Below are 1132531 nucleotides of genomic sequence, written 5' to 3' on the forward strand. Positions count from 1 at the left end.
CTCTTTGTCTCTGCCTACCATTGATTGGTTTTTCTGTGCTCATCATACTGTCCACATTCTTCTATCCACTTGCCTGTACACAGCATGGTTCCATTGGTTCTTTCTGAGAGGCCAGCTTGCCCAAGGTATAGAGGAGGTATGTAATCTCTATTTGCCCCTATTCAGTAAATTATGTTGCAGATGCAGACTTTTTTTTTGGGTGCAGATGTATGTCAATGAGTGAATATGTGGCAGCTTAACAGTGCATCATGTTCCTGGGGTGAAAGTTGCTACAGCATGCTTTTGTGCCTAGATTTAAAAAGGCAAGCATGTATAGGGCAGGATCTATGCGTCCAGGGCACAAAGTTTGGGTGTGTGTCACAGGCCACCTCAGGGTGGCAGGGGGGTAGAGCACTGTGGGATGCTAGCAGACAGACCAAGACCCTATTGTGCTATCCTAAAGGATACAAGTACCGGCAGTCCTTGCACATACAGCAGGTTACATTCCTGGAAAAGGAGCTATAAGTCAAAATGATGTAAATTGAATCTGATTTTCCCATAGAAACAATGTTATAATAGTGGGTTATGTTCCTGACCAAGGGCCTGATGCCCAGCTTTTTATAGAAATGACCATAAACACCATATTTAAATCAACTATTTAATCAACTATAAATAATACACACTGTACACTACAAAGCTTTCTAAAGTGTACGGTATATAAATTTATTAAACAGGACAATACACTAACTAATCACATAACATTTTATTTAATCAGAAGGTGAAGGAACACCTTCATCAGGGTCATGGAATTCAGAAGGGCTTCTTTGGGGAGATTTTGGGGAGACTTACAGCCACTTGATGGCTTTTTGAGAAACAAATCCAGGGATGTTTGTTTTGCTGCCCTCTTTTTCTCATCATAAATTTCCCCGTAGGGCCGTAAATGTGAGGATCCAGCACCGTAAGTAATAACATGGGTGTAAATGGCAAAGTGGCACAAGTGTGACTTGCCATAAGTTGAAATGTGTAAGTCGAGGACTGCCTGTATAACATCATGAAGCTGTTCTTGTTTCATTCAAGGTCATCTTTGGTACAGTTAGGACCACTTTATAGTACTTCAGTGTTGTGTATCATCTGTCCCCTTACTTTTAAAAGCACTTTCAAGGTACTTGGAGCACTACAAACATTACATTTGTCCATGCTCTAAATACGCTGCTCATTTCCAGCTATATCATTTCCAATTCTCACCTCTTCTCACAGTGCCTCCCACCCCAAAGCTCCCCATGAGCTCCCTCACTTCCTCTGGCACATTCCACTAGGTGTCATCACCAAATTCATCACTCTGTACTGCTGCTATGGATGGAAACTTATGGCACATGTGAAGGCAATGGTGCATAGTGGAGGTGGCAGGAGACAGCTTGGGCATTGCAGCTGAGGCACTGCAAAGGGGACCAGCAGTCCTCTGCTCTAAAAGGTTGCCAACATCTGGTATAAATGGTTAGTGGGCATAGATCTCTAAGTGACTGTAAAGAGGTTCTCAGCTTTTAAGAGGTTGAAACCCAGCAGCAGGTGGTTAGCAGTTAATAATCTGCCTGGCTGGAAGGGTGGGAACCAGCTACAACTGATGGCTAGTAAATGATGGTGGAATCACAGAGGGTTAACAACACCAGAAGCAGTGTGCAAGAAGGGAGAAAAGGTTGCAGTGTTGAGGGAGAAGTATAGAATCTGGGTTGGCTTTCTCAAGGTTTCAAAGAAGACAGCAGGTTTTGGTTTTGATTTGTTTGCACACTTGCTTGTTTTGTTTATTGTGGGGACAAAGTTGCCCCGTGTAAAATAAACTGGCTTGAAACCTTGAAAACAGAGCTGACTGGCTTGCTAAGGAGGCTGGGTGAGCGGCCCACTTATAGTGACCTTACAGTTGCCTGTAAGTATCACTGTTGCTATAATCTGAATTTGGCAAGCAACTAAATCTTCCAAATTGCTACAAGTAGTAGTCACCAGTTCCCACCTCACCACCTTCAGAAAAAGGTTTCATGAGAGAACTGACTACTGCAAACTGTTACTCAGCATTGAGAAACAAATGTATTACAGAATCATACCAATACTGTAGTATTATTTTCCATAGTTCCATTCATGCAACTCATACATGTCCATTAAAATCAACAGAACTACTTCCATGTGTCATAGTTTAAAGGTTGAGTAATTGAGCTATGAAAGAAATGTTATAATCAATCTTTACTCATCTGAGGAAGACATTTGCTAGTTAGGGTTGGGTGTGTGTGTTCTAAAAAATATAAAATGCTTTATTATATAACTGAATAATGCCATCAGTACTGATCTTTTTGAGGTACTGAACAATCAAGAAATGAAAGTCAATATAAATTAGCAGGTTACCAGAGTTTGAAATAATATAATATTGTGTCCTACCATACTAATTAGCTTAGTGCTAGTGTGTCTTGTGATACCAGGAAAGGTTTTGTAATGGGGGCCCCTGACCCATTATTGATGGATTGTAGCACTGCAGACTGCTTTGCACTGGGTTCAGAAGAGATGGTTCATGGAGCCATATAAGCTCCTGAGCAGGGCAAGGCTGTCTGCCTCAGACAGGGCTGGAATGAAAAGCTCCCTGAAAGGTTGTGAAACTGGTGAATGAGGAGAGCATGGGGAGTGCTTGGTGAGAGAGCACTCAGGAGAGAGCCATGTTTGGTTATCTCTTTTTCTGATATTTGGGAGAAGCAGCCATGATGTAGCTTGCATGTATAGATGGCTAAGCCAAGATTTCCACATGTATAGATAGCTAATCTAATAAGATCCAATGAAAATGATATCTAATGATATTAGATGTCTGGAGGGGGTTTCATACCCACCTTAACAGGACCCAATTACAGGATTTGCCTGATGTTAGGTGCTCAGCTTTCTGAAAATCATCCCCTTTTAAAAATGGTCTCAACCAAGCACCCAAAAATCACTACTTAATTTTAAAATTTTAGCCAGGAACTTTGTACATTGTTAGAAATACATCTTTACCCAAAGGAATGTGCCTGTCTTCTATCCAGGTCTTAAAAAAAAAGACTGATAAGGTTCAAGGAAATGTGAGGATTCCACATGATACAAGCATACTCATGTCCTAATGTTCTCAACCATGCATCAACAAGGAGGGCATAAGAAAAATTATTAGTGGTTTAATCAGCATCTGGATGGTTTATTGTGTGTGGATATGTGTTGTCCCCTTATATGAGGTGGGTAGGGATGATTCTGCCTCAGGCATTGTTTGAACTAGATGACCTATAAAAGACCCTTCCAACCCTACTTCTCTATGAGGAAAATTGGCACCCTCCCCTCCCCTGGAATATATTCTGTGGTCTTTTCTAATGATGAATACAAGACACCTGCACACTCCCATAGGCATGGGTCCAGCTTGCTAATCACAGGACAAAGCTCTCCAACATTTTGATAATGTTGCTATTTAAAAGCAATGTATGCATGCAGTAAAATTTTAAAAAATGAGACAATAAGAGTTTGCCTGAGAAATAACTGAATGAAGATTATTAGTCCCTTTGTCTTCACACCATGCTGCAGCTACTGGTACCATTAAATTTCACTACCATTACCATTATCATTTCCAGACATTGTATGGTGATAGATTGAAATGTGAATCCTGCTTTTGTCCACATAATAACATAGCCTCAGGCTGAATGCCATTTCAAGATGCTTACATTCTAAACCATGGGGAAAAAAATGTAATAATTTAAAACACATCACTTAAAACAACATATATTAGCAAATTAAGAACTCTGTTTTCTTTGGCTTCTGTTTATGTGAAGTATAAAGCCAACTTCTTTCCTTTCACTATTTTCCCAATAACCTAGCTAGGTAAACAGTTTTCTGACAGTATTTATAATAGAATAATACATATCCATAGATGAGAACAAGGACCTCACATAAATTCAAGTATTCATTTATATACCAAAACAAAAGCAGAAATGGAACAAATAAAATCATGGGGTTAAGCAGGACTATTAGTACAGTAGAGAAAGGGTGCAAGCAAAAATAGAACCATAGGATTTAATAGAAATATACTATACTACTAAAATTAAACTGTGGTTATGATATCTTGGAATTAGAACAACAGCTCAGTTTGTAACATATCATGCTTATATCAGTGCCTCTTGGGCATATTTACAGGAGATGTTTACTGCGCACTTGACCAATTGTATAACAGCATCTACACGTGTGCTCTTTTTAGGGTGCATGGAACTAATAAACTCTGCAGCAGGGTAATGCTTGTAAAATACACGTGCAGTAAAACCTTTCTTATCTGGCATCCATGGGGAATGGGGGGTGCCAGATAATAAAATATGCCAGTTTATTGAGAGGCCTGAAGAGGCGTCTTTGCCTCTGCGCGTCACTGCTTGTCCTGCTACGTCCATGGCATCGCCACCCCTCCCATGGGCTCTAAGGGACAGGAAGGTGGGCCCTGCACAGCCTGCTAGGCCCTGGACCATGGAGGCTTAGCAGCGCAAGCTGCTTTGCCCCCGACCGTGGGAGCTCAGAAAAAACAGAAGTGCCACAGTAGGCACTTCCGGTTTCACTTTACAAGCCGGCATGCCGAATAATAAAACATGACGGCTTGCAAGGTGCTAGTTAACAGAGCTTTTACTGTATTACCCTGCTACAGAGTTTTTTTTCACATGCAGCAGCCCACATGTAGATGCTGCCCCATCTCGCTCGGGCATAGGATGCTTCAGTGCGGGGCTAGCCAGCAGGCAGCCCCAGTGCTGAAGCACGCTTGTGCCTCAACCAGCAGCTCCATACCACATGCGTGCTCATCGGAACGTGCACCTGTAATCCTAGAACCATAGTTCTGCCACTTCCCTTGTACGATCTTTTCCATGGTGACACTTTGCTCGATAAATTGAGTTGCTAAAGCATGTTTTGGGAAAGTTTTTTTTATTCTTTGCATATCCAAAGTTCCTGCTGATATTTTAAGGATGACGGAGACTGAAAATATATCCATATTTTCCCAGTGATTCCTAAAGCTTGAAATCGTTATCAAGTAGCCAGTAGATACCAGAGAAGACAGTGCTAAGGGTTAGATTCAGAAACAGAATGAGCTAAGTAATTTCTTTAAAAGTTTATAGCTAGAATCAACAATATCATGGTTTATTTATAGAATGCTAAGTAAAACAGTTAATAACAGAAGTCAGAATTAAGAAAGCCTGTAGGAAAATCTAAACAAAACTCCCAAAATAATTTATCCCTTCCAGATGGTGCATAACTAGTTTTGACAAATGTTTGCCCCCCTCCCCCCCCAGACATACCCCAATAAAACTACAGAGGATTTATTGCCAAATATAAAAGTATGTAATTCCAGGGCAAACCTTTCTTCAGTGCTTTATTAAAACTTTGCAAAACCTGTATCATAAAAAGTATTACAAAATGTACTATAGAGAAGAGTTTTCCTGTTCTATAGTAATCACAGTCATAAAGTTGATGTTCTTATATCATAGTAAAACACATTATATGCACCAACTTCATTGTTTCCTGCTCTGTGCCTTTCCTAGGCAAAAGAAATACCTATGAATGGGTACCATATAGGCATTGGTAGCTGAAGTATTCAGGGGAAATGCTTGTAGAGACACTGAACACTAGGTATTTATATGCAGAGTACATGTTGGATTTTACTTGCAGACCTATTGCAGGTGAGAAATGATGATGAATAAGGGATGTGGCACTTCCAATTATTGTAGGGTTCATAGAAAATTTAATATCAACAAATATTAATTAAGAAGGTGGCTTCTTTCACCACAGCTTTTGCTTCACAAAAACTATCTACAACTAGGTCATCTTCATTCTTTTATTTCCATATCGTATGCACTTGATTAAAAGCCCTTTTGCTTTCTTTTGCAAAACCCAATAGCATATGAAAGCATCACTCAATTACTAAATAAGATAAGTATCTCATGACTATATATAAAGTATGGTAAGGAGGAAATCAAATGAAATATTATGCTTCCATTACACAGCTTATAAAAATTATGATATTGAGACTGACTTTGTGATGGAAAATTAAGACAGTCCACGTCTGTTCTACAATAGCCTTTTTTGGTGGACTGAAGGGGTCTGAAATGCTGGTGAAGAGATGAATATAATCATATATAAAGGATGTTTTAATTGTTCTTGTGTATGGGTTACATATAGGTACAGCAATACAAACACTGTATATAGACTCTGTAATTTATATATTTTGGAACCTAAGGGTATATTTGCATATGCAAAGTTAAGCATTCGTGTGGCTTAAAGTTAATACATTTCTGGGGCATATAAAGCAAGGTATTTTTACCAGTTACTCTACAAGTCATTGGTAAGATACAACTTAGAATACAGTTCTGGTCACCTGTGCTTTTAAAAAGGACTAAATTAAACTTGAAAAGGAATAAATGGCTACTATGACAATTGGGAGAATGGAGAAGTTACCTTGCAAAAGGAGATTAAGAAAGCTTAGCTTGTTTAACTCAGAAAGATAGGACAAGATTATGTTTCAAAATATTTTTATAGGGTGAATATCAAGGAGGAAGTTGAGCTATTTAAGTTAAACAACAATATCAGTACAAGATCAAATGAATATCAGGAAGTATTTTAACAATCAGACAAATGAAGGTTTGGAATAGTCTTCCAAGCAAAGTAATGGATTGTCAAGGAATTTGAATTGCTTCCAGATGGAGCTCAACAGTTTTATGGAAGGGATAGTACAATAGCATGTTACTACTTGAAGTAGTAATCACACCATGTGCTATACAGCTTTGTGTATTTGTTATCCTCATTGAGGGATTGAAAAAGAACTTTGTACTCCTATGCCTTGAGGCTCCTGCTTGTTGCCTAATATTGCTAGAAAAAAAGGTTCTAATGAATGAATTTTTTTACTTCATGCCTCTGTTGCTTTTCTTTTCCCTGCCATCTCCAGAAGCACTGGACATTGGCAAACACTACAGTAGTGCTTCTCAATGTTTTTAGACTCAAAGCACAAAGTTGATAAACTTGAGATACCCCTCACCAGGCTGAAGGCATCCCTCAGAAAATGTCAGCTTTCAGGGCATTTATAGATGTGCTCTGGGGGAAGGGAAATAGACAGGAGGTTGGGTTGCTTTAATTAGAGCAGCTCCAAGAACCACTTTAATTAAAGTGCCCAGAACGTCATGTGTATCAGTGTCCCCACACTGAAAAATGGTGGTGGGGGTGCTTTAACTAAATCTCATCAAATAAGCTTTAGTTAAAGAGCCCCCACCACCATTTTGTACCACAGGGATGCTGATACATGTAATGCTGGAGTTTGCTGGAATGCAGTAATTACCATGATACAGCAGACTCAATTAACCATCTCTGCTCTGACGCACTGTAATTGCAGCATGTTGGAGCAGCCTCCCTGCATGTGTACAGGAGTCCTTAGTTTTCACTTGTTTTTAACTACATAAAAATATTAGAGTAATTTTTCTGTTGCAAAGAACTCAGAGAGATCATAACAGGTCAGATGTTTTTATTATGTATTCCTTTTGAAATCTCTGGGTGCATCACGAGAAGTATGTACGTGTTTCCCTAGGGACAGATAGCAGTGGCATGCAGTTCTGCTACTGCTGCTTGTCCCCAGGGAATACCCCTGCATATGTGCTCTGGCACAGGGCAAATTGCCCCAGGTGGGGTAGGGGAGGATGGGCCAGCTCCAGGGTGGCCTCAGCAGCCTTACCTAGAGTTCTGGGGGCCTCCCAGGGCTGCAGCAGTGGCAATCCAGGCATGCTAAGCCTGGCGAGCAGCTGGAGCATGCACCTGACAGGCCAGGTTCCAGTTTCCAGTGCTACATGCTGATGCCAGATGCATTACCCAGCTTTTTTTATGATACCAGGATCTCTCAGTGTCAAAAAAACCTATGCTGCACTGCAAATTAGCAGCATGGTGAATGTATGTATGTGCAACGCATGCAATTTGTGGTGCCACAGATGGGTCTGCAGCACTGCAAAATGCATATGTGCACTTGTCTGGACCTCCCCTCTGAGTTTACCCTGGTTTCATAGTTTCATAGTGCTTAGAGTCAGAAGGGATCTAAACAGATCATCAGGTCTGACCCCTTGCCCTGGGCAGGAATAGGTGCTGCAGTCATATCACCCCAGCCAAATATCTGTCCAGCCTTCTCTTGAGAATAATTACATTAGAGGTGAGAGTGTTAGAGTTCACTCTTGTTCCTTTTGTTACTTAGAAAATTTTCTGGGGATTAAGGTCACAGGCCAACAGACTAGGGATAAATAAAAAATACAAATAGATAGCATTAACATTAAAGTACATGCACTTAGAAGCTGAACAACAGATAACAAGCAGTAACACTGTGATGTATTCACTCAAAAACAGGTAGCTAATAACATGCACTAGTACTGAGGTACAGACACTCAAAGAATCTTGTACCCTCCCACACCTCCAGAGATAGTTACATAGTGCTTAGGGTCAGAAGGGACCTAAACAGATCATCAGGTCTGACCCCCTGCCCCAGGCAGGAATGAGTGCTGGTGTCATAGCATCCCAGCCAAATATCTATCCATGCTCCTCTTGAAGACGCACAAGGTAGAGGAGAGCACCAACTCCCTTGGGAGTCCCTTCCAGAACCTGGCAGCCCTAACCATAAAGTAATGTCTCCTGATGTCCAGCCTGAACCTTGTCTCTAATAATTTGTGGCCATTATTCCTAGTAATTCCCAGTGGTGCCCGGGGGAACAGAGCCTCGCCCAATTTCTGCTGGTCCCCCCTGGTGAGTTTGTAAATGGCCACCAGATCCCCTCTCAGCCTTCTCTTGTGGAGGCTAAATAGATTTGGGCCCTTTAGCCTCTCTTTGCCTAACCCACTGCCAGGAGGCGATATCTGTGGCTCTGTTCCTTCCCTATACTGCAGCCCAAACCTCGCAGATGGTATTTGTAAATTTCTTTTTATGTTGGGGTCTCAGCTGCTGGGGACCTACCCTTTCTCTCTCTAGCTAGGCTTGTTAGTCAAAACCCTCCCACTAATCAGGGTTTGACTCCCAGGCTCCAGTTCTCAAAAACACCAGCCCCTCACTTGGGCTCCTGTGCCCTCTGTGGTGCTGGGGTCTGCTCACCCATGAATACTGCACCACCTCTGGTGCTAGGGTCAGCTCACCCCCGAATATTGTATTGTCTCTGGTGCTGGGGTCCCCACACTACAGTAGGCCCTCAGTGAGGCTTTCTCCTTCCCCAAATAGCCTCACCCAAACCACCGGTCTTGACATTCAACACAAAACATAGGCTTCTAAGGCCATATAATGGAAAAATGGCAATACAGAAACAAGAGCGGCAACATGCCTGCATACTTTAGATTCCCATGAGGCTGGCTTACAGCATGGTGTAGTCTCCCAACAGAGACTGCAGCCATGGCACTGTGGTCATTGGGAGTTTCCCTCCCTGATGCCCCTCTGGCCTTCTCCACTTGCCATTTGTAGGGTCCTGGTCTTCCTCTTCCTGTCACCTGACCGGCTGGCAGGGCTTGAGCCTTAACCCCTACTTGACCGGCCGGCTGTGACTGGAAGGTTCTGTGTTTAAAGGGACCACCCTGTCTCTTCGTAACAGGGCTAGGGTTCCCTGTAATAGGTGGTAAATAGCTTTAGCTTTATTAGGAACAGGATTCATCAACTCGCATGTTCACAGCTTGCAGGGACAACTACAGCTACCCACCACCACAAACCACACCCACAGGGCATCACGGGAAGATACTGGGTCATCCCACTGCTGTTCCCTTAAAGGTGTATTTCATATACCACAGGGAGGGAGGCTCTGTAAGGCTGCCCAGCACCAGAGGGGGACTCTTCCCCCTACTCCTTCCCTGCCACCACAGGATAGGGAACGAGGCTCTATGCCAATCTGCTCATCCCCAGAGGGGTACTCTTCCCATTGCCATGGGGCAGGGACAGGGGCTGTGTTCAGTTGTGAGGGAGGGGAATTCTTCTTCCTCCTCCTCCTCCCCCACCATGGGATGGGGAAGGGGTGTTTTGTGCAGTGCTGGCCAGCCCAGGGCATGGAGATTGGCTGTAACTGAGCTGCAGCTGCTGGAGGTGGTCCCATCCCCATGGCCTGAGCCATTCTTGCTCAGCCCCAGTCAAGGCAGCTGCACAGTGAGGCCAGGTGGGGTCACCCCGGGAGCTGTGGCTCAGTGACTGGGCTGCTGAGCCCTGTCAGCAGCACAGCTCAGTCTGGCATGTGCATCCAGTGGGCGGCCAGGCAGAGGGCTAGATGGGCCAGCTTAGAGGCACCATGGGGGCTCATGGGTCCACAGCCAGCCTCCATGGTGGGCAGCTGCCGGGCTCTAGGTCTAGCCCTCTGCCTAACCAGCCAGCTGTGCTGCCCTAACAGGGCTCAGCATCCCAGTCACTGAGCTGCAGCTGCCAGGGATGGCCATGCCCCCACAGCCCAACCTGGCCCGACTATGTTCCTGCCTCAGCTAGGCCTGAGTGAGGCCAGCCCAGGCCACAGGGGCAGGGCCACCCTGACAGCTGCAGCTCAGTTACAACCGCTCCTCACACCCTGGCTGAACTGGGCAGTACCACACAGAGCACTACCTCCCTGCCCTCTGGTGGCAGGGGAGAGAAGCGGGGAGGAGAGGGAAGAGTCCCCCTCTCCCAGCACTCTCCCTTCCCTGTCCTGTGGTGTTGGGAAGAGTCCCCCTCTGGAACAGGGCAGCCTGACATAGAGCCCCTTTCCCCACCCCACAGTGGTGGGGGAGGAGCAGGGGGAAGGGTCCCCTTCCAGGGATGGGCAGCCTCCAAGACCCCACCTCCCCACCCTATGGCAGTGGGGGGGAGGGGGAAGAGGAACATCGGCCCCCCTCCAGTGCAGCACAAATCCCCCCACCACCCTGGGGGGAGGAGGAGGGGGTAAAGTCCCCTCAGTGCAGAACAGACTCCCGGCATGGGCCCATTAAGGTGAAGACAACATGGAGAAGGGTTAATTCCTCCCTCCATCCTTTCTGCCCTGCTACCTGTGTCTGCCAGCCTCATGTTAGCACCACTGTCCACCAGATAGTGCTTAGGGATTGTTAAAGCACAATTAACCCCTAAGTGGAACGTGAAATATGAATGTAGACAACTCTGTGTCCTAAAATCAATTTTTGACTTAAATTCAGACCACTCAGTGTCTTAAAAATCAAAGTTTAACTTTATTAGTACAACTAGCATTATTTTATCAGTTTCTATATTCAGGGAGAGGAAAAGCATTCAGTACAATAATCTCACCCAATCCCAGATGTTACTTTGCTCAGCAGAAAAGACAATTGTCTCAATTCCTGGAAACAAATGGTATGTCATAGGCTGGGACAGTCCAGATGGGTGTTGAAGTCTGGATTTATGACGATGACCATGAACTTTCTTGCTCCCCCTTTTTATGTTTTTTCTTCAACTTCAATCCTTTGATGGATTTTTGCTTTCAGATTGGTCTTTCTGTAGTTAGCATACAGTCCATCTTTTATCCCATATTCCTTTCTCTAACAGACCAATAACAAGCGCACCTCTTAGTCTGGCCTTTTTCTGGTGTCTTACTTTGGGCATTGTCCATTGGTTTTATCACGTTTCATTAATATATCCAATCCTCTCTTCCCCGATTCAGCCAGTTAGTGCCAAGTTCAGTTAATTGAAGTTGATAACAAGGCCATTGCTAGGTTTTGTTAAAAGAACTTCTCACAGTGATAAAAAAAAGAAAAGATATAATGAGCACCTATGAGCACTACAAAAACAACTCAAAGTCAGCTAATAATAAAAAACAAAAAACTAATAAGGACAAAACTTAAGCAATGATGAAATAAGGCTAAAATATAAACAACACTATAAGCAGGTACAACTTCAAAGCATTAAAACTAACAAACTACCCTAACATCCAGGGGCCACTGCCGCAGCCCCCTCCCCTGTGCTCCCTACGGACAGGCAGACCCCGGGGAAGGAGGGAAGAATTAACCCCATCCCTGCCCACTTTGTCTGAATGGGGCAATGCTGGCCAGTGTCTCACCATGTCCCATCCCTGCTCAGGCAAGAGAGCAGAGGGGTGGGACCAGCCCTGCTGTAGTGCAGAGAGCAGAACTCTGCTCAGAGAGCATGCTGGGATGCTGGAGGTCTCTGGTTTAACTTAACCAGGAAGAGGTCTGGGACAGACATTGCATAAACCAGTTTGAGCTTAATCAGTTAAGTGTGGTACTACATTCAACCAGGTTTATTTTAAACTGGTTTTGGCCATTTTGAAATTGGCTTATGTGCACTAAATATCTGTTCTGTTACAGGTTTAAACCAGTTTCTGACCACTTAAACCAGTTTATGTGAAATGTCTGTCCCTAGCCGGGGTCTCTGGGAGTTGTAGAAAGAAGTGGCACAGGTTTGCAGTTGACATTCAGTTTAGCAGGACTACTCCCCTTGCTGTTGCACATCAACATTACAGTGAATTACTTTTAGCTTACACAGTTCATTACACTAGCCTTTCTTTCTAGCACAAGGAATGGTCATCCTAAAATCATCTGTCCATATTTTAACCTAACATATTTCCTGCCATTTCAGTGGAAGGGCGTTGGTGGCACCTTTTTCTCTCCTGCTCTTTACCTGTGATACATCATAGAGGGTTTTGGGGTTATTTTATTTGGGGGGGGGGGGTTGTGTGGAAAAGGTTCACCCCATAAGATGTTTTGTGGCTGCTATTTGTGAGAGGTTTTAGAATAAATAATCTTGTGGCTCTTCTGAATAAATGGTTCCCCGGATGTATAGAGGGTGCACTCTGTGGCTCAGCTGTCACCTGCTAGTCATAAGCTTTTATGATTACAAATGAAGGCCTGTTTGGGGCCCCTTTTTGGGCAAAATTTGCTTTTAAAAAAAAGTCTAAATGACTGATATGAAGTTTTCTATTGAACTGTAAAAAAAATAAAGCCTTTTCTCAGAGCCAAAATAATCCTTAGGAGTGTGTTTTTGCTCCCATACTTCCGAGGAGGAATTTTTTATGGTGTCAGACAACAATAAATAAAGTAAATGAAGTAAAAAACTGTTACAACATGGAGTTATTGCTTGTGACATCAGGGCAGGGAGTTATATGTATAATTACTTCTAAAACTAAAAATTAAAAAGTGTGTTTAATCAAGATTTTTAATTTGATTTCAAGACTCTAGAAAAAGTGTCTGAACTAACTGTTCCATGAGATAAGACAATGCCTTCCCTCAAAGAAACAAGATGTGATGTCTCTGTTCCATAGGGGAAAAGGAACTGTAGTTGTTCTTCCCAAAAGTGCGTGCTTCCATAATGTCATGTGATGTTCTTAATACTAGATAGACAATAGTAATACAGAGTTCCAGAAACTGTATATGTGAGATTCAAAATCTAGAAGTGAGGTTTTTCTTATAGGTGGTTGGTCTGAGAGGGTAAAGGAAGGTGCTGATGTATATTAGATTAATATAAATAGCTGGGCTTTTATTCTCAGTTACACTTAGATTCCTCAACATCATTCTGGCACTGCAAAGAAATCTAAAAGTGTGTTCACAGCATGTCTTCAGTGCTGCCAGAAGCACCATCTTGAATATAACCCAGCTGTTTACTATCACTTCCTTTGCCAAAAGCACAATGAAGTTTCTCCAGGGACATTCACTGATGGCCAATCCAAAAGATGCCAGAGTCAGACATTGTGACAGCAGCAATGGATGGTGTCACCAGAGTGTCTTCATAGCCACAATTATGGGTTTGGGTCATGTAAGCAAATGCAGGTGGGCAATGTGTACTCCTGACAGTTCCAAGAATATGGTATAGACATATACACCTTTACTAAGAAATACATAATTCAGTATTAAAGTATCTATGCACAAATGCATATATGATTACTTAATCAGAATCAATCAATTATTGTACAAATAAGAGCACATTATTTTGATTTAGTTTAACATTTTTCCTAAGCAACTTAATGTGATCTAATGTAAGACTAGTTTAAGATTAGTTTAGCCTGAGATAATCATTCACATAACGTTTTGCATTCGGCTAGCCTTTGAGACTCAGTCTCTGGAACTCTGTATTCCTATATTCTTGAGACTAAAAGGAACATTGCATGACATTCTGCATTTTGGGAAGAACAATTACAGCTCCTTCATCTCCGTGGAACAGATAAGTCACATCTTGTTTCCTTGACAGTAGACATTTTCTTATCTCATGGAACAGTTAATCCTGAGTGTACTAAATCAATGTATAACAGTATGTTAAACTGTTGAGTCTCTGCTTGTATAAGCACTAAGACCTGAGTTACAAACAGAGGATGCACAAAGAATAGTCATTCAAAATGACACATGTGGAGGAAACATCCAGCATACTTGAATCAATTTCACTACTTTGTCCAAGAAAACGCCATCTGGATAACTACAGGACTGTTAGCCTGGCCTCAATAGTATACAAGGCTTTAGAATAAATGCTGATGGGAACAATTACAAAGCATATGGATGTAAATGGAAATGGGATTAATGGTAAACTGGGTTTACCAAAAGTAGATTACTAAGCAAGACTGGTCTCTCTTAATATAGTACTTCTTAATCTTTTTAGCCCCAAGGCACTTCTCAGAAAATGCCAGCTCTTGGTTTCCACTCTTTTTTTTACTACAGAAAACAATAGAGCAAGCCTTCTCTTGCAAAGAACTCAGAAAGATCACAACAGATCAGAATGATTTCAATGCTATGAATTCATAACTCAGGAAAAGGCAGGGAGACTTCTTCCTCTCAAAGGGGCTTTATTGCAACTCCTAACATGCACCCAAAGATGGCTGACAACCTTCTGTTGATATCATCATGTCAGCTATAAGTAAGGGAGTTAACTCTTACTACTCATCCCCCTCTCTCAGGAGAAACTTGAAGGAACTGCAATGTCTTCTTGAGAGGAGAGGTTACAAAGATATCACTATCTTGTATGCCTTTACTACTCACTTCCCTACAAAAACAGAATAATCAAAACACATATATCAACAAGCCTTTTCATTTAAAGTGGATAGTTTCACAAATATAGTCTATTTGGTGGAGCTGGTGTACATTCTGACCTGGTAAACAGTGGAATATGATGGAGATTCTACAGAGAAGGCCTCTGGGTGTCTCCACCCAGTACAAAAGAGAGGTATCTGTCTTAGCTTGCACAGAACCATGTACTCCTGCATCTGGAATCTAAACTTCCTGCTGTGTGAAAAGAGTAGGTACATTTCTTGAGCCATGCCTGGTGTTATAATTCCATCTCTGATGGTGCTTTATGAATTTCTTTCTCACAAAATTCCTGTGCATTGACAAATTTTGGAACCAAGTCATCTATCATACTTGGTAGAGTTGCACAGAGCTGGTGACTCAAAAGCGACTCAGCTGGACTCCATCCACGCGCTAATAAGGTTGAACAGTATATCAGGAGAGCCTTATACAGATCTTTGCTCTCCTGAAGCAAATTCTTCAGTCTTCATTCTCCCAAAGCAAATTTTTCACAGTCCACACTGCATGTTTTGCTTCCTTGTTACTGCATGGGAAATGTGGACTGTTGGTGATATGCTGAAAGTCATACTGGGCTGCAAACTGCTTAAAAGAAGCTCCAGAAAATTGTGGACCATTATCCATTTTTGAAACTGAAGATATGCCACAGTGTATGCCATGTACTCTTCAAAACCCTTATAACCCTCTCATTTGTGGTGTTCTGTAACTGTGTCATCACAAGTAATGGGAGTAATAGCCAATAAGAATGAGGTAAAGCGAACTCTTCCAGGTCAGTAGGTTGGCTCCCAGCATCTGCCATGGATATTCTGGTAATTCAGTCATAAGCAAGGATCTGGGTTTCCCATTTCCTGTGGAAAAATGAAAAAAAAAACCCCCATGGATTTTCCCTTTTAACCAAGAAAAACATGGATTTTTCATTTTAACAGAGAAACATGCATGATTTTCCACTTTTACAAAGAGCTTTCTTTAGGCTGGAAGAGCTGGAAGACCTGGGCAGAATGGAAGAAGGGCAGGGGGCATCACGTGCACACTCACACATGCAGCCTGGAGAGCATCTCCTGCAGGTAAGTCTGAGCAGGGGGTGGTGATTGAGGCCCTCACAGGGAGGGAGAGAAGGGAGGAAGTTAGGAAGGGCCGGGGGTGCTGCCCAGCTGGGGTGATGCATGGGGCTTGGGGCCCAGAGCTGGAATGCGTGGCTGCAGGACCCTAGTGGGGAGCAGGATGAAGCTACAGGCAGCATATTTTGGGGGCGAAGAGGGAACTGCTTCCCTGCCACTGTGCACACTCCTAGGAGAGCAGGGTGGCATGTGACCTTCAGATCTGTGCACAGGATTTCCAAAGGAGTAGTTGGAGCAAGAAACCTAACTTTTTTAAATGGAGTATGATAAATTTGTTAAATGAATGATTTAATTTAGTTGCCTGTGACAGCAGAGTATAGGACCCAGATGTCCCCTTTCAGTCCCTATAACAATGGAAGACAATTAGGGGGAAAAGATATTGTGAAAGGAAGCTTGATCATATGAAAACATAAGGGCATCATAAAGCACCTGATCTAATGCAAATGTATAACTATTGACCAATGCAGCCAGGAAAAGATAAATGGAGCTTTGTGATTACACATCCTCTATTCAGACTCCTGATGCTTTATTTGTTCTAGTTTCTCTCAAAGAAGTCTGAATGTAAATGAATGAGACATTGTTATAACCAATATGAGAAAATGCAAAGCTATGGAACAGAAGTTTCTTAGATGGGAAACAATGCAAAGCACAGAAAAGAAAAGTTGGGTGTTACCAAATTTGAGGGTACTGAAGAAATTGACTGGTGTTATAGCAGAACCACTGGCACAACTGTTTGAGCACTCATGGCACTTGGGTTAGGTCCCAGAGGACTGGAAAAGGGCCAGTGTAGTCCCTATTTTCAAGAAGGGGAAGAAGGAGGATCTGAGTAATTATAGGCCAGTAAGTCTCACCTCCATCCTTGGAAAGGTCTTTGAAAATATTATGAAGGATCATATTTGTGGGAGTCCAGCAGGAAAAATAATACAATAGGGAAACCAGCATGGATTTGTAGCAGGTAAATCATGCTTGACCAATCTAGTTTCATTTCATAAAAGGACTATGAAGTGCTTAGATGTAGGAGTAGAGGTGGATGTTGTTTTCTTGGATTTTAGCAAGGCCTTCAACATGGCCATTCTATTCTCATCAATAAATTAAAAGGCTGTGACACAGATGTTTAAATGGTCCAGTAGATGACAAATTGGCTTAGTGGTTGTACCCAGAGAGTGGTAGTAGATGGGTCGGTATCGACCTGGAAGGATGTGGGTAGTGGGGTCCCGCAGGGTTCAATCCTTGAACGTATACTCTTCATCAGTGACTTGGATGTGGGTGTGAAGTGTGCCCTGTCCAAGTTTGCAGATGACACTAAATTGTGGGGGTGAAGTGCACACTCCAGAGGGTAGGGAATGATTGCAGACAGACCTGGACAGGTTAGAAAAGTGGGCCGTACACAACAGGATGCATTACAACAAGGAGAAGTGCAGAGTGCTGCACCTAGGGCGTTAAATATCCAGCACACATACTGGCTGGGAAGTGACACTCTCAGCAACACAGATGTGGAAAGGGTTCTCAGAGTCACAGTGGACTCCAAGATGAATGTGAGTCATTGGCGTGATAAAATCATCAGCAAAGCTAACTGCACTTTATCATGCATCAGCAGATGCATGACAAATAGATCCAAGGAGGTGATACTTCACCTCTGTGTGGCATTGGTCAGACTGCAGTTGGAGTACTGCGGCCAGTTTTGGGCGCTGTACTTCAAGAAGGATGTTGATAGATTCGAGAGGGTCCAGAGCAGGGCCACTTGTATGGTTAGGGGCTTACAGGACAAGCCCTATGATGAGAGACTGAGGGACCTGGACCTCTTCAGCCTCCACAAGAGAAAGCTGAAAGGTGATCTTGTGGCTGCCTACAAATTCATTAGGGGGACACAGCAAGGGATTAGAGATGTTCTGTTCACCAGAAGGCGCCTTTTGGGGTAACAAGGAACAATAGTCACAAATCGACAGAGAGCAGATTTAGGCTAGACATCAGGAAAAACTTCTTCACAGTAATGTGGCCAAAATTTGGAATGGGCTTCCAAGGGAGGTGGTGCTCACCCCTACTTTGGGGGTCTTTAAGAAAAGGCTGGCTAGGCATCTGGCTGGGGTCATCTGACCCTAGCACTCTTTTCTGCCTATGCAGGGCGTCATACTCAATGATCTGTTGAGGTCCCTTCTGACCCTAGCATCTATGAATCTTTGAAATATTGTGAGAAGTAAGCGGAGCAATGTAGCCATGGTAACTATTGCTACACTACATTATTTTTATATAGATCAAAAGAGCTCCATGGAACCAGTGAACATGCACTTTTAAAAAAAATTCTCCCTCACTATTTCCTTTCCATTTTTAATATGAATTTTAATCATTGTCATTATCTGTCAGCAGCTGAATAGTTTGTCAGTCAATATTCCTCTTTAAGCTCAGAAGACCTGACTCAGAAGCTCTTGTCAACGGAACTGAGAATACAACCCAATTGTATAACATGTCTCTAACTCCCCAGAGCCCCAAACCATACGATCTTTGGTCTCTTGAAAGATTCAAGTCTCACTTGAGACCTAGTATATGGCTGCAACAAGCCACAATGGTGTTAAATGTTAGCTACTTGGCTTCTTGGTACAAACTACAAAATTGAAAGAGTATGATTGGTTTCTATATATGGAAAATGTATAAATTTGTTAGAATTTTCCAGGTATTGAATCTAATTATCAGGGGTTTGTTTTGAATTTTCCCACTGCTATGGCAAAGAAAATAATGGTTCGGGAGGGAGAGATCAGGTAGCTGCCTTGTACTATGACACCCCTGCAACTTTTTCTCCTTGCAGCTCCTCGTCTCCACTACTGTCAGACCCTGCTTGGGCTATATTCCTTCCCTGAGCATGGGCACATGACAGTAAAAGTGGGGAATGGGCAGAAGTTCCAGAGGGCAAGTAGAAGCTAATTTTACATGCAAAAGACCAAAAGACACTGACTTTGAAATAAACATGCCTGTAGTGGCTTGCCTATATGCAAATGACTATGGGTACTTACAAACCTAGTTCATCCAGAATTGATGCATTTTCCCCTTTTTTGCAAACTGTAGCAAGTTTCAGCACAAATACTCCATATACACACTTTTGAGCAGCACTATTTTTTACGTGCTTATACATAGTACAAACTATGGATGATATTTCAAAGTCAAAAAGCTCGTAATTTGTTACATAGTTCATTGGGCTGGGCTCCAACATTCATCAGTGTTTCAAGCCATGGTGACCCCACAGTCCAGCACTGTATCAGTATGTGTGCGTACTCCAGGAACCCCACCATCCATGCGCTAATTAGCATGCTGCACAGTTATGACTAGCACCAGGTGTTTTTGTCATGAGCAGGGATCCTGGCTTTCTCTGATATAAAAGAATTTCCAATTTTTGGATTAAAGAAAGTAACCCAAAATCCACATTTTCCCGTGATCACAATGAAACACCAGTAATATAATATAATATAATATAATATAATATAATATAATATAATATAATATAATATAATGCTGTTTCATTGTGAACACAGAAAATTGTGGATTTTGGGTTACTTTTTTAAATCTGAAAATTGGGAATTTTTTTATCAGAGAAAACCAGGATCCCTGCTGATTAACTGAGCTAGCTGCAGCCCCTTAGGGCCTGTTACCAGCTGGCTAATTTGTCCAGGCTACCAGCTTGCAGCCTGTTACAATCAGCAACAACAGAAAGATCAGAAAAGTGTGGGTCCCATACTAAATGGGGTAAGCAACCTAGTGACAGATGATGCAGAAAAGATTGTAAGTACTCAATGCCTTTATCACCTCAACCTTTGCAGGCAAGGTCAGCTCCCAGACTGCTACATCTGGCAGCACAGTTTGGGGAGGAGGGTAACATCTGACAGTAGTGAAATAACAGGTATGGGACTATTTAGAAAAGCTGGATGTGTTCAAGTCCATGGGACTGGATGCAACACACCAAAGAGTGCTGAGGGAGTTGGTCAATGTAACTGAAGAGCCACTGACCATTATCTCTGAAAATTCATGGCAATTGGGAGAGCTCCTGGATGACTGAAAAAGGGCAGATCTAGTGCCCATCTTTAAGAAAGGGAAGAAGAAGAATCTTGGGAACTACAGACCAGTCAGCCTCACCTCAGTCTGTGGAAAAATAATGTAGAAGGTCTTCAAGGAATCCATTTCTAAGCACATGGAGGAGAAAGATTTGATTAGGAAAGGTCAGCATGGATTCACCAAGAGAAAGTTATGCCTGACCAACCTGTCTTTTATGACGAGATGACTGGCTCTGTGGATGCCAGAAGAGCAGTGGATATGATATACTTTGACTTTATCAAGGCTTTTGATATGGTCTCCCACAAAATCCTTGCAAGGAAGCTAAGGAAGTACGGGTAGGATGAACAGACTATAAGATAGAAAACTAGCTGGATTGTTGGGATCAAAGAGTACTAATCAATGGCTTACTTTCTGGTTGGAAGCTGGTGTCAAGAGGGGTGCCCCAGGGGTTGATCCTGCATCCAGTTGTGTTCAATATCTTCATCAATGACTTGGAAGATGGCATGGAGCCATCAGCAAGTTTGCAGATGACACCAAACTTGGGGGTAGCAGTAGATACACCGGAGGGCAGGGCTAGAATTCAGAGAGATCTCAACAAATTGAAAAATTGGACCAAATGAAATCACATGAGGTTCAATAAGGAGAAGTGCAAAGTCCTCCATTTAGGTTGGAACAATGCCATGCACTGGTACAGGCTGTGGACCAACTGGCTAAGCAGCAGCTCTGCAGAAAAGGTCCAGGGGGTTACAGTGGACAGTAAGCTGGATACAATTCAACAGTGTGCACTTGTTGTCAAGAAGGCTAACAGCATACTGGCTGCATTGTTAAGTGTGTTGCCAGCAGGTCAAGGGAAGTGATTAGTCCCCTCTATTCAGCACTGGTGAGTTTACATCTGGAGTACCAGTTTTGGGCGGAAAGGATGTGGACAAATTGTAGAGAGTCCAGTGGAGAATGATGAAAATTGTTAGGGTGTTGGGGCACATGACTCCTAAGGAGAAACTGAAGGAACTGGACTTATTTAGTCTGGAGAAGAAAAGACTAATGTGGTATTTAATAGCAGCCTTCAACTACCTGAAGCGGGGTTCCAAAGAGGATGGAGCTAGATTTTTCTCAGTGGTGGCAGATGACAGAACAAGGAGCAATGGTCTTGAGTTGTAGCAAGGGTAGTTTAAGTTAGATATTAGAAACAATTTTCTCACAAGGATGGTAATAAGAACTGAAACAGGTTACCCAAAGAGGTGGAATCTCCATCCTTGGAGGTTTTTAAGACCTAGCCAGAGAAAACCTTGGCTGGGATGATCTAGTTGGACTAGGTGACCTCCTTAGGTCCCTTCCATGCCTAATTTTCTATGATTTTATGAATCTAGGCTCAGATGGTGGAGTGAAGAGGAAATTGAAAAGTGTTTGATATAGTGGTTCATCATAAATTGAAAAAGAGTTGGCATTAAGGGGGACTGAGCACAACGCTTTATTGAGATGAATTACACTAACCTTTCCTTATGGTGGATTCCCATCAGCATCTCAACCTTTTGGCTAGGATCAAATATAGCAGGACGATCCCGCTCCACCTGAAGAGGACCCCCGCGATGAGACTCTATGGGCTGAGACACTTTCTCCGAACCACTTCCTCCACCATTGCGGACCATTGTAACAGATTTGTGTGCATCTATCTCTTGTCTCTCTCAGCATTGCGAACCCCCTCCTTCCCCTTCCCCTTCCCCTTTCCGTCCTCCCCCCACCCCCAGGCTTAGTTGGCTAACATTGTATCTCCTGTAACCTAGTTGCGTTCCCCTCCTCACCCCCATCCCTCTATTGTTAGTCCCTCTCTCGGGCAATCTGTATTTCCCTACCAGCTTTGTCATCTTTTTTGGATCCCCAATCCTAAACATCTACTAATAAAAATGCCTTCAGCTCCAAGCCCAACTGCCATATCCTTGACACCCTACGAGAGCTTGGAATGCTGGTCAGAACCATCAACCTTGTGCGGGACTCTATGATGGCTGCACACCACCACCCAGCCATGGGTGAGATGCATGACATCCCCATCCAGTCCAGTGTGAAGCAGGGCTGCTAGCTCAGCCCCATCATCTTCAACCTGGCAACGCAGCTGCTTCTCTGGGCAGTGCCAGGAGGCCCCTGAGGCCTCGACCTCTATGAGCAGAAGCTGAGCATCTTGGTCTAGGTGGACAGCCTGGTCCTCCTTGCCAGGAACAACCACTGGGTTGTTTTTTTTCACCTTAAGGGCCAAAAGAAAAAAAAAGGGTATGTGCACTATACAAAACTGAAGCTGAAATTAGTACCAAGCTAAACAAGATCCATTTGATTTTACATTAATATTAATCACTTGATATATGATGATTTGAAGAACGTATTTAGAAACCTAGCCACATAAAACTTAACTACTTTAAATATAACCTTAAAATATACTCTATGAAATGGATTAAAGGGGCATATAAGATACCAAAAAAGAAAAAAACAGAAAAAAATATTGTACATACCATTTACCATTAATTTATCATTACAAAGTTGCCTATGTACAATTGATATGTAAATATACCAATCAAAAATTATAGCTCTTTTCCACATTCAATTAGTTTCTGGCCATCCAGTTTGCAAATAAGAATGGAAATAATATAAATTAATGTCAGTGGGATTAGCTCCTCTTTTTATATTCTTCATCTTCAAGGTTGTGATGGGCTGAATGAGAATTTGAAACAATGATATTGGTGGGTACACAAATATTCGACCACAGCATTGTTGCTTTAACATGTCCTTATTTAGCAAAAGGACTGTGCCTATATACTTTATAGATCTCAGTTGAAATAGAATTCCAGTGATGGCAACTATTTTTTAATTGATTGATTGCAATAATTTTCTTTGCAAATTTACAGAATAAAGGTATTATTGAAAGAACCAATTTATGTATGTGAATATAATAAGAATGTTAAACAGCATTAACAGCATATTGAATTCCTAATAACTGTCCCAGAGTTCTTTAATATTCAAGCAGCTGGAAAGTTTCATTTGGAAGGTTCATATTGTTATAACAATATAAGTCTTTTATTTTGTTATATTATTCACTATTTTCTTATGAGTGGGGAGTGAGCTCAAGGGTACTGATCAAAAGTTAGATATATTCCCAACTGTAGAAGCTACTTTATAGAGTTTGTGTTTTCTGTTACAAGTTGCCAAAATGCAACTAAGATTGGTGACGGATCTAGAGTGGGGTGCAGTACCACACTCTTAAATAAAAAAGGCTTATCCTTGGTTGTTTGCGGAATGTTCCTAGTGCCACCTGCTGAATACATTTGGCAATTGTCTTTCTTGGTTTGAAAAGGAAGTTTGCAATATGGCAAGCCTTAGCATGGCATGAGACTAAAGAACTGTACAAAATAAATGGTATGTCAACACAATGCAGAGATGCAGGAGCAACTTGTGTTCCATTATTAACATAACTCACATTGCCTTCAATTAGAGCCAGTTAGCAGTGCATCAGAGGCTTATGTTTCCATAAGCAACAAGCTTCCTTGTCAGATGCTAATGAAGCAGTTTATTGTCTATGAAAGCTCACACCTCTCTGAACCAGTCAGACTGTAACATGCAACCCTCCCCTTTGTTCTGCCTTCAATTAAAGTAGAGATGAGACAAAAATTCCTGGAAATGCAGCAAGATACCTACATATTTCAGTTGTCCTTAACAAACTAGTTGATTGATGAACAGTGCACAATCGTTTACTTGGGCAGGACTCACCAATTATGCCTACTTTTGATATTTGTATAAATAGCTGAAAGTTGTTCCATATGAAATTTCAGATAAGTGTATCAGTGGACTTTATGCTTATGACTGTATTGTTGTTTTAAGTTCTAAATGAAAATTAAATTAAGGACTTCCAATTTAGTCTCCTTTGTTGTTCTACAATGTATCTACTTAATCTATCAATCTGCACATTAAAAATGGATGCATTTTCAACGTGGAGAACTCTATTCAGTTTTCTAATAGTTATGATGTCTTAATAATATGTTTTTTACTATCAAATTTTCCCACTGCAAAGCCAAATAGGCTCTATTTATCAAAAGGGTGCTTTTGGAAGAGAAGCAGCACTGTATTAGAAAACATAGCAGCTCAGTAGACAGTAGATTATTACACAAGAAGAGGTAATGCTACATTGTGATGTGTGAAAGAGATTACCAAATACTGCATTAAAGAAAAAAAAATCTGTTTATTTTATAACCTGGAATAAGACCCTAATCAGTGCTACTCTGGGTCCTGAATAAGATTATGCTTCTGAAGTTGCCATCCTCAGCATTGCAAGACACAATCTCTTTAGAAAATAAACTAATTCCAAATCAATTGAACAGACTTAGAAAAAAACCATTTTCTTTGTCTTGTTTGCTTCAGATGTAAAACCACCCAAATCGCACAACTGCAGAGTATCGATTCTCTATGGTAAAAAAAGAGATTCTAATCCATATGGATTTAAATAGGGAGAGGTACTGTAAATGCAAAGAGCAGCTGCAATCAGATATAGGTTATTATAGAGTTGCATGTGTATATGACTAGGCAGTATGCTTTGTGAACACCCATCTGCAAACTTTCAACAATTTTTTTCATTTCTGCTCTATGAAAACATTTTGAGAAAAATTCATTTTGCTATCAATTTAAACATAAGGAAGATAAAATGGTGATGATATTTATTTTTGGTTGAATTGTGGATTTGTTGTTTTATTGTTATCTATAATTATCTTCTAAGCAATCTTTTCTCTCTGATATATGTATACTTTTTTTGTTCCAGTATATAGTCTTGTAATTTATCTTTTGAGAAGATAATTGCTTACATTTTCTACTTCTCTCATTACAGTGACAGGATAATTGTTGCATATAAAACCCACTAGCTAAATATATTATATCCCACTCCAATGGCTAGTCTATATAGAAAACAAGTCTTACAACTACTACCAGTTACTCCTTCAGCTTCAGTGTTCAAGTTCCACACTGTATTGCTGAAGTCTGAGATTTTAAACACTGATGATGACCTAAGCTGGGAGCTGCTTAGGCTAACTCTTGGTTTTAATTCAAATATATAATATAATATAATTGAGGTATATTCTTTTATACGATGCCTTATTCATACTGTACACGAGGTTGTTCTGTATAGTTTGATTGGTTTCAATAAGACTATATGCAGAGGCTAGTTCTTAGTTTTAGTTTATTATGTACAATATAATCAATGAAGATAATATTCTCTTTTCTTGATTATATCTGTACTGTGAAACTGCATGCAGGTAAGCATGAATAAGGCAGGCAAAATCCAACCATTATCTAAATTACATCATTTGAATATTTTTAAAGAATTTTCTTTTAATTGGAGAGACAAACTTAGGCTAAAAAGAACTAGTCTTTTGAAAGTCCAATGTAAAACACATTAGAGAGACCTGCCTTTCAAATAAAGTTTGGTGCTGTCTGAAAATCGTGGCCCATAAAGTCATACCTAATCCCTTTTTAAAATATTGGCTTGGAATTATGCTTTTTTTTAGGAAAAAGATTACTAACAAAGCTGCCATAGAATTCCAGTGATGGCAATTATTTTTTTAATGGGTCAATTTAATTGCTCATTTTCTTTGTAAATTTACAGACTAGCTCTTAGTTTTAAATTAAATGTACTAATATAATCAAGGAGATATATTCTCTTTTATTAATGATATTATATCTATATTGTAAAACTGTATGCTCGTAACCTCCTGTACAGCATGAATAAGGCAGGCAGAATCAAACCATTATCTAAATTATAATATTGGCTTGAAATTATGCTTTTTATTAGGAAAAAGTTTACTAATGAAGCCACCATGGAATTCAAGGAATCACCTCCTACAGATTCAAAGTGTAGGAGTAAACTGTTGTAAACACTCAGCCAAATCCAAACCTTCTTATGTGAGACTTTTACAGCTTCCTCTGTCCCCTGCCCCACCTCTCTTTCTTTGGGCCCCTCACATACAACTTCCTATCTGTCTCTAGGCCACCCACACATTCAAACATCTGTAGCCTGGGTGTACCCAGGGTATGTACTCCCCTTTCTAATGGAAGGGAATTGGCAGCAGGCAGAGGTGCTGTGGAAGAGACCTGCAAGCTAAGCACAGTCTCCCTGCTCCCTATAGAGCCAGGTCAGGACAATATCAAACTATATACAATATTTACATAAATGGATAAATAGACATAAATATAAACATAGGTACAGATATATATGTACAACAATCTATATACTCAGATATCTATCTATCTATGTATCTATGTATCTATCTATCTATGTAAGTATAAACCTTATTCTCTACAATGGGTCACCACCACCGGGGTTTCAGGTAAGTGACAGGTAAATACAGGTAAGTGACAGCAAGGGGTGCCAGCAGATTCCCCAAGCAGGGTTATAGACTCTACTAAACTACTAATACACAAATATAGAGGTACATAAAATATAAGGCACAATATTACACAACATAATAAAATATCAAAACTAATACATATTTACATCTCTATAAATAAAATGCACTATTCTTATGTGATGCTATATCCCAAGAATCTGTGCTACTTCAAAAGGGCATCAGGTCCTGCACAGGTAAACGGCTGGCCTAAAACTGATAAACATAAGGGAATACAGAAGGACAATAAATAAGTACAGGTATGTGCAGGTATGTATAGGGAAACAATCACTAAATGCAAATAGCTGGTACATGGTCCAGCAGAGATCTTATAACTATACATTTACAAATATAATAATATACAAAATATGAAGCGCAGCAACATCAGGTACCCATAACCCTTCAGTGCTTCCCCAGGCCCAAACAAGATCTCTAGGGATGTCCCCTTGGAGCACCCTTGACCTAAAGAAGACTTCCTTTGCCTGGGCTTCCCCTTCGGCCTTACTGCCTGAGTAACTCCCCCTCCCCTGTGGGAATCCCTTTCCCTGGACAACTCACGATTCCAAGGGTCCTAGGACAGGGGGTCTTCACCTGAAGGCACATTGCTCCTCTCTGGCAGAAGCCTCCTGGGCTCTTGCCCACCCGTGGCTCTGTGCACCAAGGGCTTGGCCTTTTGTCCAGGGCCAGAGGCTCAGGCCGCCTTATGCAACACTGGGGCTCAGTCCCCTGTGTAGGAACTAGCTGTGCACTGCATCGCTTGTGTGAAATTCCAGCCACATGCCAGGAGTAATGGATCCAAGTCACCTCGAATGGCTCCCAGGGTCTTGGTCCCCTCTTGGGACCCACTGTGCAGTTCTGTTGCACTGGGCCCCAGCTGCATGCCAGAGGTCAGAGGCCTGAGACCCCATGCAGCTCCCAAGGCCTGGGCTCTGTGTACCAGCCCATGCACCACACTCCTGGCCATAGACCCAAGCTGTCTCGACCAGCTCCCAGGGCTTCATGCCTCAACCTGTGCACCATCTGGAGCCAGCGCCAATTGCCAAGTCTCTCCAGCGAAGGGAATCTTCAGGGCGTCTTCGAGGCAACTGGAAACACCCACTGGAAAGCTCTTCCTAGCCCTGCTTGCTTCTTTGTCCTTCAATGCATCTACCACATGCTGAGCACACTGTTCCTTTTATTATCTTTAGGAGCTCTGCCCTGAAGTCTGTCAGACCTGAAAAGTGCAGTTCATAATCAGGTCCAGACTCTTGGGCAAGCTTTGCCCTGTCACTTTCCGATTGGTGGAAATGCTCCGCCAGTTGCATTGTGAGTTGGTAGAAATGCTCCACCAATCACATTAGAGATTTCTCAAGCCTGACGCGCTGAGCTATGTTGGGGAGTCTGCCACACATCTTTTCCTTCTTTACCACATACTGGGACCATCTATATGAGATACTTAACTGTTCAGTAGTGTAGTTTACTCCACAGTAAGCACACACATCTACATGTGCACACGCGGTAAAAGTCTGTCATCGTGAGTAAATTTGATACCTTTCAAGTGCAGGTATAAAATTTACATGTGATTAGTTACTGAGCAGTTATGCATATGTAGACACTGCCTGGGATCATGTTTGCTCCCGGGTCAGACCTACCACTAGGAGGCTGGACTCAGGCTAGCCCCAGGGCTCTGAGCTGGAAGCCTCTCCTGGTCCAGGGCTGGGCTGCCTCTATGGTAGCCCCTGTCTCAGACCTCTAAAAGCCTGCAGGCACTTAGAGCCCTGGGAGACATGAGCAAGGAGCCTGAGGCCACTCCAGGTCCCTGTGCCCCTCTGAGCAGGCCACCGGCTAGCCTCACCAACCTGCCTGCACCCCAGTACTTCTACCTGGCACTGCACTGCCACACAGCTGCCAGGCTTACACCTTTCAGGCCTGCAGGCTGCTGCAGGCTACAGCAAGGCCTGCCAGCCCTCAGGCCCAGCTGCGGGCAGCTTCTGGCTACTGGGGCCAGCTCCATCTGCCCACAGTGCACCCCCAGCAGCCTGTCCTGAGGTCACAGGTGCTGCAGGGCAATGCAACATGCTGGGCCCCTGCACTGGGTGTTGCTGACAGCTGTCCAGGACTGGAAGCATAGGGACAACTGTGCGGGGACCCAGAGAGCTGACGTGAGATCCACGATGGCATCTTCCTCATCCATGCCTCCTCCTCATAGGTGGCCTGCCTGAGCCCCAACTCCAGCCTGACACCCCTGGTGACATGTCATCAGGGAAGGGCCCCTAGGGTGACCAGCAGCTTGTCCTACTGAGCTCCCCAGCTGCACCCTCCACCAAGAGGTCAGGTAGCCCAGGCTAACACCTGCCATGCCAGCTCCACAGCCCCAGCCCCTGCCATAAGGCACAGCTAGACATGACACCACCAGCTGACAGCAGTGCCAGCTCCCTCCTGGGGTGGGGGGGCTCAGCTGGGCAGCCACTCGCCATACCCCACCATCTGAAGATGCCATCCAGAGCCACACACCATTGCTGACAGCTGTGACCATGCAGAACTGCCAGCCATACTAGCCCTGGCCATGTGGTAAGCCCCGCTCACAGGGAAGGGCCCTCCCCACTCTTGCCCCTGGCCCTGCCTCCAGCCCCTGCCCCACTCCCTGCCTGGTTTGCGCACACTCCTCTGGCCCCAGGTTTATCCCCCACAGCATGCAGGAAGACAAGATACAATGCACAACTCTGGGCCTTCCATACGCTGAGGAATGCATTGATGCCAGTGTCAATATCTTCCTTGGCTATGGGGGGCAGGGCTGGATAGCACAGCCACAGGTAGTCCTCCAGGCAGTGCTGGAGGTTGTGGTACAGCCTGGCTTTGCCCCCTGTGCTGTCATAGCTCAGGGTCCTATACTAGGTGTACAGGTGCACCTGGGGCATCATGGCCATTAGCAGCAGCAGGGCATAGTGTGTCAGGCACCCCCCATTCTATGCAAATAGCTCCTTGCACTCTCCCCAAAGCATGCACAGAAGGGGAACACTCAGAGCACAGTGGTGGCATGGGGAGGGCTGGATCCAGGGTGCCTCCCCTGAGAGGCCCCCTGTGAGGAGGGCAAAGATATGGACAGCTTCTCATCCCCATCATCTGGGAATGCTGTGCCTCCCCTGAGCCCAGGCACTGTGGGCTGGGCAAAATGTGCAGCAGAGCAGTTGATCTGCCAGAGAAGAGGGTGGGAGCAGGATCTGGAGCCACAGCAGCAGGTGCAGCCAGGATGCTGGTCTATCCCACTGTGGGAACAGGGGCGGGGGAGGTAAGTTGCCTGTGGCCAGCACCCAGCAGCCCACTGGCCCTAGGGGAATAAGCAAAGACGTGGGGCTCAGCCAGTGGCCACCTGGACCCAGACCTACCAGCCCAATTTCCCATGGTCCCTGGCCACCTGTCCATGCCCGATCCTGATCTGAGACTGGGCAGTGCATGGCACCTGCTGCAGAGCATCTTATCTCTGAAATGTTGCAAACTTTCACAAACAGCTTCTGTCTCATGGCTCTTTGGGGCCTGTAGCTGCATGTGGGGGCAAGGCCTTCCTTGGCAGCTAGGATGCAGCTTCAGGGTGGCCACCACCCACAGCCGGGCCCTACAGATGTGCTGGCTCTGCCAGAGGAGGACCCTGGACAGGACCCTCCTCCTGGACCACCTGGTCATGGCATTGGAGGACTGGCTGGCTGATGCTTGGGCCTGGAAGGCAGAGTACATGGCCCAGCAGAACAGGTGGTGGACAGAGGACGTAGCCTGCCAGGACAGGTGGTGGGAAGAGGATTTCATTTTCAAGGAGGAATAGAACTGCTATGGGGCAGCATGGTAACAAGCAGACTGGGAGTTCTGGGTGCAGCTCCTGGCCCTGAAGGACAAGTGGGTAGAGGTACTGTGGTAACAGAATGCTATCCTGGTCTGGGCAGTGGAAGCCATGGATGACAACTGCTGGGTGCTGGACACCATTCTGGCCATTCAAGCCCAGCCCCTGACCCTACCCCCACATGCCACCTAGCAGCCACCTGCCACCCAGCAGGAAGCTTCAACCTGGATCTGGAAGGAGGTCCTGCACCACCTCCAGCAGCCAGGAGCCCCTGCTTAGGGTCTAGTGCCAACAAGCCCCCCTGCCTGGACCCAGCCCAGCCCCTCCACTTGCCCTGCCCCCATGTGGGTACAGAGATGGAGCTGCCTGAAGCAGGGCCAGGATTGAATTCCAGCCCTGCTGGCAATGGACAGCAGCTGCTGAAGGGTGAGCTGCCCACACTGGGAGAACATCGGCCACCATTACACCTGGGAAAGCCCTCCACCCACCACACTTGCTGCAACATGCTCACCTGTGGGGGAGCGTCCAAAGGCTGAGATGCTGGATGCCTGTCCCTGGGCTCTGTTCCCTAGTCACCCCACCCCAAGATGGCACACAAAGGACATTGAACAAAGTTTTCATGGAAAAGAAGGCATTTTATTGTTGGTGTGGGGTGGGTGGTGAAGGGGCTTTGTCTGTCCAGGAGGGAGAGGGGTCTGTTTGATGTGAGGGAAATAAAAACTTGTTCTTGTGAGACATGTCTGCAGTAAGCATGGTGCTGGGGATGGGGGGGTCCACAGGTAGCTGTGCAGGCAGGTACAGCATGGAGTGCTGGAGGAGGCTGTCAGCCAGCACCTCCCACACCTAGTTCCCTGGCCCCTGATGATGGGTGTGCAGCTCTCCTGGGATCTCGGGGCGGGGGGGGCACCACTGCTGCCATAAGTGGTGCTCCTGCTGCCAGGCATTCTTAGCACTCCACACATCCTCTGCCCAGGCCTTGTGGAAAAGCTCCCTCCAGGTCTCACAGATGTTATGTAGCACCAGCACACAGGCTACAATGATGACCCAGGGGAGGTTGTCCTTGGCAAACTCAAGGTGGGTGGTGTAGGCATGCCAGCAGCCCTTGAGGCAGCCAAAGGTGCACACCACCAGGGCATGGGTCTGACCTAGGCAGCAGTTGAAGTGGGTCAAGTGGGGGTCCAGGTGGCCAGTGTAGGGCTCCCTGAGCCAGGACAAGAGTGGCTGAAGTCATTCAGGACACCGAGGATTCCTGCACTCCTCCTTATCAGGCTTACCAATGTTCCCTCGCTAATGAAGTAATTAATGAGATGAGTGCTACCGTGTAACCTCCTGTGGTGAAATAAAGAAACTTGCACTGGGAGAGTATAACACCTGGCTGGTATGTGGTGTTTCTCATCTCAAAATAACACTGAAAATCACTTCCTTTTTCCAATCTAAGTCATGGCAGGCAAGTTCAGCAAGAGACCAGGCTAGACCCACTGCACATATGAACCATAATCAGTGCTACTGTGCAGTAGCACCGGCACATTTCTTTTATGTGATGCTAATGCACAGTTGACTAATTCTACCACACATTAGTTCATTAGCACAGCTTTCGACAAGACTCCCTAATGAGCAGTAGAATTAGTCTACTGCACTTCTAGCGTCTCATGTAGACATACCCACTCAGTATCACAACACCTAACATTTAATGTCAAGATCTTGAAGTGGAAATAAGAAACCTGAACTAGGTACCTAAGCTCCCAACACAGCATGCAACAGGAGCATATATCCCGGGTGGTGCAGCAGTGTGATTGCATTCCTTATTGTCTCTGCCCTTCATATCCATTCAGCTCTGAGCTAATAGGTACTTCATCAAAGTTTTATATGAAAACTACCATGATACTGTGAGCTCTGTGGGAGCCTATACACATGGTTAGGATTGGGGGAGGGAATTTTCATTAGAGAAGTTCCAAGAGAGCCACTCTCATTAAAATACCATAGTATCATACGTGTTAAGCTCCCATGTTTAAAATGGCTTCAGGTAAACCTCATTCAATGAACTTTAGTTAAAGCACCCCAGTAGCCATTTTTGAACCCACAGGTGCTTATACATGTGACACTGCAGCAATGCTAGAGCATTCTAATTAGAACACAGAGCAGACTCAATTAATTGGATTAGGAGCACATGTATAGGTATCTATATATGAGCTTATCACTGGTTGATGTGGGCTCTGCCTCCCAGATCCCCTGCTTTCAAGCAGCTCCAAAGCCAGCTGTTCTTGGCTCCTCTCTTCCCCTCTGCTGAGTTCAATACCAAGGAAAAAGAGGGGAGGAAGAGGGCCACACTGTCACTGCTCATTGAGTCTCCTCCTTTCCCTGCTGCCGAATCTAGCAGGGGGAAAGAAGGGATTGGAGGGAGAAAGTGAAAAGGAGAAGGCTCTACAGCTGCTTGAAAGCAGGGACTTGAGGCAGACTCTACAAGAGTGAGCTCAGATCTTATCACACTTGAAGAATTCTAGCAAGAGCTGCTGAGCCCTTACTGGCATCCAGGATCATAGCAAGGGGTTACAGCCACAGCCCCTTTAGCTGTGTGCCATATGTGCAATGAGTTGTCTTCATGATGCATCCACTCCACCCTCAAAGATGGCATGCCTGCATCCCCATCACCACAAGCTTGGATCCACCCATGGGAGAGGTTAAGGATGGGATTCAAAACATCCAGCATGCTAAGTGGAGGGTAGACATTAGGAAGCAGCAAAAAATGCATGTGTCTGAAATATTGGCTCTCTCCCAGATATGAATCTATCTGCAGCCATAAATTGGGTGAGACATGAGTCAAAGCTGAAAACCCCTTCCTCATGTAAGGCATCTATGTCACCTGTCTTTTCTTCCCTTCAGCAGATCAATCTTTTTGACAGAAAATAACTGTGGCTGCTGTGTTTTGTGCTGTCACTTCAAATTAATTAACAAGCCCACCAGATTTGTCACGTTAAGGAATTTTGAAGGACCACTTTTTGTGAATTTCAGGCAGGCTTAGGCATCAAATAGGCACCAGGAGAATCAGTGTTGCCAACATGGTAGTAGTTTCACATACACCTGCAGCAGAACTCTGGGTATCTACTGAACTTTACTAGGAATAATCAAGGCACCTCTGGGCTCAGGCTCTTAAACAATTTGTGGATTGAAGTCTTGAATATAAGCCACTAGAATAATTAAGCAGGGGCAAGCAGGACACTAGACCACGGCGTTGATTTAGAGGAGAGTGCCAGAATGCCTCAGGAAGTCCACGACTACAGCATCCTAAGCTCATACTGCAGCAGCAACAGCAACCATCAGTGTGTGGTGAGCTCATGGGTGAGCCTGTGCAGGTAAAGCTCTGCCCACCCCTAGTTCTCCAATGCTGAGCACAATACCTTGCTTCCCCATGCTCTGCTCAGGGCACTAGCTGCTACACCTCTGACTTAAGCACTCAGTTCTGATGGAGTTCCACTTTTTGGCCCTAACTTCTTTCAGTAAGACAAATGCCAATGATCAACATAACTGAAAAAGAATATGGCCCTAAAGTGGAACTATGTGCTGATGTTTCCTATGAAGCATTTTATTATTTGTGGAGGCCAAGGTGTCAGGAGACTTCTTTCTTATAAAAAGAAACAATAATTGTGTTACAGAGTAGACAAATCAAAAGAATTCTTTCCTGCTGGATTCCTACAGTGACATTAGTGAAGCGTATAAGGGCATCTGGTACTTTTCTATTTTAAATCACTTGGTATCTAATTTAGTGACTTTTTTCTGTTTTGAGCTTTACACATGCCTTATTCACAATGTTAGTACAAGAAACACATTATGCTTTTCTTGTTTGTTTTTTAAATCATAACTGAAATCTATTGCAGGCATTTAACTCTGTGGGGTTCAAGTTCTGTAGAAAGAAAAGATTAACTGTTTACATGCTACCTAAATTGTATTGCCTTCTCTAATAATAATATATTTTTAAGACGGCAAACTTTCTAATGTTCAATATATACTTTATTTATTTATTTAAAAACCATGCTTAGGGATTTCCCATACTTCTGGTCTTTACTGCTGGAGCTGGGAGAGATTTTTTTTCTCTCCTGCTGCTACATGCACTGGATATTTTTAACCCTTCCTTCAAAGCAGTGGCTGTTCGCTGCAGCCAAGTCTGGAGACTTTGACTGGATGTTTCAATACTCCTGCTGGGACTAAAACCCAGAGGTTCCAAGCTAAAGGGTCTTACCTCTAGGAACTGTGGGAGTTTTTCCCCTCCTCTCTATTGGGAGCAGGTGGAAGGGTGCTCTTCCTTGGATCTCTTAAGCATATTTTAACCATTCCTGCAGAAGAACGTTGGCTACCATGATTCCTCTGCAAATTAGGGTGTTATGTCTTGTGGTTGTCATGGCTGACTGGGCACATCCACACATGCATTTATTATGCATGAAGTTTACTGTACAGTAACTTACTGTGCAGCAAGCAGGTTTAGGCTGACAGCTACATGTGCAGGCATTAAAGCACAGTAACACTGTGTATGGACCGATTTGAGACTAAAGTTAGTCCCAAGTCAGTCCACACACACTGTGTTACTGTACAGTAACTAATTGGGTATAAATCTGATACCTACATTATGGCATTATGGAGGTATCAAATTTATGCCCAAGTCAGTGTAGGTCACCTTATTTACTGTGCAGTACAGGCATGCACCTTGTCATGCATCCACAGATGCATCTCGAGCAGGTCCAAGGAGGTGATCCTCCCCATCTACGTGGCACTGGTCAGGCCGCAGCTGGAGTAGTGCATCCAGTTCTGGGTGCCACACTTCAAGAGGGATGTGGACAACATGGAGAGGGTCCACAGGAGGGCCACTTGCATGATCAGGGGCAGCAGGGCAGGCCCTATGAAGAGAGGCTAAGGGACCTGAACCTATTCAGCCTCCACAAGAGAAGGCTGAGGGGGGATCTAGTGGCCATTTACAAACTAGTCAGAGGGGACCAGCAGGCACTGGGGGAGTCCCTGTTCCCCTGAGCACTACCAGGAGTGACTAGAAATAACGGTCACAAGCTGGAGATGATTAGGATTAGACAACAGGAGGCTCTACTTCACTGTCAGGGTGACTAGGATCTGGAAACAACTTCCAAGCAAAGTGGTACTGGCTTCTACCCTGGGGGTCTTTAAGACAAGGCTAGACAATCACCTTGCTGGGGTCGTTTGACCCCAGTACTTTTTCCTGCCATGGCAGGGTGTCGGACTTGATGATCTGCTCAAGTCCCTTCTGTCTAGAACTATGAAACTATGAAACTAGATGCCACCTGTACTATGCATTAATTTTTGGTTACTGCACAGGTGTAGATTCACCTGTTATGTACTGCTGCTAAGAGGGTAGAGCAGGGGTGCATAAAATGCATCCTGTGGGCCATATCCAACCCATCAGTTGATTCTATCCAGCTTGTGGGCAGCGGCTCCAGCTTTGGCTTCTGCTGGCACCAGAGGGGACTGCGTGCTAGGCCTTGGGTGAGTCATGCTCACTGGCAGCTCCAGTTTTGCAGCAGGACGTCTGATGGTGCCACAGGGAATGCTGGGTAAAAGCTGCCTGCCAGCCCCATTCCTTTCAGCAGATCTTGGGTGAGCTGCATTCAGGCCCTGACACCACTGCTCAGGGTAGGCTGACAGTGCCCCACCTGCCTGTAGTTCAGACCTGGCAGGAGCTGCCCTGGGTGCTAGGACCATGTGGTGGGAGTTTTGCACCTGTGCCTGGAGGCAGCAAAGCTTCCCTGGCACCTCCTGGCAAGTGAAGCCCCAGTCCTGGTCCTCCTGCTTTTCCCCACGCAGTGCCACAAGCTGACCCAGACACCTGCTGCCACCCGGCTGCAGCCGCACAGCTCCCGTCCCATCCACTCAGGTGAGGCTACCCCCAGTACCCTGGGGCAGGCTGGAGGGGGCTACAATCACCTCTGTATACCCTACTCAAAAAAAAAACAACTCAACAGGACAAAAAATATATTTTTAAATACAATTAAAGTATTTTACAGAAAATGTTTGATTTTTAGAATATGATGTTTTTTATCTATAATTTTTTTAAATGATATCTTCATGATTAATTTTGTGTGTGTAGCCCATGACAGCTCATCAACACCTTAACTTCATTAAGTGGCCCTGCAGCTGAGATAATTGCCCACCCCTAAATCAGACAATGAATTTGTATTAGACAGTTTAGATAGAGATGATCCTGCCTTAGGCAGGGGGTTGGATTAGATGATCTGTGGAGCCCTATTTCTGTCTGATTCTGTGATCGACTAGGTCAAGACTGTTCACCGCTGACATTTTTAACTGGCATTTTACTTTGCGCTTTTTTTGTTTGTTTTTTATTTTGAAAATATAACTGAAATATCCATAGATTTTTCAGTATTTATAAGGTTTTATGAGAATTAATGGAAGATCTACTTTCTCAGACCAGGTACAGTAACCATATGTTGTACAGCCAAGGTTGGTTCTCCTCTCAAAATGAAATCAAATGGCTTGATTTTGAGAGGTTAATATGAGAACTACTTCTGCAACAGAGAGCCTGATGCAAGGTGTATAATCTATTGCAAGGGTGTAAGATTGTTTGGCTGAAAGGACTTTGATTTCAAAGGTACAGAAATTCAAGCAGGGAGGAAACAATCAATGACAAGGTGAACCACCACAAAGGAAGAGAAAAAGTTAATGGTTAAGTAATAATGAAGGTTTAAACATTATCATTCGGTTTCCTGGCATATATTACAGGACAATTGCTTCTTGTAAATACAAAAAGAACTATTACTAGTGTCTGTCTAACTTAATACTCATAGAGGGAAGTCAAATAGAGAGAGTAAAAAAATCATGTGTATCATAGACAACATTTTATATCCTTATAAAGAGACACAGTATACTTCAAAGTTATTGGAATGCCTAGAGAATGTATGTATTGTACCGTGAGATTATATAACTTAACAGGACTTTCACAAGACACTTAAAGGAAATTAATTTTAAAAAGCAGACATATGCACTAAGCATGTGTCGTACTGAGTCCTGTTTAACATGGTAAATTGCCACTCCTAAAATACTGTTATTAAGGCTCTGCAGTTGGAACTCAAATAATCTTTCTGTCTCAAAGAGCTTCTGTTGATATCTACATCTATCTGAGCTACTTGTAGGCTCCTATTACCATAGTCTCTCAATGTTTCAGTCTTTAATTTATTTATCTTCACAGCAGCCCTGTGAGATATAAAAATGCTATTAAACATATGACAGATTGGGAACCGAAGCATAAAGACTAAGAACCCGATTTTTCAAAAGAATTTAGGAGCCTTAGAGGTTCTGAAAATCACAGTAGGCATCTACTTGCATCTTTAGGCATGAGAATACATAAAACCTGTCTGTAAATGATAATATCTTCCTACATGCTCTTAAAAATGGATTTAGGATGCTAAAAAGGTGGATGCAGTCAGGATTTGTTCCTTGGCCTCCAGGACCAGGCAGGATATATTAGGTGTTGCTGGCTGCCCACACTTCTCAGGAAGTAATGCTAAGCAGTACAGCTGCTGTAGGTTCAGGCCCTCGACTTATACAGCAGGTGATACTAGCTGATTGCCAGGATTGGGGAGAGAGGCTAGGAAGTCCAGCTAAAGCAGAATTGGGCCTGTGGTTTACACAAACACCAGGAATAGAGGACATTATGAAGACAGGTTTATATCCCAGCCATATCAGCCCCTACTTGTTCTAAGTCGGTGATTCTCAATCTGGGTGCTGTGGCAGCCTGGAGTGCCATGGTGTACTACACAATATTAGTATTGTTAGAGATACAAACAGCTGCACATGATTCACAAGATAAACCCAGAGATTCCAAATAGGAATCTATAGAGCTGAAAACATTTTAACCTGTTACGGTATTTCTGAGTCCTTTGCAACAGCAGTTTGTCTGTTATTTTTTGGTAGTCAAAAACTGAGTGAAAGCTAAGAGCTGGCAATTTCCAAGGTTTGTCTTGAGTCTAACATTCTTAGAGTCTAAAAAGCTTGAGAACCATTGTTCTAAATCACAGAGGAGAAACAACTTTATTTTTTGTGATCTCTTTTACTGGATCAAGTGTATAGTCGGAAAAGAAGTTAGACAAAGTTTTGGGCACAAAGTGTGCTGGACCATCACAGCTACAACAACATTCCAATCATACTAAGGCATATAGGAAGTCTATAACAGAGCAAGGAACTGAATACAGGCCTCCTGAGTTCCAACCCAGTGCTCAACTATCATTTTTCTTATTAATGCCTTACTTAGGGTTAATATCTTAATTTTTTACCTCCTATATTAATATACATGCAGTCAGCTATATTACTTTTGACCATAGCAGCTCATAGCATCATAGAAAAATAGTGCTGAATAGGACTTCAGAAGGTCATCTAGCCCAACTTCTTATTCAAGGCAGTTTCATCTCTGTTTTAACAATTCCAAGCAAGTGTTTGTCTAGTGTGCTCTTAAAAACATGAGGGACAGAGAGTCCAAAGTCTCTATAGGTAAGCTGGTCCAGTGTTTAGCTATCCTCACAATTAAAGTTTTTCCTAGTATCCAACTTTAATTTCCTTTGCTGCAATTTAAAATCATTGCTTTTTGGCATGTCCCTTATAACTACGTTAACTAGTCTACCTTCCCCTGTATAACCACCCTTCTGGTATTTAAAGACTGTTATCAATTCACTCCTCAATCTTCTCTTCTCCAAGGTAAATAATTCCAGTTCTTCCAAACGTTTCTTGTAAATCAGATTTCTTAAGCCTCAACATTTTTTTATCACTCTCTGCTGGAATCTTTCCAGTTTGTTCCTGTCATTCTTGAAGTGTGGTGCCCCAAACTGGTTGCAGTAATTTAAGTGAGAATTCATCAGTGCTGAATAGAGTGGAAGAATCATTTCCCTTAACTTGCAATCAAGACTCCGTTCATTGCAATCCAACATACTATTGGCTTTTTCAGCAACAAGAGCATGCTATTGGCTGATATTCAGCTTGTAGTCCACTATAACTTATAGATCCTTTTCTGCTGTATTCAGTCATGCTCCAGTTTGTGTTTGTGCATTTGTTTTTTTCTGGCTTAAGTGTAAGAATTTGTACCTGCTGCTACCTTCCACGCTTTAGGAACTACTTTAGGAACTACTTTGGAACTACTACAATGAGCAATATTGGTTGTAGCCATGTTGGTCTAAGGACATAGGCAGGCAAGTTTCTTTTGGTAGATATGATATCTTTTATTAGACCTACTAAACAGTTGGAAAAGTTGTTCCTTACAAGCTTTTGGGCACAAACACCCTTCCTATGCCTGAAGAAGATTATTGACATACTCCATAATCTTTCTAAATATTGAGGCCAAGTTTTGTAACTTTCCAGAGCTACCACCTCCAGCCCCTTTTTTGCCTTTTATTTCAGACAGGGGAAGGGGGGAGAAGGGAGAAATGAGCACTATATTTGGTCTTTTCTAGCTATCTGGGACCTCATCCAACATCCGTGAGTTCTGAAAGAAGTAACCAGTGGCTCTCAAATAGGGCTGTGTGAAATGGCCCCATTTCATTTTGACTTCTGTTTTGACGTTTCAGTGGGACAGTGTTTTATTTTGAGTTTCATTTCATTTTGAAAGCACTGTTACATTTTGTTTCATCAAAACTGTTTTGCTCTTTCATAGGCTATAATGGGGAAGCACAAAACTGCCTATAACCTTGTCACTTCTTGGCATATTTCAATTAAAAGATCAGAAATGGTAGACCTTTCTGAGGGCATGAAGCCTGCCAAGTTTCGAGGAGATAGGTGCAGGAGCTTCTGGGAAACTGAACCTCAAAGTTTTGAAAGCAAAACTTGTGTCACTTGTAAGTGTGAAGGCACGGGGGGGGGGGGGTGAAAACTGCAGAGATGGTAGGCCCTGCTGGGACCATGAAGTCTTCCAGGTCTCGAGGAGATAGGTGCAAGGGTGTCTGGGAAACTGCACCTCAAGCTGCTGACAAGCAAAACTCATGACGTGTGACTGTGTGTGTTAAGGCACAGCTGTTTTTTCATCCCTCTCCCAGAGCACTGATATTGGAAGGGACCTCAGGGAAGGATCACAGTCACTGGCCAACTACACAGTCAATATCAGAGCCGTCCTTCCCCCTTCTTCCCCCTCCCTCTCCTTAGTTTCTGTTTCCCTGCAAGCAAGCCCATCTTCAAAACTCTAAATGTTTTGACACTTTCGAAATGTTTCAACTGCCCTTATTTCGTTTCAAGGCTGTTTCAAAGCCTTTCATTTCATTTCAATTTTGCTGTTTCAAGCTCAAAACAAGTTGAAACTGTGTTGAAACAAAACACCTGGTGGAATTTCGCACAGCCCTAGTATTAAATACCTCAGCTTTTGCCACATCATCCATTATTGGATTGCCTTCTCCATTCAGTAAGAGACCTACACTTCCCTTGGTCTCCCTTTTATTTCTTAACATGCTTGTAGAATGCTTTTTAATTGCCATTTATGTCTTTTGCTCATTGTATCTCATTTCATACCTTGGCCTTGCTGATTTTTCTCCTTGCACGCATGGATGCATGATACTTTTATGCTCAACTCTAATAATATAGCCAAGTTTTCACTCTTTGTAAGACCTCTTTTTGAGTTTCAGGTCATTGAACAGTTTGCTGTTTAGCCTTGCTGATCTCTTCTTTGCATCAGGATAAGCCTGTTCCTATGCCCTTAATATAGCTTCTTTAAAGTACAGCTAGCCAGTTCCTTTTTCTCTCACACTTGTCTCTCAGGGGATCCCACCAACCAGTTCCCTGTGTTTTGGTTGAAGTCTGCTTTCCTGAAATCCAGTATTTTTATTCTACTGCATTCCTTCCTCCTCTTCCTCAGTATCTTTGAACTGTTATCATTTTATGGTCACTGTCATTCATGTTGTCTTCCACCCTCAGGTTCTCAACTAATACCTCTCTATTCTTGAGCAGCAAATCAAGAAGTGCTTCTGTCCCTGTTGCCTCATCCCCAACACGGTCCAAAATCTTCCTGGGATGTCCATAAGATTGGTATGTCAGGGGCTATTAAACACAACTGTCAAAAACGTAGCCTCAGACTTAATATATCCCTAAACCTATGACTGAAGAGGCTATGAATCATCCTACCCCTGTCCTGTTTCTTGCACCTTTCCTCCAAAGCAGGGCTGGCCAACCCACAACACACATGCCACGAGTGGCACAGGAAGTTGCTGTGTATGGTCCATGAGCCCCAAGTGCTCAGTAAAGGAAAGCACTAAAATCAAGGCATGGGGGCTCAAGCCTCCTGCCCTGTGAAGCAGAGTGGTGCAGGATGCTGCTTCAAGAGATGTCAGGTGTTGCCTTCAAAAAACAGGGTAACCCTTGCCTGGTCTTGCAGCCATCACCAAATTTAGGGCTTTGGAGCCTCACTCCCCATATAAAACTGCAGCAGTTGGAGGGCTAGCAAAGAGTTAATCTGGCTTTTGGCAGTGACACCTCTCTTGCAGCAGTATCTTGTCCCTTCTCCATGTCCCAGAGACCCCTGCCTCCATTCCTGCACCTCAGGACATAAACTCTATCAAGTATGCCTTTAGAAGAGGTGGAGCTCGAGCTCAGAGTGGCACTTGGGGTAGGGGTAGGGCTTAACCTCTGGCACACCTGTCAAAAAGGTGGCCACTGGTGTTTTAAAGCATCCACTGCCTCTAACTCTTAGAGATGGGATATTGGACTAGATAGGCATTTGGTAGGACCTAGTATGGCAGTTTTCCAAATGATTATGAACTGTACCTTTCCACAATCCCAATATGTAACATTTGATGCACATGTGTTGGAGAGTGCAAGATGATCACCAAGGATCATGGTTTTCTGTTTCCCAGGGAAAAACAGAGAGAACCATGGATTTCCCCTTTTTATCAGAGAAAACACAGATTTCTCCTTTTAGCAGAGAAACTGTGGATTCCCTGCTTTTGCAAAGAGCTTTGTAGACTGCTTGAATTCCAGCCTGTAAGAGCTATTTGCAAACAGGGCAGGAAACCCCCAGCTCTGCCCAGAGTGAGAGAGGAAAGGTGGGGTCTGAGGCTCTCAGTCAGTGGCAGCTCCACTTGGCTTGGCTTCACTCTTTGCTCCTGGAGTCTGAGGTAAGTGGGGCTTGCAGGGGCTGGGGGAGCCAGGAGCTGGCCCCCCTCCCACCCAAGCAGCAGAGCAGTGGGGGAGCTGGCTCCATGCTGCTTCTGCTGGCCCCACAATGCTGGCAGCTGAGGGGGGGGGGGCCCTCCAGCAGGGCCTGGGGACAGGGGCTGTGGGTAGGGGCAAGAAGCATGGGTAGAGCAGGGGGCTGTTGTGGGGGGCAGTGAGGGACACCAGCAGGATTGGGATGGCTTTGGGTGTGGGTGAGGAGCACCAGCAGGGCTGTGGGAGGTGTTGAGAGTGTGAGGAGCACCAGCAGGGTTAGGGGGGCTGCAGGGGGCTTCTAATTTTAATAACAGATTTTGGGGGGTTTTATCAGAGAATTTGCAATTTTTTTGTCAGAGAGTTTGTGATTTTTTATCAGAGAAAACCAGGATCCCTGATGATCACAAAAATACTGGTTTATGGTTTATAAGTGTATCTCCTAGGCATCTTCAACAGAGGTTAACAATTTAGTGTTGATCCTGAGACAGCAGTACTTTACCACAACGTTTTTATGTTGGGACCATGTACCACATTACCACGTTTATTTACAGTCCTGTGGCTGTCCTTTAGCAATCCAGTCATCAGACATTCATTGGAATGTTCTGTCTTCTCAAAAGTAGATTCCCTTATTGTGTCTCATAAACCAAATGTATGCTTGTACTCACTGCACTGAACTCATCATTACAATTTTCATGGAGCCTGAAGCCAAAACTCCATGGGAATTTATTGTCTTACAGACTTAGGCACTGGCATTGGGGACTGTATTATCACATGGTTGGGATTCATACACCACCTTTGGAAAGCTTTATGTAAAATGAAAATGCACTTTCTACATAATATAGGCCTGCCAAATATAGCACATTCAGTTGTATTTATGTGCTAGTTGTCCAATTAGCATTCTGGGCCACCTGTCATGTCCTGATGGCTTGCCACATTAACAAAGAAAAATCATATTAGTTACCATTTGCCTTTTCATGCTCTATATTTTTCTCAGTGAATTTTTGATCAAAGCACTATTGTTCATGTATAATGCAAAAAAAGAACAAAAAACAAAAACAAAAGTAATGCAGAACACCCTTTCCCCCTGCCACATAAAGCATTTTGTGTCCTTCAGACTAACTTGACTTGACACCACTTCAGTTTTGGCCCAGTTATTAACTGTCACAAAACACTTTTTCTACTATTTCTTAATTAACAAATAACTTTAAGTACCACTAGAGGGCACAGTATTCTTACAGTCTCTCTCACCAGCTCCCCAAAAAAGTATATTAAGAATAAGATCTTGTCAACTAATCTTAATGTTTTACTTTCTGTTTTTTTCTATCCTTAGGCCCTCATTCTGAAAATATTTATGCATGTGCTTAACTCTTTGCAATGGTGAGTAATTCAACAGATCAACCAAACTACCTGCTGTAGTAAAATTATATGTTTTATTTACAGGATTAGGACATAAGACAGTCGGTCACCAAACAAGATTTATCTTCAAAATCGGTCCTATGACTGGAACCATGGGGCTCAAGGCTCTGCACTAGCAGAGATTTCATGGCACTTCTCGAAGTCAGGACCCAGGCCTACCTACAAATGCTGTACTGATGTGAATCACTGGGGCCTATAACATAGATAAAACTACACATAAGTATTTTGAATATGTTTGACTTACATATCATTTACTTCATTTGTCACTTTCTAAATGAGCACACAAGGAAGGAAAAAGGAAATGGGTATTCACTGAAATAGTTGCATATCAAAACAGAGGGGGAGTGCAAATGACTAGTAAATGGAGGAGTGACTAAGCTCAATTTGTAATTCAAATAGAGAGGGATCTTTATTGGTTCCAAAAAAGCTTGAATATAAATTAAGTTGCAGTGAATAAATTGTATGAACTATAAACATTTTGTTTTCATATTGTTTTATTTCAGTATAGACTGTTTCCACTCTATCAAAGGGGAGGGAGGTGCATGTGTGTGTGTGTGTGCGCGCACGTGTGTGTATGTGCATGCATGTGTGTTGCTGATGCAGCACATGTGTGTTTAAGGTCCCTGTTTGCAATAAGAAACCTACTGAAGAAATTATCCAGATCAAATAGTGTGTTTTAAAACTACTGATTAAAGACTTTTGGAAGCAAATTATAAGAGTAAACATCTAATTTATCACAGCCCCTTCTTAACTTTAAGCTTAAATTTATCAGAGATGAATGTGTTCAATCAGAATAATCTAATGCAAACATTCGTTTGGCTGTTATTTTCTAAGAGCAAGAGGTTCTTTTTTAATCAAAACCTGAAACAGCCTTCCATTTTTTTCTTTGAAGTATTTGATCATTTAGAAACAAGTTCTGCTGCTGGCATATCAGCTTATAGGCTGTTATATGAGAGTAAGAAAATTCTTTATTTCTCACTGTGAATTAGGGTTTCATTTTACTTTTCTCCTCCAGAAACATCACTGATAATCAGACCCTGCATATTTTATTACTGACCTGATCACAAAGCAGAATTATTCTTCTGTTCAGCCTTCTTATTAGTTACTTTATTGGGCACATGTGAACTGATTTATTTAACATGCATCTTCCTCTCATCTAGTTAGGGGTGGATATGTTTGGAAAAGTAAGGCTAAAACAGGCTCTGAGAAAACTGGCCCCAACTAAGACCTTTCATCTGGAACTTAGAGCAAAGGTGGCAGGAGCAGTCCCTACATGATCTATTAAACGCTGTGACAGCTAATTGTTTTCACATGTACAGGTCCTTTAGCAATGGGTGGAATAAGTTGGTGAGGGCCTAGTTTTAAGACATCCCCAGAACTCTGGTGGGAAAACTTCTGAAAATAAGGCCATGCATGATGAGAGGAAGGGAAGGCTGCAGGTAGAGATGCTGTTTTTTAAGTGCATTGCATTTTCATGGGCAGACAAGGTTCTTTGGCGAAATGCGATATCGTTTATTAGACCAACTCAAATAGCTGGAAAAAATTATTCTTTGGAAGCTTTGGGGCACAAACGCCCTTTGTCAGGCTGAGGGAGCGTCTGTAGTTGGTCAGACACCTGACGAAGGGTTTTTGTGCCTGAAAGCTTGTGAAGAAGATTTTTTTGTCCCCAACCATTTGAGTTGGTTTAATAAAAGATATCAGATTTACCTAGGGAACCTTGTCTGACTATGTCCTTAGCCCAACACAGCTACAACCTACATTTCACAGACCTGCATTTCGCATATTGGCTTCTATTTGACCTAGGAGACACCAGCAGACTCTCCCTGTGCCTGAAGAAGGGTGTTTGTACCCCAAAGCTTGCAAAGACCATTTTTCCAACTACTTAGTTGGTCTAATAAGATATATCACCTGTACCCACAGAACCTTGTCTGCTTTTATTCAGGAAGGAAACTTGAAGAGGGGGGTGTTAGAAGCCCCATGTACTTCATTAACAGGTTTCTTTAATGCAGTAACAGAAGAGCAGTCTCATGGTTACAAAAAAGGCAGAGCTGCAGGGCAAGCAAGGGCTGTCAGTGACAAAAGCAGACACAAATGAAGGCGGCTCGGGGATAAAAGCGCTGAAGGGAGGGGAGGCCGAGCCGGGTCCTGAGGCACTTGTCGCGCGCCCGGGGCGGCTCGCGGTTGACTGAAGGAAATGAAGCTGCAGCCGCAGTGTGCAGAGCCGCAGCCGGGCCGAGCCGAGCCGGGAGGAAGTGAGTAATGGCTTCTGGCTGCCTACAGAAAAGACAGGCGAGGAGAAAAGCGAGAGTCCCCAAGTGAGCCGCGGAGGCTGCCCGGCCGGGACGCCCAGCACTTCCCGCGCGGCCCCGGTGGGTGGCAGCGGAGCCACGCGGGGCTCCTGCCCGCGGCCCCAGCACTCGGGGCAGCGCCGGCCGACGGGGGTCCCCGCCCGCCCGCCAGCTCCTCGGCACCTTGATGCGCTGGGAGGAGCCGGGCGCCCAGCGCCAGCCTCGGCAGGGGGGAGCTGTGTTTTTTTCCGCCCAGCCCCGGCCCCCGCTCGGGGCGGGATCCCGGCACTCGGCGGAGAGACGGCGCCTCTTCCCGCGCGCGGCTGCCTCGGTGCCCGGGGCCTCGCGCCGCTTCCCCGCGACGTGCGGCGGGGCGCGCTGGGCAGCTCCCTCCCGGGCCAGCCCGGCTGACGGACTTGAAGCACTTGGCCGAGTTTCGCGGACTTGCCGGGGCTCCGCTCCGCGCCGCCGCCGAGCGATGCGCCGCCGCCAGCGCGGCCAGGACAGCGCGGGCCCGGGGCAGCGCCATGCGCCCGCCCCGCCGCGGGCCGGAGACTTGTAGCCGGTGCCGGGCCCCCCCCGCTCGGCAGCGCTGAGCAGCGTCTCCCCTTCCTGCTTCCCGCCCTCGTGGGCTGCCGGCCCCGCCGCTGCCTGCTCGGGGGGCGCCCGCGTGGGCGGCGGGGGCCGGGCTCCCTGCCTGCCCCGAGGGGGAGCGGCCCCGCGGGCCGAGCAAAGTGGCCCCGCGGCGGGGGCCCGGCGGGGGCAGCGCGGGCCCGGCTCTCCTCTGCCTCCTCCTCCGCGCGCGGGGGGATGCCATGCCCCGCCACCCCGGCGGCGGCGAGGAGGGCGGCTCGGCGGGGCTGTGGGCCAAGAGCGGCGCGGCCGGCGGCGGCGGCATGAAGGATGTGGAGTCCGGGCGTGGCAGGGGGCTGCTGACCTCGGCCGCCCGCGGGGACGGCTTGCTCCTGCTGGGCACCGGCCGCCCCGTCGGCGGCGGCGGCGGCTTGCGGGAGCCCCGGCGCGGGAAGGCCGGCGCCCGCATGAGCCTGCTGGGGAAGCCGCTGGCGTACAGCAGCAGCCAGAGCTGCCGGAGGAACGCCAAGTACCGGCGCCTGCAGAACTACCTGTACAACGTGCTGGAGAGACCCCGCGGCTGGGCCTTCGTCTACCACGCCTTCGTGTGAGTATCCCTGCGCGGGGCGGGGCGGGGCGGGGGGGCAGCGCCGGGGCCGGGGCCGGGGCCGGGGCCGAGGGCAGGTGCCTTACTAGTGGTCACCGCCGCCTCCATTCATCCGCGGGCTCCTTCGGGCGGGCTGCGGCCGCCGCGCGGTTGTTCTCGGAGCCTGACACGCTTCCTGCCCCCGAGCCGAGCCGCGCCGCGCTGACCCCGGCCGCGGGGCTGAGCCAGGGACCCTGAGCTGAAGGAGTTCTAAGAAGAAAGAGAGGCGCTGTGAAGGGCTCAGAGGTGCTGCTGGCTCTGCACAGGAGCCTGCTTCCCTTTCCATCCATTCAGCAGGTGTCCCGGAGTATAGCCATCTCCCTCTTCTGTCCTGTGGAGTCGGAGCAACGTCCCAAGCCAGCTGCAGACTCCCTCTGTCCGGGCGGGGCCTTTTCTAGAGACTTTCAGTGAAGTGCCAGGCTGGTTGCTGGAGGCCGGGGGCTGCCCAAGATGTTCATCTTGTACAGTGTTGTTTTGAAGCGTCTATAACTGGATCTTGCCCCGTTCAGCTTGACCCATGCTTCTCCAACGTGGTTGCGCACAATGGGGAACCATTGGTACAAAATGCTGTAGGAATAGGTCTGGCCTTTTGTAGTGGTTGGCCCACTCCTTTGCTGCCCATAGGTTTGGTTCAGCATCCCCATTCTTTCAGGGCTTCATGTATAAAAGGTTCACAATTTACACCTCCGTCTGTTTGGGTCTTCAGTTAACTGTTGATGGAGTAGGTGATTTTTGTCATCTCTTGCCTTGAGATCATAGCCTTGATTGTTCTGAATGCACTTAGAGCTCCAGTGTCATGTGTGTGTTCAGTGGAGTTTTTCAGCCATAGGGACATGTTGTCACTGTAATACTCCTTTCATACCTGATGATCCATACCATTAGTCTTGCCATCATTAGGGGACTTTCAAGAAGTTTCTTGCTCCATGTGTAGAAAGCCTCAAGTCACCTAAGTTGTCCTTAATGCCATCTTAACTTGCCTTGCTTTTCCAATGCCATGGTCATTTTTGCTCTCACTTGGTGTTAACAAGTTACTACTTTTCTTTTGGGGCCTGGAGATAAAACCTAAAAGGTTAAATAGATTTGGGGACTAAAATGATTGCATGATTATGATCGTGCCATGTTCTTCAATGAGAATTAATGGTAATACCAAGTGACACCTGCACCAGGGATTGGCTACTTAGGATGAGTTGTATTGAGGTAGGTTTTAACATCCAATCTTAAATTGTAGTGAAAACTGTGGGGATGCTTGGAAGTGGTTAGTTATTTCAGTATTAATCTGTCTTTATTGGGTGTTCCACTACTACCCAAATATGTGACCATACCACAAAGACACAGCAGCAGAGGTCTGCTGTCCTTTGGAATGGCTAACACTATCACAACTTCTCCTTTTCTAGCAGGAAGTCATTGCAATCTACCATACTCACAGAAAAAATAGTTACAATAGAATGGGTCAAATGGGATAGATGCTAAGTATAGGAGAAGACCGTTTCTTTTCAGAGACTGTTTTATATTTGTAAAGCTGTGGAGAATTGCTCTTCAGTATCACAAATGATATACAAGGACTGCTCAGTACACTTGACCATAAAAATGATACTGGTTGGTATGTTGGGGAAGATGCGAGGTTACTATGTTTTGAACTTCAGTGAGTTCATTGAAAAGGTAGTTGGCAAAGTGAGTCACTATCAGTTGTAACACTTTCAGTTTCTTTCAGTTTATTTATTATTAAAAGCTCTGTTTGGTAAAGTATGGTCAAGGAATGCTTTATATCATATCAGCATGGGAATCCCCAAATACTACTTTAATAACAGTTTTAATAGCCATGTAGAATATCTTGCCAAGAACCTATGCACTATGATTAATGAGATACTTCACGGATACATTTACTTAGACCAAAATTGATAGGAACATGCTTAAAGTTACATTGTCTTTAGTAGAAGGTTGCTGTCCACTTAGAGGGGAACAAATAGTTCAACTTAATGATTCATTGTACAAATCTACTGTTGGAACTGAATTCTGCTTATATTTGAGTAATTTATTGGGAACATTTTGCTATTTGGGTTTTAACAGGACTTTTATATCTAGGCTATATTATGGGATGGACAGTACTTTAGGAATACTCTGAAAATCATTTTAGTGCATACTGCAACAAGTTAAGTTGTCATATAAAGGCCAAAAAATCATTCTTTGATATTCTTCAGTTTAATTTGAGAGCATGATGAAAATTATAAAACAAAATCCAAGATGGAAATGAAGTTGACAAGATTAAACCTATAAAAATAAATTTCCAAATGAAGTGAAGTCATGACACAGCAGCACTGTAAACAAGGAAGATCGCCAGCTGCGTTTAGATAATTGCCTGCATAGAGTAAGTGCCAATTTTAATTTTTAATTGCAAATGGCAATTTTGGCAAATGGGAATGCCAACATAGTACCTTTTATCTGAGCAGTTCTGCATGGAAGTGCTATAAGCACCATTGTAATACAGAGGTGTCTATTAGTAACATTAAATTTAGAGATCTGTCACCTGTTTCTGTTATAACTTCTGTTTCTTTAAGTGTTTTTCAGCTGAGCCACTTGGAGCTCCATTGGGTACAGATTTGGCCAACAGTTGGTCAGCTTTGATATAATTTTGAATAAATTATCCAAATGTATGCATATAGTTCTGATTTAATAACAAATGTCTACACAATTCTCAGTATTTCAGGCACATCCTTTGCCAACCAACTGATTGGTGAATGTAGTTCTCTACACACATTGTAAGGGGAAAAATGGTATATCTTCATTACAAAATATTTTTTTCAAAATGCCATCAAGATACTTACCTTTCTTATTTGCCTTATGTACCCAGTATTCAAATACAGTGTTTCTTTGTAACATTAGTAATGACTTGTCTGTACAGTAGACTTGCCAGGGTAGTTCTTTACTATCGCTCTTATGAATAAAGGCTACAAGTTGTAAATTTTTATTTCAAGAGATTATATCTCTACTTTAAAATGGCTCTAATTTGAGAGTTGGAATAATTTCTTTTATTTTCCGTGTTTCAGTTTTAAGCTTTACAGTGAGAAATTTCCCATTTTTAAGTGGCACTTATTAGTAAGTTTAGAAACAGTGTCACAGTAAAACTCTCATGGACTCTTTTCTCATAGAAAATTACTTTGAAACTGGGATAAGCATGTAATGTAGTCCAATTTTAAAGGTTTTCCTTTTATATAAGGACTAGGGCCAAAGGCAGGTAACCATATGAGGAACTGGTACAGTCAGCTACACTTTAAAAATCAGTGAATTCTAGGCTCATCTTTGTACAATTTTGTCACTTCAAAACAGATGAGACATTATCCTAGAAATACTTGCTTAGGTGTTTGTTATTGGGCATATTCCTTTCGACTTCATTAGAATTATACTGTCAGGCCCATAAAATTGCATGATCAGCATGTACACATGTACAGGAAGCTTCTCAATGAGTGTCCTAAGGACAGGTCTTCACTTCAAAGTTTTTGCAAAGTTTATTTCCAATCTTCTACCCACAATATAGTTCAAATACTTCTAGTTGCATAGGAAAAAACTTCTAAGATAACCAGTGCTAAGCCATCTCTTTATCTTACCTGACTTGGGGGTGGAGTGGGTGGGAGGGGGTCTCTCTCACCTGGCTGGTTTAACTTGACTTTGGAAGTGCTTGCTTTTTAGTGTGGGTGGTGGCAAATTCACTTGGATACTGATAGTTCTTCCCACAATTCCCCTGAAAGGACAGATATGTCAACTGCATGAGAAGTCACTTGGCTGGAAAAGACTCCTGTATCTCAGCAGGTGTATATATCCAATTACAGAAACACTTGGGAGAAAAGGTAGGATATGTGTTTGCTGTAGTGATGTTGACCAGTTTACCCCGCCCAGACTTGAAGCTTGTTCAAAAGGGAAATGTTTTAACAGTTACATGTAGGCAAGCTGGGAGCAACACTAATGTAGCAAAACTTTTGAACCCTGGATGAAGTAGTGTTAAAGCTGGACTTGTTTTGCTACAACTATATCATTCCTAGCCATGTGTAGCTGTTGGAACATAACAGCTCTTCAGAGGTTCAGAGCAAGAGTCCATCCCCCCGCCCCCCTTCTAGAACAGCTCCAAAAGCACGTGTTCATACCCTTAGGTTCAAGTTACACATTACACTTAGAACATACTGAGGGCACTTAATGCAATCATCTGCATGTTTGCTCATTAAATTGTGTTAAGTGCCCTCTGAGCATCTGAAAGTTCAGGTGCCTCTTCAAGTGCGGGTTACCCTAACATAAGCTAGGTAGCACAGCTCAGAGTTAATTTCAGTCTGTTCCACAGAGGTAAAATAAGCAATTTGCAGTCCTTCAGCTTCCCAGGTTTCACTGCTTCCAACCCCCTCACCATCTTGCCCCTGAGGCAAATGGGGAGAGAACCCAGGTGTTGTGGCTCCTAGCTGTACACTCTAGTGGCAAGTCAGAGCTGTACAGGCAAGAAACAGTATTAATCCTTAATGTGTGACTGCTCACAGCACATTCTAACTTTAACACTCCTTAACATTCCACAAATTTAGTATAGTCTAAGTGTAATGTGTAACTTTACCCTCAGCTGATTTGTTCAGAAATGCCTCTAAATAGTCCATCCATACTATCCATTGCTGTACACAAAAAGACAATTGTGTCTTGCACCTAGTGACAAAGTTGGGTTATTTCAGGTTTGCCCCCTCAGTAAGACTGAGTTTGCAACAATATGCTATGTTGTTTTATTTTATATTATTTATAAACATATTATATATTTTACTAATTTTTAAAATACAGAGATGGCCTTAAATTCATATTGTTTCACAGCCTCTTAACTTGGACCTGGATTTGCACAAGCAGTTACAAGCACCCATAGCAAGCTGCCTACATTTCACCCTATACTGTGCTATGGATATGTTGTGCTAAACTATAGTTAAGTTTAAACCTACTGTACCCAAATCAAGATTATTTTGAATTTTTAAGATGCCCCCCAATCATTTAGGTTCTAAAAGCTGTCCCCATCCCTTGCCCTCCCCCACAGTGACTACTTCCCACCACTTATTCCAACAACTTGACTCCCCCTTCCGCTGTTTTTCCTGCTGATTTGAGCACAGATGGAGCCCCATACCCATACCTGCCCCATGCTGCAGGGAGACACTGTACTGGGAGCCTAGCTCTGCAGCACACCGGTTCCTCTTTTCCTGCCTAGCACCCCTCCCAACTCCTGTATTCCATGCTGACTGGGGAAGGAAGGAGGACTCTATGCAGGGAATGGCTCTGGGGCTTCTCTCTTTCCTGCCACAACTGATAGTCAGACTACTTTAGCTGGGACCTGTGGAGCCACTGAACAAGAAAGCCTGGCTGGCTGGCTGGCTGGAGACCGCAGACCAGCATGCAAATTTCTAGCTCCCTGTTAGTGTGGGGGGGAAAAAAGAGTAGGGGACTTGGGCAGGGAGCAGGGTGGGAAGCAGGAATCTTCATGCCACTGGTGCTGTCCCTGCCCCAGCTGGCCTCCCTGCACAGCTGCTTCTCCCAGCTGGAGTGGTCCGATACTCAATTCTAAGATGAGGATTTCTCTGTGATGCATGGAGGAAAAAAATGTCTTGGAATTGAGCAAATACAGTACATACATGGTACAATTATACTTATTTCCAATATATATGTGAGATTTATACTAACTACATTAATAACAATTCAAACAAATAAAAAATATCAGTAATTGCCTGGTACAGTGGAAAAGGAGTTAGGAGGGAATCCAAGCAAAGCTGCTTTTCCCAATGGTACCAATGGACAATATTCTTCTCTTCTGTAACCCTGTCACAGGCAGTAAATGCTATGTAGCATTTATTTTTGTAGATTCCATCCATGGGAGAGGGCAGCAGGGAATGTCTAGTGTGGCTTGAGGTGATGTGTATAATTTGGAGGAAGGATCATTTAAGAGGGACTGCAGAGGCTTTTAGATCTCCTGTGGCACAGCATGTGTGTGATGATGTATTTTGTTTGGATTGGAGTGTGCAATTCTTACTGAGCTAGAAAAGTTTATTTTGATAAGGCAAATATATTAAAAGATTAAATCCATATTACTTGCTCCAGGTTATTGCTGTCTACTGTTGTAGCTTCAGCCTACCCTATGAAAAATGGGACTTGTTTATTAATATACATTAGCATTGCATTACTATTATTGTTTGCATCTGAGTTAAATATCATGAGCTAGAAGGAAATGTGATTGAACAAGCACTTACATTTTTTTTTTACTGGTAACTGAATGTGAATTATTTCTAACATGAACATAAAATGATACCAATTTGGTTAAGTATTCAATCATTAATGCATTCATTCACAGGAGCAATATTTAATTATGATTAATATATTTTCTGATATAAATTCAAATGCAGAGACCTGTTTCCACAGGAATTTCATTACTGTAGAGAAGTGCACGGTTCATTATTTAACCTTTTATGTACCCAAATCACATTGGAAAGACGTAGAATGTTTACATTTTCAATAATGCAAGCAACCAAAGTGTCACAGTGTAACTTCAAATATATATACAGTCTAGCTGTAAGTTAGTGATGCCTGCATAGCCTAAACTAAAGGCATTGTATTTAGTAGTTTCCTTACTTGTTCTAAGGCTCATGTAGAATTTAGGTCTGTTTCTGTTCTTGGAAAACTTACGCAGTTTTCTACTGAGCTGAAAGGGAATAGCATTGGGCCTTTCATATGCAAGTAAAAGAGCTGGGATGGTTAAAGAGTCTCATCTAGTGAACAAGCCATACCACACAAACATAATGGACCTCACTTGTTGCATGCCTTTTTTAAACTAAGCACACTTTTATACATGCATTCAGTCAGTTGGTCAGTTGATTTAGTTTCTTCTGCCAGTATAAAAAGTTGCAGCAATCTGAGTTCAGTACCAACATTGTTTGAAAATTGACGTTTCTTAGACAGTATTCTTTTTGTTTCTACATTTATGGTCAATGTTAGCCTTCTTGGTGATTACAGTTACCATCTAAATTACTTTTTAGATATTCTTATTAGGCATTTATCTAGGAAAACAAGCACATGCACAAATGCTTCCTTGAAAAGGGATAAATGCAAGCCTGGGCATAAATGCTTTCTGGACTAGCAACATGAATTGCAAGGTGTGCAGTACCTGCAGCTTCCCCTAAAGGTCAGCTGTTTTGTTGTGAGTTTACATGTTGATACTTTGCAAAGCAAAAGATGAGCTGGATGGCCTTTTTTCCAGGCTCTTAGAAGAGTGGAGGTTAAGAAATGAATCACTCTTCAACTCAGAATAAAGAAAGGCCATTCTGCCTTTATCCCTTTTTGATTCAGGCAGAATACTCCTGTTTACCTTGACATTCATCCTCTTCCAGACCCAGCGCATCTCCTTGTTCTGAGACTGCCCAGTTGAAAATGTGAAGATATTAAAACTTGATACAAAGGTTTTCATTGAATTTTAGTGACTTTATTGTTACCACACCTGACATCATATGGTACCACACCTTAGTTCCCAGTGTCAAATGTAATAAAACTAAAAAAGGAAAAGAGTTTATTGGTTCAAGAAAATGGAGAAAGCTTACAAATATAGAGGTCAAATCCTTTACTGATTTCACTAACACCTTGGATCAGTGGTTTTGAGCCCCAATTTCTTCTGGCGTCCATGTAGGTATGGAGGTGCTATGATTGGGATGTAGGAAGAGATGTGAAGAGCTGGTAAGTTCCTCCTCTTCCCTCTCCCATTGAACATTTCTGTTGGCTCCAGGCAACTTTGTATGGAACTGCCCTGCATTGACATAGTGGCTCACTAAGGCAGCTGTATTATACTACCACTGGTTCCAGTTGCCCTACTTCTGATTGTGGAGTTCATGTACATCGCTCTGCAGTTATTCAGATGGGTTGTGGGATTAAAAAGGTTGATAACCACTGTTTTGGATATGGTGTTACCAGTCCAAATCTGAAGTTCTTTGAGTGTGTTAATTATAACCTCTTCATATGTTTTAAGTTTACCACATAACCCACTGTATCTGAGCATCTTCAATGAAGAGTAAATGCACAAATCTTTTTCTTTCAGCACTGTTGGCAGGAGCAAGCTTATAATTATTGTTGGGTTTTCCTCCCCCCTCCTTCCCCCCCCCCCCCGGTCATTATATAATATGTGAGGACCCTGACATGTATGAGAGGGAAAACAAAGGTGAAATGTTGGATTTTTTCTGTAAGTGGTGAAGTTGGGACCAATCTTATTTGCAAAATGAGTTCTATCGTCATGGTCAGCCTCTGGAGGTGATCAATTTTCTTTGTTTAATGGCAACTGCGTTTTTTCCCTATGGTAAATTCCATGTGAATCCCAGAAGGGGGAGCAATCTCTCAGCCCTACATGTCCAATAATATGCTGAGCTTAGCAAAATAATGCCATAACTTTTAAGAGCACCTTCAGTTCAGCTGAGCACCTTTTGTTAGGCTGTAGTAAATTGGGAGAGATCTATTCAATGTTATTTATGTTGACTAATAGATTTGTTTCCTTTTAAAATATTGGAAAGATGGTTGTCTTGTACTGGAGAAATGCCATTGTTACTCTGTTAAAGAAGAAATCAGCTAAAAATAAAACTTCTATCTCATAATGATATGACTTACTCATGTAAGAGTCCTCAAAAATTTGCTAGAATAGTGAGAGAGGTTAGTGAAGTATGTAAGTATAATAAAAATATTTTGGGGGAGTATATGTCAGTTTTATTCCTTCACCCCTATGCTTGTTTGCATCTTGGTCATATGTTAGTCTAGGTGTAAGTAGGCTATCTTGCCTGTGGGCTCCTTCTGGCAGGCTTTTGCTTGTTGAGAAGCTACTTGGCTAGTACACATCAATCAAAAGAGTCTTTTTAAAGAAACAAAACATGCAACCACCCACCCTTTTGTCCTCTCCCCTGTACTTGGAGGGGACCCCTGCAGTTTGGGTCTTAACACAGCTATCTCGTCCTTCCAGGCAGCCCTCAGTTCAGGTAGGGGTGGATTAACTGAGGTCCCCACCCAACACACACCCTGCCCTGCAGCAGTGGACTCTGTCCCCAGCTGGTACAGTGGGAACAGTGGCTGAGGTGGAATGTGCCCCAGGTCCGGGGCAGGAGCCATGGCCATCCCTTCCCACAGGTCCACACTGGAGCCAGCACCAGGGGTGCAGAGCCACTGCCCACTCGCATGCAGCATAGACCAAGCTCTGGGGGTGGCCCTTAACCCTGTTGTGGCTCAGTCCAGCTGCAGCAGTGCTCAGCAAATGGGGCCTGGTAGCTATGGCCCGCTGTGTTGTGCACACCGAGCCCAGCCGCTGGTTTCATCCACACCAATGCAGGGGCCTCTGGGCCCAGGCCCAGCTGGCCTGTGCATTAATCCACCTATGAGTTCAGCACATCATTTGCAACTTTTTCCTCACAGCTTGCTGCCCTGAGACTCTGCTTCCTGAGGTTTTTAGTTCCCAGTGACACTATCCTTGACCAGCAGCCTTTCTATAGCTGCTCCTACTCAGCATGGTTGGCTGCTCCTCGATAAGGTGATTGGCCATGCTGTTACACTAATAGGACAGTTCACATTTATGCCTGAAATTCATAATAATAGTATTTCATCAGTAACTGGATCCAGTTTCCAAATACAAAGAAGGCACTTTGAAACAGATATTGGCAGCCACTTGTTTATAGCTGTAAATAAAATTGTAATGCAAAGTCAGAATAAGAATACATTTAGTTACTTCTAAGCCTGTTGAAATTCATGAGCCAGGTATGGTGATGTAGACTGATAAGATAGTGAACTTCCTCAAAGACTTCCTGCCTGCTGCAAAAGCTCACCCTGCAGACATGATTTGGGCTTCATTATTATTGGGTAATGTGGGGGCCCTGCAAAGTACGGTGGGCAATCTGGTGGTTGTGCCAGAGGAGAAAGCGGAACTCTTTAACCAATTCTTCACCTCCGTTTTCTTGTGCAGGGACTGGGACTTCACTGCTGTGATGCCAGATGGACTCAAGGGGAATGCGTCCGGACCTCAGGTTGGGGAGGACCGGGTTAGAGAGCTTCTGGAGGGGCTGGACGTGTTCAAGTCAGCGGGTCCAGATGCTCTCCACCCCAGGGTGTTGAAGGAGCTAGCTGGGATAATTGCAGGGCCCTTGGCACGGCTTTACGAGTGCTCGTGGTGCTCAGGCTAGGTGCCAGATGATTAGAAGGTAGCTAACATGGCCACCATATTCAAAAAAGGGAAGAGAGAGGACCCGGGCAACTATAGGCCCGTCAGTCTTACCTCAATCCTAGGGAAACCCTTTGAGAAGATCCTCAAGGAGCACATCTGTGATGGGCCAGCTTCAGGGTTGATGCTCAAGGGCAACCAGCACAGTTTCATTAGGGGCAGGTCATGTCAGACCAACCTGATTGCCTTTTATGATCAGGTCACAAAGGCAATGGATGCAGGTGTCACCGTGGACGTAGTCCTTCTAGACTTCAGCAAGGCCTTTGACACTGTCACCCACCCCATCCTCATTAAAAAACTAGGCGACTGTGGCATGATGCCTACACAGTCAGATGGATTGCAGATTGACTCAAGGGTCATACTCAGAGGGTGGTGGTGGACGGGTCATATTCGACCTGGAGGGAAGTAGGCAGCGGAGTCCCCCAGGGCTCGGTCCTTGGGCCTGTGCTGTTCAATTTCTTCATCAGCGATTTGGACGATGGGGTGAAAAGCAACCTGTTTAAATTTGCTGATGATACCAAAATTTGGGGTGAGGTGAGCACACTAGTAGGGAGGGAAAGATTGCAACAAGACCTGGATAGGTCACAGGACTGGGCTAACAAACAGTATGTGCTTTCAATACTGACAAGTGCAGGGTGCTGCACTTAGGCAGTAGAAACCAGCAGCACACTTATAGAATGGGAAACTGCCTTCTTGAGAGCATGGAGGCAGAAAGGGATCTTGGAGCCGTTACTGACTCCAAGATGAACATGGGCCGACAATGCGAGGTCACGGTTGGCAGGGCTAACCGGACCTTGTCTTGCATCCACAGGTGCATCTCAAGTAGAGCCAGGGAGGTGATCCTCCCCCTCTATGCAACGCTGGTCAGAACACAGCTGGAGTACTGTGTCCAGTTCTGTGCGCCCCATTTCAGGAGGGATGTGGACAACATTGAAAGGGTCCAGAGGAGGGCCACCCACATGATCTAGGGACAACAGGGCAGACCCTACAGTGAAAGACTGTGGGACCTAAACTTGTTCAGCCTTCACAAGAGAAGGCTGAGGGGGGACCTGGTGACTGTCTATAAACTCACTAGGGGGGGACCAGAAGGGTTTGGGGGAGACACTGTTTCCCCTAGTGCCCGCTGGCATGACAAGGAATAATGGACACAAATTTATTGGAGAGTAGGTTTAGATTAGACATCCGCAAGAGCTACTTCACAGTTAGGGCTGCTAGGAGCTGGAACCAGCTTCCTAGGGAAGTGGTGCTGGCTCCTACTCTGGGGATCTTTAAGAAGAGGCTTGATGCCTACCTGGCTGGGCTCATTTGAGTCCAGTTTTTCTCCCGCCCAGGCAGGGGGTCAGACTACAAGGTCCCTTCCGACCCTACTTCTATGATTCTGTGATTAGTGCATGTATGTCTACACTGGGACTTAAATTTTGTTCTCTGAAGCATATACAGTGATAAGGGTGATCCTAAATTAGATGTGTATGTTATAAGAAAGTTAGGGTATTGACTCTGAAACTGTATACTTGTGCACTATGTTGTTTCTTCAGTGGGACTGATATCTGAGATAAAGTTTGTGAACCTGCATGTTGTTGTTAGTGGACTTCACTGAATCATCAAGATGAGATGGAATTTACAAAAAACCTCTTTCAGATTGCTTGACTGGGTGTTCTTTGAAAACACTAAATTACTTTGCTAAATTATAATTGTTTGCCTTTATAGCTAATTAGTTTTAAACAAATTGATAATTTAGATTTTCCCTCTCAATCTGTTATTCTAGCTGCTAATCACAAAAGAATCACTATATTGGATATTTATTAAGCAAAGGGAAAGAAAGCACAATATTGATATTTCTTTAACGTCTTAGTATATATACAAACTTGAGGACATAATGGGCAATACTTTTCCTGTAATATGAAAATTATGTTCACAAACTATGTTTGTGTTTCTTTCTTTAGTTAAATACTTGTCTACCAGAAACATGCATGTGTGCACTGTTAGCTTCTGAGAATACAGAAATCTGCTAAGCTTTGAGTGTAGTAATAGCTAGTTTATTCTCTGTGGGCTTCACATAGGAAACTATCTGCTTTTTAGAATTTAAAGTATTTAATTTATATTTCAAGTAAGAATAAATAATTTCTCCATCCAAATGATCTTCATACCCTGCTAATTACTTGAAATTTACAAAACTAGATGCAATATAAACTACAATGTAACTGGCTCATCCTTGCTACAAAGAAGCAGTAGGTTACATCACCATATGTTGGGCAGCACCTGAGTCACCCAATTTTCTCCAAAGGCAGCAAATAAGCTCTGCTAAATGTCTTCCAAGATATGCTCTTTATAAGCTGTCTGGCTTGCTACCTTCTGTACCAGTTCCAGCTTCCAAATCAATTCTGTATTAGCCCCATGAGGCTATACATCACAATAATCTGACCTTGAAGTGACAAAAGTATAAATTATAGTAGTGAGATCTGAAATGCATAATTGTCCAGCCCATTGTATATGGTGTGTAGTTTTTGTTTTTATTTTCGCTGCTGCTGCCACCTGATTTTTGATAAATGCAACTGTGGGGTCTAGCCAGACCCCTAAAGTTATAAAATGTACACCATTGTTGAATGTGTTCAACTTTAGGGGAGGAAGATATAATCTTTACCATCTCTTTTTTTAGCTTTTTCTTCCAGCCTACCTGTATCGGCTCCGTCTTGTTTAGCCTCAGTGTGGATCAAATGAAAGTAAAACTGAGGCTTGGTTATTCTCTCAGTTGCTTCTGCTGGATCAGCCAAGTTAGTGACAGGAAACTGAGCATCATCAATGTGAAACTGACATCTTTTCCTTATCAGTAATGATCTAATGTACACATTGAACAAGATATGATTTGATACCTTACATAAACCTTTCTTGGGGCTGTTGAGCAATTTGCCAATACAGTCTTCTGGAACCTCTATATGAAAGTGTGTAGTTGCTCCATATGGCCTAACAGTTCTTTTTAGCCTTTAGAAATGCATACATAATTCTGATCTAGGTTTATTAGTAAAGTCCCTCTTTCTTTGAATTGGATCATTCAAAGAATCCGGTTTTACTTGCCGGATACTTGTCCTCATCATACTGTAACTTAACCCGAGATGTGTTTATAACATGCTGCCTTGCAAGACCATTTTTTTAGGTAGGTAGGTATTGTGTTGTTGCTTCAAATCCAAGAAAAACTGGTATCTAATGCTGATTATTTGCTACATTATTACAAATTCTGTTCTTTGGATTCATTTTAAACCCAAGTCCTTCTTGCTTATATCTAGAGGTCAGTTAGATGGCTATTAGGTGGAAGTTATGTCTAATGTTTTAAAAAGAGTTTGGGGTAGAATGTATTGGCCAGCATGCATACTCTGAGTTAAAGGAGATTCTACTGTGAACAACAAATCGAAAGCTAAACTTTATAATATCTGCACAGGCAGTGACTGCTCTGCAAGATTTAACTCATTACTTTGTAAAATGCTTTGATATCTTGAATATGAGAGGCACCATCAATTGTTGTTACTATTGCTGCTGCTTTTGTTAGGGTTGTGATTAATAACAACAACTTTATATTACTTAAGTGCTTGGGAGTTCTAATATTGGACCACCTTGTGTTGGCCTGATTCGGTGACTGAATCTCTGAATCTGAATCAAACCAGGGGACCAAGGTCCAAATCAATTCAAAGCTCTTTGAATCTTTGCCAAAGATTCAGAGAGCTTTGGTGATTCGGACAGTCCCCAGTGGCTGCAGCAGGGAGCAGCAGCCACTCTGAGCTGGTATGTACTAGGGGCAGGAGAGGAGACCATGGAGGGGACTCCCACTGGCTCCAGCTCAGTACTTTAAAACAAAGCCCTGGTGCTCACCGGGTGCTGCCGTGCAGGGGACAATCCACACTGCCCCACGCTGCACAGGGGGCTCTGCATGAGTCCCCTCAACACCCTCCCCCACTCCCCTGGACCCACAGCTGCCCTTCCTGCTGGGGCTCTGGCCCTATACGAAAAAAAAAAGTGGTGAAAAGCCCTGGGACTCATGGCTCCTGGTGCAGCCTCGGGGCTTTGGGGGCTTGTACAGAGCCCTCTGTGGGGTAGCAGGGTGAGTCTTGGGGTTTCTTCAGGTTTTCTTTTTCTTAAAGGGCCAGAACTGGGCCACCGTGAGGGGGCTGGGGAAGTGGGGCAGGGGTTCAGGGGCTTGTGAGGAGCCCCCCCACACAGCTGGGCTATGGGGCAATGGGGATCGCCCCCCACCAGGCAGCACCTGCTGAGTCGGGGCTTTTTTTCCCGAAGTGCTGGGAGCTGGGGCGTGAGACTGCCATTGCTGGGCTGGGAGAGGGGAGGGGGATGGACCTGGCTGATTTGGAGATGTCACTGCTGCTGAAGCTCTGAATCATATTCAAATCATGGAATTGGGACAGTGATTCAAATCATCGAAGTGGCTGAATCCGAAGTGAATACTAGTTGCTTTGCACAGGCCTAACATACAGCCTGTGTCTAAATCTACAAGACTTTCTTTATAACTCTCCCACTTACATAGAGGTGTAAGCTATTTTATGGATATTGTGAGGTAAGGCTCTGCACATAAGCAGGTATGGTGCAGTAGCTAACACATCACAAGTTGACATTCTTTTGAACTAGTTTGTGTACCATAACTGAAGATATGATCTTTCCTATCAGTTCACACAGGTAAATCTTTTGTCAAGGCTTTTATCATTTTGTATCTCAGTTACTACAGCAACATTCTTTCTGGTCCTGACAAATGCAGGACCTTGCTGATGTATATTTGAACTGCAGCAAAAATTATTTTCATCTTAGTTGTTGCTTTGACTGAGTCTGCCTCTTTCATCCCTCCAGTTCTTCCCTATCTCCATATCTGCATAAACTAGCTGTTTTCGCTTTCTGTTTTAAGAAGTATTCCGTTAATTAAGTTGGATGACTGAATTGTAACTGAAAATAACAAAATGGAAGCATACAATTAAAAAACTCTTTAAAAAGACTGAAAAGGATATTGTTACTTTATCTGACAACCTTTAGATAAAGAAAGCACCTGCAGTGCCTGCTTGTATGATGGAAATGATATTGATTATATAGTAAACTGTTGACAGCAGAGGGTGGAAAAAGCACTTGGAGGTGGATGGATTTCTGAATTATTTCAAGGAAAAATTAATTGCAGTATATTTGCACGTAAGCTGTTTAAAATAACCCAAAAAACAACCCAAAACTAGTTTTTGAAATAAAATGTATTGTGGCAGACATGGAGATTCTTCATAATCTAGGAATGATGATCTAAAATTTTATGGCTAAACTATATGAACTGCTAAGTGAGAGTTTCTTTGAGGTTGCTATTTGTTTTTTTCCCCACTTATATATTGATTTAGGTCAGTTGACATACCCAGGACAAGTGAGGGGTGTAGAACTGGTCCATGGGCCAGATTAGGTCCCACACATCAAGATCAGGCCCTAGGGCCCCATGCTGCCTCTGCCTGGTCCCATGTGTGGGGATCAGGCCTGGGTGCCTAAGCCATCTCCACCCAGTTCCAAGCATTGGGATCTGGTTCCAGGAGCCCTGACCTACTCCCACACTGGGATTGACCTCTGCACTGCCCTGCAGACCTGATCTAGCCACAGCCTAAAAGGGGTTGGGGAAGTGGGGTGCAGACCAGATGATGAGATGCTTGGGAGCTGGATGTGGTTCAGCACCCCTGATTTAGATTAATTGGAGCTATTTGAAAAATGAGCAGGAAGGCAACACAATAAGCTGCTTCCCAATACAAACTTGAGGCTGATCACAAAACATAAATGAGCAGTTGGCAATGAAGGTGCTAGATCAAAATATGGTTCCACAGTTGTTTTTGCAGAGGTTTAAAGTGTAGAGATCAAAGGGATATTAAACTGTTAGATGCTCTGGAAAGTGGTGGGAGTGGTCAGTAAACTACTTCCGAGAGAGCAGACTGACAGCACCACAGAGACAAGTCCTGAAGAGAGAGATCTGAAGCAGTTGGACTCTTCCCAATTCCTCAGAGGATAGCACTAAGAAAACTAGATATGCATAATCCTAATTTTTTTAAAGCTTTTCTGTGATCAAGCTTTTGCTCTCTTTGTGGCAGACCACAACTTAGAAAATTTGGCATAGTAGTTTTGTGTGATAAAAGAAATAAGAAGTTATAGGACAGAATAGAACATGGGTCTTCATAAGTGAATGACTGTTTTACTTAACCTCTATGTAAGAAGTTTTTAAGGAAGGTAGTATGCCTATATAGGTTAAGTCAGCTGCTTTCTAAGTCTCCCTTCTAATACTTAATAACATTTGGTCATTAAAATTGACTGTAGAATATCTGTTAACTTCATCTACTTGTTTTCCTGGCATTTTATTACATAGATTTCATAGATTTCATAGACATTAGGGCTGGAAGGGACCTCGGGAGATCATCGAGTCCAGCCCCCTGCCCAAAGGGCAGGAAGTCAGCTGGGGTCATAGGATCCCAGCAAGATAAGCATCCAATTTACTCTTGAAGGTGTTCAATCTAGGTGCTTGAACCACCTCTGCTGGCAGACTGTTCCAGACCTTGGGGGCTCGGACAGTAAAGAAATTCTTCCTTATGTCCAGCCTGAAACGGTCTTGCAGGAGTTTGTGACCGTTCGACCTCATCATCCCTCGGGACGCTCTGGTGAACAGACGTTCCCCCAGATCCTGGTGGTCACCCCTGATAAACTTATAGGTGGCCATCAGATCACCCCTGAGCCTACGCTTTTCCAGGCTAAAGAGTCCCATGTCTCTCAGCCTGTCATCATAAGATCTGTTTTACTGACCTCTGATCATGCGCGTGGCTCTCCTCTGGACTCTCTCAAGCTTCTCCACATCCTTTTTGAATTGTGGAACCCAAAACTGGACGCAGTACTCCAGCTGCGGCCTCACCAAGGCCGAGTACAAGAGCAGAATGACGTCCCGGGATTTGCTCGAGAAGCATCTATGGATGCACACCAGCATTTTGGTTGCTTTACTAGCCGCAGCATCGCATTGGAGGCTCATGTTCATCTTGTGGTCAATGATGACCCCCAAGTCTTTTTCTTCTGTAGTGCTAACCAACGTAGCACTGCCGAGCCTATAAGGGTGCTGCAGGTTTTTCCTCCCAAGGTGGAGAACCTTGCATTTTTCGGTGTTAAACACCATGAGGTTCTCGTCTGCTCATTTGCTGAGCTTGTCCAGGTCAGCCGGGATCACCCGCCTATCTTCTGGTGTGGATGCTTTGCCCCAAAGTTTGGTGTCATCGGTGAACTTGGCCAGTCCACTCCTGACTCCAATGTCCACATCGTTAATGAAGATGTTGAACAGTATGGGTCCCAGGACAGAGCCTTGAGGGACCCCACTGGTCACAGGGCACCATGATGAGTGACTGCCATCAATCACAACCCTCTGGGTCCGACCACGAAGCCAATTTCCCAGCCAGTGGATCGTGGTGGAGCCAAGGCCACAACTGGGCAGTTTGGCCAAGAGGTGATCATGGGTTACCAGATCAAAAGCTTTTTTGAAGTCAAGATATATGACATCAATCTCTTCTCCCTTGTCCGGGTGATAGGTCACCTGGTCATAGAAGGAAATGAGATTGGTCAAACAAGACCTACCCGCAACAAACCTGTGCTGGCTATCCCTTAGAATGTTAGCCTGGGCCAGTCCCTCAAGGATGGCCTCCTTAATAAACTTTTCTAAGATCTTCCCCAGGATAGAAGTCAGGCTAATGGGCCTGTAGTTAGCCGGATCCACTCTCCTCCCTTTCTTGAAGATCGGCACCACATTGGCCTTCTTCCAGTCTTCGGGCACTACACCAGAGCGCCAGGAGTTTTCAAAGATCCATGCCAGGGGTTGGGCTATGATGCTCGCCAGCTCCTTGAGTACCCTGGGGTGCAGGTTGTCAGGGCCAGCTGACTTGAAGGTATCCAGCTTCTCAAGGTGTTCCTTCATGAGGTCAGCATTGATGGAGGGTAGGGGATCCCCCTCACCCAGATTTCCCTGTCCGATAGCAGGCATGGGCATCCCGTGTGACTGATGAAAGGCTGACGCAAAGTACCTATTTAATAGGTTGGCTTTTTCCTGGGCATCAGTTGTCAGTTGCCCCATCTGGTTTAGCAGGGGTCCAACATTGCCCTTGCTTTTCCTCCGGCTCCCCACATATCTGAAAAAGGACTTTTTGTTGTCCTTGATGCCTGAAGCTAGTTGGAGTTCAGTTGCAGCCTTGGCTTTCCTGGTTTGCTCCCTGCAGGACCGGACCAGTGTGGAGTAATCCTCCTTGGAGGTGAATCCCATCCTCCATCCTTTGTAGGCTTTCCACAGTAGGTCCGCTAGGTCTCTGGAGAGCCAGGGGGGCTGCTGTGTCTTCTTGCTGCCTTTCCTCCGTGTTGGAATAGATTTAGCTTGTGCACTGAGGATTGCTTCCTTGAGAAGCAACCACTCTTCTTGAACTCCCAACTCCCTGGGGTCATGGTCCCTGAGGGCCTGACCGACTAGCCTCTTGAGCTTGTCAAAGTCGGCTTTTCTGAAGTCAAGGACTTCTGTGTTGCTGACTGACTTGCCAGCTTTACGGCATATGGTGAAGGTGATCAGCTCGTGGTCGCTGTCACCCAACTTCCCATCAATCACTAGGTTGCCGATTAGGTCGTCCCCCGTAGCCAGTATCAGGTCAAGCAGCGCTTTGCCTCTCGTTGGCCCATAGACTTCTTGAGTCAGGTAGAGGTCATCCACACACGAGAGAAAGCTTTGCGCCCGCTCAGATTTAGCTGAGTGATCTTCTCATGAGATGTCCGGGTAATTGAAGTCACCCATGACAACCAAGGTCCTGGAGCAAGCGGCCTCAGTCAGTTCCTGGGCGAACTCCTGGTCAAGCTCAGGACTTTGAGTGGGAGGTCTGTAGTAGACTCCCACCGTTGTGTCCCCTGTGCCAAATTCCCCACGAATTTTTACCCAGAGGGTCTCTAGCTGTCCATGCTGGTCACCAACATCAGCTTGCAGGGACATGTAGCTTTCCTTCACATAGAGAGCTACACCCCCGCCCCTTTTGTCAACATGATCCTTCCTGTACAGGGTATAGCCCTCTATACCCGTGGTCCAGTCATGGGTGGAGTCCCACCAGGTCTCCGTTATCCCAATGACATCATATTTCTTTGCACTGAGCAGGAGGACGAGCTCATCCTGCTTGTTGCCCAGGCTCCTGGCATTAGTGTACAGGGAGGCAAGTGTGCCCTTGGGGGCTTTTGCCTTGCCCACAGATTGTGCCAGGGCACAATATATTTTTGCTTTTTTAATCTTTTTAGAGCACCTGTGAGCAGCATACAAAAGGCAGTCCTTCAGTTGAAGTTACTGTGGAAAATCACAGGAGAACAAAAATTCCTCTGAGAGATTGCCATTCTCAGTATTAAGGTTCCCTTCAGGAAAATCAAGGGGAATAAATATGTCAAATCCTTTGTTTCAGGCAAAGCAACCAAAAGGCCCTAGTTCTTTTTCTTTCTAATGGAAGACAAATCACATGACATGAATCCCTCTTTCTTAGTTAGAAATGAACAAGTGCATCTGCCTTCTTACTCCATTAGGGAAAAAGGGATAGAAAAATTTCAATCTTTCCTTAGTTGTTTTAAATGGTCTGTCTTCTTCAGGTTTCTAATAAACTCCCTGGACACAGGAAAACAGGGCTAGAGTGGGCTTCAGGGCCATGAATCCTGTCTCTTGCAATTGCAGACATCTGGCTTCTCTAGAATGGCTGCTCGATACTGGCTGCTAAGCATGAGGACAGAATTTACAACTGAAAAATTTCAAGCCTCTTGAAACACTTCAGAGGGTCAGCTTTACAAACATACCCCTTGAAATGTTCCAAAAGTAGCTGAAATGAGGTACAATTTTGATACTGTTATTTGTGCAAGAGGATAGTTGTTTGTGCAAGAGGACAGGGGACCCATAAGTCCTCCAGAATCCCACAGTGCGCTGCTCTGCCTGCCCTTCCCCCTCACTATCCTTCTACCCACAGAAGGTGGAGGGAAGGAGAAGAGGCATTGATAGTAAGGCTGGGCAAAGCTTCGGTCCCCAATTTTTCGATTCGGTGGCCGAATCTCTGAATCTGGATAGAATCAGGAGACCCTTTAATCCCTTTGAATTGATTTGGAAAGATTCGATGATTCAGATGTAGACACACCTTTAAATGTTTTTTCAATGTATCTCAAGGTACCAGGTGACTTGTGAATGCTATGATGGTGAGTGGATGGAGCGTCTGATAGTGTGGGGGGCTCCCCAGCATGCTCAGCAGCAGACCTGGAAGTGAACCAGAAGTACTTCTGATCCACTCCTGGGTCAGCCAGAGAGCATGCTGGGGCCCCCTCCATGCTTCCCCAGCTTGGTCACTGGTGCCTTCTGGGTCTGGGGGGAACCCAGAGTCTCCCCATGGCTGATAGCTGAGCGAGGAGGGGTGCAGGGGGGTCCCCTAGTGCACTCAGTGGCAGACCTGGAAGTGGACCAGAAGTACTTCCAGTCCACTTCTGGGTTTGCCGCTGAGCATGCACAGGTCCCTCCAGTGTCCCCACTCTTCTGTGGGATACTCCATCTGCCCCAGCATCGCAGCATTCATGAGCCTCACCTGGTACCTCAAGGTATGTAGAAAAAATATTTAAAGCTGTGCCTATGGATGAATCACTGATTCTCTGAATCGGTATCAAATTTTCAGATTTGGATTCTTCTGAATCGAATCAGGGACAATGATCCAAATCAATGAATTGAATCACTGTCCCCAACTGAGGCTGAATCTGAATTGAATATGGCCTGTTTTACACACCCCTAATGGAAAGTATGGCAGGCTAACTGACAGGTCGCTCTCCCTTGTCCCAGTTGTTCTAATACTTGGGGTGGGGGAGGGGGGCAGAGGGGACCAGCCACTGTTGCTGATGCTGGGCTCTCCGACCCTGGTGCCCTCTACTTCTCTTCTTTTGTGAAGGTCAAAGGAGAAGTAAAGGGGATGGAAAATTGGAATCCTGGCATGATTGCTGCCCTTCCCCTCTAAGAGCCATCCTCCACTGTTCTCATTAGAGAGCCATGGTTTCATGTAGTAATGGCCATTTTGAAGCATTCTAGCCAGAGGGTGCCACAGGGGCTGCACATATGTCCCCCAGCAGAAATTATTCCTTTTTTAAACTTTTCCAAACCTGTTTCACTTGAAAGCATTTTTAAAAATTGCTTCTGCTTGCACCTTAACTGACTCCTTTGGTATGTGCCAGGCTGGTTTTCTAAGAGACTGATAAGCCCTGCATACTTTGGTACTTCTGTATGCTGCCAATTTACCCTTGTATCTCTTCATAAAACCCTGGAATGGAACTTTAGGGCTTCCCGAAGTTCCAACTCCACATGACTTTCAATGTCTCTTGTCATGGTATGTTTTTTTTTTCTGCCCCACTTCTTTTGTAAAATGGTAATTCCGCCAGGTCACTGCTTTTGCATTATTTTGATCTTGCCTATAGCTGTCCGATGCACTCAAGTAGAGAGAGGCTTCTGAGTATGTAGTTTAAAATAAATTCTGATTGGATTTTTGTCAGCTGTTTGTCATTCATAGCTGTCTCTGACTCTCATTTGTGCAGCATGAACTTGAGGTGTTAATACATTCATAGTTTGTTAGGGGCTGGAAGAGACCTTGCAGATCATCGGGTCCAGCCCCCTTGCACTTGGGCAGGAAAGACCACTGCTGCCAGATGACCCCAGCAAGATTCCTCAAAAAAAAAAGGCAGCTAAAATGTGTTAGAGTATACCTTAGGTAGTATTTCTAGGTTTTTTACTTAAGCAAATTAGTAATGAATAGTAGGCCTGTGCAAAGTGGCTAGTATTCACTTCAGATTCGGATTCGGCCAATTTGGGGGACAGTATGTCGATTTGGTGATTCGAATCACTGCCCCTAATGGATTCGGCTGAATCTGATTTGGAGATTTGGCCACAACCAAATCAGCCAAATCTCCAAATAGGCCCCATCTCCCACCCACTCTCAGTGGCTGCCCCACCTTCTCTCCCAGCTCCTGTCTCTTTAAAAAAAAAAAAGTCAGCTGCTGCCAGGTGCACTGAGCTTCTGTTGTGTTATATCTGAATCAGTTTCCAATCGCTTATACAGGTTTATGTGTAACTTCTGTCCCTAACCTAGATAATACATTATACTGGGTGCATCTACATGTGCACTTGGCACAGGGCAATAATCTGAAGAGTTGTCTAAGTTGCTTCACACATGTGCCTGTATTAGGGTGCAGTAAATTAATTAAACTCTGCTGTAGGATAGTACTGTCCAGGACATGTATTATCCTATGGTGGAGTAATTTATGCTGCCTCAGCTTGCATGTAGGCCATGACTCGGGCTGCTTGGAGGATGAGGGTGCTACAATGTGGGAACTGTCTACTGGCTATCCCCACATTGTACCGCAGCCAGCCCTGACAGCTACCTGGAGCCCCAGCTCTAACTCCTGCAAGTTTGGGCATACACGTATATGCTGTGCCTGGGAGTCACCAATTCCAACACCGCCTGTGCCAGAGTTTACTGCTTTGTGCCAATTGCGTTTGTAGATGCACCCACCATGTACTGTTTCTTTTAACCCTTTCCCTAGCTATATTTTATATTTTAGCTATTACAATATGAAACATTGTTTTGAAATACTTTCAGTATATCTATAATACTTGTCAACTAGTACTTTCTCAAAATGAAATATTTGTAAGGTTGAAAACATGACAAACAAAAGACTATATATAGTAGCTCTTTAGCAGACAAGGATATTGACATTTTTTTTACTGACTAAATAAATGGCTTTATCTTTACCTTATGCTTGTTCCCTATGGTAGCATGTGGCTTAAATTTTGTTTTGTGACTGGATAAGACTTAAGTCCAGATTTGTGGCAATATACGTTAACATTGAGAGCCACTACTATTGTAAACTTTCATTTGTTCTGGCTCTCTTCTCTGCATTAAGGTGTGCTGATATGTCAGAACTTGCAGTCTCATGTGTCTTATTGCTTAAGTTAACCATAGCTGTTGTCTGTCTTGTGGACTGATTGGCTGGCTAAATACACAGAAATTCTGAGTCATGTATACCTATTTCTGGATATCCAATATAATTAGGTGCAGACCTGCAGCATCACATTTGAAACAGCTTTCCAGCCACATAAAACGTAAGAAATACAATTTATATACTTTGCTGTCTGAAATGCTTTTTGAGGAGAAACAGTTGTTTAGTTGTTCATTCTCTACTATATTTTTTATTGTTGTTATGAACATAATGGTAATGATTTTCTTGTTTTGAACTAGAGAAACTAATGTATTTGCCTACATACCCATTTTTTATGTAAAGTATTTTGTTAAGGTACTTTCTCCATCTCTCTTTATCATGAATTTGGTGCATATGAAATGCACCATATGAACATGCCTGAAAAATAGAGTGACTTGTGTAACCACAGATCAAGTGCATAAAATAGGCATTATTGTAAACTTACATATGTTTCTGTAGTAGCATTCTCTTCAGCTCTGACCAAGGACATTTCTGCTAGAGATGAGCTCATGGTCCTGTTTCTGTAGCCTCTAAACTATGTCCTGCATGTTAGGTTGCCCCAAAGTGCTGATTGCTGACAATTATGTTAGCTTCTATTATGTCAGTCAGAAACAAGACTGAAAGTGTCAGTTTATATCCCAACAGCCACAGAGCAAATGTAAGATGATAATTTCTAGTTGTTAATGACTGAATTCAAATCCTTTGCCTAATAATGGAAGACAATTTATTTAACTAAATGCCTGAATAATATAAAATAGTATAGAGCTGAATAATATGATCTCACATTTTGTCTTATCATTTAGGATTAAGGGTTTATTGAATGTGTTGGTAACTGCTCTAAACTCTGTTAGTTAATTTTTGTGCAAGTAATGGGCTAAATTCCTCCTGGGTAATAATCAAGTTACACGTGGGAGCACTGCATGCAGAAATTTGGAATATAGGTTCTCTCCTACCTACCCGCCCTCCTCACCCCCACACACATTATTTCTAGTAATTACAGTAGAAATATATTAAATTTTTTTGGAACATAAAATTACATGTATTAAAAATCTTTTACATTTGCCTATAGGAAAAACTAGACAGTTGAAGAACATAGTTGTTAAAATTATGCCATGCAGATTCTCTAGAGAGAGGTGGGGAGTTTATCAGACACCAGAATTGTTTGCGGTTTTCTATCATTTTCATTTTTCCTTGTTTTTAAAATCCAGGCACTTAAGCAACTGGACCTCTGGTTGGGAAGAGCTGGGTACATTTCCCACCAGTGTTTGTGAAGACAGCCCCACACGAGTGGGTGAGATGCAGAGAGCTCTCTTAAATTTGGATATCTTGTTTGGCATCCTATCTTACTGCCATTGAACCCAGGATCCGGCTCTTTAGTTAGAATTTGTTATGAATTTGGATGCTATAGTTTATAAGGGTGAAAATAATGGATTTGAAATGAGATGGGTTTTTATATTTCATATCTCTCCTTTTTCTTCTCTTCTTTCTTTTGAAAAAAGAAAAAAATGTATTTTGATATTAGGGGAGGGAATAAATCTCTAATCTTCCAATTGGTGGGGTGTTCTTTTTTCTCATTAAAGTTGTTTGTATTCTGAATGGTCATTACAAAAATCCCTATATTATTTAAAATATATATTAGTTATATGCAGCATAAAATATAATCCCTTATTAAATAGACTTTTCCATTTAATGAAAACAAACCTGGAGCGTCCAGTTAAATATGTCCATGGCAGTAAAAAGAACTCTCTAAAACTCTGCTAAATACCAAGAATGATATCTTTAAAGGAATAAAATGAAATAATACTGCAGGCATAAGAACTGTAAGCATACAGCTGACAGCTGGAACTTCAGGAAATGTCTGTGGTATTTTTAGTTTATTTTTAAAGGGGTGGAAATCTTTCCATTAAAATTTATAAAAATAACATTTGTTGAAACACACACACACACACACACACACACACACACTCATATAACTGACATTTGTTAGCTGTATTTCTTTTGAATCTTTAATGTTTTTCTTTTCTTTTTTTTTCTAACCTTGCCTCTCATTCCTCCTACTTTGTTCCCTTCCTTTCACACCACCCACAATCAAGTAATAAGCATGATGCGTGTACTTGTGTGGGGTATTATGAACCAGTTGAAGCAGTACCTTGTGTAGACATAAATTTAATTCCTCTACTGTGTTGCCAAAACTGGATTCCAATAATATTAAGTATGAGCCAATGAACCCATTCCAATTGAAAGAAAACTATGGGTGACTAGTCCACCCATATAACAGGCACAAACCTTGTCATAGCATCATATTTCTTGTCTGCTTCTCACTTAATGCTGTGTGATGCATTTTGGGCCAACTTGAGTTCAACTTTGACCATTTAACATTTCTCTAATATAATTAGCTAAATTTATAAATGAAAAAAAACATGTGAATGAGACGACTAGAATCTTTCACTAATATTTACACAATTTTTAAACCCTTTTTTTTCAAATTGAAAAGTATGAAACCAAACCTTTTCCATATAAAGTATATGACTCTTGATAATGTAGCTTTTCCTGGAAGCAGAACTTTATTATATCCCCAGAGAGCTCCATTCTCATAATATTGTTGCCCTTTTCCTCCTCTCATTTCCAAAAGCATGGCCAGTTCCTTTCTCACCCTGGGCAAAGTTGGGTGAAGTGAATGTGAATTGGCTTAGTAGATCAGTAGCACCTTAAGGTGAAAAACCTTCGCTGACTGTTCTTCACCTGCACAGGTTAGAGGCTTGGTGACCAGGGGCAGGACTGGCTTGCTGCTCCCTCTGGGTAGAGTGAATTCCCTGGAATGAAGCCCTGGAGCACCCAGCAGCCATGGTGCCTCCTGCTGCTGCTTGGATTGGCTTGCTGCTGCCACTGGGCAAAGCTTGTGCCACAGTCCTGGCACAAGCTTTGGACCACATGGACCAGCTTGCTGATTCTGTCAGGCAGAGAAAGTGCTGGAGCCCTGGAGCACCCAGCAGCCACAATTCTTCCTGCCACCATCTGGACTGGCTCGCTGCTCCTGCTGGGCAGATTGGGCAAGCTCTAGTGCTTTGGCACTCACTCTGCTTTCAGGAGCAGTGGGGCAGAGGCACTGTGTCTGGGCCCACTCTGCTCCAGCATCCCCATGCACTGAGACTCAGGAGGGGCATTGCATCTCGGTATACTGGAAGACTTCAATTTGGGAGGAAATAACTGGGGAGTGCCACATCTTAATGGAACAGGAGCAAAATTATGCAGATTAGAGAGAATCCTGTCCTGGAGTGACGTAATTTTAAACTGAATAATCAGTGCTTTAAGATAAAGGTGTTAATATGCAGGCTATCCAGGGGTTAAGAGCTTCAGAAGCTGCCTAAAATCACCATGCAACAAGGCCCTAAATGAGAGAGACGCTAAAGCTATTGGTATTACATGATGAATAGTGCTCTTAACCAGCAGATTCAGACCCAAGCTGAAATATCCCATCTCATACTGTTTCTGTTCCTCGGAGGGGAAATTGTTAATTTAGGAAGTTGGTGTGTTTTCCTGGGGCAGATTCTGGGACATCGTTAACACCTGAACTCTTCAAGTGAGTTCATGTCAGTTGCAGTTGTTCAGTGAGTGCTTTGCCCCTCTCTGGACTTGGTCCTCCATGTTTTTGTCAGTATTTTGAATTTGCATTTCAGTGATTAGTCATTCTTTCTCTGCAAGGGAGCTAAGGATCAAATTATAGTACCCTATGTGTGTGTAGTTAATAATCTTCCATGCTGGTTGGCTGACTGCAGTGTACAACAAAGCTTACACTGCACACTAACCAGAAAAGACTTGTTTTTGTAGTTACTAAGGGGTCTATTCTGTTACTAAGGTATGTATTCTTACGTCTTATCCTCACAACCAGTAACATCCAGCTGCGGAGTAATACACAGTTTACAAACCTTTCGGAAGCTAGCAGCAGACCCCTAGAAATAGTTGCTATAGGTTATTACTTTCATACTAATGGTAGCTTGAAGAAATTGCAGAGAAGAGATTATTTGACTATACCCATGAACAAGTATTCATTTCTAGCAGTGGAAATTTTCTGTCCCTTCTCCCCGGCTTTTTTTATCTTCCTCAGACTAGGGTCATCCTGGTCTAGGGGAAGTGTGGGGGGCAATGGCTTCTCCAGTCCTTCTGTTCCCAGGGTCTCTGGAGCAATGGGACAAAGCTTCCTGCCTGTTCCTCAGACCCTAGTGTGAAGAGTGGGTAGGGAACAAGCAGCTGTTGCTCCTCTGCTCAACCTGGGCACTGAGATGTAGCAGCATAGCAAAGCTTCCACCTGAACTCGCACCAGAGATTCTGGTGTGAGGAACTGACAAGGGCTGTGGGTGGCCACTCCTCCACTCCCTTCCTGGTCTACAGCAGGAATGCAAGCAACTGCCTCTTGTGCCCTTTCCAGACCAGCATTAGACTTGGGGTAGGTGGGGGCAGGGCAAATAGCGGCGGTGCTGGGGGAGTGGCTACAGGGTGGGCTGTAGCTACCCCATCTGGCCTAGCCGCACCTGCTGGGAAGAGGCTGGAACAGCCCCTGGCCCTGAGCCTGCATTGCACAGCCCACCTCACCCCATACATGAATCTGGGGGGGCACATGCCCCCCCATGCCTTCCATGGGGGTGTGCACAGTGGTGGGGAGCTACCACCCTTCCCATGCCAGCTGGACGAGCTGCCATGCCCCACCCTGGGGTTGCATTCACAGCCTTGGCTGGCCAACCACTGCCCCTCTCCCACTCTCTGCCTCCACTGTAGGGGCTTCAATCTGTCCTTCCCCCCCAGATTTACCAGCAGGAGGCTGCTCTCCATGCTGCCAGGCTACATTCCTGTAAATTTAGTTATTGAATCGGTATCAGCAGATAGCTGGCTAATAATCAGCTGTTGGTATCAGCCAAGAAAATCTTTATTGGTGTACCCCTAATAGGCAGAGCCCAGCAGGGCAGATCTAGAGGAGATGCAGTGGTATCATCACACCATCCTTTCTATTCCTGCTCCTCCCATAATTTAAAACCAATCCCTGATGGCAGCAGGGGAATTTCTTTTCAGGAAGAGCTGATGGAGTTGTGTTGTATTGTATTCATGAGTTAGTGTAATCTTCATGATTTCTACTAATTGCTCTTCACTCCACAGATATTAATTGACCCTCTCCCATTTTTATGATCTTGATGTTCCACTAATCAAGCTTCAGCAATTTACCTGTTTGTTACCTACTCATGGTGTCTCTTATTTCACAACTTAGCTGGAAGTTTTCAGCTCTTTCTAAAGTACTTTATCTGCCCAGTCCTTAGTAGTAGCTACATTTCCAGTTTTTGGCTGAATAGTTAAGAGCTACTGACAATTCAACTGTTAAATGTTTAAAGATTTTGTGTGAGTGGAAGGGGAGGGTATCTTCAGAAGTTTAGGCTATGGACCCTTTCTTTGAGGTCATAACTGTGGAAAAATTTCTGTCTCTTCTCATTCTGCCTTCCCTAAAACAAGCTGTATGGCTTACTTAGGGATGTGGGCTACACAGGAATAGAGATACAAAATTAAGCATCTGGGATTTTATGCAGATAAAAAGGATTGGAGGAAAGTAGGACTGGACGGGACCTCACAAGGTCATGTAGCCCAGCCCCCTGCTCAAGCCCGGGATTGTCCCTAATTAAATGATTCCATCCAAACACCTATCCATCCTTCTCTTGAAAATTTCCAACAATGAGATTCCAGAATTTCTCTAGGTAGTAACACCCAGTGAAATTTCGCACAGTGCTTCATTTCAAAACTGTTTCGAGCTCGAAACAGTGAAATCGAAATGAAACAAAAGCCTTCAAAACAGCTTCAAAATGAAACAAGGGCACTCAGAATGTTTCAAGTTTTGAAGCTGGGTTTACTTGGTTTCAGTGCTGGTCCTAGCTGGCAGCAGCAGACTCCTTTGTGGTAAAGATCTGGAGGCTGTGCCTCCAGGAGGATTCTGGCATAGCCCCCAGCCCTCCTGGGTGTGCGGGCCCTTAGATTTGTGTGCTAGATGACCAACAGCAGCACCAATCTTCTCAGCGCTTGGCATGGGCTGCGCCCAGCTCTGGTCCCACGTGGTAGCAGTAGCCTCCTGTCATCTGACAGGCAGATCAGGGGCCTGCCTGCACCCCGAGGAGGGCTGTGGGGGCTGTGCCAGACTCCTCCTGGGGGCACAGGCCCCCAATCTGCCTTCTGGATGACAAGAGGCTACCGCTGCCAGCAAATGACAGCAGTTTTGCTTGTTAAGACCTTGAGGTGCAGTTTCCCAGAAACGTCTGCACCTATCTCCATGAAACATGGCAAGCTTCATGCCCTCTGAAAGGGCTATTGTCTCTGCAAGTCTCATCTGAATCGGGCAAGAAATGACAAAGTTTGAGGCACTTTCATGATTCCCCATTATATCCTATGAGCGAAACGTCAAAACAGCAGTGAAACAGTTTTGACATAACAAAATAGAACGGTGCTTTTGAAACGAAACAAGATGAAACTCAAAATGAAATACTGTTCTGTCAAAGCGGAATGGTGCTGTTTCGCACAGCCCTATTAGGTAGCCCATTCCAATCCTAGGGCACACTCATTGTCAAAGTTCTTCCTTATTTCCAACTTGAACTTCCTCTCCACTGCTTGAATCTGTTACACCTAGACAGGTGTTCCATCCTCTGTCTAATTTTGTTTCAGCTATTTGAAGACTGATATCAAATCACCTCTCAGACTTCTCTTCCATGGACTAAATAACCCTAGTTCTCTCCTCTTTTCCTCAATCTTGCTTCCCAGACCTTTAATACTTTTTGTTGCCCTCTGCTGGCCTCTTTGCAATCTATCCACATCCCACATGTCTGGGACCCAAAACTTGACCTTGTTCAGAATTGGTGAGGCTACACTTGGAGTACTGAGTCAAAGAATTGCTTCCCTCGTTTTGCAACTGATCCTCCTGCTAATATAACCCAGTATGCTGTTGGATTTTTTGCCAACAAGAGCATACTGATGGCTCATTCATCTTATGGCCCACTGTAAATCCCAATTCCTTTTCTGCAGTACTGCAGTCTAGCCAGCCGTTCCCCAATTTATATTTATGAATGTGGTTAGTCTGTCCAACATACAAGACTTTGTGCTTGTCCTTTTTGAATCTCATCTGATTGATTGTGAACTGTTTTTCCAGTGTATCCTTATCCTTCTAGATCCTAGCCCTGCAGAAATTACAGTTTCTGTAATTTCACTCAACATGATGTCATGTGCACATTTGCTAAGTGTTCCTTGAGGACCTGCTCAATAATCTTTCCAGGTATCAAGGTCAGGCCAACTGGTCTGTAATTTCCTATAGCCTCTTTTCTTTTCTTAAAGATAGGTACTATATTTGCCCTTTTCCAGTCTTTCAGAACATCATCCAACCTCCATGAGTTTATAAAGGAGATTGCTAATGGCTGTGAAACTACCTTAGCCAATTCTTTCAGCACTCTAGGGTGCATTCCATTTGGCTTGCTGACCTGAAATCATCTACTTCCTCTAAGTAATCCCAGTGTCTCAATACCCATAACTAATGGTGAACGTCATTCTTCCATGCAGACCAGTACTTTTCTCAAAGTGATACGCTATAAAGATGTAAAAGATTTTTGTTTTGTTTGGTAAATAATCAAAGCATAATAAAAAGAAAATGTCTATTATGAATTAGAAATATTCTTTGGTGTAGTGTAACATTTCAGATCTCTGTGTCTGAATTAAAAGAGTTATTATGCAAAATAGTGTCAAACTCCATTATTGCCTGTTTGCTTGTTGATCCAGGGCATGAAAGAGCAAGTTTTGTGACATGCTTTCTTTTCTCTGAAGGTCATCATGATTGTGAAAACTCTAAATGCAGGAAGTTTGTAATACAAGGCAGTACTAAGCAAATTAACCAGATCCAAACATATTTAAAAGCACAGTTCAGAGTTCTAAATGCAGAAGATGCACTAAGACCAAAATTCTACTTTGCCTGCTATGGGTCCAAGTCCTTGCCAGATTCTGTTCTGCATCCTAGACATAGAAATGCCACTAGGCTTAGCCGACTTCTAGCCTTTCTCCAACTGTTTTAAGACTACATCATGTCACATATTTGGTCTAGAGAAAGTGGCCTCCCTGCTTGTTTAAAAAAAAACTATAAGTGAGTGCTTAGGTATTGGCTCTCATGTTTCTCAGTATTACTACATCCAGATGGTGGCTGGGATTTTCAAAGTAGCTAGGGAAGCAACTCCTTGAAATTCAGTGGGAACTTGAGCACCTTTATTACCTTGAATTATCAGAAAAACACGTAGTGATACTTTCATTTGTAAAGAACTTATTAGTGATGACAGTAGACAGTTTGTTTGCTTGTTACAAGCAAATATAAACCCATATTTTATCACACTAGCCAATCTAATGTAAATATAAGGTATTTTTTATTTATATCTGGACTTCCAAAAAACCTTTTGCCAAGGTCCCCCATCAGAGGCTTTTAACAAAGATAGTTATGAGATTACAAGGAATGTCCTCTCATGGATTAGGAACTGGTTCCTAGATACAAAGCAAAGACTGAATATAAATAGGCAGTGTTTGGGATGAGAAGAAGTAAACAGTGGGGTCCTCCAGGGATCTCTGTTAGAACCAGTGCTGTTTAACATATTAATAAATAATCTGGAAAAGGGGTGAGTAGCAAAGTGACCAAATTAGCAAATGACACAAAATCATTTAAACTGGTAAAGACCAAGGCATATTGTGAGGAACTACAGAAGGAACTGGCACAACTGAGTGAATGAACAACTAGGTCATGTCCAAATAAGTGAGCACATTCCTGTTGCAGCATCTCAAAGCCGTTTGAGACGCCGCAGGAGGCATGCTAGGAACAAAATATGTTCTCAGCGTGGACTCTAAATTTGATACAGGGAAACTGTAGTATCAAAAAAATATACTGGGGGAAAAAGTGGCACAGGGCGTGCTCCAGGAGCATGCCCCAAGGCAACCAGAGGCTGGGTCCTCCAGAGAGATGCTCTAGCACACAGCCAGAGCACTTCCTTGCCTGCTGCATATCCCTGCTGCTCCAGCACGCTGCTTCAGCTTGCTGGGCCAAATAGAGGTGGGGTAAGGCTGCAACAGTGGGTCAGACTTGGGCTCTGTCAATAAGCAGGGATGTAGGAGTAATGGGAACTGTGTGGGGGTGGAGGGCACTGTGGGAGGGATGGGTCCCCCCTTCCCCCACAGCAGCAGCAGCAGCAGCAGCAGCAGGCTGTTGGGGCTCTTGTGGCACACTCCTGGCAGAGACCCTGGCATGTGTACCGGTGCCTGAGACCCAGGGGCTGTGTATGGTGCCAGCCCAGCCTGCTGGTATGTGCTGTCAAGCAGAACCAGGGCAGCTCTTGCTGCCACCCAGAGCCAGCCAGGCTTGATAGCACATGGGGCACATTGGAGGCAGGACCTGGGCCAGCCTGCTGGTGCATGACTCCTGCGTCCAGTGCTGGCAGCCCCGGGTGGCAGCAAGAGCCAGCCCAGCTCTGCCCAAGGGCATACATCAGTGGACTGGGCCAGTGCTGTGAGCCATTTGCAGCCCATGGGCTCGGGAATCATCGTGCACCACCACAGTGTCTGCCAGGAACAGGCCATGAGAGCCCCAGTGGTCTATGCTGCTGCAGGAGGGCTCTGTGTGTGTGTGGGGGGGACCAACCCCTCCCACATAGTTCCCCCCACACTGCTTCCACAAGCCCCACTTGCACCCTGGATGCCCAGCTACCAAACAGGATGGGACCTGCTGGCAGCAGCCACAGCTGGAGGGGCAACTGCCACATAGCAGCCCTGTCCCATGCTCACACTGGTGCTGGGACACTTGGCCGCAGCCTGGGGGGCTCCTGGGTCCATGAACCCCTTGGGGAGTGTGATGGGCTGGGGGTAGGGGTGGAGGTGGCATCAAGGGTGTGCATGCGAGAGAGAGATGGCAGTTGGGGATAAGGGTGTATTCTGGGTAGGAGAGGCTGTCAGAGCTGGGCTTAGATTCCCACTGCCCCCCTACAGCAGCATGTGCGGGGAGAGGCCAGCCTGGAATGGAAGTGTCTTGCCCATACCAGTCCCTGAACCCCAGTCGAGGCCTCTCAGGAAAGGTATGGAGATCACTGGCACGTGGGTGCAAGTGCGGAGAGCAGAACAGCAAGGGCCGGCACTGCTCAAAGCCACAAAGCAACGGATGGGACAGTTGCAGCTGGTCTCATGTTCTGGTGCTGGGATGGAGCTGCTGCCAGGAGGGACCTAGTGGGGGCAGACAGGGGCTGTGGGTCAAAAGTGAGGGGCACTGGTAGACTGTGGGTTGGGAGTGAGGGGCCAGGGTATAGGTAGGGGCAAGGCACTGGCATCCCAGTACTGCTCAGCGCCCCACATCCTCATGAGTAGGGAGCAGGAGCAGCTCTGATTTTTATGTGATAAACCAAAAACAAATGCCAAAATATATAGATATTTAGAATGTTTTTTATTATGATGACAGAGGCACTGGTAGGGTTCCAAATTGCTTTAATACTGTAAATACATAAAACATTGCCCAACTGATTTCTCCATAGATAGTGGCGTTTCATTCTAATCGCAGGAGAACATGGATTTGGGGTATCTTAATGAAATGATTTGGATTTTTTTTATCAGAGAATTTTCAATTTTTAAACAGGGAACACCAGGATCTCTGCTGGTGAGGCAAATGGCAACCTGGGAAGAGGAGCCTGGCCAGGGCCAGCACTGGGGACCCAGCTGAAAGGTGGCTGGCCATTTGGGGCCAGGAGGACATGCTTTGATGGTTCAAAGGTGGCCACTGCAAGATGCCTGTCTTCTGGGTGATAGCTGCCTAGATGGCAGGGTGGGGGCACAAGAAAACTTGACAGCAGTGCTGGACAGAGGCCAGCTGTGCAGCCACAGCCCACTGGAAGCTGGCCTGGAGACTCTGCTGCAGTGCCCATACCACAGCCCAGGTAGCTGTGCAGTGCCCATCTGGGTCTGGCAGGCATGCAGCCATGGGGCCTCAGGTCCAAGGGGATAGATGTTGTCACAGGTGGCAGCAGGTCACATCCAGGCAGCAGCCCCCACTGCCAGACTGCTGCAGTGGGTGGAGGATACAGGGGCCATTCTAGGTTAGGGCTGCTTCAGTATCTAGCTGGTACAAAGGGCTAGTGTCCCCACAATACTAACTGGCTGGACCTCAGAAGCTCCCTAAGCTGCTCTCCAGGACAGCTTTTTATACTGTTGGGGCTAGCACCCCAGTCTGTAACCCCCCCGGCTGAAGATCCGGGACGAGCTGGGCAGTATCAGTTTGCCCCACAAGTAGCACAATTTGCCTCGCACCAAAGTTCATGTTCAGGTGCACGTGCTTAGGCACAAATTGGTGCTGGAGACTTGTGCCATTGTTATTTGAGCTGCTGCAAGTGCATGTGCCTGCATGTATGGATGTGCCCCTAAATGGCAGATTAAATTCAATGTAGGTTAGTGTAAGATGATGCACCTGGCCAAAAATAACCCAAACTATACCTACAGCATGATAGGTTCTGTTAACTGTTACTATGCAGGAAAGAGATTTGGGAGTCATTGTAGATAGTTAGCTAAAAACATTGCCTCGGTGCTCAGCAGCCATCAAAAAGGCAAACAAAATATTAATGATCATTAAGAAGGGAATCATGAACTAAATGAAATGTATCATAATGCCCCTTTATAAATTCACAGCATCTTGAATACTGTGCCCAGGTGTGGTCCCCAGACTTCAAAAAGCATACAGATGAACTAGAGAAGGTATAGAGAAAGGCAGCAAGGATAACTTAGTAGTATGAAGAGGCTTCCAATAAGGAGAGACTGAAGAGGCTAGGCCTATTCAATTTAGAAGAGATGCTTGAGGGTGGACATGAATAGGGTTTACAAAATACTAAATAATGAAGACAGAGTCGATAGGGATTTATTATTTACTGTCTTTTACAATATAAGAACTAGGGGTCACAAAAATGAAGCTGGTAGGCAGTAAGTTTAAAACTAACCAAACAGAGTTCTTTTTCACACAGTTTGTAATTGGAGAATGGAACTCATTGCCACCAGATGTTATAAAAGACACCATAAACAAATTCAAAAAGGGATTGTATAAGTTCTTGGAGAAAAGGGGCATTAGTAGCAATTGAGCATGGGATTTAGGGATGTTGTCTTTGAATTAGAACTTCCTACACCTTAAATGGTGGAGGCTACTAGTAGGGGAGAAATGGTGCATCTACATGTGCAATCAATGCAAGTGAATAATTGTACGAGACTAAACTAATCCCAACATCAGTATTTATGTGTGTGTTTAAGCTCAGTAATTTACTCTGCTGCTAGTATGTGTGGATTCCAGGACTATCCAGCAGTGCTGTAAATTACTCTACACCAGTCCGAATGGTGCGCATTTACGTGATGCTTTACTGTGCAGTAAATTTGTCTACTAGTAGTAAAGTGCATGCCACAGTGGGGAAAATACCCCATCTTCATATCCAGTTCACTTTCCCTTTCAGCATCTACTGTGTCACAGTGTGAGACAGGATATTAGGCAAGGTGGACCTACAATCTGAACCAGTAAATTGCAGTTCTTATGAAATGATGTTGGAAAAATCTAATAATGTTCTAACCATACGTGCACACAGAGGCATCTTACCACTGGTCATGGCAATGGTTACATGAGAGTGTGGCACTTTTCAAAATTCACTTGCAGCGAATTCTGTAGAGATGGAAAAGGTGATGAGGTTTCTCTTGCACTTTAAATGTGCATAATACTTTACAAAGAAGAGTGTTCGGCCCCATAGAATTTGGCTTATACAAAAAAGAAACTGCAAATCATACTATTTTAGAATAAACTTGCCAGAACTCATTCCAGAATCCAGATCTCATTTAAAGGTTCCATAAAAAGAGAGAAAGTTTCTAGTAGAAAAGGTTTACTGCATAGGAAACAGCCCTCCCCAATTTCATTTTGGTCAACTGCAGTAAATGGAGGTAGTGGTGCAGAAGGAAAAAGATGAGGAATCATCCCCTCTTTTTGTACCAGTTTGCAGAGCTGTTGATGTTAGGTCATGATATTACTTTGTGCATAGTTGCCTACATCTACAAGTGTTATCCAAGGAAAATTTTCCAAATAAGCTTGGATGTTTGCTGGGCTGCAGGGCATGAGCAAACATAGAGAAGCAGCCAAATATGCAGAGTAGTGCAATCTATGGCCCCTATTGGGTGAGGCCTGAATGATAGAATAATGGATGAGCCACAGGAATAGGGCCTATGTGCCCACAAAGTTCTGACTACAAGTGCTCTTGTTCATAAGGGAGCTGGTAAAAGTCCCTTCGTGTAAAACATTTAAAATTAGACTAGAAAAATACCGCAGTGTGTGTGGTAAAATATATGATCAGGTGTTTCCTAGCTTGGCCTTCTGTTTTTACAGTAATACCAAAGAAAAAAAAAGGATCAGTTGTAAGTTGTCGTTGTCATCCTTTCCCCCCACCTCCTACGTATTAGGTTCCTGGCATAATAAAATTATAAGCTTCCTTGTTTTGTTATTCCTTTGTCTCTAAAAGCCAGTTTTGGTTTTTTGGTTTGTTTGTGGGGTTTTGGTTTGTTTTTGTTTTTTGCGGGGGAGGGGCAGGAGGTTAATAAAGTTTTCCTCAGTCAAAAATGTGGACTTTCCATCTATCAATTCTTTGTAGAATTAATATTTGTGAATTGGGTAGGCTTTATACAAAGTTATTCAACGTAGACTTTGTATAAAGAAAAAAATAAGTTAACATCTTCAATGAGATTAAGAGCAAGGTTCTAGAAATTCTGGTAAATGATCATTGTTTTCTTTATTATGGTATACTGGAGGCAGAGAAATCATTTTAGAGTTGAATTAATGGCTTACAGGAAAATGATTTCTGTTGTTTGTTTCTTTATCTTCTAATTTACTCTCACTACTCTGCAATTTTAATATAGGAATAATTTCCATTTTGCCATTGCAAAATGCAACTCTTGCAGTTCTTTTAGGTTCCTAGAACTATTGGATGTAAAATACCACTATCACCATTTCAGAAATGCAGGTAACATGCACAAAACCAATCAATATTACAAAAATACATTTGTACACTCATGACACACAAAATCTATATGATTTGAACTATGCCAATTTAATGAATAATTCTGTTTGACTTTAGGGGGAGTATCCACATACTCAGTTATACAGGCACTAAAAGTGTTGCTAGATCATACCCCAATCTCTACTGGATGATGTGGGTACAGGCACTGGATGGCCACTGCATGATAATTTTGCACTTTGCAGTTACTTTATGGATTAGACTAAAAAAAAATCTTATGGGGTACAATTGTCTGGGTAGAATGAGTCGGATGGCTTCTGCCTAACTTCTTTTGGACAGATGTTTCTACCATCACATTATTTAAAACCATCTATCTACCTGTCACTAATTGACATCACTGGTAACAGGTTAAGCATGCAGGCTAAGAACAGAATTTGTATAAAAACTGAAATACTGTTTCTTCATAAGAAAGGTGCTTCAATAGGGATGGAGCTGAGATTACTGGGAAAGAGCTTTGTGCAAGTTTGAATTGGCACTGCATGTTCTGTGTTCTGCTCTTGGAACAAGCAGAGAACTATAGCTCTGGGTAACAGATACAATTCAATGGAAAAACAAGCATGCAGTTTCATTGCACCTGAGAGCAAATACTAAGCGTGCTTCTTAATTCTGCATATATTTTCCTTATTTTCTCAAGGAGTCTGGGCATTTTAAAGATCCCTTTTGGAGTAATAAAGTAAGGAAAGCCATGAGAGAGCATCCATTTTTGATTAAGAAAAAGGTTATGAAATATTAATGATTGCTTGAAGGATGAACAAAGTCTGAAAAAGCTAAAGTAAATGCCAAATCTGCATCAATTGTAAATGTGCAACACAGTTTAGTTCTGCATCTCTTTTTCGTTTGTAGTGTTGTCAGCATTCTAGCATAACAGCAGAATGTTAACTGATTTATATTTAAAAATATTATTGTAAAGTTCTCTATATAATTTTTTTTCCTATTTATGTTGAATCATAGAATCAATGAGTGGGAAGGGACCTAGACAGATCATCTAGTCTGACCCCCTGCCATGGGCAGGAATGAGCACTGGGAGTGGGAGGGGTCATAAGACCCCAGCCAGGTGCCTATTCAGTCTCCTCTTGAAGATTTCCAGGGAAGGTGAGAGCACCACCTCTCTGGGAAGCGTGTTCCAGGCTCTGGCCACCCTTACCATGAAGTAGTTCTTCCTAATACCTAACCTAAACCTGTCCTCCCTCAGCTTGTAGCCATTGTTCCTGGTGACTCCAAGGGGGGCCCTGGTGAACAGGCTTTCCCCAAGTCCCTGTTGGTGGCCCCTTATAAGGTTGTAGGCAGCCACAAGATCCCCCCCTCAGTCTCCTCTTGCAGAGACTGAAGAGATTGAGGTCCCTCAGCCTCTCTTCATAGGGCTGGCCACAGAGGCCCCCAACCATACAAGTGGCCTCCTTTGGACCCTCTCCAGGTTCTCCACATCCCTCTTGAAGTGCGGTGCCCAGAACTGGACACGGTACTCCAGCTGCGGCCTGACCAGCGCCGCATAGAGGGGGAGCAAGACCTCTCTGGACCTGTTAGTGATGCCCCTGTTGATGCATGACAGGGTGCGGTTGGCTCTGTCTATTGCTTTGTTGCATTGGCGACTCACATTCATCCTGGAGTCAATCCTGACTCCGATATCCCTCTCTGCCTCTCTGCTGCCGAGAGGGTCAGCTCCTAACCTATAACCATAATGCTGGTTCCTTCTCCCCAGGTGCAGCACTCTGCACTTGTCCTTGTTGAACCGCATCCTGTTCAGATCTGCCCACTTCTCTAACCTATCCAGGTTTGCCTGGATGCGGTCCCTGCCTCCCGGTATATTCACTTTACCCCATAGCTTGGTGTCATCAGCGAACTTGAACAGCGTGCTCTCCACACCCTCGTCCAGGTCGCCAGTGAAGACGTTGAACAGCACCGACCCAAGGACCAAGCCCTGGGGGACTCCACTGCCCGCACACTCCCAGGTCAACATCGACCCATCCATCACCACCCTCTGGGTGCGCCCCTGGAGCCAGTTTGCCACCCATGTGACTGTGCATTCATCAATGCCACAGTCCCTCAGCTTGCCCACCAGAATTGGGTGGGACACTGTGTCGAAGGCCTTCTGGAAGTCCAAGAAGATGACATCGGCTTCCTCCTTCACATCTAAGGTCTTTGTTACTTGGTCATAGAAGGAAACCAGGTTAGTCGGGCAGGATCAGCTTGGCACGAACCCGTATTGTTTACCCCTCAACATCACTTCCCCTGCAGGGCTCTCACAAATGTGGCCCTTGATAATTTTTTCAAAGACCTTCCCCAGGATAGAAGTGAGGCTGATTGGCCTGTAGTTGCCAGGCTCTTCCTTCCTCCCCTTCTTGAAAATAGGGACCACACTGGCCCTTTTCCAGTCCTCAGGGACTTGGCCTGAGCACCAGGAGTCCTCAAACAGCCGTGCCAATAGCTCTGCAATGACACCAGCCAGTTCCCTCAACAGCCGCGGATGAAGGTAATCTGGGCCCACCGACTTGGATATATCTAAGCCCTCCAGGTAATCCTTAACTAGGTCTGAACTAACAGTCGGGGGACTCGCATCCTTCCTGGGCCTCTCTATGCTATCACCCAAGAACACCCCATGGTCAGTGGACAGGGACACAGAGGCAAAGAACTTGTTAAAGATTTCTGCCTTCTCTTGCGCATCCGTCACCAACTGTCCTGCCCTGCGCCATAGGGGTCCAATGTTACCCCGAGACTTCTTCTTGCTATCTATATACTTGAAAAAGGGCTTTTTGTTATCCTTAATCCCAGAAGCTAATCTAAGCTCCAGTGCTGCTTTAGCCTTCCTTACTAAATCCCTACAAGCTCGGGTAAGGGAGGTGTACTCCTCCTTTGTCCCTGCCCCCTGCTTCCACCGCCAGTACGCTTTTTTTCTTTGCCCTCAGGCCAGCCTGGATATCTGTGCTCAGCCATGAAGGTTTCTTGGACCCTTTTCCCGCCTTCCTGTGTAGAGGAATTGCGTCCTGCTGCGCCCCAAGGATTGCCTTCTTGAGGAAGGACCACCTTTCCTGGACTCCCATACTAGCTACCCCCTGGGCTCCGAGTGCCTCCCTGACTACTGCCCTGAGCACATCGAAGTTGGCTTTCCTAAAGTCAAGCATTTGTGCTGTGCTAGTTACCCTCCCCACCTTTCTCTGAATAGCAAACTGGATCATTTCATGATCGCTGTCCCCTAGCCTCCCTTGTACTAGCACATCCCTCACCAGGTCATCCCCAGAGGCTAACACCAGATCCAGTATGGCGTTTTCCCTAGTGGGGACAAGTACCTCCTGCACGAGGTGTACGTCTGTACGCACGTCAGGAACCTTTGTGAGTGGCTAGGCCTGGCCAACTGCTCCTCCCAGTTGATGTCAGGGTAATTCATATCCCCCATGACCACAACATCCTTTGCACACACGGCCTCCCCAAGCTGCCTGGAAAATTCCAGATCCAGCTCTTCCTCCTGATGTAGTGGCCTGTAGTAAACCCCTACTACCAGATCTCTCTCCCCCTGCCCTCCTTGAAGTTTGACCCACAGGGTCTCAGTTAAGCCTTCCTCTGGTCCCATTTGGAAGGTAGAACTGGTATACTGTTCTCTAACATAGAGCTCAACCCCCCCACCTTTTTTCCCCTTCCTATCTCTTCTAAACAACCTATTGCTCTCTATGTCTACTGCCCAGTCAAATGTTTCATCCCACCATGTCTCCACTAGGCCAACCAGTTTGATTTTACTACTTGCAAGCAGGAGAGCAAGCTCCTCCTGCTTGTTCCCCATGCTTCTTGCATTAGTGAAGAGACACCTTAATCCCCCCGAGGGAGCCCTGGGCACCCCCCCCCTTCCTGAGAATCAACTGGTTCCTTGGTATATACCTGAGCTTTTACCTGGGCAGGTCCTACACCTGGTTGAGTTTTCTCTTGCTCCTGTGGATCCCCATCCCCTGACATACTTAGTTTGAGAATTGTGAAGGGAAACGCACATCAATGTCCAACCCTGTAAATCCTAAATAAGTAGTCTCACTGAAGTCTTAAAAATCTAAACTGTAAGTTACCTGAGGTAGTGGGGCTACTTTGTGGGCCTTGATTCAAATCCTATTCAAGTCTCAGGCAGATTCTTAGGGTGTGTCCACACATGTAAGCACGTGAGCTTGCAGCAGCTCAAATGGAAGCACAGCAAATTTGAGCCAGGGCTTTTTGCCTTGGTGCATGTGCTTAGACATGCACTTTGGTGTGGAGCAAATTGTCCTACTTGGGGCAAAATAACCCTGCCTAGCACCTCCCAGATCTGCAGCCAGTGGGGAGCTAGACCCTGGGGCCAGCACCTGTGCTGTCCCCAGCAGTATAAAAAGCTGCCCTGCCCTGGTGCCATACATGCAAAAAGATGCCCTGGCAAGCAGCTCAGGGCTACTCACTCTCAGGAGCTTCTGGGGCCCAGCCACTTGGTACCTGGGGACACTACCCCTTGTGCCAGCTGGACTGCTGCAGCAGCATCCCAAATCCATTTTTTAAAAAAACCCACAATCCATGTTTTTCCACAATTAAAACAAAAGAATGAACACCACACACACACGCACACACACACACCCCTGTTGGGCAGTGCTTTATTGGTATATTTACAATGTTAAAGTAATGTGGAAGCCCACCAGTGTCTCTATCATCATGATAAAATAAATTCTAAATACCTATATGAGTGCTATGTACTTCTGGTTTTTTTCACACATGATGGGTGTGTGATGGTGGGATGTGGTATTTGCAGGAAGGGGGTGGGAGGGGTGTGGGGGAACATGGGTGGGTGTGTGAAGGGATGTGGGTTGGTGTGTGGGGTGATTGCTGGGGGGACTGTGGGTTTGGGGGACCTTGTGGAAGGGCTGCTCAGGAGGGGTAGGTCCCCTGGCCCCCACAGGGTGCAGCCCCCTGTGCCCAGAGTCCCAGCTCCCCCCTGCAGGGCCCCAGCCCCCCCACCCAGGGTACCAGGCACCCTGGAGAGTCCCAGCCCCCCTGCCCAGGGACCCAGCTCCCTCCTGGAGGGTCCCAGGCACTCTGGAGGGGCCCAGCCCACCCCAACCCCTACAGCCATGGCCCATAACTTATCTTTAGCAGCAGCAGCAGGAGTGGGATGCTCTGAGCCATGGTGGCAGGACTCAGTGCATCACGCAGGGACCATGTGCCAGACCCAGCCATGTCCTGCCGGCCCTGGGGATCGTCTGCAGAACCTGGTAGAACCTGGTGGGTGCAGTGCACAGTCCCCATGTGCCACACCAAGTCCTGCTGCCAGAAGCCTGGCCCAGCCAGGTGGCAGAGGGACCCTGAGGATGGCAGGACCCAGTTGGGCAGTGATTGGGGGGGGCAGTGGGGGGGAGCTGAGCAGGGGATCAGGAGGGCTGGGGGAGCTGGCGGAGCTGGTGGGGGTCCTCCCATGGTCCCCCCTCCTCCAGCTCCCCCAACCCCTTACTGGCCAGCACCGGGGCCCTGGTGTGGAACATGAGGCCTAGCCAGCTGCATGTTTCAGCACCAGAGTGAGGGACCAACCATAGAGGTGCTCTGTCAGTCAGAGCATCTCTCTGGAAGACCAAGCATCCAGTTGCCCCTGGATATCCAGGGGTCTAATTTTCTCCCTGCACTGCAAACTTGCAGTGTGGGGAACACTTTTTCATTCCTGCATGTGCCTCTTGCCCTGCCTTAAAGGGGTTTGAGATGGGGCGAGAGGCACGTGCCCATTCGTCTGAATGCACCCTGTGGTGATAGAAGACTGCACCTGTATTTTGGATATGAATATTGCTACTTGTTCACAGGAGGTATGAGAGAACAACAGCATTTGGATTCATAGTAGAACAGCAGTAATATTCAAATAACAAAATATGCATTAATTTAAACCAATTGGAATGATTTGCTTTCAGATTAGTTTTCTTGTTTTGTTTTTCAGATTATTCATTTTGTTTTCTTGGAATTCACCAAATATTGTTAAGATATATTCATCTGCTTGGGGAAACTGAAAAATTCCACAATGCAAGTAGGACTTGAAATCTGAGCATGAAAAAGAAAATACATTTATTTTAGGATAGAGGACAGGCCAGTCAAAAGCCCTTTTATATTCCCACACTTAATCCCATACTCAAGAAGCAAGCTAAGCACCTTGAATAAGTCTTAGCCCAGTACCTCTGAATTTTAACTCTTCTCCATACTGGTTGATGAGTGTCACAAACAAATGGATTCTCTCTTGACCAAAGCAACCAATGCCTCATTGAGGGTAGGATATTCTCTTATTCAGAAATACTTGTCTGAGAGAGTGGGGATGCCTATACTAAAGTGACTCAAGTCCTTTCTCAAGGTATGCATTTTTGAGTCATATTGGAGAAATGGCATAGGTTAGATACCATTGTTACCCTCACACTTAAAGTATTCCAAGTCCAGTACAAGTCCACTCCTTATCTACATGCAGCTTATGAGAGAATGGAGGGGATACTACATATTTTATCCACCATTAATGGCAGTGCTATTATAGACAAGGTGCATGATGAAAAACAGCTGGGCTAAATGTGAGTGAAATGGGTGTTTCCCTGTTTCACAGAGAAAAGCACCTTGAAGCGCATGCAGTTGCTAAGTGGGATTTTGGATGAAGGCATATATCCCCAAGTGGGATATGGGTCAGTCTGTGTTAGAAGTGTTCTTCTATATTCTTCACTGATGCTTCACTCATAACATCATTTATGTGCAACTCTTTCTACCAGTTTGTTACCTGGACACTGCTCTATTTTGACCAATAATGATGTGGCTGCAATCATACATGTGTTTACCACTTATGTCTAGACTACCGTGGTGCGGTATGCTTGGGAATGAAGCCATTATCCCATAGGAAAGTGGGATACAGAATGCTGCTATATGTCTCTTTGGCAGTTTGGGCTACTGAGAGCATGTTAAACCTGATCTCTGTTCAACTCTAGTATTCCTGTAGAATAGCTAGTCTAATTCAGGATCTTTGTCTTTATGTTTTAAGCACTCCACAGCCTGTATCTGGTTGAAGACCATCAACAACTAAACGCTTTGGGCATAATGGAACTGTCCACTGCAAGGTTAAAGCTCATTTAGGCAGGCTATAGAACAAACTTCTACAGAAATAAAGAATCCAAAACCTTGCTACCTCCAATCACTTAGTTTGCCTTTGCTAACAAACACATAGCACAGTGTACATACAATTTGTAAGTACAAAATATACCAAACAAAATTTTGTACACAAAACACACCCAAACACAGCACTTTCAGGAGAGGATGGCAAAGAATGATTCATATACACCAGGGATCAGCCACCTCTCAGTAACAAAGGGTTGAATTAACATGACTCTGTCATGAGGAGGGCCAAATGTTATAATTTACTATGGGGTGAGCTTCAGCAGCAATGTGATAGCAAGTGGCTTCTTCATGAAGTGCATGTGCAAAGAGTGCAGACTTCAAGGAGAATCCCAAAGCACTGTGTACGTCTAGATGTGTGAAGGAGCCACAGAGGCCTTCTGGGTCTGTTCTTCACTATGTGCTGAACACTCAGCAGCAGAGACTAGGACAGAGGTGTAAGCATGTCCTTGACCAACTTGCCCCACAGTGCAGACTGGACCATTTGACTGTGGCTATAGTTCCTCCATGAGTCCATAAGTCATTTAGCACAACCCCCCGGGCTGGTGGGAGACAGGCTGATACCCCTGTCCCAGTCCCTGCTGAACAGATGTTCAGCGCCCAGAGAGCGGTACAGAAAAGACCATCCTGCTGCCACAGCTCTTCCACACTTCCACTACTTTGCACTGCACTTAGCAATGCTCTTTGCAGTCTGCAGGGTCCTGAAACATTGTGGGCTGGAGATGGCCTGCAGGCCATGTGTTACCAACCCGTACCATACATCACTGGCTAGTGAAGAGCACTTGGAAACTGTGGTGATGAGGATTTAATAAAAACCTGTGTAGCATAGAATAGTATATTAAAAAGTGCATATTACACCAATTATTGCCTAGCATAGATTTCTAATGGCATTGGAAATCATGTGTTCCTCACTCCTGTAGTTTCTTTTGATTTACGTTTGATGTGCAATACCATATGCAATTGCTGATGAAATATTTTTTGGCTGTCTTCATTCCTTATTAAGCTTGCAGCCAGTTGGAAGCATTTCTGGCTCTGCCTTGCTTCAGTAATGCCCAGATAGAGACAATAGAGAACTTCTTAGGATTCTATTACTTATTAGGTGGCTCTGTTGTTTTCCTTTTACTCACTGCTGGCTTGAAAGAAAAGCAGAAAGCAGGATAGATTTTCACTTTATAATCTAACTAAATTATACACACATGTACACACACCATAAAGTTCTGTACACTGGAGTTCACTTCATCATGCTATGAAAAGATGCGCACAGGGTAGTGTATAGAATGGACAGAGTGATTGAATACAGAAGTCAGGAAGGGAGGTAGGGGTGGGAGGAGGGGAGCAGTGCTGCTAAACAAGCAAAATACCCATAGGACCAAAAGGGTCACAAAAGCTAATTCACGTAATGGGCAGTAGTCCCTGGTTAAACCATACTTAACACAATTTAGTCTGTGCATGATTTCTTGTTCCGCAATTTCCTTTTTCAATTCAGTTTCTAAAAGTTTTAAATGCTTAAGAACAGCTACCCTGAGCTCAGCAATAGTGTCCACAGAATTTGAAGTGTTCTGCCCCAGGCTTTGTATCCTTCTGGAGCTGATGTCAGATCAGTGTTCATTCATTCTTTCATGTAGGGGGCTAGGGAAATTACACACAAACTGACATAAGTGATCAGAAACCAGTTCAAATCTATAATACAACTGAAGTTCAATGCAAAGAAACTTCTTTCAAAATGGCAAATACCAGTTTAAGATAACCCTGGATGTAATATCAGACTTAACTGATTTAGGTTAAATCAGTTTATTGAACTTCTGTCCCAGATCCCTCCAGATTCAAGTTAACTCACAGCCCCCCAGCATCCCAGGATGCTTTACACCTCCAAAAACCCTCATCATAAGGTGGGTGGCTAGCCTAGGCCCAAGCTGTCTGCTACATCTGAGCATGGAGTTGTGAGCCTGGGCTACTGCAGGCATGTGGCTGCATTTCTGGAATCAAACATGAATGTCTGTTCACTTGCTTATTGTTTCAATCTGTGAAGCTTAGACTAACCTGTAAAGACTGAACTAATTCTGCCTCAAATTTTTTTGACGGTGTACTTAGCATAGGAGTTTTCTGAGGTTTGCATGAAAAGCATGGTACCGGCCAAATTTCTATTCCCATGCACAATAGGAGTGGTCATTGGGAACTTAAAGGCTCTGAATTCCCATGTATGAATGATAACCCTATTGCTAAAATAATGTGTTTGCTCTCAGCTATGTTAAGGTGAAACAGTTGATAAGAGAATGCTGAAAATTCTGTTTCTGAATGACATTACAAATGCATAAATGCTTGGAATTAGGACTTTGTGAAATGTATACCAGTGCCAGGAAAACTGTTTGGAGAGGCAGTCTAGTTTTCTGGCATGTTCATCAATGAGGACTATTGATTAAAATGGGTTAATTTACTTGTTAAGCTCTGATGTTTAGGGGAAGACAGAGAGTCTTTTACATAAAAAACAAATGTCAAATGTAAAAGATCCATCTAAATACAGTCCTTTAATAACACACAGGTGCACACAGAATAACATTGTGTTGTTTTAGAGGGGAAATTGTGACACTATGAACTGCATTTTGAGATGATTAGGAAACAGTGATGCTGAATATACAACAAAGTTAAATTTATCTCTCTTGGCCGTGTCAGTCCCTTGGCACACTGGATGAAAGAAATTATTTCAGAATAGTCAACAAAATCCCAGGAGTTGAAATGGATTTCAAGTCTTCACTAAGTAATAATGAAAATCAGTTAAAGGTTTGAACTGAGATCACAAATCTGGCTCCAACCTCCAATCATGCCAAATGTGAAAAATACCAGTAAGGAAAGAGTGCCAGTATAAATAAGAATATTAAGCATGTTACAATTATAATAGCTGGATCAGGTATCAAATTAAAGAGACACTTGCTTGTTTACTTCTGTTTTTATGTAGCAGATGTGTAGTTGGCAAACAACATCTATAATTTGTATGACTGGCAAGTAGTTTGTTTTGTTGTTTTGTTTTGTTTTTACTTTAGTCACTGAAAGAGGTGATCAGCTCTTCACAATACAGCTGTTTACCATTCTACATCTGAACACTTTTGCATGCTGATGTGGGCTTTTTCCTGTAGCCATACCCAAATATGAACATCTTGTGATAAAACTATTTCTTGATAGCAAAGAGTCATTTTCGGAGGTCTTCTTAGTTGCAGTAACATTTGAGACTTTGTGACAACTGGCATGCTTTATAATATTTGCAATGGTGGTTATCTTATATACCTAGAACACTTTCTCTTCCATTAATTTTCTACCATAAGGAAAACTATTATGTATTAAAAGCATGCTTTTAATGAAAAATGTGCAAATTCTACTTAGCAAGGAGTAACATACTAAAAGGAGAGTATATATGAAGCAAATATCTGATCCAGGAATCCGTGTTTCCATTTCCCATGGAAAAACAGAGAAAACCACAGATTTCCCATTTTTATTAGAGAGAATGCAGATTTTCTCTTTTAGCAGAGACACCCACGGATTTCCCACTTTTGCAAAGAGGTCTGGAGGCTCGCTGAGTTCCAGCCTGCAAGAGCTGTTCGCAAAAGGGCCGGGGAAATCCCCCAACCCTGCCTGGAGGGGAAGGGAGAGGGGAAAGGGCAGTGCCCAACGCTTGCACTTACCAGAGGCTGCTTCAGAGCAGGGAGGTTTGCAGTCAGCCAGGCACTCTGGCCAGGAAGGGTTTGTAGCCTCCCCACTCCCAGCTGGAGTGCCCGGCTAGTTGCCAACCCCTGCTCTCCAGCCAGCTACAAATCTCCCTTCCCAGCTGGACTGCCCATATGGGGAGTGCCCAAGCTGACTGGGAGCTAAGGGAGTGCAGAGGTTTGCAGCTGGCTGGGCACTCCGGCCAGGAGGCAGGGGGTTTGCAGCCTCCCTGCTCCCTCAGCCCCCAGCCAGCTTAAGCACTCTCCAGCTGGGGGTGGGGTCAGTTTGCAGCTGGCTGGGCACTCTGGTCGAGAGTGGGGAGGCTGCAAAACCCTCTCCCCCTCCCTCCTCCCCAGCTAGAGTGCCTGGCTGCCTGTAAACACTTGGTTGCAAACGCTGCGCTCCCCGCTCTGCTGCCCTACCCCAGGCCCTCCAGATCAGAGTGTGTGCAACTAGCATGGCAGGGCACAGTTGGGCCATGCAGGAAAGCTGCCATGGCCATGCTTCCTCTGTGTGCATGGAGGCAGTACAGGGTTGCAGCAGAAGTGTGTCCAGGGCAGCGTGGAGCTCACAGTAGTAGGTAGCTTTTGTGCATGTCCCCCAGTGTGCTGCCACACCAGGTTGCACATGCTGCACTCCAGAGGACAACAGGGTGGGGAGCACGATCCCACAGCACACACATGCCCAGCCCCTACAGATCTTGGGGGCACAGGACCCCTGTGCTCCCCAGGACTGCATGCTGCAGCTGGGAGCCGGCCCTACCTGATCCCACAGCAGGCAGGCAGCAGCAGGGGAAGCTGACTCATGCTTCTGCTGCAGAACCTGCTGCCTTCCATTGGGGGCAGGGGGCTGTGGACATGGGTCCCTAGCCCCATAGCTCTGGCAGCTGGGGTCTTCTCTGGCAGGGCTGGGGGCAGGGGCTGTGGGTGGGGTGCAAGGGGCACAAGCAGGGTTGGGGGGCTGTGGGGGATGAGTGAGGGACACCAGCAGAGCTGTGGGGAGGGAGGGTTGTGGGGGGCATTTAATTTTAACCACGGATTTTGGGATTTTTATCAGAATTTGCAATTTTTATCAGAGAATTTGTGATTTTTTTATCATGGAAAACCAGGATCCCTGCTGATTACATAAATTTTACACCACTTGATAATGGTTAGTATAATTATAGTAATTTTATTTTATTTTATTCTGCCTTTTACCAGCAGCATCAAACTTAGAGTGCTGGGTCTCTTTTGAGACTAGATTGTAATATAAATGCACAAGGGATAAAAGGGTTATGTGAGTCTGGTATCCATAGCAGCTATTTGCTTGCTCCTGAAACAAACAGTATATGCTTAGTTATCTGCTACCCAGTAAACAGGGGTTACTCCAATGATGCAAACACCATGTGTAAATTCAAAAGAATCTTTCAGGTTACAACACACCTACTGGTCTGCCCAGGTGTAGAGGAACCGTGAATCAACAAGGACATTGCTAAGGCTGCAGATTGAGTAATAGTATGTCCTTGTTTCTGGATCCAAATTAGAACATGGGGCACTGACAGATGGGGTGGGGGGGAAGGAAAAAGCATGCTTTACCAGAAAAAGCAGCATGTTAGTTAGACCCAGCTTGGCAGCATCTGTGTAGATCCAGCACTTCAGCAGCGCTTTTTGGCGCTTTTTGGCAGTTATTTAATTGCTGATTCAGTCAGCTATTAGATAAAAGCACCCAAAAAAGCCCCATTAAAGCACCTGATCTATACAAACATTGGGTGACCTGGGTCCAACTAACATGATGTCTCTTCTGGACATGCGCTGGGCTTGGCACAGGAACATGCAGAGTTTAAAGCGATGTGCCATTTTGTTTTGTTGTCTGCAAGCAACCATGGTAATAAGACGTGAGGAAAAGACAACCCAGTAAATATCTTCCTGTACTTCTCCAATCAAATGAGTCGAACTGTATCTGTTTTTCAGCATTCATTCTTTTTGGGGGGGATGGGGAGAGGGGAAGGCAAGAGGGAAAATCTTTTTTTTCTCCCCCCAACTCCGCTTCCTATCTGTATGTTTATCAGGAACTTCCCTCTTACTCCACCCAACTTTTGGGTGATTTCTTCCTTTTTTCCCTTCTTTCTCCTTCTTCTATCTGCAATCTGTTATCTTTTATTTTATAGTTGAACTAACCTCTTAATCTTTTGTTGGTTTCTAATTTCATAGAGACCACCCAGATTTGTTTTTAAAATGTATGCCTTTACCACTGTGAACATAACCTTCAGACTGTCAAATTAGATACTTGCTGGGTGTGTCTACATGTTCATTAATTTGCAGTGGTTATTGTACATTTAACTTAGTACTTCTGTAATCAAGTACTAAAATAAATTCACAGTGACTGGAGTTACTGCACAGTGGCACTGGTGACTGCCTTTTAAGTGATGCTACTGCGGAGTAGCCTAGTAATACTGAGCAGTACCATATGAGCATATTAGCGCTGTTTGTGCTGTAATGCACTACTGCAGAGTAATATTAGGCTACTGCTCAGTTAGTGTCTCATGTTGATACATCCAGTGAAGGTATAAAAGTCTCATAGGGGCTAATGCTAATCAATGGACTGCCAAAATATTTTTGAAACTGAGATCAAATTATGATTTCCAGTAACATTTCTGAAATACCTGGAATGATTAATTTTAAAATACAAATAGATCTGTAATGTCTGATCAATTGAAAATGAGGACAGCATCAAATACTACCTTAAAAGGTATTAGATAAAACTAGTGGGACTTGCTGTATTTTTCAAAGCTTTTTATTTTTTCAGACAGGGCTCTGTGCAGCTGAGCAAACAAGCTACCAGAAGTACAGTACTGGCAGCTTCACTGAAAGTAATGCTGACATCCTCCTTTATATCAACAAAGACTGCATTTAATTACCATTAAACACTGTTACACTTAATGAGTTACTCAGGAGTGCTAACCCAATCATGCTGTACTAATAAGATGGGAGGGGAAAAAGCAAAATAACAAGATGTTGTGATCTTACAAAATGAAACCACTTGTTGTGGTTTGTCATGGACTCACTAGGTGAATTTACTTCTGACCTTTTTATGCTGTTCTCAGGCAATGTTCCCCATGTAGTACTAGGCCCTTGGTCTCTACTTTCCACAAGAGTAGCCTCTGCAGCTTTAAGTCTGGGACTTGCTTCAGCACCACAGCTTTTCATTGTGACTTGTTTAGTGGGTTCAGAAGAACTTGGACTCCTGTTGGAGACTATCACTTTGAGAGCAATACAAGCAATAGATGTTTGTAGCAACCTAGAACAGCCTTTTCAAAACAAAACAGTTTCCACAGTCATGAGGAATACAGTATTATATTGCTCATAGGATAGAACAGAAAAGAAAAGCTTATGTAAGTATGTCCATGCTGGAAGCATTATCTGTCTCTCTTCCAGAGTTTCTGGGATTTCATCTCGCCTACTGTACTGGGTAGCAGAATTCTTAGTGCAGGTGCCTCATGCTTCATTTCTTTGCTTCAAGCTCTTGTCATGTGACTTTTACAGTTTCCACATCATTGGCTGCCAGTTGTTAATAGCTGATTGTTGGTCTCTAAGGCTAGGGACAGACATTGCACATCAACTGGTTTAAGTGATCAAAAACTGGTTTAAACCGGTAACGGATGTTCAGAGCACATAAACCAGTTTGAGAAAAACATGGCTGAACATGGTAGTATCAGACATAACTGATTTGGATCAAACTGGTTTATGCAATGCTTGTCTCAGACCCCTTGCTGGTTTAAGATAAACCAGACTCCCACAGCATCACAGCGTGCTCTCTGGGCTGGGCGGGGCTCTGTTCCACAGCAGGGCTAGCCCCTCCCCTCTGCTCCCTGGCTGCAGCTCTGGCACAGACTGCAGGCACAGCAGGGTCTGCCTGGTTTCCCCCTGCCCTCCCCTCCCCTTGCTGCTCAAGCAGGAATCCCCCCTCCCATCTCCCACAGCACGGACCCCAGCCCCATGGACCGCAGGCATGTGGTATGCTAGCTAATGCTGAGAGGTGTCTATGCGCATCTCCAATTTCACTGGGACAGGCAGACAGAATAGTGACCACTTAGGGCATTTTGGAGTTAATCAACAGGTCAGCTAGTAAGCTGTTTAAGAAGAGTTTTAACTATGGAGAGAGGCTATTGTTTTGTTGATGAGGTCATAAACACTGTTATCAGCTCCCTGCTGGCTTGCTTGCCTGTCAGTTTGCTGCAGACAGTATAAAGAATCAGGGAGGGAGATTGAAGAGCTCCATATCACCAACAGATGCAAGTACTGCACACACCCCTCTTGCCTCAGAGTGCTAGCAGGGGGCTGGGGTCCGGCAACACTCCTGCCCCTTGAGCAGCCAGCAGGTAAAGCCTGGGATGGTGTAGGCCAGGGGTGGGCAACTATTTCAGCCGGAGGGCCACTTACTGAGTTTCGGCAAGCCATCAAGGGCCACATGACAGGCAGTCAGGAGCAGATAAATATTAATTTTCTAAATTTTTTAGGGGCCCTGTGGGCTGGATAGAATGGCCTGGTGGGCTGCATCCAGCCCACAGGCCACATTTTGCCCACTCTGGTGTAGGCAGACCTCCCTAATCAAAGCATTCTGCCAGGGCCTGGCCATGCCCCCCTCAGCTCAGTGCCGTGCAAGAGAAGGAAGGATTGCTCTAGCGTCTCCCAGCTTCTAGCCTGAGCCACTGCAGGCATATGCCTGAATTTCCTCACTCCAGAGACAATGTCTGTCCAGTTATAAAACAGTTCAGCCTAGCCAGGTTAAACTAACTTGCAAAGACTGAATCAGTTCAGGCTCAGGCTTTTTGAATGTCTCTCCCTGGCCTAAGAGTATTGCCAAAGTGATTTCCTTCGTATGTTGTGAGTTCTTACAGTTTGTTTATATAAACCCACCAACACCCATCTCTTATTATCTTGTCTAAGAGAATTAACTTACTTCATTAAGTCCTAGTAGGCCACTGAACTGCAGTGAGCAAATAAATAAAATCGGGGTGCTCAAGCCCCAGCCCACAGGCTAGATCTGGCCCACAGCTCTATGTCATCCAGCCTTTGGGGCTTCCCACAGGTCCATAAATTTGGTGGCAGTTTCCCCATTTCCCCACTGCCAAATTTCTTGATCTGTAGGAAGCCCAAGGCCCTGCTTACTGGATCAGACACCTGATTCCAGCATGCAGAGCCAGACAGGGGTGCGGCCAGGCAGGGGTGGTACAGGCCCCAGGGCCTACTCTGAGTGTGGGAGGTTGGGTGAGGGTGGTGCTAGGCCCCTGGGTTTCAATCCTGTTACATGGTGGTTGTATCTCAAGGCCCAATGTCAGCATGCAGAGGTGGGACAGAATGGTGTCATGTCCTCGGGATCCAATCTCAGCATGCAGGGCAAGAAGGGGGCAATGCTGGGCCTCGCAGCCTGATGCTGCCTATGGGGCTCCATCTGGCCTGTGGATTGATCCCACACTATTCACCTGGCTTCCAGGGCTAAAAGACTGATCACCCACCACTGAACTAAATCATTCATATATTCATAAAAATACAGGTAACCCCATATGTTTTACATGATACAAACCAAAGTGAATTGAGTAACTATGTTTAATTTGTTGTAGCTGCTTATACCATAAGATTCCCCATGCCTTTTAATATAATGATAATGAAGTACATGTCAATAATTTGAAATTTTTGAAGCTATCAATATAGTTTCAATAATTTGTCATGAGAGATCAGAGAATCATTTCATTTCAGGGTATCAGTCATATTTGCAGTTTACATAAAGTTCTTTCCTTCCCTATCATGCTTCCATGAACTTCTATTCCCAGCTTTATCACTGTGTTGTATATGCAAGCTGTTCATAGAACAGGTTTCTTCAATTTTCTTTTATTTATGTGTGCAGCTTACATTGTCATGATAAAGTACTCCTTGATTTTAAAATTTAACAATAAGTATTTATTGTGCACTTTCAATCAGAGATATATTTTGCAGGAACCAAAATAGGTACAAACAAAAGCATAGTTTATATTTTAGCTTTCCACATTTTATGGCCACTTGTTACCTGGCCAGTGGTGTGAGTTCTGAGTTCTGATCAGAACAGGTTCCAGGTATTTCAGCTCCCTATGGGATAATTTGAGGGACTCAACCCTTTACACCTTCCACACCCCAAAAAATTCTGATAAGCAAAGAAGTTCATATATCTTCAAGAATGTGCTTCATCTTGGAGTTTCCTTTTATCTGTAAGTAATCCAAATGAGCCCTAATTCACATTTTTGTTTCATTTCATATAGTTCTCTCACCTATTTTCTATTGCAAATGTAAAGGGCTAAAGGTGCTGTGGTAATGATATATTTTAACATTTGTTGCACTTCCATTTTTTCCTTTTCTTTTTTTTTTTGCACTTCAGCTTTCCCCTGAAGAACAGACCAGCATGCTAGCTTTTCAAGATGTTTCAGAACAAAAAAGCATGGCACATTATTAAATCCAAAAGCAATTATATGTAAAGCCTGTTATGTATGTGGTTGAGTACAATGGAGTTCCTTAGTGAACAACTTTATTTAACATAAATGATACTTACAAAACAGCATTGGGAATGCTGTTAAATAACTTTATTTGACCAGAGCTCTTAGGTAGTAAACCTAACGGTGTTCTCTAAACCAGTGGGGGAAGGAGATTTTTTGGCAAGTGTGCCATAATTCAAGGCCCATGCCCTCCCCATGTGCTACTTTGATCTTCTTTCCTCTGTCTGATATCCTGCCCTGCTTCTGTCCCCCACCCCCAATCTGTTGTCGGCCATACACAGAAGCTGCCTTTGCCACTTGTGGCATACACACCACAAATTGGCCACCCTTTCTCCAAATAAATATCCTTGCATTGTTGCTGTTTCTTGCATTTTGCTGCATAGTTTTGAAACACTACTATAATTTGTTGGCATGTCTTACAGAAATGATTGCTTACGCCCTATAAAGAGGTATAACAACACAGGCAGGCAACTGGAGTAGCTACAACACGTAAGGGCAGCAACAGCTTCCTACTGGTGTTGGGCTTGGGCTGCCAGAGCAAACATGCAATTACGGGGGCAACATTTTTTTCTGCTCCCTTTTAGTCCTGGAGCACTGCATCCTCTGTTTTTATGGCTTACAAAAGTATATCAGACTGCATGAACCCAAACACTTTGTTTTATAACTAGTTAATTAGCTGATTTTTCAGTCTCTTGCAACATCTTAATACTGATCTGATAGTGGATTTACAAGACTGAAGCCCCACAGCTTGGACAGCAGCATCTGGCCAGTAAGTCTGTCGGGGGGAAGGGGCAAGGGGGAGAGAAGGGGCAAGGGGGAAGATTGAGGGCCCCATGGTGAGCGAGGGAGTGGGGCAGGGGCAGGTGTTGTCAAGCCAAGGCAGGGTGGGGAGCAGGATGGAGCCATAGGCAGCTTCTCCAGGGAGTGCAGGGGGAGGTCCCTGCTGCTGCATTGACCCCTGGGAAGGCATGAGGGGGGGCATGTGTGATCCCCCACCCCAGATTTGTGTGTGGGCAAGGGTGGGATGCCCACTGCAGGCACAGGGCCAGAGGCTCTGCTGGCCTCTCTGACAGGGGGACTGGATTGGGGCTGTGCTTAGGGAGGGCAGGTGTGGGGCAGGGGGCAGCTCTGGGAGGGGTGAGTATGGGGAATTTTGGTGTGGCTGTATAGCCACCCTTCCCATCACTATTGCTGCCCACCCTAAACACAGCTCTGGCCCAGCCCCCACACTGGGAAGAAGCTGGCACAGTCACTGATCCTGAACCCACAATGAGCAGTCCGCCCGTGCCCTGCACACAAATCTGGGGGACACATGCCCCCCATGCCTCCCACAGGAGCATGTGTAGTGGCAAGGAGCTCCCCCCCTATCTGTGGCCCCCCAGACAAGCTGCCCATGGCTCTGTCCTGCTCCTAGCAGGGTCACATCCACCATCCATCCTGGCTGGGCAGTGCCTGTTCCTGCCCCACTCCCTCCCTCACCATGGGGGCCTCAATCTGCCCCCTCCCTCCCCCACACTCTTCCCCCCTCTACAGAATTACTGGCTGGATGCTGCTCTCCAAGGTGCATGCATGCTGCAGCTGCGTGCAAGCACGTGGCACTTACTGGTGACATTATCCGCTACACAGGCCAAAGAAAGCTGATTGCTGATGATGTTAATTTTCATTTTATTGGTGCTGATCCAATATGGACCAATATATCTGTGCACCTTTAATTTTAACAAAAAAGATTGATTTAAATAAAAATTTTAAAAGTCATTTTTTTAATTTAAAAAAGTCTGTTGATTGTTATCCACCCTGAATTCAGCCTTGGGCTTTTTGCCTGCCTGTACTTAGCCTTTAAGTAAAGCATTTAGGCCCCAAGTTTGTGTGGGTTCCATCTCAAGTATAACTGCTTGGCAAATGGGCTAGGTAAGGCTAAGGAACTCGTTATTCCACAGATTTTTTAGAATCAGACTTTGGGAAGTCAAAAAGTATAACTATCTGAGATTATTTTTACACTTATGGTATGTCATACTGAAAAAAAATCATGACCATGTGCCACACTTTACATGTCACTAATACTATGTCATTGAATCCATTGGAACTTTCTATTAAGGTCCTGGTGATGTGCTCTAACAGAGTTCGTGATATGCTATGGTTCTGAGTAGATTGATTCCATGAGTATTTCTGATTAGTGGTTAAGTAAGTTATGTTACAGAAGCATATCTTATTTGCTTGACTATAAGGCTAGTTTTCTCCCCCTTCCCTGCTCCCCCCTCCCATTGACATGGCGGGGGGAAGCTCCTTGCCTTACGCTCACATGTAAGAACTTCATTAAATACATTGTCTGTCATTAAACTGCTGCCAAAAGCAGCATGTAATGGGAACCAGCTACAAAGCTGATTAGATGTAGGCAACACCGAGCATGACTATAAAACACTTGGCCCACATGGGGCAACAAGGATAGGCTAGCGCAGCCCATCTGAAGAATATACATGCTAGTGCCCATTGCATGCAGTCTCCCTCAGCTAGTGCCCATTGTGTGCTGTCTCCCTCAGCACTTGGGGTGGGGAGAGGAGAGGAATGAATGTAGGTGGTAAATAGTGTAGTGGTACCTGGGGAGTCAGGTGTTAGGCAGGTTATAATGTGTCATAAATCCAATGTCTGTATTTAGTCCATAATTTTTTGTATCCAGTAGCTTGATCAAGTGAAGTTCATAGGCTCATCTGTGAAAGGTGTTTTGTAAATTCCCTTTGAGGATTAGAACTGAAAGATTGTGGAGAGAGTGGTTTTCTTGTGAGAAATGTGCCCCCACTGGTAATTGGCTATTCTTGTCTGGATTCTTGTCTTGGCACTGTCTGAATCCGTTAGGTGTGCTTTGGGTCGTAGGGAGTTTGCTTCTGGTGATGAGGTTAGTGAGGTTCGGTGCCTGTTTGATCACTAGAATCAAACTTCCTATGGCCCAAAATACACCAAATATATCCAGACCATGCCATGACAAGAAATATAAAATCTGACAACATATCTCCACAATTACTACATCCCACAACAGATCTGTCAGCATTCCTGGATCTTACATCAGCACCTCCAGATATGTAATATATCTCATCCGATGTAACAAATGGCATTATGGAAAATACGTAGGAGAAACCAAACAACAACTGCGTACCAAAATGAACACACACTGGAAATCTATCTAAGACAAGAATACCCAATTACCAGTGGGGGCAAATTTCTCACAAGAAAACTACTTTTTCCCCAATCTCTCAGTTCTAAACCTCAAAGGGAATTTACAAAACACCTTTTACAGATGAGCCTATGCACTTCACTTAACTGACCTACTGGATATAAAAAATCATAGACTAAATATAGACATTGGTTCACGGCACGTTATAACTTGCCTAATATCTGACTCCCCGGGTACCTCTCCGCTATTTACGACCTGCATTCATTCTCCTCCCCCCACCCCAACCTGTCTCACACCCACTGACTCAATTTACATCTTCACTGACTGGTTTTCTGGCTTCTTTACTGTTCATTCCATCCAGGAAGAGCACAGAGCAACTGCAGATTCCTCCTTAGCCTGACAAAAAGGGTATTTTAAAACTCAAAGCTTGCAGAGACCATTTTTTTCCAACTATTTGGATAGAATTTAGTAAAAGATTTACCCAAATTTACCCAATTTACCCAAAGAACCTTGTCTGCCTGCTGAGATCAATAAATAAGTCATGCAAATCAGAATTACTTATGTAAGCTGGCTTTGCAAAATTATGCCCCCAATCCTTTAAAACCTTTAACTTAGAAAAGCAGTAGTGAAGCTTTTGTTGGGGGTGGTAATTCTAGTTCACATGCAGTACTGTGATTTCCTTATGTTGCAATGTCATCATTTTCTTCGGTATTGGTGACACTACAGACATTCTGGGCTTTGGGTTTGCCACAAATTTCTCAAATTGTATGGGAATATGTTTAGGAGCAATATAAATATTTGGTAGTTAAATACAGGCATAGAACAATTATGGAACTCTCAAATGGTCATTCATGTTGAGAATGAACTAAATGATATGTCTATGCAAAAGGTAAATGCAAAGGTTCTGGAAATTCTAACTCTACGAGGTTGGACAGGCACAGAATTTTAAAATGGCTTCTATGCTTGAAGGGTAAATAAAGCCAAAGTAGTTCTTTAAAATGCAATTATTGTAAATGAGAGCAGTATTACTTGGAAAGCTCCATTGAGAGACAGTATATTTCAATAAATTGAAGGCTTAGAGAAAGTGTCAAGCTTGCTTAGTGATGAATTGGGAAAATAAAGTCACTGGGGAATTTTGTGTAAGCTGAGGCTTGCTTAAATACTGATGACACCTAAGGGCTATGTTTATACATATATGAGTAGCAAATCAATGAAAAAGAGGTTTTACTTTCAGTACTTTTTGCTGTAGGTTTACTATCTTACACTTATGTTTCTACTTCTGCAAATACAGAGAAAAAGGAGAGACAGAAATGTTGTTCCTTTAGGTTGAGATTGAATACCAACATTTATTCAGGAGATAGTATGACCTGCTAAGATTTCTGAATAGTGATGCACATTTATTATTAATTCAGTTCAAGACTTTTAAATTCTTCAATTTCATAACTAATGATATTTGGTTAACCTGTTTGCATTGTGGCTGATCCCTATTTGGCCTCCATGGAGATTTAACTGTGATGATGCTGTACTTTGGCTAAATTTCAGAGTTAAATGATAATGTGCGTGGGCATGTCTGCAAAATTTTCCACTAGTAACATATTTTGGTTCCTGCGCACTCTTGCTGTTGACATGGCAAGGGAAACGGTTAGCCAGTTGTCAATTGCCTAGTGCCATCAGTAACCTTTTCATTACTGAAGAGATGCTAAAACCCTAAAAATATACATCTTTTTAGTTTTAACTATAGTAGCATAAGAAAGTACATACAGAATAAATAAATTAGATAGGGCCAGGTTTAGTACTGGAGTAAAATACATCTATAATTTATCTAGGGAGCTCTGTCTTCGGAATGTAGCATGCTTTGACTTAAGCTTTTTAGCTTAACAGGGCAAAACATCACTTTAATGAATGTTGTTGTTGGCTTATATTACTAAAAGTCCTAGATTATGACATCTATATTGGTACAACTGTTTTTGTTACACTAATTTTTTTATTAAAATGGAATTATTTGGAAGCACATCAGTAATCAAATTAGGGATCTGTTGCCACCTAAATATAATAATAATACTGAATTTTAACTTAATATATTATAACTGACAATTTTATACAGTACAAAAGTAAAATAAAGTAAATCATGTTTTGTATTGGGATGTTTCCAAGTAGCCATGACAACAGCCTTCACTTCATGCAATTTCTTATATCAAAGCATGCAAATTCATTTTTAGCTGCTGAAGATGGGGAAAACTCTTAAAAAAACAAATAAATATTGTTGTTAGCCTGCAGTATGTATAGAGCTGTATTATGAATACTGACTGAGCTTTTCTGTTCTCAGTGTTTTAGAGCAAGTTTTGTTTCATGAGTAAAAATCAATTTGTAATCTAAAGGCAATCTTTCTCTACCATTTTATATATACATACACATCCTCCTTTAGTAATGTCAATATAACCAACAAGCATCTTTTGTTCAGGGTGTCTATACATAAATTGTTATATTTTACAAATGTACATCAAGTAACTTTCTGAATCAGGTGAGAAAGTTTGATATAATTAAAAGTGTGCCATTTTTGTCTAGAGAGAAAAACATAGTCACTTAGCTTACATTAATTTTACAATTTTTTTAAAATTCAAACTTTGGTTTAAAAGGTTTAAATTGATACTAAAACGAAACATGATGTACATAATGGTAGATCATGAATTGCATGCTCATGAAAAGGTAACAAAGATATCCAGAGGTAATGTAAATAAATACTCATATAGTCTCTCAGGAATAGATTGAAAAATTTGTTGACAGGAAATAATGTTTAATAAAATAAATAATGATGCAATGGCCAACAAAGAGCCAAACAAGATATCCTAATTAATGTATTTATAGTGGATATGTAAGTAAAAGGGGTTTTCCAGCAGATACTGGTTTACATGAAAGAATCTAAAAATATAAGAACCAGTAACATTAATCTCATAAAATTATTGTTTGCAGGTCCTTCAGCATGAGAAGACTTGCCATTTTGGCATAGTCTCTGCATAATAAATCTTCCCTACTTGTTGGCAAATTATCAAAAACAATGTCCTATGAGTCGAAAATTCACTACATTTACTATGATGTGAAGTTTTTCCATTACAAACAAACTAAGTATTAAAACCGAAACAACGTGAGTGGAAGTAAAGTGTCTGATGCTAAAGAACATTCTTCCTTGAGAGCAAGCAGGAAAAGAGATCTCTCGTGGGGGGGCTTTCCTCCTCTCTGCTTGGGCTAACTGAAGAAAAATATTTCACAAAAAGAAAACTGAAGAACAAGGAATATCTACTCTAGCAATGGAATAAATGAATCTGGTTGAACAAAAAAGTATACCAGCTATGTCCAAATGTAATATGAAGAAGATTCTGGTGCTAGATAAGGTCACATATAGAAATTGAGCCTATTCTGTATGTAACAGTGTACAAACATATGAAACCTTGTACCAGTTACACGTTATGAATAGTATTATCTTAGTCAAATGTTGTGCGTAAAAAATTACACTGGTATAACTGTCCAGAAATTAGCCACATTCCACTGCACAGACCGTTCACAAACATCTTTAAAACTCAAGAAATAACATTAATATAATAGATCTTAGTGGCCAGGGACAGACATTAACCACAAAATGGTTTAGGTGATCAGAAACTGGTTTAAACCTGTAACAGAATAGAAGTTAAGTGCACATAAACGACTTTCAAAATGATAAACCTGGTTGAATGTTGTATCAGACTTAACTGTTTTAGGTCAAACGGATTTATGTAATTTCTGTCTCAGACCCCTTCCTTGTTCAAGTTAACTCACAGCCCCCTAGCATCTTTGCAGCCCTGGCCTGGGCTGTGCTGTCTGTCCCAGTGGAGCAAGGTTAGCCCTGCCCTGCCGCTCCCTAGCTGGAGCACTATCACTGCTCTGGTTGGCTGAAGTGGAGGTGGAGATGGGGGTGGGAAACCCTGCTCAGGACTCAGCTGGGCCTGTCTGGTGGCAGTGGAGCAGCCACTCACAGGCTTTTTTCCCCACTCTTCATTCAAGTGGAGGGGATGGAGGTGTATTCAGACACTATCTGACCACAGTGTGGCTGGCACACTGAGGCAGAGGGGAGGGAGGGGGTTTGGTCATGCCCCCCGCCCCCTCTGCTTGAACTGCGAGTGGGTAAAAGCCTGGCAGAGGGCGCTGCGCCCCTGCCAGACCCCAGCTGGGGTTACGCGTGGGTTGGGGGAGGGTGTTTAAACCTCCATCCTTTCACTCCATCTCAGCATGCCAGCCACTGGAGCACCAAGCTGAGCAAAGCCAGGCACCCCCTGCCCCCTCCCTCCTGTAGCCCTCTGCCTCAGCAAACTGGCCCAGGACCAGGTTCTGACCATGTCCTTGCCTCCCCTCACCCTACTTCACCAGGGAGCAGGGGAAAAGCCTGGCAGAGGCTGCTTCCTCCCCTCCCCCTCTAGGCTGGGGACCATTCAGGTCAGGCTGGAGGTTTAACCTTAGCTCAAGCAGGGACAGGGGGAAAAAAGCCTGAAGAACTTCTCTCCAGCCGTCTGACCACTGCCAAAGGGAAGGGAAGCCTTGCTGAAGTGCCTCACAGCTTCTAGGGAATCTGGGAGGCACTGCATGCAGCTGCATTTCTGAAATCAAAAGTGAGTGCCTTGTCACTTGCTTCTTGGTTCAATCTTTGCAGTTTAGACTAACCTGCAAAAATTGAATCAATTCAGACTTGGACTTTTTGAATGTCTGTAGTTAGCCTTTACGTGTTCTTAATCACCACATGGAACGAAAACAGCTTAATTTTCTTTCTTTCTCGGTGTGGTTTTTTTTCCCATTATGGTTTGCTTTACATGTTATAGCTGATGTCAAATAGCAATGTCTGTAGTAGCTGCTTATGAAAGGTACATTAAAAAAATCATTTAACACTTCAGCTGCAACATTTGGCAAAGTTCGAAAGTGAATTTATTGCTTTGTATATTCCATGACTATGAAGGCAGGGTAGAGATGTACTTTATAGATTAATGAAATATAAAATGCATACATTTTCATGAGTCTGTATCCCAAACCAGTCAGAACAGGGGCCATATGGTCTATAAAGTGCATCTCTACCTTTCCATCATCCTGACTTCAGGCAAACATGACTAACTACTTCTTTCTGTTTATAAACATTATTAAATGCTTAAAATTGTGGTGACTAGAACTGAATGAATTTTGTGGGGATAATAGTAAATTAATTGAAAAGAACAGCGTTTTTTGTTTGGTTGTGTTTTTTTTTACTCTTTTTATATACTATTCCTGAATTTTTCCCCATTTCACTAACTAACATGAAATGTACACAATTTTTCAGGGCTAAATTCACAAGACTTCTGGTAGAGGCTGCTTCTTGTTATCCAATATGTCAGTAATTAGTGGACTCATGCAGAATGTGAAGAACTGGGATTCAGTTCCCCCTTCTGCCTTAGGGCAATTGAACTCAAACTCTAACCTCCCAGTAGAAAGCCCTAACCACCAGATTATAGGTTATTCTGATATGTGGTTTTTACAGATTCTCCTATTGTCTCTGTTTTACTTTGTATAATTCAGCATTCACTGGATCAGGGACTATAGCCAGCTTGTCAGACATAATGTGCAAGTTTCTTAGGGTATATGCAGGTGTTACATTTATCATAGAATCATAGGAGTAGGGTCAGAAGGGACCTTGTAGATCTTCATGTCTGACCCCCCTCCAGGGCAGGAGAAAAACTCGGCTCAGATGAGTCCAGCCAGGTAGGCATCAAGCCTCTTCTTAAAGACCCCCAGGGTAGGAGCCAGCACCACTTCCCTTGGAAGTTGGTTCCAGATCCTAACCACCCTAACTGTGAAGTAGTTCTTGCGGATGTCTAATCTAAACCTACTCTCCAATAATTTGTGGCCGTTATTCCTTGTTATGCCAGGGGGTGCTAGGGGAAACAAGGTCTCTCCCAAACCCTTCTGGTCCCCCCTAGTGAGTTTACAGATGGTCACCAGGTTCCGCCTCAGCCTTCTCTTGTGAAGGCTGAACAGGTTCAGGTCCCGCAGTCTCTCATTGTAGGGTCTGTCCTGTTGTCCCCGGATCATGCAGGTGGCCCTCCTCGGGACCCTCTCAATGTTGTCCACATCCCTCCTGAAGTAGGGCACACAGAACTAGACACAGTACTCCAGCTGTGGCCTGACCAGTGTTGCATAGAGGTGGAGGATCACCTCCTTGACCCTACTTGAGATGCATCTGTGGATGCACGACAAGGTCCGGTTAGCCCTGCCAACCATGACCTCGTATTGTCGGCCCATGTTCATCTTGGAGTCAATAATGACTCCAAGATCCCTTTCTGCCTCCATGCTCTCAAGAAGGGAGTTTCCCATCTTACAAGTGTGCTGCTGGTTACTACTGCCCAAGTGCAACACCCTGCACTTGTCAGTATTGAAACGCATCCTGTTTCTGTTAGCCCACCACTGCAACCTATCCAGGTCTGGTCTTGCTATGGTCTTTCCCTCCCTACTAGCGTGCTCATCTTACCCCAAATTTTGGTATCATCAGGAAATTTAAACAGCTTGCTTTTCACCCCGTTGTCCAAATCGCTGATAAAGAAATTGAACAGCGAAAAGAGGGCAATATAAAACGAACAATTTAGATCGACCTAACAATTTAGATTGACCTAACTAGAGTTCTGTCCATCTAAATGCCCAATCCTACAGGAATTTAGGGGGTAAAATTGGGCAAAATAAAATGACAAGCCTAATTTAAATTAGCTTACCTGCGGAGATAAGCTAACTTACCAGGAATGAGTTAACCCAATCTGTTAAATGCCTGTACATTTGGAGTGCAGCCCCAGAGTTGGGAAATCCCAGCTGTTTCTACCAGCCCTGGGGCTCCACTTTTTTCCCACCTCCCAAATCCTGCTAGACCCTTCCCCAATCCTGGCCACCCCTCCCCCCACCACAAGTTACTTACTTTGCTTTCCCTGTGCAGCTCCTAAGACTAGTGAATGCCTATACATACTAGTCCCAGTCTACATTTATGGGGCTTAAAGTGAGCCACTTGAATGTAGATGGGGTGCAGCAAATGACTGTATGCACCCTTAATCACCTGGCTAGAGAGCCATTCTCTCTCTCTTGCTGTCTGCCTTGGTAAATATTAAAGCATTTTATTCAAAGCAAAACATCTCTATAACAGCATGATAGTTGGAACACTCACTGCAGAAAGCCAGTTCTGCCTCAGTCAGGGCAGGGTTTGAAGTGTATGTCTTTTTTCTGTCGTAAGTGTGTTAACCTCTGAGTTAGGATGTAAAAGGAGACGATCACAATGTCTTCCTGCATTGCCTTTGTTTTATGCAAATACGTGAAACCTAAATAACTAACTTATTCCCTTTTACTTTTTAAAATTGATTTTTCTCTGAATTAAAGTGTGATTATTTTGTTGTGGATTTGTTTTATATTGCTGCCTTTTGCTAGCATGCCTTATAAAAATCACACAACCACCACTTCAGAACCATTATTCAGAACATTCCTCCCTAATCTGAATATTGGGGATTTTGGACCATTGCTAACATCCCAGTTATTGTGGAATTTTTTTCCTTATTGCCCCCAAGTTTTCAACATTTAATAAACTTGATGTTTTTTGAGTTTTGTTGTATAACATTACTTCAGCAGTAAAGAATTTTGAAGCTTGGATGATAAACTTGTTTATATGAAAGATAGGTGGTTAGGGGGAACGCAGCAAGGGATTGGAGATGCTCTGTTTACCAGGACCCCTCCTGGGGTAGCAAGGAGCAATGGTCACAAACTGACAGAGAGCAGATTTAGACTAGATATCGGGAAAAAACTTCTTCATGGTAAGGGTGGCCAAAATTTGGAATCGGCTTCCAAGGGAGGTGGTGCTCTCGCTTATCTTGGGGGTCTTCAAGAGAAGGCTGGATAGGCATCTGGATACGGTCATCTGACCCCAGCACTCTTTCCTGCCTAGGGCAGGGGGTCAGACTTGATGATCTGTTGAGGTCCCTTCCAACTCTAGCATTTATGAATCTATAAGATTACATGACATTTATATATCCTCTATGAATAACACTTCCAGATTCTTTGCCACAGGGGATGGTGGAGGCAGGTTCAGGTTCAAATCAGGGCTGGATAAATTCATGGATGATGAACAGAATGTTTCGAGATGTTTCCATGGGATTAATATATGGTTTGAAAAACCAAGCTCCTCTGCACAAAAATTCCTCAGTCCTTACAATTTAGTAGCAAAGAAACAGAGGGAGACCATTTACTAATTTTTATATCTAAAATAACCAATAAAGGGTGGATGCCAGGGAGGGTATTGAATAGGTTTCAGTGCTCTCCCTTTATAACATCCACTTCCGTCACTGTTGGATGGACCATCGGGTTGACCAGGAATGTCACGTCTTATGTTCTCAGGTTTATTTTAGAATTCATATCACATGTTCCATCTGGTGTTTGACAAGTTAAGACGAGTAGTGAATTAACAGATCTTGTACAAAACAAAATTTAGACTTGCCTTGAATGTTTGCAAAACAAACATACCTTCTGTTTCTCCAACTTATGTTAACTTTGAAAAGAAATCAGGAAATATTGCTGAAAGTTATCTCATTTTTCTCAATTAATTTTTGCTTTCCATATTACAGTAGTGTCCAGAAGTCCATTTGGGGATCATCGTGGGGCCCTTATGTTGAGCACTATGCAGATAAAGAGCAGCATGCATTTATTTTGCTTTGTTGTAAAATAAGAGTTCCCCTTAGCTACACATTTGCTTTTGACTTCATTTATCTTGTTTAGATTTTAAACTGCTTGGGGAAAGACTCAGTGTCTTTGTATGCATGTGTATGTTACACTGGACTGATTGAAATAGAATCCTGAGAAATTCTTCTCTGATTATAGTTTGAGGTAAATCATATTATGGGTAAAAAACCAAGTGTCCCAAAAATAATCAGTTATCACAAATTGTTTTACTCTAATGTGTTGGAATAGCATAAAGTTCTTGTTACCATTTACAGTTAAGCTGTATTTTGACCTCTATGTAGCCCATTGGAATATTTCACAATATGTCATGCTACTGATTTATCTGGTAAGCAGCACCTTTTCTCTACCAGTAAGAAAGAGCAGGCCCCTGAGAGCACTTACCCTTACTATAAGAAACCGGGTAGAAGATTCCATCTTTTTGCTCTTTTATTCATATTATATTCCTAATAAAGTTGTCAGCATTGTCAAATGAATAGTGTTTCTAAACTGTATATAGCAACAGGCTTGTAGTGCTGGACAAGCAATTTAATTTCCTTTAGTTATATTTTTAAAGCTCTGATAGGTACTTCATCTCTCCTTGCATTTTTTTTTTGGAGGGGGGCATGTGGGGAGGGGAGGCTAATTACTGCTACTGCTGTCAGTTACTGGTCTATAGTGGTACTTTGATAATGGCTGTTCTGCTTATGATCAAATGAATAAGATGTTATTCTTGGATTTGTTTATGGAAAAAAAGACACTTTGTAAAATTATAGTTGAAGTCTGTATAGCAAAAAAGATGAATAGTTTCTTGGAATTCTAACTTCCATCTAGAGAGAAATAGGGAGCAAGGAGGGTATCTTTGCCATTTAAGACAACACATGTGATTTAGTGTGTGGTTTGAAAAACCAAGCTTCTTTGCACAAAATTCCTCAGTCCTTACAATTTAGTAACAAATGAAAAGAGGAAGACCAGGAACTAATTTTTTATATCAAGTAATTGTTCCTTCACAGCCCCAAACTGTGAATCTTAATCTACTATTCAAACTAAAAGGGAATTTTTACACAAAGTATGACTTGGTGCATACCTCACCTAGGTGTCCAAAATTAAGAAGGGGACATATGGAAAAACATTAGGCACCATGGAGAAATGGCTTATTACACAGCTTTGCTTGTCAACTAGTTCCCTGCAAACAAACCTTAGAAAGTTAAAAAAAAAAAAAAAAAGATGAAAGACAGCCAATAATCTGGACACCAAAGCTGTTCAGAGCAAGCTGTCAATTAACTAGGGAGGACTATAACTAAATCACCAGGGAGGACTATACCTCTGTTGTTCAGGGCTGCAGGGGGGCAGTCAGGAAGGCCAAGGCAGAGATGGAACTGGGACTAGCTTCCCAGATCAAGGACAACAAGAACTCCTTTTTCAAATACATAGGGGGCAAAAAGAAGGTACCGGGTAAAGTGGGGCCCCTGCAGGACACACCAGAAAATCTGGTCATCACACCAGACAACAAAGCTAACCTATTTAATAATTTCTTTGCCTCCATTTTCCTGAGCAGGGACCGGATCAGCCCACCCACCGGGACCCCCTCAGGCACCAGGGGAGGCACACCCAGGCCACGGGTCACTGAGGATCTAGTCAGGGAACTTCTGGAGGGACTGGATGTGTTTAAATCAGCTGGTCCTGATGATCTCCACCCCAGACTGCTGAGGGAATTAGCAGAGGTCATTGCGGGACCCCTGGCACGGCTTTACAAGCACTTGAGGTGCTCTGGTGTGGTGCCAGAGGACTGGAAAAAGGCCAACGTGGTTCCCATCTTCAAAAAAGGGAGGAAGGAGGACCCAGGAAACCATAGGCCAGTTAGTCTTACCTTGATCCTGGGTAAGCTTTTTGAGAGAATTATCCTGGCACATGTCCACGAGGGGCCAGCAGGGAGATTATGCTTAGGGGAAACCAACATAGGTTCATTAGAGGCAGGTCCTGTCAGACCTGGTGGGCTTCCATGACCAGGTCAACCAAATCCTTAGATGTAGGTGTTGCAGTGGACATAGTCTTTTTGGACTTTAGGAAGGCCTTCGACACTGTCTCTGATCCCATTCTCATTAAAAAACCTGGGGACAGTGGCATTGACACCTACTCAATCTGGCTGAGGAGGGAGAGGAGGATCCACGCAGTCAACCAAAGACTGCGGTGTTGGTGTCATCGGGAAGGCTTTGGCTTCCATGACCACAGCCCGCTCTTTGGCGAGAGAGGCAGTGAGCTGCTGGGAAGAGATGGCCTCCACCTCTCTCCCCTGGGGAGGAGGCTCTTCTCAGCCAGGCTGGCTGACCTACTCCACCGGGCTTTAAACTAAGCCCGCTGGGGGATGGGGAGACTACTGCCACTGCTGGCCTGCAGAGCGACTGTTGCAAAGCCAGCGGACCAAGGCACTTAAGGGAGACCACCCCTGCCGCAGCCCTGGCACAATCTGTGGGCAAGGCAAGAGCCCCCAAGGGCACACTTGCCTGCCTGTACACTAATGCCAGGAGCCTGGGCAACAAGCAGGACGAGCTTGTCCTCCTGCTCAGTGCAAAGAAATATGATGTCATTGGGATAACAGAGACCTGGTGGGGCTCCACCCATGACTGGACCACGGGTATAGAGGGCTATACCCTGTACAGGAGGGATCATGTTGACAAAAGGGGCAGGGGTGTAGCTCTCTATGTGAAGGAAAGCTGATGTTGGTGACCAGCATGGACAGCTAGAGACCCTCTGGGTAAAAATTCGTGGGGAATATGGCACAGGGGACACAACGGTGGGAGTCTACTACAGACCTCCCACTCAAAGTCCTGAGCTTGACCAGGAGTTCGCCCGGGAACTCACTGAGGCCGCTTGCTCCAGGACCTTGGTTGTCATGGATGACTTCAATTACCCGGACATCTTGTGGGAAGATCACTCAGCTAAATCCGAGCGGTCACAAAGCTTTCTCTTGTGCGTGGATGACCTCTACCTGACTCAAGAAGTCTATGGGCCAACGAGAGGCAAAGCACTGCTCGACCTGGTACTGGCTACGGGGGGATGACCTAATCAGCAACCTAGTGATCGATGGGAAGCTGGGTGACAGCGACCACAAGCTGATCACCTTCATCATCCGCCGTAAAGCTGGCAAGTCAGTCAGCAACACAGAAGTCCTTGACTTCAGAAAAGCCGACTTTGACAAGCTCAAGAGGCTAGTCAGTCAGGCCCTCAGGGAGCATGACCCCAGGGACATGGGAGTTCAAGAAGAGTGGTTGCTCCTCAAGGAAGCGATCCTCAATGCACAAGCTAAATCTATTCCAACACGGAGGAAAGGCAGCAAGAAGGCACAGCAGCCCCCCTGGCTCTCCAGGGACCTAGCGGCCCTCCTGTGGCTAAAACGGAAAGCCTACAAAGGATGGAGGACGGGATTCACCTCCAAGGAGGATTACTCTGCGCTGGTCTGGTCCTGCAGGGACCAAACCAGGAAAGCCAAGGCTGCAACTGAACTCCAACTAGCTTCAGGCATCAAGGACAACAAAAAGTCCTTTTTCAGATATGTGGGGAGCCGGAGGAAAAGCAAGGGCAATGTTGGACCCCTGCTAAACCAGATGGGGCAACTGACAACTGACGCCCAGGAAAAAGCCAACCTATTAAATAGGTACTTTGCGTCAGTCCTTCATCAGTCACATGGGATGCCCATGCCTGCTATGGGACAGGGAAATCTGGGTGAGGGGGACCCCCTACCCTCCATAAATGCTGACCTCATGAAGGAACACCTTGAGAAGCTGGATACCTTCAAGTCAGCTGGCCCTGATAATCTGCACCCCAGGGTATCAAGGAGCTGGCGAGCGTCATAGCCCAGCCCCTGGCACGGACCTTTGAAAACTCCTGGCGCTCTGGTGTAGTGCCTGATGACTGGAAGAAGGCCAATGTGGTGCCGATCTTCAATAAAGGGAGGAGAGTGGATCCGGCTAACTACAGGCCCATTAGCCTGACGTCTCTCCTGAGGAAGATCCTAGAAAGTTTAAGGAGGCCATCCTTGAGGGACTGGCCCAGGCTAACATTCTAAGGGATAGCCAGCATGGGTTTGTTGCGGGTAGGTCTTGTTTGACCAATCTCATTTCCTTCTACAACCAGGTGACCTATCACCTGGACAAGGGAGAAGAGGTTGATGTCATATATCTTGACTTCAAAAAACCTTTTGATCTGGTATCCCATGATCACCTCTTGGCCAAACTGGCCAGTTGCGGCCTTGGCTCCACCACGATCCGCTGGCTGGGAAATTGGCTCCGTGGTCGGACCCAGAGGGTTGTGATTGATGGCAGTCACTCATTGTGGTGCCCTGTGACCAGTGGGGTCCCTCAAGGCTCTGTCCTGGGACCCATACTGTTCAACATCTTCATTAACGATGTGGACATTGGAGTCAGGAGTGGACTGGCCAAGTTCGCCGATGACACCAAACTTTGGGGCAAAGCATCCATGCCAGAAGACAGGCGGGTGATCCAGGCTGACCTGGACAGGCTCAGCAAATGGGCAGATGAGAACCTCATGGTGTTTAACACTGAAAAATGCAAGGTTCTCCGCCTTGGGAGGAAAAACCTGCAGCACCCTTATAGGCTCGGCAGTGCTACGTTGGTTAGCACTACAGAAGAAAGAGACTTGGGGGTCATCATTGTCCACAGGATGAACATGAGCCTCCAATGCGATGCTGCGGCTAGTAAAGTGACCAAAACGCTGGCTTGCATCCATAGATGCTTCTCGAGCAAATCCCAGGACATCATTCTCCCCTTGTACTCGACCTTGGTGAGGCTGCAGCTGGAGTACTGCGTCCAGTTTTGGGTTCCACAATTCAAAAAGGATGTGGAGAAGCTTGAGAGAGTCCAGAGGAGAGCCACATGCATGATCAGAGGTCAGGAAAACAGATCTTACGATGACAGGCTGAGAGCCATGGGACTCTTTAGCCTGGAAAAGCGTAGGCTCAGGGGTGATCTGATGGCCACCTATGAATTTATCAAGGGTGACCACCAGGATCTGGGGGAACGTTTGTTCACCAGAGCGCCCCAAGGAATGACGAGGTCGAATGGTCACAAACTCCTGCAAGACCATTTTAGGCTGGACATAAGGAAGAATTTCTTTACTGTCCGAGCCCCCAAGGTCTGGAACAGTCTGCCAGCGGAGGTGGTTCAGGCACCTACATTGAACACCTTCAAGAGTAAATTGGATGCTTATCTTGCTGGGATCCTATGACCCCAGCTGACTTCCTGCCCTTTGGGCAGGGGGCTGGACTCAATGATCTCCCGAGGTCCCTTCCAGCCCTAATGTCTATGAAATCTATGAAATGGATCACCAGCTGGCTGGAGGGCCTCATCCAGAGAGTGGTGGTGAATGGATCATTTTCGACCTGGAGGGATGTGGGCAGTGGGGTCCCCCAGGGCTCAGTTCTAAGGCCTGCACTGTTCAACATCTTCATCAGTGACTTGGATGAGGGGGTAAAAAGCACCCTGTTCAAATTTGCTGATGACACTAATATGTGAGCACTCTAGAAGGGAGGAATAGGCTGCAATCAGACCTAGACAGGTTACAGGGGTGGGCAGATAAGAACAGGATGGGTTTCAACACTGACAAGTGCAAGGTGCTGCACCTGGGGAGGAAGAACCAGCACCATACCTACAGGCTGGAGAACTCCCTTCTCGTCAGTGCAGAGGCAGAAAACGATCTTGGAATCACTATTGATGCCAAAATGAATATGGGTAGGCAGTGTGGGGATGCAGTCAGGAAGGCCAACCATACCTTGTCATGCATCCACAGATGCATCTCAGGCAGGTCCAAGGAGGTGATACTTCCCCTCTATGCGGCACTGGTCAGGCCGCAGTTGGAGTACTGCATCCAGTTCTGGGCACCACACTTCTGGAGGGATGTGGACAGCATCAAGAGGGTCTGGAGGAGGGCCACTCGCATGATCAGGGGGCAGCAGGGCAGGCCTTATGAGGAGAGGCTATGAGACCTGAACCTGTTCAGCCTCCAGAAGAGAAGGCTGAGGGGGGATCTAGTGGCCTGTTACAAACTTGTCAGAGGGGACCAGCAGGCATTGGGGGAGTCCCTGTTTCCCTGAGCACTACCAGGAGTGGCTAGAAATAACGGTCACAAACTGGCAGAGGGTAGATTGAGACTAGATATCAGGAAGCGCTACTTCACAGTCAGGGCGGCTAGGGTCTGGAACCAACTTTCAAGCGAAGTGGTGCTGGCTCCTACCCTGGGGGTCTTTAAGAGGAGGCTAGATGAACACCTTGCTAGAGTTGTTTGACCCCAGTACTCTTTCCTGCCATGGCAGGGGGTTGGACTTGATGATCTGCTCAGGTCTCTTCCGACCCTACCAACTATGAAACTGAAACTACCGATTTGAAACCTCAGCGAAAATAATAGTTAATAACAACAATGACAATAAACAGCCAGCTAACAAGCAATGAAGCAAATAGAGACAATTTGAGGAAAAATGAAGGGACTTCTCTTGGCAATTAAAGGCCCAAAAGAAATAACTGGACACCGAAAAGAGAAACAATGTTGTCCAAGAAGGAGAAGATTAAAAAAAGTGCATTAATGGTGCAAAACCTGTTGGAATAACTCATGGAATTTGGTGAAGGAAGAGAGCTCAGGCACTTTTCTCCAGAAAGTGAGGCCTGCTGACATGCTGATTAATACTTTTTTTTTAAGTAACAACCAACAAGGTGAATAAAGACCAAGACATATCCTGTTTCATTCAACATGAGTAGAGGCTAGATCAAATTACAATTTTTTAAAATAAAATTTGTTGAAATGTTTGTTCACATTGTCAACAAAACTCAAAATAAAAACTAACTTTTTTCTGAGAATGCTGTGCTCAGTTTGTCATCTGACTAGCATACACATCTGTGAATACATAAACTCAGTTCCCTTATGTATTATCCCCCTGAACACACTGGCTGAAGGTCACTACTGATTTTTACAGTCCTTTGTATAATGAGGCCTATTCTGTAAGAGATCACCTTTCTTTCAGTGACAGTGGTACCACATGACAGTTCTGCTTCACTGGGAATATAAATCTGACACAAAATAGAGATGACTCTTGATCCCCATGAAACAGAACTTTCGCCAGCATGAGACCAAATTGTGGATCACCATGACAAATGAAGTAAGAAGGATCATGACCCTTCTGACAGTTGGAACAAAATGCAAATGGAAGTCGGGGTGTATCCTCTGGTATCTCTAAACAAATGATGGTGGGTGTCAAGGGGAGTATGAGAGGGGACAGATCTCTCCAGATATAACTCGTTCATATGTTCTCCCTCCAAAGCATCCACTACTGCTTCTGTTAGAAATAAGATATAGAGAGCATTAGTCTGACTCATCATGATACTTATGTTCTTAAACTGTGTTCAAAACCCATTATTTCAGCTTAATTTAGCCATAGTTACATCCTTAAGCCCACCAACATCCAAAGACATTATAAATTTATTTTAAAAATCCATACACACAATAACTATGCTTCTTCCTGCCAGTTTAAGAGGAAAAGAAAATACTGTAATTTCTTGTGGTAGACATTTAGACAGCATAAGATGTTATGGTGATGGGGAACCTTATCAAACCCAGGACAGAAGTAATATCTGTCATTCACACCATGGTTTTCTGCCCTACTTTTAGGAAAAGCAAAGTTTTTAGATATACATTTACATTTAAATTATTATTTTTATTTAAAGTATACTTTTCCTTTAAAAAAATAAACCTATTTAATTAAATTAATATTATGATAAAGGATGTTAAATACTCCTAAATTTACTAGAATACATTATTAATATTGAATTAATATAAGTTTTCTGGTGACATTTTCAGGGAAGAAAGATCAGTGACCTGGTAGAATCTTGCTATCCACCAGAACCTGACTCTGTTGATATCATAAATAAGTTTTTGACAGAAAGCAAAATCAGTGAGAATATTCTCCCAGGAGAAGTATAAGGCCTGCACATAGCCAAATTTAAATTAAAAGCTACACTTATTTACAAATAAACAAGTTGAAAAGGTTGCAGTCAATGAGAATAAACCTATGAAAGCATTCTGGCAACTCTCAGAGCATTTTGATTAAGTTCATTGGCATTAAACATTATATCAAAATTATTTATAATTGCATTCAATTAAAGTTATCTGTTCCAAAAATGTCAAAAATGAAATTGATTTTGCTTTAGAGTAAACCCATCTCTTGCCAGAATTCTTCTTTGACTTTGAGCTTCAGACTTCCTTAAGAAATTCCAACAGGGGGATATAAGTTCTTTAAATGTACCTATAATCCCATTCAATAAAAAAAACGAAGTACTGTATTATCAAAGGACAATGTTTTATTACATGGTTCAAGTTCTGTGCACAGAGGGTGGGTTGGCTGGCTTCTTCATAACAAAAAGGGAGGTAGTTAGGGATTAAGCTCAGCTTATTTTTCAAAGAAGTTTCTTTCTTTAACAGGTCCATATTTCAGTCATAATTCATATGGATACTCTGCAGCAAGGGCAGCCAACCTGTGGCACAGATGTCACAAGTGGCTTGAGCAGTCTCTGTGTCTGGTACACAGGAAATCAAAGAGGGCACAGGCATCACAGTGGCAAATTGGGCAAGAAGCAGAAAGAGCAGCAGAGTGTGCAGGAATCACAGGGCTGGGAGCAGAAAGTACAGCAGCTGAGGCAAGTAGCAGAAAGCAAAGCAGCAGATCTGACAGGGAACACCAGGCTGGGAGCAGAAAGAAGAGTAGCAGACTGGGTTCAGGAGAGAGGGATTAGAATGGCACCTGGGGGTTTGGGGTCACTGATTGTGGCATGCTACCTGAAAAGGCTGGCCCCACAGTAACAATATGGAATATATTTAAGTGCATCCTAAACACACTTTAAAATAAGAGAGAGAGAGATAGTAGTAGAATGTCATTAAAAAGGCATGTGTCTGATGCCTATGAAACATGGGTGCTAGGGCAAGTCGGATGAACAGCAAATGCTGTTTTCATCTTATGATTTCTAGGGCCAAATATTACATGCTGACTTAGGTTTTCACCTCCCACTGACTTCAGCGGAAGTTTTATAGATAGGCTTATAGCCAGAAGTTGGATATACTGTGAAGTTACGAGTGAAATCTATAGGAAATCTATTCCTGTTCACAGAATGGAATGCCTCATTTACCTGCTCCCCAGTTTTTGGAGACTGTACATGGGTGAAGGAGACATGCTTCAAGATGCTGACCTTTAGACCTATCATTCAGACAGTGTTGTTGGGAACAGTGGAGACAAAGGGTCTTGCCTTGAATAGGTAATTTTAAAATTACTGTGCAATAGTGTCAGACATAAGTAGATCTAGGGGACTGAAGAGGGGAAGTCTAGGATTCTGAAAAGGTGAGGGAGTTGTGACCGATGCTGCAGGGGTGGCTATGAACTCCTTCTCCCTCCTCTCCACTCCTCTTCCTCCCACATCCCAGGGCAGGCAGATCATGCTGCAGCAGCCAGGGACTTTTCTGTATCCCCAGATAAAAATACTCACTGCTGCCCCCTGCCCCTGGCTAACCCAGGGCTTCTCCTGCCCTGCTCCAGCTGGAGACCTCAGGGAGCATCTCTGCTGGGTGCTGAGGTTGGCTGGGGACAGTGGTGGAAACAGCAGGGGGGCTTCCTCTTCCTGTGCCTGCTCCTGACTGACAGGAGAAGCCCAAGAGGAATAGACAGGACTAGGTGCAGGAAGCACAGAGCCATCCACTGATGCCACTGTTCCTCCAGCTGGAGCCCCAGGTCATCTGGGTACAGCGGCGGCAGTCCGTCAGTGAGTCCCCGCTTCTTGCACTCAGAGGTGTAATTAGTAGGGTTTGTACCCTGAGCCAACCCTACTGGAGAGAGGGAGTGGGAGAAGAAGCAGGGTGCCATGAGCACTGAGGTGTGGCAATGTCTAGAGTGGGGTGGCAAGGAATTCTTGCCTGCTTCAGGGACTTAAAAATGTCCCCACTGCTACTGCCATAGTGGGGTCTAAGCTCAGTTCCTGCACAGGCTCTGTAGGGGACCAAGGCATCCAGGGCATCAGGGAGCCAGACCTATTAGCATGTTGCACAGCTAAGGTGAGGGAGAGTGTGACTGTGCAACCACACCCACCCTCCCCCCTTGGGATATGCTGCAGATGTCAGAAGTTAGTTCTGGATTTTGCTTTGTCAGTTGTAATCTGTTACATTTTGATTCATAATTAAGCCATGGCATCCCCATTGTGTATTAAATGAGTAAATTCAGCTTATACAAGAGAAACAGTGGCCAAATGTACAAATGCTAAAAATGTCTTTATGCTGTTAATCTGTAAAAAAATCAAAGGTAAGATGTTCAGAGGGAACCTTTTCAATTTACAACAGAAATAAAATTGTTAATACAAGAAGAAGTGAGTTATTAACTCTCATACTTTCTTCCTAGTCCTTCCAAGAAGGAAAAGTGAATCCCTATATACAAAGAACTATTAGTTGGATTTCCAAGTGGGTGTTGAGTGAGTAGCAATAGGAAATAGTGTGTTAGACTGCAATTACTTATTGCAAATCACAAGTTGCTAGAAAACAGCTTACTAATTGAGTACTAAAGCACGTGGGGAGAAAGAGCAGGGAGAAGCACTGAAAATAAAAACTTCACGTGTCCTCCATTGCTTGCATGTGTAAATAATAATACCCAGTAGGTTTCTCTGCAAATATGGTCTTATCCTGCTCCCATTGAAAGCAATGCCTACTGACTTCAGTGGAAGCAGGATCAAGTCCAGAAAGTATAGTGTTATATATGCAAGCTCTGAATGTGCAGTTGGGCATAGGTCAAAGTTGTCGTATTCCTCTAGCACCTGTAAAACAGATAACAGCATGTCCTGGATTATCATTACATCTGCTGAGTATCTGTTATATATTTACTGTGATGTGTTGATCTATTTATGCATCATCTATAATTATAGTGCTTCTCACCCAATAAAACAATTTCCTTGAGGCAGGCTGCATTATAACTGTATAATATACACAAATATATGTACTCATTTAGATCAATATAACACTAATAAAAATTTCTGTTCCTTGTCCTCTTTGCTTTTGACAATCCAAAACAGTCTTGTAATGTTGTACAGAATTGTAAACCCAACAGTACAACTTCACCAATACAGCCAAGATTAGCCAGCTGAAACATGAACCTTACAAAAACTGAATGCTTCACTCTGATGCCAAAATATCAACCAGGCCCTTACTCCCTGAAAGTGAGAGCAGTGTATTTTGTGTAGTCTGTAGATAATATGTTACCTTGAACATTTCATATCCCAGGCATAGATCAGTTTGAGTCAGAAGTGGGTTTTGATTGGTCCTTTGAAAGCAAGACCAAAAAATATATTAGAGTGTTATTGCCATAAAATATAAACTGTATTTCTACTTAAATTTGAAGAAAATAGAACAATAAATAGGAGATTGTGGGTTTGTAACGTAGAAGTGGGTTAATTAACTAGTTTTACTTCTGCATTGTGTCAATTTGAGTTGGTAGTATTCCTCAGAGTAGAGGCAGATAGGGCCAAGAGTCAACTAGGATGGAGACTTTTTTAAAGCAATTGTGGACCTAGCAGCTGATGATGTGTATATGCTGGTGAACCATGCTTCATGCATGCTGTGATGGAATGCTGCTGCTTTTAGATGTGTGCCAACCTGCACCTTGAGCTATTCTGTCCAAGGTGTGCTTATGAGAGGTGCTGGCTGCTCAGCCTTGCTTTAGTGGCAATTGTGCTACATTTACTTACCACTTCAGGTGCTCAGAGGGGGAGCACCAAATAATAGTGACATGGTGCATAACAGTTCTGTCGGGTATCTGTTACCATGTTTTGGTTGACTAGCAGTCTGTATGTTCTGGGCCTAGGTAGTATAAGTGCAGGCCTTGCATCACTGAAGCATCTAATGCTGCTGCTTTTTGGACCCACGGTGTACCACAAAGAAAGAGACAATATAGGGCCATGTGGAAGGGCACTGTTGGTGCCTGCCACTTTAAGGCCTGGAGCAGGGAGCAGCCAGGTGATTGATTGTGGCAGCCATTTTATACAGCAGGATACAAATAGGGGAAGCAGCAGTTTGCTGCTGGCAGCCATGAGAGAGACATCAGCTGGCAGAGCTGAGGCTCAAGAACAGCTTGGAGGCTTATGTTCTGGGGCTATGGGGATGAAGGAGGCTCCAGGGCCTGGGCATGATTTAAAACTGCACCTTGCCAGGAAAGGGAGGCCTGGTGGGACTGCCGGTGGCACAGCAGCCCCATGAAATGTGAGGCCAGTTACCTCCCTGGTGAAAGGTGGGTCGGGGGGTGCCTAATAACCTCCAGCCCCTGCACACTCCTAGCTGTGGAATGCCCAGACCTGTGAGAGCTTGGAGAGGCCTGCAGCTCAGTTCTTCCAGTGGACTTGAGAGGGTAAAAGCAGGCAGGCAGCTCAGGCTTGTCCTGAGGAACTCAACTGGTCCAGGCTGGGGCCAGGACCCAGAGAGGGGTCAAAAGGGCCAGTGGCCCATCATGACAGATGTCCACAAAGCAAAGAAGCTCAGGGTCCTGACTGGCCTGAAACGGGACCAGGGCCTAAGGAGGAGCCAAAGGTCCCACAGAGGGGATCGCAGCTAATGGGTGAAGGGTTCAGCTGACTCTAGCTGCCTGAGATGCCATCTGTGAGGCTTGGGCCACAGTGTAAGGGTGGAACAGAGCTGCAGAGATCTCCCTAAACATTGGGTAGCAAAATGATCCTGCCTAATTAACACCATAAGTGTGTATCATCAAGGTGTGGCAGACAAGAGAGGCAGGCAGTTAGCCCAGAGACAGGTGGGTGGGCTAACATCAAACTGGCTCTGGGAAGGCCCTGGTTACAGGTCAACATTTAGTCTGGGATTTACTCTGCTCCACATCACAAGGCTGCTTTATCTATTTAAAATATACCTAAGTAATACTTCATATAAAGATTGACAATGACCAAGATGCAATTTTTTTATTATATAAGTGCCTTTCAGGGATATTACCATATTTACTTGAATACAAGATGATCCTAAATATAAGATAATGCCCCAATAATAAGATTCTATATATGAAAAATTTATAAATCTGTTATATATTCCAGGTATAGAATCTAATGATCAGAGTCTTGTCTGTGATTCATCTCCCTCCTACTGCTACAGCAGGTAAAACAGTTGTGGAGGTGAGAAGTGTCAAGTGGCCACTTTGCCTTCTGTTCCCCCAGCTTCTTTCTCCTGCAGCCTTCCTGTTGCCTCTCAGTCAGATGCTGCTAGGCTCTGTTTCTTCCCCAAGCACAATGTGGAAATGAGCTGTATGTGACAGTAAAGGTTTGAAAAGATTGTTTAGTATGGAGAAGGGAAGACTGAGAGGGGATTTACTCTCTGAAGGGAGGTTTGAAAGAGTATGGAGCTAGACTGTTCTCAGTGGTGGCAGATGACAGAATAAGGAACTAGAGTATCAAGTTGCAGAAAGAGAAGCTTACATTAGATATTAGGAAGAATTTTCTTACTTGGAGGGTAGTAAAACACTGGAACAGGTTACCCAGAGGTAGTGGAATCTCCATCCTTGGAGGTTTTCAAGACATCGCTAGACAAAGCTTTGGCTGGGATGATCTAGTTAGGAATGGTCCTGCTTTGAGCAGGAGTTTGGACTAGATGACCTCTTGAAGTCACTTCCAACCCTAATTTTCTATGATTTTTATGGAAAGGAAGAGAGAAGAGAGCAGGAACTGCAGAGGGGAACAAGAGATTGCTGTGGGTCTGACTCTGTTCCAGCCCTGACTCTTGCAAGTTTTAGCACAGGTACTCCATCAACACATTTTTGAGCACCACTTTTGTATCTACCTATATATAGTACAAACTGTGTATATCAGTTCAGAGCCAAAAGGTTCATGAATTATCATATAGCTTATTGGGCTGGGCCCCACCAGAGTCAACAGCATTTCAAGCCATGGTGAACCCATAGCCCAACACTGCTCAGTATGTGTACTTCAGATATGCTTCTAACAAAGGAGTCACATGCTAATTAGCACCCCCACTCCTGATTGAAACTGGGCACTCTTGTCGCAAGTTCTGGGATCCTGCAAAAATTCATATGCAGATGAGATGAAGGGCTGTAAAGCTTCTCAGCTACCTAGAAGTTTGGGGGTGGCTGTCAGATACTTAAGGCTGGTAAAGAAACAGTAATCACTGGAAATGGGAAAGAATGGTATTACTTAGCTGTAGGAGTAAAAAGGAAGTTGAAATCAATTTGATGTGTAGTGGTTCACTATGACTTAAAAGGAGTTGTTGCTGAGTGGGACTGAGAACAATGGCACTATCTTATTTAGGTGAGCTGCACTAATCTATTCTTGTGGTAGGTTCTAATCAGTACCTGCACCTTTTGGCTACGTTCAAGCATTTTTGGCACCAAGGAGAGGGTGTTAGGGCTGGCTATGGCTCTCCCAGTGCTAGCCTGGTGTTTCAGTACCTATCCACTTTTTTTAAGAGCCACAAAAATGAAAGGTTCCCATCAGTGTGCTTGCCCAATATATGCCATGTTTTATGGGCATGCTCAATATAGGCTGCAATCAGTCAGCTTCGTAGTTGGTTTCCATGACTGAGCACATACTGTTTCTAGCAGCAGTTTAATGATAGCCAATGTATTTAATGGAAGGTTTTGCTGGAATGTGAATGTAAGATGAAGGCTTTTTTTCCCCGTGCTGTTTAGGGGGTAGGAGGGATGACTTGTCCTGTATTTGGGTAAATACACTAGCTTTCTGTACTTCATATCATCTTTGTTTATACAGCATAGTATTTCTTAAGAGAGTTCATGTACATTTTTAAATAAGGAGCCCTTATTAGTTAATGTTTATATTCACTTTTGAGGTACCTTACTACTAAAAACTATATTATTGCAGCATTCATTTTCTGCAGTTAAAATCACAAGGGACACTGAGAAGGCAAGTAAGACCTGCTTTACCTCATCAATGAGTTAATGAAATGCTGCTTGCAATATGTATATCAAAACAGAGAAGAGGGATATTCTCTTAATATTCCTCCTGTTTGCCCACTCACTTGTGAGGTGACTGGGAAGAGTTTTTGGAATATGACCCACTGACAGATGGGAGGGGGTAACCTGTATTCCTGAGAGAAATGAAATGGATAACTTCTCTCTGGAGCCAAGGGTAGTAGGAGGAATTCTGCTGCCCTGAATCACTTTTCCCACTGCCCCAGTGTTTATCATGGGCCTCTTATTATAGGTGAGTAAAGGTTCAAATGGCAGTATTGCTGAATCACTCATCTAGCGTATTTTATAGTACACTTCTAAACAATATAAATAGTAACAAACTACACAATTACCTAGCAAAAGCAGGAGAATGCATTTCTATTTCTTCCTTAGCTCAAGGCTAAAAGAGCTCTACTATATGGATGGATTGTGCTGTTGTGTCAAGAGTTAATTATGTCAAGTGGCCCTTTACTCTTTGAACAGTTATAGCTTTTATTCAAAGGGCTGAACACTGCTCAGTTTGAGTCAGGCAGACATTTCAGTTTTTTATAAAAAGTATCAAGGTGCCTTCTCCCCAGATTTATCCTGTTGGCTTGCTGCCTATAAAAATTCATCCTTACAAGGGCCTCATGTATATGTCGAGTTAGGACCAGTGTAATTCCTTTTGCAAGTGATTGTGAAACTTTTGCTTAGAAACAGTTTTTCTCCGTCATGTGACAAAGTGTGTGTGTGTATTTTTTTTTAAACAAATCTTGCATGGTTTCTTGAATTCTACAAATGAAAGCCCATCTTGTATTTTATGTTTTGCAGGCGTCAGACCTGCCTTTTGCAATTGCTGTGCAGTTGACCCTTCAAACCTATTTTGAGTTACCAGATGAAAATAAGGTTTTCCTTCAAGTGGTGGTTGCTAAGGGTAACTGGCACTGACGCCAAAAGATGAATACTCTACCTACTTAGTATAATGCCTACTTTGTGAGCTAAATAAAGAGCTAAATTGCAGAGAAGGAAGTTGGATAAATGTGAAATATCAAGGGAGCAAAAAACAAGATTATTAAGGACACAGAATTCAGAAAGGATTGTCAGTACATGGATAGTAACTGGCTGGCAAACAGATTCCCTACGTTATTTTGCAGCTTAGAACTTTAGTGTCTTGACCTAAATATTTAAGCCCTACCCCTGTGAGTTGTGTGAACCCTCGTTCTCTACCCACTTTCAAAAATGAGGATCTTACTGTTTGGGGTGGACGGTTCTTAAGCACAGTTCAATGATGGTGATTAATATATTCAGAACATATCTCTATTAAAATTGTCATATATTTGCACTGTAGGAAAATAATCATGGGATATACATGCTTTAATATCAAGGGAGAATAACTGATGGTATATTGCCAATTAGCTTAGTGTGTTGAGAAATCTTCCCAGTTAAAAAAACAAAAAAATGGGATTAAGAGATAATCAATCAGTACATTATAATTAGATATATTGATGGTCCAGGAACTGTATCTTATATGGTGGTTGTTCAAAGTAAAACACCCAGAATTGTGGTATGCACTAATCTGAGCATCATTGGTCAAGATGAGGTGGATCTAAGGGTCAGTGTAGTTGATGGAAATTTTCTATTTAGTCTAGGGCTGCGTCCACACAAGCGTGGACATTTGTTTCCCTGGGAACAAAAAGCAGGGGCACACCTGCTTTTGCTACTTATCCCTGGGGAATGCCTGTGCTGTGCCCCCTTTGGCGTACTGCAGGTTATCGTGTATGGGGTAGGGGAGGGGAGGCACTGTGCTAGCCCCAGCAGCCTTACCTGCGGTCCTGGGGGCCTCCTGGGGCTGCAGCAGCGGTGATCCTGAAGCTTGGAGCCTGGCCAGCAGCTGGAGTATGGATCCTACTGGCCAGGCCCTGGTTTTGAGTGGTGTGCACTGCCTCTGCCTGTGCTGCTCTGCTTTTTTTTTGTTTTCAAGTGTGTTTTTAGGTCCCCACCTGTACTGCTCCATTGCAGCGCAGAGAACAGCTGAATGTGTGGTATATGGTGCCACAAACTGCACAGCCATGCTAGTCTGGACACAGCCTAGTAGGGTTTACATCAAGCCCGTTTTGAAGGGAAAAAGCCCAGCACTATTCCTTCTATTAAAAGTGACTAAACAGAATGCATTCAGGTATGTTTCTGTCTTTAAACATACGTTTAGGAACTCCATACAATTTTCTAAAATAAGATTGCCTGTTACATATAGGAAAGATGCTATTTTTTAACCATTAAGAAACCATCTTTTCTAAACTGGAAAAAGGTGACTAGTCAGATCCATTCTTGCAGCTATAATTTTAATGAAAAGCAATATCAAAATTTTCAATTTCTGCATTGCTGATTTATAATAAGAAAATAAATGTATTTGATTGAGCAGTTAGAAAAGGCAATCCAGTAAAATCTCTAAAATTGTTAACTAGTCAGTCATTCCTATTAGCAAGGTGACAACTCTGAGAGAAAAGGCCAGCAGAGTAAAATAATGAATAACAGACCAGTAAAAGTGAAAATACTGGTCAGAAGTTCCTTCCACTGTTAATTGTGTGATTATAGTTAGATGACCTGCAAAATATTTTTACAATATTTCTTCATCTATAATACGATGGCTGTCATGTTTCCTGCCATTAAGCTCATAGGGGATAAATCAGTAATTGCATTATTAGTTTAAAATGTATTTTTCAATTTTCTTCATAGGTCCTGAAATCTCCAGCCTTACTGCAAGTGCCAGATCATGATGTGAAGTAAAGGCCCAGCCTACAGCCTGTGTTCTATGCTGGTGATATCACATCAACTATGGAATTCATGGAAACCTTGAGCCAGGTGCCTAGAGCCCAGGTAAGTACTGTTTTTAGTATATTGTGGTGTTTTACAAAGTTCTTAATGCAGTAGAATGCCAAAGACACACTAATTGGGACTGACTCGTGCCCAAAACACAACTGAAAACACAGTATAATAGATATTGCATTTTGAAGTATTTTGTTAACAAGTTTACTGTACACTGAACTGAAAATCATTGATTTTAATTCAATGAGGATGAAGAAGATTTTGCCGTTGTATGATGAAATGCATATCATGTGACTGTGCAATAGGTTGATTTCATATACACTGTTTATTGGAATGCAGTTGTTTTGGCATTCTCCTGTATTGCTTCATCTCAAAGAGAAGGACAACTTTGCAGAACTACACAATATACTAAAATAGGAAGGAAAGCAAAAAGCACTTTCCTTAGCACTCTAAACCCTCCCACAAGGCTGACTGCATGCTCCAATGGACTTCCATAGTTGCTGTGAAATCACCAGCATAGTGTAAGTAAATTTTAAGAGGTTCCATGAATCACAATTTTTGGTTGCAGCTGCCACTGGTGAAATCACACAGCTGTGGTGGCATCGGATTTTTTTTCCATGCACCCTCCATCAAGTTGGCACCTGGGGCAGCTGTCTCAGGTGTCCTGCCATAGTTACACCACTGAAAATGACTAGAATGTGCCTGGTCTTTGTAAATTGTAACTAATTATTGTTCTGCGCTTGGTATGTAATTCAGGTGTTGTGTGTACTAAACTAAAATTTTTGGAGACACCGGTTAGTACAATAGACACTTGCTGTAACGGACACTTCAATCGCTTCAGAAACTCACTTTTTCACATATGCTACCAACTTGTTTTCTTCTTTTAATTAAAAGAATATAATAGGAGTATAATTTTAACACAAAAATGCCTTCTCCAGTTCTAGATTTCAACCATTGTTTTCAGAAGCCTCTATAACCTCTTCATTAATTTGGCTCTTCATTTTGGAAAATAATCTCTCAAACATTTCCCTCAGAATTTACAGGTTTATCAAATGTATATCTATATCATGAAATATGCCAAAAAACTTGTGTTTAAAAACCAGGTGGCAAAATAAGGTGTATTTTTTCTGCAAAAGTCATTTTTAATGTGGTATTATTCTACATTAAGCAGACTCTTTATCTATAAAAGGTTGTTTAATGGGGCTTCTCAATTTAAAACAATCATTCTTGTTCTTTCAGGGTTGAAAGGAAATCATAATGGATTGTAATTTTGCATAATTATAAAAGTTTAACATATAATGCACTGAACGTCTGGTGAAAATTAACATCAAAAGGGTTGTTGTATTACCGCTTTTTGATAACGCAGTTTGCCAGTTAATTAACTATTCTAAATCTCCTGTATGGATAATAATATATCAAATAAAAATCTTGTTTTATTGCACATGCCATTTTATTGTCATCTGATTTTTTTAATATCAATACATGCTATTTCCTATTTTTCACTTTAAACTAGCACAGGAATACCACTATCAGGTTAAGTGGATTAAGCTTTTCTTATAATAAATACAGGAACTCTTCATGCCAGCTTTTTAGGAAAGAGAGTAAAGAACATTTCAATAGCTGAACACTTAAAAAAAAAAAGCCGTTTGGCTAATTTGATTTTAAGGCCAAAAAGGTACATTTAAGATAATTAGCTTAGTGTGTTGAGACCTTCTACATAAAATAGGCCATAGAATTTCACCATTGAATTCCTTTATCAAATGTAATAACACCTGGTTGAATTAGACTGCTTCTTTTGGAAAAATATTCAGTCTTGAGAACAAGACTTCAAGTGATACATAATTTACCATTTCCCTTTCTAAGCTATGGGAGTCTAAATTAGTCACTCAAACTTGTAGAAAATAGGAAGAACGTAGGAGCATAAACTGGAAGAGACTCCCTAGATTAGAGCTGGTTTCCTGCTCTTGTAGGCAGTTAGGCCATACATAGAGATCCCTTTCATAAAGTGATCAACCTTTTATCTTAAAACTAGTTAAATTGTTTAGCTGTATTACTCCAACTAGAAGGCAGTTCCAGAATTTCACTGCTCTGATCATTGCAAATCTGCAGATTTCTAACCTAAACTTTATATATGGCCAGTTTGTTCTTTTGCTAACATTGTCTTTTAGTTTAAACAGTTCTTGCCCCCACCTAGTATGTTTATACCCTACCCCATATTTATAGGCAGCCACTCAACCTTTGTTTTACTAAATTAAACAAGCCAAGCAATTCTAGCAGACTCTAGTAAATTAGATTCTCCATGACATGATCGTTATACTGGACCTTCTCTGCACTTGTTCCAGTTTGAATTTATTTTTCTCACAGATCGGTAACTAGAAACTCACACAGTATTCCATATGAGTTGTGCCTTGTACAATGGCAATAATGTGTTCCTATGTCAACTGAAGGTACCTTTCCTATTGCATCCTAAGAACTCAATTGCCTTTTTACATGGCCGCATCACATAGTCACTCAGTTGCCAACCAGTATACCCAGCGAAAAATCACAGAACCATAACATACTCCAGTGTAAGAGTAAAGAAATTCTGTGGATGTTACTGAAATTATTGCAGATTTAAATGAGATGTAAATGTAAGGGTGTAAATGAGAATGGAGTTTGACCTAACCTTGGATTTGATACCATCAGTGTGATGGGTCTAAAATGAGGGCAGAAGACTTCAAATCCCATGTCGTCCCACTATTGTTATATTCCTCTTGCAAGCTATGATTCTTTATTTTTTTTTGTTTGTCTCTTGTGATCCTAGCCACTTGATATTTTTTTACCAGTCTGTGTGTGTAATATAAAAGCTATAAAGTTAGAACTGATTTTAAAGATTAGTAGAATTCTAAATACCTTTTCTACCCACAGTTTTTTAAGAATACTGTATGACATGTGACTGTGGCAAATCCTAAACATAATACTAACAGGAAAAAATATTTTGTAGAGAAATTCTGTGTTTTTCCAAGCTTTTGAAATATTTAATTTGTGATTTTTTTTAATCACATTGAGGCTGTCAGTGCAAATGTACACATGTACATATCTTAGACAATTGTAAAAGTGCTAAGTGCACTAAGAAGTGCTTAACTTTCCATTCCTCTTACAAAGAGTGCTTGCTTTTTCTTAATTATTGTATAAAGCTGTTTCATTTGCAACTAAGATGAATACTGCTGAATCCTTTCTATATTTAGGTTAATAAAACACAAGCTTTTAGATATGCAAGAAATAAAAGGTTTTGTCTTCAAAAGATACATCATGTTGCATGGAATGAGTGGTGAAAATTCAGCTGTGTCAAATGCGAAATCATGACTTTACTATTTTGTCATCTTTTCCTCATTTGGCTGGTATTCATTGTTAATTTTGTAAGTTTTCTTTGGGACAGGGAGTGTCTTTCCATTTGTTTCTATAGTGCCTACCCAAAATATGACTTGCTAAAGTTTAGTAGGGAAAGCATTGAAATAGCTAGGAAGAGTCCTAATGCATCTACCTTTTATATTTGAGACTTTCAATTGTAAGAGACTTTTTAATCATACCAGAAGGAAAAAAAAATCAATTAACAAATTGTGTCTAGTTATAACCTTGTGGTAAATTGCATTTCAGTAACCCAAAACTATAGCCTTATGACATACATAATTAACCATCAGTTAACATGGATATTGCCTATAACATAACATATATAGATGTTACCTGTATTGCCTATATATTTTTTCTCTCATTGTTCAGTTTTGGAGTTATTAAAATGACACATTTCCCCTTTAGAAACTAGTATATCACATGTGGTTTAAATGCTGGAGATCAGACTGTTAGGTCCTATCTACACAAGCAGATTTACTAGTCTCTTTATAGCAATATAGTTATTGTAGCAGTATAACTTAGCATGTGGATGCTCTTAATTCAGAACAGAGGTGGATTTTTTTCTGTTTTGCCTTATACTGGTATAATTTTGCCTGTAAATATCCCCTGTAGACAAGCCCTTATATTGTATATTGTTGGTGACAAGCTGCAGAGAAGGACCTACAACAGTTGGAGCTTTGAAAATTTCAGATTGTGCCTCTATAATTAATTTTCTTTAACATCATGTCAATAATATTTCCCTTAAGGCTGATATGCATACGATTTCTAAATATATGTTTTTTCCCATCCATAGCTTTTTGAAAAAAAATTCTGTACAAAAATTGGTCTGTTGTGTTTTCACACATCATAGCTGCACCACCTACAACATGTGGAGAGAGTGGAATTCAGCTGTATAAAGTGTGTATGTGTGGGGAAGAGGGTTATATTTTTGGCAAAAAGCACAATCTAAAAGAAAAAGGAAATCTACATAGAAATAGCTGTTCACTGTGATTGCAATATAAAGATTACAGAGTGCTATTTACTGTCATTATTTACTGACAGCTTGCTAATTAACAAGTTACAAGGCTGTTGCTATATAACACTGCTAACAGTGCCTAGACCAGTAACCTTGTATCTGAGGCTACAAGAGTTTGTCTGTCATCCTCACTACCCATAATTAGTTGATTGTTATTTTATCATTTTTTTCCATTTCTTAATATATGAATTAACTGCCATGATGATATATCTATAATATCCATTTGCTTTAGCATGGGACTGTCTAGGCCTGCATACATGCACAATGATACGCTTGCAAGTAATATCTAGTTAGAAAAAATGGTTTTCAGGATGAGGGCCCTTGACTCCATTTCTCACTTTGAGGGAAACCTAGATCTCTATTGAAAAGGAAGATAAAAAAAATTCCATTTCAGCTGGTAAACAAACTTTTTTGTATAGCCCATATTGCGTCTCAGAATACTAGCAGTTATTCTAACTAATAAATGTGCACTTTTTTATACAGAGTGCATATACACACTTTGTGCACTCTTTATAAACAGTGTGCACTTCTATAATGTGTACATATATTATTTACTTATATGTATGAGATATACATTTTTGTGGATGATTGAAAAAGAAATATCTGGTAAAAAAAATTGATGACAATAGGTCTGTTTATCTTTTAAGAAGTAATTACGGTGACTTGTTTATACTGGTTTAACACTGATAACTCATTTCCATAATAAAACATGACCAGTAATAATTGTTTCCTTTTCCAGAGGTCTCTGTTTTACCCTTCCTTTTCCTTAGTTTTCTCCAGACGTTTCCAGCTATTTTAGAGATGAGGGAGGTATAAGGTATCTTGCCCTTCTAGTCCCTGATCTCAAAAAGGGATCGCTTTCCTTCAGTCCCAACTCAGGAAAACATTTCAGTGTGTGCTTTAGTTTGGGCATGAGTAGTATGGGCTGACTTCAGTGTATTTACTTTCATGTTTTAAAATTAGCCATGTGCTTGTTGAATTGGGGGCTTGTTTCCTAATCATTATTATTAAACTTTTCAGAGTTCACTGAAATAAAATAATTAGTCTGGCAATGCTTATTAAAGTCATATCATGCTGTGAAGGGAATCAGGGGCAGCTTTCCTTCTAATCCTTATTTAATATTAGGACAAAAACAGAGGCTGTGGCACCAGTGCGCTGTAAATGGTTCTTGGCAACTGTATTGAATCTCACCAACAGATTGAATGGAAAGAAGAATCAAGATTCTAGAAGGCAGAAAAAATTCTGTTTAACAGAGTTTGTCCATTCTCTGTATACTCTATCATCATCCCAGTAAAAATACGACTTCCTAAAAGCAGTGTTGGAATATTGCACCCTGTGCAATATTGCACGTTGTGCAGTGTTGGAATATTGCACCAACTTGCACCCTGAATTTGGTAATTTCAAAACTGTGCCCCAGGAAGAAAAAAAATACTTCCCTTTAGTTTTTATGTGCTTACCTTCTATTTCAGATCTCACAAATCGAACACAATATCAAATATTCAATACATTTTTCAAGCACAAACTGTAAAGATTCTAGTAAATACTCTTAATGTAAATTTCTTGGCCAACTAATGCAGCCTCTTTCTTTTAAATGGTTATAAACTTACATGAATTGAGCTTGGATAATCTTAATTCTTTCACCTCTGTACTACATTGTTCAATAGACTGTCTTGGTGCATAAGGTTTCACTGTTTATTACTAGTATTAAAAAGCTGAAAAGGGAAATAAAAAGAGTAGCTACATTTATGACACCTCTGGTAGTTATCTACCTCCCCACACTGGAACCACTCAGAAGACTCATCCGAGAAGTACAACCTATATTTGACAAAGGTCAGATCTTGAGAAAAATATCTCCAGTGCATCTACTTCTGGGTTTCAAACAATACCCTAACCTTGTCCAACTCTCAGATGAAGCAAACTACTTGCTCCCCAACAGACATCAAGTGGGACAGACTTGCCTTAGCAAGAAATACTTACCCTGTCAACATATTTCCAATGCTACTACAATCAACCTCCAGAATCTGTTTCGTACACATGCCTTTTTCATAGAATCATAGAAAATTAGGGTTGGAAAGGACCTCAGGAGGTCATCTAGTCAACCCCTCTGCTGGAAGCAGGATAATCCCCAGCAAGATTGTTCTAGCCAGAGCTTTGTCAAGCCAGGCCCTAAAAACCTCCAAGGATGGAAGGTTTGCTGCTTTCCCCCCTCTTTTAACTGTTTTTACTGTAGACTTGTAGATTGCAAGGCTGGAAGGGACATAGTGGTTGGCTGCTACAAAGTCCCCTCTCAGCCTTCTCTTTTTCAGGCTGAAGAGTCCCAGGTCCCTCAGCCTTTCCTCATATGGCTTTCCTTGGAAGCCTCTAATCATATGGGTGGCCCTTCTCTGGACTCTCTCAAGTTGTACCATGTCCTTGTTAAAGTGCACGCCCAGAACTGGACACAGTACTCCATTTGGGGTCTCACCAGTGCCAAGTAGAGCGGAAGAATCACCTTCTTGATCTTGTTGGAGATATATCAATTGATTCATGCTAGAGTATTATTTGCCTTGTGCTGGTACTGGCTTCTGTTGCTCAGATGTGATGAATAATATCTTGCATTTGAAAGCTTTTCTAACTATCCTAACTATGCAGTAGGTCCAATAAAAGAAATCACCTTAAAGTCCTTGCCTTTAGCTAAATTTGAGAATTGATGGCATGATCCTAAGCCTTAATTCCTCCTACCAATTTCAGTGGATTATTGATCAAGCCATAAAATTACTGTGGAATATTTAGGACACTGTAACTTAGAGCTCTTTCACTCATATGTGCATGTAAGGAAATAAGTAGCATAGCAATGTTTGGTGATTTCTCAGTGCTTAAGGTTCTTGCAGGAGATCATCTGCTTTCGGAGTCCAATTCCAATTGGTCGATCATAGCATACTTCCCACCCCTTTCTGCTTGGAAAATTAAATAAGGGAACAGTCCACCAATACAATGAGCTCTACCTCCAACAATGATAAGAATGTTCTTGAAAGAGATATTAAGTGCTCTGACTGCCTGTTCTGTGTCCAAGAACAATATTTAAACTGGAATTTATGTTACAGTAATTAGATGCACAAAAACATTTTGACTAAAAATATATAACACATGTCTAATGTGACTAATGATATATAACTTCCCAAATATAGATTGAAGTGGGTAGTATAAAATGTAAAGTTAGTAAACTGTGAGGGACAGACTGAGGTAGAGACAGGATCTAAAAGTTGATTCTGGTAATATTGCTTGATTTGAGCAAAGCTACCAACTGCTGATGAAGCTCCCAGGACATTGAGTCCAGTTACCTATATTTGTAAGTACCACATAGCCAAAGAGTCCTAAAAATTGTCCAACTCTATGGCAAGGAAGCAATTAGGTTAATATGCTCACAGTTCAAAAGGGTGGTCAAAAGAACAAATCAAACATACAGAACAGCTGAAAAGATACGAGGCAAAATATTACCTACATGCAGAGGCAAGACAGCATCTTCTGCTTCAAAAAGTGAACATTAAAATGGCAAGAAAAGGGAATATGTAGCTTTTTATGGTGCTAAATTATAAAGGAGCACAAAGTGCAGTATGAAATATCAGCCTCACTTAAAAAAGTAGACAGCAAGGTCGAATAAATGATAAAGAAATGTGTGTTCATATTCAGTGTTCTCTTATGGGAAAATCATTAATGGAGTGCCTGGCCTGGGGAGCTAAGCTTGAGGTTGGTGGGAAGGCTTGGGTTAGGAGCTGTAGTAGTCTTTGCAGTCAAATACTGGGATGGCAAAGACAGGAGGATCCTCAGAGAACCTTTGGTCTAGCCGGCTAACAGAGGGAGAGAGTCTGGAATCTATTTACGTTGTGTAGAAGGCATGTACTGACTTTGTAACCCTCTGCTCACAGTCTTGCCTACCCCTTGGATAGCTGAAGTGTACTTTCCAGTTGCCAGGGTTCTTGCCATTGAATTAGGAAATGATTTGACTTTAAATTAATCCAGAAAGCAATTACCAATGCACAAAGCTTTGTACTCTTTGTATTCTTGAGCACCACCTACTGGCATTTTACCTGTTACTAACCAATCATACACAAAATGAACACTCTTATTTATAACAAGAGCTCTCATCATGAGAAGGTGAAAATTGCTAGTAATGAATGAAAAGACCCAATATACAAGTGACTCCTTAACTGAGTAGTTGTAAGCAATCTGAAATCTAAACAATATAACCTGCCTGTGCCTTTTTGGTTCCATATTGCCTAAAAAACAGAGACATTGTTTTTCCTGATCCAGGTAACATGCATGCATAATAGCAACAATTTAATGAAAACAGCTGATCTTGCTGATTTCTGGTTTTTTTGAAGGCCAGATTTTGACACAACTCCGGAAGACTAGTGTCATCAAAACTGGCTCTGAAGTTCAAACCATAGCCAAACCTGGGTTTATCTACTACCCATTATCATTTTGTCTCACTTGTACTAAATAGTACTAATAGTCATGATGGATTTTAGTACAAGCATTAACATGGTAGATTAAGTAGATTATCTGAATATGTTTCACTTGAAGAAGATTTCTATGTTGTTCTGAACACTCAAATATTGTCATAAAAATTTATAATTTTGCTGGCTTCGGGCTTTTGCTTGAGTAGAAGAACACTTTGTTTCTATATGTTATTTCTATATTTTTTTTAATTAAATGAGCATAACGGTATTTTTGGCAGTCTCCAGACTTGCAAGAATTTACATATTTGTTTGTATATGTTTTAAATAATGATATTATCTATTGCTCAACAATATCAGAAGATTGCCTTGGAAACTCTTGCATTATATGATACAGATGTTACTGTGAATTCATACAGCCTATATTGTTGGACTCCTTTGCATTACAAAACTGGGAAAGTACTGTTCCTTTTTTAATATTTTTAGGGGTCTGCTTTTAGAGGAAGTTTTACTTTTATATCTTGAAACAAGGCTCTGGGCATGTTTGTACTGCCATCATACCACACCCACATGATGTACCCCCTGCCTATCCATTTGTGGTTTATATATGCTGAATTCCAAAAAAACGTAATGTAGTGGCTGTTAGGGAGGCAGCAATAAGCACACCCAAAGCTGAATGCCTGTAACAGGTAAATAGATATTCTTCTTTGAGGGGAATTTTTTATTCTTTAAGCATGCCTTAGGCTATATTTTATTTTTTCCAACTGTAGAAAATGAGGTGGATATAACATATTTCATTGTGGCTTTCCCTAGAATGCTCAGAGGTACTGTGTACATACTATTTGTGGCTAAAGCTCTTTGCTGCTTCATAGTAAACTGATGTAATCTTGCAAAGATGTTCTTTTCATTTTGCTAGCTCTGTATGATGTGCCCCTAAGATGTGCATATAATTCATATGCTTTAGTACTTCAGTTTTTGATACAATTATACAATTTAGAAAATATAATTTAGAATATATAATCTTGTTGAAGCTGTGGTTGCATAAACTAGGTTACAGAATATCTTTGAAAAGAAACAAAGTGCCATAGCTGGCAGCCATGCTATTTTATGCAATTCCATCAAATCCCTCAAATTAATGAGGTTTCACCCTGTGCAGTATTTTGATTGGATGCGTAGATGGGTGATCCACAAACCACAGAAAATAGTACTGATGAACCAGCCATTATAATTATTAATCATTCATAACGTGTTAATGTAAGTTCTAATGTTTATGTGGTGTTCTTCTGTCAAACAGAAAAACATTTAAGCATAGGGAGTAACTCTGCTCTCTCACCTTGATGCAAATCTTCACTAACTCCATTAGTAGGAATGAATTTTTCTGGATTTGTGACCATGTATCCAGCAGCTGGATTTTACCCACTAACTTTATTCTACCATAGCAATGCATAGGTATATGACAATACAGTAGCAGAAAAAGGTTATTTGATTTCATGCTGTGGAAAGGTTCTTGCAGATCATCTGATAATAGCCGTTTTTCTTTGAGGGGACATTTTTTCTTATGTAAATCCTAATAATAGTTTTTCACATATGTAATTTTTTGGGCTAGAAGAGCTCCAAATACACTTGTTGAATTGGATGAAAAGAGACATTTATTGTAACCTGCAATATCTACTGCCTGGAAATTAACTTCTCACCTAAACAAAGGACCTTTTACTTCTTTCCAGGTTAGACTGTGTTTCCCAGTGATAATACCAAATCCCAGTGTAGCATACCACTACCCACTTTCCTACAGCCAAACTTTATTCATTGGTCAGCCATGTTATGGTGAGAACTTGTAAACTAAATAGAGTCTGTTTAAAAGTTCTCCAAAGGTAGAGCAGGGGGCCAAAGTTGCATTAAGTAATGACTTGATCCACTGGAGTTTCTCTTTCCATTGAGACAATACTCCATCACTGCGTTAGAGAATATTGTGTTGCTAAAATATTTGGCATGCAAAAAAGGATGTAAAGCTGAGTTCCTAATAGTTGCTAACTATTTGTGTTGTCCACAAGCATAGATCAAGTTTTAAATCCAAATGCTACTTCTGAGTACTATAAAATCATTTTGTATACCCAGTCATTTGAATACAGATCTGAGAACTGGGAACTCGTGTAACTTGTCCAGACTGTAAAAATGACTTCTTTATAAAAACAGTTCTTTTGTAATTAGCTTATGTTAAGAGATTTTAAAACTTGTTTGATTTCATGTTCAGGTTTTCTTAACTACTGCTAAGTGGTAGGCCCAGCTGTGCAAAGCTTTGCTAGCCAATTTGATTCAGAGGAGATTCGGCCGAATTAAGTGGCCAAATCTCCAAATCCAAATTGAAGTGGGAGACCCGTTAAAAAGTCCAAATCGATTCAGAAGCCTTTGAATCAATTCAGAGATTTGGCCATAGATTATATAGGCAGCAGTCCTTGATGATACTGGATATAGCTACCTCCAACTGGTAAGTCTGTTGTGGTGGGCGGAGCGGGGAGGAAGGGTGGGTAGATCAAGACCCCGACAGTGAGGGAGGGGCTGGGGCTAGGACAAGCTGCCCAGACAGGGTGGGGGGGAGCGCCGGTCTCGGGAGGGGAGAAGGGGGGCATTGCGCACTGCCAGTCCAGGAGCTGCTCTTTCAGTGGCTCTGGCAGCTCTCACCACTGGTCCAGGAGACCATGAGAGTGGGTATGTGCCCCCAGATCTGCGTGGGGCAGGCTGGGCCAGGCTGTGCTCTGGACAGGTGGTGGAAGGCCCTAAGGCCCAGACTAAGCCCCTAAGTCTGATATCTGGCAGCAATTAAGCCCAACTCAGAAACGCTGATGAATTTCAAGGTCTGAGGTAAAGTTTGCCTTTTTCTATAACTCTCTGCAGTGTCTGTAATTCACCATAGAACTTTGGGCCACAAGAACAGGAAGTCTGCCAGCATCAGTCCCACAAATTCCTGTTCCTGATTTCCAGCTCTGTTGCTTTCCACTTTCTACCATAGTACCAAGCACAGAAGGACAAGTATTCCACAGACTAATTCTTACAGGATTTGTCTACAAAGTACAATGTGGCTACTTCGTGGGCCTCAAGGTATAAAAGAGATGAAAATGAAAAGCCAGTGCTACTTGGGCTGATTGAGGGTGACTCAAATGATTGTTCCTTGATATCAGTGTAGACTACCAAGAAAACCACTATCAAAGCAAAGCAATCCACTCCCCCTGGGTGAGGCCTTTGGCACGTGTTTTATATTTGGTGCAATTAATGTGTTAGTCATGCTATAAATAGCAACATGTGACACACACTTTGAATCTATGGTGCCATAAAATGACAAACCAGCCACATAGATATTAGGGCTGTGTGAAACGGCTCTGTTCTGATTCGTGTTCGGCCATTTCAGAGGGAAAGCAATTTGATTTGGTGTTTTGGATCACTGTCCCTATTTGATTCAGCCAAATCTATTTTGGAATTTTGACACTGATTCGGAGATTCAGCCATAGCCCATACTGGAGGATCGCTAAAATACCTCTAATTTTGTCATTTTTTGGCTGATCCAGATGAAAACACCAGGGATGAGGGTATGAAGCCTGCCAAGTTTCAAGGAGATAGGTGCAGGGGTTTCTGTGAAAATGCACCTCAAACTGTTCAAAGCAAAACTCATGACACTTGTGTGTTGGTTGTAGCCATGTTGGTCTAAGGGCATAGTCAGACAGGGTTCTTTGGGTCAATCTGATATATTTTATTAGACCAACTGAGTAGTATCTTAGCAATTTTTCAGGTTTAAACCCATCCTCATGCTGAGGAAGCATCTGCAGTTGATGTGTGTGCTCTTTGAGTATGGAAGGAATAGTAGAGAAGCCAGAGGCTGGCATGCAGGCAACAAAACCAGTCAATGAAAATGTAAATTGAAGCATCAGGGCATGAGAGACAGGCTGTGGGGAGGGAGAGGTGGGGAGGGGGAGGGATATAGCAGGCAAAAGTGGAGAGGTACCTGGGGAGTCGGATGTTGGGCAGGTTATAGTGTGTCATAAATCCAATGTCTGCTTTGAGTCCATGAGTTTCTGTATCTAGCAGTGGGATTGGCAGGGACTTCAGGAACAGATCATAGACACTGGCCAACTATGAATGTCAACATCAGAGCAGTCCTCCCCCTCCCCACCTACCCCCTCCCTTTTCTTAGTTTCTGTATCCCTGCAAGCCCGGCTCCAAAACTCTGAAATTTTCTGAAGCATTTCAGATGCTTTTGTTTCATTTCGGAGTCTTTTCTGTCTCCTGTTCTGATTTGGAGTTTCACCAAAATTAAACGGCTGCCAAAGCTTCACACAGCCCTGATAGATATTACTCAAAATGTGTATTATCCTTACAGCTAGTTTATATGTGTATAGTTTAACTGTGTGACATCCTTGTGGTACATTAACTCAATGGGTAGCATGCCCCATTATCCTAATAATCATTGTTCACATCAGGATGTGGGCTCACAAGGACTTGACACATCTTTAAGATTTCAGGTCCCAATCAGCTCAGGATATGGGACAGCTCTGGGGTGTGGAACACAGCCCTCACCTGTCTGAGAGTCAGACAGGGGACAGCTCTGGGTCCAAACCAGAACCAGATATGCCCTGTAGTCTGGACTAAAGTCACCCCCTACCCAGTTGGTGGGATTGAGCTCGGGCAACTCCAGGTCCTCCTTGGAGGCCTTGCATATCCTCCTCCCACCCTGTATACTAGGATTGGTCCCCTGGGCCCAGCACCTCTGGCCCCTCCTGGCCCCATAAGATTGGTTCTCCCACCAGGATTTGTACTCAGAAGCCTGGCACTGCTTCTCCTGGCCCTCTTGGCCTCCCGGCTCATATAAGGTCTGAGTGTAGCACTGTGTCCAACCAGCCATGCACTGGGGTGCATTCCACAGGGCCTAGAGCTCTCCAGGAGTCCATAAACTTGGTGGTGGAGGAGCAATGCCACCACTCTCCACCACCAAATTTCAAGACCTATGAAGAGACCCACATGCCTTATCTGGGCCGGGGCTGGTGGTTGAGCACCCCGTGTTAATAGTATATAGCCAGTACCCTAGAGGGAAAAGCAAGCAGTCTCCTGAAACCCAGCCAAAAAGCCAACTTGCTAAATGGGCACTTTGTGTCAGTCTTTCACAAGTCCCATGGGATGCCCCTGGCCATTACGGGACAGGGAAGCCTAAGCGAAGGTGGTTCCTTGCCCTCCATCAATGCCAACCTTGTGAAGGAACAGCTTGAGAGGCTGGACACCTTCAAGTCAGCTGGCCCTGACAATTTACACCAGAGAGTAATCAAGGAACTGGCTAGCATCATAGTTCAGCCCCTGGCATGGATCTTTGAGAGCTCCTGGAGCCCTGGTGAAGTGCCCAATGATTGGAAGAAGGCCAATGTGGTGCCAATCTTCGAGAAAGCGAGGAAAGTGGACCCAGCAAACTACAGACCCATCAGCCTGACCTCTATTTTGGGGAAGGTCTTAGAAAAAAATCATCAAGGAGGCCATCCTTAATGGACTGGCCAAAGGCAACACCCTGAGGGACAGCCAACACAGGTTTGTTGCAGGTAGGTCATGCTTGACCAATCGCATTTCATTTTACAACCAGGTGACCTATCACCTGCACAAGGGAGAAGAGATTGATTTCATATATCTTGACTTTAAAAAAGCCTTCAATCTGATATCCCATGATCACCTTTTGGCAAAACTGGCCAACTGCAGCCTTGGGTCCACCATGATCCACTGGCTGTGGAATTGGCTCCAGGGTCGGACCCAGAGGGTGGTGGTTAATGGAAGTCAATTGTCATGATGCTCTGTGACCAGTGGGGTCCCTCAAGGCTCTTGGACCTGTTTTGTTCAACCTCTTCATTAATGATGTGGACATTGGAGTCAAAAGCAGACTGGCCAAGTTCGCTAATGATACCAAACTTTGGGGTAAAGCATCAACACCTGTGGACAGGGGCGGTGATCCAGGCTGACCTTGACAGGCTCAGTAAATAGGCAGACGAGAACCTGATGGTGTTTAACACTGAAAAATGCAAGCTTCTCCAGCTTGGAAGGAAAAACCTGAAGTATGTCTATAGGCTCAGCAGTGCTACACTGACTAGCACTGCAGACGAGAGTGACTTGGGGGTCAGGATTGACCACAAGATGAACATGAGCCTACAATGTGATGCTGCAGCCAATAAAGAGAGGAAAATGCTGGCTTATTCAGATTGGCTGCACTATGGGTCATGTGTTTTATAGTCATACTCTGTGGTGGCTACATTTCAATCAATTTCATAACTGGTTTTCACAGCTGAGCACAATAGCTAATGTATTTAATGAGTTTGCCTTGTATGCAGTCATAAGATGAGGGGCTTTTTCCTCCATGCTGATTGTGGGGGGAAAAACCTCATCTCGAATCTGAGTCATTACAGATATTTCAAGGCATAGAATCTAATTATGGAAGACTTATCTTAATCAGTTGAGTGGGGTCAGGTAGCTGGTGGGGAGGTCAGGTGGCCCACTTGTTCTCTGCCCCCTGCACTTTCCCTGTAGCCTTGCTACCCCTCCCTGAACTCCCTGTAGCTTCTGCCCCTCTGTCTCCATTCCCCACAATTTCTGCCCCTGCCCTCTGCAGTCTCTACTTCTTTTTCCTTCTCCCTCACCCCCTCTTAGTGTCAGAAATAGCTTGGGCTGTCTTCCCTCCCCAAGCACAGCACTTGGGAGTTCAGCCCTTGCCAGGCCTTACAGCAGTGTCAGTGCTTCTGATTGGCTAGGCAGGTGACAGAGTTTCCATGTGCTTTGTGTCCTGAAGGGAGCCCAGCTTGAATTGGAGCTCAGCTTCACCTGACAGTTAAAGTGGGGGGCAAGGGGGAGAAGCTGCAGATGGAAAGCAGAGTAGGGGCGATGCAGGAGGCTGCTGGACTTGGGGCTAAAGTCAGAGCTGCAACAGCTGCTTGCCCACCCCCCCTCGCCCACCTCCACTTTGTATGCAAATCTAAAATGGGGGGGTGATGCTGACTGGGAGGAAAAACATTGCCTTAGATTTGAATAAATATGAAATTTTTTGTAGATGCTGTGAAAAGAAATAAAGAATTTGATTTGATAGATCAGTAACGTGTTCACATTTTTTATTTTTACAGCTCAAATACTTGTGCTTTTTCTGGCCAACATGAGATCTATGTAAGAAGTGATAGTAAATAGTGAAAAAGTGATAGTGTAGGATGTTGTCTTGCAATAAACAGCTCTAAATTACCAGTGATATCAAAACTTATTTTTCCAAATGTGATCACATTGATATATTTTATTTCAGATCAGATAAATTTGTAGTGCACATTGTCAATAAAGAAGAATTAATGGACATGACCCTAACACTAACATTTTACCACCATGAAATCATTACTTGATTATGTATTTTAATGAGACACAAATTATAGGTTGTCAAGTAGTAATTTAGGAAGACTAGAATGTTCTCTGAATCTTACTACTCTAACAAAATATGCTGTTTAAAGAAACATTTTGATTGCTGCTTTGTAAAAAATAGAGATATAATTTCAGAATCTTAATTTTAGACATTATATAATGGATAGTTAAAATATTTATGCATTTTGTCCTTTAGCATTTGTCACTGCGAACCAATTTAAGATTCTTATGTTGTTATAAGTACCTTTAAATATTGTGGGTAGTATAAAATATATCTTTTTACTTTGGAAAAAATAAAAAAACTTTCAGATTTTCCCACCAACCAGCATATTGTAACATGGAGATCTAATAAGTAACTTTTTTTAAAAGCTCCTAAATGCTAAGAATATTATGGAGGTGGAAAGGTTGGCTCTGACAGGCTGCAGTGACTGATAGAGGGACAGAATACAACTGACATACTTGGTAGAATGCTACCATAAATCCTTCTCTTCATTGGAAAGATATTTATTGTTATACTGAGCATTGCAAGAAGTTGTGAAGGGGTCCATGGAGATCCCTTAGCGTGGTCATCAGGCTAATAAAATACTGTAGTTATTTTCATTTTCCCCAAAAACTAATGTGTAGAATCTGACAGTTTCCTGTAGATACTTTGGTTGTTGAATGTCATTACTAATATATGACCTTCAGATATGGGAATATCACTGAACCACTTAGCATTACCAGAAAAACACAAAAGAATGTAATTTATATAGAATATATCCAGTTAGAATTATGATTAGTTCCAATCCCTTGTTTCCTAAGGGCTGGGGCTTAATGGCATTGAGCCATGTATAGGTATTTCCTGCAAAATGACCTGCATTGACACATGCTTTATTGTAGTCCTCCGGTGTGGTATATAGTCACATGTGCCTCACCTTTCCCAGGTAGATAATAATATCGAGTAGAATACCTTGCTAAATCAAGGGAGAAAATTATTGATAAAATCAATTTAGGAGCATGTGGATGCTATATCCGGTATGATGTGAGAAGAAAAAAAATATTCTGTTCTTATCTATATTTTCCTTCAAAGCTGAGTCAAGTATTTTAATGTAAGCATGTCACTTTACAATGAGATTTAAGGAATTTTTCAGAGAGAAATCAGTAGGCAGTTGATAGAAGCAGTTTTTGTAGGTGCTTTAAGAGATTACAAACTTAACTAAAGGGGTTTGTTTTTCTCTCAGATAATCAAGTAAAGCTTTGAGGTAAGGACAAGATTTAACACATAAAGAAAGGCTATAAAATAGATGTTAATGGTTCCAACCTGGCCAAGATTTAAGCATATGCTTAACCAGACAGTCCTAAACAGTCTTACTGATTTCAATGGGATTATTTTCCCTGGTTAAAATTAAACAACTGTATAGGTCATTGTAGGATCAGAGTCTGGGTTAGGCCCATAGGACCCATATCCACATACACACACTCACATGACAACAACAGTTGCATTTTAAAGTTTGTTTTCATTTTTAAAGAGATTTCCAGTTTCAAAATATACATTTTTAATAAAACACCGTTTTAATGTATATTTAATCCTGGGTTTTACATTTATTTAGGTGATTTATTTTAGGGATTTTGATTCAGCTCAGTAGAAATAGAGGGAGCTGATGTTATCCTTATACAGACACTATTATTTGTCTACTATTATTATAACTGAAGTACATATTTTTTTAGTTGCACTGATTTTTATTTCTAGGTAAGTATTTCTTTACAAACATGAAGTGGAAATCACCGGTAACGTGAACTGTCTACATTTTTAAAGAAAGCCGTTAAGTGAGATTTGTCACAGTTTACATGATAGTCTACCAGTGTACTAAATCTATCAATCAACCATAGAAGCAGATAGACCAAGTTGGTGGGATTTTTTGACATAAAGAATGTATCATCAGCACACACATTCCACTTATATATTTTTGTACTAAGCTTCTAGTCTTTAAAATCTCTAGACAGTTGTTTCTATTTGAGACATTTGACTACAGTTGAGCTTGACTTTCAGTGCAAATACAGGATATACTGGATACCCTATTTTCAGTTGATTCCTGTTGTAACTGTAATTAGCTGTAAAAGAAATTCAGTTGTTTTGATGTATCAAACTCAAAATATTTTCATGTGCAGTACATGGGTTTGACATTTCACACTGAATATCACAGGAGATTTGAAAACGCATTTACTGTATTCATAGATATTTCATGTCTACCTTTCCATGCATTGTTAAATATTTTACAATGCAATATATGTTACTTAGGATAACTAGGAGTCTTCATAGTTTTCAGATGGGCATCAGAGGGATACCAGCCCACCAACTGTCGATGTTGACTTGGTGCAGAGCCACTTGGATGGACTGGATGTGTTCAAGTCAGTAGGCTTGGATGATCTGCATCCAAGAGTACTGAAGGAATTGGCTGGTATCATAGCAGAACCACTGGCATGGCTGTTTGAGTGCTCGTGGTGCTTGGGTCAAGTCCCAGAGAACTGGAAAATGGCCAATGTGATCCCTATTTTCAAGAAGGGGAGGAAGGAGAATCTGTTTAATTGTATGCCAGTCAGTCTCACCTCCATCCTTAGGTCTTTGAAAAGATTATGAAGGATCATATCTGTGAGAGTCTAGCGGAAAAAATAATGCGGGCAGGAAACCAGCATGGATTTGTAGCAGGTAGATCATGCCTAACTAATCAGGTGATGTTTTATGACAGAGTCACAAAATGCTTAGACGCAGGAGCAGAGGTGGATGTCATTTTCTTGCAAGGTCTTCGATGCAGTATTTCATCCCATTCTCAAAAATAAATTAAGGGGCTGTGATATAGATGTTTACATGGTCCGGTGGGTGGCAAATTGGCTTAGCAGTCGCACCCAGAAAGTAGTAGTAGACGGGTCAATATCGACCTGGAAGAATGTGGGTAGTGGGGTCCCGCAGGGTTTGGTCCTTGAACCTGTACTCTTCAATATCTTCATCAGTGACTTGGATATGGGTGTGAAGTGTGTCCTGTCCAAGTTTGCGTATGATACTAAATTGTGGGGTGAAGTGCACATTCCAGAGGGTAGGGAATGATTGCAGGCAAACCTGGCCAGGTTAGAAAAGTGGGCAGTACACAACAGGATGCAGTACAACAAGGACAAGTGCAGAGTACTGCACCTAGGGCGCAGAAATATCCAGCACACATACTGGCTGGCAAGTGACCCTCTCAGCAGCACAGAAGCAGAAAGAGATCTCAGAATCATAGTGGACTCCAAGATTAACATGAGTTGTCAGTGTGATGAAATCATCAGCAAAGCTAACTGCACTTTATCATGCATCAGCAGATGCATGACAAATAAATCCAAGGAGGTGATACTTCCCCTCTATGCAGCATTGGTCAGACCACAGATGAGTACTGCATCCAGTTTTGGGCACTGTACTTCAAGAAGGATGTTGATAGACTCAAGAGGGTCCAGAGAAGGGCCACTCATATGGTTAGGGGCTTACAGGACAAGCCCTGTGAGGAGAGACTGAGGGACCTGGACCTCTCCAGCCTCCACAAGAGAAGGTTGAGAGGTGATCTTATGGCTGCCTATAAATTCATTAGGGGGATGCAGCAAGGGATTGGAGATGCTCTGTTCACCAGGGTGCCTCTTAGGAAACAAGGAACAATGGTCACAAATTGACAGAGAATGGATTTAGGCTAGATATCAGGAAAAACTTCTTCACGGTAAGGGTGGCCAAAATTTGGAATGGACTTCTAAGGGAGGTGGTGCTCTCCTCTACCTTGGGAGTCTTTAAGAGAAGGCTGGCTATGCATCTGGCTGGGGTCATCTGACCCCAGCACTCTTTCCTGCTTAGGCAAGGGGTTGGGCTTGATGATCTGTAGAGGTCCCTTCTGATCCTAGCATCTATGAATCTATGAATAATTAAGTAAAAGTGTTCGTGTAAAGAAATACAATCTGAATTAAAATTTACCACCATACCATCAGTATCAAGAACTGGGAAAGTTCACAAGTATGAAGACAAATTGCAATAACAAACAGAAGGTAGGAAGCTTTTGATATGACCTCAGTGAAAAACTGGTCACAAAGGTCACAAGAGGATTAGCTAGATAAACCATACTGCATTGATGCAACGACTTGTGTGGTCTGCTAAAAAGACCATTTTAAATTTCTGCCATATTGACCAGAAATTGGCTTTCTTGAGCTACTCTTTTCCCATGTTTATGCAAAGGTTCAGGAGGGAGAGCTGCGCTTCTCCCTTCCAGGATGGTGGGCAGACCAAGAGCCCCATAGCAAGAGCCCCATTTGTACCCACATTGATCTACAAAAAGTTGTGTTCTAACCTAATTTCTTTTTTCAAGGAGAACAGAAAGAGGTAGGCAGAGGTTGTACTGTTTGCCTCTTCCTGTACTCCATGAAGGAAGAAATGAGGTTACAACACAACTTTTTGGAGACCAATGTGGGTGTGGGCCGGGTTCTTGGAATGAGTCTGTTGTCTTTCTATTGCAAAATGCTACTAGGAGATTTGGCAAAAATCTTTGCCCAATTGCCATTTTAGCACCTGGTTACAAACTGGAGAGAAGTCCAGGAGACTAGAATGGTAGAAAAACAGGGTTGCAAAGGGACCTCATGAATTTATCTTATCTGACCTTCTGCTCAAACCAAAAGTCACCAAATCCCCCAGGGGGTGCTTGCTCAGGACCACCCTAGCACGTCTTTGAGAATGCCCCAAAAAAACAGCCCAGGTATGGCTTGTAGAATAGGGTAGAGGGACTCCTTCCCACTCTGAGACTGGCCCTAGCATCCAGTTGCATTCCTGAGAGAGGGGCTGTAGCCCTTCTTGAACAGAACAAGTGTGACCTGAAGTGCCAAGCAGCAAACAGGCAGATCTGCTTCAATAAAGATATTTCCTGGGGCCAGGGAAACCCAGATAGAAGTTCTCTGCCTCTGTCCCCCAAAGGCTTATGCAGTTCCTCTCCCACCATTCCAGCCTACACAACCCAGAACACCCCCCAAAATTGCCATTATTCTCTTTTCAGTTCCCCGGCTCCTGAGCCCCAAAGTTCCTCTGCTGGTCAAACTATGATGTCCATTGTTATATTTGTCTCCTTCAGCTTCCCTCTAACCTCCTAATACCCAACTTTGTTGAAGTTTCAACAAAGCTACTGAAGTGTCTGTAGATAGATGAGTCTTCATTCTCAGAGGCCGAAAAATCCATCTCATTATCTCTGACGTTGTTAGCTTGGGGAAAATTGAAGTATGCAACATTATAGCAGTGTGACGCATTTAAAACAGGACTATAATAAATCTTACAATCAGTCAAACCAAGATCATCTCTTTCAAAGTCATTGTAGACAAATGTTTATCTAACCTATATTGAAAAATTTCCAAGGATGGAGATTCAACAAATTCTCTGAGTAATCTGTTCCACTTCTTAGATTTAAGTATTGTTGTATATAGCCTCTATGAAGGGAAGGGCCTTTATCTGACCACCCCATCCCAGCTGTCTCCGCAGCTCAAGTGGAGCAACAATTTTCTTCCTAGGGATTGGGGATGCCTCCTTTCTTCCATACCTGGGTTAATCTCCCTCATGCAAATTAATTCAGCAGGCAGGGTGGCACCCTATCTTCTCCCCTTCATCCTTACCCCATGTTACTATTCCAGCCTCCTCCCTCTCATTTTCTACACCAGCTAACCACAGCCAAGAAATGCCAAGCAGCATGGTCAGCCCTGACAGAATCCACTATTCTAAGGGAGTGGGTGAAGATCAGGAGCAGAAGAAGCCATGCTATGGTTGCCATATCAGTGTCATGAGCCACAGCTACGTTTGGCTATCATTCTTTCACCAACATCAGTGCCCCTTCATGTTAAGCATTGCCCTGAATAGCTTCCAGTGTAAACTGAAAAGATAGACAAAGTAAGAGCAAAGCCACAGAAAGAAAAATTTGATTTTCCTAGATCATGAGAGCACGAATTACAGCCAAGATTCTTAATATATTCACAGGACCATGCTATCTTGTTGAATTATGATTGGAGCTAGAATCTCCATAGCTCTGTGTAAAAGTTCACCAGGCAGAGCTATGATGATTAGGAGGGTAGCAAAGTTGCCTCAAATCTCAGGATTTTTTTGCAGGTGTAATATTTTGCTTAGGGCCTCTTGATGATGACAATCTCCAATCCCCTAGTGAATTTTAGCCCTTTCTGACTGGCTGGCTGCCCACCTTGCTTGTCTATCTTCAGGAGCAGAGTAGCCAATCAGGGCTGTGACAGGAGAAAGATGTTGGAGGGTAGGGTGAGCTCTTGCATCAGGGGGCAATACATTTTGGAGAATGGGCAACACTAACATACACATGCACATGCATGGGCTTGTGTATAGGCAGGGAGAGCTTAAAGGCAGACTGAAAAACATATAAAATGGTTTTCAAATCTCTTACTTTTTCATAGTCTGCAGAGAGGAAGGGTCTGACCTAGAAACTTTGTGGTCAGCCACAGTGAAAAAGTAGAAAATACAGACCTACAACAAATAAGCAATGCCAGCAAAAGTCCCAAGGCAGACACAGTTATGCTAACAGGAACGTGATTTTGCTGATATAGAGCCTAATAGAAAAATGATTTTGCTGATATTGTGCTAATATACATCAACAAAGGATGTTTTTTGTCAGTAGAGTTGCATCTCTTATTATTCTACTATGCCTCTTTCTAATGTAGATAAGATCTAAGCTGTTTCTGTTCTCAGGTCTTCATGCATGTTTGCTAAACATACATGTAATGGGTTGTCACTTCTTTCACCAGGCAGTTTATTTTTCCTAGGATAAATTTGTCCCCACAGAAAACAGTATAAACAAGCAGAAAAACAACAAATGGATAAACCAAAACCTCCTTCAGGTCCTGAGAGGGCAACCTTGGTTCTGTGCTTCTCCCTCCACACCAAGGCCTTCTCTCTCTCTCTCGTTACCCTCCCTGGGCTGTTTTAAATTTCTCCAAGGCCAACCAATCACCCCTGTCAGTTGGTCCAGTGCTCCTATGCAGACAGGCTATTACCCTCTAACCCCCTGCAGCTGGGCTCCAGCCCCAGAGCCACGCATTGTTGTAATGTGTAGTTCTGGTTCACTTATGCATTAGTGCAGCTATACAAACAGTATAGCATCCTGCAAGTTCATATCAGTTTTTAAAGCTCCTTTTACAGTAACGGTGTTCTTTTTATTGTGAAAGTGCAGCACACACATTCCCTTAAAATAATATCCCCTAAATTAACAGATGCACTAAAATAGTAAATCAGTATAAAATAGTCTAACAAGTATCTCCAGTATTAATAAATAAAGAACATTTGGGTTATTAATTCCTTTAAATACTTACCAGTAAAATTATTCCCTGGTTATTCCTTAGTACTCTATTCTGTTAAAATACAATAAAAACATTTATTTCAGGTTTTAAATTTGATAAACTGTTAAATACAATGTTTCTACTAAAATGTCATAACCTTGGGCCAACAGATCCTTTACTAAAAATGATTGAAATCTTAATATTTAAAATAAATACATAAAACACAAGATATAGTTCAGGATTTTGCATCTTTCTGTAGAGAAGAGATTTGTTTAGTAAACTGAAACCTCTCTTGGCTAAGTAGCATTAGTCACACACTGTTCTATTCATTGCTGATATCCATAATCAAATCCATTAACACATAGAACAATGGATGATTATTTTGAATGACCACAGAAATGGCTTAAGTACAAAGCAGATGGAGCTAGCTACATTTTCTATACTGAACTGCTTAGAAAATGGACTTAGAAATGCCATTTTTGTCATTAGTGGCATCTTATCAAAACAAAACTTTCACTCTATGCATGGTAATTTCCTATGATCATTTAGAAATTCAGAGTAGATTCTTGTACCCAAGTAATTAAAAAATTTCTGCTATGTCCAGAATAAATACACTTGAAACCAAAGTAACAATCTTCAGTTATAAAGAACCCAAAAACTAAATGAATATGTATGTACTTAACTTTGCTTATTAAATCCAGAGTTGAATCTGTATCATCCAAAGAATATGCATGGGGCATATTCAAGACCCACAATATTTGCACATACTTTTGGACATCCTAAGTTTCCCTGGGCATGTCTACACATTCATAAATACAGTTTAGGTAATGTACGTTAAAGTAGTACTTCCATTGTGAGGTACTAGAAAAATTCACATTAGCCTACTTTAGTGCACATTAACCAAAGGGCACCTATACATGAGCACCAAGGCATGTGGGAATTCCAGTGCATGAGAACAGACTCAATCCAGTTTGCTGGAGTGTGGCAATAAGCATGCTTCAGCAGCCTCCTGCATGTCATGTATCAGCAATGAACGAACTTTAATTCAAGTGCCTCTGTCACCATTTTAAGTGTGGGGACACTGGTACATGAGACATGGCAGCATTTTAATTAGAGTGGCTCCCAGAACCACTCTAATTAAAGCACCCTTCAACCTCCACCGCCAGAGCAGGTGTAAAAGTGCCCGCTTTTTTTGTGACACTTTAATGCACATTAAAATAGGCTAATGAATATTAAAGTACACATGTAGACATGCCAACTGGGCCTTCATGACCAAAGCATGCCCAAGGAAGGACATGAATGGGATAATATGCAGGGAAAGATTACTGGAACAGAGATAAATTAATTTTTAAAGGTTTTTAATTCTCTTTGACACATGAGATTAATTTTTTAGAAGGCCTTTAAAGTGATGAGCTTCCTAAATTTAAAACGAAATGATAGAATGCTGTTTGCTCATTCTTTTGTATGAAATGTCTAGCTTTACTAGGAAAAGAAGCAGTAAAAACTCCTGAGTTGCTTTCTAAGTAAACTACAATTAAGATAAATTGTTGAAAATAATCATGTTGCTTCAGTTACCCTGAATCTGTTTAAATTAAATTATATATTAACCTCATGGTACATTACATATGACACGATACAATGGGTATCAATTATAGCTTAAGTTTCTTGTAGTTCAAGAGTTCATCTAGATTCTGAACAACCTTAAAGCAAGCTTTTATATAATACTGAAAATAATGTAGTTGAATCAGCTTAGGTTTCACATTATTTTTGTTCAGTTGTTAACCACTTTTTACCTACTGTAGCTCTCACAGAGAACAAACTGGATAGTTTGTTAACATCTGATTTCATGGTCAGATAGTGGTAACTTTGAAATTGGAAAGAAAACAGAAGGAACTATACTAATGAGCCATTGTTTTATAACTGATTTCCATATATTATTGTTTGTTGCAAGCTGAATTGTTTATATATTCGTTTATACGTTTATTTATGCATAAAAAGATTGACTATGGTAAAGTAAGGTAGAAAATGTTTTATGGTATATAACTGTGTGTTTTATTAAGAATAGAAATGCATTCAATATTTTAGAAATTTCAATTAATGCATATGGATAATCTCTTTAGCTTTCCAGCAACCCAGTATGTCATGTAGTGTGGATCAAGCTGAAAAGAAAAAATAATTAGGAAGAAAGATGAGGAGAAAATATTAATGTAACAAATTTTACTATTTGTTACATGAAATGATCTTTTTTAAGTTTCCATTAGCTTTTAGCAGAAGTTTGATGGTTAAAATGGTTAAAGTCAATGTTTTAAAAATTGGTCTATATGGTTTTCTAAATAATATATATTTATCAGAACTTTTTGATGAGAGAATAGTAGTTAAAAAAACATCTACAGGCATGAAATTGATAGGTTTATCATCTTAATATAAAACTTTCTCAGAAGGTGCCAATTGTATGGACTACATAAACAGGCATTATGGCAGATTTTTTTTCCATTCTTCATATGTTTTTTTCAATATAAATAAAACAGACATTGAGCAGATACACAACAGTTATAAAAAGTTGTTTCGGATATGAAACCATGTTGAGACTTCTTTTTATTACAATAGAAAGACTTTTTATAGTTTCATTTCCATTCAAAAGTATTCAGTATAGTTCTAATATACTGATACTCAACCAGGTACCCTGAGATCCTGTCAAGGGTGTCGCAGGGTGCAAACATGAATCAAGTGTGCAAGCATGAATCACAAGATAAATCCAGAGAATGAAAATAAGAACCAGAGGCAACCCAAGCAGAGTGTGGAGCCCAGGGCAAATCAGCCCATGCAGAGCCTCACCTCCATTCTGATCCCATGGGCCCCAGACCTGAAGAAGCTGCTGCCACCATTGGCTGCAGCAGGGCAGGAGTAGCAAGCAGCTGAATGCAGAGCCACCACTCTGCCCAGCTCCGTGCTGCCACTGCTCTGCCTAGCTCTGCAGGGGGCCCCAAAGTGCGTGGCCTAGGGCAGTCACCCCGATTTGCCACTCCCCTCCCCAGGGATGCCCCAATAAGAACCATAGGAGTTGAAACCATTCTGAACTGCTGTGATCTTTCTGAGTTCTTTGCAACAGAAGAATTATTCTAGTATTTTTCTGTAGTCAAAAAAATGAATGAAAACTAAAATGTGGCATTATCCAAGAGACTATCAAGGATTTGAGACTATCAAGGAATACCTTGAGTCTAAAATGGTTGAGAATTACCAGGGTGGATCCAGAGCAGGTGCAGTACCAAAGATGCAGCCCTCCTTTCAGACTGTGCAATGGGAGCAGCAGCTGGGGCCTTTTTTTTTTTTTTGAAGTCCCCAAACCAGGTAAGAGTCCACACTTCTCCCATTCAACACCTCCCCTGTGTCCTACTGCCTCTTCCACTGCAACTGGAAGAGGGGGCACAGGGAAGGCTCCAGAACTGATCCTCTCCCATTTCAGCTGGAATCCAAAGGGGGCATATCTTGAAACATGTTCTGCTGACTTCATATTGGCTTACATTTTCTTGGCTGCCCCTGCTGTAATTAATTTCTTCACATGTTACCAACTGGTTCAGCAAATAATAGTTCATGTCAGCCTACTTACCTTATCATGGCAGACTTTAATCACCCTGATATCTGCTGGGAGGGCAATGTAATGGTATAAAGACAATCCAGGAAGTTTTTGGAGAGAGTTGGGGACATCTTCCTGGTGAAAGTGTTGGAGAGGCCAACTAAGAGGCATGCTCTTCTTCATCTGCTGCTCACAAACAGGAAAAAGTTGGTGGGGAATATAGGAGTGGATGGCAACTTGGGCAGCAGCAATCATAAGATGATTAAGTTCTGGATCCTGTGGAAAGGAACAAAGGAAAGCAGCAGAGCAAGGACCATGAACTTCAGAAAAACAGACTTTGACTTTTGCAGGGAACTGATGGGGAGGATCTCCTGGGAGGCCAGTCTGAGTGGGGGAAGGAGTCCAAGAGAGCTGGGGTACTTTAAAGAAACCTTACTGAGGATGCAGGAACAAACCATCCTGATCTGCAGGAAAACTAGCAAGTATGGCAGAATACCAGCTTGGCTTAGCAGGAAATTTACAAGAAGTGGAAACCTGGACAAATGACTATGGAAGAATATAAGATTATTGCTTGAGCCCACAGGGATGAAATCAGAAAGGTCAAAGCACAATTGGAGTTGCAGCTAGCAAGGGACATGAAGGATAACAAGAAGTGTTTCTACAAGTATGTCAGCAACAAGAGGAAGAGCAAAGAAAGTGCATGTCCCTCACTGAATGAGGGAGACAACCTAGTGACAAATGATGTGGAAAAGGCTTAAATACTTGGTGCCTTTTTTATCTCAGTGTTCACAGGCCAGGTCAGCTCCCAGGCTACTGAACCCGGCAGCACAGTTTGGGGAGAAGGTAAGCACCCAACAGTGGCAAAAAAACAGGTTGGGGACTATTTAGAAAATCTGGACACCTACAAGTCCATGGCCCTGGGCACAATGTACCCAGGGGTGCTGAGGGAGTTAGCTGATGTGATTGCAAAGCCACTGGCCATTGTCTCTGAAAATTCATGGTAATTAGGAAATGTCCCAGATGATTGTAAAAAGGCAAAAAACACATGTCCCTGCTCATACACACACGGCCTATGAATCTATCTGAGCTCTTCTAAGTGGTCTGAGCATTGCCCATTAGTGGAGGCATGAAGTAGATAGTCCAGGAATCAAGTTCTCAAAAGGGATTCTGGGTCATCCACAGTTGCCAACCTGGATGGCTAACACCATGTATCCTCTTGATCCTTTTTCTTCAAGCTGGGAGGCTTGTTTTGGTAGTCAAGTATTGTACCAATAAGGTTAATAATTCTGTGTGCCATCACTTTCAGTAGTGTTCCTCGTTGTTCTATCACAGACTTTAGAAGCTGCAACGCCAATGTTGTTGCTGTCTGAGAACCATCTTTTGTTTCAAGGCCTTGGCTTAGTGGTTAGACAACAGGTAAAGAAGTTATTCTGTAAGGCCTGCACCATTCACCTTGTAGTCCCATCTTAAATAACCAATACCTGAATCAGAGCAGGCACAATGTGGTTGAGTGCCAAAGCAACACATCCTATCCATGGATGTTGTGGGATTGCTTTCCTTTATTCTTCTATGACTACATTTTCCAGCTCCTTGGGAGGAGGTAGCTTCAAGCTCTGGACTCTGGCTCCTGTTAGAATCTAAGTCCCTTCAGCTGCATAGCCTTCCAGGCTTCCTCCTGCCCTTCAAATTGTCTAGTCTACTGCCTGGCTGGCTGTAGTTAGTCTCTGGAAATGCCTATACGCAGACTCCAGGGTGGAGGTATTTTCATTGGAGCAGGTTTCACAAGCTGCTCTAATTAAAATGCCTACATTGTCCTGTGTATTCAGGGTCCTGCATTTCAAGATGGTGGTTGGGGTGCTTTAACTAAAACTCATTCAGCAAGTTTTAATTAAAGTGCCCCCCCACTGCCATTTTGAAATATAGGATGCTGAATACATGAGATGCTGCAGCACGCTGGAGCATTTTGATTAGAATGCTCCAACAGACTTGATTAACCAAGTCTGCTCCAGCATGTTCTAATCAGAATGCGTTGGAGCATTTGTAAAAGTGCCCTGGGTTATCTGGCTTCAGCCTAATTAATTTCAGTTCACTGTTCAGGCTAGGTGGCCCTCAGTTTGGCTGGCTTCCATTTAGCTTAACTAACCACTTAGCTGTCTCTGGCTTTCTTTAATCTACAACTGAAGCAAGATTGTGCCCTGATTGGCCAATGGCCAGTTAACCTATTTTTAGGTTTTTTGCTGGCACCAAAGATACTGGTTTTGATTTTAGAAGACATATCTGAGTGAACACATACTCAAAAATTAATAATCTTAAATAAAAGTCAAATAAAACATTATGCTAAAATCAGTGACGATCACCTTTTGTGCAGAAACTGATGTATATTGTCAATTTTTAAAGGCACAAAGCAGAAGCCTTTTTAGTAGAGTAATGGAAAAATGAGAATATGTGACAAGTTTGCTATTTGTGCTGATGGGTGGCAGCTGCCATTTCGATTTCAAATTGCAGCTGACATATGTGAACAGTTCTTTGTAGGACTGGCCAGTTTCCATCATCATGCAAATGATAACCGATAATGTCAAAACAGTTCAAAATAATAGTATTTTGGTCTCTCAGTTGTGCTCAAGAAGGGCAAGGTTATTGAGCTTAGAACAGATGGAATCTTGCCATTTTGTATACTTTGGTAAATAAAGTAATTCTTAAAACAGTGCTATTGGGAGATGATACAAAAAAGTGGCCACGTCCACATGAGCATGGACATTTGGTTCCCTGGGGACAACTAGCAGCGGGACACCTTGTGCTGCTGCTAGTTGTCCCTGGAGAATGCCTGTGCCATACACCCTCTGGTCCGCAGCAGGTTATCCCAGGTGGGGTAGCCTTATCTGGAGTCCTGGAAGACTGCTGGGACTACAGCAGCGGCGATCCTGCTGCTCACAGCCTGGCTGGCAGCTGGAGTGTGGTTCTGACTGGCCAGGCTCCAGTTCTGAGTAGCACATGCTGTCCCCACATGTACCACTCTACTTTTATTTTGCATGGGGGGGTTGACCCCTGGATACTCAGGGGTCAAAAAAAACCCTTACGCTGCTCCCTTACTATCTGTGGCACCACATACCACACAGCTGCCTGCATCTGGACACGGCCAGTGAATGCAAAAGATTATGGTTAGGAATTATGTTTGGAATTACTAACCATATGCTAGGAAGAGTATGGTTAGGAGTAACCAAATGTTACAGAGTGGAATAAATATTTTGTTAGTTAGATATTTGTCTCTATGGGATATCCTCTATACACTTAATGTTATAATTTGTACAAAAAGTTAAAGCCATTTGTATGAAGTATTACTCTATAAACTAGTGCTGTGACTTCCCTTTCTAGGACAAAAACTTGTTATTTTTAATCCAAAACTAGCAGAATCCTCGTTGTTAAACTTTCTTGTTTGCTATCGTAAGGAATGTATTTAGTATGAACTTTGTGATGGTCACTCTTTCCCATAAACCTTGTGCTATTTCCAAAAGAAAGAGCAGTACAGTACTGTAGAAGCCCCATTCTCATTTCACTTGATTTCATTTAAGTTAGATTACATTGGTTTACATCTAACATAATTTGAGAAGAGAACTAGGCAAAATATTTTTCACCTCCTTTGTAAGGAGGATAAACAGCTGTATTTCACCACAATGAAGGAACAGTTGGCTCTTCTTAATTGTTATTAAGCAACATTCCCATGTGAAACTTCTAATTTAATCTAAATTTAAAAATCTAAACCTTTCTTGCCTTGGAGGTGGCAGCCCCTGTTCTTCACTTCATCATAAAAGCACAGATTTACACCTTATGGCTAGTTTCAACCTGGTTAATGAAAATATGGAAAGTATGGTTAGATCTAGGAATTCGAAAAGGATGTGTGGGAGGTGCCACCAGCACTTCAAAGTTTCATATAACAAGTTGAGTGAGGACTAGATACATGTTAGTAGAATATCTCACCATAGTTGAGTATCATCCCCAGAGTGTAGATGTCATGCGGGGTACACTGGCAAAAATGCCCCACAACCTAGTGTGTGGTAAGGAAGCCTTGATAATGGGAGCTAACCATATGATGAGATAAACAGGGTCAGAAGCAGTGGCAAAGAAGGATTCAGGTTGTGGCTTATCTTGTTCCAGCTCACTGGGAGCCAGGCAGGTGGGTGTGAAGAAACCACCCCGCAAAAGGACAGTTTCCCTGTAAAGGAACCATGTCCTCAGGCTCTGCAAACACCTAGTGAACTTAAAAAATACCACTGAACGTTTGTGAGGAAAAGTTGATGGTATCCAGATAATTTGATTTAATAGCTATCTAGCATCTCATTACTGCCCTAATATTACTAGACTAAATTAATTATTTATACTTCATATCTATATACATCTTAATGATGATGTTTGCTTGCTTTATTGGTTGTACAGTGTGGTAATGATCTTAAGCGGAGTAATAAATATTTTGATCTGCTTTTTGTTGGTTTGTATTAGGCCTGCGCAAAGTGGAAAATATTCATTTTGGATTCAGTGATTCGGAGGGAAAGTGATTCAATTCGGTGATTTGAATCACTGTTCCAATTCGATTCAGCCAAATCCAAAGATATTCAGCACTGCGTCTTATTCAGCCATAGACCATACAGGCAGGCAGTGCTGGTAGGAGCAGCTGGAGCAGCCACCATATGAGCCCTAGCTTGAGCCACCAGCCCTGGGAGAAGCCACAGCTTCTCTCTCTGCTCATCCAGCTGCTGCCCTGTCGGGGCAAGGCAAGCAGCGCTGGCAGCCCTGGGAAATGGTTGGGGAGCTGGGGGGATTGAAATGGGAGCTGGGGCACTGAGCTGGGGGAAAGCCCCTATTCATTTCTCCCAGCCCCCAATCATTCCCCTATTCATTTTCTCCCAGCCCCCCCTCATTCCCCTCAGTTCCCGGTTTGATCCCCCAGCTCCCCAAGTTCCCCCAGGGCTGCCAGCACTTCCTGCCTCACCTTGGTGGAGGGGCAGCCAGGGGAGCAGCCAGAAAAGCCACGGCTTCTCCTGGGGCTGCCAGCTTAAGCTGGGGCTCTTCCAGATGCTCCCCCAGCTGCTCCCGCTGGCACTGCCTAGTGCCTGCCTGTACAGTCTATGGCTGAATCTCTCTGAATTAATTCAGAGGATTCCAATTTGATTCAGAGATATTAATGGGTCTCTCAATTCAATTTGGATTTAGAGATTTGGCTGCCAAATCTCCTGTGAATGGAATCAGCTACTGAAGCTTTGCACAGCTCTAGTTTGTATCCTATAGAGGAAGTTATGTGTACTTATTTGAAATTCAGTTTCTCTTTCATACTCTTTCAATGGTACAATAATTTCTCTAACATAATTTATCTATGTGCTTATAAAAGCAGCTCAATATTTCTCCTTCTGGTTTATATATATATATATATATATATATATAACCCTTGTTGCCACCCCTGCCCAAATATCAGGGATGGTGTGGTGAGAGTGGGGCAGGGCTTCCAGCCAGCACCAGTTTACTTTCCAGCCAGCCCCTGCTCCCCACAGAGCAGCCTGTGGTCCCAAGAAGGTCTAACACTTAACTAATTTAACCATATACACTTTATTTACAAAACAAGAATAATAGAAAAGATTATTTACAAGTGAACTTAAATGGCATAACCAGAATCACAAAACAAACCAGAATGCATTAGTCAACCCTTGACTCAAGAACTACAGGTAGGGTAACTGGCAGCTTTCAACCACTGCTGAGATGCTACAGAAAGGAAGCAGGGTATTCATTTCCAGCAGCTCCAACAGGCTTCCCAATAAGCGACAGACTGCAACAGTGTAAGCTCTTCTGGTCTGCAGCAATCAAATTGTATCAAACCCCAACCCCACCAAAGAGGCTGAACCAAAAGGCAAGCAACAAGCAACAGAGTAGGCTCCTGCAGCAATTGGCATGACCCAAGCACAAAGCTCAGGGACTCCATCTGATGGCAATCAGCTGCAGAATAAGGGAGAGGACTGAGTCCCCTCTGGGGCAGTCAGCAGCAGAGTATCAGCAGCCCAGGTAGCTGCTCTGAACCCCTGCTCCAGATGACTGGCTGAGCGCCCCACATGCCTCGCGGCTTGCCTGCGCCCCAAGCTCCCAGGGACCCTTGTCCTGGCATTCTGCTGCTCCTCAGGATCCCAGTGCCTTGCCTGATGCTGTCCTGCTTCCCCAGGGAAGGTAAGGGGCTTCCTCAACTCACCAGCCCAGCTCCCGGCTTCAGATAAGGATGCCACCTACACTCCTGGCCACTGCTGCTTCTCTATAGTGGAGTGGTGGGGACAACTGCTACCCCTAGCCTCTGGGACACCAGGCACATCCAGCACACTGCGATGGGGCCTTGGGACACCAGCTCTCTGCCCCAAGCCCTGGCTGCAGGTCCCTCTCTGCTGCAGGGCTAGAGGCACGGCCAACTGCCACTGCCTTCTTCTCCCAGGGTCTTTGAGGGTCTTCAAAGGGGTCTCTCAGCTTTCTCTGCTCGGCCAGCTCACCCCAGCTCTTCTTAGGCCTCCTGTGTTGTTCCCCAGCATCACTGTCAGCAGCCCCCCACTCTAGTTCGGCTGCTGCTTTTATCCCCACCTGCAATCCCTCCCTAGCTTTCAAACCAACCAACCAGGGCTCAGGGTGGCTAGCCCACAACTCCGGCCATCCCCCTTCCATGCGAATGAGGGGATTGAAACACCCTTCTTTAGACTGGCTTCTTCTCCCTTTCCACAGAGCAGAGCCCTGCTCTACCCTTGGAGTCGCTTGGAGTTCACCGGCACTGTTTCTAGCCCAGAGTAAGTATCTCAAGCCAGGCAGTCTGTTGCATCTAGTTTTGGCTTGTCTTTAAGTTGTCAATGGTAGCCCTGAAAATTACTGTTTGGCTGTGTGCAAGTATTTCAGAGTAAGTATTGTATAAAATGTTAGTGTTTTCACAGATTGAGTAACTATAATATGCAGTAATTTTGTAATTTGTAGTTAGCCTATGTTTCTTAAAAACAAATGTATAAAAAAGTAGTAAAAAAGCTGTGAATCTGAATCTCTTCTTGTTTTCAAGCTGATTTTTTTTTTTCCTAGTAATTAGTTTATGAACTGGATTTGGAAGTCTGGAATCAATCAGTGTAGAGGAGGAAAGGCAATAATTACATTCTTACTCGATTTATGTTGTGCATCTGCACTTTTTGTCTTTAGATTTTTTTATATATATTCAATTGCACTGAACCTAATTTTACATAATAAGTATTAGGGTCATGCAGACAAATAATGAAGAATGTTTAATTTTTTCATACTTATGATTGTACCTTGTAATTTGCTCTTGGGGTTCATCTACAGTACAGCTATTGTTATGACTGAAGCCCATAGATATACCTGAGGTAACTTTAAACTAGATAACTTGTATATTGTTAACAATCTAGCTGCAGCTGTAGGCTTTTCATAGATTTCATAAACATTAGGGCTGGAAGGGACCTCAGAAGATCTTCGAGTCCAGCCTCCTGCCCCAGGGGCAGGAATTCAGCAGGGGTGATATGGACTAATTGCCAGAATATTTAGCTAGCTTCCTGGACAGTTTTTACAGATCATGCTGAGTTACTATGGCTCCATTGTTTTCGAGTACCTGAGTAAGCTAGTTGAAAGCTAACTTGGGTGTATTTATCCACTGCAGTAACTACACTCTAAATGAGCTAGAAGAAATGTACTATAACTAGTTTACTTAAAAAGCTATTGCTACTTCGCTTTAAACACATTTTTTTCCACATGCTACAGTAGTTTTAAAGCTACAGTCTTTTGTTACCGATTCAAAAAATAGTATCAGGGAGCATTTATACACACACTTTTTTTCCACTGACGTGCCAGAGATCTGCTGTTTCGGAGCAGACTCGATTAATAGAGTCTGCTCTGCACGCAAGCTGAGACAAACTGCACTGCACCGCATGCAGTTGTATAAGCCGCGAAATGCATGTCAGCACACAGAAAATGGTAGCAGTGCACTTTTGAACTATAGCACTTCTGAGGTGTTTTAGTTCAAAGCGCGCCACCACCATTTTCTCAGGAGTGACATGAATTTCACCCCTTATACAACTGCAGTAATTGCAGCGGAGACACTGCTCTCTCGAGCAGACAGCACAGCCCAGCCCAAAATTGTGAAGTATCCTGGGGTGCTGGGGGACTGTGAGTTTACTTGAACCAGGAAGGAATCTGGGACAGAAGTTCCATAAACCCATCTGACCCAAGTCAGTTAAGTCTAATACTACATTCAGCCAGGTTTATCTTAAACCAGTTTTGGCCATTTTGAAAGCGGTTTATGCACACTGAACTTCTGTTCCGTTACAGGTTTAAAATAGATTCTGATCACTTAAACTGGTTTATGTGTAACTTCTGGCCCTAGCCAAACAATGTGTTCTGCTATTAAATATTTGCATTTTAAAATTTTAGACGTTTCATTTTAAGTGTTAGTATTTGTATGCTTATAATATTCCATAAACTGAGCTTAAAAGAATGCTTGCATTCTATGTTCTGTTATTCACATTTTAGAAAACAATTATGTCCTTATTAAAGTGTTTTTATCATTCCACATAGTTGGACATGAAATTCATACATTTGCATATTTGCTCGTCTGCTGCTCTATAGACATTTCACAGATAATTTTCTGAAGGTATTTTAAAGAGGGAAATTGCATTTAATTAAATATAATGTTTTAAAAATGCATAGTAATGTTTCTACAAATCTATTTTAAATTTGGTGTAGAAATGTATTTGGACTGTGCTTTTATGTATTGTTACCAAAAAAGATGTGCATCATGTTTCTATATTGTAAAGTTTACAGTTAAACAGTTTTAACTCTGGCCTGCAGGCATTTATACATATGCAACTGGCGGGCCTCAAACGTTAAGTCTCGCACTGCTCGGCCTCTGGTGTATGGGCTTGCCTGTCACTTCGTCCCCAGAATTGTCTATTCTGGATAGGTCTTAGATGTAGTTCCCTCCCCACCTCGCCTGCCACGACTTTGCTTGAACTTTAGTGGAGGGGCCGACTACTTTAGTTTATCCGGCATTGGGACTCTTGGGGTGATGGTCTTCTGCAAGGCTCTGCCCTCCCCTACACCTCACCCTAGTACCCAGCCACGCTGAGTTGTCGGTGATTCCCGGGGCCGACCCTCACCTTGCAATGCCCACATGTAACTGGGCAAATCTGTGGGCTTGTCCTGACTCCCGATCCTGCCTGTAAGGAATCCTACTAAGGTTCCTCCCTGCCTCTTTAACTGTGGGCCATTTGGCAAAACTCAAAAGAAAATACTACCCATCAGTTTCCCAGGCTAAAAATCAAAGTTTGGGACTCCCTGTTCCAGAGACAGTCCTCTCCCTACGTAATTCTCTCTGCAGCACCCCTATGGCTGGGTGCTGCAGTTCCTTAATGGCCACTCGGGACTTCTGCCAGCCACACTGGTTCCCCTCTGCACCTGGTCCCTCACTGAGTGATTCCACCTGGCAAGGTCCAGGACTTTGCAGCCCCTCTCACTGCTGGTGTTTTGGATCCCTGCTGGGACAGATTCTGGGTGCTCTCCCAAGCCCATGCTGATCCCACCTTGATAACCGGGTCCTCCTCCATCCCCCTTTCTTCGGGGTGGCTCCTCACATTGGGTTCTGTTTCCAGATCCCTATGCCCGGCTCCATAGTCACAAGCCCGGGCATCCGCTGCTTCTCCCCAGGCATTGGCCTCCCCGCTGTCGGGGAATGTGTTCCAGCCTCGCAGCTGGTTGCTAGGCTCTCCCTTGCCGCCGAGTGAGGCTTTGGGGTTTTCTCCCCTCTGGGCTGGTCTCCAGCTCTCCTCCTCTCCCCCGTGTCTCGGGTTGCTCTTTATGCCTCCACGCTGGCTCCGATCATTATCGATCGCAGCTGGCCGCAGTTTGAAAAAGACATGGCTAATCAGCCACGTGGGTCTCACTGCCGCTTCCGGCTTTCCCGCGTCGTCGGCTGCAGGTAAGGAGCTTATTGTTTTCTTTCCTTCTCCCTTTCTCTCCTCAGCCTTATTTAGGGTCCCCAGGTTCCCCTTTCCCCCTTCGGAGCCATATTGTGCCATCACCCTGCGACAACATATACTTTTTTTTCCCAGCAACATGCCAGGGATCTGCCACTTTGGAGCAGACTCAATTAATGAAGTCTCAATTAATTGAGTTTTCTCTGCATGCAAGCTGAAGCGAACTGCACTGCACCACATGCAGTTGTATAGGTGGTGAAATGAGCATCAGTGCATAGAAAATGGTGGAGGTACACTTTTGAACTAAAGTACCTCTGAAGTGTTTTAGTTCAAAAGTGCACCACCAACATTTTCTCAGGACCGACGTGCATTTTGACACTTATACAACTGTATGTGACACAGCGCTGGGCGCTTTTCAAAGCACCTGGTGCTGCAATGCCTACATATATAAAACTGCCCTAGACTCCCATTTGATGAACACTAAACATATTTAAAAGTTACAGATAGCTTAAAAATATAGGATGTCACTACTATTTGGCTAAATACAGACAGTCAAAGAGCCTGATTCAGTCTTCACAGGTTAGTCTAAACTGCATAGATTGAACTGATAAGCAAGTAAACAGACATTCACTTTTGATTCTGGAAATGCAGCCAGTTGCCTACAGTGGCTCAAGCCAGAAGCCAGGAGGTGCTAGAGAATACCTCCCTGCTGGATTGGAGCAGACAGCTTGAGCCAAGGCTAGCCAGCCCACTCGGGGTTGGGGGGGGGAAGCTCATTGCAGAGGAGGTGCAAAGTATCCTGGGATGCTGGGGGACTGAGAGTTAACTTGAATCTGGGGGGTATCTGGGACAGAAGTTGAATAACCCATTTAATCTAAAATCTAGGTTTATCTTAAACCTGTTTCAGCTATTTTGAAAGCAGTTTATGTGCACTGAACTTCTGTTAGGTTACAGACTTGCACCAGTTTCTGAATACTTATACCAGTTTATGTGTATTTTCTGTCCCTAGCCTTCATGATTATTAAAGGTTGCAATAAAAGTCATAATACATTTTTTCTGATATCCACTGCTTATTAAAAAGTCTGCCTTTCCTCCAGGGTACACAAGGCTTGTTATATCTCAGCCCATGTAGTACTACCATGTAAGAGTAGAAAGCTGGTTATTGGAAGGACACATTTAAGTGGCTTTGAAGCAGCCTGTGTGACAGCGCACAGGAAATATTGGGGATTAGTGTATGAATGGGGATTAGCTATTGCAAGAATGATTAGTTGTTTCTGACAGTGAAGTGGCCTGGAGTTTGCCTTTGCATCTAATTCAGTAGGAAATGTGGTAGAAAAGGATTAAAGTATTGCTAACATGCACAATCTTAAGATCTTGATCATAATTCACTATTATTAATAATCACTTTAAAGCCTCAAAGTCAAGCAGTTTGCTTTTTACTTATAAAATGACAAGGACCAATATTGCACTAAACAAAAACAGGTGGAGAGAAGGGCTACTAGGATGATCAGGGAATGAAAAGATCATTTTACAATAGGAAACTAAAACAACTTGGCATGCTTAGCCTAGCAAAATGATGGCTGCAAAATGGATATGATTGGTCTCTATAAATACATCAGGGGCTTAACACCGGGAAAGGAGAAGAGCTGTTTAACTTAAAGAACAATGTTGGCACATGAACCAATAGGTTTAATCTAGCCATGAATAAAATCAAGCTGGAAATTAGATGACAGGTTCTAATCATTTGAGGTTTTGGAATGGCCTTCCAATCAGAGTAGCTGATTGCAAAAAATTCAACTAATTTTAAGATGGAGCTGGTAATTTTATGAGAGGGATTGCATGACATGGTTGCCTGATATAGCAGAAGACATGACTTGGTGACCCAGGAAGTCCCCTACAGTCATGCATTCCTGTAACTGTTGCAGACAATCAGCAGTACAGCCTTTGATTAAACTCTTTCAGCAGCTTTTTGCCATCTCCTTTTCATGTGCGTGGGGTTATGTGACTTGTCCCAGGATATTGCATGCACCTATATTCTTTTCACATCATTAGGATGAACCCCAATTAAGAGTACCCATACAGTATTCTGCAGGGTATTGGTAGGGTGAATGAGAGGTTGAGGTGACTTAATTAAAACAAACAAACAAAAAGCCTGTAACTGATTAGCTGATTCAGAGAGAGCTAGAAAAGAGTTGGTTGATATCTATTCATATTTATTAGGGCTGTGCGAAGCTTCAGGTGCTGATTTAATTCAGAGGAGATTTGGCCAGATTCAGCAGCCAAATCTCTGAATCAGGAGACCAATTATAAAGTCCAAATTGATTCAAAGCTCTACAAACTGATTTGGAAAAGATTTGGAGAGCTTCAGAGATTTGGGCAATCCCTGTTTGCTGCAGGAGGGAGTTGGACCCAGACTCCGTGCAGGTAAGTAGGGGGTGGGGGAGGGGTGGCTGGAGGAGGGAGAAGGGGACCATGGGTGGACCCCCACCAGACCCCAGCCCCTACCTGCTCCTCAAGTCCCCCTGAGCACCTCCCCCACCCGCTGTCCCAGCTACCCCCATGGCTGCCCCACCTGGCCATAGCTTCTGACTATTTAAAAAAAAAAAGCCCCCACTCACTAGCTGCTGCAGCAGCCTTGGGACTTCTAGGGGCTCATGTCAGACCCCCCCCATGCAGATCACCCCCCCCCACACACACACACACACCCAGCAGTAGCTAGTGACTCAAGGTTTTGTTTTTTTTAAAGAGCCAGGAGCTGGGGCCAGTGGGGCAGCTATGGCAGGGGGCTGGGAGAGCAGGTGAGGGTTCATGGCATAGCCTCCCATGCAGCAGAGGCAGCAGGGGCTGCCCCCTTCCCACCTGGCAGCAGCCAGTGGGTATAGGGGTTTTTTTTTGTTTTTTGTTTTTTTAAAGGAGCTGGGAGCTGGGGCTGGGAGAGCAGGAGGGGATGGGGGCTTTTGACAGAGCACCCCACACAGTGTGGGGCAGTGGGGGGCAGCAGGGATTGCCCCCCCAACTTAGCAGCAGCCAGTGAATATGGGCTTTTTTTTTAATCAAAGAGCTGGGGCTGGGCAGGGCAGCTGAGCAGGCGGAGGATGGGGCCAATTTGGAGATGCAGCCAAACCTCTGGATCAGATTCAGCCAAATGGATTCAGGATAGTGATTCAAGTCACCAGATTGAATCACTGTCCCCTGAATCATCCAAATCTGAATCCAAAGCAAATACTAGCTGTTGCACAGGGTAATATTTGTCTCTTCAACCCTACTCTACAGGAAAATGAAAGAAATCTGAAGGGAACTGGAGTTTCAGATGTCTTTGTCAATGTTATAAGAAGAATGTTATTCTCTAGGTAACAGAGGTGTACTGATAAATTATAAATAGGACTCTATTGCAACTGATAAAACAAAGATAGCAACGTATACGTTCTGCACTTTCTAATAAGGTGTTCTTTATAGTGAAGCAATTTGCAAATAATGCAGCATGTATGCAATGAAAATGCTTTATTAATAATAATGATGTTATTATTATAGTAATAATAGGGCTTTTATGCTTTTGCCCTATACTAAGATTTTGTTAAATATCTATAACATTGTAATAAATTTGCTGAGAATTCTTATTTAAGTTGTTAACCTTAACAGCTTTTAACATATGGTATCCAAAAAATAAACCATTTAGAAGAAGACAAATACTTTTAATTAAAGTGAAATGCCTACATTAAGGTACATTTGGAGTTCTAATAATTCATCATTATCTACAATTAGATGTAGTATATTGTAATTTAGCAACTTGTATCTGAACAGCACTTCTTTATTTCTACCTATTCTTATTGAGGAGGTCAAATGGAGGCTCAAGAGTTAGTACCACAGTAAGGGTTTCAGATTTTATGATCATGGAATGCTGTTGCAGGATAGAAGCTTGTTGGGAAGAGAAGGCATCTACTTCACGCCAAGGGGGAATAAACTGTTTTCTTTCAGGATGGCTGACTTGCTGGAGAGAGATTTAAACTAGGTGTATTGGGGGGAGGGTGTGCAGATGGGAATGCAAGCTAGGGGACAGCTAAGCAGGAAGGATGTAGAGAGCGGAGTCAGGGAGGTGTCGAGAAGCTGAAATGATGTCATGGTGGTGGGGAACTGGGGGTTACCAATGGGGAACTTAAGTGTCTGTACACAAATGCTAGGAGTATGGGGAATAAGAAGGATAAACTGGCACTTCTGGTACCAAATAGGGAATATGATCTCATCAGGGCAATGGAGATCTGGTGGGATGCTACACATGACTGAGGGCTACAGACTGCACATCAGGGATCAGCGAGGGAAGAAGGGAGGAGGTATAGCTCTCTATGTAAAGGACTGGTATGCCTCCTTGGAGATACAAATTAGTTCAAAAGAAGGGGAACTCAAGACCCTCTCGGTCAAGATACAGGGAGGAATGAGGGGAAGGGGACTAGTACAGGCCGCCACACCAGGAGAAGGAGATGGATTTAGAATTTTCTGCAGAACTGATGAAGGCTGCATGTTCAAGGGACATGGTTGTCATGGGTGATCTCAATTACCCTAAAGTCCACTGGGAAGAGTGCTCAGTTGGATCTGATTGGTCACATAGGTTTTTGACCTCTGTGGAAGAACTTTATTTAGTACAGGAGGTGAATGGGTAAACCAGGGAAAAGGCTTTGGTGGATTTGGTTCTAGCCAAAGGGGATGACCTGGTGGTAGATCTGAGGATTGAGGGTGATCTGAGAGATAGACAGTGATCATGAGATGATAGAATTCACTGTCTATTATAGGGCAGAAAAGTCATCCATTAGGGCAGAAGTGCTTGACTTCAGGAAGGCTAACTTCAATGAGCTTAGGAAAATAGTGGGAGAGAGACCGGAGGGGAGGGAGTTCAGGAAGGGTGGTCATTCCTCAAAGGAGCAGCCCTCGGAGTGCAGAAAAGGTCCATTCTTGTATGAAGGAAGGGTGGATGGTAAAGGGGCCAGGAAGCCCTCTTGGCTTACTAGAGGAGTCAAGGAGTACTTAAAAAAGGAGGCTTATGGACATTCGAAAGAAGGGCTAGTCACCAAGGAACCCATATACACAAATATAGCCCATATTTGTAGGGAGGGGATAAAGAAGGCAAGGGCAGTGACTGAGATCGGGTTGGTGACTGAAATTAAGGACAATAAGAAGTCCTTTAGGTACATAGGTAGCAGGAGGAAGACTAAGGGAAATGTGGGACCCTTGCAGAATGGGATGGGATAGCTGATAACAGACAGTCAAGAGAAAGCTGAACTCTTTAATGAATACTTTGCATCAGTGTTCCTGGTCCCGCCTGGTCAGATACTGGATGGATAGGGGTGGGGCAATTTGCAAACCAACGGTCAGTGTTGAACTGGTGAGGGAACACATAGATCAGCTGTATGTCTTCAAGTCTGCAGGACCAGATGGACTACACCCAAGAGCACTGAGGGAATTGGCTGGAATCATTGTGGGACCATGTTTGAAGACTTGCTGTGCTTAGGAGAGGTCCTGGAAGACTGGAAAAGGGCCAATGTGGTGCCAGTCTTTAAAAAGGGGAGGAAGAAGGATCTAGGAAACTATCAGCTGGTCAGTTTGACCTTGATACAAGGTAAAATTTTGGAAAAACATTATCAACAAGTCCATTTGTGAGAGACTGGCAGAAGGCATGATGCTGAAGAGTAGCCAACATGGTTTCATTGTGGACAGGTCATATCTGACCAAACTCATCTCCTTCTATGATCAAGTAATGAACTGCTTAGATGTGGGAGACATGGTTGATGTCACATACAGCAGACCATGGACCAGAAGTGATGTGGACTAGCAAACTGACGACTGACAAACTATAGTTGACAACTAAAAAGCATACTGCAGACTGGCAGCCAACCCTTTTTTATACTCAGTACAAAAAAAGGTTGCCTGCTGGTCAGCAGTATGCCCATCACTTCTGGACTTCCGGTCTGGCAGCCAACCCTACTGCGGACTGGCAGCCAACCCTTTGTGGCCTGGTACCAGGAAACAACCTGGGGGTTGGGAACCTCTGATATAAGTTTTTGCATTCTTATGTATCTGCTTGTGTAGATTAGAATCAAATGGCTTGAGTCTAACTGCTAAACTAAAATAGTTTTGTACTGCAAATACTAAGGACTTTAGTAATTATTTCAATGATATATTTCCACATAGCTGCCTTGCTTATTTAATATCTCTTCTGATGTTTCAACATCCCAGTTTCCAAAACAGCAGAAAACACAATAATGAAACAATGAAATCAGAAGCATTTAGTGTTATCAATAGGATAAAATGTAAGCAAACTGTTTATAAAGAACTACTTAATTTGCTGACACTGAAAAGCATTTTAGGGTTTTTGAGAGAGCTAGTTTTATAACTAGCTAGTGCAAAAAAAAAAAATCCCTCTTTTTTTTTTTTTTTTTTTCCTGACTACTCCTCTTATGTTAGCATTTATTTCCAGTTTCATTTGTATGGTGAAGGAAGTGTAACACACAACATGCAATGTTGGTACAGACATACCAGATATATTCAATAAGTATTATGGGCACACGTTCAGGTTAGTCTGACTGCACAAAAGTGCAAGACCACCCAGAAACGTGGAGCAAGGGCTATTGCTGAACTGAAATGAAATTACTACAGCTGTCAATTAATCACAGTTAATGTTCATGATTAACTCATTAATCAGTTCTTTCATTAATTTTTTAATGCGTTAATTCTGCATGTGGTTTTGGAGCCCAGCAGGGAAGTGGCGGCAGCAAAGAGGACCACAGGGCAGCCCAGGTGTGGACTCCAGGTGGCTGCAGCAGGAGGGAGGATGCACACACAGACACACACACATGAGCAGCTGCAGCCCCTATGCAGCACCATGCCAGTAAGTCTGTGAAGGGGGAGGGAGGAGATTGAGGCCCCATGGTGAAGGAGGGAGTGGAGCAGGGGCTGGGATGAATGGGGCCCTGGGGCCAAGGCACGTCATAGGACAGAACCGTGGGTGGCTCATCCAGGTGTGCAGAGAGTGACACAGCTCCCTGCCACTGCGCACCCCCAAGGAATGCATGGGGGCCATGTGCCCCCTGAATTTGTGCACAGGGTGGAGGTGGGCTGGGGTTCTACTGCCTGCTGACTTTGTTCTGGGAGCTGTACAATGCCATGTTGTGCCTCCCACTGCTGGGCGGGCAGGTGGCATGCAGTCAGCGTGTGGCTCCCAGGGCAAAGGCAGCAGGGCACAGAGCCCCAGCCCACAATGGGTGACCCCCCCTCCACCCCACACAGATCTGGGGGACATGTGACCCCCATGCCTCTCCTGGGTGCGTGTAGGGGCAGGGAGCCAACCCCTCTCCCATGCCCCCGGATGAGCCATCCCATGGCCTGCCCTGGCCCAAGGGCCCATTCATCCCAGGCCCACCCCATGTCCCAGCTCCTACCCCTGACCCACTCCCTTCCTCACCATAGGGGCCTCAATTTGTGCCCCCTCTCCTTTCCCCCCATTCCTCCCCCTCCAGACTTACCTGCTAGACACTGTGTCTGTTTGTCTGTCTGTGTGTCTGCCCTCACTTCCAAGCCACAGCCCTGGTACTGCCCCTCACTCCTGACCTACAGTGCCCCGCAATCTGCCAGGGCATGCAGGGATTCCTCCTCCCCAGGCTCCAAACCCCACACATGCATCTACAGCCCTGCACATTTTCACAGTCCCCCCCACCACTCCCACCACCAAACCATACAAAGTACCTGCATAATTTTGAGATTTCTGCACATAATTTTGAGTTTTTAGCTGTGTGATTAAAATTGCAATTAATCATGACTAATTTTTTGAATCACGCAACTAATTGCAATCACATTCTTTAATCATTTGGCAGTCCTAGAAATGACCTAAATAGCTTTTGAAAAAAATAATTGACCTTTTATTCGTCTTTTGAGAACAAATTGCAGATGGCCATCAAATTGTGTTGTAGTAAATAGTGTATAATGCAGTAAAAGTAAAAAGGGAATTGATGTTTTAGGACTGTTCAGACTGGAAGAAAAGAAAAAATATATAGCCTACTGTTAATAGGAATTTTGCTAACTGTAGGATTGGGCTTTAAAGTGCTAGCCTATTTTTTTCCTTCTGAATTACCCCTACTTATAGTTAACTAGTGCTAGCAGGCATGCATGGCTATATCATTTATTCAAACATGAAGATGCTTAGTTATTTCTAATTTGTTTTTGAAGCCCAGAAAAACAGTCAGTAATAATCACTGGAAACACACCTTTAGTGTGCCTGAGCCAGGGTTAGTTATGTGGTCCTAGCAAAACTAAGTCAGAAAGTTGATTTTATTCCTCTTTGTTCTGGTTGAAAAAACTTTTGCCAAAAAAGAATGTTTCAGCAGCACTTCTCCATCTTTTTGTAGACAGAAATAGTATTTCCACAGGGCCTAGAAATCTAGCCATAGACCCAGACTGCACTGTACTGGATAATCAGTGTAACAAACAAAAAGATGTTTCTGACCCACAGATGTTCCAATCCCAATATAATGCAAGAGAGAATAGATGGATATAGACAGGCTGGAGCACATAGAAACAGTAAGACAATACTGCTCTCTACTAACCTCTTCTACTTAAAACCAGTAACCCAATCTAATTTTACTTCACCTCTCAGTCATCTTAAACATGGTCTTCTTGAAGTTTGTACCTCTCTTAGCTTCTGTGACTCTTTTCTCTTGGTTCTGTCCCTCTCTCTCTAGTTACTCCTTACTCTTCTTCCTCTAATACTTTATCTCTGGGTAAACTTATAGTTAAACACAAAATTAACTCTAATATCTATACTGATGTCTCCCCAATCTATCTATGTACTGCAGGCAACTCTTTCCACATAAAGTAAAATCGATTTTTGTCTCTTAAACTCAGCATGCCTAAAAGAGCTTTGAAACTTGTCTCTTAATCTCTGAATGACTTCCTTTCTTTATTACTGAAGATAACATCACCATCCTCTCTGTTACTGAAACCCAATTCAGTAGCCTTCTGACTAGGTCCTCAAATTGAGTGTATCTTCATATCTTCCAGGTTCTCTCTGCATAAAATATCAGATAAGACCTTTCCCAACCATTCACACTGCTGAAACTCTCACCTAGACTCTAACCATCTCATGTCTTGACTATTGCAACATCTGTTTCTATTGCCTTGATGAATGCAATTTTGACTTTTAACTTGCTGGTATCCACCTTGAATGAGGCTGCTAAGGTACTATATTTACTCAAATGTAAGATGAACCAGAATATAAGAATACTCCCCCCCATAATAAAATTCTATATGTAGATGTGTGCAAAATTTAGCACATAAACACATCTTAAGTAGCAAAGTTGTACCTACTTCTATATAGTACAAACTATGCATAATATTAGTTCAAAGCCAAAAGGCTTATGATTTTCCATATAGTGCATTGGGCTGGGCCCCACTAGAGTCAACACTGTATCAAGCCATGATGATCCTGCAGCTCAGCACTGCTCAGTATATGTGTGTATTCAAGATACTCCCCTCCCCGCAAAGAAACCATGTCCTAATTAGTCTCCAGTCATTACTGGAATAGAGTGTTCTTCTTGTGAGTCCTGGGATCCTCCAAAAATGTATATGCAGATACAGACAGGGCAACCTGGTCTGACTCCACCTCGTTGAAGGTGCAACAGGCTGGGGGGGTGACGGAGGGATTCTGGGTGAACACTTTGGGGTCCCTTTTTCTGATGCTTGCCCAACATTTAAGTCTGATGAAGAAATAGGAATAATTGAAAATGGGAAAGAAAGGTTCAGTTCAACTGTGGGAATGAAGAGGAAGGTGAAATACATTCAATGCAGTGGCTTGCTATGACTTGTAACAAAGTCAGTGCTGAGTAATCTGTGTGCAATGAGCACTCCTATATATCTCATTCAGATGGGCTGCACTAACCTATCTTGTGGTAAGTTCTTGTGGGCTTAGATCAAGCCTGTAGCTCATATGGCTAAATCTTGTCCTTAATAAGGTTAAGCATTCATTTAGCTTTTTATGAGTATTACATGCTTATGTTCCAAAAGCCCTGGAAAGCAAGTAATTTTGAAAGTGCTACCTATTTTTAAAATGGAGAAACTGAAGCAAAGAAGCATTGAGGCTTCATACAGACATAACAACTAGCAGATCAAAGGTTAAATCAGGTTAAAGATGGCCCCTGATCTAAAGTAAGTCAGGGTAGGGGAAGGGGAGAGCTGGATGAGGGGTAGTAGGGAGGTTGAGGGGGTCAGAGGAAGGTAGCAGGGTCTGTTGGGGGCTCAGGGGAATTGGGAAGGTAGCAGGGTCCACAGGGGTATTTAGGGGAATGGGGTGGGAGGGGTAGCAGGTCCACAGTGGGGTTGGTGGGGTCAGGGATGGTTTAACAGGATTGGGGGACTAGCAGGGTTTGCAGGTGGGGGTGGAGGAATTGGAGAGGCTCAGTGGGATTGGAGAGGCTGTTTGATCCTGCCATTCTCCCCTGGACTCCCTGGACCTAAACCACGATGCTGCCAAACTGCCCCTTATCCTGCCCCTGGGGACAGTTTTGTTGGCATTCATTGGTCCCAGGAGTCTGATGGAAGTAAGTCAGGATGGGTGGAGGGGAAGGAGGATTAGGGAGGTTTGTGGCTTTGCCAGGAGGAGAAGAGGGGGTGGCAGGATCAGGAGAGCTCTTCCTCCACAAGATCTGGGGCTATTTTTATCACCCCTACTTCCTCTCTACACCCAGAGAAACAATGCCCCCTGCTGGCAAACGAACGCCCCATCCTGCCTACCCTGCCCCACATCCAGACTTACTTCCATCAGCTCCCAGCTATGGTGAACACGTGCAGCCACACACACTAAAAAATCTTTCCTCTCACTAACTTTTTAATGCCATGCACCCACCCAGAGAAGAGCTGAGCTGCGGCTTCCTGGAAGCTTTGGGCGCTGCCCCTGGAGAGCAGCTTGAGGTGGAGGCACTGGGGCTCATACGGGACACTTACCGGTGGTAAGTTCCCTCAGCTGTGTGGAGGGTGACTCCTTTCAGCTCTACTCCTCACCACAATGGCATCCCCATGGGGAGGGAGAGTGGCGCGGGGCAGGCAGCGGCTCCTCCTCAAGGCAAGGTGGGGACAGGCGCTGGGGCAGAGCTGGGCACTGTGCAGGCTCCACCAGCTCCAGGGAAGTGCTTTGCTCCCCAGCCCCTTCGGGCAAGCTTCATCCCAAACCCTGATGCCATGTGCCTCTTCACTCCCTGGTCTGCCCAGCGGTGGGATGTACATGGCACCATGCCACTTTCAAAGGCTGCAGCAAGGGAATGTAGATGTGCAGAGACTGTTGGGGTGGGGCAGTTGAGCACGGGAGACTGCATAGTTGCACCGTTTATGTGACTGAGGAGCATTGGACTTTATGCCGGGGCTTTAAGGAGACCCTTGAATAGTCAAGATGCATGGAGATGGGGGATCATAGCAGGAGTGGAGCAGAGGACAGAGGTGCAATGTGCAAATTTAAGGCAAGGTTTCTGTGGCAAGCCTGCAAGGATGGGAACAGGTATGGACCTGAATTTCCCAAGTATGTGCTTGAGGCCTGAACTTCCTCTGGGATTTCAGGGAGAGCTGGGCACCAAGGTAAACATTTTGCCCAAGGGGAAGAAACTTGGAAGTTTAACAAGACAGCTTATTTATGTTTATGTCAGGGGCCACCTACGTGCCCTCACTTGGCTGTCTGGTGCACAGTGGGAGGGGCCTGGGCTTTTCCCAGTGACGATTTCCAGTTATTAGCCTTACAGTTGAATCCAAGTATAATAATTGCTTTTTAGTTTATTTCTTCAAGTTAAAGAAATAATCATCTTTTGTTGTTATATTGTGTTATACTGTGGGGCAGACTGAAGTGATGCATGCCAAAAAGGGGGAGGTGGGACCAATTAGGGAAAGGACCGATGCAGCACGCTCACAGACTGAAGTGGCACACTCATGGATCACTACACCTTAGAAGGAACATTGGTGAACACCAGTAGAAACAGTGCCAGGAGTTGCTTACAGGATTGGAGAGTTTGGTAGGTTTGGGAGGGGCACTGGCTGGTCCATGGTTTGGGAGAGGTTGTCTATCTGCGGGAGTGGGGGAAGGCCTGGAGGACTAAAAAGAACTAGTCCAGTACTGGTAGGACAGGAAACGTTCATCCTTAGGGCTGGGGCCAGCAGCTGGGCTTTTCTAGCCCCAGGGCTGTGCTCAGAACATGTACAGAAGTTCAGTTAGATCAATCTGCCTGTTCCCTATCTAACTTCGTCGACCTCTGAGATACAGTTAAATTAGATCAGATTGGCCATTTTTTACCAGTCTAACCTTCCTGAAACTCCTGTACAGTTCACACTTAGATCAAAGTGTAAGATCCACATGTGGGCAAACTAAGTTAGATTGGATGGCCATTTTTAACATGATCTAACCTCCCTAAAAGTCTGTATGTACCCTAAATATCCAAACCAGATATTGTCAGTGCTAGAACATTGGGCTTTGCTCCCAGTCCTTTGCACATTTAGATCCTGTTACTTCTTACAAAGACATAGAAAGGAAATTTCTAGTGAGAAATGTAAAAAGTCATCTTCCATCAAAAATTATTTTAGTTTAGTCTCATAAATAAAACTTGTTTTACAAATTATTCTGTTCTGAGCTATCAGATACTTTTCCTTCCCTTTTCAATCTAGAATTGAGGCCAGTATTTCTGCTCCCTCCTACAGTGTCTTCTCTTCCTTCATCCATCTCTTTTCTGTGAAGCAATGACCGTGGTTATCTGGAATTGCTGATGATAACTACAGTGTACATGGCACCAATTTAATTTTCCCAGACTTCCATTAAAGTCCAGCACAATGAATCCTCAATCTTGATAATGCCTTCCATGTACTACAGTAGTTAAAGTGTTAATAATTAGAAATACATAAACTGATATTTGACTACTGGTAACATAAAGATTGCTGATTGTTGTTTGAACTGACACAGTATTTTCCAGTCTGGACACTCCTGCTTTTTTGGCAATCAAAAATATGAGTTTAGGTGTAGCTTTAGTGTTGGACACATAGCCTTGCCCTTGCATCAAATATGAGTGTATTGCTTCTGTGCATCTGCTTATGTTTTGGCACTTACCATATTTTCTTTCATACCCCTCAAATAAGATTAAAAACTTATTTTAGGAAGGAAGAAAGGAGGGGAAAACAGATTTTTCCAGTCATGGCTAAATGATGGCTGTATGGAGTCCCAGCTTTAATGCCTGTTACTGTGAGAGGGTTAGCACTAGCTCTGACCCTGTAGGACAAGCTCTGACCCCTCCAGTCCTGAGGCTGGCAGAAGAAGCAGCTCAGAAGCCTCCCTTCAGAAGTGTCTTTATTCTTACTTCTATTACAGTAGAGAAAAATCAAACTCCCCACTTAATTCATGAGCTCTAATTTGGGAGGATTAATTTTTTGGGGAAAAGTCCATATGGTATACAAGTCCATGTGCTATACAGCTGGACACATGGATTTCCAGTTGTCTGAAATGAATTGGCTACAGGATGCTTTGGTTTGAAATTTAAACTCTCAGTTGTGACATGCCTGAGCTACTTGCAGGGGCATTTAGTCCAGTAATTTAAAAAATCCTGAAGGCAAGAAGCACAAAAATTGCAGGAGTAGTAAATGTTTAAATAGCACATCTATCTTGGAAGTCAATATGATCACTTTTTTATTTTTCTGCTTCCTATCTAAACTGCTTGAAACATAATTTTTAATTATTTATTTGTAGGTGGGATTGTAAAATCTGAATCAATTTTTCACAGATTCTAAGGGGCTGAAAAGACAAATGGGTCTAGTAATCCTAGTGAGGTGACCATCCAGTCTCCTCTTGAAGATTTCCAGAGTAGGTGATTGCACCACCTCTGGAGGGAGTTTATTCCACCATCTGGACACCCTAACTGAAGAAGCTTTTCCTAGTGTTAAGCCTGAAACAGTCTTCTAGGAGTTTGTGGCCATTACTCCTAGTTTTCCCCAAGGGTACACTGGTGTACTGTTGTTGGCCAAGCCCTTCATGTATTCCCCTAATGTAGCAGTAAGCTGCTACAAAGTCCCCTCTCAGTGTTCTCTTTTTTAGGCTGAAGAGGCCCAAGTCCCAAAGCTGTTCCTCATATGGCTTGCCTTGCAAGTCTATGATCATATGGGTGGCTCTTCTCCAGACTCTCTCAAGCTTTTCCACATCCTTGTTGAAGTGCGACACTCAGAACTGGATGCAGTGCTCCACCTGTGGTCTCACCACTGCTGAGTAAAGTGGAAGAATCACTTCCTTGGTTTTGTTTGTGATGGATGGTTGAGTATTGTTTGCCCTGCTGGCTACAGTATTGCACTGATGGCTCATGTTCATACTATGGTCAGTTATTACCTCTAGGTCAGTTTCAGTTGCGGTGTTAGTCAGTTTGGCACCACCAAGCCTGTAAGTATGTTGGGGGTTGTTCGTCCCCAGATGGAGCACTTTACACTTCTCAATGTTGAACTTAATCTGGTTCCGATCTACCCAACTTGCCAGCCTGTCTAGGTCCACCTGTATCTGCAGCCTATCTTCAAGAGTGACCATGCTCCCCCATAACTTGGTGTCATCCGTGAACTTCACCAGTGAGCTCTTCACCCCCACTTCCAAATCATTGATAAAGATGTTGAAAAGCACTGGACCAAGCACAGACCCCTGGGGGACTCCACTGGTCACTTTTTGCCAGGATGACACAGATCTATTTATTAGAACTCTCTGGGTCCTACCACATAGCCAGCTTTCTACCCACCTGACTGTCAAGCAGCTAAGACCACAATCCTTCAATTTTCCTGTGAGAACATCATGGGATACCAGATCAAAGGCCTTTTGGAAGTCTAGGTATACAATATCGACCTCCTGTCTTTTATCTGAGTGGCAAGTTATCTGATTGTAGAAAGAGATGAGATTGGTAAGATAAGACCTGCCTGTGATGAAGCCATGCTCGCTGTCATTCGGAATCCTACCTTCTGCAAGTGTATTGCACATAGACTCCTGGATGAATTTTTCCAGGATTTTTCCTGGGATTGAAGTTAGGCTAATTGGCCTATAGTTGAGGGTGCTCTCTCCTCTCCTTCTTAAAGATGGGCACAAGATTGGCCCTCCTCCAGTCTTTAGAGACCTCCCATGAGTTTTGCCAGAGGTCCCACAATGACTTCAGCCAGCTCTGTCAGCACTCTCGGATGAAATTCATCTGGTCCTGCTGACATATAAACATCTAACTTTTATAACTGATCATGGACCGGTTCAAGGTCAACCATAGGAAGGCAGTCATTCCCACCATGACCGTTCTGAACCTTATCTAGTATGATTTTCCCCTTAGTCTGCTAAAATACCAAAGGAGAGTAGTCATTCAGGAGTTCAGTTTTCTCCTGAGTTGTTAAGCAGTGGTTCCATACTTCCATTTGCTTTCCTCCTGTTCCCTATGTATCTAAAGAAGGACTTCTTATTGTTCTTGATTTCTGTTGCTAGTTTAAATTCAGTTGCCAACTTAGCCTTTCTAATTTGCTCCCTACAGGTGCAGGCTATTGTTGTATATTCCCCCTTGGGGACTGTCCCAAGCTTCCATTGTGTGTATGCCTCTTCTTTTTCAAGAGGACCATGAGTTCCCTATTAAGCCAAGAGGGCTTACCAGCCCTTCTGCTAACTTTCCTCTGCATAGGAATGGACTTCTTTTGGGCTTTGAGGATCATGTCCTTGAGGAACAACCATTCTTCATACACTCCTTTCACCTTCAGTCTCTGGTCCCACAGTGCTTCCCTTACTATTGCCCCGAGCCTGTTGAAATTAGCTTCTTTGAAGTCCAGAACTTCAACCCTACTAGCTGATTTACCTGCCTTGTGACAGACAGTGAATGTGATGGTTTTGTGGTTGCTGTTGCCCAGGCTACCCTGCATATTCAAGTCACTCACCTGATTTGTTTCCTTTGACCAAGACCAAGTGTAGGAGAATGTTGCCTCTGGCTGGCCTGTGCACTTCCTGAGTCAGGTAGAGCTCTTTGATACAGGTCAGGAAGCAATACAACTGATCTGACTTAGCTGACCGTTCCTCCCAAGAGATGTCTGGAAAACTGAAGTCACCCATGATGACCATAGAGAGCTACACCTCCACCTTTCTTCCCTACTCAGTCCCTTCTGTGCCAAGTGTAGCCCTCTATAGCTACGTTCCAGTCATGTGAGGAGTCCATAATCTCTATTAGATCATAATGCCCACTGGACAGTAGGAGGGCTAACTCCTTCTGCTTGTTTCCCATGCTCCTGGCATTAGTGTACATGCACATGAGTCCTCCAGTCGAGACCCTTGATTTCCTGTCATGCTGAGGGAAAACCTTTCCCTCAGCTCTTGCTAGAGTGGCTCTCCTGGTGTCCCCAACTCTGGAGCTTTGTGTGCCAGTCCTCATACATTCTTTAGTCAGTCTTTCCCTGTCCCCCGGTGATCTTAATTTAAAACCCTATCTAGAAGATTGGCCATCCTGGCCGAGAACAGGGACTTATCCCACCGCATGAGGTGGATGCCATCCCTTCCCAGGAGTCCTCTCTCCCTGAAGTGTGTGCTGTGGTTGAAGAAACCAAAGCTGTCTTGGTAGTACCACCACTGGAGTCATTGGTTTACGTCTTTGATGCATTCTTCCCTCCTAGGTCCATGGCCTGCAACCGGGAACACAGAGGAAAAGACTACCTGCTCCCCAACCCCTTAAGCCCAGCCCCCAGAGCTCTGTAGTCACTCATGACCCAGTCCGGATTACTCCTGGCTGTGTCATTCATGCCCATATGGATGAGAAGCATGGGGTAGTGGTCAGAGGGCTGGACAAGCCTAGGGATCTTCTCCGCAACATCCCAGATGTGGGCCCCAGGGAGGTAGCAGACTTCATGGGTTAGGGATTCCAGACAGAAGATGGATCCCTTGGTGTCTCGCAGGAGGGAGTCTCCCCTTCCCTCCCACCCCCCCATGTCTCCTTTTGGGTGTGGCAGTTTGCTGACTACCCACCTCCTCCTCCAGTGTCTCCAGAGTTTTGATAATCAAATTTCATTCATTTTTCTTAAGAAAGAGAACACCTTTGAATCACACATTTATTATAGTTCCAAATGCAAATGGCAAGAGACATGAGTTAGACCCTGGACCATGCCAGAATACATTGACTCACTCATGCCAAATGGTGTCTTTTCTCAAGCCACAGCAAGGGTTAAGACAGGAATGACTTGGATGGTGTTAATTAGCTGTACATGTCAGGTCTTTGTAATGTGACATGCATCAGACTGAATTAGAGAGCTGCTTATACAGTGCCTTGCCTTGTTTTAATGCAAAAATGTGTGTTTATCCAAATGATTTTTTTAAATTTCATCATATTGTATATTTTAGAATGGTATATACTGAAGAGAATTCTGAGAATTCTCAAGAGAATGAACTAGACCGAGGAGGTACCCACTGAAATTAGCAGGAGACAGATTTAAAACTAACAGGAAAAAGTACTTTTTAATGCAACATATAGCCACCTAAAATGGATTTGGATTTAAGAACTGAAAATAAAAACTACTGTAATGACAGACATGACATAAGAACTTAGATTTCATAGACATCAGGACTGGAAGGGACCTCGGGAGATCATCGAGTCCAGCCCCCTGCCCAAAGGGCAGGAAGTCAGCTGGGGTCATAGGATCCCAGCAAGATAAGCATCCAGTTTACTTTTGAAGGTGTTCAATGTAGGTGCTTGAACCACCTCTGCTGTTCTCAGGAGTGGCAGATAAAACAAGGAGCAATTGTCTTAAGTTGCAGCCAGGGAGGTTTATGTTGGATATTAGGAAAAACTTTCTCACTCATGGTGAAGCACTGGAATGGGTTACCTAGAGAGGTGGTGGAATCTCCATCATTGGAGATTTTTAAGGCCTGGCTCGACAAAGGCCTGGCTGGAATGATATAGCTGGGGGTGGTCCTGCTTTGAGCAGGAGGTTGGACTAAATGACCTCCTGAGGTCCCTTCTAATCATAATTTTCTATGATTCGAAATAGACTAGAATTGAAGAATCATTAATCCAAATCCATTGAGTCATCCAGCCCTTGAAAATGCACTAGTTGTTACAATTCTCCAAGAAAAGCAAACCTGTTAACTTCAGCACAAGAGAAGAATTACACCTGGGTATTTCCAGTGACAGGGTTAAAAAATGTTAATTAACAATAAAAATGTTGCTGTACATGCTGTTGCACACATTGTATTATCTGCAGCACTTAGCAAAACTTGATGATGGAGCTGAATTTTACTTTTTCTAGATAAATCTCTCATGGAAGGGTATGCATGAAAATGCTAGATCAGCAGTAATATGGCATAAATTTATCATTTACATTCTTCATTAAATAACATTAAGGCTGCACAAAGTAATATTACTTTGGTAATGAAATCTTTATACATTTTTAATCTCTGTGAAAGTAAAAAAAAAAGAAAAGAAAAAAAAAGTGAGCTCCCTTCCCCATGAAGCTAACACATTATCTTTTGCCCAGGTCAGGAATAGTGTTATTTTCCTGTCTGATGATGCTAAATTTTCAAAGGATACAAAGTTAATTCTCATTTAGTTCAGAAATATTCCAAACCATTAGTATCTCATCCGTACAATCTTACTCTTTTTCAAGCACCAGTAATACTAACAATAGGTAAAGGGGTGTTAGTTGTAGCTATGTTGGTCTAAGAACATAGGCAGACAAGGTTGTAAGGGTAGATGTGATATCTTTTATTGTGATGTGTGGATGTGATATCTTGAACAATGGGTACATGTATTTATTATATATGGAAGATGAGATAGGAGACAGGCATATGACAAATCCTGTGCTGTTAAGATGTTGTAATGACCCCACAGCCCAAGCTTCTCCCCTCTGTTCTGCTGCATGTCTTAGGAGATTGACTTGATCTTGCTTCTGGATTGATTCCTAGCCAACCTTAGTGTTCCTTACCCCAGACCAGACCTTTGCAGCTCTAGCAAAGGAAAAACTAACTACCCCAGTTGCAGCTAAAGCAGCTATTGTTCCTTAACCACAGGTGTCTGGCCAAGATGCATATCAAGTGGATCTCCCTTTGGTGTGTACCAGATTTCTTGCTTGATTATCTTCCAGTTATATCATGAAATTACAAAAGTACATTTATATCAAATGCAGTAACAAATACAGACATAAAAATGACAAAACTGAACACAGCTTCACACTAGCTACAGATAGAGACCAGACCACAGGAGTAAATCTAATTTGGCAGAATATCCATGCATGCCACATGATGAACCCCAAAGACAGCATGGTTTCAGAGTTAATCTGTGAGAGGGTAGAAGCAAGGAAATGTAATGTTCTGTGATATCTCTTTTTCCTATATGTATAAGACAGAGCTCCGTGGCCTTTACAGCATCTTAGTCATCCTATTCCCTTTAGACTTTTGAGAAACTACAGTGATATAGATAAGGAGACTGTAGCAAAAATAAAATCAAGTTAATGCAGCATGGCACTACAGTAGTGTTTCCAGGGACTTCTTCCTTGTCCCTTAAAGGGCAATTCTGGGGACAGAGGTAGATTTAGGAAGCAATATAGTTCCATTGCTGCTGGATTATTATGGAGCCAGAGTAAAAATAGGCTGCCTTTAGAGTATCTGGTTTCTGCACAGAGGGTCTGGTTTACAACCGATTCATCTCTCCTTCAGGTTCTTTGGGATGTGCCTCTGTAACATCTGGTAGTTCTACAGAAAATGAGAGTCCTCTGGCAGAACAAACCTAGAAACTTCCCATTCAGGCTAAGTACAGGCACTCAAAAAGCCCAAGGCTACATTTCAGTAGAAATAGAATAAGAACAGAAACAAATTAAAGAATACTCTACTATTTAGACATTTGAAAAGTCCATTGACTTTCCCCCCAAAGAATTGCCTAAACTTCTTTTAAAAAGTCATATTATGCAGTGCTCTCTTGGGCTAGGGGCAGACATTCAAAAAGCCTGAGCCTGAATTGATTCAATCTTTGCAGGTTAGTCTAACCTGCAAATCTTGAAGCAATCTGGAGGTGGATAGACATTACCTTTTCATTCCAGAAATTCAGACACATGCCTGCAGTGGCTCAGACTAAAAGTCGGGGATCACTAGAGCACTCCCTCCCCTTCAACAGTGCTGAGCAGAGGGGTCGGGGTGGGGAAGGTATATGGCCATGTCCTGGCAGGATACTTTGATTAGGGAGGGGTTTAAACCATAACCTGTTTGCAACATCCCAGGCTTTTTCCTGCTTCCTGCTCAAGGGGTGGGAGTGTTGCCAGCCCCCAGCCCCAGGCTAGCACTCTGAGGCAAAGGTGGGGTGGAGTGCATGCATCTGTTGATGGTACTGAGCTTTTCAATCTCCCTCTCCCTGTCTGCAAACCTGACAGGTCTGCAAACCAGCAGGGGGCTGATAAAACCACAGTGTTTATCAGTCCATCAACAAAACAAAAGTCTTTCTTATTAGTTTAAGCTCTTCTCAAACAGCTTTTTCCAAAGAAGGAAAGGAGGGACATTACCTGTTGACCTGTTGATTAGCTCCAAAAAGCCCTAAATGGACACTGTTCTGTCTGCCTCTCCTTGTGAAATTGGACACCCCCCCAGTATTAGCTAACATACCACATGCCTAGGGTCCGTGGGGCTGGGGTCCATGCTGTAGGAGATGGGAGGGAGGAATCCCTGCTTGAGCAGTAAGGGAAGCCAGGCAGACCCTGCTGTGCCTGCAATCTACCTCAGAGCTTTGGCTAGGCAGAAAAGGGGAAGGACCAGCCTGTTCTCTGGAGCAGAGAGTACAGCCTAGCCCAGCCCAGCCCAGTCCAGGGCTGCAAAGCATCTTGGATGCTGGGAGACTCTGGTTTAACTTAACCCAGGAAGGGGGACAGACATTACATAAACCAGTTTGACCCAAATCAGTTAAATCTGATACTACATTCAACCAGGTTTATCTTAAACCAGTTTCAGGCATTTCGAAACTGGTTGATGTGCACTAAACTTATGTTCTTTTACAAGTTAAAATCAGTTTTTGATCAGTTAAACTGGTTTGTGTGTAATGTCTGTCCCTAGTCCTATTCTGTTACATATTTGAAGCCATTTCTAATCACTTACACCAGTTTGTGTGTAATTTCTGTTTCTTCTAGTGTAGATTCAGGCAGCTTAAGAAGCCCCTTCTAGGATAGATCTCTAGAAAAAATCGACATGAAACCTCAAAAATGGAGAGATCTTTATTTCTCAAAAAACATTTATACAGGATCAGCCTTGTTACACTGAGCCAAGTTAAAAGGTCAGTGGCATATTTAAAAGACTTTTCTGTTAAAATATTGGCTACCATAAGAAACCTGGTGACTTCACATATAAAGTGCTATTTAGCTAATTTATTATAGCAGAATACTTTAATAGTCTGTTCATAGAAAGTTAGTTGTCAATATGGTGGTCATCAAAGTACTTTAGAGATCTTTTTAAAAAGAATAAATAAAAATAAAACAGGGCAACATGAGTCATTTTGGTCCTGATTTAGGGTTTGGGGTTTTTTTTGCTTTGCTTTGTTTAGTTTTGCTTTGTTATGTAACACATTCCAGTTTTCACTCTGCATGTAATTTTCAGATTCTTGCCATGTTCTTCATTTTTATCACACTATTTGTTCACTTTTGTATTGTATTTTGTGTTTATAGGGAAGGTATTGAATTGCCCAGAAGATTCAGGCAGCCCAAGAAAGAGAGAATATTATTAAATTTTAACATTCTAAAAATAGAAGCAAAAAATAAAAACAATATTTGACATATTAATAAAATCCTTTTTCCCTCAGTATTTCAGAAAGGATTCCAGTAAGTGTTACTGAAATAGGAATGTTTGTTTGTTGTTTTTAGTGGGCTTTTCCATGGTAGTTAAGAAACCGCACTTAATTAGATTAGATATTAGAAAGGCTGAAATTATCCTAATTAACAAAGAGTTCTTGATAATTTTTTCTCCTATTTTTCATGAATAGCATTCTTCATATGAATTCATAGATTTCATAGATTTCATAGACATTAGGACTGGAAGGGACCTCGGGAGATCGAGTCCAGCCCCCTGCCCAAAGGGCAGGAAGTCAGCTGGGGTCATAGGATCCCAGCAAGATAAGCATCCAATTTACTCTTGAAGGTGTTCAATGTAGGTGCTTGAACCACCTCCACTGGCAGACTGTTCCAGACCTTGGGGGCTCGGACAGTAAAGAAATTCTTCATTATGTCCAGCCTAAAATGGTCTTGCAGGAGTTTGTGACCATTCGACCTCGTCATCCCTTGGGGCGCTCTGGTGAACAAACGTTCCCCCAGATCCTGGTGGTCACCCCTGATAAACTTATAGGTGGCCATCAGATCACCCCCGAGCCTGCGCTTTTCCAGGCTAAAGAGTCCCATGGCTCTCAGCCTGTCATCGTAAGATCTGTTTTCCTGACCTCTGATCATGTGCGTGGCTCTCCTCTGCACTCTCTCAAGCTTCTCCACATCCTTTTTGAATTGTGGAGCCCAAAACTGGACGCAGTACTCCAGCTGCGGCCTCACCAAGGCCAAGTACAAGGGGAGAACGACGTCCCGGGATTTGCTCGAGAAGCATCTATGGATGCAAGCCAGCGTTTTGGTCGCTTTACTAGCCGCAGCAGCGCATTGGAGGCTCATGTTCATCTTGTGGTCAATGATGACCCCCAAGTCTTTTTCTTCTGTAGTGCTAACCAACGTAGCACTGCCGAGCCTATAAGGATGCTGCAGGTTTTTCCTCCCAAGGTGGAGAATCTTGCATTTTTCGGTGTTAAACACCATCAGGTTCTCATCTGCCCATTTGCTGAGCATGTCCCGGTCAGCCTGGATCACCCGCCTATCTTCTGGCGTGGATGCTTTGCCCCAAAGTTTGGTGTCATCGGCGAACTTGGCCAGTCCACTCCTGACTTCAGTGTCCACATCATTAATGAAGATGTTGAACAGTATGGGTCCCAGGACAGAGCCTTGAAGGACCCCAGTGGTCACAGGGCACCACGATGAGTGACTGCCATCAATCACAGCCCTCTGGGTCCGACCACGGAGCCAATTTCCCAGCCAGCAGATCGTGGTGTAGCCAAGGCCACAACATGAAGATGTAAGTAACCCTGGGATGTGGAAGTATTTCTAAAAATAGTTCAATATTGAGTAGGAAATAAAATCAGTCCATTAAGAAAATGGTGAACTGACTGTTCTTCATAGTTTTTTTTAAAAAAAATTCTTTATTACAATGACAGAACAAAGACCATCACATATGGCCCTATCAAATCTAATATGTCTTACAAATGGGTGGCCAGGCAGAGGCTTCTCAACTGACTGGTAGCATAACTGAGGGTGGGGAATGAGCAGGGCTCCTGCCTAGGGGCATGGAGGGTGCAACTTAAGGGGGAACCAGAATGCCCCCTTCTGTTCCTTCTATTTTTTGTGCAAAATAATTCCAATATCTTCTATTAATTATGTTGAAACTAAGATCAAAGAAAATCCTTTTTATATTGGTAAAACTAAAACAACAATATCTCATTGATATATTCCATACTTAACAATAACACCATATACTTGAAATGTTCATGGAAGTTTATATCATCATCCTTTTTTCAGTAAGAAGATGGTCAAATTAATCCAACCAGTTGTACTCATCTTAAAATCAAACAGCTATTTCTTAAAATATTTTTATAAGCTTCCAGAATTAACAAGAAGGTGATTTGAATGTGGCTTTATCTGTTGGGTTTACATAGACATTTTCTCTCAGGGCTAGGCAATTATTTTGGCTGGAGGGCAACTTACCAAATTTTCTCAAGGGTAGGAGAGAGTACCACCTCACTTGGGAGCCCATTCCAGAGTCTGGCAGCCCTAACTGTAAAGTAATATCTCCTGATGTCCAGCCTGAACCTTCCTAACAATTTGTGGCTGCTATTCCTAGTAAACCTGGCTGGTGCCTGGGGGAACAGAGCCTCCCCCAGTCCTCGCTGGTCCCCCCGGTGAGTTTGTAAATGGCCACCAGATCCCCTCTCAGCCTTCTCTTGTGGAGGCTGAATAGGTTCAGGCCCTTTATCCTCTCTTTTTAGGGCCTACCCCTTGACCATGCGGGTGGCCCTCCTCTGGACCTTCTCAATGCTAGCCACATCCCTCTTGAAGTGCAGCACCCAGAACTGGATGCAGTACTCCAACTGTGGCCTGAACAGTGCCACATAGAGGCGAAGTATCACCTCCCTGGATCTGCTTGTGATGCATCTGTAGATGCACGACAAGGTGCAGTTAGCCTTACTAACTGCTTTCTCACATTGGCGGCTCATGTTCATCCTGGAGTCAACAATGACTTCAAGATCCCTTTCTGCCACTGTGTTAACAAGAAGGATGTTCTCCAGCCTATAGGTGTGTTGCTGGTTCCTTCTCCCTAGATGCAGTACCTTGCACTTTCTGCTTGGAATTCCATCCTATTCTCATCCGCCCATCTCTGTAACCTGTTTAGATCTAGCTGGATTCTGTCCTTCCCCTCCAGCATGCCCACTTCCCCCCGCAACTTGGTGTTGTCAGTGAATTTGGACAGCATGCATTCCACACCCACATCCAGATTGCTGATAAAGATGTTGAACTGTACAGGCCCCAGAGGTCAGCTTTTTCACTTGCCGTAATCACCAAATTGCCAAGCCTATCCTGTAGGGGCCTCACATTACCCGGTGCCTTCTTCTTACTTCCTATGTATTTGAAAAAGGAATTTTTATTATCCTTAATTCTGATCGCTAACCCTATCTCCATCTCTGCCTTGGCTTTCCTAAGAGCCTCCCTGCAGTCCTGAGCAATGGAGGTGTAATCCTCCTTGGTAACAGCCCCTTGTTTCCACTGTTTGTACACCTCCATTTTTGCCCTCAGGCATCCCTGGATGCCTTTCCCAAGCCATGGGGGCTTCTTAGCACTCCTGCCCTCCTTGGTGCGCATTGGGACTGACTCCCTTTGAGCTTGGAGGATTGTCTCCTTGAGGAACAACCACCTGTCTTGGACTTCCATCTCATTGAAGCTCTGAGATCCCAATGCCTCTCCAACTAACCTTCTTAGGTTACAGAAGTCAGCCTTCCTGAAGTTGAAGACCTCTGCCTTGCTTTCACCACCCTACGCTGGATAGTAAATTCCAGCAGGTGATGACCACTGTCCCCCAGGTGGTCGAGTACCCACAGACCCCTCACCAGATCATCGTCTGTGGCAAGGACCAAGTCCAGCAAGGCATTTCCCCTGGGTGTGGGTGGGTATGGAGCTAGAATGGAGTACTGTGGGTGTGTGTGGTTATGGGTATGGAGTTTGCAGAAACCCAGACCTATTGGGGCTCATGGAAACCTGGTGGGATTCTACCCATGACTGGGTTTGTGCTAGCTAGTATGGAGTTTTGGAGGGTTTTGTTGTGGGAAGGGTGGCTGGGGTGTGTGAGGGAGTGTGGGGGTCTGCATGTATGGCAGTGTGAGGGGGGAAGTGGGTGCAGGTATATGGTGGGGTGTAAGTGTGGGACTCACCCTATGAAGACACAACCCTCCTGCTCCTGCCCCCAGGCTACCAGTGCAGGCCCTGTGCTCCCATGGTCCAGCCATGCAGCCAGGAGCCATGTGGTGCTTTAGTGGCTGGCAGCCAGCAGGGAAATGGCAGCTACAGGGGGTGGAGTAGGAGTGAGCAGGCTCACAGAAGCACAGAGACAGCTGGGTGGGACTGTGGGGCCTTTACCAGTGTCCCAGGGCCAGCATTGGCGGGGCCCAGAGTGAGGTGGCAAGAGCACAGAACCCCTACCCCTCTCCAGCACAGCTGATGCCAAACCCCGCACTCCTGCTGTCCCACCCTGGGCCCTGCTAGTGCTGGCACCAGGCCCCTGCCCATTGCTGGCCACTTCAGCACCACATGGCTCCCAGTTGCATGGCCAGACTGAGGGACTCAGCAGGAGCCAGCCCGGCCCCACCCGAAGGACTGGGGTGATCGCCTGCACCACTCCCCTAACTTCCTCCCTCTCCCTCCCCCCACTTCTTATTTGAATTTCCCTTTCTGGTTCAGGGACACAGGAACAGCCCTAGGGTCTTAGGCCAGAAGGCTCTACTAGGCATGGGGCTTCCAGTTGCAGGGACGGGGGTGAGAAGGGGCTGGGGGTGGGGGTGGGGTCAGGCTGGGTGGGCCTTGCTTCTGGGCTGCTGAGTCCTGCCGGCTTCCCCTGGGTCCTATGGCCCCTGGGTCCTGTCATCTTTGCTGGCAGCCAAGAGAAGAAACATTTTTAGGGGCCCTGTGGGGCAAATAAAAAGGGCTGGTACCCTGGATCTGGCCCACAGGCCATATTTTGCCCACTCCTGTTCTATGTTCTGTGTAGTACTTATAAACAGTGGTATTGGGGAGGATGGAAATGTAGAAGCTCATAAAGCGGCTTATTCTATGGAATCCCAGTTTTCCAGGATGAACTCTGCGTTCTGAGATGGATTAATTTATAGAAAATTTTGTCGAGGTGGGAAAGCAGATGCATAGACCGCTTCTTCAAAGTCAGTATGGCTAATGACTCCTTTGGTTGAGAAGACTCTGCATGTATCCAAAAAATCATTTCCTTTGGTTATATAAAAAAGAAAAGTCCTTACCCAGAAGCATAAATGGGCCAGGAGATGAGAGAAATTAGTTTAGTAAATATTTTGTAGTACATTACTACTTCTAATTATATTAACTCCCTCCTCTGCACAAGTCATTATTATAAACCAATTATTTCCTCTCAGTTATTTCTAAATGTATTCGAAATGTTTGCAATTTGATTTTTTTGACACTCTGAATTCATTGCAAACAGTTTAAATGGTAGCTGTTGTAATTACTTTCACACCTGAATATTGTTATGATTCAAATAGATACATGCACAAGCATTTGTATCATGAATACAACATGGTCATATAAAATTCACCACTTCTGAATGTTTGCACCAGCGTCATAGAGTTGCCTGAATGTTTGCAGAGAACATGAAAGGAAGTAAACTTAATTGAGGTTAATTATTTGAAAAAAAATTGTATAATTTCTCTGCACTACTCGCCAAGTTCTTTTTGTTCTCTGAGTTCAAACTGGCTACACTGCAGTGCACAGTAATAGTGCCAAATTACTATTAGCCATAAAAATGACTTCCAATTATGTGGGCTGGAATACTTCACTGAAAGACCTGCTCCAAACATAACATGCACATATGCACACCAGTACATCTTGGTTTGATTTGAAATGGCTTGGAAAAACTCCCCTCCTGGAATTTAGAATAGAAATTGTGATAGCTCTCAATCACAACATAAATCATGCTGCTATAGTTCTAAAGAAATAATGGTTGCTGTAGTTAACTTTCTTCTATTCTCATATTTTCAGTGCAAATCAAAAAATTTAGAAAAATCAGCTCCTGAAGATTGGAGTTAATTATCCTCCTTTCTGCACTTAGCACTTACAGAAATAGGAGGTAACAAAGAAGTTATTTTTATGTAAACAAATGTATCTTTTGTTTATTAGAAACAAAGAGGCTAGGTAATGTTTCAGTAAATTCGTAGATATTTTGATTCTAGGTTCTGTGTCAGACTAGGAGCTAGAACAAACTAAAATATTCCTGGGGTGTTTGATTTGCCACAGTATACCTCAAAACTTAGAAAATGGTAGGCTTCCCCTCATCCTTTTCAGTTCCTGTTCTATTATCTTCTAAACTTGTTGAGATTATTTTGTTACCTACTGGGTACATCTGCACATATAATTAATTCAAAGCAATAAACTCTGGAGCAGTTTGAGCCAAAGTAAACTTCTCCCAAGTGTACCATCTACACATGTACCTGGAACAGCAGCAATATGAGCCAGGGCAAAACAGTTTACACCAGGGCTGGGAACATGGCGGGTCAACCCTGGGCTCCAGGTAGTGGCAGTGGATAGCAAAGGGGCTGGCTGAGGCACAATGATTCTGAAAGTGAGGAGCCATGTGGCTAAGCATCAGGCAAGAGTCTGACCCCTGCTGATGGGGCTGACCAGGCACAATTTACACCCTCAGTTGGCTGCTGTACATGCATTTAATTGCAGTCAGCTAACCCACCATGAGACAGTACTGTTCCCAACAGGACTATCTTATGGTGGTATAAATTAGTTTACTGCTGCCTAGTAGCATTGCACATAGATGGTGATGCTTTCTTCTGCTGCTAATTAGTCTACTCTATAGTTGAGTACACATGTAGATGCAGCCACTAAGTAGTATTTAACTACTGTGGTTTAAAAAGTCATTCCGTAATATCAATTCAACAATATGGTATTGTTAAGCAGTTCAAAATATTAACTACTTAGGTGTTTATTAAAATGTATATTAAATCGAAACATTAGTAAATGTATCGTATGTATGGTAAATGCAGCCAAAAGGAAACTGCTGATAACAATTGAGAGAGTATAATGTTCCTTGCTGACAAAGAACTCTTATCAAACTTATCACCTACTCTCTTACATGACAAAGAATTATTTGGCACCCTAATTCCATGATGGTATAATGCATAATGAAGGTTATCTGCTCAAAAACATGGGAGATGTGCTTATTATTATATCTGCTACTTTCTGTGATGAGAATGCTACAGAAGAGACTTAGGAATTGGGATAAAGTACAGATGATGAGAAGAATGTTCCCACCATATTTGAATGAACCTTGACTTTCTGTATTGAAATGTTAGGAACATTAAAAGGGGAAGTCTCTCCTGCTTCTACAACACTGTACAAGTTATAGACTCAACACACATTCTACAAATGAATGGAACAAGGAAATAAGCCAGTGACAGGAACAGTGGTCCTTATGAGGGTAGGTGATGTTCAAACAGAATTCTTCAGAAGACTGAATGTCCATGGCTACCCTATGCACATAAGAACATAATTTACATGCTGTCTTCATGGGATGCAATCCCAGGATAAATATTCAGACATACTTTGCATGCCCCAGGATAAACTGAAGTGTAGATCTATCAGGCTGCACTGGTGCAATTTCACCTCCTTTTGATTCCTGGCTTCACCCAAACTTTAAAACCAACTGCCTAGGAGGGACAGTCACATTGCTGTTCAGGCAGTGCTGAAAAGTTCCATTGACTTCATAGCTACTTGTTATTTCCCTGATTCCAATTAATCTTTTCATGTTCCACTATTTAAACTGTCCTTACTTCTGCAATGTTGTTGTCTGTTAGCCATTTCTCATAAAGTCTCTTTTCTATGTCAAACTCCGCAGACTCTTTTTAGCTCTAGGTAAAAACCTTAACTCAGGTGTGGTATTATTAATTTAGCTGGAGAAATAACTGACAGTGAAATAATAGAGGCACTGTCAGGATGCTCGAGAAGGCTAGATTTAATTTTATGAATCTGAATAAGAGGACCAGGGCAACTATAGGTCTGTTAGTCTTACTTCGATTCTGGGGAAGCTCTTTGAGAAGATTATCAAGAAGCACATCTGTGAAGGCCCAGCAGTGGGGATGATGCTCAGGAATAACCAGCATGGTTTCATTAGGGGCAGGTCCTGTCAGACCAACCTGATTGCCTTCTACAATCAGGTCACAAAATCATTGGACGCAGGTGTTGCGGTGGATGTAGCCTTTCTGGACTTCAGGAAGGCCTTTGACACTGTCTCCCACCCCATTCTCATTAAAAAGCTAGGCAACTGTGGCATTGATGCCTACACAGTCAGATGGATAGCATATTGTCTGAGGGGCCGCACTCAGAGAGTGATGGTGGACAGGTGATATTCAACCTGGAGGGCTGTGAGCAGTGGAGTCCCCCAGGGCTTGGTCCTTGGGCCCATACTGTTCAATTTCTTTATTAGCGACTTGGATGAGGGGGTGAAAAGCACCCTGTTTAAATTCATGGACATCACCAAGATTTGGGGTGAGGTGGGCACACTAGAAGGGAGAGACAGGATACAGCTAGACCTGGACAGGTTACGGGGGTGGGCAGATGAGCATAGGATGGACTTCAATACTGACAAGTGCAGGGTGCTGCACTTGAGCAGTGAGAACCAGCAGCATACCTATAGGCTGGGGAACTCTCTTCTCGAAAGCACAGTGACAGAAAGAGATCTTGGAATCATTATCAATTCCAAAATGAACATGGTCCATGAATGCAAGGACATGGTCGGTAGGGCTAATCGCACCTTGTCGTGCATCCACTGATGCATCATGAGCAGGGTCAAGGAGGTGATCCTATGTGACACTGGTTAGGCCACAGTTGGAGTACTGCATCTGGTTCTGGGCACCACACTTCAGGAGGGATGTGGACAACATCGAGAGGGTCCAGAGGAGGGCCCCTCACGTGATCGGGGGCAGCAGGGCAGGCCCTATGAAGAGAGGCTAGGGGACCTTAACCTTTTCAGACTTCACAAGAGAAGGCTGAGAGGGGACCTGGTGGCCATCTATAAACTTACTGGGGGGGCCAGCAGGGAATGGGAGAGACCTTGTTCCCCCGAGTGCCTCCCGGAGTAACAAGGAATAACGGCCATAAGTTGTTGGAGAGTAGGTTCAGACTAGACATCAGGGGGCACTACTTCACAGTCAGGGCAGCTAGGATCTGGAACCAACTTCCAAGGCAAGTAGTGTTGTCTCCTACCTTGGGGTCTTTAAGAGGAGGCTTGATGATTACCTAGCTGGAGTCATATGACCCCAGTTTTCTCTCCTGCCCAGGGCAAGGGGTTAGACTAGAAGATCTGCAAGGTCCCTTCTGACCCTACATCTATGAATCTATTAATCTATGCACATATTTAACTATAATGACTACAGGATTAATCACACAATCTCTTTTAACTATTTTGCCTAGTTTTTTGTGTTTTTTTTAACTTTATAATCTATCAAATCAGTGCACATTGGAATAATTATATTTGTTTTTCCTTTGGTCTCAAACTGAATAATATAGTGTTAGCCCCCTAGCATATCAATAAAGCTTCTAGCTGTTCTTTAACTGGAGAAAAATATGTATTGTGTTGTATCTGATGATGTGCCACACCGTCAGCACCCCCATTTTCAAAATCCGAGATCTGCCCATGGATAAACCTTTATCACTTCTTATTCCTTGAATCTTTTTATGACAACAGACATGGCTGTATGAACACTTGTACTTTGTTCTGGAATAAAATGTATTATCCAAGGATGAATGTGACATCTGCTTGTAGCCTTAGACATTTATGTGCAATCCCATTTCACACAGTCCAAAGTCCCTGAAAAAAATGTTAATGCAGAAGGGTGGGGGGCAGATCCTGCTCCTCCTCACTGCTTTTGTGAGACTTGGTCATAAGGGTAAGATGACAGTGTGTTACAGAAGTATATGAAGAATGGATTTTTCAGGAACTCAAACGTGGTGGAATAGAATCTCATTTAGGCGCTAAAGTCAACTTGAATGTCTAATAGGTGGAAAAGAATCTGGTGCTCTGATTGCTTCTATGAGACCAATTTTATGTACGTCCAAGCACTGTAGCTACTGAATTATTACATTCTTTCAGGTTACTCCTGCATTAACCTATAAAGCTAAAAAGATATGTTGTATTTCTCCCAAGACGAAGGCAACCCTATTGTCTCACCTTACATACTGTTATCCTGGAACAGTAGTGGCTAATTCAAGGTAACTGTTATTCAAACTGTGCATGTAAATGACTATCCTGCACCTGTTGTGATGCCAGTCAAATCCCAGGACAATCAGCCCCAAATTAAGCCCAGCCTGTTTTTACCTTAAATCTCACTGGAATCTCTTCACTGACAGACAGGGTTTTTTTTTTCCTTTTGTAGTGATCCATCCTGTGATGTTAATGAATAGTACAGGTACAATAAACCAACCAGGGTAAAATGGTTACCATCATTATAACCTAATGCAGTAGGATGGCCTAGTATACCAGGAAAGATTTTGTTTTTTGTTTTTTACTCCCCCATGCAATCTGTTTCTCCAAGTTTGCATCTCTGTGTTTGTGTGCGTGTTTTAAGCAGTATGCTTTTTACATCTATCTATCTATCTATCTATCTATCTATCTATCTCCTTCCCCTGGCATGAGTATGGGCATGACTATGATTTGGATTTAATAATATGAAAAGCAACACTAGCCCATTTCTTTCTAAGTCACTGCAACATTCTTTCTTCTTTCCCAGAATCAGAAAAAGTTCTCTTTCTCTCTCTGTTACAGGGGTGTAGGTTGTAGCTGTGTTGGTCTAAGGACATAGGCAGACAAGGTTCTTTGGGTGAATCTGATATCATTTATTAGACCAACTAAACAGTTGGAAAACAATTATTAAGCAAGCTTTCAGGTTCAAAACCCCTTTGTCAGGCTAAGGAAGTTTCTGCAGTTGGTGTGTGCTCTTCCTGGATGGAATGAAAAGTAAAGAAGCCAGAGGCCAGGCTGGGCTGCATACAAGACAGTGACAATGTAGAGTGAGGAGTCAATGGGTGAGAGACAGGCTGGGGGGCGGGGGGGAAGGGGGATGAATAGTGGAGAGATACCTGGGGAGTCAGACGTCAGGCAGGTTATAATGTGTCATAAATCCAATGTCTATATTTAGTCCATGATTTAGACACACCAAATGGATCCAGACCATGCCATGACAAAAAATGCAAAACCTGCCAACACATCTCCACCACCCCCACAATTACTACACCCCACAACAGAGCCATCAGCATTCCCAAATCTTACAGCTGCACCTCCAGAATGTTATATATCTCATCCAATGCACCAAATGCCCTGATGGAAAATACATAGGAGAGACCAAATAACAATGGTGCACCAGAATGAATGCCCACTGGAAATCTGTCAAAGACAGGAATACCCAATTACCTGTGGGGGCATATTTCTCACAAGAAAACCACTCTCTCTCCAATCTCTCAGTCCTGATCCTCAAAGGAAACTTACAAAACACTTCCCAGAGACGAGCCTATGAACTCTACTTCATCAACCTCCTGGATACTAAAAATCATGGACTAAATATAGACATTGGATTTATGACACATTATAACCTGCCTGACGTCTGACTCCCCAGGTATCTTTCCACTATTCATCCTCCTTCCCCCCACCCCAGCCTGTCTCTCACCCATTGACTCCTCACTCTACATTGTCACTGTCTTGTATGCAGCCCAGCCCGGCCTCTGGCTTCTTTACTCGTCATTCCATCCAGGAAGAGCACACACCAACTGCAGAAACTTCCTTAGCCTGACAAAGGGGTTTTGAACCCAAAAGCTTGCTTAATAATTGTTTTCCAACTATTTAAGTTGGTCTAATAAAAGATATCAGATTCACCCAAAGAACCTTATCTGCTTTTGTCTCTCTCTTTGTCTCTCTCTTTCGCTCTCTGTTTTCATATCAACACATAAACTCAGTCATGTTGTACAGAGATAGCTCAGTATTAGCTGGTAAGAATATTTTCTCCTAGTAAAATATATTAGAAAAACAATACTTTTCTCCACACTTTATTTTCTGTTATCTAAGCAATTAATTATGCCTTCTTTAGCTGCATCCAGAAAGTGAATGGATTTGTCAATTGTTTTCCTAGTTATCTGTCCTTTAGGATGTGATTAGCTCAGCTGCAACCCATCAGAAGTTGTAGGTACAATAGTTTTTAAACAAGCAGGTGCCATCTACTTTTATGGCACTTCAGCAATAGATAAGGAGAGGAAGATGGAAAGCAGTAGAAAAAGATAAGGCAAGATCTCATTTGGATTGACATTCTTCCACCATGAGAATTAGTACATATTTAGAAAAATTATTTATGTTCAAATCTGAAGCATCTTTGTTTTAATAGCTCAACTTCATTGCCAATGTGTAAAACTTGGACTTGCAGAACATTTTAACTTTGGCATATATTAACTGCTAAGTTTTAAATTTGCATCTGAGCCTACATGCATAGTCTCTAAAAACTTGGACAATAACTATTCTGCATTTCATTATGAGTATAGATTTAAACAAAACCTGAGTTGAGAGGCCTTGATCGTGAATATCTCACTTCTAAATGCAGAACCCCCTGGGTCGATTTTGATTGGAAATAATAATCAGGATATAGTGTAGGGAAGTTTTCAGCAGTACAGATTGTGATATATGTACACTGTGGATAAATAGGGGGCTTAATTTTTCAGGGTTGTTAATTTAGGAAATGCTGATTCAAATTACAGTTTAGCAGCCTTGTGTAAAGTAGTACTTTGCACATAATTTTTGCCACAAAACTGTAATGCTTTATCAGAAGTCAACAAACATAAACTTCATGATCTTGTCTTAGATATTTTGGATTTCTTCAGAGGTATCTAGGGAGGGGAAATGAAATTTTCTGATTCAGTTTCAAAATATGAATATTGAAAATACATATTTACATTATTACATTATTATTCATTTACCTTGCCTCCTTTGTTAGCTTTTTGCTGTTTTTCTTTCTTATTTAACTACGCTTGATGTGTTGGTTTTCCTTTTCCTAGTTGGCTTACAAAGTTTTTAACTAGTTGAGTATGTGTGAGGAAGGTAGGAAGAAGAGACATTTATTTTTTCCCTTGCCACCTTGTTTTGAGTAAGCTTCAGAGTAACTTACTGCTTTAGGTGCCCCTGAGTAAACTGCAACCAGTTTTGCGTAATGGTGTTTCTTTCTTTTTGAATTTTTTAGTGTTGTAAGAGGCAGGAAGACGTTAGTGCTGGATTCATAAGCTTCACCCTGATATGTTCCAGTCTAAAAATAAATGTTTTGTCCCATATATAAAAATGTACATTACACACATTGATTATTCTCATGCAATATTTAGAAAATTTAGGAAAGGCACTGCTGCCAGGAAAAAATAACAAATACATGAATATAATGATTAATTATGTACAAAAAGGTATGTTTCATGTAAGTAGCTTTTCCATGAAAAGATCAGCACTGTAAAATGGATAACAGTTTCTTTTTCTCAGAAGTCCTAAATCCCTCTTTGTCTATACTTCTATTATATAGGCACATGGATTAATCATTAGTAATTTCTAGTCCAAAACCAGATGCTATATAGAGAAGTTTCCAAAATATTAATATGAAATTTAAATATGACTTTTTAGAAATTCCAGAGAAGACAAATTGCAAATAGGCACAGAACTCATAATCGGGATTTCTCAGTTAGAGACTTAAGATACATACTTTATAATATTTTAATCTTAGGAAAGCTCTTCCTTTTTAATCTTTTTTAATGGTTCATCCAAAGTAACAGCATAAAACATAAACATTTTAACATGAATAACAAAAAAAATAAAATAAAATGGGGAGGACACAGTTTACCATTCATTACCTGCTCTGAGGTAGCTGTTTGTATATCTGTTATACTCCTGTAGCAAGTAAAAGTTTAGTAACATGCTAACATATCCTTGTTTTATTCAGAGGTAAGTTGCCTAATTTAGCTTGCACTTATCACAGGATAGAACCAAAACACAGTTATCACACCCCAGGTAACATGGTAAGACTCCTCTGATATCCTTTAATTCTCTGTAATTAGTGCATCTCTTCATAACCTGAGGCCTCTGGCACACATTCACTTAATGGCACAATGGAAACTTTTCTCCTAGCCTAACAATCCCGCCTCCTGTCATGCCACACATGTATGGCAAGATGCACCGTTTTAGGATTTCATAGATTTCATAAACATTTGGGCTGGAAGGGACCCCAAAGGATCATCGAGTTCAGCCCCCTGTCCCAGGGGCAGGAAGTCAGCAAGAATCATAGGATCCCAGCAAGATAAGCATCCAAATATGTCTTGAAAGGAGTTCAAAGTGGGTGCTTGAACCGCTTCCGGTGGCAGTCTATTCCAAACCTTGGGGGCTTGGACAGTGAAGAAGTTCTTTCTTATGTCCAGCCTGAATCACTTGCAGTGAAGTTTTTGACTGTTCGATCTTGTCATCCCTTGGGGCACTCTGATGAACAGACTTTCCCCCAGATTCTGGTGAGCACCCCTGATAAATTTATAGGTGGCCACCAGATCACGAGCCTGCGCTTTTCCAGGCTGAAGAGCCCCATGGCTTTCAGCTTCTCATCATAAGTTCTGTTTTCCTGACCTCTGATCATGTGCATGGCTCTCCTCTGCACCCTCTCAAGCTTCTTTACATCCTTTTTGAATTGTGGAGCCCAAAACTGGACACAGTACTCCAGCTGCGGCCTCACCAAGGCTGAGTACAATGGGAGAATGTTGTCCCAGGATTTGCTTGAGAAGCATCTATGGATGCAAGCCAGCATTTTGTTCACTTTACTAGCCGCACCATCACACTGAAGACTTACGTTCATCTTGTGCTCAACCATGACCCCAAAGTCCCTTTCATCTATAGTGCTAACCAGACCAGCGTAGCACTACCGAGCCTATAAGCATGGTGCGGGTTTTTCCTCCCAAGGTGGATAACCTTGCATTTTTCGGTGTTGAACACCATCAGGTTCTCGTCCGCCCATTTCCTGGGACTGTAAAGATCTGCCTGGATCCGCCTGGACCCTCCTGTCCTCAGATGTGGATGCTTTACCCAAGAGTTTGGTGTTGTTGGCAAACTTGGCCGGTCCGCTTCTGACACCAATGTCCACATCATTGATGAAGACGTTAAATAGTATAGGCCCTAGGACAGAGCCTTGAGGGACCCCACTGTTCACAGCACACCAAGATGACTGGCTCCCATCAACCACCACCCTCTGGGTCCTACTGCGGAGCCAATTCCTCAGCCAGCGGATCGTGGTTAGGTCAAGGCCGCAGTTAGCCAGTTTTGCCAAGAGATGATCATGGGATACCAGATTGAAGTCTTTTTTTAAAGTCAAGATATACATTGATCTCTTCCCCCTTGTCCATGTGATAAGTCACCTGGTCATAAAAGGAAATGACATTGGTCAAGCAAGACCTACCCGCAACAAACTCATGCTGGGTATCCCTCAGGATATTGCCTTCAGCTAGTCTGTTAAGGATAGCCTCTTTGATAAATTTTTCCAAGACCTTCCCCAGGATAGAGGTCAGGCTGATGGGCCTGTAGTTTGCCGGATCTACTTTCCTTCCTTTCTTGAAGATAGGCATGACATTGGCCTTCTTCCAATCATCGGGCACTTCCCCAGAGCACCACGAACTCTCAAAGATCCATGCCAGGAGCTGAGCTATGATGCTCGCCAGCTCCCTGAGTACCCTTGGGTGTAACCCATCAGGGCCAGCTGACTTGAAGGTATCCAGCCTGTCAAGGTGTTCCTTCATGAGGTAAGCTTCAATGGAGGGCAAGGAATCTCTCTCACTTGGGGCTCCCTGACCCATAGTGGGCAGGGCCATCCCATGGGACTGGTGAAAAACTGATGCAAAGTACCCATTTAGCAAGTTCACTTTTTCCTGGGCATCCGTTGTCAGTTGCCCCATCTGGTTTAGCAAGGGTCCAATGTTGCCCTTGCTTTTCCTTCGGCTCCCCACATACCTAAAAAAGGACTTTTTAGTTTCCTTGAAATTTGTAGCTAGCTGGAGTTCCATCGCAGCTTTGGCTTTCCTGATTTGCTCTCTGCAGGTCTGGCCCAGAGCAGAGTATTCCTCCTTGGTGGCAGTTCAAGTCCTCCATCCTTTGTAGGTCTTCCTTTTAAGATTCAGTAGGTCTGCCAGTTCCCTGGAGTTCCAAGGAGGCTGCTGTGCCCTTTTGCTGCCTTTCCTCTGAGACAGGATGAACTTTGCTTGCGCATTCAGGATCGCTCCCTTGAGGAGCAACCACTTGTCCTGAACTCCCCTTACCATTGGGTTGTGGCCTTTTAGGGCCTCTCTGACAAGCCTCCTTAGCTTGTCAAAGTCAGCTTTCCTGAAGTCAAGGACTTCTTAATTACTGACTGACTTACCAGCTTTACAGCAGATGGTGAAGGTGATCAGCTCATGGTCACTGTCACCCAGCTTCCCTTCAATCATTAAGTTGCTGATTAGGTCGTCCCTGGTTGCCACTATGAGGTCAAGCAGCGCTTTACCTCTTGTCAGTCTGTAGACTTCCTGCATCAGATAGCGGTAATCCACGCATGAGAGAAAGCTTTGCGACCACTTGGATTTGGCCGAGCGTTCCTCGCACAAGATGTGTGGGTAGTTAAAGTCTCCCATGACAACCATACACTGGGATCATGCAGCCCCAGGCAATTCTCTGGTGAACTCCCTGTCAAGGTCTCGACTGGGTAGGGGGTCTGTAGTAGACCCCCACCATAGTATCCCCTGTGCTGTGTTCCTCATGGATTTTAACCCAGAGGGTCTCAAGTCATCCACCATGGGTGCCAATGTCAGCTTGCAGGGACGCGTAGCTTTCCTTGACATAGGAAGCTACGCCCCCGTCCCTTTTGTCCACTCAACCCCTCCTGTACAGCGTATAGTCATCTATACCCATGGTCCAGTCATGGGTGGAGTCCCACCAGGTCTCCATTATCCCAGTGACATTATAGTTATTTGCATTTAGCAGGAGAACAAGTTCCTCCTGTTTATTCCCCAGGCTCCTGGCATTTGTGTATAGACATGCAAATATCCCCTTGCCCTGCCTACATTTTGTTCCAGGGCTAGGGCTGGGGTGGGATCTCTTAAGTGCCTTGGCCTGCTGGCTTTGCAAGGGCCATTCAGTGGAACAGCAGTGGTGGTAGTCCCCCCATCCCCCTGTGGGCTTGGTTTAAAGTCCAGTGGAGTAGGTCAGCCAGTCTGACTGAGAAGAGCCTCCTCCCCAGCGGAGAGAGGTGGAGGCCATCTCTTCCTGGCAGCTTGTTGAATCAACAGGCAGAATCAATAAGTAGCTGGGAATGTCCCTCTGTTATTTTCTTAATTAGGTGATAAATACTGTTATTAATTCCCTGATGGTCTGGCCATGCCACCTTCAGCTCCGTGCTGTGGAAGGGAGGGCTGCTCTAGTGCCCCCTTCCCCCCTGCTGGCTTCTAGCTTGAGCCACTGCAGGCATGTGCCTGCATTTCTGGGATGTCTGTCCAGTTACAAAACTGATTTAGCCTAGCCAAGTTAGACTAATGTGCAAAAATTGAATCAATTCAGGCTCATGCTTTTTTAATGTCTGTCCCTAGCCAAAATGGTGAAAACTGATTTAAGATAAACCTAGTGGACTGTAGTATCAGACTTAACTGATTTGGATCAACTGGTTTATGCAATGTTTGTCCCATACCCCTTCCTAGTTTAAGTTATACCAGAGTCCCCCAGCATCCCAGATGCTTTGCAACCCTGGCCTGGGCTGTCTGCTTCAGAGAGCAAGGCTGGCCCTGACCCTCTACTCCCAAGCCAGAGTTCTGCAGAGACTGTAGGCACAGCAGTCTGCCTTGCTTCCCCCTCCCCACCCACCTCACACTGCTTGCTGCTCAAGCAGGGATCTCCACCTCCATCCCTCCCTTCCTCCCTCCCTTCCATCTCCCACAACACAGATCCCAGCCCCATGGACCCTAGGCATGTGGTATGCTAGTTAATGTTGAGAGGTCTGTGTGTGTGTGTCTCTCCAATTTCATTGGGACAGGCAGTCAGAACAGTGTCTCTTTGGGCTTTTTGGAGCTAATCAAAGGCCAGCTGGTAATGCCCTTCCATTCCTTCCTTGGAAAAAGCTGTTTAAGAAGTGCATGAACTAATGAGAGAGGCTTTTGTTTTGTTGATGGGCTGATAAATGCTGTGTTATCAGCCCCCTGCTGACTCCCTTACATGTCAGTTTTGTAGACATATGGAGAAGGAGGGAGAGGGAAATTATAAAGCTCAGTATCATCAACAGATGCATGCACTGCACACACACCCTTTGCCTCAGAGTGCTAGCCAGGAGCTGGGTCTGGCCAGGAGCTGGGGTCTCCTGCCCCTTGAGCAGCAAGCAGGAAAAACCTGGGATGGTGCAGGCAGGGTGGGAGTTTACGCCCCTCCCTAATCAGAGCATCCTACCGAGGCCTGGCCATGCCCCCTCTCAGCTCAGTACTGTGGAAGGGGATTGAGGGCTGCTTTAGTGCCCTGCCCCCCTAGTTTCTAATCTGAGCCACTGCAGGCATGTGCCTCTTTTTCTGGAATGAAAAGGGAATGTCTATCCAGATCAGTTCAAGCTTTGCAGGTTAGACTAACCTGCAAAGATTGAATCAATTCAGGCTCAGGATTTTTTAATGTCTGTCCCTAGCCCAAGAGAGCACTACATAATATGACTTTTTAAAAGAAGTTGAGGCAGTTCTTGTGGGGGGAAGTCAATGGACTTTTCAAATGTCTAAATAGTAGAGTATTCTTAAATTTGTTTCTGTTCTTATTCTATTTCTACTGATATGCATCAATTTTTATTGTATCTAGTCTAGCTAATCCTCACTCTGATCTGAGCTTTCTGTTTCTTCAAGCCTCTAAAGTTATCCAATGTGGAATTTAAAACTGAAAATCAAGTCAGGCAAAAGGATTTTGCTACATTTTTCTTTGGCATTTGGATCACTTAAAGATTGAAAGCTAATAGAAAAGATATTGGCCAATTTTTTTAAATTAAATCTTTGTTGTGCTTGTATAGCTACTTTTTTGCCTTCATTACGCTTTGACCTTTTTACTTAGTTTCTAACATAGAGTTATTTTTTAAAATCACCAGTTATGCCGAAGTCATATTTTTCTAAAATTCTGTTTCTGCTAGGTTAATCTTTGAAAGTTAGTTACAAAAGAGCAGACAGAGATCTTTGATGTTTTACTGCAACTTGGGTACAGACTTCCCACACAATCCCACATAATACTTACGGAGTTCCTAGTCTTCACATGGAATTCACAAAATGTTCCAGGTCACCTCAACCTGTTAGTTGTTTCCAAGTAACTGCAATCTAATACTCAAAGGAAAAGCAACTGAAGATAACAGGATGCAAAGCTGTAATGGAAAAAGTCAATCTGGATCTCAACTATTACTGCGCCTATAAACTTGTCTGCTTGATGCTCCATTGTAGATATGTCCAGGGACCACATCATAGGAAAAATGTCCAAGTGTACAGACTGAAACAGAAGCAATGAAATTGTAGGCAAATGCAGAGGGCATTAAGACCTAAAACAATAAATCACCTTGGGCACAGGAATTAAGTGAAGCCTGAGCCCCATGAATCAAACAAGAGCATTCCAATTTTTGATTACTCCATAAACTATCATAGTCTTTCAACTCCCTTTTTCCATACATAGTTCCTTACTTAGTTTGCAGTGTTTGAAAAGATCTTTCTGCACCTGTACTAATGTATTACTGAAAATAAGAAGGTAAACAACCATTCCTGCCTTTTCATCCATTTATGTTCTCAGATTGTCATTTATTAGCATTTATTATTAATATTAGACTTCAGGCTGGTATGTTAGAACAAATACTGGGCACATCGACACATGCGATTAATTCGAAGCAATAAACTCTGATACTTATAAACTACCAGGTGTACATTCAAATTGCTGACCTGGCTTAACTTGCTTCAGAGGGGCTGGATGCGGCACAAGGGTGCTCCAGTGAGGAGCTAGCTGACAGGCAGCCCCTGCACTGAATCACCCTTGTGCCACAGCCAGCTGGCTCAGTGTCTACGTGTGCATTGCTGCAGAGTAAAACACTCTGCAGCAAGGTAGTACTTATAGTTACAAGTACTACCCTGTTGTGGAATTTATTAGTTTACTCCAGCCTAGTAACCTTGCATGTGTAGATGCCAAGACATTTACTGTGGACCTAATTCATCTACTCCTCAGTAAACATCTCTTGTAGATGTGACCACCATCTACAGAACTATCAATGTTTGGCTCAAAATTATTGTATGCATATCATTCACCTAGTTCTTCACTAAGAGCTAATCCCAGCTCTTTTTTTTTTTTTGCGTAAAACATCTACATTTAATACATTGTACAGTTTCAGGTTGCAGATGGTTTTTAAGGTTTTTAACCTCTGTTGTATATATTTAAAATGTCCTGCAGTACTGGGATATGTAACTGCCCTTATTTATCTGAGACCACATGAGTATTTTAATACTCAGAATAGTTCTTCTCCCAGCAAGGCATATTGAATAAGACATTATTTATTGTTTATTGTGTGTCCAATGAGAGTTATGAGACTAACTGTAGAACCATGCCCAACTTGAGAAGAAAATGGAGATTGATTGAAACAAGGTGAAAAATAAAATTTAAGAAAATCTTTGGAATGGAGAGCGATTAAGTTACTGCAAGCCTTTGTTCAGAGGAATAATGTGATTGTTCGAAAAGCTGTATGGTTTAGAACCCTCATTTATAGAGTTAAAAAAAACTAACCAAAAACTGTTAGAAAAAACTAAACTGAGATTTAACAGAATGAGTTAACAGAAATGTTTTGGGATATTAGGCAATATCAGCGTGATTTTCCTTCCTCTCACACATTTTGTGATTTTTTTCTGAAGATGAGAGAAGGATTTGCATTTTTATTTTCTATTCTACTTAGTTCTATTATTCTGTTTTAATATAGTATCAGATAGGCACCAATGAGCACTTCAAAGTATAATACATACTATTAGAATGATCCTTAATTATCCTATCTACATATTACAAAAGTTCTGCTGTCTCAAAAGTCATATTTCAGAAATCCCAGCACTTTTCAGTTGATGCTAATAAATTATACCTTTTAATTAAGGACAGTAATGAGTCTATAATAGAAATTGGTGTCTGGGTATTATGGTGTTACCAGATTTGCCCGCTACTTTGGGGTGTGGTCATTTATTAGGGCTAGGGTCTTGGTAATTCTATTAATGTGCTGCTTGTGTTACTTGTGTTTCTATACGGAGCTGTATCTTTTCCTTCTGCAAGCCCTCACCCCCAATGGAGCTATCTTGCAGGACTCAGTTCAGTGGGGTTGGGTTCCTTCAGTCCCCAAATCAGTCATACACACAAACACACACAGATTAACGTGACACACCTGACCTGGCCGGGTTGATCAGCATGGACAGGCTGACACCCTCATATGCCAAGAATCGGTTCATCAAAGCAACAATAACTACAGTCAAACACAAGCACACAGTTAAACAGAATACCTCTGAATCTGGCTGGGTGTCCAGATGACACCCTCATGGGCTAGCATTCAGTTCATTAGGGCACATCTGAGCCAAACTGGGTCAATCAACCTGTACAAGCTGATCCCCTTATGTGTTTCAAACTCAGCACGTCCCAATCTTTTAGCCTCTTGATGAGCAGACCCCACAGTATTTCTGGGCTTCACAGGGATCTTTAGCTTAGGTAAGAGGGGCATTGCTGCAGAGCAAGTGGGGAAAAGAGAAGTAAAGAAGGCGAAATATACCCAATTACCACCAGTTTGACTATAAAAGTTATTTATTGCTAAGTAGATTAAATATATATTGACATTAGTAGTGATAGACATGCAAAGGAAAAACAAACACAAACAGTCACAGTATACCCTGGTTTCACTAAATATTTGGGGAAACTTAGCTCAAGCTTAACTAATACAGTTCAAGTTCAGAAATCTATGCTTAGGGAGAGAGAAAAGAGAGAGAGAGCTGGGATCTCACTAGTCCAAGGCATTCGGGTTGCAGAGCTGACAGGTCAAAGTTCTCAGCATGATCCTTGAAGGGAGATCATCTTCCTCCTGCAGCCTCTCCAGAAGAAAGCGAGTGGTGTCAGTACACACACTGCTGCTTCTTTTACAGATTTTTATACCCCCAGTTCAGCTTCTTTCAGGCATTCTCAAGAGTGTGAATCAAATTGTTCCACCCAGATAACCCCTTGTCAATAGAGAGGACATCTCAGGAACTTAATTGATACTCAGGGAACACCTACTTGGGAGCCAGCTTGACATTCCTATGGATAGCAGATATACTTGATGGGATATCTCCTGGTGTCTTCAGAAACCATAGATTGCAGCATCAGGGTTTTGGATTTTTACTTGCTGTGAACAAGCCTCAGCTTAGCATGACTTTTCCAGATCTTACTATAGTCTTTTAACAGACTTAAGGCAATTATTGGAGTGTTCATAACCTGTTGTGGAGAGGACTTCCACCAGTCGTCTCGGGAAAAGTATGACAACACTTGTGGTCAGGGCTCCAACGGGCTGGACACTGTGATGAACCCTGTACCATTGTTCAAATGCTGCCCATACCCCCTCTGACTCAGTCTATTGCCTCAGCATTCCCTAACCCGGCAACCGAATTGTAGCCAATTAAGTTTACATACGCCTCCCATAGTGGGACCGGGGAATGTACGGCCCAAGATGCCTAGTAAACTTACTTTTGCTTAGAGGTGTGTGTGGTGGGGGGGAGGAAAAGCCCTTTGTAAAACCAGATTAGAACTGGTCTGATAAATGCTGAGCTGGGTGTGAGGTTTGATTAGCATTTGGAACACAGCTTCCCCATCATGCAGTGCTCCCCTGCTTTGCTGATCCCAGAATTCACTGCAGTCTCTGCTTCAGGCTTTCTGTTCTCCATCTCTCATGTAAATGAATGGTCATCTATCTGTTCCCATCTCAGATGCAAATGAGACCTAGGGCAGTTGTTTCACTTTTGTCACCCTTATCTGGAGGGTTTTAGGTGCATCTCTCACTTCATCTTAATCAGCTTCTGTTTAGGTGGGGGGGGGCGATTCTTTGTGAGTCAGTCTGTGTTCTGTGTCAGGACTCCCCAAAAACATGGAGCTGACTGGTAACAATGGTGACAGGTACTTCAGCATTGCCTAAGATGAAAATGGTCAAAAGACTATTTACTAACACGTGAGATTCTTTGTAAAGTTAAATCTTGCCCCTTTATGATTACGGAATGTTCTCTGAAATTAATGGAAAGGCAGGATATGAATAGGGCACTGTATTACTCTGGGTAGGCTCATATTAGTTGTGTGGTTCAATTACCACAATCATCATCAGTGATCCAGGTTTTCCATTCACTGCAGAAAAATGGATAGAAACATGTTTTTCACATTCATATGCTTCTTACAGTGCAAGCTCAAGTAGTGTGAAGAATGACTAACAATTGTTCCAGCTGTGGCAGAAGTTCACTGCTCCAGGCACTGCAGAAAGAGAGACCCATGGGCTGGAAGGGGTGTGTTAAGGGCAATGGAGATTTTTGGCAGCACTGAGGCCTAGATGGCAGCACCATAAGGCTAATGCACTGTCCACATGTCAAATTGCAGTGTAATGTGCTAGCTTTAAGCAAGCTCAGGTATTGAAAGAAGTATAACCACAGCATAATAGAATTCAATGAAAGCAAATTTGCAATCTTTGAATTGTATAATCATAATTCAGGGATCCTGGTTTTCTCTGTTTAAAAATCACAAATTCTGTGATAAAAATAGCAAATTCTCTTACTAAAACCCCCCATTGAACACTACTATATCTATATATAGATCTCTCTATCTCTATCTATATGTAAATCGAGAGATCTATATGTAGATATCTCTCTTTCTCTCTATAGATAGATATAGTCTATATCTATATACACATATAGATAGCTATAGATATATCTATATGTCTATATAGAACTAGATCTATGTGTATATAGATCTATACAGATATAGATATATAGGCATCCATTGAACACAATGTTTTATTAATATACTTACAATTGGAAAGCAATTAGGAAGCCTACCAGTGCCTCAATAAAATAATTTCTAGATACCTAAAAATTTTGGCATTTGATTTTGGGTTTTTTATCATGGAAAATCAGAGCTCCCACCAGGATGCAGGCTGTTCCCCCCCCCCCCCCCCACACACACACACACTTTGTGGCACTGAGCAGCCCTGATATGCCAGTGCCCTGTCCCTGCCCATGATGTTGCCTCTCACTCCCAAGGCACAGCCCCCTCCCCCCTGCCTTACAGGTGCCCCTCATTGCAAAGCCACAGTGCCCTGGCCCTGCCAGTACCCCTGATTCCCAATCCACACCCCAGGGTCCCTCTTGGTGCCCTGGACTCCCAACCCGCAGCCACCCCAGCCCTGCTGGTGCCTCTCACTCTTGACCTGCTGTGCCCCCACCTCCATGTGTGAAGAAGGGATTGAGTGTGTGGGGAAAGGGGGGAGCACAGGTGACATGATGGGGGGGGCACATGCCCCCATGCCCATATCAGGGTATGGGGCTGCAGCTGAGCCAAACCAGCTCTGGGCAAGAGCCACCTCCATGGCCCAGTGGGTGGGACCTGGTGCTAGAGGGAGCACTGCGCTGCCATGATGAGACACAGAAGCAGCAGCACTGGTGGTGCAGAGTTGTGTTCCCCACTGCTCCCAGGTGGCCAAAGTGGCGGTTCCTGCCCAGAGTTGGTCTGGCCCTGCACCCTGCTTGTCAGGAAAGTATGTTTCCCCTCCCCCACCTGTGCCTCCCTACCCCCCACAGTAAGCAGCCTGTGCCCCTTCCACCCACCCCACCGCATGACCTTTGCCTTCTTCAGCCCCACCTTCCCTTATCTCCAACCCCTGTAGATTTATTTGGAGGGAGCTGCAGGAGCTGCTCTCCACTGCTGCCTGGATTCCATGTGCATGTGCACATGTACATGCATGTGGCACCCCCTACCTCTGATCACCCTCCTCCTACTTCCTGCAAGCTCTTGCAGGCTAGAGCTTGGGCAGCCTGCAAAGGTAAATCTGTGGTTTCCCACATTTTTCTCCTTTTAAAGGGAAAAAAATCTATGATTTTTTCCTTTAAAACAGAAAATTTGCTTTTGTCTTGGTTAAAGGAGAAAATCTATGTTTTCATCTGTTTTTCTGCAGTGAATGGAAAACCTTGATCACTGATGATGATTGTGGTAATAGAACCAAGCAACTAATATGAGCCTATCCAAAGTAATACAGTGCCCAGTTCATATCCTGCCTTTCCATTCATTTCATAATGCTGAAAGGATTAACTGCAGATAGATTCTACCTGACTAACCTTGTTCCTTTTTATGACCAGGTCATAAAATGCTGAGGCGCAGGAGTCAAGGTAGTTGTCATCTACCTAGACTTTAAGAAGGCTGTCGCAGAGCTCTCAGGTGCCCTGTGACTGAGAGCAGAAACAGCTTGGGAGAGACCCCTAGTGGCGGGAAGGGGGAAGCGCAGCTGCCAGTCACCAGGACTGTGCAGGTGCTGGTTGCCCTAGCAACCAGGGAAGCCTAGAGCCAGGGAGGGGCGGAGCTTAGCCCTTCTTAAGCTCAGACAGAAGGCCAGGAGGGCAGTTCCCCTCCAGCAGCTGAGGGAGGAGGAACTCAGCCAGAACAAAGGGGAGAACTCTGACGGTTGGAACATCCCCTGGTCCCTGCTGGGGGTTGATGTGCTCTTTCTCTCTCTCTCTTTGGTAAGGAGAGATTTCTCTTTTTGACCAGAATGGTCAAGCTTTTATGTTGTAGCCCAGGGGAGCTTTGCGTTCTGTGTTTTCTGTTTTACCAGAGGACCAGGTGAGACTATAAGGGGTTGAAGGAGGCCTCATAGGAGCTCCACGATAGTGTGGGGTCTCCTGGCACCGGAGAGGGCGCAGTTTTGTTTGGGGGCGCATTGGCCTAGCCCGGAGCTAGTGGGGGCAGCGAAGAGCCCCAACAAGGGGGCATTGAAAAGCCTCTGAGCTAGGAGGGCAGTGAGGAGCCCCGGAGTTTGGGGGCAGTGAGGAGGGGTGACGAGGAGCCCTGAGAGCAAACGAAGGGCCGAGCCATAATAACACGGCCCAAGTTAGATCGTACCAGCACCATCTGCGAGGCTTGGGCTGCGGTGTAGGGAAGGAAAAGGAGCCGCAGACACGCCCCCTGTCATCGGGGCGCATAAAAATGGGCAGCCTCCCACTGATTCTAATCATCTATTAATCACAAGTAAGATCAAGGCGTGGCAGGAAAGTAAGCAGGCAGTTGGTCCATTGCAGGAGGGTGGAGCCTCATGGCCAGAGGGGCTCCGAAAGTAGGACTCCTGCTACAAAGGCCTTCAATACAATGTCTCATTCTGTTCTCATAAATAAACTAACAGGCTGTAATGTAGATGATTACACAGTTAGATGAGTGGCATATTGGCTTAGGGGTTGCACCCAGAGAGTGGTAGTGGACAGGTCGATATCAAACTGGAAAGATGTGGGCAGTGGAGTCTCGCAAGGCTCAGTCCTTGGACTGGGGCTATTCAGTGTCTTCATCAGTGACTTGGACAAGGGTGTGGGGAGCACCATGTCCAAGTTCACAGATGATACCAAATTATGGGGCAAAGTTAACATGCCAGAGGGTAGGAAATGGATCCAGGTGGATCTGAACAGGTTGGAAAAAGGGGCAGAATGAAATAGGATGCAGTTCAACAAAGACAAGTGCAAAGTGCTGCACCTGGGCAAAAAGAACCACCAACACATTTACAGGCTGGGGGATGACTTTCTCAGGAGCACAGCAGTGGAAAGGGATCTTGAAGTCATAGTTGACTCCAAGATGAACGTGAGTCATCAATGTGACAAAGTGATCAACAAGGCTAACTGCACTTTATCATGCATTAGCAGATGTATGACAAACAGGTCCAGTGAGGTGATGCTTCCCCTCTATGTGGCATTAGTCAGGCCACACTTGAAGTACTCTGTCCAGTTTTGGGTTCTGCACTTCAAGAGGCTTGTGGAGAATCTTGAGAGGGTTCAGAGGAAGGTCACTAATATGGTCAGAGGCCTGCAGGCAAGGCCCTACAAGGAGATACTGAGGGACCTAGATCTCTTCAGCCTTTGCAAGAGAAGGCTGAGAGGTGATCTTGTGGATGCCTACAAATTCATCAGGGGAGGGCAGCAGGGAATAGGAGATGCTCTATTTACTAGGGCACCCCATGGAGTAACTAAGAACAATGGCCACAAATTGATGGAGAGCAGATTTAAGTTGGACATCAGAAAGAACTTCTTCACAGTAAGGGTTGTCAGAATCTGGAATGGGCTTCCAAGGTAGGTGGTATTCTCCTCTACCTTGGGGGGTCTTCAAGAGGAGACTGGACAAGCACCTAGGATTGTCTTACCCCAGTGCTCTTTCCTGTCCATGCCAGGGGGTCAGACCTGATGACATACTGAGGTCCCTCCTGACCCTAACATCTATGAAGCTATGTAGAAAACTAGCATTTAGGGCATGGTCACAAGCCATTTCCAGTAGTCTTGTGTTACAGTTTAAGGTAGTTCCTGGACTAGCAGGAACTCAGTTCTGCTGATGTACTGTTCTGATTCTCCTATCAGAAGGAAAAACTTTGCAATACATTCTGGTGAACTGGTGTGACAAGCAGAATCTTAACTATTAACTGAGACAGTTGCAACACCTTGTCATGAATACATTGGCATCAATACAGGCAGGCTGCATGTACTAAAATATATACTATGGCTCCTAGTAACCTTTTTCCCCAGAGAGGGAGAGATCCTCCAGCTCTTCTCAGAAGCCCAACATTCTCTCTTCTTGCTTTTCCTTTGTTGCCTCTCAAACTCCCAAATGCCTTCTGATTTGTTGGACTCTTACAGAATTTTGCTCTTGGAGTTTCTTTAACCTATAATATCTGTCTTGTTAAATCTAAGAAAGAAGCACTTAATCATTATGTTATAATCTGATGTGTGACATAAAAGGTATGATTGGTGCCAAATGTGTTATTCTGCACTTCATTTTTTGCTTTACTGAGGAAAGAATGTCAGGCAAAAATACATAGAATGAAAGTTTCTTCTGTAAAAATAAGTCACTTGGCCTCTTAAGCTTTCATAGTTTCCCAAATCAATCGATGACATAATATAGTTAATATTTAAGTACTAAGAAAGCCCCCCTATTGGATTTGCTCATTTTTAACTTATTGATAGGGATTGTTTTGATACAAAAGACAAATATGTCAAACTGAATATTCCTTTGGGTCTTTAAAAGATCTGGTAATCAAGGTATGAACAGAAAAGAAACTGTAACCATTTAAATGAATCATGGTTATGTTTTTTTGCTGCACTGGCAAATTAAAAATTACTTGTACAGCTAAATGACTGGGATGTAATCTTACTGTTTAATTAGTAGGTCAGTCTTTCTTTAATATAATATGATAATCCTTTGATAAAACATATGAAGTCTTTTGATGAAACTGATTGTACCATAACACTATATTGATTTTTGATTTAATATTTTACATAATTACAGGTGCGCTGATACATTGGTCCATATAGTATAGGCACCAATATAAGGAAAATAGACATAATTGGAAATGGGCTTTTTTTGGCTGATGTGGCTGATAATGTTGCCAACAAATGCCACATGGATGTGCATGCATGCAGCCTGGAATGCAGCCCAGCAGCTTGGAAAGCAGTGTCCAGCTGGTAAGTTTGTGGGGTGGGGGGAGGAAAGAGGCATGGGTGGGGCAGATAGAGGCCGCCATGGTGAGGGATGGAATAGGACTGGGGCTGGAGCAGGTGCTGCCCAGCTGAGGCAAGGCACAGGACAGAGCCACGGATGGCTTGTCTGGGAGATGTGGGGGGCAGGGAGGTGGCACCCACTGCTGTGTGCACCTCTAGAGGAGGCACAGTGGGCATTTGCCTCCCAGATATGTGCGTGGGGCAAGGGCAGGCTGCCCACTGCATACTCAAGGCCAGGGGCTGTGCCAGCCTCTTCCCAGCAGGGGGGCTGGGCTGGGGTTCCACTTGGGGCAGACAGGGGTGGGGCAGGGCAGGGCAAGTGGCAGCAGTGCGGGGAGGGGGGCTATGGTGAATTTTGGGGTGGCTGTAGCCCCCCATAAGTCCCCCACCCAGCTCCACTGTCACTGCCTGCCCCATCCCACCTGGCCTGAGCACAGCCTCAGCCTAGTCCCCCCACCAGGAAGAGGCTGACACAGCCCCCAGCCCCAAGCCTGGAGTGGGTAGCCTGACCTCACCCCATGCACAGATGTGGGGGGTATATGCCTGTTGCAGAAAGCAACCTTGTTTCGCCCCAAAATCTCTGCCCTGTGACACTGTGACTAAAATCTCTGAGCTGCAACCATTTGATGAGGGTGGGCCCAGCAAACAGGGGACCGCACCCTCGGCCTGTCTATTTAGGTAACCTGAGCTGGCTGCATTCCTGAGGGAGGGGGAAAACCTGCTCCCTCTGCCTACGTGACTTGTATCAATTACCTGGGTGGGGGGTTTCTACCTGGGGAGCTGGAATCTGCCTGGTAACAGGTGATGTATTTCAAATTGGTTGGCTGACAGCCAACTGGGGCTGACTTCCACTGGACCAGGTGAATGAGGTCACAGGGGCTATATAGGTTGGGGGGAGAGGAGGCCCGCTCTCTTCGACCATGAGGTGAAGCAGCAGCAAAGCAGGGGAGACAGAGAAGCCTTACCATCTGAACCTAGCTCTCTCTCTCACCCCGAGACTCCAGAGGGGAAACTGGAGAACTCTGGAAGATGCTTGTGAGTAAGCTACTCAATCGGATTAGATATTTAGCTGGCAGTAACACAGATGTGTAATCAAAAGGCTACCTCAGCCACACTGTTTGCTCTTTAGGATTTCTAAGATATTGCTCAACCCTGTACCCTAGTTTACCCTACCCCTTGTAATCAATAAAGTTCTCCTTTTTGACTGGTGTGGGAGACTTATTGAGGGGTGGGTCTAAATTATGCCTAAGAGACCCCTTAGGTCTGCGGACTAAGGGAGACTTAACTTTTTGCCCCCTTGACTTGGGGAAGTGCCCCAAGTGCCTGTACCGGGTCAAGTACCCGTTGGACTATTAGGCCTGTGTTTCCCCGAGGACACAGGACTGAGACAGTCCTTTCTCAGGGTGGTGGTGGCGATGTTACCCCCAGACTAGCGAGTGTGCTCTGGGAGAGGGGTTGGCCAAGCATAAGGCGCCCCCTAGGGAGGCATTCGGAGTCTGGAGGGTGGTCGGGCACAGGGAGGTGGGCGGCTCAACGCAGGAGCGCCCCCTACTGGCCCGCCACAATGCCACCCATGACTCCCCCAGGGGTGTGTAAAGTGACAGGAGCTGCCCCTCCTCCACCCCCCATGCTCCTCGGACGAGCCACCCATGGCTCCATCCTGCACTCTGCCCCATCCCAGCTGGGCAGCGCCTGCCCCTCCCCCAGCTCCACCCCCTCTCTCACCATAGGGGCCTTGATCCACTAACCATCATGCCCCTTTCCCCCTACAGACTTACCAGCTGGACACTGCACTTCAAGCTGCCTGGTTGCATATCAGCAATCAAATCAGTATTGGCCAATATGGCTGGTTAATAATTGGACATTGGCATTGGTACAAAAAATCTTTATCAGTGCATCCCTATATGTAAGTGGCTTGTAGTGTTTATTCATAATTTTATACATCTATCAGAAGATGCAGTAGGATGCTTCCAGCTTTTAAACACAATTTTTATTAAGCCTAAAGCCATTTTACCCATTTCTGTTTTTACCTGTTTCTGTAGCTATTCCACTAAAAGCATTAAGTTATTCTACAGTTTAAAACAGCATTTTGAATATTATATCTAATTAAGTAGGGGAGCAAATCCATTTATACACTCAAGGTTTTATTAGAAACGCAAGTGAAAGCATATGCATTTTTTAATTACTAATTAGAAGCTTTACATCGTATGGAGTAATTTAAAAAGGGGTACAAAGTGATAAAAAAAGAAGATAATAAGAAAGAAGAATACATTTGAGATTTACAGTGAGGTCCAACTGATTTACATAGATGGTAGGTGCAGAGTCAGCTGTAGGGGTGGATGACCCCCCAGGGCACTTACAGTCAGGGGGCACAAAACACATGCATATACATGTGTAAGCATCCTGCAGTCACGGAAGTGCTCTTCCCCTGTCCCGCCATGGCCAATCCCCCATCTCCAGCTGCTGTTTAGGAGAAGCCAGGCTGAGCACATGTGAGGGGTTTCACCTTCTTCAGTCCAGCTGCCTTGCTTGCTCCTGCACAGCAGCAGCAGTGCTTACCTGTCTCCCTGCCTGGTGCACCATACTGTTCCACCTCTCCACTAGACTCTGCCCCATGCCCCTTCCTGGCTGCCTCTGCCTGTAGCAGTGCTGCTGCCAAACACCTGGGGAGAAGGGCACCAAATACAGGTTCATGCAGGGAGCCATTTTTTCTAAGGCTGGCTCTAGCAGAATGTCATTAGTAACTTCTAGCTGAATGCTGTACAACAGTATATTTAAGAATGCAGAAGCCGAATGCATTTTTATCAGATTGGTTCTGAGTTGTTTTGAAAGTGAATTCATATATTCTTTATGATAGGTATGTAAGAGAAATGCTTTTACTCTTAGATTTTTGAGAACAGAAAAAATGTATCCTTGCACTCCTGTAGGATAGGTAAAAAAAAAATCTTTATTAACAGAAAAAAAAGGTTTTAATTTTAGCTCATTTTTGTTTTCAAATTGTAAAGCAACAGAAAAATGTTCAAATACTACTGTATTTAAATTTTCTGGCACAATTTGTTGTTTGTATAAAATGTGATAACTATACAACTCAAGTGAAAATTAAGTGGACTGTCAGCTTTTCAGCTGCCAAGCCTATCTGCTATGTCCCAACAGCTGAGCTCATTTATTTAGTCTTTACTGTCATTTTGATCATTTTAATGAAAATCCTGTAAAAAAAGAACATGGTCTGAGACCCTTTGAACAGCAGTCAGATGATTCCATACCACACTAGCTAAAATTTTAGAGAAAGAAGGGAGAAGCTATGGGTTACATCGGGGTGCTCAACCTCCAGACTGTGGGCCAAATCTGGCCTGTGGGACCTCCTGTATGGGTCAGAAAACAATGGCAATGGGAAGCAGTGGAAACTCCATATAGCCAGCACTAGTCCACCTAGGCGTTGCCTGTACAATGGAATCATAGCTGTCCCCCTCCCCCCGCATGTCCAAATCAAGCTGGGCTGCACCCCCAAACCCCCACAACTCTGGTTTGGTGTCAGGCTGCTCCACACCATTCAGATCTGAATTGGAACTGCTCCATTCCCCACCCCTCTGTGTATCTGGAAATGGGCTGACCTGGCTCTCTCCTTCCTCTCCACCCCTGCTCATTTGAGACTGGATTTGGACCAGGACACATCTGGATTGGGGCTGCTTCATTCTGCCTCTCCTCCCTGCATCTACCCACCCTTGCCGCAACCCCAGGCGAATGGATCAAGGTTGGGCTGTGCAACTCCCTGCAGCTGGATTAGGCCCTTTGGCCAGGTCTGGCCTATGCAGGGACCTGGCACCTCCCACTGAGCCTGTGGGGTTAAAAACCTCTTTCCTGTCTGCCTGTCAGTTTAGCCTGATGAACAACCAGACAGAGCTTAGCCACATTAAAATTCTAACAAAACCAAAAAGTCTATATAGCCTGTCCTTAAATTTGGTTATGAGCTGCTGCATGGTCTTGTTTACTTGAGCAACATGTCCTTACATGATCTCTTCTACAGAACGATAGCATGACATTTTTAACTCAGTAATTTCCATACTTTTTGACCACTCTTAACCCTAAGGTTTAAGGACATAGGCAGACAAGGTTCTTTGGGTGAATTCGATATCTTTTATTAGGCCCCAGGTACCAATTCACTGCTTACCTGCTACATTCATCCCCCTTCTTCTCTCCCTCCACCCCCCCCAGTCTCTCTCTCGCCCCCTGATTCCTCAGTTTACATCTTCACCAACTGCCTGTCTTACCTGCATACCAACCTCTGGCTTCTTTACAATTCATTCCATCGAGGAAGAGCACACACCAACTGCAGATTGTTTCTCAGCCTGACAAAGGGTTTTTAAACCCAAAAGCTTGCTAAGAAAAATTTTTCCAACTATTTCAGTTGATTTAATAAAAGTTATCAGATTCACCCAAACAACCTTGTCTCTCTTATAGATCATTATGCACCTTATAAAAATTTTAATTGAAAATAGGAATGATCAGTGCCTATGTAAGCCTCTTGCCATGGCTCTCTGGACTATATTTTGGGAATCTCTGTTGAAACCTATTCTGTGAACTTCCATAATTCCATCTCCTACTAAAAAGATTGCTTGGAATCATCAGACAATCAGATTAGAAATGACAGTTTGCAATCATAGGTATAGGCTGATAATTATCTGGACATCTGTTAGGAATTACTCCATAGACAGGATGGTGATCCAGGCCTAACTTGACAGGCTCACTAAATGAGTGGATGAAAACTTGATGCATTCAACACTGAAAAATGAAAGGTACTCCACCTTGGGAAGAAAAACCCGCAGCATGCTTATAGGCTCAGCAGTGCTATGCTTGCTAGCACCATGGCCGAAAGGGAGTTGGGGGTCACGATTGACCACAAGATGAATATGAGCCACCAATGTGATGTTAAAGTGAGCAAAACTCTCGCTTGCATCCACAGATGCTTCTCAAGCAAATGTCAGGATGTCATCCTCCCACTGTACTCAGCCTTGGTGAGGCTTCAGCTGGAGTACTGTACCCAATTCTGGGCTCCACAATTCAAGAAGCATGTGGAGAAGCTTGAGAGAGTCCAGAGGAGAGCCACACACATGATCAGAGGGCAGGAAAACAGGCCTTAGGATGAGAGGCTGAGACCTACGGGACTCTTCAGCCTGGAAAAGTGCAGGCTCAGGGGGGACCTAGTAGCTGCCTATAAGTATATAAGGGGTGCACATCAGGATCTGGGGGAACACCTTTTCACCAGAGTGCCCTAAGGGATGACAAGGTCAAATGGTCACAAACTCCTCCAAGACTGTTTCAGGCTGGACATAAGGAAGAACTTCTTTACTGTCTGAGCTCCAAGGCCAGGAAAAAACTGCCACCAGAGGTGGTGAAAGCACCTACTCTGGACTCCTTTAAAAGACATTTAGATGTTTATCTTGCTGGGATCCTTTGACCCCATCTGACTTCCTGCCCCTGGGGCAGGGGGCTGAACTCAGATGTCATAGATTTCATAGACATTAAGGCTGGAAGGGACCTCGGAAGATCTTCAAGTCCAGCCCTCTGCCCCAGGGGCAGGAAGTCAGCTGGGGTCATAGGATCCCAGCAAGATAAGCATCCAAGTGTCTCTTGAAGGCGTTCAAAGTGGGTGCTTGAACCACCTCCAGCAGCAGTCTATTCCAAATCATGGGGGTTCAGACAGTAAAGAAGTTCTTTCTTATGTCCAGCCTGAAACGGTCATAGAGGAGTTTGTGACCATTCAATCTTGTCATCCCTTGGGGCGCCCTAGTGAACAGACCTTCCCCCAGATCCTGGTGAACATCCCTGATAAACTTATAGGCAGCCACCAGATCACCCCTAAAGCTACGCTTTTCCAGGCTGATGAGCCCCATAGCTCTCAGCCTCTCATCATAAGATCTATTTTCCTGACCTTTGATCATGGACTTGGTGATCTTCCAAAGTCCCTTCCAGCCCTAATATCTATGAAATCTATGAACTCTCATATTAAATGATACCATTTCTCCTTTCCACTTAGTCCTTAAAGGGGACTGTCAGATTTTTACCTTTTTCAAGAAAGAAGTAGCTTGTATCACAGTATACACTTATTAGTTCTGGTCCAGTTTGAGTCATGGTTTCCAAATTCTTGTGTTGGGTATCACCATACTGAATTTTGAATAACAATTCAGACTGTTTACTAATGTTCCTGTTGCTTGTTCAGCCTCAGCCAAGTAGACATAGGAGTGTGCTCCTACTTTACTTCAAACTAAATTTTAGTTTAAATGTATATTTATATAAGACCGTATGTTGCCTCCACCTTCTCCTTAGAGAAATAAAACTCCTTTGTTAATGTATGGCAGAAATAGGACAAACCTCACTGCTCCATACTTTGTTCTCGGCAGAACTCATCTGGATGGGATTTTATTCATGAATGAACTGGCAGAAAACTGCTGGGCAAGGGCTGAAATAGCCAGTGTATTTATCACTACTCTGTAGTACATATTTGCAAGGCTAACCTACTTCTGATTCCTAGGCTCCACAATAGTGGCAGCAAAGTTGGTTGCATTTTCTGCATAAGTGTCTCTGTTACATAGGTTGCTGGAGAGATAATGGTCATGCCACTTGTTTTGAAATATAAAATATTAAAAATAGCATGAAAATTAATAATAATGTCAATGTTCAGTGTTTTAAAGGCATTGTTAGAAATTCAAGTAATGGTGGTGGTGGTGATGGTGGTAGTAGTAGTAGTAACAAGTTTCAGTGGAGCATTTTGCCAGGAGTAGCAGAAATGGAGCCACCTCTGATGAAAGCTAGTACACAGCAGCACTATACATGATTTAGGAGAAAAGAACAGGGATTTTTATCCTCTTAAAACAGACTTAGTATATCAACCTAAAATTTAAAGTAAAATGTTATCACATTTAAGTTGCATCTAGGTGATCTCCAGTGGTTAATTTATTACCATAGTGTAGTTTATATGAACTGTTCAGTTATCTGAACAGTAGATGTGGTGCAAATGTGCCTGGTAAATCAGAATAAACAGCAAACTGAAAAATAAAGCAAATCTGTTATCAAACAGTGTGTAGCACTAGAAAACATGTTTCATTCATGTGTCATTAATCAAACAATTTGATTTTTATGAATGGATCTATTTCCCAATCAGTTTTGATAATTTACAGTCCACTTTATCTATAAAAATGTAGAACTGTTGCTAAAAGTTTCTGTTTCCTTTTTGAGCACACAATCTTTTATATATTTAGGACCAGTTGGACTAGGGAGAAAATATGGGTGTCTGCTGAAAGCATCACACTGGTGCTTAACTGTAAATTCTTTGAGTTATATACATAGTGCCTTCTCTTATGTTTGTTGGCTTCCAATTGCATCAATACTGCACAAAAACTGTTTACAACAAAACGTTCAGCAATTAATTTCTCCAATGGCCCAGGAGCAGTTTTGACTCCATAAAAGTCTTTCATGCTTACATCAGGGTTGTTAAGCTGGTGGCCTGCAGGCCACATGCAACATGGGAGGAATTAATTTGCAGCCCTCAGGCTCCTGCCCAGCCACTGCTCCCCTTATCTGTCTGGCTGCAACAGCAGTAGGGGTCCCTCAGCTCCCTCTCCCTTTTCATTCTTCACTTCCTGATTCTGCTGGAAGAGCCCAGGCTGGGCCTGGGGCTGGGGCTGCCACACACATGGTGAAACCAAAGTGAGGTAGGAGGACCTATATTGTGTACAGCTTGGGGAACATGGTTCCTCCGGGTACAGTCCACACATCATGCAGCCTCTGGCCATTTAGCACTTGGACAGCCCTGCCTTGCATTGAAAGAAATACTGCCCTTTGTCTTTGTTTGGATTTCCTACTCAGACTTATTGGTTAATTGATTAAAATGTGCTTACAAACTGTAACACTATTTTGGATGTTGCCCTAAACTTAAAAAAATGATGTAGAGCTATCTAGTCAAAATTACTGCAAAATATGCCTAAATTATTTTTTAAGAACAGATCTAGTAACTTGAAGTGAATTAAAATCCCATTTCAGCATAGCACTTTAGGTAGTAAAATGCTACTGTATTGGCTACTTAAGGATTCCATTCTTTCTTGCTCCTGGATATAAATAAGTCTCTTAATCCTGCACAATTTGGTTCATAAAAGGGTTTACAAGGTGAATCTTATAGTTGTGCTTCCCAGGTCTGGAAGTGACTTTGCTTTGTTCTTATACATGCAAAGATTTTAAAGTCAGAAAGGGCTGTTATGTTTCTCTCTCAAAATGGAGGCCATACAGTTAAAGCTTAATTTCTTCATCAAGCCAAATACATTGTGTTGTATGACATAATTCTCTTCTAGAACTTTGGATAGAAAGACTAACATTGGGCTAAGAAGCCATCTTTTCAGGATCACGAACAGATATACCATCAATTGCTGGTAATTATTTGACATCTGTTAGTTAGCCATCTTTTAATCCATTTAATAGGTACTTTATTCCACAGAGAGCTTTTTTATTATTATAACAGAATGCAGTGTAAGGTTAAATGTAGGAGTCCAGGTGTAGTATATCTTCGTGAACCAAACCTGTACTGTCATAAGGGTAATATCAAATTTATTTGACAAGGTTTTATTTCCATGAAAACATTCTGATTGTCATTAATTATATTTCTATGCTTTAATAATTATATTGAGTTCTGTAAGAGCTAGCCCATTATTTTCCCTGGGATCCATGTCAGACTAAGAGACTCTTTGGCTTTCTTTTATACTCTTTGGCTTTCTTCCAGTTTTCTGGAAGCTCCTCAGTTTCCAAGATTTATTAAAAATTAACATCAATAGCCCAGAGATCTTTTCTAGGGTCACAAGATTGCATGAAAGTTTCAGTTTGCTAAATTCAAGCTTCTGAAAGGACCTCCTTTAACACCCTCTGTGCTTACCCCAAACACTGTCCTGATAATGAACCCTCACTACTTCTTCAGTAAAATCTTTTATGCCTCCTTCCTTCCCAACCAACATTTTTGGGGAAGAAGAAAGCTATTTGTGAGGAAACTTTTTCTATCTTGAGATAACCTCAGTCCCTGTTTACAGGGCATTCAGAACATTGTTCGAAGTCCACAGATCCAATGAACTTTAGACCCAAGCCTCAGTTTTGCCAAGAAGAAAAGTTCTTTCAACTAGATTTCATTAACTGTAAGCCTGGGTTGTTAAAAAACAGCCTTATAACCATTTAATATATGTAAACTCATCCTCACTGTGAGCTAGGAAAGTTACCTATTGTACAGACTCACCTCAAGTCAGAGAAGAAATTTTTGGCAGAGCAGGAACTTAGTTATAGGTCTTTGAAGTCCTTAGCTTGCACCCAAGCCATGGAATATTCTTCTTCTTCTTTTCTGTGAATTAGAACATAAGGCTTTAGATGGGCTGCATAGACCTGACACTTTGAAGAGCATAAAGGTATTAATAATTTGGTACATGTAAATACTTGCCACAATGTCAGGAGAGATGATTCTCTAGCTAGAAGGAATAGAGAAGAGGACAGAAGCTGTAAGGAAAATGACAAAAAAGAAGTCTCTTTCTAGGTGCATCTATATGTGCAATTGATTTGAAGCAATATACCCTGAAGCAGTTTGCACTAGAGTAAACTACACCTGGATGTAGCATCTACATGTGCTCCTAGAATGGCAGCAATTTGAGCCAGCGCAGAGCAGGCCCAAGTTGGCAGCAAGCATGGCAGGTGGGTCAACCCCAGGATCCAGGTGGTGGTGTTTGGTGGTGGAGGCACTGGCTTGGGGCATGAGGGTGCCAAAAGTGTGGAGCCGTGTGGCTAGGCAACAGACAGAAGTTTGGGCCACTGCTGTCTGGGCTGACTAGGTGCAATTTACACCTGTGGTCAGCACCTAAACTCGTGTTTAATCACAGTTAATTACACCACCATAAGATAGCTCTGTCCCTGACAGTACTATCTTACAGCAGCTTGAATTAAGTTACTGTGGCCTAATAGCATTGCACACACACAGATGGTGACACTTTACTCCACAGCTAATTAGTCTACCCTGCAGTTAAGCACTAGGGCTGTGAGAAATTTTGCCAAGTGTTTCATTTCAAAGCAGTTTCAACACGTTGTAAACTTAAAACAGCAAAATTGAAATGAAATAAAAAGCTTCAAAATGGCTTCAAAATCAAATGAGAGCACTTGAAACACTTCTAAAGTTTTGAAACATTTAAAGTTTCGAAGTAGCCCGGTGGTGGGAGGTGGGGGAGAGCCAGGGCTGTGCTCCAAACAGCACTACCAGGCCCACAGAGCTCAACCCAGTGGTGGAAGATGGAGCACAGCCCTGGCTCTCCCTCACCTCTTGCCTCTGGGCTGAGCTCTGTAAGGTTGGTGAAGGTGCTCAGAGCACATCCCGGTGGTGGGAGGCAGGGGAGAGCCAGGGCTGTGCTCTGAGCAGCTCCGCCATCCCCACAGAGCTGAATCTGCCCTCACAGCACAGCTGGACTCTTCCCAGGGGTGTGGGCCCCCAGATCTGTGTGTGGCACAACAGAAGGCTGCTGGGGCCAGCAGCAGCAGCAGTCTTCCCGGCACCGGGCATGGGCTGCGCTCAGGACTGGTCCCAGGTGGCAGCAGCAGCCATCTGGCGCACATATCTGGAAACCTCTGAACCTATCTCCTTTAAATATGGCAGGCTTTATGCCCTCAAAAGGGGCTTCCATCCCTGCTAGTTTAATCCAAATCAGGCAAGAAATAACAAAGTTTTAGGCATTTTCATGATTCCCCATTATAGTTTATGGGCAAAACATCGAAACATGTTACAACAGCAAAACAGTTTTGACTAAACTAAACAGAACAGTGCTTCGAAACAAAACAAGTAAATGAAACACTGTCCCTTTGAAATAGCAAAATGGACATCAAAATGAAACGATGCTGTTTCACATGTGTAGATACAGCCACTCTCTCTCATGCCTGAGAATAATGGCCTGCCTGAGAGAGAAGGAATAATGTGATGTTGACACTTGTTCTATTGGAAGAATGATTCCAAACTGTGAGGGAACTGAATTGCCTGGAGTGCGAACTGCAACTGCCCAAAGAGAAACAAAGGGATTCACTGAGGAACAAGCATCACACAGACAATTAGGTGTCTTAGTTCTAAGGAACAGGAGTCTCCTTCAGAACACCTTAATTTTCTCTTGAGGCCTTATCCATTTCAAACGCTGCACAGTAAAACACTTTAGATTGATTCATGTAAAAATAGAAACTAATGAATGATAATAGTATGGTAAAACAAAAGGTTTGCTTTATATTGGTTGTTAAAAATATAACTGAGTTAGGCTTACTCATAGGAAAGAAACATAAGTGGTGATATATAACTCAACCCGCTGAGCAAGAAACCATATGAAAAAATGTGTCCTGTAGGGATAACAAGACATGGCTGCATAGAGTGAATATAAATCTCTGACATTTAAGGAAAAACTTGGTTGGAAACAATATTTATTTGTAAATACAGAGGTATAAATGTCATGTGAAAGACAAACAATTTTTTTAATTAAGTTTATATTATAATATATATATCAGTCTAGATTGTCTCCTTTAGGAAGGGCAGGAAGTCAGCTGGGGTCATAGGATCCCAGCAAGATAAGCATCCAATTTGCTCTTGAAGGTTTTTAATGTAGGTCCTTGAACCACCTCCAATGGCAGGCTGTTCCAGACTTTGGGGGCTCGGACAGTAAAGAAATTCTTCCTTATGTCCAGCCTGAAACGGTCTCGCAGTAGTTTATGACCGTTCAACCTCGTCATCCCTTGGGACGCTCTGGTGAACAAACGTTCCCCCAGATACTGGTGGTCACCCCTAATAAACTTATAGGTGGCCATCAGATCACCCCTGAGACTGCGCTTTTCTCGGCCTGTCATCGTAAGGTCTGCTTTCCTGACCTCTGATCATGCGTGTGGCTCTTCTTTGGGCTCTCTCAAGCTTCTCCACATCCTTTTTGAATTGTGGAGCCCAAAACTGGAGACAATCTTCCAGCTGCGGCCTCACCAAGTCCGAGTACAACGGAAGAACGACATCCTGGGATTTGCTTAAGAAGCATCTTTGGATGCAAGGCAGCAGCATCACATTGCAGGCTCATGTTCATCTTGTGGTCAGTGATGACCCCCAAGTCTCTTTCTTCCGTAGTGCTAGCCAGCATAGCACTGCCGAGCCTATAAAGATACTGTGGGGGGGTTTTCCGAAGGTAGAGAACCTTGAATTTTTCTATGTTAAACACCATCAGGTTCTCATCCGCCCATTTGCTGAGCCTGTCCAGGTCAGCCTGGATCACCCACCTGTCTTCTGGCGTGAATGCTTTGCCCCAAAGTTTGGTGTCATCAGCAAACTTGGCCAGTCCACTTCTGATTCCAATGTCCACATCATTAATGAAGATATTGAACAATATGGGTCCAAGGACATAGCCTTGGGGGACCCCACTGGTCACAGGACACCATGATGAGTGACTTCCATTAATTGCTACCCTCTGGGTCTGACCACGGAGCCAATTTCCCAGCCAGCAGATCATGGTGGGCCCAAGGCAACAGTTGACTAGTTTCACCAAGAGGTGATCATGGGATACCAGGTCTAAGGCTTTATTGAAGTCAAGATATATGACATCAATCTCTTCCCCCTTGTCCAGGTGATAGGTCACCTGGTCATAGAAGGAAATGAGATTGGTCAAACAAGACCTACCCGCAACAAACCCGTGCTGGCTATCCCTTAGGATGTTGGCGTTAGCCAGTCCATTAAGGATGGCCTCTTTAATAAACTTTTCTAAGATCTTCCCTGTGATAGAAGTCAGGCTGATGGGCCTATAGTTAGCCGGATCCACTTTCCTCCCTTTCTTGAAGATAGGCACCACATTGGCCTCCTTCCAGTCTTTGGGCACTACACCAGAGCACCAGGAGTTTTCAAAGTTCCGTGCCAGGGGCTGGGCTATGACGCTCGCCAGCTCCTTGAGTACCCTGGAGTGTAGATTGTCAGGCCTGGCTGACTTGCAGGTATTCAGCTTCTCAAGGTGTTCCTTCACAAGGTCAGCATTAATGGAGGGCAGGGGATCTCCCTCACCCAGACCTCCCTGTCCTGTAGCAGGCATGGGCATCCCATGGGACTGATGAAAGACCGATGCAAAGTACCCATTTAATAGGTTGGCTTTTTCCTGGGCGTCAGTTGTCAGTTGCCCCATCTGGTTTGGCAGGGGTCCAAAGTTGCCCTTGCTTTTCAGATATGTGGGGAGCCGGTGGGAAAAAGGACTTTTTATTGTCCTTGATGCTTGAAGCTAGTTGGAGTTCAGTTGCAGCCTTGGCAACATACTTCATATGTTACTAATTGGTATTATAATTGGTAGTTTGAATGGTAATGGTATTCTAATTAGTATTTAATGATTTGGCTCTTAGTACTTGGGTTTCTCAACTGTTAATCTAACTAGTAGTGTGCAGGTGTTCTAATTGTTAAAAGTTTTTTGCATTAGTAATAAATTTGTATTTGGTATTTTCCTATTCAATAAGGTATAAAAATAAAAACAGCTTAATAAAAGTAGAAAATAGAAATACAGTGCAAGATATTATAAACAACAAAACATATCTATAATTAGCTTCATCAACATATTTCATAAACCTGATATGTTTGACAATGCCCAGTTTATATAAAACTATTCTGATTCATATTAATCTTATCCCAATTCTCCTAATTCTTTATAAAGTATAAGTCTAATGTAAGCTTTTCTGTTTTTATGCATGAGATTTATGTTAGGCTTTCTGACCTGTATGCACCTGGATCATCGCACTTGACATTTTTGACTATCAGCCAACATATCACTCTTCTAGTCTTCTGAAATCTCCGTGGCATTCCAAGGCTTATTAAAAATGAACATCAATGGGTCAGATATGGTTTCCTCCAATTCTTTTAGGACTCTTGGGTGCAGTTCTGCTGGTCTGATGATTTAAATACACAGTTTTCCCCAACAAATTAGCTATCCAAAATTAGGATGAATGTCTTAACTTGAAAAGCTGACTTTTCTTTGCTGAAATACAAGCATCAAGGAAAAAAGCATGCAGATGCTATGCTCTAATTGCTCCCAAAATGACACCCTCTTGTCTTTGTCCCAGGAAGCAAAAGGGTTAGAGACCAGTGTTAACCCTCTCACAGCTCCTAAGGAATGTGTAGTAGCTATTGACTGAGTACTGTAGCTTGTGTGTGAAGCTACAAATAAGTGATATATGCAGTCTGTGGTATTTTGCAGAAATTTGTGCTGTGAAAACAGTATTATTTACAGGAACTTGTATAAAAAATTATTTACAGTAAAGAAATATCAGTCTCTTGCTGACCTTCTAAGGGTCTGAGGCCTAGCCTTGTGGCTGTCCTCGCACACCATTAAGTTCCTGCTATCTCATCCAGACTTCCTGGATGCTAAATGTTTCTAGGTGAGCTTACTTTTTGTTACACAGTCAGCCACAATTCTGGAATGCTGCTTTTTAATATTCTGCCTTGTGAAAACAAGATACATGTCCTGTTTGGGACCATGTGAATGCAATAAAATATAGTTCTTGTAGTTTATCATCCCAACATACCAACTGCAATTCTGATCCAACATAAATACTATTCTCTTGTCAGCATTTTGAAATATAAGCACAAGGCAGGAGCTGAACCCTAACCCCCATAATTTTACCATATTACCACTCTCACATATATGTGTGTCTGCGCGCACACACGTGTGCGTGTATATAAATAACACACACAGAGGATTGGTAATAATTAATATGGTAAAATTATGGTATTTTTCTTAAGCTTTTGCACTGTGCTTATATTTCAAAATGCTGACAAAAGAATGTCTGTCCATCTGTCAGTCGGCTGCATTTAAAACTACTATGTTTTATAATAGTAGCTTTGAAATCATGGAAAAAATATGTCCATAAAATATATTGCTTACTAGCACTAAATCAACTCAGTTGCTTGTTATGGGAATCATAAACTGCAGAGAATGCACTGTGTGCTAGGATATGTTACCCCAGAACTTTGCTACGGATATCAAAATAATTAATCAGAAATAGGGACCAGATTGAGAATCTTGTTTCATTTTCAGTGGGTGCGTCTACATGAGATGCTTTAGTGCACAGTAGAACAAATTGCTGCCTAGTAAATATCACCATCTACATGTGCAGACCTTTACTATACAGCAATTTGCTCTACTTGGTGGTTAATTTGCTACCTACAGATGCAAGTAACAAATTAACTGCTGAGTAATTACTGTAGAGTAAGCCATGGCTGGCTGGGAACAAATTTATTCCCTGGAGCAGGGGGTAGGAAATTGCTCCCTGTCCATGGAACCTGCCTGGTGCCAGGTCAGGCTCCACCACTGGAGCCTGGGCAGGGACAATGTCCCCCTGTCTGAGCAGTAGGGAGTTCCCAGACCCCTCTCTGTACAGGGAGAGTTTCCCACCCATCCTGGAGTTGGCTGGGACCTGCCCCAAACTGGGACAGTCCTGGGAAGCCTTGGGCTGTGCAGGAAAGTCTGCACATGCAGCCCAGAGCTGGCTGAGGACTGTCCTGTTTCAGGCAGTATCAAGGCATGGGACTTGGAAAGAGCTGTGTGGGAGGGACAGATCTGCCAGTGGGGCAGCTAGCTCACTGCTAGCTGCCCCATTGATGGATCTGGGCAAGGAGCTGGGACCTACTAGGCCTGTGCAAGTAGATAGCTATTCAATCCAGTTTCGGATCTGGCCACTTCAGATGCCAGTGATCTGATCTGGAGCTCCGGACTGGGTTCCTGCTTTGATCTGGCTGAAGCAGCTCCAAAGCTTCAGGGTTGCCTCGGAGATCCAGCCATGGGGTATAATGGAGAATCAATGAAATATCTATAACTTTGTTGTTTTTTGTCTTATTTGGATGAAACTTGCAGGGGTGGTATCCTTTGCTCAGAGCATGAAGTCTGCTAAGTTTCAAGAAGATCAGTGCAGGAGTTTGGGGGGAACTGCACCCCAGATTCTTGAAAGCAAAGCTCATGTAATGAGTAACTCATGTATGTGTTACATCAAGGGTGGGGAGGTGAAAACTGCAGAAGCAGTGGCCCCTGCTAAGGCCATGAAGCCTGCCAAGTTTCAAGAAGATCAGTGCAGGAGTTTGGGGGGAAATGCATCTCAAGCTGCTGAGGGGGTAAAAAGCACCCTGTTCAAATTTGCTGATGACACTAAGATGTGGGAGGAAGTGGGCACGTTAGAAGGGAGTAATAGGCTGCAATCAGACCTAGAAAGGTTACAGGGGTGGGTGCATATTACAGGATGGGTTTCAACACTGACAAGTGCAAGGTGCTGCACCTGGGGAGGAAGAACCAGCACCATACCTACAGGCTGGGGAGCTCCCTTCTCATCAGTGCAAAGGCAGAAAAGGATCTTAGAGTCATCACTGATGCCAAGATGAACATGGGCCGGCAGTGTGGGGAGGCAGTCAGGAAGGCCAACCATACCTTGTCATGCATCCACAGATGCATCTCAAGCAGGTCCAAGGAGGTGATACTCCCCCTCTATGCGGCACTGGTCAGGCCACAGCTGGAGTACTGTGTTGTTTTGGGCACCGCACTTCAAGAGGGATGTGGACAACATGGGGAGGGTCCAGAGGAGGGCCACTTGTATGATCGGGGGACAACAAGGCAGGCCCTATGAGGAGAGGCTATGGGACCTAAACCTGTTCAGCCTCCACAAGAGAAGGCTGAGGGGGGATCTTGTGGCCTGTTATAAACTAGTCAGGGGGGATCAGCAGGCATTGGGGGAGTCACTGTTTCCCCGAGCACCACCAGGAGTGACCAGGTCACAAGCCAGCAGAGGGTAGATTCAGACTAGGCATCAGGAGGCGCTACTTCACTGTCAGGGCGGCTAGGATCTAGAACCAACTTCCAAGAGAAGTGGTGCTGGCTCCTACCCTGGGGGTGCGCAGCAGGGGGTTGGACTTGATGATCTTCTGAGGTCCCTCCCAACCCTACCAACTATGAAACTACAACAAGCAGAACTTGTGACATGGGTGACACTGTGTGTGTTAAGACACAGCAGAGTAAAAGCTGCAGGCCTCCTAGCCTCTGCTGCGGCCATGAAGACTTTCAGCTGTCAAAGAGATAGGTGCAGGGGGGGTCTGGGTTCTGGGGCACCCCCATCCATGGGAATGTGATGGGCACATGGGGCCCTGCATCTCTAGCTGCTGACAGGCAAAACTCATGACATGGGTGCTTGTGCAATTGACTCTCTCTGCCTTGGGGCAGTTGATTATCTGTATTGATTACTTCCTCTCCTTAGTCTGTGGTTTTGTAGGTGTTAATTAGGTGTTAACAAGTTAATTAGCAAGGATTAACAGTTACTGACAATTTCTTAAAATTTATTGTTCTTGCGCTTGAAAACAGCACAGTAAACCTGATTGAAAAATTGTTTATTTTCCTTAAGAAAATTTCAGGTTTTCATAATGAACCTGAAAACAATTTTTCTTAAGTAATCAGTATGAAAAAATAAATACTTTGAATGAAAACACAGATCAGTTTTCAAACATCAAGAATTTTCAAAGAATCAGTTTCTGAAGAAAAGTCATTTAATTAAAAATAAAATTTTCTGTTGTACATTTTCATGGCAAAATTTACATCCTGCCCTAAAGCCAGCATCACACTCCAATTTAGTTTTCCAGGCATTTTTCAAGTGATTAACATGATACCATATTTAAGTACTGAACATGAACTAAAAAGGAAAAAAGAGAGGCTATTTGGATTATTAATTAATTTTCCTTTAGAATGGAATTTTGAAACGTAGTGTATTAAACCAGGAGTCATCAACCTCGTACGAACATTGGCTGCAGTTTGCGACCTAACTGGTACCTTGGGCGGACATTTTCCTCCAGTCTCTCCAAACAACAGTGAGCTTAGTTTGCAGTGACAAAGAACAGCCTTCCACCCAGCTGGAGCATCTGGCTGGAGTGCCCAGAGGAGATCAGTGTATCATTATTAAACTATAATCCAAATAAAACAACTGGGAACCAGCACACCCTTAGCAAAATGGCTATGTACCCGCCTGGTTTCGAACATCCGGTCACGCGCTACGCGTCCCTGGATGTTCAGGGTTGTCTGCCCGTCCGTCCCTGTGATCCCAACGAGTTGGTGTCATTGACCTGAATCATCTCACCCCAATCTCGCCTACCATGACTTCTATCTTATCTCAGTGGTGGGGTTTGACTATCAGCATTTCTCATTCATGGGACCACAGGACAGCAATCTTCTGTGAGGTTCCTCTTCCCCTCTACCTCACCCTTACACTCCACCTTGATGAATGTTAGCGGTCTTCGGCCATGTCTCTCCGATAGCTGAGGCTTGGTGCCCTTTTCATAGTGGGCTACAGGAGTCCGACTACAGGCTCCCTCCTTCTCCTAACAGCTAACTGCCCTTGCCCATGATTGAACCCTGTGTGGGCTGTATACCTCACAACCCCTCCAAAAGTGGGTAACAAAAAAAAAGCCACAAAGTAAATCACCAGCAGAGAGACACAGGTTACCAAGGGATGTCCTTTGCCCCCTTGTATGGCTATTCCTGCAGCCTGCCCTGTTGCCACCGGCTGCAGCCTCTAAGACCCTTGCCAAACCTAGACTCAGTCTGGGTCAGTCTGCTGTCCCTCTCTTCCTCCCCTCCGCTCTCTACCACGCCTGTGGATTCACTGTATTCTCAGTGGATCCCCTCAATGTGTCTCCCCCATGACTTCTCCTTCGGGCTGCCCGAGCCCTCGACAATCCCACCTGATCCAGCGATGTGACTCCTGCCACCTCTCCTGACCATTTGTGGGCACCTCCAATTCTCAATGCTCTCCAGCTCTCTCCTGCCTTCGTATCTCGGCTCTGCCGTCTCGCCTCCTGCCTCGTTGCCACCTACTCCTGCAAGGACTCACTTTTTCTACTGGGACTGCAGGCTGCAAACCCCCACACTCCTCCACTCCAAGGGGACTCTGAGAGAGCTTCCCCCTCTGGCACTCCTGCTGGTCTCCCCCCTTGCTCCTTGCCCACAGCTCCTTTTAACTCCCCCAACCAGCTCCTGCAGCTGCCACCATCAGCTGGCCGCAACTTTATAAAAACGCGGCTAATGAGCTGCTTGGGTCCCGCCGCCACTTCTGGCTTCGTCATGGTTCTGGCTAAAGGTAAGAATCTTTCTGTTTGCTTCTCTTTTCTTTCTTCTCTTTCTCCGCCCCATTCTTGCTCCCTGAGTTCTCCCCAGGGTTTTCCCCTTGGTTGCTCCCCAGGACAGGCTATATCCCTTTGTAGGCCAGATGTAGCCTGCAGGCTATAGTTTGCCGACCCCTGATTTAAATTCTTTGGAATGGAGGCAGTTTACTTCTTTTTATCTCAGAAATAAATTGATTCAGACACTTTCAGAACAATCCATAGTTGCCAGTATAAAGTTTGATAGCTGACGTTATGGTGATATGTGCAAACCATTGCTTTTAAAATGCCCACTTTTTAAAATATCTCACTTGACAGTTACTTCTTGAGAAAGCAAGAAGGGAGTTTGTTACAACAGTAAATACATTCCTGATAGTTGAGAACCGTGTTTTCAGGAATTGCTTCTGAAGGTATCTCATTAGTTTTGCACTCACTGGAACCTGTATATATGTTTGCACATCTTCAGCTACCCATATTTCTTTAATTCTTGGATATGGGCATAGTTTATTCTACTTACACCAAGTTGCAGTTTACACACTTGCAACGTCAAGTTTAAAAAGTGAGTTGAGATCATCTCTTTTTTCTCAAAATTTGGCCCTGAAAGGGCATTGTTACCAGTAATATGGAATAAATCCATCTATTAAACATATTGCTGCAGCTCAACCAACTGAACTAGATCTATGTTTCTCTACTGTGATCTGAAAGAATTGTTAGGAGGAGATATTGTATCAGTATAGATCCCATTCCAGTGAAGTGTAAAGTATAGCACCTGGAAGAACTCTCTAGCAATTAGAGCTAAGGAGGTAACAATAACGCCACCCGGTGCTTGGAGCAGTACTTAAAAGTTTGGTTTAATACTGTATTTTCTTGCATACCCCACAGCTCCAATAAAGACACACACCTTGGTTTTGGGAAGGCAGAATAAAGAAAAACGGTTTTTCCTGATTTTTGGTCTCATAGAGCAGAGATATAACCTAATCTTCAGATCACTCATCTTCCTTTCCTGCTCAAGCAAAAAAAAAAAAAATGCTACAGTTTACCCTTTCACATCTGAATTGTCAGCAGCTCTTGGCTGGAGCCAAGTCCAGGTGAAGACTGGATTCTAGGGCAGATGTAGGATTTTGAAAAGAGCTAAGAACAGTTGCAGGCTTATGAATTAAGAGAAGAGAGACCAGGAGGCTAACAGACAGCAATATTGCTGAAGAAAGGATAGCTGATTAATGAAACATCAAGACTATCAAAAAAGGGAGATGGTCATTAAACCTGTGGAGTGCAAAACAATTAGTAGAAGTCATGTAGATTATAATGAGCCATTAAGTCAATTGACTTCATCCACTCTGCTTGAATAGAAATGCTACTGCTGATGCCAGGCAGTTGGTTTTAATCTTGGGTGAAGCAGAGATCAAAACAAAGTACAACTGCATCACTGCACTCTTTTCTCCCCTGTATCTGTCCCTGCTGGAGTCTGCCTCTCCCACCATTCAGCTGCTGGGAGAAAAAAGAAAAGAAAGTACCTACCCTCTTACAACATCTCCATACTTCCATTCTAGGCAGAAAATCAGCCTCCCCTGATTAAAACACAGACCCCAATTTTGGAAGGCTAATTTTGGAGCAAAAGGTGGGTGTGCTATGCAAGTAAATATGGCTGGTTAAATTAAAGATGAGCATAAGTTGCTATTACTTTCTTTTTTTCTTTATCAATAAATAAGATGCCACATATGCAATGAGAAACTTTGGAATTTTTAAATCCTCCAGAAATAGCCCTCAGTCTCAGCCAAAGCTAATGCAGCCAGAATTCCCACTGAAAGCTTTCAGCAAGCAGGAACTCAGTTTTTGTTTAAACATATCCTGCTGCATGTTGTGCTATTTGTAAGGGGTTGGGGTTGTTGTTTGCTTTATTATTATTCAAAAATAACATTTTTAAGACTTCAGTTTTTTCTGGAGAAAATAGTACTGTTCATTTATGAGGACCATACAAGTTTTCTTTTGCATTGTCTGTTTTTCTTTTAATCTTTTTTCTCAAAATTTGACTTAATAAAGATGGGGGCAGGGGGGCAGTAACTACAAATATTGGGATATAAGACTTGGATGACCTCCAGGTAGATCTAGAGGTATTTAAAATTATTTTACCAAAAGTATATTTTCCAAAAAATGCAGTTTCAGGAGGTCTAAAACAATGTATGAGTTTAGGTCAAATTTTATGAACAGGTTCAGTCAAAAATTGCAGGGGGATTGGTTGGGGAAGGGATGGACTTCAGAAAAAAAATTAAACATTTTGCTTGTACATTTTTCTGTGTGAAATGTTTCATTTTTTTAAATTATGTTTTATTGTGAAATAAAGTTAAACCTTTAGAAAAAGAAAAATGAATGGGCAATAAGATAACCTAAAACATTACATATAAAATACCCCATTTCTTCATTGGTCTGAACAAAACTTTTTTTCATCAAAAGAGGCTCCTACTTTTCCATTTTAGATTGTACCCAAACAGAATATTTTTCAAGTTGATTTTGGGTTAACTACCTTACCATTATTCACACAGTTCCACTCCTGCATCATAGAGTACAGTCCTCTATTACTGCAGGTCATGGTATATAATTCTCTTCATAAACTTAAACTTTGGTATAAAGCTATTTATCATACTCCCAGAATGGTTGGAGATGTTTCCTTTGGCATATCTAAACAAATAACAGTGAATGCCAGGGGGAATATTAAACAGAGATATCCAGTTCAATGCTCTCCCTCTATGGCAGTGTTTCCCAACCAGTGTGCCATGGCACAAAAGTGCGCTGTCAGAAATGAACAGGGGTGCTGCGCAATTTTGCCATGGCCATAGGTACAAGGATGGGGAGTGCCTTAACAGGTGTGCTGCAGAAAAAACATTTATTAATGTAAGTGTCCCCTGGGCAGGAAAAGGTTGGGAAACACTGCTCTATGGCATCCATTTCCATCATTCTACTGTTGGAAACTATACTAGTTGGACCATTGGTATGGCACTTCTGTTCTTATTACAAGTCTTTGCTATATTGGACCTCTGATTTCTTCTGCCAGTACTTTCATTAGCCTCAGTGGAGATTATTCAGTCTCCCTGACATGACACACAAACATTTTTTGGTTTTTTGGCTTCTATGTCAGGTATGGCAATCTCTGGACTTATACAGAATGATGTCTTATACAGTTGTGATGGTCTAGGAATTATGTAAGATGCAAGGATTTCTTAGCTTTGCATTCAAAACCTTGTTTAACACATTCTCAACTCTGTAGTTGATCCAATAGATGATATCACCCTAATAAATTCTTATTTATATGGCTCAAGAACCTTATGTTTAATTGGAATTTTCTGCAGTTTTGATATCCTCTCCAAGATCTAACTTGGTTTGATTTTTGGCAAGCCTCACTTTACCTTTACACTTTTTGATCTCTAAGGCTAAGTACAGACAGTCAAAAAGCCCAAGTCTGAATTGATTTAATCTTTGCATGTTAGTCTAAGCTATGTACATTGAATGGATAAGCAAGTGAGCAGACATTCACTTTTGATTCCAGAAATGCAGATATATATATATGCCTGCAGTGGCCCAGCCGGAGGTGCTAGAGCACACCTCCCTGCTTGGCTGGAGCCAGACAACTTGGGCCAAGGCTAGCCTAGGTTTGCAGGGGGGAAAGGAGGGGGAAGGGAGTGAAAAGCATCCTGGGATGCTGGGGGACTGAGAGTTCACTTGAATCTGAAGGGCATCTGGGACAGAAACTGAATAAACCAATTTAACCTAAATCTGTTAAGTCTGATACTACATCCATCCAGGTTTATCTTAAATCAGTTTTGGCCACTTTGAAAATGGTTTATGTGAACTGAACTTCTGTTGTGTTACAGATTTGACCTGGTTTCTGATCTCTTATACTGGTTTATGTGTAATTTCTGTCCCTAGTCTAATAAGTAATCTTCCTGTCTGATCAGTCCTGGGTTTTCTTCCATTCCATGCAGGTTCTCTGCTTGTTTGTAATACTTTTTTTGTAGTGGATCTTTATCAAGTTTCTCCAGTAAGTCTGGAGCTCTTTCTTCCAAGTCTTACCCATTTCATGGCTGATAACAGAGAGGTTTCACTTTGAACTTAAAAGCTTCTCCTTCACATTCCCAAGCTTCTCCTTCACATTCAAGTTTCGTCAAATATTCTTTTTTAATTCAGAATGGATTGTATTCTTCTTTCTTCTCTCATGATTCCTGCCTCCACTGCAAAACTTTTTCAAATCCCTCAAGTTTCACTTTTCAGTTATAGTCTCTTATCTTAATACCATTATTGTACCATGCAAGGCTATAAACAGATTTCATCCTTGTCGTAGGAACAGCTGTGCTGAGATGTGTCCAGGGCTGAGATGTGCCCTGGCACATCTGATACACTTCACTGGGTGACACATACATTGCCTTTCATTCCACAGGGTTGGGCCCTGGCCACTAGCAGGGCTTCAAGGTTGAGATCCTGCAGAGCAACTGCAAACAGAGTAACTGACTTGGGGTGCATCTCTGCAAATGGGGAAACCCTGGGGTTCCCCCATTTCCAGGGGCATGCCCCAAGTTGGTGCATGGAGACATGATACACACCCTCAATGTATCTCCTGACAAGCGATCTTCGGGATACACATCTGCAAACAGAGATTCCTGAAGCTCCAGAAATTCCTGTCTGAGGCTTCAGCATTTTCATAGGTGCACCACAAGTCAGAGCAATATACATGCTTGGGAATCTCCTTTTGGGGGAATCCCTGGGGTGCACCTCTGCAAATGGGGAAGGCAGCTGAGCATTCCTAGGACTTCAGAGGCCTGATCCTGCATGCTTTAGGAAAACTCCAGCAGGGAAATTCCTGGGGTGCCCAGAATAGGGCCCCTGAAGCCCCAGGGGCACCTGTCTGGGCTGCCTACACTCTCCCAACATAAAGCAAAGAGATATCCACTTCACGAACGTAATACCAATTTGTATTGTATATTCAATTTTGGGTACTTGTGGCTCAACAAGGGGCATGGATGTCTGTTTGTTTAACCTTTGTTTTCAGCTCAAGACTATTAAGGCTAGATTAGATATTGTAATGATACAGGCAGTCCTTGTCTTACGATTTTTCAAGTTATGATGAACATCACTTACGACATTTATAAATTGACACCCCATTTCAACATTCTCATGTGGGTTTCATCTTTATGACGATTGATACTGCGTGCAGCTGGTAAGTGGTGGAAGGGGAAAGGGAAGGGAATATGTATGGGGACAGATCAACATGGGAAAATTGGTTCCTAGTTACAACATTTCAATTTAAGACACGGGTTTTCAGGAACTGATTGCATCATAAGTCTGTGGAGTGCCTGTGTAGGAAACTCTGCTGTTCTTCTAGTGAACTCTTCAGGCACTAGAAGAGCAGGCTTGTTTCATTATTGATTATGAGGCTGAATGAAGTTTAATAAAGAATACTCAGAAATAAAAAGCATCAGCAAGTTTCATTCCAAATGTGTAGAGCTAGAGCTGGCTATTGGAGTCTTAAAACTGAGGGCAAGGTAGGACAAATGCAGCCAGGAGATGAAACTATTTAGTGTCTGTGCTGGCAACATCTATTAGAGGTACTCTTGTGCCTCTCAGAAAAGTCCACAAATGTGGAATGCTGTGAATAGATAAATCACAAAATGAAATCCTTCCCCTCGCCCTGCAAAAAAAAAAATCTGTAGGAAACTTAGAATAATAAGTATCTTTTTTCCTTTAGCATGAGTATCACTGTATATTCTCCTTCCATTATTCTTGTTCCAAGCATATGTTTTATTTACAAGCAAATGTAAACGATAAAAATGAAGGAAACCATTGATAGAATGTTGGTAACATTAGGAATAAACAGGTGACAGCTCTATATTGAAGGCTTTTTTGAGAGACAGAAGACCAGAGAGACCAGTCCTCTGCTGCTGAGGCTTAAGCTTTAAATCGCCCTCCAAAAGTAGTGAAAACTGCTAACCTTCCTGCAGGATATCCTGTTGTGACCAAAAGCTTTTTTTCTAAGTCCTACAGTGTACACCCAGAGAGTTTGATCTGGGGAAAGTCAATCTACTTGTTTCATCCCTTTGTTTAAATGTTTTTTATTGCATGAATAAATGAATACATGTACAATAATTAGTTTCCTTAAAAGCCTGAGTAATACATAATAAAAATTGCATAAGGAGAAATATTTTGTAATTATGCGGAAGCAAAACACCATCTGGATTCCTCCTCACTTTATCATCTGTATATTTTTTGAGAGAGGTAGCTATCCATGTTAATCTGAAGTCAGGCAGAAGCCTGGGTAGTATGGTACCTTGTAGCCTAACTAATTAGAAAGGCACGAACTTTCATAGGCTTCAGGCTACCACATCAAATGCTATGAACAGATTTTCATTGAACCATAGAAAAATCAGATTGGAAGAGACCTCAGGAGGTCATCTAGTCCAACCCCCTGCTCAAAGCAGGACCGTCCCCAACTATATCATTCCAGCCAAGGATTTGTCAAGCCAGGCCTTAAAAACCTCCAAGGATGGAGATTCTATCATGTCTCTACATAACCCATTCCTTACATTTTGTATTTTAATGACCTTATTCTTTTAGTACCTTTGCTCTCTGAAAATCCACTCATAGTGTCTGACAAAGTAGGCTGTAACCTATAAAAGTTCACTCAACAATTTAGTCTGCAAGGTATCTCACTGCCCTGCCTACTGTTTCCTTTTAGTTCCATGACCCACCCAGCCCTGGGGTCCCATTCACCCCAGTCCCTGCCCCTACCCTTTCCCCTGCTCTTGCCTCACACTCTCCCTCACCATGGGGGCCTCTGCCCCCTTCCCTTCCCCTTCACAGACTTATCTGCTGGGTGCTGCTCTCCAAACAACTGGGCTGCACTCCTGTAGGGTTACCATAATTCCAGTTTCAAAAAAGAGGACGCCAGTGTGTGTGTGTGGGGGGGGCATAATATGATTGGGGGAGCAGTGATGTGCCCATGCCCTTCCCCTGTCCCTCACTCCCAAACCACAGACCCCCAGCCTTGCTTTTTCCCCTCCTGATCTACAGTATCCTGCATCCTACCAGGGCATGTGGGAGGGAGGCCTCCTCTCCCTGCGCTCCAGATGCCTTTGCGGGGACTCCCCCTCCCTGGGCTCCAAACCCCTCACACACCCACAGCCCCCCACACCTTCACAAATTATCCCCACACCTCCCCCCAGGCCTACCCTCCAACCATACAAAGTACAGTAAAAGCTGTCTTAACCAGCACTTTATTAGCGGGACAACTCTATTAACTGGCATCCAAGCAATGCAGCAAAAGCAAAACCAGAAGTACCACTTTTGGGGGACTTCCCGCTTTACCACTGCAAGCTGAGTTTTTCTTTGCCACTTTTTGGGCCCACAGCCCAGGACAAAGCAGCCTGCATAGGAAAAAGCAGGCTGTGAGGGGCCCCCTCCCTGTCCCCCAGCACATTGATGCTGGGGAGTGCACCAGACAGTGCACATTTGATTAACCGGAATATTTGATTAAACAGCATCCTCTGTTCCCGGGGGATGCCAGATAGCAGAGCTTTTACTGTACCTGCATCATTTTGCATAATTTTGAGTTTTTAGCTGTGTGATTAAATTTGCAATTAAGTGCAACTAATTGTTTTAATCACGCAACTAATCATGAACAAATTTTTTAATTGTCTGACAGCCCATGTGCTTGTGTGTGCATGCATGTGTGTTTGTGTGTGTGTGTACACGCACATATATATCCCTGTTTCTTGTAGATGAGGCCTTCTTTCACTATCGACTTGCAGCCCTCACCTATAGGATCAGAGTAGGATTAATTTTCATATTCTTTTATGGGCAGCGTGATTGGAATTCTTCCATTCCCAGGATGGACTTTTGTTTTGCACCTCCCCCTCAGCATATCAGAGAGCTGTTTGGATATGGAAGTCCAGCTGAAGGTATTACAACTTAATAATACCACCTGGAGGGACTGCTGCCCTTTCTTTGGTCCCCTGTTCCTTTTCAATCCTCCTTCAAGGGAAAGGTGATGAAGTCCAGGCAATAAACTTAAGACCAGTTTGAGAGAGAGGACAGAGGCTGACAGCTGCCCTCCCAAACAGGTGAAATTGATTATGGAAAAACGATGACTTGGACTATACAGTTTATTTCTGGGTAGTTTTCCCAGATGAGTTAGCAAAGTTCTGCCCCAATTATACCACATTCTTGCATCCTATCTTTCTTTCTCTTTGAGAGGGACAGTTAGTGTTTGTTTCAAATTTCCTTGAGACCCTCTCGAGTTGGATGCATCAAAAAGCTAATTAGTAATCTGTTTAGAGATAACAAACTACTTGTTTAGAGAATAAATTTGTTAAGGTAAGACATTGCAGAGAGCCTTTAAATAACTTTATTTAATGTATTTTTTATCTGAAAAATAACTTTTTGCACAGAGGGAATCAAAAGCTAGAGTTCAGCTGACAATTTTAGGTTCCTCCCTTGTAACTCCCAATAAGCACAAGAATAGTTTTATTGAGATATGTATGAGCATTCATTTGATCATAAATTATTTTGATATTTAATATCAAGTGAATATTGTTATCATATCAGATAAAATTAGGGTGCAGAAGGCATAGCCATGGTATTTAATTCAGCTAAATGACTGGGGGAAAAGGATCCTGTTATATACTAGTAACAATTATGAATTTTATAATTTTGCATTTTATTTGCCTCTTCCAATGAGTGCACTTAACATTGGACTGCTCACACTATAGTAATTGCTGAAGCAATGAATTCAATTATGTAATTATAATGGATAATTTTAAGATATAAATGAATTCAGTGTTGGTTTTGTTTCAGAACACACTATACGGTTTCTGGACCTACAATCTCAGCAGTCCAAACCACACTAAAAAAATCTTATGTAAATATTTTGCTGTTTTGTTTGTAATGAAAAGCAAGCTTACCCAGAGTGTGGATATGTTGGCCTTGAAGGGGATGAGGTATCATGAACATTATTACTACAGACAATTGAAAGAAACAGTGTGGGAGTTACAATTACAGGTTCAAGAACCTATTTTTCTTTTTCCTCCCCCACACACTCATCTCTTGTCATATTATCTTTCCTTTGTGAAAGAGGCAAATTCAAGTCAAAGGTTTACCTCATTAGTGCCTTACTGCCTTCCTCAATATTACCTTAATCTTGCATTTTCTAAATTTGAGTGTTTGTGTGTACAACAAAAATAATATCCCAAACTCCGGACCATAGGAGAGTTAGAGTTGTTCAAAGAAAATATTTTTTGAAGTGCTTTTGATTGTACCATTCCTTAGCCTTGCTTTTGGAAACAGCTGCATTGTTTAGGCCACACTTAAAAAAAACACACAACAAAACAAAAACTCTCAGTCTGAGGCAGACATCCAGCATGAATTTTTTAGCCTAAATGGTTAAAGTTTGATCAGCAATTGAAGTTAGGATCTCGTAGAAAGTATTAGGTATCCTTAATCATATTTATCACTACCCTATCAATGTCTAATCAAGAATAGAAATAACATCCTGAATTCTGATGCTTCAGTTTGAACTTCCTAAAGTTCTGGGTTTAAAAAAATATGGGCCAAGTTCTCTGTTGGTGTTACTAGATTTAAATTCATTCACTGTGTTACACCAACAGGGAATTTGCCCCTATGTGTTTCAGTGTGCCTGAATTCTGTCCTAGATAAAATTTGCTGGTAAAGCAAAATAAAGCTCAGAGTTGTCAAGAGAACAATGATAATCCAGCAAGCACTGTCAGTTAAATCATGTTCAGCACACCTAAAAATAACAGGGGTCTGAAGAATATAATATAACTCTTTTTGATCATATGCAAGAGAGTAAGTCATAAATTGGAAGTGCTCCTGGTGGTAAACCAGGCAAGCACTGTACAAAATAATTTCATATATAAACTCAGTCTAATGTCTACAATTAGCTCATACATAAAATGCTAGAAGAAGAAGTGCCATATTCTTCAGCCCTTACTCAGGTGAGTAATTTCATTTCTTGTCAATGTAAGAAAGGCTTGCAAAACACTAAAAAGGTTTTTAAATAACTGTAGTTTTTCACAGAGGCCATAAAGTACATTGACAATTGAACAGAAACCTTAGGTGTTATTTCTTCTTTATTTACAATGATGAGGCAGAAATTGAAATGACAGACTTTTCTGTTGGTCTGCCTATTTTTAATGGAATGAGAAATTGGAAACAGGATAATTCAGCAGATCATCTAGAAGTAAAAGAATCAAGAACAGCTGTTAATTTGATTAAAATGGGAATACAGCCAGATGTCTGGAGAAGTACTTAGAACAGTTGTCCTGACAGGCCTTATATTCTCCACTACACATTGCAAAGTAGTCATGCACAGAGCAGTTACAACTCTCAAACCATTTAGAACATAAGATACCATAACCAATTCAGAATTCATGTCTGAAACACCTCACTTAAATCATCAATATAGTGTTATTATGAACATCTAAAGCAGTGGAAAAGCTAGAAGACATAATTAAATCAGTTTTTGGAGGAAAATGGTTTAAAGTTTTGCTTCTAGACATATATTTAGAAAGTTAAATTAATGAATTTCAGTTCACTGTGCCTTTTAAGGTGCTGAAAATAACTTCATTAGAGAGTTCTACTCATGACACATTGGGATAAATTGCAGATGTGTAACAAACCGGAAGAACAAACATAGCATGGTTGATGCTTGCCTGCTACTCTTCTAGTGGAGCAGGTGACAAGAATTCAGTAAAGGTTTTATATCTGTTTGCAGAATATTGGTCAGAGAAAATAATTTTTCACTAGTACAGCTAGCAGCAAATTACTAGTCCTTCGGAAAAAGGAAGGAGTACAGAAAGAATTATAGCCCCCAAAACCCAGTTTTTTCCCCCTAAAATGCTCCTGATTACTGAGGGTTGCCCTCTCACTGAAGATAATTTTGACATTATGATTGCAATTTTAATTTTTCTGAAGATCCCTTCATTAAATATTCATCAAATTATTAAGAAAGGCTGTATTGTAGGTCTTGAAACATCTTTTCTGATGGACAATGTCAAACTTTAACCTAAGTGTGATTTGTTTCATCATACATCTAAAAAGACCAAAATACACAAATTGTCTTGGAAAACTTGTCACAAATACTTAAGAATGTGCAGAAGTGTATTATGGAGACACCAGGTTTGAAAAAAAGTTGGAAAAGAGAGAATTTTTCAAGAGCTTGGTTAAAGTAAAAAAAACCCAGAAGTGTTATCAGAGAAATAATTTAGGTTTTATACTTTTTAAAAATCCTACTTTATATTTTTATATCTATGGACTTTCCACAGGAATTGTATGTCATCTATGACTTTACTTTGATGTGAGACTCAATATATTGTATTCTAAATGCAAAGAAACTAGAGTAGGGCATTGTGATCTCATTGACTAAAGAATGTGTGGAGAGGTACTCACTTTCTGAATAACTAAAAAGATGACAGATTGAGAACACAATTACATTGGGAAATTCACTGATTAAAGAACTAGAAACTGACAGACCATTAAAACAGGTTATTTTTTAATCTCGTATATGCTGTCACATATTGTCAGATCCTTTTCAAAAACTGGCAAGACACGTGAATATGAAATGCATGTGAAACCGAGATAAATTGATATTTCAGATATAATTTCAAGCCTTTATGACAATTTGAATTTTTCTTTCTGCTAAAGATTCAGTAAATCTTATTATTTATATCCAGTATATATATTCTGTGTGTGCAAAACCCCCAGGTTTTACTAAGGTTCTTCAAGTTCCTTGAACTTTCTGTTAAGACAGCCAATCAACTGAGGAACTGTTATGATGAGGATGCATCGACCAAGATCCAATACTAGTGTCTATTTGTCACTAAATAGACTGATACCAAAAAAAAAACCACAGAGGAAAAAAGTGGGGCAGGCAACCAGAGGCTGGGTCCCCCACAGAGATGCTCTGGTAGCGAGCCAGAGCATCTCTATGGTTGGCCCTCACCCCAGTGCTGAAGCATGTTGCCTACTCGTGCAGGGCAGGTAGCATGTCAGCCGCAGGGAGCTGGACCCAGGCGCCTACCGGTAAGTAGGGTCTGAAGGAGGGGGAAAGGGATCATAGAGGGACCGCTGCCAGCCCTGCTCGCTTGCTCCCCCAGCCCTCCCAATGGTTGCCCCACCCCTCCTGAGAAGCCTCCCCAGCACAGTCCCTCCACAATCCATCCACACCTACCCACACACCCTATGGCCCCCCACATCCCTCCACAGCCACCCATACACTGGGGACAGCACAGGTCCTGCTAATTTGTTAGCATTTAGTTTATTCAAGTAATCTCTCGCTTTTTCTCTACTCTAAACTTCCCTTTCTCCTTGATGTTAATTGTCTTTGTCATTTGACAATTGACCTTTTTCTAAAGAGTAAAATTAAAAAGTCATTAAATTCTATATTTATCATTTTTTGTTTCATGTGGCACAACTTTGAAAAGAAATAGAAACTGTTATTTTAAGATTTCTTCATGGCAGGATGGAAAAACAACACCATGCAGAATTTAATTCCATAATGTTTCTTCATCAAATTTGGGACAGGCAAAACCAGCAAGTTTTATGCATTTCAATTCACAAGCATAAATGTTGACCTGCCCCCAAGTGTTTAACAGACCAGAAATCTTTCCTGATCTAATTATGGCCAGGCAAATATTTACATCCTTTCAGACTAAAGAGTACTAATCCAATCTCTTAAAGACACTGTCTCTCATTTCATTTCCCTACCCTGAGAGATGTTGTTCCCTGAATAGCCAGATGTCATTCTCACCCCAGGCCTCTCCTTTTACAATGTAAATGAATCACTGACTGGAGGAGCCTAGCTTATGTGCCTTGGATCTCATCTACAAGGGTATGTTTAATGGACTATAGGACTGGAAGGGAGGTTACCTAGTCCAATCCCCTGCCTAAGGCAGGAGGATCCCTGTACAAACTATCCTATACAAATCCTTCTCTAATCTATTCCTACTATTACACAATCAGTCTATCACAACTATAAGCCATATTGCCCCAAAACCACTAAGAGCACCTGAACCTGTCACAGGCAAAGTAGGAAGACAGTTGTCCTGACACTTGTTATAATAAGGGTTGTCATAATACCCTCAAGATATCCAAGGAAAGGGGTCATATCCCCCACACAGTCCATACCTATCTGATCATGCAATATAATTGCTTTGTGATCCCAAATATGGTGATCAGTCTGAATCTGAGGGAAGGACCCTCTAACCAGGAAACTGTGTTTAAATCCCAGCAGGAATTTTGGTATTTTTGGTATATGCCTATCAAAATGTCCAGCCTTGACTATAGCCAATGTCCAAAATACCCCAGAATTCCTTCCCAGCCCCATGTGGCAAGTGGTAAAGCCCAGAATCATGATAGAAACCAAACACCCTCCATTCTACTCTTCAACCTGGGGACTGCAAACATAATTCCACATCTCACAACCTCTAACTGATTCAAGGGAGTAGGTTGTAGCTGTGATGCTCTAAGAACATAGGCAGATAATGTTCTTTGGGTAAATTTGATCTCTTAGACCAACTCAAATAGTTGGAAAAATTCTTCTTAGCAAGCTTTTGGGAACTAAAGGGTATCTGTACCCGAAAGCTTGCCAAGAAGAATTTTTCCAGCTATTTGAGTTGATCTAATAAAAGATATCAGATTTACCCAAAAATCCTGGTCAACCTCTAACCGATAGCATTATTCCCATTTTGCCTATGGAGAAAATTGTGAAAGGAGGAATTAAGGACTTTCTCACAGCCAAAAGAGGCAGGACTAGGGTTAGAACTGAGGACTCTCTTGACTCCTACTCCTATTGTAATTTGTCTAGATGACATTGCCTCTTGGGTCTTTGGGCCTGATACAGTCAATAAAAGGAGAAGGATGCAGAGCTGGTGAGGAAGGAGATATTTATAGAATAACTTGCTTAGATTTTGGTGACTCTAGAAGAGGACATTTTTTATTTTTGATTGAATGTATATAGACTCATGAATCAGTAGTCTAAAAAATATAGAGAGATATCTTGAACCAACAGCCATGTAGAGTGTTTCCTGGTGTTCCTAGATAAGAATAAAAGGTTATCAGTTTGAGATGTAATTTTATCTTTTGAGTCTATTTCAAACACTACTTTTCCCTTAAGGCCAATAATAATATTGTGTAATTAATTAAGAAATTAGTGAGCTACCAAGATCATGATAATAAGTATGAATTGTTGTAATTATTTAATTATAATAGGGTTTCAGTGAAAAAGAAATCAGTCAGTAAGCATTACAGCTACTAAAGTATGCAATCAACAAGCAGATGACCAAAGACCATAGCAGTTGCTTACTATGAAGAAATTCCTGTTTGCCTTTTCCTGGTTATCTGTTTACCTGGTTGATTTTCAGTTCAAATATGCTAACAAAAATAATAGAATTACTTGTGTAAGATTACATCATTTGTTTTAGTCTGTGACAAGGAATCATATGGCCATATTGTTTTAAGTATTTATGCTTTATGATGAATTAGCTTACTGAAAAAATTAAGTCTGTACTACTTTTAAGATCCTTGATACCTTATACCTTAAAAAAATTCTTAAAACATATAGTATTATTTAGTATGTTTGAAATACAATAAACATATCTGTAAAATATTGATTATTAACAAATGGTGAATGAACAAATGACAGAAAGGTGACGTGATAGGAAAATTAAAATATTTTACAAGAGGTTATTGAGTTCTCTAAAATTGAGAAATCCCCCTGCTATTTCTCCTAAGTTATCTGTAGAACTTTAGGGTGTGTTGCTAATTTTATTATCATTGTTGGACTCAAACTTGCATTCTTTATGCACTCACAACTGCTGAAATCGATGAGAGATTTATATGCATCAAGAAGGCAGGACTGAGCCCTTAAAGCTACACTGTAATAAAGGTATGGCATTTCTTTTATAGGAGCAGTTGTCTCTGGATGTCTTTATTAGTAAGAAAAACCTTCATTCAATACATTTTAACGTCATAGTGAGAATCCTATTGAAAATTATGTACTCAGCTTGGTTTAGTGAAAAAAAATCAATATATGTATTTTTAAAATACCATCTCAGCCTTAACTTTGACCATTAAACTAGCATCCCTTTGACTGTAATTCTGATCCAAGACCTACTGTAGGGGATACTACTAGAACAAATTATTCTTTTCTTTGAAAAAAATCAGTGCTTTTTTCCCCTAAAACCCTTTTTTAAATGCCTGTATTAATACCTAATAAAAAAAGGAAGGGTATTAAGTTTTCCTTTTTTTTTAATTAATTGTTATGATTAAACTGAGAAAAGCAATTATAACTTTGTTCTGCAGCTGGAGCATTATTTGAAAAGGTTCCTTAATAACTATGGGCGTGTCCACACATGCAGGCACATGCACTTGTGGCAGCTCAAATAGTGGCACAGATTTGAGCTGGGGATTTTCTCCTCAGCATGTGCCCAGACATGCACTTTGGTGTGGGGCAAGTTGTGCCACTTGGGGCAAAATAACGCTGCCTGGCTCCTCCCAGATCTGCAGCCAGGGGGAGCTAGAGTCTGGCACTAGCACCTGTGCTGTCCCCAGGAGTATAAAAAGCTTCCCTGGCAAGTAGCTCAGGGCTACTGGCTCTCAGGAGCTTCTGGGGACCTGGCAAATTGGTATCTGGGGACACTACCCCTTCTGCCAGCTGAACTGCTGAAGCAATCCTAACCTGGAGTGGCCCCTGCCCCTTCTACCATAGCTGTGACCTGCTGTCACCTGCAACAACACCTGCCTCCTTGGACCTGCGGCCTCATGCCTGTATGCCTGCCAGATCTGGATGGGGTGCCCCTGCTCTGCCATCTGGGCAGCAATCACCCAGAAGATGTGTTCCTTTTGGTGTCCCACTTCAAACCAACCAAGTATGTCCTCTTGGCCCCAAATAGCCAAAAGGTCAGCCACCTTGCCTGCCATCCAGATGGGTCCCCCGTGCTGGCCCTGGTCAAATTCCTCTGCCCAGATCTCACCACTTCTCTTTGCCAGCAGAGATCCTGGTGTTCCCTGTTTAAACATTGCACATTTTCTGATAAGAAACCCAAATTCTGTCATTAAAATACCCAAAATAGTGTTCTTTTGCTATTAAAATGAAATGCCACTATATATAGAGAGATCAGTTGGGCAATGTTTTATTGATATATTTACAAGTTCAAAGCAATTTGGAAGCCTACCAGTGCCTCCCTCATCATAATAAAATATATTCTAAATATCTATACACTTTGGCATTTACTTTTTGCTTTCTTGGCATAGAAATATCAGAGGATATGCAGTGCTGAGCAGCCCTGGTATGTCGGTGCCCTGTCCCTGCCCTTGCCTCTCACTGTCAATCCACAGCTTGCCCCCTGCCCCAGTCACCTCACTCCTGACCCACAGGACCAGGTATGTGGGTGTGGGTTTTGTGGGGGTGACTTGGGGGTGTAGGGCTAGTGGGTGTATTGAGGGGGGACTAGGGGTGGATCCCTCAGGAGGGGTGGATCCCTGTGCCCCACAGGGCGCAACCCCCCTGCACAGCTCATGGACTGTCCCCCACAACAAGGGCCACATGTCCCCCTGCAGGACCCATATGCCCCTCCACAGGGCCCAGAGCTCACCCACAGCAGCAGCGGCCATCTGGGCTCAGGGCCCTCCTGGAACAGCCCCCACCTCATGCAGCGTGGAGCAATGTGACTTGGCCCTGGCCTCCTGGCACCCAGCACTGCCTGTGCCCATCGTACGGGCCCAGCCTGGTTCGGCATAAGGCTGCACACCTTCCAGCAGCTCTGGGCCACTCAGGCTGTCCCCCAGGGCCCCATACTGCTCTTGGGGGCCACATGTTGCACCGGGCTGGGTTCTGTGTGCATAAGCCCCATGTTATCTAGGAGATTTGAACCCACAACAAATCATAGACAAGGAGGAGAGGGGCAGAGCTGGTGGCAGGCCTGTGTGGATGGCATAGCAGTCAAAATCAGAAGGGGCCGAGCTGGGATGGAGGTAGGGTAGGTCTCCCTGGGTAGAAGTTCTGCAACTGTTTCCACACCCCAAATGTTTTGCTTCTGTATGTTGAGGATGGAGGGCAATGGAAGTTAGCTGTGGGCATGCTGTGGGGAAGGGAGGCAATTACAGCCCTGCCTGCTAGCCAGGGCTGTGAGGGGTGAGGGACCTGTTTGGGAGGAGGTTTGAGGGGAAGAGATTCTCAGAGGTCATGTGGGGCTATATGGGAGGGGTCAAGGACACCAAGGAACTTTTGAGGAGGAAGGCCTGTGGGGCAGAATGGTGTGGGGTAAGGAGGGGCTGGGGCATTATGAAGGTGAGGGGCACATGGAGTTTGTGGCTGAGGGGTGTGATGGGGGTTGTGAAACTGAAATGGGGTTTGAAGGGGGAATAGGGATTGAGCAAGAGGGATTGCAGGTACGGGGGGCTTGGGAGGTATGAGGGACTGCAGTGAGCTTGGGGTGCTTTGAGGGGTAAGGGGGGTCTCAGTGGAGTGTGAAGGAGATGAGGCATGATGGAGATGAGTCAGTGTAGGGTGCAATGGGTTTATTGCACCCTACACTGAGTGGATGGATAGGACTCAAGTGTTATTGGGATGGTGAGGTCAAATGAGGCTTAGGGCATGATGAGGTGGGGTGGAGCATGGGGGATATGTGGAATAACAGGGAACCAATTGGAGCTGGGGGGCACTTGAGGTTGCAACAGCAATACATAAAGAGCAGTGGCCTTCTGGGGCCATGATAGAGTGTCTCGGGGACTTACGTTGGGGTTCAGGGAGTAGTTCTATCCATGGCCAGGTTGGGACAGCTGTACCCTGCTGGCCCTAGCATATTAGTAAAGTTTTCAATTTATTTTTAATGGGAAAAAAATATGCCTTGTGTTATGTAATGATGCACCACACCACTTGCACACTCATTTTCAAAATCCTAGGTCCATTCATGGGAAAATCCTTTTAGTTCCTTGTGAAAAGCAAAATTAAATTATCTTTACAAGTTTTTGTATAGGCTATATTTTCATTCTCTAGTTATTATGATTTCTACAATAATGCTTCCAAGATTTTCAGCCTTTATTTAGTTGTGTTTAGTAAAGAGTTAAGAATTTTTCTATTAATTTAAAGAAAATCAAAAATCCAACATGGATCAAAGGGAGCAGGAGGTTCCAAAAGCCCCCATGGCTCACCAGAAACATCCGGGAATGTCTCCTAGCTAAAAGGGAGGTGCACACCCAGTGGAAGGCCTCCAGAAGAGAAGGCTGAGGAGGGATCTAGTGGCCTGTTACAAACTAGTCAGAGGGGACCAGCAGGCATTGGGGGAGTCCCTGTTACCCCAAGCACTACCAAGAGTGACTAGGAATAACGTTCACAAGTTGGGAGAGGGTAGATTTAGGCTATATATCAGGAGGAACTACTTTATGGTCAGGGCGGCTAGGATCTGGAACCAACTTCCAAGAGAAGTGGTGCTGGCTCCTACCCTGGGGGTCTTTAAGAGGAGGCTAGATGAACATCTTGCTAGGGTCGTTTGACCCTACTACTCTTTCCTGCCATGGCAGGGGGTCAGACTCAATGATCTCCTCAGCTCTCTTCCAACCCTACAAACTATGAAACTATGAAAATGATACAGAATACTTGGTACTTAATCAAGCTATTTAGGTTGGAAAACAAGTACATGGGGTATGAATCATTCCAACTATCAGTTAAGCAAATGTTGCATGTAAGTTAGAACATTGGGAAGGTATACTACAGTGCATTTTCTTTGATAGACTGTTACTTAGTAATTTTAATTTCTTTTATTTCCACTTGTCAAAGCAAATAAATAGTAAGTGGTCACCAAGCCCTAATTGTAGACTAAGTGATACTAGAGTTCTGATATTGTATAATACATAATGGTCACAAAAGTTTGTAAAAAGGACTCTACATCATATAATAGCAGCTTCTTTCACTGTATTTTCTTTCTTTCTTTTTTTTAAAGGGGTCTCGTCCTTAACTCATCTTATCTTCTGCCAGTACCCTGAAACTGGAAACACAGTTCTGTGCCTTTTGACCAGGACTTAAAAAATTTTATTTGGATACAATTTTATTTCTCTAATACATTTTTAAGTTAACTTTTATTTTTATAAACTGAGGGAGTGGGGAGGAGCCTGAGACTAAAATCTCTCAAAACAAAGTGTTCTCTTTCAGGTGCATGCTGGCTGTGAAAGTCTTGCATAAAGAAATCATTCACATGTGCCCTGCTAAGATAAAGTTCACTTGAAATGACACTGTACTACCCATAGCTGTTATATCCCACAGGCAAACATTCTTTTCCTGGCAAAATGCTAAGAAAGTCCCACTGACTGATCACTTAAAGACCAATTCATAAGTACCTTGTTTTTAGATAAGCATCAAAGCTGCATGTTCCTGGCAATATGAGATGTCCTACACTGAATAGGAGAATGTGTTTTCCTCTAACAATATTCAGTCCATTGCAAGTTATTTTCATTTAGAATTTTTCCAAATATTTTCTTTGATAATAAACCATGCTACAGTATGAGTTCTTTGTATGAAAAGATCACAGTGCACAAAATATAAGCTATCCTCTGTGCTTGTTAGTGTGACCACTTACCAAGCTTGAGAGAGAGAGACAAGAGCACAGTGAGAAAATTAAGTTTGAGGCTGACATTCAACCACCTCCTGGGAGTAGGTGCCCTGCTCTCAAAATTCTTATAGACAGAACTGCAATTTTTATGTGCCTGAAATCTCATTTAGTGTGATCAAAACAAGGAGCTAAAATACCTAACTGCTTGGGTTGCATGTCCAAATATTTGCACTTAACACTGTTTTTTGTACCTACTTATTATACTTACTCTTAAAAAACTTGAATATGCAAAATTGATAGTGCAGTTGTGGCAGCTGTTTTCTGGAAATTTGACCTCATTATCTAGCATGGAAGGAAGGACATTGTGATTTGAATGACAATGTGGATTACACCTGCAGGATATTGAAGAAATTACTGAATGTTTAACCTGAAAGGCAATCCAATGTAATTTTTCTTTTTTAAAAGCAGCAACAAGTTGATATGTTTACAAGACTGAAAAAAACTTGAATGTAGTAAATTTACCACAGAAAAAAATCAATAGTATCTGAGTTTTGACAGAGGTAATAGTGAGGCCCATGCAGGAAAATCAGGTGACATTGTTTTCACTTCCTTGTTTTACTGCATCGTTAGTTAGAAGATTTTTAATATTTAAAAAAACCTAATTGTAAATTTCTCAATTCCTTAATTTCATGCATTTAAATGTGTCCTCTATATTCTTTTTAAACTTAAGAGAATATAATATTTATAGACAAACCAATGTTCTTTTAATAATTAGATTTCATCAATGAAAAAGTCTGACAATAAACTAAGAGATTATAAAGCACAAAACAGCAAAGTACTTAACTTTAGGCCTGTGAGCAATCCATTGATTTCATCCACGTGTACTACAGAAGTTGAATTTGACCTGAAAACTTGAGTATTTTTTTACATCTTTGAATAGTTAATATATTTTTGCAAGTTATGAATCTTAGCAACTATAAAAAAATGTTGGTGTGAACGCACACAGTTTAATCCAATAAATATCTTAGATTATATGAAATGACATTAGCCTTCACAGTGAAACAAATAAGCATATAGGGTACATACAATTGTTACATTTAGATAGACTAAACCCTGGGGCTGTGCTGTTCAACTATCCCAGCCATTGCTGGGCTATTTTTAAAACTTTCCTCAGATCCACCAACCCCCTCCACCCCAAGACCTGCCAACACCCATCATGGATCTGACAGCCCTCCTCCAATCCTGCCAGTCCCTCCCTTCACTCTGAGTTACTTAGATTGGGCTCCCCATGCCACTCCCAGCAGTAAGAAATGGCTTTATGAGCTGCTTCCAGCAGCAGTGTATGTGCTGCTCCCTGTCTAGGTTTAGGCAGCTTAAAATAAGCCACCTAAACCTAGATGGTAGTCATGAATGACGCATGCCCCCATGGCTGGTGGCTGGGGGGGCACGGTGACTGCCTGCAGGTGGCAGCATCAAGCACTGACCAGTTGGCAGGGGGGGCAGGTGAGCAGCAACTGCCTGCAGGTGCCCCCGGCAGCATCAGCAGCACTTCTTTCAGGGGGTGCATCGCCAATCTTAGAGGGTACACGTGCACCTGCGTGCACTCCCTACACGTCGCCAATGGGTGCCGTGAACACTTGTTCACACCCTTGGACAATACAGTGGTAGGTAGTACAACAACCTCAGAAACATAAGAAATCAAAGACTTCTTTGAATGTTCTATTAACATCTTTTGCCAAAAAGATAGACTTAACTTGAGACCAAGCCAAATCTTTCTGATTTCACAGATGTTATGAGTTTATACCTTCATTACACAGATTTTGAAGAAAATTTTCAGGGACAGATTCTAATTTGGTGTAAATAATGTAGTGCAATAAATCTATGGAATTACTTTGACTTGCTGCACTCCTCAAAGTAAAGCGTTATGCTTATCAGAGGTGTCTTCATTAATTAAAGGGCTTCCAATGAATTTTAAAACAAATTTGATCAGTAGTTTGTCATATGTCTCACACCATAAAGTTTAAATGTTAGTGAAAACCCCTATAGGCCAATATTTTTCTCTTTGATCTCCATTCAGTGTGCATTACAGAAGGTAATTTTATATTCTACAGTTTTACATGCAAAACTTTCAGTGATGTCAAAAAGAAGTTGATATGCACAAAATAAATATAAAATTTGAAACAGAAAGTCTGGAAATAAGAAGTATGTCATAGTCTGTTTTCTGTCTTATGCTGGCTGCCTCGATAATATTGAACAATTTATAAAAATGTCCATTTTAGAAAAAGTGAGAGGAAAAACAAAAAAGTAAATCATTTATATCAAATGAAAATATGGGACAAATTGTGAGACGTACTCACACTGTAATCACAATGACTATAATACTTGGGTAGATAGCACTGTGATCTTGCATAGGTGTAGAAAATCAGCTTAGTGGACAAAGGAATCCTTTGATGCTTATTATTTTTTATTCCTAGCAGAAATTCAGTATTTCAGCCAAATTCTCAGCTGCAGTTCTCTGGCCCAGGGAGAGAGGCAATACTTCAGGTAAAGAGGCTCCAAAGTATTTAGGATGATAGATTTTAAAACAACATCTTGAATTCCATTTAGAAATGTATTGGAAATCAGTGCAGATCCTGAAGCATGGCTACATTATGCTTCCAATAGGAAACCCTACATAACAGGCAATCCATGGAAATTTCAGAAGGTTGCAATTTATACCGAACCTTACAAAATGGTACAAGATTTGCTCTTTTGGTCAGGCACTTGCTTAGATGGTTTGTTAAACTGATGATGTAAAGAAAGCTGTTTTTGCTGTCCACCTTAACTTTATAAAATGTTGCATTTAATCTAGTGAAAGTGCTTGCAGATGACAGAAACATAAAAATAAATTTAATCCTAAAATAACTACATACAAAGCATGTACATAACTAGAAACAAAACGTTATCCATGTGGTCTGGAATTGATCATTAAAATGGATAAGATATAATGTCTCTTTGGAATGCACAACAACTATTTAATCTCAAGAGCAAAATAGTTTAAATTAATCCAAAATGAATGAACCCCACTCTAAATTAGTGACACTAAAAATCTGACTCAAATATTTTACATAAATAGTTAAGTGATGTGAAATTTACATAATATTATGTAAATATTGGAATGATATGCATGCAGTATAGCCTATGTAGTAGGAGGAACACAATGTAATTAATATACCAGCTGCTATATTTAAATTGACAAAGTAAGATTTGTACATCAGTAAATTTAATCAAACTATTAAACTGTTACTTCTGCAATAGCTTACTATATGGAGCAGATTTGCACAAAAGAAAATTCAAAATCTACATTTTATACACTGTGAAATATAAAACAACATTTTGATCTTTGCAAAACTAATAAAAATGACACCTATAAGCTATGACTTACAGACAAGAATCATATTCCAATTGGTCTTTATAGTAATGTGCATGATATCCAACCAAGGAGAATGCTGGGCAAGCAAAGAGAACAGGGACCTTAAGACATGATTTCTAGAGCAGAGATGGAAAAGATATTCCATAGCAGTCAACAGTATTGACCTGCTGGGCCACAACAGCACTGCACAGTATACATAGGAGGGAGAGATGAACTCTTACTATTCTTGCCATTAGAATGAATTTTAGGCTAGAATTTTAACCTGACCAACCTGAATAGATATTAACAGCATTAATAATAATGTTGTTCTTGTCTACAGAAATATTTGCCATTATGTTACTTGGTTTCTTAAATTTTCCATTTCCTATTGATCTGGGCATGTACCTTTACTCCGCTTTTTAGTTAGACATGCAAAGACAGAGAATATGTTATTAATCATATCCAGGCAGCATCCAACTAAATTACCAGCCACCAGAAAAGTGATTCTAGAAATAAGAAAAATCTGGTGGGTTGTTTTTTTTTTCTGTAACTAGTTTACTCCTAGTTATAGAACTTGGTCACCATTGAGCTGTATAAAAATGTTTATTCTGAATCCAGTGGGTGGACATAAATGGCTAAATCCTATTCCTTGTTATGTGCCTAAGTGGCGTTGTGGTAACTGTGTAAACTGCAGTTTTGGTATTTACACACATGTGGAAGTGAGTGACTGGAGGAAGAAGAGAAGTACCATCTTATGTTTTAGTGTAATATCCCAGTGGTTAGAGCAGTTTACTGCTAAGCAGGAGATGTAGTTCAATAGCTCTGTGTCTGGAAACTTGGTGTTCTCTTTCCTAGGCATGTGCACTAACCATTAGGCCATTTGACTGAAAGGTAAGAGTCCTCCTGTAGCATCAGGCACCTATTAGTGCCTGATATGCAGTTGTACTATGGCCCATAGTGCCATATCTACTCAAATCGGCATTGCGGGGGAAAGCTCCTTATCTTAGATGCAGGTAAAAGAGGTGGGGAGGGAGCAGGAGGCTGCTGTAGCTCTAACTCTGACCCTGAGCCCAGGCTGGGGCCAGAATCAGACCTACAGCAGCCTCCTGCCCCACCTCAACTTGCCTCTGCACCTTCTGCTCCTTCCCTCTTCCTCCTTCCGTAGCTTACTGTCAGGCACAACTCAGCTCCAGGCTCAGGCTAGATTCCTTCCCAAGCACGGATCTCAAGAAAATCTGTCCCCTGCCTAGCCAGTCAGCAACATACACGCTGTTATGTGGCCCAACAGAACCCATGCTTCCGCGTGCTACGCTCCATGACCTGAGAAAGATACTGCTTGGATTCTTTCCTAACAGTAATGCTTGGTGGGGAGGGACAGAGACTACGGGGAGCAGGTGGGGGGGAGGGATAGAGATTGTGGGAAGTGAGAGGAGTGGCAGAGGCTTTGGGGAGCTGGGGATGGGAGGGTTCATGTGTTAGGGGGCAAGAAGGTTGCAGGAGAAAGAAGACAGAAGGCAAGGGGGCCACCTGAGTCCCCAGTCACTACTTTCCCTGCTGTAGCAGTGTGTGGTCTCCCAGTGCAGGGGAGACCTTGCTACAGGTGCCAATTAAAGCTCAATAGCAATAGCTATAAAGTTAGTACACATTTTAAGGTCTAACTTTATAGCTGCTTGGGGATTTTTATCATGTGACCACTGGGTTCTGGGTAATTGCACAGTTAACCAGTTAATTGTGCAATACTTATAACATGTAGAGGGACACTCAGTGCACATAGAATCCAATAGAGACACAGAGATTTGATAAACGGACTCAACGCTCCCTATATTTCATTCCTGTTAGCACTAAGTATGCCATACAGGTACAACAGCAACATAAAATACTACAATAACCCCTTCAGGGCAAACCATGGGAAGAATTGATTGATGGGGAAGGAAAATTCATGTTTAAAGAATTGGAATGAAAATCTAGATTCAGTATACTTTCCAGATTAGCTGGAGACTTCCCTGTTTTCCACAGACAAATAATATCTCAATTTGTAGAATTGGTTTTGTTTTCTTTGCTGAAATATTTTTTGTTGAATGAAAAGGCAAAGCTTCTGCTAGGTCTAGCAAATTATTGGGGATTTAATATGTTTAGAAGATAATTTACGTATGCATTTTCTTCAGTATTAAGCTTAAAATTTGTGCAGAGTACCTGGAATAGTTAGGCTAAAGGAGGAACTGAGAAACTAGCTCTTGTCTGTGTTTTTATTAACATTAAGTGCATGTGAGGAATTGTAGCAATAATTCTTGTTTGATCCTCTGAAATGATAGGCAAGAGCTCTCTCTTACACTTGTTGGATTATCATAATTTTCTTTCTAGAGTAAGATTATAATTACATGTGCACTTATCTACTTTAACTGTTAGAATAAGTTAATCAAGACTTAGAGTAATATTAAATGGAGTTACCAGAATAATAAACTGTAATTAGTTGCTAAAGATATAAAAATTGTATGTACAAGCAGGTACTGTAACAGGATTAAGGTGCCAGAAGCGCTAATAATGGGACTATTCAGTGGGCTGTAATGAGATTGTTCTCAGCCGGATAAGCTTTTGTAAAGAGACTGGATTACAAAGAGTGGATATGTAGTATTAGTAGATTCTTTCAATTCACTGCTTCTCTGTGTTTTATTGATAAACCCTAATCCTGATTTGTCACTGAATATCTAGTAAAAAGCTGCTTGTCACATACCCTCAGTGAAGAGATTGAGTTTCTACATGTCTGCCCTCCTTCTGAAAGCCTTAACTCATTTCTAGGTATTATCCCATTGATTAACATGGTACCAGGTGCCTTACTTTACTAAACACCATAGTGAAAGACTGTATAAGTGACGGGTGTTTTTAATCTACTTTTCATTAGCAACAGTTGCTTAGTAGGGGCCTTATTGTGCTTCTTCTGTATATATTACTTAAAAGGATTATTTTGTCTGTAGTGGGCTAGAACTGGAATGTGAATCCTTGTATGTGTTGTTATGAACAAGTTATGGCATCAACTTTTTGGAAACCTGTATAAATTATACATTTGTATTCAGGGCCAAATATGAAATAGTGCTCAAGTCATTGGCATCTTATCTGAACTCACTGAAGTAATTCTGATCCCAGGCAAGCTGTTCGAGAAAATTATGCTGGCACACATCCAGGAGGGGCCAGCAGGGGACTGCATGCTTAGGGGCAACCAACACGGGTTCATCAGTGGCAGGTCCTGTCAGACCAACCTGGTGGCCTTTTACGATCAGATCACCAGATCATTAGATGCAGGGGTAGCAGTGGATATAATCTTCCTGGACTTCTTCTCACCCCGTTCTCATTAAGAAACCGGGGGGCTGTGGTGTAGACACCCACACAGTCAATTGGGTCGCCAACTGGGTGGAGAGCCGCACCCAGAGGGTGGTAGTGGATGGGTCCTTCTCAACCTGGAAGGACGTGAGCAGTGGGGTCCTGCAGGGCTCGGTCCTCGGGCCCGCACTGTTCAACATCTTCATCAGCGATTTGGATGAGGGGGTAAAAAGCACCCTGTACAAATTTGCTGATGACACTAAGATGTGGGGGGACGTGGGCACATCAGAAGGATGCAACAGGCTACAATCAGACCTAGACAGGTTACAAGGGTGGGTGGACGAGAATAGGATGGGTTTCAACACAGACAAGTGCAAGGCAATGCACCTTGGGAGGAACAACCGGCACCATACCTACAGGTTGGGGAACTCCCCTCTTGTCAGCACGGAGGCGGAAAGGGATCTGGGGGTCATCATTGACTCCAGGATGAACATGGGCCGGCAGTGTGGGGAGGCAGTTAGGAAGGCCGACCGCACCTTGGCATGCATCCACAGATGCATCTCAAGCAGATCCAAGGAAGTGATCCTCCCCCTCTATGCGGCACTGATCAGGCCGCAGCTGGAGTATTGTGTCCAGTTCTGGGCGCCACACTTCAGGAGGGATGTCGACAGCATGGAGAGGCTCCAGAGGAGGGCCACTCGCATGATCAGGGGACAACAGGGCAGGTCCTATGAGGAGAGGCTACGGGACCTGAACCTGTTCAGCCTCCACAAGAGAAGGCTGAGGGGGGATCTTGTGGCCTGTTATAAACTAGTCAGGGGGGACCAGCAGGCATTGGTGGAGTCACTGTTCCCCCGAGCACCGCCAGGAGTAACCAGGAATAATGGTCACAAGCTGGTTTAGGTTAGATATCAGGAGGCGCTACTTAACAGTCAGGGCGGCTAGGGTCTGGAACCAGCTTCCAAGAGAAGTGGTGGTCGCTCCTACCCTGGGGGTGTTTAAGAGGAGGTTAGATGAACATCTTGCTGGGGTCATTTCACCCCAGTACTCTTTCCTGCCATGGCAGGGGGTCGGACTAGATGATCTGCTCAGGTCCCTTCCGACCCTAGAAACTATGAAACTATGTTATTTGTGGTTCTGCATAGAGTTTGGTTTCTGTAGGACTATGGGATAAATGAAAGGGAGGTATATATTGAAAAGCCGTGTAAGCAAGTCACTTGCCCAGTTTCCTTATCTAGGACAGACAGCTCTGTGTTCAGACTTTCCAAATAATCTTTATTCCTCTCAGAGAGGTTTAACAGTTGCATTAAATAAATCAGCTCACACCACAGCAAACAAATGAATAAGCAAGCAAACAAACCAGAACCCACTACCTTCCTTCAGACCATGGGAGTGGGGCACTACCTGGTTCTCAGCTTCTCCCCAGCACTGCAGTCTGTTCTCCTTCTGCTCCTGGGGCCTTCTTCATGGCCCCACCCACAGTTACTTGCCATCAGTTGCAGCTCACTCCCAGCCTTCCAGCCAGGCAGGCTATTAGCTGCTGACCACCCAAAGGATGAGCACTGCCCCACAAGCCATCATTCCATTGATGATTCTCTGGTGATGTTTATATACTATGTATGGACAGCAAGTTTTCCAGCAATTACAACTGGATTTGTTTGCAAAGGATACATACTCTACTGAGTAGATTTTAGTCTTCCCTGCAGCTACTTGTCTTGTCATGCCACTCCACCTCTCATATCTTTTATCTCCTCCAGACTTCTCCGTCTCTCACAGAGCATACCATCTCCTCCTCTTATTATCCCACCTCTGTCCTGCATTGACCCTGCTCTTTTCTTCAGCACACTTATGCATTCTCATTAGCTTTCCTTACTTTCAGTGCTTGCATTGCACTGGAACCGTGGGTCCTTTGAATTTGGAAATCTAAAGAAGGCTTTTCAGTGTCTGTTTCATGTGGGGGGGGTTTACTGTCGCCCATAAAATATTTTTGTCAATAAAAAGTTGGAATTGTTTTAGAGATTGTTGTGTAAAAATTAAGCAAGCAGCATTAAATCAACTTTAATTATAATATTAGACAAAGCTTAACTATTAAAACATTTGGCAGCTAGCCAATAAGATCTCAGGGTGTGGACTATGATGTGTTTACACTGATGTAACTTTCCCTTACATCAGTATAAAAAAAAGAAAGTGGATGTATGACATACAAAAGGGCAACTTGGTAAAATCTTATCTAAAATAACTAGAATAATTGGCTGGAAAACTACACTGTAGGTATGTCAGAATAAGTGTAGTATGTCTACTTCTGTCCCGTAGTAGCCATTTGCTCAATTATTGGCTCCCCTGCCACCTAGTGGAAAGGTACTGTAATAGCACATACTGAAGAAACTATCCTGGGCTACCTGCATTTCTGCCACCTCCAGATCTGGTATAATTTACATCCATGTACAAAACTTATGTAAGTTATACCAGTATTTAACATGCCCCAGGCCCTCAACCATATTTATAAGGTACAAACTTGCAGTGAGGTGATACACAGCCACAGTGTACTAACGCGGACCTCAGGAGGCATTTAGCCCTGTGAAGGAAGATACAGAATGCCAGGAGCCCAAAGGCAGCATGCCTCATGGCGGTTCTGGAGAGGGACAGGGTCACTTCTCTGTGTAGCTGACCATCTTTGCTGGCCATTGTTCAGAGGTCAGAGCCATAATACCATGTCCTCCTTCCTTGTCCCCTTTCCAGAAGAGTAAGTATGGATCAAGCTTTGCTATGATCACAGGACATTAAACTTTCCATTACTGTATATTCAAAAATAGGAAAAATAGATACAACTCTTATTGACATTGCTACATTGCCAAAAGTAATTCTGGCATCTATAAAGGTTCAGTTCCGTCTATTTCCTGAATTAAAGTTAAACATTTCGACAGGTGGTCAAACTGTTAGCTTTTAATAGACATTATACTTGTTCAAAGTCACAGAAGCTGATATAGTGTTTTTTTACAGTTAAAATGTACAGGTTAATCACACCTAAAAATTCAGACTCTTACTGATTTTCCTTCTAAGTTGGATCATTTTTGGTATTACAAAATATTTTCCCTTTACTATTCTGTGTATGGTGCTTACAAACATACTCTTGCATTGCAAGAAGCAACTTGTTTTCTTTAGTATGGACTGCCTTAACTACATGCTGGTTGCATCTATACAAGATGCTTTACTGTGCATTAAACTAATCTAATGCACAGTAACGAATCAGCATCTACATGTGCGCAGCTATTACAGTGGAGTAGATTAGTCAAATACACCATTTTCTAGTACTTGGAGTTCCATGTACTAGAAATCAGTGTATTAAACTAATGCACTGAAGCACGTGCAAACACTTATCAGGAGCAAATTGCTCTCAGGCAGCCTAGGCAGCAGGGCGCCACAGGGGGGTAGAGACAATTCTCCCGGCTTGGCGAGACACTGCCTCACAGGAACATGAAGAGCAGGACATGACATGGCTGGGAGCTGTCCCGGCTTGGCAGACAGCTCCCTGCCAGCTGTGGGGAGATCAGGATGGATCCTGATTTGTGTGGGGCTGGCAGGCAGCTGCCTACTGAGCCTGGACAGCTTCCCCCATCCCCTGGGGCTTGAGGTCCACCCTGATTTCTCCATAGCACCCTGGTCCTGCAGAGATGAGGGCTGCTTCTAGAGCTGGGACAGTTGAGGGCTGGCACCAGGGGGAGCCTGGAGCTCTCCCTGGCTGCTGCAAGGGGTCAGAGCAAGGCAGGAGTAGTCCTGGACCGGGCTTCTCCTGTCGGGTGCAATTTGCTCCCAGCGCATGCACCTGGGAGCACTTCAATGACCCTGAATTTTCAGTGGAGAAAATTCAGGTGCTTTAATTGCACATGCAGATACGCCTGTTCAGTTGTACATTAGTATTGTTGTTGCCGTATGAAATGTAATGAGATCCATCCTTATAACCCTTACACCGAATTAGATTTATTAGATGCTTGCTCATTATCTCATTTCAACTGAGAACACTTAGAACAAGTATGAGAACATTCAAAAAGACTTTTTGATCATTGTTTAAAGAGCTGATTTCATCACTTCTTAACAAGTGCAAGCTTCTGAATATGTCATCTCACTAGCCACAGTAACTTTGAATTAATCATTAGGATATGTTGAGTGCCCTAAGGTTAGAATGAAAATCACAGTCAATGGACTTTCCCTTTTCAGTGGTATAAGTGGCAATTCTTTTATTCTCCATCTGTAGGAAACAGTTATTTGCCTTACCACTTATGAAAGAAAAATGGCATTTTTGTAACATTTTCAATAAAAAGTCCGTTTTATAGAGTTTTCTATAAAATGGTATGATTAAGGCTCTTCTCACTTGATTTGCTGATGAAAGTAATGGGTGATTCAATTTCCTTGTGGAGACACAGTGAACCAATATCTATTGCTCTTGTTATTATTATTAAGCAGGAAGCTGAGATTTCTACTTATCTCAGCTATAGTATATAGTCATTTTAGAACTCAAAAAGCTGAAAAGATTTCTGAAGGTGGGTGGATTTTTCCCAGCAGCCCTTAGGATTTGTTTATCTAGAGCAAGTTCTAGTCAAGCTCCTTCCCTTTTCCATCATCTGAGACCATTCATGCCAAATTCATGTCTAATTGAATAAAAGTAGTTTTGTTTTCAGTGTTTCTTTTTTCCTGTTTTAGTATACCAGCTACCACAGACAATTGTTTGTTATCTTCTTCAAATAACAGCTTTGATAACTGACAGGGCCTATAGCATCTTATTACAAACTGTCACTGTAATCTTGCAGGGGTGTTTCAACATTTTTCCTTACTCCAGAAGAGAACAACCCTAAAGAAGACCAGAACGATTTACATACACATACCCCTTGAGTAAAGGTTGTCAGGGACAAAATAATGAAAAAAGGTGAGCAGGGGGCAGACGGAGGTTCTTTGATATCTAGGAATTAGCTACGCATTCAGGAACCCTGAACTCAGAGTGATGATGTAATACATCACAATAGAAACATGACATTGTGTAAACATCACACACTGCAGGGCCATGCAACATCTATACAGCCAGGAATCCTTACCCTGCACCAGGGTGAGCTACAGCCCCATCAGACCACACACCCCATGGATCTCCCCCTCCCCCACTGTCCTGCATGCCTGAGACCCTCCCCCAACCACTGTCCTGCATGCCTGCAAACTCCCTCCTGCTGCACAGTGCTCCTGTGGCCCCTGCATTGCAACTCGCCCACTACACCACCCACTACACTGTGCACCTCCTACCTCCCCCAGCTCCCTCCAGCCCACAGTGTACCATTCATACCAGCTTCACCCTCAGCCCCCAACCTTCCTTACTGCCCTGCCTCCTGGAGTGAGGGACAGGAAGCATTAGCCAGAGGAAGGAGAGGGAGGCTCCAGCTGATCTTACAGTTAGAGCAATTGCAGGAGCAGCAGACATTTAGAAGCCCAGAGGCTGCAATGCAACCCCTTGCTGGCCACACATATTCCACAGGCCACCAGTTGGACTACACTGTATTAACATCCTAGTGAAACAGAGCAGGAGGGCAATAAAGGGCAAATATATGAGGGAGTTACTGGTCTTTTCCCCACCGTCTTGTGATAAGCCGCTGGAGCACAGACTGGCTGCCTCCAATGGTAACTGGCCCTTTCTTATCAAAAGTAGTTTGAGAATTGGGTTGGAGAATATTGGTTCTGACCTGATAATGTTTCAGTGGGATATTGCAAAATTCAGTCTCCCCACATTTGGATCTAGAGCATTTGATGATTTCTTTTTATGACACAAATTTGACTCTTTGGGTTAGTCCATGCTCCTGGCTGAATTCTGTAGCAGGCAGACCTCCTATATACCCGGTTTTATTACAAAAGAAAGTTTCATTGTTTCTATTGTAAATGGGAAAAAGGCCATTTTTATTAAATTAATAGCTTTATTGTTCAGAAAAGGACTTAATTCACTAATACTATAATAGCATATGCATGAGATAAACATTTTGTAAAAATAGAAAATATTCCAAATTCATTTTTAGTTAGCATATGCTTCAAAATTTTACCCTCTACCCCCACATATCATTTCATTTATGGTTATAAATGGCATAGCACAGGGATGACCATGATATGATCTGTAGGCTGTATCCAGCCCACAGAACCATCTCAACAGCCCTTGGATTCCTCATGGGTTCAGAAATATAGCAGTGGAACCAAAGCAATTAATACTGCCACTGCTCATCTCCATGTCAAATTTCCAGACATGTGGAAAGTCCTGTGGGTGAGATGACATGACTCTGCATGTCAGATCAGGCCAGGAGACAGGCCCTGTGCCACTTGTCCCTTGAAGTGTTGGATACCACTTGCATAACCTATATATTTTCCCCAATAAAGACTTTCTAAAACTGGTAACTTGTGTATAAAACTAATAACGTAAGAGGAACAGGATAAAAATATACTCACATGTATGTCATGTGGGAACCAGCCCTACCATTCCATTTCATGAAAATAAAAATGGTAGTGGTTCAGAAGAATAGAGTAATTTGGATGCCAGTCAAATTATAGTTTAGAAATTATTATTTCCCTATTTGAATTTATTATTGTAAATTTTTAAAATCCATTAAATGTTACAAGTTGAACATTAGGAAAAAACTTCTTCACAACTAGGGTGTCCAGACTATGGAACAGGCTCCCTCCAGAGGTGGTACAATCATCTACCCTAGAGATCTTAAAGAGAAGACTGGATGGTCACCTGGCTGGGATCATCTGACCCCAGATATCTTTCCTGCTCATGCAGGGGGCTGGGACCGATGATCCTTCGGGGCCCTTCCAGCCCTATGATTCTATTATTTAGTTTGTCTAATAAAAGATGTCAGATTTACCCAAAGAACCTTGTCTGTCCAAGCAAAAGATTTTTCTCAGTCAGTAGTGAATAGTGATTTTACAAATTGTTCATCCAACTGAAGGTCTAAAGATAGAATTCAGGCAGAATGAAATGCATAGTGAACAAAACAAGTTTTGACAGCCTGGTATAATTGTAATTATTGGTTGAACTCACCTTATCTGCAGAAGTATTGACACGCACAGATCAGCCAAGATAAACAGAAAATTGTGGTGTAAGTTTTGCTCTCCTAATGCCACCCAGTGACAGTGGGGTTTCTTCCTTATCTCTTACTCTTTTTCCCCCTCCTTTGACAAAGTTCATAGTTGAGACTTTAAAGTGGTTCAGCCCTATATTTTATGAGCAGCTGGAAAATTTCACACACGGTGAAGGTTCCAATGAACACAAAATACTTCTTCCAGAGAACAGATGCCAGTAAGTGGTATTTTTAGAGGCTCATGTCACAGTTGTTGTTTGCCTCTGTTGTGACGGTTAATGATCTCTGAATAGCTGAAGAAAAAGCACTCGAATAAAAGACTTAGAGCACTATTTAATTTTGTACTGTATATAATAAATGCTTGCTAGAAATATATCAGAAGCTTCCATATCATTATAACATTCTACACTAGTTAAATGATGTAACTCCATTTCAGATATTTATTTCCATAAGAATCTGGTGTGGTAGTTTATTGTTTGCTTGTTTTGTAATATTGGCTGTTAGAGGTAACATTACTGTAAACCGATCTTTGATTGAACATTTGTTACCAATTGTTAATACCATTTACTTATATTTCCTTGGCTTTGGAAAAGGAGTACTTAAAACGTAAGAAAATCTATTTTATATATTTTCAATTAAAGTTGAAGTTCTATATTATTCTCTAATGGGAAAAACAATAAAAAAGGCACAGACGGAATGAAAAAAAGTCTCTCTATATATGTTTAGATTTCTCTCTCTCTCTTTTTATCTTTTTATTACACTGAATATACCATATTCTGCTCCCATGAGAAAGTTAGATCAATATTGAATGTGTAAAAAAACCTGTCTCTTGTTCATTATTCATACTGACAAGGCATGAAAGAAAGATATAAAGAGGGACAACTCTGAGGTTGTTGGGCAAGTTGAATTTTGGCTCAAGCTGTATGTTTGAAAATGCTGACTTTTAAATTCAGTGACGTGTGTGGGAAACTGCACCTTTTATTGGCTTCTAGCTCACCCGTTATCTTTGATATATGCTGTTTATAAAAAGTTTAATGCTTTCAGCGGGTTGATAGCAACTAACCAGATAACCTTTTTCTTTATTGGTGAGTGTTCCTACTTGTATCTTGGAGGAAATAGACATACAATTATAGAAAGCAGTAGATGAGCTCACTTCCACCAGTCCAGAATCAAAGGGGTAATGCTGAGTAACTGCACAAATTTAAGATTGGGAAAGAACATGGATGCAGACATTTTAAGTTAAAAGACTGGAAATAAATCTGTAATGATCTTATAATGACAGCTTATTCATTCAGAAGTATATGTGTATCAACATCTATAGTTATGTAGATACGTAAAGATATGTTTTCATATCCAGAATGGTTTACAAACATTAACCAATTAGTCTTCATTTTATTGACACTGCATTTCTGACCCAGATACCCTGTTTTGGGTGGACTCAAACCCTCAGACTGACCACAACCTCTCCATTTGATAATAGGCAAATTTCATTGATACACAGTGATAGCAGACAAGAATAATGCAAACAATTCTACATCTCTATCAGTCCCAGGGTTCACAGTGTCAAGGTATGTCTGGTCAGTATATGAGCTTCACTCAGGTTTTCTCTTGGATGTCAGATGTCAGCAGCATGGAGGCTGAGGGCCAAGGCTCACCCTCCCCCAGTGGAATGGGTGAGACAGGTTGGTGGTGTGCCCTCTGTCCATAGTGGCCTCAGGTTCCCCTCTCAGGGACCCTTTGCTGCTCTGAAAACCCCCCTTTTGTATTCTTTCTCCCATCCTTGATTGGTCTCCCTGTGGTTGTCATACTTTCCACGTGCTATACTATCAGCATATTCCTTTGTTTCACAAACCAATCACATGCACATATCCTATTTTGAGTTTTGCCAGTTTCTCTTAGTTTGGTCCATCTACCAAAACTGAAAATCCCAAGGGCTCTACACTTGGGCACTGTGACCTGGTGCCGATGCTGCAGAATCCCTTATCTCTGTTATGGAACAGTGTGGTACAGGTCTTCAGTTTCCACCTGTGTCTGCTTGCTGCTTGCCTGTGTCAGATACAGTGGACCTTGACAGAGGCTGTCACAGACAGGCTTTTAGAAATCAATTAACCCTTGCCATTGCCCTGGACCATTGGTCTAAAGCATATCTGCTTTACCTACAAGCCAATTCCCAAAAGCAAACCTCTAAATATCATTTTCTAGCCACCACATATGACCAGTAAGAGGCAGGTAGGAACTATTTATTTTGAATTTTATGAAAGGAAGATTGAGGGAAAAACGTTAAGTGATTTGCCTAAGAACAGGAAATAATCAGTACTGAGGTACATTTAGATGTCCCTGGTTGTCATGCTCTGCAGCCCTGTGTAATCTGTCACTCTCATGAACAGGGAGTTAACTGGCTTGAAAATGATGATGAGTTTTTGGGATTAGATGTTTCTATCAGCTTTTCTGTTTGAGATGCTTTCCATGTAAACAAAACAGAATTATTTGGAAATTTTAATTTTCTCATCTTTTACTTTTTTCTTTTGTTTCTTTTTCTTCCTACTATCACATTTTTATAAATATTAATATTAAGAGCTATAGTGGCAGTGGTTCTTCTTCTACTTTGCCCCATTATGGCAATGTGCCATTCTTTTAAATTCAGCTTCCTTGCCTGATTGGAAAGTCCCCTGTACAGGAAAATGCTGATCTGGAACAAAACAAACCATCTTCTATCTCCAGCCCCTGATATAAGAGGCCCGGCTGATGAAAGGTGGTGTAAACTGGTTGCCCCAACATGTTTCAAGAACCCCTGGTGGCCTACTGGTAAGCACTGCAGTTCACAATAGCCAACAGGATGCTGTAATCTCTGCCAGAAGATCAGATCATTGGTGAGCTGTCTGAGAACTAGAAGGTGAAAAGTGTTCTCCTGCGTGTTCCTGTCTCGCTGCAGTAAGTGCTCTTTAGCCACAGCTCAGGTTTGGACCTTAGGCATTCCAAACAGATATAGCACTATGTATGGATAAACTAAGGACATAGTATTTATCTCACAGGGAATGTCTAATTTACTTCAGAGGGAAGGTCTATATTTGCTATAAATTAAGTCACTCCTGAGCTCATAAAACACCCCAATTTTAAATATTCCCAATTATAATATCAGCAACACTTAAACATAACCATGAAACCCTGCAGGGGTGAAAATTTTTATAGTCTTACTTTTTTCACTCAATAATTATAATATGTAAAATAAGCATAACTGGGCCCCTTCTCCATTAAGGCCCTAGGCATATGCCTAGTTTGCCTACGTGTTAATCTGGCCCTGGGTGCAGAAGCATGTGAATGAGCAAAGGAAATGTAGTTCCTTCAGACAGCACTGTATGGAAGCACAAAAGAAGTAGCTGGAGTTCACTGCTGCTTGGGCAGATATCACCCTTTTCTTTCTTTCTTTTTTTTGGGGGGGAGGGTTTGTTTTTTGCATGTGGCAAAAATATATACTATCACATTTCCTTCAGTAGCAGCAAACTCTAGCAGGTCCTTCTGCATTGCTGCCCACTGCCAGAATACCTGGAGCCAAAGCCCTGCAAAGAAAGTACAGGGGGAAGAAGAGGAGCAGTGAGGGAGAGAGGGAAAACTTCCCTAGGTGTCGTCTTAGCCAGTTATGTTTCTGGGCCACATTTTCCTACATCACTTGAAGCTCATACTTCCAACATCTAGGCTCTAACTTGCAAGGTGATGAACATTTTGGTTTCAGCAAAGCACATAACCACGACCTTAACTGAAAAAGTAGTAAGAATTGTGAGTTTGATGTGTGTACTTAGGTCCCAGTATGCCAAAAGCATTGTTCCCATAAGTAACGAGACAATTTCAGCAATGTACATAGTATAGTACTCAGAGAGGACATCGAAGTTGATTGCACCACTGATGTTAATACAGTACTCTAAGTACTGCAAGTAACCTTGTTTTATCACCTTTTTGTATCTTTTCACTGGTGGGGAGGGGAAGGAATGGCTTTATTGACAAATTCTAAGAACCCCCAAAGGTAATATATGTCGCCTTACTTGAGCTGAAGAAAGGTCAAAGACTTCCTTATTTGGTGAATGCAATTGTCTGAGCAATGAGCAAATATATAAAATTAATTCTTGTAGTATACATATCTCATCTGAAATCATGACTGATTGCAGAAGGAAAAGAAAAAAATAACAAAAATAATTTGCTTTTCTTTCATACTTCTACAAATAAATTTACTATTTAACTCCTTTCCTTTAGGTTAGAGAAAAAATTACACGTAAACCAGTGTAAGTAATCAGAAATTGGTTTAAATCTGTAACACAACAGAAGTTCAGTGCACATAAACCACTTTCAAAATGACCAAAACTGGCTTAAGATAAACTGGATGGATGTAGTATCAGACTGAACAGATTTAGGTTAAATTGGTTCATTGAACTTCTGTCCCAGATCCCCTCCAGATACAAGTTAACTCACAGTCTCCCAGCATCCCAGGATGCTTTGCACCTCCCTCACAAACCCTGACTCACAGATTGGGCAGGCTAGCCTTGGCCCAAGCTGTTTGCTTCATCAGAGCAGGGAGGCATACTCTAGTAGACTTCAGTTTCTGGGCTGGGCCACTGCAGGCATGTAGCTGCATTTTTGGAATTAAAAGTGAATGTCTGTTTACTTGCTTATTGATTCAATCTACACACCTTAGACTAACCTTAGACTAACTATAGGGCTCTAGGTGCAAGGGTAAGGGAGTCTGGAGCTCATGTTGTGTTCTTGTTGATCCTTCTGGTCAAGGAAAAGGGCACAGGCTGAGCAGGTGGTGTTACCACAGGGATTTGGCTTCTTTGAACATAGAATGTTCTTCCATGAAGAAGAATTGCTGGGAAGAGATGGGATCCACCTGACTTGGAGAGGAGAGAGTGTCTTTGCAGATAGACTTGCTAACCTAGTGAGGAGGGCTTTAAATTAGGTTCACTGGGGGATGGAAACCAAAGCCTTGAGGTAAGTGGGGAAGTGGGAGACCTGGAGGAAGACTAAGCAGGAGGAGGCAACAGGGGAGGTGCTCTCATACTTCCTGAGAAATCAAGGCAAAAAACTAGTTACCTCAGGTACCTGTACACAAATGCACAGAGCCTGGGAAACAAGCAGGAAGAATTGGAAGTCTTTCCACAATCAAGGAACTATGATGTGATTGGAATAACAGAGACTTGGTGGGATAGCTGGCATGACTGGAGCACTGTCATGGATGGGTACAAACTGTTCAGGAAGGACAAGCAGGGGAGAAGAAGAGGAGGAGTTGCACTTTATGTAAAAGAGCCATATGATTGCTCAGAGCTCCAGTTTGAAACTGGAGATAAGATTGTTGAGAGTCTCTGGGTTCAGGTCAGAAGGGAGAGCAATAAGGGTGATGTCATTGTGGGGGTCTCCTATAGACCATCAGACCAGAAGCAAGTGGTGGATGAGGCTTTCTTCAAACATGTAGCAGAAGTTTCCTGATCACAAGCCCTGGTTCTCAGAGGGGACTTCAGTCACCCTGACATCTGCTGGGAGGGCAATATAGCAGTGCACAAGCAATCCAAGAAGTTTTGGAGAGTACTGGGGACAATTTGGGTGTAAGTGCTGGAGCGGCCAGCAGGGGCCATGCTCTTCTTGACCTGTTGCTCACAAACAGGGAAGAGTTGGTGGGAAATGTGGTAGTGGATGTCAACTTGGGCAGCAGTGACAATGACAGGGGTGACACATAGGGGGTGCACATGCATCCCCTGAGAGTGCTGGTGCACCCCCTGCCAGGTCGCACTCCTTGTTTACCCGGTAGGCAGGGAGGCAGTCAGGAGCACCAGTGACCCCACCGCAACTGCCAGCCAGGGAGCAGAGCCACCAGCGAAAGCAGCCACGCTGCTTCTGGAAGTGGCCGTGGGACTTCCAGAAGTGGCATGGGGGGGGGCACACGCCCCCGCCTCCGACTCAAGAGGCACTAAACACTCATGGGCCACAAGATGATAGAATTAAGAATCCTGAGAAAAGGAAGGATGGAGAGCAGCAGAGTAAGGATCCTGGACTTCAGAAAAGCAGACTTTGACTCAGAGAACTCATGAGCAGGATTCTCTGGAAAGCCAGACTGAGGGAGAGAGGAATCCACGAGAGCTGACTGTACTTCCAAGAAGCCTTACTGAGAGTAAAATGATCCCAATGTGCAGGAAGACTATCAAGTATCGCAGAAGACCAGCTTGGCTTAGCAGGGAACTCTTCAGTAAACTAAATCACAAAAAAGAAGCTTATAAGAAGTGGAAACTTGGACAAAGAACTAGGGAAGAATATAAAAGCATTGCCTGGCCATGCAAGGATGAAGTCAGGAAGGCCAAAGCACAACTGGAACTGCAGTTAGCAAGGGATGTGAAGGGTAACAAGAAGGGTTTTACAAGTATGTCAGTAGCAAGATGAGGATCAGGGAAAGTGTGGGTCCCTTACTGAATGGGGGAATCAACCTTGTGACAGAGGATGCAGAAAAGGCTGAAGTGCTCAATGCCTTCTTTGCTCCAGTCTTCACAGGTAAGGTCAGCTTCCAGACTACAGTACCAGGCGTCACGGTTTGGGGAGGAGGCAAGCAGCCCTCAGTGGTGAATGTACAGGTTAGGACTACATAGAAGCTGGATGTGTACAAGTCCATGGGGCCAGATGGAATACACCCAAGGGTGCTAAAGGAGTTGGCTACTGTGATTGCAGAGCCATTGACCATCATCTTTGAAAACTCATGGCAATCAGGAGATGTCTCAGATGATTGGAAAAGGGAAAACATAGTGCCCATATTTCAAAAAGGGAAAAAGGAGGATCCAGGAAACTACAGCTCAGTCAGCCTCACTGCAGTCCCTGGAAAAATCATGGAGCAGATCCACAAGGAAGTCATTTCTAAGCACTTGGAGGAGAAAAAGGTGATTAGGAACAGTCACCATGGTTCACCAGGGGCAAGTCTATGTAGAAAAGGACCTGGGGATTACAGTGGACAATAAGCTGAATATAAGCCAGTAGTGTGCCTTTGTTGCCAAGAAATCTAACAGCATACTGGCTGCATTGATAAGTGTGTTGCCAGCAGGTCAGCAGAAGTGATTATTCCCCTTTATTCTGCACTGGTGAGGCCACATCTGGAGTACTGTGTCCAGTGTTGGGCCCTCCACTGTAGAAAGGATGTGGACAAATTGGAGAGAGTCCAGCAAAGGGCAACAAAAATGGTGAGGGGCTGGGGGACATGACTTATGAGGAAAGACTGAGGGAATAGGGCTAATTTCATCCAGTGAAGAGAAGACTGAGAAGGGATTTATTAGCAGCCTTCAACTATCTGAAAGGGAGCTCAAAAGAGGGCAGAGTGAGACTGTTCTCAGTGATGGCAGATGACAGAACAAGGAGCAATGGTCCTAAGTTGCAGCAAGGGAAGTTTAGGTTAGATATTAGGAAGAGTTTTCTCACTACGTGGGTGGTAAAACACTGGAACAGATTATCCAGAGGGGTGGTGCAAACTCCATACTTGGAGGTTTTCAAGACCTGGCTAGACAATGATCTGGTTGGGATGATCTATTTGGTATGGTCCTGCAGAGGGTTGGACTAGATGACCTCCTAACTTTCTATGATTCTGTGATTCAGCCTCAGGCTTTTTGACTGTTTGTACTTAGCCTTAGTGTTCTTTTCCACTAAAAGAACTTCATGCAAAGAATTTGAAGTCTAACTTAAAAATGTAATAAACTAATAAAAAACAAAAAAGAAGATTGTAAAGCAAAAATTGATTTTAGCTTGTAAGGAGTCACACATAGCTGCACATGCCCAGGTAAATAATAAAATAAGGCTTATGATGCATGTCCTTTTCTCTCAGCAGCAGGAGCCACTACATCTGAGGTCAAGAATTTTACAGCTTAATCCTAGGAAAAATCTACAGATCCAGCCTGTAATACAGCACATAGATATAGAAAACTCTATCTTATATATCTTCTTTTTCAGGTCATATTCCCTAAGCTTGGTCAAGTCCAGTTTTAAATATTTTAGGGGTCTCCATGGCTTCTCTTGGGAAGTTATTCTATGATTTAATTGAATTTACTATTTTAGTGTTATTTAGTGTTATTCAGCCTAAATGTATTTACCTTTCCTTGTTTTAATCTTTTTAGACTTATTTGTAGTAGACTATTCTATGCAGCAGGCACATCTAAATGTGTCATTAATGCTCTTTCGGCTTACTGCACAGTAAATTACTGCACAGTAAGCCTTCTCTGGGAGCTTGTCTGCACATGCACCCTATTGGGAGCAGCCCGGTACAGGACTATTCCTGCACTGCTGTGCTCCTGCAACAGGCAGAGACAGTTCCAGACTCCCTCAGGTGCTAGCCAAGGGACTGGCAAGGGGGATGGGGGCCAGTCCTGATGCAAGTGGGGCCAGAAGAGCTCTGCTGGCTGCAGTAGCAGCTGTCTCCTGGCCCCATGTGCATCAGGATGGAATCTGACGTGCACAAGGCTGGGAGATAGCTGCCACTGCAGTCGGCAGAACTCTCCTGGCCCTGCACACATCAGGACATACAGCTGCCAGCAGGCTTCCTACTGGGTGGAGAACTAGGAGCCAGGACAGGGGGCAGAGATCATCTCCTGGCCCCTGGGGAGGGAGCTGCACAGCACCAGGACCATGGACAGAGCTCCCTGTCCTCTGTGGCCCCCTGCTGCCTAGGCTGACTGGGAAAAATGTCCTCCTGGTCAATGCCTACAAGTACAGTACTGTGCAATAACTACTGTGCAGTTACTCTAATACCTGTATTTACAGGGTCCTAGCTAACTACACCATAGCCTAATTTTCTGCTCATGTAAACTGTGATGCTTTACTGCCCAGTAAATTAGTGTCTCTGCTGCATAGTAATGTCTCATGTACATGCACCCACTTACTCTTCTTATTTAGTATGAACACATTTAAAAAATCAGCAATTAAGATATCTTCCTTTAGCTTTTTTTTTTAAGCTAAACAATACTTTTTGGCTTATTTTGTAATTCATTGTGAACTATTTTTTATAGAACTTGATCACATTTCTCTTGAATTTCTTATATTTTATCTGCTTATTTGAGGTACTAAAGTGCTGAGAACTGAACAGCATTCTATTGTCCCGCAGTCTAACTCACCAGGGTGGTATATGGGAGCTTCATCAGCTGTGCAACAATTATTTGTCTTGTTTATTGAGTCCAGAACTGAATTACCTTTAGTTTTATTTTATGCTATTCAGCATTTCAACATGCTATCTACTTTCACCCAAGTTTTCTTTAGTCATTGTTCCTTTTAAGTACTGGTATTGTCTTCACAAACAATATACGTGGGGCTTTCACTTATTATTTTCTACCTAAAGAATGATCTTGCCTTTGTTGTTTTCTGGTAGTATCTCCATTGCTCACTCCCTTCACAGTACTTTTCTGTCCTACTGATGTTCTGTCCACAACATCTTTCAATTTAGTACCGTCCCCAAATTCCATCCACATGCTATTTACTCCTTTTTTTAAGTTAATTTATGATAAAATTGATACAAGATGACCGCTCTTATTTTGTATCTTAATTCTTTGCTGACTTATTGCTTGTAACAAAAACAATATAGATGGAATTATAACTTAAACAACACTTTCAATTGCTTACACTGCATATTTATTGTAGCTACTGAGGTATTTCTCTTGTTTTGATTCTGTGAATATCAACTACTGTGAACAGATAACTACTGGATATAGTTGTACATGTACAGCCTCTTAAGCACTGAAACAGCTTATTCTTTCTGTGGCAGGCTCTTCCTTTGGCCTCCTTCCAGGATCTTGAATTTTTGCAATTCCCCAGCTACTGTTGGCTGTGAAGTCATTACTTTGCTGAGAAATCCATTCTTGACCTATGAAAATAAAAAAAGAATGAAGATATATTCACCAGCTTGCCTCATTATAGAAAAGCTGGCATTAAGCACAGAGTGTTAACTCCTGTAGTCCACTACAATGCAATGCAAGCTATGGACAGGCATAATTTTTAACTGCTTTAAAGGGAATTATGCAAGCCTTATAAGGAGAGGCTGAGAGACAGGGGGCTCTTCATCCTGGAAAAGCATAGGCTCAGGGGTGACTTGGTGGCAGCCTTTAAGTATATAAGGGGTGTGCACTGGGAACTAGGAGAACATCTGTTCACCAGGCCACCCCATGGGAAGACTAGGTCCAATGGTCACAAACTCTTGCAAGACCATTTTAGGCTGGACATAAGAAAAAACTTCTTTACTGTCCGAGTCCCCAGGGCGTGGTATAGACTCCCCCTAGAGGTCGTGCAGGCACCTACTCTGGATTCCTTTAAGAACCACCTGGATGCCTATCTTGCTGGGATCATCTGACTTCTGCCGACTGCCTGCCCTTTGGGCAGGGGGCTGGACCCAATGATCTACGATAACAGGCTGAGAGCCATGGGGCTCTTTAGCCTGGAAAAGCACAGGCTCAGGGGTGATCTGATGGCCACCTATAAGTTTATCAGGGGTGACCACCAGTATCTGGGGGAACTTTTGTTCACCAGAGTGTCCCAAGGGATGACAAGATCAAACAGTCATAAACTACTACAAGACCATTTCAGGCTGGACATAAGGAAGAATTTCTTTACTGTCTGAGCCCCCAACAGCCTGCTATCGGAGGTGGTTCAAGCACCTACATTGAAAACTTTCAAGAGCAAATTGGATGCTTATCTTGCTGAGATCCTATGACCCCAGCTGACTTCCTGCCCTTTGGGTGCGGGGCTGGACTCGATGATCTTCTGAGGTCCCTTCCAGCCCTAATGTCTATGAAATCTATGAAACCTTGCAAGGTCCATTCCAGTCCTATTGTCTATGAAATCTATGAAAGTTGCCATTTGGGAGGGTGCTTAAGATGTTCTAATATAACTGGGATGCGTGCCTGCTTCTGTAGTAGTATAAGTAAGGTAAACCATTAAAATTTTAATCCTAAAAAAAAGGGTTAAAGTTGCAATGATTTTGCTCCATATCTACTAGGCAGAAATAACAGCTATATCAAGACATCTTCCACTGGTGTCAGTTGATGCTGGTATAATAGTTACATCTGTCCACATTTTCCTTCATGCAGTGGCACATTTCATTATCAAAAACAAATGTGTACTTTTTTTTAAAGGACGTGGAAAAGTAAGCAGCGGGACAGAAGAGAAAGGGAATAGAGAGAAAATTAACCATTTTTCCTACCATGAAAATTTGATTTCTTGGAGTACATCCTGTAATATAGAAGACTCTGGGTTCTCCTCTTCTTCAGATAGTGAAATTGCAGTGGTAAAAAGCAACATTTATCATTTGTTACCACACACCATAGATCATTTTATTTTATGTTTAAGCATAGGACTGATCATTGCAATGACATCACAGTATGGTAACTTTGGCAAGATTTTAATGGCAAGTGCTGTAACTCCCAATCAGCTTATGAGGCATTTTTGTGCCTAACAGTTCTTGGCAAAAGGAATTTTTCACTTTAAATAGCTGAGGTCATAGAGTCATATGTTTTAGGATAGAACTTTGCTTATCCCAGTGGCCTTTCAGAATTCTGGTGGCTTACAAAAATTAACTTTTCAAGAAATATCCCATTCTTTCTATTTTAGCATAGACTGTGTTCTCCTGTTTAAAACACACACACAAAATATAATGTAATTCTAAATGTCTACAGATGGTCAGGACTTCATTTTTACAGCTTAGTCAAGACAGTTTCCAACAATGTATTTCAAACTAATTTTCATTACTGAACCTTGTTGAAGCATTAGCACTACTAAAGTAATCACTCCAGAAGTATTTTTCCCTTGACAATTTCTCATTTAAATAATGTTTTGTGAGATGTAAAGACTGCAGGCCAGTACAGATTGAAAGCCAATGGTTTTCATTCTGGTTTAGCAGCTGGAGTCTTTAATGTTGAGGAAGTGAAGCTCTTTCACATAGGAGGTAAACTTTTGCCTGTATAGAAAGTCTCATTTTAAAGGTTGCGTTGTTACCTGCAGTACCAGGGCTTAGAATCTAGTGATAATTTATGTGCATAGTTCCTAAAATAAAATTACAGTAACAGCAGTAACATAAAAAGTTCACAGGAAGACAATTTGTAATTTACATATTGTAAATGCCCTGCCTTGGGGGCATTATTTTTATGACTCAAGAATAGTAGTAGTTGTATTTTCTTTTTATGAGAAAAAAATTAGCTTGAGATGCTTTCAATTGATATAGATATCAAAGGGGGGGAAATGACAGGAAAGTTAAAATCTGTTGAAAATAAACTCAAATTTATTATTAATGTGTTAGTAGTATTAGTAGAGGTTATAAAACAGTAAAAAGAGCGATTTTTTTTTCTTAACTGAAAATACAACAGTGTTATGTACTCCAGGGAAAGTTCCAGTACCTGCCTTCTCATAATTCCCTTGGGTGGTTGTATTTTGTACATTTTCAGTAGGAGCTGAAAACCGTTCTCTGTCATTAGCGACTTGTAAAATAAGTAACAGATGCTCTGACTGTGTGTGGTTGCATTGGAATGAGTTTTTTTCGTCATTTCAGATCTTCCTGGTCCCTGCTGAGAGAGTTAGTTTTTTTATTAAGTCCTTCCTGATCTGAATACAACCCAGATATGTATATTTCATAAGAAGTAATGAGCTGTAACTGGGCATTTGTTTTTAGAGTGCATCATTTGGAGCGTTCTTGTGGAGTTTGCACTGGAAAACATTGAAGGGAGTTATTCCTTTATGAATTAAGAATGTAAAAAAAAGAAAAATCTAAACATCTCTAGAATAAACTCCCTTCAATAGATACTACATAAAAGAACTAGTTTATGAATAGAACATATTATTCACATCCAAAATATTTGCCTTACATATCCATAATATTCTTCAAAACATTTTTTTCTTAAACAGATTACATTGATAAATGAATATCAACTATGAGTGCCAGGGGGTGAGACATAAGTGGAAATGATTCTCTAATAATGTATACCTTTTTCTTTACATGTACTTATTTTCTGTTAGTGTTATAGGTTGGTCATTATCAGCAGTGGCAGTTGGTCACAATTTTTAAAAAACATTTATTTTAGTGAAAAATGCCTTTTTTCCTCAAAGTGCAAGTATTTCTGAAAACAGTTCCATTTCTTTGAAATTTTTCATATATTGGCTTAATATATTGGCTTTCGGTCTCTGTCTTTGTATTGCCAATATTGATTAGTCAGGTTGGGCGTTTAACCAACTTGTTTGAATCCACTTTTCAAAAATAAAAAATAAAAAATATCACTAAAGATTTAAAAACACCCATTTAGAAATCAAATTCAATGAAATAATATTCCATTTTTGTGATTATTTTTTCTGTTTCATCTTACTGCCAACAATATGTAACTTTTTTAATTTGTTTTATTTTCATCTTTCTGGAAGACTCAAAAACCACATTAAGATTTAATTTAAAATTATAATGTAACACAAAGATGTTTCTGATGACAGAGTGTGAATTTGGCAAATTCTAATATATTAAAGGGCTTAGTCTGTGCGTCTGTCTGTAGCACTTTTGGTCAATTGCACACATGCCGCCGGGGGGGTGGGCAGCAATTGGCTGTGCAGGCCTGGGTATGCAGGAGGCAGAGGCAGCCAGGGGTGAAGGCAGGCGTGCACGCACCCAGCAGCTGGCAGGGAGGCGGGGAAGGGGCAGCGAAGCGCCACTGCTCAGTGGAGGAGGTGGAGGTGGAAGCAGGCATACACGCTCCCAAGAGTCAGCAGGGAGGGCGAGGTGGCATGGACAGAGAAGAGTAGGGAGGAGAGGCAGGGGGAAGCCTGCTGCTCAGAGGAGGTAGAGGCAGGCAGTGGGATGGAGCCTCGGCACCAGTGGCTGGAGGAGGAGGAGGCTGCAGCAGTGCAGGGAGTGTTTACATGGCTGGCCCCAAAGGGTGAACAGGAGGCGGGAGCAGCCATGCAAACACTCCTGCATTATTGTAAATCCGTCATTCATGACAGGCAGTTGGCTAGTGTGTAATAAGCCAGTAGTCATCAGCCTATGGTAGGAGCCCATATCATAAAAATCATTGCTATTGTCACCTTTAGCCATCAAAGATTAGGTATTTTCAATGTTATAAATGTTCTGTCTCTGTAAACTTGATGATACTGGAAGAAAAGTACTAGTATAATAAAACAGATGATCGAAATAGTTGCAGAGAAATTTTCACTAGTATTGCTCTTGCAGTGAGGATAAATGCTAAGGTCATTGACAAAGATTAGTTTGGACAGCCACATTATGGACTCACGTAACAAATAAAATGCTTTGAACACCTTTGAAATGTTTCAGAGGTCTGGCTGTCCTCATATGCAAGCCCTTTGAAACATTCCAAAAGTCTCTGAAAAAACATTCCAAAATAGTAACCCCTTGAAATGAAGTATTAATCACTTTTTGGTTACATGTGAACAGAGATAGCACATGGGACCTGGGCTGGGGTGGGGCTGGAGCTGGAGTTGCTCCGCTTCCTGCCAGACCCCTACGGCTCCCACCAATTCTGGAACCAGGCTATCCAGCCCCAATTCCCTCTACCAGTCCACTCTAAGGGAGAGAAGAGAGGTTTGAGGGATTTGGAAGATCTCACTGCCCTCCTGCTTCCACTTAACTCAGTGACATTTCAGTGTTTTGCTCTACAATGCTATGTCCTCCCTTCCCTTCTACCTGATGTCCATGTGAGGGAAGGGAAAGAGGGCCCTGTGAGTTGAGCCATAGCTTGCTGCAGCCAGCTGTAGCACCCCAGCTGTTGCTAAAGTAGGCTGCAGCATTATGAAATGTTCTGGCCAGAAACAGTACAGTGGCATGTGTGTGTCCCCTGGCTGAAACATGTCCTTTTTGAAGCTTTTCCAAGTGCATTTGACATGAAAACATTTCAATCATTCCATCTGCCTGCACCCAACGTTTTTCACTCTGGTGCACCTCTTCTTTGTATAGAGAACTTCTGCTATCAGGCTATTAATCTACTATCTTTATGGACTCCACCGTTATCTTTAAAGGACACATTCTTAAATGTAATCGATTCAGAACGTTTTTGTTGCTTTGATGCATCAAATATTTTGCCTCTAAATATTAGTGCCAAAAAACGTAGAAAGGCATAGTTTAATAAAGCAGTTTTATGATTCTCTACACACATTTACTAATTTATTGTAATTTATTGTAATATGATTGGACTAAAGCTATGAATAGACATTGTATTTGCCCCAGGACAAATTGTTTTTTTTCCTGAGACAAAGTTTAGTCATGCAGGCATCCATTTCTGGTGTCCTGGGTCAAAGCCTGAAAACCCATGTGGAATAAAAAGTAACAGGACGTTGCAAAGTGTATCTGATCGTTGTTACAGAACAGTGTCCTGAGCCAGTGGCCCAGTCATTGCTACAGGCATTCCAGAATGCACTATATCTGCCCCTCTTAAATATGGTGCAGCCACTTTAGGTTTGTTGGCAGTTCTGTACTGCCCAAAGGTAACAGGGCATAGGTAGCATTACCCTCTATTAATTGCATTGTGTGTAAACACAGCACCATCTAGACAAGGGAGGAAGTAGTGGATCTCATCACTATTTGGAGAGATGTGGAGAACCAGTAGGCATGTTGTTTGAGCCACTAAATCCAGGCAGACATTGAACAGATCATGCTGTATATGCAGCATTTATTACCCCAGCATTCCAGAACCAATGATTTTGCAGCCAGGTACAAGCTGTACAAGTTTCTGTTGGTGGCTGAGCTGTCCTTCTCCAAGTCATAGGGACCTAGGGTGCAAGAAAACCCAACCTGCAAGAAAGCCCAACATGCTTAGTCTCAGGGAAACTATGTAACTTTGGGCCCAATGGCCCTAGCTACACCCTTGTAATGTAAAACTCTGCCTGTTTAAGGGCACTCCCAGTTTTCCTGAGTGCAAGGGGAGAGTGAACTTACCAAGTTGAGAGTCAGCAAGTCAAATGAGTTTGTCCACCAACTGTGTGGCATTGTAAGTTTGGTGGGAAGTTCTTCATGCTGTGAGGGTAGTAGCAAGCAGAAGAATGAATTTCTGTTTCTATGCTCTCCTCTCAGACAAGACACCTGTAAACATTAGTGACCGCATGTCAGCACCAGATAATGGTCTAAAGACAAGGGCCCAAAGGGAAGCCAGACAAAGGAAGGCAGCAGATTTTACAAAGATGAACATGCTGATCTCTGTAGTGGAGGCCAGACAGTCCTGGTTCAGAACTCAAAGAGTATGAGCTTATAGGTTTGGTAGGAGGTATGGCAAGGGTATGGTAGGAGGAGTGGTTACACCATCTCTATGGCATGGCAATGGCTAGGCACATTATCAAGCTGTCCCAGCGCTCTTCCGGGTAGCTTCCCAGATGACATTCAGAGGCCCAGGTCTGCTGTTGCTGACCGGACATTCATTACCTGTTGGATGGCCAGACACACCTCTCGCACTGCCTCTTTTACTGTGGAAATCCCAACATCAAAATGTTTTTCCACAGACTGAAGGTGTTTGAGGGTAGTGACCTTCATGTCACTATAGCTACATGCTTCTCAATGGACCAAGGTAGCCTCATCCAGTCTACTGCTGGAGGCAAGAGGCCAGCTTGGTGCAGGTTTCTATGAAGGTGCCCCTGAACATGTGGAAGTTCATCTGCCATTGCTCATCACCTTAGGTAGCCATGGAAATCTGCTCCTACCAGTGGTTGTATGTCTCCCTGGCCCAGAAGTCCCACTCCACAGTTTGAAGATGTGTCCAGGCTGATGTGGAAGCATTGTGACCTGGAGCCATCTCATCTTTAGGGTCACAGCTGCTGGCAGAGGATGTAAACCAGATGTAGGCATGGGCATCTCTGTGAACTGTGATAAGTGCATAAGTGCTTCCTGGGCAAATTATCTTTCCTCACTTGCCACACAAATGGCAAAAGAAAACTCATGCCTTCTCAAATGCAAGCTCATAACAAAGTCAATATTTCCTGAAAAGCATGGCTGATGCATGGTTCCATTCTGTGACAAGGTTGCTGGCAGCAGGTGGCAGTGGGGGTGGTGACACTGGAAACGCCAAGTGCACTGCAGCAGAAGCTGGCAATAACATCCACTAAAGTCATTGCCATAACAATTTTACCAGCCGCTTCCATGCAGCCAATCACATAATGATGGCTTGGCACTGGGGAATCCTCAGGAAACAGGAACCTATAGACAGTTGACTGTATCAAGGTATGCTGAGATATGTGCTGTTACTGGCCACCCAGCATACATGCCAGTCCGTGACTTTTCAGACCTGGGACAGATATGGGGAAGAAGGGGGACAAGACAAATGCAACATCTGTTCATACCCTTAAATAGTTAAATAAGAAGTTACCCTCCTGCTGGCTGACACCAACCCAGACATAGTGGGGATCACTGAAAGATGGTGGGACCCAACACATGAATGGGCGGTGAATGTCAAGGGCTATAGGCTGTACAGGAGGGACAGGATAGGAAAGAAAGGTGGGGGCATGGCACTCTACATTAATACACATCCTCCTCAATTAGCAAAGAATCGGAGGAGGGGCACTCTGAAGTGCTTTGGGTTAGAATACAAGGCAGTCGTGGGGAAAGAGACTTAATGGTGGGGGTCTACTACAGAACTCCCAACCAAGGGGAAGAGCTAGAACAGGAATTCTTAAGTCAGCTCACGGAGGTAGTTAGGTCAAAGGAAGTAGTCATCATGGGGGACCTGAACTTTCCAGACATCTGCTGACCGCTCACCAGGTCTGACCTCTCACATAGGTTCCTAGCCAAAATGCAGGACCTCCGCCTAACCCAGGAGGTGCACAGCCCCACCAGGGGAGACGCCTCACTGGACCTGGTGCTGGCCACGGGTGACAACCTAGTGAGGGAGCTGAGGGTGCTCAACCACCTGGGTGACAGTGATCATTGCCTGCAGGAATTGACCATCCAGTGCAAGGTGGCAAAGGCCTACAGCAAGGCAGCAGCCCTAGACTTCAGGAGGGTGGACTTCAATGAGCTAAGGAGAATAGTTGGGGAAGCACTGAGGTCCCGGAAAGGAGGGGAGCCAGGTGTCCAAGAAGAGTGGTCGCTCCCCAAGCCCAAAGTGAGGTAATCCCAACATGGATCAAAGGGACCAGGAGGGCACATAAGCCCCCATGGCTCACCAGAAGCATCCGGGAATGTCTCCTAACTAAAAAGGAGGCGTACACCCAATGGAAGGGAGGGGCCATCACCCGGGAGGATTACACTGTGGTCTCTCAGGGATGCAGGGGGGCAGTCAGGAAGGCCAAGGCAGAGATGGAACTGGGACCAGCTTCCCGGATCAAGGACAACAAGGGGTCCTTCTTTAAATACATAGGGGGCAAAAAGAAGGTTCCGGGTAATTTGGGGCCCCTGCAGGACACGCTAGGAAATTTGGTCATCACACCAGACAAAGCCAACATATTTAACGATTTCTTTGCCTCCATTTTCCTGAGCAGGGACCGGAACAGTCACCCCCCAGCTGGGCCCTCCTTAGACCCCAGGGGAGGTGCACCTAGGCCAAGGGTTAGTGAGGAACTAGTTAGGGAACTTCTAGACGGACTGGATGTATTCAAACCAGCTGGTCTGGACGATCTCCACCCTAGAGTACTGATGGACTTGGCTGAGGTCATTGTGGGACCCCTGGCACAGCTTTAGGAGCACTTGTGGTGCTCTGGTGTGGTGTCAGAGGACTGGAAGAGGGCCAATGTGGTTCCCATCTTCAAAAAGGGGAGGAAGGAGGACCCGGGAAACTATAAGCCAGTTAGTCTTACCTCAATCCTGGGAAAGCTTTTTGAGAGAATTATAATGGCGCATATCCACGAGGCGCCGGCAGGGGAGATTAGGGGCAATCAACATGGGTTCATTAGTGGCAGGTCCTGTCAGACCAACCTGGTGGCTTTCTATGATCAGATCATCAAATCTTAGATGCAGGAGTAGCAGTGGACATAGTCTTCCTGGACTTTCGGAAGACATTCGACACTGTCTCTCACCCCATTCTCATTAAGAAACTGGGGGCCTGTAGTGTTGACACCCACACAGTCAAATGGGTCGCCAACTGGCTGGAGGGCTGCACCCAGAGGGTGGTGGTGGATGGGTCATTTTCAACCTGGAGGGATGTGGGTAGTGGGGTTCCACAGGGCTCGTTCCTCGGGGCCACACTGTTCAACATCTTCATCAGTGACTTGGACGAGGGGGTAAGTAGCACCCTATTCAAATATGCTGATGACACTAAGATGTGGGGAGATGTGGGCATGCTAAAAGGGAGGAATAGGCTGCAGTCAGACCTAGACAGGTTACAGGGGTGGGTGCATATTACAGGATGGGTTTCAACACTGACAAGTGCAAGGTGCTGCACCTGGGGAAGGAGAACCAGCACCATACCTACAGGTTGGGGAGCTCCCTTCTTGTCAGTACAGAGGCAGAAAAGGATCTTGGAGTTATCATTGACTTCAAGATGCATGTGGGCCAGCAGTGTGGGGATGAAGTCAGGAAGGCCAACCACACCTTGTCATGCATCCACAGATGCATCTCAAGCAGGTCCAAGGAGGTGATACTCCCTCTCTATGCGGCACTGGTCAGGCCACAGCTGGAGTACTGCATCCAGTTCTAGGTCCTGCACTTCAAGAGGGATGTGGACAACATGGAGAGGGTCCAGAGGAGGGCCACTCACGTGATCGGAGGCAGCAGGGCAGGCCCTATGAGGAGAGGCTATGGGACCTGAACCTGTTCAGCCTCCAGAAGAGAAGGCTGAGGGGGGATCTAGTGGCCTGTTACAAACCAGTCAGAGGGGATCAGCAGGCATTGGGGGGGTCCCTGTTCCCCCAAGCACTACCAGGAGTGACCAGGAATAACCGTCACAAGCTGACAAAGGGTAGATTTAGGCTGGATATCAGGAGGCGCTACTTCATGGGCAGGGCAGCTAGGATCTGGAACCAACTTCCAAGAGAAGTGGTGCTGGCCCCTACCCTGGGGGTCTTTAAGGAGGCTAGATGAACACCTTGCTGGGGTCATTTGACCCCAGTATTCTTTCCTGCCATGGCCGGGGATCAGACTTGATGATCTGCTCAGGTCCCTTCTGACCTTAGAAGGTATGAAACTATGAGAAGGATTTTCCTTTTTTTTTTTTTTTAAATCGAGAAACTAAAGATGGACATTTAATGCCAAAATTTTCAAAAATGGTCACTGATACTTGTTGTCCATTTCAAAACAGATTGAATTTGATTTGGAGAAATTTAAGTATCTGTTCTTCCTATTGCAACACTGCTGAGTAGGGACTGGTGGTGGTTATCAAATGATAAAGTAAATTGATTGTTGGTTCATACTTTCAACATATTGTAGGCCTGAAGCAACAGTATTTCTGTGACCCACAAAGTGCATTTGTGGACTACTAATTTATGCTTAGGATGGCTCAAGAGTGCTTACATTTTACTGGTACTCATGGGAAGAGGCCTTTTCTATTACTTCTTATACACCTGGGTCCTTTCCTCGTTACAAACATGCCTAATGTAGGGGACTTCCTTATTAGCCCCTGCTTTTCAGTTGTTCTGCAGTGTCTCAGCAGTTGCAGTCATTTAACGTTTTTACTTAAAAATATTTCCTTGGTTGCTAAAAAATAATATCTACATTGGAGCATTTCATAGTAATTTTATTATTTTTATAGGACTCCTTCACAAATATTACCAGGAATAATTACAGCTTTGGAACCTGTCTAGCCTGCAAAAGGCAGGAAATTGTATATAATTCCTATTAGGATTTATTGTTTGATGTGATAAGGATTTGCCAAACCATCTTCCTTGAGCTAATCCAGTCAGTGAGAATAATCTAAAGGTAATGCAATACCTTTTGATCTGCTTTATACTATAGAGTCTATATTGAAAAACCTTTGCATTTGAACTTTTCCTTTGCAACTGAACACCTGCATGAAAATAGGTATGAGTAGTTTCTTAAATTATGGTGGCTCTGAATTTTGTATTCAGGGATAAGTGAGAGACACCAGATTTTTATCCCCCTAGACTTATGAGGTTCTCCTTATGTATGTTTTCAGGAACTGAGATTTAGCAGGTAGACAGGGGCAGGGTGAGAAGAGATGAGCAGAGATGTGCTACTAAACTAGTACTCTGTTCCATATCGAATAGGAAGATTGTAGAGGGAGAATCATTTGGGGATTAGTTACAGACTGAAATCTGTGGCTGAGGGATGGCACCTTTGTTTTCCCTTATCTAAGCCCCTCCCCTGGGTTTGGATACTGAGTCATGGCACAAAAGAATATCCAGGAGGAAATTGTTAGTTTATGGTAGATAATTTAGCCAGTATTTTTGACATATTAAAATTACTGTTCTATTAACCCAAGATAGTTATTGGCTGTTGCTTAGACTGCTGGTAACAACTATTGCATGAATATTTATAGCACACAGAAGAGTAAAACCCTTGATTCAGTGGGTAAAAAATACAGTATAATTTAGCATATTGATCATTGCTAAGTTGTTAAATGCAAATGAGAAGTCCTCTAAACTGAATGCAAGTGTAATGGGAAATGAGACATAAGTATATAATCTTTCACTGCTTTTCAAAGAATATGTTAATGGATTTCTCTGTATCAACATTCAGATTTTTTTAATAGACAGAGAATTACAATTAATGAAAATGCTGATGAAGAAAAAAAAACTGTTGAACAGAAACCATTAAGCAAAGTTTCATAAAATTAAAAATTTTTCTACAAAGTTTAAATAAAAACTAAGAATATTCCCATAATTAAAAAAAAATTCCAATAAGATGGTATTTAAATATTCCCCCATTGCAACATTGTAGTTATGCATGGATGTGAACTACAAGCTGACTATAAAAGAAAGAGAAATCAATAAATCAATACTGCTCTCACTGACCAATGACAAATAAAAAAGAAAATTAACAGCATGAAGTATGAAAAAAGTCAGTCTTATAATTCTTTTAGTTTTAACAATGTTTCCTCCTTATACAGGTGAGGAAATATTTTGCTTGTAATTTTAAATAATGGTGTCTATTTAACACAACTATAGTATAACTGCATAAATCTGGTTTTCAGAATACCAGAATTCTCAAAAATCTAGCACTTTTTAAAAATACGGTACATCAGGGAGTAGTAGCAGCCAGTCCTGGAGCAGCTGCCGCACACTGTTTCAGAAATCTTGAATTTTCACATTTCCGGCAGGTGCTAGGTACCAAGGATTTATGAGGTTATATTGTATTTTTCACTCTAGGTTTAGGTTGATATTCCTGAGATTTAGTATTTCTCAACAAAGCCAAATCATTATTCATAGAATCAGAACATTAGGATTGAAAGGGACCTCAGGAGGTCATCTAGTCCAACCCCCCTGTGTCACGGAGTGGGAACCTACGAGCGGCCGTGTACTCGCCATGTCACTTAGGCAATCCAGCACCCTCAACTCGCCCGCCACGTCTTTTATCTGAGGTTCAGTATGGGAGGCTGCCTACTTGCACCTATGACACTGCGCTGGTATTGCCTCCGTTCCAAATGGGGTGCTCTCACCCCAGCCTTATGGGCAGTGCATGCCTCCGACCTCCCCTTATAGCACACCCCAAGCCTCACAGCTCTTCCTGGATGTCGTTTGGTCCTGCGCCCTACTGGCGCCCCTTGGGCTGGCCTACAACCAGCGCCCCTTCTCTGGCACCCCTGGGCCTGACCCGCAATCAGCGCCCCTTCTCTGGTGCCCCTGGGCCTGACCCGCAATCAGCGCCCCTGGGCCTGACCCGTAATCAGCGCCCCTTCTCTGGCACCCCTTCTCTGGTGCCCCTTCCGGGGGCGTGGCCCCCTTGACTGGATTAACCCTCTATATTGATTGGGCTCAGGTGGCTTAAGCCCTACCTGGCCCCTTCTGAGTCCTGTCCCTGGTGACCATCCAATTGGGCTCAGGCGGCTGGAGCCTTACCTGGCCCCTGCTGACCCCTGCCAATGATGGTTGTCCAACTAAGTGTGTCCTGTAAGGCTCAGGCGGCCGGAGCCTTACCTGGCCCCTCTGGTTCCTAGGGCTCCCCTGCTGGTACGGGGACCTTCCAGACAACCCTTTAGCTCACACCTGTCTTGGATGCCTGTCAATAAAACCTGCTGCCCGCCTTGGGGTGGCTTGATCAAGTACGTGGTCCACCTAGGGCCTCTGCCGCGCCTCTCATGCCCGTTGCCCCCTCTGGGGCCTTTGCCGCGCCTCCCGCACCCGTTGCCCCCTCTGGGGCCTTTGCCGCGCCTCTCCGGCACAAACTGCTGTGCCCCACCGGCACCACTTGCTGTGCCCTGCTGAGCACCAGGAACTCCCAAGCGGCTGGGGAGCCCTCGTGAGGCCTCCTCTCATCCCTACAGCCTCACCTGGTCCTCTGGTTTAATCATAACAAAACTGTAAGCCAAGCGGCTACAACACAAGCAAAAGCCCACTGGCTTATAACACAAACCACACGCTGCACTGGTTCTCACCAATACCTGTCTCAGGGCTCTCTCTCCCCTCGCATCATTGCAGCAGTCAAACTGCCACCGTAGGCTCTGCTGCTCAGCTCTCCGCCGCAGAGCTCCTGCTCATGCAGTGGCCGGAGGGGAACTGCTCACGGGCTCCAACCTGAGCTGTTATACAGGGCCCGGCAATGCCCCCCTTTGGTCACCTGACCGGCTGTTGCCCCAGCAACCCACAGCTGCGCTGCTCTGCTGCTTGACAACTCTCCTCTTATCCTTTAAGTCACAGGGCACCTCAGTGCCCCTGTGACACCCTGCTCAAAGCAACGCTTTGTCCAACCAGGTCTTGAAAAATTCCAAGTATAGAGATTCTAGAATCTCTCTGGCTAACTTGTTCCTGTGCTTTACTGCCTTCCTGGTGAGAGTTTTTGCTAATATCCAACCTAAACTTTCCTTGCTGCAATTTGATACCGTTGTTCCTTGTTCTGTCATTTGCCGCCACTGAACCAGTCTAGCTCCATCCTCTTTCATAGATATTAGGGCTGGAAGGGACCTCAAAAGATCATCAAATACCCCACACCTGAAGTCAGGAAGTCAGCTGAGGTCATAGGATCCCAGCAAGATAAGCATCCAATTTACTCTTGAAGGTGTTCAATGTAGGTGCTTGAACCACCTCCGCTGGCAGACTGTTCCAGACCTTGGGGGCTCGGACACTAAAGAAATTCTTCATTATGTCCAGCCTGAAACGGTCTTGCAGGAGTTTGTGACCATTCGACCTTGTCATCCCTTGGGGCACTCTGGTGAACAAACGTTCCCCCAGATCCTGGTGGTCACCCCTGATAAACTTATAGGTGGCCATCAGATCACCCCTGAGCCTACGCTTTTCCAGGCTATAGAGTCCCATGTCTCTCAGCCTGTCATCGTAAGGTCTGTTTCCCTGACCTCTGATCATGTGCGTGGCTCTCCTCTGGACTCTCTCAAGCTTCTCCACATCCTTTTTGAATTGTGGAGCTCAAAACTGGACTCAGTACTCCAGCTGAGGCCTCACCAAGGCCGAGTACAAGGGGAGAATGACGTCCTGGGATTTGCTCGAGAAGCATCTATGGATGCAAGCCAGCATTTTGGTCGCCTTATTAGCTGCAGCATCGCACTGCAGGGTCATGTTCATCTTGTGGTCAATGATGACCCCCAAGTCTCTTTCTTCTGTAGTGCTAACCAACGTAGCACTGCCGAGCCTATAAGGGTGCTGCAGGTTTTTCCTCCCAAGGTGGAGAACCTTGCATTTTTCAGTGTTAAACACCATCAGGTTCTCATCTGCCCATTTGCTGAGCTTGTCCAGGTCAGCCTGGATCACCCACCTATCTTCTGGCGTGGATGCTTTGCCCCAAAGTTTGGTGTCATCGGCGAATTTGGCCAGTCCGCTCCTGACTCCAATGTCCACATCGTTAATGAAGATGTTGAACAGTATGGGTCCAAGGACAGAGCCTTGAGGGACCCCACTGGTCACAGGGCACAACGATGAGTGACTGCCAATCACAACCCTCTCAGTCTGACCCCAGAGCCAATTTCCCAGCCAGCGGATCGTGGTGGAGCCAAGGCCACAACTGGCCAGTTTGGCCAAGAGGTGATCATGGGATACCAGATCAAAAGCTTTTTTGAAGTCAAGATATATGACATCAACCTCTTCTCCCTTGTCCAGGTGATAGGTCACCTGGTCATAGAAGGAAATGGGTTTCTTGCGGGTAGGTCTTGTTTGACCAAACCCATGCTGGCTATCCCTTAGAATGTTAGCCTGGGCCAGTCCATCAAGGATGGCCTCCTTAATAAACTTTTCTAAGATCTTCCCCAGGATAGAAGTCAGGCTAATGGGCCTGTAGTTAGCCGGATCCACTCTCCTCCCTTTCTTGAAGATTGGCACCACATTGGCCTTCTTCCAGTCTTCGGGCACTACACCAGAGCACCAGGAGTTTTCAAAGATCCGTGGCAGGGGCTGGGCTATGACGCTCGCCAGCTCCTTGAGTACCCTGGGGTGCAGATTATCAGGGCCGGCTGACTTGAAGGTATCCAGCTTCTCAAGGTGTTCCTTCACGAGGTCAGCATTGATGGAGGGTAGGGGATCCCCCTCACCCAGATTTCCCTGTCCCATAGCAGGCATGGGCATCCCATGTGACTGATGAAGGACTGACGCAAAGTACCTATTTAATAGGTTGGCTTTTTCCTGGGCGTCAGTTGTCAGTTGCCCCATCTGGTTTAGCAGGCGTCCAACATTGCCCTTGCTTTTCCTCCGGTTCCCCACATATCTGAAAAAGGACTTTTTGTTGTCCTTGATGCCTGAAGCTAGTTGGAGTTCAGTGACAGCCTTGGCTTTCCGGGTTTGCTCCCTGCAGGACCAGACCAGCACAGAGTAATCCTCCTTGGAGGTGAATCCCATCCTCCATCCTTCGTAGGCTTTCCTTTTAAGCCACAGGAGGTCCACTAGGTCCCTGGGGAGCCAGGGGAGCTGCTGTGCCTTCTTGCTGCCTTTCCTCCGTGTTGGAATAGATTTAGCTTGTGCATTGAGGATCGCTTCCTTGAGGAGCAACCACTCTTCTTGAACTCCCATCACCCTGGGGTCATGGTCCCTGAGGGCCTTACCGTCTAGCGTCTTGAGCTTGTCAAAGTCGGCTTTTCTGAAGTCAAGGACTTCCGTATTGCTGACTGACTTGCCAGCTTTACGGCGGATGGTGAAGGTGATCAGCTCGTGGTCGCTGTCACCCAGCTTCCCATCGATCACTAGGTCGCCGATTGGGTCATCCCCCGTAGCCAGTACCAGGTTGAGCAGCGCTTTGCCTCTCGTTGGCCCATAGACTTTTTGAGTCAGGTAGAGGTCATCCACGCATGAGAGAAAGCTTTGCGACCACTTGGATTTTGCTGAGTGATCTTCCCACGAGATGTCCGGGTAATTGAAGTCACCCATGACAACCAAGGTCCTGGAGCAAGTGGCCTCAGTCAGTTCCCGGGCGAACTCCTGGTCAAGCTCGGGACTTTGAGTGGGAGGTCTGTAGTAGACTCCCACCGTTGTGTCTCCTGTGCTGTATTCCCCATGAATTTTTACCCAGAGGGTCTCTAGCTGTCCATGCCAGTCGCCAACATCAGCTTGCAGGGACATGTAGCTTTCCTTGACATAGAGAGCTACACCCCCGCCCCTTTTGTCAACACGATCCCTCCTGTACAGGGTATAGCCCTCTATACCCGTGGTCCAGTCATGGGTGGAGTCCCACCAGGTCTCTGTTATCCCAATGACGTCATATTTCTTTGCACTGAGCAGGAGGACGAGCTCATCTTGCTTGTTGCCCAGGCTCCTGGCATTAGTGTACAGGCAGGCAAGTGTCCCCTTGGGGGCTCTTGCCTTGCCCACAGATTGTGCCAGGGCTGAGGCAGGGGTGGGCTCCCTTAAGTGCCTTGGTCCGCTGGCTTTGCAACGGTCGCTCAGCGGGCCAGCAGTGGCAGTAGTCCCCCCATCCCCCAGCGGGCTTAGTTTAAAGCCCGGTGGAGCAGGTCAGCCAGCCTGGCTGAGAAGAGCCTCCTCCCCAGGGGAGAGAGGTGGAGGCCATCTCTTCCCAGCAGCTCACTGCCTCTCTTGCCAAAGAGCGGGCTGTGGTCATGGAAGCCAAAGCCTTCCCGATGACACCAGTGCCGCAGTCTTTGGTTCACTGCATGGATCCTCCTCTCCCTCCTCAGCCCATAGGCCGAGACTGGGAGGATGGACAAAAACACCACCTGAGCTCCCAGGCCCCTAAGCCCCGCTCCCCACTCCCTGTAGTGCCTCATGACCTGGCTGGGGGTGCTCCGAGCCGTGTCATTGGTGCCCACGTGAATAAGGAGCATGGGGTAGTGGTCTGTGGGCAGTCCAGTTTCCTCAGTCTCTCCTCATAAATCAATGTATTCTCTGTATTGATATCTTTACACTAGTATACTTTTTGCAATTGAAAAGTGAAAAATCAATTTTTAGAAATGAATTTATAGAAACACTTGCATGTCTTATTCATTCAGGTAGTATATATAAAGCTGTTTTAGCTCTTGACTCACCAAAAATAAGGAGAAGCTCGCATCTGTAGGACCATTAATATTTAATTAAACCTCTCTGTGTCACTTTCACATCTGTGAAAGAAAGGAGTATTGTAACTTAACTAGTATATTGTTGAAGCGCTAGTGTTACATAGTATGGAAGACTTTTATATATTAACAACTCAATATTGTCATGGACTTCATTAATAAATTTGAATACAGGCAGCCCTCACACTTAAGACATGCTTTTCAGGTACCGATTGTGTCTTAAGTCGAGACATTGTAACTCAGAACTGATTTTTCACATAGGAAAAATGTTACAAATGGGGGATTGGTTTCTGAACCAAAGCCTGATACTCTATTTTCACCAAAAATACCCCAGAATTTTATACTCAGTTAATTCTAGATGATTAATGTAGCTACATTAATTGTAAATAGCAATGGTATTGATTTGGAAGGACTTCAAGATGACATTGTTGGACTTTTAAGGGTTCTTGGCTGGAGTCTTCTCAGGAGTCTTGGCTCCAGGTTTGTCTGGAGTCTTGGCTGCTTACTTAAAGAAGGTGTCCAAGGCAGTTTGGACAGATGTTCTCCAGGGAGATGGGTGACATGTTCACCAGTGTGGCATGGCATCGGATCAAGCATTGTAAAGTTGAAAATGATGTCAGAAAGTTGAAACAGGGTGTCAATTTATAAAGGTTGTAAGTGCAAAACATTGTAACATGAAACATAAGTCAAGGACTGCCTGTACTCCAAATTCTACATGGCACATTTACATGGATTAGAAGTTGGCTGACAGGCTTTAACATTTTATTGCAAAGGGGTGTTTTCATTGAGTGAGTCCAGTTTTCACTCAACGAAATTATGTAGGATTCTGTAGGAACTACTTTTGGCTGTCTGATGTTATACTCTTTTTGTCAGAGACCAGGGAAAAAAAACATAAAATCATTATTAATGAAATTTACAAATAATTCCAAGATGGGAGGAGTAGTATATAATAAAGTGAATGAATCACTGCTACAGGTAATTTGTATGGCATAGGCAAGTCAAGTATAAGAAGATGTAAGCTCAGTTCATAACCTCGTACAGGTAATTTGGATGGCCTAGTGTAACAGGGGGCCTGCTTGAGGCCGCTTTCCCTACAGCCTGCCCACCTGTTCTTGGCCCAACCGCCCACGTTCTCTTCTGCCATGCCTTGTTGTTATAATTAATTAATGGATGTTAATTAAGCAGGAAGCTGCCCATTTTCTGCCCCAATGTCAGGGGGTGCCATCTGCAGCTCCTTTCCTCCCCTACACTGCAGCCCAAGCCTTGCAGATGGCATCTCGATGTTCACATAATCACCACCTCACCCCCCAGTCCCAGAATCCTACTATTGGACCCCACCTAGATTTCTCCCCTCAGGTGGCCTCTTCCACTGTCATACCAGGCAACAAATCTCCCTGAGCTGGTTCCCCTTCAGGTGTAATTGCCTCACCAGGACCTTCAGTTACTAGCCCTGGCCCACCTCCAGGTCAGTCGGGACCCCAGGCCCTCAGCTCTTGGGCATTCCTCACAGTGGGCCCCTGGCCCTTTGACCCTTCCAGTCCTGGCCCCAGCATGGGCCAGTCAAGGGAAACTCAGACAGGCCTGAGTCTATAGCCCTTTCCTCATTCTCCAAGGGACCACTCTCTGGGCCTTCCAAACAAAGGGGTAATCCACCCAGTCATGGGGGGCTAGGGGTCAAGGCACCCCAATCCACCTTTCACCGGGGTGGTAACTGGCCTGGTATTTCCTGGGGGCTCCCACACCACTGGGAGCCCCACCAGGCCACCTATGCCCGGCAGGGTTTCATAGTTTCATAGTTTCTAGGGTCGGGAGGGACCTGAGTAGATCATCTAGTCCGACCCCTTGCCATGGCAGGAAAGATTACTGGGGTCAAATGACCCTAGCAAGGTGTTCATCTAACTTCCTCTTAAAAACCCCCAGGGTAGGAGCCTGCACCACCTCTCTTGGAAGTTGGTTCCAGACCCTAGCCGCCCTGACTGTGAAGTAGCGCCTCCTGATATCTAGCCTAAAGGGTGCAGTTTTAAGTCATGCCCAGGACCAGGAGACTCCTTACCATCCTCTACAGCTCCTCCCTTATCTCCAGATGATATCAGCAGCTCTCCAGCCAAGTAATGTTGTTGCCTAGCCTCTTGCAGCAGAACTGCCCTGTTTATATGGGCAGCCCTGAATCCAAAATGGCTGCCCTCATTAAGCATCTGGCAGCTGCCAGCTCCAGGCCCTTAAAGTGGCAGGCACACACAGTGCCCTGCCACACATAGGTAAGTCAGGTATAAGAAAATGTAAGCGCAGGTCATAACCTAGGAATGCATAGTGTAGGCTGTACTAACACAATCAGTAGCACAAGCCCTGGAAGTGACAACCACAGAATCAGGAGGTCAGGTAACACAGTGGAACTCACTCTTACCTCAGCCCAAAGACAGGACTCTTCTAAGAGGACAGGTAAGCCCAGGGCTTCTGATCACAGGCTTAGTTGCCTGTATGCAAATGCCAGGAACATAGGGAACAAGCAGGAGGAACTGGCCCTTCTGCTCAGGAAAAATATGATCTTATGGGGTGGTCTCTGTTGGTATGACTGGACCTGGTGAACCTGGTGGTATGACTGGACCACAGGTATTGATGGCTATACCTTGTACAGGAGGGGTTGTGTTGTAAGGAAGGGTGGGGGTGTAGCTCTCTATGTGAAGGAGCAGTACACTTTCCTACAAGCAGAGATTGGCACCCAAGGAGGGCAACTTGACCCTCTCTAGGTTAGAGTACATACAGGAAAGTTACATGACTATGAATGAGGTGGTTCACTCCTTCACAAATGGCAGAATAAGTAGCTCATTTTCACTAAAAAAAGTATTAGATGACCACTTGTCATATCTTACTGTGGGGGTTAAGATTATACAGTATACTAAGCATGCATTCTCAGGAGAATTCTGCTGCTTTCCTTTGCATTAAGAAAATTCAGCTAAGTATTAGCAATATTTTTTGGATATTGGTGCTCTAGACAAGGAGGCAAATCAGACAGCAGCTACCCTTACCAAAAGGGAAAACACTAGGGACTACTGAAAGAAATTTAAAGAACTGCACAGAAACTATAGAATTTAAACAAGACTATATAAGGTTATGTAGTCTACTTCCTTTGCTATTCAGGACTATTTATTCAAATATTTTTAGCGTGTTGTTCAATGGATAGAGCTTCTCCTTCTTCACTTAAAAAGTTACATGCAGAGATAACTATGGTAACCATTAAGAAGACATTTATTGGCGGTTAACAGTAACACACTGGCATCCAAGTAAAAAATACTGACTGCAGTATCTCAGATAGGTGTTGCGGCTACAGTGAGGCTACAGGATTGCCAGGGACTTCATCAGACTTGATCAGACTTCTCTACTTTCTCTTTGAATGAACAGAGCATTCTTTTGAGATTTTAACTTAAAAAAATGTTGCAGGTTAGGTGTTATAATTTACAAAATGGAAAATACATGTCTGTGAGCACTTTGCCTTTTTTACTAGTAGCTACTTCCTTTCTCTTGAATTGTACCATTGGAGGATCTATCTGTAAAATTAAACCTGCAATGTTGTCTGTTATGTCCTGTTTGACTTGAACGGGACATAATGCTGTCCTGAATCAATGAAAACGGCCAGAGTGACTCACTCAGTGGAACAGTACATGCATAAACCTCTGGCTGGCAAACTTGTATGTATTTTTATACAGAACAAAACTAAGACTATCCTCAGTTCAAGTGTTTGCTGAAAATCAGGCAGGACAGAATCTGGGTCACCTGCATTCCAGGTGAGTCTCCTGACCAGTCTGTTTCCCCCACTCCTAACCTTTTTCTTGGCATATTTCTGTATCTATAGAAAATTAAACACTTCCAACAGGACATACTGAAAATGACTCTCTACATTAATAACAAGGCTGCTTGTGTTAAGCATTACCAGGTAGAGAGAGGATTTGAATTTGAGTCTCCCATATCTTGGGTGAATGCCCTGAACACTGGTTTTTCTGGGGAGGGGTATTCCATCTCTTGACATTCCATCCTGGACTTGAAAAACTCTCCTGATAAAAGTTTACTGAAACTTAAATGTTTCCATGAAAAGCAGGCATCTTTTCCCAAGGGAAAAAAAAATGTTTTATTGGAAAATTCCCACGCAGCTCTGTACTACACATTGACACTTGTTACCTTGTAGTCCATTCTTCTGTTTAAAATTTAGTTTCTCAAGGTTTTCTGAGTCCACAATTTGTTTGTGAGAAAGAGCAGAGGCTAGTCTTATTCTCAGCTCTTTAGGGGCAGAATCTTACCCCCTGAAGACAGCTTCTCCTGCTTTTCAAGTGGTTATCCTTACTTTCAGCTTTACTCCTATAGTATCCAGTGGGCTTGAAGTCACCACACCTACTTTTTCTTCAAATAAGCAAGTTTACAAAGGAAGAAGGAAGTGCTTGCCAGCGGCTAGGTTGGGTTCCAGAAACCTGTCACTGTGTAGTTATTCTGGCACTCATTCTTCCATCTTAAACTAGCAAATGAATGGGTGAGCAGAGCAGGGAGCGTACTGTTTGATGCTAGTAGCTAGATAGTTAAGTAAAAGGGACACTTGCTGTGGTCTTATTTGGACATTTAATAGAAAAGTCCACACACGTGAGAAGCTAAATCTATTTGATATTTAAATTAGTAAGATTTCTTACTTTAATTATCTCCTCGCAGATATTTTCAAGTTCCATGAACAGCCTACTACAAGATCTGCAAAATGAAGCCCTCTTGAAATGCCCTAGTCATGCAAGTAACTTTTCCTTATACAAACTACCAATAAAATGAAACCCCATTAAGCCTTTGTGATACCATTGGTGAAACTTAAATTATCTTGCAAATAAATGCTACTTTTTCTGACAAACTTTATTACTGCTGCTTGAATTCTTTGTCTCAAGAATTTTTTTTAACCAAGTACATTTATTTCATTGCATTTTCTCCCTGGTAAAGAGATACCCTTACCATCTAACTATGGATTAATCTCTGTATTTCAGTGTTAACCTGAGATGACTAGGCAACAGTTCAAAAACATACAAATATGACAAATGGAAGCATGATTTTTAAGAATTAATCATACATAGATCATTCACTAAATATTACAGTCTGCTAATATAATTAGAGAAATTATTTTTGTACATGTTGGCTTGTAGGTTTGTAAAGCAAATTAAATTTGTGGTCATGTATTTTATATGTTAAAATGTTTCTTTTCTTTCCATACCTTATATGATATATCTTAAAATATGCTTTTTCATTACATTAGTCTTAATTTTCTCAAAAAGTTTCCAGTGGCAAGTTAATACAATTTAAAACAATCTTTTTCCTTTGCATATGTCCTTTGTTTAGGACAGGACTAATGTTTCAAAGGCTCTCTGTGAGCAGCAATATGGAAAACAGAAGCTTCTTGTTCATTTACACTAGTCTTTGGGAAAAGAAAGGTTTTTCAAAATTTCTTTGTAATTATCTCTTCTTGCAGATTATGAATCATAACACTTGATTGCTGGTTTTCTGGCTGGTGGGGGTTGACTTTGCAATGGAACATGACCTTTCCATTCAATTTGTGGCCTGTTAGCAACCAGGCAGCTCAATTGAGGAAGCTATCTGGAACAATATGATAATAGTAGAAAAAAGTTATTTTCTTAAATTTAAAATGTTTCACATTTTGAAGGACATCAAGTTATTCTTAGCTTTTTAAAATATATCTGCACTTTGTGCCTTAGTTAACTTTTTGAGGTTTGAAAATGAAATCTAAATTAAACTCCTAGCTTTTTCCCTCCTTTAGCAAAGATCTCTTCTCCATCCTCTACCTCAAATGGATCTTAAATTAACCTGTTTTTCCCTTCTTTTGTAGCCTCCCATTAGTTAGTCCAGATGAGCATTGAAGCACTTACCCTAAAGCAATACATTGTTTTATGAGCCCTGTATAAATAGTTCTACTTTTTTCTTAGTAATATAATACTGTATTTTTAAGATAAGATACTTTAAGTCCAAATTTAACTACCTTTGTGCCATGGGTGAACACTGTAACTTATGCACATGTATACGCATAACCTTGTATTTAGGAGTCCTAGCTGATGTCTATATATTTAATTTGGGTAACTGCACATATAAACAGATAGCCTACCATTTACCCATATAAAATATATAATTAACCAATTTATGCACACAAACCCTTTGTGTGTAAATGAGAAAGTTTATGAGTTTGCTTTCTGTGACTCACTTATGTTAAGAACTTAAAAAATCGCCCATATGATTTAAAATTAATACTGGACTGGAGGGTGTAGGGAAGTGAAATTAAATAGAAAAACAATATGAGATACTGCAAGGAATAGAGAGAGACTGAGCAGAACTGCCACAAATTAAAGCTTCCGGCTGTCACCCAGGGACCTCCTGTTGCACTGGGCTGAGTCCTGCATGCACAGGCCCCAGCCAGGTTGTTTCTGCTCATGCAGGACCCAGCCTGGCATGACGTGATGCCCATGAATGGCATGGGGCCCCAGATGACAGGCCAAGTGACCTGGAACTGCCCCAAAGCACACAGTGCCATGCTGGGCCAGGCAGGGCCTGCATGATGTGGCACAGGTGCCCAGGTGTTGGGCAGCCAGGGCTGAACTGCGCTGCCCCATGCTACATGGGGGTGCTGTGCCAGGAGGCTCCAAGTACACTAATGGCCACCAGAGATGAGGGTTTTCCAGAAAATTTTGAATTGGAAAATTCCTTCCAGTATGTGAGAGGAGACATAGCCTCTGCTAGGGCTGTGCAAAATGGCACTGTTCCATTTCGACTTGTGTTTCGATGTTTTGATGGAACAGTGTTTTGATTCAAATTTTATTTCAGTTCAAAACCACTGTTCTATTTCGCTTGGTCGAAACAATTTTGCTGTTTCAATGCTGCTTTGATGTTTCACCCTGAGGCTATAATGGGGAAGCACAAAACAGCCTATAACTTTGTCATCTCTGGCCTGATTTGGATGAAACTTGCAGGAATGGTAGCCCCTTCTGGAGGCATGAAGCCTGCGAAGTTTCAGGGAGATTGGTGCAGAGGTTTGGAGAAACTGTACTTCAAAATGTTGAAAGCAAAACTCATGTCACATGTATCTGTTAAGCCACAGTGGGGTCAAAACTGCAGGCTTGCTAGCCCCTGCTGAGGCAATGAAGTCTGCCATGTTTCAAGATCGGTTTAGGGGTTTGGGGGAAACTTCATCTCAAGCTGCGGACAAGGAAAACTCATGACATGGGTGATGCTGTGTGTTAAGGCACAGCAGGGTGAAAGCTGCAGGGATGGTAGCCCCTGTTGAGGCCACGAAGCCTGCCAGCTGTCAAGGAGACAGGTGCAGGGGCTTCTGGTTCTGAGGCCCTGCACCTCTGTCTGCAGACAGGCAAAACTCATGACATGGGTGCTTGTGGGGCTGTCTGTCTTGGGGCACAGGGGGGGTGAAAACTGCAGGCCTGCTAGGCCCTGCTGCAACCATGAAGCCTGCCAGCTGTCAAGGAGATTGGTGCAAGGGAGTCTGGGTTCTGAGGCCCTGCACCCCTAGCTGCTGAGAGGCAAAACTCATGACATGGATGGGTGACACTGTGTGTGTGTTAAAGTCCGCCCTCACTCAATTGACACCAAAGCAGAAAGCAGGGCAGGTCAAACAATGCTGCCTTTTATGCAGGTTTTCCATCCCTCCCGCAGAGCACTGGGATTGGAAGAGACATCAGGAAAGGATGGCAGTCACTGGCCAGCTACATGGTCAATAATGAAAGCATTCCTTCCTTCCCCTTCCCCCCACTTCCCCCTCCCTCCCCTAGTTTCTGTTTCCCTGCAGGCAAGCTCAGCTTGAGCTTCAAAATTTTCGAAACATTTTGAATTGCCTCATTTTGTTCTGAGGTTGTTTCAAAGCTGTCTGTTTCATTTCAATTTGGTTGTTTCAAGCTTGAAACAAGTCAAAACAGTGTTGAAATGAAACTGACAGCGAAATTTTGCACAGCCTTATTTTCTACTGCCTGCCAAATTATTTCTTTGCGCCAAAGGTTTTCTTTTGCATGGTACTCAGCATCATGGCTATTTCATCAACGTTGGGGACATTCTTAACTACTTCCATAACTGTATCGAGAGTAGTAGATAATTCATCTTCTGATAAATGGTGTCCTCTGCGTTAAAGATAAAAATGTTTACTGCCTGATGAACTGGATGAGAGCAAAACTCAAATCTCTTAGTAAACATTTCTTTTACTACTTCTTTTTTGGATAGAGGTGAAGAAGGCAAAAGCTCAATTAGATTTTCATTCAGGTGTCTGACTATCTCTGGAATATTTGAAAGGCTTGGTGTATCTCATTCAAGTTTCTTGATAACCACTAAAACTGGTAGTGGCAAATTGAATGCTTCTTGAACTCAAACCCAGAACATGTCGCTGTTGAGAATCTACTTCCGAATGTTTATGGGAATAATCTGGGATACCGTGTCATCTATTGAAGCACACTACAAACAGTTCTTTTGTGCACAGCAAACTATGTAAACACGTTGGAGCTGAGCCCCATGTAGTTTCTCCTGGCAATAAAAGTGCACTTTACAGAAGAAGAAGCAGGAGAAGCAATTTCTTCAAAGTCTAATTAGCAACATGATGATTGTTGAATACCTTCACAATCACTTTGCAGTTTGCTAATATTGTCTTCATTGTATTCACACTTACTATGTCCTTTGCTAGAAGATTCAACCCATGAGCAAGACAGCCAAATACTATTAAATGAGGATATTTTATCTTTAATATTTGCCATGCAGCTTTCATGCTACTCAGATTATCAATTACAAGGGCTTGTACCCTGGAAGGACCTGTACTTTCAATCCCTTCACTCAGTAATTTGGCTATGTATTCACCTGTATGATAAGAAGATTTGGTAGCAATTGCTTTTAAAAATATTGGTTCAGGTGTTGCTAACATAATGTTCAATAAAGGATTTCCTTGTATATCAGTCCATCCATCTGACATCAGAGTCAGTGATTTGGCTTGACCAATCTTTTGAATAACCACTGTTTGAACTCTGTCTTACTCCCTATCTAAGAAAGAATGTGATAAGTGATAATGTGATGGTAACTTATATGATGGACAAATTAGTTTGTAATGTTCCTTCCAGTATTGATTTTCAGTTATGGAAAGAGGTGTATCACTTACAAATATAGCTCAAACTAATGTCTCATCTTCTTTTTCTTGATCTTCTTTTGACATTTTGTCCACAAATCTTGATAAAAAGCTTGACTGTCTTGGACGGCTTCTCATGTTGGATCGTATATCTGGTGACAGTAATCTTGAAAGCGAGGATCCTATTTCTTCTGCCTCCAAACCTGGCAGCTCAAAATTTTCATTTTCCATTTTTTGCAAATCTATTTCACTTGAGCTATCAAGTTCCTGCAACAAAAGGGAGGAAAAGATTTTTATTTTAGCCTATTCTAGTCTGGCCTCATCCATCAGAAGGAGAAGGGTTCTCCCCTCCCCACCAGAAAGAACACTCTGCTGCTCAATATGCTGCTCAGTTGCCTTGAGACTGTAAAGCCAAAGGGTATTATAGTCTAGACTCTGCCATCAGCCAGAGGACTAAGCTTGCTCTGCTGGGTTGAAATAGTTAACTATTTGTCTATTATGTAATCTTTTTAAAAATGATTGTTAAGCCCAAGCTACTTTGGGTGCTTAGTGCAAGCAGAAAAGCAGGATACAAATATTTTAAATAAATAAATAATAGTCCACAGTTGCATTAACAACTTTAAAAATTATAATGTTTTAAAATAATATAGAGGCTAGTCTATACTGTGTGTTGTTTAACATATTAATTTGTTTACATAGGATTCCTGAAGTAGTCTTTTCTCAGATTATGTTGTTCCACCACTTCGGTATATTAGCCTTCTGTATATGGCCTGTACTCTCTCAGGACAGTTGCTACATGTTATTAAATGTTTCTTCATTCTTGTTGCATTGTTAGCATACGCCTGCCTGCGATATTTACATCTACCAGCTTTCTTCTTTCCTTCAGTAGCTTGAACTTCGCTATAGTAATGCCACATACTAGTTTGTTTGTTTTTTCCTGATTAGGCATTATCATGACTACTTCAAACCAAAAGCACTAAAAGACTAACAGATCTTATGTAAACACTTCCAATGTCCCCAAATCAAGAAAATAAATGAGACACTGCTCTGTGTGTTTGCTGATCTGAAAGTGAAACAAAAATTAATCACAGTTTGCTTTCACTTGCAGTCTGAGATGAAATAAGAATTTTAGCTTTGATTTTGATTTGACCTGCGCAACCAATTAGGTGTATTCATAACTTGATTTTTGGTTTGGATTATTATGTGAGTGTATTTACTCTCCTGTTTACAAATCAATAAAACATATATGTACTCTCTCACATACTTCCTAGGGATAATCACCTGAAAAACATTAATTACAACTTTGAAACTGCCAAGCTTGCCTAATAGTGTATTGGCATCCTTTCATTGTTACTAATGAATTTTTTTAAACAATGAATTCTTAGAAAGGGAAAATTTCCCATGGAAAAATAAATCACTAGTAATTTTTCTGGAAAAATTCCTGCCCCCCGATCCCCTTGAGCATCAAGGACAATAAAAAGTCCTTTTTCAGAAATGTGGGGAGCCAGATGAAAAGCAAGGACAGCATTGGACCCCTGCTGAACCAGATGGGGCGACTGACAACTGACGCCCAGGAAAAAGCCAACCTATTAAATGGGTACTTTGCGTCAGTCTTTCATCAGTCCCATGGGATGCCCATGCCTGCTACAGGACAGGGAGGTCCAGGTGAGGGAGATCCCCTGCCCTCCATTAATGCTGACCTCATGAAGGAACACCTTGAGAAGCTGGATACCTTCAAGTCAGCTGGCCCTGACAATCTACACTCCAAGGTACTCAAGGAGCTGGCGAGCATCATAGCCCAGCCTCTGACACAGATCTTTGAAAACTCCTGGTGCTCTGGCGTAGTGCCTGAAGACTGGAAGAAGGCCAACGTGGTACCAATCTTCAAGAAAGGGAGGAAAGTGGATCCGGCTAACTATAGGCCCATCAGCCTGATTTCTATCATGGGGAAGATCTTAGAAAAGCTTATTAAAGAGGCCATCCTTAATAGACTGGCTGACACCAACATCCTAAGGGATAGCCAGGATGGGTTTGTTGCGGGTAGGTCTTGCCTGACCACTCTCATTTCCTTCTACAACCAGGTGACCTATCACATGGACAAGGGAGAAGAGATTGATATCATACATCTTGACTTCAAAAAAGCCTTCAATCTGGTATCCCATGATCACCTCTTGGCATAACTGGCCAGTTGTGGCCTTGGGTCCACCACGATCCACTGGCTGGAAAATTGGCTTCCTGGTCGGACCCAGAGGGTAGCAATAGATGGAAGTCAGTCATCATGGTGTCCTGTGACCAGTGGGGTCCCCCAAGGCTCTGTCCTTGGACCCATATTGTTCAACATCTTCATTAATGATGTGGACATTGGAGTCAGAAGCAGACTGGCCAAGTTTGCCGATGACACCAAGCTTTGGGGCAGAGCATCCCCACCAGAAGACAGGCAGATGATCCAGGCTGACCTGGACAGGCTCAGCAAATGAGTGGACGAGAACCTGATGGTGTTTAACACTGAAAAATGCAAGGTTCTCCACCTTGGGAAGAAAAACCTGAAGTATCCTTATAGGCTCGGCAGTGCTATGCTGGCTAGCACTACAGAAGAAAGAAACTTGGGGGTCATCATTGACCACAAGATGAACATAAGCCTCCAATGCAATGCTGCAGCTACTAAAGTGACCAAAACACTGGCTTGCATCCATAGATGCTTCTCAAGCAGATCCCAGGACGTCATTTTCCCCTGGTACTTGGCCTTGGTGAGGCCACAGCTGGAGTACTGCATCCAGTTTTGGGTCCCAGCATTCAAAAAGGATGTGGAAAAGCTTGAGAGAGTGCAGAGAAGAGCCACGCACATGATCAGAGATCAGGAAAACAGACCTTATGACGACAGGCTGAGAGCAATGGGGGTCTTTAGCCTGGAAAAGCGCAGGCTGAGGGGTGATCTGATGGCCACCTACAAGTTTACCAGTATCTGGGGGAACATTTCTTCACCAGAGCACCCCAAGGGATGGCGAAGTCGAATAGTCATAAACTACTATAAGACCATTTCAGGCTGGACATAAGGAAGAATTTCTTTACTGTCTGAGCCCCCAAGGCCTGGAACAGCCTGCCATTGGAGGTGGTTGAAGCACCTGCATCGAACATCTTCAAGAGCAAATTGGATGCTTATCTTACTAAGATCCTATGACCCCAGCTGACTTCCTGCCATTTGAGCAGGCGGCTGGACTCAATGATCTGCCGAGGTCCCTTCCAGCCCTAATGTCATGATATCTATGAAAACTCTGATGGCTGCTGCTGCTGTGGGTGAGCTGTGGGTGGTGCAGGGGGGGGCTCTGGGCCCTGCGGGGGGAGGCAGTAGCCTCTGCTGGGGGGCATGTGGCCCCTGTTGGGGGCTATGGCCCCTGTGCAGTGGGCAGTCTGTGAACTGTGCAGGGGGCTGTGCCCTGTGGGGGGAGGGGACCCCCCTCCTGAGCAGCCCCACCCACATGGCCCTCCACACCCACAGTCCCCTCACAATCCACCCACAAACCCCACACCCCCAAGCTACCCCCACAAACCCCTCACCCACATACCTAACCCTGTGGGTCAGGAGTGAGAGGACTGGGGCAGGGGGCGGGATGTAGTTTGAGAGAGAGGAGCAAGGGCAGTTTCAGGGCACTGGCATGTCAGTACTGCTCAGTGCTGCACACCCTGGTGAGCGAAGGTGGTAGGGGTAGCTCTGATTTCCTATGACAAAAGGGCCAAAAGTAAATGCAAAAGTGTATAAATATTTAGAATTTATTTTATTATGATTACAGAGGCACTAGTAGGTTTCTAAATTGCTTTAAACTTGTAAATATATAAAAAAAATTGCTCAACTGATCTCTCTCTATATATAGTGGCATTTCATTTTAATAGCAAAAGAACACTATTTTGGGGATTTTAATTTTAATTTATTACAGAATTTTCAATTTTTAAACAGGGAATTCCAGGATGTCTTCTGGTGAGACAAGTGGCTAGATCTGGGCAGAGGACTCTGTCCAAGGCCAGCACTGGGGACCCAGCTGGAAGGCAGGCAAGGTGGCAGTCCACTTTTCCATTTTGGACCAAGAGGATACACTTGGACAGTTCAAAGTGGGCCACCACAAGGAGCACATCTTCTGGGTGATAGCTGGCCAGATGGCAGAGCAGGGGCACCCCATCCAGGTCTGGCAGATGTGCAGCCATGGGGCCGCAGGTCCAAGAGGGTAAATTCTGTTGTGGCTGGCAGCAGGTTACAGCCAGGCAGCAGTCCCTACTGCCAGACTGCAGTGGGTAGAAGGAGCAGGGCCCACTCCAGGTCAGGGCTGCTTCAGCAGTCGAGGTGGCACAAGGGGTAGTGTCTTCAGATACCAAGTGGCTGAGCCTCAGAAGCTCCTGAGGGGAAGTAGCCCTGAGCTACTCACCAGAGCAAGTTTTTATACTGCTGGGGCCAACATAGGTGCTGGCCCCAGGTTGTAGTTCCTCCTCGCTGCAGATCTGAGAGGAGCTGGGCCAGGTTATTTTGCCCCAAGTGGCACAACTTGCCCCACTGAAAAGTGCTTGTATGGGCATGTGTGCTGAAGCAAAAATCCCCTTCTCAAATTTGTGCCACTCCTATTTGAGCTGCTGTAAGCACTCATGCCTGCATGTGTGGACGTGCCCTGACAGTCTCTGTTTATTCTTAACTTGGTGTTCACAAAATGATAAATATAATTGACAGTCACCTATACTTGAGGTATTATTGTACTGTTCTAATCTTGCTAAGTTTCTTAGAGTATTTGTCATTTGAATACTAGTTATACATCATATAAAAAACATCAGCAATCCTTGTGGGTATGGGTGTGTATTGCACAATTACATAGTGATTAATGACAACCTTAACTTCAGGGGCTGACAACATTCTGCCACCACGGGCTGCTGCTTGTGATCCAGCTCCTGCCAATCTTTTTTGTCTTATTTACATGACAATAATAGTTCATTTAATATTTTGTTTTAAATTATACTATTCTTCCATAAAAAATACCAGTTAAAGACCATTTCAAGACTATTTGCAATCAAGATATTTTCAATCATGTTACCTTAGCATTTGACTTGTTTGTTAGGAAAAGTGTGTATTCTTTCAACAAAGTAAGGTAAGTGGGTATAAAGGCTGTCATGATACCAATGAACTGTTTAATTGGCCAAGCAGAAATCAATATAAATGGATGAAGAAAACTGGTTTTTGAAGTCACTGAAACATAATTTTTATTATGGAAATAATAAAAAAATAACCTAATGAAACTAGTTTTGTACAACTATTGGTAAATCAGTTGCATTGTATATGCATACTATATAAGTAGTTTAATAGGCTAGAAAATAGATTAGTCATTTCTTCCTCTGAGATTAGAAAGTGATTTGAACATGAGTTATGGTTAGTCCTTTTAATACCATAGGAAAATATATAATGATCCTATTCTAAACTTAGGCACCAGTTATTCTCAATGGATTAGAAATAGTGGTTGGTACATCTGTATAAACTTTTTAACTTGAAAGGTTATAAGCTAATAAGTTAAGAAAAATCCTGCAGAGAAAATCTCTGAACATTGAATCATATTGAATTAAACCTATTTTAAAAGCCTGTCAGTCAAAAGTGTGACTAAATCCACTTTAAAGTACTCGGACCAAATTAACCTCTGATGTAATCACTATTGTGTCAGTGGAACTACGCCAGGGATGAAGTTGGCCCTTTGTATGTGGGCATGTGTGGCCTTCCTTTCTAGTTTGGCTACAGAAGCAGATCCAGGATTTTGCAAGGGGGGCTGTGAAAGCAGCAACTGGTACTGCAGGTGTGCGTGCACCCCCTATTGCTACGCTCCTTCACCTCCCAATGGGACATGCCACATGAAGAGCAACTGCAGACTTTTTTAAGTCCCCAAAGCAGGTACGAATCCCCCTTCTTTACCTCCCTGTTCAGAAGCACACCCCCAATCCTGCTGTTTGTTGCTGCTATTCCAGAGGTGAGGAGAACTCCAAAGCAGTTGCACTTGGCTGCTCAGCCTGAAACAATGATTGTGGCAGCAGCAGGGCAGGAGGGTTCACCCTCCCTGTGCCTACTCCCAGGCTGGAAGGCACCAGGCAGAGAGGAGAACCTGGCTGCCCAGCACCACTACTGCTGCTGTTCAGGTTGAGACCAGCCCCTGCACAGCCTGGCTAGAGTGGGACAGGACAGGAGCTCCCCTTGCTTCCAGGACAGCAGGAAGAGTAGCAGCAGTTGGCAGAGAAAAGGGAAATGGTAGAGAAGGAGTGTGCCTCTTAGCATTCAGGGGCAGGGAAGTAGGGATTCTTATTTTCTTTAACTAGTTTAAAAATGCTTGGGCTTCTGCTCTTGCTGTGTGGTCAGAAAGTGGGGTGCAGCCATGGGGGTGGATCCACCCCTGTCTGGCTGTGATCTTGAAAGGAGCAGTTGGTTGCCCATATTTCCATAAATGTAAATGATTATTCTTTAAAGAGAAAAATAATAAGCTGAAATACCTTTGTATATGAAACATATTAACACAATCCTGATTGTTGAGGATTTACTAGAGCACCAAGAAGCAGATGCTGACTGACATCTAAGGTGTCCACTTAGGCACTGCACTATCTACAATTTAGGCACCTGGCTGTGAGAGGAACAATCCTGACTGACGGGATTAAGTACCTAAGCTCCCTAAACACTGAGTGAAGAAGCCTGTCTACATCACTTAGTCCAGAGGTGGGCAAAATGTGGCCCGCAGGCCAGATAGGGCCTGCCAGGCCATTGTATCCAGCCCGTGGGGCCCCTACAAAATTTAGAAAAGTAATATTTATCTGCCCCTGGCTGCCCATCATGTGGCCCTCGATGACTTGCCAAAACTCAGTAAGTGGCCCTCCACCCAAAATAATTGCCCGCCCCTGACCTAGTCACTCACTAGGGGTGTGCTTACAGGTAGCCAATAAAGGCACCAGACACAGGGTTGTATCGGAATTTCCTTTGCTCCTTGGAGGGTATGAGCCTGACTTAGAGCTGCTTAGATCTGCTATGTCACCAGCCAAGTGGCTAAGAAAAGAAATGCTTCCATCTTTTGGAGAAGCAGATTGTTCAGAAGAGACAAATCCGCCTGAATCAGAATGTCTGGAGAGCAGCATTGACTTCAGTATAAAGCAGTGGAACAAGAAGGGCCCACCTTTTGCCCAGTAGTTTAGTGGCAAGAGAAGTTGTCTAGAAAATGGGAGACCTGTGTTATAAGGCCTATGCAAGTTGAGGCACTTCAGACCCAAATTTTCCACCTCCCTGAAAAGTGCCTTCACTGTAGTCTTGGCAGGGTGAGGAGCCCATCCACCCCTCCTATTGATACTAAGCCAGAAGGCAAACAACATTCAGGGTCTAGTAGGAAAGATTCAAAGTAAGATTCAGGGGCCAATGGAAAAGCAAGCAAGAAGAAGGCTCAGTCCAGTGGCCAGCATGAAAAATAAAATCTCCCGGGAGTTCTGGTCCTACCTACCAAGGTTATTTTCTGCTTTTAACCAATGAGTGTGTAATGAGAAGTAGATAAACACAACAGTCTCCCAGGTGGAGATGCAATGGATGGAGCTGATACAAAAAATAAAGTTCTTGTACCAATAAGCAGACAATACATTAAATGAAAGAAAAAAAACTTCCTACTCTATCAGTTTCTTAGGACTTTAAGGCTTGTCCCAGTTATTGTTTTGGTAAAGGTACTCACTGGCCATGTCTACACAAAATGCTGACATCACATGGCAGAAAGCTTTATGTGACACTACTGCACAGAAGTCTCGGGCTGCTGTACAGTCAGCATCATGAAAAGCTGCTCAGCAGCACTACTGGAGTAACTGGCGTTACTGCACAGTCATTTAGTAATGACTGATCAGTCAGCATCTCGTGTAGATGCAGCCACTGTTCTATGGTAGCTGACAGTCTGCCACGTTTAGATTTCAAGGATTGTGGGATTTTTATGGTTGAGATTTGGGATAAAAGGTGCTATGTCTTTTAGGTAACTAATCAAAGGTAGTAAGTATGTGTATGTGCATGGTCTCTCCTTTAAAATTCCTTTATCACTAATTAAGTGCAAAGTCAAGATTTTGTGGTATTTTTTTACACTAAAGCAACATTTGTGCCTCCTACAGGTTGTACTTTATGTCTGAACCTATAACTTGTCAAAAGTAGTGTAGGTATAAGACGGAATTTTAAACATTTAAACTTGATAGCCCAGAGCTCACTACTGTATAATGGCAATAGCAAACACCATGCTTCACAATTTTTTCTTGGATAAATAAATGAGCTGTGTAGTTGGCAATCACAGCATTCTGAGCTTTGATCTATCTGGTGCCCTGCCATAGTATAGTGCAGACTGCACGCAAACGTGTCTCAGCCTCTCTCAATTTGATCCAGGGTGACTGATGCATGGCAGACTGTGCAGGAGTGACAGTACCCCCCCCCACCTCTGCTCCTGAGCATGTAACATGACCTAATGCTCACTCTCTTATACTGGAATCATATTTCCAGTAATTCCAATTACAGCCCTTATGTTTGCTAGAATAGTCACAATCACAAGGTCCCGGGTAATGTGGGGCCCTTGCAGGACGCCATGGGAAACTTGGTCATCACACCAGATGGCAAAGCTAACATATTTAATGATTTCTTTGCCTCCGTCTTCCTAAGTAGGGACCAGAACAGCCACCTCCCTGCTGGGCCCCCCTCAGGCCCCGGGGGAGGCACACCTGGGCCACGGGTTAGCGAGGATTTAGTTAGGGAGCTTCTGGAGGGGTTGGACGTCTTCAAGTCAGCCAGCCCGGATGATCTCCACCCTAGAGTTCTAAAGGAACTAGCCGAGGTCATTGCAAGTCCCCTGGCACGGCTTTACGAGCACTCGTGGTGCTCTGGTGAGGTACCGGAGGACTGGAAGAGGGCCAATGTGGTCCCCATCTTCGAAAAAGGGAGGAAGGAGGACCCAGGAAACTATAGGCCAGTTACTCTCACCTCGATCCTAGGCAAGCTGTTTGAGAAAATTATGCTGGCACACATCCAGGAGGGGCCAACAGGGGACTGCATGCTTAGGGGCAACCAACATGAGTTCATCAGTGGCAGGTCCTGCCAGACCAACCTGGTGGCCTTCTATGATCAGATTACCAGATCATTAGATGCAGGAGTAGCAGTGGATATAGTCTTCCTGGACTTCCGGAAGGCCTTCGACACTGTCTCTCACCCGGTTCTCATTAAGAAACTTGGGGGCTGTGGTGTAGACACCCACACAGTCAAATGGGTTGCCAACTGGCTGGAGGGCCGCACCCAGAGGGTGGTAGTGGATGGGTCCTTCTCAGCTTGGAAGGACGTGGGCAGTGGGGTCCCGCAGGGCTCGGTCCTCGGGCCCGCACTGTTCAACATCTTCATCAGCGATTTGGACGAGGGGGTAAAAAGCACCCTGTTCAAATTTGCTGATGACACTAAGATGTGGGGGGACGTGGGCACACTGGAAGGATGCAACAGGCTACAATCAGACCTAGACAGGTTACAAGGGTGGGCGGATGAGAATAGGATGGGTTTCAACACAGACAAGTGCAAGGCGATGCACCTTGGGAGGAACAACCGGCGCCATACCTACAGGTTAGGGAACTCCCCTCTTGTCAGCACGGAGGCAGAAAAGGATCTGGGGGTCATCATTGACTCCAAGATGAACATGGGCTGGCAGTGTGGGGAGGCAGTTAGGAAGGCCAACCGCACCTTGGCATACTTCCACAGATGCATCTCAAGCAGGTCCAAAGAGGTGATCCTCCCCCTCTATGCAGCACTGGTCAGGCCGCAGCTGGAGTACTGCATCCAGTTCTGGGCGCTGCACTTCAAGAGGGATGTTGACAGCATGGAGAAGGTCCAGAGGAGGGCCACTCGCATGATCAGGGGACAGCAGGGCAGGCCCTATGAGGAGAGGCTATGGGACCTGAGCCTGTTCAGCCTCCAAAAGAGAAGGCTGAGGGAGGAACTTGTGGCCTGTTATAAACTAGTCGGGGGGATCAGCAGGCACTGGGGGAGTCACTGTTCCCCCGAGCACCGCAAGGAGTGACCAGGAATAATGGTCACAAGCTGGCAGAGGGTAGGTTTAGGTTAGATGTCAGGAGGTGCTACTTCACGGTTAGGGCGACTAGGGTCTGGAACCAGCTTCCAAGAGAAGTGGTGCAGGCTCCTACCCTGGGGGTGTTTAAGAGGAGGTTAGATGAACATCTAGTTGGGGTCATTTGACCCCAGTACTCTTTCCTGCCATGGCAGGGGGTCGGACTAGATGATCTGCTCAGGTCCCTTCTGACCCTAGAAACTATGAAACTATGAAACTCATTCCGTTCTTATTTTTCCCTGTACTACTGTGTGATATGGAGGCTTGATGTTTACAGTATAGTAACTGCTTGTTTAAACAAGAAAACTCCAGAACCCAAAAAACAAAAGTTTATCTTGTTTTTACTTTGCTTTACAGCTAACTGTTCCTGCTGTTCCTTCTTTCACTACTTCTTTTAGGCACCTTTTGCACTTTGGTTTTTTTCTTCTACTTGCTATTCAGTTAACAATCAGTCCAGCTGCACATCTGAGGTTAAACCCCCTCTATCTAACGGCTTTGTCAATCTGTACTTTGTATGTTATTTGTCCCCTACCATGTTACATGACACCTAATTTCCATGGAAGTCATGGGAGATTTGTGTGCAAAAGAATTCTCACATTATCTTTTAGTGTGTGTATATATACACTCTTGTATAAATATGTACACATACTTTTCCTCTTTCCCTCCCTCACTGTTGGCTGCAGAATTTTCTTGCTTCAGAAAGATTTAATCCTAATATAGTTATAAAATATTACATGTTCAACATAGGTTTCTCACTGCACTATTATCCCACCGTTGAAAGTGATTTATATAGCTTCAAGTAATACTTGAAGATTTACATCTTAAACTCCTAAAATTGGTGTTACCATACACCACAATTCAGACACTGCTTTGCATTTTAAATGGAAAAGGAATGACTCCTATACTATACAGCAATATGGAGGCACACCAGACACCAAGTGGACTAACTCTGTGATGTTAATAGTGAGGCAGTAGCTATATTGAACTTGAGAACAACAGAAATTTTTCTAAAGTCTACAGAATTCACAAAAGACTGGTATCCTTTCTATAGGCTTATTTTCTAACCATCCTATTAGAAATCTACAGAGGAGGTATTGGCTGCTGCTATGTACCATGGACTATTTTGTGCCATTGATTTTGAAGCCAATTCCTTGTTAGTGGTACAATATAAATCCATAGTATTGGTGAAAAAAAGAAAAAAGAAAGAATGGAGCTGCTTTTTCCAAAGAACTTACATAAAGATAACAAGTGAAATATTTTTTTCTTTTTGCTATAAATGTGCATTGTAGCAGAATTCAGTGCTATGTGGGGTATTTTTGAGAAAATGTCTTTATCCTACGTGACATTACTGTCTTTGCTGGAAGAAGGGAGTAGAAAAAATGAGAGAGAGTGATGGTAGATTTATATTGAGGGCATTTGATCCCACGGAGGAAGGAATTCTGGGTTCTGGTCACTTCTTCCAGAACTGTTTATGCATTTTATATTTGAGACCATCATTGGGTAGAAACCGATAATAACTGGCAGGAGGAACCAGAACTCACTCCCCACCAACCATACTGGTCAATGAAGCCAGGCACCCTCATGGTTGCTCTCTTGGTCCCATGACACTTGTATTCTTTTTTCTTGTGCACTGATCCAGGTTTAGCAGAAGGAGTGGAGAGTGCTTCACCCAACTATTCCCTAACTTGCAAGTTCAGGAACTTTCTTCTAATGTGGACGATGTGGGTTGTTAGCCCTCAGGCTAAGAAGGACCTAGAATCCAGGTCTCCCACTTTCTTAGCAAGTACTCTAATCATTAGATGAGAGGCAAGGATTTCTTAGGGTGGCAAATAAAGATTAGCATAAGACAACTTGCACTAAAATAGATAAATAGTAATTAAAATATTGATAATCAGCAAGAACTGGTGGAAAAAATAGTAAATTCAATAAATCGTTTTATAAATAAGAGTCAACATACAGAATTTAGACTGTATAAAGTGCTGCACCAGTGCATGCAAACTATGCATATCAAAATATGTGGTTTGAGGCCAGATGTAAACTGTACAGAAGATAGTGACCATAAATTATTAGATTAAAACCCAACCTGAAATCACTGAAAATCAGACATTGCACTGTAAGTAAAGTAATATTTAAATATATGCTTCAAAAATGAAATGTCTAAATTTAAAAAAGAATAAACTTTCATGAACTAACCCTTAAGTCTTGGACAATAAAATCATTCCATGAAAACTTTGTCCATAGGAACTGAAAAGTTCTATGTCTGAACCATATAGATAATTAATATAAGATGAAGTATTTTGCACATTATATTCATTAGGTTTTCTTCTTGTAATTAAAGGGACTGCTTATGACTATATAAGGTTGGGACCCGTAATCTAGACACTTTTTGTCACATTGGGAATTTAGGGCTTGTGTCTTGTTTCAAATTACTGGGGAAAGAAAGAGGAATTCTTTGTCTGTTTATATATATAAAAACCCCACCAATCATAATACCTCCTTGGACAAACCCTGTAGATACACCACCATTAAGATAATTTTGAATGTTTGTCAAAGAGAAAAAGTTGGATTAGCAGGAGGAAAAAAAGAAAGTTTCTATGGAAATGAGAGAAATCTACAGCTTTTAACTAGAACAAGTGTTTGTAACTCTATTTTAAATTTGCATTATTCAAAACATAAATTTTCAGTACCCACAGTTGGACACAATTTAGAAAAATCTATATTTCTACTTAATCTACTTAATCATATTCTTGATCATTATGGGCAACCGACTAACAGGAACATCATGATGGCTATAATCCAAACTGTTATTTCAAGCTTTTCCAGTTTGAACAGAAGAAACCTTATTTCACCCATTGACGATTGATGTAATTGTCAAAATAATCTATGTAATTTCATAAGATGATAAAATGAGATGGTTCCAGCAGCACTGGATAGTTTCTATTTCTCCAGCCCTTACTTGTAATTACAATAATTTATAAACCTTTTATAAACTATTTATAAATGTACCATCAATGTACAGTTTGTGAAATTCTTTAGTGCTGTCTCCAGATATAATCCAGCAAAGGGTTTCTTGCATTAGTCGATCTAAATCAGGAGTGGCCGATCTGCAGCTCACATGCCACAGATGACATGGGCAACTGCTGTGTGTGGCGTGCAAGCCTCGGACACTCAGTAAAGGGAGGTACTGGAATGGAGGCAGGTATGCTCCAGCTTTTGGCTGCACAAAGTAGAGCAGGGGCAAGATGCTGCTGCGAGAGGGGTGTCAGGGTGTCATTACCAGGTCAAGCCTTTCCTGGCATTACAATTGCCACTAAATGTATCGCTTTGGATCCTTGTTTGCCATGCAAAATTGTGGTGGGTTGTGAGGTCAGGGAGGGGTTAAATTGGCACACCTCTCACAGCAGCATCTTTCCTGCTCCCTTCTGCATGTTAGAAGCTCAACCCCCCCGCCTCCATTCCAGTGTTCCAGGGTGCAAACTCGATCAGGTGTACCTCTCAATCAGAACACCACTCTGGAAAATAACAGAGCTTAACTTCTGGTGCCTGCCAAAAAGGATTGCTGTCATTGATCTAAATTGACACAAGTAAGAGTTTGAAGAATCATGCATGTAAGCTCCGAGATCATTTTTTTCTGGTAAGTCCCTTTTCTTCATTAGTAGAGACAGGGCTAAAAACACTAAAAGGCAGACAAGTCAGATTCAGTCCAGCACTGAGATCTATTTCAGTTTACACCCATATGCACACAGATGATTTTTAAATTTGGGACCTTAATAATTTGTGAGACAATATGACCCAATATATCTGTCTAATTAGACATTACATTTTAGGGTCTGTAGCTTCTGCTGGCCTGAGCACAACCCTGACTACTGGCCAGTATGCACATCCAAGACAGAGAAGCTAAAAGTGACACTGGAACACATGCTCTAGGCCATCCTCAGGTAGCTCCATTGCCTCACTTTAGGATTTTATAGCAACTGAAATGGTCATGCTACTCGGTGCTTCCAAGTGCTGCCTTAAGACAGTGTTGGTATGCCTATAGTTTGAACAGAATAAGAACTCTTGATTTATTTTATTCTATTAGTTGAGGTCTATCCAAGAGACCTTGTTATTTTATTTGAATTGTTGAATACCATGAATTTTCATATACAAAACCTCCCCAAATAAGATATGCACCTTTCTTTTGGAAGGCAGAACTTGGAAAAAAAAATCTTTCTATCTCCAACTGTGTGAGTTAGAGTTAGTCCTCCTGGAAATATAAAGATATAAAATATAAAAATATATATAAATATAAAATAACAGGTACAGACATTATACTGGTATAAGGGATTGGAAATCGATCTGTACCCATAACAGAACAGAAGTTCAGTACATACAGACTGATTTAAAAATGGCAAAACCTGGTCTAAGATTTACCCCTCTCCCCCACATATGTGTTCTGTTCACTATGGCTAGGTACAGACAGTCAAAAAGCCCAAGGCTGAATTGATTCAGTCCTTGCAGTTAGTCTAAGCTGTACAGATTACATTGAAACAGAAGTGAACAGACATTTACCTTTAATTCAGGTAATGTAGCCACATGCCTGCAGTGGCTCAGGCCAGAAGCTGTGTGTTCACTTTCTCTTCCTGCTGCCCCTAAGGTCTCTGGCATGTGCTGTCCAGGAGGCCGGCAGCAGGACTCTGCAGGGTTTGTACATTACTTCCTCTTCCTGTTTCCAGGTGCCTCCGGGATTTGTAGTCCACAGTTGCAACCAGCAGTTCCTATAAATTCCTATAAATAAAGTGTTGTTTGCACATCACAAGCTTCTTCAAGATACTAACTTCAGGCACAACCTACAGTGCTCAAGCAATAGCTAGGGCCGTGAGAGGTTTAACACAGTACTCTACTCTTTCAAATGCGTAAACAAGACAAGTGCCATCCTGGCAGCTGCATGGCATGCACAGTGTCTCCAGGGTGATTTCTTTTCCAATGAAGAAAACCGTTTCCCTGCTTCATACATGCACCAAATTTTCAGAGACTGATTTTGGGGAGAAAGGTGCATGTAGAATGTGAGACAATGTGGTTTTTGAGTAACTACATTATGAAGCTCATATTTATATTTTTCCATAAAATGCCTGCGCAAAATAAGGCTCTAAATACTGTATTGTACATGAGTTCTAGGTGAAATGCACATGTAAAAAGCTGAGTGAATCATTTATGTTAAGCATTTATTTGAGTTAAAGTTTACAATTAATCTTATGCTGCATATTCATAGAATAGTATGAGTTGAGTTAAAAGTAGCAAGCATATTACTTTTAAAATTTAAGATGTATTGTAGGGTTTTATCTGGTCATCTCTGTAGCATCTGAGCACCAAATCTCTATCAGAATGAAGAACCCATTATATCACTAGTTATGTTTGTACTAAAAAAAAGAAAGAGGGAAAAAGGGGAGGCATAGATATATAGTGATACTCTGTGCATCAAGCTAACCTGCCTTTCAATTCTAAATCCATTGTACATTTCTGTACTAACAGTTACTATTATCCAGCCCACAGACTGACTCTAGGTATAACTGATTCTTGCTATTGTCATTATCTTGAAATGTTGAACAGGGGCATTTCAACAAAAATGATACATTTATTGTTTTGTAGATCTCTTCCTCTCTCCTTTCAACATTCATCCGAGTAATTGTATCCTCTGCCTTTTCTCCAGGAAAAAGGAAATCATATCTGTATGAACCCCAGGTACTCCAATGATAGGTTCAATAATGAAAGTATAGGAAAGATTGCAAAAGCCAGGATTTTTTGGATAATACCTTTTATTGGACCACCTGCATAACTGGGAAGCATTTTAGTTTTTAGGCACAAAGTTACATCTTCTGTTTTGGCAAAGAGCGTTCTATAGTTTCTGAGGAACAAGACCTGGCAATGAGTACAGAGTAAATTTTGGACCCAGAAAGTCTTGCCACTAATTTTAATGGGGTCAGGCCTTAGCATATATCTTTGGTAAGTAAAGTATTTCCACTATTGTTTGTACTGTGGTAGAACCTGGCAGCCTCAAACAAGTTGTTGTTTTAATGTACTAGCTCCTTTATACGTATAATCATAAATAAGAGCCACTTCCCTAAGAATTTCAATCCACCCCCCTTACCCTACTCCTCTTAGCTTTGCAACAAAACTAATGGAAATCACCCCTTAAATCTTTGTGAAGCTTCACTGACTCCAGTTCCAATACAACTTTAAATTTGTGTTTGCTGAAACTGCTGAGTGCAGGGAATGTCATATGAGAGCTTCTGCAGTTCTTTGGCCATGAGTAGATAATCCTTTCTCTTCATTAACGAATATTTTCCTGTGTGGCTATTTAATAAATTAGGTTTTTAAATAAGTTAGTTTCAATCAATACTTTGTTTTTGTTTTGGGGATGTGACTTATTGTTAAAACTGTATTTTTGGGAATTGTAGTTAAAATGTCACAAAAGACTTTTTGAAAGTGAAATGAAAATTAAATACCTGGGTCCAAAGACTAAATACTGTGGGAAATTCCACAATTGGTGAAATTTTCACTGAATCATCCAGCACGGCTGACAAAGCAGAATAATGTAAACCAGACTTCATCAGGCAACACTATTTATCTTATCATTATACCCTACAATGCCTGGGGACCTTCATAGACCTACAGACTAAAGTTTGGCTTCTTTAGGGTCTGAGTCTCTTTGCAACTATGTGACCTTAGGTCAATGGGTAATTGAGTAATATTTTACATCTCAAAATCCCCACAGATTTGCTGGGGCAAAATATTTTGCATATCCCCAAACCAAGATCTGTCTTACCTCACTTATCAAACCAACAGCCTGGAAAAATTAGAAAGAACGTGGAAGAAATGGATGTTGCTTCTTTGGTTTACTCACCCTCTTGTTGACAGAATATGGATCAAAAAGTATTTCTTATTCTTTTCATCCCCTTAAAAAAACAGAAAACAAAAACAGGGAGATTACTTAGGTCCAGTAATTTAGGATTCAATCTTAAGCAAAAACTGAAGCAAGAATTCAAATATTGAAATAAGTTTTTAAAAAATCAGTGCACAACATGGTGCACAATTTAAACAAAAGCTTCTCCTATGTGGATTTGCAAAAAGCAAACTAAGCAAAGAGAAACAGTTTCATTTCAATATTAAAAGATTATATTTTTATGAACACAGAGATTTTACTAGTGAGTGAAAGTACATGTATTTTTTTATCTCTTAATGCCCAACACACTAAGTGTGAAGGAATCTACTCTTCTGTGCTTAAAGCCATAAATCCCAGTAATACTAATGGTCCAACTTAGACATATAGTGCCAATGAACTGAACTACTCAAAGGATATTAATAGGTGGGTTTTAGAGTGATGTTTTAGCTGTGATGGTCAGGGAATTAGGAGAGAGTTAAGGACTTGTGGGGTGATATTTTTTATTGGACCTACTGCATAGTTGGGTTAGGGTTAGACAACCTTTTGAATACTAAGCATTCTTCTTCAGGTCAAAGAAGGAAAGCCTTGCATTCAAAAGCTTGTCTAACTTTATCCCAACTATGCTGTTGGTCCAATAAAAAATATCACCCCCCAAATGCTTGCTTCTTGCATTAATAAGCACAGCACTTAGCAGCCAACTATTATTGAGATTGTCTGTGCCTGTGTAATAGGGGTTTTTTGTCTGCTCATAACCTTGACCGATTTCTAAATGCTCAGGTTGGTATTTTCTTTGCCAGGTGTCTTCTTTAGGCTGAATTTTTATTGAAAACTTCAGCCAAAACAGTTCCTTCATTACAGAGATTGAAGCAATGAGAGAAAATTATTTTGCTCATGTTAAACAATTCTGGCAGCCTTTACTTTAACAGATCTAGCAGGGACTGGGACTGGAGCTGAGACTTTACTTTTCAGACATAATTAAGGTTCCAAATCAAGTGCTCAAATGTCAGGAAATGCCAGAATTAACCTTATTGATACAAGTAAAATTTGGTCCCTCGTGTGTACTGTGCAGTTTTTAGTTACATGATGCTTCTCTTCCCCCCACCCTGGATCTCTACTTTATTCAATGCTCAGGATAACCTGCTCTGCAGTTGCATCAGGACTGAATTGGAAATACAACTATTGTCTGTAAGATCCTTCACTTATTTGTTGCAGAAGTCAGCTAGCCTCAAGAGAAGCTGTGCACTGTACACATAAAGTACTATAATGCTAGGTATTCAGAAAAACAAAAAGACTAGACCCTAATCAATATAGATGGGACACTTAAAAATGAGTGGCAACTTTTTATATTAATCACCATTCCTCTGCTCCCAATTTGTACATGTCTTTGCCTCTCAGGAATGCAGTAAAAATAAATCCATTAATGTTTATGAAGCCTTTAGATACTGAGGTTCAGAATGCTGTAGAAAAGTAATAGTGGTATAACTCAGAACAGAGTTTGAATATTGGGCATAAATAAGGCTTGGGTCTTCACTTTGCAAATTAAGGATAAAAGAAAAGATTGAATAGCTGCTAATTAGGTGAGCACCACCTGTCCTGTGCATTAAATAAGATAAGAGATCCCACAGAAAACTATTATGCATCATGTCATTAAGGGCTGATTATTATGCATGTGCAAAAGGGGGGCCAAATTAAGATTGCACAGAAAACCTTCATCATTATAAGGTTATAAGAGCAGTTAGAATAGGAATACAGTTTTACTGTACAATAACATTAATAATACATAATTTAACATTATAGACATAATCATTGTTTTCTAGTTTTAACTAAATGGAACCTCTCCAGCAAAGTTGAGGAATTGCATTAATAAACTTATGGATATCATCAGTAATTAAGGAAAGCCAGTTTTGTGGAGTTGCTTCTTATTTTCTAGCATGTTCATTAGAAGTGTACAGTGTGTGGGAGTACTTGGCTTTACTTAGAATCTAACAGCTTTGTATAGCATCAGTCCTAATAAGCTGTGCAAATATATTCCTTGTTCATTTGTTGTTAGCAAATTCCACGAGTATCATTTAGCAGGTTGTACATTTTGTAACGACACAACATGTATTCTTTCTTCTAAAAAGATCTGAGGGAACAACCAGTCTTGCACTTAAACAGGTTGAACAAAATTATTGTATCAAGTAATATATTTTGTGTATATCTAAAACAACTGCTGTCTTATACTCAGGGACTCATTTTTATATGAATTATGGATTTATGAAGCAACATTTGTTAAGACATAATGGATACAGATTCGTTATCATGACACACACGAAGGTAAGAAAAATTGAACTCTGTTAGCATACAGTAATGAGATAATTAATTGGAGTCATTATCCCTGGATTGCTAAATACAGTTTTACTGTAGGTAGTTCAATAAAAATAGAGCTTCAGTTAGTAGATACCCTTAAACTATAAATAGGTTGGTATTATAGATTTCTATCAGTGCTTTTGTTATAAGTGTTTAGTTCTGTTGCATCATTTAGCTGATTAGCATTATAAAGATGATGTATTTATTTGGTTTTTAGCTTCATCATTTCTCTTAAATCACTTTAGGGCTAGGTAATCCCACATCTCTATGTCACTGAAATAGAAATATCAATATCTTCTTAATGTATAATTCACCAGATGTAATATTTTTAGAACAAATATTTTTAGTCCAAGTCATGCTTTTATACTACTAGTGGCAATGTAACTCTTTTAACCAACTACATGCATATCTTATAAAAATAATAAAATGTGCAGTAAAAAGAACTGTATATACAGACTATAAATTAACCAGAATGTGTTAGTGACTTTATCTTACTTCGAGAAAGGTACATTTTTTCTCTCTGAAATAGTAATATATATTACAGTCATGTGAAAACACTTTATTCTGTCTAAAACCTGAATAAAAGTTTCCCCATGTTTTAATACAAAAATCAACCAGAAATCCAAAAATAAGAGCAGCTAATGGAAATGGCAAGCTGTGATTGTTCATAGTTCTACTAAGTATATAGTAATACTATACCACAAGCAAGAACCAAAGGAACGGGATAAATGGTAAAATCAAAGAAAAATTCCAAGATTTGGTTCTATTCAAGCAAATTGCTTTAATCTGTAGGGAAAGGAGTTGATGCTTGTTCCTTTCTCCTCAAGCAAATTGATGTATTATTAATTGGTATAATGGTGCCCATGTGTTTTGAGGTCAAGTATTTTAAGAATACATAATAATAACGTAATAATTATAGCAGTCAATAACTGCTATGTAGCTATGAATACAAATGATCTAAGACAAGAAATATATTAAAGGGCAATGTGTCTACATGTTATAGCAATAATGTTACCAGAACTGATTTGGCACACTCTACCGAATACAACACAGCCAAATGGACCGTTTGCTATGGACTGGCCACCTGCCCAAAGTGCGTCATCCTTGAGTCAGATGTTGTGGCAATATCCAATAGGTGGCCAACATTTATGAACACCAAAAAATCAAATGTATTACTAGAATCATATCATATCTGTAGATTTTGCAATACAAGGAAAATATAATCTGAATAAACTATGCTGCAGTAAACATCCCTCAAGAAAGGTCAGATCCAGAACTCATGGAAACTGATAAATCTCTAAAATATGAGGTGTAAAGAAGCAAAAGCAATGAGCAACTATGCAGTGAAATGCCTAGGGCATGTTCACAGGAAGTAATCTTAACCATAATAACTTACTGCTTTACTAAATGGAGGACCTTCCACTAGGTTGATAAAGACAGAGGGTAGATCTAAATCAGGGGTGGGCAGTTATTTGGGCTGGAGGATCACTTAAGGTGCTTTGGTGAGCTGTTGCAGACCAGGCCAGGTGTGGGGAGGGTGCTGACCTGGCCCAGAGCAGGGGGCCGGAGGAAGGGCCGGTGCAGTTGATCCTCTCCAGCCCCAGGGGCACTAAATGGAGTGGAGGGCAGACGGGGTCTCCATGGAGATCAGCCCAAGACCACTGCGTGCAAGGAGTGCTTGGGTGGGTGGATGGGATGGGGCCATGGGCAGCATGGAGCAGCGTTCAGGAGTGGGACAGGGAGGCAGGGCTGAGGCTGGGGCTGGGCCTGGGGCCAGGACCAGGGATAGGATCATGGGTCGGTTACAGCATGAAGCTGGGAACCAGGGCACAGCTGCAATCCACTCCCAACATGTCTCTGAGATGGACACCAGTTCCCTGCCTTGTGGTTCCCTGTGAAACTGGCACCCATCGCAAAGATATGCAGGGAGTAGATAATGGCTCTACACTGTCACTGCCCCATGACCCAGACCCCACCTGCCCATCCCACTCCTGGACACTGCTTGCTGCACACCTGCAGCCCCCTCCCATCCATCTGGCTGGGCACACCTTGCCCAAGAGGGTCCTGGGCTTCAGTCAGTAGAGCTCCACAGATCCCCTGCCTGCCTGCTGCATCTCATGCCTCTGGCAGTGGGTGTGGGGTGGATGGGCCTGAGGTACCTGGGTAGCAGAGCCAGGGTCATAGTTTTCATAGATTTCATAGACATTAGGGCTGGAAGGGGCCTCGGGAGATCATCGAGTCCAGCCCCCTGCCCAAAGGCCAGGAAGTCAGCTGGGGTCATAGGATCCCAGCAAGATAAGCATCCAATTTACTCTTGAAGGTGTTCAATGTAGGTGCTTGAACCACCTCCGCTGGCAGACTGTTCCACACCTTGGGGGCTCGGACAGTAAAGAAATTCTTCCTTATGTCCAGTCTGAAACGGTCTTGCAGGAGTTTGTGACCATTCAACCTCGTCATCCCTTGGGGCACTCTGGTGAACAAACGTTCCCCTAGATCCTGGTGGTCACCCCGATAAACTTATAGGTGGCCATCAGATCACCCCTGAGCCGATGCTTTTCCAGGCTAAAGAGTCCCATGGCTCTCAGCCTGTCATTGTAAGATCTGTTTCCCTGACCTCTGATTATGCGCGTGGCTCTCCTCTGCACTCTCTCAAGCTTCTCCACATCCTTTTTGAATTGTGGAGCCCAAAACTGGACGCAGTACTCCAGCTGCGGCCTCACCAAGGCCGAGTACAAGGGGAGAATGACGTCCCAGGATTTGCTCGAGAAGCATCTATGGATGCAAGCTAGCATTTTGGTCGCTTTACTAGCCGCAGCATCGCATTGGAGGCTCACGTTCATCTTGTGGTCAATGATGACCCCCAAGTCTCTTTCTTCCGTAGTGCTATCTAACGTAGCACTGCCGAGCCTATAAGGGTGCTGCAGGTTTTTCCTCCCAAGGTGGAGAACCTTGCATTTTTCGGTGTTAAACACCATCAGGTTCTCGTCCGCCCATTTGCTGAGCTTGTCCAGGTCAGCCTGGATCACCCGCCTATCTTCTGGCATGGATGCTTTGCCCCAAAGTTTGGTGTCATCGGCGAACTTGGCCAGTCCACTCCTGACTCCAATGTCCACATCGTTAATGAAGATGTTGAACAGGATGGGTCCCAGGACAAAGCCTTGAGGGACCCCACTGGTCACAGGGCACCACGATGAGTGACTGCCATCAATTACAACCCTCTGGGTCCGACCACGGAGCCAGTTTCCCAGCCAGCGGATCGTGGTGGAGCCAAGGCCACAACTGGCCAGTTTGGCCAAGAGGTGATCGTGGGATACCAGATCAAAGGCTTTTTTGAAGTCAAGATATATGACATCAATCTCTTCTCCCTTGTCCAGGTGATAGGTCACCTGGTCATAGAAGGAAATGAGATTGGTCAAACAAGACCTACCCGCAACAAACCCATGCTGGCTATCCCTTAGGATGTTAGCCTGGGCCAGTCCATCAAGGATGGCCTCCTTAATAAGCTTTTCTAAGATCTTCCCCAGGATAGAAGTCAGGCTAATGGGCCTGTAGTTAGCCGGATCCACTCTCCTCCCTTTCTTGAAGATCGGCACCACATTGGCCTTCTTCCAGTCTTCGGGCACTACACCAGAGCACCAGGAGTTTTCAAAGATCCGTGCCAGGGGCTGGGCTATGACGCTCGCCAGCTCCTTGAGTACCCTGGGGTGCAGATTGTCAGGGCCGGCTGACTTGAAGGTATCCAGCTTCTCAAGGTGTTCCTTCACGAGGTCAGCATTTATGGAGGGTAGGGGATCCCCATCACCCGGATCTCCCTGTCCCATAGCAGGCATGGGCGTCCCATGGGACTGATGAAAGACTGACGCAAAGTACCTATTTAATAGGTCGGCTTTTTCCTGGGCGTCAGTTGTCAGTTGCCCCGTCTGGTTTAGCAGGGGTCCAACGTTGCCCTTGCTTTTCCTCCAGCTCCCCACATATCTGAAAAAGGACTTTTTGTTGTCCTTGATGCTTGAAGCTAGTTGGAGTTCAGTTGCAGCCTTGGCTTTCCTGGTTTGCTCCCTGCAGGACTGGACCAGTGCAGAATAATTCTCCTTGGAGGTGAATCCCGTTCTCCATCCTTTGTAGGCTTTCCTTTTTAGCCGCAGGAGGTCCGCTAGGTCCCTAGAGAGCCAGGAGGGCTGCTGTGCCTTCTTGCTGCCTTTCCTCCATGTTGGAATAGATTTAGCTTGTGCATTGAGGATCACTTCCTTGAGAAGCAACCACTCTTCTTGAACTCCCAACTCCCTGGGGTCATGGTCCCTGAGGGCCTGACCGACAAGCCTCTTGAGCTTGTCAAAGTCGGCTTTTCTGAAGTCAAGGACTTCTGTGTTGCTAACTGACTTGCCAGCTTTACGGCGGGTGGTGAAGGTGATCAGCTCGTGGTCGCTGTCACCCAGCTTCCCATCGATCACTAGGTCGCCGATTAGGTTGTCCCCCAGTCCAGTGAAGGCAGCTGTGGCAGGGCATGCATCTGCTCCCAGGTGTTAGCAGTGGAGGCTGCCAGGAAGCTGAGCCCACCAGCCAGGCTGCCCCCACTACACTGCCTGGCCTTGCAGACTATAGCTCCTGCCATGCTGTGCCAGGTGGCACCTGTGTGCCTGAGGGTGACAGGACCAGCCACATTCAATGGGGCTGGGTGGGGCCAAGGGACTCACCACGGGCTGGACTGAATCCCTGGGTGGGCCAGATCTGCCCCACAGGCTATATTTTGTCCATCCCTGATCTAACTAAACTTGCAGAAAACAATAAGTCACATTCCACACCTCATTCTTTCAAACATTGAATCCTCGAGGCTCAATGCAGGCATTACACTTCTATCAGGAAAACTGCTCCTCTCCCAATAGAAACTAGGAGGACATAGTGATTATATGTTGAGATACAGACAGAGATATAAGAATAAACAAACAAAAGAAAATATCAGGATGATAATTTTATGTTATCCCAGCACCCTAGCCTACTAAGCTGTAAGAATGAAACAAGCTCTCCTCCTCAGCCCAACAGGTTAGAAAGCAGCTACTGCCTCTGTCCTTCCCCTCAGGGCTTTCTGCAATTTCTCCTGTCAAAGCGAATATTCAGCCTGCTGGCCTAAAGTCATTCTCTATGTCTGGGAAAACTCAGGACAAGCACTTGCTCCTATGGTAAGGTTTAAATATTGTTTCTTTTCTGGCCGTTTACGTACAATAACACTGTTTGGTGCTACTTGTACCTAGAGACCAAACATGCCATATTAGTAAAAATGAATTCAAGAAAACATTCCACGATCACCTCAAAATATTGTGGGTTTATGACAACGGTTAGTCAACTCAAAGCCAAACTGTACTATATTCTCTTTATAGTGTTGCAAAGCGTAACTTCCATTAACATATCACTCAAAGAATATGCCAGCCATTCTGTTAAGTTTGATAGTTGTTAACTGGAATATGGACTGGTAGCCAGGAATCTTGGTGTGTTCATAGGATTCCAAATTTGCTTTACATCATTTCCCAGCTGCAGTAAAAACATCAAATTATAGTTTAAGAAATGCTGCTGAATTAGCCAATATATTTTTCTACCTGATTTATAAAATTTTTCATGCTTTTAAGTTTTCTCTGCTGTGTAATGTTATAATGGCCTTTTAACAGGCCCATCTAATTAATTTACTAATAGGCTTCTGAGAGTAAAAAACCTAAATGACACATTGAAAATGCCAAACTTAGTAACCTCACCACAAACATCACCTTATTTTTAGTTTCACTTAATTGCATCTGCCTGTAAAGAGAAGACTGATTTATAAAAGCCTCCTAACATTCAAGGTTTATACAGTTTAGGTCCATATCTTATTTTGATTTATATCCATAGATAGTGACCTACACATTTTATACTCACAAACCTGCTGTCTTTGATGAGTTATTGACAAGGTCTTCTTGATATGACTCACTTTTCTGTAATATATGCTACTGTTGTTTAGGAAGTAAATATGCTCTTGACTTTTAAATGGAGATTTAAAACTTACTGTGTGTGTTTTCAGGGCATTTCATTAACACATTTTGAAAATTTTATTAATTGGCACTAGAGAAGTGAGATTTTACTGAGTATGCTATTTAACATTATTGTACTAGATTATGTAGGATTGAAGCACTACAGAGGAAGTTTATGACTACCAGTAGGATTTTCATTGTGGTCATAAATTTATTTATTTCTGTGCTTCTGCAGCTGGTTGATGCATGGGGCTCAGAGGAATTCCCCCTGCTGCTACGTCAGGGGTTTATTTAAATCTTCCTCAGAGGCATCAGATGTTGGCTCAAGTCAAGGCTGGAGACTGGGACTAGCCCATGCCAGTGCTCTTGCTCTTGCTTATACTGGAGTTTCCTGACTAGATGGTCTTGCCCCTCTGCTCAGGGTCAGACCAATAACCATATCTAATCACCAGGAAGGAAATTAAATGCATGGTCAAATATTAGTATTGACTGTGGGGATTTTTGCCTTCCTCGGTAGTGGGGAGCATGGCCCTCTTCCTGGGATCTTTTACAGAAGTAGAAGGTTGGCTGCTGTGCTCCCCCTGCTTTACCTGTGGCAGGTTACAGTGTTATGTCTTATGTTGTTATGTTTTGTCGGGGCTAACTGTGTATTTTTTCCTAAGAAGTTAGACAATGGATTTTTATGGGATGGTTTGAATAGGGATGATCCTGCCTCAGGCAGGAGGTTGGACTAGATGATCAATAAAGGTCCCTGCATCCCAACTTCTCTATGATTCTGTGATGAACTAGGTGAAGATTATGATTCTATGATTCTTTAACTCTATGATTAGCTTTATATTATGCCCTATCGAAAAGGCTTTAATATGGATGATGAAAGGAGAGGAATAGCATTAGAGTCCATTTATACTGTAGGTCTTAGAGAAAGCAACATATTTTCTGCTACTTGAACAGAGCTTTATGGAAGAACTAGGCAGAAAAAGAGTTCTTTAGCCACTTTGATTCAGAAGATGAAATGAGAAAACAAGCTAGAGGGCCAGACCTAGAACATGACTGTAATATCAGATTTAGTTCTTAGTATCTCTTCAGTAGAATCAATTATCCCTTTAATGTTCATGCATAGCAGCTATTAGTGTTCATTTTTGGTCACTGATTCTTAGCAATGCTGTGTTCTTGTTGGATGATAACAACTGCGCACAAACTTAAAGCAAAGATGTAATTGGGACAGCATCAATGAAAAAGTGTGCAGATGAAGAGGAATGGTTAGCCATCCCTCACTCTATTTTACCCCACTTCCATCTTTAGGCTGGAGCCACTTTCTATACCACAGAAACATGGAGGTGAGAACTAGAAACTTATTAATTGATTTCAAAGTACCTCTAACAGTCACATATGACTTTATCACTTGATGGTAAATAGATAAATTAAAACTTTTAAGTCCCCAATATAGTATCGACAGGTAACGTACTGTTTTTCTGTAAGAAATCTCATATTATTGCCTTTTACAGCATATGGGTTAAAAACCAATATCACACCAAGCATACTGACAAAATAACCTTCTTTGTTTTGTAAGAGGTGTTACTATCAAAATGGTTATCTGTCTCTATGTATTCCAATGTATATATTGCATAAAGAGAGCATGCTAATAGAATATCTTCTTCTTGGAGGAATGTGTGGGATGAAACCACCATTTGGGATAAACATCAAATTTCTGACCCAACAATAAAGCCTCCTGGTGTTGACCTTCCACGAAAAGCATGGAAGGTTCCAGGGCATGGCCACTGTGGTCACTTGGCCCAGAGTCCAGTGTAGGGCTGCAACTCTGCACTTGCAGAGGGAAAGCTCAGTGCTGGACTCTGTGAGGAAGGAGGGGGCAGAGCTCCCTCCACTCCTGGCACAGTGTGGGACCTGCACAGCAGGGAGTGGGGGAAGCAGCTGGCTCCTGTGCAGGGCTTCCCCCTGCAGCAGGCTCAGGCTCAGAGAGCAGAGCTGTGAGGATAAGTCAGGCTCCACTCCCCCCACCACACAGAGTTGGCTGGAGCCACGCCTGTGCCAGGCGCAATTGCCCTGACCTCCCCGCCTGCTGCTGCGGCCAGCCAGTGAGAGCTGTACACCATGGGGGGAGTGTGTGGAGGACCCGATACCCCCCCACCCTTCCTCACACCCACACCCTGCCCCTCCAAGCTCTGCACTCCCACTGCCCTTCTGGGAGGAAGAATAGGAGGGGCAGTGGGAGTGCACTGAAACAGCATGAAACAGAGCCTCCCCTGCCCGCCACCCCTGCTCCGGGGCCCAGCAGCATCAAATGGAGCCCCCCCACTCCCAGCTCTGCAGTGGCAGGGAGGAAGAGAAGGAGGAGAAATAGTCCCTATCCAGTGCCTCACAGAGTCCCCCTCCCCACCCTGGGAAGAGGAGGAGGGGGAAGGACCACCCCCAGCATGGAACAGAGCCCCTCTTCCAGCCCTGTGGAACAACCTACCCAGTATGGCCCCATTAAGGTGAAGGGGGCAGAGAGAAGGGGTCCCTACAGCGGTGCAGCTCCAGGGGCCACCGCTGCAGCCCCCTCCCCTCTGTTCCCTGGCAGACAGGCTGACCACAGCTGTAATGGGGAAGGAAGGAAGAATTAACCCCCTTCCTGCCCACTATGCCTTAATGGGGCCATGCGAGCTGGTGTCTCTGCTAGGGCAGGTTCCTGCTCTGCTTAGAGAGTGAAGGGGCAGAGTTAGCCCCATGGCTGGAGCAGAGAGAGCCACTCAGCCCAGAGAGCATGCTGGGATGCTGGGGGTGTCTGGGACAGACATTGCATAAACTTGTTTGAGCCAAATCAGTTAAGTCTGATATTACATTCAACCAGGTTTATCTCAAACTGGTTTTGGCCATTTTGAAACTGCTTTATACGCACTAAATGTCTGTTCTGTTACAGGTTTAAACCAGTTTCTGACCACTTAAACTGGTTTATGTGTAATGTCAGTTCCTAGCCTTTATGCATAGATGGTGTGTCGGCAGTTCTGCATAATATGTCTGTGGCAACCCTGATCAAACTAGGGACCACATAACAACACTCTGCTCTCTATACAAATTTGATGGTGATATTGCAGAGATACGTTCCCTTTCCTCAAGAAAATTAGTCTGGTTAACTAACCTCAAACTGGACTTATAATTGTTGCTTCAAGTCATCCATATGAAAGAAGCAACACTGAATTTAACTTTCAAAATGTGGGGAAAAACTGCTCGCTTATGTAAAATAGATATGAGATTCACAAAGTTATTCATATATAATTTATTCTGAAAAACTAATAGGTAAATCTGTATATTTCTTCTGCAGGTCTGCCAGTGCTATATATCTTATATGTAGACACAAATACTGCAATAGAAACATATAAACACACATGAATTTACATAAATTGACCAAGATTTTCAAGTGATTTGTGATATTGGGTGCTACATTTTTGAGTGTCAAATTTAATTTGCCTTCTTGCAACCTGGTTTTCAGAGGATGGGTTTATAGTACCTTCAGAAAGTCAGGCCTTTTCAAGATGTTGTAAGTTGGGCACTGCAAAATCTAAGGAACTCAAAATCACTTGTCTTTTTAAAATTATTTTTTGTTGATTGTATTGAACCTTTTTTTCTTTTGTTGTTCAGGCAAAATCATGTATTTATGTATTGTAGATACAAATTTATAGTATTTCTCAAAGTGTCTCAAGAAACCCGTGTGAACTCTCTATAGTCTCTGATCCTATATGCTTTACTTGCGGAGTAACAAAAGCAAATTTAGCCTATATAAAAACAGAGTAATTATTCCATATTTTAGGTAAATATAGGGAAATAATTTATTTTGCTCTTCCTCATTTTCTATCCTCTCATGCCACATCTAATCTCATATGCCTAGGTTGCATAATGTCATCTTGCAAATACACACTTTTTGATCAGATTGGAGCAAAAACCTTTTCTGCTTACTTTCTCAATATTGTGCATGATAAAACCAGTTCTGCAGTGCTGGGTGCCAAGGCCTTTTCTAGTTACCAAGCAGGATTACCAATGAATTTGTTGTTATTCTAGAGCAACACATGAGACTTTTAAAGAATGGCTGGTAATAGCTTTTTGCAAAGCTTTGAAGTTTCCTGGCTGAGAGAGCTTTTCTGGTGAGCTCATCAGCGTAAGAACTCAATTTGTAAGCATGGTTAGTTCAAAGCCCACACCGTTCTTTATAGTTAAATGTGAATAACTAAAGAAACAGACTGGGCAAATCAAGTGAGTCATGCTGGCAAAGATTGAAATGATTACAGGTATCCCAGGCTCAGGCAGCTAAGTGACAATCTCTTCTCCAATTAAACATTTTCTTGCTACCACATGCCCCAAAATATGTACCCAGCTGTGTAAGCAAAATTGAATATATTGTTTCTCTAGTGGGTGAGTTCATATAACCAGAGGAAGAAGTTCTCCTCTCTTCAGTAACTTGATTACCTTTTTCAGGTCTTGAAGGTCTGTATTTTCCTTAAGTTGTAGTTTAGTATATTGATTACCATGATTTTAGGTAGGGTAATTTTACCTTATGAATGCCATCTATTGAAAAGAATTAATCTTAGAAATGGTCTGATGCTTAAGTACAACATAAAATACAAAATTATTGTACTTTTCATGGTTATTATTCTACCTATTCCTTTAAATAGAAAATCTAATACAGAATGTTTTAAATCCCATCATAAAAATTGCAACAGTTTAAAAGTAATCAGCCATGGGTAGATATGCTGCTTGTAATCTTTCCCTAATACACATAAAGATTGCATCATATCGGTGGCAACAGATAAAGATTCAGATGCTTAGCTGGTGTAAATTGCCAAATTAACATCTGGAACTGAGCTTGTTTTGTATTTTGCTTACTTTGCCTTTGCTGGCTGACAGAGCAATTAAAGTAACACGTTTCCTTTGCAATATTATAGCAATATTACAGCTCCAGTGTTTTATCAGTGTTTGCTGCTGCCAGAAACTGAGCAACTAAGTAGCAATTGCAGGAGGGGTGAGTGTGATGAGGATGTAGGTTCACTGGGGAGGGAGGGTCAGGGGTCTAAAAATAGCGCCTGGTCACCTCAAGCCCCCCCGAGCATCCTATGAACCCCCCTGATACCACCAAACCCACCCAGACCCCAGAAATGCCCCATGGATCATGATTGTCCTCCCACACACACACAGATCGCACCTGCCTCCCCGTCCCCCCATGGATCCCTTCTGGCCCCCCATCACTCCCACGGATTATGCCTTCTCCCCTAATTGTTCCTGCAGATGCTGCCTGCCCCCCCCATAACTCCTATCACTCCCTCAGATCCCATGATCCTCCCATTCCTCCTACAGATCCTGCTTGTACTCCTGATTGACCCACAGACCCCTGATTTCCCCTACCCTGCATTAGTCCTGCCCCTTCCCCAATCCCTCTTGCTACCCCCCATGCCAACTTACCTTAGATCAGTTGGCCATTTTTAGTGTAATTTAATCTTTCTCTAACACCTCCAAATGTCTGTATTTAGCCTTAAATGTAACAAGCTATGGTCCCTATCCAGCTTCGTCTCAATCAGTGATAACGTTTCGCTTGACTCTAGGATTTCTCTCTTTAGAAATTATATTATGGATAGTAATAAGGAGAGAGTATACTTCCTATTTCTGCATGTCTCCTAACATACCTTTGAGCCCAGGGTATCCCACATTCTGGGTTAATGCTCTAATTATCACTGACCTGTTGGACAGTAATGAAACTTTCCATGTTTTCCTTCCTTCCCTTTCCATGTTTTTGAACAAAAGTAGTCATGGCCATTATGCTTTTTGTAGAGATCAGCTTTGCCAGTGTGTACTGCTGGATTGGGTCCTTCGAGAGACTTAGAAGAAAACCTTGTTTGACAATTCAGTGAGGCTTCAGCATGAAATAGTTGCTGAATTTTCCAGGCCTACCAAGATGGAGGCATTTCTGGGAATAAGCAGAATATTAGACACCTAGGAAACTTTACTGAAAACAATTGAATTACCTAAAGTTGAGATGGGGGATTTTGAGGATCACACTCTTGAACTAAGGCTCCTAAATTCTGCAATAATCCCAAGCTGGATTGCTGAAGTCTTTTGGGGACATGAGTCCATGTTCTCTATGAAAACATTTAAGAAATCTCTCCTTTAAAGCCATGAGGCTTGGCTGAATTCAAAACAATGAAAGCAAACTGATCATTTTGCTTTCCCAAACATCTGTTAGTTCAGACAGCAAAGTATTAGTATTATTATCATGAGCACTTAAATCATGAGCATAAAATCAAAAAGAATCCAAATGGAATGTTAAGTTCCCATGGGGACTAATGCAGAGAATAAAGTATGTTGTAGATTATCATCTGCAATAGGCCATTTAAATTGCAATTCTGGAGTATGTAGCAAACAAAGTAGCCATATATCTTAAGATAATGGATCTTAATGTGTTTATATTTTAAATATACCACATTTTTATATCAAGATTGCTATAAATTTAACCTCAATGTTACTGTTTAACAATCCAGATTTTGAAAGGCAATCACTTGGGTGGAGTTTATCCTTAATAGAGCAAGAACTGGAAAAACTATGGTAGCCATTGCTAAAGATAACTAGCAGCAATTACTCTGGGTAAGAGAGTACCACCACTTTGTCGTGGTCCAAGAAATGGCAGAAGGTGAGAATACTTCATTGGTATCACAGTGGCAGTTAGCAAGAACATTACATTGCAACAGGCTCTCCTAATACATAGCATGTTTCTCAGGATTCAGTTACATCTTTCCCTTTTAATCAACAGTGAAAATATATATTTTTGAGCCAGGTCTACAGAAACAATTTGTCAGAATTTAACTTATTTTATCCAAGCTGTCTGGATGGCTAGAAGGAGGCAATCAAGGGGCTTCTTTAATGTGTTTGCTCCTTCATATAACCTCAAATCAACTTCCCAAGACCTACTATATATCTTTGTATTTTAGAATATCCTTTCTTATCACAGATGAGGTTTACTCTATAGACCCTGGTAGGGGTGTGCAAAATGGGCCCTATTCAATTCAGATTTGGATTCAGCCTGAATTAGGGACAGTGATTCAATTCATTGATTCAGATCACTGTCCTCAATTCAATCTGGCAACTCTGAATCTGAAGATTCAATGACGATTCAGAGAATCAGCGATTCGGCCATAGACGCAACTTGAAATGTCTTTTCTACATACCTTGAGGTACCAGGTGCGGCACGTGAACACTGCAATGCTGGGGCAGATGGAGCATCCTGCATGCTGGGTGGTTAAGCCCAGAAGTAGACTGGAAGTACTTCTGGTCCACTTTCAGGTCTGCTGGGGAGCACACAGGGGGCCCCCTGTACCTCCCCAGCTCAGCAACTGGCCTCAAGGGACCCCAGGGTCCACCCACCAAACCCAGGAGGCACCAATCGCCAAACCAGGGGGTGCAGAATTGGACTGGAAGTGCTTCTGGTCCACTTTTGGGTCTGCTGCTGAATGCACTGGGGACCACCCCCCCACTCCTGTGGGACACTCCAGGCGCTCCAGCACTGCAGCATTCACAAGCCACCTGGTACCTTGAGGTATGTAGAAAAAACATTTAAAGCTGTGTCTATGTTCAAATCACTGAGTCTTTCTGAATCTCTCCAAATCGATTTGGAGGGTTCCAATTCAATTTGAAGAGATTAAAGGGTCTCCTGATTTGATTCAGATTCAGAGATTTGGCAACCAAATCAGGCCAAATCTCCACTCAGTCGAACCAGCGACCAAAGCTTTGCACAGCCCTAGTCCTTGGTCCGTAGCAAGCTAACCACCTTCCCTAGATTAGGTATAGGGATGGAGCAACTCAGAACTGTGGCCAGACTTGTATTCAAAACAGCTTGATAGCATTTAATTAAATGATTGACTGATTTGGTGTATAGTATATGACCACAGCATCCAGAGTGGCAACAGCTTCTCTGAAATTCCAGTGATCCCATGACAACCATTAGATTGTGCCAGATGCTTTTAAGCTTCCAATACAGAAGCAAGCACACTGGTTTTTGTCATTGGGCACACTTTAGTGATTAAGGGTATAAACAGGCATTACCAAATAAAATGGATCAGCTGTGGTGGAATATGTCCCATCACAGCAATCAACTTAACTCAGCAATACACACCTTGCCTATTGTCCCACCTTGGGCAGGGGTCCGATCCTGCGGAAAAACAGGCAACATGTTCTCCAATTTTAGAAATGCGTCTCAGAGATTGTCTGGGGCCTATCTCTAAGTAGGGAAACCTAGCTTTCCCTTATTACAGAAATGTGGCCAAGGAAATATCCGAGACACGTCTCTGTAAATGGGAAAAGATGAACTTCCTCGATTACAGACACATGCCCCAGGGGTTGCCCAGGGTGTGTCTCTGTAAAAGGGGAAAACTGTGCTTCCAGGGCTTGAGAGCACCTGCTATGTAGGAATTCCCAGGGTATGCAGTATCATCCCCCTCAAGCCCGGGGAGTACCTGCCCAGGGTTGCTGGAGAGCACAGACAGCTCCAAGCTGCCCGTGCTCTTGTACCGTAAAGCAAACAGATATTGGCCTCAATAAAGAGACAGAAACTATTACCACCTCTATCATGTTGTACATTTGTGGTGCAACAAGGGGCAGGGACATCTCTTAGCTTGGCCTTTGTGCCACCATAACACTTTTTATGGTGGCACAAAAGCAATGCCTATTACCACCCTGAGAGAGAAAGAATTATACTCTTCTGCTATCTTCTTTCCTCATATTCTTTTTCCTGCACCCAGTTTATTAGTACAATATTATGGCAACCACCAACAGTTATAAGCTAAAGCTTGGTGATGAGGGATGCTCCTTCTAAAGGTAGCAAAAGTGTTGTTTCATGAATTGGGGATTCCTCTGATAAGGCTTTGCCTTTGGTTGGTAATCATTTCTCTAATTGAGCATTCTTTCTGCAGTGGTAGATCTGGGGTCCCAAGAGACCTGCTGAACTATCACATACCTCTGGTTGTATGAGTCAGAGACAGCTGAAGTTATTTAGCTTCATCTTCTGTCTGTGAATTCTGATCCTGTAAAATGAAAAAAAACAGAGGTAGGAATGTTCATTTTAGGGGGACACTATCCTGTTTTGTTGTTGTTGTAGGTTGGGTTTTTTTGTTTTGCCCTGTATGCTTTTTTAAGGCAGGGTTTTAATAAAATTGGAATTGATCTAAACAGTCCAACTGCAGATACCCCAAGTCTGAATGGAGTTTTTATGGCTCAATCATTTCAGCAAAAATTCTCTCTTGAGAACTGACACCATTTGTACATGCTCCTAGCACATATCAAATAAAAACTGTGATCATCTTTGGGGAAAACGTCTAGACTTCATGGAAATCCTGTTCATTTCGGACAGCTCACAAGGAAACAAGGGTGTCTATTTGTCAATTTACATCTAAAACTGTTAATTTAGTGACAAGTTATGTTCCCTATAATACACTGCTTCTTTAATGTATGTCACCAATTAGCAGAATTAGCTAGGACTTAGTGCTAACTTTCCACTCACTCATCAAACTGTGGTATAATTTATTCAAATCTTGACACGTAACATCTGGGCAAGAAAGTCTCATTAGAAGTCCTGTGTACATAATAATCCATAACCTTTTTCCTATTATCACACACTACTATTCACAACTTTAAAATTATTGCAGCTAGAAGTGGTAGGAATAGACCAATTCAGAAGATGTAACTGTTCCTCTGGGGAATAGCAGTGAAAATAGAACAAGCACTGTCAGCAGTTTAGATTTCTGTTTGGCCTTTCAGGTGTTTCTCCATATCTGGTGGAATTCTGCAAATTAGCTGCTATTTTTTAAATAGGCTTTGTCCACCTGGGCAGCTTACAACATGAACAGAACAGAAGAACATATGTTGTTTATTTGAACCCTTAAAAAGTGTTTACTGATTTCAGCACAACTGAAAAATAGGGTTTTTAATATTTTAAATTGAATACTTTCTTACAAGAAAAAATTATATGGATGCATCTCTACACTTTTACACAAATTAGTCTTAAAACGTGTCTTATATGCAAGATAAATTTTCAGTAAAAACTAAATGGAGACGTATTGAATACAATAAGTCCTGTATGTGATATAAACTATGCAGCCACTTCAACAGGAGTCTTACACTGGCTTCTTATGACTGCGGCTAGAAACCCTGAGACAGGGTTTCATTATGCTTCATTTTTTTTCTTACAAAATTCAGCTGTACAGGATACTTACTTAAAGAAATTCATCTTGAAATTGAAACAAAGGGAATTCAGAGTGTCTGTGTAAGGCAGATTATATTTAGCAAAAGAAGCTGTTAAAAATACTTTTCAAGATAATTTCAAGACACATGATGTTGTAAGACTGAAAATATTGGTGAAATGGCTTTAGGAAAGAGCTGAGTGATGGTAGATAGAATTTGGAACATCATTACAGAATTTAAGGGCTACAAACAATTGAGGTATGAATATGAAACAGATGGGGCTGTAGAAATAAAGCAACAGGGGTAATCATTTATCACTTCAATTCTGTAGCTCAGTGATCTTTTATTACATGTTTTCATGCAAAGAGCTGTGGTCAACTGTTTCGTGAATTCTTAACCACAAAAAACAAATAAATGGGAAGACTTAATTTGGCTTCATCTTTGCTGCTAAGCTAGCAGACAGGAATAAAAAAAAGGATATGGGTTTAGACGAGGGAAAAGGTAGCACTGAGGACCTGTCTTTTTCTTCAAAAAGCCATAGGGAATCTGGCTTTTAGAAGTGGGGATTTCAAAGAGGAGGTGTTAAAGTGATGTTATAGCCATAATGGTCCAGGAAATAAGAGGCAAGAATTCTTGCAGCTGATATCTTTCATTGGAAAAACTGCATGGTAGGTAAACTCAGACAAACTTTTGTCTATCAGAGTTCCCAAAGAAGCTCACATCAGAACTTAACACTTCCAAAAGTGTTTCTACACTGTGGAGAGCCATTCTGTCCCAATATTGCAGCCCTAGAAGTATTACATTTTAATAATGCATTGCTGTTTAGAGCATCTTTCTATTTTTCCATATGTTATCAGAACCTGAATTAAAACAGGTTCTTCCTTCATTGAAATTATAGGCTGCAAATAGTAATAAATAAAAATGAACAGTTGAACTGTGAAAACATTAATGGAAATATCTAAAGGTACCCAAGAACTGCAATTCACGTGGAACTGATATGCATCTATTAACTAGGATTTTTTGTACATATACTTTTACACAAGAGAAGATCATAGACCTAATGGATTTATTTATTACAAAATACAGTAATAAAAAAACCCAACAAAAATAGTTCACATTGGATTATTTGCTTCAGATTCTATTTACATTTTGTAACTATGAATGTATGCTTCATTTCATTATTGTGTATTTTCTTTAGGAAACAAGCTTTGCAAAATACATAAAAATGGTACCTATGTTCAGATACAGTGAGAGTAGATTTTTAAAAATAGTTATCAATACTGTTGCATTATGACTCTTCTCTGTAAATACTAATTTTGTGTTAGTACATCTTGGATGAAACAAGTTGAAGTTACTTGGAACTTTGGAATGAAAGGGTAGAATTTGTTACAGATTTTTAAAAGTTTCTGCTTGACACATATATGGCTTATTTAGATAGAATTGGTTGTCATTTGGAATGGCTGCATACCTCATAACTGTGCAGTGCCCTGTAGTGGTAGAACAGGAGAGATGAAGGCTATGACTCCACCAAGAAGAGTAGGAAACAAATGATCTGAATAACGAGAATGGATGCCAGAACCTCAAATTTGGCTTTCTACACCACCCCTCCACCCTTCTCCCACCTCCCCCACATCATTAGTTTTTATTAAGATGAACTAATTAATTGCTTGGCAGAGGCATAGCGAGCTCTTCTTTCTGTCACTTCTTCCTGGGAGAGCCAGGAGGTCAGGATTTAGAAGATAAACTGAATCTCACAGAATATTTCAGTGAATCTAGTACTAAATGCAAATGCATTCCAGCATTTTAGACAGAAAGCCATTATTTAAGTGCTTGCAAAGTTCCTGTAGCATACACACAGGGAGGGATATGTGCCCAAAGGCACATTTGCAGTTCCTTGAAATTATCTTCATTTTCCTCTATAACAAAGCTTCCCAATGGGATGAATCATGCTACTACGGTATTTAACAATATGGTTTCTCTTTGTTTCTTCTTTCATATACTATATAATTTGGGGTTATATAAATAGTGTCAGTAAATGCTATAATTCTGTTTGACTGCATCAAAATTTAAGTTATTCAAGTATCCATTTGGAGTATCTCTCAGAAGCACATGACTCACAAAAAACTAATCCATTATGGATGGAGCTATTCTGATCTCAATAACTGTGCATATAGGAAACTGTTTTAACCATAGACCCAAGCAGGTAGAAAAGGCATAGTGTCATTTCAAGTCAAAATAGGAAGACTATTTACAGGGATGTCCCTGACAGCTTCAGGCTATTTCACGTAAATAGACAAACATGTTCTGAATTGACAAAGAACAGAAGAGGTTGGTACAATATCTATGACAGAGTCACTTCACCTAGATCAGTCAGAGCATAAAATTGTGATAGCAGATTTTCCTCAGCTGGCTAGATTTAATGCTTCTCTAAGCAATATGGGATAATAAATATGTTAATTGCTATAGGCAGAGTAAAAATATGATTTATGAAAAATACAATATTAAGAATAATTTCAACTGGTTTTTTCCCTAAAAAAATTGGCAGCATTATTTTAGGCAACCCTGTATCTCCGTAAAGAAAAAGACCCTGAGTAAGCACTAACAACACAAAGAATATAGTAGCTAACGCACGGAGTGGCTTCATCTTAATTTATATCTCACTTTTGCAAAAGTATTGTGGTAATAACTAGAGCATGCCAAATTGCAATTATAACACAGGGAAAGGAAAGTTCAATATATTAACTTAGAATTATTGTATGTCAGAGATCTTGTGCATATAATACTGTTTAATTAGTTCATCATCACTGTTGTATGAATCTCTGTAATCCATAGTCCCAGCTCAATAAAGCATATGTATGCATATATGCACAGTGGGAACTGTGTGAGGACCTGTATTTCTAAAGGAACAAGAAAGGAGAAAAAATGGTTGCCCATCATTCATAGTGTCCCTATGGCACTGTTGCAGGCTACCAGCAGCAGCAGTACTATTTCTTCCTTTTTTTCCTTTTTCCTTCCTTTTCCTTCCTCCTCTTGAATCTCAGACCTAGTTTGTGGCTTTTGGGAGCCATATGAGACTCTTGGCAACTGGCAATTTGTTAATCTTACATTAGTTAATTCAGATCAGTTACTTCTCCAAAAGTTAAAAACTTTGTTATTTCTTTTTCTCAAACTAGAAAAATGTTCTAGGGGCTAGTACACACCATGTCAGTGTAGTTAGACTATTACACTGCTTCCAGCAAAGGCTGGATTCACAGTTTATAAGACGTCTACTATTATGATTTTGCCACATTATCTCTGAATTCCATAAGCTTGGACATCACCAGGTAAACCAAAGAATTAAGTAACAGATCCTAGTGCAGTGGTTCAGTAGATTTTTCACAGAAGGGTATCATAGTCTATGAAACTTGTATTGAGAAAAGTATGTCTGGCCAGGGAGAGATTGAGAGAAAGATCTCCTAGAAGATAAATGTAATGGTTAGGACTTCTACTTGATATGTTGGAAACTCATGTTCAACTTCCTGATCAGCTTGGTTCATCACTACGTCTCCCACACCGCAAGTGGAACGAACACTATGAACACTAAGTTGTTCTGGTAATGACAGTTTTTCCTGTTGGAGCTGCTTCACTTTATATACCTAATTAAATATCCATTTGGCTGTAGAGAGGCTAATGCCATAGTCCAGTGCTTAGAGCACTCACCTGGTTTGTTATAGACAGTGGGAATTGACCTCTGTCTTCGATATCACAACTGATTGACTTGGCTGTAATTTTAATCTGTCTCTTTCTCTGTGGCAAAAAATAATTTAATTGAGTAAGTTAAGTGATACAAACTAGAACAGCTCCTGTAGGAGTGAATAAGGCTGCTTCTGCAAGTTGAATTCCCTGTTCCTTGAAACAAATGAAAAAGGGAATCTGGATCTTCCTGCTCCAGGTATATGCCCTCACTCCTGAGCTATTGGTTATACTGGTTGACCTTCTCTCTCTCTTTTTTCTTTTCTTTACTTTGTTGTTGTTGTTATTATTATTTTTTGGTTTTGTTTGTTTGAAAACATTGAAAGTTCAAGTTTTATCTTGATGTGGGAAGGGAATAATTTTTTAATCCCAAAACATTTCAAAGGATAGACTACTTCTACCACTAAGGGTGATCTCAAAGAGACTGGACTATACATATTAATATAATGTAATTGTCCCCCTTATTTTCTAGCTAAGCTTCCCATCACATTGTTAAGACCTTTTGATAACCTGACTATCATTCATTTTTTCTGTGATTGACTCATAGTAGATGTTTACTCTATCCTATTTCCCTCTTGTGCACAGAGTAAATAGATCCCATTACATCTGTTGTTATGAGTGTATTGCTTAAGGGATTAATGTGGGACACAAGTAGGTCTATTTACTCATTATCTGGGACAAAAATGAGGGTATTTGAATCACAGCCTCACTTCCTGCTGCTTTATGTGAGGGAAAGAGCAGACATGGGACTGTGGGAATCAAAGAAGATTTGTGAGTGACCCTAAGCCTGGTTCACAGATATGCCACAAATTAGAGATACATAAATCTCAGTGTTAACATGGTAAGGACTTCATTTGTAGTGAAGAAGAGGAGATTACAGTTGTCAGAGTGAACAGGGAATTGCTTTCATGAATTAGCTTATTGAAATGTAGGTGATCAAGGACCAGATCTAAAAAAATTCTCTCTCTTCTTTTTTTATGCTGTTAAAATTGCAAGTAACTGTAGTCCAAATCAGGTGCTTAGACATTCAGTGGTACTGAATACAGGCACAAAAAACCTGACCAAATAATGAAACATTTGGAAATTTTTGGGGGGTAGACGGAGGTTGTTAATGAGGCTTCTATAGATGCAGTGGATTTTTTTTCTGGAAGTCTCTTAAATCTTCCACATACATTTTAAGACCCCTATCTTGTGCTGTTATCCAACTCTCATAGAGAGTTTTAAATACTAAAAAATGATAAAATCAGTCAGACCATAGATCCTTAATTCTGTTTGTGAGAATTTAGGGAAATACCTAAATTGCCATATATGTTAACAGAGTACTTTAAGGCTAAGTACAGACATTCAAAAAGCCCAAGTCTGAATGATTCAATCTGTGCAGGTTAGCATGCTGAGGTGTGCCTGGAGGGGGACGGGGGAAGCAGCCCTTGCCAGGTTTGACCCTGAGTGGCAGGGGGCTTGGCCAGATGCTGACCCAGGCAGCAACCAGAGGTGAAGGGAAGGGGATTAAACCCCCTGCCTCCCCTCTCCCACTGGCATCAGACCCCAGACAGGATCTGCCCAGCTTTTCCCTCCTGCTCACTATTCAAGTGGCAGGGGACATGGCCAGATGGCAGCCTGGGCAGTGCCTCAGTTAAAGGGAGGGGGGAGAGAAGGATTTAGACCCCTGCCTCCCTTCTCCCACTGGCACAGGAACCCAGCTGGGGTCTGCCCAGCTTTCCCCCTCTCCACCCACACTCACTGCTCAAGTGGCGGGCATATGGCAGGATGCCAGCCCAGGCAGGATCCCCTGCCTCTCAGACATTCACTTTTGATTCTGGAAATGTATCCACATGCCTGTAGTGGCTCAGGCTAGAAGTCAAAGCAAGCCCTCCCTTCCCTTTGGCCGTGGCCAATCACTTATTATTTTAATCTCTATAGCAATGTCTCTTCTCCCTAGAAGTCACACATTAACTTTGAAACCTGTCTGATTTCAACAACCAGTAAAACATGGGATTTTAATTTAATATATTTTTCCCTGTTTTAAGTATCAAATTGTGACTGACTGGATATGGAAGTACTGGGGACATGGAGCCTTCTCCATATCTAATGTGTCCTCTCAGGGATAAATCACAATCATTGTCTGCTGTACTCCCTGTCAACAAAGATTCCATGGGCCAGATTAAATCAGAGCAACTCTGTTGAAATTACGGTGATTTACTGCAGCTGAGACTGTGGTTCTGCAAGTCTAGTGCTGGTTCTAGGGAGGGAAGAAGCTGCTGAGAATGTTTTAGCTATTTGTTTTGAGATATATTTTTAACCAGTATGATATCTCAATTTCTCTCTGTTTGACATCTTTCTGCAATACTTTATTAGTATGTTTTGTAAACTGATTTGGCCTTCGTGGGTGGGTTGTGGGTGGATAGCATTCTCTGTGACTTATTTGGCCTGACATTACTAAGTTAATTTTATCTTCCATGTATGGATGATGCATAACCTTGTGCAAACCCGAGATGTTAAATTCTAAGGACATATTGTAATTGCACATTTGATAGAAGGATTGTGTGCTCTCCACCAGATATTACAGTTATGGCATCTGTGGTGTATGTAATCTAGTTAGGATGTAGGGAGCCTGAAGAGTCATGATCCAAAGGGGCTCTGTTTCCAGCCACAGTTGTATTCAGACTCTGAAATATCATCAAATTTTAGTTCTATGTATTTGTTTTAGTAACAGTTTTTGATCTCTTTTCAGAAGGTTTCTCCTTTATATTTATGAGATTATCCAAAAGTACTTTGTAAATGTAAGGATCAGGAGCCAGTGCTGCAATAGATACTGCATCATCTGATGGTTTCAGAACTTGGTTCTATTTTGGCTTTCCCCATGAGGTCATTGTGTGACCAAACATAAGTAATTCAGCCTTTCTTGGTCTCTGTTTCCTCTTCTATAACTAAGACCTGAGCTATACTTAGATACAAAACACAACACGAAACAAATCAATCATAAAATAAATTAATAAAAAAGTATATATACCCCAAGCAGAGCTTTTATCTCAAAAGGAAAGTAGTGGCAGAGGCTACATGAAATCCGATAGTGCTGTACAAAATACTAAATGAAATTTTTGCAAATTGGTTTACCTCTGTAAACCCCAATGCCCAGGAGCAGCAGGGGTGGTGGCAAAGAGCTGTGCTCCCTGCTGCGGCTAGGCAGGCAAGGGGTACCTCTCTGTGGTGGCACAGCCAGTACAGGGCTTCTAGCGGAAGGGCAGCGGGGCAGGGAGCCCCAAGCCCACAGAGGGCAGCCCGCATCCGTCCCTGCCCTCCATGGGCTTCACTTGGATCTGGTCCAGCTGTGTTGCCAGGGTGGGCATCATGTTAATGCCTACCCCCACAGCAAGAATAAAAGTTGGCACCTCAGTCAGTGCCTAAGGTTCCATGATTAAATATGGTAGTACTAGTTTTAAGGATTCATAAACAGTCATGTTTTGTTTTTTGTGCAAATTTTAATTGTGCGAATGCAAACTGCTTTTCTGTACTATGACTGGTTTCCTGGGTGACTTTGGAAAAATCAAGTCCCTTCCTTCTGTCTCAGTTTATATACCTCTAAAATGAGCATACTGATACTGACTTCCTTTGTAAAGTGCTATGAGACCTGCAGATTAAAAGCATTATATAAGAGTTGCATATTATTTATCATGAGTTGGGAGAAAACATTACTAAACATGCTGAGACATGTATCACTTATCTTTCCAGGAGAAAGAATGAAGTTCCTGGCTTATGTCTTGAACAAATCCTTTTTGCCTTTTCTTGCAGTATGGGCAAAGTAGCAATGTAGTTATTTCAGCTAATGTTGTGCTCATATGTAGCATATTTAATTATATGTATATTGGAAAATCATGAAAAAATTCTATGCTACATAGCATTGAATCATAGAATTGCTGTACTGCTTTTTAAATGCTTTTTCTTGTCTGTTACCTGTTTCTTGCAGTGGCCAATACCACATGCTTCAGAAGAAGGATAAGAAAATTCAAAAATAAAATTAGATAGTAAACAGTGTGTAGATTTTTTCACCTAAACTTCGTCAGTTAGTGGTTTGCTTATCCCCTGAAGCAAGAGTGTTTCTGTCTTTTCACGAACAAGGTTTACCCTTTCTAATCTAATGGTGGATACAATATAGTCCTTGGTATCCAAGCCCTCATTTATCCAAGTGACAATTTTGTTCCCCTGACTTTTAACTGTTAGTATTATATACAGGAGACCGTTGCTATTTGCAGGGGATACGTTCTTGTATCCCCTGCGAATGGTGAAATCCGTGAATAAGGTACTGCGTTTATGAATGCCATCTGCGTTCATGAACGCAGTGCCCCCCAGCAGCTGGGGGTAGTGGGGGAGCATGGCGGCAGCAGTGGGAGTCCGGCAGCAGGAGCACAGCGGCAGGAGCCCAGCAATAGCATGTGCAGAGCTCCCAAGGAGCTCCTTAAGTGTATTTAAAATGCAAGTTCAGCATTTGTGAATATTTGAAACTGTGAATGTTGAACCCATGAATAGCAAGGGTTTCCTGTAGTAAATTATTCTCTTGTTAAGCTTGATTTAATATAGTATATAGCATCTTTCTTCTGAAAAGTGTGTAACTGGTAATGTCCTTATTGTATATTATAAACTCTTACATGGTGATCTTCCAGGCGTCAAAGTGGAAGATCAGTATGGATGGGTCATGTTCCCTTTGCTGTAAACTGAATGAACATATACACTGGAATTTTCAACTGGGAGAATAGTGATTCCCCTGGTAGAAATGTAACATCAGTATTTTGCCAAAATAACTATTTTTAAAGGTGTGGCACAGACTGAAAAAAATTGAGAGCTCTTTTCAATTGGCATGTGTATGTAATATATATATGCATGTAATATACAACCTATTTTATCTGGCTCCTAAAAAAAAAATCAAGAAAAAAACTACCGTGTTTACTGATTCTTCTTGGGAACTGACAACTGAATGTCCTTTATATCTTTCACTTTCTAGCCTTTTAAATTAAATGTATTTTGCTAATTTTGTCCTGGAGGAAACAATTTTTATTCCTTTTGTGAATTTCTATTTAACATTTTCATTACATAATCAATAACTTAAATGTGGATACTATAAACATAGAAGTTGGCTGAAAGAGCAATAGCTGTTAATGGAATAAATCCAGTCTGTTGAAGACATAGGTTTATACAAAATAAAAGCACAGTTTAATTCACAATCTCTTTACATTCAATAAACCAATATTGCATTTTTACTTAGAAAAAATATTATTATTATTAATATTATAAATTTATTGAATGAAATTTTTTTCTGAAAAAAGAGAGCAAAAATATTTCTTTCTTTTTATTTTCAATATAGCCACAACTATGTGACCAAACTGTGGAAACAGTCAATAATTAAAATATGCTTAGCAGCTTGATGGATTTCAGTATCATATGTTATGAGACTTGCAATCATCTTGATGTGAAACATGTGAAAAATAGTCTGTCCCTACTTCTTAAATCTAATACATGAGTTTTATATTCACCAGAATATTAGTATTTTATTTTACAAAAAAAGTGGCTATATCTATTGAAACTAACAAACTTAACTCAATAAACCTGTCAACAAAATATGTAGGTATATTTGAGATCCAGCATAACATTCCATATTTATTAACCGTATTATCAAAAAATGTTCTAGATATAAATTTAGCTGATGGCCTCTGTTATAATGATAGTGTCATCCAAAAGACTGCGTATACAATGATGTCATGTTCTGCTCTGAGATATACTTGTCTGACAGTCCTGAGCATAGACCTGTACAGTATAGACTTGTTCTTGACCTTTTAAACTATTTATAAGTAATGTAAAAATATACAACATAGCAAATCATGGGGGTCCTAATAAGGTTTTATTCTGTTTTTACTCAGACAAAGCTTTCACTGAAGTTCCTGGTAATTTGTTTGAAAGAGGATTGAGTATAATTCACTGGCTACCTAATGACTTCTATCCTGGGGAAGATCTTAGAAAAGTTTATTAAAGAGGCCATCTTTAAAGGACTGGCCAGTGCCAACTTCCTAAGGGATAGCCATCCTGGGTTTGTTGTGGTTAGGTCTTGCTTGACCAATCTCATTTCCTTCTACGACCAGGTTACCTATCACCTGGATTGATGTCATATATCTTGACTTCAAAAAAGCCTTTGATCTGGTATCACACGATCACCTCTTGGTGAAACTCATGCCACCAACCAGTAGCCCAGCCTCACTCCTGGGACTGTCAGTGGGGGAAGGAGGAGGAAGGGGAGGGAGCAGCCAGCATGGATCTGCTGGCTGCTTTGAATGGCCAGAGCTGAGGGGAGGGGGGAGGGTTGGAATAGTGCATGGAGACCCCTCACCTTGTGCCCCACCCCAGGCTACCCCATCTGAAGTAGTGGGGGAAGCCAGGCCAGGCCTTTGAGGCAAGGGAGGGCTCCCACCCAGGCCTCCTGACAGTGGCAGCATGGAGCTGCTGACTGTTTTGAGGAGGGAGGGGGTAGAACAGAACCCCCTTGTCTCACAGGCCAGGCCCAGCTCCCCACATTATCCCAGCCAGTGTAGCTGGGAGGGGGGGGCACAATTTGAGGGGGCTCCATTCTACCCTCCTCCATCCCCCCAGCTCTGACCATTCAAAGCGGCTAGCAGCTCTATGCTGCTACTCTCCCTCTCCCTCCCCTGCTGACAGACCCAGAGCTTGGGGGGCAGGGGGGGCACAGGGCTGGGAAGAGGGTCAGTTTGACAGCCTCCTCAGAGGCTGCTGGAGTGCCCTTGCCTACTGGTCAGGGCCAGTGCTGGCAGGCTCCAGCCCCGCCATGCCCAACCCAGTAGGCAAACATCTGTTGGGTCAGGGAGGCTCTAACTCATGTCACTTTATGTATAGTGCCATGAGTAGAGCGGGGCCCTAACATCCATAGGCATCCTAAGTAATAAGAGCCTAGGCTCCATTTTAAAAAGTGATTTACTTGCCTGAGTCCCACTGAAATTTCACTGAAAGAATTTGGGTTCTTAAATCACTTAGGTGCTTTTATGAAGTCCAGTCCTACACCCAGTTACAAGTGGTTTCAGGTTTAGTTTTCTATCTGTGTATTGAACTATCGTAGCTGCTATTTCTCCTGCAGTAATTCTGGTATACTCAGCAATGTACGAAAATAACATTATCACAGATTTAATGATGGAAGAGGAAGTGGTCATTTAAGATGTTAAAATATTTAAAGGGATATGGTTGGTTGTTTCTTTTTTTCTTATTGGAGTAGCTTTGAAATACAGTTTGTACTGACTTGGGGCATGTGCAGACATTCCCAGGACCCAATCTATGATCACATGGCTTACTTTAAAGACGTGCTTTAAGCCGTGTGATCATACAGGATCCCTGCTTGTGTATACATTTGCCAGTGCTTGGAGCCAGGCCAGAAATGCCATCTAAGTAAGTTGGGGAGGGAGGAGGGGCAGGCAGGATTCGGAGGGCTTACAGGTCCACAATGGGGGCTGATGGATCTGGGGCATGGGGGTTGATTGGATATGGGGGGACTAGTGGGTCCACAGCAGGGTCATTGTCCATCGGGGGTGGGAGGCTAGAGGGTTAAAAACAGCCTGGTTGTGAGGGAGGGAGAGATAGGAAAAGCATAGCCCTGGAGCTGTAGTGAACAGCTGGGGTTCCCAGCCTGGGAGCTGCAATCTGAACTTGTATACATTAAATCAGATTAGGCGTGAGTTAGTTGGGTCTACATAGTTCACCTCCTCAGGTGATTTAAATAGATTGGGCCTACCATTTTTTGCTCAGTCTAAATTCTGAATATATGTACCCTAGTTAGGTCACTCTAAGTACTGAACTGTACATATATTCAGAATATAGTTAGGTCAACGTAAGTGTAACATCTACACATATTTTTGGGTTAATGCATGTGGATTGATGAGAGAGAATTGGGGCATTGTTTCAGGGTTTTATAGTGACACAGCAGAGGGTGTTGGTGAAATATTGAGCAATTTGAACTCCGCAAAGCATTTGAACTTCACTAGACTTTGGGGAATAGAGCTACAGCCACATGTTGCAGAGGTTCTTGTGGTAATTTCTGTAAAAATGTTATATTCCCATTGGAACTTGTAGCATACAATGTTCTTGCAAAAAACTTCACATGAGTACCAGGCTCCAGTCATACCGGGCCCATTGCAGGGTCTGGGCCATAATTTTCAATCACAGATAACTGCAAGTGCTGTTTTGTGGCTGCAGTGAATTACAGGCGCAAATTTGCAGCTGCTATTATTAATATCCTCAAAATGGTTGAAGAGATTTGCCTTAAGCTTTTGATCTGGGAAGGAAGTATTGGTACCACTGGCTGTGTGGTTTCTCCTGCCCATCACTGTGATGTGCCTCAGTAAAAAAAGGAAGCTTGAAATCTGGAAATGAGATTGATCTTTTTTACCTCTGTTTCCCAATATGTAAAATGGCAGTAGAACTTGTGAGGTTAACTTACTGATATTTATAAAGGTAGTAGGGGGATTCCTAGGCAAAAATCACTACATGTTTAAAAAGGGCACACATTTTGTGTGCTATAGAACAAGTTTAAGTAATTAAAAAAGAAAAAAAATGACAGTAGAGAAGTTGAAATCTTCCCTTAAGACTCATATAAGCAGATGCTTACTTTTAGAATACAACTAATCATATTTCATTGGAAACAAAGAACCACTTTTAGAATTACAGTAATTAATAAGGATTACAATTTACCTTCCTATTTTATATATTTTTCACATGGACCCTGCAGAAGATAAGAAAGCTTAAAGGAAAGGAGGGAAAGGGGAAGGAGATGTCAGAAGCATTTTAAAAGTAGATAGAAAGTTAATAAGGTGGGAATCAACAGTATAATCAGTAATTCTTTTCTTATAAAATTATACATATATAGCAGTCCTTTTTCCTCTTACATTATTCTGTTGGAGATTTCCACTCGCAACTAGCCTAACCTGCAAATTGCATTTACAAGGATTTCTGTCTAAAGCTGTTTTTTTCTCTAGATATGTAGCATGTGCTCTGTTGTTCAGCTATCACAGCACTTTGTTCAGATGGAAAAGAATTAAAATAGTAATGAACTTACAGCCGAATTTGGAACAATTCTTTAATATTGAAACATAAAGGTTTTCTTCTCTGTACTCAACTCCATACTCCACATATTAGAGCTATGGCTGAGGCATCATTACTATGTCCCTTGAAGTCAGTGGAAGGATTCCCACTAAGTTCAATGGGCATTGAACTAGGTCACGTATCAACCACATATCCTATCCTAAAAGAACTTCCATCCTTACACAAAAGAAAAAAAATACACTACTAACAAAACAACATGCTGCCATAGTAAGCAGTGTTGGAGAGGGTTGTGAGTGGTCTTCAGTAGGAAGCTATTAGTGCTGACCATGCCTCCTACTCATTCTGTGATTTTTAAAAATACAGTTTGCTAAAAGAACTGATTTCAGCAGCCAAAGCATTTATACAGAGGTAAGGAAAGTAACAAATGTAATTAAATATGTTGTTGAGTGTGTTACCTGAGCGCTAAGTTCACTGTTTGTCAGAAATCCATTATCCAATGATTAATTAACAACAAAAGAAAAAACTGCTATGCCATTTTATGATTCCTGTAATTTTCAAATAGAGCTTGGCAGTAAAAAAAAAAGAGTGGGTAAAGTATGATATTTAAGAATTAATTCATAGTAAACATCTTTGCTAGTAAGCAAAGCTCAGGAACAGCCACTGAATTAAATAACAGATGACCAGTTTCTTATCATCCTAATATTCTTCCAGTATGAGTGCAATTTCCTAGTCCTGGTCCTCTCTTAGAGCATTCTCCTAAGTAGTTGCATTTCTGCAATAAGAGATCAGATTCTTCTTTCCTTCCAGGCTGTGAAATATTGTTACAGTCCCCATTAATGAACCAAAAAAAGGGACTATTACCATCACTTCAACCCATGTAATCACTGATTTCAGGAAAATTGGTATGGCAAACATTTCCAAGCTGAAAAAAAATCACAGTAAAATAGCTTTTTGGAGTTCCGTGTATATCATCACTCAGTAACTCAGATATCTATTTTCTCCAGTTTACAAGAGATGTTTATTTCTAACTGCCAGCCCTATATACATAACCTACAGTCTGAAAGTCAAACTGAATTCTATCACAAAATCCATCATTTCCCCCTCATCTTTGAACCCTTGACTTATAAAGTCAATGAGAGTTCATGGGTGTAAGAGAGGACAGAATTTGGCCGAGAAATGTAAAACTCGGATAAAAATAAATAAATATAAAATATCTTGATAATGTTTGTGTATCTTGAGAGAGCCCAGCTCTGTTTCCCATGCTGGGTTTGGTTCTGCAATGCTGAGAAGAGAAAAGAGCTAGTGAACCCAGCAGATGCAACTCAGAAGATACAGTAGTTCTGTAGAAAAAATATTTGGTTGCAAGAGAGGTCTGCCTCACAGAAACTGCTTTCTTTTTAATGGAGGTGTAATTTCATGTAATAGTCACCTGTCTGACTACAACTGCTATTTAAAAACAGAACATATAATCTGCTGCTGTGTGTTGATCCTGCGCACAAAAGATACGGCTATTCAATAGGTAAAAAGGGAGCTAGAGAGGCAAGAGAATTCAGGAGGATTTGCACTATAGCCTAGGCAATTAGAAGTTGGTATTGTTAGAAACAGACTTTTTCCTCTTATTGAACCAATGACCAGTTTTTAATAGCATATTTTGCAGGAAAAGAGAGAAAGACCAATACAATTGGTAGAGAGGTAGAAATATGACATAGTGGGTACATCTACAAGTGTGCTTTAATCCGCATTAGCCTATTTTAATGTGCATTAAAGCATCACAAAAACCTGTGCTCTTTAGCTAATACACATTAAAATAGGCCAATGAGCATTTTTCTAGTATTTCACAATGGAGATACTAGATTTAATGCACATTACCTAAAGCGCATTAATGAATGTCTAGACACACCCATAAGTGCTACAAAGTATACATTTAAAAATTATTATCAAGACATAATCATCTTATACAGCTTTCTTAGTGGTCCTGTACCACTTATGCAGTGTTCCTATACCACCTCCATAGTGCACTGAGAAGCAGGGCCCTGTCTACCTGCTCCTGGTCTGAAAATGAGGCAGTGAACCCACTTCAGGTGCATCCCCTACCACAGGGGTGGACAAAATATGGCCCATAGGCTGGATCCAGCCCTCCAGGCAATTTTGTCCAGACCATGGGCACCCCACAATTAATTGTACCCCATACAGCCCACTTGCTTCATTCCCACCATCATGCATGGAAGGGTCCTGCCCCAGCCAGCATGCTCAGTTTCCAGGTGGGGCTGCTGGTGCCACTGAAGCCACCACCAAGGAACCTGCTCAAATTTCCCAGCCTCCAACAGCTCCTCCTCATGTTCCTGCTGCAGCGCTCACTCTGGGCAGCAGGTAGGGAAGCTGCAGCTGGCTGGGAGTGCGGCACATGTGGCTGGTGGGAGTGCAACGCATGGGACATGTGTCCAAGGAGGTGCCAGGCGCACAGAGTTTGAGTGGGCAGGGTGGGGGTGTGAGGGAGGGTAAGGGGGGTATGGGACCCACCCTACATGCCCCCCCATGGAACACAGCCTCCTTTGGTGGTGGCAGCAGTAGCAGGTGGTAAGCTGTCAGGGTGCACATGGCCTGTGCAGGTACATCTACCCAGTAGCCCACAGATTCAGCATGTTCCAGGAACTGCATGTGGCAGCAAGGAGCTAAGCCAGGTCAGTCTGCCTGTATTACACAGGACTCCTGTGCAGTTCCTGGGACTCACACACCAGCAGGGGGAAGCCCCGTGCAAAGGAGCCAACTGCTTTCACTGATCCCTGCTGCCATGTGTAACTCCTGGGCCTCTGCCAGAAGTGGCAGACAGCCCCACTCCTTGCTTCCAGGCAGTTAGAAAAGTTTATTAAAGAGGCCATCCTTAATGCACTGGCTGACGCCAACATCCTGAGGGATAGCCAGCACAGGTTTGTTGCGGGTACGTCTTGCTTGATCAATCTCATTTCCTTCTACAACCAGGTGACCTATCACCTGGACAAGGGAGAAGAGATATCTTAACTTCAAAAAAGCCTTCAATCTGGTATCCCATGATCACCTCTTGGCAAAACTGGCCAATTGTGGCCTTGAGTCCACCACGATCTGCTGGCTGGGAAATTGGCTCCGTGGTTGGACTGACAGGGTGGTAACTGATGGAAGTCAATCATCATGGTGCCCTGTGACCAGTGGGGTCCCCCAAGGCTCTGTCCTGGGACCCATACTGTTCAACATCTTCATTAATGATGTGGACATTGGAGTCAGAAGCGGACTGGCCAAGTTCACTGATGACACCAAACTCTGGCCAAGTTCACCGATGACACCAAACTCTAGACATCCACACCAGAAGACAGGCAGGTGATCCAGGCTGATCTGGACAGGCTCAGCAAATGGGCAGACAAGAACCTGATGCTGTTTAACACTGAAAAATGCAAGGTTCTCCAGCTTGGGAGGAAAAACCTGCAGCATCCTTATAGGCTCGGCAGTGCTACACTGGCTAGTACTACAGAAAAAAGAGACTTGGGAGTCATCATTGACCACAAGATGAACATGAGCCTGCAATGCAATGCTGCAGCTAGTAAAGCGACCAAAACGCTGGCTTGCATCCGTAGATTCTTCTCAAGCAAATCCTGGGACGTCATTCTCCCCTTGTATTTGGCCTTGGTGAGGCCACAGCTGGAGTATTGCATCCAGTTTTGGGTCCCACAATTCAAAAAGGATGTGGAGAAGCTTGAGAGAGTCCAGAGAAGAGCCATGCGCATGATCAGACCTTACAGTGACAGGCTGAGAGCTATGGGGCTATTTTGCCTGGAAAAACACAGGCTCAGGGTGATCTGATGGCCACCTATAAGTTTATTAGGGTTGACCATCAGTATCTGGGGGAACATTTGTTCAACAGAGCACCCCAAGGAATGACTAGGTTGAACGCTTATAAACTACTGCAAGACCATTTCAAGCTGGACATAAGGAAGAATTTCTTTACTGTCCGAGCCCTCAAGGTCTGGAACAGCCTGCCAGTGGAGGTGGTTCAAGCACCTACATTGAACACCTTCAAAAGTAATTGAATGCTTATCTTGCTGGGATCCTATGACCCCAGCTGACTTCCTGCCCTTTGGGCGGGGGACTGGACTCGATGATCTTCCAAGGTCCCTTACAGCCCTAACGTCTATGAAATCTGTGAGAGTCCCAGGAGCTGCATGTAGTGGTAGGGAGTGGGGAAGGCAGCCAGCTCCATCATGAAGGGCTGCCCCCCCAGCGGCGCGCAAGTCCCAAGAGCACGTGAGCCCCACATGGTAGAGGCAGGTCAGCCTGGCTCTGCTCCTGGCCACCATGTGCAGCTCCTGAAAGTGGATGGAGCCATGTGCTGCCAGGCTGTGCTGGTCACCACGAGGGCCCACCGCCTGCTGCAGCTGCCACCATTGACAGCAGGGGCTGTGTGGGGAGGCACACCCTCCACCCTCCCTCACACCCCACAAACACAACATGCCGCCACCCCCCACATCCCCACATATACACATATCCAAACACTTCCAACATACCTATACCCCCCCACACACAGAGCCATACCCACCTCACAAATCCCACACACACCTCCCACACCCCATCCCAAGATGGTGAGCAGGGGGTGAGGCACCTATCAAGGGGCGGGGCTACTGTTGTGGCCCGTGACTGCTCACCAAAACTCATTAAGTGGCCCTCCAGGCAAAATAATTGCCCACCCCTGCTCTAGCACTACTATCAAGCTCACTCCATCAGGTGTGCCTAAGAGTGGTGGTAGAGTAGGTTATATCCTCAACATGATTCCACTGGATATCAAGGAGTTCTAGTTATTTCCTCACCAGGATTTAAGTTTAACAAAAAAAAATTGCCCATTATTCCTTCTCAGAATTTGCCATGAACCCAGTAAATGTGGCATGACATTAGGAAGTTGGTTGGTGTTACATGGATTATCACACAATCCAGATAAGATTAACAAAGTTTGTAGATATGCACCTCACTGTAAAGTCTCAATGGTTTAAGGAACTCCTGGATATCTGTGGGTATAGGATATTGCAGTTTCTAAGGAACATAAAATGAAAATGCCTGTGAAGGAATGTGATACAACCACTAATTAGAATGAGCTGTTCACCTACTTTCACACAAGTCAAAAGGAAGAAATAATTATATATTTTATTCTAAGCATGGAGTTAGATAGTGAGTAAGGGCACAGACATACCTCTGAAAAGTGGTTTACTTTGTGAAGTATTTTGATCTAAAGCAGAGAAATGTAAAGGCATACTCTGTTGCTTAGTAAATAAATTGGTGGTCTCTAGACTATCATATTTGATCTTAGGCAGACAAGGTTCTTTGGGTGAATCTGATATCTTTTATTAGACCAACTTAAATAGTTGGAAAACAATTATTAAGCAAGCTTTTGGGTTCAAAAACCCTTCATCAAGCTAAGGAAGTTTCAGCAGTTGGTGTGTGCTCTTCCTGGATAGAATGAAAACTAAAGAAGCCAGAGGCTGGGCTGGTCTGCATACAAGACAGATAGTGAAAATGTAGATTGAGGAGTCAATGGGTGAGAGACAGGTTGTGGGGGAGAGAGAGAAGGGGGATGAATAGTGGAGAAATACCTGGGGAGTCAGATGTCAGGCAGGTTATAATGTGTCATAAATCCAATGTCTGTATTTAGTCCATGATTTTTAGTATCCAGGAGGCTGATGAAGTGGAGTTCATAGGCTCATCTCTGGGAAGTGTTTTGTAAATTTCCTTTAAGGATCAGGACTGAGAGATTGGATAAAGAGTGGTTTTCTTCTGAGCAATGTGCCCCCACAGGTAATTGGGTATTCCTGTCTTGGATAGATTTCCGGTGTGAATCATAGAATCAATGAGTCGGAAGGGACCTAGACAGATCATCTAGTCCGACCCCCTGCCATGGGCAGAAAGGAGCACTGGGGGTCACAGGGGTCATAAGACCCCAGCCAGATGCCTATCCAGTCTCCTCTGGAAGATTTCCAGGGAAGATGAGAGCACCACCTCTCTGGGAAGCCCATTCCAGGCTCTGGCCACCCTTACAGTGAAGTAGTTCTTCCTAATATCTAACCTAAACCTATCCTCCCTCAGCCTGTGGCCATTGTTCCTGGTGACTCCAAGGGGGGCCCTGATGAACAGACTTTCCCCGAGTCCCTGCTGGTGGCCCCTGATAAGGTTGTAGGCAGCCACAAGATTCCCCCTCAGTCTCCTTTTGTGAAGACTGAAGAGATTCAGGTCCTTCAGCCTCTCCTCATAGGGCTGGCCATGGAGGTCCTCAACCATATGAGTGGCCCTCCTCTGGATCCTCTCCAGGTTCCCCACGTCCCTCTTGAAGTGCGGTGCCCAGAACTGGACACAGTACTCCAGCTGCAGCCTGACCAGTGCCACCTAGAGGGGAAGCAAGACCTCTCTGGACCTGTTAGTGATGCCCCTGTTGATGCATGACAGGGTGCGGTTGGCTCTGCCTATTGCTTCATCGCATTGGCGACCCATATTCATCCTGGAGTCAATCCTGACTCCAAGATCTCTCTCTGCCTCTGTGCTGCTGAGAGGGTCAGCCCCTAACCTATAACCATAATGCTGGTTCCCTCTCCCCAGGTGCAGCACCCTGCACTTGTCCTTGTTGAACTGCATTCTGTTCAGATCCGCCCACTTCTCTAACCTATCCAGGTCTGCCTGGATGTGATCCCTGCCTGCCAGTGTATTCACTGTACCCCACAGCTTGGTGTCATCAGCAGACTTGAACAGGGTGCTCTCCACACCCTCGTCCAGGTCGCTAATGAAGATGTTGAACAGCACCGGCCCAAAGACCAAGCCCTGGGGGACTCCGCTGCCCACACCCTCCCAGGTCGACATTGACCCATCCACCACCACCCTCTGGGTGTACCCCTGGAGCCAGTTTGCCACCCATGTGACTGTGCATTCGTCAATGCCGCAGCCCCTCAGCTTGCCCACCAGCATTGGTTGGGACACTGTGTCGAAGGCCTTCTGGAAGTCCAGGAAGATGATCTAAGCTTTTTGTTACCTGGTCATAGAAAGAGACCAGGTTAGCCAGGCAGGATCAGCCTTGCACGAACCCATGCTGGTTACCCCTCAACATCACTTCCCCTGCAGGGCTCTCACAAATGTGGCCCTCCATAATTTTTTCTAAGACCTTCCCCAGGATAGAAGTGAGGCTGACTGGCTTGTAGTTGCCAGGCTCTTCCTTCCTCCCCTTCTTGAAAATAGGGACCACATTGGTCCTTTTCCAGTCCTCAGGGACTTGGCCTGAGCACCAGGACTCCTCGAACAGCCATGTCAATGGCTCCGCAGTGACACCAGCCAATTCCCTCAGCACCTGCGGATGAAGGTCATCTGGAGCCACTGACTTGGATGAGCATTCATTCTGTTGCACAGTTGTTGTTTGGTCTCTCCTATGTATTTCCCATCAAGGGATTTGGTGCATTGGATGAGATGTATCACATTTTTGGAGGTGCAGCTGTAAGATCCAGGAATGCTGATGGCTCTGTTGTGGGATTAACAAAGAGTAGTAATTGTGGAGGTGGTGGAGATGCATTGGCAGGTTTTGCATTTCTTGTCATGTCATGGTCTGGATCCATTCGGTGTGTTCTGGGCTTGAGGAAGTTTGCTTCTGGCGATGAGGTTAGCGAAGTTTAGTGCTTGTTTGAAGGCTAGGATGGGTGGCTCTGGGAAGATCTTTTTAAGAACAGGGTCTTTTTCTAGTATGGATTGCAATTGTTTGAGGATTTTCCGTACAGGTTCAAGGGAGGGGTGATATGTCATAACCAGCAGTATGCAATTTGATCTTATACACCTAATCCATCATCTATACTGCCCTTACTACTTACCTACCACATCTGAAAGCTTATCTGGTTCCACAAAACAGTCACTATCCTTCCCATATGATATGTATTATATCAGCTACAAAAAAGACTGGTAAAGTCCATGTTTAATCATCTTTATATTTTTCCATTTAAGTTACGAGTCTGAAAAAAGAACCAGCTTCACAGTCATGGTAATAAGACAGAGGTTGGAAATGTAAAACCCAAGACCAGCTCCAGCTAGCTAGATGAAAGAGTTTCTGGAAGGTTTCACCTTGTTTAATCACACTATGTAAGTTTAGAGCCTATATTGAATAGCAATGCTTTGAGCCTCCTAAATGTAACTGAATTTAGCCTCTGGTGAGAGGCCAGTATTGCTATCCCTTTTTAGCAGGCAAAGATCCTGACTTACAGTGAAATGAAGTTTTGAACCCAAACTCCAATCTGATTAACATGTGCTATGTGTCAGTGTGTAACTTCATTAAAGTCATCTGATTTCTATGAGGCTCAAAAGGCACACCCAGACAAGCGTGGATATGTGATATGTGGTGCCGTGCAACCATCTGCAATGCTGCATGCCACATGTGCAGGCATTCCCCACACTACTTTGCAGTGCATGGGTTTTTTTGATTGTGGGAGATCCCAGGAGATCCTGAGGTCAAAAAAACCCATGCTGAAAAAAAAGCCAGGTGGCGCACATGGTAGCAGCATGTGGCACCTGAAACTGGAGCCTGGCCAGCTGGAGCCACACTCCAGTTACCATCCAGGCTTCCTACCATGGCTGCAGCTCCCAGAGGCCCCCAGGACTCCAGGTAAAACTGCTGAAGCCAGCACAGTTGCTGGCCCCAGCCTCCCCTACCCCATCCAAGAGGAAACTGGATAGGCACCTGGCTGGGGTCTTATGACCCCTGCCACCCCCAGTGCTCCTTCCTGCCCATGGCAGGGGGTCGGACTAGATGATCTGTCTAGATCACTTCTGACTCATTGATTCTATGATCCAGGGTAACCTGCCGTACACCGGAGTACAAGATGTGCAGCTGCTTCTTGTCCCTGGGAAAAGAAACATTCCCACTCATCTGGATGTGCCCAAAGAGATCAGAATCAACGTGTCTCTTTATAGATCCCTAACATTTTTGTTGTGATTGTCTCTTTTTATTTTCTTCTTTTCTGGCTTATAAACTTTGCTTTATGGTAATTGGAATTGGATATGGTAGCTTTCAGGTTATCTATTTAGTGTGTCTCATTGAAGTAAACTGAGGAGATAAAAATACATGTCCTGCTCCTTCAAATGGTGATGTCACTTAGCTGAGATCAGCATGGACAGGAAAGGGAACTTATATGAAAAAGATAGTTTAAGGTTAATTACAGAGTTGTGCTAGAATGTGTAGAACAGGCTTTAAAGGAAGGCCAGATAAGAAACACAGTAAGATCACAAAAAACATCTTGGAATAATGTGATGGTTTATTTCCAGAGGCATAACGACATGGCTGGGTGCCTGGAGCAGCAGCCACGCAGAGGAAAAGCTGTGTCTGCACCTGCAACCATCTTTTTTCTGCTCCCTGCAAGTTGATGTTCCCCTGCCCTAGCTATAACACTGTTTACTTCTCAGACACAAAGTGAATTTTTCTCTATGCTCAACTTCATGCAGCAGCAGTCAATCAACAATTTAAAGTATTTTTGTGGCAATTGAACATGAATGACATATCTTGCAGTAGGATATGGTTGAGAGGTGTGCCGCTAACAGAAACAGAGGACAGAGATTTAAAAAGTAATTTAAAGGCACAGCCATAAACACAAGAAAGGATCTTTTGGGATTTTATCTTCATAGCCTCAGTGTAAATATGTCTTAGGGTATAAAGGAAATACATTTATTTCTTTGCAGTGAATAGATCCATTACCATAGCTGGCACTCTCTGAAAATATAGTATATGCTTGAATAATTTGTGTATTTCTATAATCAGGTTTTTTAGAAGCATTAATGAGAAAAATATACATTTGTGAATTTATCCTGTAAATCACTGATGAATTACCAGCTGGTGTTCAAACACTCTACTTTTATTAGTTGGTTATATAAATGTACACACATACTAAAAAATATTGCAATTTTTCATATTTGTTAGATAAAAAATATCCCAGATTAGACCCTGGTTAATTAAAATGGAATACATCTGCTTTGTAGTTCTTGCTTCCACTTTAGCGGTAGGGTGTCATAGCACATACAAATGAAGTGGCTATCTGATCAAAAGCAATCCAAATATAGTTCCTGAATTAGGGAAATTACTTAAATTACTATGGAACTAAGGGAAATACAGCTGTCCTAGTTTTAACAAAGTTGTTGCTGAAATGGAAAGATAGTCAGAAGAGGAAGTGGGATATTGTAGTTAAGGCCCTGTGTCTGATTCTTGAGAGCTGGGCTACAGACTTTCTTTCTGATAGTGAGCACGTTATGTAGGAGCAAATCCTCAGCTGATGTAAAATACCCTAGCTCCACTGACTTCATTTAATCATAGTCTCACTATGGCTCAGTCGCATAGTGAGTATGTCGCAATACACAAAGGAAATGAAGTCCTTCAAGTTCGTGAACTGCTCAAGTACTATGTGATAGGATCATATAAGAACCTAAATGGATAAAAATACATGCAAACACAGAAAGAAAGTTTCCATGTGAAAAATATTTGTAAATCACAATTTGGGAGGATGGCCTGCATTTAATTAGACTCCCACAAGCAACTTTATTAAATCATGGTACTCACGGATATTCCTGTTTGAATGATCAGAAACTGGGCCATATATAATATATATCTATATATAGTAGAAAATTTCTTTGGGATAGGGTAGCTATCTTACTACTTGTTTATGCAGTCTCTAGCATGATAATGCCCTTCTCTTTGAGGGGTGGGTTTCAGTTTTATACATATATTTGGCCACAGATCTTCCACATTAAAGTGTTCTTAATAATTCAGTTAAACAACATAGTCTTATTTTCAAAAATGCTTTGTGTACTCTGCTATTAATGTAGCTGGGAAGTCTTTTTGGCAACAATTTCAGAACTATCTCTTCTATGATGAAGTCAAGCTCTTCAGCCTGAGAGTGAAATTCATCTTCTCTCAGGTAAAAGATGCCAATTGGCACTAACAGAAAATACCAAGACTCAAAGATGGCTTATGAGGCCAATCTGAGATCGATAGACTGCTGCAACTCAGGCATTTGTTTCCATGCAGAGAGGTAGCTCCGGATTCTTGAAATACTGAGATCTTTGCAACAGAGTCTTCCTTCACTTGGGGTGGTCCCGTGCAACAATCTCCCATGAGTTGATGTTGATGTTGCTTATTTTCAAGTTGACCTTGAGAATGTCCTTGAAGCACTTTCTCTGCCCTCCTCTTGAGCGTACACCTTGAGTGGGCTGGGAGAATTAAACTTGTTTTGGGAGCCAAGTATTCCCATTTAAAAATACTGTTAAAAACTTTTTAACACTTATTTTTTTAAATTTGCACTACACAAAGGTTTTATTCAAGTAGCAATTGTTTCATTGATAATTATTACTCCTTTCTTTCCAGAATAACTTGTAGTAAGAATGATTACTCTGAGCATTAGCAATTTAGAATTAATATAATTCATTTATTATTTTAATAGAGCAAAATAAATGTACTGATTCATGAGCAGCTGAAGTACAAGAGACTATGCAGTTCTTTGCTGAGATGGATGGTAGATAGTAATTACCATCACTAGTAAGGAAATCAGACTGCAAAAGCACTGAGGTCAAGACCTAGGAGTCTGGCGAAGACCTGAAGTTTAATAAAGGAAGCACTGAATATATTCTTTATTATAAATTATTTGAAGTAAGAATCAATTAATCTAACTTTATAGTCACATTTTTTCTGAAAAACCTTTATGGTACTTTTTCTAAAAGTAAGTTTGATACCTCAAACATATTTCAGGGGTATAGGTTGTAGCCATGTTGGTCTATGGACATAGGTAGATGAGGTTTTTTGGGTAAATCCCATACCTTTTATTAGGCCAAAGTTCATTTAAGTAAATCATGTCTATCACATGTTCCTCATCCAGAATGGCTAGTTACCTGGTCATAGAAGAACACAAGGTTTGTCAGGCATGATCTACCCTTGACAAAGCCGTGTTGATTGCTTCTTAACACCCCATCCATTTCCAGCTTGCAAATGATGGCCTCCTTAATACATTTTTCAAAGATGTTACCCAGGATTGAGATCAGGCTGTCTGGCCTGTAGTTTGCAGGGTCATCTCTCTTCACTTTCTTGAAGATAGGCAGCACATTGGCTCTCTTTCAGTCATCCAGGACCACTCCCAAGTTCCACAATTCTTCAAACAGCTTGGCCAGTGGTGCTGCTATGAGTTCAGCCAGTTCTTTCAGGACTTTTGGGTGCAGGTTGTTGGGCCCAGCAGACTTCAAGACATCCAAGGATTGCAGGAGACCCCTCACCTGTTCAGGACTTATTTTGTGCAGTTTGTGGTCTTCCCCATGTTCCCGGGGCCTCTGGTCAGGCAGCCCATGTTTGATTTCAGGAATATCTTGACTTATTAAATCATTGATAAAGAATAAACTCATTTAAATGATTCATTGTATATACTGCTGCATTAAAAAGGCTGCTAAAGGAGCAAATCAGATGCAGAGATTTTGTTTTATATGTATATTGTAGTTTTCCATCTGTTTCTTTCTGTCAAGAACTCTATCCTGAGTTGATTAATGAAGCAATGTAACAAGCATCCAGAAGGAGCAACATGAAAAGGCCTTGTTTGAGGACAATACCTTTGGATTACAGGGAAAAGAACAGAATCTACCTGCCAGTCAGCTTGCCCAGAAAGTCTGGGTTTGTACTTTGGATGAAGCTGATGATTTTGGTTGTGGGGAACATTGGGTCACATTCTAGTTCAACAGGAGACTGTCCAAATAATATGACCTGAATTTTGCAAGAAGGAGTGCTAATCTTCTTGGTTGGAGGCATCTAAAACAGCCAAAACAACATTAAATTAGCAATTCCAAAGCTAAGGTAGATGTGGTACAGATTCAAGCCCAGCATGTTGTGAATAAATCAAATCAATTTAGGAAAGAAGATAAAGAGAAGAGGTTTTTAACTTCTTGTTTCCCTCACTTTATGCTATACTTGTGTTCCTGAAAAATGGTGCATAACTTGAATTCACACAAAGGGCACCCACTTTACAATGTAACAAATAGGGATATGTTCCATGATCTCAACTGTACTGACCCCCAGATCTATTTTTACCACTTTTACAAGACAATTTTGGTACTCGTCAACAGCAGATAGTACACAGAAGCACAGGGTGGTGGTGAATGTTACCATAATGGGAATGGCAACTACAGAAACACACGTTGCAGACAACAAACAAAAAGCACAGATCCACACAGGAGACTATATTTTGGTAAGCGTCACTCCCATGATGCACCACACAAAGCAGCTGACTGTGGGCTTCCACCGCACTGATCGCATAAGAGTGAATTTACCTTGCGTACAACAAAATTTTGGTATAAAAAGGGTCATTGCATAAGACTGAATTCACACATACAGAACCTATATAAAGCTAGGGAAACCTGTATCAAAACGAAGGGTCTGGATAAGAAGAAATTCTTCTCTCATTCAAGGAAACTAATTGGTTAAAAATTATATTACTGAAACCTGATTACACCTTGTTATATAGACTCTTTAGGAAGGACAGAATTGGTAAATGAGGTGGGGTAAATGTATGCTGAAAAGCCTATTCACTAATAAACCATTATTAGCATTTCTAAAAATTATAGGTGATATTTTAATACTAAATATGTCATACCAAATACAAAATAACTATTTTGGTTCTCATTATGACAGATACAGATGAATTAGGAATTAGTCACTGGACTGAATTTGATCATTGCTTAGAAACCTGATTATATCTGATATGGACAAATAGAAGACAGTTTCAAATGGTAATATAGTTACTTGCTGTCTCAAAAGACTAATTTCCTGAAATTGAGAAAAATGATGAATGAAAATTAATGTAAGAATAGCTTTGAACTGAAAAATGTGAATGCAAATTGAGAGTTATTTTAGAAAGAGGGCAGCTTTGGATAAATATCCAGACTGGTTCAAAAGGAACTTTATAGAAATCAATATAAATTTATAATATATTAAGTATAAAACATTGATATTTTTAGCTTTCCTTTTAAAAAAAATCCATCGGTGGCATGGAAAATCTGATGTAGGATTCAAATGAGAAATAATTAACGCCAGTTAATATGTTTTATGGAAACTGTCTTGTCAAAAGTAAAAACTAATTTTATTCTTTAATAAGATTACAAGTTTGGCTGATAGTCACAACCATATAGATATAAAGACTTTGATTTTGTACCTGACAACTTTCTGATAAAATCATTATGTAGAATATCAATAAAGCACACTTTACATGCTTTGAGAATGACTTAATTGACAAATCTCAGGAAGTACATAACCAAAACAAAAGAAAAAGAACATAAGGAAGAATTTCTTTACTGTCCGAGCCCCCAAGGTCTGGAACAGTCTGCCAGCGGAGGTGGTTCAAGCACCTACATTGAACACCTTCAAGAGTAAATTGGATGCTTATCTTGCTGGGATCCTATGACCCCAGCTGACTTCCTGCCCTTTGGGCAGGGGGCTGGACTCGATCTCCCGAGGCCCCTTCCAGCCCTGATGTCTATGAAATCTATGAAATCAGTGAATGTCGTTTTCCCTAGTGAGTTACTGCAGAAATTAGTATTAATATTAGTGTTATTCGACATTTTCATCAATGATAAAGAAATAAATATAAAATCATTGATAATAAAATTTGTGGATAACCCTAAGACTGGCAGAATCGTAAATACAAGTAAGGCAGAAGGCCAGGTAGAACAGTCAAATAGAGAAACCTGGATAAAATAGTAAACTGGGTCTGTTCAAAATAAACCATCTTAGAACAATGAAAGCAAATCATACCTGCAGAATGGGAAGCTATATCTAGAAAGCAGTGACCCTCAATAGGGTATAGAAGTCATAGTGGGCAAGTGGCTCTACATGATATCAAAAGGGCTAATAGGATCTTTGAATATACTGTATAACCATAGGACTAGTAAGTAGAAGTAGAGAAATTATTCTCTCCATTTGTCCTGCGGTTGGGAGAACAGTATTAGAATACTGCATCAATTTTTGGTACTCAAGTTTAAAAAGAAAGAAAAAAAAGATTTTGAAAAATTATCAGGAAAGAGCCACAAAAATTATTCTGAGGCTGAAGAAGATGTCACACACTGAGGCACAAAATCAGTCTTATTTTATCAAAAGGAAGACCATGAGGTAATTCAATTATAGTATTTAAGTACTTTCATAGGGAGAAGACACTGGCTGCTAATCTTATGCAGAAAGGCATATAGCAAACTCTATAGCTGAAAATAGAAATGAGACAAATTTAAACTGGAAATAACACATGTATTGTGTGTTTGGGGAATTAACTATTCCATAACCATTACAGATGCCTTCAGATTAAGAGTGGATGCCTTTCTGGACATTGTGTTTTAGATGAACAAAAATTATTAAGCCCAATAGACAAGCATCTGAATGTGCTCTGATATACTATGCTCTGATATACAAACAGCCATACCTCATGCTCTAAGAGTCTCTTCTAACTTTAAACTGTATGAATCTGTGGTACCATGAATGGAGTTAGATAAATGCATTTATCTGTTCTTTTAAAACAATGCCATACAAAGTAAAATTACAGTCCCCAAAGACCAGGGATTTATTAAAGTATTTCAAAAGACATTTTTTTTAAAATTAAGTTCTATAAATTAAGATACCATCGTTGTACCTGACAGGCCATATTCTGTCAGGTATATGTTATACATATTCTGGGATTTATGTATTACAAGGAGAGCTTTTTCTTGTTATAAGTGCCAAAATTGCAAAGGAAGCTCACAATGAACTTGGTTATGTAGATATCCAGTGTACCCTATCTATTGTAAATCTATTATTTTTTTAAGCCAGGGAATCCTGTTCCAACACTCTTGTGGGGGAAATAGTAAAACTGCTTACATAGTAAGTTTTCTTCCAAAAGTCAGCTGTAATTTATTACTGAGAAAGGCAGTATGTGCAATGACTTTAATAGTCTTATTAATAACCTTACTGTATTTTTGCTTAATCATGTTAGTTAAGCTTTTAGTCATATTTCCAATGATTTTAATAAGAATAGCAATATTAATTGATTACATTTAAATGAACCTGAAAAACTCAGGTCATCTTATATCTTGCTCAGTTAAGATAGAATATCTCACTTCTGACATCAGACTTCAACTTTAACAATTACATCTCTACTAATTAAAGTTTTTTTCAGTAACAGTTGCAGTGTTCGGTGTAAGCATGTAAGTGCAAAACCTAATCAGTGTACACTGCACACCTACTGCTTTGCAGTAGTTACTGGCTTTAAGGACACAAACACAAAAAAAGATAACAGGGCTCTTATACACTGTACTTTAATATTCATGCAGTAATATTTGTCCAGCTGAGGGAAGATTTATCTCTGACATAAGCCCATCCAAGTTTGAACCTAGGGAAGTTATACTAGGGATGAAAGCAGCCCTAGAGGTCCTAAAATTAAATAGACCATAAATTAGTCCTTATTTTCAAAAAGAGATATTTTAATCATTGTACCTAACAGGAATTTCTCCCATTTCTAGGGTCAGTGTGTGCATCTACACATGCAATTAGCATGTAGCACTTATTGAACCAGAATGTATTGCTCCTGGGCATAGCATTTAAACATGTGCCTGAGACTGCAACAAACTGAACCAGGGGGAGCAGCCCCAGCTGGCAGGGAGTCTAGGGATCTTCCTGCCAGCTTGAGTTTACGCTAACCCAGGTCAACATGCTGTGGATGGGCTGGCTGGAACACAAGGGTGCTACAGTGCAGGGCTAGCCAGCAGACCTGGTCACCATCTACACGTGCATTTTTACACATGGAACTACTTCACTGTAGGATAGTTCTTGCACCCAGTCAGTACTAATCTACAGTAGAGTTATTTAGTTTACTGTGCCCAAATGTGGGCACATGTGTAGATGGTGATGCTTTACTACAGAGCTGATCAGTCAGCTCCACAGTAAAGCACATGTGTTGATTCACACAGTATATTTAAGTGGGTGCTTTCTTCTTTAGTTTTAGCTCACAGATGCACTAAGGCTAATCTCTGAGAAATTCAGAGGCTCAAATCAGTATTAAACAAACTAACAAAGTCAAAACTCCTGCTACAAACCAAAATAACAGGTATTTGTATTTGGAGAAACTTTCTTTGTTACTACTTTTACTAAGTCTTGCACATCTGATTGTTAGGGACAGACAAGTTGGTTTCAATGAAATGACCAATACTCAGGCAGGGTGGGGAGCTGCTCCAGAGCTAGACTGGGATCTTGTGGTGGCGACAGCATGGTCCAGAACCAAGGCAGAGCTGTGATCTGCAGCCTGCATGCTCCAGGCAGGTGTGTGCAGGCAGCGGATCACAGCTCTGCCCTGACTCTGGACCATGCTGTCAACACTGCAAGATCCCAGCCTGGATCCAGAGCAGCTCCACGCCCTGCCACACACCCTGCCAGCACTTACAGGGTCAGTCTCCATGGAAACCCTGGCCTTGCACTGTCACAGGCTGCTGCTGGGGTCTCCATGGAAAGTGGCACCGGCCATGTGGGCAGGGGCTGCTGGGAAATGGAGTCTGGCCACCGGTCGGATCCACCATTTTGCCCACCCCTGCAGTAGACCATGTAAAAGATAGCTGCTAGCCATAAATAAAGCATCAGATAATACAAGAAAGGAGTAAACAATCGTGTCAGATGTAAATGGATTTATAAAGCAAAAATTGAAATTAACAAAGATCAGGAAAAAATTTCAAATTGCAGTTAGAGGTTCAGGACTGTAATTCTCTGATTATTTTCATAGGTTCTCAAGGTAATGTTCTTTCCTTTGTGTATGAGCACATTTGTATGTTTTTGTTGCACACGTGTTTTTAGGATTGTAGCTTTTGATAAAATATTCAAACATAATTTCAGGATAGACAAGTCATTCGTGTGTGTAATTGCTACTGTACTGAAACAAAGTGGCTATTATGCTTTGATCCATTCTCTCTCCTGAATTAAATAAATAAGGATCAGTTTTTGTGTCATAAGCCATGCACTTGTTAGAAATGGAGTGTTGTTAGAAATGCACAGTTTGCATCTCGTACCTGATAAGAAAAAACACTGCCAAGGACTTTTTTTTTCTTGGCCAGCCTTGCCACAGTTCTTCTTATACTAAATCACACTCTCCCCCAGCCTCCCCCTAGCTTTTCTCATGCAGATTACAGAAGCTGGAATTCAACTGACTGTGTCCTTGAAAGGGGAGGAGTTTAAACTCTTGATAAACTAAAGAACTTTCTGAGCATGCGCAATTAGCTGATGCATATTTACTTCTCCGCCCTGCATACTTAAGTAGTTAATTATAATGGATGTAGTGATGTAACCACACATATGTTTGTATGAAACGGAAATAAGCTGTAAGAGTTCCTGTTTCTGCACACATGCCCAGGAGGAAGAAGGATAAATACAACCTGCAAAAATTCCTCAGGAGTTCGGAGTAATCTGAGTCTTTGACTCTGCTCTGACCCTATTTGCAAATACACCTTTTGTGCTGCTAATAAGTGTGTGTCTGTGATTTTGGTGGCCTCCAAGAAACGGACCGCAATCTTTTGCAACACACTGAAAGAGATTCTCATTTACTGTAAGTTAAGTGATAAAGCCCTAATAGCTCAAAAGAATCTGATGGCACTGTAAGTTCTCAGAGCACATTGTTTGTGTCATAGTTTCATAGTAGCTAGAGTCGCAAGGGACCTAGGTAGATCATCTAGTCCGACCCCCTGCCTTGGCAGGAAAGAGCACCGGGGTCAGATGACCCCGGCAAGGTGCTCATCTAACTTCCTTTTAAAAATCCCCAGGCTAGGAGCCTGCACCACTTCCCCTGGAAGCCGGTTCCAGGCCCTAGCCACCCTGACTGTGAAGTAGCGCCTCCTAATATCTAATCTAAACCTACCCTCTGCCAGCTTGTGACCGTTATTCCTGGTCACTCCTGGCAGCACATGGGGGAACAGGGACTCCCCCAATACCTGCTGATCCCCCCTGACCAGTTTGTAGCAGGCCACAAGGTCCCCCCTTAACCTTCTCTTGTGGAGGCTAAACAGGTTCAGGTCCCGTAGCCTCTCCTCATAAGGCCTGCCCTGCTGACCCCTGATCATACGAGTGGCCCTCCTCTGGACTCTTTCCATATCGTCCACATCCCTCTTGAAGTGTGGCACCCAGAATTGGACACAGTACTCCAGCTGCGGCCTGACCAGTGCCGCATAGAGGGGGAGGATCACCTCCCTGGACCTGCTCGAGATGCATCTGTGGATGCATGACAGGGTACGGTTGGCCTTCTTGACTGCCTCCCCACACTGCTGGCCCATGTTCATCGTGGAGTCAATGACGACTCCAAGATCCTTTTCCATCTCCATGCTGGCAAGAGGGGAGTTCCCCAACCTGTAAGTGTGGTGCCGGTTCTTCCTCCCCATGTGCAACACCTTGCACTTATCAGTGTTAAACCCCATCCTATTCTCATCCGCCCACCATTGCAACCTGTCAAGGTCAGCTTGTAGCCTATTGCACCCTTCTAGTGCACCCACATCCCCCCACATCTTAGTGTCATCAGCAAACTTGAACAGGGTGCTTTCTACCCCCTCATCCAAGTCACTGATGAAGATGTTGAACAGTGCAGGCCCGAGGACCGAGCCCTGCAGAACCCCACTGCCCATGTCCTTCCAGGTCGAGAAGAACCCATCCACTACCACCCTCTGGGTGCGGCCCTCCAACCAGTTAGCGACCCATTTGACTGTGTGGGCATCGACACCACAGTCTCCCAGCTTTTTGACGAGGACAGGGTGAGAGACAGTGTCGAAAGCCTTCCGGAAGTCCAGAAAGACTACATCCACAGCAACCCCTGCATCTAATGATTTGGTGACCTGATCGTAAAAGGCCACCAGGTTGGTCTGACAAGACCTGCCACTGATGAACCCATGTTGGTTGCCCCTGAGCATGCATTCCCCCGCAAGGCCCTCCTGGATGTGTGCCAGGATAATTTTTTCAAAGAGCTTACCCGGGATTGAGGTAAGACTAACTGGCCTGTAATTTCCCGGGTCCTCTTTTTTTCCCTTTTTGAAGATAGGGACCACATTGGCCCTCTTCCAGTCCTCCGGCACCTCACCAGAGCACCACGAGTGCTCATAGAGCCGCGCCAGGGGTCCCGCAATGACCTCGGCCAGTTCCTGTAGAACCCTAGGGTGAAGATCGTCCGGACCAGCGGACTTGAACACGTCCAGCCTCTCCAGAAGTACCCTAACTCCTCGCTAACCCCTGGCCCAGGTGTGTCTCTCCCGGGGCCCGAGGCGGGGGAGCCACAAAATCGAAATTAGCTATGGACTTATTAGAGTATAATGATTACAGTAATTTGTAGGATTAGGACCTAATTAATCAGAAAATAGCAGTCTTCAAAACAATTAACCTTCTTAAGACTGGGAATTCTGGTTCTACAACAGACTGAGCTAAGAAGTAGATCGATCAGCCTTTTACAATTTGCCATTTTTCCCAACCTTTTTCCCAAAAAAGGAAACTCCCAAAAAGAAGTCTGCTCCATGGCTGAGAATTGCTAGCTTTCCCAGTTACAAGAGAGTTCATACAAATATAAAGTTATGCATTGAAAAAATAAACCCCATTTTGTGTACTGAAATAATAGTCAAAGGTCCCAATAAGAGTTCAAGGTACATTAATGTAGGCATTGACTGACTCAGATATGCTCCCTGCTTTAAAGACCCTATTGTTTCTTTTTTTTTTACTTCAGAATGCCGTAGGAGATATTACTCAATTCTCCCAACAGTATCCTTTGCAAGAAAATGATCAAAAGTGGCCTAGCTTCACTACCTTCCTTATTCAACTCTATATTGCCTCCATTAGGAATTCCAGCCTTCCATCACTTCCTTTAAGCAGAGGGCAGGGCAAGTGGCACCTTAGGGTGTTTATACACATGCTCTGGTAGTAGAGACACTTTAATTAGAGCAGCTCTGAGAACTGTTCTAACTAAAGCGCCCAGAGCGGCATGTGTATCAGCGTGCCGGCACTGAAAAATGGTGGTAGGAGCGCTTTAACTAAAGTTCATCAAATGAGCCTTAGTTAAAGGGTCCCCACTACCATTTTTCAGTGCAGGGACAGTGATACATGTGATGCTAGAGTCTGCTGCAGTCTGCTAAATAGCACACTCCTTCAGACTTGTAATTACAGCATATCAGAGTGAAGTGAGCATGAGCACTAAATAGAAAGAAATAAAGTAATTTAAATATAAAGGACAGGGAAAGGAGAAGGAAAGGATAGGGGAGGAAGCATTGCTGAGAGAGGTGAAGGTAGGTTGAAGAAATCAGTGGGATAAAATAAGCAGTTAATCCACTGAGGGACATAACCATTAAAAGCTAGTAATGGGATAAGAATCTAAAATCTGTTGAGACTATAGTCAACATAGTCCAGTCTGTAGATGATTTCTTGTTCTGCAGTTTTCCATTTAAGTTGGTTTTAAAGTTTTGTTGTTTAAGACCAGCTCCTCTGAGGTCAGTGATAGAATGCCCAGGGAGGTTAAAGTATTCCACCACAGGCTTGAGAGTCTTTCTAGAATTGATGCCAAATCCATATTCATTCTTTCTTTCATGTAGGAATTATTCTGTCTGTCCAATGTAGACAACAGAGGGTCACTATAAGAAGGTGATGGTGTTAGTAGAAGAGCAGGAGAATGAAACTTCGATGTTATAATCCATGTTGTTTGGTCCAGAGATGATGTGGTCCTGTGTTAATGAGAGGTCACAGCTGACATCTGGATCTGAGAATAGACTTGAGAGGCATTGTTTAAGGTTGGTTATACGAGCCTTTGTTTTATTTGAGAGACATTGTTTGAGGTTGGTTATTTGAGCCTTAAAAACAACTCTTCTTTCATACAACAAAAATGTCCGTATCTTTATCTTTGTGCATTTTGACATTTGTGTCAGTTAGGGAGCTTTTGGCCATTAGAGACATTACTAGGGACAACTACATAGAAGTGACTCTTGTCAATCCCCAAAACAACCCTGATGTGTTTTTACAAAAGGCTTCCATTGGACCTGCCAGTTATTTGAAGGACACCACAGATTTCCTAAAGAAGCTAGGCTCCATTGACAACCTTGCAGCAAACATGGTATTCACTACCATGGATGTGACATCTTGAGGGCGAGTCCAGCACCCCTGCCAGTGGCTCTATTTCCCAAAGACTGCAAACCGCAGAGGTACATCTGGAGCCAGGGTTGATGTGGGATATCTTGGGGCAAACTATGTAGGGAGCAGGTGAGGAAGGGCAGACCCGCCACCACCACCAATGTCCAGGGGAGCTCTAGCCTACTCCTGCCTACTCAAGGCAAGGACTACGAGAAGCAGCTGCCTGAGGTGTTGGGCTCAGCAGCAGCTCCCTGTGCCTGTTCACTGTCCCCTCCCCTGGGTTTCCCCACACTGGCCCAGAGCTTCCAGATACAGGGAGTGGCTACTGGGGGGGAGGGGCAGGCTGGGCTGGGGATGATGATGGTGTTGGTCAGGCCCCTGTTGCTGCCCATCAGGGGATACCAGGGGGACCAGACAAGCAGGAGAAGCCTCTGTTGGGGAGACCCACGAACCACTGCCCATCTTGCAGAGGTGACAGATGAGCCCATTGCCCTACGCTGCCACTTGCAAAAGCCCCTGGCTACAGTGGGGCAAGAGCAGCCCAAGGGCTCCTCCTGCTCCCGGGTCAGCTGGAGACAGAGGCAGCATTGGGTGGATCCATTTTCCCAGTGACAACCCTAGGCAAAACTTGCTTGAGAGGGGGAATGGAAGGGGGCAGAAAATACTGCTGAGTCCCAAGGGATAGGGGCTGCTGAGAGCTGGGCAGGCAGGGGAATCATACCTGATTTGCAGACTCAAAGTCCCTGGCAACTGCGGCCACTGCAGAAGGGAGGGGGTTGGCTGCAGCCACCACTGCAGCACCAGTGTCAGCATCTTTCACACCCACATTTTAAAACTCTTAAATCCACCCATGTCACCTCTCCGCACCCCAACATCCCCCCAGGAAGATGGATTACAAGCCATAAGAAACAATATCCCTGACAATGAAACTGGTTCTACCCTGCCCTGTCATCAGACTAGCACAGCTAATCATCCCCTTACCTATCCTTCTTTTTACAATCTTTTAGCATCCTCTACCAACATATCCTATTACTGCACAAAACATCCACAACTGCCCATGTTCAGAGACTATAATCTGATAAAGTGTTTGCAGAAGACGACAAGGGAGACAGTATATATTTTGTGTATGACAGCAATGGCTGATAAACTATACACTTCTGAGTAGATTAGCAGAGAATGTATGTTGTTAAATGTTTTATTTTTTATTTCCTTACCTTGTTGATAATTAGAAGAGCTCTGTCTCAAAACAAAGTTTTGGTGCATTAATACTTATATCATCAGAATGATATTTTAATAAAAATAGGGAAATGCAAGAGTGCAAAAAACATGGCATTTTCAGTATTTTCCATAGTTTCGTTACATAGCAAAATTTCAGGGAATCCTACTGCAAAGTGGTTATTTAACCTTAAAAACATGTAAAAATAATAGTTTTATACTGTCACTGTGGAAAGTATATTGTTATTGAGTATACCCACTGCAACATGAAAGATCCACAAAAATTAAAATGGACTTGAATTTGAATAGACAACATGAATACAAATCACCTCCAATTATTCACCCACCAGCAATGAAGCAATGATATAGTATTTTGTCTCGTATTTTAATCATATTATCATGTTTCGTATTTATAAGCAAATGATAAATGTGCAAACCAACAGAAGGAACAAAGAGATATTTTTGTATGCAATAACAATAATGTTTTCTTTTATTAGTGCTGTTGAGAGCTGCTGTAATACTTTTAACTGTTCCATTAAAATATATTGTTATCATTCATCATATGATGTCTCTTTTTGTAATAGAATGACAGTACAGTCCCAATTTAGCTGAGACTGAACCTTTCAATTTTCCTTGCATTCCTTTTGGATTTCCCCATGCTGCTTATACAGTAACGCTATAATATGCAAATAGGCAACATTATGTGAAGGAAGTAACATATAATACCGCACTTTGTGTTTTGATAGGCTAAATAATGAGACTTTTCTAATGACAGTTCCCAGTGTTCCATCCTATTAAAAATAATGCTTATGAAATGTATACTTATCATAGCTATTCTGGTTGTAGCCCAATTTAATTTTTTTAAAAGGCTTGTGCTATTTTAGATGTGTGTAGGCAATGCCTAGGAGTTTGCACCAGGAGCTTAGCATTGCAATTGGAATATACGTGGCTTCAAGACTAGTTTGCATATTTGGCAGTCACAGCCTGGGCATCAGGAAACACCCTCTAAAACAATCTGTACTTTTACGTGGAAGTCACAGATAGTCTTATTTTTAAATAGACTGAGAATGCAAATTCCTTTGAAATCAACAGAAGAGCCAAATATAATAACGTCTAGGAAACCAAACAGTCCATCAGCAGGTGACACCCTCAGTGGGAGTACAAAATACCGCTATAAAATTGCTTCTAAGTTTCGTGGAATGAGTTATCCCTGCTGCATTCATCTCTCTCAGTCCTCGGCTTCACAGTTCTATTCATGTTAAGGTTTAAATTAAGTATTTTTTTCTCTAAAATGAGGTTGTGTGCTTTGGTTTGTACATCCAAGTTTTGAATTTTTAAGCAGAAAGATGCTATAAACCTATTCTTAATCATTAACCACTGAGGGTACATGGGTAGGTGAGAAATTTGATAATATGGTGGCAGAGAATATCAGAATTCTCAAACAACTTAAAAAGGTCCTCTGTTGTTTCACCATTGGTGCATATGTGTGCAGTATTCCTACATAAAGGAATGGTCTGTTTTCTGCTAAATCCTGATTTTTCCCTAGCCTTTTTGAAATTAGACTCATTGATGATAAGGTGCTCCACCTTCCTGAGGAAGAAATTTTATCCTTAGAGTCAGCACACCCACAGAATTCTACAGAACTGGTATATTATACACTTGGTAGTGCCAGAATCTTAGTTAAATAAAAACAGAAGTGAAGAGCTGAAGTGGACAATGCTTAAGGAAACATCAATTTGTATGCAAAGAGCAGATCAAATATATGTTTTGGCATCTTTTGAGTTAATTATATTTTGAAATTAGTGCTCAATGATAAATTTAAAAAAAATCAGGAGCAGGCTAAGTACTTAAGCAGCACTTAAATAACAAAACATAGCTATCTCAGCAGTCTTACAAACTGGTATATAGTAAGCAAATTGTGATGCTTATTAATTATCCTTCCAGCATGTCTCCTTTCAAATACCAAATTTGTGAGCAATATTAATTTTCAGGGAAGATAAATAATTCTGCCCAAACAATATAATAGATAGTTCTGGTTACAAACTCCCCAAATACTACAATCTGTCTTTCATTTTTGGTTGACATCAGCCAGACTCAGTGAAACATTTCCTTTTCAAATTACTTTTCATTATGCAACATTCTTGTCTATGATTTTCACCTTTTCCCTGTTGAGATGGTGCTTATCTGATCTTGCAGACCATCAGTGGTCACCAAAGTCCCCTTCTGCAGGATATAGCACCTAAGAGAAGTAGGCTTGGGAAAAGGGGTGATGTGCAGTATATGCTTATGAGGTGTGAGAGGGTGAAGAGAAGTATATAAAGAGACAAAGGCTTTTGTCTGCACTTGAAAGCTTAGATGCTGAAAGTTTTTGTCCAAAGAAATTAAACATTTAAAAAATGTACAGAGAATAAAGACTTTTCATCTTTTATCTTTTGTCCCTCCTTGATCCCCAGACCCCTTCCATGACCCTCCTTTATTTTACCTGAGCTCCTTCCTTTTTCCCCACTTCTGTGCTTCATCAGTCTCCTGTCTACCTGTCATTTTTCCATTCTTCAGAGCTTAACTCCATTCTGGGTCCTCAGATTCCCCTCGCTGCCTCCCTTCTACTTGCTCCATCCTAGACTATAGCCCTTCTGCATTTGTGCTTGGTAACCCACCTCTATCTCTGTTCTGAAGTACAGAATCAATATTAAATCTTAAAAAGATGTAACATGATTCTTTGTGTTGCTGTGTGTACAGCTCTCTGTGACATGACACAGAATCAAGAAACCAAAAACAGAGAAGGGAACAAGGCAAAAAAAAGAAGTGATTATTACAGCTTGCTTGTTACTTAAGGTGGATGCACCTCTGCAAAATTTTGCTTTTGGCATATGTCTGGTATACGAGGGGAACAAAGGGTCTTTATTTAATATATGTCTTTTGTAAAGACAATAGTCTCTTGGTATAAGGGACTTGAGGTGCTTTTTCAGTTCCTCCCCAGTTTCTAACCATATTTACTCTTAGGTCATGGCCACATAAACAAATTTTGTCACTAGACCTTTTCTTCATTTTATTGCTGCTGATATTGCCAGCGTGCCTAGGCTGGCATTTTGATGGTAGCCATATGTCAGGTGAGGGCTTGCAGCATTTAGAAACATGGTTTTACTCAAGTGACAGGCTATGATTTTGCAGCTTGCATCAAATTTGTGTGTAGACATTTGCTAGCTTCAGCCAAAAGTAACTTTCATTAACAAACCATGTTGTGTACATCATGCCTTGTTTAACTTCTCCCTGCCTACTTCTCTGAGTGTTACATAACTCACATCACAGGCTCTTTTTATCATATACTTTTGTGGTTCCTCATCCAGCCTGTCAGAAATATTAAAAGTCTTTTTCAAAATCAGAAAAAGTGGAGTTTCTAGGCCCAGGCTGTTTGGGAAATATAATGAGCCCTAGAAAAAGTCAGAACAGTTTCAAAAAGTCATTGGCAGAGAGACTTTTTATACCCCACCATGTTAGAATGTCCTTTTAGGTAGTTTTCCCCCAGAACAATTCTACCTCAGGATGACATATAGCATAATACATATTGGAAGGATTAGTTATTTTTGGAGATGTTAAGGCAGGTTTTGCCATCTGGCTTATGAATTAGGAAAATAACATTAACCTTAACTATGATGGAGGGGGCATGCATTTTAATAAGAAATGTTTGCACAGCACCTCTTCCCTTTAAGAAGGTATTTTGTTAACAGATATTGTTGGTGATGAGTAAGAATCAAAACCCACTAAGTAGAAATTTATGCAGAAGAAATAAGGCCAGTTGATGCACCCTTTATGACTGTGAATAGTGAAAGTGTGGCTGTAAATAAGCAAACGGTGTAGCGTGGGGGAGGGAGGAGAGATGGATTAGAAAAGAACCAGGAAATACAAAGGAAGAAAATGTGTTGTGTATGTATGAAAATCCTGGTTAAGGGACTTTTGGAACAGTGTGTAGTACTGCACGTTGCGACTTCCAACACAGCAAGTAATGAGTGAGAATAAGAGATGGCTAGACAGCTGGCTGAGGTAATGCAAGAGATGGGGGAGATGATGACACTGCAGGCAGCAAAATAAGCAGTAAGGTAGATCAAAACAGCAAACGCCCATCAAACAATCACTGCTGGAGCTCTGGATTGAAGGCTGCCAAAAGATGCTACACATGCTATTCAGATGTCTGAAACAGCAACAGTGAGCTTGTAACCTGTAACCAGGGCTCAGCATACATTAACAGGTCAGAACAGCATCCAGCTTCCTTCCCAACTGTCTTTTCCCCCAGAATCAAGCCTTTATGCACCTCTGATTCTGTTCTTTCCCTCTAAGGACTGTTCTGATCTCAGCCAATAGCCTGGATTTCTGGTCTCTGCTTCTAGCTTTCAGCATTCCACATAATTCAGTGAAAGTATTTGAGATAAATATCAACAGAAAGTCTATGCTTTACCTAGCTCTTACCAATAATATTAATTTGAGAAAGAAAGCTGCATATGAAGTGGATTTAAACATAACTGGAATACTTTGGGATCTACAGTAAAATACACTCAGGCTGTGCCAGTTGCACAGGAAAAGGCGCAATGGGATCTGATGCATGATCCACACAACCTCACTTCCTAACGTGCCACACATGCATGGCAGGATGCATGACTGCAGGATCAAGTATCAATTCCTGTCATGCCTTATTGCCAGTGCAGAGAGAGCCCAGGATCACAATCCCAGGCTCCTCCTGCACCAGCAAGTACCAGCTCTGAGCCCCTTCAGCTGATGTGGCTTTCCGCTGTGGGGGTGCACCACACAGGTATGGCAGGAAGGGAGATTGTGCGGATCATGCAGTAGAAACTATGGTGCTTCCACCTGCTGTCAACCCCTGGGAATCAGAATTTGTGGGAGAAAGTACTCTGTCTTTTTTAAATTGATTAGTATTTTCCTCTCCAGAGCAGCTTTCCCTTGAAGCCAGAGAATCATTCTGCCTGTATCAGCACTTGGTATGTTCCTAACCTGCTGCATCTCACTTCCTATGCCATAGCTTGGGTTGAGAAGACCACAATTGAGCCCTTAAATTGTATTCAAGTATTTCAATCCTATGTTATGTTTCAACCTTATCTATTCCAGGAGGTGTTTGCCAGTCTAGCTGTACTAGCAAACCCTCCTAGTTGAGATGATGCTTCTATTTGCAAAAACAATCTTTTTGCTGCAAATCCTAGCTCCACAAATGAAATAAACTATACTGACAAAACCATTTCTTTGCTGGCATGAATTTATCTATAACAAGACTTTTGCTGGTATAGCTTTGCCAGTTAACTAAGGTTGGTGAGTGACAGTACATTAGTTAAAGTACATTAAACTCCAGTGTGGTGCTCTCCTTGGAAAATAATGTGGCCTAAGGTTGCTTGTGAATCACAGAACACATCCCAGGGGACTGGTATATTTAAGCTAATGCACTTTCACTCTTCTCACTTTTAGTAAAGTCATCTTAATTTTCTTCAACATCCTGGCATAGACATGCCTCACAGGGCAGACAAATGCAGCATTACGGAGAGAGACATCTGCAGCTTCTTTCTTTCAGTGACAACAGAATGAAGAGGGAGTTGATTGACTGCAGGCTTTTCTTTCTGGTGATTTCAAATCATAGTCAGCTTCTCTGAGCATTTGTCTGAGAGGACACTCAAGAAATTTAAGCTGAATTAATGAAAAATGTGAATTGAAAATTGTCTAAGAGTGTTAGAAAATGAGTAAGTTAAAATGAATCAAGGCCATTTTACTTCTGAATGACATCATCCACTCAAGGGTTTCATTTTGCCAGTTAACTAACTGCTCTTTAGTTCATTCACCTTAACTTTCCTGAGTGTCCCCATGTAGACATATCCTGATAAAGGTCTCACTGAAATCAATAGGAGTGTTGCCAGTGGAATCAGTAGAAACAAAGTAGATCCTAAGACCAGCACAAGTAAATTTATTTTTGTGTAAATTAATTTGATTTCATAACTGCAGAGTTTCTTAGCCTTCAAGCTCTCAAGAAGCTTCCTCCTTAGTCCACCAGATGTTTGTTCTTCTGCTACAAATACAAATTATTCTCATTTTCTACCCAGTATTTCATGTTTGAGAAACACTGAGGAACACTATGGCCACTTATTTCACCTCAATGTTTTCCACGTTATGCTGGCAGTTATGCTTACAGCTGTCACCATTGTTAGTAAATTAATGCTATTTTTGATAAGCAACTTAGACAAAATCTCAAGACTCTAGATTTTTGCATGATCCCTTTACTTCGACACTTAGGCCACATTCAAATAAGCACAGACGTGTGGTATGTGGTGCCGCAGATCCGTCTGCAGCACCACACACCATACATGCAGGCAGGCCGTACCTTGCAGCACAAGGGGTCTTTTGATCCCAGGAGATCTTGGGATCAAAAAAACCCATGCCAACAAAAAGTGGGGCAACACACCTGGTGGCAGCGTGTGCCACCCAAAACACTCTGGCTGCTGGCCAGGCTCACAGCTGCAGGAGTGCCATGGGTGCAGCTCCCTGAGGCCCCCACAATCCAAGGTAAGGCTGATGGGGCCTGCACAGTTGATGGCCCCAGCCTCCCCTACTCCACCTGGGGAAACCTGCTGTGTGCTAGAGCACACGTGGCACACGCATCCCCAGGGAAACAAATGGCTGCACTCATCTGGACATGGACATGGACTTAGTGTGCAGAAAAGTATTTGCAGGATCCAGCTGAGATTTAGGTGGCTTAGTTTAAGCTGTCTAAACCTGAGCTGGGGTCCATGCACGCAAGCATTCACCACTTGACAGAAGCCAGAGGCAAGTAAGTTATGGAGAAGTGAGGGGGAATCCCTAAGGCGTGAATCCAGGGGTGAGCTGGTCAAGGTAGGGGGCTAAAAAACAGCACAGCCCCAGGGCTGTGCAGAGTGGCTGGGCTTTCCCAACCTCAGGGTTGTGCTGTGAATATTTGCAAGCATACATTAGGCCAGGTTAACTCCTTGCCAATCTAAAGTTAGTTGATAGCAAATGAAAACTAATTTTAGATCAATGCACCATTTTTAGGGTGACCTAAGCCCTGTGAACACCTGAACTCTGGACCATTTAGAGTACCCTAACCCTGGCTAGGGTACTCTAAATGTAACACTTGTATGTACCCATAATTATAAAGGTTATCATTTCCTTAAAAAGTTAACTGCAAAATCAATTTCATTTAATATTCAAGCGTCTTTGCAATCTGTTGTTTGAGAATGTAATTGGTCTTTGAGCTGAAGAACTATATGACACTTTGCTGAATAGGTTGCATCTGATCATGCCTCACTGTTCAATATATTATTGTACACGAAATGACAAGCCCAGTGTGATGTTTCTGCCAAGTTTGATGTATAATGTATAAACTTGTCACTGAATGTGGTTCTATAGAATATAAGACTACTCCATCCTAAACTATTCCTTCTAGAAAGAATAAAACTACTACTATAACATACCTGCTTTAACAAGTAAGCAGTCACCAAACTATCAATATCAATGGTCACAAAAGCATTAACAAGACTATATTCTACTGTACCTTTTATAGTATAGTTGAACTTGCCACATAACAGTCACCCAGCTATACAGTAATGTAACTGAAGTGTTAAGTGGAGTATTGTCACAAGCCCTATAAGCAAGCTTGAGTTTACAAACCTCATGCTCTTTTCTGTATTGATTCATTAATACCTTTCCTCCTTCATTGATTTATTTTCCTTGGGTGCATCTACATGTGTGCGTTACTGCACAGTAGTCTAATTTGCTCCACAGTAAAGTGTCACCATCTACAAGTGCGTAGCAATTAGGCTGGTGTAGACTAATTTACTGTGCAGTTAGATAGTTCCATCAGACACAAGTACTACCTGATGGTGGAGTAAATTATTGTGCTTAAACCCATGTGTAGACGGTGATGTCCAAGTTAGTTTACTCCAGCTCAAATTGCACTGAAGTTTATTCAGTCACATGAATTGCACGTGTAGACATGCCCCTTATGTATCAACAGTAGTGTCAAAGAGAAGTCTGCAATGCCGTATGCTATAGATCAAATTAAGTAGCATAAGTATCATTGTATGATGTTCTTGAAGTGTTTGCTCAAAGATGCACAGCTAAGGGAAATTAGACAATGATAGCAGGTCAAACATGATTATATCCTGTCTGAAATTAACTGTGGCTAGATACATTTTCATCCTAACTGGGGTTACTATTGTTGTTGTTATAGAGTTGGTGTTGCTATTGTTGTTGTCATTACTAGAAAGGCAGGATGTTCTTAGAAAGAACACAGAGATGGGAACCAGAGACCTATTTGATTTTTTCTTTACCTGGGCCACACATTTTTGAGAGACTGTGAGCAAGCAAGCTGCTATAAGTCTTAGTTTCCTGATCTGGTAAAGGAGATGGTAATATTCCACTGAGTGCTTAAGAGCCTTAATTATTTGTGGTCCTGAGCAAGTGGATCCTCAGATAGAAGGAACTTGCAAAGTACAAACCTCGTGTTATAAAATGGTTTATCAGTGCTCCTGTACAAGAACCTGATCCTTTCCCCAGAAAACTCACTGTCAGTCTGCACATTGTTTCCAACAGTGATGGTGGATGACAGTTCATGTTGTATATATTCCTTTTATGCAGTATGCCCAGAAACTAACCCTGTCATATCAAACCTAAATTGGTTATGACAGAGAGCATTAAAGTATCACTAATTTATGTGTACTTAGTTTCCAGCGCTGGCTTTCTTCCTTTATTCTTTACTCTCTCTTTTTTTTTTTGTTCGTATTTCTAAAAATACCACTTGCACATTGTGTGGCAGTTAGCTTGGACTTTTTCTTTTTCCTTTTCAAGTGTTACAGTGCGATTAGAATGCACACTCTACCAAGGAAAAAGTGATTATAGTGACCCTCAGAGCTGTGGTATACAGGAAGGTTACTAATGGATCATTTTTGGACAAGTATCCTTAATAGTTTTCTGTTTAATCTATTTAAAGCACCACATCATGACAGTTCTCAGCCTCGGAGTTTAATTTTTAAACGGATGAAATGCTGGCACTAGTTCTACCTTTTCATGCCGTTATTCCACCTCAGCTTTATAGTACCATTTTCAGGATTTCACCATCATTTTGGACACTGATATGGGCCTTTTGTTATATCTGAAAAGTAAATTGACTAGTCAAAGATGCAAGGAAAGTCTACTGTCTCTCACACTGAATATTTGCAACACCCTATAACATCTATGAAGCCATAGTGAAATCAGCGACACTGAATACAGAATTTAACCTGTTCCAGCGACATAAAAAGAAAATGGTATCACCCTGGTAAAAGTGTTTTTCACTGAATAGACTCTCTCATAATTCTACATTTAAAAAATTAATATTTTTATATAGCACCATGAATTTCAAGCAATCACAGAAAATTCCTCTTTGCATCTGGATTTACTTAGTGCACACAAATGTGTCTCCACTATCTTTAAAGATGTTTATTTGTAAAAGCCTAAGCAATTGGAGTTTTTGAGATTAAAGGAACTTCTCTGAGATTTGAAGTGCATGTGAATAGGGTATAGCACTGAGTCATTATAGAATAGTCCAGATTTCAGAAGTCAGAGGGGATATGGAAAGAGTTTGTTTGCTGTCATCACTAAATCTCCATCAAATGAACTATTCACATTTATTTTTCCAAATGAATGGTGTGGTTCATGGTAGGTATAGATTAATTCAGCTTAATCTTACATATCACTGAGGTTTCAGTTTTATGATAAAACAGATCATGCATATATTCTGAATGCTGCATTTATTAGAAACGTATGTTTTATCTTCTTGCTGTGCTGAATCGAAAACGAACTATAACCAAGGGATCTCATTCTTCTACCCGTGAGGTAGCTATTATGCAAGAAAATCTGATTGAGGTTCAAATATAAACAACAACTATTTTCCCAATTTGTTGCAAGTTAAAAACAAAACAAGTGGGCTATAGAAACAGAAGATGCAGAGAATACAAAGAGTAAAGGTATTCAAGCGTTCCTGCAAATGTGTAATAGTAAATCAACATAACAAATAAGGGAGGGCTAAGTAAAAAGATAATGGAGTTTAATGGATATCGTAACTATTGGAGGAAAACTGATAGGGGCATTTGGGGCACAGCAGCCACATGAGTGAAATGAGATGTGATCCAGAGTGAGGTTGGGAAAAAGAGAAAGGAAATAGAATTAAAGTAATAGCACTGAGGGAACAGGGTAAAAGAGAGAGAGGATGAAACTGGAGGAGGGAAGAGGGGTTCACAAAGCCCTTTTCTTGGCCAGAACTATGGAAAATGGAAGCACAATGAATAAATTTTGCTTAAGTGCAGTTTGTGATCTTCTGCCAGCATTGGTTCAGTTTCAGTGATGGAGGCTGAAAAAAAGTGACAGTTGCAGTTTATGTGGGGAGATCTACCAGGCAGCACATTTTTCAAGCTGCAGCATGGCACAAGCCCAGGACTGGTTTCACAGGAAACACAACGTGTGTAAAATGGCACTGGCAGATACATTAACCACTGTCAGTATTTCCCTCACTTTTCCTTTCCTCAGATAAAAGAAAATCAGAACATAAAATCTGTGCATAAAAACAGTCCCAGCAAAGTGAAACTCTAATTAAGTCAGAAGTAGAAAACCACCACAAAATGATAACTATAGTATGTGTATGTATATATCGTTATTCATAATATTTCTCTTATACTTTCTTTTCAAATGCCAAACGACCAACATTTACTGTAAAGTGCTTCATCTGCTTCCTCCCTAATACATCACAAAGAAAGCACTGAATGCATGCAAACTTTTTAAGAGGAAATATGTTGGACATGCTTAGTTGAAAGCCTCATTAGGAAAGAATCCAAGAATCCTTTGCTGCTGCTTTCTCACTTTTCATACCATACATTTACAGAATGAATTTTGAATTTTTCATCGTATTGCTTTGTTGAGATTTTAGTGATGACAACAGACATGAACGTAATGTGAGAATATGCTGATGCATCTCCATCCAGCAGCAAGGGCTGAGCACATCTGATGGATATACAGGGTATGCTTACACAATCCATATCTAAAATGGTTAGGATTGACTCTATCTTTCAGAGAGTATAAATTGTCCTTTGAGTAAATTCTATTAAGGTTTTCCTATGAATGGTACAAAGGAAAAGCAGTGCTCTGGTATTTTATTTTATTGTCATCCTGTTGCTTGGATCCCTCACTCTAAGTCACCTCATCACATTTATTTCTTCCCCTGGTGTTATATTAAAAAAAAAAACAAAAAAAACCATGTTCCATTTGCCTTACTTAGTGTCTCTGCCCAGACTGAACCTAACATTTGGCTGTGAACTCAACATTTGGCTATAACTTTCTTCTCTGGACCATCTCTTTTACTCCTCTCACCAACTGCATGGCACTGGGAACAGGACTCTGACTTTCAGGGAAGTATCAAATGCACATACAGTCTAGTGGAGCCAACCAAGAGGCAGGAACTGCACAGTTGTCATCAGTTCTGCCAGTAACTCTGTGTCTAGCCTTGGGCAAGTCCATTCATTTCCCTGTGCCTTGTTTCCTCATCTGTAAAAGGGGATCCCAGAAGCACCATGTATAGTAATTAGTTAATGTTTACACAGTAAGCACTTGTAAAATTTGAAAAAGGGAAACTTTCTAGAAATGTTAAATAGTATTTTGAACATTTACTGCATGAGCTGCTTCTAAGCCTGTGTTGGACACATCTTTTCCACATGCTGTCTGCCCACCTCTTTCCACGTGGCCAAAGCAAACAAAAATGAAGAAGCAAACTCCAACTTTCATTTATTACAGTGAGGTTTATTCCCAGGCTGGGAGCGGACGTTGAAAAAGCCCATGGCAGAATCGGTCAAACCTTCACAGGTTTCTCTAAGCTGTGAAGAATAGATGGAGAGAAAACAGAATTCACATTCTCCCATTGGTGGGGGGGGCCACAGGATGTCTGCACTGGCCGAAGTCAGCAGGCTGGGAGCGTTCCTACACACCTCCCAGCATGGTGGACACTGGTGGAAGCAGCCAAAAGCAGCCAATTGGTAGGCCACACCTGACTGCTGGGCACATGCTGCCAACTCCCTGCTGTTGGGCACAGGGAAGGCAACAGAGAATCTTTCCCATCACCAGCCCACCCTGCCCAGCTGCCAGTGGCAGTGGGGTGCGGACAAGGGGGGAAGTGGAGGACGTCGCCCCTGCCCCAGCATCCCTGTCCCAGCCAGAATCGCTAAGGAGGCGCATGGCAGGGAATTTTCTCCCTTTCTCTGCTGACTGGCTCAGTGCAGCTTCATTCTCCAGCCCAGCCCTTTGCCAGCTGTCAGCGGCTAGGGGGGAAGCAGGAGAAAGTGGAGGCTCCAGCCTCCCCACCCTCCCTGCCCCCACTCCAGTTCCAATCGCTGTGACAACCAGTGGTGCTTCCCCCCCCCCCCACTGATTGGCCCAGCATGGCTTTATTTCCCAAACCTGCCCCCTGCCAGCTTTTGGCAGACTCGTCAGGGACCTCTGCTTGGCAGATTGATCAGGGCCCCCTTTCCCCCTCCCAGCTGGCAGGGGGCAGGGCTGGGGAATAAAGCCATGCTAGGCCAGTTGCAGCAGGAGAGGGGAGAAAGCCCCTGTTATATGCTCCCCTCCGTAGTTCTGGTTGGGTTGCGGGGGCCAGAGTAGGGACCTCTGCCCCCCCCCACCTTCCCTCCCCCCACTACATGCTGAGATGCAGGGATGGGAACCAGAAGCTTTGCTGCCTTGGCTGTTTGACAGCCCAGGGTCAGGGGTCAGCCCAGTGCTTGGCCAGAGCAGACTGAGCAAAAGAGCAAAGCAGATAGAGCAAAAGAGATGTTGGCTGATGCTAGCCTACCTTCCCTGCAAAGGGGGATTGCTGGGGAGCCACAAAGCATCCTGGAATGTCAGGGGAGTTTGAACTAACTCGAGTCAGCAGGGGATCTGGCACAGAAGTTCAATAGACTGGTCTAACCTAAACCAATTTAATCTGAGGCTACATCCATCCAGGTGTATTTTAGACCAGGTTCCACCATGTTTAAATTAGGTTATGTGGACTGAACTTCTCTTCTGTTCTAAGTTTAGACCGGTTTCCAGTCACTTATACTGGTTTGCATGTAATATCTGTCCCTAGCCTCAGTCTGATTTCTTTAAAGATTTTGCACTCTTTCAGCATTAAGACTACAGCACTTCTCTGGCAGTTTTGCTGATGGCTTCTGTGTTTTAGAAGTATTGCTTAAGCATTATTTCTCTTGATTTTGGCAGTATACCTTCTTGCTCTCATACTTTGCTATAGTGAACAAATGTGTAAGCATTCTAATTGCCTAATTAATACTAGGAAACATAGGATAAATTATAGAGAATAAATAAGTTATAGTAAACTGATGTTTATAGAGGCTTTTGAATTATCTCTGAGAATTTCTATTATTAGAAGGTTAATAAGCTTGCCAGGGTTGTAATTAGAGAATATGTTGTGAAAAATTCTGTCTAAACTTGAGTGCTCAAGGCTGAGGTAGCAGGTTCTTACCTAGCACTCTGTGTAACCAACTTTCAGTGGGCTGGATAGCAAAAGTACTCAAGGGATTATGCTTTAAAGGAGGAATACTCAAACCCTGGCCCGTGGGCCAGATCCACCTTTGGAGGCATCTCATCTAGCCCACAGGGATCCCCATGGGGGGTGGGGAGCAGTGCCACTGCTTCCTTTCTGCCAACTTTCTGGACCTGTAGAAAGCCCCGTAGGTTGGATAGTGCAGCTCTCAGCACTAGTTTGGACACTGGTGGCACAGGGCCCCAGAACTTGATCATGGTGTGTGGGGCCCAATCCTAGTATGTGGGGCCTAATCCTGGTGTGTAGGGCTCAGTTTGACCCACAGATGCCTGCACCACTCATCTGGCCTACAGAGTCAAAAGTTTAAGTGCCACTGCTTTAGAGTAGTGCTTCTCAACCTCTTTAGACATGAGGCACCCTTGTTAGGCTCAGGACACACTTCAGAAAATGGCATCTCTTAGCTTTCACTCTGTGTTTTATTATAGAAAGATAATAGAATGATTCTTCTGTTGCAAAGAACTAAGAAGGATCACAGCAGGTCAGAATATTTTTGACACTTATGGTTTTGTATTTCAAATCCTTTTGCTTATCTTGTGAAACGTCTAGGTGGTTGCAAACCTGACAGTGGTAATATTGAGCTGCACGCCACAGCACCTTTAAAAGAGTCTCATGGCACTCCAGGGTGCTGTGACACACCATTTTGAGAATAACTGCTTTAGAGGAATAATTGTTTGTTTCTATATTTTAGAAGCAAATTACTTCTTGGTTCACACCACCCACACTGCAAAAAAAAATTTTAATACCAATTAAGTAAACCCCAAAGGGTCCTTATTGTAAGCCAGATTCCTTTGCCTCATTCTTTCCTGTTTTACTAAAACAGTAATGAGAACAGGTCTAAAATCCTGTGATCTGCTCTATATTTGACTACTGGATACTAAATTGTTTATGCTGTACTTCAGTGCACCAGTCCTATTCAGCTAAGACTTGATGCTAGCCTTCTGAACCAACTCCAGGATAGCAACTAACATGTGATTAACACTTAGGGTGGGCATTATGGAAGACAGTCTGCTTGTCCTCAGTCCTCTACAGATACAAAACCCAATGCCTTTATGGCCTCTATTTTAAATAGAGGTCATAAAGGCATCAGGCTTCATATCAATACAGAACAGAGGACAGAGTAGCAGAAAACCAGAATGTCCTCTATGATGGCCACCCTATTAACACTAGACATGGAGTAGTCCAGATAAAAGAGGTAAGATTCCTTAACAGACAGCAGGACCCTTAAGTTCCAATAAGATAAGATGAATTCTCTCAATATAAACAAGGCTAAAGGGTATAGGAACTTTTTTTTTTTGAGATAAAGGGAGTTTTTACTGAACTTAAATTTGCAGGGTGTTCACTTGAGATTTTTTTTTAAATTATACCTGATGTTTATTTACCCAATGGCGACTCAAACCTTTATTGACACCCTAATACTTCTTCTGGCTGTAAGTTTTTGTTTGCCTCTCATTTAACAAAAAGGTAATAATGCAGCTGCAATGACTGGAAGAGGAAAGTAGCTAATCAAAAACATGCTCAAAGTTGTCTCACAATCAGTCTCCTGTTACCAACTATTATGTGGGAGGTGGGAAGGGGAAAGAAAAAATGGGGAAAGTGTGAAAACAAGGTAGGGGTGGGAAACAATTTGAAAACAGAAATATTTTTCCCTCTGGAAGGAGAGTTGCTCTGTCTGTACTGTTGAATGAACTTTATTAAAATGTATCTCTGTACATGGCAAATAACATACAACAGCAATAATTGCAGAGACTCTCTCTAGACCTCTGACATGGGTGTGGCTTGTCATTTAATGCATCATTTTGCATGGCCTGTGGTTCCACAGAGTATGTATTCATGGTATACAATAAGGTCTACTCCTTTTCCTTGCCTCTTTGCACCTCCTGTTTCTCACCTGCCATGACTTACATTGTTTATTATCAGGATTAAGGGGGGATGGGTTCTTGGACCAGTAGCAGCCTGCCCCATCTGATCAGGCCAGCCACCCTACCCGAGTCCTTTGCCCAACTGTCCCCTGTATAGCACTCCCCTTTAAGGGTTTGCTCTTCTGGGGGCTTGTTGGGACTTGGGCTATGTAGCCTAGGCCCCTTGTTACTTTCTAGTTACACTCCTCCTTGGCCCATGGATTAAGACCTCAGCCCTGGAGTTCAGCCTCAGTATGCCAGTTTCTGCTTCAAAGCTTGGGGCTGTCTCCTGGTCCCTGTAACAGGGGATGCATCCAGGCACCCCTGTAGTCACAATCTGGTCCTCTGGTCACAAGTCCAAACTGAACCAAAACACAAACCTGCTACTTCATAGATTTCATAGACATTAGGGCTGGAAGGGACCTTGGGAGATCATCGAGTCCAGCCCCCTGCCCAAAGGCCAGGAAGTCAGCTGGGGTCATAGGATCCCAGCAAGATAAGCATCCAATTTACTCTTGAAGGTGTTCAATGTAGGTGCTTGAATCACTTCCGCTGGCAGACTGTTCCACACCTTGGGGGCTCGGACAGTAAAGAAATTCTTCCTTATGTCCAGCCTGAAACGGTCTTGCAGGAGTTTGTGACCGTTCGACCTCGTCATCCCTTGGGGCGCTCTGGTGAACAAACGTTCCCCTAGATCCTGGTGGTCACCCCTGATAAACTTATAGGTGGCCATCAGATCACCCCTGAGCCTGCGCTTTTCCAGGCTAAAGAGTCCCATGGCTCTCAGCCTGTCATCGTAAGATCTGTTTTCCTGACCTCTGATCATGCGCGTGGCTCTCCTCTGGACTCTCTCAAGCTTCTCCACATCCTTTTTGAATTGTGGAGCCCAAAACTGGACACAGTACTCCAGCTGCGGCCTCACCAAGGCCGAGTACAAGGGGAGAATGACGTCCCGGGATTTGCTCGAGAAGCATCTATGGATGCACGCCAGCATTTTGGTCGCTTTACTAGCCGCAGCATCGCATTGGAGGCTCATGTTCATCTTGTGGTCAATGATGACCCCCAAGTCTTTTTCTTCTGTAGTGCTAACCAACGTAGCACTGCCGAGCCTATAAGGGTGCTGCAGGTTTTTCCTCCCAAGGTGGAGAACCTTGCATTTTTCGGTGTTAAACACCATCAGGTTCTCATCTGCCCATTTGCTGAACTTGTCCAGGTCAGCCTGGATCACCCGCCTATCTTCTGGCATGGATGCTTTGCCCCAAAATTTGGTGTCATCGGCGAACTTGGCCAGTCCACTCCTAACTCCAATGTCCACATCATTAATGAAGATGTTGAACATTATGGGTCCCAGGACAGAGCCTTGAGGGACCCCACTGGTTACAGGGCACCACAATGAGTGACTGCCATCAATCACAACCCTCTGGGTCCGACCACGAAGCCAATTTCCCAGCCAGCGGATCGTGGTGGAGCCAAGGCCACAACTGGGCAGTTTGGCCAAGAGGTGATCATGGGATACCAGATCAAAAGCTTTTTTGAAGTCAAGATATATGACATCAATCTCTTCTCCCTTGTCCAGGTGATAGGTCACCTGGTCATAGAAGGAAATGAGATTGGTCAAACAAGACCTACCCGCAACAAACCCGTGCTGGCTATCCCTTAGAATGTTAGCCTGGGCCAGTCCCTCAAGGATGGCCTCCTTAATAAACTTGTCTAAGATCTTCCCCAGGATAGAAGTCAGGCTAATGGGCCTGTAGTTAGCCGGATCCACTCTCCTCCCTTTCTTGAAGATCGGCACCACCTTCAAAAGAAAACAAGTAGTCTCCCTCTGAGTAAATACTACCTGCAGGCCTTACTTTCTCAGGAGCCTTCCTCCCAGCTTCTCTGCACAGTTTGGATGCCTGTCCATCTTCACTGGCATCTACATTCTCCAAAGACCTTCTCCCTGCCACCCTGGCTCCCTAGTTTGCCTCCCTGTTCAACATAAATCCCTCAACCCCATCTCCTTCCCACCACCTGACTGGGTCCGCCCACACCCAGTTACCAGGTGCAGCTGATTGCTCCATTAGCCCCCTGGCCTCATTACTCTGGAGCTTGGTCCACCTGCACTGATATTCCTAACTGGTTTTTTCCCCAATCCAGACTTCCTACCCTTTCAAGCCCCCCTTGTTACAGGGGCAGGGGTTCCCTGTTACAGTATACACAGTACACTCCCTATTTCAGAGTACATCAAAAGAAATGTCATACAAACTCAAGTTTTGTTGAAATTATGAAAGTTGCCTAGACTCTGGAGTGTTATAGCAGGTGTAGAATCAGTAGTTCTCAGTTACCAGATAAATATTTTTTTGCCATATATGTGCCTCTGAAACCAGCCATATCACTCAGTGCACATGCTGGAGAGGGCTCCAGAAAGCAAGAGTGACTATGAGTCTGAGGTCTCCTCTACAGGTGCAAGTAAAAGCGTGATTGAAGCTAATGCATGATCCACACAAGCATACCTCCTGTAATGCCACATGCACTGAAGGAGACATGATTGTGGAATCTCAGATTAGATCTAATTGAGCCTTATTACTGGTGCAGCGGGAGCCTGATCCTGCGCTCCCCTGCACTGGAAAGAAGCAGGCTCTCATGGTTGGGAGCCCCCTTTGCTGAGGAGCCTTCCAGCTGCAGGGGCTATGCACAGCCAGGACCAAGACCCCCTTCAGTTGTGGGGTTCTTGACCCCAGCTGCATGTGAGGCACAGCTGGGACTGGGAGCACTGGGGCCTCTGAGAACACTGGCCCTGTGAGGTGCAGCCAAGGCTAAGAACCCAAGTAGTTGTGGGACTCTTGGTCCCTGCTGCACAAAAGCCCCATGTGAACTGGGGGTTCCACGCACCCCACGCCTTGCAAATTACAACAGCTATGATCCCCAGGGCTTGAGGGTTTCACACTGGGCAAGGTGTATCCCTGTTGCTGGGAGCCCCATTAATTGACAGGGCTCCCAGCCACAGGGAAGACCTTGCTACATGTGAAATTAAAGCTCAGTAGCAACCAGCTATACAATTAGTACACATTTTCAAGGTCTAACTTTATAGTTGGTTGGGGCTTTTTATCATGTGATAGCTACTTTGCACATGTAGCTGATCTTAAGATAACTGTGCAATTAACCAGTTAATTGTGCAATGCCTGTAATGTACAGAGGGCCTAGGAGTATAGTCAGAGTGGTAACTTTGGCAGCAGAAAGAAGACGAATTGCATATTACTGGAGAAATTGCATATGGGCCGTTTCTCTTTTTTCCAGCAACAACAGTTGTGCAGAAATTGGACTCATACAGGCTCACAGGCAGATGGAATGAAACATTTGCAGACCAGATACACATGTATCTGCATCCCATTGCTCATCTAAATAAAGTAAATTTCACGTATAGATATGCACAGAATGTAGTTGGGAAGAATCTGTCATAGAAAATGGCATCCTACATTCTCCAGCACAACTAGAAAATATTTGATCAAAAATAGTACGAATGATTAAGGAGGGGAAAACCCAGCAGTGAAGTGAAGGGATGCAGCCGGACACCCAAGGCAAAACAGAAGCAGTGACCTCCTGTTTGCTATTGTAAATGTGAACATGCACTAACTAGCAGCAGCCATTTTTTCATCCCCTTCCTCCCTTCCAAGGTCAGCACCTGGAGCAGTTGTCCCTATCACTCCCAATGCCTAGTAGTTACACCATAAGGAAAACCATTGGGTTAAAAATATTGATGCTGGGTACTTTTTCTCTGTTCGGGCTATTTCTCTGTAGTGAATAACTGAGCTTTGTTCCTTTTCTGATTCCAGTCTGGCCTACTTACCCAATACCCTGCATGAATCCTAATGTTTTTAAGAAAAGTACTGACAGAGAGATGTTGGGAGTGGAGGGGGTTGTCGGGGGCTATGGGGACTGGCGCGGGGATGTTGGGGAGTGTCAGGAGTGGAAGGGGATGTTGGGGGCTATGGGGAGTGGAAAGGGATGTTGTGGGGTGTGGGGAGCAGCAGGGGTAGGAGGGATGTCCCAGTGGGTGGGTACATGGAGGGGCTCGAGCAGGGGTTGCTACATGCCCCCCCCACCCCACCCCTGTGGCGCTGGTGGCTGCAGGCAGAGTGGCTGTGGCTCTGCTGCAGGCACACTGGGCAGTGACATGGTGCTCTGCGAACCAGGCTCCGTACGTGCTGAATGGGTGCAGCCTGGCCCACTAGTGCAAAACCTTGGATGAGCCGGGCCAGGTCCATTCAGCATCTACAGAGCCTGGGTCACACAGCACTGCGTCACTGCCCACTGTGCCTGCAGCAGAGTCACAGCCCCACATAGCCACACTTGCCTACTGCTGGCAGCACCACAGCCACCAAGTGGGGGAGCAGGCATGTGGCTGCCCCAGAGTAATCCCTATGGGTGTATGGGGCCCAAGACATATCAGCCCATGTGGGGCTGGTGAGAAGGTGAGGAGGCAAGTGGCCAGAGCATGGAGCCAGCAGCATGCAGCAGCTGCAGCAGACCTGGCGACGCATGGCAACTGAGCCAGCAGTGGGACCTGCCCTGGCCCAGCCCGGTGCGTCTCACTAATCTAGCTTTGCACCAGAGTAGGATGTGCGGCTCCGGGAGGTGTGGCTCCTGTGCAAATGCACACTATGAGGCACACCTGAGCACCTCATAGCGTGAAATGCACACTTTGAGGCACACCTGAGTGCCTTTTTCATGAGGCATGCCTAAGCCTCATGGAAAACGTGTCCCATCAGTCTGACCCAACCCAATCTGAACCAGGGCTGCACAGGAGCCATGTGCCCTGTTCCAATGCAAAGCCGGAGTAGCAAGTCATGCTGGGCCAGGTCCTGCCTTGAGCTGCCTCCCCACAGGCACCGTGGGGCAAGCAGTGCTGCCACTGGAGGCAGGATCTGGCATGGTGCGCACGGACAGTACACCAAACCAAGCCAGGTTCTGCCAGCACTGGGGCTGTTCGCACTGCCAGGCCAAGCCAGTTCCATGGCAATAGGACCTGGCTTCACTCAGCGCACTGTCCCCGCTTCCATGGAACCAGCCCAGCCTAGTGGTGCAAGCGGCCCCAGTGCCAGCAGGACCTAGCTCAGCATGACACACAGTCCTCATAAGTGGTGCTAGGCCCTGATGAACAGCACAGGCAGCACCAGCTCTGAGCCACTGAGGACTACTCTGCACCATGGGGGAGCTGGTAGCAGTGGGTTCTGAGCAACCCACTCCCAATGCTGCTGCTGCAGGGGGTAAGTTGTGGGCCCTGCATGGGGGGTGGGGGCTGTGGCTCTGCAGGGTGGCTGTGGCCCTACAGCATAACTGGGACCAGGGGGTGGCCCTGCAGGGTGGCTAGGTTATTCCCAGGGGGGAGGGGTTGCTGATAGATTTGCATAAAAATATTCATTTTTTTCTCTTTAAGAATTCATTTTTTCCTAGTGTTAATTTCCCTCTGTGACTGCAGTCACAGTCCTAGATAATATAATTTTTACAACAACCAATAATGATGTTATAGACAAGTATGTCTATTTGGAAAAAAAGTAAAAATAAGCACCTGATCATAAAAAACAATAATCTTATACCAAAGCAATGGAAATTCAGAGGCGGGGAAACAAAATAGTTTAGACAAGTCAGCTACAACAGTTACCCTAGCTTCTACATTCTTGTTAGTGTGTTCAAGCTAGATTTTTTAAATGACCATGAAATTCCTTCCTAGAATCCATAAAAGCAGATAATATTCTGTCTGCAGCTGAGTATAGTGGGTATAGAATTCCGCTGTGTTGAAACATAAAGCTGGCTTTAAAAGATTAGCTAATTTTATTATACTAAGAAAATTATCAGTTTATGAAAATCCAAATTGCAGCCAAGAGTAACATGTTTTAAATGTTTATAAAATGTATTAGTCCCACAGTGTTTGCATTGGCACAATTTCTTTTTCTTTTTTTCTGTTTTTTTTTTTTTAAAAAAGATCCTAGACAAATGTTTTAATGGAAAAATCATGAACTATGCCTGGAAAATAGATTCAGAAGCCAAGTTAATTAGTGATCCTCTTCTTAGCTGACTATTTCAAATTACATTAGTGCAGATATTCCTGCTTAAGGATCAGCTAATATTAATAACTTTTCCACTAAGCACCACACTAGGATGAATTTGTTGGGTTATATACTAAATGCATGTGTCAGTTTTGCTGTCAGGGTTCTGTTGTCTATGGGTGCATCTACACATGGCCCTGTGGTGATGTAGAAATGCACTGTGGCGATGTAGTGATCACATGTATCGACACGTGATTGCCAGCTCTGTCACCATAGCAGCGTGCTTCTTGGGTATAGCAGGCTGCTACAGTGAATTAGTGGCAAAATTTACCTGTGCACCACACACCTGGTTCAGTAATTGCCAATACTGTGCTGTGCTAGGGTACTTCCAAAAAGAAGTACTAATGCATGGCACTGTAGCAACGGTGCCATAAGGCAACATTTATATGTGTCCTATGTGCAACATAATGGGGATCAGTGGACGGTTATATAAAGAAGTGGTTGTCAGCCAGACATACTGCTTAGACAAAACTCAGTCTCAGGGACTTTCTTATTGGCTGCAGTTATTTATCATGTTTGAGAAATATTAACTCATTTTTTTCTACTCAGTAATTGTTTTGTTTCAAGGGATTTGGAGATTAAATTAAAACAACTCACCAAACTAGCATAAAAAATAAAACCTCTAGAAACCATTGAGTGCTGGACTCATGCCATGTGAGAGAATTTTATAGATGCTTCAGTATGTTGTGAACTTCTATTTGCTATGTTGGGAAAATGCTAAACATCTTATAAACTAGGCATTCTTGCTGTTGTAATGTGTCAGAAATCTCTGGCCAGAATCCCACTGAAATTCTCACGCACTTCTGCTGTGACAAATTAGTTTAGGAAAGTTTCTAGAAAATATGCCGTATTCATATCTTGCTTTTATGAAGTAATTTGGTTATATTTGCACTTTGAGTTACATAATATGGTCTCTCACTCCCCATTTAATTGATCCTCCTAGACAATTTTATGTATAATATAGGGTTGTGGGAGCGTGATTTGTCTAATTTTTAATAAACTAGAATATCATCTATTTGAAAAGTTTGACCTGAACTGAAGTATTATTGAATTTGTGTTCTGTTTTGAGACTATTGTTCAAAAAGAGGCAGAGGATGGGGAGAAGACAATTCTAAAAAAAGGAAGGAAAAGGCAGGCAAAAACTTCAAACTTCTGCATACCACAGACAATGGCTAGGTTCCAACATTCAAAAAGCCTAAAGCAGAGGTAGCTGTATATGTACTTACAGTGTCTTTCCAATGTGTGTACTTCCCAGAACTGATATGCCAGTGTGCCCCTCAGATCTGCATGTACGTTGGTACCTGACAAGGACCAGTGAAACTCAGTCATGAGATAAATACTGAGATGCTCAACCTGCCAGCGCTGCCAATTCAAGGCATGTACAGAAGCAGAGCAATAGGTATTTAAAGATATTTTACTGGTGAAAACTTAGATATGTAGGTGTTTAAGGGGCACCCCAAGGTTTTGTGAACTGTACTTGTGGACTTGGTGCATAAATCTAATGAAGTCATACTTTAAGTTGCTACATCTTTATGTGTATCTGAACCTGCATGACTTATCCAAGGTTACATAACTAGTCTGTGCTAGGGCTGAGAATTGAAACTGAGCCTTTCTTCTTCAGATAGTCAGATTCTACTGGAAAGAAGGTGCACAGAAATATAAAGCTGACACATTAGCTATTCTTCATGGGTATGCATTTTTATAGAGATACTAGAGACAGGCGACCTTCCTATGGATGGATGATCTGCAAACTCCAACATACACACAACTAATTAACAGTTACCCAAACTTTTTCCTAGTTTTCTGATTTATTCCAGGAGTGATTCAGTTATTTTTCTTGTTTGAATGAGAATCTGTTGTTGGAAAGCCTGGGAATCCTGCAAAAGGTGATATCTGCAGTAGTTGTAAGTTTGTGTTTACCCTTCAATATCAAGTCAGCTTATACCATTTGAGGTTCTTCATGATCATAAACAACAAGCCAGTTTCGTGACATACACCCTAAACCACCTTTACTCACACTAGGTGCATCTACACATGCAATTAATTCAAAGCAATAAACTCCAGAGCAGTTTTAGCCAGAGTAAATTACTCCCAGGTGCACAGCTACACGTGCACCCAGGACAGCAGCAGTTTGAGCCAGGGCAGTGTTTATAGCAGGGTTGGAGGCATGGGATTCACTCCTGGGCTCTGAGTTGTGGCATCAGGCAGTGGAGGGGCTGGCTGGAGCACAAAGATGCTGAAAGTATGGAGCCATGTGACTAAACAGCAGGCAAGCAGTCTGGCCCCCTGCTGGCTGGGCTCACTGGGTGCAGTATATGCCCAGTCAGCATCTACATGTGCATTTTATCATCATTAATTACCCTGCCATAAGATAGTACTTTCCCTGCAAGTATTATATTATGGCAGTATTAATTAGTTTACTGATTAGCCTACTATTAAGCACATATGTAGATGTGGCCACTGAGGGCGCTGACGGATGTGCAGCTCCTAGTCTAACTCCCGGTGCTTTACAGCAAGAGCAATGAGTTAGAGCAACCTACCTGATCCAACAAACATCTACTGTTGGGTCAGGAGGGTGTGTGATCGAGCTCCACTTTGGAGCTGATCTGGAGAGAGAGCCTGCATGTCTTCAGCATCTGTCCCCTAGCCCCAGCCCCCTCTCCAAGTTCCCATACTGTCTCGAGATGTGAGCCAGGGAAGGAAGGAGGGGAGGTCCATTCTGAGGCTTCCCCAGCCTGCTTTGGATTGGGGGGGTGTGGATTGGAGCCTCCCACCTCCAGGGGCTCCAATCCATCTGCACCTCAGTCCAGCACTGGCTGGACAACTTAACTCACGCCCCTCCCTTCCCCCTCTCCCATTCTGAAGAAAGTGCCTGGAGCAGGGCTGGACAGCCCTGTTCCCAGCACATGCTGACAGACGTTAATGAAGGTGCTCTGCTTTGGAGCACCTTTATCTGAAACTCCATATAATGAGAGTTCATACTGTCACAGGATCATGCATTTTTAAAGCACTCTGCTGCTGTGGACTTCTGTCAGTGCACAGCTGTAGAGCACTTTCAGTGGCCGATCACACGACAAACCACCACGTCTGTTAGTGCCCTTGGAAGCAGTTTAGTTCCTCACTGCATTTGACTGTAGCAATACCAGATCTCCCCTCCTCTGCAAAAGGACACTTCCTTCAGCATTTTCTCAGAAATGTACTGGATCCCCAAGGGAACATACTATAGCTAGTGCTTACCTCACTGCCAAGCCAGTTTGTGCCTTTGTACCTACAAAAGAACAATGAATCAATCATCCAGCCACCCTTGGATTCAAACTTTTTGTATTTTTCCCTTTTATATTTCAGAGCAATACAGTTAAATAAGCCTGTAAAATGGCACGGTGCAGAGTAAATTGTTCACATGAACAAAGAAGTAATGACTCCAACCTGTGGTTTAACAGGAAATCAAAATGTTGCCAACCTCAATTACAGCAAGAGAAGCTACATGTCAGAATGAAAGAAAAATATTCAATAAAAATCAAGCACCTTACTCAATCTTTTATTTTATTTATTTATTTATTATTTATTTTGAGAACCTGCAGGTCTAAATATTAGAGCCTGGGCTTCTAATAACATTTATAAGAAACCTAGGCTCTACTATTTCATCTTTACATTTTATTAATGCTTCACTTTTTACAGATTTGTAAAGATATATTTGCTATTTATTAAACAGTAAACTTTTAAGTTTTTAGCTGTTTTTTTACATCATTGCTCTCTAATACAATTATCCATTGTGGGGAAGACAGCATAAATAAAAAGTGTATCAAATGCCAATTGAAAGAAGGTGTTTTGGGTCTACTTTAAGTGTAACCCAGTTCACCAAAGTTGTGTTTCTCTGTGATAAAATATAAATATATGTTTCTCATCTTAATTGTTTTTGGGAAGTAATAAGCGTGCTATTTAAATAGAATTCAGTAATTCAGGTTCTGTACAGTTCATGTTGAAATTTAGGAAACATTCACAGCAAGCTGTATAAATTATTGAATAAAGAAGTAAACAAATACATGCATATGCTTATTTTAAATCAAATCACTTTGTTTCAAGCTATCAGATTCTGTACCTTAAAAATCAGAAACTTTGTGGATCTGACAATAGCATTTAGGTCACACAATTGCATTTTTAATAGCTGTTTAGTGATACATTATTGGCTGAGTTCCGAGTCAGTGGCCCAACATTTGTTTCTTGACCTCTTTTCATTTGAGTAGATTGAGAAATCATTTACTCTCATTTATTTCACGAGTAGTGTAATTGATCTATGGTTGCACATAGTCAAAGGTGTAATTGACCCTTGTAAAACTTCTAGAATATACCCTGCCTCTTGTATTAAATCAATTAGGATTTTAGAGACAGATTTTTAAAGGCACTTACACACCTAAAGATTTAGATGAAAGAAAATGTCTTTTTTTAACTTCTCATAATAAAACTGCATAGTTTTTAAAATCTTGCAGGTGTTAAGAGAACGGAATAAGTAAACAAGAGAAATAGTTTATGAACTGTTTAAAAATTTAGGTGAAGTGAGTTATGAAGAATATCAAACTTACATACCACTCACTGGTGGTACAAGTACTCTGGTTTGGGAATCGCTGCACTACAATGAAGGTGCTTATCTATCTCTGTATCTATATGGCCTCATATAGTCAAAGTGTTATTAATAAGCACAGTCTTACCTTAGCCCTTTGAGGTAGGAAAATATTGACCATATTTGACAAGGAAAAGACTCTAGCACAACAACTGATTCACTCAGAAGTGGCTCAGGAGGCTTGTGATATACAGATACTAAATCTGAGTTCCAAGTAAACCCATTCTTCCTTGTTTTCAGATGATAATAGGCAGTATGTCATTTTTTATAGTAATGCTTATGATAGAAACAAAAAAAAGGAATAACAAATAATTATTCAGGTTAATGTCATCATCTGTGTTAAGTGGGGAAAATGTCATGGAGTACAAATAAAAAGGCTGTTTGAAGTTGTCCATACTAACTGAAGCAGTTTAAAGTAAAAACAGTTTTTGATTTAAACTTTGCTTTCACAGGCACATAGTTTTTCCAAATGTTCACCTGTTGAATGAAATTTTCCATTCTTGATTTCTGGATAATGCTGGATTGGATTTTTAGTTTCTTTGTTGTTTTGTGGACTGTGTGTACATGTTGTGTTTTTTTAATTTTTTACATTGCTTTTGAAAATCCCATCAAAATCCCTTGATTATTTTTAAATTATAGAAGAGAGGGAGCACACTACTTTTAAAATTTTCCTTTGACGGGACCTGATTCTGATTTCCAGTCAGTTGATTTCATTACTCCTGTGCTTATGCTGACCAAAGTGATGTCCGTATCCACCCCCCATTGTTATATTTTGTTTCTAGCTGAAATACAGTAAAAATAGCTGAAACCTCAAATCTGGCATGAAGACAGATATACATGCTTTGTTAAGAGAGTGTATGCTTTATTATGTTTGAATGAAGTCACTTCTGAATGTGTTCCCTGGGCATCTGCTAAAAAATTTGCAGAGCTTAATTGTGACATGACTACACGTTTGCTCTCCCTAGCTTTTTGTTGCCAGGAACTTGCTGGGACATTTTTCCCCAAAGGGTAAAATAATAATGTCACTGAAATTCATACAGTAAACTCCTCCATGCATATGACCCCTCATCAAGAACAGGAAGAAATCACAGGTTCAAGAGCAGATTCTGAATTAGATTACTCTCTCTTCAAATTTCTGATTTTACATTTAAAAATATGTTCAGAACTCTCATTGTAGTCATAAAGCTATATAATCCAACTCCATCCTGCAAAATCTGTCTAGAGTAAAAAAGAAGCAGTATCATAGGTAACAACTCACTTGTTCAGGACTCAAAACACCTCAGTCAGGTGTGAACTTGATTCTGTATCTGGGATTATTTATTTCATCAAGAATTGACACTATTTTAAACATTTTTTTAAAAATATTTTTAATCGGGGAAATTATATTAAGTATTCTGTATAAAAATGCATATGACATTATAATTGCACAATTTAAAATCCATCAAGGGCCCAGTTTCTAAGTGGTATCTAAACATGTACGTATGATTTAATACCTTTGAATATCTAAATCTCAATTCCCCTCTACTATTTAAGATGCCCAAATACTTTTAAAAAATATGCTTCTTAGGCTCCTAGCTCATTCAGGTGCAACTCCTAAAATACAGTTTCCCAAGAGAGGCAAATGAGTTGCTCTTTTAGCTCTTTTTCCGAAGGCTGCAATAGTGTGCTCTCCAATTCGTGAAGGACAAAAGGATAAGATTCAATTGCCTGTAAACATCAAAATGTCTTCATTTCAGGGCAGAGGTATTAAGAGCAAAGATGCTTTGAATATTTTTTTAGTTACTTTCACTGCCTTTACAACTGTTTGGAAAACAAAAAAAGAAACCTAACAAATTTGTGAAGTGGTATGTGAGCAGCTTGAATATAAAAGTCAAGCATTCTAATTTGCAGTTGTCAGAGGGAAAAGAAGTGAAATACAGAGAACATGAAGCAAAAATGAAAAAGGATATGTCTAAGAGAGAAAACCATTTTTTTAGCAACTTAGTTCACGTGTAATAGCAACCTAGATAGCAACCTAGTTACAAAGTACAAATTGAAAGGATTTTCATTTCAACTCACCCAATTTGCATTCTGTTTAAATATCTGTAATGCTAAGTGTGCATCTCTTGTAGAAATTTCCATTATAAAAAGAATTGTAAGGCCCCTAGTAGAATTCTATAGACAGAAGAACTCAGGCCAGCTTCATCACCAGTTTAACTTCCAAACTCTATTCAGGTTGATTTAGCTACCAAGGCTAAGTGCAGACATTTGCAACTGTTAGGGGAAGGTTAGATCAGATTTAAAATTGACACCTGATCTAATTTAATTTGCCCCAGTGCAGACCTTACACTTAGACCCAGTTTCAATGATTGGAAATCAATCTAAATCCATAACTGTACAGACGCACACACAGACTGATCTAAAAATGGTGGAACCCAATCTAAGATAGGCTTGTATCAATGTGCACTCAAATTTCATCAGCCAAGGTTAGACCACCAAATGGAACTTCTGTACAATTACTGGTGTATCCCCCGGGATGGGAACACCCAGCTGGATGCCCCAACCTCAGGGCTGCTCTTTTTCTATCTGCTCCCCTGGCACTGAACTATTTTTAGCTCCCACCACCTCTCACCCCCACCCCCTCTGCAAGCAAACCAGTTTACCCCAATGCCCCCCAACCCACCATCCCACAAGCCGCTCCAGGTGCCACCAGTTTTATCAGTCTTCACTGCTTCCAGGAGCCAAGTAAATATCAGTGGGGGGAGAGGTGGGAGAGGGAGGGTGTAGGTTTGATGATGGGATCAGGGGGTTAAAAATAACCCCTGCCCCCGCAAGCCCCTGCACAGACCCTGCAAGCCCCCCTGATCCTACCAAATCCTCCCAGACCCCAGCACCCCCCACAGACTCTGCTGCACCCCCAATCACTCCTGCAGATGCTGCTTGCTCCCCCATCCCCACCAGGTGCTTCCTGCCTCCCCATCCCTCCACCAATGCTACTTGCCCCCTGATCCCCCCACAGATTCCCAATCCCTCTCTAAGCCTGCTTGTTCCCCTGATCCCTTCAACCCCCACCACTGCAGCTTCCCTAGCTGAACTTACCTTAATTCAGGTGGCCATTTCTAATGCAGTCTAACCTCCCCTAACCACCCCCACCAAAAAAAAATTTGCACTTAGCCCAAGAGAACAGCTCTCCTCCAAAGAGTACTCTGAATATGTGAAAATGGTACCTTCTAACTCAGTGGATAAGTCCTTTTATGTATTCCAAATTGCATCTCACTGTAGTGACAAATATATTTGGTTGCCTTTTGCTCTTGTGGGCCCTACAGGAAAAATGCAGCTAAGACAGAATACATTACACATTATATTTATTCCATTTTGTGCATTTTCAAAATACCTGTTTAGCACATTCCAGCAAGGCAATAGGGTACTGTTTGGACTGTAGTACCTTTTCATACTGATGCTGACCAACACAAACTTTAAGGATTATCCCAGGTTGGAATGAGAGTGGATGCAGTTGTAATTGTTGAAAGTGCCATAATTTTCAGTTATTTCCATAGTTAAAATTTTACCCATAACATTGCATTCACAATTTGGCTGGTTTGTTTCTATATTAAACATCTAGGAAGGAACTAATGCTCTTTCCACTGAAATCACTGGAGATTTTATGATAATTGAGAGCAAATTAGGGCCTTAAATCTTTCCAAAAAGTTGGCATAAATTCTGCATAGATCTATACATCTTTCAGAGCCATCACATTTGATCTGTATGTTAGGGAAACTGACATTTTTCATAAGTGCATTAAATACCTAAGAATATAGTGAAGGGATGTGTTAAAACTGTATCAAAAGCTGAAGATCAAAGTGAATTTTAATTATAATAAATAATAGGTGAGGTAAAGTCACCTAATGTCTTGAAATTTAGTAGGAAATAATATTATAAGTGTGATAGCTTATAGTTGATTTCAACACTTCTCTGATTTTACTTTGTGACAGTAAAGACCAAAATAGATAGTAAGTAAGGGAAATAAACAGGTATTACAGTGGCCAACCTGCTCACTGTGTATAGTGAAAATTAGTTTTCTAGGCATATCTATTAATCAGAGCCCTTATTTTGCAAAGTCTGATTCATCCATGTAGTTTGCTGAACCAAACAAAACTTTTCATGTAAGCAAAGAATCAGGCCCTAAATTAAATCACCAAAATAAATTTTTAAAAATATCACTAGCTGTTCAAACTCGTTTGGTCCATTAAAGAACAAAAATGTATTTTCTGTACTTAACGGTATTTAAACCAGAGAAGGCTATCCCCTTTCTTACCAGAGCTACTATAATTTATAAATAACTAAATGGTTTCATGCATTAATATTATGTAGCAGACATTTGAAAGCACTTAGCCTGTGAATAGCTTTATATTGATTCACATATTGGGTCAAATTCAGTCTTGGTGCAAGCAGATGATATTATATTACCCACTTTTTCCAGGGCTCAGTTTTTCCTCTAATCTTCAGATAACGTGGTTTATTGCATCTCTGAGTCATGTTTCTTAGTTGGCTTATCACTGATATTCTATAGGACATCCATGTGATTGAGACACATTTTTGTGGCTATTTCAGGATAAAAGAAGCATGTGATAAACTGTGTATATGTCCAGTTGCCTCTAAAATGGCAGCACGAAGAAAATATGTTAGGTTGGTAAATATGGTCAAGATAAAACTTTGGGTTAATTGGGATATATTTTCATAACTATCAAGCCTTTTGACCTGATACTTAAGCATCCCTCATATATGGGCTCTGATTCTACAAAGATAATATTAAGGTATCCTTAATTACTAGTGATATTCATATTAATGGGACTTTATGTAGAAGCTGGACAGGTAAATAATCTTTGGTGGAGCTAACCATAGACAGTAAAATGCAAATGTTTATTATTTTATTTCCATATGTGTTTCAGTAAAACCAAGAAGACCCCTTTAGACCCACATATTCCACCAAAATGAATTGAGGGATTCATTTTGAGGTTAATTTATAATGGGACATTTGCTAAACACTAAATGATAATTTTGAGATTGAGATAATTTTGAGTTTTAAAGAAAGAATGGAAAGATCTCTTGGCTAAACAGGGCAATCACTGTCCTCTTAAGAAAGAAGAAAGAGGCTTATAGACAATGGAAGCTCGGGGTGGACCCCAAGCAGGACTATTCCACAATGGCCCGCATTTGCTGGCAACAGATAAGGCAGGCTAAAGTGGTGACCGAATTTAGATTAGCAATGGGAATTAAGGACAGCAAGAAGTCCTTCTTTAGGTATATAGAGAACAGGAGGAAAAAAATGGGAGTGTGGGACAATTGTTCAACAACTCAGGTGAGCTGGTTACTGGCACCCAGGAGAAAGCTGGACTCCTGAATGACTATTTTGCCTCACTTTTTCACCGAACCAAGGGGAAGGCAGAGTACAGGATGAGCATGGTAAGAATAATTGCCTTCCTACTATTGCTGTAGAATTGGTGTATGATCATTTAAAAAAATTAGATATATACAAGTCAGCAGGACTAAATGATTTTCATTTGAGAGTGCTGAAGGAGCTTACCAAAGTCATTGAGGAACCCCTGGCAAAACTCTTGCACAACTTGTGGTGCTCTGGAGAAGTCCCTGAGAACTGGAAGAAAGCCAGTTTTGTACCCATCCACAAGAAGGGCAGGAGGGAGGATCATGGTAACTATAGGACAATCAGCCTAACTTCCATTCTAGGGAAAATCCTAGAAAAGTTCATTCATAGATTTCATAGACATTTGGGCTGGAAGGGACCCTGGAGGATCATTGAGTCCAGCTCCCTGCCCCAGGGGCAGGAAGTCAGCAGGGATCATAGGATCCCAGCAAGATACGCATCCAAATGTGTTTTGAAGGCGTTCAAAGTGGGTGCTTGAACCGCCTCAGGTGGCAGTGCATTCCAAACCTTGGGAGCCCGGACAGTGAAGAAGTTCTTTCTTATGTCCAGCCTGAACCGGTCACAGTGGAGTTTGTGACCATTTGATCTTGTCATCCCTTGGAGGGCTCTGGTGAACAGTCGTTCCCCCAGATCCTGGTGAACACTCCTGATAAACTTATAGGTGGCTACCAGATAACCCCTGAGCCTGCACTTTTCCAGGCTAAAGAGACCCATGGCTCTCAGCCTGTCATCGTAAGATCTGTTTTCCTGACCTCTGATCATGCATGTGGCTCTCCTCTGCACTCTCTCAAGCTTCTCCACATCCTTTTTGAATTGCAGAGCCCAAAACTGCATGCAATACTCCAGCTGCGGCCTCACCAAGGCCGAGTACAAGGGGAGAATGATGTCCCGGGATCTGCTTGAGAAGCATCTATGGATGCAAGCCAGTGTTTTGCTCGCTTTACTAGCCACAGCATCACACTGAAGGCTCAAGTTCATCTTGTGGTCAACCATGGACCCCCAAGTCCCTTTCATCTGTTGTGCTAACCAGCGTAGCAATACAGAAACTATAAGCATGGTGCAGGTTTTTCCTCCCAAGGTGGATAACCTTGCATTTATTTTTCAGTGTTGAACACCATCAAGTTCTCGTCTGCCCATTTCATGAGTCTGTCCAGATCTGCCTGGATCACCCTCCTGTCCTCAGGTGCGGGTGCTTTACCCCAGAGTTTGGTGTCGTTGGCGAACTTGGCCAGTCCGTTCTGACACCAATGTCCACATCATTGATGAAGATGTTAAACAGTATAGGTCCTAGGACAGAGCCTTGTGGGACCCCACTGATCACAGCACACCAAGACAATTGACGCCTGTCGACCACCACCCTCTGGGTCCTACTGAGGAGCCAGTTTCCCAGCCAGCAGTTCATAGTGAGGTCAAGGCTGCAGTTGGCCAGTTTAGCCAAGAGGTGATCATGGGATACCAGATTGAAGGCTTTTTTAAAGTCTCGATCTCTTCCCCGTTGTCCATGTGATAAGTCACCTGGTCATAAAAGGAAATGAGATTGGTCAAGCAAGACCTACTCACAACAAACCCATGCTGGGTATCCCTCAGGATATTGCCTTCAGCCAGTCTGTTAAGGATGGCCTCCTTGATAATCTTTTCCAAGACCTTCCCCAGGATAGAGGTCAGGCTGATGGGCCTGTAATTTCCTGGATCTACTTTCCTCCCTTTCTTGAAGATAGGCATGACATTGGCCCTCTTCCAATCATCAGGCACTTCACCAGAGCGCTGAGACCTCTCAAAGATCCATGCCAGGGGCTGAGCTATGATGCTCGCTAGCTCCCTGAGTACTCTTAGGTGTGACCCATCAGGGATGGCTGACTTGTAGGTATCCAGCCTGTTGAGGTGTTCCTTCACGAGGTCAGCTTTGATGGAGGGCAAGGAATCTCCCTCGCCCAGGCCTCCCTGACCCAGTGTGGGCAGGGCCATCCCATGGGGCTGATGAAAAACTGACACAAAGTACCCATTTAGCAAATTTGCTTTTTCCTGGGCTTCAGTTGTCAGTTGCCCCATCTGGTTCAGCAGGGGTCCAATGTTGCCCTTGCTTTTCCTCCGGTTCCCCACATATCTAAAAAAGGACCTTTTATTTTTCTTGATATTTGTAGCTAGCTGGAGTTCCATCACAGCCTTGGCTTTCCTGATTTGCTCTCTGCAATTCCAGACTAAAGCACAGTATTCCTCCTTGGTGGCAGTTCCAGTTCTCCATCCTTTATAGGTCTTCCTTTTAAGACGTAGGAGGTCCACCAGTTCCCTGGAGAGCCAAGGGGCTGCTGTGCCCTTTTGCTGCCTTTCCTCTGAGATGGGATGGACTTTGCTTGCACATCCAGGATCGCTCCCTTGAGGAGCAACCACTTGTCCTGAACTCCTCTCTCCATCGGGTTGTGGCTTCTTAGGGCCTCTCTGACAAGCCTCCTTAGCTTTTCAAAGTTTGCTTTCCTGAAGTTTTACCAGCTTTACGGCAGATGGTGAAGGTGATCAGTTCGTGATCACTGTCACCCAGCTTCACTTCAATTGTTAGTTTGCCAGTTAGGTCATCCCTGGTTGCCAGTACAAGGTCGAGCAGCACTTTACCTCTTGTCGGCCCGTAGACTTCCTGTATCAGATAGAGGTTGACCACACATGAGAGAAAGCTTTGCGACCACTCAGATTTGGCCGAGCGTTCCTCCTATGAGATGTCTGGGTAGTTAAAGTCTCCCATGACAACCATACACCGGGATTGTGCAGACTCAGCCAATTCCCTGGTGAACTTCTGGTCAAGGTCCTGACTCTGGGTAGGGGGTCTGTAGTAGAGCCCCACCATAGTATTCCCTATGCCATTTTCCCCATGGATTTTAACCCAGAGGGTCTCAAGTCATCCACTGTGGGTGCCAGTGTCAGCTTGCAGGGACACGTAGCTTTCCTTGACATAGAGAGCTACGCCCCCACCCCTTTTGTCCACTTGATCCCTCCTGTACAGGGTATAGCCCCACCAGGTCTCTGTTATCCCAATGACATCATAGTTATTTGCATTTAGCAGGAGAACAAGTTCCTCCTGTTTATTCCCCAGGCTCCTGGCATTTGTGTATAGACAAGCAAGTATCCTTTTAGGGGCTCTGCCTACATTTTGTTCCAAGGCTGGGGCTGAGGTGGGATCCCTTATATGGCTTGGCTTGCTGGCTTTGCAAGGGCCATTTTGTGGGCCAGCAGTGGCAGTGGTCCCCCCATCCTCCAGCAGGCTTAGTTTAAAGCCCGGTGGAGCAGGTCAGCCAGTTTAGCTGAGAAGAGCCTCCTCCCCAACAGAGAGAGGTGGAGGCCGCCCCTTCCCAACAGCTTGCTGGCTGTCTCTCCAAAGAGAGAGAGTGTCATCAGGAAGGCTAAAGCCTTCCCGATGACACCAGTGCCGCAGTCTTTGATTGACTCATCAAGGAGTCTATTCATGATAAGCTTGAAGAAGGTAAGATTCTGAATGACAGCCAACTTTTCTGTGTCGTGGGCAGGTCTTGCCTTACCAATCTTATCTCCTTCTATGACCAGGTAACTTGCCACCTGGACACAAGAGAGCAGGTTAACATTGTATACCTAGACTTCCAAAAGGGCTGTGATCTAGTAACCTATGATATCCTCACAAGAAAATTGGAGGATTGTGGGGTTAACTCAGAGACAGTCAGGTGAGTGAAAAACTGGCTGCAGGATAGGACACAAAGAGTCATAGTGAATGGGTTTGTGCCATTCTGGTGAGAAAGTGGCCCACAGGAGTTGGTGCTTGGTCCAGTACCTTTCCAACAGTCAAGGGGAAAGAGACTTAACGGTGGGAGTCTACTACAGACCTCCAAACCAGGGAGAAGAGCTTGACCAGGAATTCTTGGGTCAGCTCACAGAGGTAGTGAAGGCTAAGGATGTGGTAGTCATGGGGGACCTGAACTTCCCGGACATCTGCTGGGAAGAAGAGTCAGCCAGGTCTGGATGCTCATGTAGGTTCTTGGCCAGAGTGCAGGACCTCCATCTAACCCAGGAGGTGCACAGCCCCACCAGGGGAGACGCCTTGTTGGACCTAGTGCTGGCCACAGGTGATGACCTGGTGAGGGGGCTGCGGGTGCTCGACCACCTGGGCGACAGCGATCATCGCCTGCTGGAATTCACCATCCAGTGCAAGGTGGCAAAGGTATGCAGTAAGGCAGCGGCCCTAGACTTCAGGAGGGCAGACTTCAATGAGCTAAGGAGGATAGTTGGAGAAGTGCTGAGGTCCCGGAGGGGAGGGCAGGCAGGTGTCCAAGGAGAGTGGTCGCTCCTTAAGGAGATGATCCTCCAAGCCCAAAGGAAGGTAATCCCAATGAGAATCAAAGGGAGCAGGAGAGTACACAAGTCTCCGTGGCTCACCAAAAGCATCTGGGAATGTCTCCTTGCTAAAAAGGAGGCTTACACCCAATGGAAAGAAGGAGTCATCACCAGGGAGGACTATTCTGTAGTTGCTCGGGGATGTAAGGGGGTAGTTAGGAAGGCCAAGGCGGAGATGGAACTGGGACTAGCTTCCCAGATTAAGGACACTAAGAAGTCCTTTTTTAAATACACAGGGGGTAAAAAGAAGGTCCTGGGTAATGTGGGGCCCTGGCAGGATGCGCTGGGGAACTTGGTCATCACACCAGACAACAAAGTTAACATGTTCAATGATTTCTTTGCCTCTGTCTTCCTAAGTAGGGACCAGAACAGCCACCTCCCTGCTGGGCCCCCCTCGGGCCCCGGGGGAGGCACACCTAGGCCAAGGTTAGCGAGAATTTAGTTAGGGAACTTCTTGACATTTTCAAGTCAGCCGGTCCGGATGATCTCCACCCTAGAGTTCTAAAGCAACTGGCCCAGATCATTGCAAGTCCCCTGGCACGGCTTTACGAGCACTCATGGTGCTCTGGAGAGGTACCGGAGGACTGGAAGAGGGCCAACGTGGTTCCCATCTTCAAAAAAGGGAGGAGGGATGACCTGGGAAACTATAGGCCAGTTAGTCTTACCTCGATCCTAGGCAAGCTGTTCGAGAAAATTATTCTGGCACACATCCAGGAGGGGCCAGCAGGGGACTGCATGCTTAAGGGCAACCAGCACAGGTTCATCAGTGGCAGGTCCTGGTGGCCTTTTACGATCAGATCACCAGATCATTAGATGCAGGGGTAGCAGTGGACATAGTCTTCCTGGACTTCCGGAAGGCATTTGACACTGTCTCTCACCCCGTTCTCATTAAGAAACTGGAGGGCTGTGGTGTAGACACCCACACAGTCAGATGGGTCACCAACTGGCTGGAGGGCCGCACCCAGAGGGTGGTAGTGGATGGGTCCTTCTCAACCTGGAAGGACGTGGGCAGTGGGGTTCCGCAGGGCTCGGTCCTCGGGCCCGCACTGTTCAACGTCTTCATCAGCGATTTGGACGAGGGGGTAAAAAGCACCCTGTTCAAATTTGTTGATGACATTAAGATGTGGGGGGATGTGGGCACACTTGAAGGATGCAACAGGCTACAATCAGACCTAGACAGGTTACAAGGGTGGGTGGACGAGAATAGGATGGGATTCAACACAGACAAGTGCAAGGTGATGCACCTCGGAAGGAACAACCGGCACCAAACCTACAGGTTAGGAAACTCCCTTCTTGTCAGCACGGAGGCGGAAAAGGATCTTGGGGTCATCATTGACTCCAAGATGAACATGGGCCGGCAGTGTGGAGAGGCAGTTAGGAAGGCCAACCGCACCTTGTCATGCATCCACAGATGCATCTCAAGCAGATCCAAGGGGGTGATCCTCCCCCTCTATGCAGCACTGGTCAGGCCGCAGTTGGAGTACTGCATCCACTTCTGGGTGCCACACTTCAAGAGGGATGTCGACAGCATGGAGAGGGTCCAGAGGAGGGCCACTCGTATGATTGGGGGCAACAGGGCAGGCCCTATGAGAAGAGGCTACGGGACCTGAACCTGTTCAGCCTCCACAAGAGAAGGCTGAGGGGGGATCTTGTGGCCTGTTATAAACTAGTCAGGGGGGATCAGCAGGCATTGGGGGAGTCACTGTTCCTCCGAGCACCGCCAGGAATGACCAGGAATAACGGTCACAAGCTGGCAGAGTGTAGGTTTAGGTTAGATATCAGGAGGCGCTACTTCACAGTCAGGGCAGCTAGGGTCTGGAACCAGCTTCCAAGAGAAGTGGTGCAGGCTTCTTCCCTGGGGGTGTTTAAGAGGAGGCTGGATGAACACCTTGCTGGGGTCATTTGACCCCAGTATTCTTTCCTGCCATGGCAGGGGGTCGGACTAGATGATCTGCTCAGGTCCCTTCCGACCCTAGAAACTATGAAACTATGAAACATCTTTATTAATGATTTGGATGTGGGGGTGAAGAGCTCACTGGCCAAGTTTGTGGACAACACCAAGTTATGGGGAAGCTTGGTCATGCTTGAAGATAGGCTATGGATACAGGTGGACGTAGGCAGGCTAACATGTTGGGCAGATCAGAATCTGATAAAGTTCAACATCAAGAAATGTAAAACCTCCACCTTGGGATGACACCCCCAACACATGTACAGGCTAGGAGGCACCAAGCTGACTGTCACTACAAATGAAAGGGACCTGGGGGTAATAATAGACCACAGTATGAACATAACCCAGCAGTGTGATGCTGTAGCCAGTAGGGCAAATAATACTCTGGCATGCATCAATCGATGCATCTCCAGCAAAATCAAAGAGGTAATTCTTCTGCTCTACTCAGCACTGGTAAGACCACAGCTGGAGTACTGCATCCAGTTCTGGGCGTCACACTTTAACAAGGATATGGTACAGCTTGAGAGAGTCCAATGAAGAGCCACCTGTATGATCAGAGTCTTACACAGCAAGCCATATGAGGAAAGGCTGAGGGATCTGAGACTCTTCAGCCTGAAGAAAAAAAGGCTGAGAGGGGACTTGGTAGCAGCTTCCCACTACACTAGGGGAGTACATCAAGGGTTTGGTGAGGAACTGTTCACCAGGGCACCCAAGTAAAAAACCAGGAGTAATGGCCACAAACTCCTGGAAGATCAATTCATGCTCAACATTAGGAAAAATTTCTTCACAATCAGGGTATCCAGACTGTGGATTAAGCTCCTTTCAGAGGTGATGCAATCACTTACTCTGGAAATCTTGAAGAAGAGACTGGACAATCACTTTGCAGGGGTTACCTGACCCCCAGTTATCTTTCCTGCTTGGTGCAGGGGACTGGACCCGATGATCTTTCAAGGGCCCTTCCGGCCTTATAATCTATGAATCTACATTTTGTCTACCGTGACTCAGCAGGATTTGTTCTGGGAGTACACTTACAGCCTCTCAAGTTTAGTTGACTTGAAATTAAATCTTAGTTACTAATTTAACAAAGGTTTTTTCCCTTCCTAATTTCTATTATAATAAACTTTTTTCTTCATTCCTAATGATTTTGTAAGATAACAAACCTTAAATTAAAATATGGGTCTGGAAGAGCTTGCCAATTTTCTTATTGGCAAAACGATTACACTAGATACAGCATTGACCAAATCATGTAAAAAGCTTTACTTGTGTTCTGAACTATTAAAGAGATTCTGGGGTTTTATGAGATGATGAGCTGCTAAATGGACAAGCAGACTGGGTGGAGTCTCAAATCTCACAGCTGTTAAGGGCCTCATATCAAGCAACTGTGAAATTAACTGAGGAATTCCGTTAAAATCTTAGGAGTCCTCTTTCTTTTTTGAACACTTCACCCATCTCTGTTGTAATTATTAAGGGTCTTTGTTAAGAATTCACATTTGTGGAAAGTTACATGTTATGAATAGGTTGGAAGTATTTTAAATTAGTCCACTTAAATTTTCCTAGTTCAAAGGGATGAATTGCTTCTGATACTTCTTTGAAAGAGATCAGTAGATGGCTGTAGCTTTCAAAGTGATCTCATCCAGGAAAGAACAAGATTTTTGGGGGTGGAGCAAAAAGAATATTAATTTTGGCTGGACTAAAAAATATAGGTAAAGTAACTTTAGCATGACTCTGATAAGATTAAAAGGTATTTTATCACATATGGGAAAGAAATCAGTGGTGTTGCAAGAAGGAAGAGGTGGATGATACTCTGCTTCCTGCAAAACACAGGGCATTTTTCAGTACTGACTGAAACATGAACTAACTAAAAACCCCAGTGTTCTTTTATGTATTTTTACCAAGAGGTGAAAAAAAACTACCTATTTAAACATCTGGATTTACAAGGACTAGAAAAGTATAATAATAGGCTTGTTTTCACTAACAAAACAACACTATGTTTTGAACGTCAGGATAACTAACACACACTAAAGCCTACACACATTCAGTGCACAGCACTGGGGCTGGAAAAACCCAGTGGCTCAGCTCACCCCCACCTAGGGATGGTGCTATTCCCACCCCTGCCCTTCACCCCTGATTGGGCTATTTTTAGCCCCCCAACTCCTCCTCAAGCAGGCAGTTTCCCCCTGCAGACCCATCAGTCTCCACCTCCCCCCACCCAAACCAGCCAACCTCCCCTCCCCACTCCCCGTGGACCCACTAGCTTCCCTGACCCAGCAACCCATCCCATCACCCAGAGTTACTTACATCAAGTTCTCTAGGTACCCTTGGAAGCATCTTCTGGGATCTGTATTGTTGCAAATTGGCCTACCTCACTTTTTATATCTCTTTTCTTAGGTAAAATCTAAGACTTGTTATTTAATGCTCACAACCCCTTAAAAAATAATAAATTTAGAAAGGAAAAGTGGGAATGGGATAAGAAGCAACATTTGTACCAACCTAATTTTACCCCAGTGGAAATCTCATCTATAGTTGTCAAACATATTGCCAGAAAATAAATAGTAACTTTTTAACTTACATTGGATTTGTATTTCCAAGAAGCCTCCCAAAATATTTTGCTGGGAATGCGCTAGCTTTCCAAATACTGCTCTAGAGGCTCTGTACCACAGTCACTCCAGGTATTCTTATATATTCGTGCCACTTGTACTTCAATTGTACAGGGTCCCTGGGCCATATTAGCTTTTATTTTCCCCGATTAAATGTTTCTTCTGCAGATAACATTTTTTCCTCTTTATATAGTCATCATATTAGACAAAACAGTAAATGCATGCAAGCGAAAAACTGATGGAGTAGGTAATAATGTAAGAAACTGTGGACTCTGTGGACTTTCTTCCATGTGCTGAACACTCACCATTCTTAACATTCCTTCATTTACATAAAGACATGTAGAAATATTGGGTATATTTTAAGCTCTAGCACAGTGGCTAACATAGCATAATTAGCAAATGGTATGTCAGGGTGAGGCAGACAAACAACCCCAAATTAGCAGGCCTCAGTACATCAGCACATGCTTAAAGTTAAGCTTGTACTTCAGTCCCACTGAGTTCATATGAAGCTGTTAAGCATCTTTCCTACATAGGAATTTTTCTTAAATCAGGACCTCATGCTTGTAAGCATATATTAACTTTATAGAGTATTGTACGAAGTAGTAGGGATAGTGGCACATGAATGCCACCTACACACACACACACACACACACACACACACACAAGTTTGAAAGGTCTTTTTAAACATTTCTTTGGCTTCTTATCTTTCTTGCACAGACTTTCTGACAGGACAATTTAAAGAGCTTTTCAGATTATATTGTTGATATTCTATATGCCAGAGGCAATTAGACAATAGAAAATAGACTTCTAAATCCTGAAATGTAAGTGCGTTTTGTTATAATTTTCCATGTATAGAATCTAATCGTGTGATGATGATCCTAAAATTGTCCACCCCCTCCTTCACTCTCCTGTGGTGGGAAAGCAGCAGCAGTGCACTAAGCAACAAGGAATGCAGATGTTGGGGGCAGGCCAGGGAGAAGCAAGCAGCCTGACCCCTGCTCCTTGCCCCTTTGCCCACCTGTCACCTGCCCCCTGCCTACCTCCTATGCTCTGGTCCCAGCTCTGGGACAGGGAACAGAGCACATGACAACTCTGGCCCTAGCCCCATCTCTGATCCTGGTCTGCCTGATTCCTGACCCACCTTACTGCCCCCAAAACCATGGTGCCACCCAGTCCTGACCTGCTGTTGCCTGGATCCCCAGCCCATGACGCCACTCAGTTTCTGACCCATGTCACTGATCGTTAACCCACAATGCTGGCTTTAGATATTGACTAAAACAGTACCGCTGAACAGAGAGAGACTGTGCACTTCGTATGTATTGTTAATGCAAACCATTCACTGGGATAGAGAATTCCAACATAAGGCACTGGTTAACTTAAAATAAATGAAATGTCAATCAGACTGTGGCTGGGTTTTATTTTTGGTTGTCAGCAATCTTCCAACAGTAAATTATAGAATTTAGCAATGATTTTCCAGCTCTCTAAAGTAAATAAACAAGCAAAAGTGTTAGTAAAAGAAGCCTTTTATTAATACACTGCAGAAATATTTGTACTTAGAATGAATCTTCAAAAAAATGAAACCCATACAAAAAGAACATGAAATTATGCACTAAATATTAGTAAACCAATTCTGTGAGGAAAAAAATGTCATGGAAAGTACAACAGTGGGGTTTTGAGAAAAGTAAATGTCTGCTTCACCTATGACCCCACTCCGTCTCTTACTACTGTTTAAAATAGATCATACTTTTCATTCTGAGTTATTCGCCTAGATCCAGTGCCACATATTTCTAAAGAAGACCTAAATTGATCAGCAGCAAAAGTTGCCACCAGTGCTTTTCACTTTGTGAGCTATGTGAGCATGTAACGTGATATTGCATCAGGCCTTAAGGGTTTTTAGCTTGTAGTAGGCATTAAATACAGATGTTGATTCAGTGGATATTTTAGAGCTATAATAATGACAAGGCATATTATGAAGCTTTTCCCAAAGCACTTTTGGTAGGAAACCCTTCATTTACAAGGGAAGTAACCTCTGAGACATAATGAATAATACAGCATCACATGTACCAATACATACTTTAGAGATAGGTAATATATGATATGTGATTAAAGCTACTTAAGAAAATTTCAGATAAGCAATATGTTGTTATTCAAATAGGAATCCGCCTAGTTAACGTGGGCTACCTTTTTCTAACTTAAAAGTATCAAAGTAATGGATTTTTAGCAGAGGGGTAACAACACAGCCAGGCACCAAGGGCATCTGCCACACACAGGGACAGCAGATTTACAACCTTGGGTTTACTTTAATCTGACAGGTGCCACCTCCAGTACCTGGTTACAACCTCACAGCATGCTAAAACATTAAGGCAACTGTACACATGCAGGAAAGCTGCTCCAACATGCTGTAATTACGCCTTCAAGTGTGGCATGTACAGTGTGCAGCACTGCAGACAGGTCTGTGGTGCTGTATACCACATGTGCACACTTGTCTGGATGTGCCTTATGAAGCCATAGAAGAGAGTTAGATTTGTTGCATTCATTGTGTAGTGCTATAAAAAGCAAAAGGACAGCTGTTTACACTGTTTGTACCTGAAAGTGATATAAGTCATTAGCACTTTCACCGAGCAACTTCTTGGGCATGTCTACATGTCCTATTAATACGCTGTAAACTTACTATGCAGTAAGTTTTCCCTGGGATTGTGTCTACACATGTGCTTGGTGATTAGTTTATGGGAAAAAAAGATTACTAAGACATGATTGCAGAGCCTGAGTATTTCACATGGAGAAACACCAGGTGCTAAAGGTTTCTTTAATCTAGTAATGAATGGCAGAGCAAGGACCAATACGTGGAAATTGAAGCCAAAAAAAAATTCAAATTAGAAATTAAGCACATTTTCTCCCTGGTAGAGTGATTAACTCTGGCAATGTGGACAGGCAAATGCTTGGAGCCCTTTCAAATGGGGAATGTTTCAAAAGGGCAACAGCTGGTACGTTTTAATTGTTATGCGTGAACAAGATGAGAGTGATTCAAGTGCAGCAAACTCGCTCCGGCTTTAACCCTGGATGAAGGCGTGTTGAAGTTGCAGTGGTTTTGCTGCATTTAAATCATTCACAGCTCATCCACACATAATAATTGGAAAGTACCATCTGGTGCCCTTTTGAAATATTTCCTTTTGCAAGAGCTCCAAGTACTCATGTCTCCACACCCTGGAAATGAACTACTAAGGGGAGGGTGGTTTCTCAACCTTTCGATGTCTTCAGATCAAGACTAGACGCCTTTCTGTAAGATATGCTTTGACCAAGCAGGAAATTACTAATATACTTTCATTAGATTTACTGTAATTCCTGGTTAATACTAAATTAGATTTGAGAATATAATTTTGTAAAGATTAAGAAATAGCCAGTTGGGAAAAACAGGAAAGTTTCTCTGAGCCTGCCTGAATGCTCTACTCACTGGCATGATATGAATCATGCAGGGGAAGATGTTTAAAAGAGACATGGTCTGACGTTCTCAGGCTATCTGCTGGTAGGCAGAGTCTTTCAGAAGCTTAAACAGACCTGTGTGTCATGACAGCAAGGATTAGTTTAGTTTCCTGAGTATGGTTTAAATTCTTTGTGTCATGGAGCTAGATCTCCTAGTTGTTGAAAGATGTCCCTTCTGGATTAGGTATCAAACCACCCCACCATGCTGAATGCCTGGGAACATCCATACTCTGTATTATAGATTTGCTTTATTAACTACAAAAGCTTTGCATGCCTCTTTAGTCCTGGGATTTAATGGTCATCTAGGTGTCGGTGTTTAGAAGGCCAGTCAGTACTTAGCCTTAGGAGCTAAGTATAGATATTCAAAAAGCCCAAACCTGAATCAATTCAATCTTTGCAGGTTAGTGTAATCTGCACAGATTAAACCAGGAAGCAAGTGAATAGACATTCACTTTTGATTCTGAAAATGCAGGCACAAGCCTGCAGTGGCTCAGACTACTAGCCAGAGGGGTATTAGAGTGAGTCCTCGCTTCTTTTCCACAGCAGCCATAAGATTAGAGGGAAGCTGACCTCAGGGTGGGGGGGAAGGGGGCACATGGCCAGGCCCTGGCAGGCCACTGAATATGATTGGGGACAGCTGGCCTGGCTGGGGCTGCTTCCCTGCTTGCAGTGCCCTGGCTGCTGCCCCTGGGCCCTACGCTATTGCTCTGGACACTGTACCTGGGTGCATTGCTTAGCTGGGGCAGCAGTGGAGCTCCCAGGTGCAGGCTAACCCAGGTGCCATGGGAGCCGACTGGCTCCTCCCATGGGACCTGGTACTGCTGAGCCCCGCCACTGCTTGCAGTGACTCACACACCTGCTGGGCCGCCCAGGTCAGGTGATCTGAAAGAGTAGGCTGCAATCAGGCAATCAGGCAGCTGCAGCACCTGGTAACTCTGCAGGTGAGTGCTGGTAACTTCCTCAGCAGTGGCTGCGGCTCCCTGGAGGTGGGTGAGAGTGACTCAGGCAGAGTTGGCACTGGGGGTTCGGGGAGGGAGATCCCCACTTGTCTTCTAATCAGTGCCACTGCCTTCACTTCCTTGGAGGACACTGGCCCTGTGCCAGGCTTGGGCCTGAGCATGGCCTTGGTGGGAAGAAAAGACACTTGGCAGGTTCCCCCCAGGTCTGGCGCCCACTTCCAAACACCCCACATTCTCCCCATTGTTGCATCACAGAGGAAGGCAGTGCCTGGATCTCTCCAGGGGCATCTCTCCCCCTGCCCACCTCCCCTCTACTTCTGCCTGCGACAACACCGGCCAGGCCCCTCTCTCCTCACCTTCACCTCAGGCCCAGGGTTAGCATCTGGCCACACCCCTCCCCTCTGCTGCTCGGCTAACTCCCACCCCTTCTCAGCCAGCCAGAGCAGTGATAATGACTTGGCTAGGGAGGAGAAGGGTGGGGCCAACCCTGCTTCCTCAGCCCAGCCCAGGGCTGCGAAGCATACTGGGATGCTGGGGGACTGTGAGTTAACTTAAATCAGGAACGGGTTTGGGACAGAAGTTCTGTAAACCGGTTTGGCCTAAGTCTGATACTACATTCAGCCAAGTTTATTTTAAACCAGTTTTGGCCATTTTGAAAGTGCACTGAATTTCTGTTCTGTTACAGGTTTAACCCAGTTTGTGATCACTTGAACTGGTTTATGTGTAACTTCTGCCCCTAGCCAGGATGTTCTGTACTTGAATAGTAAAAAATTATAGGGTTTCTATACCACTATTACTCCTCTTCCTCCATCTCCTCCTTTCTTGCTACTTCCATGAAGTATTAAACCATAAAATATTTTAAGAAAAGTTAGCTAAAATGTATTTAAATTGGTGTGTTTTCATTGGACCCTACCATCAGCAACCTGCAGTTATAGGACAAACAGGAAGAGAATGAGACAATATGTTAGAATCTCAGTAAAAAGGAACACTTCTATGCTCTATCCCAGAAACCAGGGAGACTAATTTTAGGGATGAATTAACTCCTTGTTTTCTTGTAAGGGAGAAGGAATCTGATGGAACCACTATTTAAAAGATGTTGACTACATATAGTGGAGACCCAACTAATTGTCTGCAATTTGGTGTTACAACACTGTTGTTTTGTTTTTAGTTTTTAATTTTTTTCATATAGAATATATTCTCATATTGAAGTACATGGCTATGCTTATGTATACACAATTTTAAATAATAATATACAATAAATAAATTATATTCAGCAATAACTGTTGACTAATTACCCATATTCTAGTATTTTATACCTTATCATATGTAAGACTAAGGCCCCATCTACACATTACATTAAGGCATGATTAATAGGGGTGTGTGAAGTGGGCCCTATTCAATTTGGATTCAGCGCGAATCAGGGAGAGTGATTTGATTCATTGATTCAGATCACTGTCCCTGATTCAATTCAGCTGAATCCAAATCTGAAGATTCGATACTTATTCAGAAAAATCAGCCATTCGGACATAGACACAGCTTTAAACTTTTTTTCTATGTACCTCGAAGTACTAGCGCAGCTCATGAATACTGCGATGCTGGGGCACATGGAGTGTCCCACAGGAGTGCAGGGAGGCCCTCCACATGCTTGGCGGTGAACTCAGAAGTGGACCGGAAGTACATCTGGTCCATTTCCAGGTGTGCTGGGGACCATATGGGGTGCCCCTTTGTGGCACCCTGGCTCAGCAATCAGCTGCAGGGGGGGAAACCCCAGGTGCACCATACCCAGAAGGCACCAGTTGCTGAGCTCAGGGCAGGGGGCGGCACACCCCTCAGCAGACCAGAAGTGCTTCTGGTCCACTTCCAGGTCTTCTGCCAAGCACACTGGGGAGCCCTGTGTGCTTCTGTGGGACACTCCATGCACCCCAACATCGCAGCATTCACTAGCCACCTGCTACCTAGAGGTATGTAAGAAAATCATTTAAAGCTGTGTCTATGTCCAAATTGCTGAATCTTTCCGAATCTCTCTGAATCGATTCAGATGGTTTCCATTCAATTCGGAGAGATTAAAGGGTCCTCTGACTCAATTCAGATTCGGAGATTCAGCCACTGAATCGGGCTGAATCTCTGCCAGATCAAATCAGGGACCAAAGCTTCACACAGCCCTAATGATTAACCAGTTATCACACCTTAAGTGGTTACCCAGCCCCATATTCAATCAATTAATGGTGTGAAAAAAGATGAATAAGCTACAACATTATGCCACAAAATGTGTAATAACTTTGTGGCTGTTTCCTGTCATACCATTAATTAAACATCTGTCCAGGGACCTCTGTGACTGGGAGCCATCAGCTGATCAGAGCTCGCAGCTGGGGGGCCCATGTGCTCCCCAAGCCTGAGAGCTCCCACCTAATAAGGCTTTCAGCTGCAGGAGGTCTTATGCACCCTTGCAGCTGAAAAACCAAAGTTGTCACAATGTATCAGCCACAGGGGCATCCTCTGCAGCCCTTCAGCTGGGAGACTTCAGCTTTTGTGGTCTCCCAGCCTTGGGAGTGTGTGGGCCATCCCTGCAGCTAGGAGGGCCTTCAGCTGAGAAGACTGCCAGCCTCAGAAGCTTGCTTCTTGCTGGTGCCAGGGGATCCCAGAATCAGGCTCCCCCTGCACCAGCAATAAGATGTGATGGGATTTGATTTGCAGTCTCACAGTCACACCTGCCATGTATATGTGGCATAGCAGGAAGCACAATAATGTAGATCATGCATTAGATCCTATTGCGCCTTTACTTGCCTGTGTAGAAGGGTCATAAATGCTAGAGTATTTTCCCACGATGAAAAATGGAGAATCATTTGGAACAAGCATGCACTTCATTCACTTTTTTATTTCTTCAAATTACTGAGACATTATCACTGTTATTAATTAGTTTGGAGCTGTGACGGTGTCCATCCTCAAGATGAACATGAACCTGCAATGTGATGCTGCAGCTAGTAAAGTGACCAAAATGCTGGCTTGCATCCATAGATGCTTCTCGAGCAAATCCTGGGATGTCATTCTGCCATTGAACTCGGCCTTGGTGAGGTCACAGCTGGAGTATTGTGTCCAGTTTTGGGCTCCACAATTCAAAAAGGATGTGGAGAAGCTTGAGAGGGTGCAGAGGAAAGCCACATGCATGATCAGAGGTCAGGAAAACAGACCTTATGATGAGAGGCTGAGAGCCATGGGGCTCTTTAGCCTGGAAAAGTGCAGGCTCAGGGGTTATCTGATGGCCACCTATAAGTTTATCAGGGGTGACCACCAGTATCTGGGGGAACGTTTGTTCACCAGAGTGCCCCAAGGGATGATGAGGTTGAACGGTTATAAACTACTGCGAGTCCATTTCAGGCTGGACATAAGGAAGAATTTCTTTACTGTTTGAGCACCCAACGTCTGGAACAGCCTGCTATCGGAGGTGGTTCAAGCACCTACATTGAACACCTTCAAGAGCAACTTGGATGCTTATCTTGCTGGGATCCTATGACCCCAGCTGACTTCCTGCCCTTTGGGTGGTGGGGCTGGACTCGATAATCTTCCAAGGTCCCTTCCAACCCTAATGTCTATGAAGTAGGCCTAACCCTCTGTCACTGGGCTACCCAGCCACCTATCTCTCCTGCCATGCCTTGATGGAACAATAATTATGGTGTTACTCAGGTGGGAGGCTGCCCATTTACTACCCCAATGCTAAGGGGTCACTTTCCACTGCTCCAAACCTCCCCTACATGTTGGCCCACACCTTGCAGATGGTATATAACTGTTGGCCTACACCCTAGGGCATTGGGTCAGTTCACTCCCTGTCACTGTGTCCCCTGGCACTGGGGTCTAATCACCCCCCCATCGCTGAGCCCCGCTAGCACTGGGGTCTAATCACCCCCCCATTGCTGCACCTAAGCTGGCACTGGGGTCTAATCACCCCCCCCATCACTGTGCCCACCCTGGCACTGGAGTCTGATCACCCCCCTGTTGCTGCAGCCCCCTGGCACTGGGGTTTGCACAATAGTGTGCCCCAATGAGGCCTTCTCCTCCCCAAATAGCCTAAGCCCAGTCCACTGGATAAAAAAATAACATAAATATGAGCCCCTGGGCTATAACATAATACAAGTCATAAAACCCACACTCTGGCTCCTTAAAAACCCCAAACTGCTCTTCACACACTGAGCAGCCCCCAGCTCTAGGTACGCTGTAGACTCCTAGAGCCTCATTAGCTACAGCAACAGTCTGGCCAGCAGCCACAACATTCCTGGATAGGTCTGCCATGCAGGAGCTCTCTTCCACTGGCCACTTGCCAGAGACCTCCTCCTGCCAGCCTCAGCCCTGGGGTTTATAGGTGTCCAGAGGCCTATCCCCTTCCTGTCAGCTGACTGGCTTGGGTGGTTGGGGTATTAACCCCTACCTTCCTGGTGCTTATTGTTCCTGTAGACTCGGGTCTTAAAGGGGCAACCCTGCCTCTTAGTAACAGGGCTAGGGTTCCCTGTTACAGTAGCTTTAATAATAATCTGGATATGTTGGCTTGTGCTGTAGAACTTGAGTGTCCCACTTTGATTTCTTATTAAAACTGTACACATTTCCTTTGACAAATATCTCGATTTTGCTATTCACCCAAAGAATCTTGTCTGTCTATTTTGCTGACCTTTATAAAAATTCTGGTTATGTGACCCTCTGAAATAAAACTAGAGAAGGAACAATAATTAAGTATCAGTGAATACCTAATTTATATATGATGGAGAATGTAGTGATTATGTACTGTGAAATAGTTGGCAAAGAGTCAATGTTTCTTTTTACAAGATATATGATGGAAATAAGGGGCCTGCCTAGTTCTTCTCTCACTTAAATCAGGAGTTTGGCCATTGACTCAATGAGAAATGGATGAGACCCTATTGCCTGTAGAACTAGAGCTTAGATTAAAATTCTACCTTTGAAAGCAATGTCATCCAAGTTGTAGGGTATGCATTTTCTGTTCAAGTGAGAGATCTCAGTTTTGTACAGGTAATTATTACAGCACAAGGGATTATAGTAAATGATAGGTCAGTATTTTTTTTCAAAGGGATTTTGTACTTTAAATGAGGAAAGTAAACTCCTTAAGCGTTTGCAGAGGATTTGAACCCAAGTGATTTATGCATGGCTTGAAATTTAATTTTGTCATTTTCATCTAAGTCCTGTGAAAAGGGCTAGATAAGCAGGAAGTCCTATGATTACCGATAGCAGTTAGTGTATATGTGGTTAGAATACATTATTTCAGTGATGGGGAGGCAGTTGTTCACACTTACTATCTATCTAGCAGTTTGAATGTTACGGTGTGCTTTCTTAACAAGCTTCTTCTGGCCAGGAAAGAGCAGCAATTCAATAATAATAACCACTTAAGATAAGCAAAAGCAACATTTCACAGCAGCTGTATTGACAAAAATGTCTATGAAAGAACATTTTTTATTACAAACAAGAAGCACATAGAATGGGATTTGAACATCCATAGCACTGTGTTCTCAAACATTTTTCAATTACTGTTCCTAAGGTATTTTCTTACCCTCCACTAATGAACCATTTATTTAAAAATGTAAGGACATTTTTAAGGCAATCACCTTATTAGTTTGATAGCTGACCAGAGACTCTTCTGTTGGTTCAAATCTAAAACAACAATGTACCACAAAATGTGCCTTGTTAAAAAGCACTGCCTCTCCAGAAAGGCTTAGCACAGAATGACGGCTTGGATGGTTGGCTCCACTAATGCAGTAGAATTGTGTCTGACATCTGTTTAATGCAACTACATGGAGCTTGAAAGTGAAGGGCAAGCCTGAGAATTAAAGCTGATGGAAACCTGCTGCCAATGCCGTGTGTGTGCTGGTATAGTTTATTAATCTTGTCAGCTGTTATTACCTTTTTATCTGGATCCTGTTAACTTAGGATTTGTATTTAACTCATGGAAAAGATCCGCTTTTGTTTTCTTACTTCAGATATGAAAAGCCTTTTGGCATGCGTCTTCAAAGGCATTAAGTCAGTAGCATCATGGAAATTTGGCTATGATTTGAGTACTTGAGCAGCTATAAAAATTAGGTTAGGTTATTTTAACAGGCTATTGTTCCACAATCTATCTTTTTCTCTCACTTTTAAAGACTTTTCGCCTACTTTTCTAATCAGTTAAAATAATTATTTTGCTTTTATTTCAAAGTCCATCAAAAAATAGTATTTCTTAAGATTTCATCTATAGTGTTTTATGGGTAATTTCAATGTTGTATGCCAATTAGATACATAAACACCACACAGAAACAGAGTTCAAACGTCAGAGTCATTTTTATATGCCAGAGAAAAGCACTCTGTAATGGTCTGCACTTAACTTTGCTGCCATCGATTGCCGTGCCCTCCCCTAGGAACCTTTTGCACACTCCAAGGCTTGTCATCTACATCTATTTCTTATCAAATGTAGACAGAGCTGTACTCTGCTTGAAATAAGTGCCTGACTGAAGGACAGCCAATTAAAATGTAGTGCAGACATACCAAAAGAGATGATGGATGGAAGAACTGACTGAAGTCACAAACCTTCAGGTCCCTTTCTATGAAAGGTCTGTTCTAGGAAAGGTGCCTGCCATCTGTCTATGAAGGCAGCACACAGTCCTGGGATCCTACTGGGATCCTTGCTGCTACTTATTGTCTTACTGTCTTCATTACTGTAAATTCCTCCTTCTTTGATGGCTCATCAGAGGATAACACTTGAAGCATCACAGAGAGCAGTGGCATTGCCTGTTTCCACATGCTAAACCTTGAAAGGATGTGGTATAGATGCCATTAGTGCAGCACAAAGCATTCACGGTAAGCCCTTTGTCATCAGGATGCTTACTGAAACCGTCTCAGCAGTGCACTGCACTAAGATTATCTACGTTACATCCTATCAGGATTAGCCCCTGTGGAGGGGGTGTGCTGAGCTTCACTGGGGTGCTCTCTAGCACAGTCTCTTGACAGTGTAGATATGCTGACATTGTCACCATACAATACCAAAAAGAAAAACACAGCTGTTGACGTCATCTTTGCTGTTCATTGAGCAAACGATACTACCCAATCTTAGAAATCTTCCATTGACTCACCCTTCACTGTCCATGTCCAATTAGCATTTTTTGCCCTCTTCTTCAAGAAATTACATATCTCATCCTATCCTATTTATCTACATCATCATTTACTGCAGGGTTGGCCAGCCTATGGCATACGTACCACAAGTAGCACAGGCAGCTTCTCTGTATGGTACCCAGGAGGCCAGAGAAGGGACAGGCAGCACAGTGCAGGCAGGGCAAGAAGCAGGAAACAGGGCAGGTCTATACGAGATGCTTTGTTGCCATAGCAATGAGCTACAGTGACATAACTCATTTCTATGGCGACATAGCATCAGCTGGCATGAGCTACACAGTAGCAATGAGTTACTGTACAGTAGTTTGTTGCTGTTGTACAGTAGGGTCAGAAATGACCCATGCACTGCTGAAACTGTGCAGTAATGGTTGTTAACAACTAAGTTATTACTGTGCAGTCAAGAACTGCTAAAGCAAGTACTAAATGACCATGCAGTAACAACTGCACAGTCAGGGGCATATGTAGACACACCCACAGAGCAGTAAGTTAGACAGGGAGCACAGGGCAGGGAGCAAAAAGCAGAGCAGCAGATCAGGTAGGGAAAGAGGGGTCAGAGTGGCATTTGGAAAGGATGTAGGGCTAGTATGAAGCATGTCTACCAAAAAGTCCTCCACAGATTTAGTGTTATCTTCCCTACTTCTTTAGTACTGCCAGTAATGACAGCAGTGATATTCCATTGTCCTCTCATTACCTATTTAGACTTCACTTCATAATGCCTTTCATTCTAGTCTCCTGAGTACCTTTATAATCTTCTTTGATTCTATTTCTATTTCATTCCTGTTGTTGTGACCTCACAGCTAGTTGTGTCATGTCTGAAGTAAGTTTGGTAGCTTTTAGAACTTGAGTCATGTCCTCCTGTCTTACTCTAAAGCACATTCTTGGGCTCCAAAATATCAGTAGTTTTTATTGCCACTAGTATATGGTACTTGAGGATATAATAATAACAATAGCAATAGTAGTAGTTGTAATAATAGTAATAACACGTAGTTTTTATGGAGCACTTTTCATTAGTAGATTTCAAAAGCACTTTACAATGGAGATCTGGATCATTATCACCACACCATAGGCAGATACACATTTAACACAGGTAGGTTTTGTAATATACCAGGTAGACAGACTGAATCTACCATGGAGAGCTGCTCTTGGCATAAAATGCGTGACCTACATTTTTGCAGTTTTTACTTTTTTCCACATTCTGTATTTTTAAAATATATTTTTCATGTTCACATTTCTTGCCTGTGCATAATTGTTGTTACAATTATCATTTGCTGCTCTGTTACATTAGAATCCAGAGACCTTAGTCAGGATCAGCATGTGTTTCACTTGTTTCCCATCAGTTTGTTTTTCAGGCTGTTTCCAAGAAAATGGCCTAGAGACTCACAAGTGAGATTCTTCTTTTCCTGGCTGCCATACTGACTCAGTGTATTAACCACTGTCCCCTTCAACCTACCTCCATCTCCTCAGTGTTTTTATAGGTTTGTGGGTGGCAATAAGGATTTCCTCTCTATGATAAGACAACAGTCACAGTGTTCTGGCAAGTCAGGTGAACAATCTCCCACTTGTGCTATTTTACTTTTTTAATAGCTTGGGTAGGAGCCAGTAAGATAAATGCATGTCTCTAACCCATTTCCTATTTAATATTATGAAATGGTTTGAGAATCCTGATATGTTGTTATTCATTAATGTCATATCCATGCCTAAGATACTCAATTTAACACAGGTCTATGTCTGCTTTGTGTAGATCATGTTTCAAATATATGTAAAGAAGAAAGAGTCTCTACACCCAGAGTTTACTATCTTTTTCTATACCATTTACAGAAAAGTGCCATTTTTAGCAGAAGAAGATACTGAGCAGTACCTTTTTGTCTCCTGTGGCATTTTTTCAAAAGTATCCAAATGACATATAGGCAGTGAAACTTAGGCCACTACCAAGTCACTGAGTCCCAGATTGGTAAGTGCCCAACAATGCCTAACAGGATTGTCAAATTCTGCGTTACTTTTCAGAACCCACGCAGGCACCTGTTTGCAACCTTCGGTTCCTAAACACCTTTTGAAACTGCTACCCTGAATGCTGGAACACCTTTTCAGCCATCATAACAGGAAATGTAGTTACTGCTTTCAGGACTGCTCAGCTTCAGAACTTCCCTTAGCTCTAAGGTTTTCCTTGCATGGTTGGGCCTCTTCTACAGAAATACAACATTTGTTATTTCACATTGCGGAGAATTCTCAGAAGAGATTAGAAACTTTACTAAGGAAGCCACTTCCCTTGATAAACAAAAGTTGATTAGGGCTGCACTACGTTTAACCCAGCACCTGCATTATTCATCCCCTGTAATATAATAGGGATGCTAGCAAAAACAGGGAGAGATTTGGAAAGGTAGGCTGAGATTTTTGCCTCAACATCCATTTAAGGTATTTATTTTCTGAACATCAAGATGTGTTCAGAACATCAAGATGTGGCTGTATATTGTTTGGTTCCTTTTGGACTCCTTTCTGCTCTTGGCATTACAATGAATAACAGTGGTGAGAAAGGCTTCTTGCCACTTCTGTCTCTCCAGCTTATTGCATCTAACCACACTGATCTCCAGTTTCATCATCTACAGGATGGGTAACTACAACTTACTTAATCTGGGAATTACACAAAAGTCTCTGTGGAAACTCCAGTATAAAAATCTTTTAAGTATTGTATAATGCAGTGCCTAATAGACACTAATGACAAAAAACATTTTACATTTTACTAATGACAAAAACCAAAAATATTACTAAAGAAGAAAGGAAAAATCGTAGTTTTGTGTCTACAGGTCAAAGGCTCTATTTTTCTCAAAATGTAAAGAAAAGCACACTAATTTCTAGCCAAACTTATCTTGAAGTCATTGGTGACACATAGAGGGTGCATGCAGGTGCATGTGCCCCCCCAAGATTGGCAGTGTACCCCCTGAGATTGGTCACTGACAAAGCTGCCAGCAGCACCTGCAAACAGTCGCTGCTCGCCACCCCACCACTCCTTACTGCCGACACCGCCAGCAGTGTCTATGGGTGGTCACAGATCTCTGGCTGGCGCACGCCACTCCACCCCCCTCACCGCTGACACCACCAGGGCTGCCTGCAGGACCTCCTGCTCAGCCCACCCCCACCAATGCCATTGCCACCTGTGGAAGCGACCCACTTGCCACCGCCATGCCCCTGCCACTGCTGCCTGAGGGCAGTTGCCATGCCCCCCAGCCTCAGGAGGCACACGATGTTCATGCTTTAAGTCATGAATGGCTCATGCCCTCATGGCTGGGGGGGAATGGCTGGGGGGGCATGGCTGCGCTGGCAGCGGCGGGAGCTTGGTGGTGGCAGCAGCGGGAGCCCAGTGGCAGGGAGTAGGGACTTCCCACAGATGCTGCAGACACTGTTGGCAGTGGGGGGGGTGAGCACTGACCACGAGTCGGCGGCTGCCCGCAGGCACCGCCAGCAGTGTTGGCGGCAGCCAGGGTAAACATGGACCACCCGCAGATGCTGCTGGCACCGCCCGCTTGTCAGCAGCACGTTCACCCACGTACACCCCGCTACACGCTGCCCCTGCTTGAAGTCCACTAGTTTGAGAAAGCAAATCAGGAGAGGGTATTAGAAAACTGTAGAGGGGGTTTTTTTGTTTTTTTTAAATCTTTTTGGCAATTCAGTTGTTTGTTACTAAAAAAAATAATAATTTCAGTATGCATGGTCCATGCAGAAACCAATACAAATACAATTACAGGAGTACCCTCATTATAACGGCACAGTGATATTTGGCATGGAGGATGGGGGCTGCTACTAAACACTTTCCTATAGCAGCAGATTTTCATCATCTAATCCTGAAAAAAAATGAAGACAATATTGAGTAATTTTATTTGTCTTCAGAACTTGCTGAGAGTTGCATTTTGAAAATATGCCAGTATTCAGTGGTCCATATCTGCAGCCCAGAGGACATGAATGCTTTTATGTACATAATTGTATAACGTGGAACAATTTATAAAGATACCTTGTGCTTAGCCTATGACATGTCTTCCTGAATTCATAATCCAAAGAAATGTAGCCATGTTTATACAACAGTTATAAAAATTGAATGAATGCTGGCCCATTTTTTAAACCATTACCATATTTCACTTAACCTACATGGATGTTCTTTGTAGATGTGTAGGTGAGAATACCCTCTTGCCCTTTTATAAAAAATTGGTGTAGAATATTAACATCTTGAAAATAACAGTGTGACTCAAATTAAGTTTACTCAGTTCTTCCTCCAGGAAAAAGTCATATGAAGTAGATGGGAACTTTTCTGAGTAAAGACCAAGGAAAAATTGAATAAGGACATACAAAAGCCAGGAACTGAAGTAGCCAAAAATAAGTCACCTATTTTACTAGAAAGAGGCCGAAGCACACTGAATTATCCATTTTGCATGTTCAGAATCCAAGATTCCCAAAACAGTGAAATTATTTTCACATCATGATCTTTAAAAGGAAAAAAACTTCTTTTTTTTGTCTTCAATTGCAACAGAATTTCCCTCTAAAAAGTCGAATAGTGTTAGAATAGTGAGGCAACAGGATAGACTGCCTAGGAAATGTTATGGACTCTCCATCACTTTAGGTGTTCAAGAAGAAGTTGAATGGCCACTCATTGGGAATGATCTAGGTGTAGCTATGCCTATGTTCTACCATGGGTTTTTCCCATGCTCCTGGTCTTTCCTGGTTGCTCCCCACCCTCCCCACCCTTTTCTGCTATATGTGTCAGGGTATTTTTAAGCTTTCCCAAAGGCATTGCGTATTGGTTACAGCCAAAGCTGGTGACTTTGACAAGGCTGTGTCAGTGCACTTGTTGGGACCAAAGCCAGAGGTTTATGGCTAGACAGTCTTGCTCCTCCATTCAGGGTCAGACCAGTTGCCATATTTGGGGTAAGAAAGAAATTTTACTCCATGGTCACATTGGTATGGAGTGTGGGCATTTTGCCTTCCTCTGTAATGGAGGGGTATGGCCCTCTATCCGTGTATTCTTGAGCATATATTGTTAACATTTTATAGAAGCAGGACATTGACTGCCATGATTCCCCTGCTTTACCTGTGGCAGGTTAGGGTGTTAGGTCTGTGTTGTATCAGGGCTGATGGCAGTCTTATGTAGAGTTTAAATTATGGTTGGTATGGGAAGGTTTGGATAAGAATGGTTAGGGTTACCATACATCTGGGTTTTCCCCAACACGTCCCATTTTTGCATCATAGTTTCATAGTTGGTGAGGTTGGAAGGGACCTAAGCAGATCATCAAGTCCAACCCCCGCCATGGGCTGGAAAGGATGCTGGGGTCAAACAACTCCCGCTAGGTGATTGTCTAGCCTCCTCTTAAGGATCCCCAGGGTAGGAGCAAGCACCACTTCCCTTGGAAGTTGGTTCCAGATCCTAGCCACCCTGACTGTGAAGTAGTGCCTCCTGATGTCTAGCCTGAATCTACTTTCAGTCAACTTATGGCCATTATTCCTTGTTACTCCTGGTAGTGCTCGGGGGAACAGAGACTCTCCCATTGCCTGCTAGTCCCCCTTGGCAAGTTTGCAGGTAGTTGCCAGATCCCCTCTCAGCCTTCTCTTGTGGAGGTTGAACAGGTTCAGGTCCCTCAGCCTGTCCTCGTAGGGCCTGCCCTGCTGCCCCCTGATCATGCGAATGGCCCTCCTCTGGACCCTCTCCATGTTGTCCACATCCCTCTTGAAGTGTGGTGCCCAGAACTGGATGCAGTACTCCAGCTGCGGCCTGACCAGTGTTGCGTAGAGGAGGAGGATCACCTCTCTGGATCTGCTTAAGATGCATCTGTAGATGCATGACAAGGTGCAGTTGGCCTTCCTGACCGTGTCCCCACACTGTCAGCCCATGTTCATTTTGGCATCAGTAATGACTCCAAGATCCTTTTCTGTCTCTGCACTGAAGAGGAGGGAGTTCCCCAGCCTGTAGGTATCTTCCTCCCCAGGTGCATCACCTTGTACTTGTCAGTGTTGAATCTCATCCTGTTCTCATCCACCCACTCCTGTAACCTGTCAAGGTCTGATTGTAGCTTATTCCTTCCTTTTAGCATGCCCACTTCTCCCCACATCTTAGTGTCATATGCGAATTTGAACAGGGTGCTTTTCACCCCCTCGTCCAAGTCACCAGTGAAGTTATTGAACAGTGTGGGCCCAAGGACCAACCCCTGGGGGACCCCACTGCCCACATCCCTCCAGGTCAAAAATAACCTGTCCACCACCACTCTCTGGGTGCAGCCCTCCAGCTAATTTGTGTCCCACCTGACTGTGTAGGCATCGTCACCCCAGTCACCTAATATTTTAATGAGGATGGGGTGAGAGACAGTGTCAAAGGCCTTCCTAAAGTCCAGAAACACTATGTCCACTGCGACACCTGCATCCTCCAATCTCTCTCTGGGCTGGTTTTTTATATATAATCAAATGTCTAGAATTTCTGTCAGCTCAGCTTTGAAGTTTTTTCCCCACACTTCCCAGCTTGCCCTAGCATGGAGCTACTTGTGGCTGAGGGGAGCAGGGGAGCAGGGGGAGAGCAATTGGAGGCAGGGTGCACACACATGTGGCTAGCATGCAGCCAAGCAGAGTGCAGCCCTGGCAGCTGAATACAGGTAAGTACAGGAGCCGGAGGAAAAGCAAGGGCAATGTTGGACCCCTGCTAAACCAGATGGGGCAACTGACAACTGACGCCCAGGAAAAAGCCAACCTATTAAATAGGTACTTTGCATCAGTCTTTCATCAGTCACATGGGATGCCCATGCCTGCTATGGGACAGGGAGATCCGGGTGATGGGGATCCCCTACCCTCCATAAATGCTGACCTCGTGAAGGAACACCTTGAGAAGCTGGATACCTTCAAGTCAGCCGACCCTGACAATCTGCACCCCAGGGTACTCAAGGAGCTGGCGAGCGTCATAGCCCAGCCCCTGGCACGGATCTTTGAAAACTCCTGGTGCTCTGGTGTAGTGCCCAAAGACTGGAAGAAAGCCAATGTGGTGCCGATCTTCAAGAAGGGGAGGAGAGTGGATCCGGCTAACTACAGGCCCATTAGCCTGACTTCTATCCTGGGGAAGATCTTAGAAAAGTTTATTAAGGAGGCCATCCTTGATGGACTGGCCCAGGCTAACATCCTAAGGGATAGCCAGCATGGGTTTGTTGCGGGTAGGTCTTGTTTGACCAATCTCATTTCCTTCTATGACCAGGTGACCTATCACCTGGACAAGGGAGAAGAGATTGATGTCATATATCTTGACTTCAAAAAAGCTTTTGATCTGGTATCCCATGATCACCTCTTGGCCAAACTGGCCAGTTGTGGCCTTGGCTCCACCACGATCCGCTGGCTGGGAAACTGGCTCCGTGGTCAGACCCAGAGGGTTGTAATTGATGGCAGTCACTCATCGTGGTACCCTGTGACCAGTGGGGTCCCTCAAGGCTCTGTCCTGGGACCCATCCTGTTCAACATCTTCATTAATGATGTGGACATTGGAGTCAGGAATGGACTGGCCAAGTTTGCTGATGACACCAAACTTTGGGGCAAAGCATCCACACCAGAAGATAGGCGGGTGATCCAGGCTGACCTGGACAAGCTCAGCAAATGGGCGGACGAGAACCTGATGGTGTTTAACACCGAAAAACGCAAGGTTCTCCACCTTGGGAGGAAAAACCTGAAGTATCCTTATAGGCTCGGCAGTGCTACATTGGATAGCACTACGGAAGAAAGAGACTTGGGGGTCATCATTGACCACAAGATGAACATGAGCCTCCAATGTGATGCTGCGGCTAGTAAAGCAACCAAAACGCTGGCTTGCATCCATAGATGCCTCTCGAGCAAATCCCGGGACATCATTCCCCCCTTGTACTCGGCCTTGGTGAGGCCGCAGCTGGAGTACTGCGTCCAGTTTTGGGCTCCACAATTCAAAAAGGATGTGGAGAAGCTTGAGAGAATCCAGAGGAGAGCCACGCGCATGATCAGAGGTCAGGAAAACAGATCTTACGATGACAGGCTGAGAGCCATGGGACTCTTTAGCCTGGAAAAGCGCAGGCTCAGGGGTGATCTGATGGCCACCTATAAGTTTATCAGGGGTGACCACCAGGATCTAGGGGAACGTTTGTTCACCAGAGCGCCCCAAGGGATGACGAGGTCGAACGGTCACAAACTCCTGCAAGACCGTTTCAGGCTGGACATAAGGAAGAATTTCTTTACTGTCCGAGCCCCCAAGGTGTGGAACAGTCTGCCAGCGGAGGTGGTTCAAGCACCTACATTGAACACCTTCAAGAGTAAATTGGATGCTTATCTTGCTAGGATCCTATGACCCCAGCTGACTTCCTGCCCTTTGGGCAGGGGGCTGGACTCGATGATCTCCCGAGGTCCCTTCCAGCCCTAATGTCTATGAAATCTATGAAATCTATGAAGTCTGTGGGGGGTGGGGGTTGAAGGGCCAGGGCTAGGGAACTGTCTGGGGGTGGGAGGGTGCACACGTGTGTGTGTCTGTGGCAGGGGTGTGTGGAGGGGATGGGTGTGTGAGGCAGGGCAGGTGCCTGCCAGCACTGGGGGAAGCTGTCCAGGTGCCGGGACTGCAGCAGGGCGTATAAATGAAATGGGCAGGGGCAGGGCACTGGCATATCACTGTCCCCCACAATCATATACCCCTCTCCCCTCATGTGTGACAGGTGTCCTCTTTTTTGGAACTGGAAATATGGTAACCCTAGGGCAGGAGGCTGGATTAGGTGACTTGTGGAGGTCCCTTTTAGCCCTTCTTCTCTATGATTTCCTGTATGGTCTTGCCTGTCTGTGCACATTGGCCAAGTAGAACACACCTAAGCGAACCTGCTCATCTGTATTCAAAGGGATGGATTTCTTATGTGTAGGGCACAAAAGTTTTAATTTTCCATGCTGCACCAATCAGAGTGAAAAAAGTTATTTGTGCCTCCATAACCCATAAGAAGGGATCCTGGTTTTCTCTGTTAAAAAAAAATCCCCAATTTTTGGTTTTAAGAATGTAACCCAAAATCCACATTTTTCCATGCTTAAAATGAAGCATCACTAATATTCTCTTTCTCGCTCTCTCTTGCTCTCTCTTGCTCACTGTCTCTCAGGCTGTTTCATTTTAATCATGGAAAAATGTGGATTTTGAGTTACTTTTAGGCCCACACAAATTGTTACTACAAAGGTTATTTTCTTACGAGCAGGGATCCTGGTTTTCTCTCTAAAAAATCCCCAATTTTTGGTTTAAAAAAACAAACTCAAAATCTACATTTTTCCTTGATTAAATTGAAACACCACTAATATATAACTATATATAGATATAAAATTGGGGATTTTTTTAATCAGAGAAATCCAGGATCCTTGCTCATAAGAAAATAATATTTGTAGTAACAATTTGTGTGGGCCTAAAAGTTGGCAGTATTCCTGTGTTCCTTCTACCATGAGTCAGTGGAGAGAGATATATGGTATTTCTTGCTGATGAACTAAGCTGCATTAACTACTGTATTCTTACATATTCAAGAATCTAGTTCAGTATAACCTGTGCTTTTCTCTGGTACTGGATCTGTGGCAACTGCTTGAGTCAAAAGTGAAATTCATCCAGTAGCTGAAGGATTACAAATAGACAACTTATTTCTCCATATGTTATAAAATCTCTAATTTTCAACTTTCCTATTGTGGTGGCTCTTACCTCAACTATGTGAGTGTGGTTACCAAAGTGTGGTAATTATAAATGAGGGAGAGAACCTTTAGTGATACTAATGCAAAATATGCAAACAGCTTTGGCTAAACATAGCTTTACCATGATTTTGTTATATAAATGTCAGATTGAATTTAAATGTTATGGAAACATTTGTTTTATCTTTATGGACTGTAGCAGCTGCACAGTTTTCTGAAGTACAGTTTACATTTATGATGTTATTTAAATCTGTTGCATACATTCAGCATGCACAAAAGAATTTTTTTTAAAACAAGTGTGTTAGACTACAGTAAATACCTTGAGGTCCACATTTTACCTCTCCATATCAAGTCAAGTTCCTGTTGACCTCCAGGAATGCCAGATGCATTGAAGCTTTCAGTGAAGATTTGATCCAGCAAGGGGAGAAGGTGCTAAGTTAAATTAGTGAGGAGGCGTCAGCCCTCTGAAACTATTCTTATTTTGTACATCATGACCCAATTTCATCGTAAAATAATTAGGTAGTTGTGTTTCCTTCCGATTATTTTAAACTGCATGTAATGCTTTTAAGAATCACCCACTTCTTCCTTACTTTCTCCAAACATCAGTTAGCAACCTGCTTGGTAATAGTAGTAATAAATGCACTAACAATATTACCATGGTTTTAATATTAAATTGCATTGCACCAGCTAAAATAATTTCTAAGCATAGGTCAGAAATGCTACATTTTCAAACAATAATTCCACTTAAATGTTCTGGTAGTGCTGAAGTTATGTTGTTGCTGTGATGGTCTGAGAAATACACAAGAGGCAAGAATCCTTTCTCAGGTCTCAGTCTTCTCAGGTGACCTCTGAAGAAGGATATTGTGACACCCAGGAGCTTGTCTACATCTTTCCCAACCTTATAATTGGTCCAATAAAAGATATCACCCACAAAAATTGTTAACACTTCATGTTGAAATCAAAACTCATGGAAGAGGTAATATCTTTTTTATTAGACCAACTAGATTATTTGCAAACAAATTATTTTATTTGCAAACTTTTGGGCATACTCCATCTTCATCAGGCATAGGCGAGAGCAGAGATAGTAAAAGTTCTCCTAGGTAGAAATAAAAATTCATATTTCACAGGAGAGCTGAACATGTGGTAAAGTCTCCTGTTTGGAATAGTTCATTTTGTCCAGGTTAGGAACAGAGAAATATTGAAAAAGTCTTTTTACCTCAAAGTTACAAGCAAGATGTACAAGTGTATTTCCTTCAGGTTATGATGTTTCATATTTCACAGAGGAGTGGAAAGATGGAAAGCTCTTCTGGGCAGGAATTTCTTTTGAGGTATCTGTGTGCCTCTGTGCTCTGTAAGATGCAAATTTGCTCCAGTGATAGGAAGAGCCTGGTGTTAGCATATCAGGTGGTAAAATGTTTCCTTCTTGTAAAACTATGAACTTTTCATTTAAAAAAATTGAGATAAGCTTTACATTTGGTTTGAAATAGCCAGTTTCCACAAGTGTCATGATTGTATTTCACTGAGTCAGTCATAAAGTAATTGTTTTCAAAATTCAGTATCAGACTCATCCTCTTTACTCTGATCCAGTAAGAAAAATAGAATTGGTGCACTGAACACAGTAAAAGTCTACATTAGAATCTAGATTCTTTTTGCTATAAATTTAGCCATGTTTTAAACGCCAATTTTGCTTCTGTAACAGCAGAAACTAACTCATCTTGTTTCCTATTGATTGTACAGAGGTGTACGATTGTGCTAATTAAGGTAGGCATGAGCTTTCACAGGCAACAGCCTTCTTCAGATGGTCTGAATTGACTGACAGAAAGAAAATATTATATAAAGAAGAGAAAGGGACAGAGAGAGGGGACTCTGCTGGGAGAGGTAGTAAGTAGGTTAATTAGAACGCAAGAGTGTGGGCACATGCACATTGGGGGTTATTTCAAATGGGCAGTAGTTGTTACTTTCTGTTGTGTGTGAATGCAGTGTCCACATCCACAAAAGAACGAAGCAGTTAACAGATAGGCTAGGCAATGAGATAAGAATCCATAGTCCCTCCTTGAGAACATGTTTAATATGATCCAGTCTCTGGGTGATTTCTTGTTCTGCAATGTCTTAAATTGATTTTTTAATTTTTTGTTTGTTTATTTTAGAACAGCTACTTTGAGGTCAGTGAATGCCCAAAATGGTTAAAGTGTACTGCCACAAGCTTTTCTCTGCTTCTTGAACTGATGTCAAATCTGTGTCCATTTAGTCCTTTTATAGAGGCATTCGGCCATCTTGCCATTATAGATTATAGAGAGGTACTGTAATCAGATTAAGGCACATATGACATTGGAAGAGAAGCGAGGAATGAACCCTGGATGTTATAATTCATGTTACTCAGTCCAATGGGAGTGTGGTCGATGTTGATGAGGCGGTACAAGTGGCATTCAGGTCTGTAGCAAGGTCTGGTGGCTTGAAGAGAATTGGAGTTACATGCTTTGTTACTGTAGAGAAACTGTTTGAGTCTGCAGGGCTGCCCCTAAGGGTAGTCTTACAGGTTGGCTTTTGAACAATTCTAAAGACACTTAAGTGGGATGCCATTTGTAGATGTGCTCACCACTTCCTAAACAGTGTTAACTGATTCACATCACAGAGTTTTAATCAAAGTTCAATTTGAAATAAAGGTTAATAGATGATCATTAACCATTAGCCCCTTAACAGGCCACTCGCCATCATCTTTGGAAATTCATAGTGATCAGGGAGATCCCAGATGATTGGAAAAGGGCAAATATAGCACCCATATTTAAGAAAGGGAAAAAGGCGAATCCAGGGAATGACAGATGGGTCAGCCTCACCTTATTCCCTGGAAAATTAATGGAGCAGATCCTCAAGGAACTTGCTTGGAGTAGAAGAAGATGATTGGGAACAGTCAGCATGGATTCACCAAGGGCAAGCCATGCCTGACCAACATGATTGCCTTCTATGATGAGAAGACTGACTCTGTTGATGTAGGAAAACCAATGGATGTGGTATACCTTGATTTTAGCAAGGGTTTCGACATTGTCTACTACAATATTCTTGGATCATTGCGCACAGAGGGTAGCAATCAATGGCTCAGTATCTAGCTGGCAGCCAGTATCAAGTGGAGTGCCCCAGGAGTCAATCCTGGGACCAGTTTTGTTCAATATATTCATCAACAAGGTGGAAGATGGGATAGAGTGCACCCTCAGCAAGTTTGCAGATGACACCAAGCTGGGAGGGGTAGTAGGTATGCTGGATGGTAGAGCTAGGATTTAGAGACATGTAGACAAATGGAGGATTGAACCAAAAGAAATCTCATAGGATTCAATGAGGACAAGTGCCAAGTCCAGCATGTAGGACAGAACAATCCTATGTGCTGTTACAGGCTGGGGGGCTGACTGGCAGAGCAGCAGCTCTGTACAAAAGGACCTGGGGGTTACAGTGGACAACAAGATAAATATGAGCCAACAGTGTGCCATTGTTGTCAAGAAGGTTAACAGCATACTGGGCTGCATTGGTAGCTGTGTTGCCAGCAGATCAAGGGAAGTGATTTATTACCGTTTATTCAGCACTGGTGAGGCCCTACACATCTAGCCATGTTCAATTTTGGGCCCCCCACTACAAAAAGGATGGCGACAAGGTGGATCCAGCAAACTACAGGCCCATCAGCCTGACCTCTGTCCCAGGGAAGGTCTTAGAAAAGTTTATTAAAGACAACATCCTTAATGGACTGGCTGATGCCAACATCCTGAGGGATAGCCAGCACAGGTTTGTTGTGGGTATCATAGAATCATAGAATCATAGAAGTAGGGTAAGAAGACCCCCCGCCTGGGCAGGAGCAAAAAATGGACTCAAATGAGTCCAGCCAGGTAGGCGTCAAGCCTCTTCTTAAAGATCCCCAGGGTAGGAGCCAGCACCACTTCCCTTGGAAGTTGGTTCCAGCTCCTAGCCACCCTAACTGTGAAGTAGTTCTTGCAGATGTTTAATCTAAACTTAATCTCCAGTAACTTGTGTCCATTATTCCTTGTTATGCCAGGGGGCACTAGGGGAAACAGTGTCTCCCCCAAACCCTTCTGGTCCCCCCTAGTGAGTTTATAGACAGTCACCAGGTCCCCCCTCAGCCTTCTCTTGTGAAGGCTGAACAGGTTTAGGTCCCGCAGTCTTTCACTGTGGGGTCTGCCCTGTTGTCCCCGGATCATGCGGGTGGCCCTCCTCTGGACCCTTTCAATGTTGTCCACATCCCTCCTGAAATGGGGCGCACAGAACTGGACACAGTACTCCAGCTGTGGCCTGACCAGCGTTGCATAGAGGGGGAGGATCACCTCCTTGGTTCTATTTGAGATGCACCTGTGGATGCACGACAAGGTCCGGTTAGCCCTGCCAACCGTGACCTCGCATTGCCGGCCCATGTTCATCTTGGAGTCAGTAATGACTCCAAGATCCCTTTCTGCCTCCGTGCTCTCAAGAAGACAGTTTCCCATTCTGTAAGTGTGCTGCTGGTTTCTACTGCCTAAGTGCAGCACCCTGCACTTGTCAGTATTGAAACGCATACTGTTTGTTAGCCCACTCCTGTAACCTATCCAGATCTTGTTGCAATCTTTCCGTCCCTACTAGCGTGCTCACCTCACCCCAAATTTTGGTATCATCAGCAAATTTAAACAGGTTGCTTTTCACCCAGTCGTCCAGATCACTGATGAAGAAATTGAACAGCGCAGGCCCAAGGACCGAGCCCTGGGGGACTCCACTGCCCACTTCCCCCCAGGTTGAATATGACCCATCCACCATCACCCTCTGAGTACGACCCTTGAGCCAATCTGCAATCCATCTGACTGTGTAGGCATCAGTGCCACAGTTGCCTAGTTTTTAAATGAGGATGGGGTGGGAGACGGTGTCAAAGGCCTTGCTGAAGTCTAGAAAGACTACGTCCACAGCGACACCTGCATCCAGTGCTTTTGTGACCTGATCATAAAAGGCAATCAGGTTGGTCTGACATGACCTGCTCCTAATGAAACCGTGCTGCCCATAATGAAACCCTTGAGCATCATCCCTGAACCTGGCCCATCACAGATGAGCTCCTTGAGGATTTTCTCAAAGAGTTTCCCTAGGATTGAGGTAAGACTGACAGGCCTATAGTTGCCCGGGTCCTCTCTCTTCCCTTTTTTGAAGATGGGGACCACATTAGCTATCTTCCAGTCATCCGGCACCTGGACTGAGCACCACGAGCGCTCATAAAGCCATGCCAAGGGCCCTGCAATAACCCCAGCTAGCTCCCCAGGTAGGTCTTGCTTCACCAATCTCATTTCCTTTTATGACCAGGTGACCTATCATCTGGACAAGGGAGAAGAGACTGATGTCATATATCTTGACTTCAAAAAAGCCTTCAGTCTGGTATCCCATGATCACCTCTTGGCGAAACTGGCAAATTGTGGCGTTGGGTCCACCATGATCTGCTGGCTGGGAAATTGGCTCTGTGGTCAGACCCAGAGGGTTGTAATTGATGGCAGTCACTCATCATGGTGTCCTGTGACCAGTGGGGTCCCCCCAGGCTCTGTCCTTGGACCCATATTGTTCAACATCTTCATTAATGATGTGGACATTGGAGTCAGAAGCAGACTGGCCAAGTTTGCCAATGACACCAAACTTTGGGGCAAAGCATCCACACCTGAAGACAGGAGGGCTATGCAGGCTGACCTGGACTGGCAAATGGGTGGACGAGAACCTGATGGTGTTTAACACTGAAAAATGCAAGGTTCTCCACCTTGGGAGGAAAAACCTGCAGCATCCTTATAGGCTTGGCAGTGCTACGCTGGCTAGTGCTACAGAAGAAAGAGACTTGGGGGTCATGATTGACCACAAGATGAACATGAGCCTTCAATGCGATGCTACAGCTGGTAAAGTGACCAAAACACTGGCTTCCATCCATAGATGCTTCTCAAGCATATCTCAGGATGCCTTTCTCCCCTTGTACTTGGCCTTGGTGAGTCCGCAGCTGAAGTACTGCATCCAGTTTTTGGCCCCACAATTGAAAAAGGATGTGGAGAAACTTGAGAGAGTCTTGAGAAGAGCCATGCACATGATCAGAGGTCAGGAAAAGAGACCTTATGACAACAGGCTGAGAGCCATGGAGCTCTTTAGCCTGGAAAAGTGCAGGCTCAGGGGTGAATAGCAGTCTTCAAGTACCTGAAAGGTGGTTCGAAAGAGGTTGGAGCTCGACTGTTCTCAGTGGTGGCAGATGACAGAACAAGGAGAAATGGTCTCAAGCTGCAGCAAGTGAAGTTTAGGTTAGATATTAGGAAGAATTTTCTCACTAGGAGGTTAGTAAAACACTAGAACAGGTTACCCAGAGAGGTTGTGGATGTTCCATCCTTGGAGTTTTTTAAGACCTGGATAGACAAAGCCTTGGCTGGGATGATCTAGTTGAAGCTAGTCCTGCTTTGAGTAGGGGTTTGGACTAGATAATCTCCTGAGGTCCCTTCCAACTGTCATTTTCTATGATTCTATTATTCTATGAATTCGCAGCCTCTGTGTGAGGGCTTATCTACTTAGCAGTTGTGGTTGTAAATATTTAGGAGGTGATAATAAGCCCGCTTAATCACTGCTGCATTGTTGCAAACCTACTGACAGTTATCTGAAGTGCTGTTCAATAAGCCATAATAGTTGCAATTGACCTGAGTGTTGATGACCATCTCAGCCAATGTGTTGTGGCAGGGGCCAAGCGGGTTTGCTTTTGTATCACAGAGCAATAGCCCATGTATTTGGGCAGGACTGGGGGCTTAGTCAGGATAATGATACTTGTTGGCACAGTTGACTTTGTAAAGGTGCCACTTTGTCCCTGATAGCTTCTGTTGTTTTGCAAAAACCTGATTGAGTTTCCCTTGTAGGGACTGATCTTTGCAATACTTATCTGCCAAATTCCTAAGGACTGTTTTTCCTAAAACAATGACATATATATGTTAATTAATACAGTTTTAATTGCCCTAGTCTGCATTAACTTTAATCCTAATTCAGTTAGAATTAGTTCATTCAAACTGGAGACAGTATTAATTTGGATTACAGATGTCTGCATGGCTCAGTCCTCAGGCCCTCACTGTTCAACATCTTCATCAGCAACTTGGACGAGGGGGTGAAAAGCACCCTGTTCAAATTTGCAGATGACACTAAGATGTGGGGAGAACTGGGTACACTAAAAGGAAGGAATGGGCTACAATTGACAGGTTACCCACAGAGCTGGGTGGATGAGAACAGGATGGGATTCAACACTGACAAGTACAAGGTGATGCACCTGGGGAGGAAGAACCAGCACCATACCTACAGGTTGGGGAACTCCCTTCTCTTCAGTACAGAGGCAGAAAAGGATCTTGGAGTCATTATTGATGCCAAAATGAACATGGGCTGACAGTGTGGGGACACGGTCAGGAAGGCCAACCGTACCTTGTCATGCATCTACAGATGCATCTCAAGCAGATCCAAAGAGGTGATACTCCCCCTCTATGCGGCACTGCTAAGGCCACAGTTGTGCATCCAGTTCTGGGCTCCACACTTCAGGAGGGATGTGGACAACATGTAGAGGGAGGCTGAGGGACCTGAACCTGTTCAGCCTCCACAAGAGAAGGCTGAGGGGGGATCTAGTGGCCATTTACAAACTAGTCGGGGGGACCAGCAGGCATTGGGGGAGTCTGAGCCCTCCCAGGAGTGACAAGAAATAATGGTCACAAGCTGGCAGAGAGTAGATTCAGGCTAGATATTAGGAGGCACTACTTCACTGTCAGGGCAGCTCAGATCTGGAACCAACTTCCAAGAGAAGTGGTGCTGGCTCCTACCCTGGGGGTCTTTGAAAGGAGGCTGGATGAACACCATGCCGGGGTCGTTTGACCCCAGTACTCTTTCCTGCCATGGGAGGAGGTCAGACTTGATGATCTTCTCAGATCCCTTCTGACCCTACCGACTATGAAACTATGTCCACATGTATATAGTGATGGCTGTAGTTCAGTTTAAACTTAGAAAAATGTAATGTCTATAAACAGCTGGACTGTTCACACATTAATGGGTGTTAAACTATGCTAACTTTCTTAAAGTTATGCTACTTAAGACAAGGGTTATCCATTCTGACTCATTCAAACTAGGGTATTGTTAGTCTGCTCCACAAAGATAAAGAAATCAATTTGCAGTCATCCAGCATCCCAGGATGCATGGCTTCCAACCCCTCTACCCCACACCAGCTCTCCACCCTCCTGGGCTCTATTGCCCAGGAGTCAACAGTGGCCCTAAGCCAACACCCCCCCTACTCCGAGTGGGTATGACCCCAGCCCACATGGCACTACACTGTCAGTTCCAACAGACCCAGGAGACCCAAGCCAAGCTTGTGGGTTGGGGGCCAGGCATGTGACCCTCCCCTCAGACAGTTAAGCCTTTTTCTGACATCTGGGTAGTTAGCCAGGACATCTTGGGGGAAGAAGGGAGAGTGGCTTCGCTCCTCAGCCTCCCACATTCCTGGAGGAAGGAAAAAAGGGCTGCCTAATGCAGATGCATGCTTCCCGATCCTTCATGCTCCAGCCATGATTAACCCCAAGGGCTCCTGGTTACAGTTCTGGTTCCTAGCCACTCCCTGTTCACCAGAGCCTTCAGTGGCAGGTCACTGTAGTGCAGGTCAGAGGTGACATTAAAGTTTATTCTGAAACTGTTCGCACGTTAACATCACCTAACATTCTGCAGATTTAGAATGGTTTGAAGGTAAACTACTACAGCACCATAAATCAGGACAGACTTGTTCCCTAAGGTAACTTGAGATAGTCATAATTTTCTAAAAAGAGCTGGAACTCAGTAAAGATGTTTCTATGGCATCAAACTGGGGGCTGTAAGTGACAACCAAAGGGATTCTGTTATCCTTGTCTTGGGGCTCGTATTGTAGCAGGTTGCAGTGTGGGCTGAGCCTGGCTCTGTTGACTGAGTCACTACTATTTTGGGGTTGCACTGTAAGTGTGGCAAACTCTGTTGTCGATGCTTGAGGTATGAAACCTGGGCTATGTACAAATGTTTACTTCCTACTGGGAAAAAACAGAAGTATACAGACATTTAGGCTTTTTCTCCCAGAGCAAAAATGACCACTTCAGGAGAAAAATAACCCTGGAAAAAGCCAATGTTAAGTGTCCCCCAGAAAAGCTTCTTCCAGGGAACTGAAAGTCTGAAAACTTTCCCTGGATTTACCTCATCCTGGGCATTGGGTTGGGGGGTGCTTTGCCCCACTGTTCCTCTCCCAGCCCAGACTGATCTAGGAGGAGAAGTGAGTGGTGAGGCAAAACCCCCAGCCCCTTCCCCATGCCAGGGAAGTGCCTAGCTTAAGAAAGTTCTGGCAGCCTTGCTGCTCCCTCTTGGTCCTGTCCAGGAAGGGAAAGGAGCAGCAACTACTGCCCCTCGTCTCTTCCCAAAGCTCTGCTTGGGATAAGGGATGAGAGCTTTGCCCTAGTCCTTCCTCTGTTCTGCTCCCAGAGACCAGGGACAGAGTGGAGGATGCTGCCTGCCCCACCCTGTTCACCAGATCCCGGGCCAGGGCAGGTTTGGGGAGTCCTTCCGCACTGCTTCCTTTGCTGTTCCAGACTGGGATCACCCTGGTCTTGGGAGGGCACAAAAAAACAAAGGAGTAGCTCCAGATTGAACATCTATACCGCTCCCTCTCCTGGAAGGATATCCTTTGGGGTAGAAATAGATGTCTGATCAGAAATTAATGTCTATATACAGCCTTGGCCCTATCCCTGCATACCTGGATCAAAGCAGGTATGGTTGTAGAATAGAGCTTGGCTGCAGATGTTGGATCTAGCAATTTGCATGGAATAAAAGCTGATGGCATGGACATAGCTGTAGCAGTTGGTTGTTTTCTGTTACATATTGTCTTGACACTGGAAATTTTCATACTAGTGTCCACAGAGAGATACTCATATTAATTTGAAGTCAGGCAGAAAGCAGGACTCACTGAAACCATAATCTAATTGGTTCAGAGAGGCATAAGCCTTCATAGGCAACAGCTTACTTAATCAGCTGTTGCATACAAAAGTTTATGACTCTCTGAACAAGTTCGTCTCTAAGGTGCCACCCTGTCTTGCCTTCTGTCAGTGGTTTCCAAGAAATAAATATGCTGGATGGGATATTCAAGGTCAGTTTGTTGGAGATCTGAAATCTCTATGTTTGAATTTCTCTAGAAATTATATGTAGAAACAGATTGTAGAAAAAGATACATTGAATGTAGTAAAGCATACATGTAAAAGTTGTGTTCTGTGAGAGAATATGATACAAGTGTTTCTCATTCCTTCCTTCAGTAGTTTATAGTCTTTCAGTTTGTGTTGAATTTTGCATTGTATTTCAGCATCCAGGTATTTTGCTATTGCTTGACAAAAAAGACACAGTCAGATTTTGTCGGCATAAGGATGTCTCAAAATGTTCTCCTGCAACCAGAGTGTGCTTCTGTTCTACAAAAAACATGAGGAATATATGCAATAAGGAGAATTGTGGCTATGACTCAATAATGACTGTTTCAATTTAGACTTTTAAGTGAGATCTTTATTGTGCAGACTTTCTCTGACATAGGTTTAATCTGGTTTTATTATGACAACTAGAAAACTTTGGTCACTTATTTCACTATAGATAGATAGATAGAAATGAACAAATGTGAGTGAGACACTGGTTTCTTTTCTTTTGATTACCAAGCATTGTAACTTTCTTCTTTGTGTTTTTGTATAAAAAATTCTTAACATCACATGCAGAAACTTACTGAGACAGGTGTCCCGCTTTGGGAATATGTTTGTATCCAAAACATAATGGGAGTTCTCATTACATTTTTAAGTTAAATATATTAACGTAAGATTTTCATCAAGTATCTAATGCAGGTTGGACACACACGTGGCTATGTGTTCTACTCCACATGTTGTATTAATGAGTCTCCTTATTTTACTTATTTATTGATTTTTTTCTTTGTTGTAATATTAGAGGGGTATGGTAAAAGTGTTTTAGGCAACTTGCAAGAACTTCAGAGGCTTGAGTTCAAGGCTTGCTTTGGACATGTGTCAACAATAGCTTCCTCTCCCCCCCACATTGGCCTATCTGTAGATGAGTACTTTCTCATTTGGGCTAATAAGTCAAAGGCAGCTAGATGTGGAGCTCATCACATTACTCCCTTTTGCGCCACTGGTAGAGAAATGGGTGTGAGCGGTATCTAAATCACTAGGCAAGATTAACTACAGAATTTGTTCCAGCTTTGTACTGTAAAACACCAGGCAAAAGTTACATGCTATGGTGGTATCAAGTGCCTATTAGCTATCTTATACATCAATAAATATATTTAGTCAGTGCAACTAAAGAAATGGGATTAGAAATATTTCCTTTTGTACACCATGAGGTGTTTATATGCTGTGTTGCAAGATAGAAGGGCCTTAAAGGATCTAGACATAGCAAGAGCTTTCACTAGATCAGTGATGGGCTACCTATGGAATGTGTGCCACAAGTGTCATGGGTGGCCTTTGTGCATGGCATGCAGCAAACTGGGGTGGGGACAGGCAGCACTGGTAGCTAGGACAGGAAGCAGAAAATAGAACAGCAGATTGGGCAGGGTGCAAAAATCACTGCAACAGATTGGGCAGAGGAAAGGGATCTGAGTAGTACTCATGGGGGGGAGGGGCTAATTTGAAACATACCTGCCAAAAAGGTTGGCCCCCACTAAAGTAGATCACCCTGTGATTCACCTCCTTCAAAGGTTCTGCTGGAACTTTAGTTGTTCTAGTTCAGTGATGAAACACATGGATGTCCTCAAGTTACAACAATATTACAGAAGAATGGGATTGTCCATTCTTCTGCATTGCCCTCAACATACTTCTAAGTAGAACAGGTTGAAAAATTAAATTTGCATATAGTGGAAAAAAAATTCTTAGATACCCAGAAGACATGGCTTGCTTATGTGCTCAGAGTCAAACTGATGCCACTAGAATAGAAAAAAAAATTTTCCTGGAGGTCAGATTGACTGCCAAGAATCTGGGAAGGATGGCTGGGGAGTGCCTTCCTTGGGTGCCTAGGGTATGGTTTGGCTATCTGGATTGTCTGGGTTGAACTTACCTAGGCCAGGTACATACATTACACTTTTGCCAGTATAAGTGATTAGAAGCCAGTCTATACCCATAACAGAACAGAACAGCCTTTTTTGCCTCAGTCTTCACAGCAAGGTCATCTCCCAGGCAACCACACTGGACAGCACAGTTTGGGGAGGAGGTGAGCAGCCCTCAGTGGTGAAAGAACAGGTTAGGGACTACTTGGAAAAGCTGGATGTGTACAAGTCCATGGGGCTGGGTGGGATGCACCTGAGGGTGCTGAGGGAGTTGGCTTATGTGATTGCAAAGCCATTGTCTATCATCTTTTGAAAACTCCTGGTGATCAAGACAGGGAACTACAGACCAATCAGCCTTACCTCAATCCCTGGAAAAATCATGGAGCAGATCCTCAAGGAATCCATTTCTAAGCACTTGAAGGAGAAAAAGGTAATTAGGAACAGTCACCATGAGTTTACCAGGGACAAGTCATGCCTGACCAACCTGATTATCTTCTAAGATGAGATGACTGGCTCTTTGGATGCAGGAAGACCAGCTGATGTTGTGTACATTGATTTTAGCAAGACTTATGATATGGTCTCCCACAACATTCTTGCAGGCAAGCTAAGGAAATATGGGTTGGATGAATGGACTGTAAAGTGGATAAAAAACTGGCTGGAGCATTGGGCTTAGATAGTAATCAATGGCTTGAAGTCTAGTTGGCAGCTGGTATCAAGTGGAGTGCTCCAGAGGTCAGTCAGGGGTCTGGTTTTGTTCAATGTCTTCATCAACAACCTGGAAGAAGGCTGAAGGCACCTTCAGCAAGTTTGCAGATGACTCCAAGCTGGGGGGAGTAGTAGATATGCTAGAGGGTAGGGCTAGGATTCAGACCTAGACAAATTGGAGGACTGGGTCAGAAGGAGTCTTATGAGATTCAACAAGGACAAGTGCAAGGTCCTGCACTTAGGACAGAACAATCCCATGCACCGGTACAGACTGGGGGCTGAGTAGCTGGGCAGCAACTCTGCAGAAAAGGACCTGGGAGTTACAGTGGACAATTAGCTGAATATGAGCCAGAAGTATGCCGTTGTTGCCAAGAAGGTTAGTGGCATACTGGGCTGCATTAGTAGGTGTGTTGCCAGTAGGTCAAGGGAGGTGATTATTACCCTCTATTCAGCACTGATGAGACCACATCTGGAGTACTGTATTCAGTTTTGGGCCCCCAACTACAGAAAGTATGTGGACAAGTTAGAGAGAGTCCAGCAGAGGGCAACAAAAATAGTGAGGGGGCTGAGAGACATGACTTATAAGGAAAGTCTGAGGGAACTGGGCTTATTTAGTCTAGAGAAGAGAAAACTGAGGCAGGATTTAACAGCAGCCTTCAACTACCTGAAGATGGGGTTTGAAAGAGCTAGATGGCACTAGATGGCAGATGACAGAGCAAGGAGCAACCGTCTCAAGTTGCAGCAAGGGAAGTTTAAGTTAGATATTAGGAAAAAAATTCTCACTAGGAGGGTAGTAAAACACTGGAACAGGTTACCCATACTGGTGGTAGAAGCTCCGTCCTTGGATGTTTTCAAAACCCGGCTGGACAAAGCTTTGGCTGGGATGATCTAGTTGGGGGTGGTTCTGCTTTGGGGGTTCCTGCTAGGGGGTTCAACTAGATGACCTTCTGAGGTCCCTTCCAACCCTAACTTTCTATGATTCTATATTCTGAAACTGGAATTCTCCAGAGTAGCAATAAAGTTTGCTGCTCTCAAAGGGAAATTTTCACCCCATTTTTTGCCACCAAAATCCACGTCAAGTAGACAAAAAATGCTAAACTCAGTGGCAAAAATGGGGTCAATTCTTCCCCCCAGCAGCAGCAAACTTCACTGCTGCTCTGTAAAACTATGATTCCCAGAATGCCTTGCACTACTAATGACACATACTACCTACTCTGGGTGCTTCTTGTAGCCGGAAGGGGCAAAGGAAGCAACGGATGGGAAGGCAAGGTCCCCTGTTTCCTCCTTCTGGCATCCTTCTCCTCAGATGATGCCTGAGGCATGTGCCTTGCCCAGTTGCCCCACATTATGCTACTGCCTCAAGGTGAAAAATTGCTACAGCTTGAAAGACCTGGATTTGATTACCCACTCTGCTATAAACTTCTTGTATCAACTTGAACAAGTCAGTTAAGGACAAGTTCTTCAAAAAGGGATTTAGGCATCTGGGGATGCAGATAGGTACTTAGATGCCTGACTGTCACAGATTTAATCTCAATCTATCTGAATCTTTAGGCACATCAGTCTCTTTAAAGATCTGCCTCCAGTCCTTCTGTCTCTGTTTCTCATCTGTAAAATGGAGATTGAAGAACTTCCCTACCTGACAAGGGAATTGTGATGATAAATATTGTGAGGGGTTTGGATGCTGTGGTGAGGGGACCTGTAGGTGCCAAGGCGAGGGCAGGAAATTCTTCTCAGAAGCCATTTGCATGTTTGGGGATGTGTCCTCTCTTGCTCCCAGCAAGCATGCTACTGCCATTGTAACTAGAAAGCTATCTTAGTCGAAGTGAAAAGGGGTCCTGGGACGCCTCCCCTCAGATTGATCAAGCTAGACTGATAGAAAGGAGCAGTCTTATTGGTTCAGAGTGAGTAAGGGTCCAAGAGGCTTCAAAAGTAGGTTTTATACAATAGCAACAAAAAAGATATTTTATTTGTTTAGTCAAATAAAGGATCCCTATATATGTGTGTGATGAAATTATAGCTGCACTTGCAACTATATATAGCTAATTATATAGCTAATACTTAGAAATATACATATACTTCCATCATTGTTGAGAGAGCTATGCTGCTGAGTAAGGACGGCTCTGAAGAGCAGCCAAGTCTGTGATGGAAGAGAGAAAACATCATAATGGCTAGCAGTGGATGAGCTAAAAATTTTAGCCAAATTCACTGGAACAGCCAGTTTTTATTAAATGTACCATGCAGAGCAAGTGAGGCCACATTTTGTGTGGTCTTAGGTTGAAGAATGAACTTGTTAACTGAATATAGACCTCTGATAAAATACAAATGTAAAAAGCACATAAAAATATCACTGAGTTCACAATATTTCTTGAAATTGGAAGCTGCCTCTCCTTCATATCGTTTGCAATCTTGGGTATAGTAATCCTAGCAAACAGTGCAAGCCATTGTAAAGTTAAATGTTAGCAAGTCAGAGCATTTGTATGCAGTGTTCCAAATGTGACAAGTAGCATCTTTTAGATGTTTAAGTTCAAAGTCTGTCCCATTTTAGAATGTGATCATTTTGAGTTTATAAAAGTCTAACTAAACGTAGGAGCTGGTTCAAAACCTATGTTTCCTACTCAGCTCAGCATTTAATAAAATAAATCATTACTGAAACAGCAATATTATTGCTGCCAAAGGAATGTGGAGGCATACCACTGGCATAAGGAAGCCAGACATGCTAGCAGCAGCCGATTTCCTCTCAAACATTCCATGACATGCAGTTCCCGTTGTATAAAGAAAAAATGCTATAGTCCTACACTGCTGTTTGCAATGAGTGTGAAGCCATTTGAGTCTGTCCTTCTTAATATCTCAGACTTGTAAATTGTCAGGACTTTAGATTATCAGTTTGATATGGAAAAAATAGAGAAATATCTCCCAAAATTTCTTGACCTTCTTAGATAAAAGCCCCAAAAAATTGAATTTGTAAAGTAATGTTCCTTAAATGGGTCTTGCATGTTGATCCTTTCCATGGCCTGATATATAAAATTATGGAGGATGGAAACCTCATTTTGAAAAGTGAATTCTTTAAAACACCTGAACATCCTATTTTGTTCTGGTCTTTTTTTTTTTAGACTAAAGAATTATTTTTTTTAGACTAGAAAACTATTTAAGGCCATCTGATTTCCCATGATCACTGTGAAACTGAAGAACAGTAAAATTGTTCCATATCTGGGAGAGCAGTGAGGCCGTGGGAAAACTATCACTGTACAGAACTGTGAAGCATAAGTAGGTACTTTTACATAATGCAAAAAGCTGCATAACACCTATCTCAGATGAAAGTACCTATTGTCTAGCACCCTATGATCTTCTTTCTATTCTGTTTTTACCACAAGTAATGACAAATTGGAGGACGAGTTTGCTTGTCACTCATGGATCCTATCTGATGTTACTGATTCTTTTTCAGTCCATAGAAGACATTCAAAAAGGCATGAAACCCTGGTGCTTCTTAATTGCAAAAGTCTCATTGAGTTTAATAGCAACACAAATTAATGTATCAAATCTTTCAACAGAGGATCTCCAAATGGTTTGTAAAGTGGGTGTGTCATTACTTGCATTTTACAGATAGAACAAGTAAAGCAAAGAGAGCTAAGTGACTTGGGCAAGGTCCTCCAACAGGCTAGTTGCCGAGCTAGATTTATGATATGTGCAGATGTTACACTTAGATTGATCTAACAAAGGTGGATCTAAGTGCCAATCTATACAGACATTCAGGGAGGTTAGACTGGGCAAAAAGGGCACTCTTACACATGCTTTGTGGGTGTAGGGACGGCACTTTAATTAGGGAGGCTATGAGAGCCACTTTAATTAAAGCGCCACCCTGTCTTGTGTATCAGTGTCCCCACACTTAAAAATGGAGGGGAGGGTGGCTTGAACTAAAGTTCATTCAACAAGCTTTAGATAAAGTGCCATTTTTAAGCATGGGGACGCTGATACATGAGACGCAGGAGGCTACTGAAGCATGGTAATTGCCAAAATTCATCAAGTTGGCTCTGATACACTGGAATTCCACTGTGTTGGAGCAGCCTATGCACTCATGTATAAGTGCCCAAAATGGCCAGCCCAATCTAATTTAGTTCACCTGTGGAGATGCACAAAGTTAGATCAGGCATGAGCTAGCCCAGAGGTCATCAAAATGTGACCTACAGGGTCAGGGCTACTGCTGCCATTGCTGCAGCCACCGGGAGACCTGCTTGGCTTCCCCGGCTGCCAGCTGCTCCTCATCTCCCTGCTGCAGTTCTTATTCTGAGCAGCAGGTAGCAAAGCTGCTGGAGGGAGGAGGTGCTGCAGCTGAGTGGGAGTGTGAAGCACGTGGCTGAGTCTGGTGAGAGTGCGGTGCCTGCACCCAGGGTGGGCAGGGAGCTCAGGTGAGCAGTATGTGGGTGTAGGGTGGCCATCATAGAGGACAGTCCAGTTGTCCTCTGTCCTCTACTGATACAAAACCAGATGCCTTTATGTCCTCTATTTTTCTCTTGAAGCAGCTCAGGCCAGCACAGTGCACAGCTCAGCAAGCCTTCCTCTATCATGTGGGGCTCTGCACAGCACACATGCAGCTCCCAGTATTCACGTGCAAACAAGGGAAGCCCCATGTGATGGAGCCAGCTGCTTTCACTACTCCCTGCCATGCAGGTCCTGGAACTTTGCCAGGAAGCAGGAGGCAGGGCTTCCCTCTACTTTCAGCAGAGTCCTGGGATCTGCTTCCTCCAGTGGTGCTTGTGAGCTGGGAGCTGCATGTCCACCCTGGAGAGCCCCGCACAATAGACATGGGCTGGCCAGATTGCACTCCTTGACACCACATGCAGCACTGGCCTGAGCCGTGCACCGCTAGGCAGCAGGTCCTCCACAGGCCTCAGGACCCCCAAGTGCCCACCAACTGCTGCTGCTGTCACCAACTTCAGGGTGCTATGCATCTTGAAGGGTGTGGGGGGTCCCCACACCCCCACAAACCCCACACACCCACACCCTGACCCCCAACCCTCCCATACACACACCCCCAACATAACCTATGCCTCCCTTCACACACAGCCACACCCCCTCACAAGCTCCCCTGGACACACACACCCCCACCATACACACACACCCATCCCAACCACACCCCCACTTTATTTTGAGTTATCATACATCATCTCTCTATATAGTATGCGAACACAAATCATAACAAAATATTTTTGTAATAAAATTAAAATATGTTATAGTAGGTGTTTGACTTTTTAGTATATGATTTGTTTTTTTTCTGGTTCCAAGATGACAACTCTTCCCTCCCAAAAGAAGTACTTCCAGGAGCAAGGGGAGGGACTTCCAGTGGCAAAGGTCAGGGGTTAGAGGCAGGACTTCCAGTCTCAAGACAGCAACGAGGAAGCAGAGCACCTGTCAAGGGATGGGTCTACCCTTGTAGCCCTTGACAACTCCCCTTGACAGCTCCTTAAGTGGCCTTCCATCCAAAATAATTGCCAACCCCTGATAGCGTGGTCTATTGAATGTCTATACATGTTCAGAGTGCAGCCCCAGGGCTGGGAAAGCCCCTGCCTGCAGCTTCACTTTTCCTATTCCTGGTAGGACGTGACCAGTCCAGTTTTTGTCTCCCTCTCTCCACACCACTGGATAGACAACCTCATGCCCAGCGGACCCACCAGCCCCTGCTGTGGACCTGCCAGAACCCCACCGACCCCACCAAGCCCTCCCCACAACCTGCTAATCCCTCCTCCCCAATCCTAACTTCCCCCACCCACCCCAACTACTTAAATTACTTTCCTGAAGCAGCTCCTGGAACTGGCAAACATCTGCACAAGCACAAACTTAAAGTAAGCTGTGTGATTAGAGCCCTACTGAATTTACAGCAGAAGTAGGCTGTGCTGTGGCTCCTTTAATTTTGTAGGTTTCCCTGTGTACCTCCCTGCCACTGATTGGTGGACGGGCCCCACTTGCGGCTCACTTCTGATTGGTGGGGAGGCAAAAACAGCAGTTTTACATATGGCGCCATTTTTACCTCCCACTGCCAATTGGCAGAGGGGTCCTGGTAGCTCTGCTGCTTGCTGCTGACCAGCAGGGAGGCAAAAACAGCATCATGTTTTAAACCACGGTTTTTTCTTCCTTGCCAATCAGGAGTGAGCCACAAATGGGTCCCCTTCATCAGCAGCAGGGTGTGCAAGCAAACTGGCAAGATTAAAGGAGCTGAAGTATGGCCCACTTCCACCATGAATTTGGTAGGGCCCTACACATAATTGTAAATCAGGTTTAGTCAATATCTGCATGTACTTTTGGAATACTGATTTCCAGAAGTCCAGTCCAGTGCTTATGCCACTAGATAGCACTGTTCCCCAGTAAACCAAGATTTCACCTAAAGGTCCAGGTCCTATGCAGCCTGTTACGTGTATAGGACCCTATTCCACCCTGCTAAAGTTCCTGAGAAATAGTTAACAGAAAAGTTGGATGCATACTCCTCCAGCTCACTGCTTTTTGTGACTTCATCTTAAGGGTAAGATTGTTCACATGTTACAAAAAGTAGCCCTGTTAACCTTTTATCAGGGACTGCAGCTGGGTGGAATTGGATCACATTTCAACACATAATAAGTGGAATGGTCTCAAACCCAAAATGTCCATTTAGCACTCTAACTGCGCTAGCGGTCTCTAACTCAATTCAACTCAGAGCAAGCATACACAAATCTTATTTTCAAAATCTACCTTTCCTAAGCCATGAAGAAAATATGTATGAATTGCAGTATGTTGACATACAGATCATACAAATCATAATTTTAAAACTCTGCTCTGGAGAATTAGATTCAAAGTGAAGTTTTGTCCTGAGTAAACAGGACATTATTTGACAACTTGAATACTGTAAACAAAAAAGGTTCATATTATTTGAGTTTTATCACTTTCTCCCTGAAGCAAGGTCAAATAAAGGATTGTACAAAATGTGATTCTGTTGCTCACTTAAGACTTTTAAAAAATCCTGTTGTCCTAATAGGACATTGTCAACAGAGTAGATGTGTTTACTAGATACTAGTACAGAACAAAAATACTCATGTTGTGCAGGTTTGTCCTGCTAAAATCTAGATGACTTTGGTACAGTGTATAGATAATTTCAGATGTAGAAATTCTGTGAAAGAAGTACAGTAATTTAGGGAATTTCATCACCAACTGATCACTTCAGGCAGTATTCGGCATATTGTACGTGGAGATACAGGACTGTTTCAGAGAGCAAAATTCCGTTCAAGATGGCAAAACTGAGCCATAATGAAAGTCAGAAGAAATGGTTGGACATCACAGTGCAGAGATGCACATGATAGTAATCTTGAATGCGTGCTTGAATTGATCTGTGTACAACAAATTACCTAACCATGTGCTTAAGTGCTTTGTTGAATGGATCCTAAATATGTAGCCCCAGAATTCCATAACCCCAAGGAAGCTCTACCACGAGTAGGTGCCATTGCATAGTAGACAATCTACTAGGGTATTGTGCCTTATGTTATTTCTTCCTTCTGCTGTCTTAAATGCTTTTGCCATTCTATTTTCTTCTCTTTGCCACTGCATAATGTTAGGTAGGGTTCCATATTTCAATAAGCATGCAAACTATATAGATTCATAGAAGACAGGAGTGCTGATTTGGAATACAACTGAACACCAAGAGCTTTTTGTGTGACAGATTTTTAAAGAAGTTCAATAAAAATAATTTAGTAGGTTGGAAAATTCTTCTATATTGCGCTCTTACCTTTATTTACTATAAGAAGAGTCTTGAAGAAGTTGGGCAAATTAAGAACAGGCATTTCTTTGCACTGACAACTTTATGGACCAATTCCCAATACAGGTCATATTTCTAAAGTCAGTAATAGCTTTTCAATAAGTATTGGTGCCCAAGTATGTGTTAAAAGAAGTGATATAAACTAGAGCAAAAAGACAAACATCCTAACACGCTGAAGAAATTGTCAAGAGCAATTCATCCTTCTGCAAAGACCGTGCCATTATTCTTCCCGACTTAATGAACTCTTGTATGTTGTGGCTGCTTCGATATTTGTTGCAGCAAGAAGGGACAGTGGAGCTGTAAAACCACATTAGGCTTTTAAAAACCATTACCATCTACATTCTTTTATTCAATAGTCAATAAATATTGTTTGTTCAGGACCAAACTTCACTTTTATCTTTATTCTCCAGAGGAGGGTGTTTTAAAAAGCAGTATTGCAGTATGTTCAAGAAGTGCTGGATATTCTCTTGAGCTGTAGTGCAAAAAGCGCTATAAAGGGCACAGATTAAGTGACATTTGTCACTGCAAATCTGAGCACTATATCACCATCACACCTTTTCTCTTCAAACAGTCGTTTATGAAGATATATTGAGTGATATATAATACATGGCTGAAAACCACTTATGCACAGGGATTTTGAATTTTCCATCTGGGATATCTTTTTTAAATGTTTGTTTTATTTTGTTATTCAGTATTTGGATAATGCTAGTAAGGCCATACTGTTCAGCTACAGCAAATGAAGTGGAAACCCAGTACAGAGCTGTATTTTTTTACATTAAATTTATACTTTACTGCTGTTCCATGAACATGAAAGCTGCTGACCCAAGACATCAGTGGCATTCTCTTGTATTTTGGAAAATTAGAGTAGAGGATTTGAGCATACTAATTTGCTCTGATGGCAAAAGTAATCAAACAATACTTAGAGGCTTTATTAATACAGGCAGTGAGAGAGCAGGTTCATATTTGTCCCGCTACAGTTAACTGTTAGTATTTCCACTACAGCAAAATGTAAAGGTGTTTTTAACTATTCATACTTAAAATACTGTCCCAGTGGAAACTCATTATATGAGGATTCCTCAGGGAACCAACTTGTTCAGAAACAGTTTTCAATACAACTGTTTTCTTTGCTTTAACTTAAATTTAAAAACAAAATGTATTAGGTTTGGCAGAAGTTTGTTACATTATTGAAGCTCAAGCTCTAAACATTCCATCTTGATAATGCTTCATGCTTGGATGGGGCTTTATAATAAATGACCTCTCATCATCTTTAATTGACACTGAGACTCCGCTGTGTTCGTTCAGAAAGCACAGGGAAACGAAATATTCTATAATGGGACTGCAACTAGCAGGTGTAGAGCAAAGACTATCTGTGTGGAAACTTTGTCATTTCTTGCCTGATTTGAATGAAAATTGCAGAGACGGTAGCCCCTTCTGAGGCTGTGAATCCTAATGAGCTTCAAGGAGATAGATATAGGGGTTTCTGAGAACCTGCACCTCAAACTGGTAACAAGCAAAACTCATATCCCTTTCCAGCAGCGGCAGCCTGCTGTCATCCCACGCACACCCCCTGGGAGGACTGCAGGCCTGTGCTGGACTCTTCCCGCAGGATGCAGGCCCCAGGATCTCTGTGCAGGCTGACAGCAGGCTGCCACTGCCAGCTGGGGCCAGTGCCATCACCAAAGTCTCCCTGGTGCAGCCCGCACCAAGCACTAAGAAGAACCCAGTGCTGGCACTGGCTCTAGCAAGCAGCAGCAGCCTGCTGTCATCCCGTGTACAGATATGCGCCCCCCCCCCCCCCCCGAGGGCTGTGGGGCTGTACCAGGCTCCTTCCAGGGGGTGCGGGCCCCCAGACCTGTGCACAGGATGATGGCCTGCTGCCGCTGCTGGCTGGGGCCAGCAACAGCACCAAGCTTCCTGGTGCTTGGCACGGGCTGTGCACAACGCCAGTCCCAGCCAGCAGAAGCAGCATGTAGTCATCCCACATGCAGATCCTGGGGCCTGCACAGATCTGGGGCTCCGCACTGCAGCAAGCCCGACTTCAAAACTTGAAACATTTCAAAACTTTTGAAAAGTTTCAAGTGCTCTCGTTTTGTTTTGCAGCTGTTCTGAAGCCTTTTTTAAATTTCGATTGCACTGTTTTGAGCTCAAAACATGTCGACACAGCTTCAAAATGAAACATCTTATGAAATTTTGCACAGCCCTAAAAGATATCTTAGGTTGATATCTTTTATTGGACCAACTGCATAATTGGGAAAAGGCTAGGGTGCATACAAATCTTCAAGGAGGTTACGAGGAGGATAGATCATATTAAAAACAGCCACCTAATCTAATTTAGTTTACACTTAGAACCCTAGTTAAGTCTATCTAAGTGCAAACTGTACAGAAATTCTGGAAAGGTTAGAGCTGTCTAAAAATGGCCAACCTGATCCAAGTTAACTACCTCTGAGGTAATCTAATTTAGTTTGGGTTGGCTGTTTTTAGACTGATCTAACTGCCCCAAACTTCAGTACAGTTCCCAGTACAGCTTCAGCCCTGTGACTTTACTTTTCCTACCCATCTGCCAGGCTATTTTTAGCTGCCCAGCTCCTTGCCCCACTGCCAAATGGACAATACCCCACCCCCGCATCACAGACCAACCAGGGCCCACAAGTCCACTAATCTCCCTGATATGTGGGGAGCTGGAGGAAAAGCAAGGGCAATGTTGGACCCTTGCTAAACCAGATGGGGCAACTGACAACTGACGCCCAGGAAAAAGCCAACCTATTAAATAGGTACTTTGCGTCAGTCTTTCATCAGTCCCATGGGACGCCCATGCCTGCTATGGGACAGGGAGATCTGGGTGAGGGGGATCCCCTACCCTCCATAAATGCTGACCTTATGAAGGAACACCTTGAGAAGATGGATACCTTCAAGTCAGCTGGCCCTGACAACCTGCACCCCAGGGTACTCAAGGAGCTGGCGAGCGTCATAGCCCAGCCCCTGGCACGGATCTTTGAAAACTCCTGGCGCTCTGGTGTAGTGCCAGAAGACTGGAAGAAGGCCAATGCGGTGCCGATCTTCAAGAAAGGGAGGAGAGTGGATCCGGCTAACTACAGGCCCATTAGCCTGACTTCTATCCTGGGGAAGATCTTAGACAAGTTTATTAAGGAGGCCATCCTTGATGGACTGGCCAACGCCAACATCCTAAGGGATAGCCAGCATGGGTTTGTTGCGGGTAGGTCTTGTTTGACCAATCTCATTTCCTTCTATGACCAGGTGACCTATCACCTGGATGAGGGAGAAGAGATTGATGTCATATATCTTGACTTCAAAAAAGCTTTTGATCTGGTATCCCATGATCACCTCTTGGCCAAACTGGCCAGTTGTGGCCTTGGCTCCACCATGATCTGCTGGCTGGGAAACTGGCTCCGTGGTCGGACCCAGAGGGTTGTAATTGATGGCAGTCATTCATCGTGGTACCCTGTGACCAGTGGGCTCCCTCAAGGCTCTGTCATTGCACCCATCCTGTTCAACATCTTCATTAATGATGTGGACATTGGAGTCAGGAGTGGACTGGCCAAGTTCGCCGATGACACCAAACTTTGGGGCAAAGCATCCACGCCAGAAGACAGGTGGGTGATCCAGGCTGACCTGGACAAGCTCAGCAAATGGGCAGACGAGAACCTGATGGTGTTTAACACTGAAAAATGCAAGGTTCTCCACCTTGGGAGGAAAAGCCTGCAGCACCCTTATAGGCTCGGCAGTGCTACGTTGGTTAGCACTACGGAAGAAAGAGACTTGGGGGTCATCATTGACCACAAGATGAACATGAGCCTCCAATGCGATGCTGCGGCTAGTAAAGCGACCAAAATGCTGGTGTGCATCCATAGATGCTTCTCAAGCAAATCCCAGGACGTCATTCTCCCCTTGTACTCAGCCTTGGTGAGGCCGCAGCTGGAGTACTGTGTCCAGTTTTGGGCTCCACAATTCAAAAAGGATGTGGAGAAGTTTGAGAGAGTCCAGAGGAGAGCCGCGCGCACGATCAAAGGTCAGGAAAACAGATCTTACGATGCTAGGCTAAGAGACATGGGACTCTTTAGCCTGGAAAAGCATTGGCTCAGGGGTGATCTGATGGCCACCTATAAGTTTATCAAAGGTGATCACCAGGATCTGGGGGAACGTTTGTTCACCAGAGCGCCCCAAGGGATGACGAGGTCGAACGGTCACAAACTCCTGCAAGACCATTTCAGGCTGAACATAAGGAAGAATTTCGTTACTGTCTGAGCCCCCAAGGTCTGGAACAGTCTGCCAGTGGAGGTGGTTCAAGCACCCACATTGAACACCTTCAAGAGTAAATTGGATGCTTATCTTGCTGGGATCCTATGACCCCAGCTGACTTCCTGCCCTTTGGGCAGGGGGCTGGACTCGATGATCTCCCGAGGTCCCTTCCAGCCCTAATGTCTATGAAATCTATGAAATCTCTGTGGGAGGGGCAGAAGGCATGGAAATGTAGGTTTTCTTGGGGGTGGTTGTATGTCTGGGTGTGGGAAGCTAATAATAGCCCCTGGTTCTGGGTGCTTGGGGAGAGAGTCTTCCATTCTCCCAAGCCTGCTGAAGACCACAAAGGTGCCTCTGATGCTGCCAAACCCTCCCAGACCCTACCAACCCTCCACAGAACCCACTTTCCTCCCCTGATCCCCCACAGACACCATCTACCCTCCCAATCCTTCCCACTGACCCTGCCTGTCCCAAGATTCCCCAGTCCTCCCTGCAGAATCCACTAGCCTTCCCAATCCCCTGATCTGTCCCATGGATGCCACCTGCCCCATCATTCCTTCCAATCCCTCCCTCTAACTCTTCTTGCCTCTCCAATCCTCCTGATCCCTCTTGCAGCTCCCACTTTCTTTCCGAACCCCATAGACTCCACTTGCCCCCACACTACTCCATTCCCCCCCAAAGACTCTGCTTGGCCTCTCACTCCCCTCAGTAGATTCCCCTGATCCTCCCCACCCCAGAGCCTGCTTACCCTCCTGGCCCTCCCCCCAAAATAGCCCACCTCGTTTCAATTTCATGAGATTAGGTGGCCATTTTTAACTTAATCTAACCTCCTCCTAACCTTTCCAAATGTCTGTACACAGCCTTAGACAAGCTTTTGAATTCAAGAGATTCTAAGTAGCAAATGTGCCTGTTCCCTCTATTGTAAAGCTGTAAGTCACTGACCTCCATTACCCAGGCATCCTAAGTGAAAGTATCTCAAAGGTCTTAAAAGTCCAACTTCATTTTTGAGTCATAAATTCATAGATATTAGGGCTGGAAGGGACCCCAGAAGATCGTTGAGTCCAGCCCCCTGCCCCAGGGCCAGGAAGTCAGCAGGGGTCATATGATCCCAGAAAGTTAAACATCCAAATGTCCCTTGAAGGTGTTCAAAGTAGGTGCGTGAACCACTTCTGGTGGCAGTCTATTCCAAACCTTGGGGGCTTGGACAGTAAAGAATATTTTCCTTCTATTCTGCCTGAAACAGTCATGGAGGAGTTTGTGACCATTTGATCTTGTCATCCTTTGGGGCATTCTGGGGAAAAGATGTTCCCCCAGATCCTAGTGAACACCCCTGATAAACTTATAGGCAGCCACCAGATCACCCCTGAGCCTGCGGTTTTCCAGGCTGAAGAGTCCATAGCTCTCAGCCTGTAGACACAAGGCCTGTTTTCCTGCCCTCTGATCACATGCATTGCTCTCCTCTGGACTCTCTCAAGCTTCTCCACATCCTTTTTAAATTGTGGAGCCCAAAACTGGACACAGTACTCCAGCTGCAGCCTCACCAAGGCTGAGTACAAGGGGAGAATTACGTCCTGGGATTTGCTTGAGAAGCATCTATGGATGCAAGCCAGCATTTTGCTTGCTTTACTAGCCACAGCATCACATTGCAGGCTCATGTTCATCTTGTGGTCAATCATGACCCCCAACTCCCTTTCGTCCACAGTGCTAGCCAGTGTAGTACTGCCGAGCCTATAAGCATACTGCTGGTTTTTCTTCCCAATGTGGAGAACCTTGCATTTTTCAGTGTTAAACACCATCACGTTCTTGTCCACCCATTTCCTGAGCCTGTCAAGGTCAGCCTAGATTGCCCTCCTGTCCTCTCGTGTGGATGCTTTACCCCAAAGTCTGGCGTCATCAGCAAACTTGGTGAGTCTGCTTCTGATGCCAATGTACACATCATTAATGAAGATGTTAAATAATATAGGTCTAAGGCCAGATCTTTGAGGGATCCCACTGGTCACAGCACACCATGACAATTGACTTCCATCAGTTATCACCCTCTGGGTCTGACCACGGAGCCAATTCCCCAGCCAGTGGACCGTGGTAAAGCCGAGGCCACAGTTGGCCAGTTTTGCTAAAAGGTGATCGTGGGATAACAGATCAAAAGCTTTTTTAAAGCCAGGTTATTTGACATCAACGTCTTCCCCTCTTGTCTAGGTGAAAGGGCACCTGGTTGTAAAAAGAAATAAGATTGGTCAAGCAAGACCTACCCACGACAAACTCGTGCTGGCTATCCCTCAGGATTTTGTCATCAGCCAGTCTGTTGAGAATCATCTCTTTGATAATCTTTTCTAGGATCTTCCCCAGGATAGAGGTCATGCTGATGGGCCTGTAGTTTTCCAGATCCACTTTCCTCCCTTTCTTGAAGATAGGCACCACACTGGCCTTCTTCCAATCATCGGACACTTCACCGGAGCACCAAAGATCCGTGCCAGGGGCTGGGCTATGATGCTCACCAGCTCCTTGAGTACCCTGGGATGTAAGCTGTCAGGGCCTGCTGACTTGAAGGTATCCAGCCTCTCAAGGTGTTCCTTCACAAGGTCAGCATTGATGGAGCAAGGAATCTACCTCACCCAGGCCTTTCTGTTCTGTAATGGGCAGGGGCATTCCATGGGACTGGTGAAAGACCGATGCAAAACACGCATTTAGCAAGTTGGCTTTTTTCTGGGCATTGGTTGTCAACTGTCCCGTCTGGTTTGGCAGGAGTCCAGTGTTCCCTTTGTTTTTCCTCCAGCTCCCCACATATCTAAAAAAGGACTTTTTATTGTTCTTGATACTTGTAGCCAGTTCGAGTTCAGTCACAGCCTTGGTGTTTCTGGCTTGCTCTCCACAGGTTCAGACCAGTGCAAAATATTTGTCCTTGGAGGTGGATCCCATCCTCCATCCTTTGTAGGCCTTTCTTTTCAGCACAGGAAGACCACTAGTTCCCTGCAGAGCCAAGCGGGCTGATGTGCCCTTTTGCTGCCTTTCCTCCAAGATGGAATAGACTGTGCTTGTGCATCCAGGATCCACTCTTCCTGAACTCCCCTCCCCTTTGAGTCATGGTCCCTTTAGGGCCTCACTGACAAGCTTCCTAAGCTTGTCAAAGTCAGCTTTCCTGAAGTTGAGGATTTCTGTATTGCTGACTGACTTGCCAGCTTTATGATGGATGGTGAAGATGATCAGCTCATGGTCACTATCACCCAGCTTCCCTTCAATCGTTAGGTCACTGATAAGGTCATCCCCCATTGCCAGTACCAGGTCAAGCAGTGCTTTGCCTCTCATCAGCGCATAGACTTCTTGCGTCAGATAGAGTTCATCCACACACGTAAGAAAGCTTTGCGACCATTCGGATTTGGCTGAGTGCTCTTCCCATGAGATGTCCTGGTAGTTGAAGTCTCCCATAGACTCCCACCATTGTGCCCCTGCGCCATGTTCCCCATGGATTTTAACCCAGAGGGTCTCCAGTTGTCCATCCTGGGCACCAATGTTGGCTTGCAGGGATGCATAGCTTTCCTTGACATAGAGAGCTATACCCCCCACCCCTTTTATCCACTCAATCTCTCCTTTACAAGGTATAGCTGTCTATACCTGTGGCCCAGTCATGGGTGGAATCCCACCAGGTCTCCATTATCCCTATGAGATCATAATTGTTTGCATTGAGCAGGAGGACAAGTTCCTCCTGTTTATTTCCCAAGCTCCTGGCATTTGTGTACAGGCAGGCAAGCATCCCTTTGGGGGCCTTTGCCTTGCCCACAGATCATTCCAGGGCTGGGGCAGGGGTGGGCTCCTTAGAGTGCCATGGCCTGCTGGCTTTGCAAGGGTTGCTCAGTGGGCCAGCAGTGGCGGTAGTCCCCCCATCCCCCGGCGGGTTGGGTCAGTGCCATCCTCTTAAAGCTTTCAGTCATGGTGTTCTGGCATGGTCTTCTGCCTTTGCTGGATCACTAGATGGGGTATAATAAAGACATTGGGTGAAAACCTGGCAGCATGGGAGTCAATGGCAAAACCCTCATTGCCTTCACTGGAACCAAGATTTCAACCAGAATACACAAATGAGAAACAATAATGAGAAACATTAGGCTGGGAAACAATGTTAATAGAGGTAGGTGATAATGGAAAATATTGCAAAAAATTAGGAGAGTGTTTCATTTTTTCAGGGTTAAGAATGAACTCATATTTGGAAATTTGTCCATATGTTTTATTCTATTAAGTTTTGTACTTTTTATGCCAAAAAAAATCACTAGCTCTAGACAACATTCAGCTTTAAACACTCTGTATTTTCTTTGAGTCAAGACCTATTAATGTTTTAGATACATTCTCCTTGATAAAATTATGAATATTAAAGACTAATAGTTGTTTGGAAATGGAAATGGAAACTATATACACTATATCAATGATTAAATAAAATAAATACACTATCTACTAGAACTTTGTAAATTACAGAATGGCAAGGGCAAAGTGTAATGGGTAAAACCCAGAAAAAACAAACTTTAAAAGTGTATTATCTCTAGATCTCTCTGTTCAACAGGTGTTTATGCACTATCCAAAGACATGTCGTATTTTAGAAAAGCAAATGAACTGAAGCCAACATTTACAAATTTGAGTAGCTGAGCTTTCGACACTTAAATGCATATTTTGTCACTAAAGTAAATGGCCTTAATCAAACATGGAACATCCGATGGAGCTGAGCTCCATTAGTCATCTCATTTAGTAGTCTAAATATGGATGTTCATGTCTAAATTTAGGAACCCCTTTTAAAAATGTTGGTTTATATATCAGCTGTTTTGGGGTCTGAAATCTATTTCAATTTCAACACATTTGAGTTGGAGCTACATTTACAAAGTTGGCAGACTGTTCCAATGAACCTGGCTCCTAACAAAAATAGACAAGGTTCTTGATTTGCAAAAATAACCACACTTCTTACTATGCCTGTTTAAAGTAGCTAAACTCCAGAGGAAAAACACATGCTTCCAGATAAGTGCAGCCAAATGGAATGATTGTAAACAACAGTTTCAAATGAAATCACTGAATTTGATCCAAAGAATTCCTATATATTTTCTCAGGAAATTAAATGCAATAAGTATGTAGCATTTTGAAGAGCCTGTTCTTACTATTATAATATGCCACATTTGTCACTGATGAACAGGTCAGGAGAGGTTTTTCCTAGCTAGCATAGCTGTTGGAGAGAGAACAGTGTTTGTGCATATTATTCTCTTGAAAAATTTATCTTGATACTTTATTTTCTGTGCTTTATTTTCTGATGGTCACTTAGATCAAGAACTCTGTTGCCAATGCCACTTTACTTGGTGTGTCAAGGGCCTTTTTTTCTAAGCCACTTACGTTTTTATCTTCAAAGGTCAAACCAGCTAATCTTGGAGCACAGTCATTTAGCAAATCCTGGACGTGTCTATATAGGACATTTATTATAGAGCTGACTGATCAGCTCCACAGTAAATTTCAGCATCTACACGTACAGTGCTATTAGGATGGAGTAAACTAATGAAATCCACCATGGGTTAGTAATTGTCAGCACAGGTACTATCCTACAGTGTAGTTAATTACTCCACCACAGTACACATATAGACACTGATGGGGTTGGCTGGGGCATGAAGGTGCTTCAGTACTGGGTTTGTCTGCTGGCTAGCCCCATACTGGAACACCCTGGTACCCCAGTTAGCCCCTCTGCAGCATGTTGAGCCAGGGGGAAGCAACCCCAAGCTGGCAGGCTGTCTCCCCCAACCCCGAACTGCCTGCCAGCCAGGGCTGCTGTGACCCAGTTCAACATGCTGCAGTACCAGTGTACATGGAAACACAGGACCCAGAAGCAGTAAACTCTGGAGTGAACTGCACCAGAGTTTATTCAACTTCATTAATAGCACATGTAGACATGCCCACTGACTGTTTGTTTTCTCCCCAAAAATCTAACAAAGGCCACATCTACACAACATGCTGACTATGCAGAAGCCTGATACTACTGCCCAGTAGCACTGTGTGGCAAAAACCAGGCCAAGACACTACTGCACAGAAATATTAAGCTACTGCACAGTAGCATCACTAAAAAGGCATTCACCAGCACTACTGCACAGTAACTCCGGTTGCTGCGCATTTATTTAGCACTTGCTTATACAAGTGCTAAATAAATGCATAGTAACCACTGCACAGTAGTGTCTTGTGTTGTTGCACCCAAGGAGAATCAATTTAAGTCGACAAATATTTATTGTCACTGCAAATTTAAACCCCTTCATATTATATGAACTAGTTTTCCCTACTTTTAAAACATATAATGACACAGTGAGTGCATATAATGGTACATGTAAATGGGTAAGTAAGTATTGTCTAAGACACATATTAGGACCTAACAAAACAAAAGGACCTTTACAAATCAGTATACAGAGTTGGGTTCAACCAGTGACAAAAGCTTTCAACAGAAAGTTTCATATGTTTAAAAGTTCTGTAACTAGCTAGTAAAGAGAACTTTTAAAGTGAACTTTTATTGCAATTCTTTTTTTCAGGAAGCACACCAAAATCCCCTGTTAAAATGCACTTGTAAAGTTTTTTTCACAGGTTGAGAGAGAGAGAATTGATTTCAGTGGATTTTCCACATATAGAAGGCATGCTATATCAGTCCCTTAATGTGTTATGCTTTTATATTCATAGAGGAGGTTAGAGAGCAAGTCATTTTAACTTAAAGTTTACAGGATAAATTTATGAGCCTTCTTCTATGGAAGAGCACTTACGCTCTATGCAGCTTTTGTCAAACATTTTTAACAAATTGTAATAACCTTTGTCATATCTCATTTTCTTGCATAAACAAGTCACATTGAAACTATAAATGATGGAAAATTTAATCCACATGGCTTGCATTATCAAAACTGTTAAACTATATTATTTTCCGCCATGTCAGCAGTGCATTATCTGTTTTAAAGAAATGTTGAAAAGATTGCTTTTTAAGGGAGATGTCACAGGACCTGCGTAAACAGCCTCCCCAAGCCTGTATAAGCTGACGTTTTTAGTTTCTGAGGCTAGTAGAATCCCCTGGTGTCTGTCTTTCTATACTGTACTGGGGAAAACTCTCTCCACTGACCTCAAGGAATTTACTCATCAGAGATATAAGGAAGAGCGATGGGAGTCATTGGCACTGTTGAGAGATTCTCCCCATCATTTCTATCTTGACTACATACATTTGTTCTAGGATGTAACTTGGCATACAGGCTCTAAGCCTAAAACCTTTTTCTTCTATCTACCACCCATTTGGTATTTGGATTTAGGAATCTTGTATGCGCTTCTGTAACTGTCAAATGTACTGTTTTTATGAATGAAAAATGTCAGCTCAGAAAGAACATAGATTTCCTTTCTAAAACAAAGCTTTCTTAAATTATGTAATAATAATATCTGCCCTGCTTATACTTGCTTATGTTATTATCATTGCATTATTATTGTATTTTGGACAACTCTTCCTCTCAGCTTTGTTTGCTTCCCTGTCCATGTTTCATTCTCCACCCAGTGTGTGCTCCCAGATACCTGTTCCAGTAGATGACTTACTGTTCTAATAGCCCAGAAAATATATTTTTCTGTATGTGTGACCTTTGGTGCAGACAGCTGTAACACTTACACCATTTTAAATGCTGTTGAAACTGCAAAAATGTAGAAATACATGCCAATTTAGAATGGTTTGAATCTCCTGCAGTGTTTCAAAAGTATACCTGAATAATCTAATACTATTTTGAAAAGGTCCTCCTTAAACCAGTTCATTGTTAAGCATGGACACCAAGTGTTTTGTGACTAGCATCCGGTCAATCTTGCAGGTGCAGTTTGCACCCTGTACAGCAACTGCCACTCCAGTACACTGCCAAAACTCTACAGCCCCAACCCATATGGCATGCACTTGACCCAGTCCATACCATCTCAGGCTACTCTGAGTTTGAGAGTGTGGTCAGGTACATAGAGAAATATTCCTGCTTCTGGGTGTCCAGAGTTCTGAGTTCTCTGGGTGACTTCCCAGTGTCCCTCTAGCTTTTAAACAGCACTTTCTTCCAAGCTACTGGTTGGCTTTATTCTGCTCATGGCAATTGACAAGGCTTTGGGCTATCCCAGGCTGATTTGGTTTGGGGTGTGGGCAGAAGGGTAGAGGGGGGTACCCAAGCCATTGGTCAATTTCATTTCATTCCTAGAAATTGGCATGGAGGCCTTGGGCAGCTCACCAGAAATCCAGAACAGGGGTACCCCCTCTGCACACTCCTCACCCCAGATCAGCCTGGAATGCCCCAAAGCCTGGTCAGTTGTCATGAGTGGGGTGAAATTGATAAGCAACTTGGGGGAAAATTCTGTTTAAAAGTGATGGAGACTGCACAGCCCCCAGAATACCCTGGTCCCCAGAAACCCAGAAATAGGGGTCTAGACACACACATACCTAGCCATCCCCCACAGTGGTAGCACCCCACAAATTTTGGTGAAGTTCAAGAATGGCGTTTATTGAATTCAGTGTTAGTGAGAAGGAAAGTCAGAGAATTATAATTGTAAGCAACTAGCATCTTCTTTTTCTTTGGCATCTAGCCAGTTGAGGTATGAGTCTTCCTTGTCTTCTCAGGGAATATTGGGGAAACTGGAACATGCTGGGTTAGGTATTCACTATCATGCCTAGTGACAGTTTGACAGCACTGCAATGCCTAAAAGATGACTGTTCTACTTAAAATCTTCAGCAATGTATGTGTAAACGCCGGGATAATTATGAATTAGTTCCCCATCAGTGGCATTCTTGGAATGGTTCAAGTGTTATATCTTTCCACACCCTAGTGTTGCAATACACTAAAGTTATAACCTGAAGTTTCCCATTCTGTCCCCTGCAGTTGATGGGTGATACTAATAACACTGCCTTCCTGCTTTCATTCAGGATCACTTGTAGAGTCATTTACATCATCTATACCCAGAGTAGTTAATCTACCCAAATGTCCTTTGAGTATGAGAGCTGCCTACTAGAATAATTTCCCGACCCAGGGGCCCAGTTTAAAAATTAACCTATTATTGATGACTGAGCACATTTCCATGTTTTCTTACCTGTCTGGCTACCTATCAGGGCCTCTGGGTGCAAAGTGGGGCAGAGTTCCCCTTTGCTGCCCAGGACAGCGAGGGGCAACGGGGATCACCCCCCTGCCTGGCACCCATGTAGCAGCTGCCCCATGGCATGGGTGCAGTGTGGCTCAGCAGGGTGCCATGCACTGTCTAGGAGTTGGGGTGGCTCCACATGGCAGCTGGAGCCCAGCAGTGCTCAGCCCCAGCAGCCCCAGCTCCCAGACAGTGCACAATGCCCTGCCAAGCCACACTGCACCAGTGCCATGGGACAGCTGCCAAGCGACTGCCAGGTGGTGGGGCAGGAGATCCCCACTGCCCCGCACTGCATGGGGGGGCTCTGCCACAAGCACCCAGAGGCCCCAGTTGCCGCTGCCAGAGTCAGTGAGTGTGGGCAATTTTTTTTTTTTTTTTTAAGTGCCAGGACTAGGCTGGGGCCAGGCGGGGGATGGGGCCAGGCAGGGCAGCCATGGGGGCTTCTCCCGCAACTCTCCCCACCCAGGGGAGAGGCAGGCAGAGCCAGAGGAGATGCAGGGGAACCTGCAGCCACCCAGCTGTGCCTACCTCTCCCTGGCCAATCTGAATCAGCACCAAACCTTCTGAAGCCAATTCAACCAAATTGATTCAGGACAGTGATCCGAATCTCCAAATTGAATCACTGTCCTCTGAATCAGCCGAATCCAAATCAAATACTTCCCTATTCATGCAGGCCTAATGGATACAGGTAAACTGAAATTAAAGATCTGATTTAACCTCCCAAAGGCAAAAAACATTCAGAATTGACCAAAAATTCTTTCTTAAATTCACTGGCTCCAAATCTGCTCCAACTCTGTGTATTCTCTGAGAAATGGAATTAACTCTGAGTTTATACTATATAACTAAGGACAAAATGTGACACCTTGTTTTATAGCAAATAATCTCTGGAATTTTCAACTGCTTGTTAAACCTGCATGTCTTGTATACCATAATAACTCAGTAAATGGAATAATTTGCAGCTACTTACAGATATAAATCTGAATATCCTTTCTCTTATAAGGTTTAAATTAGGTGCTGAATAATATCTGGACATGATTTTAGTAATCTAATTACTTAATTATGCCTCTAACTATGATACATTTTCATTATTAATTAGAAAAGTAGTGAAACTGTTTTCAGACGTTTCATTTTTTGATTATTTTAATTGTACTAAATAATTCAGCAAAATAGTTTTTAGCATTCTTCATTGAGTACATATTTTGTTTACGTGATGATGTCATATGGCTAATGTTTTACATATTTTTAGGCTGCTCGTTGTCTGTTTAACAAACATGAAATCACAAGCTAAAGAAAAAAATCAATTGAAAATATAATAAATGTATAATTGCTAGTTGCTAATTAACTAGCAGGAAAAGGTTATGAAGGGTGGCTTAAACAAATATGAAAGTTTTCAAAGTTGTATCATCTTTCATAAACTGGTTGTTTTCTTTAGTATGTACTTTCTAAAGGAAGGAAATAAAATGAAAGTGGCTACATCACAAAGATTACTGCTGAAACAAAATGGAAGTAGTTGGTTTCATAAAATATTAGGCTATGGCAGTGGCTGAATAATTTTACAGCGACTTGCTGCCTAAGGCATATGTTTTACTATCTGAAGCTAAATGCATGAGAGAATTGACCATCTGGTTTTTTTCAGCCTGAACAAATATATAATCCAGACTGAACCAACAGAGGCTGAATATAATTACAGCGTGTTTTGGCCTGTCTAGTGTACCTGAAGTGGCATCCTCTAATATGTATCTTTATGATTTCAATTCCGTGTATTACAATGTACAGTTCAAATACTGACATCAGAAAGTACCTTCTTCATCATGTAAGGCACATCAAATGATTGGACAAGTTCTTGTTAGGACCTATTATTTTACGGTTCATCCATCAGTGAGAAGCAGGATGAGGTAGCTTCTACTTCACCTATTGTATTGAATAATCATTGGATAAAATGCAGAAACAGCAGCAGAAGGAAGAGCCTGAATTCATGTCCCCCTATTTCCAAAACAGTGCCAGCTAGATTTGGACACAGAGCATACTCCCTTAGTTTGTTCTTTTTCTGGCCCCATTTCTCTATCTTAGCTGCCCACAGAACAGGAGGGATGAAAGTTACTCAGCAACTGCTTAGTCCAGGGAGCAGTGATTAGGGCATTTTGCCAGAAAGTAGAAGATTCAAACATTCTCTGACTGAAGGGGTGCCTAGAACTTGGGTCTTTGCTTCCTGTGAAGGAGCCATAACCCCTAATCTAAAATTAGGTGGGCTCTCCTCCTCCTCTTAAACAGTTGCTAGTTCTGTTTTTCTGCAACTGAGATTTCCAGCACTTAACATGAGATTTATGTGCTTTCTCAGGCAGATTCAGAGTTAAGACAACTACTCCTTGAATCATTTCTGAGTATGCACAGTTGGCTGAGCCTAGTCATGTAGAGTGGTATCTTGTATAAAATCTGCATAAGTGACCCTAAGTGCTACTTGTGTATTTGGGAGATGGAAAGGAATTTGGGCATCTTAGATGTCTAAGTACTACTTAAAAGCATAATAGGCAAAGAAGCATCTAGTCTACTTGTCAATGCCTAGTAGACAGGAAGGCAATGAGGGGTATTGTATCTTTGATTGGACTAGATGAATTTAGACAGGAATACATCCTTATTCTGTCTGATCACTGAGGTGTTCTGAATACTTCTATCTTAACTTCCCTTAAAGCCACTCCTTTTCTATTTCCTGTTGTTGAACCGCTGAAAATTCTTGGTTGGAGATTTTCTCTGTTTTTACCTAGGTGGAACACATTCCTTTTCTCTACCATCCTATAGTAAAGGAGGGGCATTTTCATGTCATTGGCCAAATACCCAGAACTTTTTAAGAGTAAAAGTGACTCATGCCTACTGCTGTACTGTGAAGGAAAGCATGTCCATGGTAAATAAATTACAGAAATTATTCAGGAACAGTTAATCCTTATGCTGCTGTTATTAATGCTGTATTTTACAGCACCGAAAAGTATGCTCACTGTTTTGTAAAGCAAATAGAAAAACAAAGCCCCTCTTCAAAAGGGTTTTCAGTCTAATTTTACAAACAATATAATGAGCATTGATAACAAAATTGAGAGGAAGAGGTGGAGTGAGAAAGAACAAGTGTAGTGAAGTAAATTCAGGCATGTATGTCTCTAGGTAGGTAACTTAGAGATATTTGCTCTGTGCTTTAAGAATCATTACTATTTCCTCATTTCTTGTGAACATTCTGAAAAAAATGAGCATGAAGGAATCGTTTGAATTATGTATGGATAGAGGGTTAGCAAGATACCCTTCCAAGTATATAACTGGTGTAATGCTATGGGGATTGTATCCGCTCTGCATAGATAATCTAGAAAATAAATTATGCCTGCTCAGGTGCTCCTCTAAATTGTTCATTGGGCTTTCCTGAGTGTTTGTCTTCTTTTGATTCCTAAATTGCTTGACTATACAAGTTTTGTCCCTTCACTTGTTTTCTAGTCTTTAATAAATTAATGATTTGTCTACCCTGATTCTGTAAGAAATGATCCTGAAGTCAGGTAATCTTCCATTTTGAGAGGAAGGAAAGTATGAAAGTAAGGGTGTTTTCCAGATTAAAGCACTGGAGTGTGACTCTGGAAATTTGGGATCATTTTCTGCTCTGCCACAGACAACCTGCATGGCAGCAGATAGCTCACTTTTATTCCTCTGTCCCCATCTAATAAATGGGTGTGACGGGCTGGCTGGCAGTGACCTGGCCCAGGGATTTTGAAGGGGTAAAAGATGATTGGAGGACTTGGGATTCCCTTCCTGCACCAATCAGGCCCCAGAGACTCACCCTGATTGGCCCCTTGGGTCACCTGGAGGGAGATAAAAGGGGCAGCATGGGCTGACTCAGGAGAGACCAGTGAGGGACAACAAAGAAGGGGCTTCACAGAGCTGGCAAGAGCTGAGCCAGCGGGGTAGGAGCAGTGCCCCAGAAGAGCCTGAAAGAGCAGGCGGCACCGGGACCCTCAGCAGTGCGGAGTGTGCCCAGCAGCAGAGGCTCCTCTCCGCTCCAGCAGGGATCTGAGCAGCGACCTGAGGGGTTCTCAGCTCTGAGTCCAGCTCCTCCAATCAGAGGCCAGGCAGCTCGACGTGAGGCCAGGGCTCTGGGAAGGTCAAGACCCCTAGCAGGCTGGAGTAGTGTCACCAATGGTGGCTGTGTGGCAGTGTTCCTGCCTAGTGTGTGGGAGATCTGAATTCAAGTCCCAGCTGAGGTGAGCGAGCTAACAAGAAGTAAATCTTCTTGCAGTGGAAAAGGAACCATTGTGTTTTCCCGCCTTTCTCCCCCTCCAGGTACCAAGATCCTATATTTCCTTGTCATTTGACATTTTGCATTTTGTGCTTTTTTATATTTCACCAACCCATATTGTTTGTTCTGCTGTTTGTGTTTTATATTTTATTAACCCTGTTTTTTGGTCAATGATTGTAAGTGTCTAACTTTTGTTGAATTCTGCCCCCTTGGGGCACTGTAGTGTCTACTATCCCCTCTGATTTATGCCTGTTATGTTCCCAGTATTAAAAGGTATATGGCTAAGTCCCCATTGGTGGTCTGGCTCTGCTCTGTAGGGGGAGAAGAGTCCCTACACCTCCCACAGTGCTTGTGCACCTGCTTTGATCCCTTCAATTGGAGAGGGGGTACGTCTTGGAGTACTGCCCGGGTTACATGGGGATATAATAATACTTCCTTTCTCCTACCAAGGGGTGATGTGTAGTGGGTGCACACACCCCCCCACCCCGGGCATGGCAATGCACCCCCTACAAAAAGACCGCTTGCGGGCGGTCGCCACTAGCCATCCTGCCACTGACACTGCCAGTGGCATCTGCAGACAGTCCACGATCCCCACTGGCCACTGCCAGTGCTGCTGGTGGCATCTGTGGATAGTCGCCACCCCCCACCTGACAGCACTGGTGGCATATGCGGAAGCTCCCACACTTACTGCCACAGGGGGCACATGCCATTTATGCTCCTACCCTTTGTCTGTCTTAGTCTTTTATACCGTAACCTACTTCAAACAATGTGTCTTCTGTATGTTTGTCCAATACTTACTGCTACAGGGCCCCAGTTCTGGTTAGTACTGCTGTAATACAAATAAATTAAAATAATTTCCAACATATATATTCTATATATACAGCAAAGTGCACTTTTAGAGCATAGCTGGCTCATGACTAGAAAAATTTAGCAGATAGAAATCACGTCCTCTTACAAATCCTCAATTCATGTTTTTTTGCCTGTCTGTCACCTACAAAAGCTTATGCTTTTCTGAATGGGTTAGCCCCTATGGTCAGGTACAGACATCATACTTTTACCAATAAGTGCTCAGAAATTGGTCTAAACTCATCACAACGTAAAAGTTTGGTGTATGTGAGGGAGCGGGCGCTAAGGGCGGCCGTGAAACTCCCTAGCGCCACTCACCGTCACGTTAGGGCGAACGTAGCACCCTCAGAATCTCGCCCGCCACGACTTTGATGGTTAAATATATTGTGGAGGCTGCCTGTTCCCTAATGGACGGTATTGGTGTCCTGTCCCTAGTCCAGAATGGGGTTTTGATATGCGTCCCGCCTTAAGGGCAATGCGTGCCTCCAAACCTCCCCTTCAGCACGCCCCAAGCCTCGCAGCTGTTCCGGGGGACGTTTTTCTTGTCCCTCACCCGTCGGGTGCCTCTCGGCCACTCGGTGCCCCACAGGGCCGATAGCGTCACCGCCACCCAACTCTCGGCGCCATTGGGCCGGCCTTACCGCCGCCCTAGTCTCGGCGCCATTGGGCCGGCGCTATCACCTCTGCGTCACGCCCCCTCTGGGGCCCAACTCGCCCCCTCTGGGGCCCAATACCGCGCACCCTGTGCCTCGCCCCCTCTGGGGTCAGTGCCACCCTGGCACGTACTTCTGGAGCCCCCAAGCTGTTGGGGGGGCCCCGCTGAGGCCTCCTCGCTCCCCAACAGCCTCACCCAGTCCTCCGAATTTACCTGCCCTTGAAGGTGATCTTGTTCCCTGCATCATCGCAGCCGGTTAGTTTGGTAAGGCTGCCCCACTTGCCTCGGGCTGCTCAGCTCAGCCGCAGAGCTCCTGCTCCTGCGGCAGCCAGAAAGGAACTGTGAGGCAGGCTCCGGCCTAAGTTGTTTATAAAGGCCTGGCCCTGCCCCCTTCTGGCCACGTGACTCACCTGGTCACCCTGGCAACCGGCACCTGAGCTGCCTGGGTGATTGGCAGCTCGCCAATCACCCTCACAGTCACGGGGCACCTATGTGACTCCATGACAGTGTACATAGACTGATTTAAGAATGGCAGAACCTATTCTAAGATAGACCTAGATCAATTTGCTCTCATACTTAAATTGATTTTGATTATTGGTTGATGTTAGGTCACTGTCCACCAGCATCCCAGGTGCCTTTATAGCCTCCAGCTAGCTATCACTTGCCCTGTGCTCCATTGCTCCAGTTAAGTGCTGAGCTGACCCTGCCCCCAGGGCCCTCACAGAACCAAATCAGCCCAGTAGCTGAAGATGATGGGGGGGAGGGAAGGAAGAGTTTCTCGGCCATGCCATGCAACCCAGTTATGCTACCTGGGGCTGTGCCCACTTGCAGGGGCATGGGAATCCATGGGTGGGTGTGCAGGAGCCCACCCAAGGACTCTTGTGCTTCCCATGAGCACAGGTGCAGCCCCAGGGAGCACAACAAGACTGCACTGGATGAGATGGGCAAGCTGCCTGCAGCAGACAGATGCCTGTTGCAGACAATGATGGGGGAGGAGAGGAGGAGGGTGCTCTCCTGTGCCTGGCAGCCAATCAGAGGTGGCCTGGCCACTCTGCTGCACTTGGCTGCACTCAGCAGTCTCTGGCAGTCTGGGGAGCCCACTAGGAGGCATGCAGGAATGCCACCAACCTGTGGCCTTAGCCAGTGCAGCCAGCCTGCTTGCCCACCCCCACTCCACCCAAGGGCAAATGTATGTTCTGTTCACTCCTGAACTAACCTACACCATTTACAGAAACAGACATAAGTTTGATCAATTCTACCTCGAGCTTTTTGAACCTCTGTACTTAGCATAAGGTGCCACCCTGCTCTGCCTCCTGCCTTCTATCTTAGACAATAGAACTAGTGCTCATACATCTCAGCTCATATGCCAGCCAATTGTAGGATATAATTACAGTGAGTTCATATCTGAAGTCCTTACTGGGGCAAAAGTCCTACTGATGTCACTGAGAGATGTATCTAAAAGAGACAACTTGGTCACAAGTTGGATTGTTGTCACTTGAGTGCGACTTTGTGAAGCTTTAAATATATTTTGTATTGATAGGGGAATGCAGTTTATGGAGATTGTAAAACTTTCTGCTGGCAGTGAAATTGGCTGCTTTTCATTTCTGAATATCATAAAACTCTATTACATTTTGAATATTTTGCCTTTTTCATATTCCAGAAAACAGCGTGCATGCCATTGTTGTCAGAATTGTCCTCAAAGTAGAATTTGTTTTCAGTGTACAACTGAAATGTTGTAAAAAGGGCTTCTTTATCATTGAAGAATAAATGTATCATGCTTGCCCATAAGGTTTTCTTTCCTAATAATAATAATAATTCTTAAGAAGTGTGCTTGCACTGGGGTTTAGTGTATCAGCTACATTACAGTACAGCACTGGTATCTCAATGGAATTCTGGCTCATCATAAACAAAGGATGCTGGAGTAGAAGAGCAGTGAAATGGTTAGTAAAAACTGCTTTCAGCATGAGAGGAAAATTGTTAATGTTTATATGCTACATCTCTAGTTCTTTAGAACAGTGGTTTTCAACCTTTTTAGACTCGAGGCACCCCTCATTAGATTCAAAGCACCTCTCAGATAATTTATGCTCTTAGCCTACACTGATTTTTGACTATAGAAAAATAATAGAGCAAAAAATGCATAAAGACCACAACATATCAGAATATTTTGGACACTATGGATTTGTACTGGACATCTCTGGGTTTATCTTGTGAATCATGCATAGGTGTTTGGATACCTAACACTGCTAATATTACATGGCAACTTGCAGCGCCCTTAAAAGGATTTCATGTCACCCAGGGTGCTACAGCACCCTAGTCGAGAATCACTGCTCCTGAATAATAGTATTGAATGCACAGGCCAATTAAATCACAGCTTTTCAAGAGTATGTCTATATTCTATATAGCCCAAAATATTTTTGTTCCCTTTATTTATGACTCTATCAACAATAAAATGGTATATTCCCTCACTGTAAACTACCTGCTAAGGTTAAATTTTTTTAACAGTTTCTCAAGAGAGGTTTCTGTGGCCCAGCCCCTGTTTCCTTCTGCCTCTCAAGGGTGCATCTACACATGCTCCCCAATGTGCAGTTGTTACTGTGCTAGCATTTAGTATTTGCTTTAGGACATACTAAATTACAGCACAGTAACAGTTGTTACTGTGCCATCCTGGCAGCACACAGTTATTTTTAGCAGCTATGTTGCCATAGCAACACACTATAGCGAGGTAGCTTGTCACTATGGCTTCAGAGTGTCGGCATCATGGTTTGTGCCCACCACTTCTATGGCGCTGTAGCACATTGCTATAGTGCCTTAGCATCACGTGTAGAAGCACCCACAGAGGCTGCAGTCCCTCTCATATCCAAGGGGAACTGACTGATTTTCACCCACCCTTATAGCTCAGCATTAATAGCAATGCATCTTTATGCGGAGTGCTATATCACCTGACATCAGGAAGAGTCCATAAGGAAATACCGCATCTCTATGCAGTGTCTTAGAGTCTGGCCCTTTGTTCCAGCTTGTCGTGTTACACTGTAACTTACAAATGCTCACAGAAAGTTATTAAGGGAATGTTGAGGATATGGATACTATTAACAAAGTACCATAAGACAAGAATCTAAAATGCTACACATCTTTCATTTCAAAAGATCTGCTCTTGTGCAGTGAGTAACTGATGACTGTAGCCAGTGGATGGTTTGTACAAAATAAGTGGTAGGAAATAGAGGCCAGATCCTATTTCACCATTTAGGCACCAAAATGTGACTTTATTCCATGCTGCTGAGGTCCCTAAAAACCCTTAATAAAAAATGTATTACAATAAAGAACTAAACCAATTATGGAAACAGTGAGACACATTCTGCATCTTGGTCTTAACCTTATGCAGCAACAGAAACACTATCAAAGGGAAGTGATTTTTTGGACTGCAGAGAGATCTCAACTATTGATGGTCTTTGTGCAGAATTACCTAAAGCTGGTTTGGACTGGATAAGTGTTCTAATTTGGATACCAAGATATAGCCCAAATGTATTCAGAGTCTTCTCATTAGGAGAACTGGTTGCAATTTCTTCTTTATCATAATTTTTGGTGCATATGACATAGGTGGTTGTTTTCGTTTTTCAAAAAATAAGGTCTAAAATTAAAGGTACAACATGCCAAAGCTTTGTAACAGAAAAATAATTGAAATCCACGTAATAATATTTGACCAAAATGTAATCAAATGTGTTAAAAACTTTTTCTCATAATGTAACCTTTTTTGGAGGGGGTGGCTTATACACAAGCACATGTAATTAATTGGAAAATATGTTAATTCTATTACTTTTTATTCTACTGCCATTTAGAAGTTTGTAAGTCTAAAAGTATCTAATTCTATCAAAAAATATAAAAAAATATAATTTAATCCACCTTTGTTAAATGCTACCATTTATGAAATGTATGATCAATGCATCTATTGATCTGCATACTCAACATTAACATTTTCAATGTTGTTTTCTTTTCCAGTTTTCTCCTTGTATTTGGTTGCTTGATTTTGTCAGTGTTTTCTACCATCCCTGAGCACACAAAACTTGCATCTCGTTGCCTCTTCATTCTGGTAAGTGAAACTTATGGATACCACACTATTTCACAGAAACTTTAAGTATGATTAACCATATCTCATCCTAAAGGGGGTAATAGGCTTATGTGTGCTTTGAAAGAATACTAAATGTTTTCTCTAAAAAGGTGGAAGAAATAAGCCAGTCTGAGGGGAAACAATAGAGGATTCTTATTTCTTTTGAGATGTAATTCCTATAAGAAGGTACTAATACAGCACATGTTTTTGTTTTTGTGCTCTTGAGAATTGCTGTGCTTCATTGCTAATAGCTCTTCTGCAGCTTCACAGTGAAAGATCTGCTGTTGCCATTTGAAGTCAGTAGGCAGTAAGAGGCATTTCACAGTAGTATCTGAGATACAACTATTTTTCCTTATACTTAAAATAGGAAATGATTTTGGTATCTTAGATACCAATGCATTTTAACACTTGGTTGATGCTGACTTTTTAATGGCAGTTGCTGTAGTATGACATAGTAGTTACATGATTCCTCACAATTTAGGTGTTTTTGTTATATTTATTTCAACATTTTCTTTTTCTTGACGTTTTGGCATAGCAGGTTTAATCCTTAAGAGTACTTAATATGTTTGTTTCATATAAACACATCTTTATTCATATGTTTCTTGATGTGTTATTTAGTTCTGTAAATGGTGGCCTGGGGAGGTGCAAAGACAGACATTAAAAAGCCAACAATCACTATGTTTCCATGGTTATTTTCTATTTCAAGTATATAGACAAACTACAGCATGTTAGACAGGCGCCACTGTGGCGCAGCTGTTGACAAACACTGGCATTTTAATGGCAATCACTGTTATGTGCTCAAAATTTATTCTTATTAGAATAAATTAGAAAAACTACTGAAAAAGAGGGCAGGCACATCAATGTGATTTCTTAAGCAGTAACTATGGTTAACTTCATATAGCCTAAAAAAATGAGTTTGTATAGTTCAGAATTCAAATCAAATTATTTGCAAATTTAAGCAACACTTTACAATTGAAAGTTTGTTTTAATATCCTGTTAATATAATGGTTACAATGGTTATACTACTATTCTTAAAATATTATGGTATATGCAACAGTATAGGGCTTTTTAATAGTAAAAAAATTCAATTCAAATACAAGACATTTCAGTTCTGTGTATCGTGAACATTTTCAGTGTTTATTTTATGCGAATAAGTTTTTTGTGTTGACATAAAATATGTATTTACCATGAGTCATGTTTATACTGCTGGTCTGTACAGTCAATGCTTGTCTTTGAGATAAGTACTAACAGTTCAGTCTTAATTGTAACTGTAAAACAGCTTTGCAGAACCCTTCATTTAAAGTCAGAAATTATTTCATTTTTGATGAGATGTGTTCTTAAATCTTAAATTCATAGGGCAGATTTTCAGATGATTGAGATTAGCAAAATTACGCTGATTTTTCAAACACTGCATGCGATTGTCTAGCTTTGAGTGTTTGAGTGTTAGAGATGTAGGTGAATCACTAATCCTTCAAGTATCCGTAGTAATTGAAGTAGTTTCTGTCCAACATTTTTATACAAAGCTCTGATGTGTTCAGAGAACCTTTGACGGGAATACATCCCATGATGACGAATTTTACAGCTCCAGCTGCAATTCTTTAATGGAAAAACATAAACACACCACAGTATAAAATTCCCAGACTGAACTGAAATGTAAACTGGTTCCTTCCTCTATGCCGTTGTACTGCATGTTCTCTTCTCTTCATTTGCTGAATCATTGGGTAATGTTTGCAGCTCTTTGAATGCAGACATTTACAACCACATAATAATAAAAAACACAATTCTGCATTAATGTTGAAGCCATTGTTTGAGTTTGTAAACACTATGATTGTAATGTTTAGTACAATTTTCACAACCCTTCTACTCACAGTGATTCACTGCAATTCTTAGAGTTGTGCAACTTACACTATTAATCAGGGATAATTACATTAAAATATAAGAGATATTTAGAACTGTTTTACACTCAAGTTAGAGCACAACTTTTTTTTTTTTAAATGAAGCAAAGCAAAAGTACAGTGATCTATACGGAGGTCTGCTGGGAATCCATGAACAGACTGTTTCAAGGATTCCAGATGGTACCTTGAAGAGCCATCCTAACTGGCCAATAGAAACCAACATAGCATTCCTCACACTTACACCTGTGCTTTTGCCTGTGTTGGCACCTGTAGGTTTCTTACTTATTGTGCGTATCTGTAGTTTTAGAGCAAAGATAGAGAAAAAGGATGTGACTTCCACCCTGTGGACCTATCTCCACCATTCTAATATTATAAAAGCCTAGGTCTGTCTGCCTGTCTGTCTGTCCATAATGCTTTATTTGTGCTCTGATTGGCTGACAAACAGCCAATCAGAGTGCAAAGAAGCATGCTGACAAAGGCACCCCCCACCATGAAGGTGGGGACAAAGGAGATGGAGTGGAGGTGGCAAGGCTAGTGCAGCTGGCCTCGACCTCCTCACCCCACTCCCTGGAGGTGGTGGCAAAAGGGCGGACAGAAGGGCAAGCGGAGGCCTCGCCTCCCCACCTCCTGCCCTGCTCCCTGCAGGTCACACGGGCAGCAGAGCAGGCCTGGGCGCAATGCAGGGTGGGGGGAGGGAACAGGTCCAGGTCCAACACAGGGTCAGTGGGGAGCAGGCCCAAGCAGGGGAAAAGCCGGCCTGCCACAGCAGGGGTGCGGAAGAGTGGGCCCAGTCCAATGCGGCCAAAGCAGCAGCTGGGGGAGGGAAGGAGTGGGCCTCCTCCCCTCACTTGGACCCCGGCCCACTCTTCCCCCGCCCCTCTCCCTTGCATCATCCCCAAGCCCACTCCTCCCATCCCCGAGTGGGCCTGATGAGGAGGAGAGGAGCCGGGCATGCTGTGGCATCAGCGGTAATGGTGGGGCCAGGGGAGGAGTGAGACCAAGCTGGGGGAAAAGCCAGCCTGCTACAGCAGTGCGGGGGGAAGATAGCAGGCCCAGCCTGGCCTGGTCCAGCCTGACACAGCAGCTGCGGGGGACTGGAGGAGCGAACCTCCTCCCCATGTCAGGCCCGGGCCCACTCCTCCCTCACCCCCACTCCCCCACATTGGCCCCAAGCCTGCTCCTCCCACCCTCCTGCCGCCACCACTCAGTCGGGCCGGGCCCACTGCTCCTCCCTGCTCACCACTGCAATGGCCCGGCTTCTCCCCACCCTCAGACCCAGTCCTCCCCCACATCGGGCCTGGAGCTGCTCCTCCCTTCCCCCTGCCACTGTAGTGAGGAGGGGGGAGTGGCCCCAGAGCCCAAGCAGTAGGAGGGAAGGGGGAGCCGGCCCAGATGGGGGCAGCCCAGGGCTCCTTCCCCACCTGTTCCTTCCCCTCAATCCCACTATTCTTTACAGAAAATTGGCTAGTTTCACTATAAAAGCCAGAAAAGTTGAAGGTGCTGCTATGCAAAGTCAGCTGGTATGACTCAGTTTACAATTTAAGAAACAGGAACAGATCATATACCTTGATCGCAAAATTCTAAATAATGTTTGCATAAAAATAATCTGTGTGGACAACCCAGTACAATCACTGTTCATTCAAAATCAGATTAGCTGAGAGCTTCTGAATATCTGCCCAGACAAGGTAGGAATCCAGGTAATATTCACCTACACAAGAGCCTTGTCAGAGTTATGTTTGTACAGCATGTTTAACATGTGAAATGCTTCAGAAATGGGCTAAAGATTATAGCGTCCACATTTTAATAATAATAAATTTTGATTGACTTTTCAATAGCAAGGTGGGTTTAACATTAGAGAAAATTAACGGTTAATACCATTTTAAAAACATATCCACTGGCATCAAGCTTCCAAAAATGTCAAGTTCATTGAAAATCTGAAACAGACACATACCTCAAGGTTACAATTAATTCTCAGGACACGGTGGGCATGTCCAGATGAGTGCACACCTGCAGAGGCACACATTTTCTGTGGACAAACAGCAGCAGTATATATTTGTGTCGCTGCGTTTTGTCCCAGATCATATCCCTGCACATGCACTCCAGCACATGGCAAATTGGCCCCAGGTTGGGTAGGGAAGGCTGGGGCCAGCACCTGTGCTGGCCCCAGCAGCCTTACCTGAGGTCCTGGGGTCCTGGGGGCCTTCTGGGGTAACAGCAGTGCCAAACCAGCTGCTCAGAGCCTGGCTGGCAGCCAGAGAATAGCTCTAGCTGGCCAGGCTGTGTTTCTGGTGGCACACACTGCTACAGTGTGTTCCACACTATTTTTTTAGCAGCAGGTTTTTTCTATACCAGGATTTCCTGGTGTCAAAATAAACCACCATGCTGCAAATTAACAGTGGCGAATGGGTGCACATGCTTCACGTGTGGTTTGTGGCACCTCAAACAGCTTTAAGGCACCACAAGCTGCACGTGTGCTCATTTGGATGCATCCAATAAGGCTAAACAGAAGGAAAGAAGCAGGTTCTCCGTATACCTACAGTCATAGTCATTCCTTAATCTCCTCTCCACACAGACCATGTGGCATTAGGAGCTTAATACTGATATATCCCAGACAGACAGTAGAATAAAATCTACTCCAGCATCAAAAAAGCTACAAACTGTTTAAGAATCCAGCTAACGTAGCAAGAAAATAATCTCTGGTGTATTCGTGGTCTCCTACAAACACGACTACTGGCATAGTGTCAAATAATAAACAGTTGAGCAGTAAAACTCAGGCTGGGAAGACAAAATCAAATATTTTGGGGAAGATAGCCAAGAAAAAATACATCTGGCACTGAACCCTTTCTCTCATGACCTAACTTACAACTAGAGCCGCATGAATAACTGATTGTTTTTGTTTAGCATTAGCTCCAAGAAAATGAAGAAAAAATATTAATTTCATGTTAATCAAAAAAGTTGGCAAACTAAAAAGTGGGAAAACCCACATTTAATTTTTTATGAAATATATATTTGTCATTTATTTTATTTCTATAAAATATAATTACAAAATAAGTAGAATTTGGAAATATTTGGAAAAAATTGAGAGGAAACTTTTTTGAATTTAGTCAAAATTCCTAACTTTTCTAATTTTTCCTTTTCTATTAAATAACAGTTTGCCAAAATTAATATGAATTTGTTAAAGAAGTTGGTATTCCCACATCTACAGTCTTCCTTACAAAATTAGAATGTTTCATATGAAAAAAATATTTTTCTGCATCTTTTTTGTTGAGATATATTTCAGTTTGCTACCACCTTCTTCTGTATTGATACATTGACTGTGGTATTCATTCTCCATATGCCATTTATGCAGTGTTTGGCTTATAGGCTTCATCCAGCTCTTATATTCCAGTAGCAACTAGAATCCCAATTTAATTCATGACCCCTTAAAACTAGGTAATGATATAGTCTCTTATCTGATGAGCATACAACCTAACTTATTCATGTGAAGTTTTCAGTAATGCTTAAAATGTTAAGCATAAAGCTAAAAATATCTTAGACATTTACACACTTCCAAAGACATGCATCATTCCAAATGGCAAAAGCCAAGAGGGCAGCAAAACCAGGGATCTAGCATTTGGGCTCAGACAAAACTGAAATTAGTTTTTTCTTAAGATCCCTTAGTAAAGGTCCTGTACATGCTAACTGTTGAGGTAGATATGTCTTATGACTTTAGCACAGCTGAAATGGTAGCCAGAAACAGGTCATCTTTTAGCAATGATAATTTTAAAAATATTTTTAAATACAATGCTGGCCATTTGAGCAAAGTTTTATATAGCATATAACAAGCCTTATCCTGTATATTCCTTACACACTTAGAATTCATGTTAGTTTAGTTGGAGTTGTGGTACAAGGAATGCTAGCTCAGACCTGTCTAGTGTGTTCCTTGTCATACTTCAAATCAAAGACCCTTACAATATGATCCTCTGGATTTTCTGGATGCCTCTATATGTCCTGAAGTGAGAAATTAATATTAATCTGTTTCTTCTGTCTATCTTTTTCATTTTTTGAAAGTGCATGCATTCATATACCTTATACAGAATTAAATCCTAGTTTCCAAAATTAGACTCCTGTCTAGTAAGGTTTTATGTGTTTATGTAGCTTTGTACTTATCAATAGTTCTAGAATTGTCAAAGGGATTACATGTGCTTAGATAATTGGAGGAGCAGGACCCAAGAAAAGAATTATGTACCCTAGTCATGCATTTTCAGAAACAGCTCCACAAGAAGAAGGATAGATACCACATAGGGGCTGTATATAAAGCCATCTTCTGCTTAGTCTCTTTATACCAGTCCCAAAGTAAGGCCAAGTAAAATGCTTGTAATATTTTGCCTTATGTTACTATATGCCAGTGGAGATTGTTTAGTATGTACACAAAATGTGAAAGCACAAAGAGGATGAGTATCAATTAAGAAGCATAACAGCACTAGCTGCCAACTATTTAGAGTGAACAGAGTGGAAAAAAAGGGACTAGGTATACACAAGATACCTCTAAGGGTTTATTGCCAGCTGAGAAGCACTGGCTCATGAGTGTTTATGGATCAGTTCTCTAAATCAGGGCTGTCCAGCTTCTTAGCAGTCAGGTTTTGCATACTGCAGGGGTCACACCAGCAAGGGCCACAGGCCAATGCTGAGGGGAGCTACATCAGCAGGGGCCACAGCCCACCCCCCTCACCTTCCCAGCTGCAAGCTCCCCCTACCACTGTACCGTATGGGTGGGCCAGCAGCCCCACTCCCCCTCACCTCCTTGACTGTCAGTTCCTGCCATGCACTTGGGCTGCAGGTTCTGTTGAGCCACACTGCCCTGTGCCACAAGGGCAGGAGGTAAAAGACAGAGAAGGGAAGGGAAGTCTGGAGACCCTGGCAGCCAGAGCCATGAGAGGAACAACAGCCAGGGGGAGCCCAGGGGCCACAGATTAATCCACCTGCTCTAACTCACAAAGCACAAACATACAGAGGTCTATCAGAGGTGGCCATGTCTATTTAGAAAATAAGATGAGTGGCTTTGTAAGCTTTCATCTATCATGAGTATAAAGAAACCTTTATACTCATGGGAGATTTTAAAGGAAGGATATGAATAAAGTGTACTCGAGTTTCTACAAATTATAAATGTTAATTTTCTAACAAAAAACATATAGCAAACATTTCCATATAACATTTTCATTTGCAAGCCAAAGATAGCACTTGATGCCCAAAAGCTTGTTCAACAGCTCCTCCAACTATACAGTTGGTCCAGGAAAAAATATCACAATAAATCCTTGCCACTCATACATTTCCTAGACCAGGGATAGGTGACATTTTTTGGCCGGAGTGCCAAAAAACACCACAATACCTACCTTGGAAGGTGCCAGAGTGCCAGCATGGCATAAAAACAATATGAGGGCAAGGGGTACATGGCAGGATACCCTGCTTGTGCCCCTTGCCCCCACCCAAAGCCCCTGCCCCACAGCCTGGGATCTGTAGCTGCCAGCAGCTATCCCAGCTCTGGGTAGCTGCTGGAGCCCAGGCTGCTCCCAGCAGGGCTTGCAGCATCCCAGCTGCCTGCTGGGAGCAGCCCAGGATCCCGGCTGGCAGCAGCTCCCCAGAGCTGGGGGCAGCTGCAGCCAGCAGGCTCCAAATACCTGCACCAAGCTCCAGCATCAGCTCTACACTGGCGACACATCAGACAACACAGCCCTGGTCTCAGCGGAGCTGAGGCAATACAGCCCTGGTCTCTCCCCACTCCTGGCACAGAGGTGATGAGCCCGGCGGAGCTGTTTGTAGCTAGCCCAGGCTCTGGGCAGCTGCAGTAAGCAGCGGGCAGAGTGCAAACAGCTCCGCTGGGCTGCACAGCTCCGGCATCAGCTCCGTGCTGGTGGCGACTGCACGCTTACCTTAGGGTGGGCTGCACTGCCCCGCTGTCCACCCTGAGGTGCACGCAGCCAGCCCTGGCTCTGGGTGGTTGCTGCCAGCTGGGATCCCGGGCTGCTCCCAGCAGGCAGCTGGGACACTGCAAGCCCTGCTGGGAGCAGCCCGGGCTTTGTTGCTGGCAGCAGCTACCCAGAGCCAGGGCCGGCCGCAGCGTGCCAAGCAAAATGGTCTCATGTGCCACACTCGGCACGTATACCACGGGTTCCCAGACCTTGTCCTAGACTATCATAACTACAACAATACTCCAACCCTTGTAATAACTGAACTAAAAATAGTGATTTTAGGCAGGTAAAAATGATCATGACTAGCACTGAACACAGAATGTGCGCTCTTAGAAAATGCTGATATTTCAAAATTCACTCCAAATCCAAATGAACAGTTCAAAATGTCTTACACAAGCAACATTTGGGATCAGGGGAAAGGAACTAGAAATATTGAAAGGACCGCATCATAAGATGTTGTTTTGTTAAGGCAGAAAAAATTTGCGCATGTACAGACATTACATTTAGATGAACATAATTAGGGTTAAGCCAATCTGAATACCCATCTGTGTATATGCCCAGGGGTTTTAAATAGGGCCTGAGTAGGTGAACTAATTTAGATCAGGCTGCTTGTACATGCCATAGGGGTTTACATCAGTTTAATTCTCCCTAAATTGAAGCAGTGCATTTTTGAAAATGCTTCAGATTAAACCGAAGTAAACCCCTGTAGCATGTACACAAGAGTCAGGCCTGATCCTTACCTGCCTCTCCAGCAGTGGAGGGGGGTGGGGAAGGATAAGCTGCCAGCAGGCTGAGTGGCCCCTGAGCTGCAGGGCGGGTGGGGAGCAGTGCTTCCCTCCACAGCGGCAGCAGCACCCCTGAGGTGGCAGGTGGCACCTGCCCACAGGCACCCAGTCTGAGCAGTCCCAGAGGGAACCGCAGCCACAGAGGCTGCCTGCACAGCCCCTGAGCTGCACGGGGCCTGGTGCTTCCCTCCATGGCTGTAAGGCAGCAAAGTCATTTAACACGCAATACACCGCCAACAGCGTAAACAGCAATGCCATTAACACACATTACGCTGCTGACAGTGTAAACAGCAATGCCATTTAAGCAGTGCAAAAGTGTATTTAAACCGCTTTAAAGGCCAATTTTGTGGCATGTACAAACCCATGAATGGGTTAACTCAATCCAGTGAACATCTACATATGTTTGGAGCACAGTTCCAGGGTTAAGAAAGCCCAGCTGCTCATCCTAGCCCCAAAGCTGCACTCTTCCTAAGATTAACCCTGAGAGGGCTACTGTTATCCTCTGATTTCTCCATCCCTGGACAGACAACCCTCCTTCCCTGTACTAACCCATCCCAAAAACCTGGCAGCACCCCGGTGGCAAATCTTCCCCAAATCCGGCAAAACCCCACTGCCCCCCTTGATCCCACCTGCCCATTCCCATGTTACTTACACTGGGATCCCTACATGGCTCCTGGCACTGGCAAATGCCTGTACATGCCACTTCCAGTCTACAATCATGTAATTTAAAATAAAGCATGTGATTGTAGACTGGGTGTGGCAAATGTTTGTGTGCACCCTTTGTTCTAATGGGGTCAAATGTTTTATTTTGACAACAGAACAGAATAGTGATGACGATAAAATCAAAATGTAACATTCAGAGAAAATTGAAACAAAAATATTGTGGTATACCACAAATATAAAAATTCTTTGATATCACAGGAATTCAGGAACACTTTCTGCAAAAAGTAGGAGAGAATTCTAGGGCTACTAGCAGAGGATTTCCAGGGCAGACAAAGCTATCTTCAGTTTTTCTTCTGCAACAAATCTCTGGATTGTGTAAGTTCAGGATTACTGGGGTTGTCACAATTCATTGGCTGTGGAACCAAATACCATCCATGAAATTATTTCCCTTGTTCCCACTATATGAACAGTATGGCAAGGGAAAAGGCAGATATTGTAAAATGACAAAACATTCCTGGAAATAAAGAAACTTCACGGAGTAGTATATGCATTTGGATAGTACATCTTAGTGGTCTGCTAGACTTTCTACAATTTTATCACTAAAATGATTATACAACATAGAGAGCTATTTTTTTTAACTGGGAACACTATATTCTAGTCTGCCTCTGTTATCTAATCATTATACAAATGATGTCATCTCCCTTATCTTTGATTTGGTATTATTATTCAGATACAAAGAAAACAGTAGACAATCAGTAATGTCGGGGACCTAGCTGCTATTATTGGTCACTGCTTTGTTTCCCATCCCTTCGGGTGTAGATACGGGAACACATTTCAAAAGGGCAGCAGCTGGTACAGTTTAATTGTTATGTGTGAATGAGCTGAGAAATACAGCAAAACCCACTCGAGTTTTAACTCTTCTTCATCCAGGGTTAAAATTTCCCTTTTGAAAGGACTTTGAGCCTTTGTTGGCGTGTCCATATCCTAAGGGTGAAGGGACTGTCACACATTATTCAATAGGACTCCTGCCAGCAGGAGGGGATTTGTTGAAAGCCTTGTCTGTCTTTGTCCAGAAGAAGGACAGGTCACAATATTAGGATTATAAAATAGTAATAATAAAGGGGGAGGAGGATTAAGTGGAAAAATCAGGATTCAGACTGGTTTGTAAATAATTCCTTGAACTGAAGGCACCTGTCCCCATAAAAAAAACCAACCATAACCTTTCTACAGAACCAAACACTTTCCATTTCTCCTCCTTTGATTATAAAGTTACTAAAGAAAAAAAAAGACAACATTGTTCTCAAGAACAGCTGTTCTTTAGCTACCTGCCTTTCTTGGTCTTTCATTTGTTTAGACCCAGTCTAAATGGTAACAATTTACCACATGGAAGCTAGTTGGAATTGAGTCATAACTATAACATTAAAGGGAGCTGCTATTTTCCACAGCTGATGGATTGCTGGTATACTGAATGCCAAAGCCAGAGTAGGAACTAATCTTGTGAATATGAAAAATTTAGAATGCCTCATTAAAGGGCAAATAGTTTGGATTTCAACAACAAACAGTATATGAAAGGCTAATCCAATACATGGATCTGACACAATATTGATATGTCAAATAAAAGTTAAATAAAGTCCTTAAAGGGAGAGATGGGCCACATGAGTGTAAAAAAAAAAAGGTAAATAAGTGAAGGGAAAGTTTACAGGAAATAAACTAATGAAGAAAACAAACCTGCCTAACAGGGCACTGATACAAGTGCAATTTGTAGTGTGATTGCTAGCCTGAAAGTGTTCTACAGCTGTGACACATGTGCGCGGCTGCAGAGCACTTTAAAAGTGGCCGATCATGCAACAACTTAACCCTGATCTAGTAAGGGATTTCATGAAGGTGCTCCAAAGCATGCTGTCTGCAGAAAAGGAGTGAGGAGAAGTGGTGGGGGAAGACAGCTGTAGGCTGGGTCTTGCTCAGCCTAAGCTAGAAGTGGGGCAATGGATCAGAGCCCCAGCCTTACAGCCCATCTCCAGCCCCTTTCCCCTCCAACTCAGGCTGGGCAAACCCCAGTCCACAGCTCTCTCTCCCACCCCTAGCCCCATACCATCACTTCCTGCAGACATCACCAGAGCTGTGGGGGTGGGGAAAGGCACGGCTAGGGGAGAGAAGCTGCAGGCAGGCAGCTTCTCTACTGGATCAGCTCCAAAGTGGAGCCTATACCTCCTCCCCACCCAACCCAAGAGCAAACATTTGTTGGGTTGCAGGGGGAGGGTCACTTGAATTATTAGCGCTTTCTGTGAAGCACCATAAATCAGGGCAGGGAGCTGCAAGTCTGTCAGTGCCCACATGGTATGCTGCCAGCGATTCAATGATGTGAAAGCTGTTGTGAGGATGGACAATGCCCAGTGACTGGAAAGTGCACAGAAACTGAAAGATGACTAGCCACTTTGCACAGGTGTACAGACAAACAGTGAAAATGCAACAGTGGCTACAGGTAGGATGTGAGGTCTCAAGTGAAGGGGAAGCTGTTTTTATAAAATCAATGTGAAAAAGCTTTAAACCCAAACAAAAAAAAGCCAACTAGAAGTATGCATAAATAGCCTGTGTTTGTCTTGTTTATGTACAAGTGCATAAGAGTCTATAATATAGCAACCCAAATACTACAGATCTTTTGATTTCTCTGTATGTGAAGTGCTTGACCTAGTTAAAAAGTATATGCTAAAGAGCACATCAGAGCAATAACAGACATAAATGTGCTAATGCACGATATAAAAATCTGATCATAGGAAATAAATATCTCCCAAATATATATGCATGAGTGTGCATCTCTGTGGGCATGTCTACATGAGATGCTTACTGCAGAGTAGACTAATTAGCTCTGCAGTAAACATTGCACATCTACATGTGTGCCCCTATTAAGCTGGAGTAAACTAATTAACTGCACAGCAAGATAGTATTTGTAAATACAAGTACTATCCTGCTGTGGAGTTTTTTTACTCTGCAGTAGTGAATGTGTAGATGCTGCCCCAGCTGGCTGCAGAGCAGGAGCTGCTTACTGGCTATCCCTGCACTGGAACACCCTTGTGCCCCAGCCATCCCTTCTGCAGCACGTTGTGCTGTGGGGAACAGCCCCTGGCTGGCAGGCTGACCCTTGGATCCCCCTGTCAGCTGGAGCTGCTCCAACCTGGCTCAACATGCTGCAGCAATAAGCTCCAGAGTTTATTGCTTTGCATGAAATACATATGTAGATGCACCTTATGTGTGTGTCTGTGTGCAGAATTTTTTTATGACACACAACATATTCCATAAGTCTGGAAAAAGACATAGCATAAGAGTAGCATAACATCACAGCAGCTGGCCTCATTCAGAAAGTAGAAGCTCCACTTAATTCAAATCATTCCTTATTAGAGAAAAGTGGAGATGGAATGAGATGTTTAATTAAGCCAAAGGAGTGGAACAAAAATATCATGAAGGGGCACTTCCATTTGCATGCAGGTAATGAAAAATGTTAGCTCAGATGACAGGAACTATTTTTTTCAATAAATTAGATGTATTGCCAGGATTTTGGCAGATTAGATAAAGAAATTGCCAAAGCATGCTCTTTAAATTTACCAGTTGGCAGATACTGCTTTTTTAAAATTGCCTTTCTGAGTGTTTGGCATGAGATGGTATTTCAGTATATATACATTATCTTAGAAACTAGAAGGTCTTACAAAAGTCAAGATGTACATAGTTACTATGAGAGTTGAAGACAACACTACTAATAAAAATCAGGAATGACTGCAGAGTACCAGAAATATAAAGAAGAAACAAATTCACCAGGGAAAATGTCATTTTCAATAGAAATAAAATCATCTTATTAAGAGAGAAATCACCTTATTGGGAGAGCAATTACCCACAAAGCAAATTATATCTGATGATTTTAAGATACAAGCAATTCCAAACATGCAGGTACCTGAAGATAAAAGACAGATTGTAGAATATGTTGAATTGTGTCAACTTTTTTATTCCTATTTGTGCACCTCATATATTTAGCCTAAGGAAACTCCTTCAGAAATAAACAAAATGGGTCTGGATGCAGAAGCATGAAAGACATTTAAAAGATTTGAAGTATGTACTGACCTTGACACCAGTCCTACATTTCTTTTTGGATACAGCAAAACATTCTCCACAAATGTTTCAAAGAGAGGATTTGGGAGCTGTATTGCTACATCGAATGCGGCTGAATTTCTGCCTGTAATATGTAGCATCAGACTTTTGACTGCATTAGAAAAAAAATGTGAACAAATCATAAAAGAAATTTTTACCCTGGCATGTGGCTGTATAGTTTAACAATTTTCAGTATCATCAGTTTCAAGATTGAAAAAAGACATAAGCTACTGATTTTCAAATACACAAGAGAAATAATTTGGAGATGCACCACCAAGGATACAAAGAATTACTTTGAAAATAAGAAAAAAAATGATGTCACCTTGGGCTTATGGACTTCATCTTGTCATTTCACACATGACAAAGTTACTATGAGAGTTGAAGACTCTCATAGTATGCTCTCTGTCAAGAGCATATATTATGGTTGACAAATGAGTGATCTGGAAAAAGTAGTAAACGATATGGAAATTAACACAACTAACGATGAAACACTATACAGAAATATGAACTATATAGAAAAATCAGCTCTTTCCCACCTGCATACTCCCTGCATCATTTTCAGTGATTTCAGGAGTATTTGTAAAAGTCCAATACCTATCAAAATATTGTGAAAGACCTAAAAGAGTTTAAATTTGCTGATATTTATATAATTCATATTTGTAAATTTGTATCTGTCTCTGTAGCAGTGCAGCCCAAGACCTAATATTGAGATATTTGTGGAAATGTATACTTTTGTATAAAGTTATATAAATTATATCAAGCAAGTTTGATGGCAATCAACTCCTACCAAAAATCATAAATACCAATTAGTTAATTCTTCTCCAGCTCCTTCACATTCCTGCAAACTGTCTAGCCCCATTCCTACTCCTCCCTTTCCATACTTCACTACTTCCACTGTTGCTCCTGACATTTTTCTATTCATCTGATAGCCCTGAGAGAGCTCCAGAGGTTCTTTACTGCCCGCCTAGGTTTGAGAATTTGGAGGGCAGCGAGAGCCAGAATTGAATTGGGAGCTTCCAGCTGGCTGAGAGCACACACTCTTCAGATGGATCTGCAGTCAAAGGGCTAAGCATACATCAAAAACAGTAAATTCTTGGACTCAGCTAAAACTTAGAAATGTCATCATGAATCATTTAGCCCTGGGTACCACTAAGCAAACAGATTAGCAAACTGTGGAGTGTATGTAGTGAATAATTTACTAAAGCAGTTGGTCTAGGCCTTTGGTGACATTCATCCCTGTAGTATGTATGTAGCTCCTATGAAGATATACCTGCTTTATTCTCCACAGATGAGGATGGTTACAGGAGCCAGGGATGGCTAGGTTAATTGAGGTATCTGATGCTCATTTTCAGGAAATCAGATACGGATTTTATACTTTCTTCATGATTTCTTTAACTCAAGTGCAGTGCAAGGAACCATGATTTGGCTCTGAAAGACTAAATACTTAATATAAATACAATGTAGAATAATTATTATACTATTGGCAACAAAATGAAGCAAGTATGTCTCTTTAATTTCATTAGGGAATGTCAGGATTATTGGCATTTATTTTCAAAGGTCCATTTCTTGTGTGAAACATGATTTGGGGTACATGACTATCAGCTCTTTTGCTATTTGAATTAGTTATAACAGAAAGATTATAGAGATGGGATATTAAAAGTCCAATATAGAACTTATTCACAAAGATATATGCAACTCCAACTGAGTTATATACCTCAGATTTAAGTGGTATATTTATAAAACTGCATCTGTGTGTTAGGTGAAATGATGTATGATGTCTCTCTCAGTAATCCATCTAATTACATAGAATCAAGATGCAAAATCTTAATCATAATTTTAACAAATAAACTGTTGTGAAAGAATCATGTCTGTTATGTAACTGAAAAATGCCAAAAATGTACATAAATCTAGTGTTATGTTTATCCAGTATTCCACTGGAAGCTCATTGAAAGTCTCTGCTCATGATTTATATTTCATTAATAAGGTCTATTCTAGATTATATTTTTCAGATTTATGACCGTACTTCTACAATTAAAAACCTAGTTGGACAGAATTCAAGCAGTAGCTCTAAAAGTACATTTGTCTGTGTGTGTGTGTGTGTGTGTGTGTGCGCGCGTGTGTGTGTGTGTGCATTAGGTAGTTTGCTTCTGAAATCTTCCTTTTGCCATCAAGGTATAACGTTACTTTGAACAGTAAACTCAAGTGATATATTTAGTTGTGACCATTGATTTTAATCTGGAAATTGGCTGCTCTAGTACAATTACTAATATCATGCACCTAATGAATATTTGAAATAGATAAACTTATAATAACATTTGTTTAAATAATTTATATCTAATATGGAGTGGAATGTTCTATAAATAGTATTCAATTTTAAATCATTATGGAGAAATTTATCAAGTAAGTAACACTGGTAAGGACTGGAATGGAAAATTAGCCAATTTTCTGTCTGGTTAGAAGCAGTTCAAGACATATATTGGACATGTATAGACATACTCCAGTAAGCAATAAAAAGTTATTATTTCATTCTAAAATCTCTTTGCACTTCTTCCAGTGGAGAATGTATCTTAGAGAATGAAATGTTGTTTACCAAGATTAGCTTTATGTCTCTAGCCTAAGAATATACAGTCTGAACAATCTGATTTTAACAGAAGTTGTTAGTGTCCCAAATTACAATATTATTTCAATACTCTATTAAAAATACTGTAAGAACTGTTTAAAACTAATCCCTTGACCATGTTTTTGCAAACATCAGTGATCCTCAAGTGTTGGTGGTGCCATCGTGTGGCAGATGCAGTGTTGCTTGAAGGTTGATTCCTTCTGATTTGGGCTGTAGCTTCTTGTTCTTTGTTTTGATCCTCTTTACTTGTTTTGACGCTTCTGCTTTCATAGTCTTACTAAACATAGTAGAAAAGCCTTAGGAGCTTGTCTGGACCCAAATATCAGCCACTGTTTTCTATTTGCTGGCTCAGTACCTTCATGGGTGGGTCTTGGCAGAATCTTTAGCTTATTAATATACAATCAACTAATACAAATACAGTATTTAATTTTAAATATCAAATTCATGATCATATTTCTTTGTGGTACAGCTTCTTAAAGCATTTTAAATGTTAGGGCCTTAATTTTGCCTTTTACTGAGTTCATTTTCTGAGAAATCCCTTTTGTTCTATCAGGGTTAATAAGCACAGATTCAAATGAACCAAGCACTCCTATTTCCTGTATTACAGTCTTTCAGCTTTTTAAACTTAAATGAGACTCCTCTAGAGTCTTTAAACTTAAGCAGTTGTCAAAGAAGACATTGACTAGCCTTGGAAATGTGGGCCTAGATTCTGTGCCACCTATAAGTTGACTGTCGCCCAAGTGTGATTCTGTTCTTCCCCACTCAAGTCTCTGATGAACAGTTAATGCAAATATGGAGTGAGCTGTCCTCCTTGCTCCTATTTTATGACTTAATCTTAAGGCTCAGATGATGGCATGTTACAAAAGTAGGTGCAATTAATGGTTTTGCAGGGAGCTGAATAAGATGAAATCCTTATGTCTCAATCCACTTAGATGCCTAATCATTGAAATAGAATATGTCCCATGTTCTTATTCTTTGCTAAGAAGGGTTACTTAAGCATTATCTAACAACTACAAATGTTATAATCAATCTGTTTTTGCATGAATAACCAATTATACTTGGGTTATTTGATTTCATATCAGTAAATAAAAAGCACCTTATTTACAAAGCAGTAGTATCAGATGTTGTATGAAATTTAGTTAAGGGGTGGGAAGAATGGAAATGAAATGATTGGTCAGACTATTCTGGTTTGAAATCATAATATATGTAACACATAAGCAATACCAATATTTAAGCAAGGCTTTAAATGCAACACTCATCTTCTAAGCAAGCCCTGGCAGTCAACAAGATATTCTTACATAAGCCTCTTGATAAATACAGTGATTTCAGTTGGGCAGGCATCCTTCACTGCTCCAGGGTTCAAGTAGGTGTTATCTTTTCTTTCCTGTCTGTCGCTCTCCTGCTCCCTCCCCACCACAGTTTTTTTCATTCGGTTTGTATATACAGGGGGGGTTAGGTCTCTTATGTTCTGTATGTCATAAATTTCCACAAATCATTTTTCACAGTGATCATTCTTGTTAGACTTAGACTGCCATCTGTATCCTGCTGTCTTGGACTGTTACCACTTCCTCTTTTGCCTTTTTTTTGCTGATGTTGGTTATACAGAGGTCACTCTAAACTGTGACCTGCTTACTCTGCTTTTAGTTAGTTATGCCAAGGCACAAAAATGGCATTACTTATGTTAAGCATTTGGCTAAGCGGCTTTCAAGCCTACACAGGAAGTGACTACACTGAATGTTTCCATTTAAATGTAAAATATTTGCAAGTGAAAATTATAAAAGAAACATATAACTATATCCATTTCAGAAGAAGTCAGAAGTAACTAAACATTTACCAACTGTAACAGGAAGCTCCTGTTACTTTGAGAGAAACTGCAGCAGGTATGTTCACAGGCAGATAAAAACAGCTGAATATGGGTTAGCTACAAGAGAGTAGGCAGCCAGGGATCTATAGGGTTGCAAATGCCTAATATGTAGCTAGCTGCAAAGCAGTACAACATCAGGGCAGAGCCCCAAGTAGGCAGGTGGTGGGGAACAACTGCAGTTTAGCCAGAGAAACATCAGTAGGCTGTTCATGAAGCTGAGAAAACATACCTGTCGCCCATCAGAAGACCTGACCAAAAAAAGAGGTGCTCAGGGGATATAAACCTGGGTTCCTGAAACAGGGGGAACAGTGCGTCCTTGAACTCTGAACAAAGGGGAGCTCCTGCCAGCTCATGCTGGAAAGAAGAAGATGCTGCAGGCCAGGAACCCAAGGGACCGAGAGAGCACGCTAGTGAGTGGGGAGGTGGTTCAGATAAGCTGGGGGACTGGTTTGTGGCTATATGGGGAGGTCATGGAGGTGACTGGAGGGACACTCTGTGAAAGCAGCCCAGCTTGGGGTTAGGGACCCTAAGAGCTGGTGTGGAGCAACAGCAACCTTGCTAAAACCAGGAGCCCAGAAGCCTGGTTGAGTATGGCCACGTCTGGGAGGGCTAAGGCTGCAGGTAAGGAGCCTAAAGCCAGGAAGAGGCTGAAGCCAGATCAGCCTTTGGCTGAGATGCTAAAGCCTGGGAAAGGGGCTGAAACCCAAGAGAGGAGGAAGCTAAACTAGAGCCAGGGGCCCAGGAAAGCATGAGAGCCTTGCCAGGGGTAAGGCTTGGCAGGCTGAGTAAATTGGGTGACAGATTGGGCCAGAGAGCCCAGTGAATGAATCCAAACTAACCTGTATGAGGTACGATAAGCTGTTCTGTGGCTTAGGGGTCTGCAGGCAGAGCTAGGAAGTGGAAGTGTCTACGTTCAAGGATGGGTGTGGGGGTCCCCTCTCTTTAGCAAGACACAGCAGCCCTTGTGGAGTTGAGAATTTTGGGGATTGGACTAAATGATCTCCTGAGCTCCCTTCCAACCTAATTTTCTGTAATTCCATGAGTGTGGCTATGGGTGTGACAGGAGGCCACAATTACTGTCCATAAGGTGACTTGTGCCCTGAGGCATGGATAGCGCCAAGAGGGCCGCAATATAGGACTAGAGGGGCAAGATAGGTGCCAGCCAGACACAAGAGGTACTAACCAATTGAGTTGAACTAGGGCTCACTCTGGGACCATGGGGCAGCCTCCCTAAGTACTAAAGATCCATGCAGGTGTAGCAGGTGAGGTAGAAAAAGCAGGGTCCCCTGAGGAGCCAGAGTGGGGCAAGAATACCTTGGCCACCAGGAGGCACCATGACTGCTCTCAGGGCTGGTCCTGCTATACCAACAATTATGCTTTCCTAAAGTTTTCAACGAGAGAAGTTTGATAGAAGGAGTGACCTGATTAGTGGAAGAGCTAAGACTTCAGAATTCCTATAAAACATCAGTTCTAATAAAACTATTCTTAGAATTCTTTGTGTAGGTTTAAAACCGAGATTTTTTTTCTCTTTGAAAGAAGAGAGAGTGGCAAGTGGCTTTCCTGAGAAACATTTGTGGATCAGTCATACCGATTGCTGTACGATCCTTCCCTGCTGGCCTTGACAGTGCAACCCTGCTCCATATATGTCCGTTTGATAAACCAGATTTTATGCATCACTTCTCTTTGCAGTTCTAGGGAGGAGGGTGCTTTTTGTATCCCATAAGGGAGCTGCCTGCATCTTAGGAAGATGCTCCTGGTGGTAGTTTGCCTTGTAAGCAAAGAGTTCCCAGAATTACAATCTGCAGTAGCTTCACTCATAATGCCAAATTAAAACCCATCATGCATTCCATGCAAAGCAAAAATCACAATGACTAATAGTTAAATATGCCCTTATATGGTAATATAATAAGCTAATAGACTACCAACATACAATAAAAAATATCAAGCTGAATTCTAGAAGCTCTTAATTGGGATGATAAGTATGGAGTTTTTGCTGAGGAACTGATATTCTCCCTGAACCTCTTTGTATGATTGACTGAGAGAAAGCAGAAATTCCTTCAGACTTCAGTTGGCTTAAATATTTTATTAAATAAAATAAGTAATAAAAGTATAAGAATGTGAGCTGTTATCCTTCATACATCAAATATATGAAAATACCTGTAAATATCTCCTCTAAACTCTGTAAAGGCTAGAACAAATTTGTAGTAGCCTGATTCCTTTCCAGACTTGGTCTGTTGCTTTAAAATCTCGTGGAAATCTAGACATCAACTAGCTAGCTCAAGTTCAACATAATTAAAACAGAGCTCTTAATTTTCCCACCCCACCCAACATTGCTGCCTACTATCTCAGTCACCCTAGACACCTCCACCATCTCCTCTGTCCTGATTCTTATATCTAGACTTGCAGATTTCTTTCTAAAATATGCATCCATCTTGACTCATCTTGATTGCTACATGATCCTCCCATTTGGCCTTGACAGCACAACCCTGCCCCATATATATCCATTGAGAACACCTCTAGAAAAATCATTCTCCTACCTGTCACTTGGACCCCTGGCACATGTGCACTTAAAAGAATCATGGGATCTGACCCTGATCCAAACAAGTGTGCCTTCTATTTGTGCCCATTCAACTTGCAAGTACAGCAGGATCCCAGAATCATAAGCCCAGGCTCCCCCTGAACTGGCAGTTTGAAAGCCCCTTGGTACCCCCTCATCCCAGATTTCCCTAAAATAATTACAGTCACCCTACCCATAACTGGGCTAGCACCAACAATCATCTAGTTGTTGGCCCTGGTCCTAGGATAACACCAGGTCTGCTTTAAAGTCCTCAGTGTGAGAAGCCCTTTGATTCCTCCCTAGGAGCCTCATCCCCCATGCGGGATAGTTTGGGGCCAGAAATTAAATTTCTCAGGAGGGGAGCTCCCTTGATCATCTCCCTCTTCAGACCTAATTACCCTTTGATTAAGAAAATGAAGCCACATGCCTGCAGTAGCTCAGGCCAGAAGCCAGGGGGGGCACTAGAGCACAGCTCTCTGGCTGTATGTTCACTTCCTCTTCTTGCTGCCCCTGAGGTCCCTGGAATTTGTAGTCCATGATCACAGCAGCAAGTCTCTGCAGGGTGCTCATCACTTCCTCTTACTGCTTCCAGATGCCTCTGTGGTTGTAGTCCACAGTTGCAGCCAGAAGTAAGTTTGAGTTGAGGAAGGGGTGTTTAACCCCGCTGCCTGGCTCCAGAACCCAGCTGGGGTTTGCTGGGGGGGAGTGGGGAGCAGTCCTTCCTCCCCACATAAACTGGGCTGCATCCCCAGCTGGCCTTTCCCCCTCACCACTCCCTTGCCAGCCAGCCCTCATTGCTTCAGATAAGGATCAGAGGTGTGGGGCCAGCTCTGCTTTCTGGAGCAGACAGCACAACTCAGCCCAGAACTGCAAAGCATGCTGGGACGCTGGGGACTGTGGTTTAACTTGAACCAGGAAGGGGTTTAGGACAGAAGTTTCGTAAATTTGTTTCACCCAAATCAGTTAAGTAAATCTGATACTACGTTCAGACCACATTTACCTTAAACCAGTTCTAGTCATTTTGAAACTGGTTTATATGCGCTGAACTTCTATTCTGTTACAGTTTTAAACCAGATCACATAAACCAGATCACTTAAACTGGTTTATGTGTAACTTCTGTCCCTAGCCATCAGGTCTGGGGCTAGGGAGGGGGCTTAAACCCCCCACCCCTCCTGGTTAAACTCCTGGTCCTCCCAAGTACAGAACTGTCTTGCCCTGCTAAACTTACTGAAAGTTACTGCTGGCTCTGACTGGGCTACAAATCCCAGAGGCACTTGGAAGCAGGAAGAGGAAGTGATGAGCAACCCTGCAGAGTCCTGCTGCTGTAATTCTGGACTGCAAATGGGAATTTATACTGGCTATGTGCCAGAGAGCTGTGCTCTAGCACCCCACAGCCTCTGGCCTGAGCTACTGCAGGGATGTGGCTGTATTTCCTGAATCAAAAGTAAATGTCTATCCAGTTGTTTCTCAATTGAATCTCTGCAGTTTAAACTAACCTGCAAAGACTAAATCAATTCAGCATTGGGCTTTTTGACTATCTGTACTTAGCCTTGTAATTTTTCTTCAAGCTTATTTCAAAGGACTATTTTAATACATTGTAGTCCATTTCTGAACTTAGGCAAATACTGTTTTTTTATATATAGGCTGCAGTCCAGTGGTGAGCTTTAGTCAGGTAGTGTCCTGCAGCCCTTGGAACAACTTAGTTTAGAGCAGTGGTCTCCAAACTTTTTTGATCATGCACCCCTATCTATATAAATAGAAATTCTAATATTTTCTTCCCGCACCCCAATGGATCGTCCTGTGCACCCCCTGGGGTGCGCGTACCCCACTTTGGAGACCACTGGTTTAGAGCTCTCTACTATACTGCTATGCAACTTCATTCTAAGTCCAAGAAATGTCAGTAAAATAACAGAAAAGCTGCTTTCTGGCATAAAACAGCAAAGTTGTACTCATACCTAACTATCTAATCAGGACTCTCCTCCCATTAGGAGAAATAACTCCAAATTTATGAAATTAGCATTTTTTTAAAACTAAAGTGCTACCTGATTTGAAATGTAATGGTCTAGAACAAAGAAACCTGACTATCATAAGAGCCATGTAGCAAATTACACAAAAGCTATTCAGGGTTTTAATGAACAACCATGTTAATTAACAGGAAAATTATGATAACAACAGTTTTTAAATATTTTTGTGTTGTACTAAGGAAAAAGACTTATCATTGAAAGCTGCACAGAAGCATGCTAATTTAGACAATTTCAACAGCAAACCATAATTTGAATCCTAATTGGATAGGCAAAAAACAATAAAAAGTTCTTAATATAGCTGGATTTTGCAGAGGCTGCTTGATTTAATTAATTAGAAGCCTGGTGCATTAGAGTTCTAAAAAACCTTTTGTTAATGTAGTATGTGATCTGTTTGCCCCTATACTTTCCATTTTTCCCATTTTAATAATTCTAGTTCTTTCCATTGGTGCAGCAGTTGCAGAACATGAACACACTGCCTGCTATATTGCTTCTGTTGGTGGGGTCAAATCTATTAAGCACAAGTGATCTGGTTTGGTTGTCCTTACATAATGCATAGCTTTCACTGATGTTAATGGGAATTTTGAATGCAAAAATATAAACTAAATTAAAAATATATACTAAATATATAAGCAGGCTGGGCGGTGGGGAGGAGGAGGGAGTATCAGTTCAGTATTTTTGTATCTTTATACCATGTCCCTAGGCAGGGAGGGGGCACCCTGCAGAAGAAAGGATTGGGCCCATCACAGCTCCAGTGAATGGCAGGCAGCAGCAGCAGGCACTCAGCATGATTCTTTCAATCATGATTCCTATAATTGTGCCAGGCACTTGCTGTTGCCACCCACCATTCACCAGAGCACTGAGGGGCCCTATCCTTCCTTCTGCAGAGCACCCCTTTCCCCACTGCATGGTGCAGGGCTTCTGAGCACTTCGTGCTGCTGCCAGCTGTTCACTGAAGCTCTGAGGGGCCTGGTCCTTCCTTCTGAAGAGCATCCTCCACTCCCACTGCCACCACCAGGCAGCCAGGTATGCCATTGTGACCCACTCTGGGGCTCTTCTGCCTTCTCTTAAAGCTAGGTGTGGAGGAAGGTCCACAGTAGCAGGGCTGGGGGCATGCTTTCCCCTACTAGGCAGGCAGTCCGCGGTGGCCTGGCTGCTCGGCTGTGCTCAATATTCTCCAGCAGCTCTGGAGCCCATGGGACGCAGTGGGAGTCATACAGGAGCACTCCCAACCTTCTGGCCTAGATGTGAAAACAGCCTGCATGACCCCTCCCCCCAATCAAATACCGAACGTGTGTTCTGTTCACTCCCAATCTAATCTATGTCGCTTACAAAAAACTCTGTAGATTAAATCAGTTCCACCCCAGGCTTTTCAAACGTCTGTACCTAGCCTAAATGGAAGCCAGATAAACTAACAATAGGGAGTTTACCATTCTGATACACATGACTGTATTGATTTATACCACACACATAATCATAAAAAACATAAGATGTTGTTGTAATGTAGGCATCATAATAATACATACAATTGGTACTTTTACAATTTATTTTTAGATTAGGTGATGTTAGTAAAAGAAGTTTAATACTACTATAACTGACTTCCTTTTCCACCCAATGAATTATGGATTTGAAATCCAGATTTTTGTACTTATTACTCAGTAGAGCTAGGTAGGAAATGGTTTCCTGGGGAATTTCCTGTTCCACATTGGGAAGATCTCTTTCAAAGCTTTAAATGAAAAAGAAAGAAAAGAGACAGAGATTGTGTTACACCAGAACAACCAAGAAACTAGCAACTCAAACATTCATGGCACACCTACATGTGCAGTGGACTTGCTTAATCAAGTACTAAATGATTGCACAGTAACTGACTTTACTGGATAGTCCCATTGCTACATGATTATTTTTAGATGCTACTGCACAGTAGTGTCACCATCATGGTTGGTACCTGGCAAAGCTACAGCACTGTAGCAACGAGATACAGTGCAATAGCTTCTTGCTACTGTGCCATTGCATCTCATTTAGACATACCCTCACTGAGGTAGTAGAGGGTAAGATTCAAGTTCCTAGTCTGAATCAGGCAGAACAAGGACCTGTGTCTGCAGCCATGGGCAAGACATGACTTTTCACTTTCTTTCTGATTTTTAACAAGATATTCCACCCTAGACCTAAGCACCATTTCCAATTAAAACATGTATGAATAATCTTGTGGTAAGTTTCTGTTGTGACAAAGTAACATTTTCTGAAAAAATACAGGTTTCAGAAAAATCCCAACCAGCTCTAGTTAGTAGAAATTTATTGAAGAATCAAGCTTTGCCTGTTTCCATGTAAAATAAAAGGTCTAGATGTCATGTGTTTTCTACAGAGTATAACCCAGCAACCTTAGGTCATTTAATATTTTTTTGTCTCATAATTAAAATCTTAATCAGGTGAATTATGGATAAGCAAGTCAGCAATAATGAGAAAAACCCTTTCAGTAATGTATCAATAACAGCCTAATTCTGTCATTTTCACACGTGCAAAATCTCCCATTAAAATTGATAGCAGCTTGAGATAAGGACTGCGTACTGGGCTCAAAGGGATTATATGCATCCCCTCAATACTAAGCCTGGGAGCACGAAGCCAAAGCATTACTCGCTAATTCCCTCTCACTCTGTGTGTGCCAAGTCCTAAAAATGAGACCTTGTAGACACATCAGTACAAATGTGAGCTTGTGCCAGTAAGCACACCTGAGACAGCAAGCTGAAGACCAGCACTGTAGCACCCAAGACCCTTGAAGGAATCGAATTGCTTTGTTTCTGAGAGTTGGCACATATGGAATAAGAGTTGATGAGAGGTACTTTGCAGCAGTGTTCCTGGACCCAGCATGGAGGCAAGCCCTAAAAGTCACATTTAAACAACAGCAACTTAGAAAATGCAAAGTAAGGGTGAAGGTACACATAACACAGCATACTAATGGCACTTAAAATATGAGTGTCCACATGTTAAAGCTTGTTAATTCATGCTAAGTACCCTCTGAGCATCTCAAAGTTATGCCACTTCAGGCAAGGGTTAACTCTGGGCCTTGCTACCTACCTGTGACAGAGCACCTTCTGGGTGTCTGTCACTTTAAGGGCTGGGAGCAGGCAGCCAGCAGGTGCAGGCCAGCCTTGATGAAGCAGCCATTTTAAATCCTTGCTCTCAGGGCTGGAGTAGTAGTTTGTTGCTAGCAGTTGAGGAGGTAACATGTGGCTGAGCTGTGGCTTGGAACATCTTGGAGGTAAGAGCAGGAGCTATGAGGATGGCAGGAGACTCCTGGTCCTGTGTATCATTGGAAACTGTACCCTGCCAGGAAAGGGTGCCCTGGTGGGACTCCTTGTGGTGAGGGAATCCCCAAGAAATGCCAGGCCAGTTACGCCCCCCCCCCCAGTGAAAGGTGGGTAGGGGCACTTTAACCCCAACCCCCACCATCCAGTGGGTCATTGTGGGAGCAGCAGGGCCAGGCATACCTGCTGAGAGGCACTTGCGTCCATAGGGGCATAAGACCTGGGAGTGGGGGCCAAACATGCTTAGAGAGAAGCACCTGAGCCCAAGGGGGTGTAAGACACCAGACACTAGTGAGAGGGTGGAGTTGAGGCCAGGCATGCCTAGTGAGAGGCACCTCAGCCTACAGGGGCACCAGCATAGAAGTAGAGTGTTGACCCATGAAAGGGGTAAAGTGGCCTGGTGAGGGGCTAGGGGCAGAGTCAGCCCAGAGTTTGGTGAATTGACTGGTCACTGCTTAGATGAGTCTCTGGGTCTCTCCCATGACCCTTGAGGAGTGAAGAGATAAGACTGATGGCCTATGTGGTAACTCAAAGGGAGCAGGGCATGGTGTATGTGGCCCAGAACAGGACAGTGTGAAAGAGGCCTGGTGAGAGCGGGCGGAGTGTCACAAGCCCCAGTGAGAGGTGGGGCAGAGTGAGTGTGGCCCAGGACAGGGCAGTGTACAAGAGGCCTAATAATGAACTGAGTTTGGCCCAGCCTCAAGCTGGAGTTGTAACAAACTATATGTTATCTGCAAGGCATGGGACATAAGGGAAGGTTGGAATCATATAAGACCTGCCCTTGACATCACAGGGTGCTCAAAGGGCACCTAGTACCATCTATGAACTTAGTTAATGAGATGTGGCAGGTGGTTTGCCCATAGATAAGTAGGAGGCCAGTACTGGGACCAGGCCTGGGATTTTGCCTCTGTCACACTACCTCATGTTGGGTAACTTCAGTCTGCTCCACAGAGATAAAATGAGTAACTTCCAGTCCAACATCCCAGGATGCACCACTCCTAGCTCCCACTGCCTCTGAGCCCATGTTTTTTGGCTCCTAGCCATGCCCCTGCTCACCAGCCATCTAGTGGCAAGTCAGAGCTATACAAACAAGAAACAGTATTACCCTTAACATACAACTTCTCACAGCATGTTTTAACTTCAATACTGTATACCATTCCACAGATTTTAATATGGTCTAAGTGTAATGTTTAATTTCACCCTTAGTACCCTTACTATTAGAGTTCATGTTGCATTTAGAAGTCTCTAGCACATTGATATAGGCTCACAAACTGCAATTATATCTGTTGCAAGCACATATTTTCATTTATAACTTTGAAATTATGTTTTAAGACAGAATTTCCAATTCATTCTATAGTAATAGCTCTGTTATTCGGCATCCTCTGGGAATGGGGGATGCCGGATAACAAAATATGCTGGTTAATTGAGCAGCTCCAGCTGCCGCTTCTCCTGCTACGTCCCTCTGCCCCTCCTGCTGCATCACCACCCCTCCCACAGGCCCTGCGGGATGGGGAGGCAGGCCCCACACAACCCCGCACAGCCTGTATGCCCCTGGGCCATTGGGGCTCAGCAGAGCAGGCCGCTTTGCCCCAGGCCATAGGGGCTTGGAAAAACTGGAAGTGCCATGGTGGGCACTTCCAGTTTCACTTTTCCTTACAATCCAGCATGCCAGTTACAAGCCGGCATGCTCTGTTAAGGTGCCGGTTACCAGAGAGTTTACTGTATTGTGGTTTACAACCTAAAAACTTCCTTTTATATATTTTAAAAGATGAATGGGGGGGGGAAAACACTCCTTTAAATCCCCATTTAAAGATATCTGCATAAAGAAATTGTGACTCTTCCAGTCATTTAGCTTCATCGGTGTACATTAAGGACCTGATCCTGCAAACTGTGTAGCGTACATGGGGTGGCTTTTTCTAGCTGCAGTTGTTAAGCTAAAATATATTTAATTTATGGTAGCTTCTACTGGTTTAGGAGAGACTCTGAACACTTCCATAAACATGAATGGGTAATAGTCTTAGAATTAGTGATGTCTCTCCTGACAAATGAACTAAGAAATTTCTTAATTCAGGCAAACAGGGACAACAAACAGTGAACTGCTTGTAAATTGCACTAGAAGCAAGAAGAGGAAATGGAATCAGGCACCAGATCCTGGTCTTTGAAACGAAGTGAATAAGGCTTGCCTTTTGTGTTTGGTCTGCTGAGTGGTTTGGGGTTTTTTTGGTGGGCTGTGTGTTTTGGGCATGTACTCTGAGGAGCTGGGAGTGCTGTTAGCTGAGTCATTGCTGGTTGATTGCTGCCTGTGTTTGACAAAAGCTGTAACAAGGGGGTGGAGTCGGGCCAAGCAGGGTATAAAAAGAGACTTCCTGAGGGACCAGACAGTGTGTGAACAGGGGCAGCTAAGAAAGCAGTTTGCAAGCGGTTCAGAAGTCAGTTTGCCACCGCATTCTTTGGAGGGGAGCCTTTAAGGTAAGCTCTTTCTTTAACGAAGAGTACCTAACCTACATATATTTAGCGTAAGTAGGTAGAACTCAGGAGTTAAACCAATACTTAAGCCCCTTGCTTAACTAGAGTCTTGAGTGAGAATGAGTTTGCTAGGAAACTTGCAAAGGAGGTGCTAGGGAGAACAGCTCTTCCTCCACCAGGCAGTACCACTGTCAGCTCTTCCTCTGTCCAGGCAGGGCCACCCATGAAGGCTTTCACTCAGGTCCTGGTTTGGTGCTATGGAGACCACAGCTTTCTTCCAGTTACAGCCAGGTAGAAGAGTATCTGCAGTGTGTGTATGACTCCTGGTGGTGTTCTTCAGGGGGAAAGCAAGAGAGCTACAGAAGAAGGTGGCAAGGCTCCAAAGCATCCTCTGCCATGAGGACATCATCAGTTCAATGCTGGAGGAGACCTCTGGGACTGTGGAGGAAGGCCTGCCAGAGGCAGCACTAAAGAAGATGGAGGACATGTTCTCCCATGAAGGTGGAAGCTGGAAGTTTGTGACCTCTGGCAGCAAACAGAAATCTTCATCTCCACCTGCAATGGTTTGCCTAAAGAACAGATATGGAGCCCTAGCAATATAGGAGGAGGAGCATGTTCTATTGATGGCATCCCAGGCCAGGCATCCCCAAGGTTGAGAGGATCAAGACCACTGCCATCAAGTGGAAGCAACAGGTGGTGTTGGTTGGTGTAACAGGGCACTGAGGTGTGCCTATTCCTTTGTGGGAGCAAGCAGCTGGAGAGGCAGCTTGCAGGTGGCAAAGGGGGTTAATTAGGGACATGCCTAACCAGTAGCAGGCCAGGCTGGAGATGTATAAGCACTGGGTCTGAGCCAGCCAAACAGTCCAGCCCCAAGAGCCATGAAGTGAGGAGCTCCTAGCAGCAGGGTGACTGACTATAGAACTGAGCAAGCAACTCTTCAGGCCCATGAACAAGGGAAGGTACTTGGGGCAGAGAGGGGTTTGTTATATGGGCAGGTGGCCTTGGTTTTTATGTTATAGCCCAGAGAAGGTTTGAGTGCCTTGCAGAAGATGCCAGTGCTTGTTATTGAGTTGCACCAGTGTTTTAGCCTTGAGTCCTACAAGCACAAGCTCAAGGCCTTCTTAGAGTACTGGTAACCCAAGAGTGGTTGAGAGTGGAGCCCACCATAGACTGCAGGAGTTCAAAGGATGGGGATCAGAAGATCCATGAACCCAGAGACTGGCTGGGAATAGGATCAGGAGATCTGTGAGCCCAAGACCCAGAAAGTGGCTGGGAGCATGATCAGAGAATCCAGAAGCACAAAGCAGAGCTGAGAGAGAAGACTGAAAGTCTAAACATGGAGAGTGTGTCTGCATATGGAACTAGGAGATACAGGAGCCAGGGATAGGTAGAAAGCCAGACTAGAGGGTCCGTGGGTCCAAAGAAGTGGTGCGAGCCACACTAGAAGGTCCACAAGTCTGAGAGGGGCTACAAGCTAGCCCAGAGGGTCCTTGAGCCCAAAGAAGGGGTGGGAGTCGGACTAGAGAGTCCATGAGTCCAAAGAGAGGGGGTTGAAAATGGTACCAGGGTCTGAGAGCCTGTCCTCTCTGCAGGGGACAGAAGCATCCATTTACTGGCCTGATCTGTTGTTTCATACTGGTGTTCTCAGCAATCATACAGCTCACTTAAGCACATTTACAGAAAGCTCAACTCCTATTCCTCTTCTCCCCTGCCTATCCTTACTGAGCAGTTATGCCCATCCATGAGAATGCTATCAATTTCTAAGTACTTGGAGGAGAAAAAGGTGATTGGGAATAGTCAGTGTGGATTCAGGAAGGGCAAGTCATGCCTGACCAACCCAATTTGCCTTCTATGAGGAGATGGCTAGCTCTGTGGAAGTGGTGAGAGCAGTGGATGTGCTTATATCTCAACCTTTTGAAGACTTTTGATAATGGTTCCCATAACTTTCTTGCAAGCAAGCTCAGAAAGTATGGGTTGGATGAATGAAGTGTAAAGTGGATAGAAAACTGGCTGGAGCATTGGGCTCAGAGGGTAGTAATCAGTGGCTCAACGTCTAGTTGACAAATGGTATCAAATGGAGTGCCCTAGGAGTCAGTCCTGTGGTCAATGTTGTTCGATATCTTCATCAACCACCTTGAAGATGGGATGCAGTGCTCCCGCAACAAGCTTGCAGATGACAGCAAGCTGCAGGAAGTAGGAGATACACTGGAGAGCAGGGGTAGGATTCAGAGAGACCTCAACACGCTGGAGGATGGAACCAAAAGAAACCTAGTGAGGTTCAATAAGCGCAAAGTCCTGTACTTAAGATTAAACAATCCCAGTATAGGCTGGAGACCAAATGGATAAGCAGTAGCACTGCAGAAAATTTATCTGGGGGTTATAGTAAGCTGAATATGAGCCAACAGTGTGCCCTTGTTGTGACAGACTAATTGCATACTGTGCTGCATTAGTCGGAACATTGCCAGCAGATTGAGGAAGTGATTCTTCCCCTATATTCACACTGGTGAGGTCACATCTGAAGAACTGTGTCCAATTTTGGGCCCCCCACTACAAAGAGGATGTGGACAAATTGGAGAGTCCATCCAGGGGCAACAATAATGGTTAGATGACTGGGGCACATAAATTCTGAGGAGTGGCCGGGGGAACTGGGCTTATTTAGTTTTGAAAAGAGAAGACTAAGGGGACACTTAATAGCAGCCTTTAACTACCTGAAGAGGGGGTTCCAAAGAGCCTGGAGCTCAACTGTTCTCAGTAGTGGCATATGACAGAACAAGGAGTAAAGGTCTCAAGTTGCAACAGGGGAAGTTTAAGTTAGATATTAAGAAAAACTTCCTCACTAGAAGTAAAGCACTGGAACAGGTTACCTAGAGAGGTAGTGGAATCTCCATCCTTAGAGGTTTTTAAGACCCTGCTAGACAAAGCCTTGGCTGAAGTTATCTAGCTGGGACTGGTCCTGATTTGAGCAGGGGATTGGACTAGGTGACCTCCTAAAATCACTTCCAACGCTAATTTTCTATGATTTATTTCTGCCCAAACGAACTCATACTTTTGGCAAAAACATTTTTGCAAAACATTTGTGTCTTTCACTCCCTTGACTTAAATCTGCCTCAAGTTTTCTCTTCAAGGCATGTGTATATGTGTGTGCATAAGTGCTTGTGTCTCTTGTCACGAGACATTTTGTACCGGAGAAGAGAGACCTGGAATCGGATATCAGATTTCAATACACAATGACTTTTTCTGACATACTATAATTAAGACCATCGAATATTTTTCATTCTTAATGATAATGCAAATATTGAAATCTAAACTCTAACAACACTATTAGGCACCATTAAAAAGATATGAAAATAATTAGCACATTTCACTTCTTTCTGGCTGTTTATGGTAGTCATTTGATCCAAATGATTAACACTGTAAAATAGTACTAATGTATCATATTTATGAATACTTTTAATTCTTCTCTAAGCTGGCTTCAAAACTTTTGTAGAGTTTGGAATTTTAGGGAGGGCATACCTCTTCGTGGTTGAATCAGATTCCATACAGAGTTCTTGCCACATCAGATGAACAGATATCTATGATCATTTCAGCATGTATGGTATACAAGAAGGGCTTCCCATAGCAACTACATACAAAGTATATTGTCCATGCCCATTAATTCTGCAACCTAAATTCAGTCTAAGCATGAATAGAATATCTACTGAATGGATACTTTATTCAGAATCGGGAATATATTTAGAGCTCTGCCAGTTCAACTCTGGCCCCATGATTCCCATATGAAAATAAGCAATCTTTTCAAGAGAAACAAGGATAGCATGCCCCGGATCCCAACCATGAACACACAAAGTTAGACACTTCATCTGTCCATATGTAAACCAGATGTAACAGTGTACACTATAATAGTGACAGGTAAATTACTGAAATACTATTTTCTTCTCTTTTCCTATTGTATGGGGGTGGGGGGGTTCTTGGCCAGTAATAAATGTCTACAAGGGAATGGGCTAGATTTGAGAATTATTACTACTAAATAGATTTTTACAATGCTACACATAATCCTTTCCAGAATTAATAAGGAACACTAGAGTACTATGCAGTAATTCTGTTCATATAATTAGCTGTAGTACTTCTTGAACTGGTGTAATTAAAAAAAAACAAACAAACAAACAAACAAACAAAACCTATCAAGTTAATGGTCCCCTTGGTTTTCTTTAAAATAAATCAGTGGTAGACCTTTTCCCCTGCTGTGTTTTGGACAAGGGAATTTCAGTTTAGATTTATTTGTGATTTATGAAATCAATATAAAGCTATACAAAACTGAAAAGGAAGACCCTTGAGGGTGTAATCTACCAGCGTGATAAATGTAATGACATTAAATCAAGCCAGCTCATGTAAGAAAGGAAATTTAGTGTTTTGAAATTGCTGTATGCATGAATAGGCAAACTTAATGCCATATGTAGCACAAACATAAGCAGTATAGTAATGTAAGGCCATTATTTACCAGTTAATTGGGCACTATGGCAAATCACAAAAATAATTGTGCCATTACTTCATGTAAATGAATGCTTGAGTTGGGAACAGTGCTGTCTGCAGCTGACTTGTTTCAGGAGCATTGGCCTCTTGCAACATGAAAAGTATGGATGATTGATTGGAAAAATATCAAAGACGGGTCAATCCTTTTCTTGCAAATATTCCTCTGTTTCATTTATTTGTAATACTCTCTTACTGATTCCATGCTAGTCTTCATTCTACAAAAAATAACAAATTAACTGGCTGACAAGGAAAAGCATTATCCTGGACAGAAAAATGTTTTCACTGGCCAAATAAAACATAACTTTCATTCTCTATTTTTTGACAAACTGCTTAATAAGCTCCTTTAAGCACTCTTCTCTGCTTGTTGGTTAACTCACAAACTTATTTAATCGTTTCAAAGCTAAATACCATAACGGTTATACTTTGGAAGTAAATCTAAATGAAGATTTACCATACCTGTATTATACATATAATTTCACACCACATTCTTTACATTCAGACTATTTTAAGAGGAAGTGAGGCAAATTCTGCTGCAACTCTATTGGCTTCAATGGTGTTACTGACAGCACAATTTTCCTACTATACCTGCTATAAATAACTCGGCATATAAAAATGAGTAGTTTTGAAGACAATTTAAACTTGATGACCAATAAGTCCAGATTTGCCTGAGTGTTACACATACCACTGCACATAGAAAATGTTCCCATAATTTACTATTATACAAATAGAATAATTATTTTGGGCAATAAGCCAGTTCTGGTCATTTAGACTAGGTACAAACATTCAGAGAGGTTAGATCACATTAAAAATAGCCACCCAATCTAACTTGGTTTACCCAGGTGTGGACCTTATACTTGGATTGACCTAACTAGGGATCTAATTATAAATTGTACAGGATACAGGAAGTTTAGATTGGTCTAAAAATGCCTGGTCTGATCTAAGTTAACTGTACCTCCGAAGTAGTCTAACTTACATTGGTCTTTCCTGACCCGCTCTAACTAAATTTCTGTACAGTTCCCAGCCCAGCCCTGGGTCTGCACTTTTCCTACCCACCCCCTGGCACTGGGCTATTTTTAGCCCCTGGCATCTCAGACCCTCCCCTAGATGGACAACCCCTGGTCTGACAGAGAGAGATTCCCATTCTCCTGAGCTCCCCCATGGACCCTGTCTGCCCCTCAATCCTCCCCAGCCACCATGGGTGCATCCAGATGAGTGAGCACATGCCTGTTGCGGTGTCTCAAAGCAGTTTGAGATGCTGCAAGAAGCATGCAGGGAATGAAAAAATGTTTCCCGCACTGCCTATTTCTTTCAAATCCTGATATCAGAATTAAAAAAAGACCCCTCCCACTGAAAAAAGTGGTGCAGGGCACATTCCTGGAGCATGCCCTGAGGCAACTGGAGGCTGAGTCCTCCAGAGAGTCTCTCTGGCATACAGCCAGAATGTCTCTGTGGCTGCCCTGCTGCCCCAGAATGCTGGCTTAGCATGCTGGGGTAAATAGAAACAGGACAAAGGTGCAGCAGTGACCCAGATCCAGACACTGTCTCAGGTAAACAAAGACTACTTAGGGGTAGGGGGGCTGCTCTGGGGGGGTGGGTCCCCTGCCTTTCACCTCATGCGGTGCACAGCCCCCCATGTCCCCAACAGCAGCAGCAGCTGTCCTGGCACTTAGAGCCCACTACTGACTGGTAGAGCCCCCAGGCAGCACGGCTTGGACCCAGACACCTGGGACCTGGTGCTGCCTGTGCAACATGGTGTTGTGCCGGCCTGGCCCATTAGCACATGCCCTCAGACAGAACCAAGATGCTCCTGCTGTCACTCCAGGGGGACCCAGCCAGGCCCAAGAATGTGCACCCCCTGTGTGCAGTGCCAAGATCCTGCGTGACCGCAGGAGTGGCCCGGTTCTGTCCGAGAGCTTGTGCTAGCAGGCCGAGCCAGTGCAGCACCATGTGGTGTAGGCAATGCCATGTCCCAGGAGGCTGGGGCCATGCTGTGCTGCTGAGAGGCTCTGCTACTCAGTAGCAGGCCCTGAGCACCAGGATGGCTGCTGGTGCTGCCAGGGGGATGTATGCTATGTGGCTTGTAGGATGCAGGTGGAATGTACACTGCAGCCCTGCCCCTTGCCTATACCAGTGCTGGGACATACAGCCCCACCTTGGGGGTGCTTCTGGTCCCAGGAACCACTTGGGTATGTGATGAGCTGGGAGAAGGCGGACGGTGGAGGTAGCAGCAGGGTGCGTGTGTGAGAGAGGGAGTGCGATGAGGGAAAGGGGGAGGAGCACTCTGGGTAGCAGAAGCTGCTAAATCTGGGTTTAGAGTGCCCCCTTCCCCCTAAAGAAGCCTGTTCAGGAGGAGGCCAGCCTGGAAGAGAAGGGGCTTGCCCAGCCCAGTCCCTGAGCCTCAGTCAAGGGCTTCACAGAAATAGCATGGAGATCACTGGGGCCTGGACAAAGGTGTGTGGAGCAAAAGATGGCACTGCTCAGAGCCACAAAGCAGTGGGTGGAACAGCAGCAACTGGACTTATGTCCTGGTGCTGGGACAGAACTGTGGCTGGGAGGGAGCTAATGGGAGCAGGCAGGGGCTGCAGGTCAGGAGTGAGAGGCACTCGGAGAGGGTAGTGGGTTGGAAGTGAGGGACAGAGCACAGGAATATCAGTGCTGCTCAGCGCCCCACTTCCTGGTGAGAGAAGGGATCAGGGACAGCTCTGATTTTTCTATAACCAAAAAAAAAAACCCAAACCAAAAGCAAACTCTAAATTGTATAAGTATTACCACAGCCTTTGCGGCCATGCAGTCCCCATCCAGGTCTGGCAGGGGCACAGCCATGGGGTCTCGGGTCCAATAGGGCAGATGCTTTTGCAGGTGGTGTCAGGTCACAGGCTGCAGCTCCAACTCCCGGACTGCTGCAGTGGGTAAAGGCTGCAGGGCCACATGGGTAGCCCTGCCCCCTGACAAGTGCCCCACCCTCCAGTCATTATCATGGAATTGGAAGTCCCCCCCCCCCCCGCTTACCCCAGACCTTTGACACTGGAAAACCCCTGCTCTTGCCCCCCTGAAATACTCCTTTTGGGAGGTGGGGGATTGTCATACAACCAGAAAAAAACCAAATCCTACACTAAACATCAAATACCTGCTATAATGTTTTAATCTTATTACAAAAAATATTTTTATCATGATTCATGTTTGTATACTGTATATAGATGGGACTGCATAATAACTAAAAAATAAATTCTTAGTCTCTTATATTGTGTGGGGGTGAATGGTGGGAGATGGGGGGGGGGTGTATGGTAGGGTATGGGTATGAGAACTAGATCCAGCCTTATATCTGAAAGTCAACACGGGTTGCACCAGTGGACCAAATGAGTTTGTTTTTTTTTCTCGAAGTGCTACAGGATATTTCTAACAAACTTCTGTAAATAAATCAGCATTTCTTGAACTCTTGAGTACCCCACATCCAAATTGGTACTGTGAAATAAGATAAAAATATTTCTGCCAAAATATACAGCCTCAAAATAAGAACTCTGTTTTGAATTTGGATGTATGCTGTATATTCCTGGGTAGCTGGCCTGACCCTGAAACTCTGAAGTCACCAGGAGATTCACCACTAACATGCATAGTGTTGGTTCAGGCCCTTAAGGCTTATATATTAATTAGCTGATTTTAGAAGATACTTTGTTTCAGAGAACAGGCTAGGACATTTAATAAGGGAACTCTGGAGACTGTTTGTGTGGCTGTGCAAATATCTTGTGATTTTGGATCCCTCACAAAGTGTTTAGTTTGGTTCAGGAAGAGAAGAACAGTTAAACTCCAGGGCATTTTTACACAAGCAAGTGCCCAGTGCTATGACTCTTGTGGCAAAATGTGTGTTAACGCTGAGAAAATGCTGGTGGTGTGCTTTTGAACTAGAATGCATTGGAAATGCTTCAGTTCAACAGCATACCACCACCATTTTCTGCATGCTGACATGTATTTTGCTGCTTATATAACTGCACATGGCACAGCACAGTTCACCTCGGCTCATGTACAGAGCAGTTTGAATTGGAGTCTGCTCCAAAGTGGCAGATTTCTGGTGTGTCCAAGGACAAAAAAGTATGTATATAAATGCCCCAAGTGCTTGACATTATCAGGATTTCTTTCTTGTAATTTGTTTCTGTTACCTGTAAAAGATATTCTTCTTTGCTCTTTCCAGGAGTTTGTCATGATTGTTGTATTTGGTTTGGAGTTTATCATTCGTATCTGGTCTGCTGGCTGCTGTTGTCGATACCGGGGATGGCAAGGAAGGTTGAGATTTGCAAGGAAACCTTTCTGTGTAATCGGTGAGTATCCCAATTATAGTTCATTTCAGTGTAAATAATACAAAAATTCCACCCACTCATACATTCACTTTTATTTCTAAATGAAATACAAAAGAGTCAAATTCTATTTAAAGTCATTCTAGTATAATCCAATTTTAGAATTATAACCTCTGCTCAAGAAATTTCTGGTTTTAAAATCTGCAGAAGTTCCTAAATACTAATCTGCGTATACTTTTCATATTTTTGTAAAAGACCACTTTCTGTTCAGATCAGGATGGACAAAAGTGTTGATATTTCCATTAGGAAAACATCAGGTGTGATCACAGATTTCACTGAAATAAACAAATAGCTGTTCATTTGTTGATCCTGAATGTTACTTGTCTATTCCCTTCTTCTCTTAATTCTTCTTTGATTGCAGATATTAAAAACACTTAGTCATATCTGAAAGTTAGAGGGACAGACTTCTCACTCTCATTGGTTGACAAGTTCTATTTCCTACACAGCTGTCTCTGTCCTCCAGCCCAGCCATTTGCTATGCCAATAAGTCTGTTACTGAATACTCTCATAGCTCAGTTTCCCACAAAATCCTCTTTTGCCCTTCTCCTTTTCCTATTGGAATTTATCCTTAATGCTACAATCCACAGAATCCTCATAACATCTTAAACAAGCCTGCAGAGATTAACCAACCAGTGACAACTGGGTTGAGTTGAAGTCATAGTTTCATAGATGTTAGGGTTAGAAGGGACCTATTAGATCATCAAGTCTGACCCCCACCTGCCCTGGGCAGGAATGAGTACTGGGGTCAGATGACCCCAGCCAGGTATCTGTCCAATCTCCTTTTAAACACCTCCAAGGAAGGAGACAGCACCACTTCCCTTGGAAATTTATTCCATATTTTGGCAACCCTCACTGTAAAGAATTTTTTCCTGATGTCCAATCTTAACTTGCTCTCTTCCAATTTATGGCCATTATTTCTAGTTACCCCAACAGGTGCCCTGGTAAACATTGTATCCCCCACTTCTTGCTGCACCCCTCTGATGAGTTTGTAGGCAGCCACGAGATCACCTCGCAGCCTCCTCTTGCAGAGGCTGAAGAGATTCAGGTCTCCCAATCGGTCCACATTTAGGTTTTTTTCTGTAGGCCTTTAACCAGATGAGTGGCCTTCCTCTGAACCCTCTCCAGGCCATCCACATCCCTCCCGAAGTGCAGGACCCAAAACTGGATGCAGTACTCCCGCTGCAGCCTGACCAATGCCACATAGAGAAGTATCACTTCCCTAGACCTGTTTGTGATGCACCTACTTATGCAAGAAAGGGTGCAGTTAGCTTTACTTATTACCTCATCACACGAGTGACTCATGTTCATTTTGGAGTTGACTATGACTCCGAGGATCCTTTTCCGCAGTTGTCAGGGACAGCTGTTTGAGTTCATGTAATGTCATTTTTTTATAGTGATGTGGCACAAACAAGTTGTAAAATAACAAAGCTGTTTCATTACCTCTACTCTCATCCTCACTTCCAATTTATTAGCTCCACTCACATTTTGCCTATCATGTCAAATAAGATGATGATCTTTTTGTAGACAGTTTTGCCTGTGCATTTGTATAGGACCAAACATGTAACACTGGAGGTGACCATTAATAACTTCACTGAGAAATCCCAGTAATTGTGAAGGGAGACTCTAATGAGGGAATAAGAACTAGTGGAAAGCAGTCCCAAGCTGCTCTGTTCCCCAAAGAATCGCTTCTGTTTTTTTAAAGATAGAATGCAAGAGGATACTAATATCAGACAAGATGCATGTCCCTTACAAATATGATACCCATCAGATACATGCATGTATCAGATAAAGGTTGATTGGGAACATGTGAGAGAGTCAGGTTGGTTCCTATCATTTTACATTACTCAAAAGCCTAAAATATATAAAGGCATCATTATTAAGAACCATAAAGTATCTCCTGTAAGTTTTGGGGACTGTTGTTCCAGGAATTCAAATAGAACTTGAAGTTATGTCTCCAAACCCTGGTTATGCAGACTTTGAAGTTTCCTGAATATTGCTTATGGCCCAAGAGGTTTATTGATTAGCTGGCTTCATAGGGAAAACAGAATAGAGCTTTCTGTGTAACCCATTTCCCCAAGGCTAACTGAAGAGAAGAGAGAAGGAACAGGAATTGTTTGGGATACCAGGTACAAACATAACTCTTTATTAGGGTAGTACAATACAGAACAGAGCAAAATAAGTAAACTCTACGACTACAATTTACAGTAGTATTAAGTAGGCTATTTTACCATCCCCTGGCAGGGCTATCAAGGACTTAATGGCCACAAGCTAAGATGTTTTCCAGCAGAAGCAACATTTCAGTCAAACTCCAATGTTTTCTTATACCCAGTGTGATACAACTATATATACGCAGTAGTGGATCCAAGAAAAGGGTAAGGGTGGTGTGCCCCCTCTTCCCCACCCTCATCTTTGGGCTCTTGCTAGAGCCCTGTGATGGCAGTGAGCTCGGAGTTCACCAACTGATCAGAGCACAACTGGCCAGAGCCCCCACTTTCTCATGGCTCTGGAGCACAGGGGATGGATCACAGAATCAGTGGACTGGAAGGGACTTGGGAGATCATCAAGTCCAGTCCCCTGCCATGGGCAGGAGGGTAATGAGCTCAAACTAGCTCAAAGAGGTGCTTATCCAGCCTCCTCTCAAACACCTCCAAGGATGGCGATTGCACCACCTCTTCCAAGAGTATGTTCCAGGTTCCATTACCCTTCTTCCTTACGGAGAAGTTCTTCCTTCTGTCCAGTCAAAATCTTCCCTCTGTTAGTTTGTTACCATTGGTCCTCGTTCTCCCCAGGAGTGTCTTCCTGAAGAATGCTGCTGCTGTTCTCCCTACACCTCCTTCCCACTCTCTACTGAATTCAGCAGCAGTGGAAGGAAGGGGATGAATGGTGGTGGCAGTGCTCACCCTGTGGGATCCAAAATAGAGCAAAAGCAGGGGTTCTGGCATGACTATATGGTGAGAGCTCACTGAGGCACAGCCAAAGGGAGGTGCCTCCATGTTGCCACACCCCTTCTGGATCTGCCCCTGTATACACCTCATTTAGTACAATGTCAGGCATGCACAGAGACCGTGCCACATACCTACAGGTCTGGTACTTTTCCATTAACTATTTGTTTGTCCTACTCTGTCATTCATAACCTGTAACTTATACCAATCAAACTGTGTAAAGCCTGCAATGGAGTGCTTTAGATTCATACTCTTCATTTTAGAATGATTGAATAGGCCTGTATGGAGTATCTTATCCCAGTGTCACTCATCATCAAGGGGCAAGGTTTCTGCAGGCCACTGCAGACTTCTTCATCAAGATCAGAAACATTATCACCTGTGCAGTACAGAAATATTAGCAGAGATTGCAGGTAGATTCTTACAATTGCTACCAGAGTGTATGTTTAATCTCTGGTTTTTAGTGTCCTGTAAGATTATGAATTTTTGTTCTCAGGCCTGTCTTCTGAAGGTGGTCTGTAGGTTACCCTGAGCAAAAAATTGAGAAGGCCATACTTGGCACTATAGCTGCCACAAACCTGTACACTATCATCCCACAGCACACAAGTGCAGATGCCTGCCTGAAACAGTTACAAGAACACAAACTACCCTCAGATTTGCAAGCACAATGTATCGCTCAGATAATATGCTACATCTTCCCTCACAGCCTTACTTTCAACAACTGACACATCCTCCAAACTTCTTCCAAGAATACAGCCATGAGCACAAATATAGCTGCCCAATATGCCAGCTTCTTCATGATCCACTTGGAAGAAGAATTTTTAGAAAACCACTAAACTTGCCATATACTTACATTGCACATGGTGTGTTCATCATCTGGACTGAACACCTAGACTTACTTACTGACTTCCATCACGGGTTCAACAACTATTACCTTTCTATCAAATTTTCTCTGGAATACTCCTACACTAACATCAACTTTCTAAATAATACAATCCACAGCTGGGATGGTACCGTAAAACTCACTGTATCCGAGAGAACCTCAAACTGTCTTACTTATGTCCACAAGACCAGCAATCAACCCAGGCATACCAAGAAACCTGAAGTCTATAAAGAGGCCCTCAGATATCAACACATCTGCTCTTGAGAAGAATTCTTGTGATATCTGCCCCACCAAACTAAAAACTGTCATTACCAGCAAAAAAATAACAGTCTATACCTTGAAAGAGCCACCCTGACATTACTTTCTGCAATATAAAAAGAAAAAATGAGCTGACCACACACCCCTTATTGTCATTTACCATCCCACACTGGTTCTGAAAAGACAGATCATCAAACAGAATCAGGCCTTGAGAGAAATATTCCCAACATTTCTGTTCCTTTCAACACCCTCCCTCCACCAACTTTAATCATTGGATGCAAAATTGGACCCGAATGATCCGGGGACAACAGGGCAGACCCTACAATGAGAGACTGCAGGACCTGAACCTGTTCAGCCTTCACAAGCGAAGGTTGAGGGGGGACCTGGTGACTGTCTGTAAACTCACTGGGGGGGACCAAAAGGTTTTGGGAGAGACCTTGTTTCCCCTAGTGCCCCCTGGCATAACAAGGAATAACGGCCACCAATTGTTGGAGAGTAGGTTTAGGTTAGACATCCGTAAGAATTACTTCACAGTTAGGGTGGCTAGGATCTGGAACCAACTTCCAAGGGAAGTAGTGCTGGCTCCTACCCTGGGGGTCTTTAAGAGGAGGCTTGATGCCTATCTAGCTGGGATCATTTGAGCCCCGTTTTTTCTCCTGCCTAGGCGGGGAGTCGGACTTGAAGATCAACAACGTCCCTTCCGACCCTAGTTCTATGATTCTATGAAAAGCCCCGCTGAACAACAGACACCAAATTAGATGCAATCCTGCCTTAACAATATATGCAAAACCTGTCCATGCATCTCCACGATCACTGCAATCAACACCCTCAAGAATGAACCCATCAAAAATCTCAGATCCTATACTTGTCCATCCCAGAATGTGGTATACTTCATCCAGTGCACAAAATGCCCTTATGCAGACCATGTGGGTAAAATGAGACAAAAGTGACTCTCTGTAATAAACAAATTCAGCAAAAAGTTGCACACACCATTGGTAGGAAAATTATTTTCTGACCTCACAATCTTTGTGCTCAAGGGTAACCTGCAGACAACCTTCAGAAGACAGGCCTGGGAACAAACATTCAAATACTACTGGACACTGAAAACCAGAGATTAAACACACACATCAGCTTTATGGCTCATCATAATTTAGTTGTAATCTCTGAGGTGCTGATGACCCTCTTCCCTCTTGACTGGGCTTTAATCCAATATACAATATTACTACCCCCTGACCCCCAGCACCACCAAAAAAAAAAAAATTCCTTGCCTCTGGCATAAAGGAAGCCAGTTAAAAATATATAATTGGATGCATCTACACGAAACATTTACTGTGCAGGTGACTAATTAAATGTGCAGTAAATTTCTCAGCATCTACATGTACGTCCCTATTAGAGTGCATGAAACTAATTAACTCCTCAACAGGGACCCTGTTGCGGAGCTTTTTTATGTGCAGCAGTGTATGTGTAGTTGCTGCCCCTGCTGGCTGGGGCACAGGGTTCTTCAGTGCGGGACAAGCTAGCAGGCAGCCCCCATGTTGAGGAACATTGTGCCCCACCCACCCACAGACTGGCACATGGAGATGGGGGTGTAGCTAGCCCAGGGCTGCTACCCCATCTCCATGTGCTGTGGAGCACATGTGGAGACAGAGGAGCAGCCAGCCTTGAGCTGGTTTCAAGTGCCTCCCTGTGGCTAGCCAGGGAGCAATGTGTTTCAGCGCAAGGGCTATCTGTCAGCTAGCCCCCTCCTGAAGCACCCTGAGCCCCAGCCAGCCCCTTCTCCTTTCCCCCTCCCTCTCCCACAGCACATGGAGCCCAGCTGGAGTAGCTCCGGGCTGGCAGGCTGACTCCCTAGGTCCCCTGGCAGCTCAGACCAGGCTCCATACAGTGCAAACAAATAAACTGTGAAACAAATTGCGCTGTGGTTTTTTGCTTCAGGGAGCACATACAAGCAGTGCACCTGGGAGCAAAAACTCCAGAGCTTTTATTCAGCCACATTAATTGCACGTGTAGATGGGCCTACTGTGTTCAAAATCAGATATGTTATGATGTGATAGCTCAGGCAGGCCTTGCCTCCTGGTAGTGTAATTACACGGTGCTTTACTACCCTCCACTTGAGCAATTTTTTTTGTACCTAACCTACACTTCCCTTGCTACAAGTTGAGACCATTGTTTCTTGTTCTGTCATTTGTCACCACTGAAAACAGTCTGGCTCCATCCTCTTTGGAACCACCCTTCAGGTAGTTGAAGGCTGCTATTAAATCCCCACCCCCTGGTGTCTTCCCTTCTCTAGACTAAAAAAGCCCATTTCCCTTGGTCTTTCCTCATAAGTCATGTCCCCCAGCCCTCTCATCAAACTGAACACAGTACTCCAGATGTGGCCTCACCAGTGCTGAGCAGAGGAGAATAATCACTTCCCTTGACCTACTGGTAACATACCCACCAATGCAGCCCACTATGCCATTAGTCTTCTTGGCAACAAGGGCACACTGCTAACTTGTATTCAGCTGATTGTCTACTGTAACTCCAAGGTGCTTTTCTGCAGAGCTGCTGCCCAGCCAGTGAGCCCCCAGGCTGTAGTGGTGCATGGGATTGTTGCATCCTGAGTGCAGGACTTTGCACTTGTCCCTATTGAACCTCATGAGATTCCTTTTGGCCCACTTCTCCAATTTGTCTAGGTCACTCTAAATCCTAGCCCTACCCTCCAACATATCTACTACTCCCCTCAGCTTAGTGTCATCTTCAAACTTGCTGAGGGTGCACGCTATGCCATCTTCCAGGTTGCTGGTGAAGACCTTGAATATAACCAGCCCCAGGACTGACCCCTGGGGTACTCCACTTGATACCAGCTGCCAACTACACATTGAGCCATTGATTACTGCTCTCTGAGCCTAATGCTCCAGCCAATTCTTATCCACCTTACAGTCCATTAATCCAGCACAAACTTTCTTAGCTTGCCTGCAAGACTGTTGTGGGAGACCATATCAAAAGTCTTGCTAAAATCAAGCTACACCACATCCACCAGTCTCCCCACATCCACAGATCCAGTCACTTTATCATAGAAGGTAATCAGGTTGGTCAGCCATTACTTGCCCTGGTGAACCCATGCTGACTGTTCCTAAACAACTTTTTTTCGTCCAAGTGCTTAGAAATGGATTCCTTGAGGATATGCTCCATGATTTTTCCAGAGACTGAGGTGAGGCTGACTGGTTTGTAGTTCTCTGAATCCTCCTTCTTACCTTTCTTAAATATGGACATTGGTGACATGTAGGGGGTGCACCCCCTGTCCGGCTGTGCTCCCTGCTTAGGCTCCAATATGCTTAGGTGCCGCCCCTGTGAGCACCGGCTGGAATGAAGCGGTGGATGAGGCGACTGCATGAATGCGATTGGCCATGGGGGGACCCCCCCCAGTTGGTGAGATTGGCAACGGGAGGACACCCCCACTGGTTGGTGAGATTGGCCATGGGGGGACCCCCACACCCAGGAGCTGACTGGTCACTGTGGGGGCACATGCTCCCCCTGACTCAGATGGCACCAGTTGCCCATGAATATGGACACTAAGTTAGCTCTTTTCCAATCATCCAGGACCTCTCCTGATTGCAGTGAGTTCTCAGAGATGAAGACCAATGGCTCTGCAATCACATCAGCCAATTCTCTCAGCATCCTTAGGTGCATCCCGTCCAGCCCCATGGACATGTACATGTCCAGCTTTTCTAAATAGTCCCTAACCTGTTCTTTCACCACTGAGGGCAGCTCACCTCCTCCCCAAACTGCGCTGCCCGGTGTAGTGGTCTGGGAGCTGACCTTGCCTGTGAAGACTGAGGTGTAAAAGGCATTGAGCACTTCAGTCTTTTCTGCATCATCTATCACGAGGTTGCCTCCCCCATTCAGTAAGGGACCCACACTTTCCCTGATCCTCGTCTTGCTTCCGACATACTTGTAGAAACCCTTCTTGTTACCCTTCAGATCCCTTGCTAGCTGCCACTCCAATTGCACTTTCATCCCTGTCTGTCCAATCAATGCTCTTATATTCTTCCCTAGTTATTTGTCCAAGTTTCCACTTATAAGCTTCCTTTTTGTGATTTAGTTTACTGAAGAGTTCCTAGATAAACCAAGCTGGTCTTCTGCCACACTTGCTAGTCTTCCTGCACATCAGGATGGTTTGTTCCCGCACTCTCAGTAAGACTTCTTTGAAGTACAGCCAGCTCTCCTGGACTTCTCTCCCCCTCAGTTTGGCTTCCCAGGTATCCTGCCCATGAGTTCTCTGAGTGAGTTGAAGTTTGCTTTTCTGAAGTTCAGGGTCCTTACTCTGCTGCTTCCTATCCTCCCTTTCCTCAGGATCCTGACCTCTATCATCTTGTGATCACTGCTGCCCAAGTTGCCATCCAATGGGACATATTACTGTGATAGTAAACGTAGATGTTCATTTTTTGCTAGATTAGGGGTTAAATTTATATGAATATCACTGCTGATCAAATTCTGTGACACATGGGAAACACAGACCACATACCTGGCATGTCAGTTTGAGGCTGAAACATTAGCACTACAGAGGTAAGCTGCCATGCTCTACTGTAGTAGGATACAACAGCAGGGAGCCAAGGGTTCTTATTTCCTGACTGCTCTGTCATGGATCTCAGTGATTGGTGATCATAATAGGATATGCTTTAATTTGGGCATATCCACACTTTATTTGGAAGAGCAATTGAACATTGAAGTTTAAGGTGTTCTATTGTTATAGAAAAGAAAAATGTGAGCTGGGGAATAATTACATTTTTCTAATTAAAAGTCAACAAGGAAAAGTGCATGTTTCTACAGTGCCTGATTGGAGGTTCTAGGAACTAGCAAAATATAAAAAAGAAATGAAAAATAAAAAGTTCCCTCTGACCATTAATTGGCACTCTCCCAAAATACCCCTGAATAGCAAAAGCACAACTTCCTTTGCTCCTGAGTATGACTGTAAACTGCATCTGACTGGAGGGCCTGGTGACAAAGCGGTATAGCTACTCATGGTAGGGTAACTCCTATAAAATACCACAGTGTTGCAGTCTCCAGAATAAGGCAAGTATAGGCTCCTCAAAAGGAGCCCCCACTGCCTTGTGGATACTCCTTGGTTACAGAAACGCTAAGGGACATCTCCGTGACCGAAACACACTCTTACTAAGGTGTTAAGCAGTCAGTAGCAGTTCTTATCTGTTGCACTCTGGCAGAAGCTACAACCATTGAGGCATGGAACATCTGGACTCAGTCTGGCCTTTGAATTCTGTATCAGTGCTGTAAAGGTAGGTTCTGGGCAGCCTCCACTCCTCCATACTCTTGCCTAGGTGTACATGTTAAAGGTCTTGGTGTGATGGCCATAGGACTCTGTAAAAGGCAATTCATCAGGCACCTGACTAGAACTCTTACATGTACCCCATGATCCATAGGATAAATGGTTGCCTACAACTTCTTTTACAGAGGCACTGGGTTTTGCAGCAGAGGTAGAGGAAGTGAGATGCAGAAACAAATTGGAGAGGTGGATTCATTAAGATAAAGAAGATATCTAAAGCTACAACATAAAGAAATCAACCGGGGATAAGGTTTGGAGAAAAAAAAAGGAAAGGATGTGTTCCATGATGGAAAGTAGAAGATAGAAGAAGGTACAACCACCAAGAAAGAAAACAATAAAGAGGTCATACAAGAGAGGTGGTCCAGCTAAGTAATCAACCATGAAAGCCCAGTAAAGCAAGTCAATGAGGTGGCTGTTGTCTCAAAAACAGGCACACACAGTAGGCTGTGTAAACAGGTTAGTAAACCTGCTGATTCACAAACTGGCTTTGCCCTGTGGGAGCTCCTCCACCAGTCCTTTAAATATATACAGCCCTTGCTCAAACAAACAAATGAACCAACAAACCAAAACCTGCAGCCCTTGTCCAAGCAGTGGGAGAAGCACTTTTGCTCTGGTCCCTACCTGGTAGTATCAAGCTTATCTGGGTTCCAGTTTGCCTCCTACCCACAGACCACTTCTTCTCCTAACTTGATTCTCCCTGTTCTCATCTCGATCCCACTTAAAGGGCTAGCCCACCCTGTTACAGATGGAAATAGGATTTATCCAACAGTTGTTTACTAGAAATCTTTATCAGTAAAATTTCAGTGGAATGCGGTGGCAAAAAGCCAAACTGAAAAGGATCCAAGATTTAGCAGCAAAGAATCCCAAACAGTTACATTAGGCAGCACAGTAATTATACTTTGAAATCACTGGAAGCAGAGAGATGTCACGCGAATGGAGTCAGGTTTTTCTAGTGTAAAACAGAGGCAAGTTTGAAAAGAAAAAAGGCAAAAGGATCAGATGAGAGACAAAGATTGTGAATGAGTCAAAGAGGAGGAATAATGGCCTGAGGGAGTCATAAGGTGGGCGAGGAAGAAAAGTCAAAGCAAGTAGAAAATTATTCAAACTGTTTCAGCATGTTCCTTTTCAGCCCAGTCATCCTGAGTTAACATGTGGCAATTCCAGTCAACCCTGCATATAGATTTAGTTACAGAAATCAGGCAGGCAACAAAAATATATTTTTTCTCTACACTCAGGAATAATATTTCTAAATGATTGCACAACTGATCATATCTACATAAAGTAATAAAAGCTTAATCAATATGGTATTTTACACACATCTATGCTACTCCAGCCATTTCCCTTCTTCTGAAAGGAAAGACTTATCTGGGGCCTGGGACTCTAGTGGATATGACCATTGGTGGCAGGGGGGCAAGCAAGGGCTGTGCGAGACAGCCTTAGGTCACCCTGCAGCTGTATGGCCCAGCAGTGCTTGCATACCTCTTGCCTGGCCCATTGTAACTTGCCCACCTTCACCTTGGCTATGGTGGCCAATGCCTCTGGTACAGTGGCTGCTGCTTCCACCACTGCTGCCAGCCTATGCCCCAGGCTGAATCAAGCCCATGAAGAGACCCGTGATCTGGATCCATCCTGGAGTCCAAGGTGAGTTGGACACCGCTGTGTTATAGGAATGTGTTGAAACAAAGCCACATTTTTAGGAAACCTGTGTAAGGTTTTCTTCCAGGTTTTTTACTCTAATAGTGAGGTGTTTAAAGATTTCACTACTCTTTGGATCTGCTTAAAATATTGGTGGTCAGGTCTATGAGAGATGTATTTCTCTAATAGTGACCACATCTATATTCATGCCTCAGAACACGGGAGAAAGTTCTCGCTTTGGACTGCAGCTCAGGTTCGTGTCTTGAAAATTCTCCAAACTTCTCCTGGGATTTTTGCCAGCTTCTCTCCATGTTTTAGCCTTCTAGCAACTCCATTCCCACGAAATACCACACTCCCATGGTCGCAGAAGCTATCAGCTAGTACTTTTTATCTTTTTAAGTTCCTTTCATTCTAACCAGGCATACCAGTAGTGCATTAACCATCCCATGGTGCATCCAGTAGCAAACAGCAGTCAGCTGCCTGGCTTGGCTCCCATTTTTGCTAAATGCTGTCTTCTGAATTTCCAAGTCTGTTAAAGTGTATCTGCAGTTGCTAACAGTGTGCCGCAGCTCATTATAATGTAACCAAATGAAACATGCCACTGAGAAGGGCTTCCAGTAGCACAAGAAATCAGCAAAAAGCTATCCACTGAAGCCAACCATCTTTTGCTTTGCCTCTTTCATCTGCATCAAATCCAAAGTAACTAGGTACAGCAAAGATGTTTTTCACTAGTCTTCTATCTCTACCCCTTAGCAGAGCCTGAGAAATCTGTCCTGTGGGAACTGTAGTGTTGTACTTTTCATCTCACTGCAGGCTGAAGTAACTGAAGAATGAAATATAAGATGTAAGGGCCATGCATATAGAAGGCACAGCTAGTAAACATCATTCTGTTCAAGTGCAGAATTTTTTTTTTTTTTGCTTTATTATGATGTCAGCACCAGTCCTCAGTATATTGCTACTGAAATTGAAAAATTACATTCAGAAGGTCAACAGTAAAGTCTCTGCATAGGTAGCTACCATAAGATGTTTAGCTAGTACAACATGAGGTGCCAACTTCCAAGTGCTCAGACCACTGCACTTGCAATGATACATGCCCCAGCAGAATATTGTGTTCCTGTATGGTTCAGAAGTTGTCACACTAAACAGCTTGACACTGATATAACAGTGCACTGAGACTCATAATAGGCTAAACAACTTACACATACACAGATGTACTCCCTGTACTCTCAGGCATTAGACCAGGTGATATAAGAAACCAACCCTAACTGGCAATAGAGACAAGGGATGACAAAAATCACCTGTTCCATCACTGTTATCTGAAGACCTGAACAAATGGAGGCTTAAGGGGTTTAAAAATTGTAAACTCATTGTACATGGAGCCCACAAGTTCCTGGCAGAGAGTGGGGATACCGAACTAAATCTGTGGGCAGCAACAGAGTGGGCCAACTGCTGGGAAAGATCAGACCTATTCCTAAGGCATTTTATACCAACACCAAATGCATGGGCAACTGGCACCTCCCAAGTCAGGGGAGGACATGAGGGTGCTTCCTGAATCAGGGGGGCTGATCACACAGAATGGGGGGTCCCCCTGTGGCCAATCTCACTAACCCGGGGGGGGGGTCCCTGCAGTCAATCGCACCGACCTGGAAGTGCATGTGGGGCACCCGGAAATGCCAGCAGTGCTTCTCCTAGCACCCCCACTTCCTGGCCAGCACTGCCACCAGCCCCCATGCCTGTCACCTAAGTAGGGAGCACTGGCTGTCAGGGTATGCACCAGTACTCCCAGAGGGTGCACGTGCACCCCAATGCACCCTCTATGTGTTGCCACTGACCAAATGAGTCCCTCATTGGGCACAACCTTGATAGAAAAGCATAGGTCAAACTAAAAATAGTGAGATCTAGATCTGGATGCTTCAAAACAACACTGTAGAAGATAAATGTTTTGGCCACCCCCCTGTGTGAATGTAGTGTCAAGCAAACAGTACAGCACTTAACTGATAGCTACAATTTTTACAGATGCCTGGGTGGGGTAGTTGACATCCACATATTGAAACATAATACAAAACAATGGCTTATGGATTTGGAAGGTGATATCTGACACCATACTGCTATGTATGACAGAGGGAAATACCAGTGCTATTGAACTTGCTAACATACCAGCAAACATAAGCATATATGTTAGTCTGTCCTGCTTATTAACTATCTACAAACACTGAATATAGATACACATAGTTTTGTACAGAATTATCACTGTAGCTTTCCTCCTAAAGATGAAGGGCTTCAGGCTTTAGAAACTTACCAGTGAAGTATGTGAGCTGTCTCACTACTCTCCAACTTTGCAAAATATCTTCTTTCTACTGATTTCTGCTGTAATCAGGAAATTGTATAATGTGCCTTAAGGTTATTTTCTGGCATCATCTCTATCAGCATTAGATCACTAGCCATTATGCTTGTACCATAGAAGTTCCCATAATAGCCCACAGATCAGGAGCTGCAGTGTACAGTACTCCTAGCCCTGCCTCAAACAACTGATGTTCATCAGCAGATCTGAAGAGTTGTTCTTGCATATATATATATCATAATTGACCTTGGTGCTACCTTTCAATATACTATATTACTTATTTGGCATCTCCTCCTTTCAACTGCTGGGTCTACTGCTGTTGTATGTGCTTTCTAAGAGTGTTGGAGAGTTCTTCAGTCCTGTTACGGTATTTGACTGCCTTCAGTAATCTTTCATACACTTCAGTGTATTTTCAGGGCAGCTTATCTGTCACAGACAAAAGAGACTGTGTGCAGTGTGAAAGACAAGGGCCTGGGCCAAGCCCCTGATACAAGAACTCTAAAAGGATAAACTGAATCTAAGTGCCTAAACCTTTTGCAAAATCCAGATTTAAATTTTGAGTTCCTTATTTGGCAACGTTTTGACCTAGAGTTTTGGTTGAAGCACACCTCTAGTGACATAAGACATCTATGGTACAGGAGACATTGTCTATGGTTTACCATTGTGTTGTCCTGTCCAATACTGCTTTCTGTGCCCTTTGGTTAGTCCATTAGTCACTTACTCACAGCTGTTTTCATTTTACCACAAGACTGGCTGTAGTGTGATAAAAATCTTACAAGTTCAAATTCTGATGAGGTTGCAAACTGTGAATTCCCAAAAGAGGACTTAGGTACATGATCTGTAATCAGTCTCTTAAATTTCACGCTTGGCAAACTATGCTTTAGAGGATTCATTGATAGCAGTGGCTGTTGTGTGTTATAGCATCTATTTCCCATTAAGCAGAGTAGTAATCAACCATCCTAGGGTGTTCTTGTCAACCCACTGTACACAAATCCAGGTCTGTCCTGCTGCAGAGTCAGTTGGGTGTTTAATTTATTTCAGTTTATTTATATAATAAAATGGTGTGTGTCCATCATCTTATATATTTAGGCACATTATAGAGATTCAATGAAATCAGACAGTAAATATGCTGCCCACAGTAAACAACTTAAACAGCTCCTTTCTTATGCTACCAGAACTATGAATAACCAGTGATGATCCCTAGTTAAGTATATGCCTAACCAAAAAGGCTCATCTTGCTTCTCTCTCAAAAGGTCAGTAAAGTAAAGCTTTGGGCACCCTTTATTGTACAGGCCATACTATCTATAAACTTCAAGCAAGTACATTTAGAGCCAAGCATGGTTTGCCTTTACCTCAGAGAATAATTTGATTCTAGCCCAGAGCTGTCTAACCAACGACCCACTAGTTACATCCAGACTGCAAGGGGTTAATGTATCACCCCTAGGCTTGCACCCAGTCACCACACTTCAATCCTCTGTGGCACCTACTGATAGGATTGGGTTTCCAGGCTTCTCCTCCCTCAGGAGCTTCTGGCTTCTGTCCTCGCACTTGGGGGCAGGGTGTTGGCAGAGGGAGAGCTCAGTTGCTATGTGGCTGGGGAGAGGTTACACACTCACATTGTGCTCAAGGCCAGGGAACCCAGGCTGCCTATGTGGCCCATGCAGTAGGCGGCGGGGAAGAGGAAGCTGTGCTACTTACACTTCCAGGGAGGGGAACTGGCTGTCTGCTAGGGCTGTGCAAAATTTTGGCAGCCATTTTGTTTTTGAGGTGTTTTGGGCCATTTTGGCACCCGAAACATCGAATCCAAATCAAAACGGGTGGCTCTGAAATATCTCTGAAATGAAATGAGGCATTTCAGAAATGTTTTGGAAAATTTGGTATTTCAGAGCTGGGCTTGCAGAGGAACAGCTGTATGTTGCTGCCCTGCTGCGTGACTCTGCTCCACAGGGAGCAGAGATCTGCTCTGGGGTCTCCCCACTGCTGCTGCCCACCCTGCACTGCCCCAGTGATGCGGAGCAGTGTTGGGTGGGCAGCAGGGGTGAGGAGACCCCCAGCACACATCTCTGCTCCCTGCGGAGCCAGGTCACACAACAGTTCATCCCTGCCGTACGACCTGGCTCTGCAGGAAGCAGGGATCTGTACCAGGGTCTCCTCACCTGCATGGAAGGCAGAGGCCCTCCCCCTTCCCCGAACAAGCCACCCATGGCCCCGTCCTGCTTGCAGCCACCAGCCCCAAGCCCCAAGCCCTGCCTGGCTGGGCAGTAGGGCTGTACCAAGCTTGCAGCTCATTCAAAACAGATTCGGAGGAGATTCGGCCAAAACAAAACAGGACAGTGATCCGAAACGAATCAGTGTCCTCCAAAATGGCCAAATCTGAAACTGAATCAAAACAAAGCTGTTTCAGACAGCCCTACAGTCTGCATGGCAGTGGGGGAGCTGGGGTCTGCAGCCTGCATGGCATGCTGCCCCAAAGTCTGAGGCCTTTCCATCCAGAAGTTGGACAGCTCCTATCCAACCCTTGGGCTAGGGACAGATATTCAAAAAGCCTGAGCCTGAATTGATTCAGTCTTTGCCAGGTTAGTCTAACCAGTTTGTAAGTGGATAGATGTTCACCACATGCCTACAGTGGCTCAAGCCAGAAGCCCAGGGGCATTAGAACAGCCCTCCCTTCCACAGGGAAGCTGAGCTGAGGAGCGGGGACATGCCCAGGCCCAGCCCACCGGCTCCCTGACAGCTGGGAGCAATCTGGACACACAGGGCTGCCCAGCCCCAGAGGGGAACTCTTCCCCCTCCTTCCTCTCCCCCACCACTGTGGGGCCAGGAAGGGGGCCCTGTTTGGTGCTGGGGGATCTCTTCTCCGTCCTCCTCCCCCCCACTGCAGTGGGGTGGGGAGGAGGGCTCTGTGAGGCTGCCTGGCCCCAGAGGACTCTTCCCCCTGCTTCTCCCCCATCGCTGTGGGGCGGAAAGGTGGGGGCTCTATGGGATGCTGCCCAGCCACAGAGGGGGATTCTTCTTCCCACTCCTCCCCCCTCAGAGCAGGGGGAGGCTCTGTTTCATGCTGGGGGAAACTCCTTCCCCTCTTCTTCCTCCCTCCAGAGGGGCAGCTGAAGAGCAGAGTTCAGCTGGGCAGGGTGTGGGTGTGTGATGGAGGTTGGGGGGTGCAGGGACTCCCACACACTCCCCACATGGCATGCAGCCCCCACTACCTGGCAGCAGCAGCAGGCAAGAAGGTCCAGGTGCTCATGCCTGATGCAGGCGTGGCTCAGGCCACCACTGTGCAGGGAGCAGAGCCTGCCTTATCTCTGTGACTCTACTCCCTGAACCTGAGCCTGCCGCAGTGGAAGCCCTGCACTGGAGCCAGCTGCTTCCCCCACTCCCCACTGTGCAGGTCCCACACTCTTCCAGGAGTGGCAGGAACTCTGCCCCCTGTTTCCCTGCAGAGTCCAGTGCTGGGGCTTCCCCATTGCGAGTGCAGAGCTGCAGATGCAACATGGAGCTGTGATAGAGGCAGCCAGTGCTGTGCTGGGGTGAGGAGTGCAGCCTGCCCAGCCACTTCTAGCCCTGCAGCCACTTCTAGCCCCTCCCAGCCCAGAAAGCATGCCAGGATACTGGGGGTGTCTGATTTATCTTAAACCAGCAAGGGGTCTGGGACAGACATTGAATAAACCAGTTTGAGCCAAATCAGTTAAGTCTGATACTACATTCAGCCAGGTTTATCTCAAACCAGTTTCAGTCATTTTGAAACTGGTTTATGTGCACTGAATGTCTGTTCTGTTACAGGTTTAAACCAGTTTCTGATCACTTAAACCAGTTTGTGTGTAATGTCTGTCCCTAGCCCTAGCGACTAGTCACCTGAGTAAGGGGAAAAGATTTGTCCCTCGGAGAATGTCAGTGAAAGCACCTTGCACGATCTAAGCTGGCATATGATTTTTTGAGCCTCATTTCATCAGATAAGTTTATGCATCTCTGATTCAGTTAGTATATAAGGTACACCTCTAGCATGTCTTCTGCCTGACTTCATACTAACATGACTGACTACTTCTCTATAATCTAAGCTGACATAATGATGTATAGAAGTAGAGATTCAGGGCAGAATTTTGTTTCATGTAGTGGATGACCAAAGCAGAGCTTGAGACTAACTCTAAGTTACCCAAAGAACTGTAGGAGGAAATTGTATAAATAAGTAAATATTATCTTTCTGTTGGGCCAGAGAGAGAAAACACTAGCAGCTCTACTACTGCTCTATAGCCATAGGACCAGAGCATTTCTCACAGAAGTGAGAAACTGTGATGAAGCATGTGGATCTATTTTTGAATAACTTCACAGTTCCCAGCATCACATAGCATAATAAAACAAGGTGTAAAATCATGACCACGTGAAGTCCAAGCTTACACTGACCAGAAAAATAAATAATGCTAAAACATCCAGAAAATAAGTGCTCCCACTCTTAGGCTGATTGCACGTGTCTAGAGTTGCTCTTTCCTGGACACTTCATCTGTTTCTTAGATTTTTACAACTGTTACATTGTGATAACTCATAGTCATCCTTAACTCCTGCTTGTCTCACTGCTGTCTTTTAAATCCAAATGTTCCACTATCATGATCTGTGATAGCTTGTATATATCCCACACAGCAGTGGCTTGGAAAGGGTTAGTGCAAGTCCTAATTACTCTTCCATTTGTGAGCCAGCCAGTTAGAAGCAGCTGCTATAAAAGATGATAGCCCAGGCAGAATGAGGGCAGCAGATGGAGAAGTTGGAAGCTGCCCTGGAAAAATGTTCGAAGATGTGAGTTGAGAGAAGCTGTGGAAAGTTAGACTGACAGAAAGGGGAGGTAGGAATTAACAAGAGATTGTAAGGAGCTCAGCATTTGTGCCTGGAACTTGGATGATTGGATGAGTTCTTCTCACCCAGAGAAGGGAGAGGTGATGGCCATGGAGGTAAAGGGACCACGGAATAGTAAGGGAAGAGGTCCAAAGCTGATTATGTGAGCTTGAACCTTATGTTACCCTGAGCCTCAGAACTACAGAGACAGAAAAGGCCCTGGGTGACAGGAAGACTCCTCTGCCAGATCTGCTCACAAGGATGCTGCTGGCAATTGCCATGGATGCTGCTGGATCCTATTCACAGGAACCAACCTTCAGCATGTGTTCCAATGAATATTTAATTATTAATACAGAGTAGAATAGCTCCAGCAGGAAAAGGGAAAAGGCGGACACTAGAGCAGTCCCAAGATGGATGGGTAAGGGTACTCATCTGGGATATGTGGATCTGAGGTTCAAACCTGTGATCTGACTCATCCAGTCTAGGAACTTTAACTTGAGTCTCTCTCATCTCCAGACACAGTCCTGCCCACTATTCTGGCATATTCTTGTCCTTCCTTTCTCATGGAAAAACTCCAGAAGGTTTGGTGTTTCTTCCAATAGAGAACAGGAATAGTTTTTAAATCTCAAAGTTTTGTGGAGTAGTTTCTAGTGACTGTGGATATTAATTCCACTATCAGCTTGGCGTCTAAAAAATGTGGACTACTGCCTTCGGGGTATGTATAAAGTTTCACAGTTCTAAATGTGTCAACTGCTGTTTACCCTGGAGTGTAGGTGATCTTTTAGATTTGCTGGGCCCAGACCACTGGGCAACTTTAAGCTATTCTCAGTATTCTGTTTGGAAGCCAAGTAAAAAGCAAAGATTATTTTTGCAATAGAAAGTCCTTGATAAATGTTAGAGACCCTTTCCTGTATCATTTTGCTAAATTATGCATTTAATTACTTTCACCGATGGCATTTGGGGATGAGTGAAGTTCCAGAGCATTGCATAACTGTGTCCATGTGCAACCCATTTTGATAATATTGGTCAAACTGCATACCTCCAGAAACAATGGTGCAACATTCCTTCTATAGTTAAACATTGGTTTTGTTTTCTTGAAAAAAGGGTTCTAAAAATCATATCACAGGCTAACCATGCAGTGATAAGATCTCTCTCAATCTGCATCCTGTGACTGAGTTACAAATTCTTTCTAATCATATTTCAAGATTAGACCTCTTTGAAAGCATTCCAGTGTTAGAATTCCCAGCAGCATCTCTGAGTATCTAACCCACTAACTGGAGTTGTGAAAGGAATAGGACAAACCATTGATGGCTCTAGAAGCACTGTACATGTGCTTTTTAGACTGGGCAGGTCCAAAATTATTACAACTTTTTCAGAGCTGTTGGTTGTAGCCATGTTGGTCTAAGGACATAGACAGGCAAGGTTCTTTTGGGTAGATGCAGTCTCTTTTATTAGACCAACTAACTAGTTGGAAAAAATGTTCTTTGCAAGCTTTGGGCCAGATGCCCTTCCTCAGGCATAGGGAGACTAGGCTCATATTATGTGTTCTTCATGGCGGAAAATAAGCTAATTTGCAGCAACATGGAAATCTGTGAAAATGTGAGTGAGTGGTAATTTGAGAGACATTGGGTAGAGATAGGAGGGGAAAGGAAGGAAATGTGTGAAGGAATATAGCTGGTCAGCTACAGGCAGGTTACCTGGCATTATCAGATGGCAAGCAGGTTGTAATATGCTATAAATCCAGGGGTGTGCAAAATGTGGCCCAGGGGGCAGATGCAGCCCACCAAGCCATTCTATCCAGCCTGCAGAGACCCTAAAAAATTTAGAAAATTAATATTTATCTGCCCCCAGTTGCCTATCATGCGGCCCTCAATGGCTTGCCAAAATTCAATAAGCAGCCCTAGGCCCAAAATAATTGCCCGCCTGTAACAGGGGGCCTTCTCGGGGCCGATTTAACTGTGGCCTGCCCACCTGTTTCTGGACTAACTGCCCTCCTTCTTGTCTGCCACGCCTTGTTGGAATTAATTAATAGATGTTAATAAGCAGGAAGCTGCCCATTTCCTGCCCCAATTCCAGGGGATGCTATCTGCAGCTCCATTCCTCCCCTACACCGCAGCCCAAGCCTCGCAGATGGCATCTAGATGTTATCATCATCACCGGCCCCCACACTGGGCCCTAGAATCATCCTAATTGAACCCTGCCTGGATTCCTCTCCTCAGGTGGTCTCATCTGCCTTCATGCTAGGCAGCATAGCTCCCTGAACCACTTCCTCTTCGGGTGTCGTCCCCCCAGGACCTTTGGCTCACTAGCCCTGGCCCACCTCCAGGCCAGTTGGAACCCCAGGCATGCAGCTCTTGGGCATTCCTCACAGTGGACCCCCTGGCCCTTTGACCTTTCTGGTCCTGGCCCCAGCATTGACCAGTTATGGGATGTCCAGACAGGTGCAAGTCTATGGCCTTTTCTCTCTCTCCAGGGGTCCACCCTCTAGACCCTACAATGGGGTAACACATCGGGTTGGGAGGACTAGGGGTTAAGGCACCCCGACCCACCTTTTACCAGGGTGGTAACTGGTCTGGCATTTAGTGGGGGCTCCTGTGCCACTGGGAGCCCCACCAGGACACCCACTCCTGGCAGGGTGCAGTTTTAGGTTGTACCCAGGACCAGGAGCCTCCTGGCCATCCCCTACAGCTCCTCTCTTACCTCCAGATGATACCAGCTGCCCTCCAGCCAGGCAATGTTGTTGCCTGGCCTGCAGCAGCAGAACTGCCCTGTTTATATGGGCAGCCCTAGGTTCAAAATGGCTGTGCTCATCAGGTGCCTGACAGCTAATAGCTCCTGGTCCTTACAGTGGCAGGCACAAACAGTGCCCTGCCACACCACCCCTGCATAAATCCAATGTCTATATTTAGTGCATGATTTTTTGTATCCAGTAGATTTATGAAGTGAAGTTCATAAGCTCATCTATACAGGGGTGTAGGCTGTAGCCATGCTGGTCTAAGGACATAAGCAGACAAGGTTCTTTGGGTGAATCTGATGTCTTTTATTAGAACAACTTAAAAAGTTGGAAAACAATTATTAAGCAAGCTTTCAGGTTCAAAAACCCTTCGTCAAGCTAAGGAAGTTTCAGCAGTTGGTGTGTGCTCTTCCTGGATAGAATGAAAACTAAAGAAGCCAGAGGCTGGGCTGGGCTGCATACAAGACAGATAGTGAAAATGTAGATTGAGGAGTCAATGGGTGAGAGACAGGTTGGGGGGGAGAGAGAGAAGGGGGATGAATAGTGGAGAAATACCTGGGGAGTCAGATGTTAGGCAGGTTATAATGTGTCATAAATCCAATGTCTATATTTAGTCCATGATTTTTAGTATCCAGGAGGCTGATGAAGTGGAGTTCATAGGCTCGTTTCTGGGAAGTGTTTTGTAAGTTTCCTTTGAGGATCAGGACTGAGAGATTGGAGAGAGAGTGGTTTTCTTGTGAACAATGTGCCCCCACAGGTAATTGGGTATTCCTGTCTTGGATAGATTTCCAGTGTGCATTCATTCTGGTGCACAGTTGTTGTTTGGTCTCTCCTATGTATTTTCCATCAGGGCATTTGGTACATTGGATGAGATATATAACATTTCTGGAGGTGCAGGTATAAAATCCAGGAATCTTGATGGTTCTATTGTGGGATACATTTATTGTGAGAGTGGTAGAGATGTGTCCACAGGTTTTACATTTCTTGTCCTGACATGATCTGGATCCATTTGGTGTGGTTTGGGCCATATCTATAAACTGTATCTGGTGCTGAACACAACAGCCCATCTTGTGTTCATTGCCAGGAGTATATAACTGCAGTGCTCCACAATTAGCATGGGCTTCCAATAGCTTTCTAGGTGAAATTCAAGGTACTGGTTTTCATTTCATATAAGATATAAAATGGTTTGGGGCCTGTAAACATAAGGGACCACTTTTTCTCTTAAACCCCATCGTGATCCGTAAGGTCAGCCAAGAGCAACTCCTTCAAGTATCACCAATGTACTGAGTCCACTTGACAAAAACACGTGGGCACTTACTCTTGGCAGTCACTCCTCAGCTCTAGAACTCCTGCCCTTTTGAGACCCACCAGAGCCTAAGCCTGGATCTCTTTCAGAAGCACTTCCTATTCAGGCAGACATTTAGCAAAGCTAATCTGAAATATTGTTTATGGGGTTTCTGTTTTATATTGATATTCTGGTTGCCTTTTAATTTTTTTGTTCTCTTGCTCATTCTCCTATTTTATAAATTATTTTGTTCTTCTGTTACATATATAATATTGAACTTTGTTATTATATTCATTCTTCCAATTGATGATCACAAAACATTTCACATGCTTAAACCTAAGTAGTAATTAAGAGTAATATCAGCCTGGGTGTAGCTCTAAACATTGCTAAATGCTAAACATTGATACTCCAGGCCTTCATCCAGAACAGGACTGTATCCAATATCTGTGTCCAATATCAGGAGCTATACGGTCCCACTAGAAGGGATGCCTTACTGGACTTGGTGTTGGCTATGAGGCAAAACCTGGTAGGGGAGCTGCAGATTCATGGTCACCTTGGGGACAGTGACCACCAATTAATCAAATTCACCATACAGCATAGAGTGGGTAAGATAACTGGTAGGGTGGAAGTGCTTTACTTTAGGAAGGCTAACTTCAGTGTGCTCAATGACACATTGCAGGATAGGAATATTGGTGAGATGGAAGTCCAGGAAGGGTGGTCGTTCCTAAAGGAAGCAATCCTTCAGGCATAGAGGAAAATAATCCCAGTGTGAGGGAAAGGGGTGAAAAGGGCCAAAAAATTTCCTTGACTAAACAGAGAAATTCAGGGGAGCCTAAAGGCAAAAAAAGGAGGCATATAGGTGGTGGAAGCAGGGGGAAGCTACCAAGGAGGGGTATACCTACTTGGCTCGCACTTGCAAGGAGGCAGTTAGAAAAGCCAAAGCAACTACAGAGTTGAGGCTGGTGACACAAATTAAAGACAACAAAAAGTATTTTTTTAGGTATGAAGGAAGTAGAAGGAAGTCACAGGGCAGCATAGAACCCTACTGAACAAGAAGGATCAATTAGTGACAGACAGGGGGGCCAAGGCTGAGCTCTTCAATGAGTTTTTTGCCTCAGTGTTTCTGAACAAGGGTCAAGATAAGTCTCCTTAGATGGGCATCAGAGGGACACCAGCCTACCAACTGTCGAAGCTGACTTGGTGCAGAGTCACTTGGATGGACTGGAAGTTTTTAAGTCAGCAGGCCTGGATGAGCTGCATCCAAGAGTACTGAAGGAATTGACCGGTGTCATAGCAGAACCACTGGCACGGCTGTTTGAGCACTCATGGCACACGGGTCAGGTCCCAGAGGACTGGAAAAGGGCCATTGTGGTCCCTATTTTCAAGAAGGGGAGGAAGGAGGATCTGAGTATTATAGGCCAGTCAGTCTCACCTCCATCCTTGGAAAGGTCTTTGAAAAGATTATTAAGGATCATATTTGTGGGAGTCCAGCGGGAAAAATAATGCAGCAGGGAAACCAGCATGGATTCGTAGCAGGTAGATCATGTCTGACTAATCTGGTTTCATTTTATGACCAGGTCACAAAACACTTAGACACAGGAGTAGAGGTTGATGTCATTTGCTTGGATTTTAGGAAGGCCTTTGATACAGAATCTCATCCCATTCTCATAAATAAGAGGCTGTGACTTAGATGTTTACACAGTCCAGTGGATGGCAAATTGGCTTGGGGGTTGCACCTAGAGAGTGGTAGTAGATGGGTCGGTATCAGCTTGAAAGGATATGGGTAGTAGGGTCCTGCAAGGCTCATTCCTTTTCTTCAATGCCTTCACCAGTGACTTAGATGTGGGTGTGAAGTGTACGCTGTCCAAGTTTGCAAATTGCAAATTGTAGTGAAGTGAACACTCCGGAGGTTAAGGAATGATTTCAGGCAGACCTGGACAGGTTGAAAAAGTGGGCAGAACACAATAGGACACAGTACAACAAGGACAAATGCAAAGTGCTGCACTTAGGGTGTAAAAATATTCAGCACACCTACTGGCTAGGAAATGACCCTCTCAGCAACACAGAAGTGAAAAGGGATCTTGGAGTCATAGTGGACTCCAAGATGAATGTGAGTCAGTGTGACGAAATCATCAGCAAAAATGCATCAGCAGATGCATGACAAATAGAACCAAGGAAGTGATATTTCTCCTCTATGCGGCAATGGTCAGACCACACTGGAGTACTGCATCCAGGTTTGGGCACTGAACTTTAAGAAGGATGTGGATAGCCTCAAGAGGGTCCAGAGGAGGGCCACTTGTATAGTTAAGGGTTTACAGGTGAAGCCCTATGGGGAGAGACTGAGGGACCTGGACCTCTTCAGGCTCGGCAAGAGAAGGCTGAGAGGTGATCTTGTGGCCACCTACAAATTCATTTAGGGAGATGAAGCAAGGGATTGGAGATACTCTGTTCACCAGAGTGCCTCTTGGGGTAACAAGGAACATTGGTCACAAACTGAGAGCAGGTTTAGGCTAGACAGACATCAGAAAAAGCTTCTTCATGGTAAGGGTGGCCAAAATTTGGAATGGGCTTCCGAGGGAGATGGTGCTCTCCCCTACCTTTGGGGTCTTTACAAGAAGGCTAGATAGGCATCTGGCTGGGGTCATCTGACCCTAGCACTGTTTCCTGCCCAGGCAGGGTGTCGGACTTGATCTGTTGAGGTCCCTTCTGACTCTAGCACCTATGAATCTGTGAATCTATGAATCTCTATCCCTCTACGCTAGCTAAATTGGGACCCGAAAACAGTAAAACAGCTGCTTTATTTTTTAGGTTTTATCATCTTTGAGTTCTGAAACTGAGAACCTTTTCACCTGTGAGTCCAGATACAATGTTTCAAGTTTTTCGTAAAGAGTAACAGGAGCATTTCAGCACTTAAGGGTGCTGACAGACATGCAGCTTGCCACTGTAACTCATGGTGCTTCACAGAAAGTGCCATGAGTGACAGTGACCCTCTCCCCCATCCAACACAAGTTCACCATTGGTCGGGGGGAGACACCTTGAAGACAATCCAAGAGAGGTTGTGTGCCTGCAGCCTCTCTTCCCTAGCCACCCCTCTCCCTCAGGTCCAGTGCTGTCTGCAGGATGGGAAACGGAGAAAGGGGAGGAGCTCTGGTCCGGGACTTGCCCAGATTGTGCTGGAGTGGGGGGGGTTGGAGCCTCCCATCTAACCTAGGAGGTGCACAGCCCCACCAGGGGGGACGCCTTGTTGGACCTAGTGCTGGCCACGGGTGATGACCTGGTGAGAGGGCTGTGGGTGCTCGACCACCTGGGCGACAGCGATCATCGCCTGCTGGAATTCACCATCCAGCGCAAGGTGGCAAAAGCAAGCAGTAAGGCAGTGGCCCTAGATTTTAAGAGGGCAAACTTCAACGAGCTAAGGAGGATAGTTGGAGAAGCACTGAGATCCCAGAGGGGAGGGGAGCTAGGTGTCCAAGGTGAGTGGTCGCTCCTTAAGGAGATGATCCTCCAAGCCCAAAGGAAGGATCAAAGGGAGCAGGAGAGCACACAAGCCTCCATGGCTCACCAAAAACATCCGGGAATGTCTCCTTGCTAAAAAGGAGGCTTACACCCAATGGAAAGAAGGGGTCATCACCAGGGAGGACTATTCTGCAGTTGCTCGGGGATGCAGGGGGGTAGTTAGGAAGGCCAAGGTGGAGATGGAACTGGGACTAGCTTCCCAGATTAAGGACAATAAGAAGTCCTTTTTTAAATACATAGGAGGTAAAAAGAAGGTCCCAGGTAATGTGGGGCCCTTGCAGGATGCGTTGGGAAACTTGGTCGTCACACCAGACAACAAAGTTAACATGTTTAACAATTTCTTTGCCTCCGTCTTCCTAAGTAGGGACCAGGACAGCCACCTCCCTGCTGGGACCCCCTCGGGCCCCGGGGGAGGCACACCTAGGCCAAGGGTTAGCAAGGATTTAGTTAGGGAGCTTCTGGAGGGGCTGGACGTTTTCAAGTCAGCCGGTCCGGATGATCTCCACCCTAGAGTTCTAAAGGAACTGGCCCAGATCATTGCAAGTCCCCTGGCACGGCTTTACGAGCACTCATGGTGCTCTGGAGAGGTACCGGAGGACTGGAAGAGGGCCAACGTGGTTCCCATCTTCAAAAAAGGGAGGAGGGATGACCCAGGAAACTATAGGCCAGTTAGTCTCACCTCGATCCTAGGCAAGCTGTTCGAGAAAATTATTTTGGCACACATCCAGGAGGGGCCAGCAGGGGACTGCATGCTTAGGGACAACCAGCATGGGTTCATCAGTGGCAGGTCCTGTCAGACCAACCTGGTGGCCTTTTACGATCAGATCACCAGATCATTAGATGTAGGGGTAGCAGTGGATATAGTCTTCCGGAAGGCCTTCGACACTGTCTCTCACCCCGTTCTCATTAAGAAACTGAGGGGCTGTGGTGTAGACACCCACACAGTCAAATGGGTCGCCAACTGGCTGGAGGGCCGCACCCAGAGAGTGGTAGTGGATGGGTCCTTCTCAACCTGGAAGGACGTGGGCAGTGGGGTTCCGCAGGGCTCGGTCCTTGGGCCCGCACTGTTCAACATCTTCATCAGTGACTTGGATGAGGGGGTAAAAAGCACCCTGTTCAAATTTGCTGATGACACTAAGATGTGGGGGGACGTGGGCACACTAGAAGGAAGCAACAGGCTACAATCAGACCTAGACAGGCTACAAGGGTGGGCGGATGAGAATAGGATGGGTTTCAACACAGACAAGTGCAAGGTGATGCACCTGGGGAGGAACAACCGGCACCATACCCTCAGGTTAGGGAACTCCCTTCTTGTCAGCATGGAGGCGGAAAAGGATCTTGGAGTCATAATTGACTCCAAGATGAACATGGGCCGGCAGTGTGGGGAGGCAGTTAGGAAGGCCAACCGCACCTTGGCATGCATCCACAGATGCATTTCAAGCACGTCAGAAGAGGTGATCCTCCCCCTCTATGCGGCACTGGTCAGGCCGCAGTTGGAATACTGTGTCCAGTTCTGGGCGCCGCACTTCAAGAGGGATGTGGACAGTATCATGAGGGTCCAGAGGAGGGCCACTCGCATGATCAGGGGACAACAGGGCAGGCCCTATGAGGAGAGGCTACGGGACCTGAACCTGTTCAGCCTCCAAAAGAGAAGGCTGAGGGGGGATCTTGTGGCCTGTTATAAACTAGTCAGAGGGGACCAGCAGGCACTGGGGGAGTCACTGTTCCCCTGAGCACCACCAGGAGTGACCAGGAATAACGATCACAAGCTGGCAGAGGGTAGGTTTAGGCTAGACGTCAGGAGGCGCTATTTCACAGTCAGGGCAGCTAGGGCCTAGAACCAACTTCCAAGGGATGTGGTACTGGCTCCTACCCTGGGGTGTTTTAAGAGGAGGTTAGATGAACACCTTGCTGGGGTCATTTGACCCCAGTAGTCTTTCCTGCCATGCCAGGGGGTCGGATTAGATGATCTGTTCAGGTCCCTTCCGACCCTAGAAACTATGAAACTATGAAAGTCATCCCCCACACTACCACCTGTGGGGATGGCAGGTATGAAGAGAACTGCTTTCTTCACCCTCACCAGCCCCAATAGTGTCATTGCTGCTGTCAGAGCACCAGCTATTCCAGGGCTGTTGCAGCAGTGATACAAATTGCATAACAGTAATTCTCTCCTTCACTTGTCTCCTGTTCACTTTGCCAATCAGCTGATTGGTGAAGCTAGCCAGCAGCAAAACTTCAGCAGCAAGAATTGCTGCCACTGCTTTAAGAGACCCAGAAAGAGCTAGGGCTCTTGAAGCAGCACTAAGGTCCCAGCGGGGCTCCCTGACAGCTCATTTCTGAGTGGGTTATCAGCCAGTCTCCTTCCCTCTCTCCTAAGAAGCTCTCCTTTGAAAGATGTGCTGTTTTGTGGCATTTTTGCCATTTTTGGTAGAGCTACAAGGGCATATTTCATGCTACAAATGGAATGCCTGCCCATGACCATTGTTGTAGATTGTTAATATATAACTATACAACACCTTGTACAGTCTGTCTAGGCAAAAGTGCGGTAATCCTCCAAACTTGTTAAACTGCAGGCATGACAGCTCTCAGTGTAACATGTAGCTGTATGAGCTGGGGGAGAGGGGGTGCTCAGATTTGGATATGCAAACTGTTCTTTTCCTTTACTTAACCAGACAAATGATATTGCAAACCAGTTCATTTGAAGATGTATTAAGTTGAGGTACTTGATGGTGTGTATTTTAGAATTCTTTCTATAATTGCTTGCAACTTCTATGACTTGATGGCCATGCTTGATTTCTTTATGCAGACAGCTTTGGATTTTTTTCAGCTTAACTGTAATATGTACATCTACCTTGCGTAGGTGCATGTCTTCCACTTTTACTAAGGATGTTAGTCTCTGAGTCATTATTCTTGTTTACTGCTTCATTGTTGTTTGTGCCCAAGACTAGCATCTAAGTTTATCTGCAAATGAGTCAGGTCTCTAAGTTAATAGTAGGTGGTGTTGTCTCGTAAGCATTACTCAATAATGTAGTTTCATTTTGATCAAATGTGTAAGAATTCAGAAACTATGCATTTTCATTTCTTTTAGACATTCTGGCCACATCCACATGAGCTAGCACGTGTTTGCTGTGGTATCTCAAAGCAGGCTGAGATGCCCCAGAAGACATGCCATGAACTAAAAAATGTTCCCTATGCTGCATATTTGCAATGTGAACTCTAAGTTTGATACCAGGAAATTCCAGTATCAAAATAAAAGAAAACATGCTGGAAAAAAGTGACATGGTATGTGCTCCTGGAGCATGCCCAGAAGCAACTGGAGGCTGGGTCCTCCAAAGAGATGCTCTAATACCCAGCCAGAGGGTCTCTATGCCTGCCACGTACCCCTGCTGCTCCAGCAGTGCATGGCTGGGAGCAGTGGCTTACAGCTGGCTGGGTCCCAGACTCTGTCCTGGGTTGCTCCAGAGCCTGCCTTGCAGCCAGGTTCTTCCGTGGGCCCAGGCACAGCAACAGGACCAAGCAGGCTGCTTTGCAGCCATGCACAGGGGCCAACTGTGCCTATGTTCTAGAGGCAGAGGCACCCCATTCTCAGCTCCAGGCCAGCAGCAGAGTCAGGATGATGCTGGAGGCTGTGGCAGGAGCCACGGGCAATCCTGGTAAGCAGAGACGTAGGTTTTCTTTTTCCTGTGGGAAAACACAAATTTTCCCTTTTAAAAGGAAAACCATGGGTTTCCCCAGTTACAAACAGCTCTCTGCAGGCTGGAAGAGTTACAGCCTGCAAGACCTACTTGCAAGCAGGTGGGAAACTAAGTCAGGGGCAGCCATGTTGCCCACCCAGCCTGATGGCGTGTGTGTGGATGGGTGGGGTCCATGGCTGTATGTGTGGGGGGGACTGTGTGGGAAGGGTGACCCCCACATGGCTCACAGCTTCCACTGCCAGCAGCAGCAATGAGCAGCAGGCCCTTGGGGTGTTCATAGCCCACTGCAGGCAGAGCCCCCCAGTGGTGCATGGTGCCACCCAAATACCAGGGGCACCATGCATGGTGCTTGCAACCAGCCCAGCCTGCTAATGCATGCCTTCAGACAGAACCAGGTCAGTTCCTGCCACCACCCTGGGCTCCCAGCACTTCAAGGCCTGGCTGACTCCTGCCTCCATGGGCCCACCACATGGGGGCAGGAGCCGGCTTGGCCTAATTGTGCACAGCTTCTGTATGCAGTGCCAGGAGCCCCACATGGAGGCAGATACCAGCCTAGTCCTGTCCAAAGGCATGTGCCAGTGGGCCAGGCTGGCTCCATGAACGAGGTGTAGTTCCCACAACTCACTCACATAGCATCATGTGCCACCAACCACAAATCCCCCCATTAACTCTCCCACAATCCACCCACAAACCCTACACCCCCCACAAACTCCACACCCACTAACCACACCCACCCACAAACTGTTCAGTCCCTGTGTGGGTCTGGCAGGCACACAGCCATGGAGCCACAGGTCCAAGGGTGTGGATGCTGTTGCAGGTGGCAGCAGGTCACAGCCAAGTAGCCCCCACTGCCAGACTGCTGCAGTGGGTACAGGATGCAGGGGCCATTCTAGGTTAGGGCTGCTTCAGGAGTCCAGCTAACACATAGGGCTAGTGTCCCCAGATACCATCCAAATGGACCTCAGAAGCTCCTCTCTGCTTCAAATATCATGGGCCCTAAGGCCCACCTGGCTAACGAGTAGCCCCTTTTGTATGGGGGCTAATGGGTGAATGTTACAACAAAATACTTGAGACAACTAATGAAAAGAATAGGATAGGGGTGTTGTGTGGGTCAAAGGATCAAAACATGAAAATAAGTGCAACTGAGGGGGAGACTGAGCAGAACTCTCTGGGCCAAACCCACTGGTCCTCAAAGGCCTCCAAGGAGCCAGTGGATGCCACACACTGGTGCTCTGCCTGGAAACGTGCACAGACAAGTGAAAGGAAAGTGGCCCCACAGACTCTGGGCTCCTTCCTTGTCAAGTACAGGACCCACTTGGCCAGGGCCAGGAGGAGGTTGTCATGGTCCCCTGACTTAGTAGGGCCATGGATGGAGTGACCAAAACCAAAAAGGTGTGGGGTTGAAATTCAACCAGAACCTCAAGAAGAAGTTCTGGAGGTGGAGGGGCTGCAGCCTGGTGAATTCAAAGGTCCTCAGAAATTCCTGAGGGCAGGTAGCCCTAAGCTGCTTGCTAGGGCAGCTTTTTATATTGCTGGGGCAAACACAGGTGCTGGCTTCACCCTGTAGCTCCCCCTGGCTGAAGATCCTAGAGGAGCTGGGCAGGGTCAGTTTGCCCCAATTAGCATGATTTGCCACACACCAAAATGCATGTTCAGGCACATGTGCTAAGGCACGAATCTCCGGCACAATTTTGTGCCACTGCTGCTTTGCTGCTGCAAGCACAAATGCCCACAAGGGTGGACATGCCTACTGTGTTTTTTCAAAAGTGACCGAGCTTTCCATTATCTTTCTAGCCTTGATTTGTTACTTGCAAGTGCTGATATTTTGAAACACCGACAAGCTAAGATGCAGGTCCTGCCCATTGCCATGCTTAGTATGGCCAGTCTGATTGCCAGTACTCTTTATTCAGCCTCACAACCACTTAATTCATCACAAGGACAGAAACTACTTTGGCCTCCATGGATACTTCCATTCATTTACATCACTGCAGGGGATGAAATGTTGCTCACAGCCAGTGACAACCATCTGTCCCAGGTGGTTTGGGCATTCACAGAAATCAGGCTGACCTATTTTATTTGGAAGGATGTGACTGCTCGGCCTCGAACATCCAGTCACATGCAGCCTTGGTCTGAGTGACCGGTGGTATTTGCCCCACGGTCTCCGGTAGGCTATCGAGTAGCTGTTTACTCCCAGAGTGGCTACCCCCAATCTCACCTACCACAACTTTGAAAGTTACCCCAGTGGGGGGGTGACTACTCGGGGTGCCTCTGCGGCATGGGGTCCATCCGGCAGTCTTCTGTGGGGCTCTACCTCCCTTACACCCCGGCCTTACACCACACCTCAGTGGGTCACTGAGTCTTCCTGGTTACACTCCCGCGCTTGTTGCACTTCTAGTTACAGCAGCCTTATTACCCCTGTCCTGTCTGGGGCACTGGTTCCCAGAGGCTAATTCACTTAGTTAGCCTAGGGTTGCCTGTGATCAGTAATCCAGGCCTCAATACCAATTTCCTCCAGGGTATGACGCCTGACTTGCACCCCTAAACAAAGATGGAGCCCAAAAGTGCTCTGCTGCTGCTACCTCAGCCATGTCACCTAGCCCTACCCCTCAACCCCTCCAAATGGGGGAAACCCAAAGGAAAACACAAAGCAGCACTCCACTATGTTGTGAGGGGCCCAGACAGTCCCCTCCGTGGCCCCTACGCCAGGGTGCTGGGCACCTTACTCTCTAAGACCTGTCAAGGAGTTGATCCCTACATGGGGCCAGGCTAACCTGTGGCCTCTCACCCAGGTCATCTCTCCCACTTTATCCAGCTCTCTACAGGATGTGACCCCACTCTTCTCTTTCATCAGGGACGTCACTGCTTAGGTGCCTCGTAGCCCCTCCGTGCATGCCTGTTTGCTCCTTACATCCAGGGGTGGCACCCCACTTCTGGTTGCCTCTCTTCACAGCCCTTCATGCTGCTCCCACCTGGTGCCTCTCGAAGGGGAAGTCTCCTCCACCTCTCAAGTGTCCCCAATGCTCCCACCTGTTATGGTGTAGAGTGTCTCATCTGACTCTCTGCTCCCTCCACTGCTGCTGCCTTTGCCAGTGACAGGAGCCTCTCCCGGCTCTTTGTCTGGTCTGACAAGCCGTCCTCTGTTGCTGTTGCCATGGCCGGCATCAGGAGCCTCATCTAGCTCTTTATCTGACCCGATGAGCTGTCCTCCTCTCTCCCTGAGAGACTCCGGAGAGGCACCCTGTGCTGGTGCCTTTCTTGGGTCTGCTCTCTCTCTCTCCTTCTCTGCCTTCACCGGTGGTTTGTTTTATTCCTGCCGGCTGGTGACTGCCGATAACATCACCAGCTGGCTCCAGCTGTGTGAAGGCACGGCTCACGATCTGCGTGGGTTTCCTTCCTTGTTCCATCTGTGCTGTGGTTCCTGCTGCAGGTAAGTGGTTTCTTTGTTTTATTTTAACGTTTATTTTCTTTTCCTCATGAGGTTCTTGTTCCCAGGGGTCCCCCTTTATAGTTTGGGGTCCTTTCTCCCTCTCTCCCCTGGGACAAAGGGTTATTGCTTTTTTGTTCTGTCTGAAATAGTTGTCATGAGGTTGAGAAGATTTATATAAGGCATGTCCACACATTGCCCTACGTTGCTGTAGTGACACACTATGTCACCTTATGATGTGCTATGGTGATGTATCAATCACTGAAGTCTACACGTGATTTGCAGCTACTTTGCTATAGCAGCACGCTTGTCTGTTTTAGCTCACCACTACGGCAAAATAGCAGTGAAAACTAACTATGCACCATGTGCAGAGCACAGTATGAGCAGTTACTGCACTTCCTTTTGGAAGTACTAAAGCACAGCACAGTAACAACCTCGCCATTGGGTGACATAAACGCACCCATAGTGTAGGTTTACTATGCATATCCCAGAATTCCTGTTCTTTTTATTGGTTTATATTATTCCCTTAAAAATAATAATGAACTGCTTATAAGAATCAATAATGGTTTTGTAAATAGAGGTGAAGGAGCAGAATAAAGGTGACTTACCTCCTATCATCCTATATATTAACCACATAAAATCATTACCATTAAAATTTACTGCATTTGTTCAACCTGCCCAAATCTGAATGCAGTCATATAACACCTCCGTAGACCTGTGCGGAATATATATATAAATGTATATGTTTCGGCTGGCTGGACAAAATGAAAAAATAAAATAAAATTGAATTTGAAACGAAAATTTTCTTAGTGACATGACCATTCCTCCCCCCCACCAAAAAAATTCATTTTGGGTCAGTCACATCATTTCAGTCAATTCAAAAATCCAACAATTAATTAAATATTAATTAAATTTTGACATGAAATATACAAGCTAAATGCTTCACTTCATGTCAAAACCCAGGTAGCACCCAGGTGGATGGCACATGCAATTTTTACTTATTTTGGTGTCCCCATGCTCTGGGACGTTTAAAACCACATGCACCACTGAGCTGGGCATCACACATGGCTTTTACTCATCATGAAACATGGAGACCCTGGGATTAAGCTGCAGCAGTCCAATCTCAGTGCTCCAGGACCTCCATACCCAGCTGTGTTTTGACAATCAGATGATCGTTGGCTGGGGCCAGAGCTCACATTGGGGCTGGATCCCTGTTCAGTCCCTGACCCCAGCTGACAATCAGCTCACTGTGGGCATCTGCATTCAACTTGCTAGTGCTGGGCTCATGATCACAGTCTCCCCCTCCACTGGCGAGTAAAGCATGATTTGGGGTCTAATCCTTGGTCCCGTATACATATGGTAGGGTGTGCAATTTTGGGGATCATGGATCAGATCCCATCACACCTTTATGTGAACATCTGTCAGTGACCTGTTCATGTTAAAGAGAGTTCATCTGTTCCCGTCTTCTTGCTTTCTAGCCACTTCCAAATGCTTCTTCATAATTCTGTAGCCACTCCTTAGGTGGACTGGATTAGTACAGGCCAGTAAATGGCACCAGATATAGCTTCATTGCTTGAACAGGAAAGAATAACATCTTTAATATTGGGGGTCAGCAACAGTTTTGGCTAGAGTGCCAAAAACACCCCAACCTCAACCCATGCCTTGACTTGGTATGCCAGGGTGTAGCAAGTGAGCGTCCTAGGGCCATTCTCAAATGTAGTCCTGCCCACTTGCTTCTGGGCAGCCACCTATCCACCTCATCTGCCATGCCTTGATGTTCTTGATTATCTGATGTTAATCAGGTAGAAGGCTGCCCTTTACCTGCCCTGATAATAAAGGCCTATGTACACAACTCCGACCTTCCCTTATTGTGTCCCATGCCTCGCAGATTTTTCAGGGCCTAACACCCAGGCTTAACAAGTTTCCTTAAACTCAGGGCCCCATGGCCCCACGCTAGGCTCCCAGCCCCATCTCTGGGCCTAAAAGCCCCATCTCCAGGCTTCAAGCCTCTCACTGGCTCTAAGCCCCGTCCTTAGGTTCCAAGTTCTGTCCCCAGGCTCTAAGCCTCTCACTGGGCCCCAGGCTGCTCATACCAGACTTCAGTTCCTTCACATCAGGACTAGGGCTCCAAGCCCCATCCCATTACACTCACACATCATTATCCTAATCCCTTCATCTGGGAACTCCCCTGTTAGCTCCCCAAGGCTTAGGACCCCACCACCCTGGAGCCTTACTCTCAGCTCCATTGAGGCCTCTGGCTCATCTGCAAACCCATGCACTACCACAAGTCCTTCCACCTGGCCTGGGCCCTGCCTCAGCGCTCACAATGAACCTAGGCTCCCCCTGTCCAGATCTCACTACCTACCAGGGATGTGGGAGCTGGGGTTAGAAGGTGCCCCATACTTGCCTTTAACTGGGCGGTACCTGACCTGGCAATACTGGGGGACTGTTCCGCCACAGACAGTCCCACTAGGCCACCCATCTCCTGTACTGCAGTTTGTAGTCATGCCTGGGACCATGGGGCTTCCTCCTTCCCCATAGCCTCATCCCTTACCTCTGAGTTGTACAGAGCAGCAGCTCAGCCAGTGGTGCCTCTCCGGCTCCTGGAGGCAGACTGCTTCCCTGCTGTTCAGGGCCTAGCCCTTATATATAACAGCTGGGCCCTGTTCCACAATCAGGCATCATTGCCTAATTGGGATAACAGTCAGCTGCCTGGCTGCTGCCCATGCCCATGCCCCTGTGCTCTGTGCTCTGTTACACAAGAGCAGACGAGGGGGAGTTGTGAGGGGTCCAATTCTTGTTTCTGGCGCCGGGTGTATGGACACCTCCAGGCGGACAGTAGGGTAAGGGCTGGGGCAGCACAACCCTGGCCCCTCCTCTTAGCATCAAGCCAGGCAGGGACTCTGCAGACCTCAGTGCAGTGTTTTTCAACCTCCCAGCCACTTGCCATAGCCCGCCTGGACTCTGGGCAGGCCTCTGCCACCCTCCTTGGAACTTGGGCTGCTCGCAGCAGGCAGTAGGAAGGCTGCAAACAACTGCACCAAGGTCAGATGAGTCCCAGCAACTCGTTGCTGAAGGCAGCTGCACATGAGTCTCCAGATGGACAGTGGTGGAGGTACCAGGTTTGCAGTGCCCAGCCTCTTCCCTCCCATGTGCCCTTAGGCATGCGTGCAACTGCTGCCAGGTCTCAGCCTCCAGAGCCCAGTGCAGCTGTTTGTGACCTCTCAGCTGCCTGCTATATCCAGCCAGATCTCTGGGCATTTGCTGCCTGCCATGGAGCTCTGGCTGCTTTCAGCAGGGTGTGTAGCCTCCCGGCTGCCTATTGCAAGCAGCCCAAGCTCCATGGCCAGCAGCAGCTGCCCAAAGCCTGGGCCAGCTATAGCATACCAAGCAAAATGGCTTAGCATGCCATGGTCTGGCATGCATGCCACGGGTTGCCGATCCCTGTTTTATATACTTTTCCAGACAGTGGTGATATATAGGTTCTTTCTATTACTATGAAAGAAGCTTTTACTTTAAGCCAAAGATATCTTGCTGAAAGTATTAAGTTCTATTGGCTTTCTAAAAGCTAGATGAAATTGCTCCTGAATGAATGGTGATCTATGTGTTCTGTTAGGTGCACATTAAGTTGATCAGATTAAATGTTTAGAGACCATTTAGTGGGAAAGGTCAGTGATGTGTAAATCCACGCAAGGCTGTTACTGGGACCTAATCTTACTGTGGAGAAAGCCCTTTCTCTTGCAAGGCTTATTGAATCAGATATTAATAATATGAAGATGCTTGAGCAGGAGTTTCTTAGCCCATGGAAACAATTTATACTAGACAGGGCCAAAAAGCTAAGTTCCAACAATATAAATGAATTTTTAATGCTCCCACCTTTAGCTAAAGCAACATTGCCATGCAAACCAATAATAATAAAATTCAACAATTATTTTTTACTGTGGTTCTCAACGTGTGGCTGAAGCATTTCAAGGCACACAGTTCAAGATAAAAGATCTTTATTGATAGAAATTTGTGCAGGATGACATGTACCGCTGTGCACAAAGGAACCCAGGGCATGTAGTGCTAGCTCAGTAACAATAATGAGTGACAGAAGCAGTTCCATATTCAGGGATCAAACTAGCTTTACATGGCAAACCTGGTTTTAAAACAAACCAAACAATTTCACTCCCCCAGAAGGAAATTTTACAAAGCAGGATACTTCACAGGAAAAAAATTGAGTATGGTGCCCTTAAAAATGTCCATCAATTAATTTTTTAAAAAACATTCCTAATCTTTTTTTTGGCTTATTTTATCTTCAAACATTTTACTATGGGCTCCAAAATTGTTTGGCTTGTTTGCCCTTACTAAAGAAAGGTGTCTTTCAGATTTTCAGGAGGTTGGAGGGGTGGCAGAGGATGGGTGAGTGCAGGGTATTCAACTGGTGGCCTGCAGGCCCTGAGCCATCTGAGCCACTGCCACATGGCAGGGGTCTGAAAACCACCTGTCAGGTTAGGGATGAGCTACAGTCACTGTTCAGGGTGCAGGAGCGGGGAACATGAGCCACTGGTGCTGCCCAGGATGGTGTGGGCCCACATACTACTGGTGTGGTGGCAAGGCTGCCCCTGCCGTGTGTTGCCTGCACAGCGTGCAGCTTGGGGACCACATGTACGCTGGACAACCCTGGGCTAGGGCCATATGTGAAGAATTATAACTATATCGTACAAGAGGAGCTGTATATAAACCAAATTAACTAAGAGCCCACTAGCATGTTGCTATGCACAGGAAGCCTCATCTTCCAAATGAAAAATGAGCTGTTTCTAGCTGAAGGTAGACATCTTTTGCCATGTTACTCTCTTACAGTTGGAGCAAACATACCAGCTCCTGACTTGAGAGAATTGGGCCAAGATGAAGGAATGTACTGAGCAGAAGTTTGTGGGGTTTAGTGTGCATATGTTAAGAAGTGCCAGTTTTAGGTTCTCTCACTTTCCCTGTCCACTATTTTCTGGTACCTGTACCTACAAGCCCCGGCTACACTTCATCCAAAATGATTGAGAACTAGAAGCCTACACAGAAATGTGGAGGGAAGGAATTTGGAGAGGCGTGGGGTGGGGGGCAGGACTCTGAGGGCCATGTCCTTGAGGTTTGGGGGCTGGGCCATATGGAAAGTGCAGTGTGGTACTATGCCTTTCTATCACAAAACAGGGAGTTCTGGGGGAGACAGGAGAATGATGTGGCACAGGTGGGGAAGGAGATGGTTGAAAAGAGTGTGCATGGAGGGATACAAAAGAAGTAGGAGGAGGCATGGAGCAGAATTACAACAAACTTGAAAACACAATGTGTAAAGCTTGGAAGCCAGATTATGTGGTTCACCAAGGTCACGCTGCACTGTTCACATGGTGCAAAGTAAAACAAAACAGCAGTATAATCACAGGGGGAAATTCTTACCTTGATAAAGGAATTTCTATCCCTTCCCTTCCCATCTCTGGTGTAAGAGGGAGGACAGAGCTCAGCTAAGAATCAAAATCAAAATTAATCTTTTTTTACAATGGTTATTACTTTCCTTTTAAAAACAAGCAGCAAGAGATTATTTAATGGGTCTAACCAGATTGCCACTTCATAATTTTTATCCCTTATTGTAACTTCACCCAATTTGTACCAGTCACACTCTTAACTTTGCTCTGGGTTTGTAAGTATGTACTCATGCAGACAGCACAAGATAGGGATAAGGAGGGAATTTCTTTACTCACAATTTGCTGAGGCCAGAAATAACCCAGTCCTGGAACAGGATGTTGCTTTCCTGAGCATACCTTCATTTGTACACTTAAACTTCAGCAACATGTACAAAACCATTTTGTACTACACAATGTGTCCCTTACTGAATGTTTAAATAAATGAACTCACTCCTGGGACTCCACCACAGTCTCCATCAAATCTATGGAGGGACCTTGGAGGTTATAGCACTGTACTGTAACTAATCTGCATGACAATTGCAATTTTATAACCCTCAAACTGATCTTATCAGACCCCTGTGGTTTCATACACTGTTTATTGGTCATGCCGTGAAACAACATGCAGTATAAACTATTTTGATGTCCTGTTATCTTGAATTTCTCCTATTTTTTCTTTGCCAAAAATGTGTCTCCTTACTCAGTGATGAGCTAGTTCTCCAAATACAGCAGCCTTGACTATTTAAAAATAATTGCCAGGATAGAAGAACAAGTCTATATTTTCAATGAATCACTCTCATTTGTTGTTAAAGTAATTTATTCAGCGATCAGGATACCATCTACTAGGATGGTTCCAAATATGCTGATGATGAGGAAAGGGGAAAGTAGAAGAAAATTGTCTTTTGATCACTTCATGGGACTTGCTGCAGATAGGCTTTGCACAGTTGATGAGTGAGAAAGTACAGATTTCTGTGCAAAGATCACTTTTATTGGCCTCCTTACAATTTAGAGTGACTAACTAAAGTAGTTATTTCCCATCCTGGTTTGAAATTCCAGACAGTGGGAGCAGTGAGACTTGAAGAAATACCATTTACAGTGCCTGTCATCTGTACCCTGCCTTCTGTTCCATGTTAATCATTTCCTTACAGCAAAAAAGAAATCTTTTTTTGCTGCGAGCCACTAACTCAAAGCATTATTTTTCATGCTTTTTCCAACAGCAGTAAGTCAATTTTCACCCACTTCACTTTCTTAGCTCTAAAAGCACTAAATTGTTTTGTACCTGGGGAAGCAAAAAGTATATACAAGCAAGTGTCTGGTTTTCTCCACAATGACTATTAATACACTTCCCATGCAAAGTGTGTTATATACTTGAGAAAGTGGAGACCTTTTGGCTAGAGTGACAACATCTGCAAAAATCAAACCATGTCATGTATCCAAAGAATTTCCTGAAGGTATCATGCCAATTTTACTAGAAGGTGATGATTAATCAAACCTGTCTGGCATCTTAGCAGAGAGATCAGGTTCCTCATAAGAGAGAAATGCTTTAAGCAACCTCCACTCATAGCAAGTTTTTCTAGGACTAAGAGCCTAAGCACTATTCAGATGTTTTTAGTAAAAACAAATTCAGAGTATTTTATCTTGGGGTTTTTTTAAAATTTTGCACCTATTGGCCTTAATTCAGTGAGGTTGCTGAACACTTCTAGAGACATACTGAGCACCCCTGACACTGTGTATCTCTCTGAATTGGGCTGTTTATGCTAAGACAATGCCAGTTCATTATGACGTTGAGCTATTTGGTTATGACACAGAAGAATATTTGACTATATCAGGTATCATTGGGTGAGTTGAGGGGAGGTCAAGTTACTTTTGAATAATCTGAAAAAATCCAATTTGGGTGGTGTTCTACCATCCTTCCTCATGTTGAATAGTACTTTATTCCATTAATAGTTACACATATTGCAGTCTAACACAAACTTTATTTTTATAAATTGTAATGTAGACACCTCAGTCATAAAACCTGGCTTCTTCTAAAGTCATTAGGCCAGATCATAGCATCTGACAAAGTAGGTTGTTGCCTATGAAAGCTCATGCTTCTCTGAGTTAGCTCCTAAGGTGCCACTTTACCCTAACTTAGGCCAAATAATAAATTCATTATTTCCACTAGTGCAAGATCTGTCCCATTAAATGATAAAATGGTGTACTTATTTATCTTTCAGTAGCTTTATGCATTTATTTCCAATTAAAATTGTAAATGACTTGATACGTCAATTAAGTGAAGAGCTCAGTTACCTGCCAACTTGCCATTGGGGTTATTGGTGCTACTAACTTTGTAGCACCTAATATGGACAAATTGGGCCAATAAAAGGCAATAAAGAAGATTAAGAGACTGGAGACACTGATATACAAGGAAAGATTAGGAAAATTTAAACCAGGTTTTCCCCTGTCTTTAAGACACCTCCATCCCCAGGGACCTTAGTGAATTATAATGCACAATCCAAAACTATGTGGTACTTTTCTTGACAAGGTACACACAGACATTACATTTAGGTCAACCTAACTAGGGTGATCTAAATGCCAATCTGTGTAGACATTTATGGGGTTTAAATTAGGCCAAAAATGGCAACCCTAATCTAAGTTCACTTGAGTAGGTGAACTAACTTAGATCAGGAATGGGTTAACCTGCTCCACAACTCTAACCAGACTATTTTTAGTCCTCCTGACCCTCTCACCCCCAGATGGACATGCCAAACCATACCCTTGCGAATTCTAATGCCCCAACCCTTTGATCCTAAACACCCCTTCCCCCACCCCAAGTCACTTCCAGTGGGTTTCTAACACAACTCCCAGCACCGGCAAACATCTGCACATGATAATTTTAGTCTATGATCATGCAGTTTAAAGCAATAATATACCAGGTGCAGTGAACGTTTGTACCTACCTTCTGAAGAAACTTGAATTACCTTGTTGTTGATGATAAAAGAAAAAGATTGCTTGTCACCTTTCTGTAGGTCCAGAAATCAAAGAGCTCCAAGCTTTACCTTTTGTGAAAAACATTTTTTTGCTTAAGTTGCTTAAGTAACATAGGAGTTCAACTCCCATTTTCAGAAGTGGCCATTGCACTTAGATTGCTTAGCAATGTAGGCCCTGATCTACAAGGGCGTTCCAATAACTAACTTCTAGGTGCCGGGCAGTATCTATAGTTCTGAGCCATGTCATGGCTTCCTTTATGGTGCCTGGAGAGACTCATGTTTGTTAGTATTGGATCTACTCTGAGCAGGGCACTATCTCAGCTCACCAGACCCTCGCCATCAAGAGCCATGCTCTGGCTGCCAGCCAGGCTCCATGCAGCAGGATCACCACTGCTGCATCCCTGGAAGGCCCCCAGGCCTCTGGGTAACATTGCTAGAGCCATCCCAGTGCTGGCCTCAGCATCCCGTAACCCAACCGGGGTAACCTGCTCTGCACCAGAGGGCGTGTGACACAGGCATTCTCTGGGGACAACTAGCAGTGGCACAAGATGTACCTTCTCTGGAACATGAGCACCTTAGTGCTACTGAGAGGCACGTCCCTCCCCTTAGGATTCACAGCCCAGAATAATCCCCTGAAGATAGGTATCTGTAGCTTTTCCATCAATAAATTGGTAGGAATCACTCTTGTCTCCATATTACAGGTTTTGGCAATACCTGAGTCTCCTCTGCAGACATTAAAACCCACATTTCTCATCTCACCAAGCCATAGGTTGTTCTGGGGTGGAGACACTCCCCTCCTCTTGAAAACATTTCACTTTGTATAGAGCAGTATTTCTCAACCCATGGGTCACAACCCAAAAGCGGGTCACAAGAATATATGAAAGGATCATAAACAAACTTTAAAAATGGGTTCTCCTTTAAAGGAAAAAAATGTGGGAAACTGGCTTTTTCCTTATAGGCTGGCAGAGTTCCAGTCTGCAAGGGGCTGCTTAGCTCCCCATACTCGGCACACACCCTTCCCTGCCCCACACACTGGGGGCTGGGGGCAGTGGGTCAGGAGTGAGAGGCACTGGGTCAGGACTGGCCATCAATATATACAAATGGATTGTGGTACAAAAAAGGTTGAGAACCACTATATAAAGTATGCTACACTGCACTATACCTTTCTGAGGAGGGACTCTCTGGAGTACACCTCACCCATTCATGTACTGTTGCCCAAACCTGGATGTGAAGGGATAAGGATGCTGCAGAAGAGCCCCTGCTTGAAGCCTCTCTCAAGCAAGAAGTCTCAACAGTGACCTCAGGGGCACCCCCAGAACAATTTCTGTACCATATTTTCAGGTTTGGCATTTGCAAGTAGAAGTGGGTGTGTGGGGCACGCTTGCAAGTGTCCCTCCCTGAAAGCAGCAGAGAAAGGTTGTAGGCAGGGCTGTCCCGGGGGGTGGGAAATTGGGGTGACCGTCCCAGGCCCTGTGCTTTGGAGGGCCCTGCATAGCCAGGTGGAGCAGCGGCAGCGTGGAGCTGGGCAGAGCAGTGGCTCCATGCCTAGCCACTTGCTACCCCCTCCCCCCTCTGCCAATGGCAGCGGCAGCTTCTTCAGGTCTGGGATCAGAGCAGGGGTGGGGCCCCATATGGGCTGATTTGCCCCAGGCCCTGCACCCTGCTTGGGTCACCTCTGGTTGTTGGAATACTATTTGAGACTCACTGAGCCAGAGAGAAAACAAGAATGCGTACATCACTCTAGGTTAGTAGTTAGGGTACTCACCTAGATAAGGAATCCTGAGTTCTTGACTCTCTTCCAAGTGTTGTTTGTGTATTGTATCTCCTGACTCTGGTGATATTTTTATTCCACTCTTCAGAGAGTTCCCATTTACTTTAGGGAACACTGAAGGTATTGTGCTCCCTTGTGAGCTCTGAGTAAGATTATACATCTTCTAAGAAGCCCCACATGGAATTAATTTTTTAATGTATCATTTCAGATTTAATTTCAAAGGATGGATTTTTCTATTTTGGATGCAGAAACTCTTGTAGAGCCTAAGAAAAATGGAGCTGAAGTGAATATCTTTCTGCTTGTGCCTTAGGCAGTAGAAACAGTAGGGTGGCCCTGTTACAAGACAATTACTGTGGAGCCTGAAAAATACAATGGGGAACCCTAGAATAGACATGTATACCTCGCTTCCCCAATTTTCTCGACAAGGTAGGCGATATGGGACATAGGGAAAGCATTGAAGGCCGCTAGTGCATTCAACTTTCAGAAGTCGTTGCACAGGCAAAGTGACCCACTGGGTTTGGCCACCGGTATGACTGGACTGTGCCAAGGACTTTGAGAAGGCTGGATAATTCCTTGCTTCCTCATCTTTTCTATTTCTTGCTGTACTTCTTGTTGTAATTGATGAGGTATAGGCCTCCATCGTTCCCTGACTAGAGTGCCCAGTGGCATTCTGATCTCATGTTCTATTCCTCATGCCTGTCCTGGGGTTTCTTGGACTATGTCCCAGAAGGGTTCTGTCATCCCATTCAGTTCCCACCGTTGCTCGGTGTTCAGATTTTCCCCCAGCTAAACTTGCACCCTTTGTGTTGTTTCATCCCCTAACTCAGGGAACGGGGGTCCCAACTCCTCCCCTGCTTCCTCTTGTTCCACCATCCAGCCCTGTGGTGCCCTCCATTCTTTGAGGAGGTTGATGCGGTAGATTTAGCACTCACAGCGGTGTCCAGTCTTGAGCACCTCATTATCTACCGAACTTACCTGACAGGTCACTTTAAATGGGCCTTGCCACATCGAGAGGTGCTTACTCATCAAAGCTGGAAGCAATACTAATACCATGTCTCCAGGTTGGAATGTCCTGGGTTTCGTTCTCTGATTATACTGGGTCTTCTGCCATTCTTGCGTGACTCAAAGATTCTGGCAGGTGATTCACTTGGCCTTATTTATGCGATCTTGTAATTCTCATAGATACCTTTCTGCCATCATTCCTGGTCCCACTGGCCTTTCCCACTCTTCTTGGACAGTCTGTAATAGACCTCCGGCGCTGTGGCCATACACCAGCTGAAAGGGTAAGAGCTGTATGGACTCTTGTGGTGCACCCCGCAGAGCAAATAATAGTGGGGTTAATATCGTGTCCCATCTACATGGGTCCTCTTGTGCACAATGCCTGAACATCCTTGTGATGGTCCCATTAAGTCTCTCCACTAAGCCATTAGTCTGGGGGTGGTAAACAGGAATTTTTAGATGGGTGATGCCCAGGGTGCTGCAAAGTGCCTTCTTTACACCCAACATAAAATTTGTCCCCTTGTAGGTGAGTATTTCCCACAGGATTCCCACACGGGTGATCCACTTTAGGAGTTCTTCTGCCACCCGGGTAGCCATAATGGACCTAAGTGGAACCACTTCCAGAAAACGCGTGGTGTAATCCACCAGGACTAATACATATTGGTACCCTCTGTGAGATTTTTGGAGGGGACCCACAATGTCCAGCACTATGTGGGAGAATGTCATCTCAATTATTGGCATAGGTTGCAAAAGTGCCTTCTGAGGTCTCCGTTCCTGGGCTCTCTGGCACTCTGGACATGCCGCACCCCACTTATCCACATCCTTTTGTAGATGGGGCCAAAAGAAATTCCAGACCAGTCTCGCCCTTGTTTTGGGACACCCTAAATGGCTGCCTGTTGGGGAATCCTATGCCAATCTCCAAATTTGCCAGTGGAATGGGGACGGGATCACTAGCTGCCACCTCTCTGCCGTCTCCTCCTGACCCCTCTGGACCCAGTACAGCAGCGCCCCCCATTACCTCAAAGTCAGGGTGGCTCCTGGAGTCCTCTCTCCTGGGTCCTTGGTTACTAGCTGTTGCAGCTCTGGATCTTCTTGCTGTGCTCGACGAAACTGCACTGTACTTGCTACCTGCTCTATGTCAATGCTGTCCCGAACAGGTCCATCCTGTGGGGAGGCTTTTTCTCCTACCCAGCCTTCTCCTTAATCGCTTTCTCTCCTCTTTGGTTGTTCTTACATACTCTAGCACTGTATAAAATGGCCCCCACTCTCAGCCTAAAATCATCTTGTAGGTCAGTGCTGGAGCCAGGCCGACCCTTAGTTTGCCTCGGAGCTCCGTTACTCTAAGGGGGAGATAGAAACTCTGGAAGCACGTCTCGCCACCCAAGATGCAGGTCATCACTAAAGGTCCGGCCTCCCTTGCCCTCATTTTTGGGGCCATATCTGCATGGAGTAGGGACTGTGAACATCCCATGTCCAGGGTTGCTTGCACTGCCCGATCCAGGCCGTCATGACCAAACGTTCCCAGCCTCCCTCCTGTCAGATAGTACCAAAACTACAATCTGTGGGCTCACCTCAGTTGGCTTCCCTTGTTCTTTCTCTAGGCAGGGTGGATGCTGCTAATCCGTGACTTATTTTGCTAAAACCCAGTCTGCACTCCCTTGCGATATAGCCGGTATGGCCACAATGATAGCAGACTACACCCCTCATCATCCCCTTCTGAGGCCCTATCCTCGTTTCCTCTTCTCAGGTCATGCTCGCCCCTGACTTCACTCATTCTCTGAGCTGGCAAAAACCTCTGTGAGATGGAGGGCTTCTTCACTGCTTTGTGGTTGGTGTCTTCTCACCCATACTTGAATGTCCTCCTCCAGGTCCCAAAGGAATTGATACAACAGGACCTGGTCTATGACCCCATCTCGGTTGAACCAACCCACGGGAAGATATTTATTCAGCATGTCTTGCAGGTACTGTAGTAAGCTATGAGGCCTCTTGACCTCCTTTGATTTCTGGGCTCAGAAGGTCTGCCTATGGCTTTCAGGTGAAATCTCAAGCTGGTACAAGATCGTGGCCATCACCGTATCATAGTTACGGGCATCTTCCCTCGACAGCACCTGGTCGGCCACTTGAGCTCAGTCTACCACTAGGGCACCCAACTGGTGGGCCTGCTGAGTGCAGTCTAACCCAGCCTGGAGGGCCGTCCTCTCAAACGCCTCAATGTAGGCCTCGGGGTCGTCATCCCGCATCATCCATGTCATCTTAAACAGGGCAGCATTACACTGCATCCACTCCTGCTGGTGGGCACCCTGCAGCTGTTGTATTTCCAGCACCTGCCCTATCACCTGGATGGCTTGCGTCAGGAGCTCCATGTGGGCTACTGCCAGCACCTGCATGTCTACTTCCACCCAGGTTGGGATCACTCTTCCGCTAGCGTAGTAATTTCGATTCCCAGCCAGTGCACCACTGTGGCATCTCTAGTGGATGCTGTCAGTACCACACTGCCCCCTTGGTCGGGGTCCACCAACTCGCCTGCAGTGCTTGTTGTTACCTGAAGAAAGGAGGGGTTCAGTGGTATTCTTCTTCCCCATCGACCCAATGACAGGGGTACTCACAGCAGTGCCGTGGTTTTCCTCAGGGCTCTGCCTCCCCTACACCCCGTCCACTTGCCAATCACTCTGGTGTTCTGCTTGTGGTCCCGCCATGCCCAGCAAGCCCCCTTTTAAAGGGATCCAGTGTCAGCTTCATCACCAGTCAGTTGCCTGTAAGTTAAGGCACCTGGAGCCTCAAACCCTGATCCCAGAGGGCTGAGCTCCTGTTTTCTGGCGTACTTCCCCCACCAGGGGAGAAGAACACTCCTGTGAGCTTTGAAATTAAGGTGGCTAGGGAAAGATCATCCCCAGCCTGAAGCAGGACACTGCTTCCCCTGTCTTGGATGCAGGAGCAGTGCCTGCAATGCTGCTATTGCCAGCCTCCGGACAAACCAGTTTATATGTAATGTCTGTCCCTAGCCCTGTTGTGTTACAGATTTGAACCAGTTTCCAGTCTAGTTTATGTGTAATTCTTGTCCCTAGTCACAGTAACTTCCTTGAGTAAACAAGATCTTACAGTTCTACTTTAAACAGATATATTTAAACCACTGAAGAAATATGCAAGGACATTATTATTTCCCTCTGTGTGGTTTTTTTCAGTTGATCTTAAACCTGTTGCTGAGCAATTTAAGTTAGGCTGAAATAAAACTCATGAAACTTAAATAAGAGTACTCCTGCAGCCTTAATTATATCCATTTAAAAATCACAAGAGTGAATCTCTTTTGGCTGGGACACTGTCTTCCAATAGGGTGTGACTTAGAAAAAAATTTCATTGGTGAAAAGTTTATTTAGATATAATCTAATAGAAGTCTACTTAGGTCCATTTTTCCTTTGTCTTTGATTTAGTTTCACTGAAATCTGGTTGTCTTGAGGAGAATCGTAATGGTATTATTGAAGTTAATTTTGCCTATCTTATGAGTTTTGAGCATGTAGGTTGAGTACCATTTGCAGTCTTTTCTTATTTATTTTTAATTGTAACTATGCTCTTTTTTTACATTTTCTTCTTTATTCTTTTAGAACTAGAATATGGCCTGACTCTCCACCACTGTATAAAGGGAGGAAGTCCATGCATGAAATCACCAAAATCACAACCCTTTTTTCTACTTATACAATGGAAGGGCTGCATAGCACTAGCTGTAGCTACCCTAAAGCTGGTAGTGGCCAATGGCCCCCCCTGCTACAGACTGATTGGGGTAATATGTATAAAGTGGGCATGTTTACACAAGACACTAAATGTACAGTAGACTAATTCCGTTGTGCATTAGTGCACCATGGCAAAAATTGTGCTAAGTGCTGTTGCGCAGTAGAATTAGTTTGCTGCACATTAAGTGTCACAAAAAGACTGTATGCCAGTCCTACTGCACAGTGAACCAGTTACTGTGCACTTAGTACCTCATATTAGAGGTACTAAACATAATGCTCACTAACAACAGTGTATTAATGCATGTGTAGATGCGCCCAGTGTTGCCAACCTCTTGCCATAGTAAGTTATGAGATTCTAAAGTTATGAGATTCTAATCAGATCTGGAGCCATACCTGTTTTTCTGATATAATCAGTTGGTGCATTTGGCTATGAATAAAAGGTTGATGGTCCAAGTATAACCATGGATTGTGCTTTATGGGTAAGACCAAATGATTTCTAAGGTTCCTTCAAACTGTATTAGTCTGTTAGTGACACAAGACGTTCTAGCCCATACCAAAACTTCAAACTCCTTGGCGAAAACCACCTCTGAATGCCTGCCTTCCTATTTAAGTGGCTCATGAGAAAAGGAAGCCCTTCTATCGCCCATTTCTCTACCCCTTAGGAGCCTAAGGAGTTGTCAGCTGTGGAAAGAGGGAAGAGAAAGTGCTCAACAGCTCATGATTGCCCTGCCCCCTTCTATCTACCTTTGAATCACTCATGGTCTAGTTTGTCTTCTTCTCATCTCTTCCCTCTCTCCTCACCATCATAGAACTGCAGCCAGGGTAGGGGAAAGAGAAGGAAGAGAGCAAATACAGAACTGGAGCACTCTTCCCATAGGCTTAGGAAAAGTGACCATACTGCAGCTGTCACTGTCATCTTGTAAGAAAGAAGAGTAGATAAAACAGAGGTGTGCTACAAGGGGATAGGTGGGAGAGAGTGAAATGAATAGCTGAGCAGAGGAGTGGATATCTATGGGGTTGGGCATTCTTTATCTGACCTCACCCTTATACTTCATCAAGCTTTGGACAAGTTTCATAGGACTAGATCCAAAAAAAAGACTTGGGCATTGTGGTCCTACGCATTAACTTGCCTAACTTTGAAGTGCTTGCCTCCTGAACTGGAACCCATAGTCCTGAACTAGGCCCTGAACTCCTTATACATTTTAGGGTATGTCAATAACACTTCTGTGGTGCTTCCAAGAGCTTGCTGTCTCATGACTGGAAGAGGGTGTTCTTGTCACGAGTCCTGGAATGCTCCAAAAATATATATACAGATGACACTCAGCGCAACCTGGTCCAGCTTTACCTCCTGGAGGCTGGGAGCACACTAATCATATGCTACAGGCTGAGAGAGGGGGTGACAGAGGGATTCTGGGTGAACTGTTTGGGGCTCCCATTTGGTGATATTTGCCAGACATTTAAGGCTGGTGAAGATACAGGACTCAATGGAAATGGGAAAGAAAGGCATAGTTCAGTTGTGGGAATAAAGAAGTCAAAATGTATGTAGTGTAGTGGCTCACCATAACTGCAAAAGAGTCAGCACTGAGGTGAACTGTACTTAATGAAAACTATTTTATCTTCTTCAGATGGCCTGTAGTAATCTATCCTTATGCTAAGCTCCCATAAGCATTTTTTCCAATATGGGTCACGTATTTTATGGCCATACCCAGCATTGGCTGCATTTAATTAAAATTTCAGTTTCTATTACTGAGCATATGCTGCTTTTCACAGTAGTTTAATGATAGACAGTGTATTTGATGAGGTTTTCTGAAATGCACGTATAAGATATGGGACTTTTCCCCCCCATCATAATTAGAGGGAAAAACCTCATCTTGTATTCAAGTAAATATGGTAAACTATATTTGTAAGACTAAATGGTTCTATTGGACTTGTAACACTGAGAGAGTTCTGTTTTCTCTTACCATTTTTGTCTAACTTCATTATAATGTGGCTATGAGGGAATGGTTCTATAGGGAAATGTTTTAGATCATCTGTTGATGTATATAGTGTTATGCATAGAACTTGAAAGAACCCTCACAAGGCAACTGGTTCCTTCAATACTGTCCCTTTTATTGCAGTTTTTAATATTACTAATTTATCTAGCAGCTTTCATCCTGAAGGGTCTCTAAATACCTTTCATACACTACTCTTGATCACACAGTCCCAACTCAGACAGTGACTTGCATAGGAAGAAGAACATCAGGAACATTCCTGTCTTTGTCAACAACTCCCTTTACTCAACTCATGTACGTATATGTGAATGATTGGGGTATGTACATTAATATCTTCTGTAATGTATTTCTTTCAGACATCATTGTTCTCATCGCTTCAATAGCAGTTGTTTCTGCAAAAACTCAGGGTAACATTTTTGCAACATCAGCACTGAGAAGTCTTCGTTTCCTACAGATCCTCCGTATGGTGCGCATGGACCGAAGAGGAGGGACTTGGAAATTGTTAGGTTCAGTAGTGTATGCACATAGCAAAGTAAGTACCCCTGCAGTCCAATTCATTTATCTTTCACCTGAGGTAAAAGGGGGTCAGGCTTTATTACACATCAACTCTTCCATAGTAACTGCTGATATGCATACCCCCCTGTAGATGAAAACCAAACTTCAGTAGCTTTGCCTTCAGTGAAAAAGGGCAAGTTGCCATGGTTCGGCTTCCTTTTACTGCAGGGTAAAGTCCCATCCCATCCCTTCTCCTGGTCCCTCTGTCCCCCTCCCCCAATAAATTGTTTTTATGTCAATACCCTAGTCAAGGGTATTAACTAGTTAATTAACTAGTTAAAAAGTTAAAGAAATGGCTAACTTTTAACTTTAATTAGTTTTTAAAAAGGTTAATTTTAACTTTTCTTAAAGTATAAGTTAAAAGTTAAAAAAAATTAAATCCAGCTTTCCCAGAGTTTTTCCTGACATAGCCAATCTCTAGGACTTGCATAGAATGATATTTCTTTATTGAAATACTAGGATTTCTTGTTTGAGAGTCAGAGAGTAGTGTGCCTTCCTATGACATATGGTCTCTTAAGAACTACAAGTCCCAGAGTTCCTTAGTTCATACGGGCATTTCCTGTGCATTTACAGAAGTCAACAGGGTAGCCAGTTGGCTGCAAGAGAGGGAACAAGCATTCCCTTATCTGCCTATATAGAATGATTGTTCAGTAGTGGGGGCTTAGTCTTACAAGACAAAAGAGGAAAATAGTCAGGTATAAATTCTGAAATGCAGCTTTTCTAAAGTTCAATAAGCATGTTTAAACAGTTTCTGCTATGAGACTGAACATTCTTTTTCTCATTTAAACTGCTTTTCTCATTTCAGTCTAATTTTTTATTTCATACACTTTCATTTTTTCTAATTCAGATGCATTTCATACACTTTTGTTACCTTTTGAGCAATACAAATTGTAACAGCGGAGGTTTTTTGTGGAAACAGCTTACATTTGTTACCTGGCTATGAATATCTCCTTTCTGTTATTCTGGTATACCTATATGATGCATTAACTTTTACAAAGTACTTCACATGGAGAGGGTGAGAAGAATCTGACATTACATAGGTATTGGTAAATTGTTATTCTGAAAACTGTATGACAAGTATAACATTGTTTTCAGCTAAAGCAGGGTGAGTTCTGAGTAAATTAGTGTGCTTCTGTGGGTTTATGGAAATGAAACCCACTTATTGCATTTGAAAATGAAAAGTGATGCTAACAGGCAATTCACCATGTTTCACACATTGCTCACTAAGCAACTTAACTTTTAACTTGTTACTCTCTTTTTAACTTACCTTTAAACTAGTTGAAAGTAGAAATACTTAACTTTTAACTTAACTCAAGTTAATTTTAAAGGTTTCTAACTTTTAACTTTATCTAGTTACATTTTTCATAAACTTTTCCCATGACTGTTAATTGATTACTTCAGAGGATCCAACATAAGCCTAAGGGAAAAAATATTATCAGATTCTAATAAATACCTGAAACTTCTTACAGTAATGTTGGCTGTGTTGTCTATTATTAATATGCATTTTTTCAGGTTCAGCTGTACTTTTTAAAAATAAGATAAAACATCAAGCTGTTTTATTACCAGTCTTATGCTGCTGTAATTCCACTGAAATCAGTGGAGTTACATAACTCTTTCAGTGAAGTGGTTAATCAGTGGTTGTTCAGAGGCTATTTATGACAAAAAGGAGCAATTGATTTTTAAATGCTAAATGATAGTACATAGATTGTTAAATGTATCTGTTTAATCTTTTTAATAGATATTGATCCTTACTTTCTTTTATCTAGGAACTAATCACAGCCTGGTACATAGGATTTTTGGTACTCATCTTCTCATCTTTTCTTGTTTATCTGGTGGAAAAAGATGCAAATAACCAGTTTTCTACTTACGCAGATGCTCTCTGGTGGGGCACAGTATGTATACAAGCTAATTTGAACTAATTAACCAATATATCAGATTGCATTTAAATGATGTTATATTACCATCATCCTGATTCTCCAGCACTCTCTACCTTGAGTAGTTGAAAAATGTATGTAAATTCTATCATTGTAAAATAGTAGCATTTTACATCCACTTTGTGCGGTTGTAAAACCCCTGATTTAATAAAGCATTTAAGGACTTGTTAACACAAAATTCCCTTGCCTCTGCTTTGGTGAAGTCTGTGGATCCTAAGGACATGCCTAACTGCTTTCTGAATGTTGTAGGATTATCATATACTCAAATGTTTGGCTGGATAGGGGCATGATTAACCTCACAGGTTATGGTGATAGAGAATCAGAAGTAGATATTGCTTGAAGTTTATTCCTACTTCTTCCTTTTGATCTTAAATCTGGTGAAATCTCACCAGATTAGCTTTGCTTACATGATTTCTAGTTTTTCTGTTTCCACTGGGATGAGAAATACAGAAGGCAGTGAGGTATTCCTTGGCCCATGGCTAAGTATTCCTCAGGCAGCTCAGGGAGGCTTCCATAACACTAACAAGGCAGCTATTTATTCACCGGATCTAAGAGAATTCCCAGGTGATGTAAAGCAGCACTCTTATTCCTGTTGATGCAGTGAACACCTTGTGCTCCAGAAATACACAGCCAGTACCTTTGAGATCATCAATGCTGACATAACTTAGAATGCCTTTGGGCTGCATAAGGTAAGTCTGAAGACTAAACTAGCCTCTGACCTCAGATCCTGTGCTGATAGGATTTCAGCTAAACCTCCAGGTCTGGTTCTGTCTGTCTTTTGCTTCAACTCTTGTTCCTAGTCAAAGGAAAACAAAGGAAAACAAAACAAATGTCCAACTTCTTTTGTACCTTATAGATTGGTCTTTTTAAGTTTTGCTTGTGTTCTGAGCAAAGGAGCAGGTTGCTTCCTGTTACAGGCTGTCAGACTTTTTAGTGGACATGTTCCTTGACTGCCTGCTACACAGGCTGCACACCATGCTTCACTGTGCCACGCCATGTTGCATGGGCCTCTCCCACCACACTGTGCTGTATGGCCTCCCCATTGCACCCCTGCTGCATTGCATGGGTCTCCCTTTGGGTGCCCTCACACTGTACCATGCCGACCTTTTGGCTCTTGCAGTCCCAGTTTGGCCCAAGGAGTGGGCAAAAGAACCTGGAGGAGTGAAGGGGAGCCCAGAGACTCCAGTATGAGCAGTAGGGGGCATGGCACCTAGAAAGAAAGCCCGGGGGCCACAGTTTTCTCTCTGGGGCTGCCTGCAGCTTCTGAGCCAACAATTGAACAGCTCTGTCCTATTATACAAATCTGTTCACCTATCCTAAGATTGTATATTCTACATGTGCTATCCATCCCTCCTTAGAGTTGTCTTTTATGGCGATCAGTGTATAGAAATGCAAGCTTAGGATATGCAGAACCTAAAGTATATATCAGTTGCATATGATTGGTTACAAAAGCTATGGAACTGTTTTGCCTAATGAGATTTGTTGTGAGATGTTCACACCAAGAAAAAATAAAATATTTTAAGGTTTGATCTTGTAATCCTAATCAGGAGAAACTCCCATTGAATAAAAGCTGTGAACTGTTGGGCGCTAACAGATGTGCAGCTCCCTGCTGTAACTCATGGCTTTTCACATTCACTGTTTGGTCAAAGGGATGAGGGGGATCAAGCTTGGGTGGCCTCCAATTCCCACCTCCTCCCCTCCAGCACAGGCTGGGTAAACCACAGACCAGAGCTCCCTCCCCTGCCCATCCCACCTCCCACCATCCTGCAGACAACACTTGGGAGTGGGGCTGGGCTGCATCAGACCACCCACAATTAGTACAGGGACAAACAGAAGTTAATGAAGGTGCTCCACGTTGAAGCACCTTCATCTAAACCCTCATTAAAAGAGGATTAATTTGTCACACGATCAGGCACTTTTAAACTGCTCTCTATCAAGGCACAACTGTAGAGAGCTTTCAAGGGGCTGATCATGTGACAAATATCACTTCTGTAGTACCCATTATGTCAAAGTCTGAGACATCAGCAAAAGTTTCTCTAGTTTAATTTAACTGAAAGCAGAATTTGGTTCATTCACTGAGAGTTTGACAACTTTAGGATTGTTTTATTGGTTTCATAGTTAATACTACAGTGTGGCTCTAGCAAAATCAAGCCTCACTTCTGATGTCAGACCCAAGTAGGTCTATCTGAGCAGATCTAACTGCAGGTTTTTGTAATTTTCTTGATTGCTTCCCACTGAACAATATTTTACAAGGAAAAACATTGTCCAAAATGGTGGCTTAAAATACTTTGTATACTGTGAAAATGAAAATGGATGACTCATACGCTGGATAGGTTCTGCAAACTGAGAAAACGGGAGTTTTTTTCTTGGCATCAACAGAAAAAACAAATTATAATAAAAAACCTTCTGAAAACAGCCTATTATCATATATTTTTTCTTCTTTTTTTCTTTGCTGCTTAGGTGACATGAACATATTTAAATTCTTAACACATTCAGGTGCATATACTTACAAACATTAATATATCCCCAAACACATCTTTCTTGTTTCCCTTTTAATGATAATAATTGCTGTATTATATGTAAAACAGTATGTGGGAAATACTTAATGAGTTCATTAGTCATGCTTATTGCTATTGCCAGAGTAACCCACATACAGATTTTGAAAAGGTCAGATTGCATGGCATTCTGAGGGGAATCAGCTCTTAGCCTCACTGGTTTATTTATTTGCAGCAGTTATTCAGACTTAAATTACATTGTACAGAATGGTTTTTGATGGTGCTGTAAAAAATAAAATGGGGGTGAAATCAGTAATCAATCCTCTCAGATCTCAAGCTTCTGGAAAAAATGGTAATGCCTTTTCATCGTACCAAGCAATTAATTACATACCATATAATTAATTGGCACGAATGCATTCATTAAATCAAACTCTCTAAGGGCTCGGTCCTGCCATCATTCCACGTGATGCTCTTTTTGAGGGCAGTGGGAGTTTTGGATTGAAATCAAAGGCAGGATATGACAAAATAACTCAAATACAAATAATATAGCTAGATTTCTAGTCTGTGACTCCAACATAATGTCAATGTGGGTATTCTTATGGCTAGAATCTCTGGGTTATAATCAGTGTTATGTGTTTATTATGTGCAGGATTCAATGAGTCAGGGTCCCTTGAGCCAAATGGTAAATTAATTTACTAAAAAAACCAATTAATTTAAAATACTGTGTATAATATGGGAACAGAGATGAAGGGCCATACCTTAACTTTAATATTTGATAACCAAATAATTTCCAAACATGCTATGCACTCTTTAAGGGTGTGTTTATGGCAATTAAATTGTACAGTAATTAGTTTTACCTGAGCACATAATTTAGCATGTTGAATAAAGTGCTCATTTCCAGGTTTTCTTTCAGCTCCTTTTCTAATAGTAAACAGTAATTACAATAGAATAAAGAATGTCATAGGCATCCAGTAGCATCTATGCTAATGCCATGCAATCTCATAATGAACTATGTTTTTGCACTTTGGTGTAGTAACGCCATTATTACACTTTGGCGTAATATTGCCTTAAAAGCATATTGGGGCTAAAGCACATTTAGTATTACACTGAATACTAAATTAATCAGTCTTGATAATATATTACCTATTCAACACCATCAGAAACTTCAGCAAATTTATTTTTTTTAATTGTCACAGAATGTGGAGACTGAAAAACATTTATAAGGAAACAAATCAATTTATTTGATTAATAAAACACAGGATTGGAAGGTATCTCCTGGGTGAGCTAGTCCTGTCCCCTGCAGTTGCAGGCAACTAGGGCATATCAACCCATTCATAAACTTATCAAACTGTATAAAGTTTGTATGTATCTGATCATAACCATCTAATTTATTAAAAACCAGATATAGCAATGGGTTATAATGGAAAGGAAATCCTACCTTTGGGACTTTAAATTATAGTGTCCTTTTAGGGGGATCAATAAATGTGTGCTGGACTATTTAGTCACGGTGACAATCTAACCTGAACAGTGGTCACTATTTTGTTAGGAGGGTGTTGTTTTTATTCTACAGCCTGACCTTGAAGGTCAACTGAAAAATGTTTTCCACTCACTGACTATTGAAATATAAGAGAAAAATCATGTCCTGTTATCTAGTACTATTAGGGGATATGGTTTACAGTTCACAATTTCATGTATAGTGTAACAAGCATCCTGCTGAAGCAGGGAAGGAGCACTCAAGTTGGTAGGGAGACACTGATACTCTTAATCATATGGTAATGTTGTCACATTCTCAGGATGTGATGGGGTGGACAGAGTTGCTTAAACATGGCTTTACTGTTTTCTATAGTGACTGCTCTTCTTTGTGGGTGATTTTCAGATGTCAAGTCCCAAATGGTTCAGAAATTGTCTCTGACTTCTTGACAAGATTGTTATGCTATAACGTCCCTAATATGCAAATAACAGTCAGCTTTCTATTTCTTTGATATCAAGCCCAGGTGGAGACATCTTATTCTCCAGTGTCTGGCAGAGACAGAAAACTGAATGAAAGCCAGTTGTCTTAGGCTCGGTCCTGATAAAACAGGTTGTTGCTGATTGGTAGGGAGAAGAATTTTGAAAAACTAGGAAATTCAATAAACACACATACAGAAGAAGGTATTTGTCTGCCTTATTCAAAATGGTTCAAAATCTTGGGGTTTTATTATTCTCACAATAACTCTTGAGAACAGAAACTAGAAATACGGGGGGTTTTAAAATGTTGTCAGGCCAAAATGCCTCTGGACTTTACCATAGGCTAATTCTAGAGCAGGATGCCATGAGATCCTCTTAAGCAGGCTTGTCCAACATGCGGCCTGTGGGCTGCCATGTGGTCCTCCAAGCTGTTTTCTGGGGCCCGAGGTGCTGCGACAGGAAATGGAAGTAAACACTGTACTTTTGTTTTGGGGGCGTGATGTGATACCGCTTCCTGTGAGGTCTTTGAATATAGCTCGCCAGCCCACTGGGTGATAAAAAGTTCATGATCCAGCCCCACATTCAAAAAGGTTGGACACTCCTGCTGTTAAGGGTGCTAGACAATATTAGCACTGTTAGGTGTGCATGAGTGGGCCTGAACTTTGAACCAACCCCCCCCTTCACTGGAATATCCCTTGACCTTCATCAACCTTTTTCATTGGCCCATCATGCCTTGATGGTTTGATTCTTTTTGGGGAGGTTGGATGGCTTTTCGGCAAAGGTCCATCTGGAAGGACCACAGTTCTTCTGCAGGGCTCCATCTTCCCTACACCACCCTCTCTACACTCTTGGGTCTGTGACGGAAAATCCCTGTAGGTCTAGAATGGAGATGTCTATCAGGGTCCACTTTCTAGACTCCTCTGGATTCTGTAGTTTGCTGCTCACCAGTCCTTATTTCTTCTCTTGCTGAACACTTTCCCTTATGAAACTTAGAAATCCATTTAACTAATTCTTGGACCAACTTATTCTGTATTCTCCTGGCCTTCCCTCTACCTGACTCTAGGCTTTACAAACTTAATTCCCTCAGAGATGTTGGGGTAAAGGCTGCACTGCTGTTCCTAATCACAGATCAATCTCCTCTGCAGTGCCTCTTCCCAGCTGTAATTCATTCACCTGTATAAAGTAAATCATGGCTTATTCCTTAATCACAGATTCAAATTCACTCAAATTTCATGAAATAATCACTCTTTCTTTGGGTATTGTACTTCAGTTAGGCTGCACAAGTCAATCCCCTACTCTTCTTCAGTGACTCCCACCAGTTTGGCTGCCTGGATCTTCTTTCCTCCCCTGGTCTGCATGGCTTATGGCTCTGCTGATTTCTCCCCAGTCCAGGGGATACTGAATGCTGAGCCACTATCCATTATCTTACCCGATCTTAGGTCTTAGGCACCTTGTCTCCCTACCCTGCCCCTGGCTCCATGTCTGACTGGGCAGTGTGGGGCTCTGCCCCCTCTCTTTCTCTTTTCACCCTTTCTATCAGTGGGTAGAGGCCCAGCCCTACTAGGCTTCAGTTTGTCTTATAAGTTTGTCTAGCCAGTCTGAGCTGTGGTCCCCTCCTCAGTCTTTGGTGGCTCCAAAGCCAACAACCCCCCCCCCCAAAAAAAAAAAAACCTGGGAAAAATCACAGTGCACTGAGCACTCTGTTCTGTAGCCTCCTTCACTCCCCTCACAGCTGCCTTGGTGTTACTACCATCATAAGCAGGAAAAAAACAGAAAAAGAAAAAAGGGGAGTCCTATGCCAGGATCTTGTAAACAGTCCAGGGTCCTCGGGGTACCCTGTTCTCCAGGCCCTGCTAGTCCTACCGCACACAGTTCTCACTCTACTTGGGGATACTCAGCCCCACCCCAAGGCTTCTCCAGGGTGAACATAAAACAACCCTCAATGTTTATATCAACTTCCCAGGGCCTCCCAAGGCACAAAAAGGGAGATCTTTAGCATTTCTTGAGTACTTGGTCTTGTGGACAGAGGGGTTTCCATCCTTGCCTTCTTGCAGGGCTCTGACTTCCTCCACTATGGCCAGTTCCCTTCCTCTGGCCTGCAACCAGTTTATATATCAGTCAGCCCTGCCAACTGATCAGATGACTGAGCTTCCTGCTCCCTGGGAGCAGGTGTTGTCAATCTCTTGCTGTCCTCCCTCTACTGGCCCTGCAGCTGGCTGATTTCAGGCTGAGCTTTACAAGTATAAGCCCCCAGCCCAGGCATCTCCCCTTTGAGGTCCCTTCTCCCTCTCTACTGCAAGTTGCTTGCCCCCTCCTATCCAGCTAGGGCTTCCCTTGACAGGCTGCACACCATGCTACCACTCCAGCTGTGCTGGCAAGGTCTTTCCTTATAGCAGATAATCCTTCCCTTCTCTGGGCTATAGACCTTACAGTGGCCCCACTGCCTTTCCTTCCCTGGCTTCTGCTTCTCTGAATGGAGCTAGGGAACCCTGTTACAAATGCCTATGTAAGATTCACAAGATAAACCCCGGGATTTCAAATAGGAACTCACAGTGGCAAAAAACATTCTAACCCACTGTGGTCTTTCTGAGTTCTTTGCAACAAAATAATTGCTTTATTATTGTTCCATAGTTGAAAAATAAGTGAAAGCTAAGAGCTGGCACTTTCTGAGAGGTGCCAGAAGTCTGACAAGATTGAGAACTGCTGCCATAGGCATTCACTCTTGTTACTTCAAGGCTAATGTTACTCCAGCTGACTGTAAAACAAAACCCTCTGGCAACAGAGCAAACTATCTAGAGAAGAAGAGACCAGAAGCAGCAGCTCAACTCTAAAAAAGGGCCAGAGAGTCACAAAACAGCAACAAGTGGTACAAGAGGGAAATGCATAGGTCAAAATGCAAAATATGTCTGACATATGTATACAAATGCAAGAACTATGGGGAATAAACAAGATGAGGTGGAAGCTGCATCCTGTGAAAAACTATGATCTAATTGGTATCACAGAGACCTGGTAAGACGGCTCTTGTGACTGGAATATCAACATGGAGGATTACACTTTTTTCAGAAGGACAGGGTTGGGAGAAAAGATGGTGGGACCACCTGGTATGTCAAATAGAATCAGAGAAAATTAGGGTTACAAGGGACCTCAGGAGGTCATGTAGTCCAACCCCCTGCTCAAAGCAGGACCATCCCCAACTATATCATCCCAGACAAAGCTTTGTCAAGCCAGGTCTTAAAAACCTCCAAGGATAGAGATTCTGCAACCTCTCTGGGTAACCTGTTTTACTTTCCTCCTTGTGGGAAAATTCTTCCTAATATCTAACCTAAACTTCCCTTGCTGCAACTTGAGACTGTTGCTCCTTGTTCTATGATCTGCCACTACTGAGAACAGTCTAGCTCCACCCTCTTTTGAACCCCCCCTTCAGGTAGTTGAAGGCTGCTATTAAATCCTCTCTCAGTCTTCTGTAGAATAAATAAACTCAGTTTCCTCAGCCTCTCCTCATACATCATGTGCCTCAGCCCCTGAACCACTTTTGTTGCCTTCTACTGGACTCTCTAATTTGTCCACATCCTTTCTGTGGCAGAGGCCCAAAACTGGACACAGTACTCCAGACGTGGCCTCACCAGTGCTGAATAGAGGAGAATAATCACTTCCTTGACCTGCTAGCAACACACCTTCCAATACAGCCCAGTACGCCATTAGCCTTCTTTTTGACAAGGGCACACTGCTGGCTTATATTCAGCTTTTGTCCATTGTAACCTCCAGCTCCTTTTGTGAGCTGCTGCTCAGCAATTCAGCCCCTACCCTGTACTAGTGAATTGTTGCATCCTGAGTGCAGGACTTTGCATTTATCCTTGTTGAACCTCATGAGATTTCTTTTGGCCCAATCCTCCAAACTTCCATTACCTGTTTGAAGAAACCCTCATCCACCACTTCCTCTTGGTCTGGTGGTCTATAGCAGACCCCAACAGTGACATCACTCTTGTTGCTCTCCCCTCTAACTTTATTGCAGAGAGTTTCAACAGGCTTATCTCCAGTTTCATACTGGAGCTCTGAGTAATCATATAGCTCTTTACATAAAGTGCAACTCTTCGTCCTCTTCTCCCCTGCTTGCCGTTCCTGAACAGTTTGTACCCATCCGTGATAATGCTCCTGTCATGTGAGCTCCTACCAAGTCTGTGTTATTCTGATCACATCATAATTGACTGTGCAAGGACTTCCAGTTCTTCCTGCTTGTTTCCCAGGCTCCGAGCATTCATATTCAGCAGGAGTGGGCAAAATGTGGCCTGCAGGCCAGATGCGGCCCACCAGACCAGTCTATCCAGCTCTCAGGTCCCCTAAAAAATTTAGAAATTTAATATACATCTGCCCCTGGCTGCCTCGTGCAGCCCTCGATGGCTTGCCAAAACTCCGTAAGCGGCCCTCCACCCGAAATTATTGCCCTCCCCTGATGTACAGGCACCTAAGGTAGCTAGTCAATTGCCCTGATTTCTCAGGAAGTTTGAGAACACCTCCCCTGTCGCCCCCTCCTGCTTGCTGTTCCTCCAGGTCTCCTGCTTCCCCACTTACCTCAAGGCTTTGGTCTCCAGCCCCAACAAACCTAGTTTAAAACCCTCCTCACTAGGTTAGCAAGCCTGTCTGCAAAGCTGCTTTTCCCTCTTTTCATCAGGTAGATACCTTCTCTTCCCAGCAACCCTTCTTCTTGGAATAGTATCCCATGGTGGAAGAAGCCAAATCCCCACTGGCAGTACCACCTGTGAAGCTAGGCAATACCATCTGTGATCTGCAGGAATCCATTCCTGCCCAGGCCCTTTTCCTTGACTGAAAGGATCAAAGAGAATGTGACCTGAGCCCCAGACCTCTTCACCTTGGTACCCAAAGCCCTGTAGTCACTTTTGATCTGCTCATGGTCTCCCCTTGCAGTATCATTGGTGCCCACATGGATGAGCAACATGGGGTCAGAGGGCCAGATGAATGTCAGTAATCCCTCCATGATATCTTGGATCTGGGTTCTGGGTAAGTAAGAGACTGCCCAAGACAATGTACATATACTTGTTCCCTGGTTCAGGCATCAAAAGATAGCAGGACAGAATGCATTTGGGTGAAGATAAAAGGTGGAAGATGCAGTACTGATATAATGATGCGGATTTATTATAGGCCACCAAATCAAAAAGAGGTGAATGAGGCACTCTCCAAGCAGGTGACAAATCTATCCAAAAGCTAGACAGTACTGATGCGAGACTTCAGTTTTCCAGACATCTTTTGAAAGAACAATACAGCCAAACAAAATATTGAACTGGTTCCTAATTTCTGTGGAGGACAACTTTCTGTTCCAGAAAGTGGAGTATACAACTAGGGGATCAACTATCCTAGATCTTGTCCTGACCAATAGGGTGGAAGATGTAAAGCTGATAGGCAACTTGGGAGGAAGCAATCACAATATGAAAGAATTCCAGATCCTGAGATAGGAAAAGCATGAGGTTGGCAAAATTTGGATGGTAGATTTTAAAAAAGGTAGATTTAATCTGACTCAAGGAGTTAATAGACATGGCACCATGGGAAGGATATAAAGGCACCAAGGAAGGCTGCAAGCTTCTTAAGGGCACAGTATTGGAAGCCCAACAAGAAACTGTTCAGACATGATGGAAGCACAGGAAGAATCACAAGATACAGATGTGATGTGGCTGCACAAGAAGCTTCTAGTGTTCTTCAAATGCAAGAGGAAAGCATACAGGCAATGGAAAAGTAAGTAGGTCACCAAGGAAGATTTTCAGGCAATAGCAAGAACCTACAGGGACAAAATTAGGAGGCAAAGATAAAGGATGAACTGCACCAGGCAACAAAGGTTAAAGACAACAAGAAGAGGTTCTATAAATACGTTGGCCAGAAAAGAAAGACCAAGAAAACTGTGGGTCCACTGTTAAACAGCAAGGAGGAATTCTGAATAGAAAATACAAAGGAGGAGGAACTACTCAACAGCTACTTTTCCTCAGTCTACAAAAAAAAATTACACTACAGCCAAACACCTAATAAGGATTATTTGGATAAGGAAGGGATGAAATAACAAACTGAGGGATGAACTAATAAAAAAGATGGTCAGAGAGCTTTTGATGGGTCTGATTTAATTCAATTCAACTTCATTTCAGAGTACTGAATAAACTGGCAGAGGAGATCTCAGAAATATTGGCAGTGATATTCATGAAGTCATGGGAGACAGCCAAAGTACCAGAAGACTGATAGTGTGCCTCTCTTCAAATCAAAAAATCAAAAAAGAGGACCCAGGGAAATAAAGACTGCTTAGACTGGGAAGCTACCTGGGCATATCCTATGGATTTTCAAGCATCCTATGTTTTTCAAGCATCTGGAGGAGGAAAGGCTCATCACAAGCACCCAGCATGGATTTGCTCAGAACAAGTCATGCCAAATAAACTTGATCTCCTTTGTCAAATAACTACTTGGGTGGATGAAAAGTATGCTGTGGATATAGTATGCTTCAAGGCAATGCAGGAGATCCTGGAGGGACCCTTGGTGTTCTGCCAGATCCCCCAGGAGACCCTGTTCAGCTACTTTAACAGTTTCTTCGATCCCCAGGTGGAAGGAGCCGCCCCACATCTGTTGGACCCCTGACCCCCATCAGCTCTACAGAAGAGCTCAAGGTAGACTTTACACCGAAGGAAGTGGAAGCCTGCCTGAGCAGAATCAGAGACACTGCACCTGGCAAAGATGCACTAAAAAAGCCCACTAAAAAAGAAGGCCCCATTCTGCCTTGTCTTGACACTGCTCTTCATTTGATGCAGAGAGTTCTTCCACTTGCCCAGCCCCTAGAAAAAGGTGATGACGGTGCTCATACACAAGAGAGGTGAGCCACCGGACCCAGGCAACTGGAGACCCGTTACTCTGTGCTCCACACTCTACAAACTCTACACCAACTGCTTGGTGGCTCAGATCATCGACTGGGCGGTAACCAGGCAAGCCATCAGCCTGAGCCAGAGGGGCTTCCTTTCAAATAAGGCTGCTACTAACACAACTTTGTGCTCCAGATCACACTTGTTGATACCCAGAGGGCCAGAAGGCAGTGTGCACTGGTGTGTGTCAACATCTGTAATGCCTTCGGCTCCATGTCCCACTGCCACTTCTTCAACACCCTCCAAGAGCTCAGAATGCCAGTCAGCACCATCAACCTTGTGCAGGAGCTCTGTGATGGTTGCACCACCACCATCCAGTTGTTGGAGGGTGAGCTGCAAGACATCCCCATCCGGTCCAGAGTGAAGCAGGGATGCCAGCTCAGCCCCATCATCTTCAACCTTGCAATGGAGCTGCTCCAAGCAGTGGCAGGAGGCCCCAGAGGCCTCAAACTTTATGAATGGAAGCTGAGCATCCTGATTTATATGGATGACTTGGTCCTCCTCACCAGCAACACTGTGCAGCTGCAGAGGATGCTGGATGTTAGCTCCAAGGCAGGCAAATGGATGCGATTCCACTTCAACACCACCAAGGGCACATTGATTGCAGGAAGAAGAACTCTGTATTGGATTCCAGCCTAACCATCCAAGGCAAGCAGATGAGGCACCTGAGGGACAGCAAGAGCTACATCCACTGGGGATGCCCACCGGACACGGAGCAAAGCAGATGCTCAAAGAGACCATCCATGAGATTGTGCAGGGTGCCCACAAGCTGGACTCTTCCTTGCTGGCCCCCTGGCAGAAGATAAATAGTTTCATAGTTTCTAGGGTCGGAAGGGACCTAAACAGATCATAAAGTCTGACCACATGCCCTGGGCAGGACTGAGTGCTGGGATCATAATACTCCAGCCAGATATTTATACAACCTCCTTTTGAAGACCCCCAAGGTAGGGGAGAGCACCACCTCCCTTGGGAGCCCATTCCAGAGCCTGGCAGCCCTAACCATAAAGAAATGTCTCCTGATATCAAGCCTGAACCTACTCCCAATCAATTTGTGGCCGTTATTCCTTGTTATCTCAGGTGGTGAACAATATCACGTTGGTCCTGAGGGGTTAAGCAGTCCCCAAGACCCTCCTCAAGAAGGAAGACACTGAGATCTGGCAGCTGCTCAAGAAGTGGCTGCACCTGCCACTGTGGTCAAGCCACAAGATCCTGTATGTCCCTGTGGCAGGGCACTGTTGGTGTCTGCCACTTTAAGGGCTGAGCCAAGCAGCCAGCAGGTGCTTAACTGCGGCAGCCGTTTTAGATCTAGGGCTGCCTATATAAATAGAGCAGTTAGCGGCTGGCAGGCCAGGCGGTAACATCGCCTGGCTGCAAGACTGCTTGGTACATCCTGGTGGTAAGGGCAGGAGCTGTAGGGGATGGTTTGGAAGTTCCTGGTCCTGGGCATGACCTAAAAATGCACCTGCTGGGAGTGGGTGGTCTGGTGGTGCTCTCAGTGGTGCAGGAGCCCCCAGGAAATGCTAGGTCAGTGATCACCCCAGTGAAAGGTAAGTAGGGGCACCTTAACCCCAGCCCTCACCTTCGGGTGGACCATATTTCATTAACATCAGAGTTGGGTAGGCCACATAAGCTTCTGGAGGTGCCTGAGCCTGCTGGGGGTGTGACCCCGCAGGGCCAGGTATGTTTCCAGGGGCATCTGAGCCAGGAATGGGGGACCCCAATCCCTAAGTGCAGACAGGAGGTGAAAACCCCACTGAGGTACTCAACTGGTCAGTGCTGGGGCCAGGACCAAAGGGTCAAAAGGGCCAGAGGCCCACCGCGAGGGATGCCCATGAAGAGCTAAGGAGCTCAGGGTCCTGACTGGGTCTGAGATGGGGCAAGGGCTTACAGAAGCTGAAGGTCCCCAGGGTTAGGGGGCCACAGCTAATGGGCGAAGGTGATGGTTTAGCTAACTGTGTGAGATGCCATCTGTGAGGCTTGGGCCACGGTGTAGGAGTGGAATGGAGCCACCGATAGCCCCCCAAAAATTGGGTTGCAACAATGGGCAGCCTCCCACCCTAACTAACAACTTTATTAATTAACAACAAAGCATGGTGGGCAAGACAGGTGGGTGGCATGCCCAGAGGCAAGTGGGAAGCTAGATCTGTGTCTAGCCAGGGACTCCCACTTTGCCACAGTGCCCTACCAGCAGGCAGGTACCAACATGCCGCACATGGGAGACCTCTGCAACACTGTGGTGTTCACCCATGCCTTCCACCTCCTGATCTGCCCGGACGAGATGGTGAGCAGCATCACTGCCAACACCCTGAAGGAGACAGCCCTCAAGAGGATCACAAAGCAGCCCTGACATGGCTGGTGACCAGACATGACATGGTCACCTTCCTAAGTGGCTCATTGGAGGGCAAGTTCAGCCGAAATGGTGGGGACTTTGCCTCACTGTGGAACCAAGCCCACAACACCATGTACCACCTTGGGAAGCACATCGGTTGTGCCTGGACCTGGAATGAGAAACGCTAGGAGCTGGGAGTCTCGCTGCTCTAGGCCCCAATGCCAACTGCATCACCCTGGCCCCCCTCATGAGGACCCTCCTGGAATGTTTCCTGAAGGATGCCATCCAAACCAAGTACATTGGTGATCTAATGGCAAAGCCTGACCAGGACAAAGGCTTTGAAGTCACCTCAAAGTGGGATGCCAGCAACCACTTCATGCCCAGCAGGAGCTTCACATGGGTTGTAAACTAGCACTTCACCCACTGCACCTGCCTCTCAACAGGACAATCCGGTACAGGACTTGCGACAAGAGGTGATGATGCAGCTATGAGGCACAGACCCTCCCCCATATACTATGTGTCTGCAAACTCATGCCAGAGCATGGCAGCTGCAGCACAATGCTGTCCAGGACCAGCAGACCAAGGCCATCCTGACCTCAGCGGGGACTGTGTCTGTCAACCACACTGTCCCAGGCTGCAAGAACCAGCTGCGCCTAGACATGGTGACTAATGAGAACAGCAAGCACATTGTGATGGTAGATGTCACCATCCCATATGAGAACTGGTGGCATATTTTGCCAAGGCCCACAAATGGAAGCAAGAAAAATACCAGCCACTGGTAGACACCCCGAGGAGCCAGAGATATGACATGACAGTCAAGATACTGATCATTGTGGGGTTTAGAGCATAGGATCCAGCAATGAAAACATCCTGTGCACCTGCCACATATCCCACCACTACACCAAACTGATACAGTGCCTCATGGTGTCTGACACCATCTGTTGATCCAGGGACATCTATGTGGAGCACATCATGGGACCATGCCCGTATGTGGACCCCACCCGGCCAACAACCAGAAGCAACACAAGGGGAACCGCTTGACCACGCCACCTAATGAACTCTGAGGACTTCATCCATCCTGAACTCTTCCCAACCCCTACAATTGTATCCTGCATCCTATTACGTGTAACTGAGTGTGTGCTTTTTGTAAACCACCTCCAAGCCTGAATGCAACATCATTGTGCGGGGTCTCCGATATATTTCTTTATAAGTGTCACATTCCCCCAAATCCTTTCCCACTTTCTCACCCCCAGGATTAGTTGGCTGCATTTTTTTGGTTGGAAAGCTGAGCTAAAGCTAACATGATGAAGTTCAGTACTAACAAATGCAAGGTGCTACACCTGAGGAGGAATAATCATAAATACAAAATGGGTGATACCTAGCCAGTGTTCCCTCTAAGCTGTGCGGCATGCATGGCCACGCCCGTGTGCTCATGCCATGCTTCCAGGCACACCTGCACAGCCACGCATGCCACACTGCTTGGATAGAACTCTGCACCTGGCTGGATAGCAGCACTATGGAGAAGGATCTTGGAGTCTTGGTAGATCACAGCCTCAGTATGAGTCTGCAGTGTGATGTAGCTGCACAAAAAGCAAATGCAATTTTGGGATGCATCAAAAGAAGCATTAGGTGCAAGACATAGGAGGTGATAGTGCCTCTCTACTTGGCAGTTGTTAGACCTCATCTAAAGTATTGTGTGCAGTTTTGGGTTCCATATTTGAAAAAGAACATGGAAAGTTATAGAGTGTCCAGAGACAGGCAACAAAAATGATAAAAGGCTTGGTAGGCAAGTCATGAAAGGAGAAGCTGAAGGAGCTAGGCATGTTCAGCTTATGGAAAAGGCACTTAAGAAAGAACATGGTAACAGTCTTCAAATACTTGTAAGGCTGCCATAAAGAACCCTTCTCTCTTGTTGCAGAGTAGGACATGGGCTAATTGCTTGAAGTTGTGGCAAAGTAGGTGTATATTGGATATCAGGAAAAATCACTTACACAGTGAGGCAGTGGAATAAACTGTCTAGGGAAGTTGTGGATTCTCCACCATTGGAGTTGTTTAAGATGTGGTTGGACAGCCACCAGTCAGAGATGATCTGGGCATAGCTATGTCTATGTTTTTTTATGGCTATTGTCCATGCTTCAGGGCTTTGATGGTTGCTTCATGGAGCTGGGAGGGAGCTTTATGGAGCCAGGCTGCAGCCAAGGTTTGGGATTTGCTCCTGCTGGGACTGAAACTGGAGGTTCCTGGCTAGAGGGTCTTGGGAAATCTGCCCCTGGTCAGATTGGTATGGACTGTGGTGGATTTTGCCTGGATATCCAGGGGTCTAAAAAAAAAGGAAACAAAAATAAGCGGGGCAGGGCATGAGGGGTCTAAAAAAACAAAACAGAAAAAAAGCGGGGCAGGGCATGGTCCTGGACCATGCCCTGAGGCAACCAGAAGTTGGGTCCTCCAGGAAGGCACTCTGGCTGCCAAAGCATCTCCATGGTTAGCCCCTCACCCTGATGCTGAAACACATGCCGGCCAGGCCGCGTGTTAGGCACCAGGGATCCAGTGATGGTGAGTAAGGGGTCAAGGGGGCTGGAGGAGGGGGAAGGGAACTGTGGGGGGAACCCTGCTGGCCCCATCCGCTCTCTCATCCCCCCACAATCCCTGCCCTGCCCAGCCTCTCCCCCTGCCAGCCCTCCCATCCCTGCCCAGCCAGGTCCTGCCATCCTTGGGGTCCCTCTGCCACCCAGAGCCCCAGAGGCATTCCCCTGCTGCCTTCAGCCTCCTGCTTCTTCCCCTGTTTGTCTCCAGCGTCCAGAGAGCAGGGGACAGCAGGGGAATGCTTCTGTGGCTATCTCCAGCCCCCTGCTCATTTCGCTGATGTCTCCACCCTCCTGAGGAGAGTTTCTTTCCAAAGTGGAAAGGATAGAGAAGGTACCACAAAGCATCATTTGAGGGTGGGACAAAAAGCCTTTTTAGCTCCTGAAGAGATTAATTTGTTTAGTTAATCAAAAGAAAATCAATTATTACTGTGTACAAATAGGCTCACCGGGAGAGAATACTAGGTACCAAAGAGTTCTTGAACCTAACAGAGAAAGACATGTCAAGACCCAATAGCTGGAAGTTCAAGTAAAAAATTAAGTATACATTTTTAAAAGTGATGGCAATTAACAACTGCCTAAATAGTTCATTTTCTGTCTTATGAAGTCTTTAAATCAAGACTGGATGTCTTTCTAGAAAATTTACGTTAGTCAAATACAAGTTATAGAATGAAATACAAAAAAGTCTGGATGAAATTCTGTGGCCTAGGTTATAGGACATTACTTTCAATGGTATACAAAAATATGTCTAATCCACTGTCTTTTATTGTAGTGCTGTCTGTTCTGAGAGTCTCCTTTAAAAGAAGTGAAATAATATTCATGATCGATACATACATGTTTTTTGGAGTTGGTAGCTGGCTGGAACACCTTATCTTAGGCAACAGGACTTTTGTTTCATTCTAGGTAGCTTGGTAACGAATAGCATTGAAGATCTGGCAGCAGAGTCTTCATGGTAGACTACATAAGCCTTATTTGTGCTCCAGGGTTCACTGGGACACAAGGATATTCACTGTCTGCTACCTGAACTAGCTAGATTAAAACTAATTTGGGCATGGTTGCACATAGTACATTGACACCAGCAATTGCAATGTGGATACAACCTGCTTATCAGTCACAGGTACCGGGCAAAAAATATTGCTAATAACCAGGGATCTTGGTTATCTCTGATTTTTAAAAATCCCCAATTTTTGGATTTAAAAAAGTAACGCAAATTTTTTCTGTGATTAAAATCAAATACCACTATTATATAGATGTTTTTCCATGATTAAAATGAAACAATGAAGCTCCTGGGGTCAAGTAACCCTGAGCTGCTGGCCAGGGCAGGTTTTTGTACTGCTGGGACCAAGACAGGGCAGCTTTTTATACTGCTGTGGACAGATCCGGGAGGAGCCAGGCAGGGTTATTTTGCCCCAAGTGGCACAATTTGCTCTACAACTTCACAATGTGTGACTGCCTCCCTTATAGCAAGTCTGGCCTTCCATCCATGGAGGACAGAGCCATCCATGCTCTGTCCTTAGTGATGGGAGCAATTCAATGCACTGCTTACTGTTTACAAAGACCTTACTAGCTAACATCCAATTACCTCAAAATCTACCTCTCTCCCTTTACCCAGTGGTGACCCATGCATTAAATAGTATATTTAATGAGTGAAGAGTGAAGTCTGATGGGGCTTGAGACAGGATGTTGTCTGACGTAGATGTTTTCCTTGTGAATTCACTTCTGCTGGAAAAATGTTTAAGCCTGAGTTTGTCCACATTTGGAACATTATGTAAAATAGATTCCCTTTGTCCAAGGTCTCCACTAATGGCAGGCTCTGGAATCCCTGGCATCTAGCCTCTTGTCCAGCTTTATCCTCTAAAGTTCAGTTTGCTTTCTTCTGGATGTGAGACATTAAGTTGTTGTGTTTGGAGTTAATATAATCCACTGTATGCATAATTAATTTTTATCATAGAGTAAAATTAATTCCACCTACAAAAATCTCGACTATTCAGACTATATATAGAAGTGCAGGAAAGTGAAATCCTCTTACCAAACCTATGCCAGGATGCAGAGCTGTCACACAGCTCCCCTCATGCCACTTTTCCATCTGTTTTTCTCTGTCCATGGACTGGAATTTGACCACTAGAAACCTTGAGATTCTCAAGTTCGTATCTGTGGCCCTTCCTCTGGTCTGTTCCATAGCTCCAAAGTGAGTTTCCATGCCAGCAAAGCCATTTTGTTGGCATGGTGGAGACCCCCACAAGCCCTTTTCAGGATTCAGATTATGTGGAAGGTTGGCACAAGGCATTCCTCACTAGTGGTGAATTTCCCCAACATATGTAATGTTGGTTGTTTATGTGATTTCTATGACTTATCTCTGGTTACTGATACTAAACAACGCATTTTTGATTGTGTGCTTCACAGTGCAGGTCTGTTACTTGCACTCCATAGCCAAAATACTACAATCTTGTGGGTTGTTCTACCTTCAGGACATGTTAATAAACTACATTAGACAGTGGAGCAACAAATGGGATACATACCGTATTCAAATGTGGCATGAATTCAGTGAATGGTGATGGCAGCTGCTTTCTATTGGCAGAGACTTTTCATATGTATCAAACACTGCAATGGTCTGTATTTCTTCTACACAGGAGTGACTCCTGCCTTCACAAGATAGCTCTTTTGATACCCTGTATACCTTGTCTTTGATTACCCTTTCCAGGTGAAGGAGTTGCAAATAGTGTTTCACAAATGCCATTCTTCTGAATGAGAGGCAAGGATTTTTTTGCAGTGATATCCTTTATTGGACAGCTGTAGATTTGGGATAATGTTAGAGAAGCTGCAGAACATTTGAAAGCTTGTCTAACTTTATCCCAACTGTTCAGTTGCTCAAATAAAAGATGAATGTATTTTTATTGCTTTTCATATAAGTCCTGGATCACCACAGCTACAGCGTCACTCTAACACTATCATATCCTTCTTGACTTACACTATCCTCGTGAATGACTGGCTAAAAACTTGAGCTAATTCTTTTGTTAATATAAGGAGGATATCTCACTTCAATCCTGAATGCTATGGCTTTTTACACTTTGCTTTGGGCAGAGTTACAGGAAGCCGTAATGGAGGCCAGATTTAGGTAAATTTTGACCTTTTTTCATGCAACTTTTGCAGTCAGGAAAGCTGTAGCCAGCCGCTACTGTTGAATTGCTATATTTCTCTCAAGGTGTTATTTTACCCAACTAGCCTCCTTGCATATTTTCACTACATGTCTACACCCTATGTGCCCGGAATTTTTTACGCTACAACAGTTGACACAGCCCTATTGTACAAATGGGTTTATAGGAAGCGTAGCTTCTTTATGCATTTCCTTTGACCTTTTTTATATAAGAATTTATACTTGCTTTTGATCACAGGATTGTTTGCTCTTTGCCTTGTATTTTTTACATTTGCATACTTGGTTGTGAGAATTTACTGTTGGTTTGTGCATTGTGTACCATTTAACAAGTTAACATTAAATCAAACAACTTTTATAAGCTAAAAATAACTGTATCTTCTTCATGATTCACACAGTTTCCACTCACTTGCTTAGGATTTCAGATCCACTGCTAACTTCAGTTTTACTCAAACCTTTTGTGGTAGAAATCTTCATAGCTACAAAGTTATTCATATCTACTTATTTAAGTAATGTTCTTTCCATATGTGTTCGAAAATAGAAACTTGTATTATACAAAAGAGAAAATGTGCTTGGAATTTCATACTTCTTGGGGAATGATTATTTAAAGGGAAAGTTCTTTTGCATTCTGGGTCTGATCATTAGCTTTTCTCACAGGTACTTCCATTTAGTAACCCATGGTATTTATTCATTTCTTTTTAGATCACACTGACAACAATTGGTTATGGAGACAAAACTCCTCTTACTTGGCTTGGAAGGCTGCTTTCTGCAGGGTTCGCTCTACTAGGCATTTCTTTCTTTGCACTACCTGCTGTGAGTATCTTTACAAAAAAAGGCTGTAGAAACTTCAGCAGCTCCTAAGGCTGCCATAATATAAGCTGCAGAAAGCTTCCATCATAAAGGGTCATCATTTGACTATATAAAGCTCACTAAGTAATGTTAACACTTTTCTGGAGTGCCTTGTCTTTGAGTAAGGAAATCTGATCATCCAGTTGGATCATCTATATAAAACCCCTTTTCCTGTGATGTTAGCAGCCTGGAACAGTGTTATTATGACTTCAGTGTTTCTAAAACTGTACTGTTACTCATTTGTAAGCTAGTACTTCAGATATGGCCATCTATAATGTAACCACAGAGTTTAAGCAGTACATTGTTCAGTGAAAAACAGAGTCATGCTGTCAGTTTTGAAGCAGACTTCCCCACTGGTTTAAATGATTCTTTGTCAAAGTTAATAGTACGATATGGCACAAGTGGAATTCACTGAAATGCTTTGTCGTGGATTTTTTTGTTTGAGGTTTTTTGGCAAGAACAAATATGGAAAATATTCCAGGATTAGTTACTGCTGCATTGTGAAAGGCTGAAATTCCTTTCCTCTGCTGTGAATTGTGACTCACATACAAGCACTATGTTTCTTTCAGGGTGTTGAAATTATTGAGTTGATCTATTTTTCAAATTAATTGCTATTGGAAGAGGTGGGACTTTAATAGTGGGTACCATAGCGGTGTTGAATATGTCAATTGACTGTGATAGAATGCATTAAATCAGGCAAAAGTTCATTCACTCAAATGCAGCACTACTTTTGTTTTCTATTATTGCCTGATAAGAAATAAGAGTATATAGCCATTTACAAATATTAAACAGGATTTTAGGGAAATTATGTATCAGCAATACTGTAGAATCCAAGATTGGCAGAGCCACAATTATTTCCTGTTTAAGGAGCAGAGGAATAATGCAGTATCTCAAGCACTATATTATAGTATCTATTGGCATTTTAACCGCAACAGTTGAATTTGAACCTACATCTTACACAATTAGCCATTACAGAAAATGTAGTCCTAGCAATGAGTAAGATAATAACCTTTCCTAATGGTATGTGAAAAATAATTAACTTGGAATTATTTTAAATCTCAGAAATGTTATTCCTTATGTTAGATCCTTGTGTCCATTTTTTTTCTTGAGCAGCTTTTATGCTGAGTTTTGTGCTGCTGCAAAATACGTTAAAATATGTGGGCCTTTCCTGGATTTTCATTTTTTTTCCTTCAGCGTAAGAGCCAAGTAGAATCATTTGGCCTTATCATGCAAAAGTGTTCATCAGAATACACATTTTGCTAGAGCTGAGGGAGCAACCTTCTGGCCTGTTCAGCTGAAGTCTGAATATTCTTAGCCTATTCTACAGGGCCCTTCTGTTAAAAGCCAGAAGAGGTGAAGATTTCATTATAAACTCTTTTCAGGCCATGTGGAAGGAATGTTACAGATTAATTTAAAATGGAAGCACTTGTTTTATACTGGATAATTATGCCACATGTTTTTTAATTTTATAAATTAAGATCAGCACAACAACTACAGGTTTGGAAGCTTGGGCCAGTAGTCATATCATCATTTCTGGTTAAATTCGTCTGAGTGCTCATTTGAATTATACACCTGATTACTTGGTTACCTACATAGATAACGGGTTTAAAATCTCAGTGGGATATTGTAGCCCAAACCAAATAGTGGTTTAGATGGGCAGTTCGTAACACTGCAGGTAACATCTCTTAATCAGGAACGCTCCTGTCTTTCATCAAATGGGCATTTCCTATCTTTAGGTTAACCTTCTAATGTTGTTTGAAACTAATCACACAAAACAGTGCCCACTTACGAATGCTGGAGCTTTGTACCAATCTCACACAAACTTTGAAGCTGACATGCTAAAACTATTTTTTAATTACCTGTTTAATGATAAAAGCTGTTGTATTATACTCTAGGGCATTCTTGGCTCAGGGTTTGCATTAAAAGTACAGGAACAGCATCGTCAGAAGCATTTTGAGAAAAGAAGGAATCCAGCTGCCAGTTTAATTCAGGTAAATATCAAAATTGTGAGAAATAACTATACCTGACTTTCAGAGTGCTTACTGGGTAATGCTATGAATAATATTATGAAACGCCTGCAGAAATACTGTTTACAGGTTGAATAGTGTCCTCAGGCACACTGTGTTCAGTAAATGCCATGCATTTGTGTAATTTTATAATCTGTATTTCGTGCAGATTGCACACCTTGTATAGCTAAGTTTGTAGTAAAATTATTTGGAAGAGAAAATAGATCACTAAATAACAGCAATGAGAGAAAGCATCTAGTTCTTGCCCATATTCAGTTATTTTTCACTACTAAGAGGCTAATAGTGCCCCAATGTACATTTTCTTAGATTAACATTGTCTGTCCAGACAACTACAATCAATATTACCTCATTCAAACACTAAAAATGTGGACACTAATTGCTCAAGGTCTGAAATGATGAGCACCCTTTCAGCTACAGTATCAACAAGATAGTGCAGATCAATGCTGCAGAAGATATAAAAAGCTCATGAATAGATTTAGCCTAGTATTTACTGACTAAAACCTCAATTTTGTAGAATTTTCTTAACTTGCAATCATAGCTGATTTTTCCTTGTTGAAGGATATCTTATCCAGCTCTTAGTGTATGAAAAAGGTATTTAATCAGTTTCCCATCTATTTATTGTATTGGATTCCTTAGACTGAATGCACCTGAAGTGACAAGTGGAAACAGAGAAGTAGTTATATGCTATTGTTCCACAATGAACTCAAGGTAGATGACAGAGGTGACTCTGAAATATTCAAGTAGTTAACAAAATTGTTAGTATATTTTTAATTTACATTATTAACATTTTGTAATTCCTCTTATACCTACCATAGGTTAACTTGTCCTATACAAGAGTCTTTCTGATGTCTGATTTTCATTCTTTGATAAGATTATAAGTTGGGTTGGTATAGGTAATTGTGTAGGCATAATATATTGACTTTGTATGAAGTTTGACACAGTACTGCATGACATTTTGATTAAAATATTAATATTATACAGGGTAAGTGGCTTCAGACTAAACTCATCTTAGAATATATTGCTAATGGAAAGTCATTACTGAATGCAAGTATTTCTACTACTGTTCTACAGTAGGCCTGATGTTGTTCAACTTTTCCATTATTGATCTAGAAATAGATGTAAAATTAGCATAAAATAGGTGTAAAATAGTTAATAAAATCTGAAGATGATGCAAAGATTGGTGAGATGGTAAATAATGAGGAGGACACAGAAGTCTTATAGAGTGGCTTGTGTCACTTGTCATATTGGAAGGATTGAAACAAAATGACTTTCAATATAGCCAAATGCAAAGTTATACACTGAGGAACAATCCCAGACAATGTCTACAGAAGAGAGGTACGGCACCCTGGAAATTAGTAATTTTAAAAAGGATTGGGGGAGTTCATAGTGAATAAGCCACCCAAGTAAAATCCTAGAATCATTTTAATGGAAACAAGGGCTAATTCTGTCACTGGATGCATGACCAAGAGAGTAGTTAATGGGAGAGAGCGGCTTTGCTAAGGCTGATATTGGAATACTGCCTATTTTTCTAGTGTTCATATGTTAAAACAGTGTGTTGAAGAACTGAAGAAAGTACAGGAATAGAGAAGTCCTTTAAGACTTCTAGAGATGTGGGATAAATGTGTACTGCAGACTGCAGTGTAGAATAAGGAACTGCAATTAGTACTCAGAGTAGTTTTGCCATGGCAAAAAAGAGCTCTACACAGGTAAATTAGTCCACGCAGTCTGTACTGTAGAGTTATATTGGTTTAGCTTATTGAAAAAATTAGATGTGTAAATGTGTAAATGATTACAGTATCTAAGTAAACGGCAGGGCAGAGTAGAACCTTAAAGACTAACTTGTTCAGATAGTCATCACCTTTCATAGGTAGCTTTGCAAGGAAAAGACAGTGAATAGTAAATCTGTAATCTGGCAGAGAAAGCCATAGCAAGGATAAGTGGCTAGAAAGTGAAACCAGGGAAATTCAAATGAGATTCAAAAAAAAAAAATTGTTAATTTGCCGCTGGAACAAACTACCAAACAAGGGAAGCGGTAATTTTTTTTATTCACTGAGTCTTTATATCAAGCCTGCTTGCTTATCTAATTTGCCAGACATGACTTACTGGGCTCAGCCGAGGGTTAGGAAAGTGACATTTATAGAGGTGCTCCGGGCAGTGAGCGGAAGAGGGGGAATGCTTTAATTAGCGAGCTGCACTAATTAAAAGCACCTGAGTGTCACATGTATCAGCATCCCTGCACTGAAAAAATGGTGGTGGGGCACTTTGAACTAAAGCTCATTCAACAAGCTTTAGTTTGAAGTGCCCTGATGCCATTTTTCAGCACAGAGATGCTGGTACACAACCCAGGGGGCTGCTGGAGCATGTTCATTTCTGCAGTCCAGCAGACTCAATTAATCGAGTCTCCTCCAATACGCTAGACTTACGGCATGTTGGAGCAGCCTTCCTGCATATGTGAGTGACCTAAATAGCCTGCAGTACACAGGATTCCATACTTGAGGATCTAACTGTCCTTTCTAACCTGAAACACTTATAGCAGGCAAGATTCAGAATCTGGTTCAGAGTCTGTAAGCTGTCACCCTGCTCTGCCTTCTGCCTCACTTCATACTAACATGGCTAACTATCTGTCTCTAGCCTTAAACCAGTGATTCTCAACCTAGGTAGCATGCGAGTCTTTTAAGAGTGTCATGCAATCTTTGGGGGGGCGTTCATTGTAGTCATGTTGGTCTAAGGACATAGGCAAACAAGGTTCTTCAAGTAAATCTGATATCTTTAAGTAAATCTGATATCTTTTAATAGACCAACTTAATAGTTGGGAAATTTTGCTTTGCAAACTTTTGGGTACCCTTCAGGCAGAGGGAGAGTCATGCAATCTTAGCATTTGATTCACAAGAGAAATCCAAGAGGAACCCATAGTGTCAAAAAAAGTCTGACCTGTTGTGGTCTGAGTCCTTGGCAACATAAGAATTTCTTCACTAATTGTCCATAGTCAAAAACCCAGTGAAAGCTAGAAGCTGCCATTTTTAAGAGAAGCCTTGAGTTTAATAAGGGATATCTTGCATCTGAACAGGTTGAGAACCACTGCCTTAAGCTTTGTGACTCTATGAATAGGTTGGTGGTAAAGATGCTAAAAAGCTATTTTTTAAATATTTTAATTTTTTCAGACATTGATCAGCAGTCATAAAATGCACCTGTTTGCAGCTGAATAGCTATAACATCTATTTTAAGTTTAGAATCCCTAATTTTAAAAACATGATGGCAATGAAATTAGTATAGAACAATGCCATATTCAGATTCTCCACTCTCGTGCCCTTGAAGTAGCAATTTTCACATGTTAAAGTGAGTGCAAAATGCTACCAAATGAGAATAGTAGCATTTTAAACCTCCTTTGCATTTTCTTCACACAACTATAAATCATTACATAAAGTTCAGGGAAGAGGAGAATCAGAATCAAGATTTCTGTTCTTTTACTCCAGTTGATGCTAATAATATTTAAGCAGAAGGCACTGAAAGAAGTCAGTGTAGTTATGTGGCTTTATACATGCAGAGGACTTGGCTCATGAAAGTACAATAAAGCATGACTATAGGTATTAGAAACAAGGGAAAGAAATCTGGGAAACTTTTTAACATCACAGGTGAGCTCCTCTGCTTGTGTTAGTTGGTATAGCCAAAGCAGTTCCAGATCAGCTGTACCACTTTAGTCTAACTGAGGTCCTGGCTCACCATTGTCTCACCATTTTTATCAGTTATAAATCTAAGAGTTATAAATCTAACTCTTTGTTTCAGAGTTTTAAATGTTCAATAATGTTCCAGTACTGGAGAATATTTTACCCGGATTCTAAATCCTTTTGTTTGTTTTCATTACCATTTACGCAATATAACATCTTCTTTATCTCATTATGCAGCTGTATGTGGGTGTCCTGCTGGGACTTTCACAAATAAATCAATACATTGCCTGCTCTGCATCTTCTGACTGTTTTGTGATATTTCCCCCAAAACTTCTTCTGCATATTTTACTATGTTGTAATAAAGAATGTAGGTTTCACTAGATTTTGACTGGTGGCAATATTTATGTAGCCAGCCACAGGTAATGCTCCTGGTCTGAACAAAAGTCCAGACTTTCCAACATGATTGTGGTGGCACGTTCATTTCATATTGTTGGTTCCTTTGTGCTTTTCTATTGTTTCCTCATACCAGGCTGCTTGGCGGTTTTATTCTACTGATGCCAGCCGAACAAACCTGACAGCCACCTGGCGATATTATGAAAGTATTCTTCCACCCCTCAGGCATGTATCAGTGCTATGAATGATAAAAAGTAGCCATGACTTGTATTGGTTTACTAATCTGCTTTTCAATTTTTGTTTCATCCCCTGCTCCCTCTTGCCTTGTTTTTCTTTTTTATCATATATCCTGCACGTAGTGTGTATGGCGTAGTTATGCGGCTGATGAGAAATCGGTTTCCATTGCTACCTGGAAGCCTCATTTGAAGGCCTTGCATACCTGCAGCCCTACAAAGTAGGTACAATTATGGCAGCTGGTGCTGTACTTGATGTCTGTTCAAGCTTTTAGAAAATTAGTATTTCTGTTTGGTTTGTCTTGTTTTGTCTCTCTCAAATTCCTTTTCTTAAGAGTCTCAGCTAACAAATCGGAACAGTATAAATCAGGCTCTTTATAAAGTGTGACAAATATAATCAATTTCCATTAGTCTATGCGATATTACCAAACTAAAACATTAGAAGCATTTTTTTCTAAAACATTGTATATCAAGGTTAATACATATTTACTGGTATCCATTCTCTACACCAGCTAAGTTTTAGTCATAATCAATGCATATTTGTAAACACAGACTCAATTTCCAAGTCATTCTAATTCCTCTTATTTACTGTAGGTAAAAATCTATGTTATTTTTTATAACAGAGTTATGGCAGTTCAGATATGTTGGCTTCCTTAGAAAGTCCTTTCAGCACAGTTCATACCAAAGGCACTTATTAACTAAGCAGAAAACTGCTGCTTTCCACCTCAAAAATAGGAGTTCTGGGCCAGATCCTTATCTAAATGGGTATTATTATCCAGCTAAAGTCAGTGGAACTCTACCAACTTATACCACCTGAGGATTTGGGTCACAGAATTTTTGGGAATCCCAGAGCATCTGAAAGTTCAAGTAGTTATTTATCCCACTGTGAAAATTGTCTGTTTGTATAGCTACAGTAAATTATCTCCATTTATTTGTGAGGAGAGGTTTGAGTGTCTCTTTGTTATCCTTATTATCAATCAAAATGAGCATAGCAAATATGTACTTAATGCAAAGACTCTTCTTTGTTTTTCTCAGTAGCATGGTTCTAGGTTGCCATCATGACTTTCCATATGAGACTTCCATATGTTGCAGAGAACTTCATGATATTCTACTTCTGTAGACCTATAGGGAAAAAGATCATAACCATAATTTTAGGTATAGTACAGAGTTTTCTTTGGTAAAATGTATATCCTTAGATATACACAGATATAATCAATGGAGGGCAACCTTGTACTCTAATTTCAGAATTTGGCCAATTTAGAATAGTCTGATGTCACAACAAAGGTGAGACTTTGCAGTGTTTAGCTGGAAAAGCACCAGCTATGATTTTTCAGTTGTTCTTAAAAATTTAACAGAAGGCAGTAGGCCAAAGGTCTCCAATGTGGGGCAAGAATCTGGCAATGAAGGATATTAAGTACAGTTTGGAAAAGGCTATGCATAAAAACTGTGAGGGTGGTATTTTTGTTATGGCCAGCGCACATGTGCTCAAAGGAAATCGTCTGCCAGACATGTTAGCCAAAAAATATTGGCTGGCTCCAGAAAGCTGCTCTGCAAATTTCAGAGTTGACAAGAACAAAGCCATAAGTGATCCATTACCACAAGTATTCATCCTAAATGCTTCAGACTCAAAGTAGCTTTTAGATAAAAAGGCATCACACAGTCCAGAAATATTGATTTTAATAAATGTGAAATATTGTTTAAGACAAATATTCAGATATAGAGCAACATTTACATAAAGGAATTAATATGAAGCTCTCTAAATAATGAAGCTATAACCCATCAAAAGGAATTGAAATTAAAGATGTGGCCCAGAAAAAACAATGCATCCAAGCATTATTTTAAATATATCTATTGCTGTGATATCCCAATCCTAATTAAATCAAACCTGTTTCATTACCGCAGATGACTTTGTCTAATAAAAGTCTACAACTTTCTGTTATATATGTCAGCAATGCATTTTGCCTAAGTAAGTGCTTTGCCAGTTCAGTCTGCAGTGGTATGTACTACGCATGTTGTGCATGTGTTAAAATGACTGAGATGTTTTCAGAAGTCCTGTAGAGATGAGTTTGCTTGAATGTTTTTGTGCTTGCATTGTAAAGTGTGTATTACATATTAATTTAATTAACACATCCATTTACAGTCTAGCATTTATCTAACACTATCTGTGTTCTACATACATACCATACACATACATGTACATACTATATATATATAATATGATTACTGTCTGCATAACAAATATCTTTTTTTCCCTCCTGTCTCTTGACACCTGAAGGAAAGAACAAGGAGAAGCTTCAAGCAGGTTTGTAGTTTTTTATATGCTTTATATCATAAAATATCAGACATTATTTGATGTCTTTAGGTACAGTAGATTCAAAGTAGACTAAAATTGTTGAAAAATAATTTATGGTATGTGAACTTGATTAAATATTGTCAGAAATCAAACTTTTATTTGGCCTATACTGGCAAGCTAACAGAGTGGAAACATGCCTCTTCTCAGTTGTAGGGGATTACTAATTGTTTTAACCAAAATGTGCATTTATGCTAAAGGTTAGTTCCCAGTAATGAGTTAGGCCTTCTTCACAGAGTTCTTGCAAAGTTTAGAGTACATTCATGACCACAGGAACAAGTTCCTGCAAGGTAAGCTAGGGTATGAATGGTAGCAGCCAGAGATAAGAGCATCTACATGGGCAGTTACTGCAGTCACTGACACTGTAAGTTCACCCCTAAGCTTACTCCTGGCTTACTCATGTTACTCTGTCCATCCCCCAAACCAGTAGTTCTCAACTAGGGTACCATCAGACCCTTTCAAGAGTGCTGTGGCACAGATGCCTCTGCCACTGCCACCAGGTGGACCTGCCCCATGTGCCTCGTGCAACCAAATTACAAAACAGCTGCAGCAAGAGCAGGAGTTCCTCTCTTCATTAGGTTTATCTGATAAACCTAATCAATAGTTGAAGGTTTGGTAAGTCTGATGCAGGCAAAAGCACCTATTCTTGCTTTAGCCCTTTCCATTTCAGCCCCATGTGCTCCTCCTGGAAACAGGGGCATGCAAGGCAGCCCTACTGGGTGGTGGCAGTCAGTCCAGCAGCCTCTGGAAACAGGCTAAACCTAATGTAGGCAGCCTAATGCAAAGAGGAGCACCACTCCTGCCTCCACTGCTTCCTGATCTATCTCCACACAAGGCACGTAATGCAGTTCCACGTGGCTCCAGCACCCCAGTTGAGAACCACTGAGGTAAACTGAAGCAGTACAATAGCAGTTCTCAACTGGGATGATGCTAAATTCAGATAAGTTATGGAGGAGCACCCTGCAGCTAAAAGGATTAAGAACCACTGCCCCAATTTGCTGTGATGTTAAATTGCACAAAACTGTAAAATGTGATAAAAATATGTTCAATTGCTGTTCATACTTCCCTCTCCTTTCACAACCGTATTCAAAAACTGGTTTCAAGTTTTTCAAAGAAAAAAGGGCAGTGATTCTTATATCTTCATATTGTTGTCTCAAAATGTATGGTTTGTACAAGAAAAGGGCAGTTATTTGCACCTCAATATGTGAGCATTTACACACAATAATATTTGCCACAAGTAGAAGCTACAAAAATAAGTCATTGACTATCAAGATTACGTGAAATAATCCATGATAAGCAATAACGCTTCATATTTTCAAAGTAGCCTAACAAATTTAACTACATATCTTTCATTAATTTTCACAGAATTGTTGTTATTATTAATGGAAGATGCTTGGCCAAATCCCCTTTAAAAATCTCAATCAATATTTACTGTTACTTCTTTATATGGTAAGGGGTATGCAGTTTTTGCAGTAGTATTAAAATCTTTTCAACAATTCTTTTCATCTAGCACATTAAATATCAGTGTTTCCAGGTCAAGATGACTAACATATACTTTATTAAAAAATACAACTGAACAGTTTTAAAGATTATTGGTCATGTTTAATTTTTAACTGAGATCTTGGGCTTTCATATAAATCTGAAGACCACTCAGTGCCTTTTTATTATGAAATACTGTATTTTTGTCAGTGGTTGCTTATAGCCCTTCTGATGTCATACTGCTGTATGTTTACATCAGTTAAAATTGTTTGTAGTGTATGTGGTCTTATGCATTAAATATGCGATGCACTTTCTAGAGTTAATTGTCTTCTAGTCCTTAACTTTTCTTCTTATTGCAATGCTGAGTAACTTGCATGGGATGCTATGTGAACTAAGTAAGCTGCTTCTTTCTTCACTCTTTAAATCACAGTGCATTTGTCTTAGCAGTGCATCGGATTGCTTTGTGAACATGCACTTGTTCTTTACTCTGGTTTGTTAAAGCAGATACGAAAATGTGTATTAGTTTAGCTGAAACTTAATTTGATTTTTCTGTTTTTCCCAATAAAAAAAGAATTTTGGATTTACTGTAGAAATTTTTTCATTCATTTTCTTCTGTTCAGACCCAAAGCCTTTCAAATGTCATGGTGTATTTGGATAATGCCACTGAGATTTTGGTCTGTATTTTAATATTAATTTTAATATAGAAGCACAACAGATTATATTTTAATTCAAAATATTGTATGTAAGTGCTGTTTTGTTTAATCATTTATAACTTTAGTGGTAGAGTATTTTGTTGTATTATCAATGCTGTAACATAAATGAATCTGTAATTTAGTCTTTTAGATAATTTAAAATCTGAATTTCCATATACTGTACAATTTCTGTACAGTAGTGTACAGTTATGCCTCAAGGGTTAAATTCATTGTCTAGCATAGGATCAGTACAAGGTGGTGCATAACATAAGTAAGCTTCACTTGTATCCTATATGGAAAGCTTATGGAAGCTTAGATGTGCATAGGTCTTGTGCTGGCTTTCTACAGTGGAGTGAATTGAACCTGGTTACAGTAAGTTTTTATTAAAAGTAGTAAATAGTGGGACTCGTACTGCATTTCTTATTCTGGCAAAACTCTTGATTGCAGTCTATGGAAGTTTTGCTTCCACAGGTGGTCAGGGAGAGAAAAAGAATTATAATCTACTGCTCCACATCACTTTCAAATATATTGTATACAAATATTGTATAGTAGTTGTTCCTCAGAGAAGATTAAATTTAACTATTTCCTTTTTTTTAATTAATTATTTTTTGCATGCACCATTGTGAAAAAAAAAGAATTGCCAGTGATCTGGAACTTAACTTGGCTTGTATGGAAAACGTAACCCCTTTCCAAGTAGTAGAATAATTAGTAATATGATCCTCTATTTCCCCTCACTCCTAGTAAGCTTTGTAGTAATAAACAGAAGCTCTTCAGGATGTACACCTCTCGGAAACATAGGTATCCAGCATCCTGTCTATTCACATGATATTTGAGAATGCCAACTAACATCAGGTGCATGATCTATTTACTTCCCCTTTGTAGTGCTTCACAGTTTTTATACTTCTCCTAGGAACCTTTCTTGATTTGTTTTTTTAAGTGCTTGTACTTCTCCTTGTTGCTTGTTGCCTGCAATAATATATTAGTACAATGGGAATAAGGTGTTGTGCACTATAGTTTTCTATAACACCCCCCTCCAAATCCATGCAATTGAATAACTGCACTGTGCAGCACGCATTGGCTGGCCAAAGCCTATTTGCCCCTTTCTGCCTGAGACTTAAACTTTTGGAATGCTTGATCCTATAAAGAGCTGAAGTAATTTTTGATTATTTGCATAGCTGCATTTCTCTAAGTTCAAGAGGATTATTGCAACAGTAGTAGTCGTGTTCTAATGTCAAATAGTTGTTAATTAGTGGGGAATACTATCAAATGTTAGGCCACTTCAGTAACTCAGACTTATGAATCCCCTTGGACACAGCTTGTGGAGCCTGCCTGAATCAGTCCATTAGAACCTAATACAGAGGACTGCATGCTAGAACAATGGCCTTCTTCAGCTGGATTCCACTGACCTTTTTGTCTCTTACCAAAAATGGCAATTCTGCCTTTGGATCCCTGGGGAACAACCCCCGTGTTATGTCAAAAACTTGCTCCAACTCTTGCAAGTATATTTTAATCACTTCAAAAGTCTCTAAAACTGTGCAGAAAATATAAAGTGAGCAGAAAATAGGTTCTACCAGTCTAGAAACTATTTTGATATAATACACTATTTCTTAAACTGTACACAGAAAGGTTAATCTGAATTTTTTCCCTGCAAGTCTACATTGACATGTAAAACAAAATCACATCCCTGTGAGTCTTGCTTAAACTCATTAAAAGCATCCTTATGATATCCTTATTCTTGGGTTCATGCTCCTAGCATTAGACTGGTGGAGAAGCCTTAAAGTTCTAACTTCTAGGGCTAGATTGTCATTTGCATTTGTGCAATTTATCTTGATTTCAGTAGAGGTTGTGGATTACCCTTCTGTTTGTGTACACCAGTCCTAAAGTAATTTGGTCCAGCAGGAAATGCTACTTGCTACCTTAGCAAATGAAGCTACAGTGACCTCTAGTGTCTCTAACCATTAGTTTGTTCATAAGCAAATGACAGAAATAGACACTTTAGGAAGAGGAAAACAAAACCCTTTACTGTCAGGGGAGGTGAATGGTTCATGCATATGTGAACAAGAGAAGTGAGTGATGATACTTTACGCAACTGATGCCTTCAGAGGACAAAAAGCAGAGAGGGGTCATTTTCTTTTTCCCTAAAGATTCCAGATGTAACCTATCCCCACTCATATAAAGATTTAAAAGCTCTAGCACTATCTCTGTGAAAAAATACCGGAGACTGCAACAGGCCAGAAAATGTCACAGTAGGTCCAAAGAGATTGCCACTAGCAAAGACAATGAGGGAAAAAATATGCAAATGAGAGGACTAAAATATTAAGCTTATAAGATTAAAAAGAAAAAGAAAAAAAAAGAAAAACAAAAACATCTCCTAAAGAGAATGAAATATACAGATAGAGGGGGGAGGTCAATATGACTCATTCATATTCTCATTGCATGCCTCTGATTAAGGAAAATGTGCATTCAGAAGTTTACTTGAGCTTCTCTGAATTAGTATCTTAAGGCTTTTACCTTTTTAACAACATTTATATTGGACTTTCAAGAACCCTTGAAGGGAGGTTACAGAGCCTAGAACCTGACATCTCACAGTACCATGCAGATCATAATCTATCCTGCCAGTTTTATGATGTCATGTTATAATATACATCAATGGGGTAGCTTCATTAAAGGCACTTCAGTCATGATATATTACAAAGAGATGGGAGAACAGATGGAAAAAACACAATAAGCTAAACCTTGCAGGAGGTTTCAGTAATATCAGCTTCAGGAGAAAATTCAATATGTGCTGAGATGTGAAATTGTGCTGGAGGGAGAGGGTATAGGGAAAGGGAAAGAGGGCTGATAGTCTGGAGCCCCCACCTCACGTTGTATCAAAAAATCAAGAACTAGGAAGTGTACCCCAGAAATGGATTATTCCTACCTGGCAAAAACGTGGCTAGGTTTCCCAGGAAGTGCCCTCATTCAATAAATCACAGTGCCTCATTCACTACACTCTCCTGGAAGAACCTCATATGAGGGTAGCCTTGCAAATAATACTTGTCTGCCTGCAGGCAGTGAATCATCCTTGGTTGCAGCCAGGTGTAATTTGAAATACTTTGTACCTATATAGCTAATTAGAGCCCAGTGACTTTAGAAAAAATCCCTACAAGTCTTATGAAAGGAACAGAGACCCAAGATCTTCTATCTACAACTGCTGCCTTTGGAGAAGCTCAGTCTCCAGAACAGAGTTTCTGAAACACTCTTGTCAGATACTTAATTTCTGTTCATTTAACATTCTTAGAACATCTGGCAGGAATGCTGTTACAGTACCATTTCTGTATATATTCCTAAGTATGAGTTCTGCATTTTAAATTAATATTTTCATTCTCAGTGCTGCATTTTTACAAATGTCTCTAGTACAGATGAAGTGGCAACTGTTCCTTTCATCATTGCCTCATTGCTTTGATTTGGAGAACTAACAATATTCAGGTTAAGTAGCTATTGCATATAATTCAGTTTTTTATAAATGAAATGAAATGTGCACAACTGATTTTAAAGGCAGCCATTACTTATGTAGTGAAATGAGTTGATTTAGCAAGACCCCTTTGTACTTTTTATTTTCATTTTTAGCTCTCAGTTACTGGGATAATAAAGAAAAAAATAGGCTCTATTGCTCATTGTTAGGGCTAGTTTATTAGTTTTCCAGTCAGCTAAGTACAGACATTCAAAAAGCCTGAAGCAGAATTAATCTAAGTTACGCAGTTTTCTGTAAACAGCCTAGGCTAAATTAGTAGCAAACAATAAACATGTTTGCCCTTTGGTGGGCAGGGCATGAAGGCTGCCTGCACTGGCTGAGACCTGCAGGTTGGGGGAGCTCCTGCATGCTTCCCAATGTGCCCTACAGACTCCCTGGGATGCTGGACACTGTCAAGTATAGCTGAGTGCCCAGGCCTCCTGTGATTTGCATCCAGGCATAGGTATGCATGCCCCAACAACCCCTCCACTTTAGTTCTCTGAGACCAAAAAAGCCTTGCAGCACCCCAGATCCCCATGGCCCAAGTACCAGGTACCTGCCAGCAGTGGCCAAGCCATGGAGGTCACAGGGTTGCTTCTGTGTGAGCTCAGTCCCAGTGTCCGACCCCCTACCACCCTGACCCACCAGAGGCATGCCACTTGCACTGGCTTCTGCTTCGAGTGGGTGGGGTACATGCTGGGGTCTGGGTGACAGGGCACCTGTCTCTGACCTCTGAGATGTTGTATGTGGGAGCTAAAGTTAGGCTCCATGGTGCTGTGCCCAAGCATGGGGGCATCAGGGTCCATGGTTAGGTGTGCGGAAGCCAGGATTAGGTTTCATGAGGCTGTGCCCAAGCATGGGGGTTTTCCTGGGCTCAGTGTCAGGTGGGAGTGCACGTTGTGGGGTGCTTTGTGACAGGGTGTGGGACACAGCCTGGGGATGCAGATGCCCAGGTCCCGGGGCTTATGCAAGGGACACAGACGTCTCCCTCCCTGCACTACCCCTCCCTTGCCCCACTGTCTTCCTACGGCTGACAAATGGCCAGAGGCAGGAGGCAGGGCTGGAGAGAAGGTCTGTGCCAGTTTAGCTCTGGGAGAACTCAGGGGAGGGGCTCAGTGGGCATTCAACTGGAGCAGCCAACTGCAAGCCAAGTGCTAGCATGCCTTCCTGCTACACAGGGGTTGCAGGAAGCTGCAAAGGAGGTTGGGATGCCAGGGGACAGTGATCTAACTTGAACTAATAGGGGATCTGGTACAGAAGTTTGATTCACTGGTTTAACCTAAATCAATTAGATTTGAGTGCACATCAAACCAGGTCTATCATAGACTGGCTTCCACCTTTTTTAGACCAGTCTGTGTGCACCAGACTTCTGTATGGTTACAGACTTATACTGATTTCAGACAGTTTAGACCAGTGTATGTATAATGGCTGTACCAAGCCTCTATCTAAATTATCAGAGGAGGAGGAGACATGAAAGCTTTTGCTTTATTGGACTACTCTATGGAAAATTATTATTTGATTTTTGTGCTTGTATAACATTTACAGTTTTGGCTCCCTGGAAAGATACATGCAGTACAGTATATGGGGCAGACATGAAAAGAGAAAATAGGCATAATGAGGCATGTGTGTGTAATATGTAATTAGCGCAGACTAATGCGTGCCCATTCCATTGTGTGTGTCTTAGAAAACTGACTCCTTGGTCACATTCTCGTGAAGGTATATGACTAGCAATGTTGCCAAACATTGAACAGAGTCTTGTAATATAACTGTTACTGTAAGATAAATCTAGAACTTGCTTTTCTTTCATAGAATAGATTCTGAGAGTCTTTTATATTGGAGTTAGTGTCAGAGGTATAGTTAGTTTGCAAAAGAAAGAGATGATGTTTTCAGCACCATCCACTTCTGTTTCAACAATTGCTTACTTTGGGCAGGGGGAGTATGGGTCTTGTCTGAGAAATTATAGAAACAGATATTCATTAAAGTGATTATGATCCAACACGCCATATAGAAAGACCTTTATCTAGTGAAGATCTTTCTAATGATGTGATTGTTTTATAGCATTCTTGAAACTGTCTTCACTGTAAGCTGCTCAGCATGTGCTTTGCTTGCTACATAGCGCATCCCTGCCGGTCTCAATAGTGCTTATATTCCAAGTGAAATGATATGAGGTGCATGGACAAAGATGTCTGATTATTTGGAAATGTCATAACCACAGTTGCTCGATCTTGATTCCAGTTCATATCCTTGTATATAAAAACATTGTCTTTCTACAGTATGGTTGGTTAGGCATGGGAAAGTATATTTTAATATTTCTTGTTATCTGCAGAATACATTTTGTTGGAAATGTTTCTTGTTAGCATGCTGCAGTCAAATGCAAAGATTGCAAAGGAAACAGAACAGACAGTGTCTCAACATAATGAGCATTTACAGTGACAGACCAGTAATCTGTGCCGTCTGTACTCTACATGACCCCCCAGAGATTTTCTCCTACTACAGCACCATATACCTATTGCAAGATCCAATAAAATTACATCAGGCTGTAAGTAGCCACAGAACAACTGTGATTTCCAGCCCTTTCTTTTGCAAGAATAGGATGAATTATGTGGGAAAGATTTCCCTTGTGCAGATCGGGCTTAATCTTGTAGGTAGAACATGCCTTTGGGCCTCCAAACAGCAGACCCAGCTTCAACATTCCATTCCATTTTTTGGTGTGTCATGTGCCTTGAAGTATAGTCAGTGAACAGTATAAACTATAAATACAGAAAAGCACTGCATGGAAACATCCAGCATGGCAAAGCCAAGTACATGATATAGCACATAGAAACACAAACAAATATGTTTTAAGCATGGTATATTACAGGCTCTCAACATACAGACATGTGTGACTTGAAGTAAAAACAGCCACATGCATATGCAAAAAGAGTAGAACCCTCCCTTCAGTCAGGTGTCACAGTTCACAGGCCACCCTTGATCAATCAGAAACAACTTCTACATTGGCTGGGCTGTTGCTTGGCTGGGCTGCTGCTGTTCCTAAAGTAGGAATCCACTTATTCAGCTAAGCTGTTTCCAGCTTAATTAATGACAGGCAATTGTGTTCTTAAACACTCGATGTAGCATCATATTTCTGCAACTCAGTCATCTCATTGATTGCATTTTGTGAATGTTTTGTTGATTGTATTTTTTTTGTCTTGTCCATATGAATGTTGTAAGTAAAGTGTGATTTTACATGTAAGTGATCACTAATTATGTGTGTAATATTTTGGAAAATGTCATGTCTTGAAAATGCATGACTATAACATTAATCTTGCCTGCTTAAAAAAAAAAGTACATGGCATGCAGAAATAAGAGAACAATTGTCCTTGTTTAAATGTAGAGATAATCAGAAATGCACTGAGCTGGGTTGACTAACATAGCAATATATTTAGAAGTGTTTAAAATTGAAAGAACAAAAAGAATGTTTCAGAGGTTAAACTGTGACTATTGGATTACACTTGGTTAGATTTATTATACACTACTACTGTTAAAGGTCTAAACATTTCTGTAAGGTGTGTAATCAGAGATAATGTCTCAACAGAATTACACTTATTACAAGTGGGTGTGATCCCAAAGAATAAATATATTTCATAAAAGTGATAAATGGGTTAAAAGAAGACATTGCACTGTCTTTCTTGCTTAGGATAAAATAAATGTACATGTTTAGATGGCTATCATATGACAAAGGAGATTGGAAAGAATTAAATATGAAATAAAGTATGTGCCTCTCTTTCACAGCCAAAAGTTAAGTTTTAAAGAGCGAGTACGGATGGCCAGCCCAAGAGGACAGAGTATTAAGAACAGGCAAGCTTCTGTTGGAGATCGGCGGTCCCCAAGTACTGACATTACTGCAGAGGGCAGTCCAACCAAAGTGCAAAAGAGCTGGAGCTTCAATGACCGAACCCGTTTCCGACCTTCACTGCGTCTGAAGAGTTCTCAGCCCAAACCAGTGTTAGATGGTAAGATTTGATTGTGCATATATTCCTTTGGGACTACCCGTAGCATTGGCAGATCTAGGATTTTGAAAAGTGGGGTGCACGTGGTCTGGCACATCATCACACAACACAACACATGCTTCTCCAATTCAAGAGAAACAAGAAGCTTTACTAATATGGTAGCACTAGATTATTCAGTTTAAGATCAAAACAAAAACAAATATAATTGTTGGAATGTGCACTAATTTGCTAGGATATATACAAATTTAAAAAAACCAAACACAATCAACTAGGCGAAACATAATTGAAGGATATTGTATCTTTAGACTTGTAGTTATGATAGTTATATGAATATCTCTTATTCAGATTCATAAAACAAAACTGAGTCTTCTTGAGTGTCTTGACAGTGCCTCTGATATGTCAATCATCATTTCTACACCTGAGTTAATATTACCATACCTGAGTTAAAGTTTTTAGCTTGAGTTAAAAAAAAAAAAGTCTTCAGGGCTATGAAATAAGGTAGACATTGCCTGGAATCACTAACAGACAGCAAAATTGCAGAAGGAAGATAGTTTGAATAATGAAACATCAAGACCATTAAGAAGAATAGAGGGTCATTAACATCTGTGGAGAGGAGAGAGAATAACAGGAATCAGTGAGAAGATGATGAGCCATGAAGTTAAATGACAAATCTCAATGCTTCTGCCCCTCCCAGACAGTTGGTTTTCAAGTTGGGGTACAGTAGGAATTAAGGGGGGGGTGCAACTATGCCAGTGCACCCCCTACCACCAGTCCATGGGACAGACTATTTACTGGAAAATAGGATGCTCTAGGACGATAATGTATAAGTTGTACTGCTTTTTTTGGGATGTTTTGTGTGATAATACACTAGTGAATCACAGAAATTTCCTTCCTTTGAGGTTTTTTTTAATTTGATAAATAATGTCCAAACCAATACATTTATTTATTAACTAATAAAGTACCATATTTAGTCATATGCCACATGAAGCTTTTCCTCAAAAAATCAGCCTTCCAAAATTGAGTTTCATGTCTTATGCAGAGAAGCTGATTTTATTTGATGAGTAGAGACACTGTGCTGTAATAGTTACCACTTTTCTCTAAGCTAGCAAGAAGCAGGGATGAAGTCCAGTTTTAACCCTCTTGTGGCTGCTGCTGAATTATCAGTAGCTTTTGTCTAAGCAGCCAAAAGCTGATGCCAATTAAGCAGCTGTTGTGAAAGATTTCACACTGCCGTTTGTTCCTGAAGCAGCCGCTGAGTTGGTTGAGGGGAAATGAGCTGCTCCATGAAGTCATCTCTGCACAATGACTCTGGAAAAATCTTATTTTCTGCTTTCTGCCTTCCAGAAACAAGGTGCAGGTCTTATTCAGAGGCATGGAATACATGAGAAAAAAAAGTGGTAATTGGCTTATGTGTTTTAATGTCCGGTTGATTTCCTAACACATGAAGAACAATATATTTGTAAAATTCCCACCTGGCTCAGCAGCAGGCAGAGGAATGGCATTTCACAAACATCCTGAGATTTGTAGAAAGAGCCACTGCTTTGTTGAATATTGTTTTCCACAACATAATACAAATGCTGCTGGACTAAGAGAACAATTTTCCTCTTAACCAAAGTAGTTAGTGTTAGTTAATTTCTTTTCAGCCATTGGAAAAATGCTTATTTGGCAAAATCTATATATTTCATGGGAAGGTGCAAATGTTGTTAGTTTCAGTGGGAAAAAATATTGAAACATCTTACTCTGATAAAGTTTAAGCACTTCATGTCAAATTCACTGTTTTAGTTGTTAGAAAACTTAAAGCAAAGTGCTTTAATAAGGGAGGTCTAATATTGCCAAAATAACATTTTTGTTTTGTGAGAAATTTTGAAATTTTTATCTTTGTTTGGATTCAGACCGAACACACTTTTTTTAATTTAATAATTTCCCATGAAATAGGAATTCTAGATTTTGACCAGCTCAAATGGTCAGCTGTTTCAGGGAAGAGTAGATTTTGAAAACTTATCCCTTTTTCTTTCTCCAACTAAGTGCTTTCATGGAGACTGTGTTTGTCATTAAAATTAGCTGTGACTTAAAAATATATAAAATAGAGCTAGTGACTCCACTAATCAGGGTGCATCAAAGATGAAGAGAATAGAGGCAATGCTGGACAAAGCATCTTTAGAGGACTATGATAGCCAGGGAGTCCTGTGACAAAAGGAACAGAGAGAGCCAAGTAGCCCTTGCTTCTATTGAAGTTCAGCCTGAAAGCTAGTCAGTTCCAAGAAGTGAGTTAAAAGTAATTTTACATAGTACAAGTGCCACAGAGTCCACTGCCAGTTTTGCTTTATATAATCACATTTTCCCATTTTATGAGTTTTATTCTCTTCAAAAGTACCCACAACTAAACAATAGAGGAAACAGGCTTATTATGGAATGGAAACTATACAAAGAATTGTCAAATGCACAAAGTAAACCAATTGACCAATACAGGGAAAAATAAAAAACAGTTTTTTCCCCATGATGATAGTCTTGCATATTATGTGTTAAAGTAAAAATCTCAGCAGTTATAGTAGAACAGTGGAGCAAAAGGATAGTCACTCACTAAGCCTAAGTCTGTGTCAATGGTTAGATTCAGCCTTAAAGTCACTTTAAAGTCCATATATAGTGACCATCTCCAATGTAAACCCCAATGCCCAACTGCTTACAGCAATCCAGTCTGACCTTAGATCCCTCCAGAATCTCAGCATACAAGACTGACGCCCCCCCAGTCTCCTCACCATTCTGCAGTATGTCTGGTGTGAAGAGCCACCAGTTCTTTGCATAAGGCTGTTTTAACTTCCTTGAAGGCCCACTGAGCATCTTTCCTGCACACCACAGGCTTGGATCCTCATTCCTTCGACAGGTCTGTAAGACAGGTAGTTAGCTCGGAAAGTGGGGTATAATTTTGTGGTAATAATTAACTAACGCCACAAAAGACTTTACTTGCTTCCTCATCAGGGGACATTGTACATTCTTAGGGCCTCCACCTTATCTACAAGGGGCTTTATCTTGCCTTATCAAGAACCCCAAATATTTTGTTTCCATTTGTCCTAAGGCACACTTACGAGATTTGGCAGTGAGTCCTGCCTTCCTAAGTTCCTCTAATATATCTTGTAGGTCTTCTAGGTGTTGTGGCCAATCATTTGAGAATATAATCGTATCATTGATATAGGCTGCAACTCTCAACTGATATTCAGTAAGGATCTGATCCATGACATGTTGGAACATCGCCATTGCCCCATTGAGGCCAAAGGGCATTCTCTGAAACCCAAATAAGCCCCATCATGTTCCAAAAGCCATCTTTTTACAATTCTTGAGTGCCATGGATATTTGCCAATAGTTAAAATTTCCTGGGGCAGTTCTACCCGGGAGATCTACTTCATCAGTTCCAAGGCTACTTGAGAGGCAGTTACTGATTGCAGTGCTACCACCTCAGGGTGATATCAAGCACTATCCTATAAATCTTTTTTCAATTATTGCCATTGACATGAGTGAGGCTTGCGGGGGGGGGTGTTATTGTAGATACCTTCCGATAGGCTAGGCATCCCCCACAGAATTGCTCTACTTCCTTGCATGTGCCTGGCCAGAAAAACATCTTACCAAACGGGCCACCATTTTCTATCTCTCCAAATGCCCTCCCAATGACAGGGTATGGACCACCTGCAACAAGGGCTTTCTACACCCATGGCATACCAGTATCTGAGCTATCTCTTCTCTTTTCCCCGTCCCTTTATCAATCCAATAAAGTATGTCATCTCTTACGTCAAACCACGGCTTCTGGTCCACAAGCTCTGGTCATATCACCTCCCCATTCTCACTGGCTACATATATTGTCATATATGTACCGGAATGAGTCTTCCTGCTGCTGGTCTGCCCTTGTTCTTGACCAAGGAGACATTGCCTATCCAGTGTCTCTTCTGAGTCTTCCCTTGGAGTTTCTTCATCTCTCTCAGTCCCTCATCTAGCTGGCTAACGTAGAGGGGGCTTCTCAGTGTTCCAGGTTCAGAAGCTACCTCTCGCATTGCCTCTTTATTGTATAGCCAATCACAACCTAGTGTCATTGGATTTGGCAAGTTTATAGCTAACTTTACCAGCATGTTGTGGGTTTTCCCGAGCACCATTAAAGGGACTTTCTGATGCTTATAGGTCATGGCATCTCTGTGAAAACATATCATTGTTATTGCCCTGCAGAGTTCCCCTATATTAGGCAGAACTAACATGGTTCGCACCATGGTCTGGGCGGAACCAGTGTCAACTATCACCCAGAGCATCAGTTCTCCTAGTTTTACCTCCACTATAGGCCTTAGAGGTCTTTAGTACGCACCCCTTCCAAAACTACAATCCATCTGCTCAGGCTTTTCAATAGCCTTTTTATGGTCCTGATCGATATAGGATGTCTCCTTCCGGGGACCAGTGTACTCCTCTCAGTTATGGGCAGTAACTTGCTCTGTGGCCACTTTTTCTACAATTATAACATCTATCTGGTCTCACCAGGCACTTCTGTCCTTCTCTTGTTCCCCCTGAGAAGGTTCTGCAATTCCCTGACCTATGGCTGAAGAGGGCCTTAGAACCTTCTCTTGTTGTGCACCCTTTTCCACTTTGACATAGGCCTCTGCTATCTTCAGGGATTCTGCTGCTGACTGCAGTTGATGCTGACACACCCATTGTTGGATCCCTTCTTCCAAGTTCCTGATGAATTGTTCTAACACTTTTAAATCCAGTACCCCTTCCACGTTACATTTTTCAGGAATCAGCCACTTCTGTGCCAGGTCCTGGAATAATTGTAGTAGGACTCAGGGTCACCTCTTGTCCATCACCTTTTCTCCGGAAATCTCAGCCTATAGTTTTTTTGCGGATACCTCCAGGCAGTACAAGATCACCACTTTCACTGTCTAGTAGTCACCAGCTTCTTCTCATGATAGAGTTCTGTATGCCACCTATGCCTTGTCTGTTAGTAGGGGACTAAACTGATAGGCCCACTTAGCTCTATCCCATCCCACTGCTGTGGCCATCTTTTTGAACACCTCAAGATATGCCTCTGGGTCTTCTGCATGCATCACTTGAGGCATGTGGAATTACTCCGTTCTTCCTCCCAGTGCCCCAGAAGCTTCCATCATTTTCTCATTTAGAGCCAGCTGTTGGGCAAACAGCAGCTTGTCAGCCTTGCTATCTTCTACCCTACATTTCAGTAGCTCATCTACTTGTTGTTACTGTCTCTGCAAGAACTGTAGCATGGCCTCTTGCATCTGGTGTCAGGTATCCATGCTTCCTGTAGCAGTTGGCACTGCCTCCATCTAAGCAGGGTTTGTGGTTTCCCAACCCATGCACCAAAATGTGGCAGCATCAGGAGAAGGTACCCTTGACTGGGCAGTCCCCAAACTGAAATTAGTCTGGGGGTGTTGCTGCCTCTAGTATCTACTTTTCTGCCATGACTAAGGCAGTTCACCATGACTGACATGTAATCCCTGTATAGGCAGGATTTACACTCATGGTAGTTACAGTCCAAAACACAGTTCAAAATTAGGGCCTGTCCCTTTAAAGGATGGCAAGACTTGCTGGTTCAGGCACCCTGTGAGTCTGAGTAGGGCCCTGATGGCTGGGAGCTCCACCACCCCTACAATCCCTCCATGAACCACCAGAGTTACAACAGAAATAAGCACAACAAAAGAACAGGAGCCTTTGTGCTTCTCTTACCCCCTCCGGGAGTGTTGCAGCCTAGCAGCTTCACTTTTGCTCTTTCCTCCTCCTCCTCCTTCCAGTCTCCACCGCTGCTTCTTAACTCCCCTCCGGTGCTCCCAGCAGCCAATCTGCTGGCTTCTTCACCAGCTGTCAGCTGCCCCTTATGTAAGTATATATACCTGGGCCTTCCCTTAGTTCCAGTCTGGGCATGGTTTCTCTCTCACCCTACAACCAGCAGTCTTCCTGTTCCTGGCTGCTCTGCGGGAAACAGCTGGTGGTGGGGGACGAGCACAGAGCCTTCTTCTCCCTCACTCTGCTACAATTGCCATATACCATATTTTCTTGCATATAGCGCATCCCAGAATATATTATTTATCTTGTTTTTGAAAGGCAGAATAAAGCAAAAAAGGACTTTCTTTGTAGTATGGAATTGAGTAACAACAGCTGAAGAACTGAGCCTGTGCATTTTTCCAACAATGCAGATTTTCCTTTCAGATTTTACGTTCTTCTGGTAAGCAGCAGAACCTGCTCTTACTAAATTTCTTACATATAGTTCTCCAGTTTTCAGATGGTAGGATTGGGGAAACGGTGTGTATTGCATGTGAGGAAAATATGGCATTTTATCCTAGACATGCTGTAACTTATACTCTTAAGGAATCTCCTGTATGAGAAGTTCCTACTTCTCTGTCACTATCATTGTTTTAGGGAAAAGTCATCATGAATTGTATCCCCAGAAATTTCTACAGCTATAAACTAATATAGTTCGAAGTTGTGTATGAACAACTAGTTACAACTTTACAATTAATTCCTCAGAGTAATTTCAACCTGTTTTTGTGTCAGCAATTTCCAGCTGCAAGTCCACATTGTGTACAGGAGCCAATAGTTATGTCCAATTTCTCTTCTGTGGCAGAAGGAACAACAGCTTTAAATGACTCCAACTTTCTGGATGGCAAGTTTCCACTCTGGGCCTCAGTCCAGCTGCTTCAGGAATCAGTGTCATCCAAATGATGTCCATTATTTTTCATTGCTGATATGCAAACGTTAGCTGCTTCACACAGTACATTTTGCAGCAATGACATGTACTATAATCCTTGATATGTTCAGGTTTCTTCCCCACTTCCTACAAGTTTCACAATGATTATGTACTATCTTCAGATGTCGTTCAGTAGAAACAGATAAAGACAACATGTTTAGCTGAGAACATTTGTAGTGTTGTCTACTGAATGAAATCTATCATCTTAGGAGTTGTAGCAGTTTTCTTCCCAGTTCTCAGGTCATTATCTCTAACTCCCTACTGAAGATGGTTTCTGACCAGTTGAATGGCTTGGGTAATTTTGGTGTTTTGGCTCTCCAGTCGAAGAAAAAGTCCTCCTTTTCTGGACAGAGAGTCCAGACACAGAACAACATACACCAGTGGGACTCTCTGAACCACAGGTCTTTCCTTCTATTAGTGTCAAGGTCTGTAGTTTCTCTCTTGTATCCACTCTTTTGATATGAGGTACATACTGAGGATTCCCTGACTTCCCCCTAGTAAGCAATTTCTTATTCTTCCTGGTCTAAATAATAATCTCCCTCTATTTTTGGAAACCACAGCCCCATGTCTTTAATTAAGGGCAAGCACTAATATGTAGCTTCCAAGCCTCCCTAATACTTTGTTGCCCTGTCCCCTCAAATACTAACCCAGGTAAGGCCACAATTAATAGTATATGGTAGCCATTATTGATTTTAAAATGTCTTGATCTTATCAAAGGGGCACATGCATTGGAGGAGGATCAGGGAACCAAAACAACTGGAGATATCTTTCAGGGGAAACAGAAGCTCTCACCAAAGTATAAAATGAGCTGAAAAAGCCCAGCTGCCCCACATGTTACATATCTAGAAAATTCTCCCCTTCCTAAGGCAGAAGCTAAAGAAGCTGAATAGATCTGTGCAGAGAACCATAGAGCCAGTAAAATAAACAAGAGAGTAGGCACACTTGCAGACCATTGTTAATAAATGTAGCAAGGTGGGATTCCCCAGGCCAGTCATCACCAGCCCCCCACCTATCTCCAGGCACGCTGCCCGCCTATCTCACCTGCCATAACTTGTTGGAAAAATTAATAAGTCGTTACATCAGGCGGGATGCTGCCCATTTCCGGCCCTGATGCTAGGGGCGCTATCTGCGGCTCCAGTCCTCCCCTACACCACAGCCCAAGCCTCACAGATGGCATCTAGTTGTTCTCTAGATCACCAGCCCCACACTGGGCTCCAGAACCCTCCTGACAGGACCTTCCTTAGATCCCTCCACTCCAGTGGCCTACGCTGCCTTCATCCAGGCTGCTGAGCTCCTTGTAGCTAGCTCCTCTCTTGGGCATGGTCCCCACTTGGGACCTTAGGCCATACGCAGACCCTGGCTCCACCCCCAAGGCCATATGCAGGCCTATGGCTCTGGATGCCCCTCATGGTGGGCACCTACCCCTTTTGACCTTCTCAGTCCTGGCCCCAGCATGGGCCAGTCAAGGGGGCATTCTACCTCTGGCTTCACTAGCCACACACTCTCTCTGGGTCCACCTTCCTGGATGTGGGGAGCTGGGGTACCTCACACCATGCCTGGTGCCCTGGGTCACACAGGGGACTCTCACTTCCCCCCTGGAGCACCAGGTCATGGTGCTATCCTGTGATCTTACACAACATCCCCTTCTACTCAGGATATAAGGGCTTCCCTCCTCAGGTGACCATTGCCGTGCCTGGCCCCCTCTCCCACCGACATCCTGACCCACCAGAAGGTGGGAACTGGGGTTAAGGTGCCCTGACCCGCCTTTCACCAGGGTGGTAACTGGCCTGGTATTTCCTGGGGGCTCCTGCGCCACTGGGACCCCCACCAGGCCACCCACTCCTGGCAGTTTTAGGTCACGCCCAGGACCAGGAGCCTCCTGACCATCCCCTACAGCTCCTCCCTTACCTCCAGATGATACCAGCAGCTCTCTGGCCAGATGATGTTATTGTCTGGCCTCCAGCAGCAAAACTGCCCTGTTTATATGGTCAGCCCCAGATTCAAAATGGCTGCCCTCATCAGGTACCTGGCAGCTGCCAGCTCCAGGCCCTTAAAGTGGCAGGCACCCACAGTGCCCTGCCACAGTAAACAAAACAGAACTGCCTATTCAGAGGCCCAAAAGGGTTAAATGAATACATCAAAAGACATTTGTTTTCACCACTGACAGGGAGAGGGATTTTTTTAGATAAATGGTTGACACCAAATATTTTTCCCTGCTTGTTACCTTAGTGGTATTCTAGTAGATGCTCTCAGAAAAACAAGGTATATTTGAGCACATTCAGCACCCTCTTTGAAAGACTTTTCTGAGGCTGCCAGTTGGATTTTGTTCAGAACCCAAGGAGTTTCACAGAAAAATACAACAGTTTTTGATGATCTAGAAAGTACAAAGGTCTTATGCCAAAGAAAAACAACTGAAGAACCTGACCTAGATGCTTTAGACATCTTTGGAAAGAGCCAGAACTGCTGGGCTAAAGATAAATGAACAAAATGCAAATTCTGTGTAATGGAAATAATGTTTCTGGAACGATAGTTAACAGCAAGATGTATAGGTAGGATCCAGTCAGGTTAAGGCCATTGCCAACAAACCTGTCACAAAAGACAGAACCATACTAACTCTTCCAAAGAATCTTTGTATACAAGTGGAGAAATGTATGCCTAATCTAGCTGTCTGAAGCAGCAGTCTAAGAGCACTCCTATGCAAAGATATCCAATGGCCATGGGATGCTATTATTAAAAAAGAGACTGAGAAACTGAAGGAAATAATTAAAGAGACCACTGAATTAAAATGGCAATAAGTGCAGAACTGAGTTGTCCTCAGATACCTCCAGAAGAATATTCGAGCAACACAATGCTCAAAACTATTGCCTTAATCCATAACATAAATATTTCAATCCAGATCCACTCTGTCTTTAGGGTGGGGTGGGATTTTGGGTGATTTTACACTGATTTTGTGTATGATTCCATTCTGGGAATGGAACCATAATATGTTGCAAAATACCAGAAGAAGGTGTTGACCCAGGTTCTATACCCTTTGAACCAGAGGGTGTTTAAACTTACATATCCCACTTCACAACAAAGTGTTCTAACCAGCAGGCCACAGGCTTGGCATTGTTTCATTTCATAGACATTAGGGGCTGGAAGGGACCTCATGAGATCATCGTGTCTAGCTTCCCCTCCATAGGCTGGAAGTCAGCTGGGATCAACCCCAGCAAGAAATAAATCCAGCAGATTTTTGAAGAAGGAGTCCAGAGCAGGTGCTTGCACCACCTCTAGGGGGAGTTTGTTTCAGACCCTGGACACTCACACCATAAAGAAGTTTTTGTTATATCCAGGCTAAATCGGCCTTCCTGGAGTTTATGGCCGTTAGACCTTGTTATCTCTTGGGTAGCTCTGGTGAACAGTTCTCCCAGGTCCTAACGTACCCCTCCTAGGAAGTTGTAGGCTGCTACCAAGTCCCCCCTGAGCCTTCTCTGCTCCAGACTGAAGAGTCCCAAGTTCATCAGCCTCTCCTCATACGGCCCCCAAGCATGTGTATAGGCAGCCAGTATGATCTGGGGTTGTTGCAGCTGCAACAAGGGTATGTACAAGTGTTACATTTAGATTGCCCTAAATGCCCTAGTGTACAAGCAGTCAGAGGGCATAGATAACCATAAAAATGACACATGTGATCTAAAAAGTCAGTTCACTTGTAGTGTTCCTTACAGGTGAACTCATTTTAGATTAGCAAAGAGTTAACCCAGTGTAGCAAGCATTGATCCAGCCTAGTGAATGCCTACGTGCATTCACAGCACAGCCCCAGGGTTGGCAAAACCCAGCCACTTGACACAATCCCAGAGTGGTGCTGTCTTAACTCCCTCAATTCTGACCAGGTTATTTCTGCCTCCCCTCCCCTGCAACTATCCTACCCACCAGACCAGGTAGGACTCCACCCACCCCCCACTCCTGCCTTTCCACAGAACCCAACCCCCCCCCTTGACCTGCCAGCCCCTTTCCCCTTCCCAACCAACTTGCCTCCAGCTGCCCACACCCCTTCCAGGCAAGCAGCAAATGCTTGCATGCACAGGATTCCAACTCATGTGTAGGCAGCTTACACTAGGCTGTCTGAACCTGAGCCAGGTCCTACAAACGTGTTCATACCCTTAGAACAAATAACTGCAAAGGGAGTGAAGTTACAAGAGGGTAACCCTTTGTGTCTGTGGAGTTGTCTCATCCCTCCCACAACAGACAATAAACCAAAAGGAATCGGTCCACCTTCTCAAAGGCTCCAGGAGGGAGAAGATAAAGGGTATTGCTTTGCCTGTTTTCTCAAACAGCCAAGTTCTCAGACAAGAAACTACCACAAGAAACTTCCACACCAGGTTGAGACAGGTGACTTGGTACTGTGAGAAATACTAATTACCACACATACAAAAAATACTGCAGATGCCTCTGGAGAAATCCACAGGTCCATGTGACAGCATAGGGCACTTCAGAGACCAATTGAATGTTTTTAGTTAGTAGGTTTTTTTTCCTTTTTCATAGCTTCTTTAGGGCCTCCCCAGCAATCCTTGTGGTAAGACCCAAAGTTCTGCTTCATACTTGTTTTCTTTCCTTAATGTAAAACAATATCTGTTCAACTTTCCCCTTTACGACAAACATTGTTTTACATCACTCACCACCCCATCTTGACCTGAAATTAGCAGCAGCCTTCCATAAAAGATCAGCACTCCACGTTATCATTGTCTTTCCTTATATTTTGCTTCTAAACCTTTGCATATCTTCAGCATTCACTATAACCTAGAGACAGAGTATTGAATAAAACATCAAAAGTGTTCAACTCTTGAAATATTGCAGACATATTTCATTTGATTAATTAAAAGAACTCTCCAAGGAAATTGTTGATTTCTGTTCCTATCTCTAAACTTGATGGTAGAACATTATAAGCTCTCATGAACTCTGCTCCTCTAGTCTCCAGAGAGTACTTACATAGAATTCTCTGGGTGAATAGATTATAAAGATCATGGAAAGAATGCAATTGTATACTTCATCCCCCATGTCCTTAGTTATTACTATGTAATTTATGTATTATAAAAACGACAGCTTTTCTTTTCAGTAGTACATACATCTTGACATCATGTGGGGTTCATTTAATCAGGGATAGGCTGTTAGTTGCTTTTATAACTGCATTAACTACTCATTACTGGTTCAGAATTAAATGATATAGTATCTTTAGACTTGTTATTGGATTTATATGATTTAATATAATGGGATTAAAATATGTTATTCTATTAGCAATGCAGCAATTGATGTTATTCAGTAAGTTTCAGTAATGTTTTTGTGATTGCCTAAACTGATAATAGATATTTCATTTATTACAGATTCTATTCTATTTAATTAGTGAGATCTTATCAAACATAACCCAGCAAAGGGGTCACCAGTGGCCTGCAGGCTGGATTCAGCCTGTGAATCAGACTGATCCAGCACAGGGGAAATCAGCCATGCTATTTCCCCCCAACATACTTCTCTTCATTGCAGAGCCTGCTGCTTCACAGTATTTGAACTAACTTTTGCTGCAGAGAGGTCCGGAGTCTGGCAGCTTGACACTTGAAGTGGGGGGCATGAATGGAGACTTCTGGTCTGCATTGATGGTAGGGCTGCAAACTCTGGCCAATACTGGCAAAAGGTCACAGCCCCCTGATTTAGCATACTAATTTGAACTCTGAGTAAGATTCTCATCAGATGAAAATTAGCATAGATCCCTTGGTTTCAGCAGTAGTGCTTCTGTTTCCATCAACTGAAAATCTGGCGTTATAAGTCTGCATATGTATCATCATGAAGCAAAGCTTTATTCATGAAGGTAAAAACTTGCTTATCAAAAGGATTGTTTTCCCAATGAGGGGTTCACAACTTGAGTAAGGGTGGTGTAACAGAGCTGAGAGAGAGAGTAGCATAGTCTGATGTAAAGGTGCATGATTTTCAGATGACCACATGAATGGAGAAGCTGAGAATTATCAAGCCAATCCAAAAAAATGAAAACCTTCATACAACACTATCTCCTAAATATTCTGTTTATGCAAAATATATTGCTATTTTTAAACATGCTTGATTTTTAAAAGTGGTCTTTTTCTATTTTACATAAACTTTTGTTTATAAAGCCAAGTATCTTGGTTACCATTAATCCAATACTGACCTCCTTTCTCCCCCACCTGTGACATAGAAGTTGGTGCTTCTAGCTCTTTCATGGGAATAGAGGAGACAGAAGTAGGAGCTACCTGAAGTGATTTTGCTGCTTCTGTGCCCACCCCAACCTGATTTTGCTGCTTCTGTGCCCACCCCAACTGTAGGGTTGGAACTAAAGACTTGTCAGTATTAATACCAACTAATTCCCTTATGAAGCAAAAGTTTGGAACAGAAGAACAAATACCAACAAAGATGCTGTGGGGACAGAATACACAGAAAGATGGTCAAAGATGTATGATATTTAATCTATGATTCTATACAATAGTCTGAAATTTCTTATTATGGGTAGGCCTTCATATTGAATGAATGAATGAATGGTGCATGTATAATATTCAATGTGTGTGTAACTAACTTTTAGGTAACTATAATTTTAAAAGAATAAAACCCTAAATGACTTAAAATGGTACACCATCTATCTTTCTTACTTCTTTCTTTTGACCACCTAATGATCAGTTAGATAGTGAGCTGCACTATGATGTGATCAGCAACTTTTACTGTAGAATTATTATGCATATAATTAACTGATTTTAGAAAGCCTTCTGTTTCTGCATATCATCAGTCACGCAATAAGAACGCCTTTTTAATTAAGTATCAGGAGCCATTCCATGAAATATTGCCAGTATTTCTACAGAGCAGTTTTCTGATATTAAATAACAAGTAAAGATAATGGATAATTATTAGGAGGGCATCTTTATGTAATGTTCATTATACATCTAGAACAGAAGCATGAATTATTTAATAATGGGTATAAATGAGGTAGCTGATCTTAAAAACATTGAAAACATATGCTGAAAAAAGAGATTAGATAAAATATGTAGAACGAAATCTTGACTGTGACTTGTAAATAGTTGTCTCGCATTTTGTATGGACAATTCCTGAATAATATGGATTTGGGGCTTGTTTAAAAACTAGATTAGGAATTGGGAATTACACATGATTAAAGTAGAGTGCTCCTGGAGTATTGATTTCAGTACCAACTTTCAGTGGAGGGCTCAGAGGTGATTTATTTCTGTGTCTTAAATGTAGTATGGCCCAAATTACACCAAAATCTAGCGTGGCCCAGATTACACCAAGTGGCAGGTATTTCCAAAAACTCTTCCAGGAAAAATGTCCTCAGATCTCACACCAAGATCTTCATCCTCACCCCTTCTTCACATTAACAAGTTGAAGATTTTGCTGGGCTACCACTGAATTCTGTGCAGTTTTTTAGGAACAGTTTCATATACTTTATGGAAATGAAGTTTGATATAAGTTTATTTGTATTGCCTTCCTCTTGATTATTCATAGATTCATAGACTTATTGTTACAAGAAAGTGTTTCAGTTGCAGTTGTCAAACAAATGAGCATATGACTCATGCTCTCAGACCTCCTCTTTTTGGCCCCAGTTCAGGAAAGCACTTAAGCATGTACTTATGTCTACCCGTGTTAAGGGCAGCATTGTGCATTCTTAAAGTTAAGCATGTGCTTAAGCACTGTACCATTATTTTTGTGAATTGGAGGCTGTGGATGTGCATAGAACTCTAGAACATGGGACTAAACAAACAAGAAAGTTGGTTTTTATATATGAGACTCTTATTAAAATAGCAGAAGACTGTCAATGCCTTCAGGCTTTGAAAAATGCATTTTTGAAAGCAAACTATTGCTCGTAAGAAAAAGAGTTTGTGTGTCTAGTCAAACAAATAAGAAAACTAACACTCCATGGGCAAGCAAGACATTTTAGAAATTTAAAGTAAATTTAGAGTTTAAGATTTAGACACTTCTATTGTTCGGGTGAAGAAAAAAACATATATGGCACAAAGTGAGGCATGAAGGGGCAGCATTCTCTTAATAAGTAAATATATTTATTTGCAGATTCTCAATAAACAAAGTTTATTGAACTGTTGCAAAGGATCATATGTGTTAACTCCAGTTATGTAAATTATGAGCTAGATCCCCAGCTTGTAATAGGGTTGTGCCCCGTTAGTGCAGAGAGGAGTGTGTCAAAGCCACCTCCAACCCAAGACAGTTGCTCCTCCCTGCCCCAGCACCAATGCAGTGGCAGTGCAGCTGTAGCAACCAGCCAGAGGCAGGCATGGCGGATGCAGCCCTAGCAATTAGCTCCAGCCAGGGGCGAATGTTTCCCAGCTGTAGGTAATTCAAAACCCGGCTGTCTGGGTCAGGAAGAAGGGACCCACCCCTGGAGAAGAAGGGCAATAAGAGCAGCCAGGGCAGCTGCCAAGGACTCTCTCAAGTGCAAGGAGCTGGCAGCGTTAAGAGAAACATACACAAACCAAGTGATGGGGCCCTGTACAGGGTCTCCCTTGCCTGGCAGAGGCATGGAGTTGGCTTGTGTCCTGGGGCACCTGGACTGCAGTGTGGCACAATGACTGTGACAATCTTCCCCGAGAGGAGAAAAGTGCAGCGACCCCCTCCCCCCCAGCACAAGATAAGTGCAACCCATTTTCACTTTTCGTTCTTTTATAGACCCTGGGTCAGGGTCCAAGAGCTGGAAAGAATTTTGTAGCCTGAGAGGTGAGCCTCAGGCTTGCTGCAAGGGGGTCCAGGGTCCTGGGCAGTAGATCCATGGTCAACCCACCACAGCTTCAGTAAAAGGGTGCAGGGCATGACAGTATACCCAATCCAACATGCCCAGCAGTGCCCCTCCAGACTAGCAACTACCTACCCAACCCACACAGCTTCTGCCATTAACTGATTAATCGTCCAATAAATTTAGACTAGCCATGCATGCAAAGTAAGATCAGCCACACGTGCAAAGTAATTATCGCACAATTAACTGATTAATTGCACAAGAAATTTAGACCAGCCACACATGAAAAGTAATTAACACATAAATAAAATGGCTGTCCAGGTATGAAGAGCCAACCAGCTGTCAAGCTGGTGCTGAAAATAGCTGGTTTCTGTCCAGCTTTAATTTGAATGTATAGCAGGGACCTTTATGGCACCCTTCAGATATGGCAGAAGACTGCTGTCATGTCCCATCTTAATTACTTTCTGCACAAACTGTTACATGCCTATTTCTTTCAATCTCTCCTCATATGGCTTCCAAGCCCTTTATTACCTTTGCCTGCCTGTTATATTCCTGCTCCCTTGGACTGGAATCCAAGCCCTGAATTAGGCACTCAGACACTCTATTCATACAGGGGAAGAAATGAGCAATACCAAAACCTGCACACTGAGCCAGCCCACAGGAAAAACTAGGGCAAAGACTAGGACAGTCAGAAAGCCCATGGCTGAATTGATTAAATGGTTGCAGGTTAGTCTAAGCTGCATAGACTGAACCAATAGGCAAGTGAACAGACATTCAATTTTGATCCCAAAAATGCAGCCACATGCCTGGAGTGGCCCAGGCCAGAAACTGGGGGACACTATAGCACACCTTCCTGCTCACTTGGAGCAGATAGTTTTGGCCAAAGCTAGCCCACCCGCCCTTCAAGGAGGTTTGCAGGGGAGGTGCAAATCATCCTGGGATGCCGGGGGTCTGTGAGTTTATTTGAATCTGGAGGGGATCTGGGACAGAAATTCAATAAATTGATTTAACCAAAATCAGTTAAATGGGATACTACATCAATCCAGGTTTATTTTAAACTAGTTTCGGCCATTTTGAAAGTGGTTTATGCACACCGAACTTCTGTTGTGTTACAGATTTGAACCAGTTTCCAATCACTTATACTGGTTTTTCTGTAATTCTTGTCCCTAGCCTAGGTGCAGGAGGTATTCTGAAATCCCTCTCTGGAACCCAAGTGCCTGAGGCTATATACAAGCATTACATTTAGATCATCTTAACCAAGGTTAGGGCAATTTAAATACCCAGGTGTGTAACCATTCACAGGGCTAATATTGCCCTAAAAATGAGGAACTCAATATAAAGTGATTTCTTGTCAGACAAGGACTAACTTTAAATCGGCATAACAAATGCTTGTACACATTTCCAGCACAGTCCTGGGGCCGGGAAAGCCCAGTTACTCTCCACAGCCCCAGGGTTGTGCTGTTTTTACCCATTCCCCAAACCCTAACTGGGCTATTTTTATCTCTGACTAGGCTCCCCATCCCTAGACAGGGAGACAGCTGGAGAATAAATCAAATGCTGTGGCTGGATTTAAAGAGATCCCAGATTATTTCATGAAGATTAAAAGTAGCAATAAAGTGTAATGCATAACTGAATGACATGTACATATATAGCATATATATACATATAAAAATATCCCACTTAGATTCACACTCAGACAAACATAAAAATAAAAATATGGAGTTTTTATACTGAATTTGCATAATTCCCATAAATTTTAATAGAAATTAATAGGATTGTCCCTGCTATATGCTACAAAAGTTTATCTGGAAAGCAGGGAAGAGCTGTACATGTAGACTAAATGAATCAAATATGAATAAGCTTTGGTCTAATGAAGTGAGGTCTTGCTTATGATAGCTTATGCATCTGTGATTTAGTTAGTCTCTACCCTGCCTTTTGCCTAACTTCAGGCTAACATGGCTATCTCTCTCTGCAAATGTTTACTTGATTAAATTAGCCATTTTTTCTGTTTGCAAACAAACTTGATGACAAAGGTTTTTTAATAAAGTTTGTATAAACAAATTTCAATGAGTAGTTTCATAGTTTCATAGTTTCTAGGGTCGGAAGGGACCTGAGCAGGTCATCTAGTCCGACCCCCTGCCATGACAGGAAAGAATACTGGGGTCAAATGACCCCAGCAAGATGTTCATCTAGCCTCCTCTTAAACACCCCCAGGGTAGGAGCCTGCACCACTTCTCTTGGAAGCTGGTTCCAGACCCTAGCTGCCCTGACTGTGAAGTAGCGCCTCCTGATATCTAACCTAAACCAGCTTGTGACTGTTATTCCTGGTCACTCCGGGCGGTGCTCGAGGGAACATTGACTCCCCCAATGCCTGCAGATCCCCCCTGACTAGTTTATAACAGGCCACAAGATCCTCCCTCAGCCTTCTCTTTTGGAGGCTGAACAGGTTCAGGTCCCGTAGCCTGTTCTCATAGGGCCTGCCCTGCTGTCCCCTGATCATACGAGTGGCCCTCCTCTGGACCCTCTCCATGCTGTCCACATCCCTCTTGAAGTGTGGCGCCCAGAACTGGATGCAGTACTCCAACTGCGGCCTGACCAGTGCCACATAGAGGGGGAGGATCACCTCCTTGGACCTGCTCGAGATGCATCTGTGGATGCATGCCAAGGTGCGGTTGGCCTTCCTAACTGCCTCCCCACACTGCTGGCCCGTGTTCATCTTGGAGTCAATGATGACCCCCAGATCCCTTTCCGCCTCCATGCTGACAAGAGGGGAGTTCCCCAACCTGTAGGTATGGTGCTGGTTGTTCCTTCCGAGGTGCATCACCTTGCACTTATCTGTGTTGAAAGGAAGTAGGAAGCTTGTAAACAGCTTGTTTATATTGTTAACTTCATATGTATACATGTAGTCGCAGAAGTGTTACAAATAGTTTTTTATTTCCTGTAAGATGACCAGCAGTTAAAGACCATCAATTCCTTGCTTATGTTAGAATATGGGTTATTATATAGACAGCTATTCGTAAACATACAGAGAGACAGAGAAATTACAAGCAGGCGCTAACAGCATTTTTACGTGTGCTTCGGGGGTGTGGGAGGGTGCTTTAATTAATGAGCCGTGCTAATTAAAAGTGCCCAAGTATCACGTGTATCAGCATCTCCATGCTGAAAAATGGATTCAAACGAGCGTTAGTTCAAAGTGCTCCGCCACCATATTTCAACACGGGAATGCTGATCCACTTGATGGTAGAGTCTGCTGGAGCATGTTAATTTCTGGCTCCAGCAGACTCACTTAATCTGCTTCAAGGCTTAATCGAGTCTGTTCCTACACGCTGGATTTCCAGCACGCTGAAGCAGGCTCTCTGCACCTGTATAGCCCAAACAAGATAAAAGTGGATCTAACACTAAACCAATAATTACAACATTTTTTTTCAGTATTCAGCCAGGTCTAAGAGTTAAGTATACAAAAAAAAGTCTCCGTGCAAATACAGATCACTTTAGAACGTAAAAACAAATGTAAAATTATAATTTAAAACTTTTGAAAGTAAAATTAACTCCACAATGCCATTTGTCAAGGAAAACAAAGAAAGACCTATTCTAACAGTGAGAAAAGTACTTTATTAGCATAAGGAATGAATTCCTAGAACTACTCCATCTCTTTCTGTTTCTCTGTCGAGCTTTTGCCTGGAACTTTCCCAGCCTTCCTGACTGGGTCCCTGCTACAGTTTTGAGAAACAGTATCCACATCCTTAAACCCAGACACACAATCTGGTTTAGATTAAGTTTAAAATATTTAACCACATATTTTGCAATGTATATTTAGTATGTACATAATGTATGGCCTGAAAGCTTAAGTTGACAGGAAATAGTTTCAGTACTTTACAAAAGTATTTGGAGCACGAAGTACTTGCAGGGATGGGTAGATGGGTGTTTGATCTGAGAATAGTATACATAGGGCAACATAACATCGTGTCAACAGTAACATCATGTACCATTTGTCCTACATTCAGAAATTGTAAGATTGGACTTTATTCTTTTTATTCCTACAGGATTTAAGAATAAGATAGAATGAGTAAATTTCTAGACCTTGATCATTACTGGATTATTGTTCCTATCCCATGGCTGTTTCCAGAAAACAGATGAAGAGGATAAATGCTCTTCTATTCTTCCAAACAGACAGAACATCCTGGGCATTACTAACATTGATAGCATAGTGCTGTAAGGAAAATCATAGCAGTGTCATAGTTTTATTGAAGCCAAAGTACATTGCTAAATAACAAAAAAAGTTTTCTAAAGGAAAAGGCATATGACATTTGTACTAAATAAATCAAACTTCATACATAATTTATAGTATATACCAAGCCATACAAAATTCACAATATCATATTATCCCATGCATCTATATGAAGTATGTACAGCAGTAGAATTTGTAAAGGGAACACATGCATAGTGTGTTGAATATCTTAATATTATACAATGGCTGTAGTTATTATGTCTTTATATGTTTGGTTGTGATGTGCTATTTGCTACAGAATTAAATCAAAAGAGATCTTTAAAGGAAAAAAAGCACAGGAAATTAAATAATTGGAAAACTGTACATCTGAAACAAAGGCATAGCTAGATTATAGCGTAAGAGAGATTCACCTTGAGGTCTCTTCCTGTACTGATATATGGGACCTCCAATGAGAAGGGTCATCCTAGGATGAGGAGCCTTTGGCTGTTTGGCAGCCATGGACATTTGTTCCTCCTGCCCTCATTCTATATATATATAACCTGGGCTTACAATAGACAGATTCAAATGAGTTAAGACAACAATGGATGGACCATCAATTTGAAAGTAACTACTTAGCTGGCTCCATCCTATCTAGAATTCTTTACTTTTCCTAGAACAAAGTCTAGGATCAAAGGGGAGCCTAAATCATAAAGATGCTGGCTTCAGGAAAGAAAAAGGGCTAATGGGTTGCTAAAAGACAAAAGTGACACGCACACTGAGGGTAGAAGCAGATATCATCTGATGTGTTATTTGCATTGCCATAATTTTTTTAAGCAGAAAGTTGGGGTTCCCTGCTTATGGTGTCCCTCCCCAGCAGCATATCTCCATAAGTACGAACAGCCTGAACAGGTCCCAGTGTGGAGACATGGGACCCCCATAGAATCCCCAGTGCCCTGTGCCTCCATACTGGGACCCACTTACACAGACCAGTCCCAGAATCTCCAGGGACACATCTGGGTAAGCCAGGAAATCCTGACTTTCCTTCTTACCCAGACGGGTCCCCAGAGTTTCCAAGGGCAGGTCTTAGTAAGCAAGGAAACCCTGACCTTACCCACATTCCCAGGACCCCTTCCCCCATGATTTCTGGGGACCCATCTAGGTAAGAGGATTTTCCTGCTTGCCAGGTAGGTCTGCAGAGATCTCAGGGGTGCATCTGAGTAAGCAAGTAAACTCTATTTTTTTCTGTTTACCCAGACAGGTCCCCTGAGATCCTGGAGACATGTTTGGGTAAATGAGGAAAGCCAGGCAGGTACTCTCTGGACTTGAGCAGCCCAATGCTGCCTGGGAATTCCTGGATTTCACAGGACTGGGCCCCTCCAGCCCCCAGAGAACACATCATCCCTTGTTCCGCACCATCAATGGGCAAGACAAGGGGGCAGTACATGGCAGCACAGCTGATCCACTACATTTGGCAACATATATTTCTAGCCTGAGAGATACAAGGACTGCAGCAAGCAGGCTGACTCTCCTGGCTCAGAGATGGGAATATGCTGAACTTAACTTTTCTGTCCATAGCTCTGTTAAGCTTAGGTAAGTAAATATATGCATATAGGACTCTTTGTTGTGTTAACCAATTGTCCTTAATACTACAATCCCTTTGGCAATTAAAAGATACTTTATATGAAGAGCTACTTCATATCTCCTGAGCTGCTTTGCTCAGGAGATTAGTTAGTGAGGTGTTAAAGCTCAAGATCATTGGCAAAACGGAGGTCCAGGAAGGGTGGTCGTTTCTCAAGGGAGCAATCCTATGGGCACAGAAGGCAACAATCCCATTGCACATAAAAGGAGACAAAGGGGCCAAGAAGCCATTTTGGCTGAACAGGGAAGTCCAGGAAAGCCTAAAGGCATAGAAAGAGGTATACAGGCTGTGGAAACGGGATAGCTGCCAGGGAGGAATATACCTCCCTGGCTCGCACTTGCAGGGAATCAGTTAGGAAGGCCAAAGCAGGATTAGAATTTAGGCTGGCAACAAAAATTAAGGACAACAAAAAGTCCTTCAGGTACATAGGGAGCAAAAGGAAGGCACAGGGTAGCATAGGACCTCTACAGGACAAACTAGGGCAATTGGTGACAGAGAGAGGGGGACAAAGCTGAGTTCTTCTATGCATTCTTTGCATCTGTATTCCTAGACACAGACCAAGACAAATCTCCCAATTGGATCATAGATAGTCACAGGAGGGATACCAGCTCACCAACTGTTAGTGCAGATTTAGTGAAGGGGCAGTTGCTGGATGTGTTCAAATCAGTGGAATGTGTTTAAATCAGCCCAGATAAACTTCATCCAAGGGTGCTGAAGGAATTGACCAGTGTCATAGCAGAGCCACTGGCACAGCTGTTTGAGCACTCATGGTGCTCCAGTCAGGTCCCAGAGGACCGGAAAAGTGTCAGTGTGTTCTCTATTTTCAAGCAGGGGAGGAGGGAGGAACCAGGAAACTATAGGCCAGTTAGTCTCACCTCTATCCTTGGGAAAATTCTGGAAAAAATCTTTAAGGATCACATTTGTGGAAGCCCAGCAGGGGAAATAATGCTAAAGGAAAATCAGCATGGATTCATTGCAGGTAGATCCTGCCTGATTAACCTTGTTTCTTTTTATGACCAGGTCACAAAATCCTTAGATGCAGGAGTTGAGGTAGATGTCATCTACCTAGACTTTAAGAAGGCCTTTGATACAGTGTCTCATTCTGTTCTTGTAAATAAACTGACAGGCTGTGACGTAGATGATTACATGGTCAGGTCGGTGGAAAATTGGTTTAGGGGTCGCACCCAGCAGTGGTGGACAGGTCAATATTGACCTGGAAAGATGTGGGCACTGGAGTCCCGCAAGACTTGGTCCTTGGACCGGTGCTATTCAGTGTCTTCATCAGTGACTTGGACGAGGGTGTGGAGAGCACCCTGTCCAAGTTCACAGATGATACCAAATTCTGGGGCAAAGTTAACACACCAGAGGGTAGGGAGTGGATCCAGGCAGATCTGGACAGGTTGGAAAAATGGGCAGAATGAAATAGGATGCAGTTCAACAGAACCAAGTACAAAGTGCTGCACCTGGGCAAAAAGAACCACCACTTACAGGCTGGGGGGAGGACCTTCTCAGCAGCACAGCAGTGGAAAGGGATTCTGGAGTCATAATGAACATGAGTTGTCAATGTGATGAAGTGATCAACAAGGCTAACTGCACTTTATCATGCATCAGCAGATGCATGACAAACAGGTCTAGGGGAGAGCTTGGCAGACCCGGATCGGGTCCATGCTGGTGGGATAACCTTCCCTGGCCACGTCCCCCAGCACAGCTCCCCTGCAGCGGAGGGCATGCTGTAGCACCCCTCACCCTCCCGGCTCCTGACCTGAACCACTGCAGCCACATGCCTGCATTGGTTCAGTCCAGAAGGAATGTCTGTACTGTTACAAACCGGTTCAACCTAGGCAGGTTACACAACCTGCAAAGGTTGAATCAGTTCAAACTCCGGCTTTTTCAATGTCTGTCCCTAGTCGTGGTACTTTACATGCAGGCCCCCTCCAGCTCAGGCTGAGTAAACCCCAGCTGGCAGCTTGCTCCCTGTCCCTCCTCCCTTCTTGCTGACAGCCCCAGGGGCAAGACAGGGCTGCATCAGCTCAGCCCCAATTGCACCACAGATTAACCCTAAGGAAAACAAGTCCCCTAAGGTGCTCTAAAGTGGAGCACCTTCATCTGATACCTCATCTGATGAACGCTAATTTGTCTCATGTTCAGCCACTTTTAAACAGCTCTGCAGCCATTCATGTGTGTCACAGCACAGCTATAGAGCACTTTCAGGGGGCCAATCATATGAAAAATGGAACTTCTGTCTGTGCCCCCAGTCTAAGAGTGGTCACACTATCTGGTTCCATCATGAGTTAGATTCAGCAAACCAGGCCTGTTACCTAAGAAATGCACTCACGAGGGACTGAAAGGGTCGCAAAGAGCTGCTCTTCTTGAAACTATGATGCATACATAAAATTCCACTGGAAAATTCATCAGAGCATGAACTTTGATTTCAGTGGGAATCTAAATTGGAAATTTTTCCAAATTCTTCTCCAACTTTTCCCCTTGAGTGTTATAAAGAAATATGAATGTTTCTCATCTGAAACACAACTGGCTTACAGCTTTTCCTCAGCAGGATCATAGACATATGGTACTGAGCTCCTGCCATGCTGAGAGAAACTTATGCTAGTGGAAATATTAGGAAAAAAAAAAGTAATTTATTAGGAACAGCACCTCTTTTTCATGCTGGTTTAAATTTACAGGAACTTTCCATTGTGTGTCTTTAAATATATTTGGAAGGCTCTTTTTTTCTTTGCATCTGCATATGAACTACATAGAAAGCTGCACAGTTTGCATGATTCTGTTTCCACGCCAATTCTGCACAGGTGTGTTGTGCTAACATACCTCTTTCACTAATTAACCTACACTCAGCACAAGATCCAGAGAGGCCACCATCTACAAATACATTTATTTCAAACTCCACTCTTTCTGTTCTTACAATTGATTGTTGACTTGAACAGCTCTTCCCAGTAAACACCACTGTAACAGAGTAGAATAAGATTCTAGATGATCAGTGAGAATAGCACTAGAATAAAAGGACACCATTTTCAGTATAATGCTGAGGGGTGAACCAGGACATCACAGCAATGGGGGAAGTTATTAGAAAGGCTAATCAGGGACAGAAGGGTGGGGCACCTGAAAAGTTCATTATTATTTATGGCTTGAAGTTATTATTTTAATTTTTAGCACGTGTGGAGATGAGCTCCAAAGTGATGTACAAGAAATAAAATAACAGAATGATTATATAGTCCATTTCTACTTGTTAATATTGGTGGCAGGCATCTAAGCCTTTTATTTGAAAGGAGGATGGTGAGGCTTGCCTATTTTATGCGCAAAATAATTTTGCATCTTTGGTGCAAAAGCATGTAAAACAGTATCAGAGGGAAGAATACATCACATAATTCCAGGCCTTGAGTCTCCTTATAGTATCGTGAGTATCATTTGAAAACATTGCCAAAGCTTTTAATATTATTCTTTATTAATACAAACAATTTTGGTTATAAAACTGAGACTTTTTCAAAGATGTTTTCATTGGGGGGGAAGGGGGAATGGGAGGGAAAAGAAGGAATGATTAGAGATGTTATAGAACAACTCCTGTTGTTTATAGCTAACAGAAGATGATTCTTCTGGAAGTACCAATTCAGTATGATTCAAAAGGTGTCAAAGGTTAGGGCACTAGTAATGGACACAAGTTTAGCTCCCCACTGTGCCACCTATTTACTTGTCATCTTGACCAAGGGCACTACTACAATTCAACTTAAAGCTGGATAGAAGCCAGCTATAGAGTTATTACACATTTTTAAGCACTAACTTTATAGCTAGTTGGCTCTGTTTATAGCTAGATAGTCATTTTTATCATGTGATAATTACTTTGCATGTGTGGACAGTCTAAATGTATTGCATGATTAATCAGTAAATTGTGTAATATATGTAATATGCAGCAGGGGACCAAGCAGTATAGTCTCTGTTTTTCAAAATTCATCTGTAAAATATTAATTATCAGCCCATTCCTGCTTTAGGTTGTGCTGAGGCAGTTGCAGGCCATGGATCAGAGAAGGCATAAAAGTGACTTAGTCATCTTTACCATATCCTTTCTGAGCTGTGCCAAGCAGAAGCTTAGTGCAAGTCAGCATCCTAGGTAGTAAATTGTGTCCCAAATTTGATATTTTCATTTCTCATCCAAAAAAGTGAGACAAAAAGCAACAATCTTCCTGTCTTAAAGTATATCTCAAGTTTTTTTTTTTAACACTGGAAGCAAAAATTAGCTATAGGGACACAGGCTTATCTATCAGATTTCAGCAAGGCAGTTTTTGAAGATAAGCATGAAAGCTTTGAAAGAAATAAAATGGAGACACTGACCCAGCAATAAGTATACCAATGCAGGTAGCTTGGCAATGATACTATGTCTCTTAAAATATTTGTCTTCCTAGATTTAAAAGTAATCAGCAAATTACAATGCACTATTTTCTAATAAAAATGTTTTTCCTTTTTTGTTCATCTGCTGATTTTATGCAACATAAATCTATAATAGAAGACTTGGGCTTGATTGTCTGACAGGCCTACAGACACATGGATCTCTTCCCCAACTGCTTCCCACCCATCCCCAATGTTTCACCTCTTGTTTTTTGGGAAGCTCAGGCCCCTGATGAGCTCATGTCTAGAAAATGGTATTTCATCCATCACTCTTCTTCTCCAATCATCTTCTAAGACAAACATATACTCATATATTGAATACATTCACTCCCCAGTGGGTGAAATTCAACAAGTGAAGTGTTTAAGAGGAAACAGTCTACTCTAAAACCAAACCTGCTGTGTTTTGCTTACCTTCAAAATATGCATGTTCTACCTAACTTAATGTATGACCTCGTTTTACTCCTCTCCTGCATACCTCTCCACTGTGCCTTGTCTTTATTTCAGATTGTGAGCTGTTCCAGGCATGCATTCTTGTCTTTATATTTGCTGAGGCATGTAAGACACTTTTGAACATTGTAATTAATACATTAATAATAATGCTGTAACTTAAACTAGCATATTAAGGACAGTGGAGAGGGTTACGTAAATAGTGGGTACAAAGGCTTTTCTGCATGGCAGATTGCCTTCATCTCTCATCTCTGGAGAGCAACATGCAATACATAAGTAGCTAAGAAGATTTACGCAGGCCAGCTGAGCAGGCATGGAATCCGTTCTATGTCTTCCTTTGGTTAAACAGAACTTTTACCTGCAGTAGGGCATTTGGTCATTCAGTTGTCCTCACACTGAATGAATATGCTGTTTGGAACAGGAACTTTTTCTGTTATGTGCTATGTATTTATGTGGCTATAAAATAGTAATCATAATCATAACACAACCTGACTATCTATTAAATGTCTTCTAATTTTTCCAGTATTACCCACTGCCTCTCCTTAAAATGGAGAGTGTGATGAGGTAATATTGAGGTGGCAAATGGACCTGGACTTTGAATGCATTCAAATATGCTAACAGGAACAGGGGATGAATAATCTAATAAAGGACAATGACTTTTTTCCACTGTAATTTCTATTATTTCATTTGGTCTCAAAGTAAAGGTGGAAACAAAACCACACAACTGGGCCCTTTTTTCCCCAGGCTAGATAACACTGAAGTAGGTTTGGAAGGGTCTTCTCTGTCACTTGAGTCCAGTCCCCTGCCATCACAATCAACCACATCATATAATCCCTATCAGAAACTGATAGTACTCCATCTCCAAAGTAATTACTACTCTTTCTAGATGGCGATTCCAAAATCTTGCCATTTTCTGATGGTTAAAAAGCTATGGAAATGTACATTTGTTTTGTCTTAAAGTACTTGCTGTTTAGCTTTCTTTTCCTTCTTGCAGCTGATACCACTCTTGGAACAGATGATATTTATGATGAGAGAGGATGTCAGTGTGACGTATCAGTAGAAGATCTCACCCCAGCACTTAAAACTGTCATTAGAGCTATCAGGTAGGTAAAAAATAGTAAGTGAAGAAATATTTGAAAGATTTGTAGCTCACTGTTGAAATCATTATTGGGTTATGATCTTTATGTCACTAGTAAATATGTTCGTATAATTTATCTACCCATACCTACTCATCAATATTAAAAGTTAAACTATTTTGTCAGCTTTAAGCTAACATCTTTTCAACTTTAAAAATACATTTAGTACAACGTGTGAGTTTTGAATGGGACAAGACAGAGAAAAGTGAGGCTTGATTTCTGGTTTACTTTCTGTAATTCACAGTGTCCTCACCATTTTGATGCGATTTTACTGAATGTACATTGCCGTGCCTGGCAAATTTACAATATTTCTAATTTCAACGTACATTGTTTATTAATTTTATCATTTCTAAACCCCTCAGAGATGCTGGGGATTGAATCTTGGGCCTCCTACATTCAAAGCAGGCAGTCTACCACTGACCTGTATTTCCTGGATAATTCAGTTTTTTTGATTATCCCATGGAAATTCAGATTTTTAGCAAAATCCTGATGAAAAGTTCCCGGCCAGCTGTAGCCCTACCTCTCAGTACTTTCTCGTGCTTCTTGTGAGCCTCTTATGGGGAAGACTGTGAGGAATGTAAAAGTATTGAATGCACATATTAGAATATAAGCTAATATTTTTGTTTTGTTGAATCTACTGATGGCAGTTAATGCATAGCTTTACTTTATGTTCCAAATATATTCAGTGCTGGCTAGCATGGCCACATATGGCATGAATCACATATTTATGGCTGTATTTGGATGAACACAACAAAGGCAGTGACTATTATTGTAGTCTACTGTTGCACCATGGAGTTAATATCAGGACAGTTTCTTATCTCTCTCCTCCAAATCTTGTTCACCTGTGGAGCAGCTGGGGATAATCTGATCATGAATGTGGGGGTTTTTTTTCCTCTGGGCACATCTACACATGCGATTAATGCACACAAATAAACTCTGGAGCTTATTGCTCTGGAGTTTTTTGCTCCGGGAGCACTATTTGAATGTGTGCCTAGAAGCAAAAAACTCTGGAGTATATTGCTTCAGAGTTTGTTCATGTGCAACACGTGGAGCTCAGTTGGAGCTGCCTGGACTGGCAGGGGTTTTGCGGGGGGGGGTCAGCATGCTCCATGTGCAGCCAGCCAGGGGCAACATCTACACGTGTGCTGCTACACAGAAAAAAACTCCCTACCCAGGGTTGTACTTACTAGGCTGTAAAGTAACAGGAGCCCCAGCCTGTGCTTCTCTGCTGCAGCTCCACACAGCCAGCTGACCCTGCTGCACTCTTTAAAAGTAACAGGAGCCCCTGGTAAGGTGGCTGTGGGGAGTTGCAGCAGAGGACTACAAGTTGGCCCTTCATTAAAGGGGAACCTCCTGTGTCTGCCTGGGGAGTTACGTGATGGGAAGTGGGTGGGGCTTTGAGCCATATAAGCATAGGCCCTCAGCCAGAAGGGGCAGTCTGGCCCTGCATGCTGGGGGAAGTGGAGCTTCCAGGGAAACTGCCTGCAGGAAATGGGCCCGTGGACACCAAAGCTACCCACAAAAACAAAAGCAAGAGACAGCTAAGAAAAATAGCTGTGTTAGAGTATTGACCCAGAGTCGGGGAGAGCTGTTGTGGAAGCAGTTTGTTTACATTTCTGTTTGCTTATAGTTCATGTACTGTTATGCTTAAGTTTAAGTCCAATGGACTGGGCTGTGGCTACGGGGGTGGTTTGGAGGCCACAGGAGTGCCTGAGAGGCACCCAGTATAGAGCTGTTTTAGAGAGGTCTAATCAGGGACTTCAGGTGGGACAGAGCAGCATGCAAGCTGCCTAGCAGAGAAACATACAAGCTGAGTAGTGAGGGTTGGGGCCTTAAGGGCTGCCACATGAAGGCCAGGGGCCCAGAGCCCAAAAGGATGAGACAGCTGGAGCCCAGAAGCTGAGGTCCAGGACAGTGGTCACAGTAGGGGGGCCCAGCTAGAAGAAAGGGATGAAGTCAGGAAGGCGGAAGCCCCAATAGAAGTTTGATCCTTGTGGGGCCAAGTGCAAAGTCAGAGCCAGGGGCCCCCTGCCAAGACACTGATTGATATCTGCAAAGCATGAGCATGACTATGGGGGTGGCTGGAGGTCACAATGCTAGCCCCCTTAAAGAGGGAGTAGACCCATGGAGGGAGGGAAAAAGAGATAACAGGCACCAAGGAGTAGGCCACCGCAGCTTCTGTAGGCAGCCCCCCCCTTTTTATAGTTAACAGCAAGCCAAGGCAAGTGAGAAATAGGAGGCAGAGGAAGTGAGGGAACACCAACTGGCTAGTCAGGCCACTAGAGACACCAGACTACAGGGAGGGAGCTCACAAAAGCCTGTTATAGACAGTCACAGTTTTTAAAGGGGGCACACATCTTATGTATCTTCATAGTAGAAAAAGAAAAAACTGTCTTTGGCAGCAGAGGAGAGTTACTTCTGTATCTCAAAGACAATTCAGGACGTCAGAGTTCTTCTTTGGGAAGTTGTAGTTGAATTCTGTAGTATATGCACGGACGTCTCAGGTCCATGATACTAGAGGTGTTTTTGAATAACAGTGTCTGTCATGATGCACATGTGTCCTGTGGTACCTCATATACTTGTACCAGTTCATAAAGAACAGAGCAGCTGTGTATCAGTCTCAGTTCCCTCAGTGTCATCTTGCTGGCAGAACCTGCCGAGTGTGTCTACATACAACACTTTACTGCCCTGTAGACTAATCTACTGCACAGTAAAATGTTGCTCTGTAACTGTGGACATCAGCTGCTGTATATTAAAATAGGTGAACACACAGTTTTATACTACCTGTAAATACAGGAGGTAGATTTACTGTGCATTAGCTGATTAATTATGGCACTGTCACATAGCTGACTGGCAAATTGCTCCTGGTCGGTTCAGGTAGCAGGGGACAGGAGAACTGTCCCCTCCCCCAGGCAGCTGTCTGATTCCCAGGCCCTGCTTTGATCAGCTGATCAGAGAGGGGTCTGGGACAATGTTTCCTGCCCTGTGCAGTGGCCTGCTGCCGGGACCAGCTCTGATCTTGGAGCTAAGGCTGGGACAATATCTCTGCTCCCGCAACAGGCAGCTGCCAGCCCTGGCTCCAATCTCAAGATCGGAGTTGCGGCCGGGACATTGTGCCCTGCCCTGGGCAGCTGCCTGCTGCCGGGACCAGCTCCAAGATTGGAGCCAGAACAGGAGAAGGTTGACGAGCTCTCATAATTGGATGAGGCCATTGATGTGGTGTGAGTGAATTAAAATGTGAAGGTAGAAACATAGCCAAGCGTAACATGATGAACGTGTATTACTCCTCAAAATGAAATCAGGTAGAAATAATTCATGGGCTCCAGCCTGGTACAACCTACCTTAAAGTGTTCCAGAGTCTCCTTCTTACCAAAGAAGGAGCAAGTGTTGGAGGGCTTTTGGAACCAGGCTATAAACATACCTCTGTCCACAGCTTCATGCAGGAGCTGCCAGTTTGTCACTGGTGAGCATCAGGACAAAGTCTGAGTTCCTTGCCTGTATATTCCATGCCTTCTAGTTCTTTGCCTGTATATTTTGGAGGTGCATAGGATGGATCTGACAGAGCTTGATGAGGCAGTTTCTTGGTGATGACCTAGGTGGGCCCTAATGACAAAGACCAGAGGGCCAGTGGATAAGAGTGATTAGAAGTGGGGCCAGTGCTTAGGAGTGATTAGGAGTGATTCTCATGGGACTCACTGGAGACAGAAGAATGTCACAGAGCTAACTTTTCAGCTCCTGACATACACATTCAGGAATACCAACTCTGGGCAAGTCAATGCACTGGACAAACATCAGAAATACAACCGACTTGTTATGATTATATGCCACAGGTTCTCCATTCGCTGATACCAAATTCAGGTGTACAGAGGGGACCTCCAGCCTCTCCCAGGTGAGTCTTAAGAGCAAATGCTAGACAGCAGGATCTCTTAGTTGGGATATGATAACACAGATTGGGTCCCCCTGTGAGACTGACTTGTGTGAAACCTAGTTCTGGTATTTAGAGCACATCTGAAGTTGTTCCATAGCTAGTTTAAGTTTGTAACTGTTGCTTTAAACCCTTCTCCAGACTTTTGGTTTGTTACCTGGTTCCTGACTTTGGCTTCTGACTCTCAGCAAATACCCTGGTTATAGATTTTGGTCCTAACCATTTGGGTCAGACTCCCAAACCCCAGTTCCCTGAGACCCATTCACAGTAAGGAGTACTAATAAGTACCATATTGAACAGTATTTAATACTGTAACTAGTGACACAAATGGGGAAAAACATATGCAGCATACACAAGGAAAGATACAAATTACAAACAATGAGACAGAACTATAATTTTCTCATACAAAAAGAGTCTGTTTCTATAATGGGTTTTTTGTACTGCTTACATATTTGATAGTATTTAGATGGTATTGACAGTTTGCTGTGACCATCAAAGTTGTGTTGGGCAGGGGAGATATGATAAAGGAAGAAAAAAATTATTCAGAGGCACAGATGAAAGCATGTGGTGCCTCTTTTTCTTTCCTTCTGCTTCTGTCTCTGTAGGGATCACAGCCAGTGGAGACCTTGATCTGTCTCTGTTGCTATTTAATGCAAGGTTGGTTTTGAATAAGATATCAGTCATCATTGACCTCACCTTTGGATGAGGCTGCTAACTTTGCATGTATCACTGAGACCTGGCTGGATGAGGCATCTGGGCTAGTGTTTGCCCAGATGGTGCCAGCCAGGTACTTGGTGTAGCTTCAGCCTAAGATTGAAGGTCACAGGACTAGAATAGCAGTAGTCTGTAAATAAGATCTGTTCTTTAAAAGGTATGCAGTGCTTATCTAACATAGAGCTTGTTTATGTCATGTTTGAGGCTAAGGATAGGTTGGGAAATCTACTGGTGTGCTGACCACCCTGCTGCAGCACAGATTCCCTGACCAAGCTAATCAAGCTGGTTTTAGAAGCAGTGTTGAGGTTGGCCAGAATTATTCTCGTGTTTGAGTTCAACATGCATGCCGAGGCTGGCTCTTCAGGACATCAGTAGGACTTCATGGCCTCCAGGACAACCCAGGGGCTAGCCTGTGTAATAGGTGGGCTTACACATGAGATGGGGCACATGTTAAACGTAATGTTTTACACTTGCCTGGAAACAAGGGTCCCAATTAGTAGGAATGTCTTTAAGGTGCCTTTGTCATGTTGGACCATTACCTTCCAAGGGCATGTATCCCTGTCCTCTGATGGCCCTGTCAGGGTGGTAGACCAGTTAAGTTAGTCTGTCCACAGAGACTCATTGAGCTGGTGGGATTTGATAACTGTCTGGCAGATATTCCCACTGACGTCAATGGCTACTCTGTCAATGGCCAATTGGATTTTTAAATAGCACACTGGCCTTGGCCAAAGATACAGAGGCACCTAGACATCCATCCCCACTACTACAGCAGTACAGACCCCATTGGTATATGAAAGATCTGAGGCAGGAGGTCAGATGGTTAGAGTGGAGGTGGCTCTCAACTCATGCCAAAGCTGACCAACTGTGGTACAGTTGGTAAAGGACTGTGCCGTGGCAGCGACAGTGGCAGCAGCAAAGATGTTTTCCTTCTCCATTGCCATTACATCTGCAAAGTGCATTATGGTGGAACTGTTCTGGGTGGTGAGAATCTAAGTTGTCTCCATGAAACCAAGTCATCATCAGTGTGATGAGTTTGCCACCTACTTTGCAGACAAAACCATGCATATCCAGCTTGTCTTGGGGATCACCAGCTTAGCTGCAGTCAGTGTCTCAGATTGGGGAAATTCTGTCTTGTCTGGTTAATATGAACTAGTTTCAATTGTTGCCACCCACCAGTTTAGATGATGTGCTTGGGGGAATGCAGGCAACCAGTTGTGAAATGGACCCATGCCCATCCTGGCTTATAAAAGACAGCTGGCAGAAAAATTGGAGGCACTGCTGCTGAGTATTATCAGTATCTCCCTTTAAGGAGGCAGGGTTCCAAACATTCCTAAGTCTGCAATTTTCTAGACCCTACTCAGAAAATTCTCTCTTGGTGATGGCTCCCGAGCCAGTTATCGCCCTGTTTTCAACTTCCCCTTTTTGGGGAAGCTCATTGAATGAGTAGTTGCCTGATAGCTTGAGGGACATCTGGGTGCTATCATATTTCTGAACCCCTGCCAGTCCTGCTTTTATCCTGGATATAGTACAAAGACTGTGCTTCTGGCCTGGGTTGATGATCTTCCCATAGAGATCAGCAGGGAAACTGTACTCTGTTGATCCTATTAGACAGAGTACTCAACCCCTGGCCTGTGGCCCAAATCTGGCCCCCAGCTTCAAATCATCCAGCCCACGGGGCTCCCCATAAGTCCAAAATTTTCACAGTAGGGGAGCAGTGGCAGTATTCACTTGATGCCAAATTTCTAAACCCATGGGGAGCCCTGTGAGCTGGATATTGTGGCCCTGGGTACAGGGTGCCACAGGACCTAACCACAGTGCACGGGGAGAGCACAGGGCCAAATCCCAGCACATGAAGCCAGGTGGGGGCAGTGCAGGGCCCTAAGGTCTGATTACAGTGTGTGGGGGCCAGCTGAGTTCACATGGGGCCTGATCTGAGTGTGTAGGGCCAAGTGGAGGCAGCATGGGGTCAGATGCTGGTGGATGGGTGCCGATCTGGCCCACAGACCTGCCCCACACCACCCATCTGGTCCTCAAGGCAAAAAGATTGAGTGCCACTGCTATTAGATCTTTCATCAGCATTTGATACAGTTGATCATGAGATATGGATAATGTGTTTCCATGATCTGGTGGGTATTCATGAGACTGCTCTTAATTGGTTCTGTTCTTTACTAGCAGGGAGCTCCAGAGAACAGTGATGGGCGAGTGCTTATTGTCCCCTTGGGACATTTCCTGTGCATTTCCCAGAGTACCATCTCATTGTCCCTCCTCTTCAATGTCTATCTAAGGCCACTGGGCAAGATCACATGGAGATTTGTAGTGAAGTGCCAGTGTACTGATGACACCCATCTCTCTCCTTTTTTTTTGTCTTACCCAGGCCCTGCACTCTCTGTCCTTAACCAATCCCTGGCCACAGTTGGGAACTTGATATGGATGAACCAAATGAAGCTGAATTCAGATAAGACAAACTTATTGGTAGTTAGTAGACCATATGACCTGGGCAGGGAGCATAGGGAAATCTATTATTGATGTGGTTCAGCCATCTTTTTTCACTTAGGTTCACAGCCTTGGATCTTCCTGGATACTTTGCTGCACCTAGTGTTTCAGGTTGTGTCAGTGGCTTGGAGTGCCTTTCACCAACTCCATTCTGGTGAGAAGGCTACGGCCCTTTCTTTCAGACTGAGATGTGGCCACCATCATCCATAATTTTATAACCTTGAGGCTAGACTACTGCAATACATTCTACGTTTGGCTGCCCTTGTGGACCATCCAGAAGCTACAGCTGGTACAAAAAACACAGTTGCCTGCCTTCTGACACGGATGGGTCACAAGGAGCACATTACTCCAATGCTCCAAGGTCCAGTAGCTTTCTGGTTACATTCCAGGTGATGATTTTCACTTCTAAGGCTCTAAATGGTTTGGGCCCTACATACCTAAGAAAGTATCTTCTCTCTTATGTTCCATTGCAATCCATTGCCACATGAAACCTGTTGCAAATAGCATCTGTGTCAAGTTCATTTGGAGAAAACACATGGGACATTATTCTCAGTAGTTGCTCCTCAACTCTGGAATTCCTTCCCCATCATGGTCCCTCCAAGATCATCTGGCAACCTTCCAGAAGTGTTGTACAACCTTTGTATTTGGTCAAGAATTCAAGCTGGAGTGGTTAAGTTTTGGAAGCATTGTCTGGGGGATTTGTTCTATTGCATGCTATTTTAACATTTGTATCTGTCTTTATAATTAGACTGGTTTCTATTATAAGCTGCCCTGAGCCCTTTTTGGGAAGGGCAGCATACAAAGCTAATAAATAAATAGTATTGTTCTTTAGGGATCTACAGTATTTGTTCAGAGGAAACCATAGCTAAGCCTTACCTGGCAGTTTGCCTCAATAAATATGCAAAGTAAGTAATGAAGAAATTTTGGGAAACTAAATAAAGGTTGATGTGAAACGGTTTAATATCAAAGTATTTGGAACTCAGCCCAACCCAAAATAATGTAGCTTTTGCTCTCTTTTTGATAAAGTTTTGCTGAATTGGGCCATAATTTCTGGTTAATTTTCATGGTACAGTCGCCTTTCACTCCAGGTTGTTAGATGAGTTTGATACATAATGCATCATTTATCACAGTCTGTTTGGAATAAAAAAATAACCTGCTATATTTAATACAATGATTTGCGGGGGGGGAAACCCCAACAAGCATTAGGATTTCAAAAATCTTTAGGAAGTTCACCATTTCATGTTTATTTTTTAAATTACTTCTTCTTAGAGTTCAAATAGACTTAGGGTGTTCTGCTCAATTTACAGCTAGGTTTATGATGGGTCTTTCTTGCCCCCTTGTGGTATAATTAGAAAATGTACTAGTATTTATTGCCTAGTGATTACCATAAAACCCAATTCTTCAAATGCCTGATCATATAAATAATTGCTTATGTGTCAGGTGTCCATTTAATGCAAGTTTTCAAAATGTGTAAATGTTTGTGGAATAAGACCCTTCATTTTAGTGCATAAGACCATGTACAAATGGGCCAAAAAACAACTTTTAAACTTAAAGAATCTCAAATATCCTATTTATAATTACATTATTTCATTTTTTAAAACTATCAAGTTATCATAAACATGTATACTGGATGCCTGCACCTATTACAATCCTTACATAAATACATATTTCAGAATTTAAAAAAAATAGACTGACGTATATAGCTCCTTTTAAGAAATAGAAAGAGAGTAGTTATATATACGTCTCCTGCCTGCTGTCAGATGTTTTACATGTGTTCTTGGATTTTAGTAGGAAACTTTACACGTCCAAAGTACAAAATTAAAGGCAATAAGGGCCTATTCTGAAGCCTATTTAAATCAGTGAAATATTTTCCACTGACTTCATGGGACTGTGAAGAAAGGCCTAAATGCTATTTAAGAACCCTGAAAATGACTAAATAAGAACAGGTGTAATTACTGTAAGACCTCATTTATGGGTGTGATTTTGTCAAAGCAGTCAGCATTAGGCTAATTCTGCTTCCACTGAAGTAAATTATAAATCAATAGGCTCAGGGGACTTTTAGTTCCAGTGGAGGCAAGGGAAAAGACTCTCATTTTTAAACCATCAGATGATATAACAAAATATTTTACCATGAAGTATTGAAGAAATTGTGACATCTTTAAACACATCTTTCTCAAATAGCTGGATTCAGACTGAGCTGCAAAACATCATTGTTACTCAAGGCCACATTAAAAAAGAAAGGAGTTAAATGGCAAAAACCCAATTTGTATGGACTTTAGAACCAGACTATCCAATCTAGTAGGCACATAAATGGACATAGGTGCCTAACTGTGATTATATTCATTCCTGCTTAAGCTATCTGAAAAATGGGGAATACAAAAGGTGGGTAGGTTTCTGCTTTTTTGGAATTCAGTCTGAAGGGTGAGATGATGGTTGTTACAAAAACATGTATTAACAGATGTTTAGCAACTCAGGCAGGGTGGAATAGAATCACACTTAGCCACCTAAGTCCACTTACGTGCCTGCTTGGTGGTCCAAAATTGAAATCTAAAGAACACCTGCTTAACTCCAGAGACATCTTAGCTTGTGAGGCACCTCTCTTGACCTGTATGTTCCCTAGGCACCTGCTGCTTCATCTTTGGTGCATGTCCCAAACTACCCCAATGTGAACAACTCTTACCTAATTTCCCTTTGCATCTTAGGCAAAACAGCACCTAAATCCTTTGAGGGTCCTGACATGGTAGGTGGGCACTAAATACACCAACAGCATTCAGGACATCAGTAGGACTTCATGGCCTCCAGGACAACCCTGGGGCTAGCCTATGTAATAGGTGGGCTTACACATGAGATGGGGCATATGTTGAACGTAATGTTTTACACTCCTTCATTCAAAAAAAAATTACCAAGGAAGTTGTTTCGCCAGCCAGTGGTTAGAACATTTGCCCAGAAGTTGGGAAAACTGGATGCTATAGTCTCCTCAACCTGGGGGATTCAAACACTCACCTCTCTCTTCCTGTGAGGTTGCACTAATTATCAGGCTTTTAAGGTGCACTGGATGGTGGCTCCATCCACTCCTCTTGTTGAAGCTAACTACACTGCAGCAAAATTGCAAGGTCCAGGGAGCCAGAAGAAGAGTAAACAAGAGGGAGTGTTATTCTGAAAATCTTTAGTTAGAACCCTCTTGGGAGATGTAGACTTTGGCTCTGTCCCAGCACTACTTTTGTACTGTGCATAAAACAGTAATTAGATTAAGTACAAAAACAGTCCTAGGAAGAGGGACCAGAACCTAAGGCTCCCTTCTCCCAGCTGAGTGCTCTATCCACCAGACTACAGTCATGCTCTTTTTTACTTGCTCTCCTTCTGGTCCTGCAAATCTTGTATTGGTTGCTGCCCAGTGTTTCAATTTCAATAGCTGGAATGCCCAGCCTAACGTACAGCCTAGTGCTCCTTTACAACCTTGACTCAGGGACCTACGTACCAGAGAGGGATGGGAGTTCAGACACACTGCTGTGTTTAGCATTTCCTGTTGGTAAACTCTAAGTGGCTCTGCATTCAGCTTCTGGGTCTTTTGAATCACCGATCTTAGGGTGCCTGTACACATGTGGGGAGGCTACTCCAACATGATTAATCAAGTCTGCTGGAGCATGCTAATTAGTGTATTCCACCAGCCTCCATGTCTCATGTATCAGCATCTCTGCATTTCAAAATGGCAGGGGGGGCACTTTAACTAAAACTCATTAACCGAGTCAGGACCCTCAAAGGATTTAGGTGCTGTTTTGCCTAAGATGCAAAGGGAAACTCATTAACCGAGTTTTAGTTAAAGCGCCCCCATTGCCATTTGGAAAACAGGGACCCTGTTACATGAGGCACTGCGGGTGCTTTAATTGGGGCAAATCTTGGAACTACTTTAATTAAACCCCTCGCCCCCCCAAACACACACCCCCCTGGAGCATGTGTAAAAATGTCTTCGGTGCCTAACTCCCCCTTTGCATTATACAGGGAGTCTACATACATAAACTCTAAGGTTTATATTTCATAGTATGGGGCAGGTTCCTTAAATTTAGACACTGGGGCATTTAACTTGTCTTTTGTTAGACCTGATCTTTGCAATAGCATAGTTAATTGGGGGAAGGGTAGGCAGGGGGTGGGGAGGACCTACTTCCATGGCTTGACTCTTTGGCTAGGGACATACATTACACATAAACCAGTTTAAGTCATCAGAATAAGTTCAGTGGACATAAACCGGTTTCAAAATGGCTGAAACTGGTTTAAGATAAACCTGGTTGAATGTAGTATCATACTTAGCTGATCTGGGTCAAACTGGTTTATGCAGTCTGTCCCAGACCCCTTCATGGTTTGGTTTAAGTTAAACCAGAGTCCTCGAGCATCCCAGATGCTTTGCAGCCCTGGATTGTGCTGTCTGCTCCAGAGAGCAGAGCTGGCCTGACCCCTCTGCTTCCTAGCCAGAGCTTTGGCGGAGAATATAGGCACAGCTAGGTCTGCCTGGCTTCCTCCTACTGCCCCCTCCCCCCCCCCCCCCGCTCACTGCTCAAGCAAGAATCCCCCACCTCCCTCCCTCCCATCCTCCATAGCATGGACCCCAGACCCACAGACCCCAGGCACGTGGTATGCTAGTTCAGTGTTTCTCACTGGTGGGATGCAAAGGTCCTGTAGGTGGGACTTCAACTCATTGCCCGATCTAAAAACTCTTTGTGAGCAGGCCTTCTCTGTCCTGGCAAATCAAAGCAGCTCTTCTAGTCACTATTTCAAACATTACCCCAAGAACTGACATACTTGTCAATGAAACACAACCACAGGTTTCTCACTAATGACTAAATTATCTCATTTCTGCTAATAGAATTATTTTTTTTTGCTTTCTACAATTACAGCAATTAAACATTATCAACAAAATTATTAAAGTTTCTAGTTTTTAATCTTTAATGTCCTTAACATTTTCCATTGATAATTAATATAATACTAAAATGCATGTAGATGTAAAAATATACTTCTTGGAAAAAGTGGGGTTTTGTTTTACCATGGTGGGACCAGGTAGGGGCAATGTGTAGAGGGTGCACATGGGTGCATATGCACCCCCTGAGCATGGTGGTGCTCCTCCTGCAAAAAGGCACCGCCAACACTGTTGGTGGAACCTGCAGGCAGCCGCCACTCTCCACTCTGCACCCAAGACTGCCGGCAGTGTCTGTGGGCAGTCCACAATTCCTACTGGCCACTGCCGACACTGCCAGGTGGTCTGCGGGTGGTCACTGACCCTAGGTCAGTGCTCGCCACCCCACCCCCCGCCTGTGCTGGCAGTGTCTGCGGGAGCTCCCCCACTTACTGTTGCCGCACTCCTGCTGCCATGCTCCCACCACCGCCGTGCTGCACATGGGACTAGAGTTTTTTGACAAAATGGCTGGTGGGACATAAGGTGCAAAAGGTTGAGAAGTGCTGTGCTAGCTAATGCTGAGAGGTGTCTGTGTTTCCAATTTCACAGGGACAGGCAGAACAGTGTCCACATAGGGCTTTTTGGAGGTAATCAACGTATGGGTGACTGGTGCCACCTTAGTCAGAAGGGGCGCTTGCCCCCCCCCAGCGACCAGTCAGTGACCAGGGGGTGTTCCCCCACAGCCAATCTTGCTGACCGGGGTGGGGAGGAGGAGACCACAGCCAATTGCGAGACAACTGATTGCTGTGGCCAATCACTGTGGCCACTTCCAGAAGTGGCTGTGGCTGCTTCTGGGAGCACCACGGCACTCCACTCCCTGGCCAGCGCTTGCAGGGGGGGAAACCAGTTCTCCCACCTGCCACCCCTGCCCGTCACCTAAGTGGTAAGCACGGCTGTTCAGGGGGTACACCGGCGCTCTCAAGGGGTGCACATGTACCCCCATGCACCCCCTACGCGTTGCTACTGAATCAATAGGTCAGCTAGTAATGTCCCTCCATTCCTTCCTTGGAAAAAGCTGTTTAAGAAGAGCTTTTGTTTTGTTGAAGGGCTGATAAACACTGTGTTATTAGCCCCCCCTGCTGGCTCCCTTGCCTGTCAGGTTTGCAGACAGTATGAAGAGCAGGGAGAGCAGTTGCAATGTATAGGGGGTGTGCTGGTGCACCCCCTGACAGCTAGCACTCCCTGATTAGGTGATGGGCAGGGGGTGCACAGTTGGCAGGGGACTCCCTGCAGTTGGCAAGATCAGCTGCTGGGGGGGGCACATGCCCCCCGACTCAGGAGGCAGCAGTCACCCATGAGGGAGAGGGAGACTGAAAAGCTCAATATCATCAACAGATGTATGCACTGCACACCCCCACACACCTTTGCCTCAGAGTGCTGGCAACACTCCCACCCCTTGAGCAATGAGTGGGGAAAAGCCTGGGACTGCAAGTGGGGGAGGGGGTTTACATCCCTCCCTAATCAGAGCGTCCTTCTGGGGCCTGGCCACACCCCCCCAGCTTAGCACTGAAGAAGGGAAGGGAGGGCTGCTCTAATGTCCCCCAGCTTCTAGCCTGAGCCACTGCAGGCATGTGCTTGAATTTCTTCAGTCTAGAGGGACCGCCTGTGCAGTTGCAAACCAGTTCAACCTAAGCAGGTTAGACTAATCTGCAAAGATTAACTCAATTCAGGCTCAGGCTTTTTGAATGTCTGTCCCTAACTTTCCAGTTCCCACTCATGCTGTGTTTCATGAAAAGTGCAATTGACAATTGTATTTACCTGCCAAAGCAAAGCAAAAAAAGAAAAAAAAAGTATGACTATATTTTCTTGTAAGTCATCCACATTTGTGATATGAATTGTTTTAAAACAAGTCAGTTTTTCTTCATAATCTCAATTAATAACTGGATACACAGGGGATTAGGCTCTGATGAACATTTCAAAGTCACTATGGAGATAAGACAATAAATTCCGTGTTCTTGTTTCAGGTTCCTCCAGGTCAGAAATAAAAGTGAGATCTATCATTTGCTTGTGGAATTTGTCTCCCAATTCAAAAAGAGGAAATTGTAATACTTGGCATATTTAAAGCACCATTTCCACTACAAACAGGGGCAATCAGTTCTGAACTGGCAGGGTGCTGAACTAATACTAACCCGTCTTTTCATTTCTAATTTCTCTGTCCAAGGTTATATTTCCTGCACTATACCAACAACATTCCATTTCACCATTTCAACTGTGGATTTATGATGATAGGACAAACAAACTTAACATTGTGAAGAAAGATTGTGTACCACCAGAAGAACTGGTTTTTATATAGTGCAGAAACCAATAGGGTGCCATTATCAATTTCAAATTGAACTCTCTATACCTATCATCATAAGGCCATAAAAATATAAAGTATAATTTTCACAGAATTCCTTTTAAAGGAATATGAATCTCTATTTATTACATAGTAATAACCCTGGCTTTGTATCTTGTTATTTGATGTCTAACATGATGAAATGATGTAAAGTCTAATGTTCCCTACCTGTATACCTCCATTATGCAGCAGAAATTTCCAATGTATAGCTAGTATTCTCCTTTTATTTCTTTTACCCCAAAACACTGGGACACACGCTTCACAGTCTCACAAGTGGTAAGCTCCCACAACTCCCCCTTAAGCCAGTGGGAGTTACAATATCCCTGCCACTTCTATTTCGATGCTTTAAATTTTTAGCCTATGTTTCTTCAAATTTGTGATTTAATACAAAGATCACTTTTCCAGCAGAACAGGCACTTCGGCTCCACTGGGGAGCCTTCTGTGCCCCCCCCCCGGCTCAGCAACTGGTGCCTCCTTGGTCTGGGGTGGCACCCGGGGTCCCCGTGCTGCTGACTGCAGAACCAGGAGTTGCGGGGGGACCCCATGTGCTCCCTGGCAGACCCGGACGTGAACCAGAAGTACTTCCAGTCCACCTCTGGGTTCGCCATCAAGCATGTGGGGCGGCCCCCCCGTGCTCCTGTGGGACGCTCCACCCACCCCAGCATCACAGTGTTCACAAGCTATATCTAGTACCTCGGGGTATGTAAAAAAAACATTTAAAACTGTGTCTATGGCCGAATTGCTGATTCTTTGAATCAGCATCAACTCTTCAGATTCAGATCAGCCAAATTCAATTGGGGACAGTGATCTGAATCAACGAACCTGATTGGGACAGAATCTGAATCCAAATTGAATAGGGCCCATTTCACACACCCCTACTAAGTCCCTTAGCACTTATTAAAACATAGTTCCCACGGACCTCAGTAATTTTACTTGAATTAGATCTTTGCTTATGACATGTCTGGGGACTGCAGATTCCAAGACTTCATCCCACATCAGCAAAAGAAAGATTTAAAACAGGAGATTGCTGACCTGTTTGAATAATGCTTTTAATTAACAAATGAAAAATGAATGAGAAACAAATTGCAGGCACAAATTAAAGACCGTTTAAAAACTTAAATAGAACACAAGAAAATGAAGAATATTAATTACATTTCTTTAATTATATTTTTTAGAATCTAATCCCAGTCCCACTAAAGTTAGTAAGAATATTACTATTGATTTTGGTGGTAGCAGAATGAAAGCCTAATTTAAATTGCATACAAAAGTACTTCTTTATCTAAATTGTCATTCAAATGTATAGCTATCCATGCATTTATCTGTCAAGGAAGACAGAATGAGATGTATATCCTACTTTTTCATCTGTAGAAAATATAAAACCTTTCCTTTTTTAGGCCCAAATTGACTTATGTGGAGAGGTTTACAATTATCCTGTCAGTGTTAATCATTTTAGTTATTTGACAGTTAAAAAACAGGCAGAATCAGAAGAATATTTATTCCACTACATGCCAAGACACGTTTATTCCTTTGCTTAGATTTACTTGTGAAGGTTCCTTGGAAACTAAGGTTCTATCTAGTTCAAGTTGTTTAAGCCGAGCCTTATGGACATGAGTAGTCCCACTAAAATTAGTGGAATTAATCACGTCTAAACACGTGCTACAAAATTTTGCTGAACTGGGGCATTATGGGAGAGGACACCTTAAAGGGTATATACTTTTAGCTATAAAGAAGTTACTATATTTTTAAAAGTCATTGTGACCTTATCTCTTTTTCATGACGATCTGGCACCTCCAAAGCAATGACCTCACTAGTTATAAGGGTCTCATTGGGTATACTGCAGTTCAGAAGAAAATCTCCTTGGTTTAGATCATTTTAAAGTAAGCCAGCTGCCCGTATTGTGATTAGATAGAGCTGACCGGGGCTTTATGACTTCAGAAAAGTGTATGTCAATTAATCTGGAAAATGTTTCTTCCATAGAATCATGAAATTTCATGTTGCAAAGAGAAAATTTAAAGAGACATTACGTCCATATGATGTAAAAGATGTCATTGAACAGTATTCAGCTGGTCACCTGGATATGTTGTGCAGAATTAAAAGTCTTCAGTCACGGTAAGAAAGGAACAAACCTTTATCCTTTCTATATAAAAAAATCTTATCTTGTCATGTATTACAATCTTATCTTGTACATTTTTACACATCAAAGTTCTTTTTGGATAACATTTTTGCACGTACTGCCTACCTTTTTTTAGGATGCCATCAGGCCAGCAATTGAACCGTATATGGAAAAAATGTGAGCATAAATTGTGCCCAAAAAATGAAAATCTGAAATTTTTTTAAATATACCCTTGTTGTCTTCATAGTGCACGCAAAAACTGGTAGGCTGTTCATTCAGATGCTTCAAGAATAATTCAGTCACTACTGAAAATTGTCTGTCTGTTTTCCCATCTCAGTCTCATCAAACTGAACAGCACTCAACTCCACACAAGACCAAATCTAATATTTTTATATGCTTGACTCCAGGCAACAATCACTGGGTTAACACATGGTGCATATGAGCACATGCAGAACTAGGATGAGGGGTATCAGAACTGGGCTATCTTCTTAGTTACTCAAGTTTCCAGTTCCCTCCACTGAATGTGAAGATCAAGTTCATTGCTGAGTGACCATGCAGAATGAAAAACAGCCTCTAAGGCTATAACTGTCAACTGAGGTGCTGTGGCAGGGCAGACCCTGAAGTCTCCTGTGGGCCATCCTAGTCCTACATCTACTCCAGGTCCTCCGTATAACCCACCTTTCTATCTCTCCTGCCATGCCTTGATGTTCCTTTTATATTGATTGGGAGACTGCCCCTGAGTCCTGGAATGATCTCTTTGGTGCCTAGTGGATTCACTCAGTCTCTGGGCCCACTGTCCACAAACAGGATTTTGCCTGTTCTCTGCAGGCACCCACACCCACACTCGAGTGCCCCTTACTCCTGATCCACAGCCTCTGCCTGCCCTGCACTAGCTCCCTCCTGGCCACAGCTCTGTCCCAACACCTGGACGTGAGTCCAGCTGCAGCTGTACCACCTTCTGCTTTGTGGCTGTGAGCAGTCCCAGCCCTTGCTGTTCTGCTTCCTGCACTTGTGTCCACACCATTCCTTGAAAGCCTTTGACTGGGGCTCAGGGATTAAGCTGGGCAACCCCTTCCCTCCCAGGTCAGCTTCCCACTGCACAAGCTGCTTTAGGGGGGGAGAGGGTCTCTAAGCCCAGTTTTGAGGGCTTCTCCTACCTGGAGTGCTCCCCCATCCCCGACCCCCATCTCTCTCTCTCACACACACACCCCTGCTTCCACCTGCTCCCAGCTCATCACACACCTAAGTGGTTCCTAGGACCAGGAGCCCACCCAGGCAGGGACTCCATGTGTGGGCATGGGGCAGGGTTGAAGTGTGGCAGTTGCTTCTGCCAGCAGGTCCCATCCCATCCCATTTGGTGGCTGGACACACAGGGAGTGATTTGTAGGGGGGATATGGTGTTGTAGGGGAGGGGCGTGGGGTTTGTGGGAAGGGGTGTGAGGGGTTTGCCTCATGTGCCATTGGGCCAGGCAGGACCCAGCTAAACCGGAGAGTAGACGTCTCCTGCGTGTGGTGCCAATCTGACACCAGGCAGCTGGGGCCATGCTGTGCTGCCAGGGGGCTCTGCCAGTCAGTAGCAGGCCATGAGTGCCCTAATAGCCACTGCTGCTGCTGCTGCTGCTGCTGCTGCTGCTGTGGGGGAGCTATGGGCCATGCAGGGAGACTGTGCACTGAGCAGGGGGCGCTATGGCCTGAGCAGGGGGGGTGGGCAGAGGACCCACCCCTCCTGAGCAGTTCCTCCATCCACAGTCCCCCCATACCTACATACACAATCCCCCACACCCCCACAGTCCTTTCACCCACAGTCCCCCCATACCTCCAGTTCCTCCCACCCCCACATGGGGGGACTGTAGGTGGAAGGACTGTGGAGGTGTGGGGGATTGTGTGTGTGTGGGGGAAACTGTTCAGAAGGGGTGGGTCCTATGGCTCGGAGTCCCCTCACTTGAGGGACTCCCACCCACAGGGTCACCCCATACACCCTTGCGGCTTGGTGATGCAGCTGCCAGGATCTGCCAGTCTCAGGGGTGCACCACAAGCTGGAAGACAATAGCAGCCAGAGCAGGATCCAACCTGAGCAGGGTGCAGGGCCCAGGACAAATCAGCCTATGTGGGGCCCCACCACTGCTCCAATCCCACCCTCCCCGGACCCAAAGAAGCTGCTGCAGCCATTGATAGCAGCTGCCTTGGCAGCCGAGGGGGAGGGGGTTAGTGAGTGGTGAGCACAGAGTCACTGCGGCTGCTCCACCCAGCTCCGTGGAGGCCCCCAAAGCCTGGAGTGGTCACCCTGATTTGCACCCCCCCAGGGATGGCTTTGACAGCAACTGCAATTTCCCAGTCCTGGGGGGGCTCCATGCACCCCCAGGGCTGGAAGACAGCAGCCACACCCTGCAGCTGCCATGACCCAACTGGGTCCTAGCACCAGGAGACGCACTATCAGGACTCAGTGTCTGCCCTGCATCTGGGAGCCCCGTCAGCTGACAGGACCAAATGACAGGGTCTGCTACTGGTACAAATTAAAGCTCAATAGCAACCAGCTATAAAGTTAGTACACATTTTCAAGGTCTAACTTTATAGTTGGAGCTTTATATGGCATGATAAGTACTTTGCACACGTTGCTGGCTTCAGGGTAATTGTGCAGTTAATCAACTGGTTGTGCAATACCTGTAATGTGTAGAAGGAGCTCTAGACACAGACGGTGGGGTGAAAATTCACACCTTATTTTGAATTTCCTCCCTCGGGGAGATTATCTACAAGTTGCATGTAGTACCCACTGTATTTTTAACATCCATTTAACATAAGATCTCTCCGGACAGTGCAAGAGAGCTAGGAAGGTTTTCTAAAACCTAGAAAGCCTCACAGTTTATTCATCCAGGTCCCTAGTGCCCTTTATATTAAGTGGATCTCTTTTCTGATAATTGTTTTATGATAATTTTACTCTTCCTACCACATGTGGAGGGCTCAGAGAAGTATACTGAAAAAGTCATAGGTCTGTAAATTAAAGAACTTAACAGCTCTGGTAATTCTAGAAAATTGTCCCCCAAACACATAAATATAGGGAATTATCTAATATTATAAAAGCCTAAGTCTTTCTGTCTGTCTGTCCATAATGCTTTATTTGTGCTCTGATTGGGTGACAAACAGCCAATCAAGAGTGGAAAGAAGCATTTGGACAGGTGGCAGCATGCCCTCATGATGGTGGGGACACAGGGGACAGAGCGGGGGGTGGGGCAAGGTCAGTGCAGCTGGCAGTAGTAACAAAACAGATGGAACGGGGATCGAGGCCAGCAGTGCTGGTCTCACCCCCCGTGCCCTGCTCCCTGAAGGTGGCAATGATGGAGCAGAGGAGGGGGTGAGGCCACCAAAGCTGGCCTCGCCCCACCCCTTGCTCCTTGAAGGTAACAGCAGCAGGGGGGCGTGGTTGGGACACCGTGGGGGGGCCAGGGCACCGGCACTGGCCTCGGCCCGCCCCTCCCCTCTTCAGTCGTCACCGCCTGCAGGGCCGACACAGGGGTGGGGGGGGGGGAGGAGCCGGCCCAACAAGGAGCGGGGAGGAGCAGGCATCCTGTTGTGGCGGCAGTGGCAATGGGGAGTGGGGAGGAGTGGGCCAGAGCCTGACATGGAGGTGGGGGAGAGGAGGACTGAGCCTGAGCAGGCCCTCCCACCCTTGGGCCTAGGCCATCTCCTCCCCTGCATTGGCCCGAAGCCTGCTTCTCCCATCCCTCTGCCACCACCAGGTCAACCTGGGCCCACTGCTCCCCCACCACCCCTGCCACGATGGCTTGGCTTCTCCCCACCCTTGGCCGTGGTTCTCCCCTGAACCAGGCCTGAGCCCACTCCTCCTCTCCCTCCACAGATGCGGCAGGGAGCGGGGTAGCAGACCTGGACCCCAAGATGCGGCAAGGGGGAGTGGGCCCAGACAGGGGAGGGGCATGGGGCTCCATCCCCGCCCCCTTCCCTCACCCCATCATTCTTCACGGGCAGTTGACTAGTAAAGGAAATATTGCCTCAACCCAAAACCAAACTAAGACTGCTTACAGACATTACAGCCAGAAGTTTGGAGGGGTTAGATCAGGTTAAGAATGGACCCCTGAACATAGTAATTAGAAAGATGCTGGGAGCCTGAGCTAAAATTAAGTTGGAATAGAGGGAGGACCAGGTGGGATGGAGGGACTAGCAGAGGTATTTGGGGGGATTAGGCGGCTAACGGGGTCTATCTGGAGGCTTGGGGGGGAATCAGCAGAGGTAGCTGGGTCCATGGGAGACCCTGGAAGGTCAGGGGTGGGGACTGGCAGGATCAGAGAGTCTTTCTGATCCCACTAAACCTCCCAGGATCCCCACCACTTACCCCCCTGTTGCTGCCCAACTGCCCCCAATCCACAAACTAATCCCAAAGCCAGTTTTACTGGATCATCAATCCCAGGAGCCTGATTTAAGTTAGGTTGTGGGGAGGGGTGGGCAGATTGGGGGCATTAGCAGGGCTGATGGGATTGTGGGGGCTGGCAGCTCAATGGGGAGGCTTTAGAGGATTGAGGGAGTTATTTCCCCCTGACCAGTGGCTATTTTTAGCCCCCCAAACTCTTCACCCACAGATGAACAACCCTTCCCTATCAAACCAACTGCTCAAGACCCTGGCCACCCCTACCCCTGCTTGCTTCAGTTAGCTTTTGGCACCAGTGAATGCTGGTAAAACTAGCATCAGGAACAGCTTGTGGAATTGGAGGGTTTGGCAGGTTTGGGCATGGGGCTGGCTGGTCTGCAAGTGTGGGGCTTGTCCATTTGGGGATGGGAGAAGGGGTTGGGGCAAGGGGCTGGGGAAGGACTCAAATACCCTGGTACTGGGCAGGTAGGAAAAGGATTTCCTGGCCCAGGGGCTACACTTGGAATGGGTACAGAAGTTCAGTTACATCAATCTTGCCATAGATTGGGTCAGCCATTTTTTAACCAATCTAACTTTCCTGGTACTTTCCCCTGCCGCAATTTAAGACCTTTATTCCATCCTAACAAAGTGTAGGATGTTATACTTGTCTTTGTTCCATTTCATTTGATTGATTTTGGACCTTTTTAGACCATTTCTCCAGTTTATCAGGTTATTCAGAATGCTAACCCTACCCTCTAGAGAGTGTCTGCAACTCTCCTTAGTTTGGTGTCATCTGCAGATCTGCTAAGCATGAACTGTATCCCATCCTCCAAATCATTAATGAAGATATTAAATAATACCAGAGCCAGAATAGACCCCTACTCAATACTTCCTTCCACCGAGCCATCTATTGAGCCATGACTATTTGTTGAGCACAGTGATCCATCTAATTGTGTATCCACCTTACAGTACTTTCATCTAGCGTGTATTTCCTTAGCTTACTAATGAGATACAAATTTAGGACCCCTGAAACATGAATAGCTATATTTGGCCAATGGGACTATTCCTGGTAGCTAGCAGTGCACCCAGTAGTAAGCGCCTACAAGATTGTACCAATAACTTATGACTAAAATATCCATCACAAATGTGTATGTTATATCATGTATTAGATATTTAACATATCTAACAAATAACAGTAAGTATGAATTCATTGCTACACAGGTTCATATTCTGTACTCCCTAAGTATTACAAACTTCATTCCATGTACTTTATTCCACTTCATCCTTCTTAAGGATTTTTATACCAACTTATATGGCTGTCATTATGACCATTTCTGGTTTCTCTCTCAGTGTTGACCAAATTCTTGGAAAAGGACAAATCACAACAGATAAGAAAAGTCGAGAAAAGAATACTGTGGAGAATGAGACAACTGATGACCTTAGTATGTTAGGGCGTGTTGTCAAGGTGGAGAAACAGGTACAGTGACTGTTGTGACTGTGATTTTGTTTTATTGTATAGGATACATTTTTTAATAGTTAATGATAGAAGTTTCAGATTTCAGTGAAAAGTAAAATCAGTTTTTCTGGCATCTGCACCATCTTAGTCCTAAAAATAAAACATCAGCAAATTCTATTACCTTACATTTGCTTTGTATGCAGAAATGTAGAAATGGAAAAAAAACCCTGATGTTACGGGAATCTTCATCTTTTAATAAATAACACATTACCTTGCTGCTGAACAGTCTGTTAAAATACTGTGTTAGTTCTGAAGACTAACTAGCTACTCTTTAGAGAGAAACAAAGGATCATTTGCTTATATTCAAGGGGTTGTTACATTCCTTTTATTTGCTTAGGTTTAAAGAAATTCTGGAAATACAATTTTAAGTAATATTTTGTACTCAACCTTTTTTCCCAACCTGCAGGTACAATCCATAGAGTCAAAACTAGACAGTCTATTAGATATCTATCAACAGGTTCTAAGGAAAGGATCTGCATCAGCGCTCACTTTGGCTTCATTTCAAATGCCAGCTTTTGAATGTGAGCAGACCTCTGATTATCAAAGTCCTGTGGACAGCAAGGATTTATCTAATTCTTCACGAATTAGTGGATGTGTATCCAGATCAGCTAGTGCCAACATGCCACGTGGCCTACAACTTATACTGACACCAAATGAATTTAGCACTCAGGCTTACTATGCTTTTAGTCCAGCTATGCATAGTCAAGCAACGCAAGTGCCAAATGATGGACCTGCAGCAGTAATAGCTAATAATATATCAAACCAAATAAATCAGGCCAGTAAGCCAACAACTCCAACCACCTTACAAATACCACCTTTTTCATCAGTCAAGCATATCAGCAGACCTGAACCTATTCATATTATCCCTGTGACTACACAGGAAAATATTTCTGATGTCACCGCTTGCCTTGTTGCATCAAAGGATAATGGACAAGTTGCACAGACCAGTGTGACAAAGAATCTTTCATGGAGAAAAAGCCTTGATACCGAAGGAGAACCTTTGGGCTCCGTTAAAACAGCGCAAATGGATTTAGGAAAATCATTATCTGTGCAAACCCTTATACAGTCAACAGAAGAACTGAATGTACAGATTGCTGGTAGTGACCCCAGTGGTTCAAGAGGTAGCCAAGAAGTATACTCCAAATGGAGAGAGTCCAAATTATTTATAACAGATGAAGAGTTGGAAGTAGAGGCAGAAACAGAGACTACTGAAGCCATCTCTCACCCCTTAGTGGAAACAACTCTCTCCACTGACTCTCTAAGGACTGGAATATCAAGATCATCTCAAAGCATTTTCAAGCCAGGGGATGGTACAGATTCACTCAGCCTGCCTCATGTCAAACTTAAATAACAACTTATGGGTTTTCTTCACTGGCTGAGTAATTCCTTTAGTCATACATATCATAGCATGAACTATTTTGAAAGCCTTTTTAATATGATAAACTTGCAAGAATCAGGAAGAATCTGAAAGGCAGTTGTGTATAAGCCCATATCTTCTAGCTGCATGAAAATGCATGTTTAAATGATGGCTAAAATTCAAATTTATACCTACAGTACATCAACACTTTCATGTAGTACAGTAGGTTTAAATAATGAGTAATATACAAAGCTAATGCTGCAGGATTTATCAAAAAGCAAAGATCTGAGCATTTAGAAATAGTGCTGTTTCTACAGTGCAGAAGTAAAAAAAACAAAACCATAAGACTTAAAGCACTTTGCTTCTGGATTAAAAATATGTATGTCCTGAATTAGATAATAGTTTATGTTTACAACAAGAATATTATCTACAGCTGCTAGCGAGGTACCAAGGAAACCAGTAATATGGGATTAGAAATGGCTGCTAGTTGCAAGATATACACATTAACTCATCATTAATCAGTTATTTTAATGCTCTGAGACATAGAATGTTAATTTCTGTATATTTTTTGGTGATTTAGTGTTGTGGCAAAAGTAATTTGCACACCACTTTCAAGTTGTTCTTTATAAGAAGAACATTCTTTTGCTATGAAATGTATAAATTCTAAGGATCAGGGCCAGCCTTAAAGGTGGATGATCTAGGAAATTGTATAAAAAATTCAGGGGTAGCTTTCCTTATTCCAGTCTTACTCATGTGCCAGCCGGTGGATGTGAAGCATTTTGACAATAGTAGTATCTACAGAAGAGGACTAGGTACTGCTGTTATCATAGAAGCAATACCTCCTTCTGCCCTGAAAGTGGCACAAGTACTCACAATTGCAACCTGATGCTGCTTAATAGTACTTCAGAAGTCTGGGAATGACAAGAAAGTGACAACATATGGGGAACTGAAAGAGGGGGAGGGAGGCCAGTCAGGGAGAAGGAAGAGAGAAAGAGAGACAGACAGACAAACTATATTGAAGGTGAGGAGAAGGAGAGAGAGAGAGAGACAATAAGAAGGGAAAGAAAATATGGATTTAAATGGAGGGAAAGAAAATAAATAATGAAGGGAGGTATAGACAGAGGAAAAAGATTTTTGAATTCCAGTCTGTCAGTCACAGACAGCTAATGCTTCTTCCCCAAAAAACCCATGCCAGGAATTAGGAAATGAGACTGAATTGACTAAATTAGCTAGAGAGGGGAGTAAGAGATAAAGAAATATTGGATCCATTTTTATAAATGTTCCAGAAAGAACACTCACACTCCTCCCCCATACCTTCTCCCACCCAGTTTTTAGATTCAGAACCCACAGCAAATTTGCATTCTCCCTGGACATCTCTTCCTTTCATGTCCTTCCTATATTTTGCTTCTGCTGAGATTCAGCAGCAGTACTAGTGCCTATATGTCCTTATTGGGGCTTTGCCACTGGAACCCTTTGGTAGCCTAAAAACTGCCCCATGAAAAAAGGTTTTTGTTTGTTGCCCCCCGCCTCTCTTTTAAGCTACATGCACAGTGGACTTTTGGGTAGTCTGGCCTGGGCTGAATTCCCTCTAGCAGCAGGAGCTCCAAATGCACAGGGATGCCAGTTCCAGCTCTCTCAGGGCACTGTTTGTTCAAGGCCCAAACCAGATGAGGATTTATTATCTATCAAAAATGTCACTATAGTCTTAACAATGGCTAAATGCTACAGATTGTATTGTGAAGGACTTGAACTGTTTACTATGAATCCATTGTAGTTTCTGCCTCCATATTTCCTTTACAGAAATATTCCTGGATGTTACATGATAACCTTATTATGTGAAATACATGCAAACTTTAGAGTGTATATATTGTGTTATTGCTAGGGGTTCTATGGATGATAAGCTGTGTTCTAGGATTTAGGCTGGAACAAAGCTCAGCTGGTAATTACTGAAAGACATCTTGAAGCACAATTAGCTATCACTGATTTGCCATATAATTTATCGCCTTTGACCTTTATTACCTTCTTCAATGTGCTGTCTGATCATATTAAAGCTTGATTGCTAAGATATTTTTGTGACGATAAATAGTTTTTTCCACATCTCAGATCATTTAAAGATTAATTTAATTGAATGTCTGCAGTTTGTCTGGCCAAATCTGTAAATTTAAAGTATAGTATGGTATCTAAAAACGATATGGTTTTTAGAATTTTTCTTTTCTTTTATCTGATGTTTTATGGTGCCTTTTTGCCTTTTAAGTGAAGTCTCACATTGTTCTAGATATAAGGCTGCATTTAGGTCCAACATAGGGGCAAGAGCTTGGGCACAGGCAACTAATGTGTCAGTAATTAGCTTGACCTCCCCTTTTCATCAAATCATCATGAACTGGGCCCTATCTTGCAACTGCACCTGCAAGAGCAGACCCTGACATCTACTGCCTGAAGATGATGAAATGTCATAGGTGTACAGACTCAGCCTGCAAGTGCAGTTGCAGATTCAGAGCCTGGGTTTTTACTGATAATTTTTCTCCCAGAATGTATCTTTGCCTTAAATGCTTGAGTCCTTCTGATTTTAAGTTAATTTATTTAATACAGTTTTGTGCGCATAAATGAACTCTATAAATTATGTATGAAAATGTAAATGTCTTTACAGAGTACAAATAAATCAGCAAGACCTCATTTTATGTTACAGTTGAAAGTCCCTTTTTTCTTTTATTCTCACCTTGACATTTTTGAGCAATTTCTAATTGTATAGTAAATGTATGAAAACTATTGATAGAAAATTGAGACAATAATATACAAACCTGTGGAGGTCTGGAGAGACTTGTTTGTTTTGATTTTACATTTCCTCATCAGGAGTTCCCTGTGTCCAAAGTATAACTTTAATTACAACAATAGGAACGACATTGCTTCCGTGGAAATCAATAATTTATTGATTTCTGTGGGACCAGGTTTGGCCTTAAAAGTCTTGTCCTGAGCTACTTACTGGTACTAATTCAAAATTCGTTGTAGGTAATAGGAATTTTTCATGAGTAGTCAGTAATGAACAAATTCTGCCTTGATGTACAATCTGTTGGAAGACTGCATGGGACAGAATTTGGCCCTAAATAAGAGCTTCGGGATTTGGCTTTACACAAAGAACTGTTTTCTGATTAGTGTGTTTGTTGTACCTGACTGAAGAGAGAACTGAAAAGAATAGTTTTTGATGATGAATATACATTTAAAAATTTGTATTTGCTCCTGGCTCATATGATCTATAGTTTTATTTAAATATGAATATAGTGTTTTAGCGTAGAGTTCAAGATTGCAAAGATCATACACTTTTATTCACAATGCCCACAGTTATATAACGTATGTTTTAAAGATAATCCTATTTAAAGTGACAGCTGTCATTACAGTATGGTGATAGGCAATCTACCCATACACCTTCTGTGATACATCAAGTCATACTGAATTATTGATGTATTGTAGGACATCTACTATACAATACTATTTATGGGTCTGGACCTGCAGTCTCTACTCAAGCAAAAACCCCATTGACTTATACAAGAGTTTTGCTTGAGATAGGAGTCCAGATTCAACCCTTCATTTTGTTGGGCATCTGTTTAAAGTGAAAATGATAATATTCCAGTTATTTCCTGAGGAAACTAATGCTTAGCTGAATTAACCCATATGTCACATTGACTATATAAAAAGTAACGCACAACGTACTAAGATACAAAAGGATGAAAAGAAGGGAATCTTTTTAAAAAGCACAGAGAAAAGTAGAGTAATCAGAAAAGAGAATTTAGCAGGGAAAGAAAATGCAAGAGCAAAGGAATGAAAAAAGTGATTAAATGTCTGAGGCCAAATTCAGTCCTTGTGTGATTTCACTGACTTCACTGGAGTGACAGCCCAACTGAGCTAAAGTCAGCCTTTTTCAGAGTAAATCAGGCTCAGCTCCATCCACCTCAGTGGAATTACATCCATCCAGGAGTGAACTTGTCCCACTGGACCCAATTTTTTCCTGGTTCATACCTTGTGTAATCCCATTGGGTTCATTGGTGTTGAATGAGAGATAAATCAGGAAAGAATTTGGCCCAGCTATTTCTGCTTCACATTTTAAGTGTGTTAATTGATTTAATTAAAATGGATTGCAACATCACACAAGTTGTTATCATTGTCTAAAAAGATTCATCCGTTTTTAAAATCTGAATCAAATCCAGCAGTGTCAAAGGAAGTGCATAAGATCTTTCCCATTCATTTATTCAGAATAACATGGAACACTTTCATAGATACCAAGCATTGAAAGTGTTCTGAGACACTTCTATTGGCCAATGTCTTATGTGGCAGTATTAAAATGTTGGTTTTATAATGGTTATGAAAAGTATAAGGGACACTTCCACTGACGCTGCAATGGCTTTAGCCGTTACATTATAATGTTAATTGTAACTTCATGACAAAGTTGAATCCATATTGTTGTTAATAAAAATGGTTTGGTTTAAAAAGTAAGTCAGTTTCCTTATTTTTTTATGAAAGATAAATATTGGTGATTGTGTGGACACAACTTGGGCAAGGTAGCAGACATACAAACACCTAGAAAATGTCTGAGATTTGTTTAAATATGCTTTTAAGTTCTATACAGCTTTGGATCAAGTGGACCAACATATCACAAAACAAGTTTAAATAATCAAAATTCATATGATAGATAACTGTGATGTTTTAGTACTTAGTTTTCATGGAATACAATAGTTTGAGATTTTGGAAGCCACTAATAAAATTACCAAGGAATTCCAAAAAAGAGATTTTTTGAAAAGAGAAAGGCAACTAGTAGAACTGCATTAAAGATGATTCAAGGGCTTGGGTAAGGATTTCTCTTCTGTTTCAAAAAGGAACCATATTGTGTCCAAAAGGAGCCCTACTGAAGTCATTTTTCAATATTGGGCCCTCAGTAAATAAATATATGCATCTTGGCTTTCCCTTGCTGCCAATCACCAAGAGGCAAAAACCACAGCAGAAACATAGCTTTTGCCTCTTGCCAACCAGAGACGAAGTGCGGGGGCCCCATGGTCAATCAGCTACAGCAGGGTGCAAAAAGGCAAATTCCTTGTTTTTCTGCAGTTTTCCATGGAAAAGAGTTTTCAAAGATTCCTGTTAACCACTACAGTCTACAAACATGTAAAATTGAAGCTATTCACTAAAAAGCAGTGCTCATAAACAAAATGGCTACTACTGATTCAATGGCTAGATTGTATACTGTGAAGATGTGAACTGAGAGGAGCAGCAGAACGGGGAACAGGGAGAGGGAGGCACAGGGAGTCAAGGGTTGTGGGATAGGCTGGAAGGATACAGTGATGGCAATAGGAGATGAAGGAGGTTGAAGACCAGATCTCTGACCCAAGGGGGAAAGGAGATCTCTCTGAGCAGCCATAAGAAGACAGTATAGTATTGGCTAGCTTTTGCATAATGATCATGAATCATAGTATTGAGGTGCCTGCAGGAAGCCCTGTCATGATAATACAAGAAGCCCGGCCCTTTCTACAGTTTCCAGGGCCAGATACGCAGACTAAGGTCCACTCAGGAGCAGTGTTCTAGCACCAAACCTTCCATGCTGCACTGAGACTTCTCTTCTTCCTGGGATCTGAGCAAAAGAGAAAAGTGTAGGGCAATAGAAGACAACAGGAAGGGTTGGCAGGGAGAACTGCTGTGACCTCAGGCACTGGACAATCTCAACACAATGAAAGGGAAGGATAATTAAAATAAAAGTATTTATTATTAACCTATTTGAATAAGCAATTTTAATTAAATTTCTTTTGAAAAAATTCTTATAATTATCGGATAATGTATACATTGTCTTATAATCTCAAAGAAGGAAATCTCACTAAGTACATTGTCTACCATTAAACTGCTGCCAAAAGCAGCATGTGGTCAGTACTAGAAATCAATTATGAAGTTGATTAAACGCAGTCAGCACTGAGCTGACTACATTTAATACATATATAATACACATGACCCATCTTGGACAAAGTGTGTGTGTGTGTGTGTGTGTGTGTGTGTGTGTGTGTGTGTGTGTGTGTGTGTGAACTGAGGTGTTCCCTCCACAGGGAAATGGTGTTGCAGAAATGGCTGTGGTTCGTTTCTCGGGAGGCGAAGAACTCTCAGTCTCAGACACACTCTATTAGCAACACAAAAGGTATATTTGCACATAGGGTTGGAGCGGAAACAAAGGATCACTCCAACCGCTGAGGACAACTCTCAGCTGGCTTTTATCCTCTCTCTCCTGAGCACGTGTGCAGAAGCAGGAACTCTTACGTCTCATTTCCGGTTCATACAAACATATATGAAATGACGTCACGTCATCCGTCGCATGTGCATTATAATTAACTACTTAAGTATGCGGGGCGGATAGGCTTATATGCATTAGCTAATTACGCCTGCTCAGAAAGTACTTTAGGTTACCAAAAGTTCAAACCTTCTCTGTCCCAAGGACAGGACCATTAAAAATTGCAATTTACTCTTATATGCATGAGAATGCTAAGGAGTATATGCTTTACTGTAACAAAGAGATAGTAAATTTGCAAAACAAAGAGACAGTGATACCTTAATACAAAGAGCCCTTAGTAACTTCTCCTCCAACCTCCTCCTCCCACCAGGGAAAGCTGGCAGCTGTGCTGTTCTAACAACACTATTCATAATGCATTTTCAATAATATTTCTAACAATATCCCCCCTCAAGATGCTTTCTGCTCTTTACTTCATTTAGGCAAATCAAGATAATTACGAGGAATTTTTCTGAGGATCATGACTTTTGCTGCAGTCTGTGCTTTCAAAGGGACTGCTGCGACCTGCATTCCTTCTACTGTGGTGGTTATCAAACTAGTGAGACAAGGAATAAGGCAAGGGATAAAAATCAAACCAGTCAGAGCACACAAAAGCACAAATCCTACTTTTTTCCACCAGGGTCCTCCAAATAATTTAAACCACCAGTCTTTATTCCATGTGGTTTCCCACGTTTGTATTGGTACATGGGCTATTTTCCTGATCTCTTTGGCAATCTCTAAGACTACTTTCCCGTTATCATCTATTTGGAGACAACAATTAGAAAGGTTGAACTTTCCACAGACTCCGCCATCCTCTGCGAGTAAATAGTCTAAAGCCATTCGATTTTGGTATATGGCTTCCCTCATCTGAGAACTCTGTCGGGCCAGCAACTCGAGAGCAGTGGCGGTCTGGTTAGTAATTACTTCCAAGACTGCCTGCAACCGGATGATTCTATTTAGCATATATATTGGTGTCCGGTATCCCCAACTCCCATCATTAGCCCATGTAGCTGGTCCATAATACTCAATGATCCTTTGAGGAGGCCACTCATCCTCCTTCCACTTTTGGGAGCCACCCTGTGTCAAACTTACATCAATACCTCTCTTGGCCCTTTTCCAATCATCATACAAAGAGACTCCCAGCTTATTTCCAAGCTCAGATGGTAGCAAAAAGAAAGATGGTACAATTACTCCAATATAGCAGGTTCCTGTCCACCCTCGTGGTAGTACCGTATAGGCTCGCCTTCCACAAATCCAATAATGTCCTTTTAGGGCCCTGTTTTCCCCTCCCAAGGCTAGGGGGTCACGGCTGTGGAAAAGAAGGGGATAGTATTTGTTGCCCCTATGCCCTAAAGGGCCAGTGTAATAGTTACTCAGTTTAAACTGACATTTCCATACGCCATCTTTATCCCTATACTCGCACTCGGTTTTTTCATTTGTGTCATTTAAGGCACTCCAATATGTATTAAACCTTGCCACCGTGCCATTCGGGTGTGCCCATTGCCAATTATAGATGTAGGTAAATCGTTCACTTCGGGCCTTTTCATATGCCTGACATCTGGTAGGGTCAGGATCGAAAGGTAATATTCTTGTCCTTTTGACCTTTTGCATCTGCGTGGAGATTGGGAGCCTAACAGCAGCAGAACTCCATTGATCAGCATACTTGCTGCATATTCGGGCCCATTTCAATGTCCATGTACACTGACTATGTCCCAAACTCCTCCCTGTACCATTACTGCTAATACAGTACTCTCCTAATGCCACTTGGGAAAGATCCCAGCTGCGGTTCTCATCCCATTCTTGACCAGTACTCTTAACATCCGCCTTGTCACTGACCAACCATTTTGGGGCCAAAGGAAAAGCCCTCCAAGGCCACTGTTCTCCGGCCTCTCGGAGCCCCCCACAGGCCCAGCAGTTGGTAAGATTAAAAGTACCTGCAAGTCTTTCCATCATATCAACATAGAAATTTGTCCCTGGGGGAGCAATTTGGGAAAGCGAGGGTGTGGGCCAGCGGCTAAGGCCGCTCAATTCTGCTTCTTTCATTATGCAGATAACAACAAGGCACATTAAGATTCCCACCATATTTTCCCTTTTATGAGATCAAACACAGCCTAAATGTTTCCCTTTTACTTTCTTGTCTAATTTTCTGAGCTCTGATTAAGCCGTCTCAGGCGCACTTGGAGATCACCAATAGGTTCACAGCTCCACTTGCTGGCTTCTTGTACCGAAGACGACTCAGCTTCCGGAGTGAGCTCGTCTTGGGAGTTGATGTCCTCTGATGCTCGTGGATGTCGTTTCACACGGGTATGGTGTATCCAACGGTCATGGCCAGCAATCTTTACAGCGGTGTGGGTTGTTAGAAGTACCTGGAACGGGCCACTCCACCTCTCAGTCAAGGGTTCCTTTTTCCACCGCTGCACCAAGACCCAGTCTCCCAGGGAGAAGTCATGTACCGGTACGTCTAAAGGCAGGCGCTGAAAGGAGGCTGCATACCTGTGAAGAGAAGACAAGACAGACTGCAAAGCAATAACGTACATATGAAGCTCGCTATTACCTAATTCAAAAGTTACATTTTCTCACATCCCAGGGGGTAAGACTCAAGGGGGCTTGCCAAACATAATTTCATATGGGGTCAATTTGAGGCCCCGTCAGGGAGTGTTTCGAATGCAAGTAAGAGCTAGCGGCAATGCTTGAGGCCACTTAAGGCGTGTCTCAATACAGATTTTGGTGAGCAGAGTCTTTAAAGTCCTATTCATGCGTTCCACTTGTCCTGAACTCTGTGGTCTCCATGGTGTGTGTAGTTTCCAAGTAACCTTGAGAGTTTGCGCGACTTCTTGAACCACTTTTCCCACGAAGTGTTGTCCTTGATCCGACTCAATGGACTCAGGCAGGGAATACCGGGGAATGATCTCCTGCAACAAATACTTCACTACTGTAGCCGCAGTGGCAGTCCTGGTGGGCCAGGCCTCGACCCAACCAGAGAGCTGGTCTACCATGACAAGTAAAAACCCGTGATGTCCGGACCGTGGGAGCTCGGCAAAATCAATCTGCCATGCCTGTTCAGGGTACGCTGCCCAGGGTCTACCTCCATTGGCACAGGGGGTTTCCTTCGAGGGTTTACTTTCTGGCATGTGATGCACTTGGTAGCAATGCGCTGAGCTTCTACATATAGCCCTGGGGCTACTGCTTGGCGGATCACTAGATCACCCATGGCCAAACCTCCCATATGGGTTCTTGCATGAAGCTGTTGCAGCACCTCCCGAAGCAATGGCCTGGGTATCATGACTTTCCCTCCCGGTACTATCCACCACCCCTGGGAGTTCTTTTCTGCACAAGCTTTCTGTGCAAATTTATCTTCTTCAGGGGAATACTGTGGGACTAAATCCTGGACGTATGGCCATATGGCATGGGACATGGCCTGCTTGGATACCTCCTTCGCTTTTCCCCCAATAAATGCGGCTTCCTTTGCTGCCGCATCAGCCTTTGCATTTCCAAGCTTATGCTTTTCCTCAGCAGCCTTCCCATGGGCCCGCACATGAATGACTGCTACCTCTTTAGGCTGGTAGAGTGCCTCTAGTAGCTTGATAATCTGGGGGCCATTAGCAATCTTATTCCCAGAGGCCGTAATGAAACCCCTTTCTTTCCACAATAGTCCGTGCGCATGGACTGTAGAAAAAGCATAGCGAGAGTCAGTGTATATATTAACCCGCTGGTCTGTCCCCAGCTGTAATGCTCGGGTGAGCGCAGTGAGTTCCGCGGCCTGTGCCGACCATGAGCTTGGCAATGACTCCCTCCATACTACCTTATCCAAGGTTACCACTGCACATCCTGTTCGTCTTTTTCCATCGATGACAGAGCTGGAGCCGTCTACGAAGTATTCAACATCTGGGTCCTCAATTGGGTCCTCAGCAAGATCAGGTCGCACCTGCGTGGTTTGATTCAGGACCTCAAGGCAGTCATGCGTCGGTTTCCCTGACTCCGGCAGCAAGGTTGCAGGGTTTAAGGCTGTAGCATGTTTGAAAGTAAGTCCTGGATTAGAGAGCAAAAATATCTCATACCGTGATTGTCTGGAGGGGTTAAGAAATTTCCCTCCCTCAGTCCCTAGGATCTGGGGAACTCCATGAGGAGTGAGTATTTCCATATCCGCACCCATGACTATCTTCTGGGCTTCTTCAACAACCACTGCTGTGGCTGCCACAGCCCGAAGACAGGCTGGCCACCCGAGTGCAACTGGATCTAGAACCTTTGAATAATATCCCACGGGTCTCCAGGTCGGGCCCGATGGCTGTGTCAGCACCCCTGATGCAACCCCTCGATTCTCATGAACATACAGTCGATATGGCTTTTTACTATTTGGGATGGCCAGGGCAGGGGGCTGGATTAATGCTGCCTTCAGCAGATCAAAGGCATGCTGCATTTCTTTATTCCATTTCCATTTAGTGAGACTCTCCTTAGTCAGGGAGTCATACAGTGGTCTAGCCTTCCCACCATAATCTGGTATCCATAGTCGACAGAACCCAGTTAGCCCTAGGAATGCCCACAGCTCCTTGGGTGACTTAGGTGGGGTTAGACCTTGGATTGCCTGTATGCGATCTGCACTCAGGGCTCTGACTCCTTTTGAGAGCTTATATCCCAAAAATGTGACTTCAGGCTGACATATCTGGGCTTTCTCTCTAGAGACTTTATATCCTTTTTCCCCCAGAGTGTTTAGGAGTGACCTGGTGGCTTCCTCGCAGAGCTGCAAGTTTGGGCTGGAGTACTGGAGGAGAGTCACTGCGGGGTGTGATCCCTTCCACTCCTCCAAGTCCTTCTGAAGGGCAAGTCCGAAAATATGGGGGGCTGCTACGAATCCTTGTGGGAGAACTGTCCACATGAGTTGGGCTTTATGGAAAGTATCTGGATCCTCCCATTCAAAAGCAAACAATTTTTGACTCTCTCGGTGAAGGGGAATAGAGAAGAAAGCATCTTTCAAATCTAGCACTGAAAATATTTCAGCTTCCCCCAGTACTTGTGTCAAAATCGTGTGAGGGTTCGGGACTACAGGATGGTCTGAAAGGACCTTCTTATTTACTGCTCGTAGGTCTTGGACCAGTCTGTATGAGACCCCATCTGCCTTCGGCACTCCAAGGATGGGGGTGTTATAGGGTGAGGACCCTTCCACTAACCATCCGCACCTCTTGTATTTCTCTATTAACGGCTTGAGTCCAGCTCTGGCCGCTCGGCTGAGTGGGTACTGCTTTACCCGAACGGGCCCCTCCCCATCCTTGAGTACGATGCTTACCGGGGAGACGGACTTAGCTCGCGCAGGGGTTCCATCAGCCCATACCGAGGGGTCTACTCCAGTCATGTGATCTTCTGGACTTACTGCAGGGCATCGGTCCTCCAGGAGAGCCATCTGATAGTTCAAGCTCTGCTTGACAGGTAGCTGGACCACCATCTGATCGTCTCTGAAAAAGATCTCAGCTTGCAATTTTGTGAGTAAGTCCCGCCCAAGGAGTGCAACCGGGCAACTTGGAGAATACACAAAGGAGTGCTCGAGCAAATGGTCCCCCACTTTGGTGAGGAGTGGTTTACAAACAGGGAGTCAGGATTGCGTTCCCTCAATCCCTTCCACAAGTACATGCTGTTCACTAGTTCCTGCACAGGGGGTTTTTTCTGGAATCATTGAAAATGTAGCCCCAGTATCCACCAAGGCTTCAAAGTTTTTGCCACCAACCCTAATGGTTACCATGGGATCTTCTCAGGCTCCAACCCGAAGGGTAGTGGTCTTAGATCCCCGTCCCCTTCATTCTGAATCCTCACCCTTTTCTTCTGCCCGCATGAGGTGACCTCTCGGTTCCCTCTCTCTCTTCTCCTTCAACTTCGGGCATTCCCTCTTCCAGTGTCCTTTCTCTTTGCAATAAGCACAAACCTCTGCTCCCACTCTTTCTCCTTTCCCCTTCTGTATCTCAGCCTTTCCAGGGTTACCTCCAGTTATAGCAGCTGCTAGTGCTGCCATCTGTCGCTGAGCCTTTTTATCCTCCTTGCGCTCCTGCACTTGCTCACGATTCCCGTACACCTTATATGCAATTTCCACCAGCTCTGAAATCGGTTTCCTAGCACCTCCCTCAGTTTTCTGTAACTTCTTACGGATATCAGCAGCAGATTGACCAATAAACATAAGATTTACCATGCGTTGATTATCTGGGGCTTCTGGATCCAGATCCGAAAACCTGTGAAACGCCTCATACAGCCTCCCAAGGAAAGCTGAGGGATCCTCCTCTCTTCCCTGTCTCACTTCATACAACTTAGACAGATTAGTAACCCGAGGCACTGCCTTTCCCATTGCTTCCACTATAATTCCCAGATACCATGCACTCAGCTCTCTTCCCTCTGCAGTATGATTATCCCATCTTGGCTCCTCAACAGGGCAGGTATCACGCAGAGTACGACCAGCAGCACCCTCTGACTCAACTCTGGCTGCCGCAATACGTTCTGCTGTTCCCAACACTAATCTCCTCTCCTCCGGGGTTAGGAGGGTCTGGAGCATCATCTGGACATCAGCCCAAGTGGGTCGATGAGTCTGCCCAATAGATCGAAACAGGTCCCTCATCTTTTCAGGGTCTTCACGAAAAGAGGGGCTCTGATTCTTCCAGTTAAATAAATCTGAAGTACTAAATGGGGTGTAGACAAAAGTTGCATTGCCCCCTTCCCCAATAACCTCTCGCATCGGGCAGTTCAGCACCGGCTGTGACTCTACAGGCTTGCGCAAATAATAACCCTTATTCCCCGATTCAGATGGGGCACTTGGCTGAGGCTCACGCTCTAAATCATTAGGTATGCTTTGATATGTCGGTGATGGTCTCCCTAAGGGAGGGGGCGGTGGTGCAGAGGGACTGGATCCCGAGGAGGCGTCTGACTCATCTTCGCTACCTGACAGGGCAACTGGAGCGCGGGTCCGATGCTCAGCCAATTCAGAATCTCCCCCCTCATCAGACTCAGGGAGTACAGGCAGTCCCTCTCGAGTCTTTTCCTTAACAACCATCACATGAGACTTTACTAAGTAATTCTTAATCCAAGGTGGCTGATTTTGAACCACCCACAACCAACAATCAATATAAGGAAACTGATTCCAATACCCGCTCTGCATAACAATTTCATGGATAGCTATCACTTCTTTTAGCACAAAGGATCCTTTCGGGGTCCAGTGGACCCCAAATGTTGGCCACTCGAGTTGACAAAACTTAATTAAATCACCTTTTTTCATTTTTACTCCGTAATCGGCCGGCTTTGCAAATTTATTAAAATGACGTAACATGAATTGTAGAGGCGCATCTGAATTTTCTACACGAGAGCGACTCGTACCCATTTGCCCACAAGAGTGCGCCCAAGGCACACCAAATACCAAAAGATCCTTATAACAGAGGGTTTACTGAAAGCCGAGGCCAAACAAAAAATTCCCCAGCAATCATGCACGCCCCCCGCTCTGGATCCAGAACCAAATTGGGCAAAGGGAATTTGTATACTCACTCAGATACCCCAGAGATCTTGATCCAAATACCAAAGTGTGTCTGACCTCTCCAGAAACTGAGAATTTTGCACAGGATCCTTTAACTTCCCGAATATCCCGACCCATGCCTCAAATTCCAGGGGCGAGCCCAAAAAGTCGGCTCGGTGCGCACGTCCCCTGGTACCGGAGGCGCCCCGCCGCCGGATTTCGGGGTAGTCCACGAGAAGGTCCCAGCGGAGTCGCCAGATTTGTTGCAGAAATGGCTGCGGTTCGTTTCTCGGGAGGCGAAGAACTCTCAGACTCAGACACACTCTATTAGCAACACAAAAGGTATATTTGCAAATAGGGTTGGAGCGGAAACAAAGGATCACTCCAACCGCTGAGGACAACTCTCAGCTGGCTTTTATCCTCTCTCTCCTGAGCACGTGTGCAGAAGCAGGAACTCTTACATCTCATTTCCGGTTCATACAAACATATATGAAATGACGTCACGTCATCCGTCGCATGTGCATTATAATTAACTACTTAAGTATGCAGGGCGGATAGGCTTATATGCATTAGCTAATTACGCCTGCTCAGAAAGTACTTTAGGTTACCAAAAGTTCAAACCTTCTCTGCCCCAAGGACAGGACCATTAAAAATTGCAATTTACTCTTATCTGCATGAGAACGCTAAGGAGTATATGCTTTACTGTAACAAAGAGATAGTAAATTTGCAAAACAAAGAGAGAGTGATACCTTAATACAAAGAGCCCTTAGTAGCTTCTCCTCCAACCTCCTCCTCCCACCAGGGAGAGCTGGCAGCTGTGCTGTTCTAACAACACTATTCATAATGCATTTTCAATAATATTTCTAACAATGGCATCAGACCTAGAGGTACTGTAATACCCGTCTGGCACTGTGAGGGCCAGAGCAAGAAGGCCTGACATGCTTCCCTTTGTGCCAAAAATGCTTGCACTATATGATCGTAGTCAAAAAGGCTGAGGTGCTGATGGGAACCCTTTTTTTTTTTTGTTACAAATTTTATTAAACATACACATCACCCTACACTTACAAAGCTATGCGTATTAAGTATCCTTGTTTTCCCAAGACTTCATATCATAGAAACAACTACATATAAAAAATATACAGCTATATATATTAAACGTTTAAACAACATACATCAACTTCCCACAAAAAACAAACCTTTACAGAAATCTTTTTCTTCATATATAACCCCATGAAAAACCATTACTTGAGCACGCACCTAAAACTCTTTGTCCCTCGCATTAGTCCTCTCTGCTGGAGTAATGATACAAGTGTGTTCAGTCCTTTTTCCTCCACTTCTTCTCCATGTCTTCGTCTCTGATCTCTTCCTTGTCCCACCTGACATAGTATTTCAGTTCAGGCACTCTCTTTCAGTGAACGTTAACCCCTTAAACACCCAGAGGGTCTTACTTTGCATAAACTAGTTTTAACATGTGCTAATAAAGTTCTTAATAACATTTCCTTTGGTCCCTTTGGTATGAATCCATATAGTACCACCTGTGCTAATAACAGGTTTATTTTGGTGACACTCAGAAAGCGGTGGACCCTTTCCCACACTCCCACAATACGTCCCACTGTTTTCGCTTCCGCGCACCTCTCCTTTGGGCACCTTGGTTAGCTCGTTAAGCCCCATCCGTACTGTATTTCTCTCACCAGCAAGTTATTTCGTACAACCATCCACACTAGGTCAGTATGTTTACCTTTTAGTTGTTTACCCGCCACCGCTCCCCACACCTTCTTGTCTTTCTGTGAAGTTTCCCACCAGCACCATCCTGTCTCTCTCCCTTACCACTTTCATCAATTTCTTACGATCCTTCAGGACCTCCAGCCCTACCTTCCCTACTTTATACTTCTGCATGAATCCTTCCATCCTAATGTAATGACTCAGTGGTTGCCACACACATACACTCTTCAAAAAGGTCTGATATGCTCCCTATTTCCTAAAAATTGCAGCTGCATGAAATGGGGTGATACACGCTGCTTTCCCCTCTCTCTCCACTACTGCCTTCCATATCATGCTTACAGATTTCACATAGATGAACAATCCCAAGTCTGGCAGCTGCCTTTTCCCCCATCTTTCTTCCTTTGTACACTTTACCGCTAGCCAACCTTTTTCTTTTTGGCGTTCCAGAAGATCACACATATTTCCCTTTGTACTTTTACTATCTGCCACCACATTGGTGGGAATACAATTTCTATATACAGAATAATCAGCAGTAGCACAGCCTTAAACACTGACATGTTTCCAGCAAAGGATAGTGTACCTCAAGGCCATAACCAAAGTATTTGCCATAGCTTTGCCATCACTTTTTCCCATGCTGTATTACCTTTCCCTTCAGTGTCCATCAAGATCCCTAGCACTCTGATTTATCTCTCATATTTGAAGGCCCAACTTCTCCAAGTCCCTGAAGTGTCCCACTCCCATTATGGTGCTTTTCAATCTATTTAGTTTAGGCTGTATCGCTTCTCCATAGTCTGATGTATACTTTAGCACCTTTTCCATCGAAAGTCTATCTCTAACTCAGTGGTTCCCAAACTGTGGGTCGCAACCCCAAATGGGGTTGCAACATCAGCAGATGGGGTTGTGGCACAGTGCTGTCTCCCATGCCAGGTCCCACATGCTGGACCACAGAACCCAGCATGTTCTTTACCCCTCATACTGTCTTGTGTATACTTGACATATCTCTTCATCTTGTAACAGCATTTAACTTTGATAGTTCCTTCCCTTTCATGAGGCTTTTATCAAAACTCATTTCTACTTTCAGCATCCAGTGATCACTAAAAGCCATGTGTTTCTTTCTTCCTTATCCCTATTTCTTTTGATACAAGCAGAAAGTCAGTTCTGGATTATTTCTTTCCACTGGGGTCTAGTCTAGTGAAAACTTTCCACCCTGTCCACACACATCTCTTCATGACTCTTCTTTTATTATATTTGTTAACAGTCTGGATGAACTGTTTAAAGCTCTATTTCCTCCTTCCCCTGTTCTGTCACCCACATTCGCTATACAATTGAAATCTCACACTATTATGCACAGTCTCTCACTCACCATATAAACTGCTAAGCTTTCAAAGTGGTTCATTCCTTCCCTTCCTCTCCAATGGTGCATATACATTGAAAATTACTAATTCTGTTCTCCCATCATTTGTTGCAATCTGCCACTGATGACTTCTACCTGCTTTGGTTCTTAAATAATATCGCTACCCCTCCCACTTTGTTCTCATTTGTCCTTGACTACCAAGATGGTCCCTATCTCCACCTTTTCTCAAGGGATTTATAAACCCTCCCCCCTGTCATATCACATTATTGTAGGCAGATTATGTCTGCCCTTACTTGGTTCAATCTGTTCCCATCTTTTCTTTGTTAAGATACTCCTGACATTAAGTGAAATTAGTGTTAATGTCACTTACGCTTGTTTTAAAATGAGTGTGCCTGTCCCTGTAAGGAATCAAAACTCATGGCAGAGCTGAAATCTTTTATTAGACCAACTAGATATTTGCAAAAAAAAATCTTTATTTGAAGGCTTTTGGGCATAGGAGATGGCAAAGGTTGTAAAAGTTCCCCTAGGAAGAAATGAAAATTCATATTTCACAGGAGAGCTGTGTGTGTGTTAGTCTCCTGTTAGGAACAGTTCATTTTGTGCAGATTAGGCTCAAAGAAAACTTGAAAAAGTCTTTTTACCTCAAAGTTATCTGGTGGTAAGCAGGATGTAGAATTATATTTCCTTCTGGTTATGATGTTTCATATTTCACACAAAAATGGAAAGATGGAATGCTCTTCTGGGCAGGAAACTCTTTTGTGGAGAATCCTCCGTGTCTGAGTTGTTTACTGTTCCTACCTTCCCTTCCATTCCATCTCCGATCTCCTAACTCCTCTTGCACTGCCTCAATCACAGATATTTTGCCCCCTCCTTCTCTGTTTCGCCCTCCTGCAGGGTTCTTTCCATCATTTCTACCTGTCTCCAACTCTTCCTCTCCTCTGCTGTCTTCCTCCAGATTTTACTGTTCCTCAGAGAGTCTGACTATACTTGCAAAGGCTTTGGGCACCTATGATACCTCTGCCATACAAACAGGGCATTTGAGGGACTCCCAGCACTCTGCTGCTATATGTCCCATGCCTTCCCATCTGTAGCTCCACTTTTCTGTTTCTAACACTATTCATGCCCTCCAAGACCCCACCCAGATACCATATTTGTCCCTAACTTTCTCTACCAACATTACCCTTTGGACATATTTTTCCATCTTTCCCATCTGTAGCACACCATGAGAGGACAGTGTGCAGACAGGTAGTCCGCCTCTGGATCACTGACAGGAAGTGCAGCACCCCACCTGGGCACCCTGGCATGAAGATGAAATATAGAGGCTTCTAGGCTGACCATATGGGACAATGTGAACTCCAGAACACTGCCTGGATCTCTACTTCACTTTCATTTTGGTCTCTTCCCCCACCTTCTTTCTGTTTAGCTCTGGGTCGAACTCCACCCTGAAGAACTTCTTTGTAATTTGCCTTGCTTGTGAAGGAGATGGGGCAATCTTTAAAGACATGCCCCTCTTCCCTGCACCAGTTGCAGTGCCAGTCTTGCTTACAGTCCTTGGCTTTCTGACCTTTTTTCTTTGCACTTGGCACAGATTTTATTTAAATATCTCTGCTTACTGCATTTACAGCAGAGCTTAGGCCACTGGCGGCACGTAGGGGGTGCATGTGGCCATGCCCCCCCACAAGAGAAAACCAGCAGCACTTCCAGTTTTGCTGCTGGCACTTCCACCAGTCGGTGATTGGCCGCTGGGGGATCCCACTTCACCCAGCTGATGATCAGCCACTGGTGCCCCCCAGTATTAAGAGGCACCAGTAGCCCATGGCTTAGGCTGCTCCTGGTAGAAGACAAAGCCTCTGTGGAAGCCCAGAGAGATCATTGTGGGGACCCCTCCCCCTGCTCTGGCTGGGGAGAAGAGGGGCAGGGCCAGACTGGCTGGGCTGGAAAAGAGAGCCCACCCCAGAGAGCATGTCGGGATGCTGGGGGTCTCTGGTTTAACTTAAGCTAGCAAGGAGTCTGCGATATACATCGCATAAGCGATGTCTGATAAATCAGTTAAGTCTGATACTACATTCAGTGGCTATGCGTAGGGGGTGCATGGGGGTGCACATCCCCTGAGAGTGCTGGTGCACCCCCAGACCAGCTGCGCTCACCGCTTAGGCGATAGGCAGGTGGGAGCACTAGTGCCCCCCTTGCAAGCGCCGACCGATTGCTGGAGCCACTCCCAGTACCAGCTGCAGCCACCTCCAGAAGCAGCTGCAGTGATTGGCTGCCACGGGATTGGCTATGGGGGTCCCCCCGGGAAGTGAGATCAGCCACGAGGGAACCCTCCCCCTGGTCAGCAGGATTGGCCATGGGGGACCCCCTCTCCCCCCCAGTCAGCAGGATATGCCACAGGAGGACCCCCCCACCAGTTGGCAAGACTGGTCACAGGGGGAGGCAAGTGACTAAAGTGGCTCGAGTTGCCCACGACTACATTCATCCAGGTTTATCTCAGACCAGTTTCAGCCATTTTGAAACTGGTTTACGTGCACTGAACTTATTCTGATGACTTAAACTGGTTTATGTGTAATGTATGTCCCTAGCCGTAATCTGTAACTGATATATGCAAGCACTCAGGCATATTTGCATTATGTGTTGTGGGCACGTTGGCGTTCTGGTTACAGGTTTAAACCAGTTTCTGTCCCTAGCCTGGGAGAAAAGCACACAGTAGAGCTAAGTAGCAGATGGAAGCTGTAACAGATGGAATCTGCTTCTCTCATAAAGGTTGAGGAAGAGTACCATGATACCCAAAATCTTGCCTATATCTGTCCCAACCATGCAGTTGTTCCAATAAAAGATATCACCCACAGGAATTCTTGTCCCTCACTGCAACTACATCACCTCAGCACCACCATACCCGTGTACATTTATTTATGTGTGATTAGATTTATATGCAACCCTTCCCCAAAAAGGCTCAAGAGAGGTAATACACAGCAAAAAATTACAAAAGCAGAATAAAATATTAAAATAAAATACAAAAATATTGTGAATTATAATATTGTAAAATATTATTAAAATGTTGTAAAATATTATAATAAAATACAAAAAAAGACCCCTCCACCTCCAGATTTCTAAGCAGTCTACCCTAACTCCTTCTGCTCCCCAGGCTCTGACCAAGACGGCCACCCTCTTCTCCCCACCACCCAACCCAGCCTCCCTTTGCAACCCACTGAAAACAGCAGCCATTTTTTTTTCTGCCCTGCACATCCCTACCCACTCCTACTCCTCCTGCCCCACATGCTGGGGGGTCCTTTCCCTCCTTTACAGTCTCTTCCAACCATATCTCCTTGTTCACAGGAAGACCATAGCTAACCCCATACCCACTCATCTCCCTCCACTTCCCCTTAAGACGCATATTATTCAAAATCTAAACAGTAGCAACAGGATATCATGCTGCCCCATCTCTGTTCATGCCAAAGGAGACCCTCGAGCAGCATCCCACAACTCTCCATGGTTAGAGAATGGCTCTAAGGCAGAGGTTCTCAACCTTTTTGGACTTGAGGCACTCATTCCTAACTATTGTGAGTTGCGGAGCACCCAGTTTCAAAAGCTAATTTATATATTACAGATCTTATTGCCTTGCAGAGGGACCAGGCAATGGAAGTGGGACATAAGCCAGGTAAGGACAAGCTTGAACCTGCCCTTATCTGCTTAGCTCCTCATGCATCATGGCACCCTTCACATAGGGTGAACTCTGTTTGAATCTATTCTGGGAGGTTTACAGAACACCAACGTGCCCACAACACACAACGCAAATATGCCTGAGTGCTTGCGTATATCAGTTACAGATTATGGTGTGTAGACTTTACATCAGGAAAGCAAACACACATTGCTATTACATTTTAAAAACCCAGTGGACTACTGTATAAATCAGATTCAATATTTATTTTAATGAATGCCCTTTCATTTATCTCCCAGGTGACTTTCAGCAGTCTCCTGGAGATTTATATCTCATTCCTGGAGACTCCAGGGCAATCCTGGAGGGCTGACAACCCTACTTTCAGAGGATCTGGCAGCACCCCCAGGTGCTGCTGCTCCCCAGTTGAGAACAACGGCTTATGGGGACGAGATTCCAGGTGGAGGAAGGGATGTGGGGAAAGTTGCTGTTCATCTGTAGCCTTGGAGGCTGCAAGTGAAAGAGCAACAGCGGAAAAACTCTTGTCATGCCCTTTTCACTCTCTCTTTCGGCAGCCGCTCTCTGCCATTGCGTGGCACAAACCTATTTGACATGCATTGGGAACATAGGCCAATGCCCACCAAGTGAAGCTGACACATAAGCCAGGGCAAGAGGGACCCAGAGCCTGACCCAGTGAATGGCAGCTCTCATGTTCTTGTGGGTTCACGCGTGGTACTTCCATGACCCCAGAGGGAAGGGGCACGATGACACGTATGATCAGTGTTGCCAGGTGCCTGATAATTACTGTATTTGTATAATAATTTCAACTGTTTTATGATGCAAGATCAGTAACACTGAAAATGTATGATCATTTTTTGAGTCGGCTACTTAACGCAGTATATTCAAACCCCAAGTCATTCTCAGGGAGTCTTAACCAACTCCTGGGTTTGCTGTCAGCACTTTCTCATGAGTGCTCGCCTTCAAACCAAGAAACGCTTCAACTTTGACCCATTTCTCACTGACTGGGGGATACAGCAAGCAAGAGAAAGTAAATAAGGCTTATTTGTGTTAGAAATATTATTAAAAATGCATTATCAATAAGTCTTGTTAAAACAGCGCAGCTGTCAGCCCTCCCTGGTGAGAGAACTGGGAGAGCTACTGAGAGCTCTTTGTATTCAGGTATCACTCTCTCTTTGTTTTGCAAAGTTACTATCTCTTTGTTACAGAAAAGCATATACTCCTCAGCTTTTCTCATGCAGATAAGAGTAAATTGCAATTCTAGCCTTGAAGCAAGGAAAAATTCAAACTCTTGTAACCTCAAATATTTTCTACCCATGCGCAATGAATTAATACATATAAGCCTATCCGCCCCGCATACTTAAGTAGTTAATTATAATACACATGCGACGCATGATTTGACGTATTCACATACATGTTTGTATGAATCGGAAATGAGTTGTAAAAGTTCCTCCTTCTGCACACGTGGTCAGGAGAGAGGGGATAAAGCCAGCTGGGCAGTTTCCCTCGGGGGCAGCAGAGTGTTTCATCTTTTGTCTCTCTCTCTGACCCTATTTGCAAATATATACCTTTTGTGTTGCTAATAGAGTGTGTCTGTGGCTGAAGGTTTTTTCCGCCTCCCGAGAAACGAACCGCAATTTTTACATCATTTGCATAATTTTTTTCAGTGTACTGTCACTTTTTTCAGCAAACGTGATAATTTAGAGCGTCCGGTTTCATATTTGAATACGAGTACAGATCGTTGCATATTTAAGATCAGACAAGGCTGCCTATGATTTCCTGCGTGGGGAGGGGCATAGATGTCCTCATGAGGCCAGGACTATTCTGGACTTTATCCCTGTTTGCCGGAGCGCGGGCATATCAAAGAGATATGCGTTGTGGAGGCACCTAATGGAACCGCCCGAGGCCTCTGCTCAGTCCCGCAACTGGGAAGACGTTGCGCCGCCATCAATCCTTCTCCAGCTGATGGCAGGGCAGGCGACGCCATTTTAGCCGTTCCCGCCTCAGAGCCCTTGGCGGCAAAACAGCCAATCGCGTCGCAGGAGCTGCAGCGTTCGGGCCAATCAGAGCGCTTTCCACCTAGCTCCCCCGAAAGCTCTCCGCGTGGCGCAAGAGCCAGGGCGACGGCTCCGCCATGTCAGACTGGGAGGCGGACGGTGATAGCGACGGCGGGGGCCGCGGGCCCGCTGCCCTGTCTGAGTGGCGGCCGCTGCCGGCCCTGTGCGCGGGCGGGGGGGAGCGAGCGCAGAGCCTGGGGTCCGAGCGGGCGAAGGTGCGGGGCGGCCGGCGGCGGGAAGCTTGGCGCCCGCCCGTGCCTGAAGCCGACTCTGCAGCCGCCCGGGGGCCCCGGACCTGGCAGCGCTGCGGGGAGTGGGGCGGCCAGGGCGTGGAGCCGCTGCGATTCCGCCTGGACAGCGCTGTCATCGGGGCGCTCATAGGTGCGGAGCGCTGCGACCCTCCGCCGCCTAGCGCACGGGCAGGCTGGCGGGGGCGGGGGCTGTCCAGCACTGCAAGGGGACGGGCAGGCCAGGCGCCTCCTGCCCCGGTGGGGTGGGAGGGGTCTCTGCCTTGCACCCCCGTGTGTTTGCCTTGGGGTGTTCTCTGCCTCCCACCCTTTCTTTCTCTTGAGTTTCCACAAACCTGCCCCCTTAAAGGTGCTGGTGGGCTGGGTTCTGCCCCTCTTGGGAAAATGTAAGGACCTTATTACAGGGTAATATGGGGCACTCCTGGAGCTTTGAGCCCCTGGATTGTCTCTCTGTTAACACCTGAAACTAGTCTGAAGCACTGGTTAGGTGGTTCAAAGTTATGCCACTGTGGGACAGGATCATCAGATAAGTGCTGCCTAGCTTGTGTGGCACAAAAGTATAACTGTTCCAGGCTACATGTTAGTGTGAACACCCCCCCCCCCTCTGCGCTGGCCTGGATCTGGCCCACTGCTTCCCCCAACCCCCTTTATTTTCCACTATCCATGTTGTCTGCCCCAGGGGAGCAGAGTTAACCGGCTGCCCAGCTGCCTGTGTTACTGCTCTGGGCTGGGATCAGGTACAGAAGAGCATCAAGCAGCCTGGCATCTCGGCTGGGCCAGCAGATAAACCCTTCTCTGCCTGTTCCTTCAGAACAAGCAGCCACAAGTAAAGGGGAAGGGGGAACAGTGGGCAGGTCTGGGTCATCGAGGGGAAGGCTGGAATGGGGCAGGGGGATTCTTACCTTTCAGTTCTCCAGGCCTCTGCTTGCCTGAACATGTGACTGCTCTAAACTGGAGCATTAATGCCAGTCAACATTTGGCAGCTCATGATATGAGATGTAATGAAGGCCCTTAGATGTTCATTTTGGCATAGTAAAAAAAAAAAAAAAAATTCTAATGGCAGTGACTGATAATTTTGAGATGCAGGGCCTGGTGGGATGAGGGCAGGATTGGTGTAATCTGTGTTACGTGTTTTATAATAGGTCGAGGGGGAGCTAAAATAAGGGAACTGGAGGATTTATCGGGGTCAAGAATACAGGTAAGGCGCACCATGCTTGGGCAAGTGTTTTTGCTGTGGCTCTGTCCAGAACGTGCTGATTCTTCTTGGAGAATCATAGCAGAGAAGTAGGGCTGGAAGGTACCTCTTGAGGTCATCTAGTCTAACCCCCTACCTGAGGCAGGATCATCCCTCACCAAACCATCTTGTACAAATCCAAAACTACACAGTCAGCCCTGATAAAGCACCTTAATTCAGGGGTGGGCAAAATGCAGCCTGTGTGCCGGATGTGGGCCACCAGGCCATTCAATCTGGCCCATGGGGCCCCTAAAAAATTTGGGAAATGAATATTTATCTGCCCCTGGCTGCCTGTCATTTGGCCCTCAATGGCTTACCAAAACTCAGTAAGCGACCCTCTGCCCGAAATAGTTGCCCGCCCCTGCCTAAATCGGTCCTGGGTAAAGCAGGGGGACCATAACAGCCAACACCTTGCTCTGCAGCAAAGGTTGCCAAAAATATTCTTCAAGAGATTCCAGAAGGGCCAGAGGAAGGCAACCCCCCCAGTAGTCCGTGCTAATCTGACCATAGGGTAAAATTCCTTCCTGACCCCAAATAAGGCAATCAGTCTGACCCTGAGTGGAGGGGTAGGACCCTCTAGCTTGCAACCTCATGACTTAACTCCTAGCAGGAGCATTAGTATAGCTCAATCCCAATCTCCAGCCTTGGCTGTAGCCAACATCCAGTGCCTCTGAGGATGGCTTGGAAAAAAACCCAACAACACTGACACACATAGCCACAGGAGGGGAAAAATTCCTTCCTTGCCCCATGTGGCAACCGCTAAAGCCCAGAAGCGTTATCCAGAGTAATAGCTGTAGGGTTAACTGAGAAACTTGTTTCTTGACCAATTCTTCATCATGAGGTTGCTTATATTATCACTGTTGCACCTTTTCTGGGGGGAGGGGAGAACAATTAAGAACAAGAAAATGACCACACACATTTATTCCATCTGTAAAAGACAGTTTGGTAATGTGGTGTTTCCTTTTCTTGTAAGCGACAATAAGAATGAACAAAATATAAAATTTGAAACCCCATCATTTGTTATACATTTTGCTTAATACCAAACTTAAAGAAAAAACAATGAATGGAATTATATGCATATGTTATAATTTATGAGTGGAGTGCTACCTAATAATGTACAGCTTTCTAAATCTAGATTATAAGGGGAGAACATGAGGCTGAAGTAAAGATTTTTGGCAATGATGTTACACAGAACAAAGCAAAAATGTTGATTGATGATCTTGTTAAAAGGTGCAGCCAAACCTACCCAGCAGAAAGAACTGAGAAAGGTAAGAAATATATGCTGCACCCCAGGTCTTTCCTGAATCAAGTGCTTTTTAATAACATTGGAATTGTAGTTTGTGCCAAGATGGGGGTTATGGGCTGTACTGTAATACAAGAACTTTTGCTTTAAGCAGCCTTACAGGTTTGTTTGGCATTATCAGGAATCATTAAAGCCTGAATAAAGTTAGGGTATCTTCTTTAACTTCATAAATGGCGTATATACTGTTCCCACGCACCTTCAGCAAATATAGAAATATACTATGTCACAGTCTTTACTTCATTGCATGATAATTCTTAACATGTATATGGTCACTGCACTTAAAGATGTGGACAAATAAGTGTCCAGCGAAGAGCAACAAAAATGATTGGAGGTCTGGGAAACATGACATACAAGGAAAGGCTGAAAGAACTGGTGTTAATTAGTCTTGAGAAGAGAAAGTAAGCTTCAAATATCTGAAGGGTGTGTATGAACAGGATGATAGACTGTTCTCTGGACACCAAGAGCAAGACGAGTAGTAGTCTTAGATTACAGCAAAGGAAATTTAAGAGAAACATCAGGAAGAACTTTTGCTTTTAGAGAGGTTAAGCATTGTGACATGCTACCTGTAGAGGTGGAATCTCCCATCTCTGGAAGAGGTTAAGAGTAGATTTGTTAACCTTTGTTAGAAATTATCATACATTGGACTAGATGACCTTCAGAAGTCCCTTCCAGCTCTACTTATTTATGCTTTTGTATTAGGGAACACAGCATAGGTCAGTGGTCTACAGCCTTTTTAGCTTGGAGATCACTTTTGGAAATTAAGAGGAACCGAAGATCTAGCCCCCCCCCAACTCCCGCCTAGCGGGTAAGTGTGGGAGGGGGGAGGGGAAAGGGCTGTTGGGGGTGGGGGAGAGAGGCATGGCAGATTGAAGCCCCAGCCCTATCCTACTCCCTCCCTCACTGCTGAGGCCTCAATGCCCCCCCCGCCCCCCAGCAGCAGTGAGGGTAGGTCAAGTGACAGAACCAGGAGCGGCTCGTTCTGGGGGGAGGGGGCACGGCACGGGGGAGCACTTGCCTCCAGGTCTGCACATGGGGCAGGCGGAGCGGGCTGGAGCCGGGGAAGCTCTGGGCTCTTCCTGGCTGGGCTGCACTCAAACCAGGCAGCTGCGGTGGTGGCACTGGGAGCAGGGCGTCCCCACTCACAGCGTCACCACCATCTAAGACGAGTGAAGCGCAGGCCTGGCCTAATGGGATCAGCCCGATGCACCTTGCAGACTGTATCTTCAGCTGCCTTCCCCCTGCGCCTGCCAGCCCCCGACTCCCATGTCTCCGGGGAGGGAGCGGGTAGGCTGCACCAAGCTGTTCCTGCCAGGCCTGGCCCGCACTGCACGTGGCAGCAGCACTGGGAGTGAGGATTGGGTGGGGGGAGGTATGGCCCAGCACCGCCACTGCAACCACACAGCTTGAGAACAGCCCGGAGCTTCCCTGGCCTCAGCCTGCCCTGCCCTGTGTGCAGATTCCCCCCCCACCCTCCCAGGCTGCATGCCCCCCTTTCTGCACCCCCCAGACAAGCCACTTGTGGCTCCATACCCCATCCCGCCCTGGCTGTGCAGGGCCTGCCCCCACTCCCTACCTGCAGCCACCAGTGCTGCCCCACGTTTGGAGGGGGCACACGTCCTCCGATCTGTGCCCGGTGGAGGTGGCTGTAACAGCGGGCTGCACTTTGTGCCCTGAGCCCCAATGCACGTGCCCCCTGGGCCTCTGCCCTTTCCCTCCCCCACAGACTGATCTGCTGAGCTAAAGGAGTGGGCATGTGCACATGACATGCTCAGCCAGCCCAGGATCAACTTCAAGAGGCTCTGATGACCACTGGCATAGGTAAATTGCATGGGTTTTTCCCAAGAAAAGTAAAGAGGGCTGTCTGCAGCCCCCAGGCACCCACTGTGCCATGTAGCCTTCTACTCCTCCCCCACTGTAATGCACCAGTGCCCTGAGTCCCCAGGCTGCTGACTGCAAGTGGGCCTGCTTCCAAGTGTGGGGGCAGGCAGCAAAAGATAGAGGAGGAGGAGGAAGAGGCCCAAGGACCCTGGCAGCAGAGCCTGGTGGCCACAGCTTAATCCACTGGGGGCTGCATGTGGTGCCAGTCAGACAACTGTGGAATAAAAGATCAAGTAAGGTTTCATGTTACAGTGTAATAAAGTGAGAAATTATCATGTGTGTTATTCCTATACTTGTGTTGTATATAGCTGAGTAACAGCTGTTTTGTATTGTAACATTGATTTTGTGCTTATGGCTGTTTTGTGTGTTTGTAAGCTGGCAAAGGTTATGTGCATCTTCAGCTCTGGTCTGAGGAACTGAAGGGGAAGGCAGAAGTTGGAGCTGAGAGTTGGGTTCCACATTTTTGAGAGGGCGGAAATAGAATATTTAAGAGTTGTATACTGTGATGCCTGGAGAAAGTAGTAAACTAGCAGCTAGAAATTCTCAGTATTGGGTTCTTTAAACTTGCAGGATATGTTGCAGCTAATTGCAAGCTGCTGTTTAGGAGCACAGTAAACCAAATGAGGATGAGGTTGAGAGATGGCACTAAATTTTGGAACTCGAGTATCTGTGTTGCACATAATTCATAGCTCTCCCAGAAAACAGTTTTAATTTAATAAATCAGTTTAAATAAAGGCATTATACATGTCTTATATCTTTGGGGAAATTTATTCATGCTTTTGTTAACTGTTGTAGAAACTTTATCAGGGGTTGAAAGAAGCAGTCTGCCACTCTGAGAATTCAATTCCTGTTTTATTCCAGGTTACATTCAGTTCCTCAAAACCCAAGTAAGCCTTCATTCTACCCGATTGGTCTGCTTGGGACTTGCTGGAAATCCTATCAGTGTTTGTGTTAACTAACCAAAGATTGTTGAAGTGCCCCATGCTCCCAACCTCTTTCCCTTTTTTGCCTTTCCTAAAAATGCATCTGCAGATCTTTCTGTCCTGAAATAAAACTGTTTGTAGATTTATCATCTATTTCTCGAGAGGATTTATCCCAAATCCTTATTTTTCTACTTTTTCCCCCCTCTCCAACAGCTTTCTTCAAACATCAGGATTTCGGCTATAATGATTCCCGTGAGAGCAGTTGTGATTTTGTAAAGTGTAGAAATGTCCCACAAAAATCGGTGATTGACTGGGCATCTCTACGAGAAAATAAAGCTAGATATGAAGCCATGAAGTGGGCAGGTTAGTATTGCAGGTTTTGAAAGAGCATGTGATCCTGGGCTTGAAAATATGGTCTTAGATATCTTGCACTTAACAAATCTGTTACAGGTGGAAACGGTTTTAGCTTATGATGTATTGACAGGGCTGCATATTCTTCACTGTCTTCATATCTTGTGGGACATGGAGTGTCTTCTTCCCACTGCCACTCACAGGCATGTTCCAAACTTGGAAATATACTGGTAAAGATCTATTTGTGCATGCTCTTGGTGGTGGTGGCCATCTTTAAGGGCCTAAGTGAGGTTGGAAGAAGGCCCAATTATACTATTAGACTGGTGTCGACTTAGCAACTGTTCAGGATAGTGTTTAAATGATTACATAAATTTATTAGGTTAAGTAAGAAAGGCATAACAATCCAGCTTTCTAGAAAGTCTTAGATGAAAGTTTTTAATTCCTAGCAAAGTATTAATAAATAATCAAAATTGCATAGGAAGCATATACCTCAAGGATGTAGACTTAGGTGTTTTGTTAGTAGTGAATTACGTCCCCTGTGTATTGCTGTATTGTGAATATAATCTCATGCTACATTTAGTTAAAAAGTTAGAAACTTTAGGGGCGAGTAAAAAGGGTAGCTCTGTTACTGAGTCTGTGAAGGAAAGGAAACAAGAAAGTGATGAGGAGGCACTCCAGGCCAGCCAAAGAAAGAATAAGAAGTCCTCCTCAAATCAGGAAATACAAATTCTGGCCAGTTTGCACCTTCCAGGATTACTGAAGAATAACTAGTTGCCAGGAATATGATGAAACTTGAAACAAGTCATCTTGAAGATCTGTTAGAGAGAACAGTGTGTATGGGCTACATCAGGGTAACATCATAACATGGGCTACATCAGGGTTGTCTGACTTGTGGCCCTTGAACTGTGCACAGCCTGTCTGGAATTAACTTGTGACCTGTGAGCTCCCACTCAGCTGTTCTCCCAGCTACTCTTTCTGCTGCTGCTAGGGTCCTTGGGCTCCCTCTCCTTTTTCTGGCTTCTGTTTCCTGCCCCTGGGGATAGAGAGCTGCTTTCATGATCCCGTCTTCCTTATGGTGGTCCTCTGCTAGCTGAGAAAATGGGTAAGAGGCAGCTTGAGAAGCACTAGGGTAAGCATACATCTTGGAGGTGATAAATCCTTTGTCATATATGCTACAGGCAACTTCTGTGTGTGGTGTGCAAGCCCTGGTCTGTCAAGGGAAGTGCCAGAATGCAGGCAGTGGGAACAGGATATTGCTGAGAGAGGAGGTGTCACTCCTAGAGCCAGGTTTATTATGTAGGTGTTATTGCCAAGAGCCAGGCCTAATCCTGAAGATACTAGTGAATTCTGGATTTTCACTCACTATAAAACTACAGCAATTGCAAGGCCAGGGAAGGAGTGACACCTCTCACAGCAGCATCCTGCCTCTATTCTACTGTGTGGAGAGGGCACAGAGCTTAATTTACAGCACATCTGCCAAAAAGGTTGGCCACTACTGATGTATCTTGTGCTTTAAGTATACACAACCAAGCTGGATTGTAGACCTGCCTTGTGTCTTTGTCAATGGTTAACCAATCAAGTCATGAGTATCTTTGTTGTTATTTTTCTGTGTTTGTGTGTGGGAATAGCTAGGCAGTGGCGGGGTATGCCACCACCATGGTATAGACATGCTCTAAGTCAGTGGTTCTCAACCCCCACAGGGATGCCAGAGCATGGGTGCTGCAGCCAAGGTGGTAGCCATGTGAGAAGTCGATGTACATCAGAAAGAGTTGTGGAATGCATATGTTCTCTTGCTTCACTGGTTCTTTGATAACTCTGAAACAGGAAGAAGAGTTGACTAATGCTGCAGCCCCTACTGGTCTGCACCTTCCATCCCCACCTCTCCCCTCCCCAATGTTCCTCAAGGAAACAGGCAGATGCTACAGTTCCACCTGCCCCATGTATCTGTTTCTCAGCCCCCTAAAAGGAAGATGCAATAGGATTTGATGTGCAATCCCAACAGTTGCACCTCTTGTCATGCAACATGTAGGTTGAGGGACTAAGCATACTATTGAGCAACAGAACCATGTTGCAAATCAGATTGAGCCCAGAATCATGATCCCAGATTTCCTCTGCACTTACAGTCTTCACTCCTGTTGCTGGGAGCCCCATCAGCTGACGGATCTCCTAGCTGCTGGAGCTCTGATTGTTGCTGAGATGCCCAGCCATGGAGGCATGTGGTGCACCTACTGCTGGGAGCTCCAAATCCTGCTGGGGCACACCATGTGCTTCTGTAGCTAGAAGCCGTGTCTGTGATAGAACTCCCAACTCTGGAAGGGGCACCCTGTGGTCCTGCACCTGAGAGCTCTGTCAGCTGATAAGGTTTCCCAGCTGTTCCCCCAGCTAGGATCTCTGCTCAGCTGACCAGTGCTCCCAGCCTTTTCAGTCTGGGAGCACTGGCCATACCACACGTTCAGTTAAAAGTGTGATCAGAACCAGTGACAAAGTTAATACATGCATTTTGTATAACTTTGATGCTTATGCCTGGTTTTACCATGCCATTAATTGAATGAATGTGTGTCCAGGTCACTAAGATGTGATTAACAAGTTAATCTAGTATTAAGTATAATGTGTCAGTAGCCAAAGAGGCACTACAGGGCCAGACTAGGAAGGGCTGCAGCACAAGTTGGCTCTCCCACCTTCTTTAGGGTCATCAGAGAATTCTAATGAGGCAAGAGAGCACTTGCATGCCACAGCCCTTCCTGGTCTGGCTGTACAGCAGACGTCTGGGGGTCTTATACTAGCTGGCAGTAGCAGGTCACTGGCAGTTGAGAACCACTGAGGTAAAGTAAGACAGCACCCTTAATCATTCTCAACTGGGGCTGCTACTAAATTTAATAAAGTTGGGGTGCTCTGACTCTAAAAAGGTTGGGAACCACTGTTCTGAGTGGTCACTTGTGCTTTTTATGTATTCAACTAAAGCTGCTTGTTTATTGTAAAGTGTTATGTGAGCTGTTAGAATATTTTTAAAGACTCATAATTGAGAGGTAATTTTTTATACAGAATTTGATTTTTTTTTTCCCTTAATTTTATTCTGTTTCTATATTCCCAGCAAGGCTTCTACTTCTAATTTGTTTTGTAGTGTGAAGTACGTGAGGATTCATGTATTGAATCATTTTGAGCTTTTTAACCTTAAATTTTGATTATAATATTTTTAGGCTTTTATCTGCAAGAATTTCTGTTTAAACTAGTATGCTATAGAACAATGGGAACCACCTTTTCAGCAAATTAGCTCTATGCCCTCCTTGCATGCCACTCTGATATCCTTCCTCTGCCCAATCTACTGCTGTGCTTTATCCTCCCAATTCCCCCTCCTTTGTTTTTGGCTTCCTGCCTGTTGGCTCCTGTGCTGTCTGTCCCTTCCCTGATGACAGGTGCCACACGTGTGCTGTGGGTTGGCCATCCCTGTTTTAGAAGATGCATATAGTATAATCTTCAAAAACTATTTTTTTTATAGCAGCCTGTCTTTTTCCTAATTCTTGTTTTAAGATTTACCTCCAGTTGAGAAAAACTTCTACAAAGAATCACCAAAGGTTGCTTCCATGTCACGAGAAGAAGTAGAGAATTGGCGGTAAGATTTTTTGGTGTGAAAGTATATATTTGCTCATGTATTGGAATTGTAAACTTTCATGTAGATAGGTCTTAGTATGACAGTTTCTGAATATTTTAAAGTGTTGTTTCTGGCAACAGTTCTGCAGATCTTTATTTCAGGTTGAATATTAGTTGATAGACATTACTATTTTGTGGATTTGTCAAGAGCAAATCATGGTTTATCCACCAGACTTCTTATATGGTAGGTGAGAACAGCAGATGTGATGCATCTCCTCAGTTTACATCTTCACTGACTGCCTGTCTTGCATGCAAATCAGCCCAGGCTCCGGCTTTTTTACTATTCATTCCATCCAAGAGCAATACACACCAACTGCAGATGCTGCCTCAGTCTGATGAAGGGTATTTAAACCCAAAAGCTTGCTGAGAACAGTTTTTTTTCAACTATTTGAGTTAGTCTAATAAAAGATAACAGATTTACCCAAAGAAACTTGTCTATCTGTTTCCAAATCTCACTGCTTTTTCTGTCCCATCTTACTTGTATATGTGTATTTGCTGCTGTAATATGTTTGACATAATTGTATAATTCTGGCACTTTTTTAAGTATAGCCTGAAGGAAGGAGGGAGATTTGACAGCACCCAGTTAGAGCTGAAATATTGGCTGAATCGTGTATTTTGCATAGGAGTAGGAAAACAGTGAAAGCAAACAACTGATAACTATTCCCATTTTTAAAAGGCCCTTGTATCTTAATATTTGAGGTTACTATAGGTTCTAAAGGTTTTTAAAACTTATTTAGTTATTTTTAGACTTTTCTCCTTGTTAACCTAGACAGGGGTGTTGAATTCGCCTTTTACCCCAAGCTGGATCCAAACTATGGGTCTTCTTTTCGGTCAGATCTATAGGGTAAGCAATAGAGACTGTGGTGGCAGTGATGGGACAAGCAGCAGCCAGGGATGGCCAGAAGCTACTGTAGAGGCAGTGGTGACAACATAGCCGTCAACCAAGGGGCAAGCAAGGCTGTGGCAGATCAGCTATCACTCATCTCCTGCCTCCAACAGCCATTTCCATTGGGACCCTGGATTCTGTGGCCAGCACTGCCTCTAAATTCCTTAACTCACCAGCAGCCCTGAGAACTGGATGTAGTGGCTCTACATTCTCTATGCTTGACACCTCTAACCCAGAGTATGGACAGATTTAATCTTTTAATGTACCAAGCACTCCATACAGTAAGGGGATAGATACTACCAGATGATAAAATGTTTTAAATTGGTCTACTCTGTCTCAAAATTACCCCAGGAAAAGAGGACAACTTTTGAAGTGTTTCCAGTTATATTTACATGCTTGAGCAGAGTTTAATAGGGAGGGTCTGTCTGCCAACAGTGCTTGATTTCCTTTCCCCTTCCCACTACTCCTGAGGAGCTGCACTCAGACCTCCACTGGTTCAAGGACACAGGACTGTATTTAGCATGTAACATTGTCTATTTAGACAGGCCTGACAGCGTGCCAGGCCCTCCATTTGCTAATCCCGCTTCCAGTCTGGGATCTGTCTCAGCTTCTCAGGTGCAAAACAGTCTTGAGGATCCTTAGTGTGTCACCATTGGCTTTCATCCACAATATGTAAACCAGCATCCTTGGTCACTTCTGTGTGGTCCACAAACTGAAAGCAGATATGGGTTATTGGCCTCCTTGCCATCTGAGCAGAATACCCAGTGTTTGCTGCAAAAGAGTCATACATGGCCTGGTTCTGGTGAATGGATAACTTCTGAATAGCTACTTGGCAACCAGCATCAGTGCTTCACCAAGATCAAGTTACTTAAGGAGCTGTATAAGAGAGCCTATGATGCTAATTGTGTCTTGGTTGCCTGGAGTGTGATTTGCCACTGTTAAAACAAGTTGTTCTGGACACTGTCCAGTGATGATTTTGCCTTAAAGCCCTACTCTATTGTTTACTCTGGCAGTCAGTCCAGGGCCATCTGATAACTCCAGCAAAACCAAGCATGAGGAGCCTCTATTTTTTGTCCTGCCCACAGCTGAGAAGACCTACAAGGGTCAGGATAAGTTTCAGGAGTTCCTTCTCCCATTCAGAACTAATCAGCAGGAGGTGTATCAGCCACTGGAGCGTGACAGTTCAGATCCCACTGACATGAAGCATCTGGGGCCATCCTGACAGAACATCCTCTTGACTTCCCAGCTGAGGCTCCCTTTCCTGTTGGCTCCATCTTCCTCTCCTCCCTCCCTCCTCCCCCACTCCCCAGTCATGGTAAATGGGCAGCCAGGAGGGAGTGCCAAGATGGCTGCCCACTCAACCATGTGGTGAGTTGCCACATTCCAATATGGTGATAGAATTCATGGTCATCTTCTTCCCCCATCCTCTCCTCACACCCATTGCCCTAGTAATTTGGCAGCCTGCAAGTGGCCTATTGAAGGGTTGGATAAAAGGCACAGGTTACCTCATGTGCCCGCTTGCGGGTGTATGTTTTTTGCAGTATGGGGAGCCAGGGCTGCCTCTTGAGTTGGGAGTGGTGAGGCAGCATAGGTGTCAAGTGGACAGCAAGTTAACATGACAGGATGCTCCCATACTACTTTATCCTTGGTCAGGCAATGAGCGAGCCTTGGAAGGGTTGGGTAACAGTTCAAAAAACACTTTCTTTTGGTTTCTGTTAAGAGCAGACATGTTTTGACTGTATAATAAAAGGTTCATTTTGTTCACAAGTAATCACTTAACATGTCCCATAACTTGTTCAGTCCTTAACAGAGTGCTCTCCTTTCACTTCACAGCCTCGTATCAATAAAAGTTTGCCATGACATCTGAGAGTTATGTTCCAGGAACTTAGCTTTTGATGCTCAGTATTAGCCTGCAAGCCCCCAGACCTCTAGAAAGGTATTCCTTGGCCTTGCAAATAAACATCCAGAGCAGATGGCACTCTCTGGTATCTGGATATTCCCCTTGTGCCCTCTATGTTTTGAGGCATCCAAAGGTGCATTTCATGGTCATCTGGCAGCTGCTCAGTTGGTAGCTGAGCAGTTCCTTTCTGGTGTTCAAGGCTTTCAGATGGCAAATCTCTGTGGCCAAGAGTGTTCTTTTGCTGGTGACTTCATGCTGGAGCAACACTGGCCCATCTCTCTGAAGGTGTCCTGGCTTATCCTGAAGTCTTGCTGCTACTACTTTGTCATTCCAAACCCCTATGATTATGTGCTCCCACCAGTTGTTATTAGTCTCCCTGGCCCAGAAATAGCACAGGGTTTACAAGTGGTTCTAGAGGAAGCTGTCCTCTCCAGTGTCTTGGCTTCATCCTTTGACATGGTAATTTGGTGAAGATCAAATAAAGTATCTAAAAGAAATGCCTTTCAGGTGACTTGGTCGTGCTACTGTGTGTTGCCATGTTGGTGCCCAGCAGCTAGGAGATGAGCAAAATGGAGAGCATTTCCCTGTAGGGGATGACTCTCAGGCAGGAGAGGAAAGACAACCTCACAGTGCTATTGGGAAGGGACTGCAGGGTGAGGAAATAGTGGGCTTCCCTTCCCAGCACCTCTAGGTGACAGCATTACTTGTATAACTGACAAACCCTCATGAGGGGTGACTAACCAAGCCTGTGGTAGGGAGCATTCTGTGGAAGCTGTAGAGGGTCAGATGGCAAGTAGGCTTTCTTCTCTCCCATTTGGCCATCCCCAGGAGCCTCCATACATCAGTGATTCTCAGCCTTTTAAGAGTTGGGGTGCCCCTCCATAACTTTGGAACTTCACAGTATCCCTAGTTGAGAACACCATTGTTATACTACTGCTTTCCTCAGTGGTCTTAGCGAAAGTGCTGCCATGCATTCTTGGCAGTGTTACATGGTTGTATTTGACTTTTCTGATTTAAAGTAGACAGGAACAGAAATGTAACTGAGTTCTGTCATGCACAAAACTCCCCTGTGCCCCAGGGGTTAGAGGAGGAAGTGGAGGGGAGAAGGATAGGTTTTACTTGTCATGGTTGTACCTGCACCCAGATGCTTCAGCCAGGTGGTGCACAGGGCTGCTCCAGCCCAATCTGATCCTTTTGGACAGCCAGGGTAAAGGGCTGTGGCCAGAGTGCGCTGTTGCAGCAGTGGTTCCTGGTCCAACCCTATGTGCTCTTCCCAGAAACAGGCACAGGACAGTCCCACCTACTTGATGCATATTTGCTTCCAGGAGGAATGCGTGGGATCAGACTGGGAAGGGCTGCAGGAGGAGCATGAGCTCCAACTGCAACTGCTTCCTGGTCTGCTTCTGCAGGAGGTGCACAGGGCATTTCAACCTGGTGGCGGCAGCAGCCCCCACATTATAGAACCCCTTGAAGGGGCTTGTGGCACCTCATTTGTGACTCACTATCATAGTTTGAGACTGAGATGCTGGGATCTCTGCTTTCTGGCCCCTAGCTGCAGATTTCTGCTACAGCATGGCCTTCCAGCATCTTTTGAAGCCCTTCAGCTGGGAGGGGCCTGTACCTTTATCTGTGCAATGCTGCAGCACTTTAAATTGGAGTGGTATGTGAAGCTGTTTTCATGAATGTTTGTCCACATCTTTAATAGCAAGCTCTTAAATCTCAAGCTTTTGTTCTGTCCTAAGTTTGTAAACTTTTAAAATTGTTTTTCATGGATTTTCTAAGGACCTATTCTGGTGAAAGCCTTTTTAGGGATATTTTCACCATTAGAGCTACTCTTCTGTGACTATCACATTTACAGTACAATAAGAAAGCAGCACAGTGAGGTTTGTTTAGTAGTTTGTCTGTACCTCTCCTCACACAAAAATCCCATATTCACTTCTGGGTCACGCTTTCATTCAGTTGCTAGAACATACAGTAAATGTTCCTGTTTGGTCTTCTAGTTTTCTGGTTGTAAAACTACATAATTTTTTTTTTCTAAAAAAATTATTCTGTGCAGAAAAGAGAATAATGATATCACTTGTGATGACTTGAAAGGAGGTGAAAAGCGTTACATCCCCAATCCTGCGTGTAAATTTGAAGATGCTTTTAAGCATTATCCTGAAGTTATGGCTAACATCAGGAAAGTTGGCTTTCAAAAGCCTACTCCAATTCAGGTACTGTGGTGTTTAAATTCTGGTTAATGTTGTCATAACTTCTAAGAAAATGTATTTTTGATGTCAGACTTTTTTTTTTTTCAGTCGCAAGCTTGGCCAATCATACTTCAAGGAATTGATCTCATTGGTATAGCACAGACAGGGACAGGGAAGACATTAGCCTATTTAATGCCTGGATTTGTTCATTTGGATTCACAACCAATGTAAGGACCTGTTTAATTTATATTTATTTATATTATAGCTAGGCTATCTGCTTTATTGTAAAATGGCATTAAAATTCAACCTGAGGAAGTTCATAACCAGTAAGCATCATACTGTATCTACTCATACTACTGATGAGATGCACACTTTGTTTTCAGAACGTGGATGGAGAAGAAAAGACTTACCTTGCTCTTGCCAGCAGTGAAAACACCAGCAGCTGTAGTAGCAAAGAGCAACTACCTATAGCTACTCCGTTAAACCCCTAGCAGCTGACTGACTGGACAGTTCCTTCCTCTGCAGCATCAGGATTTGCCTCAGAAGCACCTTGAGAATGTCACTTCAACTTGTGCAGAAATGCACACTTATTTTCTTTTCTCCTCCCCTTTGCCTCTACCATTTAACTTTGTTAAAGGGATACCCTCAAGCTGCTGCTTGGGCAATCTCTTGTGCTGTGAACAATATTGCTGAGTCAGTATGATCTTAGCAGCATTCCCTTGTTTAACAAATGCATCCCGCATGCATTTCAGCAGCTGGTTTTGTTTTTTTGTTTTTAAAAGGTGCATATAGTATGTGAGAAAATACAATACGAAACATATTGGTTTAAGACATTTAGTTGTTTTATCTAAGAAACTCTAAGATGATAATTGTTTCGTATCTTACATGACTAGTTTTCTGGGCATCTAAAGTTTCTTTCTGAATTGTATTGATTGTTATTTGCAGTCCCAGACATCAGCGTGATGGACCAGGTATGTTGGTTCTCATTCCTACTCGAGAGCTGGCTCTTCAAGTAGAGGCAGAATGTTCGAAGTATACATACAAAGGAATTAAGAGGTAATCATTATCCTTCCCAGTTTTTCAGTAGTTGAACCATAAGATACAGACAAAATACATTATCTTAATATAGCAGGCAAGTCAACATGCATCAAACTTTGAGGTTTGGGGAAAGTGTATTTGAGTCTATCACATTCCTTATATTCCACTTGTCTCTTCTTTCTGGGTTTCTTTTCAGTGTTTTCTCAGTAGTTGGGTTTCCTCTGAGATGAATCTCTTCCTTCTGTGTTTTCTGATGTCAGAGTTTTGTGCATGTGTATTTTCTGTTTTTCTTTCAGGATGAAGTTTATCACAATAGCATATGTCCTTGTCTCCCTCCCCCCAGCCCTTCCTCTCTTATCTAGTCTTACTTCATCTTGCTGCTTTAATTGATTCAAGCTTCCCTATCTTTCCCCTCAGAGTTGAAACTTCTAGGAATTACATATTCATGATATTCTCTTGTAAATAAGGTATTGAACATTCTTCCCAACAGTAACTTTGTTGCATTTATTGTTTACCTCAGAAGGTTATCTTGCATGTTGAAACTAATGAGGGATCTGCTATCCAGAGAATTCCAGTTCTCTGTTACAGTGCCTTTTCAGTGATAAGCTTTTTAAATGTTAAATGTTTCCACTTTGTGATAATGGGGAATTTGGGGGTAGACAGCTTGTTCTGGCTGTGTGCTGGAATGACCCATCCCAGGTACAGAGGCGGGCAGACAGGCAGATGCTAGGACCTGCCCACAGTTAACACTCATCTATGTAGTGTCATAAGGATTCACCCCCACCAGCAAGGCCCCATGCCCATCCGGGGCTGGATCCAGGGGTCTGATGGGCTGGACCTGGGCTATAAGCAGTAGGCTACTAATCCCTGGTGTAATTTGCTACATCAGGTGATCATGTCAATTTAGAGTCAGCCTTAGTATCCTTATTCTGCGCTCTTATGTTGTTAGGTTGATGTTCCCTCAACTTCCTTTCCATGTCCTACCCCTCCCCCTTAAATCATACATCTCTCTTCTCTGTGTCTGTGGGTCAAGTTTAATAACATAGTTGTCAACTCAGCTCATATTTACACTGTTTAAATTTCATGTCCAGGTTAGGATTTCTAAAAAAAAATGTTGAGAAATAGATTTGATATATTTGAAATAATTGTATTCGATGCATCCCTTGCCTATTCTAAAGTCTTTCCTCTGGAGAGCAGGGTAAAACAAAAAGGATAACTTATAAATGGTAGGTAACATGGGGATACTTACTTTCATCTTAAAAAGAGGGATTTTAATTGAACCAAACTAATCAGCTTCTGTAAAATTTTGCTTTTTAGTATTTGCATATATGGCGGTGGGGACCGAAAAGGACAGATAAACATGGTTACAAAAGGTGTGGATATTGTTATTGCTACTCCTGGTAGACTGAATGACCTTCAAAAGAACAACTTCATAAATCTGAAGAGCATAACATATTTGGCAAGTAGTCAGCATGAAAAAGTAATACACCAAAGGGGGTATGGGTAAATTAAACACTGATGTTTCTTTTTAAAGTTTCATTTATTCTAATTAAACTGAGATTATAGATACAATCTTTGAGTTTTGTTTGGTACTGCTATTTTTACTATATCCATTGTGGACCTTGAAATAATTTCAGGGAACATTAGATTCCTGGTACAAATAGTCTTTCTAAAATTGTAAATAATTTGTGGTGATCTTTTTAAATGTCACTTCATAACAAATTTTTAAAAATCTCTATTGTCATACTAAAATTATTGTACTGTGAATGCTTCCAGTCTCTGCCAGTCCTAAGAAAAAATGGAGACAACAGTGACTTTAGGACGTCAAAAGGTTGACATTTATTATTCAATATTCTTGCACAGCTACCACATACTACATACAACAGCTATTTTGTTCCTTCACATTTTGAAATTATTTTTGATTTCTTATTTAACCTTCAGGACACAAGCTAATTGCCAAGTATAATAATTTGGACTGGTCCTTTTTACAAGATTCAGCTTGGGTACCTTACCAAGTAAATTAGGGCTGTTAAGAAAATAACTGGCAATAGGTGAGGCTTGTTGCATTACTTTACTAGCAAGCTAGAACTTGCTAGTAAGGTAATGTGGCATGCCTCACCTATTGCCAGTTCCTTTCTCCATGCTCAGCTTGGAAATAGTGGTGGGCAGCCAGGTACATAGCTGGGGAAAACTAATAATCAGTAAAGATGTTTGCAGTCCCCATCAAGGTTTTAGCCAAATGCAAAATGGGAATGATAGTGGAAGACTAGAGAGTAACTTAACTTTCTCAGAGTAGAAATGAAGGTGGGAGGGAGGAGGAATGTTTTGGTTTTTTTTCAAGTTCTGTAGCCAAAGAAAAAATTATTGATGTTTCAACAGTGATACACAATGGTCAATTTTATAGACATTTGCAGTTTTTCAAAACAAACAACGTGGTGGTGCATATAAAAAGAGAATGATACAAGTTATAAATCTTTTAACATGATGTAATCACAATTAAAAAGCCTGTACTGTATCCATGGGACATTTGACTGTCCCGTGGATACAGTCTTTCCACTACTCATTATACCTTTGACCTTCTTGAAGGCAGCACTCAGTTCTGCCCTCTCCAGAATAAATCAATATGCCCTTACCTGGATTATTGCATTCAGTTTTGAACATCTTGAAATTGGAGGATCAGGTAGTTGGAGACATTGGAGAACCTAAAGAGAAGTAAGAAAAGTAAAATTGATTGAAAAGGCAAACTTGAGTTTTCGTATTTACCCCTCCCAGAAAACAAGAACTATGGAACATGGTAAAATTAAAAGAACATTAATGCAAAGCCAACAAAAGGAATTAATATATTGTAGAACTGGCCTCTGAAATTCATACCAGAATACATAACAGAGACATAAGATAACATAAGATTTTAAATTCAGAAAAACAATGGATGTATTACTAACAAGACTGTTGAGGTGGTGCAGGTATTTGTAGTTTAGAAAGTAGTATTAACATTTAAGTTTCTGCCTACCTTTCAGAAGGTGGTTGTCAGTTTATTTCCTAAAAACAAATGGTGAGCTAGCCATCTTTAAATGCCTTTTGCAAGCATTTATTCCCTAAAACAATTACCAAGGGCAGGATACAAAACTGGGGCAAACTTCTGGGCTGACCTAGTATGACTGCTCATATGCTGCCTTTCCCTTCCCATCCAACTATATGAAAAGCCAATTTTTTTAACTTGGGAAATACTTTCTGCCTTGTCAGAAAAAAGATATTGTAAAAAGAGCTGGCTGCTTTTTCCCATCTACAAAGTATTCCAACCTTGAAAACCCATCAGAACATAAATAGCTTAATAAAAGCATCCTTAAATACAGGCAGTAACAGGTTAATTGCATCTTAAGTGTAGCATCTGCTAGGGTCTGAGACAGATGGGGCTGGTATAACTAAGGGGGTTACCAGAAAATCTCTGAACCTTAGGCATAAGGGAATAGAGGCTTCAGACTTTTTTAGAATCTCACACTTAAAAGTTAAAGGAGAAAAGTGTGGTGGAACTAAATGTCCTTATTCTTAATTTGCACAGGAAGTGGGAATAAGTGATTCTGAAAATGACTTTAAGAATAAAACTACCTCTTAATGGGAGCCTTATATGTAGTGTCTTGCTAAATGCTTTTAACTAAGGAATTGTAGATGCTAATCTTGTTCCATGTAGGTTTTGGATGAGGCTGATAGGATGCTAGATATGGGATTTGAACCTCAAATAATGAAGATCTTAATAGACATACGACCTGACAGACAAACAGTCATGACCAGGTATGTGATTTTTTTTTTTTTTTCTCAACAGCTTAGAATTTGGGGTGGTGTGCAAGTATATATTATTTATAGGGATAAACAAAGTAATATAATATTAGTAGTTTAATAGAAGGCTTTTACTAATCAAATCAGAGATTCAAAGGGTTAGAAGGGACTTAAAGGGTTCTCTAATCCAGCCTCTTGCTGAGATGTAGGCTTTACGGTTCTTAAGTCATCCATTTGGTTTTTGAAATCCAGAGGTTAACAAAGTAACCTGTTTTTAGCAGCATTTGGCTGAGCTGCCAATTGGGCAGCAGCTCTGACAAGGCTGAGCCTTGGGAGCTGGAATGAAAGGGTGAGTGATGTATGGGTCCAGGAACATTCAGCCATGGTGGACTCATGTTGTGGCGGGGAAGACTGGAAAAAAATTCTTTTCTGCTTTCCCAGACTAAGGTGTTTATCTTATTTAAAGTTGTGTAGTATGCAAGCGAATGCTGTAATTGGGTAAATCTTTTGTCAAGGTGTGTCCTTTCCTAGCATATATAGGGGGAAAAATTAACTCAAGTAGGGTAGGCTGTCAATTTCTAAATTAGTATTTGAGCTGCTGTTACTTCTTTTTGAGAAGAATTAAGTAATGGTCTAAGTAATTTTATCAGTTCTTTGATTTTTGAGTTACTGGTCATATTTTAAACTCATCTTGGACTTGTATGTCTTAGAGAGAGAGATGTCTCCTGTCTTAAAAGACAACTAAGGTTAAGTATTTATATTATATCCAATTTGTAACCTAGCTGTGGGTAGTTGACCATAAAGTGACACTGACATGCCGCAGGAACTTTGTGAAGTTTCAGGGAGCACTAATCGTCTGATATTATGGCCAGTCTCCCTAAGTGGAATAGTACAATGTTTCACTCGTCATTCCTCCCACATAGTGTCTGAGGGCCCCTGGAAGAGTGTTTTTGCGATTAGTCCATCAGCATACGGATATTCAGCCCTAAATCACTTCAGAATTACTCCATTCCATGTAGCAGCCTTCTTGGGGTCTAGTTTTCTATGGCTCGATAAACTTTGCTGAAATGCTAACCCAGTGAGATTGAGGTGTTGCTTGTAGGTTGAAGTAAATGCTCAAAGTCAATGGTAGAGTGGCTAGCTTCAGCATTAGCTTCTGGGGGCAAGTAGCATGCAAGAAAATATGGTCATTGTTGAGGACAGTGTGTATATTCTGAATGTAAATAAAATTTACATTGTTTGTGCCCAAAAGCTTGGAATTAAAGAATTTTTTTTGGTCTAATAAAAGATATCATCTCTACTACGAGTCCTGATTGCCTTTTCCTCTAGACCAATGTGGCTACAACCTGGATACCTGACACATGGAATATATCAAATTTTAGCCAATTTTTAAAAAATGAAATCTTCATATTTTCCCAAGCAAGAAGCAGCTGAACCTGAGACCTGAGATCCTCCTCCTGCCTTTGTTTCAAGGTAATTTGCATCATCACAGATCCTCACAGGAAGTTAGAAGCTCCATACCAGGTATAAACTGACTGCCAGAGGAGTTTTCCATCTGTTGACTCCTCTGTGAAATCCTCTGAAATATGAACTTTCATTTCTACCCAGGAGAACTTTTACAGTCTTCTCCAATGTGCCTGAAAGCTTGCAATTAAAATTTTACTTCCCCAAAAATCTTGTTGGTCTAATAAAAGATATCATCTCTACTACGAGTCCTGATTTGCCTTTTCCTCTAGACCAATACAGCTACAACCTGGATACCTGACTGAATGTAAATAGTCATTTATCCTATTTTCTCACATACTACATGCCAAATAAGATGCACCTTGGTTTTGGCATGATTTTTCAAGAGTTATGGATCCATAGACCAGGAACAAAACCTTATCTTTATCTCACAGACCCTCCCTTCCCTGCTCAGGCAAAAGCCACAATTAACCTTTTCACAGCTGAATTGACTGAGCAGACAAGATCTGCTGACAAAAACTGAAACTGTAGCTGCTGCTGAAGATAGGACTCCATGGGTGGATCTAGGGTTTTGAAAAAAGCAAAAAACATTCTGTAGGGCTGTGAAATAAGAGACGACAAAAGTAGCTAACAGCAAAAATGCTGAAGAAAGAATAGCTTGATTACTGCTGCTTACAAACGAGGAAGAATCGGTCAGGAATGTAGTAGTGGATGACATCTTGGGCAGCAGCAACCACAAAAGATGGAGTTCAGGATCATGAGGGAAGGAAGGAAGGAAAGCAGCAGAGTATGGACCCTGGAATTCAGAAGTATAGGCTTTGATTCACTCAAGGAACTGGTGGGCAGGATCCCTTGGGAGGCCAGTCTGGGGGGCGAAGGAGTCCAGGAGGCCTAGGTGTACTTTAAAGAAACCTTACTGAGGGTTCAGGAACAAAACATTCTGATGTGTAGGAAGGCTAGAAAGTATGGCAGAAGACCAATTTGGCTTAGCAAGGAACTCTTCAGTGAGCTAAAACACAAAAAGGAAGCTTATAAGAAGGCGGAACTTGGACAAAAAAACTAAAGAGGAGTATAAAAGTTGTTTGTGCATGCAGGGATGAAATCAAGAAGGCCAAAGAACACTTGGAGTTGCAGCTGTCAAGGGATGTGAAGGGAGTTGACTGATGTGATTGCAGAGACATTGGCCATCATCTTTGAAAACTCATGGCAATCGGGAGAAGTTCCAGATGATTGAAAAAGGGCAAATTTAGTGCCCATCTTTAAGAAGGGGAAGAAGTAGGATCCAGACTGGTCAAGCCTTACCTCAGTCCCTGGAAAAATCATAGAGCAGGTCCTCAGAGAATCCATTTCTAAGCACGTGGAAGAGAAGGTGATTATATACAGTCAGCATGAATTCACCAAGGGCAAGTCTTGCTTGACCAACCCAGTTGCCTTCTATGACGAGATGACTGGCTCTATGGATGCAGGTAAAGCAGTGGATGTGATATACCTTGATTTTAGCAAGGCTTTTAATACGGTCTCCCACAACCTTCTTGCAAGCAAGCTAAGAAAGTACGAGTTGGATGAATGGTCTGTAAGGTGGATAGAAAACTGGCTTGATCATTGGGTTCAAATGATAGTAGTCATTGGGTCAATGTCTAATTGGCAGCTGGTATCAAGTGGAGTGCCCCAGGGGTTGGTCGTGGAGCCAGTTTTGTTCAATATCTTCAATCACCTGGAAGATGGAGGGAGAACACCCCCAGAAAGTTTGCAGATGACATCAAGCTGGGAGTAAGTAGTGGATACGCTGAGGGTAGGACTAGGATTTAGAGAGACCTCAACAAATTGGAGGATTGGACCAAAAAAAATCTCATGAGGTTCAATAAGGGCAAGTGCAAAGTTACATGTACCAGTACAGTCTGGGGACTGACTAGTTAAGCAGCAGCTCTGCAAAAAAGGACCCTGGGGGTTACAGTGGACACTAAACTGAATACGAGCCAACAGTGTGCCCTTGTTGCCAAGAAGGCTAACAGCATACTGGGCTTCATTAGTAGGAGCATTGTCAACAGATTAAGGGAAGTGTTTCTTCCCCTGTTTGGCACTAGTACTGTGTCCAGTTTTGGGCACCTGCTACAGAAAGGATGTGGACAAATTGGGGAGTCCAGTGGAAGGCAGCAAAAATGGTTTGGGGCTGGGGCATGTCTTGAGAGACTGAGGGAGCTGTACTTATTTCGCCTGGGGAAGAGAAGACTGTGGGGGGGGGAATGGGGGGATTTAATAGCAGCCTTCGACTACCTGAAGGGTGGTTCCAAAGAGGATGGAGCTAAACTGTTCTCAGTGGTGGCAGATGACAAAACAAAGAGTAATGGTTTCAAATTACTGGAAGGGAAGTTTAGATTAGCTATCAAGATAAACTTTCTTATAAGGAGGGTAGTAAAGTACTGGAACAGGTTACCCAGAGAGATTATAGAATCTCCATCCTTGGAGTTTGTAAGATCTAGCTAGACAAATCCTTGGTTGGCATGATCTAGTTGGGGATGGTCTTGCTTTGAGCAGGGGGTTAGACTACATGACATCCTGAGGTCTCTTCCAGCCCTCATTTTCTTTTCTGCTGGAGTATCAAGACCATTAAAAAGGAGAGAGTGTCATTAACACCTGCAGAGTGAAGAGTGATCAGCAGGAATGGGAAAAATAATGAATATGAAGTCAGTTGACTCCCTCAACTCTGCCTGAATAGAAATGTCATGCTGTTGTTTTTTTGGGTAATATGGTTGACTTTAAACTTTGGGTGGAGCAGGAATAAAAGTGGGGTATGTTGCTTGAGCCCCCCCAACTGCTGCTCTGACCCAGTAGACTGTACTCAACCTCTATGTGGCTGCTGGAGGGAAAAGATGAAAAAGAAAAAAAAAGCATTGTGCAGTGTCTCTGTGCCTCTATTCTGGGCAGATAAATCAGTTTCCCTGCTTAAAACATAGACCCCAATTTTGGAAGGCTAAATTTTTGGGGAAAGATGCATGTGAGTAAATACAGTCTTTTGACATGCTGTCTTGCCAGTCATTCTTATTGTTTACCTTCTTTTGATTTCTCCATGAGTTCTCTAACCAAAAGTTCTTCAGATGAATAAAACCTTAAAGTAGGGGTTCCTATATCCGAAAATCATCCTAGAAATCCTTTTAGCGTATGTACAGCCATTCGGGGAGGTTATATTGGGTTCAAAATGGCCATGTAAGTCAGAATGGGAGTGGGGTAAGCATGGGCTTTGAGGAGGGTTGGGAAGATCGGGGGAGGCAAGTGGGGTCCATGGGAGGTCTCGGGGGAATCAGGGAGGTTGGTGGAGTCCGGGAGAGTTTGCGGGGGCTAGCAGGGTCTGCTGGGGGCCTTGGGAGGATTGATGTGGGGTTAATAGGATTGGAGAGGCTTTTGGATCCTGCCAATCCACTTCTGGACATCCCCAGCTCCTCTGACCCACCCCCACCCCTGAAGCTGCTGACCTGCCCCTAATGCTAGAAACCATTCCCAGGGTCAGCCTTACTAGTGTCTGCTGGTCCTAGGAGCCTGATTGAAGTAAATTGGGGTGGAGGGGTGCAAAAATCAGGGGGGCTGGCAGCTCTTAAGGGGGGGGGATTTGGAGGGATAAGAGGTCTCTCTCCCCCAGAGACCAGGGGCTATTTTTCACCCCTTGAACCTCCCACCTCTAAATGAACCAAACCTGCCTTCCCTGATCCCACCCACTCTTCCCCCAACCCCAGCTTACTTCCATTGGCTCCTGGTACCATCGAATGCCAGTAAAACTGGCACCTAGGGCATTTTGCACGTTAAAGGAATATGGTGGGACATTGTCCATCTGAGGTTGGGAGGAGGGGTCAAGGGACTAAAAGTAGCCCAATGTGAAAGCAGGGGTAGGAAATTTGCAACCCCAGAGATGGGGCCGGCAGCTGAGCTTTCCCAGCTACAGGGCTGTGCTGAGAGCTGTATAGATGTTCGGTTACATTCTTGCTGGACCCAATCTAAGTTAGACTGCCTCTGAGATCCAGCTAACTTATGGTAGGTTGGGTATTTTTTTAGACCACTCTCACCTTCCTGAATTTCTGTACGTTTTGTACTTAGATTCACCTAACTAGGGATATAAGTATTAAGTCCTCACCTGGGCAAACTAATTTAGATCGGGTGGCCATTTTTGTTGCAGTTTAACCTCACCAAACGTATGTATCTAGCTCTGGAATTGGAGAGCTTTCAGTAGCTTTCTTATGGAGAGTTTATATATATGTACAGCTATTTGTAATTTGTCACTGTTTTTCAAATTAACGTTGAAACCCAGAATAACTTGTGGGTATAGATAGCTGTTTTTTCTCTTGTCACAGGTCATATTTAGCCACATTTCAGGAGATGCCCACAACTGTCCCCTTTCTCCTCCAAGGCTGAGGACTTTGACAGGGGTGTGCCAGTGTTCCTGCTGGGGCCTAAGCTGGAGGTTCTTGGCTAGAGGGTCTTACCCGTCTGATCAGGGTCAGACTGATCACTATATTGAGGGTCAGGAAGGAATTTCACCCCATGGTTAGATTGGTCTGGACTATGGTACGGGGGTTCTTGCCTTCCTCTGTAGCAGGGGGGCCATGACCCTCTACTTGGAAACATATATTAACAACATTTCACAGAAGTAGGACATTGACTGCCATGGTTCCCCTGCTTTACCTATGTCCTATGGCAAGTTACGGTGTTAGGTGTGTGTTGTGTCAAGGTTGATGGTAGCCTTACGTAGAATTTAGATTATGGTTTGGATAGGGATGATCCTGCCTTAGGCAGGGGGTTGGACTAGATACCCTCTGGAGGTCTCTTCTAGCCCTACTTCTCTGTGATTCTATGAACATTCCATAACATAAGTTTGACCATTAGGAAAGAAAAGGCACTAAAATGCTTATCATGCTTCTGTTGGCATATTACAGAAGTTATGTACACATTCATGACGACCATTGTTGGTGTAAGAGCTGTGCCAATATATTCATAGATTCATAGATTGTAAGGCTGGAAGGGACCTCGGAAGATCATCAGGTTCAGCCCCCCTGCACCAAACAAGAAAGGCAACTGGGGTCAAGTGACCCCAGCAAGGTGACCATCCAGTCTCCTCTTGAAGGTCTTCAGGGTAGGCAATTGCACCACCTCTGGAGGGAGCTTATTACACAGTCTGGACATCCTATCTGTGAAGAAGTTTTTTCTAATGTTGAGCCTGAAATGGTCTTCCAGGATGACCAGGTCTTCCTGGTTTTTCCCAAGGGTGCCCTGGTGAACAGTTGTTCACTGAGTCTTTGACGTATGCCCCTGATGTAGCAGTAAGCTGCTACCAAGTCCCCGCTCAGCCTTCTCTTTTTCAGGCTGAAGAGTCCCAGGTCCTTCAGCCTTTGCTTATATGGCTTGTCATGCAAGTTTCTGATCATACGGGTGGCCCTTCTCTGGACTGTCTCGAGCTTTTCCATGACTTTGTTGAAGTGAGGTGCCCTTTCTTATATATGATAAGAAAGAAAATGATAAAGGAAAGGGATGAGAAAAATGTACTGGAAGAGTGTTTTTCCTCTTCTTCCCACCAGTGCTACTTGGCCAGATGGTGTTCGTCGCCTTGCAAAATCCTATTTGAAAGATCCCATGATTGTATATGTTGGAACTCTTGATTTGACGGTAGGTTATTTTTACATAGTAATTCTTAATACCAAATTATTCTTCATTTCATAAAACTTATTGTTCAAAAATACCTAGATAATACTTTAAATATATAACTTTATCTGGACTTTTACAAAATGCCCAGGGTCTAGGTAGAAAATAGTGGAATTTTTCACTGAGGAATAGCTCTCCTGTAAAGCTCAGAATATATTTTATGACCTGTAAACAGTGAAGGATTTTGAATGAACACTGCATATCAGCTTTCTTAGGACAATACCCTTGAACCTGCAATGGGCAGCCTGCCCTTGCCCCATGCACGTGCCCTACATGCCCTCCCTGGGGCTGCATGCAGCAGGAGGAGCCAGCCTTCCCCCCCACCCCCGGCTACCTGAAGCTCTGTCCTGTGCCCCACCTCACCCCAGCTGGGCAATGCCTGCCCCTGCCCTAGCCCCACTTCCTCACTGCGGGGGCCTCAATCTGCCCTGCTCCCCTATGCCCTTTCCCTCCCTCACGCAGCTTTCTCCCCACATACTTACCAGCTGGACACTGCTCTCCAGGCTGCCAGGCTGTGTTCCTGGTCATGTGCATGCTGCGGCTACACGCATGCATACGGAATTTATCGGTGACATTATTGGCCACATCAGGCAAAAAAAGCCAATTGCTGAAAATGTCAATTTTCCTTTTAGCAGTACTGATACGATATAGACTGATGTATTGGTGCACCTGTAGTTCAAATACTATCTTCATAAATATTAAGTGACTGCTCTTTGTCCCAAACGAAAAGCAAAATATGTACTTCCTCTCCTTTATTTAAAATTTCTGCTGAATGCCTGTTCAAAAGAATCCCGTTAATTTCTGGTGTCTGAAGCATTAATTACCCATTATCTAGCTAAGATTCTCTGGCAGCTTCTGTAATGCAGTTGTCTTTTTTTTAACTGGCTGATGTGCAGTGATACCATATTACACTGGGATGCCATGGCAGCTGCCCTTTATAACTTCATTTTTCATCTAATGATAAACTTCCTTTTAAAACATCTTCATTGCTATCTTAAATCAAAAACTTTAGAATTTTTTTGGTGTAAAATTTTCCAAGCTCACAGTGCATATGCTGATTTACCTTTACTTTGGCTTGTATAAACCTCATGATGAGGTTCACTTTCTGTAGTTCTGCATAGACAAGGATTTCATTTTTCAGTTATTTTGGATAAGACTTGGTTCTATTCATTATTATATTCCACTGTTTCATGACATCCTCAGGATATTTTTCAGCCCACTACTATGGTTCTCTAGATCAAGCAACTTCTTTTACAAGAGCCTTCCTTCCTTGGAAAGTTAACCTCTGCAACAGTGTTGCCAGATAGAGAAGTAATCAGATATCAGTTCTACAAAAAGTAATTAGCCTATTGCCTTTGTATTTGGCTTCTTCTAAGATTCTTTTTTTGATTCCTAGTTTATGATGGTATGAAGACACCTATGCCAAACACCATAGAATACAGATGTTCAGATAGGTTATTTTAGGGTAGCCTCCAACTATGTTGGAAGAAAGTTTTCTTTGCAAAGTTCTTGAACAAAACCAATGAACAAGCAATTCAGTATTGTTAGACTTTTGGTACTTCTTCCCCTTGAAATTTGTCAAAAGGAAAACTTTTTATTCAGAAGTATGTGGAAACAGTTCTAAATGAGAATAAACTCTTTTACCCTCTTTCCTACTAAGAAGGTAAGTAGGCTTCTTAATATATTAATCTAGTAGGCTTTGTAATATATTAATCTATACCGAGGAGAGCAAAATACAGCCTACAGGCTGGGTCTGGCCTACCAATTGATTGTATCCAGCCCAAGACTGCCCCTGTGGTGCTCTGCATGAGGCTGAGACCTACCTGTTCCTTCCCAGAACAGCCTGCACCCCACACACCAGCCCTCACCTACCCTATGCCCACAAACAGCACTGCCCCAGCCAGTGTACACAGCTTCTCAGCAGGGCTGCTCTTGCTGCTGCTGCAGCTACCCAAGTACTGCTCCGCTACTTCTGCCTCTAGCAGCTCCTCCTCTTGCCCCTGCTGTGCTACTCCAGGTGGTGGGGAAGCTGCAGCCAGGCAGCGGAAGGTGGCCAGAGGAGTGCAGCAGGATCAGAATGAGGAGGAAGAGAAGCTGCTGGAGGTGGGCTAGCCAAGCAGTACCCAGGCAGCAGTGGGACCAGCCCCTTTGGGAAGCTTGTGTGAATGCTGGCTAGGGTGGTGCTATTGGCAAGTGCAGGGCAGATGCAGGTGGGAGCACACTGCAGGCTGCAGTGAGCAGGGTATGGCCCCATGCCGAGCAACAGGGGTTTGGTGGAGGGAGTAAGAGAAGGAGCTTGACCACATCTGCACCACACTGCCTGGGTGACCTCTGCCACACATACCTCCTGCCCCCCACCTCCCTTCCTACCCCTAGCTGACTCCTTGGACCTAGTGTGTGGGCAGCCCCCAACATATGCGCACTCAGCCTGTCCACGCTCCATAGCTACGCACACTTTTCACACATGTGCATACATGCCCCCCCCACACACGCACACTATACAAGATCAAGGCTTTATTTTGAGCTATTATACAGTCACATTATATACACACAAAAAATCAGGACAAAAATTATTTTCTAAAATAAAATATAGTAGAAGTTTGATTTTTAGTATATGATTTGTTTTTTATCTGTAATTTGTTAAAATGATATCTTCTGAAAGATTTTGTTTGGCCCTTGACAGCTTACCAAAACCAAAGTGGCCCGCCAATTGAAATAATTACCCATCCCTGATCTATACCCTCTGAAAGATACTGTTAACTTGATTCTTCCTAGATCTGTTCAGAGAAAAATACCATTTTATCTTTTTGGTGTTTCTCAAAGCTGATTCATAGGAAAGGGGGTTTAAATATCTCACAGTGACATTTACTATCATTGCATCAACTCCAAATTAAATAAAGTTATACCAGTTTTGAAATGTGTGGTCTGAAATACTGTAATATAGTGTTGTCCAACTGGGTGCTTACAGGCTACATTCAGCTCACAAGGGTTTATGTTGCAATCTTCAAGCTCCTATCTGGCTCCTGCTCCACTTCTTGCTCTGGCTGCTACAACAGCTGGGGTGGCACACTGCGGTGACAGGGGTGTCTACAGCCCAGGGCCAGTGGCTTACTGTTGCATAGTCCATTGAGCATTCAGCCCTCACTGGTATGGTTCAAAGGGTGTGTAGGCCTGGCTCTTTGGAAGTTGGGACAACCCTGTTGTAGTATAAGAATAAGTTAAGTTGACTTGAACATCTTTAATCATATTTGTTTTCACTTAACCCTCCTTTTGCACATTTCACAGGCAGTAAATACAGTGGAACAGCAAGTTGTTGTTATCCCAGAAGAAGAAAAGAGGGCTTTTACCCGGTACTTCATTGATACTATGAAGCCTACAGATAAAGTCATCATCTTTGTTGGAAGGAAACTTACGTATGTAATCAGTTATGTAATACTACTTTTATATATTTTTCTACCAAAATTATACTTAGACCATACTTACTAAGCATGGCAATTATATTCAATCAATGTAATGTTATAGTTGCTTATTACATTTTCTTCATTATACATAAGCATTATGTTTATGCAAGGTTTTTTTGTATTTTAAAACTGACTTTAAGGTTCTTTGAGTTTTGTCCACGTTGGACATATTTGTGTAGTTCTGTGATTTTTTGGATAGGGCTGCTTTTGTTACGGCAATAATTTCCTTACACTTGCAAAAAGTCAAAAACTTCAGATCAACTTTTTATCATCATCTTTAAAAGAGCATTTTCATGTATCAGAGGTCATATTAGTTTCTAAATAAGACACCATAAAGGAAAGTAAACCTCAGAAGAAATTTTATTTCCACAGATACTAACCTGGAGACCTTCATATGTCAAAGAAGTTTGAAGACTTAAAGAATTCTGTTCCATACGGAAATTCTTCTTCTTCCTGACTTGCAAGCATTTGCACTCGGATATGTTCACCAAAGAGCTTTAGTTCCCCAGTTTAATGAGACATCATTTTTCCCCAAGTTTGATAGTTACTAGTTCTGGTAGGAGGTGTTTCCTTTTGATTGCAACATGGCTAATTGCATGTTCTTGACCAAGTTTCTTCTAAATTATTTGAGGTCTGGGGAAGATGTCTTGTCCTCCTTAATTTTCACAGACATTCAGACGATCAGCAATATAATACTAGAGCCTCAATTTTGTGACCATCATTCCTGATTTTTGTATTGGACCCCCAGCAGATCTTACATTTAAGACATGATTAACAAGTAACCAAGCCAGTTGTTCATACAATTAATGGCATGATAAAACGGTAAATAAGCCAGTTTATTCCTCAAATTATGCGGAATAATTTTGTGTTTGGTTTCCATCCTGTCTTAAGTTGAAAGTGTGGCATGTCTTAAGCTGCAGCCTGATGCATGGTTGGGCTCTGATACCAGCCCCAAGTACAGTCCCAAGGCTGGAACTCACAATCAGCTGATTTGCTGGTCTCAGCTGTGGACCACACTAGAGGCTTGAACTAGCTTTGGTGCAGTCCCAGGACTGAGACAAGCAATCATCTAATTGGCATTCCCAGCCCTGGGATCACACCAGTTCACCTGGCACCTGACTTTATATTTGGACTGTTCTGTTTCCTCTGCCTGAGCAAGCTGTAATGGTGCAGTTGGGATCTAATCCGCAGTCCCAAAATTGTGCTTCCTGCCATGCACATTTGGCGTGACAGGAGGTGTGCTTCTTGGGATAGGGGAAAAGATTTGTTCCATTACGTGAATGTATGCCAGAGACATCAGAGGTGCAGAAATTTCACTTATATATTAAACTAGACACACTAGACAAATTACACCGGTTTTTGCGACAAAGCATGTAAAACTCAGATTCTATATCTTGAAATAAATTTGCTGAAATCTGAGGTTTCTAAGTCTAAATGGAATAATTTCTTTATAAAAATTAAGGCATTTTATAGAGAAATGTATTTTATTGATTTTTATTTAGAAATAAAATGCAACTGATGACTAGAAACTTACTTTGTAGTAAAGATGCAGATAGGAGAGTTGGTAGTGAAGTGAACCAAAAGGGTGTGGAAAGTTTAAAATTGGCAGCTGTTCACCTACTGTTTTGCATGAGACTTGCAACTTTTTTAGCATGCTAGAGAAAGTGTTTCATATTTCTTATGATCAATATTTTGTAAATGAATAGTCAAAGCGACTGTGGTCAACTTGCTCTAAAAGATCTGGTAATAGGAAAGAAACATTTTTGAAGCCAGGAAAATATAGTGATAAATCCATAAAAATAAACAAATTCTAACAAGCAAATTGGCTGAAGTGTCTCATAAATTAAATGACAAAAATACTTTCTAGTTGCTGTTCTGTCTAAAATAGAGAATTCTTAATCCTTAGTTTATTAGGATTTGTTTTCTTTTAGTATGTTGCAACAATTTGATTTATGTATAAAAATATCACTTTACATATTTTTTTTTTTAAATTCCCAAAACTAAAGGCTAGTTGGGGGTCGGGGGGGGAGGACAGGCCAAGGGGAATTTAGGTTCCTAATTTGCACCGTAGGCAGAATTCAGTTGAATGATCTACAAAACCTCTGCCAAAATGTACAACTTGGATGCCATGGACACCTCTAACATTTTTCTGACCAAAACTGACTCAGATGCCTAACTATCAGGTACTGCATCTGTCCAGAATGATTTCTTGCTTAGCTGAGCCAAAACAGTTAAGTACTTGAATTCTACCTCAAGTCATTTGGCCTGTTTGTGAATCCCTACAAGTAAATCCATGTAGAGGCTTGATTATAAGTAGACAAACATGGAATATTTCTAACACCCATTGATAAACATTGAGTTTAGCATTCTACTGTACCTGAATTACCATACAAAAAGGAATGAGAAAGTGTTCAGGAGAGAGGCACCCTGACCCCATGGCAGTGCTTGCCTTTTGTCTAATAGCTATTTTAATGTAAAAGGCACAAACAACCAGGAGCAGGGACACACCCCAGGACTTCTTCCCTTCCTCTTGCTGGAGCACCTTCATTGGACTACAGTTACGGTCTCTTGCTTGTTCTTGCTGGCTCCCTGACTTGCATTCCTTTCTGCTCATTGGCTCAGTTATAAGAGGGAAGGGTGTAGTTCCTTTTATCTCTGCTTAGCTTACAGCCTGATGGCTTGGTCACGTTCTTCCAGGCAGTGGGAAATGTTGGTTAAAATTTCTGGATCTTCAGCTTCTTGGGTGAGTGCTGCAAGTACTAGGGCAGTGGTTCTCAACCATTTTAGACTCAAGATACCCCTCATGAAATTCAGAGCACCTTTCCATAACTTTTATAAACTGAGCAGCACCCCATTTCAAAAACTTAACTTTTCTACTGCAGTGCTTACCTCCTTGCAGAGGAGAGGTGCCAGGCAGTAGTGGCAAAGGAACAGCCAAGCAGGGATGAACCTGAGCCTGTGTTTATCTGTTTATCACGTCACATCTTATGGCACCTTTCGAAGGATCTAATGGCACCCTGATGGAAAATCACTGCACCTAGGGTATTATGCAAAGAATGAACAGCAGCACTACCGTCCTGTGAATTACTGTTCTGTACACAAATCAAGGTTGATGTTTGGGGCACAACTGCGTACCTCTTCTCAGCTATATGGAAGTACAATCAAGATGTTATACGTATCATCCATGAATGGATTTTAGCCTCGTAAGTCACAAAAGGCCTTCTTTGTTCTTGAGACATGGATTTTGATGTTAGTGGCCTATAACAGTCAGTGGCCACTTTTCACAAAGTAGTTGTGTGTACATTCAGTGACAGACAATCCTTGACTCACCCCATGACACTGTTTTTGAAACAGAACTTGCTGTCAGGAAAGAGTTAAAACTATTATCCAGTTTCATGTGTGTTCAGTATACCATCAGGAGTGTAGCCTTTCCTCTTCACTGGTAATCTTGTAGTCCACTCATCTGCTGCATAACAAGTAACTCTGATAGCTTCTTCTGCTATGACTTTAAGCATAATACTGTATTTCTTGAATTGCTCAAAAAACCCATTGGAACACTTCAAATCCAGCAGTCTTATCTCCTTAGCCAGTGTCACTGTCACTTCTCATTGCAGCAGCCTATTTCTTGGAAGGTGAGATGAACAACATTGTTTAAACTACTTCAGTAGTACTTCCTACTAATCTGCATAGGTGGTGGTTTTTAGTCATTTGCAAATTCATGTTAAAATACTGGGAACATAAATGCATAGTAATCCTCAAGCTAAAATGTAAAAAAGCTTTTTACAATATGTGCTTGAGGAACATTGCACAAAATCTCTTTGTTTATATGCTGTTCCAAATGAGCATTTTCACCCAGTAAAGCCTCATGGAAGTTATTACATGCATACCAAAAGTAGAAAATTAAATAGGTTTGGGATTTTTAGCTTGCTTTTGAGCTGTTCAAAGATGCAGAATCTGTGAAATTCAAAAATAAAGATAAGCAATTAAGGACAGTATTGTGGTTAGTTCTCGAGTTTGAGAGTGAAATTCTGGACTTTTTTCCTCATTTTCTATGCTTACCAAGTAAGTATACTTTCTTCTGTATTGCAGAGGTATTGTAAAAAAATTAATTTAATATTTTGGAGGTTTTAAAATGCTACTGTGGTACAGACAATGCAGATAACTACAGTCACTCACTAATTAGGTTTCAGAGTTGTAGGCACTGTGAAGTGAATTAGCGTTCTGGCATTGACATTCTAAAGAGCTCACCTAACGTTTTTCAGTGCTCATTCCCAGTACTGTTACAATGAATACCTTCTTAGCTTGGCTAAAAGTCTATTATATGTTATAGTTGCATGAAGGATATGAATGCTTATTTGTTAGAGGTTTGTTCTTCTCATATAAAAGAACATAAAGGTCCCTCTCTAAATTATTTAATCTTAGTCTATTAAGATAATTTTTGTTTCTTGCAGTATGGTGCAACAATTTGCCTTATATGTAAAAGTATCACTTTCCACAAAGATTTCAAAAAATTCCAAAAACTAAAGATCAGTTACAAAAAAAGACTTAAGGATGCATACACACATACCAAGTCAACTTAAAATATGCAACTTAACTAAGTCGACTTAATTTAAGTTGCATTAGAACGTACACATACGTGTGCAGCTCCTTGACATAGTGGCAGCCATCTTGTGAGCTATATCGACTTAACTAATGCAACTCAAGATAATACACCTTGGAGGTTAAGGAGAGATTAAAACACATTAATCTCCCCCTAACCGTGGAGGTGTATTATCTTGCACCACATTTAAGTTGACTCTGCTTCACATATGTGTGCATGCTCTGACAGTTAATTCAACTTCAATTTAAATCAGCTTAACTTTCAGGAAGTTAATACATGTTTGCACACCATAAATTCCTGCCCAGAAAAGCATTTTATCTTTGTACTCTTCTGTGAAATATAAAACATTATAACCAGGAGAAAATACGACTCTACATGCTGCTTGCTACCAAAAACTCCGAGGTAAACAGAGTATTCCACATTTTCTCTGAGCCTAATCTGCATAAAATGAACTTTTCCAAACAGGAGATTTTATCACACCTACAACTCGCCTATGAAATACAAACTTTCATTTCTGCCTAGGATAACTTTTACAATCTTTCTCCTATGCCTGAAGAAGGGTGCTTGTGCCTGAAAGCTTGCAAATAAAGAATTTTTTTTGCAGACATCTAGTTGGTCTAATAAAAGATATCGCCTCTGCCACAAGTTGTGATTTCGTAACTTCAATTTAGGCAGAATTTAGGTGAATGATCCACAAAATCCCTGCCAAAACATGCACCTTAGATGCCATGGACACATAATATTTTTCTGACAGAAACTGACTCAGATGCCTAAAGATGAGGTACTGCACATATCCAGAACCATTTCTAGCTTAGCTGAGCAAAACTAAGTTTGGCGGGCCCAAGGAGGATTACTCTGCGCTGGTCTGGTCCTGCAGGGACCAAACCAGGAAAGCCAAGGCTGCAACTGAACTCCAACTAGCTTCAGGCATCAAGGACAACAAAAAGTCCTTTTTCAGATATGTGGGGAGCCGGAGGAAAAGCAAGGCCAGCGTTGCACCCCTGCTAAACCAGATGGGGCAACTGACAACTGACGCCCAGGAAAAAGCCAACCTATTAAATAGGTACTTTGCATCAGTCTTTCATCAGTCACACGGGATGCCCATGCCTGCTATGGGACAGGGAAATCTCGGTGAGGGGGATCCCCTACCCTCCATCAATGCTGACCTCGTGAAGGAACACCTTGAGAAGCTGGATACCTTCAAGTCAGCTGGCCCTGACAATCTGCACCCCAGGGTACTCAAGGAGCTGGCGAGCGTCATAGCCCAGCCCCTGTCACGGATCTTTGAAAACTCCTGGCGCTCTGGTGTAGTGCCAGAAGACTGGAAGAAGGCCAATGCGGTGCCGATCTTCAAGAAAGGGAGGAGAGTGGATCCGGCTAACTACAGGCCCATTAGCCTGACTTCTATCCTGGGGAAGATCTTAGAAAAGTTTATTAAGGAGGCCATCCTTGATGGACTGGCCCAGGCTAACATTCTAAGGGACAGCCAGCACGGGTTTGTTGCGGGTAGGTCTTGTTTGACCAATCTCATTTCCTTCTATGACCAGGTGACCTATCACCTAGACAAGGGAGAAGAGATTGATGTCATATATCTTGAATTCAGAAAAGCTTTTGATCTGGTATCCCATGATCACCTCTTGGCCAAACTGGCCAGTTGTGGCCTTGGCTCCACCACGATCCTCTGGCTGGGAAATTGGCTCCGTGGTCAGACCCAGAGGGTTGTGATTGATGGCAGTCACTCATCGTGGTGCCCTGTGACCAGTGGGGTCCCTCAAGGCTCTGTCCTGGGACCCATACTGTTCAACATCTTCATTAACGATGTGGACATTGGAGTCAGGAGCGGACTGGCCAAGTTCGCCGATGACACCAAACTTTGGGGCAAAGCATCCACGCCAGAAGATAGGCGGGTGATCCAGGCTGACCTGGACAAGCTCAGCAAATGGGCAGACGAGAACCTGATGGTGTTTAACACCGAAAAATGCAAGGTTCTCCACCTTGGGAGGAAAAACCTGCAGCATCCTTATAGGCTCGGCAGTGCTACGTTGGTTAGCACTACAGAAGAAAAAGACTTGGGGGTCATCATTGACCACAAGACGAACATGAGTCTGCAATGCAATGCTGCAGCTAGTAAAGCAACCAAAATGCTGGCGTGCATCCATAGATGCTTCTCGAGCAAATCCCGGGACGTCATTCTCCCCTTGTACTTGGCCTTGGTGAGGCCGCAGCTGGAGTACTGCGTCCAGTTTTGGGCTCCACAATTCAAAAAGGATGTGGAGAAGCTTGAGAGAGTCCAGAGGAGAGCCACGCGCATGATCAGAGGTCAGGAAAACAGATCTTACGATGACAGGCTGAGAGCCATGGGACTCTATTGCCTGGAAAAGCGCAGGCTCAGGGGTGATCTGATGGCCACCTATAAGTTTATCAGGGGTGACCACCAGGATCTGGGGGAACGTCTGTTCACCAGAGCGCCCCAAGGGATGACGAGGTTGAATGGTCACAAACTCCTGCAAGACCGTTTCAGGCTGGACATAAGGAAGAATTTCTTTACTGTCCGAGCCCCCAAGGTGTGGAACAGTCTGCCAGCGGAGGTGGTTCAAGCACCTACATTGAACACCTTCAAGAGTAAATTGGATGCTTATCTTGCTGGGATCCTATGACCCCAGCTGACTTCCTGCCCTTTGGGCAGGGGGCTGGACTCGATGATCTCCCAAGGTCCCTTCCAGCCCTAATGTCTATGAAATCTATGAAAACATTTACTGGCATAATGAGTGCATTCTTAGCTTGCATAAAAGCCTATTTTAGTTATGTGTCAAGACATGAATGCTTATTTGTTAGAAGTTTGTTCCTTTCATATATAAAAACTACTTAAAGGTACCTTTCTAAGGTACCTTAGAAACTTTTCTAAGTTTCTTCAACTATTTATTTGTATTTTATTCTAGAGCTGATGACTTATCAAGTGACTTCAGTCTTCAGGGAATACCTGTTCAGTCTCTTCATGGCAACAGAGAACAGTGTGATCGAGAACAAGCTTTGGATGACTTCAAGAAAGGTGTGTTTGTATTTTAATACAATTCTGCAGCATCAACCATTTTTAATGTGTACTGTATAAAATTTAATATCTACTCAGTATTTGTTGGTTTTTATAATATTTTAGAGTGAAAAAATAAAGGTTCAGTGTTAAGCATGAACAAACAATACCCTGGTAGACATTATGTTTATGGCTCAATAGACTAGCAAACTAGTTGTAAAGATGTTCCAACATAATGTAGAATATCTTTGTGGCTGCTTTGTGGTTTGCTTTCAATATCTTATATTGAATATGTGGTAAGTGTCTCTGGTATGGCAAGACTTGGGCTTTGGGAGTTCACCAGAAAAATGAGTGAGATCCCAATCACAAAGCTAGGGCGAATTTGGGGAGGTTAAATTGAGTTAAAAATGGCCGCCTGATTTAAAGTAAGTTAGGATTGGAGGGGTGGGGGGGCATTGGAGTCTGCGGGGGGATAGTGGGGTCTGTGACAGGGTTGAGGGTATCAGAGAGGCAAGTGGGATCTGTGGGGGGTTCATGGGGCTAGCATCATTCAACAGGAGGGTTTGGTAGGATCAGGGGGAGTTTGGCAGGATGAGAGGGCTCTTCCCTTTCTTCTCCGCCCCCACCCCCAACCAGGGGCTATTTTTACCCCTGAAACAAACAACCATCCATCTCCCACAGCAAACCAACACCCCTTCCCCAATCCTGCCCACCACCCTCCACTCCAACTTGCTTCCTCAGCTACTGGCACTAGCAAATGTGGGTCACACCACTACTGGGAGCAGCATGTGGGCTGAGGGGGAAGGGGGAGGAGCTAGGGGCCTAAAAATACCCTGGTGCCAGGGTGGGGGTAGGAAATTTAGCCATGTAAGTGACTTCTGCTGTTAAATAGGTGTTTTAAATTCTATTCCTGTGCATTTCCCCTGGTCTAGGGGGACTTGCACACTGAGACCATGGATTTGCACTGCCAGGTACCTGTTCTCATCTTTTGAGGCATTGACTCCCCTCCCCTGCCCAACACAGCTGTCCCAGTGCCTGTGGAGGCCACTGGATGTAGGGGGTTCAATGCGTGTGGCAGTGTCTTGGTCAAAGCTTCCCGTCTGTGTGCCTTTCCTTGAGGAAACACAGCCTTGCCCCTTGTCTTGGGTGTTTCCACTTCTTTTGGATGGATTCTGCTAATTATCCGCAGCTCTCCACAGCATTGACCTTCAGCTGCAGTTCTCCCCACAAATGATTTTTACCTGGGGGCAGTGGATGGGGTTTCAAAGAGCTCTGCCCTAATTAGCTCCCCCAGGTGCTAGATGTAAGCTCATGTATAGTCCACCATTCCCTAGGGGAACGGTATAGGCAGTGAATAGAGATGGTATTTGTTATGGGGCGGGGGGAAATGCCAGTTTGCTTGGTAGTCTTCAGAGCTGTTTTTGGCTCCAGCCGACTTGGATGCTTAACAACGGCAATTTATCTTTTGTGCATGTGAGGGATTCCTAAGAGTTGTCTGGCTTTGTGCAGCTCCATATGTGCAAGGTGCTGCTGGGTATGCTACAAAGAGCTGGCAGCATGCATTTTAGGAAAAGCTCTGAAGGGGCAGCACTTTCACATCCACCCTGTGGGCAGTTAGACATTCAAAAAAAAAAAAAAAAAAGTCTAGGCTAAGGGTGTCAAGTGTATGGCCTGTGGGCTGGATCCAGCTTGTCGAGCTGCTGTGTCTTGTCCAGTGGGGATGATGCCAGGGGGAAGTGGCCTGCTTTAGAACCTGGGGCTCTTGGGCCCTGGTGAGCATGGCAGTCAGTGGCAGAGCAAGTGAAGGTTGATCAAGCCCCAATCAGCCTGCGGCTGTTTCTCAGATTGTTATTACCATGGCTGCAACTCCTTGGCCAGCAGTCACATACCCCATGCCAGAGCTGGTGTTGCCGCTACAGCACAGGGCACACAACAGTGGCATCTGGGACTGCTGTTGTCCTGTGCCCCAGGCTGGAGCTGGAGCTGCTGTTGCTGTGTGCCTTGAACTGTATCTGGCCCCTAAGTAGTCTTGCAGTCTAGATCTAGTCTGGGGCCCAAGGTGAGTTTGACACTCCCCTGCCCCCTGGCAGGACCTAGTCTAGATCAGTGTTTTCCAACCAGTGTGCCACGGCATGATGGTGTGCCATCAGAAACTTACAGGTGTGCCATGGAATTTTGCCGTGGCAGTGAACTCATAAGTATAGGGATGGAGGAATGCCTTAACAGATGTGCCACAGAAGGTTTTTGTGAATGTAAGTGTGCCTTGAACTGAAGAAGGTTGGGAAACACTGGTCTAGACACATGTAGACATTCCTTCTAGATATGTACTGTATGGAATAACAGAACATCACCCTTTTCCTTGCCTCATTTCCGCATCTTAAAAATGGGGATAGTGGTACTTTCTTATTTCCGGAGTTATGAGAATAAAAACAATATATCATTGGTAGTAGGTAGTTTTTAAGTAGGTAGCTTTTAAGTATTTAAAAAGATTGTTTTATACAATAAAGTCTTAAATTAGTGCATGTTTTCTTTGTTTTGTGAATTACGGGACTATTTTTGCATTTACTTTTGCATTTACTTCAGGAAAAGTCAGAATACTGATAGCTACAGATCTAGCATCTCGTGGACTTGATGTACATGATGTTACTCACGTTTTTAATTATGATTTCCCACGGAACATTGAAGAGTATGTTCACAGAGTAGGTCGTACTGGACGAGCAGGGTAAGTGCTTAAGAAAATAAGTGATCTCACTTCATTTTAAAATGTCATAACTGCTCCTTGGAATATTAGTGTTTTCTCTCTCTAGAGTTAAGACAAGAAGTAATGTAAGATTTTAGTGTTGATACAATGCAAGTAGAAACTGCTCCTATGGTAAGATGTGTGTAACAGTGAATTTCAAATAGAATCGTTCTGGGTTTTGGTGTTATGTGTTATGAAATCAACTATGGTACCTCGCTTTTCTTTTCTTTTTTTTTCTTTTTTTTCTTTTTTTTTTTAAGACCAGCCAATATTTGGGTTTTCTGGCAATTGCCTACTTGTGGGGAATACTTGAAAATAGGTTTAAGCAATTGTAATATCCTAACTTAGAAAAGTTTACAATACAGATGTTCTAGAACAGGGGTGTCAAATTAATAAGGCCTCACTGGCTAGATGAGTAACATAGGTCCAGTCTGTGAGCCAGATCAGGGCTGGTCAGATGTAGGTGGTGTGTGCAGCACTTGGAGCCAATCTGTCACATGCTGCATGTCACATGTGAGTCCAGTCTGAGGCCCCCAAGTAACACCACAGGCCTGTGCAGGCTGTATCTTTGACAGCCCTGTTCTAAAATAATACTTAGTCGTTTAGTATGTTTTTCCCCTATTTCCTTTATAAATTACAAATTACTATATAAAATTCTCCATCAGTTGGCTTTTTCAAATTTGTCCAGAGGCACACTTTAGATTCCAAATTTTTATTTTACAACTGTAGTGTAGCTTGCTGGTGTTCAGAGTCTGTAAACACTAGATTGCAGAAGGGGATACTGTTACACTTTAAAAAAAATGTACATTTTTCATTTCAAATTTTAAAAGATTTGGTTTTTGATAATGACAAATTTAGGCCTTAATAACACAGATTATTTAAATTATTTTAAATTAAATGTTTTAAGAATTCATGGAATCATGGAAAAGTAGGGCTGAAAGGGACCTCTGGAAGACATCTAATCTAACCCTCTGCTTGAGGTAGGATCATCCCTATCCAAACCATCCTAGAAAAATCCTCATCTAACCTCTTACTAAAACTGCCTGGTCAACCTTGTTGCTCAACCATGTAACACCCTAACCTGTTACCAGTAAAGTAGGGGGACAGTGGCAGCAAGTGTCCTGCTGCTGTAAGTTTATACAGCAAAAATACATTTGCTGCTGATGGTTTTAAGAAAGTTGCACTGTTGAAATAGTGGCATTCATTGGCTAAACACCTGCATCCATGGTTTAAAATGCTAAGCCCCAGGTCTTGGCAGAAAAGGCCTCTTCTACAAGCAAAGAGTATTTTATTTGTTTCAGTTTATTCAGCTAGTTTAGTTCTGTGAATTTTTCATATGGACTTGAGAAATAATTGGAAATTTAGGCTGGGGGAGTAGAAAAGCTTATTTTCTTCTAAGCCATGAATCAAAAGAAGGCAAAAATGGAAGATGTCTAATACAGGCATACCTCAGAGATATTGCGGGTTCGGTTCCAGACCACCACAATAAAGTGAATATCGCAATAAAGTGAGTCACACGAATTTTTGGTTTCCCAGTGCATATAAAAGTTATGTTTACACTATACTGTAGTCTATTAAGTGTGCTATAGCATTATGTCTAAAAAAACAATGTACATACCTTAATTAAAAAATACTTTACTGCTAAAAAATGCGAAGTGAGCAAATGCTGTTGGAAAAATGGCGCCGATATACTTGCTTGATGCAGGGTTGTCACAAACCTTCAATTTGTAAAAAACGCAATATCTGCGAAGCGCAATAAAGCGAAGCGCAATAAAATGAGGTATGCCTGTAGTTCAAATACTGAAAAACATGGTGATAGGAAACATTTGGTTCAGTTAACTAAGACTAGATTGTGCTTCCTTTTAATTAAACCTTAAATGCAAAAATATTCTGGTAAGTAAAAGATAATGTATTTAGAACTTTTAAAGTAATTTTATTTAACTTTTAAAATGCTGGTTTTATACATCCTAGTTGAATTGGTTTCCATTTAGTTCTAAATACTTTATTGATATGAATTTATCAATATTTAATGGTTAACATCCAATAAGAATTAATGTATGTTTATTTTTTTAAAAGAAAATAAAAAGTATAAATGCAAAATAGGATTTTAAATGATTATTTTAGATTAAGGTTTTCTGCTTGTTGATTTTAAATTCATCCTACCATACTGTGGCATTTGGTCTTCTTGTAGTATTTGTAAATGTTTGCAAGTAGGATTTCACACTTAGCTATAACAGTGTGTCCTGCTTAAAGTTTAGGTGCCATTGAATGACTTCTTTCCACAATGAATAGTTATTCTATGAAATTCTGCCTACCTAATATATAAAAGCATGGTTCTGCAGTATAAAGAAATCTGCCCGCTGTTCTTCATAAAATCATAGGAATTTAAGGGTTGAAAGGGACCTTGAAAGATCAAGTCCAACCCCCCTGCTCTTACTTCACGTAAAAATTGACAGGGTAAGAATTAGGTGTCATACTAAAAAGCAAGATGGATTTTGAAAAGTTAATTGGCATTTCTCACAGTGTTTGGTTGTATACACATTCTGCTGTCCAGGCATGTGGTCCTGGTACTCAAGTTCAAAGACTTCTTGTGTTAGCAGTATCTAGAAAGTGTGTGCACTGCCCTGTTTCTCATGTCCAGTCTGGTAGCTCATAAAGGAAGACGCATGCTTCCTGCTTATTGTTTCCCCTTGATCACCTTGGGCTTGTGGTGGAACCTCTGTCGTTCTTGCAGACTGCCAGGTTTGGGCTTTACAGACATCTTTATGTTTCTGCTTGTTTTTTCTTGGCAAGAAGAAAATCCTGTCTTTTGCCATGCTTTCAATAGGATGTGGTCAGTTACCAGGCTCTCCTAGCTCAATATGACTTAAATGTGAATGAGAACTTAGCTTCCTTCACAGACAAGTTTCCATTTGACTCTTGGAGCTATTTCTGACTCTTGGAGCTATTTCAAGGACTGATGTAGGCAACCATGAATGTGGCAGCAGCATCTCACTTGTTGGCTACAGCAGTAGTAATGCAAAAAATCTTACTAGGTCCAGGAAGTAAGAGAACTTGACGAAAGACCTCCTTGTTGAGGCAATAGAATTTTCAAACCAAACAACTGTTAAGGTTTTTTATATGCAGACCTCCTTCCTAGCCTGCTGGCTCGTTCTCCAACTTACTTATGCCACTGGCACCACTGAGAAAAAGAAACACTGCTCTTACAGAAGCCTATGAACTCATTGTTTCAGCGACAGATAGGCCTTTTGATAAGACTCTTAGGAGATGTGATTTATCTCTTGGGATTTCCAGTTTCCCCTCTCTCCACCTTTCAGGAGCTATTTGATCCATTTTATTTATTTGTGGGTTCAAACTACCACAAACCAGTGCATTCTAAACCCCATCACAGCTGTCTACACCTTCCAGTTCAGTTCACTACCAACTCCCAACTCTTCTTAAAAACCTTAAAATGTCAACAAGCTTTTCTGCTGATTTGAGGGTCCAGAGACAGTTCTTCTGCAGCACTGCAGGAAAGGGTTCTCCAGTTCTTTCTTCTTGATACTGAAAATTAAAGAATACTAAAACTTAACTTAAGTTCAGCTTACTCATCCACAAGGTAAAGTTCTAGGTAGAGATGATGGTCACCATAATTCTTTTCTTGGAACCAGAAGACTGGTTTATATTTCTTGAACTTCAGAACACATTTCTGCATCACCGTCCTCCCTCCACATAGAAAGTGTCTGAGTTCCACGTTGGACCAAGACTCTTACCAACACAACATCCTGCCTTTGGACTTTCAGTAGCCTCAAGGGTCTTCAGAGTGGTCCATTCTGTAGTACTGGTACACATATGAAGAAACAATATTGCAATATGCTTACTCATAGATAAGTGATTGCTGAAGGTAGGTTGTCTCAGGAGGTAGTGGAGAACATTAGATCTATTCTGTACATATTTCAGACATTGGTACTTGGATGTAAATGCGTGAAAGTATTGGGTGGCATTCCCTTGACTCCCTTTCTACCAGGACTTCCCCATACTCAGATTCTATAGTCTGACTGACCACATTATACAGATGGAAGCCAACTTGTTGACAGTCAGAGCCAGCATGTCCCTCAGTGTCTTGGTCCTGAATACAGTATAACCTCATAAAAACTTCTTTCAGAATTCCAGAATTCTCAAGAGTCCGGCACTTTTTAAAAATACAATACACTGCATTATCACATTAAAAATAGCTTCCCAATAATCCAGAAATTTCTCTGAAAGTTTAGCGCTTCTCTGACTGCCATTGTTTCTGTTCGTCAGCCTAGAGCTATTGTTTCAAACAATACTTAGTCATGTATATAGTGTAATAGCAAAGAAACGTGTCCTAAGGCTATGCACTTATGTTTCAAAAATCTGGAATTTTCAAATTTCTGGCAGGTACCAAGTCCCAAAGATCCCGGATTTATGTGGTTATACTGTATTGCAATATGTCATACGAGTGATTCTCAACCAGGGTTCTGAGAGTACTGTGGGGTCCCACAAGGACCTTTGAAGGATGTCACTGAGGATTCAGGCATGAAAAAATAAGCTGATAAACTCAGGCTCACTCATGTCTGGTTATTCCCCTGCCCTCACTGATTAGTCTGTCTTAAAAGAAGAAAGCATTATAATAAATCATTTTTTAAATAGCTTTTGTGAATTGAGCAGCACCCTATGGAGGGTGCCTTTAGTCTAATAAAGTTGAGAACCACTGTGTTAGACTATGCCATAGGATCATAGGACTGGGTGGGACATCAAAGGTTAACTTTTTGTATGAATGTAGAAATATTTTTCCTTAAGTACATGCTTGGCTGGTTGAGGTTGACATCTGCTCCAGAGAGGCATCCCTTGGACAGGAGGTCACAATTCCTTTCTTGTTCTGGTTCTCCTTGGCATAGTGAAAAGATCTGGCCAGCACTAGTAGGAAAATCCTTTTAGTCTTCTGCCTGCTGTCCATTGTGATTGTGGCAGATTTCTCTGCTAGAACTGGGAGGTGTTACCAGATTTGCCCATCACTTTGGGGTGTGCTGATTTATTAGGGATAGATACATTTCTAGGGTCTTTGTAAGTCTGTCAGTGTGCTGCTTGTGTTACTTGTGTTTCTGTATGGAGCTGTATCTCTCTCTGTTCCACAAGTCCTCACCCCCAGTGGAGCTATCTTCCAGGACTCAGTTTCAGAGGGGCTGGGCTCCTCCAACCACCAAATCAGTCAAACTCACACACTTACACTAACGTGACACGCCTGACCTGGCTTGGTTGATCAGCATATACAGGCTGACACCCTTATATGCCACGAATCAATCAATTAAGGTAACAATAAAATGCAGTCAGACACAAGCACACAGGTGAACAGAATACCTCTGAATCCGGCTGGGTGTCCAGCTGACACCTCATGGGCCAGCATTCAGTTTATTAGGGCACATCTGAGCCAAACTGGGTCAATCAGCCTGTACAAGCTGATACCCTTATGGGTCTCAAACTTGGCACATCCTAATTTTTTGCCCTAACTATCCTAATAGTGGTAGCCTCTTGATGAGCAGACCCCACAATATTGCTGGGCTTCACAGGGATCTTTGGCTTAGGTAAAAGAAGCATTGCTGCAGAGCAAGTGGAGAAAGGGAAGTAGAGAAGGAAAAATATACCCTGTTACCACCAGTTTGACTATAAAAGTTATTTATTGCTAAGTATATGAAATGTATAATGGTACTAGTAGTAATAGACGTGCAAGGGAAAACAAAACAATTACAATATTACCCTGGTTTAATTGATTATTTAGGGAAACCTAGCTCAAGCTTAACTAATAAAATTAATTTTTGACAGGAACCAAGGGCAGAGAAATATTAATTTTATAAATTTTTTAGGGGTCCCACGGACCAGATAGAGTGGCCTCATGGGCCGGATGTGGCCCACCCCTGCCTTAAGTTCTTATGCCGAGTAGTCATCTGCATCAAGAAATCAAGCTTCTGGTATTCCTCTCAAAACTCCACATTTGGAGTAAAGGCATTTCTATGTAGCGCAGATATCAGGAGGATTCTGCCTATTAGGAATCAGACCTTTCCAGTTGTCACCAGGTTTATATATTGCCATATTAGAGAAATCAAAAGGTACAGCAGTCCTGCCCAGAGATTTGACTGGATATAAAATTGTAAAGATGGAGCGCCCTCTGGTGGTTAGAACAAACTCCGCCAGAGCTCAGACCTGTGGCCTTTCAAAACATCACCATCCCAGACATTTGCTAGACTGCTACGTGGAGCTCTGTAACAACATCACAAAGCATTATGCTGTTGTTTGAAACTTCCAGATCAGGTGCTGAATTGTAGAAAGTTGTTCTGCAGTTGCGGTTTGCTTAGGATAGTAATTTTCAACACTTTTAGATTGAAGGCACCCCTCAGAAAGTGTCAGCTCTTAGCTTTTACTTGCTTTTTGATTGTGGAAAGATAATAGAACAGTTTTTCTGTTGCAAGGAGCTCAGAAAGATAAGTGGGTCCAAGTGACGTTATGGGTTATTATTTGAAATATCTGAGTTTATCTCATGGATGTTTTGCACACCTAACAGCAGTAATATATCACAGGTTCTTGATTGAGAATCACTGTGTTAGGACTTCATGATCCTGCATCCATGTGAAATGGTTACTGTTTGGAGTCTACTACAGTGGAATATGAATACAGACAAGCATTTGAAAGAGACAGAAGTGAATTACAGTAATTAAGTCAGAGGGGTCTTCTAGCTCCTTCCAGCTCTGAGCATCCTGGCATTCTGTGGTTGATAGGAAACTGAGAAGCAGAAGGGGTACTCTGCCATTTAAGACCTTAGTGTAGAACAAAAATATGTGCTAAGGCAGATCTCTGAGCTTGAATGCATGAGGTGCCCATATATCCACAGTGGAAATGTGCATTTGGGCAACACCTCTTAATCTCCAGTTGCTGTGGTAACTTTATTTTTCTTCTGAACTTCTAGTACCCTCTTCAGTAAAAACTTGTGGTTATGTTACAGATAGTCCTGGGAAATAGTTAGACAGTAAACCGGATACCATTCTACTTCAGTCAGATAATTAAATGAGCACAATGTTCCAATTTTATATAGAATTTTGTCTTGGAAGAAATAATCTCAGTAGCTGGTTACTCATTGTGATATATAGTTTGGGAATAGGACAGTGAAAAAGAAGATCTGTAAAGCTGAAGTCAGGGACCCTAATAGTCTAATATTTTAATACTTCTTGGCTCCATTTTAAGAGGTAGCAAAACAACGCAGTAGTTGCTAATGCAATTGTTTTACTGAAACAGAAGGTGGCAGAACTCAGATGTGGGTTGTCCAAGAGGACTGTGCTGAGCCTCTGATGCCTTGGAGGTTGGGGAAGAGAGGAAAGGGCATACTAGTTCTAAATGTTTTTCCTTTCCTTTCCTTTTTTTTGTTTTTTGAAAGGATATCTTCTTTCTTTTGTTTTTAAGAAAAATATAGAAACTTGTACTTCTTTTTTGATAATTACTCTTATGTGGAAGTGTCAGTCCAATAAAACATTTTGCTATGTAAACAAAATGTTTTAACAGTAGCATTAAGAAAAAGGAGGCTAGCTTTAAATTCTCATAGATCACCGTCATATTACAAATTTCACAAATGTCATTCTCCAGCAAGAGGAGAAGATAAAGTTTGAAAGTAGTTGTCATGTCTTTTAGCATGCCTTATTGGATAAGATGCTGAATAGGAATCATGAGAGTTCTGTTCAAAACTCAGGCATTCATATGCTTTTTTACCTAGGAAGTCTCTCAACATCTGTGCCTCAGCTTTTCCATTTGTAACATGGGGATAATTTGTCATCTTGCATAAAATGAAGCTTATCGATCCAGTATCAATCAATTCAGTTGTTGGATAGGAGAGATTAGGAAGTTAAAAAACATTCTGGGTAAGAGTGAGGTATAGAGAAGTCTTGTCTTCTGCCTTGGGAACAAGTCTTCGCTTGGAAAAACCTGCAGGCAAATTCCTTAAAAGGAAACTGTACAGGAAACATGCTAGACTGAAACAAATAGGTAGGCTGATTTTGCAATATGGGTATATTTACTTTTGCTGGTTTCATTTTGCACTGACTTGAATTTGCTGTAACATTTTTGATGTTGATTTTCTAAAAGACCTTCCAGTTAATACTTGTTTTATATTGGGAAAGCCATTTAAATGCAGTGCAGTAAACTGGACTCCACGTGTGTGTGTGTGTGTGTATGATCATTTAACTTACACATTGCAGAATGATTTCTGAGATCAGAGTCCTTTGTATCATAGTTTTTCTTTCCTTGCACTTGAATTGATTCACTTAGGGCTTTGTTCCATTTAATACAAGTTCTCCATTCCAGTTTTCTTTAAAAAGGTTAGGCATCAAATACTCCCTGACTTGCTTTTAACTACAGATACAGTAGTATCATTTGAAGTCAATTTTGTTGCTGTTTTAGATTGGTAGGGAAAACCCAGCAACTTAGAGTTTTCTTTTTTATTGAAGAATAAGACTCTATTCTTTTCCTTAGACGCACAGGGGAGGCTGTTACACTTGTCACTAGGAGTGACTGGAGGATTGCATCTGAACTGATTGACATTCTGGAAAGAGCAAATCAGGTAAGAATGTCATTTAGCAGGACAAGATGCACATCACACTTGCTTTTAAATTCCATATGAAATAGTCTCCAAAGGTAAGGGCTTCCTTGACCAAGAGTATGTTGTACACAAACAGAGGTTAGGCCTTCCTTATGTTAAATACCCTTGGTTTGAATATACAGGCCAAGTCAAATCAAAGGGCCATATGAGTTTAGTGGCCCTTTGGATTTATATGGTTAAGGCATACCAGCTTCTCTTGCCATTGGCACAACAAGTGGAAACATGTTGCCTTTGTGCTGCTGTAAAATTTTTCATGGTGGCACAAAGCACAAACATCTTACATCTTGTCACACCACAAATGCTCAAAATTTGTGGCAGGAACAAAGGTGATATAAATTTGTGCCACTTCATAGCAGACTACTAGTTGCTTCATGAAAACCACAGACGCGCTCTGTCAGTATGCCTCATTCTGGTATTGATGCTTTCCCTCAGTTATTAAAAGCAGACAAAAATCTAGAGACTGCATCTAACTTTGCTCAAGGCCCTCAGCATTCCAAAGAAAAGCAAATGTTAAGTAGATAAGATGAGGAGGGAAAAAGGATTGTACTGAGGAGCGGTCGGGTTTTTTTGAAAGCATTTGATTTCTATGGCAGACAAGGTTCTTTGGGTAAATCTAATATCTTTTATTAGACCAACTAAATAGTTGGAAACATTTTTCTTAGATTTCTATGAACACTTGTCCATACAAATGTTTATGTACGTGCACTGTGTGCACCTATTTGTCATTCAGTGATATAAAGGGCAGACACAACCTTTCATCAGTTTCTTAGCACCTCTGCTTCTCATGGTTGTAACTTCTCAGTGGTAAGATCCTTACAGTTCTGGGAGACTTCCAAGCATTAGCTGAGCCAGCCACTACTGCTATTCTTCAAGCTTATGTCTTCACTGTGGTACCACCTATCACTGCTTTGGAGTCATTCAGCCATCAGTCAGACTGCATTTGAGGACAAATCTATGATAGTCCCTCTGGATGAAGAATGCTTTTCCTCCAGAGCAGCAAACACGTCTCCTGAATTTTCCCTCAGGGTCTCACTCATAATCCTTATGGCTTGTACAAAGAAGATTCTGAAGTATATTTGTTTAGGGGTTACAGAGACCACCATTCTTGATACCCTCCACCTTGGCCTCAGGCCTTTTTCTTAAAATATGCACTGATGGCCCTACTAGAACCACTGGCACTTAAGAGCACACACACATTTCTACAGCTCCTCTTGTATTGGTATAGCTTCTTTTATATCTTAAGGCTTACGTGACTTTAAGCTGCATTACAGTGTTTTGAGCACAAAAAGGAGACATTCAAAGAAATCATGGTAGATCAAACTATATTGGTAGTCATTTCCTCCCAGTTCCCAGATCATGCAGTGATGTCTTCAGCCACTTCTCAACCAGATGATTATAAAAGTTCTTAAAACTTGCTTGTCTGCATAAAAGATCTGGAGATCCCTGTGAAGGTAGTACAGGAGAGTTCCCATTATTTCAAGTTACTACCTATTAGTCAACTAGGTCTGGAGTATATTATGTTGTTTGTGTTTACCATAACCCTTAAGAAACTGTAACAATCAAAAGTTACTACAAAAGATAGAGAACTGAAGCAACTCAATTCATTCAGGAGCAATTTCTCTCCCTAAATCATTCTTCAGCCTACAGTCATTTGAATGGCAACTGGTTAGCAAGAGCATCTCTCCAAGTCACTTTAGTTGCAATTTGATACACAAGCAGGCTCCATGGCAAGGGTGAGCAAAATGTGGGCCATAGGCCAGATGCAGCCCACCAGGCCATTCTTTCTGGCCCACGGGGCCCCTAAAAAATTTAGAAAATTAATATTTATCTATTCCGGGTGCCTGTCATGTGGCCTTCAATGGCTTGCCAAAACTCAGTAAGCGGCCTGCCGCCTGAAATAATTGCCCATTCCTGCTCCATGGTAACTTACTGTACTCTAGGATCATGGCTACAGGCCTTCAAATAGCATAATAGGTGTAAGGAATAATTAGATACCCTTTTTGAAAGCTCTCAACTCTTAGCAAAAAAATGGATGATGCTCTGTATTTGCTAATGACCTGAGTATGGCTGGGAGGTTGGAGTGTGGCTCTTGTCCCCTAAAAGGAAATGGAAGGCTGTAAAACACCAATACAGATCCAAGGAAGATGTAGTAGCTCTAAAAGAGTAGTATTTGGATTCAGTATCCTGCTGTATCCACCTCTTTTTTTTTTTACACTTTGGTCATAAACAGTCTTATGCAGTGAGCCTTACTACTCCCTTCCCATTTTGGGGACCACTTATTTTTCAAGAGAAGGCTGGAACCTCATAACTGACTGGTATATTTGAGAGAGAGCCTCAATGTGGGGATACTCTTATCTCCCTCTCATTTTTCCTTTTACCTATTCAGAGATCAGTCTTATGAGAGAGAACTTGAGAAGCAGTTTCACTTGTTGGAATAAGTTCCTACTGAAGTGCAGAAGGAAGGGTGTTTAATTCAGTTATTTTAGTTTAATGAAAGTGCAAGGAGCTCTCTTCCCCATTTCAATTGGCGAGAAAAAACCTCACCTTGTATTCAAGTAAATATGACAGCCCTGGTCTTCTATCACAATGCACACCACTGCTTTGTAACTCAGTCAGCAAGATGCCTGCTTCCACATCTCTGCTTATTCTGTGTGCAGGAAGTTAAGCTTTTAGACATCTTTGGGAAGCACTGTAAGATGCTTATATTTTGGTCTTTGTGATGCCTTTCTTGGACCAACTGTGTAATTGAGAGAAAAATAAATGAAAATTTCTGCTTAGAGGAATGGAGGAGTGCTATGAAGTAGGAGCAGAGAGTGGCTCCTCTTTACAAGATAAAAGTGCAGTAGAATGGACTACTGATTAGTATAAGAGGGCCATTCAACAGGGAAAAGGGTCATTATTACCTGTGGAGTGCAGGAGAATTAGCGGAAGTAGCTGGTAGACTGTGACAAGCCATAAAACCAAATCTCATCCCCAGATTTCAGTGAACTGATGCTAGAGCCTATTTTAGATGAGAAATCCTTAAAGAATAAATTTATTTGTAAAACATTTTCATTAAAGTATTATCAAATAAGAATGAGAAAATTAAGTAACCTAAATTAAAAGTTCAAAATTGTAGTAGCAGAACTGAAGTGGCTTAACATTGAAATAAAAGGCATAGGATTAAATCTTAACGTGTTTTAGTGTTACACCTGTTACTGATAAGTTTTTTTCCCCCTCAATTTATCTCTAACCTAAACTAAAAAAATCTTTACTACATTCTTTTTTCAGCTGAAGGTATCTATATCTATATCTATAGCTCTATATCAGTGGATTCATAGGTATTAGGATATGGACAGAAAAACATTTAAAGCACATCAAATAATTTTTAAGCACTTTTAATATGTAGTGCTTCAGTATAGATGTATGTAACTGTTTCCCCAGCAAGGTGTTACACCGAAGCACTTCTTCATTATTCAAGGTCATTTTTATTCAGTTTGAAACAGTTTGTCGTAATAGAGCACTTTGTACCACTTAAAAATATTATTATTACTATTGTTGCTGTTGTTATAGCATCTTTAAAGATGTTTAAAGCACCATAACCATTATGTCTATTCTACTCTTACAAGTCCAAGGTCACTTGGATTTCTAAGTGTTAAAGAAATAATAACAAGGTAAAAAGGGTGGGTTTTTTGGGTTTTTTTCTTTGTTTGCCTTTGTGTTGGTGTGCTGATATGCTATTCATCTTACAGATGATAGAAGTCATATGAATAAGAGGTAGTAATTTGGATAATCACTAAAATTATTCGTTTTGTGGGCATGACTGGAAAGTTTAAAGAATTATTAGCACCAACTTTCTAACATTACTTCCTAATTATCAGGCAGTTCCAGAAGAGCTCATTTCAATGGCAGAAAGATATAAGCAATTTAAGCTTAAAAAAGAAATTGAAAAGGATTTGGGAAGATCTCAAGGAAGGTCCCAGAAGAGGTTTTAACAAAGTAAGTAAGTAATTATAGAATTAGTTATACAGGTTTGAATTTAGGACCAGATTTTTCAAAGGCACTTCTTTTTGTGCATCCCTGCCTTGCACATCCAAAACATCTGGCTCTCCTTTGGGTGGCTGTCCACTAAAGCATCTTCAGCATGGGTAAGTCCTATAAAATTGCTACTGGAGACTTCTTGCTTTAGCTGTTTATCATGTGCATCCAGCCCCTCTGGGTGCTATAGGAGCTGAGGCTCATAAGTGCATGAATGCTCAGGATGGCTCTAATCCTTCCTCCACCATATTTGGAAACCCTGTGCTTGCATCATGATAGACAAGATCACCACAGGCAGGGTAGAGCAAAATTTACTCACCTGTGTAGGGAAGTAGTCTGTCTGTGGCACTGACACATCAGATATACCTGCCTAGAATATGGTTTCCTAATCTCCAGAAAGCCCAGGCAGACCATTTGAATAGACCATTTCCCTATATTACAAGTAGAAAAAGTTTTCTGTTCTCCAGCCCTTCTTTCAGGGCTTAGAGTTACCTGAGATATGTTTGCATTGAAAGCTTCCAGTATTTTTATTCCAAGTGAGGTCTTTGTTCAGGCTTCCTGTCCAGTACCTCCTCTATCCACCGGTTGGCAACCCCCCTGTATGCTTCCCACTTATACTGTTATGAGAGTACTCCGCAGAATGATACTGTACTCAGACTTGGATAATCCTGCTCATCTCCCTAAAGATCATGAGGCCATTTTGGTATTGTGAACTTCTGCTGATGTTGATGAGGGAGTTTTTGCATTATAAACATCACTCTCAATTTGGACATAATACATTCAATAAAAAGAATGCATCAGAATTAGTAGTTAAAGGTACAAAATTAATTTTAAAATGTCTAAATATAAAGATTGTGGAGAAAACTTAGATTTTAATTTGTCCAATTTTGTAATTACAGTATTTATTAATTTACCAGAACTTAATCATTTTTCCCTCATTTTTCAGGGAATCTGGTGCATGCAAGCAACACTTGTCAATATTTGTTTAAAAATAATGTGTATGCTCATTTTGATATCTGGGCATCTCTGTGGACTGAAGAAGTATTTGAAAATACTGGTTTAAAATGGTTTGAAGATTGCTTTATTTGTAGTGTCTTTAACAAAAATATTTTGTATTTAAAATTAACATCAATGTTTTTCTTAATTTAAAAGTTTTTCATTTTCATTAAACATTTTTGTCAGGGGCTGGCACTTTTTCATTAAGAGTGCCACAAGTATGAAGTTAACAAACTCTTGAAAAGCAACTTTGAAGAATAAAAAATTGAAGGTCAGGAGATTTCACATCACTAAAAGATTTGTCTTTTTCATTTGGATATTAAAAAGTCTGCTTTGTACACGTAAGATAGACATAAGTCTTACTCTTTTATATGCCTTACCAATTAAATCCATCTCTTAACTTAGGGGTTGTCAACTGGGGGTACATGGGAAGGCCCTAGGGCAGGGGCAGGCAATTATTTCGGGTGGAGGGTTGCATACCAAGTTTTGGCAAGTTGTCAAGGGCCGCATTGGTAGCCTCGCCCCTTGACAAATGCACCACCCCCTGGTCACCATCTTGTGACTGGAAGTCCCCCCCCCCCCCCCCCAACTCCTGACCTTTGCCACCAGAATTCCTTCCCCTTGACTCTGGAAGTACTCCTTTCAGCAAGGGGCTTTGCCATCTCAGAACCAGAAAAATAAATTATATTCTAAAAAGCAAACATCTAGAGCATTCATTAATTTGATTTAAAAATATATCATTGTCCTGATTTACAAGTGTTTATGTAGTGTATATAGAGGTGATTCCACAATAGCATAAAATGAAGGCTTACTCTTGTATATTGTGGGGGGCTGTAGGTATGTGGGGTGAGAGAGCATGTGGGTGTATGTGTGGATATGTGGGGGGTGGGTGCGTATGGGGTTTGTGGGGGAATGGGTGCTTGGGGGGGTGTGAGGGGATGAGAGGTCTGCATGTATGGCACTGCAAGGGGGTGGGGGTGCATGTGTATGGTGGGTGTGTGTGGGACCCATCTTATGAACACACACACTGTCCTTGCCTGCATACACACGCGCACTGTCCCTGCCTGCCCACCCACCTACACATACACACTGCCCCTGCCTGCATACACACACGCGCACGCACTGTCCCTGCTTGCCCCCACACACACACACACATTCCCTGCCGCCCCCCACCCCCCATACATACACACACTCATACGGTCCCTGCTGGCTCTCTCCCACCCCTCATCCCTGCCTGTCCATACACCCCTACCGGCATGTCCCCATGCTCCCCAGTCTGGGGATAGAACTGGGAGTCATCTGGTGCTGAAGCACAGCAGGGGCAGGGGCAGGAAGGGAGTGAAATGGCTGAGGGTGGGCAGGGCTGCGCTGTTCAGTCCTGTTGAGGCTTCCTCTGGGTCCTACTACCCCTGGTTCTTCTCAGCTTTGACAGGCATCCAGGGGCAAATAAATATTAATTTTCTAAATTTTTTACGGGTCCTGTGGGCCAGATAGAATGGCCTGATGAGCTGGATGTGGCCCATGGGTCATATTTTACCCACCCCTGCCCTAGGGGGTATGTGCAGGTGGGACAGAACACTACCACCCACTACCCCATGCTGCCACCTCCTAGGAGGAGGAGGGGTGTAGGGGCAAGGGCAGCAGCGCCCCTCTGTGGGCTGGCCAGCTGTGGGGGCTTGTGGGAGAAGCTTGCACACAGTGGCCACCTCACCCCCATCCCCCCCCCCCCGGCTACCACGGGTACATGTATTAAAAAAGGTTGAAAACGCCTGTCTTAACTAAAACTTCATCAAGAATATTATACTGAGTGGATGGAAATGAAACAAACTGAAAAAACAACACAAATTCTATGAAGCCAGTATATTTTCAATAAGGATCTACTGTTTCTGTTGATTCTTCTGAGCCTTATTATATGTCAACTTCATATGTTGGGTGAAATACTGGTCTCATTTCAATACAGCCAAGATCACCTTTGCTAACTGGTATGTCATTTTTTAAGAAAATAAAGGAGTGTAGTTATGCACCAGTACAATTTTTAATGCTGTAACACCATCATTTGCTAAGTAAAAAACATTAAACTATCAAATGAAGCTTCCCACATTTGTTTAAATTCTGTCTGAACAGGTGCAATAATCTGAAGGCTGTAGCTGTTCATTGTATTCCAGCATCCAGAAATTAAAGTGCAACTATGTTCATTAATATTCATAGATAGTTATGGGCTGGAAGGGACCTTGCAGATCATCGGATCCAGCCTCCCAGCTCTAGGCAGGAAGACAACTGAGGTTTGGTGACCCCAGCAAGGTGACTGTCTCATCTTCTCTTGAAAACCTCCAGGGTCGGTGACTGCACCACCTCTGGAGGGAGTGTATTCCCACAGTCTGGACACCCTGACTCTGAAAGAGTTTTTCCTGGTATTAAGCCTGAAGCGGCCTTCCACGAGTTTGTACCCATTGGTCCTGGTATTCCCCGGGGGTGTCCTAGCAAACAATTGTTCACCGAGCTCCTGATGCACTCCTCTGATATAGAGGTAAGCCCCCTCTCAACCTTCTCGTCTTTAAGTTAAAGAGGCCCAGGTCCCTCAGCCTTTCCTTGTATGGCTTGCCTTGCAAGTCCATGATCAATCATATGAGTGGCTCTTTTCTGGACCCTCTCAAGTTTTTCCATGTCCTTATTGAAGTGCGGCACCCAGAATGGGATGCAGTACTCCAATTGCAGTCTCACCAGTGCTAAGTACAGTGGACTTCCTTCCTTAGTTTTACATAAGATGCATCGGTTGATGCATGCCAGTATGTCGTTTGCCCTGCTGACCACCGCCTTGCACTGATGGCTCATATTCATACGATGATCAGTCATTGTACCTAGGTCCCTTTCAGCCGTGGTGCAAGTCAAACTGTTGCCACCAAGTCTGTATGTGTGTTGAGGGTTGTTTGTCTCCAGATGGAGTACCTTACACTTTGAAGTGTTAAACGTCATCTGGTTCTGGTCTGCCCAACTCTCAAGCCTGTCCAGGTCAGACTGTACCTGCAACCTATCTTCTAGTGTGACCACACTACCCATAACATGGTGTCATCTGCAGACCTGGCCAGAAAGCTTTTCACTCCCCCATCCAAATAATTGATAAAGATGTTGAAAAGCACCAGTCCAAGCATGAACCCCTGAGGGACACCACTGGCTACTTCATGCCAGGATGACACAGATCTGTTCATGAGAACTCTCCAGGTCCTACCCTGTAGCCAGTTTCCCACCCACTGAACTGTTGAGCAGCTGAGCCCAAAATCTTCCAGTTTTCTCACAAGGATATTGTGGGAAAAATCAAAAACCTTTTGGGAGTCTAGGTATAGAATGTGGCCAACTGCGGCCTTGACATCACCACGATCCACTGGCTGGAGAACTGGCTCTGCGGTAGGACCCAGAGGATGGTGGTCAATGGGAGCCAATCATCTTGGTGCGCTGTGACTAGTGAAGTCTCACAAAGCTCTGTCCTAGGGCCTATACTGTTTAACATCTTCATCAATGATGTGGACACTGGTGTCAGAAGCGGACTGGCCAAGTTCACTGACGACACCAAACTCTGGGGTAAAGCATTCACACCTGAGGACAGGAGGGTGATCCAGGCAGATCTGGACAGACTCATGAAATGGGCAGACAAGAACCTGATGGTGTTTAACACCGAAAAATGCAAGGTTCTCCACCTTGGGAGGAAAAACCTGCACCATACTTATAGGCTCGGTAGTGCTATGCTGGTTAGCACTACAGATGAAAGGGACTTGGGGGTCATGGTTGACCACAACATGAACATGAGCCTTCAGTGTGATGCTGCAGCTAATGAAGCAACCAAAACGCTGGCTTGCATCCATAGATGCTTCTCAAGCAAATCCTGGGACATCATTCTCCCCTTGTACTCGGCCTTGGTGAGGCCACAGCTGGAGTACTACGTCCAGTTTTGGGCCCCACAATTCAAAAAGGATGTGGAGAAGCTTGAGAGAGTCAAGAGAAGAGCCACGCACATGATCAGAGGTCAGGAAAACAGACCTTATGACGACAGGCTGAGAGCCATGGAGCTATTCAGCCTGCAAAAGCGCAGGCTCAGGGATGATCTGATGGCCACCTATAAGTTTATTGGGGTGCTCATAGGTATTTGGGAAACATCTGTTCACCAGAGACCCCCAAGGGATGACAAGATTGAACGGTCACAAACTCCACTGTGACCGATTCACGCTGGACATAAGAAAGAAAGTCTTCACTGTCCGAGCCCCCAACGTTTGGAGCAGACTACCACCAGCGGTGGTTCAAGCACCCACTTTGCATGCCTTCAGGACACATTTGTATGCTTATCTTGCTGGGATCCTATGATCCCTGCTGACTTCCTGCCCCTGGGGCAGGGGGCTGGACTCGATGATCCTCCGGGGTCTCTTCCAGCCCAAATGTCTATGAAATCGATGAAAAACGTTTCCCGTGTCCAGGTGGTAAGAGACCTTGTCATAGGAGATGAGATTGGTAAGACAGGACGTACCCACGACAAAGCCATGCTGGCTGTTGTTCAGAATCTTACCTTCTGTGAGCATATCGCACATAAATTCTTCAATGAGCTTTTCCAGGATTTTCCCTGGGATGGAGGTTAGACTGATTGGCCTATAATTGCCTGGATCCCTCTCTCTTTCCCTTCTTGAAGGTGGGCATAATGTTGGCCCTCCTCTGATCCTCAGGGAATTCTAAAAGAACTTTGCCAGGGGTTTCATGATGACCTCAGCCAGTTCCTTCAGCACTCTGGTCCTATTGACTTATAGGAGCCCCCCGGCTCCTACTTGGCCCAGCCCTCAGGGAGCCATGTGCCCAGTCCCACCCAGCATGTGAGACAGGAAGGGGGGGCACTCACCTGTCTCCTTCCAAGGGGCAAGGACCTTCCAGCCCCTAAAGCAGCATGGCGCTGGTGAGCCCTTCTTAGTTTCATAGTTTCATAGTAGCTAGAGTCGGAAGGGACCTAGGTAGATCATCTAGTCCGACCCCCTGCCTTAGCAGGAAAGAGCACCGGGGTCAGATGACCCCGGCAAGGTGCTCATCTAACTTCCTTTTAAAAATCCCCAGGCTCGGAGCCTGCACCACTTCCCCTGGAAGCTGGTTCCAGGCCCTAGCCACCCTGACTGTGAAGTAGCGCCTCCTAATATCTAATCTAAACTTACCCTCCGCCAGTTTGTGACCGTTATTCCTGGTCACTCCTGGCAGCGCACGGGGGAACAGGGACTCCCCCAATACCTGCTGATCCCCCCTGACCAGTTTGTAGCAGGCCACAAGGTCCCCCCTTAGCCTTCTCTTGTGGAGGCTAAACAGGTTCAGGTCCCGTAGCCTATCCTCATAAGGCCTGCCCTGCTGACCCCTGATCATACGAGTGGCCCTCCTCTGAACTCTTTCCATATTGTCCACGTCCCTCTTGAAGTGTGGCGCCCAGAACTGGACGCAGTACTCCAGCTGCGGCCTGACCAGTGCCGCATAGAGGGGGAGGATCACCTCCCTGGACCTGCTCGAGATGCATCTGTGGATGCATGATAGGGTACGATTGGCCTTCTTGACTGCCTCCCCACACTGCCGGCCCATGTTCATCGTGGAGTCAATGACGACTCCAAGATCCTTTTCCGTCTCCGTGCTGGCAAGAGGAGAGTTCCCCAACCTGTAAGTGTGGTGCCGGTTCTTCCTCCCCATGTGCAACACCTTGCACTTATCAGTGTTAAACCCCATCCTATTCTCATCCGCCCACCGTTGCAACCTGTCAAGGTCAGCTTGTAGCCTATTGCACCCTTCTAGTGCACCCACATCCCCCCACATCTTAGTGTCATCAGCAAACTTGAACAGGGTGCTTTCTACCCCCTCATCCAAGTCACTGATGAAGATGTTGAACAGTGCAGGCCCGAGGACCGAGCCCTGCGGAACCCCACTGCCCACATCCTTCCAGGTCGAGAAGAACCCATCCACTACCACCCTCTGGGTGCGGCCCTCCAACCAGTTGGCGACCCATTTGACCGTGTGGGCATCGACACCACAGTCTCTCAGCTTTTTGATGAGGACAGGGTGAGAGACAGTGTCGAAAGCCTTCCGGAAGTCCAAAAAGACTACATCCACAGCAACCCCTGCGTCTAATGATTTGGTGACCTGATCGTAAAAGGCCACCAGGTTGGTCTGACAAGACCTGCCACTGATAAACCCATGTTGGTTGCCCCTGAGCATGCATTCCCCCGCAAGGCCCTCCTGGATGTGTGCCAGGATAATTTTTTCAAAGAGCTTACCCGGGATTGAGGTCAGACTAACTGGCCTGTAATTTCCCGGGTCCTCTTTTTTTCCCTTTTTGAAGATAGGGACCACATTGGCCCTCTTCCAGTCCTCCGGCACCTCGCCAGAGCACCACGAGTGCTCATAGAGCCGTGCCAGGGGTCCCGCAATGACCTCAGCCAGTTCCTGTAGAACCCTAGGGTGAAGATCGTCCGGACCAGCGGACTTGAACACGTCCAGCTTCTCCAGAAGTACCCTAACTAACTCCTCGCTAACCCTTGGCCCAGGCGTGTCTCTCTCGGGGCCCGAGGGGGGCCCAGCAGGGAGGTGGCTGAACTGGTCCCTACTTAGGAAGACAGAGGCAAAGAAATCGTTAAATATGTTAGCTTTGTCATCTGGCGTGATGACTAAGTTGCCCATCGTGTCCTGCAGGGGCCCCACATTACCCGGGACCCTCTTTTTACCCCCTATGTATTTGAAGAAGGACTTCTTATTGTCCTTAATCCGGGAAGCTAGTCCTATCTCCAACTCTGCCTTGGCCCTCCTGACTGCCCCCCTACATCCTCGGGCGACTATAACATAGTCCTTCTTGGCGATGACCCCATCTCTCCATTGGGTATATGCCTCCCTTTTAGCAAGGAGACATTCCCGGATGCTCTTAGTGAGCCATGGGGGTTTATGTGCCCTCCTGCTCCCTTTGACCCTTGTTGGGATTACCTCCCTTTGGGCATGGAGGATCGTCTCCTTAAGGAGCAACCACTCACCTTCGACATCTGATTCCCTTCCCCTCTGGGTCCTCAGCGCTTCCCCAACTATCCTCCTTAGCTTGTTGAAGTCAGCCCTCCTAAAGTCTAGGGCTGTTGCCTTGCTGCAGCCCTTTGCCACCTTACGCTGGATGGTGAATTCCAGCAAGCGATGATCACTGTCTCCCAGGTGGCCCATCACCCGCAGCCCCCTCACCAGGTCATCACCCGTGGCCAGCACTAGGTCCAACAAGGCGTCTCCCCTGGTGGGGCTGTGCACCTCCTGGGTTAGATGGAGGTCCTGCAGTCTGGCTAAGAACCGACGTGAGCGATCAGACTTGGCTGACTGCTCCTCCCAGCAGATGTCTGGGAAGTTTAGGTCCCCCATGATGACCACATCCTTAGCCCTCACTGCCTCTGTAAGCTGACCTAAGAATTCCAGGTCGAGCTCTTCTCCCTGGTTGGGAGGTCTATAGTAGACTCCCACCGTTAAGTCTCTCTCCCCTGGACTGCCTTTTACTCTAACCCAGAGCACCTCAGAGTGCCCCCCCTCTACCCCCATGCTAATTAACGAGGAAGTATATTCCTCCTTGATGTAGAGTGCTACTCCTCCACCTTTCCTTCCTATCCTGTCCTTCCTGTATAGCCTATAGCCCTTGACACTCACCGCCCAGTCATGCGATGAGTCCCACCACGTTTCTGTGATCCCTACTATGTCAGGGCTGGTGACAGCTAGGAGGAGGGCGAGTTCCTCCTGCTTCTTCCCCATACTTCGAGCATTCGTGTAGAGGCATTTGAGGCCTTCAGCGGTTGTGCCCACTGACCCCCTAGTCTCAGCAATGCCCCGTCCCCTATCGCTTACCTGTTTCTCCGTTTTGACCATTGGTCTGGGCTCGCTGGCTGTTGCTGGGCCTGGTATGTCATCGTCTCCTCCGCCCTCATCTTCCCCCTCCCCCGACGAGCCTAGTTTAAAGCCCGCCGAAGGAGGTTCACCAACCTGGAAGAGAACACACGCTTACCTTTAGGGGAAAGGTGGAGCCCATCCCATCCCAGCATGTCTCTCATCACGATGTGCCGGTCATGGCTGAGGAAGCCAAAGCCCGCCTCGAAGCACCATTCCTGTAGCCTCCAGTTGGTCTCCGCAATGCACATCTCGTGACGTCTGCCGCGTCCGCTCACTGGCAGGATGGAAGAGAAGACCGCCTGTGCGCCCATCTCCCTCAGCACGCCTCCCAGAGCATGGTAGTCCTCCATCAGGCGATCAGGGGCTCTCCTGGCCGCATCGTTAGTACCCACATGGACAAGGACCATGGGGTAATAATCGGAGGGCTGGATGATGGACTGGAGCATCCCCTTCACATCCTGAATCTTCGCTCCGGGCAGGCAGTATACCTCACGTGCTGAGGGATCCTGGCGACAGATGGGGCCCTCCGTACCTCTCAGGATGGAGTCACCAATCACGATGACGCGACGCTTCCTCCTCTTAGGCCTCTTGACTCCCGCCGCCCGCACAGGACATTGTGTGCACAAAGTCTCCTCCCTGGAATCTTCCACTGCTCCCTCCTCCTCCAGGGCTGCCAGGACCTCATATCTGTTCTCCAGATGGACAGGAGGAACTGGTGCCGCAACATGGTTAATAGCTCTGGCGCGGGAGACTGTCTGCCACTCAGCGGTGGAGGGCTCATCCCGGTCTGCCCTCTCCTCTGTTGTATCACCCTGCAGAGAAAGAAAATACCTATCAATTTCCTCCTCTGCCTCACGGATTCCCCTCAGCCTGCTAACCTCCTCCAGGAGCTCCTGCACCCGCTCCTCCAGGGTCCTAAGGCGGATACCTACAGGACAGGTGCAGGAGTCCCCAGTCCCTGCCCCCCCAGACCTTGCCAGGCAGTTCCCGCAGGCCAGGGGGTTGGAGGACGGCAGCCCCCCCGAGGGGCTCTGTCTGGGTGGAGGCCTCGGACAAGCCCCGGGAAGGCCGCGCCCCCCGGGCAGGGGCCCTGGCAGAACTCCGTGTCGACACCATCGCAGGAGTTGCTGCCCTTACTAGCAGAGCAGGGGTCAGCCTCTGGGCCCCGCCTGTTCGCCCGCCGGCGCGAACGCCGCCGCAAACGCCGGCGCGCTCTTACAGACCGCGCCTGTTTGCGCGCTCTGTTCGCGCGGCTCGGGAGCGCGGCTCCCTACCGGCTCAGCTAAGAGGGACCCGGGGGGCTTCCCCTCCGGATCCGGCTCAGCTGCGCCGGCCCCTCAGTCCCTCAGCCCCACTTACCTTAGGGGGATCAGCTGCTGCTGGCCCCTCAGCTGCTCCGCTCGCCGCCGCCGCTTCTACTACTGCACTCTCCTCCGCTCCGGGTCCAGAAAGGAGGCACACGTGTGGGAAGGACACACGTGCGCCTGAGTCCCTCTTCTCCCCGCTGCCCCTGACCTCCAAGTGGCGGAAGCTACGTCAAACCGCCGTTTATAAAGGAGGCGGTTTGAATTACCCGCCGCTGCCTTACCCACCAATCAGGCGCTCCGGTGTCACCGGAAGTGCCTGTCAATGATCCCGCCCCCTGAGCACCCCCACTGGGGAGGATCTGGTGAGACTGGAGCCTGCTCCCCTAGGCTAGTCCCGGGGGCACTCCCTGGCTTGGGGGACAACCCCCTAGCCCTCACCTGTTTGCGCGCTCTGTTCGCGCGGCTCGGGAGCGCGGCTCCCTACCGGCTCAGCTAAGAGGGACCCGGGGGGCTTCCCCTCCGGATCCGGCTCAGCTGCGCCGGCCCCTCAGTCCCTCAGCCCCACTTACCTTAGGGGGATCAGCTGCTGCTGGCCCCTCAGCTGCTCCGCTCGCCGCCGCCGCTTCTACTGCTGCACTCTCCTCCGCCCGGGTCCAGAAAGGAGGCACACGTGTGGGAAGGACACACGTGCGCCTGAGTCCCTCTTCTCCCCGCTGCCCCTGACCTCCAAGTGGCGGAAGCTACGTCAAACCGCCGTTTATAAAGGAGGCGGTTTGAATTACCCGCCGCTGCCTTACCCACCAATCAGGCGCTCCGGTGTCACCGGAAGTGCCTGTCAATGATCCCGCCCCCTGAGCACCCCCACTGGGGAGGATCTGGTGAGACTGGAGCCTGCTCCCCTAGGCTAGTCCCGGGGGCACTCCCTGGCTTGGGGGACAACCCCCTAGCCCTCACCTGTTTGCGCGCTCTGTTCGCGCGGCTCGGGAGCGCGGCTCCCTACCGGCTCAGCTAAGAGGGACCCGGGGGGCTTCCCCTCCGGATCCGGCTCAGCTGCGCCGGCCCCTCAGTCCCTCAGCCCCACTTACCTTAGGGGGATCAGCTGCTGCTGGCCCCTCAGCTGCTCCGCTCGCCGCCGCCGCTTCTACTACTGCACTCTCCTCCGCTCCGGGTCCAGAAAGGAGGCACACGTGTGGGAAGGACACACGTGCGCCTGAGTCCCTCTTCTCCCCGCTGCCCCTGACCTCCAAGTGGCGGAAGCTACGTCAAACCGCCGTTTATAAAGGAGGCGGTTTGAATTACCCGCCGCTGCCTTACCCACCAATCAGGCGCTCCGGTGTCACCGGAAGTGCCTGTCAATGATCCCGCCCCCTGAGCACCCCCACTGGGGAGGATCTGGTGAGACTGGAGCCTGCTCCCCTAGGCTAGTCCCGGGGGCACTCCCTGGCTTGGGGGACAACCCCCTAGCCCTCACCTGTTTGCGCGCTCTGTTCGCGCGGCTCGGGAGCGCGGCTCCCTACCGGCTCAGCTAAGAGGGACCCGGGGGGCTTCCCCTCCGGATCCGGCTCAGCTGCGCCGGCCCCTCAGTCCCTCAGCCCCACTTACCTTAGGGGGATCAGCTGCTGCTGGCCCCTCAGCTGCTCCGCTCGCCGCCGCCGCTTCTACTGCTGCACTCTCCTCCGCCCGGGTCCAGAAAGGAGGCACACGTGTGGGAAGGACACACGTGCGCCTGAGTCCCTCTTCTCCCCGCTGCCCCTGACCTCCAAGTGGCGGAAGCTACGTCAAACCGCCGTTTATAAAGGAGGCGGTTTGAATTACCCGCCGCTGCCTTACCCACCAATCAGGCGCTCCGGTGTCACCGGAAGTGCCTGTCAATGATCCCGCCCCCTGAGCACCCCCACTGGGGAGGATCTGGTGAGACTGGAGCCTGCTCCCCTAGGCTAGTCCCGGGGGCACTCCCTGGCTTGGGGGACAACCCCCTAGCCCTCACCTGTTTGCGCGCTCTGTTCGCGCGGCTCGGGAGCGCGGCTCCCTACCGGCTCAGCTAAGAGGGACCCGGGGGGCTTCCCCTCCGGATCCGGCTCAGCTGCGCCGGCCCCTCAGTCCCTCAGCCCCACTTACCTTAGGGGGATCAGCTGCTGCTGGCCCCTCAGCTGCTCCGCTCGCCGCCGCCGCTTCTACTGCTGCACTCTCCTCCGCCCGGGTCCAGAAAGGAGGCACACGTGTGGGAAGGACACACGTGCGCCTGAGTCCCTCTTCTCCCCGCTGCCCCTGACCTCCAAGTGGCGGAAGCTACGTCAAACCGCCGTTTATAAAGGAGGCGGTTTGAATTACCCGCCGCTGCCTTACCCACCAATCAGGCGCTCCGGTGTCACCGGAAGTGCCTGTCAATGATCCCGCCCCCTGAGCACCCCCACTGGGGAGGATCTGGTGAGACTGGAGCCTGCTCCCCTAGGCTAGTCCCGGGGGCACTCCCTGGCTTGGGGGACAACCCCCTAGCCCTCACCTGTTTGCGCGCTCTGTTCGCGCGGCTCGGGAGCGCGGCTCCCTACCGGCTCAGCTAAGAGGGACCCGGGGGGCTTCCCCTCCGGATCCGGCTCAGCTGCGCCGGCCCCTCAGTCCCTCAGCCCCACTTACCTTAGGGGGATCAGCTGCTGCATGCATGCAGTTTAAAAAAGGCCACCGACAGCATAGCTGCAGTTTGTCCCTGGCTCTGTCATGAGACATGCAGGCGGAAGTCTGTTGCACCCCCATTGAGCCCAGGGACCCCCCACGACCTGCCCAGTGGGACCCCAGCCTGGACCCCCAGCACAGCCAGAGGTAGGTGGGGCCTCCAACCCAGACAGCTGCGAGGCAGCTGAGTCAGAGCCAAGGAGGGACAGGCCCCCCCCGGCTCCTACTTTACCCAGCCCCCGGGGAGCCACATGACCAGAGCCTTGCGAACAGGCTGTGCAAACAGGCACACTTGTCTGCCTGGCATGCGAGTTAGCATGGGAGTTTGTTCAGAAGGGTCTGAGGCCCTGCCTGTGAGCCCCTAGGGTAGGTAGTCATAGTAGTAGCCAGACTACCACCGGTAAAATGTGGCTAGGCACATGCTGCACCTTGAGGGTCCCCTCGGAGTTTGCAGCCTCCCCCTCTGTCATCTCAGAGGCCTCCACCCAGACGAACCCATGTTTCTAGGCTCCGTACAGATGAAACCCCTGGCTCTCAGCTGTGTGGAGCTGCCTGGCATGTTTCCAGGAGCATGGCCACCTCCCCTTAGGAGGTTTGTTCCACTTTGGAGTCCCTGGGGCACCAGATGGTGGAGCTCCAGGCCGCAGTCCAGAGACTGCATGCCATCAGGGATGGCAAACAGAAGATCGACTCCTACTGCCAGGGCCTTTACCCCCTAGAGGTGGAGGGTAGACCAAGGTCACCCTCCAGGGCAAGAGGGGACTCGGGGATCTCCCATGCTGTCCAGCCAGGGAGTTGGACCAAGGTGGTCAAAGGCCCCAAGGCCTGCCGCAACAAGGTCTCCTTCCCTCTGGGGCTTTGCAACGGGTACAAACCTCTTGCAGCCCCAGTAGAGCCTGCAGATCTGTCAGCTCCAGCAGGCAAGGGAGAATCACCCACCCCCACTCTCCCCGAGACGAAACTCAGTGCTCATCATGGGAGACTCCCGCCTGAGGGAAACTGGGGGGCAATCTGCCACCCAGACCCCCTAGCCTGGGAGGTCTGCTACTTCCCAGGGGTCCACATATGGGACATAGCCAAGAGGATCCCAAAGATTCTCTGGCCCTCTGACCACTACTCTATGCTCCTTATCCATGTGGGATGAATGACACAGCTCAGAGCAACCCCAGCCATGTCATGAGGGACTACAGGGCTCTGGGAGAGGGGCTTAGGGAGTTTGGGGGCACAGGTGGTCTTTTCCTCACTCCTCCCAGTTGTGGGTCACAGGCTGAGGCAGAGACGGGTTGAGGCAGTCAACCAGAGACTGCCCCGCTAGTGTCATCGTGAAGGCTTTGGCTTCCATGATCACGGCCCTCTCTTCAGTGAGGGAGGCAGTGGGCTGCTGGGAAGAAATGGCCTCCACCTCGCTCCGCTGGAGAGGAGGCTCTTCTCATCCAGACTGGCTGACCTGCTCTACCGGACTTTAAACTAAGCCCACTGGAAGATATGGGGAGTACTGCCACTGCAAGCCCACTAGGCAGTGTTTGTGAACCCAGCATGCTAAGCCACTCAAGGGAACCCATCCCTACCCCAGCCCCAGAGCGATCTGTAGGGAAAGCAAGGGCCCCCAATGGGACATTTACGTGCCTATACACCAATGCCAGGAGCCTAGGGAACAAACTGGAGGAACTGGTTCTCCTGCCAAACAAAAAGGATTATGATCTCAACAGACCTGGTGGGACTTCACCTGTGACTGAGCGACAGGTATAGATGGCTGTACCTTGTACAGGAGAGATCATGGGCAAAAGGGGCAGGGGGGTGGCTCTCTATGTCAAGGAAAGCTACACGTCCCTGCAAGCTAACAATGGCACCCGGGGGGATGACTGGAGACTCTCTGGGTCAAAATTGGTGGCGAACAAGGCACAGGGGACACAATGGTGGGGGTTTACTACAGACCTCATAGCCAGAATCAAGAGCTTGACCAGAAATTTGCCAGGGAACTGACTGAGGCTACATGTTCCCAGTGCGTGGTTGTCATGGGAGATTTCAACTACCCTGACATTTTGTGGGAAGAGCACTTGGCTACATCCAAATGGTCGCAAAGCTTCCTCGTGTGTGGATGAGCTCTATCTGACTCAAGAAGTCTATGGACTGATGAGAAGCAAAGCACTGCTCGACCTGGTACTGGCAATGGGGGATAACTTAATGAGTGACCTAACAATCGAAGGGAAGCTGGGAGATAGCAACCATGAGATGATCACCTTTACCATCCACTATAAACCAGGCAAGTCAGTCAGCAAAGCAGAAGTCCTTGACTTCAGGAAAACTAGGACTTTGACAAGCTCAGGAGACTTGTTGGTGAGGCCCTAACGGACCACAACCCAAAGTGGGAGGGGAGTTCAGGAAGAGTGGTTGCTCAAGGGAGCGATCCTGAAAGCACAATTTCCTGTCTTGGAGGAAAGGCAGCAAAAGGGCGCAGCAGCCCCCTTGGCTCTGCCGGGAGCTAGCGGATCTCCTGTAACTAAAAAGAAAGGCCTACAAAGGATGGAAGGCTGGATCCACCCCAAAGGAGAAGTACTCTGCACTGGTCCAGACCTGTAGGGAGTGAACCAGGAAAGCAAAGGCTGCGACTGAACTCCAACTGGCTACACATATCAAGGACAATAAGTCCTTTTTTAGATATGTGGGGAGCTGGAGGAGCAGCAAGGGTAACGTTGGACACCTGCTAAACCATATGGGTCAACTAACAGCCGACACCCAGGAAAAAGCCAGCCTGCTTAATGGGTATTTTGCATCGGTTTTTCACCAGCCCCAAGCGACAGCCCTGCTCAATATAATATGGGACGGCCAGGGTGAGGGAGAACTGTTACCTTCCATCAATGTTGACCATGTGAAGGAACACCTTGAGAGGCTGGACACCTTCAAGTCAGCTACGCCAGACAGCTTACACCCCAGGGTACTTGAGGAGCTGACAAGCATCATAGCTTGGGCACTTGCAAGGATCTTTGAGAACTTGTGGTGCTCAGGCAAAGCGCCCGAGGATTGGAAGAAGGCTAATGTCATGCCTATCTGCAAGGGAGGAAAGTAGATGCGGGAAACAGCAGGCCCATCAGCCAGACCTGCATCCCGGGGAAGATCTTGGAGAAAACCATCAGAGACACCATTCTTGATAAACTGGCTGAAGGCAACTTCTTGAGGGATAGCCAGCATGGGTTTGTTGTGGGTAGGTCTTGCCTGACCAATCTTCTCTCCTACAACCAGGTGACATATCACCTGGACAGGGGAGAGGAGATTGATGTCATAGATCTCGACTTTAAAAAGCTTTTGATCTGGTATCCCACAATCATCTTATAGAAAAACTGGGCAGTTGCGGCTTCAGCTACATCACAGTCTGCTGGCTGGGGAATTGGCTTCAAGGTTGCACCCAGAGTGGTAGTTGACAGAAGTCAATCATTGTGGTGCGCCATGACCAGTGGGGTCCCCCAAGGCCCATCCTTGGGCCTATCCTTTTCAACATTTTCATTAATGATGTGGATATTGGTGTCAGAAGCAGACTGACCAAGTTCGCTGATGACACCAAACCACATGCATGATCAGAAAGCACGCCTTATGATGAGAAGCTGAGAGCTACAGGACTCTTCAGTCTGGAAAAGCGTGGGCTCATGGAGGACCTGGTGGCTGCCTATAAGTATATAAGGGGTGTACATCAGGATCTGGGGGAACGCATGTTCACCAAAGCACCCCATGGGATGACAAGGTCAAACAGTCACAAACTTCTCCAAGACTGTTTCAGCCTGGGCATAAGGAAGAACTTCTTTACAGTCCCAGCCCCCAAGACCTGGAATAGACTGCCGCCAGAGGTGGTACAAGCACCTACTCTGGATTCCTTTAGGAGTCAATTGGATGTTTATCTTTCTGGGATCCTGTGACCCCAGCTGACTTCCTGCCCCTGGGCCAGGGGGCTGGACTCAAATGATCTTCTGAGGTCTCTTCTACCCCTAATATCTATGAAAGGTCTAGCTTTTCTAGTTGGTATTGCACAGTGGGGAGGTTGTCAGTCCTGGCATGTCCCCTATAAGCCTTATCTCACTTGACATTCCCCATGGTCCGGTGAAATAGCAAAGCAAAGTGGGCATTCAGGACTTCAGTTTTGTCCTAAATGTCAGTTACCAGCTTTCCTGAGGTATTAATCAGGGGCCCCCACTTCCATTTGTTTTCCTTCTATTGCCTACATACCTAAAGGATTTGTTATTGTCCTTGACTCCCGTGGCTAACCTAAACTCCGTCGCCGCCTTGGCTCTCCTGACCCTGTCCCTGCAAGTGCTGGCCACTGTTGTATAGTCCTCCTTGAGGACCCCCCCCTAGCTTCCACTGTGCATACACCCTTTTTCTTTTTTAAGATGACTGCAATGTCCCTATTTAGCCAGGAGGGATTGCCAGCCCTTCTGCTGCCTTTCCTTTGCAGGAACAGTTTTCTTTTGTGCTTTGAGGATTCTACCCTTGAGCAACAACCACTCTTTGTGTACCCCATTTGCCATGCCTTCCTGGTCCTGCATCACCTCCCCTACTAATGTTCTGAGCCTATCAAAATAAGCATTTTTGAAGTCCAGGACTTCAGTCCTGCTGGTTGATTTGTTGGCCCTGCAGCAGATGGTGAACCTGATAATTCCATGGTTACTGTCGCCCAGGTTACCCTCAATGTTCAAGCTGCACACCAGATTTCATAGATTTCATAGACATTAAGGCTGGAAGGGATCTCGGAAGATCATTGAGTCCAGCCCCCCACCCAAAGAACAGGAAGTCAGCTGGGGTCACAGGATCCCAGCAAGATAAGCATCCAATTTACTCTTGAAGGTGTTTGATGTAGGTGCTTGAACCACCTCCAATGGCAGGCTGTTCCAGACCTTGAGGGCTCGGACAGTAAAGAAATTCTTCCCTATGTCCAGCCTGAAACGGTCTTGCAGTAGTTTATGACCATTCGACCTTGTCATCCCTTGGGGCGCTCTGGTGAACAAACGTTCCCCCAGATCCTGGTGGTCACCCCTGATAAACTTACAGGTGGCCATCAGATTACCCCTCAGCCTGCGGTTTTCCAGGCTAATAAGACCCATGGCTCTCAGCCTGTCATCGTAAGGTCTGTTTTCCTGATCTCTGATCATGGACATGGCTCTTCTCTGGACCCTCTCAAGCTTCTCCACATCGTTTTTGAATTATGGGGCCCAAAACTGGATGCAGTACTCCAGCTGTGGCCTCATCAAGGCCGAGTACAAGGGGAGAATGACGTCCGGGGATTTGCTGGAGAAGCATCTATGGATGCAACCCAGCGTTTTGGTCACTTTACTAGCCACAGCATCGCATTGCAAGCTCATGTTCATCTTATGGTCGATGATGACCCCCAAGTCTCTTTCTTCTGTAGTGCTAGCCAACGTAGCCCTGCCGAGCCTATAAGGATGCTGCAGGTATTTCTTCCCAAGCTGGAGAACCTTGCATTTTTCGGTGTTAAACACCATCAGGTTCTCATCTGCCCATTTGCTGAGCTTGTCCAGGTCAGCCTGGATCACCCACCTGTCTTCTGACGTGGATGCTTTGCCCCAAAGTTTGTTGTCATTGGAGAACTTGGCCAGTCCACTCCTGACTCCAATGTCCACATCATTAGTGAAGATGTTGAACAATATGGGTCCCAGGACAGAGCCTTGAGGGACCCCACTGGTCACAGGACACCACGATGAGTGACTGCCATCAATCACAACCCTCTGGGTCCGACCACGGAGCCAATTTCCCAGCCAGCGGATCGTGGTGGAGCCAAGGCCACAACTGGGCAGTTTGGCCAAGAGGTGATCATGGGATACCAGATCGAAGGCTTTTTTGAAGTCAGGATATATGACATCAATCTCTTCTCCCTTGTCCAGGTGATAGGTCACCTGGTTGTAGAAGAAAATGAGATTGATCAGGCAAGACCTACCCGCAACAAACCTGTGCTGGCTATCCCTCAGGATGTTGGTGTCGGCCAGTCCATTAAGGATGGCCTCTTTAATAAACTTTTCTAAGATCTTCCCCAGTATACAACTCAGGCTAATGGGCCTATAGTTAGCCAGCTTCACTTTCCTCCCTTTCTTGAAGATTGGTACCACGTTGGCCTTCTTCCAGTCTCCGGGCACTACACCAGAGCGCCAGGAGTCCTCAAAGATCCGTGCCAGAGGCTGGGCTATGATGCTCGGTAGCTCCTCGAGTACCCTGGGGTGTAGATTGTCAAGGCCGGCTGACTTGAAGGTATCCAGCTTCTCAAGGTGTTCCTTCACGAGGTCAGCATTAATGGAGGGCAGGGGATCTCCCTCACCCGGACCTCCCTGTCCCGTAGCAGGCATGGGCGTCCCATGGGACTCATGAAAGACTGATGCAAAGTACCCATTTAATAAGTTGGCTTTTTCCTGGGCGTCAGTTGCCCCATCGGTTCAGCAAGGGTCCAGTGTTGCCCTTGCTTTTCCTCCAGCTCCCCACATATCTGAAAAAGGACTTTTTATTGTCCTTGATGCTCAAAGCTAGTTGGAGTTCAGTTGCAGCTTTGGCTTTCCTGGTATGCTCCCTGGAGGACCGGACCAGTGCAGAATAATCTTCCTTGGAGATTAATCCCGTCCTCCATCCTTTGTAGGCTTTTCTTTTTAGCCTCTGCTAGGTCCTTGGAGAGCCAGGGGGGCTGCTGTGCCCTCTTGCTGCCTTTCCTCCGAGATGGAATAGACTTAGCTTGTGCATTGAGGATCGCTCCCTTGAGGAGCAGCCACTCTTCTTGAACTCCCCTCTCCTTGGGGTCATGGTCTCTTAAGGCCTGACTGACAAGCCTCCTGAGCTTGTCAAAGTCGGCTTTTCTGAAGTCAGGGACTTCTGCGTTGCTGACTGACTTGCCAGCTTTATGGTGGATGGTGAAGGTGATCAGCTCATGGTCACTGTCACCCAGCCTCCCATCAATCACTAGGTCGCCGATTAAGTCATCCCCTGTAGCCAGTACCAGGTTGAGCAGCGCTTTGCCTCTCGTTTGCCCGTAAACCTCTTGAGTCAGGTAGACGTCATCCATGCACGAGAGGAAGCTTTGTGACCACTCAGATTCTGCTGAGTGATCCTCCCACAAGATGTCCAGGTTATTGAAGTCACCCATGACAACCATGGTCCTGGAGCATGCAGCCTCAGCCAGTTCCCGGGCAAACTCCTGGTCAAGCTCAGGACTTTGGGTGGGAGGTCTGTAGTAGACTCCCACCGTTGTGTCCCCTGTGCCGTGTTCCCCATGAATTTTAACCCAGAGGGTCTCTAGCCATCCACCCTGGTCGCCAATGTCAGCTTGCAGGGACGTGTAGCTTTCCTTAACATAGAGAGCTACACCCCCACCCCTTTTATCTACACGATCCCTCCTGTACGGGGTATAGCCATCTATACCTGTGGTCCAGTCATGGGTGGGGTCCCACCAAGTCTCCATTATTCCAGTGACATCATAATTATTTGCATTGAACAGGAGAACGAGCTCCTCCTGCTTGTTCCCCAAGCTCCTGGCATTTGTGTCCAGGCAGGCAAGTGTCCCCTTGGGGGCTCTTGCCTTGCCCACAGATTGTACCAGGGCTGGGGCAAGGATGGGCTCCCTTAAGTGCCTTGCCCCGCTGGCATTGCAAGGGTTACTCAGCGGGCCAGCAGTGGCTGTAGTCCCCCGTTCCCCAGCAGGCTTAGTTTAAAGCCCACTGGAGCAGGTCAGCCAGTCTGGCTGAGAAGAGCCTCCTCCCCAGGGGAGAGAGGTGGAGGCCATCTCTTCCCAGCAGCTGGCTGCCTCTCTCGCCAAAGAGCAGGCTGTGGTCTTGGAAGCCAAAGCCTTCCTGGTACACCAGCGCCGCAGTCTTTGGTTGACTATGTGGATCTTCCTCTCCCTCCTCAGCCCATAGCCCAAGACTGGGAGGATTGAAGAAAACACCACTGGTGCCCCCAGACACTTCAGCCCCGCTCCCAAATCCCTGTAGTGCCTCATGACCCGGCTGTGCTGGGGGTCAGCAGGGGGCTCTGGCTGCTGGGGGGTGTCTGGGGGGCTACGGGGGAGCGGGGGCGCAGCGGGCTTTCACCCACATGTCTCTTGCTGCTCTGGAGCCTAACTGGGCTCTCTTTGCTGTTTTGATCATCTCCCTTGGTCAAGACCAGGACTAGGAGAGTGTTACCTCTGGTTGGCCCTTGCATTTCCTGGGTCAGAAAGAGCACCTTGATCAGTCAGGAAACTGTGTGAATGATCTGACCTAGCCAGGTGTTCCTCCCAATCTGGCTGGGTAATTGAAGTCACCCATAACAACCAAGTCCCTCTGTCAGTTCTTGAGAGAACTCCAGATCCAGCTCCTCCCCTTGGTCCAGTGGTCTGTAGTAAATGCCTACAGTTTGGTTTCTCTCCCCCCTCTTCTCCCCCCACCCCATAGGTTGACCCAGAGGGTTTCCAGCTGTTTATCTCTGGAGCTGATGTCAGCCTCCAGAGAAGTGCACTGCTCTCTCACATAGAGAACTACTTCTCCACCTTTTCTTCCTACTCTGTCCTTTCTGTGCAGGGTGTAGCTCTCTACGGCTATGCTCCAGTCATGCGAGGAGTCCCACCGGGTCTCCGTGATCCATACCAGGTCATATTGCCCACTATAGATCAGGAAGGCTAGCTCCTGCTGCTTGTTCCCCATGCTCCTGGCATTGGTGTACGGCAGGGGTGGGCAAAATGCTGCCTGAGGGCTGGATGCAGCCTGCCAGGCCATTCTATCCGGCTCGTGGGGCCCCTAAAAAATTTAGAAAATTAATGTTTATCTGGCCTGGGCTGCCTGTCTTGTGGCCCTCGATGTCTTCCCAAAACCCGGTAAGCGGCCCTCTGCCCAAAATAATTGCCTGCCCCTGGTGTACAGGCAGCTGAGGCAACTGACACCCTTGATTTCCTGAGATGCTGTGGGAGAACTGTTTGGTTAGCATTTTAAAATCAGTTGTACTAGCATCCTCCACAAGGAAGCTTTCCTGTGTGCCGGGAAATATAATTTGGGAATAGTAGAGTTATCCTTAAGCACATATTTTATGATGCATTAGAATCTTTAGTACTTAAGAACTTTCATTTACCTTCAGATTTATAAAGCAGGTGTTCCTCTTCAAGATAGCTAAAACAGAAAGATAGCTACTTCAATTTTAATATTGTTATACCACTGCAACATATGAACATTGCTAACATTTTTGCAATACAGATTCCTGTAGTTAAGTTGCACAGGGAAAGCCACAGGGTACAAGATAGAATCAAACTGCATAGATGATGAACTGAGCATTCATGGGTGCTTGCTCTTAATCTAGATTCCAAACAAAGTAGTTATCTTCAGTGTGGTATTGCTCATTGGTGGTATCAAAGTTCATCATATTTTTTTCAGCTTCAGACACTGCACTTCTCCCAACTCTGTATTCTGTAATTGTATTTAAGGTTAATTAAAAAGCTTTGTGATTGTGGAGACTTCTCCAATTGCATCTTTATTTCGTTATACATTTCCAGAGGTATTTTAAAGTGATACAGCTGTAATGGTCCAGAAATTATACAAGTCTAGGATTTCTTAGGGTGATTTCTTTTTTAGTCAGCCAGTGAAGTGTTTTGCATTCAAAATCTTGTGTAACTTTATTCCAACTACATAGTTGTTCCAATACAGGATACCACCCCAAGAAATCCTTGCCACTCACATAAGGAAATAAAGGCAGTTATCTGAGGAGTTCTTCATAAAGTCAGCAGTTATATTCTGTCTGTTGATGTAAAGAATAACCATTAAGAAACAAATCCTAAATAATCAGCATTGTGTCCTATTTCAGGCTGGTATAATTCCACTAACTTCAGATTTGCACCAGTGTAAGTGCATATTTTGGCCATTTGTCTAGTTCTGTTTAAGAAACTTCCATAAGCAGCGCCTAGGGGAGGCGTGGGGCGGGGGGAATATGCCCCCCCTGAGATTAGCCACTACTGGTTATTTTGTGTGATCACCACCACCTCCAGCTTCTGTAGGCAGTGCCTGTTTGCTGCCAACTACAAATGGTGCCCCCCCCCTCCCCCCCAGTTTTGGGAGACACCAGTCATTTATGGTCACTTCCATATTATATTCTTGCTTTATTGACTGGGTGACCAGATGATGCCTTTATATGCAGAATAATAGGAAGGAGTTTGGAATGGGTAAAAATTAGCTATTAACTATGCTTTCAGTGTACCTGGAAGGATGTCTTGCCCTTCTGTTTATAGTCCTTCCCTGCTGAGTAGTATAAATTTAAATATGTAAATATCATTTATTGAACCCATTTTAAATATTCAGATTTATAAAATCCAAATTAAAACCTAGGAAAAATGGTATGGCCTCTTTAGTTCTCCAGTTCAAATATTGGGAAATTATTATTTAATTCATATTCAATTTTCCTTGAAAGGAAGTTAATGCTTGCTGTATCAACCAGGTCAGGACTGAACAGGTTGTATTTAGGAATAAAAAAGTGAGGAAGGTCTGACTTTTGGAGACAAACCAGAAAAAAATGCACGAATTTAAGAAAACAACAATCAAGATCTGTAGACTGCCAGTCCTTGTCTTCTGGCCAGTGAGCGCACATGTGGAAGAAGGCAGTTTTGGCATGATAGGAACAGAATTTATCCAGCTCTCTTCTGCTTTTGTGCTTTGCTTTAAGCTGTTCCAGAAGATGCTTCAGAAGTTTAAGACACTCTTTCCTGTTGAATAAAAAGTATTTTTAAAAATACCTCATTTGGTCTAAGCAAGTCTTTCTGAAAATGTAAAAATTCTGTACTTTTTAATTAATTTTATGAGTTATGATACCACCCTGAAAAAGTTAATTAACAAATCTTGCCAGTAATTTTTGCTATAAAATATGAAAATGCAGGTGCATCTTACACATCACATTTATTGCAAAGATTCCCATGTAGAAATTTAGGTAATCCTAAAATTAAGGGACTGTGTAGCCAAGGAAACTTCAATAGTAGCAGAAACTTGGTGGCAAAAGCTGTCCTTCCCTGATAGTGAGGGGAAATGTTGAAACATTCCTGTGGAGTGAATATCCCCTAGAATGGGTGAGGTCTTTTGGAATGGGGAATCTGGCCACAAGGTTAAAAATAACACTTTTAAGGCAAAGGCAGTGATTTTCCTAATGATATTATGATTTGGGTCAAGAGAACTGAGAGAAGCACAAGGTAAACTGTAGAAGTTAACCTTTTATCTCTTACACACAAATCTTAATTACATGCTTTGGTTCCCATTCTCTTCCTATGAAGAATGCAAAATGAATTAATCTAAAAAGTCAGTTTCTTAGACAATAGAATATCAAAACACTCTTTACCTAATTGCCCACACTTCTAAGTGCCTCAAAAAGTAATTTTAACTTGTACCCAATGTCTAGAATACACAGCTGTTAAAACTTATGAAGGTTGAATCATCACTTCTCAGCCATAACCCTTTTAACAGGAAGCAATTTTTTAAATGACTCGCATAGGCATTAATCATATTATTTATTTCATAATGCAAATATGTGGCCTCAACCTGGTCTATATAGTATGCCTCAATCTCATACTGACTAAATGGAAGTGAAGTGCACTTTGTGCTGTAGAAGATTATATTTACTTGACTAAAACAGAAAGATGTTTTCAGGATTAAAGTGCTTTCCAGATAGTTTCAAAAATCAGTCAGAGAAGTAGAGCTGTAAGGGAACTCCAGAGGTCATCTAGTCCAACCAACCCTGTGACTGAGGCAGGATCATTCATATCCAAACCTTCCCATACCAACCACAATCTAAACTCTGCATAAGACTGCCATTAACCTTGACACAACACAGAACTAACACCCTAACTTGCCACAGGTAAAGCAGGGGAACCATGATAGCCAGTGTCCTGCTTCTATAAAATATTGACAATATATGCTCAAGAAGTCCCGGGCAGAGGGTCCTACCCCCTGTGATAGTGGAAGGCAAAAACTCCCAGAGTCCATACCAATCTGATCCCAACTCCTTCCTGACCCCAGATCAGTCTGATCCTGAGTGGAGAGGCAAGGCCCTGTAGCCTGGAACCTCTGGCTTCGGTCCCAGCAGGAGCACTGGCACAGCCCAGTCAAAGTCCCCAGCCTTGGCTGTAGCCAACACACACTGCCTCTGGGGAGTCTTAAAAATACTCTGTTATACCTATGGAATCCTGTTCCGTCTTGCAAAAGATTTTCTAAATTTGTAATCCGAAAACTAAAATACTTGCAGGACTAGCATAATGATTTAAAATAAGCTAAAGAACAAAGGTGTCATGAGATACTGACCTACAACATTTTACTTCATCATATTCACAGCAAGTTTTTGTGTTCCCATGATTCTTTATAATGTCCTTTTCAATATGTGAAAAAGAGAGCCGCCAGGTGCTTGCTAAATTAAAAACAAATGAACAAACTTTAATTCTTACCTGTGTATGACTTTTCCCTGTAATTATACCGCTTCTTTAAGTTTTCCCAAAGTGAATGTGTTTGAAATACATGCAATTATTGTCTGATTCAAAATTCAGTTAAGTCTGCAAATGTTAAAATGCCACAATCATGTGACTTTTACATGTTATCATTACAGGGCAGAGTTGAGATTCTTTGGGGATCCTAACTGAATTAACATACTTTAATATGTTTGGATTTCTTTCAAGTGTAAGTTTAACAAGTGTCCAGAATTTCTAATGTGTGATTTGGGGGAGAGGAAAGGGGATTACAATATATACACATAAGTCTTTCACCCTTAATTACTGAAATATTCCACATTCTTTCTGTAGTGTGGGGGTCCAAGACTGACCACAATACTCCAGGTGTGGCCTCCACCAGGGCCAAATAGAGGGTAAGAATCACTTCCATCAAGCTGATGGCAACAGTCCTACTAATGCAGCCCAGTATGCTGTTAGCCTTCTTTGCAGCAAGGGCACACTGTTGAATAGTTCTATTCCAAGGCAGTCACTTCGCTCTAAAAAGCAAAAGAACTGCTAAAAATATTTAATAGGTTTAAACTACGTTATTTTTCTAGCGCTAGCACTTGGCCATGACTTTTCCATGTTGATGTCTATATTGCTCGTTATGCATGCTCTATATATGCAGATGCATGTTTTCCTTCATTCAACAGATTTCTGTTGAGAATATAAAAATGGGTAACAAATAATGCCTCCTAAACATACATGGCCAATAGGTACCACAGCACTCTTATCAGGAGGATAAATATGCACTATAGGCATTACCCAAATGATTTCTATCCAGAGGTAGCCAAATTGAGATTAAGAAACAGATCCAGTATTCCTTGAAGAACTAATCTTCTTTCCATAACATAAGAACAATATAGAGTTCTTGCTAGATACAAAGCTAACATAAGACCTTTTACAAAAAGGTAACTTAGGCCCCTGGTAGATGTTACATTAATGTCTTAATTGTGCCACACAAATAGTAATATGCCACACATTCAAGCAATTGATGCCATAAAGTAGCAAACCAGCTGGAAAGATGTGTTCCACATCTAATATGGAACATCTTTGTGGCTGGTTTGTATGTGTGGCATGTTAAAACTGAGCAGTGCAGCTCAATGCACAGGTTTAAACTTCTGTACTAGAGGTAGTAGGGAAGGGCATCAGTCCCCTTTGCGCTGAACCTATCAACCCATGTACGAGACAGCCCTATGCAACTTCCTGAGCTGGGGGACCCCACCCCAACTGCACATTTTAACTTGCTGGTTCCTTTGGAACCTGGGATCCCAGGCTCCACACACCAGCAAGTTGAAAGGGTATGACAAAAAATGAAGTATCAGGGACCAGTTCCTGCTCCTGAGCTCTGCATTGGCAGTTATGATTTGGATCAGTCCCTGATCCTAAAAATCATGCATGCTGCCATGCATATATGATGTAGGTGGGCACCATGATTTTTGGGATCTTGGATCCGATTCAGTCATGCCACTAAATTAATGTCTACCACTGTCCTTAGTGTTTTTGTTTTGATTACCTTTTATCACCCTTTCATTTTTGGCATGTTTGGGTACTAGGTAAAGTGGGTTCTGTTTAAAGACCCGTTTGACTTTTTTCCCAAGCCACTGGTCAATGTTTAAGCCATCCTTTGTACTTCTGGGCCAGCTCTGACTTCGATACTCCAAAGCCAAGATTATATCCACTGATATTTGTGCTTGAGGTTTCTCAATAAGAAGTGTTACTGCAGGGCTTCCAGGTTTTTTTCTCTTCACAGTCACAGTCATGTCTGTTAATAAGAAAGAAATAAACTTCCTTCAGTAATTCTTTTCTCTAATATGAAAAGGTTACATAGGTTTTTTTCTTAACTATAATGGGCTGCTATCTTAAATGTCAACATTAAAATACCAGTGTGCAGTTAAACTTTTACAAGGTGTGAATGAAGTAATGTTAAGTATTTTAACTAAATTAGTATAATTCAAATACATAATTTATTAGATGTGTAAAAAATTAAGTAGAAAGCATGAAAACTACAAAGAACTTGAGAAGGGAGTAACTTGACATTCACTTCTTTTAAATCTAGGATAAGTAACCAAGCCACTTTTATAAATAGATACTGTAAAATCTAGCAGACTACATCCTTAATACTTTCACCAGGGTTATCCAACTTCTGAATGTCTGGGAGCTGTACAGCCCTTGCACTGCACCCTGCATACTAATTTCAAGTCAAAATACTTTGTTTTTTACTCAATTTGAAGATGGAGGCCATTTTGAGAGAAAAAGTATTTTAAACGCATGTCTTCCAGTCAAAAGAAACGTAACAAAAGAAACAGGCAGTATGTGGAATAACAAAAGTTTCTTCAAGTGTCTGTCTGTGTGTTCCATTTACAGCGCACGTGGACCTTGTGGACCAGAGCTGGGAGTGCTTTAACCAGCAGTCTGTTGTGCCTTCATACTACTGTTATCAAAACAAGATTTGCTTTTACCTTAGGTCACACTCCTGATGAAACATGACCAGGTTCTTTCTCCTGTTTGTTCCCTAAAGCTAAGGACAGAAGTTGCACAAGCTGGTTTAAGTAATCAGAAACTGGTTTAAACCTGGTACAGAAGTTCAGTGCATATAAACCACTTCCAAAATTGCTAAAAGTAGTTTAAGATAAACCTGGTTGAATGTAGTATCAGACGTAACTGATTTAGGTCAAACCAGCTTATAAAACTTCTGTCCCAGCCCCCTTCCTGGTTCAAGTTAAATGAGTCCTTGAGTATCCCAGGATGCTTTGCAGCCCTGGGCTGGGCTGGGCTGGACTGTGCTGTCGACTTCAGGGGAGTATGATTGGCTCTGCTCCCTAGCCAGAGCACTACTACTACTAAGCTTCTTAGCCGGCTGGCTAAGAAGGGGATGGTGCTGGGGGTGGGAACCCCGGCTCTGGATCCCAGTCTGGGTCCGCCAAGCAGAGGCAGAGCAGCCCCTCACAGGCTTTTCCATCACTTGCTGCTGGAGCAGAGGGCGGGGGTGGTCAGACCCTGGGCCAGGCTGGCAGGATGCTGGGGTCTGCCTGGCAGGGACAGGGTAGCCCTGACAAACTTTTCCCTACTCGCTGGTCAAGCTGCAGGAGCAGGGGGCGTGGCCAGACACCGGCCCTGGGCTAGCATCTGCCTATTCCCTACCCCTGCTGGAGTGGCAAGTAGGGAAAAGCCTGGCAGGGGCTGCTGCGACACTGTCAGGTAAACCCCAGGAAGAGAGGATTTAAATCCTCCTCCCTCATGTCCACCTCAGTGTGCAGGCTACTAGAGCAGTCAACAGAGAAAAGCCAGGCAGGGGCTGCTGTGTCTCTGCAAGCAGACCACAGCTGGGGTGTTGTGTGGGCAGGGGAAGTGTTTTAAACATCCTTCCATCCCCTCCCTCCCACCTCATCATGCTGGCCCTGGCTGGGGTCTGGCTATCTCCTCCACCCCCACTTCAGCAGGGAGCAGGGGAAAAGCCTGGCGGGAGCTTCTCCCCCCCACACACCCTTGGCTGGGGTCTGTGCAGGCTGGGATACCTACTGGTACCTTTAAACCTCCACAGTCATACTCAGCAGGCCTGGTCACGCCACCCACCTCCCCCACTTAGCTTGAGCAGGGATGGGGAGGAAAACCCTGGAGAGCTTCTTTCCCAGCTTCCCTCCAGCCTTCCAGCCACTACTGAAGAAAAGGGAGAGCTTGCTCTAGCACCCCCCAGCTTCTGGCTGAGCCACTGCAGGCATGTGGCTATATTTCCAGAATCAAATGAACGTCTGTTCACTTGCTTCTCAGTTCAATTTATGCAGTGTAGACTAGCATGCAAAGATTGAATTGATTCATCCTTGGGCTTCTTGATTGTCTGTACTTAGCCTAAAGAGTCTTTTATGACTCCTGTGTTTCAGTAACGGGTTAAGTCTTACTGTTTTGTAAAAAGAATGATGAAGATGGTGCCTCCAGAATTGTACTCACCACTATTCTACACATCAGTTATGGCCAGGGTGACTGGTCCTGTTGGCCTCCTTACAATCCCAAGAATAACCTAAGTGGACACCTACACAGTCAGGTGGGTGGCTAACTGGCTTAGGGACTGCAACCAGAGAGTGGTGGTGGACGGGTCGTTCTCAACCTGGAAGGAAGTGGGCAGCGGGGTCCCGCAGGGTTTGGTCCTTGGACCGCTGTTATTTAATATCTTCATCAGTAGTTTGGACAAGGGGATGGAGAGCACTCTCTCCAAGTTCATAGATGATACCAAATTATGGGGCAGAGTTAACACACTGGGGGGCAGGGAGCAGATACAGGCCAACCTGGACAAGCTGAATCAATGGGCAGAACAAAATAGGATGCAATTCAACAAAGATAAATGTAAAGTACTCCACCTAGGAAGGAGGAATCCCCAGCACACCTACAGGTTGGGGGATGACCTCAACAGCACAGGGGCTGAGAAGGACCTTGGAGTCATAGTGGACTCCAAGATGAACATGAACTGGCAGTGTAATGATGCCATCAACAAAGCCAATCGCACCTTGTCGTGTATTGGCAGATGCATGACCAACAGATCAAGGGAGGTGATGCTCCCCCTCTATGTGGTCAGGCCACAGTTGGAGCACTGTGTCGTTTTGGGTGCCACACTTCAGGAGGGACACAGAGAAGCTGGAGAGGTTTCATAAATTTCATAGACGTTAGGGCTGGAAGGGACGTCGGAAGATCAAGTCCAGTCCCCCGCCCGAAGGGCAGGAAGTCAGCTGGGGTCACAGGATCCCAGAAGATAAGCATCCAATTTACTCTTGAAGGTGTTCAATGTAGGTGCTTGAACCACCTCCGATGGCAGGCTGTTCCAGACCTTGAGGGCTCGGACAGTAAAGAAATTCTTCTTTATGTCCAGCCTGAAATGGTCTTGTAGTAGTTTATGACCATTCGACTTCGTTATTCCTTGGGGCACTCTGGTGAACAAACGTTCCCCCAGATCCTGGTGTTCACCCCCGATAAACTTATAGGTGGCCATCAGATCACCCCTGAGCCTGCGCTTTTCCAGGCTAATGAGACCCATGGCTCTCAGCCTGTCATTGTCAGGTCTGTTTTCCTGACCTCTGATCATGCACGTGGCTCTTCTCTGGACTTTCTCAAGCTTCTCCACATCCTTTTTGAATTGTGGGGCCCAAAACTGGATGTAGTGCTCCAGCTGTGGCTTCACCAAGGCCGAGTACAAGGGGAGAATGACGTCCGGGGATTTGCTTGAGAAGCATCTATGGATGCAAGCCAGCGTTTTGGTCACTTTACTAGCCGTAGCATTGCATTGCAGACTCATGTTCATCTTGTGGTCAATGATGACCCCCAAGTCTCTTTCTTCCATAGTGCTAGCCAGTGTAGCACTGCCGAGCCTATAAGGATGCTGCAGGTTTTGCCTCCCAAGCTGGAGAACCTTGCATTTTTCAGTGTTAAACACCATCAGGTTCTCGTCCGTCCATTCGCTGAGCCTGTCCAAGTCAGCCAGGATTGCCTACCTGTCTTCAGGTGTGGATGCTTTGGCCCAGAGTTTGGTGTCATTGGCGAACTTGGGCAGTCCACTTCTGACTAAAGTGTCCACATCATTAATGAAGATGTTAAACAATATGGGTCTAAGAACAGAGCCTTGGGGGACTCGAATTGTCACAGGGCACCATGACGATTAACTTCCATTAATTACTATTCTCTGGATCTGACCACGGAGCCAATTTCCCAGCCAGCAGATCATGGTGGACCCAAGGCTACAGTTGCCTAGTTTTGCCAAGAGGTGATCATGGGATACCAGATCGAAGGCTTTTTTGAAGTCAAGATATATGACATCAATCTTTTCTCCCTTGTCCAGGTGATAGGTCACCTGGTCGTAGAAGGAGAGGATTGGTCAGGCAAGACCTACCTGCAACAAACCCATACTGGCTATCCCTTAGGATGTTGGTGTCGGCCAGTCCATTAAGCATGGCCTCTTTAATACATTTTTCTAAGACATTCCCCGGGATAGAAGTCAGGCTGATGGGCCTATACTTAGCCAGATCCACTTTCCTCCCTTTCTTGAAGATTGGTACCACGTTGGCCTTCTTCCAGTCTTCAGGCACTACACCAGAGCGCCAGGAGTTTTCAAAGATCCATGCCAGAGGCTGGGCTATGGCGCTCGCCAGCTCCTTGAGTACCCTGGGTTGTAGATTGTCAGGGCCAGCTGACTTGAAGGTATCCAGCCTCTCAAGGTGTTCCTTCATGAGGACAGCATTTAATGGAGGGCAGGGGATCTCCCTCACCCGGAACTCCCTGTCCCATGGTGGGCATGGGCGTCCTATTTGACTGATGAAAGGCTGATGCAAAGTACCCATTTAATAGGTTGGCTTTTTCCTGGGTGTCAGTTGTCAGTTGCCCCATCTGGTTTGGCAGGGGTCCAGTGCTGCCCTTGCTTTTCCTCCGGCTCCCCACATATCTGAAAAAGGACTTTTTATTGTCCTTGATGCTTGAAGCTAGTTGGAATTCAGTTTCAGCCTTGGCTTTCCTGGTTTGCTCCCTGCAGGACCAGACCAGTGCAGAATATTCCTCCTTGGAGGTAAATCCCATCCTCCATCCTTTGTAGGCCTTTCTTTTTAGCCTCAGGAGGTCTGCTAGATCACTACAGATCCAGGGGGGCTGCTGTGCCCTCTTGCTGCCTTTCCTTCGAGATGGAATAGAATTAGCTTGTGCATTGAGGATTGCTCCCTTGAGGAGCAACCACTGTTCTTGAACTCCCCTCTCCCTGGGGTCATGGTCCCTTAGGGCCTGACTGACAAGCCTCCTGAGCTTGTCAAAGTCAGCTTTCCTGAAGTCAAGGACTCCTGTGTTGCTGACTGACTTGCCAGCTTTACAGAGGATGGTTCGTGGTCATTGTCACCCAGCTTTCCATCAATCACTAGGTTGCTGATTAGGTCATCCCTGGTAGCCAGTACCAGGTCAAGCAGCGCTTTACTTCTTGTTGGCCCATAGACTTCTTGAGTCAGGTAGAGGTCATCCACGCACGATAGAAAGCTTTGCAACCACTCAGATTTTGCTGAGTGATCCTCCCACAAGATGTCCAGGTTATTGAAGTCACCCATGACAACCATTGTCCTGGAGCATGCGGCCTCAGCCAGTTCCCTGGCAAACTCCTGGTCAAGCTCAGGACTTTGGGTGGGAGGTCTGTAGTAGAGTCTCACCATTGTGTCCCCTGTGCCGTGTTTGCCACTGATTTTAACCCAGAAGGTCTCCAGTCATCCACCCTGGTCACCAACATCAGCTTGCAGGGACGTGTAGCTTTCCTTAACATAGAGAGCTATACCCCCAACCCTTTTATCTACTCGATCCCTTCTGTACAGGGAATAGCCATCTATACCCGTAGTCCAGTCATGGGTGGAGTCCCACCAGGTCTCCATTATCCCTATGACGTCATAATTATTTGCATTAAACAGGAGGACGAGTTCCTCCTGCTTATTCCCCAAGCTCCTGGCATTTGTGTCCAGGCAGGCAAGTGTCCCCTTGGGGCTCTTACCTTGCCCACAGATTGTACCAGGGCTGGGGCAGGGGTGGGCTCCCTTAACTGCCTTGGCTTGCGGGCTTTGCAAGGGTTGCTCAGTGGGCCAGCAGTGGAGGTAGTCCCCCCATCCCCCAGAGGGCTTAGTTTAAAGCCCGGTGGAGTAGGTCAACCAGTCTGGCTGAGAAGAGCCTCTTCCCCAGGGGAGAGAGTTGGAAGCCATCTCTTCCCAGCAGCTCACTGCTCTCACCAGAGTGGGCTGTGGTCATGGAAACCAAAGCCTTCCCAATGACACCAGTGCCACAGTCTTTGGTTAATTACCTGAATCCTCCTCTCCCTCAACCCATACCCCAAAACTGGGAGGATTGAAGAGAACACCACCTGTGCCCCCAGACACTTTAGCCCCACCCAAATCCCTATAGCACCTCATGACCCGGCTGGGAGTGCTCCAAGCTATGTCATTGGTGCCCACATGAATAAGGAGCATGGGATAGTGGTCTGTGGCCCGGAGGAGCTTAGGGATCTAGAGGGTTCAGAGGAGGGCTACTCGCATGATTAGTGGCCTCCATGAAAGACCCTACAAGGGGAGGTTCGGAGATCTGGATCTCTTCAGCCTTTACAAGAGACAGCTGAGGGGTGACCTTGTAGATGCCTATAAGTTTATCAAGGGAGGACAACAGGGAATTGGTGATGTGCTGTTTACCAAAGCACCCTAGGGAGTAACTAAGAATAATGGGTGCAAACTAGTGGAGAATAGATTTAGGTCAGATATTAGGAAGAAATTTTTTACAGCAATGGCCAGAATCTGGAATGGGCTTCCAAGCGAGGTGGTACCATCATCTAACTTAGAAGTGTTCAAGGGGAGGCTTGACAGTCACCTGGCTGGGGTCCTCTTTCCTGCCAGGGGTTAGACATAATAATCCACTGTGGTCCCTTCCGACACTATAATCTATAAATCTAATATCTAGCTTGAAAACAGTTCTCCTTTCCAAGTCAACCTTCTCCATTTCAAAACTTCGTCAGATTTTACATCTGCCAAATGTGGAGACCTTGTCATCAAATTCCAGCAGGATTAATCCAAGAGAACTTGTATCAGCTTGCAGGGTCTTTGTTCCCTGATGAAGTTGCAGACTTTTTCCTACCCTTGCACTGTTGACTTAACAAGTTTTTCAGGTACAATTGTGGAAACTTTTGGCTGCAATGGAGAATACATGTTCTAGGATAAAAAATGACAAATTACTGGATGTTTTACATACTACTGTCCCTGAAAGCCTTGTTATAATGGCATGTTAGAAAATGCAAATACCATGACACACTCCCACTTGATTATTCACAGCTAAGGTTGAAAGAAACACTGAGTACTTTTAGTCCCATTACATACTTTAGACTAAACTGGAGTTCCTTTTTTTAAGTTCTCCAAAAGTAAAAGAACTGAAGAAGTTGGAGCTTTCTAAAGAAACTATTGTTCTGTGAGCTGGCACTTGCATGGAGCATAACAATGGTTGTGATTCAGTCATCTAAACTACACTAAAGCTTAATCATGCATTATTTCCAACAAAGCATTGACTTTGAGGCACTGGTTAGGGAGTCAGCCAACAGCTAAAATATTTCTAGATTATTCCAGATGAAGCAGAATTGTGTAAAGGCCTATGGAAAGTCACTGTGAGTTGCATATCTGGCTGCAACCTTCCTTTAGATGGCCCAAAGAAGTTCAAACCATCTTTTAAAAGGTTAGCTTTGAAGGACATGATTTGAACAGATTAGGTCTTGCATGGTTTTGCCAGGACATCTATCTTGTATATCCTGCATAGTTATTCCCCACAAGCAAAACTTAATTTTCTTGGTGAGATTGCTTCTATCACTGGTCCTCTCATACCCACCAAATCTACTTGGACCAGTCCTAAGAAACAGTGTCACAGAAAAGATCTACCTCAATTCAGGATGGCCTTGGAGCACCCCATTCTCAACCCCCTTGCCAACAACAAAGCAGGTTGTTTGAGGTTTACTTTGACAGATGCCTACAAGCTCATAGGAACTTTTATCTAGTCCCTTCCTCTTCAGGCTCCTACTTGTACTATTCCTAAGAACTTTGGAATGTCATTGCTACCTACATGCAAGTACTAGGTGTTATATAATCTCTATGCTGTGTCCCACTGCCCCACTCCTACTTAAATTATTCGTAAAAGTTTACTAAGAATTTTTCCTCATATTGCAGAGCAATAGAGGAAAAACTGCCTAGCTTTGAGAAGTCAGGAATCTTGTTCCTGTTCACTCTTGCTTCCCCAAAAGTCAGTGCAATGGCATAGTACATGAAACCGGAGGGATCCGAATTCCTTCAGACATCAATTAATTTATGGCGTCTTCCACACTTCTGTCCTCAAGTTCTCTAAAGTGATTCAGAGTTCTCTATTTACAAGACAGTCTGATGAAAATGTGGAAGCTATTACACAAGAAGAATTGTGGGTGTTTGGTTTGTAGTGAATTGTGGCCATTTGTTCTCTACCATTACAGGTTGCCATTCAAGGTTCTCTCCAACTTCAATGGCTTTCACAAAATGTCTGACTATAGCAGAAGTGCATTTCAAAACCGGAATTATTCTAATTTATCCATAGCTCAGCTATCTTGTGTGATGGTCTTTGCCAGTAAATTGCAGAGAACAATTTGGTGACCATGGCAGTGCTAGTCTTGCCTCAGAGCCAGATTCAGCAAATACTGAATCTGGTCAGCCAGTTTCCATTCCACCTACATTTTCTACAGTAAAAATGTCTTTAAATACCAAGTAGTGTTAGATCATGTTAAAACATGCACATTGGTGACTCCTTGTACTAAGATACATGTCACCTTTAGGGATGACTGTGTATAATGTCATATCAGCATACAGGTCCTAAAGAAGGTTTTAGTTCCTTTATTTGGTGGAAAGATTAATATAATGACATGAAAAGATATTCCCTTTGTTCCATTATTCTAGCGTGACATCTAGCGTGATATGTATCGACTCAAGGGTAGCGGTGCACACCTTCACAGCATGGCACATTAAGTACAGGTCTACCCAACTCGAGAAGGCAGCTGGCTGATTTTATGGGGAGATTGTGGGGTCAGCTGCCATTTTCACAGGCCGACCACAGCAGGGTCCCCCCCATCCCTCTGGCTAAGGAGCACCAGTGGTCCCACCCCTTGCTGTTGATTAGTTGCAAGGGATGTCAATCATGCAGCCCCACGCCTCACCACCAATTGACTCACCTTCATGCTGGCAACCCTCTCCACCCTGGCAGGCTGTGCAGCTGGGCCACACTATCATGAGGATTGCTAGTTCCCTCTGGGGAGCCAGCATTTTATTTTTATTACTTTTTTTTTCATAGATTTTGCAAGCAAGGCTAGATTTCACAATTTCCACAAGATTGAGATTCTGGTCAGTCCCTACATACAGGTTCTAAAGGAAATGCTTTTCCAGCTCTGTGAATTTGCAGTTTATTTTATTTTATGCTGACCCTCCAACCTGCATTTCATTGTTCTATCATTGTTCCCCAGCTTGATCACAATAAGGGATCATAGCCTCATCCTTCATCCAGCCCTCAAATCCTGTATCTTTCTGTATGAAATCAGGTTAATCTGTAGAGATATAAAATTGTTTTGGTTTAGAGGAGAAAACTACGAAAAATAAATGCACTACAAAATTAAAGCATTCTATTAGGTTAGTCAGTATTAATAATCCCTTACAGAGCTATCCATTCTAAAATATTGGTAACTGCTGAAAATCATTGGTTTGTCATTACATTCGTAGTGTTCACCTAGCAACTACATCTGCATGTGGCCTTCCATTTCAGGATGTTGTTTCTTTACATCCTGTGGTGGTAAACTTTAGGGGTGCACCAATAAAGATTTTTTGGCCAATACCAATGGCCGATTATGAACCAGCCCTGTCTGCTAATACTGATCCAATTGCCAATATGCAACCCAGAAGCTTGGAAAGCAGTGTCTAGCCATCAAGTCTGTGGGTGAGGGAAAGAGCATAGGGGGAGGGGTAGATTGAGGCCCCCACAGTGAGTGATGCTGGTGTAGGGACAGGGACTGCCCAAGCGGGGCAGGGCACAGAACAGTCATGGGCAGCACCCACCACTACATGCATCCTGGGGGGTGGGGGTGGCAGCATGCACCCCCCGGATTTGTGCACAGGATGAGGGCAGGCCACCCACTGCAGGCTGGGGCTGGGGCTTGTGCTGGCCTCTTCCTGGCAGGGGGCTGGGCCAGGGCTGCGCTCTTGTGGCTGCAGGCGGTGCAGGCAGCATTAGAAGAGACTACAGAGAGGCGGCCTGCAGCCACCCCAAATTTGTTGTAGCCCCCCCCCACTCCCACTGCCCACCCCACCTGCCCTGAGCACAGCCCCCCTGCCAGGAAGAAGCTGGCCCCCCTTTCCTCCAGACTTACCAGCCAGATGTTGCTCTCCACACTGCTGAGCTGCACTCCTGGCCGTATACATGCTGCAGCTGCACACATGCAAAGGGCATTTATCAGTAACATTATCAGCCACATCGGCCAAAAATAGCCGATTGCTGATGATGTCAATTTTTCCTTTTATTGGTGCAGATATAATATGGACCAAAATAGTGCACCTCTACTGAATTGTTTCCAAGTAACATTTCAGTCTTCCTTACCATTTGAAACTGTCATTCTTCCTTAATACTCAAGGCTCCTTCATTTAAGCTAGTGACATCATATTTAATAATTAGTATTTGTGTTGACAGTTGCCTCAAAATAGACAGCTGGCAAGTTGTATGATCACCAGTAATTGTTCTTTATAAAGATAAGATTATATTTAAATTACATCCTAAGTTCCTTCTGAAATCAGCTTCATAGTTTGATTTGAAACAGCCAATTAACTAGTCTTCCTAAAACAAAATCTGTGTAAAGGTAATGAACCTTACACAAATGGAAACATCTTTTGGGTTGATTCTTTCTACTTTTGTAGAATGGAGTCATTTGGAGTTCTCCTGCACCCCCCCTCAGTTGCCAAAGGACCAAAGGGACAGGCATTCAAACTAGCAGCTGGTATCAGATAACCTTTCGTTAGCCCAAAAGGTAGCTAATGTTAGCCCAAAAGGTAAAGTGTATGCAGGCTCACCATTGTCCTTTTTATGCCACTTGAAAAATCAGTAGCATAAAGCTTCTCTAATGCTGTCGGTACTAATGTACATAATTTTTACCCTGTTGTGCAGGCAGTTGTTCACACATCAGACAGCTATTTTGGCATGGCTGTGTGCAATGCTGTTTGGGTGGTGCCGGAAGTGAAACATATGAAAGTAAGTATTCCATAACAGAGATCAATTACTGAAAATAGAGGGTTTTGAGACATAAGGGGTTGTTGTCTTCCCCCAACCCCCATACCCTGCTTCTTTTCTACTGCTTTGTTTGAACATGATGGGTTTTCCTCCTCCCTTTTAAATGCCCTTGGTATAGATGGGGGAGGAGTCTGTGGACAACAGGGAAGAAATACAAGGGATACTGTTTTCTAAAGCATTCAAACTGTTGACACAGAGCATGCGAACAAAAAGTGTTTGCATAGGGGATAGTGTTTGCATCCTCTTCTATTCCTCTTCTGTTCCTAACAGCTGCAAAAATTGAAGGTCCAAAGCTGTTGGAGCCTGACTTCCCAGCCCCTCTCCCCAAGCTGGGTGGCAGCCAAAAGCACCTGCTACATCTTGCTAGCCCTGGAGACCAAGTGTCTGATCCTGAAGGCACTCCTTCTTTCCAAAATTCTAGATCTGCTGTTGATATCATAGGTTTACACAGTAGCACAGTAGATTAGAGTTCACCATGGGCTACCCACATCTGTATTTATAAGGGTCAAACAGAAAGTAATGCTTCCCAATTTTTCTCCCCTAAGCAACTTATTGACATGGAGGGCATTCTGGTTGTCTTCTTGGCTAAAGGTGCTACAGTAAGTTTGAAGGTCTGTTAAGACTCTGAAGAAACAAAAACAATTCATGCAAAGAGCCTGTCCCAACAGAGACATCTGCAATGCTGCTTTTGCACAATGCTCACCTACACACCAGCTTGTGCACAACAAAGGCAGTTTAATTCTTTGGGTGGTCTGTGGTCTGACATCTTCTCTACAGTTCAGATGATGGGTGAAATATTAAGGTGATGTTTTTAGGTTGACAGCAAAGTCAAGGAGACTGTTGACAATGGATGCACAGTAAGGACAGACTTTCACAATGTTAGGATATATGACCATTTTCACCAATGGAAAAAGACCCCAATACAGACAGAAACGGTTGAAAAACAGCTGCATGTTTAGTGATGATATATAAAATTTCTGTACATGTTTATTTTTTCAATAATTTGTGGCCAAGAAAAAAAAAAATGTCATTTTCTGACTGTCCCTTGTATATCTAGCTGCTTGCCAGGATTTACAGCCTCTGTTCAGCTCTATGTTATCACAACTACATTGCTATCCATAGCAAAGTTAGCCGGTTAAATGCTAGCTCAGAAAAGACTCTCCAAATTCATATATTTCATAGACATTGGGGCTGGAAAGGACCTCAGAAGATCATTGAGTCCAGCCCCCTGCCCAAAGGGCAGGAAGTCAGCTGGGGTCACAAGATCCCAGCAAGATAAGCATCCAATTTGCTCTTGAAGGTGTTCAATGTAGGTGCTTGAACCACCTCCGATGGCAGGCTGTTCCAGACTTTGGGGGCTCGGACAGTAAAGAAATTCTTCTTTATGTCCAGCCTGAAATGGTCTTGTAGTAGTTTATGACCATTCAACCTCGTCATCCCTTGGGGCGCTCTGGTGAACAGACGTTCCCCCAGATCCTGGTGTTCACCCCTGATAAACTTATAGGTGGCCATCAGATCACCCCTGAGCCTGCGCTTTTCCAGGCTAAAGAGCCCCATGGCTCTCAGCCTGTCATCATAAAGTCTGCTTTCCTGACCTCTGATCATGCGCGTGGCTCTTTTCTGGACTCTCTCAAGCTTCTCCACATCCTTTTTGAATTCTGGAGCCCAAAACTGGATGCAGTACTCCAGCTGTGGCCTCACCAAGGCTGAGTACAGGGGGAGAAAGACACCCTGGCTTTGATACCAAACTTTGGGGCAAAGCATCCACGCCAGAAGATAGGCGGGTGATCCAGGCTGACCTGGACAAGCTCAGCAAATGGGCAGACGAGAACCTCATGGTGTTTAACACCGAAAAATGCAAGGTTCTCCACCTTGGGAGGAAAAACCTGCAGCACCCTTATAGGCTCAGCAGTGCTACGTTGGTTAGCACTACAGAAGAAAGAGACTTGGGGGTCATCATTGACCACAAGATGAACATGAGCCTGCAATGCGATGCTGTGGCTAGTAAAGCCACCAAAATGCTGGCGTGCATCCATAGATGCTTCTCGAGCAAATCCCGGGACGTCATTCTCCCCTTGTACTCGGCCTTGGTGAGGCCGCAGCTGGAGTACTGCGTCCAGTTTTGGGCTCCACAATTCAAAAAGGATGTGGAGAAGCTTGAGAGAGTCCAGAGGAGAGCCACGCGCATGATCAGAGGTCAGGAAAACAGATCTTACAATGACAGGCTGAGAGCCACGGGACTCTTTAGCCTGGAAAAGCGCAGGCGATGGCCACCTATAAGTTTATCAGGGGTGACCACCAGGATCTGGGGGAACGTCTGTTCACCAGAGCGCCCCAAGAGATGACGAGGTCGAATGGTCACAAACTCCTGCAAGACCGTTTCAGGCTGGACATAAGGAAGAATTTCTTTACTGTCCGAGCCCCCAAGGTCTGGAACAGTCTGCCAGCGGAGGTGGTTCAAGCACCTACATTGAACACCTTCAAGAGCAAATTGGATGCTTATCTTGCTGGGATCCTATAACCCCAGCTGACTTCCTCCCCTTTGGACAGGGGGCTGGACTCGATGATCTCCCGAGGTCCCTTCCAGCCCTAATGTCTATGAAATCTATGAAAAAATCAGTTGTGCTCAAACTCTGGCTCACAGGCCAGAACTAGCCAACAGAGCTCCATCATCCGGCCTGCAGAGGTCCCCACAAGTCCAGAAGTTCAGTGGTGGTGGTGGAGTGGTGGCAATTAAAGCTGCCACCTTTCCCTTGCTACTGAGTTTCCAAGCCCTGGAGCCAAATGACATGGCCCCACGTGCTGGACCAGGATGGAGCCAGGGCAGCGTCCCATGCGCTGGATCCAGCTTGCAGACTAACCCCCACCACTCATCCAGACCACAGCTCAGAAAGTTGGGCATCTGACAAAACTGATTTAGACAAACAAGTTTCAAAGAACTCTCCATTGCAGCAGATCAGTAACTTTCCTTTCAAACATATTTAACAGCCATTTCCAAACTTGTAGCGTTGCTAGTACATGCCCAGTCCTAGTTTAGTTCATCTGTGGGACAGTCTTTCTTATTAAATGTTAACTATAAAGCACTTTATTACTAATGTTTGTATAGCCACACTTCTTAAGGTGGAGACTACTGGCTTAAACTTCTCAGACCTGATGAAGCATGTCTTGCATTCAAAAGCTTGTCTAATTCAATCCAATATCCATTTAGTCCAATAAAATAAATCAACCTAGGAAATCCTTGCCCCTAAAAACAAAGCAACTCCTCCTGAACTGATGTAGTTATTTCTTTAAATTATGCCTAAAAACTCAGGTTATGTTCTGAGAAGGTCATTATAATTGGTAAAGTGAGCTATTGAGACAATATAAGGAATGAACTTTGGCAAGAAAAAGCTTACCTATTAAATTGCTTAAGTTAGAAACAGGAGAAAGTGGCTAATGGAAAGAGTGTACAACTACTTGTAAAATACTTTTTTTTCTCTTCTGCCATAGGTTGCACCTGTTCCTGGCCTGTGGGAAGAGTTGTATATGCCAGATGCAGTTCTACATGTGGACTTATAATGGCCCCTGAATAGATTGTTTGCATTTGCAAACTGATCTCCTTGTATCGCAATCAGAATCCTCATCCTCTATGATCAGGGTGCTTAATAAGCATCCGGATAACCAGAGATGCAGTTTCTCTCACAAAAACCCACAAATTCTCTGATAAAAACCCCAAAATCCACTATTAAAAGGAAGCACTACTATATACATAGGTATCAATTGAACAAAATATTTTATTGATATATTTACAATTTTAAAGCAATTTGGAAGCCTACCAGTACCTCAATCACTATAAGTACCTATACATTTTGGTGGCTGATTTGGGGTTTTTTATCATGGAAAAATCAGAGCTCCTCCTGCCCCCTTCAGTCACCAGGACACAGACCCAGGCCCCTCACTCCCAAGCCACAACACCTGGCCCTGCTGGTGCCCATGCCCCCACCCCCAACCCTCCAGAGGGGGCCCCCAGCTGCCAGGGCCACAGGGCCAGGGACCTGGGTCCACAGCCCCCAAGCCCTAGCTGCAGTATAGTGGAGCCCAGCTTCTCCCCCCACCCCTTGCTGGCAGCACAGCCAAAGGGGAGCCCGTGGGAGGGGAGGGTGCAAGCTCCCTGCCCTGTTGCCCTCCCCTGGGGCCTCCACAGCCCAGTAGGCAGGAAGCTCATTGCCATTGCTGCAAGCCCAGTACTGCCCTAGCAACATGTCCCTTGCCCACCCCAAAGCAGCAGGGGCACAACTGCATAGTACCACCCCCGCAGCTGCCAGGAAGGTAGGGGGCACCTTGCCAGAGTAGTGCAGGGCTCACAGTACTAAGCAGCAACCAACTTTCACACCCAGGCCCGCTCTGCCCTGTTGTACCAGCTTCCACTCACTGGGCCCCAAGGGAGGGCAGCAGGATGGGGAGCCTAAGCCCACCCCAATCTAAGGGGCACATGCCCCCCTGCCTCCAACCCCAGGAGTGCGTGCAGCAACAGGGATCCAGCCCTCCCCCCTGGACGAGGTGCCCCCACCCCCATCCACACCCTGCCAGGGCCCTGCAGCTACATATCCTGGCCCTGGGCCCTGAGTCCCCTGCACCACCTGGCTTCCCCCTTCCCTATGGCAACCTCAATTTCCCCCTTCTTCCCCCTCAAAACTTACCAGTGGGAGCTGCTCTCGAGGCTACATAGCACCCCCTGCCTGATCACCCTCTTCCCGCTCCCCCCAGCCCTTTGCAGGCTACAACTCTGCCAGCCTGCAGAGAGCTGTTCGCTAAAAAACAAAATCCACATGTTTCTCTGTTAAAATGAAAAATCTGCATTCTTCTCAGGCAAAAGCCATGTTTTTTTTCCATGGGAAATGGAAAACCTGGATTCCTGCTGATAACCTTAGAATACAAGGCAGTTGCAGGGAAAGAAACTTAACGGTGGGGGTCTACTACAGACCACCCAACCAAGGGGAAGAGCTAGACCAGGAATTCTTAAGTCAGCTCATGGAGGTAGTTAGGTCAAAGGATATGGTCATCATGGGTGACCTGAACTTTCCAGACATCTGCTGGGAAGAACAGTCAGCTGGGTCTGACCGCTCATGTAGGTTCCTAGCCAGAATGCAGGACCTCCATCTAACCCAGGAGGTGCACAGCCCCACCAGGGGAGATGCCTTGTTGGAAGGTGATGACCTGGTGAGGGGGCTGCGGGTTCTCGAAGGTTCCGGGTAATGTGGGGCCCCTGCACGACACGCTAAGAAATTTGGTCATTACACCAGACAACAAAGCGTTAGAATATTTAATGATTTCTTTGCCTCCATTTTCCTGAGCAGGGACTGGAACAGTCACCCCTCTTCTGGCCCCCCTTAGACCCCAGGGGAGGTGCATCTAGGCCAAGGGTTAATGAGGAACTAGTTTGGGAACTTCTGAAGGGACTGGATGTATTCAAATCAGCTGGTCTGGATGATCTCCACCCCAGAGTGCTGAGGGGATTAGCTGAGGTCATTGCAGGACCCCTGGCACAGCTTTACAAGCACTCGTGGTGCTCTGGTGTGGTGCCAGAGGACTGGAAGAGGGCCAATATGGTTCCCATCTTCAAAAAAGTGGAGGAAGGAGGACCTGGGGAACTATAGGCCAGTTAGTCTTACCTCGATCCTGGGCAAGCTTTTTGAGAGAATTATTCTGGCACACATCCACAAGGGGCCAGCAGGGGAGATTATGCTTCGTGGCAACCAACACGGGTTCATTAGTGGCAGGTCCTGTCACACCAACCTGGTGGCCTTCTACAACCAGGTAACCAAATCCTTAGATGCAGGGGTAGCAGTGGACATAGTCTTCCTGGACTTTCGGAAGCCCTTACACACTGTCTCTCACTCCGTTCTCATTAAGAAACTGGGAGACCCACACAGTCGACACCCACACAGTCAATTGGGTCGCCAACTGGCTGGAGGGCCACACCCAGACTGGTGGTGGATGGGTCATTTTCAACCTGGAGGGACGTGGGCAGTGGGGTTCTGCAGGGCTCGGTCCTCAGGCCCGCACCGTTCAACATCTTCATCAGTGACTTGGACGATGGGGTAGATAGCACCTTGTTCAAATTTGCTGATGACACTAAGATGTGGGGGCATGTGGGCACGCTAAAAGGAAGGAATAGGCTGCAATCAGACCTAGACAGATTACAGGGGTGGGCGGATGAGAATAGGATGGGATTCAACACCGACAAGTGCAAAGTGATGCACCTGGGGAAGAATAACCGGCACCATACCTACAGGCTGGGGAACTCCTCGTCAGTACAGAGGCAGAAAAGGATCTCGGAGTCATCACTGATTCCAAGATGCACATGGGCCGGCAGTGTGGGGATGCAGCCAGGAAGGCCAACCGCACCTTGTCGTGTATCCACAAATGCATCTCGAGCAGGTCCAAGGAGGTGATCCTCCCACTTTATGCGGCACTGGTCAGGCCGCAGCTGGAGTACTGCATCCAGTTCTGGACACTGCACTTCAAGAGGGACGTGGACAACATGGAGAGGGTCCAGAAGAGGGCCATTTGCATGATCTGGGGGAAGCAGGGCAGGCCCTACGAGAACAGGCTACAGGACCTGAACCTGTTCAGCCTCCACAAGAGAAGGCTGAGCGGGGATCTAGTGGCCTGTTACAAACTAGTCAGAGGGGACCAGCAGGCACTGAGGAAGTCCCTGTTCCCCCATGTACTACTAGGAGTGACCAGGAATAACAGTCACAAGCTAGCAGAGGGTAAATTTAAGCTGGATATCAGGAGGCTCTACTTCACAGTCAGGGCGGCTAGGACCTGGAATCAGCTTCCAAGTGAAGTGGTGCTGGCTCCTACCCTGGGGGTCTTTAAGAGGAGGCTGGATGTACACCTTGCTGGGGTCGTTCGACCCCAGTACTCTTTCCTGCCATGGCAGGGGGTCGGACTCAATGATCTGCTCAGGTCCCTTCTGATCCTAGAAACTATGAAACCTTGCACTAGGTTGTTTGTCCCTTGTGATAATGACTGGCTTAGATATTTGTAGATTTCTCATATTTTTGCCCAGATATCTGCAGACAAGAAAACAAGCTAAAAATAATACATGCACAACATTATTTTTAATAACATCCCTAAATTAAAATGTAATCTGCTGCATACTTACTTGTTATGTTCTTTACTTCTTCTTTAATAATACTCCTCACCAATGAAAGCATGTCATCTGCTGATAATTTTCCATCATGATCTAAAAATTTGTCCAGGTGTCTCTGAGAATGTCTTTTAAAAGACACATAATGAAAGGCACCAGTGTCATCACATTCATCCAACTGTACTCTTGGAATTGGCACCTTAAGCATGATATCAAACTCATTTGGTTCAGAAATCTGTGAATAGCAGAAATACAGTACTAAATGGTACAGAACAAGCTTATATAGTTAATTTACAGCTTAAGCCTGCACTTTTGTTACAAATGCCTCAATAGACTTTGTTCTCCATTCCACTGTACAGTGTACCAGGGAATAAACACAGACTAATTTGTGCCGAAGGACCAGTGAACTCAGTGGAATGCAACACCATCCCACTAGGTAGCAAATACCTCCTGAAAAAAAACCTTAGTTTTGGATGGTTGTTAATACAATGCCTACATTAGCTGGTGTGAAACTACTCACTGGGTATAAGTAGTACGGCTTGTGAAAGAGCCTTGGCACAAATGACTGCATCCTCTGCTTCTGTACCACTTTCTGGGATACTTAATATATGATACTATCGTTGTTAATGCCAGGCTTACCCTTGCAATTAGTTTAAGAAAGGAATTGTTGTAGTTATGCTTGTAGGCCATTACTGGTTAAAAGTAACTATAGTTACAGGTCCCTGTTATACATGCATGTCCTTTGACTGAAACCAGTGTAAAATGCGTAGCTAATTTACAAAGCTTCTAATATCTAATTTCTACCATATTAATCTTTACTCCACCTTTCAGTTCCTACATTCTGCTCCTGCTCCAAGTAGATCAAGTCCTGGGAAGACTGCCCAGAGCAGGGTGGGGCTGGACCCAATGATCTCATGAGGTCCCTTCCAGCTCTAATCTTCTGTAAAGCTGTGAAGATGCGAGTGTACCATGGATATATACAGTAACATAACAACATTGTCTATAGTTTGTTTTCAATTCCTTTAATGTTTCCTAACATTCTACTTGCCTTTTTGATGCTGCTTTTCAAGAATGATCCACAGTAACTCAAGGATACTTTTCCTGGGTAATAACAGCTCATTATCATTTGTGGGCACCTGGGGTTGTTCCCAGACCCCGTGAATCACTTCACACTTACCAACATCAGTTTTCATGTTGAAAAGCAGAGGCCCCAGCCACAAAACCCCACTGTTTACATCGGTTCATGGTGAGAATTGATCATTTGTACACATCTTTTAGCCAGTTATTGATCCTGGAGTGGATCTTGCCTCTAATGTTGAAAACTTAATTTTATTAAGAACCTTTGGTGTGGAACAGCTTCTTGAAATTTCACATATGCTGTACCAGCCAGATTACCCTGATTCACATGCTTATGTCCTCTAATACAATGATTCTCAACCACAGTGCCTTGAGGTACAAGAAGATAAACAGATGCATGCTGGCTCAGTCCCTGCCTGGCTGTCCCCACCCCCCACCCCCAATCTCCACTACCTGGCCCTCTGCAAGGGGGTAAACACTAATAAATCAGTTTTATTAGTAATTGTAATAATTCAGTAATAAATTCATTTTTGAAATGGGGTGCTGCCTGCCATAGGTAGATTAATGCAAGGGCCAGTGGGACCTGTCCCCAGTGGCCCCAAGCCAACTAGAGGCTTCGCTTGTGGATCACTCTTCAGCAGGGAAGCGAAAGCCACGGTTATAAACACGATGCTCTTTGCTCGTTGGCTTCAAGCAGCAGGACTGCCAGGGCCTTTCAACAAATCAGCAGTGGGGAGACAAAAACAATGTCGGGTTTAAAATCGTGGTTTTTGCTTCCCTGTTAACGAGGAACGAGCCTCAAGCACAGCACCTCCACCAATCAGCAACAAGGGTGTTATGGGGGGGATGCGCGCAGGGGAACCTGCAATATTAAAGGTGCTTCTGCACACATGGCCAGGAGCACAGCCTGGCAGCCAGTACCCTGCTGGTAAGTCTAATGGTTGGGGGGAACAGACGCACACAGAGATGAAAGCCCCAACAGTGAGGGGGTGAACAGGGTAGGAGATGCCCAGCCACAGCAGTGAATGCAACCCGAAGGATGAAGCTGTGGGCAGCTTGTCCAGAGGGGCGTAGGTTGAGGGGTAGGGGGCTCCCCACTGCTGCATGCATCCTGCAGGGGTGGTATGGGAGGCATGTGCCCCCTGGATTTTTGTGCAGGTGGGTTGCCTGCTGTGGGCTTGGGGCCAGGCGATGTGACACTCTTCCTGGCAGGGGGGCTGGGGCTAGGCCTGGGTTGTGCTTAGGGTGGGCAGGCTCAGCTGCACGGGGCATGTGGTGGCAGCGTTGGGAAGGGTAGAGGAGCAATGGGGAATTTTGGGGTAGCTACAGCCCTCCCATATCTCCACCCCTCTCTGCTGCCTCTCCCTTGGAAGCCTTGCCCCAAGCAGGGTTGGTGCTACAGGGAGGCTTGGGAGCTATAGCCACCCCAAAATTACCCACAGAAGCCACCCTCCCAGCACCGCCGCCCACTCCAAGTCCAGCCCAGCCCCCACACCAGGAAGAGGCCAGCACTGACCCTGGCCCCTGCCCCACAAATCCACACAAATCCAGGAGGGCACATGCCACCCATGCTTCCTCCAGGGGTGTGTGCAGAGGCAGGGAAGAGTGTGGGGAGGCTCCCTTTCGGACAAGCCACCCGTGGCTCCATCCTGCTCCCAGCCCTGGGGTCACATTCACTGCCCTAAATGGGCAGTGCCTGCCCCTCCCCCACTCCCTCCCTCACTGTGGGGGCTTCCATATGCCCCCTCCACTCCCCTTCCCCTCCCATGCCTCTCTCCCCCACAGACTTACTACTCTCCAAGCTGTCCAGCTGCATTCCTGGCTATGTGCATTTATCAGTGATGTCAATCAGCCAAAAAAAAAAAAGCCAACAGCCAATAACAGTAATTTTCCATTTTATCAGTACCAATCTGATATGCAGCAGATATACTGGTACACCTCTAGAGGGGGCCACCAATTTTGTGTTTGCCCAGGACCTCAATAAATCTTAATCCACCTCTGGTGCTGTTCAATTCCCAGAAGTTACAGAGGGGGTTCTTTGATCCTATAAAGGTTGAGACCCACTGTTGTAAGGTCTCTGGTAGGTTGATACCATATGATTTCCCTTTACAAAACCCAGGTTGACTTTTCCCCAGCAAGTCCTGTTTGCCCACGTGAAGACAACCCATTTTTTTTACTGTAATTCCAATAACTCCACTATGCAACACAGGATACTGGGCATGATGGATATTAGGCTGACTCAGTAAATAGTGATTCTTACATAATTTGTGAGAAATAGCTATTAAGCTCGCTTGCTTGTAGTTCCCCTAGATCTCCTCTGGAGTCCATTTATAAGAAAGGGATTGTATTGGCTACCCTCCAGTCCAAAGGCTGTTTTAGTGATGTCATCTAAAATTAACAGACCTGCAGTTTCAAGTCTGAGCTTCTCCAGGACTTGTGTTTACAAAATACCATCTGAGCTTAATTTGCCGCTGTTTACTTTGTCAATTTCCTCTATAGCCTCATCTATCAACACCTCAGCTTGAGTCAATTTTCATATGTCCCCTGGAAAGAGTGGCTCCAGTCACAAGAGTTTAACTGGGGGTCAGCAACCTACAGCCCCCAGGCCAGATCCATCCCACACAAGCACTAGATCTGGACCGCAGCCAGATGCTTTATGACCATCAGAAAGGAGAAGCAGGAAGTGGCAGCAGCATCTGGGTCCCAGCCAGAAAGTGTAGCTGACTTGTGTGTGCTCTAGCTTAATTCACAAAAGAACTCACTCGGTTTCTCCACCACAGCCTTAACCTTCTTGAGCGCTCCTTAGCCTGAAGGCAGAGAGACAGAGAGAACAAGCTTTCCAAAGGACTCTGCCACCCTGATACTTGATTTATTGCCCATTCTGATTTACCCAACTCCTGAATAACTTTCCAGGCAAGGCGGCCAAGACTAAGCCCTTCCCCCGCATCCATAGGCCCTGCCCTCTAAGTACTCAGCTGCTTTTCTTTGCTAGCTGTGTGTCTGCCACACCTGTGTATGGCTCAGCCCCTCTCCTATGCTTCTCCCAGCTTCCTGCCTCCAGAGACCTGAGGAAGAAGGTCTTGCACTGGAAAACTGGTCCTTTTTTTTCCTTTGTATTTCATGTAACAGGTCAAAGTAGCCAAACCAGTTCCAAATCTGACTGATTGAGCAGAACTGAATCCTTCCGAAAACCGTATCGGCTGAGCAGGCAGAACACAATGGTCCTAGACGCCAAGTACAGTGCTACAATCCAACAGCACCCTCCAATCCAGGCTCTAACTTGCCTGCCTACCTTTATCCCAGCCTCATCATTGTGCCCTAAGAAACCCTTGCCTCTCAGCCAGGCTGACTGAGCCCTGCCCGTTGATTTTGTGCCAGCAACATGACCCCCACTCCCTGCTGGCAAACTTTTAACCCTCTTTGCCCTCTTACATTTCTGACCAGCCCCAGGGCAGCAGCACCTGGCCCCTTGTGCTGTCCGCTCCCCATCCTCACCCCAGACCCCTGCCACTTTGGCCTGCAGCACGGCTTCCCCAGCCCAGGCTGGGGCAGGGCAGGGCAGGGCAGCAGCCCACGCTCACCTTGAGGTGCTCGTAGTAGCTGCCCGTCCCGAGCTTCTCCACCTCGTAGAAGCTGCTGTCGCGCTTCACCGCCTGCACCAGCCGCGCAGCCAGGTCGTTGACCAGAGCCGCGGCCTCCACCGTGTCCTGCCGGGCGAGGATCAGCCGGCTCAGCACAGCCCGCAACAGCTGCCCCAGCCCCGGCCCCGGCCCCGGCCAGTCACCCGGAGCCTGCCGCGAGCTCCCCAGCCCGGGAGCCGCCCCGGCACCGCCACTCTCCACCGCGGGGGCTCCCCTGACCCTGGTCCTGGCCCCGGCTCCGGCTCCGGCCCCGGCCTCACTCAGCGGCCTCCCCCGGCCAGAGGGGGCTGCACCCGCTGGGGTGCTCCGGCCCCGGGTGGAAGGGGTGGCCTTGGCTCGGCCCGCAGAACAGCCCCGGCCCCGGGGACTCCCGCTGCGCCCCGCCATACTCCCACCCGGCGTCGCGAGAAACGAAACTGGCGCCGGCGGGCACGGCTCCCTGGCCTCGCCCCCCAGAGAGTCGGGGGGGGGGCGTTCCCCGCTGGGCCCCGCCCCCGGGGTGGGCCCGGCCCGAGCGGCTCGTTGAGTCCGAGGGCAAAGAGGGGCGTATTCCCGCGCTTTCTTCGGTCACGTGATGAGTTGCAGCCAGTCCTCCAGAGCAGACGAGACGCGGAGGGGACTTGCCTACCCACCCACCCGGCCTCCCACTTCTGGTTCCGGCACCTAACTCGCCGCAATGGCGGTCCCCGTAGCTGCGGCTCTGCGGCGCTTCACGCTGGTGACGCCGGGCGCCGCCCCGTTCATGTCTCCGGTCCGGCTCCTGTGCGGCCGCCGCCTCCAGCCGCCCTGGAGCCGCTGGGCCGGGAGCGATGCCGCCGCCCGCTACGACGTGGTGGTGATTGGTGGTGGCCACGCCGGGACCGAGGCGGCGGCTGCGGCGGCTCGCGGCGGGGCCCGGACGCTGCTGGTCACGCATAAGATTGACACGATCGGTAACGGGGGGTCGGGGCGGAGGAGCGGCGGGCGCGGGGCCACGGGCCGGGCGTGACCGAGGCTCCTCTCGCGTCTGGCGCAGGGCAGATGTCCTGCAACCCCTCCTTCGGGGGCATCGGGAAGGGGCACCTCATGAGGGAAGTGGATGCCCTGGACGGGCTGTGCGCCCGCCTCTGCGACCACTCGGGGGTGCACTACAAGGTGCTGAACCGGCGCAAGGGCCCAGCCGTTTGGGGGCTACGCGCACAGGTGGATCGGAAGCTGTACAAGGAGAACATGCAGGTGAGAGCCACGGGGGCAGGGGGCTGGGGGGCGAGTGAGACAGGAGTAGGCTCTCAACCCTGTTGAAAAGATCTGGGTTGAACTAAAGAGGGTGAAGAGAAGATGCCCAAAGGCCTGAGCAGAAAGACGTCACAACGTTTTAGTTATTCAGAAGAGAAGCTGAGGGGATACCTCTTATGGTGCAGGCAGGAAGAAAATATGTGGTATTCCTGTGCTCTTTAATCTAGGAGTGAAAAGCTAGAGTCAAATTCACATGGTAAACGGAGGCCAAAAGATTTACCCATCGGGGTAACTCACAGTTGGAGAAACTAGCAAGAAAAATGGGGGATGCTCTTGTCTGTTGATACTGTCAAGTCAGGATGTTTTCCTGCAAGATGCGTGCCTTAGTCGAGCCCAGGTTCCTTGGCAAAACATGGGAATAACTAGATGACATTATCTGACTTTGCTGACATACAGAACTGTTTCCGGATTATCCAGTGGTCTCTGTTCTGTCATTAAAACCTGCAGATCTGTAAATAAGTAATTATTAGTTCTGCTTAGTAAATCCCAGACATCACTGCAGTAATTGAATGTTATAGGCACTTGAGTTATGCTTCTCCTGCTTTAAAATAACTTGGTAATGGAGTGGGAGAGAGAGAAGCTGCTATCCAGTAATTGGAAGTGTGTGGTTCAATGTTTGGGGGAAGATGTGTGGTCATAGGGATGGATGGACAGATACTCATACTAATTCCTTATCTCCTGATAGAAAGAAATCCTTAATACCCCATTCCTGACTGTTCGTGAGGGGTCTGTGGAAGATCTTCTCTTGAAGGAACCAGAGTCAGAACATCCAGGAAAATGCCAAGTCAGTGGGGTCCTTCTTGGTATGTACTGTAACTAGATATTAAAGGTATTTGATGCGTCACTTCCCCCTCAAAACTGAATGGAACCTTGAGAGTAAATATGCTTCAGGAATTAACTGGTAAAAGCATATATATGGCTTAGAGAGAGTATGAGTGAATCAAGACAGCTAGGTGTTACTGTTACCACTAAGTCTTTTGGAGAATGACAGTATTTAAGCTTTTGCCCTTAAATTAGTGTCAAAATCTGTCCCAAGTTGTATGAAAAGATTCTGGGGAGTTAGTTGAGTCTGCTACAGACAGAAATGCATTTCCGTCTAGTGAGTGTTTGATTTATGAACACCAGGGATCCAGGTTTTCTGTTTCCCACAGAAAACTACAGATTTCCTCTTCTAGCAGAAAAACCTGTAGATTCCACTTTTGCAAAGAGCTCTGTAGGCTGGCTGAGCTCCAGCCTGCAAGAGCTGTTTGCCCAAGCAGGCGGCAGCAGTGGGGGAGCCGGCTTCCTGCTGCTTCTGCCGCAGCTGCCTGCTGTTGGTTGCAGGGAGCTGCAGACTTGGGTCCCTGGCCCCATAGCCCTGGCAGCTGTGGGTCCCCCTCTGGTAGGGCTGGGGGGCAGGGACTGTGGGTGGGGGGCAAGATACAAGGTTAGGGTGGTGTAGGGGTTTTGGTGTCGCAGTGAAGGGCACTAGCAGGGCTGGGAGAAAGTGAGGGGGACCAGCAGGGCTGGGAGAGGCATTGGGGAGGTGTGAGGAACACCAGCAGAGCTGTGGGGGGCGGCTTTTAATTTTAGCTAGCAGTTTTGGGGCGGTTTATCAGAGAATTTGCATTTTTTTGTCAGAATTTGTGATTTTTTATTTATTTATTTTTTATCAGAGAAAACCAGGATCCCTGATGAACACTGAGCAAATTTCCTTAGCCCTGTCTCTTTTGTGTTATGTGTCTGTTACTGATTCTACCACACCTGGATGCCAAGTGATATCTTTGTTAGGAGAGTCCAAGTTCTGGATCTCCGGGGTCAGATGTATCATTTGCTAGGATGAATGTGAAAATATGAAACATAGTATTTATTTTGCATGTTGAGCTCCTGAGTTTCGTCTTGCTGATGGGGAGCTGTTCTGTGGATGAAGTTTTGTCTGGTCTGGTTGTTCCTGGCATATTAGACAGAAATTCTGAGTACTCCAGCAGCACTAGGTCTCAGCTAGAGAGGAAAGAGCAGAACCACTAAAATTAATTTCCCTAATCTCAGGCTTTGGTCTTGTCTTCTCAGTTCAGACAAAAACGAGAGACTAGCCGAGATTAGAAATGCAGGGCTCTAAATAGATCATAGTGCACCTGCTTTTATGTCTCCACTGTTTTTTCCTGTTTAAGGCAGACGCATCGGAGAATGCGGGACTGGTTCTAGGCAACAGCAGCACATCAGGGCCTTGGTTGTTAATGTGTATGTTTCTGAAAATTCTTTTACAGGTGATGGCAGCAAAGTACATGCTGGCAGTGTCATACTGACCACTGGTACCTTTCTGCGGGGGATGGTCCTCATTGGATTAGAGAGGCATCCGGCTGGGCGATTAGGGGATCCATCATCCACTGGACTGGCTCAGACTCTGGAGAAACTGGGATTTGCTGTAGGGAGGCTGAAGACTGGGACCCCACCCCGACTTGCCAAAGATACCATTGATTTCAGCGTTCTGGAGAAGCAATGGGCTGACCACCATCCCATCCCATTCAGCTTCCTCAGTGAGACTGTTTGGATCAAGGTGTGATGCAGTTTGGGCAGGGAAGGCCACTTTGTAGTATGATTAATGCAGTATTGTGCTCAGCACCTTCGGGAAGATGTAATGAGCTGTCTTTGCTGAGAAAATAGTCTGGTCGATATTATGACTCCTGTAGACAGGAGTTACCTTATTTCCGCATGAGTGCTCAGAGTTCTGCTTCTCTGAGACATCAGCTCTGAAGCAGAGGGGAAAACTAAGGTTAATGCAAATCTGCACGGCATCCCACACTTCCTTTGGAATATCAGTCTCTGATTAGGTGTGTAGAGTAGCGGATACCTGGCTTACCAGGGTTTGTTCTTCTAACTCACTCTTGAGCAATTCGTTTAACCTCTGAGCACCATTTCCACAGCAGATGTAATGGAACTATCAGCCCCTTGGAGCCACTGTAGAAGTTAGCTAATGTCTGAAATCTTCAGGTGAGAAGTGCTTGATCGATGTAAAGCATCATTGGTGGATTAAATGTAAGTAAGTCTTGATATTTTTCAGCCAGAGGATCAGCTCTTATGTTACCTGACTTACACTAACCCCAAAGTGGAGAAAATTATCCGTGATAATCTTTACCTGAACAACCATGTAAAGGAGACAACAAAAGGACCCCGGTGAGTATGAGGCATCTTGCAAGGAAATGATGTGACAGAATAGCTGAATCTGCCTAGTTCTTCCTTATTTTACTTCTGGGAGGCAGCTCGCAATCAGTGTTTACCTTCTCTCTGTGTTACCCCCTTGCACTGATGGTTGTTTCCCTCTGCAGGTACTGTCCCTCACTTGAATCTAAAGTTTTACGCTTCCCAAACCGTATTCATCAGCTGTGGCTGGAGCCTGAGGGTCTGGATTCCAATATCATCTACCCCCAAGGAATGTCACTGACACTGCCACCTGAGCTCCAGGAGCAGGTGATTACATGCATCCAGGGCTTAGAGAAAGCCAAGATGGTACAGCCAGGTGAGAGAGAGTCAAATTGCTCCATACAGTCTATATTACAAAGGGATCTAGATTTATGACCCATTGTTGTTCCCAGGCGCACAAGTTTTGAGCAAACTTGTATCCTTCTGAGCTCTTAGATCTGGAAATCATGGCACCCAGAGTGAACACACATCAGTCATTTTTAATTGGATTTTTTTTTTTATATAAACACATTTTTCCCTGAAAGTAATCCTGTTTTATTTTAACATGAAATCAAACTCTTTTGACATGCACGCTTCTTACAATCTGTTAATTAATCAAAACCTATTCAAACAATATATGATTGCAGCCAAATGTTTAAGAAAATCTGGAACCTACTAAATCACCTTGTGATGATGGCAGCCTCCTCCTCAGATATAGAGAGACTGTCTTCTCCACCTTAACTTAGTGCCATTCAAAAACCAGTTTATTCAAAATTAGAATCCAACTCAGAGTTGAAAAAGCAGGAAAGTTTGTCTTTCTGTTCCTGTGTGTAGGTAGGCTTAATGTGAGGTTGAAGTCTACTGGTTCTAGATTACTGGAAGACTTGGTAACCAAAAGCTGCATGAAGTTCGCTAATTGCAGCTAGTGCTTCCTTCCTTTAATAAATGAGCTCTTATGTAATGTAGTCTGGTGTTAACATTGTATATTTATTAAACAAAAACAAAACAGTGTTATAGTGCTGGTTTTCTGCACTTTTAGTTACATTTTGATTTAATACTGTTTTCTAAAGCTATTTGACCTATGCTACAAGTTTTAAAAAAAAACCATGATGAACAACAGTAATTCACTATTTTCTATCCTAAGAACATGTAAATGTTCACCATCTAAGGATGTTAAGGTGTATGACTGCTTAATGTTTAAATATGCATCCTGATTAGCAAAAAGTAGTGTAAAATTTAGCATAAAAATAGTGTTTAGTTACACATTAATGTGTGTTAAGGGTTACCAGCCAGTGAGCTTCTTCCTTTCTCTAAGAAATTACTAAAAAGCAAAACAAGGTTAAAATTATTTAAATTGGCAGGTGAGAAACCTTGATTTGAACAATGATTAAAATTAATGAATCCACCCAAATGATGCCTAATACGATAGAGGGTGTATTCTCCTTTTCTTGATGACAATCTCCTTTGCATATACTAGGCTATGGAGTTCAGTATGACTTTCTAGATCCTCGTCAGCTCACTGCTTCCCTTGAGTCTCGTCTGGTTCAGCGACTCTTCTTTGCAGGACAAATAAATGGCACCACAGGCTATGAAGAAGCAGCAGCCCAGGTGAGCAAAGCTGGAAGTGTGCATTTCACACTCAGAGTACACCCCAAAAAACCCGGTAATTGTAACTCAATGCCAGTGTATGCTCCCCATCGCACCTCCCCCCCAACAGTGTTGTAAACAGGATGTTGTACTGGTTATGCAAGTTAAAGATACTTTGTAGAACCACATGCACAGATTTCTCAGATACTCAGCAGCAAAACTCCTTGTTCTCAGACTGCTTTCCCACATCTGAGCATTAAGGATACTGCCTGGCCAAACAGTGAATGCACTGCTTAGTTGATGGCTGAAAGCAAAGGCTATCTGGGGGAAGGAAGAGGCAGTACTTGCTTTGCACATCAGCAGTTCCCTCCAGGCACAAGGATAGCCACAGTAAGCAGCTGGGGAAAAGTAAGGGAGAGCATCCTGAGAACCCTAGAATGGTTGCAGAAAACCTTCTCTCCCAGGAGGTAGAACATTTGTTTTTAGGACTACTGCAAGGATCAGAGACTATCTTGTATCAGCTAGCACACCTCAAATAACACAGATTCTGCCACAGATATCTGGAGGCTTGTGTGTGTGAGATATAGCAGTCCACATGGATCAGAATGAGTCAGTGTGCTGGCTTCATAGTGGCTCCTGTAACCACTTTGATGTCTGGCAGGGAGTGATTGCTGGAATCAATGCTTGCCTGCGAGTCTGTGGCAAACCTCCTTTCACTATCAGCCGCACTGAAGGTTACATTGGAGTCCTGATCGATGACCTCACCACGCTGGGCACCAGTGAGCCGTACCGCATGTTCACCAGCCGAGTAGAGTTCCGCACGTTCCTGAGACCCGACAATGCAGACAGCAGACTCACCTCCCGAGGTAGCCTATCCCTCTGTTGATTTTCTTGACCAGCAGGCCAGCCTATATAGCACCTCTCTCACTTGCACACTGTCTTTTCTCTGAAGGCTTTGAGGAAACTGGCTGTGTGTCCCGGCAACGATATGAACGAGCATCTCAAATAAAGGCTGCCATAGAGGAGGGAGTTACAATGCTAACGTCTCTTCAACTCCCTCCCTCCAAATGGTCCAGCTTGATTCCGGAGATTGTAATCAGCAGCAGTCGTAGCTCACCTGTCAGGTAAAGGTTGCTACTGATCCTTCCCTGCCTGTCCACTGCTTGCTTCTATAGGAGAGCTGCATTCTGAACCATTTTTTTTTTTTCCTCTTTGAGCACTTATGGTATTCAAGTGTCCAAACGGTAGCTTTCTAGCCGCACAAATGTATTTCTCTGATTGTACTTTCCCTGAAGTCTGTGTGGCTCAGCTTCAGAAGGAGAACTGAAATGGAGCATAGACAATGTTTGACTTGTAGTCTGGTGTTAAGAGCACTGCTGAGAAAGTCAGAGAGATGCAGGTTCAAACCCCTTCTGGGTTGTGGGGAGGAAGATAGGGCTAGAACCCCAGCAGGTCTCCAGCTTCCTGGATGAGTGCCCTAGCTATTTTGGCTAAAACATGGGAGGACTCTGCCTCAGGAAGGGGGTTGTACTAGATGACCTCTGGAGGGCTGTCTGGGCCCTACTTCCCTATAACCTGCTCCCCACTATTCTTTTTCCTGAATTTGTGCAACCCCAGCATAGAGGCAGGGCTGAAACACGCCCGGGTACCCAGGCAGGGAGCCAGGTAATAGCTTTTTTGCCAGTAGCAGGACAGATGTTGTACCCTGACTTTAACGGGGATATTTCTTCACTGGTTTCAGGTAAGTTACACTGGTGTTTACAGTTTGTATCTCCTTGTTCACACGGGTATAAATGTGTTATATGTCTGTGCCCAGAGAAGAGACATGAGTTTAGGTGTCCAGAGCAGCTCTTCCTGTGCTGCTTGCCCTCATCTGCAGGGACCCTCTGGCTGGAGAGGGTTTTTGTTTGTTCTGTTCTGCTTGATCAGTCCTTGGTGCCCCTGCACAGGCTACCAGCTAAGTTGCTCACCTCTCCTTCTCAAGTGGTGGTAACTGGGTCATCCCTGAACTAGGATTTTACCAAGCTGCATCCAGTGGGTCTGGGAATGGCTGCTTACCATTCTTGTGCAATGCACTAGCCTTGTTACAGTAGTCACTTGGTCTTGTTTTCACAGGGCTTTGGACATTCTTCAGTATCCAGAAGTCAACATGGAGTTATTGGCAAGGATTTTCCCAGAACCCCTTGGAAAGCTTGCTGAATGGAGAGAATTGGCAGAAAGACTTAAAATAGAAGGTAGAGAAGACCAAACATCATCCATGTGTTCAGTGGGGAATGAGCATGAAACCTCAGCTATCTCTGGATCTTGCGGTGTGGAAAGGCCACTGTCAGTAGAGCATCCTATTCTTCCATAAATAGACCCAAGTCCTACCTTGGAGAAAACACTGTTCTCTCTTGGCAGGGAGGAAAATTGAGTCTGTGTTAATTTTTCTTAGCCTTTTTTCCCCTCACTGCTCCAGCAGTGTATTACAGCTGCCCCAGAGTTCTCCTGCTCTGCTTTGGTTAAGAGATCAAGTCTTCTTTTGAAAACTGAGATTTGTAATATTTGTTTTTTCCAAAGCCCCTAAAACAGGGGTTGGCAGCCTATGGCCCATGGACTGGGTTGGCCCTGTCAAGCCATCTGATCCAGCCTCCAGACATGGGATGTCAGCAGCTGGATTGACCCATTTTAGGTCAGAAGCGGATGGGCAGTCACTAGGACCCAACGACCGTTGCTATCACTTCTCCCAGCAGCTGAACAGAAAAATCACCCTCCACCACTGCTTTTCCCTGCAGTACACAGGGAAGAGTGTCCACAGCTGGCAATCTTCCATGCACTGGCAAGTGAAATGACTGCCACTGAGAAGAAAAGTGCCTGCTACAAATGTTCACCCTCTACCACCTCTGAAAAGAAAAGTATCAGCAGTGGATGCGTTCCCTTTTGCAGCTCCTGGGAAAAGCAGTGGTGGCAGCAGTTGGGTCCTAGCACCTGCCCACTATGTGCTGGCCCATCTTTCACCCAAACAGGGTCAGTCTGGCCCACAGCCTAAAAAGGTTGCTGACCCCTGCTTTACTAGTGGTGAGGCTCCCTAGTCCATGGAAGCAAGGTGCCTAATTCCATAGGCATGCTTGACATTTCTACCTAGAATTTTGCTTCTGTTGTCAATAGCTCTTTTAAAGAACCATGTATTTTGTACCTACCATGTATTATTGTTTTTGTTCTCCCATCCTCTTTGCTGCCAATGCAGTTGTTTACAAGGTGTGTACATCTAATCAGCAGCAGGAAATGGAGGAAGTGCGCCGAGATGAAGCTCTCCTATTGCCAGAGGACCTGGATTATTTCACCATTAATGCATCATTGTCCCAGGAGATGCGAGAGAAACTGGACTCAGCCCGTCCCCAGACGGCAAGGCACTGGGTCAGAGGGTGGGGGTATGGCAGTAATGGCCACAAAGCACCACTTTATGCTGGCATTTGAAAATTGGGGCAGGAGGGAGGATTACCCACTTTGGCACTGAGTTGTGAGATCTTGTTTCTCCGTAGTAGGTTTGACTATCACCAGCTGGATTAAGGAGCTTCATGGTTAGGGGTCTAACCAAAGTCGAGGCAGCGGCCAGCCAATTTCAAGTGCAGATCCTGGGGTTGGCAGTAATTTCCACAGGCTGAGCACAGCAGGCCCCTCCACCCCTTGGCCAAGGGGCCCCAGTGGCCCCATCCCTTGACAGAGATTGGCTGTAAGGGCTGCCCATGTGGCCCTGCCCCTTGCTGCCAATCAGCAGCAAGGGGTGGGAGCAGCAGTCAGCCTCCTTCCCTCCGTGCCTCCCCCTAGTGGGCTGTGAAGCTAAGGCCACAAGGACTCCAGAGGGAGTCAGCATTTTATTTTCGGTAAATTTTTTAGTTAGCTTGTTTAGTTTGTTTTTCAGGGAGTCAGCCTAAAATAGTGCAGGCGCAATTTCAGTAGGTCTCTAATCATAGTATCGGACTTGGGGGCAATTTCAACTTGATTTTTGTTGCTGTTTCCATGTCTAGATTGGAGCAGTCAGCCGCATTCCTGGAATTACACCTGCTGCCATCCTTAATCTGCTGAGATTTGTGAAGACTAATCAGCAAAAGACAGCAGACATAAAACTGCCATTTAGGACTGGCAGATCCTTACCAGAGAGAAATACTGATGTGTTTGCGAAGAGTGAATTCCAGAGCTCAAATCTGAGCAGGGCTTTCTGAGGAGGTGATGGAAAACGGCTGTATTGCAGTGGACATGTGTGGAGTCTTCAGACCGTACAAGGACGGGTTTTTTGCATCTGTAACTAGCCACCTCTGACTGTGTTCTAGTAGGTATAAAGCCAACAGACCTGTATGCCTTTTGCATAGTGATCAGGAGCTCAAATAGTTTTCTTTCCAAACTTAGCTAAAAAAACATAGCTGTGTACTAAGGTTCCAGGTATGTGGGAGACAGCATCAGTCTATTTGAGAACCTGAAAAATCTTGAGGGAAGGAAAAAGGCATGAATAGGGATTGTCTCTCCACAATAGAGAGAGAAGTGCAAGATGAGTGCTAGAATGCCAAGAGCCCAGTAACTGTTGATAACTAACTCGACAGTGCCCAGTGTTGCTGTTGATTTCATGTTGTATTACCCATAGGTGTTTGTTTCCAGCTGGCCATGGAAAATACTTGTGCTCTAATAATTTCTTAGAAAGTCTTTTTATGGAAAGATGGTAAGGGGGACAGAGAACCCATATTCTCTCATGCAACTGTAAATGCAGGGTAGGCTGGGTTGAGCTGGACTCTAGGATTTCCCAGCATTCCCCCCCACACACGCGCAAATTACTCAGAGTTCAAGAAATATCGTATTAAAACAGATTAACAGCACCTAGAACTGACTAGAGAGAATAAGTATTGAAAAAGAAGCCTTAAGTGGTGGGTTTTTTTGTAGTGTAAAAGCAGTGAAATAGTTAGGTTTGACTTTTTCCAGTCTCCCATGCTTTTGATCAGGCCACAGGAGGAAAATGGTTACTCTCAGCTTTTACAAGGAGGGGTAAAAGGTGAGATGTACAACCTGGGTAGCACTGAGAAACTGCCGTGTCTCTTCTAAAACTTCAGTTAGTTTTTCATCAGTGAGCTGTTCTGCATTACAGTTATTTTTAGTCTGATATTAACTTGAAGTAATGACTATTTTTGTACATCAGAAAGAGACTGAGCATGACTCTCCTTTAAACTTAGTTTTAATTTTTCTTAAGAACATTAAAAATGAGCCAATGTGAACAAAAATGTTGTCATTTTTCTCCAGCAAAGAAACTTGTCTCGGGTTTGTAGGGATCCAGAGTCTACTACTGGTTCATATAATATATATTCTTGTTTGTATATATGTAAGTTCCTCCCTACAGGAACTGTTTCTCACTGTGTATGTACAGCATTTAACACAGTATGTCCTAATATCTATTAAGCTGTCAGTGCTACTACAGTAATATGCAGTAATAAGACTCTTGATGGAAATACAGTTGCTAGGATTGGGAGGGATGAATTAATATGCTCAGGAAACAAATTCAATTCTCTGTTTTGCCACAGACTTCCTGTCTGATCTTTGTAAGAGGCTTTGCCCTGAATCTCACTTCCCTATCTATAAAATGCTCCCTTTTTTAGTACCCTTGGGAAGAGAGAGAAAGAAAGAAGTAACTTAAAGAATGAAGCACCTAAAAACCTATAAATCTCCACACTGATCTAAATAAGGTAATGTAGTATTGCAGATTGGAGGAATTTATGAGGGTGATCGCACTGGAGCAGGCTACCTAGGGAGGTTGTGGAAAACTCGAAGTTTTCAAGAGTAGAACAGAGAGATGCTTGGCTGTGATGGTTTAGTCGGGGATGATCCTGCCTTGAACAGGGGGCTGGGGTAGATGACCTTATGAGATCCCTAGATGATCTTATGCTTGTATGAAGTTGCTGGGTCAAAACAGACATGAATTTTATCCTGAATCTGGTTGTCCTGGTCTTTGACTCGCAACAAAACATGCATAGGAACATCATTTACACATGCAGCCTGAATGGTAATTAACTCAAATTAGCCCTGGTTGTCCTGTGGGAAATGTTATTATGGGTACTTCACAGGCTAAAAATAGATTCTACATCTATTGGTTCCTGGAATAAAAGGCTTTGTTCCAGATGGGAAAAATCCAATGCATGTTTTTAGCCTTCAATTTACGGTCACATCAGCTCTAGGATTACTGTTGAAATCTAGGGTGCTGTCTATGTGGCTTTATTTTATACTGGGCCTAAATGCAGTAGCATGATTTCTCATGCCTCTTCCCAAGGCAGAATTCTAGTTCTTCACCTTCCTGTTAAGCAGATAACAGTGGCAAACTGTTAAAAAAGGATCCCGAAGCACAGTCCTTCCATTAATAAAGCTACATAAAAGTAGGTCTGCTCAAGCCTGAGAAGAAACTTGCTTACTTTGCTGCAAAAGGATTTTTGCCAACCTAAAGAAAAATAACGAGAAGGCTGAGAGACTGGAAACAGTGGGACTTCCTGGTATGATGAGCTAACATGATAGAACTATAAAATCAGAAATGAATGGGGGGAACCAATGTTTCCATAGACTCTTGGTATGAACAAGGGAACATCTAAAGACATTTTAAAGAGAGATATATTGTATTTGTGGGATTCCCCTGACAGTGGTGTTTACTGAAGCAAGGGTGTTGGCAAGCCAATAAAGGATTTTTTTCTGTAGAAAGTAAACACACTTGCTTCCGTGTTAAGAAACTCCCCTTCCTCCATGAACATTCTGGCCACCACAGACATATACCTACTGGCAGCATCTTGCTGCTGTTGGGACAGCTGTCTCCTTCCTGCCTTAAACCTCCACGATCCAAGGCTATGAGTCCTGTTTTCCAAACTAGGTGTTTGGCAGCTCCATATAGTAGAGTCACTGCTTTCCTTTAGAGCCGTTCAGGGTGCAGGTACCTTGATCAGCAATTAATACTTGTAATGCAAAAGCTTTACAGTCAGTTTGCCCATTCAAGCCAGGAATACAAGTGGGTCCCTCAAACTGATCAGGCCTGGTCTCTGTGGTGAAGCACCTTCGAATAGCAAATCATGGAAAGTTACCAAAAGCAATGCTGATGATGTAAGCCATTAAGAAAGGACACATCAAGGGAAAGGCTTAGAGGGAAAAGATTGAGCAGACCAGGCTTTTGAGTTAGCAGGAGGTGTGGGAGGGATTGCTAGTTACAGGGCTGAGCAAAGTCTAAGAAGACAAACCTAGAGCCTCCTGCCTCAGGACAGACCAGCAGATGGCACAAGGAGGAATTAAGTGGAACAAGGGGTCTTATAATCAGGAAGTCTGTTTTATAACATACTGTATTCTGTCATGGTATGTCTCGATTAAAGAGTACTGTTGTTTTTAGAAACAAGAAGTCCTGAGAGTCAGTCTCAAGTCTGACTAGGCCTGGAGATGGGCTAGTCAAAGTACTGGTCAGATTTCAGCTAGCAGGATCTAATCAGTCTTATAGGCAACTGCACCTTGCTGATTCCAAATTACTGTACAAGCACTCTTTTCTTCACCAAGGACTTTGAGGAAGGGATCCACTCAATACTTAAGCACAAACAGTAGAGACTCTGAATTCTTCTTTATGTCTGCGGAGAGCATTGGCTTTGATGGAAGCAGTTCCTTGTAGTAACAATCTTGTCTTGGTTAGTTTAGGTGCTGAACACAACGTAGTTCCTTAGTGAAAATCTAGTTGTTATACTTGTCACTCACAAATTGAGCAGATCCTACCAACAGACAGGACAAAGCAGACAAAATTGGTTTTGCAGGAACTAAGTTGAAGTTTTAAAAGTCCATTCCTGGGATAATATAGCTGACTTTCCCTAGCTGACTTCCTGCTCTTGGGGCAGGGGCCTGGACTCTGATCTCCCAAGGTCCCTTCCAGCCCTAATGTCTAAGAAATCTATGAAATATACCTATTAGCCAGCACTCTTAGTAACTCACTCTTGTCCCTTCTGTTTACAGGTCATGTTTTAAAACAGAAGGGCTAGTGCTAGAGGGGAGAGAAGGTTATGAGGATGTGTAAGCTGTTATCTGGTGTGGATTCACGTTGGCTAGATATCATATTTTGGTTCTTGGAGCTTTAAATGGGATAAAAATGTTTCTCTCCTCTGCTTATGAAACTGCTGTTGAATGCCAAGTCCAGGCATGTCTCTCCATGAATCTGTTATATCAGATGTCAGGTATGGGACTCTCGGTCCCGGCTACAAAGCAAAGGGGGCTCCCAGCCATGAAAGCCTGCTTCTTGCTGATGCAGGGGGGAGGGGAGCCAGTATCAAGCTTCCTCTATACCAGCAGTAAGGCACAATTGGATCTAACGTGCAATCCCACAGTCAGACCTCCTAACGTACACATGTGGTGTGGCAGGAGGCGCAATTATGTGGATCACATATTGGATCCAATTGTGCTTTTACCTGCCTCTGTAGAGTGGGTCTCAGTTTCAGTTCCTTTATTGAGGTTTGTTTGTTGCTTCAGCTGTATGCTGAGTTTAAGAAACATTGAGACAAGGCTTTGCAATGAAGTGAAAAGCATTTTGTTTTGATGCTGGTGGATTCGTGCCAGTTAAAACCTACTGAGCATAGAGTTTTGTGGTTGTGTTTCACTGAATCATGATGCATCTGTTTCCTGATAGCTAGCTGCCTAATATTGTTAAAGCCACAATTTATAACTAAACACTAGACCTTTAAAAATCAAATGCAAACATAGAGATAACTTCATCTCCATTATTAGGAAGATTCTCTTCTAGAGCTCATTAATGTTAGGAAGCTTTCCAGGAAGAGAATGTTTTGTACCCCTATGTAGGCCTATGTCAAATCTAGCTATGCCACCAAAAATAAAAAATAATTAGGGGTACACCAATAAAGATTTTTTTGGCCAATACTGATGGCCGATGATTAGCCATACCATACAATACCTAGCCAATATGCAGCTCACAGCTTGGAGAGCAGCGTCCAGGCACTAAGTCTGTGGGGAGGAAGGGACATCGGGGAGGGAAGGGGTGCAAGGTGGCAGATCTAGGCCCCCATGGTGAGGGAGAGAGTGGAACTAGGACAGGCAGGGGGAGGTGCTGCCCAGCCGGGGGCGGGGAGCGGAGCACAAGACAGAGCCAAAGGCAGCTCATCTGGGGGTGGAGGTGGGTGCAGTTCTCTGCCACGGCATGTACCCCCCATATTTGTGCGAGGAGTTAGGGGTCGAAGAGAATGTCCACCTCCAGGAAAAGGTCACCCGGTTGAGTAAGGAATTAGAGGACGTGAGGGACTCCAACAGTGTGGCATGTGAGGCTGCGCGAGCTGCCCAGAGTCTCTTGGAGACCTAGAACAGAGGGAAGGAAAGATTATGATAGTGCGCATGGCCACTTCCCTCCAGAAGAAGGCACAGTTGGTGCAGGCCTTGGAGCCCCCCTTTGAGAAGGTGCAACAGTGCCTGTATGGTGAAAAACCAGAAGTTGAGCTTTAGGAAGATCACGGGGAGGGGACGGATGAGGGGAAGGAAATTGATGACAAGCCTGGTGCCAAACCGCCCCCATATGTCCCCACCTAGAGGGAAGAGCTCGGCCAAGCATTCCCAGTAGTGGTGACTCACTCAGGACCGCAAGGGGGAAATCCCCCAACAGAGATGTGCTTCTTTACCCGTGCAAAGATTCGAGATATACAGAAGCAGCGTAAGTCCAAACCAGGAGAGCCAGTGATAGACTGGCTAGTCCAAATGTATAGTGAAGGGGCCTCCGCAATATCAGTGAGCCAAACCAAGGTGGCCCAACTTGTCCTGCACCCTGAGCTCCAGTTGAATCAGTATGCAGGAGGTGATAAAAACGTTACTTTGTTTTCTGCTGCACTACAGGCGACCACCGCCAGTTATGGTAATATAGAAGAGCTTAACCCCACCCCTCGGGCGTGGGCCAGTTTGGAGGAGGCTGTCCTCTGCTTGTATCAGTTAGCGCTAACTAAAATCCTTCATGCAGGAGTTTGGACTCACACACCAAATGCAGAAGTTGTGACAGCACCATTGAAGAAGAGGTGTTGCCAACAAGCACCAACAGAGTGCACCTCAGCCCTGTTGGCCTTGGAGCTATATGTGGTGAATCACCCGGTAAGAGATGCAATCCAGCGATTAGTGCAGCTTCTGCCCATTTTGCAGAAGCCGGGTTTTGCCAAACGGATGAAAATCGCCAAGGCCATAGCAGTGGCCCCTAATACCCTAGAATTGCTGGGACAAGCTAGGGAAGGCCAGTCTAAGACTCCACAAACAAGAATGTGGAAAAACTTGTTGGCTGCCAGTTTCAATAAGGTGCAAATTGATGGACTGCCCATCAATGTCCTGCAAGGGCTGTGGGCTAAACACTGTAGCGAAGGGACAAGCCTGAAAGTGGAGCCTTCTGCACCGCCAGCAGTGTCACCAGAAGGATTCTCTGCCCTAAGAGCAGAACTGTTGACATTTTCCCAGGCACTTGCGGAGCTGCCAGCATTTACCTCCCCTGATTGCATGGCACTAAGAAGTCCAGGCAGCCCAAACCCAAGGATGGGGGAGGTAGTGGGCCAAGGACCAGTATCTAAAGTTAATATTAGACCCTTCATTCAGATACCCGAACAGATTTAATTAAGTAAAAGTAAAAAGTCAATCAATATGCTATTAGACATAAGAATCCCTTATCAGGTAATCAGGGTTGGAAGCACTAGACCAGAACATATTGTCCAAGCGAGCCTTGTGCTACCTAATGCTCTTGTGCTACCTAATGGCTCTAAGGTAACAGCGGCAGCTGTTAAAGGGGGGGGACTTAAAGGGGGACCAAGCTTACTGGGACTTAATATACTAAGAAGACAGCAGTTTACCCTTGAGTGAGAAAACTGGCAGTTTAGGTGCGCAGTACACCTCACCAGAAACCTAAAGAAACGGTTATAATGACCGTAACTCGATGTAGCATAATCCCACTAACCCTGCCTCTCAAGAAAAGAGTACACCGGCCCCAGTGTCAAACTCCTCCCGAGGCCACCCAACCTATCCAGCGTATTATCAGCCAGCAGTTAGAAGACAGAACTATTATCCGAAACCACTCTCTCTATAACAATCCAGTGTGGCCAGTGCATAAGCCAGATTGGGGGTGGCGACTGAATATTGACTCTCGAGCTTTGAATGCTAATACTAACCCCTTGATGGCTGCCATCCCGTCACTACCAGCCTTAACAGAAAGCATCTGGTGTTATGGGCCCGCATAGATGGGATCCGTTGATATCAAAGACGTGTTTTTTGCTATTCCCATCCATGAGAGTTGCTAGCCAATCCTGACCATAAATATACCTTACAGGCCTTTAAAGACGCAGTAACTGTCCATGCCTCCCTAGCAGCATGACATCCCCAAGGAGAGCTTTAGCTCCATATAAGTGTCTCGGAAGGGGGACCACATAAGAGCCTGGGGCAGAAAGAGTCCTCCGAGGCAGAAGGAAAACCCCTTAGATTTTAAAGCTGAGGCTAGAGAAGGGCAGAAGCAAGGTATACTCTCTTAAAACAAATGTGTGTAGCAGTGATGGCCCTGGAAGCCACAGAAGCGTTAAGCGGGGAATTACCTACAGTTATCACCTGGGATCCGGGTTTTCTGTTTGCCATGGGAAAATGGAGAAAACCACAGATTCCCTGTTTTTATCGGAGAAAATGCAGATTTCTCTTTTTAGCAGAGAAATCTGTGGATTCTCCGCTGTTGCAAAGAGCTCTTGCAGGCTGGCACAGCTCCAGCCTGCAGGAGCCAATTGCAAAAAGGGCCAGAAACCCCACAGCCCTGGCTGGAGCGGGAGGGGGAGGGCAGAGCCTGAGCCTCTGAGGCAGCCAGGGCTGGGCCCAGGCTCACACTTGCCCTTCACTCCTGGAGCATGGAGGTAAGTGGGACTGTGGGACAGGGCTGTGCCCAGAGCTGTGTGGCCCGCAGCAGCAGTGTGGCATGGGGTGGTGGTGGCTGAGTAGCACACAGCCATTCCCAGCCCCAACACTGCTCCACTGGCACCAGCTGCACAGCTCTAAGCACAGCTCCGCAGCAGCAGCAGCAGCAACAGGTTTTGTACACGGAAGCTGTCACCACTGGCACAGACAGCCCCACAGGCAAGCAGCAGCAGCCGCCTGTGCCAGCGGTGACTGCCTCTACCTCCAAGACCTCCCACTGCCACCACAGAGCTATGCTCAGAGCTCTGCAGCCAGCAGCAGCGCCACAGGGTGGTGGGGATGGCTGCGTGCTGCCCAGCCAACACCACACTGCCGCTGTCGCCCAGCGGCTGGCCGCACAGCTCTGGGCACGACTCCACGGTAGCAGCAGGAGGTTTTGGAGGCAGAGGCCATCACTGCCATAACGGGCCTCCAGGTAAGCGGCAGCACTGCATGCAAGCCCAAGCCCCCTCCCCCCCATGCACCCCCATCCCTCGCCATGGCTGCAGAGCCAGCCACAGAGCAGTGCTCTGGCTGTATGCCAGCCTCCCTCTTCCCCTCCCCCAGGCAGCCGGCCAGGCAGCATGTGTGCAACCCGCACATAGTGGGCACCACCATGCTGTGCCCCACATCACTTGCCTGCAAAGCCTCCCACAGAGGAGCACTCCTGGCCTCACTCCCAGTGGTGATGTGCTGCATGGGGCCGGCAACACCTCCCACTCCCTGAGCCCCCAACCATCTTCTCCAGCCCTGCCCCACAGTCCCCAAGTCCCACTTACCTCTTTGATCCAGGGGTGAAGGGCATGGCTCCATGGTGGCAGTGCTTGCCTGCAAAGCCTCCCAAACCTGCATGCAGCTGCCATCACAGAGTCATGCAGCCGGTTGCAGGGCATGCTGCTGAATGCAAACCCCCCGTTCCACCCCCCGGCCGGGCAGCACATGTGGCCTGCAAATGGTAGTTGCCACCGCACTGCAGCTGCCGCGCCCTGCACCATTTGCTCACAAAGCCATTCAGGTGGCTGTGGGATGGTAGCACAGGGCGCAGTGGCAGAGTTGCAGTAGCGGCCTCCGTGTGCGAACCTCCTGTCAGGCCAGCCAACATGTGTGTGGCCCACAGTGGCACCCCTGCCCTCACCCTCCCAGCCCTGCTCCTGGGAGTGGGCACAGGGGTGCATTTCCCCCTTTCTTGATCTATCCCCCCAGCACCTTCCCTTCCCCCCACCCCACCCTGCCCTACCCCTTCCCCTCACACACACTTACCTGCTGGGATGGGTGTCAGTGTCTGTGTCTGCATGTCTGTGGGTCTAGGGGGCTGTTATGAGGGGCATCAGGAGGGCTGTTGAGACGGGAGGGAGTGTGGGGCACCAGCAGCACTGGGAGGGGCTGGGGGGGACCTTTAATATTTAGCATGGATTTGGGGTTTTTAATCAGAGAATTTGCAGTTTTTAATCAGAGAAAACCAGGATTCCTGGTTATCACTACTCCAATACCTATTCTGGGAATGGCTCTGTCAGACCACCAGCTGCCACCTAGGAGAAGAGCCCAAGACACCACAGTCCAGAAGTGAATTTATTACATCATGAGCCAGGTCCAATGAGTAACTCCAAAGGGACGGCCTGCATTAGTTGAAAGGGTCACAGAAAATACGATTAATGTTTATCCCAACAAAACAAGCTGCACTAAACCTTTACCCATCAAAGAAGCACCTTCTTTCTCACCTGAGATGGAGGCCTCAGCCGATGTTGAAGTCTAGTTTATGGACAGGTCTGCTCGAGGTCATGCCTGGAGGAGAGTCACCTTAAAGATTCAAGACAGCAAGCAAGTAGTAGTACAAGGCCTCAGAAAAAGTGCGCAGTACGCCAAGCTCAGCGCAGTGCTCGCTGTGGTGGAATGTGAATTGTTAAATGGTTCACGTCCTGTAAAGCCCATTTACATTTATAGCAACTCCTGGATGGTGGTGGAGGGATGCACTAAATGGCTACCCCTATGGAAAAAGGAAAACTTTAAAAGACGAAGACAAGACATTTAGAGCCACAAAAAATAGAAGACCTTGTAGAAATTAGCCCAATATGAGCTTCCCCTACACATCCAACATGGTAGTGTAGCACATCGAAATAAGGTGAGAGAAGGCCCAGAGGCAAAGTAGAATAGGTGAGTTGATCAGCTGCCCAGGTAAGAGGGCGGTAAAACCTTGTATGTTGAAGAAGACAATAGAGCAGCTAGTCCATTATTGCCCAATTCCTCCTCCCACTGCACACCTGGAGAACGAGCCGCAAAATGGGTACATCAACAACATGGGCATCCCAGGCACAATAGAACCACCCGCTTGGCTGCATCTTGGGGCATTCATATAACTAAAAAGAAAGTACAAGAAATAGTTGATCCATGCATCACCTGCCGAGAGGTCAAGATGCAACTAAAGCCTTTCCCTACTGTCCCGTTGTCATTGCATAGGAGAAAGGTAGCTTAGCAAGTATGGCAATACAATTTCATAGGCCCCCTCCCTCGAACTTCCTGTAAGCAACAATACGTATTTGTAGCTATAGAAGTTATCACGGGAATAATGTTCACCCCGCCTCAGCAAGAGCTACTGCCCAGGACACTTGTGCAGCACTAGAAACTCTGCTAGCTGTGTATCCATCGCCCATAGAACTACAGAGCAATAATGGCCCTCACTTTCACAATCATCTTGTGTATGACTAAACCACAAAACATAGCATGTTATGGACATATCACATCCCATACCATCCGCAGTCTAACGGATTGGTAAAGCAAGCCAATGGCATCCTCAAATGCAATTTGCAGTTGGCCACTGGCACAGCTCTTAAAGACTAGGACTTGCACCTAGATCAAGCTGTCAATTAGGCCAATAATCAACCTTGTTCAGGAGGTAGCCCTATGCAACAGGCCTTTGATTAGGTGGTCCCCACGAGCCAGCAGTGTGAGCAACACAGGGATACTGACCCAAGAAAGCTCCAGGCAGGAGATTGGGTGGTAGTGAAGCATCCTCAGGGAGATAAATAGAAGGAGACACCATTGGCCAAAAGTATGCATAATACCTAGCAGGTATTTAAGTCAAATTCATCTAACGGGAGCCAAGCTTCTTCTTGTCTTGTTCCTATAGATTAGATCTGTCCACAAATGCGGCCACAGCCATTCCTAATTGAGCCTGCTATTAACAACAAGTCCTACTCTATCATCTGTCTAAATTAACTGGCACCATAAAGTGATAGACTGTTATAATTGTATTCTTTTTACTAATGCCTTATTGTGTTTCCTGGGTAGGGCATGTCTACTTCCCTTATCATCTAGATATTAATAAACTTACTCCTAAAGATCTAAAAGAGTGGCCTGACCCAGAAGAGCATTCCCCAGAACTGCGTATGCGCTCAGATGACCTTCATGCAGTCCAGCCACAGTATCCATATTAAAAAAAGCCCGCTATCCTGGAGCAAGTAAAATCCTAGTCTCTGAGTAGAAGAAACAAAATAGTTGACTGGCAAGGTGGTAAGTGTCAGTACGCCTGTGGCACCAGTTATTATTTTGGGTTCATTCCCTACCTGAAAGTTAAAATGGCTAACTGTAGGAGGGGAGGTAATTATTGTAGCTCTGCTCGTTTATAAGTTTGTTGTTACATACTTCCTGAGGGAAACCCCATTAAGCTCAACGCCCCTGAGTCTGTGCCCCCAATAGTGTATTCTGCCTCGGTTCAGCCTCTCAAGCCACTGTGTTTATAAGAAAATCTACCCCCTCCCATTCCTATGACTAACAACGCTCTCCAGTGGTGGTGTGAAGTCCACCAGATAGGAGGGCGTGCTACAGGTTAGAACAAAGTCATTACATAGTTGATATATCATACCTACACAGAGGCGTGGTGAAATGGTACCCACTTTAATACAACCAAAAGAAGGCTGTATCCGCAAGTCTCCACCACTTATCCCCATCCTTTTATACCGGTAGGATTCCTAAAGCAAATTAGCGCTATAATTCTGCCAGGGCAATGCCGTTTCACCAACCCAGTACCGTATCATCCCCATGAGCAACAGTAGGAACTCTTCCACTCTTTGAGAAGTGAAGCATAGTTACGGGCTCTCAAAGAAGGAAGGATAAATGTGACTATTGTCTCTGGCTGTTCCCCCCCAGGAGGCCCCAACACTAACCGCGTATAACTCCCCACCTTGGTGGCAGTCACAGGTTAAAATCCCAACCCTCCTAAACACTTCATTGTTCACTGCCTCAGAACAATAGGATGTCCGAGCTACCTTTCCAAACTGTTCAGCAGGAGCCCGCGAAGGGTTACTTAGGTGAGAATGGCCAACCATTTTCCGTTCCACAAATACAATTAGGCCCTGCCATCGAAAAGATGCTCCAAGTTATCTTTAAGACAGACTTAACTTGGCTCTGAATGTATAGAATTTAGATAAGTCCCAGAAAAATACTGAAAGAGTAGCCAATCTCTGACAGGCAGTAAGGTTGCTCACTAAGGGAGGCATGCTCGACAGAAAAACTTTAGAGCACACTGATGAATTGCTAACTAATGTAAAATTAAAGACAGTCTGTCTTACCCAGGCCATGATAGACACTGCTTTTAGAGCAGACAGAAATCAAACCTAGAGTACTGCTTGTGTGCATGTTCAGTTATCATTAAACATGCATTTTTCCTAAGTAATAAACAACGTTAAAAATAAAGAATGCCCCCCTGGCTTAGAGCATCATAGAATGCCTGCAACATTTAAAGAAAGATACCCCTATGAAAGTACCTGAATTACCACTTAGGAAGGCTGTAATAAAAGGAAGTGTTCATTCCTAGTGCAGGGGGTAAAAAATAGAAACTAGACCACTGCTTATTTGCTTAGCACGGGGCAAAGAAGAAGCCTTTAAGACTAGAATCTGCATTGCCCCGTATGGGAGATGGTTACCCCAAATGGCCCTCAGTGTGTAACACAATCCCCTTTCATTCAAATTAGTAACAACTTAATTAGATTAGAGACCCTATGGAGAGGATGGCCTCTCAGCCCACCCAACATAACCTGCGTACACAAACTACCTAATGTTTCCTATGTAACAATAGGGCAATGTGTTTGTTAAGAGAGACCAGGTCACTTATTGTATGAAAATAGTACCACCTGGGTTTTGTATAATTCATGTTGCTTGAAAGCTAAGAGTAGAGCTGTTATTCTGCTACAATTAAGTAACCGTACTATTGCCCTGAAATAGCCAGAAATTTCTTCTGAGACTATAACTCAACTTTACAATACCCACTTCATGGGTATCAGATGTAGACATGCCACAGTTAGAAAACTATAATGAGGCAAAAGATAGGCTTTCAATGTAGATAAATGCAGGGTGCTGCACCTTGGGAGAAGGAATCCACAGCATACATACAAGCTGGGGAGTTCCCCTCTTGAAAGCACAGAAGCGGAATGGGATCTTGGAGTCATTATTGACCAATGCCAGCAAGGCCAGCCATACCTTGGCATGCATCCAAAGGTGCATCTCAAGCCAATGTGATACTCCCCCTCTATGAGACTTTGGTCAGGTGACAGTTGGAGTACTGTGTCCAGTACTGGGTGCCTCACTTCAAAAGGTATGTGGCCAGCCTGGAGAGGGTTCAGAGGAGGACCACCTGCTTGGTGAGAGGGCAGCAGAACAGGCCCTATGGGGAGAGGCTGAGGGACCTGAACCTGTTCAGCCTCAGCAAGAGGAGCCTGAGGGGGGACCTGGTGGCTGCCAAAAAACTCATCAGGGGAAATCAACAGCAAATAGGTAGAGCCCTTTTCTCCCCAGCACCACCTGGGGTGACAAGGAACAATGGTAATAAGCTGACGGAGAATAGGTTTAGGTTAGAGATCAGAGGGCAATATTTTACAGTTAGGGTGGCCAAAATCGGGAACCAACTTCCCAGGGAAGTGGTCCTCGCCCCTACCTTGAGCAAATTCAAGAGGAGGTTGGATGATTACCTGTCTGGGGTCTTGTGAACCCAGCATTCATTCGTGCCTGTGGCAGGGGGTCAGGCTAGATGATCTGGTCAGGTCCCTCCTGACCCTAGCTACTATGAAACTACTACTATAAGCTGCGAAGCCTTAAAGCAAAAACTCAGCAAAAAACTCAGTTGGCCCTCCTTGCTCAGGAGGGTAGACAGATCATCAGTTTAGCTGTCAATGTGCTCAAGCTATGTAAATGGTACAATGTGATTTGCACTGTTTGCATGTCACTGGGTATCACCTCAGCTACATGACTGACCATCTTAAGCATCATAGTGCTCTGTATTGCCCTAGTGGCAACAGCTAAATAGTGTTTTAACCATTGTTGTCATAAATCTGTTCATTCACAGGTCCATGCTATGCAAGTTAAATTTAAAGATCCCTCCCTGTTCCCTGATGTAGCTCATGTAGCTTTAGCATATCAACTGTAGCTATCACAGTGCTTCAACAAGCAAGGGGTGGAGTATGACAGCTGAGAGTTGTGTCTGTGTAGTGAAGGTGCTTGCTGAATGCTCTGTGAGGATTAGTCCAGGTGTTTCTTGTTGTTCATTCATGCATTGTGAGCTGTATGTTGCCGCTAAAAGTTTAATTAAAGTAAAAGATTAGTGAGGCCTTGTAAGTAGTGAGGTCTTGTATGTAGTGATGCAGTTAAAATTAACCTTATCAGGAAAATGCAAAGGCTTGTACAGCTATTAGTCAGTCATAAAGAAAGTTCACAGCGTAAGAGTGTAAGTAGCTGTGAGTCAACAGCGTAGCTCAGAAGTTATAAATTGGCTAGCACATCCAGAAATCAGCACAAGGAAGATGTAGCATTGTAAGAGAAGCTACTAATTTAAAAATTAGCTGCTGACCTGGGTTCATTGGGCCAATAGATCTCAAGGAGCCCGAAGACTAAATACCAGAGTCCTTCCCAGTACCCCTCAGACAGCGCAGGTTGAAGACACCTGACCTTGCTGAGCTTTATAGAAGAGGAACTCATCATACATCAGGCATCAGAGGGGACTGTCAATAAGTTGCCAATGCAAATTGTTACTGTCTGTCATTGTTGTCTTGTTATACTACATGTAGTTGTGTGTTTGTTAAGTCAATAAACCTTTCTTACCTTTTTACTCCCAACCACTCCCTCATTCCCAAACCCTCCCACTGGCAGCTAAGACAGGGACTAATAAGCATAGCCTATGAGATTAAAGAGGAAAATACCAGGCAACCTAATGATTTGTCAATTAAGAAATTTGTTGTTTGTTCACATATGCTGCCTTCCTCCCATGCAGGGCTTCATGTGGGCTGTGTTATTTGGCTGGCCTTGCCATGGCCTCTGTCTCCGCTTTCCCCACTTCCATCAAAGGACCTGGCAGCTGCTCTAAACAGCAGCTGTGTCTGACCTTCTGTATTATTAGCGGGGATCCTGGTTTTCCATGATAAAAAATTGCAGATTCTCTGACATAAAACCCCAAATCCGTGATTAAAATTAAAGGCCCTCCACAGCTCTTCTGGTGCCCCTCTTTGCCCCCACAACAGCTGCCTAACCCTGCTCATGCCCCTTGCCTCCCACCCACAGCCCCTGCCCCCTTGCCCTACCGGAGGGAGACCCCAGCTGCGAGGGCTATGGGGCTAGGGATCCAGGTCCACAGCTCCCTACCCCCAACGGAAGGCAGCTGCCGCAGGAGCACAGACCCAGCTCTCCCACTGCTGTCTGCCTGCTGCCATCTCAGGCAGGGTCGGAGCTGGCTCTTGGCGGCTGTGCACTCCCAGAGGGTTGTGGGAGGCCTTTAATGGCAATCTGCTGCCCTGCTCCCCTCCCTGCAACCCATGTTTGATTAGCTCTGCCAGCTACAGCATTGCATTGATGACTCATGTTCATTTTGTTGTCTGTCATGGCACCCAGATTTCATTCAGTTGTGTTGCTGGCAAGCATAGCATTAAATGTGTTGTGGATTATTTCTCTCAAGGTGCAGCACTTTACATTTCTCTGTGTTAAACAACATTCAGCTGAGGTCCGCCCACCTCACAAGCCTGTCCAGGTCAGCCTGTATTGCCAGCCTGTCTTCAAGCATGACCATGCTCCCTGATAGTTTGGTGTTGTCAGCAACTTTGCCAGTTTGCTTATGATACCTGAATCCATGTTGTCAATGAACATGTTGAGGAGCACTGGTCCGAGTACTGAGATCATGGGATGCCACTGGTCAGCTTCCACCATGACAACTCAATTCCATCATTCAATACCCTTTGGGTCCTACCATGGAGCCAGTTGCCTAGCCAGCAGACCGTAAAGCAGTCAAGGCCACATTCTCCCAATTTGACCATGAGAACATCATGGGAGACCAGGTCAAAGGCCTTTTTGTAGTCTATGACATCAACTTCATTTCCCCTATCCAGGTTGTGAGTTACCTGATTGTAGAAGGAAATGAGGTTGGTCTGAGCTAACCTGCCAGTTACAAAGCCATGTTGGCTGTCCTTCAGAATACTGCCATCGGTTAGCCTGTGTGTAATAGGTTCTTTGATAATTTTCTCCAGGATTTTACCAGGGATTGAGGTCAAACTAATTGTCCTGTAATTTCCTGGGTCCTCCTTTCTTCCTTTTTTAAAGATAGGTACCACATTGGCCTTTTTCCGAACTTCTGGGACCTCTCCTGGGTGCCACGAATCTTCAGATAACCCTGCCATCCGTCATGCAGTGACATTGGCCAGTTTTTTTAGCACTCTCGGGTATAGTTCATCCAGTCCTGCTGACTTGTAGATATTTAGCCTTTGTAGGTGTTTCCCCAAAAGATCTATGCCGACTGTGAGGGAGGGTGGTCATCCCCACCATGGTAATCCAGTAGCATGTCAAGCAGGCTAATACCCTAGGACTGGCATACCAATGTGAAGTAATCATTCAAGAGTTCTGTTTTGTTTCCTTGTTCTTTTTTTAACTTCCTACATACCTAAAGAAGGACTTTTTGTTGTCCTTGATTCCAGTTGCCAGTTTGTGTTTGGTTAGTGTCTTAGGTGTCCTAATCTGCTCCCTACAGGTGTGGACTGTTGTGAATACTCCTCTTTGGTTGTTCTTCCCGGCTTCCTCCCCTTGTAGGGTTCTTGTTTTAATTTCAGGACATCCATGACTTTCTTGTTGAGCCAATGGGGTCTCCCAGTACTTTTACCGCTTTCTTTGCAAAAGGGAATGGATTTCCGTTGGGCTTGTAGGATGGCTTCCTGGAGGAACAACCACTCTTCTTGTATTCCCTTCCTCATCGGACCATGGTCCAGTAAGCCCTCGTCCACCAATCTCCTGAGTTTGTGGAAATCAACTTTCCTAAAATCAGGGATTACTACCCTACTGGCTGATTTTTCCTGACTTACAGTGGATGGAGAAGGTGATCATCTCGTGGTCAATGCCAGTTTCCCTTCAAACCTCAGGTTGCTCACCAGATTGTCGCCTTTGGCCAGAACCAAGTCTAGGAGTGCCTTGCCCCTGGTTGGCCCATAGACTTCCTGAGTTAGATAGAGCTCCTCAATGCTCCTAAGTAGGGACCAGAACAGCCACCTCCCTGCTAGGCCCCCCTCGGGCCCCGGGGGAGGCACACCTGGGCCACGGGTTAGCAAGGATTTAGTTAGGGAGCTTCTGGAGGGGTTGGACGTCTTCAAGTCAGCCGGCCCGGATGATCTCCACCCTAGAGTTCTAAAGGAACTGGCCGAGGTCATTGCAAGTCCCCTGGCCCAACTTTTTGAGCACTCGTGGTGCTCTGGTGAGGTACCAGAGGACTGGAAGAGGGCCAACATGGTCTCCATCTTCAAAAAAGGCAGGAAGGAGGACCCAGGAAACTATAGGCCGGTTAGTCTCACCTTGATCCTAGGCAAGCTGTTCGAGAAAATTGTGCTGGCACACATCCAGGAGGGGCCAGCAGAAGACTGTATGCTTAGGGGCAACCAACATGGGTTCATCAGTGGCAGGTCCTGTCAGACCAACCTGGTGGCCTTTTACGATCAGATCACCAGATCATTAGACACAGGGGTAGGAGTGCATATAATCTTCCTGGACTTCCGGAAGGCTTTTGACACCGTCTCTCACCCTGTTCTCATTAAGAAACTGGGGGGCTGTGGTGTAGACACCCACACAGTCAAATGGGTCGCCAACTGGTTGGTGGGCCACACCCAGAGGGTGGTAGTGGATGGGTCCTTTTCAACCTGGAAGGACGTGGGCAGTGGGGTTCCGCAGGGCTCGGTCCTTGGGCCCGCACTGTTCAACATCTTCATCAGTGATTTGGATGAGGGGGTAAAAAGCACCCTGTTCAAATTTGCTGATGACACTAAGAAGTGGGGGGACGTGGGCACATTGGAAGGATGCAACAGGCTACAATCAGACCTAGACAGGTTACAAGGGTGGGCAGACGAGAATAGGATGGGCTTCAACACAGACAAGTGCAAGGTGATGCACCTCGGGAGGAACAACCGGCATCATACCTACAGGTTGGGGAACTCCCCGCTTGTCAGCACAGAGGCGGAAAGGGATCTGGCGGTCATCATTGGCTCCAAGATGAACATGGGCTGGCAGTGTGGGGAGGCAGTCAGGAAGGCCAACTGCACCTTGGCATGCATCCACAGATGCATCTCGAGCAGGTCCAAGGAGGTGATCCTCCCCCTCTATGCAGCACTGGTCAGGCCGCAGCTGGAGTATTGCGTCCAGTTCTGGGCGCCGCACTTCAAGAGGGATGTCGACAGCATGGAGAGGGTCCAAAGGAGGGCCACTCACATGATCAGGGGGCAGCAGGGCAGGCCTTACGAGGAGAGGCTACGGGACCTGAACCTGTTCAGCCTCTAAAAGAGAAGGCTGAGGGGGGATCTTGTGGCCTGTTATAAACTAGGCAGGGGGGGATCAGCAGGCATTGGGGGAGTCACTGTTTCCCCGAGCACCGCCAGGAGTGACCAGGAATAACGGTCACAAGCTGGCAGAGGGTAGGTTTAGGTTAGATATCAGGAGGCGCTACTTCACAGTCAGGGCGGCTAGGGTCTGGAACCAGCTTCCAAGAGAAGTGGTGCAGGCTCCTACCCTGGGGGTGTTTAAGAGGAGGTTAGATGAACATCTTGCTGGGGTCATTTGAACCCAATATTCTTTCCTGCCATGGGAGGGCATCGAACTAGATGATCTGCTCAGGTCCCTTCCGACCCTAGAAACTATGAAACTATGCTGGTGAAGAAGGTTTGTGAGTGATCTGATCCAGCTGAATGCTCATCCCAAGAAATGTCTGGGTAGTTGAAGTTACCCATGACAACCATTCTCTGAGAGCATGCAGCCTCTGCCAGTTCTCTAGAGAATTCTTGGTTGAACTATTCCTCTTGGTTCGGCAGTCTGTAATAGACTCCTACAGTCAAATCCCCTTCCCCGCATTCTCCCTATATCTTGACCCAGACAGTCTCAAGTCACCCTTCTTTATTTCCAATCTTTGCTTCTGAGGTGTAATGTTCCTTTACATAGAAAGCAACTCCTCTGCCCTTCTTTCCAACATAATCCCTCCTATACAGGGTGTATCCCCTATTCTGGTTGTCCAGTCATAGGTGGAGTCCCACCAGGTCTCCATTATCCCTATGAAATCATATTGCTTGTTGGCTTGGAGAGCCAGTTCTTCCTGCTTGTGACATTAGTGTACAGGCAACTAGGCTTGCCAATGGAGGCCATGGGCTTCCTGGTGGCCTGTGGAATGACCTGTCCATTGGTTAGTGTCAGAGAAAGCTTCCCTGGGATGCTGGTTTCAAGGTCGTCATTTCTCGGGCGTGTGTTAGTAGTAGATGGCCCATCCCCCAGTGATCTCAGTTTAAAGAGGTTAAAGAAGTCCACCATTCTAGTTGAGAAAACTTCTTCCCCTTTGGCATGAGGTGGATGCCATCCCTTCCCGACAGGTCACAGTCTCTGAGGTGCATGCCATGGCTGAAGAAGCCAAAGCCTTCATGGTAGCACCATCACCAGAGTCTTCTGTTTACTTCTTCAATGCATCTATCCCTCTTCTACCTGTGATCCGCAACCAGGAGGATTGAGGAGAAAACCATTTGCGTCCCCGACCCCTTGAGTTCAGCCCCCAGAATCCTGTAGTCTCTTATGACATGTCGTTCGGGCCCAAGTGGATGAGGAGCATGGGGTAGTGGTCGGACAGCCAGACAAGTTTGGGGATTCTTTCAGCCCCATCCTGGATGCGGGCCCCTGGGAGGCAGCAGACCTCATGGGTCAGGGCATCAGATTTGCTCCCTCAGTCCCCCTCAGAAGGGAATCACACACCATGACTACCTTGTGTCTCTTCTTTGGAGGAGCTGGTTGCCTTCTTTATTCCAAAGCTGGTGCTACAGCTGTTGACTCTACTACTGCTGAGAGAAGTGCATACATGTTTTGCAGTTCAGAGGTGGAATAATCCTGGCACACAACTTGGGGTTGAAGACAACCATCTTCCAGGCAGCTCCAGATGGGAGTCCAGGCCAGTTTCATCACTGTCCTTCATCCTGTTGATGGGCTTCTGTGCTCTTCCCTCTGTTCTCCAGGTGTAGGGCCTGTTTGTGGGCCCTGATGGTGCGAAGCCTGTTCACCTCTTCCTGGAGCTCCCTCACCTGGCACTCTGGAAAGCGCACAAAGGAACATGCCCAACAAATGGGAGTGCCCTTGCTCCCATTCCCAGATGCTGGCAGTCATGCCAAGCAGTCCCCATAGCCTGGAGCCATAGGCTCCATCTGGATGGAGGCCTCAGTGGTACAAGGAGGGGGGCACTCCAGCAGGGAGGGAGGCAGGAATTTTTGGGGTGCAGCATGTCCCCACCATTTTACGGTGTAGTCTAAGCTACTACTGAGTAATACTACTGAGTATCTGAGCTTGCAGATTCACTGCCCAGAGCCTCGTGCCCTTTTATATGCCCTTCCACACAAACTCCTGTGCTAACTCATGCACCAGGCCCAGAGCACACCTGTTTGTGCAGCTCTGGTCACATGGCTCCCTGGGGAGCTGGGCTAAGTGGGAGCCAGGGAGGCAGGGCATGACCCTCTTCAGTTCCGCTCACCTGCCGCCCACCACTGACTAGTGCCCACCCCCCAGGATTATACCTGCAGCTGGGATCAAGCACCTAATGGGGCTCTCAGTCCTGGCTGTGCCATACACGCAGCTGGGACCAAGTGTCCCCACAACTGATAGCATGTGCATGCAGCACAGCTGAGACTGAGAGCCCCATCAGGCATGGGTGACTCTCAGTCTTGGCTCCCCCTGTGCTGGCAATAAGGTACAATTGGATCTAATGTACAACCCCACAATCGTGCCTTCTGCCATGTACATGTGGCATGGCAGAAAGCCCAATTGTGTGAATCACATGTTAGATCCAATTGTGCCTTTACCTGCTTGTGTAGAGGGGCCTAAGATGTATCCCTGCCCTGCCCTGCCCTGCCCTGCCCTGCCAACAGAGTGCAAGTGGCAGGTGCAGGTTCCTTCTGGACATGCTCAGAAGGAGAAAGAAAGTTGCACACGGGGATGTAGGTTCTTAAATCTGTGTAAGTTTCATGCAAAAAGCCACGTAAGTGATGTAAGTGATCAGCGATGTAAGTGCTATTTACCTGCCTAAAGCAGAGTTGAATTTTGGCTTTTGGGCCTGGTCCTTTCTTTTTCATGCCACCTAATCAGGTGGTATTACCCAGCCTTACTGCTATTTCTTCTGCATTTGACAGAGCAATATGCAGAGCAAACTACTGGTCAAAACTCCAGTTCTAAATAGGATAGATACAGCTCTGATACAGACTAGGAGCCGTCCTGTTGACTGTCGCGCCGTTTCTTCTCAGACTCGAAACACAGTTCATACCTGCACTATAAATAATAAAATAGGGAGTTCCTGGGATCTTTGTGTAGAAGGGATTTGCAGGATTTATGGGAGGCAAGGCTAAGGGGTGACCTTGCTGAAAGAGAAAAAGTAGGGAAAGGAGCTCCCTTTGTGATTATCTCCTGTTTGGATGATTTTTCTTTTTAATCTTTGCCTATACCTCCCTTCTCCCCTCACAACCATGTGGTTCTATTTCTCAAAACAGAAGAGCTGCTTGGTACCAGCCACTATACTACTATGTGACTAATTAATAGCCAATAATAAACTAACATTGAATAGTAATAAACATAAATGCTGAAGAGACCAATTAAAATGTGCCTGCTGGTGTTTCATGCTTGGATACAGCTTGCTCTGAGCACTCACAGACACACAGGCACCCAGTTAGAACAGCCATCACCCAAATGCCTAAAATGAATATTTGGCAGACAAGATTCTCTGGGGAAACCTGATATCTTCTGATATCTGGGGCACTCTATTTGACACTGGCTGCCAACTAGACATCAAGCCATTTATTACTACTCTTTGAGCTCGATGCTCCAGCCAGTTTTCTATCCACTTTACAATCCATTCATCCAGTCCGTACCTCCTTAGCTTGCCTGCAAGAATGTTGTGGGAGACTGTATCGAAAGCCTTGCTAAAATAAATGTACACAACATCCACCAGTCTCCCTGCATCCAGAGCCAGTCATCAAAGAAGGCAATCGGGTTGCTCAGACATCACTTGGTGAATCCATGGTGACTGTTCCTAATCACCTTTTTCTCCTCCAAGTGTTTAGAAATTGATTCCTTTAGGATTTGCTCCATGATTTTTCCAGGACTGAGGTGAAGCTGACCGGTCTGTAGTTCCTTGCATCCTCCTTTTTTTCTTTCTTAAACATGGGCACTATGTTTTCCCTTTTCCAATCATCTTGGACCTCTTCTGATAGCCATGACTTTTCAAAGAGGCTGGCTGATGGCTCTACAATCACATAAGCCAACTCCCTTAGCACCCTTGGGTACATCCCATCCAGCCCCATGGATGTGTACATGCCCAGCTTTTCTAAGTAGTCCCTAACCTGTTCTTTCATCACTGAAGGGTGCTCACCCCCTCCCCAAACTGTGCTGCCTGGTGCAGTAGTCTGGAGCTGACCTTCCCTGTGAGGCAAAAAAGGCATTGAGCACTTCAGCCTCTTCTGCATCCTCTGTCACAAGGTTGCCTCCCCCACTCAGTAAGGGACCCACACTTTCCCTGATCTTCCTCTTGCTCCCAACAGACTTGTAGAAACCCTTCTTGTTACCCTTCACATCCCTTGCTAACCGCAACTCTCACTGTGCTTTGGCCTTCCTGACTTCATCCCTGCATGCCCAAGCAACACTCTTATATTCTTCCCTAGTTATGTGTCCAAGTTTCCACTTCTTAGAAGCTTCCTTTTGTGATTTAGTTGACTGAAGAGTTCCCTGTTGGTCTTTAGCCATATTTGCTAGTCTTCCTGCTCATTGGGATGCTTTGTTTCTGCACTCTCAGTAAGACTTGTTTCAAGTACAGCCAGCTCTCCTGGACTCCTCTCCTCCATAATCTGGCTTCTCAGGGGATCCTGCCCATGAGTTCCCTGAGTGAGTCAAAGTCTGCTTTTCTGAAATCATAGACCGGAGCATGGAGCACAGCAGCCACAGGCAGTTTTATTTGTACATACACATGGAGATGGGGCTTCCGTTCTAATGGTTAGAGCTCACCAGAAAGTAGAAGGCAGGAGTCATTTACTGGCCGTTGCCCCTCTCCCCCTTCCCAGCCTAACCATTAGGAGCAGGGCTAGCTGGAGAAAAATGGTACCTTCTCTTGGTAAAGATGTATAGAAAGCAACTTGAGCTTCCTTTAACCAGGGATCTGGTACTGGTCTCAAGACTAATTTTGTATTGTATCCATTTTCCTGTGAACTACAGAACACAGAAACTGTCCTAGGGGCAGGACAGGCTTCTCAGGGGGATCTCCTAACCCTAGGCCATAGATCCAAGCTCCCTTCTGTGCACTCTCTGCCCCACTGAAGCTGGTCACAGCTATAAGAGGACCAGCCAAGGTTTGTCTCCCACAGACACCAACTTGCCAGCTGGTAGTTAAGGGGAGGTGGAAAATGTGGGTTTGTGGCAGGTCAAGCAGAGCTGGGAATTAAACTAGGGTTTGCCATTTCTTGAGTAGATGCTCTACCAATTAGAGACCATTATGTAAAGAGGGTGCAGTGCATCAGCAGCAGTTCTAGTGCTTTAGAATAAGGGTCAGCCACTTTTCACGAAGTGGACCAAAGTAACACAGCTCTGCGCAGAGGCAGTTGTTAAATATTCTACCACTAGATGGTGCATTTTCCTGCAAAATGTAGTAACAGTGAAATAGGAACCTCCCTGACAAAATGTCATTTTTGGTGTGCTTGGCAGGCTAAATAAAAATCTCTTTGGTGGGGGATCTGGCTTGCTGTCTGTAGTTTGCCCGTCCCCATATTAGAAGAAAGCAGCTGCCGGCCACTATGAGAAGCCTGATCCTCCCAGCTTACATTAGGAAGGCTCTGAGAACATCTACCAGCTCAAGCCCCAGGGAAATTAGGTGGAGGAACATCCAGTTTTTGGCTCTCTCTCAGCCTTAGGCATGAAGTAGGTGCCAAGTGGAGCAGACTGTGCAATGTGATACAGGTCTGGGCAAAAGCTGCAGTATAGTACTGGCCATGTGGGAAACACGTAAGCCAGGAATTAAGGTGCATATGACATGTAGGTGCCTTCACAGTAGATGACAACAGATCAGGTTTCAGGATGTCGTTTCTGGATTTTTGCACCAAACACACTGAGTGAATATTCAGGTGCCTAAGCACCTTTAAGAGTCTACGTCTTTTTTGGGAGGGTCTGTCAATAAGTCTCCCCTGGTTTCTGGTTTCTTTCTTCAACCTGAAGTCTTATCAATCCTAAAAGTGCAGTTCCAAACAGTCTTGCGTATTTGATTTAATGTGTGAAAGTGAAAACTTTTCATTTGCTTGCTATAAAAGACTGAGGAATCTCCTTTTGTCCCAGCCACATGCCTGTGCGAGTTAACTTGCCCTGAGTGATAACCAGGGTTTCCAAGTTTGTCATTGTTTCAGGTTGTATCACACAGCCAGGGGAATGCATTCTGGCTGCCAGGTTGCAGCTGCGTCCGTATCCATGGCTGTACTGGCTGCTATCAAGTTTCTGTTTCACAGAGATTTGTGACTACCATTGGGTGGCACTGAAAACCACATTACTGTATCGTCAAGCCCAGTATATTCAAGTTCTTACTCAGCATTTGTAATACACTTTCCTAAAGAGAACACTCGCCTGTCAAAAACATGTCAGTTGGGGTTTTTTTAATTTCTTAATATTTATGAATTCAACACTGAATCTTTTCAGGATTTAACCCACTGAGAAACTTTCTAAGAAAGTAGCCTTTCAATTGTAAAGTTTTCAGATCATAGAGAAAATCAAAAGATTTTGTATAAATATTTTTTTTAATGAATGAACAGAAAATCAAGGGATAGTGAGTAACAAATCTCTGCTTTCATTTTTAATGTCAGGGTGCCCAAGGTCAGGAATGTTTGTGAGAAGGTAATTCAGAAAATACTTTGAGGCCCTATGATTACTGGCTTTGGAATACATCCAACTGGTATCACATATCAATATAGTAGTCTTTTCTTTGGCTCTTTTGCCACCTATATGGTGAAAGCATGGAGTATCTACCTAATTTTTCATGCTTTTCTAGGTGCTAAAGGAGAACAAAGAAAAGATTAAAACTTAAGGGAACTAGTTAGTGAAGTCAACCGGACTGAAGATTTTGGGACTTGCATGTGGAGGAATCTTAGATTTGATTCAAGTCAAAGGCGCTCATATTATTAGGAGTGTGTCCCAAGCAAGGAAAAAAAACCTGAAGATTGGTTCTTGAGATCTATCTGCATAAATAACCACCTTAAGAAGGTGTAGCAGGAGTCTTATTTTCGGAGCCTCTCTGGGCATGGGGCTCCGCCCTCCTGCAATGGGCCAACCGCCTGCTTACTCCTGCCTGCCATGCCTTGATCTTACTTGTGATTGATAGATGATCTGAATCAGCAGGAGGCTGCCCGTTTATATATGCCCCGATGACAGGGGGCGCTGTCTGCGGCTCCTTTTCCTCCCCTACACCACAGCCCACGCCTCATGGATGTTGTTGGCATGACCTAACCTGGGCCATGTTCCTAAGTCTCGGCCCTTCTTTCATTCTCGGGGCTCCTTGCTGCCCCTCCTCACTCTCGGGCTCCTTGCTGCCCCCTACCTTGGGGCTTCTTGCTGCCCCCGGGCTCTGAGGCTCCTCGCTGCCCCATTCAACTCTGGGGTCTCTCGTCCTCCTGACTCCAGGCTCCTCACTGCCCCCTTTTTACTCCGGGGCACCTTGCTGCCCCCCTAGCTCGGGGTTCCTGGCTGCCCCCTTGCTCGGGGCAGCCTAACTGGGCCAATGTGCCCCTACACAAAGCTGCACCCCCTTCGGTGCCAGGAGACCCCCGCGATCGTGGGGCTCCCCTGAGGCCTCTTCCAATGCCTTGTAGCCTCACCCGGTCCTCCGGTGAACCATAACTAAACAGAACCATAAGCCAATTGGCTGTAACACAACAACAAGCCCGCCGGCTATCACATACAATCCAGTCCCACCTGTCTCTCCTGCCAAGCCTCCCAGCCAGGTTTCTTTCTACCCTGCAACATGATGCAGCTACTCGATCGGTTGGTCTGCTCGACTCAGCTCGGCTCCACTGCAGAGCTCCTGCTTCTCCAGCTGCCAGAAGAGACCTGCCCTTCTGGCCTTCTGCCTGGGCTTAAGAAGGGCTAAGCTCCGCCCCTTCCTGGCTCTAGGTTTTCCCCAGTTGCTAGGGCAACCAGCACCTGCGCAGTCCTGGTGACTGGCAGTTGCGCTTCTCCCTTCCCACCACTAGGGCTCTCTCCCAAGCCCTTTCTGCTCTCAGTTGCAGGGCTCCTGAGAGCTCTGCGAGAGAAGGATATTAGAAATAAGCGTGAGCAGAGCTAGACTTTGAAAAGGTGGTTGCAGATGGTGAACTGCATCATCACATATCAAATAGAATGTTTTTCTCCAGTTAAAAATAAAGTTTTAGTAATATGCTAAGGTCCCAGGGATGTATTATTAAGATTGAAGCAAAAATAAATATAATTTCATTGGAGTGAGTTAAAAACAATCTGCAGGCCTGTAAAATAGGAGCTTTGTTACTAGGAGCAGCTAAAAGACAGCAGAATTGCAAAACAAAGGTTAGATGTTTGGTGGAAGATCAAGACCATTAAAAAGAAGAGAGGGTTGTTAACACCTGGAATTAAGAGTTTACAAGGAATCAGGTAGATTATAATGAGCCCTGACGCCAAGTGACTCCCTCAGCACTGCCTGACTAGAAATGCTGCTGCCCCTGTCAGGCAGCTGATTTTAAACTTTGGGTGGACCAGGGATAAAAGGAGGTGCATGTGCACCAGTGCAGCCCCCCGGATCTGCCCCCTGGAAATAGAGCATCTACAAAGAATATATTTTTAAAAAGTAGCTGATTACCAAAAAAGCTAAGACTGAGAGATCAAATGATATAAAGCTGAAGTAAGAACAGCCAAAAGTTAAGCTGAGTTATACTTTGCAAAGAATATTAAACAAAAAAATCTTTTCCAGGCTGCGTCACTATCTAAACAATCCCAGACAAGTATTTGTCTAAGCCAGTGGATCCCAACCTTTTTAGATTCAGGGCCTTAAAAATGCCAGTTCTTAGCTTTCACTCATTTTTTGAGTACAAAACAATAACCTTAGTTTCAGCAGGCACATCTGTATTAAATGTTCACTGCACAGTTGGCTAACTGCACAGTAAACATCTTGGTGTCTAAACATGCACACCTATTAGGGTGCACAAAACTAATAAACTTGCCAGCCCTGTGGCACAGGGTACTTCAGTGAAGGGCTAACCAGCAAGCAGAACCCATGCTGAAGCACCCTCTTATCTCAGCCAGCCACTCCACAGCACATGGACCTCAGTAATAGCCGCCCGGAACTACTCTGACCAGGCTCACTACATGCTACACATAGATCATTATGCTCCAGAGTTTTTTGCTCCCAGGCATTCATTCAAAGGATGTGCCAAGGAACAAAACCCCCACAGCATATTGCTCTGGAGTTTATACACACACATTAATCGCACGTGTAGACACACCCAGAAGCATTTAGTTATGTTGACTCTGCCAGGACACAAAGACATGGGGGTTAATGAGAATGAGTGTATGGAAATGGCTATTTACTGCAACCAAAGTGGAAGCCAAATTCAAGGAACTGAAATCAGAGCCAGAATTTCACCCTAAAATGCTGAAAGAACTAACACAGGTCTAGAAGCAAGTATTTTACTAAATCCGTCATGTTGGGAACAATATCACATAATTAGCAAATGTAGTATTTATATTTAAGAGTAAGGTAATAATTGTTCCAGAGCCCACAGGCATATTAATCTAACCACACTATCATGTGAAGTTTCACAACAATTTTTTGCAAGAAATAATAACAGAAGTTAAGGCAGCAAGTGGAAAATGGGATAAAACAGAACACAGGATTTTCGTTGTTAGATTGTACCAGACTAACCTGCTCTCTCGCTCTCTCTCTCTCTTTTTAACAAAACAGATTTTCTAGACAAGATAAAGTCAGTAGAACTCCTCTGTCCAGATTTTGGGAAAATAACTGATATAGTGACATGGGCAATGATTAGCCACAAGCACTCTAGTGTGGGCAAGATGACAATGCATAGTATTGAAAGAAAAAGTATTAGGCTGGAGGTTTTCAGCCGAGTTCAAGGATTAAACTTAGACATATTCATGTTTAGTAAAACAAAAATAAAAAAACATCTTCACTAATAACTTTGGTACAAAACATAGGAGTGTGTCCCTCACTGGGGGACTAACAACAATTTCTATAAACTGGGAGGTCATAACTGGAACTGAGGAAGAAAACATCCCAAATTGTTTTCACCACAGATTGGTGATTACAGAGTGAATATGAGCTATCATTCTGATGAGACTGAAAAAAAGTTAATTCAATCCTAGGATGCATCAGCTCCTTTTCCCAGTAAAGATAAAAAAAATATTAATGCCATTGTACAAAGCACTGGCACGATCTCATTTGCACCACAGTGTGAAAATTTTGGTCACCCACTTTCAAGAAAGATGAACTCATATTAGAACAGGTGCAGGGAAGGGATGACAAGGAAGGGACAGCTTATCATACAAGAGAAAACCAGAAGTTGGCTTGTTTTTGGCTAGCAAAACACAGGTTATGAGAGGATATAATTGCTTTCCATGGATACTTCATGGGGGGCAACGTCAAAGAGAGAAAATCTATTTGAATACTAATCATTTCTACAACGAAGCTGGCTCTATCTGTAAAAGGGATTATAGGGCCTGTAATAGACCTGACTCAATAATCCAAGTGGTCTCTTTGGACCCTGGCACACATTAATTTAAAAGTGCAATGAGATCTGAGAAATGTTATCCCTCAGTTTTAGGGGTGTAGGTTGTAGCCGTGCTGGTCTAAGAACATGGGCAGACAAGGTTCTTTGGGTGAATCTGATATCTTTTATTAGACCAGAAGCAAAATTCCTCAGGCCCAGAACACACCAAATGGATCCAGACCATGCCATGACAAGAAATGCAAAACCTGCCAACACATCTCCACCCCCCTCCCTACAATTACTACACCTCACAACAGAGCATTCCTGGATCTTACAACTGCACCTCCAAAAATGTAACATATTTCATCCAATGCCCTGATGGAAAATATGTAGGAGAAACCACACAACAACTGTGCACGAGAATGAACGCACACCGGAAATCTATCAAAGACAGGCATACCCAATTACCTGTGGGGGCACATTGTTCACAAGAAAATCACTCTCTCTCCAACCTCTCAGTCCTGATCCTCAAAGGAAACTTACAGAACACTTCCCAGAGACAAGTCTATGAACTCCACTTCATCAACCTCCTGGATACTAAAAATCATGGACTAAATATAGACGTTGGATTTATGACACATTATGACTTGACTGACATCCGACTCCCCAGGTATCTCTCCACTATTCATCCCCCTTCCCCCCACCCCAGCCTGTCTCTCTCACCCATTGACTCCTCACTCTACATTGTCACTGTCTTGTATGCAGCCCAGCCCGGCCTCTGGCTTCTTTACTCGTCATTCCATCCAGGAAGAGCACACACCAACTGCAGAAACTTCCTCAGCCTGACAAAAGGTTTTTGAACCCAATAGCTTGCTTAACAACTGTTTTCCAACTATTTAAGTTGGTCTAATAAAAGATATCAGATTCACCCAAAGAACCTTGTATCCCTCAGTCTTCACTTTCAGTCCCTCCATTTTACTTTTCTCCTCATGAGGGAATCTCCACATCTCTCTCCTGTACACATGCAGAAAAAGAGGCTTGCCCTACGCTTGGCAAAGCTGAAGAGGTTCCTTGGCCATCATCTGGACATAGTCATATGGCGCTATCTGCACGCCCTCTTCATCTGGGAACACCATCTACCTAACACAGTAAAGGATTCGTGTGTAGAGTGCTATGTTGCAGTTACATTTCCACACACTTTGTGCTTTCCTCTTATTGTGATGGACAACAAAATCCTCTGGAATGGGTTGCTCATCAAGGTGTCTTTGCTACTAAGTATACTTGTGTTCTTCTGCTCAATTTGTTTCAGAGGTCTAACTTAATCATTTTGTACTCTGGACAGTCTCTATGGACACTCCTCAGCCTGATTTTAGCCAGAACAATTTAGTGACCTAGAAGTAAAGCAGAAATGATCTGTAAGTGAAGGGATTGTCTGTGTCCAACTCAGATGTCTCATAAGTAGGAAACCTGTTAATATCCCATATATACTGCCAGATTTAGTTGGGGTTCAAGTTACTAAAAAAGGATGACACAATTTCCTTCCCATTGAAATACTATGGTCTTACTATTAACTGGATTAAAGAAAAGCTTGCAGCTCTCCCCCCATAGGTTAATGCTTTCATTGTTTCAGCAACCTGCTTTTTTCAACAGCTTGTAGAAGGTGGGGCAGAATGGTTTGGTAAGATGTCACCTACAAAACTTGTATTTTTCTGAATTAGTTGCTCTCTTTGGTGGCCACCCTGACCTGCCTAGCCTTTACCAGCATGTGAAAAAGACTCTTATTTATCAGCTCAAGCTTATATTATCAATACTTTTAACTGGACAAAATGTTGTATGCAGTGATAATGCTTGTCATTTTAGTGCATTTTTCAGTAACATCCTCTATTCTTTATTATTTTTTAATTTGCACTCCCACTGCCACTTTATTTGGCTGCAGTGTAGCACTGGAAATACCTAACTCCAGTACAGGAGAAATTGAGTGCTTTTGTAAGTTAGCCTGCTCTTCGCTTAGCCCCTTTCCAGTGGCTTCCCTTATACCATATCTGGCTATCTTGCCTCTCCAAAACTGAATAAAGGTATGATATTGGTGTACATGTTCTGCTCTGCTTTAAGAAAGGTTTTCATACTTCTAGGGAAAGCATGTATTTTTTTCCCTATGAATTATGAAATTTAGCTACCTGAAAACAGATCCTATGGTACTAACTTTTCCCTGAAAAGGGTGAAGGTGATAATGTATTTAATTAAACTTTAAAGGTAGTGTAGAATCCAGGCACAAGAATGACTCAGAATTCATTAGCTAACAGCTCCCGTTTTGCATGACATTGTAATGACTAGTGTTTGGGGCATTAAAGGAAAACCACTTTAACACTTCAAAAAGATGGGGAAAAACATTTTCTTTCAAAGGAAGCCATTTTTTTCTAATTTGAAATGTAAACTGGGCAAGAAGAGTCATCCCTTTTGTCACCAATTGACACCAAGTCTTTATCTAGCATACAGAATATATAATCAGTAAATGTGTATTTACCAACAAATTTAGCAGTAGCAGAGAAGAGTGAAGTTCCTTACATAAAATCAGCTTCTAAACTCTTGCTCCTACTTCATGGCATTACCTTACTTGGATCTAAGGATTATTTACTTCTATTTTCTTTCTATGAAAAGAACTAATCAATTACCTTACCAGTGTTTTCCCTTTGTTGCAACTGAAGTGATTACTTTCCTCATTTAATGTTCATAGCTAATCACACATTTATACAGGCAGCAAACAGCAAATCAAATGAGAAGGTAAGTTCAATTTTAGAGGCTACCTGATTATCTGCTTCTCCATTTTACACTTGGTTTGGCTGCTCTGTAACTCTTCTAAAACAAAGCCTGTAAATTACTTCCCCCCCCTACAAGTTACCTTGTATTTCAACATATGGATTTATATGGGACCTGTTTCAAAAAGGTTGTAGCAAGGTGGTTTATCCCATTATGACTATACTGATTTGTTTTCCTCATATGAACAAACTCTCCTAGGACATACTCATGAGTGGTTTTTACAATGTTTACTGACATACCTTTCAGGATTCAAATGAAGTATGCATGTAGATGAGTGGTTTTCGACTTGTGGTCCATGGACCCCTGAGGGCCCACAGACCACGTTTAAGGGGTCTGTGAAAGATGACTATGATTAATCAAAAGCATGTGAATACCCACACTTACAATTCAAAGTGGTCCAAAACTCCATTTGAAATTTCCAAAGGGTCTTCAAATAAAGTTGAAAACCACTAGTGTGGATAAAATTTGTACATCCACTGAAATTTTTAAAGTGAAAAAATCTAGTATGTACCCCCTCCTTCAGTGCAGGGTGGTTACCTATTTTGACTATCCAATAGGAAACTAATCAAGTTACTGCTACCACTTTATTGAGATTATGCATGTAACTGAAAAACACTTCAGTGGTTTATGTTTTCAAAGTGCAGAATAATAAAAATATCCCCTCAAACATAACAGGATCTTTTGAATGTGAAAAATATTAGCACTAATGATATCTTGTATAGCCATGTAGTGTAACACTGCTAACTACCTCTCAGCCAGGTCATCTATCTTGGGAAATAAGGAGTCAGAAGGCAGAGAATGTTCTCAACTATGAAATTTTATTTAAAGGTTAACTAATTTCTCAGAATTTTGCTTACAAAAAATCTAATAGAAAAAGAATTTTCCATATGTTCACAGATTAAAAAGGAATCCCAACAGCATTCTATTAGTGCATAAAAGCTGGAAAGCAAGACTGACCTATTTTCACTGTCAAAAGTAAAGAATTTAAGAGCTCAAAAATGATTTTTTAATACCAAAAGGCAGTATTTAGTGACATAGGCACAGTTATTTTCAGATCTTTAATGTCTTTAAGACAACATGCACACAAACCTTGAGATTTTTCAGACTTAAGCACTTCAGATCACACATCCCTTGACTGGTTTCATAGTTTCATAGTAGCTAGAGTCGGAAGGGACCTAGGTAGATCATCTGACAGCTAGGCTCCCAGAAGTCTTCACAGCCCTCACACTTGCACTAGCACATCTGTACTAGGAGTTGCCTGTTTTCAGGCTTTTTAAACTGCTTCAAAGCTAGCCTCCTTCCAGCCGCTTCTTTCATCACCAGCTACTGTTGTCCAAGACTAGAAGATGAGCTGCAAGTTAAATGTTACATTGTCCTTGAGCAGTTCCAGTTTGCCTGAATTCCTTCCTGTGAGCCAATTTCAAAACTGCCCTAACAGCAAATACTCCCAGTTTGAGACACCTTCTAATTTTGGGGATAAAGTGATGAAAACTGAGGAAAACAGGCAACTCCAGGGAAACAGCAGCTTTGAGCAGGTAACCGATGACACTTGAATCTGTGCCTTAATATTTACTTGGGGTTTTCATCCCAGCCTTCTTGCTTGAAGACCAGGATGGATGTTCTTTAATAACCAAGTTACAAGTATAAAAGTGATCAAGGAAAATATTGTCGAAGTGTAATTTTTACCAAATTCTGTATGAACTTAACCGTTACAAGACCTCAGAAGTTTATGGGGTCCCCCCCATGGGCTGAAAGCAATGTTACTGTTTGAACTTGTTCTAGACTGGTACAAATCAACTAGAAACCCAAGTCATGGTCTGTCAGGAAATTAAGGTTGTTGTTTTTTTTTTTTTAAATCCTGGGTAAATTAAGTGAATCCTTCCCCCCCCTGCCAAACATGTAACTAGGAACAAACAAACAACTTCTACATGGACTTTGATGGAATTAAGTAGGTGCCTGAGGATTGGGGGAGCGGGGGGAAACCAATAAGCCTCAAATACAATGATTTGGCTTCCTAGTCATTTCAGGAAAGAAAAAAGTAAATGGACATATGCATGATCTCTGTAGAAATGATTTCTTATGCATACTAGATTCCCCACTACCGAGTACAATTTTTAGCTATGATGGAAGGATGCATGCAAAAGGTTACTATTAAACCTTTCCACCTTTGTCCAAGTGTAACCTGCTAACATCTTAATGGATAACCATTATGCTACTCTTTATCTGCTTTAGGCACTAAAGAGCTTTAGCTGCATTGATTCTCATTAACTTTTGCTATAGGAAATAACCTGCTCCCAGCAAGTACTCACTGCTGTAGCATTTGTTTGAGGGTTTGTTTGTTTGGTTTTTTTTGGGGGGGGGGGGGGGGAAAGAGAGAAAGTAAAGTGAAGTGACACCACATGCATATAACCTTAGGTTTTGGCAACACCAAATTTCTATGCCCTAGTCAAGCCAAAAGACCCCACTCAGGCCATGTACATGTTTGAAAGTTTCAGGTTTGGTTTCAGTTGTGAAATTTATTTCACTTAAAAACTTGAGAATTTATTCCTAACATTAATAAAAAAATTATAAAATAAAAAACAAAACCACCACCACATAACCAAGTTCAAGAGTTCTTGCAGTAGTTCCCTGGAGAACTTAAAATGCTTGCTGACTATTGTCTGCCAGCTTGTTATCCATTTTTAATGTAAAGTGATGTTTTAAACAGTTAAAATAAAAACCAATTTATGATGCCTTTTATGCTCTGAATTCACCAGTCAATTATAATATATTCAGGACTTGTATTCCAGTTTCAGAATACTTTGCAAATCCTTCAAATTGTGTACACAACCCAAAGCTACCATTCTCCAAGGGATTTAAAAGTTGAAGTGAGGCTAAATTGAGAGACTGAAAAGGAAAAAATTCCATGGGCTTTCCTTCCAAGCTTGTTTTCCAAATTTTGTTAAATTAAAAAATTAATAATCATGAGGGCATCTTAAAAAGAGTATTGCAAATCAATTCCAAAATTAGTCCTTTTAAATCATTCTAAACCTCTAACCTTATATAAGCAGCTTGATTTGGGCAAAATTTTGTAGTTTCTAGCACTGTGCTGGTCATCTGACAAATGCTGAAATTACTGTAAGTGACATAACTAAGTGTATGCTTTTTTTTTTTTTTTTTTTTTAAGATGGTGTGGAAAAATAACAAGTCATAGACGAACTGCAAAACAAACTGGACACTACATGTTCAAGATGACCACGGTAATCCAATTGTATATTTGGCACAGAAACCACTTTTAACCTCTAAAACAGTGCCATCTGTTACCTCTTCTTTACAGCTGTTCCCCAGTGTTTACTGAACCCACTGCAGAATGTAGTGCTATATACAAGAGCATTTTCCAGCAGCTTCAGCAAACATGTGCTGAAATGTGAGGGACTTTGCAGATTCAGAAAAAAGAATAGTTGGAAAAAATTCAGGTCACAGTCCATTTCACTGAGAGAGGACATTCAGGAGAATTTTGAATGTTTCTTTTACAGTTCATCTATAAAAGTACACCAGAACAACTCATTACCTTTCACCTCAGATTAGTTCTCTTGTAAAAATGCCAAGATCAATCCAACACACACAGACTTAGAATGAAACTTTGTTTAATGGTCTCAAATTGTGACAGATTTTTGGTCAAGTTGTTTCCATTTAAAAAATTTACTGATTTAAAAACTAATAACTTAAAAACTGCCACGAAACAAATGGTCCACAAACATTCCTTTCCTTCTGAAGCTTTTACGATGCATTGTAATCATTAACCAGTCTTTTACTATTAAACTTAAATGGCCAATTGAGACAAGCAGTTCTGAGACCCTTCTTCCACCACTGATTAAGACTGAAGTGGCAGCTGATGTACAGAATTTTCATTTAGCCTTCTGGGCCTTCTGGGCCGACTTTGTAACCTTGCCAGCTCCAGCAGCCTTCTTGTCAACTGCCTTAATGACGCCAACAGCAACAGTCTGTCTCATGTCACGCACAGCAAAACGACCTAGAAACAGAAATCAATGCATTATGACCTTTCAATCAAATCAAGCAGGTAGGTACAATACTGAGGAACTGTTCAACTGAATTTCCTGGATTTTCAGTAAATATGCACATTGAAGTTTGACTACCACCAATGGTAAAATTCAGTACCATTTTCTAGCAAGTCAAAATTAAATGATGCTTGGGCTATTACTGGTATAAGACCCAGTTGTCACCCCTTCTCTCCCCATCCCTGAACAGTACACTTTATAAAATGACTTACCTAGAGGAGGATAGTCAGAGAAGCTCTCGACACACATGGGTTTGCCTGGGATCATATCAACAATGGCAGCATCTCCAGATTTCAGAAATTTGGGACCATCTTCCAGCTTCTTACCAGAACGGCGATCAATTTTCTCCTTCAGCTCAGCAAACTTGCAAGCAATGTGAGCAGTGTGACAATCCAGCACAGGGGCATAGCCAGCACTAATTTGGCCAGGGTGGTTCAGAATAATGACCTGCAAGACAGAGTGCAACTTACCCCATAAATCATGCTGGAAAGACACCTTAGAAAAAAGGTAGTCATTCTATACTATAAATTGGTCTGTATGTATATGTGCTTTAGTATTTACAAAAGACTCAGTGCATGAATGTCCAAGAGTCTACCGGATACCTGAGCAAAAAGCAAACCAAAGTAAGAGTACCTACCTGTGCAGTGAAACCAGCAGCTTCCATTGGGGGGTCGTTCTTGCTATCACCAGCAACGTTACCACGGCGGACATCTTTTACAGACACGTTCTTAACATTGAAGCCAACATTATCACCAGGAAGAGCTTCACTCAAAGCTTCATGGTGCATCTCAACGGACTTTACTTCAGTTGTAACGTTGACAGGGGCAAACGTAACCACCATGCCTGGCTTAAGAATACCAGTCTCCACACGACCCACTGGGACTGTACCAATACCTACAAAAAGCACAACAGAAAACTTGCTTTAACAATCAATTTAAAATCAGAAGTAGTTCTTTACACAAACAGCCTAGGATTACTTCAAATTGGTTTGTTACATTATCTCACTAAAAAGGGAAATTGCCATTTGTTAAACTTTTACATAATGGAATGTCACCCACAAGTTAGATACAGGGGAAGGCACAACCTATTCCCCTCCTGCATACACAAAAAACACCTTACCGCCAATTTTGTACACATCTTGAAGAGGCAGACGCAGGGGCTTGTCAGTTGGACGAGTTGGTGGCAGAATGCAATCCAAAGCTTCAAGCAGGGTAGTGCCGCTGGCATTGCCATCCTTACGGGTGACCTTCCATCCCTTAAACCAGGGCATCTGTAGTAAAATAAGATGCAACTATTAAAATTTTTCTTAAAAAAATCCACTTCTAATATCCTAAAATACATCCAACATACTTTGAAGATAAAAGTATGTTAATTATCAGTTTACAAACTAAGTCTAATACAATTGAGGTGCATAGATCTTTCTAAAGGTTAAAGAATGTAATTGCAACAGTCCCCTTTAAGACAGCCCCCACCCAAAAACAACTTACATTAGCACTGGGCTCCAACATGTTGTCTCCGTTCCAGCCAGAAATTGGCACAAAAGCCACAGTGTCTGGGTTGTAGCCAATTTTCTTAATGTAAGTACTGACTTCTTTGACAATTTCCTCATATCTCTTCTGGCTGTAGGGTGGCTCAGTGGAATCCATCTTGTTAACACCAACAATGAGCTGTTTGACACCCAGTGTGTATGCCAGAAGCGCATGCTCACGGGTCTGCCCATTCTTGGAGATACCAGCTTCAAATTCACCAACACCAGCAGCAACAATTAGGACAGCACAATCAGCCTTCGGAAAAAAGAAGTATTAAGTTTCTATTTACATACGCATAAAAGACCAAAAAAACAAAATGCACTAGAATTCTCTCGTTTTACGTACTTGGGAAGTGCCAGTGATCATGTTCTTGATGAAATCTCTGTGTCCAGGAGCATCAATGATGGTGACATAGTACTTGCTGGTTTCAAATTTCCACAGGGAAATATCAATTGTGATACCACGCTCACGTTCAGCCTTCAGTTTGTCCAAAACCCAGGCATACTTGAAGGAACCTTTGCCCATCTAGTAGATTAAATAAGCAAACAAGAGTCATTGATATACTTGCATTATACTCTACAAGTGGCAGTTTTAAAAAGGAATCCAATTTGTAGGATAGCCAAGGGACGGGGGGGGGGGGGCAGTCTATAGTGGCAGATGGCTTCTATTGCACTAGATTTCTTGCTGCCAGCACAACTTTGGCCTAGACGAATTTGGCACAACTAGTAAGAGATTCCATCTGTCTTCTGTTATTTAACCTGATGACACTTTAGCCCTGGACAACTCATTAACTACAACTAACATCATTAAAGTTAGCTTGGCTTCACAGGGTCCATCAGATCAAGTGTCCTCTAGAAGCCTGTTTTCATACTGCTGTAATCCCTTCCACAGCTAGCCTGTACCCGTTTATCCTCTGGAATTTACACAGATAGCATACTGCCATCACCTACTGAGTCAGTCATTCTTATTGAGACCACTTTTTTCATTTGGACTCGGTCTCACTTATGATTAATTTGAAACAAATGCAATATCCTCCAACATTACTCACTTTTAAGACAGAACCCCATATAAATCACTTTTAAAAATGCAAATTTGAGTACAGCAGTTACTCACTAACTATTTGATACAGCCTCCCTAAACAATTCCCAGCTACACAAGTTGGGCCAAGTCATAAATGGGGAACCAGGAGAAGCATAACAGGGGGAGCACAGGAGGGGAGGCAGGGTGGCATCCCCAACACTGCCCTGCTGCAGTCTTATTGTTTGTAGAAGTGGCTTGAAAGCACACAGCAATGCACTGGACAACCTCTGGGGGTCCCTGCCAGCTTGACTTCTCTACAAGCCTATGGCTGAAGGAGAAGACACGGCCTTTTTGAACACTGCAATAAGCAATTGCATTTTGGGGGCAAAGAACATCAAGGTGTTCACTGAGGCTAAAAACATAAGTTAGAATCCTCCTGGGACGAGATCCTGGGATCCTATGGGCAAGTGGTTGCCCAATGTAGAAAGAGTGCTGGTGAGGTGGCAAAGTAACACTTTCTGCTGAGCACATGGAGGAGACCCCCCCCAAATCCAGCAAATCCCCATCCATGCCATTCCTCCACCTCCCCCACACAGACGCACCTCTGCAGCCTCCTTCTCAAACTTCTCGATTGTGCGCTTGTCGATGCCACCACATTTGTAGATGAGGTGTCCGGTGGTGGTGGACTTGCCCGAGTCGACGTGGCCAATAACAACGATGTTGATGTGGGTCTTCTCCTTACCCATGGCGGTGGCTGGCGAGTGAGGCTTTCCCTTCTCTCAGAGAAATCAGCACCTGCAGAGCCAGAAGACTCGAGTCACCCTGCAGCCCGGGCGGCAGCGGCCACGAGGGCAGTGGCTGACGCAAGGCTGCGGCTCCACCCACCCACCACCCGCCCGCGCGACAGCGGCCCGGCCACAGCCCCCCCTTCTGCCAACCGGAGGAGCCGGGGTCCGGCGCCAGGGCGGCGCGGGAAGGCGGGGCCGCCCCGGTCCTTTGTGCGGATCGTCCCGCCCGGCCAGGCCAGGCCGCGCGCACGTCCTCCATTTTGTGGCGCTGCCGGCGGGCAGGAAAGGCCGCCATCTTCCCCGGCCCGCGCTCCTCGGACCGCTCCCGCTCCGCTCCCCACGCCGAGAAAAATTGAGACCCCGCGAAGAGTCGGGGGAAAGGCGACGGCCGCGTGCTACGGCACCACCCCGGCACTAGGAATTTGACGCCATTTTGTGGCCTCCCCCGCACCCCCCCCCCGACACCGCGGCCCCCAATCCCACACCACCCCCACCAAGTCCCTTCGCGGGACCCCACCCACCCCTACTGCTCCGCCCATCCCAGGCCTGGCCCGCGTGGCCACACCTTACCTGCAAGCCGGCAGCAAACCCGTGGCGAAAAAGACCGACAGCGTGAGCGCCCGGCCTTATATACGCTGGCGGGGCGGGGCCTGCGTACACGTCACGGCTCCCAGCGTTCCGTTCGCTCCTCCTCCCCACCCCCTCCGGTCAGGCAGGGAGCGCCGCCTAACTCCGATGGGGCGGGGCCGCCTTCCACACGTCGGTAGCGGCGTATCCCGGCGCCGCACGTGGGCGCTCCCTGCGCGGACTTTGGCGACTGTCCCTGCCCGAGGGCGGGCTCCGGCGCGCCCCTCCCCCAGCCGGGAGAGCACCTGCGCGGGCGGGGCCCCACCACGCGGCCCATCCCCCCCTCTGTGTCCCCCAGGGGGCGCCCGGGGCCGTGCTTGGGAGCCCGAGGAGCAGCCCAGCCCGGCCTCCAGGGTGAGGCGGCCCGTCTCCTTCCACCTGTCCTCCTCGCCGCCCGCCGATGGCTGGGTCGGAGGTGGCTGAGACAGCCTCGTTTCCCCGCCGCCTCCTCGGGACAGGAAGCGAGATCCCCTTGGGGGCCGACTCCTCGAGCAGGCGTCCTCTTTTGCCTCAGACTTGGGTCCCCTCCTACTTCACTTGCAGCCAAACCCGCTCCTTCGCTCAGAGATGCATCAGTTCGTGCTTGGTTTTGGGGGCGGGCAGCAGATGGTAGGAAGGCCGGGCTGGAAGGGGCCTCACGGGACCATGTAGGCCAGAGCAAACCAGCCCAGGCTCGTGCCTGTCCAGCCCACTGGTGAACACCTCCAGGGATGGAGACATGCTTCATGGCTCTTCTGGGAGTGGACAGTGTGCACCCACCCTGAGCACACCAGGCTGCAACCCCTTCTCCCCCCAGAGTCCTGCAGAGGTTGGGTCTACAGCTTTCCATGTACACACTCACTACCGACAGCCTCACCCTGTCCCAGGACCTATTGGTCAACCTCCTCCTGGCCCTGGCCAAGACAGCAACATGCCTAAGAGCAAAGGAGGCATGAGGCCAGGCTCTGGCCTGAGAAACCCACGTGAGCATGGGGTTGTCTTCGCTCGCATCCTGTGGCAGAGTTTCACTGGCCCAGTCCATAGGCATCCCAATTCATGCAGCAGGCACTGGCAACTGCTACGCTTGGTATTCCCTTCTGATCCCTTGTTTTGAACTTGTGACCTCACATCCTTTTCTGTTTCCTTTTTTTTGTCTTTCTCCAAAGCAATCCTGTTGAGTTGTCAATGGCCTTCCTTTTAAAGGGGGTCTTATAGTTGTTATTGGTGGGCCTAGGCTCACGTTCCCCAAGTGGAGCAAACAGGTCTGTCGCATAGTGGCAAAGAGGAGGTGCTGAGTGATCAGGGCACAGCCAGCGTTTTCCCCTGTTCCTCTCACCTGCAGCCTCCTGCATTTAAGGTCCAGGAAGTTCAAGGAGTAGCATATTTCCATGGACAATGAGGGCCCTGGCACAGTCAAATTGGATAGAAACCAGCTACAGCGTTGTTACATGTTTTCAAGCACTAAGCTTGTAGCTGGCTGCCTCTTATAGCCAGATAGTCATTTTTAGTATGGCTTATCTTTACTTTGCATGTGTGGCTGGTCTAGTTTCATTGCACAATTAACCAGTTAATTGTGTGATAATTACTTTGCACTTGTGGCAGGTTTTACTTTGCACATGTGGCCAATCTAAAATTATTGTGTGATACACTAGTCAGTCGCTTAATATGCATAATGTGTAGCAGGAGCCTAAGAAAGAGAAACAGGAAAGCAGCCCACTCTAATATGGCTCATGCATCCTTAGCATTTTCTCGTTCAGGTCAGATACATTTCTGGCAATGTAGAAACAGACCAAATGCAGACTCCACCTGCGGTAGTACAACAGTCTGAAAATTAACGTCACATGCTGGAAAATGTGCACTGAAGTACATACCTGTATAACTCCAACCTTGTATAACCACCTGAGAGGGCATGGACTACATGGATACATAAACAGAAACTTTCAGTGCACTTTCTAGATACTAGGCAATATGACTGTACAGTATGGACTTCTGAAAGTTTCCCCACAGTTACTACCCAGATCAGTCCCACTAGTCAAAGCTATACCAGACATTCTCAGTCTTTCAGAAGTCCCACTAGTCCTTGAATACAGTACACAATCTTTACACACTGTACAGTGATGCTTCATGACAGAAATCCCACCCGTAACCTTACAGGGAAGTGTGTCAGAAACTAGTTACAAAATAGTAATAAAAACATTAGAAATTACACCTAAAGCCCTTGTTTAGTGTCTCAGTTTGTAGGTGTCATCTGTTTCTATATAAAAGTTTGTTTGGGAAAGGCACCCACAGCAGAGAATGTATTGGCATTGCTTTAGTATCATTAGGTGTGTAGAATGGGAGAAAGGAGAGATTAAAAGGATCACCTGTTTTTCAAGCAAATAAATTGTTATATAAATGGTATTAAAAGCTCAACTTAAGGTTTTACTTCTAAGGAATCTCTTTCATTGATTCCTTATCTATCATAAAAAACACAAGAGACAGTGTCTCCTGATCACTTGAAGAGGCATATGGGATATCAGCGCAAAAGCAAGGGGTATAACAGGAATATCCTGATTGTCCAGCCTTTCTAGCCCATTCTGCTTCTACTTCTCCATTGCAGACTTTTCCCTGCCAGTTGTTTTGAGTGGGTTGACTTGTGCTATTTGAAGGGAGGATATCTCTGCTCCTCTCCAATCAGATAACTGTCATTTGGTTTTTGGTTTCTGTGGGAGAGTGGGGAGGTGCATAAAAGCAGGCTTATTCCACCCCCACCCCCACACCACTCCCCAGGAGCCACAATGGCCACTCTTAGGAGTTACTAAGTTCCTTATCTAAAAGTTGTGGAAAGGGGAAAAAACTGATTTCCTGTCCCAAACAAGACTAAGTGGGCCCCTGTTCTGATGTGGGGGAAAAGCTGAATTCTTTAAGAGGAGGAGCAAGGAAGAGGCCTACTGGGAAAGAGAAGGTTGCACCCATTCAGCTGGACAGATACCAAAATAAGCAGCAACTCTTGTTGACAGGATACTACTACAATTTCCTTGCCATCCACCAAAAGTAGAGGATGGGGCAGTTTTTCTCATCCAATATGGGTTTATTGTGCAGCACCTCCAGATGTACTTACTTGTATTACTGAGAAGGCAAAACTTGCACAGACTGGGATCCTGCCACATTCTCATCCAACACAGGGAACTAAGCTAAATAAATCCCTGGTGAATACTCTCAAACCAATCACACCCCTTAATATGGACACAAGTCTCCTTACTTGCTGAAGCCAGAAAAAGGGATTCAATCCATGAATTCAATACACCAAACAGCCCATCTTCAGTTGCAAGACATGCAAGATTTTAAGAAATATATTCATTATTCTAGAGGCCTCTATAAAAAAAAAAGCAACCTTCTAGAGATGCAGAAAAACTGTCAATTTTAGCATAATGGATTTTTCTTCTACAATACCAGTAAATCCACTTTTGATTTTTCCCCCATTCTATGCACACACCTTTTAAGTCAAGTCAAGACAGGCCAAGATTCCAGCTGTTAAAATGGTCTTCTGTCCCTCCTCCTTTCTGTAACTGCCATTTAATCTTTAGCAGTAGAACTGAAAGCTCCAACTTGAATTAAGAGAAGCATTTCATTAGTTGGAACAGAATACTGAAGTGGAAGAAATCAAAATTACAAGAATTTGGGCTCACGGTATATGCCTCTCAAATGTCAATGTTTACCTTGGACAAGAAAACTATTGAACATAACTCCACGTAAGGCTACCCTCAACCCTGACCCAACTAGATTTAACACCTGAACCTGCCATGGGTAAAGTAGGGGAACCACGGCAGCAAATGTCCTGCTTCTATAAATGTCAATATATGCTCTAGAGATCCATGCCCCCTGCTACAGAGAAAGGCAAACCCCCCACAGTCCACACCAGTCTGGCCGTGGGAGACAAATTCCTTCCTGACCAATATGGCAATTGGCCTGACCCTGAGCAGAGTAGCAAGACCCTCTAGCGTGGGTGACTGGTGCCCCCCCCCACCAGCAACCAGTCCGCTGTGGTAGTAAATTTAGTCGGGCTTCTGGCCTACTTGACTAGGAAAACACACAAAGACCAGAAGTGCTGATACTACTTATTTCAGTTACATGTTCTGAGATAAGGATTCCTGCATGCCTTCTTCAGTTTTGATATATTACCCTGTATACAGAAGTTTTCTTTAAGTAAACTGCCTGCATGTCTGTGTGATTTACCATTGTTTTGTTTCTCCAAGGTTGTATTTTTTTCTCTTTCTCTGTCTTAAGTATAAACATGCTTGTAAACTTAGAGTGTCCGAGAAATCCTTTGAAACAGACAAGGGTGGTTCCCCTTGCTGTATGGAATTCTCCCTGTGATCACAGTATAGCCCTAAATAAAGAAAAGCTGGCTCTGTCGGTTCTGATTCAACCACAACACGAGGTTTGATTTCTTCCACGCACCCCCCACGGCCAATCTCACCGACAAGGGAGGGGGGATCCCCCACAGCTGATCGTGCCAACTGGGAAGTGGCCATGGCGCTTCATCAGGCACTCCCACTCCCCAGCCAGTGCTCTCAGTGGGGGCACCAGCTCCCCCACCTGCCCCCCTCGTAAGTGGGGAGTGCGGCCTGTCAGGGGGTGCATCAGTGCTCTTGGGGGGCACATGCACTGCCATGCACCTCCTATGCATTGCCACTGCCCTCTAACATGCTCCTAGCACACCCCAGCTGAGGTCCCCAGCCTTAGCTGTAGCCAACACCCAATGCCTCTGGGGAGGCTTAAAAACACCCTAACAGCAGAAAAAGGGAGGGGGGGAACGGGATCAACCAGCAAAGTCCAGAATCATGGGAAATATTCATGGTGAAAAATAGGGATAGCTACACCTAAATTATCCAGTGGCAGTCAAACTTTTTCTTGAACACCTCCAGTGATAGACAGTCCACAGCTTCCCTAGGCAGTCTATTCCACTGCCTCACTAATCTCACAGTGAAGAAGTTTTTCCAGCTATCCAATATAAGTTTACTTTCCTGCAACTTAAAGCCATTGGTCTGCATCCTCCTCTCTTCAGTAAGACAGAAAAGGTATTTTCCTTCTTCTTTATGGCAATCCTTCAAATATTTGAAGAGTGCTATCACGTCCCCTCTTAAACACATTTTCCATACACTAAATATGCCTAGCTCATCATCTTTGTTGCCCACCTCTAAACCCTCTAACTTCTCCAGAACTGTACACTGTACTCCAGATGAGGCCTAAGCCAGTGCTGAGTAGAGAGCCACTCTATGATAACACTGACAAATTATTATAACCCAGTTCTGTCAACAGTGAGGTGGATGTCCAGCACCCTAGTGAATCTAAGCTACCAGCAGCTCCTGGTTACAGTTTCCTTGATTTCTATTGTATCTGACAGGGGAAGAGCTAAGAAAGCAAGCATAAGACAAAAAAATCAATAGCAAAGCTAGCACAGCATATGGAATGACAGGAACTGTTTAAAGAAACTTGTCTAACTCGCTTTCAGTAATTTTTGCAGCAGTGGCCTCCCCCATAACAGCTCTTAGGTGACTTTAAACCCCTGTGTTACAAGTGCCTTCACAAAAGAAGAGCACATGTAGGCCCTAGTTCAGAAAAATCAATGAGACTGTTCGTGTGCTTATGTACTTTCTGGATTGCAGCCATTAATTGTGGAATCCCTTCCTGCTTTGAAGGGAACCGTCAGAAGTTTAATAGTTGTTTGCACTCCAGCCTTTTCTAGCTGGGACAGGCCAAATATCAAGCCAACTGCAAGCTACGGTCTAGTGTTGTGACCTTTCAATATTAACACACAAGCAAAATTCATGAAATTTCTGAGCAGTATCATATACTGTTCAGTGGATTTGCCAAACTCCCAATTAAATGCATCAAGATACATTTCTAAAAGAGATGATGTCAGGCTAACATGTCCAAATTATTGTTTGTTTTAATTTTGAAAAAATATATACATTTTTCACAAAAGTTATTGAATACAAATATTTTGAAACTAATATAGCATGTAAAACTAAGCTGGGACAAAAAATAAAGGAAACAAAACATAATAAAAATCTGCAAGATGGTTTCAGATAAAATTAACTCAGGTAAAATAATTTTTGAGCTGAAGAAAGACAAAAAGTAAATGGTTGGTAATTTTCATTTCCCCTAAAAAGAATATATACAAAGAAGCACAATGAGTATGTAAAAACTGTTCTTTCTTTCCCCCCAGCATATTTATATTTAAATATCAACCACAGAGGAAGAAGTAGATGACAGTATGTGATAGGATTTAAGAGTGCGTGCATTATTGGTGAGGGAAGGAGGAGGGAAAAACTGGACAATGTCCTTGAAATTAAAGCCTGTGCTTTTTTCAATCAAAAGATAACACTCTTTACCATTAAGGGAGCCAGAGGTTGAGATCTTAGTTAAAGGGATATTCTCTGTTAAGAAAGCCAAACAGCATTTCTAATCGTTAATTTAAGAGAGATGCAGAAACTTAATTATTATGCATTTCAAAAATCGCTTTTAAAAATTGCATGGGAATGCCTTCCAATTCATTCTACTGGAGTGACTCAGCTCCCTCTAAACACGCCAATTAAAATATGTATTATGGTTGATTAAAAAATTAAGTTCCCATTAATACTATACATTGTTTTTAAACAACTGTAAAAAAGTTGTGATCTGGATTCATGTGTGAAATGTTTTTTCCTTGTAGTAGATTTTTAAGATACAAAATTATATCTTTCTTTGCAGTTGAAACATCTCACTTTTGTTGGCAGGAATGCTCATCATGCCTTTTTTGAGAAGGGTGTTAGTCCTTAAAAGAGAAAGGACCATTTCGCTTTAGAACACTTGCTACAGGATGCAGCATACAGGTCAACTCAAGAATTGCTTGTGGCCAAGGAAACCAGAGATTGTGACACACTGAGTGCATCTACACATGCATATTTACTGTGCAGTAACTGAAATTACTGTACAGTATGAGCATGCATCCCCATGCGTACACCTATACTGTGCAGTAAATATGGTGACTTACGCCAACTTGAACATAAATTTGCACTTTAGTCCCACGTCAGTCCACACACAGTATTAATGTGCCTTAGTGCCTGCACATGTAGATGCCAGCCTATTCCCATTTATTGCACAGTAATTTACGGTGCAGTAAATTACTAAACCAGCATAAATGCATTAGGTATTAATAAGAATACTTACTGATTACTTGCCAGACAAGTGGGATGCTTCAGCTGAAGGAATCAAGGCACTTCAGTTCCCATAACTATGAGTTATTAATGCTGGCTTATGTGTGATTTGAATCTATCAGTGAACAAACATGCAATCTGTTCTCATGAGCACCAATCAAATGTTCAGCTTTTATTCTGGAACATCAAAATATGAACTTGGACAAGGTGGAGGAAGAAAGGTGCTTTATCTTGTTTCATTTAACTAAAACATGGAGATGCAGTATAGAATTTCAAGGGTGCATGATTCTTCAATATACAAAGCACATGCAACTCTCTTGGAAAGGAGAAAATGGGGAGAGCAAAGGATATGTTACATAAGAAACTCCAACAAAAATCTTTGGCCTTCCATTCAATATTCTTGTAAAATCTATGTTAGCACTTATATGACCCACATCTGCTATGATAAACATTAGAGATTGTGTGTGAAGATAAAACAGTATTTATTATCTCATAATACACAAAACAAGCATATTGCTGACAATCACACAGGAAGTCTGGCGAGTCGGTGTCCAGTGTCTTCAACCACATCCTTCCTCTTAAAGATTAGTTGGCCAATAGCCAGTGAAAATAATCAAGAATTAGAATTAGATGCTCAAAGAAAAAAGATTTTGGTTTTTGAGGTCCTTCATGACTTCCAGCCTGATCTCAGCAGCAGTTAAGATTTGCACAAAAAACTTTTAGTTCTACATTAATATGCTCATGCAGGTAGGTACAAAGAACATACATAAGTAACTACGTAAAATATGAGAGAACACAGGGATATTTTCTAAGATACATGTGTGTGCTAGAAACTTGTAGAATTTTGGATATTTTGCATAAGTGCTTTCATTTCCAATTAGATCAGATCATAGTTATTTAAAGTAACACAATCAATATGTTTTGGCCATATATTTGACCAAACTTAAAACTTAAAATCTAGAGGACAAAATGTTATCAGGCAAAGGTCTCTCTCCCCAGCGGCTGTAGCTTCGCTTCTGAAATGCATGAATTACATTTTCTAAAGATTATAAATAGATTTTCTATATATCCCACTATTTAAAGACATTGTGGATGCTTGCAGATGTTAAAAACAAACAAAATAGACAAAACATGCTTTTCCAAGAGAAGCAGTGCATTACTTCAACCCAGCTCTGTAGTACCTGTAAAGTTGGGGCACCTCAACAGGGCTTTTTGTCACTTTTAGCTAAAGCTGATTCAGTCAGCTATTAGATACAATTGCCTAAAAAGCCCAACTAAAGCAGTGTTTCTCAACCTATGGGTCATGACTCAAATGTGGGTCTCAAGAATATTTCAAAGGGTCACAAACAAGTGCCAGAAAAAAGCACAGGTTTCCACTTGCTGGATGACAACGTTCCAGCCTGCAAGGGGCTGCTTGGGGCATGGGCAGCACACAGCCAGGCAGGGTCATGGAAGCATCCCCAGCAGCCAGATGGAGGTAAGTGTATGGGGAACAGGGGTTGGATAGCCAGGACTTGGGAACTGTTGGGGTGGGGGAGTAGTGTCGGGGGGAAGGGCGGGGTTGTGCATGTGTGGAGGAGGGGGCAGCTGCCTGCCAGCATTGGGGAAAGGTGGCCTGGCCTTGAGACTGCAGCAGGGCAGCACTGTGGGTTGGGCACCAGTAGGGCCAAGTGGGTGTGGGTCAGGAAAAGCCAACTGGTCCTGGTATGAAAAAGGTTGAGAACCACTGCACTAAAGCACCCAATCTTTACAGATGTCAGGTAAGCTGGGTTGAAATAACGCGCTGCCTCTTCTGGGCATGCATGAGGCTTGGGGCAGAAATGCACCATTTGAAGTAGAGTGCCTTTTTTTGTTTTTAAACATCTGCAAGTACCCTATATAATCAGAGACATGCTAGAAAATAAAGGAGAGTTCACAGGTTATGTTGGCCTCTAAGAAGCCCTGATAAATCTAACAAATGTCATTCCCTGGTGCATGTAAAATGGTACTATAGTAAGGCCTGAGCCTACAGATGCTAAAATACTGGCCTAACGCATGCTCCGACGCATTCCAATTAGACCGCGTCAGAGCAAACCCAATTAATTGCTTCTGCCGGAACGTTCGAACCAGCACACTCCAGTGTGCCGTGGTATATTGTGCATTCAGCATCCCCACATTTCAAAATGGCAGTGGGGTGCTTTCACTAAAGCTTGTTAGACAAGCTTTGTCTAACAAGCTTTAGTGAAAGCACCCCTACCGCCATTTTGAAATGTAGAACACTGAATACAAGACACTGTGGGCATTTTAGTGAGAGGCTCTCAGGAGCTCTCAAGAGCCACTCTAATTAAAATGCCCCACTCCCACACCCCAGAGTATGCGTCTCTTATGAGACTACTACTAATTCCAATGACGTTAAGAGAGACATTCATGTACACAAGGAGAGTTTTTACAGGCTTGGAGCTGTAGATAACTCTATTTATCTGTTCTGTTTCTATTTCCAGAGACTTCCCTATCTTATATTATACATATTGTTACAAGGTTAGTGTAGACCAAGGTGACTCAACATGCATTAAAGATGGAATAATGTTGCAGGTTTGATTTATTTTAATGCATTAGTTCCTATTACGTATCAATAATGTCTATGTTAACATACACATTATTATGGGAATTCCTTTTCACCTTCTTAAAGACGCATATCTTTGGAGAGAGCACATACATATGAACAATCTTTTAATAGGCTAATAGGAACACAAAGATTAGATGAGATTAGATAAAGAAGGCCTGCTTTGAAAAATAATTTAATGTGATAAAGTAACAGAAGCCACTTTAAGAAGCTGCTTAGTTCTATGGTAGTGTGGACTGGATTTACATAAAGATTCTTACCTGAGCAAAAGTAGTCAAAAATGCATTTTAAAAGTGAGTGCTCAGATGTTATAAAAATCAGCTAAAAATTGTAGATACACCCAAATTAGCATGTGGAAAAACTCTAAGCCTATGCCAAGTGAAATGACATAATGTGAAATGATATTTGCAAGACAGGAACCAACAGTCTATACACAATGCACACATCTCAAAATGTTTTTGTAAAATGCTTCAATTAGTCCTGAAAAAGTATTATTCCGTAGCACTTTCTTTAATACATTTAAATAATCTTGCTTTGATGCATATACAGTGCATGTATTACATGAAGAATGAATGTACAATTCAAACAACTCTGTATGTGTTCACCAGCATGGGGCTACCCTTCTCAGGAGCATGAGGGGAGGTCATTTTTGGAAAAGCAAAACCAGAATTAAAAAAATAAATGGTGAACTCTTGTAAATCTCATTAAAGTCCACACAAATGACAAGTGCTCAGTACCAATAAGTTAAGCCTGAAGTGCCTTGTGCTTTGGCCAAATAAACTTGGAGAATAATTTTCTTCGTTTAATTCAACATCTAGGTGGAGCAAATAAAAAGTAATCCATGGAGGTTAAAAATCATTTCAGCCATTGACAGCATCCAAGGAGGACACTGTTTAAACTAAAATATCTCTGTTGCTCAGAGTTGGACACAAACCACTGGACTGAAGGAGAAACTGATTTTTAAGAGCACTGAGAAAAATGTGACACATTACAAACATCCAAGTCTTATGGTGATGTTCTATACATGGTACTACCATACCATGTCAAAATGTTAAACATAGAAGCACCTACTTCAGTATTTAACAGTATTCTTACAAAAGGAAAAAAAAAAAAATCTGTATTTGAATATTACATCCACTGCGTGCCTCTCTGCTGTGATCTACGATGTAACAGCATCAGGAAGTGATGTGGACAAACTACAACAGCTAACTTACTCAACTGTGATCACCAAATTGTCTCTTGGGGCATTTTTACATGTGCTCTGGGGGTGGGGACGGCACTTTAATTAAAGCAGTTCCAAGAGATGCTCTAATAAAAGCACCCACAGCATCTCATATATCAGTGTCCCTGCACTTCAAAATGGCAGTAGGGGTGCTTTAACTAAAGTTTGCAGAATGAGTTTTAGTTAAAGCGCCCCCACTGCCATTTTGAAGTACAGGGACACTGATACAGGAGATGCAGAGGCTGGCTGGAGCATACTAATTAGCCCACTCCAGATGACTTTGTTAATCCTGTCTTATAGGGTATCCTTGATTAATTGAATCTGCTCCAATGTGCTATAATTGCAGAGCATAGGAACAGCCTCCCCACACATGTACAGGTACCTTTGGTGATACTTATTTCAACCAAATAAAGAGCAAGTGACAGATGAAAGAGTTTAATTCTCTTTCCAGTCCCATGAGACATCCAGCTTCCCTTTCAGTAGAACATTTGTAGACTGGTTAGTTCATTCTGGCTTTCACTAGCAGAGCTTTATGATCCTGGTCCACCCTGTGTATCATATCTGTCCTAAAGTCCAGGAAAAGATTATTTCAGAACAACTCTCTCGGCATTTAAAATCATCTCCCACACGATTGCTTTTTTAAGCACTTGGCTATCCATGGAGGTATTCAGAAAAAGCTTGTCCTGAAGATGTGGATATCTTCTATGTTCTCTAATTAAAAACCTACACTCTCTCTGCTATATGAAATGCAAAATCCTGTTCATTTGGTTTCACAGATATTCTATGCCATGACACTTTTTCATTAGCTAAATGGGTCAAGCTAAATTGGGACAAGACACTCTTGTTCTGGAAATAAAAGGTAGGCACACGTGGAATTATTTAGGCACCATTCAGATAGCTCATCAAAATACCTCCATGTTCTGAAGGACTGTATGAGATACTTGTTAGTTAGCCGATAAGAAATTGTCAAGGTATCATAGAAACAATTACTACCTTTATAGGGATTCTTCCACATTTGGTCATTTTTTTTAGATACAGAAGATGTTGCAACCAGCTTTTACAAAAGGTGTAACTTACTGACTTCTGGTATAAAATGAATTTGGGAAAAAATCAGAGGTAGAGTGTTGTTGGTATATATTTAATTGGCATTTGTATTACTTGTCTGCTGCTTATCCCAAGATAGCTGTTTTCTAAAGCCTGCTTATCCATTCCCCCATCATCTACTTGTAAATCACAAATAACCATCGACTGTGCTGCTGCTGCCCTTGGCTAGCTGGATGTCTGCCCTCTCTAGATCCCCCTGTAAAAAAGAGAGGCAAACAAGTTTGGTTTGGACTGAACTAAATCTAAAATGTTTTGATTCTTCTCACTAAAACCAAAGAATTTAAATATCCGGTTTTGTACTGAACAAAACTCAACTCAAAATGAAACCTATACTTTTAAGGCCTGTGTAAGAAAAGCAAAGGAAATGAAAGACTACATTCACAAAACTTATGAAGGAGAAATTCACCTCCTTTTTACCCAATAACTGAGTCACAGCAGGAATTTGAACCAGGGTCTCCAATCTCTTAAGTGAGCACTGATGCTGAAATTTTTTCCATAGCCCACATATCAAGAGGAAGTAGTGGCTGAAACAAATTGACAGTTCCCATTTCAGAAGTGTCCTATCTGCTGTCTTACAGGGTATCCTCAATCCTTCTTGTTGGAGGTACCCCCTTAAATAGCTATTGACAAACAAAAAGAAAAATATCTGGGCTGGTGGTTACAACGCTCATTCAGGGGATGGACATATGTATTCCACACCCGCTTCAGGGAATGTTTGCTCTATTTACCAAAGTTATCAGTGTCAATAGGGTAGAAAAGATATTCTGCTCAGGGTATTCTCAATCAACTGGTGCTTAGGAGACTCTCCAGGTAGGCAGGAGACAGTTGTGTGTTCAGATATCCTTGTGGAAAGGAGGGAAGAGTATTAACTGAGATGCAACCTCTGTTAATTATGAAGACAACATAATTCATTTAACTGCTTTGTGGTTTTGTTTTAACATTTTTGGTTTGTGGATGTTAGTATTTTCTTTCTTTTGGGAAATTATTTCACTGTGGCATGTTATAAGGCAAAGGTGGCCAGCCTTTGGCACAGATACCACAAGTGGGCAGCCTGTGTGTGTGGCATGCAGCAGATCAAGGAAGGGACAGGCAACATAACAAAAAACAGGCCAGCAAGCAGAAAGCATAGCATCAGATCCAGTAGGGGAAGGGGACCAGAGAGGCATTTAGAGGGGTGCAGAGCTAATTTGGCCACACTGTTCTATGTCAACCCTGCAGAGACCACAAAACACAGGTACTCCAAAAGCCTACAGAGGAACATGTTGTCAGGAATATCCTAAGAGATGAACATAAATATATGCTCATTCAGGGTACACAAAGAAGACCATGCAGTAACCATGAATAGAAAAATGTGGGGTCCATTTAGCTGATTGTTTTTATATCATTCATTTGTCTCTCACATTCATTTCTACAGATGTTTAAATGTATTGCTGTTGCTTTAACTTAAACAAAGTGATTAACCCTTTCCTTCCAGATGAGTCTGGTAAAGAATTTTGATGCAAAACAAACATGTTCAACTGCAGGACTATTCCCTACCCCTTCATTCAGCCTAGCATGAGGCACTGTGTAATATGCACATCATTCAGTTTAAAGGGATTCTGTTGTAATTCCACATCCTCCCTGCTTGCCTCATGCATTCTTGTGGTCACCATGGTTACCAAGTCAAGCCATTTACAGATAGCTCTTAGATATAGATGCATCTATTTTATATAATATCTACCCAAGCTTTATATTTTAGACTTATTCATTGGGGTTTGATTCTAATTGGATACTGAAAAACTAGGAGAATCCAAGGTCTGGAAAGTGTGATTTCCTTGAATTCCTCCAATCTCTCAGTACTAACCCTCAAAGGAAACTTACAAAACACTTTCCAGAGATGAGCCTATGAACTCCACTTCATCAACCTCCTGGATATTAAAAATCATGGACTATATACAGACATTGGATTTATGACACATTATAACCTGCCTGACATCTGACTCTCCAGGTATCTCTCCACTATTCATCCCCCCCCGCCCCCGCCTGTCTCTCACCCACTGACTCCTCAATCTACGTTTTCACTGACTGCCTGTCTTGTATACATAATGGACCAGCCTCTGGCTTCTTTACTTTTCTTTCCATCCAGGAAGAGCACACACCAACTGCTGAAACTTCCTTAGCCTGATGAAGGGTTTGTAAGGCTTGATTAAATTTTTCCCCCAACTATTTAAGTTGGTCTAATGAAAGATATCATATTCACCCAAAGAACCTTGTCTGACTTCCTTGAGGTACTCAGTCTATGTACCTTATGGAGGAAAAGATTAAGAAGCAATATGATACTAGTCTTGAGGGACTAACAGAGGGAGACTCTATCCTATGCTTTCTAAAGGGTCTTGTTTTAGTTCAGCCATGATACTTTGACCTCAAGGAATACTTTTACCATGGAATTCCATGGGTTGGCACGTTGCAGGAAGTCAGGCTAATTGATTTATTATTAGCCTGACCATAGATCTGTGAATTTATACTATGATGCAATCCTACAAAAGTTGCTAATAGAACAGCTTGCTGTATAAGCTGTCTTCTACCCTCTGTGTGCAAAATGCATTATATGTAATACATCGATGTCACGCTAGCCTAACTTTATCTTGATCAAGAAAAGTAAATTCCCTCCCACATATCTTCTAAGTGTACATGCAAATAGAATAATTGCAGTTCCTCCAGCAAAGGTTAAGCCTGTGTTTTATAAAAGAAGGAGTAAAATAGGTTCTGCCAAGATACAGAGCTGCAAATCACTGCAAGAGCCACACAGAAGTGTCTTATTTTATAACTGTCAGTTCATTTGTTTCTTCCATCTTCCTCTGGTGCTGGTCACTTGTAAAAGTGGATATGGGATTAGATGGACAGCTTACTTGACAATTCCTATATTTGTAGTTGAGAAGTAAAAGTTTGCTAAATGTAGCAAGTATGATCTTTCAGAGAAGACAGTCAACTGCCCCAGAGGCTGGAAGAAAAGGTATTCTGAACTATTATGTAATGTACTAGTATGTTGAAGTGGCTCCAGATCTATTCAGCTCTAATACTTGTAAGAATAACAGCTATGCTTTTGAAAGGTGTTTGTAGAGGAATGGCACTTCAGAGGTTAAATATGTGCATTAAAGACTGTAAAAAAAAAAAAAAAAAAGTAGACTTCAGCCCTTTTACACTACGAACTTGTATGAGTCAGCTCTTGTGGCATCCAAGGGGAATCTAACCATGAACACAAGCCAAGACTGACATGCTGAACTGTCATACTCCGACTTGTGGCTACAGACAGAGTCCATGGTTCCGGGCTCCACGCAGATGGAGCCCCTGGCTCTCGGCTGCAGGGGCTGCCTGTCGCTTTTTCAGGCTCTGGGGCCCTTGCGGGGTCTGCTCCCTTTTGTGGTCTCTGGCACGCCAGCTGGAGGAGTTCCAGGCCACAGTCCAGAGCCTGCGTGCCATCAGGGACTGTGAGCAGGAGATAGACTCCTACTGCCAGGACCTTCTCCCCGGGGAGCCGGAGGGCAGACCACAGTCTCCCCCCAGGACAAAGGAGTACACCAGAACCTCCTGCTCTGTCCAGTCAGGGGCATGGACCAAGGTGGTCAAGGGCCCTAAGGCCCACTGCACCAAGCCCCCTGCCCCGCCGGAGCTTAGCAACAGGTACACACCTCTTGCAGCAGAGCCTGCTTAGTTGCCAGCTCCCACAGGCAACACAGGTTCACCTGCAGCTACTGCCCCCACCCTCCTCAAGAAAAAACGTAAGGTGTTTGTTGTGGGAGACTCCATCCTGAGGGGGACTGAGGGGGCAATCTGCCGCCCCCACCCCTTAGCCCGGGAAGTCTGCTGCTTCCTGGGGGCCCTCATCCGGGACATTGCAGAGAAGATCCCAAAGCTCCTCTATCCCACACAGACTACTATCCTATGCTCCTTAGTCATGTGAGCACCAATGACACGGCTTGGAGCACTCCCAGCCGGGTCATGAGGCACTACAGGGATTCGGGAGCGGGGCTCAAGTGTCTGGGGGCACAGGTGGTGTTCTTGTCGATCCTCCCAGTCTCAAGCTATGGGCTGAGGAGGAAGAGGAGGATCCACATAGTCAACCAAAGACTGTGGCGCTGGTGTCATCGGGAAGACTTTGGCTTCCACAACCACAGCCCGCTCTTTGGCGAGAGAGGCAGCGAGCTGCTGGGAAGAGATGGCCTCCACCGCTCTTCCCTGGGGAAGAGGCTCTTCACAGCCAGACTGGCTGACCTGCTCCACTGGGCTTTAAACTAAGCCTGCTGCGGGATGGGGGGGGACTACTGCCACTGCTGGCCCGCTGAGCAACCCATGCAAAGCCAGTGGGCCAAGGCACTTAAGGGAGCCCACCCTTGCCCCAGGCCTGGTACAATCTGTGGGCAAGGCAAGAGCCCCCAAGGGGACACTTGCCTGCCTGTACACAAATGCCAGGAGCTTGGGGAATAAGCAGGAGGAGCTCGTCCTCCTGCTCAGTGCAAATAATTATGATGTCACTGGGATAACGGAGACCTGGTGGGACTCCACCCACGACTGGACCACGGGTATAGATGGCTATACCCCGTACAGGAGGGATCATGTAGATAAAAGGGGCACGGGTGTAGCTCTCTATGTTAAGGAAAGCTACACGTCCCGGCAAGCTGATATTGGTGACCAGGGTGGATGGCTAGAGACCTTCTGGGTTAAAATTCGTGGGGAACACAGCACAGGGGACACAACGGTGGGAGTTTACTACAGACCTCCCACCCAAAGTCCTGAGCTTGACCAGGAGTTCGCCCAGGAACTGGCTGAGGCTGCATGCTCCAGGACCATGGTTATCATAGGTGACTTCAATTACCCAGACATCTCATGGGAGGATCATTCAGCAAAAAATCTGAGTGGTCGCAAAGCTTCCTCTCGTGTGTGGATGAGCTCTACCTGATGCAAGTAGTTTATAGGCCAACAAGAGGTAAAGCGCTGCTTGACCTGGTACTGGCTACTGGGGATGACCTAATCCATGACCTAGTGATCAATGGGAAGCTGGGTGACAGCAACCATGAGCCAATCACCTTCACCATCCACCATAAAGCTGGCAAGTCAGTCAGCAACACAGAAGTCGTTGACTTCAGGAAAGCTGACTTTGACAAGCTCAGGAGGCTTGTCAGTCAGGCCCTAAGAGACCACGATCCCAGCGGTAGGGGAGTTCAAAAGAGTGGCTGCTCCTCAAGGGAGCGATCCTCAGTGCACAAGCTAAGACTATTCCATCTCAGAGGAAAGGCAGCAAGAGGGCACAGCAGCCGCCCTGGCTCTCCAGGGACTTAGCAGACCTGCTGAGGCTAAAAAGAAAGGCCTACAAAGGATGGAAGATGAGATTCACCTCCAAGGAGGATTATTCTGCACTGGTCCAGCCCCGCAGGGAGCAAACTAGGAAAGCCAACGCTGCAACTGAACTCCAACTAGCTTCAAGCATCAAGGACAATAAGAAGTCCTTTTCCAGATATGTGGGGAGCCAGAGGAAAAGCAAGGGCAACATTGAACCCCTGCTGAACCAGATGGGGCAACTGATGCCAAGCAAAAAGCCAACCTATTAAACGGGTACTTTGCATCAGTCTTTCATCAGTCCCATGGGACGCCCATGCCCACTATGGGACAGGGAGGTCCGGGTGAAGGAGTTCCCCTGCCCTTCATTAATGCTGACCTTGTGAAGGAACATCTTGAGAGGCTGGATACCTTCAAGTCAGCCGGCCCTGACAATCTACACCCCAGGGTACTCAAGGAGCTGGTAAGCATCATAGCCCAGACCCTGGCATGGATCTTTGAAAACTGCTGGTGCTCTGGTGTAGTGCCTGAAGACTGGAAGAAGGCCAATGTGATGCCGATCTTCAAGAAGGGGAGGAAAGTGGATCCGGCTAACAGCCTGACTTCTATCCCAGGGAAGATCTTAGAAAAGTTTATAAAGAAGCCATCTTTAATGGACTGGCTGACGCCAACACCCTAAGGGACAGCCAGCACGGGTTTGTTGCGGGTAGGTCTTGCCTGACCAGTCTCCTCTCCTTCTACGACCAGGTGACCTATCACCTGGACAAGGGAGAAGAGATTGATGTCATATATCTGGACTTCAAAAAAGTCTTCGATCTGGTATCCCATGATCACCTCTTGGCGAAACTGGCCAATTGTGGCCTTGGGTCCACCATGATCCACTGGCTGGAAAATTGGCTCTGTGGTCAGACCAAGAGGGTAGTAATAGATGTAAGTCACTCATGCTGGTGTCCTGTGACCAGTGGGGTCCCCCAAGGCTCTGTCCTTGGACCCATATTGTTCAACATCTTCATTAATGATGTGGACATTGGAGTCAGAAGAGGACTGGCCAAGTTCGCCAATGACACCAAACTTTGGGGCAAAGTATCCATGCCAGAAGATAGGCAGGTGATCCAGGATGACCTGGACAGGCTCAGCAAATGGGCCGATGAGAACCTGATGGTGTTTAACACTCCACCTTGGGAAAAAAAACCTGCAGCATCCTTATAGGCTCGGCAGTGCTACGCTGGCTAGCGTTATGGAAGAAAGAGATTTGGGGGTCATCACTGACCACAGGATGAACATGAGCCTGCAATGCGATGCTGCAGCTAGTAAAGAGACCACAACGCTGGCTTGCATCCATAGATGCTTCTCAAGCAAATCCCGGGACATCATTCTCCCCTTGTACTCGACCTTGGTGAGGCCACAGCTGGAGTACTGTGTCCAGTTTTGGGTTCCACAATTTAAAAAGGATGTGGAGAAGCTTGAGAGAGTGCAGAGGAGAGCCATGCACATGATCAGAGGTCAGGAAAGCAGACCTTACGATGACAGGCTGAAAGCCATGGGGCTCTTTAGCCTGGAAAAGCGCATGCTCAGGGGTGATCTGATGGCCACCTACAAGTTTATCAGTGGTGACCACCAGGATCTGGGGGAACGTTTGTTCACCAGAGCGCCCCAAGGGATGATGAGGTCAAATGATCATAAACTACTACAAGACCATTTCAGACTGGACATAAGGAAGAATTTCTTTACTGTCCAAGCCCTCAAGGTCTGGAACAGCCTGCCATCGGAGGTGGCTCAAAGACCTACATTGAACACCTTCAAGAGCAAATTGGATGCTTATCTTGCTGGGATCTTATCACCCCAGCTGACTTCCTGTTCTTTGGGCAGGGGGCTGGACTCATGATCTTCTGAGGTCCCTTCCAGCCCTGATGTCTATGAAATCTATGAATATAGAGGGCTTGGGAGTGGCAAGAGGGGAGCAGAATAGAAGAGGAGAAAGGAGCACTGATACAGAAGGCACAAATTTGAACTTAGACATGTGGACACACCATGAACCAGAGAACACAAACACATAATATTACGAAAGCATGCTCAAAGTGCGGCAACTGGCAAACTGATTAATACTGTTATAATCTTCATATGCTACTACCCTCTACTGGCTGGAATTGTAAATGTGAGCTGGTTTGGGCTTCTGGCCTGAATCAAGTTAAAACTTGATCAAGCTAATCCAACCCCGGGTCCACAGGACACATCTGGCCCATGGAGTCATACCATCTGGTCCCCAAAGGTCCCCATGGGACCTTTGAAAATCAAATGGCAGGGGAACCGTGGCCGCAATTGCCACTTCCCTGTTTCCATATTTCCAAATCTTTAAGGAGTCCCACTGGACTGATGGCACACTAAATCAGAGCACAGAGGTGGCTTGGGCCTGATTCAGGAATATGGGGGCCAAACAGAGGAAGTGCAGAGCCCTGATCCAGTGGCACAGGCCCCAGAGAAGCCTCATGGGCCTGATCCCAGTGTGTGGGACCTGGATCTGGCCTGCAAACTGGCCCTGTGCCACTCATCTGGCATGTGTCACCAAAAGGTTGAGCATCACCAAGTTAAAATGGTCAATAGAATAGGAGGCTTGATCTTTGCTGTCACCATGTTTTTGAATGGCCGCTTTCTGTAGGATAGTGAAAACTGAATTATTAAGATGCTCATAGTTTTAATCTTTGTGGTGCATGTTGTGGAAGCTCTGAAGGTTCACAGAATTACTAATAAAATGTGGCTATGTTCCAATGCTAAGATGTACAATTATTTGGAAAAAGTGAACCACAAATGTTTAATATTAGAACCCCTCACCCAGGGTTTGAATTATGGGAGAGCTCAAGGGGGCTGAGCCCCATCATAGGAGATGAGATTTCAACCTGTAAGATTTGAAAATCATAACCTGGAGGGGCATCTCTAGTTTTATTAGGGCATCATGATGAACAGCCCCTTTTTGCAGACCCACACTCCAAGAGTCAAAATGTAATTTCAACCCTGTCCCCACTTCTTTTTTTTACCTCATTATCCATGCTGCTTCCTTTTTAGAATAAGTATTTGGAGGGGAGAAAGGGAGGGAACTTTTTTTTTCTAGGTGGCTTTTTGCAGGAAAACACATTTTTCTGATCAGTTTATTTAAGATCTGAGCACACAGGCATGCTTTATTGCTTTTAAGAACATTTGTATAGTATATAAATCTAAAATCTATGAAATCTATTAAATCTATATAGAAAGCAACAAATTGATAGTCAGGAAATACACAGAATCAAAATGTTACCCAGATTATTTTAAGATCTCTTAAATGTACTGAGGAAGTCTAAGTCTTAGGAGTCATAGAGATGAGCTGTACTTAGGGGAAATAGCCTACACAATAAACTACCGCATTCACAAATATTTATTTCAGTGTTATATAGTAAGTCACCAAACCTAGCAATGTATATATACAAGCCTAAATAAAATAGGGCAGTGGGAATTATTCCTCACTTGCTGTGCCAAAATAGAGTAATACCTTGGAGGAGCATTACATCTGCAGATTATTCAGAGGTCCTGGCAAAAATATTTGCACTCATGGATAACAGGCAAGGTCCCAGATGACTGCAGGGCTAACTTATGTGCCCATTTTTAAAAAGAGAATAAAAGGAAGACCTTGGGAATTACAGTACAATCAGCCTCATTTCAATAGCTGGATAATTCCTCAAGCACATGAATCAAGAATCATTTGAAAACACCCAGGGGAAGAAAAGGGTGTCACTAGCAGCTAATTTGAAACTTTAAGACCAAATAATTCCAACAAACCAACCTGATATTCTTCTTTGATAGCATTACTAGTACAGTAGATAAAGGGAAAGCAGTGGACACAATACACTTGGTTTTTGCTACAGTCCTATATGACATCATTAGTAAACTGAAAAAGATATAGGCTAGATAAAATTATTGTTAGGGGGATATAAAACAGCCAAACAGAGTAACTGTGTATCTGGATCTATGTCAGAATGGCAGGAGATTTCGAGTGAATCTATATACGGGGTCCAGTGTCATTTAACATTTTTATCAATGACTTCACAGCAGGGAGCATTCCCTGACAGCTTTGTAGATGACAAAACTGGGAGAGGCTGCAAACACTTTGAGGGATAGAAGTAAAATTCAAAAACAGACTTTGTCTGGCTAAATTGGTCAACTGGTTTAAAAGACAACAATATGAAATTCAATAAAGAGAAATGCTAAAGTGCTGCACCTGGGGAAGAATATCCAAATGTATAAATGCAGTGTGGATGTAGTGCTGCCAAAAAGGATCTATAGGTCATGGTGGGTTACAGTCAAAACAAATCAAGAAAGTGATATAGTTCTACACACACACACAAAACCCCACAAATGCAATTTTAGTCTGCATTAGGAAAAGGGCTGTATTAAAGACATGGGTGGTGAAAGTATCACTCTTCTCTGCCATGGCTAGGCCTCAGCTGCAGTATTGTGTACAATACTGGGCTTGATGCAGAGAAAGTAGAGAGAATACAGAGGCAAGTAACAACAAAGATAAAGGGTAATGAAAGGTAAGGCTGTATACAGAAAGGTTAAAAAAGCAAGGTATATTTAGTTGTAGAAAAGCAGATTAAGGGAGTGACATGATGACAGTTTTCAAATAGTTAAAAGACTGTAATACGGAAGATGTAGAGCAATTGTTCTTCTTGCTATGGGAGGCAGAACAAAAATAAAGGGCATGATCTGTGGGAAAGTAGATACAGATTAAAGCTCAGAAAAGACAACAAATTTGCCTTTCCCATCAGGACAATGGAACAAGATGCCCAGATATCTTGTTCCTTTTCACTAGACTCACCTGGAACAATTTAGCATGCAGGGGTTAGGATATGTGACCCCTTAGATTCTTTCCAACCAAATGATCCTACTTCAGACTAAAATTGTCATCAAGTTAGCTGCATATTTATTCCATCAGAAACGGGTGAAAACAAATCAATCTACCACCAACTCCTCCATTAACACCACATTCAAACAGAGCAGTTGCAGGAGATCCCTTTTACAATAGTGTGGCATGAGGTGTTGGATGACAATCATCACTCAAGTGTCATTTGACTACACCTCAGGGACTATCACCAATGCAGCAACTTGCAACAAGCCCAAGAAAAAGAAGAGAAAAGAAAGTAGAATCAGCCAAAGTAAATTGTGCCATTGAAGAATGATGATGCTACTCTTTTGGGGTATCTTTGTTTCCTGAAGAGGTAGGCTCTCCATCAAGAATGATGAGATTTAGCTGAACTTATATTATTCCCATCACATCCATCACACAATTAGTACTATGGTTTGCAAAAAAGGATCTTTTAGAATTTGTTTATTTCAAGGGGCTAAATTTCATGAGTATCCAGTAATTTAGATTGTGAACTCTAAAGGGCAACTACCAATTTTCCTTAATTTAAAAGTTGCTCTATTCTCTGTGTATAAAGCCAATAAAAACTATTGGCAACATTAGAAAAAAAGATACATAATTTAAAATTCTAGTGTCATCTGCCCTGCTCAGACACTATTGCTTGTAGGATGAAGAGAGAGTGAATGGCATGATACCCAGAAGAACAGCTAACTACTTCTCTCTGCTCAAAGAGATTTGGAGACATGATGACCACCATTATTTAATCAGTCTTCTCTATTCAATTTCTGGAGACCACCTGATGGAATTACTTCAGTCAAAGTGACCAAGGAGCCTAACAACAGCTATATAATACCCTCAGTGCAATTACTTCCAGCAGATTTCCTATCAATGCTGTTGCTGTTGGTTGTTTTAAAAGGAAGTTGATTTGGGATACAGAGTAGTCTTAGTTCTTCAGTGCACATGATAAGGGAGAGCTACTGAGACCTTTCAGTAACCTTGCTTCTTACCATATTAGAGGGAGTGCATCCTTCAGACAGATAAATGCTGAGGCCCAACAGCAGTACCTAAAAAAACTTGAAAGTCACTATATATAAGGAGTTTAAGTAATGTCTCCAGGCAACAGCACTGACTTCTTTAAAAGACAGCAAGAAAATGCCAGATGTGACATGGAAAGATTCAGAAGTGCCAATTTCTGGGAAATTTTAGATAACATTACACATTGCTAACATCCCTGCAGCTGTCCTAGGGTTAGCAATACTGATGTAACGGGGCAGCAGCTCTGCATAAGGTAGTACTAACCGCCATGCTGCTAGTGGCAGCTGTGTGCCTGGCTGTTAGTTGCGGCAGCAGGTAGTATTGTACCCCACCTCCTAAAAAGGGATACTTGGGGCTCCTGCCTCAGTCACCCCACCCCAGTTAAGCAACAGGTTAGCAACATCAGAGTGTTTGATATGGAATTTCTCATTTCAGCCCCTGATGTTTGGAACATGTCTATGACGTGATGCTAGAAAGAATGGTCTGGGACTTATGCCAGCCTACCATAGACTTGTGCAACTCTCCACCTCTGTTCATAGAATCACAGAAGTAGGGTTGGAAGGGACCTTGTAGATCTTCAAGTCCAACCCCCCACCTGGGCGGGAGAAAAACTGGACTCAAATGAGTCCAGCCAGGTAGGCATCAAGCCTTTTCTTAAAGACCCCCAGCACCACTTCCCTAGCTTCACACAATGTATTTCTATGCACAAAGTCTAATGGAGGACAAGTTCCCTTCATCAAAACTCCAGGATCCTGTGATGTGGACAACTCTTATTCCCATTCTAACTATAGGCAATCAGAGGCAGAGAGGCTAAGGGCTAGACCTACCAGATGATCTAGAACTTTGGCTGAGGCACCAAAGTCCAGTCAAAAACATAATCCTCAAAACCCCAAACAGCTGCTGTAAAATGCATATAATGCCTAAACTACATCCGACTGGAAGACTTGGTTGCAACATGGTGAGGGTACTTGCCGCAGAGTAGCTCCTATAAAATACTCTGGCCCCCATGCCCCATGGGTTCTCCTTGGTTGGAGAAAGGCTAAAGGATATCATCCTGATGGAAACATACCCTCCTTTAGGTATTAAGCAGTCAGCAGAAGCTGTAATCTATTGCTCTCTGGCAAAGCTATAATCATCAAATGTCTGAACTCAATTTTGATGGGCTAAACGGAGGATGGTAGGTCTTGGGCAGCTTCCATTCCTCCATACTCTTGCCTAGGTGTATGCACTGGAGGTCTTTGTCTGATGGTTGCATAGACTGATTCCATATACATCATGATCCAGAGGATCAAGAGCAGCAGTCCAAAGATCCACTTTTGTGCAGGCTGCAAAGCACCTCACCCTTGCAAGCCTAAGCAGCAGAATTGGTGTCAGAACTAAACAGTGCTTAAATCTCATTCCTCTGCTCTGACTCTCTCTCCAAAGTCAGTGTATAATTGGAAAATGCATGTGTTTTGTGTGTTTAAGCCCTGGCTTAGCTGTGACTCTGATTACTGCATATATAATAAAAACAATATGCTCCATTTAAACAGGAACAGATACTTTAACAGGATATCTTAACTGTCTTAGCCTAATACAGTAAATGACAACACAGTCTGATAATTCAGAATGGAATTACCCTAAATTCTATTTAATAGGATTGCCCTGAAGGCATGCCAAAGGGTTAAGATGAAATGGCACTGGTAGAAAGAGATCCGAGTTTCTAAGCCCTGTCAGTTAAAACAACAGCTGCTCAAGATTACTATAAAACAGATACTTCATTTCACTGTTCTATCAATGGTGTTGTGGGGTGGAAGATATTTTGCATTCTTGTAAAATCAGTACTACTACTTACTTAGTAGTCAAATCCTTCCCTCCAACAGTATCCAAGCACCTAACAGGTATTAATAAAATATAGTCTCTTATTTCAGATGCAAAACTGGGGCATAGATACACCTTAATCATAACAAACTGTAGCTGAATTAATGTATCCTGAGTTCAAGTTCAGCACCTTATTCAGTAGATCACCTGTCTTTCAATTCAGTTGCTTTCCCTTTTTTGAGAATGGATTATGCATTGGGGCATGTTAGTTAAGAAAGCTCTACTGGACTACCAAGACCTTGATAAAATCAAAAGCACCAGAATGTTACCCCAGTTGGCAGACCTCTAGGGCACTGTTCCCCTATGCAGAAGTATAGCAATCTCTCTGCAGACTGCCCTATCCTGCCTCTCAACAGAACTGAACTGTGTCTGCTGCCAGTCAGACACTCAAGGAATTGATTTCCAGGATTAGACTAAGCCCTGTTGATCAAGTATTAGATCATGATTGATAATCCACAAATGCTCAGTGTACCAAGGCAGGTCTCTTGTCAAAAGAGCTCCCAGTTTTCAAAGATGATCTCTAGCCTGCTATCCCCATTGCAATGAGTGTTGAAGGGGCAGCATACTCTTCTCATTTATCCTATCCAAGTATGTTTGAAGCTTCAAAACAAACACAGCATTCCCAGAGGCTGAGACATGAAAAAGACCCTATATTATTGCAGCTGGAGTTACAAGTGAAGCATTTGTGGGGTATGTAACTTTTTATTCACTTTCAGTCTATATGACACAAACTACAGTCATGCAAGTCAAGTGTATGAAAGGATAAGAATTATGGAAGGAAGCTTCTTCCTTCCTAAAAAAAATAAACAAACTATATAATCCTCAGACTTTCTAGAAACCAGTCTTTTCTACTAGCAAACAAGAAATAAAAGTGATAAATAAAGTCACCTGCCAATGAGAGTGGGCTCAGAAGGACATGGTGTAAAAATAGAGCCTGCAGCAGGTGCAGTAGGCTGAAGTTTCTCACTTCAGCAGCTTTAAATGGATTAAATTGACAGCAGGTCTGATCACAAGGAAGAAAGAGAGAAAAAAAGATTAAGACAAGAGAAACTTATTCTTTCAAATCTTTAATTCAGAAACCTATGTAAGCTCTCTAAATAACTCACCCATGGTAAGGGGGGTCCCACACTTTGCAGAGTAGTGCCTATAGTCAGCACAATGCTGACTTGCAGTTGTTCTTTTTTCTCTTCTTTAGTGAGAAAAATCCAGCCTGCTGCACCTGTAACTGGTTTCTTCCAAAATTTCTTGCCTTTGATCTCTAAACAGTATTATGCAGTTTGAACCTAGCATGCACACAATCTATGGAAGAACCTTACCTCTTCAAACTTTTCTTAACAAATCCAGTTAAAAGCCCAGCCACAACTGCATGATTTTTTTTTAAAGAAATTGTTATAGGTAGTGTCATGAAGATGCTTTTCCCAAAATGCTGCTGCACTTGGGGAGTTCAAATATTTGACCCTCCCTACCCCAGTGCTAAATAGGCCTAGACTAGATTAGGAATTAGCTTCTAATTTCTCACTTAGAAAATAAAGAACCTGTAAAACAATCCCACAGCATAACATCTTCAATTAGTTCATCATCTTTAATGCATCCTTAAAAAGCATAAACTATTTACCACTGTAGTTCAAGTGGTGTTACCCATGACTATAGTTTTTGTTGGACAAGCACTGTTGATTGTTTTTCCAAATCTAGGATTTATCTGACTGTATCAGTTTGCCTCTTTTAATTAGAGCAAGTATTTAGCTTCTGGATCACACAAGGTCCCAGGTCATGGGACCCTTTAGTATTTGCACAATCATACCTTGAAGAGGAATAGGGAGCTTTTAAACTTGTTGCTCTCTAACAAGCCAGCATTTGTCACCAAGGCATTTGGAGCTCATGGAAGCAGAAACTGCTGAGACTCTTCTGTTGGGGGTGAGACTATCACAACAGTCTCCCCCAAACTCCTGAGGCAAGGTTTGGCAATAATATTTGACTCCCTAACAAAGATGGTACCTGAATACTTGTAATGTGCTATGAGTTACTCAGAGGGAAAGGACTAGCTGAGCTAGTCATGCTTTACCATCATATCATTAGTTAGAGTGTACGTCACCAGCCAGTAAAATTTTTGCCTACCGTCTTTCTCAAGTCACTTTTCACTGCTCAGAGCGCAAACTAGCATCCAGTTAAATCCTTACCAAGGCAAACCCTAAAAGTTTCTATCAGGTCTTACCTGCCCTCCTCCCACTTGACAGGGATAGGAGAAATTAATTTAGTTTTTAAAACACAGCATTTAGGATTTGGTTTGCAATGTGAGGCACTCATTTGCTGTGCGTGTTGGAGTACAGGAGCCTGTCCAGAAAGAGCTGGAAGCAGGTTTAGAAAAGGGTGGTTTTTTTTCAAAGGTAGTGCTGAAAACAAAACCAAGTGCTGTCAGGGGGCTACACCAACAATGGCAATTTCATTCTAATTGAACCCACATACAATCGATGTTGATTGTTTGATTTTGATTTAAAAGGCTTCAAATCTAGAGTCTTACCAGACCTTGCAATTAAAATAAATGTTTTGCATCTTGGCTACCTGAGTATTTTAAGTTCATCATCACATATCATTTTATGTCCTTTATGAGTCTATGGGAACATAAAGCCTACAGAGCAGCCATCCAGAGGGTAGGGGGAGGGTGTTGATTATGCTGCAAACTTTTCTATAGTATGGAGGCCTGCCATTGCTCTCCATTGTTCCAGAAGCATGCACCAGCTCAGCAGTGTAGTCAGTCATTCTAAATCCCCTTCTTTGTGTTTTCCCTCCACCACAGATAGCAGCTCTAAACAGTAACCTCCTTGCCTAGTGTATTGAAACAAAGAAATTTAGAATTGCTTGGCTATACTTCATGACTCAGCTAAAAAGACAGAAGCCAAACTGCAATATCCTGCACAACAGGAGCTGCATATTAACCACCCATCTGTGCCAGAACTGGACCAGGCTCCCTGCCTCCCATTTTATGATTCATAAGAATTAAAATAGCCCAAAAAATGAAAGCTGGAGATCTGCTTTTTTCTCCCCAATCACTGTAGAAATTGACATCTGCCCTTGTATGGGATGTTTAAGTTGCACATTTTCTGAAACATTTTTGTCTTTGAAGCATAGATAAAAGTGATATAGTTTGCATTTAACTCTCATTGAGGAGAAGCAGACAGCTGGGTCTAGTTCTGATTTTTGTTTGGCATGTTTATTTTTTTGCAATGGGCTCTCAGTCCGAAGTGAAGCCAGCTGTTCCTTATAATTACATTTCGGCAATTCAGACGGGCTTTTTGTGCTTTTGACCACTTGCTTAATGCACTTGGCATTTCAATGGTCAAAAGCAGGCTTTGAAGTTAGCACCCTGTTAAGAAGTAGGGTGGGGAAAATCACAACTCCCATAGCTTTGTGGTTTTAGTTTGTTCTTAGATAGATTAAACACAAGGGCTGGATATTGATTTTTTATGGTGAGGCTCTTTTCTAATAAGAAGGGACACTAAGCTTTTTTAAAGAGCGCTTTGAACAAATATACCAACATCTGCAAAAATACAGATGTTGATTGTGTCTTTATTTGAGCTGACAGTGTTTTGCTCTGTTCTTGTCACTTTTGCCTCAGATTCTCATAAAAACAAGGTACTTTTCTGGAGAAGCATGGAAGGATGAGCTTCTTTCATGATACTGTTCTGCTTCTTACTGACAGCACGTGTTGCTAACACAAATGCTTATTTGAAGGGACTGGGTCCTCATCTAATAACCATTTATTTTCCCCAGGTGAGAATCCTATGAGTTTTAGAAAGCGGTGCTTAATTTTGTACTTTCTCCCTTTCCCTCTGGCCCAATTTTATATTAAGATTTACTGGTCTGGAGGGAGATACAGCAAGAATGACCATTGTTCTTTAAACCTGCAAATTCACTCACCTGGAATATTATACCCTAAGAGATGCTAGGTCACGGACTGGAACATTGGTGTTCAACTTCTCCAGCGACAGCCCTAAGAAGCATGTTATAGAGCCACTTTCTCTCTCCTTGCCATTTTATGCAAGGCAGAACAGTTTTCACAGGTGGGAGTCCCAATGCACCAACCCTATGAACAGTCCACAGCACAACCCTCCTTCCTCTTGTGGTTTGACAGACACTTACTTTCAAGAGTGCATTCAGAGCTGAGAATCCCAAGCAGAAGACACTGCTTAAGTCTTGGAGAGGAATGGCATTTAAGATAAACCCACCCCTTTCCTCAGCATTTCTTATTGGCTAGTTTACACATTTCCTCACTCAGCTATCTGTTTCTTAGTGTTCCTATTCCAAGGTACCTAGAACAAGTGGGCACATAGTGCAGTTTTGTAGTGGGAATGAGAATACTGTAGTTTAATTGTATAAGTGTGTTTTTGAACTGTCCAGTGAACCACAACAGTCACAAGACAGGTTGGTGGGGTGGGGTGTATGTGTATGTTTTTGTGAACAAAAAAAAACAGAGGGAACTCAGGTGCCTAGCACAAGACTGTGAATTCTGCCAGGCAAGCAGAAAATTAGGAATGGCAGCACTGAGCCTAATCATACATGGGTGTTTTTATGAATCTAGGCCACAGGCCCTGTTTCAGCAAAGCGCAGCCTTAACTTTCAGTTGGGCTCTCTACTGCTCTCTGCATCTGAAGCTACTTTTAGGATCAGGGCCTAACTTTCAGACCCTCACTTTCTGAGATATTGTATTGTTGTATTAGAGCAGGGGGGTGTCAAACTCATGATGAGCAAGCAGCACAAAGCCAGGCTGTGGGCTGGATCCAAAGCACAGAGCTGTGCCATCTGACCTGCAGGACTGCCTGTAAGACCAGAAATTTTGGCAGTGGGATGAGTGGTGGCAGCATTAACTGCTGAGCTCCCACGGCTCATCCTACTACCAAATTCCTGGCTACGTGGGCAGGCCCATAGGACGGAAGACACAGCTCTGCACTATGGATCTGCCTTATGAGGGCAGAAATTTGGTGGTGGGACAAACAGTAGCAGCATTAATTGCAGCAGCTATGAGAATCAGGGCAATTAACACTTCAGCCACTTACCTTCCTGCCAAATTTCCAGCCCCACAGGCCAGATGACATGACTCCACAGGCCAGATCTGGTCAGTAGGGCAGATCATTGACACCCATGCATTAGGGGGTTCTGTGAGGACATATCACTTTTTTGGAAGTACTTTGATGCTGTGATGAAGGGAGCTAATGGATGTTTTTTGGAGCAGTTTGAGAGTTCTTTGTGAGCTATATCAGTCTTCCATGTGGCATGCATAAACCAGATAAACGGTTCAAAAGCAGATTAAATTCAACAAGAACAAGTACAAAGCCTCCTTGCATGCACAAATACAGACCAGGGGATGGCTGGCTAGGTTGCAATACTAGAGAAGGACCTGGGGACCAGAAGCTGAATATGAGGCAACGGTGTGCTCTTGTTGCAAAAAAAAAAAAAAAAAAAATGCCAACAGCCTACTGAGTTGTATTAATAGAAGAGTCACTTGCAAATCAAGGGAAGTAATTCCTCTGCACTATCTGGCGCTGGTGAGGCCTCACATGGAGTATGGTGTTCAGTTTTGGGTCCTGCACTTCATGAAGAATCTGGACAGATTAGAAAGAATTCTGTGGAGAGTGAGAAAAATGATCAGAGGCTTGGGAAACATGATTTATGAGGAAAGAATCAAGGAATTAGGGATATTTTGTTTGGAGAAGAGGACTAGGGGAGAAGAGGGTACTCATTAGATGTCTTTAGACATCTGAAGGGCTGTTTATTAAAAAGCTGGAGATTAACTATTCTCTGTGGACACAAGGGACAGGACTAAGATCAATGGCCTCAAATTGCAGCAGAGGCAATTTTGGCTGGAGATCAGAAAGAACTCTTCTCATGATTGAGGGTGGTCAAGCACTGGAATAGGCTACCAAGGGAAGTTGTAAAATCTCCATGTCTGGAAATCTGTGGGAGCATGTTAGGTTAGTCAGTGGTCTGGATTAAAAGACCTTGAGATCCCTTTCAGCTTTATTTTCTTATGTTCCTATATTATGATGATTATGTCCATCGCTGTGCACCTTTTTGTCTATATATTATTCTTTTCTACAGATATTTCTTTAGTCCTCTATTTGTGTCCTTCCCATGCTTTACAACCTACCTCCCCCAAAAAAACCACTCAGCAATTCTATCCACTGTCTATTCTTATAAATGAAAGCAATCACTTGGCATGTTTTAGTCTCACTTTCTCTATATCTAGAAGTTTTAGAGCAGTAACAGCTGATTCTGATTTTTAGCTGAGTTATAGATATGAATGGAATGTTAATACGAGATTTTGTAGAGATAGACTGAGAGACATACACATCCCTGACACTAGACTTCATGAGATGGAAGCCAAAAACAACATTAATAAAAAATATTCAGAACCAAGAATTACACATTTTCATAGCCATTCCCAAAAAGTTTATAGAACAGCTTACTAGCCAGAAAAGAGACTGTTCTCAGTCCTCCACAGAGACACCCTTGCACCTCTGAAGAGATGTTCATTTTGATGTTCAAGGCCTAAGTACAAAGCTGATGTTAGGCACAATAATGGTTACAGGGCGAGATACAGATCAGCAGGCAGCAAACTGGATTTTAGGAAACAATGAATTCTTCATTAATCATCAAGAGTGTGAGTTTAGCATTGACTACCTCAAACTGTCCCTTTGGACAGTGTAACATCTTTTTCTAGGGTATATTTTCATTCAATCACCCACACACACACACACCCCCTCTTTATGCAAACTTTACTGAGCATATAAAGCATACTTATTTGAAAGGGGTTATAAATTGGTCACATCAAAACTAAATTTCACTGGAAATTTGCTGTGTTAATTTTCAGCATTTTACTCCCAGCCATTTCTGCTTTAGGGCTATTTAAAGTAATACATTTTGTTTAAACAGCCAAAAAAGTAAGTTTTTTTACTTCCTCAATCTCCTTTCACTCAAAAGTAGGTTGAAGAGCTTCTTGCTCAAGCTTAAAAGTACCACTAGGTCTATTCACTTCTATGGCAGTAAGACAGGCTGAATTAAGTCTGGAATTTGCACAGCTATTCGACCACCCCAGCATGCTTCACATTATTTCCCTTTTAAACACCCAGTTTAAAAAACACTAGTTCACCACAGCAGCAATTCATGTTGTTTTAGGCCGGCAACTGCCTTTTACAGCTGTGGCACAGCAATAAAGGAAAAAATGAGCAATAGCTGGATTATCACTTAATGCAAAATTGGTTCTTAGCCCTGCATCCCCTCATGGTTTGAAGGGCAACAATGGGTGCATCTACATGTGCAATTAATGTAGACCAATAAACTGCAGAGCAAATTCCTCTGGAGTTTATTCGTGTGTACCATATGGAACCCTATCAGCAATCTAGGTTGGTCTAGGTCAGCCTGCCAGCCCAGGGCTACTCCAAGTAGGCTTCACATGCTGCAGGAGGGGCTGGCTGGAGCATAGGGTACATGAGTGTAGGGCTAGTTGGCAGGTAGCCCCTGTGCTAGCCACCCTAGCCAGCTACAGTGGCACATGGAGCTGGGGAAGCAGTTAGCCCGGGGCTGGCTGCTCCCCCATGTCCACATGCTGTGAAGCAGCTGGTTGAGGCATAGGGTGCCCCTCACTCCCAGCCCACTCATCAACCTGCATCCTGGTTGAGGCAGGGGGAGCTTTGATTTTCCATGATAGAAAACCCAAAATCAAGTGCCAAAATGTATAGGTATTTAGAATTTATTTTATTGTAGTGTCTGAGGCACTGGTAGGCTTGCTTTAAAATTGTAAATATATCAATAAAACTTTTTTTTAAACTGATAGCTATATGAGTGGCATATTATTTAAACTGTGGAAAAATGCAGATTTTGTTTTCTTTTAAATTGGAGAATTTCTGTTTTTTTTTTTTAAGAGACAACTCCAGGATCCCTGGAGTACCATCAGTACTCCATCAGATGGTATGGTTCTCTCTGAAAACTATGTTAGTTTCCTTGGAATGTAATTTTAACAGAGAAAGTCCCAAAACAGAACACCCATTTTCACTGAGATTTTCAAAATATTGTTTTAATTCCAGTTAAACCAAACTACAAAACTCTTCACAAAGTAGAATTTCTGGCTTTTACTCAGATCTAGTTAACAACAAATTGCTGTCTCCTGGAGGAAAGCAAAGGGCAGGGAGGGAATTTAGGCTTCCTAAACCTTGCTTTCTTTCTTAACAAGGCTAAAGACAAGTATGCCCTTTGCCAGTCACTTAATTCCTTGATTTTTTTCACCTTTTTGGTTTCATGCATTTCAAACTTGGTTGCTTCAGATGCGTGATATTTTTATGTATATTGACATGAACGTTTAAGAACAGTTTTGGGGGTCAGGGACAAAAATACATTTAGCATTATAAAAATTATTATTATTATTATTATTATTATTTTAAAACTTTGACCCAGTTGAAATGACTACAGATAAAGTAGAAATTTCCTGTGAATGGAAGTCTTGCAAAGAAACTGAACTGTGATTTGACTGAATTATATTACGACCCTTTGAAAACTGCATTTGTGCTTCTGGGAAGTTACTAAGGGTTGTATTACGTCAGTGTTATAAACAAAATAGAAAACTAATTTTATAATTTTGCTTCCATGCTTAGGGTTATATATAACAACATTTACAATTGTCTTCATAAATGAACTCACTCAGGTGGAATACATTTAATTGTGGTGAAGATTACATTTTATTCGGTAATCACATTTGTCTGAAAAGAAAAGTGAAGATGCTCATTCACAGTCTTTGTTCTCTGGTGAGGTTGGTTCCTTTCATTGTGTACAATCTATATCTATATATAAAAAACAATGCTGTTTAGTGTCAGAACAGAGGCTCTTGGTGAGCTTCAGAGTTCTGTTTGAAGCATACCATTTCAGCTCCAAGGCTAATAACACATGAACATTTGCTGCCTGCTGTTTTCTGTTTTGAACTTCCTTCTTTAGGCACTGGATATTCACAAAATGCTATTCTTTTAACACTATGACAGATCCGACTGACATTGATTACTGGACCTATGGTCCTCTGTTTAAAAATAAATGAGTAGTTTATCTTATCATTGTTTTACTTCCAAATTAAATATGGCATGTTACTGAACCAGAAATGGGTTAACTCTCACTTGTTTAAGGTTCAAGACTTTTTGGAGTTAATAATACAGAGTATATTAACATAGTGTTAATAGCAGTATTAAACTGGAATATCACTGTTCTGCTAGTGTAAGGTTGCCAATCATTAATGCATGCATCTCTCTGTGCCTGTTTCAAGTAGGTGACTGTTTAGTATGACTTAATGAGGCAGAATCCCAGCATGTAGTATGTGAGAGATTACACAAACAAGGTATAATTAAGCTAAATCAGACCTCAAGTGGGAGGATTCTTACAAAAAGCCACAGCAAGCTGCTTGGATAGTATAAACAGCCCATAGTCTCTCTTATGTGTTTGTATAGTGCCTAAGACAAGGGAGAGCCTGCAGGCCCATTACAAGCTCCCAGTAAACACTCAGATACATGTAGCAGCTAAAATAAATAGCTGCTCAAGTTGTCATCTCCAGAGTATGTTGTGAAGCTTCTGACCTTTAGTTCCCAGTCATCAGGAGACATCTTTCAGCACCTTCCACTAGGAGAGGGGTGTTAATGCTCATGCATGGTTGAATTCTACTATGTGAAAATGCTTTGCAAGGTGCAAATTCCCCCCCAACGTCCAACTGGTATCACATGGTTTGCTGTTTCCCCAAGTCCTGTTCTGGTAGCAACATTCTAGTGCTTGCAGGTTAGGGATTTCTAACAATAGGTTGCTCAGTTGTTTTAAAACCAACCTGGATTTTTTTCTTTGGTATTAAAAACACTTACTTCACTTACAACACTACTTCAGTAGCCAACTTCTTCCTCACTGTACAAAGCAGAGGAAGACAAAGCACTTACCCCTGGAACTTGCAAATGAAGATGACAGCCAAACTAATTCAGATTAACAGCTTTGGTTTAGTTCAAGAGCTAGGTGGGCTGCTGGTGGGTTAGAGAGATTTATAAATAATGGCAGTGCTCCTTGCTGCATTCTCAGCAGACAGGCGCAGACAGAAGTAACAATTTTCTCCCTATCTGGCCCCTGGAAATGCTTTACAGCCATGACCCAAAACAGGTACATGGTTGCAGAGCACTTTAAAAGGGCCTGATCCTGCAACAGTCTGAACCCTCATTGCATGAGGGTTCAGATGAAAGCCCTCTAAAGTGCAGTGCCTTCATTAACTTCTGTCTGCGTGAGCTGGGAGCGCTGGTCGGTTGATGCAGCCCAATACTGCTGCTTTCAGAATGGGGAGGGAGCTGGTTCTGGGGATTGCCCAGCTGTCCCTGGAGGGTGGTGTTAGAAATATTATTAAAAATGTATAGTGAATAGAGTGTTGTTAGAACTGCACAGTTTGTATCTCGTACCTGATAAGAAGAAACACCACCAAGGACATCTCGCTAATTTACTATCTCTTTGTAACACTAAATCACACACACCTTCAAACTCTTGTAAACTACAAAGGCTGTGATTTAATTGGCTGTGTCCTTGGGAAAGAGAGGGGTTTGAACTTTTGGTAACCTGGAGAGCTTTCTAAGCATGCGTAATTAGCTAATGCATATATGCCTATCTGCCCCGCATACTTAAGTAGTTAATTATAATGCACATGCGACGGATGACGTGACGTCATTTCATATATGTTTGTATGAACCGGAAATGAGTTGTAAGAGTTCCTGCTTCTGCACACGTGTCCAGGAGGGAAGGGATAAAACCCAGCTGAGAGTTTTCCTCAGGGGCAGAGTGTGGTCTTTTGTCTTCACTCTGACCCTATTTGCAAATATACCTTTTGTGTTGCTAATAGTGTGTGTCTGAGAGTTCTTCGCCTCCCGAGAAATGAACCGCAACATTTTTGCAACAGTGGGGTGGGTAGGTTGAGCCTTCCCAGCACCCCTCAAGGTGGGGGACTACAAAGCACCCATCCCTCATTTCAGCAAGGCTGGGAAACCCCCAGAATAGACCTCCTTCCCCTGCCCCCTCCCATCTTGAAACAAATGGAAGCTGGGAAGGTGTGTGTGTGTGGGGGGGGGAGCAAGAGCTAGGGGAAGAGGCTGAAAAGACACAGCCTCTCCCCCTGGATCAGCTCCAAATTGGAGCTTCCTAACCAACAGTGAATGTTTGATGGGTAGGGAGGATTGGTCTACCTGAGGGCAGTTTCTATGAAGCACCATAACTTAAATCCAAGAGCTACACTTCTGTCTGCACTTTAGGTTAGTCAACATGCTTGCCCTATGTATATTTTGGATCATGTTGTCCCTCCAGCAGTTCCAAAGTTTCCTTTTGACTCTTGGGAAAGGCAGCTTGCATCAAATATATTTTTATAATCCTTTGTTGGAAATCATCAGCATAGAACATCTGTAGTATTTTGGAACAGAGAGCACTGGATGAAGAAGAGGACAAAAATGTTTCCATAGCCCTTTGCTAATCTTCAACTAGAACTATTTGTAGAGTGGCAGATTATGGGACTGTCCAACACAGAAGCATGCAAAGAAAAGTGTGTGAAGGGAGTGAGAGTTACGTTGTCACTACAAATCAGACTCCCTTTACAGCTTGCAGATTTGCCTATCTACAACAATACTATAACTACAGAGAAATCAACTGTAATCAGTGACACAGGAGAAACTAATCATTTCAACAATAGTACAAGGGGAGGAATTAGCAAAAAACCCACTTTTGAGGATGGGAGCTAGACTGAGATTGTTGACTGTTACAACACAGCCCTAAAAAGGACCATCTTTTTTTATCAGCTGATAGCATGGTGACTTGTTACCAAGAGGCAAACTCTATATACTATTACTAATATTAGAGAAAAAAAAGAGAAGCTGGCAAAATGAACTAACCAGTTCTACTAGAGTAAGGAGGAAAATGATGAAAAACAAAACAATAAAATAAAATAATGATGGCTCAAAGTTTTTATAAGAAAACTTCTGATTGGATGCCTTTTTGGGGAGGAGGGTTGGAATAATAAAGAGTAGAGCTGCAAAAATAATTGGTGTGGGGGAATATAATGTTAGACCTACACATGAGGCATGGTTCATAAAACAAAGAGAAGGGGAGAGTAGGTGCAGCTACTGCCTTCCTTTCAATTAGGAGAAATGTAGTCAAAATATTCATTCAGGAAGTGGGAGGCCTTGGTTGAATTGCTGCTTCTGCTTCTGCCAGAGCAGGCACAAAGCCATATCTCCCACCTTCAGAACAGTGCTTATGCCAAAGTAACCCTTTCCATTATCAGGCACTATTTTTTATGAGAAGGGCCACAAGCCAAACTGTCTCCTGGACAAACTGAAACCATTCCTTCTACTCATACAGTTCAGCTGGCTGACTACATTTGAAATTTTGGGAGTCTACCAGCGATTGCCATGAATTTACCGCACATAGTATATTTTCTGTTTTCCCATTAGAAGATACTCTTAAGTTTGGGAAAGTGGTCATTTTCAGTAACTGCTGCACACTTCTATGAATCTAACACCATTTATTGTGAAAAAACAGTAGATATAACCCAGCTTTAGTAGTTTCATTGTAAGACAAAATGATACTTCAATTCAGACCAAAAGAAAATGGTCCTTAACGTTGATGACCAAAAGCAGCTGTCATTTCCTAGAAATGAAGGGAGGTAGGATCCACTAGAGCACCATTTAGGATGGTTTTCTTTTCATATAGATGTGAGGTGGAAAAATGAAACCAAATGTCTTTCACCCTTCTATCCCAATCCTGAATTTCCAGGGGAATTTTTGATTGATCTACGATTATTAGCATTGTAAGTGGGGGTCCTAATTTTCAACTGCCTATTCTTTCTTAACACTCATTTTCACAGCACTGGTTTAATTGGGTGAGTAGCGTCCATTTTGTTGGATTCCAACACAGATGGTGATTAATAGTACCATCTTTTGACTTGAACTACAGCAGCCTTGGCAGCTTCCAAAAATGAAGTTGTGGCAGTTTTTTTCACAGTGTTTCTCAACTTTGAATGAAACTGGATTAACTGAAGAGGAGAACCCTGAAGTGCTTTTCCTAGTTTCGGCTGCTTCATTTTAATACGTTTCCACTGGCAGATTTGTACAAACCAACGCAAAGAAAAAACTTGGCAAATTCTGTCGTTGAGACTGTGCATTGCAGTAGTAAAAAAAATACTGTTGGATTGAAAAACATTTTAATGACCTTGTTTACACAGATATTCCACTTACAGTTTGTTGTTAAGGTGCCTTAAAGGTCAAGCCATAGAATCCACTGCTTCTGCTTTGGCCTCATATGCTATGTCAAAATTTTACACCCCTAGAGAGAGCAAGGGATGGGTTCCTCACCATTAGTCTCACTGTTTGAACTACCTACTACGTACTTCGCTCTCCAATTTCTCCGTATCCAACATGAAGCCACGTTCTTGAACTCATATTTACATACTATAATTTTGTGCATGTAAAATTCTGATTTTTTTGGATTCCAATAGTAATTAAACAATATAAAAAATAAAATGAGGTAAAAGGCTACAGAAGAACAGGAAGTTCCTGGAGGCTAAAATTGTAGAAACACGTCAACTCAGCCATGACAATCCAGACCATTGCTTACTGCATTCCATTCTTCGCATTCCAGTCTTCCACGCAGCATCATACACAATTACTTCTCTCTCCCCCCCACTACTTCAATGATAAAATATATCACCCTACACTTTACTTCAGAAAGTATTAGCTAAAAAGACTGGATGGAAATGGTGCCTAACACATTGATTAAAAATTTTAGGAACATATAAGTCTTATGTAAATTCCAAGCATGAGGCTACTACTAGATCCAAGTAGTTTCTTGTTACAGAAACAGCATACATAATGCTATCAAATGACTTCTAGTACAAAAAGGACAAAGATAAAATGATTAAACTGAAGAACTTTTGTAGATTTTTAGGCATCAATGTGAAAGGCACTTTTCAGGTCACATGATTTTAATACAAAGCAATTCAGCCTGGGTATTTCAATGACTCCTTCAGTTCCTATGCATGTGGTATCCACTGACTGCCCAGTCCTGCACTTCTCCACTGGCAAATAATGCAAAGAAAATTGCTCCAAATAAGTTAATAGAAGCAGCAATATAGAAGACAGTCTGCCATTCTCCCATAGTATTCTGCCAAGAGAAGGAAAAAAAAACCCAGAAGAGGAGTAATCAGTTTGCAGGTCTATATTTTAGAGTGAACTAATTAAAGTGATAGGCAGTACATATTCTTCCTTTTAAAAATTAATTACATTTATACAAGTGCAGTTTTATATTGACATCAAAAGCATTACAAAAAAATAACAGGTCCAATTAAACATCTACTTGCAATGACATTCCAACAGTGCTGTGAGTGTGACATTCCAACAGTGGCTGAGCCAACTTGTCATTTAACAAGCAGAAACATCCTCCTCGTATTATTTCAAAACTAAATAGGGGCTAACCAAATACTAAGAGAATGTCATCTTAAGGGAAAAGAATTACTTAGCTTTCAGACCAAGAGCAGAAATCTCTCCTATGCTTTTTGCCAACTAGTTTTACTATTAGTTACAATGTATTTATTCCAGATGTAAATTTTAAGTCAGTTTTTCAGCCACACACTGACTTTAGCCCCAAGTCCTTCCAACCTCCAAAAATAATCAAATTATAACAAAATGTCCATAAAGGTGTGTCAGTAGAACCAAGGGTAAAGTTTCTTATATAGAAAACCCTCACAAAGCCAGCTGAGGCTGAAAACCACTAACAAAAACAAAAGTGATTAAATTGTGTATAACTGTAGAGGTTTCAAGGTTAAAAATAATTTTAAAATAGTGGTAATTTTGCAATCTTACTGGTAAACAGAGGGTAAGAATAACAGAATAATGTAAACAACAGAATAAGTATATAAGAGAATTTTGTGATGCTGTCCCAAAACTGATCTGTCTGACCTCACAGCATTAAATACTGCAGTATTATTTCAAGGCAACAACTGGTGTGATTGATTACTAAGGCAGGCACTTAACCTATTGTACTAGACACTCACGGCCCACCTCGCCTTCCTAAAACAGTGGTTTAAAAATCAGGAGTGCTCAACCTCTGGCCCATGAAGCTGTGTCATCTGGCTCATGGAGTCTCACCATGTCTGGAGCAGTGCCAGCGTTAATGGCAGCAGTTTCATAGCTCCCCTGCTGCCAAATTTCCAGATCTGTGAAGGGATCCACAGGCCACATTTGGACATGTGGGGTTGTGTCAGGCCAGTCAGTGCACCCCTGAACTGACCGCATGCCACTCATTTGGCCCATGGGGCCAGAAGTTTAGGTATCACTGGTTAAAATAATTCTGCATATAATCCTAAAATTATAATTTCAGGTAATTTTTTCACTGACCAAATAGTTGTAGGATCTATACAGATTAGATGCCCATCTAAGACAAGTATTTTAGCATACTAATCCCTAAATATATACAAAGACTTGCACATTGTAAATACATACACATGAAAGTTGTTTCTTATTGGTTAAATTGGCAAATTTTGACTTCAGGAGTCACTAGCTTACTTAGAAATCCATGGTTCTTCCATAACTAACCAAAGCAATATTTATCTCAACTTGCTAACACACATTAATACTAGAACACCTTTGTCTGTACTAGGATTTTAACACAAATGTTAAAGTTAGCTAACTTTTCATTTAAAAAAATGTTTCTTTTCATAGGGAAGACAAAGCCCAAGGCACTGACTGTTAGAACCTTTGCAACTGTTCACAATGCAATTTCAGATTTTACTATCAATATGATAGTCACTTTAGTAACCAAAGAGGAAGACTGGCATCTACATAGTAAGTCTTAATCCTTAAAGAAAACATGATCTAAGGAGGGAGAGTCTCCATATGAGAGTATTCAGAATTTCACTGGTAAAACAACCAGCAAGTAAACTTACATGATGAGTCAGGAGTTTGGCAATCACTGGCCCCACCATTCCTGGGATAGTGGCAAATGAATTTGTGATTCCAAGGAGGATCCCAGCATACCTGTTTAAGAAATTCCTTAATTTATTTAATGCATTCTAATATTTGGTGATATTGCTCATTGCATGAGCCATTCCACTTGGGTCCATGGTCCTTCATATTGCACAAGCTAAATTACTTATTGGAATGGAATAATCCCTATGTATTTTCAGATGCACTTAGTGACGCTGTGATGCATGTGACTGATTTATATACTCAATAGCTTACAGTTCAACCAAAATAAAATTTCTACAACCTTACCTGGCCATTCACAAAGACCTCTTCACTAAGTGACTACCAATTTGTCTGAGATGGAGCTACTGGAGAGGTTCAGAGAAGAAAGGTGCTGGTGGGTCAGCAGATGTAGAAGGGTATGAGCTGATGTCAGAGGACAGAGGTTCCACTGCTAATAAAGTAGTGGCATTAAGGAAGGTGGGAATTACTTTTTATTGCAGAATAAAGTTCCACCAACTCTGCCTTTCACAATACATGCTCTGTTTATGCCCATGTAAATCAGAAGGCAGCAATGGTGGGTGGATTTGACAGTGGTTCACCCACTAGTTACCAGACCCACTTTTGCAGTTCCATTTTGTGGCACTTGGATCTGGATCCTGGTGTGGATCCATTTGGATCTGAATCCTGGATCCACTGTGCTGCTCCTTCCATACAGGCCAGCAGCCTTACTTAAGTAATGACTTCCTGTGTAACCCTGGGAAAGTCGCTTAACTTTTTTTTCTCAGCTTCTTCCCATACCTATAAACCAGTTCATATATCTTTGTGGACAGCAAGGCATAATTATAATCATGTTTCAAAGTACACTGCAGCTGCAGACTAGTGGCCGAAGTGCAACTAGAAATGGAAATGTTAGGCTTCCTGTTCAAAACATGAAATAAGGGTTCCCTGCAGGCAACAGCTCACATGGCATTTGCTGGTTACAGAACCTTACTAAATCAGAGGGCAGCCACAAAGAGGAAAGAAGAACTTCTTACTGCACCACTTTGCTGAAACATGCCACCCCGTCCCACATGCATGGCCTCCTGAATCAGAACTTAGGTGCTGTGCTGTAGGAGGCCTAATTATCCCTGTTGAGAGGCAAAATGAGTTAGCCCAAGAGCAGCACATGCAAGCTGTTACTTCTGGGTTAGGATGCAGCACACATGGAACAGTCCAGTATATTAAGCCACAGAGCTATCTGGTGATAAAGTGGTAAAGACCAGGAGTGCTCAACCCCCAAGCCAGAGACATGTTATTTGGCCTGCAGAAGTCCTTTGGGGTCCAAAAATTTGCCAGAGAGAGTGATAGCAGCAATTGCCACATTCCAATGCCAAATTTTCAGACTCATGGGGAGCCCTGGGTACAGAGGTGGCCCAGGGCCTGATCTGGGGGACACAGGCTGACTAGAGGTGTTGTAGGCCCCAATCCAGCAGCTCAGGGCCAACGGAGCTGGTAGAGGGCCCAATTTGGCCTGTGCAAACAAAAGGCTGAGCATCACTGGTGTAGACATATCCAATGAGTTCAACAGTAAACAAAGATTTAATCTTTGGAACCTAAAACCCTCTTACAGGAACCTCTCCAGTTGAATCTACAACTCTTTCCTGGCTGAATACCTCGCACTTTCAGTGGTTTCTGATATGGGTTGCATCCTTGATAATACAAACAGTTAGATACAGATAACCACACTACTGCTCCCTGCCCATGGGGAAGAATCCAGCAGGACACAAAACTAAATGTGACATGTCTGCAGAGCCAGATGGTCCAGGAAGCTGTTGACTAGGTTCTTCTATGACACAGTAGTGGGGAATGAAGGAATAGAAAGAATTCACAGATTAACTAAGAGGCAATATCTGGAGTACAACAGAAGATGCATGATGCATTCAGTGCATGACTTGTAAAAACATGGCTTTGTCATAATTTTTGAATATCTCACTCATCTTTTTGGTAATGTGACTATAATGAATACAAGTGAACAACAATTACCAGACTGATACCAATTACTTACAACTTTGCCAAGGTTTATCCTGAAAATTGCCGTGGTTACATAGTTGTCTGTGTCATGGTCTACAGCAGAGGTAGGCAATTATTTGGGCTGAAGGGCCAGCGATAGCTCTTCAAAACTCCCTAGAGTGGCTCTGTTCTGGGTCCCAAGCCTTCACTGTCACCACCTCAAGACCGGCCCAGGACCTGTGTGGGGAGGGTGTGGTTCAGCTAGGTGGATGGCTTGGAGCCACAGGTGGGCAGGAAGCAGGGCCCAGGAGCTGGAAGGACAGAGCCAGGGCCATAATCTTGGGGTGACATTACAGGGCCAGAGCTATGATCCACTCCCAGCACACCCTACCCACGAAACTGGTGTTCATCACAGGGACATGTAGGCTTGTGGCTCTGTCCTGGGCCCCAGCCTTGTGCTGTTGCTGCCCCAAAATCCCAGCCCTGGTCATCCTGCTCCTGGACACCACTCCCTGCCCACTCACAGACCCATCCCACCCACCCAGCCAAGTGAACTCTGCTTGTGTGGGTCCTTGCCCGGTCTCCATGGAGACCCCACCTGCCTGCTCCATCTGGCAAGCCAGCAGTGGGTACAGAATAGACAGGCCAGAGTGCCTGGGCAGCAGGGCTGGGGCTGGCAGGAACTGTGACACTAGTGGTGGCAACTGGAAGGAGCTGCTGCTATGCGACCCCAGCCCCACTGTGAACCTGGGGAGAGCGGGACCAGATACGCGTGTCATGACTTGGGCTGCCCCACGCGCCTGTACGTAGGGCTGGGGGACCTGTTGCAGGGCAGATAAGATCCCTCGGTGGGCTGGATTCAGCTTATGGGCTGTATTTTGTCTACCTCTGGTCTACAGAGATACTTAAATTTCAGGAGGAAAATTCCCTAATCCCCTACACTGAAGCCACATTCAGCATACTCCATTTTATGAAAATTTTTCCTCTACAACTGTCTCTCTAGCTCTAGGTCCCTGAACTGAAAGCATGGCGCCTATCTGTCTGCTGGGCCCAGCCAGTGCTGACTGTAGAAGAGACAAGATGGAGATCTGCTGGAAGCACAAGGAAGCATATATTGGGACAAGTAGCATGGGTTATGAGCAGGGGCGAAGGCAGACTGGGACTAAAAATCAGTGGGGCAGAATAAAGGAGCCAGAAGAGAGAAGGGGAGAAATCTTGAAGAGACAATGTGTATGGTGTGAGGGGAGTGAGGACTGGGAAAAGGATCTGAAGAGGAAGGCAAGGAGCCTGGATAAGGACAGCAAAAAGAGATTAAGACTGGGAGCCAGTAGAAATTAAAGATGGGGGATGGCTGGAGATTGAGGTGGGGCCAAGAAAGACAAATGTGATGAGGACCTGAGAAAGGGAAACACTGGAGTTGCTTGGGCAGGGACATTGAGGCTAGAAAGTCCAGAGAAGCAAGATATGCTTGCCAGGGAGACTACTTGAACTGAGAACAGTTAGAGGGGGTGACTGGAAAGAAGTGAGGAAAAAATGTGTCTTGACAAAAAGCCACATGGAGAAGATTGGAGGGACTGAGGTCATGCTAAAGAGAAGGGAGCAAGAGAGGCTGGTGGAACCCGAGTCTAAAAAAGACTTACATTTGAGGAAGTTCTAGTTGATCCTAGTCAAAACCTGGAGCCAATAAGAGCGAAAATAAGAGGAGTACAACCCTTTACGCAAGCAGCTTGGATGGCAGTTCATTGGAATGAGCCTTAATTGTTCCTGAAAAAGTAGTCAATACATTTTATCTTGCATACTTCACAGGTACTGAGAGTGGGACAATAGGAACCCAGGACAAAAGGCTCTCAGTTGATAGAGGCTCAGGCTCCCCTGGGAAGCCAGTCTGAAGGGGAGAGGAGTCCAGGAGAGATGGCTGTACTTAAAAGAAGTGTTGCTGAGACTGCAGGGACAAACCATCCCAATGTGCAGGAAGACTAGCAAGTATAGCAGAAGACCAGCTTGGCTTAGTAGGGAACAGACTCTTCAGTAAACTAAATCACAAAAAGGAAGCTTATAAGTGGAAATTTGGACAAATAACTAGGGAAGAATATAACAGCATTGCCTGGGTATGCAAAGATGAAGTCAGGAAGGCCAAAGTGCAATTGGAGTTGCAGCTAGCAAGGGATGTGAAGGGTAACAAGAAGGGTTTCTACAAGTCTGTTGGGAGCAAGAGGAAGATCAGGGAAAGTGTGGGTCCCTTACTGAATGGGGGAGGCAAGCTTTTGACAGAAGGTGCAGAAAAGGCTGAAGTGCTCAATGCCTTTTTTGCCTCGGTCTTCACAGGTAAGGTCAGCTCCCAGACTACTACACCAGGAAGCACAGTCTGGGGAGGAGAGGAACAGTGGCAAAATAACAGGTTAGGGACTATTTAGAAAAGTTGGATATATATAAGTCCATGGGGCAGGACAGGATGCACCTGAGGGCGATGAAGGAGTTGGCTGATATGATTGCAAAACTGCTGGTCATCATCTTTGAAAACCCATGGCAATCAGGAGAGGTCCTGGATGACTGGAAAAAGGCAGACATAGTGCTCATATTTAAGAAAGGGAAAAAGGAAATCCAGAGAACTACAGACCAGTCAGCCTCACCTCAAGTCCCTGGAAAAATTATGGAGCAGATCCTCAAGGAATCAATTTCTAAGCACTTGGAGAAAAAGGTGATTAGGAACAGTCAGCATGGATTTACCAAGTGATGTCTGAGCAAGCTGATTGCCTTCTCTGATGAGATGACTGGCTCTATGGATGCACGGAGACAGGTGGATGTTGTGTACATTTATTTTAGCAAGGCTTTCGATACAGTCTCCCACAACATTCTTGCAGGCAAGCTAAGGAGGTACGGACTGGATGAATGGATTGTAAAGTGGATAGAAAACTGGCTGGAGCATCAAGCTCAAAGAGTAGTAATAAATGGCTTGATGTCTAGTTGGCAGCTGGTATGAAAGATTGCCCCAGATATCAGAAAAGATATCAGATATCAGCAGTGAGGGACGGTAGCTGTGGGGGGCTCACACACGGTGACCGCTGCTGCTTCCCTAAAGAGCTGTGCCAGCAGTGGCAGCTGCTGCATGCAAAACCTCTTCACTGCTGCTGTCACTGTGGAGCAATGCCTGTGAAGCTGTGCAGCTGGCCACAGTGTGGCAGCGGCAGCGTGGTGGTAGCTGTGGCTGCTGCATGCAATTCACCCTGTCTGTGGGCTCAGCTCCTTAAACAAGCAGCAGCGGCGCCATGGGATGGTAGTGGTGGTGGTTGTGTGCTGCCCAGCCGGACAGCAGGGGTGTTTCACACATGGCGGCTGCCACCACCTCATACCACCACTGCCGCATGCATGCAGAGTCAGGCCCACTGATAGGGGGCTCACGTGCAGCATGGTTCCACAGGCAAGCAGCAGCGGTGGGGGCCGCTGCGTGAGCCCTCCCCACCCTCCACAGCCACCATTCCTCACCACTGCTGCCAACCCCTGCCCATGGAGTTGTGCAGCTGGCTGCATGTGAGCCCCACCTTCCCCTCCCCTGGCCAGCTGGTTGGGCAGCATGTGTGCAGCCTGCATGTGGTGGATACCACCACACCGCACCCTGTGTCACTTGCCCACAAAGCCCCCCACACCAGCTGGCATGCAGCTGCCACCACCATCTCGCACTGCTCCGGAGCTGTGCAGCCAGTTGTAGGGTGTAAGCGATGGTGTAGTGACAGTCACTGAATACGAGTTCCCCCTTCCCTCCACAACCAGGAGGCACGTATGTGGCCCACACACAGCAGCCGTCACCGCACCGCTGCTCCTGTGCCGTGCTTGCCCACAAAGCCGTGCAGGTAGCTGTGGGATGGTAGCACAGGGTGCAGTGGCAGCCTCTGTATGCGAAAGCCTTGTCAGGCCAGCCAGCGCATGGGCAGCCTGCAGAATGGCACCCCTGCCCTCACCCCTGGCCCTGCTCCTGGGAGTGGACACAAGGGCATGCTCCCACACTTTGATTTGCACCCCTCAACAACTTCCCTTTCCCCCTCCCTGCCCCACCCCTTCCCTGCCACACACTTACCTGCTGCGGTGGGTGTCAGTGTCTGTGCCTGAGTGTCTGTGTGTGCGGGTTTGGGGGGCTGTTATGCGGGAGTGCGGGGCATCAGGAGGGCTGAGGAGGCTGTGTGTGTGTGGAGGGAGTGCAGGGCACCAGCAGTGCTGGGGGGGGGGGGCTTTAATTTTTATCACGGATTTTGGGTTTTTAAATCAGAGAATTTGCCATTTTTAATCAGAGAAAACCAGGATCCCTGCTTATGAGGAGAGGCTGAGGGAACTGGGCTTATTTAGAGAAGACTGAGAGGGGACTGACTAGCAGCCTTCAACTACCTGAAGTGGGGGTCAAAAGAGGATGGAGCTAGATTCTCAGTGGTGACAGATGATAGAACAAGGAGCAATGGTCTCAAGTTGCAGCCAAGGAAGTTTAGTTTAGATATCAGGAAGAATTTCTTTCACTAGGAGGGTAGTAAAACACTGGAACAGGTTACCCAGGGACGCGGTGGAATCTTCATCCTTGGAAATTTTTAGGACCCAGCTAGACAAAGCCCTGGCTGGGATGATCTAGTTGGGGCAGGTCCTGCTTTGAGCAGGGGGCTGGACTAGATGACCTCTTGAGGTCCCTCCCAACCCTAATTTTCTATGATTCTATAAAATGCAATTTTTTAGCTCAAGATTCTTTCATCTCAACACTATTCTGCTGCCAGTAAATATCTGTAAAATCTTCTGGCAAAATGTCTTATCCTGCTTTACTGATGATCCACATAGAGGATGACAATGTACAAGTGCTGTCAATTCCCTGTTAGCTCAAGTGGCAGATCTTGCAAAGTGATCTAATCTAAAGCTTGAAAAGTCTGAAAGGAATCAACACTGCCACAATGGAATTTTTCTAAGACTTGGTTAAAAAAAACCCACCTACACACAATATGCAAACATCACACTTGGAAAATTAAGCATGCAAACAGAAATGAACGGAATTAACATTGCCTCATGCAGCCTCAGATTTATCCCCTTACACGTATGCCTCAGGAGACCATCTTTATGTGATCTCATACTTCTTTCTGAAGCTATTGAACTGCTATTCAATATTTTATTTTATCCTTGTTCTTCAATGCGTGCACCCATGCCTTATATACTACCCCCAACCTCTGAAGACAGCTCTGGGCTATTCTATGATGCCAATCACTGCAGCATAAATGTTTCGCAAGTATTAGTGTTTTTCATAACATCCGGTGGGATGAAGAAATGGCATTATCCACTTCTCCCTTTACAAATGGAGAGCTGAGCCAGAAATGTCAGTCCAAAATATCCCTTAATTCTGAGTGCCCAATTTGAGGCACGGGGCTTGTTTTGGGGTTTTTTTTTGTTTTTGTTTTTTTTTTTAAGCGTTCTTAACACTATATAGAATATTAATATTCAAGGTGCAACTGCCATCAACTTCAGTTGTAGCTGTAGGCTCCCAGTTCAAGTGGGACTCCAGGTTCCCAACCTCGACACTAAAAAAACAAAGACTAAACAACTAAACCAACTATGAAAAAAAACTGGTTCAAAGTGCCTTTCCTAGAATTGCAGAGGAACAGACAGAATTCAGTTCTCCAGCATGCCATTCAACTACTTTAACTATGAGACTATCCTTTCTGTTCCTGCAATCACCTGCCTCATTTACTGCAGGTAACTTCCTTCACTTACATATACCAGATTAATTCTCAGACAAATCAAGGTTGTACAAGTAACCTTAATTCTGGCATTTCCTAATTTTTGAGCACTTGATTTTGCAGCCTTAATGTTTTTTAGTGTAGCTTTGTGTTCCATTATATGTATCCATATAGCCCAATGTGGTCTTGGTCCATTATTAAGGCTACTAGAAGCCTCATAATGAATACAAATAAAAGTCAGCACAAGATTGTGTGCATTACAAATGTGTTGAACAATACTTACGATGGTGCTATGTCAAGGTGGTTGATGCTATAGCCAGATGTACAAAAGCCTCCTAGTGTTGTTGATATGGTTAGGAATGCAACAGCCAATGTATAGTCACAGCCTATGAATCCAGCAGCTACTAAAAATACAGCAGGTCCAATCATTCCTTAAAAACAAAGTTATTATAAAACTTTAGCGCATCACCACTTAAATGATGCTTAAATGTTAGCGTAGGTCCTCTCTATGGCAAGTTATTTATTTATTTATTTATTTTTTACAGGTACCATTTATGACACTTTTACTGCCACCTAGTGTACAAAATAGTATAGTACTAAAATTACAATTTTATGATCATGATCAGAGAGAATCTAGGGTGTCTATCACTGCATAAGCCTACTGAAGTCGATGGTGGTCAGAGATGGAAGGGCAAGCTTTAACTGGATAAAAGATTTCAACATGAATCAGTTTTGGTAAACTCTTAGCATAGCAAAAAGCAGCCTGATAAATTAATGGAAGCTGTCCTGTTACCGATAAAATAAAGCAAGACTAGAGTTCTTTGAGATGTGTGTTATGAACAAATAATCCAAAAACGTAGCTTTTACACAAACTGGTGATAACTTCTGAAAGTCAGGTATCTGAGGCTGGCAGGAACTTCAAGAGATCAGCTAATTTAGCTGCCCTGCACTGAGGCTGGATCAATTATACCCAGACTATTTCTGACGTTAGTTAGAAGTTTAACTAATCTGTTCTTGAAATCTCCAGTGACAGAAATACCAAAACTTACTTATGGTAACCAGTTTCTGTAGTTTACTACCTTTTTATTGTAAGTTTTTCTTACTACCTAACCTTTACTGAACTGTTTCTTGCCTTACCTTCAGTGTACATGGCAAACAAATGGATTACAGTTCTTTTCTAAATAAATGTTACCCCCACGTTCTCTTTTTTTAGTTTGAATGATTTTGGTCGGTTTAATCTTTCCTTAAAAAGTATATGTTTTCAAGGTTCTCATAATTTTTATTGATCACCCTTAGATTCTCTCCGTTTTGGTTAAATCCTTCTTAAAGTGTGATGCCCCGAACTGGACACAGTAAACCAGCAAAGCAAAATTAATTATCTGTTTTATCGTACGTCCAACAACCCTATTAGTAGCCTATCAGAATGACATTTCTTTTGTATAGCATAAATCACATTGCTGACTCTAATCTATGTTGTGATCCATTAGAACTCCCAGAACCTTTTCTGAAGAACTGCTACCTGACCAGTTATTTCCCAATAGATATTTGTCCATTTTGTTTCTCCTACCTTGGGATAGCACTTCCCATGAAAAATTCAATCAAGGTATCTTTTGACTTTGACCAATTATTTCAATTTGCCAAGATCCTTTTGAATTCTACTCCTGGCTTCCAAAGTCCTTGCATCCCCCTTTATCTAGCATAATTTGCAAATTAAGTAAACTTTCATTGCCATCCTTCCAATCATTAGATGAAAATATTGAATGGAATTGGGCCCAGGAGACACCTTTGTAGGTTTTGCCTTAATGCATGCTCTCTGTTTTAAAGTGAAGTAATTGTGACACAGTTCATATTAATACAAATCTCAAATTGCTTAAAAAAAATGTGAATACGAGGCAGCATTAAAAGCCGTATTAACAAAAAAAAAAAGCAAGGGTTAGCACTTCCCTTTTAGCACTAGGCCAGTTATCCTGACAAAGGAAATCTGATTTGTTTGACATTATTTTTGTCAAATTCACAATGGCTTTTTTTGGTCACAGAATTATCAAGAAGTAGGACTGTAAGGGACTTGCAGACTTCCAGATGTCACCTACTCCAACCCCCTGTTTAAAGGGAGGATAATCCTGATCCAAACCATCCCATAAAAATCCTTGTCTAAGCCTGCCACCAAAAGCACCTTAATCTGCCACAGGTAAAGCAGAAGGACAAGGGTCATTAGGATAGAAAGAGGCATCACTGAATGAAGCAGATCAGCTGTGCTGTGATGTGTCACCCTTTGGCCCGCCCTTCACGGTGCAGGACAAGAGGTGATGTTATCTCCCTGCTTTCCCTGCTCAGCCAGATCTGTCCCTGGAGATCACTCAAGATGGATCCGGCTGAGTGAGGAAAAGCTCTTGCTTAGCCAGACCAAGAGCACTGGTTTGGCTTAACATGAAAGCTCAGCCAGATCCACTTCTCTGCAATCATGGAACCCCCCCCCAACTTGCAGAGAGGCACCCCAAGACTCCCTGGAGTGCCTCTCCTAAGTGGGGAAAGCACGCAGATGCTCTGCCCTCAAGTCCCCAAGAGAATCTGCCTGGAGTGGCAGGAGAGTACAAGCAGACTGAGCTTCTTGCACTCTCCAGTCACCTTTTAGGGGCAAGGTTAAACAAGGGTATGGGATGGTTTGGTTTAGAATTATCCTCCCTCAAGCTGGGGGCTGGACTAGGTCACATCTGGAAGTTTGCAAGTCCCTTCCAGCCCTACTTTTTGATAATTCTATGTCCAAAAAGAGCCATTGTGAATTTGATAAAGATAACATCAAACAAATTGAATTTCCTTTGTCAGAATAACTGGCCTAGTAGTAAAAAGGAATGCAATAGACATGCTAGCTAACCCTTGCTTTTTTATTTTTAAAGCAGCTTTTTTAAATCCTGCTCACACTGCCTTACTCTTCAACCACAGAGGTAGTAGACATCCTCCACAAAAAGCCACAAGAGTCTATTACCAGTTTTGTTGTACCACTGATTCTTTCATGTGGCACCACAAAAGGTATTGATGTTTATTTGCTCAGCATTTGTGCTGCCATAGTTTGTTTTATGGTGGCACAAATAAGACATCAGGCAACATTAGTTTCAATCTTCAGCATCCTGCTGCTGCCATGGTTGTTAAATGCACCTGAGAGATCCAAGGAAGAGGGCCACACCCTCTGCTAAAAGGCAAAAAACCCTAAAGTTCATACCAATCTAACCATGGGGTAAAATTCCTTTCTAATCCCTAATGTGACACTAACTGAAGACCCAGAGCCTCTAAATCCTGAGCTCTGACTATCACCACCAAATGATTTTGAGGAATTCAAAAAAACCCTGATGCCTGTAGCAACGGAAGGGGTAAAAATTCTTCCTGGCAACCTCTACTTGAAAGATGTTGGCATGCCAGGGGCGGATGGTGGAGGAGCCACGAGGGGCCTGATCCTTATTGTGGCAGTACAGGGCCCCTTCCCCGCTGTCCACCCTGAGGTGCACATACCAAGAAAATGCCTTCACATGATCCACTCTGGTACATGTGCTGGTGGTTGCTGACTCCTGTCCCAGATCATAGATTCATAGATTCCAGGGTCGGAAGGGACCTCAATGGGCCATCTAGTCCGACCCCCTGCCCCAGGCAGGTAAGAAAAAGGGTCAAACCTGGGATCATGTGATCCTAGCCAGGTGCCTGTCCAGTTTCCTCTTGAAGACCCCCAAGGATGGGGTGAGCACCACCTCTCTTGGAAGCCCATTCCAGATCCTGGAAACCCTGACTGTGAAGAACCTTTTTCTAATGTCCAGTAGCTTATGGCCATTGTTCCTTGTTGTTCCAGGGAGTGCCCTGGTGAACAGATCATTGCCAACTTCATATGCACCACAAGGTCCCCTCTCAGCCTTCTCTTGGAGAGGCTGAAGAGGTTAAGGTCCCTGAGCCTTCCTCGTAGGGCCTTGCCTGCAGGCCTCCAACCAGACGAGTGGTTCTTCTTTGGACCCTCTCCAGACTATCCGCATCCCACTTGAGCTGCGGCATCCAGAACCGGACACAGTACTCCAGCTATCATGTCTGACAAAAGCTCATCCAACCTCTTTTTCAAAAGCTGCAAGGATAGAAATTCCGTAACTTCCCTAGACTGTCTCTTCTACTATCTCACTGTTCTAACCATGAAGTTTTTCTTGATATCCAGTCTAAATATACTTTGCTACAACTTCCAAGCTACTGGCACATGTCCTGTTCTCTGCAGAAAAAAGGTGTTCTCCCTTTTCTTTACAACAGCCCTTCAGAAAATGTTTTAAATAATGCACAATTACTTCTTCATTTTTCACTTGGAGTTTCACTAACCTAGATTTCAGCATTCTTTCAGAATTTCCCCCTTCCATTTCACTAACTACCAGCTATTTTCGCTATATTTTAGTACATACAACATATCATTAAACATTTTCTTGGGAACAGGTGACTAAAGTCAGTCAGGTACTGTAGCCATACCTACCTATTAAGGTAAATGTTTTGCGAACACATACAGTGGACAAGTTCCGTTTTTCCCGCAAGTAATCGGCAATCTGACCAGACAAGATTATGCACACCCAACAGCCAAAATAAGGCAGTGCAGATAAAAGTCCATTCTGAAGAAAGAGATGAGATAAAAGTAGTTAAAAACACTGAAATAAAATCCAATATTTTGAAAAAGCATCTGTATTCTTAGGTGATAACCAAAATTGAATCTTACTGAAAAAGGTCACATGAGTTATGTAACTACCAATTCTTTTATGACAAAAAGCAATAGCTCTTTGATATTAAAGAAGGCAGGACATTACAAGGAATTTTTCCCCAAACACAAATTAAGAAGCTTATGACTGCATCAATATCATCCTCTCTCTACTACAAAGCTGACCAAGTTATTTGGTCCTAAGGGCTGGATCTAGGGTCTGGAGCTCCACCAATTTAAAAAATGTTTTCGCAAATAACTATCATTGATAAGCCTGCAACTGTTTAAAGAGAAAAGAAGGAAGCTTCTCCAATATGTACATAGACAAAGCTCTCTTCAGGAAATTCTGAAAGTATTTATTGTTTTTAAATATGATGGGTTATCAGCTGGATTGCTGAAATAAAGTCAGAAATGTTACTGCTAAGTACAGTTTTAGAAATGACAAACTACCTCCTTAGAGACAAAATTAAAACTAGGACAGAGCATATCATCTCACATTTGTCTAGTGAAGCATCTGGTATTAGACATGACTACAGACAAGGTACTGCATTAGATTGTACTGAAATCTGATCAGTATGGACTTCCAGTGTTCTTAAAATAAACTTATCAGTCAGTATTTTACAGTGCTTTCAATTTAAATTAACTGGAAAACTTTCATCAACTTTAAAACCAAAGAGGATTATGTTATTTGAGGTGACTTGTTTGATGTAGAAAGCCAGAAGTACCAGTAAACTCAAACATCTTACCTTTCCATTGAACTTTATAGCTAATTATCCAAAACCAAATTGGAATTTATAAAGTTTTTGACCTAATCTTAGACTGAAAGCAGATATTTAGATGTCCACTGGATTGGGCTAGCTTTGTTAATGGCTAAAATGTATTTTATTTTTATATTTGTACACTGGGTTACTAAATGTAAAATCTGAGAACAAGAGAAATTGCTGTATAACATTCAATTTCTAATTAGAGCTTACTGGAGTATTTGAACCAAACACAAATATCATTGCAAAACCTCTCCCCCAATCAACAGTAAAAAATGCTGCTCATTGATTTAGTCTTCTGCTTTCAAGTAATAAAAATATATAAATATAGAACAATCAACTGCTAAAAGATGCACTCTTAGCCCTATTTTTAAAAACACATTCCCTTTGCTGTAGGCTTTGGACTGGCAGATTATATAGCAGTTACAGCACTGCATTGTAAATGTTAAAGTAATTCCCAATAGAAAATTAATGCAAGAGGTTTTTTTTTCCAAATGTCATTCTCCTGATACTTCAAAAGCTACTGGCTCTTTAAAGGCCAGGGACATAGAAAAGATAAACTGTAACAGTACCGCTCTGAGTATTAGCAAGCAGTGTTTTTTCAAAACTGCAGAATTAAAGGTTATGGTGGCAGATACCTCTGCCAGATTATTCTGCCTGAGGAGGAGCACTTTATAGTCCAACCAGGAACTCCAGATTCCTCAAATTCACAAATCTGGAAGGAGACTACATTGTTTTCCAAATCCTTATACAACTCTGAGCACTTTTTCTTTTGGTCTATGCTTACACCTTTCTAGGTAAACTATTTTAGGTGGGATGTTGGTGCAAACTCTCTAACACACTAGAGAAACTAGCATATTTTGCTGGCTAGGGCACTTGCCTTGGAAACTAATTTGCTCTAGCTCAGCCAATGTGGCTATGGGTAAGCAACCATACCCATTTCTTGTGTGCTACTTTTGGAAGTTCCATGAGAGAATCTGGATTCAAAAGGTGAATTGGTTATTTGTAACTTTAAAAAAAATCCCCATCTAACCAAAGATGACAGTCACACTTAATATTTATAGATGCTACTATAATAAAGAATAAATATAATTTGGATTTTCTTTTCTATTTGTTCAACATCAACCAATCTTGCTGTATGGTGCATATAATGTTTTCCATATCTTACCAATGACCTTTAAACAAACACATTTCCTCTATCAGACACTCTTTTGGCTAAGTAATTTCAATGTTATATAATACTCTGCGATGATCCTACCTTATATAGAAGGCATGGTAGATATGTGTCTTACAGGCACAGACAGACAGACAGACAGACATTTTGTTGACCCAGATACCTTGTTCCGGGGAGACCCAAAACCCTCAGACTGACCATGACTTCTCCATTCGATAACATGCAAATATTACCGATACACAGTGATAGCAGATGAGACTAATGCAGGCAAGGCAAACAGATTCTGCATCTACCAGTCCTAGAGCTGTCATTAGAGGGAAGGTACATCTGGCCAGCATGCAAGTTTCACCCTGAGGTTCTCTTTTCAATGTCAGATATCAGCAGCTGGGAGTCTGGAGGCTGAGGCTGCTCCGCCCCCCGTGGGGTGGGTGAGATGGGCTCGTAGTATGCCTTTTGACCATAGTGGCCTTGGGTTTCCCTCTCAAGGACCCTTTGCTGCTCTGAAATCCCTCCTTTTGTATTCTCTCTCCCTGCCCCCACGCTCCCAATGACTCTTCAGTCCCTGGGCATCATTGATTGGTTTCCCTGTGGTCACCATACTGTCTATGTTCTATCCTGTCAGGATATTTCATTGTTTCACAAACCATCACATGCACATATCCTAATTTGGTTGTTTACAGGCTTCCTAATTTGGTCTATTCCCCAAAGCCGGAAATCCAAGGGCCCTGCAGTTGGGCACCGTGATCTGGTGGAGTCCCTTATCTCCATTATAGAACAGTGTAGTACATGTCTTCAATTTCTCAACCTGTGTCAAACACAATGGACCTTGAAGGAAACTTTGTCATAAACAGGCTTTTAGAAAGCAATTAACCCTTGCCATTGCTCTGGACCATTGTTTTAATGTAGTACATCGTGGGGACACTCGGAGCCTGGGACCCCAGCAACGAGAGCGTCCTCCGCGCCTGCCGTGTTTCCCGCCGCTACGCCAAGCTGATGCGCTGCCTCATGGTGTCCGACACCATCCGCTGGTCCCGCGACATCTACGTGGGGCACATCACGGGCCACCGCCAGTACATCGACCCCTCCAGACCAGCCGCCGCCGGACCGGACCCGGAGGACACCGCTGCCTGAACCGCCCCCCCCACCGCTTTGCTTCGCGTCGAGAGGACTTCGCCGCCACGGACGACCCCGCCCCACCCAAAGAGGACCCCCGCGATCGGACTCTATGGACTGAGACGCTCACTCCGAGCCACTTCCTTCAACATCGCGGACCACTGTAATGGGTACGTGTGTATCTATCTCCTTTCCCTCTCAGCGTCGCGACCCGCCCTCCCCTCCCCCTTCCACATCCCCGCACCCCCGGGCTTAGTTGGCTAACATTGTACGGTATGTAACCTAGTCGCATTTCCCCTCCTCTCCCCCATCCCTCGATTGTCAGTCCCTCGCTTGGGCGCTTTGTATTTCCATCTCAACTTTGTCATCTTTTTTCTGGATTCCCTATCCAAAACATCTACTAATAAAAGTCAATCTACTTAACCTACAAGCCAATTCCAAAAAGCAGATTTCTAAATACCATTTTCTAGCCACAGATAACACAAGCTTTTGTGAACTTTGGTTTATTTTGTCAGATGCTCCCTGAACTGCACTATATTTTTGTATTTTAGTCCAATATATTGTACAAGAATAAACTCTATTTAACCACTTGAACTTGAGGGAAAAGAAAGAAGAAGATCCTTCTATGATCAGGTCACAATATCATTGGACGCAGGTGTCACAGTGGATGTAGTCTTTCTGGACTTCAGGAAGGCCTCTGACACTGTTTCCCACCCCATTCTCATTAAAAAGCTAGGCGACTGTGGCATTAATGTCTACACAGTTGGATGGGTTGACAATTGGTTGAAGGGCTGCACCCAGAGAGTGGTGGTAGACAGGTCATATTCAACCTGGAGGGATATGGGCAGTGGAGTCCCCCAGGCCTTGGTCCTTGGGCCCATACTGTTCAATTTCTTTATTAGCTATTTGGACGAGGGGGTGAAAAGCACCCTGTTCAAATTTGCTGCTGACAACATCAAGATTTGGGGTGAGGTGGGCACACTAGAAGGGAGGGACAGGATACAACTGGACCTGGACAGGTTACAGGGGTGGGCAAATGAGAATAGGATGGGATTCAATATTAACAAGTGCAGGGTACTGCACTTGGGCAGTAAGAACCAGCAGCATACCTATAGGCTGGGGAACTTCTCGTCAGCACGGTGACAGAAAAAGATCAGTAAGGCTAACTACACCTTGTCATGCATCCAGAGATGCATCATGAGCAGGGCCAAGGAGGTGATCCTCCCCCTCTATGCGACACTAGTCAGGCCACGGTTGGAGTAGTGCGTCCAGTTCTGGGCGCCGCATTTTTGGAGGGCTGTGGTCAGCATCGAGAGGGTCCAGAGGGCCACTCGCATGATTCAAGGACAGCAGGGCAGACCCTATGAGGAGAGGCTACAGGATCTGAACCAGTTCAGCCTTTCCAAGAGAAGGCTGAGAGGGGACTTGGTGGTCATCTATAAACTTACCAGGGGGTACCAGCGGGGAACAGGAGTGAGACTGTTCCCCTGAGCACCTCCCAGAGTAACAAGGAACAACGGCCATAAGTTGTTTGAGAGTAGGTTCAGGCTGGAGATTAGAAGGCAGTACTTCAGAGTCAGGGTGGCCAGGATCAGCTTCCAGGGAAGTGGTGCTGGCTCCTAACTTGGGGGTCTTTAAGAGGAGGCTTGATAATTACCTAGCTGGGGTCACATGAACCCAGTATTCACTCCTGCCCAGGGCAGGGGGGTCAGACTTGATGATCTACTCAGGTCCCTTCTGACTCTACATCTATGAGTCTATAAGGACATAAGCACACTAAAAGAAATGTATAAACATTCAGAAACAAACGTTTCCTTCCACTTAATCATTCACTTACTATTGTTACAGGCACCAGCTAAGTTAACAATTCAAACAAGATTTGTTAGTTGACGTCAACCTTATGAGCAGACATTACAGTGTTAACAAAGATGCATACCTCCAGGAACATAACTGCTAACTAGCACTACAATATTTTCCAGTTTTGCTTCCTTATATCCCTTTAAAATTCACACCACTTCCTGAACATGGATTTTTACTTCCTTCCTCTGCCTGGACTGAAACGTTAGGAGTTCTAATTCCTTACTTCCTTGTTTCATTGTGCTCTTCCTTTCTTCCTCTTTCCTCCACCCCCTTTTTTGATTGGTAGCAGCTTTCTGGAACAAGGAGGGGAAAAAAGTAAAGAAAAAACAAGCAGGGCACGGGAGTGAAGCATAAAGTCATTGGTTTATAGGTTTTCTACAATGGACCAAAGGCAAACTGGATGCACAGGGGATAGACTCTTGCTAGGCTCATTTGCGTTGACAAGTCAGAGATAATCAAAAAGCAAGACCAAGATTCCTGACAGAGTTGCCCATTTTAATTACTTTGTTTCTCTGCACAATGCAGAAGAAAACCGAACCTGTATAGGAAATGGTTTGGATTATTTTAATTTCATCTCACCTCCTGCACATCAAACCTCAGAATCTCCTTCATATATGTAGGCAGCAGTGTGAGAAGAGTGTAAAAAGTCCAGTTATAAGAAAAATGTGCCACAACAATAGCCCAGAGTGGAATGGACTTCAACATAGGTTCCCATGGCACAGACTTCTGGGTAGAAAGCTAAAGAATAGAAAGGGAGAGTGGGAGAATACATCAGGAAAACTCATACAGGCATTTATGGTCACTGGTCATTTTAGATTCTGAAAAGCATATTCAAGATCAGTCTGAACCATTAAATGTATTAATTACAATAATCAGCAATAAACACAATGAAAAAAACAGCAAGTCATATGGAAAGTCACAAGTATATTCTATTATATTCAAACAACAAAATTAATCCCTTTCCATTCAAAAAACCCAGCATAACTGAAACCTTTCTGAAGCTAATTATAAAACAATTTATCTCACTTATTTTAAACAGATCTATAGACAAAACCCCTGTCTATTCTACTGCACTGAATCCTTATATAGTCTACTGCACTGAAGATGCACTAATATATATAGCACAAGAAAAAATTCTGCTCTAATCCAGTGGTACTCAAACTTTTTGGCTGGCGGGCCTGATGGGTAGTGCCCAGTCAGTTCATGGGATGAATCTGGCCAGTGGTCCCAATCCAGTATCCAGGATGTTTGCAGCAGGGCCCCATCCAGCCATGATGAAATTGTGGAGGCAAGCCCAGCCCCACAGAGGGAAGGGGTGTAGATCAGCCCTGATCTAGCCATGGGGAAGTGGGCAAGGACCCAGCCCCAATCCAACCATGGAAGTTGGGGTGAGGATGAGAGAGGTAGGGCAGGGCCCAGCTCCAATCCAGGCACAGGGGTGGGGTAGGCCCCAATCCAGCCATTGCAACTCCCTCTTCATAACACTGCCAATTAGGAATTAAACTCCTCCCTGAAACAAAATGTGTACTGAAACTTTCCTGCTTAGTGATCTTAAGACAGGGCACAAAATTATTTTGGCTGGAGGTCCGCTTAATATTATTATTATTTTGGCTGTTAGGGGCCGCATGGGTAGCTCTGCCCCCAGTCACTGTATTGGGACTGTAAGTCCCAGGCCCTAGCCCCCGACCTGTGTCACCAGAAGTCCCTCCCCCCACTCAGCCCCCCAAATACTCCTTTTGGGAGGGGGTGGGTTGCCATCTCAGGACCAGAAAAAAAAAACAACCCACTAAAAGTCAAACACTAACTATAACATATTTTAATGTTATTACAAAAATTTTGTATCATGATTTGTGTTTACATTGTATATATAGAGGTGGTTACATAATAATTAAAAATATAGCCTTATGCTTGTATGCATGCATGATGGTGTGTGTGTGTGGGGGGGCATAGGGTATGTTGGGGTACATATGTATATGTCAAAGAGGGTCATGGGGGCAGGGTGTAGGGTGTGAGGGAAGGTGGGGGGTGATAGGACCCCCGCCACACATGGTGTGCAGGCTCCACTGCCAACAGCAACAGCAGGCAGGGTGGGGAGCAGGATAGGGGGCTTCTGCCTAGCAAGGCACGGCTCTGGCCAGTGCTGTGTGCTGGAGCTGCACATTGTGCATACCTGTAGGTCCCCTACTTGTGCTGGGAAATGACCATACTGGGCGCTGCAGGAAGCAGAGCTCTCTCCACTCCCAGTCTGCAGACCTGCACAGCAGGGGGCAGGGAAGGCAGCCAGCACCAGTGCAGGGCTTCCCCTGCTGTGCGTGTAGGAGCTGCAAGAGTGTGGCATGGAGTGGAGCTGCTGGGCAAGCTGTGCACCTTGCCCCTACGTGCTGCGTTGGCCGGAGCTGCACTCCGCTAGGCACCAGTACCTGCACCTGGCATGAGCACCTTGAGTCCCCCACCTGCTGCTGCTGTGGGCAGTAGGGGCTGTGCGCCTTGTGGAGGAGTGTGAGGGGTCCCCACACCCCCTACCTACACCCTGCCCAACTCACCCCCCTGGGTGTGGGCTCTGCGCTGCTCTCTTTGCTTCCACCCAGCTGCAGCTCCACTGCCCCCACCTGGGCCCCACCCCCACCACTTTCCTATCTGCTGCCAGAAAACTGGAAGCCAAGCACGTTCCCATAGGGCCAGCTGCAGTGCGGGCAGCAGCAGGCCCACCTGGAAGCTGCTGCTGGCTGGGCAGGGCCCTTCCACTCACGAGGGCAGGAGAGAGGCACAACAGGGTATGCTGCAGGGGCATACACATGGGCGCCTCGCTCCCACCCTCATGGGTGGAAGGGCTAGGCACGGTGCAATTCACTGGGGGGTGTTGTGGGCCGAATGACAGTGCCTGGTCCATGGGCCATATTTTGCCTGCTCGTCTTACGAACATCATACTGTAACTATGTAACAGTTTTATGTCTCAGTTTTGGTAGATTCATGTTCTGAAATTAGCATATCTGAACACATATAAATCACTTATAATTAATTTAACATAATGTGATAATAGACTAAAGGATGGCCTTACAAAAATAAATAAATAAAGGCCAAGCTCTGCTATTTCCCATCTCAGTTTGATGAGCAAAAAACAAGAACTCATTTACCTGAATGCAGGTATCAGAAGAGGAGAGTATTTTTGACAACTGTGGTATCTTTTGCGCAAACTTAAGACATGCAAATAATCAGTTCTTGCAGTGCATTTCCCCTACTCCTCTCTGTGAACTACCCTAGCTGCCAGCATTCGGGCAGAAAGTTGGCTGAAAAACAACTCTAACAGAATACCCAGAATCTGCGTATCATGAAGATAAGTATTTCCAATAGGATCAGAGGACTAAAATGGACCTAATGGGGTCATCTAGTCCAGCCTCCTGCTTATAGTAAGACACATACTTTGTCATACTGCATTAGAGTTGTACAGGTAATTAAAAAATGTAAATAGATATACCTTATTGAAGAATACATTCACTCTCATTTTGAATAATGACGGTTTCTTACTGATTTATGTGTTCAGCGTTTTTATATATCTGGTTTCATTTTGACAAATGAAAATGGTCATTCAAATTAAGCATGTATGTAGGTTTCAGTGATCTGTTTTGTCTTTTCATAAGTAGTTCCTTTTCTTATTTAAATTTATAAAACCCTACAAAGTTACATACCTGATCTTTAAGGGAGGAAAGAATATATTCCCTTTCAGTGTGCGAGATTCTTCTGTGAGTTTGGGGTGTGTCACTAACCAACCATATCCAGAAGAAGAACCATAATATACCAAGTGCACCTTATATTGAGGGAAAAACAAAACACACACACTAAATAATACCTTAATTGAGCAGGTAAAGACAGTTTGGACATTTAGAACAAGAATACAGATAACAGGCTGGCCTAGAAGGACATTTAAACAGCTGCATTTACACAGAGAAATATTGAATTTGTTACTATAAATTACTATATTCAAGTAACTTTTCAGATAGTCTTGTAATTAGAGTAATCTTATTCCACAGATTGAAGTCATTAATTTAATTTCACACTTCACACTAAAAAAAAATTAAGTCTGATGTTTCCTTATATTGGCTGAGCTGAGAAGAATGTGATTAATAACAGTCTTTTGCACAACTGACAGACAAATTTGGTCACTGAATGCATAACTTACATGGACTCCCACAAGAATTTACCGCATATTGAAAGCAGCAATTTGTCCAAGTAATAAAGCAACAGGGCTAGCACTTTATATTTTTGGAATTCTGTTTTAAAAATTCAAGTGTTTAGCACATCTGAAGCAAAAGATTTCCTATTTCCTGTGGCTGCTTTTTCCTCAATATTTTCTGATGCATGACTATTTTTCTGAACAGCAGAAAGAATCCCCCAAAATTTCTAGGACTGAAAAATATCATAGAGCAATAGTTCCAGGACATGAAAAGCACACTCCTTGCAATCTTCAGACAAAAAATGTTATTGAAAAGCACGATGAATGCATCACTACATAAATACATCTGAAATTAAAAAACACAAACACTTACCGAATATATAGAATACATAAACCCAATTCATGTAGTAGCAAATTAAACCAGACAATGGGAGAGAGACAACTGTTCCGAGCTGTGCACCTAGAAGGAAGACAGTTAATTTTTAAAGTATGCCAATATATATTTAAGTGGCGCACTGATTAGCTGGGGAAAACACATGGTGGTTGGAATTACAAGCAGGATTTCAAGATAACTGCATTGTTTCACTGTACATAAGCATACAAATAATTTTAAACCCACTATACAGCTGCCACCTCAACTACAATAAATAAAACGAGATGCAGTTGCTTTGATAGACTGATAAATGAAGTTGCAAAAACCCACTGCACCCCAAAATACCAGTGGAAGTAAGAAAGAAACAAACATGAATTTTGGTGTATCCTGTAATTAATAAATTAGTGATCTCTGTGTAAAAATGGGGGTGATAACTGCAGATTAAATAGTAGTATTCTAAAAAAGGTGACAGTAGGTCTGTTTCTGATTTAGTTTTTGGGAAACATCTACTGACTCTTTTGGCTCAGCATTTATTGTTCTTTAGTCCTGTCAGCTCTACAGAAGCAGCAAAACTACACAGGAAATGGATCTTATTTCTATTGTCTATTAAGTAGCTCCCAACTGCAGGGCCAATCGATGCTCTCAGTTATTTATGGGACAATCCTATAACTTCAATGGAACTGGGTAGGGAATGGAAAGATCTGACAGACATGGTATCTATAACATGAGAAAAATCCCTAGATAACAATCCCCAAGAAAGAACGAACTACTGTCCACTTTCTGATCTAAAAATGTAGTTTGAAGGGGTGGCTATTAAGAAAAAAAAAATACACAACTATTATCACTTTTAAAATAAGAAAGCCTTGTTTGAGAAGCGTTAAAACAGAGTTAACATTTTTATATAACCAACCCAACAAACACTATTCTGCATTGTTATGCTGGTCACAAGGATATAAGTACAGCCTGAACAAAATGAAAAAATCCCTAAAGCTACCCTAAACCTTGAGCTGACCCTAACGTTTCAACACAGCAAAAGCCGCGTTACCCGGCACCTTACAAACTGGCATGCTCTATTAACCGGCATGCCAGTCGACACTGCAAAAGTGAAACTGGAAATGCCCACTGTGGCACTTCCAGTTTCATTGAGCCCCTGCAGCCTGGGGCAAAGCAGCCTGTCCCCAGTGTGCCCGGGACCCCGCACCCTGTCCCCCAGCACATTGACACGGCGGGAAGGGCGGTGCCCCGAACAGGCAAATACACCTGTTCAGGCCTCTCAGGTAACCGGCATATTCGGTCATCTGGCACCCCCCATTCCCCATGGATGCTGGATAATAAAGCTTTGCTGTATTGTGATGTCATACAATATATTCCATGCAGCAAATTCTGAAGCAAGTTTATATTTCTCCCTTTCCCTGCTCCAAAAAATCAATAATGGTTTCTGTCATAGGGAAAGCGTTCCCTTTCGTTACTTTTAGTTGAATTTAGCTAAAAGATTCAGATAATACTTTTTTGGAAGATGGAAAAAGTAGGAAATTAGAGGTGCACCAATAAAGATTTTCGTTGGTGATACCAATAGCCGATGATTAACCAATCTTATCGGCTGAAGCCAATCCAATAACCGATAACTTAGTAATAGTGTAAGATATTTTAAACTACTTAACTACATAAATAAACTTTTACTTTTTGTTTGTGTGTGCATGTTATAAATGCAAAACAAGCCTCCTCCTTGCTCCAGCTCCTCATGAGGAAGGTGATAACTACCTTATTCCCATGAATGTTTCTCCTTTGCCCGTGGCTCCTACCCACAGCCTTACTTCCCACGCACCCCATGCTGCTGTCCTGGGCAGGCAGGGTGGATCTTTGTGTGGACAGCAGCACTGGGCGCGTTTAAAGCCCCAGAGCGCACTGCTATTTCAGGGCTGGTGGACACCATGCAGCCGAGGTCCTGTGGCTCCTAGGTAGAAGCCTCATTTGCAAAGCCACCCAGCAGAAGGAATGTTCTTTACGCAGTACCTTACCCCAGACTACACTTGCTAGGGTACTCCAAGCACATGCCCATATTTATTGGCTACAATGATCAAAAAAAGCCAATGATGTCATTTTTCCTTTTATCAGTGATAGCCAACCGATATATTGGTGCACCCCTACAGGAAAGCATGTTTTCTTCCTTGACATGAATAAAAACCAGTAAAAAGGATAAGATCCATTTGAAGGACATGGGCAAAACTTTCAAAAGGTATCTTGGTTCCAAAAGTGCAGATAAGTTAGGTTCTCAATTATAATTACTTTCAATAAGATTCAGCAGCTAACTTATTTAGAATCCCAGTACATGACCTTCTGAATCTTTAAAATGCTAGTATTATTAATAACCATCTTTGCATATCCCTCCATTCACTAACTATAGCTAATTACCCATGCTAGTTTTAATGCACTTTTTTTACTAATTATTTCCTTATGCATTTTTGTGCATTTTTAAAGTAAATAAATTCTAACTCTGATCAAGTACAGCTTTACCTAAACCAGAAAAAAGCATGCATCATTCTCCATTTTCTAACATAATAAAAATGGAAAATAAATGTTGAGCTATTTGTTCAAAAAGTATTTATAGTACTTCCTTCTGATGCATAAAATTGTGACAAATTTACCCTGAAGGCTGAATCTGATTGCAAATCAACATGTTTTATAATTGTGATACAAACCAATAGAAACAATATTTTTCTTTAAGAATTTTTTTTTTTTAAAAAAGAGTCAAAATAAGTTTCAAATAGAATATTTAAAATCAAAGGTTTGATGCTTCCCAACTTGAATCCCAATTAAAATTAGTGATATAAATCCCTTTGATTTAAATCAATCCTTCCTACTAATGGACTAAACATTTATAATCCAGTTATCGGCGTGGGAATTCCATGTCTCTCACCTGCATATGAAATACTAAGGAGTTTGCTGCGTTCTAGTGGGGGAGCCCAAGATGACCAAATGGCATGCATAGCTGGGAATGTAACTCCCTATAAAACAAATATTTTATTCCATTAAATTCCATAGCAATTCTCAATTTTTTTTCTAACCTGTGTGTAACAAAACAGCAAGGCAACCTATTAAATCACTTGCATTTAACAAAAAGCTCTTTGATACAAATATGCATAGTACATGGGCAATTACACAGAATTAGCTTTCTGGCTTATTTTCAACTCTATAGCTGAATGAGTCTTGACTGTTTTTGCCAACTAGGGGAAGAGAACCCAGTACTGTGCTACTCTAATTTGGATTAAGTGTTAATACAAGACATTTTCAGGTAAGGAGTTCCCATTCCTCACCCTAATATTAAAAGAAAGGCCAAACCAAAAGCAAAACAAACAAACCCCCGACCTTGAGGTTGATCATCAAAACCAGAATTTAAATTAAGCAGTTAATACTGCCCTGGAGACCAGCCAAAATGACAGAAGTCTGCAGAAGTCTTTTTTTTTTTCAGTTATTTCTGACAATGACTTCACAGACCACAGTTACCATTGAGGGTAACACTGAAATTTCTTAAATATATTTCCACACTTTAGGGGAGGGAAAAAAAAAAAAAAAAAGAGAGAGAATAAGATTACCTCTCCCAGCCCTTCCAAGGCTCTGACTGCTATGAGGTATCCAACTCCCAAATCTGCTGCTAAGGGGGTGAACAAGGTGAACAGAGAGGTACCAAAGATACCAAACCCCAGCAAAAACTTCCCTCCAATTTTGCTTGCAAGATATCCACCTGGAATCTGAGTAATGATGTAGCCGTAGAAAAAGGAACCAAGGATCCATCCTTGAGTATCTGAATCCCAAGAATATTTTTTTCCCTAAATGAAAAGGAAAAAGGGTTTGAACTAGCAACTTCATCAAATTATTTTATTTTACATAAATAATGTAATTAAACCTTGGTATTCTGAGGCTCTCAATGAATTTTCACTGCCCCTTCCTACTCCAGAATCAAATGTGTGATTACAGCTTTCATAGACTTACTAGAGCTAACTTGGGTACTGACAGATGTAGCCAGTGCATCATGGGATACAGGATCTCAGGCATCCAAGCACAAGCTAAACTCCTTGCTGCTGTACTCACTCTGCTCTCAGTACTGAGGCTAGTGAAATCTACTTCTGGTATGTCTACACATACTGCGTTTGTACAGACAGAGTAGCAAGAAGGATTTACTTTTACAAGAGAAGATGGGAGAACAGAATGATAAAAGCAATGAGGCAGGCCAAAGAGTCCAGAGATGACAAAAACACTGATAGCTACTGAAATGAACACAGAGATAGTGATTTTGGAGAGAGCAAGAGTCTGGGATCATCATTAATTATTTATGAGCATCTAAATGTATGGCACAATGAGAGAACGTTCAAATCTGTGTAAGGAAAAACTTATATCCTAAATTCAGGCATGATGTGAGTCCAGTATGAAAGCTATTGAAAAATGAAACAGCATGCAAATTATAAGAAATAATAACAATCAGAAAATCTTCGTAAGTCCTTGAAGCATTTATTTTTTCAATCAACCATATGATTTCTCAGGCAATGTGAGATTTTCCAGGGAGAACCTAAATAAAATGAGCAAGCTTAGGAAACTGGTGTTACAGGCACAAGGAAAGAACAGAAATAGGAATACCGAGGGAGGAAAAAAACTGAAGGAAAATTCTTTAAGAACACATTAGAGCAGGCAATTTCAAAGGTTAATGGGAAGGGAAGAGGATGACGAATAAAAGAAGGACCAGTATTAGGAGAAAAAGATGACTAGTAGCTAAAAATGTAATGCAATATTCCCCTTAATTGAAATAAAATTTACGCACAAGTCAAGACTATACGAAAAACAGACATAGTTTAATCAGTGAAAATGCTGTTTTTAAATCGCTCTGACAAAGGCAGAACAGAAACAGTTCAATTAAACACACAAAAAAGCCAAGAGTGAGTCATATTAGAACTACAAGGTCAGGTCAGCCAATCTGCAAAACAAAGCATAGAAAGGATGTAATACAGCCTATCCCTTAGCACAATACAGATGAATAGCTGTTTTAGATGAACATCCTACAACTTAAGAAAATCAGCCTGTGTTCTGAAAAGATGTGCTAATAAAACAGGAAGCTGTTCCATGCTAGCAAGCTGTTTGAATGTGAGACTTTAATCCTAATCACAGCATCCCTTTAGAAACAGTTTAAAACCATCACATATTTTACAGAAATTTATTTGAAATCTTACCGTTGTGTTACGAGGCACATTTAGGGTGGAGGAGTGTTCTGGACACACACTGGAAGTTGTATTTTTTGTTAAACTTGTGTTGGGTTCTACCATGTCTACCAGAGCAACGCTTAGATTCACACGTAATGCATAGAGAAGGAAGAATCCAAAAAAGGCCAGTACTGCTAAATTGTAGCGAGCTGAGCAACATGCAGGCACTGAAATAAGATTTTTTTAAAAGTTAGCAACTTTTATTTTTTAAAGTATTTTTAGTCAGTACAACTTCAGAAAAAAAACCCAATGAGTTAACTTTTTTTATTCTGTAAAAGTATATCTTAGCTCAATCTTTTTGACAGGCATGCCACAAATTAGCCCGGTATACTCCCCAAGGGCTACTCTGATCCCTTTCCTCTGCCTGATTTGCTACACTGATGTTTGCTCCCTGCTCTATCTACCACTATGCTACCTGTCCCCTCCCCCATCTGCTGCATGCCCCACATAAGGCCTGCTCACGTCATAGGTTGGCTACTCCTGTTTTAGCAATTTTATTTACCAGGTGGAGGCTGAGATCATGAAGACAATTTATCTAGTCACCTTCTCACTTAAAGTAACTACCACTCATAAATAGGAGTTGTGTGACAATTCGCATAAATTTCCAACAGTGAACTGAAAAACAGGATTTTTTGCAGTCTGGTTCTTATTCAGGAATGGACAGGAGATACAAGATTTAAAAACAGAATGGTCTGGTATAAAACAGGACTAATGGCCACCCTATTGGAAGTGGTCTGGACCAAACTAGTAGTCGTGACATGGTTAAAGGCAAGGCAGTAACAACTGGTTTTGGGGTTTCGACCCTGCTCTTTTCAGGTGATGCAGCCCCCGCAAATTATTCACCATCAAGGTGTGGTGGGCAAGCAAAAGCAGGTAGAGAGTGCACTAGGGATGGAAATATTGTTTAAAAAATATTTGTTTAACCTTGTCTAATTGTCCATGTCCCATGGAAAGGGCCAAACTCAAATGAGAAATATAGCACATTTTAGAAAAAATATTCAGCAATATGATTTCGAAAGACCTCTTGAAGCCATTGTAACATGACTATTCATAAAAACTTCATAAGGCACGTGGAAAGTATGAAATAACATATAAAAATGTTTGCGATTTAAAATTATTCCTAAACTTATGCTGTAAACTAGACATTATGGGGTTCCCAAGATTTTTAACTGCCTCAAACTGAGCCTCATATCTCTAAGACACTTTGGGCTCTGGCTTGCAAGTCATCAGCAGTATGGAATTTGTAGATGGAACATAAGTTTGTAGTTCCATTGATGATAAATACACCAGTGAGGAAAGTACAGGACTGTCACGAATGAAGAACAGCGTAAGCCACAGGTGTCAAACACATGGCCCGTGGGCCGGATCTGGTCTGTGGAACTGTTCCGTCTTGCCGGCTGAGTCAGCTGGTTACTGGAAGCTGGGGGGCATGGCCAGTGCAACATGACATTCTGCAAATTTCAGGATCCCTGGACCCAGATGGACACTGCTATCAGCAGCAGGAGAGCGAGTGAGGGCTGTGCAGAAACAGCAGTTGCTTGCCCCAGTGCTGCCTGATTCCCCTCTCATACCCCCCTGCTGTATGATTCCTGACCCTTGCCACTGCCCACTAGATGCCCACTGCCATCCCTGGATTTCAACCCACTGCAACTGCTGCTGGCTCCACAGATCTGGCCTGGGAGGAACTCCTGTGGTCCAAATCTGGCCCAAAGCAAGTTTGACACCTCTGTATAAACTGTTTTTATGCATCAATAAATGCAGAAGTTCTGACCCCTGGAGCAAATTCAACTTTTTGTTCACAGCTGGTGAAAAAAACCCAGCTAGCAGTACTGAAGAAACTGGCAGAGGAGATGTCAGGGCCCTTGGCAATTCATGAATTTGTGAGAGATGGGTGAGGTGGAGGACTGCAAAACAACCAACAGTATCCCCTTTCAAACAGGCAAAAAGGAGGACCCAGATAACTACAGACCAATTAGCTTCATCTCAATGCCCAGGAAGCATACCGTAAGGAAGTCCATATGCATGCATCTGGAGGAGAAAAAGTTGACCGCAAGCAGTCAGCATGAATTTACTAAGAACAAATTGTGTCAAACAAACTTGAAGGGCTTCTTTGACAAAGTAACTACTCGGGTGGATAAGGGGAATGTATCTGGACTTCAGCAAGGCCCACATGACCTTTTAATAAACACATTGCAGAAATGTCGGCTAGACAAAACTACCATAAGGTGGACAGACAACTGGTTCAATGGCTTTTAAAAAGCAAAAGTATACATGCCTGCTGCCATAACCATGGTCAGTAAGCCAGAACTATCATGTGAATGGAAGAGGGAGAGGGAGGAACTGTAAAACATAAAAAACCCCCGAACAAACCAACAAACCATTGGTGGCTGCACTTTCGAAACACCATATGGAGACATAACGGTAACAGCGGGAAAAAGGAACATCAAACCTGCTTACTCCAAAGCAATAATTATGGTAGCAAATTACTCAAATTCTAAACGGGATGTGATACAAGGAGACTGCTCTTCAGATATTCCATAGTACGGGACTCTGGGGATGTAGGTGAGCCGTGTCTGGCACAGACCACACACATTAAAGAAGTCTGATTAAAATATTAACAGGGAAATACGGATCCTCTGTGACAGGAGACGAACTGTTGCCTGATAGTTAAAGACAGACATTTCAGGCAATTGAAAAGCTATGAAAATTATGCTGAATTTGCAAATGAATGTTAGAGATGTAGGTTTCCATTGTTAAAGAAATGCTGATGCTAAAGGAATTTTTTACAAGCAGGTCATGTAAAAAAAGAAGGGCCAGCCTGGCAATCACTCCAAGATACTATACAAGCATATGCAACTCTCTCTCTCACACACACACACACACACTTGAGCAAAATACTAAAGGTCCCTCTTCTAGAGAAATCTTGTTTTTAATAGTATTTCAAGGAGTCACTTATCATTTTAAATTGAGATCAAGTAGCACAGCTAGGATTTACTGGGTATTTATTTTTTGGAGCAAAAATACCTTAAACAATGTGACACTAAAAGCAGAAGTGTTACTGTACAAAAATTGTGGAGCAACTTTATGCTCCAACTAGTTGCACTGGAGGCAATGGATCCTTAATGACAACAGATCACAAATTTCCAAAGAACAGGTACAATTATGATTAAATCTGCTTAATAAAGGTAATAAATCTGTACTCACTGAGAAAAAGCAATCCCCAGTAGTGGAAGCTTAAATATCATACCTACATGATTTAAAACCCCATTAGAAATGCAGGTTATTGGAACATTTCTGACTCTTCACTTTGAAATTGTGTCTGAAAAATGAGTATGTTTTAGAACAAACTATAATATTTAAATGATGGGAATTAATAAATGCGACTGCTCCAGATATTTTTTTGGAAGTAAACTGTTTTCCACATAATCTTCTGATCAGCCAGTCAAAGCACAGAAAGGTGGAGACTTACCAAAAACATACTTCACTCATCTAACTTTTTAAAATGGTTCCCATTAGCAAAGGACACATATACTAATAAAGAAACATGTCACATGTATTAAAAAAAACCCAAAGTCTACTTCAGGGTCCAATGCAACCAAATGTGAGATTCAATTCCTTACCTTGAACACAGCTCTCAGTTCCTATTTCCAAGGCTGCTTTCAAAGACATGGCTTATACTCTTTCAGTTACTGTTAATTTTTACATGTGAAGCCTATCCTAGAAGTTCTGCAGTTTAAGGAAGCTGCCCTCCTATTTTATTTAAACTTGTGGGCGAGGTAAGGTACTCCAAGTGGAGCGTGACCTATTGTGCAAGCTTAAGAATTTATGCTTACTAACTGACAACAGGAATGGCTTAAATTGTACCCATTTCAGTCTTTTGTCTCCAGCATATATTTGTGATTATCCATAATATCTGTCATTACTGAAGTTATCCAGTCCATAAATAGACTTTTTTGCTACATAAGCCATAGCCTTAAAATCTTATTTTTCTAGCTACAATTTGTGTTCAGGAATCATGTAGTCAAGACTTATACTCCTTTTAGTATCATCAATAACTTTTAAAATAGAGGGTAGAGCAGGGCAGGGCACCACCTTAAAGACTAACTTTTTCAGAGATGCATAAGCTTTCCTACACAACAGCCTACTTAGTCCTAAGACAATACTTGTCTTTTTCTTCCATATTTAACCCTCACATCTTCTTCCACGCTCTTTGCCCCCTATATCTGTTACAGCTACTTATTTGCCTTCAAGTTCCTTCTGTAGGCTTGCTTCTTCCACAAAGCCAGGAAGAGGACAAACTGGGATTATGCATTTGTCTCCACTGACAAATGCACACAATACTTCAGACCAGTGTTGTTCAGCTTTTTTCCCTGGCCAGCCAGATGGACAGTGCCTGGCTCAGCTGCTGGCTGGCTGGTGGTTCCAATCCAGCTCCTGGGGCCAGTGCAGCAGCCACCATTTGGCCCCATGGGGAGGAGATGGGGGAGCTTCACTTGGCCCTGTGGGGTGAGAGGTAGAAGGGACGACCTTGACCTAGCCATGCAGGGGGAGGGGAGAAAAGGGGGTGTGGGAAAGGGGAGCATGGCCCAGCCTCATGGGGAGTGGGGAGAAGAGTGTGATCTGGCCCCAGTCTGGCTCTGCAGGGGGAAGCAGGTGTGACCTGGCTCAGCTTTAGGAAATCGGCAAGGGGGAGGCTGGCTGTATTAATGGTCACTGCTCCCTCCACTGTCAAATTTCTGGACTTATTTAGAGCCCAGCAGGCTGGAGGTTGAGCACCCTGCTTTAGACCAGTGGTGCCTAACCTTCTTGCCCCATGGGCCAGATGGGTAGTGCCAGGTCCATCTGCATGCCAGACCTGGTAAGCAGGCTTGATCTGGCACATGGTGGGGGGCATGGCAGGGGCCCAAGGCAGCAACAGAGGGATGAACAGCCCAACCCTAATCCATCTGCTGCAACGAGAAGGGACAAAATGCAACCTGGCCCCAATCCAGATGCATGGGAGGTAGGGGAGCAGCCTGGCCTCAATCCAGACATAACAGGGAGGTAGGCGGGATGGAGGGGCCCTGATTGGAAGGTGTGTGAAGCTGGAGCATCCCAGCCCTGATCCAGATGTAAAGGAGGGACGGGGAGCAGCCTGGTCTGATCCAGATGGGCAGGGAGCAGACCCAGTCTTGATCCCACTGCAAGGAGATAGCCTGGGCAAGGCTGGATCCTACCTCACGGAGCTTCCACTGCTCCCCCGCTGTCAAATTTTCCAAGCCAGGGGATTCCCTGTGGGCCAGATGCCACGACTCTGCGGGCTGCATTTGGGGTATAGACCAGAGGTTGAGCACCCCTACTTTAGCCCTACCAACAAATGACACAGAAAAAACCCAGCGTATTCCCCATCACTGCTGCTTCACCCCAAGCCCATGCACTTGGTCTCTAAGCAGCCTGCATGCAAAGCAGTGGTCCGCAACCTTTTTTAGACTCAGGCGCCTCTTGTTAGCCTCCAGGCAACAAATACCAGCTCTTTGGTTTCCTCTGGTTTCCTGGACCGCAGAAAAGCACAGCAGCGAGCCTCCCGCAGCGCGGCAGGGACATGCCCTACCCCCACCCCGCCTTCACAGGCGTCCTGCAACCCAGCCCTTAGAAGCACAATAAATGTCTCCTGGCCGCACGGGCAAGGCAGTCGTCCAGCTCTAAGAGCCAAGCAGCCCCCAAGTTAGTGCTTGGACACATAACAACTACAGAGCTGGTTTGCAGCCGGCTTAAACTTGACCGTGTGGTGGGACTGAGACCAGAGGACAGCACCACCCCCGTGCTCCATGGCAACGCCGACCCCCCCCCCCGCCCCGGGCCGGGGGGGCCCTGCAGCCGCAGGAGTGGAGCGGGGAGAGCGAAGCTGGACCCGCTGCCCCGTCCTCACCCGCGTCGGGCTGGGACTCGTTCAGCAGCGGAGTGCGGTCCGCGCCTTCCTCGGCCTCCAGGTAGTCGCCGCCGCCACTGCCCGGGGTGCGCATGGCGCCCAGGGTGAGCCCACCCGTCGCCACCGCGAAGTGGGCCCGAGTGGCAGCCAGGGCTCCGGAGCCCCGGCTCAGCCCCGCCGGGCAGCGGCAGCTACAGCGGCAATCACGCGACTGCCCACGGCCGGGCGGAAGTTGCTTCAGTGCAGCTAAGCGTTGGTGCGGCCGCCATCTTGGGTGCTGGCACCAGTCCGCGAACTCCGCCTCCGAGCCGAGAGGAGCCAGCTCGCTCTGCCCCGCCCGCGGGGAGCTTGCGCGCATGCGTACTGGGTGGGAATGTGTTGGGGGCTGGGGTCGGGTCAAGGAGCTGCCCTTTGGGCAAAGAAGATAAACCTAAGTGTTTCTGAATAAGGCTCTGGTTTAGGCTGGTTGCAGCCTATTTCATCCTGCTGAGCTCGGTGCCCCCCAGGAGGAGGGAGAGTGAAGAGTGAGTCTGAAGGTAGGGTAGAGGTGCACCTTAGACTTTTTTCCTTTAAAAAATAAATAAATAAATAAATGTTTGTGTTCCAAGCTAAATCAATTCCAGATTCGTGGCTGATTCAGTAAGTCTAGTGAGAGGCAGTCAGTTCCCTCAGTCTGAAGTCAGGCAGGACAGGGTGATTGATACTTAAAGACTAACTCATTCTGGAAGGCAAGGCAGCGTCTGACAAAGTAGGTTGTAGCATGTGAAAGCTTACACCTTTCTAAACAAATGAATGAGTACATCCTACTTAGTCTGTATTTAATGTTTTCCATCCATACACCTCTGATGCTATTCAGTGTGGTTGGCTGCCTCTAGCTTGACTTCTCCTTCAACGGTTTGGGAAAAGGGAGGTGGTTTTCTTTGTGCTCCACTCCTGATCAGTGCCAGGAGCTCTGGATCTTCCCTTCATGCACACGGAATGTATATGTTTTAGGGTAAAATGTCTGAGTGCACTAAGGAAGTTGTTTCATAGTTGCACCTGATACCTTGTTCATCAGTTGAGAAACATTCTTTATACCTCCCTCTGCTCTGTCACCCACGACAATTCTCCACTATCCACCATGGACATCTTGAACAAAAAATATAGTATATTATACCTCCCTGGTTTTCGTTTCCTTACTTAACCCATTCTTGAGAATGGGTTTCTGAAGATAACCAAGTCTTGAATGGGTTTTGATTTAATTTAGTATTAAAAGCAATTTGTCAGTATTTCTGGGACAAGAGGAGGTATAGACTATCAGAAACGTCAGCTAGGAAAAAAAGCTACCACTTAGGTAATCTCACCTCTACCCTTGACTGTTCTTCTGCAGTGAGAGGCTTGATGGTTTGTCTCAAAGATCTGTTTGGAGTCTGTTTTGTCTCACTTTTTTTTTCAAATTAGTGCTTTAGTCTCAGAATTCCATCTATTTGCATCTCTGTTTAATTATGACTCATATTCCCAGAGGAGAAATAATGGCTTAATGAGCATGCAGCTAAGCACAAAGGTCAAACCCAGGCCTGAAGGCCTCTGGGTCCCAACACCTTGGCCTTCCCACACACACCCAGACCAGGGTCAGGGAGCTCAGGTGCGCAGCAGTGCCTTGGCTCTCGCTGTGCCTGCACATGCACTGCATCCATGGCTCCTCACGCAGGCGCAGAGTGACCAGCCTCTGAAACCGTTCACCTCCATCCAGCCCTGGCTCAGAACCCTGCTCCTCCTGGCTCTGCACCGCCCTACCTCTACTCCCAGCCAACAGAATTGCAAGGACAAATGATTCGCATAAATTTCCATCAGTGAACTGAAAAACAGGATTTTTTGCAGTCTGGTTCTTATTCAGGAATGGACAGGAGATACAAGATTTAAAAACAGAATGGTCTGGTATAAAACAGGACTAATGGCCACCCTATTGGAAGTGGTCTGGACCAAACTAGTAGTCGTGACATGGTTAAAGGCAAGGCAGTAACAACTGGTTTTGGGGTTTCGACCCTGCTCTTTTCAGGTGATGCAGCCCCCGCAAATTATTCACCATCAAGGTGTGGTGGGCAAGCAAAAGCAGGTAGAGAGTGCACTAGGGATGGAAATATTGTTTAAAAAATATTTGTTTAACCTTCTCTAATGATATCAGTTAAATGATTAACCAAGAAGGCAGTGGATCTGACAGCTGTTGCTGGGAGCCCTTTGACAGGATTGTGGGGGAGGAGAGGAAGGAGGCAAGCCCAGCCAGACAGCACAGCCCAGGTGAAGCCTGCACAAGAAAGAAGGGAGCACCCACGAATGAGCAGCTAAGTGCTTAATTGAAGAGTCATTAGGCTGCCCTCTGTTCTCTTGTTGGGCTATGGATACTAGTAGAGGTGCACCGATACATTGTTGGAATATCGGATCCGCACCAATAAAAGGAAAATTAATGTTATCCGCAATCAGCTTTTTTTGGCCAGTGTAGCTGATAATGTCACTAATAAATGCAATGTGCATGCGTGCAGTCAGGAATGCAGCCTAGCAGCTTGGAGAGCAGCATCCTGCTGATAAGTCTGTGGGGAGGAAAGGGAATGGGGGAAGGAAGAGGTGTGGGGGATGCAGATCAAGGCCCCCAAGGTGAGGGAGGGAGTGGGACAGGGCAGGTGCTGCCCAGCTGGTGAAATGAATGCAAGCAGGAGGATCTGTGAATGGCTCGTCCAGCGGCGCAAGGGAGGAGAGCTCCTCGCCACTGCATATACCCCCAAAGGACACATGGAGGGGTATGTATTCCCTCAGATTTGTGTGTGGGGTGAGGGCAGACTGCCTATCGTGGGGTTGAAGTCAGGGGCTGCACCAGCCTCTTCCCAGCGGTGGGGCTGGACTGGGGCTGTGTTTGAGGCAGGTGGAGGTGGGCCGGGAGGCGGTGGCACTGTAAGGAGTGGCTATGGGGCATTTTGGGGTGGTTGTAGCCCACCTCCACCCCATCCACCCTGAGTGCAGTCCCAGCCCAGTCCCCCTGCTGGGAAGAGGCTGGCACAGCCCCTGACCCCAAGCCTGCAGTGGGCATCCTGCCTCCACCACATGCTAGGGTAGCCATCATAGAGGACATTCTGGTTTTCTGCTGCTCTGTCCTCTGCTGATACGAAACCCAATGCCTTTATGTCTTCTATTTTTCTCTTCAAGAGGACATAAAGGCCTCCTCTATGATGGCCACCCTACCACATGCACAAATCTGGAGGGGATATGCCCCGTATTGCCTCCCATGGGGGTACATGCAGCAGTGGGTAGTCAGCCCCTGTGCCCAGCCGCCCATGGCTCCGTCTTGGTTCCGGGGTCTCATTCACCACCCTGGCTGGGTAGCACCTGCCCCTGCCCTTTTCCCTCCCTCACCATGGGGGCATTGATCTGCCTCTCCCTGCATCCCTTCCTTCTCCTATGCCCCTTCTCCCCCCACAGAGTTACTGTCAGGACACTGCTCTCCATGCTGCCTGGCTGCATTCCTGTAAATTGGCTACTGGATGGCCGGTTAATAATCAGCCATCGGTATTGGCCAGGAAAATCTTTATTGGCGCACCCCTAGGTACTAGTCCTCCTTACCCCTCTCACCCTCATGCTTGCCTTTCTGCATTCTGATTCCTGCTGGGGAACCACTTGGCTTCCCTTCCCCTCTTCCCTGCCAGACTGCATTGGCTCCAAGCTAAGGGATAACCAGTAAACTAACCAGTTATTACTGCACTTATGGGTTAGATGATTCATCCCTTAACCTTTCACATCCCTGGAATACAGACCCAGATGGCACCCAGGGTTACTCACCCACGGCTTGCTGTGAAAGGGGGTCATCTTTAATTTACCCTTCCCACCATTGCAGGTGTGGGGAGGTCAAGCAGCTTGCCTGCTGCTTGTGTCTGCCCTTTTACCAGCTTTGGTTCCTAGCTCGCCCACAAGCCTCTGCTCCTCTCCTCCTCCCCCCCCCCCGCTTCCTGCTTATGTGTGGGGGTGGGGGTGGGAACCACATTTTAGAATCAGTGAAATACTGTATTTAAGTGACTATTTATAATCCCACTATTCTGTCCCACAGAGCGAACCTGAAAGATGCACACTAAGAGCCATTGACATATCACTCTATAAATGTTCTTGATGTCACATTTAAGACAGAGTTCAGTTGCATCACATTTCTAAAATCAACTCATGTCCTTAAACATGGTCACTGCACGGCAATTGCATTTACCTGTTGAAGCTGTGTTCTAGAACTTTATCAGTGACCACAAAATGAGCAATAATGTCCATTAGATGAATTGGGGAAATGTTGAAGGTACTCTGAGGTGAGAGGAGGAAGGACTGTAGAGAGGTAACTGTGGATGAGAGCAGAAGAACCAATCTGACAGACTGATACAGAACCTCCTCTGACCGTCAGTCATTAAAGCAGATTGAACTGAAGTGCCTGAGGAAAGGGTGTGATGTTTCCTGAGGGAGAGCTCAGGCCTTTAGCAGACAAGGCTGATTTTTCACCATTCCTTATTTAATCCCTTGATTTGGTGTCAAGTACTCTTTGCAGCAGGTTCTGAGATTCTAATGTTACTTCCTTCACAATGCAGGCTTCAGGATCACAGTCAGCCATTCCTGCAGTTTGTGGTATAGTAGAATTATTCGGTATCCCAATTTTTGGGCTTCATTGGCAAAGATGAGATTTGTAGCAGGGCTACAAATTGCTGTCCAAAGGGCAGCAGAACTTCTGTGAGACAAGAAGTTGAGATAGGAGGAGTATATTAAGGTACTGGAAACTGGAGCAAGTACATAAATCATAACTTGTAATGTATTAAAATAAGGTCATATTTATAAATGTTGTCATGTTCTAAACTACTTTTTTTGTTATAAAAGGCAATTTTGGCACTCCCAAGAGGTGTGTGTGGCTTTTTATTAACGTTTGTTTAAAATGGGATGCCAGATTGGTGAGCCATAGTCCATGGTCATCCTCCAAAGACTTGCATGGGTTGCTGCTGGAATTGATGAAATCCTGTTGTATGGGGGCTTTGCATTAGTACATTGATGTGTAGGATTGGGTCCTTTGATAGCAAAAAGCCACATGCTTTGCTGTAACTTCTACTAATAATGGCATTCATCTGTACCTGTTGTGCAATAGTTGCAGGTGAACTGCTCTTAGTTGCTTGATACAAAACCTATATTAATATACTAAGTCTTTCAGGACCTGATTCTGCCATCTATACAACAAAGCAGGACCCTTATGCTTCAAGTAATCACCCTGAAATCAGTGGGAACTTGTGTGCAGGAAGTAGATATAAGTAGGCAGTGGTGTCAAGTCACTGAGTATAAATGATTATTTGGGGGTTTTTAAATGAAATTCCTTTGTTTTGCTTTTCTTTTGCTTCTTGCAACAGCTCTGCAGGCCTGATCTTGAAAGTTGTCTACCACTTACATCTCCCACTTAACCTTACCACTGACGTTGGGGTACAGTGTTTGGAACCACAGTCACACCACCGAGAGTCACCAGTGTCAAGCAGCCTGGAGCAAGGCAGCTAGCAACTCTGCCAAACAGTTCATAATCTATTTTCCTATGTGTTTTTTTTAGTTACAGTGTTTCCCATCCAGTCAAAAGCTGTACAAGTATAGGCAACCTGATTCCCCAGCTAGCCTATCTGTTCTGGTGGGATTTTCTGTTATAGCTCTGCATAGGCCCAAAATGCACCAATGGCATAAACAATTCTAATGACTTGGTGGATTTATTCCCGAGATTATATTAGCCCAGTTGTAGTGGTGGACTGTCAGCATCTCGGAATATTAAGCTCTGTATCAGTGGCTCTCAACTCTGTAGACTCAAGGCACTCCTCATTAGATTCAAGGGGACTCTGGAAAATGACTGCTGTTAGTTTTCATTTCTGTCTTGACTAAGAAGATATTCGAGCAATTTTTCTGTTGCAAAGAACTCAGAAAGACTACAACAGGTCAGAAAGTTTTTGACACAATGGATTCCTGTTTGAAATCTCTGAGTTTATCAAGGGAATCGCATGCAGCTGTTTGCATATCTAACAGTGCTTATATTGGGCAACACCATTAAAAGGATCTCCTGGCATGCTGGTTGAGAATTACTGCCCTGGATAAACACTTAAATTAACACAGCAGTTATGTGAACATAACAGGGAAATCTGTGACTTTTAACATTAAATTTCAGTGATGGACGAAAACATTTTTCATGACTGTTTATAAAAGCTTCTGAACTTCATAAAGCATTAAAGGGACAAATCAGCTTGGATATCAACGTTACACACTTGCAGTTTCAAATTAATAAAATTAAGAAATGAAAAGCAGAAGCCACAAATTACTGCCTTCCAGAAACCTAAAAAAATAAAAAGAACCCTTACTCAGAAACCTGTGACTGACCACAAAAGTCAGCAAGTTGTAAGAGGAAGCTGCTGAAACCATATCTGTTCTGCTGTCCCTCTTCTGAGGCTGGAGCATTGTCGAGTCAGTCTGATGACCCTTTTGCTTATCCTTTTGGAACTTTCTGCCCTTTTTTTTTTCCATGAGCCGATTGAAGTTGTTACCTGCATCATCACCTATGTGGGAAACGCACTGAATTTGGAAGCATCAGTGGAACAAATGCAACTTTGTTCTAATGATATTTATTAGCACTTTTCAACAGCTTGAAGCAAACCAGAAGCATATTTTGTTTTTTTTCTTCTGGTTCCAATTCTTCAGATAATTCCTGCCTTCCTGTCTAATTACTTACAGAGCACCAATGATCATCCTTGCCAAATCATTAATGATATCAGCCCCTGTTAGTAGTAACAGCCTGATGCCTCAATATGCATGTTTTCTTGAGCAAGGATAACTACTTATCAACAATGAACTTATCAGTGTTCTGTGTAGGTTACCCAGTTGCTTCTGGATACATGTCATTGCTAACATTATCTAAAAAGCCCTAAAAGGGATTCATCTGTATCAGGGGCGATGTGTACGGGGTGCATGCAGGTACACATGCACCCTCTGAGCATGGTGCTGCACCCGCTTGCCGCCTCTCCACACCCCACCGCTGACACTGCCGGTAGTGTCTGTGGGTGGTCAGCAATTCCTGCTGGCTGCCGCAGACACTGCTGGCGGCATTTGTAGGTGGTCGCTGCCCCCTGGTCGGTGCTTGCCATCCCCCACCCTGCTGCTGCCAATAGTGCCGGTTGCGTCTGTGGGAGCTCCCACTTACTGCTGCTGTGCTCCTGTTGCCGCCACCGCCATGCCCCACCAGCTTCCGGGGGCACGTGTTGTTCACGATCTGTATGATAGATGGATTTTTCTCTCTATTTTCTCATCAAACGAACTTTAGTTAAAGGGCTCTGCTGCCATTTTTCAGTGATCAGAAACCAGTCTATACCTGTAACAGAACAGAAATTCAACGCGCACAGTCTGGTTTAAAAATGGTAGACTCTGATCTAAGTGTTACACTCAGTTTGACTTGTGGTTAGGAGTGAGATTAATTGATCAATGAGACCATTCCAGTCACAATTCAGAAGCTTTATTAGGATATCCAATAGCAAAGACTTATTGGTACTGATAAAGACCATGCTTATGCAGCCTTGGATTCAGGAAGAACAGGTCAGCTGGCCAAGCATCTCTGCTTCCCTAGTGACTCTGGCTGAGTTGGTTTCTTCTGCTGGGCTTTGGGAAAAGTCCAATTTGTTGCATGCCTGATATTTATAGATGGTTGATTTGACATGCTAATAATTGATCTCTGATTGGTTTTATTTAAATTTCTTTGTTTCACTGGAACTTTTGGAACTGGATGGAACCAGATTTAGTAGTTCTGGGAACAGGGTCAAGGGATCACCTTCGCTAAGGCTTTTTTATCCCTATGTCACCTGACTGTAGTCTGTCAATCACCTGTCAATCTTTACTTTAATCAAGATCTTGTCAATCAATTGAAATCTATATGCCTGATAGCATAATCTCCCACTGTGGCTTGCCCTTTGGCCTTGGTCAGTTACTCATTAACTGTGGCCTGACAAAGCTTTGTTTTTCCCATCCTTAAGGTTGCCTTTGTATCTATAATAGTTTAAATGTGTTAGCAAAAATACATTTATCATAGCAAAATAATGATTAATGCTTTTGGTCATCTTAGTTATGTCGCGCCTCATAACGCCGGTGCACCCTTGACCTGCGAGCCTGGGTCGGCACGACCAGCTTGGCGCGAGGAGGGGGATTTATGACCGGGCAGGTGGGTGATAACGGTGAACAGGAGTCAGGATGATTTAAACACAGCGTGATGTTTTTACAAAAGATTTATTTTACTTACGCTTCTGATGGCTAGAGCGCAGGCAGTGGGGTTGATTTATTCTTTCAGTTACAGCATGCAGATATCATGTTACCCAGCATTTACAGGGTGGGTAAGACAGTTGGTTCCGAGCGATTCATATAAGCCGTTGCAGTCTGCCTATTACCGGGAGCTCTTGATAAGAAAGATAACGTCGGAGATAGAGAGATAAACGGGGATACGCCAAAAAGATAACGTAGGCGGAGAGAAATATTCGTGCACGATCTGTTCTTCTTGAGTGTAGACACAGTTCTCTGTTCTCTGCTTTGGGCGGAAGTTTCTTCAAAGTTTTATCTGACACAGGTGACCAATTACTCTATGCCAATGATAAATAATTAATGAGCTGGCACCTGTGCTTTCTTTGTTTGCTCAGGTTTCATAAAAAAGGGGGGTTATTTTTACTTGGGTGGTACTGGTTCTGTTTGGTCACAGGATGGCGTGCATAGTATATTTAATTAATTTTACAACTTCACTAAAGTTAGCTAATTTCATTACTATAGATACTTTATCTTTTGTGCTGGGCTGTCAAGGTCAGATTCTCTCTTTCGTATGAGAACTCAAGTAATTTGAAATGAGGCACAGATAGGGGTGTGTATATGCAACACTGTTAATACAGAGGCATAAATTACAGCCACAGAGTTTGTTGTGTTAGCTTCTGACCTTTTTGTCATCTGACCTTTTGCTATCTGACTTTTTTTGCCATCGGCATCTGAAATCAAAGACTTTAATCTTTGACAAGCTATTAATGTTTTAGGATATAATTTGTATTAGGATACAGGCCTTTGGCTTGCTGTTCAGTCATATTTCTGCAGCTTTGACTCTGGTTCCCTGAAAATGGCCAACCCTAGCATCCACACTTCCTTGCAATTTGGGTATACTTTGGATGACTTATGTTTGATCAAGTTATTGTGCTGTTTGTCTGTCACCCATAACATATACTGCACAGGCCTGTGTATGGTCTGCATAAGACTTGCCCCCTACACCAAAGAGAGAATGTGTATTCTGTTTGCTATCAATCTAAACTATGTCACTTACAGAAAACCGCATAACTTAGATGAATTTTACCTTGGGCTTTTCGAACATCTGTACCTAGCCTCAAAGATAATATTAGCCTCTTTTTACTGAGAGCTCATGTACAGTTGTTTATCTACTACAGACCCTAGATTCTTTCTGGACTCACAGCTTTCCAAGAGACAGCCTGCATTCCTTGTTCCTTCCTGTATAACATTGTATTTGGCTATATCCCAACATATTTGAATGAACCCAACTTCTTAAGTGATGTAGATCTGGATGATGAGGAACAGATCTAGAAGGGGGGCGGGTGCTGTGGCATGGTCGCATCCTCCTTCAACTGTGTAGTTCATCTGCTAGGGGCCTGGGTCTCCTCAGGAGTCTGAGGTGTGGTTAGAGCCCTGGACTGATGTTTCATAGTTAGTAGGGTTGGAAGGAACCTGAGCAGATCATCAAGTCCGACCCCCTGCCATGGCAGGAAAGAGTACTGGGGTCAAATGACCCCAGCTAGGTGTCTGTCTAGCCTCCTTTTGAAGACCCCCAGGGCAGGAGAAAGCACCACTTCCCTTGTGTAGTTTGTTCCAGATCCTAGCCACCCTGACTGTGAAGTCATGCCTCCTGATAGTTAGCCGGAATCTACTCTCAGTCAACCTATGGCCGTTATTCCTCATTACTCCCGGTAGTGCTCAGGGAACAGGGACTCTCTCGTTGCCTGCTGGTCCCCCTTGGCCAGTTTGTAGACAGCCACCAGATCCCCTCTCAGCACACTCAGGAGGACCTAGCAGAGGGGGCACATGAGGAAGGGGGTATCTGTGTACTGCTGCTGCTGTCCCCAGGTGATTGGAGGTGGGAGAAGTCCCAGGTTGCTCATGCTAAGTTTCTGGGAGCAGCTGCACAGGGTGTCTGGCTTGGTGGCAGCAGCAGTGGGCAGGTCCCTGCTACCTGCCCCTCCCCTGGGGTTCCCCAGCTGGCCATGGGCTCCAGCTATGGGGAATTGCAGGATGCTGGGCTGGGGAAGGTGGTGTTGGTGGGCTGTCCCCCTCTTGTATCACTTGGTCTGGCTAGTAGGGGACACCCCGGGGACTGCGCAGGGAGCAGGAGCTGGGTGCTGGACAGGGCAGCCTGCCCATGGCCCACCACAGCCCCCAGCTGGAGCAGGGCAGGAGTGATTCTGGGTCTTCTCCCCCACTCTGGGTCAGTTAGGGATAATAGCTTGACAGGGCAAGGAGGGAATGGGAGGGGAAGGGAGGTGCTGCTGAGCACTGGAGGGGAGGGAGTGCTTACAGTAGGGTTGGGCAGTCATACCTGCTCTGGGGACCCCCCAAAAAAATGCCCCAAAAGATACTGCCTTGGCAGGATATGTCTGTGGGGGTAGGGCTGGGGGCTCCAGACACATAGCTTCACCCCCTTTTCTAAATCCTAGGTCTGCCCATGACTGCCTTTGTACTGTATACTCTCTACTAATTGTTTTGCCACACCAAGTAGGCCAGGATGCACTGCTGTTTCCAGGTATTTCGTTTTCTTCTTTTTTCTGCCTTTTATTTTTTGGTAATACAATCAAATTTTATTAGCATTGTTCACATTTAAACTTTCTTACTATATCTCACTGTTTTATATTTCTGCATAATAAAACTGACAGAGAACAGCAGATGGCACTGTTTCATTTAACATCTAATTTGGAAGAAAATTCCACTTCTTCCTCCAGTCAGACAAAATAGGTGAAAGCATTGCTATTTTTGTAGTATCCTGTTCTTTCAAAGAATTCCATGTAGTTCATTATCATGGAGTGCATGCTGGGGGGTGCTGGTTTGGGACTACTGTGGCCTTGTCTGGCCTGAGAGGATCCCCCAGAACCAGTGACCAGAGACAATGCAATTGCGATCCAGAGTTCTGAGCAGCAAAGCAGACAGTCTCTTTACTAAAGGCATTTACTGGGGCACCTAACCAGAAATCCTCTACATCTTTCCAAAGAATTAAGCTGTTCCTCTGTTCTCAGTCCATTCTGCACAGCCTAAGGACTCCCAAGCATACTCAGCTGTTCCCTTTCAAGTCTCTCCAGCTCCCCAGAGCTTCAGGGCAGATGCTCTGGTCTCTGACCCCAAACTTCCTTCCCAGAAGCTATCAACCTTTAGGGCTCCATTCTTGTACTCATCTCCCTCCCCCTGCCCCACCAAACTCCTGAGTGTGGGTCATCTCACCTTTGTTGATATGTTAACAAAACTTTTTAGGACTTTGGGGATACTATAGGTCAAGGGTTGGCAGAATATGGTCTGTAGCCCAGATCCAGCCCACCAAGGAATTTTATCCAGCTTGCGGTGGGTCCCTTGGCCCCATCCAGCCCAGGTGTGGGGGTGGGCAGCTCAGGTTGTGGTGCTTGCAGCTGGTCCTGCCACCCCCAGGTGCCACAGCAAGGCTGGGGCAATGCGGCAATTGGACTCAGCTTCCTGGCAGTGGTGGCTCCTTCTGGGTGCTGCTGCCAGTGTCACTACCACCCCTGAACCTGGTCTCCCTGCCCAGGCACCCTGGCCTGTCTGCCCCGCATCCACTGCCATGGGCACTGGACAGAGCAGAAGGGCAGGGTCTCCATGGAGACTGGCCCAGGACTCAGATGGGCAGGGCATGCTTAGTCGGGTGGATAAGATGGGGTTGCCGGTGGGCAGGGAGCAGTGTCTGGGAGCAGGACAGGTGTGCAGGGCCTAGCTGGGGTTGGGCCAGAATTGTGGGGCAATGACAGCATGGGTCTGGGGCCCAGGGCAGAGCTGCAATCAGCTCCCTGCACATCCCTGCAACAAGCACCGGTTTCATGGGCGGGGGTGTGCGGGAAGTGCCCTAGGCCCCAGCCCATGCTGTCACTGCCCCACAGTCCTAGCCTTTCCTGTTCCTGGATGATACTCCCCACCTGCTCGCAGTCCCATCCACCCAACTGAGCATGACCTGCCTGTGGGGGTCCTGGGCCTGTCTCCATGGAGACCCGTTCCGCCCATCCACCTGTTCAGTACCCCTGGCAGTTGAGTGCAGGGCACCCGCTGCCAGGGCCAGATAGAATTAATTGCTCCCCACATCTCCACATCAGCAAAAGTCAGCACCCTCTCCCCTACCATGCCAGGTCAGCACCCTGCTGTCCCCCCCACACATAACAGCTCACCAAAATGCCCTAAGCAACCCTGCAGCCCAAATAATTGCCCCCCCCCCGCTATAGGTCCACCTTGTCACACATGTAGGCAAAGCTGGTACCCGGCAGAAACTCTATTAATCCGTTTTTCCACTGTGTGCTAGAATTATAGGTAACCCAAGTCATAAAACATATTAACAACATAAACACAGTTGTTAAACACAGTTAAGATAGAAATATTCCAATAAATCCCATACTCCATCACATTAATTCAGTAATTTGATAACTCTGCAAGGTTTCATTATTTGTTCTAGACAGACAAATATTTATTTTGTTTTAATAAAAAAAAATTACTATTCCTATTTTAACTACAGTACCTTCCATTGTTTGTCCAGAAATAGGGACAGTTTCCAGCATAAGCCAAGAGAGAACTTCTTATTATCAACAATTCTAAACTAATTCCCTACATTTGAATCATAGCATGGCAATGACCTTTTGTTCAGGTTATGGAAATTTATTAAACATTATTAAAAACTCTTTTTAGGCAGATTGTCCATAAATCCATAAGTCTTTTTTATTATCTTTTGACAGTCATAGTACTAAATATCTATCTTTAATACAGCCTTGGAAAGAGTTTATATTTGGAAGTCAGATTTTAGCAAGGCAAACTGGGGAGGGCAACTTGAAGAAAGTCACAAACCTGTGACTCTACAGCAAAAGAACTAGTCAGTCATCTCTGAGGAATGAGATATAGTAGAGAAGAGATATTAGTGAGGATAAATGTGATTAATTTATTAGCTAGTGAAGTATCTAGTATCGGGAACATGTTCCATTCAAGGCATACACTCAAGAGGAGGGCAGAGAAAGCGCTTCAAGGAGGTTCTCAAGACCAACTTGACAAAATGCAACATTGGCATCAGCTCATGGGAGACTATCACCCAGAACCTCCTCTAACAGAGAGAGAATTTGCTGCAGGGATCTCAGTACTTTGAAACCTCATAGCAATAGGAAATGGAAAAGCGTGAGTGGCAGAAACAGTGTGTTGCAGACTGAATCAGGAATCTGGAGCCATCCACTCCACCCAGAAACACATGTCCAAATTCCAACAGTCTATTGATCCAGGATCAGCCTCATCATCCATCTTTGGTCCCACAGATAAGGCAATCATCCTTGACTGTGAGGGATTGCCAATAATGACTGGGAAAATTACAGACCTTCTGTGCTGAAGGTGCCTGACATGTAAATGTATAGGTCAGATAGATAAGGGCCTCTTACACATTTTTTCACAATCATCTCGCCACCGTCACAGTGGTGGGACCATTAAGAGAAGAAAGGCAGGGAACTAGTGTGATCCCTATGTGGTCATCTACATATACAGATTATCTGCTGCAGCTGTGATTGGGGATAGGGATGGAAGAGCAGTCCAGCAAGCCTGGCTGCCCCCCCCCCACAAACCCCATGAGGGGTTTGGGGCCAGGGAGGGGAGTTAAACATCCCTTCTCCTGCTCAAACTTACTGCTGGCTGCAATTGTGGACTACATATCCCAGAGGCACCTGAAAGCAGGAAGCGGAAGTAATGAGTAACCCTGCAGAGTCTTGCTGTTGCAACTGTGGACTGCAAATCCCAGAGACCTTAGAGGCAACAGGAAAAGAAAATGAACATGCAGCCAGAGAACTGTGCTCTAACACCCCTTCCCTGTTTCTGGCATGAGCTACTGCAGGCATGTGGCTGCATTTTCTGAATTAAAGGTAAATGTCTGTTCACTTCTGTTTCAATTTAATCTGTACATCTTAGATTAACCTGCAAAGACTGAATTGATTCAACCTCAGGCTTTTTGACTGTCTGTACCTAGCCTTAAGGACACTTATTTTTCTCAAAATACAATGTCTTTGCTGATGGTAGTGTTACCTGGATTGTAGGGACACCTGCAGGTTGGCTACTGATGAAAGAGGGAAGAGCTACAGCCCAACCTTTTATTGCTTAAACCACAGAAGACAAAGACCAACACTTATCCCAAAGTCTATCTGGCTACCTGTGACAGTGCAACATAGATTCCTACCTATACAGACTGGGGAGACTCCGGACAGGGGACGATGGTGGCACACCGGCTGTCAGCAGATCTGCGTGAATTTGCTGAGTTCTCCACATTTCTCTCCAACCTATATCCTCTATTTATAGATGGCTTATTCTAAATGTGCTGCTGTAATTGGAATTTCTTTGTTTTACTGAAACTTTGGGGACTGAGTTGAACCAGTTCCTGTGGACTTAGAAGGTATCAGTTAGTTGGGATCAGATTCCTCATCTTCTTCCCTTCACTATCATGGAATGCTGCTCAGCACTGTCCAGCTTTTCTTTTTCCGTATTTATAGCCTTCACTGACAAGGTTGCTATGTTTTTACAACTTATCTAAGAAACAATGAAAATATCTATTATAAAACTAAATTTAATACATTTGGTTACTTTAATTATTACTATAAGGACTTTTATGGATAGTCTCTTTATTGGACCACCTGCATTGGATAGGATAAAGCTAAACAAGCTTTAGAATGCACTCTTCATCAGGTCAGGTAATAGTAATACTTAACTCTTTTCTATCTCTCTTTACATTCATTGAGTTCAAAACAGGTTTTGCAAATATAGACAATTACCTCAGAGAGGCAAAGCCAATTTGCTGAAGGTCTCACAACAAGTTTATTGTGTAAAATCTGGGAATAGAACCCATCTATTTGATTATTTATCCTATCAAGCAGACCAGAGTAAATTTTTTTTGTTTTTTACTGCAACAAAATATCTAAGAAGTCACTTTACTAGCACCACTTATTGAAAATTTAGCATTGGACCTTGGATTTTGTGATGAGACTATTTTCCTTTGTGATCTGTAGCAAATCATTGCTTCTCACCACTGATTAAAAAAAAAAAAAAAAAACCTTCTGCAATAGGTACTCTGCCATTACCTGCCCCTATAGGGCAATGGACTACTAGATTTCATAGATTTCATAGACATTAGGGCTGGAAGGGACCTTGGGAGATCATCGAGTCCAGCCCCCTGCCCAAAGGGCAGGAAGTCAGCTGGGGTCATAGGATCCCAGCAAGATAAGCATCCAATTTACTCTTGAAGGTGTTCAATGTAGGTGCTTGAACCACCTCCGCTGGCAGACTGTTCCAGACCTTGGGGGCTCGGACAGTAAAGAAATTCTTCCTTATGTCCAGCCTGAAACGGTCTTGCAGGAGTTTGTGACCGTTCGACCTCGTCATCCCTTGGGGCACACTGGTGAACAGACGTTCCCCCAGATCCTGGTGGTCACCCTTGATAAACTTATAGGTGGCCATCAGATCACCCCTGAGCCTGCGCTTTTCCAGGCTAAAGAGTCCCATGGCTCTCAGCCTGTCATCGTTAGATCTGTTTTCCTGACCTCTGATCATGCGCGTGGCTCTCCTCTGGACTCTCTCAAGCTTCTCCACATCCTTTTTGAATTGTGGAGCCCAAAACTGGACGCAGTACTCCAGCTGCGGCCTCACCAAGGCCGAGTACAAGGGGAGAATGATGTCCCGGGATTTGCTCGAGAAGCATCTATGGATGCACGCCAGCATTTTGGTCGCTTTACTAGCCGCAGCATCGCATTGCAGGCTCATGTTCATCTTGTGGTCAATGATGACCCCCAAGTCTTTTTCTTCTGTAGTGCTAACCAACGTAGCACTGCCGAGCCTATAAGGGTGCTGCAGGTTTTTCCTCCCAAGGTGGAGAACCTTGCATTTTTCGGTGTTAAACAGCATCAGGTTCTCGTCTGCCCATTTGCTGAGCTTGTCCAGGTCAGCCTGGATCACCCACCTATCTTCTGGCGTGGATGCTTTGCCCCAAAGTTTGGTGTCATCGGCGAACTTGGCCAGTCCGCTCCTGACTCCAATGTCCACATCGTTAATGAAGATGTTGAACAGTATGGGTCCCAGGACAGAGCCTTGAGGGACCCCACTGGTTACAGGGCACCATGATGAGTGACTGCCATCAATCACAACCCTCTGGGTCCGACCACGAAGCCAATTTCCCAGCCAGCGGATAGTGGTGGAGCCAAGGCCACAACTGGGCAGTTTGGCCAAGAGGTGATCATGGGATACCAGATCAAAAGCTTTTTTGAAGTCCAGATATATGACATCAATCTCTTCTCCCTTGTCCAGGTGATAGGTCACCTGGTCATAGAAGGAAATGAGATTGGTCAAACAAGACCTACCCGCAACAAACCCGTGCTGGCTGTCCCTTAGAATGTTAGCCTGGGCCAGTCCCTCAAGGATGGCCTCCTTAATAAACTTTTCTAAGATCTTCCCCAGGATAGAAGTCAGGCTAATGGGCCTGTAGTTAGCCGGATCCACTCTCCTCCCTTTCTTGAAGATCGGCACCACATTGGCCTTCTTCCAGTCTTCGGGCACTACACCAGAGCGCCAGGAGTTTTCAAAGATCCATGCCAGGGGCTGGGCTATGACGCTCGCCAGCTCCTTGAGTGCCCTGGGGTGCAGGTTGTCAGGGCCAGCTGACTTGAAGGTATCCAGCTTCTCAAGGTGTTCCTTCTCGAGGTCAACATTGACGGAGGGTAGGGGATTCCCCTCACCCAGATTTCCCTGTCCCATAGCAGGCATGGGCATCCCGTGTGACTGATGAAAGACTGACGCAAAGTACCTATTTAATAGGTTGGCTTTTTCCTGGGTGTCAGTTGTCAGTTGCCCCATCTGGTTTAGCAGGGGTCCAACATTGCCCTTGCTTTTCCTCCAGCTCCCCACATATCTGAAAAAGGACTTTTTGTTGTCCTTGATGCTTGAAGCTAGTTGGAGTTCAGTTGCAGCCTTGGCTTTCCTGGTTTGGTCCCTGCAGGACCGGACCAGCGCAGAGTAATTGTCCTTGGAGGTGAATCCCGTCCTCCATCCTTTGTAGGCTTTCCTTTTTAGCCACAGTAGGTCCGCTAGGTCTCTGGAGAGCCAGGGGAGCTACTGTGCCTTCTTGCTGCCTTTCCTCCGTGTTGGAATAGATTTAGCTTGTGCACTGAGGATCGCTTCCTTGAGAAGCAACCACTCTTCTTGAACTCCCATCTCCCTGGGGTCATGGTCCCTGAGGGCCTGACCGACTAGCCTCTTGAGCTTGTCAAAGCCGGCTTTTCTGAAGTCAAGGACTTCTGTGTTGCTGACTGACTTGCCAGCTTTACGGTGGATGGTGAAGGTGATCAGCTCGTGGTCGCTGTCACCCAACTTCCCATCAATCACTAGGTCGCCGATTAGGTCGTCCCCCGTTACTAATATAAAAGTAACAGTTTAACTAAACTAAACTAGCTCAGATAAACTGTTACCTTTAGTTTTAACTAAACTGGGGACTAAATCCACAGAAAGACACGGCTTTACATTGCTAACCTAACTTGGGCACTTTTACAGTGATTTTGAGCATGGGTCCCTCTTTCTTCTATAGAGTCAATCCCATGCCAATGCTCTTAACTATTTACAGGTTGTTGAATTATATTATACATAAAACTAACTATCAAATCACATACGTATATTTACACAGTGAGCCTTAACCAATAACCAAGGTCAAATCCTAAGTAACACTATTTACCCATCAAAATAAACCAATTTCAGCAGCATCAATACAATACAACATCACAGTTGCAAAATATAAGGCGCAAACATAAGCAACCTTAATAACATCTGTTTCCTTAATATTGTCCCTGACCCATGGCAAGAGAGAGTCCTCCTTCCAATGGGGTCCCTAAGGAGGAGAGGGGTTGTCTAGGAAGCACCAGGGGCCCCTTCCCTTAGGGCCTTGACTAGGTGGGGGCCTGCTCACCCAGCCCCTTCTTTGCGTTTGCCTGCCCCAAACGTCTTTCCCCTGTGGGACCCAAGGGCCCAATGACTCACAGTCCCTCAGGTGGCCGTGGTCAGGGTGCAGCTCGATGGGGTCTGCTCTGCTGGAGCACCTCTCCAGGCCTCTCCCACGCACTGAGCTCCTCCCCACCCTATGCCCCGCTCTGGGCACCGAGGGCGTAGCTCCTCTCAGCTGCTGAACCACTGTGGCTGGCTTCTGTGTGCTGGCCTCACGTTGCAGCACTACTATTTCTCCGTGCCCTGGCTTGGCACTGAGGGCTATTTTAGCACAGGCTGGGCCCTTCAGGCTGCGGCCATCTGTCCTTACACTGGGTGGCTAACTCAAACATCCTCTGCTGCTCCTTGGCTCCGCTTCCTTGTGCACTGCTTGCACACCTCCCTGCACAGCTGCCTGCCGGGGTTATTCACAATGATGCCTGAACTGCCCTGCCATGGCTGCCAAGGCTCGGGCCCATGCACTGCCCTGTGCACTGTGTGGCCTGCTGGTCCTCTGGGGTTGCAGCCTCAAGCCACCACTTGGGGCTCCCAAAGCCTGGGCTCCGTGTACTGAACCGCACGCTGTCATGGGCCCAAGCGGTCTCGCACTGCTCCCAGGGCTGGGTCTCCATGCACCATTCCTGTGTACCGTCAAGAGCCCAAGCAGTCTTGTACCACTCCCAAGGCTGCTCCTCCAGTGGCAGCTTCAGGAGGCTTGGATCTATTGCCCACTGGGGGAGAGCTCCCCAGTTTTTCTTGGCTCTGCTCTTCTTGAGTCCCTTGCTGCATCTGCTCAGTGTGCTGGAGTCTGCCAGACCTATAAAGCGCAGTCTTCAATCAGGTCCAGGGGCTCCTCACCCCACCCCCACCTCCGAGCAGGGGCAGGGCAAGCCCCTTCCAGCTGTTACCTGATTGGTAGAAATGTTCCACTGATTCAAAGTGTCCTCCTCCAAGCTGGGCTTCCTGGGCAAAAGCAGCGAGCCTGCCACATATTGTTTTACGGTACCTGTCTACAACCACATGTGGCCCATTTGTAATACAAATGCTTGGGGAGAGATGGTGGGTCTGCTACTGAACTCACGTCAAGAATAATAGATCAAGAATAGTTCCAGTGAAGTCAATAGAGTTACATTAGTATGAAAAGTGTTAGAGAGAGCAGAATCATACTCAGAGTTTTCTTTGATCAGTTATGAATTATAAATTAATCTGTTTGATTATGGTGAAACAGCATTGCTGATGCTGCAAAAAAACTTAGCAGTATTAATTCCTAACTGGAAATTTTTGAATGGTTTGTAACTCTTCTTTTGTTGCACAGGTGACTGCAATCTAGGGACTTCTACAGACATCCCCAGTTGCTGCACCCTGACTTGAGGCATGTCTGCAAGCAGGGGACAACCCCCTGCTTGCAGACATTCCCCCCTGGGAGGATCTGTCCATCTCCATCCCATACACACCCAGCTTGTAAATTTACATGCAGGAGAATCCCTCTGCAAGGGATTCAGTCAGGGTTCAGGCTCTGCAAGCTCCTATGGGAGATTCCCCCCACTCTGCTCTGCAAGGGATGTTCCTATAGGTGCCTGCAAATGTAGAGGGGGGGTGGGAGGATGACCGCTGTGCAAGTTCCCCCCTCCACTGCACGGGGTGTGTCTGCAAGCAGGGAACTAGACAGAAGGTGCATTATTAATAATTTTAATATTGATGCATGAAGAATTATTTATGTCTGTGTCCTTGGATATATAAGTAGGGGAGTTGGAATGAGAGGTATTTTAAGTATGTGTATAGAATTGGTGAAGTATGGCATCCAGTTTTGCAATTCACCTTTCAAGAAGGACATTAAAATGGAGAGGTTAAGACATACAAAGTAGCTCAGTGGGGGTGTGATGGGCCCTCAAAGAGCATTTTAAAATAACGTGGTTCAGATTCAGGAGCCCAAAAAAGGGGCCCTCACTAGCTAGTCAACAAACTATGTTTGGGAGAAGGATTCCCAAGTTATTGTACACAATGGAAAATGGACCAAATGACGGGATTTTCTGAGGTTTGTTTGAATTAATTTAATGAGGCAGATCCAAAGTCAGATGAGGAACAAATTGAGCACAAGATGGAAACATCCTGTTCCTAATCTGGCTTCTATCAATTGGCATGTGCCAAGCCCATAGCTCCCCAAAACAGCAAAAGAAACAGAATGGGGGTTCCCACTTTTATGTAGGAAACTCATAAGGGTAAGGGTCACAAGCCAATGGACCAAAGGTGGGAACAGGTTAAAAGGATAAAGGAACAACAGCTGTGATAACATATACTCAATGCCTTAGGGAACTTATACCCGAGCGTGGAGGCTGCTCTGGAATTCCAGCGCATTGGAGCAGACTCAATTGAGTCTGGAGCGTGGCAATTACTGTGCTCAAGCAGCCTTCTGAGTCTTGTAGTATCAGCATCCTTGTGCTTAACAATGGTGGCCGGGGTGCTTGACCTAAAGGACATCGAATGAGCTTTAGTTTAAATACCCCTGCCAGCATTTTTAAGTGGAGTATGCAGGTACATGAGACATAGTGCTGTTTTAATTAAAGCAGTTCTTGGAGCCACTCTAATTAAAGCGCCACCCCAGAACATGTGTAAAAGTGCTCTTAATTTCCACCCTTCCCCTCATCTTTGGAGGTGTCCTGAGACGAGCCTTTAGTCCCAGAGCACTCAAACAGCAGCAACCTGCAGCTGCCTTAAGTCCGAGTCCAGCTCCTTCAGTCCACACAGACCAAGCTAGTGGGATCCTAAGCTCCACTGTGCACTGCTCCTATGTAGGGCTCACCAGACTTCATGTGTAGGCTGCAAACTCCCTTTCTTGTTACTCCAGTCACATGCCTTCTCTCCAGCTTGTTCCTTTTTCCTTTTTCCCCTTGAGTTATAAGAATTCAGCTTCTGTAGAATTATGACTATTGCAAGCTTACAACATGTTTGACTTTCTAATTTTTTCCCCAAATATCCACAATTAAATAGACACATCATATTTTATTACATCATGCAATCTGTCCCTGCAGATCAAGGCAAACTGTATTATGCACCGGTGCATAACAGGAAATGAGTTTACTTCTACTTCTACAGTATTTTGTCCTCAGAGGAGAGAAAACAAAAGTTAGAATAGTTAGTTTAGTCATTTTAAATATTGATTTTTGTCATTGTTTAAATTGTTTACTTAAGAGTAAAGTATATTACTACTTTGTGGTAGTGCAGTTGGAAAATTGTAGCAGACTATTGAAAAATAGTGAAATAAAATTGGAAGGAAAATAATTACAGTTTCTAGAGATCTGGGTCATCTAACAATCCAATTCAGAAAAAGCCTCAGAAAACACTTGATCTCATTGTAGCAAACTCTAGCCATCTTTTATAGAACATAAAGAAACTACTGGTAAAGAAGAAAGAAGAGGAGTAAGGGAATGAACAAGGGGAAGCTTCCAGACCTTTTCCAAGCAGTCTGAAAAATCACAGGGTGAACACCTACGTGAAGGAAATATAATAGACCTCTGGAGTTATTTGATACAGGAAATATCTCGGGGGATATGAACAGCCCCTGAATATCCCGCTACTATGAGAGGAGTCAGAAAGGCAGGGTCCATGTTCTATCCATGCTAACAGGGCCAGCCCATCCTATCCTGTGGAACCAAGGGGCCGTGCCCTGCTTGCTCCCTGCTGCCTGTGTCATGTTCAAAGGGCCTGATACAGGGGCTGAGTGGGGGAGAAGTTCCCAGTTTTGCTCCTGCTGCAGCCCTGGCCCAGGACAGAGAACCCAGGCGTCCCTAGCACGTGCTGCTCCTACCCCACACCCTTTGCAGCGCAGCCCAACAGCATGCTGCCTGGCCCCAACTATTTTATTTTAGTGAGTTTATACTGCAGTTAACCATAATTTTGATTTTTCGATGGTTCAGGGGGCCCAAAATTACATCTTCCAGGGAGCCCCCAAAAATTGTGGGCCGGCCTTGCATGCTAGTCTAAATTAATACCACGGAGAGGTTCCTGAAAATAAAACTTAATTGATGTTTGAGGACCTACAATGAAAACTACTACTGGGCTTGGTTTATTTATCAAGTAGGTTCCTCATTTGGACTGTGACACCTTTACTTAGCTGGTTAAACCACCCAAATGTAAGTCTTAACCTTAACTCACCTTCTTTTCTGTAGACAGCACATGATAAGAATGCTTGGGAAAACTAAGGTGAAGTGCTGTTTACTTCTGTTTGACGAAAGTAAATATAAATAGATGATTTTATAAATAGTTTATGTGCAATTTTATAAATGTTGCACTGTCTCACACATAGTAGCAAATTTGTACACCACAGACATGTATGGTTCTGCAAGGCTCACCATGTTATGTTCTTGTCAGGATGGAAGGCCACTTGGAATGGGATGGAATGGACCACCACTGTTAGAGTTCCTGATGCTTCACTTCCACAGCAACCTGTCTGCTTTTTGAGGCTGCTGACCGATGTTAATTTAAAGCTGTGGTAGGATCTGATCCCTGATCCCAACAATTGCTCCTCCTGCCATGCCACACATGCATGTCAGGACCTGTGATCATGATCCTAGTCTCCCCCCTGCACGACAAGTTGAAAGCTGGGTACCTGACAGTCAACTAATTGTCTTCTGGCAGAGATTGCACCAGGATTTCAGCCCTGGTGCAGTCCCAATCCAGTCCACAATTGGCAGGGGCCATGCTGGGGCCAGTTGGAGTCCTGGTGTGGTTCTGATTCTGCTGGTGATCAGCTGATAGTTGGCTGGGACTGCACCAAAGACTAGTTGGAAACCCCAGTGCAGTTCTAAACCCACCACACATTCAGTTTTTAAGGTGGGATGGAAATCAATCATAAAAGCATTACACATTGTGTATTACCAGTCACTGGAAAAGTTTATGAAAAATGTAACTAGTTCAAGTTAAAAATTAGCACTCTTTAAAATTAACGTAAGTTACAAGTTAAATATTTCCACTTTCAGCTAGTTAAAAGGTAAGTTAAAAAGGGAGTAACTAGTTAAAAATTAAGTTGCTTCATGAGAAATGCGTGAAACATGGTGAATTGCCTGTTAGCCTCATTTTTTATTTTCAAATGCAATGAGTGGGTTTCTTTTTCATAAGCCCACAGAAGCACACTAATTTACTCAGAACTCACCCTGCTTTATCTGGAAACAATGTTATACTTGTCATACAGTTTTCAGAATAACAGTTTACCAATACCTATGTAATGTTAGATCCTTCTCAACCTCTCCATGTGAAGTACTTTGGTATACCTATATGATGCATTAACTTTTACAGAATAACAGAAAGGAGATATTAATAGCCAGGTGACAAATGAAAGCTGTTTCTACAGAAAACCTCTGTTGTTACCTTTTGAGCAATAAAAAAATTTGTAACAAAAGGGTATGAAATAGATCTGAATTAGAAATAATGAAAGTGCCTGAAAATTCAAATTAGGCTGAAATGAGAAAATCAGTTTAAATGAGAAAAAGAATGTTTAATTCATAGTTTCATAGTTGGTAGGGGTGGAAGGGACCTGAGCAGGTCATCAAGTCTCACCCCCTGCCATGGCAGGAAAGAGTACTGGAGTTAAGTGACCCCAGCAAGGTGTTTGTCTAGCCTTGTCTTAAAAACCTCCAAGGGAGGAGCCAGCACCACTTCACTTGGAAGTTGGTTCCAGACCCTAGCCACCCTGATAATGAAGTAGCATCTCCTGATGTCTAGTCTGAATTTACCCTCTGCCAGCTTGTGCACCTGCTTGGATCCCTTCAGTTGGAGAGGGGGTACCTCTTGGAGTACCGCCCAGGTTACATGGGGATATAATAATACTTCCTTTCCCCTACCTAGGGGTGATGTGTAGTGGGTGCACACCCCCCCCACCTGGGTTACACGTGCTTATTGAACTTCAGCAAAAGCTGCATTTGAAAATTTACATCTGACAATTTTCCTCTTCAGTTTTGCAAAACTAGGCCCTGACTACTGAAAAATCGCTCTACATGGACAGATGAGGGAATGCTTGTATTATAAGGAGAGTGGTCACTCCTTAAGGAGACGATCCTCCAAGCCCAAAGAGAGGTAATCCCAATGACGATCAAAGGGAGCAGGAGGGCACACAAGACCCCATGGCTCAGCAAAAGCATCCGGGAATGTCTCTTAGCTAAAAGAGAGGCGTACACCCAATGGAAAGGAGGGGACATCACCAGGGATGACTATACTGCAGTTGCTATGGGATGTAGGGGGGCAGTCAGGAAGGCCAAGGCAGAGATGGAACTGGGACTAGCTTCCCAGATTAAGGACAATAAGAAGTCGTTATTTAAATACATAGAGGGTAAAAAGAAGGTTCCGGGTAATGTGGGGCCCCTGCAGGACATGTTAGGAAATTTGGTCGTCACACCAGATGACAAAGGCAACATGTTTAACGATTTCTTTGCCTCCATCTTCCTAAGCAGGGACTGGAACAGCCACCCCGCTGCTGGGCCCCCCTCAGGCCCTAGGGGAGGCACACATAGACCAAGGGCTAGTGAGGAACTAGTTAGGGAGCTTCTGGAGGGACAGGATGTATTCAAGTCAGCCGGTCCAGACGATCTCCACCCTAGAGTCCTAAAGGAATTGGCTGAGGTCATTGCAGGACCCCTGGCACAGCTTTTCGAGCACTCGTGATGCTCTGGTGTGGTGCCAGAAGACTGGAAGAGGGCCAACGTGGTTCCCATCTTCAAAAAAGGTAAGAAGGAGGACCCAGGAAACTATAGGCCAGTTAGTTATACCTCAATCCTAGGCAAGCTGTTTGAGAAAATTATTCTGGCACACATCCACAAGGGGCCAACAGGGGATTTCATGATTAGGGGCAACCAACATGGGTTCATCAGTGGCAGGTCCTGTCAGACCAACCTGGTGGCCTTCTATTTATGCTCAGATTACCAAATCCTTAGATGCAGGGGTAGCAGTGGACATAGTCTTCCTGGACTTTCGGAAGGCATTTGACACTGTCTCTCACCCTGTTCTCATTAAGAAACTGGGGGACTGTGGTGTCGACACCCACACAGTCAATTGGGTTGCCAACTGGCTGGAGGGCCGCACCCAGAGGGTGGTAGTGGATGGGTCCTTCTCAACCTGGAAGGACGTGGGCAGTGGGGTTCCGCTGGGCTCGGTCCTCGGGCCCGTGCTGTTCAACATCTTCATCAGTGACTTGGACGAGGGGGTAAAAAGCACCCTGTTCAAATTTCCTGATGACACTAAGATGTGGGGATATGTTTGCATGCTAGAAGGGAGCAATAGGCTACAATCGGACCTAGACAGATTACAAGGGTGGGCGGATGAGAATAGGATGGGATTCAACACCGACAAGTGCAAAGTGATGCACCTGGGGAGGAACAACCGGCACCATATCTACAGGTTGGGGAACTCCCTTCTTGTTGGTACAGAGGCAGAGAAGGATCTTGGAGTCGTCATTGACTCCAAGATGAACATGGGCCGGCAGTGTGGGGAGGCAGTCAGGAAGGCCAACCGTACCCTGTCATGCATCCACAGATGCATCTTGAGCAGGTCCAAGGAGGTGATCCTCCCCCTCTATGCGGCACTGGTCAGGCCGCAGTTGGAGTACTGCATCCAGTTCTGGGCGCCACACTTCAAGACGGATGTGGACAACATGGAGAGGGTCCAGAGGAGGGCCACTCGCATGATCAGGGGGCAGCAGGGCAGGCCCTATGAGGAGAGGCTTTGGGACCTGAACCTGTTCAGCTTCCACAAGAGAAGGCTGAGGGGATATCTAGTGGCCTGTTACAAACTAGTCAGGGGGGATCAGCAGGCACTGGGGAAGTCCCTGTTCCCCTGAGCACTGCCAGGAGTGACCAGGGATAACGGTCACAAGCTGGCAGAGGGTAGATTTAGGCTAGGTATCAGGAGGTGCTACTTCATGGTCAGGGCAGCTAGGATCTGGAACCAACTTCCAAGAGAAGTGGTGCTGGCTCCTACCCTGGGGGTGTTTAAGAGGAGGTTAGATGAACACCTTGCTGGGGTTGTTTGACCCCAGTAATCTTTCCTACCATGGCAGGGGGTCGGACTAGATGATCTGCTCAGGTCCCTTCCGACCTTACCAACTATGAAACTATAACGGATTAATAACTTTTTCATAGTAGGTGGCATCTCAGATAAGTTTCTCATAGATGAGAAGTAATGCTCAACTTCTTGGGCCCTGGGCTTCTAGTTCTGATCTTCATTACAATTAAAAAAGTCATCATATGCTTCACCCTCACTACTTCCTCCCATTCTTACTGAGATCAATGTCTCTGCTTGCTTGTGCTTGTTTCCTCTCCTGCAGCCAGCTGGCTGTCCTGTTGACTTCTGCAAATACACAGAAAATCCCAGCATAAACTAAGGAACTCTGGGACTTGTAGTTCTTAAGAGACCACATCTCATAGGAAGGCTGACTACTCTCTATCTCTCAAACAAGAAGTCCTCAAGTTTCAAAAAAGAAATATCATTCCATATAAGTCCTAGAGACTGGCTGTGTCAGAGAAAACTCTGGGAAAGCTGGATTTCAGTTTCATAAACTTTTAACTTATACTTCAAAAAAAGTTAAATTTAACCTTTCTTTTTAATTAGTTAAAACTTGATAGCTGAAACATTTAACTAGTAAAAGTTAAAAGTTAGAAATTTCTTTAACTTTTTAACACAAATGCTAGGAGCTTGGGGAATAAGTAGGAGGAACTCATCCTCCTGCTTAACGCAAATAATTACGACGTCATAGGGATAACGGAAACATTGTGGGACTCCACCCATGATTGGACTAAGGGTATAGATGGCTATACTTTGTACAGGAGAGCTCCAGTAGATAAAAGGAGCGGGGGTGTAGCTGTCTATGTTAAGGAAAGCTACGTGTCCATGCAAGCTGATGTTGGCGACCAGGGTGGACGACTGGAGACCTTCTGGGTTAAAATCCGTGGGGAACACGGCACAGGGGACGCAACAATGGGAGTCTATTACAGACCTCCCACCCAAAATCAAGTGCTAGACCAGGAGGAGTTCACCTGGGAACTGCCTGAGGCCACATGCTCCAGGACCATGGTTGTCATGGGTTACTTGAATTACCCAGACATCTTGTGGGAGGATCACTCAGCAAAATCTGAGCTGTCGCAAAGCTTCTGATAATGCGTGGATGACCTCTACCTGACTCAAAAAGTCTACGGGCCAATGAGAGGTAAAGCACTGCTGCACCTGGTACTGGCTACTGGGGATGACCTAATCGGCGACCAAGTGATTGATGGGAAGCTGGGTGAAAGCAACTACGAGCTGATCACCTTCACCATCTGCCGTAAAGCTGGCAAGTCAGTCAGCAATACTGAAGTCCTTGACTTCAGGAAAGCTGACTTTAACAAGCTCAGGAGGCTTGTCAGTCAGGCCCTAAGGGACCACGACCACAGGGGGAGAGGAGTCCAGGAACAGTGTTTGCTCCTCAAGGGAGCGATCCTCAATGCACAAAGTAATTCAATTCCATCTTGGAGGAAAGGCAGCAAGAGGGCACAGCAGCCCCCCTGGCTCTCCAGGGATATAGCAGACCTCCTGAGGCTAAAAAGAAAGGCCTACAAAGGATGGAGGATGGGATGCATCTCCAAGGAGGAATATTCTGCACTGGTCTGGTCATGCAGGAAGCAAACCTGGACAGCCAAGGCTGCAACTGAACTCCAACTAGCTTCGAACATCAAGGACAATAAAAAGTCCTTTTTTGGATATGTGGGGAGCCGGAGAAAAAGCAAGGGCAACATTGGACCCCTGCTGAACCAGATGGGATAACTGACAACTGACACCCAGGCAAAAGCCAATCTCTATTAAATGGGTACTTTGCGTCGGTCTTTCATCAGTCCCATGGGATGCCGCTATGGGACAGGGAGGTCCGGGTGAGGGAGATGACCTGCCCTCCATCAGTTCTGACCTTGTAAGGGAACACCTAGAGAGGTTGGATACCTTCAAGTCAGCTGGCCCTGATAATCTACACCCCAGGGTACCCAAGGAACTGGTGAGCATCATAGCCCAGCCTCTGGCACGGATCTTTGAGGACTCCTGGCACTCTGGTGTAGAGTCTGAAGACTGGAAGAAGGCCAATGTGATGCCTATCTTCAAGAAAGGGAGGAAAGTGGATCCGGCAAACTATAGGCCCATCAGCCTGACTTCTGTCCGGGGGAAGATCTTAGAAAAATTTATTAAAGAGGCCATCCTTAATGGACTGGCTGACACCAACATCCTGAGGGATAGGCAGCATAGGTTTGTTGCGGGTAGGTCTTGCTTGACCAATCTCATTTTGTTTTACGACCAGGTGACCTATCACTTGGACAAGGGAGAAGAGAAGTCCCGGGATGTCGTTCTCCCCTTGTACTTGGCCTTGGTGAGGCTGCAGCTGGAGTATTGCGTCCAGTTTTGGGCCCCAGAATTCAAAAAGGATGTGGAGAAGCTTGAGAGAGTGCAGAGAAGAGCCACGTGCATGATCAGAGGTCAGGAAAACAGACCTTATGATGACAGGCTGAGAGCCATGGGGCTCTTTAGCCTGGAAAAGCGCAGGCTCGGGGTGATCTGATGGCCAGCTATAAGTTTATCGGGGGTGACCACCGGTGTCTGGGGGAATGTTTGTTCACCAGAGCACCCCAAGGGATGACGAGGTCAAACGGTTATAAACTACTGCGAGACCGTTTCAGGCTGGATATAAGGAAGAATTTCTTTACTGTCGGAGCCCCCAAGGTCTGGAACAGCCTGCCATCGGAGGTGGTTCAAGCACCTACATTGAACACCTTCGAGAGCAAATTGGATGCTTATTTTGCTGGGATTCTATGACCCCAGCTGACTTCCTGCCCTTTGGGCGGGAGGCTGGACTCGATGATCTTCCGAGGTCCCTTCCAGCCCTAATGCCTATGAAATCTATGAAATGTATAATTAACTAGTAAATTCCCATCACTGCGTATTACACATTCTTTGTGTAACATTTTTGTGGCTGGTTTCCCTTTTTGTGCTCCTAGTAATTCCCTGAATATGTTGCCTTATTATTAATTACTTTTTAAATGTCATGTCTGCCAGGGGCCCGACAAATCACAGCCTCCTGATTTCCAAGGCGAGCTGGTTGCTGAATATATGGGTTTTTTTCCTAAAAGGAAATCTCGACTTCTTATTTAAGAATCAAAAACTCAAACGCCAAAAATATTTCAGATTTTGGCAACTAATTTTGAACCCAAACATTTTTGTTTTCAGTTCGCTTTGAAAAAAATTATACATAGTTTTTTAAACAGTGGGGTCTCTGATGCTTCTTAATTTTGTAAGGTATGTGAACACCAGGTTATTACATGCCTTAGAAATGTGGCAGACAGAATGACAGATAGAAAGACAGAGACACTCAAGAAATGGGAGATAAGGCTCTGTTCTGACATTGCTTCCATCTCCAGAATTATGAACTCCTTTGTTTTGCAAAGAAAATAATCTGCTTTTAAGGAGAAGCTAAATCTGAGTATATATTATGAGGATAACCTACTGTCTTATAGCACACATTCATTTTTTTGGATAAACTAATTTGGTAAATAATCATTAAAAATATATATTTCTAAAAAAGTCTTTGTGACTCTTGTTAAATTTAATTGAAATGAAGTCATAACACACACATGCATGTACTACAGAAGGTAATAATATACTTTATGGCATTGGGGAAACACTGACTTTGGAGGTTCCATTTTTAGTTTGTAGTTTAAATTTATACTTTGACTGTGAGGTGAAGTTGGAAGAAACCTAATCCTCAGGGAAATCTCATATTCTTCATGATGAATAAGTATTAATGCATCCTAAAGAGTTCAATAAAATAGGCCTTTCTTTGCTTTTCCTAAAGGTAGGGCAGAACTAAGCTAATGAAAACCCACCCACCATTGAAGGGAGAATATATCTGAAGCTAAAATGAAGGAAATCACACAATTTGGTAAATAAAATTTCATATAAAGAATAAAAAATAAATAATAAAAATGAATAATCAAGTTTTATTTTTGTTGTACATTTTAAAATGAATAAACCATAATGGGGGAGTCAGATTTTCATAGGACAACCTGATGCTTTTTGTAAATGCTCTTAATTTTTCCACCTCAGGTAAAAGTAGTACTGTTTTATATACTTTAATATTGTTGGAGAAGCTTTATATTTTGCAAACAGAGAAAAACATTGAATTAATAAAGTACACTAAATGTAATTATCTCATAAAGCATGCCGTAACATTTATCAAGTAAAACACCACACTAACAAAGATCAGATACCTTCACTCTAGGGGTAGGCAATTATTTGGGGCTGTGGGCCACATAAGGAGTTTTGGGGCACCATTGTGGGCTGGGTTGCACCCTCCCCTGTGCAACAGCTCACAAAACCTCCCTATGTGGGATGGGGCTGTGGGCGGGCGGGGAGCTGGTGTGGCTGTGGGTGGCAGCTTCAGCAGGGTTGCCATCAGCATTGCCTCTGGGCTGCCTTTCTACCCTAGGGAGGGGCTGGATCTGCTGCCTGGCTTTGGTGGCAGAAGTGGTGGCCGGGCAGAAGCTGCTGCTCGGTGCTGGGAAAAAGTGGGAACTGGCAGCAGTTGTGGGGACCTTCTTGCTGCAGCTGCCTGGAGCCTGCACTGGGTGCCGCTGTTGCCACTAGTGCACAGTCCTGGCCCCAGCCCTGGCCTGCCCTGTGTGGAGGCTTGGGGTCCCTGCAGCACCTGCTCCGGACCCACCCACCCATGGTAAGCAGTAGTGATCATTGTGGTCCTTCTCATAACTCATTGCTGCTGCCTGGAGTCTGCTGCCCTGCAGTTTATTCCTGCTGCTGCTGCCACCACCAGTGCCACCTCTGGTGGTGGGGAGGAGCTGGAGGGCAACCCTGGCATGAGCTTTGGGTGTGACAGTGAAAAGGGCCTGGCAGTGGTGAGAGGGAGGCAGCTGTGCCCACTGCCGAGTTCTGCTTTTTTCCTGAACAGCAGCTTCTGTCTGGCCACTGCCACTCATTGTGGCCAGGGTGGGTGGGTCTGGAGAGGGAGCTGCAGGGACCCTGCCCCCCATGCATGGTGGGCCAGGGCTGGGACTGGGACTGTGTACTCAGCTCGGGGCTTGAGCTGTGCCCACGTAGATCCCAGTCAGTCTCCATGGGGCTGAAGCCGGAGGTGGTGGCAGCCAGAAGGAGCTGCCATTGCCAGGAAATGGAGTCTGGCTAGAGAGGCACCTCAGTCCCCCCGTGCACCCAGGGGCAGCAGGACATGCTGTGAACTGGATGGTGGCCTGGCCCAGGTAGGACTGAGAGACATTCTGCCAGCTAGACAAAGTCCCTTCAGGGGCCAGATCCAGCCCGTGAGCTGTATCTTGTACTAGCTAGCAGCTGAGTGCAACAGATAAATGTCAGAAGATGATGGAAAAAGTTCACAAGTATGTATCAAATAGAAGATAAAATGTTTGGTGAAATCCTGGTCCTCACTGAAATTAATGGGAGTTTTGCCACTGATTTCAATAAGGCCAAGATCGTACCTAGAGGTGACTTGGAAAGGAAAATGGAAAATTCAGCCAAGCATAGAAATGTGCTAAGTGTCATAATGAACAACTGTTAAGGACTATATATATATAGTCAATATATTAATAAGCAGAACAGAAACTAATCGTTTTGCTAATTCATTATCATTCCTTTATAGATCAATCCCCAGTAGAGTCCAAGTACCAAAACATTATTCTGGGACCTGGTCCCACTTTTAAATTCTGCTTTGCATCCACCTTACGACTTTGGTACTGGAACAAAGAAGTTAACAGAGAAGATGCAGAACTACTGAGAGCACTTTCAGAGCAAATACTGAGAATGTGTTCTGAAAAAGGCTAACAGACAGCTTTGGGGTAAAGACTGGTAAAATTACTTGGAGCTGTGAGCATAGCCTGTGCCAATTTTTTGTTTGTTTGTTTGTTTTTATTCTGTTCAGGGAAACATGATTTTGGACAATCTTTGAAAATATAATTGGACCAAAGATACTTCCTTTATTGACAATTTCTCATAATCTTGATACAATGGAAATATGCTCAAAACAACAACATTTGATAAAGGCAAGTATCCACTGCTAGCCTAAAGAGAAATCAAGTATGCAAATATCAAATGGGGAATAGCTATTTAGGCAGTAATATTATAGAAAACAATATGGAGATTATACTGGACAGCAAACTGAATATGAGCCAATAATGTAATACTCTTACAAAACAAACAATTACTATTCTTGGACATATTAGCACGCATGCCATATGAATAACATATAAAGTATTTTTTCTGCTTTACTTAGTGCTGGAGTACTATGTTCTGTATAGGGTACTACCCTTTAAGGAAGACAGAGGCAAACTGGAGAGAATGCAGAGAAGAAAGTCTGATAAGAATGACAAAGGTTTGGAAAATATGACCGGTGAGAAAAGACTGAAAGACATACATTTGTTTCGATTAGAAAAGAGCAGACTAAAGGGGGAGGGGGGCAGGGGGGCTAGATAACTTTCCCTACTTATGTAAAAGCTGTTATAAATGGGACAGCAATTAATAGCTGGCCACAAAGGGAAGGATGATAAATAAGTAGATTAATTTGTATCAAAGATAATTTACATTAGACATTAATCTGTTTCTAAGGACAATTAAGTACTAAAAGAGGTTGTGGAATCCCAGGTTAGACAAATACCCACCAGAGATAAGTATATATATTCTTGCTTCAGGGTGGGGAGATTTTGGCCCCATCTTTCTCTTTGTAATGGAAATGGGCCACAATATCCCAAATTTAGCTAATATTTCTGGTAAAAAAGAGGGACTGTTGGGGACTGATGTCAAATTAACCAGCCTTCTCTTGCCGTCCCATCACCCTTTTTAAATGCTATTGTACTATTACTTTTCCTCAGTCATCTGGAACTTCCTTCAAATTTATTGAAGATCAAAATTATTGTTTCATAAATCTCCACTGTCAATTTGTTTAATTCTCTTGGGTGCAAGTTATAAAATGGTGTAATAGTCACTATAATGAAACTTCCTTTCTTTATATTGAAATACAGAAATCAAATGGTCAATGACTTAATTTTGACACAAAACCTGAAGCAAGGTTAGACTTTAAATCTTGAAGGCTATAATGTATTTGACTTGTACAATTTGCAAATTTAGTGTTCATTTTTCACCTCTCCTAATTTTTCTTTCTCATAGTAAGCATTTTATACCTTGTAGATATGGCAATCAAATTTAAAAACTTCCTTATTAAAAAGTATTGGTATTCTTTCTTTAATTTCTTCTTCTTCTAGAATCCCACTTCTCAAAGAAATCACTCAGTTTCCATGTGATCATAATTTTGATGTTCACATACAGTTGCCTTTGCATATCAAAGAATATTGGGTGACTTTATTTTTTATATTTTAAAGTATACGTTCAGTGTAGCTCAATAATAAAATATGTACTGAGGTCCCTTATCCTAGAGTTATCTCTAGGTGCAGATTAAAATTTGAACAGGCAATTTCCTAAATAAATTGGTTTTATACTTCTGGGATGAGAGGCATGTGCTTTTGCTGACCATTTGTTAAATAAGAGATCTTAGAGGAACAGAATAACCTCAGTTAGTAGGAGTGCACTGATAAGATTTTCTTGGCTGATATTGATGGCTGATTATTAAACAGCCATATCAGCCGATACTGATCTGATAGCTGATTTACAGGAATGCAGCTGGGCAGCTTGGAGAGTAGCATCCTGCTGGTAAGTCTGTGGTGGGGAAGAGGCCTAGGTGAGGGAAGGGGCATGGGGGGCAGTAAAGGAGACCCCCCCCAAGCGGCTCATCAGGGGCACGGTGAGGTAGGAAGGGTGGTGTGGCAGGGCACTGTTTGTGCACTTTAAGGGGCCAGAAGGCAGCAGCCAGCAGGTGCCTGATTAGGGCAGCCATTTTAGATTCAGGGCTGCCCATATAAACAGGGCAATTTGCTGCTGGGAAGCCAGGCAACAACATAGCCTGGCTGCAGAGCTGCTGGTATCATCTGGAGGTAAGGGGGGAGCTGTAGAGGATGGTTAGAAGGCTCCTGGTCCTGGGCATGACCTAAAACTGCACTCTGCTGGGAGTGGGTGGCCTGGTGGGGCTCTCAGTGGCGCAGGAGCCCCCAGAAAATGCCACGCCAGTTACCACCCTGGTGAAAGGCGGGTTGGGGCACCTTAACCCCTAGCCACCACAACTGGGTGGGTTCCCCACTTTGTAGGGTCTGGAAGGTGGAACTCCAGAGAGAGAGAGTGGGGCCATAGACTCGCACCTGTCTGGACATCCCCTGACTGATCAATGCTGGGGCCAGAACCAGAAGGGTTAAAGGGCCAGGGCCCCACCATGAGGAACGCCCAAGAGCTGAGGGCCTGGGGCTCCAACTGGCCTGGAGGTGGGCCAGGGCTAGTAGCCAAAGGTCCCGGGGGGGGGGAGGTACCATACCCAGAAGGGGAAGCAGTTCAGGGAGCTATGCTGCCCAGGATGAAGGTGGATTAGACCACCGGAATGGAGGCATCTTAGAGGGGTCCTGATCGGAGAAGTCTGGGGCCCAGCGTGAGGCTGGTGACTGTTGAGAACATCTGGGTGCCATTTATGAGGCTTGGGGTGTGGTGTAGGGGAGGCTCTGGGAGCGGCGAGAGACGCAAAGGTGAAAGTCCGCTGCACCCCAGTTCTCCCAAAGCCCCCTAGAGACCCCTCAGCATCCGCAGAGCCCCTGCTGACCCCCAGCACAGCCTGAGATAAGCGAGGCCTGTGGTGGGACGGGGTTAACCCCTAGAGAGTGGGAGGATGAGGTGGCTGAGTGGGAGCTGGGCCGTGTCTTGCCCTACCCAGGCCCCTACTTGACCCAGTCCTCCAGGGAGAGAGAGAGGTAGGGGAAGGTATTTACCAGTCCTTCTCCAATGAGGCAGGGCCCTCCCAGCCCGAGAGTAGCTTCGTGGACGGTGGGCCAACTGCACATGCGCAGTTTAAAAGGGCCCGCCAACAGCAAAACCTCAGTTAGGCTCCTGGAGTGGCGAGAGATGTGTGGGTGAAAGCCTGCTATGCCCCCGCTCCCCTGAAGCCCCCCAGAAACTCTCCAGCAGCCAAGGAGCCCCCCGCTGACCCCCAGCACAGCCAAGGGTAAGCGGGGCCCATAGTGGGAGGGGGTTAACCCCTAGAGAGTGGGAGGAGAAGGCTGAGTGGGATCTGGGCTGGGTCTCGCCATGCCCAGGCCCCTACTTCGCCCAGTCCCCCAGTAAACCACATAAACAGGCTGCGCAAACAGGCATGCTTGTCTGCTGGCATGTGAGTTAGGGCGGAGTTCATGCAGGAGGGTGTGCGGGAGGGCCGGAGGCCCTGCCTGTGAGCCCCCTAGGGTAGGCAGACTCAGGCCCAGCCTACCTCCCAGCAGCATGTCGCGGATGGGCACTCATCACACCCTGAGGGTCTCTGAGGGGTCTGCTCCTTTCCCCCCCGGCACCTCAGAGGTGGCCACCCAGATGGAGCCCATGGTTCCAGGCTCCACGCAGACGGAGCCCCTGGCTCTTGGTTGCGGGGGCTGCCTATCCCTTTTTCAGGCTCTGGGGCCCGGGAGCATGGCTACCTCCCCTTGTGAGGTCTGCTCCTTTTTGGGGTCTCTGGCACGCCAGCTGGAGGAGCTCCAGGCCACAGTCCAGAGACTGCGTGCTGTCAGGGACTGCGAGTAGGAGATAGACTCCTACTGCCAGGCCCTTCTCCCCCGGTAGCTGAAGGGTAGACCATGGTCTCACTCCAGGACAAGGGAGGGCTCTGTCAGGTCAAGGGGATGGACTAAGGTGGTCAAGGGCCCTAAGTCCCACTGCACCAAGGCCCCTGCCTCACCGGAGCTTAGCAACAGGTATGAATCTCTTGCAGCCCCAGCAGGCAAGACAGGCTCAACTGCAGCTACTGCCCCCGCTCTCCCAAAGACAGAACGTGAAGTGTTTGTTGTGGGAGACTCCATCCTGTGGGGGACTGAGGGGGTAATCTCCTGCTCTGACCCCTTAGCCCGGGAAGCCTGCAGCTTCCCAAGGGCCCACATCTGAGACACTGTGGAGAAGATCCCTAAGCTCCTCCAGCCCACAGACCACTATCCCATGCTCCTTATTCATGTGGGCAACAATGACATGGCTTGGAGTGCTCTCAGCTGGGTCATGAGGCACTACAAGGATTTGGGAGTAGGGCTAAAGGGTTGCAAAGCTTTTTATCATGCGTGGATGACCTCTACCTGACTCAAGAAGTCTCTGGGCCAACAAGAGACAAAGCGCTGCTCGACCTGGTACTGGCTACTGGGGATGACCTAATTGGTGACCTAGTGATCAATGGGAGGCTGGGTGACAGTAACCACGAGCTGATCACCTTCACCGTCCACCATAAAGCCGGCAAGTCAGTCAGCAACACAGAACTCCTTGACAAGTTCAGGAGGCTTGTCAGTCAGGTCCTAAGGGACCATGACCCCAGGGAGAGGGGAGTTCAAAAAGAGTGGTTGCTCCTTAAGGGAGTGATCCTCAATGCACAAGCTAAGTCTATTTCATCTCGGAGGAAAGGCAGCAAGAGGGCACAGCAGCCCCCCTGGCTCTCTAGGGACTAGCAGACCTCCTGAGGCTAAAAAGAAAGGCCTACAAAGGATGGAGCATGGGATTCACCTCCAAGGAGGATTATTCTGCACTGGTCTGGTCCCACAGGGAGCAAACCAGGAAAGCCAAGGCTGCAACTGAACCCCAACTAGCTTCAAGTATCAAGGACGATAAAAAGTCCTTTTTTAGATATGTGGGAAGCCGGAGGAAAAGCAAGGGCAACATTGGACCCCTGCTAAACCAGATGGGACAACTGATGCCTAGGAAAAAGAAAACCTATTAAATAGGTACTTTTCGTCAGTCTTTCATCAGTCCCATGGGACGCCCGTGCCCACTACGGGACAGGGAGTTCAGGGTGAGGGAGATCCCCTGCCCTCCATCAATGCTGACCTCATAAAGGAACACCTTGAGAGGCTGGATACTGTCAAGTCAGCCGGCCCTGACAATTTACACCCCAGGGTACTCAAGGAGCTGGCAAGCATCATAGCCCAGCCTCTGGCACGGATCTTTGAAAACTCCTGGCGCTCTGGTGTAGTGCCCGAAGACTGGAAGAAGGCAAGTGTGGTATCTATCTTCAAGAAAGGGAGGAAAGTGGATCCGGCTAACTAGAGGCCCATCAGCCTGACCTCTGTCCTGGGGAAGGTCATAGAAAAGTTTATTAAAGAGGCCATCCTTAATGGCCTGGCCGACGCCAACATCCTGAGGGATAGCCAGCGTGGGTTTGTTGTGGGTAGGTCTTGCTTGACCAATCTCATTTTCTTTTACGACCAGGTGACCTATCACCTGGACAAGGGAGAAGAGAAGTCCCGGGATGTCGTTCTCCCCTTGTACTTGGGCTTGGTGAGGCCGCAGCTGGAGTATTGCGTCAGTTTTGGGCCGCACAATTCAAAAAGGATGTGGAGAAGCTTGAGAGAGAGTGCGGAGAAGAGCCACGCGCATGATCAGAGGTCAGGAAAACAGATCTTACGACAACAGGCTGAGAGCCATGGGGCTCTTTACCCTGGAAAAGTGCAGGCTCAGGGATGATCTGATGGCCAGCTATAAGTTCATCAGGGGTGACCACCAGTATCTGGGGGAACGTTTGTTCACCAGAGCGCCCCAAGGGATGATGAGGTCAAATGGTTATAAACTACTGCAAGACCGTTTCAAGCTGGACATAAGGAAGAATTTCTTTACTGTCCGAGCCCCCAAGGTATGGAACAGCCTGTCATCGGAGGTGGTTCAAACACCTACATTTAACACCTTCAAGGGTAAGTCAGATGCTTATCTTGCTGGGACCCTATGACCCCAGCTGACTTCCTGCCCTTTGGGTGGGGGGCTGGAATCGATGTTCTTCTGAGGTTCCTTCCAGCCCTAATGTCTATGAAATCTATGGAATGGAGCCACATATAGTACACCCTTGCATCGGGGCAAGAAATGGGCATTCTCCGACTTTATTAAGATCAATTAAATAATTATCATTAAGGCATGGTGGGTGAGAAGGCGGGTGGTTAGCTAAGAAACAGGTAGGCGGGCCACAGGGAAATTGGCCCTGAGAAGGCCCTCTGTTACAGTTGGGTGGTTCTCTGCTGCTGTGCACACCCTGGGGGAGGCATGTGCCCCTCCCGCCCCAAATTGTGCATGGGGCAAGAGTGGGCTTCCCGACATGGGGAGGGGCAGGGCTGGTCTAGCGGATGGGGGTGCGGTGGGTGGCGGCCGCACTGGGAGGGGTGGCTACAGGGTGGGCTATAACAACCCCCCCAAATCCCTATAGCCATCCCTCTGAGCGCCATCTGCTGGGTAAGTTTGCTGGACGTATGGTATTCTCCATAAAGTGTTATAGTTTGGTACAAATTAAGCATAAATACAAGCATGATGGAAATTTACTTTTCAGCTTAGGTAGATAACGTTGACATGAACAGATTTAGACAATAACATATGCATGAAAATATGAACGTTGGTAAAACAATAAGTCCAGAGGTCTGGGATGCAGATGCCTCCTGCCCAATCCACAGAATTGGGCTGAGAGCAACCTCAGGTCTCAGTCTGGTATAATTGGGCTGTGAAGAATGTTATGTTCCATTCCTACTTCCCTGGGATGTCACTGCCTTGCTGTTCTGATGCTAAAGAAGTTTTTCATGAGTTATAATCCACAACTGCTTTGCAGCAATTAAAAGCCATTGCTTCATGTCTTGCAAGGAGGGAGAACAGTTGTTCTCCCGCTTCTTTATGGCAGCCTTTCAGTTCTTTGAAAACTGCTATCCTGATCTGCCTTAACTGCTTTTTCTGCAAGCTAAACATGCCTAGTTCTTTCAACCTTTATTTGTATAGTTTGCCTTGCAACTGCTTTATCATTTTTGATGCTCACCTCTGGACCTTCTCCAGCTTTTTCATATCTTTTTTTAAAATGTGGAACCCAGAGTTCTACCTGAGGCCTAACCAACACTGAGTGGAGTGGTACTATCACTTCCTGGGCATGTCTACATGTCACTGTATGGTGCTGTATTGTGATGTAGCAATCACATGAGTCTACACATGACTGGCAGCTACTTCACCATAGTGACACGCTTCCCCATTTTAGTGTACCACTATGGCGAAGTAGCAGTGAAAACTGTGTGTCGCATGCACGGTGCAGTACAGGCGGTTACTGTGCCGTGCTTTAGTACTTCCAAAAGGAAGTACTAAACATGGTGCAGTAACAGCATTGCCATAGGGCGATGTGTAGATGCACCCCCTGTGTCTTACATCTAACGCAGCTCAAATTTACTGTATTTCACGGTGTGTAGGTTGACATGGTGTATCGGTTGACCCCAATTTTGCAATGTGAAAAGTTAGGATTTTCATAAGCATGGTATATAAGTCAACCTACATTTTATTCAGGCCCAGGCAGTGCTGCTCGCAGGAGTTGGGGCTGTGCCAGCTGAGCACCAAGTCTGGCGCTACTTGCAGGGGCTGGGGCCAGGCTGGGGATGGTAATGGGGCTGAGCCTGGCCCCATCCCCTGTGAGCGGTGCTGCCTGGGCTGCAGCAGCTGAGCACCGAGCCTGGCCCCATCCTCTGCGAGCAGCGCCCGGCTTTCAAGGGATGTGGCCATGCCAGCCGAGTGCCCAGCCCAGCTCTGGGCGCTGCGACTGGCACTGCCAAGTGCTGAGCCCAGTCCTGCCAGCCAAGTGCCAAGCCCAGTATCACTTGTAAGGGACGGGGCTGGGCATTCCCACTCTCAGGGGATGGGGCATGCCAGCCAAGTGCTGAGCCTGCTTGCAGGGGACATTGATCCAGTGTATAAGTTGAGGTTGAATTTTAAGAGTTAAAAATTGGGTTTCAGACCTTGACTTGTACAACGTGCAATACAGTACATTTGTTTGGTTTTTTTTCTTTGTGACTAGATCACGTTACTGACTTAGTTTGAGTCTGTGACTACCCCCTTTCCTCCTGCACCTCTAAGTCTTTCTCAACAATGCTAGCACCCAACCATTTATTTCCCATTCTGTATTTTGTGCATTGGTTAATCTTCTTTAGATGTAGTAACTTGTCTGCACTGAACTTCTTTCTGTTGTCTCTAGCACAGATCTCCAAACAATCAGATCTTTTTGCATTCTACTTCTCTCCTCCATTGCATCACAAAAGTTCTTCCTAGTTTTGTGTCATCTACAGACTTCACCAGGCATCCAAATAATTGATAAACATGTTAAACATCACTGGACCCAGGCCGAGGTGGATCTAGGATTTAGCAAAGGGGAATGTGGCACACTGCTCCTCAGGCCACAGGGACAGTGGGGGATGCTGGATGATAGGGCAGAAAGGGGGAATCTCTCCTCCACTGCCACTGTCCCTGTCTGACTAGGGCATGTGCAGAAGCCCCAGAACTGGCCTCTTACCTCATTGGACCTGATGGGCAGAGGGATGGCTGTGGGGATCAGCTGTGTATAGTGCCAGGCTTGGCTGGGGACAACAGTGGTCATGAGCAGACTTCTTGTTCCTGCACCTTCTCCTCTTTCATTCTGCCCATCATGTCCCCCACTGTCTGGGAAAAGATACTGAAAGGAGGAACCTGCACTATCCTGCCACTACTACAGACTCCAGGCAAGACTAGCAACTTACACAAGCAGCTTTCTGCACTCTGACTGGGTTGAGAAACAGTGGTTTCCTTCTGCAGTGTTTTCCTTGCTGCCTATCCAGGTCTAGGCAGTTAGTCACACAGTAGGCACTTGCAGCCTATGGGTCCCTAACTGCCTACTCCTTTGCAGCAAGCTCAGAATCAGCTGTCTTCACCTAGCTGGGGACATATCTGCTACAGTTGCTCCCTGTTACATAGTGTTATACAGTTTGAATAAACCTGCTGTTTGTATCTGTTTCCATTCTAGTTTTTGTCTCATTACAATATTGCTAGGTATTATGATTTTTGATGTTAACAAGGCCAGAAGTGCTATTGACTTCAATGGGACTGCCTGCCTGCTTGTGTAGCTCACAATCTGTGTTCCTTCAAATGCATGTTTTTCTTACTGTGTGTCTATGCTGTAATCCTAGGTGGCCAATTTGTAGGCTGAGTGTCACAAGTGGCATGGTCAGCATCTGTGTGTGCAGTGCAGCGAATCAGGGAGAGGGCAGGCAGCACAATGGCATATAGGGCAGGCAGCAGAAAGCAGAGCAGCCAATGGGACAGTGGAGGGAGATAGGAGTGATACTCAGCAAAGGCATGGGACTTAACTTGTGGTACACCTGCCAGAAAGGTTGGCATCCAATTGCTATAGTCCAGAAATGTGAACACATGTATTTGACCTAAGATAGCTTTAAACTAGTTTATTTGGGCATCAATAATAGTAGCCACTGAATAGCACAGGCTATTTGCCCAAGAATTTACCTTGCCAGTGAATTTACCCAGGCCTTGGGTGGCTTTTGCAGCTGGAAAACTGCAGCTGGGATAGTGGAATATCATGCTTCTGCAGCCTCCACTATTATTAGATTCAGGTATGTCTGCCTGAGCTGCACTCGCACCTTTGGATTGTATAGTAGACTGGGGCTGTCCCGCTTTAAAGTGGCTGGGGGCTGCATGCAGCCTTAGTCATGGGCCCTGTGCTGCACACTGCAGGGGTCCCATGTTGTAGGGACTGCATACCATACGGGCTCCCCAAACCCCTGCCACATATAGGTCTCTTGCTGTCTGAGCAGTGTAAGCCCCCCACCTCAGAAGTCCCCTTCTGTTGCTGCCACTGGACTGGCTGAGCACTGGTTAATTTTTTGGGGGGTGAGTGCTTGAGCCCCAGAACACCCATGGAGTCAGTGCTTACGCCCCTGCCCCAAATGCTCCAGCTGCCCCTGCAGAAGCAGCAGTTGCAGTGGCTAGGCAGGGGCCCATGGACCACCAGCTGGACAGCCCTGTAGTAGACAACACCAGAGGTTTGCACAATCTCAGTGGTCCTGAAACTGATAAACATGGAATTTCTATTCTGGGGATGTATCTTTATCTCCTCAGTTTGCATCCAACTCTAAAAGATGAAAGCAAATAGAATTTTTTTTTTTAACTGCTTTTTCCTTGCTGGCAATACTTTGAATGGAACAACATGTTGTTGTAGCTTATAAATGGAATCCTTTAATATAACTATTTTATTGGCTCAGAATGACCAAGGATTATTAAATCCATTCATCCTGTGTGCTTTACTTTCAAAATTATAGTGTGTAGAGTTCTGGTTCAGGACAAATTTTTCTCTGAGGCTGATCTCAGTAACTCACTGTGTACTTTCTTCCTGATTCAGATTAAATTCATGATTAATCTCTCAGGTGTTGATAAAAGCCAAGCATTTAAAACGTACTTATGGGCTGATACTCTTCCAGATGGGTATTTCTATGGTCTTGGAACCTAGGTACGTTATAGTAAAACTATGACATTTTGCTTAGGGAAGCACACATCTTTTAGCAGATTAATAATAACACTATAAACCATTTAATCTGATTGTTCTGTGACCACAGAATAGATGTTTTGTGCAGAGGTAGATGAGGCTGCTCTAATTTACACTGGGGACATGAGAGACACACAGTGCACTTTCATTTAAGCAAAAACTAAGCTGGCTGAGTTAAAGCCTGGGCTTCCCTTTAGGTTTTAATTTGACTAATTTAGGACAACCTAAAATACAACTTGCTTTCCTTGAGTTTCAGAGACTTGATTAGGCAGCACTAGACTGAATTTACATGCACAATGTAACAATATGTTTTTAAATCCTAATCCAGGCAAAGCCTCACTGCAAGGTAAAAATAAGCAACCAAGATAAAGGCGTGTATGGACAGTTGCACACAGTTCTGTAATGGATACTGTTGCATGGCAAATTACTTTTACTGAGAACAGAAGTTAAGTCTACCAAGAGCACCCACCTAGTAAGCATGAGAAGGCTGGTGGTTAAGCCAAATAAGAATGAACATGCTTATTTTCTATTTATGCCCTAAGTCATTTTTACCACTTTGAAGCCTGGCTCTGTTGAGGGCACACCCCAGGAAGGTGGGGGAGTTCTGGTTCCCATGGTTATTACAAGTATGGGTGTGCATGCAGAAGAGGCATGGCACTTGCTGCCGCTGCTTCCTGTGGGAGACTATGCTTTCAGGACAAGTTTTCAAAAGAGCTCAGCATGTGCAATGCCTGTGTTCCCAGAAATCTGGGCACGTTGCAATGGCAGCTATTGGGTGCTGAATGCTTTTGAAAGTCAGGCTGTTCTTTGGAAGTCTGAATGAGAGAGAACTGGTGAGAATCTAGCCTAAAGGGATTGCTTAAAATTTGTCATGTGCTTAAGTCTTCTGATGAATTGATGTCTTAATTGATTCCTAGCTACTAATAAATAAGACCTGTAATAATGCAAACCCATGAATAAAAGAAACTGCATTTACTTACAGTAACACATCCTCATCTCCAGTATGGAGGCATGAAAAAGGGCAATAAAGCTGTCTTAACAAGGCAGATGGAAATACTGGGGTAGTGCCCTACTTGGTTTAGGAAGCCTCATCCCAAGTATGTGCAAGGAAGGGGCTGTGGTCAGAGCCCTCTTGTGCTCTGAAGAGGCTCTGATGACCTAATAGTCCTTTATTTAACACTTATATTACAGCAGTGAATAAGGCCAACCAGATCAGGGTGACATTACCCATCAGTGGGACATGTTTACATGTGTATTTGTGCGTGCCTAAACTTAATGCGCCTTTGCTTAAGGCGATTTAGGTGTACATCTACATGTGGATACAGTAATGCATGTTAAATCACATTAAATTTAGGCATGAATAGCTAAGTTGCATTAGCACATGCGCAGACATGCTAATGCACATTAACACAGTGTGCATCCATTGACACACACCACATTAATGCGCATTAGCGCATCTACATGTGCACTAATGAGATTTAGCTATTCATGCCTAAATTTGATACCTGCTTTATGCAGGTATCAAATTCAGGCTTAAACCACCAGGGAGTTTCATTAAGGGTGCACACTTGTAGATACGCACCCTAAATGTGCCTTAAAAATGGCGATTTTAGGCTAAGCCCACTTAAAAGAAGCACATGTAGATATGCCTACTGCAAACTGAAGTAGCCACTGGGCTGCTCTAAATACAGCCAAGGCTCATGTTTACCTCTGGTCAGTTGCAGAAGGGACAGGCTGTCATGACTGCTTTTCTCTACTCTTGCCTCTGCTTGAATACTGCACCCAGCATGGCTGACAGCTGGACCTGGAGAGCTGAGCCAAGCCACCGCCCTTACAACCTTTTGGAATAAACAGGCAGTTTTAGAAAATGTGTTGCAAGCTCCTGGTCTGTTTGACATACATGGCACATTTAATGCTAGTTGTAAGTGGGTTTTTTTTGGGATTTTTTTTTGCCTGCATCCTTGGGTCCAGTACAAGCTGTGAATGAAGGTTGCTGTCTGAAGATGGACGAGAAGGGGGTTGTGGAGCAGAACAGAGCCTCTTAGAGCAGCAGTGGCTGGAGATAGAAATAGATATATCTATAAATGTATGTGTGTGTGCGTATGTATGTGTAGGGGTGTGTGGATAAATGCATATATTTGTGTGTGTATATGTGCACGTGTGTGTACATACCTGCCTACTTGTGTATACATGTATGGACAGTGTGCCTGTGTGTATGCATATGTATGCATAACAGGCGTGTGTATGCATGCATGTGTCTACACGTATTTGTATTCACGCATAGTTACGTGGGGGTGTGTATACACTCAGACGTGTATACGCGTGTGTGTATTTCTGTGTCTAAATGCGTATCCCGGGCTAGGTCTACATGTGTGCCAGAGACCAGGCCTGATTTCTGGGTCTGTCTGTGTGACAGGCTCGGTGCAGGCAGCTCTGGGAGACGCCCGCGGTCGCGGCCCCGGCGCAGGACAAGGATCACGTCTGGCCCTCTGGACGAGGCATCTGCCGGGGCGGGGCGGGGCGGGCGGCGCCTCCCTGCCGCGCGCGGGGCGACGGCATCGCCCGCCGTCGCCGTCGGAGGAGCATGCTGCGCCCGGCTCTGGCCGCGCTGCTCCGCGCCGCCCTGCCCGCCCTGGGCCTGCTCGCCGCGGGCGCCGCAGCCGGGTACGCGGGGACCCGCGGGGCGGGGGAGGCCGGGCGGGCTGCGTGGGGCGGCCGCGGGTTTCCGTGGCCTCGGATCCAGGGCAAGCTGGGGAGGAGCCCCCTGTTAGCAGTCGATGGAGACGCCTTTCCCCCGCTCGCCTCCCGCCCTGTCCGATGGGCAGCGAGTTACAGGCACTTGCCCCGCAGCCGGACTCGCCCAGGAAGCTCCATGCCAGCGAGCAGGCGTGATTACAAATCCCCTCTGTTTTGTGCTGGTCTCACCAGCTGGGTCCCAGCGTGTTAGGACACAGAGGTGTTGGTGTGGCAGGGCGGCTTTCCCTTTCCTGCTCCCTTGGGAGCCACTTCAGGGAGTGGGCTCAGCTTTTTCGTTCACCCCCGGGCTTTTGCTGCCGTTGTTTGTCTTGGGGTCTCCGTCTGCTGCTGCTAGACTCTGGGGACAGAAATCAGGTCCATGTTCAACCGGACCCTCAGCCTACGTTTCTCTATGCAGGAGTTGTCCTGTGCTCCCCTTGGGGGCGGCTGCTGGCATCAGTGGATGGTGGCGGAGGTGCTGGGGTCTGCATGACTGGCATAATTCACAGAATCCAAGCCTTAATGCGTGCATTTTTCAACTGCACTTGATTTCTATGGACCGATGTGAGAGAGGACAAGTGAAACTGTGCCCTGGCACCGCCGCCTCCCTTGCAGTAAAATACCTTCAGTGTAGTTTCCCTTCCTGATTAGTGAGAGGTGAAATGATTGGACTCATAGAACAGCACTAGTTTAAGCTTCTTGGGCAAGGAGGAGGCTATGTGCTATTATGCAATAAGCTTGACGGCAAAGCAGAGATACAGAATTTGCCATCAACACTGTTCTCCTTTTGTAAAACAGTATGACTAAATATCAGGCTGGGAGGAGTAGATTTGAGGGTTTACCTCTGCTGTTTATGTTTTCCAGCCCCACATTTCTGGTGACAGCTCCCTGTAACATCAGGCCTGGTGGAAATGTAACTGTTGGGGTTGTTCTTCTGCAAGACAGCCCGCTCCAAGTCACAGTCAGAGGGGCAGTGCTCAGAGGAAATGATTCCCTGCTGAGTGGAGAGCTTGTTTTTGAAAAAGGTAAGTTGGCAGCATGAGCCAAAAGAGATTTCAGTGTACATTACCCTCCTCTCAACTGCCTCACTCTTGAAATAAACCTGTATTTTTAGCTGGTGGGCTGGTCTTGTTTTACCACATTTGGTCAGTGCAAGGAGAAAAACATTAGTACATAAGGTGGAACTGTTTGCTGAATATTTAGTGGTTTGTACATAGGTGTCATAACTCATTCTGGGCACATTGGGAATAACAGTAACAAGTATTAATGATAGTGTGATGTGCTGGCACCTACTGAATTCCTAAAAGTACTCTGGATCCCAGGGCTTAGGCCAGATTATAAGACTATCTCAGAAACTCTGCCCTCTCTGAGGTTTATTGAAAGATTCAGGGTCAAGACAAAATGTATATGGGGGAGAGAGGGGGGACTGGACTCGATCTCATGAGGTCCCTTCCAGCCCCTAATGTCTATGACATCTATGAAAAGCTGCTCATAAAAGCACTTAGATGCAGCTGATTGTTTATATAATCAAGCAGGAAGAAGAAGGTGTGCTGGGAGTGGTCAGTGTGGGGAGGAGCTGGCTGTGAACACCACATGATTGTCAGAACACAGTAAATGAGAAAGCTTCATGGGTTATTTTAACGCTGGCCAAAAATTGGACCTGCAAAGACTGGCCCCTGGGTTCCAGGATTTACTGTGCTTTGGTCCTGTCCTTTATGTACATTAGAGCAGCCTGAGGCCCATAGAGGCAATTCTGACAGTTGGAAGTAGTTGGATCATTGAGATACCCTGGCTGAAGTGGTCCCTTTTAGCCCTAGAGTCTACGTAAGAACATAGGAATACAGGACTAGGATGTCCTGGTCTTAGTCATTAAATGCAACCATATCATGTCAATTAATCAAGATCCGTCTTAAAAGTAGCTAGGTGTGTTTGACCTCACTTTTACTGGAAGGTTGTTGCTGAACTTCACGGCTCTGGCGCTTAGAAGCCTTCTGATTTCAGGCTTAAATTATTCATTGTTGGTAGTTCAGACAGATATTTTGGAGATTTATTGTTCACTTGGGGAACAAATGATAGTGTCTGTTATACCAATAATCATGCTGCTTTAATACTTACATAGAATGTGTTGACTAAAAGATGATTGATGGAGAAAGTGATTAATACTGCAGTTATATTTTAGATTATTGCATCAGCCCAATTACATTTGTCTTTCTCTGAGGCTGAACATTCTCGAGTACATAGCTTATTGTCAATTAACCTGCCATTTTGTTCCTGAGTAAAAGATAGAATGCACATTTATTGTAAGAACTGATCTTTTCCCCATCCTTTCTTCTAACTCTTCTGTCTCTTGTCCCATGCTGCTGCTTCTTTTGACAACATGTGTTATATGGGCAGTGTTACAGGCTGTTGTTTGTATTTGGTAATGCCAAAGAGGACAGTAGGTCCAGGTTTCCCTTGATTTATGAGTTATATACATTCCTGGAGAATGGTGCATAAAGGGAACCTACTTTACAATGTAACAAATAGGGATAAGTTCCTATGGCGGTGAGAGAGAGGCTAGGACTAGGGAAGGGGTGGGTGGAGGGTGCTGCTCCTGGGGCTGCACAAGGAAGCAAAACAGAGGGAACAGAGTAGCGCTCACCCCAGCCCCGGCTGCAGTGGCCCTGCTAAACCAGATGGGGCAACTGGCGACTGACGCCCAGGATAAAGCCGACCTATTAAATAGGTACTTTGCGTCAGTCTTTCATCAGTCCCATGGGACGCCCATGCCTGCTATGGGACAGGGAGATCCGGGTGATGTGGATCCCCTACCCTCCATAAATGCTGACCTCCTGAAGGAACATCTTGAGAAGCTGGATACCTTCAAGTCAGCCGGCCCTGACAATCTGCACCCCAGGGTACTCAAGGAGCTGGCGAGCGTCATAGCCCAGCCCCTGGCACGGATCTTTGAAAACTCCTGGCGCTCTGGTGTAGTGCCCGAAGACTGGAAGAAGGCCAATGTGGTGCCGATCTTCAAGAAAGGGAGGAGAGTGGATCCGGCTAACTACAGGCCCATTAGCCTGACTTCTATCCTGGGGAAGATCTTAGAAAAGTTTATTAAGGAGGCCATCCTTGAGGGACTGGCCCAGGCTAACATTCTAAGGGACAGCCAGCACGGGTTTGTTGCGGGTAGGTCTTGTTTGACCAATCTCATTTCCTTCTATGACCAGGTGACCTATCACCTGGACAAGGGAGAAGAGATTGATGTCATATATCTGGACTTCAAAAAAGCTTTTGATCTGGTATCCCATGATCACCTCTTGGCCAAACTGCCCAGTTGTGGCCTTGGCTCCACCACGATCCGCTGGCTGGGAAATTGGCTTCATGGTCTGACCCAGAGGGTTGTGATTGATGGCAGTCACTCATCGTGGTGCCCTGTGACCAGTGGGGTCCCTCAAGGCTCTGTCCTGGGACCCATACTGCTCAACATCTTCATTAACGATGTGGACATTGGAGTCAGGAGCGGACTGGCCAAGTTCGCCGATGACACCAAACTTTGGGGCAAAGCATCCACGCCAGAAGATAGGCGGGTGATCCAGGCTGACCTGGACAAGCTCAGCAAATGGGCAGACGAGAACCTGATGGTGTTTAACACCAAAAAATGCAAGGTTCTCCACCTTGGGAGGAAAAACCTGCAGCACCCTTATAGGCTCGGCAGTGCTACGTTGGTTAGCACTACAGAAGAAAAAGACTTGGGGGTCATCATTGACCACAAGATGAACATGAGCCTCCAGTGCGATGCTGCGGCTAGTAAAGCGACCAAAATGCTGGCGTGCATCCATAGATGCTTCTCGAGCAAATCCCGGGATGTCATTCTCCCCTTGTACTCGGCCTTGGTGAGGCCGCAGCTGGAGTACTGCGTCCAGTTTTGGGCTCCACAATTCAAAAAGGATGTGGAGAAGCTTGAGAGAGTCCAGAGGAGAGCCACGCGCATGATCAGAGGTCAGGAAAACAGATCTTACGATGACAGGCTGAGAGCCATGGGACTCTTTAGCTTGGAAAAGCACAGGCTCAGGGGTGATCTGATGGCCACCTATAAGTTTATCAAGGGTGACCACCAGGATCTGGGGGAACGTCTGTTCACCAGAGCGCCCCAAGGGATGATGAGGTCGAACAGTCACAAACTCCTGCAAGACCGTTTCAGGCTGGACATAAGGAAGAATTTCTTTACTGTCCGAGCCCCCAAGGTCTGGAACAGTCTGCCAACGGAGGTGGTTCAAGCACCGAGATTGAACACCTTCAAGAGTAAATTGGACGCTTATCTTGCTGGGATCCTATGACCCCAGCTGACTTCCTGCCCTTTGGGCAGGGGGCTGGACTCGATGATCTCCCGAGGTCCCTTCCAGCCCTAATGGCTGTGAAATCTATGAAACCGTGCTCTGCCTGTCCCCACTCACCTCTGCTCCTGGGCTGTGCCATGCCCTGGTGCAGGCAGCTGGTGTCAGGTGCTCCTGGGACCGCTGCATCTGGGGCTGGGGTGAATGCTTTGCTCAGTGCTGCCCGGGCTCCGTTTGTCCGGATTCACCCCAGGCCGTGCTGGAGCGGCCCTGGGAGCAGCCGACACCAGCTGCCTGCACCAGAGCATAGTGCAGCCCACGAGTTGGGGTGAGCCAAGGCATGACGGGGACACACAGGCGGAGCATGGTGCAGCCCAGCGGCTGCAGGAAGCTGGGGTGAGTGGGGCCATGGCCCTTTCCCCTCCCCCCACAGATTTACCTGCTTGGGCGGGCATGTACGCTGATTCCATAAGAGTGAATTTACCTTGCGTATAACGAAAGCTTTTGAAATGAGGACCTGATCCAATGAGGTGCTGACATCAATAGGAATTACAGGTGCTCAAAGGATGAACAGGAAAAAGTAGGGAAATAATTTTACAAAACACTTAAAATATGTTTAACTGAACCCTTGTCTCCTTGCTCCTTTTTTGTCAGCTTTTATTTTTTTTCTTCTTTTCTGTTTGGCGTATGGAAAGGGAAAGAGCTAAACTGTAGGGCAGGGGTGTCAAAATCCTCGGGCTCGGCATGCTGGATTGGGTCTGCAGACTGACCTGTTGTGGGCATTGTGTACAGTACGTGTCTTAGCCAGTCTGATGAGTGTGTCACGTGCAGCTCACATCCCAGACTGGCCTGCTACAGGCTCTGAGTGCAGTGGGTGGGTCAACTCCAAGACCTATGGGCAGCAATGTGGGCTGGATGATAGGGCTCCTTGAGTCAGATCTGGCCTGTGGGCTATATCTTTGACACTTCTGCACCAGGGATAGCACACAGGGTGAGGAGCAAGCAAGCTGTACATAGTTCCTGCCCTCAAAACAGGGGTTCATTATGTATCAGGAGAATGTTGTATTGAGAATAATTACTTAGAGATAAAGTGGGCTAAAATTATTTACCTGCCCTCTTGACAGCAAAACATCCTCATGTTAAATTATGTCACTGTTGGATTTAGTACCATGAAAGTATTGCTTCTTTTGACTCCATTAACATCTTGGGTTAAGTCTATTTGTTAATGTAACAATACCATTCTAAACCATCCTGTTTTTGTGGTGCAGTGATAGCCCAGAGGCTGGCAGCCTGTAGTATCTAGCCCATTGGCAGGGCAGATATTGGTGGGGCAGCTGAAGTTATTGATCATGTTGGGTATCTTACAACCAGGATATTCATCAATTCAGATATTCATCGATATAGATTAATATGCAGGCCCTTATTCAACAGGTACCTGTATGCTTCAAGTGAAGCACATATATAATTGCATTCCTGTTCAGTGAAGCACAGTAAATTTAAGTATGTGCTCATGTATGCTTCAGTTGGGTGATAGGGGTGTGTTTGCTCCTCCACTGACCCCCATGTTCACTGGCTTGCCAAAAGCTCTGCTAGCTTTATTCAAGTGGTACATTATCTTCTTGACAGTGTTTGTATGACCATTCAAAGTACTACCAAGATGAGTGAACTTCTGAATAACTGGTCTGCCAAGACCTGAACATTTGCCCTGAAGTTGGCCATCAGTGGGCTGTCATTGCCATGTCAGAGTAGCTATATAGTCCAGAGGTGGGCAAAATGGTGGATCTGGCTGATAGCTGGACTCCATTTCCCAGCAGCTCCCATCTGCTTTGCTGTGGCTGGTTTCCATGGAGGCCCCAGCAGCAGCGCCCTGCAGCATGGGGTCAGGGTTTCCATGGGGACTGGCTTCAGCAGTACTGACAGGATGCATGGCTGAGCGGGGAGCTGCTCCGGGACTGGGATCTTGGAATGGTGACAGTAAGGTCCATAGCTGGGGAAGAGCCACAATCTGTTGCCTGCGCACTCCTGTCTGGACCACGCTGTAACAGCTGCAAGATCCTTGGCGTGGAACAGCTCCCTGCCCAGCTGCATGCCCTGCCAGCGCTGCTGAGGCCAGTCTCTATGGAAACGTTGGCCTTGTGCTATTTTAGTGCCACCGCTGCTGGGGTCTCCATGAAAACGGCTGCAATGACATGGGCAGAAGTTACTGGGAAATGAAATCTTTCATGTGCCCAATCCAGCTTGCAGATCAGACTTTGCCTGCCCCTGGTACAGTACACTGTTTTTGGCAATCTTGGCACCAACGCACAGTTTGGAGAGGTTGCCCCTCTTGCACTTTGTAAGTGAATCCTGAATCCTGAATCCTGATAATCCACATTAAGGTTATAAGTTGCCTTGTACAAATAAGCAGGATCAAAAGTAACAGTGAAGTACAGGAAGAAAAAGAGTTTGCATTACCTGCAGTAGAATAGAAGAACCTAAAAAAAATGTCTTTGGAGAAGCTATGACCATGCATATCCTGTTTCTAGAAATGGTCTGGGTGACGCACACAAGCCTCCATGGCTGACCAAAAGCATCTGGTAATGTCTCCTTGCTAAAAAGGAGGCTTACACCCAATGGAAAGAAGGGGTCATCACCAGGGAGGACTATTCTGTAGTTGCTCGGGGATGTAGGGGGGCAGTTAGGAAGGCCAAGGCAGAGATGGAACTGGGACTAGCTTCCCAGATTAAGGACAATAAGAAGTCCTTTTTTAAATACATAGGGGGTAAAAAGAAGGTCCCTGGTATTGTGGGGCCCTTGCAGGACGCATTGGGAAATTTGGTCGTCACACCAGACGGCAAGGCTAACATGTTTAACGATTTCTTTGCCTCCGTCTTCCTAAGAAGGAACCAGAATAGCCACCTCCCTGCTGGGCCCCCCTTGGGCCCCAGGGGAGGCACACCTGGACCACGGGTTAGTGAGGATTTAGTTAGGGAGCTTCTGGAGGGGTTGGATGTATTTAAGTCAGCCGATCCGGATGATCTCCACCCTAGAGTTCTAAAGGAAATGGCCCAGGTCATTGCAAGTCCCCTGGCAAGGCTTTACAAGGACTCATGGTGCTCTGGTGAGGTACCGGAGGACTGGAAGAGGGCCAACGTGGTTCCCATCTTCAAAAAAGGCAGGAAGGAGGACCCGGGAAACTATAAGTCGGTTAGTCTTACCTTGATCCTAGGCAAGCTGTTTGAGAAAATTATGCTGGTACACATCCAGGAGGGGCCAGCAGGGGACTGCATGCTTAGGGGCAACCAACATGGGTTCATCAGTGGCAGGTCCTGTCAGACCAACCTGGTGGCCTTCTACGACCAGGTAACCAAATCCTTAGATGCAGGGGTAGCAGTGGACATAGTCTTCCTGGACTTCCGGAAGGCATCTGACACTGTCTCTCACCCCGTTCTCATTAAGAAATTGCGGGGCTGTGGTATTGACACCCACACAGTCAATTGGGTCGCCAACTGGCTGGAGGGCCGCACCCAGAGGGTGGTAGTGGATGGGTCCTTCTCAACCCGGAAGGACGTGGGCAGTGGGGTTCCGCAGGGCTCGGTCCTCGGGCCCGCACTGTTCAACATCTTCATCAGTGATTTGGACGAGGGGGTAAAAAGCACCCTGTTCAAATTTGCTGATGACACTAAGATGTGGGGGGACGTGGGCACACTGGAAGGATGCAACAGGCTACAATCAGACCTAGACAGGTTACAAGGGTGGGCGGATGTGAATAGGATGGGTTTCAACACAGACAAGTGCAGGGTGATGCACCTCGGGAGGAACAACGGAGAAAAGGATCTTGGGGTCATCATTAACTCCAAGATGAACATGGGCCGGCAGTGTGGGGAGGCAGTTAGGAAGGCCAACCACAGCTTGTCATGCATCCACAGATGCATCTCGAGCAGGTCCAAAGAGGTGATCCTCCCCCTCTATGCGGCAGTGGTCAGGCCGCAGTTGGAGTACTGCATCCAGTTCTGGGCATCACACTTCAAGAAGGATGTCGACAGCATGGAGAGGGTCCAGAGGAGGGCCACTCGCATGATCAGGGGACAACAGGGCAGGCCCTATGAGGAGAGGCTACGGGACCTGAACCTGTTCAGCCTCTAAAAGAGAAGGCTGAGGGGGGATCTTGTGGCCTGTTATAAACTAGTCAGAGGGGATCAGCAGGCATTGGGGGAGTCACTGTTCCCCCGAGCACCGCCAGGAGTGACCAGGAATAACGGTCGCAAGCTGGCAGAGGGTAGATTTAGGCTAGATATCAGGAGGCACTACTTCACGGTCAGGGCGGCTAGGGTTTGGAACCAACTTCCAAGAGAAGTGGTGCAGGTTCCTACCCTGGGGGTTTTTAAGAGGAGAGTAGATGAACATCTTGCTGGGGTTGTTTGACCCCAGTATTCTTTCCTGCCATGGCAGGGGGTCGGACTAGATGATCTGCTCAGGTCCCTTCCGACCGTGGAAACTATGAAACTATGACTCCATTATTGGAAATGCCTCCAGACTTCATGGGAGTGAATATAGAAGCATTGCATTGGCTTATTAGCCATATTTTATTTTCCTGTCTACACATGTTGTGCTGTTGACATTTCATGAGGGAACAAGTAAAAAAATGATGAGAAATAGAGACATGCAAGTTAAATTTCAAGGACTAACATTTATTTTGTTGACTGTGTTGCAGAGTGATTTTTCTCACCTATGGCAGGCAGTAATGGATCAAATGTAAAATTGGTTTGACTGCTGCGTTGTAGACACAGACTTCTTTTTTTTAAAAAAGAGGAACCGTTGAAGAGAACGGTTCAAAAGAGAACTGTACAATCTAGCCATTAAGCTGGGCAGCTAGCCCAGATGTTGCAAGGAGAGATCCTCAGAGTACCTGTCAAAGCAAATCTGAACCATTCAGGCAGGGCAGTAATTTTGTCGTGCATGGGGAATGAACAAGTGCCACTGTGCCAGTGCTTAAAAAAGAGCACAGTCAGAATTTGGGTGATTTTGAAATAACTACAGATTTAACCCAAAATGTAACTACAGATTTAAATCTAAGAAATACAGCAATATTCTCCTTAGAGTGCTGCCTTTAGCTTGGCATAAACTTACCTACAAATACAATTGGAGGAAAATATTCCAGAAGATGCTAATAGAAGGCTTGCTGAGTTTGATGGACCCAAATAGGGTCTCATAAAACCAAAGCCCCAAGAAAATGCTTCCAGAAATTAAAAAAAACCCAAAACTGTTGGATACTATAACAGACCCTGGGGTCTCTATTACTTTAAGGGAGAAAAGAGCCCGGGGGAAAACTGAGGGAGATGCTGCAGGAGAGCTGGCTCATGGAAGCAGGGACTATGAATGCTCACTGCAGAGCTAGTTGCTCTGTAGCACCACAGTAGGACAGAGCCTGCATGAATGAGCATTGGGAGGCCTATAGCAGTGCTAGGTGCTTTACAGTACTGGCAGGGTAGACAAGTTCTGTTATTTGCACCCAGTGATGTGAAATAAGTGAAATTGCATATATGAGGAAAATCAGATATAGGCTTTAAAATACTTTTGCTTAGAATACGTTGTTATTACAAGTTATAAATCAGATAAATTGATATTAAAATTATTTTTAGGCTTAAATATGACTCAGTAAGTTTTGTTTAAGGCAAAATATGGGAAAGCTATTTATGGACTGGAGGAGTTGAAATTAATGCATAATATTTTTAGGTGTAGTTGTAAATTAATTTGTATTAATTAGATATCACCTCTGCAGTGAAAGAAACAGAGTTAACTCTGAACTAGTGGTTTACAAAAATGATTTTCCAAACTGAAATCTACTAAGTATGATAGAGTGTGGGTATGATTAACAAGTTCAGACAAGTGCAGTGATTATCTGTGTAAACACTGGAAAAATTATTCTTGCTAGGAGCTGTTTTACATAGTTAATAATATGACTAAATTAATATAAGAAACAGTAGAAAACCCCAATGGTTGTGTTATTAAACAACAACATGGTAAGTGAATATACTTGATAGGCTAAATCTCTTTTGTTATAAACATGTCACTGCTTCATTTCTGTACAACTAATATTTGTTAGCTATGCCAACTGACTCACTCATGGTTTCAGAGGCTATATTTGAATGGTAGTTGCTATGATAGTGTGGTGCAACAGTGCTTTCAACCAACTGGGCAGAGCAGCCATTTGTATAGAAGTCTGTGTTAAACAGATTTAGTCATAGGTCTTTCCAGTGGCCTTGTGAATAAGTTCATTGTCTCCGTACCCACCTAGTGGCGTAACTAGGGTGGGGCAACTGGGGCAATCACTCCAGGCACTGACTGTGGTATGTGAGGGACAGAAAGAAATGGCAGCTGCTGCAGCCATGCAATTGCAATTAAGATTGCATGGAGCAGTGGCAGCCAGAAGTTGCATTGTGTGTGCTAGCTTCATCATTGGACCTCTGCATCAATGTATGGGGAAATGTGCACTATACAGTGGACAAGTTGCATTGTGCATTTACTTCTGCTTCTAAATCTTGGTATAAATGCAGACATGGATATTTTTAATGAGCTGCTGAAACTGAGCCATGAGGCTGTATAGCAGCTGATCTCTAACTTCTGTCCTCAGTTCCCCCCGTGGTTCATCTGTGATGTGGCAGGATATGTTTGATAAGTTTTTATCTCCTGTGGTCAGGAAATTGTTTAATTTTAGTTGAACTGTGTTAGGAGTCCTCAAATAATTATGTGGCCTCATCACTATAGCATTTAGGTGCCTTCTGAATAATAAAACAAGACAATATAAAAGTAAGCCTTCTTTTATCCCTTCTAGCAGAAAATTTAAATAAGTATTTATTTATGTTCTTTTAAGGGCTGAGTTGCCACTGGATATTTGCCAGCCAAAGCCATACCTCTGCTATGGACAGGCTAAATCCCAGTTTGTATTAGTGTGCCATCCATCCATCAGGAGTCAGTATTCCATGCTTCTATGTTGGATTTCCTTATCATGACAGGCCTTAATTTAGCACGAGTTAGACTGGCACAAGCCACATCAATACATTTAAGTTTGTATAAGCTTAATACCATTTAAATAATTGGATCGGTTTTCTTTTGCTGTCCAAACACATTTTTTCTTTGTAAATATTTTTGCTGTAACATCTTTATAGGTCCTATGTCTGTGTCACAGTAGCCAATGAGAATTCTTTCACTGTGGTAAGAATGGTATTGATACAGGTTTTCTGCAAATAGAAAAATAATTTTGTAGAACAATTTTTTTCAGTTTCCCACCAAATAAGTTGTTTTGTAATATGCTTCTGGGGAAAAAGAGTTTTCATTGCTTGTACTTTCTTATGAAACTTCCATTAACACAAAAGTTCAATTGCAGCTGCCAAAAGAAAGAAATTATGTCATTTCAATGATTTTAACCTGAAATAGCCTAAACTTTCCTTCCCCTCGCAGTGTAAAGAACATACAAGTCGAGTTAGCAGAGAAGGGTGAGTTGTTTAGTAACATCTTCCAACTGAATATGAATATAAGATTAGGTCCTCCATTTCTGTAAAGTAGTTACGGATTTCAGGGTGATGCACTGATTTATATTGACTGAAGTTCTGGCCTGATGTTTCATGTCAGGGGAGTATATATTCAGGCTACTGTATCTTTTTTTAGGAGAGTGCAAATTGTTAGAGGAGGATTCTAAGTTGGTGTATTTATGCCCAGTTAATTAATAAGGGGCCAGTTGAAAATGAGCAAAAATTAGAATTCCATCCTGTTAGAAACTTTGATGTTTGAACCATTTCTTGACAAACGAGGATGAAAAATAGAAATCTACAAATATCTCCCAGATAAACATTTGTTACTATTTAGATTCAGAAAAGATAAAATATATTGTTTCTGCATTTTGATTGAAATAGGTCAGTTTTATATTTCTGAATCAAAATGTTTGTTGGCTTGATGATAATACTTTGTTTCAATGTAGTTCAACATTAAACAGTATTTTTTTATTAGGCTACATTACCTCACAGGAACTGTGTGCTAAATGCTCCTGTTTTCTCCAAACGACCAAGCTCATTGGTCAAACTGCATTTTTCCATGACATATTTAGCTGTGTGAGTCTCAGACCACTCAAGCAGAAAAAAGCCTGGTCTGTATCCTGGCAAGATAGTGTGGCATGCATGAGACTACATGTCACACTAGGAAAATGCACTTTAATGTTCAGCTGATTTGAATAGGAACATGCAGAATTTTGATTTTGAAGCAATTCAGTTTTCTGTTGGAAAATCATTTGGTGAAAATTTCCAACTAGCTCTAGTACCAAGAGTTCAAACTCAAAAATATGTAACATCTGCCTCTGAGTTTTGCAGGACCTGTAGAACTGGTTGAGGTGCTTGGAAAGAGACTTCTTGTATCCAAGGATTAGTATTGGGTCTAAGAGAAACTCAGCAATCTCGATCTTATAAAGCTTCCTCCTACTTCTGCTGTTACACGCAAGACCTTTACCACCCATTTCTGCCCTGCAGAAGTTTTAGGTTATTCACACTGGGATAGTCAGGAGCTTTTTGTTTTCATTTGGTTCAACCTGCTGGTCTATGGCAGCTTCTCCTAAGGCATGCCAGTGGCTCTCCCAGGTTCCCAGAAAAGCTTCTCCTCTTGGGGGGCGGGAGATTCCATGGAAGAGAAGAACTCAGGTTGCTTACTGATGAGGGTGGGTCTGATTTATAATCAGATTTTGTACTGGTATAAGTTACTGCGTAAGTTTCAAGGCAATATCATATCAGGCCTTCTTCCTATAGAAGTGCACACTGTTTTATGTAGACAAGGTTCTTTAGGTGAATTTGATATCTTTTATTAGATTAACTTAAATAGTTGGAAAAATTTTTCTTAGCAAGCTTTGGGGTTTAAAAACCCTTCATCAGGCTGAGGAAGCATCTGCAGTTGGTGTGTGCTCTTTCTGGATGGAATGAAACCACTGTTTTGTATAACAGCTTTATGTAGCAGCGTTCATGAGTTTGTGGTCTCTTCTCCTTAAGTAAAAGGATCCCAGTTTTTTCTCAATGATTACTTGGGCAAAACATTCATTAGTTTCTGTAAGAGGTTTGACTGAGTAAGAACTTAAAGGTTTAGCTACTAAAAGTACTTACAGGACTACTTATCCTCTACAGTTACAAAAAGGATAGGTTTTTAGTTAGTGTAGCTCTGTAGAAGTCGGTGGATCTATGCCAGTTTATGCCAGCTAAGGAGCTGGCCAGAACCAGTCAAGCCCATAGAGCATTAACCTTTAAAACCAGTACTAAAGCCATCACATGCATCACCAGCAGACATTCATTGTATGGCATATACCAGTGCTGCTCAAAGTATAGCCCACATGCCAGTTCTAGCATACAGAGCCAAGTTAGCTGGCTCATAGGACTACCCATGGTTCCGGGAATTTGGCAGCAGGGGAGCAGTGGCTCTGGAAGCCCCATGGCTATTTATTCTGCCACTGCTCCCTTGTCACTAAATATTGGGACCCTGATTAGGGTGACACATGAACTTGTCTATGGCTGGATCCAGTGCCTAGTGCTTTAGTGCTGGCCTGTCTAACTGGTACAGTCAGCTGGGGTCATAGGATCCCAGCAAGATAAGCATCCAATTTCCTCTTGAAGGTGTTCAATGTAGGTGCTTGAACCACCTCCGTTGGCAGACTGTTCCAGACTTTGGGGGCTCGGACAGTAAAGAAATTCTTCCTTATGTCCAGCCTGAAACGGTCTTGCAGGAGTTTGTGACCATTCGATCTCGTCATCCCTCGGGGCGCTCTGGTGAACAGACGTTCCCCCAGATCCTGGTGGTCACCCCGATAAACTTATAGGTGGCCATCAGATCACCCCTGAGCCTGCGCTTTTCCAGGCAGTAGAGTCCCATTGCTCTCAGCCTGTCATCGTAAGATCTGTTTTCCTGACCTCTGATCGTGCGCGTGGCTCTCCTCTGGACTCTCTCAAGCTTCTCCACATCCTTTTTGAATTGTGGAGCCCAAAACTGGACGCAGTACTCCAGCTGCGGCCTCACCAAGACCGAGTACAAGGGGAGAATGACGTCCCGGGATTTGCTCGAGAAACATCTATGGATGCACGCCAGCATTTTGGTTGCTTTACTAGCCGCAGCATCGCATTTCAGGCTCATGTTCATCTTGTGGTCAATGATGACCCCCAAGTCTTTTTCTTCTGTAGTGCTAACCAACGTAGCACTGCCGAGCCTATAAGGCAGCTGCAGGTTTTTCCTCCCAAGGTGGAGGACCTTGCATTTTTCGGTGTTAAACACCATGAGGTTCTCGTCTGCCCATTTGCTGAGCTTGTCCAGGTCAGCCTGAATCACCCGCCTATCTTCTGGCGTGGATGTTTTGCCCCAAAGTTTGGTGTCATCGGCGAACTTGGCCAGTCCGCTCCTGACTCCAATGTCCACATCGTTAATGAAGATGTTGAGCAGTATGGGTCCCAGGACAGAGCCTTGAGGGACCCCACTGGTCACAGGGCACCACGATGAGTGACTGCCATCAATCACAACCCTTTGGGTCAGACCATGAAGCCAATTTCCCAGCCAGCGGATCGTGGTGGAGCCAAGGCCACAACTGGGCAGTTTGGCCAAGAGGTGATCATGGGATACCAGATCAAAAGCTTTTTTGAAGTCCAGATATATGACATCAATCTCTTCTCCCTTGTCCAGGTGATAGGTCACCTGGTCATAGAAGGAAATGAGATTGGTCAAACAAGACCTACCCGCAACAAACCCGTGCTGGCTGTCCCTTAGAATGTTAGCCTGGGCCAGTCCCTCAAGGATGGCCTCCTTAATAAACTTTTCTAAGATCTTCCCCAGGGTAGAAGTCAGGCTAATGGGCCTGTAGTTAGCCGGATCCACTCTCCTCCTTTTCTTGAAGATCGGCACCACATTGGCCTTCTTCCAGTCTTCGGGCACTACACCAGAGCGCCAGGAGTTTTCAAAGATCCATGCCAGGGGCTGGGCTATGACGCTCGCCAGCTCCTTGAGTACCCTGGGGTGCAGGTTGTCAGGGCCAGCTGACTTGAAGGTATCCAGCTTCTCAAGGTGTTCCTTCTCGAGGTCAACATTGACGGAGGGTAGGGGATCCCCCTCACCCAGATTTCCCTGTCCCATAGCAGGCATGGGCATCCCGTGTGACTGATGAAAGACTGACGCAAAGTATCTGTTTAATAGGTTGGCTTTTTCCTGGGCGTCAGTTGTCAGTTGCCCCATCTGGTTTAGCAGGGGTCCAACATTGCCTTCGCTTTTCCACCGGCTCCCCACATATCTGAAAAAGGACTTTTTGTTGTCCTTGATGCCTGAAGCTAGTTGGAGTTCAGTTGCAGCCTTGGCTTTCCTGGTTTGGTCCCTGCAGGACCGGACCAGCGCAGAGTAATCCTCCTTGGAGGTGAATCCCATCCTCCATCCTTTGTAGGCTTTCCTTTTTAGCCACAGTAGGTCCGCTAGGTTTCTGGAGAGCCAGGGGGGCTGCTGTGCCTTCTTGCTGCCTTTCCTCCGTGTTGGAATAGATTTAGCTTGTGCACTGAGGATTGCTTCCTTGAGAAGCAACCACTCTTCTTGAACTCCCATCTCCCTGGGGTCATGGTCCCTGAGGGCCTGACCGACTAGCCTCTTGAGCTTGTCAAAGCCGGCTTTTCTGAAGTCAAGGACTTCTGTGTTGCTGACTGACTTGCCAGCTTTACGGCGGATGGTGAAGGTGATCAGCTCGTGGTCGCTGTCACCCAACTTCCCATCAATCACTAGGTCGCCGATTTGGTGCACAGCCCCACCAGGGGGGACGCCTTGTTGGACCTAATGCTGGCCACGGGTGATGACCTGGTGAGGGGGCTGTGGGTGCTCGACCTCCTGGGTGACAGTGATCATTGCCTGCTGAAATTTACCATCCACTGCAAGGTGGCAAAGGCATGCAGTAAGGCAGCAGCCCTAGACTTCAGGAGGGCAAACTTCAACGAGCTAAGGAGGATAGCTCGGGATGCGCTGAGGTCCCAGAGGGGAGGGGAGCCAGATGTCCAAGGAGAGTGGTCGCTCCTTAAGGAGACGATCCTCCAAGCCCAAAGGAAGGTAATCCCAATGAGGATCAAAGGGAGCAGGAGAGCACACAAGCCTCCATGGCTCACCAAAAGCATCTGGGAATCTCTCCTTGCTAAAAAGGAGGCGTATACCCAATGGAAAGAAGGGGTCATCACCATGGAGGACTATTCTGCAGTTGCTCGGGGATGTAGGGGGGCAGTTAGGAAGGCCAAGGCAGAGTTGGAATTAGGACTAGCTTCTCAGATTAAGGACAATAAGAAGTCCTTTTTTAAATACATAGGGGGCAAAAAGAAGGTCCCTGGTAATGTGGGGCCCTTGCAGGACACGTTGGGAAATTTGGTCGTCACACCAGACGACAAAGTAACATGTTTAACGATTTCTTTGCCTCCATCTTCCTAAGTAGGGACCAGAACAGCCACCTCCCTGCTGGGCCCCCCTCGGGCCCCAGGGGAGGCACATCTGGGCCAAAGGTTAGCGAGGAACTAGTTAGGGAGCTTCTGAAGGGGCTGGGCGTATTCAAGTCAGCCGGCCCGGACGATCTCCACCCTAGAGTCCTAAAGGAATTGGCCGAGGTCACTGCAGGACCCCGGCACGGTTTTATGAGCACTTGTGGTGCTCTGGTGTGGTGCCAGAGGACTGGAAGAGGGCCAACGTGGTTCCCATCTTCAAAAAGGGGAGGATGGAGGACCCAGGAAACTATAGGCCAGTTAGTCTTACCTCGATCCTAGGCAAGCTGTTTGAGAAAATTATGCTGGCACACATCCACGAGGGGCCAGCAGGGGATTTCATGCTTGGGGGCAACCAACACAGGTTCATCAGTGGCAGGTCCTGTCAGACCAACCTGGTGGCCTTCTACGATCAGATTACCAGATCATTAGATGCAGGGGTAGCAGTGGACATAGTCTTCCTGGACTTCCAGAAGGCATTTGACACTGTCTCTCATCCCGTTCTCATTAAGAAACTGGGGGACTGTGGTGTTGACACCCACACAGTCAAATGGGTCGCCAACTAGGTGGAGGGCCGCACCCAGAGGGTGGTAGTGGATGGGTCCTTCTCAGCTTGGAAGGACGTGGGCAGTGGGGTCCCGCAGGGCTCGGTCCTCGGGCCCGCACTGTTCAACATCTCCATCAGCGATTTGGACGAGGGGGTAAAAAGCACCCTGTTCAAATTTGCTGATGAGACTAAGATGTGGAGGGACGTGGGCACACTGGAAGGATGCAACAGGCTACAATCAGACCTAGACAGGTTACAAGGGTGGGCGGATGAGAATAGGATGGGTTTCAACACAGACAAGTGCAAGGCGATGCACCTTGGGAGGAACAACTGGCACCATACCTACAGGTTAGGGAACTCCCCTCTTGTCAGCACGGAGGCAGAGAAGGATCTTGGAGTCATAATTGACTCCAAGATGAACATGGGCCGGCAGTGTGGGGAGGCAGTCAGGAAGGCCAACTGTACCTTGGCATGCATCCACAGATGCATCTCGAGCTGGTCCAAAGAGGTGATTCTCCCCCTCTATGCGGCACTGGTCAGGCTGCAGTTGGAGTACTGTGTCCAGTTCTGGGCGCCGCACTTCAAGAGGAGTATGGACAGCATTGAGAGGGTCCAGAGGTGGTTGAATGAACATCTTGCTGGGGTCGTGACCCCAGTACTTTTTCCTGCCATGGCAGGGGGGCGGACTAGATGATCTACTCAGGTCCCTTCCGACCCTAGAAACTATGAAAGTATCTCTGTGACACTGCATTTTGCACACCTGAACAAGCTCTCATATGCACAGAACCCAGGCACTGAGATGGAAAATTCAACCAGGCCAATTAGAGCAGTTTATTTGATAATATTTTCTTTATTGTTATCCTAAAATCTGTCACCATTGAAATCCCATAGCTCCTTTTATCAAGGATTCTGTCAATCAGGGTTTCCTTTAGGGTTCTTTCTTTCTTAATAGAGTTCACTAGATATAGACCTCTGTCTGACTGATACCAGGAATGGAAGAGTCATTAAATCAGGAGAGGAGCTCAGATTACTAACAGATCGGATGTTTGGGACTCCCTGAAGTTCTGAATTGGCAGCTTCTGAATTGCTGGGTATAGCACGCAGACCTGATAGACTTCAGATTCTCTGCTGTGGTGATATAGCTCAGAATGCTAAATGCTGCCATTTTCAGTTGCCAGAGTGAAGGAAAATATTTATTATTTGCTTATTGCCTGGGACTCCAGACGCCTCTGTGGCTGAGAAGGCCAGCTGGTCTGTGGAGTTTCTTAGTGAATAACTTCATAAGCTACATTTTAGCTGAAAGGGAATGTATATAAAGAGAGATTAGGAAGGAAAACGTTATTCTAAGTGGAGCGAAAACAATGGAGAAGATTTATGAGTTGCTTAAGACCAGATTGTACCCACAGATGTGTAACATCCTCTATTTAAGGAGGCCGACTTAGTTTTTGAAATGTGTAGCGAGGTTTGTGGGTATGAGTCATTTGGCTGCACCCTGGTTTTAATATTAAGGGGTTATATATGCTAGATGGGATTTTTCCTGTGACTATTCCAAAATGGCTAAACTATGCTGGTTTTACTTCATGAAGATTTCTTTTCACTCAAAAGCATGTACTTACCCTTTCTGTAGTGGGGGGGAGCCAAAACTGGATACAGTATTCCGATGTATCAGTGCTGAATAGAGAGGAAGAATCACTTTCCTTGATCTGCTGGCAATGCTCCTGCTAATGCAGCCCAATATGCCATTAGCTTTCTTCATAACAAGGGAACTCTGTTGACTCATATTCAGCTTGTTGTCCACTGTAACTCCCAGGCCTTTTACTGCAGACCTGCTGCTTGGACAATCTGTCCACAGCCTGTATCAGTGCATGGGATTGTTCTGTCCTAAGTGCAGGACTTTGCACGTGTCCTTATTGAACCTTATAAGATTTCTTTTGGTTCAGTCCTCCAGTTTGTCAAGGTCTTGCTGAATTCTAGCTCTACTCTCCAGGGTATCCAGTACTCCCCACAGCTTGATATCATCCGCAGACTTGCTGAGGGAGCACTCCATCCCATCCTCCAAGTCACTGATGAAGATATTGAACAAAATCAGCCCCAGAACCTACCCATGGGGCACTCTACTTGACACCGGCTGCCAACTAGACATTGAGCCATTGACTACTACCCTCTGAGGCTGATGCTTCAGCCATTTTTCTGTCCACCTTACAGTCCATTCATCCAACATGTACTTCCGTAGCTTGCCTGCAAGAATGTTGTGGAAGACCGTATTAAAATCCTTGCTAAAATAGAGGTATACCACATCCACTGGTCTCCCTGCATCCACAGAGCCAGTTACCTTATTTTAGAAGGCAAACAGGTTGGTCAGGAGTGACTTGCCCTTGGTGAATCCATGCTGACTGTTCCTAATCACCTTTTCCTCCAGGCGCTTAGAAATGGATTCCTTGAGGACCTGCCCCATGATTTTTACAGGGACTGAAGTGAGGCTGACCCACCTGTAGTTCCCTGGATCCTCCTTCATCCCTTCCCTAAAGATGGGCAGCACGTTTGCCCTTTTCCAGTCATCTGGGATTTCTCTCGGTTGCCATGAATTTTCATAGATAATGGCCAGTGGCTCTGCAGTCTTATTGGCCAACTCCTTCAACACCTGAAGGGGCATCCCGCTTGGCCCCATGGACTTATACACATCCAGCTTTTCTAATTAGTTCCTAACCTGTTCTTTTGCCACTGTTGACTGCTCATGTACTCCCTTAACTGTGCTGCCTGGTGCAGTAGTCTAGGAGCTGATCTTGCCTGTGAAGACTGAGGTGAAAAGGCATTGAGTACTTCAGCCTTTTCCACTTCATTTATCATTAGGTTGCCTTCCCCGTTTAGTAAGCGACCCACAATTTCCTTGATTTTCCTCTTGTTGGTGACATACTTGAATAAACCCTTTGTGTTACCCATCATGTCCCTTGCTAGCTGCAACCCCAATTGTGTTGCCCTTCCTGAGTTCATCCCTGCATACCTAAGCAATGCTCTTATACTCCTTCCTAGTCATTTGTCCAAGTTTCTTGTAAGTTTCCTTTTTGTGTTTTAGCTCACTGAAGAGTTCCCTGCGAAGCCAAGCTGGTCTTCTGCCATACTTGATAGTCTTCATATACATAAGGATGGTTCATTCCTGTGCTCTCAGGAAGGTTTCTTTAAAATACAGCCAGCTCTCCTGGATTCCTTTCCCACTCAGATTTGCCTCCTAGGGGATCCCGCCCACCAGTTCCCTGAGTGAGTCAGAGTCTGCTTTTCTAAAGTTCAGGGTCCATACTCTATCATTTTTCTTCATAAACAATCATAAAAAAAATCATTACCTCAGATGTTTCCTGCAGTATCGTGACTACAACAACACATTATAATTATGCATGCTTAATACATTAATGGATCCATAGTTAGTCCAGTCATTAGATAGTACACAGTTAATGCTACTTCCCATATCACACACACTTATTAATGCATATTAATCCCATGCAAAGCTTTTTGTCCTAGTTAGGTTATACCTGGTACCTAAATTGTCCTAAAGCACTCCACTTTGATTCCTTTTCCACCAGGCAGCAGCAGTGACATTTGTATTCAGGCAGCTGAAGGAATCGGTGAACTTAACAGGTCATTGTTCTTCACTACACAGTTGTTAACAACCATCTTTCCCTTTAATGTTCTTGATGTACCATTCTTTTGGCAAGTTTGGTTTCTTTCCCCTTATTTCTCTCTCCTCGTGGTCTCTCCTTTCCTATTTCAGGCCTGTAGACTGGTTTTAGCTCTTTTCAAAATTGTAGAGCCATCTATAGAGATAAGTTTTTAGCAGCAGCTAGTGTTATAGCTTTTGTTGGAGCAGGAAAGGGAGGGTGAGTGAGCTGAAGTTTTTAGGCATTATCCCTGTTTTATGCAGCCATAACTCTGGAGAAAATACTATACTGTACAGGTAACAAATTCATTGCCCTCTTTGTAGGATAAGAACATTGGGCCAGCCTTCTTGGGAGGAGAAATCTACATGGGTGGATCTATGATTTTGAAAAGGGGGTGCAGATGGTATGGGACATCATTACATTTAACACAGCACATTTTTTCCAGTTAAAGAGAAACTAATATACTAGAGGGGTAGTGCTGTATTATTCAGTTTAAGATTAAAGCAAAAACAAATGTAATTATTGGAATGTGTTCTAAGGGGCTAGCTGCTGCAGCCATTTGAAAAAACACAATAAACTAGGTAACAAATAGTCAAAAGATATAGTTTCATTAGCCCTGTAGTTATTATAGTTAAATGTACATCTCTTGATCAGTTTAATAAAATAAAATCTTGAGTGTTTTCACTGTCAGTCATTTCTACTTTTAAATTCATATTGCCACACCTGAGTTAAGGTTTTTAGTTAGAGCATGGCTGTGAAATAGAAGAGAATCATTACCAGGAATGGCTAGCAGACAGCAAAATTGCAGAAGAAAGGTTAAAATAGTGAAACATCAAGCCCGTTAAAAAGGATAAAGGGTTGTTAACCCTATGGAGTGGCAAGAGATTATCAGGAATTGGGGACATAATGATGAGCCATGAAGTCAATTGACTCTCAGCCATGCCTGAATAGAAATATTGCTGCCCTTTCCAGGCAGGTTGTTTTAAAGTTTAGGTGGAGCAGGGACTGAAGGGGGTGCAACTGCACCACTGGACTCCTCCATGGATTTGCCCCAGCAGTCTGTCAGTGTTAAATGCTGTCAGTAGGTTTAAATAATTTGGCTCGGGGGCTACAAGTGATGGAAGAATTAGAGAAGAACTGAAAAGACGGCATCTTACAGGGAACTTCAGAAGTGTAAAAGGATTGTGGTAGAACAGAGATGTCCCTGGAGAAGCGAAACTATGTACTAGGTTTATGCCACCCTACTACTTTGTGTAAGTTAGAGACTAGGAGCATTTATACACATACCTTTTCATGCTGTGATGTGCTGGACATCCAGCACTTTGGAGCAGACTCGGTTAGTTGGTGAGTGGGGCATAGGGGGTTGGGGGCACAGGTAATTTTTTCCTTGATCCTTCTGGTTACGGGTCATGGACTGAGGAGGTGGAGGCAGATCGAGGTAGTGAACCAAAGACTGTGGTGCTGGTGTCATCGTGAAGCCTTCAGCTTCAATTATCACAGTCTGTTCTTTGGTAAGAGAGGCAGTGGTCTGCTGGGAAGAGATGGCCTCCACCTCACTTCATGGGGAAGGAAGCTCTTCTCAACCACAGTGGCTGACCTGCTCGATTGGGCTTTAAACTAAGCCTGGAGGGGGATGGGTGGACAACCACCAAAGCAAGCCTGTTAGGTAATAACTACAAAATCAACAGGTTAGGGCACCCGAGGGAATCCACTCCTACCCAAGACACTACCTGGAACAGTGTCCTCTTGGGAATGTAAGGAAGTCTAGGGCTCCCAGTGGGATGCTTATATATCTGTACACCAGTGCCCGGAGCTTGGGGAACAAACAGGAGGAACTGGTCCTCCTACTAAACAAGAATAATTATCATCTCATAGGAATAACGGAGACCTGGTGGGACTCCACCTGTGACTGGGTCACAGGTATAGATGGTTATACCTTGTACAGGAGAGATCATGTATATAAAAGGGGTGGAGGTGTAGCTCTCTATGACAAGCATAGCTATACATCCCTGCAAGCTGACATTAGTACCCAGCGAAGGTGACTAGAGACCCTCTGGGTTAAAATACATGGGGAATATAGCACAGGGAACACAATGGTAGGAGTCAACTACAGACCCCTTAACCAGGAACAGGAGCTTGACCAGGAATTCACCAGGGAACTGGCTGAGGCTACACACTCTCCAAGTCGCGCTTCCTCTGGACTCCTTTAAGAAGCATTTGGACGCTTACCTTGCTGGGATCTTTTGAGCCAAGCTGACTTCCTGCCTTTGGGGCAAGGGGCTGGACTCGATGATCACCCGAGGTCCCTTCCAGCCCTAACGTCTGTGAATCTATGAATCTGTAGAAGGAAATTACAGGAGAAAGACAGAAGAGGTAGAGTTAGCACATTGCTAGACCTATTGAGATGCTGGAATCAGTTGTTGTTGTTGATTATCTTGATGATAATGATGGCGACGACGATGCAGGGTATCTAAATCAGGAGCCCCCATTACTTTGAACAGACTGAATCCCTGACACTGCTTTGAAAATGTAAGTGTTTGGCTAGGTTGCAAGTTCAATTGAGAGTACTAATATTTCTTGCCAGTTTTATATACATGTTATACAGTCCAAAGTATGAAACTTCTTTTATGTTGTTTATAAGAACTGTGTACTTTATTTGTATGGAGAAAACAAGCTAGGATGATGACAGAATGTAGTTTTCTAGTGGAAAGAAAAGAACAAAAAAGTTTTCTGTGATAGAAAGTGGAGCAAAGGATAGACAGAATGCAAATTGGATTGCAGGATCTGAGCTATTCAGCTTGCGACAAACAAATGCTTAACAGGCTTTAAAATTATAGCACTTTACAGCACATCTGCTATAATTTTTTCATCTGTCTACTTTATTCTGCTTGAAGTGGAAACTAACGTGCTGTAACTTTAAACTAACATGCTTTTTTATTTATTCATTCATGCTAATCTGAATGAAAGTTACAGTGATTTAGCTTTACAGTGCTGCTATAGGAGTAGATCTGTGAAACATTTAAATGGACTCAGCTGACATGCATTCCTGGGTAGTAAGTCCCCTTCTGCGTTTTAAAATAATATATAATTACATCTATCCACAGCTAAAAAGGTTAACCAAACAAGGTGTATGTTTCTGAGAAAAAATGATGTGGGGGTAGGGGGGTGTACAAAATTATGAAGTAAATACAGGTATTCATGCTGCTTGAGCAAATATTGCATTTAAAAGTGAAGGGCACATTTGTGCTAAGGAATCAGAAGAATTTAGCTGGAAGATTTTGACATGAAGTTTAATTAACGTTTGAATAATCTAACTATGACTATAGCAAGTAGAATGCTAATAGTCTGAAGCAGCAGTTAGATGTTGAGCTGAAGGCCTGCATATGTTACTCTCCTGAAGACTTGGGGTGGAATTCTGTTCCATTTGTGTGCTTAAGGCTAGGTACAGACATTCAAAAAGCCTAAGGTGGAATCAATATAAGTGAGACAGTTTTCTGTAAGCGGCATAGTTTAGATCAGTAGCAAACAGAACACACATTTGTGCTTTAGTGAGTGAGGCAAATCTTAGATCAGGTTTTCATAGATTTCATAGACATTAGGGCTGGAAGGGACCCTGGAAGATCGAGTCCAGCTCCCCGCCTAACGGGCAGGAAGTCAGTTGGGGTCATAAGATCCCAGCAAGATAAGCATCCAATTTTCTCTTGAAGGTGTTCAGTGTAGGTGCTTGAACCACCTCCGATGGCAGGGTGTTCCAGACTTTGGGGGCTCGGACAGTAAAGAAATTCTTCCTTATGTCCAGCCTGAAATGGTCTTGCAGTAGTTTATAACCCTTCGACCTTGACATCCCTTGGGGCTCTCTGGTGAACAAACTTTCCCCCAGATCCTGGTGTTCACCCCTGATAAACTTATAGGTGGCCATCAGATCACCCCTGAGCCTGCAGTTTTCCAGGCTAAAGAGCCCCATGGCTCTCAGCCTGTCATCGTAAGGTCTGTTTTCCTGACCTCTGATCATGCATGTAGCTCTTTTCTGCACTCTTCTCAAGCTTATCCACATCTTTTCTGAATTGTGGAGCCCAAAACTGGACGCAGCACTCCAGCTGCGGCCTCACCAGGGTCGAGTACAAAGGGAGAATGACGTCCCGGGATTTGCTCGAGAAGCATGTATGGATGCAAGCGAGTATTTTGGTCGCTTTACTAGCTGCAGCATCGCATTGCAGACTCATGCTCATCTTGTGGTCGATGATGACCCCCAAGTCTCTTTCTTCCATAGTGCTAGTCAGCGTAGCACTGCTGAGCCTATAAGGATGCTGCAGGTTTTTCTTCCCAAGGTGGAGAACCTGGCATTTTTTGGTGTTAAACACCATCAGGTTCTCGTCTGCCCATTTGCTGAGCTTGTCCAGGTCATCCTGGATCACCTGCCTGTCTTCTGGTGTGGATGCTTTGCCCCAAAGTTTGATGTTGTCGGCGAACTTGGCCAGTCTGCTTCTCACTCCAATGTCCACATCATTAATGAAGATGTTGAACAATATGGGTCCAAGGACAGAGCCTTGGGGGACCCCACTGGTCACAGGACACCATGATGAGTGACTTCCATCAATTACTACCCTCTGGGTCTGACCATGGAGAAAACTTCCCAGCGAGCGGATTGTGGTGAACCCAAGGCCACAATTGGCCAGTTCCACCATTTTTAAACCGGCTTGAGTGCTGAACTTCTGTTCTGTTATGGGTATAGAACTGTTTCTGATCACTTATACCAATAAAAGCGTAATGTTTGTACCTGGACCCAGTGGCACCTTCAGAACCATGTACGTGACATTTTCGGCACTCGTGATTCTTTACCCCTACACTGTGGATATGTAAGTCTATGTGTGTAGGCTGAGTATGCGCAATAGGCTATGTAGTGGTCAGGCATGTATGCGATTAAGCAAATGTGCGTAAGTCCTGAAAATGAGACTAGACATACATCCATGACTAGTGGGTGTTAGATGCCAGAGAGGGAGGACCCACCCATGTTTTAGTCCCAATAGCTGAGTGGTTAGGGCTCTTACCCAGGAAATGAGTACCTGCATTCTAGTCCCCCATCCCCAGAGGTTCTTTGAACCTGCATCTCTTGACTTTGTAGCACAGTGCTTTATCCACCATACCACATAAAGGCATCATCCAGATTTCTCTTGAAGTTGGCTTCCTCATCAGGCAAGAAGAGAAGGGGCCAGGAAGAAGAGAAAAAGCGAGAGAGGGTGCCATTACCAGTAAGATGGCCGCTGCCTTCTAAGGCAGGAGTGGTTAATTATTTCAGCTGGAGGGCTGCTTAATGAGTTTTGGTGAGCTGTTGAGGGCCACAAGGGTTGCTCCACTCTTTGACAGGTGCCCTGCCTCTGGTCGCCATTTTGGGACCAGAAGTCCTGTCCCTTGCCATGGAAAGTCTATCCCCCTGCCTTGGAAGTCCTCCTTTTGGGGTGGGGTGCCATCTTGGAACTGGAAAAAAACCCAAATTATATACTAAAAAATAATAATTTATGATAGCATACTTTAATTTTATTTCAAAATATGTATTTTTCCTGGATTATTTGTGCTTGCATAGTGTATATAGAAGTGATTGCATAATGGCTCTTACTCTTGTATATTGTGGGGGGTGGTAGCTGGTTATATATGAGGGGTGTGTGGTTGGGGGGTGAGGGCATGTATATGGGGTGTGGGTATAGTGGAGGGTGGGATGCATAGGTGTGTGCATTTGTAGGGTGCAGGGGAGGTTGTGGCTATGGGTATGGTGGGGTAGGGGGGTGGGTGGTACGTATGAGGGTGTGTGTGGGTGGGTCCCTGGAGTGTACGAGCTCCCTGAGCCGCATGTGGTGGCAGTGTGCAGGGCCGGCTCAGCCTGGCCCCATAGCGTGCAGCTCCTCGTGCTTCCTCCTGAGTCTCCAGCTGCACATGGCAGCAGCATGTGGGGCCAACCTGAGCCAGACCCATAGTGTGCCACTCCTGCAGCCTTGGCCCCTTTTCCCTCGGTGGGAGTCCCTGGCCCCCGGCCCAGTGGGGCCCTTACCTGAATTACCGCTCTCGCGGGGAGAGAGGCTGGAAACAGCCACAGGCTGGAGCCTCTGCCAGGCAGAAGCTTCTTGTCTCCAGTGTCCCCTACCTTGGGGCTGGGACTGGGGCAGGCCAGGCCCCCCAGGCTGGGGTGAGGGTTGGTTGCTTAGCAACCAGAACCAGAGATGCTGCTGCTGCAGCAGGCATTGACAGCTCCTGCACAGAGGCACCAGCGTACAGAGGGGCAGCCAAAGGCTGGTAATAGTTGTCTTTTGGCTTTTGGAGGGGAGCTACGAGCCAGCTGGAATCACCTGGCAGGCTGGAACCAGCCTGTGGGCTGTATTTTGCCTACCCCTGTCTGAGTCAATGCTAAACCTTTGTTCTCAATAGGATGAAAAGTTTCTGCTGCTCTGCTCTCCATCCATCCTCTCCAATGGCTATTCAATGCAAAGGGGAGCAGTTTAGTTTTAAAAGGAGTCCTAGAGAAGGGACTAGATAATTTTTTACCTCTGGCATGGTGATTAGAACAGTATACGAGGACGTTGTATTGGCACAGGGTCAAACCCACTAAGTGGGACTTAGTATGCATCTCCCAATTCCTTGATAGGTGCCCTACCCACTCAATTCTTGGGACTAAATGGTAAAAGGGGCCTCTTCTCTCTCCCTTTTTCCAGACTTATGCTCAAGTACTTAGCTGCATACATGCCTGACCAGTGTGTATGTGACTGCACATGCTCATCATATGTACACACAATTATATGTGTACAGTGCAGAAGTAGGAGAATTACAACCTGTGTTTAAGTACCAAAAATGCCACTTAGATAGCTAGCAAATTGCCATTTAGGCACAAAAATGGAAACAGAATTCTGCCCCTCGCTTAAAATGTTTATTTTGGTCAAAGAGCGTGAAAATAGCAAGTCCCTTCCTTGAAGAGCCTTCAGATTAATTTGCACAGATATTATGCACAGGAAAAGAGAGCTGTTACTAGGAAGGAGAGTGACTTTATAGCTTTGCTGCAAGAATTTGCTGTTGAGGTTAGGTTTGGAGGATAAAGAAGGCATTTGGTATCTTTGTAAGTAGCTGTTCTGAAAAAATGACTTTATAGGATATTGTCCCTATTTTAACAGTCTTAGGAAGTATTGTTCTCATTACATTTCAAATGTCATATTCAAAAAAGTCACTGAAATGGATTCACAGAACTATTACAAGTCAGTTTGCACAGTGTTTTCATACTGTGCCTTGCTTTTACCAATTTCTGTTGTTCTGTTCTTTCATGAGCACTGAAACTTAAATGAAGGAGTAAGTAGTTGGAAGAAAGAATATGGGATCAGATCCCCTGATGTGTTAGAGTAATGCTAGGGAGTAGAGATAGAACATGATGCGACTTTTGTTTAATCCCAGGAACTATAAGTGCCTGAAGCTGCTTTATCACAAATTTCCAAGTTCTGGTACATCTCCAACCAAGCCTGGAATACCACTCACAGAGGTGAATGTAAAATTTTGAAAAGGGAGGTGCAGATGGTGAGGTGCATCATCACATATAAAATAACACACAGTTTTATCTAGTAAAAAAGAAACCACTAATGTGCTAGGGAACTAGGGCTGTATTATTAAGTTTGTTTTTGTTTTAATCTTAATCTGAAGGTCTGTGAAACAGGAGTTTCATTACCAGGAACAGTGAACAGAAGAAATTTCAGAACAAAGGATAGCTTCAGGGGACATCAATATAATTAAAAAGAAGAAAGGGTTGTTAACACCTGTGTAATAAAGGGTTGTAGAAGGGATCAGGTAGATTAAAATGAGCCACGAAGTCAGGTGACTCTGTCAGCACTGCCTGACCTGAAATGGTGCTGCCACTGCAAGGTAGTTGGGTTTAAACTTTGGTTGGACCAAGAATAAAAGGGGGTCCAAGTGTACTAGTATGCCTGCCGCCCCCTTCCATCCACCCCGGCCATCCATGTTGGTAAGAATGTGGCAGGAAGCTTCAGGAATGCATGGCTGTATATGAATTTTTAGTTAGTTATTGCTGAAGAGGTAGTTCAGAATTTAATTTTTCTTTTTCTTTTTAAATATAGGTTCCTTTGGGATACTTGTTCTTCCAGCAGTAAGTATTCCTTTTCCTATTATACTTGACAGAAAATGTTATTGTTGAAATACTGCAGTCTCTCATTACGTGCTTTATTGGCTTATGTTGGTGGCATGGCATATTTTGTGCATGGTGCTAGTTATTTTCAAATGTAAAGACTAGCTGCTGACCATCAAACCAGCATTGTTCCAGTCCAAATGCTTTGAGGTTTGTAACAAATAATTAAAAGTTTAAGGAGGAAGTGTCCAAAATCAGCTGGCATAAGACTATCTGAGAGCACCTGATATTTGGTAGCTGCTGACAAAAACAATGAATAAACTCTGGGACCAGGATTTGCTGTCAGCCCAGTGGTTAGACCTGCATCACATGTCAGGAGGTTAACATCTGGGAGTCAGAAAACCAGCTTAAGAGTCAGGGAGAGGAAGAAGTAGAACAAAATCCGGAGAACCAGAAGCCAAGGCAGAGGGAGGATTCAAAATCAGGAAGCTGAGAGCTGTTAGATGCAGGGACTGGAGTTTGGAAGATAGGTGTAAAACCTAAGTCATACTCAGGAACAAACTAGAGATCAGGAGCCAGACAGAAATCAGGAGCAAGAGAGGTGACCAGAGCTGAGGCAGGGTGTTAGGACAAGGCAAGGCTATAAGTTCTCAAGGAGATATGTGCAGACAGTTTGCCACTGCTTGGTTTTCTATTTTGGAGGCTCTGTTTGAGGTGGGAACAGCAGTTATTGCCAGCTGTTGTGAAGACAAAGAGTTTGTCAGAGGATGATTTATCACATCAACACACTGTGAATGCCTTTTATTAGAGCCAAGTGATGCCAAAAAAATCCACAGATATTAGATCAACAATGTGAACAATGTTTATGTACAGCCCTTTTTAGGATTTGTGTGTTTAATGTAGACACACTTAAAATAAGAATGCAGATTTAAACACAAACTTAATCAAACATTGCATAAAATATATGGAAAGAGAATTTTGATTTTATAATCACGAGAGTCCATGCTGGTAGCTTGCTTTAGGAGTTATGCTGTCCTACAAAAGAACTAATTTTCTAGTTTTCTAAGGCCTTTCTAAGGTTTTGAGAATCCATAGGAACTATCAAACTGCAGGTACTCAGTGTCTTTGAATTCTGGTTTTAAGTGATCTGTCTGATCAAAGTAGTTGGAAGTGAATGACAAATACTGAATACTTGAAGTATTACAGCAAAAAAGTTCAAAGTTGTGCATTCACATCAAAGTTCAGTATCTGCACAAATATTCAGTCTTCAAACAAATTGCAGTCCTTTCATGGGTAATTCAAGAAAAGAAAAAGATGAAACAAACTGAATACATTAATTGCTATTTGGCCAGCCCTTAGAGCTCCTCAGAGTATTCCCAAGTTAAATCCTCTGCATGGCATGTGCCATATTTGCTCCATTAGAAGACGAGGTTCCCCCCCTACCATTTAACATGGGGGCAGAGGGAAAGGCCCCTCGCCTTACAATCAAGCACAAGGCAGTGGGGTGGGGCAGACAGCTGTTATGGTGGCTGGGCTGGAGCTGGAGTCACAGCTGCTGCCTACTGCCTCCTCCCATCCCACTACCTCTGTTCGCCTCTGCATGCCCTCCCCCTCTGCCCCCAGTCTCCCTGCTCCATGCCACTTCTTTCTCTCTCTCTCTCCCTTCCTGTTCAGCTGTAATAGCAGTGCTGGCTTCATGCCACTGCTAGACTGGAGCCATGCTTCTTGCCTCCAGCTGCAGCAGGGACGGAGCCTGCCAGTCCAGAGCAAAGGTGAAGGGGGAAGGTGGGGCTTGAGAGGCAGGTGGTGGGGGGATACTTTTCTGGGGCGGGAAATAGAAGAGGACTTGTTCAAATACAGATGGTCTCAAAGCTTCCTCACATGCGTGGATGAGCTCTACCTGTCTCAAGAAGTTTATGGACTGACAAGTGGTAAGGCGCTGCTGGACCTGGTACTGACCAGAGGGGATGATCTAATCAGCAGTTTAAAAATTGAAGGGAATCTGGGAGACGGTGACCATGAGATAATCACTTTCACCATCTATTGCAAAGCTGGCAAGTTAGCCAGCAATGCAGTAGTCCTCAACTTTAGGAAAGCTGACTTGCATAGGCTCAGGAGGCTTGTTCTTGAGGCCCTGGGAGGCAGGGAGGGGAGTTCATGATGAGTGGTTGTTCCTTAAGGAAGCGACCCTAGAGGCACAAGGGAAGTCCATCCCAACTCATAGGAGAGGTGGTAAAAGGGCTTAACAACCACTTTGGCTCAACTCATGGACCTCCTATGTCTGAAAAGAGAGGCTTATAAAGGATGGAAGACAGGAAACACCATTAGGGAGGAGTATTCTGTAGTGGTCCTCACCTGTAGGGAGTGAACTAGGAACGCCAGGGCTGCAACCGAACTCCAATTGGCTACACGAATAAAGGACAATAAAAAGTCCTTCTTCAGATATGCGGGGAGTTGAAAGGAAAACAAGGGCAACATTGGACCCCTGCTAAATCAGATGGGGCAGCTGACTACCTGCCGACAGTCAGGAAAAAGCCAATCTGCTTAATGATTACTTTGCATCGGTTTTTCACGAGCTCAGAGGGACTACCCTGCCTAACATGATATGGGAAGACCAGGGTGAGGCTGAATATATGCCCGCCATTGGCGTGGAACTTATGAGGGAACATCTTGAGAGGCTGGACCCCCACAAATCATCTGTTTTGGATAGATTGCACCCAAGAGTGCTAAAGGAACTGGCAGACACCATAGAGCAGCCATTGGCAAACATATTTGAGAACTCATGGTGCTTGGATGAAGTACCTGAACGTTGGAAGAGAGCCAATGTGGTGCCTATCTTCAAGAAGGTGAGGAACTACAGGCCAGTCAGTCTGACCTCAATCCCTGGGAAGTTCTTGGAAAAAATTATCAAAGAAACCATTCTTGAAAGGCTAATAGAAGGCAACATTCTGAGGGACAGCCAGCATGAGTTTGTTGTAGGTAGGTCTTCCCTGACCAACCTCATTTCCTTCTAGGATCAGATGATGTATCACCTGGACAAAAGGGAAGAGGCTGATATCATATATTTGGACTTTAAAAAAGCTTTTGACCTGGTGGCCCAAGATGTCCTCATGGAAAAATTGGGCAACTGTAGCCGTAACTACACCACAGTCCAATAGCTGGGGAACTGGCTCCGAGGTTAGACCTGGAGAGTGGTAGTTTATGGAACTGAATCAACATGACACTCAGTGACCAGTGGTGTCCCCCAACGCTCCATACTTGGACCTGTACTCTTTAATGTCTTCATAAATGATCTGGACACTGGTGTCAGAAGCAGATTGGCTAAGTTCACTGATGACCCCAAACTCTGGGGAAGAGCATCCACACTTGAGGATAGGCTGGTGATCCAAATTGACCTTGATAGGCTTGCAAGCTGGGCAGATGAAAACCTAATGGTGTTCAATATGGAGAAATGCAAGGTGCTCCACCTTCAGAAACCGCCCCCCCCACCCACATCAGATTATAGGCTCGGCAGTGCTACACTCCCTAGCATCATAGCCAAAAGAGACAAGATGAACATGAGCCACCTATGTGATACCACAGCTGGCAAAGCGAACAAAGCTCTGGCTTGCATCTACTGATGCATCTAGAGCAAGACCCAGGGTGTCATCCTCCCTCTGTACTCGGCCTTAGTGAGGTCGCAGCTGGAGTACTGCATCCAGTTCTGGGCTCCACAATTCAGGAAGGACATGGACAAGCTTGAAAGAATCCAGAGGAGAGCCACGCTTGTGATCAGAGGGCAAGAGAACAGGCTTTATGAAGAGAGGCTGCGAGCTATGGGACTCTTCAACCTGGAGAAGCGCAGGCTCAGGGGTGACTTAGTGCCAGCCTGTAAGTGTATAAGGGGCGTGCATCAGGACCTGGGGGAATTCTTGTTCACCAGAGCACCCTAAGGGATGACAAGGTGCAACTGTCTCAACCTCCTGCAAGACCATTTTAGGCTGGACATAAGGAAAAACTTCTTTACTTTTTGAGCTGCCAAGGCCTGGAACAGACTCCCCCCAGAGGTGGTGCAAGCACCTACTCTGGACTCTTTTAAGAAACATTTGCATGCTTATCTTGCTGGGATCCTTTGACTGTAGCTGACTTCTTGCCCCTTGGGCAGTGGGCTGGACCCGATTATCTTATGAGGTCCCTTCCAGCCCTAATGTCTATGAAATCTGTGAAACTCCAGGAGCTGGTAGATTGGTATGCTTGAGAAGGTACAACTGAGGAACCTACAGAGTAGGGTGACCACAGATCCTAATAAGGCAGGACAGCCCCGGAATGGGAACATCAAGTCCTGGTCCCTGGCTGCATGACTCCAGGATAGCTTTTGTCTCGGATACACAGCATTGTGCAGGGATCTGGGTTTTCCGTTTGCCACAGGAGACAGCGGGTTTTCCCTTGCAGGCTGGCAACATTCCAGCCTGCAAGGGTGTGCTTGAGGCTGCCGGGGTTATGATGCAGAGGGTACCACATATATATGTGCACCCACAAACATGCACATGGCTGGAAATACAGCCAGGCAGCATAGAAAGCAGCTCCCTGCAGCTAAGTCTATGGGGGAATAGGGGGCATAGGTAGGTGAGAAGGGTAGATTGAGGCCCCCACAGTGAGGGAGGGAGTGGGGCAGGGGCTTGGGGTACTGCCCAGCCAGGACAGTGCATGTGGCCCAGGGCCGGGGTGGGGAGCAGAACGGAGCCAAGGGCAGCTCATCCAAGAGGTGGAGGTGGGTCATGGGAGGGCTTGCACTCCTGGGGGGAAGGTATGGGGGGGCATATGTCCCCCCCAGATTTGTGTGTGGGATGGATGTAGGCAGCCCACTGTGGGCTCGGGGTTCTCCACCCTGCTGCCCTCTTCTTGAGAGCCTCATGCTGTGTCCTGCCTTTCCATTTTTAAAAGGTGGTCACCCTACCATAGACTTCAGTTGATGCAGTATTTTACCGCTCTGGCAAGGTATATCTTACACATTCTTTAACTAGAAAATGTTTTTTTCATTAGCGTAGCTGTGGTAATCATCCATGTAGCTTTCTGTATAATTGGCTGGTAGCATAATACAGGTGAACAGTTACTTCATGTTACTGATTTTAGCTGTCATGTTTTCCAATGGAAACACTGACTTACAAGGCTGATGCAAAAGCTCATGCCAGTAACTGATGTGGTTTACAGGTATACTTCATATTCTCATAACCTGCTCTTTGGTTTTTCTTATTTTAAGAATATGAAAGTGAGGACAAGGATGATACTCCTTTTTTTTTTTTTTTTGGAGGGAATGAGGGAAAATTGCTCTTCATAGCTTCCATCCTCTGCCTAAGGAAAAGTAGAAATAAGATGGAGAGTGCGCATAAGAAAGCAGACTGAATTAAGAGAAAATATTCACATAATACAACTCCTACTGAAAGCTGTTTAAGAATGGCCTAACTCTTTTTTTCATTATGAAATATCCTTTTTACAGTAGTTGTTTATTGGATTAAAAGTTGAACTGAATGCCTACCATTATTTTAGCACTGACCTTTTGCAAAATACATACTAAACTTATGGTCCTTGTCATCTGAGAAATACAAATATAGCAGTATAGTTTACTGTAATGTAGTTACGCCTATATGTATGTTGCTCACTTTACAAGTTTGATTGACTTTGAGATCAGAAAATAGAACATCCAGGAAAGTAACAGGAAGGAAAAAATGTGATTATTTTTGTAGAAGATTTAAACATTTTTAGGAAATCAAAACTCTAATGAAGCAGCCTATTTGGGCTGCCATGAATAATAATAGTAACAATCTATGAAAAAATATTTGGGAACTGCAAACTGCATTTGGGGATTTTTCATCAGGTACCAAATCCAATCCATGCAAGTTTGTTGATACAATAATTGTGAGGAAATTGTAGGGAAATGCGGTGATAATGTAGAACAAGTTCCTCATTCATTTTATCTGTTACTCTGAACACTTCTTGGACCTTTGGCCTGCATTTTTATGAAATGCTATATATTAAGTACATTATAATATTCACAAATTCAGCCTTGCACAAAATATATCATGGCACCAACATTAGTCTAGAAAGCATGTAATTAAACCTATGTAAGTTTAATTCACTTTAAACAATTCTTTGAAGAAAAATTATAACTGGGTCTGTGTCCTTAGTTAAGATTTTCTAGGATGCCTGGATTTAAAATGAGAAGCTAGAAGATGTGAATCATATGTTCTTGGCAGTTGGCCTACTGCAACTTCCAGTTTAAGAAAAAACAGTACAAATTTAGTTCAGTTTCTTACCTGTAAAACTTTAGTTAAATTCTAATTTTGAACAAGGATGTTTTTCCTATGACAGATGTTTGCTGTATGAAACATGAAGAAGGAGAAACAGTGTGCCTGTTTTCCTTTTTTCTCTATTTCTATTTCAGGGTTTATTTTCATTTTTGACTTTTTATAAATAGAAAACTTGCCAAAGAGACTAAACACTCATTGATTTCTGTGTGGATGTTTTCATCTACATATTGTTTACAGACATACATATTTATCTTCTTACTCTCTATATAACTCTTTTCTCACCCTGGAATTTACATTTGCTCATTGTATGACCTTAAAACAATTTCTAAAAGCAAGAGAGTGTTTTAATTACTGAACACAGTAGAATATTTTTGAAGTGCTGTACCTGGTGAATTAATAGATGTAATTCTCATTACCATACTCAAGATCTGCTCTTAACGTCCGTGTTAAAACTGTTATAGTTCACTTCAGAGGCTTTTTTCCACGTTTACAAATAAAGAGCTCTGCCACTCCCTAAGCTTTTTAAAATAAGATTCCTTTTTTGGCTTAAATTGAGTTTTATATTTAGAGAAATGATGAAACTGCAAGATCTAGAATTTGGGCTAGAATGATTCATGGTATCCCTGCTCATTAATTCTCTCCAGTTACCTCATTTGCGCTGAAACTTGCCTATGTACTACATGAGACTCTGCAGAGAGCCTTAATATCCAGCTGGCACTGCTGAACGGATTTCTATACTGGCTCTGTATACAGTGTTACAAAAGAGAAGGAGTTTTGATCTCCATGTTACTGAGTCTCTCCCCAAAACATGCTGGTGGAAGGTAATTTTTTTTGGGTAAGATGTTCACCATAGAACCAGAGCTACGAGTATGAGGCCTGTTCCATACTTGTGTTGAAAGCTGTCAAAGCTGGTTGATACAGCTGACCATGGCTACTTTGTTATCAGCTGGGGTCCAAAGGCTCAGTTGTGATGTGATAGTGGCTATATCACTCCCTTAGCTTTGCCAGCTTGTTAGGTAGTGTCTGGTATTTGAAGATTTACTTTCAGAAGTATTATAAGAAATATAGCATGTACACTAAGTATGCATCATTAAACTGCTGTAACATAGCCAAATCAACCCCAATATTCACTGAAAGGCACCACCCAGACCTAGGAATCTCACTTTTAAATTCTCATTTTGTATGGTAAAGTACATAGCATTAATGCTGCTAAAAAGAACTGCCAGTATTTCTTTATAATGAGAAAAGCATAACCTGTACGCACATATTTTACCATGGCTTTTGTTTAAACTTTCCAGGAAAATTCATCATTAGTTGAAATCTAGAAAAATCTGAGGACTCTGAAAAGTATCAAAATTAAAGTATTCCAAGTTAAAAAATGAGAAAATTTTTCTTTGTGTTCCAACTGTATATGTCTAAGGAAACCTACTATTAACATTACAGAAGTTTATTCCAGGAAAAATTAGACAATATGTTTATAAGGCATACTGGAATGCTTTTTAAGGAAACTGTAGTAGGTAATTGCAGAAAAGGTACCTTTAGGCAGACTATTATCTATCCAGTATGGTGCATCTGTAACCTTTCTAGTCATGCATACTGAAAGATCATGTATGCTGGCTGCAGAACAGGTCAATCTGCTCTGGAAATAGGTTGATTTATTATCAGGGATCTGGGTTTTCTGTTTCCCACAAAAAAAGTGGAAGACACCCACAGATTTTTCCTTTTAACAGAGAAAAAAGCAGATTTTTCATTTTAATGGAATTACCTGCAGATTTTACACTTTTGCAAAGAGCTTTCTGCAGGCTTGCAGAGTTCTAGCCTGCAAGAGCTTCTTGCAAATAGGGTGGCAAACCCTAGGTCCTGTCCTGACGGGGAGGGAATGGGGAAGGGGTAGGCCTGAGACTGTCAGCCAGGGCTTGATTCAGGCTCACTTTCCCCCTTGGAGCCTTTGAGGTAAGTGGTGCTTGCTGGGTTGTAGAGGGTGGGGGATTGCAGGTCAGGAATGAGGGCACTGGCATTGCCGGGGTCTTTGCCTGCTGTGGCCGTGAGTGCCCTGGGGGCCTGCTGCCTCCTGTTGCTGAGCCGCTGGTCAAACCCCACACCCACCCACAAACCCCACATACTTCCATATCCACACCGCCCACCCCTCACACTCCTTCACAACCTGCTCGGAAACCCCCCACATCAGGCGTGGGCAAAATGCGGCCCGGGGGCCAGATGCGGCCCTGCAGGCCATTCTGTCCAGAGCGTGGGGCCCCTAAAAAATTTAGAAAATTAATATTAATCTGCCCTGGGCTGCCTGTCATGCGGCCCTTGATGGCTTGCCAAAACCCAGTAAGCGGCCCTCTGCCCAAAATAATTGCCCACCCCTGCTCCACACCCCCAACACCTTCACAAATTTCACCTCATGCACCCATCCCACATCTGCCCCCCAACCAGAGTACCTGCAGATATTTCTAAGGAAGGTTCAAGTAGTGTTATATTTAGTTTAATTTGTAAAATAATACTAGTTTTGAATTTTTCTTTACATAATTTTGAATTTTTCTGTGCATAATTCCCTGGGGTGTACAGAGCGGTCTGAGCAGGAGGTCTGATTTTCCATTATGAAAAACCCAAAATCAAATGCCAAATATATAGTATTTAGAATTTCTTTTATTATAGTGATTGAGAAACTGGTAGGCTTCCAAACTGATTTAAAACTATAAATCTATCAATAAAACATTGTGTTCAACTGATATCTATATTTATATTAGTGGCCTTTTATTTTAATCATCAATTTGGGGGTTTTAATCAGAGAATTTGAGATTTTGATCAGAGAAAACCAGGATCCCAAATGTCCAAAAAACCCCAAACTAGTTAGTATGCTAAGTAGCTGTGGATCTATATATGGGAGGAATAATTACAGAGAAAAGTATCATGATAGGTCCTCACTCACATTCCATGACATTTAACAAGGATTGCTAACAAGGAAGGTGCCTCTGTGAAAACAAGGCTTTTTGGGTAAATCTGATATCTTTTATTAGAGCAACTCAAATACTTGGAAAAAATTCTTCTGTGCAAGCTTTTAGGCATAAATATCCTTTTGGGCACAAACACCCAAAATTAAATGCCAAAATACATAAGTATTTGACTGACTTTCTTGCATGCATACTAGTCCCAGTTTCTTTACTATTCATTCTATCCAGGAAAAGCACAGAGCACCTGCAGGTGCTTCCTCAGCCTGACAAAGGGTGTTTGTGCCCAAAAGCTTGCAAAGAAGATTTTTTCCCAACTATTTGAGTTGCTCTAATAAAAGATATCAGATTTACCCAAAGAACCTTGTCTGCCTAAGTCCTTAGGCATAGGCAGAAGAAGAACATTTTTTGCGGGGGAGGGGAGGCTGAGTGTGCATGTGTGCATGCACGCACATATGGCCCCCACATGGGGAAGTTTGAGGGGGGAAGGGGAAAGTGCGAAGGGGGAGTGGCATTGCCTTGTCCCCAGCCACCTCCCTGCCCCCGGCCCCCTCCTAGTCCTGACCACATAAGCCCTTGATGTTGCGCTGGCCATGGCTGCCTCCTGGCTCTCGGTGCACCAGTCACAACTGCCTTCCAGCCGCACTAGCACTGGCCATGCTACCTTTGGCCGCTTCCCAGCTGCCCTGGCCCCAACCCCAGCCCCGGCCCCAGCTGCCTCCTGGCTCTGGCTGCCTCCTGGCCCTGGCTGTGCACTGGCTGGGGGGACCCAGAGCTGGCAGCCGAAGCAGGGCCAGTCTCACCTGCACTGTTGGGCTGGAGTGGATGGAGCCCACAGGACCCCTTGCTCTACCCCGCGTTGTCCCCAGGAAGAGCCCAGTGGCTCCTCCAGAGGTGCAGCGCTGGGCAGCCGGGGGGAGAGGGGGGAGGCATGTGGCCCCTCGATCTTTGCACGTGCAAGGGTAGGCTGCAGGTGTGGCCTGGGCTCAGCCATTGCTCTGTGTCTCTGCACCTCACTGCCACCGTTTCGAAAGCAGCGAGTGCTGCCATGTGTCTCACTGCTGGGCGGGCTGGGCAGCGAGGCACATGGCGGCGTCAGCTGCTTTGAAAGCAGTGGCAATGAGGCACAGAGACATGGAGCAGAGGCTGAGCCCAGGTCGCAGCTGTGGTCTGCCTTTGCCCATGCCAAGATTGGGGGCCCACATGTCCTCCCACCCTTGGCTGCCTGGCACCACACCTCTGGAGGAGGTGCTGGGCTCTGATTGTCCCACGGCCGCCACTGGCCGGGCCAGGTCATGGCACAATCCCCACGGTACAGGAAGGAGTGGGTCGGGGCAGGGGTGAATGATTTGTCCTTCCCCTACCCCACTCTCTCCTGTACTGTGGGGTTCTTGATCTGCCCTCCTCAAAACTCATGGAAATAAGAAAGACAGATTAAAATAAATTTACCTGGTTGTGGCTGGGTTGGCTGCGATCCTGGCTGTGAGTGTGCAGGGTAGCTCAGTGTTCCCACCCTTTTCCTCCTGCTGCAGGACCCTGTGGCCAGGCTTCCTTAATGCAATGCCTGCTGCTACCTGGTGTTTGGGGGGCTGAACCCCATTAACCCCTCCTTCTGCCGCCTATGTCCTTAGGCCAACGTGACTATAACTTATACCCTTGTAAAAACAAGTAATCCAATTGGCTGTATATCTGAGTCAGCCTACAGAGATGTTTTTGAGGGTGCAGTTGATGAGCTTACTTTTGGCTACAGTGAGCCAATAGTTGCAAACTTTCCAAAGACTCTGATTAAAATCTTAGCCGGATATATCTGGTACAACATTATCCGAAAAGAAGATTTTTCATAGTGGTGTGCATGTTCAAAGGTGTAGCACTGCATTTGCACTGAAATCTTATTTAATTCTTTGTGAGCTTAATTGACAAGTTTAGGAAAATGTCTGAGAATAACAAGACAAATGTTTATGAAACAAGCTCTCTTTTCATGTTTGCAAGTTACTGCCTATGAGGGTGTAACACTAAATTACTGTTTTCTTTTCAGCTGCCTTTGAACAGTGCTTCTGGAGATTATGTGTTACTGGTGGAAGGGCATGCTGAGGGCCGTCACATATTCTCTAACAGGACCAAACTGTTATTTGAGTCCAAGAGTATTTCTGTCTTCATCCAGACCGACAAGTCTTTCTATAAACCAGGGCAGGAAGTGAAGTTTCGGATTGTGACCATCTATCCTGATCTCAAACCGTATAGAGCTTTATTAAGCATATACATCCGGGTGAGTGTACTGGGAATGTAGCAGTAAGCTGGAATCAGTGTTCAAAGTCTGAACATATGGCAAAGTATAGTCATCCGATTTTTGTGCTAAGTCATACTCTTGCAGCACTCATATACAACATGGGCTTTATTTTAGGACCCTCGAGGGAATTTGATTCAGCAGTGGTTGGCAGAGAAAGGTGATTTGGGTGTGGTTTCCAAAAGCTTTCAATTATCAACAAGTCCCCCACTTGGAGATTGGTCTATTCAAGTGCAAGAAAATGTGAGTATTCATTCTGTTGAACTGTGTGGAAAGTTTGTTCTTCCTGCTAGACCTTGATATTGTTTATAGTTTTGATTAAGAACTAAGTTTGCTAGGGTAAGGTGATTAAAAACAAGTACAGTCCCTGATCCTGGAATAAGGTTTCTTTCAGGTAGTCCCCTTTTCATGCACAAGAAGCCTTGAATCATTGGGGCTGTGTCTGTATAGAGCTCTCTGCAGGACCAAGAACATCAGGTGGAAAAAGGAGCTACAACAATGCTAGAGAAAGGTTTTGATAGTATGTGGTTTTGTAACAAGCTGAAGTTCAGGGTCTTCAAAATTAAAGTGAGTATTTGTGCTCAGCTTTGAGTTTTTTAATTTTCACAGTTGATGTTATGACTCAAATGCTATTTAAATTGAGCTTTCTTAAGATTAGTTTGTGAAGGAAGGCTCTCTTAGAACAAAAACTACCTGCCTTCAAGTAAAACATTTAGATTTATAAATGGCAGGTAAGCACATGAAAAATCTACCAGGCGCGTAGCCAACTATACTTCCAAAAGGTCACAGTATCAAAGACTGCAACTGTAATTTAGAAAGGCTGGATACTTTTATTACAGTAGAAGTTTGGTAGTTCACATCAGTGGGAGAATCATTAAGAATGAATAAATTACTAATTTGCTTACTGCTTTGCATAATAAAAATCTATTGCATCACTAAATGTTTTGTTTAGTTCGTAAGTTGCAGTTTACTTTAATGGGAAGAAAATATACCAAAAAGTGGGAAAAATTATTTAAAAATATAATGGAAAAAAGAAGGCTTAGACTAAATTGGGAGTTCCAGGAGAATGTAGGAAAGCACAAAAGATGAAGTCAGCTCTTCACCGATTATGTGGGCTGGTAATCTAACTTGCAGCAACTCAACACACTTTCTAGAATACAAAGAAGTCTTAAAGCACAGTATTCCCTTAAATCAGAATTTTAAAAATATAGTTTGAAGAGAGCATAATGTTTGAAGGGCTTAGTGTGACAACAGATAGCTGAGCAATAGGAAAAACAGATGGTAAAACAGAACACTACAGATAATAATACACATTATTAAGTGTGGGAATTGTGTAAACGCCCTGTCCCCTGCCCTGTGTTTTGTGTATGAGCACAGAAAGTAGAATGTGATAGTGAAGGTGCTATGAGGGGGGGTTCTCTAACAGGTGCTCCCCAGCTCTTTGTTTTTGGCTTGCCTGAGAGCAGATATACAGGGCATACCTACTGGAGTGACTTTGGGGTTGGTGCATGAGTAAGAGTGAAGGGAGACAGGGTGGGTTCAAGTGTGACCCTCCTCAAAAGCATTTGGGAAATATAAACATGCTTTTCATAACCCCATTGACTGTCAGTGGGACATGGCCTCCTTGGACTTTAGACCAGTAATTCTCAACAAGGGTGCTATGAGATCCTTAGAAAGGGTGCTGCAGAAAACATGAGGAGATAAGGGAGCAGTGGCAGATTAAGATTTGCTGGGGCCCTGGGCAAAAAGAAAATTGGAGGTCCCCCATGTCCCATTACAAACACGAATGTAGCAAAAAGCATTAATAAATAGAACCATTGAGTTCTTACATGGTGCATTAATAAATAAAGCAAAACGCGCAATGTTGAAATTAACTACTCAATTTTTCCACACACAGAACTGAATAAAACAGTTACCCTAGGAAAATGACTCAGATGTGTGGGATTGCCATAAATGTATACTAACATGAAAGGAATGATGTTTTAGTTCAGTGGTCATGCAGACTCTTGTTTAATTATTTTTTAAATACACATTTTACGTTGTACCTACACTACGATAAACTACTATAAGAAAAATACAGGCCATACCTGTAGCCTTGAGTATGAGTCTGAGAATACCATTAGTGATTCTTGCAATTAAAATAAAGCAGTAGGCCTACACAAAACACTTCAATATTTTTAATCATTCCTGAAACATTAAACATGTGCTAAACTGATATACTGTAAATCTCTCTTTTATATACACAATACACCTGTGTTTTAATGCTACCAGCACATAATTATGTAACCAAAATGTATAGATATATTGATATATACATACATGCACCCACACACAACCTGTCTCTCTCTGCCTCTCTCTCACTCATATATATATACACACACACATACACATCTGTCTCTCTATGTAGATATCTATACACACCCCCCCCCTTCGCTACACACAGTCTTTCTCTTTATATACAATGTATCTCTCTAGACAGACAGACAGATCTATATTTCATAGACATTAGTGCTGGAAGGGACCTTGGAAGATCGAGTCCAGGCCCCGGCCAAAGGGCAGGAAGTCAGCTGGGGTCATAGGATCCCAGCAAGATAACCATCCAATTTTCTCTTGAAGGTGTTCGATGTAGGTGCTTGAACCACCTCCGATGTCAGGCTGTTCCAGACCTTGAGGGCTCAGACAGTAAAGAAATTCTTCCTTATGTCCAGCCTGAAATGGTCTTGTAGTAGTTTATGACCGTTTGACCTCGTCATCCTTTGGGGCACTCTGGTGAACAAATGTTCCTCCAGATACTGGTGGTCACCCCTAATAAACTTGTAGGTGGCCATCAAATCACCTCTGAGCCTGTGCTTTTCCAGGCTAAAGAACCCCATGGCTCTCAGCCTGACATCGTAAGGTCTGCTTTCCTGACCTCTGATTATGCGCGTGGCTCTTCTCTGGACTCTCTCAAGCTTCTCCACATTCTTTTTGAATTGTGGAGCCCAAAACTGGATGCAGTACTCCAGCTGCGGCCTCACCAAGGTCGAGTACAGGGGGAGAAGGACATCCTGGGCTTTGCTTGAGAAGCATGTATGGATGTAAGCCAGCGTTTTGGTCGCTTTACTAGCTGCAGCATCGCATTGCAGGCTCATGTTCATCTTATGGTCAGTGATGACCCCCAAGTCTCTTTCTTCCGTAGCGCTAGCCAGCGTAGCACTGCCGAGCCTATAAGGATGCTGCCGGTTTTTCCTCCCAAACTGGAGAAGCTTGCATTTTTCAGTGTTAAACACCATCAGGTTCTCGTCCGCCCATTTGCTGAGCCTTTCCAGGTCAGCTTGGATCACCCGCCTGTCTTCTGGCACGGATGCTTTCCCCAAAGTTTGGTGTCATCAGTGAACTTGGCTAGTCTGCTTCTGACTCCAATGTCCACATCATTAATGAAGATGTTGAACAATATGGGTCCAAGGACAGAGCCTTGGGGGACCCCACCGGTCACAGGACACCATGATGAGTGACTTCCATCAATTACTACCCTCTGGGTCTGACCACGGAGACAATCAGCCAGTGGATCATGGTGAACCCAAGGCCACAGTTGGCCAGTTTTACCAAGAGGTGATCATGGGATACCAGATAGAAGGCTTTTTTGAAGTCAAGATATATGACATCAATCTCTTCTCCCTTGTTCAGGTGATAGGTCACCTGGTCGTAGAAGGAAATGAGATTGATCAAGCAAGACCTACCTGCAACAAACCCATGCTGGCTATCCCTTAGGATGTTGGCATCATCCGGTCCATTAAGGATGGTCTCTTTAATAAACTTTTCTAAGATCTTCCCTGAGAAAGAAGTCAGGCTGATGGGCTATAGTTAGCCAGATCCACTTTCCTCCTTTTCTTGAAGATAGGCACCACATTGGCCTTCTTCCAGTCTTCGGGCACTATACCAGAGCACCAGGAGTTTTCAAAGATCCGTGCCAGAGGCTGGGCTATGATGCTCTCTAGCTCCTTGGGTGCCCTGGGGTGTAGATTGTCAGGGCTGGCTGACTTGAAGGTATCCAGCTTCTCAAGATGATCCTTCATGAGGTTAGCATTTATGGAGGGCAGAGGATCTCCCCCACCTGGACCTTCCTGTCCCCTAGCGGGCATGGGCGTCCCATGGGACTGATGAAAGACCGACGCAAAGTACCTTTTAATAGGTTGGCTTTTTCCTGGGCATCAGTTGTCAGTTGCCCCATCTGGTTCAGCAGGGGTCCAATGTTGCCCTTGCTTTTCCTCCAGCTCCCCACACATCTGAAAAAGGACTTTTTGTTGTCCTTGATGCTTGAAGCTAGTTGGAGTTCAGTTGCAGCTTTGGCTTTCCTGGTTTGCTCCCTGGGAGACCAGACCAGTGCAGAATAATCCTCCTTGGAGGTGAATCCCATCCTCCATCCTTTTGTAGGCCTTTCTTTTTAGCCTCAGGAGGTCTGCCAGGTCCCTGGAGAGCCAGGGGGCTGCTGTGCCCTCTTGCTGCCTTTCCAGCAAGATGGAATAGACTTAGCTTGTGCATTGAGGGTCGGTCCCTTGAGGAGCAGCCACTCTTCTTGAACTCCTCTCTCCCTGGGGTCATGGTCCCTTAGGGCCTGACTGACAAGCCTCCTGAACTTGTCAGAGTCAGCTTTCCTGAAGTCAAGGACTTCTGTGTTGCTGACTGACTTGCCAGCTTTACGACGGATGGTGAAAGTGATCAGCTCGTGGTCGCTGTCACCCAGCTTCCCATCAATCACTAGGTCGCCTGTTAGGTCATCCCCTGTAGCCAGTACCAGGTCGAGCAGCGCTTTGTCTCTTGTTGGTCCATAGACTTCTTGAGTCAGGTAGAGGTCATCCACGCATGATAGAAAGCTTTGCAACCGTTTAGCCCTGCTCCCAAATCCCTGTAGTGCCTCATGACCCAGCTGAGAGTGTTCTGAGCCATGTCATTGTTGCCCACATGAATAAGGAGCATGGGATAGTGGTCTGTGGGCTGGAGGAGCTTAGGGATCTTGTCCGCAGTGTCTCAGATGTGGGCCCTTGGGAAGCTGCAGGCTTCCCAGGCTAAGGGGTCAGAGCGGGAGATTACCCCCTCAGTCTCCCACAGGAAGCTTTACAACTGCTCGGATTTTGCTGAGTGATCCTCCAACGAGATGTCCGGGTAATTGAAGTCACCCATGACATATCTAACCATCCTCTGGAAAGCTCACACTTCCTCACATGAGCTGCCATCACTGGGGAAAGCTGCAGATCCCGCTCTATCAGCAGCCTTATTTGGGGTCTAGAATTGCAGAAAGCATCCAGGGGATAGCAGGATTCCCCTTCTCTGCGCCCCTTTGGCAGCAGGACCAAAGCACCACATGCTGACCCATGAGGAGACCTGGTGTGGTCTGCCTCCCCTCAGCACATTGTCTGGAGGCTGTAGTGCATTTGGATTCCCAGTTCCCCACCCAAGCTAACTGTGGGGGGAGACCTCTGTGTGATTTCACTGAGCAGATGGCTTTGGCTTCAGCATAGCTGGGGGGTCTGTGCACACCAGGGTTCTGTCCTGTGACCTGATACTTGAGAGGGAGGGAGGGTAGTACTAGGCTCCTTCCAGGGACAGGAGAGGGGGAGGCCAGATGGGCAGGAAGTGGCAGGGGCGGCAGGGATCCTCATTGCCACATCACCCCAGCCATCCTGACAGAGTGGACATACAAGTTTCTAGCTGTCACATCCCACCAGCTGTCACACATTTAACACATGATCGAATTTCATTGCTTAATAGGACTTTCCCCTGCAGGCTGGGGAGGGCGGGAGGCCTCTGCTCTAGCACCTGCCCCGGGGGGGGGGCATGATTGGCAGAGGCCCCTGGGCCTGGGCCCCATAGGCCTGTGTATGAATCCACTCCTTTAAGGGAGGTGTGAGGAAATAAGTATATAAGGGCAGACTTAAACATTCCCTGCTTGGCAGCTGGTCTGTCCCCACTGCTTAGCCCCTCTGCAAGGAGGTAAGCACTGTCTTAAATAAATTTGTTTTTGAAATGGCATGCTGCTGAATTCACAGAAGTTATGGAGAAGTGCTTTGAGTTTGAAAAGGTTGAGAATCAGTGCTTTAGACAATCTTACTTGTCCCTGTGAATGCAGACGCACAAAATCTAGCTCTGACAGAATCCTTTTGAGCTGTTTAGTTTAGGAGTTCCAAAAGGTTTTCATAGCTTGGGGCACATTTAAGTACATAGATTGTCTTCTTACAGACCATCAGGAAGTCCTTTGCAAAATATTAGACACAAATGGAATGTTTTTGGAGAGCCTTTGACATATTTTAGCCCCTGTCTTGTTCCCCATATACATAGAAGACCAAAAAAACTTGAGACATCCACAACTTCCCTCACAGCTTGTTTGCACAGTCTAATATGTCTCACTGCTTAGGAAAAATACCTAAGCATTTTTCATAAAATAATTTGGTTAAATATTCTATTTATTCCATCAACATCAGTTTTAGTAAAATATCCTTGTGCCCCTCTGTTTCTTCCATTCTTCCAAATACAGGCAACCCCTTCTTAACACTGTTTTGCTTAGCATTATTTCGCTGTGACGCTCATTTTAAATGGATACCTGATTCCACTTAGCGAGTTTTATTGTAACGCTCATGGTTGTCAGCTTAGGTCATTATAAACACTTGCAGTTGCCATCTTGAGTCATCAAATACTTTTGGTTTTACTTAACACTCGTTTTGCTTAATGCTCAGTTTTTGAGGAACTAATTCAGAGTGCTAAGCAGGGGTTGCCTGTAAGTCCTCTCTTTCTGAGGTCAACATCCTTTAAATAAGAGAGAGTTTGAATAGGGACAAGGTAACTGATTGTTGGCCAGTGGGTGCCTTGTAGCCAGCTACCTCCTCTGTGCTGTCTGAGCTGCGTTTTTCCTGCTAGAGACAGTAAACACTTGCATGGCACTCCTCACTTCTACCGTATGACAGGGGAGTGTTGGTACCTGCCACTTTAAGGGCCTGAAGCCAGCAGCTGGCAGGTGCCTGATGAGGGCAGCCATTTTGGATTCAGTGCTGCCCATATAAACAGGGCATTTTGCTGCTGGAAGGCCAGGCAACAATATTGCCTGGCTGCAAGGCTCATGGTATCATCTGGAGGTAAGGGAGGGGCTGTAGGGGATGGTCAGGAGGCTCCTGGTCCTAGGCATGACTTAAAACTGCACCCTGTTGGGAGTGGGTGATCTGGTAGGGCTCCCAGTGGTACGGGAACCCCCAGGAAATATCAGGCCAGTTACCACCCTAGTGAAAGGTGGGTCGGGGCGCCTTAACCCCAGCTCCCACCTTTGGGTGGGTCAGGTGACAATGGAGGTAGAGGGGACCAGGCATGGGTATGGCCAACTGAGCCCACCCAAGGAGGGAAGCCCCGAGACCCTGAGTAGAGGGGGTGGTGTGGAGCCCCAAGTAGAGGGGGAGAAGAAGTAGAGGGCTGAGGGCCCAGTACACATACAGAACCTGAGTGTTACCCCGAAAGGGGCCTGAGTGTGCTTAGACCTGGTTGGGTAATTGGCTGGCCCCTACCCCAGTAAGGGTTGTGGGAGAGGCCCAACTGATGGTATGTCTGCCACCCAAGGAATGGACTAGCTAAGCTTATGGCCAAAGGATGCCCTCTCCAAGAGGGAGGAAGGAGCCGTAAGTTGTCAACGTGAGAAAGAGACCCTGTGAGAGAGAGGTGGGGTGAGTGAGGCCCGAGTGAGAGGCAGGCGGTATGACTGTGTGTGACTGAGGTCTGATGGCATGGCTTAAGCATGCTCCGGCTGTAGCCCGGGGCACTGTAACATCTGGATGCCATCTGTGAGGCTTGGGCCGCGGTGTAGGGGAGATACAGAGTCGCGTACACCCTCAAATATGGGGGTGCAGTAATGGGCAGCCTCCCGCCTTATTTAACAGCATATTAATATTCCAACAAGGTGTGGCAAGTGAGACAGGCGGGCGGCATGCCCAGAGGCATGTGGAGGGGCAAGCTGCGGCTAGCGGGGATACCCACTTTGCTACATACCCCACGCATAATGCAACACCTGTAAGCACTTATACACATACATTTTTGTGCAGGGACGTGCTGGATATCTGGCGCATTGGAGCAGACTCAATTAATCCACGCACAGAAAGTGGTGGCGGTATGCTTTTGAACCTTGGGTTCTCTTTCTGTCTCCAAACCTTCTCTGCTGTCTGCTGATAACTACTGAGAACCATTTTAGGTGCACTGCCAGAGGCCAACTTCTTGACCTGTGATCCCTCAACCCTACCTGTCTCGTTTGGGCCTCACCAGCCCTTCGCAGAGGGGATTTTGCCCTCTAGAAGGATCACACCTGTGCCTGGTCATGCACTCAGAAAAGTTGGATCCCCCTTTCCATGGAATGGGGCACGTCTGAATGGTCAAAATACTGTGAGATCATAAGTATTGGTGACATTAAGTGGGTTATAAAAAGATAACAGAAAGATTTATTAGAGAAAAAAAGAACAAGCATAAGGAGTCGGTAACTATATGTTGAGATAGATGGAGGTCTAACAGTAAACAAACAAAAGAAAACAGCAGAAGAACGTTAACCCGTTCTTACTTTAGACCTCAAATCCAAAGTTACAGTCCTTAGCCAGATTTACTAGGTTAGACTGAAGACCCTGCCTCTGACCCTTCAGAGTCTTCTGCATCCTCCTATTAGCTTCTTTGCTTAGTTTGCTTTTCTTAGACCAGGGATGTTCAACCTCTGGCTCATGGACCCATCACATCTAGCCCGCGTGGCTCCCTATAGGGTGAGAAATTTGGCGGTAGGGGAGCAGTGGGTATTACAATAATCACCACCCCCCTCCCCACCAAATTTTCAGACCCCAAGTCTCACACTGCCATTTGCAGCTAGGCCACACCCCTTCTCCCAGGGGTTTGGTTTGGGAATAGGCCATGCCCTCTTCACGCTTGGGGCCAAGCCATACCCCCTTTCCCCATGGAGCCAGGCCATGTCTCCTTTCCCCAGGGGTTCTGTTTGGGAGTGTCTGCTGCATTGTAGACCTGGCTCTTGGTGTCTCTCTAGAGATCCTGAGGAATAAAAACATGCCAAAGTAATTTCCCAAAGGAAGCAATTGCACACCAGATCCTGTGGTGGATCTCCTCATCAATGTTCACTCTCTGAGAGAGGTGTCTACCGAGAAGAAGTGCTTGACTACCTCCTAGGGTGTTTTCCTTGATGGTAACTTTGAGACAGAGGTCACATTCATGACCGTTACCTCTTCTAAGTGTGAACAGTTGAGGGTTGCTTAAGTTAGTCACTGGTTTACTGACACCTTCTTGGCTGTAATATAAAGGTACATAAATTTTACATTTCTGTCAAATACTATAACACAGCAGTACTTAACCCCCATATCTGGTTCATAGAGCCGTGGCAACTCCCAGCCAATGAAGTTCTCCACAAGTCAGTAAATTTGGTACTGTGGGAGCAGTGGCAATCAATACTGCCAGCTGGCCTCCACCATCAAATTCCCAAGCCCTGTGCTTCCAGATCAGGGCCAGACCAAATGTCCCTTCCACCTGCCCTTCATACAGCCAGGTTGGGGCTAGGCTATGCCTCCTTCTCCCATGTAGTTGGGTCAGAGCCAGGAACACTTCCTCCCTGTGTGGATCAGGGCCAGGTTAGGCCAACTGGCTGAATCTGGCCCATGGAGGGACTGGGCACCTTCTGTCTGGCCCGTTTAATTTTTAAGACTAGTTATGGAATGCTGTGTCTGATTCTTATCCTATATTACAAGGTCTTTGAAACTTGGCTAATTTCTCTACTGTTTATATTTATGGTGTGTAGCACCGTGGAGCACTGGATCCTTAATTGATGGACTCATGGGCTAGGTACAGACATTCAGGAGGTGGAGGTGGAATCTAAATTCCTTGATTTTCTGTAACCAGCATAGTTTAGATCAGTAGTGAACACAACACTCATTTGCTCTTTGGTGAGGGACAAATCTTAGATTGTGTTTCACTGTTTTAAAGCCAGTCTGTGTGCACCACACTTCTATTCTGTTATAGGTATATAATGGTTTTGTGTGCTGAACTTATGTTCTGTTATCGTGTATAGACTGGTTTCTGATTACTTATACTTACTTACTTATACCAGTAAAAGTGTAATGTCTGTACCTGGTCATGGTGAAACTGCAATTGAGTAAATAATGTTTGTCTTCATAGACATTATAGTACAATATTGGTAGTTGGTTATCTCAGTATTTAAAATGACATTTTTTCAACAAATATAACTTAATGGGGTTGCCCAAACTCTTGAATCGGTTTTCTTGAATGAATGTGCGACTAGGCCCAGAGTAGATGTACTGAACCAAATAATCTAACCACAGTTTACATACCTTCTTGTATTTGTTTTTTATAGGGTCAAACTTATTATCAAAGATTTACTGTGGTAGAATATGGTAAGTGTTGACTGTGTGTTTTTAGATGCAGAAAATAATCTTATTTCTGGCAGTAGGAAGGTTACATGTTGAGAGGATATTGAGACTCAGCTATTACAGTGATGGGTGTCTTTTTTTAAAGTGTGCATAATAATACAACTGTAGATTTAAAGTGACTTCAGTGAAGAAGACCCTTTTATGTAGTTTATGGTTACATAAAAAAGATTCTTTTATGTAAATTAAGAGAAACTACTTTGAAGTTAATAGAGTTGTATTTGTGTAAATGGGTGCGAGAGAGAACCCATTCCCAGCACGAGATTTGGAAGATAGAAGGCTATTTAGGAAACTCATTTTGTAAATTTTATTTTGTTTATTTCTAAGTATGTGATATTGAGAATAATTGCAGGAGATGGGAAGGATTTGAGTTTGTTTGTTCATAACCAGTAGCTACTATGGGGTATGGCTTGTATGGGATGTTTCCTGAGCATCTGAATGGATGATTCCCACTTTCCACTGTGGAGAAAGGCAGAAACTCCAAATATGCCTGATCATATGCTTCAAGGGAACATTCCTTTTCAATTCTGAATGATCATCTGTGTGAACTGAACACAAGTGAATTAAACTGTATCACCTCTATGGTCTTTTAAATTCACTGATAGCAGTGTGGAATCACTAGGTTAACTGATTTCATCTCTCTTGATATGACTTGAGGAGAAAAAAGCAGTGATATGTTGGGTCCCAGTCTGTACAGACAGACCTCTGTATCCTCTTGGAAATCTATTTAAATCATAGGTCTGAGCCTTTAATTCATACCAGTTTTAGTTCAAAAGATTTGTCTTTAGGAAGCCATAGAAATATACTGTGTATTATAGAGAAATATTTGTCGGTGATACTTTCTCTTCTGAGTTTGAATTTAATACTTTCCTCTTAATATTATTTAAATTTTCCATTTGAATTTTTTTTAGTGTTGCCAAAATTTGAAGTTACTCTAAAAGCATCATTATATTCTTCAAAAGGTGCTGATTTAGCGGGTACTGTCACAGCGAAGTAAGTAAATCATAAATATACATGTTTCTCTCAAAATTGATATGTGTCTTAATAAATCATAAAGTAGATATTATAAATCAAAATGTGGACATAAAAATATCAAGTCATTGTTTCCTTCAAGTGCCAGTTTAGCTATTAAGCACAGTGTGTGTTTCACGTGGTTGATGGTACATGACTGAAGACATTTAATATCTGCTTTTATAAAATGACAGACTTCTTAACTTAAGATGGCATGGAGCAGTTTATAGTCAATAATATTCTTATTGAGCTGCATCTTATTTGAAACGTTTTGTATTGGATTTTTTTAAAAAAATGAAGGTATAATTGATCAGGGAGGAACCTTAATTAATTAATTAATTTTGCCTGATTCAATCCTTTGTCATCATTTCTTATAAAAGTTTGTTAATTTGAAACGAATACTATTTTGAAAGGAAAAGTCAAGATGTTTTATTTCAAAAGCATCAACATAAAATTATCCAACTTTTATGTAATATTCCATATCCCCTTTTCTCATACTATTTACCAAACTCAACCAGAATTTGGGAATAGTTTAGGCACTTCTCAAGGTGAATTTTAGCGCATTTAATTTTTGGCAAAAATTTTTGCCCAGCTCCATTTTGTTCTTGCTAATCCATGGAAGTATGACAGACTTTAGTAATGTTGCATACCTCAGTTTGCCTGACTAGCTTGTATGCAGGACCCCCTCCCAATGTACACAGGGGTAGGAGATAGCTGCCACTGCAGCTGGCAGAGCTCTCCTGGCCCAGTGTGCATTGGGATCAGCTCCTGTTCTCCTTGTTCAACCCCTGTGCTAGCACCTCTGGGGAGCCTGCAGCAGGCCAGAACAGGGTAGGAACTGCTCTGTATTGGGCTGCTCCCAAGAGGGAGCACATGTAGACATGTTCCCAGTGTAGTTTAATCTGCTTAATTTGTTCTACATTATACAGGTACTTGGCATAGATAAGCATTGTTTTATAATAGGTCTTCCATGTGGTTGAGGGGGGGAAAGGACAGCATTTTCCAATTCTGTGTTCACCTCTCTGCCATGATTTACAAATTCATCCTCTTACTGAGAATAAATCGATTGCAGCTTAAAAAGTCATCTCTTTTCAAGTGGTGCATGTTCTAGATGTTTATATAATTTAAGGGGGGGGTAAAATTTTGGTTTACTTTTTTGTCATGAATCCTTAAGAACTCCAAACCCATTGGGTGATAATGCTTACTCTAAGTGTGCTTGACATGTTCCTTCCAGGTATACTTATGGAAAACCAGTGAAAGGAACTATAACAGTCATTTGTTCTCTTCTCCTCTATTGGAGAAACCAGCGAAATATCACACAAACAATGGAGGTGAGTTTTTGGTTGACAGGTTCCTAGTGTGATAGATTTATAGATTTTAAATCTGTAGGGCCAGAAGGGACTGTTGTGCTGATTTACCTGACCTTTTGTATAATGCAAACCTGAATATTTCACCTAGTAATTTATGCATCAACTCTGAGCCTGATCTTGAGCATACCTTCCAGAAAGAAATTCAGTCTTGATTTAAAGGCTTCAAGTCATGGTGGATTAACTATGGCCTTTTGTGGAATCATATCTTTCAATTGTAAATGTTTTATGCAAGGCATCAGACTGCTGTATTTCTAAGTGAAATATCATGAACAAACGTTATCACAGTAAATATATAATGGTTAATCATAATAACACCATTATAAAATGTTGCTAGGATTTTACTGTAACTGTTGTTGAAAAGAATGCTTATGAAAAACAAGAACCTCTAGTGTTGATATTCTATAATTATAATTTTGTACTGAACTTTACACTTTAACCAGAAATAATTGATAAGGAATAAAAAGCTGTTCTGATTTTAGGTGCTTTGAATGGGGGGGAAATGAAGAAACAAATTAAGACCTTATTTTCTTTGTTGCAGATAAATGGATCTGTGAACTTCACTTTTAGCTACCTGGAGATGCAAAATTTAACTAATCAAAATCAGTGGTATGGAAGTGACTTCATGGATGGAGGACCAGTAGAGATTACTGCTATAGTTACTGAATCATTGACAGGTATGTTATTTAATATAAGAACTAGGTATAGAAATTTACATTTTTACCAGTATAAGTGATTGTAAACTGGTCTATACCTGTAACAGAACAGAATTTCAGCATGCGCAGACTGGTTTAAAAATGGCAGAACCTGGCCTAAGATTCACCTCCCCTCTTCCCCCCCCGCCCCCACACACAACTAAAGGCCGAACGTATAGGTGTGTCTACACATTGTCCTATTGTGATGTAGGGATGTGCTATGTTGCCGTATGGCATGCTATGGTGACACAGTGATCACGTGGGTCCACACATGATTGCCAGCTACGTTGCCATAGTGGCATGCTCCCTGGTTAGTGAGCCAGTATGATGACGTAGCGGCAAAATTTAAACCATGTGCTATGAGCACAGCACAGTAAACACCCATACTGTGTTGTGTTTTAGTACTTCTAAAAGGTGACATGTAAACATGCTGTGTGTTCTGCTCTGTTTGCTACTGATCTAAACTACGCTGATGACATAAAACCACGAAACTTAGATCAATTTCACCTCAGGCTTTTTGAATGTCTGTACCTAGCCATGATGCCTTTCTGTAGAAACCAAATACTGAGCTGTAATGTAACAGCTTATTACGGAGCTTAAAAAGCACTAAAGCAGGATCATATGTTGAAGGCGAAGTATTTTTATTGGTGTTATCCTCTTACATAACTATATCATTTGAATCATTGGAGGAATTAAGGAGCATGCATCTGACATCCTGTTTGGGTCCATGGCAAAGATGTGGGATGGATCCATGGAAGCACTGTTCAGTGTTGTGCATCTACTGCTAAGGGGAAGGATACCTGTATACTAACACTCGGTGGACAGGATGGTGGCAACGAAATGAATTGGGCTGCTGGAATGACCATAAAAATATGATTACCTAGAGCATGAAGAGGATCAGAGAGAACTTGTTTAAAATATTTTTTTTCTAATAAATAGTAATAGTTTCTTCTACGCATGGTTTTCCAACAGGACTCTCCCAAAATTCAAGCACCACTGTATTTCCAAAGCGGAGTGACTACATCATTGCATTTTCTGACTATCCTAAAGTTCTAAAACCTTCTCTGAACTTTATAGCTACTGTAAGTTCTCCCATTTAATTGTGGTTTATTCATGTGAACACAAAGATGTCAGAGTTGTTTCTGTGCTTTTCCTTAAAAGGTTAGGTTAGGGGATTTACAAATGTATATAATCCATTTTTTTTTATTTTCACTTCAGTTTTTTTTTTTTAAAGTAAATTATCTTTGGTTGATTGAAATCTTTGCGCTGTAATGGTTATAACTAAAAAGAGTCTCCAATTTAGGTATCCAGGTTGTTCACGAGCCCTGATTTGGTTTTTCTTTAATTTCATTATTGGTTCCTAGACAGACATTGGGGAACCCTACTTAATACCCACTTTCAATTTGACATTAAGCAGTTGATGACTGCTCTTTGAGCATGATTATCCCCCCAGGATGCCTGTTATCATGTTTCACCATATTTCCTCTTATTGCCTCTAAGAATGTTGTGTGAGATGGAATCAGCTGTATTGGATGCACTCTGCTGAATGAGATGCACTGCTCAGCCCCATCCACAAGGGCTTTAACCTTGTTATAGATGGAAATCAGGTTGGTTAGACATGCATTGTTCACAATAAACCAATTCTTCTCTACTGGTAAGGAGAAGATTGAGAAGATCCTCCTTCCATCGTTGGTTTCTGCACCATCTGTAAGAAAAAGTTGTCCCCATGAAAATCCAACAGCTTCCAAGACAGTCTGCATACTGCTATATTATCTTTCAGCTGGTATCACTGTAATTAAAATACTCTACAAGCACCAAGTCCTGTGATTTGTACGCTGGTTTTGTGGTCTACAGTTCGCAACTGCCATGACTTCACCTTTGCAGTTTTCCCTTTTTACCTTAACCCAGACACTCCTACTTCATTGTGTACCTCAGAATAAGTATATATAGCTTTAATATACGGAGTAACACCTCTTCCTTCTCCCCCCGCCTGACCGCCCTAGACATGCTATATATTAGTCTATGTCAATATTTTCATCAGTTGAATTATCCCACCAAGTTTCTGTTATCTTGACTAGTCCCAGTTTTTACTTATTTCTTACATTATAATGAACATTGGTTATCTGTAGGGATCCTGGTTTTCTCTGATTAAAAAAATTAAATCCCAATTTTTGAATGAACTCCCCCCACTCCAAATCCACATTTTCCCATGATTAAAATAAAACACCACTATATATGGTGTTTTATTTTAATCATGGGAAAATGTGGATTTGGGGTTATTTTTTTAATCCAAAACTAGGGTATTTTTTTATCAGCAAAAACCAGGGTCCCTGGTTATCTGCATATGGTTAAGTGCATAAGTGCATACACTGCTTAAATAAATAGGAACTCTTGTCTATTATGTAATGTAGTGGCATGCCCTTTATCTACATAAAAACTGTCAACTTCAGGGCGGGTTCTAGATCTGCTCCTATCAATTTTAAGACTGTTATTAGAAATATAAGAGACCCTGAGAAACACAGTAACAAATTTTAATGAGGAGCAGAAAGCTCAGTACAGGCTGTTCCTATAGTTAATTACATTTGTGCACATTGTATTTGTATAATTGTATATATCAGGTAAAGAACAATTTGTTTTTTTTAGTGCCAGGGTCATTCACTTAAACAGAATGTACTGTATTAGCTTTGCTTATCTTACACATGATGTCAGCATAGAACTATCTCTTATTTCTGCTGTGAAGTGGGAATGACATGAAAAAGTAAATGATTTAAGACATACGCTGAATCTTCACATGTTGCAAGGCATCATCACTGAAACACTGGTAGTGCCTTGAGGTGAAAAGGGCAAGGTTTCCTAGCGCGCCTGTTCTGTATCATCATTTAACAGTCAAAGCCAATATGTGAAGTGTCAGGTTTGGAATTTAGCTTGCCTACTTACAAAGTTACGAAGAGTTTAGAAATACATCGATACATTAGAAGTTGGAGGAGAGTTGTTTCAGAAATATAATAGTGTCATAAAAATGAATATGTTGTTGCACTTTGAGTCACGGAGTTTTATTTTGGGCTGCCTGATGGACCTTTTTTTTCTGTTTCGTTTTTTTTTAGCTGAAAGTAATGCATTCTGACAACAGTCCTCTAACAGCTGAAGACAGACAAAATTATGTCACCATCACTGCGGAACAGTCAGACTCAGTTTCTCACCGATCTTTGTTTTCTCTAAGTGAAAATGAAGTTGCGCAGCAGGGAAATGAATCAGTTCATTCCCTAAGTTACAGTGTCCCAGAAACAGGAATTGTTCAGATTGAAATTCCAATTCTGGCTACTGCAAGAAGTCTACAAATGAAGGTACTGTTTGGTTTGTGATATCTCAGCGCACTAAGCCAACAAAATGAAAACAATGTGAATGACGTGGCTTGTCAAACGTGCATTATCCTGCTTCTGTGACGATTGATATGGACAGTGTTAAAAATCTCTGAAAACTAGTCAGCCCTCAACTCCTCGTTAATTATTCCTTTAAGCGATGTATGAATCATGGGATGCTGGTCTGACGTGTTGTAATTACAGTGCATCAGAGCAGACTTGATTAATTGAGTCTGTTGGAGTATGCTAATTAGCGTCCTCCAGCAGCCTCCACGTCACGTGTGTTCAGTGTCCCCACACTTCAAAATGATGGTGGGGAGCACTTTAACTAAAGCTCATTGAACAAGCTTTAGTTAAAGCATCCCTGCCCTGAATCAGGACACTGAATCCACAAGATGCTGTGGGTGCTTTAATTAAAGCAGCTCTTGGGAGCTGCTCTAATTAAAGCACTCCCCTCCCTTCCATAGCATATGTAAAGATGCCCCTGAGTGCTGTGTGAACGGTACCTATGTATCCCTGAAAACAAGATGTCATTTATTAAGGGCATTTCCTTTGAGTCCTTTCAGTTCTGGAGAAAATGGTGCTATGTGCAGGTCTAGGAGACCCCTTGCAAAGTGTCTGGTTAGGGTTTGTGATTGAAGGAAATTACAGCATTTCTTTGCCTCAGAGACCAAAGCAGTGCAAAGCCAATCTCATGCTGTCACTTTTCCACCACATTAAGAAGGGCCCAGGAAAATAGGAATTTCCCAGCATGGCTTTTCAAAAAAGACACTTCCCATTCTTAATAAACTTCTTTGAGATGATTCTAGCTCTGCGTAGCTGCTGCAGAAAGAGAACAGGTACCTTTTAATTTTTTCTTGAACCTGCTAAGCTGGTTCCAAATGCACTTTTCTACAAAAGTCTTCACTGTGTATCCATCTCCATCTCATATTACATGCACTTATTTTTGCTTTGATAATCTGGTCATCATTACTATGATGAACATTGTTTGTGTAGAATTTATTATTTGTACATTTTTATGTCTCACTTTTAATACTAGCATATAAATGAGCTTTAACTAGATTTTATAATTCTACCTATAGACTTTTGGATCTTGTCTTGCAGGCTAGTTTTCTTGATGGTGAAACTAGTATAACAGTTGATGATGTATTTAATGCCCCCAGCAAGACTTACCTCCAGATCAAAAGCCCAGGACAGGATGTAAAGGTAATAGTTATTCAAATTAGATTGAATTTAACAATAAAATATTTCAGTAAATTATTCATCATGGGCATTCTTATCCATATAATTATGCTCTTTCTCTAGGCTGGAACACCTTTTGAGCTGAGTATTGCAAGCAATATGCCAATAAAGGAGTTCAATTATATGGTAAGTTACTATTTTTTCACATGTGATCAATTAACTTAGATGAGTAAAGCAGTGTTGTTGAGTATTTCAGAGATGTGTAATTCTTGCAATAAGTAAAAAGAAAAGAATCCTTACAGCACATTTGTTCAGAGAAACTACCACCGACTGTCCCAACAAGAATGCCTCTCAGAGCTCTGTTGGAATGTGCACTGAAGACAGTTTTGACATTATTTCAAAGGAAGCAGTATATCAGGCTAGCTGATTTGTCAATGAAGTGGAACCACGGGAACAGAATTAGCTCTCACCAATGAGCCTCAGGCAAAGTGGCAAGAGTGGTTGGATCCCCTCCCAATATCGCAACACAAGTTAGGCTGGAACACTGTTAACAAGATGCTTACCATAGTGCAGGAGTCCTTAACCTCCTGCCCACACTGCACCCCCTATATATCAAAAGTCCTGAAAGTGAATTAAAAAAAGGTTTAAAGTGTATGGTAGTTCACCTTGGATTTTATTTTTTACTTGAAGAATAACAGAAATGTCAGGTGTAGTCTTTATGAAATGATGGATTTGAGGGCCTGAAGTATGTATGTGGTGAGTTTTTTTTAGCTTTTAAATGAAAAATGATTTTGAATTATTAATAAAAACAGATTTACTTCTCTAACTTTTAATAGGCAGCTTCCTTGAGTTAAATTAGTGTTAAAATTGCTGATCAAAAATAGGTGAAAGAATTCAGCAGTTGTCTCAAAATTTGAAAAAAAATGGTAAAAGCTGTAACAGAGAAAGCCCCTCTAAATTTTAAACTATCTGATTAAAATTATTTCCCTTTTCAGTTAGATTTCAATTGCTTTTTCTCTGCCTGTAAATACATGTGAAGCATAAGTACCAGAGGGAACAATAGAGTTTTTTGAGCTGAAGAACAATGTTGTACAAGAACGAATAGCTATAACGTGCTTGTGAATAATTTTAGATTGAACAGCAGAAGGTTTCTAATGATCGGAGGAATGAGGTTCTGGAACAGCTTTCCAACCAAAGCATTGTGGCCAAGCACCAAAGCAGATTTTAAATAGAACTGGATTAATTTATTAATGGACTGTTTGATGTACTTGCTTGGGAGGAATATATTTCAGAATCCAGGAAGTGTGTTCCATATTACCATGTTTTTGTGTCCCCCACAACATCTTTATTATCATATTATTCTTGTGCTATTTCTATACTTGTTCACAACATTTCCATGATTAAATGGGTAGACAAGTTATGAATGTAAGTATATTCATAATTCTTCCATACCACACCTCACACAACAGATAAACCACCTCTTCAGGCCTTCTCTAAAAGGGAACAGGTTCATATATTTTCTGTTGAAGGTCATTGTTCACTGATTCTCTGGTTACTTGCATTAGTTTGTGATGGTAACACAGTAGCTTGAAATGACTTGGATGTTTTATTTTCCACTTTAGGTGGTATCTAAGGAACAAATTGTGGCTTTTGGCAAAAAAGTTACAACAACCTTCACTTTAACAGCAGAAAATTCTTGGGCTCCTTTGGCATGTATAGTTATTTTCTATACTACAGAGACTGGAGACGTGGTAAATGATGTTCTGGTTATTCCTGTTCAACCTGTTTTTGAAAACAAGGTAGGATATTAAGCATGAATTTGGCGTAATATTTTTCTAGGGCTGCACTGATAGAGATTTTGGGAGCTGATACCGATAGTCAGCTTTTAAGGAGGCATATTGGCCAACACGGATATGATTTCCAATATAGCTGTGTGCGGCTGGTAAGCCTTGGACGGGGAGGAAAGAGGTGTGGGAGGGGCAGATCAAGGCCCCTGTGGTGAAGGAGAGAGTGGGGCAGGGGTAGGGCAGGGCACAGAATGGAGCTGTGGCTTGTCTGGGGGCTGCAGGTTAGGGGGTGATTTCCATTGCTGTGTGCACCCCAGGACAGCATGAGGGGTGTGTCCCCGGATCTGGGTAGTTGGGCTGCAGCTGTGGGCTGGGGTCAGAGCTGCACTGGGTTCTTCTTCCTGGCATGTCAGGGGGAGGGCGGGGGTTGGGGCGGGGCTGTGCTGCGCTGGGACGGTGGTTATGGGGGAGTGGTCTGCAACCATCCCAATTTTGCCGTGGCCGCCCCTTCCAGTGCCTCCACCTCTGCCCACCCCAATTGCAACCTGGCCCAGCCCCCATGTGCCAGGAGCGCAGTCCTGAGCGTGGCCCCCATGCGCCAGGAAGAGCTTGGCACAGTCCCGGCCCCAGTCTGCAGCTGCAGCTCCCCCCATCCCGCACAGATCCGGGGGCACAGACCCCCACCCTCATGTCCTCCCAGGGTGTGCACAGTGGCAGGAGCCACCCCGGGCCCCTTGAATAAGCTGTGGCTCCGTCCTGTGCCTGCCCCACCCTAGCTGGGAAGCACCTGCCCCAGCCCCTGTGCCACTCCCTGCCTCACTGTGGGGGGACATTGATCTACTCCCCCTATGGCTCTTCCCTCCCCTCTCCCCTTCAACCACAACAGACTTACTAGCTGCGTGCAGCTCTCCACACTGCCGGGCTGTGCTCCTTAGCAACTATGTGCTGCGCTGCACACGTGCACAGGCATTTATTGGCCACGTCAGGCCAATTTCCAATACAGGCAATTTTCTTTATGTTGGTGCTGATCTGTTATCGGACTGATATATTGGTGCTCCTCTACTTTTCTTTGTTTCTTACTCAGGGCCCCTCTGCGTGTGTAGATAAAGGTGCAGTTGGATCTAATGCATAATCCACACAATTGCACATCCTGCCTCGTGCATAGCATGAGGTGCCGTAGTGGGAACACGTATTAGTTCCCCTTGCGCCTTATTGCTGGTGCAGGGGGTGCCTGGGATCATGATCTTGGGCTCTCTGTGCTCCAGCTTCCATGGCTGTGAGCCCCACAGTTGATGGGGCTTGCACTAGGGCAGTATTCCTGGCGCTGTCTGCACTGCAAGCCCTTGTCAGCTTCAGGGCTTACATTGGGGGCTGTGGGAAATGCTGCCACCGCTGCGAGCCTTGTGAAGCACGGGGCTTGCAGCAGGGGCAGTGGGGAAAACACTGCTCCTGTTGTGAGCCTTGTAAGTTGCAGGGCTTGTGCCAGGGACAACAGTTTGTTTACAGTAAACTAACTTGCACTAATCACATTTATTTTAGCTACGAGTGTCACGTTTGCTACTGGTTCACACTTTTCACACCGTTCAGTGCAGTGAAGATCTGCCTGATTTTTTTCTTTAAATTCAATTTTACAACATGAATTTATAATCAAATATGGTTCTCTGATGAAGAAAATGGAAAATTATTAATCTAAAACAGGAGGTCTGAACTGGCATCTATCACAGCCAGGATGGGATGCATTGGAAATGCCTAGATGAAGGAACTCTTCTCTTCATGTAGGACAGGTGCAGGCAGTTATTTTGGGCAGAGGGCTGCTTACTGAGTTTTGGCAAGCCATCAAGAGCTGCATGACAGGCAGCCAGGGGCAGAAAAATATTAATTTTCTAAAGTTTTTAGGGGTCCTGTGGACCAGATGGAATGGCTTGGTGGGCCTCATCTGGCCCACGGACCGCATTTTGCCCACTCCTGATGTAGGAAGACATCCTGGATGTATATTGACTTGTGGCTTCCACCTTCCCCAGGCCCTTTCCCACCTGTTTACACGTGGTAAAACTTCTTCATTACTAGGGAAGTTCCGGGATACCTGTGGAAGGGCCTCTTACGACCCTGTTCTGCAGGCTAGAAGTGTAACCCACGGGCCAGTATGTGTTACACACTCATGTCTCTACAAAGGAGGGGGGATGAGGTCATGAAAGGTTTTTACTGCTCCCATTTTGAGAAGCTGATAGTTTAGATCCTCATCTTTTTAGTTCTGAGTCATAGAATTCCAGTATATCCCCAGTTCCATTCTCAGTATTGGCCAAAGTAGCAGTCATCCTAGGGTGCCTCTGAGGGATGATGGTCCTTACTTCCTATAGACCCAAGACTGTCCTGCAAACCCATATTCTCAACTACTAATTAAGCTAAGGAGCTACTGAGAGAGAGAGAGAATCATTAGCTGACCCCAGATAATACTGTGTAATTGAAACCAATCTCTTCCTTCTTTTTTTCAGATCACAATATCTTGGAGTAAAGATAAGGTCAGTCCATCTGAGAGAGTCTCCCTGAGAATCAATGCAACTGAATCCAGATCTGTAGTTGGACTTTCAGTTGTTGACAAAAGTGCAAAGTTGTTAGGAGAAAAGGCTGATATTACAGAAGATGCTGTAAGTAAATGAAGAAGAAGGAGCTTTGTGTATACTGTGTTTCTATACGACAAGATTATGGAAAGGGGACAGTTTTTATGTAATATAAACAGTAGTGTAACTAAGCGGGGATAACTTGGAGTGTCAGCTGTGGGCAGTGACTTAAGGGGAGGGGGCAAAAAAATAGCAGCCACCACTACTCTTCCAGTCACCACTGATAGCCCAGCAATGGCCACTGCTCTGTATGCCACTGTCACTAAGCACAAAACTGCCCAGTTATGCTTCTGAGTATAAGTAGCATGTCTGACATACTAATAAATGGAACATTCTTAACATACGTGATCATCTCTTACTCATGAGTAATCTGTCAATGTCTTTGCTTCTGTGTATAGTATTTGTAAGATGAGACCCCTTATTTGTAATTAAGCTTGTTCTGTACTATGGGGTTTTCATTTCTTAGGTATGCTAGAGGATTAATATTCTACTCAGCTGTTCATCTTTTTCCAGAGCATTTGAACTTCATCCAAGAAATGCTCAGTTTTCACTCAGCTCCCTTTTTTCCTTTAGGAAAAGCAGGCAGATGGAAAAGCTCTTCCTGAACTTTGGGTTCTTTAAAATGAATAATTAAATAATACACTAAATAATAACATTAAAGTTTGTTATTTTTGAAGATGGGAAAAAATTGTAGTTCTTCATGCATTCCTTTTACTTTCAGCATCTCCAAGTGTGTAAGTAGAAGAAACAGTTGATGATGGGTAAAATTTTCCAAAATGTCTAAATAGCTTGGTGGCCTAATTACCATGAAAGTCAGACTCTCATAAAAATTCTACCCTTTTTCATTTGTTTTTAACACATTTTTGCCTTACTGCATTCATACATGATTTCTGATTTTCCTTTTCTCTTTATCTGGAGAACAGAGAGGTTTTGCCTGAGGTATAACTCTAAAAATTATCACCCCGTGAAATATATTTAATTTAAAGAATTGGAAACAGTTTGGATTAGTCATCATTTGGATTATTTCATTTTTGTTTTCTTAGGTGCTCCATGAATTATATTTGTACAACACAAAGCAATTCTTTGCCTCAGTTAGAAGTCCCTTCCGTGTCTTTCAGGTAAAACCTAAATTTAGAGACTGAGGGTTTTTCTTATTTATTTGTAGATTGCCTGCTGAAAGAAAATGAAATCAACACCTCCAATAAAGTCTGAGACAGTGTGCTGTTCTGTAGTTAATATTGTCTTTATCAAGAGAGCATCAGCTTGGGGGGAATTAAGAAATATTTTATAAAACTCTAAAAAATTAAAGTAGTCATAGAATTTTAGTGGGCAATACTGAATAAGTTAATCATGTACAAATCTTGGAACAAAAGCATATGAAATGCATGACAATCTGTTATGGATATTGAAGACTACGTGATTTTTTTTCCCCCATAAAGATAAAAAATTGTGCCCAAACCAGTATCTAATAGTGCTGAAAAGATTCTTATTTAGAAAACATGTTGGGTTATGTACAATTCTGGCTAAGCTTGTGTAGGAAATTTGTTAAAATGGACTTTCATTTTCTTAATATATGAAAGAGAAAATAGACAAGCATTGCATGTGCCCTGGACTGAAATACGTTTTACATATTTTATTTAGAAATGCAACCTCTGGGTATTAACTGATGCAAACCTTGCTGAAGATGAGGATCCTTTTCTCTGTAAGTTGTATACACAGACATAACCAAACCACTGCAGTCTTTAACATTTGGAGAGTTAAAGATAAGCAAAGGAGGCCAAGTTCTGGTTAGTTACGCCAGGGCAAACACAAAATAACTCCTTAAAAATCTATAGGGTTATATTTAACCCTGTGAATTTAAGGTGAGTTCGGCTTACAGAATATATTTTTATCTTTGTAGTACGTAGCTGAATAACTGCAAGTATGTCATTACTGGTGGAGGTGCCAAAAGACTGATTTGAGCTTGAAGACAAATTTCTAAAATACATATTCCAAATTTATCCCTTCTCATATATTTGGAGCAGGTCTCCACTTTGGAACTACTGTGATTTAGTTAAATATAATAGGATGCACTGAAGGCAGGTCTCAGTCTTTGTGAGCTCAGTGAAGAAAGCATCCTGTCATCCATCTAATGTGTAAGTGTGAGTGCATAAGCATATTTTATAGAGACAGAAGAAGTCTCTACAGTCTCGCTAGGCAAAGCCTGGGCTGTGGGCTGGATCAGGCCCGTGGTGTACTCCATTTCCCAGAAAGCCCTGCCCATGTCACTGTAGCTGGTTTCCATGAAGACCCCAGGTGCAGCAGAGCCGTGACAGTGCAGGGCCAGGGTTTCCATGGAGAGTGGCTCCAGCAGTGCTGGCAGGGCCCACGGCTGGACAGGGAGTGGTTCTGGGACCAGGATCTTGTGGTGACAATGTAGTCTGGAGTCAGGGCAGAACTACGATTTGCTGCCCGCACGCCCCAGGCAGGACCATGCAGGTAGCAGATTGTGGCTTAGCCCTGGCTCCATACCATGTTGTGACCACCGCAAGATCCCAGCCCCGGAGCAGCTCCCCACCCTGCCACACGCCCTGCCAGTGCTGCTGGGCCTGGTCTCATGGAAATCATGGGCCTGGGCCCGGAAATCATGGGCCCACCCTGTCATGGTGCTTCTGCTGCTGGAGTCTCCATGGAAACTGGCTGCAGCAATGTGGGCAGGGCATGCTGGGAAATGGAGTCCAGCTGCTGGCTGGATCTGCTGTTTTGCCCACCCCTGCTCTACATCCCTCTTGCAGCCTGCACAGAAGGATTTTTTTTTCTTTGACTGGCTAGTTATGTCTGACTTGAGGCTCAAGATTAGATCTTAAGAGTGTGGTCCTGCTCACACTAGTAGCCCTAATCTTTGTAAAAAGTCCTATAGACTTCATGCACGTCGGCTGCTCTCATGAATAAGGCTTTAAAGATTAAACCCTACAATGTTTTGAGACATATTGATAGAAAGATGTGATACAAGTTGCAAAGGGGCTTAAATCAATTGGCTTTAATTGGGACTAAGGCTTCCAACTGATTTGGGTTCTTTTGGAAATACGATTTGGACTATTTTGAAATTTTTTCTCTCTGCTGATATCTTGGCATCTCAAAGTCCATTAAGGGCCTTAGTTTGGGAGGCATTTGCAACTTGCCTCAGTTTTAAATGTCACTGACTCATCAGCCTCTGGCCTCCATAGAATCATATGGTGAGTATGATTATTTCTAAAAAAATCATAAAGATCTTAAAATTGCTTTTGAAGTAAAAATAACAGTGCAGTAGTCTAAAATTAGTTTATGCTATTTTGTAATACTGTTACCAGGTATATTGCAAAATTCTAAATAATTATACACCCACCAAACAATGCTAATTTGGTTGTTTTTTGCTATGTAGAATTTTCTACTGTTGGATACTCATTTTCATTTTGTAGATGATGACATATTAACCTTCATGGATTCTGACACAGAGACACATTTTCCAGTAAGACCGTCTCCTCCCAGTTATCCACGTGTAAGGATGTATTTTCCAGAGACTTGGCTTTGGATTGACTCTAACACTAGGTAAAACCTTTGAAGAAAATTGAGTTATAGTTACACACATTAAAGTGGACTTTGGGCATATATTTGTACTTTTCTTCTGCTACATTTTAGACAGTGTTTTGCATGGAATGCCGAAGAGGAGTTCTAGATAAAAATGAGTTATAAAAATTAGTTATATTGCAGTACCATCTAGAGGCCACAGCTAAGACTGTGAAAGCCCACCAAGACCTGCATTATCCAAATGCATTTTAAGAGAGTATCCCTGCATGAATGGGTTATAATCTATATAAATGTCCCTGTGCAGAAACTGAGATACAGAGACAGTGAGTGACTTTTCTCTTATAACGCAATAAATCTATGGTAGGCCCAGAAAGTAAATCACATTCTACTGTGCATTTGTCCAAAGTCTTAACCCCAAAATCATCATATGTTGCCTAATTGGCAGCACAATCTAAGTTTCAATACACTGTATTTATTGTAATCATCCAGACAACAGTGTCTGGAGGTTTAGGAAAACAGCCAGTGAGTAAAGAGTATTTTTACAGGATATGGAAGAAGGCATTATTTTAAACTGAATTATATATAATTCATTTTGATTATTACATTTGTGCCCTAACACATTTTTAAAAGAGACAAGAAATGAAAAACATAAAAAAACCCTTTCCTGTTTATGAGTTTGAGCTATATTTCTGACATATTTTAAATACTTTTTTTAAATGAGAAATTAATTATTGCTTTTAAAATTGTGGTGATCTTCCTGTTATTAGATCCAGCAAAGACATCACAATGGAAGTAACTGTACCTGATACCATCACTTCGTGGGTAGCCAGTGCCTTTGTAATGTCTGAAAACCTTGGTCTTGGAATACTGACTGCTCCAGTGGAGGTAATAAATTATAAGGCAGTTTTGGTTTACACTAGTCTCACAACTTAGTTCGGAGATGTCCATTAGCACTGATAGTTACAACCTGATTGCACATGACATTTTTTCCTTACCAAGGTAATCAAGTTCTATATAAAGGCCCAATTGAAATCAATGGGAAAATCTCTTTAAAAGCAGTTGTTTATATCCTCCCTTGCCTTTATCCATAAATAACTGTGATACTTCAGCCTCATTCAGGATAGTTGTCTGGGCATCTATCTTCCTGAGAATTTATGTAGATGGGGTTCTTTGGGTAAATCTGATATCAGGTTGGTCTAATAAAAGATACCAGATTTACCCAAAGAACCTTGTCTGCCTATGTCTTTAAATCAGCGTGGCTACAACCTATGCCCTGAGAATTTGTGGCATTAGTCAAATGAAGGGACTGATTGTGCCCCAATAGTCTGGGCATGGAGAATCCTTTCCATGTCAAGATCCTAACATAGTTATCTTGGACATTCCAAAAAGCTTTCTTGGGTGGAAGAATGCATGCAAAGAGAAGTTATAAGGAGGGGGCCTGGACAAGGAAGAAGTTTATGGGCTAGTTAAATGACATTTTCTTCACATTGTCCTCAAGGAGGGAGAAATCATGCAGCTGTTACCCTGCCCTGCCCTTCAGACCTTCATCTTTATGATGGGGGAAGTGTTTAAAAGATGGATCCTTGGTGCACGTTTATTTAGATACCAAAAATAGACTTAGAGGAAGCTTCAGACATTTAGGCCCAAATGATTTCATAGAATCATAGACAAGTAGGGCTGGAAGGGACCTCCAGAAGGCATCTAATTCAGTCCCTGCTTGAGGCAGCACAATCCCTACCCAAACCTTCCTAATCCATAATCCAAACTCTACATAAAACTACCATTAATCCTGACACAACACGGGCATAGCACCCTAACCTGCCACAGGTAAAGCATGGGAACTATGGCAGCCAATGGTCTGCTTTAATAAAAGGTTGTCAATATAGTCTTAGGAGATCTGAGGTAGAGGGACACATCCCGCAGTACAGAAGAAGGCAAAAACCCTCTCAATCCACATCAGTCTGACCATGGGGTAAAATTCTTTCCTGACCCCAAATAAGGTGATCAGTCTGACTGTGGGGCGAGGTGGTCACATTAGAAGTTAGGGACAGGATACAACTGGACCTGGACAGGTTACAGGGGTGGGTAAATGAGAATAGGATGGGATTCAATACTGACAAGTGCAGGGTACTGCACTTGGGCAGTAAGAATCAGCAGCATACCTATAGGCTGGGAAACTCCCTTCTTGTCAGCACAGTGACAGAAAGGGATCTTGGAGTTGTTACTGATTCCAAAATGAGCATGGGCCGCCAATGTGAGGACGCAGTCAGTAAGGCTAACCGCAACTTGTCATGCATCCACAAATGCATCATGAGCAGGTCCAAGGAGGTGATCCTCCCCCTCTGTGTGACACTGGTGAGGCCACAGCTGGAGTACTGCATCTAGTTCTGGGTGCCCCACTTCAGGAGGGACGTGGCCAGCATCAAGAGGGTCCAGAGGAGGGCCACTCGCATGATCCAGGGACAGCAGGGCAGACCCTACAACGAGAGGCTACAGGACCTGAACCTGTTCAGCCTTCAAAAGAGAAGGCTCAGAGGAGACCTGGTGGCTGTCTATAAACTTACCAGGGGGGACCAGCGGGGAATGGGGGAGACCCTGTTCCCTCAAGCACCTCCCAGAGTAACAAGGAATAATGGACATAAGTTGTTTGAGAGTAGGTTTAGGCTAGACATAACGAGGCGCTACTTCACAGTCCGGGTGGCTAGGATCTGGAACCAACTTCCAAGGGAAACAGTGCTGGCTCCTCCCTTGGGGTTCTTTAAGAGGAGGCTTGATATTTAGCTAGCTTGGGTCACACGAGCTCAAACCTACCAGGGGTCATATGAGCCCAGTATACATTCCTGTCCAGGGCAGGGGGTCAGACTTGATATTTAAGTCCCTTCCGACCCTACATCTATGAAACTATGAAATTACCCTGACAGTTGCTCCACAATAAATTTTGGACCTAGTTTGGGTTTTGCAGCTGAAGCTCTGTATGCCCCCTCTACACATTACAGGTATTGCACAATTAACTGATTAATTGCAAAATTACCTTAAGACCAGCCACACATGCAAAGTACTTATTACACGATAAAAAGCTCCAACCAGCTATAACGCTAGACTTTGAAAATGCGTATTTACTTTATAGCTAGTTGTTATTGAGCTTTCATAGATTCATAGATTCCAGGGTCGGAAGGGACCTCAGTGGGCCATCTAGTCTAACCTTCTGCCCCTGGCAGGCAAGAAAAGGGTCACCAAACCTGGGATCATGTGATCCCATCCAGGTGCCTGTCCAGTCTCCTCTTGAAGACCCCCAAGGCTGGGGCAAGCACCATTTCCCTTGGAAGCCCATTCCATATCCTGGCAACCCTGACCATGAAGAACTTTTTTCTAATGTCCAGTCTAAACCTTCTCTGCAGTAGCTTATGGCCATTGTTTAATTTGCATGTGTCAGCTGATGGGGCTCCCAACCACAAGAGTGCACCATGCGCAGTGTGAAAACCCTAGTCCACAGTTGGTGTGATCTCTAAGGCTCAGGGGTGCTTGAATCCTCTGAGTCCACATGTGCAACTAGACCTTGGAGTCCTGCACCTGGCAGGGCTCTTGGTCCTGGCTTTGTCAACAGGTGTGGGACTCTCCGTCCTGGCTGCATGTGTGGTGCACCTGGGACTGAGAGCCCAGTCAGGTGCAGGACCAAGAGTCCTGTCAGATGCTGAATTCTTGGTCCTAGCTGCACATGACCCCTGGAGCTGGGAGCCCCCTCAACAAAGAGGGCTCCTAGCTGTGAGAGCCTGCTTCTTGCCAGTACAAGGGGAGCCAAGGATCAGCAGTAAGGCATGATTGGATCTAATGTGCGATCTCAAAATCATGCCTCCTGCCATGCATGTGTGGTGCGATTGTGTGGATCATGTATTAGATCCATAGATTTCATAGACATTCGGGCCGGAAGGGACCCTGAAGGATCATCGAGTCCAGCCCCATCCAATTGTACCTTTACCGCATGTGTAAAGGGGGCCTAAGAGATTAGGATCATTACTCTTGCATCTTTCAGCTGTTTTCTACACTTAACTTGGCAGAGGTAGAACATAGGAAATTTTAGCGGCCAAGTTTGCCGATGACACCAAAGTTTGGGCAAAGCATTTGCACCTGAAGACAGGAGGGCAATCCAAGCTGACCTGGAAAGGTTCAGCAAATGGGTGGATGAGAACCTGATGGTGTTTAACACTGAAAAATGCAAGGTTCTCCACCTTGGGAGGAAAAACTTGCAGCATCCTTATAGGCTCGGCAGTGCTACACTGGCTAGCACTACAGAAGAAAGAGACTTGGGGGTCATCATTGACCACAAGATGATATGAGCCTGCAATGTGATGCTGCAGCTAGTAAAGCAACCAAAACGCTGGCTTGCATCCATAAATGCTTCTCAAGCAAATCTCAGGACGTCATTCTCCCTTTGTACTCAGCCTTGGTGAGGTCACAGCTGGAGTACTGCATCCAGCTTTGGGTCCCATAATTCAAAAAGGATGTGGAGAACCTTGAGAGAGTCCAGAGAAGAGCCACGCACGTGATCAGAGGTCAGGAAAACAGACCTTACGACAACAGGCTGAGAGCCATGGGGCTGTTTAGCCTGGAAAAGTGCAGGCTGAGGGGTGATCTGATGGCCACCTATAAGTATATCAGGGGTGACCACCAGTATCTGGGGGAATGTTTGTTCACCAGAGCGCCCCAAGAGATGACGAGATCAAGCGGTTATGAACTACTGCGAGACCATTTCAGGCTGGACATGAAGAATTTCTTTACTGTCCGAGCCCCCAAGGTCTGGAATAGCCTGACATTGGAGGTGGTTCAAGCACTTACATTGAACACCTTCAAGAGCAAATTGGATGCTTATCTTGCTGGGATCCTATGACCCCAGCTGACTTCCTGCCCTTCGGGCGGGGGGCTGGACTTGATGATCTTCCAAGGTCCCGTCCAGCCCTAATGTCTATGAAATCTGTGAAACTGATTTCAGATTATATGAAATTATATACTTGGCCACACATCCTTGCATTTGGTTAGTTTGCAAGGGGAACACGTGCCAAGGTTATCCTTTAAGCCATAACTGCACATATACAACATTGGGTTGTTGTTCAGTTCATATTTAGAGTTCCACATAGGTGAATCACACTCAAGAAGAATATATAGAAATGCAGATAAAGGTTGTTGTATGAAATAGAGAAAATAAATCTGGGCCATGAACTTTAACATTATTTATCAAATGAGAGTTAGCTTAGTTATATTATTTTTATGGAACTTTTCCTACAGAATGTTGTTATTCTCTAAAGATAATACTGGTAAAATTTATCTGTTAAAAATTTTTTTTATGGAAAGTGGAAATTTCCTTCCCCTCAAATCTTCCTTTTTCCCCATTTTTTTTTTTCTATTTTAAGCCAAAAAATGTCAGGCTTCGCTATTGAAAAGAATCCATTTCTGTGTTTTATTGGGGGAGAACTTAAAGTGATTACAAGAAAACCTTTGATGAAAACAAAACTCAGTATTTTTCATTTAAATTTTCACACTAGCTGTTATTTGCCAGATGGCTGTACTGCATGTTTAATCATTGTGGGGGAGGGAGGCAAGGAAATCCTGACCCCTGTAAAATCAATTGACGTTTGCCATTGATTTCAGTAGGGCAGAGATTTTTTTCAAAAAGCATGTCTCCACAGGCAAAAGTGAATTGCTTGCTACCTGTGGGTTTCTATAGTTGAGATTCTTCTTTAGTTCAGACATGTAATTATGGAATGAAACATGGTTTTTATGCACAGGGAATATTTAAAAATAGAAAGTTCAAATTAAAATCCATAGAGTCAGTAAAACAAAAAATTAGGAGGGCCCATTATTTTTCAGTATGTTTTTCCCGATAGGCCCTATTCTGCTATGTACAAGTCAATGAGAAGATGCTCCTTGGCATAAATGTAGGGCCATGAAGAAATAAATTCTTATATCATACATTACTTAGGTTTCAAAACAGTTGGCAACTTTCTTTTACAGAATTCCAAAGGACAGGTACACTCAGAACTAGCAAACCCACATTTCGAAAGTTAGATCTTCAATCCATGTTTAAGTATGCAGATTACAGAGCAGTCTGATGGTCAGTACTGCCAAGAACCCCACAGCTCCCATGTCAGCATGTTGTAGAGTCCTCGGAAGGATGTATTGGCTTCTGTCAGCTAACAGTTTCTTTCACTCAAGCTCCATCTATATCTTATTACATGATGCACTTGTCTAGTCAAGGTTGCCAGTGATAAAGTCTACTTAGAAGGTCTGAGTTTGAACTGTAGCCAATGTATTAGCTGATTGGTGACTGCAGGAGTTCACTGTTGTATATATTCTTTTTATTTTTCAGCTAGAAACATTTCAGCCTTTTTTCATTTCCTTGAACCTTCCTTACTCTGTTACCAGAGGAGAACAGTTTATTTTGGAAATAAATATCTTCAATTACTTGAAAGAAGAGACCAAGGTAAAATCTCTCGTTGGCATTTTCCCCTACCATTCTGGTATGTATTGACCCTTGTCCCTCCTAGACCCAAGAAAGGGTATTTTGTGCCTGAGAGCTTGTCTAACATTTCTCTCAACTATAGAGTTTGTCCATTAAATTATTCTCTCAGACAAATCTTGCTTCTTGTAGCTCTCATAGAGGCAGTTCATATATATATACTTGGTTATCACTCATATTTTTTTTGCTGCTGTCATCAGAAAAATCTGATTTTCTAAGATAAAATCATTGCACAAATCAGTCAAAAACACCTTGATTTATTTTTGTTTCCTTTCGGTGGTATTGGTCAGAAGTAGGAGATGGGATTGAATTGGATCTGAATCAGCATACATAGTGTTCCTAAGCCTTTCCAGTCACTGTATGGCAGTTACTCTGAAACACTTGAGTGCTCTCATTAAGTTAAATAAATGGAGCTCAGGCTGGTGAACACATATTGAGATAAGCTCTAATATTTCACTTATTTTTTTCTCAACTATGTTATTTGTCTCCTGACAGTTTCTTTCTCTTCCCTCTGATTTTTAGCTTCTAGTCTGTTTTTCCCTGAAGATCTTTCTTCCTTTCCATTCTCCTTTGTTCTACTTATTTCATCCTTCTACTTGCTCCATGTTCCCTCTCTTTCCTCTTTGTCCATATTTTTATACTGTGATTCAGGAACGTCGCCAGACACTGCAAGGCTCCCAAAAGCAATTCTGAATACATCTCCTCAAAGTCTTTATTATTTCTTCACTGAAGACATGGAAAAACCAAGGCATATTTTTATACATGGTCAGAAATCTACATCTTATAAAACAACAGCCTTTAGGATTAACATCTGTTGCTAAAATAGCACATTTTATTTTATTTTCATAGGTTACAGTGACCCTGGATATCAGTGATGCTTTTGAAATTCTTATAACATCCAATGAAATAAATGCTACAGGAAACCAACAGTCTGTGTTAGTACCAAGTGAAGATGGAAGGACTGTTAATTTCCCAATCAAACCAAAACAGCTGGGGGAGATCCCTATCAAAGTGACAGCAGTGTCACCCACTGTTTCTGATGCTGTTCTTCAGAAAGTTTTAGTGAAGGTAAATATTTAACGACTTGATTCATTCTAAGCTTTATAAAAAACAACTCAGAATGTTTCAAAAAGGCAAATCAGTAGATGTTTCTCTTGTAAGCTTTTCAGAATTTTAGGAGAAAGCTTTCTTTTTAAAGAGTCCTTTCCTTAAATTGTTTTAGATTTGCTTTTAAAAATAATAATAATGAAAAGCCCCATAGAACTCGGGTGTACAAATCCTTGATCACATGACACATTCCATTGGCAGAAGTGGGAGCTGTGGGACCAGGTGTGGGATGATACTGGTACTTTATAATTCACTCAGTGTCAAATAATTTTTTGACAAACACCTTTAATAAGTGAATTGTAATTGTAACATTTGGCTTGAGGTCAACAGATCTTTAACATGAAAAATTCTGTATTGTGGGAGTGGCATGAATCTATTTAAAACAAAGTGCTTGGAGAATTTTAATATTGAAAACTAAGGTGCCATTATACTTACCAGCTTCTCTCGGCTCTAGGGCATTGCAGCTCAGCACCCTTTTCACATCTAAGATCAGTCAGGGCCCTCTTACTAGGCCTTCCCCTGTACATAGTTTGGCATACACTAGAAAGTTGAGGTGGTGGTGGTGTACTTCTTTTATACATTATCAGATTGGGTCTAGGATATAGGAGACCCTAGTTCAATTCTCATTACTGCATTCAAGGATTTCTCACATCCTGAGAGAGCATCCTAACCACTGCAGGCTTTTCTGAGGTGTGGACTTGGTAAACCCTTCCAACTGAATTTGTTCAACCTGTCAGAAAGAAACATCCATTGGATTATTAAGAGGGGAAGAGAGAGCATGATTCCCCCACTTAATGGTAAAGGGGGAAACTGGGTTCTGGTCCCTGCTTTGAGTTTGTGTGTTTTCTGATGAATTTTTCATGGAAAATGCACACACTTGAAGTATTTGCAGATTCATCTTGCTTTGAACTAAATCCTCTCTGTATAGATAAGCCCATAGTGTTGCATATTATGTGAAACCTTTGTCTTAGAATACTGTGCTGAATGGACCTAATCCAAAGAGTCCATTGAGGTCAGTGAAAAGATTCTGACTTCACTAGACTTTTGATCAGGCTCTATGTATTATTTTTCCTTATTAAAACCTCATCTTGATAGAACAGTTACTAAAGGCACGTCTGTGGTTTTAAGCAAAAAATAAATATGTATCAGTTCAGACGAGTGAATATGCTACTTTTTGCTGTGTTAGCAAATAGTATGAAGCATAATGGTTTAGGTCTTTTGAATACAACACTATGAATTAGCATGATAAAAAACCTAAACACAACAAATAAAATACTGGAGATGAAAATAATTATTTTTGTTTATCTTGATAGGCTGAGGGCCTTGAACACTCCTACTCACAGGCAGTACTCTTGGATTTGACTGGGAATAATACAAAAACTATATCAAAAACTCTGCATTTCAACTTTCCTTCTGATGTAGTAAGTGGCAGTGAAAGAGTGCAAGTCACTGCTATTGGTAAGAATTATTTTATCCTATTTATATCATCATTATCTTTCAGGAAGCAATCTTGTCTCTTTCACAGACAGTAAATATAAAGTTGAGTGTTTCAATTTGTGCTGAGCTTGCATAGCCTCCAATATAAGATTTGGAGTTACAATGTGCCATTACAGCTTCCCTTATAAATGAGTTTCGTCATTTCCCAGACAGGATTACTTCAACAGACTTTCAGAGGCCTTGGAAGAAGCTTTCTCAATAGTAGTCCTTTAGAGATGTTCCTAGCAATATTTAACACTATGAAGTTGCTGGCTTGTATGTTGACTCTGCCTTTATATTCATGTTAGCTTAATTATAATATTAGAATAAAAGCACTGAAATTTGAAAAGGATTGTGTCTGGATATTATAGTATCGAAAAGTCTAATTTTAAAAATGATATCGCCATATATGCACATGTATAAGCATTGAATTTTAATTTTATCTTTTAGGTGATATCCTTGGGCCTTCTATCAATGGTTTGGAGTCTTTGATTAAGATGCCTTATGGCTGTGGTGAACAGAACATGATAAACTTTGCTCCAAATATTTATGTGTTGGAATATCTGACTAAGACAAGGCAATTAACGGAGAATATTAAATCAAAGGCTATATCTTTTATGAGAGAAGGTCTGTACACTTTCAGAAAAGGTCCTAGTTTAAAAAAAATTACTACCAGAAAATATCATATATGTGGCTCTGCATTTGGAACCTGAATTAGGATTCAGTTTAAGGTTATTCAGTTTATGGCATTTTTCTGTAGTGATTTTGGTTCTATTCATCCCAAAAGCAAGGTGTGCTGAGTATGAAGATGCCATTTCTAGGCAGTTATTTTTCAGACTAAAGCCATACTGTAAAAGGAGATCTATATTATCACTCTTGAAAATGATTATTCTCTTGCTTGATTAAAAAGAAGATTTGGGCATTTTTGACTGCTCCTTGAATTATAAAGGGTACAAGTTAGACCATGTATAGATGTTCAGTTTCTACTGGGGGAATTGCTTTTCTCCTGTTAGAAATCAAATGTGCAGATATTTGAGCTTTTTCTTATGCCTGGTTTGGGAGAAAAACAACTTGGAAACAGGCAGGTACAAATCATTCCCAGGAGACTTTCTCTTTGTAGATTGAATGTCTGCACACTTTCCTTGGGTTTAACTGTCCCTGGGGACCAAGAGGATTGAAGCTGAGGGAAAGGATCCTTACTGTGCCTTCCAGAGGCTGAGGTCACCCCAGTCTGGAGAAGGCATAGACTAAGAGGGAAGGGGAGGAGCAGCTGCCAACTGCTTTCTGCTTGCTTCTCACTGGAGTTTGAGAAGCTGACAGGAGCATTGTGTTCTGCTTCAGCTGCTCTGCTCAGCTGCTGGGCATGGGGAGTTGCGCTCAGGGAGTGGCACTGCCCTCCACCTGTTTCCCTTTGCTTCCCCTTGCCCGTCTCCACTGCTTAGCTGGGCAGCAAGGATGGCAATTTAAAAGCCTGTGGCTGGTAGCTTGGCTTGGAGAAAGCCTCCTGAGCCTGTTTCACAGTCCAGCTGGCTTCCCTTTGCCTTCCATGCCACTTGGCTGAGCAGCGGGAGCTGAGACTTAAAAGCCTTCAAGGAGAAGGTGGCCACATCAGGAATGGGGCTTATGGAGGCGCTCTCTAGAAGAGTGAGGCAAAACTGCTTCCTGCTTCTCACACTGGAGTCCCAGGTGTGTGGAGTCCCAGGGTTGGGGGCTTTGCCTTGGGGTTCAGTGCACTGGGCCCCAGGACTTGAGCAGAGGGAGCTCCTGCCCGCTTCTCACACCAGTTTCTGGTGTGAGCTGTGGCCAGTGGGCTTTGCCCTGCTGCTTCAGTCCCCTGGGAATGGGATGACCGGAGCAGCCCGCACTTTCCCCAGACCAGGCTCACCCTGGTGTGGAGAGAGCACAAGGAGCAGGGGAAAGGGGGCAGTTGCAAGTGGTAATTTTCCATTACTAGAAATGAACATTTATACAGATGTTTCTTCAGCTGGTGAAGGGTGTTTGTGCCCAAAAGCTTGCTAAGAAGATTTTTTCCAACTATTTAAGTTGGTCTAATAAAAGATACCGGATTTACCCAATTAACCTTGTCTCATTAAAAATGAAACGTGTTTAAACAATTTTAAGCAACATTTTTCAAAGAAAAAGATCATTTTTGAATAAAAAAATTAAAAAACATTTCCGAGGTGAACCAAAAGTTCTGATTTGAAAATTTGTAGGTGCATTATGAACTTTATGTACTGCATGCCCCCATTCGGGTCATATATCTGGTGACAGGTTTCCTTCTTGCTGAATCTGCACAATATATTTTAGGAGATCCTGAACCATAAAGAAAACTGGCCAAAGTACATAACTGCAACTGCCATGAGAGATTATGGTAACATTTCCAAATAGAATATTTTTTCTGCTTTTCTTCTGAAATGTTTTGGTTTTACCATGTTCAGTATTTCAACAAGGAGTCAAAATTTTCCATTGAAAACACACTTCCAATAATAAATTTTCTTTTTTTTTCCGCTCAAAAATGGTTAGATGGAAATTTTTCAACCAGTCATACAGTATGGCTGCAAAATAAAAATAAAACCAAAACAAAACAATGATGTTCGTAATTTTAACTACTACTTGGAAAGCAATCTGTAACTCTTTGAAGCCTGAGTCATGCAGCCACAATTTTCTGAAGTTATTGGAAAAAAACTCTTTTATTAAGTTTGTTAAGTTATTCTTAAATGAGTCACAATTGAAATATTAAATATGTCACTTAGAGAAAATGCGTGGTTTTGTTTAACTCGTGTTAGCTTTTAGATTAGAACAGCATTCTTTAAGACTCTGTTGGCCAAAGCAGTAAAGATTTTGAAACAAGTTTAATTTTAAGAAAGAAAAATCAACAACTTTAAAATGCAAATGTTCAGGCCTTTTGTTTCATGCTTTTGGTTGTTTCCCACTCAACAATTAATTTTCTGTTTGGAATTGTTGTTTTTTTAATTGTTAACTATCATGCTGTATTTTTAAGTTGAAATTTAGCTCTGGTTTAGTTGTGTAATACAGTCTCTTAAAAATTCAGTTTAAAAAGAAAGTCATGCAGTTTAATTCACAACAGATTTTATTTCAGATATCTGAATGAGAATGCAGTAAAAATGTATCTTTAAAAATAATCTTCATTATATTCTTTCATAATCTGCTACAATCTTCATTAATGCCATCCTGAAATAATCACGATGAATTTTTAAAAACTGACTGCTTGTGGCTGAAAAGATCCATAAAGCTGCCAGAGTTGCTTTTTTTTTCAAACTTAATTGTATTTAACTAAAACAAAAGCACAAGGAAAGTTGCCTTTTAAATTTTGCTTTCAGTCATGGGAGTTAAAGTGGCTATCTTGGAATTTCAGTTTCTGAGAGAAAAAGCTAAGTTATTCTCAAAACTTTGATCACAAATTTAAAATAGAACTAAGCTGGCAATCAGGTAAAGCTGTCTTAAGATGCCTCCAGTCAGCCATGTATTGTCAAAGTTTTGCGCTGCTTAATCTTAAAATCTGGACCCTCTCCTTTTTCTTTACTTCCATCTTAAACATTAGTATCATACATTGGACACAGAACTGCAGGTGAAGCTGAACTAGCACTGCAGAGAATAAAACTATAATTTCATATGTCTTGCATGTAATACTTCTATTAATCCACCACAAATCTGCATTTATTTTTATTAAGACTACCTTTGATGACAGGGAGTTAAAGCCTTGCATCTCAACCTTGGTAAATAGATCCTTCATGTTACTACAGCCTACTTTTTGCAACCTCTCTTTCTGTCTTATTTGCTTCTGCATTTTTGGCAGAAATACTGTGAAACTTGACATTATGTTCTGCTGCTCTTCATTCTCCAGTATTAGAAAACTTTTTCTCATGTTTTCCAAAGAACATTATAGTTTGAGTCCTCTTCAGAATAATTCATACAGTACCTGACTTTTACTTTTGTCCCTTCAGGATACCAAAGAGAGCTTCTCTACCAAAGAGATGATGGCTCTTTCAGTGCCTTTGGAAACAGTGACTCCTCTGGCAGCACTTGGTAAGTTTTGCCTGATAAAAAAAGCTTGTCACTTTGGAATTTTGTAAATTGTTTGAATGTTTTACTGGGCTGAAATCTCTTTTAAACTGGTAAAAATTTCCAGATATACTAGCTTGCTGTCTGGTTTTCATTAGATCTGTAGTACAACTTTTAAGGGTATTTAAAAAATCATTATTAAAGGAGCACTTTTTTACCCTTGCAAAAGAATGAGTACTGAGTCAGTTTTCATGAGGAAGAAAACTGAATAAAATAATTAGAGGCAATATTAGGATCTAAGCGAATGGTTCACCAGACAGAAAGCATTTAAAACATTTTTCTAGAGAAGCTAATTGATACACTGTAGATTTGGCTTCTTCATATGCTATAAAGGATGGGATTTGGTGCTGTGGGCTTTACAAGCATAGCACAGTAAGTCAGAACTCCAGCCTGTAACCCACCGTGATGTCCTTTCACATCCACACTGCTTATGGGCTGAAGTAGTCACCAACATAGCTTAGGGAGCTGTTGTAAATTATGTCAGCTTTCTGATTACCCAGAGATGCCCAGAAGGACTGCAGTGCACATTAGTTACTTTTTCTTATATATGGTTAGTGAGGGACACTAGAGTTAATTTACAGAGTGCCCGGGTTTGGGGATTCTTGGGGCTCCCTGTATCTTCTTGGAATAGTATATGAGGTCTGTATCAGGAAGGAGAGATCTTCCAATGCCATGTTGTTAAGAAGGGGTATAGGTTGTAGCTGTGTTGGTCTAAGGACATAGGCAGACAAAGATGATTTGATGAGGTTATAAGAAGGTTTGAATGTTGTTCTGAAGGTGCACAATAGGGGCATTCATCAATCTTGCAGCTGTCCAGATGCATATATGATGTTTTCATCATCGTAGTTCTGAACAACTTTTGCATCTTTTCACACCAGAGGCTGAGAACTGTCCACTGCATTGCACATGTGCCAAGCAGAGCCTCTGGGTGCGACATTTTTGTCCTTGTACAGTGGGCCAACTATATTCCTTCAAGCATCCTTCTTGCCTCTTATCTTAAGGTGTTACGTGGAATAAAAGTAGCATCTGAGGTTTTATTTTGGTTTTCTGCATCCTCAAAGACTATTTAACCCACATAGAATGAAAAGCTCTGTACTCTAGTGATAGTTTTCCAGATAGACAGATAGGTGATGGTCTACTCTGGGTGCAGGCGACTTAGAACCTAGATGTGTTCCCTAGCCACTTAACTATCGGAGCCCAAACATAGGAAGACTACTGTCCTCCCATGGCAGTTGCAGTTTATGTACTTTGCCCATTTTCCTTTATGGTTCAGGATCTCCTAAAATATATTGTGCAGACTTAGCAAGAAGGAAACCTGTGATCATCTAATGTCCACCAATCATGGGTTTTTGTCCACCTTCAATGTTGTGAGTTATGCATGTACATTGGCTGCCTGCCCAGTGTGTAATCTACTGTCTGTATGTGCAATTGCACATCTATGCTGCCTCATTAATAGAATTGCAGACCATGTGTAAGTGCTTAAAAAGCCCATTAAATGGCTGAAAACTACCATTTAGAGGTACACAGGGCGCATCTACATGTGAAATTAGTGGTCCTGAGTGACACGGTTCACACTGGAGTTTATTACGTTTTGGGTGCAACATTTATACGTGCACTTGGGATCACAGCACATTGAGCTAAGGTGGCATGGCTCTGCGTGGCAGGGGACTGGGGGATCTGCGAAGGGGCTAGTGGGGGCATGAGAGTGCTACAGTGGAGGGCAGCCCCCACTGCAATGCAGTGGACAGTCAGCAGGCAGCCCCCACACTGTAGCACTCTTGTGCCCCAGCCAGCCCCAGTCTACATGTGTCTTACAGCAGAATAAATGATTCTGCTGTAGGACAGTATGTGTGTCAGGCAGTACTGTCCTACGGCAAAATTACTTAGCTTACTCCTGCCTTATAGCACCGCACTTATAGACAGTGACACTTTACTGTTGCGCTGATTAGTCAAATGATTGACTAAAGTGTCTTGCGTAGATGCCCCGACTGGGTAACAGTGACCCACACAGACCACTTGAAGCTGCTCAGCTAATTAATCCATATTTAACCAGCTTTAGTGTACTTGTGCTTTTTATGTGTAGTTTTTGAAGCTTAACAGAAGAGTTCAAATTACTGGCTTTATCCAAAGTCCTCTTAAGTCAGTCACAGTTTTCATTGACTACATGGGAATTTAGAATACATCTGGTACTGATGAACTGGAGAAACTCCGATTCTTAGCCTGATGCTGCCAAGACTTTGAGGTCTGTTAGATAAGTAGTGTAATATTAGACCCTATGAAGGGGTCAAAATGAACCTTCAAAATATTAACAGTTCAGGCAAAAAAGGTTGTTTTGATAATGTGGTTATATGGAAAGGCATATAATGATTCTTAAAATCATATTCATAACTTTGTTACTTCATTCATTATGGGTAGTCTTGACAACCTAAAGCTTGACAAACTAAATCTCTGATCTTTCAAAAGGCATACAGATGCATTTAATTTATGAGCATCATATGAATAAAGAAATGTGTGTTTTGACATATAAATCATATGTAGTTTTGAAATGGTAAAGTTTTAAAAAGCACAGTTCTATGGACAAAAATATTAAAAAAGAGCATAGTTTTAAGGACAGAAAAGTTTACTTTATTTTCTTGCTGATTAACTTTAGACTATTTACTCTTCAAGTCAGGATTTTTTTTCCTTCTGTGTCTGGAAATCATCTAACACATTGGACACAACTGCATTTTGAATAATACATAAATCTAAAACAAAGTGTTTCCCCCCATTCAGCTGGGGGAAAAAAACCCTTGTCTTAGATTTACATACGAAGTGGAGGTGGGCAGGTGGCTCCTGTGACTCTCTGGCCCTGAGCCCAGGTCGGGCCCAGAGTCAGACCTAGTACAGACCCCCTCGCTTCTTCCCTGCCACTGCCTTCTTCCCCCCTTAACTATCAGGTGCAGCTTGGCTCAGGCTGAGGACAGAATACATGAAAACTCTCTTCCCTAAATGGCCAGTCAGCAGTGCTGTATGGCCGGCAGGGGCTGTGCTTCCAGCTGCTGTGCTCTGGGAAGGAACAGAGACTGGGTGGTGTCTGCCCGTAAGGGCGGAGAAGGGGAAGAGGCAGAGACTGGAGAGCGGTGGTTGTGGAGGAAGGGGCAGAGATTGTGGGGAGTGGAAGAGGAGGGGCAGAGGCTGTGGGGGGCTGGGGGTGAGGGGTGCTGGTGTGGGGGACAGGAAGGCTGTAAGGAAAAGAAGTGGAGGCAGAGGACAAGGGGGAGAGTGGTAGGAGGGGGTATTGCTTTCCCTGATATGGCAGGGGGAGGGGGATGAATTCTAGACAGCCATCCAATAATTAGATTCTGTACCTGGAAAATTATTTAAAAATATGCATTTTCCATATATAGAATCTAATTATGAGGGGTCATCTTAAATCAGTCTTGACTTACATTCATGTAAATACAGTAAATGGGTTGAAATGTAGCAAATCATTAATGTTTTGCATTTGGCTAACCCTTTCCCAAAGGTTATCAGCTTTTGTATTAAGATGCTTCATTCAAGCTCGCCCATTCATAGATATTGATCCTTATGTGCTGTCGAGGACAGCTGCTTGGATTGTCAAACATCAGAAACATAACGGTGAATTCACGGAGCCTGGAAAAGTGATACACAGTGAACTTCAAGGAGGGAGTAACAGTCCAATAACTCTTACTGCTTATGTTGTGACCACCCTGTTGGGCTATGAAAATGATGAGGTATTAGAATTAATTAATATTGCGTGTAGCTAATAAAATATTTCATGAGCTATCACAAGAATCCTTGATCATTTTGAAGTTTTTAAGAAACTGAGGACTAATTAACAAAACAAGATCATTCAATTTTATCGTTAATGATAGATTGCCCTTCCAAAAACTTAACACAGTTGTTTGTTCCATCATGTGGGATTTCAGGTTTAGACCTGAGATCCTAATAAAGCACTTAAGCATGTGTATAACTTTAAGGATGTGAGCAGTCCTATCAACTAAAGTAGAATTTTTCAAATACTTCAAGTACTTGATTGCATTGAAGCCTTTACTTCTGGTATGCAAGTGTGTGATTCTGACAGAAAATGTCTATATTTTCTTTTATTCTGAGGTAAAATATGTCATTACAATATTCTGTTATAATTACAATATTCCATTATAATTCTAATATGATTCTAATATTATTTAAAGTAATATTTCCAGATAATATAAGATGTAAACAGCACATTTATTTTATAATATTATTATATAACAATTACAATATATTAATACTATCATATATTTATACTGTTCCTTTATACTATTCCTTTATCATTTTTTTTCTTGTATACTGTCAATGCTGCTGTTGCCCCTGTTGTTTCTTTTGTAAAATGTTGTTTATGACAGCTTTAAATTAATTTGATTCAATACATTCTTTATTCTTAGTTTGCTATAGTGATCAAAGAAGCTGCAAGCTTTCTGGAAGCTAAATTAGAAGAAGGAATTTCTGATAACTACACTATGACCCTAGTGACATATGCATTGTCTTTGGCAAACAGTATGAAAGCAAAGAAAGCCCTGAACATACTAAATCAGAAATCAGAACAGCAAGGTATTGTAAGATGCTTTTATACTGTAGTTTGAATAGATTTTCCTCAAAATAGAAAAACAAAAGAAAACACCTTTCAGCTGAGTCCAGACATGTTTTGAGAACCTATATAGTATACTAGCAAATTGCTCATCAGGAATGACGGGGGGCAGGTGGGGATGGGGTGCCATCACCCACCGCCCTGCATTGCTGCTGCCTCCCAGGAGTGGAGGTGGGGGTGGGGAAGCTTGCCGTGCCACCCCCTCCATCCCACTCTGCCAGCACCCCGCATTGCTGCCACCTCTAGCGCCTCTGGCCCCGCCCCGCAGCTCCATCCTTCTCCATCCCCGCTGTCATGGTGGCACTCCATATTCCGATTGGTTGTTTCACTAACCAGTCAGAGTGCTCTAGAGCATTATGGACAGCCAGCCAGATGGACTAAGCCCTTAATTATTTAAGAATAGTAGAACACCAAAGGGAAAGCTCAGTGAAAACTATATTTAAGTGAACTGTTTGTACTGAAGTTAGATTTCCAAGCTTAATTGCTATATGGGGATATTAAAATATTACTGCAAAGCATTGGCCTGCCGTTTTCCCACGCTGTTGTGTATGCCAGTCAAATCTGATTAAATGAGGTCAGAGCAGGTTAATTGCTCAGACAACATACCTCAAAGGAGTGCTTAAGAGCTTAGCAAAATGGTGTGGGTGATTAATTCAAATCAGTGTCAGGAAGAAGAAATGAAGGAAAGGGCTTTAAATAAAAGGATTCACTACATTTTCTTTGTCACTTGTAATTCCACATGATGATCTTTAGAATTAAAATGAAATGCAAGTCTGTCCATGAATGGTTGTCTACATTTTCCTTCATGTTTTGGGGAAGAAGTGAAAAATAAATATAGTTTTTTGGTTACAAATGCTCAGTATCCAACTGAGTAATCTTTGTTAATACATTTGTATTGGATAGGGTTCAGTTACTGTAAGTTTGATCCTGATGAATGATGTGCATGTACATCTCTATTTCTCATGTAAGAGCCAAGGATTTCTTAGAGTCATATCTTTCTTGGAGTGATACCTTTTCTTGAACCAACTATGTAATTGTGATAAAGCTAAACAAGCTTCTGAATGAAAGACATTTGTTGTCAGGTCCTCTTGTATAATTTGGCCTTTTTTTCTTTAGGTTGTAGATTTTCCATTGCGAGTGGCAGATTTCGATATCTTCCATGTTAATGGTAGCGTAAGAGTTTTGTTGTAGTTGTGATAGTTCAGATATATGCGAGGCAAGGATTTCTTTTGTTCAGATGCCTTATTGGACTAACTATGTAGTTAGCATAAAGTTAGACAATGAAAGACTAATTTTCTATGATTCTAATTAATTTTATTCCACCACTTGAGTGAAAATACTGTCTTTTATTAGGGTCTGCTTTTGATTATACTGATGACCAAATGCAGTATTTATAATGCAAGAGTCTCTTTTGCTTCAACATAAGCACTGCAACTATTTCATACATGTTTTTAGGATTGGGCCATTCTCTCACTGGATAAGAGACATGATTCAAAGTCCATCAAAATCAATTGGGGTCATTACATTGAGGCCAGTGGTTTTTGTATCAGACCTCAGCCCCAGCTCAGTAGAGCATATTAAACACATTCTGAAGACCATCATTAACCAGCAAAGCACTTAAACACATGCTTAATTTTATCTGTGGTCTAAAGTGCCTTGCTAGGTCCCTTTGGTAAAGATAGGTTTTCTTATGTTACTTCTGCCTTTGGAGCTCACATTAGTGATGATCTTTTTTCAGGAGAAATTCGATTCTGGACGACACCAGCTCCTGAACTTTCTGACTCATGGCAGCCACGGTCCGTTGACATTGAACTTGCAGCCTATGCTTTGCTCTCTCACTTCCAGCAAGATAGATTAGCAGAGGGGATTCCTATAATGAAATGGTTAAGCCAGCAACGAAATCACCTTGGAGGTTATTCATCTACTCAGGTTAGATAAACGTTACTAGAAGCTCTGTTATGTACAGATAGACTTTCCAAATATGCACTTCACCTTTCAAACAATAGTGTTATTTTTCTATAACAAATATTAAAAATGTATTATTCTATAACATATTGTCCTAATCAAGTACATGCCAACATTGTTTGCTGGATTGGGATCTTAATCTGTTTAATGTAAAAAAAAAATCATTTTAAAAATTAATTAAAAATAATAAACAGAAAAAGAGGAGCAATACAGTTATTTAAGAGAGAGAAAATACTGTAAAGAACTGAAATTGAGAAAATTAAGTGATCTTAAACCTGCATTTTTTGTGCACGTTTATGTTCTGTCATTGATACAAATTGTTTTATTAAATTATTACACATTATGCATATTATGGCATCATGGTACTCTGTTGCAGAGTATTTTTTTTAGGTTTTTCCTTTTTTTGTATTTTCCTGTCTTACAGTGTGTTATAAAGTTGAACCAATAAAATATTAGGACCATCAGATGGAAGGTGCTTTATAAAAGCAAGGTGTTCTTACTGGCCTAGGTTAGGCTAGCTACTGAGAAAATCATCGGAAAAAACAGCTAGAAACTCACGTAGCAAACCCCTTCCTCCTCCTAGCTGAAAACTGCTTCTAAACTTAGGTGTGCTATTTTGTCTTTTCAGTCATGCACTTGCAGTATTGGAGAATTTACATATATGCAAGAGCAGGTACAAATAAACTCTGTATTTTGTGTGTCAGATGATGGCACACCATTCTGAGAGTAAATGTAGAAAAGGGATTGGATCTCTTGTAAAAAGCTGACCATGAGACCACTAGGAAATTATTTCTGATGTATTTTTCTTCATATCTACAGTTCTCACTGCTATAGTTTTCGTTTCTGTGACTGAACAGCTGCAGAATCTGCTGATGAATGCCTGATACTTACATTTGTTTCTGGCTAGTGCACATTTAAGACCCACTGTGGCTTTTTAACTTGTCTTTTTTTTAACTTGTCCTTCCTGTTGGCTGACAGATGGTATAGAGTGTGAGCCCAGCTTCACAATCTACAGACTTGCACGACATCTAAAAAAAAAAATTCAAGCTACAGTCCAGATACCGTTAAAAGAAAGTCCTAATATTAGGAACATTGCACTGGAAGAGACCAATTTCTGGTACTATGTGATTACAGGCAGCCATATAATGTTAAGTCTAAAAGGGTCCATAAAACTGTGTTTGTTTCAATGTGTTCCCTCTCCTTACTATGATGGGAACAAACCTTTTTGATGGAGCTATGATGTCAGGGAACGTGGAGGAGATGCACAAATGGAGGAGATGCACAGAAGCTTTTGTATATATACTTGTGGCATATAGGAGTCTCAGCGACTATGACAGAATGATGTGGTAACTGTGGAGCTGTGGCCCACAGAATACAGCCATATATGGGTATTACTTATATCTTATTGCATGTTGGGAGGTGACTGTAGTAATATTCCAGCAAAAGTGACATGCGAACAGTAGAAATCCTACATTAAGGGTTACGAAGCCCAACTATCTAAGGTCTTCCTTCCACATAAACATTTAACCAGTGTAATTGATTAGAAACATATTTGTTAAATATATTCAGACTCCTTGTGGGGATGGTCATAAATCAGGTTTAGTGTGTTCATACTAAGAAGTTATACTGATTTAACTAAATTGCAGAACCAATATAATTAAAGTGATACAGCTTGTATGTGTAGCCAAAATTGAACAGATATTGGCAGCTGTCTAGTTTGCAGGCTTTCATATTCACTGTAGAAGCATTTGTTTCTCTTAACAGGACACAGTAGTTGCCCTGCAAGCCTTGAGTTTGTTTGCAGTTCTTACTACTACCGGTAAAACGGAAATTAGTACAACAGTGACTGGACCAAATCTGGAAGCTCTGGCAGAATTTTCAGTTGATACTCAAAACCGGTTTCTGCTTCAGACCAAAGAGGTACTGTTGGAACACTTTGAAACAATCCTGTCCTGTTAATGTAGTTGGAACATGTTTAATTTATCTTGTCTATCTTTTAGATTGCACCTATGCAACCAATGGTAGTTACAGTGTCAGCAGAAGGTACTGGATTTGCCATTTTTCAGGTAGGCAGCAATGTTTTGTACTTTTTTGAAGCTCTCTTTTTAAACACCTTTGAAAAAAGAATATTTGAACAGGAAACTTAAGATACTAGCTCAAGTAAGAAGCTATGTGCCGCCTTGTTTGAATTCCAAAGCAATGCACTAATTACAAAGCTTATATGGGTAAAATGCTTGAAAAAGTGCACCCTGCAAAATCACCAAGGTCAGTGCAACTGCATAGGGCAGAAATTGCTGTATATTATGCCATCACTGCATTCTGTTTTGTTGTTGTGTAGAATTTTTTTAGGCTTTCTAAAGTGCCTTTCTCACCTGTGAAGTCTCAAGTATTTAAATAGCATAGGCCACGACCTGGTGTTCATGTCTAACAGTGAAAATTTCTGAGAAATTTCCACCAGTAGAAACCTTTCCAGGAGAGAGAGCGCATAAGTCACCCTCCACTTCCCTGTCCTCCACTCTTTCATCGGACTGGGGCAATCCTGGTTTGGGGAGGGCATGGGAAGCAGTGGTTGCTCCACTCCTTCCAGTCCCTGGGGGGGATAGAGCGGTAGAGAAAGATTCCCCATGCCTTCTCCAGACCAGTGTCTGGGGAAGGGGCAGTGAGCAGCTTCCTCCATTCTGTGTCCAGTCTCCAAAAGTGGAGTGGAGGGAGCAGCGGGGCAAAGTCCTCAGCCCCTTCTCCAAGCTGGGTAGATCTCAATTTGGAGAAGAGGCAGGGAGCAGTGGTGACTGCTTCCTTCTGTTGCTTCATTCCCCTCCTGTGCAGACTGGGAAGAGGGTGTACAAACAGTCACTTTTGCAAGAGATTTTCTTTCTCAAGGGAGTTCTTCCAGGTTGACACCTGGAAGATACTTCTCCTATAAGGGATGTGTTTTCCTTGGGAGAAACTGAGCGAATGCTTATATGCTCATAGTTTCTGCTAGGAAAGCATAGATTCTCTCAGTAGAAAATCATTACAGTAGCTGAAGGTTGAACAGGTTGAACTAGCTGAAGGTCACCAGTAAGATTCAGCCACTTTGGCCTGCTCTCACTGCTACAGCTGACTTTCACCAGTGGTAAGTAGCCCACCCACAGTGCTGTGCAAACACAGATACACTGCTTCCAATTTAGGAAGAAGCCTGCCCAGAGCAGACAGTGTTTGAGCATTCTACTGCCTGGTACAGTAAATGGGTGATGTAGACATGCCTTAAGACATTGAATTTTAGCTGCAAGCTGCCAGCAGAGGATACTTTGCACCAGCTACTCCCACTTCAGTGGAGGGAACTTGTTGGAATTATAGTAAAACGCCTTTCTGCTGATCTTGCACTATGATGCTGAGGACTGTGTGCCACTAGTATAAATTTAGGCAGCCCTGTTCTATCTTAAACTGGGTTGCACAGATCCAGCCTTACAGTCAGGGATCTGCAACTTGTTCCCTTTTTTCCTTCAGGTTCCTCCACTTTCACCCCTATACGAAGCTGTCTGCAAATTAATCTAGCCCATTCTGGTCAGTGAAATTTGGGGAGTAATTGGGGGGGGGAAGAATAGGAATCTGGCAGTTCTTTTGTCCATCCAATGTGCTATCTCTGACAGTGGGCAAAAGAAGATCTAGAAACCTGTAGTGGGTTAGTATTGATCAGGTGTTTCATAGAATCATAGAAAGTTAGGGTTTTAAGGGACCTCAGCAGGTCATCCAGTCCAACCCCCTGCTCAAAGCTGGACTATCCCCAACTAGATCATTCTAGCCAAGGCTTTGTGTGGCTGGGTTTTGAAAACCTCCAAGGATGGAGATTCCACTACCTCTCTGGATAACCTGTTCCAGTGTTTTACTACTCTCCTAGTGAGAAAATTCTTTCTAAAATATAATCCAAACTTTCCTTGCCGCATCTTGAGCCTGTTGCTCTTTGTTCTGTCATCTGCCACTACTGAGAACAGTCTAGCTCCGTCCTCTTTTGAACCCCCATTCAGGTAGTTGAAAGCTGCTATTAAATCCCTCCTCAGTCTTCTCTTCACTAGACTAAATAAGACCAGTTTCCTCAGTCTTTCCTCATAAGTCATGTCTCTCAACCCCCTCACCGTTTTTGCTGCCCTCCGCTGAACTCCCTCTAATTTGTCCACATCCCTTCTGTAGTGCATCGGCCCAAAACTGGACACGGTACTTCAGATGTGGCCTCACCAGTGCTGAATAGAGGGGAGTAATCACTTCCCTTGACCTACTGGCAACACACCTGCCAGTGCAGCCCAGGATGCTGTTAGCTTACTTGGCAACAAGGGCTCATATTGCTGGCTCGTATTCATCTTATTGTCCACTGTAACTCCCAGGTCCTTTACTGTAGAGCTCCTGTCCAGCCAGTCAGCCCCCAGGCTGTACTGGTGCTGGAATAGTTTCCTTAGCAACATAGGGAATTCTTCTGCCCATTCTTCTTTATTTGAAAGAATATAGAAATCTGTATAAGTTACAGTGTGCCACTAGTATAAATAGTAGATGGTAAATGACAGTTATAATCTGTTTTACCACAAAATTAGGAACAGCTCATATTCTTTTGAATGACACAGGAATATTGAGCTTAATTGATCCTGCAGGTCTGATAGTTTTAAGTCGGATCAGATTCGAACTTGAGTTTCTTACATGCTGTTTGACTTTAATTTCAGCATCCATGTATATCTGTAAGAGAGAGAAAAATGGTTTATCTTTTAAAATCATAGGATCATATGTGTGGAAGGGAGTTCAAGAGTCATACTTTCATAGGTGGTAGGGTCAGAAGGGACCTGAGCAGATCATCAAGTTCGACCCCCTGGCATGGCAGGAAAGAGTAGTGGGGTCAATCAATCCCAGCCAGGTGTTCATCCAGCCTCCTCTTAAAGACCCACAGGGTAGGAGCCAGCATCACTTCTCTTGGAAGTTGGTTCCAGATCCTAGCTGCCCTGACAGTGAAGTAGTGCTTCCTGATGTCTAGCCTGAATCTACCCTGTGCCAGCTGGTGACCGTTATTTCTAGTCACTCCTGGCGGTGCTTGGGGGAACAAGGACTCCCCCAATGCCTGCTGGTCCCCCCTGACTAGTTTGTAAATAGCCACTAGATCCCCCCTCAGCCTTCTCTTGTGGAGGCTGAACAGGTTCAGGTCCCTCAGCCTCTCCTCATAGGGCCTGCCCTGCTGATTCCTGATCATGCGGGTGGCCCTCCTCTGGACCCTCTCCATGTTGTCCACATCCCTCCTGAAGTGCGATGCCCAGAACTCCACGCCGTACTCCAACTGCAGTCTGACCAGTGCTGCATAGATGGGGAGTATCACCTCCTTGGACCTGCTTGAGATGCAACTGCGGATGCATGACAAGGTACGGTTGGCCTTTCTGACCCCACACTGTTGGCCCATGTTCATTTTGGCATAAATAATGACTCCAAGATCCTTTTCTGCCTCTGCACGGATGAGGAGGGAGTTCCCCAGCCTGTAGGTATGTTGCTTGCTGGTTCTTCCTCCCCAGGTGCATCACCTTGCACTTGTCAATGTTGAACCCCATCCTGTTCTCATTCCTGTAACCTCTCCAGGACCAGTTGCAGCCTATTCCTCCTTTCTAGCATGCCCCTTCTCCCCACATCTTAGTGTCATCTGCAAATTTGAACAGGGTGCTTTTTACCCCTTTGTCCAAGTCGCTGATGAAGATATTGAATAGTGTGGGCCTGAGGACTGAGCCCTGCGGAACCCCACTGCCCACATCCCTCCAGGTCAAATAAGACCTGTCCATCACTACTCTCTGGGCCCAGTCAGCCTGGCCCAACAATGCACAAATGCAGGAAAACTATTTTTAAAGCATCCCTGCTCATAGTTTATCCAGCCACCTCTTGAAAACCCCCAGTGAAGGAGATTTCACAACTTTCCTGGCAGTCTGTTCCACTACAGTACTGATATAACAATAAGGACGTTTCCCCGATATCTAATATAAATCTACTTTGATGAAATTTACAGCCATTACTTCATGTCCCAACCTCTGCAGCAAGGAACAATAGTTGTTCTCCTTCTTTATGGCAGCCTTTCAAATATTTGTAGACTGCTATTGTGTCTCTCTAATCATCTTTTCTCCAAGCTGTAACATGCCTACTTTTTCTCAACCGTTCCTTATCTGGCTTGCCTTCCAAATCCTTTACTGTTTTTGCTGCTTGCCTTTGGATTCTCTCTAACTTCTTTACACACTTCTCAAAGTATGGCCTAGGAATCTTTTTTTGTTTTGTTTTACCAGACCAGCCATTCTTGGTCCTCCAGAAACTGTGATCTTTGTCTACCTACGGTTTCTACCTGGGGAACTGCAGCTCTTGGAAATATAATGCTTGTACATACCCTTAACCAGCACTGAGTAAGGACACTTCCTTTCTCTTACACCTAATACCCCTGTTGATTCAACCCAAAATTGCATTTGCTTTTTATTTTTTATGAACGTATCATCCTGACTCAGGTCTAGTCAGTGATCCACTAATACTCTTAAATCTTTGGCTACCACTCAGACAGTCATCTCCTATTCTGTATTTGTAGTTTTAATTATTTTTCCCTGGGTGTAGCATCTTACATTTGTCTGTGCTGAACTTCGTTGCACCTTGTAACCGGTGTACCCTTGACCTGCGAGCCTGGGTCAGCACGACCGGCTTGGCGCAGAAGGGATAGATGACCAGACAGGTGGGGAGTAGTGGCGAGTAGGAGTCAGGCGACTTGAAACGTATTGGTTGTATGAAAGGTTTATTGTACTTACGCTACCGTATGAAAGGTTTATTGTACTTACGCTACCGATGGTCGCAGCGTAGGCAGGATAGCTGACTTATTCAGTTACAGTGCATAAAACAATGCGGTCTAAAGGGGTCTGTTGGTTCATGGGGTTCCTGAGCTGAGCCCTTGCTTTCTAACCCAGAGGCTAGGTGCGGCTGCCTGACTCAATAGTCCCAGAACTGGTCAACAGCTCATGTACAGGGAAAAACTATAATGCACTTTCGATCAGTAAACTTCCGAGAGCTCTTTGACGAGAAGGACAGACGAACCGGTGAGAAACGAATACACCAAAATGAAGGCTGGTGGCGGGAAGATGTCTACAGGTGGCCAATTTGCTGACTGTGTCTCCTTGGTGTGCTCGAAGTTCTCCGCTTAACGGCGGGAATCTGCTCTTAGTTAGTTAGTCAGCAGTGACCAATCACTTCATGCCAATTGTGAATATTTACTGACCGCCAATTACGTTCTTACACAGTGACCTAGATACATATTCATCTGACCTAGATACCTATTCATTTGACCTAGATACATTATTCATCTGGCTGCCCTCAGCGGGTTCAAAAGGTCAACCTTATGATTGGCATCTGCAATACTTATCATTGCAGACAACAAGCTCCTTAAGTGTGGAGAACAAACTTTTAACAAACTCCAACTGCAGTGCTTCTTTTAGCAAAGAAATAAAGGCTACTAGTGCTGAGGGGTCTTTATGGCCTGCATCCTTACTAAGTTATTATGGTCTTTTGCTTTGCTGGCATCGGCACTCTAACCGACAGGTAAAACTCAGACATGACAAACTTCACTCTGTTGTTTCTAGCCCAAGTTTAGTAATCTATCAAGATCCTTCCGAATTCTACTTATTCTCCACAGTGTTTGCAGTCCTTCCCAGTTTCGTGTCATCTGCAGACCTCACCAGGAAGTACCCAAAATCATTAATAAACATGTTAAATGGCATTGGACCCAGGATAGACCCCTCTGGAATCACACTCAAAACATCCTGTCAGAATGACATCAATCAATTTATAATTGTGTTTTACTGGGCACATCTACACATGCACTTTACTGCAGAGTAGCCTAATTAGCTCTATAGTAAAGCATCACAGTCTATACGTGCTGTGGTATTAATAAGTAAATTAATTAACTCTATCATAGGATAATGCTGTTGGGGACAGTACAGCAGAGTAACTAAGTGTGATGAAATGCACATGTAGATGGTGATGGGCTGGCTTTGACACAAGGGTGCTAAAGTGCAGAGGCTGCCTACCACCTAGCTACGTGGCTCTGCACTCTCAGCACCCTCATGCCCTAGCTAGCTCCTCTGGTGTCCAACACCATCACCTGGAGCCTGGGGCTGCTTCCCCATTCCACCCTGCCAGCCTGGGGCTGCTCTGCCCCAGCTCAAAGTGCTTGCTGTCCTGGGTGCACTTGCAGATGCTACATCTGGGAACAGTGGACTCTTGCTCAAACAAGTCCAGAGTTTATCGTGTTACATTAATTTTACATGTATATACACTCACCTGTAGTTATTTAGCAAATTATCTGTTAGCTTGTAGTAATTTTATTTTGTCCACAATGATAAATATAGAGCTAGATAAAAAATTTTCAGAAACAAACTTGGACAACTGACTATTAAGAATATGCATTATTCAATCAACAGCAGGCTGCAAAGTACCATAAATCACTGGCCTTATTTATGTATCTCCATAAATGCTGATTCTATTTACAGCAAATTTCAAATATGCTAGAGGATATGTTTAGATTCAATACTGAAGGCCAAAATAGAAATGAATGGCTCATTACAGCAGTCTTTGCTCATCCATTATATCAAATGAAAGTGGAGTTTAGGAGGGATGATTTTGCAATACAATTAAACTCCTTAACTCAGGGATGGCAAAGATGCAGCCCACAGGGTGGATCTAGCCCATGGAGCCATATTATCTAACCCCTGGTGCTGGCCCTGGATCTTGAGTGGGCCTACATATGGCATGTGCTGGACTGGCCTCAAGTACATGGCTTGTGACACACCACATGCGACACTTGCATGGGGCAGAACAGGAGCTGTGTGCAGCACAGTCCCTGACTGGCTGGAGTAGGTGCTGGATCCAGCATGTGGGAGTGGGGGAGGGTTTGTGGGGCCACTCTGGTCCACGAAGCTGGCTCCATGTTGTTTAGCTGGCCCATAGACCAGTCCCTCCCCACTCATCTGGTCTGTTTACTGAGGCCAGATGAATTTGACACCCTTGCCTATTTATTATGGAGAAATAGTACAAAGTTATTTAAATAAGTTCTTCAGTAGGATTGGTCAGAAACTTTTCAAGGGAATGGTTTTGTATTGAAAAATGTTGGTTTGTTGAAAGTGAAACTTTTCATGGAAATCTCTTGGTTTCAATAAAACCTCTTTTGGGAAGGTTATTCAGATCCAGAATGGAATACCTGGCCAAAACCCTGCTCCAGAATAGCTCATAGCTCTGTTGATGTCATTCACCTGGAATATGAGAAACTAAGGTTTAAATCCTTTTCTGCCTGATTCAGACCAAGGGTCTGTTATTCTTATTCAGAACTGGGTCTTCTACATATCAGCTGAGTGTCATGACTATTGGCTGTTCTTGAATGGGTATGCTCTTTTAGTCTGTAACCATATATCAAACCCTCAAAATCTTTCACAAAATTGAATGAATGTTTCCAACTTGCCCTTTGGTCAGGGTTCAGCAAAGCTCATTTTAAATATAGACGTGAATCCAAATAAACCGTTGTGCAGTTTTAATAGGCTGCCATACTGACTAGTCTGTTTGGTTTCTGGTAGTTCAAATATACAAAGGTCTCTACTAATATGCCCCATTTGTCTGCTTCATCTAAATTACTTGTTTGCTATATTTCCTCGTAGCATAGAGGCACAGATGCTGAAATTTGATTCCCAATAATGTACTTCTTGCAGTGGAATAATTTCATCCAATAAAACTTTTCTTAGCTGGGATCAACTGTTTCATTCTGTTTTCATTGGCATTGTTCCTGTTCCAGAAGAAGGAGTTCTCATATTATTCAAATTAGATATCTCTCTCTCCTAGATATAAGCAGGATCTGGATCCTTTCTGATTAACGTATTACATTGCAATCACATTTCTTCAGCTGGGTTTCTTTGTCTTAGACCCTTTGGGAATGGAGTAGCCAGATATGCTATTCTTGGGATCAGGTTTTAGGACCAGATGGAGTATGTCAAACCTTAGTCCATTTAAATACCAGAATGTAGAATGCTATTTTCTGTTGTTATCCTGAAAGATCTTCCCATCATTGGAAACCTTCCCCCTCTTTTCTCAATAAGATAGAGTCTTAGGAACATCTCTGTAATTCTTGGTGAAACTCCTAACTAACCTTCTTCAGCTTTTGTCTTTGTGGGCTATGCTGTGAGTTCCAGTGCTTTAATTCCCAACCTTCCAGGCTATCATAAAAAGATATTTATTTTGGTTTGTAGAATTCCAGAAGCAGATATTGTTGTCACTTTGCCTTGTTTAGCTAGAAGAATCTTCTCTTGTCCTGGAGGGTTGAATTAAAAGGTTGTGTTTTTTTTCTTTTTGAAAAGGTTGGGCATAGTATGGGCAGATGGAAGTTATGCCCTAACATTCTAGCATTCTCGCCCTATTTTGTTCAGTAGACGAAGGACCAGATACTCAACAGTTGTAAATTGATGTAGCTCCAATTCAATGCACATCTAAAGGCTAGAGCCTCAGTTGGTGTAAATCAGAGTACTTGCATGGAAACTGAGTGTGCATTGATCTGGATGTACTTTTCCCCATCACATTTACTGAACAGAGAATAAGTGATTAGAAGGAAGGAAAACATTAATTGGAGAGAGGAAATCTGCTGAAAATATTCCTTTCAATTAATGCTGTCAGCCAAACACATTTGTTGCAAAGCTAATTTAATGCTGATTTCCACACGCCATAGTAACATTTTGATTCTTCCAATCCTTGAACCAACACTGCCAGTAAAGGCAACTTTGTGTTGTAAGAGCAGCTTTTATCCTTATGTTGTTTTTCCCCTGATTTCTGAAAAAAGAGGAAAGTTAAAGTTAGATTTAGCAGCAGTAACTTGTTCCAACAAAGCACTTGTTAATTGACCAGTTCAGTATGTTGCTTCAGATGTTCTGTGGTGGTGGCATATTTTCGTTCATTTGCTTTTTCTGGCAAGAGCTAAAACAATATTGTTCCTGTGATGACAAATTGCTGAGTTGTTTCCAACTTTACCAAGCTTTCAACTCTCGTCTAATTTGCAGACCACTGGATTTGCTTTATTCTTAGTGTCACTCATTAACTTGTTCCATCTCCTCAGGACTAACTGTGGGTCAGGATAATTTTTTGTTTCAGAACCACTGCTGTTTTGTCAGCTATGCTGAGTACACATTTATGTCATGGTCAGGGATTTCCCTGACTGATGGGGTTAAGGTACATCTGTTTCCATAACCAATGACGTGTAAGAGAGTGGTGTGGTAGCATTATGTCTAGTTGCCTTTGACTCACCAGCTTAGATGACCAGATATATCTGTCCTAAATGAAGGACATCCTTTAGCACAAGTCCAGAGCCAGGCTTAAACTTGTATCTGTAGAACCACAGCAAAATGCCCTAACCTCTGCTTTCACACTCCTTTTATACTTAACTACAGAGTGTAAAACCAGAGGTGCTGTGTCAAAAGTTGAGTATTATACATTTGTAAATGAAAATAAGGCAATGTATCTTACACATCAAGTGAGCAGAAACTAGAGAGAGAGCAGGACAGTCAACTTGCAGAAACTTGAAGGTACCTCACTGTGCACTGACTTACTGTCATGTGTCTTGCACCATATGGTATAATCCCTTTGAATTTGGGCCAATACCTTTTCTTGTTGCTTCCGGGAACTGTTCTACGTAGCTGTATGACAGAGAAGTCCAATTTCCTGGATAATCTTCTTGACTCCCCAAGTAATGAACAACTCTGACTAATTTCCCTTGGTAAGTTGAGAATAATTTTTTCTCTGACTTCTGAGAGATGTATCTAATAGTAAATCAGGGAAAAATTGATAGTTATTTTTATATAAAAGCTATTTATATATGTGAAGCCATAAACATTTTTATATTTGTTGGCTATTATTGTAAGTCTGCCAAATATTTATTAGCACTTAACGGTGCCTCCTTTATCAGCATCTTGCATTTGTTTTTATCACTCTGATAATATTCAAATTGAGCTTTTCAGTGTTGTTAGTTTCCACTGAGGTGTTCAATTACATACTCTTTCCCTTGTCTCTGGCTCCAGTAATGTTGTATCAAGTTTCTGCAATAAGGTACTGCTATTAGGAGTGAACATCACACAGGATGTGTATCAGTCTAAGACCTCTAACAGTATCCGCATCTCTGAATCTTCTGTTTGTGCCTGGCTGGTTTGGGCCTCTAGGCCACCCAGGCTATTTAATTTCCTTTGCTGAATTAATGTTTTGTCAAGACTGTTCACACAATGTAGCTAGCTCATGATTGCTTAATCCTGACTCCACCCTCCCTGGTTTGGCTGCTCCCATTAATAGTTTCCTGAGCAGGTGAAATGATCAGTTGAAATGATCCCAGAAAAGGGCAAACATAGTGCCCACATTTAAAAAAGGGAAAAAGGAGGATCCAGGGAACTACAGACCAGTCAGCTCCCCCTCATTTCCTGGAAAAATCATGGCGCAAATCTTCAAGGAATTCTAAGCAATTGGAGGAGAAAAAGGCGATTAGGAGCAGTTAGCATGGATTCACCAGGGGCAAGTCATATCTGACTAACCTGATTGCCTTCTATGAAGAGGTGACTGGCTCTGTGGATGCGGGGAAATGGGTGGATGTGGTGTACATTGATTTCTCCCACAACATTCTCTCAGGCAAGCTAAGGAAGTATGGGCTTGATGAATGGACTGTAAAGTAGATAGAAAGCTGGCTGGAGTATCAGGCTCAGAGAGGAGCAATGAATGGCTTGATGTCTAGCTGGCACCTGGTATCAAGTGAAGTACCCCAGGGGTCAGTTCTAGGGCCAGTTTTGTTCAATGTCTTCGTCAACAATTTGGAAGATGGCATAGAGTGCACCCTCAGCAAGTTTGCAGATGACACCAAGCTGGGGGGAGCAGTAGATATGCTGGAAAGTAGGGCCAAGATTCAGAGTGACTTAGCCAATTGGGGGATGGGGCCAAAAGGAATCTGATGAGGTGCAACAAGGATAAGAGCAAAGTCCTGCACTTAGGGCAGAACAGTCCCATTCACCAATACAGGTTGGGGGTTCACTTGCTGGGCAACAGCTCTGCCGAAAAGGACATGGGGGTTACAGTGGACAATAAGCTGAATATGAGCCAGCAGTGTGCCTTTGTTGCCAAGCAGGCTAACAGCGTACTGGGCTGCATTGGTAGATGCGTTGCCAGTAAGTCAAGGGAAGTGATTATTCCCCTCCATTCAGCACTAGTGAGTTTACATTTGGAGTACCGTGTTCAATTTTGGAGCCCTCATTACAGAAGGGATGTGGACAAATTGGAGAGAGTCCAGCGGAGAACAGCAAAAATGGTGAGGGGGCTGGACTCACAAGGAAAGACTGAGGGAACTGGGCTTATTTAGTTTACAGAAGAGGAGACTGAGAGGGGTCTTAATAGCAGCCTTCAGCTATTTGAAGTGGGGTTCAAAAGCGGATGGAGCTAGACTGTTCTCAGTAGTGGCAGATGACAGAACAAGGAGCAACAGTCAAGTTGCAGCAAGAGAAATTAGGTTAGATATTAGGAAGAATTTCCTTACTAGGAGGGTGGTGAAACACTGGAACAGGTTACCCAGAGAGGTTGTGGAATCTCCATCCTTGGAGGTTTTCAAGACCTCGCTAGACAGATCTTTGGATATGATAGTCTAGTTGGGGATGGTCCTGCTTTGAGCAGCGGTTGGACTAGATGACCTGCTGAGCTCCCTTCCAACCCTAACTTTCTATGATTCTATGAGCAGGTCATCGCCTGACTATTCAGACCTCCCTGAAGACATTAGCTCTTCTACAGCTGCTTCAAGCAGCTGATGGAAAAAGTGGCACCATTTGAAATAAAAGCTGTGGCAAGCAGCTTGCTGGTCCTGCACACCTTTTATGCTGTAGCTATATGTGCTCTTACTTACTTTTCAGGCCTTCGTCACTGGAGTGGGGTGAGGAAAAGAATCCTGAGAAGAAACAGGGTACTACTGTCCCTGTTTTTGTAGCATGAACTGAACTAATGTAGCAATTGGCAATTTGTGTGACACTTTGAAATCTAGCTAATTTATTTGGCTTACTCATTTTTGCTGCACAGAGGTCATTTATGTTTGTATTTATATTTCACAGCTCAACATTATTTACAATGTGAAGCATTCAGTCACTTATAGAAGGCGCAGGTCTGCTCAAAGTCCAGAAGCCTTTGACTTAGATGTTGTTGTAAATGATGACAAAAACGATATAAATCATTTGACCCTAAATGTGTGTACAAGGTAAGTAACTCATCTGCTACTTCTCTGGATCCATACAGTATCGTGTATTACATTGTAATATTTAGGATGTGTCAAGTGTCACATAGCTGTATGAATGTATCGCTACCCATAATATGGACCCATAATAAGTTTACGTAAAATAAATGAATGATGTCATACAGAGGATCAGTTATTAAACTCAGTAGCAAATGGTTAAATCACCATCATCTTATAGAACTGAAGAGATTAATCATCAAGAAATAAATATCATTTGTCATGTCATATTTTTAGATGCAATATCTTAATCATCATGGTTTTGTAAAGGTTGGAGTTCTATAGAAACAGTCATATGAAATATGACTGAAATCTGATTGAAGTATGACTTGTAACAGCTGTTGCTCTACTTGCTACAGTCAGTAAGTTACATCTTAGAGCAGTTTTTTGATCAAAGCCAAGTGACTTGGTACTGAGAATACCCGTATTGAGTTCCTGGTTATGCAACTGGCCTGTTAGGTGACTGTAAAATGGGAATAAAACACTTTGAGATCAAATGATGAGATTGCTGTATATGATGTAGGTGGTATTACTACTACTGCTACTAAGTAAAGCCAATGACATTTTTGGCAAAATTAAAATTTATTGTAGCATGCTTTTTCATCAGAAATTAAAATATTTTGCAGAACCATATTGACTTCAACAAAAAGTCTCACTGCAAACACTCTTGCATGGTATAACTGGGTGATTAGATCACTGGCATTAGATATGACTAGCCTTGGTTCAATTTATTTCCAGCCTCTTAATGAGGTTGAGAAGGGACTTGAATGTGCATTTTCCATATCCCAAGCCAGTATCTATGGCTATAGAGTGACCATGATGCTCAATCATTTCTACCTTTCCTGAATAAAAATTCTCAGATTTTGATTCAAAAATGGGCATTTCAGTGCAATATCATACAAAGATTTCATTTGCATTCTAATGCAGAATAGAAAAGGAATTTCAGAACTTCTAAAATTGCCAGAAAAAAGGAATTGTCACCCTCCAGTCAGCTGTATTAATAAAATCCACTTGGAACAATTATCAAGAATCCCTTGTGGTGGAAAACAATCTCTGTAAAACATTAATATTCATTCGGAATGCTTAAGTAACATTTAAACTTCTAATTTATTCACTTATCTATATTCTTGTAATTTTATATATTATAGATTTAAAAATATTTATTTAGCATAATTTTAAGTATTGTCAGCATATTGGACAGGTATTCTTTTATAACATTTGTTAAAAGCTAAATACCACCATATAATAATATTTCAGTATCTCTGACTGCATGCATCTTTCTCTTTGGTGCAATAGGGAAGGACATTACCTTAATAGTCTGTTCCTACTCTAATAATTATCCTACCAAGGTACTTGTTGGTTTGTTTTTTGAGGGTACAACTTGTAGGCAGTGGTAACACCTAGACCTGATTTTTCATCAAAGACATTCAAGAAGGGAAAGGAGTCCTGTAACAGAGCAGTCTGTCCCTTTAAGAGGGATTTGTCAGTTGAGGAATCTCAATTGTGGGGCATTTGGATAATTATAGAGTGTCCTGCTGAGAGCTTAAAACCCTAGAAGAGAGAGCAGATGAGCAGCAAACTCTGAGGGAGCAGTTTGCAAAGGGGAGAAAGCAAATTGTGAATTGAACTGCTTGGTGTATGTAGGGTCAGGTTACTGTAAGTTGGGGTCAGAGCAAAAGGGGTTTCCCTCCCAATGTCCAGGACAGAATAGTAGGATTTTGTTTTGCTTGGTTTCTTTGTTTATAAGAGGGGTGGAGGGCAATCTTTTTGGCAAGTATGCCCCAAATTAGTCCTGCACCCTCCCTGAGTGTCACTTTAATCTCTACTCTGCCCAGTTTGCTGCTATGCTTTCTGTCCCTTGCCTTATGCTCCCTGCCCAATCTGTTGCTTTGCTTTTGCTTTCTGTTCTATCTGCAGCTGTCCTGCCTGTCCCCTTCCTGGTCTACTGCATGCCACACAAAGGCTGCCCATGTCACTTTTGGCATGTCTGCCACAGGTTGGCCACCTCCTGTTTAAAAGTCTGTGTTTATGTTCCTCAGGGAGCAAAACCCATGTACAGAAACCAGTAGACAAGGAAATCTACTTGCAAACCCTCAGCACAGCTTGACAATAACAGTCTAACATTGTTGCTGAGTGCACCATTGGGTGACTCCCAATAAGTCAGTAAACTCTGCTCTGGAGGGACCATTCTAGAGTTGAAAGGCATTATGAGTCTCCAGGGCTATTCGGTCTTTGCCTGCTGAGTTCCCAAGGGTACTAGTTGTGAGCTTTTCTTGTGCTATGGCTATGTGCATACCGGGAACTGAACTGAGCTTGCCTAACTTGCTTCTCATAGACCACTGAACAGCCATTAAATATTAACAGTTGTTGTACTGAGGCCATCAATGAACAGGTGACATAAAACCTCCATATCCTATTAGTTTATTTTTAGGCGTTGAGTTACACAATTAAATTGTTTTCTTAATTACTTTGCTGGCTTCTTTTGCTGTTTGGCATGAAATTGAATATACATGCTATTAAGGGAAGCATTTTAAGATAGGTATTTTACCAGTTTCCTTATTAGATGCATCCTGTTGTAGGTAAAGAAAACTGGATAATTCAAAGGGCATTGTGCTTATATATCACTTATTTACATTTTCTCCACCCTTTTTGTTTTACAACCAAGGTTACTGGGATGAAAACAGTCTTTGTTTTTAAGTTCTCATCTGCTCCTATTTCATATTTGCTCTCTTGAAATTTCACTCCTTGTCCTGTGACATAGTAATCATTTCCCTCCAAACATGACCTTTGCCAAACCATCATTGTCCATCGTGCTTGGTGCTAAATCTCTTCTCCCAGTATGCTTAATTGTTGTCTATTAACATTGTAAACTCTTAGGGGCAAGGACTGTCTTACTGTACAGTGCTTAGCACAATGGGCCCTGAGCCAGATTTGGGGTGTTTGTGTGATAGTTATACAGCCAAATGCAATGGCTGTATGTAGGAGATTATGATTTCAGTTGAGAAAGAGCCATGAAGGATTTATGTGATCTTTAAAGCCTAAGTTTTGTTTATGTATACAATTCTAGTAAGAAATCTAGTGAGATAGGCAGTGGACAGGGATGCAACGTGCCCTTAAACAGAATGGCTTTTTGATAGATTTTTCCTTGGAGTGTCAAGAGCTCTTTAAATTCTAGCACAAATTTAAGATACATGTAAAGGATACATTTTTGGTGCATCTATATCAATAGCTTAGGAAGTATCTTTTGACTGGATGTCAGGATTTTTTTTCCCTGGAAGAGTTCCCTTGATTCAGAACCAAGGATACACCCAGGAAGGAATCTACCTCTTTCCCCTCCTCCAGGGTGCTGAGAGGCACTGTCACCTCTTTTAGTTTGATGGACTTCCATAGCTACTTCAGAAAGGTGCATAACTACTAACATCAAAGTCCATCAGTTGCAAAACGTCACATGAATGATGATGGCCTTTTGCTGAAGCACAGATGGGGAAGAATTGTACTTCATTGTGGATGGCTAAAGAGCAGCTAGAGCCTTAATCTGAGTTAACCCAACTAAAATGTACGAGTGATTCCATTACCTCTTCTGGACACACAAATTCTACCATTAGAGGAAAAGTAGCATGCTTTGAGACACGCAGCTGTTTCCATATTCCTATAATATAGGGGCAGCTATGTTCCAATAGTGGGTAATAGAATCACTCCTACACTTTAGCTGGGTAACTTAGTTAGTCTCAGCCTACACTTTGGTTGTCCACAAAGTGAAATATGTTTCTGCCCTTAGCAAAACCAGAGCTTGCTCTGCATCATACAAACTCGATATGTGTCACAATGTGATAACTGCCTGAATCATTTAAAAGTGCATACAAAAAGACTGAAAAATCACATTCAACCCAATCTAAAAATAAAGGCAAGACATTTTGTTGTTAGTTTAGCATTGTTAACCTCAGGACTCTGAACCAAAGATATTCTGGGGCTAGAAAACCTGCCACAGTAGTATAGAAGGATGAACAAAAACTCTTCCCGGCTCTGATGGGATTCCTGGCATTTCCAGGACAGGAGGAACCATATTTGATTGGTTCTGTTCAGAAGTGCTCTCTTCTGAGTCTACTGGCTACATTTGCCTGGTATCTGCACTCATTTGCTTTCCACTGCTATATTTTTTAGGCTAGAAGAGACTACACAGATCTCAAACCACTGAAACAGTGGACTCAGAACACAGAATTACAGCCCAATTAAGAGACATGTTTTAATTCTTCAATCTAATTCTCAATTCTAAGAGACATGTTTTAATCATTCTCCTAGACAGTTGTCCTGTCCTATGAAAAAGGAAGCAGTCTTTCTTTCTTTTTTTGCTGGGGGTTGTGGGAGTTTGGAGTATGTAACCTCTGGGGGTAAAAACATTTTGCTTGATTTAGGTTACCCATTGGTGTTTTTTGGTGGCATCTAGATTCTCTAGATGGCTTGGGATATTTCTGTCTTCTTATTGGTAATTATAACACACAGATAATTACATCCAGGTCCAATTCAGTTCTTTGTTTTCAGTAGCAGCTACTTTGGCTGAGTGCATTAGCCAGCAGATGGTTTTATTTATTTCTAATTTCATGAGCCAGCCAGTCAGCAGTTGCATTGTGTCTCTTTCAGAGTGATATCTGCATTCAATTAACCATACTGCTGCCAGGCTTAATAGCTTTGCTTTGAAAAGCAACTCTTCTCCTTTTCTAAACCATCCAAATAAACAAAGAAATAGTTTACTTTGAACTACTGTCAGGCATTCAAAATGCAGACTGTTCTGTTCCAGAGTAACAATGGTGGCTTATCCCTGTGCCACTGAAAGAGCCTTCTATTTGATATAAAGAAACACAGTCTTTGCAGGACATGTAAGTGTTTCATGCAAAACAGAAAGCTGTAAATATATTTAGTATAGTCCCATTGTATACCATGGTAAATTAGACCCACTCTAGAATAAGCTTTCTATTGCAGCATATGAGTCTGACATTGGTAGAAGAGGCTATAATAGGCGTTTTCAGGGAAAATGGCAGAATTCAACTTATTACATTTTCTAAAATGGGATTCATAAGGTGACTTGTAAATTGTCAAATTGGAGGTTGGGGAAGCAGTCTAATGGGGACCCCCTTAAATGAATGATGGACCCTTGTTTAAGAAATATAAAAACAATGACTAGCCTATAACAGTTTTTTTAGCTTTTTTTGAACTTGAGGGACTTGTCCATATCTGCTGTGAATTGAATAGAATCCAATTTCAAAAACTGTATATTATAGTACTTACTTCCTTGCAAAGGGGTTAGGCAATGGGGGTGGTTATCATCTAGGCTGGGACAAACCTACGCTTAGGGCATAGTTTATAGTTTTAAACAAAAAACACCACAAGAAAGGAAATATCACAAGATACAGTCTTAGAATTCTAGCAATGTATAATTTAGATTTCTGAATAGCTTTTACCCAGTTATAGTATTTTCACCTAATTATACTAGCAACGTTTACATTGGCTTCACTGGGGTTAAGATTACTGTATACTGCCAAAGATATTCTGGGGCTAGAAAACCTGCCACAGTAGTATAGAAGGATGAACAAAAACTGCAGCAACAATACTGTGATCTGCATAGACATTGTTAGGGGGAATGGACAGAGAAATTTGTTTTTTGTTTTTTTTCAATCTTCAAATTAGCATAATGTAACAAAACATTGAGAGAAAAAAGTTGGAAGCCCCTTCCCTGGGGCTGGAACTATGGTGGGGAAACCTTGCAGTCCCAAGGGAACACTCAGGGTAGTCCTGTAATGGGGAGAAACTTACCCACGGCAGACACATCAGCCAGGGGCTGACCCTAGCTGAGCCACACCACCTGCGCGGTTCACCAGCTGCCTGTTTAAATGGCTGGAACCAGTGCAAGGTGATGATGTCACTGGGGAACACAAGCTGGCTCAGGTAAAAACTGGTGGCAGAAGGAACACTGGTGAGCAATAGCCAGGAGGCAGCTGGGTGCTCCTGTCGGCGTGACCAGAGCTACCTTCAGGGTGGGACCCAGGACGGGGTCCTGAAGAGGGGTCTGCTCCACAGCCAGAGCAGCAATCAGCACCCGGACCGGGATGAACTCTAAGGGATGGACTGCTGCAACTTTGTGGGATCTGCCCACTTCTGAATAGGAACAACAAGACATGGCAAGCAAATACTGAGGCTCTCTATGGGGAGGTGACATGCAATCAGCGAAGGTGCCTGAGGGAAATCAGAGGTGGGATAAGAACAATGAATCCTGAGCCACTCCAGAATGGCTTCATGAAACCCAGCGAGTATACCTAACAATTTAGAAAGGCGTGACTGTGTTTTTTTTATTAATTTCCCAAATATTATGCCTTCTATATAATAATATGGCGTTTTAACAGATAATGTATTTTATTTCAATGGAATGATATTTGTTTCCTGTTAACATTTTCTTGCGTCTGATTTTAAGGTATTTGGGGTCCAGTGCATCTCCCAAAAGTGGTATGGCCCTCATGGAAGTTGGCATGCTTAGTGGCTTCTCTGCATTACCGGATTTCATTTCATTACATGATCCAATTAAGAAGGTAGAAAAGGACAATGGCAAAGTCAGCCTATACTTAGATTCTGTAAGTTGGAAAAACAAGAAAATGCATTTGTAATGACGCTTATTAAATTAAATTCACAGTAGCTGTTCAGTACCTTTTATGCAAATTGTAATTACATCCTCTAAAGCAGTTGTAGGCAAAATACTGCCTGCAGGCCAGGTGTGGCCCACCAGGTAATTTAATCCTGCCTGTGAGCATCCACCAATTAATTATACCCTGCCCAGCCCACACACCTTACTCTCACCCTCATGTGCGAAAGGACCCTGGCCCAGCCACAACACAGCTTCCGGGCAGGGCTGCTCCTGCCACTGCTGCAGTTGCCAGGGACCTGCTCAGCTGCCCTGACTTCCAGTGGCTTCCTTTCATCTCCCTGCTGTAGTGCTTACAAGTGGGGAAGTGGCAGGAACTGGGTAGGGGCAGGGAGCATGGGGCTGGGGCTGATGGGAGCAAGCAGCCTATGCCCAGGGTGGTGGTGGTTGTGTGGAGCTCAGGTGGGCAGGGTGTGAGTGTGAGGGAGGGTAGGGAACCCCCACACAGTCCCCTCATGTACTCCCCCCCCCGCCGGGCGTACAGTGCCTGCTGCCAGTGGCAGCAGCAGCAGGTGGGGGGGCCCTGGGATGGTTGTGGCCCACTCAGGTGCTGCTGCCTGGCAGCATGTGGCTCCAGCCAGAGCTGCATGTGGTGGCAAGGAGTGCAGCTAGGCTGGTCTGCCTTTATCATGCGGGGCTCCTTGCAGCGCATATGCAGCTCCCAGCACGTGCACACCACCAGGGGGAGGCCCCACATGCTGGAGCTGGCTGCTTTCCCCACTCCCTGCGACCACATGCAGCTGCCAGGACTCCACTGGAAGTGGCAGGGAACCCTGCCTCCTGCTTCCACAAGAGCAGGGAAGGGAGCCAGCCCCAGTGCATGGGGCTTCCCTCCAGTGGCGCGCAAATGCCAGGAGCTGCATGTGCACCACAGGCAGCCCCATGCGATAGAGGCGACCCAGCCTGGCTACGTTCCTTGCTGCCACATGCAGCTCTAGCCAGAGTCATGCACCGCTATGCGGCAGTACCTGTGTAGGTCATGAGCACCCATCTGCTGCCGACCAGTGGGGGTTGTGCGTCGTGAGTGGGGAGTGTGTGGGGAGGCCCCTACACTCCCACACCCTCCTTCACCCCACAAACCCCACACACTCACATCCTGCCTCCACAACCCCCTGCACATACATACATCCCACAACATACCCTTTGCCCCTCTACACACACACAGCCACACCCTCTTACAACCCCCGCCAGACATACACCCACTCCCCAATGACACACTCCCCACACACAATTTACAGGAGTAAAACTTTATTTCTCACCTATTATGCAATACAGTACACAAACACAACTCCTGAAAAAAATATTTTTGTAATAAAATTAAAATACGTTATAGTTGGTGTTTGACTTTTAGTGTATAATTTGTTCTTTTTTCTGGTTCAAAGATGCCAACCCCTAAGGAGTCTGTGTTGACATTCAGTACTCACAAAATGTGATCATTAGGTTCTTTGTAGAGGTAAAGTCTATTGATGTTAATAAGCATTTGATGGATGAGCACTTCATAAATAGTGCTATCTATCTATGCACAATTTTAAGTGGTCTGTGATTTGTTAAAATTTCCATTAAGGAGATCAGGTTAACTACCTAAATCCAGACCCTGGTATTTAAGGTGTAACATTAGCAGATCATTTAGTTTCCATCCCAGCTCTTGGCCTCACTGTTTCTAGAATTCTCACAGCTTTCTCTTGTATTTTCCTAGCTAAATGAAACACAGGTTTGTGTTGAAATTCCTGCCATGAGAGACTTCAAAGTTGCAAATACACAAGGTGCCTCAGTGATTATAGTGGATTACTATGAACCGAGTAAGTGTCATTCATTCTTAATAGATCATGGTGATTCACATGCTCAAAAAAGGAATTACTGTATTTCTGAAAGTAAGTGACAAACATTTTTAATAAAGAAAAAGCCACATTACACTGAGAAGTCACTTGGTACTTTTTCAGTGGCACAGAAAGTTTATTGGATAGTAACTTGAAAACATCTTGAGAGTTATATAATGAAATATGTCATTATCTCCTCTACATTATTTTTGTCTTAATAGGTTGGTTTCTCAGCTGTAAATTGTCATAACTTCACTGAAGCCAATATATACCAGCTGAGAACCTTGCCCAGAATGTTTCCAAAATCACCAAAATGAGGCATGAACTCTATTGTGGTTCCTATTTAATGATCATCTTTCAAGTGGCTGATTCACCTGTTTCTTATTTAAATTAAGAGTCCTTTAGAGGAGTGTCAGTAGTATGTTTTCAACAGTTAAGTAAAAAGATATATATTCAAAATATTTACAAAGCTCTTCTTAGGAAGGGAATGTGTTTTAGAGAAATTCCTTAGTATACAGTGATGCATTTGACATATGTGCTCTAAAATTTTCTGTCACCACAGTTGCTGACAGAAGATAGGTGTATGTGTACGTAAGTTGGGAATAGTCTGATCAAATCCTTCACTAACATGAATCATTGCTTCTATACCAGGGCTTTGAGGAGTCTGGGGAGTCCTTGTTCCATGGTTGTGTCAAAGAATGCTTTTATTTATAGATGTCTAGGAAACTGAATTTCAGTTCAACAAGAAATTTCATGCTTTTGGAAAATATTTTTTCCAAGTTGGGATAAAAATCCAAACCTTTAGAATTTTTTGATATATGAAGTGATTTAGGATATTTTATACAAATTTGCAGTAGAGTTTGTTTTGAAGATACCAGAATGTTTTAACATTGGGAATGCTTTGACGTTTCTGAACCAAAATCTACTTCCTGAGTTCCCAGGCTGCCTGGCTGCGAGGCAGCCGGCCAGGTGAGCTCCTCAGGAAGTGGGAGCCTGGAAGCCTCAGATGCATTATGTGAACAGCTCTCTGGGATTGCTAGATAGCTCAGCAGACAGGTTGTGTGGGGTGCAGGGAGATAGGATAAACAGACAAGCGGGAAGGAAACACATTCCTACGGGATATCCCAATATCAACAAATTAGGCAAATTCAACCAAAAACAAGTGTGAGACTAGATCTAGTTTTATAATTATGAATTCTAATTCTTATAAGCGTTAGTATATTCTATGCTGATGGAAAGAAAACACAAAAATGGGACAAAGATTAATTTTAGAATCTAAAATACATTTGTCTTTGTACTGTTTGTCCTGGTTGGCATTTGACCTTAGGTGTATCCAGTCTAAGATACTTTCCCTGTGACATTAAATATGTTTAAGAACTTCCTCTTTTTGCCACGTACATTTGTAAGGCGTTGGGGTTTTTTTATTAAGCATTGGCCAGGTTCCGAGGATGGATTTATATAAAGAACATAGTTTTCTTTCTGAGGATTGGATTTGTCATATAGTAATCATGTCATGTTTCAGAGGTTCAGTTCATCACACCTACTTGGTTTTAGAAAGAGATGTGCAGCATATATCAAGCTTGTATGAAAATACAGACTAAATATTTGTTGGACAATTTTCATTAAGTTCATAAGCTAATGCTTATTAACTTTTCTGAACAGGAAGAAAAGCAGTGAGAAGCTATAATTCTGAAGTGATGCAGAAGTTGTCAACTTGTGTCTTCTGTGAAAGTGACTGTAATCTTTGTGAAAAAAAATCCACTGATGGTGCTCAAGGATTGCTCCTGCACTCAGGGACTTTCCTTTTCTGCATATTGTTCACAATCCATGTAAACTTGCTGTAAAGCTGGGTGGTGTAAGAGGATACTACTTATATTGCACTTCTAAGGTTTGCATAAATTACCCAAAGAAAGTTTTATATTCCAAGGGACTAATCCTTTTTCCAGTGATGTCGGTGACTAAACTGCTGTGTGCAGTGAGAGCAGGATTGGACCCATACTTTAAGCTCCTGGCTGTGCCAGAAAATGTTCTTAATATTTCTATTGGAAAATATTAATGTGCCTTTTTAAATGTTAGTTTCATATTGAAGTTATTTTCTAAAGAAATGCAGAATAAGATTTATTGAGAAAACAGTTAAGGCTAAGTTTATATTTTCTAACTGTTCCTTCTTTCTTCTCAGCCTAGTTTTTTGATTTGCTTACTGTTATGTTTTTATGTTAAAAATAAAGAAAATGATGTTTATTTTATAGAGCTGTGCTGAAAAACTACCTACTCAACTTCTCAGTTAGGCTGTTAGCAAGCAAAAGTGTGGTGGATTATTTCTGCAAACAAAAGGCACTTAACACTAATTTCCATTGTCTATGTTTATGAGTGAATAATAGGAGCAATAAGTGGACCTGGCTGCAAAGTGGTTTTGAGAGCTAGGGAGTAATGTGTACTCATAAGTAGCCGAGTAGTCCAGAAAACTTCTATATTTTTTATGATTACAAATTAACTTTTTGCCAACTGGATATGTTTATAAATAAGCTGTTGAAAAGTTTAAGGATTTTTCCATACTTATTACACTGCAAGGTGCTTTTGAATACTACACTTACTCCACATAGAAACAGATGCCTGAGTTGAAACAGAGTTTGTCAATCCTGGGCCGGCATAGTCAGCCATCTTCGGACCCACAGATAAGCCAATCATAGAAGACAATCATCTTTTACTGTGAGGGATTCCTGAAGAAGATTATTTAATATTTGCTATTATGTCTCTCTTTTTAAAGCAACCAAAATGCTGAGATTTTCAGTTGTTAAAAATATAGTGCAATTGTAGCTGTGACAGAACCTAACAGAGACAGAAATATTAAGATTAAGTCTACCACATAGCTTTCATTCACATAGCTGTATATTTTGTATTTGAATGTGTGTAATTATTTGGTAGTCGGTGTGATTTTTTTTTTGGCGTGTTGTAGATTTTCATCCAAGCTCTGCTCTTGCACTTAAACATATGGCTTATATGCTTATCTATACTTTTGGTTAAACAGGTAATTAATTCACAGCAACACTGTGTGAAGGGATACAAGGATTTCTGCCTTGGTTTTTGTTTAATACTGAGCAGTCAAGATATAGTCTAGGGATTTTAAAGACCTGTTGTAAGGGTACATATATAAAACAAATTTTTAGAATATTTTTTAACTTTGGGGTCTTTTTCTCCTACTTTTACTCAGGTAATCAGAGCTCCCAGCCAGTAGTGCACAGTGGAGCCCTTGACTCCAGCTGCACCCCAAAGGCTGGGAGCCTGGATCTGTCTCTGCTTGCAGCTGAGCAGCAGTATCAGAGCCAAGGTCTCTGATGCACCTCTGTAGCTGGGAGTGACAGCTGATCATGGCTTCAAGTCAGTTCTCTTCAATTTAGTCAAAATTTCAGGAACATAGAGCATGCATACTTTGGCTTCTTTTGTATATAAAGCCATCAAGAGGAAAATTGTCATGTGGTTACTATTATGACAAAGAGGTTTGTTTTCCATTGTAAAATGTACTGGGGATGAACTTTTGCTTTCATATCACAGGTAGTGGAAACCCTCAACCCCCCCTCCCCCCCCATTTTTTGTTTTACCTACCCAAATGCCCTCCAGAAATGAAGGATCAGATCATTCAGGCCAGCTCTTTTTGCAGTGCATCTTTTATTAGTGCTCCCTTTCATTTCTTTTTCAGAAATGAACACGTTTCTGAAGATTTCTTGGCTGTTAGCCACACTAAGAAGCATCAGTCATGATGCATCATGTCATGGAAAGTGTCACAACCAGGATGTAGACAAGGATTTTTATATACAACAGGACCCTAATTAAAAAAAAATCATATCTGTCTCTACACTAAACCAGATCGAAGTGAGAATGAACATGCATAACGTAACTTGGTGCCTGGAATAGAATGTTCAAACCAAACTGCTTTGACAAGCCCACTTTGCTGCTATAAGTAACATAACCAAATTATTTTTAAATCAGTGAATGCCTTTCATTTCATATCAGGTTCACAGGATAGTTCTCTAAATGTTTAGATTTTCTAAAATATATTTACCATGGCTGAATCTGAGTTGAGGGAATATAATGTGTGATAGTGGGCTGTTTTAATTCTCTTGTTGTATGTCAGAACCTGTATAAAATTGTTTAGTATAAATATTTTTCTATTGGTCCAGGAAATCTCTTTTCCTGGGATAGGAAAGTCAGTGGACGAGATTAGATTGGGGTAGGCAATTCCTGGCATGTATGTGAGAGCATGTCATGGAAAAGGATTTTGCTTGAGAGTAGTCTTGGGGAAGGGGCCAGGGCTGTGCTGCCACAAGGATCAGGTCCCTTCCGGCTCCTCCAGCACCTGCTCCTGGCATACCAACAACTTACAAGTTGAGGTTGCAGGTGGTTTTGGCACTCTGCCCAAAAATGTTGCTGACCCCTGGATAAAACGTACTTTTCAACTGGAATAGCATCAAGTCCCCAAAGAGCACTATTTTAAATTTTTGTAAATTTGTTGTAAGATTGAGTCATATTGTATATTGCCTGGGGGAAATTATTCTGTTGTTGCTACTTATTTGAAACTTCAATACTTTTTCATGCTTCTACTACCCTCCTGAACAAACACATTGGTGCTCAGTCCACAGTGTCACTGTTATATAATCTAGCTAGGAAGAAATCTCCCTTTACTTAAAGTTAAAGCTAAAGCACTGTGTATTTTAAACATATTCAAATGCTGCTGTTTTTCATCCATTCAGTCACTGAAAATTGGATGTGTGTAGCCAAAGGCAGAATAAGTCCCCTTTTGTTCTAAACAGTCATACATATTCTGTATGTATATAATATAGAAGCTTGTATGCATAAGATTTTATCATGGGGGAATGTTTATAATTAGCTGTGCCTACTATACAATGTATATACATCTAGAGTTTGCAGGCAGGGCCAATTCAAGTTCTGCCAGAGTTCCCAGCTGGGTTCCCTGCTGCTGCAGGCTTTGAAGACATGCATACACATAACACCACAAAGAGAAATTAGGTGAAAAGATAAAATTCCAAAAAGGGCCTAAAGTATCTTAGGAGCCTAAATCACAGAACCTTTCACTTGTGAAAATTGGATGTAGGTTCCTAATGTCATGTTACGCAATTTTCAGAATTTTCCTCATAAAAGTGTTTTCCAAAACCAGTGAAATAAATGTGACTTCTTCCATTGACTTCTGTCAGATTCAATCAGGTCCAGATGCTCTGGAGCATGTGTATAAGCACATTTGTTATGTAGACTGCACTTCGAAACAGTCTGTGACAAAGTTTGTTAAGAACGTTCAATATATATTTTTTAAGAAATCGCCAAGTAAAAGGAAAAATCACACCTCAGAGTTACAGATTATGTAAAAAGAGTACTGAGCTTGATGAGAACTGACACAAATTTCACTAAGCTAGGGGGTTCAAAAAACCCCTGGCAGAAAGTGCTTTAACTATCACACTTTACTCAAAGTGCTATAAGTTAGAGGAGGTTCCAATGGAACACATGTGCACTGTTCGGTGGAGTGGGGGGTTGGTGCCTGCCTGCATTGGTCAAGGCCAGCAGGCAGGGGGCACTCCTACAGGCCTCCCAGGCTGCTGCTGGAGTGGATCCCACCCCCACTGCCAGCTGCCAGCAGTGGCTGGGGGTCAGAGGGGTGGAAGGGAGCCCTGCAGCTGCACAGACCTGGCCTGCTCTGCCCTGACCCCAGGCAGCAAGCTGCTGGGGAAAGGGGGCTTAAGACAGGGGGTCTCCCTTCCTCCAGTTGTGGCCAGAAGTGACAGCGCAAATTCCCTGATTTGCTTTTTGCCACTGGGAGAAATGGAAAAGGAGCCTCCCCTGCTAGGCAGCTCTCCACCCCAGCTTTCTGGCTTGCGTCTTGGTGGGGACAGAGCTGAGCCCATGCCGCAGTGGGGCTCCTTTTCCATCCCCTCCACCCTCCAGAGTTCCCAGAACAGGGAACAGGTGGAACAGGGAACTTGTGTTGCCAGTGCTAGCTTCAGCTGTGGGAAGGGACCCCCCTGCCATTGGGGGTGGCCCAGCTCAGCCCCCCCAAGACCCCACCCAGCAAGCTGAGGGGAGCTGCCCAGCAAGGGGGCTCCTTTTCAACCCCTGCCAACCAGAATTCCTGGTGCAGTGAAAATCAGTGTAGGGAACTTGCTTCGCCATTGCTGGCTGCAGCTGGGGGGAGGGAGGCCTCTCTCCATGAGAACCCCCCACAGCTTACTAGCTGCAGTCAGGGGGGTTGGGCCAGGTCCTCATGGTGGAGAGGACTCCCTTCCTGCCCTTTACTCCTGCAGCTGCTGCTGACGAATGACAGCTGGTCAGGAGGCAGAGCTGAAGGGGGGTTGCTTTAGCAGTGGCTGCCAAGTGAGAGACCCTGGACTCCTTCCTCCACAGTATCCCCCCTACCTTCCCAGCTGGGCTGTGGTGCGCCACTGGGCTGGGCAGCTGCAAGGACAGAAACCCCCTATTTTCTCCTCCACCCCCAGGCTGCATGTGGGTCTGGATTTAGAGACCAACCCTGACTTAGCAGCTGCTGCTAATACACTGACTTAGGTCAGTGATAGCGAAGGGGGCAGGGCCAGCCCAGCTGTTTAGGCAGAGCAAATGAGTTCTGCCAGAGGCTACAGCAGCCCTGTGCAACACCACCTAGGATGGTAGTGATTGCGCTGTAAGTTAGCCCTCAATGGGATCTGGCATAGACATTCAATAACGCGCTCTAACAGAAAGCACTTTAGGTTAGTACACATCCATCCAGGGTTACCTTAGGGCAGGATCTGCCATTTTTATAGAGTTTTATAAGCCGTGAACATCTGTTCTGTTATGGCTGTAAAGCATTTCCTGTGTGTTTAAAGCACATTAAGTGTAAAATTTGTATCTAGTCTTAAAGACTAAATTCAGTAAGGCCACTGATGCCTGGATTGCTTCTGTTTTCTTCTAAAGCTCTAGGTAGTGAGGTAAGGGCAAGTCTGTCTACATAATACTTTAATTTGTGCATTGTGTTGACGAATCATTCTTATATAGTCCTTATGTTTTCTATAGATATTAAATCTTTATGCAGAGAACTGTTTCTTTTTTATGCTTCCTATAGATTCCAGCATGCAGTTATGACTTTTCAATGCGTATGTTGAAATGTAGATTTAAGGCGAATTATATCCCTGTTTTAGAATTTATATAGGATGAGCCAAAAGAAAAAAAGAAAGGAATTGGTATTGCTTGCTATTCATTCCATTCTATCAATTTGTGTTTTCAGTAAAAGCCTATCAGTGTAATCTGTACTAAATTCTGTAGCACTCCACAAGGGTGACATTTATACTTATGTTCATGGCTTTTAAGGAATTATATCCCCAGTAATTTAACAATGAGACAGTAAGAGCATGAAATAAGAGAATTTAGCTTTCGTGCACAATTGGTAGGATCCAAAGCTTGTCTTAACTTCTTTGAGAAAATTAATGATATTTTTGTATGTCAGTTTGTAATATCATTGTAATGTTGTTTTATGTTATAAAGTTTGATAAATTAATATAGGACAGCATTCAACAATTATTATTATTTTCTAGTTGTAGGTGTTTGATCTTGACATTTTAGAATATTAAATTGTATATGTATTGTATAGACATGCGCATATATAGCCAGAAATAAAGTACGGGGATTCCTTTTTAACTTGTATCATGCATTTTACTTCTGTATTTCATATGGTTTACGCAACGTTTTAATTTACAATGCTCAGATCTCATTCTGTTGTATTATGCATCAGTTTTTATTGTGGTTTTTATTAATATTTGAGGTGAATGTTGTTTCTACTGTAAGTGAGGAAGTATGAACTTACTGGCTAAAGAAAAGCATAGTAGAAGCAGATGTATCATAATTTTCCATACAACTTTGCCACTGTATATCAGTATATACATACTGCATATCTGTTCTTTCAGGCGAATTAGGTATATCAGTGTTGATATTGGATAATCAATGTAAATACCAATAGCTTTTTGACCTAGTCTCAAAACTTAATGTTTATTTCTACTTATTATCAAATCATAACTTTATAATAAAATCATGCTACTTTTTTATTCCACAAAGGCTGCAGTGCATTCTGATGTGCTGAATTTATGTTTTCCTCTTTTTTCAGATAGTATAACAGATACAATTTCTTATTCTTTTTCAGATAAACACTGTGGTGGTCCTTTGAAGTTGTATTAAAGATGACTTTTATTAACTTTTAAAGGTTTTTGCTTAGTTTTTCTAATCCTAGCAAAGCAACAGTATAATTAAGGGGAGGGCACCCAGGCTGCTGCCCTGGGTACTCCCTTTGTGGTGGGGGGATCCAAAAAAAGGCACTGCCTCAGTACCAGCTAATTACACTGCTGCTGTCAGCACAGCAGCAATGTGTGCTGTCCCTTGTGGTGTGGCTGCCTGGGTGCAGAGCTATACTGCTGGACCTCTGTAGGAAAGTCATGGATGACAATAGTCAAGAAGTGAACTATTTTAAGTTGTGATTGTCATTGATTTTACTCTATTTCTAGTTTTAGATATGTTTAGTAGGGCTGTGTGAAGCTTCAGTCGTTGATTTGATTTGGCCTGATTTGGTGGTCAGATCTCCGAATCTGAATCAAATCAGGAGACCCTTCAATCTCTCCAAATTGAATTGGAACCCTCTGAATTGATTTGGAGAGATTCAGAAAGATTCGATGATTTGGACATAGACACAGCTTTAAATGTTTTTTCTACATACTTCAAGGTACCAGGCAGCTTGTGAATGCTGAGATACTGTGGCAGATGGAGCATCCCATGGGAGCAAGGGGGAATCCCCAGTGCTCTTGGCATTAGACTCAGAAGTGGACCAGAAGCACTTCCAGTCCACTTCTGGGTCTGCCTCTCCCCACCCCTTGGTTCAGTGACTGGTGCCTCCTGGGTCTGAGGGGACACCCAGGGTCCCCCCACAGCTGCTCGCTGAGCCAAGGGGGTGTGTGGAGGTCCCTGTGCAGTTAGCGGTGGATCTGGAAGTGGACCAGAAGTATTTCTGGTCCACTTCCAGGTCTGCCACCAAGTGTGCGGGGGCCCCCCTGCTCTCCTGTAGGATGCTCCATTTGCCCCAGCATCACAGCATTCATGAGCTGTGCCTGTTACCTTGAGGTATGTAGAAAAAACAATAAAGCTGTGTCTATGGCCGAACCGCTGATTGTCTGAATCAGCATTGAATCTTCAGATTTGGATTCATCTGAATTGAGTCAGGACAGTGATCTGAATCAACAAATCTAATCACTGTCCCTGATTTGGGGCAAGTCCGAATTGAATATGGACCACTTCACACACCCCAAATGCTTAGCTGTTTCTTTCACAAATTCAGTTGTTTTTACCTAAGTTCCCATGCTTTACAAACTAGGGTTCTATGACCTCATTTCTCTCTTAGTTCTTTTTGCACTGCACTAAGTTAATCCTTCACTGTGTTCCTCAGAGGATCTTCCTCACTCCTTTCCATGAAATCCCACAGAAATTGTTAATGATCTCCTCTTTTCCATCTCCACCTTGTCCCAGGGTAATTTCATCTGACGATTGAAAATACAAATTCAGCAGCCACCCTTAATGTGAATATCTGCCATGCCTGTCTCATTTAGTCCAACCTAGAATCTTGGCTTTCTCAGTGGCATCTCCTCCTGGAGATCAGCTCAAGCTCCAGATGGCTAAAAGAGGGGTCTTAATCTTCTCCTTCCCCTGACCCACCCCATACATGTATCAGTTTACAGAAAAGGTGAATTAAGGGGCAGATGATAACATTTTCAAGTATCTGAGGGATGCCATTAAGAAAAGGAAGGACAACTGTTCTCTCTTGCTGCAGAGGATAGGATATGTAGTAATGGCTTGAAATTGAAGCCAAGTTAGTTTAGATTAGGTATCAGGGAAAACTTCTTCACTGTTAAAACAAGCAGTGGAGTAGACTCCCAAGGGAAGTTGTGGAATCTCCATTACTGGAGATGTTGAAGAAAAAGTTGGATAAGCATTGGAATGATCCTAGAAGTAGTGATACCTAGAGTGCTGTGAAGAGCAATAGTTGGAGGACCAGAAGATGACCAAATAGGCAAATGGATCATGAAGAGCTCTGCAGCTCAGAGAAGGTGGAAATAGGAGAAGACTGCAATGGTGCTGTAGGAGCACATGTAGATGCACCCACTGGTTGCCTCATGGGATTGGGAAGGAATGTTTTTTTTCAATTGTGGGTCAGATGTCAGGGTTTTTTTCTTAATTTTGCTGCTGGGACTTAAAAAGCCTAGAGGTTCTTGGCTAAAGGTCTTCTTGCTCTGCTCTCAGTGAAACTAACTACCATATTTGAAATCCACATTTGGGATCATTTACCTCACAGTTTAGATTGGCTTGGACTGTGGAGATTTTTGTCTCCCTCTGCAGCAGAGGCCATGGCCCTGTTTCTTGGATCTCTTGGGCATATGTAACAACTTCCTGTTTGTGCACTTGCAGGACACTAACAATGCCCTAGTCCTCTTGCTTTATGTGGGACAAACTAGGGTGGTTTTGATATTTTCAGATATCTTACCTGGTACTTGTGTGAGAGGGTGTTTCATGGAAAATAAAAGATGACAGATACAGCACCAAAATAACAGTGGGGATTTATTATAGACCACCACGTCTGGAAGAAGAGGAGGAAGAGGCACTCTTTAATGAGGTGACAAAATTATCCAGAAGTTATGAGTTACGGTACAGATGGGAAACTTCAGTTTTCCTGATATCACCTGGAAGAATTATACAAGCCAACAGAAATGTCAAGCAGGATCTTAACTTGTGTAGAGGACAACTTTCTGTTCCAGGAAGTTGAAGATACAACTAGGGAATCATCTATTTTGGATCTGGTACTGACCAATAGGGAAGAACTGGTGGAGGGGATGAAGGTGATGGGTAATTACAGAGGAACTGATTATGATACAATAATATTTATTATCCTGACACTGGTAAAGCATGAAGTTGGCAGAATTAAGATACTGGATTTCACCTGATTCGAGCAGTTGATAAGTGTGGCATGGTGCCCTGGGAAAACAGACTGAATGTTAGAGGTGTCCAGACAGACTGGAAGCTTCTAAAGAGCATGGATTTGGAAACACAAGAAACTGTTCTGACATGATGGAAACCCCCCCCCCCCCAAAAAAAAAAATTGCTGAGACACCTATGTGGTTACACAAGAAGCTTCCAGAGTGCCTCAAATGCAAAAGGAAAGCATACAGACAATGGAAAATGGGCAATGCACCAAGGAAGCCTACCAGGAAATAGCAAGAACTCAAAGGGACAAAATCAGGAAGGCAAAGGTAAAAAAAAGTTAGCTGTACCCAGTGAAGGAGGTTAACAAAAATTCTATGAGTATGCTGGCTGGAAAAGAATGACCAAGGAAGCTGTGGGTACACTGATAAATAACCAGAGTGAACTCTTGAAATAGATGCAAAGGAGGAGGTACTCAGCAGCTACTTTCCCTGAGTCTTCATAAAAAAAGTTAGGCTGCAACCAGAGAGCTAACAAAGATTATTTGGATAAAGAAGGGGACAAGCTGAGGAAGGGGACCCGAACTCCAACCCCTACCTTAAAGACTGATGGGGAGTCAGGCAACCCAGCCCAACAATGAAAACACTGTTCCAGGACTGCCTACAGTCTCTCTGTGGTAACCCTGATGACCTATTGCGGAGCCTCAGGATTCCACAGAATACAATTGGAAAACCACTGATCTAGGAGTAGCTATACCTATGGGTATTACAGTGGGTATGTCTCATGCATCTGGAATTTGCTGGTTGCAACTTGGGGATGGGGAAAAAATGTTCTGGCTTCTTATTGCTACATATGTCAGGGTTTTTTTCTGTCTTCCTCAGAATCATTGGGTATTGGCTGCAGCCAAGGCTGGGTATGTTGACTGGGGTGTACCACTGCTCCTGCTGGGACTAAAACCAGGAGATTCCTGGATAGATGGTCTTATCTCCCTACTCAGGGTCAGACCGATTAGCCACATTTTGGATCAGGAAGGAATTTTACCCCAGGGTCAGATTAACCAGACTGGGGTTTTTTTGCCTTTTTCTGTAGTAGGGAGTGTGGCCCTTTTCCTTGAATCTCTAAAGCATATTTTAACAACCCTTGCAGCAGCAGGACATTAGCCACTATTATCCCTCTTGTTTTACCTGTGGCAGGCTAGGGACCTATGCTTTGTGGTTGTGTGGCAGGTATGCCTGTGTAGTATTAGTAATAGGTTAGCTAAAGAATTGTTTGGTATGTGTAGGAGGGTGACTGTGTCCTTCCCGGTTCCCCCTCAGACCCTACCTGCCACGACTGATTGAAAGCAAAAGATGTTCAGTGTTTATCCCTGAGGGTGAGAACCACCACAGACCACCCAGATGGTTGACATCCCGGTGCTAACTTTATTGGTAACAGTGTTACATTGTCATTTCCTCCCTGCTAATTGCCTCATTAGCAGAGGGAGTGGCATGGCTGTTCTAATTAACACCAAAGCCAGTGGGTCTCCCAGCTGCTTTGGCCAATTTCTGCTTGCACAGCTTTCTCACTGTCAATTACCTCATTGACAGAGGTGTGTCTCAGCTGTCTCAATCAGCTCTCTGGCAGAGAGATTTCTCTGCCATGATCCCTCCATACCCACTGCACACCCCGGCTGCCTGGTGGGGTAAATGGCTTTGCAAAGCTCTCCCTTTCATTACTGCCCTGGGGTCCTCTGCCTCAGCATTCCTCTTCCTGCTTGGCTCTGTGGGGTCCCCTAGATCCTCCCTTAGGTGCCCGTGGCGTCTATGGACCTCGAATCGGTACCCCTGCTCCTTACCAGTAGATTGTGGCTATTCCCGTCAGTGGTCCCTGGCTCCCTTTGGGGTGTCATGCCTCCTCCTCTTCCTCTCTCTTCTCATCCGTCATCTCCTCCTCCTCCTCCAGTGCCTGAGGGTGAAGTATGGTTCCTAGCAGCCAGGCTTATGTAGGTGGTGGCGGGTTTAATTGCTCTGATCTTCCCTAGGTGTGCGAAGTCCCTTCACCTGTGTAGCATGCTCCCCGTGGTTTCCCACCCCCGAGGCTATCCTAGTAATGGGGCTTCTGCCCAAGCCCCTGTTACACATCTCCCCCCTTAGTTCAAACAACCCCCTCAAATGAAAATCTTCAAGCTTGTCAGCTCTGTCCAGCTTTTGCTTGTCACTCTGTTAAGGGTGTCATATCATCCTTCTTCTGTACGGGAAAGGAAGTCGGCATTCCCATTCTTGTTTCCTGCCCAATGTCTCACTGTAAAATAAAAGGGTTGTAAGGAAAGGGAGCACCTCATTAGTCTGGCATTATCCAGTTTGGCTGTCCCTAGCCAGTGTAGGGGCGCATGGTCTGTAATTACCTTTTGAATTGAAATAGGTCCCAGGGGGTACCAAAGGCCATCTTGTCTTTATCCACTGCAGCCATCAGGATCTGCCAATAGCCTTTGGTCAGGTCCAGGGTAGAAATATACTGGGCCTGGCCAACTTTCTATAGTATGTCATCCACTTGTGGCATCGGGAAAGCGTTGAACATCATGATCTCATTCACCTTACAGTAGTCAATGCACAGTTGTATCAAGCTGTCCGTCTTTGGAACCACTACCATTGGGCTCCTCCAGAGGCTCCTGGACTCTTCAGTGATTCCTAGCCTCCTCATCTGGTCGACTTCCTGCCTGACCATGGGCCACAGATGTCGAGCTAACCTCCTCCAGTGGTTGCATACAGTACGTCCTGGTGGGGTCTGGATACGATGTTCTATACCCTGGGCTTCTCCTGGTAATTCCTTGAAAACATCCCCAAACTCTGTTATCAGGACCTTTAAGTCCTCTTGCTGTCTAGGGCTAAGCTGGTTGTTAACCTCTGGTCTAGTTGGGGGCCTCTTCATTTCTTGGAGCACCCTTGTTTCTTCTCCTTCTAGCTTGCCTAGCTCTTTCATCATCCACCCTTCCCGCTGGTGCCATCTTTGTAACAGATTTATGTGGTAAATCTGCTTCCTACGGGTAGGCTCAGTATGGAGGACTTCGTGGTTAACTGGCCCCATGCACCTAGTAACCTAGAAAGGTCCCTGCCACCAGGATAGCAGCTTGTGGGGATTATCAGGCAGCAGCACAAGTACCTAATCTCCTACCCGGAGTTCTCTCTCGGTGGCCTGTGTGACGTAATGTTGCTTCTGTCTCTCCTGGCTATGTTCCAGGTTCTTCTGCCCTATCCCTTGGGCCTACTTCAGTCTCTCTTGGAAGTCAGCCACAGCTTGGGGCTGAGCTGTGCCCCCTTGCCCTGTTTCCCATCCTTCACATATTATATCCAGCAGTCCCTGTGGGTGATGGCCGTAGATCAGCTTGAACAGGGCATATCCTGTGTGTCACAGGCCAGCTGGGCACTGTGAGTATATTAATTTAGTTGCAGACTGACTGAGCACTGCAACTTTATTTGCACTGGGCTATTTGGTTCTGGATCAAGAAGGTGATGTTGGAAAGGAAAGAAATGACAAATTTCACTTATAAAAAAAGAATAAATTTTACTTATGACAACAAAAGATATAGTTTGCATATATAATAGTTAATAAAAAGGTTAAGTTAATAAGCAGACAACATAACAATACAGACTAAAATTGACAGTGATAATAAAACAGATAAATTAACCAAGAGTTCCCACTTGGTTAGTAACTTATCGGTAGTCCCTCGGTTAAAAGATGCACGGCAAGTTGAATCAGCGAAGTCAGACGTCTCTGGACTGGGCTGCTCGAAGGATACCGGTGGAAGCCCCTCAGTCAGGATCTGGTTTCACTCTCACAGGGAGTAAGAGACATGGAGTCTGAGACAGCAATGACCCTTCTGTTCCATCCTTCCCGAGGATTACTATGACGTGTGTGTTCTTTTATACTCTAATTATGCTAATTTTTTAGTTATATAGCCATTCATAATATTGCTTTATAGCTATTATCCTATGGAGTTAAAAGGTGTTAGAAATTATTATAATAAGTTACTGCCCAAGCTGGAGTTTCAATGAGCAAATTGCAACACAACATCTTCAGGTTTAAAATTAACATTACCCTGCCTAAATCCAGCCCCTTCCAAACTCTCTGACTATGCTTTTTTTGAGCTGTTCTTTTGAAAATGTACTAGATAAGCTGGGCAGTTGAATCCAGTTTTTATCATCATCAAGGCTAAATTTTGAGCAAGAAAGAACTGTTAGGTCAGCTAATTTCACAGCTATAGCTTTGTCTTTGAGGCCTAGTCAGTTCTACAAACATTTACAAGTTACATTTGCAGGTTACAAAAAATACAAGCTGCATATTAGACAAAAGTTCCAAATGCCTCCAAGAAGCACATATTTATTGTTTATTAATTTCTTTGGTTCTGGCCATCATGCCTGTGGAGGCCTGGAGGATCTCCCTGATGGAGAAGAGCAAGGTGGGTATCATTGCGTCCCATGCCCATGGGTCTCCCTGTATGCAGGCCCGGATCATCTCCTTCAGTGTCCAGTTGAAGCACTCCACCAGGCCATCATCTGGGGTAGATGGAGGTTTGAAGCTGCTTGATCTTTAAGGAGTTACATATCCCCCTCAGGATCTTGGACATGAAATTCTTCCCCTGATCGGTGAGAATTTCTCAGGGGATCCTGACCCATGCAACCCATTTCATGAGGGCCCCAGCTATTGTCGTGGCTGTCACCAACTGAAGGTGTACTGCCTCAGGGAAGTGAGTGGCATAATTGATGATAACCAGGATGAATTGATACCCCACCCAGCTGCAGGGGAAGGGCCCTGCAATGTCTAGGGCGATCCTGTCAAAAGGCTGCCCTCCTAGGGACAGGGGCACTAACGGGACTTTTGTGGGCTTCGTCCCCCCCTGTTTTCTGGCACTTGGGGCACTCCGCACAATACTTTTCCACCATCTTATAGAGACTGGACCAGAAGGCTTGTTGCTTTAGGCAGGCTTCTGTCTTACTCCGTCCCAGATGCCTTACCATGAGAAGTGAATGTGTGACCCATAGTAAGTCCTCCCAATACCTTTGGGGGAACAGGATCTGCTATCTTTCCTCCTCATCTTCCTTATCCTCCACTGGTACAGCTGAGGGCTCTGTCTTGCCTTCCAGGGGTCCTTCACCTCGTCCTCATGTTTGGCTAGCTGGGATTGCCAGATGTTCTAGAAAAGTGGTTCCTGTTTCTGCTCCTCTCAGAACTACTCATCTCTGATGAGCTGCTCCATGTCAAGGTCTTCAACCTCTTTCTCCTCAGGGGTTCTGAAGCAGGCCGCTCCTGGGTCCTTCTTCTATTTCCCCCTTTTTTCATTAGGATCTTAGTGACTACCTCCTCCAGGTGGGGCCAATTGACCCCTAGGAGCATGAGGCAGGAGAGGGTCTTGGTTAATCTTACTACGACCTCCTCCATGTGCCCCAGTATCGTGAGCCACATCCGTCAGTGTTCATAGGTATATGAGGCCTCATAGATGCAAACCATGCTCACGGGGCTCTCAGGGCTTCCCAGGTGTGAGGGTATGAGGTCTGTCCATATCATGGACTGCAAGAAGCCCGTGTCAATAACAGTGGGGATGATGGTCTCCCCAACTTTGACTTAGACCACCAGCTTATTCTGATGCCCTGGTCCCTTGTGCCAGCTGAAACTGCCGTCCATCTTTTTGTTGCAGGGGCTGTCCATCGAAGCATCTACTTGGGACCTTCATGGGCAAAATCAGGACACATGCCCTCTCTCCCCGCACCTGTAGTATATTATTCCTCTGGAGTCCCAGGCCTGGGGTTCATGTGTCAGGGCTTGGGAGCTCTCTCCCCATCTCCCTTGGCTGGGTCCCACCGGATGGGGTCCCATTCCGGTTCCCCCTGGGCATTCCTTCCCAAAGCTATCTCCCTCCCCTTTGGCCACTGCATAATCCTTGGATAACCACAGAACCTCCTCCATATTTACTGCTACTCCCACCATAATCTGAGTCTCTTGAAACACAGGGCTATGTTAAAGGAAAGGGTAATCACCAGCAATTCTTTGACATGGCTTAATGCCCAGGTTGGAGCAGAACCATCTTGAAGGGTCTTGACAGATGTCAGGTTAATGAGATCTGATCCTGGATCCTCAAAATAATGCATCTTGCTATTGTATATCAGACAGGCATAGCAGGACATGCAATTTTTGGCAATTTATAGTGTTAAATATACCATAAATTTAACATTCTTCTGGGGCCCAAGTTTAGGATGGAAATCTCTATCATCACTTGAACTAGCATGTCTTGGAAGGGTTGAGAAGTTGGTCCTTAGTTCTCTATATTTAGCAGTTGTTGTAGGAGGGTGGCTGTGTCCTTCCCAGTTCCCCCTCAGAGCCCACCTGCCATGCCTTTGTTTGAAAGGAAAAGATGTTCAGTGTTTATCCCTGAGGGTGAGAACACACTACACACCACCCAGAAGGTTAACATCCCAGTGGAAACTTTATTGGTATCAGTGTTACATTGTTGTTTCCTCCCTGCTAATTGCCTCATTAGCAGAGGGAGTGGTACTGCCCTTCTAATTAACACCAAAGCTGGTGAGTGTCCCAGCTGCTCTAGTCAATTTCAGCTTGCACAGCTTTCTCACCGTCAACTACCTCATTGACGAAGGCCTGTCTTGGTTGTCTCAACCAGCTCTCTGACAAAGCAGTGTCTCTGCTGCGATCTCTCCGTGCCCACCGCACGCCCTGGCTGCCTGGTGGGGCAAATGGCTTTGCAAGGCTCTCCCTTCCATGTACTGCCCCAGGGTCCTCTGTGTCAGTGTTCCTTTTCCTGCTCAGCTTGGCTTGGCGGGGTCCCCTGGATCCTTCCTTAGTTGCCTGTGCCAGTTATGGGCCTTGAATCAGTACCCCCCGCTGGTGGGTTGTGGCTATTCCCGTCAGTGGTCCCTGGTTCCCTTTGGGTTCTTGTGCTGCCTCCTCTTCCTCTCTCTCCTCATCTGTTATCTCCTCTTCCGGTGCCTGAGGGCAAAGTATGATCTGTAGCTTATGTATACGGCAGTGGGTTTAATTTGTCTGATCTTCCCTAGGTGTGTGAAGTCCCTTCTCCTGTGGAGTGTGCTCCCCATGATTTCTCACCCCATAGGCTATCCTAGTAAGGGGGATTCTGTCCAAGCTCCTGTTACAGTATGGTCTGGATAAGGATGATCTTACCTCAAGTAGGGGTTTGGACTAGATGACCTCTAGAGGTCTCTTCTAGCCCTACTTTTCTTTGATTCTATGATCCTATGAAAGCAGTTTCATAGTTTCATAATTGTTAGGGACTGGAAGTGTGATGCCACTTCAGTTGGCCCATGAGGCTAGTCTTCATTGCCCACTTAAATTTTCAAACAAATACTTTTCTTCTATCTTCCATGCTACTCCTTAACAAAACATAAGAACATAAATGCCATGCTGGGTCAGATCAATGGTCCATCTTACCAAAAATCTTGTCTCCAATGGTGGAAGAAGTGTTGGTGGTGCTCCCTAGTTCTGATATTCTGGGACTTGAAGTGGGGGGCACCTGTTGAAGATGCTCAGTTCTTCATGCCTATGAGGGATCAAGCATTTGCAATGCCACCTCAATATCCTCCTTCAACTCCATCCTTAAAACAGACTTTTGCATACAAAAATAACAAACCCGTGATAAAAACTTAAGACTGCCAGACTGTAGAAACAACCACCACCTGCCATGCTGACTGGTATATCCTTACTGTTCCTTAAACTTGATAACATACAATATTTGGAAGAAAGACGTTCTTCTGAAGGAAGTTAAAACATCATCTTTGTTAGTTAATGAAAAATGTCAGAGAAATAAAATGGTATCACCAGATCAGTTCTAGGATTGCAAAAATTCAGGGCTCAATTTGAAAAGAACTGTTACTCTACCTATAATCCCTAAGGGTGAAGTTACATGCTATATTTGTCCTTACTAAGTCTGGGGGAACGTTAAGTGATGTTAAAGTTAGAGCATGCTGTCAGTGGTTTCATGTTTAGAGTTGCTACTGTTTCTTGCCTGCACAGCTCTGACTTGCCACTTGAGGCTGGTGAGCAGAGCATGGCTACAGCCAGGACAGCTGGATTCTGTTCCTGCTCTGAGTAGCGTGTGTGGGTGGTGGGCTGGAGCAGTGCATCCTGCAATGCTGGAGGACTGCAAGTTGCAGAGTTAACCCTCGCCTAAAGTGGCATAGGTTTGTGATGTTTAGAGGGCACTTAGCACAAGTTAATGAGCTTTAACATATGGATGCTCATGTTTTAAGTGCTTTTAGTGTAGTCTAAATGTAATGTGTAACTTCACTCTATGACCTCCTTAGAAAACATATCTACCACCAGATGGCAGCAAGTGATTAAAGAAATTGCATATTTCAATAGTATTTCTTCTTTTTTTCTCCATTTGTAACTGTCACAGGGTTGAAGATATTTTGCCCAATATGAGAAGATAATAAAGTAATTAAAATATTCTGCTAAACCTATTGCCATGTGGGTTTTTTTAGTTATGTGTTCTTATTCTTAACACATAACTTATGCCTATAATTTTGTTTCTTATGAAAGAAAGAAAAACATCTCTCATAGTGGGAGATGGTTTCATGGTTTTTTGTTTTCTAAAAATAATTTATTTTCTCCAAACTCAAAAGAACATTTGTCTTTAGAGTATTTTTCTATATATATCTGATGCCAAATGTGCCATTTGATCTCACTCCCTTTCTGCCTCTTTTCTCCTCCTAACTAACGCCCAGGGGAGTAAACAGCGGTAATCTTTAAGGTCAATTGGAGCTTCAGCAGACGGTGATCCCAAAAATGTTCATTTTCTAATAATAAAAAACAGGAGATGATGTTTTTGTGTTTTAAAAAGCATTGTCTGCAAACCATCCCTTTCCTGTTTTCATTTAGAGCCTTTCAGTTTTATTTTGTTCTTTGTCTACGTTATGCTGCTTTGATCCTAGTACAAACAGAGTAACATCATGACCAGTGCAATGTGTGAGACCAGGGCTTAATTGGCCAGTTACAGTTTACAGGCAAAGGAAGATGAAAGTATGTAAACAAAAGCAATTAATGACCTTATGCCATCAAAACTATGGATTTCAGTTTGGTCCCATTCTAGTCAAAGCCAAAGACTACATTCAGAAACATTTCCCTTTTTGTTAATACTGCATTTAATCACCTTGTAATCGAAAAACAATGTTTTGAGGACATGGTCATATCTAGAATTTTGAAAAGGTGGGTGCAGATGGTGAGGTGCATCATCACATATAAAACAAAGCATATTTAAATAAAACAACTAAAAGATTTACTAATATGCCAGGGGCCTAAGGGTATATTTTTTCAGTTTAAGACTGAAACAAATAGAAACACAACTTCATGTGTTAAAAACCATCTGCAGGGCTATGAAATAGGAGCTTCATTACCAGGAACCAATAACAGGCAGCAGAATTGCAGAACAAAGGCTAGCTTGAGTGGTAGACCATCGAGGCCATTAAAAAGAAGAGGGCCATTCACACCTGTCAAATGAAGAGTTTAGAAGGGGTCAGAGAGATTACAATGAGTCATGAAGTCAAGTGGCTTCCTCAGCACTGTCTGACTAGAAATGCTGCTGACACTGCTAGGCAGTTGGTTTTAAACTTTGGGTGGAGCAGGAATCAAAGGGGTGCAAGTGTACCAGTGTACCCCCTCTGGATCTGCCCCTGATTGAGATAGCATGTGAATTTAAATGGAGCAGGCTTCATGAACCTCAGCAGCTCATGAGATAGGTGCTGTGCCTATAAATGAGAAAAAAGTAAACTGGCCACCACTGTACCTTCCAGCTCCTGGATTGTTTGGGAGCTGACTATATCCATTGGCATCACTTAATCTTGAGGACCTAAATTATAGCAGCTTCTCTGGCTGATCTATGTATGGGCTTTGATCTGGCCCTGACACACCCCTAGAAGTCTCTGTGTCCGGCATGTCCCCTCCTAGCAGCTTACAAGAAGGATCTAAGTAGGCAGCTCACAGCTATCCTTCACAGTGCCGACCCGGAGGGGAATCCTTGCTGGAACAGAGACAAGGATTTTACTCTTAGATCTAAGAAGCAAGACAGTTCAGACATGTTCATATCTGTCAGAACAGAACTGCACAAACAGGAGGGGATGAAACAGAAGCAGACTCTATACAGAATACCATAAGATGCACAGATATTGATATTGGGAAGATGCATTTAAATAATGTTTCCCAGAAACTCTAAATTACTTCAGTGTTTAAGTTTTGTTTATAATAATAACAGGTTAAATATTTTCAGAGACAGCTGTGATTTTTGACAGATGTTAGTGTAAGTTTTTTTTTACCAGGTCCTAAAGAATCAGAGCCATTTATTTTAGAATCAAAGTTTAAATTAGAAAAAAATGAAATAGGAAATTTTTATGCAAGGATAACTAGTCATGGGATGGTGACTAGTTATGAATTGCTGTGGATTCTATCTTTATGTAAAGACTACGTGATGATGGTCACCTGATCTTTTTTGGCCTTAAAACACATAACAGTAATGGACAATTTTGTTTTGACCACAAACTCTTTTACAACTCACTTAATCCTATATTTTCTATTGATGTTATTGGTCCAGGCCACAGCCAGCATCTGAATAGCAGATGCAGTGTAAAATAGTTTCATGTATATAGACTCTTCTTTAGGTTTCTGCTTGTAATTTGCATTTATTTTCCAATGGGTAGCCCCTGCATCCACCACCCTGCTTTATTTTTTGTGCAGGTTTTTTTGACTCCAGGATCTCCCGGGATCAAAACCCCACCCCATGCGGCTACCTTGCAGTGCAGAGAACGGTTGAATGTGGCACCACAGGTGTGTTTACAGTGCACCATACTGCATGGTTGCATTCATCTGGACGTGGCCCCTCTGTTTAACTTTCCTATGAAATTGATATTGTTGATTTTTTTCAGCTCCTTTTGAGTTTTAGTTTGTTTTATGTAAGTAACACGAATTCCTTAATGCATTTTATATATTTTATAGGGCCTCATCTTAGTCCTATGTTATGTTATGTCTCTTTTACAGATAGGTAAAAGAAAGGTCAAGAACGATGGTACAGGTCAGAGATCCAGTAGGTGGGACGACAGTGGGTGCTGATGTCTCAAGCATGGCTTTAACTAGTAGACTCTGATGATTTCTGTTGTGAAACACAAAGATATTTGTGTCCTTAAAATCTTTGGCAGCAAGAAAGTGGTTGGCTTTTACCCAGAGCACAAGGGAGAAGGATGATATAAATTACCTTCCCTATTCCATTCTGTAGGACCCTGTACTGTCCTTAGAGAAAAGATGGCTTTTTAAGTATCCATCGGGTCCTTAAAATAGGGCAAGGAGAGGATGGAGTGAGAGTGCTTTCTGGACTGGTTGTCTGCAGAAGACAGCACTGCTTCAGTTTTCTTTAATGCTGTAGAGTTATGCAGCCCAGCATAAACTGCAGGAAGGTGCTTCTTGCATCCCACCTCCCACCCCCATTGCAAGCCTGTGCCTTCTAGTCATACCCTTCTGTTTTATTTTTGTTGACAAGGTTGTGGTTTGAAATACATGCCTGTGACTGCAGCAAGATCCAACATAAAAGCACTGTTTTACTCAGCCGATTGTCTGCAGCCATTTTTAATATATTTTCAACCAGCACTCTGAATGTGTAAGCAAGCTGGCATCTGTGAATGGTTCAGGGTGACTAACCCTGTTTATATGTTTCTAATTCAATAATAAATTACTCTTTCAGTTTTCAAACCCATCTCAGTATTTTTCTGGTTTCTTCTATTAATGTACTTTCCAACTGAGAAAAATCTAATGGAATGGAATTAATTTTTTTTCCTTTCCAAAATGGAAAAGTATACTTTTTGTTTGAGAAATACGTTTTTATCACATTGATATATATACATTTCCACACTCTTCCAGCTGCCCTGCGTATTCTATTAAAATTAAGCATGTGCTTAAATGCTGTCTTTGTGTTGTGGTTTTATACTGTATTAGATCAAATGATGATGTTTTTGAAGGACTATATTTTTGGTACTGAAGATAATTATTAAGAAGATGGTTACTTAATTTACATTTTACACAGCAAACATTTCTCTGCATCCTTTCTTTCTGAGTTGGGAAATGTGTTTTAATCATCACCAGGGATCCTGGTTTTCTCTGATTTCAAAAAATCCCCAATTTTCAGTTAAAAAAAAGTAACCCCATATCCACATTTTCCCATGATATAAATGAAACACCACTAATATATAGATGTATATATGGTAGTGTTTCATTTTAATCATGAAAAACTGTGGCTTTGGGCTTAGTTTTTTAACTGAAAATTGGGGATTTTTTTTTTAAATCAGAGAAAACTAGGATCCCTGCTCATCACTAGGTGACTAGCAGTCTCTCTGTAGCATTACATACTATTTTCATTGGATTTGACAGCCTGCTTTGGAAGATGGGTAAAGCAACTCACAGCCTTAATGTACTATGATCTTAGAGCCATGATGGAGTATTTTATGAAGTATAGTCGTGAATTCTATAAAGTGTCACACTAAATATTCATAGTGGGAAACACAGAACATAAATCTTTGTCAAATGTCAGGTCTCATTTTTTCCTGGAACTGAAGGTACATTGAGGAAGATCAAATGTTAGTGGACATACATGGCACTCATGCCGGAGAAAGGTATTTGATAGCCACATGTTGCTTTATATACTCTCTGTTAGAAATATTTGACAGCTATAATACTGGATTAAGACACCTACCATAGCAATATATAACTTTTATGCCATAATTTGTCTTACTATTGTTGCGAATAGTAGGCTGATTTGAAAGTGATATAATTCAGGAGTGCTACAGCAATATATACTAAATCATTTCACTTTGAAACTACTATGTTGAGTCCAATTTGTTAAAATATTGTGGGATGACATTTTGGAAAGGCATGCAGCCTATGCAGCAGATTTTGGTCAGGTTTCCTATAAAGCTGGACTGCAGTGCAATTGCTCCAGTAGTCTTAAATAACTTGTCTAACATTGTTTCCCTAAGCAGGATGTGTTAAAGAAGAGCTAGTCTGTAAAGCAGATTTCCTGTCTTCAGAATTTACACTTTCATATATACAAATTTGTCCTTTCTGATACAGAGAAATGCTTAAAAAATGACCAGATTGTCAATGACCACTAGAGCTTGCAGGAAGCATGAAGCAATGGGTTTGGCATCTGAATTGGCCACATTGATTTCATGGGTATTAACTCAGAGCATTTTTACATGTTCTCTGGGGGTTGGGCAGGGGTGGTCTAATTAGAGGAGCCCTGGGAGCCACTCTAATTAAAGCATCTGAAGTGTCTCATGTATCAGCGTTCCCACGTTTCAAAATGGTGGTGGGGGCGCTTTATGTAAAGTACGTCAAACGAGCTTTAGTTAAAGCACCTCTACCACCAGTTTGAAGCCTGGGGAGGTTGATACATCAGATGCAGAGGCTGGCTGGAGCACTCTAATGAAAACACTCTGATGCACTGTAATTCCAGCACATTGGAGCAGCCTCCCAGCTCATGTACAGGAAGCCTCAGATATCAGGAAGGGTACTTTACTGTTGTTTCACCATTCACTTGACTAAAGCATGTAAGAAAACAGGGTTCAGCAGAGACTTGTTCTTAGTGAATACATTTATCAGCAATCCGGAAGAACACATAAAATCATACTTGAATAAATTTATCGCTGGCACAAAAACTGGTGAAGTGGTAAATAATCAGTTCTACAGAGTGATCAGGACAATGCGGATAAGCGAGCTCACTTGAGAATGTATTTGGATTGGAGTTTCGTGAAAGCTGGAAATCCTATTTGACAGCAAGTTATTTGCTTTCAAAAGATGTCTTGTTCTAATTAGCACAAAAATGAAGACCTTCAAAATTTCCCATGAAACAAAATGCAGAAAAAATAGTTTTTGGGTCAATCAGAACAATCCAAATGTTCTGTTACAATATTTCAGGAATGTATTTGGTAGCTGTGTTGGTCTGAGACAAAAAGAAATGGAAAACCCTAGAACTCTTGATTCAGAGATGATACCTTTTATTAGACCAACTAAGAAATCGCAAAAAGAAAAATCTTTCTTTGCAAGCTTTCAGGCACATACATCCTCTTTAAGGCTTAGGGAAAATAAAAGATGTTAAAAGTCCCCATAGGCAGAAAATAAACTTTGTTTTACACAGAGGAAGCTGAAGGTGGATGTGTGTTCCTCTGGGTCCATAAGAGTTTCTTTGTGTGAGTTTCTTTTTGTGAGAGATCCTCTGATATTAGCATTATTATATAAATATGATATATTATTATTAAGTTTTGCTTATGACATAGGAACTTGAATTTCAGAATAGGTAGAATGAAATTAGCTGCTACTGGGTGATAACTATAAAGAGGCTGGGTACAGATATTTGGGGAGGTTAGACTGAGTTAAAAATGAACACCTGATCGAAAGTGAGTTGGGATGGGGGAGTTATCGGGGGGAGTTAGGAGATTGAGAGGGCAAGCAGGCTCAGGGGGAAAATGGTTCTGCAGGAGGATTTGGAGGCAGGTAAGGTCCATAGGGGGATGAGGTTGACTGGGGACTAGTAGGGTTTGTGGTGGGGTGGGGGATTGGAAAAGCAGGCAGCATTGTTAGGGTTTCTGCATGGCAGGTGGCATCCAAAGGAAGAGATTGGGGGCCCAAGCAGGGTTTGTAGGGTGGATTGGGGCACAAGCAAGGTCCATGGGGGATTGGTGGGGTCCAGGAGGGTTTGGTGGGATTAGGGGGGCTCATGGGATCTGGAGAAGCTTGAGGGGATGGACTTTTTTCTTCCCTACCCCACTAGAACAGGGGCTGTTTAGGTCCTAACCCCCTTGCAGCAAACCTCCCTCTCCATCTCTCCTCCCCTCCCATGACTGGGACTTATTCCCTTGCTCCTGGCACTAGCAAATGCTGATCAATCTGGCACCAGGAGCAGCTTGTCGGATGGTTGGTTTGGTGGCCTTGGGGAAGAAGTTGGCCAGTACATAGTGGGGTGAGGTAAGCCTGTCTATCTAGGAGTGGGGTGAGGAACTAGGGAAGAGGGGAGCTAAAAATAGCCTGGTGCCATGGGGGCAGATAGGAAAAGCACAGCCCTGGGGTTGGGCCAGTGGCTGGACCTTCCCTGCCCTGGGACTGTGCTGGGAATTGTACAGAAGTTCAGGGCAGTTAGGTCAGTCTAAAAATGGCCACCCTGATCTAAGTTAGTTTACCTTGGAGGTAGGTTTAACTTAGTTTGGGTTGCCCATTTTTAGACTGATTTAACCATCCTGGAACTTCTGTACAATTCACACTTACATTGACCTAAGTAGGGATCTACGTATAAGGTCAGCACCTGGTGAACTAAGTTAGATCAGGTGGCTCTTTTTAATGTAATCTAACCTCCCCCTAACCTCCCTGAGCATCTGTATGTACCCCAAATTAATTTACACTGCTGCTTCCATATTTGCATTAAGACCTTTATTACTTTACATGAAAATGCAATTTTATGTTACCAGCATGTCACTAGTATGTTCTTGCCTGTGCTTTAAGTTAGAATGTTGCTGCACTGTAGCTAAAAATCCATGGAAAACCCAATCACAATACCACAAAGTACGATTGCTTTCAAGTTGCAATGACTTTGCTTGCATAATGATTCAACAAGGGTATTGCTGGGGAATCCAATACCGAAGGAAGTACTCGATTCACAGGGCCAGCTGCTTTTTACCCAGCATCTTTGCAACCTCAGGTTGATTTTTTTCATGGCTTCAACACGGCTTCCCTCCCCATGCTTCTGATTGGCTGTGTGGGCTGGGAAACCCACCCCTTGCTGAGAGACAGACAGCCTCAGACCAGGAAGCATGTAATTAACAGGAGCTTCAACTAAGCTGGTGCTAACTTCCTTTTCAATTCAAGTAATTACCTCATACTGTTCAGCCTAATTGCTCAATTAAAGGCCCAACCACAGGAAACATTGCAGGGATAAAAAAATCCAGGGAAATTTGAAAAATCCCTGCCTACAGCTGTGAAAGGGACACAAGAACACACACTAAGAACCAGTAAAAATGTATTTAAGAAACACAAAGGACAAAAAATTGTAATTTTAAAAGTAAACCAGAATGAGACTTTAAAAAGCATTTCAAAGCACATTTACACAGAAGCACAGCAATCTCTGCTTGTATTTATGTATTTATAATGTATTTACAAGGCATATTTAAAGTGTCTCTAGGTAGATTCTGACAGTCGCTCCCCCCAACCCTTCTACTGGGTGAAGCAGGTGGGACACCCACCCCATGGGAGACAGCAGTGAGATTGGGAAGCATGTAATTAACACCGGCTTCTACTAACTGCCGGATGTTCACTTTCTTTGCAATTCATGTAATCACCTCCTAATGTACACCGTCACTGCCCACTTAAAGCCCTCCAGGAAAGGACAATCACTCCCCCCCCCACCATTAAGGCTGCGGGAGGCTTGTTTGCAAAGCTTCTTTCTTCTTTCCAAAGCCTTTGCCCCCTTTTTTCCCCCCAGAGCCTGCTGGTGATTTTTATGGGGAATGCCTGATTATGCATTTCCCGCACAAATTGCATAATTGTCAATTAAGTACATTCCTACCAGAACCAGTTCAGATCTCTACTGTGAACAGTAGTACTGGGGGTCCTCTCCTTAGAAACCATGGTAAACAATTTTCCAACTAGATTGTTTCAAACTCTAGGCCTGAGACCATGCATTGGCTTTAGTGAGAACAGCATTTGTATTTTGCGTATGCCTCTATCTACCGTTAAGCACGCTCAGGTGTACCCTTCAGTCCCGTGTGCCTGTGGATTTGCCCTCTCTCCATCTACCCTGCCCCTTGGAGAGCACAAAGGCCAGTGACAACACTTAATTTATTCCTCTTGTGCCATGCAAAACAAACAGAAAAAAGGCTATTCTTGGGAACAAGGCTGGAAGTCAGCAGCAGGTACGTATCAGAAGTCGTTGCTGACACTGAGGGCATTGTTCAGTTTACTGAATTCACTTTTGAGAGCAGCAACAGCAGTTGTGGGAGCTTTCTGCCAAAGACATTATGTCTGAGGCCATGAGTGTAAAGAAGGGTTTCTGGGATTTAAACCAGCCATCAGAGCAACTGAGGCACACAATCAGGGGATCAGCAAAGCCCACAGTTGAGGATGGGGCCAGAGGCAAAGTAGAATTGTTCAGTAGCAAAGTAGAGGTTTAACTGACCTTCCTTACTGCCCTATCTGTGTTAAAGATACCATATTGCTTCGCTGGAAGAGAGGGCTGAGCGGAGGGTGCCTATTGCCTATGTGTCATTCTTAACTTGGAAAAATGTGCAAAGTACAAATATTTCAAATGCTTAAAGCCTTCTTATGCATTTAAAAAGGAAAACCTGCCATTAGGGTACATCGTTAATGTTTCTGTACAGGAAGGAAGTCCTGGTGTGGTGCTTAGATGTCTTTTCCCCCCCTGTGGTGACATATTTTGGAGTCGCTTCCATTTAAAATTTGCAGAGATTTGCATGCATGGAAAAAAAGCGATGTCAAACAATGTATGGCTGGAGAAACTGTGTTCTTTAGACAGTTGTCTGGTGGCATGGTGCTGGCTTCTTCCCTTCACTTCCAACTGATAAATTGGAATATATAAATAATTTAATTTTCATAGTGCTATATAACCCATTACCAGGTGGTGCTATTCCAAGTTACATTTTTTAGCCTATGAGCAAATTTAGAATCACAGGAAGATGTGCTGTTTTACTGGTTGCTTCTGATTATGCAAGGTTTATATCTGGAGACAGCTTAGGGAGTGAGAGAATTGTGAGAGCAACAGGAGAGACTGCTGTCTGATTAGGTGGTTCTTGAGGCTGAGTTTATCACTGGGGACATGCTCCTTAGTGCTGGGCAGAAATGTCAATGGGAAATTTTGACTGCCCTGTGTGCTGTTTTGACTGTCTTATTGCAGGACTGGTGTGTGTGTGTGCGCCTGAAAAACAAGGTACATCAAGAACCCAGTTGACTTCCTGCCCTTTGGGTAGGGGGCTGGACTCGATGATCTCCCGAGGTCCCTTCCAGCCCTAATGTCTATGAAATCTATGAAGAATATATGCAAACCTAGTAATGCCAACTTTTTCATAGTAAGATCAACCTGGAAGGCCTTGGCCATCTAATAACTCTCACCAAAAGTATTGCACTGGTTTCAAAATGGGGCACTGTTGACAGAAGAAAAGACAAAACTATTTTCTTTGTAAGTTACAGAGATTGTATGATGGCAAATAGGAGGTGAGATGGTTCATGAAGCTAGGAAGAGTGGATGGGACATACATTCCACAAAGCAGATGGAACCCACTTTATGAAAAAGCTGCCAGTCCTCTTTAAATATAATGGGCCAAATTTTGCTCTGACATCCATCTGCACTAAAATCCTTTACATTGCCTGCATCCAAAGAAAGAGAAAATTGTGAGTGCATTATGGCATCTACATAAGTTATCATTATGATTGATATTTGTTTAGTAAAAGTATATGAAAATAAAACTCCATCAAGGGACTTACAATCAAAATATGACTGTCCATGCAATCTATCAGGGCACTTGGCCACCTTTGTGGTGTGTACCACTACCTCTTGGCATTGCAGTTCAATTGCTATTTGAGCGAAGTACTCCATCAGAATAATCCAGTCTATACATTTCTTTCTGGATCTTCTTATTGCTGCTCCTTGCTAAGACCACCAGACTAGGGAGAGTGTTTCCCATAATGAGCTAGTGCTGAAATACTCTGTGACTGATGCTCTAACCCAAGGTATAATTAGCAGGTTTTATTCTTCTGGCAGAATCCTGATGTGAGGCAAGGGTGGGCAGAGGGTAGGCTAAATTTTGCTGGTGGCAGGTATTTCTGTTTTCCAGTGGTGTAGAGGGAGAAGCGATCTCAGCGGTCTGCTTGGCACCACTTTATGCAAGCAGACAGATATCAATTTTTTCTTCTTTTTAATGTTCATAATAATTCTTAAAGAAGAAAGGATAGATAATAACATCTGCATATGTGGAAGTAATTACTGAAAAATCTCTGTGGTTTCACATGGAGAAAAAAAAGATGGCAGCCAATTCTAGCTCTGTGGACTAGCAATTAAGGCATAGATTTCACTGTGTATTATAATCTCAGCTTCAGTATAACACTCCTTACACCTGATGTACCTTAACATTTTTAATCATGTTTCATAGAATCATAGAAATAGGGTCGAAAGGGACCTTGTAGATCTTTAAGTCCAACCCCCCGCCTGGGCAGGACAAAAACTTGGCTCAAATGACTCCAACCAGGTAGGCATCAAGCCTGTTCTTAAAGACCCCCAGGGTAGGAGCCAGCACCACTTCCCTTGGAAGCTGGTTCCAGATCCTAGCCGCCCTAACTTGATTTCAGGTTTGAGTTAGAATACGTTGTAAAAGTCATTACTGAGAGATGAATGGGCTGGCTGGGTTTTAGATGAGAGACACTATGATTAACATGCCCTATTCCTGTGCATGAATTGTACCAGTCCTGTTATTTCCCTTGATCACATCCAGCCTAAGATGATATGATTCTTCCATTTTGCTTATAAAGGGATTTTAGTTAAACTTGGAAAAATAAAAAACTGTACATGTGTTTAAACTTTAATATGACATGGAAGGATTGATTGTACCAGCCAGTGATTTGTAAAGATGCAGAATTTTGCCCTTATTTAAATTTTTGCTCGATCCATTTAAAAACAGACAATACATTTTTCTTGATATTTTCATGTTTTCCAATAGTCAAAGAGAAACCATATGGTATTAGTAGAAATGCCTTTATTCATCGCATGCAGGAACAGGAAACCATCAAATATAAAGGCTTCAGAAGAAAGTCCAAGGTGTGTTGTCTCTGTCATCTCCAGCATCTAGTTTGCCTTACAAAATGGCACCTTTAATGTGCCAGGTTTATGTATATGGTTGATGTGTGCGTGTGTGTATGTGTGTGCGTATACACACTGGTCTAAAAAGAATGAAAAGAGGAAAACGCTGCAATAAGTGCGTTTTGGTTTTGTCAGCATCTTATATATGTGTTCGTGCATATATGTTTGTGTGTGTATACTGAATACTATGTATATATGTATACGCACACACACATACACAAGGTGCTGACAAAATCAAAACATGCTTAACACAGCTCGTTCCTCTTCTCATTCTTTTTAGATCAGCATTTTAAACAGTGACATTACTTATATAAGTTTACATAAAGTCGATCATAGTTATGGTAACACATGAATTGACTATAAATTCATATTGATCAGACACCTTTGTTTTCAGGACTATTTTGTTTTATTTTTGTTTTGAATTCAGTGGATATTAAATACGTATTCACGTTTCCAGGTGTCACCTAGGTATAATTACTGAGAATCAGTTTTTTTGATTTTTTTTTCCTGTCATTAAGTCTTTCAAATGTATTTGCCTGAATTTAAGAAGCTTTGTGAATTGTTGACTCTGCACTTATCTTTCAGATTTTCCTTCTCCCTGCAGTCTGGCTGAGGGTTGTTCAGAGAGGTATAATTCACCAGCATAAAATATAGATCTAGAAAACTCTTCCTCAAAGGCATTTTTTCTTTTCTACTTATTGAGAACACCTTGATACTATCTACTTCACTAACATATGCTGAGCCAGCAAACAAATCAGACACCTAGGGATTTTCTATGGGGCTGAGCTGTGCACAAAGCAAAGAAGAAAGTCTGCCCATGCTTTGTTTGGGATCTTAGTTACTGATTATCTCATTAATATTAGTCTGACAAGTTTTAATGGTCACTTAAGACAGGGCTGTCCAACTGGTGGCCTGTGGGTTGCATGCATCCCCCGAAGGGTTAGCATGTGGCCAGCAGGTTCCTGCCCAACTGCCATACTCCCTCCCCATTTCATCTTGCCACACCAGCCACAAGTCACTAGGACTTTTCTTGCTAGACTGCAGGCAGCAAAGAAAGAAGCCTGCCCACAGTGCAGCTGGGTGGTGTGTACAGCCAGGAGGGAGGGGCAAGGGCTGCACAAGTGACTGGGGAGAGTTGAGCTGCCTGTGCTGCCCATGTGGTGTATGTGGTTGGGAGAGGGCTAGCCGGGCTGTGCGGGCAGTGGGGGAGAGGGCACTGGGCAGCCTACACAGCACAGGGGAGTGCATGCATGTGGTCTGTGGTTCGCATGGTACATAGTCTCCAGCTGCCTAGAAGTTGGATAGTCCTGAATTAATATTGTCAAAACACTTCAAACGTTATTTCTTGAAGCCCCACAGCACACTGAGAATGCCATTGTTGCACAACAAGTATCGGCCACACTGAGAGAGTACCAAATTTAGGAGATAAATTTCCAATATTCTTAAAATGTATATTAATAAAAGGGCCTGTGTATGTGTGTGTCAGTACCCTCCAAGGTCATCATACCTAGAGACCTGAAAATTTGCATGCATACTATGGGGACCCTGGAGGTATGCACCCGAATGCTATTTTTTTGATTTGGCTCAAAAAAAATTGCTGATTTTTTTTTTTGATCTATAGTGCATAACCCCCCGTGACAGGTCAGCCCCAGGAAGCAGAATAAATTTGCATGTGCAAAACATTATTTAGCTCCTGGCCAAGGTCAGCCAGTACAGCTGGAGAAGGCTCCACATTTAGGAGCATTCCCCTAAGGGCTGTGGTTAGGACTGGTTAACAGGACCTGGGAGCACCTGCAGGTGGAGTGAGGGCTTAAGGAAAGTCCAGGGAGAAAACCGTACTAGGCCTTCTCATGGACTGATTAGGGGGTTGTGAGAGGCATTCCCTGTAAGGCAATCTACAAAAGCAAACTTGTGAAAAATCAACTTGCAAAAGCTGCAGCCAGAACAGCTGAGACTCCAGAGCAGCAAGTTGCAAGATGAGAAACGAACAGAGCATCAATGGCTGCATTGAGAGCAACGAAAACTCCTGCACAGCAAGTTGCAGACAGAGCGGCAATGGCTGCAGCCAGGAACTAGTCCGGGAGGCAAAAAGAAAACTCTGCATTCTTCTACAATCCAGCCTTGGATTATGGTTCTGATCCATTAGCTGGAACTGGCTCAATGGTGACTTCTTGCGGCCACTGCCTTGCAATGAGATGGAGAGGAGACGCTCCAGGGATATCCTGCAACAGTGGCAAGGTTCAACTGCCCCAAATGAATGATCCTCCTGAGCGAGCCCCTTCATACATTGTTGACAGGCAGCACTCCAGATGCATGTCATTTCCAAAGCAACATTAGAAGATACAACTCATGCTTCCAAATGACACCTTCTGGCACCACAGAAGACATCAGAGAATCTGGCTACATGCCCACATTTAAAATGCAGGACCAGGTTTATCATTGGATTAGCAGTCTGATGCTACTCCCAAATGAAGAGCCCAAATTCCTGCAGATCTACTTCATGGGTGACAATACAAAGCAGGCTGAACAGCATTGCAACAATGTCATTCAAACCAGCCTGCAGGTGGTGTTGCAGTTGCAAGACATGCTCCACAAGGAAAACAACTATTTTCACAGTTTCAAGTATGCCATGGAGAAGATGACTCCTGAGTATAATGTTGTCATTCATGCAGACAAAACTTCAGCTGGTGAGCATGAGCGGCTCTTCAATGCACCCACAACATCAGAAGTGGCTGTCATTCTGGCTGTTGAACAACATGGCAATCGAGACATTGTGGTGCAACTCAGGAACAACCTCCTCCACAGAATGGCTGAGCCACACCGGTCATATGATGCACTTCAGTATCCACAAATTTTCTGGCAGGGTGATGATGGCTACCATTCTGAACTGTGACAAACAAGCCCAGCATCGGGGCTGCCAACTCAACAGAAGATTTCTGCCATGGACTTTTATATTTACAGGATGATGCGCAAGCTAGAAGTTGCAGTCACATCTTGTGATGCAAAGATCTCTTCTACCAATCTGCTGTGGACATATTTAAGCAGAAAGGTTGAGATTCATTCGAATGAACCAAAAGAAACTCAGAGTTGAAAAATATGTTCACCTCAGGGATGCCATGAACAATAATGGAGATGCTGTCAATGTTGGCCAATTGGTCATTTTGCCTTCCAGTTTCACAGGTGGGCCTCGCTACATGCATGAACACACTCAGGATGCCATGACATATGTGTGAAACTATGGCCGCTGTGATCTCTTCATTACCTTCAACTGCAACCCAACTTGTGCATCTTCTTTCTGGATGCTCCAGGTGAAACTGGGAAAACTTTTCTCCTCAATCTTCTTTTGGCCAAAATCCGGCAGACAAACAGGATTGCCCTTGCAGTGGCATCATCAGGCATTGCTGCCACACTGTTGACAGGAGGAAGAGCAGCTCACAGCCTTCAAGTTGCCCTTAAATCTGACAAGTGCAGAGGCACCAACCTGCAACATTGCCAGGGGTACTGGCAAAGCAAATGTCCTGCAGGAGTGCCAGCTCATTGTCTGGGATGAATGCACAATGTCTCACAAAGCTGCCTTAGAGACTCTTGATCGCACCCTCCGAGATCTTCGACATAATGACAAAACAATGGGAGGAGTGACTCTGGTGTTGGCTGGGGATTTTCGACACACACTGCCAGTCATTCCACATGAAACCAAAGCTGATGAACTGCAGGCCTGCCTCAAAGCTTCATACATTTCAAAAAACATTCAGTGACTCAGCCTCATGACCAACATGCGAGTGCATCTAACCAGTGATGCATCTGCTAGAGAGTGCTGAAGGTCAGCTCAAACTGGGAAATGGGCCATGGTATCTGAGAATCAAGATGGAACCATCTCAAAGAACAGCATTGGGAAAACAGTTGCAAGACTTCAAGAACTGAAAGAGGCAGTTTTTCCAAATGTTGCACATCACTTTCATGACCACAAGTGGCTATGCCAAAGAGCCATCCTGGCACCAAAAAACAATGCGGTCAATACCATAAACAAAGACCTTCTTTCTCAATTGCCTGGCACTGTGCAAAAATACAAGTCAGTAGACACCATCCCAGACACCAATGAGGTAATCAACTACGCAACAGAATTTCTGAACTCTCTTGACCCACCAGGTGTGCCTTCATACAATCTGGAGTTCAAGATTGGTGCACCCATCATTCTTCTCAGGAATCTGGACCCACCAGCATTCTTCCGTGGAACACGATTGGCTGTCAAGAAGCTCATGCCACATGTCGTTGAAGCCACCATCATGACTGGCCATGAAGCGGAACACGATGTCTTCATTCCACGCATTCCAATCATTCCCTCTGACCTGCCATTTCAATTTAGAGAGCTCCAGTTCCTGATCTGCCTCAGTTTTGCCATGAGCATCAACAAGGCACAGGGACAATCACTCAAGGTTGTTGGCTTGAACCTGTGAAGCCCGTGCTTTACTCATGGCCCAACTCTATGTTGGTTGTTTTAGAGTTGGCAATGGGAAAAACCTTTTCACCTTGGCACCAGATGGCAAAACATGCAACATTGTCTATCCTGAAGCTCTACATGGATAAAAAAGTGTCAAATACTGTCATGAACTGGGATAGAAAAATGTGATGTGAATTCCTCAGCGAAGTAAACAAATAATTCTACCTCACAATTCAGTTGTTCAATACATTTAAATGTTCAACTATTACAGGTTTTTGGTATGACCAAAAGCTCACAGTGTCATGCTGTATCACACAAGTAAAATAGGGTACAAAACTAAACACATACACACAGCTTATTAGTAGAGGGAAATAAGATAGAATGAAAATATTTTATTTATAAAACCATAAAATTTGATTACTGCAACCTGTGCAAAGCCGGGTGCTTTGGCTAGTAGGCAATATATTTTCCTGGTAAGAGTTGGAAGAAGGGGTTTCTAAAAGTTAGTACTGTGCTCAAGTAAAGAAAGTTTAGGTTAGATATTAGGAAAAACTTTGTCACTAGGAAGGTAATAAAACATTGAAACAGGTTAACCCAGAGAGATGGTGAAATCTGCATCCTTGGAGGGTTTTAAGACCCAGCTAGACAAAGCTTTGGCTGGGATGATTTAGTTAAGGATGGCTCTGCTTTGAGCATAGGGTTAGACTAGATGACTTCCTAAGGTCCCTTCCAACTCTAGTTTTCTATGATTCAATATTTCTGCCATTTTGAGATGATGAAATTAAGGTGCAAAAAGGCTGAGTGATTTGCCCATAAACTTACAGATCTATATCAAAGTTGTGAATAAAAGCCACGTGTCCCTCTTACTGTTCCTGTTGTTTAGACTGATTTTTTCCTTGGTCCTGTCCATCCTTGATGTGTTTGCCATTATTGAAAGCATTGTACTTGGTAATGATAAAATCAATACAAAATGTAATAATTAATAAACATTAATAAAATTAATAATCTTAAATGTATACATTTTAAATTCATATTATTTTACTGGTTGTTTAATTATGCTTCTATTTGATTAACACTCTTTGATGGCCTGCATCATATATCAGAAGACTGAGCTATTTGGAAAATGACTAAGCCACACCTACATGAGATGCTGACTGTGCAGTCATTACTATGCAGTCATTTAATTCTTGCATAAACAGGTGTATCAAGGATACTTGTGTAAACACGTACTAAATGACTGCACAGTAACCCACGTTACTGTGCAGTAGCACCAAAGAACAGCTTTTTTGTCACACTGCGCAGTAGACTGAGACGACAGGCCAGTGGTATTGTGTCACAGTTTCTGCCATGCGATGTTACTGTGAAGTAGTTGTGGGCTATTGAGTAGTCAGTGTCTTGTGTAGATGTGCCCAGAGAAGTTATTTTTCCTGTTTTATAGAAAGAGCTTTACTGAGATATACAATCATAACTAATCTCCTATTTGCCTCAATGTGTTACGTGACTCCCCTCAAGTTGATAGAATTTTACCAATGTTAAACTGGTACAGAGGAGAGAAACAGGTCCAGAAGCCCCAAGAGGCTGTGCCCAAACAGGAGAGCATGGCTGCAGAGTGCTCTGATTGCATGACAAATGATCTGTAATTATATGAGGGTTCAAATGAAGACAGTCAAAAGTGGAGCACCTTCATTAATTTCTGTCTGCTTCAGGCACTGTACTGCTGCAGTGCAGCCCATCTTGGCTGCCATCTTTGGATGGGAAGGGGAGAGGACAGGGAGAGAGGTCCATTTTGGGGTTTTCTCTGCCACGTTGGAGTTGAGGGAGGGGCGGTGGATTCAAACCCCTCACCTCTAGGAGTGGGGGGGGCCTCCAACTTATCCACCTTCCCATCTCCAGCATGGCTGGGAAAATCCCAGAATGGACCTCCTTCCTCTGCTTTCTTATCCCTTCCACCCAGAGACAGCAGTGAAACTGCAAGGGGGATGGGGGTGGAGCTAGGGGAAAAGGCTGTAGCGATGCAGCCTTTCTCCCTGGATTGGCTTCAACCTGGAGCTGCTCATCCATCCTCCTGATCCAACAGCTAATGTCTGTTGGGTCAGGAAGAGGGGTTTAACACATGGTGCTTTCTATGAATCACCACAGGTTCAACCCAAGAACTGCACTTCTGTCTGCACCCAAGGTGATTTAGATCATGACTGGACTACCTGGTTACCAGATTTCCAAATGCTGAGTAATGAGTCTCACACAATTTGAAGAATGATATAGCGGTCACTGGAAAAAAACTGACTGGAGAGTATTACAAATCTTAGCAAAAAGTCAGTCTGTGGGAATGCTGTGAGATAATCTGAATTTCTGACTCTTTAAAGGTTTATCCATTCCTAATGAATATGTGCATGCAATTTCCATTAACACTTTGTTCTATATATAAACATATATTAGATGCCAATTTCTTAGGCTACTGCTTGGGCCAAATCATATCATATACTGTTTCAAAGTTCAGTTCCTTATCATGACTTTGTAAACAGGGTAAAATATGCTCTTGTGAACATGCTGGTTACAAATGGGATGAGACTACAGTCTATGAAGCTGGCTGCTCACAATATAAATAGGTTACACAATAAATGTGCTCATTAGTGGCTTTCAACTACAAGCCAAACTTTGTCATTAGTATGGTATTCTACAGTCCCGTTTCTTTTTCCTACTCCAGCATAATTTGAAGGTTTTTAAAATTTGTCAAGGATAAGATCAGGGCATTTGAGGAGACAGAAGAGAAAAAAAAATACAGAATATACGGAACACATACAAGATGGTAATAACAAAGACAATAACAGGACTTTTTTAAGTTGCAAGTTTCCAGGAAGCAAGAGCAAATTCTTACTTTTCCTGGATGATATTCTAATGTTTTGCAAATGGATCATTTAACATTTCATCTGATGCACTACCATTGACTTATTTCATTGTAGCAGTGCACTAAGGTGCCTGCTACTTGAAGAGCAGGAATGGCCACCAGGTGCTGGTTGCCAGGGGGAGGAGCTAGAGGCCCACACCTGTTAAGTCAGCTGACCGGAAGGGGCAGGGCTGACTTCTATAAAGCACAGGCTGGAGGCCAAGAGGGGTCTCGGCTGGCAGCCAAGGAGAAGCAGTGGTGCCTGACTAAGCAAAGGGGAAAGGCCTGAACGCAAGCAGTCCATTATGCTAGTGAAGGATGGAGCACCCACGGAGGGTGACTCAAATGAGGTTAGCTGAGTGGTTTAGCTTTGTGTTATAGCCCAGGGGCTTGTGTTATTGTTTTGTTGTTGTTGTAATACCAGAGTGAAGCTATAAGGAGATGGAGGAGGCCTCATAGGGGAACCACATCAGTGTGGGAGCCCCAGCCCTGAGAGGGGGCAGTGCAAGAAGCCCCAAGAGAGGGGGGCAGTGCGAGAAGGCATCTAATAAGACCGAAGAACGTCCGGTACATCCGCGAGGCTTGGGGCGTGGTATAGGGGTGGTTGGAGCCATGCAGAGCCCATAAGCCTGGGGTGCATATGAAACCCCGTTCCAGAATACAGGCCCAGTATAGGACAGGAGAACCATGACCAGGAATACTAAAGGTAGCCTCCCTATAATTCACATAAGACCAAAGACGTGGCAGGAGAGATTGCGAGGTGCAGATAGGCAGATAGGCAGCTTGGCGCGGTATAGAGGGTAACATTGCCCAGCCAGAGCTGTTGCTTCCAGAACACCTGGAGGTTAAAGGTAGGAACTATGGGGATGGAGGAAGTTCCTGGTGCTGAGGAATGACCTAAAACTACACCCTGCTAGGGTTGGATAGTATGGTGGAGCTGTCTGTAGTGGGGTGGTCCCCAGGAAATGTCTTACCAGTGCCTCCTTAGTGAAAGGTGAGTATGGGGTGCCATACAGCCTTGGCCCCATGACTTGGTGGGTTACCCTGTAGAGGGGATGGGCAAGGGGAGCAGGGCAGGCATGTCATCAGGACTGAGACCCAAGGGGTATAAGGCCAAAGTGGAGTAGTGGGCCCAGTGAGAGGGCAGGTGAGAAAGCAAGTGAGAAGGCTGTGTAGAGTAGGGTCTGCATGGCTGGCCTGAAGGACTGGGCATAGATCAGCCTTAGAGATTGAGTGAGCTGTGTTTTGGAGAGGCCTGAGAAGGTGGACCCATATGAGAGAAAGAGGGCTAGCTGCTCAAGGATCAAGCTAGGAAACCCTTGACTGGTCAATGCTGGGGTCAGGACCAGAATGGTCAAAGGGCAAGGACACCCACTGTGAGGGATGGCCAGAGGCAGGAGCCTGGAGTTCCAACTGGCCAAGAGGTAAGTCCAGGGCCTATGAGGCCAAAGATCCCAGAGGGGGCCACTGCCCAGAGGGAAAGTACTTTAGGAAGTTTGCAACCCCGCATAATGGCAGAGGTTAGGTTGCCTGAATAGGAGGGATCCAGGTTGGGGTCCAACAGGTCAGACTGGAATGTAATGGGGCCCATTGTGAGGCTGGAGCCAGATAGTGTTGCCATCTGTGAGGCATGAAACATGGTGTAGGGGCAGAATGAAGCTGTGACCCTTAGCATTGATTATTAAATGGGCACCCTGCCGCCTTATAAACAAATACTTCAGAGAGACATCAAAGCTGTGACAAGTGAGTCAGTTGGGCAGACTGCTCTATATAGGTGGGTGGGCCAACATATGGACCAGCTGTGAGATGGTCCCCTGTTAATCCATACATTGAACAATTAGGATAACAAAAAACATTTAATTGCAGATCATAAATGAAGCACTGCCCATCCTGTGAACTGAATGAGGCTGAAATCCTGCTGAAAAACAGGTAATCAAAGACTGTTTCATAATGGATATGCACAATGAAACCAAATTAATATTGGAAAAGCCCTGAAGGGTTTCCAATGAAGTTCTCTGCTGACATTTTCAAATCAATATGTTTCAGTCCTTGGCCAACATTTTTCAGTCTGGTTAGAATTTCAGATTGGCACTAATTTCTAAGATTTATATAACACTGCACAAAGCCATGCTAAATTAATGATTACTCAAGAAATGGATAATTACCAGATGATTATCTCATGAGCAAGGACTACTTAATAGACCACTGTAAAGAAAAGCAAACAAGAAGAGAAAAGAATGACTCTAGGTACACAGTCCTTCAGCAAACACTTTAGAGTTGTTAACAATCAATGCCAGAACTGTTAACCTGGAGACAGTTTTGTCTAGAAGGGCCAATACTGAGAAACACAGGAGAACAAAATCATTTTGGCAGCTTGAATAAATGAGACCAATAAAACTAAAGATCCTGAGTTTCCTATCTTACTACTCAACTAGTGGACAAGTGGTAAGACTGTATGGACCCTTCTCTGCTGGCTTTTTCTCTCTCTTTTCAGGCAGAACAACTTAAAGTCTTGGTTCCATCCAAATAGAGAACAGGAAAAAAATTCAAATCTCACTTTTTTTTGGAGAGTCAGGACACTGTTCCTTCCCCCAGGTCTGTACTAAAGGGTTAAAAGAGGGAGAAAATAAAGAGACTCTCAAATTTATTATTTTAAAACTCTTATTATTTTATGTCAATATCATAATTCTTTTGAGGCCTGGCTTCTGAATTTTGAGTGCTTGAGGGTGACAACACTGGGATTGCCATTGGTAAGAGCTAGCACAGAACTTGCCCCACAGAGTGCATTCTCCACTTCAGGCTAATTCCTTCTCTTTGGGCATCTTTACATGTGCATTTACACTGGCTTAAATTTACTGTGCAGTAAGTTACTGTGCAGCAAGCAGGAATAGGTCAACATCTATACTTGCAGGCATTTAAAGCGCATTAGCACTGTGTTTGGACTGGCTTGGGACTAATGGCTTTGATCTCAGAGTTGTTTTCATCAAATTAGTCCGGATGGCATTGGGTGATTAAAGCCAGTTGATTCCATGCAAGCCTCATGGATGGTCTCTTTTAGAGCTTGCCAATCTTCCTTAACACAAGTGTTGTTATTTTCAATCTTAAGATTGGCAAGTTTGTTATTGAGAAGTGTTTGGAGGACTTTGTGGTGTCTAGGGGTTGGAAGGCATTTGATGTTGTGCCATTTTCAGACTGATTTGGGTTGCTTAAAATGTTTCAATGCCTGAAAATAGTGTTGTAATGACAAGGTAATGCTCTGCACATTTACTGAGTAAAAGGATGCCATTGAAATTGGCCTTGCCCACTCCTTCCTTCCCAATGGTGCCCCTCCACATGCTAAATTCCTGGCCAACTCTCACACTGAAGTCTCTAGAGAGGATGATCTTATTCTCTTTCAGGATGGTATTCAGGCTTTCATCAAGGTTAGCATAAAACTGTTCTCCCTGTTCTTCCTCAGCATTGAGTGTTGGGGCATATGCAATGATGCCTGTAGCAAACAAATTGTTGGTCAGTTGGAGGTAGAGAGTCGTAAGGCATTCATTAATGCCAACAGGGAATTGTGTCTTTCAGCTGATAATCTGGTTCTTAATGGGGAAACCAACGCCATGTATTCACGTGTCTTTGCAAGTTTCCCTTTCCAGAAGAACATTTAGCCACCCCCCCCGCCTCAGTTGCCTTTCATCTGCAGACCTAGTCTCACTGAGAGCAGAGAGATCAATGTTGTATCACAAGAGTTCTTGGGCAAGTCTTGTGACTTTGTTCTTGGGCGCTCAAAAGAATGGCACCTTCTTGACAATAGTGATAGACCAGCATTCAGGTCTGTCACTGTTTGTGTAATCTAGTAGGGTTTTTATGTTCCAAGATGCAAAAGCCATTTTTGTGCTTCAACTACAATTAGAGTGGCCCCCCTGGAAGTGGCTATCTAATTGGGTAAGGTAAAGTGGTGCAGCCTATGTTTGAGGCATCTCTTCTAGTCCCCTCCCCATGTGGCTTGAGCAGATGGGATTCTAGAAAGGACTTGTTCAGTTGTAACTGCAGCTGCTGGATCACCTTCCTGTCCCGTATCAAGGGTGAAGTAACCATCATGCACCTGCATGTGGATCCATGGCTAGAGACTCCTGGTAATCATTTTATTTGTCCCCATTGCCACTCATCTATTGCCACAGGACTTTGTAGAAGTTATGGGTATTGGTTATTGTAGTAGATGCTGCATCAGTGGGAGAAGCCTGCGCATGACTTGTTTTATGTGAGGAAGCCATTGCTCATCAACAACAGCATAGATCTTGGCAGAGGAGAAACTTGTGTCTAGTGGTAAGGGGATTCAAGAAAACTGGGGTTACTCTTTCACTGCAGCCTTCATCTGCCTTCACAGCTGTTGAGATGTATGCCTTCTGCATCCACCTGCTGCACTGTTGAGATCTTTGTGTTGTGCTAGACTGCTCTTTGCCTGATACCTTCCCTTTGACCTTCCCTCTCCATGGGGCCTAGGGACGCCAAGGACCTTGATGGGGTGGAGAGGCCTGTGTGTACCAATGACCCTGAGAGCAACACCACTGGTAGTCTTGTACTCCTGGTAGAGTTCCACAATAACTGGTAAGGTATTTTCTTATTCTGTAGCAGATGTAAGGAGTATATATTTTTTCTACCATGGCTATTATGGACCTAGACAGACAATAATCCATGGGCCAAATTGTCCAAAGCAGAAGCATTTGCAAGCAAAAATGAGTGAAGAGTAAAACTATGCTGAAGTTTTTTGCAATCAAATGGTTAATTTATTTTTACATCACCTGAAATATTTGTTAGAAGATCTAATGCAATTATGAGGAGCCATTAAAAATTTACAGGGGCTCAAATTATTTTTATTGATTGATTTATTAGATTTGTATGCCACACTTCCCAAGAAAGGCTCAGGGCAGCTTATAATAAGAGAACAAAATAACTTATAAAATAATAGAAAGAAAGGGTTGCAGGCTTCTCACTAGATGCAGTTGGTGAAAGGCACTCCTAGTTACTGCTGCCACCTGAAGATTTAGGTGCAGAGGTTACAGGAGTAACTTCAACTAAAACCTGTGTGGCAAAGGGAGACTGAACCCCATCAATGATAGATGTCCCAATTCTCCACCTCCCCGATCAAATGATCTGCTAGCTTCCAACATCTCTGAAGCTGAACACAGGCAAAACAATTAGTTGAATTAGTTTCATAGTGCATACAGGCACTGGGAAAGGACTGAGACTATGGCACCCAGGTCAGATGAAAAAGAGGGACAGAGCTGCATGTCTTCAGCATACTGATGGCACTTCACAGTGAATCTCTGCATGATGTTGCCCAGAGGCCTCGTATACTTGTTAAACAGGAGGGGCAAAACAATTGAGCCTTGGGAGACTTCACAGAAAAGGTCCCAAGGGGTGATGAGCACATGCCCATCCCTATCCATTGGGGACCTTCCTTCTAGGAAAGAATAGAACCAATTAAGAGCAGTCCTGTGAATACCCGCCAGGTTAGGTAAACACGTTATCAGCATCTCACAGTCAACTGTAACTAAGGGCCTTGTTACACCTTACTCTATGAGCTGAACAAATGTTGATTGGTGTTTGTGCTAGCCTGGAGTTTGGAGCAGTCATACCTTAAGTCTGGAAACCTTCTCTGACTATCCCCCACCTGTACAGCTGTGACTTGCCACTAGCCATCTGGTGAACAAAGTCAGGACTAGGAGCTACAGCTGTGAGTTGCCACTACAGGGCTGGTGAGCTGGGACAGGCTTCTATCACAGCTCTGTGTGGGGGTGTGAGAGGTCCTGAGATACTGGAGGACTTCAATTTTGGTGTATATCTGTGGGGAGTGGCCACACCTTAATGGAACAGGACCTGGGTAGTAACAGATCAGAAATAATTGTGCCCTGGAGTGGCGAAACTTTGAGCTGCACAACAAATGCTTAAGGTGTTAATGTGCAGACAATTGAGGGGGTAAGAGCTCCAGGAGCTGCCCAAAATTACAGCGTAACAAGGCTCTAAAGCTCCTGAAAGGTCTAGTAAGATCAGCAGGTGACAGTTTCCTGTGTCTATCTCCAAGTAAAGATTGTTGACCAAGGCCACAAGTGCACTCTCCATACTACATCCAGACCGATAAGGGTTCAGGAATCTAATGGCATCTGGATGTGCCAGAACGTATTGTGTGACCACTCCTTCAATGACTATTCACTGCAAGCACTTTATGCACTTGCCAAGAATGTACACCAACTCCAAAAAGCAAAACCTAGAGAGAGAGTTTTAAGTGGAGGTGTAAGAACAGGAGTCCTTGTTCTTACACCTCCACTTAAAACTTTAGGTTCCCACAGTGCTCTGAGTTTCTTGAAATATCTTGTTGTAAATCTAAATGGCAGTTTTTGGAAGTTTTGTATACTGAACTTCTTTCAGCCAACATTTTCAAACTGTGGAAATAATAGATGATGTATACAATTGAGAATATTCTTTGGGTGGAGTGAACAGATCTAAGTGTACCAATAACCAATATACGTAAAAAGATAAAGTGAAAACTGTTTTACCTCTGGAAATGACAATTATGCATACACAATTCTGTGGGGCTTACTTTTTGGCACAGCAGTTTATTTTGTGTTCTACAGCTTGCGGCTGCATGTACAAACATTGTACACTTGAATTATTCCAAGCCCATGCTGGTGAAATGAAACCACAGATTGTTGTAGATTCTGTGTTTTGGCTACCATTTAACCTTCATCTCCAAATGAGCTTTAATGAGGTGTGAAAGCTCAATTACTTTCTGTTCTTTTACTCTTCTGGGCTGCAGATGCCTGTGAAAGATGCCACAGATATGAATTATTTTAGCCATGTGAAAAGTGGAAAATAGTAATCGAAGCATTATTGAAAATTTTAAGTACTGCAGTATTCATAAGGCCAGTCTTAGGATTTCTTTGGTAGGTCTGAGGTTTGTTTGTTTTTTTTTTTTTATGGAGGCACAAAGATTAACTTCTTCAAATGTAGGTGTATAATGCTAAGCACCTGGGTGAGTCTCTCTTTTGGTTAGGTGCCTGTCTTCAGGCAATTAGGCAGATGTTTCAGAAATGAGTGAGATCCCATTGAACTTCAGGGCTAGGGACAGACATTCAAAAAGCCTGAGTCTGAATTGATTCAATCTTTGCAGGTTAGTCTAATCTGGCTAGGCTCAACTGGCTTGTAACTGCGCATGTATTTCTTCAGTACAGAGGGAATGTAGGCACATGCTTGCAGCAGCTCAGGCTAGAAACCAGGGGACACTAGAGCAGCCCTCACTTCCCTTCCAAAGCACCGAGTTGAAGGGGGGCAACATGGCCAGGCCCCAGCAGGATGCTCTGATTAGGGAGGGGTTCCCCCCACCCTTGCTGCTTCTGACCAGTGAGGGAGCCAGCAGGGAGTTGCCCAGCATTTAGTTATACAGCAGGGAGTTACTCAGGGAGTAACACAGCATTTAACACCCCATCAAGATAACAAAAGCCTCTCTTATTAGTTCAAGCTCTTGAACAACTTTTTCCAAGGAAGAAACAGAGGGACATTACCAGATGATCTCTTGATTAGCTCCAAAAAGCCCTAAGTGAACACTGTTCTGTCTACCTTTGTCCTGTCCACCTTATACAGACACCTCTCAGCATTAGCTAGCATACCACATGCTGGCTATGGTCCGTGCTGTGGGAGAGAGGAGGAGGGGAATCCCTGCTTAAGCAGTGAGTGGTGGGAGGTGGCAGGGGGCACGGGGAAGCCAGACAGACCTTGCTGTACCTGCAGTCTCTGTGGGAGCACCAGCTAGGTAACAGAGGGGCAGGGCTAGCCCTGCTCTGGAGCAGGAAGCCCCACACAGGGCTGCAAAGCATCTGGGATGCTAGGGGACACTGGGACAGACGTTGCATAAACCGGTTTGACCCAAATCCATTAAGTCTGATACTACATTCAACCAGGTTTATCTCAACCTGATTTCAGCCATTTTCAAACTGCTTTATGTGCACTGAACATCTGTTCTGTTACAGGTTTAAACCAGTTTCTGATCACTTAAACTAGTTTATGTGTAATATCTGTTCCTAGCCCAGGTGTCTACTTCTGAAAATCCTGGCGTTAATAAGAACTGTAAGGCCCCTGCTCTTTGGAATTTAGCTCACTGCTATTTATTGGCATAAACATGGATGGAGGAGCCTAACTTTGGGTGTCAAGTTTTGAAAAAATTGTGATTTATAGAGCAACCCTACAAGAATTACATGACTTCCTGATATTAATTGGCCAGAATCAAGGGCACTTTTAATAATCTGGCAACCAGATTAAAAAAAAAATTGTTAGCTTCCCTCTTATTCCAGAAAACAGCAGAATCTAACTTGAACATTAGGCCACAGAGCACTGTTCTTGATTTTTTTTTCTTTTCTGGCCATTATGTTAGCATTGTTAGAATGACTGTTTTTTGTTTGAGCTTTAACATATGGGAATTTAAGAGGAGAAGATAAAGGAGGCAGAAGGTTTCACTTATTTATAAGTATGATGATGGATTTCCCTTTTATGAATTTCATATGGATATGCTCTAATGTGTGAATAGTAGAGATGGTCAAGCAGAAGATGTGTAATGTATTTTTCTGCTTAGCTTTGATGTGAAAACTCTCTTAGATACATAGAGCTTGCATGGTTACTCATGATATCTTTTCTTTCCTGGATCCTAAGTTCATCCAACCATGCAGTTTCAAAACTGAAACTTACCAACTGATCTATCAGCATTTCAGTGATTAGACCAGTGGTGGGCAAAATATGGCCCGCAGGCCAGATGCAGCCTGTGAGGCCATTCTATCTGGCCTGCATGGCCCCTAAAAAAATGTAGAAAATTAATATTTCTCTGCCCTTGGTTCTTGTCAGTAATGACAACTTGTCAAATGCCAGTTGTAGGGACCCAGCACATCTAAGGCTCTAGTCTATATTTTGTTATTTTTAGTATATACTGTTTGGGATCTCTCATCAAATATTAAGATCCAATTATGCTACGGGCTGTACAAACACCAAATAGTCTTGAACCTAAAGTGCTTACTAACTAAGCGCAACATAAGATGGATACAAGTTCAGGAGTATAAGGAAATAGTGAGATAAGTAGAATAAAGCAAGTGCATTCATTTATGGAGTTTAATTTGTAGTATGTGTCTATCAGAAGCTCCAGTCTATGTAATATTTCCAGTCCAGATTCTTTGGTATGATCTATTGTTTTGAATCAATGTAGTGAAGTAAAGTAGTCATAAACCTGCTTGAATTGCCTGCTTACACCAGTTTCAGGGCTGCTTTGCAATGCTGAAGGAGTGCTCGTTGGCCCTCAGTATTAACAAGAGCATGAAAGGATTGCCAGATTGACTCAAATGGGGGATCAATTTTAAAAGGCTTAGAGGGAATCAGACTTGGATTTAAATATCTTCTAAATTTGTAAATGATGCTGTTTGGATTATACTCTGGCAATTTGATTGAAATTTCTCAAGTTATTTTCATTCTTTGTTGTATTACTTGTCTATGTAACAACATTGCAATTCTGGAAATACAATTAAGAATATGTTAAAAGGAATGTTGCCTATGAGTGAAGTTTCATTGTCTTAGTCAGTTTTCTCTAAGGAAAATAATAGACCTTTAATTTAATAAAATGCTAAAGACCTGCAGATGTATTTGTTGTGCCTCCTAATAAATTAATTAAATAAAACCGCAACTCATCCATAGAGTTCTCACTTTTCAGATGACAGCTGTTCCACCTTCTGCAAAAAGAACTGGCAAATGGAAAAGTAAGACACGAAGCAAAGAAATGAAAGAAATTAAAAACACCCTCAAATGGTTGGATCCTTGTCCTCCTTGCAAATCCTATGTGTGCTGTTCAAAATAGAATGCACTTTGGCCTCTGTATGCCATGCAGAAGGTAATTCAAAAAGAGATGTGGGCCAATAAAACTATTTAGGGAACAAAATGAGAGAGGATTCCAGTTTTAATAACATTGGAACATCTGAATCAAACCTGATCTTCATTAAAGTTTCTGAGTTTCTGTCCTGAAATTTGGAAATATCAGTGTTGTACAATTCCTCCAGTGGTTTAATACTTGATTTTTCACAGCCTGGGGAGGGATGATAAAACAGCTCCATTCAAAGTCAGTTCCAAGGAGCTCCTGCATTTCAGACACACAAGCTGCTGAGTCCTGTACTCTTGCCAGAAGCTTTTATACCTCCAAGAGATTGACCTCATTACAGGGGCTTGGGAAACAAAGTGTTATAGAATTGGGAAAATCTTTGTGTCAGCCAATTATATTGGGAAATGTTTGGATCTGGATGAAGGGTGCCATACATTCTGTTATAGGTAAGAAATATATGTATAATACTGATGCTTTATTTTTCAGAATACTGTATGCACTGATATCTGGTGCTAGCAAGTATGAATTTCAAATACATTTCAGTTTTTCATGTATCATGTAAAATTATTACATAGATTACATTTTCAAAAACTGGACCTTAACAGAGCACCTGCTTGCTGTGGGTGAACAGTAATAAAATGGGAAAATAAACAATGTGCATGGAATTGCCTGCTATGTATATGTAATATGCATGCTTTATGCAATTTAGGCACAAACTTATTATGCACTATGATACAAGAAGTGGAGTGGTTACAAGATTGGAAAAATGCCTGTTATTTTGGATGGAAAGCAACTAATGCTGGGGTAGTATAAGTGGTGTTAGGGATGGTATTCATGAAGTGCAACTAGTACACTAAGGAAATTTTTGACAGCTTCAGGATTCACACTCTTTTCCTTTTCCCTTTTGATGCTAAATCTGAACTTTCAAAACCAAAAGTTTTAAGAGGGTCCTATTCTGAGAGTGGCTTCCTGGGAGTGTTATAGCTTTTTTTGTTGTTTCATTGAACAGTGCTTTATGGCAATGATTTCATTCTGTAAAAGTTGTAAATTCTTCTAACCTGAAGAAAAATGTAATTAAACATTGTGGGAAGTGTAGAACGACTAAAATCTCTAACTTACCTAGCAGAACCTTGGAAATTGTAATAAAGCTCAGTTGAGATTTGATTCAAATTTTCCAGAATCACTGAGTTTTAATTGTTTTTACTAAATGATTTCCCTGGCCTGAGTTAGATCCAATATTGGTTCGGTTTTCAAAGCATCTTTAGGAAATTCAGGCCATTAGTAGGGGCTTCAGCTCCTCTCAACCTCTCTTCTACTTTTAAGGGAAGACAGTGTGTATTGAGACTGCTGAGACCCCTACTGAGGCAGGAACTGTCTCTTTCTCTGTGTGCATATAGACCAATAAACTTTTTTGCAATGTGGGAGGCTGGTATTCAAGTCCCTAGTCCTAATCAGGCAGAGCAGCATCTTGACCCTAGGTTTCCTACATTCTAAGCACAAAACATGAACATGAGCCTGCAATGCGATGCTGCGGCTAGTAAAGCGACCAAAACGCTGGCTTGCATCCATAGATGCTTCTTGAGCAAATCCCGGGACGTCATTCTCCCCTTGTACTCGGCATTGGTGAGGCTTCAGCTGGAGTACTGCATCCAGTTTTGGGCTCCACAATTCAAAAAGGATGTGGAGAAGCTTGAGAGAGTCCAGAGGAGAGCCACGCGCATGATCAGAGATCAGGAAAACAGATCTTACGATGACAGCCTGAGAGCCATGGGACTCTTTAGCCTGGAAAAGCGTAGGCTCAGGGGTGATCTGATGGCCACCTATAAGTTTATCAGGGGTGACCACCAGGATCTGGGGGAACGTCTGTTCACCAGAGCGCCCCGAGGGATGACGAGGTCGAACGGTCACAAACTCCTGCAAGACCGTTTCAGGCTGGACATAAGGAAGAATTTCTTTACTGTCCGAGCCCCCAAGGTCTGGAACAGTCTGCCAGCGGAGGTGGTTCAAGCATCTAGATTGAATACCTTCAAGAGTAAATTGGACGCTTATCTTGCTGGGATCCTATGACCCCAGCTGACTTCCTGCCCTTTGGGCAGGGGGCTGGACTCGATGATCTCCCGAGGTCCCTTCCAGCCCTAATGTCTATGAAATCTATGAAAAACACTGAGCTATTTCTGCTTTGTGGTAAGTCTCAAGCCCCTGATCTCTTCCAGAAATTAAAAGCTTAAAACATATAATTAGCTTTAAGTACATGAATGTAGACCCATTCACTTCATTAATACTACTCATATGAAGGTTAACTTAAACTCATAAAATTTAAGTTAACCACATAATCTAAGGCCTTTGCTGTCTCAGTACCATATAAAGTCATGTCTCACCTTCCAAATACAGGGGAAAGATGCCTCTTGCAAAATGGAAACCTTATGATTGCATTGTATATAGTCTATGCTGGCACTTCACTCTGTTGCACCATGGAATTTTTACTTGTCTCTATGGCTAAGTATAGACAGTCAAACATCCTGAGGCTGAAATAGTTCAATCTTTGCAGGTTGGTATAAGCTGTGTAGATTGAATCAATAAGCAAGTGAACAGACATTCTTTTTTGATTCTAGAAATGCAGTCACATGCCTGCAGTAGTTCAGGCCAGAAGCCAAGTGATGCTAGAGCCTGGCTCCCTGCTTGGCTGGAGCAGACAGCTTAGGCCAAGGCTAGCTTGCCACTCTGTGCAGGGGGTTTGCAGGGGAGGTGCAAAGCATCCTGCTATGGTGGAGGACTGTGAGTTAACTTGAATCTGGAGGTGATCTAGTACAGAAGTTCAATAAACTGATTTAAACTAAATCCGTTCAGCTTGATACTACATCCATCCGGCTTTATCTTAAACTGGTTTTGGCCATTTAAAAGCAGTTTGTGTGTGCTGAACTTCTGTTGTGTTACAGATTTGAACCAGTTTCCAATCACTTTTACCACTTTGTGTAACTTCTGCCCCTAGTCTATAAAGCAAGTCTATACTTTTGAAGGATTGTTGGAGAGCAGTATCACAGTCTACCTGCTCTGTGTGCTACATCCACAGATAGATGCAATGGCTTTAGAGCAGCACTAGACACATGCCAATGAGCTTCTTGTCTGGAGTATCCATTTTGGGGTGTAGTTTATGGAGAAAGGGGATGCCTTAGTGTGGCCCTTCAACTGCATAGACTTGCCTTCTTACTCATAGATATGATAAGCTTTCTTGATTCATGTTTTAAAACAGGCCATAAAGATTTAGTTAAGGAAATGTAGCTTTCCTCTTCCTACAGCATTAACAAATGGCAATAAGTGTTAAGTGTTGACAATATAGTCAATGTTGTTTGTGATGCTATAAAATAGCCCTGAGGTACTTATAGACTAAAAGACATACCTCAGGGAGATGGGAATGTATCAGAAGCTCAGGGGAAAAATACCAGTCCTTAAATAAAAAGCAACTAAGTCTGCTTTTTGTCAAGGCAGCCATGATGTAATCAAACTTGGGTAGTACAGAGGCAGAAAATATCATGCTGAATGACATGGATTGTATTTCAGACAACTGTATATACACTGGCTGCATCTACATGAGATGCTAAATGCTCAGTAGATCAATTCTACTGCACATTAGCATGTCATGGCAAAAGCCAGACTAATGCACAGTAGAATTAGTCTCTTGTGCATTAGTGTCACTAAAAAGGCATATGCTGGTGCTACTGTGCAGTAATGCTGGTTACTATGCATTGTGTTAGTACCTGTTATTACAGGTCCTAAATTTTAATGCGCCGTAACTACAGCACATTTATGTATGTGTAGATGCATTCACTGAGCATGCAGCTGGTTTCTAGCTTTTTGGTAACAAACTAAACCTGTAAGTGAATGCTTCTAAATTACTCCAGCCACACACCCTCTTTTCTTTCTTTCATTTGAAGCCATAGCTTATGCCTCTGGAATTTCATCACTACCCTCCGAATGGAATGTCTTTGTTGCCTGAAAACTCCACCCATCACACCTTTTGAAGTTTCTTTGCTTTAAAGGGCATCTAGCAATAAAACTGTCATAGCTTATCTGCTGGTTCTGGTACATCAAATATCAGGTCTAGTGGTTATGTATGCATCCTCCATATGAGTGAATCAAAAAGCTGCTGTGCTGAAAAACTTGCTACTAAGATGTGGTAAGGCACTCCAGGTCCCAGACATTAGAGAGAGATCCAGAGGCATGCAGACCCTTGCAGATCTATTCTCTTGTGCCTCTAAGAATGATGAGATACATTTGTACTCTCTTTGTGGTTCAGTGAGTTGCATGCAAGGTCTGTATACGAAACTTCAGCTGCCTGCTAGGTGTCTATATGTTTACCCGGTCTGTACACATTTATCTATCACTTACCTGGCCTCCTTTGTGTCATGCTGTCACCTAAAATGTCAGGAACGTTTGGTTTTCTGTAATATTCAGATTCATAGATTATAAGGCCAGAAGGGACCTTGGAAGATTATTGAGTCCAATCCCCTGCACCAAACAGGAAAGATAACTGAGGGTCAGGTGACCCCAGCAAGGTGACTGTCTAGTCTCCTCTTGAAGATTTCCTGGGTAGGTGATTGTACCACCTCTGGAGGGAACTTATTCCACAGTCTAGACACCCTGCCTGTGAAGAAGTTTTTCCTAATGTTGAGTCTGAATATGACTTCCAGGAGTTTGTGGTCATTACTCCTAGTTTTCCCCTCGGGTGCCCTGGTGAACAGTTGCTTAAGGTGTTATGATTTTTGTTTTGTAAATGTGATAGCTTTCCTGAATTACTGAGCTGCCACAATACTTTGGGATGCTAGAGAAAAAAATCTGGCACTGATAGTCTGTCATGGAGCCAAAAGTGATGGCTTTTTTCCTTCCAGTACTGCTTTTAATTGCTTAAGAATTGCAATCCCATCCACTTCCCTTGTAATAAAAAACATTAAAGAGCCAGCAGTTAGCAAAGTGGAAGTCTTCAGCAGTGTGCAACAATTTGAAAGGAAGGCATGTCTTCCTTTTTAAATTCTTGAATTCCATGCAAGGTAATGCAATCCAAACATTTAATATTTGTACTGCATTACTATATAAACTTTAATTAGAACCGCAAATGCTATGCAATATCCTCCATATAGAGAAATTCTTAAGGTTTTGTTAGGGGCCATAGAACAGAGAGACATTTATAAGCTACAGGAAGGAGTGCAGGTGGAGGATATCATGTTGGTAGGAATAAAAGTTAGTTTGTTACTGTGCAAATGCAAAACCAGCAAGGTTGAAAAGTGTCAGTTTTCCCTAGAGCCACTGGCCTGTGTTTAACTGAGCCCTTTCAATCTATGCTAAAATAAATAATCTATCAATCAGAGCTGGCTGAGAAATGCTCGATTTTCATGTTTTGTGAATTTCAGAAAGGAAAGCCAGCAGTTGTATGCTGTGGGCTGAGGGTGGGTTGCAACACTTCAGTCCTTTATTCTTCATGCACTGTTGCTCCAGAATATTCATTTCCATAATCTTTCCTTATAAATAGGATAGGAAGGACACTTAATGTTCCTTCTAGACCTTTATCTACCCGGTAGCTATTCTTTGCCAGTCTTTTCAATGTCTCTAATCCTTTCCAGTAGCAACCAATGTTTGGTTTTAGCCTGATGATGCCAATACAACATTCCTCTTTCCTCTACTCCCCAATGTTTTGGTTTGTTTAGCTTTTAATGACTTAAGCATTGGGGCTTCCACTTCCCTCGAGAGAATGTGCTACAGTCCAACAAACCTGACTGTTAGGAAATTATTCTTTTCCTTAAAGGAATTTGTTCTTAAAAATAACACTAACCTTTTAAGGTAGACACAAGAAATGACTAATATTCTGGCCAAGCCCCAGTATTTTGTCTGTTCTTTTCCTCTCTCTCCTTTCAGTTCCATTACGTGGATTCTCTACATCTACTTTAAAGTGTAATCTGAAAACATATCTTTCCTTGGAGCAGCTGTTTAGGTCCTTAGATTATTTCGACATGCAGTGAATGTGAATGATTGTGCAAAGTAAAAACACTCAGTGGTCACAACCTACCAGTTGACCTCTGTTATCGTTTTATCTAGGTTCATTTGAATGCACTTTCTCCCTTCTTTGGTCTTCTTCATGTTGTAATTACTTCATTCATGACATACAGGCAGAGATATCATTTATAGGGAGCTTGTAAAATACTTCTCTCCTCCCCTCCTGCAACTAAAATACCTCAGGGCTGACTTCCCTGCACAGATGCATCTCTTACGGATTTAGGGAAGAATTATCAAGATGCTTCTCAGTTTCTACCTCATCCAGCTAGATTGTACTAATAGGTGCCATCTTTTAAAAATCTTCAATTATTTCCTCTCCTCAGATGGATTTTTTAAATTCTTTCCTTCATTTATTTCACTACTTAGCAGTTGTTTCCTGCTTTTAACCACACAGCACCCCACAAGGGAGATCAATATTATCCCCAATTTGTAAAAGGCAGTAGGGGGTGGGGCACCTGTCAAGGGAGGGGGCTACCCATGCGGCCTTTGATGACTTACCAAAACTCAGTAAGTGGCCGTCCACCAAAAATAATTGCCTGCCCCTGCCTTAAGGCTTGATTAGAGCTAATAGGGTCATGAGTTGTGACAACCACATTTGAGTTGTACCCACAGGGCATGAGTTGTTCTGATTGGGGTGCGATTCACGTGCAGACAACAGGTAAGATCCTGCTAGCAGTCAGACGGCAGAGAGGCCTGAGATGGACTGAGCCTGCTAGGCACCAAGGACATCGCTCCAGGACTCGGGGGCAACCTCCCAATCAGCATAAAATGAACATCAAGAAATGGCATGTGAGATAAAAAGGTGAGGTTATACAGAGAACCTGGACAGGACTAGGGTAGTTCACAGGGGGTGTCACAGTCTCAGGGCCTGTCCTTCCACACCATGTAGCCTGCTGATTTCTGCAGGCAGGTTTTGTCTCCAAGTAGCTCCTCATCTAGTCTTCCCAAATAAAACACAACCTTTAAGCAGCAAACAAACAAAGCCAAACCTCCTGCCTTCCCCCAGACACAAGGAGGGCTTCTCTTTGGCTCTGGCCCTAGGACAGCCACCTGGCTCCTCTTTGTAACAAGCAGTTCAACACACAGCTTGCTTCCTCCTCTCCTACTTACTTCTTCTGGGAACTTTTAAAATTCCTGTCATCTGGGCTCTCTCAGCAGGGCTGACTGTTTCCTCTTCAAGGGACAGATTGCCCTAATACAAATAAATGTATTCATAGATTGAGAGAAGCAAGCAGAATAGATTGCAGAGATGGTATCAGCAATTCTGAGGCAGGTGTTCATCATCCATTTGTTTTACAAATCTGCAGTTTGGGGCCTTGGATACTCAGCTACTTGTGGTCAGGACTACTCTTGGCATGTAACTGCTTTCACCACCAATTCAGAACCATCACAAAATGTGGTTATGTACTGAGTTCTTACACAGAACTGCCATCTTAAAGCTCAGTGGGAATCTCTTAAAATGGTACTGCACAATGAGGGAACATGTCTGGAAACTAAACGTCAGCGAAAGAGACAGTGACAGTGTATATACTGTATATGCTGCCTTCTGAATATATTGGAGTTTTTCTATATACAAGACTATGAGCATGTATAGGAGAGGATCAAGGGATGGGGATGGCTACATCCCCCTTTGATTCCTGGTCCATCCAAAGTTCAAAACCAACTGCCCAGTACTAGCAGTAGCATTTCTGTTCAGGCAGCAGTGAGAGTGTTAATTGCATTCATGGCTCATTCAAATGGAACTGATTTCTTCATTCCACAGGTGTGAATGACAGTCCTGTTTTTCATGGTCTTGTTGTTCCACTAATTTAGCTAGCCTTTTTTCCACAATTCTGCTGTCTGTTAGCTACTCCTGGTAATGTATCTCCTATTTCACAGCCTGCTGACTGTTCTAACTCATTCCAATAAAGTTATATTTCTTTTTGCTCAATCTTTAACTGAATGATACAGCACTAGCCCTCTACCATATTAGTAAACCTTCTAGTTTCTTTTTATCTGGTGAAAAATGTATTGTGTTATGTGGAACACCATTCACAACCCCCCTTTTCAAAATCCTAAATCAGCCGATGAGCATGCATATATCACCCTTGTGCCACACTCGTGAAGCAGATCCCACCCACTCACTCCCACTCTTCATGCACCTCAGTGGGGGTAAGCCTGATTTAGAGCAACACTTCAGCTCCCTGTCCCGAGGGTGCTAATTAGTGCATGCTCAGTGCTGCTCTAAGGTAGCTGCAATACACTGGATTTGGAGCAGGAGAGAATGTGTAGAGTGCTTCAGGGCAGTGGTGTGGCATGGAAGTAGTGTGAATATACCCTAAATCTCGGTATTGTGCCATACTAAGTAAGGATTTCACCTCAGAAAGTGTAATCAAAGAAGACATTTGAGCGGGAACATGTTATATTTAAAAGGGAAGGAAAAGGGAGAAAGGGCATATTTTTTGAAGGGCTGTTGACTGTGCAACTCCCTCCTTAGTCCAAGATAATCTGTATTTGTTAAACTTCAAGATGTGCTGCAGTGCATTCAAGCACACTCAGTAGACTGGGAGCGAGAGTTATGATGTTCTGTTTTAATCTTTTTTACATACTTTACGTTTTGACTTATTTTCCCTTCTCCCAGGCCAGTGTGGTTTCATAGATGGGAAGATTCCGACACAACTCTAGCAGCTTTTTCCACTGCAATTGTGTTTTATGTTTTTAAAGATGTTTTTAATAAATATGATTGTTAATAAAGATATTCAACAAATTAAAAACATAAGACATTTTTCAAGAATGAGTAAGGACCATCCAGCCCAGGCTACCAAATTGTGTACAATTCTTTATGCTTTTATAGATAATTATTCTGATATTTTAAATTTTATCTGTTGTGCCTTTATTTGACAAAGTCATAATTAAAAATGAATTTTATTTTTGGCTGAAGACTTAGCATTGAGGTTTATTTAATGTGACAGATAAGCCATCAATGCATTCAATGAAATGACACCTCCCTCTAATTTTTTTATTTTGCCAAAATGTCTTCCAGCTTGCATGTCTTTCTATAAGTATATACAAATTTTGAGGTGAAACCTTTCCCTTTGAAATCTGCAGAAGATACCATCCTGGATGTTTGTTATACTTTTACTGCTTTTAAATTTCTGATTTTCAGTCCTCCAAGTAATTTCAGTGGAGCAAATGGGAATTGTACTTATTAGAACACAGTGGGCCCACTGTGAGGGAGTAATTTTTAACAATAGCATAGAAGAAAAATGTAGAAGACTATTTATTTTGTTTTATACAAGCAAGAAGGAGAGAGAGTCCATGCAGTGGTCTGACATCCCTAACAGGCTTAAGAATATTTTAAAATAGACAAACTTGTCAGTGCCCCATATCATAGAATCATAGAAAATTAGGGTTGGAAGGGATTTCAGGAGGTCACGTAGTCCAACCCCCCTGCTCAAAGCAGGACCACCCCCTACTATATCATCCCGACTATGGCTTCATCCACCTGGATTTTACAAACCTGTAAGCATGAACATTCCTCCATCTCTCTGGGTAACATGTTCCAGTGCTTTACTACCCTCCTAGTGAGGGAGTTTTTCTTAATACGCAACCTAAACTTCCCTTGTTGCCACTTGAGGCCATTGCTCCTTGTTCTGTCATCTGCCACCACTGAGAACACTGTAGCTTCATCCTCTTTGGAACCGTCCTTCAGGTAGTTGAAGGCTGCTATTAGATCCCCTCTCCATATTTTCTTTTTCAGACTAAATAAGCCCAATTCCTTCAGCCTTTCCTCGGAAGCCATATGCCCCAGCCCCCTAATCATTTTTACTGCCCTCCACTGGACTCTCTCCAGTTTGTCCACATCCTTTCTGTAAGTGGGGGCCCAAACTGGACACTGTACTCCAGATGTGGCCTCACCAGTGCTGAATAGAGGGAAATAATCACTTTACTTGATCTGCTGAAGCAGTCCACTATGTCATTAGCTTTCTTGACAACAAGGACACTATTTCCTCATATTCTACATCCTAAGTGCAGGACTTTGCACTTCTTATTGAACTTCATGAGATTTCTTCTGGTACAATCCTTCAATGTGTTTAGGTCTCTCTGGGTACATCGATATGTTCATTAATGTGCTTCAGGCACTGCACATTAAATCTAGTACCATTAAGTCTGTGAAGTACTAGACAAATACACATTAGTGAAAGAGCAGTTTTTGTGTGATGCTTTAATGCACATTAAAATAGACTAATGAGCATTGAAACACATGTGTAGATGCTCCCTCTGAATCTTGTTCCTACCCTTCACTGTATCTACTAGCCCACCCAGTTTGGTGTCATCTACAAATTTGCCAAGGTGCACATCATCCCATCTGTCAGATCGTTGCTAAAGATATTGAACAAAACTGGCTCCAGGACTGACCCCTAGGGCACTACACTTGATACCAGCTGCCAATTAGACATTCAGTCCACACCAATTAGTTTTTTTATCCACCTGGCTGTCCATTCATCCAATGTGTACTTCCTTAAGTTGCTTCTGAGAATACTGTGGGAGACCACACCAAAAGCTTTGCTAAAGTCAAGATAGATCATATCTACTGCCTCCCCGACATCCACAGAGCCAGTCATCTTGTCATAGAAGGCAATCAGGTTGGTTGGGCATGCCTTGCCCTTGCTGAATCCACACTGACTTCCTAATCACCACCTTATTCTCCAATTGCTTAGAAATGGATTCCTTGACTGTTCTATGATTTTTCAGGTACTGTGGTGAGGCTGACTGGTCTGCTTGGATCCTCTTTCTTCCCCTTGTTAAAGACAGGCAATATATTTTCACTTTTTCAATGGTCCAGGGTCCAGTTGCCATGAGCTTTCAAAGATAATGGCCAACTGCTCTGCTATCACATCAGCCAACTCCCTCAGTTGGTGCATTGTCTAGCTGCATGGACATACATATGGGCCACAGGTATAGATGACTATACTCTGTACAGGTGTGATCATGCAGATAAAAGGGATGGAGGTGTAGCTATATCAAGGACAGTGACATGTCCCTGCAAATTGACATTGACACCTGGGAAGGAGTCTCTCTGGGTTAAAATATGTGGGGATTGTGGCACAGGGGATATCATGGTAGGAGTCTACTACAGACCTTCTAACCAGAAACAAGAGCTGGACTGGAAATGCACCAGGGAACTGGCTGAGGCTGCATGCTCTCAGTGCATGGTTGTCATGGGAGACTTTAACTACCTGGACATCTCATGGGAAAAGTACTCGGCCAAATCTGATCGGTTACAAAGCTTCCTCACATGCGTGGATGAGGTCTACCTGATGCAAGAAGTTTATGGGCCGATGAGAGGTAAAGCATTGCTGGACCTGGTACTGGCCAAAGGGGATGACTTAGTCAGTGACCTAAGAATCGATGGAAAGCTGGGTAATAAGTGATCATGAGCTGATTACCTTTACTATTCCTCACAAAGCTGGCAAGTCAGTCAGCAATACAGAAGTTCTTGACTTCAGGAAAGCTGACTTTGACAAGCTCAGGAGGCTTGCTGTTGAGGCCCTAAGGGACTACAACTCAACAGGAAGAGGAGTCCAAGAGGAGTGGTTGCTCCTCAAGGGAGCGATCCTGATAGCACAAAGGATGTCCATCCCATCTCGGAGGAAGGGTAGCAAAAGGGGACAGCAACTCTCTTGGCTCATCAGGGAACATGAGGACCTCCTACACCTCAAAAGAGAGACTTGTAAAGGATGGAAGGCTGGAATTACCATCAAGGAAGAGTACTCGGCACTGGTCTGTACCTGCAGGGAGCAGATCAGGAAAGCCAAAGCTGCAACCAAGCTCCATCTGGCTTCACATATCAAGGATAATAAAAAGTCCTTTTTCAGATATATAGGGAAAAGAAGCAAGGGTAATATTGGACCCCTGCTGAATCAAACAGGACACCTGATAACTGTGACCAAGGAAAAGACCAATCTGCATAATGGGTACCTTGTGCCGGTCTTTCATCAGTCCAATGGGATCGCCCCGCCTAGCAAGATGCGGGATGGCCAGGGTGAGGGTGTATTTGTACCCAGCATCGGTGTTGATCTAGTAAAGGATCACCTTTTGAGGCTGGACACCTTCAAGTCAGCTGGTCCTGACAGATTACACCCTAGAATACTTAAGGAACTGGCAGGTGTCATAGCCCAACCATTGGCAAAAATATTTGAAAACTCATGGCACTCAGGTGAAGTACCTGAAGACTGGAAGAAAGCCAATGTGGTACCCATCTTCAAGAAAGGGTGGAAAGTAGATCCTGGGAATTACAGGCCAGTCAGCTTGACCTCAATCCCCGGTAAGATTCTGGAGAAAATTATCAAGGAGACCCTTCTGGATAAGCTGGCTGAGGGTAACATCCTTAGAGACAGCCAGCACAGGTTTGTCATGGGTAGGTCTTGCCTGACCAATCTCATCTCCTTCTATGACCAGGTGACGTATCACCTGGACAAGGGAGACGAGATTGATGTCATATATCTGGACTTTAAAAAAGCTTTTGATCTGGTGTCCCATGACCTCCTCATGGAAAAATTGTCCAACTCTGGCCTTGGCTTCACCTCAGTCCGATGGCTGGGTAATTGGCTCTGAGGTCAGACCCAGAGAGTAGTGGTCGATGGTAGCGAATCATCATGGCGCTCCATGACCAGTGGTGTCCCCCAAGGCTCTGACCCGGGACTAGTTCTTTTTAACATCTTTATCAACAATGTGGACATTGGTGTCAGAAGCGCACTGGCTAAATTCGCTGATGACATTAAATTTTGGGGCATAGCATCCACACCTGAGGACAGGCTAGTGATCCAGTCTGACTTGGATAAAATTAGTAAGTGGGTGGATAAAAACCTGATGACGTTTAATACTGATAAATGTAAGGTACTCCACCTCGGGGCGGGGGGGAGGGGAACCCCTACAGCATGCTTATAGGCTTGGCAGTGCTACGCTTGCTAGCACCATAGCTGAAAGAGACATGGGGGTCGTGATTGAGCCACCAATGCAATGTCACAGATGCCAAAGAAAACAAAACTCTGGCTTGCATTCATAGTTGCTTCTCAAGTAAATCTCAGGATGTCATCCTCCCGCTGTACTCAGCCTTGGTGAGGCCACAGCTGGAGTACTGCATCCAATTCTGGGCTCCACAATTCAAGAAGGATGTAGAGAAGCTTGAGAGAGTCCAGAGGAGAGCCACGTGCATGCTTGGAGGGCAAGGGAATAGGCCTTAAGAAGAGAAGCTGAGAGCCATGGGACTCTTCAGCCTGGAAAAACGCAGGCTCAGGGGGGACCTGCTGCCTGCATATAAGTACATAAGGGGTGTGCATCAGGATCTGGGAGAACGTCTGTTCACCAGAGCGCCCCAAGGAAAAACAAGGACCAACAGTGATAAACTCCAAGATCCTTTTAGGCTGAACATAAGGAAAAATTTTTTTACTGTCCGAGCCCCCAAGACATGGAATTGATTCCCTCCAGAAGTGGTGAAGGCACCTACTCTGGACTGGTTTAGGAAATGTTTGGATGCTTATCTTGCTGGGATTCTTTGACCTCAGCTGACCTCCTGCTCCTGGGGCAGGGGGCTGGACTTGATGGTCTTCAAGGCCCCTTCCAGCCCTAATGTCTATGAAATCTATGAAATATAACTGAAATAAATTTACGAGAATAAGATCCTCAGGGTTCTCTGGTATAGCCCTATCTAACACTCAGGCAAGGAATGAAGTTGAGCCTTGCAGTATATTTTGGAGACAAATAAGGGTGTGTGGCTGTTATAGACCTAGTAAAAATGAGTTCCAGAAGTCCTGGGTCCTAAGAAAACTGCCTCTCTTCTCATATACTAAATGGGGCTTCAGTGCAGACACTGGCAATTTTAATAGTATTCCATGGGAAGATTTGAGATCTCTCAAGTCCCAACCCACTTTGAGCTTTACAGATAGAAGCAAACATCTTAAAGCCCATGCAGATTATAGACCACATAATGGAAAAAGCTGATACAGAACCCACCCCCGAACAATCGGGATGCTGAAGTCTGCACTGATCTAACATGCAGTGCTATGTATGTATTGGTATAGTCTAATCTGTAGGTGAGACAGGCCCAAAAGACAGTTGCAAAGGTCAAATAGAAAAGAAATGGCCTCAGTTTCCTACCCATCTGGCTGCTGAAAAATCTTGGCTAGAGCTGCTGTCTAACCTTCCAGTGGAAGTTGGGAGTCAAACCAGACACCCAAATTGTATAAGAAATCACTGACTTCGGGCAGGTCTGTCTGAAATCTTTCTACAAATGGGTAACAATGATACTGCCTGGTCAAAGGCATTGCAAAGTAATTCCATAGTATCAAGTCTGGTTGATGAATCAGCATATAGACCTATTTCTCCAGGATCTCCTGGGCTTTGCTTTCACAAAGCCCTGGATAATCCTGAAGTGATTCAGGATTATAATCATAGTCTGTGAAGGCCACAATAGGGTGGGTCTTGGCAGACCCTGAGACTTTCTGCCTCTCCCTTCTGCAGCAGTCGCATTTGGCTGACATTCTTTTGCTGTCTGTCCTCAGGACTGAACACCAGGAGTGGGGTGCTATTCTTGGCAAAGGCCTTTCCCTTTTGGAACGAGTTTAAAGGTGTGGCTGAAGCCAGAGTTTTACAGCATTTAAGATAAGACATATCATTTGCTGGGTGGTTTAATCAGCAGATGACTTCTTTTCAGTGGCAAGGGCTGATGTCCGTAGAAGTGGAGATGTCAGTATTTGTGCAGCCAGAATATTATGATTAATAAGTAAATAAAATTCATGTAGTATACCAAAATGTCAAGGACATTACATGTATTTTAAGGTAATTTCCTGCTTTAAAAAAAGAAAGCATAACATTTTCTGCTTTAGACTCTGTACTTCTCCATAAATAGGACACCAGTTTTTGATGTTTTGGGTTGTGGAGGGGTGACTAACTACGCAAAACTAAAAATATGCTTCCTGAAGCATATTTCCTGGGGGAGATCCCCTGCCCTCCATAAATGCTGACCTCATGAAGGAACATCTTGAGAAACTGGATACCTTCCAGTCAGCCGGTCCTGACAATCTACACCCCAGGATACTCAAGGAGCTGGTGAGCATCATAGCCCAGCCCCTGGCATGGATCTTTAAAAACTCCTGGTGCTCCGGTATAGTGCCCGAAGACTGGAAGAAGGCCAATATGGTGCCTATCTTCAAGAAAGGGAGGAAAGTGGATCCGGCTA

General features: G+C 43.8%; 7 protein-coding genes and 2 long non-coding RNA genes across 16 annotated transcripts; 4 read left to right on the forward strand and 5 right to left on the reverse strand.

The window, feature by feature from the left end:
* The first annotated feature begins 46829 nt into the window (after nucleotides 1-46829).
* Nucleotides 46830-669201, forward strand: KCNQ5 (potassium voltage-gated channel subfamily Q member 5). Of its 3 annotated transcripts, XM_090034927.1 has the most exons (14): nucleotides 46830-47392; nucleotides 485625-485715; nucleotides 522705-522831; nucleotides 572962-573137; nucleotides 574927-575052; nucleotides 595206-595316; nucleotides 597248-597343; nucleotides 601797-601891; nucleotides 603946-603972; nucleotides 613456-613676; nucleotides 640829-640937; nucleotides 657360-657491; nucleotides 663203-663329; nucleotides 663775-669201. In XM_090034927.1, exons 1-14 carry the CDS (start codon nucleotides 47028-47030, stop codon nucleotides 664717-664719), a joined length of 2748 nt encoding a protein of 915 aa, XP_089891053.1. In that variant the 5' UTR covers nucleotides 46830-47027; the 3' UTR covers nucleotides 664720-669201. The 3 variants fall into 3 exon arrangements, with proteins under 3 accessions (XP_089891053.1, XP_089891047.1, XP_089891059.1); XM_090034921.1 differs by lacking the exon at nucleotides 603946-603972 and having other exon boundaries at nucleotides 46892-47392; XM_090034933.1 differs by lacking the exons at nucleotides 46830-47392; nucleotides 485625-485715 and adding an exon at nucleotides 513921-513994.
* Nucleotides 669202-687243: 18042 nt separating this feature from the next.
* DDX43 (DEAD-box helicase 43) lies at nucleotides 687244-740625 on the forward strand. The gene is made up of 16 exons (XM_090034952.1): nucleotides 687244-687678; nucleotides 688688-688743; nucleotides 689915-690047; nucleotides 693097-693246; nucleotides 696763-696844; nucleotides 701725-701881; nucleotides 701966-702084; nucleotides 702803-702913; nucleotides 704213-704354; nucleotides 706584-706684; nucleotides 713695-713782; nucleotides 717104-717231; nucleotides 724819-724928; nucleotides 727491-727629; nucleotides 736162-736249; nucleotides 740149-740625. The coding sequence occupies exons 1-16, from the start codon at nucleotides 687375-687377 to the stop codon at nucleotides 740260-740262; spliced, it is 2022 nt and encodes a 673-aa protein (XP_089891078.1). The 5' UTR covers nucleotides 687244-687374; the 3' UTR covers nucleotides 740263-740625.
* Nucleotides 737594-740738, reverse strand: LOC149872821 (uncharacterized). The gene is made up of 3 exons (XR_016440558.1): nucleotides 740625-740738; nucleotides 738833-739289; nucleotides 737594-737731 (listed from the first exon to the last, which is right to left on the reverse strand). It is a non-coding gene; the product is annotated as an uncharacterized LOC149872821 (long non-coding RNA).
* A 22978-nt stretch (nucleotides 740739-763716) lies between these two features.
* On the reverse strand, nucleotides 763717-790883 carry CGAS (cyclic GMP-AMP synthase). The gene is made up of 4 exons (XM_090034957.1): nucleotides 790262-790883; nucleotides 785619-785838; nucleotides 767166-767414; nucleotides 763717-763888 (listed from the first exon to the last, which is right to left on the reverse strand). Exons 1-4 carry the CDS (start codon nucleotides 790706-790708, stop codon nucleotides 763866-763868), a joined length of 939 nt encoding a protein of 312 aa, XP_089891083.1. The 5' UTR covers nucleotides 790709-790883; the 3' UTR covers nucleotides 763717-763865.
* A 64-nt stretch (nucleotides 790884-790947) lies between these two features.
* MTO1 (mitochondrial tRNA translation optimization 1) lies at nucleotides 790948-801588 on the forward strand. 2 transcript variants are annotated; one of them, XM_090034939.1, is made up of 12 exons: nucleotides 790948-791253; nucleotides 791337-791536; nucleotides 792282-792399; nucleotides 793843-794132; nucleotides 794637-794749; nucleotides 794902-795092; nucleotides 796233-796363; nucleotides 797004-797208; nucleotides 797295-797466; nucleotides 798458-798576; nucleotides 799569-799738; nucleotides 800350-801588. In XM_090034939.1, exons 1-12 carry the CDS (start codon nucleotides 790998-791000, stop codon nucleotides 800542-800544), a joined length of 2160 nt encoding a protein of 719 aa, XP_089891065.1. In that variant the 5' UTR covers nucleotides 790948-790997; the 3' UTR covers nucleotides 800545-801588. The 2 variants fall into 2 exon arrangements, with proteins under 2 accessions (XP_089891065.1, XP_089891070.1); XM_090034944.1 differs by having other exon boundaries at nucleotides 790952-791253; nucleotides 799569-799726.
* A 34317-nt stretch (nucleotides 801589-835905) lies between these two features.
* EEF1A1 (eukaryotic translation elongation factor 1 alpha 1) lies at nucleotides 835906-840405 on the reverse strand. Its single transcript, XM_090034971.1, has 8 exons — nucleotides 840262-840405; nucleotides 839506-839698; nucleotides 838229-838408; nucleotides 837842-838138; nucleotides 837474-837624; nucleotides 836992-837248; nucleotides 836567-836801; nucleotides 835906-836308 (listed from the first exon to the last, which is right to left on the reverse strand). Exons 2-8 carry the CDS (start codon nucleotides 839647-839649, stop codon nucleotides 836184-836186), a joined length of 1389 nt encoding a protein of 462 aa, XP_089891097.1. The 5' UTR covers nucleotides 839650-839698; nucleotides 840262-840405; the 3' UTR covers nucleotides 835906-836183.
* A 38320-nt stretch (nucleotides 840406-878725) lies between these two features.
* Nucleotides 878726-914804, reverse strand: SLC17A5 (solute carrier family 17 member 5). 5 transcript variants are annotated; one of them, XR_016440587.1, is made up of 13 exons: nucleotides 914506-914804; nucleotides 908568-908764; nucleotides 906942-907175; nucleotides 906266-906353; nucleotides 903349-903435; nucleotides 902491-902609; nucleotides 899384-899542; nucleotides 899028-899097; nucleotides 893681-893813; nucleotides 889475-889622; nucleotides 883548-883729; nucleotides 881482-881572; nucleotides 879656-879701 (listed from the first exon to the last, which is right to left on the reverse strand). XR_016440587.1 is itself a non-coding variant. In XM_090034998.1 (12 exons), the coding sequence occupies exons 3-12, from the start codon at nucleotides 908658-908660 to the stop codon at nucleotides 879564-879566; spliced, it is 1290 nt and encodes a 429-aa protein (XP_089891124.1). In that variant the 5' UTR covers nucleotides 908661-908764; nucleotides 913814-913897; nucleotides 914506-914646; the 3' UTR covers nucleotides 878726-879563. The 5 variants fall into 5 exon arrangements, 2 of the variants coding, with proteins under 2 accessions (XP_089891124.1, XP_089891111.1); XM_090034998.1 differs by lacking the exons at nucleotides 883548-883729; nucleotides 899028-899097 and adding an exon at nucleotides 913814-913897 and having other exon boundaries at nucleotides 878726-879701; nucleotides 914506-914646; XR_016440580.1 differs by lacking the exon at nucleotides 899028-899097 and having other exon boundaries at nucleotides 879666-879701; nucleotides 914506-914802.
* Nucleotides 914805-916338: 1534 nt separating this feature from the next.
* On the reverse strand, nucleotides 916339-922935 carry LOC149872826 (uncharacterized). Its single transcript, XR_016440594.1, has 3 exons — nucleotides 922799-922935; nucleotides 920877-921880; nucleotides 916339-919231 (listed from the first exon to the last, which is right to left on the reverse strand). It is a non-coding gene; the product is annotated as an uncharacterized LOC149872826 (long non-coding RNA).
* A 36725-nt stretch (nucleotides 922936-959660) lies between these two features.
* Nucleotides 959661-1077395, forward strand: CD109 (CD109 molecule). The gene is made up of 33 exons (XM_090034978.1): nucleotides 959661-959881; nucleotides 960818-960978; nucleotides 989057-989085; nucleotides 1000341-1000571; nucleotides 1000707-1000832; nucleotides 1010956-1010995; nucleotides 1011940-1012021; nucleotides 1013274-1013370; nucleotides 1013948-1014083; nucleotides 1015074-1015183; nucleotides 1017206-1017445; nucleotides 1018565-1018666; nucleotides 1018766-1018828; nucleotides 1020265-1020441; nucleotides 1022922-1023074; nucleotides 1024091-1024165; nucleotides 1024689-1024749; nucleotides 1026485-1026614; nucleotides 1027361-1027478; nucleotides 1032955-1033068; nucleotides 1033954-1034172; nucleotides 1035525-1035669; nucleotides 1036138-1036314; nucleotides 1039653-1039734; nucleotides 1043276-1043504; nucleotides 1044198-1044363; nucleotides 1046139-1046329; nucleotides 1048130-1048285; nucleotides 1048366-1048431; nucleotides 1060489-1060631; nucleotides 1067128-1067284; nucleotides 1069049-1069151; nucleotides 1070832-1077395. Exons 1-33 carry the CDS (start codon nucleotides 959802-959804, stop codon nucleotides 1071011-1071013), a joined length of 4341 nt encoding a protein of 1446 aa, XP_089891104.1. The 5' UTR covers nucleotides 959661-959801; the 3' UTR covers nucleotides 1071014-1077395.
* Nucleotides 1077396-1132531: the final 55136 nt, after the last annotated feature.

Source organism: Crocodylus siamensis, chromosome 1 (genome assembly GCF_052110815.1).
Source record: "Crocodylus siamensis isolate JL-2025a chromosome 1, ASM5211081v1, whole genome shotgun sequence".
Taxonomy (NCBI): domain Eukaryota; kingdom Metazoa; phylum Chordata; order Crocodylia; family Crocodylidae; genus Crocodylus; species Crocodylus siamensis.

What these genes read in the sequence shown, in the direction of transcription:
- KCNQ5 (XM_090034927.1), top strand. Translation starts at nt 47,028, where the DNA reads ATGCCCCGCCACCCCGGCGGCGGCGAGGAGGGCGGCTCGGCGGGGCTG. An exon ending in TAGTGTATGCACATAGCAAA is followed by an intron (nt 573,138 to 574,926) that starts GTAAGTACCCCT and finishes TCTTTTATCTAG; the next exon opens with GAACTAATCACAGCCTGGTA. An exon ending in CATACCTGCAGCCCTACAAA is followed by an intron (nt 601,892 to 603,945) that starts GTAGGTACAATT and finishes TGACACCTGAAG; the next exon opens with GAAAGAACAAGGAGAAGCTT.
- DDX43 (XM_090034952.1), top strand. Translation starts at nt 687,375, where the DNA reads ATGTCAGACTGGGAGGCGGACGGTGATAGCGACGGCGGGGGCCGCGGG. An exon ending in TGTCATCGGGGCGCTCATAG is followed by an intron (nt 687,679 to 688,687) that starts GTGCGGAGCGCT and finishes GTTTTATAATAG; the next exon opens with GTCGAGGGGGAGCTAAAATA. An exon ending in TGAAGAGCATAACATATTTG is followed by an intron (nt 704,355 to 706,583) that starts GCAAGTAGTCAG and finishes TGTTCCATGTAG; the next exon opens with GTTTTGGATGAGGCTGATAG.
- CGAS (XM_090034957.1), bottom strand. Translation starts at nt 790,708, where the DNA reads ATGGCGGGGCGCAGCGGGAGTCCCCGGGGCCGGGGCTGTTCTGCGGGC. An exon ending in GCTACTACGAGCACCTCAAG is followed by an intron (nt 785,839 to 790,261) that starts GTGAGCGTGGGC and finishes TGCTATTCACAG; the next exon opens with ATTTCTGAACCAAATGAGTT. An exon ending in AGAAGTAAAGAACATAACAA is followed by an intron (nt 767,415 to 785,618) that starts GTAAGTATGCAG and finishes TCTTATTAACAG; the next exon opens with ACATGACTGTGACTGTGAAG.
- MTO1 (XM_090034939.1), top strand. Translation starts at nt 790,998, where the DNA reads ATGGCGGTCCCCGTAGCTGCGGCTCTGCGGCGCTTCACGCTGGTGACG. An exon ending in GTGAGACTGTTTGGATCAAG is followed by an intron (nt 794,133 to 794,636) that starts GTGTGATGCAGT and finishes GATATTTTTCAG; the next exon opens with CCAGAGGATCAGCTCTTATG. An exon ending in CAGCAGACTCACCTCCCGAG is followed by an intron (nt 797,209 to 797,294) that starts GTAGCCTATCCC and finishes TTTTCTCTGAAG; the next exon opens with GCTTTGAGGAAACTGGCTGT.
- EEF1A1 (XM_090034971.1), bottom strand. Translation starts at nt 839,649, where the DNA reads ATGGGTAAGGAGAAGACCCACATCAACATCGTTGTTATTGGCCACGTC. An exon ending in TTGAGAAGGAGGCTGCAGAG is followed by an intron (nt 838,409 to 839,505) that starts GTGCGTCTGTGT and finishes TTAATCTACTAG; the next exon opens with ATGGGCAAAGGTTCCTTCAA. An exon ending in CTGCTGGTTTCACTGCACAG is followed by an intron (nt 836,802 to 836,991) that starts GTAGGTACTCTT and finishes TCTGTCTTGCAG; the next exon opens with GTCATTATTCTGAACCACCC.
- SLC17A5 (XM_090034985.1), bottom strand. Translation starts at nt 914,599, where the DNA reads ATGCGCACCCCGGGCAGTGGCGGCGGCGACTACCTGGAGGCCGAGGAA. An exon ending in CCTTAGTATTTCATATGCAG is followed by an intron (nt 903,436 to 906,265) that starts GTGAGAGACATG and finishes TCTTCCTTCTAG; the next exon opens with GTGCACAGCTCGGAACAGTT. An exon ending in TTATGTATTCTATATATTCG is followed by an intron (nt 902,610 to 903,348) that starts GTAAGTGTTTGT and finishes CCTCAATATAAG; the next exon opens with GTGCACTTGGTATATTATGG.
- CD109 (XM_090034978.1), top strand. Translation starts at nt 959,802, where the DNA reads ATGCTGCGCCCGGCTCTGGCCGCGCTGCTCCGCGCCGCCCTGCCCGCC. An exon ending in AACCTGTTTTTGAAAACAAG is followed by an intron (nt 1,020,442 to 1,022,921) that starts GTAGGATATTAA and finishes TCTTTTTTTCAG; the next exon opens with ATCACAATATCTTGGAGTAA. An exon ending in TTCAGAAAGTTTTAGTGAAG is followed by an intron (nt 1,034,173 to 1,035,524) that starts GTAAATATTTAA and finishes TTATCTTGATAG; the next exon opens with GCTGAGGGCCTTGAACACTC.